General features: G+C 51.6%; 41 protein-coding genes, 2 long non-coding RNA genes, 12 other non-coding genes and 1 pseudogene across 111 annotated transcripts; 19 read left to right on the forward strand and 37 right to left on the reverse strand.

The window, feature by feature from the left end:
• Positions 1 to 764: 764 nt before the first annotated feature.
• LOC142603671 (SNF-related serine/threonine-protein kinase-like) lies at positions 765 to 4793 on the forward strand. Its single transcript, XM_075765480.1, has 5 exons — positions 765 to 1420; positions 2888 to 3029; positions 3203 to 3415; positions 3528 to 3665; positions 3811 to 4793. The coding sequence occupies exons 1-5, from the start codon at positions 832 to 834 to the stop codon at positions 4664 to 4666; spliced, it is 1938 nt and encodes a 645-aa protein (XP_075621595.1). The 5' UTR covers positions 765 to 831; the 3' UTR covers positions 4667 to 4793.
• Positions 4794 to 6252: 1459 nt separating this feature from the next.
• Positions 6253 to 6325, reverse strand: TRNAK-UUU (transfer RNA lysine (anticodon UUU)). Its single transcript has one exon. It is a non-coding gene; the product is annotated as a tRNA-Lys (tRNA).
• A 1653-nt stretch (positions 6326 to 7978) lies between these two features.
• On the forward strand, positions 7979 to 12197 carry SETD6 (SET domain containing 6, protein lysine methyltransferase). Of its 3 annotated transcripts, none has more exons than XM_075765679.1 (9): positions 7979 to 8044; positions 8241 to 8339; positions 8420 to 8564; positions 8976 to 9117; positions 9218 to 9412; positions 9574 to 9697; positions 9912 to 10140; positions 10339 to 10481; positions 10951 to 12197. In XM_075765679.1, exons 1-9 carry the CDS (start codon positions 8018 to 8020, stop codon positions 11260 to 11262), a joined length of 1416 nt encoding a protein of 471 aa, XP_075621794.1. In that variant the 5' UTR covers positions 7979 to 8017; the 3' UTR covers positions 11263 to 12197. The 3 variants fall into 3 exon arrangements, with proteins under 3 accessions (XP_075621794.1, XP_075621795.1, XP_075621796.1); XM_075765680.1 differs by having other exon boundaries at positions 9960 to 10140; XM_075765681.1 differs by lacking the exons at positions 8241 to 8339; positions 8420 to 8564 and having other exon boundaries at positions 7990 to 8044; positions 8981 to 9117.
• Positions 12198 to 13986: 1789 nt separating this feature from the next.
• Positions 13987 to 73232, reverse strand: CNOT1 (CCR4-NOT transcription complex subunit 1). Of its 10 annotated transcripts, none has more exons than XM_075765786.1 (49): positions 73051 to 73232; positions 66452 to 66727; positions 62193 to 62300; positions 61397 to 61495; positions 60786 to 60854; positions 60632 to 60686; positions 59991 to 60194; positions 58922 to 59090; positions 56760 to 56886; positions 56360 to 56470; positions 54971 to 55141; positions 54270 to 54397; positions 53076 to 53316; positions 51414 to 51533; positions 50198 to 50320; positions 49815 to 49966; positions 44827 to 44977; positions 43243 to 43444; positions 42675 to 42818; positions 41417 to 41541; positions 40276 to 40562; positions 38849 to 38927; positions 37366 to 37596; positions 35896 to 36036; positions 34839 to 35018; positions 33649 to 33765; positions 33171 to 33281; positions 32501 to 32578; positions 32003 to 32180; positions 31395 to 31525; positions 30595 to 30891; positions 28196 to 28336; positions 27987 to 28091; positions 27259 to 27378; positions 26528 to 26719; positions 24640 to 24782; positions 23952 to 24060; positions 23690 to 23859; positions 22440 to 22671; positions 20211 to 20459; positions 19881 to 20044; positions 19486 to 19603; positions 18919 to 19020; positions 18483 to 18656; positions 17236 to 17385; positions 16013 to 16193; positions 15479 to 15611; positions 15241 to 15375; positions 13987 to 15094 (listed from the first exon to the last, which is right to left on the reverse strand). In XM_075765786.1, the coding sequence occupies exons 2-49, from the start codon at positions 66551 to 66553 to the stop codon at positions 15016 to 15018; spliced, it is 7128 nt and encodes a 2375-aa protein (XP_075621901.1). In that variant the 5' UTR covers positions 66554 to 66727; positions 73051 to 73232; the 3' UTR covers positions 13987 to 15015. The 10 variants fall into 10 exon arrangements, with proteins under 10 accessions (XP_075621901.1, XP_075621896.1, XP_075621903.1 ...); XM_075765781.1 differs by having other exon boundaries at positions 22419 to 22671; positions 26528 to 26722; positions 73051 to 73193; XM_075765788.1 differs by having other exon boundaries at positions 26528 to 26722; positions 42690 to 42818; positions 73051 to 73191.
• Positions 34188 to 34326, reverse strand: LOC142603778 (small nucleolar RNA SNORA46). Its single transcript, XR_012837675.1, has one exon. It is a non-coding gene; the product is annotated as a small nucleolar RNA SNORA46 (small nucleolar RNA).
• LOC142603779 (small nucleolar RNA SNORA50) lies at positions 44367 to 44502 on the reverse strand. The gene has a single exon (XR_012837676.1). It is a non-coding gene; the product is annotated as a small nucleolar RNA SNORA50 (small nucleolar RNA).
• Positions 73233 to 74308: 1076 nt separating the features above from the next.
• On the reverse strand, positions 74309 to 81397 carry SLC38A7 (solute carrier family 38 member 7). Of its 2 annotated transcripts, none has more exons than XM_075765311.1 (11): positions 81294 to 81397; positions 79685 to 80126; positions 79281 to 79479; positions 79044 to 79188; positions 78526 to 78624; positions 77924 to 77981; positions 77469 to 77583; positions 77095 to 77242; positions 76810 to 77009; positions 76504 to 76558; positions 74309 to 76410 (listed from the first exon to the last, which is right to left on the reverse strand). In XM_075765311.1, exons 2-11 carry the CDS (start codon positions 79949 to 79951, stop codon positions 76308 to 76310), a joined length of 1389 nt encoding a protein of 462 aa, XP_075621426.1. In that variant the 5' UTR covers positions 79952 to 80126; positions 81294 to 81397; the 3' UTR covers positions 74309 to 76307. The 2 variants fall into 2 exon arrangements, with proteins under 2 accessions (XP_075621426.1, XP_075621427.1); XM_075765312.1 differs by lacking the exon at positions 81294 to 81397 and adding an exon at positions 80292 to 80751.
• A 147-nt stretch (positions 81398 to 81544) lies between these two features.
• GOT2 (glutamic-oxaloacetic transaminase 2) lies at positions 81545 to 93979 on the reverse strand. Its single transcript, XM_075765808.1, has 10 exons — positions 93821 to 93979; positions 89035 to 89191; positions 87572 to 87700; positions 87154 to 87213; positions 86873 to 87034; positions 86554 to 86658; positions 85505 to 85655; positions 85113 to 85278; positions 83987 to 84137; positions 81545 to 83491 (listed from the first exon to the last, which is right to left on the reverse strand). Exons 1-10 carry the CDS (start codon positions 93958 to 93960, stop codon positions 83369 to 83371), a joined length of 1344 nt encoding a protein of 447 aa, XP_075621923.1. The 5' UTR covers positions 93961 to 93979; the 3' UTR covers positions 81545 to 83368.
• Positions 93662 to 97147, forward strand: LOC142603738 (uncharacterized). The gene is made up of 3 exons (XR_012837626.1): positions 93662 to 93777; positions 96335 to 96566; positions 96814 to 97147. It is a non-coding gene; the product is annotated as an uncharacterized LOC142603738 (long non-coding RNA).
• Positions 95831 to 101349, reverse strand: CALB2 (calbindin 2). Its single transcript, XM_075765809.1, has 11 exons — positions 101218 to 101349; positions 98725 to 98801; positions 98425 to 98514; positions 98254 to 98334; positions 97368 to 97424; positions 97198 to 97275; positions 97028 to 97083; positions 96782 to 96821; positions 96635 to 96688; positions 96314 to 96385; positions 95831 to 96047 (listed from the first exon to the last, which is right to left on the reverse strand). Exons 1-11 carry the CDS (start codon positions 101306 to 101308, stop codon positions 95931 to 95933), a joined length of 813 nt encoding a protein of 270 aa, XP_075621924.1. The 5' UTR covers positions 101309 to 101349; the 3' UTR covers positions 95831 to 95930.
• A 3030-nt stretch (positions 101350 to 104379) lies between these two features.
• LOC104632377 (purine nucleoside phosphorylase) lies at positions 104380 to 117430 on the reverse strand. Its single transcript, XM_010298222.2, has 6 exons — positions 117408 to 117430; positions 113947 to 114116; positions 113546 to 113649; positions 112029 to 112204; positions 108444 to 108634; positions 104380 to 107519 (listed from the first exon to the last, which is right to left on the reverse strand). The coding sequence occupies exons 1-6, from the start codon at positions 117428 to 117430 to the stop codon at positions 107302 to 107304; spliced, it is 882 nt and encodes a 293-aa protein (XP_010296524.2). The 3' UTR covers positions 104380 to 107301.
• A 7412-nt stretch (positions 117431 to 124842) lies between these two features.
• Positions 124843 to 134398, forward strand: CMTR2 (cap methyltransferase 2). 4 transcript variants are annotated; one of them, XM_075765338.1, is made up of 2 exons: positions 124843 to 125264; positions 127669 to 134398. In XM_075765338.1, exon 2 carries the CDS (start codon positions 127688 to 127690, stop codon positions 129980 to 129982), a length of 2295 nt encoding a protein of 764 aa, XP_075621453.1. In that variant the 5' UTR covers positions 124843 to 125264; positions 127669 to 127687; the 3' UTR covers positions 129983 to 134398. The 4 variants fall into 4 exon arrangements, with proteins under 4 accessions (XP_075621453.1, XP_075621455.1, XP_075621452.1 ...); XM_075765340.1 differs by lacking the exon at positions 124843 to 125264 and adding an exon at positions 125444 to 125530; XM_075765337.1 differs by lacking the exon at positions 124843 to 125264 and adding an exon at positions 125607 to 125758.
• An 8480-nt stretch (positions 134399 to 142878) lies between these two features.
• Positions 142879 to 304529, forward strand: HYDIN (HYDIN axonemal central pair apparatus protein). The gene is made up of 90 exons (XM_075765790.1): positions 142879 to 143482; positions 144195 to 144280; positions 144475 to 144633; positions 147000 to 147105; positions 147868 to 147990; positions 153132 to 153387; positions 166501 to 166632; positions 167774 to 167899; positions 169474 to 169593; positions 172931 to 173065; positions 179316 to 179515; positions 186014 to 186138; positions 197624 to 197825; positions 200477 to 200657; positions 208443 to 208542; positions 212578 to 212696; positions 214064 to 214287; positions 217837 to 217904; positions 219728 to 219963; positions 220749 to 220849; positions 222105 to 222240; positions 222664 to 222834; positions 226069 to 226221; positions 234393 to 234631; positions 236959 to 237214; positions 239184 to 239327; positions 241025 to 241168; positions 242000 to 242313; positions 254034 to 254226; positions 256050 to 256166; positions 256849 to 257058; positions 258486 to 258623; positions 260203 to 260380; positions 260897 to 261027; positions 261753 to 261886; positions 262322 to 262458; positions 263266 to 263393; positions 263510 to 263701; positions 264098 to 264247; positions 265918 to 266157; positions 266428 to 266596; positions 267102 to 267290; positions 268119 to 268289; positions 268883 to 269056; positions 269932 to 270140; positions 270545 to 270697; positions 271000 to 271183; positions 271649 to 271790; positions 272694 to 272859; positions 273589 to 274203; positions 274697 to 274909; positions 275335 to 275534; positions 275715 to 275897; positions 276114 to 276233; positions 277520 to 277679; positions 277791 to 277963; positions 278484 to 278682; positions 279586 to 279685; positions 280201 to 280300; positions 280790 to 280958; positions 281210 to 281439; positions 281711 to 281825; positions 282411 to 282615; positions 282964 to 283199; positions 283812 to 283963; positions 284913 to 285105; positions 285946 to 286054; positions 286653 to 286913; positions 287469 to 287611; positions 287925 to 288143; positions 289186 to 289346; positions 289881 to 289993; positions 291380 to 291626; positions 292106 to 292318; positions 293002 to 293140; positions 293405 to 293570; positions 293919 to 294066; positions 295319 to 295526; positions 295779 to 296000; positions 296434 to 296603; positions 296699 to 296897; positions 297063 to 297221; positions 297729 to 298009; positions 298353 to 298572; positions 299389 to 299601; positions 301554 to 301717; positions 302030 to 302180; positions 302570 to 302800; positions 303351 to 303575; positions 304010 to 304529. Exons 7-90 carry the CDS (start codon positions 166513 to 166515, stop codon positions 304472 to 304474), a joined length of 15309 nt encoding a protein of 5102 aa, XP_075621905.1. The 5' UTR covers positions 142879 to 143482; positions 144195 to 144280; positions 144475 to 144633; positions 147000 to 147105; positions 147868 to 147990; positions 153132 to 153387; positions 166501 to 166512; the 3' UTR covers positions 304475 to 304529.
• Positions 304530 to 304644: 115 nt separating this feature from the next.
• Positions 304645 to 386114, forward strand: VAC14 (VAC14 component of PIKFYVE complex). Of its 2 annotated transcripts, XR_012837625.1 has the most exons (20): positions 304645 to 304790; positions 307917 to 308067; positions 310304 to 310471; positions 311160 to 311222; positions 312242 to 312349; positions 312870 to 312979; positions 313883 to 313989; positions 314921 to 315055; positions 315313 to 315465; positions 317381 to 317441; positions 323911 to 324055; positions 324351 to 324416; positions 333753 to 333903; positions 343958 to 344090; positions 360919 to 361093; positions 361833 to 361951; positions 362777 to 362856; positions 364380 to 364530; positions 366201 to 366875; positions 386103 to 386114. XR_012837625.1 is itself a non-coding variant. In XM_075765796.1 (19 exons), exons 1-19 carry the CDS (start codon positions 304687 to 304689, stop codon positions 366361 to 366363), a joined length of 2343 nt encoding a protein of 780 aa, XP_075621911.1. In that variant the 5' UTR covers positions 304645 to 304686; the 3' UTR covers positions 366364 to 367110. The 2 variants fall into 2 exon arrangements, 1 of the variants encoding a protein (XP_075621911.1); XM_075765796.1 differs by lacking the exon at positions 386103 to 386114 and having other exon boundaries at positions 366201 to 367110.
• Positions 307131 to 307201, reverse strand: TRNAG-GCC (transfer RNA glycine (anticodon GCC)). Its single transcript has one exon. It is a non-coding gene; the product is annotated as a tRNA-Gly (tRNA).
• TRNAG-GCC (transfer RNA glycine (anticodon GCC)) lies at positions 316453 to 316523 on the forward strand. Its single transcript has one exon. It is a non-coding gene; the product is annotated as a tRNA-Gly (tRNA).
• MTSS2 (MTSS I-BAR domain containing 2) lies at positions 369039 to 381319 on the forward strand. Of its 9 annotated transcripts, none has more exons than XM_075765798.1 (15): positions 369041 to 369276; positions 373001 to 373062; positions 373169 to 373242; positions 375175 to 375259; positions 375426 to 375517; positions 375604 to 375678; positions 375969 to 375977; positions 376394 to 376551; positions 376653 to 376760; positions 376848 to 376945; positions 377461 to 377671; positions 378548 to 378622; positions 378954 to 379130; positions 379214 to 379379; positions 380351 to 381317. In XM_075765798.1, exons 1-15 carry the CDS (start codon positions 369208 to 369210, stop codon positions 381121 to 381123), a joined length of 2232 nt encoding a protein of 743 aa, XP_075621913.1. In that variant the 5' UTR covers positions 369041 to 369207; the 3' UTR covers positions 381124 to 381317. The 9 variants fall into 9 exon arrangements, with proteins under 9 accessions (XP_075621917.1, XP_075621920.1, XP_075621919.1 ...); XM_075765799.1 differs by having other exon boundaries at positions 377464 to 377671; XM_075765803.1 differs by having other exon boundaries at positions 377545 to 377671.
• On the forward strand, positions 383236 to 385852 carry LOC142603655 (C-signal-like). Its single transcript, XM_075765439.1, has 6 exons — positions 383236 to 383373; positions 383805 to 383856; positions 384091 to 384278; positions 384365 to 384523; positions 384652 to 384762; positions 385703 to 385852. The coding sequence occupies exons 1-6, from the start codon at positions 383236 to 383238 to the stop codon at positions 385814 to 385816; spliced, it is 762 nt and encodes a 253-aa protein (XP_075621554.1). The 3' UTR covers positions 385817 to 385852.
• A 1155-nt stretch (positions 386115 to 387269) lies between the features above and the next one.
• IL34 (interleukin 34) lies at positions 387270 to 393793 on the reverse strand. The gene is made up of 6 exons (XM_075765810.1): positions 393293 to 393793; positions 393082 to 393185; positions 392705 to 392782; positions 392435 to 392608; positions 387810 to 387948; positions 387270 to 387719 (listed from the first exon to the last, which is right to left on the reverse strand). Exons 1-6 carry the CDS (start codon positions 393318 to 393320, stop codon positions 387700 to 387702), a joined length of 543 nt encoding a protein of 180 aa, XP_075621925.1. The 5' UTR covers positions 393321 to 393793; the 3' UTR covers positions 387270 to 387699.
• On the reverse strand, positions 388024 to 388094 carry TRNAG-GCC (transfer RNA glycine (anticodon GCC)). The gene has a single exon. It is a non-coding gene; the product is annotated as a tRNA-Gly (tRNA).
• Positions 388899 to 388969, reverse strand: TRNAG-GCC (transfer RNA glycine (anticodon GCC)). Its single transcript has one exon. It is a non-coding gene; the product is annotated as a tRNA-Gly (tRNA).
• On the reverse strand, positions 389598 to 389668 carry TRNAG-GCC (transfer RNA glycine (anticodon GCC)). Its single transcript has one exon. It is a non-coding gene; the product is annotated as a tRNA-Gly (tRNA).
• Positions 390294 to 390364, reverse strand: TRNAG-GCC (transfer RNA glycine (anticodon GCC)). Its single transcript has one exon. It is a non-coding gene; the product is annotated as a tRNA-Gly (tRNA).
• Positions 391366 to 391436, reverse strand: TRNAG-GCC (transfer RNA glycine (anticodon GCC)). Its single transcript has one exon. It is a non-coding gene; the product is annotated as a tRNA-Gly (tRNA).
• On the reverse strand, positions 392003 to 392073 carry TRNAG-GCC (transfer RNA glycine (anticodon GCC)). The gene has a single exon. It is a non-coding gene; the product is annotated as a tRNA-Gly (tRNA).
• Positions 393794 to 396905: 3112 nt separating the features above from the next.
• SF3B3 (splicing factor 3b subunit 3) lies at positions 396906 to 426167 on the reverse strand. The gene is made up of 26 exons (XM_075765791.1): positions 426028 to 426167; positions 425158 to 425270; positions 424399 to 424725; positions 423054 to 423226; positions 422541 to 422682; positions 421371 to 421483; positions 420446 to 420583; positions 419316 to 419419; positions 417953 to 418118; positions 417367 to 417462; positions 416771 to 416843; positions 411238 to 411389; positions 410941 to 411096; positions 410370 to 410525; positions 409551 to 409694; positions 408502 to 408624; positions 406938 to 407092; positions 405639 to 405813; positions 404848 to 405053; positions 403822 to 403978; positions 402256 to 402381; positions 400948 to 401160; positions 399921 to 400019; positions 399324 to 399467; positions 398782 to 398886; positions 396906 to 397797 (listed from the first exon to the last, which is right to left on the reverse strand). The coding sequence occupies exons 2-26, from the start codon at positions 425225 to 425227 to the stop codon at positions 397657 to 397659; spliced, it is 3654 nt and encodes a 1217-aa protein (XP_075621906.1). The 5' UTR covers positions 425228 to 425270; positions 426028 to 426167; the 3' UTR covers positions 396906 to 397656.
• On the reverse strand, positions 423983 to 424064 carry LOC142603777 (small nucleolar RNA SNORD111). The gene has a single exon (XR_012837674.1). It is a non-coding gene; the product is annotated as a small nucleolar RNA SNORD111 (small nucleolar RNA).
• Positions 426168 to 426382: 215 nt separating the features above from the next.
• On the forward strand, positions 426383 to 441969 carry COG4 (component of oligomeric golgi complex 4). The gene is made up of 19 exons (XM_075765795.1): positions 426383 to 426566; positions 427158 to 427240; positions 427960 to 428074; positions 428811 to 428985; positions 429597 to 429790; positions 430087 to 430192; positions 431476 to 431633; positions 432151 to 432209; positions 433585 to 433718; positions 434247 to 434365; positions 434760 to 434926; positions 435598 to 435763; positions 437283 to 437345; positions 437834 to 437950; positions 439583 to 439675; positions 439957 to 440040; positions 440346 to 440447; positions 440837 to 440965; positions 441224 to 441969. Exons 1-19 carry the CDS (start codon positions 426420 to 426422, stop codon positions 441356 to 441358), a joined length of 2346 nt encoding a protein of 781 aa, XP_075621910.1. The 5' UTR covers positions 426383 to 426419; the 3' UTR covers positions 441359 to 441969.
• A 304-nt stretch (positions 441970 to 442273) lies between these two features.
• FCSK (fucose kinase) lies at positions 442274 to 450016 on the reverse strand. 3 transcript variants are annotated; one of them, XM_075765792.1, is made up of 23 exons: positions 449895 to 450016; positions 449633 to 449790; positions 449461 to 449511; positions 449222 to 449347; positions 448965 to 449037; positions 448580 to 448677; positions 448392 to 448472; positions 448189 to 448308; positions 447853 to 447994; positions 447477 to 447604; positions 447283 to 447384; positions 446645 to 446815; positions 446504 to 446571; positions 445972 to 446342; positions 445514 to 445724; positions 445258 to 445424; positions 444946 to 445173; positions 444685 to 444828; positions 444406 to 444525; positions 444144 to 444331; positions 443847 to 443946; positions 443075 to 443298; positions 442274 to 442884 (listed from the first exon to the last, which is right to left on the reverse strand). In XM_075765792.1, the coding sequence occupies exons 1-23, from the start codon at positions 449962 to 449964 to the stop codon at positions 442768 to 442770; spliced, it is 3258 nt and encodes a 1085-aa protein (XP_075621907.1). In that variant the 5' UTR covers positions 449965 to 450016; the 3' UTR covers positions 442274 to 442767. The 3 variants fall into 3 exon arrangements, with proteins under 3 accessions (XP_075621907.1, XP_075621908.1, XP_075621909.1); XM_075765793.1 differs by lacking the exon at positions 449633 to 449790 and having other exon boundaries at positions 449895 to 449999; XM_075765794.1 differs by lacking the exons at positions 449461 to 449511; positions 449633 to 449790; positions 449895 to 450016 and having other exon boundaries at positions 449155 to 449285.
• Positions 450017 to 451087: 1071 nt separating this feature from the next.
• Positions 451088 to 464697, forward strand: ST3GAL2 (ST3 beta-galactoside alpha-2,3-sialyltransferase 2). 6 transcript variants are annotated; one of them, XM_075765184.1, is made up of 8 exons: positions 451088 to 451214; positions 459334 to 459611; positions 459703 to 460143; positions 460267 to 460460; positions 460848 to 461027; positions 461220 to 461265; positions 461404 to 461523; positions 461862 to 464697. In XM_075765184.1, the coding sequence occupies exons 3-8, from the start codon at positions 459811 to 459813 to the stop codon at positions 462033 to 462035; spliced, it is 1047 nt and encodes a 348-aa protein (XP_075621299.1). In that variant the 5' UTR covers positions 451088 to 451214; positions 459334 to 459611; positions 459703 to 459810; the 3' UTR covers positions 462036 to 464697. The 6 variants fall into 6 exon arrangements, with proteins under 6 accessions (XP_075621299.1, XP_075621297.1, XP_075621300.1 ...); XM_075765182.1 differs by having other exon boundaries at positions 459718 to 460143; XM_075765185.1 differs by lacking the exon at positions 451088 to 451214 and adding an exon at positions 452881 to 453497 and having other exon boundaries at positions 459718 to 460143.
• A 602-nt stretch (positions 464698 to 465299) lies between these two features.
• Positions 465300 to 493003, reverse strand: PDPR (pyruvate dehydrogenase phosphatase regulatory subunit). 6 transcript variants are annotated; one of them, XR_012837563.1, is made up of 19 exons: positions 492920 to 492980; positions 491731 to 492030; positions 489398 to 489531; positions 488339 to 488420; positions 488084 to 488247; positions 486948 to 487069; positions 485969 to 486086; positions 484461 to 484610; positions 481522 to 481714; positions 479837 to 479961; positions 478027 to 478182; positions 477791 to 477924; positions 477248 to 477396; positions 475829 to 475941; positions 475367 to 475461; positions 474618 to 474707; positions 474153 to 474335; positions 472453 to 473252; positions 465300 to 466735 (listed from the first exon to the last, which is right to left on the reverse strand). XR_012837563.1 is itself a non-coding variant. In XM_075765494.1 (18 exons), the coding sequence occupies exons 2-18, from the start codon at positions 491955 to 491957 to the stop codon at positions 472848 to 472850; spliced, it is 2640 nt and encodes an 879-aa protein (XP_075621609.1). In that variant the 5' UTR covers positions 491958 to 492030; positions 492920 to 493003; the 3' UTR covers positions 472026 to 472847. The 6 variants fall into 6 exon arrangements, 5 of the variants coding, with proteins under 5 accessions (XP_075621609.1, XP_075621610.1, XP_075621613.1 ...); XM_075765494.1 differs by lacking the exon at positions 465300 to 466735 and having other exon boundaries at positions 472026 to 473252; positions 492920 to 493003; XM_075765495.1 differs by lacking the exon at positions 465300 to 466735 and having other exon boundaries at positions 472026 to 473252; positions 491731 to 492027; positions 492920 to 492987.
• Positions 493004 to 498086: 5083 nt separating this feature from the next.
• On the reverse strand, positions 498087 to 577868 carry GLG1 (golgi glycoprotein 1). The gene is made up of 26 exons (XM_075765493.1): positions 577503 to 577868; positions 538288 to 538320; positions 535474 to 535560; positions 532636 to 532851; positions 526186 to 526389; positions 525482 to 525553; positions 523036 to 523219; positions 520958 to 521172; positions 514798 to 514919; positions 514071 to 514172; positions 512048 to 512201; positions 510263 to 510400; positions 509338 to 509424; positions 508370 to 508432; positions 507698 to 507811; positions 507182 to 507270; positions 506197 to 506314; positions 505107 to 505199; positions 504402 to 504539; positions 503266 to 503389; positions 502768 to 502910; positions 502429 to 502530; positions 501630 to 501737; positions 500873 to 500993; positions 498859 to 498965; positions 498087 to 498377 (listed from the first exon to the last, which is right to left on the reverse strand). Exons 1-26 carry the CDS (start codon positions 577830 to 577832, stop codon positions 498210 to 498212), a joined length of 3432 nt encoding a protein of 1143 aa, XP_075621608.1. The 5' UTR covers positions 577833 to 577868; the 3' UTR covers positions 498087 to 498209.
• A 5795-nt stretch (positions 577869 to 583663) lies between these two features.
• RFWD3 (ring finger and WD repeat domain 3) lies at positions 583664 to 606992 on the reverse strand. Of its 3 annotated transcripts, XM_075765485.1 has the most exons (15): positions 606950 to 606992; positions 606409 to 606529; positions 606211 to 606286; positions 604462 to 604846; positions 602870 to 603105; positions 600930 to 601018; positions 600630 to 600827; positions 598521 to 598612; positions 596228 to 596342; positions 590931 to 591159; positions 589595 to 589745; positions 587192 to 587368; positions 586361 to 586575; positions 585880 to 586097; positions 584022 to 585256 (listed from the first exon to the last, which is right to left on the reverse strand). In XM_075765485.1, exons 4-15 carry the CDS (start codon positions 604842 to 604844, stop codon positions 585113 to 585115), a joined length of 2247 nt encoding a protein of 748 aa, XP_075621600.1. In that variant the 5' UTR covers positions 604845 to 604846; positions 606211 to 606286; positions 606409 to 606529; positions 606950 to 606992; the 3' UTR covers positions 584022 to 585112. The 3 variants fall into 3 exon arrangements, with proteins under 3 accessions (XP_075621597.1, XP_075621600.1, XP_075621598.1); XM_075765482.1 differs by lacking the exons at positions 606211 to 606286; positions 606409 to 606529 and having other exon boundaries at positions 583664 to 585256; positions 606950 to 606991; XM_075765483.1 differs by lacking the exons at positions 606211 to 606286; positions 606950 to 606992 and having other exon boundaries at positions 606409 to 606500.
• A 442-nt stretch (positions 606993 to 607434) lies between these two features.
• MLKL (mixed lineage kinase domain like pseudokinase) lies at positions 607435 to 613441 on the reverse strand. Of its 2 annotated transcripts, none has more exons than XM_010299465.2 (11): positions 613330 to 613441; positions 611989 to 612558; positions 611683 to 611796; positions 611408 to 611582; positions 611210 to 611307; positions 610941 to 611076; positions 610350 to 610434; positions 609783 to 609931; positions 609534 to 609583; positions 608910 to 609050; positions 607435 to 607784 (listed from the first exon to the last, which is right to left on the reverse strand). In XM_010299465.2, the coding sequence occupies exons 2-11, from the start codon at positions 612443 to 612445 to the stop codon at positions 607732 to 607734; spliced, it is 1458 nt and encodes a 485-aa protein (XP_010297767.2). In that variant the 5' UTR covers positions 612446 to 612558; positions 613330 to 613441; the 3' UTR covers positions 607435 to 607731. The 2 variants fall into 2 exon arrangements, with proteins under 2 accessions (XP_010297767.2, XP_075621601.1); XM_075765486.1 differs by lacking the exon at positions 613330 to 613441 and adding an exon at positions 613065 to 613274.
• Positions 613442 to 614180: 739 nt separating this feature from the next.
• On the reverse strand, positions 614181 to 626610 carry FA2H (fatty acid 2-hydroxylase). The gene is made up of 7 exons (XM_075765336.1): positions 626284 to 626610; positions 620237 to 620332; positions 618376 to 618518; positions 618160 to 618266; positions 616624 to 616796; positions 615881 to 616133; positions 614181 to 615088 (listed from the first exon to the last, which is right to left on the reverse strand). Exons 1-7 carry the CDS (start codon positions 626542 to 626544, stop codon positions 615009 to 615011), a joined length of 1113 nt encoding a protein of 370 aa, XP_075621451.1. The 5' UTR covers positions 626545 to 626610; the 3' UTR covers positions 614181 to 615008.
• Positions 626611 to 632276: 5666 nt separating this feature from the next.
• On the reverse strand, positions 632277 to 682861 carry WDR59 (WD repeat domain 59). 2 transcript variants are annotated; one of them, XM_075766029.1, is made up of 26 exons: positions 682692 to 682861; positions 678720 to 678769; positions 676733 to 676868; positions 671679 to 671764; positions 670682 to 670762; positions 668968 to 669005; positions 666892 to 666980; positions 666320 to 666436; positions 665269 to 665346; positions 664224 to 664380; positions 662437 to 662516; positions 660133 to 660265; positions 656999 to 657123; positions 655954 to 656118; positions 655044 to 655139; positions 653463 to 653619; positions 652109 to 652178; positions 651675 to 651828; positions 641726 to 641859; positions 640373 to 640454; positions 638389 to 638501; positions 637163 to 637310; positions 636985 to 637057; positions 635327 to 635453; positions 634925 to 635067; positions 632277 to 634013 (listed from the first exon to the last, which is right to left on the reverse strand). In XM_075766029.1, exons 1-26 carry the CDS (start codon positions 682743 to 682745, stop codon positions 633778 to 633780), a joined length of 2922 nt encoding a protein of 973 aa, XP_075622144.1. In that variant the 5' UTR covers positions 682746 to 682861; the 3' UTR covers positions 632277 to 633777. The 2 variants fall into 2 exon arrangements, with proteins under 2 accessions (XP_075622144.1, XP_075622145.1); XM_075766030.1 differs by lacking the exon at positions 682692 to 682861 and adding an exon at positions 680875 to 681003.
• A 660-nt stretch (positions 682862 to 683521) lies between these two features.
• On the forward strand, positions 683522 to 702087 carry ZNRF1 (zinc and ring finger 1). The gene is made up of 5 exons (XM_075766034.1): positions 683522 to 684172; positions 700781 to 700876; positions 701454 to 701559; positions 701643 to 701733; positions 701866 to 702087. Exons 1-4 carry the CDS (start codon positions 683728 to 683730, stop codon positions 701698 to 701700), a joined length of 705 nt encoding a protein of 234 aa, XP_075622149.1. The 5' UTR covers positions 683522 to 683727; the 3' UTR covers positions 701701 to 701733; positions 701866 to 702087.
• A 1400-nt stretch (positions 702088 to 703487) lies between these two features.
• LOC142603768 (putative D-lactate dehydrogenase, mitochondrial) lies at positions 703488 to 707437 on the reverse strand. Of its 3 annotated transcripts, none has more exons than XM_075766033.1 (11): positions 707351 to 707437; positions 706838 to 706950; positions 706309 to 706450; positions 706067 to 706208; positions 705403 to 705562; positions 705137 to 705336; positions 704930 to 705058; positions 704268 to 704395; positions 704092 to 704182; positions 703885 to 703996; positions 703488 to 703804 (listed from the first exon to the last, which is right to left on the reverse strand). In XM_075766033.1, exons 2-11 carry the CDS (start codon positions 706843 to 706845, stop codon positions 703639 to 703641), a joined length of 1278 nt encoding a protein of 425 aa, XP_075622148.1. In that variant the 5' UTR covers positions 706846 to 706950; positions 707351 to 707437; the 3' UTR covers positions 703488 to 703638. The 3 variants fall into 3 exon arrangements, with proteins under 3 accessions (XP_075622148.1, XP_075622147.1, XP_075622146.1); XM_075766032.1 differs by lacking the exon at positions 707351 to 707437 and adding an exon at positions 707083 to 707213; XM_075766031.1 differs by lacking the exon at positions 707351 to 707437 and adding an exon at positions 707083 to 707213 and having other exon boundaries at positions 705137 to 705562.
• A 383-nt stretch (positions 707438 to 707820) lies between these two features.
• LOC142603699 (chymotrypsinogen 2-like) lies at positions 707821 to 710388 on the reverse strand. Its single transcript, XM_075765630.1, has 7 exons — positions 710285 to 710388; positions 710062 to 710165; positions 709843 to 709922; positions 709649 to 709727; positions 708742 to 708922; positions 708111 to 708244; positions 707821 to 708012 (listed from the first exon to the last, which is right to left on the reverse strand). The coding sequence occupies exons 1-7, from the start codon at positions 710352 to 710354 to the stop codon at positions 707851 to 707853; spliced, it is 810 nt and encodes a 269-aa protein (XP_075621745.1). The 5' UTR covers positions 710355 to 710388; the 3' UTR covers positions 707821 to 707850.
• Positions 710389 to 711275: 887 nt separating this feature from the next.
• LOC142603629 (chymotrypsinogen 2-like) lies at positions 711276 to 713800 on the forward strand. The gene is made up of 7 exons (XM_075765191.1): positions 711276 to 711379; positions 711499 to 711602; positions 711742 to 711821; positions 711936 to 712014; positions 712741 to 712921; positions 713377 to 713510; positions 713609 to 713800. The coding sequence occupies exons 1-7, from the start codon at positions 711310 to 711312 to the stop codon at positions 713768 to 713770; spliced, it is 810 nt and encodes a 269-aa protein (XP_075621306.1). The 5' UTR covers positions 711276 to 711309; the 3' UTR covers positions 713771 to 713800.
• Positions 713801 to 714408: 608 nt separating this feature from the next.
• On the forward strand, positions 714409 to 718132 carry LOC142603626 (putative D-lactate dehydrogenase, mitochondrial). Its single transcript, XM_075765172.1, is given in 12 exon segments — positions 714409 to 714539; positions 714674 to 714786; positions 715174 to 715294; positions 715296 to 715316; positions 715417 to 715558; positions 716066 to 716225; positions 716292 to 716491; positions 716570 to 716698; positions 717235 to 717362; positions 717442 to 717532; positions 717628 to 717739; positions 717820 to 718132. Coding segments are annotated over 12 exon segments (1446 nt in total). The 5' UTR covers positions 714409 to 714476; the 3' UTR covers positions 717986 to 718132.
• A 94-nt stretch (positions 718133 to 718226) lies between these two features.
• On the reverse strand, positions 718227 to 725330 carry BCAR1 (BCAR1 scaffold protein, Cas family member). Of its 2 annotated transcripts, XM_075765151.1 has the most exons (7): positions 725165 to 725330; positions 723414 to 724103; positions 721985 to 722146; positions 721665 to 721769; positions 720113 to 721255; positions 719827 to 719916; positions 718227 to 719458 (listed from the first exon to the last, which is right to left on the reverse strand). In XM_075765151.1, exons 1-7 carry the CDS (start codon positions 725174 to 725176, stop codon positions 718943 to 718945), a joined length of 2718 nt encoding a protein of 905 aa, XP_075621266.1. In that variant the 5' UTR covers positions 725177 to 725330; the 3' UTR covers positions 718227 to 718942. The 2 variants fall into 2 exon arrangements, with proteins under 2 accessions (XP_075621266.1, XP_075621265.1); XM_075765150.1 differs by lacking the exon at positions 725165 to 725330 and having other exon boundaries at positions 723414 to 724311.
• Positions 725331 to 733281: 7951 nt separating this feature from the next.
• On the reverse strand, positions 733282 to 798631 carry CFDP1 (craniofacial development protein 1). Its single transcript, XM_075765197.1, has 7 exons — positions 798479 to 798631; positions 798292 to 798397; positions 797432 to 797660; positions 795529 to 795647; positions 779256 to 779360; positions 739488 to 739646; positions 733282 to 734056 (listed from the first exon to the last, which is right to left on the reverse strand). The coding sequence occupies exons 1-7, from the start codon at positions 798531 to 798533 to the stop codon at positions 733966 to 733968; spliced, it is 864 nt and encodes a 287-aa protein (XP_075621312.1). The 5' UTR covers positions 798534 to 798631; the 3' UTR covers positions 733282 to 733965.
• Positions 798632 to 798945: 314 nt separating this feature from the next.
• Positions 798946 to 803266, forward strand: TMEM170A (transmembrane protein 170A). 2 transcript variants are annotated; one of them, XM_075765198.1, is made up of 3 exons: positions 798946 to 799116; positions 799228 to 799398; positions 800032 to 803266. In XM_075765198.1, exons 1-3 carry the CDS (start codon positions 798999 to 799001, stop codon positions 800160 to 800162), a joined length of 420 nt encoding a protein of 139 aa, XP_075621313.1. In that variant the 5' UTR covers positions 798946 to 798998; the 3' UTR covers positions 800163 to 803266. The 2 variants fall into 2 exon arrangements, with proteins under 2 accessions (XP_075621313.1, XP_075621314.1); XM_075765199.1 differs by having other exon boundaries at positions 798964 to 799116; positions 799228 to 799403.
• A 591-nt stretch (positions 803267 to 803857) lies between these two features.
• Positions 803858 to 812526, reverse strand: SLC12A3 (solute carrier family 12 member 3). Of its 2 annotated transcripts, XM_075765148.1 has the most exons (26): positions 812170 to 812525; positions 811807 to 811941; positions 811530 to 811605; positions 811284 to 811379; positions 810967 to 811106; positions 810675 to 810785; positions 810374 to 810485; positions 809989 to 810119; positions 809648 to 809732; positions 809117 to 809271; positions 808699 to 808806; positions 808298 to 808421; positions 808098 to 808199; positions 807848 to 808003; positions 807671 to 807770; positions 807150 to 807261; positions 806445 to 806585; positions 806180 to 806286; positions 805951 to 806033; positions 805701 to 805772; positions 805410 to 805511; positions 805112 to 805223; positions 804733 to 804819; positions 804508 to 804643; positions 804337 to 804404; positions 803858 to 804029 (listed from the first exon to the last, which is right to left on the reverse strand). In XM_075765148.1, exons 1-26 carry the CDS (start codon positions 812467 to 812469, stop codon positions 803888 to 803890), a joined length of 3093 nt encoding a protein of 1030 aa, XP_075621263.1. In that variant the 5' UTR covers positions 812470 to 812525; the 3' UTR covers positions 803858 to 803887. The 2 variants fall into 2 exon arrangements, with proteins under 2 accessions (XP_075621263.1, XP_075621264.1); XM_075765149.1 differs by lacking the exon at positions 805701 to 805772 and having other exon boundaries at positions 812170 to 812526.
• Positions 812527 to 817867: 5341 nt separating this feature from the next.
• Positions 817868 to 898677, reverse strand: NUP93 (nucleoporin 93). 5 transcript variants are annotated; one of them, XM_075765152.1, is made up of 22 exons: positions 898600 to 898677; positions 892898 to 893111; positions 892228 to 892345; positions 849424 to 849486; positions 847040 to 847168; positions 840224 to 840298; positions 838015 to 838104; positions 836514 to 836653; positions 834322 to 834454; positions 833172 to 833329; positions 831404 to 831569; positions 830453 to 830546; positions 829164 to 829355; positions 828817 to 828943; positions 828631 to 828703; positions 828252 to 828296; positions 826560 to 826676; positions 825867 to 825985; positions 823991 to 824108; positions 823522 to 823605; positions 822603 to 822731; positions 817868 to 818102 (listed from the first exon to the last, which is right to left on the reverse strand). In XM_075765152.1, exons 2-22 carry the CDS (start codon positions 893074 to 893076, stop codon positions 817992 to 817994), a joined length of 2460 nt encoding a protein of 819 aa, XP_075621267.1. In that variant the 5' UTR covers positions 893077 to 893111; positions 898600 to 898677; the 3' UTR covers positions 817868 to 817991. The 5 variants fall into 5 exon arrangements, with proteins under 5 accessions (XP_075621267.1, XP_075621269.1, XP_075621270.1 ...); XM_075765154.1 differs by lacking the exon at positions 898600 to 898677 and adding an exon at positions 896982 to 898509; XM_075765155.1 differs by lacking the exon at positions 898600 to 898677 and adding an exon at positions 894734 to 895182.
• A 5792-nt stretch (positions 898678 to 904469) lies between these two features.
• Positions 904470 to 905523, reverse strand: LOC142603632 (metallothionein-2). The gene is made up of 3 exons (XM_075765201.1): positions 905404 to 905523; positions 905268 to 905333; positions 904470 to 904703 (listed from the first exon to the last, which is right to left on the reverse strand). Exons 1-3 carry the CDS (start codon positions 905432 to 905434, stop codon positions 904609 to 904611), a joined length of 192 nt encoding a protein of 63 aa, XP_075621316.1. The 5' UTR covers positions 905435 to 905523; the 3' UTR covers positions 904470 to 904608.
• A 4555-nt stretch (positions 905524 to 910078) lies between these two features.
• LOC142603631 (RNA-binding Raly-like protein) lies at positions 910079 to 916947 on the forward strand. Its single transcript, XM_075765195.1, has 7 exons — positions 910079 to 910144; positions 912119 to 912197; positions 914166 to 914216; positions 914556 to 914704; positions 914971 to 915084; positions 915348 to 915511; positions 915917 to 916947. Exons 1-7 carry the CDS (start codon positions 910108 to 910110, stop codon positions 915953 to 915955), a joined length of 633 nt encoding a protein of 210 aa, XP_075621310.1. The 5' UTR covers positions 910079 to 910107; the 3' UTR covers positions 915956 to 916947.
• Positions 916948 to 917338: 391 nt separating this feature from the next.
• On the reverse strand, positions 917339 to 918954 carry EXOSC6 (exosome component 6). Its single transcript, XM_075765190.1, has one exon. The coding sequence runs from the start codon at positions 918930 to 918932 to the stop codon at positions 918060 to 918062; it is 873 nt and encodes a 290-aa protein (XP_075621305.1). The 5' UTR covers positions 918933 to 918954; the 3' UTR covers positions 917339 to 918059.
• Positions 918955 to 919028: 74 nt separating this feature from the next.
• AARS1 (alanyl-tRNA synthetase 1) lies at positions 919029 to 934042 on the reverse strand. Its single transcript, XM_075765158.1, has 21 exons — positions 933994 to 934042; positions 932812 to 933021; positions 931953 to 932141; positions 931180 to 931325; positions 930310 to 930501; positions 929731 to 929875; positions 928467 to 928612; positions 927804 to 927912; positions 927556 to 927706; positions 927047 to 927171; positions 926597 to 926741; positions 925765 to 925943; positions 925130 to 925243; positions 924198 to 924404; positions 923377 to 923561; positions 922837 to 922945; positions 921993 to 922106; positions 921600 to 921719; positions 921049 to 921135; positions 919617 to 919730; positions 919029 to 919319 (listed from the first exon to the last, which is right to left on the reverse strand). The coding sequence occupies exons 2-21, from the start codon at positions 932953 to 932955 to the stop codon at positions 919134 to 919136; spliced, it is 2907 nt and encodes a 968-aa protein (XP_075621273.1). The 5' UTR covers positions 932956 to 933021; positions 933994 to 934042; the 3' UTR covers positions 919029 to 919133.
• Positions 934043 to 937302: 3260 nt separating this feature from the next.
• Positions 937303 to 940733, forward strand: LOC142603633 (C-signal-like; annotated as a pseudogene).
• Positions 940734 to 940847: 114 nt separating this feature from the next.
• On the reverse strand, positions 940848 to 943279 carry LOC142603630 (C-signal-like). Its single transcript, XM_075765193.1, has 6 exons — positions 942826 to 943279; positions 942438 to 942489; positions 942009 to 942196; positions 941563 to 941721; positions 941319 to 941438; positions 940848 to 941050 (listed from the first exon to the last, which is right to left on the reverse strand). The coding sequence occupies exons 1-6, from the start codon at positions 942970 to 942972 to the stop codon at positions 940937 to 940939; spliced, it is 780 nt and encodes a 259-aa protein (XP_075621308.1). The 5' UTR covers positions 942973 to 943279; the 3' UTR covers positions 940848 to 940936.
• Positions 943280 to 943556: 277 nt separating this feature from the next.
• Positions 943557 to 944197, forward strand: LOC142603636 (uncharacterized). The gene is made up of 2 exons (XR_012837532.1): positions 943557 to 943689; positions 943731 to 944197. It is a non-coding gene; the product is annotated as an uncharacterized LOC142603636 (long non-coding RNA).
• A 1006-nt stretch (positions 944198 to 945203) lies between these two features.
• ACD (ACD shelterin complex subunit and telomerase recruitment factor) lies at positions 945204 to 954545 on the forward strand. Of its 2 annotated transcripts, XR_012837529.1 has the most exons (15): positions 945204 to 945343; positions 945930 to 946059; positions 948722 to 948846; positions 949393 to 949483; positions 950010 to 950089; positions 950268 to 950312; positions 950607 to 950641; positions 950971 to 951134; positions 951330 to 951417; positions 951555 to 951641; positions 952282 to 952380; positions 952628 to 952881; positions 953021 to 953307; positions 953678 to 953754; positions 953915 to 953986. XR_012837529.1 is itself a non-coding variant. In XM_075765171.1 (14 exons), exons 1-14 carry the CDS (start codon positions 945234 to 945236, stop codon positions 953976 to 953978), a joined length of 1875 nt encoding a protein of 624 aa, XP_075621286.1. In that variant the 5' UTR covers positions 945204 to 945233; the 3' UTR covers positions 953979 to 954545. The 2 variants fall into 2 exon arrangements, 1 of the variants encoding a protein (XP_075621286.1); XM_075765171.1 differs by having other exon boundaries at positions 952628 to 953307; positions 953915 to 954545.
• On the reverse strand, positions 954433 to 978832 carry CARMIL2 (capping protein regulator and myosin 1 linker 2). The gene is made up of 41 exons (XM_075765139.1): positions 978720 to 978832; positions 978388 to 978503; positions 976972 to 977063; positions 976788 to 976838; positions 976455 to 976514; positions 975019 to 975140; positions 974661 to 974758; positions 973992 to 974062; positions 973302 to 973375; positions 972425 to 972500; positions 972260 to 972348; positions 971830 to 971924; positions 971596 to 971682; positions 971245 to 971354; positions 970796 to 970873; positions 970446 to 970522; positions 970251 to 970355; positions 969926 to 969995; positions 969650 to 969731; positions 968042 to 968138; positions 967702 to 967759; positions 967017 to 967189; positions 966533 to 966601; positions 965814 to 965907; positions 965634 to 965729; positions 965062 to 965190; positions 963986 to 964099; positions 963669 to 963844; positions 962918 to 963005; positions 962364 to 962480; positions 961777 to 961843; positions 960367 to 960644; positions 958470 to 958573; positions 957598 to 958003; positions 957186 to 957305; positions 956807 to 956843; positions 956597 to 956665; positions 956073 to 956384; positions 955779 to 955886; positions 955441 to 955551; positions 954433 to 955334 (listed from the first exon to the last, which is right to left on the reverse strand). Exons 2-41 carry the CDS (start codon positions 978425 to 978427, stop codon positions 955159 to 955161), a joined length of 4476 nt encoding a protein of 1491 aa, XP_075621254.1. The 5' UTR covers positions 978428 to 978503; positions 978720 to 978832; the 3' UTR covers positions 954433 to 955158.
• Positions 978833 to 984394: 5562 nt separating this feature from the next.
• Positions 984395 to 1021376, reverse strand: CTCF (CCCTC-binding factor). Of its 7 annotated transcripts, none has more exons than XM_075765163.1 (13): positions 1021160 to 1021376; positions 1012729 to 1012841; positions 1008941 to 1009035; positions 998400 to 999192; positions 997568 to 997738; positions 996626 to 996759; positions 995017 to 995137; positions 994026 to 994175; positions 992547 to 992707; positions 991966 to 992148; positions 991420 to 991555; positions 988172 to 988339; positions 984395 to 985985 (listed from the first exon to the last, which is right to left on the reverse strand). In XM_075765163.1, exons 3-13 carry the CDS (start codon positions 1008992 to 1008994, stop codon positions 985804 to 985806), a joined length of 2253 nt encoding a protein of 750 aa, XP_075621278.1. In that variant the 5' UTR covers positions 1008995 to 1009035; positions 1012729 to 1012841; positions 1021160 to 1021376; the 3' UTR covers positions 984395 to 985803. The 7 variants fall into 7 exon arrangements, with proteins under 7 accessions (XP_075621278.1, XP_075621276.1, XP_075621281.1 ...); XM_075765161.1 differs by having other exon boundaries at positions 1008941 to 1009068; XM_075765166.1 differs by lacking the exon at positions 1008941 to 1009035.
• Positions 1021377 to 1026580: the final 5204 nt, after the last annotated feature.

Below are 1026580 nucleotides of genomic sequence, written 5' to 3' on the forward strand. Positions count from 1 at the left end.
CGGGCAGCCGCAGCCCCGGCGGCCCCAGCTCCGCCGCCCCGCGGGGGGAGTGGGGGAGCGGGTGAGTGGGGGAGCGGGGCTCCGCGGGGACGTGTCCCGAGGGGGGGGGGGCCTGGGGTGCTGCCGGGGAGCGGGGCTTTGGGGGTTTCCGGAGGGGGGGGGGCTGGGGAGTGGAGGTGGGGGTGTTGGGGTACCCGGGGTGCTGGGGACCTGGAGGTGCGGTATTGGGGTGCCCAAGGTGGTGGGCACCTGGAGGTGGGGGTGTTGGGGTGCCCGAGATGCTGGGGAGTGGAGGTGAGGGGATTGGGGTACTTGGGGTGCTGGGGACCTGGAGGTGGGGTACTAGGGTGCCCAAGACGCTGGGGAGTGGAGGTGAGGGTATTGGGGTGCCCGGGGTGCCGGGGACGTGGAGGTGGGCTATGGGGGTGTACAGGGTGATGAGGGACTGGAGGTGGGGTATTGGGGTGCCCAGGGTGCTGCGGTGCCGCACACCTGGAGGTGGGGGGTATCAGGATGCCCTGGGGTGCTGGGCAGTGGAGCTGAGGATATTGGGGTGCTCAGGGTGCTGGGGACCTGGACGTGGGGGTATTGGGGTACCCTAGGGTGCTGAGGAGTGGAGGTGGGGGGTATTGAGACGTCCACGGTGCTGCAGACTGGGAGGTGGGGTGCCAGGGGTGCTCAGGGTGCTGGGGACTCTGATGTCCTGGGGATCCTGGTGTCCGTGGTGCTGGGGGAGCTGGTATTTGGGGGTGCCCCATCCCTCGCCCCGCATTGCTGAGCAGCTCGCCCTCCAACAGCGCCCGATGCCCGTCCCTGCCCGACGCTGCCACCATGGCCGGGACGCAGGGCTGCAGCGAGGGGAAGATCGCGGGGCTGTACGACCTGGAGCGCACGCTGGGCAAGGGCCACTTTGCGGTGGTGAAGCTGGCGCGGCACGTCTTCACCGGGCAGCGGGTGGCCGTCAAGGTGATCGACAAGAGCAAGCTGGCTGGGGAGGCGGCGGGGCAGCTCCTGCAAGAGGTGCGCTGCATGAAGCTGGTCCAGCACCCCAACGTGGTGCGCCTTTACGAGGTCATCGACACTCATGCCAAGCTCTACCTCATCCTGGAGCTGGGTGACGGCGGGGACATGTTCGACCACATCATGCGGCACGAGGGCGGGCTGGCCGAGGCGCGGGCCAAGCACTACTTCGCCCAGATCGTCCACGCCATCTCCTACTGCCACAAGCTGCACGTGGTCCACCGTGACCTCAAGCCCGAGAACGTGGTCTTCTTCCAGGAGCAGGGGGTGGTCAAGCTCACTGACTTCGGCTTCAGCAACCGCTTCCAACCCGGCAAGATGCTCACCACCAGCTGCGGCTCGCTGGCCTACTCGGCGCCCGAGATCCTGCTCGGGGATGAGTACGATGCCCCGGCTGTCGGTAAGGGCGGTGGGGCGCAGCCACGGCTGCCGTTCGCCCTGGGGACGTTCCTCCCGCGTGTCCCTGGTCCGCAGCGTGGTCCTGGTGGCCAGGTGCCACCTCGCCTTTGGCCCCTTACGCTGGGAGCACCCATGCCCCGGTGGCACTGCTGTCCCCGCAGGGAGCAATCCCGTCCCTTGGGGGCTCGGCTGCCCAGCCCTGCCCCGGCACAGGGCGGTTCTCCCTGCGGAGACCATCCCTGCACCCGCCGAAATCCTGGTTCGTGCCACGGAGGGAAAAAAGCCCGAGCAGGCTGCGAGCCTGGCGTGGCATCCTCCGGGGCTCGGGAGGAGCAGCGTGAGGGCGCAGCCGGCTCTAGTGGTTATTTGGAGGGGTGATGCCGGAAGGAAACCTGCTCGGGATGCTGCCATTTGGGCGGAGGAGCTCTGAAAGTTTCCTTTGCTCCAACCCCACCCTGAAAACCACTTCCTCTCTGTGACTCCCAGCGCCGTTCCTCCCCTAGCCAGGGTTCGGGGGGGGCAGGGAGACCATCCCGGGGCGCGGGGAGCCGGGCTGGGGGCACCGAGAGGCTCTGCTGGGACAGAGGGGACGTGGGAGGGAAGCGGGACCCCAGCCAGCTCCGCTGGAATTTGGGGCAGGAGGATTTAGCAAAACAAAACACGAGCCCTTAAAGGAAAAAGCCCAGCGTCGGCTCGGGGAAAGGCGTCTCTGGAGTTGAAAACGGGGATGGCTTGTGGAGGTGGTAGAGAAATAAGCTGGTGGCTCTGCAAAGGGAAACGAAGGGAGAAAAGTGGCGCAGATGAGAAATTCTCGAAGGCAGGCACTTGACTTAAGAAGCTGAATGTATTAAGGGAGAGCCCCGGGGTGTGCTCAGCATCCTCAAAAAGCACGTTTGCCAAGAGTTTATGTACTCGTCAGGAGGAGCAGGAGAAGATGCTGCTGGCTCCGTCCCTGTCCCCAGGGCAGGGCAGCGATCCTGCTCCGGCTGGCGCCTGCGCGGCCGTCGGCAGCTGGAGAGCCCAGATCGGTGCAGAGCCCTGTCCCATCGCCGTGGTGTTCCCTCCGGCACAGCCCAGTGCCGGGATGGAGATGGCGGGGTCTGTTTGGGAACTGGGAAGCTCAGCAACGACATGAAACGGCGCCGCGGGTGGGTGACCAGTGGCGGGGGGGGGGTGGCACGGAGCTCGGAGCTGGGAGAAGGGATGAGACCTCAACTGCTTCGGTGAAGCCCCTTGAGACGTGCTTGGATGTGGGGATGGGGAAGGTCCTTCCCTGCCTTGGTGGAGTCCCCTGTCTGTGAGGCAGGACCTGGGAGCTGGTACCTCCAAGGAGCATCCCAGTAAGCACTGGTCTCTGCTGGTCTCAGCACCGGGGGCTGGTGGGGGTAGTCCCCGCCGGGGTCCCTGGGGTCGGGATGCTCTCCTGGGCCGTGGTGGGCACAACCTGAACTGCTGCTGCTTCTTGCAGACATCTGGAGCCTGGGGGTCATCCTCTACATGCTGGTGTGCGGCCACCCCCCCTTCCAGGAGGCCAACGACAGCGAGACCCTCACCATGATCATGGACTGCCGCTACACCGTCCCCCCGCACGTCTCGGCACAGTGCGCTGAGTAAGCACCTCTGCCCCCCCCGCCCCACCGGACCCTGGCTCGCTGCCCCCGGGGGGGGTGCCCCATCCCCAGGGGATGCCTGGGAGCTGGGGGGGGGAAAGGAGGGGGAAAGCTGCTGAGTTTGGGGTTCGCGTGCTGCTGCAGGATTGCAGCGTCACCCCTTTCCCCGTCAGTCTCATCTCCAGGATGCTGCAGCGGGACCCGAAGCAGCGAGCCTCCCTGGAGCAGATCGAGGGTCACGCGTGGCTGCAGGGGGTGGACCCGTCCCCCGCCAGCCGGTCCCTGCTGCCCCTCACCTCCCACAAGCGCGTGTCCGAGGAGGAGCACGAAATCATCCTGCAGGCCATGATGTGTGGGAACATCGCGGATCGGGACACCATCCAGGAGTGAGTGACGGGGCGGGATGCCGAGGCAGGAGCCCCTGCGAAGGGCTCTGGGGGGTCCCTCCATCCCTCGCGCGCTGACGTGGGTCCCTCGGTGCCCTCGGGTCCCGCGCAGGGCGCTGGAGGCCGACCGCTACAACCACATCACGGCCACGTATTTCCTGCTGGCGGAGAGGATGCTGCGGGAGAAGCAGGAGAAGCAGGGCCACCGCCTCAGCCTCGTCTACAACCTGGCCAAGGAGGTGCAGAGCAGGTGAGCCCCCCTGCTGCCCCCCATACCCCCCCCACCACCCCAGGTCCCCAGCACAGGGTTCCAGCCGGTTCCGCATCCTCTTCCTCGCCGCAGTCCTCGCGATGCCCGGCTGGGTACCGACACCTCCATCCCTCCCCTTTCTCAGGACCAACTTATCGGACACGTTTGGCCCCGGGGACAGTGCCAGCGGCCTCCTCCCCTTCACGGAGGTGCCAGGCGGCCTCACCAAGGGCCCCCGGCTGCCCCCCCTGCCCACCGGAGGGGACATTGGCGGCCGGCAGCCCCCCAGGACTCTGCTGAAAGTCCCCGCCGTTGACACCGCCATCACCAAAAGCACCCCGGCCCTGCAGCAGATCTGCGAGGAGGAAGAGGAGGAGGAGGATGACGAGGAGGGAAGGCCCAGTGCCATGGAGAGGAAGAGCAGCTCACTGAACCAGGAGCAGATGCGAGCCTTCCTGCGTGCCCGCCGCCCGGCCGGCCGCGGGGAGGTGTGGGGGCCAGGGGCTGAGCTGGGGGGCCGGGGCGGGCGCCCAGGGGCAGCCTGGGCTGGGAAGGGCATGAGTGGGGGCCGGGGTCCCCCGGCGATGCGGGGGAACGGAGCCAAGCCCGCCAGGAGGGAGGAGGACGTGGAGCTCGGGGGCTCCTCGGCAGAGCCCCCCAGGGAGAAGGGAGCCACCCCGTCACCACCGAGCGGCTCTGCTGGGGTCCCCAAGGCGCAGGGGGCAGAGCCGACCCCCGCCGCCCTCCCGGCCCCCGTGGACAAGTCTGGGGCACCCACCAGCCCGGCCTGGCGGTCAGTGGAGAGCTCGGGGCCGGGGGGGACCGAGGGGGGCGCAGAGAGCGTGATCAAGCTGGACCCGGGCAAGAGCAAGGGCGGCAGCCTGCGGGACAGGCTCTTGCAGTTCCCGCTCTGCGAGAAAGCCCTGGCCTTCAAAATCCGGCCAGGCTCCAAGGAGAGCCTCCTCTCCCTGGGGCAGTTCAACTGCTGCCACGTCATTTAATCCCCGGGGCGGGGGTCCAGGAGGGTGCCCACTACCCCCCACCTTTGGTCCTGCCTGTGGCCGTGGGGCTGGCGGGGGGCACGGTGCCCTTGCTTTGTCACCCGTGGTGGCCGCCCCGCTAGCACCCACCCCGACAGACCCCCCCTCCCCAGGAGGGGACTGCCCGGGGAGGGGGGGTGTGAGGCAGGCTGGGGTCTGTCTGGCGTATCCCCAAACCCCCGGGGCAGCTCCACGGCGCCACGGGGGCTGGATAGACCGCGAGACATTTTTTTTAACTACTAGAAATAATTTTTTTAAATAGTCTATTTTAATGTAATTAAATAGAGATTGCTATATCCCCACCCCACCCTGAACCCCTCCGGGGGACGGTAGCTCCCCCCTGCCCCCCCGAGCGTGGTGCATGGCCCCGGGGCCGGGCTGTCCTGCCTGGGGCAATCGCTTGTCTGCCTGCAGCCCCCCCGCCGTCCCCCCCCACGCCGCCGGGGCCAGGCGCAGCCCTGCACGCAGCCGCGCGTGACCCAAGGCCGTCACCCCCCCACACCACCCCCCCCTCCTTTCAGGCCTCCCCCGCAAATAAGCTTCCTATTTATTATCTCTTTGTTTTCTTGCTGGCAAGAAATGAATGACGACTGAGGCGTGGGGCCGGAGCTCGGCCCGAGCTGTGCAGCGCACGCACGGAAAGGATCGGAGCCGCTGGGAAGCAAAGTTCATCGGGCTCAATAAAATAAGCTCGTGGGTCGATGCGGTTGCTACATCCTGTTGCAAAAAAAAAAAACAACCCCAAACCAAACCCCCCAAAAAACCCACCCGTTGTCCTCCGGCCCCGCCAGGGCTGAGTCCCTCTGCGTCGAGGTGGGCGGCTGCGCAACGCGGGCGCCGCGTTTCCCTGCCAGGGTTGTTTTGGCACTGCCAGGCTGGCGTGCGCAGCCACCGCCACGTCCCTGTCCCTGTGGAGGTGGGGGGGGTGGCCGCTGGGGCAGCCCCTTCTTGGGGAGTGAGGTTTGGGCACGGCCGCAGCTTGATGGGGTGGTTGTTCCTCAGCCCAAAGCTGGGTTTTGGCTGCATGTGGATGGGGCCCAACAGGGAGGTCCTGGGGGGCACAGAGGGAGTGAGGGATGGCCGGAGGTGTGAGGGGGCCCTGGGGCACGGCAGACGGTACCGCATGCCTCCAGCGAGGCTCGAGGTTCAACCGCACTCAGCCCCAGGGGTCCCCCCAGCCAGCCCCCAACCCTGGGCTGGGGCCGCAGAGCACCCCTGAGCCCCCGATTCCCACCCAAGTCTCTTCTCCAGCCCTGACTTCCTTCCCTCCCGCTCTGCTGCGTCTCTCCCTCTTCCATCCGTCCTGTTCCTCCCTGCGTAACCCCAAATAACGCCCCTGCCTGTCCCCATCACTGATCCCTCTCTGGGTGGCTGGACGACGGGAGCGGTGCTGTGTGGCTGTCAGAGGGGACGGAGTGGGGCCTGGCAAGACCCTCGGGGAGGTGAGGGTGGGGGGGGAAAAGAAGCACGGGAGGGGGCACCTGCGGCCCCCCTGGCAGCAGGACGAGGTGCTGCTCCTGCCCCGGGCTCCTAAAGGATAAAGCCTTCGCCTGAACAGGGGCTTGAACCCTGGACCCTCAGATTAAAAGTCTGATGCTCTCCCAGCTGAGCTATCCAGGCTCCTGCCCGGGGGCTCGGGGGACGCTCCACACGGCCGGTGGGGACCCCACGGCACCGGAGGGACAATGTGGGGACTCGCCTCGGCTCCCCCCACCCCTGCCCGCACCTGCTGGGCTCCGCACCCAGGTACTGGCCCCGGCCTGGCCTCCCACCGCGGGGCAGGGGGGCTGGTGGGGATGTGTGTGTCACAGAATCCCAGACTGGTTTGGGCTGGAAGGGACCTCCCAGCCCATCCAGTGCCACCCCTGCCATGGGCAGGGACACCCTCCACTAGCCCAGCTTGCCCAAAGCCCCATCCAACCTGGCCTTGACCACTGCCAGGGAGCCAGGGGCAGCCACAACCTCTCTGGGCAACCTGTGCCAGTGCCTCACCACTCTAACAGTAAAGAATTTCTTTCTAACATCTAATCTAAATCGACCCTCCTTCAGCTTAAACCCATTCCCCCTTGTCCTGTCACTACACTCCCTGATAAACAGTCCCTCACCAGCTTTCCTGTAGCCCCTTCAGGTACTGGTAAGCTGCAATTACATCTCCCCGGAGCTGCCTTTTCTCCAGGCTGAACAACCCCAACTCTCTCAGCCTGTCCTCATAGCAGAGGTGCTCCAGCCCTCTGATCATCTCTGTGGCCTCCTCTGGACTCTCTCCAACAGCTCCATGTCTCTCCTGTACTGGGGCCCCCAGAGCTGGAGGCAGTACTGCAGGTGGGGTCTCACCAGAGCGGAGTAGAGGGGCAGGATCACCTCCCTCGACCTGCTGGTCACGTATCTTTAGATGCAGCCCAGGACACGGTTGGCTTTCTGGGCTGCAAGCGCACGCTGCCGGCTCATGTTGAGCTTTTTGTCAATCAATACCCCCAAGTCCTTCTCCTCAGGGCTGTGTGTGTCCCCGTGTCCGTGTGTCCCCGTGTCCGTGTGTCCCCGTCCCCCCGTCCCGGAGCAGAGGAGCGGCAGCTCGGGGTTCCCCCCCCCCCGCCCCGGCACCGCTCGGCGCTGTGGCCGCAGGGCCCCCGGCTCGGATCCGGGTCGCGGCGACGCTTTTGCCGAGAGCCCGGCGCTGGGAACGGACCGGCCGGGCCGGAGAGGCGAGGGAGGCGGCTGCGCTGCCGGTTTGCAAAGCCGCCGTGCCCCGGGAGGGGGCCCCGGGCTCGGGGGGGGCTCCTGGCCGCCCCCCTGCCTGTGCGCTGCCCGTTCCTCCCGCTCTGCGGGCAGGGACCCCGGAAGAGCCTCGCGCGCGCTAATTGGCTTCATTAAGAGCAACGGGTGAGGGCACCCGCCCCTTCCGATGGCACCGGGGACAGGGCTCATTACCGGGGGGGCGGGGGACAGATCGCAGCTCGGCACCCGCGGCCGTGGGGGGGTGTTGGGTGTCACCCCGCCGCAGCCCCCCGAGGTGCACCAGCACCTGGGCGCCGGGCAGAGCCCCCGGAGGCCCCTCCGCAAGGACATTTGGTGGCCCTGGACCCCCCCAGAGCGGCACACGGAGCCCTCCCCTCCCCCGGGCCCCGCAGAGAGGCGGCTGCAGGCCGAGACCTCCCGGCGCCGCTTCCGCCGCGGCCTCCCCCCCCCCCCGGCCTTTCTTGACCCTCCGCGGCCGCCGTCAGCCCGGCCGGCGGGGAGAGGGGCGGAGCTCTGCGCCTACCCGGAAGGGCCCGGCCGGCACCACGTGGTGGAGGCCCACGTGTCCGCAGCGCCATGGCGTCGGCGCCCAAGCGGCCCAAGGTACCGGGCGGACACGGGGCCTCCCGCACCCGCGTGTGCCGGGGCCAGGTGCCCCAGCGGGGGGGGGGGGGGGGGGGGGAAGAGCTGGCCCCGGCCCTCGGGGTTGGGAGGGGGAAGGTGAAGCGGCTCCCGGGGTGCCTGGGGGTGCGGGGGGGGGGGGGGTCCCCCCTGCTTCACGCCGTGTTTTCACCCGCAGGCGGCCGCCGGGAGCAGCGCCCGGGGGAAGGGCAGCGCCGATCCTCTCTCCGGCTTCCTGGCGTGGTGCGGGCGGGCCGGGGTGGAGCTCAGCCCCAAGGTGAGGCGGCGTGGGCCGGGCCGGGCCTCGCCTCCCCGAGCCCCGGGCCCTGACACCGCACCGGTCACCTCTCGCCCAAGGTCCGCCTGAGCAGGGAGGGCGCGGTGGCCGGGTACGGCATGGTGGCCGCCGAGGAGCTGGAGGCGGGAGAGGTCCTCTTCACCGTCCCTCGCACGGCGCTGCTCTCCCAGCACACCAGCTCCATCCGGGCACTCCTGCAGGAAGGTGAGGGGCCGGCCGGAGGGCGACCTGCGCTGCCCCCGTTTTTTCTTTTTAAAGGGATAAACCGGGTCTGGGATGAAACTTAGGGAACGTTCCCGCTTTGCAGAGGATGGCGACCCGGCAGCTAGGGCCGTGCCGGGGTGGGGGAGGCTCGGAGAGAAAAGCCCTGGGTGCCATGTCGGAGCGACAGCCCCCGGTGCAGGGTCCCTGCCTCGCCTCGGGGCAGGAGCAGCTCAGCCGCAGCTCCAGGGCAGCAGCTGCTGGTTGTGCTTCAGCTCCGGCCAGAGCTAAGACAAACCCGAGTAAAAGCAGGACAGCCCAGGCTGCAGCCAGGTGCTGAGGGAGGGTAGTGGGATCAGGCTTTTGGAAGGGAAAAAAGCCCTAAAAGCTCAGATCAGCTTCCATTTTCCCCAGCCCAGGAGTCCCTGCAGAGCCAGTCCGGCTGGGTGCCGCTCCTGCTGGCCCTGCTGCACGAGTACACAGCCAGCAACTCCCGCTGGCGGCCTTACTTCTCCCTCTGGCAGGACTTCCGCAGCCTGGATCACCCCATGTTCTGGTAAGGTGAAACAAAGCCTCCTCCTTTAGAGGAAGAAAGAGGTTCTAGACCCTTCTCCCTGAGGCAGGCTGAGATAAACCTGCTGGTTTTGTTGCAACAGGCCTGAAGAAGAGCGAACAAGGCTCCTGCAGGGCACAGGCATCCCAGAAGCTGTGGACAAGGACCTGGCTAACATCCACCTGGAGTACAGCTCCATCGTCCTGCCTTTCATGGAGTCCCACGCCGATGTCTTTGACCCCAAGCTGCACACGCTGGAGTTGTACAAGCAGCTGGTGGCATTTGTCATGGCCTACAGGTGAGGAGCAAGGGCTACTCAAGGAGTAGGATCACAGGTAGGAAAAATCATAGGCCGTGTTACTGAAAAGGTTGCAGTTGCACAAGAACCTACGGATAAGGTGATGCTTGCTCTGTGCTGCAAGGTGTAAAACTGGCTTGGCTTCATCTCCCATCTCTTAGCTTTCAGGAACCTTTGGAGGAGGAAGATGAAGATGAGAAGGGGCCCAATCCTCCAATGATGGTGCCTGTAGCAGATATTTTGAATCACGTGGCCAACCACAACGCCAACCTGGAATACTCCCCCGTGAGTGCAGTGCCAGGTGTCACCGAGGGCTGGTTCTTCACCGCAGGGCCTGTGGGAGCAGTGGCACAGCAAGGCTGGTGCTCCAAACCCAGTCTGGCCCAGATCTCCTTAAAACAAAGCTATTTTACTCAACATAGTCCCTTGCTGCGTGCCCGGGTTTAGCTAGGAAGAGCTTAGGGTCATCCGAGCTTCTCTGAAACACTTCTTTTCCGAGTGGTGGGATCACCGCAGCTCTGAGAGCCTCTTCTCTCCCTGCTCGCAGCAATGTTTACGAATGGTTACAACACAGCCCGTCAGCAAAGGCCAAGAGATCTTCAACACCTACGGGCAGATGGCCAACTGGCAGCTCCTACACATGTATGGCTTCGCGGAGCCATACCCTGGCAACACCAACGACACAGCCGACATCCAGATGGTGACAGTACGCGAGGCGGCGCTGCGGCGTGAGTAGCCGCTTTGGGGAAAAATGGGGATCACTTAAATAGCGATGTAGTGAAACGGGGATCGGGGCAACATGACAACTAAGCCTGTTCTGCCCCATTTCAGGGGCTGGTTGTGGTTTTCTGCTCCCTTCTCCATTCACCACTCCCCCTGCAACTGCAACCCGAGTTGGGTTTGCCACTCGGCTGGTTTCAAAACAGGTGCCAGAAGCGAAGCGGAGCAGCAGCTGGTCTCAGAGCAGTGGGACTTCTTGTGCCAGCTGGAGATGGTGGGGGAGGAAGGTGCCTTTGTGCTCGGCTGGGATGAGGTACTGACAGAGGAAGAGCTGTCCGTGACCCTGAAGGTAAGCACTGCCAAGCGGTGGAAGAGCAATACAAGGAAGAGCGCAGACTAAGCGTGCAAAGTGGTTCAAAGAAGAGGCGGGGGGGAAGCCTGTAAAGGTGTTTTGGTACTAACACTCCTGCAGGAGAAGTGGTGGGGATGTGGTCGCCTATCTCCCCAGCTTCCTCCTCAACTAACCACCCACATGCACTTACGAACCCATCTCAAGTGGCTCCAGGGCCATTGCTGTGCTGGAGCTCTGCACCTCTGTAGGCAGCAGCTCAGATGTCCTTCAAGGCTGTTCCCAACACCCAGGTTCGCTGTTTGAATGCTCTGACCCACACATTACCTGTGATGAGGGACCTAAGCCAGTTTTATGCGCAGCTGAGGAATAATTCCCCTGCTCCACATGGCTCTCAGACCACACTTCTCTAGGAGGAACCTGATGTTCTCACACTGCCAGTGACATCTCGTTGCCTGGGTCATTGCAGGTGCTGTGCATGTCAGAAGAAGAATTCAAGGAGTATAAGGAGCAAGATGGCTGGGAAGATGACAGCGAGGAAGAGGAAAACTCCACCCTTTCTAATGAGGCTCTCTCCAGACTTAAAAGCCCTTGCAAGAAGCTCCTTTATGACAGCGTGCTGCTGACCCTCGAGTCCTACAGGTCAGACTTGAAAGCGGAGCAGGACTTGTTAAATGACAAGGAGGCTTACGAGAAGCTGAGTCAAAGGGAGCAGCAAGCTTTGCATGTGCGCTATGGACAGAAAAGGATCTTGCATCAGCTGCTAGAGCTGGTACACTAGAAACCTCGCTGGCCCTGGGACTGTAGGGAAGGTCAGCCTTTGGCCACCTCTTCTACAGCAGCAAAATTAAATATAGGCTCACTTGTCCCTCAAACAGCTTCTTAGCTACCTCTACATAAACAAAAGTACTTGCCACAGCACAGAAGTGGTTTTGGGTGGCCTTATCTTCCAGCGAGAGCTCTGGAGCACAACTACCACCTTCCAGACAACTTAAGAAAATCCAGCTGTCCTAATGGCTGCTGGAGGAAGAGAGACACACACTGTAAGGTCAGCAAGTGGGTTCCCTCATGTAGCATCAGGCTAAAGCTAAGGCAAGAACTGCTCCTTGTCCAGATGAAGGGGGTCAAAATCCAGCTGGTAGCTCTTACAGAGGTTCAGAGTAAACATCTGGCAGGTGGAAATGCTGACAACACTAAACTCTTCACCTACACTTTGTTAATATACAAACCTATCCATACAGTTTTCATGTAGGCTCAGTAGAGCAAGGTATTTCCTTTCACCTGTATGAAAGGCATTTTGTACGGGCTTGAGACTACTCTCTAAGGAGCAGTGTCACAGTTCTGCAGCTGCTGTAGGTTAAACATTCGATACACTCCCTCTGGTCAATACAGTTCTTCCCTGAACTCAGGCATTGCTCTGCATCATGTTTAGCTATATTAATATTTTTCCCTCGGCAGCCTTTGCATGACAAAACACTGGAGGTTCGCAGGCTAAGGCATATTTAATAAAGACTATGTTTCTTATCCGGCCAATGCTATCTACTTCAACAGGGTGCAAAGGCCCATCTAAAAGGGGGGGCGGGAAATGTTTGCTGCTGCTGCAGTCAAATATTGCAAACAAACCAACCCCAGGCTGTCATCACATATATAATAAAGATGAGGTGCAGCCCTCCCTGGACTGCTGGGGGCCAGGGTGGGCTAGCAGTACCTAGAATAGCTTGGGGGTTTTTTTAATTCACCTTTTACAGTGGTGTAACAGTAGCTGTCATCTTGGCTCTTCTCTTCCTACACCAGACTAGATTTCAGACTAGGCACACAGTGGATCAAAAGGTTAGTCTTCATTTCTTAAACACGAGGTTTGCTATAGCCAGGGCCTTTGCTGGCAAGGACACTGGCAATCCTTGGGGAGCTCACACCAGTACCATTTGCCCTGAGACCTGCAGGATCCTTACCCGCTAAGAAGGTACAATGCGCAGTGGCCTCTATCCTATCAGCTGTGTTACTGGGGTCTTGGCCAAGTCCTGTCCACCTTCCACCCTCTCCACACCTGCCTAACGGTTCTTAAAGCCTAAAGGGAACCAGCTATGTACAGCAGCGTTAGTACAGAACCAGAGAGACCTTTGAGCTTTGAGTCACTGGGACAAGTCAATAAGCTCTGCATACGGATCGCTAGAAAAAAAATCCCACGGCATCTGGACTAAAGAAAACCTGGTTGCTGATAACTCTCCATATCCTAACCCAATACAGGAGGAAGAGTAAACTGGAGTTGCAACACAAAAAAAATTTCCAACTTCAAAAGGCTCAATTTCAGCACAACTACTGAGCACCTCTCCTATGAGGACACAGAGTTGGGGTTCAGCCTGGAGAAGAGAAGGCTGCGGGGAGACCTTAGAGCCCCTTCCAGTCCCTGCAGGGGCTCCAGGAAAGCTGGAGAGGGGCTGGTGACAAGGGCAGGGAGTGACAGGACAAGGGGAATGGCCTGAAGCTGAAGGGAGATTTGAATTAGGTATTAGGAAGAAATCCTTCCCTGTGAGGGTGCTGAGGCCCTGGCACAGGTTGCCCAGAGAAGCTGTGGCTGCCCCTGGCTCCCTGGCAGCGTTCAAGGCCAGGTTGGATGGGGCTTTGGGCAAGCTGGGCTAGTGGAGGGTGTCCCTGCCCATGGCAGGGGGTGGGACTGGGTGGGCTGGGAGGTCCCTGCCCACCCAAACCCATCTGTGATCCTATGATCTGCCAAAAATGTCAGGGAATTGTAAGAACTGGCAAGAGGCTACTCCTTTACACGCAGGCAACCAAAAAAACCCACTGCCTAGAAACAGGTCACAGAGAATTCCCTTTGAGCTGCAGTCCACTGGCAGTTGGCCCGGTGGTCCCTTGGAGCTAGTTTTTGCTCTGTGCAGCAAAAGCACAGGCAGGTACACAAATCCCTTAAACCTCAGCAGGAAGTGTGACCTCTCCACCCACACAATAGCAGCCAACTAGCTTTAACCAACTTGTAATGTTACCCAAAAAGAAAGCGGTGAAGTTCCTTTTCTTGGTATCTGCTAGGTTGCAAGGCACAGGCTAAAGGAGTTTGCAGTATTAGTAACACTGAAGCCACCTGTCCTTGTTACATCTAACTAGCAACCTTGCTCAGACCCTTGCTGAAGGGAATATCATAGCAGGGTGCAAGTCATTAGAAATGAAGCTGATCTGCTGTCTGTGCTCCACATCCCTCCACTGCAAGCAGTCTGGCTTCTAGTACAACTGTCAGAGACAAACTCTGCTCCTGAACTTGCCACTAAGATATTTCTATCTCCACAAAATTCTGTCCTTTTGCACTTCAAGTCCCTATAGTCAGAACAATTCTCCCCTCTGACCTCCTGCTAGAAAAACCCAGTTGCTTTTGCTAGGCAGTGCTCAAAACACACTGGGAAATTGCAGTTTTTGGATGGGCGGAACAGACTTTGAAAGACATCAACTGGCCAGGCAGGATGGGACTGGAGAGAATAAGCACAGTGGCACGTGCTGCATGTCATGACTTTAATGTGTAACTACAGTATGCATACATACAAGAAGTGGGAGAACTAAAGCCCAAGAACTAGAAAGGCTACAAAATACAACACGTGGACCAATACTTTACAAAACATTCAAAATCATTACAAAATGGGCTGTATTGGTCCTTTGGGATTTTTTGTCTTTTTTTTTTCTTTTGGTTTTTTTTTTTTTACAAACTTATATTATGTGGTCACAGGGTGGTGGGATGGGAAAAGGTCTAGATTTACCCCCTCCCCCTTTCAAAAAATTTACAAGTGTCAAAAAAACAAAAAAAGAAAGAAAAAGCTATAGGCCTGGTCTCTGGTTTCTTTACTAAAAACAGCTGACCCTCCCAAAGGGCCTGAGGTGTGTCTTTTCCAACAGAAAGGAGGCATCCTCTGCCTGCCACTCCACTTGCTGTCTGTAAGCATTTGATGAGGGTGGGGGAAAAGCAAGACTGAACCTTAACCCCTCCTTCACCCCTCCCCTACTCCATAATATTCCCATATTCCAAACACATCCACCTTTTTTTTTTTAAAAAACAAACTTAGTGATTTCAAGGTCCCCCATCCACATAAAGAAAAATAAGTTACATAATAATATAACTGGCTTTTCAATATTCTTTGGGAGTCTGGGAATGTCAGGACAAGGAGGTCTGCCCCAGACAAGTGCTTGGCATCAGCAGCTGCCCCTTTATTACAAGCTGGACAGGCACCAGTTACCCACCTGTCTTTTACACAATTTTGCACAAACCCAAAAGTCCGGACAAACGTTTCTGGTTCCTTGTATTTACACTAGTTCAAAATGATATTCACAGCATCTTCTGATATTTTGGCCAAAAGTCAAAAGATTTTGTTTCAAACTTTGGAACGTGCCCAACATAAGACTTTCACCCAGGGTCTGTTGCGTCTACCCGATCGAAGGGGCTGGGAAGGTCAGGAGGAGCCTTACAGAGTCTTCTGTCAGTCGATGGGACGGGGACCTCCAGGCTGGCACGCTTACAACACAAGATGCAGCTTGTCTAACTGGCACCAGTCCCTTCCATGACTTGCTGGGCCTGCTTCTGCCCCATGCAGCACTGTGCAACTGACTGGAACAACCTGAACACAGAAGCAAAGCAGCATTAGGTGTGTTTACAGCAGCAAACGGTGCTTCCACTATGAAACACCAAAAAGTCAAGGTGCATCTTCAGATATATCATTTGAGTGAATTATTTTTTTTTTTCCTATGGGTAAGTTATACTCACTTCTCAATTTCTGGAGCGCAGTGAACAAACTCATGGTTCCAGAACTTAAACGCTGGATTTTTGATCAGCTCAATGAAAGTAATAAGGAGACCCCAGGGATGAGGCCTATTTACAATCAGTCGTTCCAAGAGAACCCTGAAATCCCAAAGTAAAAGCTGTTAGAGCTCAAAGATCCGAAACACACACGGAAGGAAAGTGAAGAGCTGAAGGGTGGCAGGTTAAACTCCTTCCCTCTCACCTGGTGATCTGCTCCTGGATAGCCTCAGTGTTGGCCTCTGCAAACAGGTACAGCATGGTGCAACTGAAGTAGTGGGTGTGACTGTTGGGGTATCGCAGCTGGTTGGCAATTGCGTTCAAGAAAAGGTACCGGCCTGCAGAAGAGGAACAGTGAGTACCTACTGTTTCCCTTACACACACAAAAAAATGGAATAAAGAAGCGGCTAGTGTTGCTTAAGATTAAAGTTTGTCAGCCTCCCTTATGAGGGTATAAGAAACAAAACCAACAACTGAAGATATGCAAAAGCCTTACCAACCCAAGCTGATGGGGTAGTAAGAATTCAATTCTTCATTAAACTTATTTCTCATTGAAATACCCTGAACATTTGGGTTTAGTATTGCCCCTGTATTCAGAGTTTAATATTCTGACCTAGCATTACTTAACGGTGAATTCATTAGCAGCTACATGAAATGATCTTCTGTATTTCTGATAGCTCAAACGGACAATCTGCTGTTAAATTTGACATCGCATGAACTAGAAGTGTTTCCAGCTCACCTTCGGTGTCCAGATCTACTGCCAAATTCTGGAAGATGTCCATGTGAGCCGAGTGGGTAATGGTGCTCATAGAGGGTGTGCTGCCTTTGTTGTGAATGTGCGCAATAGCTTGAGTACCTACGTAGAGCACCAGTGCATTAATCAGCTGGATGTTGTAGCGGTTGCCAGGTTCATTTGATACCTAATAGCAAAGATATGAGAAGCATTAACATTCTATATTCCTCCGGCGATTGAAGGTACAGCATGTACAACAACAGCATCCAAGTATCTTCTTGATTATACAGAAGACAACACAACTCAGACATCCACAAATTCAATTTGGCATTTACCCTTTTCCAATACAGCAGTTAGATATATTCAAAAGCGTCAGCAAAGTGTTGACAGACCCAACAGGCAATTTTTGTACTCCCTACCTAAAAAAAAAAATCAGGTAAAGGCAATCTGAATTCACCAGCAGTGCTAGAGGCTGGCTGAAATGCACACCACTTCTGGGAATGCTTCAGTCTGAGCAATTTTCTCAAAAAGTTCAACTTCAGTCCTGAAGTCTCTTGCAGTCCAAGCCAGGTGATGTATGAAATGTTGTTGGCTAACAATTCTGAACCTGGCTTTAGCTAATTTGCCGCCTTTTACCCCTAAGCAGATCCACAGATTTCTATAACAATGAATATCCACCTGGAGTCAAAATGTAATCACATTCTAAAGAAACACAATCAAGTTCAACAGAAGCTGCTGAGTCGCAGACAATGCCTGGGTAAACGGCACTGGAGTCATGTGATGGAAGCCACAAGACTTCTTCACCAAATGAGGACAAAAATAGCAAGCTTGATGCAATCAGCTCTGACTACATTCTTCACTAAAGATTTGCAAGGCTGTGCACTGGAGACATGCAAGCAGAAGAAGTTTTAGATAACCGACTTACACGAGCGTTTGGCAGCTCATGTAGATAAAAACCAACTGCTTTTAAATTAGATCATTTTAGGGTTGTTAAAGTCAACATTCCTCTTCCCTTAAATCCCACCTGGCTGCAACTACTTAACACACAGACTTAAACATCTTGCCAGGGAGTGGTAGAGGAAATATTCAGAGAACTGTGCATTTTCAGAGGCTTTTCTACCACCTGGAACACATGCTTGCTACACACCAACAGAATTCCTGCAAGAAAGGAGGGAGATAATTTGTCCCACACTGTTTAAATTCTGCATCCTCAGAAAACAGCCACTCACTTGTAGGTTGCTGCGCAAGTCGGACAAAAACGTGACCGGAGAACGGGTTTTGAGATAGGAATCCAAGTCCTTCTTGAACTGAGGTGGCATTACTCCAGTGAAATTCGTGAGTATTCGTGGAGCAATATTAATCTCACTTAACATGTCCACCTATTGAGAGAAACCCCAGTCAGCTAAACCATAAGCAATCCCTACAGGAACAAATTGCAAAAGCAGATCTGTAAGCGTTATTACATCAACTACTGCTGTCAATCGCTTTCTCCTACCAGCAATGCAAAGAAAACACTAGATTTTTGCAGATTTCAGAAGAAACTTGGTCTCATGTGCAAACTTATTAGATGACTACTGTCTCAAAGAATTGAGAGTAGAGGATAAAAGAATTCAAGGCCATAGGGGAATTCAGTCACCGCCTTTGAAGTCTCCCTATCTACATTCAAGACAGTTTGGTAGTTTAAAAAAGCACAAATATCCACACGAGTCAAGAACAGTCTTCTTCAGTCTCAAGAAGTGCTAACTGAATGAGTATTGCAGCTTCACTCCCATTGCCCTGCATAGCTTTGGCAATAAAGAACAACAGGACAATGTTTTAGCAGTGTGAGAAAGTTTACTCCTAATCGTTCCACAATTAGGAGACTGGTGCATGCCCAGAGATTTAATTAGGTAGCATGAACACTTCTCAAAGTCTCTCGCCATTATGCAAGAGGCTTGCTTCAGAATAGCGGTTTATCTGATTAAAATAGGATGGCATCCTTGTTTCTCATCAAAAAGTACTTACAATTACCTTAAGCTCGGACACCAGCACTTCAACAATTACTTAACTGAACTCCAGTCGCCACATCCTGTGGAGCACAAGCTATACAATTCAGCACAAGCTGAACAAAACTGAGATGAGAACTTTTAAACAGCAAAGCCACAAAGACTGCTTAAGCAGTCTGCTTTTCAGCAACAAACGAGACAGTAAAATGGTAAAGATGCCCTTGGTTTAACACCGTGAGCCTGTCAGATCTAGGGACGCCTTCAAGTCAAAGAAAAGCCCTCTGGTTTTCCATGCAAAACCTTTAAAAAAAGGCTGTTCTCCTAGCTGCTGTCACTTAAGTTTCAAATTACCTGTTAATTTCTGAATGATTGCATTAATTCAAGTAGCAATTAAACTGTTACCAGAATTCCACAGTCTCTGCCAAAAACCAAGATAAAGTATTTGGAGCATTAAAGCTTCCCATTATCAAACTCATGAAAGTAAGCCCCACCTTTAGATTGGGGGTGAAAGGGTCTGGAAGCCTCATGTTCCGTGGGAAGGCACTCAGGATCAGGTTCCTTAGCTGAATACAGTTAGGTGGGATCACATCACAGAATCCGTAGTGGTAGTCACAGAGAAATTCTGGGAAATCATGCAACAAGACCAGCAACACGCGCAGAGTGCCCTGTGAAAGAAAATAGAATATAAAAGAGGTAACTGTTGAAACTGCCTGAGAGCTTGCAGAGCTGTCTTATGTCATGTGGTTAACATTAACAGGAAGAAATTAATCTGGGAAGGTAGCCTGTTTCTGTCCCACACCAGATTTGCATTTAACTCTAAGAAATACATTATAAAAGAAGAGTAAATCCTATTTTGCTACCAGAATAGCTCTACTTTGAGACAACTTTGGTTGGAAGTAGCATCTATTAGCTTTTTTTTTTTTTTACCTTGTAAAGAATTTGCATAGGTTTGGTGAGTTCCACATTTCTAAGGAAAGGAGCCAAGTACTTGAAAAGATCGATCAGTAACTGGGCATACATAGGCCAACCCTGTCAAGAAAAAAAGAAAAACAGGCAGTGGAAAACATGCCACGAAGAGCAGTTATCTTAAGTTCAAAACTATAACTAGGTTGGTCTTCACATAAACCTGGATCAAAGTTTTATCCAACTGCTAGATCTAGCAGCACAACTCATTTCAAGGGCCTTAGCTACACATCATACACCTTGGGCATTTCTAGAACACTCAACATGCCACAGTGAGCCGACAATATTTGGTCTAGACTACAGCTCTCCTGGACTTTGACAAAGGCATGTTTATTAAATTCAATTCACCCTATATTCCATATTTTATCGACACAGACTCTCCTCCATGCAGTTAGGTTACTGTGAATATGGAAGACAACAAAAACAGAACAGCCATGCTACTAGTGCACTTCGAGAGGTGTGAAACAGCACCACACCAGATAAGCATCCGTGTGAGCTTTTTAATTCAGAAGAGATAAACTGCAGCCACACCTTCTGCTGTGGTGTATGTGCCAGCATTCTTGCAATAAATATCCGATGGGAGATCAGTTCCAGCCAGGCATAAACAAAACCTGGAGCTTTTGTAGGCCTCAGGATGTGAAATGTGTTACTGAAAGAAAAGTTAGAGCAGGTTAGAAGTGCACAGCAATAAGATTGCTTTTCATAACATTGAGGGAAAACATACACAGCCCTAAAAGCAAGGCATTTTAGCATCTTGGGTTTTACCAGTCATCTTCCTTAAGACAAGCAAGTGGACAGTCTACAGGAGAACCAGGTATTCCAAATGTGACTAAGCCACCACAAAGGAATGGTCAGATAGCCTTTAGATGAAAAATCTGGATCCTAGCAGGAAAGGATGAGCATTGCGGCCCATCTCAAATACATACCAGAAAGCTGTGAGTGTCTGGAAGTTGATGGTCTCCAGCACATGCTCAGGAGCATTTAATTCCAACAGCAACATGATGAAAATGCGATGGTAAGGAAGTTGCTGAAACTCACTCTGCCGAACATCATGGTCTTGCAGAAGAACTCCCACCACAATACCGAGAACCTAAAGAGGTCAAGACATTTCAGTGGTGACAGCAAGAATTACTTCGCAAGTCAGACTATAGGTAACACTTTAACCATCAGTAAAAACCAAAAATGCTAGTTATTGGAAGTGTTATGTAACATACACCAAATGCAACATGCAACAAGTACACAAAAAGGTCCCCAACCTTATTCAGGAGGTTGATCTTTGTAACTGTATTGGTTGCCTCCCCCGAGTGCTTCACTAGCAGTGCAATAAGTCGCACAAAGGCATCCAGATTGTGGTAGCACTTGGCTCGAATCATAGTGGGGTTGGCAGCAGGATTATGCTGTTGCTCAGCCTGAGCACGATAGCTGATTTCAACACACATTTCGGTGCAAAGACGGAAAAAGCGAGTGATCAGATCATCTGTTTTCAGGATTCCTTGCTGATGCATCTGTCCAGGAAAGGGGGGGGAAAAAAAAAATCACCCTCAGAACCGTAACCACAGAAAGTTTATCTTACAACTTATTTCAAAGCACACACACTTTACAAAGCACCCATCTTGCCTGGCACAATTTATTTTTACCACGCTCTCAAGAGAGATGGGTAGCAAGCTATCTCTGCTGCTCTTCCCCAAAGTGAGTATTGTCAAGGCAACATGAGGGTGGCAACACAATTTTAGCAGATTTATTCCCAAATAGAGTCTTTTTGATCCCAACTCTTTTCAACCATCAGCACAGCTGAGGAGCCTGTTTCAGTATCGGTTCTGCCACCAGCACTTGACCTTGCACAAAGGACAGCAAGAGGCGGCAGCAGCAGTTCAGTCTGTCGGGCCTTTCGGAGCCCACCCAGCGCCGGGAAGGGCAGACTTCACCTCCTAGCTCTGGAACCATCACTACTTTGCAGCAACATTCTGTAGTGCAAACTGCATTTGTAGAGTGAACTTTCCTTACAGGAGAGAAATACTGGGTTTTGAGTAAGGCACCTTACTTCTAAACTCCTCCTGCATAGACATAAAGCTATATAAACAGCATAATCACTACCTCTTGGAGAACTCCTAGTATTTCTGGAGAAGTTTTCTTTGTTTTAAAAAAGGAATTAATGTATCTGCCCTCAAAATTCTATGCTCCTTGTCCTAAAGACTAGTGGAAAGGAAGCAACGCTTAATTTAAACAGCCAAAATTATGGTCATTTAAGTTCAGCAATAAAACCTTGTTTAATGCAGTTATTACAAAATACTCCTTCAGAACCCATAGCTAAAGCCTGTAAAGAAAAAATATATATAAACACTGCACTTCGATATATTTCAATTGCTCTTTCAAATCTGATCAAATACATACAAAAGGTAAGCAAACAAGCGTGATAAGAGTGAAGCAGGACAAAAGTGCATTGAGTATTATGAGTATAAAATACTGAAGTGTGCTTTAGAAGCAGACTTTAAGGTATAAAAAGAGTGAGGTCACGTGAAGAGGTAAGAATTTTTTCTTAAAAGCAGGTTTAACACAAGACCCATTAAAAACATTCAAAAAAAGATGCTATGCAGTAGAAATCAGACCAACAGAAAGCTGGCTATAAGCCAGTACACAAGGACTCTAAAATCACATGAAAAAAAATCACTGCATCAGTCAAGATCTCTATGCATACTTTGTAGCTTGAACTTCTTTTCCTTAGTAGCTGTAAAATCTGCAGCGTTTCTGTTGTATTAACACAGAAATGTAAAGAGAACGCAATGCAAATAGACTATGTCAGGGGCTTCCTTGCAGCTGCAGTCAAGGAGCTGCCAGGAACAGTTCTAGGAAGATGACTGCAGGTACATAGGGAGTTTGTTACGACACACTGGGTTACTGACGGCATCTCCCTTCTGTCACACCTGAAGGCAGATGTGCACTGTTCATCACACCTGTTAAGGTGCCCTGGAGTGAAACATTGAAGGCTGATTCAATTTAGGCAGTACTTTAGCTTCAAGTTTTCCCCTCGCTCTAATGATTTCCATTAGAAAAAGGATTCCCTTGTTCACACAGTCTGGAACAATTCACCTGCATCTCTATCTATTAGCAATTTCCTTCTGGAGGCTGTCAGAGCTTTTGCTGTTACCTGTAAGGAGCAATGTTAGTTAAGCTTCATTACACAGAGCATTTCAGAACTACTCCCAACAGTTACTCAGCTGAAGTTCTTTTCCCACCAGACTTATCCCCAAACTCATGGTCTGAAATGACAGCTCGTTGCTACATATCTGAAGATGATGATTTGGTGAAGGGTAGGGGTTTCTATAGAACTTTACCATCAAAAGCAGGCAAAATTTTCATAGTCAACTGCCATATGCCTGAAAGTTTCAAAAGGATGCCTAACATGGGTTACAACACTGCTTTAAAATGGAGGGCATCACACCCTACTTATGTTGAATAAAAAGCACCTTTCTTTCCAAAAGCTCTACCTGTCCAACAAACGCAGAGAACGCTTTGGTACTGTCGCGGCCCGCTGCAGCTGAATGGTAGAGGTTCACCCACTCCCTCAGCAGGTATTCTGCCTTCTCCCTCAGACCTGGTGGATCATCATACTCAGAGGCTTGGGAAATTCCTGAATGCATCATGAAATTGGGACCTCCGTGAGCACGGTCAATCATTGCTTCATAGTTTGATCGGACCACTTCCATCAGCTGGGGCAATCTAATGCAACAGAGCAAGAGCTGGGTTAGAATTTCTCCTCCCCTGGAAGGTACCTGAACTGGGAGCTCAGTCAAATATAGTTGAAAGAAAGCAAATTATTTCTTAGACTAAGTCTTCCTATCTTCCAGTCCTCACTGGAATAGCAAAAGTCATGAAAGCAGATACACTTACGATGAAAGAAGGAACACTGAAGTGAGAAAAGCTTTGAAGTTCCACTCCAATTCATACAGCAGCGTGCTGCAACAAAGCACCACAAGCACTACAAATAACTTAACTTTTTGCAGACTTCAGAAGCCCTAAACAGCTCTGAGATGGCAAGATGCCAGTGCTAAACAGCTTGAGCTGGGGCACTAAATCTGCCTGCAGTGAAAGTCATACAGCAGAGACCATCTTCCCACACTAACTGCAGAGGAAAAGACCTTTGTTTTGGGACTGCCACCATCACCAGCTGGTTGCTCTCACAGCAATCCAGAGTTCTCCAAGCTCCAATCCATGTCTTTCTCAAACCCAGCAGCAATTACTTCCACCTCAGTAACAGAAGACCTGCAAGTCCCACAGGTATTTCCAGATGCTGTGGCAATACTCACTGCCCAATTACCTGCTGGTGGATACACAAGATTGGTGGCTGATTGCTTCATAGATTCTAAACAGAAAATTGTCTAAATAGAAAGGATTGCCTAATTTAGTGAATTGCTTGTGATTAACAAATAACCACATTAATGCTTACATAGTTTAAATTTAAACAGGTCAGAATACTGCCTAAATTTGAGATAAAGCAGGAATTCAAGCAAATTGCTCAGTACCACAGTATTTTGAGGCAAAGATTTTCCTGCTCAAGCATTCAGTTTGACATCATGCTGCAGCTTCCTCTATTTTGACATAAAATCACATTAGAGCAACAGTTTAACATAGGACTGCAGCGTAGAGAAAGCATAAAGCTGTACAACTGAATGATAGGAGACATTGCCTATATATGAGCACAAGACAAGTCATATATCACAGAGTATTTCCATCTCACCCTTCTGGGGCGTTTCCTCTGGAATGAGCATTAATCCTCATGAGCGTCTCAATCGTGTGAAACAGATCCGCCTCTGTTACATGGGCGACACTTCTCTCATCCACCAACAGGATCTTTACCAACTGCATGGCAAATGCCACAGCCATGTAGTTCAAGCCGTTCTCCATTGACTGTCAACATGAAAAAGGCAACGAAAGGTTCAACCACCTATCTTACAGTGGACTGACCATAACTCTTCCCCAGAAGAGCAGGTTCCCCTTACCTGAGCCAAGTGAAGGTCATACTGCTGCATGTTAACAAGGTGATTACGGATTAGCAGCTCCACGGCTTCCACATTGTACTTGTACTCATCTCTGCATTCAATCAGGCACCTGAAGAATTGGACTTTTTTTTTTAATAAGCATACTTAAACAACAGTTTAAGTGAAGCAACTCAAATCTAATACTTCAGGAACTGTGCCATTCGCTGTGATTCATTACTCAGCTCCAAAAGACGCCTAGAGCAGTCTCTAAGGTAATGTTTGAGTTCAGAACAGTCAGCCTCAAGCATTTTTTGCCCTGCACAATTGCTCACAACAGCCCGTCAGTTTATTCAGCATCAGAGGCTTCTCTTCTGAGGACAAAGCGGCACACCTGCCTAGCTGAAGCACTAGTGCTTCTGCCGCAGGCATATGCCATGTCACATAGTTTGTGACAGCATATAGAGACATTCTCCATATAATGAGAAAAAAAAACCAGAGCATCTCTAATGCTTAATTCCATTAGAGATTCCTATCCTGTTCTAGGATGAAGCAGCATTATTAGAAGATCTAGTTAATTTTGACCAAAAAAGCTAGTTATTTGTTGTCTGTCCGAATTGTAGCAATGCAAAGGCAAGTGATTCAGAATAACACAGTAACTCCCAAAAGATGACGACAACTACATCAGTGTTCCTATTGTCTCACAACTGACCTAGTAATTTGTTTATTACACCACGGAGATCCATATGCACGGCCATCCTGCAGAGCCTTCAGCACAAGCAGATGACACTCACGGTAGCGAAGCAGGAGGTCAGCATCTGCCCCACTGGTGGCATCCAGTAAGCCCTCTACAGCCTAGAATAGATGCAACCTGTTAGCAGAGGAAAAAACAAGTCCTCTTCCAAATCTTCTGCAAATTAGATCAGCAAGAGTTATCACCAGAAGACTCAGACATGCAAAAAAAAATAATCAATTAAGTCATCATGCTGACCCCTTGATAAGGCTAGGTGAGATTTTACCAGGTACTGTGGCATCTACACATTCACTGTACACAGCTGTCCTACCACAAACAAGTCGACAGTCTCTCTGCCCAACTGCCCTTATTATGCACCTAGTACAAAAAACCACATTAGTTTGTGCTGCAGCTCCTCTAAGTCAATGCCTTCTCAGGGGCAATTCTGCATCCGGCTCATGAAAAAACTACGTGAAAGAAGATTTACAGAACCTGCCAGGGGTCAGCTATCAAGTTCTCCAGGCAAAAAGCCACAGCGCTCAGATGCATCTGTGCTAGTCTATAGCAAGTGGGAGAAGAGTCTTTTAGAGAGGCTGCACAATTTACCTGGCTGAGTCCTAGTCAGGACTAGAGCCTTTAATAGGAATGAGCACTATCAATCAGGAACAAAGAACCTCTTCCTCCAGCTTCCAGTTGCTTTTGTTTTGCTGCTGTTCTTGGATCCTCACGCAGACAGCTCAGTATCCTTCTGCCTATACTCAAACGGATTTTTCTCCACCTCTGCCACAGAGGCACCAATGCCAGCTCAGCTCACTGCAACGCTCCCCACCTGGTATAGTCTACTAGTTCTGGCTGGGATGGAGTTAATTTTCTTCATGGCAGCCCATACAGTGCTAGTGCTTTGCATTTGTGCTGAAATGGTGTTGACCGCACACCGGTGATCACACACCGCCAGCTGCTGAACAGTGCTTGCACAGTATCAAGGCTTTTTCTTCCTCGCTCTGCCTCCTCCACCAGTGGGTAGGCTGGGGATGGGCAAGAGGTTGAGAACAACACAGCCAGGACAGCTGATTCAAACTGAATAAAGGGATATTGCATACCATATGACATCATGCTCAGAAATAAAAGCTCAGGAAAAGGAGTATGAAGGGGGGCATAGTTATGATGTTTGCCTTCCCAAGCAAATGTTACATGCACTGAAGCCCAGCTTTCCGAGGAGCAGCTAGACATCTGCCTGCTGATGTGAAGCAGTGATTTTTATTTTTCTTTTGTTTGTGCACACAGCTTTTCCTTTCCTTACTAAACCGTCATCATCTGAATGAACAAGTCATCGTGCCTTCCCTCTATTTTCTTCCTGTCCTGCAGGACAGCAGCATGAGCAACCATTGGGTAGATGTGTGGCTGTTGGCCAGGATCAACCCACCACGCATACTCATTTTTCAGTCACTGCAAAATACAGTCCCCAAGTGTGCCACTACAAATGCAGCACTATGCTCCATATTATCCACCTACAAGGGCAGTTGAAACATCTTCTGAGCCTCCAAAATCATCCTGAAATCAAAGAATTCCGGAGTGCAACGGCTCTCTACTTGCCACATCTGAACAAAGCTCCCCAAGTACAGGATCCTGTACCTGCTTCTTTCCACAGCAGTCTGGCCACTGCGCGTAGAAAACACCAAGCGAACACCACGGCCCTCTTCCAATTCTGCTTACCGAAGTTTCAAAGACAGCAGTTGTTCAGTATTGTTCACCAAGCAAGTTCCACAGGATGCACAAAGATACACGGTGACCAGCAAGACAATCCACAGCCAGATGAGTAATAAACTCAGAGCTGTTTACTTACAGGAGAAGAGTTGTTAACACTCACCTTCTGCAGTAGCCCAAGTGCAGCAATAGCATCACGGGAGTTACGAGCCACTACCACAGCCTCCAAGAGGCTGCGCAATGCTTGAGCCTGAGGATTCATGGCCAGGGTGTGTGGAATAGACTGCAGGTGCTGCTCCAGTTCTGTCATACATTTGTCATAGATCTGTGCTACATCGTCTGTAGCCCAAGCTTGCTGCTTAAGAGAAAGTGGGAATGAGTGATTTTTGCTAGGATTGTATTTGTGAAACTCAAATACTGATTTGCTCTTCTGCTTCGGAAATTAGAGCATACAGAATTTAGACCTCTACGGTATTGTTGTTAGTTATGCTGGCATAATATGAGCAAATTAAGCTGTGGAAATAACTAAAATTCTAGCAGACCAAGTATGCATACAAAAACTGTTTATGATCTCAAAACCCATGCTCATCATCCATGATCTTCTCACAAAAGTAACCTGGAGATTTGAATAAAATGTTTCCCTGCTACTAAAACTACATGTAGTAATCCTAACTTGTAGACTGTGTCCCAATTTGGGTTACAAACCCCTAAGACTGGATTTAAGTTTTATAGTGCCACTAATTTGACTCTAAAACTAATGCATCTTTCAACCACTATTCCAAGTGATACAAGTGCACGATTCTTTACTAAAAAAGCTAGCAAAGGACACAAGTTCTGCAACATTCGCCAAAAGTGTGACAGTACTCTCAAGCCGATTAGTTTGGAAATCTCTACCTTCATAGGCTGAGCCAAGAATCCTGTAGGCTGAGTTAAGTCATTGGTAGGCAAGAAGCCAGGGACATTGCGTGCAAACTCTTCATAAACAGCCAGCTGTTTTGGGTCCACACCTCCAACCTTTGCAATGAAAAGAACAGGCATTAACCTCATTGTTTAGCACTGTGGCAGTAAGAAATGAGGGCAGTTTGTGTAACAGGTAGCTGCTCAGTCACATTCTTAAACAGAATGGCCTAGACATCAAGAAGTAGGATTCTGCTGCTGTGCACTGAGGTCGTGTCTCTTCTATCACACCTCGTGACAGGACGATTTTGCTATACAACTGCAACTCACATTCCCAGAAACAGGAATAACTGAATATTGGCTTCACACATGTCTCATGCACAAGAGAAATGCTCTGCTCAGAGCACATGGCATGTCCTTTAAGGGAACAAAATATAAAGGAGACAAGACAACAAAACAGACTAGTCACCCTTCAGTGAAAGAACAGCACAGAACAAGAGACAGGACTTCTAATATCCTCAGGGAATTGAGGAAAATGATATGAACACTCATTTTGGAACAACATATTCATGTGTTTCCATGACTAATCAAGCTAATGGCAGTCGCACTGTTAGACAAGACTAACAGTATCCAGGATTGCTCAGCTGAAGCTGTGCCATCTACTTTTCATTATCAGGAGGGGGAGAAACTCAGCGTCAGAACATAGCTCAGTTAAATATCCTCACCTTTAACCTGATCTGCTCTGGCATCCGCTCAGCCTGGTAAGTTAACACAACAGGATCACAGTACCGACGACCTTCTTGTCTAGCATGTTTTCTGAGCTCAAATTCCTAGGGGAAAAAAACCCCAAACACCACATTGAATTTTAGACACCGAGTCTGGACGTATACGAGCACATATAATACTTTTCAAAAGACAGCAGTCGCCCACTTACAGTTGCGAGCCTCTTGTCCATCTCGGGGCCCGCCTTCTCCACAGCCGTCTTCTGGATAAAGCAGCATGCTAGCTCACAGTTATCCTGTGCTAACTGGGCAGCTGCCTGCTCCATCATGTCCCTCTGTTGTGGGGAGGCTGCCTATTGAAAACCACAATAATCAGCCAAGGCTGTAAATTTTCCCCCGTATATTACTAGCCTTAAAATCCGCACCACCGCCTATACAGAACACTAGCAATAAAAAAGGAGTGTCTTAGGAATGCACTCTCTTTGCATGGAATACACAATAAATTTAATTTTGCATAGCTTTGAATAAAACATGTAGGCAAGATGACACTAAAGAGTTTCACCAAGGAACAAAACCAGCAGGAGGTTCTCCATCTTCTCCACCAACTTATCTCCAGGGCATAGAAATAAAGCCCTGCTTTAGATGTATGTGCATACAACAGACGCTAATGTAGGAAAAGCAAGCCTCACACCACAGCCTAAAAGTTTTTCCACTTCCTAGGATGTAATATATACATATGTAATATATAAAGGTGCATCGCTAAGTGCAAAACAGTAGTCCTAAGCCTTTTTCAGTGGGTTCCCTTCTTTCCTTCTTGGGAATCTGCTTTAAGAGAACCCTGAACAGGTGGACTTATTTTCCAGGGTGCAAAGCAGCAACTCCCACTGGAAATGGAATAGACATGTAAATGCAAACAGTCCGATCTACTTGGATATCCTTGTCCGTTAAGATCTACCCCTATTTCATTAATTCCTCAAAACTACACACTGCTGCTTTCGAATAAAAGCTTCTTGCTTAACCCACTTCATACAATAAGCCAGATGTGAATTTTATGTCCAGTACAGCCCTTTCTTCTGCAACATAATATTTTGTATAGTTATCCCTTAAGAAAACCTCCTTGATTACAACTGGCCCAGTATCAATTTCACACATCTTCAGGGATAAAAAAAGCCTTAACATATTGCTACATTTTCATACTGTTTGTGACATTTTTTACAAACACCACAATACACTAGTACTAAGTCTTCCACAAAACTTGAATTACTTCTGCCCATACACGTTCTTCCATGGCACATCACGCCTGGTAAATACGCTCAGCTGTAACACTGGTCTGTGTTCACCCTGCCTCCCCAACTTGGGTATCACATCTCTACCTTCTCATAGCACCCAAAAAAAATAACCAGCACTTCTCCACTTGCCTCCCTGTCTGAACTGTAGTCACATCTGATGAAACACAGCAAGACTGCACACCAGAGGACAAAAGTGCTTTCTCTTACAGCTACTAGCTTGACAGCCAGGCTCTGTTAAGCACAGCTGCTAACAGCGGTCACTGGCTCAGCTCACACATTAACAAAGCAATACTAAAACTGCCTGCTCCCATCCTTGTGTTTACGATGGATGAGTAAGATTAATTTGTATGCTTTTCCTCATCTCAGCAATGAAGTTACTTGAAGGGTCAACAGTGTTCGAGTCCTAGGAGTTACATCATGGACTATCCATCCCATACCTGCAGATGCAATTCTTACTAACCTTTGTACCCTTCAGACCATTAAACCCTGCCCTCTTGAGCCAGTTACCAAGCAAGGGAGCAACCTCATTCCAAAAGGGCCTTTGCACTGTCACTCCTCAACAGATGGGAAGTAGTGACATGCCCTGAAGCAAGAAGCAGGCAGTCCTTTAACTTTTAATCCCTGAAAGGATAGCAATGTCTTGATCTTTCCAAGATTCTTATGCTCTTGTATCTGCTGCTGGCACTGACGGCAAGCACAGCAAGCTTTCTGGGGAGCAACTGCTGTTCTGGCTGGCAGTTCACAAACTGCATTCCATTTAGCCAAGAAGGGGAAGCTAGCGCTGCAGCTCAAAATTTGTCCATTCATCAAGAGACCTGAAAACATCCCCTAGGAAACCCAATGAATTAAGAAGCTGTGAAGAACAGTCTTAAGTAAGCACAAGTAAATAAAATCTGCCTGAAACATACATGCTTGCTGAGACAATCCAAGACATCACCAGAAAGTCCCAGAATCAGTTCAGTCCTCCCCACTCTACCATTTTTACCTCAAAACCCACAGAAAGATAAGCACTTCAAGGCTTCTGTGATGTGATCACACTGGAGAGAACATTGGGGCAAAAGAAAAAGGCAGTCAGGAAGTTTGCGTACAACGTGTAAGACCCATCTTACAGGCTTAAGACTGTTTGACATGAGCTGTTATTTCAGCACATTTTTTTCACTGTAATTCCACAAGAATCATGAGACTTGCCATTAAATTCACCTCCACGCTAGTTAAGCCACATAATTAACCAACAAATCTGCAGTTCAGAGAACTGATTTGCTAATGCTGGAGGTCTACAGACCTATATGCTGGAAATAAGCTTCAGATGATGCAACTCTTACCCTCAGTGCAGTAGCAAAACTATTTTTCAAGTTGGTAGCTATGCTCATCAGCAAAGGTTCCCTGCAGGTAATCATGGCCATCCCAGCAGTCAGGTTCCGCATCATATGGTGTGCAGCCACACGCATTCGTGACTCCTCTGAATCCAGCGCAAAGTCCTTCCTGACTATCTGCTCACAAGTAGTCATGGCAATCTTAATGGACCGATCGACCACCGGATGAACAAGCTCTTGCACCGCTCGCTCTATCGCCTGCCGCACACACTGCTTCAACTGCGGGTGGGCTTGAAAGAGCGGAATCTGGAGGAGGATTAGGAAAGTTAAGTGAGAATGAAGTAAACTAGAATCACATCTACCCTAGACATCTGTGTTCCACATGCAGCTACCACAGTATCTGTTCGATAATTCTGAAACCGAGACATCTGACCATTTTTCTTCCAAAGCTGCAGCTGAGCACAACACAAAGAATAACAGCTAAGTCATTCTTAAGGAGCACAGAAGTTCCTTTTAAGCTTAAGTCCTGACAGCAACTATCCCAACTGACACTTATTGTCCAAAATAAACTGGATACTAATGTAAATGTCACAGCAAAAGATCACTTAATTTTGTTAGCTAAAGTAACTACTAACCACCCTTAAAGTTCTGCATCTGGTGATTTGTTAGCATTCACCCTCCCCAGTACTTTTGGGAAAGTGACTCTCTGATAACTTCAACTGATAAAATGCTGCTTCCGCCAGCTGAGATCTGTGGCAATGTTTGTGGCAAGAATTCTTTTAGCAAACCAAATCAGCTCTAAAACTTACCGTTGGATTTAAGGTAATATGTGGAGCCAACCCTCCTAAAGAATAGACGTTGATGTCGTGATAACTGTACTGGGGCTGCGGAGGAACCGTGGCTGTACAAGTGGTGCTGGTAGCTGGAGTCGTAGAAGCAGCTACAGAACACAAGAATGTTTGTATTGAACCATTACTGAAAAGCAAGTGCTTATAGTGGAACTATGTAATTCTCATTTAAACCAGCAAATGACCAAGAAATAAAAGTTTGATCATGAAGCCTCCTAAACTTATCAAGCAATTTTTATTCTCCATTTTCCCAGTGATCTCGTTTCCCAAACTGGCTTCAGCACATTTTAACAGACCTGTTTGTTACGATACAGTTTAGCCCCTGATGTCTTGTTAACAGATCATCCTGCTTCACCCCTAAGGAGCAGCTATTCTACATATACACAGCATATGTAGAATTAGTCCTCAGGATGGCTTCCATTCCCTTCCCATCTCCAAACTCTGCGCTCCCAAGCATTCAGCAGTGTTACAGTAGGGTGTGTACCTTCACATTCTTCTTTGCAACAGCATAGCCTGTCTTACTAACACTTGTCTAGTGCGGTTGTGGGTTCTATTTGTAATGTACTTACTAGTTGTTGTGATGGGTGGTAGCTCTTCTGGCTGCTTCACATCCTTCTTTGGAGCAGACAGCTGCTCATCCAGATTTTTCAGACGATCTTTATCTTTCAGGAGACTTCCAGGTTTCAGCTCGTTGATGTCTAGTGCAAGATTCTTGCAGAGCACCTCAATCTCAAACTTCAGATTCAACTGCACAACAATTCCACTTTAGGTTATGTCACAAGGAAAATACCCGAAACGTTTAGTGGGTCACTTGACTCCCAAGCTTCCCATTCTAACCCCGTGCCTTTGAGAGATTTTAATAGTGACTGAGGATTACAGAGCTATCTGGCATGCTGACCTCACAGAAGAAAAGTTTCATCCAAGTTCTACCAAATTAAGCAACACCCAATTCTCCCCACGCTAAAGTAGTGAGAAGTGAAATCTGGTCCTTCACAACATCCTTCTTGACTGGTATGTCAAGAAAACCTCACATTCAGTAGGTATAGAAAAGAAAAACAGAAGTTTACTTTTAGATCATGTTCTTGATGTAGCTCAGCTAAAACATTCATAATGGCCATCGTCCATGGGTTTGGAGGCCTGAAGACCTGCAAGAGAAAGGACAGCAGTATTACACAAACTTCTTGAATCATTTGGATAACTTCTGACCAGAAATCTTTGAAACATGAACAGCTATTGTGCACACAGGCATGGAAAAGTTTGTACAGCTGCGATTAGGGTTGAATTCAGTATTCTGTTTGACTGGAACTACACTAGGAAGCTAGTTAAACATTACACTGGAAACACAATGACTTGGTCCTTCTGACAGATCAGTTCAATGTCAAGCAGAACTGACAAGAAAGAGCTGATCGAGGTCAAAGGGGGGCAGGGGGGATTACAAAAATAAAAATCAAAGAATAAATAGATCTTAGAACCTCTTCAATGGCACCCTTCCATTTCTCCATAGAGTTCTGTTCAAGGATACCACAGTACAGTTCAGCTAACACCACCTAGACTGCAAAAATGCACGGGCCATGTACTTTCCCTCAAAACAGAACTCCTTCACTTTAAGCCCTTACATGTCTTTTCTTTCTCTCCATGAAATTCAACCAGTTTTCACTTTGCGAAAAAAGCTAATTACTTTCTGCAAGACTTATTCTGCCACTTGAGCAATAACTCTGTCAGCGCAAAGTCACTTACCACACTCCTGACACTGGATTCTAAGACTTTGGCAACAAATGGCACTACATAAAGCAATTCCTGCTGTCCCTTAACGTATGCTTCCAGTAGTAGCGATTTCACATCCAAATCCTGAAAAATACCATCAACAATTGAAAAGGGGAAAGGGTGGAGAAAACAGCAAGCACACTGCAAAAGTTCCACTTACATGCTATTTCCTTACAGGACATATTGGTAAGGTTGAGTCAAGACAGTTCTTGAATTTTACAGACTGCTAAGCATAGGATTAATTCATTTATTTTGGCAAGAACTTAACTACTAACTTTTCTGATACTAAAAATATTTAGAAGTCTTAAATGATCAACTCTGGAATCATACTTTGTACTTAGCACACAAAAAAAGCACCACCAGTAAGGTGATAAAATTTCCCAAAGAGTCTGTGCTACTGCACAACAGCTATCACTTCATGCCAAACAAATCTATAAAGACAGATGCTCACCGTGTGCAAGATGGGCTTATTTTTAGCCAGTGTAATCATTCCCAGCCAGTGACCAAGGTTCTTTAACAAGGAACGGTCCGAGAAGTTGGCTGCAGCTTTATCTGACGTCAGCAGCACCTAATGAAAAAAACAAGCAACTCTAGCAACTACTGGAAGATAATCAGACTCAAAACCAAATCCAACAGCTGATCTGACTTAAGACAAAGTTTTAGAACATTAAGTTCTGAGCTGCAGTCACATTACAGAGATACTCAAGAGCAGCCTTCACTTCAAGGCATCACCCCATAAATCTGCCCTGTAACAATTTCAAAATTCCCTTCTTTCAAGAGGATCAAAAAAAGAGGATTACGCTTCTCCAGACCTTACCATTTACTCTGTCCGGACTGTAATGACTACTCACTTAGTAAACATAACTTGTGAAGGCAATGCTTTCTCTTAATGCTTCACCACAGACCTGAAGGCTACAGTTTGCACTTCTTGGGAAACCATTTAATTCTCATTTCAAGGCTTGAATCACGTCACAAGTATTCTGCTGTTAGTTCTGTTCCTTTGCTTCAGAGGAGCATCAGCTGATCAGAGCAAGGTCAGCTGTGCTCTAAAGAGCCAGGAGATTCTTTTGCACTACAGCGTAACCCATGGTGGTCAGGAAGTTCCACCAACAGGTTTAAAAATAGTGCTTGAGAAACTTGTTTCACTTGCTCATCTCTTCTAGGCTACTGCTTCTCCCTCCTACTCCCCTTGATGTTATCTCAGCCCCCTAGTAAATGTTGGTTGTTATGCCCCCCACTTTCTAAACCCTCCCCTTCCCCTTTATTCTTCTTTGACAGCAGAGAGTGTGATTTTTCTTATCTTTACACTTTCCCCGCACAAAAGAACTAGACCATAAGCAATTTTCCCCATGGTTATAATTTGCAAGCCTCACACAAATTTAGAGTCCACCTACATAAAAGAATTCAAATGCAGATTTGCCCTCTCATTCAATTAGAATGATATGTTTGATACATTCCTGACTGAAAACAGAAGAATCCTAGTATTCACAGAGGTAACCTGCTAGTTCAATTGTAAGCTAGCAAGTAGATTTCTCAATGATATTTAATATTTGAAGATCAGTAACAAAGCAAACAGCTTGAGAATAGCACACTTCTAAATCTTTAAATCTACCTAAGTATTAGAAAACTTGCACTACTCACCTTGATATTTCTGTAGGTTTCATTTAGAACCATTTTATTAAACTCTGGATTCTTAAGCGTGTCAAGGAAGTTTGAATATAAGCTGTGAAAATTAGGCTCAATACTGACTCTCTTCATTACAAGATACTGTGATACCCAAGGCATGAACTCTTCTTTCACTGTTTCCTTCAATTCTTCAACCTGTCTCCATACCAAAGAAAAAACATGCCACAGAAAACATGAGAAATGACCAAAAATTTCTGAGGTCAACTCTGACCAACGCAGTCATGGTCAGTCAATTGCCTTTAACACTAAGGTTTGTGTGGTTTTTTTGTTTGTTTGTTTTTGGTTTTTTTGAAAAGCTTTGAAATCATTGTCTCATTATCCAAAACTCTGGTCAATCACTAAGGACTGAATCATAACACCAGCAAGACATAATGGTTTACCTCTCCCCTGCTTCTTAGCTTTTTACCAAATAACTGCAAAATAAATGTCAGCATCTTACATTAAAGCTGCCTCTCCACAAGACAGATAGCACAGGTGGCAGCAGTACTGCAGATTTCTACTAGGTCAGAAAAGATTCCCTGAGTTTCAGCTTGAAATACAAGAGTGCATCAGCTTAACCTTGCAATATTTAATGTTATGATGTGAATGTTTGTTCAAACTTGTATTAATGTTTTTCAGAAAGCTGCAATAGTATTTTTCACTTCTTTCTAATGACAAAAACATCAGAAAGGACTATTCAACAGTTATTCTGGGTATCTACTAGAAGTCCTTTCCTGAAAACAAAGCATTACTGTCATGTAATACTTTAGTACAAAGGATCTGGCCATACAGAAACAAGGAAACTCCTAGGGGAAAGAAGGATTAAGAACAGCTTTTACCCATCTCTCCTTTCCCTAAAAAATTCTCTATCCAAAGAGGGTCAAGCACAAAGTGGTGGAAACTACTATTTCTTTACAGTGTGCTCCCTCCTAATTTTTTTTGAATTTTTGCAGAAATATCACCACCCACCACTTTGGAATGGATTTCCAGAAATATATAAAAAATATTTTTACTAGTTTTCTTCCATACTTGCCTTCTGTGTCATATTTGACTGAGACAGATTATTGAAGATGAAAGCAATTTTTTCCTGGACATTCTCTGGAGGTTCCACAATTCTCTCAGTTTGATCTGTGGCTACTAACAGCGTATCAATGTTGGTAGTATTAATGGAAGGCTGGAGGGAGAACAAGAAGTTAAGAACAAACAATATCTAGAGGAGACATCAAAAGAAATTTTTGCTCTGTTCTGTCAAGCAAAAAAAGAATAGAGCTCTATCAGGTGACATCTATTGTCTCAGATTCATTTTCAGCAGCACTTTACCAGAGCCAAGTGATTTTTTCTACTCTACAAACAATGATCAATAGTCAGCAGAAGAATACTGCTGTACAAAAAACCTCTAGCATTTAGGTTCATATATAATAGGTGCCATTGCAATGGCTCTCTTTAGGCTAACAGCCTGCACACACCACTAGCCTGGAGAAAATCACAGTTCAATAGTGAGCAGTACTTTGTACAGTAGTGAGTCTCCAGGAGCACTTCAGTGCTGAACTGGGATGGAGAAATCCCAGAGGGTCATTTCTGAGAAAGCACCCCAACTAAGTCAACAGAATGTGACCCATGTCCCTGCAACTACAGGCCTAAACCCAAGGGCTTTAGCAGCTAAGGGGAAAGAATATCCATCAGGACTTGAGTTTAAAATTGGACAATATAAGCACCTCAAAATAACGACTTTCTACATGAAATAATCAGGTGTGAAAGACATTAATAGTTACACTATGAACTGTCCCCCACAATTTGTTCACACCGCTTTCACACCTTTGGCTTTAGCCTCCTTCCTCTTCAAAGAAGCACCTCAAACTATACAAAGACAGTACCAGGAAGCAAGACAGCCTTGACTTTACAGTGCATCAGTTATCCTACAGTAACAGCTCTACGCATCCTCAGCATACACGTGGGAACGCACGTGCCCCAACAGTGTACATGTGGGAACGCGCATGCCCCAACACCTTCTGTGGAATAGTCAATACTATCAACCTGCCAACCCCGTAACAACTCTGACTAGCAGTTCAGCGATACGTTTAAGTGACTAAAGATCTGAAAAACATAATGCAGTTAAAACTGCTAGGTCAAATGTGATTCAGTGTGCAGTAAGTGTTCAAGTCCCAAGCAGAAGAGCAGCTGCCAACTATTTCAAGAGTCCTACTGCAAGTCATTAACAGAAACAATGCTTCTGCAACTATCTTGATAATTTAAGTATCAATAGAAACACACTTCTACTTGACACCATTGTAATTCTACAGTTCCATGATCAAAAATGCCTTATCTACAAAAAGTTAATCATATTTGAAAATATCATATACTGTAGACCTAAAATATGGACCACAGTTTGAAAACTCATAGAATAGAAATTAAATCTGATTTTGCCTCCGTTTGCCTCAATCCAGACCAGCAACTTGATTCCTTTGCTTCTCCAGTAAGAACACTGGGGCCACAGAACGCTTACCGGTACGTCTTTCTTGAAGCTGACTCCAGTCGGTCGGGTGATTGTAATGGTTTTTGCAACAGTCGTGGTCGTTGAGGTGGTTACGATAGTGCTGACTTGGCCAGCAAGAGGAGCTTTTGCTGGAACTTGGGCCTGGGCCTGAGCCTGGGCAAGTGCAATACTTCCAGGGGTGGTGATTGAACCCTGCATCTTCACAGGAGGATCTCTGGATTGCTGTCCATATTCTATGTACTAAAACAGGGTAAACAAGCACATACAAAGCTTCACACACCGCAACAGAAACATGGGCTGAGTTTTAGCATGAGCAGTATAAAGGTTTGCCAACAATCTTTAAAATACTTGACACTAACACCATTAAGGGAATCCGCAGACTACAACTGAATACCCTTATAAAGCACATCTGGTCACTATTGACTTTCTTACTGGAGAGGAGCCTCAAGCTCTACCTCTGCCCTCAACAGGTTGATGCCAAGTGTCAAGGGACATCTTTAAAATTTTACAGAGCACTACTCAGAATCCCCCACCCCTGCAGGCCTGGGATAGGACAGCAAAAGAGGGGCCTAAGAGAAATATGAGAGTATCAAGAAGCTTGCTACAAAGCAAGTAAGAAGTCTTCATCAAGGACTCCTACAGCTACATAGAAACACTCCAGCCCAAAGTTCACAACAAATAAGCAAAAAATACAGTTCTGAAGCATCCAACTAGTTTTTACATTCTCTAAAGTAGCTCCACAGTAGAAAATAAGTTTATTCCCCACCGTAATACATTTACCCAGAATTTTTACCATCAGACAACACACTGTCATTTAAGGGATATAATCTGAAACCTGCTAGCGAAACAGACTGCTATTGGACTTTGCAGCTTTGGATAGACAGCCTCTCTATCTTCATGCTAGAGGGGAACATTTTCCCTTATTTAGATGATGCTCTCAAGCTCTGCCACTAGGATTAGCTGTCTGTATTTCTACCAACGAAAGCACCTTCAAGGCAGACACCATACGATCAACAGTGCTTTCAGTCCTTGGACTACAGGGTATTTCCTCTTCTCTGATCAAACCTTCAAGAATGACATTTTTCTCACCTTTATCTGGATTACTTTAGCAGGTCTGAGTATAAACCAAACCAAATGCCCTCTATGTTAGAGGAAAACTCCAAATCCTTAAAGGACTGGAATATAAATCCACTGAAGCACTTTAAAACCTCTGTGCGTGGCAATGCGCACTGGTTAATCGTGCGGTTATGCTCAGGTAGCTATTTCAACACAAGCAACCCAAACAGATTTATGGAAACAGAAAAGGTATCAGATAACCACCTTCACCTGCCTACCCCATCCCACAGCTAAATCTTTAAGAAAAAGGCATTGATTCTGTGGACATACACTGTCTAAAACTGGTGAGAGGTGAGTTTTTCCAAAGGAAAACAGTAATTTGCTCAAAAGAATTTAAAGTCTTAGAAAGCCAGTGTGCTAATACGAACACACTCACCTCCTGTAAATGATGCGGGAACTGTATAAAGTGACTAATAGAAGCCAAGTGCTGACAATACTGGGGATAGTCCTTCAATCTGTCAGACAAAATACACATTAGTCAGAAGCAAAACAGTCTTACAAAGATCAAAACCAGTATTACAGAAATACAAATAGAACACTGCTATGTCATTCCCACACTGCATCACAGAATTACTTCTGGACTCCCTACAGCAGTTGTGCTATAAACAGTTTTTTCTACAAAGTACTTTTTGTTGTAATACCCATTTGAAATTAATTCATTTCACAGCAAAACACGAGGTTTATTTATAGCAACTTGTCTTATCCTACATCTCTGTACTTCTGACTCAGCGCACAATTGCATTTATATTCAGTCTCTCCAATAAGACTATTGGATAAGTACTCTTTTAGTCTGGCTCAGTGTATTTTAAACAGATCAGACTGCCCCTAAACACCCAAGACAGAAGCTTCATCTATGCACACTTGTCATTATAGTTCTACTCAGGAATGCTAGACACTGTTACTACTAATTGAGAGTAAAACCTTTAGGTCCCACTTAAAATTGTTCTTAAGAGGAGGAGTAAGAAGGTGGCTAAGTCTCAAGTACGTCAGCCTTGAGTGTCTTTATTCATTCTGTTCAGCTAACTCCGTAACACAATATCCAACTACAAATGCTGCAAGCAACAACTTTTACTACATCTGCCCTGCAGTATTTCATCTGAACTATAAAAGGAGAGTAAAGACAGAAGATAACAGGCTCCTTGCTTATGAGTCTGTGTTTCAAGTCCACACATTTCTAGTCATTAAATAATTCCAGGAAGCATTCTAATACTGGTCAAGTATCTTCTTCCAAAATGGAGATTTTTCCCATGAGTGTACAATCCTGCTACTATTGCAGACTGCCTGGAGAGCTTCCTCTCTCTGCAATCCATTAAAAGCTTTGAGAAAGCTTTTTTTTTTTTTTAAGATATTTTTGCCATACTTGAGATTCCTGTGTAAAACCAAAGTCCTAGAGCTTAGTTCCTAGCCAGTCTTTCAGTAGTGAATAGTGCAAATAGCACTCCACGAGAATGCAACCTGTGACGAGTAATTACATTCAGCCCATTTCTAACAAGCCAACAACTTCATTTAACTCAACACTTCACCAAATTATTTTTATAAACAAAGTCTGCTAAGTCATTTCAGCATCTCAGTTTGTCCCACATTTATACAGGCACCACACTGAACATTTTGATTTAAGTCACCCTTTAACTAGCACCTTAGCACATTTTGTTTCTGCTCAGCGTATCTCCACTATAATCCTGAATTTGAGATGTGTAAATTTCTAACACATATAAGCAATCTTGTACTGCATAATCAGAGCAGGTTCAAGGTTAACAAGACATTACGTGTACTGTTGTAAGTATTACCAAAAACCACACTCACCTATTTTTAAATCTATCTAGTGCAGCAATACCAAAATAGTACATTTTGGATGCAAAAGGCTTTCGTAAGGCTTCAAGAACATAGCGCAGGGCCAGGCCCAGTGCCATGTAAGTAACCAGTCCTTTCTCTATTATCCCACCAAAGAGGCAGGCTGTTATGTGCAGCTCTTTATCTGGGTACTGGGGAAAGAAACGGTATTCCTCAAACAAGTTCCTCAGCATACAGTTAAACACTTCTCGTTCCCGCTTAATGTTGGAGTCCTTAAACCTCTGCAGCATTTCCAAGACCTGAAAAGAAATTGGAAATTGTTACCAATGGATTTACTTTATTTCAGCCCTTCCACATCTTCAGGGTTCAAGAGCACCTGCACCTACTGAGGTAAGTTGCACTAGCACAAGCTAGACTGCAAAACCCCCTCATTTTAGACAGTAGACACTATGTCACTACCACAGGCTTCCTCTTCAGACTTTAGTTTTCTCCCCTTTCTTTTAAGTAACTGTCTTCACAGAAACACTTTTTGGTGACCGCCTACTCCATTGCTTCAAAAGTAGAAAAATGAAAATTAATGTTCAGGGTCCTCCATAATTTATAACCTCACAAATGTATTAAAGTAAATTTGAAGTACTTCAAAGAGCAAGTACATCGGACTGATAATTACTCTCATAGAGACTAAGCAAAATAATTATGGAAGCATAGAAGGCAGAACTTAGGACACCTTTATATATTTAGAAGTTGCAGTCATTTTTTAGGTATCTTGGATACATTTGTTTTTAAAGTAAGTGTGATTTATACAGACTGCGTCCACTTTAACACTTATTTTGAATATACAAGCCCCCATTCCACATAAAACTCTTCCCACTTAGCATCATTTTAGTGTTAATTAGACATCTAAGTCTTCAGTCCACAGAGGAAGTCAAAGCCAAATGTAAGGATCAGCTACAAGTTTACTCCATATATTTCTAAAGCAGCACACTTTCAATTTACTTTATTAACTGCAACCAAACAAAAAAAGCAGTGCTGCAAGCATCTACCACTAGCCCTTTATCGTTTTCCACTAAACTAATGCACAAAGGAATAATTACTCTCAACATTATAGCAAGTCTCTGAACAGGTGATGCAACTGCTACAGAAGAGAACTCACCTCATCCACAGACATGGTCGGATGCGGTGGATGGTTGTAAATGCGCTGGAAGTAGCTGTTTGCCTCATCATCTATTTCTTTGCTAAAGTGCTGGTTAGCCTCGGGCCACACCTGAGATAAGTCAGCTGTTAAAAAAGGGAACAGGTATCATGCTCAGGACAACTTCAGGCAGTCAGGATTTCACCTAGTTCTTTTCAACTCCTCCACCAATGGACACAGAACCTGCTAGTTCTCCTGAAAAGCAGGATATTTAACCCCTCTAGCAGATAGGAATTGTTATTTAAAAATCTGGTTTCAATATGTTATATTTACACAAAAGAACTGAATCCTACAGTAGAATTAACCTCATACTGTTGTACTCCTAGAACGCACTGCATCCCAAGCTAACCTCAACTGACACCTAAACCAAATGAACGCAAACCAGACTAAAGCATGCTACACAACACTAACATGCAGACAAACTTTCATACAAACTTTCAGGCCAGCCCAGTAAGCTTCAAGTAAGTTTATACCAAATGCTCAAGCCCCAAAATATAAACCAACAATCACTACAGCCACCTCTGGTGTACACGTGTAGAGATTGGTTAACTGCTTTTCTGGACAAGCTATCAAAGGAGACCGAGATATATAATTCCAGCAATGTGAAGGTTTAGCACATGGCTATGCTTCCTAAAGGCAACATTTGATTGCTTAAGCATTTCATTGTGAGCACACTTCAGAGGTGTAAATGACTAAAGGATAATGGTTCGGTGTTAGGAACCAAATAATTCCTTCCAAAAACCACCTTCCCACCAATTTATGTTAGTCTTGTTTCTTTCCAACATTGCAGTTTAATTCACTGCTTCATCTTTCAAGTTCTCTGCTGCAACAGGACAATACCCAGATAGCTTTCTTTAACCTTGCCACAAACAAAACCAAAACCACCCTCTTACCAAATGTATACAATTATCTAAAGAGCACACCAACACTTTTGTTCAAAAACACAGCACAACAAAAAAAAAAGGACACAAACACACTGTTCATGCAAATCCATAATGTTCTATTTTTATGCTAAGAGCTTTTTTTTAAGCCCTCCCCAGGCTACTTGGCAAGCTTTTAGTATAGAAATTTAGAAGCATCTTTTTCCAACTAATTGCATAATACAAGAGCCACGTTTCTAACATTTACCACCTACAGATCCAAGCCTCCCCTGAAGGAAATGCAGATCAACTGCAGACCACAGTCACACTTCACAGCCACAGACAACACTACCACTTACAAGGTTTCATCTTACTCTGCTGGAATGTAGGCTGGTTCAGTCCAGATGTGCTCAGCTTCCTTTGCACGAATGGATCATTGTTCACAGCAGGAAGGCCCAGGGCTCCGGTTCCTATGCCAGTCAGGCTACCCGTAGTAAGACCACCTACTGAAAAGCAAACCTGTAGTAAGACCACCTACTGAAAAACAAACAACTGGTCATCTCAGTTGCACCCTTCAGAGTGTGCACTTATCACTCCCAGCACTCACCACTTCCAAGAAGTCAGAGCTGTATAGCCTCATAACTATCCAATATTGAACCGTTTTATTCCTCACCTCTGTCCCAACCTAAAATAATGCTGCTAAAAATCTGTCAAAACATTCACCCTCTCAACTCTCAAACTTTTTACCTACTGCAGCTGCGACAGACATTCTGAAGTGCTGTTTCAGCAGTGACCTAGAGGTGAGGACTGTATAATTCCCTCCCACATGACACACAGCTGTTTGCCCAGTATTTCCAACTGGGGCAATGACAGTGCCTTAGCTCTGCTGTGTCAAAAATACAAACCGCTCCACCCAGACAGCAGTACCTGGAAGCTGTGAAGAGAGTCCTCCGATGCCACTGAAACCTGTTGTCTGGTTTTGGGTGGAAAGAGGGGGAAATGCTTTTGCTGGTGACTGAGGAGTACTGAATGCAGAGCCCAAGTTTGGAGGGAAGCCTTGCATGCTCTGGGTATGAGGAGCAGCTGAGCCACCTAAACTAAGAGATGCCATTCCTGCAAGCGAGTCAATCTGAATGAAGAAAGGAAGATTATACACAGACAGCCATAAACAACAACAACAAAAAAATCATCAAGCTGACTTTTGGCAGCTTTTTTATAAAGGCAGCTACATATAAAAATAGTCTCAAGTAGAGCTTTTCTGCATGGCTACTTTAAATTCTGAAGTCATCCAGATTACCCCAAAAGATCAGTTTATCTATAAAACAATTTCACTTTTTCTTCTCTAATCCCATAAAACCCTATTCTGTCGGAGGTTTTACAGAAAGGCCGATTGTTCCATAGTCTCCAGTTAAGTGTAACACAACAGTAAATGCTTATAAGGAGCAGCGCGTAGATTTTTACGCTAGAGCAGTTCATGCTCTGCAGTTTGCGACCTCAGACTTCATCCCAAGACTTACAACAGCTACTTCATATCAAACCTACAGAGTATTTTTGACTGTCTGAAAGATCCCATTATGCCCACGTTTCACAGCTAAATACCTGAATGCAGTCTTCAACAAAAATCATTAAGACCTGGGTGATGAGTAGGAGACAAGGCACAATACCAGCTGACAAAGCAATAAATTCAGAGCTCCTGACTAGGAACAGCAAAAAACTATATTATCTACCCAAAAGACAGCACAGCTACAGAGTAACATCTGCTGCTTTATTTACTCACATCACTTATGTGCAGCAGGTTGCTGAGATACTTGGTACATTTGCTGAGCAACTCCAATAAAGTAACAATTTACCAGGAAACTGCTCTCTGTATTTAGTTTACATAATCTACTGATGCTTCAGACATTCTTAAATGCTGAATTGCCACTATTCCATGTGAAAAAAGTTGTTACCATTTTAAAATCTGCCATTGAATGTAACTGCTAGAAGCAAAACCTGTCTGTAATGTGTTGCTCCCAGAGGAGGAAGGGATGATGAGTGGCAGGGAGTAACTTAAATGTACCTTGTTTTTAAAAGAGCAGTTCAGTTGAGAGCTGAAGAGCCCCAGTTATAACAAGTCCTTACGCTCTAGCACTGTTGCTTGGCCCGTGAAGCTACAAACAAGACACATCAGGTTCAAAGGCAGTGCTTAGTTCTCAAAAGTCTTAGTAAATTTTAGCACTTTAAAACCCTCAGTTATTTTAAATAAACCAAATCTCTATCCCTCCTCAGTGCTCCCATTCTGCTATACCTCAATTACTTCTTACAGATACTTGTGAAGTCAAAGACAGTTCTGAACTACAACCCTCAGGCATTATTCTGCAGTTACAAGCAAGTTATCTGGACATGCAAACATAAAAACTAAGGGAGCCACATGATTTTTTACTTAGTCCTGCTGAAAGAGTTCATGTAGTGCAGCAAAACTAATGCTAATCAACAGCACCTTCTAAAAAATGCAGCATTTTATTTATCTACCTGTACAGGGGAGATGGCATCCAAGCTGCTAGCGCTGGGTGGGCGTCCTTTTGGCATGACTCCAGGTGGTGGCTGCCTAGCCTTGTTCATGACATTACTGCAGTTCGCTACCATGGTGAGGATCGTCTCTGACAGCTCCTGAGAAACACTCCTAGGACAGAGAAGTACAACAGTGAGCCATGTAACATTGATGACACTAAGGCCCCTAGCTTATTTGGTTTGCCTACAGAAATCAGGGCCACATTTCACAAACAGAAGCTGCAAAACAAAGCCAGCAGAAGTTACATTTTGTTATTTGCAAAACTTGCATTAGAGCCTGTCCCAAGAGAAATGGCTATATACAAACAGAAAATTTTAAACTGTAGTTCTAAAATTTCATCTCCAATAGTATATTCCTTCATTTTCAAGAACTCAAATACTGCCTTACAGTTATCCCAGCAAGTAATGACTTACAGAAAGTTGGGATATGCACCTATATGGCTCCAACAGCCCTTGCAAGAACAGACTTACCTACAACAGTCTTTGCCTGCTGTTGTCTGCATGATGGGCTATATAGAGCTCAGCCTCATGAATTAAAACACATAATAACTGATGGGATGATCTCTTGTTCAAATCAGCTCCTCCAGGCTCATTCCTGTCCCCACACTTCACCATTCATGATTATTCCCCTTATGAATCTCGTTAAACACAAGGTCTCTCCAAAAGAGAAGATACAACATGAGTAGAGCTTGGGCTACACTCACTGACAAGAGATGAGATATAAATACCACCACCTGATTCACTAAAATTCATCTGTCTATAAATAGAAAAACATGCTTCATGCACTAACATTTAACCAAAACAGAGACAGGAAACCTCTAACTATAAGGAAATTATAATCAAAAGCCAACAGAAAACTCAAACTTAGACCTGCAGTCATTGCACAACCAAGAGCAGTCAGTACCTCTTTCCAAAGTATTCCACATCTGACTGCCAGGTTCCCAAACCAGAAGTAAAACCAGCTCCGCTACTGACAGGTCTAACCACAAACATACAACACAACACTAACATTTTCCTTTCGGAAAATACAGCTAATTATTTACAGCTTTCCTGAACTTCTGTTCTACCTTTTTGATGACGACAGCTAAAATAGCAGATTCCGTCCTGGACTGGTACAACTATTCCAACACAGCTTTGTTAACCTTGTCTGGAGGTTCCTCACTGTAACTCCATTTTCACAAGCTTTTACTTCACCGTTGTTGGGACAAGGGGAAAAAGAAAGAGGATCCATCCTGACGATTAAGGCAGGAAAACAAAGTGCAGACCAGCCTTCAGCTTTGGTGAGTATCCCATTACAGGCTACACAGAGTTAAGGGCTTCCAGTTGTTCTCCAAAGCCAACAATCCACTATGTAGTGTGGGAAAAAGCTCGTCCCAGACAGACAGGGGAATCTGGGCAGATGCCACGGGTGAGCAGGTTTCTATACAGGGCAACAAACATTTTATCAGCTGTTTCACAAGCTGACTCCTTTAAATGCTTTAACATCCTCTCGCCACGGCCTAGCATCAAAGACTTTAAAAGCAAGGGGCTTGGGGAGCATGTCTCAAAAAGCAATCAGACACCTACCTTCAAAAAACCAAACCCAAAGGGATTTCTGTTTAGAGAAAACACACCCAAACCTGAAGACAGAGCTCTGAGCGTGGCACATAGTAGGCTCAGTATGTACAACATATATTTGCCTACACCCCAATGCCACAGCCTCTGAAATTCAACATTGAAACGTACACATGACCAATGAACAGGCAGCAGTTTTTTTCTGATGCAGGAGCCATTCCCAGATCATACAGCACTGCAACTAACCAGGGAATGGGACCAGGGCCTGAACAGTTGAGTTCACATGCAGTTACCAGACTCAATTTTTTGAGCTCCCCCTTTTTTTTTTGTAGCAGTTAAACCTGCAGTCTTTATCCTTAAATACCAAGGCACACTTTAGTAAAACACATTCCAATCTGCTGTAGGTAGATAATATGGCAGCCCATGGTGAAGACTAGGACAGGCTTACAATCCTAAAGTTTGATACTTAGGGTGACCAGTTATGGTTACACACAAGCACTAACATTATGTCCTGCCATCTAAGCAGACTGAAGGTTAACTATCACGTCAAAAGACACACTGCTGTATCAAAATGCAAACTTCACAATATTTTTAGATAGTACAAACCCATAGGTTTTCACAAAAAACCCTGCATTTGAGGCAAATGGTATGAAGAAGTAGGTGGGCATGATTTGATATGCAGATCTTAAAGAAAGTGTTCGCATTTTCAAGTTCTACGTAAAAATAGATTCAGGCATCTAACCTAATCAGAGCCATTCCTGGCAGGGAATCATAGAATCATAGCATAGTTTGGGTTGGAAGGGACCTCAAAGATCATCTAGTTCCAACCCCCTGCCATGGGCAGGGACACCCTCCACTAGCCCAGGTTGCCCAAAGCCTCATCCAACCTGGTCTTAAACACTTCCAGGGATGGGGCCTCCACAACCTCTCTGGGCAACCTGTGCCAGTGCCTCACCACTCTAACAGTAAAGACTTTCTTTCTAACATCTAATCTAAATCGACCCTCCTTCAGCTTAAACCCATTACCCCCTGTCTTGTCAGAACTAGGGGACAACTGCAGGAAGGAGAACTTTGAAATCCAAGTAAGGAGGAGAGCCAGGTACCACAGCCAGCCAGCTCTGGAGGAACAAAACCGTCAGCTTATGGGAAGCTCCAGCTTGCCGAAATAAGAAGTTCATACCTCTTGCATATATTTTTTTTATTATTATTTTTTTAACCCATTTTTACAGAGCAAGGAAATGCCTTTTCATTCCCCCAGGCACAAATAGCCAGAAACCTCTTCCCTTCTTGAGAAGGAAGGACCATTCCCCACACTGACACGCTTGGACTGTGCTGGACACAACTGCATGGAAGATGCACCTCTGCCTCTCTTGACTCACTGTACCTTCTTGAGGGGAAGACTTCTCCTAAGCACTTTGCTACCAAATCACATCCTTGGTCAGCCCACGGTGCCTGCAACCACCCTGACTTCATTTTAAAAACACTCAGTAATAAAAGGAACATTTATTTCTTTTTGAAGCCTCACTGCTACACAATGCCACAACTGCAGTGCTCACCAGTGATAAACAAGTTGCACCAAAAATAGTCTCAGAAGATGCAGGGTCCTGGTGGCTAAGTAAAGCGTCTCCCTGGACACAAAATGGGGCACGAAATAACTGCAGCCTAATTAAAGAGCAGGCTCTTAAATCAACAGATTTAGATGGCAGACTTCGGCTGGTGAAGTGGAACTACCCTCCCAGACATATTTAATATTTACTGTGATTTTAATCTTCTAGTCTTTACAATGCCTGCTTCTATCGGTGATTGAAACCTAAGCTAATCAAAGCAATTGCTTCATGAAAGAAATCCAAGCATTTTCTTTTTAAAGCTCAAAGAGAATAACTAATGGAAAATGACTGCAAGTAGGTCACATTCTTGCATAAAAGGGAATACAAGTAGCTATAAAAAGAAACCAAAGGCTGAGAGAATTGTGCCAGTAGAGAACTAGTGGCTTTTGGAATTAATTGAATAAACACAACTTGGTAACACATTAAGATTCAGAACACAGTGACATTAGATGCAAGTCAAGTCTACAGTTAACTATTAAACCCCTAAAATCTGGACACAGTAGCATGCAAAATAATGAATGTACGTTAATTTGTGAACTATAGTCTCTGGAGATGCACTTTGAGTTGAAAAATAACGTCCATCTTTTCAGTTCAAGAGGTGTGCTAGACCACTGTATTTCAGACTCGGTATTTCAACAGCATTTTGAAGTTTAATTGCACAGGTCCTAGTAGAAACCAGGAGAATCCTTTCTCCCAAAAAAAGTCTTACAGGTACCTCGAAGGTACCCATACAGGAACCCTTCCAGTTCAAATACCCATCGTGACAATTCTGTCTTGATACTCATTTCCTAGTGTCTACATGACAGCCAGGAATCATCCTAGAAACCTTTAAAGATGTTTCTTACATCTGTCAAGACAACACTGGCTAAGCCAAGGGACACAATATAAGCCTTAGATCAGATAATGTCAAAATTTAACACCAAAATCAGCACCATCTCCAGCTTTCAGTGTCTCTGGCTCATACGTCACACTATGCTATGCCTAGTTATCTTTGAAGTATTGCTGCAGTTAAATACCATCATGATCTGATATATCAAGCAGCAACAGCACAAATTTTACAAGTCATTTTTACTAAGCATTAACACAACATTCAAAAATGGATTTGTCTAATTCCAGTTTCCATTAGTTTTTCTGTAGTTTACCCCTCCCTCTGGCAGATAAACACAGCTCTCTGGGATCCACCTTTTTTCTTCTGGACTTCAGCTAAACAAACCGATACGCAAAAGATCTCAGATATTTTCCATCCTTTGACTACTTTGAGTCTGTCAGTACTTCAAACAAAGACAACAAATTACACGTCTAGTTTCAGTCTCAATGACGTTACAGTCACCACTTACCACTTTTCTCCTACACATAAGGATTGCATTAGCCCTTTCTGCCAGGCAATAGCCACACACAGTAGCATACGCTTAACGCAACTGCAAAATCCTTTATACAGTCACCGTTTCCCATTCTGTAGTTATGGCCTGTACTCCTTTTTGTCCGAATTACAGCCCTGTATCCGGTCATTAACCACCCAGGATCTGACTAACCAGCCATCCCCCAGTTACCAAGATCACCTCATCTGTTTCATTATAAAGACAAAAACACTCTTTCAAGCTCTTGTGACTTAGCCTAACAACAGAAATTTCAGTGCAAAATTAAACTTACTACTGAATCTATCCCTGCAAGCTTATATACTTTCATTAACCCCATTCTCCACGTGAAATTCCAAACCAGCTGTGACCACATGCCAGCAAACAAGTTGCAAACAGATTACACATTCAGTGTAAGCAATATAATCCTTACCCAGCACAAGCTTGCAGACATGCCAACATAGTCGCCAAGGTTTCTGGAGGAAGTTGAGCACTTTTGGGTTGATCTTTTTCTGGAGCAAGGCCACCCAGGATAGATGGACATCTTCTCTTTAAGAAAGTCATACAGGCCTGGATAAAGGGCTCCTGAGGAAAAAAACGTTATCTTAACCTCCCAAACTGCATCCAAGCCACTATTTCAAACTTGGCAATTGCACAGTGGAAAGAATTGCACTAAGCTATTATAGTTCAGTGAAAATGTTGAACTATCAGACCATGGACACTTTCCACAACTTTAAAGCTAGTTATAAAATTGTTAAAGTGACTTAAGTTAGTCACTGATAGAGTGCAGAAATAAAAAGAAAAATCCTGCTTTACCCCATGCTCCCGAATTTTATCTGTGAGCCATTTGTCAAGTTTGAGGTATTCCCGTCGAGAGGCAAGTGCAGCAAGGTCAATAACAAAGGCAAATGGAGTACCATTTAGCAGCATTGACAAGGCCTAAAGAAAAAAAATCAGAAGACTACTAGTGAAGACACAAGGATACCCTTTCTCCTTTCTTTTCTTTCTAATCCCCACACACTTTTTAGTAAAGTCTTGCTATCACATGCTGCTTATGCTTTCTTTGTCAACAAAAAGATTGGTACTATCAGCTTCACTTACTTATAGCTCGCTCGTGAGACAAATAAGCAACAGCTCTCCTTTGAAAGCACAACCCTACCTTCTTTGAAGTGACCTTGTGATTACAGTTTTAAGTTCCTCTATATGAAAATCCACCAGCAAGTGGCCAAGAGCTACCAACTTGATATTACAACAAAATTAATCCGAAGAGTCTAGCATCTGCCTGCAAACAGATCTCAAGTGCTTCAGAGCCACTTTGAATACATCTGCTCAAACTGTTCGTCTTTGAACATGGGGACTGCTACAACAAAACTGACCTGAAGCAACAGTTGATGCTCTTGCACTTTGAAATGACCAATTATTATGCATCTAACTCTAGGAAACGATAAAGGCCTCAAAAGTCAGTTGCAACTTTCAGTCTCTTTTGTGAACACGTAAACATCTGAAAAGTACTTGTATTCTTAAGAAATCCTCACTCCATTAAGCTTAGCAGTGCCACACTTACACAAATATCTGAAGGGTATTTTCTACATTCGCATTTCAATGGTATTCAAGGTTAAAACATTTGAAGCTCTTCCTGCATTTACAGTACGTTCACGTACCAAGCAGTTTTATGATACCGCTTCCCAAGTTACTTGTCAGCTAAGCCACAATAACCAACTCTACTGCAAACACCAAGTAAAAGTGTCTTGGGTTCACAACTGGACAAGCTAGAAAGCATCTGTAGTCAGATACCACAACTCAGCTGAAGAGCACTGAAAGTCACATGAACATAGGCTGGGTTTGGTTCTTGTTTTGATTTTTTTTTTTTTAAGATGAGGTACAGCAGCAACAACTGAATTCAGACATGCTTAAACAAAGTAATCCTTACCAAATTAGTCACATCTAAGTTAAGCTAAGCCTTTGTTAAAAGATGAGCGAGTCTGCGTAAGACACCAGACAGAAAATAATGGCAGTGTTTTGCAAAACTCACCTTCAAGTCTTGTGCCACATCAAGAATACGTGACAATTTTGCCTGGTCATACTGCTCCCCTCTCATGTACCATTCTGCCATTGCATGCATGATAAGCTGACGAATCGAAGGAGACTGACCCTAAGGAGAATTAAATTAGGATTGTACTTCATGCCTCTAGGAAAGCCATCAACTATGTGAACATTAAGTAGCATATTTTACCTTTAAAGCTTAACAGGCAAACATATTTTCTCTAGCTTCAGAACTTAGTTTCCGAGTTGAGCTCTTACCACGCAATAATAAACTATCCAGAAGCCACAACTAAAGGACGCAGAGTGACTACAAATGGTAAATATGTACATCCCCATCTCTTTCCTACCACTGTACAGGTCTAATTCCTCTCAATTGTAGAGAAATTGCTTATGGAACACACACATCATTTACAAGATGTTATGCCGGACGTGCTCTCCTGAAGTAAGAATTCCAAGGTCACACCTTAACATGGAAAACACAGTATCTAGCTATTTGTCCACACAGGGGCAATCTTAAACTGCAGGACAATGAACATTTTGATAGCAGCAATGGTTTTCCTTAAAAGGTTCGCTCATCTGGGGAAGCGAAACACCCTCATGTTGTGGAATGGCACCATATCACATGGCAGCCATCATTTTGCACTTTATTCAGAAGCCTACGCTGCAGAAAAATTGCATGTTCTGCCATTTCAAGACCTTACGCAAAAAGCACATTGCTTCTATCTCACCTGCCCCAATGTTCAATTTAAAGACTTATCAGGAAAAATAGGAAATGTTCATAGAGCTCCAGCTAGCAAATAGCCTTAATTTTGCAGTCAATATGGACTAAGACTTCCAAGGTCAAACTTCTTATCATTGGCTCTACTTGAACAGGGCAAGACATTTCCTAATGCAGATTCCCTCCCACCCAGGACTTCCTCTGCCTTAAGTTTGTTCTTATGACTCCTACTTCCTTAACTACCAGTGGACACAATGATGAAGGCTATACCAAAAGGCAAATCCATAAAAGCCTACTTGTTTGACCATTAAAAGCATGGTATTTGCATACAGAGTTACCCTATCTCTAATGGAAGCTCTCCTTGAAGGTCAGCAGCCAGTCCTAAGTTTCCAGAAAGCACCCTAGATTCTTAAAATTTAGGGTATAAGAAGTTTCCTTATATGTAAAATAGCCTGTATCTTTTAGCAAGTACAGTGGAGGTTATTTTGGTTTAAACCTCCCCACCTCTTACTGCTTCAAGTTTCTACACTTTAAATTTGTGAAGTTAAGAGTTGGGGGGGGTTGCTGTTGTGGGATTTTTGGTGGTTTTTTTTTTTTAAATCAAACATTGGTTAACTTTGGTTAAAACTGGAAGGTTAAAAAAAAGTCAAGCATAACTTTGATCTCTACTTTCCCAGGAATATTTTCTCAGTGAATATTATTTCTTTGTTCTGAATGTATTTCCCCAAAGAAAATCAAATCACAACAGTTTGCTTCAAAACAGGGAGGAGACAACTCACATCACTTTGCATAAACTACTGATAAATTATCTCTTGGGTTTAGAATTACCCAGCTCAAACTAAAAGAAGCATTGCTGTTCTAACTGTTCAACCCATTTAACAAGCTTTCAGTTACATGAACAAACTACAGGCACACTCCAGTGAAAATACTTACCTGTCCGTGCCACGCATAGTGCAAAATGATGGCAGAGTTGGGATGGTTGCCAAGGAAAATTGGCATGAGCGTGGAGATGAGTTCATGGCGCAAGGTATGCCAGGAAGTGTTGATCTGCAGTAAGGCCAATACCAACATATCTGGGCAGTGCTTGATAGGAAAACTGAAGAGCTGCTTAACCTGCTCGTACTGTCCCACTTCTGCCAATCGTAACAGAGATTCAATCAAATCCAGGCTCTTCCTAACAAAAGAAAAAAAAGAAAACAAACAGACAAGCCCCCACAAAAGTTACAAAGTAGTTAGCTTACAAGATCCTGGTATTCAAGCATTTTGTAGCAACAGCTGTAAGACAACATAAAGTAATATCCACTGCAAACAACCTGATATTGCAGCTCTTATCACATACAATTAGGCCTACAAGAGCACTCTTAATCATAAAAACCCTCCCTTTTTTTGGCAAACACAGCTTAAGAGCTTCTGATTCTGTTAGGGGAGAGGGAAAACTCAAAGCTGATGTTGAAAAAATTCAGGTTGAGGTGGGTCACTTGGATAGTTTTGCTTGAAACATTACTTCCAGGAATGGAACACCACCTCTGAGTCTCCACCTGTCAAACTTAGTGAAGATATTTTACTTGCTTTGTCTGCTTTACAGTCAAGTAACAATTGCTGCCTTCTCCCACTTCACTCATTCCTCATCCTCCAATTCCCTCTTTTTGGGTAATACAATGGAAATAGAAGCAACTATCTTCACTGATATCAGCTGTATCGAAAGAAAGGGTGCAAAGGTCACCCAGAAAGTCACACTAGTCAGCTTTATGCACTAACTCAGCAATAGCTATATAAATTTACTATTTAAATGCGAGGTCTTCTTTCATACAAATAGAGCAAGTTTCTCTAATGTCATCCTGGGAAAGACAGATTTAAGTTCACAACTCCTCTACCCCCTTTCTCTCAGCTCACAGTATCTGCCGAAATACATTAGCAGAAGTTCTCCGGACAACCAGAAAACTCCAATAAAAGCACGAAAGGAAGTACTGATAATATGGGAACTCTCACCAAACATGGAACAAATATTAATGGCTGATCTACTGGGATGCACACACAGCTACAAATAAATCTGGTTGCATGAAGACAGACCAGACAAGTAATCTTATTCTAACTCTAGGTATAAAAAGCAGTTGACAGCAGGTTTACCATGTAGCAATTTCTCGATTGTCATCCTCTGGTGGTGCTTTCAGGATGTCTGTGGCAACAGTATGACAAGGGTAGTCAGCAAAACAGAAGATGTCGGGGTTTATGAGGGAATGTTGAATGAAGGAGAGCTGGAATAAAAGCCATCAAAAAATAGTTTAGATATTTAGAGTTTCAAAGTTCCTTCTACTTTATCAACTCAGACGTTTCTGAGAACAATACAAATCAACAAAGCAGTAGAAATGAGCCAAGACCTCCTACCAATGTGGTTTAGGTAAGACTGCACTTCATTTCTCCCAGGATTTCTGGAAGTGCCACACACAGATGTGCTGAGGGCACCTCTTTGCACAAAGCTGCATTCTGCAGACAAAGCTCTAGCCTTTTTGTGTAACCAGGTAAAAACTCCAGAGCACAGCCACGCAGTAACAGTTCTACACTCAGCCGCATTACACATCAGAACTCCGCTAAAACCAAAGGTGGTGTCACATGCATAGAGCAAGCAACCATCTCCTTCCCAACAATCCAGACACTGTTCAACTAACGGACTGTACTTCAGTAACATATCTGAGGCCTGTGCCTCACAGACCAAGTTCTCAAGTGTAGCTTGTCTAAAAATTCACTTTACTGATCCACATTTGCCATTCAAGAAATTCAGGAACTTCCCAAGTGTTGTACAGATACAAGAGAAATGTTGGTAAACCTACCTGGCCCTCTGCATGCTTCCAAGGTCTGTATATGGCATTAACTGGGAAAACTTCCATGCCCAGCCCTCTCTGGATGCCAAACACTACAATATGCAGGCCCTTGCTGTCACGAATCTGAAATCCTGGATGGTCCAACTCATAGGTTACTACTTTGAAGTCCAGGCTAGGATTCTGCAACCACAAAAACAAGAGAGTAGTCACCCATGAACATTACAACCTTCAGGACTGACTTGTAAGAACCCTTCTTCATCAGTATTTTATCCAGCTTAATATCAACTCGACTTTTAGTTGAAAGCAAGATTTTTGTTTTAAAAAGAATAGGATTTAGACAGTTGTGAGAACTTGATGCAAGTGAATATTTGAAACTAGCCTGTGAGATTGCACTTCCTCAGCACTACAGGCAGTAGCTGTTTATCCTTCCAAACATTTCATTAACGAGTCTTAAAAAAAATCCACAAAACACCACAACATAGCTTTTTTTCTTAGCATACTAACTCATTCCTTTTCTAGACCTCCACATGCCCTGTAACAAGAGGCAGAAGGGTCTGACATACTGGCAAGCAGAACTTGCTTTTCCTTTTGAAGAATGTACAGTGCAAGTATTTACAAAGCACCTATTACATTTTCAGCAATAGCGTGAAGCCATAAGGATGCTTGGAGGATGCTCCGTAAGGAGCTTAGAGGGAACTATGACCATTGTGGAACACAGACCACCCCTTGGAGACACAGGTGAGAACCAAAGACAAAGCTAGTTCTATGTTCCAAAGTTTAAAATAAAACCATATGAAACAGTGACTCCTGCATAGATTACAGGGTACATACGGGGAAAAAAAATCAAATCACCCAATATAATGTAGGCAAAGTAAATGGTACTCGTGTTTCACTGTTAATTACAAAAAATTGCTGCTTATAAAGTGGTTGAAGAACTTTCCTATTTCTGAAGTGTCATCATTCAGAAGAAGCATTCAGAGTTTGGAATAAGTAGCCACAAAAATATTTTTTTTTCATTTTTAACATTAACACCCACAGCAAGAAGCTTTTCAAAACAAGATCCCTGACACACATACTCTTTTCCACTGTCAGAAATAACTTCTTCAAACACAAAACCCCTCAGTGAACACATGCTGGAGTACATGGCAGCAGCGTGGAATAAATCTCAAGGTGCACCCAAATTAAGCATGTGAGCAGCTTTTATTTCCCACAATTCCTCAAAATATTCTTGTTCAAGAAGAAAAAAAATACAATCATTGAAGTACAGCAGTGCAATTACATTAATGAGATTTAAAGTCATTCAAGCCGCTAGGAGCTTAAAAAGCTTTATATTCACACTGAGACATGCCCTTCTTTCAGATATTCCGCATAAAAGACCAGGATACCCACAAAACTTACCAGCTCTTTAAGAACATCAATTAAGACCTCCACATTCCAGGTATGGGCTTGTGCTCCATCACTTTTATCTTTTCCATCACTCCAAATCCCACTGCCAGGAGCCGAAATAGACTGCAAGTTAAATACACTCAATCAAATACTAGTTAAAGATAAAGCAGTCTCAAAAGCCACTAGCTACAGAAGTCCCAGCACTATGAAGGTAAAAGTTCAGACCAGTAAGGACACCAGTTGCGTACTTCTGAGAATCTTTCATGCAAGAACGTACTACGGACATTTATGGCAGAACAGTAGAAGTGCTGAATAATAAAAGCAATTTTAAAGTTACTAGAGGCTAGCCCTTTAACTCCTCGTTTTATGCCGATTAAAATATATCTAACCACCACCCCAGTAGGGCACTCACTTGTAATGGAATACCATCCGTCAACCCCGAATGAGTTCGGGCCATCATCCCCAAAACTCTGGCAACCTGGGCAGCCGTGACTTCCCGAACACCAAACTGCATGATTATGTTGCGACATTCTTCGACACTAAGATGCAACAAAACAGACACCTTAGTACTAAAGCGGATTTCACTGTGGCACAACAGAAGACAGACCAAAACAAGACCCATGAGTACAACTGGAACAGCACAGACTGTTGGGAAAAACTTATTGCTAACTGTAAAATACAACCATTTACTCAAGTTGTTAAGTCAAATGATCCACCGTAACAAAATTCTAGCACAAGAAGAGAAATTCAGTAGAAAGTCCATGCAATTATTTCTATGAAACATACAGTGCCATGTATTCAATTCAAAGCTAGGTCTCCTTAAGTGACAGTGAGAGATGTTTTACAGGCTATGCTCTGTCAAAAGTAAGAGCACAGGGTAGGTTTAGCACTGTTTTCTGTTGAAAACTTCCATGTGTTGACCTGTGATACAGAGCTTCAAAGAGTGAAGTTTTCTGCTAGCTAGAAGTGAAACAAAGGATCTGAGAATGCACATTTCAGAACAATGACATGCACTGCTCAAACGGGAAGCTGTGAAGGTGTGCCTTTTCGCCTGATGCAAGCCATGGCGTCCCTGATCAGAGGTCATGAGCAAAACCTTCATGGAGCCAGAAGAGCAAACAATGAGCAGATGCTTAAGTTCAAATTTGAGAACTGGAGGCCTTTTTTGCAATTTTTGTTTCACTCTGAACACTCCATGGTTAGACCAACAAGATTTATACAGCATCACTATAGATCAAGAAAGTGTTTTATTAACAGGCACATGTTAAAGGAAATAATTTTCAATATCTTCCAACACACTTATACTGTGTTCCTTCACTTCAGTGTATAAACAGAAACTTCTGTTAGTAAGTTTGAGATTTGATCATGTCCCCAAAGTAGTCTTTCTTTTAAAATACAGAATCATTTACTTCTCTTAGCTTAAGCATAAAGTGAATGTTCCTTTAAAAATAAATGTTAGGTTCATACTGAGGGCTAAGACCAAGGCCTCCTTCAAAACCAGCCACACACTTGCAGGCTCCTGTTATCACTACCAGTATTAGAGCACTATCCTAAATCCTTAAAAACCACATTCAAAAATTGAGCTGGATTTGTGCAGACAGGTATACAGCAGTATACCTAGCCGTAGATATAAACCTTTAATATATTCCAATTAACTCTTCAATAGACAGCTTATGACTAAAGTCTACCCTCTCCTTCCACTTTTCTGGTAAGTATTCCAATTCTCACATGTATATGAACAAATAGCCCATGCAATGCAGTACTTGTGCTGGGTCTTTAGTCCTGCTCACACCACACAGCTCTCTGGATGACAGCTCGTTTCACACAGCCCCAGCAAGTTAACAGAGATGCCCATCTACAATTTCAGGCTAGAGCCAAAGTGCAAGAATACAGAACGTTACTGAAGATGTGGGTAATGCACATCTACAAATAAAAACTCACCCTGGGTTTGTGTGTAAGACAGCTTTATTTTTACCAAAATAAGCCAAAGCAGGCAAAGACTGATGCAGCTGTCTAGATACTCTGCTTTATTGCCAGCAATTCACTACCATAATTAGGTTCTACAGCTACAAATAATCTCAATCTTACTGTGTACCACACTGATCAAAACTCAGTCTAAACAAGAAAGTTGCTGCTGGTCAACTCTCTTGAAGTGAAACTATTACCTGTAAGCTATTTCATGTGGGCAGTGAGCTAACAAAAGTGTCACAAGAGAGCAAAGTTCTTCCAAAGATCTAGTAGAATTTAGTTGGAATTTATGCCTACCTACCCACTTTGGTTTTACTTTTTAAAAAAAAAAGGGTGATGGTCCAATTCTTATAAAACCTTCACAAGGAATTTGAATACCTTTACCTAGCTCTCCTCACCGTGACAAAATTCTACACCATCTCAACAGACATGCTATACACATTAGAAGAAAGCAAAATATAAAACAGGAATTAAAACAAATGACCCCATAATACTTAATGAGATTCTAGTTATTTCAGTACTTTAACTGTTCCTTTACCTTTTGCCTAAAGAAACAAGAAAACCACTGCCACCCAAGATGCTTGAAAATAACATTTTCCTACAAACCTTGTACAGAAGCCATAGCCAACTTCTTGCATGAAATCTGCCAGAGAACTCTCCATCATGGTTTTGGCTATCCCTCCAGAATCAGGCAGGATCCTGTCCATTAGAATGTCCCGTTTTTCAGGGTATAGAAGTGGTGCAAGCACCACAGGGCAACGCTCCTGGGGAAAATCTGAAGGCAAGAGTAACAAAAAAGTGTCAAAAAACCCCAGAACACCAGTTGCATGCAAGTGACTATTCAGAATAACTTGACTGCTGTGCTAGAGTTTCCCTGCTGCTGCAGAAATCAAGAGGGCACACTCATGCAGCATCCCTCCATCCCACCTCCCGGTTCTCCAGCACTTGAATAGTCCTAGAAAAGAAGAATGTAGAACAGACTAGGTTCATACAGGTTCACCACAGCTGTGCTGGTGGTTAAGTTTAGAACTAGATTGTCACTAACAGCAGTCATCCAAAAAAAGCACAGAGCAGGAAACAATACAGCAGCAGAGCAAAAGCCTCTCCTCCAAATCAGGAAGTATTAGGATACAAAGGAGCTGCTATTGAGTCTAAGAAGTCTAGCAAATCTAAGCCAGGCACTTGGACATGGAAAGAGAATACTCCCTTCTGTCTTCCAGGGAAGTAAAGTTTAAGAGAGACACAGTAATGAGAGGATCAGATGTTAACCTTCATTAAAGCAAGTATGAACTAAGAAGTTACACTTAAGCACGTAGAACAAACATTTTGCTCCTGTACAAAAGGTGCCTCCCTCTAGGTTTGTGCAGAACCAAGGAGTAAGTTGAGTTAAATTCAGTTAGCTTCGAGTCCAAGCCCTCCTTATTCTGATGGGTTTACAGCAAAACGCTGCTGTTTCAGAAAGGAAGAGACTATCATATCAATAATGTCACCTGTCATCACACAAGGATCATGGTAGCTTCCAGGATATGAACTAGAGTTTAATTCAACAGAAGTTTATGAAAGTTTTACTGAGTTTTGCCCCACCATTTCAGCAACAGTCTGCTCTGACAGTAAGTTACAAAACCCCATTTTTCAAGTTTGCACTTAGTCAAGGCTTCCTGAACACCACACTTACCTCTACGTAATGTTTTGAGGAAAGCGTCAATCTGTTCCTGTCCTACCCCAAAGGCTCCCTTCTGCCCAAAAAGGAGATGGGAGAGGAGAAGGTGCAGGACCTCTATTGCAATATCTTGGAAGCCACCTTCTTGATTTCCACTGACGTCCGCGTCAATGTAAGAGCGCAAAAGATCCGGGAGTTTCTGTTTGATAAACTGGGCAGCTTTTGAAAACAAGAGAGGCTAGAGTCAAAACCTGAAATTTCTTTTTAATATGAAGACTCTTTCTAACTAGGTACCATCCTCTTAATCTGAGTTTGTTTACCACTAGCCACAACAGCTCAGATTTAAATCAAAGTCTCATAAACCACACCTCAGAACTCAAATATTAACGGACAACTAAAAGGTAAGATATCACAGTACCTCAATCTGATTCATTATCTAGCAAGTCATTCATGGAAGGGACCTTCAACTTCATACAAGACAAGATGACCGTGCTATCTATTGCCCCTCTCAAAATGGCATTAGACTTCAATGGCACCACTAATTGCGAGGTCTCGCATTACTAGGGTCACGCAGGCACACATCTATCCATCTAGACAGGCTGCTGCTTAAAAAGAACAGTTATCCCTGCTCAGCACTTTTTGGAAGCTTCACTTACCAAAACCTCGTAGATCTGAGCTGAAAGAGTTCAGTAAAGCGAGACCAAAAATCACCTACGAACAAGAACAAACATCATAGTAAGGGAACATTTTCCCTTCTAACAAGCTTAGTCAAAACACATTAAAATATTTTTGAAATAAATGTTCACCTACCTCTTGAACTTTACTTAATTTGATGACTTTACTCAATTGGGCAAATAAATGGGGTGAAGGCTTTAGACTCTGAAACAGGTAAGAAGAGTAAAACGGAAGCTGTTATGGGATTAGTCTCATTCATAACGTGACAGGCTATCCAGAGTCCATTTGCAGGTCTGGAATATTAGTAACTATTCTGCTGTAGGTTAACACAAAGCTTATGTGGCTAAACAAATATCTTTGGAACTATTTTTGGATACATCTAAACTAAACGTTTCTTCTGCACATCCCACTTTTTCCACTATTAAACCCCCATCACAGCTTTCATATTGAAAGAAACACGAACACCGATGACTTATTTTGGTTCTCGCTGCCACAAACAAGCCATAAAGTACTAATGTTAGATTAAGCTTTAAAATTAGTTTGCAGTCATTCCAAGTGATCAAATAACTCGTTCAGTTTAACAACCCCCCCAACTTCTACGCAAGCTCAATTTTTCAAGTCTTTAGTACAATCACTCAGCCATAAAAAAACCCAGGAAAACCACAAGGGAAAACCAGGTGGTTTCTTTCCTGCCAACCAATTCACTGCAGTTTGCCATGGGGATCCCCTTCAAGAAGCATACAAACCTTCTGATAGTGCAACGGATTGTCAATGGCGTAGGACAGCGTCGAGATAAAGTTTGGTTTTGTAATCAGCGACGCACACTCCTGGATCAGAAATTGAGTCTGAAAAGAACAAGGTAACTTGAACACACATGATTTTGTAGCAGGACAATAAAACAAAACTTTTACTGTTCACTTTGTTCAGTAAAACTGAACAAAGATAAGGTGCTTAAGTCTTGTAAATGCCTAAATTCTCATTAACGTTAACTGGTTTCTTTTCAGTCAAGTTTTCTTCAGGTGTAGTTTGGGGTTGGTTTTTTTTAAGACTGAGAAAGTGACTATTCTCCATCATGCATACAATGTTTCATTTTCTATAAGCATCCTCACACATTGCAAAAGACAATCTCAGAATATTTGATTCCTGTTTGTGAGCTAAAAAGTCTGTGGCAAAGGAGGCCTTGCTTAAGGATGAAAACACAGCCAGCATCAGAAGTGCCAGTCAGTGGAGGTGGACAAAGTTTTAAAAGACAAAGAAAGGCTTTCAAAATAGAGCCCTGCATGTGGCAGGAAGAGCAATTTGTACTGAAGCTATTTGTTTTTCCAGATCAAGGGACTGTAAGACTGAGGTATCAACAATTTGTTGTCTTCTGACTTGAGGACTGGCAAAAGGTGCTTGCAATTGAAAGGCCATACACCAGAAAAGAAGTTTTTGCTTGAAGCTTCTACCTCTAACCTGCTTTTGTGCTTAAAATGGATCAAATCCTATTGCAGATTTGTAACAACCAAAACTAATAAGCAGATGCCTCAGTGCAAACCTTACCTGATGGAAATCTTTGCCACTGCTTTTACCATCGCCACTGAAATCCACGTGCGAGAATAGACAGCGTAGTAAATGCCTGTCTGCCTCGGGACCGTGCCTATTCACAATCTGGAAAAAAAGTCAAAAACGCCAACTTGGTAGCAAACAGTCATTACAGAGCAAGAGCTGGGTTTAGTACTGTTGATACAGCAGTACTTCTAGTGGTTAAGTCATCTACGGTTTTATCAAAACTGCTAACAATGTTCCTTTTTAATCAGTAACCTAGAAAACAAGTCATTAACCCTATTTGTAAATGAAAAGTATAAACTAAGAGATAAAGAAAGAATCTAGACAAGTCATTGACACAAAGCCACATATTTCATGGGTAGTATTATTAAAAAACTAAATAACAAAGGGTTTTCAAGTCACCTAGAGGATGGTTTCAAGCTTCTTTGCCACCAAAGCAGTCCAGAATCCACAGTGTCATGGCCTCGCTTCTCCCCACAGCTACAGTGCCTAAGTCTGCAAAAGGACGGCCTTGGGACAGCATGCCTATCTGTGCCATGTAGCAGGAATTTATCCCAGAGACAAGCCACCAAACAGCATCTCCACTGATCCTGCTGGCAGCTTCTACACTGTCTCCTGACAGTGACTAACTTGGCCACCATTACTCCACAGTCTAAGACATAAAGGGAATAGCATACAGGAAGCATTTCCTGCCATCTAAAGAAAGAGTTCAGCTCAAACTTGCTCATTAGCAAGCTTTAAAATCAAATACTACATGCTGAACACCTGCAGCTGAGACCTTTTACCAAGTCTTTCCCCCATCATTACAGCTCATTCAACTGTACTCTATAACCCAGTCATAAATAGGTGCTCTGCATTTGTTAATTTGCAACACCTATCACTCATTCTGAAACCTTGAAAACACTATTAGATTTTTGTTAGTATCCCCCACCATTTGCCTGAAGTTCAACTCCTGGCTATACACCAGCTCATCAGCTTGTTGTTTGAAGTACCTTCAGGTTGTTTCAGTGTTTAGTCATTTCTTCAAACCTCATCTAACTGGACAGCATTACTTATTTTTAATAAAATTCATACTGGCAGAAATTTGAAGTCACTTAATCACCAGTAGCTTGCTTCTTTTGCCAAAATAGTAGCAACTAACATCAAATCCAACCTTCATTTATGGGCAAAATTATTGCCGTTGTTTCCCCCTTTCTAGCTGCAGGACAGACACAACACATGCCAGTACAAGCCCACAGCTCTGCCTGTGCTCTGACTGCCTCCACCAAGCCCACCGCTTCACCCCATCCTAAATACTCTTGTTTGCCAGTTGATTCTTTGTGCATAAAAGCAAACAGCATTGCTTCGGCCTGTGCCCACTCCGGCTCTGCTGTTTCTGACTCTTCTCATCTCAATTTTTCTACTATTATCTGACGCTAAGCTTCCCTTTCCCTCACAGCCTGCTTATTCCAGTGGCTGTCAAGTTTTGTTCTGCTGGAAAGAAACATCCGAGTCAGATATAGCTCTGCTTCTTGACCACAGACTAGAATACACGTGCTCAAGAGATGTCAGTCCCGAGTAAATTGCCCACTTCAGTTATGTTGACAGCACTGTCTTCGAAGGCAGCCATCCTCCATGATTAGGTAGCAAGATGCTCAGATGGGTGCAAAAACCAGCAAAACTGAATTGACAGCAAGTTCTACTAGTTAGCTCAGGCATCAGAAAACAGTCAATTCATTTAGGCAATCCCAATTAAATACACAGATTTAGATGTGGTAACAAGACTGGCATGAACCTGGATCAAACTCCTTGGGAGCCACCTGGTGCCATGACTGAGATGAATTCAAAACAGATGGATACAGAAGAAAACTGTACATACTAAAGTCATCAACACAACCTCTCTGCATCAGAATTAGATTGCTTCCCTACATAAAAGTAACTTCACAAGGCTAATCATTGGAAAATTTAACACATGGAGCAGAGGAGAACTGAAGGCTACAAGTTCAGTGCAGCATCTTTCAACTCTAACCACATCCACATAAAAGCTTTTCCAGGAAACAGGGAATGAGAATTGCTAGGTTTCCTGTAAAAAGAGCTGAAAGAAACCTTTGTACTGGCAGCCTTCACATTTACAAGACAGCATACCCAATCATAAAATAATCCGTAAAGACCAACTTGTCTATCTTTTACCATGAGGGTGACTGAGCCCTGGCACAGGCTGCCCAGAGAGGTTGTGGAGTCTCCATCAATGGAGCTGGACATTCCCAGACAACCAGCTGTGGGTGACCCTGTTTGAGCAGGAGGTTGGACCAGATGACCTCTAGACATCCCTTCCAACCTCAACCTGTTTGTGATTGAGGATAAAGTTTGACCCACCCATATTTTGATTTTTCAGAGACAAGTTGGGTTTTGGTTAGGCAAACACAGGGTTAGATCAAAAATAACTCTGCTTTTCTAGATCCAAGAAGTTTTGCTTTCCTAGATGAATCTGTCCGCAAAGCTCTTCCCTCCTCTCCAACCAGGCTCTCTTTACCACTAATTCAGGAAACGGAGACCACAAATACTCATTTTGGAGGAAGTAATTCTTTAGAATTTGTCTGACAAATGCATAAAAGGTTTTTTTAACATACATTCTATTTTTCAAATCAGGCTTAAAACATCACCTACGTTAAATGACTACTGAAAGCATGTTTAAGCAGAAATTAGTTCCTCAAGCTTTGCCACAGTGATGCTTGTGATGTATTTAAATGCAAGTGGCATTTTGGTCAGTTGTGACAAGAACAGCTCCAAGCACGGTTTTCCACATGCTCTGTGTGTATACAAGCTTTGTAAAATTGAGTGAATTATGTCAAAAATTTACATCACGTAGTGTACTGTGAGACAAAGAGCATGCACATATAATCTCTTCAACGAAGGAAAAATTGTACTGGCAACCACAGAAGTAAAGTAATACCAGGAAGTTAAAAAAAAAGACAAGGGATCATGGAGATTTTAGGAATTTAGTCTTGAAATCTGAGCTCTATCTTATAACCAAACAGCCATTTCCACAGAGCAGTTTCCAGTCTCTCAACACAGTGAGTCTGAGCGGCCTGCTGTGAAGGATAAGGAACAATCTGTCCCCGTTTTAAAGATCTATATTCCAAATGAATGGCAGATCAACCATATCTTCTCCCAAATCAAAGAAACATTTATTATCCTTTACATAAGCATTCGTGATAGATCTGCAAGTCATACCTCAGTCACATCTTGCTGTAAAAATCGTCTGTTGAAAGCAATAGTGATCTTAAGGACAGCATGATCTCAGATGAGCCCCCTCCAAGTACTCAACTTGCAAAAACATGGAAACTTTACAAAAGTTACAAGAGATGTATTCTTCATGGCTTAAAGATCCTTTTAAGCAGTGAATTCCCTTTCAACTCAAGATAAGTAACGAATGCACTTCTTTAGAAGTCAGCTGTTACCAGAAACACTCCGCTTAAGACCTCTGACCTCCTAATCTGATTCAAATCACTGCAGGACCACACTAGGGTAAGAAAAAAAAAAACATTAAACTGGCCCAGCTGTCTGCTGGGAACTGAACTAAACCAGTTTCTAAAACTGGCTCAGTAACATTCACTTCCTCCTAAGTACTCCTCTGTGGATAATGCTTTTCAGTCCATCCTGCTAGTCAGAGCTATTTTTAAAAAGGTCAGTTAAACCAGAATTCTTGCCCAGATCACAGATATTTGCGTTTCAATCTACAGTTATTCTGCCTGCCTTTTGAAAACCCAGGGCCAAGAAAGTCAGCTTGGTTTCACCACCAAGCTGCACCTCATCGCATGAGATGAGGAACAAAAAACTTCATCTGAGGTAAGCGAAAGCATTCAGATGTAAGTAACCATGTACTCACACTTTCAGTGCAACAGCTCTGTCGAGTAAATGCATATGTTCTCCCTCTCCTAATCAGTGTTCTACAGAACCTCCAAAAGTTGAAAGATTTAACCTGAAGGAGTTAGGAAAGCTTTGCACACCACACTCCAAGAGCAGCAGTTAATCCTAATATTCAACTACAGAGTTACTACTGGTCTCAGCTCTGAGCTGACATATTCCATGACCTGACAGATGAAACTAACAGGAATATCAGAGACATGAGCCGCAATTCAAAACCCCGCAGAAAACGGTACACAGTACTGCACACGAGAGCACTGCAGAGTGCAATTCAGACAGGAAGAGAAACTCCATTTGACATCCCCATTTTTTCTTTCCGAAGTTTCTTTTGTAGCATCATTACTTACATGCTGTATTTCCTGCTGGCTGGCTCGGTAGTTTTTCTTGGTTAAATTGTCCACCAGGTAGCTGATTTGAGACAAGGCCAGCGAGAGCGAGTCAAGATTCATTGCTGGTTGGGGCGGAAGCAGGCGGCCGAGCCCGGCGCAAAATCACCATTATTCCCCTTTAGTCACCTCAGAGACAGGTTAATTTTTTTCCCCCAATTAGCCTGTATCTGGTTCTGTGTTGCTTTTTTCAGCTCTTCTTTCTCAGTTGTCTTCCTCTGTTCTGAAACATGGCACCTGAAAGACAATATTGCATTAGATTTAAGTTCCGTAGCAACTTCACAGCTACAATCTAGGCACTGCTCTTATCTTGTCATGGAGCCAGTCAATTTACAATAAGCTTTTTAGGTTGAGGGTATTTTTAATTTAAAAAAAATCTTTAAGCTGTTTATATACTGTTAAAAGCAGTTAGTGGTTTCTCTGTATTTTCTACTTCCACCAGGACACTACAGCATAGCAAGTTAAATCCTGCAAGAATTCAGCACTATGCCTCGGAGCTTTTTCTTTTATATTTTTGCTTACAAGCTAGTTCAGCAAACAAAAAAAATAAAGTTCAACAAAGAAATTGATAGTACAGACATGTTTGATACCTTAACTTACATAAACCATTTGACATAACTATGTCCACAAGGAAAAAGAAGTACTATTAAGTTTTCACAACACAAGCTTAGTTGTTTTCACACTACCCAACTACATTTATTCATTTCTGTATTTTGCCAGCCTGAAAGAGCTAGCAAACAGCTCTGTCAGAAGAATGACTACCCTTTCAGCACTGTGAGAAAAAAGAAAACGAGATGCATAATGAATTAGATACCACACAGCAACAATCAGAGGTCAGAATCATTCAAAGCATCGATCACAAGTTTACACAAAAAAATGTGCTTTTTAACCATCTCCATGATATTTTGCCTCGCTACCATCATAGTAGTATTGCACTCAACCATGCACACCAAAACAAGCAATTGTGAATGAGCAACACACACAAAGAACTGCAATAAACTAACCCTAACATTTGGCTTATACCGAAACAAAACAGCTTTCCAGTGAGCTACAACAGCAGAGCTTGCCAGCTTAATAAATTTCTATGACAACACAAAACTTGGCACTTGACATCTCGTCTGTTAAATTACAGATTGCCAATGTGATAAAATTGCATCCCAAAGCAAGTCCTGCATAACCAACAGTCTGAGGAGTCTCAAAGGAAGCCGTAAGCTGCTCCGAGAAACAGCACTGTAATTTATCAGAGGAGGAATCAAGCTGGAGAGTCACTGTTTTGAAGCTCTACTTGATCAAAACACAAAGGTCACTAGGCTTCGTGCCAAGAGTCTGAAGATGCCTTTTTCAGAATAAAAACTATTGCTTTACTGTCTTGGCTATACAGCCAAAACCACCAGTACACAATTTCTGCCTCATCATTGAGATGGATCACACAGGTGATGAGTTAACTTGGCATGCATAGCCCTTAGGGCAAATCAGTTTGAAAAGCAACCCCTGCAGCGGCATGGCTGGACATGCTGGCCATCCTTCTGTAGGAATTAAACAAGAACTGAAAAGGCCGTGCTGGGTAGAACCAGAAAAATCTTTCCCCCTCTGCCTTTATACAAAGGTTTTCACTCGCTGACACTCAGAACTACAGCTTACTTAACATCTGCCTACACTTCAAAACTTCTCCCACCATACAGGAGACTCCTCACAGGTCAACCTCAGTGGTAGAGGCAGCAGGACAGGCAAGTTTACATGCAGTATCTGGTGAAAAGTTCTCTCCTCTTCATCCTCCACAGACACCAAAACCATCAGGAGCGGCAAATTCTACCACAGGGGATGAAGGTCATTCTGCTCTTTGTGAAAAGTTTATTACATTAAATAAAAACGTGGGTAAACTATTTGTAAGGGAAGTCAAAACGCTGACTGACTTCCAGACTTTCATTATGCCATAGAAAACCCTGCGTACTCCAAGAAACTATGTAAGATCTTACACAGAAAACCTTACATCTCATGAAAAAGAAACATTCAAGCAATAACGTTGAAAACATTCTTCAATGACAAGGCAGCTGTGCTACGAAAGAATTTCAGAGCATGTTGAAAACTGCAGCAAGAAGAATTACAGAAGATTTCCAATTTTTCTTTTTTTTTTTCCCCCCCTTACATCTGACAAGCTATAATTCATTACATTTATTTACAGGTTTAAAAGGCCACTGACTGTGAAACAGCTTTGTAGCAAGGGGGATAGGCACAAAAGTTACCACCAAGATTTCTCAGTACCTGGCTTTTTTTTTAAAAAAACCCCTCTATTCCTCTTTTGAAATAATCCAGAAAGTGTCACTGGGCATGGCAAGTAGACGCTTTCCAAGACAAGGTGTAACATATGGGACCAATATCAATCTTCTGAAAAACGTTTATTAAAAATCAAGCAGACAGACTACTTACACCCACAAAAGGCACCACAGGCAGCTAACAAGGGGAATTCAGTCCCTGTCAGAGCCCCAGATTTCAGCAACCAGCCTGAAGAACTCAAGAACGGGACACAAACCAAAACTCCAACTCTCATTTTTAAGGCAATAACAGAAGTTTCAGAGTATGCCTTTCACACCCCTAGGAAGAAAAATCACATTTCTCTGGGTATTGTTCCTCAGACCAATATAAAAAGCCCAACAATCACACCTACTCCACCCAAAAATCAAGCTTTTTGGTACTGGAACTCTTGAGTTGGGCTCAGCGGTAGGTCTGACCCTCTCTGCTGCCACACAATACGCTGCCCAGCACTGACACCCACCATCCCACCGCCCTATTAGCATCACTGATTTCTTCCAAGAAAAGCAGGGACTACCACCTCGACGTACTTTAATTGCACGGAAGCACAAGCAGCTTTGCCACTTTCTAACCATAAAATCTGGTAGTGCCACTGGAGGACCCAAGCTGGAGGCAAAATGGGATTTCCCCTTTCAAGGAAGCAGAACAAGAGCCTGAGCAGACACCGCAACTCAAGGACAGAACACAATAGCTGAAAGAACCAGCTTCCTATTTATGTTCTAAATATATGGTTTGCACAGTATGTATCCTGATACACAGAAAAAACCTGACAGATCTCTCAAGCATCAGGCCAACAGCATTTTAGAGTTTCAAACAGTGCAAGCTAACTTACAGTAGTATATAAAAATCAGAGTAATTAAGGGAGCCCTGCCCGGGAAGCAGAAGTGCACAGGTACCTCTCTGGTCATTCAATACAAGGGTAAAATTCAATTTCTACAGCACTGATTGAGAAAGCTATGAATGCTATGCAAAGCAAACTTTATTTTTAGATCTATATATTCTTAGTGGGAATGAATCTCCCTACACTGGCCTCAACAATTCAAGAAACTTTCAGTCCACGGAGCAAACCTGTCATCTTTACAGGTTCAGAAAATTCATGCCTCAGCCAGAAAGTTTACCAAAAAAATCTTAAATTTGCTGACAAAATTAGCTACTTTCAATTACAGTTTCTACAATACAGTAATGGATTAAGCTATCAACACAGGACCCTGGAGCTCTTGAAAGATTATCATTTTATATTGTGCAACTTGGCTGATTTTTAAGAGGTAGAAAATATTTACTGAAATCTGCAGTATTACACAGCCTCAACACTTTCTAAGGAAATCAACAGGCCATCAGCAAAACATTTGGCATCTATTTCAGTAGATTCTGCTCAACAGCAGAGTTCCATTGGGTTATTAAAACAGAAATACGATACAATTTTAGGCAAGAATCCAAAAAATCACAAAATAGAGAGGGCTAATATGTAACCAGTGGTCAGGTTTGACAAAAACACTCTCTACTAACCTGAAGCAGATCAGTAGGAGTAACTAAGCCTTGCTGCTGAAGCTGACAAACCTGAAGCCTTCCACAAATTTGGAAACAGCCTTCCAAAGAAAGTAATTTCAGAATTACTTTAAGCTGAACTCGGGATTATTTTTTCAGTATTTTGCAAAGGTAAGTAAGTACTCCCACTGGGTTTCAAGAGCTGTAAAGATTTTAGGGCACATGTACTGCATGTGGAGGATAAAACAGCTCAAGTGACACAAACAGCAACACGTTCGCTGATTAGCTTCTAAACTTCTGTCAAAAAACATCACACAGAACACGCCAAAAGCACCACTGCCAAACCTGTTCTTCAGAACATGGTCTCTTACCCACTTCTCAAACCCATGCTAAAACAGAACAACTGGAAGAGCAGCACACCTCTCGGAAGCCCCATGCGAGAAGCGCTCCAAGGAAGGAACATGGTTTTGAATCACACCATAGTTAAGCTAGATTTCAGGATGTCTATCACTTTGAAATCCAGAGAAAAAAACCTAAGTCACATGAATAGTAAAATAAGCTACCGATTAATTCGACCAGTTCAGATGTAGGTGTTTACATGTAGAAAAGGCACCTGAACATTCCACGTACTGGAAAACTGCACACAATTCCAGTCAACTGGAAGCCACGATGCTGATTAGACACAGTAACTTTAGCTTACAGAGAACAGCTGAACTAAGCACATACGTTTGATCCCATACATTAAGTCCAGTTAAGTTTCAGGTTTGGAACCTACCTTGAATATATCAGGCATTCATCAAGCGTGACATGGCTGCTTCAGGCATTTTTACACCTCAACTAGGATTGTTTGTGAAAAAATCCAAGAAACTCTCACTTCTTACTTCCCCTTCAGTCAAACACTGCAGGATAAAGTTTCCATTGGAGGGAAGTTAAGGAAATTTAGGGACTTGTTCTTAAAGGCTTTGCGCTCTTTTCCCTTCCAAAAAGTGTTTTAGAACAGTGAAATGCTATTTCAAAAGGCAAAGGAGAAGTGCAGTGTTCATATAGTAGGGATAGTTATAGAACAAAAGAGAAATCTGGCTAAACCAATCATGTCCTCAGCCATGACTCTCAGTGATAAGAATTCCCAACACGATCTAGCAATGACCCATCACAGGGTCACAAAACTTCACTGTTTGCTTTTCCTAAGTTACATTTGCAGAGTTTCTCTTCCACTTACTCAACTGAACACCAACAGGAGCCATTTCAGCATCAATTAAAATGAATTAGATGTCTAGGAGCACTACTCTAGAAGGATAAACAGGATTAGGTATTTCTCTAAAGAGGAGAGACAGATACAGATATGAGTTTGGAAATACTGGGCCAAGAGGATCAACAGTTAACAGCAAACTTAAAAGCATAAGGGCAGAAAAAACAGGACAATAACAAGCCTGGGAAGGACAAACAAGTCTATTAACAACTAAGTTAGTTTCCTGTACATAAGACAGTCACCTCGCCCAGACTCCTGCCTATAATTTCAGTCAATGCCAATGTAGTTACCCTAGAAACAGGAAGTGTTTAAGCTGCACGCACTAAGAATGACTTGTGCAGTGTCATACCTGTTTTGTTACCTGCTTAAAAAAAAGTTCCACTGAGAATGGATGCTTTCCAACAAGGGATTCAACAACAGTCTAAGCTCATGATGATTCGACAGACTAAGTGTTGTATTTTTTTTAGTATTATCTCACTTCTGTTGTACATACAGTCGAGATTGTTTTTTATTCAATTTTTATTAAATTGAAATTAAACTATGACTGCTAACTAGCCATATTGTATAAAGAGAACACGGTACTACTCCAAGTTGGAGAACTATTGCAGAGGAACTATTTCTGACAATACAGCATCTGTCAAACAGCCAACTGTTGCTATTTCCAGCATCAAAATAATCAAGTCCATTTCACTGGGCAGCATGTTTTTAACTGGAGGACAGCACTGAGAAGCTTTTCTTCTGTGCAGTCTGCAGGAAGGTTATGTCACTAGCTTATTTACCAAAGCTCACTGCTTACAGGTTACTTGTTTTTTTTAGGTAAGTCACAACAGTGCCGATCTTCTAAAGATGCCACCGAGCTCAGGGGTAGGCCCAGCACCAGGCTGCATTCCGAGTCCCTCAGAGCTCCTCCACCTGTCACCACCAACGCTAAAAAAGCGGACGGGGAAGAGAAAACAGCTAAAAAACCACCTCAAAACCCGAAGACTTCCGTGCCACCTCCAAACGATCACCGTGCAGCCCGCCGGAGCCATCCTCCCTGCCCCAAGAGCCGCAGGCAGCAGCCCACGGGGACCCGCAAGCACCCGCGCCTCCCACCCCGAGCCACGACCGGCCCGGGCCGAGGAAAAGCCCTTCAAAGTTTGCTCCGCTGCTCCTCCTGTCGATCGGACGCCGGCTGAAGAAATGGGTGACGGGCGAATAGGCGAAGGCCGGGGCGGGGAGCGGCGCAGGCCGGGCCGGGCCGCGGGGGCCCCGCAGGCTGCCCCACACGCACCCCGGAAACGGCGGGCTGGGCGGGCTCCCTCTACCGGCCCCGCCACCCCTCCCCACCTCACCTCACGGCGCCCGTCCCCGCCGCGGCCTACACTGCCGCCCGCCACCCCCGTGGCCAGACCAGCGCCGCGACCCCCCGCCGCCCCGGAGGCTCCGGTACTCCCACCCCACACACAGAGCAGCCCACCCGCGGGGCGGCCCGGGGCTGCGCTGTGCGCGGCGGGCGGTGCGAAGCGAAGCTCACCTCAGGAGGCGTAGGAGGGCCGGAGCGGGGCGCCGGGCTGGGCCGCTCGCGCTTTTATCCTCTCGCCTCCGCCGTTTCGCTACAAAATGGCGGACGGGGTCGCGCGCTCACGTCGCGGCCTTTCCCCTCCCCCGTCCCCTCGCGGCACGCCAGCGGGGGGGGGGGGGGGGGGCGGGGGGGGCAGCGGGGACGCGGGTGGGCGGGGTGCCCGGCGAACCTCCCGCCCACCTGGCGTGGCGCTCCCCCAATCAGAGAGCAGGACCGCGTGTGATCTGCCCAATCAGCGCGGCGCGACCTCAGGGGGACGTTCTGCCGTCCTCCCCCCGCCCTTCCCCGGCCCTCCGCGCGGAGCCAGCGCCGCGCGCCCATTGGCCGAGAGCGGCCGAAATCCTTCCTACTTTTTTGGCCAATCGGCGCTGGCAGGCCTCTCGTCCCACGCATGCGCATCAGCGGCCAACCCGGCTGACGAGACCGACCAATCAGCGCGGGGCGGGGCGGGAAGGGGAAGTGGCGGGGAGCGCCAAAGGGCGCGCGGACTCATTGGCGCGGGGGGGGGGGAGAAATACACACGCACACGGGGACGCCCCTCCTCGAGTGGTACGGTCCGCCCCGCCCCACTCTCCCCCCTCCCCTCCGGACAGTGGTACGGCCCCAGGCACCGCGCTCCTCCCCCCCCCCCCCCCCGCACAGCGCGGTGGTACGGGCCGGGCCCGAGCAGCAGCGCCTCCCCCCGCGCTGCCGTGGTACTGCCCGGAGCGCTGCGGCCACACAACATGGCGGCGGGGCCGGGCCCCTCACACCGCATCCCCCGAACCCCCCCCCCCAAATTCACACACTCCCAGCTCCTCGCCGGCCTCGGTCCCGGAGAGGAAACTCTTGGACCCCCCCTCACCTCCCCTCAGGGTCGGGGCCACCACCCCGCACCCCAAAACCCCAGAGCGGCGCCTTCCCGCCCCACCTCAGCCACCCCTCAGCCGCCTTCCAGCCCTGGGGTGACCCCGGGGTGCCAACACAGCATCGGGACCCCCAGGACTTCCCCTACGAAGGTACCCCGGGGTCCGACGGCCTGAGGGAGGCGATGGGGCCTCACCTCTGGCAGGGGACCCCCCCCGCCATGGGGTCAGCACCGAAAGCCGCCCCCAGCCCCACATCGTCCCCGCCAAAGCTCGGAGAGCCGGGCTGGTGGTTTTGGGACACGGCTTCACCCCGGCCCCGAGCACCCCCAGCCCCCCAGAAACCACCTCATACTGTCCAGGCGCACGCACCACAACGTCACTTTTATTGAGTCGAGGTCCCTCCGCTTTCTGCACGTAGAAAATACATTTAAAAAGGCCGGTGTTTGTAAACAGTCAGGGGAGCGGTAAGGCAAACAGAGAAAGGGCCGCAGCACCTCCGTACCCCCCTGCTCTCACCCCCAGCGGGTGACAGCCGGAGCTGTGGGACACCACAGCTGCTCCGCTTCAGCCATGGGACCTCCTGGTGCCAGGCACACCTTCGGGAAAGCCAGAGCCACAAAAGCCACCAGGTACCAAACCCATCTCCATCTTGGGGAACAGGCACATCTCGGCGTTGGCATCTGCTAAGCCTCGAGCGTCCCGGTCCCTGCTGGGCTCCATGGGAGGTGGGTCTGGTCTCCCCCCGTCCAGGAGGTGCTGGGGTGGGCACACTCCTCTTTATGCCAAGGGGTCCCCCCGAATGCCAGCGCCAGCTTTCAGGCAGGAGCCAGGCGAAGGGGCTCGGAGGCAGCCAGTGCCAAATGGGGGGTTTGCTGGAGCCTGGCTTTGTCAAAAGTTGAGGGCACGGAGGTTGGAGGTACCTTGGGGGAGGCAGGAGGGACACATGGGTCCCTCCAACATGCTTGAGGCTTCCTCCTCCATCTGGGTCTCCCTGCCTTGTCTGGAGGAGCAGCGGGGAGGTCCCCGTTTACACGCAGCAAGCGTTGGTAGGGAAAGATTAAACGTTTCCATGTGGGGAAGTGCCCACGTGGTGTCCTCCCACCCACCACCGCTGGTCGCAGAGGGAGAGAGCCACGGAAGCGCACCACGGTTCACCTTCCCACCATGACAACCCGGGCTGCTTCCAGAAGACACAGGAGGAGCAAAGCCAGGTTTTGCACAAAGCTGGGCTGGATCCTCATCACAGATGCAGCAATAGATGCACACAAATTCCTCCCTCCCCTAGGGTTTTAGAAGCCAAACAAGGAATAAGGGAACTCAAAGACTGAACGAGAGCAGTTTGCTGTTGAGGTTTGACTCCCCCAACAAAATCTGAAGCTGGGGGAACTGCTCAACCCAGCAAAAGCAGAAATGAAACTATCATCCAGACAGAGAACGGAGGGACAGCCCAGAGCAACACCAGCCACAGAGAGTGTAAACGATGAAGGGAACAATATAAAACAGATTAATACTGACTGCTTTATCCCAAAAACATCCCTTAAAACCTACACTGGGCCTGGTCCCATTCCCTGGACACCTCCTGGAAGAACAGGATTGGAAATCTGGAGAAGAGCCTTGCTCTAGCATAGTGTCTCCAGGTCGATGCAGCCACAGCACCTTCTCTAGTGAGTGAGCAACCCCCAGCAGGGGAAACATTGCACCGGCGTGTCCCTACCCTGGGGTCATCCTGATCCTCCAAAAAAAAATTCATGCTGAAAGTGACAGTCCCACTTCATAACAGAAAGTGCAGCTCAGACAGAGGGAGGTGTAGGAGTAAAGGCAGGAGACCGGCAAGAGGAGCTATGGGAAAACAGAGTTCAAACCAAACACCGACACAGAATAGGACTACGGGGATGTTGCCCTGTCCAATAAAACATGATTACTAGTTCCCTTTATGCAAAACACACTGTCTCCCTCCAATGTTGCAAGACAAAGGGGTTTAAGCTGTGGAGAGGAGCTCCACCAGCACAGGGGGACACGGGTGAGAGCAGCATGCCTTTGCAAACCCCAACTGCGACCCCTTAGTGATGTCTAAGGTAGTGATGTCTACCCCGGAGGGGCAGAAAGGGCTTGACCTGGACTACAGGTCCCCTTGTAGTGATGCTCTGGCTTCACCAGGGAGTCAGGGCTGAGAGGACAAGCCTGACTGCCTGGTGCGTTAAGACAAGATACGAATCACCGCAGGGCTCTTTCAGCCAAGATTACAACGCTCCTCTTGGATCTTCCCAACACGCCAACGTGTTTTCTCCTCCACTTCCCTTTGGTCCTAAGGGGAAAATGTGCATCCCCACAGCAGCAGCACGGTCCAGCCTGGAGGAGGAGTCAGGCTGTGAGATCCACAAAGATGGCGTTGGCAGTGGTCTGTCCAAAGATGAAGGCTCCGAGGGTGACCATGAACACCCCGTAGCTGACCTGGGCCCACCAGCTGTGGATACAGGAGGACGGAGCAGGTTTAGAGGGGACCTGCATGCCAACATCTGCAGGGGAAGCGGGGAGAGGGGAAGCACGTTTCCGTTACCTGATGGCCCTGGTTTCTTGAATCTCGGAGAGCTTGGCTTGAATCAGGCAGAGCCCTGAAAGGGAGAGGAGGCAAATTAAACCCAGACAAGGACTGAGCAGACACCCCACAAGCCATGGAGCTGCACTTCCCATTACGGAACGGAGACTTCTGTCAACACAGTCGTCCTGCTGCCCGACCTCATGCCACACTTTCTTCCTTCTCCAAAGACCTCCTGGTTCCTGTGTCTCCATCCTGCTCCCTCACTCTTCGAGACACAAGGCTGAGAGACCTCTGCCGGCCCCCAAGTATCCCGGGATGCCCTACCTGGGAAGACGAAGATGAAGCAGGCGGCCAAGCCCCCGATGACAGAGATGACTTTGCCGATGTCGGGGATGAAGAGAGCCAGGAGGAGGGTCAGGAGGAACCAGCTGACGGTCTGAAGCAGGCGCCTCCTCCGCTCCCGAACCACGTCCTCCTCCACTGTCACCCCAGTGTAGCGGAGCCAGAGACCCTCCAAAACAGCCCTGTGGGGCGAAGACCCAGGGCAGGGGTGTTTCCCCATGCTGCCCCTCCTGCCCACACCAGCCCCTGCCTCCTCCCACTGCTCACCGGCCACAGAAGTGCAGGATGGGGTAGGACGTCAGCACACAGAGGATGATGAAGGCCCGGGCGAGGGCAACGGGGATGTCATTGGAGGGGTAGGACAGCAAGACATCCTGTTCCACACCAGCCCCAAAAGTCAGGAAACCGCAGACGCCTGCTGGGAAGGGAGCAGTCAGCAGGGGACGGGGACAAGCCTCCTGCAAGTGTGTTTGAGGGACCAGACTTGGATGGATACGGCGCAGGCCACGTCGCAGCAGGGGTCAGATGGACTCCCCTCCCTTCCCGCTCTGTTCCTCAGCTGGCCAGAGGGTCCCTGCCCTCCAGAAGCTCACAGCCCCTCCAAGGACCGCGCCACACTCACACGGCATCCCCTCGCTCACCAGTGCCGGTGTAGACGAAGAGAGCGATCACCATGGCCGCCGTCACCACCGCCCCCCAGGTCTTCACCTCCGGCTGCTTCATGCTGTTAAAGACGGGCACGCTGCTCACGTGGCACTGCCGGGGACACGGAGAGAGAGCGGGGACACGCGATGGGCTGAGCCGGAGTCACAGGGAGCCATGCGGGATCTCACGCGTGATATCCCCGGGTTTGTCGTGATACCGTGATCCCCCAGGTTTAACACTGGAGAAGAAAAGGGGGGGGACAGGCTGCCCTGGACTTCCCAGCTGGGATAAAATTGATCAGTCTCCATCCAGGGGTTGTGAGATGTTAAATTGGCTTCAGCTCCCTTGCAAAGGTGAGCACACGGGGAGGGTTTTGACTGAACACCCAGGGTCCACCCCCTGCCCAGGCAGCTGCAGGGTGAGAAGGGGAGCGCCGGGCTCGTGGCCTTACCTGGAACCCAAAGCAGATGGTGGGCATGGCATTGAAGACAGCTGTCCAGGTGGAGGGGCTGGTGGGAGAGAAACACCCACCGGTCAGACCAAGTATCGGTAAAAAAAATAAGGATCTACTTGGGCAGTGCCGAAAACTGGTCTAAATTTTGCTCTGCCCTAAAATTTCCACTTCCCCGCACTGGGTCCAGAAAGGTCCCCACACCACGAGGAGGGGAGAGGCCACAAGGGCTGTGCTGGCCAAAGAAAACACCAAAATCATCCTAAAATTGACACAGCTGTTGTTGCTCTTGCTGGGTGAGCACAAGCACTGCACGGGGAACTCTGGGCCCGGCTGTATCGGAGCCTAAAAGTCAACCGGTGCTCCTCAAGACCTGCGATGGAGCTGTGGGGACCTCCAAGAAGTCTTTTTCCTCTCCTTCACCACCAATTACGCAGAGATGCAGCCACTCGGGAGCTTGTGGCAGTTACACGCAGTGTCCCCAGGCCCAGGGATGGGACTCGTGAAGGATTTGTCCCCAGCCTTTGCAGCCCTCGCTCCCGCAGCCCTGCCTGGCTCTGTGATGTGACAGCCACCGTCAGCATCCAGTCTCTGGCACTCACCTGGTGGGGATCTCCACAGGCGTGAGCTCCTTGTCAGGCCAGATGTACTTTATGATAATGACTGCCGTGACGTACCAGGTGCCAATCACGCTTAGGGAGCTGCAAGAGGGGACAGGAGACGGTCAGCATGCTGCCTCCCCGCTCTGCGGAGGGTCTCCCCCCAGCCTCATCTTCCTCGCTGCACAGCCTGCACTGGCTCTCCTTTCTGCTGGATGGCCAACTCCAAAGACCGGGCACGGCACAGTTGAAAGCAGCTCTTCCTGCTTCCTCCGGCAAGCAGAAGGGAAGGACACAAGCCCCAGAGTACGACACTGTGGCCGCACGGTGCTCAGCAGCTCCTCTGCTTCCCGGATGGGGAATACGAGGCACGGGAAGGCGGAGAAGGAGATGGCCGATTGCTCAGGGGTGAGCGGGCAGATACAGCGCTACAACCACAGCGTTTCCACTCCTCGTCCCCTGGGACTATGCTTACTTGTGGTCCACCCAGCTCCCAGCCCCGGAGGGCTCTCCTCACCCACCTGGCATATTTTTGGAAGCCGATCTCCTTGGGGATGGAGAGGGGCAGGATGAGGAGGAAGGCAGTGATGCTGATGGTGAACTTGCGATCTGTGTACCAGTGGCTGCTCCCAGCTTCCTCAGGCTCCGTCACCAGAGCAGCAATGACTGTAGGGACAACCGGGGCGGTCAGGTCATCCCTTTCCAGCTGAAGGGACAGCAACTGGTTATTTTTTCTGTCCCCTGCGGGACACACTTACTCTTGTCCTCCTGGTCTCCGATGATAATGAGGAACGCGATGCAGGTGCCGAAGGTGTAGACGGCGATGGCCACCTCGCACAGCACGCCAGGCACCTTCCCGCAGACGGCCCACACAACCTCCTGGTAGGTCCGCTCGTTGCTGGCCTGCGAGCAGTACGCCAGGATGACCAAGCCTCCGATGATGAAGATCAGCATGCACTGGGGTGGGGAAGAGACGGGGAGGGGACACTGAGGCAACAGTGTGATGAGGTCCCCAAAGCCACCCTGGGCAGCCGCTTACGAACACACGGAGGCTTCCTCCCATGAGCCAGGTCCTCCCCGAGCCCCTTCTGGAGCTCCACATGTCCCCACCATGTCCCCTCCCGGAGTGGGACAAGGGACCATCCCTTCCCCACCCTCTCACCATCTGCAGCGCAATGCCCGAGGCCACGCCACCAGCCATGCTGAAGGCAGCGGGGAAGTTGAGCAGCCCAGCCCCGAGGGCAGCGTTGACCACGATGAAGACGGCTCCCAAAGCCGACGTGGCTCCCAGACCGTTTCCTTGGCTCTCGCCGCTCTTCGGCACCGTCTCCACGCTGGGGCTCTGCAGGAGCCTGGCCCGTTCCCCGGCGTCGGCGCTCCACTCCCAATCCTTGTAGTCGCTGTTGATGCTCCCGGTGCCCTGAGCCATCGTCCCTCCTGGGGTGGCACACGCCACCAGCCACGTCCCACTAACGTTCCCGCACCGGGCTCAGCCGGCTGCCTCGAGGAGGGTCCCCTGGCAGCGCTGGCTCCATCAGGCAGGGAGGGCAGTGAACGGGCAGGCCGGGACCGCAGCAGCGCGGGGGTCAGGCACGTGAACGCTCCTAGAAGGGGATGGAGAAGGACATGGTAAGTATTAATTAAGGTACATTAACAAGGGACAACCTGGGCGTTAGACAGAGGCAGAGGAAACGAGTTCCCTGGGTCTCAACTCGAGGGTCACAGCACACAGGTGACCTCACGCCAGCTGAGAAGTCAGGAGAACTCACCTCTCGTCCCCTGAATGCAGGGTGAGGACACCGCTGCTGTCGGACAGGGGCCTGAGCCCCAGCCGTGGGGCTGGGGAGCTGCAGCCTAATGGCAGGGCTCGCCTTTCTGTGGGCACGAGACTCAGCATCACGGCTCGCTTCCTGATCTCCAACCCCGATTCCTGCAAGCTCTGCAAGAGCCGCTGTGCACACGCTCCCGGGGAAAGGTCAAGGCTGGGCTCAACGGCAACAACCCGTGCACGCAGCAGGAACACCGTGTCCCCAGGAAAAGCAGGACCGGCCCCTTGCAGCGCACCCCCGGGGTGACCACCGGCACGAGATGTCTCAGAAGCTTTTGGAGCTGAAGACCTGGTGTTTCCAGCACGGCAGCCCTTGGGGCTTGGACAGCCCAGATCCCATCCCGATGCCTCTGAGCTGAAGGAGATCAACCCTCCCAATCTGGCAGGGCTTCGCAGGGACCTACACAGCCGACAGACATCTCTTTTCAAGGGAAATATCTTTTTTTTTTTTTTTTTTTTCCTAGGTGACATCTCCAGAGACTCTTCCTGACCAACCCTTTGCTTCTAGGCTATTTAAACCGTGCTTGTGCCATGAATCCTCTCGGAAGGTTTCTGGGAAAGAGGGAAATCCCCACAGGTCTGCGGAGGGGAAGGACAAGGGCAGCGCTCGACCCCGGGGTCCCACGTCCCCAGGCCGGCGGCCGAAGCCCCCGCCCGGCAGAGGATGCTGCAGGGTGCCCGGCTGTCCTTTCCGCCCAGCCAAAGCCACCGTGCCGGTGACAACCAAAGACCCGGAGAACAAACGCTTCTCCGAGGGTGACTCGACAGACCCACGGACCCGCGTGGGCCCCGGCGGCGCCCCACGCCCGCCCCGCTCCAGGAGAAGCAAGGCCCGGAGCTGCTGACGGTGCCCACCCCCCCCCCTCCGCCGCGTTTGCAGGGGGTACCTTGGGGACGGGGCTCCCCGCCCCCCCGGGTACCCCCGTGCCCCGGCCCCACTCACCGGGCGGCGGGAGCCCGCTCCGCTCCGGCCCCGGCTGGGCTCGGCGGCGGCGCAGCACCGGCACCGCCCTGCCCGCTGCACGCCGGGGGTTGTAGTCCGCCCCCGGCCCGCCCCGCCAGCCCCTATCTCGGCCGGGAAATGACGCCCATCCCCGGGGACCGGCGGTTTCCCCATGGGTCAGGCTATCGCTGCCCGCTCTGGAGCTGAACCCGGCGAGAGCCGCAGGCAAGGACAGGCAGAGAAGGCAGGGCTGTGCTCCAGCTCTACTTTTATTGTAACAGAACGGGCAGCAGAAAGGCCTAACGCAAGGTAAAAGGACTCTCTGCAACAAGGAGAGGCAGCTCCGGAGCCCACAGGGACCACAGCAGGAGAACCCGCAGCACCACGGGGCAGCACCCACGGCGGCGGCGCAGAAAAGCGGTTTATTGCACAAACTGGAGCAAGCAGCGGTTGCGGGCATCGGGCCATGTAAACAATCGCCACCGTTAAAAAGCGCAAACCGTCTGCCCTCCTCAGCCTGCACACGCAGCTCCTCTGCCGGCAAGCGTGGTGACAACGTGTTGGACAGGCCCGTCGCAGCTCTGGGCAGGAATGAGAAATGAGGACTGCTCTGCTAAATGTCCTGGTACGGCTGCAAAGGGGAAAGGCGCCAGCGGACAGAGAAAGCTCATGCAGACTCAGAGGAAACCCCTCCAGGTCTGCACAGGGAGAGGTTTACTTGCTGCAAGAAGAAACTCGTGTTTCAGTGGCCGGTCACGGGGCAGACGGCCTTTGGGAACTCACGCTGTCCCCAGCAACACCTACGTTCGACCCCGGGGGCTTCAATTTCAGCTCCCTGACACTGAGTCCCACGCAGGGCAGCCCCAGCCCACACCCCCAGTGCTCCTGGGGCACCCGGGTGGGAACTGCCCTCTCTCTCTGAGAGATTCTCGGGAGATTGGGGTTTTGCTGGCCAGATAAGAACCCCTGAGCTGGCACATCCCCGACAGGGAATATTTGGTGCACGGAAGGGACAGGATGCAGCTGTGCGATGACAGGAGGAAGTCCCCAGCTCCACACAGCCATGGGCCAGTTTATTTGGATTAAAAATCAGCGCCAGGTGAGTCACAGGCCCTTAGGGACACCCACTTTAAAAGGACAGAATGGTTTTTGAGGCATCAGCTCTCTGAATTCCCTCAGGATCTTTCCCTTCTGGTTTTTTGGCATTGCCAGAAATTTGGCTGAACAGAGCAGATGAGAGGGACACCCTGCACCCCCACGTGAGGGCGGACACAGCGTGGCCCACCTCTCAGCTCAAGGACACGCACACAGACTCTGCTTTGCAGGGAGGGCTGCTGGGGTTAGAACAGGGACGGGGAGAGGCAGAGACCAGAGAGCGGTTTTCAGAGGAGGTTCTTATTGGGGAGGGCGAGAAATTGTTTCACCTTGGGGCACAGGAGTGAAGTCAGGAGAACCAGGCAGGTTTTGAGGAGGGACACGGGTCTGCCCCGCACACCAATGCCACTGTGAATCACACCGGAAAGATTCCCAGATGGGAAGAGCAAAGCCAACGATGGAGCAGATTTTAGTAGTGAGAAGTCCTCAGAGGGCAGCGGTGGCACTGCCCAGCCCCGGGCTGGGAGCAGGAAGGAGGACGGAGCCCACTGGCAGCAGGGACCAGCTGAGGAGGCGGCAGGGACGCACCAGGGCAGCCCTCCTGCTCAGCCCACCCAGCTCCCAGCAGCCTCACAAAGCCGCCTCCTGGAGAAAGGAGCCTGGGGAAGCCTTTGGTGCCTGCGCCGCAGGATGGCAGCGCTAAGCATTTGCTTCCTCTGGTGCAGATGGGTGCTGGGGCTGACGGAGAAAGGATGGACACCAGGGGAGAAGGGCTGTGACGAGCAGGAGCCAACAACAACGTCCCTGCTCCACAACGCAGGGTGGTTTTTGACTAGGCTTCTACAACAACTCATCTACAAGATACATTCAGCAGCGGCGTCAAGTGCTGTGGTTGGAAATATTCTGCTTGTTTCCTTTCCCTCCCCATCTTTGACCGGTGGGGAAGGGAAGGCCACCGGCTCCAGGGCACACCTCTGTCTTTACTTTGTGACTTGATGGATGGCATGAGCCAGGTAACCTACATTGCCCGACGTAACTCCCGCCACAGAGATTCGTCCGTCCTTTGTCATATAGATGGAGAACTCCTTGGTCAGCCGCTCCACCTGGGGTGAAAGAGCAGAGTTCAAAGCATAGGCCAACCTCTCTTAGCAGAGTGCAAATTTACCCAGCTTGCCGGAACGGAAAACCAACTGGGAGGCAGTGGACATGGTATCCCACTACCTGCAGGGCCAGCAGCACACCCTGTAAACCGGAAGAGATGCTGCTCGGCTCTCAGACAACACACAAACGTGGCAGATGCTCAGCCAGGAGAGTCACCTCACTTGAGCTGACCTTTAAGGTCACCTCAGAGCAGCATCGAGTGACTGCTTCCTTTGAGAGATAAGCAGGCTATGTCCGCTTTCAACCTCCATAGGCACAGCGAGGAGCGCAGCAAGACCTGGGTCCCCACTGTGCTCCAGTGCTGCAGGCTTGAAAGATGTTCCTCCTGGAGGAAGGACTGCCCACAGGTGCCAAAAAACTGCTCGTTTTGGCACCTGCAGTCAACATCTCACTGCCAAGGACCGCAAACACCTTGAGACCACAGGAAGAATGTTTACCTGCTCAGGCTTCAGCCCCGTGAAGCAGAACATGCCGATCTGGTCAGTGATGTGCTGCCAGTTGTGGGAAGATCCCTCTTTCTTGAGGTTGGACACCAGCTGAGTCCGCATGCTGATGATCCGGTCGGCCATACTCTTTACCTCCACGAGCCTGAGAAGCCAACCCAGGAACCGCTCAGAGCGGGGCTGGGATGCACCAACGCTGCTCCCCCCCTGCCAACTACCAGGAATCAACCCTCTCCAAAAACACGGGGGATGCAGATGAGCCTCATACCCCAAAAACATAGGGGATGCAGACAAGCAAAGACCAGAGAGCCTGAACCTGTAGCTCCAGCTGGGGAGCTGCCTTCTTTCTCTTGGTACCTGAAGGTGACTGCTCTCTATTTATTCCATAGCTGTCGGACAGTACTACCAACGTATCAGCATCTCTCACTTCTGAAAGCCACAGCTGAGTAAGAGGCCTCACGGCAGCACTGCCCAAACCCAGATAAAATAATATCTACAGATAACCCAAGAGCACGTGTGTACCTCCCAGCGCATGCAGACATCCCTGCTCCAAGGGAGCACGGCTAGGAGACGTCTCTGCTGGGCCCTGGATCTGGCACAAGCGTCAGCTTGCCAAAGGAACACGGCTCCCAGCGAAGCCACAGCACACTGCCAGCCTTTGTTCCGCCAGGCCAGCTGCCGGCACGGACCTGACACTGAGGGGCTGGGAGAGCAGCACAGGCTGACGCCAGAAGTGGGCTTAGGGCATGAGCGTTACATTCCCAGGTCTCATTCCCAAGGGGCTTATGCTTCCACTTCCCCCACGTGAGACATACTACGTGGCTACAACGCCTCAGTCTGCCTTGTGTAGTCCTTGAATAGGCAGCTCCCGCAGCCCTCAATCCTGGGGGAGCTTTAACTTCTCCTTTACAGTGTTTTCTGCCTTGGCAACACAAGGGAAACCTGTTTGCGTCAGGCTGGGCCAGTACCGGAGATTTCTCCAGAGGAAAGGGGTGGCACGTGGTTCTGACTGTACCCCTGACGCTAGGAGCTGCCCATGACAGCAGCAGGCAGTAAGCACAGCACTGCCCCAGAGATACCTCACACCTTGCTGTCGTGAGCACTGGGGGTTCCCTCTTACCACTCCTTCCGAAGGTCAGGGGTGTTGAGGATCATAGAGGCAATGCGGGCTCCGTTCAGGGGTGGGTTGGAGTACATGGGGCGGATGAGGATCTTCAGCTGCGATTCAACCCTCTTGGCTTCTTCTGCGTCACTGCAGATGACCGTGAAGGCACCCGCACGCTCTCCTGAAAGAGGGGCAGTCAGGTCCCAGCCTCTGCCCGTGGATACCCAGGGGCGTTATCCAAATGCCAGACAGCTTTCGCGGAGCCCTGTTCTCTAGGAGGGTCTCTACCAGCTCCCAGCGGGTCATCTCCTGCTGATCAGTACCGCAGGATGAACGCAAAGACGCTGGCTGCTAAACCCCGGAGGCAGCCTGGATGAAACCGTCTCCACGCCACCTGCTCTACTCACCGTACAGCCCCATGTTCTTGGCGTAGGACTGCGACAGGACGACGTTGATGCCCTGCTCGATGAAATACCGCACAGCCCAGGCATCCCGGTTGATGTCCCCACTGGCAAAGCCCTGGTAGGCCATGTCAAAGTACACAAGGAGGTTTCGTTTCTGCCAGTGAAGAGGGGAAAGAGCGTCAACAGGAGCTGAACACCCCTCCAGCAAACAGGGCAGCAGGCTGAAAGAGCTGTGCAGGCAGTGGCCTGCTCGACCGCAACTGTTTCTCCAGAAGTAGAGTCGTTCCCCTGTTTGCCACAGCTCCAAAACCAGTTACCCCACCACATGTCGAAAACGAGGGTAAAGACCCTCCCAGTGTGTTTATGGGATGTGCAGGCTGGCCCAGGAGGCGGAAGTGGATTCAGCAGTAATAAATCATTCCATTTCAGTGTCTCCTGTGTTACCAGTTTCCAGGAAAATCACCTGGGAACCCTCTGGGCAGGTGCCAGCCCTTCCAGTGCCTCCAGGCAGATAACCCAGCCACACTGCCCCTCGGTCAGGAGACCTGCAGCCATCCGTGGGCCACAGAGGTCACCCTGATATCTACCAATTCTCAGGCCAGGCATTCCCGAGCCAAATTTCACCGGCTTGGGGGAACAGCAGGGAGGAGGAGGATGAAGGAAGAACCTGCCCCTATCTGTTTCCAGCTGAAGCTTGTGAGGAGACACCAGGCATGTGAGAGATCTTCCAGCATTTTTAATACATCAGCACTGGGAGCCCCCCCTCCAGCTAAGCTATCACAGCTCACTTTTTCAACCCTGCTGCTCTCCTTTCAGGTTTCCCCACCCCAGCTTCCCAGGAAGGAGCCAGCAGAAAGTCCAATAGGTAGCTAGAACCTTTATGGATGCACTTGTCTGGTTCCCATCTTCCGGAGAGGAACATGACACTCATCCTGGCTTCAGGGAAAGGAGTAACCTTTAGCGCAGCAAAGGCCAGATGCCACCCAGGAAAGCCCAGAGATGTGGTTTTTCCCAGGAACAGCACAGTATCCCCAGGACACTTTACTGCTCACCTTCACCATAGCTGCCATCTCCTTCCATTGCTCCTGCCGGGGATCCACCCCAGTGGGGTTGTGAGCACAAGCATGCAAGAGGATGATGCTCTTCTCTGGAATTTTCTAAGATAGATGTTACAGAGAATAAATTATTAATGACATCTGAGCACTCTCCTCAGCTGCCAAGATGGGACTCTTGCCCCAGAGAGCTTAGACGAGCTCAGCAAGGCTTCTGGCCTTGATTTGGTGCCTTCAGGCATGATATTTAGGCTAAAGCAAGATGGTCGCCCATCTCCTCACATCACCTCCCTGCTTCCAGGCAGGAAAGGCAACTCACGGAAATGTCATCCATGGCTCCAGAGAAGTCAAGGCTGCACGTCTTGGGGTCGTAGTAGCTGTAAGCCTGAAGTTGCAGGCCAGCATCACGGAAAATGGGGGTGTGATTGCCCCAGGATGGTTTGGGTAGATACACATCACGGCTAGACTTGAAGAACCGTTGCTGGTCAAGAGAAAGAGAGAGCATTCAAACAATTTGAACAGATTCAAGCAGTTAGAAAACCCCAAAGATTCAGCTCATCAAAAGATGTCCTTTCCTTCCTCCACCAGCCATGGACTCACCAAAAAGTTGGCTCCGATTCGTAGAGATCCAGTCCCAGAAATACCCTGCATAGTGACGTACTGCAAGGCAAGAAACAACTACTTGAGTCTGAGCAGCCACGGTGTGATACAGGGAGCAGCCCTGTCACTACATCATCAGTGTTAGCAGAAGCACACCCAAACAGGGACATGGGGCTGGAGGGGACCGCAAGTCCAGATGCAGGGCAGGGAGTTGGGACCCCCGGCAAGGTCAAATCCCCTCCTCAGGAAGGGCTGCTTCACCCTAGCCTTCAGAGGAAGTAGTTATCCTTGGGTCTGCCAGCTTGCAACTCAGAGGCACGAGTACCCCCGCCTGTCCTTCCACTTCTGCTGGGCACCTACATATGCCCCGTGCGTCAGATAATGCTGCCCACCCCCTGCTTCCCAACCCACTCCTTACCCGGCCGCTCTTGAAAGCCTCACTGTTTTCACCCAGAGCCAGTTCCGCGGATGCCCGGGTGAAATCCGCCAGCCCCCCAATGGGCAAGTACTCCTTGTCCATCTTCTTGGATGCTATCATGGCCTCCGCCTGGGAAGGAGGACACACATTCAGCAAGGAAGGCATCACCATGGAGAGGATGGCGGACAGCTCAAGCTTGCTTCTCTTCGCATTCACTCGCTCAAGACGGGCAAAGGTTGGTTTACAGGAGTTTCCCTTCAAAGATCAGAGCTCAAAGCTGGGGCAGCAGCAAACATTTCAGGTGACACTCTTGTTTTTACCACGGGGCAAGGTGCCCAGCAGCCACCAGAGCCCTCAGTGGGTGCCAGCGTTGGTATAGCAGAGCCAGGAAACCCCATGCCAGAGGAAAGCACCACTTCCAGCCTGTTACAAGTCAACACTGCTGCACAAGGACGCACGTCTCTACATAGGGAGACGTCCCAAAACCAGGTAGGGTAGCAAGCCCTTTGCAGGGCCTCAGCACGCTGGGAATGTTATTGAACTAGATGGAGCAGGTTAAAAAAAAAATAAATATCCAGAAACCTCAGCCCATTTTGAAAGCTAGCCCACCCAACCCTTAAACATGGCACTCTGCAGTTTTGCTAATCTCTATTTATTTCAATCAGACCCAGCGTCAGAAACCCGTTCAAGTCCCAACCTAACACAGGATCAGAGAGTGGAAGCAAGAACAGCAGACAAGGAGCCACGCTCAGGAAAAATACAGCGACAGAGAGATCTGGAGCACTCTGGAAACTCTATCTGTGCTCCCAGAGTGGCAGGATAGACCCTGGCAGTGTTCACATACCACCAGGAAACTATTACTGCGACACCACCTTGGCTTCCCAGTTGTGACCCAGCTCCAACACATGCTGACCCAGGCATGGCTTTAAACCCCACGCTGATGAGAGACACGGACATCGCATCCTCCCTACGCCAAGGAGACCAGCCAGTCAATATGCTTATCAGCTGCCAGCTTTTTTAACAGCCTATTTCTACGCTTACAGCCCTGAAAGACTCTGTAATCCCCTCAAGGGCAGCATCCGCGTCCACCTCCCTGGGCTGGAGTTTTAGACTGGCTTATGGAGAAACTGGTAACAATGGCTCAGCAGAATTTCTGAGACTAATCCATTAAGGGGACAACGTCAGCTCTTTCCTCCCATGTGGGCTGGCCCAGGGAGCATCAGCCTATTCAAAAAACACCTTGAAGTTCAGAGGACAGCTGGGTTACAGGGTTCCTGGAAGTCAGCAACTAATTAGATTTACCCGGATGAGAATAGGACACCTATTTCCCGTTTCATCTCCTAAAACCAGCCCCATTGTGTCTCAAAAGCATTTGTACTCCTAAGGAAGACATCCGGGAACACTGTCCTGCTCTGTCAGAGACAAAGCTCATTCTAAGGACCAGCAGCCAGCCCCAGGCTCACCTTGCGAACACAATTCAGGACGTACGGCTTCCCGTTGTCATCCCGGTATGCCCCCACACCCAGGTTCATCTTCTTGGAGTTGGTGTCGCGCTTGAAAGCTTCTGTCACCCCCAGGATGGGGTCGGGGGGACCCATCTCCACATGGGACCACCATGAGCTGAAGGGAAAAAAAGAAGCAGCTAAGAATTAGGCTTGAGAACTGGGCAGGGACACGCATCAACATGGCTAGAGAAAAGCTCAGAGGAAACGTTGTCTGTAAACCACTGGAAAAGGTACAAGCAGCGGCAAGAGAATTATCCGGAGGCGGGGGGAAAACCCAACTCCGTTATACTCCATGATCTGGCACCGCATTTTACATTGCAGAATGGGCAAGGAGCCTCAGTTCACTGTGGCTGAAGATAACTGACTCCCTCCTAGTCATTAATGCGTAGGAATGGCCCTGCTTTCCTTATGCGCCAGAAAGGCCCCAGGAAACAAGCCCAAAACTCTCATGCTCTGGCCACGCACCGTCTCCACAGCCTACAGGATAGTCCCCTCCAGGGAACCTTGGCCAGATCCAGGCAATTGCACAACTACAGAGCCTCTTCCAAACTCCTGGAAGGACTCCTGTGCATGAAAACTAATCTGCTTTTCCCACATTGGCTGACCTAATGCAGGTATTTCCCTTCCCTGCCCTATAAACTCTGCCTCACTGAAGAGGGATGTCGTAGCCAAATGCTTTTTTCCTAGAAATCGCACAGGACACTTTCTTCCCAGGGTAACAAGTGACAAGCTCTGATGCAAAGGCCCCTTCCCTTGCTGTCAAGCACGAAACCTCCCTGCGTCAGGAGGAGCTTTGTGCCCCACTCCCCAGCAGCTGCTCCACAAACCACCCGCCTCTGCCCTGTTGGCAGGACGTCCTGAAGACGGAGAGGCTCTCTTAATGTCAAGGGCAGACCAGACCATGCTATAAAAAGAAACCCGTTATTCTCTCTTTGGCCACAGCCTCTGCGCCGTCCCATGTCCAGGCTTTGCAGGTTTGTAGACAGTGCAAGACGAGCAGCGTGGTAGTTTTTAACCTCCCTTGCAGAGGGCTACGGCTGTAACAGCCCCCTCCTGAAGACAGAATTACTACAGAAGATGACTCCACACAGCTCTGAGCATCACAGCACCACACTGGCACTTACCCAGACCCCTGAGCTCGTCTCCTCTGGGGCAGGATTCAGTCTTGATTGCTAAAGGAGAAGCTCCCACAGCTAATGTTGCCACATTTCAGCTTTACAAAGCTTTGCAGCCCCGGGGAAGGCTGTCTCACTTGCAGATAACACAGGAATACTGTCCTGGGGCTGGATCCTGCCCCAAGCAATGTAGGCAGCCTGGAGCCACCCCCAGGCCAGCCAGACCTCCTGCTGTGTGCTTGATGCGTCCACACTGAAAGGCAGCAGGGCCAGGCGGGTTAAGGAAGCTCTAACGTGATCAGCAGAAGTCACAAAATCATCCTCTCCCTCCACTCTGTCCCTGTTTTGGGTCCGTTTAGACTCAGTTTAGTCACTACACAAACATACTTTGCACTAATGTGTGTTTTGGAGCCCCAGACATCATTTGCCCTTTTCAGACTTAACTGCTCTTCCCATCAGTACAGTATTTCCAAATAAAAAGCCTCCATTTCTCCTCTTGACAGGCTGCGTGGAAAAAAACAGCAGCAAACACGTACGAGGCTCGGGTAGTTTAAAAATGGAAAATGTGCTTAGCATTTTCTAGACCACTAACAAGTCTTAATTACCTCTCCGGTGAAGTACAGGATCAACTTAGGAGAAGGATGAGTCAGTCGTGCCAGCAACACACACCCTGCAGAGAGGGAGCAGCCTGGGGAGCCAACCTGAGCAGGACACACAAAAACCTGCCGCAGGTTCAGGCAGCACGCAGCGCTGCTTTAAGGAAAAATCTCCCATCGCCTTCCTGGCAATGAGGGGCAGGGGGGAACAGAAAAGCACCGGAGTGTGTCCCTCCGCAGTTTACCTGGTCTAGGATTATTTTGGTATCGGGGCTGCAGGAGCCCGGCTACCTATTTTGAAGAGCTGCGGCCTCTGAGACGGTGACAGCACCTTCTTTCTGCTGGGCTTTTCACCAAGTGCCTTAGAGCGTTTGGGGTATTTAGGTCTCGATCCTTCCAACACTTAAGCAGGTCACCGGGCTCTAATATACTACTGCTGCAATTAATGCTGAGCCTGCAGGCATTTACCAAAGCTGCAGCACTCCAGAGAGTTAAGTACTTTTGTTCTGAGCCGGTCTTTCTATCGGCTTAAGGCAGCGAAGGGTAGGTTTAGGACTGATTTTCCCATTCTCGGCCTGAAGGTTTTGGGGTGAAGGCCAAAGAAAGACTCCTCTGCTGTCTCCAGGGAGGTGAGCTTGCAGGGAGACAGGAGAAAGAAGTCCAGGCTGAGTTGTCCAAACACATCAGGACACCCAAGAGATCAGAGAGGCAAAGCTTTCTAGACAGGGGTTTGGGACAAGAGATCTACCAGGGATCTGAGGCCACAAGTCTTAACACACCGCGACCCCTGCTACTGTAACACTGTAATCTCTGCACAGCGTTATATTTTGAGTAATTAAAAGAGCATTGGTCTTGAATAAAGGTCAAAGTTATAAACTGCACACCTTCTCTGCCAAGCTGGAGGCATTTCGGTGCGGAAAACTACGTGAAGGCAAGTTTAAGCTGGGGTTGAACCTGAGGGACACCCGGTGTAAGCCAAAGAAAGCACGTTCTCCAGCTATGGGACTTGAACGTAGGCAGCCTGAGTCAGAGTTTAAGTGCTGAGCAGACATGGTATTTGAGCAGTCTCTGTACTCTCCAGCCAGGCTGGTCCTCCGAGCCGGTTTAATGCACAGCTGCAAGCGCAGTGTGATAGATGGGACAGAGAGGGGGTAGGAAAATGCACCAGAAAATGCGTAAAGCAGTTTAAAATGCAAAATGTAAGTGGAATTCCTTTAAAAATGTAAGTGAAATTCATGGCTCGAGCTGCAGAGACCTAGGATCACGCCCATGGACCCAAGCCAAGCCCAGAAAGCAAGTTTTCCTGTAGGTAGGCAAGCGTTCACAAGTCCAGTGAAGGCTTCCATTGTGAAGAGGCCAGTCCACGTTCCCTGAGGTACGGCCACGTCAGATACTGGATTTCAAAACCTCTGCAGAGCCCCTACAGCAGTTCTGCTAGCCGGAGCAGAATGGATGGGCCAAAGGCGACGCTGACTGGATACCACAGCTAAAGCAAATATTTACACAAGACCAATGCCAACAGGCTGCTCTGGCTACTATGGTCCTTTCAGGCTTAAAAATTCATTGCCCCAGCCAGCTGCAGTAAGCTTCCCACCAGGGAAAGCATTTAAAATAGCTGTCTCGTGATACATCAGAGCAGACTGAGTTATCACCTTAATTAGCGTTTGTGTGTCGAGGGAGGCATTTTAACCATTTCACCATTTCGTATCTCTTCACCTCTGTCTCCTGATTTCAGAAAGGCCATTCCCAGCACAGAGCAATTTTAACAGTGTCGAGCACCACGTGAAGTTGCTGAAGATAAGGAAACAAAAACTGCTAATCACTGCTTGGCATCCTCTGTGGCAGAGAAGGAGCCACTGGAGACGGCGCACAAAGGCTCTTTACTCACAAAAGAGATAGTCCCTTTTAGGTGACCTAGATTCAATTTGGTAATTTAGAGTTTGTTGTATAACAAGCTTGAGAAAAGCAAAGGTATTGCCAGCGCGTTTGTGTACCTTTTACAGGCCTGCTACAGTCCAAGGGCAGAAAACACAAGTTCTAGATAGGAGCTCCTCTGCACCTCTGAGAGGAGCCACCTCACAAAGCAGCGAGAGGCCGTGCCGGACAGAACAGGGTTAATCAATATCTAATAGTCGTCTTTATCTGCTGGAATGGGGAAATAAAAAATCCCCATTGCACTCCTGCACTGCCAGGGGCTGGGAGCTGTTCCTTAAACTTCCCGAGGCAGCGCGGGGGCAGGAGTCACAGCGCGCTGGAGAACAGCAAGGCCTTGCCCGGATCCCTCTGCGTGCCTCCTGGCCACCCGGGCAGGGGGGTGTTCCCAGCCAGCGCCCAGCTGCACCCTGTATCCTTCTGTCCATCCTCTGCTGACGGAGAGAGGCAGCTGCCAGCGCAGAACTGGTCCTCACTGGTCCTCACTGGTCCTCCCTTGCTCCCATCCTGCTCACACCAGTTTTGCACGGCTCTAGCGCAGGCAGCGCCACCCCAGCCCCACCGCATGACGCGTGGGGTCCCCACAGAGCCACGACACGGTGCACGATTCCCAGGCCCGTTTCACGGTGCAGGGGACCCCCTGGGCCTCACTACAAGGTGCGTGACGGGGAGCAGCACCCCGGCCCCGGTGCGCAGGGTCCCGTCCCGCCCCCCCCCCCCGGTGCAGGGTCCAACTGGGTACCCTGAGGCGGTGCACGTGCCCACGCGCCCTCCACGGCGGTTTCTCAAGGGCAGGCTGGGGGCGCTGGACCCGGCCGTAGCCAATCAGAGAGCGAAGACGAGCCGCGCGCCCCCCGACTCACCGCGTTCCCCAGCCAATCCGCGCGCCGTTCCCCCGGCAACCCCCTTCCCAACCCGGACGTCACCTACAGGCTCCGCGGAGGGACACGCTTCCTCCCCGCGAAGGGCCCGCTCCCCCCCCCGCCACACGCCCCTCCTCGCCTCACAGGGGCGCCCGGCACCGGGCTCTGCGGCGGGAGAGCCGGCACCGGAGAGCGGTGAGGGCGACCCCAGGGGCTGAGCCGTCCCTCTGGCCCTCACCTGGCGCGGGCTGCTGCGGCGGCGAAGCGTGGGGCGGCGAGGAACGGGCGGGTGTGCAGGAGAGCCATGGCGACGGCGAGCGGGTTGGCGAGCGGACACCTCACACCGCGACCGCCGGCCTCGCGCCCCACCCCTCGCATGCACCGCCCCGCGCCGGATCTGGCCGACAAAACGCCCTCTGGCGGCCGGGAGGTCTCGCTGCAGCCGCGCCGGCCGCTCCGTCCTGCGGTGTACTGGGCTGTACGGGGCTGTACTGGGCGGTACTGGGCGGTACTGGGCTGTACTGGGCTGTACGGGGCTGTACTGGGCGGTACTGGGCTGTACTGGGCTGTACTGGGCTGTACTGGGTGGTACTGGGCTGTACTGGGCGGTACGGGGCGGTACTGGGCAGTACTGGGCGGTACGGGGCTGTACTGGGCGGTACAGGGCTGTACTGGGTGGTACTGGGCTGTACTGGGTTCTACAGGGCGGTACAGGGTTGTAGTGGGCTGTACTGGGCTCTACAGGGCGGTACAGGGTTGTAGTGGGCTGTACTGGGCTCTACAGGGCGGTACAGGGTTGTAGCGGGCTGTACTGTGCAATACTGGGCTGTACTGGGTTCTACAGGGCTATACTGGGCGGTACTGGGCTATACTGGGTTCTACAGGGCTGTACAGGGTTGTAGTGGGTGGTGTTGGGCCATACTGGGCTGTACTGGGCTATACAGAGCTGGAATGCACCGTGCTGGGCTGTACGGGGCCGTACTGGGCTGTACTTGGCCATATGGAGCTGCACAGGGCTGTGCAGGACTGTATTGGGCCATACTGGGCTGTATGGGGCTGTACTTCACCGTATAGGACTGCACTGCACCATACTGGCTGTACTGGGCTGTGCAGGACTGTCCTGGGCCCTATGGAGCCATACTGGGCTGCTGTACGGGGCTGTATTCAGCCATACTGGGCTGTACAGGGCAGTCCTGGGCCCTATGGAGCCATTCTGGGCTGTATAGGACTACACTGCACCATACTGGGCTGTACTGAGCCATACTGGGCCGTATGGAGCCATACTGGGCTGTACAGGGCCGTATTCAGCCATACTGGGCCGTATGGAGCTGTACTGGGCCGTATGGAGCTGTACTGGGCTGTATGGGGCTGTATAGGACCACACTGCATCAGACTGGGCTATACAAGGATGAACGGGGCCATACAGGACTTTATTGCACCATACTGGACTGTATAGGGTTGTACTGGGCCATACTGGGCTATACAAGGATGAACTGGGCCATACTGGGCAGTACAGGGACTGCTCCCCCTCCAAGCGTCGCACTCGCCCCCACCACCACTGATGCCGCCGACACCCATGGGTGAAGCCAGCACCCAGCACCCACCCCAGTGCCATTTGGGGGGACTGGGGTGTCCCTACCACTGCTGGGAGAGATGGCACTGGGACTCCCCCAGCATCACCACCATCAACTGGTTTCCTAAACTGGGGGGGGACAGACACAACACCACCACCACCCCCCAACCCTTGGGATGTCCCTGAGCCTTTGGCAGGGTCTGGGAGAGGTAACTGGGAGTTACTGGGAAGTGAGCTGTCACCAAACTGGGGACATCAGTGTCCCCCACCCTGCCTGCTCCTCCATCTCTCTCCCCAGTGGCACTTTGGGGGGGGGCAGGGGGGGTGTCCCCCCTTCTCCCTGCCACCCCCGGATGGGGAGGGGGGAAAAATGGGACTCGGGTCTAGCAGTACTTGAATTTATTTGTAAACTCTTCTTTGGTAAACGAGAAAAACTCAAGAAAAGACCAAACCAACCAAAAAAAAACCAAACAAAAACCCCACACACCGCCCCCCCCCAAATAAAATAAATAACTAAACCAACCGGGCGGATGGGGTCAAAAAAAAATTAGAGTTTTCCCCCCAAAGTGGGATTTTAACGAACAGCAAACCCAAGAGGTGCTGGGGGGGGGGGGGGGGAGCGGGGAAGGGGGGGGCGCTCAGCGCCCCCCCCTTCCCCGCTCCCCCCCCCCCCCCCAGCACTGCGTTCTTGACTGCTCCCCCCATTGTGCTTCTTTTTTTGGGGGGAGGAAGATGAGGAGCGTGAAGGTGCAGGGGCGGAGAGGGGGGTGACGTCCTACATGGGGGGCTCGTTGCAGAGCACGATCTCCAGTTCCTTGCGGTAGAGTTTGCCCCCGTCGGAGAGGTTCATGATGCTCTTTCTGTAGTTGGTGAGCTGCTGGATGTTCATCTCCTGCAAAGGAACGAAGTGTGGGGGGGGGGCACTCTATTTTTTCCCTGGGGAGCACCCCCAGATTGGAAAATACCCCCCCCCCCCCCCAAACTCCGCTGCGACCTCCTATGGGTTGGCATCTGGACCAACATCTGGTCCCTGGAGCAGGGATGCGGGAGGGTGGGAGATGTTGCTGGAGACGGAGCGTGGCACGAAGGGGGGGGGGGTTTGTCTGAGAGGGTGGGGGGCACCCTGGCTCCCTCCCCCATTTATTCTTCCCCACTTACTTTCTTATTCTTCTCGTACAGGTCTTTCAAAAGCGCGTCCAGCTCGTTCTCGTCAATGAAGCCGCTGCCGTCCTGGATAACGAGGGAGGGACGTCAGCAGGGGGAAGGACACGAGCCTCACCCCCCCACACCCGAGGCACAAGTGGGGGCCCCCCCCAGCCCCTTACCCAGCACAGCCAGGGGTAAACCCAGCCCTCGCACCCCAAATCAGTGCGGGGAATCGACTCGACTGAAAACACACGGGTTTGGGTTGGTGAGTTTTGCTTCTTTTTTTCTTTTCCTTTTTTTCTGAGTTATATTTACTTGGGGCGGTTTCCCTACCTTGTCGTAGAAGGCAAAGATGGCATTGAATTCCTCCGAGGACAGCTTCATCCCCTGGGCAGCGGCAAGGGACACCGGGCCGTGAGAGAGGGGATGGAGAGGCGGGCAGGGAGTAGGAATGGGTTTATTTATTGCTTTTTATTTTACCTGAAACTTCAGAAGGAAGTTTTCTTGCACAGGCAAAAGACTGAAAAAGAAGAAGAGCAGGGATGAGCGGGAAGCAGCCAGGAAAAGATGGGGTTTTAATCCAAAATGACTTTTTTCTCAGAAACGTGAGTGAATTAAAGAGGAAAACTGTTTTCCTCGGAAGCTGGAGCAGACTCTTCGTAGACGCGAATGTTTCGGGGTGTCCCTCCCTCCCCACCGCTTCCTCCTCGCTGCCCGTGACCTTACCGGGACATCTCCGAGAGGCCCAGCTTCCCGTCGCCGTTCATGTCGAACATCCGCAGCTATCGGGAAGAGAAGCAGCACCCGGTCACCCATCACCTCCATCCTTCCCTCCCTCCCACCCGCCGTGGGACTGCCCTGTCCCGGGAGAGCCGTGGTCCGGGGGTCCCACTTACGATGGTCTGCGTGTACTCCTGCAGCTTGGCCTCGTCGTAGGGCCGGTTCGCCTTCTTCAGCAGGTCCGACAAGAAGCCCTGGAAGGGGAAGGCTTTGCTGGCTGTCCCCGTCCCCAGGGACGTCCCGCCGGCAGGGACCCGGCTCAGCCCACCCCGTGCCCGCAGCCCACCTTCAGCTCGTTGGCTTCGATGTAGCCGCTGCGGTCCGTGTCGTACCTGCGCCAAGCCTGCGAAGCAATCGCCGTGAACCTTAGCGTGGGCTCGCGGCCCACGTTTTCCCCCCCACGGACGTGCGTGTACCCCCACACCGCAACATCCCCCGCCACCCTACCAGAGCCATCTCACGGCTCCGCTCGCAGCTCATGGTGGCCTCACCGGTGCCACGCGCTCTCCCTCGGGGCTGGATGCTTTTGTTCAGCCCCATGCCAAGAGTTCAAGCGCTATTATCCTCACGCCGGCGTGCGAGGCCGGGCTTTAATATTTGATTGCAGCCCCCAATTAAACAATAGCGCCCGGTTACCCCCCCGTCATGCCATGGGGCGCTCCTCTTTCAGCCATCGCCTCCACCTTGGCTTCATTCTCCAAGCACAAGCTCCCCCCGCCGGGATTCTGCCCGTCTCCCTCCACCCCCAGGCGCATTTTGGTCCCCATCAGCAATTTCTCTCCTGCCCTGCGGATGGGTTCACCCGATACAAGGACACGGCGAGGTTTTGGGGTGGCCCAGAGGGGGAATTTCCAGAAACGGCTCTAAATCCTGCAGTTCACCTCGCCTGGAGACCGGGACGAGGTGCCCGGCTGCCCTGAGAGGTGCCTAAGGAGTGCTGAGGACCGGGAAAACTCATCACGCTCCCTCTCCCCCCCCGCCCAAAACCAGCACCATCCACGCCGGGATGCCTCCCTCCACCTCCCGGTGCTGAGTCAAACCCAACAGCTCGGAGGAGACCGGGGTGGGCGGTGGTTTGGGCAATGCCAGCTCCCGGTTGTTTCTCCACGGTGGAGCCGGGCACCGGGGTACAAATCCCGTGGGGACCCCCCGGCACAGCAGGCCCCGCTCACCTCCATGAACTCCGAGCTGGAGCCCACGTGCTGGCGGAAACACAGCAGGAAATTCTCCTCCGTGGGCAGGATCTGGGCCAGCTGCGGGGAACACGAGCGTCAGGGGGGAACACGAGCGTCACGGGTGGGGAACACGAGCGCCAGGAGATCCGCAGCGCCAGCACCGCTCACCTCCGCCATCTCGATTTTGCCGTCCGCGTTTTTGTCATACTTGTGCATGAACTCCTTCATCTTGTCACCCAAGTTGTCGTTCTTGGAGTCCTGCCGGCAAGGAGAGGGGACGGGAGGGTTTAACCCCCCCACCCCGTGCCGGTGTCCTCTCCCCCTCCTCTTCCCACACCGCTGGGAGCCGGCAAAACCCGAGCTGTCCCCATCCCGCTGGGTGCCGTTCCCAAACAGGGCTGCCGTGAGCCTGAACCCTCGGGCAGGAGGGAGAGGAAAGGGGGGAGCGCAGCCAGGAGAGGCCCTTACCACACCCGCCCCCTTCCTCGCGCTTTCCAGCTCCTGGAAGAAGTTTTCCAGCTCTTTGCCTTCAATGTAGCCATTTCCTGGAGAAGGAAAAAAAAATTAAAAAATGCAATAAGACACACACCCCCCCCCTGCCCCGGGGTGTCGGCGGGTGGGAGGGAAGGGAGGGATGCTCCCGGGGGATGCAGCGCTTGTCCCCCTGCACACGGGGACACGGCTCTGGGGCGACTGCGGTGCCAAAGAAACACCAGCCGATGGCAAGTGTTACACAAACGCGGTGATGCTCGAATTTGCAGAGAGCCAGCCCCCCCCGCCGTGTTGTAGCCCAGCTGTGGGGGGGACGGGGGGGACACACACACATAGCCCCAGGTTTATTCCCTGCACCCGCCTGTAGGGCGCAGGGGGCTCTGTCCCCATCCCCATCACAGGGGACTCTGTCCCCATCCCAGCGTTTGCTGCGTTTTCTGCATCGGATGCCGTAACCGGGTGGTTTAATTAAACTTCTCCGTCCTGCCCGAGCATCCCCGGGTACCCGCAGCTCAGGGACAGCTCAGCCAGGACCCACAGCTCTGGCCCTTGGCGGCTTCGAGGGGCTGCCTTCGGCATCATCACCCTCAGCTCCCCGGCGGCATCTTCTCCCCGCTGCAACGCGGGGAAATAACCCATCCACATCCCGGCTGGAAGCGCCTGGGGAAGTCCCAGGACACCTTCCTCTTTGATGCCGCATCCCGACACATGAGCAGCATCCCTCTCGGGAGGGGACGAGGGGCTCGGGCGGTGTCGGGTGCCCGCGTGAGCCACCGAGGGGCTTTGCTTTCCACCGCCCTTCCCAGGGCTTTGCCTTTGCGGGTGCAGGAGAGCCCCAAGCTCCTTTGAATTCAGTTGGGGGGGAAAAAAAAAAAATTCAGCAAGAGTTTTGAGCTGGGAAAAAGAATAATGCCAAGAAAAGCCACGGCTGGTAGCCTGGTCCCCCCCAAGCAGCAGCTCGGACAGGTCTGATCCACGTCCGCAGAGCGGCGGGGTGCAGAGCAACACGAAAAAATCCCCTCCGGAGAGCCACGGCCGGTCCATGCGGCTGCACCTCGGAGCCTCCCTGCACCACGGAGCCACAGGACAGCTATGGGTGGCAAAGTGAGGACACCAAAGACACCCGAGGGGACATCTCTGGGGCGTGAGGAGCCTTAAGGGGAAGCGGGTGAAAGCCCCATCACAGGCAGAGGGAACGAGACAGCCCTGTCCGCAGGGGGATGAACCCCAGGTCCCTCCATCACCCTGTGCCCATCGGCCGAGGGAAGCAGCGGGGGCCGTTGGAGCTCCCCATGACGTGGCCGAGCATCGTCCTCATCAAGGCCACCATCTCCCCCGAGTCCCCCCTCTCCTGGCACCCGCCGTGCCGCAGCCCCACAGCCCTGCCCTGCCCGGGGGGCCGCGGGCCAAGCTGGATGCGTGCCCGCCTCTGGGTTTTGGAGATGACGGAGCACATCCAAGGGCGCAGCGGGACGTGCTGCAGGAACACCCACAGCGGGAGCTGCCCACTCCCACTGGGGTGCCACCGTCTCCCCCCTCCCCGGCTGCTCCCGGTGCCAGCTCCGGCGGTGCCAGGGCCAGCCGTGCCTGCGTCCCCGGGGCTGCGGGAGGGGCCCCGACGGTGCGGCCGGGAGAGCACCCAGCGCAGGCTGAGCTCCGGCTCCAGCAGCGCAGCCGGGGACGCTGCGTGACGCAGTTCCCGAGAGGGTTTTGGTCCCCAAACCTCGGCCCTGGGACGGGAGAGCCGGGGAAGGGCAGGAGCTTCCCCTGGGCTGCGCTCCCCAGCGGGCTGAGCCTCCTTCCCCGCCCCACGGCGCTGAAAAACCCGATTTTCCCACCAAAACGATGCTGCTTTTTGTATTCCCCCCCCCTCCTTTTTGGGGCTGGCAGCGATGGGGACCAGGGGTGACCTGCCCGGCCGTGGCTCCGTGGGGAGGAGGTGACATCCCCGTTGGGGACGCGGCCGGTGTCACAGCATCCCCGGGGAGAGGTTTTGGGGGGCTGGGGAGCAGGCGGGGAGGGACGGGGCAGGACAGGGGTGGGTGACATTGGCCATTCCTCCCCCCCCCCCCGGCCAGCACCCAGAGGTGACGCCAGCCCCGAGCGAACCCCGGCACCGGGGACCCAGCACCGGGGACGGGCAGAGGAGACCCGGGGCACCCCCGGGCTCAGCCTCCCACGGGCTGGGGGCTCCTGGCGGGGGCCGGTGCTGGGGGTCCCCGTCCTTTCCCGACGGGGAGGTCCTGGGGGGGGGGGCGATCGTCTCCCCGATCCCGGAGCTCGACGGGGCTGCGCGCCGGGGGCTCTCCATCGTCCCGGGGGCTCTCCGGGCTCTACCTCCTCCTCCTCCGTGGAATCTCGTCCGTGCCTCCCACCCCGCGCCCCGGGGATGCTCAGCCCGGTGCCCTCCCCGCCGGTTTTTGGAGGGGTTGGTGGGTGACGGCGGGTCCCCCGCGCCCCGGGACTGACCGTCCGCGTCGAAGTGTCGCCAGACGTCGAGGAACTGGGAGGCGGTGAGCTCGGCCAGGTGGAGGTGCGGGGCCTGCTGCGGGCCGGCCATCTCCCGCTCCCGCCGCCGCCGCTGCCGCCGCCCGCCCGCCCGCCGCCGCCTTTTATACCCACCGGCGACAACGCTGCCCGCCGCCGCCAGGGGGCGCCGCTGCCCCGGGACACCGGCACGGGGGGGGGACACCGGGGGGGGAGAACACCGGGGGTGCGGGACACCCGGACACCGGCACGGGGGGGGACACCGGGGGGACACACACCGGGGGGGGACACACCGGGGGAGCGGGACACCCGGACACCGGCACCGCGGGGGACACACACACACCGGGGGAGCGGGACACCCGGACACCGGCACACCGGCACCGTGGGGGCAGCCCGTGCCACTTGTCACCTACCCCTGCCCTGTGTCTGCCTATGCCCTGCCTGACGTCACCTACCCCTGCCTGTCCCATGTCACCCACTCCTGCCCCGTGCCACCTTCCTCTGCCTTATGTCACCCGCCCTGCCTGACATGACCTGCCCCTGCCCCGTGCCACCTGCCCCTGTCCTCTGTCACCTGCCCCATCACCTGTCCCCAATGTCACCCACCCCTGCCCCATCACCTCTCCCTGCCCTACGTCACCCACCCCTATCCTGACACCTAGCCCTGCCTTGTCACCCAGCCCTGCCACCTCCTCCTGCCCGTCACTCCATCCCTTCCCCGAGTCCCTGCATCCCTTCCCGTGCCACCCAGCCCTGCCCATGTCACCCAGCCCTCACCCACGTCACCCAGCCCTACCCCTGTCACCGCATCCCTGCCCCGTGTCACCACATCTGTGCACCTCATCGCTGCCTCCCCCCCCGCCTCACTGGGCTCCTGACGGCAGCGTCACGGCTCGTGTTTTTGCTGGTCCCGGTGGAAGGAGCGGGGCAGAGGCTGCCCCGGTGCCACCGAGGGACCATGCGATGGCTGCAGCGGGGTCGTCACCTGGGGCTGGGGCGAGGACACAAAGCCCGGGCACCGTGCCCGTCTTTTGGAGGAAAACCCCAGGAACCCTCGGATCATGACTTCGCCATCCCTGCTGGAAGGGGTCTCCTTGGAGGGACGGGAGCGATGCACCCCCCCAGACAGTGATGCTTTTCACCCCAGCTCCCCTTGCTGCCCGCTGGCTTGTCGGGGGATTTTCTTTTCCCAAGTTTTCTCAAAGGGCAGGGAAATTTCCAGGCCCAAACAAACAGCCACATGTGGGGTTTGTCACCGGCGCCAGAGCAGCCTGCCCAGGGGAAGCGTTGCCATGGCTACGAGGGGGGAAATATATTTCAGATTCAGCGAGAAGGCTCGGCCGATAGAAGTGCTTAATTAAAGATGAGAAGGAGGCAGGAAAGTTCAGACGTGCGCAGAGCAGAGACGTAATCGGCAGCAGGCAGCTGCAGGGAGTTAGCAGGGGCACTGCCCATCCTGCCAGGTGCTGGTGCCTCTTGGTTTTGTCTCTCGGCTGGGAGAAAAGGGGGTGCGAGGTGCTTACCCCAAATCACAGAGCCCACAGCCCTTTTGGGAGCGGGCTTAGGGACTTGGAGGTGACCCCAAGCCCGGCGTTAATGCCGGGGCAGCTGGGGCAGGATGCCAGGGTGCGGGCACGGGAAGGGAGATGCTGCACCAGCATCCCACGGGGAGAGCCGGGCTGGACACGGAGCAGTGGGATGGCCGCCTTCTCCCTGCTGCACAACGCAGCCTGCACCCACGGGGAGACACCAAAGGGCATCCCAGGTACGCAGTTCATAGTTCCTGGGGTACAGCACAGACACGAGTCCAAAAAAGCTTCTTTTTCCCCATTATTAGAGCACAGTTTTCCCCAGCAGAGCTCATTGCTTTTCCATCCCCCTCCCTCCAGAGCAAAGTTTTCCTGGGGGCTGAGAGCAGACACCTGCAGGGCTGGGCTCAGGGATGCATCCCCCCGCCCCGGGATGAGGCATGGCAGGAGAGGACATCCCCTGGGCAGGAGAACAGGCTGGATGGGCCTTTCCAGCCTTCACCCACATTCTGACTCTGAAACCAACTCCTCCTCTGAAAGTACCCTGAGATTTTGGGAGTAAGAGACCATCACGTTGGTTTAATTCAGCAAACTGCGATCAAGCAACTGATCTCATTCCCTCTCACTCCGCACGTTCAGCCTTGCAGAAAGGGTTTAATTCTTTCCAGCATATGAAATCCTTGCAGTGAAGACCTAAAGCCTTTGGGAAAAAACAGCAGAATCCCCTTAATTCAACTGCAGGTTTTCAGTAGAGACAAACATCCAAGGGAATTTTGATAACATGAAGGCAAAGCATATGTTCAGCTGCTGAGCTGAGACAGAGAGCACAGTTTTTAAAAGCTTTTTTGGTTAACTTTTATGTACAAAAGAGTGCAAACAGCACATCTCATGTAAAAGGAGTCAGGGAAACCAAGCCTTGCAAAGGAAAGGGGATGATTTTTTTGGAGAGGTTGCAGGGTTGTTTTTCAAATAACAGCAGAGATCTCTACTTAAAAACTCACAATATGGTCCAGCCAAGGGTCATATCAGAGATTTCTCCTCTTGACATCACTGAAAAAGCCAGGATCAGCTATACAATGGGGGGTTCTCTTTTTCTACATGTTACATTATTTTTTTTAGCTTGTTTTTTTAGCTTGTCATGCATCTTCCAGCTTGTCCTTATAGCCATAACATCTACTTCTGAAATTTAATCTAAGCAGCATAGAGTACAGGAACAAAAGGAAGCCAAGGGTGTGTTGCCATCTACTTGTTTCAGCCCTGGACAGTGCCAGAAAGCACTAAGACCGTGAAATAAAACATGCCATGTTCCACAAGCTCCTGCTGAGCAGCATGGAGGGAACCACAACCTGCTTCTGGCGCGGGTGACTTGCTGCACTGGTACCACCACAGCCCAGCGTAGCTTTCGGGTGCTCTAAAGTTAACAGAGGTCCTTTGGGTCTCAGTATATTTTCATGGGAGCGTTCCTTTCCTGTGCAAAGTGCTGCTGAAATGTTGGTCCTGGTTATCCCAAGCTTTGAGCACCGGTGCTCTGGCCCCCCCAGCCCCGGGGCTGGATGCAGGGGGTACAGTAGCTCCTTCCTTTCTAACCAGCAGTGCTGGCACAGCAAACACACTGTTTTCAGGATCACAGACAGTTTTATTTCCTCCCAGTTTCTTCTCTCACTTGCATCATTGTGTTTCAGCCTTTCAAAAACCATCAGCAGCAAAACCCAAACAAAACTGGATTAAAAGTATCTCCAAAACCAGATGAATCCACCCATAATTGTATTCTCCCTCTCTCCCAAAGCACAAGCACCATCCTTTCCAACATGCCCAAGGCAATTTTCCCCCCCTCTCATCATTTACAGGGACAAAACCTGGGATGCTCAAGCAGAGTTTGAGCCACCCAAGTCAACCTTGGACAGCAGAAAGAAGAACCCCCAAGTGGTGTTAGAGGACTCAAATGCCATTTCTTTAAAAAGACGTAATTTGCCAAAAGATTTAGCTGCATGGTGATTTTCAGACTGAATTTCAAGTTGTATTTAAGTTGTGTTCAGATACAAGTTTCACATCAGTACAGGTATCACACTGCACCTGGGGTGAGAGGACCAGAGCCAGCCTACCAAAAGCAGGTGCCACTGCCAAGTTCCTCCTCCTCATCATCATCATCTCAAGCCTGGCTCAAGAAGTACCAGCACAGCAGCAGGTTTTTGGGATGCTTCCCTTCACCTTGCAGTCCAGCCTGACTCTGATTAATTAACAGAGTCTGCCGAAATCCCAGCCTTAGCTACCCCAGCTGCTCTCTAGCTACAGCGAGCTGCACAGCTGCCTTCCACTCACTTGAGAGACTTTGTATTTACCAAGTATTAATTAGATGAATGTGAAGCACCATTTTCTAGGCAGGGGAAATGATCTGCTCCCTCTCTGCCCTGTAACAAGCTCATACTGGGACAAGTCTGAAAAGGGAGCAGGTAGAAGTGGCTCCTTGTTCTGCACATCTGCTGCTTTTTTTATTTCCCTGCTCTTGCTGCCACTGTTGATGAGCACTTCACTCCTGCTAGACCAAAAAGGCAACAGCCTTGTGGAAGGAGAAGCTGGAGTCTCTTTCCCTTTGCATTTTACCACCAGAGCTCGTTCCTGAGATCATCATGACAGTCAGACCCACCAAAAGGAAAGAGCTGCTGTCTCAGGGGGCTCCTCCAAGTGCCAGGAGCTGCTGAATGAGCAACTCATTCAAGCAGAGCACAGGCAACAAATCCTCCCCCTCCAGAAGTCCTCAAGACCAGGCTGGGCAGATGTTTGTCAGGGCTGACCACAGGAGAAGAGAAGGGGATGGGGTGTTCACCCCAAGATCTTTCCTACACCTGCAGTGCTACCTTTTCATGGAGGACACAGCACAACTCTGTTCCTCCCAGCAGCAGCATCTGCACCATTAATGCAGCAGTGACACCAGGAATTGCAGCATGAAGGGCTTCAAGTAAATACCCATCCAGAAATAAAAAAAAATCACCAGGCCAATGTCCTTTTGCACCTGGAGCTGAAGAAATGTCACAGAAGGCTGAAGGCTGCATCAGGGCAAACACCAACAGTAAACAATTCATCAGCTAAATTTAGGAAGGTAGACTGGGAGCTCTCCATGACCAGTTGGGTGTCTTCAGTTCAGACCAGCGTCAACTGCAAACATTAACTAGGACAGTTATGGGCTTTACAGAGAACTCCAAGATAAATGAAGGGGAAAAGGTTACCTAATAATTACAGTCACTGTTTCACATCCAGCTGCATCCACAGCTCAGCTTGACCTTTGGGGAACAATGAATAATGCATCATTCTGGTGAGCAGTCACCCTGCCTTGACAGGCCATCGGCACGCTGGTAAAAGGGAGTGTGGTGGCCTCCTCTTTGTCCTTTACTGCTGGGCTCAGTTTCTTCATGTAAGTAGACCAGGAAAGCCAGATAAATATCATACCTGTTCCAAAATAATTTCCACTAATTTCACATCAATAAACTCCACAAACCATTGGTGCTCCAACATCTGCAGCAGGGACTGCAGCAGAGCAGAGCTGGGGTGAGATGCTGGGTCAGACCGATTTCTCTGTCTTGGGACACCAAAGTGACACCAGTGTCCAGTGCGAGGGGTTCAAGCTGCTGATCTCCAAGACACCCAGAAACAGAATGAACAAAGAGCTGGACCTGGATCCTGTTTCCAGCTTGGCCACTTTCACACCGTGCACGGACATGCCTTGTACCTGAGCTTCACTTTCACCCCGTAAAACAGGGCAATAGCGATTCAAGGCTGGAAACAGCGCAGAGAGGTGGTGGTGGTGGGGTGTTGGCGACATGCTGCATTGTAGCAAACAACTACTGAGCTCTGCGGCTGGTCATGAAGACCCAAGAAGCGAGCAAAGAGAAGGCTTTCTGGTGAGACTTTCAGGGGTAGTAAGGGAACACAACCCCGTGCGTGGGGACACAGTGGTTTTTCAAAGCTGGAAAGTCAGCTGCAATCTGCCTGCTCTGCAGCATTGCTCGTTCCAGACAGATCTCATCCTTAACCTAACCTGCTTTACATACCTCTGTGGTTTGGATGAGTCTTTTTGTGGACTTTCACCAGCTTCAGATCAGGTCCTTCCAAACCATCCCAGCAAGCACCAAGCCCTGTGACCAGCTCTCGACCTGGGGGCTCACTGCAATGAGGGAGCAGAGACACAGGGCGGGTGCTGCAGCACCGCAGGCAAGAAACACCAAACGCTCCGCAGCGGAACGAGGGGGAGCTGGAACTCACGGTACCGAGGGGCTCCTTGCTGACATACAGGTTTGGGAACACGCCTGAGGTCAGACCCTGTTCAAGTGCCAGAAAGGTGTTTTGGTCACTGGCTGCTAACAGGATCATTCTGGCAACATTGAAAGCAAACCTCTGCACCTGACCAACTAGAGCACAGGGACAAAGATCAAAAGGTCTATTCAAAAATCAGGACAGCAGAAGGGGACAGTCTCACCAACAGCTCTCCCCCAGCATTTGCTAGCACTCACAGGTTACAATATGAATGATAAAGAGCTGGAGGTCACAGAGAGCTTGTGCTTTCCCCCAGCTTGCCAAGGAGATGCGTGACCAACTTCTGCAGGGCTTCAGCCCGGACCACCGAGATGCGCAGCACTTCCTCATGGTTGGCTTTCTCTTGACTGTTGTAGCTCATCACCGCTTTGTTGGTGATGAGGGAGATCCCAAGGACGCGGAGGCCACAATGCCTGGCTACAATTACTTCTGGGACAGTGCTCATGCCTACAGTGGGAGAAGAAAGGACTGGGATGAGTCAGGATTTACACCAAAACAAGATCTCTCCAAGGCTGCAAACCATGATCCTCCCTTCAGCCCTTGCCTCGTTCCCCCACAGCTCTGAGCTACGTAATAGTTAAAGGCTGCAATACTTGTAAGGCTGGAATAGTTGTAGCACTACAGTTACAACCCTGCTCAGCACAATAAACCACCCACATTCGATTCCTGCATGCTATGTCTCTCTCCAAGACATGTCAGACTGCAGCCTTGCTAAGAGAAGTACTGATGTGCTGTGTCATTTGGCTCTTCTCTTCCTCGGCTAAAAAAGCTATTGCAAAGAAAAATAGCTTTTTGGGGGAGCTGAGCTCCTTTCTTCACACACAGTGAATCTGCAGATATTAATGAACAGACTTCCAGGAGCTGCTTCAGTGACATAGGAGTCAAGTTGGAGGAATTATACGGATCATGATGCTTAGCTTCCTTGTATGCAGTTGGGAAAGTATCCGTAATTTCCGCCCCATAACAACCAAGACTCTTACGGAGGGCTGCTTTGTAGGGAAGAGGCACAGTGAAAAATCCTTACAGCACCAGAATGTTTAAAAAAAATCATAGAAAAGGACTTTGTTTCTGATCGGGCCCCACTCAGTCAGGCTGAAGTTGAGCCATCTGAGCATGGGAGATCTGTGTTTAGGAAATAAACACAACATTGTGCCAGGATCCCTGTCCTGGACAGCCATAAGCACGCAGAAACTCTGCAGATCCCTCCTAGGAGCTGCGCTAAGCCGCTGCAGAACTAAGCAGAAATACGCAGAGCTCATTTCTCTATGCCCAGGAGACTTTGAGAGTCAAAGACTAAAGAAAGTCAGCCTTGAGCAGAATTAACTGTTTAATCCATGTGCCCAACCAACCCTACCAGCCCAGGCAGCTTACCTACAGCATCCGCTCCCAGCGCCTGCAGCGCACGGCATTCAGCAACAGTTTCATAGCAGGGACCGGCCACCAGACAGTACACTCCTTCTCGGATGAAGCTCAGAAAGCCCAGCTCCTGCGCGCTCTCCATCGCCAGGCTGATCAGGTCTTGTTCATAAGCATCTGACATGGAGGGAAACCTCACCCCAAACCTGCAAGACAGCAAAGGGCAGAGCCATGGGCATATTGCTACTGCTGCTTTCCCTCCATCAGTTCAGTGATGCTCACCCTTTGGAGAAAGGGCAAATGTTGAGGGCAGACCTGCCACAGATGCAATCTCTCTCATCCCAGCCTCATCATCAGATACTTCTGCCATCATGACTTCCTACTAGATCTAATCACCTGAGACCCTCAGCACATAGAGGTCATGGCTGTTGGAAGGTCTGGCATCACGTTCCTACCACACAAACCCTTTGGGAATGGTCTTTCCAAGGACCCCTGTCTCCAGAGAGCACTGACAGTCAATTCCCTCTTCCCAATAAATGCCCATGGTGACTTTTAAACATTGTCCGTCCAAAGCTGCCACCCTTTGCTTCTCCTGCACAACAGCTTGCAGACAGGCTCCCTGCAGCACTGAGACCCAAAGGTCATCCCAGTGCAGAGGTCTGAGCAGGATGGAGCATCAGTCACTACATTTAAGGCTGTGATGAGCCTGTACCACAACAGCAAGGGCTGTCCTGTCACCGCATTAACACCCACACGCTTCAAACTGAAACAGAGTTGGATGCACTGGACAAATCACATGAGATTTGAGTCTTCTCCCTTTACTATCTAGTTTGAAGGGCCTCAAGGAATGACTTTCTTCATAAGGCAGATGAACAGAGCCTGCTAGTCAGAAAATACATCCCAGGAAAGAGCATCCATTTCTGCATTTTGCTCCTAGCACAGCAAGATCACACCAAGCACAAGCTTGGAGACTCTTCTAGGACAGAAGTGCAATTCAGTCGTCCATCTGAGATGTCCCAGTAAGTTCTGCCTGCCCCTCAGCTGCCTGCCCAGAGCATGCACGCATCCTGTAGGTCTTACACTGCACCTGCCAGCCCCAGAGAATGGGTGTTGGATATGCAGCAGAGTGTCAGCTGGTATTAGATGTCTACCTTTAGGCAATGCCACCCCATTCCAGGCATCATCCTCTGCAGGGAAATGGGGAGAGTAGCACATGTGGGAGATCCAGGGCCATAGTTTAGGTAGTCTGTGCTTCGAGGCTGGCTCTCTCACTTGCTTTTGATCTTAAGAGCTCAGTCCTGTTCCTGAGCAAATGCTACCACCGATTCAAGGAGAGCAGAAGTAGATGGCCAAGAATGGTGTGCTGCTGCTAAGGAAGTCTGGAAAATAAACTCCCAGCCATGCTCACCAACTCAGTACAGTAGGAGGGGACCAGGTCCCTGTTAAAGCTCCTGCTTCTCATGTTCTTCTAGCTGAATGTTTAGGGCAGTAGGTGGCTTATTTTATGTTTTTATAAACACTGTTATATAAATAAAACCAAACTTTTCCATCTGGTCTAAGGTAATAAGTACTCATTACCACGAAAGTGGCTTCTCTTTCCTGAAGGATGGCCAGCAAGGCACAAGCCAATCTCCAGTTTATTAAATTCAGTCCTCAAATTTTTGCAGTATATTCCCTTTCCACATCACTTCATTGCCTCTAGTTTTACTCTGTTGTGCTTAGATAAATCCTTCCTGGTGGCTGAGCTGGATTTCAGGAGGAGTTTGTTCAGCTAAAGCTCCACAGTGCTTTGAAAGCTGATTCACAAAGACCTTTTGTCCGTTTTGCTGCCTTGGTCAGCAGGACAAAAGTCACCTCCCAGAGCATCGCAGTCTTCACCAGGAAGCTGCTTTTGGGAGGCGATGAGACAGCTATGCTGCTTTTGAATGTTGTCCAGATGCAGTTATTGTTTGATTGGCATTTCTCCTCCTGTTCCAGAGCAATTATGCAAGTGCAGAGAGCTTTAAGCACTCCTCCATGTGGCTTCTGTGCCTTTGATCATTCTTTCCGTCAACCCACACTAATACCTATGAAGATGTAAAGATGTTCTGCTTCAGATGGGTACTGTCCTCTTGCCATTTGAATCGCAGAACAGCATGTATTTCTCCTGAGGTAGTTGCTAGCACCTTTCAGATTTCTTCAGAAGCAGGAGCCAGGTCTGGCATTATATCAGGAAGGAACTAAGTTTAACTGGAAGCCAGGCAGGCCACCTTATTGTCAGCCAGAACTTTCTTTTTTGAGAGGTCCCAGGACAGACCAGGTGCCTGCCCTGTAAACATCCTTTTTTCAAGATGGAGGTACCAACTCAACAATGAATGTAACCATCTTGTTATCTAAATTCACTCTTTGCTCATACACTGCCACCTCCTTCACCACCTCTGTTGCTTGTCCTCTGGGTTCACACACTCAGCTTCTCTCCTGCCAGCTTGGTTGGGCAATAATTCTTGCTATGTCATCTCCGTATCACAACCCAACCTCTTTCCTGCCATAATACTCTTGACAGCCCTGGATCTTTACTGCTTCCATGTTGACTTTCCTGACATCTGAGGTGCTCTGCTTTGCTCAGCCTGAATCTCCAGTGGATGTGTCCTCACATTTCTAGCCCCATTTTGAGAGCCAAGGGCCAGTGTTTACAAAAGGAAGCCCTATCTGGCATGTCCCCTCTCAATGCTATGACTGTGCTGGTTGCCTGCCACTCTAACAGTCTGATGGCACCTTGGAAGGGTTTTGGGCTCATGGATTAATTCAGGTTGGAAGGGACCTCAAGAGGTCATCTAGTCCAACCTCCTGCTCAGAGCAACTCTCTATCTGGTGGCAGCTGCAGTGCAGGGGTGAAGATGTGTTACAAACCCCTCTGCGCACTGTCCACAAGTTAAGGATCCTGCTACACAGCTAGTATAGGAAACCTGATTTCCCAGCTCAACCAGGAGCAGGTCACTTGTAGATCTAGAGGTGTCCCAAGAGGCTGCCAGGACAACCACCTCTCAGACTGATGCCTTCAGTGAATACATGATGTTAACAAAGGCACCCCGGTTTAATGACCTGGATACAAGGCTGGTTATCAGGAGACTTAGATGTTTTGTCTTTGCTCTATCAACTTACTGCCTTGGCCTCTGTCATAGCCGTTCCATCACACCAGGAACAGCTGTGGGTAAACACAGGCTGGAGACACTGCAGGTCACCAGATTGCTCAATTAAGAGGAACGAGCAGAGAGAGGGACTGACAAGAAGAGACAGCAGCTGGTCCCTTTAGCAGACGGTATGGCTGGCCATGTCAGGAGAAGGATCAGAAGCCTACTTTTGTAAAACAAAACCTTCTGGAGGTTTGCATATAGACTCCTTCTAGGCTCATAAGAGTAAGCAACAACCAAGGAAAGGTGCTTGGGGAAGGCAGGGCAGGTGGCACAGCATGCACAGCTACCGCTTTGACTTTTCCCTCATGGCTACCTGGAGCCAAACTACCCCTCCATAAATATTTGCCAGTAGGCACAACTGGCAGTCGTAGCCTGTGGCTGGGAGAATAAAGGTTTAATTTGTAACACGGGGCTGATGCCTTCTTACCTCTCATCGTTTGGTCCACGCAGCGGATTCTGCCCTCCTAAGCCAAACATGCTGATGTGATCTCTTATGAACATGATGTCCCCGGCTTGGAAGTGGGGATTCAGTCCCCCAGCAGCATTTGTGACAATCAAGTTGTCCACCTCCAGGAGAAAGAAGACCCTGATGGGAAAGGTGATCTGCAGGAACCCAAGGCATACGTGCAATGAGTATCACAATTTGTAGACAGCTACTACTACGCTTGTAGCATGGCAATTTGTGGACAGCTTACATGATGCAAATGAGGCTACAAGGAGACAAACTAAGTTTTTCTCCATTTTTAAATTTTCCTCTAATTTAAATTGAAAGAATTTTAATGGTTTTTAAACACATTAAAAAATAATCTTGAAATTAATACCATTAAAATTCAAGCCCCTATTTCCTACAGCTGTGCTAAGGTCAAATAAATGCAGTACAGAAAGAACAGGCAGATAATTTTTCCTCGCTGCCAAGGTCTTGCAGAGATCAAACCACTGTGCTGACTGAAGTAACTATGTATGCACATGGACTTGGAATGTAATTGATAAAGCAGCTTTTTACAGCAGTGATGCATTTCACAGAAGCAGAGAGATTATTTTATTCATTTCATTTTATTCATGTTAATTCACTTCAGTGTCCTGCTCATCCAGAGTTAAGGAACACTTTGGAACTCACAAAAAGAGTTTTGATTTTGAGGAGGAATCAGGCTGATATGACACCTCTAAAATGCTACAGAAGCTGTGAGCAGAAAGGTTCCTAACTGTGCACATCACTGCTTTAAGAAATGAGTTAATTTTAATAGACAAGCATGTTTTGATAAACCTAGCTTTATATCAAGTGCATTTTAAATAAATAGTTTTGTTCTATGAAAGAATTGAGTGGTGCTAAGTATTACAGTTTATATCCAAATGCAAACTGACCTCAGCCACAAGTAAAAATCTCAAAGCTATCCAGATAAAAAGAACACACAAAACTATCAGCCAGTAAATAAATATTATTGTTTTCTAACAGAAATGTGCATACATGCATGTGAAGTAATATAAACACAAATATTCACATACTTCTATACATTAACTGGGAGAGCATGCCAAATTACATCAGCCAGGGATTTTTTTTCTAGGAGGAAAAAAGCTGTAAACTATACAAATGCAAAGGAAGATTAAAATAGATTATTCTTATCACTCAAACTTTCCTGATTGCTGATTTAAATTATGATTAAAACACAGTTAAACTATGTAAATCAATTTGCCCTCTATGATACACTACATGGATGCACAGCACCAGCTTCCCCCAGCAGAAGCTGGCCATCTCCTGGTTTGAACTCCCAATTTTATTTTTTTGGAAGGAGAAATCTAAAATCCAAGCAAGATTCCTTGCAAGAGCAACGTAAGTTCATTGCAAGAGCTAACCTCTTGCAGTTAGACAGCTAAGCGAGCAGTCACTTTTGCATCTTTTACAATGCATCTCCCCCTACGTGAGTGATTTTCTTAATGAGAACTCACCGTGCTGACGGAGTATCCTTCGTAATGGTGGAAACGTCCCTGCATACACACGCAGGGGTGTCCGTTCAGCTCCCCAAACACCAACCGGCCAACGTGCCCTGCAACTGGAAATTCATAGAGCATCGGTTTAGTTACAGATCTCAAGGTCTTTAACTTTAGAAGGATTTATCAGCTGATTATGCATTACAGGGTGGGGGGGCAAACACTGCAAAACAAGGAGCTGAAAGTTAAATATCACAGCACAGAAATATGGTTTTGGTTTTTTAACTGAACACACATTTCACCACCAAGGGACTTGTTTGCAGAGCAGTGCCAAGTGGTGCACACTGATTTTAATTATCCCTCTAAGGGCGTTGCAGGTTGCCGATAGATGCGTTGGTGACACCCCGGGTTGCGCTAACCTGTGCTCCGTGGGAAATGAGGGATGTCCTCATACAGAAAGACTGTCTTGTTAACCAACGCATCTGCCAGACCTCCCAGTCCAGATCCACAGATGATGGCGGTCTTTGGGCGCTGGACGGTACGGGCACATAACCAATCTGCTGTTTCCTTATACACCTCGTAGCTATTTCTGCAAAAGAGGTCAGCGAGGCTATTAACCCATCCAAAGAACAAGCTTCAAAGGATAAACACCCTGAAAAGGTGCAAACAAAGAAATTTCATTACGACAAAAATAATAGGAGCTTCACTGCTATTATTGAAGATGCTTCACTCTTAATCTCATATATTTTACCCTGGTCAGAGGCAAATCATTTGAATCCTCTTTGCCGATTTCATTCTACAGCAGAGAATGGGGTAAAGATACCTAGATCACAGAAATGTCACAAGGCGTAACCACTCCTGCTTCTGATGGGCTCTGGTCTCTCCTGAGCTACTACAGGAATGCAAAAGCACAGTTAGACTCAGAAATTGCAGCTTGTGTGTGCGCACAGGGATGTCCAACCTAGGATGGGGAAATACAAGAGGATGGAAGTCCATGGGCACCTGTACCGCACGGTTGGGAAGCTGTGCTGACGGAGAAGACACTGTCCTCTGCAATAGGTAGACTGCTGGGACACAGGCAAGCATCATCTATAGAAATGGAGAACACAGTCTTCCCAAGTGTTGAGTACCATCAGCTCCCAGTGCTTCTGCTGGGGCTGCTAACGCATGTCAGACATCCACCTTCTTGATACCTTGTGGTTTCAGTAGATGAGGCTAAACACGGAGATTCTTTTGTTCTCCTTTCCCACAGGGCAGGCAGTGGGTCACACCCCCAGTGTAGTCCTAGGCAAGAAGCCCAATGACACCAGTCTGTCAAAAAAGAAACCCAGGAGTTCAGGCTCCTGAGCTTATGCTGTCTGATTTAAGAGGTGGGCTGCTCAAATAGCTTGGCAAAAAATATGTCTTATCCAGCACTGAGGCACATCGCTGGAAGGTGAGCTAGAAGTTGGCATTAGTCTGCCTGTTGTGTATCTGTCTCCTGGGAGGAGAGAGGACTTCCATCTTTAGGCCTGTCAGTCCAGTCTTCATCAGATGTATTAATCAGTTTTGAAACACAATCAATAGTAGGATAATCCCATAATCCTGTTTCCAATAGGACAACGCAGATATCTTCTGAAAGTCAATATCAAGGTTGATTAGAAACTCTCTTCAAAAGCAAGGGTACTGCTAGCATTTCTTGGTGGCAACTCAATCATTACCATTGATGAGTAGAATTAATGACTATATTGTAGGGGGCAGGGTCACAGAATGAACACACACAGGTAGGGGCAGCAGGTTCTCTATATGAAAAGCTGATCTGCTTATAAGAGGTGAGAGAATTAGACACTGCGAGATTGAAGACCATGTAAAATTGACCGGAGATACTGATAAGCAGTCACTGCCTGCCTCATGAACGTTTCTTTTGGGTTTTTTTTAATCAAGTCTCATTTGCAGAGGTGCAAACCTTAGTCACATTGTGATTCTGCTGTCTGCAGCCTTAGAGGACATTCAGAAAAGTTTTCAGAGCGGTGCTCTACACCCCAGGAGGTCTCAGACCATTGATGACGAGTATTTAACTACCATTGCACAACTGGTTCCTCTAACTGGAGTATCAGATACTCAAATAAGGATCTCAAGCCTGCGTTTTTTCCTTCTTTATACTGAAAAGGTAAGTAGCTCACCTTCTGTGAGCTTTTTTCATCTCCTAGCTGTCCAGCTCCTGCATAATCCCTGTCCAATGTCTGATACAAACTTATGTTCCTTGATACAAATTATGACATCAAAAATACCTATGTCAAACCTGCAATCCAATGAGAAGAAATAACTTCCATACTCATGAATTAGTCATTTAGCTGAAATACTTTTCAAAGTAAAAATCTGGAAATGAGGAAGAATTTATTTACCATAGCATATTGTTGAATTTTCCAAGTGCACCATGAGCTCCTGAAATAAGCAAAAGCTACAAAAGTGACATTAATGAAGCCCACACTCAACTGACTCTATTATCCCTTCCTCCCAAAGAAAAGCTTTAAAAGTGCTTTACATACATTAATGGATGATTCCTCTCCCCAATTTCTCTGTTGAATAACTGTAATCCTTGTTTAGAAATTAGAAGGAACCAAGATAATTTAAATGCAATACCCAAGCTTTTGATGTACCTGTGGCAGGCATGAGAAAAGAATGAGGTCACCAGGATCTGCTCTTCCACTTGACCACTAATCCCCTTTTTTTTTTAAAAAAGGTGTATACACACTTGCAAAATAAATTTAAAGTGTATATTGTTCGCATATTCCCAGAAAATTTAGAAGTGTGGGATGAATCCAATTCTACATCTGATGAAGACATTAGGATTGACTGAGCTGTGCTGAGTTTGAGGGATATTTTTTTCCCTACTAAACAGAAGACCTCATCAAATATTTATTATCCAAGGAAGTAGAACTCCAGTGCTGCGTAACTCTCCTTGCCCAAAAGGAGCTTCAGCAGGGGCCTTGCAGAGCCCTCTCCATCCCAAAGGCTTTGGACACACCAGAGCTGTCCCCAGTGCTCAGAGCACAGCGATGCCAGAATTAATCGGCAGTGCCCTGCTTGCAATATTTAGTTTTCAGAAATCTTCTGGATGCACAGCATCAAAGGGGACTAGCAGGCACGAATAATTTCTGAATACAAAGGAGATACCTGCTCAGCTGGGGGTGGAGGGGGAGTTTGACCTACGGGTCACCAAATGCAACGTTTAGCCTGGAACTGCACGAGCCCGAGGTCTGTGCAAGCTTTTTGACAGCCTGAATTAATACATGTAGCACAAAGCCCCCTATAGCTACTCCGTCTCCAACAATGCACACCTAATAATAGTGCTCGGTAGCATCGCTTTGGATTAAATCACAGGATCAGCTGAAAACACAATCCCCTTTATTGTGATTGCTGTCATCCACTGGAGAAACGCATCTGCTGCAAAACACAGGACTGTCACCGATGACAGATCTTTTATGGCATGAAAAGAAACCACCCTCATTGTGCTTCTAAGTTGCTTGAAAGCAAATCCACATAAAAAAAGCAGACGTATTCCAACAAACAGATAAAGCATTACGTTTCAGAGGGGCATTACTGCCGCGCGTTATTTGCGGTGAATGCCTCTCCACACCGCAACAGCATTTGCCTCTTCTGGCCCATAACCTCTCCCAAGGTCACCTGCTCATGCCATATTTCATAATACCAGCACCTGACACAGGCAGATGGCCAGAGTCCTCTTCAATAATAAGGTGTTTACTTCTGAGCAGCCCTTGCCTGACATTTATTGAACGCCCGGTAGGAAGAAGAAAACCAAGGCGAGGATAAGCCACACAATTTCACTAGCCCCTTCCAGCTTGGATGCCTGCGCATCCCCTATTTCACAGCACCTTACCTGTCTTCCTCAGCATAGGCCATCCTCCTCCTCTCTGCTTAACCAAAAGGGGATGGTTGCTGGCAACAGCACTGCAGGGTTTTATTTGACCAAAGAGCAGAGGCCCATTGAACCTGCAGAAGCTGCTGCCGTCTCTGGCGGTGAGGAAGGTGTATCCCAGCTTCTCTCTGCTGTCCCCTGAGCATCCCTAATCCCCAAGTAGGAGTGGCACGTTCAGGACATCTGCTTTTCTGCTCTCACCCCCCCACAACACACATGCTCTAGAGCTCGGCAGAAAGCTTACATGCACGCGCTTTATAATGCGGATTGAGCCTAGAAAGTTCACATGCACACACACGACTTTTCAGCGGCGTCCCAGAGAGGAGCAGCTGACAACAGAACTGCGTAGATTTGCACACTCTTACATCAACTGGGAAGCAGCTAGCAGCTGGAGTCACCTGCTCCTTTGCAATTCAAACCCCTGGGACCATGGCACGGGCTCACCAGGAGAGCACAAACTCTGCAAGATGATCTGTGCCACCTACTACCGCAACAACCAACAAGACTTTTCTGTATCTCACATCGTTCTCTTCCCATTCTTTCCTGGCAACATCTCATTAGCTCCCCCCAGGTTTCGTGGGGCTTTTTTTTTTTTTGGCTCACATTTAATTGCTTCACCTATCTCAAAGGGAAATACTGCCTTGAGATACACTGAACCTCTCTTCAGTTGATTACATTATGGAATACACAGAAAAAATATCAAGGTCATCATCTGCCCCTCTCATTTCAGCTTTGTTTTATACAAAAATAAAGCTTAAAACAACCTCATCATATGGGTCCACCCATGCAACAGTGTCCAATCCCGCTAACCCCATTTTACAGAGCCATAGATGCTTCCAAGACAATCAAATGCCAAAAAGATTTCTGCAAAATTGGTAATGAGTAGAGACTTTACATGCCCCAGGTGGAAGGTTACAGCTACAACAGGCACTCATATGGGAATAGAATTTATAAATATCCCAAGAAGGGAGAAAACCTTAAGCAGAGCTTGTCAATTCCTAGACAAATCAGCCAGACAAAAAATAACTTAGAAAATGAAGATGTACACCAGTTTCTGGTCTCACATTACTTATGAATAATAATAAATATTATTAAGAATGTTTACTTGTTGGTCTTGAAGACCAACACACATCAAACATCCCCTCGGTTGCCCCAGGAAACCACCTCACAGAACTTCAAAGTCAAACAAGGTAACAAATGCAGCCAGAAAAACCTGAGCATTTTTAAAGAGACACTTCATGTCAGAAAGCAGAAACCCACACAGTGTCCCCCTCAATTCCAGCACAGGCAGTGAGTCCATAACAACCAGCAGGATTTAGGCATCACATGTAGCAGCAAGTTCTGTTGACAACAGGTATTTGTTGAGACAATTGGTACTGAAGAAACAGAAAATGGGTCTCAAAAAAACCCAAAGTGCCCTTTCCCCTCAAGTTCTTGACCTTCTCCCTTTCTTTATGTTCACATTTCCACTACTTATTTACTTTCTCTTTGCAAACTTCCAATTCTTCTTCTAGAGATAAGCAGGTAGGAGTGCCACCACTTCAGGAACGGGTGGGACAGTGCTGCCTGCCCTCAGCCTGCTGGGGGTAATGGGAAAAAAAAAATCAACATTAAGGGTCTAATACTACTCTCATCTCCTTCTACACCCTCTTTCTCATTCTGTTTTTACTATGTTCCCCCTCCTTTTTCAGATATACCTCCTTTTTGTCATTCTCATCTTCCAGAGCCTTAGCCATCTCTACCTCTTTGGTATATATTCTCCTTTTTCACCAGCATTGTTTTTCTATACAAAACAGCAGGCTGATCGCCAAGATGGTTTTAACTTGCCCTCTGGAAACCCACGCTCGCCTTGCCAGCACTCAGGACTTCTTTGAAAGCCATTATTTGCTCCCATTAAATTAAATGATAGAGCAATATTAGTCCCTTAATGTTGATTTTCCCATACAGTTCTTTGGTATCAGCAGAGTTCTGTTGCCCCCCAGTTATGTTCCCTTGTTTAGCCTTAATCTGATTATGTTCATTAATCTGATTCTTTTTTGCAAAGCAGACAGATATCAGACAGCCGGGGAGCTCTTCCTAATTTGTTCTCATCTAAGACAATCTCCTCTCTAGTTCGGATTTACATGGAAAACAGGATTATCAAAAAAGGACCATTTTATCTGTCTTTCTGCAGTGACTGTTACTTAACAGCAACAAAAATTACTTGAGTTTTAACCTGTAATGGTGCATTGGCTGGACAAGTACTACATAAAGGTTTGCCTTACTAGAGCAAATTAATTTGAGCATTGAGGGCATTCCAGTGGAGAGGAAGAAAAAAAAACTAATTAAGCTTCAGCTCCTATGCAAGTACTCCAAAGCAGATCTATCTAAAAAATGTTATTGAATAGACTGCATAATCCTTAAGAAAGAATACTGACAGTCTTGTATCCTGAAAGAATCTCAGTTGTCTCTTACTCTTTCTGTACGTACATGTCTGCAGCAAATTGTATCTATAATCCAGATCTCATTGACTCAGTGTCATTCAAGCCCTGTTTCTGTAGCTAGAGCTTCAACTGCTTCAGGATGCCGATACAATCACCTGAAATAATTTTCTAACAATGCTTTACATTCCTACAGCAATTTCTATCTAGAGAAGTGTTGTGAAGTATTTTGCAAGCATTTAATCAAAACATTTAATTAATGCTTTAGGGTAAAGTCTCCCACTTCCCTGCGTGCTCACATTATCACAGCATCAAATTATCTTGCAGACTTCTCACATGTACTGCACATCACCCTTTGGGGAGAGGGACCCGAACTGCAGAAAGATTGGGGGGGTGTCTGCAGAGTGGAGGCAACTGGAGTCAGCCTAGTTCAGAAGAAAGCATCCCCCCAAAGACCTACAGGCATTACCATGCCCTCATCTCTGCCCCCAGAAATCTGCCCCCTCCCCCGCCAAATTCCCTCATACTTAGAAAAGCCAGGATTCTGCCTCGGTATTTTGGAGGAAAGTGAAGTGGATAAACCCTGGAAAGATTTTGCTTTTCTGTTGATTCCCTAAAGTGCAGGTTCCAGGTTTAATTAAAAATTATTAAGAAGAAACCCTAACAACAAACCAGCATTTTTGCAGCAATTTGGAAACTCATCATTTATTTGTACACTGGCTATTCTAGAGACCCACAGGAGTGTTACTGGCCACAAGAAAGTCAAATTATATACCAGAAAGGTTATTCCCTTACAGATCATTTTAATAGAAATCTCTAGAAAGATCTGTTTGGAGCAGCATATGTGCTTCTTGTTGCACATCTTCAGGTAAGAGACCTCCAACCATGGGGAAGGCAGAGAAGGGATGACCAGGGAACAGAAAACCAGACACTCAAAAAGCTTGTCACGGTTAGCTGAGCAAAATGAAAACTGAACAATGCTCTGACAACAGCCTGAAAATGTTGCCATGGAGGCAGGAGAGATACAGAAACTTAAGACAGGCAACAGGGAGCTGGGGAGATGCGTGTTTGGTTAGGCTAGACATCAGAAAAAAGCTTCTAGCTACCTAAAATGTGCAGTCCTGAACAGTTCTCCTGTAAGGGATGAGCAGTACGTCAGGCTCGGGGTGAATGGATGGGCTGCGTGCTGCGAGAGTGCTTTGAGCCAGGCAGAAAAAAAAATCAGAGGGCTCGGGGGAAGATGTAGAAGGCTGCAATAGCACTTTAGGGAGGGTAAGTGGAAAAGAAGTCATGGATCCTGGTGGACTAGAAGCTATGAGAGGTCAGACACCCCTCTGGCCTACAATAAATACAGACAACTTGAAAAAAGAACTAAAGGAAGAAGGATGAAATGCTTTTAGTGCTGTCACAGAAGAAAGCAATTCTCAAATAGTTAAATGGTCCACACAGCTACACATAGCACTAATGATTCTTGAAAATAGATATATTCCTCTATTCAAGACAGGTAAATACAGATCATATCCTGGGATCACAGCTAACCACTGGCCTGGAGCTCCACGCATGCTCCTCTGCAGGACAAATAAGGACACATCTCCATCCCGAGACCACACAGGACTAAAGTTAATTCTGTTCTGTGATCCGGTTTTCCCTCGATTTATCATACTTTCACACAGTGGAGCTCCAGCCCAGACCTGTCACTGGTCTCCAGGACCACATTCCTGTTTCCCCAAAACTTCTCTTTGTAAAACACTGCTTTCTGGAGGTCAGTAAGTGAACACACTACCGCTTGTAGCCATGGTCCACCAGAATATATCTATGCTGACCCAACAGGATCAATGCTTCCTCACTATCTCATTTGCAGTGCAACAACACAAGATTGAATAGTCTAGAGGTTTTTCCTTTTAGTTTCCATTTCAGTGATTTTTGTGTAAAGAAGCAAAGGTTAGACAACTGTAGATCATTTTACTAATTGTCTACATTAGACATTGTTTACTGAATTCTCACAACTCACTTTATAGCAGACTGTGAGTGCAATTCCTCCACAAAGGAAATCTAAAGCCAAACCTGCCTGACTTCAGACTGCAAACCAGAAGCAGAAAAAAAGCCCTCACAGACTCATCCCCAAGGTCATGCCAAGCCAGTGCAACCACCCTTCCCAGCCTCACACACCACATATCCATTCCTTGATATAGCTGAGAGCCATGAGACCTGTTAAATTTAGAGACAGGCCCAGGAAAACACAGCTGAGCCCTTCAGAGGCCCCACAGTCACCTTTCAGTTTTAAGACAAAAGTATTCTTCTAGAATTTCCTACAGGAAGCTTTAAAAACACACTGGTGAGTATTCTTCCAGAATTTCCCACAGATAGCTTTAAAAAACACACCAATGAGTATTCTTCTAGAATTTCCCACAGGAAGATTTAAAAAACACCCCAGTGAGTATTCTTCTAGAATTTCCTACAAGGAGGTTAAAAAAACATACCAGAGTAGTCAGACCTATAGGTAAGTAGGCAACAAGATCCTCTAGAGATCTCAAGAGGCCTGAAGCTAGGTGGGATTTGTGCAACTGATAGGCTCTTGCAGATCCATGGAGGGAAATGAATAATTAAAAGTGTCCCTGCAGATCTTTTCTTGACCTTTGGTCTTTACTCTGCACTTCTACAAAAAAATTACAAAAGATGAAAATGGCTGTTACCCACCTCTCTAAGAGACCAATGTTATCTCCCTAACTCACAAACATCTTGCAACCTGCACAACGATAGCTAAAAATATGGTGAGCATTGATCCAAAACTACACTTTTTTTGGAGGCTGGTCTTTATAAGCAGGGTGAGAAGTACTGAGATCTATAGGATCCATGGAGTTTCTTCTTCCAGGGCTCAGCACACTCTCCCCAAGTGCTTGCCTGTATATCAAATATCATCAAAAGAGCCCCCAAACCCTCTAGCAACACTCAACTCCATCACCCAGTGTGTTTATACTACACATGCATTTTGCTATTGTAACTACAAAAAAGTTAGAGGCATAAACTAGACTATTGTGTTCTTAACTAAATGTCTAACTTTCAATGTTTAACTGCACCATGTTCCTTTAAAGACAGATACTTCAGTACTGCTACAACTGTGCACACATCTTACAATCTGATAGGAAAAAAGAGAGAAGATCAGTTATCTATTAGGAGATTAGTTCCACAAAAGTGGGGCTAATCCTAAAAGGAAGTGCTGTGTTCCCATTTTCAGTTCCTCACATGGACAGAAAAGAGATTATTTAGCATAGAAGTATCTACTTGAATTTCTGCTTTAAGCTGGAAATATTTAGGAGAACGCAGGAGGAAACTGAAGCTCACAAGCTGAATTAAAGGTTTAACTTCAGAAAAAGCATCACGTTTTTCTTAAGCATACTATTCATTTGTATTGCTTTTAGCTAGGAATCTTGCAATGTTACATACTCAGCAATGAATTGTTCTCCCTTGTATTTTGGGAGAGCCTTATCTTCAGTAGTCCAGCAGACTGTGACACCAAGATGCTACAAGCTGTAGTAAAAGCCTAGCAGGGAACAACTGAAAGAGTAAGAGTCTTACTTCCTCCCTTATGTACTGAATTGTAGTCGTCCTCTTGCTGATATTGTCCAAACACTTAAAAACCCCAAAAGCACCTGAAAAGGTGATTTAAGCATTTAAGAGGAGATTAAGAAGAACCACCTCTTAAACGCAATGATTTAAACAAGAACTCAGTCAGTGCAAGTCTTGGGCTGGTGTCTGAGCACACAGGAATGATAAAAGAAGGTAACTGAAACAGCACAGCATTGCTGGAGATATCAGAGAAACAGCCAGAACTAGAAGAAAGCTCTTTTCAGGTTTACTACTACAAATACAAGAAGAAAACATTTCAGACTATAACATGTTGCTGATATTCCCATCAACTTTAAATTCTCCTCCAGCAAAAATGAGACAAGATTTTAGCAGTAACATCACAATCAAAGAGAACAAAATCACCAGAGACCACAACCCCAATACCTGTTCACCTGCTTCAACTAATTTACCCCACTTTTCCCCCCACCTTTAAGTAGCCAAAGATGTTGATTGATTGGAAAGTGATTTTCAAACAGGCCAATCAAAGGGTGAAGAGGCATTGCAGACATGTATATAAATCCTCCATCCACACATAAAGTCTTTCTCATCAGGTAAAACTTCTTTCTGATGAAGCAGCTAATGAGTATCTTTATGTTATACTGTTTATCTGAGGTAAATATGGCAATCTTAGATGTAAAAATACTTTTTTTTTTTTTTGAGGGATTTAAGGACGGAATTCTGTATTTATATTTGTAGGTAGTATAGGGCTTTCTCTGTTCTTAATGTTCTTTCTTCTTTGTAGTCCTATTCCTTTAATTTAAAAAACAAGTAAGAGGGGAGAAGGAAGGTTGTCTCTTTATAGATTTATGTCTTTAGTTCCAACTTTAATGTGTAAGCTCTCTAATGTAGACAGAGCAGGAGAAAAGATAATTTACTTATACATCATTATTACATTTTTAAGATGGATATGCTAAGCTTTTTTTACCAATTATCTAGCTTCTAGCAAAACTTTCCCTAGTTATATTAGTTCTAGAATCCCTTGTACTCATAATACTGAATTTATGTGCTAAAACTAATTCTGGCTTAGGGCTGGATAGCACTTCACCAAGGAGAAATATGTGAGAGTGCAAAAGCTAATGACAGCAAACTTGGTATTAAAGTGAAAGGATTTCTGCTAACTCATGCTACATTGCTGGTGGTTTGCTCCCAAACAGGCTGGCAAGTGCCTTGTTCCTTAACCTGCACATAGCAAAATCCCAGCAATATTTAAAACCTCAAGAGCAGCTTGGACTCTCTGTCTGCTGTAGTAATTAATTTGGTTTTTACTTTTTTGCTTCTACTTGCAGGTTAGATGTTGTTTTGCTGTCTAGAAAGTGTATGTGTGTTTCCAGGGATGCTGCAAATGTGTGCTCTGTTCTGCTTGTTATTGTTCAGTTAATATTTCAAGGTTCTTGCCTCCTGCTAACCCAGGCTGGGTGTAACTGGTCTCCTGGGGATTTAGAAAGGGCAGCAAAGCAGGTTACTGTGTGCAAGAGTTGTCTTAAGTATCTGTTTGTGGGTTACAGGGGCCAAAGTGAGATCTTGAGGAGTGTTGCTGCTGTCTCCGGAGATGGAGGCTGGCCTCAGTGTGTGCTGAGATGTGGCATCTGCGGGGCTGGGAGATAAACCTGGCTCTGGCTCTGCTCCTCGGTCAGCTACATCTGGCTCTGTGGGGCAGGTGTCCCAAGTCTTTTAAGCAGAGAGATGCAGGGCGCTGAGCCCCAGCCCTTCCTCTCTGAAAGGTTGCTAGCAGATCGGAACACTTCCTTCCTGGTTTTTCTCTGAACAACCTGTAAGTATTACCGTGTGGTAAATGCTAGTTGAATAACTTCTGTAAATGTTTCTTACTTCTTTTGGGCTGCACTATTGCTGGGAGGTGGCTCCTCTGCTCCCTCCCTTGCAGCAGCAAGCCAGCTTTTAAATGAGCTGGCTTTTCTGGTGAAAAACAGTCGGATTTTGGGCTCCTGTGAACGGAACAGCCTCGAACGGGTGACCTGCCTCCTGCCCGAGCAGCCTTCGCTTGGGCTTGCGGGGCGTCCTTGCTCCTCAGCCTCTCCAGTAAGCACAGTCATAGGTAGCACTCCAGGCCTCCCCCCACTTAAACCTGCTCCCGTTCCGGATTTAATTAAATAAACAAGTAGAAACCCCCCTTGCCCGGGGGGAGGTGCTTGCGGCGCCCCGCTGAGCAGAGCGCAGGGCGGTGGCGAGCGGCCGGGGCGAGGCTGCGGGGCAGGGCCGCGGAGCGAGGGGGCTGGGCCTGCCTCCCTTGCCGCCGCAGCCCGCCGGGTAAGAGCGGGGCTTCCACTAGGCCGCGCGGCAACCGCGGCCTCGCGTAGCGAGCGGGCGGCGCGGGGAGACGCCTCGACCGGGCGCGGCTCTACGAGGGGCCGGGGCGGAGGGAGGCGGCCGGGCCGCGCTGTGTGTTTTGCATGGGGCGGGTTGTACCGCGGCGGACGGGAAGGGGAGACTGGGTTTCCCCGGGACGCCGCGGCCCTGTGAGCCCCCAGCGTGTGCCGGGGCTGGCTGCTGGGTAGGGCCGGTGCTAGAGGGAGCGGGTGTGCGGGGCCCGGGTCTTCCTCCGGCACCGGGATGTGTGGGGAGGAGTCCGGAGCCTTTAAGCAGATTTGGTTGGAGTCCAGGCCAATAGAGGCTGGAAATAGTTATAAAGAAGAAAGACCAGATGAATGCCTGCCTGTTTCCTTGACGTGCTTGGGAGGATGGCTTGTGCAGGGGGTTGCTGGTGTGAGCTGTAATTAAAAGGCCATGCTCAGAGTTGGTGTTTAAAAATGAAGTACAACTAGTTTGGGACAGTGCTGTCCTGTGTTTCCCTTCTCCTTGGCACCTGTAGTGAGAAGCAACTAGATTATAGCCAAAATATATCTGCAGGAACAAAGTGAAACTAAATATGCTTATTGAAAGGCAGTCGAATGGGGGAAAACAGGGATGAAACTTCACCCATGTGTGTTTTTAATGAACCACGGGCTTCTCCTCAGTGAGCTGATGGTGAGGAGATGGCCCTGGGGCTGTGGCCTGAGATGCTGCGTGGCTTCAGGGGGAAGCATATTGTGTTTAGGTTAGCCCTTCTTTGTCCTGTTTGCTTCCAAAGTTTTTCAACCCTTTCAGTGTTAATCTGATGGTTTTTTTCCCCACTAAACTGTTTTGTAACACTTAAGATCATCGCATTTTGCATCTGAGGGAATGGGATGGTTCGGGGGATGATTAAAATGATATGCTTGGGGATTTCCTGTCTCTTGTGGTAATTTTGATTAAATTATTTTGCTTAAATGAGCATCTTACTTTTGAATAGATTACTGGCTGGCCGACTTCTGGTTAGCAAGCCTAACTTCTGCCTCGTGTGCTTTGTGCTGTGCGCTGGAGCAGATGGCAGCAGACTTGTTAGCGTTGTGCGGTGTATGCTCGTGTTAGTCTGCCTTTATCCGCTCAGAGCACAATGCTTTGCACTGTTTTCTTCTTTAACATCAAGCATGAGTTAGCATTGACCACAGATGCAAGAAAGTCTCTTCTCACTTTGGATTTATCACTTTTTTTTTTCAGTAGGGAAACTAGGCATAAGTATTTGCAGTGGCCTGGCAGAGAGCTGTAACACGGAGCACAGAAAAGGGGTTTTGCTTGATGCAGGGACTCTCCCAGCATTGTGGTGGGGTTGCTGGAAGAGGTGTGAGGGTTAGCTGTTGTAAGGCAGGAGAGAATAGGAACAACAACTGTGTTCCCTCAAAGCTGCCTTTGCTTGTGCCTCCCTGCTCTGTACTTTCAGGGAAATGAATAAATACTGCTGTAATCAGATGAAAAGATTTCTGAGTCACTTGGTTAATTTGTATAGCTTGTGGTATCGTCTCTTTTGTGACTGAGAGATACTTAATTTAAGTGTTTAGATCTATATAGTGAGCAGAGTATTCAGAGGTCAGCGAAGAGCTGAAGCAGTGGCCAACTCTTCTTCACTTGCTATGTAAATAGAGTGAAGGGTGATTGAACCTGTGAACCTCCTGATTTCCAAGTAGCATTATTCAGGATAGCCCTCCATTATTTTCCTCATTTTTGCATGATTCTGTGAAGCATTTCTCTCATTCTGGAATACAAAGGTTAAGGGGGAGAAACTTTTATTAAAAAAAGCTTTGCCTATTTATATATAGGTATGATGGAAGTGACGTTGTTTCTTCCTCCCTGCTGTCCTCCAGGTTGTGAATCAATCCAAGAATGAACAAATGTAAGAAGCCTTACGTTGACCAGACTACAAACCTTGAAAAGTTCAGTCCTGAAATTATTTCTGAAATTGAGAAGCTTTTTGCAAAGAAGTTTACTTACACTAAGCCAGTAAATAATGAATGGCAGCTACCAGATCCCAGCGATGCTTTTATGTGCGATCACAAGGAATTCAACTCGCTCCTGGCTCTGAAGGACTCGATGAATGAAGTGAAGAATCAGCTGAGTGATAAGAACCTGAATGAATGGCATCAGCACACCTCGTTTACCAATAAAGCTGGGAAAATAATTCCTCATGTGAAGAAATCTCTGAATGCTGAGCTCTGTACCCAGGCGTGGTGCAAGTTTCACGAGATCCTATGCAGTTTTCCTCTTCTCCCTGAAGAAGCTCTTCAGGATGGAGAGCTGAATTCTGTCCACCTCTGTGAAGCACCCGGAGCTTTTATAGCCAGTCTCAATCACTACTTGAAATCCCACCATGTCCCTTGCGACTGGAATTGGGTAGCTAATACTCTAAACCCGTATCACGAAGCAAATGACACCCTTATGATGATCATGGATGACCGTCTTATAGCAAATACGTTGCCGTGGTGGTACTTTGGTCCGGATAACACCGGTGATGTGATGACATTGAAACATCTAACAGGACTTCAGAACTTTGTAAGTAATATGAGCACCATTCACCTGGTAACTGCTGATGGCAGCTTTGATTGCCAGGGGAATCCAGGTGAACAGGAGGCTCTTGTCTCACCCCTTCATTACTGTGAAACAGTCACTGCTTTAATGATCCTGGGCGCTGGAGGATCCTTTGTTTTGAAGATGTTCACACTGTTTGAACACTGTTCTACCAACCTGCTCTTTCTGCTAAACTGCTCTTTTGAGGAGGTCCATGTCTTTAAGCCAGCCACTAGCAAAGCTGGAAACTCGGAAGCCTATGTGATTTGTCTTCGTTATATGGGCAGGGAAAGCATTCATCTGCTGCTTTCGAAGATGATACAGAACTTTGGAACAGAAATGGTCAAAAAAGCACTTTTCCCCCAGCATACGCTACCAGAATCTTTTCTTAAAATACATGAAGAATGTTGCATCTTCTTCCACAAGTGCCAGGTAGAGACTATCTCTGAGAACATCCACCTCTTTGAGCACATGGAAGAAGCAGAGCAGATGAAACTGAACAAGTTAAGAGACTGCGCAGTAGAGTTCTACATGCAAAGACTTCATATGAAACCCATTGCCAGAAATAACTGGCTTGTCAAGAAATCTCAGACTGGTTGCAGCATGAATGCGAAGTGGTTTGGGCAAAGAAACAAATATTTTAGTACATATAATGAAAGGAAGATGCTGGAAACCCTTACGTGGAATGATAAAGTGGCAAAGGGCTATTTTAATCACTGGGCTGAAGAACATAGCTTAAATAATGTTGGTAAAATGTGCATCTTGGAAGGATCGGCTTCTAATGTCGAGTGTAGCTTGTGGTACATTTTGGAAGGAAAAAGACTACCAGTGGTAAAATGTTCTCCGTTTTGTGATGGTCAAGTCTTGGAAAATCTTAACGAAGCTATGAATGAATTGGTGAGGGGGAGGCTGAAAAGCAGGCACGTGCTGCAGACTTGTCACTCGTGTGAAGTTCTTCCTGGGGAACTGATTCTGGCAGAAGTGTCTGATCTTTCCAGGTGCCATCAGGAAGTCCTCAATGAAAGGTGCAGTGCCCAATTCAAGTGCCTCGTGGTGGACTTTCCATCCCTCTGTGATACTGAAAGCCAGCCCAATATGGAAATAAAGCTCCTGAACTCGGCCACACTGCTGACTTTCAGCTTCTCTTTGCTTTATGATGGAGAACCAAAGTACCAGCAGCAGCTTTTGGAGTGCGTTCTGCATTTGCTGAATGAGCTTACAGTGGGAGATGCATTGATTTTGCCTATTCTCTCTTGTTTTACACGCTTCACAGCCGGCCTGGTCTTTATACTGCACTGCTGTTTCAGATGCATCACGTTCTCTTGTCCTACCTCCCACGAGCCTCTAAGGACTAGTGCCGCTTTGCTGTGTGTTGGTTACCGAGGCCTCCCAAATCCAATTGTTGAATATCTGCAGCATCTGAATAACCTAATGAGCTCTTTACTAGACACGGACTCTCCCCAGCAGGTTTTGCAGTTTGTGCCTATGGAGGTTCTCCTCCAAGGCAAGCTGTTGGAGTTTTTATGGGATTTAAACACAGCCATTGCAAAGAGACAACTACATTTGATTGTGCAAGCTAAGCAGCAGCAAATGACTAGCAATGTTTCACTTTAATTCTAGAATTGAGCAAGTTGCTGCTGCTAGACCTTGTTCCACAGGCAGGTAGAAGGTGTTAAAAACATTGTGAATGTGAAGGTAACGTTGCTGTAAAACCTCGGTGTGACATTAAGTGTCACAGAGGATGTTTTGAGCTATCGATCACACTTGTACCATATTGGCCTGTCCTACAGAAACCTGAGGCTTAATCTCAGGCATGGGGGACTTGGGAGGGATGATGATGGAAGTGGAGAAATTGTTTCTCCTCTCACAGCTCTCCCTGAGCAAATTTGTGTCACCTGGGTCAGAACTTGCAGCCTTCACGATGAGAGGCGGTGTGGTGCTTTATAACTGCTGCATCAGGCCAGACGATGGGGGACCCAGTTGTGTGACGTTAGCTCTCTTCTGCAGAGTTTCGACCCAGCCCTGTCCTTTTCCAGGGTTTGTAGAAGCAGAAACGTGAGGCTAGAATGCCCAGCAGCCTGCAAGCCTGATGTAAGACTTGGGGATAAGTGTCTTGGGAGCAGACAGCTGCCCTGCAAAGGCTGGGTTAAAAATGATCGCCTGTCAGTGGTGGCAGAGGTGTCCAGGCAAAGATGCTCTTTGGTTTTAATTTTGTTTATGCGAAGAGGAGCAGGCTGTATGGTTCTTGACAGGCTGTTTTATGGCTTTGTCTCCCCATCAATGATTGAGCTGTTAAAATGTTATTTTTATGTGGTTTATGGATCCTCCTTAAAATAATTTGAGACTCCTGAGTATGAAGACTTGCATCTGTCTATGGCAGCAGCTATTAATGAGGAGCCATACATGTTTTTTCAGGCTAAAAATGTGATATACAGCTTTGTGTATCAAGGAATGCTTTGGGTACGACTGCAGGAGCATTCAACTGAAGAAATATGTGATAGCTTTGGGAAAGTATGATTAAGATTTTAGTTGGTTCCCCTTAAGGATAGAAATGATGAAATTGGTAACTGACTGTTCCTTTAAGGGAGTCAAATTTTATTTTCCATATTGCTCCTTTGAGACCTAAATTTTGAGGCCTAACTTGTGTCTATTAACATTTAGTTTTAAGTTTGTAGTTTACGTGGGGAAAAAAAACCCACTTGCTTAGAGGGAGAAATGATGTTTAAAGGAAAAATGGCTTTGCTGTTGATATATGCAAGATCTCGTAGAAAAAAAAAGTCAAAAGAATGGAGTTAGTAAGAAGGAAAATAGAGTCTCCTGATGAATTACCAGTCACCTTCTGGAAGCACTTCTAATTATATAATGTGGGAGCTTGAAGGATAATTGATTACTGGTGAGGATTAAAAGCACTGCTGAAAAACTGTTGTCTGGAGGTGCTGCACATTTAATAGGCTTTCTTGCCATGTTGATCGGAGCAGAGTTGAATGTGTTTAACAGTTCATTTTTTTTATTTAAGAATTTGATATATGAATGATTTGATGGCTCAGGTCTGACTAATTCATAACATTTTCTGAAAATCTTGCTTTTTAGTTGCATGTAAATAGCAGCTGCCTAACAAAAGCTTCTGGGATTGGTCATTGTCAGTTTTAATTTATTGAAATGAACTTGGTCTTTTTGCTGTGAGCTGAGTCATGGTTCCTCTCTCAGACCAGGAAGGGAACAGAGGCTCCAGACTGGAGTAATAGCTTCTCCTGTAAATGGTTTTTGAACCTGTAAACTCAAGAGTGCAAGCAGGGCCACGGATGAATTTCAGTGAGGAATAAAAAAGAAATAGTGAAAAGCAGAATAAAAAAAGGAGGAAGAAATATTGTAGAAGAATGGATGATGAGACAGTATCAAAGATCACCTGTAAAAGTTGTCTTTATTCAAAACAAAAAGCAGGATAAAGGGGTTGTCCACCAAAGATGCCTCTATGGCTCTGCCACTGTTTCCGAGGTGATTAATGAAGATGTCTTGTAAATTAGGGGTAAATGAGATTTCAAGTGTGTGGGTGTGCTTACACTGTGATATTCTGCTGTGGAGGCATGAGTAGCTAGAAGCATCTCATCTAGTAGACACTTAAATAACTTGGTTTTTTCTTACTAACATTACTTTAATATTGTGAAATTATTATTTTATAGGTAAAGTAAAATCTTGAGGTGACCGACAGGCTGTGAGAGAAAGCACGTTTATTTTTTCAAGCTTTCCTTGGTCTGTTCTGTCCCTCTGACAAACTATGCAGACTTACTTGAGATTCCTCGTATCCCACTGTTCCCCATATCATCAGTCTCCATTTTTTAATTTATTTTTAGGAAAAAAAATATTTAGATGGTCACAAAGCTTTGGGGGAGTTAGGACTGCGTACATCAAGATACACTGGACTCAGCTAGTGGGGAAAAAAAATCCATCTGTGTGGAATTACCCCCAAAAAAATGTGTGCAAGCCATGTCTCTAAACCAAAGGAAATACAGTGTCCTGTGGATCCCGATGCCCAATTTTCTCTGGTAATTTTTTGTTGGCAGACATGGGGAGATGACGAGAAATGCTTTGATGACAGCTGCTGCTTTGGTTGAAAAGAAAGGATGTGTTTTGGAGAGTCTTTTTTTATTATTGTTGTTTTAATGGCAGGAGTTTCAAAGTTAGGGATGACACTTGTCCTTTTAATTGTGAGAATCCTGCCTTGTCCTAGCTGTCTTTAGACCAAAGATTTCTTTGAGAGAAGTGACACTTAATTTCTGTTGTGACTTTTGGAATATGTAAGAATGCATGAGAAGAAGGGATTAACCTTTGTGGAGAGGGTCTGATGACTCCTGCCTTCACTGAGGCTGTCAGGTTTTGGCCAATTTGATTTGATTTTGGGTGACACCTGATGCAGTGTCTCAGTATCCTGGCTGATTTAAAGTTGGGGGTTTTTACCTGTTTGAAGATGAACTGGGTATTGGTTTTCATAATTAGGAGGTTTACACAGAGGAAAATAGAGGGGGTGGAGAGAATAAGTTGATTATGATGTGATCAAGATTGATGCCAACTTGGGGTGAATTTAGATTTGCAGCTCTGCTGTTGCAGGTTTCCAGTGAAGAGCTGATACCCAGGCCCAATGATTGGCTACAACCTATGTTATTTTTCTGAAACTCTTTGCATCTTTTGTTTTAAGCCAGCATCACTTTTTGACATCAGTTGCATGAGGGTTGAATGAATTAGGTACTCCACTAAGTGAAAAATGCTGATTTTTTTTTTTAGGTTGAGTTCCATTAAAGTTAAGAGTCTTGCTACTTATTTTTACTTATTTTGTATTGTATTTATTATATTCATTTGGATGTGCACAGATTGTATGTGTTCTTGCCACTGGCTTTCCAATTTAATTTCTGCAAAGCATAATGAGATTTATAGTATGAAATCCAGTAGTCTATTAAAATGGTACTAATTGGTGTCTATTCATCTTATTTTAAGCTGGATCTATCAAATTACTAGTTGTAAAAGTAGAATATGTAGCAGAATTGTATTCTATTAGAAAAACAACTTGGGACTTAACGGGAAGAGATTAATGCTGCCTATGAAGAAAGTAGGAGAAAAGAAAAACACACTTTGATTTCTGGCCCGTGAGCTGGGCGCTTTAGGATGTGGAATAGCAGAATAATTGAATCCTTAATTTGCTGGAAGTAAGGGTTGATCACTAAGCTGAAGCCTCAGAGCCTTATAGCTTCCTGCTACCATTGCTAAAAAGTGTCTTTTGACATCACTTTAATTTCTGGTTAATTTTCAGCATGTTTTTAGTAGTGAAGTGGGGGAGATCCTGTGTAACTTACTGTTTTGGGGGGTATAAAATGGGTTTGTTTTTCAGTATTTGTCCCTGTGTCCCACTTTCCAACCTCAGCCTCTAAATTTCAGCTTGTAGCCTTTGAATATCAGTCCCTTATTTTTTTAGCACTTTAGTGAGTGAAGACTGTGATAAAAATTTCCTTGCCAAAGTCTCTAATGGTTTTTCCATCTCCTTGGTGCAACTATTTTTGTGAATGCCATGCCGATATCCTTAGTTCCAGTTCTTTGGGCACTTCTGTCACTTGACAGAAGGATCAAATGGAGCTGTTTATGCCAGAAATGCTCTTGACCCATGGCTGTTCATGCAGCTGATGGGATTTGCTAGTCTTTCCTTGCTAAAAATTCTTAAAAAAAAAAGGCTTTGAGGTGTAATCACCTGAACATACAGTTGACCAGTTGCGTGCTGCCTTTCTTGTATGCACAGGTACGTTCGTGTTTGCACGTGTGGAAACCCTCAGGATTGTACAGCCATGAAACTTTTGCTTTGTAACTAATGCATGTGTGCTTTTGTTCGGAAGGATGTATGTATTTTTCTAAGTAGATGAAGGGATGTGTGTGGCTCTTTCGTATTTTTACTTGGTCTGGAAATGAGTGTTAAAAGGCCTTTTTTCTTTTTGAAAGGAAAATAAATGTTATTTGGAGAAAATAAAGTATTTTATGTTAGGTTTTAAATGTTTCTATTTGTGTTTCTTTACCAAACATGGAACAAAACAGTGAAGCACAGCAAGGAGAAGTCTGGAGAGGTTTAATGTTTCATTTTTTTGAGCCATGGTTCCCTCACCTTGCCTTTTGGATCTGTCCTCAATGAGTGAAGGATACAGGGGCATTGGAGCAGCCCGTTCAGCGGGGCTGATGTTTGGTGCTCACTTCCTTTTAACTGTCTTTACCTTCGCAGTTCACCGGTTCAAAGAGAGACTTCAGTTGCGGACGTGGTCAAAGCAGTGTGCAGGAGGCCTGCACGCAGGGCCCTTGGCCTTGTCACCGAGCTTTATAATCTCTGTCCCCTTCTGCGGTTGCTGTAACCTGCTTTAACAGCAAGGACTTAGTCTTAAGGATCTTCAGTTTCTCCTGGCTTTGGCAGACACTCTGGTAGGACGAGGCTATAATACACTACTTTCCTCTGCAGAGTCTCTTATTAATCCTTATCCAAATGTTTTCATTCTAAGCGCTTGCCTTCACTGAATGGTATTATTAAGAAAAAGCTGTGTGCCTTATTCCTCAGGGCTGGCTCCGCCGTACTGACAAGGGTTCCAACTGATCGTCTCTGGCTTGCCTCTCCGATTTGTCTTGAGACTGCTTGCTAACTAATTTTGATTGCAATTATTAATGCTAATAGGTTTTTTCATTGCCTTTCTGCTTTGGAAGTGAAGGAGAACTCCAGATTAGGGAGCTGGGGAAGACCCTTCTGTGTCCTAAAGGTACGAGATGACACCAGAAATGTGTATTGTTCCAATACCTTTATTTCCTTACAGCTAGTAGGTATTTGCTGGGGAAGTCTTTAAACTAAAGTTTAAAGATGTGCTGAAATGCAGGACAGCGTTGTCTCACTCTATTTCAGTGAAGCTCTAGATGGTAAGCATTGGCTGTTAATGGCAAAATGTACTTCAGGGGACGTGAGGACTTTGGAAGTGAATGGTCTTTGGAATGGGGGCTGGGTTGGAAGAGCCTGTTAGATGGATTGTCAGGTTGATTTTGGTGGAAATACTGTTTGACTTTTGGTTTTACTGAATTGCAGAGAAATGTAAATGCTCAACTTAGAACTGTTTTGAGTCTGAATACAAGAAATACTTGCATTCCCAATATAACAGTAAAAAAACCAGTGCCTAAAACCAGATGAAATGGCAGATTAGAAAGTAAAGGGGAAATGTCGATGTCTTCATTTTGCTATTACAGCCCTTAAACTGTATATGTGACTTCAGTCCTTAAAGTCAATTTATACACTATGTTGATTATACATCTTATTTGAATTTTGACAGATCTTCATGTGCTAGCATGCTTGCCAGTTTTTGAGTTTAAATAGTTGATGCTTGAAAGCTAAGCAAACCCAATGAACACAGAAAATCGGTGCTTTCCCTGGCTGAACAAATATTTAGCAAATTCATTTACTGCGTTGTGTCAAGTCCTCGGTGTCCCCCAGCGAGACTGGGGAGATGCAATTTTACCTGTAACACAACTCATATTCGAAGTAGTGCACCACAGTTAGTGGCCCTTTTTATTAGAACAACATTTTTCCTCTATAGGAAGCTTGAACACATCTATTAAAGTGCATCTTCATGGTGCTTTACTAAATGAGGATGACTGCTGCGAGTTAAAGAATTGATTTATCTAAAACGGGGGATAGGGGGGAGAAGTGGCTGTCACTTGTTGGTAAATTGATTTGTCTAAATTGGGGGATAGCAGGGAGAAATGAATCAATATTCAAACCTTATTTGCTGCTGAAGCCAGAGATCATTATCTGTATAGCTGAGAGATGAATGGATGAATGCTGCCTGATATAAATGAAAGCTCATGTGGAGGTACCCTGAGGTCCTAACCTGTCAGGCACCTGTGCCTCAAAACAATGACCCTGTAGCCAGTCAGTAATGAAACCTCAATTAGACTAAGGAATGAAGGGACTGTGGTGGTGAAGTGCCTTAATTTAAGTCTCTAGAGAGTTAAAGTGATTAAGTACTTGCTTTATAATCAGTTGACTGCCCCGGGTTGGTGACAGAGCACAACTCTGCTGTTGAGTTGAAATGTAATGAAATCTGTCTTGAGGTCACAATTAAACTCAGCTTCAAGGTGGCTGCTGAATAGCTACGTGTTCCTTCACATAATTCTGCTCTGACGGGTGTGTGTTGGGCGGAAGAACACGGGTCTGGGGCAGGACTGCTGCTGGGGACATCTAAATCCTGGGAGCATCTGAGCTGCTGTGTTCCCTGACCTTCATTACTGCAGCAATGCTGATAAAGGTACCCAGCTATGTAGCTTGAGTAAACCACACCGCACGCTGCGTAGGCAGCATAGAGACCTCTGCATGAACGGATCAGCAGCACAGGATGTGTTTGGGATTAGTCTGCCTAGGACTGGGATGGCTGTGGGATTCCTGGCTGGTAGGAACGGTGATGTTCAGCAGCGGAGGCTTGCTGTCGCACCTGAAAAACACGTAGCAGCCGTGCATCTCTTAAAATTGGTATTGTTAGCACAGGCTGAAAGGGACCTGGATCCTGCTGGTGTATTGGGAGTGAGAGGAGAGCTAGGTCAAAAACTTGCCCCCCCTGTTCTGCGGGAGTGCTGGAGGGGCTAGTCCTCAACTTGAGTGAGCTCGCACTTTGTGTGGAACTCCCAGAGTAGGCTGGGTGTTTAATAACTGTCAGTACTAGTACTGTGGCCTTAACTATAAATCACAAAGTAATTGATTTCAGGGTGCTAATGAAATTTAGATTTATAGAGAAGTACAGTTATGCCTAAGATACATGGTTAATAGCACTGGCACGGAATAAAACCTAAACTGGCTTTGTTTCCATTATGAAACAGGGTAGTATAAGCCCATAAATTTATATTCATATAAGTGGTTTCGCTCTTTAATTATGTGACTAGTTTTGTGAAAGTTCTGTACTTAAATACGTTTTTCAGACTTGGAAACGTGTTCAAAGCTCTGGATATTGTCCAGCTTTCAGGTCCCACACCTTCCATATGGATTGAGCATCACTGCTCTGAGAAAATGGATACCAGATCCTAACTGTACTTGATCAAACCTCTGGGAGGGAGTTTGAGAAGGAAGAGGATTAGGCTTAAGTATGAAATTCAATCTGGTTAGTTTCTTGGTGGGTTACAGAAGGGACGGAACATCCACTGCCCCTTAGGCTGGGTGCTGGGACAGTGGGATTTGCTAAAACGAAGCTGGCACAGAAGTTACATGCCTGTTTGGAGTCTGATTCTGATAAAAATTGTGTTTAGCACGTGTAAAGACCTCAAAACAGGTTTGGGTCTAATCATGTGTAGTAGCTGAGAACATACGTAGGTTTCGGTAGCTGACTTTACTCATCATGTCACTCTTCGCAGTTTTGAAGTGACCTGAACTGCTTCCTGAAGGAAACGGTGACAGCAGCAGTCTCAGGAGCATGAGTGGAAGTAATGAAGCAGTAATTAGCAATTAATAAAATGTAGTGAAACTTGTAATTTTAATAACCACTGTACTGGCCTAGAGGTCTGCTGGAGTGAAGTAGTCCCTTGGAAATCTACAAGTCTGGAGCTTCATTATCATAATTTCCTTTAGACACCATCTGCTCTTCGAGCCAACTTGTATATTTATTTTTTCCCCCTGAAGGTAGATGAGGCTTTAAGCATTCCGCTTCACAGCGGAGCTTAAATTGAAGCCAGGATTAAGATAAGGGGGCTGAGATGGCCTTTGTGGTTGATGTATCATGCAGAGACTGGAAGGACAAGGTTCTGTTAACATAGCCAGCAGGGTCTCAGAGGTGTTCAGGTAAAGGGGGAACTGGGAAAAACATGGACAGAACCTCCTCTGTAGTTTGCAGAGGGTTTAGTCTTGTTTCCAGAGGGAGTACAACTTGAGACTGTGCTGCCTGTGTACTCTTTTCTTCCCCTTCCACCTCAAGCCCCGTGTGGAAGACAAGTTCTTACAGATCCCGGGATACTCAAAAGCAAGGATTGCTGACCTGAAGTTACCGCTGGATTACTAACAACAGGCAAACCCTGGAGTCTGAGGCCAACAACTTTCTTCTGAAGAAGAAGAGATGTAGTGATGATGTGCAGTGGCAAAGCTGCTTGCTCCTCGGAGCTGTTGTGTTGCTCTGCTGGTTTATGCCTTGCTGAGCACTGGAAGGTCAGCTCAGGTCAGAAGCCAAACTACATCACTGATCCTTGCTCTCCTAAAAATGAGCCTGAAAAATGGTCAGCTCATGAAAACAAATAGCCAGACAACATCTGCCTTCTCCTCGACCCCCACCGTGTTAATCGTTGATGGCAGGAGCTAAGAGCAAGTCAGAGTCAGGTTAGGCTGAATTATTTTTTGTTTTCAGCTGTAGGAATGCCCTATGGACTTGAACAGACCAAAACACTTTTCAAGCAGCAAAGGTGAGAAAATGGGACATGGGGAATTTTGGAAGACGTAAGTGCAATTTGGGATGTCACTCGCTTCCACTGAAGGGTTGTATTAAGGATTCAATTTTGTCTTGTGTAAATCAGTTTTAATTAATAGAGCAGATGCACCAACAATGCATCTGGAAATGAAATGAAGGAGAAAAGAAAGGAGGCAGCTGGTGCTAGTGGCTGTAAATATTTGCTTTGTGGGAAGTGGAGCTCTGCAGAAACTTCAGAGACTCCATTTCAAATTCAGAAGCCTATTTCTTTTGCCTGTGGAGCTATATGGAGCAGAAGAAATTAGCTAAACCATAATGCTTTGATTCTAGCGCATGTGATGCAAGAAGCATACGGTTTTGGAATAGGGCCAAGACGTGACATCTTGGTTCCTACTGAAATATTAAGGCCTAGCCTCTGTTGGTGCAAGCAACATTAATTTCAGGAGCTGTCTCTATACCAAGAAGCCTTCCCGGGCCTCTGCAGTATGGTCTGGGGTGGTAAGCATGGACAACTCAATATGCTCATTTTTGGCCCGTAAAGCAGGGCAGGGTGCCGTGATGGGCCTTGCTGGCAAACTGCATGGAAGGGTGCGTGGAAGAGGTACATATGTTGAAGAGGTACGTATATCTGAGGAGGTGTGGCAGGTGTGGATTGGGACTCTGATCTTCATGTGAAGCTGAGGGTTTAATTAAAAAAAAAGCAAGGCATGAATTAGGGCTTTGCATGTTTTGGTGGGACCCTGCACAGTTCTGCTGTGTTATTTTTGAGGACTCTGCTTGAACTGCAGAAGAATGGTCTTTCAAATCTTCCTCACTTTTGGCATCGACTTTTCATGAAAGCCCTGCCTATTTGTGTTATGATCAGGAGAGCTTTTTGTTCTTTTTTGTGGTTTTTTTTGGTTAGTGCCTGTAACTGGTAAGAAGAATTTGAAAACAAGCCTAAAAGCACAAAATATGACTGCAATAAATGTAAAAAAAAAAAACCCCAAACAACCCATAACCCAAACAAAAACCCACTTACAAAACAAATTATGACTGGAAAGCAATGATGTCCAACCTCGAAGGAAGATAAGGGTTGATCCAGAGCAGGTATTTTCTGCTTGGTGAAGCAAACAGTGGGGATGGGGAAGTAGGAAAAGTGGTAGTGTGAGTGTTGTTAATCCTCATTGCAACTGAGGATGACAGACTCTTGCTCTGCGGTTTTGTTTGGAATAGTACGTCTGGATGCCTTGCACCCAACTTCGCATGCATGTATGGTCTTGGTTTTTTGTGCCTTGATCCTGAGAATGCTCCACAGCAGAGGGAACACCTCAAAATGGCAGTATAACTCGGAGGTGGGCTGGATCTGGATCAAGGTGAAGCTCCTCTGCCCTTAAAACTTAGGGAAGGAAGTTTGCAGGTGTGAGTAGTGCTGCTGCTGAGGGGATTGGGTTTTCCAGACCTGTGGGGCGGATTATTGCCTTGTCTGTACTGTTTGCATGGTGAAAGCTTGTGTACAGTAATGCTTTGCTATCTGTTGCTTCTATTTCAGAGCTCTCCTGTCAGGTTAGTACCCTATTCTGGTTACTGTTGTCACTGTCCTGCTTTCCTTCATCTTTCATCCTTAATTGACCTTGGTGAGCAGCAGGCATCTGAAGGTGATGATGAACATGTAATGGATGGGAAGAGGCAGCAGGATGACTGGCAGGGAGAGATTTGTCAGGTGGTCAGGCTTGCAGGTGAAGCAGCTGAGGTCTTTCAGATGGTGATCTGTTTGAGGATGGGTCAGACAGGGTCACCAGGACATCAGGAAGTTTAATTTTGTTATAAAGGGATTTTCTGCTCTAAAATTCAGGCAAGTAAGCAGTTATTTCTTGGCATTTTAAAAGCAGCTAGAATCTCCTTTACTGCTTGTGTCACTGCCAGGTGTTGATCTGACAGCTGACAAGCCCAGTGGTCTTCCTTCTGTCTCTCCATCTTCCATGTCACGTGTGCTATCCTTGTGTATTTAGGGGGTGTGCATTTTCGATGCGTCTGCACACATTCCTCTCTATCCCTTGTTTCTTACAGGAAAAATTGAATTTCGAACAGTCGTGCTTTTGGGCCCATGTCCTCAGCAGGTGATGGATCTGCCTGAGACTGTGGTTTGACTGTCTGTTTGGGGAATTATCGCAGAACCAGAGCTTAGGGTTGGGAAGCCAAAATGTTTCAGCAGCAATGAAGAGAGAAGGGTGCAAAGCTTTTAACTACGGGGCTGTACACACTGAGTGTGCATGTACTCAAATGCATGGCTGCGTTGTCCCAAGCTGCAGAAATTATTGTGTAGAGAAGTTCTTGGTTAGTGGAGTAATTCCCTATTGAGGATTTCTGGTAACTAAATGGAAGAGGTGTTATGCTTCTATCTGCCTCTTTTATTCCCTCACTAGTGCCAGGGTTGCTCTGATGGTGTCCTCCTTTCTAGTCTTGGCCTTTTGTCTTGAAGTTGATCTGCTCAGTTTGTGTGCTCCTCAATGGTAAGGTAGTTCATGGCAAAACCCAAATGTCTCCAATTTCATGCTGATAAGAGTTCCTGATTATTCTGGGGCAGGGATTGTCTCTTTTAGGCTATTTCGGTGCTTGTTGCAGTGTCTGTTACCTGGTCAGGACAACCACAGCTCTGGAAATCGATGATACCTTTGGCTTTCCCATCTGTGAGCCCATGTGGGACATCCCATACCATAAACCTGGGATCAGTTTGAACCATGCAGTCCTTGTATGAGGAGTTAGAGGCAGGGCATTAAAAGCAAATGAATCTCACCTGGCTCTGATTTTTCTAACCCAGGAGATCTGTTCCTGGTGTGATCTGGAAGTGAGTTAAGTGTAGGCCACTGATCTGTAGTGAGCTGACTGGAAAGCTTTTGTATAAAAACACACCCCTCCTTGCTGAGAAGAAATGGGAAATCTCTGCTTATTAAGGAATTGTCTGTTAGTACTGTGTTAGTGTGGTATGGACATCTGTTCTGGATGGTCACAGCACAGCTGGTCTTGTGAAAAGTGTGGGATCACCCCTGGATCTGGGCTGCAGCTGCTTTCCAATGGAAAATGGGCGAAGCTGTGTGCTTCTGGCTGAGCTCTGCTCTCCAGGAGAGCTAGAGAAATGGCTATAGCAAGCACCTCTGAAAGGGGTGTGAGCCCGGTGCTGGTCTTGTGGGAGAGCTGTGTCCCCTTGGGTCAGGGGGATGGAGCACAGTCCAGGGGTAAAGCAAGGATTTGGGTGGATGATGGTAGTTTCACATGCTTGGGGCTGCAAAGTGCCTGGGCACGTGGAGCTCTGGAGAAAGGGGGAGATTGGGAACTCCTGGAGTTTGGGACTCAGAGGGGCGATGAAAAATGTGCCTTCGGGATCAGGGGACCGAGTGAGGGGCTATGGCAGGTGGGATGAGGCTGTGTCCGAGGAGGGGATTTGTGTAAACGCACAGCTACCTGGTCTGCAGCCACCAGCTTCCAGTGCCACCATAAATGGTGCAGGGCTTGATCTGTACCTTAACCGACTGTAAAGCATCAGGCAAACCTGTTGTCAGATGCTTAAATGCTGGGGTAACCTTGTTCCATAGGGGAAATGGAATACTTTGGAGGCAATACTGTGACAACAGGAGTGCTGTGAAGCAAGAAGAGGGAGCAATTTGTTGAATTGTGCTGTCAGACATCGCAGACCCTCTCATGTGGCAAAGGGAATTGCTAGAGCACGGGGCAGAGGGCAGGGAAATCTGTGTCCTGGGTGGCTTGTCGGGGAAGATGGATGTTTTGTCAAGGTCTTGACTTGCTGTCTTCCCACTGAGCTTTGGGATGCCAGTCTCCAAGCTGGCTCTATTTAGATGCAACTCTGTTTCAGAGCTGCACTCAAAACCTTGTGGAGAATGTACCCGCGGGGGGGACTGTAATTGCCATGTATTTTGACCATAATGATATGGGGGAAAGAACAGGGGCAGCTGTAAGGGGTAAATGAGATGTTATGTCTGATCTTCTCTTTCCTGGGTGTTAGGTCTGCTGTGGAAGGCAGGAGGAGGGAGTGGGAGCCTGGGTTGGTCTCCTCAGCTGTGCAGGCACTCATTTTTTTTTTTAAAATCTTGGCTTAGTGATGGGATGCTTGTTAGAAAACAGGAATCAAGAAGGGAGACCTGGGCTGAGCTCTTTGCTAGCAGAACTGTGCTGAACTCTGGCCTTGCACCAAAAGGTAATTTCCCTTCCCAGTGCTGGAGCAACTGCTCCCTGCAGAAGGGAAACAATTTGCTCAGTCTTCCTCCCCCAGCCCTTTCCTTTTTTCTTAAGGAAAGAAGGGAAACCCTAATGAAGATGGCATCACTGGTACAAGAGGTGGGTTGTGTGGAGTTATTTTCAAAACTCTTATAAAACCAGAGCAGAAAAAAGGTTAGGGGGACTGAGCTTTTGATTTAGCTTCTGCTGTGGCTCCAACTAGCCCATGAGCAATTGCCCATCCTACCATACATGACTGAGCAGCACAGCCTGCTCTAACACCTGGCAAAGTGAGTGTGTCGCATTGGGAGGGAGTTCATCTTCCCAGTTCACCAGCTGGAAAAGAGATGGTGTCCTGTCCTCACCCTGCCTGTGGAGCTGCGGCAGTCACCTTTGGGAAAGGAGTGGTCTGGATCTATGTCCAGGCAGCAGAATGGGATATTTACTGGGTGACGCAGAGGTAGCTCTAGGGCAAAGCAAAATACTAAGTAATTTTTTTGATGAATGTTAATTTTCATTCTACTTTCACGCTGTCTGAACTGTTTTGTTGAATCCTGACTGTTCTCCCCAACTGTCCATCACCGACTCTCATGTTTTGATGGCTCTTGTCACAAATAGCATGGTGAAAAGATCTTGGTTATTTTCTCTTTCCTTTTTTTCCCCTTTGAGAAGTCTCATTTACTTTTTGCAGCTGTCCTGCCTCTCTTCCCCCTATCATTACTGGGAAGCAATGTGGCAATTAGAGCTGGCCACCCCCGGGAGGAGGTGTGCTCTGCTGGCTTTTAAAGAGTTTGCAGTGCTCTACTTTGTGCTCGTCTCCAAAGCTTTTCTGTTCTCCCTGTGCAATGGATTTTCATGTTATGCCATTCCAAGTTCAGTAATGTCTGGACAGATATAAAAATACCTAGATCATGGATTGGTTTCGTGAAGCCTTGATTCTTTTCATCTCCTTTGGAAGGTATATTGCCCCACATTTTCTCGCTTTCTTCTTGTTTCACAGCCGGCCGCCTTTTCCGGGCTCTGCCTCGTCCCCTGGTCGGACTCTGGAGCTGTTTGTTACTGCAGGCCAAGTGGCTGTTGTGGTCAGAGACAACAGGGGCTGATCTGTAAAGGAAGGAAGGGTTTGTGGTCTAACTCTGATCTTGCTGAAGCTGCTTTCGTTACCTTTTCAGAAAACCAACCTAGGGCTGAATCAGACCTGGAGGCTTGTTAATCCGATGGGCAACCTTAATGCTGTTTCTTTGAGAACTCATAGGAGGTATTGCATTTTGGGTTTTGCATAGGGTGGTACAAAGCAATCCCATGCAGCTGGAAGGCAGAGGCGAGGTTAGTTATTTCAGGGTTTTGAAGGTCTCTACTCCAGTGATAGCTGTCTCGCTGCTGCAGTGGTTGGTTTTATTTTGCTTTGGAAAAACTGAACAAAAATGTTCCTTTTGTTTCCTTTTCCCTGAGGTGGGAGAATTCCTGGAAGTCTCCTGATGGAGTTAAGGAATGTTGTTGTCTTTTCCCTTAAACGAGCTGTGTGCAGCTCCCAGAAAGCCAGTGTTTGGAAGCCTGGGAGCACCGACCTGTCTGAGAGGAGTTCTGACAGCAGGACAGATGCGGCTGCAGGTACTGGAGGGAGATGCTGGATGTCTCGTGGGCTGACCTTTTGTTTTCTGAGAGTGCTGTACTCTGTGTACCAACTGCTAATAAGCTGTTTTCTGTTGGCAGGACTGATGGCCCATCAGCCTGTGTTCTCAGAGATGAGCCCACAGGAGTCCCTTGCTAGGGGCTTCGCCACAGAGATCTTTGTCATATCTTGACAGCGTTTGACATTTCCCAGACAATGCTTAAATCTGCCAATTGATGATATTTAACATTCTTCTCTAAGAGCCTTCCAGCTGTGGTGCCTATAAACTTTAGTTTTCCCTTCAAAGATTTGTTACCAAAAGCTCCTTCATTTTTGTCACTTGCCAAATGTCACCAATGAATCTCTACGCTGGTTGCTTTGGGCTTTTGCGTGTTGCCTTTAATTAGGATGCGTGCTTTTCTGGCCGGGGACTGATGGACAGCGCTCTAGTGGCCAAATCCAGGAGTAAAATAGAGGGTTTACTGTATTACTGCTTGTACTTGAAGGACCAGTCCTTTAGCCTAGGTACCTTTGGATGTGTCTTTTGGGAGGGGGATACCAGGCCTGAAAATCTAGCAGTTTATGCCAGTTTATTAATTGCTCTGTTTCTGTCCTGCTTCTGGCCCCTAATTTGCAGAGACAAATTAAGGCTGCGTAATGCAGAGGTTGAGGGCAGGATTACCTCTTTCTCCAGGACGGGATCTGCTGATTTAACTTGGTGTTTTAAGCAGATGTCACATGCAAGATGGAGCTGAATGAATCCTCCTTCTAGCAAGAGCTGGTGGCCAGGATGGATGAGCAGTTCATTCACAGTCACTTAAACACTGAAGGAAATTAGATTTGTATATTTAAAAGTGCTTTCTTAACCAGTGTATGGCATCTTGGGGTCTCAAGGGTTAAATACCTCTGGCAACTTGGATCAATATATGGGGATTTAAAAGTGCTCTAGATTAAGCAGGCAAATGAGTTAGCTAAATGCAATTGAATTCCCTGGCTGTGAATAATTCAGCCAACCCTGTGCTGAAGACATCTGGGGCTTTTCTGGTGTTCATAGTGGAGGTGTCAGACTTTCTCAAAGATGTGGTTGGTCTCCAAGTTACTGCTTTACTGACCAGAAGGTGGGAGGCACTTTGGAAGTAGCCCCTTTTGATGGAGAGCGGAGACCTCTGCTTTTCTCTCCTGGCCTTCAGACAGTGGCTTTCACAGCGGTCCTGTCCTTCAGCTCAGGTCTGCTTTTTGGCGGTAGCATGCAGCTTTGTTTTCCAAGGCTGAGAGAATAAAGACATTCTCTACTGCAGGTCTGTAGGAGACATACCCCTCTAGCAAGGTACAGGACAACCTTAATATGGAAAGCTGTATTTTTAGACCTCCTGCCCAATTACTTGATGGGAATGCAACATGTAGAGCTCTATCTGGATTGCATCCATGCTGCTGTTATCTTCAGGAGCCCAGTGCTTCCAGCATTGCATCTTCCTCCCCATTCTTCCTCATGTCCTGGGCAGATCTTTGCTTCAGGTTTTGGCCCTGCTGTTTCATGAGCTGTACCCTCCTTGGCTTGGTTATCAAGTGTCAGGACTTCTGGTTTTGCACTATGGACTTGTCACATCCACACATCCGTACTTAGGACTTCTCCACATGTTACAAGTCCCCATTATTTTGCCCTGACTCAGAAAGAAATAAACACCTTCAGTCTTTTAAATTTGGGTGGAAATGAGTGATGGAAAGCAGTTGTGTGCTTTTTATTTTAAGGGGCCAGTGAAAGAATGATCCTTTTGCTCTATTCCCTCAACTAAAATGCTCTGCAGCTGTATGAATAGGCAAGCAGCAGCTCTGGTTTTGCCTTGATTTTTGCAGTGAATGCTTCTTGTATTTAATTTGCTGGGCTGGTATAAACAAGCAAGAAACTTGTGAGTGGTTGAGCTGAGATTTCCAGGCTGCTAATCAGAGGAAAGGCTGTCCCAGCCAAATCGGAGTTGGGCTTCTGATTGTGTTCTGATAGAAAAGATTATTCATCCAGTGGAAAAAAAAAGAGCTGCTGTTTTATTGAGTGTCTCAGCATATATTAGCTGAGCAAATCTTGGCACTCGGTATGTGTTATGGCTTTGCTTTTCTGAGCCTGTGAGAAGGGTTCACTTACAGCTGGCCTGACTCTCGGGAATGTTACCTGCTTTCTGACTTTTTTTTCCCTCATGGGGCCTGGGTGCTTTGGGACCCTTTTCCTTCTTTTCTTTTCATCAGCCCGTGCACCACATGCTCTATCAGGTTGCTTGGGACTCTGTCTTCTCCCATTTTCTGGCTGAAACACTTTGGTTTGTATAAGCAACTGTCTGGATGTCCATCTCTGACTTGCTGTGTTTGTATTCAGCTGATAGACTGGGAAGTGGAACAGATGTCGGCACTTCACAGTTGAACCCCTGCAAGGAGCTCCGGGTGGCTTTGGGAGACCAGAACTCACCATTCCTATAACATAGGTAACTGACTGAGACTGGGACGTGCTCTTTCTGTGTTACTGCTCACCTTGAGTTTTTCCAGGAAAGAGAAGCAGCACAAAGAGATGTAGCACAACATACCAAAAAAAATTAGTCAAACTCTTCCTCCTGAGTTACAAGAGCCAGTTCAGCAAGAATTGCTGACATGCTGACCTTTCTTCTCAGTGGGACAAGTCTGGAAGCCTGAGTCTTCATGATCTTCTTACTGAGAAGGTCCCAGGGCAGACATTAGCACTTTAGAGTACTTATCTACTTGGAGCAGCTATAAGACTGCACCAATTTGTTGCAACTGCCCATATTAAAGTTGAGTGGTACCTGTTCACCTTGTAGTAGCAACAGGGCTGAATTAAGTACCCTTTCAAAAATCATTGTTGCTGTCAGACTTTAGGCTATGGTATATGTGCTCACTGCCTGCATATAGTACTGGCCACAGGGATGACCCTTGTACAACCATCATCTGACTCCAAGGAGCGCAGAGTTGCCAGTCTGGATGGTGGTTAAAGCTTTGCTTAACCCAGTGTGCTGGGTGCCACCAGCTTTTTCAGAGCAAGGTGCAAAGGTTTGCCACGGGAGTACTTTGGATAATCCAGGCCATACCATGTCTCCTGCTGCTAGTTAAAGGTCTAGCAGTTCCTTAAGCTGGTAGTACTTACTATTCTTTTACCAACTGTATGTTGTGCTTAATTTTGAGAGCCTTGGTGGTTCTTTCATCTTAATGATGAAAGAGCTCATCTTCTCTGACAGGTCTGTAACCAGGGGCTTCTCTGCCCCCCGTTCCCTGGCAGAGGAACATGCTGGTGTTTATGGCATGGCCTCGATGACTGGCCGCCTTGGTGCTGTTGGATTGCAAGAGACTGTGAAGAAGAGGTAGGTATCTTACTGCACTTGCAGGACCAAAGATAAAGGCTGCTAAAAAAGTTTGCTTTTATATCTGTGGGATTATCAGTCTGTTGCACATCTTCGGGCACTTGTCTGTGCAAGGCAGATAACCTTAATGCCTTTCTGCTGTATGCTGGCTTTTCTTTTTGGTGTGAAGCAGCTGGCATTTTGGTCTCAGACAATAGTTCAACAGATGGCTGCTTAAAAACAAAACCCATCCTAAACAGTGGAGACTTTCAAGGAGCCAAGGACTTTGAAGGCGTGTGCCGAGGTTAACTTCCAGAGCAAGGGCTGCAGGATCGCAACACACAATCTCTTCAAGGCTGTGCTGTAGTTGGACAAATGTGTGTGTCTGGTAACTTTAAAGGCAGGTAAAGGCTTATGTGACCCAGAGAGGTGGGGAATCTCCATCCTGGGAGATATTTAACGCTGCTGGACGCATCCCTGCACAATCTGATTTAACTTTGAAATTGTCTGTTTTGTGGAGGGGAGGGGTTGGACCAGAGGCATCCAAAAGTCCCTTCCACTTAAATTTTTCCGTGGTTCTGTGCCTGATCCTGCTGATGACCCATGCAGTCTGCTTTGAGGAGCGAAAGGAAGAGAGAAAAAGCATTGTAAAACATGCAGAAATGTAGCAATATTCCTCTCTGCTGCAAACTCTGCCGGGGAGCAGATGTGAGCTGCCTTTTCTCTCCTGAATGAATTTATTTTACTGGAAAGACAACTGCTGTTGCTGTCAGGTTGCCAGATGGACCTGTACATAGACTTGGGGCAAGCAGGAATGTTGAGGGGAGAATTTGGGGAAGGCAGGGAGTCCTTGCTGGCAGCAACCCCTGCTCTGCCAGGGGACCGAGGAGGGCTTTGGGAGGGATGTGCTGGGGAGTTCCTTGTATTGCTTCTCTCTTCAAGAGCAGCTGTTTCAGGCTTACCTGGATTATGACTGTAATGAGAAAGGGTTTCTTGTGGGCATACATCCTCAGGAGAGGTTGTACTTGATATCTGACCTTTGTTTTCATTTCATGCCAGGTGTTTCTAGGCCCTGAAATTTTGCTGTGAGCTCAAATGAACAGTTAAGGAGGACAAGCATAGGATTAGTTCCCAGGGAGACAGGATGTGTGCAAGACTTGTGTGCTCTCGTAGCTTTTGTGGGAGACAAACAAGCTTTGTGGGCTGAGAATAGCAGGGCTGATGATGGGCATTTCTAGTGGGTTATGTGCCTTCGGAGCTCTCTGCAAATGTCAGCCAGTTTGCTGCCCTGCAAATGCTGCTTGCTGGGAAGGAGAAATCCTGCTCTCCCAAATGGATGCTCCTCCCTGACTGCTTTTCAGCTCACTTTGCTAGCGAGACTAAAAAAAAGGGCAGCCCTTATGTGCAAGGGACTGTGGATTGCACACAGATACAGCCCAGCAAGCTTGAAAGCACGGAGGGGCTGGTCTGACATCCCCAGGGTCCCCTCTTGAGTGCAGGGCAGGGGAGGACCAGTGCGTCCAACGAGGCAGAAAAGCTTTCGGAGCCGTGGAGAGGAGCGGAGTTAAGCCCAGGGACTGAAGCTGCTGTTATAAACTCAAATGTCCTGTCTGAAGGGAGGTTTGCTATCAGATCTGCTGCCTGTGCCTGGAGAGGGAGGGCTTGCAAATCAGCGGAGGAGGGAGCTGTGCTCAGTTAGCAGCTGGAGCTTTCCAGAGTCAGCCTGCAAACCTGTCACTGCTTTTGCTCATGGAGAAGTGTTATTCACAAGCTGGCTTCCTGACCAGTCTCACTGCAGGGCTAATTGCCCAGATCTGCTCCACAAGGAGATTCACCAGCTCCCCTTGCAGCCCAGCGATTCCTTGTGAAGGTTTGATGTAGCTAGCTTGGTTAATCCCAGATGTATCTTTAATGAGGTATCACTTGTAAAAAGAGTTCTTGGTGCTGGTGAGACCAGCTAGGAAAAAAACAACCTAGTTTCCAAGCAGGTTTGGAAACCTCTGTTGTAGGAAGATTAAACCGAAGCCATCTTGCTGCACTCGGCCCAGCAAGTTGTGGTGATCCTGACTGGGAGAAATCAGCATCCACATCCTAATTAAAAAGGTGAGAGCAGCAGTGGGGGAGGATTAAGAGAAGGATTCTGCCTTGAGGCTGTGCTAAAGAGAAACTGTGGATACTTGTTTCTCAGTCAGAAGTTCAGCTGATGGATGCTTCTAGAAGGTCATGGTGCCTGGGCATAATTTTACTTGCCCTGTTTTGTTTTTCTTTAGTGATGGAGGATGCTGAAGGCACCAGCTGGATGCTCAGTTCCCTTCCATTTCCTTTGAAGTTTTTAGGTGGGTGACCAAGCAGGAGGCAGGCAGCTGTACCTGACTGCAGATGTTGCTGGGTGTCTAACCCCACAGCCAGCGGGGGGTATCACACCTTGTGTCTTCTATGGGACGAGATCCTGCTTGGAGGTAATTGTCAGAGAACAGCTGATTGATGCATGATGAATTTATACCTTAATTTTCCCATGCAGTATCATCTGCATCGCAGTTCTATCTACAAAGCTGTGATGTCTATTTTCCCCCCTGCCTTTTAGGACTGCTTCAGGCGCATAACTTAAAGAAATGTTGATCTAGCCAGCATGCTGTGAGGATATGGATAAGGTTTGTCAGTAATGCTTTTTGTTCCCATCAAGTTAGTCTGGTAAAAGATACCATTTTCTACTAAGAAAGCTTATTCTATATCTTGCTAAAAACACTGGGCTGCCCAGACATTAGAGGCTAATTACAGGGAGAGGCTAGGTGAGCCTCTCTGTAGTATTGACAGCACTGTGGTGAACGTGAGTAGTTTGCTACCCCTTGTGACTTTGCCTTTACCCAAATGAGTATTGCTGGACTGGTCTCAGAGGTAGGAAAGTTGAGTGCCTGTGAGATCAAACACCTTGCCTGGTCCCTGGCAGAGCTGTAATTAGAGGAGTGCAAATTTGTGACCTTCATGTCATTGTTGGTCCATCTTATGTGCTGCCTCTGGCATGGGAGGGATTTTTTTTTCTGTCTGTAGGAAAGAGGAAAAGATATTAGGTTGATTGAGGAAATGGGGAATGTTTCCTCTGTGGCCTGGTTTTTCCTTTTGGAAGGGAAAGTTGCAGGGCTGTCTCTGGAGCCCGGGGCAATGCTCTGGGGACAGGAATGAAGCAAACACCTTGGAAGGATGGTGGATAGATGTACTTCCTCTTGTGCTCTTAGTTGTAGGACGTCACCTGGGTCTGTTGAGGCTTCCTAGAATGCTTGAATACCTGAACTGTGAGATAGGAGTGTAAGATGCCTGCAGGTCCTGCTGGGGATCCTGGCTCGTGTACTGGGACTTTGCTCCTGGGTTTGCTGGTACCTGGAGACAGAGGCGTGCTGGAAAGGCTTCAGACGTCGTGGCTGTCTCAGCCTGCGCAACACTTCTTGGTTTGCAGGGACAGGAGGGTTCCTAGCCATGCATGGTCCTTGTGTTGTCTTTTCCTGATTGCAGATGAATTTCTTCCTGACAAAAGAAACTCTTATTTACCAATATTTCATGTGCTCCTGCTGTTTATTGCCCACCTGAAATCCTGCTGGCCTTGTTGTCCTTCCAAGAGCAGCCAGTTGTGTTCCTGCCGCAGTGGGGAGAGGGATGGAGTCAGGATGGGGTCAGTGGATGGCAGCTGACAGCTTCTTTTTATGTTTCCATCTGTTCCCTCTCTTCCCTTTTAATGAGATCAGGTGCCTGAGTGCACTGGGAAGACTTTTCAATGTGAGAGGAAGTCACAAATGTGGTACTCGGGTCCTTGCTTTCATCTTTGGCAGAGAGAAGCTGCTCAGATCCAACCTGCACCCTCTTGAGCTGCTCCTGTAACAGACCTGGTAATGGGAACCAAACCTCTGCAGCAAGGCTGACAGCTCTGGATCAGGATCTGTCCTGCAGCTCTGAGCCTTGCAACTCAGAGATGCTCGTGCTGATGGTCAGAGATGCAAACCTGGCTGGTCCTGGACCCACAGGGGTGCTTATCTTTTAATTTTTTGTACTCATTTTTGTTTTTTTTAATGTGTCTTGTCTTGTAAAATCCCAACTGTTTTAAATGATATCAGTGACTTAACAGGTTCATTCTTTCAGCCTTTGGTGCTCCCTGCACAGACCTATCATTTTTTCAGATCAACTGCTCTTTAATTTCATGAGTGGCTCCACTCTTGCTTTGTGTTTTGAGGGGGCTTTCCTCCTCTGTTTTTGAAGCCACGTGTTTATTACAAAGCTGGTCTTTCATGGGCAAGAGGGTTTCTCAAGGATAATCTGCAAGAGATGTTTGGGACTGGTTTTGTTGCTGGCTCTGATTTGTGGTAGTTCTTGGGATGTGTGAAAGGTGGGAAGAGGTGCAAAGGAAGAACCTGAGGAGCTCATTTAACGATTCAGCTTGGACAATCTCTATGTGGAAAATGAAAATCTGCTTCTCTGCTCCCACTACCAAAATGTGATGTGCTGGGAGTCAGCGTGGAGCCCTGGCTCATGTAAGAGCTGTAGAGTCTGGCAGTACCAATGCAGCAGAGAGCAGAGGCTCTTTTTAGGGATGCATTAGGTCCCAGGACAGCCTCTCCGTGGCTGTTCTTTAACAAAACTCCCAGTCTTTTTGGCAAAGGATCTTTGGATTTAAATGCAGTCGAATATTTGACTAGGGCAAAAGGCAATCCAGCAGTCCCTTCATAAGCAAACCAGCAATTGCTTTGGGATTTTGCTTGAGTTCAAACTTAGCAGTTGTGGCTCTTGTATGGTTGAATTGGCAGCTGCCCAGAGCAGATAAAGCCCCATTCAGCTTTGGTTTTTTTTTCCTTGGCGCCTGCTTCAGTTTGTGACTCCCTTGCACAGCAGAGCTGGTGCCTGCAGACTGCCCCAGGGAGCTGCACCAGCTGCCCTGGTGGGGGCAAGGAGACCAGCTCGTCCCTTCAGTGCTTCACAAGCGATAAATAAATCAAACTACTTATTTTACAGCACTGCTTCTGAACACACTATGGTGCTTTGTAGCTGCTGTGATTGTGCCAGGTGCTCCTTATGGGCTCAAGTTGACACACGTGTCATGGGCTGGGTTTTTCCCTTCCCTGTGTCCCACTTACAACTGTTGTGTTTTCTAATCTTCTCTCCTTTGTTTCAAATCACAGAACCAGATGTTGGTGTTTGGAAGTGCCCTGCAGGAGATACGCACAGTCCCAGCAGCTCTAGTACAACCGACTTGCTGTGAAGCCAGGAGCCAAGGAGACCAGTCCTACTGCAGATGGAGCTGCCAGGAGCTGCAAATGCTGAGCAAGCTGTTTATGGACCAGGTTAAGCACATGAGGATGGGTTTTTCTTGATCTGGAGAAGTTGAGGGGAAAGACTGCTTGTGTCCTTGGAGCTGATCTTGCCATGGATGCTCAGGTATTGCCAGGGTTTTAAATAGCAGTGCTTCTATGTGTTTAGACTCTGAAGGAGGTCCTGTTCCTTGGGTGGAGGGGAGGAGGACCTGGTACTCCCCAGCCTGTGGTGCCCTGTGGCACTGGGTGGGATGGAGAATGCCCTGGAAGGACCCTGCCAGCTGGGAAGAAGAGCTGGGTGTGAGAGGAGACGCTGACCCCTGCTCTGCCTCTGTGACTGTGAAGGACCACTAAGCCTTGGTCCTACAGCGTGGTGGTACTGTAGCATGTTTCTGTCCTCAATATCATGGCGGCTTAGATGGTTTTTAGCTGCCAGAGGAAACATTGAGGCCAAGACTAAGGATTAAGGTCGTGTCAGCCCCAGGAACAGCTATCAAACCATCCTGTAACTGCGTAGGTGATCAGTGCCCTTGAAGGTTGTCCGCTTTCTTGTTTAGGCTGCGATGGTGTGGCAGTACCCTGCCGAGTCGGGCCTGAACCTCCACCCAAAATCTACCCTTCTTCCTGTGGCATAGTCTCGTGGCAATCACCAGGAGATAACCTCCATGTCAGAGATTCCCCTCAAACTGTGATTAACTTCTTGTGGCTTGTAAATTTTCTTCTGCATTTACACAAAGACAGCTGGCTGAATTAAATGCTCTCATAGTATTAAGGAAAAAGAAAACCTAGGAGCATTGCATGTGTCGGGGTCAAGGGCTTTGTTTTGTTTTAAAAAGCAGTAGGGGCGGGAATCAACTTAGTCTTTTTGGATTTCATGCACAGCTAATGTCAGGGTGTCCAAAATGTAGGCATTTGAAATATTGTCTTGATTTAGAAAAGGAGTAGAGAAAGCAGTTCAGGGTTTGGAAGTGAGATGTAAAATAAGAAAAAAAAAAAGGAAACAAAACAGATTCCCAACATTGGAATAAAAAGGCAGAAAGCAAACCCAGGGCTGTGCTACCAAAAAAAAATAATCAATGTTCTCTGCAATGTGGGATTGCATGGTGTAGAGGAAGGCAGGGGAAACATGGCTAAATGGAGCCAACTTTATTTTCCTTCTTTCTCAGAAGAAAACAAGTATGAATGCTGCTTGGATTAAAGAAGATTATGGGCTGCACGTTTGGGACTTCATGAAGTTGCAGTTGGGTAGGTGATCTCACTGCAGTTATTTGGTAGGAAATGTTTCAATAGCATCTAAAATGGTTTGAGTCAGTCCTTTCTTTAACTGGGTGCTGGAGTTCTTCCTTCCTGGCTTATGGTGGGGGTGGTGGATGCTCCCATCTGATTGTGTATGCTGCCTGTGCCAGCACTTCCCTCCTCTTCCCGGATCCTCATCGCGGCCCTTGTCTTTGCCTTTGCTGTGGCTCTGCATCCTCTGCAAGACACCAAACGTGTCCAGTTATTCTGTGAGTTTGATCTGGTGAGCGCAGCAATGATGATGGCAAAGATGTGTTTCTGACGTGCCTGGTTCAAACCCCCCTGGGGCTCTGGCTCGGTGTCCAGAAGCTAGATGGTGCCTGTGCCGTCAGGTCTCATCTCGGGGCTTGCAGCAGGGCTTCTGGGGACACGGGCTGACCGTACTCAGTGTCCTTCTAGCACTGCAGCGCAGGAGAGGTTAATAATGCAAGATGCCTGCCTGTTGCCCTTGGCTGTACGCTCCTGTGTTTCTGCAGAAGAGCTGTGTAAACAGCATTTCCCAGGGGATGGGGGGGGAAGGATTTTCAGCCCTGTAGAGCAGCTCCCTGCATGGACTAAGTTATCTGTGCCTCTGACAAGAGCAGGGCCAGCAGCCTGGCTTGGTCAGACCTTGCTAGGATGGAGAAGGGTGGCTTGTCTGAAGTGCTGAGGTGGCTGGCTGGCGTCTGTACTGGGTTGTGTGCATGCATGATCCCCTCGCAGCTTCCTCGGGTCTAGCTGCAGTCTGTGCTGCTTGAGATGTGTCCTCCTTTGAGTCAGAAACGCAGGCAGCCATCCGAGCGGGAATCAGGAATGATGGCTCCAGGCTGAACTTAATAGTGACAGCTGGATATTGTGAAGGAAAACAGAGGTGAGCTCATGGGGCAGAGAGGGTGATGGCAAGGGAGGAGAGGGGCTCGTTGGTCCCTGTGGGAGCAGAGATGGGTATGGACAGCCCCGGGAACAGAGAGGGGGCAGTCCTGAACATCTGTGGTGCTGTGAATTTCAGCTTCTGGGCTCTCTCTTCTTGAAAGTGTGGGTCTCCCCGAGGGAGATGGCTGATGCTTCATTTTTGGCTAGCTTACAAGCTGCCTTTGAGCTAACTGGTAAGCTCTGTCCTGAGGAAGGAGCCTGGAAGAGACTTGCTCTTCCCTCCACTTCCCTGCATATCTGGGCAGCAAGCTCAGAGAGGGGATGGCCTGTCTTATGACTCTTCCATCTCCAGGCATGGCGAAGTCCCAGGACTGGGTCAGGAAGTGGTGGCTGCCGTCTTCTACATCCTGCAAGGCGACCTGAACGATGTGTGTAGGCTTCCAAAATATGTATGCCCATATTGATTTGAATTCCAGGTCTGTTGCTGGTCAAAAATGGCAGCTTGGCAGGGTTGCCTGCTGTCTGTAGCCATCAAGAGCCATGCTTATGGTGAAGGAGCTACAGGACAAGCTGGCTGTGGCCCCCCCTGCTCAGCTGCCAGCAGTCTGGCTGGTAGCATAGACCTGCAGTGACATCTCCCCACTGTGCTCTCTGGGAATGCAGTGTATTCCTATCCTCAAAGTCCCTGTTGACTAGAAAAAGTAATCATCTGCGGCGTTCACCAGCTCTGCCATCAGAAATTAGACTGCTTTGGCAGAATGCATGTGTCTTGCAAAACATCAGAACCCCCCCAAGGGCTTTGTGTGCAAAAGCGGAGAATCAGATAAAGCTGCTTTTTGCAGAGAGCACCAGTCCCCTTCTGCTTGATGGCCAGGGTCTCCGCAGCTCCCCTCTCATGGGGCTGCGTCAGCTATCCCCTGCTGCCTGCCAGGATTTTGGCTGGGTGTTTAAGGCCCCGGCAAAGGGAGTTTCCCTCCCTCAGGCTGGGAGCAGGTTTTTGCAAGGGTTACCTGGGCTCTCCCTCTAGCGACAGGCTCTGCAGGGAGGCTGAAGAGCCTGTTTGAGCCAGGAATGGGGCTGGGACCCTCTGGGTGCTGTGATTCTCTAGCCTGGGTGGCTGAAATCAGCTCCCGCAGACTGTTGTGGTGTGCTCTTACCAAGTGGTGACCTCCTAAATGCTGTAATTTGGAATTTCTACAGTGATAAACCGTGTTGCTGTGCATGCTGGTGTAGTTGCCGTCCAGTTGATGGGCTTGGATAAGCCCAGGGTCTGGCAACAGCAGATGGAGATTTGCCTGGAGTTATGTATGGGAAGTGGGGAGAGGAGCCACGGAGAAAAAGGGTTTGGAGTCAAGGTGCTTAAAAAAAATATATATAAAAAAATTTGGCTATGTTTCTCCCTGTCCAGCATGTTTGAGCTCCCCTGTCCCAGGCTTCTCTTGTACTGTGAGCTCTGATTTACTTTGGGTTGAACTCGTCTAGGAAAAAAACCCGACTGCCTAAACTTGGGCAACATCTGTAAGATCTTGATGGGTCTTCATCTATAGGAGAAAATCCATTGAAATAGCCCGGCTATGGTATCCATATCACAATGTCCACCTGGTAAAATGGGGCTGAAGAAGCTGACCTTTGCCTGCTGATCTGAGGCTAATGGAAGGAAAGCAGTGGCCAGGAAGAACATCTTCCCCTGCTCACCTGACCCCGGAGCCCTGCCTTTCCCTCTGTTGGCTAATGACTGGCTCGTCTCAGTCGGGAACATAAAGGAAAAATTAATCTGCCCATAGCATGTAACTCCAAGGTTGAAGTATGGTGGGAGGAGGAGGAGCCCAAGTTGTGCTGAAGGCACCGGCGGGTGATGTGTCGCATACCAGGGTGACTTTTTAATGCATCCATTTGTATTTTGTTGCTCAGTCCTTGGAAGAGACTGTATGGTGAGTATCGGGTGTTCTGTGATGTGCCTTGCCCAAAGGCTTGCTGATACCCAGGAACACGATGCGTGCGCTCCCGGGTGAAGTGCACCAAGGGCTGTGCGCCTTCTCAGGTCTTCAGGCGGGAGCCTTTTTGTTTGAGAGGCAGTGCAGGAAGATGAATAGATGACATGTTCTTTTAGGTAATTATCTCACACTTTGCAGTGCCATGGCATTTTCCCAAGGCTTGGAGTTTGAGGTGTCCTGGACTGATTCTTAATGAAACACTGGTGATGCTCGCTATGAAGCAAGATTTAATCTCCAGATATCAGATTTGGAAGTGCTCTTATTTGCCATCTTATGCAATTTAAATTTTCCACTCTGGCAACAGCCAGTTCTGTTTTCCTAGTTGCGGAAGCATCTCAGGCCTTGAAAATGAAAGTGAAGGATTTGAGGAGAACTCAGCAAGCACTGACCTGTGTCAGAGCCTGCGCAAGAGCACAGGGCAGAGGCACTTGGGTGACTTGCTGGTTTGTATGTTGGTGCCAGCCTGTGCTCCGAGCCCTGCTGTGGACAGGCTGGGAGGCGTGGGATGCCAGTAAAGCAGGTGAGCTGGTTCAGCTGGGGTCCAAGTTATCACAAAGTGAGCAGGAGAGAAGAGCAGAAAGTCCCTTTTGAGGGCAGTGCTGACACCTCTGTGGGCTGTGACTTAATTTTTAGGATATAATGACATACTGGGTGTTTCCAGGTGGTTTGTGGCTCTTTGATCTACTCCTGCATGCTAGCTTAGACCTGGGAGAAACACTTTGAGTTCTGCCGTGTGTTTCTCTGTTTCAGGATAACACATGGGGATGTGGCTGTGCTGAAGCTGGGAGGCTGTTAGAAGCGATTTCACTGCATGCTTGCTGTGGTCATTGTGTGCTTTCCCTGAGCTGCTGCTACTGCTTTGAGACAAGGCACCGCTAGCCAGGCGTCTCCCGTGTCCCATGTCCCTGGTTTCTGTGGTCCTGGGGCAGGAGTAGGTGGGTAGGAGCTCCCTGCTGAAGCTGTGCGGGCTTTTGAAGCAGTTTGGCAGGTCTGGGCTCTCCTGATGCTTTCTGGGTCTCCCCTCCACTGAGCCGGCAGACCCTGTGCTGGAGCAGGGGGACCCCAGGCAGCCACCGCTCCTCTGTGGGGACTGGCTGGGCGCTGAGCATCCCTGTCCCCTCTGCCTCCGTGTCCGTCATCGTGTTCCGAAGTGCCGCCGCCAGCGTCTGTGTTCCGCTGTTGCCATGGCGGTGTTAGGGCTGGCCAGAGGCCCCGTTGCTTCAGGAAGGAAGGCAACAGCCTGGCTGGAGGCGAGGATCCGGTGTGTGAGTGTGTCCCCACGTCCCCCTGGGAGTAGGAAAGGTGGGGGATACTGGTGACCACCCCGTGCTGGGGTGATGGTGGCTGCGTCCCCTCCCCAGCTGAAATACGGAGGGTGGCTTTCAGTGCCCAGACTGCTCGGCCCCGGGAGGGAGGGCTCAGGAGCGGGGCTGAGCAGACACCCGGGAGCTCGGGGTGACACCCCCTGCCCCACACAGTGTGCCCGATGAGGAGGAGAGAGGCGGGGGGGGTGTGTATGGCAGGGCAACCCCAACATCTGGCAGGAGGCTGTGCTCACCCTCCTGTGGGATCTGTTTCCCTGCAAGGAAGCTGCTTTTTTGGGGGGAGGCAGCCTGTGGAGCAAAGTGGGGGCTCTCGCCCTGGGGGAGAGGCACCGGGAGGCTGCAGCACTTTGTGTCGGGTACTGGGAGCTGGAGTCCTTTCTTCCACCCCTGGAGCTGGAAGTAGGAGCAAACTTCCCGAAGTTCGTTCGTTCTTTCCTCCCACGGGATGCAGATGTGACCGCATCCAGGCTGTGGGTTAAATGCGGAGGGGATGGAGGCTGCCTGCTGCACCGCTGCTGGTCTTGCTCTCCTCGTCTTTTGGATGGTTTGGTCTTAAATCTTTGTGTTGCAATGTGTAAATGAGGGCTTAGATTATTCTTGCTCTGTCTGTAAGATGCTGTGAAGGTTTATGATGGAAAAATGCAACAGATGGCCTAGCTAGAAGTGACTGCAAAGCTAACTCATCCCAACTATCCTTTCCTTGCATTTTAAATCAACAGGTGATTTTCTGAGAAGCGATTCCTGTATACATCTAGGGAAAATGCAAGGGCTAGACTGCTTCAGGGGGGTGCAGATGGCTCGTAACGTGTTGTCCAGCCTTGCCCCTTGACTGAAGGATGGGAAATAACTTGAAGTCAGTCAGCTCTGTAACGCCTCGGGGTTACAGCCAGTGCTGCAGTATTACAGTAGTAATCCAGTAGATACAGAATATTTACTATTCTGGCAGCCAGCAATGTGTGTGTGCTGGATAATTGGGTATGAGACTGGAGCCTGCCAAGGTGAGGTGGGGGGGGTGGTTATTCCTGCCTCCGCTTTTAGTTGTTTGCCTGTCTCCAGTTTGGCATCTTTAAATTCGATTGATGTTTATGTTCTTCCAGAGATTGAAACTCCTTTGTGAGAACTGGGCATGAATACATGTAACTATTTTGCTGAGAAGGTTTTGAAGATTGAGATTAAAACAGTTTGGCTGGGATTTGGGGTTCACAGGAGCGTTTCAGACAGCTTGGCTGATGCCGGACCTCTCAGGGTCCCGGCTGGTGACGGCAGCGGTTGGGATGTGAACATCACGCAGCCTGTGCTGTGCACCGCGGATTGATGCTGCAGAAGCCGAGAGATGGCTCAGAAAGGGAGAGAGGATGGTTTTTAGGGATGCTGGCAGTGCCCCACGTTCCAGCTGGGGAATGCAGAGGTGTTTGTTTCACCTTGGCTGTCCTTTGTTGAAGTCTAAGCATTTGCTCTGGAAATCACACGTGGAAACAATCTGATAGCCTATATCTTCCTAGAATTTCCATGAACTTGGGATCAGATCTTGACAGTAGCTACTGAAGAATGGCGCTGCTTTGCTAACCTGCTCCTCTGGATTCACCATGGCAGAGCCAGCTCTGACCGTGTGTGTGGCCGCTCGCCCCTGACCTGGGGATCCATTAATAGTTCCTTGTTTTCTGTTCTTCTGCCCCAAAGTTGCTGGCTGCATAGAAGCTCTGATGCATTTCAAACCAAAATGAAACATGGTCCGGATGCCGGAAAAAGAGTAAATAAAAAAGGGAGAGTTGATGCAAGTTGCAAAGCCAGGCTAGCAGAGATCAGATGCTGGGAGAGGCAGCTGGGAAAGGGAAAATACGACTAAATACTTAAGGCAGGAGCCGCAGTTGTAAATTATAGCGTGTGGAGCTCCAGCAGACCCTTGGAAGGGAGCTTGGTCCACCTCACTGTCAGCTGAGAATTGAAGTTTATTAAAAGAAATAACAGAAAGGTATAACACTAGGCTCCTATTAATTATCTCAGCTATGATAGAGCTTTTGTAATAAATTGCAGGATGACAGTACCGAAGTGATATAGTACAGAGGGACTGGAATATAAAGGTGACAGGTGAGGCTTCCTGGGGAGCAAGACTTGATTTAGAAAGCACTGAGCCACTTAGCAGTGGGCTGGCAGGGCAAGAGAGTAGTCCTGGAAATTCTTCTTCTCCTTTCCTGGCTTCCTTGAGATGCTGTTTATATGGTAATTATAGCTAAGCAGGTGATTTCTAAGCAAGAAATGTGATCTTGCTACTTAAACCTGAACAGGGCAAGATGATTTAGCTGAACAAAATTGTTCAATAGCATCCTGATTCTCACGTTTAGCAGATCTCCTCTCTCGCTCTTCCAGCCAAGTGTAATAGAAAGGCAAATTAACCAGTTACTCCAGAGAGAGATGGTGGAAGGGAGAGGAGGATTTATTGTGTATACTGAAGCAAAATTCAGCCACTCGTGTGTGCTCCTACAAGAAAAGCTGGGTATAGTGTATTGTAGTGCAGAGTGTGCTGGTATATCCCCAGCCTTTAAGTTTGGAGGGTGATCAGTTGGTATCAGACCAGCTCCGAGGTTGGTGCTGCTGCTTCGGCACAGGTGACATGTGGGGTCCCTTGAAATAAGAGCACTGCCATGTGGCATAGTGACAGCACAGGACCTGTGTGGATGTGAAGCTGTGCCTTTACACGAAACTCCTTTTTCCTTAATGCCCATTAAGAAATTTGCTGTTTATTCTTAATTTCCTGTCTCTTTCAGCACAGCATCATCAGAGAGCCGTTCAGTTTTGGTTTAGAGGGAAGCTGTTGGACATGGGCACAAAGGGATTTGGATGCTTTAGGGCCATATCGAAGTACTCACATCAACTTTTTCCTCAGTACAGCTTTTGCTGAGCTCACAGGCGCTGAAGGGCCTCTCTGTGCTGTTGAGCCTTCTGAATTTTCCAGGTCCTGGCACCACTGAGCTTGCATGAAGCCCTGTCTTGTGCCTACTGATACTTTGGCCGTACAGCCTCAGCCTGTATCACGAGCCGGGTAGTGTTCAGAGATTAATGTTGCTGCCCTAAAGAGGTGAAGGTGCTTCTCTTTACCCCTAATGTAGCTCATAACCAAAAATACTCACCTGGGAGCAGAGCGATCCTGTGCAGACCCTTTTTTTCTGCCTAGCCTGAAGCAAGGAATCTGTAGTAGCTGTGAGCCCACATCATGAAATAAATCTTTTCCTTCAGTTTTGAAGATCCTGGTCACCGATACTATTTCCCCCCGCCCCTGGAGAGGAAATATGCATTGCATATTTAGTCATTAGCTAAAAGACTTTGTAATCCAAGAGCAGAGCCCCCCAGCTGAGACTTCTCCGTAGCTCTCAAGCATCCAGGCTTTTTCTCACTTGATTTCTCTGTGCAGCAGTGCTAGGAGATGTGGAAGTGACCTTGTCTGGGCTGACAAGCAGGCCTAAGGAATGGCTTTGACCCCCTCTGTCAGTCTGGGAGAGCTCTGGGAGAGCTGGAAAAAATAGATGGTGAGTTCAATAGCAGGAACGTGGCCAAGCGTGGGAGCGGGGTGGTTGGGGCTGAGAGCACATCGAGGTACCAGCATTAGGTTTGGCATCGGGGTGCTGAGGTGCTGACAAGCTTTGGATGGGTTTCGTGTCGCTCTTACAATGCAGTGCTGTGAAAATACTTTGTGGCCTGCAGTTTCCCTTGCTGACCACCTGAGGCTTCTCCGGCAAGTCCTTGGAGCATGAAACCTGGCTCCGGGTGTGCTGTTTGCCTGCAGCAGGCACGAGTCACTTCTCTCCTGGGCAGGTGAGGCTCTAACACTGCTTGTAGGGTGCTGGAGCTGTTGGGAAGGAGCACGAGGTGGCGGCCCGGTGAGTGCCTCTCAGACCAAACATGAGACTTGATGGGTCTCACCTTGGCGTCTGTCTCCAAGTTGTGCCTGCTGAGATGGGGAGTGTCACCCACCATCCAGTTTCCTTTCCTTATAGCACTAGTTGGTGCTATGAGTGCACAAGGGTGTCGCATCTGAGGTTTCTTTGCCTGAGCTTTCCCGTTTCCACTCAGATTTGTGGCTGGACACCATGTGAGAGGTGTTTGGGAGCGCGTTTCCACAGGCTAGCTGGCTGGAGAGCCACTTAATTTTCAGAGCTCAGATCCTCCCTGACTGGATTCTAAACCCCCAAATAACAAATGTTGGCTTTTAAACAGAGGGTTTCCTGTTCCCTGCCAAGCAGATGTGATGATTTGCTTTGCCTGTGGCCGAGTGTCTCATGAGAAGCTTTTGTTTGTAGCATATGCTGCGCTGAAATTGCGTGAAGCTCCCTGGCAGCTGAGATGCTCTTGTAAGTTGGGTGTCCTTGGCTGGTGTGTGTGTATATGTGCACAGTTAATTGGAACAAGCTCATCAGATGGGTATTCACCAGGTGCAAGAACAGAGGACAGCCCCAAAGGTATTGTCGGAGCTGTGGCAACACGGTGATTTACCTGCTCTCTTTCGCATTGATGTGATCGGGGTCCTCCCTGGGCGAGCAAAATAGAAATTCAATTCTTGCTTTGTAAGTCAGCGTGGAAACTTTTTTCTTTACCCCTTAAACAAAGAAATTATTAGCTTGTCTGCAGTGTCTAAATTAATTTATCTGAAGCTCATGGAACATTAACAAATGCTGCTCTAAGGCGTACTTTCTAATACTGCCACAATCATTCACTGCAGAGTGAGATGTTTAAGAAATAGATGGGCTACAGTGATTTGCAAGGCTGTAACTTTATTGAGGCATTTTAGTGGCATTGTAAACCACTGGACTAGAGACCAAGTCGACCAATTACAGTGGAAAATTCAAGGCAGAAAGCATAGTCTCCCCTCTAGCCTAGAGCCAAAGAAATCCCAAAGCCACAAATAATTGAACGTGCATCTGTTCTTTTGGTGTGGAACTGGTTAAGGTGGTAACCCCCTGCTCTTTACTGGGTTAGCGGACCTTTCCCATCATGCTACTTACAGGATGAGAAACTGCTGTTTTGAGAAGCTTCTCTGCACAGCACCCTGAGCCTGTGCAGCATCTCCCTGTGTTGGAGCAGGAGGAGCTCAGCAGCAGAGAAACAACCAGACTTTAGCTATTGTCAGGCTCTGAGCTGTCTCCTTCCTTGAGACCCTGGTAAAATCCTCCTGCTCTGCCTGGCAAGGCTCTAATGGTTGAGGAGAGGTGGTGCTGGGCAGCCCAGTTTCCAAGTCCTGGCAGTTGCCTTCCAGGTTCCCCTGGGCTCTTGGAAGCCACCAACCTGGTGACCATTATTGCTGCTGGTGGAAGCACAGTCACACCAACGGTTCCCTGGCCGACTCCTGTCCCTCCAGGCTGTGCCCAGCCACCAAACAGCTCGTGGTGATTCAGGAAGCAAGACTGGACACTACCCAGAGTGAATCCTCCTGGAGAAGCATGAATTACCTGTCCTAAGGTAGTGTCTGGCCACCGGGCAGGAAGGGAGGCAGTTTTGTTGGCAGGAGGGCCAACAGCAGGGATGCAGCAGCTGTGTGATGCTCAGCAGGATTTAACTGGTCTAAGAGCAAGTCCGGGGAGGCGGAAGGGTTTTTAATGGATTCTAAAATTGCTGTGCAGCTTGCAGTGATGGTAGAGATTTCTGGCTTCGCTGTGGATACTGGAGTAGAGGGAGTCTTGGGGAGGAGGCTGAAGCTTGGATGTCCTTGGTGATCTTCAACTTGGCACCCACTTCTGATACATCTGGGTTTCCTGAGACATTTCTATACCAGCCATGGGCATATTTTTTTTTCAATTCTTTTCTGGGTGGTCCTAGCTGTTGTGTCCTGGCAGAGTCAGTTCCCCTGCCCAGGCTCGGGGTGTTTGTGCTCTGAACCCAAAGCTGAGGTGCCAGAGAGGTCCGTGCCCTGAACCTGGAGCAGAGGGGGAAATGCAATCCATCCTTATGTTTCTGGGATGGGTAGAGGGCTGTTTGAGGGAGGGAAGATAGGGTTCTCCCCCCACCAGACAGGGGTGATGGGCTGGAGATGTGCTGAACAGGATTAATTTCAAGTGAAGCAAAATTACAGGTCGAAAATTGGAACAAATAATCCAGTTGTTCTCAAGACCCAATAATAAAACATTGAAATTCAGATTAATGTTGTATCATCATCATTAGATTTCTCTTGAAAAGCAGTTATTTCCAGCTTTAAATCCTAGCTCTTGCTGCAGCACGTTCTCGTGTGTATAGGACAGTGCTGTGCTCTCTTGTTTCTTGCAAAAGGAACCGGCAGCCTTGTTGTTTCCTAACGCTGTAAAAGGCCCAGCACCACAAACATGTACAACGCTGTAGCTGTTTGAGTGAAGGGATGAAGTTACTGCCTGGCAGGATGAGGGTCAAACTTGAGAGGGAGGGAGTGGTCATCTTTGTATAGATGATATCTTGCTGTATATAGCAAGTCCACACAAAAAAAAATGATGTGGAATGGATGGAAGCAGGAAGGAGTATGATCTGTGATTTTATTCAATGTTAGGATCCAAAAAATTTTAGAGTAGAGCTGAGTTTGAGAGCACTGGTCTTTCACATCCCAGAAAATAAGTGTGCAAATCTATATGTTCCTTGGTCTAGTTAGCCAGGAGGGGAGCGTAAAATTATTTCTAGTCCAAAGTAGTGCTTAATAAATGCTGTGCATGTTTATCTTTGATTTTTTTTGTGGGTGCTTGAGACCTGCTTTCTGGGGTGGCTGTGTCTTCTTGCCCTTTCTTGCACGCCCGCTTTGTGTGACGCGGACAGAGGTGCTTGGCAGGCTGGTGACTGGAAGAACAACGCACCTGGACCGGTTAACCCGTGCTCCTTATAGGGTAGGGGTGCTGGAGAAGAGCTGCTGTTAGGATAAAGTCTGAAGTGTCCCTGCTTTCACATCTGTTGCGTTTATATTTGAGCTAATTGCTCATATTCCTTTAATCGTTTCATGCTTTTATTTCTGCTGTTACAGCCTCTAATGCCTGTAGGGAGCCTTGAGTCTGGGTGTTAACAAATGAAAATTAGGGCCCTCATTCTCCATGGAGAAATGCTCTTGGGCACTTGGTAATTTCATGCCTGGAAGGAGTCATATTTGCTGGGTAATTTTTGTAACTTAAAACAACCAAATTAGCCTTGAGAAACTATAGTTCTTAATCAGAGTATTGAACTCTATGCTCCATTAGTTAGAAAAATCACAAGGCTCCTTGCACAAAGGATGGACATTTGGTTGGCAACGTAGGAAAGGGGTCTGATTTTTTTGTTAATGTTTGAGGGAGCAGCGATCCCTGGGTTTAAGGTTGTTCATAATACTCTGAGCACTTAATAGGGTCAGGCACAAAGTCACATCAGGTCAGCTGCTCTTGTGAAATGGAGCAGCTAAGTGACATTTACCTTCCTTCTGTTCCCACCAAAAAAAACTTTTAAAGAGTAATAAAGCTTGGATACTAAGAGAGATTTGGTTAATAATTCCAGTAAATGGAGTTCCAAAAGTAATGGAAGAGGGGGAAGGTGAGAAATGCCAGCAGGCCCTGGGGGGGTGTGTGGCTCGTGGGGCTGCACCCACAGCAAAAGGCTGTTTTGGCTCAGGAATATCTGTTCTGGGGTTTTACGTCTATGGATCTTAACTCTGCCACCTAAATGAGGTCTAATCGTGAGAAAGGGAGGAGAAAGCCTTGTGTTCTGTTTAGGGAGGATGCCTGGAGGCACAGCTGTATCCTTTGGGTCTGCTGTGAACGGGATTCTGGAGTTTCAAAGTCCCATTGTTGCTCCTTCCAGGTGAGCTGAGACATGGCCACCGGCAAGATCCATCGGTCCATGGGGTCCTCCAAAATGGCTGATGGATTCCAGAGCAAAGTGGTAACCCCTCATAACCCGAAGCTAGTCCGAGAGGCGGAGGAGTGTGTAACTGTAAGTACCTGCTGTGGCCGGGTAGGAGCTGTGGTAAGGCTGGAAACTCGCCCTCCTCTGCCTGCCCATCCTGTTGTCTAGCAGCACTGTGAAGGTAGATGCCACCTCCCTGTCTCTTTGCTGCCATGCTTCTGTTGGAGGTGGCTGTCATGCTGCAGTGGGAGATGGACTGCATGCTGGAAGTCCAGAGTCTTGCCTGGATGCGCCACTGGAGCCAAGTTAAACGAAGTTACTGGGCGTTGCACTGGGATAGCTGAAGCATGAGGGTGCTTCTTCCCATCCTCTTTGTGTGGGCAGCAATATCTTCTGTCACGTAGGCATACTTGTCAGTGCTGCTCTGGCCATACCTGCCCTCCAGGCAGCTGGGCGTGTGGTGAGCTGCTCAAACTCTGCGTGAAGACTTGAGACACACGGGTGGTCCCAGATAGAACAGGTTCCAAACCAGTTATACCTCGTGTCCTGTGTGGAGCACGGATCCAGCCCTGCAGACAGTCATGGAGTCAGGGCAATTCCTCCTTCCCATCCACAAATGTCCTTTTTGCTGACTGGAGCTCGTTTGACTGGAGATGACCTCATGCTGAGGCTCTGTCAAGGAGATGTCTCTGTATACTTCTGTGGAGGGTGCTGTGAGGCCAGAACAGAGAGAAAACAAGTGCTAATTAAAGAGATAACTAAACTTGGACCCATTCCTCTCCACCTCAGTCTTGGCACAACGCTGCTTCTCTGCTTTCCTCCGATTCATCCAGCAGTGACATCTCCACATGCGTGTTGGTTGCGAGCGTTGTGCGAGGATGGAGTTAGGGGATTTCTGATAACTCCTCCCCACTCTCTTCAAAGGTCACTGGTTCAATCCAGCAAAACTAAAGAGGAAACAAATGCCTGAAGAGCAAAAATCCTCAAATGTGTCACATCAAATCGTGAAGGAGAAGCTAATGGGACAGAGCCACTTGGTTTAGAGCATGTGTATTCCGCTCTGTATCATTAATTTACTGATGTTAAATAATTCAGCGGATAACTTTCAGGACTTCTAGGACTATCCTAGTGGCTGTGATCACAAATTATTTATCTGTGGTGCTCGAACAAGAAAAGCCTTTCTGAACAAAGGCGTTTCTGTAGCTCTTGCTGGTGTTTTGCCTTTCAGGTGACTCCCTCTGCCTTCCTGAAGGAGATGTCTCTTACCACTGAGCAGAGGCTGGCCAACACTCGGGAGATGAGGCGGCCCCGGATTATCCAGCTTCTAGACATGAGTGAAAGCTCCTGTCACAAGGTAGACCTTTTCCTGCCCTTTTCCTTGCCGTTTGATGTGACATTTGAAGAGGGTGCGTGCTTGTGACAGGCTCGCCTCCAGCTTATCTAAATACCTCGGCAACTAGGTCCTGTTGTCCTTTCAGACTGGTGGTGGAGTTTTTTCTGCTGGGGGGGAAAAAGTAAAACATTTTTCCCTGGTGAGATGCTGAAGTCCTGGTCAGTGCTAAGCCAATAACCTCTGCTGAAGTTGGGTTTTCTTGGGTTTAGCTGCCGTTGCTAAAGCACGATGCCGGGAGAAGGCTGGGGCAGGACGCAAGGGCACGAGCTTGCCATTTGCCATCCTCCCTCTGAAACAGCCAGCTCCTCTCTCGCTTTGTAGTCAGTGTCAGACACTCGGGGTCACGAGACCCTCAACGGTAGCAGCATTGACCTTTGGAGGCTGTGGGCCCTATGGTGATTACTCCAGATGTAACAAAACCCATTAGCAATAATGCTTTGGGTTGGAACAAGATGTGTGACCCTTAAAAAAAAAAAAGGGTGTTAGGTTTGGAGGCTGCAGGATCCTGCCAGATGTACAGGGGATTTGCCGTGGGCAGAGTGGGGTGGATGTGCTTTATCTGGATCAATGTTTACTTAGATGTATGTTTAAAGCTGCTGCTTTTACAGGACTGCTCAGTATGACACAGTCCAAATGGGCAGATTACTGAGGTAGGCTGTTAAGCGGAAAATTGCTAGCAAGAGACCTGTAACAAATTGGTTAAGGATTGCCCTAGACAGCGCGGGAGGTTGGGAACGTGTTGGACGAGTGAACAAATAACTGGCAGTGTGCTGCAGCTACCAGCTTCAGCGTGACTGAGACTTCTGTGGAGAAGCAGGAGACGTGCCGGTGTCTTTCGAGTGGGAACGGTGCGGCTGGAAGAGGGGAGACAAAGCAGGGAGGAATTTCTCAAAGTAATCCCTCTGTTCTGAAAGCATTTGCTATTTAGGTATATTTTCAGATGTGCTTCTGCAGTGGTATTAAATAAAATGGTAATAATAGAATACAATAAAGAATCCATTTAAAGCTCATGGAAAAAAGAAATAAAAAGGCTAGTCTTACTCAAGATGCTGAGTAATGCTGAGAAAAAAGCGGAACCTTATCACGATCCAGCATTCACCTCACTTGTCTCTTTCCTAACTACTGTGTTACCTTCTTTTTGGCCTTACCTCCCGTGGTACTGTTCTCTCCTCACTGGTTTCTAGGCTCTATATCAAAAAAAGGTATTTGGGGATGTGTGGGACTCGGTCTCTCTGTCTCAGAGTAAAGATCATCCCAAAATTGTCTCCCGTGGAGTCTCATGTAAATTGTTGGGTTTCGTTTGCTCCGTGAATGCTCGTGGCTCTTTCAGCCCATGCTCTGGAGCTGTGTGACCATGCTAGCGCAGGGCTCTGCTCGAGGTATGTGCCGCCTTGCATTTTGGAAAAGGGAACCTGGAGAAACACCTAAAAGAGCTTCTTAGCTTGAGCCTGCTCAACATGGCCAATGTAGGATTCTCGCTTGTGAATTTTTCTCCCAGCAGCTGAACCTCTCTCTGCTCTGTCTTGCGTCCACAGTTCTCAGCAGTTGACCTGGAACAGAGCTTGTTTCAGCCTTTCCCATCAGAGGTGATATTTCAGAGCTATGTCCCCTGCGAGGTCTACGAAGTGCCGCTGGTTCTGAGGAACAACGACAAGGTGAGTGCTGGGACGCGGAGGTTTAACGCTGTGTTGGAAGAGAACAGTGTAATTCGTGTGGTGTACAGCATAGCAAGCTGTCTGCTGCAGCGCAACGTGTCCAGAATAAAATGTCTCACCACCTTTATTTTGCGAGATGGTGGAAACGTTCCCATGCTGGGGAATTCTCCCCCTCGTTTTGGGGGTATCTAACCCAAAGGAGCTTTTCTAGTCAGCATCCTCCCCCTTGAAAGCCCTGGATTGATGGGAAAGCTGAGGGCTGTACAGCTCTTACCTGCTCTCATGCTTTACCTCGAGGATGGACCACGTCCTGGTGGCTCCTCAGTTACTCTGGGTTTCTGGCAGGGCGTCTCTGCCTCTCGCAGCCTGCTCAGCCGGCTCCGTGCAGCTTGCTGTCAAAGCACAGGGCTGAGTCTTCTCTGCTTTATGCTGGAATAAGTTATAATTAGTGGCATTAGCACTCCAGGAAAGGTGTTTTGAAACAGCAGTGGAAAGAGACTGATTTAGCAGAAGCAGTGGGAGGCCTTTAGGTGCCACTTAAGGCTCCTGCTAAACTTAATTTGGTTCTGCTTGGGTTTTTCTAAGACAACGTGGCTCTCTGCTTTCCCTTCGGAGAACCACAGCACATCCAGAGTAATGTGCTCTTGAAGGTCTCCACCTTTACTTGGGAAAAAAAAAAGTGATCACTTTGAGATTTCCCAAGAAAGCTGAGAAGGGAAAAGTTGAAAAATGTCAGCAATTTTGTTCTGCTGTAAAGAGGAAAATTGAGACCTTTTGGATTTCAGCAGGGGAAACATTTGCTCGAATGAGGCATGTGCCAAGAGCAAGCTGGTGGGAAAAGACAGGAGGGAGGAAAGGAGCTGAGTTAGAAAGTGTTCTGGGAGAGAACATTGTACGCACAAGGGTTTCTCTTGACATGTAACAGTAAGCGTATGGGAAGCAGAGAAAGGTCAGAAAAAGAAAGGTGTAATTAAAGATACTGTTCTGTAATGACGAATGATGTACATGTGAGAGGAGGGCAGGGTGGGAAGGTGTGGAAGAGCACATGAGTGGGTGATTTAACCCCCTCCCCAAATCTACCTGTTGGGGGAAACAAAGAAGTGGAGAAAAAAGGCTGTAGGGGCATTTTTGCAGGTGGATGAACAGCAAGAGAAGTCAAAGTATATTCTGAGATAACAGGTTTTGACAGGGACATGGTTGAAAATAGAAGACCCTTTGGCAAGGGAGGATGCAGGTGTGGTCCCTCGGTTATTCCTGGAGGGTACCGCGCCATTCCTAGTCTGGAGTTTAGCTTGGGAATATTGGAAAGATGCAGCGTGGATGCCCACGCCCAAGGGATACCATTTGTGTGGTCCACACTGTTTCTGGGCACTCTTTGCTGCAGGCATCCTCTTTCCTGATTAAAATGTGCCTCAGTTTCTTTTTTTCCTATGACTCTGCTTCATTCCCACCAAGTCTTTTGGCTTCAGCTGCTCCATTATCCATGTGGTACTTCAAAATGTTTCTCTTTGCCAAGTACCAGCCAACAGGCAAACAGTTAATTTGCTCTATTCATGCTTCCTCAAGTGGAAAAGCACATCTGCATCAACATTTCTGCCATTCCCAGTAAAAAATAATAAACTTGTACAGCTGCACCTTGGGATTTGTATGCCCTGTAGAGGGGCGGCAATGTGTGAACTGTTGATTTTTTCCGAAATGAATTAATTTTGAAGCTGAAGACCGCAACCATTGGACAGCACTCCTATAAAAGTAAGATCAGCTCTAAGGAAAATCCTTGACATATTTAAGTACACAAAGATAGAGATGGTAATCCTAAGAGACGTTGTTATATTCTAATTTTGTTGGCTTTTGGTAATGTCCTGGAGAAAAGCAAAGTTGTGCTCTGTTTCAGAGTTTTCTCACCAGTTTCCCAGACTCTGCACGGTAGCCTGAGGTTGTCTGCTCCATAAAAATCCGGGTAACAGCAAACTAGATTCTAAATAGAAGCTCTGTAATCATTCCAATACAGAAATGCTTTGGTACATACTTACTGCTCTTACCTGTGTGATGTAAAATTGCTTTTTCTGTCTTCAGGCTGCTCCTCACCACCCTCAAAGATGTTCTGGGTGGCTTTTGTTGAAGGTCTTAGCCACTTGTGCTCATCTCCCAAGGGACTTGGTGACCAAAATGTTTGTCTGCAGTGTGAAATTGGCTCCTGGAACTCGCTGCCCCAGGGTATTTCTGGTAGCAAAGGGTGTTCAGAGAGTTCAGGACTGCCTTGGCCATGAGTTATCAGGCTTGGGTGGGTGGTGAATGAATCTCCATTTTTCCTGAGCCTCCTGTGTGTTCGTTGTTTACCAGTGAAGCTGCTTCTCAAAATCACCTGTTTTAGACTTTGAGATTTGGAGCTCAGGAGTTGATGTGTGTGTGTTAGAAAATGCCTGTTTGCTGTCTCTCTGCTTGTGGTATCCCAGAGGGCAGAAACTTGCAGCGAGGTGCCTGCAGGGACTCCTGGGTGTGGGGAGGAATTCCCAGAAATCTGCCTTGCCTGCACCGGCAGCTGCCTGGCTACAATCAGCAGGCAGCAAGAGCCTCTGGAGAGCTGAGATTGGCTTTTAATAATGAAACCACACTGTGAGTCAGTGCTGGTCACGTATCTCAAGGCAGAAAATGCCTTTGAAGCCCATAATTGATAGGCACAGCCTGGGGGGTCGTCTGGCTTTTCGTCATTTCGGTAAGTTGACTGCTCTCATCTTCTGCATCAGCCTTTCCTTGTAGACCATCGTGCTTCTCCCTTCTTTACAGCCCCCTTTGAATTCCCTTAGCCGTCTCCTTGTTTCTGGGGTTGTCTCTTCGTCTTCCTGTGTTCCTCCTTTAGCACTTCAGGTTTGCTTTTATTCCCAGTAAGGTCTCCTCCTCTTGCTGGTCTGCCCACAGGACTCTGTAGTGCTGCAGCTTGACTGCCCCACTCAAACCCAGTGTATTAGAAGTGGATTTCTTCCTTCCCCCAGTATAACACATCCTGTTCCCCCCCTGGAGACATGACTGCATGGATGTGTGCAGGCAGAAGCAAGCAGGTTCTTTGGGCTTGTTGAAGATGGGGATGACTTGATTCAGGTATTATATCTGCATTCTGCTGGTGTCTTACTTGCTCGGTGGTTCCTTCATGGCAGGGTGTTGTCCTACTGCCTCCAGCCTAGAGCTATTCAAGTTCATCCTTGTGTTTTACATGCGTGTACCTTCAGAGCTCGAAGTGCTTTGGAAAGGTGGTTGAGGAGGGATGTCACCAGGGCATGGTCAAGTCTCTTCTGCTTGTGTTTCCACAAGTGGCAATATCAGTTTCATGTCTTTCCTGCAGGTTCCTCGGCTGGTGAAGGTCACCTTGGAGAACTCACCTTATTTCAAGTTGATCAGCCTCAATGCTGTGTGCCGTAAGGTAGCACCTGGCATGCTTTCAACTTACCGCATCCTTTTCACCCCCAATGAGAACAAGGTGAGATCGGAGATCCCAAGAGGTTGGTGCCTTAAGTGAAAGGTGAACAAACAGGGCGTCTGGTGTGGGGTTTGAGGAACTGTCCTGCCTTCAGTAGAGTTGTACTGGATTTAGAACTGGGGGAAACTCTTTCCCCATGGTGAAGACTGTGCTCTCACAGGTTGGAAGCTCTTACGTGTTTCAGACTGTTTTTATCCTTCAGCATTGGGACATTTAATGCATGTTGGCTTCAGGGATGAGAGAGTCTCTGGTGGGCTGACCTCTCAAGGTGTTGGTTTCTAGTGTCTGTCCATTGCTGCATACTTATGTGTTTGCTCCACTAATTATAAATAAAAAATCTGTTTAAAAGCAACCTGTTATTTGGAGGACCTTTGAAACCTGGAGTCATCTTCACGTATATCATGTTGGACGCAGTAGTGAGACAGCTGAAGGTTATGTCTTAAAGTCATCACCTTTTTGCAGGTTGGTTGTAGCCGCTGCTGCGGTCAGGCAGTCTGCAGCTTCTCGCATCGTGGCATTGCATGGTGCTGCCAGCTGCTGCAGCAGGGACTGACGGGCTGCACTTTCCCTCCCTGCGCTTTCGTGAGCGTTCACGAGGGAGGATGCATGTGGAACAGCAGGAAAATGGCAGGGATGGGTGTTGATAAGATGTTTAGCCATCTTTCTACTCAATGGTAGGGGTTTAATTATTATGGAAAATACTAGAGGAACAAATAGATCCAGAGAGCTTTTCTCTTTCCCATCTGGCAGCCACTTCCCTCCCTCACTCTGGACCGGAGCAAAGATGATGCTTTTTCATACCCTCTGTTTTCGAGCCTTGCAGCTGTGCTGTCCCTGCGGATACACGCCTGCCTGCCATCCAGCTGCGAGCCTGGGGAGAGGGAGCTGGCCTGGCACAGACACGCTGAGCTCTTAAACAGCCTTAACTCAGCAGGAGGTTGGTGCTGTAGGTGATATTTGAGACATCTGCCTGAAAAGAGCATGTATAGACAAGGTGAGGGGATAGCTCTGAGCCAGCTGATGTTTCTGCACCAGGCTAGAGGTGCAGGATCTCTTTGGGCATAGCTGTTTTCTCATCTTCCATTTGCTGCTTAGCAATTGTTCAGTGCTTTGTCCACAGCATGGATATAGAAAACTAAAGAGGAAATGCCCCGTAGTTGCTAGCTCCCCATGCTTGTGAGGTAATCCGTTCCTTTGTAGGGACTGAGGAATTATTTAACTTCATTAATATTTAGGGTAAAAATGATGTTGGCCTAGGGCAGTTCTCCAAACTACCCAAGTGACACGAGAGCTTAATCTCACTGAGGTAGGCTTTGCAAAGTATACTGGTGCCTTTAAAATGTGATTTATTAGTATTCATTAGTGTTCAGGTTTGGGGTGGAAGGGGTAAATCGGTGCCCATGAAGGGCAAAGTGCTGCTCTTCAAGTTTAGAGAGGCAGCAGAGCAACACACGACCATCACCACAAATAGAAGAAGGGTGAGATAACCCCGCGAGCACCAATGTCTGATACTTTGTCCTTTGTCTTGCCCTCAAACCGATGAGTGTGTGGCGTAGGGAGCTCCACCAGCGAGAGGTCCTCTACACAGCTTCAGCGACGTCCAGGCGGTTTCTGCCGACCCGGGTTTCGTGCCCCTTGCAGGGGTTGCGCAGGGTGTCGGGAGAGGGGTACGTGCCGCTCTTTGAGGACCACGCGGGCATTTGTACAGCAGAATCAGAATTTTGGGGAATGTTTTGTCCACGTTGATGGAGCGTGAGTCAGCGAAGTACCAGAGCGCTGTAGCTCAGCTAGGAATGCATCAATAGCGTGGTCAGGAGGTGCATGGCACCTTGCAAACCCCTTAGCAAAGAGCTGGGCTCTGGGAAATGGTTCTGTAAAGCCACCTACTACCTTTGCACAACCCTGCTCCGTGATCCGCAGGGATTGTGGATAACCAAGCGGATTGGGATGCGGGTGCGAACCCCTCCGTCAGGCTTGGTGGAATAACCAGGGCTCTTGGGGTGGAGTTGGTTTATGTAATTCTCTTGTTTTGAATTTGTTCTTCCCTGGAGTAAGTCTGGCTTGAGCGAAGTAATTCCTGATTCATGGGAGGAAAATTGCACCTCAGCCCTAAATAAAAGGACCGTATGAGTTGTCGGTGGCTGAAATGCCATGTGCCATGTAGTCCTTTCTTGAAAAATGAGCAATTTCTTATTGTGTCTCAGGCATTTGGGAATGGGCCACATGATTGGACTGTCAGAAAGTAAATAAATAGCTGCTCTGTGTCTTTGTTTATTGGCACTTGCGTTATAAATATGAAATGCTAATTTTTCTGCTGGGCAACATTTCCAATTAGTTGGGAATTGCTGCTTCTGATTTAAACATTTCTGGTTTACGGCTCCGGTTGTACAGCGTGGGTGTTCTCGTGCCACCCCGCGTTCCCGCGTGTCCTTTGCATTATGGTCTGACAGTCTCTGCCTAATTGGAAACCATTGTGGAAGTGACTGGCAAACAAACAGCAGACAGGAACATGTCCATTTGTGTGTCCTTCAGGCTTATTAATAGTTTACCTTCAAGGAAGAAGGAAGCGAGAAGCCTATAAGAACATGGCACAGCTTATTCTGTTTTGTCCTCTTGCTCTTTTCACTGTAGCGATACAATATTTTCAGGCAATACAAGTTCAGTCTGTAAGGTTTGCAAAATTCATTACTGATGCTCAGTGGAGACTGAATTAATGCTCATTGATTAATATGAAATATGACAGGATGATGAGTTATTGCATTACTGAAATTAACTCCTTTAAAATTCAGCCCAGCCCTGTTAGATGTTTTGCAGCATGCAGAAGCTGTTCCAAGTGTACTTTTCAGATGACTCTTGGGAGGAGAGGAAAGGGGCAGAAGCTCAAGGCAAACGGCCCTGTGTAAAATGAACCGGAATGAAGTATTTAGGATCGGTTATGCAGCAAAACTGAGGTCTGAGTTTGCCGTAGCGGGCAGTTAAGGTTGGTATTGCTGTGACAGTAATTAATGTTAGCCTGAGTTTGCAAAGAGCCTGAACTGACGCCTCTGAGACAAGAAGTTGCTTTCATTTCAGTGGATGTGAATTCAAATGCCAGTGGTGACACGTGGAAGGCCGGAGCTTGTAACTTATTGCTTATCAAAGGGGAGGAAGAGAAGAGGAACTGTTGTACAATCATCTGTGTTTTTCTTGAAATTGGGAGGAGTTGTATGAAGGATGAAGTTGTATTTTCATGAAAATCTGTAGCCTGAAGCTGCATCTAAACGCAGTCTTAAAGCACAGAAGTGATGCAACCCCTGTCTCGCCCAGGCATGGTTATTTAGAAACCTGGTTTGAAACAGTCTGAGGATTTGCAGTTGCAAAGTAAAACAAGGCTCTAAACTGGTTTCAACCGTACCTGTAGATTGTAAGCTTTGCTGAGCCCAGCTTTGTGTGGGAAGCGATGTCCCAGGGCCTCCCTGGGAGGAGGGCTCGGCGCACAACGTGCTTGCGTGTGAATGGCAAGAGGCAGCTTTCTCAAGGTCGTGGTTGTCTCTGAGGCCAGATCCTTGTTGTGTTGGCCTTGCCTTCATGTACCTGGAGAAGTCTTAGAGCCCCTTCCAGTCCCTGCAGGGGCTCCAGGAAAGCTGGAGAGGGGCTGGTGCCAAGGGCAGGGAGTGACAGGCCAAGGGGAATGGCCTGAAGCTGCAGGAGGGGAGATGGAGATGGGATGGGAGGCAGAAATCCTTCCCTGTGAGGGTGCTGAGGCCCTGGCACAGGGTGCCCAGAGAAGCTGTGGCTGCCCCTGGCTCCCTGGCAGTGTTCAAGGCCAGGTTGGATGGGGCTTTGGGCAACCTGGGCTAGTGGAGGGTGTCCCTGCCCGCGGCAGGGGTGGGACTGGGTGGGCTGTGAAGTCCCTGCCCACCCAAACCTGTCTGTGATCCGGTGACGTCCCTGTCCCCGTGCGTTGCTGCGCAGGCAGTCCCCGTGCCCCTCACCAGCCATGGAGCTGGGAAGGCTGCCTGTGCCTGCTTTGGGGGGAGATTTATTCCTTGGGCTCCTCCTCACATTGCTGTTGATCCACTTGCTCCTTAGCAATGACAATGACTTGAAAATGATTTCCTTTCATTTCCCTCAAATACCTGCGATTGTTGAAGTTTCTTTTTTCTTTATCTCCCTGCTGATCTGAACTCCTTGCATCCTCCTCTGTCTACCTGGCATCTGGAAGGGAGAGATAAGTAAATATGGCATGCCAAGATTTGATAAGGCACGCAGCTTTCAATTGGATTTACAATGCCTTTGTTACAGTAGTGTGGCCAAAATGATAATAATTAAAAAAAAAAAATCAGCGTTCTTCATTTGCTAATGCAATTTGTGAAGATCTAAACAGTTCAGGACGTGAAGTACGCAGATAATAGGTGCTTTAAATTCACGTGGGCTGCCCATAGCTTTTATTTTAGAGGGCTTAAGCTGCGAGATTGAGTACAAAACTGCTAATTCAGAAGGACTTGCTGAAGAAGAAACGCTCTCCTGAAATGTGATATTCAATTCTGCAGCTAGTTTGCCACAGTTCCCTTCCTGGTATTTTACCTTCCAAATCTCAGAAGCAAAAGCCCTTCCGCAGTTTCCAGTGTGAATATTTGAGATGTCTAGAGAAAAAAAAAATAATCCTTTATTCTTTTTACATCTTGGATGTGACAGCATCTGCAACCTTAAACCCTGGCTGAGCAAGCAGTTGGTAGGCACTGGGTGTTAGCTGTTGTGTCAAAGCAATAGCTACATGTCTGCGCCTCGTCTGGCTGCCTTACGTCCCTTCCAGAAGTCCCTTCTAGGCTTGGAGAGGACAGGGATGGGAGCAGGAAATCCCAAGCCCAGAGGAATCTGAATCAGTTCCGGTTAAGGGAGTTTGCTGCTGCGTGCAATTCCTAAATCAAATATTTTATAATTGTTGAAGCAGCAAGCAGACAATCTCAAATGAGTTAAAAGCATTGGGGGGGGAGCTCAGGACAGCAAGTGAGTGATAAGAGGTAGAGCTTTTATCAACTTGTCAATAAGAGCTGCTGGAGGTAATGGCTCCTAGCCCTACTGCGACAGCTTTAGCACCGATTTCAGCGGGGGCAAGGGGATGCTCAGCGCAGTGGTGCCACACCGTACATCTGGAGATCGAGCTGCTCAACCCCACAGTAAAATGATTTCGGTGGCTTAATTCGCCTCCCTACTGCTAAATGCCAGACAGCTTGGGGGGGACAACAGGATGACAAGTGTCTGGCTCTTTTCTGAGCAAGCCAAGGGTTGGGAGTAGCACAGTTTGCTCTCGTAGGGATGTCTGCGTGTCTCCGGCTTGCGGTTCCGCATAGCACCTGCCTCAGGAAAGCACGCAAACAAGGCACCAAGGCACTTATTCTAGAGACCTTACAAGAGAGACGTGCCAGAATATGCAGCAGAGAGAAAGCAAAGCTATCGCCTGCATCCCCTGAGGCTAGGATGAGATGTAAAGGGAAATTTGAGATTAGACGCAGGAAGAACTCTCTTTAAGTCTAGGGTAGAGCTGGAACAGGCTGCTGAGGGCAGGGGTGGAATTGTTAGTGCTTTAAGTACTTGTCAAACATGTCTCCGGAATAGTTTGGGTATAGAGCGGAGCCAGTCCTGGGGTGGGGAGGTGGATCAGCCAGCTTTGTACGGGTGTGTGTCCCCAGCCTTGTCCCTGTGATGCTATGGAAAGGGCTGGGAAGCACACATGTACCCTATGCTCACCTGACATTAAACCAATTATCGTATCCACCTCATTAAGTATTTCACCAGAGACTGACTGTCGATCGTGCACGTGGCAAAGTCCTTTTGAAAACGTAGCTGAGCGTCCCCTGCCAAGCTTCAACGAGGTTGCTGCGTTGCTGGGATTGGAGCTAGTGCCGTGGCACAACCGGGTTCTTACTTGTGCCTTTATTAGTCTGCAGCGGTGATCGAAGCAGGTTCTTGTTACTGCTGTAATTCCTTACATGAAATTATTCTATTTTGGTGCCTCAGCATGAAAGTATCAGATAATTTTTGTCTGGTTCTGCCAGCTTGCTGCAAAAGCAGCTGAATCAGTGAGGTTGTTTCTTCTCTGCAAGTGAACAGCCCTGTCTGAGTCATGCTACTGGAATGAAAGGTCATTAAGGTAAAAAGGACCATTACATTACTGAACGCTACTGCTAGTCGTAGAAAACAGCAGTTTTTCTTCTGCCATGGGGATAGTACTAAATGTCCTGTGCTGAGATTGTTTCTTTCCCTTCAGGATTACTTCCACCAGCTCACCTGCATCACAGAAAGGGAAAAGTTTATTGTGCCAATCCGAGCTATCGGTGCCCGAGCTATCCTGGACTTCCCTGACCAGGTCAACTTCTCCGTCTGTCCAGTCAAATACAGCACCCAGAAGACTCTGCTGGTTCGCAACATCGGTAATCGGGAGGCCCGCTACTGCATCAGCACTCAAAGGTACAGGAGCTCCTCTTTTATTTGTGCAAAACACCAAGGAGTGATAATATAGTTGGTAAACAGTAACAAAAAGGAACCAGAGCATCTGAGCTTCAAGCTGAGGCTTCAAAACCACTCCAGCCCCAAACCAGAGTGCTAATGAGGGCACAGGCAAAAGATGCAGCAAGTCTCTGGTGCATGGGTTGGGGGCATTTTTTTTCTCGAGTTTTATCTCTCCCAGATTACCTGGAGAGTGCTAGAATAGGTTAGTAGCTAGCTTGCAACCTCCTGAAATGGTTACACACCGCTGTCAGCCAAATACACCCGTTCTCTGGGGGGATGGAGGCACAAGCACGTGGTATTTCGGTGGTACCCTCATCAAATGCCTGATGTGAATTGTGTTGTGGAGAGCCTGTGCTGCTCCTTTTGCTCTCAGAAGACAGCCACCGGTTTTCCTGTTTGCTGAATTGGAGAGGGTAATGCTTTTTTGACACCGCATCTGCAAGGAAACCAGTTCGATTGGCTGGTAATTAGTGGAGAGTTGTTTGGTCCCGGAGGGCTTGGTGTAGGAGCTGAGGTCAAGAATGCAGCAAAGACCTGCTCTCTGGCTTGGTGCACCTGAGTTGCTTCAATTTTTTCCCCAAGAAAACAGGGCTCAAAAGAAGAATTTTTACTTTTCTCCTGTGAGGGTCCGAGAGAAGTTTCCACCAAAGCCTGGCAAAGATATTTAAGCAGGCTTATAGGATGCTATTTAAGCAGGCTGCTGCTTTTCACTGTGGAAAATATGTAGGCAGGAACTTGTAAATCACTGTAGATATTTCCTCTGAGATTTCCAGATCTAGTTGTCACCACCAAAATAAATACCCAGTAAATGTCTAGCATCTTTTTGCAATACGCTTCCCAACTATTGAGTGATACAGCCTATGCTGAATCTTGCTTGATAGGGATTTTAAGAGTTTTCGAACTTCAGCAATCAAATATTTCAGTCCTGATTTGCACGAACGAAATGGGAAGCATTGCAAAAGTTTTATTTCAAACTACACAAAAAAGCATAATTCTGAATAACCGGATTGCATGTGTGCAGAGATCAAAAGCTGATATGATTTCCCTTTTGTCAGCTGAGGGCATCTGTCGTATCTTCCATTTCATTATGAACTTCTGAAAGCCGGTTTGAAATTTCAAACCGATGATTTAAATCTTCGAATATGAGCAGCATTTTATTATAATTGTCACCTCCACTTTCATTCAGATTTCTTTTTAAATACTCTGAAGTTTCTGTGTTTCTGCTCTTTTTTTTGCTTTAAGTGTTCAGCAAAAGGTCATTACGAATTCTTCACTAGGAACTTTCTTAAAGGTTGAGTTCCTCTAATGCCTGCCTGTCTACCATCTGCCTGTACACGTATGCACAAATGTGTAGGGAATACAAGAAATTTGGGGGAATATGTGAAATGGAATTGGGCTGATTTAAGAGATAAAATCCTAGGCTAACTTTGGAAGGGACCTCTGGAGATCACCTGAGCACCACAAGTAAGACCAACCTTCATCTTTCCTTCTCAAGACTGTACAAACCCATTTACCTTGGTGTCTCCCTGCATGTCCTGTGCTCCAGCCCCAAGGGTCCTCTTCTGTAGAAATGCTTTCTATCCCATCAGTGCCCAGCCTGTACTAGGGGTTATTCCATCCCGAATACAGGACTTTGCATTTCCCGTCCCTGAATGATGTGAAGTTCACATCAGCCTATTTCTCCAGCCCGTTGTGGTCCTGCTGAATAGCCCCCCCAGCCTCTGGTGTGTCAACTACTCCCCCTGGTTTGATATCCTCCACCAAATTTTGAGTGTTCCCTCCTGTTGACCAGGTCAGGATGTCCCCTTGCAGGACAAGACCAGAACTACCACGTTGTCCCTATGTGATGAGGCCGTGGTGTGCCAGGAGTGGTTATTCCAGCCAGTGCTGGGGACCATATCACGTGACACATCATCATTGCATTGCACTGACTCTCTTCTTGCTCTGAGTGCCTCTGAACTTTCACGTGAATGACTGAGTCCCTTGATAGCACCGATCAACGGTTGGTTCCTTGCTGCTTGTGCTATGAGAAGTTGCTCAGTTACCTACTGCTGAGGTCCCACGTGAGCCCTCTGGTTCTAGCAAGCCCAGCAGAAAAGATTTGGCCTCCTGGCTGATATGGCAAGTTGACTTGAGAATCTAACCCATACACCATTCCACAGGCCTGGTAGATCATTAGCAGGCAATTGTCTTTGTACAAATATATTTACAGAGGCTTTCACAAGAAGCCATTCCCCTACTAATGTTAGGGGATTAATTTCCCAGTTATTGAGGTTGTAAAAAAAAGCTGCATCATTATTAACAGAGGTAGTAAAGCTTTAATTTAATGTCACTAATTCTTTTGAATGACTTCTATAATAACTTGATGATTAATTATTATCACGGAACACTTAAATCTGTGCTTTGGAAATGAATGACTTATGTTCCCTGTCCTGGAGCGCTTAAAGTGTAAATACGAGATGCAGTAATGGAGAGTTATGGCATAGGTGCTAGGGGGAAGGAGTGCTGCCTTACAGGCTTAAATTCAGGTCTGGTTTAGTCTGTTCTTGTTTAGTGGAGAATTTAAGCAGCCGAAGTTGAATGTGTGCTTAACTTTTGCTGAGTAAGGACGTGGTGTTGTGTTAAAGCCAGTGTTAACATCACATGGTAGCGTTGGTGTGTGGTGATATGTACAGGCACACATGCGTAGGGGAGGAGGAGGATGATTAGTGGAGTAGAAGGGAATGAGAGATTTGTGTAAGTGCATAGACCCATCAGCTGACCTCTCTATCCATTAATCTCTATATAATTTAAACTTTTGGGTTAGTTGATGCGACTTCTGTTTCTGACCTGGGCGAATTCAGGCTCGTGCCCATTTGCAAGCCAGCTGCCGATGCCACCGTTTCCTAGTCCACTGTCCTGCTCAGACGGCTTTTCTCTGCCTCCCCTCTGGATTCCCTTCTCTGGCACCAAGCATAACTGTTCCACGCTCACCTCAGCGCCTTTTTCAGCCTGTCTCCAATCCCGACCTTTCCTCGCAGTACCAAGAGCTCAGCTCTTACATCTGGTCATGTCATGATGACATTCCTTCCCTGTTACTCGTTTGTCTAAGGTCTCACATGTTGTTTGTTGTGTTTTTCACTCCAAGGAGAAGCTCTTAAGTGAATCCATGGGGCCAATTCAGCATTCTTCTGTTCCTCGTTCAGAGCTCTCCCCTGCCACGGTAGCTCCCAGAAAACATGTTCACATTTTGACCACTTTTTCATAAAAAACCAAAAACCCACCAAAGCACTCCCCATTTTTCAGCCTGGCTTTGTGCCTGTCCTCCCTCTGCATGTCTGTACCCAGATCTTAACTGCATTGCTTGGTAATAAAAAATAATAGTATAAATATAGAAAGTCTCTTCCTGTCGTTCTCATCGTTAGGGCAGGATAATGAGTTTCTTCTCCATGACATTCACGGAGATAAATGTCATTCCAGTAGGTTTGAGTTGAAAATGGTGTCTGGGAGCAGATCTCCGTGCAGGGCTGCTTTTTCCTGACATGACAGACATTGTGCTGTGCTGTGGGGCTGGAGAGGATCGGTCTGAGATCAGATCTGTTTAGGAATGTCCCCACCCAGTTCTGAAAGCTCAGGAAATTATCCTGCAAGGCAGAGTGCTCGGACATCCCCTGCATCCTTCCCTATAGTACCCATATACTACATGGAGGTGTGAGACTAGGGAGTTACTACAGGATGTACAAAGACCATCCAAGGAGATGAAAGTAGAGCCTAGGCGCAGCGGAAGAAGGAAAGGTTGAGTCTTGGATGCTTTGACCTAGCAGACTGACTTCACTGGAATAGTTATACCGCTTAACTTTGGCTGTTATACCATTGCTAAAAAGTGATATACGCTAAGATTAAATGATCTTTGGCTTTTTTTGCCTCCAGTAGGTCTTTAGTGGACAGATGAGGCAATTCAGTCACGGGTAATTTTATTGTCTTCCTTGGGGTTGGAGGTAGTTTTAATGAAATCGATTCTCCCAAACTTAAATGATTTTATAACACAAATTAAGGCACCAGTAGACCAAAGAGAGCCTGGCCGTAGAGGATAAACATACCATGGAACTTGTAGTATGTTGCAGCCTCCTTGTACGCTGCATTTACCAAATGTATGGCTGCAGGAGAAGAGGAGGCATGGTGGTTTGAGAGTTGCCAGCTTTGTTCACTTGTGTTTCTAAACTGTCATGAGTATTTGGCCCTTGGTATCCTCATGAGACATAACTTTTGCTCAGCTCTGTCAAGATGCCTGGTGAAAGCAAGAAAGATGTAAATTCCAAAACACATAATTATGAAATTGCTTACAAATCTAGTGTTGCTCTCTTTCTGAAGGACAATAATAGGCAAGATCTCAGCAGGCGCTGGTGGGAAGGTCTCTCCTAGATTGGCATGGCTAGATGAGGTTGTACAAGCTGGGGATTGCAAGGTACCGTTGGGAGATCTGGACCTGTGAAAGTTTAGATGTCGTACAACAAAGCAAGCATACAAATGGACGTAGTTAAAAAGCATGTCAGAAGAAAAGCTATTAAAAAACCCCTCCAAACCTTATCGTTCCTGTCTTTCAGGAGCAGCAGTGATTCATTAAAAGAGTAGATCTAACAGGACACGAATTATCTTAAAGAACAGCTTGCAATTAATGGGTAACAGGCCAAAGTTTAGCCTGCCAGCTTCATCTCTTGGCCGTGGTTTCCATTTGGCTATTGCAGTGTGTCAGGGATGTCTCCTTAGCATCTCTTCTTATCTGTAGGCTGCAGGGAACAGCTTAGTGATGTCGACTGAAATGCAGAGGAGTTAAGTTTAACCATGGAGCTTGCATCTTTGGAGAACCAGGTCTATGTGAGGGCTAACGAGCTCCTGCTACAGCAGTAGCAGAGTTGTCTTGTGGCTACAGCCCACAGTGGGATGTAGGAGATGAAATATCTGATCTGTGCTCCATTTCTCAGTCCTGAGAACCAAGTCCTAAACTTGGTTGGATCATCTTCTGATAATTTGAAAATATGAAGATACCTTCTTTCTCAGACATCCCCTGAAGTCATCTTCTCTCAAAACTCTCAGGTCCAGCATGTAAACGTTGCGGGCCCAGTGCTTCTCCATGAGTGAGTAGCAATGTTCTCACTAGTTGTAATGGGAAGAGGTCAGGCCTCTAATTGCAGCAATATCTCCTTAATGAGCAGAAACTCCAGCAATTTCATCAGCTGTCGCTACCTACATGAACACAGTTCAGCTTGCACATGGCTCCAGTTGTTCTCATTATTTTTGTGTGGTGCATTGTCTAATCATGGTGAAACTCTCCAGAGCTTGTTTTTAAGGTGAAAAATTGACCATCAGCAAAGCACTAAACCAAATAACTTTTGTTTTGTAAGCACAGGCTGTGCGGGAGCCATGAAGCCCAGCTGCTGTTGTGCAGAAGCACGTTTCATCTGACTTACCCCGCAGTGTTAAAGCGCTGAATTTTGTGCCTATCAGCCAAGAGCTGTTTACCTGGTGACAAATCATAATTGCTTGTATTAAATCCAAAGTACACTAACACATTTTCATAATTATTTCCGACACATTGCACAGAATTTGTCTGGTGGGCTGAGCAAACAGGTATGGAGCTTGGATTGTAATCCAAGAGTCCCAGATTGCGTTGCTTGTTAATACATAGAAAACCTCCTGTTAAACTCGCCTTGATATGCTCCTGGTAACGATTCTTCATTTAGCCAGGGATTTAATCGTTCCGGTTGTAAATGGTGTACTCCTTTTGTGTCTTGTTTCCATGTCATTGTATTGCTCTAATCTGCTGCTGCACTCATTTGGATTTTTGTGATTGTTCCTTTTCTTAGAGCAGCTTTCATTGAAATGCTGGTAAAACGTGCCCTTTCTTAGGCTAAACCAGGATGTTTTCAAGGTAAAAAAAAAAAAAAAAATTCTGCAAATTAAACCATTATTATTCTCTGGTCTTCAAGAGAGACTTCTATTCTCCCTGATTTCTAGGCTGTAATCTCACTGGGACAGGTATTGCCTTGACATTTGCATCTCTTGAGGTGAGGTTTATAGGTAAAGCAGGAAAAGACAGATTCCTGAGGAAATCAGTGTCAAGTTGTGCCTGCAAATAGCTCTTACCATCTCTCTGCTCTTCAAAAACCCTTCACTGATCGTATGGCAAGCAGTTGGACTCCTGAACCTCACTGCAGAGCACTGGCTGCAGAATATGGGGGAGATGAGGTTGGTATAAAATGGTATAAAAATACCGTTGGATCTTCTGAGGGCTGGATCTCTTCAGAAATGAGTCGGCAGCTCTGTTTCTGATGCTGTAGGTTCTGTTTTTCTTCTCCTGCCTGTGGTTTGTTTGCTCCTTGCTTGCACCAGTGAGGTGAAGTGAACCAGACTGCAGGAGAGATCTAGTCCCCAAACCTGCCACGATAGTCCTGATGTGCGTGTGTGTCTCTGTTGCAGCCCCTTCTCCGTCCATCCCTCCGTGGGGACGCTTGGGATCGGTGACACCATGCAAGTAACAGTGGAGTTCCACCCGCTGAAGACTGGGGATCATTCCAGATCCCTGATAGTTCACTATGACACAGGTAAGTGCCGGGCACTGCGTGGTGCACACTCTCTACGTCCTTCCAAACGGAGTCCTTTCTAAGCCGAATAATGTTAAACTTGCTTTGCCAACTACTTCTAAAAGCTTTTCTTTCAAAACCTCTGCATGTTTCAGTGCTTAGGAGGGCAAAGGCTGAGTCTGCCCTTGTTCTGTATGTCCTGGGTGACCCTGTTGTCATCACGGTGTTTGTCACCCCGCACCCCCCGTGACAGTCACCTGCTGTTGTTCCCCGTCATCCCAGCCACCTGAATTCCCTCTCTGGGTGTACCTCCCCTGTCCCAGCTTTACCTCAAAGAAAAGTAAAAAATAGTTGGTGTTTAGGGGGTTGTTAAAGTGGATCCCCTCAAACAGGAATGAGACTTTTTTTTTTGGAATCTGTTTTCCTGGGATTTGCTGAGCGGAGGAAGGATGGAGCTTGATTCTCCATTACAGCATGCATACTCATGTGTGAAGCTTTATTCCTAGCCAGTGCTATATTTGAAGTATAACACGGGGATGTCTGTTGGACTCTCTCCAGCACCCGCTGTCCCCTACACACCTCTGTTCCACGTGCTGCTTCCCCGTCGTCTTGCCACAGCCCCTTTTTCTGCGTTGCCCTCTACGTCCCACACTTGACAACATCAGGACTAAAGCAGCCGGGACTTGAGGGCTCTTGGCATTTGGCAGGAAGAGACAGGTATAAAATTTATACTAGGTTACGAGAAGCCAAGATCAGGCCACAGATGGTTGGACTTGATCTTAGAGGTCTTTTCCAACCTTAAAGATTCTGTGATTCTATGAAATACTGTCAGCTTTATAAGTCATTTTAAGAATAAATGGGGAAAAACTCAAGGAATGTTAAAATGCTTCTGCGGGCCTTGGTTCAGCAGAGGTATCTTGTGATGCTGAACGAGACGCTTTCTCAGTTGCGTGAGTGTGTTTGTGTGTTTTCTCTGGCCTGGAAGAGGTTTGTTTTGTCCCTGCTCCTGAACTTTGCTCCTGGGAAGCACGGTGCCCTAACCTGGGTGATGCTGTGATGCTTTAGCCCAGCAATGAGTGTTTTAGTTGTCTTGAGTTTATAGAGGTTATAAAAATGCTCCTATATCTTCTCAGTGCTCTTTGTAGCCTTATGAGTTATCACAGCTTTGCTTAATATTTTTCGCTTAATGACAGATTCAGAGAAGGGTTTTTGCTCACTCAGAGAACCTCGTGGCTTTGGATAACACTTTCCTGAAAGAAGGACTGAAACTTCAGATGGAGGAGCACAAAAAGCGCTTCATTTGTATGTGTGTAGAGAATCTATGGGATAAAATTCAGAGGGCTAGATCTTTCTCTGGGCTAAATCAGTAGTAACACTAGAGTCTGTAGGGTTTATACTTTGTGACTGAGAAGACTGAGTGAATAATCAGAGCCTGGATCTTGATGGCTTGCTTGGAAATCCTGAATCTTCTTCTTACTGAAACACTTGGATCCTCCAGGGTTAATATTTGCATGGATAGGCCATGGATGCTGGCTCGGAGATGGGCAACCTCCCAGGAACACGTGCGGCTACCTGGGAGATGAACCCAGGATTTCATTCCTGCCTGTCACTACAACGCCACGGTTATTTTTAAATAAACCACGGCTTGAGAAAGGAGAGCAAGGGAATAATTAAGGGATTATCTCTCTAGCTTTGAAGCATACAAATAAGTAAAAGGCTGCTGAGATTAATTGCTAAAGTGAAACCGAAACATTTAATCAATCAGTCTTAAAAGCTGCTTATTGCAGGTGTAGTGCAGAGCACCAGACAATATCACCCAACCTCGCCTGGCAAACCCTGGCTAATTTGTCCTGCTCTAAGCCAGACTCCCTGTGCCTCGCATACCAAAAGCAGCCGGGTTGTTCTTCCAGAGCCACCAACAGCCTGGTTGTTATGAAACAGAAGCGCTAAGAGCAAAATAGCAGTTTAGGGTGTTGGGAGGCATTTTTCTTGCTTTACTGTGTGTCTGGGTTGACTTGCTCAGAAGTAGTTCTTGATGAACCACACCGTTGTGAGTTAGGTGCGATCAGGTGTGTGTTGTATCGCTTTAATGTTTGCTGTCAAATCTGTCCCCAGTGTTGCTGAAGCAAACTTAGAGCTCTTTGATGTGAATAAGTTGCAATTTTCCCTTTGCCTATCATTTGGTGGCTTTAAATTGTGCACCCTTCAGACCGTCCTGGTTAGGAGTTCAGGTACTGTCCCCTGGCTAGACTGTATGTGGTGGTGGTCCTGTTGCTGCAAACTGTACAGGTGAGTGTGAGTAAGATGTCTTTGCTGCTAAGAGCATAACAATTTACAATGAAAGCTTGACCTTTGGCACTTTACATATCCAAACTCTTCCATTTCCCCTGTGTGTGTGTCTGAAAAATCCCAGCCCATCCTGAAACGAAGGTGACTTGGGATGTTCTGGGCTACTCCTCATCCCTAATCATCACCTTGACACAGATGACTGTATCGGAAGGAGTTTCTGAAGCCTGTGTGCCAAGTGCACGTACAGGTTTGGAAAGGGTTCTGCACAAGCCTGGTGTGGGAGGATGAGCTTTGCTCAGGGACACGTGGCTAAGGAGATGTGTCACGGGTCCCCAGAGCTGGGCGGAGGTGCAAAACAAACTCACCAGTCCCACAGAAACAATAACATCCACGGCAGATGCTCCGTGCCAGTAAAGGAGATGCTGGAGAGATGCTGGGAATTGTGGAAGGGGAATCACTTCTCTGCTCAGAGCTCCCTAAATCCTGACTCACGTTAGACTCCAGTCCCAGAAGTACCCAGTACGGGATGATGGGTGGTCTTCAAGGTCTGGGACCTGATTCTGTGCTTGTATGCGGGGGCTTGCCGTGCCCGCTGGACCTTAGGCAAGGTGCTACAACGTGCTTCTAGCCCAGGAGATTGGTTCTGTGGTGCTGAAATTCCTCTGTATGTCTGGGGTTTTTTTTTCTCCCATCGGTCGCCATGTCCCTTGGGATCTCTTTGTCAGCACAGGAAACTTCAGTAATTAGCAAAGCCCCGCTGAGCTTGCGTGTGGCTGACAGACACTATATATTGAGATGCTTTTATTGCTGTCAGTAATAAGAGTAATTATGCAGATCGTTTTCTTTCAGTGGCTCTGTGAGACTAATGCAAAAGCCTGGGGGCAGGATCTTGTTCTGTTTGAGGGGTGAGATCTGTCAGTACTCATATGGGAATTTTAGGAGACGGCGTATCCAAGAAGAGCCAGCCCTCCAGCAGGAACGTCTGCTCCGTTACTGTCGTGTCTCCCCTTGGTGCAGAGCCCCAGAAAGCAGCTTCCCCAGAAGAGAGATAACGTGTGGCTCAGGAGTAGTTCTCAGTGGTTTTAGTCCCGCTGGAAGCCTTCAGCCTTGTGCTAAAAGCCTGCTGAGGAACCATCTGGGTATTTGACACGTTAATTCCTTGTTTTCCCTTGAATTCCTCCACAGCTTACGGGAGGGCTTGACAGTTCCTGAGTAGGAGCTCTCCTAAAGTGAATCTCAACTTGTTTGCTGAGCTGCAGAGCATCCTTTGTGGCTCTGCACACCTAGGGCAAGGAAGGGAGAGCTCAGCCTCAGCTCCTTGATTAATGACTTCAAGGGCAGGTAGAAGATGCAGGCAATGTCTGCCTCCAGCTCCGTAGTTGTCAATCAGACTGAGTTTTCCCTGCACTGGGTTAGTTAGGAAGGAGATGAAGTAACGTCTCCCCTCCTGAGCCCTGGGGAGCAAAACTTGCTCTCTGCTAAATTCAGGTTATTCGTGTACAGGAGAAGAGAGAGCAGCTAAATACGTTTCTCCAGTGCACCACACTTGGAGCACCGGAGAGCTGGCACAGTGTGCGGTTTGGGCTGAGCGGTATCTGCCTGTGTGAACTGTCTCTGTGGCTGCTAGCCGTCTCGGTGTCCGGAGCAAGCGGGATTTGCAGATCCTTGCCCTTCCCCATCTCTGAGCCAGCGTGAATGCTTGTAGGATAGACGTGATTTCCTTGGGGCCATGTAAGATGCAAAGATAGTACAAAAGTTCCTGGTTAGACCTCAAAGAACTGAATGGGAATTGCTCTCGGGGGGGGGGTACCAGAGGTGGTTTTAGGTCTTCTACCCTGCATCGGATGCCCTGACCCACAGCCCTGGGATGCCTCTGCCCTTCTCGGTCTGCAGCGGAAGCCTCTGGAGCCGAGAGTGATAACCGCCAGCTTGAGGAAAACACCATCGTTTAATCTCAAATGGGGAAAATGAGGCATGAGATCACTGGAAAAAATTAAGGCATATTTAAAAACAACTAATTAAGGAGCTGACGTGGAGCTAGCTCTTTAGTCACCCGTGGAATGACGGCGAGTTTGATGTGATGTATTAGAGCCATGTGGGTTTGGTAGCGGCAAGACTGGGGGTGTGTGACTGGCAGCAGGGAAGCAAAGCCTGTGCGTCTTGGATCGGCGTGGGGCTGCCCGCTGGGGATGTAAACGTGTTTGGGATGCTGAATCCCTTTCGGCAGGTAAAATTGATGCTGGGTTTAGCTGGATCGGCTTGCTGCAGTAAATGAGGCCACCCGTGCAAGGGCTCGGCGGTGTGTTAGTGGTCACCGTACATGTGCAGGAAACTCGTTAAATCCCAGCCCTGGTTGTTTATTGCTGTTTGAGGCTGAACAAGTAACTGTGGCGTGGATGTGCCGGCCCCTCTGAACATCTCAGCTACCCATGGGGATAAAGCATCTGAGAAAAGCACTGCCTTGCTGCAACGTTTGTGGGTTTGGGTAGACTTTGGAGACCTTTGCATAGCTCTGTTCTTTCTTTGTGAACCCCCTTTCTGCCAAGGCTCGGGTCATCTGTCTTGCAAGGCTGGCATTGCAATCAATGGCTTCCAGGAACTTGTTTGAAAATGAAATGAAAATCCTATTGATTTAGTCTCTAGATCAAGCCTTTTCCTTTCTCTTTTTCTTCTTCTTTGTAAATCCACTGACAGATGTGGATAGGCAGCAGGGTTTAACTGAGGTTTAGCCCTTGTTGTGTTCCGTTTTACATTCCTGAGATCACTCAAACAAGCTGCCGAGCGCTCTCAATTTGTTCTTCAGCCAGAACGGAGGAGGCTCAATACTTGCCTGAGCAAACTCACTGATATTTGTCTGTGTCGTCCCCATGTTGTGCAGGATACCAGGGTGGCAATACCAAAACCATTTTCTGGTTTTAATCTTAGTCCTGTGCAGGTGTTTAGAGGGGCTCTGGTGTTGTCGTGAGTAGCGTTGAGTTACCGTTGAGCTAAATTCATGGCAATGGACCCCGAGCTTCTGATGGCTGCGGCTGTGTGCCATTGCTATGCACCTCTAGTTCTTCATCTTCATGCAATTCTCCGTTCCTTCACCACCAGACAGATTTATAGTAGCTTCTTGCAAGGGCTAAGAGTTGGGGAAATCTTTTGCTTCCTAAGCAGCAGCCTCTTTTGATTGCAAAGCTTTGCTGTAGTGCCCTGACATGGTTTTTGTCTTAGTTTGTGTTTAGTGCTGGCAGATGTTTAAAACTTTATGAAGTCACAGAATAAAATAAGATCTCATTTCCTGTGTTATTGTAAGGTATAAGCCAGACTGATGCTGTAGCTATTACAAAAGGCTTCTCTAGCTTTTCCTTGGACTATCAGGCATTTAAAAACTTTGCAAAGGGATTTTTCTTGTCGCGGGTGGTGAGTGCAGGTTGTGCTTTTCCTCCTTCGCTCATGAGAATTCCCGGCAACGTGGCTGGTTTCTGACTAACCTTTATGTTCTTGTATCTCTGCTTCGTAGTGAGTGGAGGGAGGCATATATTGTAGGCAAAAAAAAAGGAGTAAATAGGAGTTCATGCAATTATATGTTGACTTCGCAGTGCTGCTACCGCTTAGATGCAACAGACCGAGGATTGGTAACTAATACTTTATCCCACTGATTGGTTGTAGGCTTTTAGAGTCCCAATCGATTAGACTGATGGGCGAGTCTAATTGGTCTCCAAAGTGTTCATTTATGTCAAAATGGCTATTAGGTAACAACTGTTTCCTGTCTTTCTTTCCCTTTTCTAGAACTGTTTCTAATAATGATTATTTTTTATATTGTTTTAGATAAGGTTGTTTTGCTTCTTGCAAACAGTGTATGGCCTTTGCCCCGTCTCCAAGGCCATGTGTTCCAAGACAGATGGTCTGTCCCTTTGAGGGTAGATGAAGGGGAATTCAGTTTGTGCATCATTTGCTTGAGTTTGGGTTTGGTTTTTTTTGCACAGCTTTATAGCTCCACAACTACGTAACACCCTTCCTGACAAAATCCCTGCTAAAGCAAGCCATGGAGCTGACTGCCTGAGCACAGGCTGGGATGTTTGTGCTAGGAGGGTTGTTTGAAAGTTAAAAATCTCCTTTTGGGTGTTTCGGTCATCCCCAGGTACACACAGAAACAGCTTTCGTGTGACTCGCGTATCCCATTTTTAGCACACAAGATTTCTGGAAGAACGTAGTCTTCATCTCTTATTGCAGGTCATCCTTGACTGCAGCTCGTCTACCCTATCATCAGTAGAAATCACTAATATGTTCTTAAGTGTCGTTAACTCCGGATGCATTTCAGGGCAGGACTGACCGTTCATTAGCCTCCTTTCCTTGTGGATCAATCGGCATCTGCTGAGAAGCAGAAGAGCAGCTTGAAGGATGATTGATTTATTAAGTGGTATATCAGGCATGTCTTTGCCAGGCAATCAGAATGAAAGCTCCTGTGCTGTTTTCCCCGTGGGCCAAAAGCAATGTTTCAGCCAGTCAGGTACCCCAGCGCGTTGTTACTGTAGTAGCGATAATGATTAAAAATAGCCCGTGGCAACCTGGATATGCGGCAGTGCTGTCTTTCATCATCCGATGGTTTCCTTGTCCTTCTCAACATGTTCCGCCGAACAAAGCCTCCGTGCTGGCTCCCAGGTACTCTGTGCTGGAGCATTCATCCTGTAACAAGACGCAAACAGATCTTCCTAAGCATGGTGCAGAGGAGGCAACGGGGAATAATTTGGGTGCTCCATTACGGAAGGATGCACAACCAGGAACCTATTTGAGAATGAGATGACTCAACGTGGAAGAGAGCTGACTGAAGACCCTGCAGCCTGTCCCGTAGACCGCTGCTGGCTGGTCATTGCTTTCCATCCCCGTCTGTTCTCTTAGGGTTCCTTGCAATGCTTTTGGGGTGGACACCCTCTAAGCGATGAGCTGCGTGGGCTGCTTTGAGGCCTGGGCCACGCTGGGGACTTGTGGCTGTTAACAGCAATAATTGTGGCACCAGTCATGACTAGGATGCTCTGAGCTTTGTTGTAGCCTGGGAATGATTCTTGAGAAACAGCCGTGTTAGCAGCAGTTATAAAGTGAAGTTTATAAAGAAGCTGTTCTTAGGGCTGGAGTAAATAACGTGCTGATTTAAGTGTCTGAAGGTAGCTTGTGGGTGTCACCTTGGAGAAATGCGTAAAAAAAATGACTGTTGCCGCTCTGCATTTTGCTCTAGCGCTGGAAGTAGAAGCGGGGGGGGCTGACAGATGGCCTTTCTCGTCCGGCAGAGACCCGGTGCACCTCGTAGGTGATGCCATTAGCTTCCCAGGCAGCCGAAGGGCTCGGAGCGATGCTCTTGACTCTGATCGAGCGGTAGCTCTGCGGGAGGTGCGGCAAAAAGCATGTGCTGGGGGGGGCTGGATCCAGCCGGAGGTGACTTCTCTGCATTTCCAGGGATCGTGTCGCCTGGTGAAGTGGTAACAGCAGAGCTTTGTGTGCTGTTTGAAAAACAAGAATGTGCCGGCAGTTGGGTATGACAGTAGCAGGAGCAAAAGAATTACTTCTCGCGGATCGATACGGAAGTGCAATAACAGCCTTTTGAGTGAAGAGCTCTGCTTTCATTGCTTGTATTTTCAGTATTTTCAGCAGCAGGACTTCTCTCTGTTCGACCACGTTCATGGAAGAGATGGGAGCAAGGCACAGTTTTCTGACAAACTGGGTAAATGAAATTAAATCTGCTTTTCCTGCTACCCGAATGTTCCAGATTTGGCTGTCATGCACTCCTAAAAAGATTGAAAATCCAAATTCAGCAAAGCAGGAGTGAGAGGTTAAAGGAAGAATATGTCTCAGTGAAGACAAAATGCAGCAGGGTGCTGGTTTTTTCTGTTCAGTCTAATCAATCTGGCTACCAGCTTCCTAATATGTAGAACAGTAATCAATGAAGGAAAGAACCAGCCGTTGAATACTAGGAAAGCATTCTTCATAAACCTGCAAATTTGTTTTGAAATCTTATTCAAGGGTTTGCTCATCCATTCATTGGGCTGTGCTTTCAGGCTAAAGAAAATTTGTCTTTCCATTTAAGAACACTTTGTACTGCTCTGAAAACTACTCCCTCGTGCACCAGGGTGATCATGTAGTATTAGAAGAATTCGGGAAGATATTTCAGCTCTTCTGTAAATTCCCTCTTTTCATTTTTTTTTTCCTGCACGACAGGCCCCACAGAGGATGATCCGATGCTAGATTTTTCTTCGCGATAGTGATAAAATTACCATGATGTGCTAAGGTGTGTCCGTAGTCATGCAGACGGATGCTGCACTAAAGCACAGCGGTGTTTCTGCATCGTTCAGGAGTGCACAACCCAAAGCATCTGCTCTACTGCTGTATAAAAAGGTCTAGCTTTTAATTTCACGTTCAGGCATTGCTTCGGGTTGCAGAGAGCGTGTTGTGTCCTGCCATCAGTAGGAAATGTAGCGAAAGCGGGGAGGAATGAGGGGATTGACAGCCTGTAATAAGATTGCGTTGTGTAAATAATGATAGGGCAAGTATGTTCAAATTCAGTAAATGTGCTTTCGTGGCAACGAAGCATCCCAAACTACACACCATGGACATTACCCTGTCAAGCAAAATACCTAGTGCTACATCACTGTTACAATACAGAGAGATTTTTTTTTAAACTTAGATATTAAACAACCAAGGGTCTTAAATGAAATGTCGCATCTAATTTAGCACCCAAGACGGGAAGAATGCAGCTGCCCTTGGCCAACCCTGACAGCTCCGCTCTCCGTGTCAGTTCATCTGCCTGGCAGATGGATCTGCCGCTTCCTCCCGACTCGCTGGCATCTGTGCACGCTCCGCTGGACCGCGGGTTTGGACATTCAACCCGATGCCAAATACCTTCTCCTTGTGGTAGGAGGAGCTCCAGCAAAGCCTCCAGCCTTCAAAAGAGTCCTCGGTGCTCGCAGGCAGGAGTGTGAGGGTTTAAGGAGTCCATCCAGCACGTATCCATCTCTCTCCAGGAGAGCAGCACTAGAGGACGCTTAGCTAAAGCGTGTAGAAACAGGCAGTGCGCATGCTTTCTCTCCCCTGTGGGCTCCGGAGTTAGCGTTTTTCTGTGCTGCAGGCTTTATTCTCATCTTTGTTTAATAGCTTCTGATGGTTTTAGCTTCCAAGAACTTGTCCAGTTGCTCTCTGGATTTATAGCTGCCAGCCTCTACAGCCTCCTATGGCAGTGTCTTCCAAAGGAAGGAATATTCCCTGGAAAAGTACTATACTTTTGTGTAATTTCTGACTAAATGTTATTTCAGGCCCTCGGGTTCCCATTTTATGACAAAATTTTTCCTTATTCGCATTTCCCAGGCCACTGTTTCCTTTCACAAACCTCTCCCGTCTCTCTCCCTTACGATTTCTAAGTTGAAGAATCCTATTTGGGCTCCATATAGAAGCTGCTCCGTACTTTTAATCATTCTTTCTGTCCTTTATTTATTTTCAAATGCCTCAGCTTGTTTTTTGAGATCAGAACCGTACCTAATATTTCAAGACCCACATGGCCCTGGGTTTAGACAGTGAGGTGATAGTTTTCATGGTGTTTATTTTGTAGTAGTTTGTCATCTTGATTCTTGTAGGGCGTTGGGTTGTGTTTCCATGAACCTGAGTTGTACGTGCTCGAAGCGCTGTGCACGTCTCCTGGTTTTGGGTCCTGGTTCCTCTGCTCGCCAACATATGCCGAGGATTCAGTGGAGGGGAAAGGCAATGCTTATAAAGCATAGTTGCCTACGTAACTCTTCTGACCTTTGGTTATTTTTGTATGCTAAGTTGTCCATCGTAGAAAGCAGATTGTCCAGTCATTGGAAATATTGCTGCTTTTCTCACAATGTAACTCATCTCTGGCTGCAAATCCCTACCACGCTCTGGTTAAAAGCAGAGAAATTGAGGGTTATACAGGCATGAAGGCTGGGAATTCTCCATGTCTGGAGATGAATGAATGACTGTAGAGCTCTTCTATTTTAAGGGTGAATGTTGCTTCATTCCCTAGCCCACCCCACCCCAAAGAGGGGATTCTCTCCTCCCAGAACGAACGTGATCCTGACGTGTTGTCTGGCATTGGATTTAAGGAGTCCATCCAGCACGTATCCATCTCTCTCCCTGTGGTGTTGCATGGTAGCAAGTTGACTAGACTTTAAGCACCACGCTATAGAAATGCCATTTCTAGGGAGTCCGAGTGGCTGTGACCTTCCCCAATGCATGTCTGATGTTCACTGTTTGCATCTCACCTGGGAAACGCTCACCTGCAACAGGAAGAGTGGGCTTGGTACTGAAGTCTGATCTCAGATGACTCCTGGGAGTTACTTGGTTGGGAAGAATGAAGGTTTGAAAGCTCTGGAAATGAAGGAGCCTTTGGTGGGAGTCTGTTCTGGAGGGTGGGGTGCTGGCAGGTACTCCAGCAAGACTCCAGTCGTTAATCAGTTCATGTGCACAGCCAGGGGCTCTCTCCTCCTCAGCTCGGTCTGAGGTGGAAAGCGAAGATGTCCTGGCTCTGGCTGTTGAATAGCTTGGGAATACTCAGTGTGGACTTGCACACTCAGGCACAGGCAGCAGGCTCCAGGCTGAAGAAATGGGCTTGCAGGACCACAGTGGGCAGGTTGGTGTGGGCCATGCCCCACCAGTCTTGTTTTGATGTATCTTCATGAACCCACAGCAAGTGAGGGCACTGCTACTACAACACAGTGAGGTTCTCGTCTGCGTCCCGTCCTGCCATGGGCTGTTGCTTCGCTTCTTCCTCTGAACCTCCCTTTTCTGCCTGCATGCCCCCAGGCATCTTTGGGGGATCAGCCAAGGGATCAGGAGACACACACACTGGTGGTGTTGCCTGCAAGAGACCCTGGGCAAGCTGTGACTGAGGTGGGACTTCTCAGTCACCTGCATGACTTTGCAGAATTCCCCATGACCTGGGTGGGATGGCAACCCAAAGGCCACCTGTGCACATCTGAAAAATCTCACTGTAAAGACTGTCACCTTGGGGATAAATCTCTACAAACTCACCCGGAAACAAGGTGCTTAAGGTGGTGTCCAGGACCTCCTCGTGCTGTACGCATGCAGCTATCAGGGTGTGATAAATGTGGAATTATTAATACAACCAAAATCTGTAACGCTTTGTTCTGGTACCTGTGGTTTCCTCTGTTCCTTGTACTTCCATCAGCAAGTGAGACGAGCAAAGACTACCTTTGCTTTCTTCCAGGTGAAGATATTCACACAGGCCTCTATGGAGCAGCTGTAGATGTCAACATCAGGCTAGACAAGAACTCCGTGACAGTTGAGAAGACTTACCTCACGTTCTCAAACCACAGATCCGTGGTCATCCACAATCGGAGTGAAATCATAGCCCACTTCCAGTGGAAGGCTTTTGTTACTCAGGAAGAGGAGGATCAGTGGAAGCTGAGGTTTGTTGGAAAGATTCCTTTCGGTAAGGTACACTGCCCAAGGGTAAAGCTGACGTATGGCCTCGAGGGGTATTGGTGCTTCTGGATGGTTTAGGACAAGTAAACCATCTATGGCATCAGGGTATGTGTCCCTGGGCTTCAGGGTCATGGAGCTCAACACTTCCCATCCCAGTTCCATCCAGACTCCAACTGAGGATGACGTTTTGGGGAGCAAAGGTTGATTGCAATGATTGGATTTCCTCAGAGAGCGAACTTACGTTTGTGGGAACCACAAACAGCTGAGGTCCAGAGATCCCTGGGCTACAGAGGGTCCGTGAAGCTGAGGAAAGTGTCGGCACTCGTTACCTGGGACTGCATTGAGTAGTAGCACTTAACATAGCTGCAGGTGGCATAACTACGGTGATACTCACTGTGGTTTCTTCCACTCTGGCTTTGATAAGGTGGCAGGCTCCTTTTCCAGTAATGTGCAGGGTGAAGTGCTTCACTGGTCCAGGAGGCTGAGGCCATCTCCTGCTGCCGGATGTTGAATTGCTTTGTGCTGTCCTGGTTTCCAGCCCGAGGTGTTTCTGGAGGGTTCTGCAGGGAAGGAAGGTAGGGCAGTGCGGGACCTGGAAGTGCATTTGGGCTTCAGCAACCCGTGTCTTCGTGGTGGTGAGAGATGGGCAGGACCTTCAAAGGGTGTCTTTGGTGAAGCTTTGAAATCTCCATTTCAGGCAGCAGAGAAACGCAGCCTGGGGGCAGGGGGAGATTAGAAATTGCACTTAAAAGCTTGGGTGACTTACAGAATCCTTGAATGACTTTTCAGACTCGGTGGATGTAGATATATAGGAGTTAGTCTGAACCCACAGCTGATCAGGAAACTGCCTTAAACTGGAGCACTTTTTAAGGGCTTCTGAGCAAATAAAGTTCAACATAATTAGGTCAGAAATGCCTTGAAGGCCCAAACTAGTTTTCCACTGTTCTCTATTTTTAATTACACAGTGTGTGACTTCTGTGCAAGCTCAGTGTGTTAGAAGAAAATCTCATGACCTTCTCTTGGTACTTCCCTGGACCATTCCTTTACCATCTCTGCCCACCTGCCTGTCTCAGACTGGACCCTAGGTGATCCTCTTTCCCCTCAGAAGCAACCAGGTTTCACCACAGTAGACTTCAACCTGATTCTTTTTTTTTTTTCCAATTACATTTGGTCTCATGGCAGCTTGTGTCCTAGACACTGACCAGGACTTTTTGTTCATCCTTACTTGTGATCTTAGGGATGGTCATAGCTCAAAGGCCACAGGTCTGCTGTCAGAGAAGCTTTCGAGGTCTTGGAGCAGAGAGGACATTTTCATGGGAGAAGGCAGTGCAGGACCCTGCGCTGGGATGTGACCCAAAAAGACCTGGATGGTTAGAAGCTCTATCCAGGGGTTTGCTGTCTTTCTCCTGCAGGACTTTCTGGGATGTTAACAGTGGGATTATTGTCCGTTGGTGGAGGTTGAATTGAGGGTTGCTCATCTCAGGCGCTGGAAGCCCCCCTAACATGCAGCATTGTAGGTCAGCCGTGGAGAAACGTTTCCTATTGCGCTCTGCGGGGAGCTAGCCAAAGCAAGTATTTTGGGCGCTGGTGACAGCACTTGCCCGAGGCTCTGTCTGTGTGCAGCTAGTAACGTCCACGACTGTATTTCCTTCCTAATTGTGTTTGAATTTAGCTGGCGGATGATCGTGATGTAGTTTATACTACATCGCCTCGATTCGTTGCATATGGAGCCTTCCGTTCTTCCCCCCAGAGTTGTCACCCGCTGGTTCTTCCTGGCCGGGGGACTGGAGCATGAAGGGGGGACAGCCACGTGCCAGCTCGGAAGCAACTGCTCTGTAGCAGCGCTCCCTTCTCATCTCCTGGTTGTGATCTTTAAACACTAGAATGATTTCTGCAACAGCTACCAAGTAAGGGAGAGATTAACTGTGTCAAAGCTCTGCAGGGAAGGCCAAAAAGGAAAAAGATGAGGTGGTTCAAGGCTAGACTTAAGGGTTTGGATTCAGAGGTGCTGGTCCTGACTTCTTTACTGGGTGATGCTGGGCAAAGTCTCTTCCTCTCCCAGAGCCTCTATTTTTATGCATATAAACCTATTCGTTTCCCAGACGGGAGGTGATGCCTGAATTCCTCAGTGTGCTGGGGTGGAAGGCAGCGTAGGGAACAGGGGGCAGAAGCTCTTTGCTTAAACCCGCAGGTCCCAAAGGGAAGAAGAGAGCGATGCAGGTAACCTGCACCCGAAACCCGGCAGCCGCTTCCCTTCCCGGTGAAGCGCTGCGGTGGGCGCTCCTTGCTCTTTATCTGCCTCCCACGAGCAGCCTCATGGTAGGAAAAGCCAGTTGAGGTTGCTGGTGGATTCTCCGTCAGTTGTGGCAGTGGCTCTGAGCCAGGTCACTCTCTTGAAGGCTGCTGGCTTTCAAAAAAAAAAACCCTCCTCTTAGCTTAAAAGCATGGAATAACACTACCTGCCATGCCAGCAAACAAGGGATAATCTGGGACCGCCTGGCTCGGGGTCAGCCCCCTGCCGAGCTGCTGCTGTTCCTCCCCGAGCACGCTGCTGCCCCTGCACTTGCACGACAGTCTCTGCAAATATGTTGCTCATTAAATTATCTGCTTGGGTTGTCTCTCCCCGTGGCTGCAGGCTGTGTCGCAGGCTCCAGAGGCAGCAGGAGGACAAGACAGATTTTCTCAAGGAGTGCACGGTGGACCCCACTATCCGAGAACGCCTTTCCCTTCTCTCCCGCTCCTTCCAGAACCAGGTGGCAAGGGTGCAAGGAGACTCCATGCTGTTCTCCGATGAGATCTTCAGCGTTGAGCCAGTGGTAAGTGATAGCTGAGAACCTCCCTTCCTCTTCCTCCCTGAATGAGGTCACTTGGCAGATCCCTGCATCAGCTGGCTCGATGCGCTGAGAGAAAACATCAGGTTTCTAGTGAGGCTGGGAGAGCTCGTCACAAAAAGCGTTTCTGAAGTGTGAGCTCCCACCAGGCAGTGAGAGCCTGCCTGAAGCCGAGCTCTGCTCCGAGGGCTATAAATTACAGGCAGTTAAGTGTCCTTAAAGCGTTCAGAAGTGTCGATTATTATATGTAAAGGCACACCTTACACATAACCGTATGGGGATTAACAAAGGATATCAGCACTGTTGGTTGACGTGTTGACCTGAAGAATGAAATGGTCCTCTCTGGAAAGGAGGCCAAATTCAGCCCAAGTTTAATCACAGAAATACCAATCCTTGTGTGACTTGGACTTATACCACATCTGAGTCTCCATTCTAGTGTCATCCATGAGCCTGGATGCAAGACTGGCAGGTTTAAACGGGCTTTTTGAGTTCTGTTGCGCATAGGTACAGAATTTTTTTTTGGCTTTTCTGTTTAGGCAAGCCAAACCCCATGTCCTTTAATCAACCAGAGCCCTGATTCTGAGTATTTGCACGGTCTGAGATGAAGAATGGCTGCTGTCTGAGCAGGGCACAATCCCTTCTCATCTTTAGAGTATACCCTGGAATAAGTCCAATCTTTTTTATTCTTATTAAAATAGATGAACCTAATTTTTTTTCGAGGAAAGAGGTCTTGTTTTCTTGGTTACTCCCACGGCCTGTGTAAGGCTGAGAGCCACCAATGTCAGCATGACCGCCGTTTCGCACCACCGCAGCCGAGAGCAGTGTGATGTGACCAAGAGATCGTGTCAGAGCAGTAGGAGTGTTGTAGAGAGCGGGAGCCGATCAGCTGAGTGTTCAGAACATCCTGCGGTGCATCAGAGCTGGTTTTGGAGCATTCCCCAGGACTCCTGCTCCGTGGCAGTTGGACTGGGTCACCACAACAAGCTTAACCTGCTCCTGAGGGACATTAAGGTGGGGTCCAGGAGTCTGGCTGTCCACAGAACCGAGTCCTGGTACTCCATGTAGTGATGTACAGACGTGAAGTGTAGCCTGGCCTCAAGTCCTGAGTGGAAACCTCTCCGAAATGGCTGTGTTAATGTTACATAGTTTACTACAGGACTGACTACAAGTGGGCTGCTACACGAGTCTCTCCTGTCTCGGCCAGCATCATCAACCTTCTGTTTTCCATTAATTCCATTATTTATGGAACAATCAATTTCACATCCAGAGTTTTGCTCATGTCTGTCTTCTCCCCTTGACATATCTTTACATCAAATGATAGTAAATATTTTCTCCTCTATCAAATGTAGAATCTAACAATCCACCGACTTCCATAACCTTCTCTCTGGTGACGACCCCATAACCTTTACCTTGGACAGATGCTGCTCTTGCCATGTTTATCTGCTGGAAAGGTTCCCCCAAAGCTGAGACAGACCTTCTGGCCGAAGGTGGGAAGAGAGCAGCCACCTATCACCCGTGATGTCTGGGAGCACCCTATAGAAATAAGCAAACCCTTGTAACAGGCGGCTAGAAGCAATAGTTGGTTCCAGAGGTTAGGGAGCCGATGGCGGGATGGCAGTCTGGGAAATGCTTTGTGGGCAGGGTGGCTTTGCAGGGTTTGAGCAGAAGCTTTGCTGCATAAGCGGACCTTTAGCTGCTGGTTTTTTTCAGGTGATGCTATCTGTAGAAGCTGCAGCAGGTCACTCAGTCTTTACAGGGTTAACTCTCTGATGAAAATAATAACAAAAAAAAAGAGGAGGCAGTGATTTTTGGAGTTACCATGTGACCATGAACATTTTGAGCAGCCGTCCAAGCCTGTGGGAAACAAGCTGTTATGCAACTCTGACTTTCTGAGCGCATCTCAAATTTGGTTCAATTTATTTTTGCAAGTACACATGATATGTCAGCAGAAGCAGCTGTGATAGAAGCCCAGGTGGCTACCAAAGGACAAAGTCCTTGCTTTTTGCTGCATCCTCCCCACCACAGCTTAGCTGTAAGTCACATTGCAGACACGTGGGAGCTGACTCCTTGGAAATGGAAACCAGAGGAAAGGGAGGACAAGGATTTATTGTCATTGCACTGACCTTGACAAGTGTGTCATTGCCTGGTGGTGACTCCTCAGTGCTGTGTGTTAACTCTGAGCCGATGGAGGTGGTCTTCAAGACGTCCGGGTTATGAAACTGCTACTGCTGTTGATCCTGAGGTTGGGCCAGGAGGTAACGGCATCGTTTGTTCCTGCAAATCTCCCCCTCAGCTGGGGAACCAAGCTGGTCTCCATCCAAGTGAGAGGTGACTGCAGAGCGCTTCGGTTTTTGGCAGAAGGCACCATCTCCAGTGGGAGCTACGGTCCATCCCACAGCTCGCTGTGGGTTCAGTTATTTATGGAAAGAGGCAGATGTTAGCTTTGGCACTGCCTTTCTCCTGAGTGCCCTGAACTCGCAGGGTGCACTTTGGGCGTCATTTTGGTACTTCTGTTGCCAGCTCCTTGGTTTTCTGCCTGCTCTGAGCAGTGATTTCCTTTCTCTGGATCACCTTCCCCCTCTGCAAAACAAAGTAGGGGATTTGGCAGTTGACGGTGCCCAACTCTTCAAGACCAGCTTTTGCTTACTCAGGCTGGTGGACATCTAGCAGACTGTCATTGTTTAGGGGCTGAGGGAGGGGAAAATAGGGTCTGCAAATATTTATGGTTAGGCTCTTGCATAGGGATCACTTCTGTAGCTGTGAGTCGTGGTGTGCTATCCCCTCCTCTGTCATGTTGGTATTTATGCTGTAGCAAAGCCAGAGTACAACAGCTGGAATTTTTGCTCTATATCATCGTACATCCACCGTCTGTATCTTATACCACCTGCCGCTTGCTGCCTGAGACTGACATTAAGCCAGAAGCGTTGCAATATCGTGTTCACAGCACCCTATATGTTTTATTTCTGTCCTGGTTAGCATCCATGGTAGTTTTCCGTGCTCTGACTCGACTGCCATCCTATAGAGAACACGCTAGCCCAGGCAGACCGCTGGCTCCTGAGATGTCCCGAGGCTCTTACGCATGTAGCAGCAGTGGCCTGCAAGGGTGGGCAATGAAGCATATCCTTTTACCCAGCAGTTCTTTTTTTTCCCCTGTGGCATAGCAGGAACGCGAGGAACCTCTTCAACAGCCTATTTTAATTTCTCAGGAGAAATAACTCACAATATTTTTCTAGTTTTATAGTCTACCATGCAGCAGTAATGAAGGGAGAAATGACAAAAGTGTCCCACAGTAGTTATGTCTCGGAAGAGTGTGTTTTAGCCATGGAATAGTAGAATAAAGTGTAACTGATTATTTCTTCTTGCTCTCCACCTTTTGGAGTCAATCGCTCTGGCTTACAGCTTCACTGACAATACAGGGAAGCTGGCTGTGGACGTAAAGTTTCCACCTTGGATCCCGCAGAACGGCGATTTCGTGTCGGGAGCTCAAGAGATCGAGTCTGTTAACTGCTGGTGCAGGATTTCTTGGGAGCGAGGATGAGTGCCGGGCTCCGGTAATAATGCTGCATTAGGATTGTTCCGGAGAGCTGTGCTGACGCATATAAAAGATGGGCTTTATTACTTGTTTCCTCTGGTGCCTTAGAGGAGTCTCATCTGACTGTGCCTTGGGATCCAGCAGCTCCTCAGATCTGTGGAGACCTTGGTGCATCACTGAATGGCTTCCAGGAGCGTGGCAAGGCGTCATCATCCCCGGCAAGAGGGGGGTCTGTGTGCTGCACCCTCGTCTGTTTAGGCTGTAGAAGAAGAAAAGAGATCTGCCCGAAGCTCTAGGCTCGCTCCTGCCCCGGTTAATTGTATAGCATACAGAGATCCCTGCAACGCGGCACCAATTGCTGCGGTGTCGGTGGCATTGAGGAAACGATCCCACCGGGAACTCAGCCGCTCTGAGTTATGCCTGCAGGGACTCATTTCCACTCCCTTGCTGTTTGGAGATGTTCTCCCAGGTTCTTGCTGAAGCTCTATTGTTTTGGTGCAGTGGAAGATCACTGTTTTGATGGTCAGTTTGGGCTATCTTGGGCCAGGGTCAAACTCCAGAGGCAGATAAACGCTATGCCAGTGCTGACCCAGCTCCAGTTCCCCTTCTGACAGCAGCCGTGATGCAGGAATGGGATGAGGCCAGGACAACGAGGGGTTTGTGTCATGAGCAATGTCTCATACCCCACATGGAGACCAGCAGGCAGCCAGAGCAGATTGCAAACCCCTGGTATTGCTCTCCTGCCTTCCATGCCCATTTGTAAGCAGAGGGTGGACGGAGCCTCGGACAGCGAGTCCCAGCTGGGGTAACAGTAATGTTGTGTGCAGCTTTCTAGCCAGCCCTCTGATGGGACCTTGCCTTCATTTCCCAGCTGGTTTCCAAATATTTCCTGCAAAGATGAAGGCAGGCGTGGTTTTCTCTCCAGGAGCTGATGTGAGGTGACCTGAGGAGTGTCCTCATCCCCTGCCTCTGACACAAAGCTCCAGTATCCTGGGTTGGGGGAGAACCTGGGCTGTTCAGCTTCTGCGTTCCAGAGGGACGTAGGCTTTGTAGCCCCAGGCTACCTGTAGATGATCCAAATTAGATATCTCAAGTTTAGCAGCGTGAATACTCCCTCATCTCTCCTGAACACTTGGGCATTCAGGCCTTGAAGATTCAGCCCTTATTCCTTCTGTATATTGGGACCTGCTTGGAGAAACTGAGGCTAACGGTGCTGCCCTGCCACCGAGGAGGAGCTCCTGGAAGGTTTTCCCTGCTCTGTCAAGTCTGTCCCTGTCCCTGCCTCCATGATCTATTGCTGTTACCGCCCTCCAAAACAGCGGGGTAAGATCACGGTGCCGGTTCTGTTTGTCGCAGATGTGCTGCCCTTGGAGTTCGTCAAATCCCAAAGTCAGCTGAACTCGCTCAGCTAGAAAAGCGCGCTGTTGTTAGCAGATACATATTCATCAGGCCAATGTTCTTTTAAATTTTCTTCCTTTCCTGCTTAGCTTCGCTTTTGCTTATGAATTGTATTGCGCTTGCTTCTGTTAACGGGAGATGCATTGCCTCTGTCACCCTCTGAGTAATAACCAAACTGCCCCGGAGTGTCCGCGGGGCCAATTATCTGATGGCGGCACATAAAATAGACCCGTGAGTCCCGTCAGCCTGCCACCCCGCAGCAAGACAGGCCTTTCTTCCACAGTGGACCTGAAAGGCTGGTGCTGCTGTGTTGTGCTTAAAGAAGTTTGTTTTCTGGCCTCGGTGGAAGCAGAGATGCTCTGAGTTTCCCAGGAATGATTTGGCTGTGAGAACTCATTCTTGTTCGTATGAACTCTGTTTTAGAGCAGCCAGCGTTGCATTTTTGACGTTGTATAAAAATCTCACTCTGCTTTTTCAGATAGATCCCAACTGCTTGCACGAAATAACACAGTCCCAGCGATCGGGGGCTCGGTTTATGGTAGGCATCGTCTGTCTGACAGCCAGCACAAACTAAGCCGCGTGCCCCCCGCTGCGCGCGACCCTCGTAAGCCCGATGGCAGAACTACGGTCAAATCCTGGCATCGGTTTTCACCCTCGGCCTCGCTGGTCCCCTCCTGTCTCACTCAAAGACCTTCTCCCTTGTTAGCCGTCTGTCCCACGAGGCTCTGCAGAACAAACGGAGATTTTCCCTCTGAATGATCCGGGTGGTCGCTCTGAAATTGGGCTCATTTCACTCCCACTTGTCTCTGAACTTCCCTCAACTTTACTGCGCCGCTGTGTTTTGGGTTTGGAGGCTCAGGATGTGCTAGCCATCCCTGCTTTATACCCCTCTATAAGATGCAAACCCCGAGCAGGAACCGAATGATGGCAGAGGACTGCAGAGGACTGCAGGCGTCGCCCCGGGGATGGTCTGCCCAGGGTGAGGCTGCTGAATTCAGGCTGTTAAACACACAGCCGGCAGCTGGGTGATGAGTGCTGCTGAGTTATTAGACTCTAATTAGCCAAGCCAGGGAAATCCAGCATCCAAGTGGTTTGTTTTGATTTTTTTTTTCTCAGTGGCTGGGTTTAGGCAAGCTCCGGGGGTCATAGCGGAGCTTATGTTGTTTGGAGCATGCCAAATGGTTTTATTCCTGCAAATCCAAGATACCTCTGTGGATGCTCAGTCCGTGCAGCATCCCTGTGGGACCCAAAGGCTCCGATATCCAGCGCCCTGACTGCGGGTTGCAGACCGATGTCCCCAGTTCGCTTCCTCAAGCAAGCGTGTCGTCACATAATAAGGCTTCGTCTTCATCCAGTGGCTTGCTGGATAGAAACACGAAGTACGTTTGATCTGGCAAATGTGTTTGCTCTAGGTTTTGAGATGAATCCAAGTGACTTTATGCTTTCAGGCTTCCCTTTTCTTATTATTGTGGCGGCTTTTGGTGTTCGAAACTGTTTTCTCTGCCTGTTCTTCCCTCTGTTCTGTTGACTCCGAGCAGACTGTGCGTTAGGGAATTACGTGCAGCTACAGCCCAATAACTCACCGTGTCAGAGCTCTTTAATTTTTGTGGGGACTGTCCTTTGAGCTATAAGCGCTAAGTTGATGGGAAGTATTATACTTACTTAATATTTATGCTGCTGGAGTGCCAGAGGCTCCAGTCAGTTCAAGGCTCTTCTGGACAAAGTACTGAGGATACCCAGCAGCAGGCAGAAGAAAAGCCTCACTTGGTTGATAGAAAAATAACTCTGTTCTTTTTATCTCTTTCTATAAGCGAAATTTTTCATTTCTTAAAGTATTACTACAGCTGTCAAATGTGCATATATTTATGTCAACAAATGCACGGAGAGACATTTGTAATGGCGGGGGTTGGGGGGGAGGTAAGTGGTGCTTTTTTGTTTAAACTGGTTGCAAGAAGTGAGTGAGAGCCTTTACAAGCCAGGGGCGCCTCCGAAAATGAGCCACGGGGCTCCCTGGGACTCAGTGCCAGGACTCTCTGGGAGAGAAGCGGAGAGGGAAGACCCCACGGAAGCAGTGGTAGTACGGCCCAGACTTAAATCCCTGAGCATGACAAGGAAAAGAGCTATTTTACTTAATTTTATTTTTTTGGGGGGTTGAAAGAGGTGTGGAGCTGTAAGCAAATTCCATCTCTTCTTGTTTGAGCCTGCGTTCGGGGAAACAGGGGTGTATGTACTTTGCAGAGCTCAACAGGACACGTCCGATGCTCCAGTTAATTCTCAGGTCTCCTGTAACCTACGTGCTGGCTCGCGGGGCAGAAGCAGCCATCAACAAGTTCTCTGCTCCCTGGGCAGGAGGGCTTGTCCTGCTGGGTGCTGAGTGCCCCGACTCACCAGGGTACATTATATACTTAAATATGTGTACAGGTGAAGGGTATAAGAGGCAGCACCTTTGTAACTAAGAATGGAAAAATCCATCTGTGTGGTTTTTTTTTCTAAATCTCTTCTGATCGGAGCAGAAGTGTTCACGTAGCCATAGTGATACAGGGATACACGGGGAGGTTCGCAGGAGTTGCCTTCTCCTTCACCCTCTGCTCGATTTGCCAGAGCATGAACCAGTTTGGTTGTTTGGTTATAGCCCCAGTTTAACAAAATGCCTCTACCAGGTGCCAGTAAAGGTTAGGGACTTTGGCAGCTGCTTCCAAACTCTCTTATAAATTTGGTTGGTAAGTGTTACTTGCTCCTTGCCCTTCACTGATGCTCTAAATATAGGCTGCGGGGCTGTGGTTGAAAACAAGAAATGTAACGTTTGAAGATAAATGGTTTGCTGTCTGCTTCTGTTTTAGGAGGGAGACGTTTGGCCAAATTCTTCGGTTGAAATTAATGTGATCTTTAAACCTCGAGAAGCCAGAGTCTATCAACAAACTGTCTACTGCGACATCTCAGGTACGGCTCCTTCCTCCCGCTTCTGTTACACACAAATCGCCTTCCAGCCGGTTCTGGTGTAGGAAGGGTTGATGGTGGTGGAGCCCTGCTGAGCACAGGGTGTCTGCAGAAGGACCACCTCCGGCCAGCACACGCTCCTCTCCGAGTGGGAATTGTCACCCTGCGGCTGGGTCGGTGGTGCGTACGGGTGGCATTGCGCAGGGCTGGCTCTGCTCGGCAGCGTGAACGCCCTCCCTGGAAATCAGAGCCCGAGCAGCCTGCTGGACACGCTCTCTGCTCCTCCTGTCTCACAGAAGCGCTGTCAAGTCTTCTTCTGGGAGCAGTTCTTGTGACCCACCCGAGTCAGCCCGTCCTTGCCCTGACAGAGGTGATCCCTTTGCTGTGCCAGCACGGGGCAGGGAGAGCTCGCACCAAGCTGCGTGGTGCGGGTTACCTCGTCCTTCCTCTGCAGGGTGCTGCTTAAGGCGTTTTTAAAAGCGGGAGGTTGATGTATCCCTGGGGATACATCCAGGGAGCAGTATCCCCATCTCAGAGGAAGCAGAGGTGCGAGGGCCGTGGTCCTCCAGCGGCCGGGCTCCTGTTCTGGAGGGCGGTGAAATCACTAACCCAGCTGCTTTGATGCTTTCCATACTGCCCCGAGCTGACGGATACAAATGTCATGAAACAGCTTTTTATTTATACAGTAGTTGCGCAGGGTTTACTTGGCAAATGCCACCTCCAGTAATTACACAGGGCTTGTGTTAACAAACTCTCTTCCTGCCCGCCAGCTGCGGTTGTTAGAGCTGTGGAGGGGAAGGATTGATTTTTAAAAAGTTATTTCCAAGGGATTTCTCGCTCAGTGCTGTGCTCCTGGCTCTGGGATTCTTGCTCTGGTTGATGGGGGTGTCCATCAGTTTGCTGCGGGGATCTCCAGGGGTTGTGCCAGGAGAGCTTTTTGGTTGCAGAGAAATAGGAAAACTACTCGCATGCTAGCCTTGAGCTGGTCCCGGAGTTACGGGAAACAAATGATCCATGTTGAGAAAGAGGAGCCTGCTCTTGAAAGACCGTGATGGGCCCTCGGGAGAACTTAGTTCTTCCACTGGCTCCTTGGAAGAGAGGACCTCAAGGAGGTAATTTGAATTATGCGCCTACTCCCCATCCCTTCCAGAACAGAGCTGATCCACTGTATTGTCGGGATGGAAACTGTCTCTGGAAAAAGAGATTAAAGAAGAAAACAACGATCTTTAACTGGGGACTCAATTAATTTTATTTCTTGGTTCCTCTAAGGAGTGCGACCGCTTTCCTCGTGCATTTACATGCCAGTCACAAATCCCTTTGGAGCGGGGCGTGCAGATGGCGTTCCTGCTCCTTGCTGGGAACATTTGGAAGCTTCGCCCCGGTGCAGCACTGTGAATCGTGCAGCTGGATCTCGTGCCCAACTGGGAAGGGGCTTTGCTGCCCTCCACTTTTTTTTTTGCAGGTGCCTCCATAAATTGCTTAGCAGCTGCTTTTGGATCAGGCGATTTACAGAACTAGTCGGCACTGGGCAAGTCACAAAGCTGGCAGATGAGAAGTGGTTTGAAATTTGCTCTTGGCAAATATTTAAGCTCAAAATGAACTTTCTTAGTTATTCACGCAAATAAAGCTGTAGCCCTCGAGTGCTGGAAGGAAGCACATGGTGGGGGGGGCTCAGACACCTAAAATTCATTTTTAGGTTTGTCTGCACACAGAATCATCTTGGGTTACGCCTTGCAAAACCCCTTTCTAAGCCACTTTTGCAGGGAGAAGCAAAATCCCAAATGACAGTCACCCCCTTACCTTCTGACAGAACTGTTCTCCATCATGTAGAACTGTTCATCGATGTGGTCAGATGAGAATCGCGTCCAAAGCCAGTCACAAAACACGGGGACGTTCTGTGAACAGGAAACTGAGAGTCAGAAAGCAGCGGAAGTTAAAGATTTTGGCAAAAAAGTCCTGTGCTATTAGGCCACCTACGCCCTTCTTTATGTGAAAGCGAGGCAGCAACGCCAAATCGTACGCCCTGCGATGAATTATTCCTGCTGAGAACCAAATTCCTGCTCCACGGTACCAGGTGTGGGTTTGGGATTAGGGATAAGGAGGCTGTAGCCCCTCCGTGCCCTTGGTCCGTGTGCTCTGGGATGTGTTATGGTGGGAGCATCATGGGGCCACAGCCCAGCTGTACCCGGGCCCTGGGCAAGGGCTTGGATGCTCCTGAAAGCCCCAGCTCCTAGGAGAGCAAAACATCATCTCTTTTACTTCTCTCGACTCTCCTGAATGCTGCCTGTAGCTTAGTCTGCTCTTCATCCTTTGGGAAAAGCATCCGAGGTTCACCTGGAAGGAGGAAGAGCAAAACTTCTGGGATTTTCTAAATTTCCAGGATCAATGTAGGGGAGAAGAAAGGATGGCTTCCATGGACCTTTAGGAGAGGCTGAGGACCTACTGCAGAAGAACTGCCACTGATGATTTTTTTTGATCACAGTGGCCATGGGACATGTGTCTCAGCATAATCATGGACAAAAGCTTGTCACTTGGAAATCTTTGCCATTTCCCAAGAGCTTTGATGGTTTAGACCTAGAGTTTTTAATGAAAATTGAGCCACACATGATGCAAGATGGAGAAATCTTTGGACAGTGAGCACCCAATACTGCATTTTTTTATATCTGCGAAATACAAATAAACAGCCCTCTATTTAACACCTGAGCTGTGAAACAGCTCTCATCTCTGCTGTCGGCTGGGCTTTGGCTGTATCCACTTAAAAAATATTGAATTCAACCAAAGTTCCCTAGCTCTTCCTTTCTGGCTTTGGACGTTATCAAACATCCTCATCCCATGGCCGCAAGTCTGAAAAAGTCAGTAATCGTTGAAAAAGCTGTTCCAGGAGAGGGTTTTTTCCCAAGTTGTGATCTAATCACCTTGTTGCAGTACTTGGGCTGCTCTTTCCAATAAAGAATCGCTTTGGACGTGCTCGAATAGCTATACAGAAGACTTTGTTTTAAAAAAAACCAACCTTCAATCCCTGATATTTAATAAATGGTGAGCATTGCACAAAAGGAGCTTGAAGGAAGGAGGAATATTTTTGCACAAAAGTTATATATGAAGGTTATATACAACTTTTGGGGCTCTCTGCTTGTGCTACCTGCTTTCTCTGTGGAGTAGAATGGGATGGTGTGAAGACCTGAGCCAAAATTTGAGCCAGGATTCAGGCACTTTGGGCTGCTCCAGTGGTTCAGAACAGCCTTCAGACTGAAAGATCTCATGTTGTGTCATCTTATGAAAGAAAATCAGCATCTTAGAGTTGAGTTATAAGCCATAAATAGACTTGCTAACGTGAACATCCCTTGCTGCAAAGGTGACTGAGGTTTATCTGATCTCAGTGGTGAGGAGGGTGGGTTTCTGTAGTTGCTCAGCATCCTTCAGGTAAGGCGTCTTTACAAAGCTGAGCTCTTGGTACCGTGGTGGGAATAGGTGGGTTATAGCTTCTCCTCTCTGGAGATCCCAAAGCCCTATGTTGTTTAGGTGCTGCCGCAGGAGATGAGCCCGGGAGCACCCAGGTGTGGAGCTGCGCGTTGGGCGCAGGCGATGCCGAGATGTTCTGTGCGTGGATGTGCAGATCGCCGTTAGCAGGGAGCTTCGCCTTGCCTGGGCTCGTGCTTCTCGGCTTCTGTGCTGTCATCTCCGATGGCATCAGTACGGACAGCGGATCTTTATCTTAGGTTCTGTTTCCTGAGCTTTGTGCCTTTCCCTGAGTGGATTTCAAAGCTCATCTAAGCACGCGGGAAGCAACTCAGAGATCACGGTTTAAGCTCGACCTCGCTTTTTCAGGCTGCAAACGGATGGATAAATTAGAAACCAGCCCAAGGGGTTAGGTAGGAATTAAACCAGCCCAAAGGCGTATCTCCCGAGGGAAGAGAAGGGTCCTGTATCTTCTCCTGGAGCATCTAGAGCTGGTCCCTCCTAGCCCAGAGTCAGAGCCTAGACCCTGGAAAATCCAGCATAAGAGGGAATTATTGTACTGAAACAGAAATCTCTCCGCAGGCCGTGAGACCAGGCTGCCCCTGCGCATCAAAGGGGAAGGCATAGGGCCCCGGCTCCGCTTCAGCTTTGACCAGCTGGATATGGGGAAGGTTTTTGTTGGATCAGCGCACAGCTATGAGGTGAGCTGTAGGGGTTTGCAGGGGTCCGGCTGGATCCCAGTGGCTCCTTGTGGGATTATCTGGCAACTTGGGCGGTTGTGAGCAGGGCATGTTTGATGTAATGGTCAAACTGGGAGGTTTCACAGAATCTGGATGCTTTCGTGGGGTCTGAGAGGTGGATATGTTGCTCGTGAAGCCTTAATCCCTGCTTTTTGGCAATCTCCTTTTGAGAGCAGTTGGGAGGTTTCAGGGAAAAAAAAAAAAAAAACAAACAAAAAAAAAAACCCCAACCCTTTGACACATGAAAGCACCACTGGGTCAAAAAGAGAAGTATTTAGAGGCTTTTGTTTCAGCCCTAGATGCGATGCACCTTTGTACTCTGGCTGTTAAAAAGCAGCTGGAACAAATTTCCCATGTTTGAACTGGAAACAGGTTCTAGTTAAGCGCATCCGACCGATTGTGGGGAGTCGGAGGAAAGCCGCCCAGCCTCCTGGCTCAGAGCTGTCCCTGGCCAAGAAATTGGGAGCGCTTCCCCTTGCCCACCAGCCTCTCGCCACGCTTCAGGCTTGGTGCGACTCTGGCTCTATAAAGAGCAAAGCGTTTCCTGAAATGAAGCAAAGGAACTTTCTATGCGTTTGCCTCCCCTTCAGTGGTGTCAGGTCTTCTGCAAAAAAAAAAAAAAAAAAAATTAAAAAAAAAATAATAGAGCGAGTGAGAGGTAGAAAATGAGGCAATACATCATGCCAGACACTTTCAAAAGCTTGACTGTGGCAGGGAAGGACACATTAAGGTGTTTCCTTACCAAAATATTGCGCGCTCTATGCATTTTTAATGCTGATACTGTATTGATTCTCTATCAATTTATTATTCTCATTGCTTGAGAAAATGTGAATAAGTAGGCGATGCCGTTAATGCTGTCCTAAGCAGCTAGACTGGAGGTAAACCTCAGCTCAGTGTGCGATCCCTAAGTGCACTGTGTAACTAAGGCGTAAAACATGAGGAGAGAGTCGTTTTCAGGTTACCGCTGTGGAGTTTGAACACGTGAATGTTTTCAAGAGCAGCTGCAAAATCAAAAAAATAAGGGACATTTCTATGCTTCCTCAGTTTTTCTGGCCAGTTTTGCAAGGACAAGTCGAAGGGGACCGCTTTGTGTCAGCGGAATAAACCCAGAGTTGACTCCATGTCTATGAATTTATCGCTGCTTTATATAAAAAAAACCCAAAGGCAGCACTCGTCCTGTTTGTATTTTCTTTGACTTCTGCCAAGCAGCAACACATAGCATCTTCTGCCTTTTACAGATGTTAATTGTTTAATTGGAAAACACATTAGCCTTCTGTAAGAAAGGAAGTTTCCTTATGTATTTCCATTTTGCTTTCGTGCCACTGCAGGCGATCCTGTTTAACAAAGGAGCCATCGATGCTCTCTTCAACTTGGTCCCTCCAGCTACAGCTCTGGGCTCCTGCTTCACCTTTCTCCCTCAGGAGGGCAGGATTTTGCCAGACGAGCTCCAAGTCATCCGGATCTCCTTCAGTTCCACCATCCTGGGGCAGTTCACGGAAGAGTTCAGGTTCAGTGTGGATGGATCCCCTGAGCCTGTGACCTTGACTATCAGGTGAGGAGGTTTATAGGAGCTTGGTGGGCACCCAAGTAGTTATCTCTGGGTAGTCGTCTCCTACCTACCTCACTTTATGGTGAAGCAGAGGGAACAAGGAGTTGTTGAAGGTCTTGGTGTGGGGATGCCCCCAATACCCAGTTTGACTCTGAAAGTCTTGGGTTCCTCTGGGAAGCACCTTTGCCTTCACAGCGGAGCCAGGGTGGCTCTGTGACTTTCCAGGACACTCTTTGCGCAGAATTTGGCAGCAGCAGGTTCTTTTTGTGACCCTTTGACATCTCTGTGCGAGGACCCTGGGGCTTTAAATGACTACCCGTGCTGGAAAAAGTTTGACTGGAGGTTGTGCAGGAAAGGTGTGGAGATGCCCGCTGCCCGGTCCAGGTACCCAGGAGCTGGAGTGACTCCTTCCTGCAGGTAGCTCCTTCCCCCTTGGGCCGTGGCAGACAGTGTGATGGGATCGGCTTTGGGCAGTAGATGGTCAGGGATGTCCCACCTGAACACACAGCAAGGCCAAAAGGGCTTTGGAGATGGTTGAGAAATGGGCCAGCCTGGGCGATTGTGCAGCCAGTAGTAGTGTTTTTTTAAAATCCCCTGTTAATAATCCATACAAAATGGGTAGCAGCAGCTTCAACATCATCTCTCACGCTAATGTGTTGGGACAAGCTGTCCTCCCGGCTCTTGTGCAGCGAGCGCTACGGTACCTCCTGTCTGCAGCCAGAAAAGCGCTGATGCGGGAGACGGGCAGCTCTGCGGCAAGTACTGTCACAAGAACTCGGGCATCGTCCCATGGGCCCGTGCCGGTGCCAAAGATAATCCTCACGGAGCAAAGGGGAGAGGGGGGGTGGTAAAAAAGGTGATGATAGGAGAGGCAAAGCCCATTTCTCAGGACCGCAGCAGCGTATAAACGTGTCCCGGTGGGTCTTAACCCATGGGCTGGTGGGATATCGTGGTGTAGGCAGAGAGCTCTGGGGCTGGCTGCGTCTCTTCGGTGGCCGGCATCCTGCGCCGCCACTGTTGGGAGGCACTGGATCAAAGTAGTGAAGAAATGAAAGGAATCTGCAGTTGATTTTACCGGTAAGATAAGGGAAATGGATAAAAAAGAACAAGAAGGTTATTACTGCAAGAGAGAGTGGTGAGTAGGTCTGACCTCGGCAGAGAAACAATTATGTTGGCTTTGTGTTTGGAGGGAAAGTGCTGCTTTTTTTGGAAATCAAGAGGGAACATTTCACAATCAAATAATTTCTTCCCCTCTGTCCCTCCCCCATATTGGTCACGGGATGTTATTGCATAAGCAGGTTTCTCCTTGAGCAAGGGCAGGTTTCGCTTGTAAGGATGCGCTTATCGCAGGTGGAATAGGGGGTTGCTCGGGCAGTGCCCGCTGCCCCGCAGCTCCTGAGGCAGGACAGAGCTGTCAGCGGGGGGGCGGCTGTTTTTCGGCTCCTCCGTGACCCACTGCAGCGGTGCTGGTCCCCGCTGATGCCCTGGCCCCCAGCGCCCGGCACGTCCTCCCCTTTTCCGTGGCCGCTCCGCTCCATCCTTCCAGCACGGCCCTGAGCTGGGTGCAGACCTTACGTCTGGGTGAAAGAGGATCGCTGGTCCTTTTTCATTTGTTTCTTCCCCCTCCTTGTGCTCCTCTCTGCCTGGATGGTGGCTCGGGTGGAGCCCATCTGCTGGAACCCACCAGCTCCCGTACCACTGTCCCACCGCAGCCCGCTCCTCCCTGAGATGACCTCTGCCTCCTTGGTTTCTGTCTTGCCTTTTTCAAGGATCCGTATCCAGCCCTTATCTCTCCTTCTCCAGCCCCACAACCCAAGCTGTTTATTTTCATACTCCTTTAAGATGTCCACCTCTTCGGGAGGTTTCAAGCACTGGGTTTAGTCCTCCGTGGAGAAAAACTCCCGGTTCTTCTGAATGGATGCGAGCTGGCTGGTGGGATGCTGGGCTACAAAGGAAGGAACGGGGATGAGTGTTGGAGCGGTTCTTCTCCCACCTTGTTATCCATCCTGCTCTGCAAGGGCCATGATCTCCCTTCACAAGTGCGTTAATGCTACCGTAAGACGCGGTTGTTGCCAAAAACACTGCTTTTCCCCCCCATTTCTTGCAAGCCGTACTGTTATCGGCTGTGGTGCACAGAGCTCTGGGTTGGCTCCTTGCCTGAACCTTCTGGGCAATCGTTGAGGTTTAACGTGAGCCCGGATACGCTGCGCTCAGCAGAAACGGCGGTCACTTCCCCGCTTGCCTGGCAAGGCTCATCCTTGGCGCTTTCCCTGTGCGATCCCTGCTCGTGGTTGGTTTGGAGGTCGTTTTTCCATCGTCTCCTGGGAAGCGCTGTGACGAAAAGCAGGTCTGTTCCCTTTGCTCCGTCCAAGGTAAGCTGTGAGGGCTTGGGAGGTTAGGTCTGATCCTCTGAGGTCCTCGGAGAGGGAACTTCAGCAGCAGCAGGGATTTGCTACCTGACTTATTCTCAGGAACTGATTAAGCTCCAAGAATTGAGAATTAGCATTAGATTGAAACTCCTGACAGTCTTTTTTTTTTTTTTCTGAGTGCTTTCTAACTACGCAGTCAGAAGATGCCCATATCATAGGTGATTATTCTTTACTTGGAAACCACCCTTACAAGCTCCTGAATGCTTGTTTCTTTGGTGTTTAGAAAGGGGTGCCGGAAGCAGGACACCACGGAGCAACACGGGTCCCTCCTGTGGGATGCTGGGCTCCGTCCACATGTAGAACGTGAATAAAACTAGAAGGCACTGTTCACTGTGGTCCCCGATTTAACGAAGAGGCAGAGCTGCCGTTGATTGGCATCAACCACAAAATAAATTAATGAACGTTGTGCAGCTCCAAGCGCCGATTTCAGTGGATGTTGGTGAATTTGGAGCCTTGATTTCTAAGGATGGGCGAGGAGGTGTGGTGGGTTCAGGACACCCGTGTTCGGTGGTTTAAGACGTGTTGCTCTTGGATGTGTCAGCTGGTGACAAGCTGATACTTTCCTCTGAAACTGAGCTGTCCGCTGTGTAGAGCTGTTGGTGCTCTCGTTGCGGTCACCGGGTGTCTGGGCGCTCCCCTGGGTTCCTGCCTCAAAATCCTGCGTGCCTAATGATTGTGTGGATCCAGAGCTTCCGAGGAAAAGATGTTCATGTGCTCAACGGCAGCACCACTTCCAGCTGAGATACTAAAGCTGGGAGCCTGCGGCTGGGAAAGCTAGTTGCAATGAGTCCGCTTTTGTGCGGATATCTGTCGTCGCGTTACAGATGGGGAAACTGAGGCACGGAGCCAACTTGTTCAGGGTCCTTCATCAGGCCAGCAGCAACCTGGGGGTGACCCTCGGGCCCCCGCCTGACGCGGTGCCCTAAGCCGCATCAGCAGCTGTCGGCACGGGGCTTTGGCTGCCTCCTGCCCACGTGGATGCTGAGCACAAGGGCGACGGGTCGATTTGAAACCCACCGTGGTTCTGAGACCGGCTTTTATCCACCCGAGCCGTAAGGAAAGCTGAAAGCTTTGCGGTTCTCTTTACCCAAGCCAATGTCTCCTCTGCCTTTTGTCCTCACAGGGGCTGCGTCATCGGACCGACTTTCCATTTCAACGTACCTTCCCTCCGCTTCGGTGACGTCTCCTTTGGTGAGTGTGCCCTGGTCTTGGACCACAGGTCAAAGAGGTCTGCGCCTTACCGAAACGGAGAGCGCTTCACCGTGAGAGTCATCCGTCACTCGTGTTCCTCCACAGCACCCTTGGGGGTGTTACCACCAGGGCTGCATACCCTCGGCGGCAGAGTGGCCGCCACTGTCCTTGTCCCCAGGGGATGGGAGATGGAGGAGGGAGCTGAAGCCACGTCCTAGCCCGTAGCTGCTCTGGGTAAATGTCGCAGGGACAGGACACCGTTTAGTCGCCTGACATTTAGTGTGAGATGTTAATTAGTGCTGTGAGGGCACGTCGTTATCATCTCCCGGGTAATATGCCCAAGGAATAGCTCTGCATCAGGCAGTGATGTTCCCCCCCACCCCAGGACATCCCCAGGGACGTGTGATCCTGCTCCGCTGACAGAGCTGGTGGCTGAGCATCCAGAGCGTCTCCATTGAAATGCAGATTCTGGTTCTCTATCTCCGTCTCACAAAAGGCTTTTTGCTGAGATGATCTAAAGTTTAAATGTGAAATCAATTGTGGATTGATTGAAGGGCCATTATCATTCTGCGCCCAGGATGCCTCTGTGTTTTCATGCTGTTCGTGGACTTTTTAAGAAAACTCATTACCTTTCCTGAGCCGCTTCCTCCCCTCCCTACATCACCACTCTGCCACTCCTTTGTTCCCTTTTGAATAAATAAACCAAGAAACGCACCAGGCAGAAATACAGTTATGCAATAGGAGATTCATCCTACTTAATCTGATTTCATTAATAAGGCCTTGCCAGCTGAAGGCAGCTATTGTATTTTTATTTTTTGTGCTTCTTTTAGCTATGCTGGTAACTGTCGTTGGTGTCTGACAACTTTGGTCTCATTTGGGATTGTGAAGTCTGCGTTTGTCCTTCTTGCGCACCTCCTGCCTCCCTGCTGGGGAAATTGCTGGAGGTGGGCGCGGATGAACGATCTGCTGGGGGCTGCAGTTGGTTTTCCTCCCTATCCGTATCGAAATAACGCTTGGTAAGCAGGCCAGGGGAGATGTCTCCTCCTTGGAGAGCTGGCCAGCTGAGCCGGATGTCCACTCCCGAGCAGGTTGGGGGCTGATGTCCTATCTCTGCAGAACATCCCCACTGGTGCATCGTGGAAAGCCGGTATCAAAGCTGAAGTAAACCTTTGCGGGCGGTGATGAAAGCCAGTTGGTGTGCGATGTCCCGCTTGTTAGCTAAGGTGGGACGCGGCTCCTGCTGATTTCTAAGCAAGCATCAGGCTTGTCTCCGGTGGAGCGGGCTAGAAGTTCTCACGTGCCCCGAAACAGGAGATGCCGCAAGGATCCTGCCTAGAGAAACCGCGTTAGAGTGCTTTGCGTCGTGCTGTAGTTCCCGATTTCGTCCATCCTTTCTTTTACGGTAGCTTCACCTTGATGCCAATACGCTGCTTTTATGTATTGAAAACCGCGGGAGTGTTCACGGAGTTAACGGGGAATTTTACGGATTGAATTTTCAGAGCAAACAGTCTGTGTCTGCATGCGCACTCGTACGTGAGAAATAATTGGGGCTGGTTTTGGGGCAGCTGAGAGTGCTCCTCGCAGTTAGAGAGGCGCTGCTGGTGTTCAGCATCGCAGAGCGGGCATTGCCAAGGACGCGATCTCTGTGATCAGCGTAAAATGGAACTTAAGTGAGGATTAATTCCTTGCTTAGCTTCTCAATTAGCTGTAATTCAGATTGAAAAGAGCTTAAACTCCAAGCACGGCTTTATCGTGGTGGGGACGTTTACCCCAGGAATCACTGGATAATGGATACGTAAATCCCTCTCTGTCATTTTTCCTAGGCTTTCCTCGCACCTTGTCGTGTCGCCTCACTAACACCTCCTTGGTGCCCATGACTTTCAACCTCCGCATTCCTGGGGACGGCTCGGGAGAGCCCAGCGTTACCAGCTTTGTTCAGCTGTCCGACAACGCTCACCCATCCCGGAGAAAGGGAGCTCAAGGTCCCGTCAAGCCGACCGAATTTACCATAGTGCCCTGCAGAGGGACCATCCGTTCCCAGGGATTCCTGGATATCCAGGTGTGGGATGAATCCGACCGTGCGTGCTTCGGCTGAAGCTTTGCTGACGTATGAGGAGGGCTTTAGTGCTGCTGGCGTAACGCGAGTAAGATGTACGCGCCGGTGTTAGGCTTTTGTTGGCCGAGTTAGTCTGGGATGTTTCTGGAGGAACACTGTTTTGTTTCCAAAATCGCAAGCTGAAGGTCACGTACCCTGTGGTCAAGCACAGAAGCCGTTCATGTGTTTTTGAGAGGTGCTTAAAGCGATTTCTTTGATTTAAAGTGGGCAGAGGAAGGATGAGGACAGAAGGTGGCTGTTAGAGAGGGATGTCATTGTATAAAGCAGTTTGCTTTTCTTCCCGGTCTTATTTCTCCTCTCCTGTTGAGCAGAAGGAGCTGTATTCACTGCAGCTCTGGCAGCCGTGAGCTGCCCGGCATCTTCTGGGCCACGTTTTGCCCTCAGCTTCCTGCTGTGAAGTTGAACTCACCCTGTTCAACTCAACAGGTCTCTTCTGGATTTATGCTATTGTGGTCGAGATTAAAAACTGGTCCCTTAATTTTAATACAGTGGTGAGCAGAGTATTTGTCTAATTGTGCTTTAATTTAGCTTACGTATGCCCTGATAACCGCACGGTGTATTTAACAAAGCAGACATCAGAAGACTTCTATTACTCCCACAGACTGTGCTCTGCACGTGGACCAGCAGAAGAATTAGGGCAAAATCCTCCTTTTCCTTATCGCGGAACGAGAACCGGAGGACACCGCCCACGGAGTGATGGAGTATTTGACGCTCTTCTCTTTCGCCAGGTCACCCTGTGTTCCAACACCGTGAAGAAATACGAGCTGGCGCTGGTGGTGGATGTGGATGGTGTTGGCGAGGAGGTGCTGGCCCTGCTCCTCACGGCCAGGTATCGGTGCTTTCCTTCCAGCTCATCGGCTCTCCTCGTGCATCCGCCGCCAGCACGCTGCCTTGCACGCGGCTTGCCAGCTCCGAACGAGAAGCGTTGCTTGATGAGCTAGTTCTGCCCAGCTAGATATGAGAACAGCAGTGCTTTGAAAGCAGCCCGTGTTGAGAAGCATCTGTGCTCAACGGACGGGCACGGCCCTGAGCCTTTTTCTAAAGGGAACAGTAATTATGTTAATTATTAACCTATTTTTTTGGTGCATGAGGCGTAACAAATTTCCAAAGGGCCGCGTCTCCTCCTTCCCACAAATGGGGGAACTTGTGCTGGGTTGCGACCAAAATGTGACGCTCATTAGGGACGCGGCGAGCAGCCTGCTGAAAGCTGGACGGTGCTTTCGTCAACAGATGCAGACACCTGCAAACGGGAAAGGGGCTTACGGTGGGGCTGGTGAGGGGAAAATAAAGGCTAGGTCTTCTGAAGGGAAAAATAGCCCTTGATGTGGAAGGTGAGCTCAGGTTTCTCTGCTTCCCTCTGGATTTTTTTTTTTTTTTTGAGCGTGAATGTTCTCAGATTTAAGCCAAAAGTTCTTCTTGCTGCAGCCAGGTTCGATCCTGTTGTGCTGCAGTGGGTGTCAGTTTAATTACAAGTAGGATGCAGTTCACTGGTGCTGTTCCGCCGTCCGGTCAGTGCCTGTGCTGCGATTTTGTAAAATAGGTGCAAATGGGAACAGGCAGCATACGGACACGGCGGGGGTGAAGGACCAAGACGTGGGACCTGGGAGAGGGTGATCACCAGGTGCTGCCTCGGACCCTCCATCGCTGGGGCAAACGGTTGAGGTTCTTCAGGCACCTTTTTCAGAGAGGAAGGAGTTGTTTTTACCGAGATACTGGGGTCTCGTGTTCCCTGAGCCTTGGGAAGGCTCCCCCAGAGCTCACGCCTTGCTGGGACCATTGGGAGGGTCCTTGCAAACCTCGTGTCGAGCAGACAGCTCTGGGCCAGGGCACGGCTCTGCCTGGCCGCTTGGCCGCACCGGCAAGCCTCTGCGATGCTGAGGCTCAGAGTTTGCCCCTCCTTTACAAGAAGCTGTTGAATAAAAGTGAACAAAAAGAAATTAAAGGCGATTTATTGCTGTAGGGGTATTAAATGTCTATTTGACAGTGACGAATGTGTTCTGCTCCATTTCACGCTAGTCGAGGAGTAAACAAATTCTACATTCCCTCAGTATTTCTAAATCCCTTTTGGTCATCTCTTTGCCTAGATGCGTGGTTCCGCTGCTGCAAGTCCTCAACCCCGTCATGACGTTTGGACGGTGCTTTCTAAAATACCCCTATCAGCAGATGCTGACCCTTGTGAACGACAGCGATCTTCCAGGCTGCTACGAGGTTCTTCCTCAGGTTTGGCATCGCATCTGCCTCCTGCCCTCAAATGTCATCGAGGGGTTTGTTAGGGGAGAAAAGGGGGTTTTGGATAAGACCTTGCTGGATTATGTTCAGATAGGTTCCTATTCTCACCTGAAGGTTTGGGAAGCAGTTTATATTCTAGACTTTGGGTTGCTTTGATGCAGGAGAACTTAGAGGACGATGAAAAGCTGCTGCAAGGAGGTTGCCGGCACAGGAGTGGGTGTTTGTGGATGCAGCAGCTTTCGGACCCCCTCAGGATGTTAAGCCCATACTGGTCTTACATCTGGTTTTGTGCCTCTCTGCTTTCTCCTAGGGATTTTTAAAAATGTGGGTGAATTGTCGTTGTGGTCGACGTCAAGGAGTTTAAAGTTTCCTCAGAGGTCACTCTGAAGTTGGGTCTGATCCTGTCCCTTACAGGAACGGGAGGAGGAGGAGGAGGATGCTGTGTGGTACTCCAGCCCCATGCCACATGGGATCATCCAGCCTCGCAGCTCGGTCGAGGTCCCGTTTACGCTGGAAGCCCAGGTGGTGGGAGAGCACGACACTGTTGCTCACGTCACGACGTTTGGGAGCAGAGGATCCCCGCTGGTGAGTCCTCGGCCACGGTTCCTGATGCCAGGGATCCTTCCTGGGATTGTAATATACAGCCGGTGTGGGCAGGGAAAGAGGGGATTCATGGCATGAGCTGACATCTAGAGAAGAGGAAGGATGGTATCTTCTTGGGCAGGTGATAAGCTAAGTCTGGCACGTAATTATGGATACGTGAGACGGGATAGTGAGCCCAGTCTGAAACCCAGCACAATCCCTGGCTCTCGTACTCTGCCGCACGATTAAACGAGCCGCAACTGCTGCTTCAGTAGGGCTTGTGCTCAGGAGCGCGCAGGGACATCCCTGAATCCCCGTAAAGCGAGTGCCCTGTGAGTAACCACGCTGAGAGTCCGACCCGTCACGTCTGAGAAATACCCATCGTACCTCTGCGAAAAGCCACGCAGCTTGCATCTGGAGCAACAAGACTTTATTTCCACACACACACACCCCCTGAGCTTGGAAATGGATGAGGCAAAGCATTCCTGAAGATGTTATTCCTAAAGCCTCCTGAAAGATGTTGTTCGCATACAGAACAGCAGCAACAATAAGAAAACGTAGACAAGAGAACATCGTATGTAGTGTCCTGGCTTCATCTAGCTAAAATCTAGAACAAATTTAGTTAATTAAACTTTAATTTAAAATGATATTAACTTTTGAAGCAGCTGGTTTAAAATGTCTTGTCATCTCTCTGAGCATGAAATAGGATGTCAGAGGATTGCCGGGAACCTTAAGCTTTCTGTAACGGGAAGGAAGGCTGACATTTGGAAAGTACTCTCAGGGATTTAAACTTTCATTAAAACGGATGGAAATGATGCTGCTAAATCCCCTGGATGCCACCGAACATCTCAACCCCGGCCTTCGTGGGTGTGCATGTACACCAGTCAACAGGAAGGCCAGGCTTTGCAGGGAAGGCTGAAGTTTGACAAAACAGTTTGCTCGTCCGTAGAAGGCATGTTTCCCTTAAAAATGAGGATTTCTCCCCTCTAGAACAACCCAGTTGTTTAACCGTTAACTTATTTCACTACAGATTTCTTGCAAAGCTTTTACCCTCAGGCTAACAATTTACAGCTTCAAAGTTTACCTTAATCTTTTGCATTTGGAGGTGAATATGTTTTTTTTTTTTGCCCAAAGGGCGAGCGTTTCAGCCGGAGAACCCAAGCTGTCCCTAAAGAACCGACTAGCGCGGGATCGAGTGACTGTGTGTGCCCGTTAAGTCAATCTTTAATGCGCAGCGTTTCCGCTCGGTTGCCGCTAGCACCCAGCGAGCGCTGGTGGGAACTTGGCCGGGTGTATTGACCGCACAGACGTGAGTTTTTTCTCGCTGTCAGGTATAGATCCTTCGCGTTTTCTATAGGTCTGCCTTATAGTTTGAGCGCAGTTTCGGTAGTTCCCTAGGAGCTGACTCAGCCAAAGCTTTCTGGGCTAGCGGAACAGCTGGCCGTCGTCTTGTCCGTCCCTGTGCTGGTGGCAAATCCTGCCCGTGTGGATCGTGTGATGTAAATCTGACCTCGGGGGAATCACTGCAGTGCGTTCGATGAAACAAGATACAAGCTTGCTCTTAAGTTACGCTGTCTGGTGTTGATGCCGAGTCTGTACGCTGTTGGAGGTGAGGTGAGGTACAGATCTTCCATCCAGGTTGCGTAGAGCCCCCTGCCCGGTATGTTGTTTGCAGGTGACTGCGTGCCAGCTTCACCGTGGCGTGTGTGATCTCCTGCGTGAAGGAGCTGGTAGAACCCAGCCCTGGGGTTACTGGGGGCCGCTCAAACCACGGCTGCGTGCCAGGGACAGATGCTGCTTTCTGAAGTGATCCGACGTGATGTCGGATCCCCATGACAAAGCCGGCAGCGCTGCTGGAGGGGTGTATGTGCAGCAATATTACCGATGGCAAAGTTCCCATCTCCTTTTACGACCTTTCCCCGTGTATCACCTTGCCCGTAACGCTGTTGAACGGGATTTTTCTTCTCCATTTTAAGACGAAGGGATGTTTTTATAAGCCCTCTCCTTGGTGAGGATGCGTCGTGTTTGTACATGCTCTCTCATTGATGCCAGCTAGCATCCTCCCGACGTCGTTCTGCTCGTCTCCAAAGGGTTCTACCCTGCCTTTGCTGCTTCTGCCCCGCTGTCACCTGGAAGCAAAGCCAGCTGGCGAGGCACAGCTCTTCCCTCCAGCTCCTTCTTCCCGGGAGCTTTGGGCAAGCATCACCCGGACTGCAGCTCTCCATGCCTCCCTTCTCCCGGCGGGATGAAACGTCCATCATCATGCATGGCTTCAGCTCCTTATTTTTGAGGTACCAGCCTTGGTACGCGATTTTTTATTTTTTTTTGGCTCGTTCTTGCACAGTGTCCTGTCAAGAGATGAGCTTTTATGGATGCTGCTCCTTCTGGCTGAGTTGGACAAGTGATTCTGACAGCTGTCAATGCCTTTTCCTCCAGTCGGACATCATTAAAGGTTTTACATCACGGAGGCTGGCTTCTTTTGTGGTTAAATCATACTCCGTGCCCTCCAGTGAATCGTACAGCATCTTGTCAGTGTTGGGAGTTTTCTGCACTGGGATTCTGTTTAAGAGTTGGGGTGTTTGGAACCGGTGAAATCCAACCAGACTGGATAAATTCTCGTTGTTTTTAACGCTGTGAGAAGGTGATTTAGCAGAGAGATACGCGTTCCTCCTCCAACAGTCTGTGGCAGTTCTGCAAGAAGAAAACTTTTGGGTCTCAGACTGTCAAAAGAAAATGCCGCTTGAATGATACAATTTAATTATTATTCTCTGTTATTTATGTAATATCAGGAGTACACATAGGCACAACTCAGAGGCAGGTAACGTACGTGGTCTCTACTCTGAAGAGCAGCTTTGCTGCTGGCTTGTGCTGGTTTTCCCAGGTATAGCTTTGGGAATGTTAAAGAAGTTACTGTCCAGAAGTCAGGGAGGGCAGTTTGGGGCAAGATTGAGCAGTAAAAAGAGTGGGAGCAGGCACAGGGTGTGGAGGAAGGAGAGCGAATTGGGGAGGGGGTGGGAAACCGGGTTTCTTTATCCTCTGGTGACGGGAGCTCGTGGCTTTCAGGTGGGATCGCTCCAGATCCCGCGCTTGCTCCAGGCTTTCTGCATCGGTCTTATAGCACTGAAAACTCCAACTAGCCAAACTGTCCCCTAGTCTAGGAGTACCCTTAGAGCTGTCTAAGCTTTTTAAACTTTCCCTGATGGTTTTTTAATCTTTCCTACCTGCTTCCTGGAGCAGGAAATCCATTTAGTGAGCGTCGGAGAAGGACCGGTTGTCTACGTGCATCCGAGTAAGATAAATTTCGGCAGTATCCAAGTTCTAGAAGATGCTTCCCGAGCTCTCTACCTCTCCAATCAAACTGTCATCCCTGCGTTCTTCTGGGCAGATATGGTAAGTACCCGTGGGGCTATTTTCCAACAAAAACGACTGGTCCATAGCAGCCTGTGACTTGATTTTTATATACAACATTTCCACATCGCTATCTGAGAGAGAAAGCAAGACATTCCATCATAATGCAGCGAGAGGAGCCTGGCTCTGGGGGACCCCTTAGTAAAACAGAGGATTTCCATAGATGTTTGAGCAGAAATGAGCCTGGATCATTTTTACGTGTTCTCTCTCTATTTTGCGGAAGGTATTTTCACTCTGAGTCGTGTTTTTTGGAGCTCTGAGATGACGAGAACCCTGTGGCCCTTTGCTCCTGAAAAGACACGGCTTTCCTGACCGTCTCCCTGTTACGTCTGTGTTTGCTTTGTGTCAGGCTCCTGTTAACGACCGAGACTAAGGTGTGAGGTCTGTCCTCAAACTGCTGGTGATAAGGCGAGGTTCACACCTACCGGGGGGGCCAAACCGGCTGGGTTCATTGCACAAAAATCCAGTCGTAAGGGTCGTGTACCTACGGAGTCTGTGGACTCCAGACCATCTCTGGAGACCAGCTGCAGAAAAAAAAAAAAGCTGTTTAATTCCTGGAGACCGCACAGTGCAACAAGCTGCCTAGCAGGAGAAGAGCTTGGCTGTTTTCCTGCCCGGGGGGAGCAGGGACGATGGAGCCGGGAAGGGCTCGTGGAGCTGCTGGAGGGGGGATTGGGGCAGGAAGACGGCGTTTGGAGAAGGTTTCTGCTTGTCTCTGCTAGGTGGGTTGAACTCCTGCGGTTGGTTAACTCAGGCTGAGTTTCCCTCTTGCTGCTTTTCCGGCTGTTTCACTCCAGTTTCTGTGCCCAGGAGGATAAACGTAACCTCCACGTGGGGAATTCCCAGGGCAACTTGCTTTGACTCCACAATGAAAATCTGCTTTCTGTCTCTGCAGAGAGCAAGCCACCTGGGATGGGTGGTACTGGTGTATAAACGATGGGGTTTGCAGGCTTGTACCCCAGACTGACCTGCAGAGCTGTTTAGGTACCGCTGTCCTGGTGCGATGCCCCCCCGGGCGGCTTGCAGGGGTGTAGCTGCCTCTCCGTTGCCTCGGTGCCTTAATTTATGGGATTGGGCAATAAATCCTGTCCTGCTGCACTGCAATCTCCGCAAACATCGTGGCTAATCAATAATAGAACAATGACACGAAATGATTCAGGGATGGCTTCTTCTCCTGCAGCGAAGATGGACTCTGCTGCTCCCTAGTCCCCCCCGTTGCCGACTTTGCGGGGTTGAGTTACCCCCCGGTGAGCGTCTCTGCTCCTCAGGAGAGCTGCTGGTATCATGGAGACATCCAAGGAGAGGCGGGTCCTGGGAACCTGCTCCATCACCCGTTTCAACAAGGGTTCTTCAGGCTCCTCCACGCCGCGATGCCGAGCCTGTCTGATGGGTGCAGCGCTGCGGCGGGCGAGACGCGCTCGAGCCTCCTCCCTTGCCCTCGGCAGCTGCCGACTTTGGTGCTGTCGCGCTGCCCCGAGGTGACGTTTTGCCCTTTGCTGCTGCCTTTAGGCTGCCTGGCAGTTTAGTGATGGGAAGGAGAGGAGACCGAATAGTTTTGGAACTAAAATTTGAGATGCGGTCAGGGTGAACTGCACATGGACGTCCGAGAGCAGAACTGGCTCCGGCTGTCCCATAGCCTGGCTCATGGGTCACTTGGGCATCCTTCGTGCTCCTAAACCCACGTCTCGTGTTCTCAAAGATGGCAGAGCTTTGGTTTCCTGCTTGGAGACTGCCGCAGGACAGCGAGCTGTGATTTCCCCGTCTCCCGTTTGATAGCTAATCTCCAAACGGTGGCTGTTTGCAGTTAGGCTTATAGGTCACGGTCCCCACTCGAAAGAAAGAGCTATCGATTGAAATTTTCACAGCGGCGTTGGATCAGTGATGTTACGGCATGCTGACTGGCAGCTCAACAGACTTGAGATTAAATTAAGGGGCAGCAGCGGAGCAAGTAAAAGGCCGGTGTCTGTTTGGAACCGAAAAGGAAAATGCTGTAACGCAGATGGCCGTGCTGCCATCGCGGTGGTGGTGTTAACCATCGCGAGTTCTTAACCATCGCAAATTGCTGTTCCTGTCAAGGCAAGCTTTCTTCTTGCTTTCTGGGAGAAAAGAGCATTGTTTGAGCAAGCAGAGATGTGGGTTTTGTGGATAACTTCACTTTGGGACAGTGATTTAAGGAATTACCTGGACTGCCCCTCGTGCCCCTCTTCTCTCCTCTCCCTTGGATCAGTTGAGGGGAGCAGCATCGCTGCCACCAGAAGGAAATAAATAAAAATCTTCCAAAGCTGTGCACTGAGATGGGGCTTTTCGGGTTTGAAGAGGAGCATAGGGACTTCATACCCCAGTCCTCTTCTGGTTTGTCCCTGCCTGCCAGGGCACCTGCAGGTCTGTGACCCTCGGGACCAGTGCATCGCCCCACGCTCCTCCACTGAATCCTGTCTCTGATGTACTTCTCCTTGTCAGGTTGCTTTCCGAGCTGCCGGGCAGCCCTGTTAGAGCATCCTCTGGATCCAGCGAGGGCAGGGTTTGCTTTTTTCGTGGGTAGAAGGCACTGGAGGGAATAGGTCAACGTGAAGGAGCTGCTGGGGGCTGATGCGACCTGCTGGAAAAGGTGGCTGTTTCCTCTCCTTGCTGCTGCTCTCATCATCTTCTCCTGTTTCCCCAAGCGTCTGATTTTTGCCATATTGACAAGCGCAAAAGAGTTGTATTGATTAATGGAAGTGTTTTCTCTCCCTGCAGAAAGGCAGAGAGGAAAAAGCATCTTTGATCGTTTCCTACTTGCTCTTTGTCACTCTCTCTTCCCGGGGATCTTTTATTCGGCTATTAAGAGTGACATCTCTCAGCATCGCGGACAGCAGCTGCGTATCACGCCTGCGTGATCAGGAAAGAAGAGTACAGGCCCGGAGTGTAATTTTTGTTAATCAGTGGCAGCTTTCTTCTGCCTGCATAACCACCACGCTGGGTCTGCTCCGTGCTGCCGCAGGGAGCCAAACGGTGGTTTCCTGGTGCCTTGTAATGAGAGAGGAGAGAGAAAACCTTTATTGGGGCTTCCTCTTCTAGTGATGGTGCTCTGTTCCCTAATTTGGGGTTCCTGTCTCCTTTTGACCTGATCCTTATCCCAAATCCAGAGCCCTGTGCTGCTGATGGAGCTCGCTGCCGCTGGGTTTCCAGCAGCGGTCGTACGGCCAGATGTGCTGTTGCTGTCAGGAGAGTGCCTGGGGAGCTGATCCCCTTCCACCTTCCCAGGGATGAGCCGCCATGCGATGCAACTGGAGCTGACATTGCAGAAGAGACTCAAATTTTGTTTATTTAAAAAAAAAAGCAGCTGTAATGGTCTCACCAGGATTCACAGGAGAAAAGTCAACTGATTTCCAGGCAGCGTATAAAGGCTCTTGGTCAAACTCGGTGTAAGCAAGGAGAGAACACACAGTTCCCGTTCCCACGCTTTCTTCTCTCCTCATTAGCGCAGGTTTTGTTTCATTTACTAATTTCATTGCTTTAGACAACATTCCCTTTATTAAAGAAACGGCCATATGGAGAGACAGCGAAACATGGAGATAAACTTAAAAACAGTGCTGATAAAGGGATGCCACTTTAGCGATTCTGTTTCTTGTCCTGGCTGCTGGGTGGTGGTGGTGTTATCAGAGGGAATCGTGCAGGCTGCGGGGAGGGAAGGCTTTGAAGAGCGTGGTGGCATTGTTTGTAGCTCTCTCCAAATGCTCTCGCTGAAGTCGGAGCAGACTTGAGTTAGCAGGAGGGTGATTTTTAAAACTACTGCAAATTACTTTTTTTTTTTACCCCCCCCCCCCCCAAGTATCTGAGTAATTAGTCAGCCTGTCAGGGTTTGCTTGTAGCGAGGCAGGGTTTGCTTGTAGCGTGCCCTTCAAACGCTATCTGCGATGCTGTTTAGAAAGGAGCGTTAAATTCCCTTTCCAGGGTATGAGCAGCACTGGCCCTGAATTATGTGGTCTCATCCAAGGTGAGCAGAGCTTTTGAAGGTAAGATGCATAGGCTTAACTTTTTCCAGAGCTGTCCCACCAGAGCCTCGTGGTGCTCTGAAAGCTCACCTTTAGACTTAATCCATCGGTTTGGTTTTTAAAGGCTGTGTTTTGCTAATACAGCAGTACGGATTTGCTGGTTCTTCCATCCGGTTTGGTCTTTCCCAGAGCTGGAGTGTGCCTGGAGACTCACGGCATCGGGGCGTCCAGCCTTGTGCTGGCGGCTGGTTGTATGAAAAACCCGAGGAAGGTGGACGGCTGTGTCCGTCCCGGTGTTGCACAGGCTGAGGTTCAGGCCCTTAAAAAGGGGAGCAGAGGTTTGGAGGAGACCTTGGAAAAGGTGCTTGAAACCCAGCCACAGACAAGAGGGTTTTTTTTTTTTATCACCTCAGGTATCTTGTATGAGTTTATGCCCTTTCAAAATTGCTGCATTTCAGTAGTCGACGAAATTGTTACCCTGCTCGTCTAGGGAAACCAAGCTGGTCATATTGTGCTGCACCCGTTGGCCAACTGAATTAAAGAAGGGTGGAAGTCTTCAAGGCAATTATGTTCCTGCCGAAAGAGTGACTCAGCAGAGGGCTTTTCCCGAAGGAGGAGCAGGAGGAGCCTGGTTGTTCAGGGTTGTGCTCGGCAGCAGCTGGCGGAGCCGTGCCCATGTCCTGGCTGGCCAGGGCTGATGCCCGGAGCGGTGGCACTGGTGTCCCCAGTCCAGCGGGGAGGGCGGATGGGATGCGGAGGGGTGCGCTGTGGACAGGGGACACAGATGGAGATGAGCTTCGGTAGCTCGCTCAGCAGTCTGCTGTTAGCTGAACCGAGCGTGCAAATTCGGCTCCGTTGTCAGTGGCAGCGAGTGCCACGCTTTAATTTTAATTTTTGGAGGCTCTGCCTTTTGATTTCATAAAACATGCCCTCGATGGTGCTCTGGGGCAGAGGCGAAGCCGGCGTGGTCCCCGTGGGGAGATGCTGGTGCTGAGGTGCCAGGAGGCAGCTGGTTGTTGGTGTCCCATCTAGCCAGCCTCGCGCTCTGATCTCCACCTCCCGGGGCTCTGGGTGTTTTTGGGCTCTTTGCTGCCACTGGCAGCTCGTGCAGATCCCAGAGTAGCTTTGAAATGAAGGACGCAGGGTCCCCCACCTCGGGACTGCTAACACACCCGGGGCAAAGCTCTGCGCACAACCGATGTCGGCTGGGGGGGTCGTTTCCCCTTCGTGCACGACCTCCGCGAGGAGCGCTGGGCTGAGGAGGTGTGGGTGCTCCCTCGCTGGAGCTGTGCCGTGGTAAAGTGCAGCTGCATTTGTCACAGAGTTCTGCTGCTTCTTTCACTCATGCAAAGCCAGAATGAGCGGATCACTTTAATTAACTAGCTTTAAGTAGCTTTGGGAGAACCAAACGTCATGGCTCCTCAGTCATCCCTTAGGGCAGGCATCCATCCATCCGTCTCGGATGCACACTGATGTCCATTGTAACCAAATTTTGGCAGCTCTTATTCAGAGTGGAAGCCTGTCTTGGGAGAAGCTAATGACCTCAGCTTTGAACTTCTTGACTGACGGTGATTGATCCCAACTCTTGCTTACCGCTCGGGGACTCTGATGTCCAATAGTGCAAGCTCCTACAGGGACAAAAATAGCCACCGTCTTTGTGTGTCCAGTGTATGCAGCTATTGCATCACTTTTCGGGGACAAGCAAGGAGCAGGGATGTTATCAGAAGTTAGCTCTTGATCTCTGAAGCAATGGAGTTTTTTAGCACAGCTCCAAGATGTTTCTTGTCTCCAGGACGCAGCCTTGGATGGGTGTAGGCAGGAGCTGACCTGAAAACCTGAGTGAATCTGGCCCGGCAGAGCCTTTCGGCCCTGGCAGGTCTCCCGTTCGGTGATGCACGGTGCTGCCCCTTGGACCCGCACCAAACGCAAACCGAAGGAATGAGGCCACGACGCACATCGTGCTCCTCCGGAGTGGGCTGTTGGCCCGGCAGGACACGGTGGGTCTGCGCTGGGTCACCCTGGGAAATTCAAAGTCTGGCTCCATCGAGACAGCCTATCATTATTCCTCAGTAATAGTTTCTTGGGTACGATTTACTGCGCGCCTTATTGCTGGGCTTTGATAAATGAGCTTTGTCAGATAGCAGACTTGCAGATTCACCTCTGGAGCAGAGCTATCAGGGCTCCTTTTCAAGCGAGCTACCCTGCGTCAGCATGAATCAGAGGAAAAGTCATACATTAATGTCAACGAAAACCTAACACCCACCGGCTTGGCACGGACGTGTTGGCTGGGCAGCCCGTGGCTGACGGCAGCGCAGCGGATGCCTCGGAGGCTGGTGATCAGCTGCGCGCGGGATGCGGGGACGGCAGGAGGAGGTTGGTGGGATCCGATGTGGTGGGTGAGGTCAGAATTCTCTTGCCTACCTGCCTGGGGTGGCGTGCGTCGCTGGCCTTTGGGATGAACGTGAATCTGGTGCTGATTTTTTTTTTTTTTGATGGATTTTCAATGGTTTTAGTTTCTCTGGGTAAGCAGGTGGAGCTCTGCTGACAGTTTTTGCTTGGTTTGCCATCTTCCAGTCTAGCTAGCCACCCTGAGGTTCAGCCGGGTTTTCAAGCACTGCTGCTCCTCCACAGCCAGGGAGTGTCAAGGGTGCAGAAAAGAAAATTATAATTAGCCAGACCTCAAAAGGAATATAAAAATATTCCCTAACAGAGTCCCAGACCGGAAGAGCAGAGAGTAGGTTGCAGGTGATAATGAACGTGGAAGGTGTAGGAGTGAAAAAAGCCTCGCCTGCTCCCCGTGGAGAAGCGGAGCCCCAGTGTTCAGCCCATGCTGACTACCTTCCTCCGTCCCATCCTCAGCTTGCTTCTTTTAAGACTCTTGCAGCTCTAGAGAGCAAATTAAATGGAGCGGAGTTTATTAATTTTGCCAGTGCCTGGAATAATTTCGATGCCTTTGGCATTCTCTGTCCTGGGGTGCGGACCTGACCCGCAGGGCGCACTCAGCCTGAGGAGCTACCGTAGCCGCAGCACCTATGCACGCTGCTGGGACCCGGAACGCTCGGCGAGTTATTGCTTCCCTGGCCGCCCGCTGGTCTTCTGCTCATCGTTAGCAGAGGGGGGGTTATTTAAAATACTTCCCGTGACTTTGAAGCGCTGCTTGGTTTTCTGATGCTCTTCTCCCTTGGGCTGGCTGGTGTCCTGTTAGAGCTCAGTGCTGCCGGCTTGACAGATGGAAACTCGACCACATCGTTGTTTTCTGTTAAAAAAGGAAAAAAAACCCAAAACCTCTTCTCTTACAATACTGCAGAATTTTGGGCAAGTAGTCCTAAACACAGCACTGAACTGTGGGGTGCGGGTACCACCGAGGCCGTGATAGACGCTTGGAAGCCGCGTGTCTACATCCCAGTGCGTTTTGTGCTGGCCAGGGAGCATCGCGTGCGTTTCTGTCTGCTGCGGGCTTGCTCCCTGTCAGTGTGCTTTTAGGTGGGCTTGGGGGTCCAGCGCCCTTATTGCCCCATCCGTAGAGGGAGATCCCTGGAAAAAAAGAGGGTGAGAGCGCTCGGGAAGCCTGGGCCATGCCCAGAGGGGCACATCTGGTAGTTTTCTTTCTGCTTATTTCTTTACTGCCCTGCTGTAAACATTTCTAGCTGAATTTTTCCAAAGCAGAGGGCACTGGGGCACCGCTGCTGATCGGTGGGAACGGAGCACTGCGGCCCTTGAGGGCTTCTCGGGAAGCACTGCCTAACTCTTGGGAAAGAAGACTTTGGGGTCGGGGTTTTGATCAACCGGTTTTGCAGAGTTATCCTTCGGGCTCTTGGCAGTATTCCCCAGCTGTGTGGCTACCGTGGTGGGATTCGAGGAGTCCCAGCTGCCTCTGGCCTTGAGCCTTTAGCCAAACCTAAGAGAGACTGGAGGGGAGGAACCTTCTCCCGAGCATCCCTCGGGTTGGGCAAAACTGGGTAATGAAGTGTGTAAAATTAAAATTATTAAAGGAGGGTAAAATATAGGTTGTATAAGCTCCTGCGTAGTTGCTATTTCCAGACACCGTAGCTCAGATTTAGGGAAACTAAGCCTTTATGGGTTTTACCCTCATATGTTTAGCCCTGTCTTTTCCTGCACCCCACCAGAGACCAGGGTCTGTGGTTTCCACCCTCAGTTCGTGTTTGGCTTGTCTTACAGGCTGGCGAACGCTCGCGCTGGAGGATTGAACCCAGTAAAGGAGTGATCCCCCCTGAGACCGAGGTGTCCGTGACTGTCATAGCAAACTTGGATGACACTGAAAAATTCACGGACGAGGTGAATCTGTTCATAGAGAACAGCCGTACCTACATCATCCCTGTCCGGGCTTTCGGCATCGGCACCACGATCGTCACCGACAGACCCTTTGCTCCGGAGCTCAACTTGGGGCCCCACTTCAGGTAGGGCTTCTGTCGGCTCCCGCTTCTGCCGCGGACCCGGCGTGGAGGAGTTCTGCTGAAGTCTTTCGGGGTGGTGGTTCTCCTTCAGTGCTCCAGGACCTGGCTCCGCTTCACTGAAGCCCCACGAATTCCTTTAGAAATGTTTTATGGACATTTGGAAGTCGTTAGATACCCTCAAAAGCCACCAAAATGGGACACCAGTTGCCAAGTTGTCACTGAATTACCCTTAGTTATAATACATTTATTTCCTCAGTTTATCAAATAATGATCTGGAGGAAAACAGCAAGTCCCAGAAGCCTCCGGCTGGAAAACGCTGCGTTACAAGTATTAACATATTTCCCTTTGCAATAACATTGCTTGTTTTTCCGCTCGCCACGGAGTGCCACCTCGCAACAGTGGAAAACCTTGGCGGTAGCTTGTTAGCGACTCCTCGACTAAATTAACGGTGCTGTTTTATTTCCCCTCTGCCCGGGAGCCCTGGAGGAGCAGCAGAATTTGTCTTGGCCCTGTATCATCCTTAGATTCGCTCGTCTTTCCTGTCTCCCATGCCAGGCTGTTCTTTATTAGATGTAGATGCTCTTTCCTCGTCCCTCCTGCCTGCTTTTCTTGCTGTCTCCTCCGTCGACACCACAGCAGCAGCCCCAGGGCACGGACAAGTGAGGGGTGGCTGCAGGACCAGCTCAGAAAGGGAGAGGAGGAGGAGGAGAAGCCTGCTGAGGTTGGGTGGGATAAATTTGAGAGGGTTAATTGCAAGAGCTTAGCTCGGAGAAGGGGATTTGTTTGATCCTGACGTGTGTGTCTGAAACCAGGCAGGTTCTTATCAACAGGGGAGGAAAATAAAGCTTTTCAAAGTGTGGGAGAGCTCCTGGGGCAAGAGGAATCATCTTCTCGAGGTGCCTGTTCCTTTCCCTGGCTGTCAAGAGGCTCCATGGTGCTCCAATGCCTAAACTTGTGGTTAAGAAAGAAGCAAATTAAACCTACCTTAAACATTTAGGATAGATTTGAGGGGTTAAAATATGCACCCACAAGCCATCCACGTCAGCAGGGACATTTGTCTGGCGTGTCCTGCACTCCGTGCGGCCACGAATTGGCTACACAACACAGAGGCCAGTGCTGTCGTGGGTCACGTCATCGTCCTGTGCCCCCCTTCGCCTCTCCACCCGCGGGCTCCGTTGGGAGCCGTTGGCTGCAGAGCTGCCGCCGAGCGAGCGGAGGTGGGACCCAGGTAACGTCGCGGATGAGCTGGGCTTTGCCAGAGCTGCGAATTCTTCTCCAAGCTTTCATCTGTTGCCGTGCACGACGTAAACCGTTTCGTACTAAGCTTGTACACGTCGTTTTTTAACGGCCTGTTCCAAAGACTAGTTTGTTCTATGCTGTCGCTTCTGTGCGTGTATTTAGCTGCGTGCAGCAGACGCGTGCTTTGTGAGCACGTACTCTGTGCCTCTCAAAAAGACAGTAACTGTTCCAGGAACAATTCGTTTCCTGGTTGTGCTCAGATTTATGGAGGGTGAAATAATTACTCCAGACTAGCCCGCAGTTGGTGTTTCTTTACGTGAAGGAATCCATTTCCACTGAATATTCATTTGGTTTTATATCTGGCTCCAGTTATTCGTCTCTTGTTGTGGCTCCGTTCCCTCAGCAGCTAGATCTGGTCTCGCTGCTGTGTTTGTGGCGGGGAAACGCGTGTTGATCCCGTGTTCTCACGGTGCGTCACCTTCCTCAAGCACAACCCCAGCTGCACCGTTCGGGCAAAGGATGACGCGTTGGGGGCGATGAGTTGGATGCTCCCGGAGGGAGGGGGATAACGTGGGTGCCAGGGTAGGGACCCCGCCAGCGAGGCGAGCGGTGCCCAGCTCACCAGATGAGCCCGTATAGCCTGCAGCTCCCAAACAGCATCTCCTGAGGAAGCCAGCTGAGGCTGCAGCTCCCAAGGGGAAGGTGAAGTGGCAGCGAACCTGTTTCTCCATCCGCCTGCAGCCAGGCCAGCTTAGCATCCGATGCAGCAAGACCTGCCGGAAGCATCTCGGAAAAACACTCCGAGTATTAAGCACCAAAAGCTGGCGACGCTCTGTCGCAGCGACTGAGATGATGATGTTCTTCTCGGAGCTTTTTCCTTGCTGTACGCAAGCAGACCAGCTGCTGGATGGTGATAAACTTAGGGGCAACCCAGCTCTGGCTCTTGCTGTAGCTCTGAGCTAGGACAGCCCCTTCGGAGGTGGCTTTCTTGCTGCGCGCGCAGTCGGATAAGGCCGTTGGGGCGCTGAAGCTGGGTGACTGCTGGGAAACGGCAGGTCCCATGCCATTTTCTATCTCTGCTTCTCTTCTAGCCTGGATCCCTGTTGTTACCGCTTCAAGATAACGAACAAAGGACGACGCACCCACCTGCTCTATTGGACGACGGAAGGTTTCGCCCCGTTTCGCCAGCGTGATCGTCTCCCTGCCATCGGTAACACCAAGGGCAAAGATTCCTCCCAGAGCCCCAAACCTGCCTGTCCCGTGTTTAAGCTTCAACCGCTGAGGATGGAGCTGACGCCGGGCAAGACTATGGAGATGATGCTGGAAGGCTCCTCCAGCACTCCCCAGGTGAGGTCCTCCACGAGTCCTGAGCCTTCCCCATCCCTTCCCCACCTCCACTGGGACTTCTGCAGCCCCTTGACATTTCCCTGAGAAGATGAGCAAGTGCTTTCAAGAAAATATTTTTAACACCACAGGTTGCCATGGCAGCACCAGTTGCTTTCCTTGCTGGCCACCATCAGTTGCTAAGGGGTTTTTTTTGTGTTTCTATAGCTACCATAAACCCAACTTGCCGATACCAAAAAATGGGCTGAAGGAAGCGTTTCTACTTCAGGGGCAAGCGGCAGGTTACAGGGTGTTGCTTGCTGAAGCGGAAAGGAAGGGCAGAGAAAATAAGTTACGCTTAGGCTAGGAGCACAGGCAGAAAGTAAATTAAAAAAAATGCAAGGTGATATATCTGGGGGAAGCAACGAGTAAAACAAAATACCTGTGAAGGGAGGGAGTGTGTGGGAGCAGCGTTACTGTTCCTCTGTGGACAGACACGGGCAGAGGGCTTGTCTAGCACCGAGTCCTGGAGGAGAAAAACGAACACAGGGCGTCAGCTGTAATGATCGGAGTGATGATGTTCTCCACGTGGGAAACTGTTCCCAGGGATCATTATAATTGACAGCTTGATTTTTGTCAATATTTCCATAACAGCTCGCCCCAGTCTCTCAGCTAGTCCCGGTGTCCCAAGGGCAGCCGGGTCTGGCAGCACCCTTGGATGGCGGCTCAGAGGGGGGAATTCAGCAGGATCACGGGGTCGTCTTCTCCCCAGCCCCTTCTTTCCAGGGGAAACTGCCCAGAAGCTGCCAGCTAACGCTGGTGTGTGTTCCCCAGCTCCAGGACCACTGGGCACAGATGTTTAAGCAAACATGGGATAAATCTGCATTAAGCTCCTGCTAATACTAGCTTTTTGAAAGGTGTTTTAAAGGCTTTCCTCAGTGGTAGCTTGAAGAAGACATGTTAACCCACTCGGTTGATTGTGGTGGGACTGTCCCTGTGCAGTTCTGAGCCCAAAGGTTTTGCCGAAGAGGAGAAAAAGATACCAGAAAGGAAAGAAAATACTTGCCTGGAAAACTTGAAAGGGCATCTGGGAGCTCAGCTGTGGCTACCTGGCTCCTGGAGTCAAAGCCAAGACCCTGGGGGAGCAGGTTGTCCACCTTCCTCGGGACTTGAGAACTGAATGCTCTTCAGGTTGGCCAGCAGCCTGACTCCCTGCGTCGCACGTGCCGCACGGATGATTTTGGAGGCTGGAGGCTCCAAGGCGGAGTTGGGTTGTGGAGTTGTAGCAGGGGGAAGAGTGAGAAATGAAGGGAGGAGTTCAGGGAAGCGAAACCAGGAGGAAGCCTGGAATGTAAGAGCATCCAGCTTAAGCAGAGGGGTTTCATGTGGCACGCAAGACCTCTCTTTCCTGGGGAGATTTCTTTAAAAACCAGCTCTAGGAGAGCACAGTACATCCTCAGAACGAGTGATCCCCTCTTTACCTGAAGGCAGGCTGGCTATTTGGGATTTTCCCCTGTATCCTTTCCACTAAGCTTCCGAAGGAGGGTTTGCTGGCATTGGCCCTTCTATCACCCGTTTGCCTTAATGCGGTCACATAGGTTTTTTAATCGGTTCCTACGGCTTTTCACAAGCGTTACGCTTTGCAACGGGACACATCAAAACGATAGCCGTTTGTGGCAGGGATTATTGCAATTGCGGACAGCACGTGACGCGCGGGTGCTTTCTGTGGATGTTGGGGTGTAGCGTTACGGACGTTTGAGTGCAGAACAAGTAGGATGCACCATAAAAAGACAAGGGGGCTATTGAGGAGACCGGTGACTGTAATTTATGGCAGTAATATCTACCAACGGTTGATGGCAGAGATCTCATGGCCTGGTTTTCATCCAGGCTATCAAAATCCTTCATGTCCGCTGTCAGGTAGCCAGCAAATTCATTGCGTCTCCTGGACGCCCCGCTAGCACCCGGCGGGGTGACGCGTGACTCTCGCACGCAGGTAGTGAAGGAGCGGCTGCTGTGCCACGCCATCGTGGGGAGCAAGGCAGGGAAGGCACAGATAATGCGAGTGGACGTCACGTGCGAGTTCGTTGCTCCTGTCCTGCAAATGTCCTCCAGAGAAATCACTTTCCGGGTGGAGAAGGTAAGTCTCTGGGTTGTATCCTGGCACTTAATAGCGTGGCTGATGACTGAAAGCCCATGGTGGGGCGCGATTGTCTTCAAAGGAGGAAGTTAAATATCTTCTCCAAATCCTTGAGGCTTTGGCTATTGATTTGAGTGGGACAAAGCTATTGTTATTAACACCGAGATCGTTATTTTGCTCTTCTGGGGTCGGGGACAGTCTCACCAGCTCTGTTCTGCCTTTTGGGAGGTGGAGCCAGGATTGAGCTGCTGAGCCAAGGGCACAGGGTGAGATGCGTGGGACCCACGGGAGCAGCGTGGGCTTTGCGCGGCAAAGAGAGAGCAGATCGGTGCAGCTGAGCGATGCTGAACCCCCCTCCTCACCCCCCGTGAGGCGCTTTGTAAAGTAACTGAGGAGGGTTTTAGAGATGGGATGGTTTAATTTCACCGAAGTAGAATGGAAATTACAGCTGCTTTGCCGAGGGGGATCACGGCCACTTCTAGAGAGATGCCAGTTTCTGTACTCGGTATAAAGTCAGGGTCTTGAGGGTCCTCCAAGGCGTGGTGAAGTCTGAACACTGATCCTGTAGGGAACCTGAGAAAAACTGAGATTACCGTCAACTCCTCAGGCTAATGAGGGAAACCCCGTTGTCTCTTGCTTCTCTTTGCCTTCTCTGCTGTTCGTATGGATGCTCTTTGCATTTCCCCAAGCCTCATCTTCTTCAAAGGGCCTGCAGACATCCTTCAGCTGCAGTGATGATAACACCAACGCAAAGCAGGTGCCCTTTAGTCTCTGGACCCTGACTCCTGCATCACTTTTCCCTCTCCTGTGAGGTGTCTGAACAAAAGAGAAGGTATTTCATTATTTAGTTTCTGTGTTCTCAGGTCTCTCCTCTGGTTCCCAGGCTTCCAGAGAAGCACAAAATGCTACGAGCAGGTGGTTCGGATTTAATTAGGAGCTTTTCGGTTCTCCCTGACGTCTGCCTGTGGTCTACGTGATGCCACGCGCTCCCATTTATCGAGTGCTACGACGCTGCAGCTGCTTGACATCAATACATCCCGAACTAGTTTCCCCAACACTGTCTAGTTTATATAAACCATGCAGGAAGCCCAGAGCGATGCAGGAAGAAATAGCTTAGCTTGGAGGCTGCAGACACCTTGTTGCGGTAGCAGGGACAGCAGGAGACATGTTGCAACCCAACGGCCGAGGTTTCTAGCTGGCTTTATGTGCACGTAAATGTTCAAAGCTAACCTTAAGCTACTGCAGGCTCTCCGCTATGGGCTAAATCCTGCTTGGTTTTTCTCCTCGTTGCTTTTTATGAGGTTACTAGAGGCAATAAGGTTGTAAGAAATTATTGTATGAGAGTGAAAAACGTCTTGTGCCGCTCTGCCCGAGAGGGGATACGAAACTGGAGACAAACGAGCTGGGTTCGCTTTCTGGTTTTGACCTTGTTCAAGCAGCTGCCTCCTCTCGAGGTCCTGTTCCCTTGTCTGCACTTGAGCCTGTTTCCCTCTGCCCCCGGGGGATGTTGTAGTTTCCAGACATAAAAAGCATCTGATACACTTTGAGAAAAACCTTCTAAAAGGGTGCAAACTAATAAAAATAGTGAATAGAGATGTATGCGCTTTTGAGGTTGAAAAAATTGAAATGCATCAGAAAGAGAAGGAGGTCCATGGCCACTTCAGGTTAGTGTTTTCCCTTGTCTTCTGTTTCTGTAGCAACCCAGTGATGTCCTAACTCTTCAGTACAAGCCTCTCTCTTTAAAAAACATCTCCTCCCTGCCGCTCAGCATTGTCCTGGCCTTAGAGCAACCCTTCCTAATCTGCGATGCAGACCGGCAGCCCCTGCCTGCAGACGTTCAGGTAAGCAGCCGTGGACCTTCCCGCTGGTGGGGTTTGAAGAGGGAGGAGTGTGGTGGTGTGTTTCTGTTGGAAGGCCTTCCAGGGGAGATGTTTATTCTTTAGAGTCAGCAGTAGATTGGCCTGAACTAAATCAGATTTGAAAGGAGGTGCTGAAGGAAACAATGTTGTCTGAATTGGGGGAATACATCCTGGCTCCCAGACATGAAGAGAAGGCAGCAGGTCTGGGCAAGCCGCGTAGTGAAGGTGTCTCTTGGAACCCATCCCAGCTCTCCAGCAGCCATCCTCAGATAACCTCAAAAGCCGCTTGCTCTCTTTGAGGGTAGCTCTGCCGTCAGGAAGGCTGAGGAGCCTTCCACCTGGCCCGTTGTTAGTGGAAGGGGTTGGACGTGGACTCTGCTAAAGACACGTTCTCGTAGGCACGGCCACAGCTTCTGTGCCGTGCCGGTGGTTAGCTCTTGCAAGGGTGAGGATGCGACGCCGTTGCGCTGGTGTTGAGTGTGAGGATGAAGGAGTCCCTCTAGAGTCGGGGCAGAAGGCTCTGGCTTGCCAGAGCGCTGATTTGGTTAGGTACTTCACATGCGGCTTTTGTGGGTCCAGGATTGAGTAGACCGGTGTTTATTTTGCTCTTGCATCGATGCTGAGCACAGAGGTGTGAGCCTGAGGGACTCCCAGAGTGTTGTGGTGCTCGCCGTCAGGCGCACGCTCTAAAGAAAGCGAAAGATGAACCGAGAAGCCCATGTTGGGGTCACACTTTGACCACTTACATGTTTTATGCCATCAGACCTTGGGACTTGCTCACGCTGGTGGTTAATACTCTTTATCTCCTTGCAGCCCATGAAGCTGGAGACGGGGGAGGAACTTCATCTCTCCATCAGATTTAACCCTGCTTATGAAGAGGATTTAAATATCTGGGTAGCAGAGAAGGCTCTGAAGATACAGTTTCTTGAGCACCCTCATGAGGAGCAGGTCACCGTTCGGGGAGAAGTCTACTTCCCGAATCTCCATATCCAGACCACGGCCTTGGACTTTGGCTGCATCTTGAATGACACCGAAGATGTGCGTTACGTCGAGATGACCAACTGTAGCCCGCTGCTTGTCCAGTACCACTGGTTGTTCCTGACGGACGGCCACGCGAGCCAGATGAGGTATGTGCACCTCTGCCCTCTCCTTGAAGTTCTTCCTCCTAATGTCCCGTTCGTCCTTTGCTAGGACCTGACAAATTGCTTTCAACTCTCCCTTGTGGAAATAACACCTACCAGCTGTGGTCAGGGAAGGTGCTCAGGGAATAGGTGATCTCCACCAGTTTGATGCTGGGATTTCCCTGGCTTGAGACAAACACCACCTCAGTGAAGTGAGTTTTCATCTGTTAGCTGGTTTGTGAATGCGACGTGCAGTTTATTTAGTGTTTTGCGGTAAAATGGTGGGTTCTGCGGTGGCTTCAGGTGCAGCTGTAGATGTTGGTGGGAGGATTTGTCTGAGCATCCCCGGGGAGCAGGGCTATCCAGTGCTGGCCTGTGGTTTCCAAACCCAAGAGCAATCTTGCAGTCATGCCGGAGCACATCTGTAACCACGTTTTGAGCAGTTCCTCCCGCTGTGGCCTCTCTGCGTAGTTCAAAAGTCTAGTCTGGGCAGTTTTAATTACAGTAGCAAATGGTTTTTCCGTAATGCCCTAGGAAACCGAGCAAAGTTAACCATTGCGCATTGAAGTGCTGCTATTACGAATCATAGAAATCATCAATAAACAGTTTTGTTTAGGGAATTGGGGTCTGGCTCAGAGGAGACGAGCTGTTGGGAACTAAAAATTAGCTGGTGCTATGAAGAGGGCTTGGAGAAGACGACCTGGGTGCTGGGGTAGCCCGTTCATGGCTCGGTCTTACCGACAAGTCTTTAGTGTGGGCCTTCTTGATGCACGGGTACCTTCAAGAACAGACCCTAAAATGCAGAGGAAAATCTGCAAAAACAGGTGATGGGAGGTGGGCAGGGAAAGGGGAGCAGGGCTGGGAGCTCTGCTTGGAGGCCCCTGTCATCTCCTGGTAAATTAGGTTAGGGTTTAATTAGGAGCTAAAGGGGCAAATCTAATTCTGATGATAGAACAATGCATATATTTTATAATAAGAGAAACAAGCACATTACAGCGAAGCCTGTGTGGAATTAATTTCCTCTGGGGCCACTTCTTGGCTGGTTGCCTGTTTATCTTTGCTTTTATTTTTTTTTTTTTTTAGAACCAATTTAGGGTTTGGAAATGTGAATGCTGAATCAGTTTTCAGCTTTTAATTACTCCATCTCCACCTAAATTGGCTTTGCTGGACCCGAGCCCACAGGTGCTCGTCCTTCCAGTGGATGCTGAGTCACCCAACTCTGCTGCCTGGGTAGAAGTTGAGGGTCCTGAGCATCTGGCAGGATCCTGTGCTCCAAAGGGTTTGGCGTAGCCCCTTTGCTGGCTCGTTAGCGCTGTGGATGTTACGACAGCTCCCTTTTCTGCTCTGCATGTTAATTAAGAAGTCATGTACTCTCTCCGGGTCCCTCAGCAGACACCATGTGATCCTCCGTGGCAGAGCTGGAAATGAAGACGGTCTCCAAGCTATTAACACCTCAAATTGCTCATTAAGAGCCCAGCAGAAGGGCAGCATGTCAGATGATATTTCTGGTCCACATTAAGCACTGTTGGTATTCTAAATTATCAGATCAAACTAAATCAGTCTGACATCGAGGGAATCAAACATCAGGTCTCACGAAGGTGAGATCGATAGGATTTAGCCATCCATACATCTAGCCTTGCTGGAGCCCATCATCAGAGACTCCCGGCATCAATCACACACACGTATTTATTTTGGCTACAAGAGAAAAATGTTATTTCTTTGCCTGGACAAGACTCTGTGTACTTAGATCTTTTTTTTTTCTTCTAATTGCTCAACCCATTTTTGCCTCCTTACTCTTTAGTCGCTGCTGCTGCTACTTTGAGCAGAGCAATCATCTAAGCACCACAGCCCAACCATTGCTGTGTGGTTGGACATTGCCCAACTCAAGCCAACCCGTGCCCCTTTTCTGACACTGCTGAGCCATAAATCTCTCGTGGTTACTCCTCTTCTAGAGCCGTGTGGTTAGAGATGGAGTGGGAATAGTCTCTCCTCACCCCTTGGACCTTTGGTAGCTCAAAGCTCAGTGAAGCCTTCGCACCGAGATGTTTTCTGTGGCGTTGGAATGGATCTGCAGAGTCATCCGGCAGGAGATAGTAAACATGAAGCCAAATTCAAACATTTTGTCATGTTTCTTACCTTAAAGGTTTCTTCTGCAAGATTGGTTTGCCTTCCTTGAAGGGCAGTATCTAGCTCCTCAGCTTTGTTTGGGATTCCTGTCAAAAGGAGGATGCTAAAGCCAAAGGATAGACAAGGATTTTCTTAGATGCCTGTGACAAAGGCTGCTTATCCCCAAACTTAGCTGTTCTCTAGAGTCTTCATCCTTTATCGAGGATCCATGCCTCGTCACTGACTGTCAGGGACAGAGCTAACGCACCCCGAGCGCTCCGCGTGCCAGGATGGATCAGTGGGGAGCTCTGCACCTCCGTGGCACGTGTCACCCCCCTCCCCCTGCGTTGATCCGACGGCTCTGGAGAGTGGGAGCTTCTTGGCTACAAATCCAGCGTAATGAATTGCCGGTAGATTCTTTGGGGAAAGGGTTTGTTGAGCTAAACGTGTAGAAAATGACTCTTTCCTTTCCATCCAGGATTTTCTCAGCCAATTTGTTCTGAACAAACTAGGAGCCTTTCTCTTCCCGAGTGGGTCTTCCTATAGCATGAATCATTTCTTGTGCCTCTGCCCTCTCTCCTTCCGCGTCCCCTGGCAGACGGCACTGCAGGGACCCTGCGAGCCGGATCCCAGCCTTGTTACTGACAAAAAAGAAAACCTACTCTGTGTGATATTTGATGGGTTGGTTGTTGGGTTTTTTTGCTTTGTTGTTCTTATAACAAGGAAGAAATGGAAAATGCAGACGGTGAAAAACAACGCAAGGCAAAAATCTGACGGCAGTGCTCTATCAGCCACCGGAGGGGAGAGGTAGCAACAGCAGCAGCGAGAATATACATCAGAAATGCATCCATCCATCGTGCTGTGATGCTGGGGAGCCTCAGATGAGTGACAGCAGTGCCGACCCCCTTCTCACCGTCCCCCCCAGCGCTTGGGACAGTATGTTTTGGGCTTCGGTAGCCCAAAAGTAGCTCAAATCCCATGGGTGACTTGGAGAAGGAGGGCTGAGCCGTGATGGCAGCGTGCTGCTGAACACGTCCTTCAGCTGCTGTGGTGTGGGAGAAGCGGAGAAGCGGTTTGCTCGCTGTCACGGAGAAGTGGCCTCTTATTTCTCGGAGACGGAGTCTCTGAGAGCAAGGGCTGGATGCCAGGCAGGCGTCACGTCTGGGGTGGCAGTCCGGCCATCGTGAACGGCGTACGGAGAGGGTCTGTCCTCGTGGACAGAGACACCAGGGAGCTGAAGCAAGGGAGACTTGGGGAACTTTGTGACTTGTTCCGCCCCAGAAAGGATGACACGTAAATACAGCGAGTGCCCAGGAGGGGTGTGGAACCAGGAGCGGGTGAGCATGCGTGGTTACCAAGTCTATACTAGAGACATAAACCTGGAGATTGTGTGTGGGTCTGTGATGCTTTATCAGGATGAAGGTCGGGGGGCGATGATTTCCCACGTGCACCATGCCTGTAAGGTTCTCTGTCTTCAGCGTGGTGCCCCTCACCGCGCACCCTCCACCTCTGTGCCTTCCTGCTCTTTTCCCAGCTCCTTTGCTGGGATGCTGCAGGTTTGAGGCAGCTTCTGCTGCCCCAGGGCTTCTGGCCGCGCCGTCGCACGCCCGGGGGGCTTTTACCTGGGCCGTTGCGATGGAGGTTGGAGCCCAGGATGGCTGCGTGGGAGTTGCTTTAGCTTGGGTTTTCTGAGGCTCAGCCTCCTCCTTTGCACAAGGGCGAGAGACCCTGAGAGCCGTCCTTGGCCTCGGTGGATCTGGGGACCATCCCCAGGGCGTTGGAGGAGTGGATTGAGGGCAGGGGGAGGCGCAGGAGAAAGCATCACTTGGGTGCAAAGCACCGGACGTCCCACCCGAGGTGCTGTCAGCCAGCTGACTATCTCCCTGGCCTTGTCCTGTGCCATCAGGACAGAGCGTGGGAGGTGTCCTCATGTCATCCGTGCCCCGAGCAGGCTGCGGTTGGATGGGGGTTGCCTTCTGGTGTTACAGCCGGTCAGCAGACGCTGGCTGGAAGGTGACTTCTTGCTCTGCCGGCAACGTGCAGCTAGTGAACCTGAGGAGCAGCCGACTTCTCTCTTTGCTGTCCGAACATCTCCGTTACCTGAGGTGTGTTTGCGCTGCAAACAGCATCCTTCTCCCTATAAATGCCGTTACGCTGTGCTGCCTGGCCGGCTCGTGCTTTAATTCCCTCTGGGCTGCCGCTCAGCGCCCGTCCCTGCAGAGCTTTACTGCTTATGAGACAAAATGGTAGTGGTGGTTGGTTTGGGTTTTGGTTTTTGGGTTTTTTTTAATTTATTTTTGGTTTGTGGGAGCCTGGCTGAGGCAGAGCGAGAGCATCGATTTGGGAACCGCTGCTGTCACTTCCATCCCGTGTCTCTGGCAGAGCACTGAGCAGGGAAGCGGTCGGATGAAACCTGGGTGGCACGGTCGGCTATTTACTCCTTTTATTTGCTGACCTGCTGTCGCTGTGTGTGGCAGTGATGAGTAAGGTGACATAATTTTCCAGACCTTGTTTCTCTTTCCCGGCTTCCTGCAAGCTGTGCATCCGACAGCTTTCCTTCAGGGAAAACCCATCTGAACCCACTGGCATCGCTCTGCCCAGGAGTGTCGTTTCTGTTACCACTGAGCTCTGTCCTGGTGCATCTCTGTCTTCACAGGGTAGCTGAGAAATCTTTAAACTCTTCGGAGAAAGAGCTGAAGCCAAATTTGAATGCAGGTGCCAAATCTTCACGTGTTTTCGGTTGTAAATCTGCAGTGGGGATTTTTGTGCTGATTCCTTCTAGTCCAAGGTGTTTCTTGGTGCGGAGGTGATGGGGAGCCCAGCGCTCCTGCTGGTCCCACCTTCAGCCCTGAGCTGGCTGCTGCCGAGACAGATTTGCAGCAAAAACCCTTCCAGAGAATGAGGATTTTGTCCTGTGTGAGGCTGGACTCTCACAAGATGGTGAAACTGGTGCTCCTCCTTCTGTGCAGCCACTCTTTCCCCTCGAGAGAGGACAGTACCAGTCAGGGAGATCGTTTCCCAAGACATCATCACGTATTTCTTTTTCAGGAAGGGTGGGATCTGCCCAGCACGTGCCAGTGCTCTGTTTTCCTCTTGTATCACCGAGGAAGGCAGGAGATTGTCCCAGCGAGGAGCAGGAGCAATGCTTGTTGTCCATCTCAAAGCCAGGTGGCCAAAGCCAGCGTTTTGGTCCCCCGCAATGGTTTCTTTGACCACAGCCACCAGCTCCATGTGCTGTAGGTGAGGAGTTGCTCCGTGCTGTGCTAGCCTCATCTCTCATCCAGCTGGCCCATTTCTCTATCCTTGAAAACATCCACAGTGTGAAGACCTGCCGTTACTTCTGTCCTTGTAGCCGCACAGGAGCGTTGATGGCTGTGCTGCTCGGTGGGTTGTCTTTGCCAACTCAGAGAACAAGTAGCAATTGGGTTAACAGAGTATGGAGCCCGTGTCCAAACAGCCCAGGGGACGACGCTGGGATGTCACCGTCCCTGGAGGTATTTAGAAGATGCGTAGATGTGGTGCTTAGGGATGTGGTTTAGTGGTTGGACTTGGCAGCGTGAGGTTAACGGTTGGGCTTGATGATTTTAAAGGTCTTTTCCAACCTAAATGATTCTCTGATTCTATGTATCACCGTAAATCTACATCTCCTGCCTCGGAGAGGGAGGGAGCTGGGGCAAAGGGAGGAGAAACCTTTAGCACTCTACAGCCCAGCAGCTTGGAGAGGACTTCGGCTCACAGGGAGACTTAATGGGGCTCTGCAGAGCGGGGCAGCCCAGTGACATTCGTGGGGTGGGGTGGTGCAAGGAGGATTGATTGATTCCCCGCCTGCTTCACATAGCAGAGGGAGGAGGCAGGAGTCCCCGGGGGGGTCAGACACCCCAAGGCTCCTTCTGGGCCAGCCGGCATGCCGTGCGTTTTCAAGAGCGCCTAACTCAATTAACGCTGCCTTTTCAGCCGCTCTGCCCTCGGGAGAGCCATCTTTCCTCCGCAGGAAGCCTTTCCAACTGTGAGCTTGCTTTGCTTGCTTCCTCTTCGGTGGTAACCAAAGGTCCCTCCTCCCCTCCCTTGCCTCTGTCACACCCCGCTCTTGTCCCCGGTGTCACCTGAACTGGGCCAGTCCTGTCTGGTGATCCCTCACCCTGTCCAGTTTCCAGGAGTTGCTCTGCCTTGCTCTCGGTAGAGCAAGGGGTGATTATGTTGCACCATGGAAGTGACCTTCAATAATAGCTCAGCAGCGATGTCAACCGGCCCTTTGCACCGGCCGTAGAAATCGGGGTAGAAGCCACGCACAGCTTTAAATCTGTGATTTCTGCTGGCATGACGAGCCCTGCTCCTTCTGCTCAGGGGATGGATGGCGATGCCGGCATACTCGGCGAGGTGGAGCTTCAGCGTCTGATTTATTTTTGGGATGTGACCCGATGAAGTATATTAAACTGGACCTTTTCTTGGTTTGGGTTTTATTCTGCCTTGGTTATCGTTGCTGCTTCACCTCCTCCTGCCTTTCCCTGCGGTGACCCACTGCAGAGCCCCGTAGGGAGGATGCGCTGGGCTGTGGCACTGCTGCCTGCCCAGGACATGCTGGGCAGCCTTCATCAGCATGGGCTGGTGGAGACACCTTCTGGGGTTCAGCAGAAGCGGTCGAGACCAGCAGGGACATTTCCTTCTAGGTGAGGACTTCAGGACGTGCTCTGTCATTTCATCTCCCTCCTTTTCCTCGCCCTGCTCTTGGCACCGCGGAGGGGCAGTGATGCTAGCTGGCGGGCAGAGAGGCCGGCAGCCGTGCCGTGAGCTTGTCCTCATGGTTTGGTTTTCCTACAAGCCGCTGTGCTCGGGGCAGAGCCCAGGTACGTGCTGGTCCTCACCCCCCAGGATGCCTCAGCTCGGGCTTGAGGTGCTTTTTGGGTTCTTGCAGGGTGAAGCTGGGCTGCCGAGCCCACCCAGCGTGGTCCCTACCATCCCCGGCTGCGTCCCGTTCATCCCTTTCAGAAACCTGGTGAGATCCAGCTTCGCTCTCCTGCAGCCTTTACCCTAAGGAGAGGACAGAGCAAGAACATCTCTCTTCCCATGGCTGGGAGCCACCAGGACCAGCCCTCTGCTCTCAGCTGGTTATGTTCAACCAGTTCTCTGGCTGCCCCCTGCTTCCTCATGGTTTTAACCCTTCCAGCCATACTCATTGTGGTTTGCCAAGCTCTCAGGCTCACCCCCACGAGCACATCTTAAAACAGTGAATGTCCAGATCCCTGCCACAAAGACGGTGGAGAACATCTCTCCTCCTTCGCTCTCAGTTACAGGAGTCAGTACAGTTGTCTGTTTGCAGAGTCAATTTTCTGAAGTTGCTGGTAAGATTGTAATTGGTGCTGATTACTTGAAACAGCATCTCCAAATTACAGCTGTCGGGGCTTGTTTAATTTTGAAAGACTACAAATGGTATTTATCGTTAGAGCTACTGATTTGTTCAGAGGAACCTTTGGCCAGAGTCTGATTGAGAAGTGGTTTTCTGCCTGATAGAGAATCAGGAGCTTTGTACTGCCTCACCTGATGCTTATAAATCACCTGGCTGATGTGCACGAGGACTGAATGGGTAACATCTTGCTGTCTGTAAAATCAGTGCAAGTCAGAGTAACTCTGGTAAAGTCAGCGCAGACTTTTTCCAGGGCTGTAACTTGTCAAGAGAGGCAAGTCCTGCTGCATAAGGATGATCTCCACAAAGACCTCTTGGTTGGACCAAGGTGGTGGCTGAGGAGCTTTAGCACCCGCGCCCTGCGGAACCGGACCAGCCGCGTCCCGTGGCAATACTCCATGAGAGGCACGAGCCGCCTCAGAAGGAGCTTGAGGGGCCTCGGATCTTCCTGGCTCTCCATCAAAAGCGATGGTACGGTTGAGGTCCGTGGGCTTCAGCAGGAGCCGAATGCTCTCGGTGCACCCCAGACTCAAATCCTGTGGCTCCTGCTAAAAGGTGCTGGCGAGCTTTGGTTGCCGGCCCAGGAACGTGCGATAACTCACTTCTTTTCAGTGGTAACGTCCCTTCCTACACGATTTCTGCTTTCGAACAAGAAATCAAAATTCTCCCTCATCTCTCAAAACTGACTTTTTTTGGACTGAAATAAGTGGCTGCATATTAACTTGGAGTTAATTAATACTCAGTCCCAGTGGGACATCCCCGGGACCGCTCGCTGCATTCAGATGAACGCTGAATCCAGCTTAATCATTTCCAGCACGTGCAAAGCATCGGAGGTGTCAGATCTCGTGATATTCCTCCTCTCCGCCGCCTGGTCTGAATTGCAATGGCTGGGTCAGTAAACACGCAAACCGTAGATGAGCGGAGGAATTTCTCCTAGCGAAGAAATAGGCTTTGAGGCCATTTGGATGAACTGCAGTTTAATCATCACTATTGATGAGGGCAAACCATGGCCACTGGCTTCCTCAGCTGCTGGCCAGGTGGCCCAGCTCAAGCCCAGTGTTCCCACATGGCGCACTGGGAAGGTTTTCCGTTCACTCCTGTATTATATTATTTTGTTTTCAGTTGCAAGCGCCCTTGAGCTGTCTGGGGCTTGTTCCAAAGTGCCTTTTTTTTTTTTTTTAATATGCATCTGCGGCCTGAAGGAGAAATAAAAGTGCATCGTAGGGATCCGTAAGGTGGTGTAGATGCCTCTTGGGTGTGCTGCCATGGATGCCCTACCCTGTGGTAACGTAAGAGGGAGGTTTGTTTTCGCCCGGTGCCGTGGCTGTGCCGATCGGGTGCGCGTGCCCCGTGGTGCTGGTCGGGGCTGCGGGGAGCTCAGCACTCCCGTTGCGGGGCTGCGGGTTCGGGGTGACGGTCCTGATGCTGCTGGTTCTCGCCCAGGCTGAGCCGGGAGGGTCACGTCATCCTGTGCGAATCTTGGCATGTGGTTTGCAGAAGCGGTGTGATTTCTAGCTCCTCTATTTTGGGAGGTGGGTGTGGGAAGCGGTGTGAAACTGTCCCTGGCAGGCTCAGAAACCAGGAGACGGGCTGAGATTTTTTTTTCTCATGTCTCGGAGGTTGGGGACGGTGGGTGACACAAGGTTATCCTGGCCCTAGCAGGAAGGACTCCTCTCTCGCTGCCCTTGCTCCCCTTAAATCCCCACTGTTCGTTCCTGGATGCGTTTTGTCTCACCTGAGGGGTGACCAGGTTGGGTGAGCTGGACCCGAGGGGGTTAACACCTTCCAGCCCCTCCAGCTCCAGGCTGACCTGCTGATGTCGGGACGTTCCTTGTCTCCGCTCCGTGGTGCTGGTGGAGACACTTCTACAGCCCTTTGGCCCCTCTGGTTTGGGATGGGTCCTCTCTGCAGGTGGAAGAACTCCTTTCCGCTCTTTGCCTTCCTCCCTCCATTCACAGCCTTGGCCTGAAGGTGCTGGAGGATGCCCAGAAAGTCCCGATTCCACCAGAGAAAAAGCTGCCTGAAGCCTGGGCTGATGCTGACCACCTTGTTACCTTCCCCTCCCCTCTCCTTTTCTGAGACACCTCCCTTTCCTTCAGCGTCAGGAAGATTTCTTGTCCCAGGGATCAGCTTTCCATTGACACCTCGGGTTCCTCGCTCCCTCCCTTCTCATGTTATGCTTCTTGTTCTTCATTTTGACTTTCCCCCCACCGGAAAAAGTCCCTTGCTGCACTCCGTGCTCCTCCGCAGCAGGACTCGCTAATCACATCATCTCCCAGCACCGGGTCCCAGAGGGCTTCTACTTTAGAGTGAAAAATATTATTGTTGCCTAGGCACTGCGGTCCTGTGAAGTTGCCTCAAACCATTCTATAAAACTAAAGGTAATTTAATAAATGATTATGGATTTTTCCATCTCGGGGTTTTACCTCTCCTCAGGGGTTGTTATTAACCTGCAGTATTTATCTCCGAGAGCTGCGGTTTCATTTCCTCGCTAGGATGGATTGCAGCCAGAGGTTTTGGGACGGCCGCCGCCACGATGGCGGGACTCATCCTGACACAGGCGCCCCAAGTTAGCGGCTGCTGGGGGTGTCGAGCAGTTTGGTCACCCATCAGCGCACCCCGCCACGTATTAAGGTGCCTCAGCTGAGAGGAGCGAAGGTTGCGCGGATGGGGTTGGAGATGGGCGACGCTCTGCAGGGGCAGCAAACGCCTTCGTCCCCTCCAGTCCTGGTTCGTTCTTCCGCGTCGGACAGTGCCGGGGTCTTGCTCGGGGTCCCAGGAGGGAGAGCTGCGGAGGAGCTCGCCTGGGCCAAGCCTTGCTCTTGCATGGGGCTGTAGGGAGGAGAAGTCAGGTGGGACCCCTTGGGTGCTGCGAAGAGCAGCAATGAGAGCCAGCTGTAGATAATAAGCTACAAAGCTAAAGCTAAATACTAACAACTGAATTCCCAGCTGGGAATGAAGCATCTGGGTTGCTGTAAAAAAAAAAAATCTGCCTTGTTCAACTGTGGGGAAGGCTTGCGGATAGGCACGGTGACAGCAGGCACGGCTCGAGGGCGTCCCTCCACGTGGCGTTAGGAACATGAGCGGAGGCGATGCTGTGAGCCCCTGCTGTGATTTAGAACAGGGAATCCGAGTCACCTGGGAAGGTCAGAAAAGGTTAAACCACAGACTTTTTCCTGATGGATGTTGGTCAAACTATAAACTGAGCTCTGTCCATAAAACGAGCTGCTGAACTGCTCTGCTGAATCATTTGCCAAATTGGTCCTGAGCTCGTGTTTGGGAACTGCCGGGGAGGTAACGGCGCTGTCAGTTATAACCCTGTCTCAGCAGAGCTGCCGCCCTTTTAGCACAAGGTTAGAGCCGTTGGTTTGCAACCGGGGAATCCCTGCGGCGCAACGGGGGGCCGAATCTTGTCATCGACGCTTGCCGTATAGTGATTAAAGATGACCAAAGCTTCCTGCCCCAAAGCGCTAATTGCTGCCGCTCGGGCGCTCGTCAGCGGTCGATGGGCTGTTTAATTGTGAGTCTTCACCTGGAATTCTTCGAGGTTTCTTTCCATCTCGCCTTGCGTGCGCGAGGGCGTCCCATGACGGGCCCCGTGGGTGCCCCTGCGTGGTGCTGGGCTCTGCGTGGTGCTGGGCTCTGCCCGCTCGGGGCGCGGGAGGCTGCGGGCTCCGTCCCTGCCCCATCACACTTAGAGAAAGCCACCGGCATCACCGCTTGCTTGTACTGACCCGCAGCCGTGGGTTATTGCCGGGGGGAATATTCGGGATAAATACCGAGCAGAGCTGCAAAATCTCTCGCTTTGACCCTCCGGGGGGGGGGGGGAAGGCACGGTCTGTGGCGGTGGGCGCTTTCGGGAGGGCCCTGGTGGGTCTGTACGAGCTCGTCGCTGTCGAGATCTGCCCCTTTGCGCCTCGGTCTCACCTTTTTGCCCAGTTTGCGTCTCTCTCCCTCTCCTGCTGTGCCCCTTACCTCCTCACGAGCCGTTCATCTCTGTCCTCTTCCATTTCTCCTTGCGACCGGCCACCAGCATCGTCCCTGGGCAGCCCCACGCGTCGACCTGCTCCATCCTGGGCTTGGAGCTGCTGGGTCAGACCCGTCACTGAGCTCACACCACCACTGGGCACCCAGGGGCCGCATCCTGCCCGGGAGCTGCTCGTGCTGGCTTCCCTCCTTCCCGCTGCAGGTTCACGATCAAAGTTATATTATTTTCCAGGTTCAGCCCTCCAGCACCTAAATTTTTCATCAAACCTCAACCACCGAAGGAGGAGGGAGCCTGGTCGGAGCGCTCAGCATCTGCAGAGAGCTGCTCCAGGGACGGGAGTGCGGAGGAGCCAGCCGAAGCCCTGGAAGCAGAGGGGGATCCTCTCCAAGAGCCAGCAGATGCAGATGACGCCCTGGAAGCAAAGGTAGATTTTCTTTTACGCCTACAACCTGCGTTGCCTCCTCTAGCTTTCCTCTGAAAAGCCGCACTCGTGCCAACCTCCCCCTTTGCCGCCCCGTGCCCTGAGAGCGGGCTTGGCAGCAGGGCTGGTGGCTGGACACGGGGCTCCTGGGGGGCAGAAATAGGATGGCTTTGCTTGGAGGACCCCACTCCGGTTCTCCTCACCTACGCTGGGTTTGGGATTCTTTTGGGTTTGGGTTTTTTTTCCACCATCAAATGAGTCTTTTATCTGTATCACGATGTGAATGCTTCTAGTTTCCATCCTCTATCAGGCTGTGCTGAGTACCAATCTCCGCGTACCCCCTTTCTCAACCCTTTTCACGCTTCTGCCTTCCCCCAAGACCCAGTGTCGCAGTGACGGCCGCAGAGCTGCCTTTTTTACAAAATAAGGCTTTGCGGACAAAAAGTCGCCTTTAATCTGTTGCCCTTCCCGGTGCTCCTCGCTGCTTTGGAGCTTGACCTCGGTGCAGGTGGGATCTGGCACCTTCTTCGGCATCGTGTGGGACAGAAGCTGCTCCTGGGGCAATAAAAAAACGATGTGGAGCACGAGAGGTTCAGGAAGCGCCAACGTTGGCGTTAAGTTCAAGGAGAAGGGTTGCAGGTGCTCACATCCAAATATCGGCAGCTTTAAGGTTATAGCTCTACAGCTTTTTTCTGAATCAGGAGAAACGATGCCCTGTAGATGTAAAGAATAGTATGGCTGAATATTTTTGCATAGAAACGTGAAATCATCTTTATTTCCTGCTTTGTTGCCGTGCACGCACAAATAAACTAGGGAAATTCAAGCGGACGTGGCTAACAGGATCCAAAATTGCTTCAAAGGATACATCTGGATTGCAGTTTCATCTTCTGCTCGTATCACTGTATCAAGGCAATATCCGTATAACCTCTCTGCGAGACCGCAGGCCTCGGAAAGGTGCGGTCAGCATCTTTGGGAATATGCTCTCGGCAAAGCTTTGCTAGGTTTGGAAACGTAGAGATGACAAAGAGAAGACTCTGCCCTCCCCAGTGCTTTATCTCCTGGGGGGACATAGCCTCTGGTTAAACGTAAAGATGTCCCATAAATATTTTTGCAGATTCTGCTGAGGTCAAGGCCACAGCACAAAGCACTTCTTCACATGAGTAGTGGCTGTTGTTAAACTTCAAGAGCAATCACAAAACCCTCATTTATATCTAGGGGTCAGATGCCCAGGGACGAGGTTCCTTTTGAAAGGTGGCACCTCTGAGGTTAAACACCAGCTCTTAGCTGCTGGAAGACAGAAAAATACCTTGGCTGCCGCCTTCACGAAGGTGCCTTTTGAGAAGAACACCCTGGCAGAGATCCTCAGCTCTCCAGCACTGACGAATGCCTAAGCACCATCTAGAAGGGGATGGTTGTGCCAAGCACTTCCTAAGTTCTTATCTTCCTGTTCTTAATACGTTTTGCTTGCAGCTGTGTTCCTTTTTTTGTCACAGAGACCCTGACCTGTCCAGGCATCAGGTTTCTAGCATGTTCCTTGGGCAGGAGTGAGCAAAAGGTGGGCAAGATGCCCTTGAGGTCTCTGCCAGGACTGAGAGCTGGGTGATGCACCCAGCTTCCTCATAGGAAATACAGATGGAGCCCATGTCTCACCCATGGGTGGGCTTGGACCCACGCTCAACTGATGGCATGGTCATACCCATACTTGATTTATGCCCAGGTCCCATCTCAGCTGCTTCCTGGCTCGATGAGGTGGTGGAGCCCACAGCAGGGTGGTCTCACCCAGCCCCACCAGCTGCTTACTGCAGCCCATGGTGCTTGTTTTCCAGCCACTACCACCCGCTGCTGCGGAGCTGGAAGGTGCTGCAAAGACTCAGAGCTCCGTGAGGATCAAGGAGTTGATGCAGTTCGTGGAGGCAGAGCCCCTCGCCTTGGGAGTGGAGGAGGTAAGCGGGAATCTCTCTGGCTTCCACATTTCCAGTGTGGCCAGCAGTTATGTAGCCCCCCAGTCCCACTGGTGGCCCTCGGTGCTGCTCACAGTGGCCTCGTGTCCCTCCAAGCACAGCGCTGCTGAAGCGACTGGTCGTTAGGGAGGCCATGCAGGACACGTAGGGTTGACCAAGGACGTTACATGTGCGGCAGCTAAGGAGGGCGTTATTCATCTTGTTGCTCATCAAGTGGTGGGTAGGAAATTTCTACAGTAGCTTTTGCGGTAGCAGCTTGAGAGTGAGCAGCGTGCGAATCGGAGAGGGAGTGAAAAGCACTGGGAGTCAGAAGAGCTGGGCTGGAGTCCTCCCCCCAGCTCCAAGGGCTCTCACCTCCAAGCCTTGTGTTTCTCTAGAGGCAGTAAAAGGGGGTTTTAAAGGCAAGTTCTGCAGCAGAGAGAATTTCTTGCTGCCAGGAGACCTCCCATATTACCTTAATGTAGTGTATTAATTAATGCATTAATTACTAAGTATGGGAGAAGATTTTTCCCATGGTCCCTCCGCCGGTAAGCGCAATGGATGCAGGATGAGATTAGGATGATTTTGCCCCTCTGGCCATGTCTGTCCTTTGCTCCAAGCCACGGCTGCTCTCCTGTATCGATTTCCACGCTCGACATCTCCATCTCTCCTCCCTTACCTCCAGGTTTTCGACATCCTGCCGCTATATGGTGCGCTGCAGCCGGGCGAGAGCCAACGGGTGACCTTCACCTTCTTTGGCCACACAAACATCGTCGCCCACGTCATGGCGCTGTGCAGGGTGGAGGGAGGCCCCACCTATGAGATAGCGCTGAGCGGGGAGGCTTCGCTCATCAACTACCTCCTGGACATCACAGAGATCGACTGTGGGCTGCAGGTACCGCACGCTTCTCTTGGCAAAGGTCCTTGAAACCATCACGGGCAGGTTGCTGCCCACCTAGGCCTAGGGTCTTCTACCGTTCCCAGCTTTTCTTGTTGGCCATATGGCTTGGAGGTACAACCTTTGAGTCATCTGTCCTGCATCCAAGCTGGTTTTTAATGGTCATCTCCTTCCCCCTCCCCAAAGTTGGGAATTCCTCCTCTTCAAGGTTACGAACGCTGGCTCCTGGGGCAGGCAGGATCCCAGCGGTGGTCTCCAGAGAGACGTGCCCCAAGACATCCATCTGCTGATCTGCTCCTAAAGCCTGAGGTCCGAGGAGATGCTCTCTTTTAATGTTCTTGATTAACCAACAAAATAAACCAGGGATAAAGTTAACTTGGGCTTCCACTCACCGTAGCTGGAGGGAATGTCCCAGAATAATCCCAGCTTTACTTATTCTCAGTTAAAACCCGCACAGATGTTTCCAGCTGTTGGCCCTGTATGTGTTACACTGTCTGTCTCCCTTTTTTGCTGCCACTGCAAAAGCTCTGCAAACACCTTTTCTTCTGCAATGCCTCGATGCCTCTTTCAGATAGCGACAGCGGAACCCAGGTATCGCAGCACGTATGTGGCTGCCCTTTAAAGATAAACGATGGGCTACAAACGAGTAGAGGGATAACGACTGAGAACGTGGCCACTGGGGGCTGGCCCCGCTGAGTGGGGCGATTGCCCTGATCTGTCCTTAATTTCTGAGGAGTCTTTGCAGAAGAGGCTCTGGTCGGTGCAGGGACTCTCCCTCCGAGGACTGCTGCCCCAAGGAGGAACAGTCTGAGAACCGGGGGAGGTCCAAGGCAGCGGAGCTCGCTGGAGATGGATCAGGGGCTGAAGAGGGTCTTTGCAAAGCAGGTTCTTGGTGCTGGTTAAGGGCCGCTTGCCAAACCACTGAGCATCCCCTGCCCCCCTGCGAGGGGGCTGGTTACGGGATAAGCTTCCCAGTGGGAGGAATGCTCCTTCTTTGTGTTTCGGCTAGCTGTCAGATGACGCCTTAAAGTGCGGAGGACTTGTGTCGTAGAATGGTTTGGGTTGGAAAGGCACCTTTAGAGGTTATCTAGTTCACCCCTCTGCAGTGAGCAGCGACATCTTCAACTAGATCAGGGTTGCTCAGAGCCCCGTCCAGCCTGACTGAACGTTTCCAGGGATGGGGCATCCCCTGGTTTGTTCATTACTGATCTTTACGTGGTGGTTATTGCACCTCTGCGTGCTGCCATAAATATTGATGTGGGTTCCCCAGCTTAGCCTGGGGGAGAGTCAAGCGCCCGTACCTCCTCTTCCCCTGCTTCTCTCCTGCGTTGTGTTCGTCAGCTCTCATCCCAATGAAAGCCAAAGGAGATTCCCAACAGCAAGACCTGTGCCTTCAACTTCCCGCACCTCTGTCCTCTCTCCAGCTGTTTAACGAAGTCACGGAATCGGAGGTCACCCTGCAGAACAGCGGGAAGGTGGGATTCACCTACGTGGTGCTAAGCCCCAGCGCGGCCACTGCGGACAGCCCTCTGCCCGGCGTGCCCCTGGTCGTGCCCAGCACGGTGAGTAGCACAAGTGATTAACCTCCTGCCCAGGAGAGGGTTGTAGGGAGGAAAAAAAAAAAAAAAAAAAACCAGAAAATACAGAACCAGCCAGGAGAGAGAGGGCAGAGGGCTGTAAGCAGTTGATGCTGGGGGGCAGAGCAGGTCAGGCAAGCGCAGTCCTGATAAACTCCCGTAACGGCCTTTGCTGGCGGGTGGCTGTGCCATCGTACCGCAGCCACCGGCAGGAGGTGTGAGCTCTTGGGAGCCCAGCCGCTGAGCGCTCTGGCTGTGCCAGCACTGGAGCCGGCCGGTGCGAGCTCTCCTGAGGGTCACCTCACCCGGGTTGTGTGGTCGGACCGGACAGAAGTTCCTCCTTGTCCCTGCCTGCCCCCCTGCCAGCACTCAGCAGGACTCAAATACTCTCTTGCTTGGGCATGAAGCTCCTTTCCCAGAATTTGTAGCAGCCCTGTACTGGTCCCTCGCTCCTCCGGCTTTGCTGCTCTGCAGCAGCTCTGCGGGGCAGGGAGGAGTGGGGCTGGAACAGCGCGGAGTTCACAGCGTCCCACCATCCCAGCTTCTCGGTTCTGCACGCACGCCTCTGAGCTGAAGCAGCGTTCCCCTCTCTGTCCCTTTTGGCAATGGGAAGAGGAAGCCGGATGGCTTTCACGTTTCAAGGGATGACACGCTGATGCCCTCTTCCTGCGAGCTCCCGAAGACACAGCTCTGCTTGGACCCCTGCGGTTGTTGCTGGAAGAGCATCGTCGGCCCTGGCAGCTTGGCAGGACTCGCTTTCGCTGCCGGCTGCGTTGTGTGCTGGAGTAAGGGCTCAGGGGGCCGAGTGGCAGGATCCGTCCCGCTCGGCAGCTTCTCCCTGCAGTGTGGAGGGGAGCAGGGAGCTGAGGGTCCAGCCCAGCATCAGAGGGTGAGCTGAGAAGAGCTGCGGTTGTGTCCTGTCGCCCCGAGCATTATTTGCTCTCGACTTGGTTGGCGTGAGCCCAGCCCCGGGCTCAGATAGCCCTTCTGCAGAAGCCCAGCGAGGAGGTGACCTTCATGGTAACACCTTCTTCCCTGGATCTTGCCCTAATCTCTGCTCCTGCTTTTCCAGAGATGTAGATGCAGGTCACCGTGAGTCTGGATCAGCTCCTGCACCCTCGGTGTAACCGCGCGGGCAGGAGTTGTTGGTTGGGATCATTAATAAAGGGTCAGGCTCTTCGACACCAGCCTGGGAACTGCTGGTGTGCTGTGAGAGGAGCTGCTGGCCCCGCTGAGAGCATGGGCACTTCGCTCCTCTTCCACAGCAGCTGGGAAAACAGCTTTTATTTATTCAGTCTGGCTCTTGCTAGCAGAGAGTGAGCACTGTTAGCAGAAGAGCTGTGCTTGTGACGTGGGAACGCAGCCTTACGAGCCTTCCAAAGGACAAACCGCATCCCGGTGTAGGAGAAACGAGCTTTTCTTTCCAAGAAAGCTAGAAGGCGATGTCATCCGATACTCTCTTAACTTTAAGAACCTGCCTTCTCTTCTCAGCATACGTATCATCTGAGGCATCCCCCCGCCAAACCCTCTTTGGTCGCATTCCCTCCCTCTTCTCCCACTGCAGGGTTACGTTGGACCAGGCAAGGAGCAAGTGCTGAAAGTGTATTACCTGCCGGGAGTGCCTGGAGTCTTCTGCAGGACTTTCCAGATCCAAGTGGGTCACCTGGAACCAGAAGAGATCTCCCTGAAAGGCGAGGGGAGTTTTCCCAGGATTTACTTGGACCTTCCTAGGAAAATCAAAGGTGAGCACTGCCTGGGAAGGTCCCCTGGGGTTTTTTTTTCTCCTCCCCCCGTGTCACGTCCGTAGGGCAGCTCACACCCATCTCCACCAAGCCTGGGGGTTTCAGGGCTGTCAGACCAATACTCAGCCCTCTGGTTGCTTCCTAGAAGCTCTTGGAAGCCCATGTTGGCTTTGCCCCAGGATCCATCCTGCAGAGCTTGCCAGTGTTACCTGTTGGTGGCCTGGAAAGACGATGGCCGGACAGAAACACTCGGGAAAGCTGTAATGCAGGCCGGCGGGGATTTTGGCAGGGTTGCATCTACATCACATTGCACGGGGTGAGATGCTCCTCTGTGGGGAGGAAGATGGGTGGGAGCGAACGCCAGGATTCGTAGAAGAAAAACAGCATCCACTTTCCATATGTTGCTCGAGGAATATGTTTCTAGGAGAGGCCAACGCTGGGGGAGTGGGACTTCCCAACTTAAACGGGAATGGTGCTGCGCCGACGCTTCTATTTGTGGATGTTTTCTTCCTTCAGGAAATGAAAAATATGAGAAGATCCTCAAAGAGGCGAAAGAAAAGATAGAAAAAGACAGCCAGAGAGACGAAGCAGTTGTTGTGGGGGAGGCTGCGGCCACGGAGCTACCCATGGACGACTCGGGCACCGTGGTGAGAAGGGCTGCTCCCCTGTTGGGCATGTGTCACCCTCTCCCTGTGTCACTTGGGCCCCTTGCACCCCGCAGCCGGCTTCCCGGTGTCTTGTTGGCACTTGGGACTTCCCTGCCCGTACCTGGCCATGGTCATGCATCAACATCAAGCCCACAGGGGGCTGCCCACCTCTGGTAGTTGTCCTTCCCATGGATGCACGGTCTTCCTGACCACCCCGAGGAGAGATCCTGAAGACCATGCTCAAGTGACTGACATTACGGTACTTTGTGATGGAGATGCAGGTCATCACTGGGGTGTTTGTTGCTCACAGCCCAAGTCCTGCCAGGTTTACAGAGCTTAATAGCAGCAGCCTGACTGTGCCCTGGCACCACGCTGTCAGTGTTCATCTCCAAGAGGCACCAGCTTTGTTGTGGTTCCCTTTTGGAGAGAGCTTTTGTCCAAGCTGCTTTGGCGGTGGCTGGGGGCAGGCGAATACTTGGAGCACTGGAGGGTTCCTGGCTTGGCTGGCTGTTTGTCTGGCCAGATCAGCTTTTGTAACAGTGACTGTGCTGGCAAAGATGCTGGAGTTCGTTTCCCTTCGGATAAGGTCCTGGCAGACACTGAGCAGCAGGACAGGGGGACTCCATCACCCTCTTGCCAAGAGCAGGGTGGGATTATCTTTCCAAGACAAGCCTGTCCCTTGGGAAGGACCTTTGCTAACCGGCCACTGTCCTTGCTTTCCTCAGTTCGACACTCGGCTGCAGATGCAGATGGAGCAGATGCTGATGGAGCAGCACGCCCTGGAGCAGCAGGAAGCTCTCGCCTCCAGTTCTCTGGAGGACGCTGCCTTTGACCAGCGTGCTCGTCGGAGGCTTCTCAAGTTAGTAGGGACTCCTGTACCCCGAGGGTAACACGCAGCAGTGCACCCCGGCTCCTGAGAGCTCCTTGGGTCTGCGGAGCTGGGAATAGCTGGGCACTTCGGAAGCGGTTTGACCCTGATGGCTTTGACACGCTCCCCAGGAGCAAGCCAGTGGACTTTTCTACAATGGCTTTTTGTAGCAGAGGAGTTGTGACCAGTATCCATTTTAAACTAATTTTATTTTAAGATCCCATTAGTAGCTGATAAAACCTAGGACCTACGCTCCCCGTGACTTACCGAAGTCTTACTACCGGATGGTCAGGCCTTGGGTTTCATGGGCTTGAGTTGAGTTTTTACAGCAGCGAATACAGAAATACCCACTTTATTTGCATCTTCCATCTGCTGGGATACGTAGCCGGGCTGTGGTTCAAGGGCTCTCCTTGCTCCTCCTTCCAGAGCTGAGCTGCCCGAGTATGTCCTGGACTTTGGCTACGTCATTCTCGGTAACATCCACACGCACATCGTGAAGGTCACCAACACCGGGCATTTCCCTGTGTCCTTCCACGCCGATGGACGGGTCCTGTGTGACACAGGTAACCAGTGCTGGAGGGACTTCACGTGGGCTTGAAGGAGCTTGGCTTAAGCCACTGGACATGGGGAGGGTTTTTGAGTGCTTGTTTGTATAGCTTTTTTTCTCCTTAGTCCCTCCCCTGCTTGGTGCTTTAAAGCCTGAATTCTCCTGGCCAGCAGTGTCCTAATGCTTCACTGCAGGGGCTGGATGGGCTGATCGCCTTGGTCACCTCTCGGCATCTTCTGCTCTTGGCTAACAGGAGCATCATCTGAGTTTTTGTGCACTCTGTGGGCTTGTGCTGCAAACGGATGGGACCCTTTGTGGTTTGGAAATGCTTCGTGTAGAGTTCATAATGTCATAGCCTTTCTCTTCAGCCTTTATTGAGAAAACAGCCCGTGAGGTTCCCTGGTGTATCAAAATAGGCTTTTGAAGCAGGCCTTGAGTAGCATCAGATGGTGACTTGCTGTGTCTGAAGGGTGGTCAGGTGTCTCCTCTAAGTTGTTTTCCAGGCAGCACCACAGCTTAGGGGAATCTTAACTGGAAATTCTCCTTCGGAGAGGTCTGCACATCCTTCCCTGGGATGCCTGATGAAGGGGGTACTGGTGCTCCTCGGCTGATGTTTCCTTTCTGCCGTGGGGTCTTGAATTCTGGCTGTGAAAATTCTTTCTCCTTGAGCCGTGATGAGGGACAAAGAACGGCAGGCTTCTCTGGAGATGCAAAAGGGTCCTTCACAGCGCGTCCAGCCAGGACACCCGTATGGCCTTAAAGTTCTTGTGACACATTTCATGTCGCTTGTATCTCTCAGCTGCTTTGTTTTCATCTGTTCAAGGTTTCAGCGTGGAGCTGGACCGCGTGAAGCACCTGCCCTACTGTGAGACAGAGACGTTCGAAGTGCGCTTTGACCCACAGAGCGCCAACCTGCCATTGGGAGAGGTGGACGTGCTCCTGCCCATCAAGGTACCACGTGTTTCCTCACCTCCCTGTGCCTGCACCGCCTTTCGGGGCAGACAGCAGGTTGGGGACAGCAGCAGATGTCACCTGGGCTCTCAGCTGGATGCTTTGTCCTTCACTAGGTGGTGGAAGGCCCCACGTTTCACGTCCGTCTCCGTGCTGATGTGGCTGTGCCGTCCCTCTGCGTCTCCAGGGACAGACTGGAGTTCTGTGCTCTCCAGTGTGGGCAGTGTCAGGAAGAAACCATCCAGCTCCACAATCAGCTCCAGGTCCCCTGTAAATGGTTCATCACCTTCAATGAGCCCGTTAAGAAGGTAAAACACAGACAACGTGTAACACGTAGTGTCTTGGTTGGGTTTTCTTTGCCTCTCTTGCCTTTTCTGCACCTGTGGCTGCCTCAGCATTTTGGTTACGGCTCGTGGGAGGAAGATTTTGAGGGTGCAGAGCAAGGCTGGTTCACCTGGACCTGTTCACTAGCTGATGCCTCACCTCTCTACCACCTTGACCCATTCCTCCTCCTCCCAGGACAGTGCCTCCCCATCTGCCTGCCCTGCCTCCATGTTTTCCCCTCCAGTTCTAGGCCGTGATGGGCACGTCTGGTTTGGATGTGGGTGCTCTCAGCACCGTGATGGTGTATTGGAGCACTGCAGGAACCGAGAGTCTGTCCTCGCAGACCAAGGAGACCTCACACGGTTGGTTTCTGTGCTCAGGTGGACAAACGTTTGCCAGCAAGCGTGCATCGGAAGCTGCTGCAGGAGTTGAAGACCAAGCCCTGTGTCTTCGAGGCGCTGCCCTCGGCAGGATCCCTGACTCCAGGACAGCGATGCAACGTGCGAGTCAGGTTTTCACCCACGGAAGAGGTGAGATCGGCGGGTGTCACCCCCAGGAGCACGGGCAGGGCGGCGTGGTAATGAGATCCCAGCACAGGGAGCAGGAGATGAGGTCAACCTCCATGTGGAGCTTTCTGCAAGCCCCGTACCCACCGTGCCTCAGTTTCCCCTGCAGCACCCTCTTCTGAGAGGCGCTTTGACATCCCCGAGGGGACCTTGCCCAGATAGCATCAGGGCGCTGCGGCGTGACTCCCTCTCGGTGCACAGGGGGGAAAAATCTGCCGTTCCCCCTTGCAGGGACATGTCTGCAGGTTGCGACACCCTCGTGCAGAGCAGCCGGTGCGCTCGCAGGGGATAACCCTGGAAGGGCTGATCTCGGCTAACCCTGCTGCTGGTCCCAGCAAACGAAACGGCCGCCAGACGCCTTCCCGGGCATGGCAGGACAGTCACCCGTAGCGGTGTGCTGCCTGCGGTCCCTGCGGCTCTGGCCCAGCCGCCTGGCACGTTCCCGGGCAGTTTGGAGTCAGGTTAAATGGTGGGGCGTTCCCAAAGGCAGTTTGAGTGTGGCCAGCATGACTTGGAAACCGGCAGCGTGTGACAGCGTGGACACGAGTGCTTCCATGCCTGGGAACAGTCCCAGGGATGTTTTAATTGCTGGTAGAGATGTAACCATCTTGGCTCAGACACTGAGCAGAGGTGACGACCCTTATTTCTAGCCAGCGAGAGCCGATGTTTGCCTGATGCAGCAGAGCCAGGACTGTGTCTGGGCAGCATAGAATCATAGAACCTTTAAAGTTGGAAAAGACCACTAAGATCATCATGTCCAACCATTGACCCAACACCACCATGTCTACTAAACCATGTCCCAAAGTGCCACGTCTACACGTTTTTTGAACACCTCCAGGGATGGTGACTCCACCACCTCTCTAGGCAGCCTGTTCCAATGCCTCACCACTCTTTTGGTGAAGAAATTCTTCCTAATATCCAATCTAAACCTCCCCTGACACAACTTGAGACCATTTCCTCTCGTTCTTTCGCTAGCTATTCAGGAGAAGAGACCAACCCCCACCTGGCTACAGCCTCCTTTGAGGTAGTTGCAGAGAGCCATCAGGTCTCCCCTCAGCCTCCTCTTCTCCAGGCTAACCAACCCCAGTTCCCTCAGCCGCTCCTCATCAGACTTGTGCTCCAGAGCCTTTCCCAGCTTCGTTGTCCTTCTCTGGACACACTCCAGTACCTCAATGTCCTTCTTGGAGTGAGGGACACAATCACATCCCTGCTCCTGCTGGCCACACTATTTGTGTTACAAGCCAAGATGCTGTTGGCCACTTTGGCCACCTGAGCACGCTGCTGGCTCATGTTCAGCCGGCTGAACATAACCCTGAAGGAGGAGGTGCAGCAGCCCCCAAGCCCACCCATGAGGACCTTTGAGCATTGTGCTCCCTCATGACTAGCTGAAAACAGCTGACAGTCCATTTTGGATCCGTCTGATCCCCAAACATCCAGTTATGCTTCACGCCAGGATTCATCCCGGTTACTCCGAGCCAGCGTGCAGGTGCTGCAGCCCCTGCTATCAGTTGATGCCTGTTTGCCAGTCACCTTAGAGGTACTGGTAACACCCCTGACCTCGGGGCAAGGGTTGAATTTGAGGTCCTGTCACCTGGGACTTCATGGAGGAGTTTTCTGCGCTTCTCTCTTTTCAGAAGTCCTACAGAAGCGAGCTGAAGATTAACATTTGCCAGAGCAACCGGCACCTCCAGCTGCAGGTCTCGGGGCACGGGCTGGAGCCACAGCTGGAATTCAGCCCCCCAGTGCTCGAGCTGGGACCGTTGGTGCCGTACAGTCCTGGGGCGGAGGGGACGGTGGTGGTGAAGAACCCGTGCGAGTTCCCCGTCGAGTTTTACTCGCTGGAGTTTGACCAGCAGTACCTTGCTGAGGAGCAGGTGAGAGGGAAGGTCTGGTCCCCACGTGCATGCTCCTGTAGCTTCACGGTGCTCCGGCGTTCCCAGGCTTGTGCCGGAGAGATGGGAATAGTCCCCAGGACAAAGCCTGGTGGCATTTCAGAGTTAACCAACTCTGCTGGCAGGCTGGGAGAGGCTTGGATGGTCCGTGGTGTTGGGAGGAGGGACTGAAGGAGAAGATAGGTTGGTTGGTTGTGTGATGGAGGTGAAGAAACACATCCTGTATATGGTTTCTCTTCCCCATGCGCACAGATCCTGCGGATGCTGAAGGACTACGATGGCCACAACATCTTACTGCTGCCGCCACGCGCCCCGGGTGAGAAGCTTCCCCCGGAGCTGCTGGAGTACTATCAGGACCAGAAAAGGCTGCAGGATGAGCAGACAAAGTCCAAGCCTGGGGAAGCAGGAGGCCAGGATAACGGTGAGGGTTTGGGCTGTCCTGAGTGGGGACACAGCAGGGAGTCCTGCCCACCTACCCTGAGCTCTCTGTGACCTCCTTCTCCTTGGAAAGCCCATGCTTTTAGCAGCCACCCATTCCTCAGCTTGGTGGAGGAATTCCAGGGTGAACACATGTCCTCTACCAGCCCTGAGTGCAGGCAAAGCGAGCTCCTACCAGGGGAAATCATCAGGGTATCCCCTTGTGTCCCTCAACCACAAAGAGTAGGACTGGATGGGTTCTTCAGCCAGTAGAACCAGGTCTAATATCTCTAGCTATTTTATATTTGCTCCTTCCCAGCAACAAAAGCACAAGCTCAAGATTCCCCTGAGGGCAGAGACAGCCTGGACAGGCTTCTCACTGCCTTGGGAGTTTCCCTCCTTAGGAAATTTTCCATCTTCTGCGCGTGGCCGGGCAAAGCGGCAAATGGCAAAGAGCAGGTTGTTTGGCCGTGTTCACCCTCTTCTTCCCTCCCCGTGTCCCTCCTCAGCAAACTTGGAAGATGCGCAGTCTCTGTCAGATCAAGGAGGAAAGCACTCTGCTGCCATCATTCGCACCGTCTCGTCCCGTAGCTCGGTCATTCCCTCCTTCGTTTTTGATGAAAGCCAGTCCAACAAGGTGGACTCTAAATCTGAATGGGGAGAAGAGGAGGAAGGTGTTGAGGAAAGATGCAGCACAGGTAATAACCCTAAGCTCTTCACCTCTTTTATCTCCATGGTGGCAAAAGGGCCTCAGTAGAGGACTTCAGCATCACCTCCATCGCTTCCCTGGTGCCATCTTTGCTCCTGAATCCGCTCTTGCCGGTGAAGGCTGTGCGGGATCCCGAGAAGAGTCTGGGACAGGGATGAGGGAGAGGCCAGGGAGGTTTCCTCCAGCTTTGCCTAACGAGCACCTTTTGCTCCCCGGAGCTGCCGGGATCGGGATGAGGCTGTTCCCTTTCCAGGGCAGCGCGTTCTCTGTCCTACCTGATGCTGCAAGACAAGATGGGGCAGAGCTGGGAGCTCTTTGCAAATGCTGGTTTGGTGAATTCAGAGCCCAGCCAGATCTCCTGGTGTAATATTCCTAAGGCATATTCCCTGGCAAAGGAACCCGGAGGAGAGGAGCTGTTTTGCATAATGGCTCAGCCCCCAAATGGAGCTTCTGCCTTGGGACTGTAAAACGCCCGGTCCTGCGTGTCCCCCCCTTGCTCAGTAGAACCCAGGACCCATCTCCTCTGAGGACCATGTTGGCCATTCGTGGGAGGAGGCTTGGCCCAGTCCTTTTAGGTACTGCCAGGTGCTCCTTCTTTCCTCTTTCTGCCACCCGTTTACTGTTCTCTGACCAGGCACCTTTCCCAGCATCCTGGGCAGACCCTGATCTGCACGAGGAAGGGCACAGGGAGACCCTGGCTGTCACCTTGGTTTCGGCAGAGGCTCCTCTTCCAGGATCTGAAGGGATGGGGAGGATGATCAGGGTCACAGGTGTGGACTTTTATACCTGACTGACTTGTACACACGGTTCTGCCCAGCAGAGCATCGGCAGAGCACCGCCAGCAGCAAGGAGGCCGCGGGAGAACTGGACGACAGCCCTGTCTGTAGGGCCATCGCCCGCCACCTCGGCATCGATACCTCCGCAGAAGGGCGTGCAGCCCAAAACCGCAGAGGGATCGTCATCATCGTCCACGGGGCACCCCTGACAGGTACGTGAGCCACAGTCCTTGGCTGTGAGGATGGGGAAAGTGGGGGAGAAACGTCTTGGTGGACCATGGCACTTGGTTGACCAGTTGAAGTGAAACAAGGCAGGGCACAGCTCTGCTGGCATGTGGAACGGTCCCAGGTCTTTGCCTAGCTGGTGCAAGTGGTGCGGCTCATCCCGTGTCCGTAGGCTAGGCTTTCATTCCCCCAAACAGCGTGGCTGTATCCCCATTGCCTCGTGGCGCAGCCCCTAGCCCATACTTCACCCCAAACCTTGTCCAGGCGTTGCCTGAGACAGCGCTGAGCACCACAGGCGAGCAAATGGTTTGAGTGGTAGGACAGGGCTCGAGACAATGTCCTGGCCGAGGGTTGGGGTCACCACAAGGGACAAAGCCCTCAGCTGAACATGAGCTGGAGATGACCCACCTGGCTCGAGAGAACAGCGCTTCTAACCAAGCTGCTTCCCTCATGGTTTCCCCAAAAGGGGCACTCGCTTCCCAACTGTCCTTGAGACTTTGAAATCCTGTCTGGGGGCTTTCCAGAGCCCTGAAACCTCTTCACATGCAAGTATCACCAAGCAATCTTCTTCTCTCTCAAGGAAAAACATCGGCAGCAGTTGCCCTGTCCAAATATTACGGCGCTGCCTGCTTGTCCATCGACGCCGTGGTGACAGAAGCCATCTCGGACAGGAGCAGCTCGGCAGGGCTCCATGCCTGGGAGCTGTGCGTGAGGGCTGCCATCGAGCAGAGCCACAAGGAGACAGAGGAGGCCGGTAAGGAGAAACACCGAACCCAGAGCAGCGCTTCAGAAACCCACCGTGACCATCCGCTTCTTGCTCCAGAGAAGAAGTTTGACAGCCCTTGGGTCTCTTGGGGAACACGGGTGCGGCGTGTAGAAATGCAAAACTATTTCATAAAGCATCTCTGGTTATTAAAAAAAAAAGTCTCTATTTTAAGGGCTTAGACAGGGACACTTTTACTGCCCCCGGGCTTCTTGGCACATGTTCCTTTTCCTAGGAGCAGTGAAGGGTTTTTTAATATTTCCTCAAAGCTGAATCCAGCTTGCTCCTCAGGGCCATCAGGCAGAGCCGCTGCCCACTCTAACAAGGAAAAAGCCTTCTGAAGTGGCTCATTAAGCACTAGACGGCTTGACTTTTGAGTGTAGCTTCACAAACATGAGAAGAAGGGAAGAATAACCTCCCAGGGGAGTTTCAGATGAGACACCCGCTGCAGATGAGCTCTTTTCTCCAGAAACTGTCCTAGACGCGCTGTCAGGTCACACAGCTCGTGCGTGGTGTGCTGTTCTCCACGTGAGAACACGTGAGATGGGAGACTTTTAGGGAACTTCATTGGGCAGTTGGTGCCCCGAGCTCCGCAGGGTTGAGCCCAGACCTTGGATCTGTCGGGGGAAGTTTTGCGTCGCTCCGAACCTGGTTGGGAGCTGGAGGGAAGAGGGGCCTGGGTCCCGGTAGAGTTGTCCCGTGCAGAGGATTTAGCTCCAGCAGAGATGGGTGACAGCAACCAGGGCATGGCTGCGTGTTACGGCCTCCATTGAGAATGCAGGATGGGTGCAAGGTATGGAAACGGTGGTCCTGGAGGTCAAATCCTTGGCTTGATCCATAGGGAAAGCTGTCTGTCCCCTCTGCAGGTCAGAACGCAGACGTGTCCCTCAGCCTGCAGTTCGGCGCCGAGGCCAAGCACAGCCCGGACACAAGCCAGTCCAGCTCTGGGGACAAAGTCAGCCTGCAGTCCGTCAGTTCCCGAGGCCGGGCGAGCACCGCAGCGAGCAAGAGGAAGGCGGATGGCCGCGCATCCCAATCCCAGAAACAGCTTCTAACGGATCTGATGGGCTCCCAGGTAAAGCACGACCTGTGCTGGTTAATGCCCGGGACCGTTCTGTTGCCTTTGAGAAGTGACGGGGCCGCTTATGGCAGAGGCTCCGTGTCATCCAGAGCCTGGTGCGGCGGGTCCGTAGTGCGGAGAGCGAGGTGGGAAGGAAACCCTGCGCTCCAGCAGAAAAACCCTCCTGGGTCTGAACAGTTTGTTGGCAAAGTGCAAGTCCTGGCCAACGTGGCTGCGAGATGCCGTGCCGGGGGCTTGCAAGCTTGAGGGTCCGCTGGCCAAGGGACGTACCCTCCGCGGTTGTCCCCTGGAGCTGCTGTTCTCCCGCTAGTGAGAAATTCCAGCTCCAAGCCCAGCAGTCGGAATTGTTCGGGTATTTCCAAAGTGGTTTATTTTTCTTGCGGTGTCCGACGTTGCAGGGCTCGTCCAGTTGTCGTCCCATCTCTCCCCTTCCCTGCGTCCCTGCGCGGCGATGGCTGAGCATCGATAGCAGCACAGCGGGAGAGATGGCCTTCATGAGCTGCGTGCTGCCCGAGGACTTGCTGGTGGCCATCCTCTCCGAAAGGCTGCAGGTACGCGGTGGCGGCGGCGAACCATACGTTCCCGCTACGGAGAGATGGGCAGCGAGGTACAATTCGGAGGGGAGGAGATCCAGATCTGCTGTCGGAGGGGTCCTGGGCCGCACGTGGGGATCCTTGGGTGAAGCTGCAGGCGCCGTAATTTGGCAGAGCACAGGGAAGGGCCGGAGCTCGGCTGAGTTGGGGCGTTTGGAGCAGCACGGGCTGGCGTCCTCGGGCGTTCGGGTGTACCGACGAGCTGGCAGCCCCAGGCGCGCGGCGGCTGACTTCCTCTTCCGCTTTGACTTTGTTCGCAGTTGAGTGACTGCTACCAGGGAGTGGTGTTTGATGGCCTGGAGACCCTCTTTGCACGCAACACGGCGTCTGCTCTCCTCTGCCTGCTCAAAGCTGTCAGAAATCGGCCTTATATCTATTTCGTGAACCTGTTCCAGGATTACGCTGCTTTGAAAGCCAGGGAGACAGCCGCAAAAGAGCAGGAAGGTGAGACCCTTCCTCTCCGTACCTCTCAAACCTTACCCGTCTGTATCGGGGTTACCAGCAGAGCTTATAAGAAATATTTTTATTAATTCTTCCACCTTCTGCCTCAGTATAGCCAGCGCTCAGCTCACGGTTGCTTAAAATACAGTAGAGCCGAGGCTGTAAGACTTAGCTTAGTCTTTAATATTAAAGCTTGGGCCCAAGTGCAAGCTGCTGCGGCTCAGTAACTAACCACCAACCAGTGGTCCACGACGCTGGTGCACGTGAACCAGGCTAGGCACGGGAACTCGCTGAACGCCCAGAGTTCGGAGGATTACCTGAATTTTGGAGCAGGGATGTGGGCTCCCCAGTATCTCCTGGTGGGGTGGTAGGCTGGGTCGGGGCAGAGTTGTGAGTCCTCGCAGCTCACCCGGACCAGCAAGCTCTGCCCGCAGCCACTAATGGTGTCTCCTCTGGTCTGCGCTGAAGGACGGGAGCGGGAAGAAGCTGCCAAGAGGGAGAAAGCACGTCTCTGGGAGATGGATGAGGAAGAGTATGACGCCCTCACTGAGGAGCAGAAAACTCAGTTTAATAACAACATACGACAAGTCCAGCGAGAGAGGAAGAAGAGGTCTGTAAGCCTTCCGTGGGTCGCTCCCCAGGACAGTGTCCCTGAAGGGTTTCCCTGCTCCAGAGACCTTGGTTGAGCTCCGAGGCCAACAGTGTCTGTCAGACCGGTCCTTGCAGTGCTGATCTCCTGGGGTGACACCAGCCATGAAAGCTGGTGTCTCCTGGGCTCACCCTCAGCTGCAGCAGCAGGTGAGCTGGGAGAAGCTCTGATCCAGCAAAGCAGCCCTGTTCACGGGGATGCATAGGATGAGTGTGAAACTGGGAAGGAAACCCGCTTAAAGCGAGCGTGTGTTTGTGCCCGGGCTGAAGTTTTGTTTCCCTGGGAGGAGATCGCTAGGGCTGCTTCAAATGGTGATTTCCAGGATGGACAGCACAAGTTTCTCCTGGTCACTGCTGGGTTCCAGCAGGAAACGTGGTTGTTCAGAGCCTGTTTTGCAGGAGGGGAGTTACTGCAGCCTTTGCTTTCTGATTTACATGATGGTTCTTGGTAAGGAGCAGGCTGTGCCCAGGGAGAAGGAGGGCCGGATAAGCCAAGTGCGTATCGGTGCAGGGATAAGTAGGTGTTAGTGATTTGTGAGCTGGTTTACACTGGGAAATCGAGAGGGCTTCAGGCATCGGCGATGGTGGATCAGTCTCGGGCGGCGTGCTGGAGGTGTCCAGGTGCACCTTACCGGAGAAGTTGCACAATTGAGACCTTCTGACAGCAAGGCTTAGATTTGGCTGGCCTTGGAGGTCCCCTCCCACCTTTCCTCACTTTGGGTGTTCTCAACCTCCCCAGGTTGAGAGAAGTCCATGGAGATGATGTAACGGTTCGATGAATGAAGTGCAGGACCAGGTGGGATTGCAGTGAGCCCAGGTTTCTGGTGGTGACTCTCGGGGATGTTTTCTGTTTGCTTTGCTGAAGGGAGATGGAGCAGCTGGCTCGAGAGCTTGAGGAAAAGCACCGGCGGGAGCTCGAACGCTTGAAGGAGGAAGAAGAGCTGAAGAAGAAATCTAAACGGGGGAAGAGAGAGCTTGGAAAAGACAAAGATAATGCTTTGGGGAAGAAAAGCCAGCCCGGCGTCAGGCAGGTGGGTGGTTGTGTTTATAGAGATGAGTAAAGCCCTGGGGACCTTCCCGCTGAGCTGTACCATTCCCGGGTGCTGCGTGTGGCTGCTGGCTTCTCAGGGACCAGAACCTGGCCGTGAGTAATGCGTGGGGCTGCGCTGGGAAACAACAGCGGGAGGCTGATCATGATGCTGCTTCACGGGGTGTTTTCCCGTGGGTTTGTGGGGAGAGCTGCTCTGCTGTAGGATCATGGCTTCACATACCTCCATACCTTCCCTGCGAAGCCCTAGATAGTTCCAGTCCAGCATTTCTCCCCGCTCCGCATGTGACTCACACCTCCGAGCTGTGACCTGTCTAGGATGCGGTGTCTCTTCCTGCATGTCTGGCAGGAGATACCACCAGGCGTTAGGTGTTGATTAGCAACCAGACTTCCCAAAGAGTCAGCCAGCCACAGGGACGCTCGGTACACCAGCAATGAGCCCAGAGGATTGCACAGGAGTACGGAGGTTCCCTGTTTGGGTTGGGAAGCTGTTCTGTTTCTCAGCTGGTTGGTAGGACTCCTCATCAGTCTGACACTGGAGAGTTTAGTTTCAGTTGAGCTAAACTGGGTACCAGCTGCGTTCCGAATTGGGATTTGTAGAGCACCTAGCACAGGTCTGGGGGTGCTATTGTAAAGGTCATCACTGTCCTACAGCGCTTGAGTCAGTGCTTTGAAATGCTCACTGCTTTTTTTTCCTACTCCTCCTGCCCAGAACACGAACACATCCACCAGCAACACCAATGCATCCACCAGCAACCGGTCAGATGTCACCGAGGGCATAGAGAAGAAGGGAGCTGTAAAGGAGCACCCAGACCCTGTTGCAGGTGACAAGGAAGATAAGAAAAAGCGGAGCAAGGTTCCCCTGACGGATGCTGGACCAGCAGTGGTTGTTGCGACAACACAACTCTCAGACCCAGAACAGGGGGAAACCAAACCCGAGGTGCTGAGTGACAGCGAGAAGAACTTGGCCCGGAGGTTTAAGATCTACGAGGCATCACAGAAGGATGTTGCACATATTTTGTCATCCTGGGACAGGGTTCAGGGTATCCTGCTGTCCCCTCTGAACCAAGAGGAGGTGCAGCACCCAGCAGAAGACAAGCACCAGCATTTATCCGGCCGCAGGAGCCGGAAGGACAGAGAGAGGGAGCGGCTGGAAAAACTGAAGGCTCTTGAGGACTCCAGGTTAGCTCAGCTGGAAGAGGAAGGTGCGGAAGGATCAGCCAGAGGCCAGGATGCTGGGGTGCCCCGCTTGGACATACAAGTGCTGAGCTCAGAAGATGTGACTAGGGAGATCCTGGAGAGCGGCAAGCTGCCAGCGGCAGAGCAGGTAAAGCCTTGCGAGGCTCCGATGCTGAGCCTGTCGCGGTCCGGGCCCTGGTGCGTTGTGTCCCACCAGGTGACAACGGCGCAGAGCCTTGTCCGGGCCACCGATGGTGTTCCACAATGGCTCCACAGCAGCCACGTGGCTGGGGAGATTCTCAGCATCCCTCGGATGAGTGGAAAGAGGGAGTGCTCTCTGTTCAGGCATCCTGTCTGTTCAGAGAGTTTCCCGGTCTGGAAATCATTAAAAATGGTCCCAGGGTAGGGCAGCTCGTGGTCGTCATTTCCTTCAGTAGAGTCACTCAGAGGAGAGGTTTCTGTCTAGGTCCCACCTGTGGGTCCTGGCACTGCTCTGGAGCCTGCCCACCCCACTGGGTGTACAAAAAGCACTGTATTCCGTATAAATAAATAAAACATTGCCAAAATCTCAGTGCCCATAAGGAAGGAGTGTGAGGATGAAGGTGACGGGAGGATAAACAGGTTTTTCTCTTATGCTTTAGATCCTGGATCACCTGGGCCTGGGTCCCTCAGGGCCTCCCATTCCCCCCACCGCTTTTTACTCTGTGATCCGCTACCCGGAGAAGCGGACGGTCCCTGTGGCAGGAGAAGCCCTCAAGCACTTCATCTTTGTTGTGCCAGAAAGTGCCCCTGCGGAAGAAGAGAAGAAGGACGCGGAAAGTCCTATGGATGCCCTCGCCGTGCCCGCAGTGAAGGTGCTGGGGCAGGGGACCAGGCTGGGTGGGGCATGGTGGGATGGAAAAGGATCACTGTGGAAGGGCAGTGAAGACGTGTTGGGGCACTGTGTCTGCAGATATCCCTGTTGTCTGTCCAAAGGAGACAGCTCTGCTGGAGACATAGGGTGGTTCTGTTAAGACAAGAGGAGAAAAAACAAAAAAACCCCACCTCAAGCCCTCAGCTTCCCTTGAGGAGAAGGTGCTGGGCAAGGAGAGGTGTTGTAGGCAAAACAAAGTCCAGTGAGGAAGACCAAGTCCCTGGGCACATGGGAAACCAGTAGATGCTGGTTGCTGATTTATTCTCTCCTGGTTGTTAACAAACCTGTAGCATTTTCTCCAGGGTGGGGACGTCTCGGGGCAGGGCTCACCTCTCTCTCCCCTTTCTCTCTCCCCTTGGTGGGAAGACGTTGGAGGAGCAGGTCACCCCCACCAGGGCCCGGTCAAGGAAGGAGAAAGCTGCAGGCAGCCGGGAGGCTGCGAGGGAGAAGCGGAGCTCTGCCTGGGGCAGGAGGTCCCAGGGGCCAGGCACAGGAACGCCCGCACGTACCCCCGAGGTGGACCAAAGTGGTGTGGACATGGTCCCACCCCTGAGGAGATCCGTCAGGTGAGCTGTGAGGGAGGAGGTGATCCCTCTGCTTCACGGCTGTCTTGCCAAACGAGGTCCATCATCCCCAGCTCCGCAGGGACCCTCCGCCGGTGCCTCCACGGGACGGCGAGTCCACCACCCTCCTCCTTGTCTCTTTTCCTCGTTAGCAATGTCTGAAGCCTCTTCTTTAATTGCCAGGCTGAGCAGCTGCCGGTGGATAGTGCCTGCCCACGGCGAGGTGGAACTGAAGGTCCACTTCAGCTCTGCGGTGCTGGGCCAGTTTGATCAGACGCTGCATTTTGAGGTGCTGGGGACAAACCGTCTGTACCAGCTGCACTGCAGGGGCACCTGCCTGTATCCCACCATCAGCCAGGACCCGCGGTAAGGCTGAGCCTGGGACCCTCCCGCCCTGCCTTCCCCTAAACTCAGAGCCAGGGCTGTCCTGTCCCTGTGACCTTCTGGCCAAGAATCTCTTCCTCGCTTGGAGCTGGGAACCAGTACTGGTACCTCAGCCACCAGTAAGGGTTATTGCTTTCTGACCAGGCTTTCTACTTAAAGCATCTCACAGCTCCTCATTGCCCGTTTTTCTCTCCCCAGGCTGGTGTTTCCTCACCGGAGGAAGAGCAAGGCGGATGATGACATCATCTTCAAGCAGTATGTCATGGACACTGGTGTATTTCACTTCGGACCGCTGCTGTGTGGGAAGTCAAGAGACTGGTACGTGCTCCCTGCCCCGAGCGAGCAGCCTGATGTGCTGCCTGCTTGGAGTGAGATGATGGAATGGGATGGGATGGGATCTCCAGGGCCTTGTGCTTTCATGGACACGCTCGGAGACGTGCTGTCCCAGCGGCACAATTCAGGCAGAGACCTGGGAGATATGCAGGGCTGAACGGCCGCGGACGCGTGAACTTGGGCAGATAACAGGAATGTGAGTCTTGGAGGAGCTGGGCAGAGATGGAGATGATCTTCCTACCCAGCGGGTGCCTTGGTGGCTGGAGCCACGTGCTGCTTCCAGCCTGAAGGTGACTTGGAGCAACTTGTGTCCCACCTCCACATCTCAGCTTGAGAAATGAACTTTATGGTGCTTTTTTTAAAGTGCTTTGGTCTCTTGGGTAGACTGAGCAATTATTCTGCTGGTGGTTTTGTACAGCGTTCGTTAATCTGTAATATCAGTAAGGGTTTGATTTGACCTGCCAGTGTGTGTGGGGTGGGGGGAACCTGCAGAGGTATAAAAACGGGAATTACATTGTCCTGATCCTCACTGCTGGATAAGGTCTGCCGAAAAAAGTTGTCATTGTAGCTGCTGGCATATTTCTATTTTAATATTGCTTTTTTTGCTTGTTTTTAATATTAGAAATGAAGTTCTTCATGGGAGCTCTGGAGAGCTAGTGGTATTTTGACAACCCAAAGAAATTAAATCAAAACAGTTTAAAAACCAAAAGAGGACCTGTAGCCAGGCTGATGAATGGTCTCAGGTTTCTGTTTGCTTTTTTAACCCTAGAACTCCAAATTCTGTTCCGCACCTGAAAGAAGGGACACTTGTTAAATTTAGCACTCCTCTTGGGAATTAATCCTTTCTGTTTCCTTCCCTGAGACTTTGAGCTAGCTCATGAAATACAAGGCAGTCTCACAACTTTTTTCAAAGAGATAAGCTAAACTATTTTTAAAAACCCCTTTTACGAAAGTATTTCTTTATAACCTGCAGGGGAGGAAACCCAACAAAGAAGGGGGAGGAACCCACGTGCCTGACGTACTTTTATTTTTCCAGGTGCCCTTGAATTTATATTATGTGAAACGCTCTCTAAGCGGCCCGCGCATCGTCACGCCTCTGGGATGGAGGCACAGGGGCTGACATCAAAGTAACGCAAGGATGAAACACGTAGCATGCAACGTGATCTTCTTCCTTAGCCTCCCGCTGCCGGGACATGGTGTTTTCCTCGATGGGTGATGAGGTGACGGTCCCGGGGTCTCCTCCGCAACCTTTTCCCCTTTTGTGGACCTAGGTACAAGGCGCTGCACTATTCCAGCAACTGCGAGAAGATAACCATCCTCAACGTCACCCCCTTGGAAGCAGAGGTGCATTTCTTCTTTGAGCGCGATCTCAAAGCAAACACGTTCCTTTTGGACCCTCCGAGCATGAGGCTGAAACCGAAGGAGAAGCAGGTAAGAGAGGAGCGGGGTGTGAGAGATGAGGCACCGGTACGAGCGCCCAGGAGCCGTTCCTCCTGCTCACCCAATGTTCTCCTGTATTTCTTTTTGCTGGGACGTGACTAGGAGCTGACCATCTGGGCGTACCCCACTTCAGCCGGCCTCGTGGAAGACAACCTCGTCTGCTGCGTTCGGGAGAACCCGGAGCCGGTGGTTTTCCGCCTGTGCTGCCAGGGGGTGCAGGTGGAGCTGGGGGTCAGCCCCAAGCAGGTGCATTTCGACAAGGTGCTGCTGCACAGGTCCGTCATCCTGCCGGGGACCAGAGCTGTCAGCGAGCTCCCCTTCCGCTTCTCCTGCCGCTCGCGTGGGAGGCTGGGCTAGCACCGCTCTTTCTCCCAGCGGTTCCCGGTCTCTTGTTCACCGTTCCTCGCTGGAATCGATGTCCTATAACATCCATGAGTGCCGTAGCCCCCCAGCAATGCCATGCGATGGGCATCTCCATCTTTAAGGTCCCTTCCAACCCAAACCGTTCTATGATTTCGATCTTGCCTGCTGGGCTGGAGAGCAGTCCAGCTGCTCCTCCTTATCGCCCTTCCGTTGGATACACTTGCAGCCCCCAGCTCTCCCCCAGAACCTCTCAGGCTTCTGACACAGAGAAAACACTGAATGTGCAGTTTCATACACGTGGATAGGGCTGCTCCAAAAAACATTGAATGTGCAGTTTCATACACATGGATAGGGCTGCTCCAAGTCGCATTCGATCCCAAAGTTAGCGTGACCGCCGAGCAGCCGGTGCTGAGTGTCTTCCTCTCTCTGCAGAAGGCACAGCAAGACCGTGGTCCTGCGGAACAGCACCCCGCTGCCCGTGGCCTGGCGGCTCACCGGGCTGGAAAACCTCGGCGAGGACTTCTCCGTGTCGCAAGGCGAGGGCACCGTTGGTCCCCGTGCGGAGTTTGGCCTGCATCTGTATTTCAAGGCCACGAAGGCTGTCAGCGTTAAGAAGATGATCCGGCTGGAGGTGAGGGGGCAGAGGAGGGCAGGGTGATCAGCCCTCAGGGATGGAGAATGCTTGAAGGGGACCCTGCAGAGAGGGCAAAAGGATGAGCCATCATGAGATTCCTTCCTGCCAGGGAGCCATGCAGCAAGGGACTCTCACCGAAGAGTTTTGGAAACCAAGTGACTGCTAGGGTGCTGTTGTGGCTGAGCTTCGTCGGGCGAGTGTATTGTGGAGTCAGGAAGAGATGTGCCTGACGCACAAGGGTGCTACGACCCCAACTCGTGCTGCCTCAGACGGGGTTCCCCAGAACACACGGTGCATCCCTGAGCACCCGCGTCACCCCAGATAACCAGCCGCTGCCTCTGCGGGGCTTACGCCCGGTTAGGAGGCTGCGTCCTGAGCCCAGGGGTGGGTGCCAGCCCACCTCACTGCTGGGCGTGGTTGGCTGCTGATGCTTGGTTGTCCAGAGTGCTCCCCGCACCCATCCTGGAGTCCGTCCGGGGCTCTTCACGTAGAGCGACAAACTCTCACCCTGGGATTTTGTTCTCCGTGGTTTAGGGGCTGTGTTTGGGCGAGGATGCTGGGTGATTTAGGAGAGAGGGTTGGTTGTCAGTGCCACCTGCTCTGGGACACCTCACACCTCTTGTGGTTGTTTTTACGTCGCTGTGCCTCCCCAGGTGCTTTAGCAGCAGCGTTGCCTGCTGTAGGAGTGCAGGTTTGGGCTGATAGGACTTCTTACTGCGGCAGAATCCCGCTGGGTCAGCCCAGGAGATGAACGGGTTAGGAAGGCTTGGGAGTCTGCAAATACTTGTCCAGCGGGGGAAGCCGTGGTGGAAGCAGCTGGCAGAGACAAGGACTCGTATGTTGTTCACCAAAAGAATTCGGGAGAATGTTGTAAGCAGTGTTTGTTTCTCACCGTTTCAGGTTTCAGATGCAGAAAACATCCTGGGGATTGTTCAGATTGAAAATATCCAAATCTTTGCGGAGGCCTACGATGTTGCTCTGAGCATCAACATTCCTAAAGGTCGGTGGGTGCCGCCAGCACCGAGTGGTCCGGGTGCATTGCCTTGCCTTGGCAGATGGGCAACCAAAGCACGTGGGGTGGAACTGGGATGGGATGGCACGGATAATTAAAGCACGTATCCTGCAAGCTGCGTGGAGTGAAGCGCTGTCAGGGCACAGACAGCCTCGAGTCTCTCCCCTCCGAACTTTGAAGTGTGTAACCTCATGGGCAGACTGGTTTGGGGGCTTTGAAACAACAGGGATGTGAAGGAGCAGCTGGCAACTCCTCGAGGCTCAGCACGGTACGCAGGGCTGTTGGATCCGTGCTTGGAAGCAAGGAGGTGGAAGCTGAGCTCCTTAGCTGCTAAACCCTGCCGATATTCTCCAAGTAAGGGAGAGCAAAGTAGCTCGAGAGAACTTCTGGGAAGGGTTTTGTGCCGCCTGAGAACTCCAAGTCTGTATCTTGCCACTCGGTGTAGTCTGCAGCAGCTCACAAATATTCCCCATTTCTTACCTCGCTCTGCGGGTTTTCGGCAGGTACAGAAGGCAACGTGGATTTTGGAATCCTTAAAGTCCTGGATGACGCGAAGCAAGTGCTGACTCTGAAGAACAAAGGGAAGTACGAGATTGCGTACAGGTGGGTCCGGCTGCCTGCTCTGTGAATGCCCGGTGCCACCATCTGCCCGTGGCTAGAACCTCTTCCCACGCTGGCTACCTCGCACTGCGGGTGAATACAACAGCTGGACTCTTCAATCTCAAATATTTTCATAGAGAATCCAGCCACACACCAGCAGTTCTTCACAGCTCAGCAGGAACCAGGAGAGGCCCTGATATTTAAGCCACTCGCTGCTGAGATTCATTCCCTTCCTTTGAGGGTTAGCCTGTTTCTCTTTAGGAGGCTCTGTAAAGGAGGGAGCGAAAAAATTTGGCGTCAAGGTTAGCTTGTAACGCTCTGTGCCAGGATCTGGGATTCCCCAAGCAGAGCTGGACGCTGTCCCTTTTTTTTTTTTTTTTTTTTCTTTATGGTCCTATGCAATGGTTTTTTTATGGTCCTATGGTCCTGGCTGTGCTGGTGGCACCAGTACGTTTAACTGCAGAGCTCTTCGTTCCTTCCCTTTCACCCCAGTTTCAAGCTGGAAACCGCCGATACCAACGTACCCGACTTGGCGTCCCACTTCACTGTCCAGCCGCAGAAGGGCGTGCTGAGCGTCTCCGAGCGCCCTGTGCAGGTCCAGCTGCTCTTCCACCCCACGATGGAAATTAATATTGAGGACAAACCCATCCTGCTCTGCCAGGTGAGCTGCCTGGGCCAGGCGGTGTTAGCACACCGTGTCTTGGGAGCGTACGCAGGACACGTGTCTTCTGGAAGGAAGGCTTTAGCTCGTATGTATAAAATAGAGTCCTTCAGAAACGATTTGTGATGCTTCCTAAGCAGAGCCGAACGTCCGGCTCGGGAGGAGGCGTTTAAACAGGGAGGGTGAGCTGATGGGGACTTGGGGTGGGATCTGGGGGCGGAGATGGAGGCTGTACTTACCCGCGGTTGCAGGTGATTGACCCCAGCATCTCTGGAGGCGAGACCATCGCCATCATCCCGGTGAGGGTGTCGGCGAAAGCTGTGTTCAGCAAGTACAGCATTTACCCTGCCTCGCTCATCAGCTTCGGTGCCATGATGCACGGCACCAGGAAAACCTGCACCTTCAAGCTGGAGAACAAGGGCATCCTCGACTTTAAATTCGTCATCTACAGAGCGGACCAGGATGTCTTGCGAAGGAAAAGGTGAGAGACCACCTGCAGCACCCTTCCTGCCTGAGGAGGCACCGCAGCGTGGCTGCTGTGCGACGCGCAGCCAGGACACCGGGGTTCTTGTCCATCTGCGTCACGGGCTTGGGAACGGAGAGCAGAAAAATGCCTCGGTATCCCCGCGTGTAGGACGAAGCTGGTGATGTGGCTGATCTACCCACAAGCTACAGCGATAGGTGGTGCAGGCAGCCTTCGGGGGCGGGTGGACGTTCTTCCATGATGGGTGTTTTCTGCCTTCTCCTCTCAGTGTACACCAGACGAAATCTGCCCAGTCCCAAGAGGGTGAAAACTTAAGGAAAACGACTCCCTCGGTCAAGCAAAGCAAGCCCTCGCTGCAAAAGGACACAAACCCCTTCCTGCAGGTGGGTGGCCTCTGCTCCCCAACATGTGCCACTGCAGCTGGAGCCTGGGCTGGGGTCTCCTCGCCACGGGATGGGGCACGGTCTGTGTGTGCCAGCGGCAGCTGGAGGTTCCGTCATCTCCCAGCCACGAGCGGAGGCAGGAGCTGCTCAGTCCCGCTGGAGGTCCCGTGCTCTGGCTCAGAGCTGGAGTTGTGGGGTCAAGAGAGAGGGGAGCAGGTCCCGTGTTTGGGAGCTGCTAGCCAAAGTAGGTCTATGAATACCCCAGATGCAGAACGTCCCTGTTTGAACTCCCGGTCTGTTGACGTGAGATGACCTTGCTTGCTGCTTCTGAGGTGGAAGGATCTCAGCTGCCACCTTCACCCTTTACACCCAAACTCCTTTCTCTGTGCCACTCGGGACAAGCCTACGCCTCCTCCCAGCTTGCTCGTGCCATCCTGGGGTGCCTCCGGGCCGTGGAGTTGTCCCTTGCTGCCCCGGGACTGGGGGTTTGGGCTCGGCTGGAGGCCAGGGAGTGGCATACTCCTTGCTGGGCATGCTGAAGGTAAAGCTGTTAGACATCAGCCTCTCCTGGGACTCTTTCAGCAGGCTCGCGTCACTCTGGGCATGTTCACGGTGTACCCTGGCTTTGGCTCCATCCCTCCTGGGGGCCAGCAGATGATCGTGGTGGATTGCTGTGCAGAGCCGCTGGGGACTTGCAAGGAGTGCCTGTCCATCGATATCAGCGACAGAGACCCCAGGGACAACCCCCTCGGCATCCCCTATACCCTGTTTGCCGAGTCCTGCCTCCCAGGTACGCCCCATCCACAGGTTCCGTGGCCATCAGCACCCATACTTACTCCTGGGGTAGAGAAGACACCCTGACCCTAAAGTCCCACCCTAAAATCCTCAGAGGTCTTTTCAAGTCCACCAGTGAGGAGAGGCTGGGAGGGACGCAGGGAAGGAGAAAAGGAAAGCGATGCCCTTTAAGACTGAGGGTGACTGAGCTCCGTCCTCACAGCCAACTCCTCCACCCAAGGTTGGGTTTTGCAGTGACCTGGGCAGAAGGGGCTTATTGAGCCTTCTGAGAGGCCAACGGGGTCCAGAGGAATTCAGCGGGAAGGCTTCTCCATCCTCAGCCCTCCCTCTGGTCTGCTCGCAGCATTTGTGGTCGACGACATAGAGTCCATCTTTGAGGAGCATCGTATCTGCAGCAACATCAACCTCTGGCAGATCCTACAGACAGTGGAAGACAAGGGCGTGTTCATCACAGATGAGAATAAATTTATCTTCACCAATGTTCTGGTTGGGCACCGGGCCACGGCTCGCTTCAAGATCCGCAATGTGGATAAAGTCCCCTGTGATGTGGTCCTCTCCATCAAACCCATCCCCAGTAAGGTAAGAACAAGAGGTCTTGGTGACTGTTGCTCTTCAAAGGCTGTGTGGTCGCCTCCAGGTTCATTGCTGCTCCTTGCCCAGGCTAGTCCAGCTCAGTGCAGGTGAAACTACAGGGGAGAGCAGCAATGCCCGGGTGACAGTTGGGTTGAATTCAGCCTGTCTCAAGCAAGGTTTTGGGTCACCCCTCTGGGTCTTTGGTGGGAGACTTGAACCCTTCTGAATATCTCTTGGGAGCACACTCAGCAGGGGCTCTTCTTCTGGACTGATGCGCCAGGGCTCAAAGCAGACCGTTTCCTCAGGCTCCCTGGTCTTTCCCTTCTCTTGAAAGGCCAATTCTAGATTATTTGCAAGGTTTTCCATGCACCCCCCATCTCCCATGTATGCTGGGGTGGTTGCTCAGAACAAGCTTTTGCGCTCCTGGGCTTTATGGCAGCTCCCTGTGCAAGGTCAGCACCGCTTTGGGGTCACCCCCTGAGGTGGAAGGAGCCTGTCCAGGGAAGCAGGAAGGAAGACAGGCTCTCTGGGACTGTTTCCCTTCATGTCTGTATGAAATAAGACTACACCACGTTGAAGGATGTTTCCTCCTAACACCGCTCTGTGGGTTCCTCCAAGCCTAACAGCTACGTTAGCGACATTTTCGAGGTGGATCCCGTTCGGATGTGCGTGCCCAGCCGTTCCCACGCCTTTGCTACGGTGACCTTCACTCCGCAAACGATGCAGAACTACGAGTGCACTTTTGAGGCTTCCCTTGATGGCCAGGCAAGGTAACTCACCCTGGGAAATCTTGGGGGTGACCCTTCTGCTGGCTGCCTCTCCTCTGTGGGAGCACATAGACCTAACTCCGTTAACCCTAGCTCTTTTAGTAGCCTTAGGCTGGGCTTAGCATTAGGTAATATAGGAAGCAGTAACTACTAGAGAGAGCGGAGAAGTCAGAGTCGTAGTTTCCCCTGTACGAGTAACTCTGCGGGCGGTGTAGCCAACTGGAAGTTATTTAATGGCAGAAACGGGGATGTGCTCAGCTGGGGCTTTCCAAGGACAAAGGATTAGGTGAAGCGGTGTCTGTGCCAGCAAGTCAGCATGCGTTATTTCCTCCTTGTTTATGTTAAAATGCGATGATCCGTCGTGATTACCTGGGGGCACGTTAAGACATTTTATGTTAAGGAGCGATTGGACACCCTATAAAAAAGGAGCCCAGTTCTTCTGTCCTGGGACCTGTGTTTGTACCGGGGCTCTGACCTGCTCTTCCCCAACCCTTTGGTCGCTGAACTGGGACACGATAAGTCAGCTTTGTGCCCTAATGAGCAATTCCTGGTTTAGTGTCCTTGGCGATTATCTTTGCTGACGGTATTATTTACTTACCTCTCCCTTCTTGCTTTTATACTATTTTCACGCTGTGCTTTTTGCGTACGCCTCACATCACCGCAGCCGGTGAATTTGCCACGTCTCATCTGTTGCCTCATTGTTTACCTGCCATGCTGCACGATTCGATTAAGCGAGATGATATTTTTTTTTTAAACTGTTATTCTGGAAGTCTCCGGCTTCTTCAGAGCTGATTCCTCTTGTGAATGGCCCTGATGGGACCGGGAGGAGAGCAGGGAGCCGCGTCATGGGGTGCAGGAGGAAAAAGCAGCGGGTGACACTCGCCTCGTTGCTTACCGAGAGGGAAATGGGTTAGTACCGACCATAATGATTTCTCCTCTGCCTCTCCTGCAGCCCTGCAGCGGTTAAAGCGCAAAGCCTGACCTTCGATATCAGTGGAGACGGGAATCTGCCTCGGGTGACGGTCCTGCGCCCAGTCCTTCACAATAGGAGAGGGAACCCTCTGCTCCTCTTCAAGAAGCTGTTGCTGGGCGATTCAGAAAAACTCCCTCTGGTCCTTCGTAACGATGGGACCGTAGCTGCGCAGGTGAGGAGCTGCTCGGGGAACGCTCTGCTCTGGGAACAAGCGCTTGTGCCACGGAGGGAAGGTCCCGGCAAAGGGGGTAGAGATGCACACTGCAACGGAGCACCGAGTGAAACCCTTTCCTTGTGCTCAGAGCCGCTCCCTCGCAGGAGGATAACCCCCTCCGACTTTCTGGAAGATGCTTTGGCTCGTTTCTCCGCCCGATCCCTCTAGGGCAGTTCCGTCAGCCCTTCAGCTTTGGCTCCGTCTCCTTTGCAACCAGTGCTGCTAGTCTGGACCCACCCTCGGGTGTTTAGGCTGGTTACTCTCTTTCCACTCTCTGCCTTGGTGAACTGCATGGGAACAGCTCTCCGAAATTCTTTTTAAGCAAATGACTGCCTTGTGCTTTCCAGGAAGGGTGTTCCTCCTGGAAATGTGATTTTCTGACCACTCTATCCTTTCCAGTTACAGCCCAAGAAAGCTGGTGTGGTATTTCCCCCGCCACCCCCCCCCCCCCCCGTCTCTCTTCTCCTGTTTTGCTTCTCCCGTGGGAATGTGTGACGTCCTAGTTACGTTAGATTGTATTTGATCACATTTTACTACATTTTAATTAAAAACTCAGTTGTAATTTAATTACATCCCACCCATTACTTTTAGTAGTTTCAGTCCTGTTTGGCTATAACGTCACGATATCCCAATGCCTCCGAACATTTTTATTTCCTGTCTGATTTTACTTAAACTTGGTTCTGAGCTGCGTCTGAAGGGGGGGAAGCGTGCTGGGTTCCCTGTGCTGGACGGTGTCGATCTGCGGTGCCATCCCGTACCCACACCAGCGTGGTCATGCTCTGTGTTCCCTTCTCTCAGTTCATGATAGACCTGTTGGATGAAGGGGGAGTTTTCTTCTTGAAAGCCAGGCCCACCACACGCTGCATCTACCAAGCTGTGAGCACGAAGGAGGACTCTCCTGGAGAAGGTAAATTCATTAACCGTGAAGCGCGGTCATCCACATGGAGAAAATGTGTGTCCTGCTCTTGGCTTGGCCAAACAGTAGGCAGATGTGCGGTACAGTTTCTTCCCCGGAGCCCTCTGTACCCCTTGTTTTGCACGTAGAGTCTTTGCAGGGTTTCGTCCCAGCACCTTGTAGGAAGCTGTTCTGTTCTTCTGGACGCGGTGGGTTGAATTGTGGGGCACTCTCACCACTTGAACGGACCATCTGAGGTCTTTGCTGCACCTGGGGAGTTACCAGCCTGAAGGGAGACAGCCCTTGAGCCCACAGCCAGCCAACAAAAGCCAAAACCGCTCCTTAACTCAGCTTTACGTATGGCAGGAGCTGGCTGGGTGCGGTTTGAGCGAGAGTTGAGCGTTGACCTGAGGTTAAGATACTTAAGCAGTGATACACTTGGTGGTGTCATAGTCTTGTGGACATAGGAAGAGGGTCTGGAACCATTGGTGGGAGAACCTGTGCTTAGAGGCAGCTGGGTTTCAACCTCTTGTTCCGCTTAGACCCCGTGGGAGGATTTCCTCTGTCCAGCTAGCTGTGTCACTTGTCTCTGACTTCCATTGCTGTGCAGAGAGGAAGCCCCACACCGCTTCCCTGGTCCTGCATCACGGGGAAGTAGCAGAGTTTGACGTGATTTTCAAACCCAACCTGGCCCAACGTGCGGAAGGGAAGATCCACCTGTCAGTGGTGGACAACCCCTATGAAGAGACCAACGTTCAGCTGGTGGGTGAAGGCTACGAGGATGACTTCACACTAGATAACATCCACGGACTAGTGGCGGACGGCAAGGAGGAGGACACTGAGGGTGATCTGGAGGAAGACGTAATTGAGGGTAAGAGAGGAGAGGCTGCCAAGGTGGAGCAAGGATCAGGAACATACGCGTTTCTGCTCAGCCCGTGCCAGTGCAGGTGTGGTCCAGACTCAGCAGACCGATCCCGTTGCCTGTCGTAGCCTGCAGAGCAGCCACGCTTGAGAGCGCAAGGGAAGATCCTCTGCCAAGGGAGAAGCTTGCAGGCTAGCGAGGAGGGGTCAGAGATACCAGCGTTCAGCTGGGTGTCTCAGAGGGGTTCTGCCAGCCCACGGTATGCTACGGGGATGCAGACCACGGACGATGATTTGTGTCCTCGATATAATCAGGCTTGTGCTGTCGCCCACCAGACCTGGTGGTCCGTGAGCATGCCCTGCGCATCATGTCCCTCCGCACGCGCAGCCACGCGTTCAGGGACGTGTTGGGGTGTATCTCTGAAAGTGGTCGGATGGGGAACTGCATCTCCCAGAGGGAGGAAGGCTTGGAGCGAGGAAAGGAGTTGGACATGCGTGTGTCTGTCTGCGGGGGGGCGGACGGAGCTCACCGTGCGCTGACATCCCTTGCTCTCATTCTTAACAGCTGCCAGAGTGGATCACATCCAGTTCGGGGACTGTCACATCGGGACCCCCTACCCCGTGACCTTCACGATCACCAACCGCAGCAGGGTGGAGGCGATGCGGTTTGAGTGGCTGGCAGGCACCCCCTTTCGCTTCTCTCCCGAGGTGAGCTTGGGCGGCTCTGCCTTTCCCCTGCCCGGCGGGCTCCTGGAGCTCACGCGTACCGGCCAGAGCCCGTTTCAGCGCCACGCGGGAGATGCGATCCTTGGCTTTGCTGGGGCAGGGCTGTCAGCCCTGCAGAAAAGGCTCCATGTTATGGGCAGTGGTGTTTTTTTGTACTTCTCTCCATCAAACCTGGGATAAACACGCAATAAGATGCAGATTCCAGGCACGGCTGCTCACTGCATCAATCCCTTTGCCATCCGTCCTGCCCTTGCCGGTGATTCCAGTTTGGTCTTGGCTCTCTGGTTCTCCCTAGGTGGGACACCTCCATGCTGGCTGTGCTAAGGACATCACGGTGACCTTGAAATCGGATGTCGTGGCCGCCTTCAAAATGCACCCTGTGAAGTGTAAGGTGGCGAGGATCGCCTTCCAGCTCCCGCCGGAGCAGGTTACCGACTGGGACGACCGCCTGCACACCGTCAAGTGGGTGGATGCCACGAGGGACCCGGCAGCCACGTGGCCTGTCAAGAAGAAGGTAAGAAGCGCAAGAGCAAAAGCTAACCCAGCTTCCACAAAAAAGAACTGCCGATGGCAGCAGACCACCATCTCTGCTGGCAAAGCGGCTCCTCCTTCCTCCTGACGTTTAATCCGTCCATGAGGTTAACCAGCAGCGCGTTTCAGGGGAGAGGTGGATGCTGACGCGTTGCAGCCTGCTTTGAACAGGAGGTCCTGTCTCACCATAACATATTTTATGGCGTTAAAATCTTTTCATCTCGTTCAGTGCCTTTTCACCAACAAGGAGTGAAATCCAGTGCACTCTCTCTTGTTTGGAAGCGGGGAGCAATACTAGTGCTCTTCCGTGTGTGCTGGCTGGCCCACCAGCGTGTTGTGGGTGAGCTCTGAGCTCTGTCTGCACCGATACCAGAGATTTCGGTTGCGGTCTCTCTGTCCTGGGGCATATCTCATTACAGAGCAGCCCAGGCACCGTATGGCAGTCACGCAGGAGTCCGGAGAAGTACCATCTCCAGAAACTCTTGCTTTTATTATCATTATTGCTAAACACGCTTCTCTTGGGTGATGGTTCTTCTCTTATTTCTGAACCACTGTAAGACCTGTAAGCCAAAATTTGTCCCCATCGGAGCGTCAGCACTCAGAGACTTCCCTAGTGAGTTCCCATCCCAAAATGCCTGTCCCCAGCCCCCACCAGCGTGGCTGTTGCCTTTACACAAGACATCTGGAAAGGAAAAGGTTCATTCATGGGGGTTCTCCATCCACAGAGCTCCATCCGGGGAACTAACTCCTAGTTTAGAGGTCTGCTGGATTTATTAGAGGGCCAGGAAAAAGGTCAGACACAGGGATTGATACCCGGTCCTTGTCCCCATGGGTCTATTCACAGTCATGGTGGCCATTGCTTTGATCAGTAGGTAGAAACAAATACTATAGCGCAAGGGTCAAATTTTGTCATCTTTCCAGGGAAATAAGCGGGGATGGTCCTTCCTAGCCCCTCTACGTGGCTGATTTTGCTCAGTCTGGCTTTCTGGGCTCTGCTCAGTGATTCTCCTCTCTCCTGCTTGGAGGTGATTGAGACAGACCCAGAACCAGCTCACACTGTCCTGGAGAACAGCAGCCGTGAGGTAGAGCTTCTCCTCAGTGCCGTCGTTGACTATGCCGAGTTCGAGCTGGATACGGACGTGATTCAGTTCAAGGAGACCTTGCTCTTCCAGACGAGGACGTTCACGTGAGTCCCTTCTCCCGCTTTACGTTCGGTCCCACCTGCTGTTCATCCCTTTAAACAAATCGTTTATCGTTTCATCCTTTCCAAGTGCTGGGGCCCATATATCCGCACGCGAAGCCAAGCGGGAGATGGTGGCTGCCGTCCTGCCGAGACGTGCCGGGAGAGGTTCAATTCTGCTGTGCCTTTGTGCTGAGAACGGCCACGGGTTTGCTTTCCTTGCGTGTCGCCTGTCCTCGTCTGCTCGAGGACGAGTTTGCAATCAAAATAACGTCAAACCGAGACGCAAGACCAGAACGAGCCCCTTGGATTAAGTCTCCTGGGTACCACGTCTGCCCTTTCCTCTTTAACTTCCAAACTTTGAAATATTTTGTCCTGGGGCAGCGATCTAGACATGGCAGAGTTGTCTGGGGAAGAAGATGCTACTCGACATAAAGAAAGGGCTGCCAGGAGCCCCACCGCACAGCGCTACTTCTCTACTCACGTAGTATTTATCGGGCTTTTTCCTTTTTTTTTTTTTCCCTCCTCCTCGCTTTTCAGTTTCCAGCTGTCCAACAGAGGGAACGTGGCCCTGGAATACACCTGGATGGCGGCAGCAGAGGCTGAAGGGGCAGTGGGCCATGCTGGGGAGCTGCTCCCACCCAGCCTGGATGGTAAGGGACTGGCTCTGTGCGGCAGCTGGGGGTGCCGGGGGCGTTTCGGTTGGTAGCTGAGGGCTTGGGGAGAAAACCGTGCTGTTTCACCCCGAAACATGAATTGCTTTTTCATCCCTGTCCAATCATCCACTTTTATCAGCATCTTCCCAGCCGCAGGCTTCCTCCCGGCCCCCTCCCTGCCTTTCAGACCCTCCTGCGCTTGCTGTGACGCTCGTGCTCTGCGCGGGAGCCGAGCCTGGCTCCGGGGAGAGCCACGGGGTGGGCCGGGCCATCGGGGCACCTCTTTGGGAAGTCCGAGACTGGGAAAACTGATGGCGTAACGCCGAGTTAGCTGACCCGCGGTCACTGTCTGCGTGCAATTCCCCGGTCCAGGGCCAGTGCAAAGTCACTGTCTAAAATTAACCCTCCTCGCTTGGGCACGGGAGCGTTTGCCGCAGGCGGGGACCCTGCTCGCCGCAGCCGTCGGAGCTCAACGGCGGGGCAGTGACTCATTAACCCACAGTAATGAGGTCGTGTCTGAGCGCACGGTCTCCTCGAGAGCAGCGGGGTTCTGCGGGGAAACAGGGCTGCGTGTCCGGGGTCTCATCAGAAGCAGGAGAGCTGCCAAGTCCTGCGTTTCCCAGCGCGGGCAGCTGGTCGGGTCAAGGTGGGAGAGCCCAGCCCCATCCTGGATGCTCAGGCTCGTGCTGAAGCGGGTCTGCTGGGCTGTGCCGAGCTGTCTGGTCATCGGTTACGAAAGCCTGACAAAGAGGAAGGAAGGAAAGGGTGTGAAGGACAGAGCAGCGCTGTTCCCCAAAGCCTTCTCTCTGGCGGTGCTGGGACACGACACGGCGCTCAGAAATTTTCCCAGATACTGTAACACAGACATCTCTGCTCTTAGTTCCTGGATATGGTTTGGGGATGAATGCTGGCCAGAAACCGTTCTGCAGGAGAAGTTTGCCTCAAGCTTACCCAGCTGTGGAGATGGGAGAGAGTTTAACAGCATGGAGTGAAGCAGCTGGCTTAGGCCCGGGCCTATTTGATTTCCTAACGTAGCCCTAGCCCTCCTGTCCGTCATCCGAGTATCTTTACAGCGTGATGGTCAGTGGTGTGTTTTGCTTCAAGCAGTGCTCTGGGTCTCTGTGTCTGCTGCCCCCCACCCTGTTCTCACGTTCACGCTGTCCCCAGGACTTTCTGGGATCACGATTTAGCAGTAGCACAGAAACGAAAAGACTGACCGCTCTCGCTGTTCTTCACCGGGAGTCCTCCTGCTGAAAGCACTTGGCCAGAGATGCTCCAAGTGGATCCCAGCTCCCTTCTGCCCACCTGCACCAGGAGGCAGAGTTGCTGGGAGAATTTTCTCCTTGAAAGATGTCCTCCTATATAACCTCTTCCTTACCGCAGGGGATTTCTCCTCCTCCACTTCTGGTGCCTCTGTGAAGCTCCAGTCTAGCTGTTGTTCGAGCCAGCTGGGACATGCTCTGGAGCAGGTCTCTTCCTCGCTGAGCTCGTCTCTGAACACCGACAGTGCCAGCCCGCCGTTCTTTGTTGAGCCCCGCAGCGGCACCATCCTTGCTGGCCAGGAGCAACTCTTCCAGATGAAGTTCTCCCCAGTGTACGTGGGGGACTTTGAGAGCCGTATGCTCTGCAGGTAGGAAACGGCCAGGCTTGCTCGCTTTTCAGCTCACGCTACTGATGGGTAGTCATGGTTAAACTTTTGGGGGGGTGGGAGTGTGGATGTGGGGACAGCCAGCCCAAGAGAGGCAGCAGAAACAACCAACATACAGGAGAAAAGCAAGATGATCATCCAGCCTTGGTAGAAGCGGGTATGGAGACACTGGGAAAAGATATTGTATGAAATATTAAGTTCCTGGAGGGTTGCAAAATCTGGAACGAGAGATCCAGCGCTTGCACGGGGAGAGGATGCACCACTCTGTGCCGTATGAGGAGACAGGATGGGGCTTTGGGCAACCTGGGCTAGTGGAGGGTGTCCCTGCCCATGGTGGAGGGTTGGAACTAGATGGGCTTTGAGGTCCCTTCCAGCCCAAACCAGTCTGTGATTCCATGACAGGCAAGCAGCTGGCTGTCTGGAAACATTAGTCTGGTTATTACCAGTCCCTTTCTTCCTAGGATTCCTAACCTGAAACCAAATCAGAAGGGCCCAGAGGTGGTTGTGAAGGGGAGAAGCCTGATGCCAAACTGCCACTTTGAACTGGAAGACTCTGACTACATCACCACAAAAAGGCACGACCCGGAGTTGCAGGGATCGAAGGGAGCAACGCTCGATCTCAACACGAGAGTGATTGAGTTTGCGGCAATCGGAGTGCGCAGCAGGAACAGCAGGTAGGTGTGGGCATGGCTTCTCCTGTTGATGGTCGTCTAGTCACCCCCCTTCACCAGAGACTCTTCCAAGCCCAAGGCATATCTGTACCTCGTCTGTGATCTGCTGACACTTGGCTACCAAGCCTGCTTTGGGGCTGGAGCAAGCTGGTCAGCAACTGGCCAAGTTTTTTGTTCTCTTTGTCCCTTTTTTCAATAAGGTATGGGCCAGTCTGGGAGGACCACGTGTCCCCAGCCTGTGCCTTGTGGCCAATACAACCTTTGGCCCTTTGAAGAGCATCCTTGCGACATTCTTGCTCCTTTGAGATACCAGGCAGCAAAGGCTGCAACCACAACAGAGTACCATCTTCCGAAGGAGTCTTACTGGACTTGATTTTTTTTTTTTTACCATTTCCACTTGATCTTACCATGTTATCATGCAAGAATTTGGCTATATCCTTCCTAATTTCTTTGTCGATAGCCGTTATTCTACAGCCACCTGAGAAGTAAAAGAAAGCTGGTGAAATGATTCTAGGTGAAACACGTAGAAAGCAGGTGAAACATTTGTGCTCCCAGTGTTGTTCCCCTATACCAAATAACTCCTTCCAGATGGTGTCCAGGACCGGCAGTGCCTGACGTCTGCGACAGGACAGCATCGTTAATGACCCAACGCCGCCTTAGTAGTCCTTTCTGTTTTCTGTGCCCAGGACCTTCACGGTTATGAACCCAACCGGTTCTGCGTATTCCTTCCAGTGGACTTGCCGAGACCCCGAAGCCCCACCAGAACAGCGGGCTTTCTCCTGCCTCACGGAGAGAGGTCAGATCCAGCCAGGGAAGAAAGCAGAGGTAGGTGCAGAAAATGAAGCAGGTGGGTCCGGTCCGCACGTACGTCGGTTTGACATGGGCTGTGTCTGCGCTTACTGGGCATCCCATCTCGCTGTGAGCTTTAGCCAGGACCCCCGTTCTCACACCGTACCTACATCTGCCATGGTTTTGGGGTGTAAGTGGCACGCGAGCGTCCTGGGGTGTCTCAGTGGAACAGCCTGCATCCCCCTGCCCTCACCCTGCCAAGGGCACCACCATTCCTTCGCTTGCCTCTTTCTCCTCCAGATCAAGTTTGAATTCATCCCCCAGCACCTGGACATCACAGAATCGTTCTGGGTGTTTACCATCCCCGAGCAGAGCGTTTCAGTCCTGTTCCTGTTGGTGGGCAACACCACCGACCCACTAGTGACCCTGGACAGATCCCACCTGAACTTCCACTTGCTGTTAATCGGTGAGCACCGTGGTCATACCTTACTCGGACGTGTACATCTCTAGTCCCGTTATTCCAGCCAGCTCCCACGAGGAAGCTGGAAACGGGCTCTTGTGAGCAGAGCATCCAGCTCCTGGCACCCGAGCGTACGAGGGAGAGGAAGGGGAAGGGAGGAAGGCTTGTGTCAGGGACGTGGCGTGTTGCTGGGGCTGTCTGCAAGAAGGGATTTGGGGGTCAGGAGTACGTTTCCGTGTTGGCATCCTGAGCTGCAGGCAACGCTCCTTGCTGCGGACTGCCTGCTGGGCTCAGCGGTGGTCTGGTGGCCAGAGGAACAAAAGGTTTTCAGCGGCTGCTTTGTCCTCTCCCCAGGGCACGAGGTGCACCAGACTATCTATATGATCAACAGCGAGAAGGAAGCCTTCAGCTTTGCTTTCAGAGAAAGCTCGCTCTTCTCAGAGGGATGTAACGGCTCCGTGAAAATAGAGCCCCTGGAAGGCACCATCGCTCCTCTTTCAAGGTAACGGGGCTCCCTGGCCGGATTCCCTCTCCTGTCCCCCAAACGTTCCACTGTCGTGGTGCTTTTGAGGCTTTCTGCCCTCCGCGGTCACTCTCAGCAATAGCATTACCTCTGCCTTGTTCCGTTCCTTCCCACGGGGGACACCACGAAACTGCAGGTCTCTCCATAAAGTGGCTGTGGCGGGGTTACCTCCAGTCTTCTAGACCCCTTTCCTGGAGAAATTCAGGCTTTGGGTCTTCTAGTTTTGATGACAAAAGCATTTTGGGGGGTTTTAAAACCCTGTGATCCCCTGAGCCAGCAGCCTTCAGTATGCAAGGTCTCCTCTCTTCCCCGGGTTCCTTCGCTGACAGAGCCCACCACGCGTGGTCACAGCGAAGCACGCGAGCAGCGCTGCAGGCACCGGTCGAGCCCGTCACAGAGGACGGCGACAGGCTCACACAACTAGCTGTGTTTTGCAGGATTACTTGTTAGAAAACAAATGGTTTGGGTGTTTTGGTTTTTTTTCTCGTAAACTGTAGCCGTGACTTGCGATCAGACGTGATCGTGAGTTCAAGCAGTGCAGCGGGTCGCTAGCTCATCTGCTGATCCACCATGGGTGTCTGCCTGGGTGTAAGGAGAATGTCCCAGCTCTGGGCAGCTTTGCTGTGGCTTAAAAGATGCTGAATTTTGGCTCGTCGACGGGTGCGAGATGAGAGAGCGCCCTGCACCAGCTGTTGGGGCTCACCTGAGAAATGGTAGCTCCATAAATCTCTGCAGTTTGATTGTCTTTGATCACGTACCCAGGAATTACATCGAAATTACCATAGAAATCACGTAGAGGCAGTTTGGTGGCACCCACGTTGTACTGCTGTCACGGGAGCTGGATGATTCCACTTTGCAAAGACGATGTCCCCCCTCTCGTATAGCCTGGGGAGATGCGGGATCTCTGGGAGCGCCCCGCTCTGCGTTTGGGACACCACTGTCACCCCACTGCTGCCCTGTAGCGCGCGGGCAGGGCAGTAAGGTCGGCGTTAGCTCGGGGTTTGCTGCCGCCTTCTTGTGTCCTCTGCCATTTCGTTGCACGGGGTCATCGTACCCTAAACAGCTCTCATCAGGGCTTGCTCCGTGGTGGAAGGCGCTGGAAGGGCAGAGGGTTGTTCCTGGTTTCTCCCGGGCTTGGGGTCTCTCCAGAGCTGCTCTCCGGTAGAGCAGGCAATGTGGGGCCAAGAAAGCTGAGAGAGTGAACAGAGCAAAAAGGTGTTTCTCTCCCCAGGCTTCCCATTACAGTCTCCTTCACCCCAACGCTAGAAGGAGAGGCGGTCTTCAACCTCAAGTGCAATGTCAAGAGGAAGACCCAGCCCCTCTCCTTGAATATCAAGGCCACCAGCTATAGCATGAACGTGTCTGTCGGGTGCGAGGACGGTGACGGCCGTGTCACTGAGCTCAGCGCGCAGGAGATCAACGTCATTGATTTCAAGGAGGTGAGCAGCTCCCTGAGCCATTTGCCCCACGAAAGCCCTGCAGGATTGGGCCTTAACCAGGAGCTTTGCAGGTATATTTGAACAAGAGGGCACGTTTTTCTTCATCTATGGGTCTCTAGAGGGAGGGAGATTGATCGTTCACGCAGGTCGTTAGCTGAAAGATGCAGGAGCACGTTAGGAAGGAGACCTGCTGGCCCAGCTGACACTTTGCTTGTGCTCCAAGCCCTGATCCTCGCCGCCTTCTCCCCGCAGGTACAGCTGAACGAGAACATCAAGCGCATCTTCAGCATCCGCAATAACGGCAAGGTCAGCTTCACCTTCTCGTGGGAGCTGAGTGGCGCCGCAGCCCGTAAGCAGGTCCTTGCTGTCGCCCCTCGGGTGGGCACCGTGCAGGCGGAGGGCAAAGCGGAGATCCAGCTGGCTTTCTGCCCACAGAAGATGTGCTCTTTAAAGGACGTGGAGCTGACGCTGCAGGTGAGGCACCAGCATTTGGTACGGGACCTTCGCCTTCCCTTCAGCTTTGGAATGGAATATTTTCACAAGTGATTATCCAGGACCGCTCTGGGAAGCGCTTTTGGGGCAGGACGTATCCCCCAGGCCCTCTCTGCCCCGAATCTGGAGGGGCCCCAGACGTGCTCGGGGATGGAGCTGATTCTCCTAGTCAGGTCCCACAGCTCAGCAAGATCTTGCCAGCGCGTGGCTGCACAAAGCAGGGCCGTGACTCTCCAAAAACCCTTCCCCTCTCGGCCCAAGCCGTCCACCTTCTGTTTCCACTCTGGGGTCCTTTGGCTTTTCCGTATTGTCACTGCAGCCGGCTGTCCCCCATCCTCTTCCTCGGCCATCTCTGGTGCTTGCGGTTGTAGTTCCCATCTCTTCAGCTGGCTCATGCTGTCTTTCCCCTCGCCAGATCAGCAAGGGTCCCACGTTTACCTGCGTGTTTCTTGCCACCGTGGTAGTGCCCGCTGTCCGCTTCTCCACCACCAGACTCAACTTTGGAACCTGCTTCATCTACTGCGCTGGGATGCCACCCGCCCAGCAGACCCTCCTCATCACGAACAAGGCAGACAAGGATGTGAGGTAGGGAGAGGAGAGGGGAAGAAGCCCTAAGCAGCCCTGATGATGTCATCCGAGCACACACGGCCTTGTGACACCTCTGCTCCTCTTTCCACCAGTTTGAACTGCTTGTTCACCAGCACCGCGCACCTGAAGGTGGACTTCTCAGGGCGCGTCCTACGCCCGGGAGAGGCAGTGGAGGTGCCCATCGCTTTTTATCCCAGAGAGGTTGCGTCTTACCATGAGCTCATCCCTTTTGAAATCAACGGTCTTTGCCAGCAGACTGTTGAGGTCCAAGGAAGGGGCACGGAAATGAAGGTGGGATGAAATCCAGATCCTGAAACTCCAGCCAGCATGGCTTTCTGTCTCATTTTCCTCATCTCTCTTCCCCAGCCTACCGTGTTTTGGTTTTCTGTCACAAGTGTGACAGAAAACCTTTTCTCCTTCTTTCTTTTCGCTTTATATGAATCCCTCCTGCCTCAGGTTGACGTTGTGGAACCACAAGGAAAGGTGGTGAAGCTGGGAGCCCTCTCCATCGGACAGACGGTGAAGAAGACTGTCACCATAGCAAACAGGAGCGCTGCCCCTCTCGCTTTTAAGCTCAGTCTCGTGTCCACCACGCCAGAGCTGCAGGAAGCTGGGGTAAGGCCCCTTCCTTCACTGGAGAACGCTTTGGTGTGCCTACCAGAACGCCTGCGGGTAGCTCTGAGCTGCTCTGGGTGGGAGCTAGTACCCAATTAGTACAGCTAATTACAATTATATGCTGTCCTGCTCTACCTTCTGATACTTGCACTGTGAATGCCTCGCCTGAGCTGGGTGAGCTTAATAGCCAGAAGTGAGAAGAAGGGACAGTTCCTCTCACCTCTTTTAGGCGTTAGGATGTGGTCATGTATATTAGATATGGAAAGGTAGTCTTGAAAGACCAAGAGTTTACAGCTCTCTTGGAGCTCATGTGACATTACTTTGGAAGACGTAGTCCAGCTCACCGTGGTGGACGCGTCATGGGAAAATACCTTTGGTACCTAGGGATACGTACCAGGGAATGGGTGGGATTGGGACAGTGTTGATGGGGACAGAATGGAATTGGAAGACTCCATGGAGGATCCACAGCTCAGTTGCCTAATGAAGTACTCTCATTTCTTTGGGTAGGTTCTCTACTTGAACCCCACCGATGAGCTAAGCCTGAAGCCCAAAGGAGGCACCTGTAAAGTGGAGGTGACCTTCTCCCCAAAGTGCCGCATCCAGCCGTTCACCGAGGAAGTGATGATGGAGTGCAACGGCCTGGTGCGCTCCCTCTTCATGGTGCGGGGCTCCTGCCAGGGCATCTGTGTGAGCTTGGACCAGGAACACCTCAGCTTTGGAGCGGTGATGCAGCAGAGCTACACATCCCAGCGCATCATCATGCAGAACACGGGCGACATGGGAGTCAAGTAATGCAAAACTCCGTTGTCCCTGAGGGCTGAGAGCTTGGACGAGGGTTGGATGGAGTTGTAGCTTGCCCAGATAGTTCCCTTCTGCTTTTCCATCCCAGTGGAGAGTCGTGCAGCCAAGGCTGTGCAGTCAGGCCCTGGCAGTTAGGGAGGAATACAAGCCAAAAGCTTGTTTACAGACAGGTGCAGCCGAGTCCCACCTAACCTGAAGCCTTATTGCCAGGTGTCTCAGCACCGTGCCTGAGATCCTGTGGAAAAGCCCACAAGAGGCTTAGGACCGGCACGCTGTGTTTGCAGCCTCCCAGTTGCTAATCCTTTCTGTCCTTGTGCTTTCCTTGCCAAGGTTTAAGTGGGACATCGAGAGCTTCAAGCCAGATTTCTCCATCAGCCCCCTGAAGGGTTACATCTCCCCAGGAATGGACGTCCCCTTCGTGGTGACCTTCCACCCCTCTAAGCTGAGCCACGCTATCCAGTACGAGGGCCTGCAGTGCTTCATCCAGGGCAGTCAGCCGCTCCGGCTGACGCTGGCAGGGTGCTGCATGGAGACCCCTGTGATCAAAGAGGTAACCGGAGCAGAATCAGGATGGATCCCCCACCTTACCCCACCATTTGCACCACCTCTCTCCCAGGGCAGGGGCTGGAGGACATTTGCTCGCTCCTGCCTGGGTATCCCAGAGAGCTGAGAAAACGGCTGGGCAGGAGGAGTCCCCAAATTTCTGAGCCCTGTAATTGCTTTCCCTCCCTTGTTAAAGGCGCTGCTCCTCCAGCGAGCACCTCGGGGCGGTCCTGGCTCTGCGTTGCAGCGCCCTTGCCACGGGGATGCCCTGCAGGGCTCTTCTGAGACCTTCCCCCATAGCCGGGGGGTGCTGTGCCCACGATATTGCACCCACAGCCAGAGTTTTCCTCCCGGTCAGGGCAGGGGAGGGCATTCAGCACTAGGAACGGGCAAAGAACCTGCATCCACCTCCTGGGGTGCAGGGATGCAGCGGGGAGGGCTCCTGGCTCTCGGGGACATTGCAGGAGGGTGCAGCTGGGGGCTCTTGGCTCTTGCTCCCAAAACAGAGCCTAGAGCTGCTCTTCAGGCTGCCTCTGTGCGGCTGCAGGTCTTGTCCTCCCACAGGAGAGTTTCCTTCCAGGACTCCCCATTTTGTTTCTCCCCTCCTTGAGGGGGCAGCCAGCGTGGGAAAGACTTGTTCCTCTCCCTTCTTCTAAGAACAACTTGATTTACTCCAAAAGCTATGACCCCAAATGGAAATTTTGCATATGGCAAGGAAAAGCTGCTCCCCGTTGCTCCAGGTCCTCGAGCTAGTCAGGAGTCTGAGCAGAGCGTAAAGGGTTCCTCGGTACGACCAAGCAGCCTCTGCGTCCCTCTCTCGCAGACGCTGACTTTCACGTGCGACGTGCGCGAGAAGCACAGCCAGACCATCCTCCTCTCCAACCCGAGCAGCGAGGCCTGGACCGTGCAACCTGTCATTGAGGGGGAACACTGGAAGGGACCTGAATTTTTCCATCTAGAGGCCAATCAACAAAAGAAGCCCTACAAGATCACTTACAATCCCCTAACCATGAGCTCGCAGGACAAGAAGCACCAGGTACGTGGGCTGTGCCAGCACGCTGACCCTCATAGCTCACCCAGCTTTGGGCAGGAGGTCGGACGAGACGACCTTCAGAGGTCCCGTCCAAACTGAAATTGTCCCGTCATCTACGTTAGATGCCGAGTTTCTTGGTGGCTGGAGGCCCAGGCGTAGGGAAGGTTCAGCTGGGAAGTCTGGACTGACCACTAAAGCTATTAGAGCGGCTAACCTAACAAGCCAGGTTTTCTGAAGGTCCAGGAAATATGAAGCTCTGTGCAGCCATGGGGGGGCTCAGAGCCCCCCGTGCTCAGCCCTGTGGGCCCCACAGGCTCCCCAAGCCCTGGGCACGACGGCTTCTGCCAGCACGGCCCTGCTGGGGTCCCTTTGCAGCCTGCAGGGAACCAGAGGGGCCAAGCTGCCCTGCCATTTCTCAGGGCCCCCCCTCGCCAGCAGCGGCCGGGTGGGAAACGACAAGAGATGGCCGGCAGCATCTCCTTCGGTCAGGCAGGAGCTTTGGGAAGAGCCCTTCGTGCAGGTCTCCAGCTGGGCAGATGTGGCATGGCTGGCCCCTCTCTTTTCATGGGCGCTGTTTCTGAGTGTGGTGGGTTGACCCTGGCTGGACACCAGGTGCCCCCCAAAGCCGCTCTGTCCACCCCGTCCTCGGCCAGGCAGGGGAGAGGAAGTATAACGAGAGGCTGGTGGGTCGAGATAAGGACGGGGAGAGATTGTTCACCAGTTACCATCACAGGCAAAACAGTCTCGACTTGGGAAAATTAATTTATTACCAATCAAAATCAGAGTAAGATAATGAGAAATAAAGCCTAAATCTTAAAACACCTCTCCCCACCCCTCCCTTCTTCCCAGACTCAACTTCACTCCCGAATTCTCTCCCTCCTGCCCCCAGCAGCACAGGGGGACGGGGAATGGGGGTTGTGGTCAGTTCCTCACATGGTGTCTCTGCTGCTCCTTCCTCCTCAGGGGGAGGACTCCTCACACTCCTCCCCTGCTGCAGCGTGCAGTCCCTCCCATGGGGGCACAGCTCCTGCCAGGATCCTGCTCCAGCGTGGGCTTCCCACGGAGTCACAGCGTCCTTTGGGCATCCACCTGCTCTGGCGTGGGGTCTTCCATGGGCTGCAGGTGGCTATCTGCTCCACCATGGACCTCCATGGGCTGCAGGGGGATATCTGCTCCATCATGGACCTCCATGGGCTGCAGGGGGACAGCCTGCCTCACCATGGTCTTCTCCATGGGCTGCAGGGGGATCTCTGCTCCGGCGCCTGGAGCACCTCCTGCCCCTCCCTCTGCACTGACCTTGGTGTCTGCAGAGTTGTTCCTCTCACGTATTCACACTCCTCTCTGGCTGCAATTGCAGTGTAGCCCCCCCCACTACCAAAACCTTGCCACGCAAACCCAAAACCCTGAGACGCCCCAGGGACAAGCTCTTAAATCAAGGGGTTCAATTCAGAACAGCTCTGGGGGGCTGGAGGTGGGTGTCACTGCATGAAGAGTCCCGCGGTTCTCAGCTGCAGAGGAGATGCCCCGGGGCAGGTGGCTGGGACCCTTTGGCACCCGAAATCAGAACTGGCTGTGAGCTTTTCATGGCCCACCCTGGCTGGTGGGACCCTGCCAAGCCAGCTTACAGGCTCACAGGGCTGCAGCTGGCATCCCCAAGTCAGTGAGGCAAGGAAAGGGGGGTCAGGGTGGGCAGAGCCGCTCTGCTGCGGCGCCAGCGTTTCCTTGCTTTGCCCAGACTCGCTGCCTCTGTGTCCTGTGCCGGCCCGAGTAGGTGCGACGTTGCCGTCTCCACCTGCGCAGGACACGGGGCTGCGGTCGCAGCTCTGCCCGCTGGACTTGCCCGAAGCTGCTCAGGTGACAGCCTGAGACATGGGACTGTCTGGGTGTGCTTGAAAGCCAGCAACCGGTCTGGACAGGGAGCAGGAAAGCTCACTTACCCTGTTTCTTGTCCCTAGGGCTCCATCTTCTTCCCACTGCCGGATGGGACAGGCTTGTACTACCTCCTGCAAGGGACTGCTGAGGCCCCAAAGTGTTCAGGGACCATTTTCCGGCAGGTACCATGTAGGACTTCCTACACTGAGCTCCTCCCCGTCTCCAACTGGCTGAACAGACCACAGAGGTGAGTCTGGCCCAGGAAGTCTCGTCTCATCAGCAATCCCTGCGGCAGCACAAGGAAGGGCTTCCCTCTGCCTGGAAGCTCCTTCCTGCCAGCTTTCCACTCTCCTCGGGTCGTTTCGGGCCAGAGGTGTCAGGGATCATGCCACCCACGTTCTGCCTATGCAGACCCATCCCGGAGGGTTTTCCTCCGAGGTGGGTGAGCGCTGGCTTTCCTCTGCCTCGAGGATGCGAGGGGCCGCGTTGTACCCCAGCACAATGGGTATCCTATGGGAGTCCTTGCCCTTGACCTTCACTGCATCCTCCTCACCCACAGGTTCCTCGTGGTAGTGGACATACTCAAACCAGAAAACCTGGAAAGCAGTTCTGTGGTGCAGGGGCTGGAATACATCGATGTGCCAGGCTCTGCCAAGAAGAACTACAAGCTCACGTTCCTCTCCTACAAGGAAGGAGTCTTTAACATAATGGTAAGCGTGGACTGGGGGGCCCTTCAAGGAGCTCTTTGCTCACCAAGAAGCTACACGTGCGTTCTCGTACCTCCACGTGCCCGCTGGTGGGACTGTGGGTGTCCTGGGTGGGTGCTGAACAGCCCGCACCGCTCCAGACACCCCATTCATGGGTCAGTCTCTCTGCAAGGGTCCCACTGGGGACTGGTGGGTCAGGACGTTGGTGAGCTGGAAGCGATGGGCAATCAGGAGAGAACAAAGTGGAAATAATACACGTGCTTCCCCCGCTCTTCCTTGGTGGCTCCTTACGGCCATTCTTGGAGCTTGGGGGGCTCTTTGGGCTGGCTTAGCACAACTGGTGTGTTTTTATGAGCAGAATGACCACGCTTCCCTTTTTTTCTCCGCTTCAGGTGACATTCCTCAACGAGGTGACTGAGGAGTACTTGTTCTACATGGTGACTTTCAAAGCCACCGCATCGGGACCCATCAGCGCTGTTGAAGTAACCGCCGCTGTTCGGCAGAGAGCGTCTGCCGCCGTCAAGGTGGACAACCCTCTGCCCATCCCGGTGACTTTTGCCATAGATTGCAAAGCGCCCGATGTCAGCGTTCCCTCGCATTTCACCCTTCCTGCGCAGTCGGAGGTAGGCGCAAAGCTCATCCGATACGTTCTCCTGTCCCTGCAGCCTTTCTGGGAGTGGGTGCTCTTTGAAGGGTGATGCCCTACATCATCTGGAGCTTCTTTCCAAGGGTGACAGCTCCCACCTGCTAATAATCTGAAGGGGGAAGCAGTGTGTGAGAATATCCCTAGTGGGAATCGCCCTGCGGTGGTGGAATCTGCTGTGCTAGCCCTTGCGATATGTTCCCCTCAGGCAGGTCCTTGTCCCACACGCTGCTTATCTCGTGTGGGTATTTTCAGTTTAGAGTGGCTATGCCTCGCCCCACTGGCAGGGTGGTTGCAGCCCGGGATATTTTAGGGAGGGAGGCTTCTGGGATAGTGCTGGAGGGCTCTCAGCTGCTGGGGACGGTCCCCCAAGTGAACTGTCCCCACACGCAGCACGGCTCTGACCTGGAGAGGAGGAGCTGAAGCGAGGGAGGGTGCTGGGCTGCCTTGCAGCACTGCCTGAGCACACCAGGGACCGATTTTCCCCGTCTCTGCCTGACCCAGTGGTTTTTTCCCTTCATTTTTCCCAGGCTGACCTTGTCTTTGAGTACCAGCCCCTGAAAATGGGTGAGAGCACCGGGCGCCTGGTGCTCCAGAGCAGTGACTTAGGCTCTTTCTACTACAACCTGCATCTGAAAGCCACCGTGAGCAAGCCGGAGAAGCCCCTCTACTTCTGCACCACGCTGGGCTCTAGTCAGACCATCACCACCAAAATCATGAATTACGCCCGGCAGAAGACAGACTACCTGCTCCAGGTGACTCCAGCCTGCCCATCTGGCCAGCATCAGCCCTCTCCAGCGAGGGATCCTTCTAGCTTGGCCTGGCATAGCCGGGGTGACCGTGTGAGCCTTGGGGGGGGGGGGGGGGTCTTCCTGCTAACGCTGGATCTGTCTCTAGCTGGACCTTCTCTGCTGCCCCTGTGGGAGCTGCTCTTGCAGGTCCCATGGTGCCTGGGCTTCCATGTTACTGCCAGAGCTGGGGTTTAAGCTCCCCTGGGGTTCCCACGGCCATTCATCATGGGTGCTCGCCGGGGTATGGTGTGGGGGGGCAGGTGCAGTGACAGGCAAGGGAAAGGGACCCTAGCCAGCGTGATGGCAGGGGACCGTTGGTTTCTTCCCAAGATGCTGGCTCTGCTTGTGTGACACATCGCCCTCCCCCCCCCCCATTTTCTCTTCTCTCCCCTGTACAGACCAACTGCGCCGACTTCCAGACAGAGAAAACCATCAGCGTGCCCCCCGCCAGCCCGGGCGGCTCGGAGCTGAGCGTGGAGGTGACCTACGAGCCCTGCCAGCTGGGCGAAGCCAGGGCCACGCTGCAGCTCTCCTCCGCGCTCGGCGGGGAGTACAGCATCCCGCTCTTCGGCCTGGCCCTCCCGCCCAAGCCCCAGGGCCCCTTCCCCATCAAGGCTGGCGCTACCACCTCCATCCCCTTCAAAAACATCTTCCTCCAGCCCACGGCCTTCCATTACGTGGTGGAGCACCCGGCGTTCGCCATCAGGGCCCCCGAGAGCTTACGCTCCAAGAAAACCGCCTTCATCTCGGTCTCCTTCGAGGGCGGCCCGGCCCCCGTCACCACCAGGATGGTGGTCTCCTGCCCCCGGGCTGCGGGTGTCTCCTGGGTGTACTACCTCCGGGGTCTCCCCGCTCATAAGTGACCCTGGGCGAAGCCCGTTGAGCGTTGGTTAATTAACTGTAATTAAAGGTGCGTGTGTCTGAAAACCTCCCCTTGCAATAAGGCTGGCCTCCGCGCCGCTAGGGGGCGCTGCGGAGCGTGGCGGCAGGGTCACGTGGGCAGGCCGGCCCGCCGGTGTCACGTGACCGCCGGTGGCGGCGGCCGGGGGGGGGGGGAGCGGGGAGCGGCGGGGCCATGAACGCGGAGCGGGACCTGGCGCCGCTGGCGCCCAGCGTGGTGCGGGCGCTGAACGACAAGCTGTACGAGAAGAGGAAGGTGGCGGCCCTGGAGATCGAGAAGTGAGCGGCGGGAAGGGGGTTTGGGGGTTGCGGGGGAACCGGGAGGGGAACGGAGGGAGGCTCGGCCCGGCGTCCCGGGGCTGCCTGCACCGGGAGCCGCTTCTGGATGCTGGGGGGGGGGGGGGGGGGGGGGGGGGGGTCCGGGGCGGAGAGTCACCCCGCGGGGACCTGGGCGGTCCAGGGGAAGGGGGCACCCCCGGGGGCACCCGCAGCGCCCCGGGGAGGGGATCGCTCCGGGGGTCCCGGTGGCCCCGTCGGGGGGCAGTGCCCGGGCGGGGGGGGGGGCTCCCCCGGAGCGGCCCCGTGTCTCCCACCCCCGTACCGCCCGGAGCCCACCACCTCCTGCGCACCCCCCCCCGGTTCAGGGCCGTGCCCGAGAGCCCGGGCCGGCGGGGGGGGGGGGGGTGTCCCCGGTGCCCTCGCAGACCCCCGGGCAGAGCTGACCCCCGGGCAGCGCGACTGCAGAAACTCCTCAGAAACGCGGCGCTCGTCCTTCTGCGACGCCCAGCTCCGCGCCCAGCCCTGCCCGCGGCGGGGGGACACGAGGGTCCCGCACGGGGGGTCCCGCTGGGCAGCGGGCAGGAGCCGTGGCGGGGGCGGCAGCCGTGCCCGTCATCCGGGGCCCGACGCGTGTCAGGCCGGGTTCGTCGCCTCGTGCTGCCGTCCCACCGCTGCCCCAAGGCCTCACCCAAGCTTGACCCACACCGTGGAGGTGACGACCCCCGCCATGGAGGTGACGACCCCCGCCATGGAGGTGACGACCCCCGCCGCGGAGCGTCACCTTCGTTGTCCTGCGTCGCTGCTGCGCGGGCAGAGCTCAGGCCTTCTTGCAGAGCGTCCCAGGCGAAGGACCGCGGGCATGGCCGTGCCTCCTCTAGCGTTGCCCGCACGCGTTCCCCGCGCCTCTTCCCGCTCTCCCTGCTTTGGTCTGGGTGCTCCCTGCTGCTCCCGTCCACGGGTTTGCCTCCGCGGGCGCTGCCCGAGAGCTCGGCTCACGGAGGAGGTCTGACGCGTCCCCTCAGGGGACAGCCCGGCGCGGGGCTGGGAGCGATGGTCCCGGCCGGAGGGTGGGTTTCGGGTGGGTGATGCGGGAGCCCGTGAGGGGAGCAGCCGGTGACGTGGGGACGGAGCTGCTCCTCTCGGGCTTCGGCGGGGGACGCGGGAGGGATGCGGGGTGGGAACCGGGCGCTTCAAACGCGGAGGGCGTGCCTGGGCAGCAGAGAAGAACAGTTCTTGGGGTGGGTCAAGTGTTTGCTTGGGTACAGAGCCAACGCAGCCAGCCCCTTCTTCCCTTCAATGTCTTTATCTTTTGCTCATTTTTTCTCTTCTTGGCGGGACCAGTATTTTGGGTGGGTTGCCGTGGACGGGCTGCGCAGCTCTGGCCACGGGGATGCTTCGGTAACGGCCCCTTCCCCGCTCCGCGGGATGATGCTCCTTATCCAAGCAGCTCTGCCCCGGGATTACGGTTTCGTGCTTGGCTTATACCAACCAAAGTCTGATCTGGGGATCAGCCAGTTCCGCTGGTGGAGCTGGAACCCCGATTTGGGACGGGTACAAGGAGGAGGAAGGCAAGAGCCGACCCTTTCTGCAGAGACCGGGGTTTAGATCAGCTTAAACCCGCGACGGAACGGCACCAGCGGCCCCTCTCCCGTGTCTCGCTGTCTCTCGGGTACCTCCTCATCCTCTGGCCGGTGTCGTGGGAGCAGCTCCCGCTGCCCGCGGACCCTCTGACGCCGCACGTTGCTTTTTTTGCTGCCTTTTGCCTCGTTACTTAAATCTTGAGCCCTTTAAACTTTTGAAGAAAATCTGTAAAGTTATCCCCGTTCGAGCAAAGCTCCATTTGTTAAATCTAGGTGGTAAAAAGATCGTCCCGGCGGTACGCGCTGCTCGAGCTTAGCGCGTTCCTGCTGCCGGGGTGGGACTGGAGATGGAGCCGTTTGGGGTCAGGCGGTTCCTGTCGCAGAACGCCGCTTCGGAGCGGGGAGAGCGAGCGGAGGACTGCGTGATGTCCCCGGGGACAAAGGGGACGGCTGCTTTGTTCAGAGCAGGTTGGGAACGGAGCTGGTGTTCATCGGTTTTGGGGGGAAAAAGTTAATAAATGTTTTCTTTAGTGATTTTCCTGGATTATGAAGTGGGTGACTGGCTGGTGGCACCCATCTAGGAGAGGGTAGCGTGAGATTCAGTATAGCGTTGAAAAAAGAAGCCTATGGAGTTAGGTGGTGGAAGCTTTTGCACCCTCAGCGAAGGTTAAGGTCAGGAGCCTTGTTTGGGCTGAGCTGTGAGGTGCGGGGGTCCGCATGAGGGGCAGAAGTCAAAGAGAAAAAAATAGGAAAACAGCGCTGCATTGGCCGGGAATCGAACCCGGGCCTCCCGCGTGGCAGGCGAGAATTCTACCACTGAACCACCAATGCTCCAGCTGCCTGCACAGCTGCCTGCACAGCTGCCTGCACAGCTGCCTGGCGGCTCCTCTGGACAAAGCCAGGGCTGAAGGGCCGGTCAGGCGGCCGGGGAGCGTGAAACAATTGTGTAGGCTGGAGCGGGGTTATAGGTCTGTCTTCGTTTAAGTGCGGCTGATGCGTTAAATGCCTCTGGGTAACGAGCTCCCGGTTTCTGGGGAGGAGCAGGTATGGCGTGCGGAAGCCTTGTTAGCTTTTTCATTAAGATTTGCGCTGTGTAGTAGTATATTTTAAAAACGAAGCGGAATACTAGCCGAAGCAACGCACCGGTGGCTGCAAGGGTCTAAAATCTTGGCGCTGGGCGCGCGTCTGGTGGGAAACGATTCCCCACGGAGCCAGCAGCGCTCCTGGTGCGTGCCGAGGGCTTCTCTGCTGCCGTCTTGTGCCGTGTCGGGGGTAAACTGGGCGTTTGTGAACGGTGTGGGAGGCTGCAGGCTGGGAGCAGCAGGAGGGCAGCGAGCCGCTGTTGGATGTGAGCAGGGAGGAAGGGAGAGCTTTGGCTTCGCTTTTGGGTTCCTTCAGCGTTCCTCGTTTCGGTACCACTTTCTTTTGGCCTTCGTTGTGGCTGAAAATCCCCGTTTCTGACAGCCGTGGGGAGCCGAGCCCTCTGAGCGTTTGTACCGAGCAGGACTTCAACCCCCCGCCGGGTACTTTCCTCTTCTCTCCCCAGGCTGGTGCGAGAGTTTGTGGCCCAGAACAACACGTCTCAAATCAAACACGTGATCCAGATCCTGTCGCAGGAGTTCGCGCTCTCCCAGCACCCGCACAGCCGCAAAGGGGGACTCATTGGCCTGGCCGCTTGCTCCATCGCCCTGGGCAAGGTAGGTGCGGGTGGATTTATTTTTTGGCTCGCGGGTGGGGTTTTTTTTGGCTCGTGCAGGTTGTGGTGGGAGAATCGATGGCTCCTCCTGGGTCAGCTCGATGGGGAGACTCGGGCTGGCCGCCCCGCGGCTCCCCGGCTCCCTCCCTGCGTTGCAGCGTACGCCTGAGTCTGTTCGCTGAGCGTTTTCCCGACGTACTCAGCCACGTCCTTTGGGCAGGGAAGTGCTTTGTGGCCTGGGTCGCATCTTGGAGCTCCCCAGGCGTGGTTTAAGCGCATCTGTCCATCCTCTGCGTCCAGCAGAGCTGGACTAGACTCACCAGATCGAGTTCTAATTAGCGTCAGGCTGAGCTAGCAGCTTTCTGTTGGGCTGGCAGAAGTTTTGCTCGCTGAACACATGGATTGCTCGGTCTCATTTTGGAGGTGTTATATCGATGCCCCTTGTATGGATGATTTCCCTCCCGGTTGAGGTCCTTCTCTGTAACTTTCCTCTTGTTAACAAGAACGCACTCGCTAAGTTGCCTTCAGGGCTATGCCGGAGCGTCCGGCTCCTCGCAGAGGGGAGCACGGACTCTGCAGGCTCACGGCTCTGTCAGGTTTTTGAGTCAAACCACGCGGCTGGCTTTTGAAAGCTCCTGCCAGGGGAGGGTGCATGGTAAGGTGTACGTCAAAGAAAGCAGAGGGCTCCGGAAGAGTAGGCTGTGCTTATTGGAAGAGGTAGATTTTAATTCATTTATTTCCCTTCTAACGATCAGTCTGAGCAGATGCTTTGAAGCCTGAGAGCTTTTACGCTAACTACCTTTACGCTGCCAGCCAGGGGCTCCTCAGCAGCACTCCTGTCCTCGTCCTCTTGTTAAAACACAGAACCTCTTTGCAAAACCCTCGTCCCCGGGATGAGCAATGCTCTGCTCTGCCCTCAGCCCGGGCACAAACCCGCCTTCTCCTCCTGCACAGCGTGGGCGCGGGCACCCGGTGCTGGTGGAGGAGTCGCGTTTGGTGGCCTTGAGGGGCACTGATAAAACTCAGAGTTCAACTCTTTAATCTGCTGGTCTGCTCGTTGTTGATTTTCTCGCTGTGTCCTTTTCTAGACGCTCAGGACACATTTCCCCAAAGTAGGGCTTTTTAACTTTGAAACAAGCCGACCTCCCGCCTCCACCTCTGGGTTTGTCTGAAATTCCTGCTGTGCCGGTGAATCCTTAAGCAAAAGTCGTTTGGGCTGGGGGGCAGCCGTGTTAATGACTGTATTTGCTTGTGGGCAGCATCAGGGTCGGTGTAGCGTGGCTCTCCCACAGTCCAAAAGGACAAACTTTGGCGCGTAAAATGAATCTTCCCCGGGAATCAGAGCCCTGCAGTCACTTCATCCAACAAATGTGTCCAGCTTAACTCCTCCAGCGGTGGCGGCTCCTCGACCATAAGCAGCTGCACAGGCTGAAGCTGTTCCTTTTCCGGTAGCTGGGACCGCGGTTGAGTTGGTGTTTCTGGAGACAACAGGGCAGGAAGGTGCTTTGGGGACCGCTGCTTGTCTGTATTTTATGAAACCTGTATCGCCAGCCCCCCCGCGCCGCCCAGCTCCTGACGTTACAAAGAACAGCCCGACAAACCAAGGGCTGCTTTCCTTAACCGAAGGCGCAGGTAGGCTCGGTCTGTCGCTGTCTGGGATGTTCTCCCTGGTCCTGGAAACCTCGGTGGGTTTACGCAGAGACCAGCTGGTGGAGCGGCATAAATCCTGGCCGACGGCTGACTGCTGCGAGGGCTGGGGACCGCTGCCTTCCCGGGGAATCTGCCTTGTCCCCTGCCTGCGGGGCAGAGGGATTCAGGGATGGGTTTCTCTGTGGGCCAGTCTCACGTGGAGATGAACGGCGTGCAGCGGGAGGCAGCCGCTCTTGCTGTGAAAGGCGCTCGAGCGCTTGAATAACTGCCCAAACTCCTTGCGCGTCTCTGGGAATCGAAACCAGCCGAGTGCAGCTGCCGTAGTCGCTTCAGTTGCTGGCGCAGACTCCCTGGAAACAATTTCTTAGCTTGTTCAGATGATTCTCGCTGTTCCTGAATGATAAAATCCAATGATTTCAGTAATAAAATTCAAAATTCGTTGATAAATCCTCTCCAGCATACGTGTACGAAGCCATCACGGGCCTGAACGTTTACATCGTGCCCGCGTGCTCTGTTCCGGGCAGCGCCATCTCTCCCCTGTCCCTGCGGCACCCTCCCCGTCTAACCACTGTCCCCCTGCCCGCCAGGACTCGGGGCTCTACCTGAAGGAGCTGATCGAGCCAGTGCTGACGTGTTTCAATGACGCCGACAGTCGGCTGCGGTACTACGCTTGCGAGGCCCTCTATAACATCGTCAAGGTGGCCAGGGGCTCCGTCCTCCCGCACTTCAACGTGCTCTTCGATGGCCTCAGCAAGGTAAGAAGGTTCCTCTCAACCCCCCTGTGTTTGGGGTTTTTTTCCTAGGCTGGAGAACTAAGACTTGTTCTCTAGTCCTCGTTTTCTCTGGGTCAAACCAACCAAGTTGTCCAAAGTCCTTTTTTCCAAATAAACTGATTTCCTCTGAACCAGGCAGGTCTGAAGGACCAAATGAGCATTTTCTGCAGCAGCACAGTGGCCCGCGACGGATGCTGGAGTTTGCTGTAAGATACCTCGTTCTCTGTCCTCACCTCCAGGATGTATTTTCCCGCTCCTTGTTGAGCGGTATTAGGAAATGAGGCCGACAGAACGGCTGCAGGAGACGTGGCTCTGCAGTACCACGGCTTTGTGGGGTCTGTAGGGTCTAAACCATGGCTACGCACGCCTGTCTTTGCAGCTTGTCACGGGAAATTTGTATTTCTCTGCCACTCGAGAGCATGGCTGCTGGCCCGGGAAAACCTGTGTAGCTGGGGGAGGTGATGGGTGCTCGATATCCACCTTGGGAGGTGTCTCAGGAGAATTTGTTGGAGCCTGATGAGGAGTTGGAGATACAGGGACTTCTCCGTGTGGGTCCCTGTAATGCCAAAGGAGAGCAACAGTCCCGTGAGCCGGCTGGGAGCTCCGCTGCGGAGTGGGGAGCAGACCTGGGACCCGCTGCTACAACAGCTCTTGTTTCTGTTGTTCACAGCTGGCTGCTGATCCTGACCCGAACGTCAAAAGCGGCTCTGAGCTCCTCGATCGGCTTCTCAAGGTATTTTCTTCCCCCAGCCGGTTAAGAATCCTCTGTGCAGGCTGCAGGCACGTCCTGGCTGGGGACGTGTCGGTCCCTGAGGTTGCAGCTGCTAAAACCGTCCCAGCTCGGTCCTGCGGCTACTGCAAAACACTTCTTTCTCTCCCCGACCGTAGAGTCTTAGATGGAGGGTCTGCGGTGATCCCAGGCAGCCGGGTTGAGGGGCTGGCGGGTTATCGCGGTGCCACGCGTGCGTTCAGCTCTTGAGCGCCGGGTGTCTGGGCGAGCAAGGTGTTAGTCCGAGTAGGTTTGCAGCCCCGTCCCAAGCAGCAGAAGGGCCGTTCCTCTGCTTTTCCTCCCTTGCCTTAAGTGAGCAGCGATGTGAGAGAAGCTGCTCTGCCGCCGCTTTGGAGCGGGAGGAGCTCCGTTCCTGTTCTGCCTGCCGATGGGCTTTTTACTCTTCAAACCTCCCAGCTCCTTCTCTGCTCCTCAGAGGCGAGTGGCTCCCTGCAGGTCCTGCCCTCGCTCCTCCTCGTTAGCAGTTAACGCAGTCCCCGCGTTACCTGCTGCAAACCTTCCAGCTGCGAGATCTGCTGCACCGCGCTGGTACGAGAGACTGAACCGTGCAGCAAAATCCACCAAGCGTGTAGGAAGAGCTTTAAAGAAAAGCCGGGGGACTCTCCCACCCCTGACACGTGTGGTTACATCAAAGGTGCTTGCTCATGTGTGCAACACACCGCTGAGGCGTGAATTGGAGAAGCTCCTTGTTTGTCTTCCTCCTGTCCAGCCGGGCTGGCACGCAGCAGGCAGGAGCCTCCGTCTCTGCGTCCCGCTCAGCGTTAGTCCCTGCCCGAGGGGAATTATTAGTTCCTCGCCTGGATAAACCTCGTGATTCCTTCTCCCGAGGTCTCCTGACCCGCAGACCCGTGCGTCAACTGCTTGTCATCTTTTTCCTGTCACGTGCCTTAAAAAAAGAGGGCGGTTGCGTGGGCGTGGGGTGGTGGCCATCCCTCCTGACACCCTCTGCTTGGGCTCTGCAGGACATCGTGACGGAGAGCAACCAGTTTGACTTGGTAGGCTTCATCCCGCTGCTGCGCGAGAGGATTTACTCCAACAACCAGTATGCGCGCCAGTTCATCATATCCTGGGTAGGAACTCCAAAATGCCGTGACCCGTCAGCATCCCGTGCCCGGGCAAAGTGCAGATGTCTGTGGCGATGTGCGAACTCAGGCACCTGAATTTACTTGGGCGGGTTTTTTTAAGCCAGCACAGTTTTTCACCTGGTTCTTTAAAATGCCAGGTCCCTGTCACCTCGCTGTTGCGGTTGTGGGGACATCAGATTGCACTTCGGCCAGCCTGGTTCGGGACTTTGCACGCTGAGTTAGAAAATGCGGTCTGAGCATCGCTTGTGTGAATAGATACGCTGTGGTCTAGGGGTTACGGTCTCCTGAGGGACCGTGCCAGGGTGCCCTCCATCATGGAGGGACGTTGCTCTGGCTTCTTTCTGAGATGGACAACTCCACGCTGTCCTCTTGTCCTTCTCCCCGTCCCACACAGACGCCCGCGCTCAGCTCTGAATTCCTTTGTAGCGCACCGTATTTGTGCTGGTGATGTTAGTTACCTTCTCCGAAACTCATCTCTCCTCTTTCTTATCCTCCCCTGAGCTAGATCCTGGTCTTAGAGTCTGTGCCTGACATCAACCTCTTGGATTACCTGCCAGAAATCCTGGACGGGCTCTTCCAAATCCTGGGAGACAACAGCAAGGAGATACGGAAAATGTGAGTGTGGAGGCTGGCCGGGTGCGAGGGCTGTGTCTTGCTCATCGTCTTCATTTATTTGCACCTCTTCTGGATAACTGCAGCAAAACCCCGCGTGCGTGGTGGGAGACACAACATCCGTCTGGCTTGGTCGGTGAATCAAAGTGTCCTTGGCAAGGGCCTCCCTTCCCTTGCTGTGGCTGTGGGGGGGGGACACACACCGTGGCCTGTTTGTGCTGGGGGACAAAGTGTTCTGGCTCGGTTCAGCCCTCGTGCCTCGCGTCGGAGCTGTACAGGCTCACGTGTGGTTCTGGGATGGGGTACGAGCATCTCTCAGCAAGGCGGAGCACCAACCCAGCGATTCCTGGGCACGGGAGAGAAGGGAGCGTTGCGAGCTTGCTCTTCAGATCCGTTGCTGGTGTCAAAACTGAGGGACATCTGGAAACTCAGGAGTGGCTGGGTGTTCTCTGGGAGGTCAGGGGATCTCGGCGTCTCACACCGGGAGACAGTAACTGTTCTATAGGGCGCACGTAAATGGTGAGACTGGCCTGGGTCTATCCCGCTGCCAAGCCCTCCCAAATCCTCTTTGTTTCCTGGTATCTACATGTTGGGAAACAAGCGCTGAAAGCTCTGGGATCATCTGCCCCCTGCCTCGCTCCTCCCCTGCTACCCATCCCAGGCACACGTCGAACTCAACCAAGCCTTAGGGGAGTTGTGGGGAGCTCCGGGCAGTCATTGCCTCCATCCTCGGGGCTCTGTGCAGTCTGCCTTGGGGCAGGGCGAGCTTCTCAGCCTCCTCCTTCCTGGCCCTACACCTTGCCATGCCACCAGCATCCTTCCTGTGGAGACGCGTAGGAGGTTGGTCTCCATAACGTCTCTGGCCGAGGTGTTGGAGCGCTGACCAGCTGCTCTGCCTCTCTGCAGGTGCGAGGTGGCTCTCGGCGAGTTCCTCAAGGAGATCAAGAAGAACCCCTCCAGCGTCAAGTTTGCAGAAATGGCCAATATCCTGGTGATCCACTGCCAGGCGGCGGGTGAGTGTGCAGGATCGAGCCGTAGCATCCACCTCCAGGTCCAGGTCTGCAGTGCCAGCCAGGAGTTTTCCAGTGGGCTCTTCACCAGCTTGCCCACTTGCCCTTTCTTTGCCATCACGCATGCAAACCCTGCTGAAAAGGGGGGGGACACGTAGCACTCCCACGGTTGACGCTACTGCTTTTGCACTGCTGACCCCTCAGACCCCATTTGAGTCGGGCATCTTCTCGAAGCAAAGGTGCCTGAAATTAAAATTCCTGCCTATAGGAGGGCGCTTGTGGACGTCCAGCACATCTAGAAGGATCTCCTTAACCTTTGGTGGCGCTGGGTGCGTAGGCAGGATGGTTTAACGCCATGTGCCAGGCACTTGGTGTTACCGCTGGACACCTGGTGGCAGCGGGTTATGGTGCTCCTTGAGCTTAAACTGCTCTTTAAACGTTCGGTTTCTTGTGAGACAGAAAAATAGAAATAGATCAAGACTGCTTTGATTAAACTGATGCCCAATGAATTTACGCTGTTTAAGCCTAAAATCTGGCCTTGGATCAGCTGACGGTGCCAGCGGTGCTCCCGGAGGTTAATAAACCCCCAGCTCTAGGAGTGATGCTTGACCCAGACACACAACTGCCACGGGTGTGACAGAGGAAATATCCTTGAAGCTTGACAGAAGACTTGTAAATGAGGAAAACCGGATTATGGATTGAACTGGGTTAACTCTGAAACCTAATGATTGTGTTTAATCTCAACCTTGCTGCAGATTCAGGTCTTATCTATCTCCTCCAGGGCTAAACTGTCCCAGACTAGGGTCTGCCTGGACTAGTGACTCTGGATGGCGCAGAGGCAGCTCTCTGCTTGCGGGTGGTCCTTGCCCTGTGGGGTTTGCTCGGCCGCCAGCACCGTCCTTTCCCTCACCTCTGCTTGTCCCCTGTCTTCCAGATGACCTGATCCAGCTGACAGCCATGTGCTGGATGAGGGAGTTCATCCAGCTGGCTGGCCGGGTGATGCTGCCTTACTCCTCAGGGATCCTGACTGCCGTCCTGCCGTGTCTCTCCTACGACGATCGCAAGAAGAGTATCCTTGTAACTCCGAGCCGCTCCCGTTCCTGCTACAGCAACCCACAGGGAACCACCTGTTTCCTGCCCCTGGGACGCAGGAGGGGGCCGGGAGAAGTCCTCCCACCAAGTCCTAAAACCCGCGCTGGCGCTTTGGACGTGAGGGGGGTTGCAGTAGCTGGGCTGGGGCAGCCTTGGTGGGGCTGCGGTGGCTTCTCCGTGGCTGGCCAGATCTGGCGCCTAGGACTGCGTGTTCCTTACACTGCCTCCGCTCAGACATCAAGGAGGTGGCGAACGTGTGCAACCAGAGCCTGATGAAGCTGGTCATCCCAGAGGACGATGAAATGGATGAGGCCAAGCAGTCGATGACCCTGCCGGCAGAGCCCACCTCAGAGGAGTCCATCTCCAAGCCAGAAGCAGCGTCCAGCGGTGAGTCCCTGTTGGTCCGAGCCAATAAGAGGTGTGAGGAAGGTCAAGGGAAGGTCCTCAAGAGAAGTTCTTGAGTTGGTTTGGTGTCGTGGGGCAGCTCTGGGACCTCTGTGCTTTCTTTGAGCCTTGGAGTCCTGTTTTAGAGATGATCCTCTGCTGAGACAGACGGGTTTGGTGCTCTCCATGTAGCAGGGTCACTGATCCGGCCTGGAGCAAGCATCCCCATCCCCTCACTGCGCTTCGCTTCAGCTTAGTCATTAAATTGACCTGAAAAAGATCATTTCGAGTTAAACATTTAGTGTTTGCTGCATAACGTGGGAAGAGAATAGCTCACCTGTCCTGCTGTGGTTTGGGAGGAGCTCAGAGAGCTGGGTTAGTCCTGGGAGAGCATCAGCACGTGCGTGGAAGGATGTCTGCGTTGGGCAAGGGTGGAGAACAGAGAGGAGAATTTTGGGTCCTTTCTAAATTCATGGTGCTCTTGAGACTGTCATGCCGGGTATAGTCCCGTTCTAAAATTTCCAGAACAGAAAAGGCAAAAGGTTGCAAGCGTGATGGGAGGCCTGGAAGAGTCTGGAAGTGGGAAGAAATTACATGGAGAGGGTCCTGGTGGACCAATGTCTGAAACCAGCAGCAGCTTTACCCTTCCAGCATCCCTTTGCTGTTGTTCTGGGGCGACTAAATGCTACTTCTGGCACATCTTTGTTGTCCGGGCACATGAAGTATGCGTAACGTTTAAATCACGTGGGTTAATCCGTTTTATTCTTCTGGGGCTGCGCGTTCAGCCCGGTGCTTTTCTGCAACGTGTCCGCGAGCGGCTTTTGGGAAATCCTGCCGTGAGAGGGAGCAAGAAGGTGAGAATTAACGGGACGAAGGGTTTTCCTGTGCAACAGCAGCCAGGTGGAGGGGAGGAGAGGAGGCAGGGAGCTGCCTGGGGCGGTGTGCGGGACAGGCAGGAGCAGGCAGGGCATGCAGGCAGCGTGCAGGGCAGCATTGGTGGTTCAGTGGTAGAATTCTCGCCTGCCACGCGGGAGGCCCGGGTTCGATTCCCGGCCAATGCAGCAGCTTTTTTGGAAGGGATGGAGAGGAAAAACGCAATGCCGTAGCACAGCAATGAAGAGTTTTCTTTTTGTATTCCCTATTTATCCCGAGAATACCTCCTTTTATTAAAATCTGTTACAGAAGAGCTTTTAATCTCTTTAATCTCTCCCCCTTTTGGGGTCAGACTGCACCTTGAATTAGGCAGGATCCGATAAACCTGTGGTGCTTTTGCATCGCAAACCCTCAGCTCTGCTCCCTGGTCGTGCCGATGTGGCGGTGCCGCTGCGTGCGCGAGTAGAGGCTGTCGGCACGAGGGGCCACAAAGACTCAAGTTTATCCTGTCGTGCTTTGTCACCGTGCTTGTAAGACCCAGTTTTAGCACAGGGCAGAGGGTGGAAAGCTGTTTGGGTCGCTTGGCTTCCCCCTGGGGTCACGCTGCAGGAGATCTGGCCAGGTGGTGATGTCCCGGGTTGGATTCAGCCTTTCCTGCGCTTGTGCGGTATCTCTGGTATTGAAATCTGGACGATTGAAGCCTGAGCTCCTTCTTTGAGAGTGGTTGAAGCCTTCAGAAGGATGGGTCTGGGTCTCCGTTACGGAGGAGCGGCCCCGGTTAGGGGCAGAGGTCTGAAGCTGTGCGGCCTGGGTTGTGCCGGGTAGGTGCAGTCCTGTACTGCCTTCGTCCAGGACCTCTGGCCATGGGGAAGAGCTTGACGAGGGCTGTGAAAAGCTCACTGTAGGCAGAAGGGATCCTCAGGGAGCCTCAACCGGTGGCTGGTGATGTCTTTGCAGAAGGTCCTGCAGCTCTCCAGCCTCCAGGTCCTGCTCTCCGCTTTCCCTGGCCTCCCACTAACCGCAGCTCCTTCTTGTCTGCCCCCAGGCTCTCTGGATGCGTCCGGTGACTCCAACTTCAGCAACAGCAGCGTCTTCACGATAACCAGGTAGGGTCTGTTGGTTGCTCCAAGGGGGCTTGAGAAGACGGGAAGGCTTCTCAGGGTACAGACAACGACTGACAGATGCTGACAAAGCTGAGGGAAGGATGCTCTGGGCTGGAAAGCAGCTGGGGTCTTCTGGGTCACGGTGCGGGGGGTGACTGGGGATGCTGTAGTAGTTGACTGCTTCTCTCATGGGTTTGCACCGAAATGCCTTGACTTTATAGTAAACTGAGGTGTCTGGACCCCCAGGAGACCTTGCAAAGCCCCCCAGGGAGGTCTGATGAGGCAGCGAGTGTCTGCGCTCGGAGTTGTGCACCCCGCCTGTCTACGAGACCCATGGGTTGGGGGCGAAGGCAGGGAGGAGGTTGGCGTGGTTATGGCTCTTCTAGCTCGGCCAAAATAGGAGGCGTTTGGTTCCCTCCTGCCCTCGCAGAGGAACGGTGGTAGAGGAACAGCGGTGGCAAGGTGCTACGTGAGCCGTCTGGGGCTGGCAGAAGAGTTTGGAGAGTGCTGGCCCTGCTGCAGTCCTGGCAGCCCACCACGGCACGGTGCTGTGGGGCTGTGCCATCCGGCTCCAGCTGCCGGAGCGGCGAGAGGTCTCTGCTGCCAGCGCGTCCCCTGCCAGCCCTGCGTGGCATTAGTCAGCCCCGCGCCTGCAGGGAGCAGCTCCGTGCCCAGCACCATCTCCCAATCTCTCACTTAAATCATCTCTCCTGCAAACACATTTCTTCCCATCCAGCTGTCGGTGAACCCGGGGACGAGTCTTTTCCTTTCCTCCTGCTGCCTGCAGTCCCTTTTCCCAGAGGTCGTGATTTCCAACGCTTTTGTTGTGCTGATGCGTACGTTTATTTGTCGCTGCGCTCCCCAAAGTAGGATGCGTTACTCTAGGTGCATCTTCCCAGCCAGGCTGGCGCGTGATGCATCCCAGAGCAGAGCAAGCGTCAGCTTTTCAGGTTGACGGTCTGGCCCCCTCCGTTCCTTTTTTGCGATCCTGCAAAGCCCAGAAACTCCCTCATCTTAATAATGCCCTTAATTTTTTCCTCTCTTGCAAGTACCGATCTTTTCATTTGCACCTACATGTCGGTGTATGACTGTTAAATGGTTTTCCCCAGCTTTCCTGTGATGGCTGCATCCTGGCCCTGCTCAGCCCTTAAAGTTTAGCGGGAGCAAGAAGCGGGTGTGTGTAGGGCTGAAATTGGGAAGGGGAAGGAAAAGGAGAGGTGCTGAGTCCAGGTGGAGGAGTGAGAACCACCGCGTCTCTGTGCTGAAGAGCTTGCACCGGGGGGAGAGAAGAGGGAGTTGAAGACAGAAGCAGGGAGAGCTGGAGTCACTCGGTCACAGCGTCACCGCGACCCGGGGGGAGAACGGCTGCCCGAGCTGAAGCAGTCTGCCAGATCCCCAAGCGCCGGGCAAAACCATCCGGGACAGCAGGCGAGACCCTTCGCATCTCTGAGACCTGGCTTTACAGAGGGAATTGTTCTCGAGCCCTCCTAAGCCCTTTCAAACAGGAGAGGCCAGGCTTTATGCTGGACTTTACCTGCCCCGAAGCCCGTTTCCCCATCCTGCGTGACCTCTCTGCTGGCCCAGCGCTGGGACCTGGAAGATTTTCGCCGTGGCACCCTTTGTGGGGTGCTGGCACGGGGCTGGGGGGCTGTACGTGGCCGGCAGGAGCCCCACACGTCTGCCTGGTGCTCAGGCTGTCTGGCTCGGCTGGAGGAAGGCGAGAGCTGGCACCCGGACCCGGTCGCAGCCGTAATTCACGCTGGGGAGCGGGCAGCTGCCTGCGTGTTGAATGCCCACTGGGTGTCAAGACAGGACTGCAGGAAACGGTTGCATTGCTTTGAAAAGCTGGAAGGCCCGCAAACGGAGGAAGTTGCAGCTGCCTCTTAAGATGAAGTCACTCTTTGCTTGTGTTTTTGTTCACTTCCCCTCCTTGCTTCCCCCGGTCTCCCCCGGCGAGCAAGTGATGGAGCGTGGCCCTGCGCCAGGCGTCCAGCTCTCACGCCCCCTTCTCCTGCCCTCCCCGCGCGGACGTCTGCGGAGGGATAGTGCTGCGGCGGCGGTGAAAGGAGGAGGACCTCGGTCAGCAGGGGTGGAGGAGCTCACGGCCCAGCATCCGCAGGGGGATGTTTTCCGTGAAGATGCCATCCAGGAAGATGACGAGGGCTAAATGCTCGATAGATGGATGCTGGGCACGTTCCTGTGGCCACAAACCTACGTGCACACACCCCTCCTGCTCCTAAAACGTGCTGTTGGTGATCCAAAAGTACCTCCGGGGTAATTGCCAGCTTCCCGGTGGCATTCGCTAGGAAACGGGGACCGGGACAGAAACTGGCTCCCGGCAGAGCCTGGCTGCACAGGGCTGGAGGGGCTTGGGGGCTCCCCGTGCAGGTGAGGGTCCCTGCTTCCAGCTTCTGCACAAACCCGTCACTGGAAGCGGACCAGAGGCGCTGGAGCCTTCCCGTGGCCCAGCTGACCCTGCAGATGCTGCGGTCGCTGGTGTGAGCCCAGCTGAGGCAGGGGAGGTGGAAGCGTGGCTGCTGGAGCAGAGCCCAGGCTTCCTTCCATCAGTCCGAGCCGCTGCAGGAGAAGATGCAGGCATCTGTCCTGCGCCGTTGGACCAAAACAGCTGGAAAGTGCCTTTTAGGCTCTTGTAACTGCCTCGGTGTTTCGATACGAGACCTGGACGGTTTGGGACAACTTCCTAACCGCGCTGCCTGGGTTGAATGTGTGGGAGTCGGACAAGGGATGGGACCACGATCCCTCACCCAGCTAGAGAAGGGACACGGGGGCTCCATGCGGTCCTTCCTGATGGAAGGAAGGCTTCTTGTTTCGGCTGGTCTTCAGCAATACGTGGACACGTAGAGCTGCTTGTGGCTCTGCAGAAAGGGCGAAACTGCTGCCACGTGGCTAAACTGCCCGAGGCTGCATTTAAATCGGACCTTTAAACGTGGTAGTTAGGTCTTAGTACAAAGCTAAAATTGCTGCTGCTTGTTCCGTGGCGGAAGTCGCCGTAGCCCCGTGCCCAAAGCCCGACGCGCCTTGGGGGTGCATCTGGGGAGCTCAGCGAGGTGCTGAACACTTGGGGGGTGGTTAGGGTGGTGCTGGGTGCCCTGCAGCACCCGGGGGGGTGGTTGGGCGAAGGCAATGCAATGGCTTGCTTTGAGCTCGTGCACCAAGCCTGCCTTGGAGTCCCGTTCCCCAGCAACTTGTCTGGTGGAATCTGCCTCGCTGCGGCTTTCGGGTCCAGGGTGTCCTCTTGGGGAGGCTCCCACCGCCCTCGTCATGGTGATCTGCAGCTCCTTGGGCTGGACGCCTCTGCCTAGACCTTAGCCTCGTCGCTTCGCTGGGAGATCAGCTCGCGCTGGTGCCGCGGGCACTTCCAGGACTCGGAAACCGCAGTAAGCAGAAGGAAGCCAAGAGCATCGAAATGAGAGCGATGGAGGACGAGGAAGCGACAGCTTGTGGGACCGATAGCAGAGAAGAGCTATTTACCTCCTGGCCGCTGGCTCGAGCCCGTTGAGCAGCACAGCTGCCAGCCCGTATGGGAGCTGCCCTTGTGACTTGGACCACAATGAAAGAACTGGGATATTTCCACCCTTGGCAAGGCTGCTTTGCTGGGTCCGCTTAAAGGCTAGAGCCTGGCCTGGACCTTAACCTTGTCTGAAAAATGGGGTCAGGAAAGCAGCTGGGCCGGGCAAGAGGCCAGGAGGGAGATGACAGCTCAGGCATTGGCAGAGAAAAGGCGACTGCTGAGGAGAGAGGTGGCAGAAGCCCTTGAAGAAAGGGGAGCAATGAGAAAATGAGTCGATAAGGGACACGGGGTGAAAAACATCGCCGTGGGTTGGACGCGGTGGGAAAGTGAGCTCCGTTCCCGTGCTGGAGGATGCTTTCTGAGATGGGGGGACGTGCTGGGGGGGATGGGTCTCCTGCCCCACCGCTCGGCTTGAGCGCAGGGTACCGCTAGCCAGAGGTGGGAGCCTGATACAGCCCCCATCGTTGCTCAACTTGCCCTCAAAACATGTTCTCGCAGTCACAGGCGAACCACGGAGGCGGCGCCAGGGCCGCCACGTTCATCCTCCGGAGGAGAATCTGGGGTAGTGGGTTAGATGGAAGCGATTGCATCTGACATCTGCCCTGCTGCAGATGCCGGCGCTGGGAGCCAACGTGGCGAGCCCAGAGGATCGCATTAACGCAATGCCATTATCGCTGCTCCCGCTCCGCGCTGCCTGGGGATTAAGGAGAGCCGGGGTGAGCTGCGAGCTCGTTTTGGAGCTGCAGCCATGGCAGCTCTCGCCCTGCTCGGCTGCTGCCCTCCCCCTCCCCCGGAAAGGCAATCCGGTGCCGCTCCATCTCAGAGGCGGAGGAGCGTGGTCGGTGGGAGGTTTTTTTAGCCCAGTTTCACGTGTTCAACGGACCTCTCGCCTTTCAGGATGATGGCCTGATTTCACGCTGAGTAAACGAGCTGCTTCTCCGCTGGCATCCCCCCTAAAAGGTTTATCCCGGCAGACCTGGGGTGAGCCTGGCACGGCCAGCCGCCTCCTGGGGCCAGCGCGGGTGGATTTTGGCACAAGCCACCCGGGCTCCGCTCCCGTGCGGGTGCCGCATCACTGAGGAAGGGGTTTTCATGACCAACTTGACGATGTCATGGCCGTTTCCGAACCGTCCAGCTTCACGCACTGCTCCTCTACGCCGTCCTTCCAGCTGCTCCCCTCCGAAAATGCATGATACCCCGAGGTTTTTCCCCTCATCCTGTGCAGGCGATGGTGTATAGATGTAAGCAGGTCGAGGATTCGTGCTCCTCTTCGGGTGGGTGACAGGCTGCGCAGCCACAGCGGGAGCTGGTTTTGCTGGAAAACGGGATACGGAGCTGTTTCAGGCTGGCTTATGTCGCCTGGGATGCTGCTCCCTTGGACATCCCCTCTCCCAAACTCCCCGTGCTCTGGGTCCCTCCTTCCCCTTGGTTCTGCACGTCTGAGTGTTTGGCCCTCGGCGGTTGTTTGCAACATCAAAGCGCGACTTAGTCCAACCCGAAATGCAATTTGCAGACCCTGGCGTCTGTTACGTGAGGCAGATGGAGCAGTCGGATATCTGCAGGGCTGCGAGGGGCCGCAGCCTCCTCGTCTCGCCCTTGCAACGTGTGTCCTGGGGAAGATCAAATCCTATTAAGCCGCAGCTCTACTTGCAAATTATACCGTGAGAAACCTGCCCCTTAGGATTTCTTATCAAACGAGATGCAGAGCAGCTCTGCGTGCGCTAGAAAAATCGGCGAGAGTCTGGTCCAGCCTTGAATAATTCAGTATCCTGGGTAGGACAGGAGCGACTTAGCTCTTCAATGCAGCTGTGTCTTGGAGGTCTGCTCCAACCATCTCTGGTCCAACCATCTCTCCTTAACCTTGTCCTCCTGCAACAGGTACTTCCCACATCCTTGGTGTTGAGGAGGTGGGAAACCATCAGGTAGACTTCAGGATCACAAACAGCACCAAAAAAATGCCGTAGCGTGACCTCTTCTGTGTTGGGGTTTCCTGTTCCAGTGCTGGTCCCAACTGTTTGGGGAAAAACTGGGGAGTTTTTCACCATAGTAAGAGCTGAGGTTCTGCAGGTTGTCAGTGTTATAAAAGAGGCAACGTCCTGGTGAGCTAAGGGAGTTGTTTGCTTTCATCCCTGGTTGATGACCAAGAGTTATCCTCATCTTTTGGGAGGCAAGGTGGTGTTCTCAAGGCAGCTTTGTAGCAGAGAGCTGCATCCCAAAAGCGTTGCCAGCCGGGGGCCCATCTGCAGTCCTCAGCGCGAGTCCGCTGGGAATAGCAGAAACTGGGCGTCCTCGCCTGGTTGGGTGACAAACTGGTGGAGTTGGAGGACACGTGGGTTGATGTTCCCTGGAGACGTTTGCACTCGTAAAACTTGAATTGGAGTCTGAATGCATTTTATGGATCTCTAGTTTTCGAACCCCAAGCCTGGTGACTGCAATACGGACCAGCTTCTCAACTCAGCCGTGGTACCAGATTCATCTAGCGTGGTGTCTTGTCACGCGTAGGTACCAGCTGTTTTGGAGAAGTGGCCTTGAAGCCTGGAAGATTTTTGTTGGTTTCCAAAGCAAGTTTTTGATGTGCTGCTGTATGTCTCGTTGTGCTTCCCCGCCTCGTAACGCCAGTCAGAAGCTACCTATGCCACGTGGGCGAGCCTGGCCGTGCCCAGCCATCACCAAGCCTGGACCTTGCTTCCTGGCTGTCATAACTCTCGAAGACTCGAGCATGGTTCTTGGGTTTGCCATCAGCAGACCTGGATGCACAGAATAAGCGATGTGGGTGGCCAGGCTGCGTGGGGCAGGAGCAGGCCACGGGGACAGTTGAGGTTTCGTAGGGTTTGAGCTGAGCTGTTGGATGCAGCCTCTGGTGTGTTGTAGACCTCCACACTGCGGGAGGAGCGAGTTGGACATTACAGCACTGAACCAGCCTCTCTCCTTTCCGTGCAGCTCCGAGAGGATCCAAGTGACCCTGAACCTGGATGGGATAGTTCAGGTGCTGGACTGCCACCTTCATGACACGTCCATTGGCATGATGACCAGAATCGCAGTCCTGAAATGGCTCTACCACTTGTACATCAAGACTCCTCGTAAGGTAGGTCAAGAACACGGCACGTGAGCCTCCTGCTTCCTCCGTGGGACGGAGCTTGTCCGCTCCCGGCCTTTGAACTGGCTGTAATTCTCTTGGTAGCATTACAGCCAAGTGTCCACCTGCCTTTTCTGAGAAGGCTTTGGCTGCTGGATATCCAGTAGCTTAAGGAAGAAGAGCTCTCCAGCTCAGATGGAAAATGCTGGTGAAGCTTTCGGCAGCCTCCCCCTGGGCGAGGGGGCCCTGTGGCACGGGGTCACCAGGCCTGTCAGACTGATGCCATCCATCTTTCTGGTTCTAGATGTTCCGGCACACCGACAGCCTCTTCCCCATCTTGCTGCGGACCCTCTCGGACGAGTCGGATGAGGTAAGTGCTGCAGAAGTCCTTCTGAAAGCTTACTGTCTCCACATCTAGCTGGGCTTTGGATTTTTTGGGTTGAACTGTGAGGTTTGCCCAGTGTTGGCACTGGGGAGCTTAACTCGTTGCCTGACTGAAGAAGACCTAATGCAGGGAGCTGCCCGGCTGAAAGCCCTGCCGTCTCGGTTCGGCTGGTGCGTTTGGGACCCCCTGTCTGTATAAACCTTCTTCTCCACCTCCCAGAGCTGATCCTTCGAAGTCAGCTCCTCAAAATCCTTTTTGCCTGCCTGGGAAGGCAGCTGGGGCTTCAGGTCCCAGAGCCGCTGTCTTTCCCATGGGATTGGGTCGTGGTCAGATCCTTGGGGAGTGGGAATTTGGGCGCCTTGCGAGGGGGATCGTGTCTGCAAAATCCGAGTCGCACGGTGGTTGGGCAGCACCCGCTGCTAGCAGGGCAGCGTCAGCATCGCCCGGTGGGGCTGCGGCTGATGTCTGGTACCGTCAGGTTGGCTGGGAACAGCTCGGCTTGGAAGTGAGCAAGGAAAATCAGGCAGCCATGAGTGAGCCAGCCCTGCCTTTGCTCTCCTGCCTGCACCTTCGTAGGATCACAGACGGGTTTGGGTGGGCAGGGACCTCACAGCCCACCCAGTCCCACCCCTGCCATGGGCAGGGACACCCTCCACTAGCCCAGGTTGCCCAAAGCCCCATCCAACCTGGCCTTGAACACTGCCAGGGAGCCAGGGGCAGCCACAGCTTCTCTGGGCACCCTGTGCCAGGGCCTCAGCACCCTCCCAGGGAAGGATTTCTGCCTCACATCCCATCTCCATCTCCCCTCCTGCAGCTTCAGGCCATTCCCCTTGGCCTGTCACTCCCTGCCGGTGCCAACAGCCCCTCTCCAGCTTTTTCATCTCCCAGGCTGCTCCCTTCCCGAGGTGCTGCCCATGTTCCCATTCCCTTGTCTGTCTTCCTCACCCCGCTTCTCTGGTTCAAGTCATCTCAATTTCGGTGTCTTTGTCGCCTTCTCCCCGTCTCCGTTGCAGCCCGGAGCGTTTCTAGCGCTTGGGTGGGAGGCTGGCAGCTCCGCACGCAGCTGGCCCGGGCGCTGGTGGCACTTCTGCCGTCAGCTGGACACCTCCTGCCCGGAGCTGTCAATGATCCTGGCTGGTTCCTCTGCCCAAATCTTCCTCGTGGAATAAAAATCACGCGCTATCCGCTTTGCCTTATGTGCTCAGGGCATCAAACCCCGACCCCAAAATAAATCCCGTGTGCCGGGCGGTCGTTAGGAGAGGAGGGAAGGGAATAAGCAAGCGAGGGAATGACTTGCAAAGGCTGCCTGGCCATTTTCCATACCCTGCTGCTTACGATGCAAACCTTTCCAAAAGAGTCCCCGAGCACACATCTGCCTTTGCAATGCTCTAGAAAGCCTGCGTCTTGCAGATAGTCTCTCCAGCTTGGCAGGAGATCGCAGTGAGTCATGTTGCAATTACACTGCTTATTAATATTTGAAAAAAAGCAGTGAAGAAAGGACCCCGGTGATGCATTTCCTCCATGTGACATAACTGGGAATGGCTCAAAAGTAATTTTAAGCTGATTTATTTAATCCTGTCTTCTATTTATTTAAATGTTTTTTGGGGGGGGGGGTGTTAAGGAAATCCATAGATGAGTCAATCCATTAAACACCACTGCTCAGCTGGCTCCCAACCAGATTTGCTGCTCTCTGCAGAGGAAATAGAAATGACCGAAATAGTAGGGGGTTTTTGAGCTGGGCATCTTTGGGAAGGATGAGGACAGCTTGAGCTCGCTAACCTGCAGTGCCGGTGCCGGTGCCGCTTGGAACAGGGGATGCTCTCTTAGCCGTTGCTCCCTGCTCGGTACGGTATTTGCACGCACGTTCGCGTCGTCCTGCAGTAGATGGGGATCCCCAGAAGCTCTTGGCTAACGGGCTGGGGATCGCTGGGCTGGTGCGGGGTCCCGTGGGAGCTTCCCCGGCAGCTCTCTGATGAGGACGCGTCTCTCTCCCCTCTCCAGGGAGGGCTCCACGCCTTGTGTGGTGCAGCACAGGGGGTACACGTGGTTTTTTGGGTGGGTTTGTTTTGTTTGTTTTTTTTTTTTTTTTTTGCTGCTGCTTTCCTGGTGCACCCTGAAGCTCTCCTGGAGCTCTCACTAAGCTTGTCACCAGAGGAGAATTATGGCTTTGGAGTGTCGGCGCTACTCAGGCCTTTGCATCAAACTTGAAAGACCATGCTCAGGCGCCTTATTCGTAAGGTCTGGTCTCGCTGAGCTGCTCAGAGCGGTCTCTCTGTGCACTTGCCGTAAATAATCAAGCCCAAAGCAAGGAGAGACTCGCCCTGGATGGAGCCGGATCCGTGCCCTTTCAGTTGTCACACCTGGTTTTATCGTTCGAGTAGCACGAGGTGTTGCACCACCTCCACGGAGTAGCACAAGGTGTTGCACCACCTCCACCGTGCTGAACAGGGGCCAGTAGCTCATCGTGCATCTGCGGCGCCCTGAGTCATCTCTGCCTTCTCGCCCGTTCCCCTTCCTGCCCAGCTCTCCTGCGCCAGTAAAGAAACGGTCAAGGGACCTAGTTAAGATTCACAAAGGCAGCGCAGAGAAGTTGGAGCGGAGCTGAAGCAAGCAATTCCCTTTGATATGTAGACAAGTCGGGATACAGGATTCCTGGCTGTCAGATGTTGTACTGCTGCACTGCGTCACCTCGTGCCGTGCCGGTTCCCGTGCTCCCCCGGCAGGGAGATGCTCCATCCTGCATTTGAGACCTGGTTTTGAAAGCAATCTTTAAAAGCCCTGGTTCAAATGTGATGGGCTTAAAAACTTCCCCACAGCTCCCAGACTAAGAGGATCCTGCTGGGAGCGGGGTTTTCTGCACAAGCCACTCCTTTCACCGGCGCGAGTCTCGCCGCCCTGACACCTGGTTGCAGCATTGCTGTTAGAAAAGGCGAAAAGTCAAAACCGGAATGCTCTTTGGGAGTAGCGGGTTGGACCCTTCCACCCGCAGGTTAAAAGCACCGCTGCTGGTAGGCGCTGCTGAAAAGAAGAGCTGTTCTTTGGGTCATCTCCCTCTGCAAGCTCCTGGTGCAAAGGCAGCTTCGGTTCCCAGGGTCGTTCCCGGTTTGGACCCAGGTGCTGAGTTCAGGCGAACACAGCAGCTGGTGGGGGCAGCTCTGAGAAAACCCCGAAGCAGCGACGCTGCTGGTTTTCTTCCTTTGCTTTGTTTTCCTTTCTCCAGCTCCAAAATGGAGGTGTTTCTTTACGGCTGAACATGTTCCTGTTTGCTTATCTGCTCCTCTCGATCTCGCTGGGGGTTGGAAGTTGTGCCGGGACTTTTGTCTGACTCATGCAGGAATGACGCGTGAGGTGGAGCTGGTGTCTGACGTGAACCGGGAGAGACTCCGGCTTCCTCTCAGCTCTGCTAACGGGAAAACCTGCCCGCGTTTATGCGGTGACCGGGCAAGGCTTTGAATACAGCGAGAAGATCCCAAGGATCTCTTAGCTTGCTGTTTGCAGCTCTGGCTCCCAGAGCATCCTTCGGAGGTCTTCTCCTGGCGCTGTGCGAGGGTTGGTACCCTTCCCTAGGGGGGGTTCGCTGTGGAGGTAGCGATGGACTTGAACGTCCGCGTGACCTTCAAGCCAACTTCTCCATGACAAGCTGAAACATTTTGCCCCTTCCTTGGGTTTCCAGCATTAAACCAGGAGAGGAGGAACCCCAGCTCTGGTGCTAGACTGGTATTCGTGTCTCTCCTTTCCTGGTAACTCCTCCACCCGTCCCGCGTGTCCCGCTGCAGCACCGCAGGGTTTCGAAGCCCTGCTCTCTGGGCCGTGCTAAATCCTGGCAAACTTCTGCCGTCGCTCCCGATTCCCAGTGCAATGGAGCTGAACAAAAGCTTGTGCCAAAGCGAAGAGCTGTCTCAGCGCGCTTTGGTTTGGAGCTTTGCTCTCTTGGTTTTAGAGCCGTTGCGTTCCAGCTCCCAGCCTTTAATTTGCCACGGCCGAAATATTGTGACCCCGTGCAAAGCGGAGGGTGTGAAGACCGCGAAGGGGAGAACTCTAACGTACGTGTGCCTGGCTTTTATTTTAATTTTTTTTGGTGCTAAAGCTTCTCTGGAGAGAGAGACTCAAAGCTGCGAGGTACCGAAACGGGGAGGCTGCTCATTTTCAGGAGAGAAGTTACACCGAGGGCGAGCTTAGGGCTGAAATGATGGGATAGAGAGAGAGGTATATAATTTCAGTTGGGTGGTGGAAAATGCGGTCAGCCCAGCTTGCCGTACGTGGAAGCAGCCCCTAAGCAGAAGTCTTAAAGCAGGGTGGGGTGATGAGTTCTCCAAGGACTCGAGGCATTGCGAGGGCGCTGGGTTGAAAGATAATCTGCGTGCTGCGTCGCGCAGGAATGGGAAGTTTCCTGGGGGGGGGGGGCGCGATCCGCAGGGAGCTGGCTGGCTCAGCACCAGTTCCAGACCATAATTGCGTGGTTTGCGTATACATACGGAGTTTATACGTGTACCGAGAACTAACGGTAAACTGGCAGTCTGGGCTCGAGGTGGTGTTTGTAGCGTTCCTGGGTGAAATCACGGAGCAGATCAAAACCACAGAAAACCTGTCCGTTGTGGAGGACGGGCAGTGCGTGTCCCGGGGAGCTGGCTCGGGATGAAGGTGTAGGATGCGGGATTTGGTGAGCTTGGCTGTGAGTGCCCGGCTCACTGGAGAGCATCCCTGGCTGGGAGACAGGGTAGCAAATAAAAGCAAACCCTGGTGCCTGTCATAAGCTCTGGGACTCTGGGTACTGAATTTGTAGGGGGTTGGAGGAATTCAGCCCCCCGCAGGGATGCTCCGGGGCCCCTCCGGCTTCCTCCAGCCCCATCCCGCTGGCTGGGACCTATCCTGCCTCCTTTTCCTAAGAAATACCTCCTTGGCATCCTGCCCCGCGACTGGCATCAGGTGGTGCGTCAAGCTCCCCGTACGCTAATTAACCACGTTTAAAGAGGTGCTCTGAGCCCTGACGGTGCTCGTGCTCCTGCCGCTCGGGCAGCAGCGACAAATGGGGGATTTGCAAAAGCGGGAGGGGAGGGACAGGGAGTTTTCGGGGTTTGGGTGGATGTGGCCGTATTAGCAAGTGACCCGTATTTGGTGATGCTGTGTGTTAGCACGACCTGGTGGGATTTGTGCTGGGGAGCAGAGGGGAAGCCCCCAGCCCCGCTGCCTTCCCTCTGCTCCGCATCCTCTCCCAGCCGCAGGCTGAAATCCGGCGGCTGTAAAGGGGGGGAAAAAAAAAAAAAAGGTCTTAGCAAGATCAGAGGATAAAAGTTGCTGTGCCGGGGACCTGAAAAAAGGTCCACTTAAATTAGTGTGGGAAGATAAATGGTGGTTTTTCTTTTCTTTTTCTGCCTTTAAAGGCAGCGGAGGCGGGGGGTACGCAAGTTTGCTTTTCACACCGTGTGTGTCTGGGGCTCGGCCAGCCTCGCTGCCGGCCGCTCTTGGCTCCGGGACTGCGTGCCCGTGCTTGCCTCCCCTCCCCTGGCTACAGCTAAAAGGTTTGGAGGGAGGAAAAAAAAAAAACCTGAGAACAAAATAAATGAAGCCCTCTGGGGAAGCCTCGGCGCAGGCTGCGGCAGCAAATGGCCGCGGTGGAGCAGGAGGAAGCACCCAGCAGCATCCTCAGCTTTCCTGGTCCCCGCCGGGTCGCTCCACCCTACGCCTCACCAGTCCCGGTGATGCCGTGGGGTTTTCCACAGCTTCCCTCCTCTTGGTCCCCTTTGAAGAAGTGCGTTGCAGTCCTCAACCTTCCTGTTGTCCATCTTGGTGGCATCTCGCTTCAGCTGGGTTCCCATCATCTCCCTGATGAGAATAACCTTGTTCCTGCTGTCGTGAGCCCTGTTCTCTGCTCCGGGACATCCAGGGCTGCCTGTGAGCACCTCCATCTTTTCACTTTTTTTTTTTTTTTTTTTAAACTTTTCCATAAATACCAGCAAGAGCAGCATCTTCAGGAGCTCAGTCCCTATCCTTGCCATCGTGTGCGCCCCAGGAGCTGCTGCTGCAGCCCGCCCTGGGGTCCTGCTAGTCAGCACGTGCTGCAGGGTGCTAAGTCTCGCTCCCCAGGGCTCTGCAGCAGATTTGGGGTCACCTCCCCTTCTTCTTCTGCAACGAGCCAGCCAAGCCCAGCGTTTTGGCCAGGAGCATCAAGGCGATGCTTTGCACGCGGGAGGCGCATCCCATCCGGCACGCGTCGTTCGAGGGCTGTTTTCTCCCCTGTTTTTCCCCAGCTTTTCCCCTGTTTTTCCCCTGCGCCGCCGCTGGCAGAGCTGGTCTCAGCTCCGTTCAACCAGAACAAGCGGCAAATTAACCTGACCTAGATCTGGAGAAGCCAGAGAGACCGATGGTTTCGTGTGCCCTCGAAATCCGTGCTCTGGAGGCAATACAGGGAGAAATCTTGCCTGTTCCCGGGGAGGAGAAATAGCTGCTTATTTATAACAGCTTATTTATAACTGTCTGATAACCCGCTCCTCGTCCCCCGGCCGTGCACGGAGCTCGCCCCACTCCATGGTGCTCTTCGTCCCCGTGCTGGGACCAGCTCGCCACGTCGGCCAGCTCTCCCCGTCCGTCGCGATGCCGCTTCCCTTGCTCCTTCCAGTTCCCGCTAACCGGCCCCACGCTCACCCGGAGCGGGGGCACGCCGCCCTACATCTCCTCTCCGCTGGGAAACCTTCACGGAAATCCCTTCCAGGCCGGGAAAACGTCCTCGGAGGCTGCTCCTCCGGGCTGGCCGTGGGGATCGTGCCCTCGCCCGGCAGCTGGGAACGGCTCCGGCCCTCGTGCTCCAGCGCTGTCGGGTCCGACGGCCGCTCGGCTCCTGACGGATGGGACCGGCTCGCTCCTGGTGCAGCCAGCCCGTTGCCATGGCAACGGCAGGATATTGCTTTCTTACAGCCTCCTCGCTTGCACAAAGCCAGCCGCCGGCTCCAGCTTTGCTTAGCGCGGGGATGTGCAGCGCATACCAAGCGCTCCTGGCTTTCCTCCGTCCCCGGGCCGGGAACCCGCTCTGGAGCGTGCGGGAGAGAAGCAGCAGGAGCTGGAGCTCCCTGCCTTTTTCCCATGGCTGGAAAACCCCGGGTCTTCTTCGTGGCCGCCTGCTCCTCCTCTTCCTCCAGGTGCTCATGCACCCATCCCTCCTGCTTCTTATTTCCTCCGTGGTTTTCAATTGCAAAATCCAGCCCACGCTGCTTTTTCCACCTCCTGCCTGTGACCCGCACATGGCTCTGGGAGGTTGGATCAAGGATCCGACCTCGCAGGATAAAACACGGCTCTAAATGCTTTGGGAAGCAGCAGGGATGACTTCTTCCCAGGCCAGGGTCTTGGTCCTGTTTCCCCAATGCTGTGGGAGCAGCTGGTGAAGTCTACGCTGGGCGATAGCCCGAGCGTCCGGCTGGCTGGGTGGGCTCCAGGGGGGATCGTGGCAGCGGAAGGGCGGCAGTCGCGGACGGCTGGTTCGTGCTGTACACCAGCCGCGTGTTGATATGGCCTTGGCGTGGTAGGATGCGTCGTCCTGGTTGCGTTGGCAAAATGAGTAGGATGAACAGGAGTCCCAGCCCCGGTAGCCAAACCCTGAGTCTCTTTGCCAGTTTTAGCCAAAGACAATGAGACTCGGAAACCTCCGTGGGGGTTATTTCCCCAGCTGCGAGAGCCTGAGACCCGAATTAGTGCCTTCCCCCACTCGAAGGCTGCAAGTTCAGCTGAGCCGCGTGATTAGCCACCAGAGAATCTACACGGGGCTTCAGGACGCTGAGGGGCATCCTCTGCTTGAAACAAAACACCGTCAGCGTTGCTTTACCTAAGCCGCCGACGCTAGAAAAGCCCCGCGAAGCTGCGGGCGGGGGGGGAAGGAACGAGATCTTTCCCCTGCTGAGGACCACCGTAGTCATCGCTTCCCTGGAGGAGGATGAAGGCTGGTGATGGCGGCAGTGTCCCACAACGGCAACGCGGTCCCGTCCTTGGCAGCGTCACGGGGGTGCCGTGTTCTCTGGGGACAGCGGCATCGTAGCTCCTCGTTGCGCGAGTTGTTTTTGTTGTTTTTATGGTTTTTCATCCCCGGGGGGAGCCGTGGGCTGGGAATTAATCATGTTTATAGGCACAGGGTCTTCCCAAGCGTGCTGGAGCCTCGTGGTGCCCGTGGCAGGCTGCTCCTCCACGGCCAACTCCGCGCCGAAGCCTGGACACCCCGCTGCCTGCTCAAAGGCTGCCGGGGGCTTAAAAATCAGCCCTGATTACACACAAAAAAAAAAAAAAAAACCCACCAGCTTAAGATATCTGCACCAGAGAAACCCAGGGGCTCCTCTTTCTGATTTTCAGTGGCTGTATTTTCAAGTTCTGCATGATCAAAAAGAAAAAAAATACGTAATTGGCTTTTTTTTCAGAGGTAAGGGGTGGGGTTTTTGGTAGCTTAGAAGCTAAAACTCCTATATAACTGCAGCTCCTCAAAAAGATGCCTTGTGAGAACACGTGGAAAGCCCGCGATGGTAGGCAAGGGGTGGTCGGGGATGTGCAACGCCGGGTGCTGATGGGTTAGACGTGGCGATGGGCCCTTTTTGGCAGCTTTTCTGCTCCGCACAGCCCCGCTACGCTCAGAGCATCAGGGACAGCTGATGAAACATCTAGACCCAAGGACATCTGAATGAAGGGGGACCCAAAATAGCCTGAGACATGAGAAGGGTTGAGGACAAAAAAAAAAAAAAAAAAAAAAAAAGTCCAACCCACCCTGTAATAACTTCTCCAGAAATTCTATATATAGACTAATTCGGCGACTTGTGGAAGGAAGGAGCTATGAAACCCGAATGGCAGCTCTGCCTCCACGTCCTGAGCCGGCTCTCGGGTGCTGCCCTGAACGGGGCGAGCGGGGGGGCGAGGGGGGCAGGCAGGCAGAGTGATGTTGGCCCCCGAGAGCGTCCCTGGGCTCTTCCTGGGGTTGTCCCGAATCTGCGGTTTTGAGGGGAGCGGGGAAGCAAAACCCAGGTGTCCCCGAGGTGAGAGGAGGGAGAAGCAAGCCCTGCTCCTGATCGCATAAATTAGATTTAATTTCATGTGCTCCCTTGGGACTTGCGGAGCAGAACCTGGGGTTTTTTCTCCCCTTTTCTCTTTCCAACCCCATCCCCTCTGCAATCATTCGAAATTTCCACTTTGAACTTCACAGGTAGCCCTCTTTTCCCTACGCCTTTCTCGATGCGTCGGGATTCAGCGGTTGCTTCCCATCTCACCCTCTCCGGCCGCGGTTTCGGAAAGGAAAGCTCATCCCGCCGGCTGCCTGCACCCCTGCGCCCGCTCACCCCGTCCCTCTCCCCGCAGGTTATCCTGAAGGACCTGGAAGTGCTGGCCGAGATCGCTTCTTCCCCGGCGGGACAGACGGAAGGTCACGGTCCCTCCGACGGTTCCGATGTGCGACCTGGCCCGGTGGAGCTTCACGTCCCGGCCAGGGCCGGCCAGCTGAGCAACGCCGGTGAGTGCCGCAGCCCCGTGCCTCCCCCGCTCCCTGGTCTCGCCTGGTGCTCGGCGGCACGGGTCAGGTTTGCTCGGGCAGGAGGAGAAGCCTCTCTCGCAGTAATAAATCGATATATCTATCCCTGCTCGGCATTGCTCGGGGATGGAGTCTGCCCCGGCGCAGACCAGGGGACGGTCTTTATTTTTATTGCTTTCCTCTAGCTCATGTTTTGGGGCTTTAGGACTCGTAGCAGCAGGAAGATGCAGAGGCTGGTGTGGAGGGATGTCATTATTGTCCCGGTTTTTACAGCGCCTTGGGTACCAGCCTCTTCTCTCCTTGTGAGGGCCCTCAGAGCCCTAAAATCGGTTCAGGATGGGATGGTGGCTACAAGCCCAGGTGTCCAAAATGTAGGTGGATCTGCAGAGGGTTCGGTCTGTGCCTCTGATGTTGCCTGCTTGAGGCTGCCCACGCTGACTAGGAACTGCTACATCGCTCCGAGCATCCAGCAAAACCTCAGGAGAGAGATGAAGAGAGATGATCCTATTTTCTGGAGACTTGGGGGATAAAAAAAAAAAAAAAAAAAAAAAAGCCTTTTATTAATTATCCTGGCACACCGGGAAGTTTTTTCCACCTTCCCTTGTCTGTGGCTCATCCTTTGCAGTTGCTTGGCTGCCCCTTCTCCTCCGCTGCTGCTATTTAAGGGCCTCCTCGTTGTACTCCCCAGGCCAGGTTGTCCCGGCCAAAAGCACGTTTCACGGCAGCTTTGGATTGCAACCCGAGCGCGGAGCCAAGCCTGCCTCTCCCCGCGCAGGATGCGGCCACGGGGCCTTGCAAAATCGCTGTCGGAGAGGGAGGCCGTGCTTTCCGCTCCCCGGGCTTTGTTTTCTCTGAAGATCTCGGCTCGCTCGCCCCTCCCTGGGCTTGGAAAGGTCCACACCAGCAACCAGCTCAGGTTTTGGGTTGGGTTTTGGGGTTTGTTTTTTTTTTTTTTTTTTTTTTTTGCAGATCTACCTGTTTAACACCCACAGCCATCGCCAGGCTCTGCAGCGGAAGGGGAGGGTGGGGGCTGCAATGCCGGCGACCTCCCCAAGCCCTCTGCAAGTCTCGTCCATCCTCTCAGTGTTGGAACTGAGACCGCCTGGGTGGAGCAGCTCCTGCGGCGCTGGCCGAGCAGCGGAGGAGCTGCAGCTCGGCTCACGCTGATGGTTGTCTGAGGTTTCCTTCCTTGTGGATGATCTAAAAATAGCAGGCTGGATGGCGTGGATCCTAACAGCTGCCGTGGCCCCCGTTCGCTATCTGGAAGAGCAACTTGGCTTCGTTTATTCGAGCGTTAACGTTGGGAAAGAGTCTGGCTCTCCCCGCGTCGAGCAGATCTGCTGGAGCTCCCGTTGCCCCCGGCGTGGGGCAGCTTGCCCCCCGCGCACATCCTGACGGGCTCTGGCTTCCCTCACCTACTCTCTTCTTCCTTGTAATGCCCCAGATAAATTGGGGGTTTTTGGAAATTTATTTGGGGCTGAGCTTTGCGGGGGTGGGGGGTGGCTTTCACCCAAAGGCAGATAGACGGTTTTGGGGAGGGGAAAAGGAGCCGGTTCGTTGGCCTCGGATGTTCCGCGGGGAGGAAGGTGGCCCCGGTCCCGTCTGGCTCTGACCACCCAGGGCTGAGAGTGCATCGGCTGCTGGGCTCCGGCTCCTGGGGGAGCGAGAGGGCACGGCCGGCCAGGACCCTCCTGGATTATGCCTGGAGAAGCGGAGGTTCTAGGAAAAGACTCTTTTTGTCGGAGAGGGTGTTTGAGGGGGAGCCGTTTTTGGAGCGGGAGGGTGGCTAGTGGCAATCCCTGCGCCGGTGCGTGGTGCCGGGGTAAGCGATGCAGCGAGTGAACCCAAATTCTGCCCCGCAGGCTGATGTGTTTGTGAGTACAGCCCTTCCCGGGCAAAAACCGTGAGATGCTGGCACTGGAGAGAGGGCGTACCCCTTTCTGGGGTCACTGGTTTTGTACTGGGATGTATGGGAGCGTTCCCCAAGCGCCCCTCCCCGGTTAGCACGCCTTGGCTCGGGCAGCGCTTTCTCGACGGTAGGATGCTATTGCAGCAATGGAGGGGAGGCTGCCAGGTCCCAGCGCTCCCCCCCGGGGTTAGATCGCTCCGTTCCCTTCGTCACGCTCTAGACCGGGATGCCATCGCCGTTCCCTTCGTCACGCTCTAGACCGGGATGCCATCGGAGCTGGCAGTGGGAGGAGAGGTGCAGAGTCAGCTCAGCTCTGCTCCTCTCCTGCCTCTCCTAGGGTGCAGCTGGTGGCGTGGGCACCCCGGGAACCCTGGAGCTGGCAGCAGGTTTCCACGCTGCCCTCTCCGTCCCGGCGCTCCGGGCTTCGCCACCCACGTGGCGAGGGCAGGAGGGGAGCTGGAAGGGGCCGGTGCCCCCGTGGTCTTTCCCCCCGCTTCCTCTGGCTCCCTTTCTTCCCTCGGGATGTGTTTATGCAGTTGTTTCCCTGCCATTGAGTTCGGTTTCCTTCAGATGCTGGTTGATTAGTCAGGAAAGCCGTGTCCCACTTCCGCAGCCCGTTCCCAGCTCCAGTTTTTATTTAGCCGCTTTGTTCTCCGGTTACGTAAGGTCAGCTGCCCTCGACGCCTTCCCCAAACACAATGGGCCGGGGCCAGCCCAGCTCGGCGCTGCCTGGGACACACGACGACGTCTCTCCTCCCGACCTGCTCCCGCTGCCCCGGGAGAGGCTGCCTGGGTGCTGGCCTCCGCGAGTTTGTCCTTGGTTGTCTTCTGCTCGCTTTTTCAGGGACAAGGTCTGCGGGGCTACGAGCTCCCCAGCTCCTTGGGGTGACGGTGCCAAGCACCCATCGGGTTTGTCCGATGGGAATCCAGCTGCCTGCTTTACTTTGAGGGTGTTTTTCCAACCGCGTAGAGGTTGGAACAAGTAGCAGGTGACCCAAGAGTGGTTGTCACCAAGGCCAGCAGGTCGAGGGAGGTGATTCTCCCCCTGCACCTAGCTCTGAGATCCTCAGCACAGGAAAGATGTGGACCTGTTGGAGCGAGTCCAGAGGAGGCCACAAAGATAATCAGGATGGAACACTTGAGGACAGGCTGAGAGAGTTGGGGTTGTTCAGCCTGGAGAAGAGAAGGCTGCGGGGAGACCTTAGAGCCCCTTCCAGTCCCTGTTAAAGGGGCTCCAGGAAAGCTGGAGAGGGGCTGGTGCCAAGGGCAGGGAGTGACAGGCCAAGGGGAATGGCCTGAAGCTGCAGGAGGGGAGATGGAGATGGGATGTGAGGCAGAAATCCTTCCCTGGGAGGGTGCTGAGGCCCTGGCACAGGTTGCCCAGAGAAGCTGTGGATGCCCCTGGCTCCCTGGCAGTGTTCAAGGCCAGGTTGGATGGGGCTTTGGGCACCCTGGGCTAGTGGAGGGTGTCCCTGCCCGTGGCAGGGGTGGCACCAGGCTGGGATAGCATAGGTGCAAGCTCTCCAGCCCTGCTCTGCAGGGGAGGACAAAGCCCCCTCCAAAAGGACGCCGATACCATCTGCCGCTTTGTACAGGGTACCTCTTACACACATCTCTTCCTTCCTTTCTCCGCAGCGGTTACGACCCTTTGTTTCACAGGAGGCACTTTCCTCTCCAGCTCGGTCGGGTCTCTCCTGCCCGGCTTCCTGCCGGAGGTGCGGGGACGGTGGCGTACCCTCGGAGCACCTCGCGCTAGAGGATGTTTACCGGGAGGTTGACTCTATCCGTGGGTGTGCTAACGTGCCGGTGGTCGTTGCTTCCAACCGGCAGTCTGTGGATACCCGGAGTTGGTGGATTACTCCGGAGGAGGCTGCTAGAAGTCCTTGAGCAACATCATCTGTGGAGTTCAGACTTGCTGTATCCCCCACTGGAGAACCTGCAGCGCTCCAGAGCCCGGCCCGGACTCGAGATGTGCTGTGATAGGGGGTTTCCTATCGGCATTCGGGGTTTTTTTTTTGAGGGATTTTGTTCTCCGTGAGCCAAACCACTCCCTTTGCCTGTCACTTCCTTTGGGTAATCATAGATCTGCGGAGTTGGCAGCGTAGGACGAGGTCCCACCTCCAAATGGTCTGGAAAACGTTAGGGTGGCCTCGGAAAACACCGGGCGAGAGCCTGCAGGGTGCAGGGGGCGATGAAAGGCAGGAGAGAAAAGCAGGGCTGTTGTCAGATGGCTCAGATTTGCTAAACTGGCAAGGATAAAAGGGAAAGCCTTCCGTACTCATCCTCTCCACAGCTGATGTTGCGTAACGGACCGCTCGCTCTCGAAGGAGCCGGTTTCCAACAGCTTTCCCGGGATCAGGAGTGGGACAGCAGCAGGGAGCAGAGGAGCAGAGCAAGCAGGAGAGGAGAGACCTGCTGCTCCCGAGGGCTGCGAGCTCAGCGCTCTGGTTCCTGATGGATGGTGGCTCTTGCCATCTCCTGCCTTGCTGGCATGGAGCTGTGCAAGGGGGTTGCCTTTCAAAAACTCTCTTCTCCCTCTTGGAGGAGTGGCGAATTAGAAAAAAAAAATAAAAATGGTGATTTGGATTTTTTTTTTCCTGGATGCTGTGCAGCGGCAGTGCTGGGATGCCGTGGAGAACCCCAGGAGAGACCGTCCAGACCGTAGCCATAGCTCACCTGGCGTGTCTTCAGGTTTAGATCCCTCCTGAGGCGGTTACAGCACGTGGCTGGCCGGAAGGGTGAGGGATTCCCAAATAAAAGCCGGGATAACTGGTCCGTAGGGGCTGACACAGCAGCCGGTGGTGTAGATAAGATCACTCCTACACCCCCGTGTAGTTACTTTGCTGGGCTGCCTCAGGTTCCCCAAGATGTTGCAAGGAGTATTGGTGCAGAAACGGCCTGGCAAAGCCGTCGCCGCTCATTCCTGCTCGTAGGTTATCTTCCGTATCCTTCACCTTCCCTCGCAGTAGCCTCAGCCCGCTCTAAACTCCCCACCAAGCTTAACTGCTCCCGGTTTTGCAGCTCTGCTGGGTATTTTCTTCTCCCGTACGGCCGTCTGAGCTCTACCCCTGCTGCATTTTGGCTTATTGATTTACCTGAAGGAAAACGAGCTGGTAGCGCGCTCCCGTCCTTCCTAGGAAACCCCTCGGCACTAGCGTTGCCCGCTGCCTTCCTCCAAGGCAGGCACGAGCACAGGAGCGGGGGGACCCCGAGGATCGGTGTCGCAAAAACCTCATTTGGCATCAAAATACGTACCCCGGTCCGTCTGGGGACACCCCCCCCCCCGTTTTCTGGCGAGATGCTGAAGGCTCGGGAATTGCAAACCCACGGCTCTTTAGCCAGGTGGGATGGGGAGAAGCTGCCCTGCAGAAGCAGGCTGAGCACAGCCCGTGGCCGCGCGATCCGTAATTTCGGTGGGTTTATTTCCTCAGCAGCATCCTGCGCTCTGGAGAGGGGAGAGCGGAGGTTTCACAGAGCCCAGCTGAGCTGCCGACATGTTCGCATCTGTTTCCAGCTACGCCCTGTGCTGGGTTTTTTTTTGGGAGTGGGGAGGATTTGCCTTTTGCTTTTTTTTTTTTTTTTTTTTTTAAACGGCTCTATTTTTATCCCATTCCGCAAAGCTTCGTCGCAAAAGCTAAAATTCAAAACATCCTGGGGAAGGCTGCCGGGGGTTGGAGGAGAGGGGAGGGGGGAAAGACGTCGCGCAGATTCCCACGTCGCCTCCCCGGGGTTTCGCCGAGCACCATCTGGCAGCGCCGACTCCCACGCCGACGGCGTTCGAGTCGAGCCCCGCGCGGGTTTAAGGCTCACGGACCGGTTCCAGCTGCCGCCGGGTTTATCCCGGCTGCTCCCGGAGGAACCGAGGGGTAGATCCTTCTCCAGGCTGAGCTGGAAATGTGATGCCCTGGTGGGAAGGATGCTCGGCCCCGCCAACTCTTAGCTCGCCCTCCCAATATCCGAGCTGAAATTGCTTCAATTAAGGATTGTGGTAAATCATTTTAGCTAAACCGCCGCAAATACCCTTGTGGATACTCTTTAAACAGCTTACCCAGCTTTAGCTCGCTTCGGAAAGGAATCAATTCTGGTCCAATCTTATTTAAATTTGGTTTAAATGGAGTTAAGCAAGTCTGCACCGGTTTTAATTAAGACCGGTTTGAAACCAATTATGGTAAATTAGCGGAAGTTGTGTTTTCTGCCAGGGTGAAGTTCGACGCTTTGCGGCCAAGGTAGGAAAATCCCAAGTTTGTGTCGGAGTCTGCCAGCCCCCCCCGTCCCCGGAGCAATTTGGGGACACTTTGGCCACTGTAGGTCTCGAAACGGCTCAGCCCGTCAAGCAGCCAGACGGCCCGACTGTTCCAGTCTGCTATACAATATATATTTATAAGGGCCTTAATATAGATCCCTAATTGCCTGTCTCGCTTGATTTATAGCGTGGCCGTGCGAGCGATGGGAACGGCACGAACCGGTGAGCGCTTGGGGACGTACCGGGGGGTTTTGGCTGGTGTTCGCTGCGCTCTGCTTGAGCTAGCACCCATGGGTGGTGGTGGCGGGGGGGAACGATGGGTGCTGGCTTAGGGGATCCGAGAATCCCGCTCCTGTCCCCAGGCTGCGAAGCTTGTCTCGGGAAAGGATTTGCCAGCCCAGCGTCCTGGGATGCAGGATGCTGTAGTCGTTGAGAAGGGTCCAGGCTGGCTGGATGGTGCTGGACTGATTTCGGCCACGGAGCTGCAATTTCCACAAGCCTTTCGTAGCCTGTTTCTACCGCCTCTTCTTTCACTGCTCCGATCTTCCCGTGGGCCCAAACTTCCCGTTTGTTCCTATTACAGCTGATATCCGGGCTGAGTTTCGTCATTGCTCTGAGCAATTCTTCCAGCTCCCTCCTCCGTGCCAGATTTAAAGGGGGGGAAAAAAAAGAAAGAAAAAAGAAAAAAAAAAAGAGGCAGCAGAGCCGTGACGTGCCACCAGCCCCGCTCTGGGTGCGTTAACAGCTGATCTGGCAGGTTACGGATCTGCAAAGTCTCGCTTCAGGGGAAGGGGGAGAGGTGCGAGCTTCAATTAATTAAGCCACAGTTTTCATAACACTTCTGTCTGCTTGTCTCTCGTGCTTCGTAGAAACTCTTGTCAAGCTGCTCCTACGGTTCCGTCGAGCTGGGGATGCCGCCGTGCTGAGCCGTAACCCGCGGGGCGGCGAGCTGAGCTCCGGGCTACGCCGGGAAGGGTTACGCGATGGCAGACGAGGTGCCAGCCGCTTCCTAGCCATCCCGTAAACACAGAGCGAACGGGAAGCGCGGAGGATTGGGAGGTTTTGCAAGACAAGCGTTTTGCCTGCTTGGGAGAAGTATTGTCCTTTTAAACTCCAGCTGAGATTTGGTTGAGCTTTTTGCAGCCGGCGAGAATCCTACAGGCTGGTTTCTCACCCCCGGCGTTATCCCTGGAGAACACCGGCAAGGCTGCTCCGGCACGGCGTGCCGCGGTGCAAACCTTCCTTAGGGACGCGCGGGCGTAGCTGCGGGGCGCCGGGCGGGCAAGGGCTGGAGGAACGATCCCTTTTGGGTTGGGGCTCCGTGCTCCCGGCGGCAAAGGATGACGAAGCAGCTCCCTGGGGCGTGCAGACCGTCACGTCGCGTTTTCCTCTCCTTATAAAAAAAAATATAGGGCTAAGACTGGTTTTGCCGTCTCGGTGTCCCGGTCCCTCCTTGCTCCCGGCTTCCTCCGGGCTGGGCAGGAGAGTCAGAGGTTCGGGAGCGAGTCGATGGAAGAAGTCGGCAGGGCTGGAGGCTGATCGTCCCACGGATTGCAGCTGGGATCTGATCTCCGAGGCGATTCTGGCTTTTGGATTCCCAGCTGACCCAGCGGGTCCTTCCGAGTCTCCAGTCCGGGATGCGGGAGATGCTGCTCCACCTCGGGAGGGCAGATCCGAGCCCTGCACCGGCATTCCCAGCCACGCGGCTCCTGGGCTTGTCCTGCGCGCGTCGCTGCTGGCACCCCGGCGAACGGGAGCGCTGGACCTTTCGGGGAGGAGGAGAGTTGCTGCCTCCTCCTGTTTTTCCCTCGGGATGTGTTTAAGGACGTGTAGTGGTTTTGGCTGTCGCTGGAAGGTACGACGGTGGCTTTGCCGTGCGGAAGGAGCGATGGCAGAGCCACTGTGGGTGAGGGCTCCTGCCGAGAGACACCAGCCCCGCAGCCGTGAGGGCCAGGGACATGATTTGGGGGTCTTGAGAAGGGAGAAACTCCAAGGGCAGACCTTCCCCTGGACAAGTTACGTTGGGACATTGCTGGCTGCGGGGGAGAAGGTGTGATGTCCTGCCTGCTCCCAGCTCTCGGGTTCCAGCGCCGCTCTGGCTTGAATGATAAAATGGACAAAAAAAAATACCACTTTTTTGCAGCTTTGCAATACGGTTTCCATCTGCTCTTCGCCTCCCCTCCCCGCCCTCCGCACCGGAAAGAGAAACCAGCGCTCGCTTTTGAGGCTGTGCCCGTGGTACGGGCTGGGAGACGCGAGGCTGAGCCGCGGGACGGGAAGGCAGAGCTTTGTGCGGACCGTGCCTCTTCTGTGCTGAGCAGCTGTGGTGACACACGTGGGGCACGGCTGTATTTTCACGCCGGGTGCTCCCTGCCTTCGAACAAACACACCTTTGTTTTGGAGCGCATCGGTTCAGCTAGATCCATTTTTATTTTTTTTTTTGGTATTTTTTATTTGCCCAGATCATCTTCCCCGCAGCTGAGGGGAAACACGACGCTGCGGTGAACATTTGTGCTCTGGGAGATGCCTGCTTCAAAGCCTGGTTTGGGGTTTCACTTGCACCAAGGCGGGGCAGAACGCATGGCTCCAGCGGGAAGGAGACACCAGCTTCTGGTCCAGATGACCTCGTATTTCATTTCTCCCCCCCCGCTTTTTTTTTTTTCTTGGCTGTGTATGTTCTCTTGGATGCTAAAATCCAAGCCCGGGGAAGCTGCCCTGGCTGAGCCCGCACCTACATCTCTGCCTGTCACCGGGTGAAAAACACCCCAGTGCCTTCTCCATCAGTTTTCCCGGACTGTGGCGGCTTGATTGCTTTTTTAATTGGCTGCTCCGTGCTTTGCTGAGTCCTGGGAGAAGCAGACAACATACATAAATCAAATTCTTCAGGTTTCCTTCGACGATCTTCAAAGCGCCTAAGGAGCGAAGGCGAAGGAGCCCTGCATCCTGGAAGTGCATCGCGCCTGGGGTGACCCTCCTTGCTTGGAGAGTCCGGCCGCTCTCGTTACCCATAATTTTCTGCCTTTGAGACTTATAAACGTGATCTGTGATAGCTCCTACCTCGAAACGAAGCCGCGGCTTCTGCCCAGAAGCAGCGAGCGGGTTTGTGCCCCGACCCTGCGGGCACTCCGGGATCAGGGATGCTCCAGGCTGGAGGGACCACTGCTCCTTCCTGCCAGTCTCCCATCTCCAACCTTTTGTTATAAAGGGGTTTTGCAAAGAGAGATCAAAGAAAAAAACCAAACCCAACATTTTTTGGTACAATCTCTAAGCCTGGAGCTCTGCCCTGGTTTCACCGGTACTTTATGCTGGTGAAGTATGTGACGCTGTGCGCCAAGCAGCTCCTGCTTGGGGGAAATCGTGTCCCCCAGCGTAAACTGGTGGCCGTGCCGTGACCCAGGACTGAATGTGTGTGTCTGCCGCTACGCGCGCCCTGGGCTCGGGGCGTCTGTGGCACGAGGGGCTGGGTTAAAGGCTCTTCAGCTCACCGGTAATTTAGGTTTTTGGGATGAGCGTACATGCTGTATCCGAGGAGACGGGGTTGCCTGTTGATCTAGAGCCTCGGGCACCCTTCTGCTATCAGCTGCTGAAGCCGGACGGCTCTGGGAGGATCTCCCAAAGAGCCCGTTTTGTCCCCGCGTGGCTGGTTCCACCACAAACCACTTTTCCCTGGGGCGGAGAGAGCTGCGGCAGGGCTGGCTGTGCTTGGACTGAGCCGACGGGTTTACACGGGGCTTGGAAATCATCTTGGCGTGCCCCAACCCTCCTCTGCCGAGTGCTGTGACCGTACTTTGGGTTATTTTGGGGGTCTGCTCTCCGACTGAGACTGCTTTGGCAGGACAGCCCCGGCTGCTCTAATCTGCTCTCCCCTTGCCCTGCCTCCCCAGGTACGAAAGGCTTGGAGTGCTCGCCCTCCACTCCCACCATGAACTCCTACTTCTACAAGTTCATGATCAACCTTCTCAAGCGCTTCAGCAGCGAACGGAAACTCCTGGAGAACAGAGGAGCCTTCATCATCAGGTCAGAGCACCGAAGCCCCTCAGCACCCCCCCGGGCAGGGTGGGACGGGGACGATGGGGGTTGAGCAGCCCAAAGACCGAGCTCCCTTGGAGCCGAAACCATTTCCACAAGCCTCCCTTGCTCACCGGCAGATGGTTTCAGAGCAGACAGGACTTGCTTTTCACGTGTCGAGGCACCGTATTTCTCACTCCCATCCCCAGAGGCGAAATAGCTCCCTATTAAATAACGTTGTCGGAGCTCGTTTCGTTAAGAAACAACTAGACCAGCCGGAGCGTGAAGACAGGCTCGGGTTTAGGGTGCCGAGTCGAGCGAATCCCCCCACCCTGCTCAGCGAGATGCTCGCCCGGCGAAAGCCCCGTCCCCCACAGCCGCCTGTTTCGACGCTCGGAGTTGGTGGGTTTTGCTTGGGCTTTGTAAGGAGCAGAGGAGGAGGAGGAGCAGGCTGGAAAGCCGAGCGTCGTGGCAGCTGGCAGGGCGTCATCCTTACTGCAATGAAATCTGGGGCAAGGGACGCTAATTCCTCAGCTCGCTGGGAATTAATGAACTTAACGGGCGAGACGAGGTGGAGAAATCGGTGAGGAGGTTGGTGGGAGGAGAGGGAAGGAGCTGGGGTTTTCCTCCCTTGCTTTCAGGGAGGTGGCATCAAAATGAAGGCGGGGAGAGCATGAAACCCCAGCCGTGCTCCTGTGGGAGAAGAGAGCCGCCTCTCCGAAGGATGTGCGACGGACTCGTGGGGGTCCCATCGCTGTGATGGGAAAATAAAGTGTGCAGAGCTCTCAAAATCTGCTCAGCCGAGCCAGGTGTGGAGTTGCACCCGCTCAGGCAGCGGTTTGTGCCCAAGTCTTCGGGCAGCCCGAGAGCGCACCCAAAAGTTGCCGCTGGATTCGTCCCGTGAGCGATGAACGTCGAGGCGAAGCGTGGCAGGTTGCAAAAATGAGATGGAACGTGGGCAGGGCAGGGTTGTGGCCGCTGTTTGGGCTGTAGTGCGAGGATTTCAGAGGTTCCTCCTCACTTGTGTTGAATTTTAATGTAATACGTTACATTTTCCAAAAAAAAAAAAAAAAAAATCTAGCTGAGCGTATGTTTTCTTGCTTTTGATGGGAGTCTGGAAATGTTAGGTTTAGTCATACGGGGATCTAAGAATAAGAAAGATAAAATATCCCACTCGTGGTGTCCCGTCTCTTCTCCCCGGTCTGCACAGCCTTGGCAGGGGAAGCATCCCCCTAGCCCTCGTTAAGGGAGCAGGGCAATTAGAGCGATGGAGAGCCTGGGCAGGGTCACATTTAAAAGCTCTCCTGTATCGCAGCCACCTCAATTTGTTTCCCCTCTGGCTCTGGCAGGATGAGCCTTGGCTGGCGGGGCCGGCGGCGCGGTGGGACCGGCTTACGGCAGCTCAGCAAGCCGGGGCTTTTTACAGTGACTCATGCCCCAAAAAATCTGGTAAAGCCAAAAAAAAAAAAAAAAAAAGACAAAATATTATGACTCCATCCTTTGTCAAGTCACGTTGCGGCTCACACGGGGTAGATGCGGGTCTGGAGCCAAAGCGGCGGTTCTGGGAGGGGTGAGCCGTGCCCTCGGGTGCTAGTGGTTAACTCTGGAACTTACTGATGGCAGTCGTTGAAGCCCTGGTGGTAACTACGTCTTTGTTGCCTCCTGTAAAAAAGCAAGGCGAGAACAGAGTGGGAAAACTTTGAGAGGACTCTTTGGAAAAGATCGATCTCTTGCCGGAGAGACCCAGTGAACGTGGGAGCCTCGTGGTGCTATTTTTAGCCGCTTTTCAAATTGAAGCCGTATGCGCGTTCCCACGTTCCATCCCTCCCCTGTCCGCAAGCCAGCTCAGCTGTTTCGCACGGCGGGGCGAGAAGCCAGCCTCGCCGGTTTGACTCGGGAGATGCTGGTGAGGTTTCATCCTGGGCTGGAGAGCACGAAGGGATTGCTTGAGAGACCGGGACGGCGTGTGTTAAAGCGCGGTCCTCCCCTGCCTTTGCTCCCCTCGTACCCATCGTCTTCCCTTCCCCTCCTGCCCTTTCCGCTGCCGGCCGACCCGGGAACGGTGAGGCGGGGAAGGAAAATAGGCCTGTTAAGTTTAGGCAATGATTTCCAGCGGAAGGATGAGCGCTCAGGGGAAAGGGAATTGGGGCACAGGGGGTTTATTAAAGCACAGCGCAGCAGTTTTTCCCTGTCACGTTGCCAGTGGGTAAGTTCGAAGGTCTGCGAGGTCAGGCGGAGGGTCTACGGTTAGAGGCGGTTTATTTTCTAACCCCACTCAGGCTTGTTCGTGCCCGGTTGCTGACTCTGACAGGACTTTAGTCTCTCTCCTGATCCGTCCTCGGAGTCCCCGAGACAGAGGTTACGGTACGTCTTCTGCCTGAGGACGGGAGTGCGGTTTGAGCAGCGGTGTCTGCAGGACCGGTGGCACCGTCCTCTTGCTCCGTAGGGACCGGTGGTCCCCGAGACGTGCAGAGCTGCTCCAGTGCCCGCCCCACCGTGGGAGAAGCACCCGCCGCCCTCCCGGGCAGAGCTCACCCTCCGAACCTGGCTCGGGCAGGGATGGGGGCTGCCATCAGTGACCCCATCCCGAGCTGGCTATCTCGAGATGCTTTGCCAGAGGGTGGAATTAAATGAAAACACAAACTGCCTTTAGAATAGCAGGCAAACGGCTCCAAAAGCTTCTGTCGTTCCTAAGGAAGAACCCAGATCGTTTCTTCTCCCTTGCCTGGGACCACCGGGTCCGTCTGCCAGCGCTGCTGGTGCATCCGAGCGCTGCCCTCGGAGGTGCCCTTCTTGCTCTGCCGCCTTCCCCGGTGGGGTCCAGCACGGCATCGGTGGTGTGACGCCTCATCCGTGCCACCACCCAGGGGCACCTCGGGGAGGGAGAGCCTACGGCGGAGCTCAGGCGCCGGGCTGAGCCCCGGCGGGAGAAGCAGGGAGGGGCAGCGTGCAGGAAAGGGCTCTCCAAGGCTGCTTCCGTGCCTCGCGAACGCTGGGACAGGGATGCTCTTGGCGAAGGGATGCGCCGAGGGGGCTCCAGTGGAACAAATCACTCGGAGTCCTCCAGAGCAAACCGGGATGGTCTCCTGCCCATCGCCGTCTCCTGGGGGGAAAAGCCGTCTCACGCTTTCCACCCCTTGAGGAACCGGAGAGGTGACAAACCTGCTCCCGTGGTCTCTTCCAAGAATTTTTTTTTTATTTTTTTTCTTTGGCTTGGCATCAGTTTTCTGCATCACAGCAGACGGGGGTTCCTTTGGGGGTCGGTCTCTCTCTCACTGGTGACTGTTTTTAGGCTGGAAGCCAGTAAAGTTTTTCTGCCTTCGAAACTCAGAGTGCAGAGCGCTGCCTTCTCCTCTCGAGCCAGGCGTGTTTGCACCCAACGGGCTGTCGGAGGCAGGAGCCCTCGCTCAGTGTTACCTCTCACCTTGATGAGCAGACCCGAGACCTTCTCGCTAATTAGGAGCTATCTGCCCTAGCTGGCCCGTGCCCGTCCTGGACTCAACGGAGCCCTTAAGCAAGAAGCAAATACATTCAGCTGCTGGCCTCCCGACGATGGCTTGGAGCAGCAGAAAAATGCGGAGGAGCTTCCAAAGCATCACATGGCTCCTTGGAGCGGCACGGCCGTCCTCCGGGCAGGAACCCTGCGGAGGGAAAGCTGCTCGGCCGATCAGGAGGCAGGCAGCGGAGCGGTACCGAGGGGTTTTTTTAAAGCTCACACCGAGATTTAAGGGGTTGGATTTAAGGCTTGCTCATTGGTACCAGCGTTGTGGGGTGGGGGGGGGGGATTAAACGAGAGGCTAAGCCCTGCGTCACAGACGTCGGCGTTGCTGCTCGGAGCGCAGGCTGAGGACGGGGCTGGCTGCCCGAGCAGCTTGCCCTTGGAAGGAGCCGTCTTCTCCCCTCTCGTCCCTCCCCAGGGCCGATTGTGCAGCCCCTGCGCTGTCCCCAGGGTCCGTCTGAGCTCTGGGAGCAGATTTAGCTCGCTAAGCCGAGCCTAGCACCAAAGCGGCTAGCTTTTTGCTGCGCTCGGAGATGGAGCAGCTCAGGCAGTGGTGGCTGATGTACCTTGCCAGGACAACAAATGAACCCTCCGGGCTACGGGATGTGCTCGAGTGGCTGGAGACATCCCAGCGCGTGTTGTGAGTGGATGCTTTGAAGGGAAAGGCTTAACTTTTAAGCCCGGAGAGGCCGTTTTCTCGCAGAGCAGCGGCACCCTGGGGCACGAGAGGACGCCTGAGTCAGCAGTTTTTGCTCCCCGGGCAGGGACCCGTGTGCAGGGGTTGTCTCAGCTTGTTCTGCAGAGCCATTAAAAAAAGCTCCCTGCCACCCAGCGCCTTCTCACGGGGCATTTCCTGAGGTTAAACCGCTTGGAAGAAGCCCTGGGGTGAATTTCCAGCCACCTCCCGTGTGATCCCATTCGACTGAGGATGGTCCTTGGCTTTTTTCGGGGGGGGGGGGGATGCTCAAACCCCGTGGGGGGCAGCCAGGAGGGTGGGCTGGTTCTCCATCCGCTCTGGAAGATGTAGGCTGGAGCAGATGAGGTTATTCGGCCAATTTATGGCATTAGCTGGGGAGCTGGAAAATCTCAAGTCTCGTGATGGGGCTGCGGATTTATGGTTCCTGCAGACGGGAAAAGTTCACCTGGCTGGAAATCCTGCTTTTTCCTTGAGGTCTCAAAAGTCCTGCCAGGATGACGCCGGCGGAGAGCCGGATAGCGAAGAGGGCAGAGGCCGGGAGCAAACACCGGCACGGCACGTTGGGTGCACAAAGGGCTTTACGGTGCTGCCCTTGGGGGGGGCTGGGGGGGGCCGGTCCCCTCTTTTTTTGGGCAGGAAAGGACTTTTCTGCCTCTGAGCGAGTCTGGGGCTGACCGTGCGGCACCCTTTTCTCCCCAAAAAGTAGGGAAAAAGGAGCAAGGTGGGTTTGAACCTGCTAACTGGGATGGGGAGTCGGGGGGCGGGGGAGATGGAGCAGAGGGGCTGGCGTGTCCCACGAAGCGCAGACATCCGCAGCGAGCAGCGTGGTAAATCGCTTTTTGCTCCGCCTGCCTCGCGTTCCCAGGGCCGTGCTGTCCGCCCGGCGGGGTGGGAAGGGAAGGGCAGCCCACCAGTACCCCAGTGGGGAGGGAAGGGCAGCCCACCAGTACCCCAGTGGGGAGGGAAGGGCAGCCCACCAGTACCTCAGTGGGGAGGGAAGGGCAGCCCACCAGTACCCCAGTGGGGAGGGAAGGGCAGCCCACCAGTACCCCAGTGGGGAGGGAAGGGCAGCCCAACAGTACCCCAGTGGGGAGGGAAGGGCAGCCCACCAGTACCCCAGTGGGGAGGGGGGTTAGCTGCAGGCTCGGATAGCGAGGGGTACGCTGGGGATCCTGTACGGAGCTGGCCGGTTGTCGGCTTTGGTGGTGAGGGGATGCTGAAGCCCAGGATGCCACCGTCCTGCGGTGATTTGCTGTATCCTGGCCCCCCCCACCCCATCCTTACATCGGCCTTTCCTCCTGCCTCGCTGTCCCACCTCCCAGCCCGTCACCCTCGCCGGGGGAGGCTCAAGAGCCGGGACTGACCAAAATCCTCCTCTTCTCCCAGGCCCGGATGCTCTTGAGCTCCCCCGGCCACGTGGGTTGCTTGGCCGAACATCTCGATACCTCCCGAAGCTCCCGAGGTTGGGATGCGGGATCCTCTCCTGCTCTTTCCTTCGGATGTGCTGATGTCACCGTGCCCCTTCCAGCTCCCGGTGCCAAACCTGTACCCCAAAAATCCCTCTGCCCCACCAGCAAGTGAATCAGGGCTTGGGGGGACGGACACACACACACGTGTGTCATCTCTTCCTCTCTCCCACCCTCCGGGCTGCTGCATTGCAGAACAAAACCCGGGTTTGTTTTCACGGGAACCGTTCGGCTTGTACTCAGCAAAGTGCCAAAAAAAAAAAAAAAAGAGAAGGGAAAAAAAAAAAATGCAGCCCCTTTGATAAACTGTGATATGAACTCGGGTAAAATCCAAACAGCTGTGAGTGCTACAAGGGAAGCTTCTGTGTCGGGAGGCAGCGAGTCTGCGAAAATACACTGCTCTGCCTGCCAGGATGCTCGCTGGCCGCCTGCCCTTCTGCTTTAATGAACTGTGCGCTCTCCATCCCCCTCCTCCTGCCTTGCAGAAAGGAGGAACCGGAGAAAGCTTTTTATTTTTTTTATTTTTTTTCCCACCCTTATGCAAAGCAGAAATCGGGGCTCCCTCCTGCCCAAGCCCCCAGCCGGGTGCGGGGTGATGGAGCATCCCCGGCTCCGCACCGAGGTCTGCGGGCTTCTCCTCGCTCCGCTCGTTCCTCTGCGCCTCCCTTTAACCCTTGCCCGCTCCCCAAAATCTCCGTTCCCCAGCTCTGCCTCCACCCAGCCATGGGAAACCCCATCCAGAATGATGTTTTAGTGGCGTGGGGACATCCAGGCTCTGCTGTTACACATCTCCCGCTGCCCCAGCCGGGCACGGGCTCCCCTTGGGCTTCGATGTGAATTTGGGGTGGGAGCTGCACCTCCCAAACCCCCCCCCCCCCCCCCCGCAGCTCTTGAATTACCTATTTTACATCACGCAATGGGCTCCACGAGCCCAAGGGAGCACGTACCTAATGAGGTTTTAATTCACCAAGGCTACGGGGCGTGATGCTCAGCTCTCCAACGCTCTCCGCGGCCCCGTGAAGTGGGAGCTGGGGGGGGGGGAACCCCATTTCCCCCAGGCTGGATGTTGGATCTAGGGTTGCCGCGCACCGGGAGCCATCAGCGGCGTGATCTTTGCGATGGAGGAGCCTGCTTGGGATAGCAGGAGCGGGACCAGCCCCTGGACCCCCCCCCAGGGAAGGACAAGGAGGGGGGAGATGCCGTCCTGAGCCATGGGGGAGCTGGAGGAGCCGGCGGGGGACACCGGTCTCTGGGGACGAGCTCGCTGTCCTACCCGCCCGAAGCTGCTCCGGGACCGACTGTACTTGGAGCTGCCTGGGAGGATTTGATGGATTTTCCTGTAGAAAAATGGGAACCACATGTGAACGGCAGCGCCGGAGTGGGCTGGGACTAATTTGGGTCAGCAAGAGGGTGGAGGGGAGGAAGGGGAAGTGTGTGTAGGAGAGGAAAATCCTCCCAAAATGGCCAAGTTCCTTCAAAGGGCAGGTCCTGGGGGGGGCACACACACGCACATTTGCTCCCTCGAAGTGCTTTCCCTGGGATCCCAGCAGGAACGCTCCGGAAAAGCCGGCTGGGAAAGGGGGGGAGCCGGGAAAAGGTGGGCTGGGAGGCAGGGAGCGGAGCCCGCAGCTCCCCTGCTCGCTAACCATCGCGTTCCCCGGAGCACGGCGTCAGCACGAGCAGCTTCCACGGTGTCTCCCAAATTTTCCTTGCCTGGCCGATGGGGTGAGGACCCTCTTTGTGGGAAGGCGACGGTGGGTCGGTGCAGGCAAGGGGGGTGGTTTTGGCCGTTTTCGTTAAATTAACCCATCCGATCCCCTCGATCAGGGACGCGGGGGTGCTGGTGGTGTTTCCTTCTCTCGCTCTGCAAACCTGACATCTCGGTTTATTCATCTCTGCGGAGGGAAAAGCCAGGATGGAGTCTGGGAGAGGCTGAATAACGGCATCTTTCCCCTCGTCTCTCTTACAGGGGATCTTGCCCAGGATTATCCCCAAAGCGCAGGGCACGCTTGCTTAAAAACCTCAAGGCAGGGCTGAGTGTTTTGCCTCCTGCTGCTCTCATCAAGGGATTTTTATTTTTTTTATTATTATTATTATTATTTTTCTCCCCGTTCCTGACTGCTTTCGAGCATCTCGCAGCCCATCGCTCTCCGCCGGCGACGGGCACGCAGCCCTCCCACCTCACGCGCCGCCCGCAAGCGCCAGGAAGGCAAGGATGCTCCGGCACATCCCACAGTCACGCTTTGCCGCAGGTTTCCGTCAAAGGTGGATGCTCGAGGCTGGATGCTGCCCCGGGAAGAGCTCCTGGGATGGGACATCTTCAACATCCTGCTGAAAGCGTGGAGCCGTGCAAAAGCCACCCTGGTTGGAGCTTCTTCCCTTTGATGCCGCATCACGTCGGTGCTCGGCTGCGCCCGGAGCGGGTCCCCTGTGCCATTGGGTGCTCGTAGGGTGCTGGCCAGCGCGGGGAGCATCCAGCCAGCCGCTCTCCTCTTGCACATCTACGGGGCTTGGAGGGTGATGGGGAGCGAGGCTCCTCAGCCTGCATCCCACCCCGCCTCGGGATCCCTCCAGGGATCCCGGCTCCGACGGCAGGGCGGGCGTTGGGCTCCGGCCGGTGATGCTGAGAGGCGGCAGGCGCGGAGGCGAGCCTGGGGGTAAAGCCCAGATAACATCTGGGCAGCTGAACCATAAACGGGGATATTTTTTTTTTAGGCGATGCTCTTGAGTCCGGAGCACGGCTGGGCTCGCCGAGTTTCTCGCAGGCATCTCCTTTCCTGAGCTTTAGGGCGTGCTCGAGTGGCCCCGCTCCTCCTGCTCCTCCTGTCCCCGCTCCCCAAAGCCACACAAGGGTTAGCGCTGCCTCGGGCGCATTGCACACAGATTTGAGCCGGTCGAGCAAAATACGGTCAGTTTGCTCAAGCGTAAGCGTAGGATAAGTCAGCGGCGGGTCCCAGTCGAGATGTTGGCAGAAGAGACGAGGCAGCTTCACCTCCCACCCTGGGGCGTGCTCGTCCCCGAGCCGGGCAGACGGGTCCCCGTCACCCGTGGGACGCTGCCACCCCCTTCCAGTCCCTTTTTTCTTTCCTTCTGGAAAGCTTCACCCCCAAACACGCGGTGTATTCCTGCCGTACTCCGCTCCCCAGCCAGTCCTTCCGATTTCAGAGGTCTGGGGATGCCCAGCAGGACCATCTCCCCCCAAATTTACCTTCCCTACGGGGACAAATATGACTTGTCCCTGCAGGGGAGCTGCGAAGGCTCATCCACCTCTAGAACAGCAGCCTGCTCCTCGGCCGCGCTGCTAGGAGCAAAAACGCTTTTATTTCTTCATCTTAAAGGAAAGCGATGGGGAGGGAAGGGGAAGGGACCGCGGCTTCTGTCTCTCTGCAAGCTGTGCGTGCCTGGAACCCGCTCAGCCTCTCCCGGCTCCTGTTGTCACAGCTTTGCGCCCGCTCCTTTAACCTATTTTATTTGCAGCAAAGAGAAATTATGGGGCGGGGGGGGGGAGAAATAAGGCGCTTGTCAGGTTTCTTGAAAATTAGGCCACAGCTGTCAGCCTGAAAGGGAAGCGTACGTCTCAAAGGAAGGAGCTCCCGCCGCTTTACGCGTCTCCCCCTCTCCGTCACCCTTCCTCCCCTTCAAAGCGGAGGATGCTTGGCTGAAAACCTCGCTGCCCGCTGTGGTTTCCCCTCTGGGGTCAGGCTCTGGAGGGCTCGGTTGACCGTGAGTCGTTCCTCTCGCCTGGGGAGGTGGGCTGGAGCCGGGGTTTCTGCTCTTGCAGGCAGGTGGTGGCGGAGCCAGAGTTTCGGTCCTGCTAGGCACGTGCTGCTGCCTGTACCTCCTGCCTGCGGCTTGAAGCCCCAAGAGCCCAGGGCGAGACTTGTATTTGCCGTCCATTTTGCCGTCGATTCATCGACAGGTTTAAAAGTCAGAGAAGAGGTGCCTCGGGTTTATTCTTTGCTTTCCTGGAAGGTTCGGAGGGGAAGAGCTGCCTGTTTTCCAGGTGAGCCTCCCGTAGATGCTCAGATGTTCCTACAGCATCTTGTAAGCTTTGCAGGTCCTCGATGACGGCGTGCTTGCAGGCAGGATAGCTTTATCCCTGGGTCACCGTAAGGTTTCCTGGAGGAAACTCCTGGGACACGCTGACTTGGGCAGCTGGAGACTGGTGCTGGATGTGTGTCTAGTGGGCTTCAGCGTGGAGGAGCGGTCACGTTCATCTGCGTTACACATAGAGTTGGGTGATGCCTTGGGCTGAGTGGGCCATTAAGCTTCCAAATTTAGTTATCTTTTAGCTTCTGGAGGATGTTAGTGGTTGATCATCTTCTGTGCTGAAGATGATCAGAAGAAACTTCTTCTGAAGAAACTCTTCCTTCTCCTTGCTACAGTCCTGCTTCCCCACCCCGGTCGGTATGGAGCTGTGGGTAATTCACCGATCGTGTAAGTGCCCAGAGGTGTTGGATATCTGCTTTATAAACTGAAGGTGACCTCTTTGAAGGATGCTGTTTTCCAGGCAGCCAAGGGAACAAGGCTGGGTTCATCACGAGTCACGGTGGCCGTGCCCAGGAGGTGACTCGCAGCTGTGGTAGGCAGGTGGGCGGTGGGGAAGCCATCCTTCCAACCAGGACAGGGACCTCCCGGCGGTCTGGTGTCCGAGGGGAACATCACGAGGAGCAGAAGCCGAGGGCTGAGGCTCTGCAGGACCAAGATACTGTTTCACCTGCTGAAGGGAAGAAGGTTTGACCATGACTCTGCCCGTGTCTGTGGCAGTTCTCGAACCACCAGCGCGTCATCTGCGCCCAGTGTGGCATCACCAAGCCATCCCTGGGGCAGCAAGTGGCTCTGAGCATTGAGGGTGGCTGGATTTCGGCTGCTTTCCCCGGGAAATGGGGATTGTGCGGTTGCCCCATGGCGTTCGTCACCTTTCCCCGTCCTGTGAGTACCTCACGCCCGGCAGTACAACTATGCAAGAGGTTTGCTTTCGCTGAGCTCACCAGACTTGTATAGACACCCCTGGGTTTCAGCTTGGCGGTCCTAAATTTTCCATCCAGCGAGAAGACCCCCTGGGAAGTCCCCACGCGCGGGTGGCCCACCATGTCCCCTGGCTGCCGTCTCCCGAAGCCCGGCGGCGTTGGGTCCGGAGAGCTGCTGGCTTTCCCCTGGCCTGACGTTGCTTGATGTCCCACCTACGGAAAGGGGCTCTGGTCGTGCTCCTCTCAGGGACCCCCCTCGGTTGCTCTGGGACCACAGGAGGTCCCTGGGGAGCACGTTGTGGAGGAGATCGCCCCGACCCAGCGCCGAGCTGGCACCACGGCTCCTTCAGCAGTTGTCACGCTGACGGCTTCTGCCGAGCAGCCGCTCCGTGGGAGGGTTGTCGTGTTTGCAGTGAAACACTCTGCACCTTTCCCTTTTCAAGTGAAGGCATCGCAGGGCTTGTCTCCAGCTTCCCAGGATCCACACGTCTCCTCCCGGGATCCACACGTCTCCTCCCAGGATCCGCACATCTCCTCCCAGGATCCGCACGTCTCCTCCCGGGATCCGCACGTCTCTACGGCTTTCAGCGAATTTCCCAGGGGAACTTGATAACCATCACGAGAAACCGGGGCTGGCGAGGTTGAAAAGAAAGTTCAGGCTTTGTTGCACATCAAACTAGGACCCCCCGAACCGCCCCCCCTCCCGCTGACGGGCTCCCTTTGATCCGACGCTCTTGTTCCAGCCTGACCTGAACGTCAGGACATCGGGGAGAGTCCGAAAGCTGCGTGAAGCAGGAGATGCGAGTCCTGCTTTTGCTCACGTTGTCTTCCTGGCTCGAGCAGGCTCTTTGCTCGCCCGGGGCGAGCCGTGACGGCTCCCGGCTCCGAGCCCTTCCCAAGGACTTCTCCTTGGCTGGGCTGCACTTGGTGGCTTCCCGCGCCCGGCAGGTTGTGATGCTCCGCCGTGTATCTGGCTCCATCCCGGTGCCTGCAAGCCCATCCCCGGCAGACAGAACCCACTGGGTCCTCTCCGTCTCTTGACGAGGACCCGAGCTCGTTAGGGAAACGTGCCAGCAGAGGCTTGCTTTGAGATGGGAAGGGGTGGCTGGGAGAGAGGAGACGGAGCAGGCGGAGGGTCCCTCTCCTCCCCAGACCTGTCTCCTGCAGAAGGAGCCCCGCTGCTCCTAAACTTCCCAAACCCTTCGCAATCCCTTGCATTAAACGCTAGGAATTTTGAAAGCGGGAGCTGCCGGGGTTGCCATGGTTTCCCTTGCCCGGAGAAGCGGCTCTGGAGGCCGGATTCGGCAAAGCGGGGGCAGAAAAATGGAGGGCTGGGATTTTCTTCGCCGCCGCGGTGGGGAAGGACGAGGGAACGGCACCCTCCTGCCTTCCCTGCTCCTCCCTCTCTCTTCCATCCTAATTTTATCTGTGCTTCTTCTGCACATTCCTAACGGATCCCAGCTGCCGGCTTGGGCCGCGGATGCAGCGTTTCCCGGCAGGAGGATTTCAGGGGGATGGGGACGGGCATCGGCATGGCGGGGGCTGCAGCTCCCCGGGGCAGGCGGGTCGAGCCGGGGCATCTCACGGGGAGCCCGGGGTGGGGAGGAAGGGCGACAGAAAGCCTTGGGGAGGGGACGGGAGCAGAGGAAGAGGAGGGTGGGGAGGAAGCACGGAGGGGCTCTGCCCTCCTCGCGGCCGCGGGAGAGGCGGTGGTCCGGCCAAAAAGCAGAGCAGAGCCCCTGGGAGCATCGCTTCCCCCCCCCGCCACGGCCGGCTCCTTCCCCAGCTCCGGCTCTGTCCCAGTTGCTGGAAGTGGAACGAGACACGATCCTCTCCCTGCTGGGGCCCCGTGTCTGCCCAGAGCTAATAAAGCAAATCACTCGTGCTTAATGAAGAAGCACCTGCTTAATTGAACGCAGCGGGACGGTGCTCGGCACGGCCGGGCGATGGGAGGGGGCCAGCAGTGTTCCCCCCAGGGCTCCCTGCGGGTCCCAGCGGAGGGGCCGGTGTCTTCATCTGCAGCAGGGCTGGATTTCATCTTTTTTTTCTTTTAATTTTACGGAAAACCAGGCTTTCACCCCCTCGGAGCAAGCATCGGGCTGCCCTGACCCTCTGACGCCCCGTTCCCGCGCGCCGGCTCGGGGCAGTGGACGGTGCTGAAGCAGTTAAAGGGACGAGCGGGCGGGATGGGAGCTCCGGCAGCTCCCCGAAACCGCGATGTTTAGATTAGCCGGGTTTCCAGGCATCGTGCTGTCAAAGCAAGAGGGCCGGGAGGGACGCCGGGGCTTGTCCTTAATTGGAGATGTGGCTCCGAAGCCGCCCCATCGCTCTGACGTCCCTTGGGCTCCGGCCCGCGGCTTTCGGCTTGTCCCCGTAGGCGGCCACCCCATCCCGCCCCAGCGATCGTTAGCGGGATGGGGGCTCGTTGTGATTGGCATCGCTGCGGGATCGGGGCCGGGGGGCCGGGGAGGGGGGGATGCTCTGGTGCTTAATGGGATGTGGCTGGGGCGCAGCTCGGGGGTGCTGGGGGGGGGTGGACACCCCAGGGCGGCATGGCGATGCGAAGCTGGTGGCGGTGACCTTGGCATCGGCTCGCCAAGGGGTTCTGTGGGGGAAGGGGCAGGGTCCTGTCCCCAGGGCGGGGGCTGGCGGTGTCCCCATGGGTCCCTTGGGAGCCCCGCTGCGGCCCGGCCCCATCCGAGGCAGCGGGCAGGGGGTGTCGTCGTTGTCCCCCCCCCACGCTGCAGGCGGGCGCTGCCTCCCATCTGCCTGCGGCCACGTTCCTTGGCTCCGTCGGAAAGGCTTGAATAACCCTTTTAATTTAAGGAGTTAAATTTTAATGGCCTAAATACCACACTTCATTATCGCCGCCGCGTGCCTGCGCCGACGGCTGCCTGACGTCTCGGCGATGCGATGCGGCGATGCGATGTGGCTGCTGCCTCCCCGGGGGGCCGGGGAGGGGGGGGAACCGCTGCTTCCCCTCCTCTCCCACACCGGGAGGTCCTTGGGGACTCGCCGGGTGCCCGTGGGCAAGTGTCACCCACGGGGATGCAGGGAGAGCCCCGGGGAGAGGCACCCCGCCGGGATGATGCTTCGGGGAGGGGGTTAGCCGGCTCCTTCCGTCGTCACGTCAAAGCGCGGGCGGGTGGGTGGATGGGTGAGCTGCCCCTTAGTAACTGGGGCTTTAAAAGCCTTGGGGCTGGGCTGTATAGATGCGTGTTTTTATGGGGTCTGTATGTCTGGGGCGTTTGTATCTGGGGTACGGCTCCCGCTCGCTGTCCCCTCTGCCCCCGGCCCCCTCCGCCATCTCGGCTGCTGCCCGGGTGGTTTGGAGCCACCTGTCCCGCGGGCGGCCCCGTGCCCTGCCTCCTCCCGGCCAGCCCTGCGTTCCCCTCGTGCCATCGCAGCCTCCCGGGGGATGGGCTCCGGGGGACCCTCCCGGCCCACCCGCAGCCGCCCGGCGCTGGCGGTTGGGCTCAGCTGCTGGTTGCCGTCACCGAGGCCGGCAGCTGCGTGACCGGCCAGTTGTCCCCTCCTTCGGGGACCGCTTTTGGGATGTGCTGACCAAGGGGCTTCTCAAGGAGGTGGGGGCGGGGGGGGGGGAGCAGTTTGGGGTCTCAGGGGAGGCCGCTGAGCACTGGCAAACTCGCTCTGCTGGTGGTTCCCGCACGGCTGCTCCGTTAACACCCCGACGGTTTCCGGTTTCCCGGTGCCACCGAAAGGACGGGGGAACAAACCCAACCCCTTCCCCACTAATCAGAACCAGGCCTGAAATTAGAAAGCGGCTCGCGTTCAGCCCCCCGCTCGCTGGGAACGCGGCGTTAGCCAGCCAAATGTCAGAGCTCCTATTTCTGGCAAGCGAGAGCCCTCCTTTTCCACCGAGCAGCGTCGGAGGGGGGGATCCGACCTGTGTCCTTGCCGTGGGCGGACGAGGGCAGCTCCGAGAATCGCCCTCAACATTCGCCAGCACCAGTTTTGAGCTTGTTTGAGCTCTTTTTGTAGCCTTTCTGCCTGGAAGGTGTAAAAGACCCGCTCCTCGCCAGCGCCGGCTGTCCCAGCACGCTGGGCGCTTTGCAATGGGGGCGGGTAAAAACTATCCCGGTGTTTCTCTCTGGAGGACCCATCCCCTCTTTGGGCACGGTAAATCATCCCGTTTCGCAGCCCGAACGCCCGGCGCCCGCTCCGGCACGGCTGCTGGAGGAAGCTCGGCAAAGGCTACGGCATCCGGTTATCCCCTCTTACTGGGAAAGGGCAGGATGGAGCCAGCTCGTCCCTGGGCTGGGCTCAGACCTGCCCGGGCTGGGCTTGCTTTGCCGCAGCCGGCGATGACCGGATCCCGCCTGCAATGCTGAGCTATTGATTTGTTTTTGGCTCCGTCAGGCTGGACTAAAAGCCTCTGCCTTCCCCTTCCCTCCCTCGACGCTTCGCTTTCCCATCGCTCTCCCTCCTCCAGCCAGCCCGCGTCCAAGCGGCGAGAAATCGAGGAAGCGTTTTCATCCCCATGAATGCAGCTGGTTACGTAAGAATAATTGGGATAAAGGAGCTTATTTATCACGGCCCGTTCCATTTTAACGGGGTCCGGGGCGATCGCCGGGTTGGGTTATGTAAAAGCCCGCACAGAGCATCTCATTGTCCGGTCGGCGGCCACGCGGGATGCGGGAGCTGCCGATGGAGAGGAGACGGGGCTGGGCGAGGAGGGGACGGGTTGCTTGGCAGAATTGGGAGGAAGATGAGGGGTTTCTTCCTCCACGTGTTGGGAGGGAAAATCCATTTCTTCATTCCTTGTCCACCGCCAGGCTTTAGGGTACGGTCTTTGGTGTCTTCCTGTAGCCATCTAGTCTTCCAGCGGTCCTTCCCCACGGGGACAGGAGCTGGAAACTCGTCTCCTTCCTCTTCCTCACCCCAGGAGGTGAAAACCTGACCCGGGGTAGGGGATGGGGTGGGGGTTCAGGTGTGCTTCCCACCTCCCAGCCAAACCGAGACCCGCTGAGCAGCTAGCGAATGCCCCCCACCCAGCCACCGAAGCGGGTGCTCCTTGCTTTGCCTCCTAAACCCTTCTGAGATGCCTCCAGGGGGGGAATTTGGTTGCCAGCTGAGATTATCTGGTGGGGAACAGGGGTTGGTAGGAGGTGGGGGGAAGCGGAGGTGCTCTGCGGGATGCCAGCATCTCCCCCGGTGCTGAGGTTCCGTGTCAGCCCGTGGGGGAGATGTGGGGACCCGAGGAGCATCCCAGTTTCAGGAGAAGCTGGGGAGCTGGGTGGGCTTCCCCAGGTCTCCCTGATGCGTGCATCGGAGAGCTGAGCCAGGCGGCGTTTCAGGTGTCCTCAGACAAACCGCCCAAGAAGGCAGGAGCCTGGAGAAAAACAGGAAATCCTCAAATCCAAACAAACACGGAAGAAAAAAAAAAGGGAGAAAAAAAAATAAAAATCTGGGTTTTGGTTTCTGGTCTAAAATGTTGAAAACCTTGAGAATTTCCCAAGGTTTGTTAAGCAGAACATTCCTGCTGTGACCTGCCGGGCCCGGCCAGGCAGATCGGTGTGGGCTGCGGCGCCAGCTACGCCGTGTTTTGGGGAGAGCGCTGCCGGCGGGGTGTCCGATGGAGCAGGGGCATCTTCCAGCTTCACCGGCTGGAGCTCCGGAGCCCCTTGGCACCGGATTTCCTGGGAGCCGGAGCGTGGAGGAGTTCAAAGAGCAACGGGGGACAGGGTACTGGGAGAAAGGGGGGTTGTAGAGGGGAAAGGCAGCTTCTGGGTCCAGGGGTCCCGGCTTGCGCAGCGCCGCCCTGGTTCCCTGGTGTCAGAGGGATACTGGTCTGACTGGGCCATCACGGGCCATCTGTAACCGCGCTGCTGTGGTGGTCAGGGTGGAAAGCGATGCCGAAACCTCCGGAGGGAGGTCGCTGGGCGGCTCGAGGTGGCAGCAAGCTGCGGGTGGGTGCCGGCGAGGTCCCGGAGCAGCACGGCCGGGGATGTGTCTCAGCCCAGCCATTTATTTTATTTTGGCCTTGCCCCGGTGTGAATAGCTGCAGCCTCCGAACGCAGAGCCTGGTATTGCCACCTCTGGTGCCACCACGCTCGCCCGTATCCGTCATCCCCGGTCCTCTCTGCAGGAAGGGGTGGGTGACGCGCGGGCTCGGGTCGGGGGTCTTGGCTGCGCTCATTAACCATCCGCCCCTCCACCGGTTTTTCTCCTCTGTCATACGCAGGCAGCTTTGTCTACTTCTAAACGCAGAAAACATCTTCCACTCCATGGCAGACATACTGCTTCGGGAAGAGGACCTCAAGTTCGCCTCTACCATGGTCCACACCCTGAACACCATCCTGCTGACCTCCTCCGAGCTCTTCCAGCTGAGGAACCAGCTGAAGGACCTGAAGACCCCGGTATGGGCAGCAGGAGCAGGCTCAGCTGCTGCAGAGGGGCCGTAACGGGGGCGGTGGGACCCCCAGCCACCTGGGGACGTGTCTTGCTGCTCCATCCCCGCCTGGCAGGTCCCAGGGCTGGAGCTGGGGCATCTGGGGTGGCCCCGTCCTTCCTCCTCTCTTCGGGAGTTGAGGGGGGCTTGGAGGACGTGCCCAACTCTTGCTTTTCTCTCCCCGGATGGGAACGGGCTCCCCGAGCGCTCGAGCAGCTGCCACCTCCCTCCCTCCGCCCCGACGCGGGGCAGGGGACAGGTGACGGCGGGAGCAGAGCCCCCCCCGGTCCCGCAGCTGTCCCTGCCGGGAACGCGCCCGCGGGCTTTGCCGAGCAGCTGCCGCCGGCACCGGTGACATCCAAGCGAGGCAGGGAGAGGGAGGAAGACTTCTCCTCCTCGTGCTGAAGGCCAGCGATGTGGTGGTGTCCCCTTGGCCGGGCCAGCCGCCATCCCCCAGCCCCTCATCTTGTGGTGGGTGCAGCAGCCCCGAGGGCCGCCCCGTCACGCTGCCACCCCAAAACCCGCCCGGTCTCCGTCTCCCGAGGCTGGTGGGTTCACGCCAGCGCCACGTGGACTTGGTGGCTCCAGAAAGGTCCCTTTGCGTCTGGGTGGCACTGCGAAGCTGAGGGGTCGGTGTTGGGGACCCAGGGCTCTCCGTGCCACGTCCTTGCTCCCGCTGGTGACCCGACGGCTCCCTCTTTCCCCAGGAGAGCCGTAACCTCTTCTGCTGCCTGTACCGCTCCTGGTGTCACAACCCCGTGACAACCGTGTCCCTCTGCTTCCTTACCCAGAACTACAAGCACGCCTATGACCTCATCCAGAAATTGTATCCTTTGGGGGGGTTTTCTGCGAGGCCGGTGCTCAGGCTGGCCCGTGGTCCCTCTGTGGCCACCAAGGTCACCGTGTGGGCCAGCCCAGCTCCTGCCTGCAGCCCGTCATTACCGGGGGCAGCGTCCCCGCCATGAGAGGGCAGGGCGTGCTGTGCTGGGCGCACGCCAGCTCCCTTCCTTTTCTCGTCCTTATTTTTTTACGGTGTAAAAAGAGGAAAGCGTGCACTGGCTGAGCGCTGACCTTCCGCTGCCCGGGAGGGGAGGCTCCTCAGCATCCTCTTCCTCCCAGGAAGACGAAGGCTTTGGCCTCCTGGCCCGGTGAGGAGCGGGCAGCGCCCAGCGTGGTGCGGTTCCCGGTGAGCTGACCGTCTGTCTGCAGCAGAGTGATTATTTTTCACGCGCCGGCAAACGCCGAGCCTCCCTGAGTGGCTTTCCGTGTGAAGACGCTTAATAACGGGCTCAGGTTCCCTTCCCCGGCGTTTCTCCTGGAGCGCTCGGCATCGCCTCTGTGCCGTCCCTGGGTAAAAGCGAGCGTCCCGCCTTGCGCCATCTTCCTGCCCGCTCTCTGCCTAGGCAAGCTGCCGGTTTTTTTGGGCAGCCTGCCTTTTCCCCCATCCCTGCCTATTCCTCCCGTTTCCTTCCATCGTCCCTCGGCCGCCCCGCGGACCTTTCAGCCCTGCCCGCTCGCTTCCCGTGGGAGCTGTGGATGCCCAGAGGGTTTGGCAGAACCACGCTCCACGCTGGGCATCACCCGGACAAGCCATCTGCCGCTGCCGGGCCGCCCTTTTTCCCGAGGTAACGTCCTTAACGACCGCATCCAGCGGGGATCTGGAGGTCACCGTGGATTTCCTCACCGAGGTGGACAAGCTGGTGCAGCTCATCGAGTGCCCCATATTCACATGTAAGGAGGAAACCCCGCGTGGGGAAGGGGCGTCCCCCCCCGTCCCCCCTCCCCGCTCCTCCCATCGCAACCAGCAGCCGCCGCACGAATAAATAGAGCAGAAGTTATGAGACTTCTTGCCGGGAGGTTTGCCCAGCGCCGTGGAGCTGCCCGCTGGGGACGGGCTCGCTGGCAGCACTGGTTGGGGGGTGGCGGGGGGGGGGACAGCTTGCCCCCCCAGATATAGGTTAAGGGAGCGAGCGGTGCTGGCACCGAACAAAGGGATGGGGGAAGGATGCGGGGCGGGGGGGGGCTGGACCGTGCTGAGCATCTCCAGGTGGGGCACGGGTAGGGTGTCGGATGAAGGGAGCCATGCGTGCCACCCTTGGATGCACGAGGTGGCATCGTGGGTGCTGCTGGGGCCCTTACAAGAAAAAAGGTGGGGGTTTTTTCTGGAAATTAAGCCCTAAAAAATCAGAGCTGCTTCTCTCTCCAGATCTGCCCCCCCCCCAGCCCCAGCAGTGTGTCTCCCCGCACTGGGTAACGCAGCCATGGTCTGGCCGGGGGCTGGGGGGGGGAAGTGTGGTGGGGTGACCCGTGGCTGCCGGGGGGGTTCTCGCACCAGCGATGGTGTTCGGCTGCTCCTGGGCTCCTTCTGGAGGTAGAGCTGGGCACTGGGGGCGTTGGGAAGCGTCCCGGAAAGGGCTTTGGGAGGGGACTATACAGTTCCAGGGCTGGAGAATATTTGGGGGAAGAGATGTGGGGTGGCCCTCAGTCACACTCCCTCCTGTGGTGCCCTGTGCCTCATCCCAAGGATGACTTGCCCACCTTCATCTCCAAGTCGCGGGGTAGGGGACAGACGTGCCCCCCCATAGAGCAGCATCCCTGGCGTGACCCCCTTCGCCGGGAGACACCAGAGGTGCTAGCAGCAAGCAGGAGGTGAGATGCTGGGGCAGGGACCTCTCGCCCCATCCCCAGGGCTGCCCCGGGGTGGGACCTGGGTTGTCTATAGGGCTCCAGAAGGTCCTTCCAGCCCTGAGCACCACGGGGGACGGAGCAGGAAGGTGGTTTCCCCTCTGCAGAGCAGCCCCGTGGCCCAGCACACGTAACCATCAGGATCCCTTCTGCTCCAGAGAGTCCCCGGGAGGGTGTCACCCAGCCCTCCTGACGTGGGATGCCCCGGGGGGGATGTTTCTGCTAATTCTGGCAGAAGCTGAGGAGCAATCTCATGTGTCCTCAGGCAGAGAGCATGGACAGGCTCAGGGATGAGCAGCAGCAGGGATGGGAGCCTGGGGAGCCTCTGTCCCCTTCCCCAGCTGGCAGCTGGGGGCTGTGGCGAGAAGAGGGGCCTCTCACCTGTGTGGAACACAAAGATGGATGAGTTAATGGAAGGGGAGAGGCTGCTGGTGCCATGCGGGTGCCCCTCAGGTCGGCTGGCAGAGGCTTACAGCCACCAGGACCATCAGATGGGTCGGGAGGAACCTGCTCTTGGGGCTGGAGGCGCATTCTACCCTCCTCCCCATCCTCTTCCTCTCCTCTTCCAGATCTCCGCCTGCAGCTGCTGGACGTGAAGAACAACCCCTACCTGATCAAGGCTCTCTATGGCCTGCTGATGCTGCTGCCCCAGAGCAGCGCCTTCCAGCTCCTCTCCCACCGCCTGCAGTGCGTGCCCAACCCCGAGCTCATGCAGACCGCGTAAGTGCCGTGGGGACGGACCCCCGGCATCGGCATCGCCGTGGGGCTGGACCAGCCGCGTCTGCGTCCCCCCGCCGCGGCCGAGCATCCCCGGCTCAGCCCCACGCTCTTCTTTCGCCACCCCCCCCCGCCCCCCGGCTCCTTTGCGGCCGCGGCTGCTCCTTGCCCCGTGGCCGGGAGCGTTGGCTCGGGGGGTTTTTTTGTGTCTATATTTGGTAACCCTGGGAGGGCTGTGCCTCATCCACAGGCATTTGGCATCCGGGATGGAAAATTTCACTTGTGGGGTCGCTATGGAAACGAGCGGAGCCGGGAAGGAGGTTTACGGAGAGAGAGACTCTGGCAATCGGGGGGTGCTCCCAAAGCCTCCCCCCCCTCCACCACTGCCCCACCCCAGCCCGGCCAGCCTTCACGGCACCCAAAAGGGCTCCGGCACCCAAAAGGGCTCCGGCACCCGAAAGGGCTCCGGCACCCGTGCGCGCCTGGGGCTGGCTGCTCCATCCCCATCCCTGCCCTTGGGGGAACCACGAGCGGCGACGTGCGAGGGCGGCATCTCCCTGGGGACCAGCCGAAATCCTCCTGCTCCCCGCCCGGGAGTGCTGCCCACCCGGCTCGTTAGACACCGGCGGTGGGATTTACTCTCCGGCTAATGAGCAGGGGTCAGGAGAGGCGGGGGGGGGGGGGGGCTGATGATAAAGCTGGGTCTGCCTTTGCAAAGCCCTGGGAACAAAAAGAAGAGCTCCTAAGATGGGCAGGTTTCGGAATTAACCCCCCACCGCCGCCGCTCCTTGGCTTTTAACTGCTCCCCTGGGCTGGCTTTTATCCCTCGTGGCCTCCGGCGCTGAGCTTGTGCCACAACCCAGCACTGATTTTAATTGGGGGGGGGGGGCTGCATGTGCTTCTCCCCCTCTTTCCGCCCCCCCCCTCCCCACCCCCAGCAGCGGGTTGGGGTTTTGGGTTTGTTTGGGTTTTTTTCGAGCAACCGGAGCTGTCAGACGGCCTGAGCATCTGATTAATTCTGACCTACATTCCTTCAAACACCGAAGCCGGCTTTCATAACAGGCCAAGCCCCAGCTGCCCCCTCCCCGGGGGGGGATGCCGGTGACTCCCCCGTGTCCCCCCAAAGGGCTTGACACACACCCCCCCCCCTTCCTTGTATGGAGACAGCTCTGGGGGATGAGCACCCCGTGGCTGGAGTCCCGGGGAGCCCAAAAATGGGGCTGAAGCCCCATTTTTGGGCTCCCCGGGACTCCAGCCACGGGGTGCTCATCCCCTGGGGTTGTCCCTGCTGTCACCACCCCTCCTCTGTGCCGTAGCACCTGGATATTTTTTGCTTGCTGGTAAAAACCAGGCAGGGAAACTGAGGCACCGGCATCCTTTCGGGCCAGTCTCGCTGCTTTTGGCCGGAATGGGTCGGGACAGGGGGTAGCATCCGTGTCGGAGGGGTTAAACCTCCCCTGAGGTGCTGAGGCAAATGTCCCTTGTCCCCTCTCTGATGTCCCAGGAGTTTTTTGGGCTCCGTTTCATGCTTTTGGGGGAAGGAAACGGATCTTTGGGGGTGTTTAATGGGGCGCTACGATGTGCTGGGCTCGGCTTCTTCAGGATGAGCCCTCGGTGGTACGAGCACCTCCTGCCCCCGTTCCTCGCCCTCACTCTCTGCTCCCTCCCCGCAGGGACAGCACCAAATCGAGTGCCGGCTACAAGAGGACGGCAGCTTCCAACATCGACTACACGGAGCTGCTACAGCACTTCGAGAAGGTCCAAAACAAGCACCTGGAAGCGCGACACCAACGAGCCGGGCGAGCAGAGCAGCTGGACCGGCGGGTGGTCCTCTGAGCATCCCCCCCCCGGCACCCGCGGGTGCGCGCGATTGCTGGGGCAGGGACCAGGGGGACGTGGACCAGGGGAAGGGGACACCGGTTGCTGGCCGCCGGAAGATGCGGTGGGTTTAACGGCAGAGGGAGAGATGGGCGAACGCTCGGTACGGGGCTGGTTTTCCTCCCCGCTCTGTGCGCGTGCGGATAGTGGGGGACCCCCAGGCTGCGCCCGGCTTCTCCCATGGGCGATGCGGGGATGTGGGGAAGGGTTGCAGGAGGAGAGGGCCGGGGGAAGGCACCTTGTCTTCTCTTGCAATAGGGCGAGGAAACTCCCCTTTGCTTTGCTAATGCCTTCCCCGTGACTGTCAGCTGAGCGCCCAGCCTCCTGCCAGCGAAACCGGAGGGGAAGGGAAGACGGGAGCAACCCCTGGCCTCCCGCCCTGGAAAACAAGCGCGCGGGGCTGCCGGCCGCCTCTCGCCACCCCGGCTTCCACCCTCCGCTCCAAGGCCATGCCGGAGGCTGCCGGCAGCGTCTCGCCCGGGGACTCGTGCTCACGTGCGTGGCACTCGGCCCCCTCCCCGCGTCCACGCGCCCTCCCCGAGCCCCCAGTTCTCGGCGTGGACGGCGGCGCAGCCTTAAATCCCAGCCGGCACCGGAGGCACGGGGGGGCGGCGGAGACCCCCATCGCACCCAGCCCCGGACTCGATTCTTTGTTCCTACGTTAAGCTCCCCACGATAAAATAAACGAGCGATGCAGAGCAGCCCGTTCCTGGTAGCTGGGCTCCCCATCCTCGTGGATCCGGCCCCGAGGGGAGCCAAAAACCCGGCAAGGGCAGGGGCTGGCATGGAGCATCTTGCTCGACCCCGAGCCCCGTGCTGGCCCAACCCTGCCACGCTGGCTCGCCGGCGAGCAGGGCTTCTCCGCCTGCTCCTCTTCCCAGCAGGGAAAAAAAAAAACCACCGCCGAAATTCTTCCAGGCCGTGATCACGAAACCGCGGCACGGTGACAGGCATTTTCCTGGCCCCAGGCAGCCACCGGCGCTGCCTTCGCCCCGTCCCGCGGCGCCGAGGGACCCTCACCGCCGGCGTATGCCGGGCTGCTGCGGTTCGGGGGGTCGCGGTTGCATCCCCAGCGTGTTTCAGGCCCTCACCTGATCCTGGGGAGAGGGAGGGGTTGGAGGAATTTGTGGAGTTTTTATGGCTCCTGGCCTGTTTACAGCGGAACCAGGCTCTGGCAGCGGGTTCCCCGAACAGCCCCGCACCGGTGCTGCTTTGGCCGGGATAAAGACATTCCTGTCATTCCCGGGAAAGGGTTTTCCAAACCCGGTCACGGTGGGTTAATTTTAACAGCCAACCCTTTAGGATGGGCGTGCGGTGGCTTCCCCAGCCCGCTGACGGCTCGGGGTGCCGGGGGTGTGTGGGGGGGTGTCCTTGGTGCCTGTCCCCAGCTGTTGCCAGGACATCGCCGGCATGGGCCGGGGCTGCTGCCCGTCCCAGGGCTCTGCCCGTCGCTCCTGCCGGGCTCGCTGCCGTTGAGCGGCCTCTTTCCACGCCGAGGGACGGGGTTTATGGGGAGAAATTCCAGCCGGCTGCCGGAGCGCCGAGCCGTAATCGTTTCCTTATGGGTGGCTCTTGACCAGCGCCGGCCAGAGCAGCACGGTGCCGCCAGGGCAGAGCCAGCGGGGGATCCGGGCAGCTTTTCTGGCAGGAGGGGGAACAGGCGGCTCAGGCTGAGCCCCTTGCCCTGATCGAGCATCGTGTCACTGCTCGGTGCAGCTCGGTGCGTCGGGGCTCAGCCCGGCCCCCCGGATCCCGGGAGGCTGGGGATGGGGCCTGGGGATGGCTATGGGGAAGGGTTGGTCCGCTGGCAGGCCGTGCCTTTCCCACGGCTCTCCAGTAATCAAGCGCCAGGAGATGTCTCGGAGCTGCCGTATAATCACCCCGCAGGGCGTTAAACCTGCACCAAGGTGGTTGCCCGCAGCGCACCTGGACGTGCCGCCTTCCCCGGGAAAGGGGGGCAGTGGGGGTCAAACAGCCCTTGGAGAGAAGCCGAAGAGAGCCCTGGCCTGCGGGCAGTGTTCCCGGGGGAATTCCTGGGGGCTGCCCCTCAGCATCCCATAGCGGTCCTGCTGCTGACCCCAGGGCCAGCATCCCTGAGCGCACAACGGGGCCGGAGCATCCTTTGGGGTCCCTCCTCTGCCCTGCGAGCCCCCCCCCAGCAGTGTGGCTGCCTCCCCCCCCCCAGCATCCCCTACCACCCCCCGGGGCTCCCGCAGCTGCTCCCCGACACCCAGCAGCTCCCGGAGCATCCCCGAGCAACCACCGGGCCCGGGCCCGGCCCCGGCATCCCAGCGCATCCTCCGGGTGCCCGTTGCTCCCCCCGCCTCCCGGAGCACCCCCCCCCCCCCAAACCCCGCTCCGCCTCCCCCCCCCCCCCGGCCCCTCCGCGGGCGGCGCATGTGCCGCGCCAGATCCCGCCCCGCTCCGCCCCCGCCGCCGCCCCGGGCCGCCGCTCTCCGCGCCCCGCTCCGTTCCCCGTTCCCCGTTCCGCACCCCGTTCCGCGCCGCCGTCAGGGGGGGGCGGCCCAGGCTTTGGGGGGGGGGTGGGGGGGTGGGGGGGGCGGCGGGTCCGCTCCAGCCCCCGGGGAGAGAGGGGGGGGGAAGGGGGAAAGGGGGCGGGGGGGGGGCGGCGATGCACCGCGCCGCGCCCCGCCCGGCCCCCCCGCCGCTCCGCCGCCCCGCCGCCGCCACCGCCACCGCCACCGCCCGGGCGCCGCCCGCCCCCCCGCCGCCGCTGAGCCCGGCCCGCCGCCGCGGCCTCCCCCGGCGGAGCCGCCCGGCCCGGGCTGCCGCAGCGCCGCGATGGAGACGGCGGAGAAGGAGTGCGGAGCCCTCGGCGGCCTCTTTCAAGCCATCATCAACGACATGAAGGTACGGCCACCACCGCCGCCGCCCCCCCCACCCTCCGCTGTCGTGACAGCGATCTGTCGTGTGTCCCCCTCCCCCCTCCTCCCCCCCCCCCCCCGCATCCCCCTCCCCGGCATTCGGGTACGGGCAGCCCCCGCTCCGCCGCTGCCGGCATCGGGCCCCGCGGTGGGTGCCGGGGTGGGTGCCGGGTGGGTGCCGGGTGGGTGCCGGGTGGGTGCCGGGGCTCCCGCCGTCCTGCCCCCGAGCCGGGTATGGCGGCCCTGTGTCGGGTACCGGAGCCCCACATCAGCCCCACGTCGGGTGTCGGGACCCCACATCGGGCATCGGAGACCGGCACTGGGTGCCGGAGCCCCACATCAACCCCGTGCTGGGCACTGGGGGCCCGTGTTGGGTATTAGACCCCATGCTGGGTGTCACAGCCCCACATCAGCCCCGCACCCGTCACCGGGTGTCAGAGCCCCATTCGGGTACCGGAGCCCCACATCAGGCCCGTACCCATCACCGGGTGTCGGAGCCCCATTCGGGTACCGGAGCCCCACATCAGGCCCGTACCCGTCACCGGGTACCGGAGCCCCATTCGGGTACCGGAGCCCCACATCAGCCCCATATCCGTGACCAGGTGTCAGAGCCCCATATCGGGTACCGGAGCCCCACATCAGCCCCGTACCCGTCACCGGGTGTCAGAGCCCCATTCGGGTACCACAGACCAGACATGGCAGCCCCACGTCAGGTACCACTGGTCCTGTATCGGGTATTGCCGCCCGTTTCGGGCATCGCGTTGCCCCCGCCAGCCTCCGCTCCCCAGCTTGGATTTCTGCCGGACCCGCTTGGGTTTGCACCAATTGAACAAAAAGGTCCCCCGGCTCCTCGATCCCATTTCCCAACCCGGGGAGGGGACATCGCCTCCACCCTCCCTGGGAGCAGGATGGGGGCTGTATTTTTAAAAAAAAAAAAAAAAAAAAATATCCTTTTTTTGTTTGTTTAGTTTCATTTCAAATTATAAAAAATAAAAAATGCTGGGGGGCATTTTTGCCTGGGGGCTGAGCGGGGAGGAGGGGACCGGCTGGGTTTCTTCATCCCGGGGGGCTGAAATTCCCGCTGCCGGCCCCGGCGCTGGGTTTTAGCCCCAGTCATTTTCGGGAGGCAAAAGCTCTCTTCCTCCTCCTCCTCTTCCTCTCTTCTTACTGCAGCCCAGTCCAGACAATGCTGTCATTGCCAAAGCAGGGGAGGGGGGGGATCAAAAAAAGAAAAAAAAAAAAAAAAAAAAAATAAAAGCCTCGCAGAGAGGGAGATTTTAACCCCTTCGAGGGGCCGTGGTGGCTCCGCGGGGCCGGACTCTGGCTCGGGGCTGGGAGAAAAGTCCTCGAGGGAAAAAAATCCCGTCTCTTTGCAGGCACCAGCCCCAGGGCAGTGGGGTCCAGGGCTGGCGGGGAGCGGTACTAGGGTGACCAGCCCCCCCCCACATGCCTTCACCCCAGCCACCCCCTCCTGGCAGCCCCGCTGAGCCCCACGTCCCCAGGGTGGAGGCGGGGGGCAGCCCCTGCCTCAGTTTCCCCGTTCCCCCCTGCTGAGGCTGTGGAGCGGATGAACCAGCCCGGAGCCATCACCTCCCCGGCTGGTGCCAGCACGGCCACGCAGCGACGTGCCCAGCCCCGTCGGGCCGTGGTCGGGCCGGGAGCCCCTCACCGTGGCGTTGCGCGCTGGTGTGCCCGAGGAAACAGGGCTGGATTCGTTTTTCCTGCCCTTTGTAGGTGGGAAAGATGAGAAAAAAATAATGAAAAAGAAGAAAAAAGCCTCACCACGCTTGGCTCGTACCCTGCACAGCCCCTGCCCAGCGCCGGTGGCCCCTAAGGGTGCATCGTCCCCGTCCCCCTCTCCCGGCCACGTGGGTGTCCTGGCGTGGGCGCGGGGGGACGGACGGGGAAAAACAATCCCCTGCCCAGCGAGCTGACGGTGTTCGATGGCAGCGATGTGCTTCGGGTGCCACAGCCGGGACCCCCGCGCTGGGCACGGGGGCAAAGGGACCTTGTTGCGGTGGCGGGCGGCTTTTTCAGCACCCCTCGTCCTGCGCTGGGGAGGACTCGGGCAGCCAAGCCCGGTGACAGTCCCCGAGCCGGCTGCGTTCCTGTTGCCTCTCTTCCAGCGTCCCGGGGCGACCTTGGCATGTCCTTGTCCCCGTTGTCCTCATCCCCATCCTCCTCCCGCCCGGCATCGCAGAGGAGGGCTGGGGGGCATCGTGACTCGCCCCCTGGTTTGGGGGGATCCTCTGGGGGCGGCTGGGGGACGGTGGCCCTACCCTCCGGCAACGGCAGTCCCCGGGGACTCGGGGCCCTGAGCCAGGGCGCTGCCACAAGTGGCACGTGAAGTGGCACCCTCGAACCCCGTCTTCGTTGACTCGTGAGGAAATCGGGGCCTTCGTGATCCCCAAAAACCAACGCTGGGCTGGTCCTGTGCCCCCTCGGTGCTAACCCTGTCCCCAGAGGTGCCACCAAGCGGGGCTCACGGGGATGCGTGGTGACCCACATCCTGCAAAGCCGGCTTCCGCGCCCACGTCCCAGCTCGGTGGCCACCCCAGGGGTGTTTGCAAGCCCCCAGCACTGCCAACGGATGGTGGCACCGGGATGGCACCGGGATGGCGTCACTGGGGTGACAGCACTGGGACCGACCTCACCGGGATGGTGGCACCAGGACTGGCCTTGCTGGGATGGCTTTGCTGGGATGGTGGCACTGGGACCAGCCTCACCAGGATGGCGGCACCGGGCCGGGCCAGGCTGGCACTGGGATAGTCTCACCGAGACGGCACCAGGATTAACCTCGCCAGGACAACATGGACTGGCCTCACTGGGATGGTGGCACTGGGATGGCCTGGCCGTATGGTGGCACCAGCATTAGCCTTGCTGGGATGGCACCAGGACTGGCTGGGATGGCACTGGAACTGGCATTACTGGGACTGGCCTCGCTGGGATGGCACCAGGACGGACTTACTGGGACTGGCATCTCCAAGACACCGCTGGACTGGTCTTGCCGGGACTGGCCTCACTGGGACGGCGCTGAGATGGCCTCGTTGGGATGGTGGCACCAGGGCAGCGCAGGGATGGCCTCACCACAAGGGCCCTGGGACTGGTCTTGCTGGGATGGCCTCGCCGGGATGGCATCAGGATGGCCTGACCAGGATGGCACTGGGGTGACCTCCTCAACACCTGTGACCTGTCCCCGTCCCCACACAAATGTCTGGGGGGACCCCAGACCTCCTCTCCTGCCTCCTCGGGGGACCCCGCTGCGGGACTGGAGCCTCCAAGATGGTGGTTTTGGCCATCGCTGCCTTGGCGGAGGCCACGGGCGCTGGAGGGCTCTTCTCTGCTGCGGGCCAGGGTCTCAAAGCTTGCTGGTGCACCAGCTCCTTTCCTCCCCTCAAACTTCAAACCCATAAGCTGCCTTCACCCCTTGGAGGAAGAGGAAGAGATCACCCAAAATCCCGAGGTCTCCGTGGTCCACGAGCTTGCGTGGCCAGACTGGAAAGGGAAAAACCCAGGAGGGAAAAGGGGTTGTGCTCAGCCTTTATTAGCCATCAGAGAAACCACAGCTAGCCAGGCACGGCCACCGAGCCACCCCGTCTCTCCGTAACGGCGAAGGGGGGGATTTGCCCTGCCCGGGGAGGGGGTGCAGGGTTGGGGAGGGGGTGCGGGGGGGCGAGGGGCTCCGGCTCTCACCGTCCCCTTCCTTGCAGAGCTCCTACCCCATCTGGGAGGACTTCAACTCGAAGGCCACCAAGCTGCACTCCCAGCTCAGGTGAGTGGCCAGGGGGGACACCCGAGGGACCCCCCCCCGTCCCCGCGGGCACATCCCGGGGTGCCCAGCACCCGCTGAGCTCCCCGCCTCGCTCTCTCCGCCCCAGGACCACGGTGCTGGCCGCAGTCGCCTTCCTGGATGCCTTCCAGAAAGTGGCCGACATGGCCACCAACACCCGAGGTAGGGTCCTCCCCACCCAGGGGTGGGCGTCCCCAGGCGTGGCCGGGCAGGGGGACGAGTGGGGAGTGTCCCCTGTGGGGTGTCCCCTGCCCACGTGGCTGGGGTGAGCATCCAGCAGAAGCTCCACCATCCATGGAGACGTGTCCAACCTGTCCTCACCCCGAGGTGGAGCATCCCCTGGCAGGCAGGGTTGGAAAGATGGGGTGCGGCTGGGGTGGGCACCCATGGGGGTGCTGCTCCTCACCACCCACGGGTGCTCAGCCAGTATCTTCTGGTGGGGCTGGTTTGCTTGCGGGGAGATTTGGGGTGGTGCAGCCCCACGCTGTGGTCCCCTGCACCCATCTCTGCCCAGCTGTGGGGCTGAGCCACCCCCCCAGCGGCCCTCGGCCCCTGCACCCATCTGGGAGGTGCCCAGGGTGGGGTGGGGGGGGTGTCTCCCTGCTCTGGGGGGCTCCGGGGAAGGAAGGAGAAGATGCAGGAGCAGGAGCCCACTGCTTCAGGGACGAACCCCAACCTGCCGCAGAAGAGCTGAGGCTGCAGGTGGACCCCCCACCCCCCACCCCCCCAATGCTGCTATGGGTTTGGGGGGGCCGGACCCCCAGACCCTCTCCGGGTGCCCGCTGGCGGCGAGGAGCTGCTTCCCACCGCTCGGCTTCTGCCAAGCAGATGGTTCTGGGCTGGGCTGCAGACCGACGGCATCCAGGCCATCTGGAGCCGCACGGGGAGGAGGAGGAGGAGGAGGAGGAGGAGGAGGAGGAGGAGGAGGAGGAGGAGGAGGAGGCAGCAGCTTGAGCCAGGATCAGCTTTGCCTCCAAACCCACTGGCCCACTGCACCCGGGGAGGAGGGGGCAGATTAGGGCTCCCCCAGCTCCCCTCCCGCCCGGGGAACCGAAAGCGAGGGGGGGGACAGCAGGGGCGGGGGGGACGCTGGGGACACCTGAGACGGCATCGTGGACAGCCCTGGGGCCGGGGGGGGGGGGGGGGGAGGCAGAGCGACAGCGTGGGGAAACTGAGGCAGGGCACTGGGTGGGGGCCGGCGGGCGGCCTCGCACGCGGTGCGTGAGCGCACGGGGGAATCGGATTAGGAGCAGCAGGAGCCGGGATAAGAGCATTAGGAGCCGGATTAGGAGAATACCCCGGTGCAGGAGGAGAAGGGCCTCGGCCCGCGGGCTCCCCCGTTTCTATGGTGCTGGGGGGGGGGGGGTGTCCCCAAAATTCCTGCAAAGGGCGGGAGGTGTCTCTGGAGGCTTTTTGGGGGAGATAAAGGCAGAATATCACTCCCTAGCCTGCACCCAAGGATTTGGGATTGCTGCTTTTCCTGGGATTTGCCAGCAGCACTGCCACCGTGTGGCCATCCTTAGGCTTCAGAGTTAACAGCAGTTTCACCAAGAAGGGTGAAAGCTCCTGCTTTCCGTAGCTGGGAAATATCCCCCCGGGGAGCTCCGACTCCCTTGCCGTAAGCTCCGGATCGTGCCTGGAGGGGAGGGACGCGGCAGGGTGCCTGGCACTGAGCCGGGGAGGGAGCCCGGTCCCGGAGCCGTTTGCTCCCGGCTGGCCGGTTGCTCAGTCCGTGCCTGGCCGGCTGCACGGTACCTCGCCCGCTCCCTTCCCCGGTTCCACCCCCCCCCCCCAGCGCCGGATTTGAGACAAATCGGGAAAAACTGGGAGCAGGTTTTCATTTTGAAGCCATGGGAAGAGATATTTAGTGCTTTATTTATTCGTTAGCGGATGCTGATTTATTTATTTAGTGGATTTGTCGGGGGAAAAAGGAGACATCCCCGACCCAAAGCATCCCCAGAGCCCAGGGCATCCCAGCGCTGGTCGTCCCCGCTGCGAGCCCGCCTGGTCCCAGTCTGCAAACTGGTCTGGGACTGGTGTGGGGGTGTCCCCTGCCCCTTGTCAGTGGCATTTTGCCTCCCCCCCCCATCCCAGGTGCCACGAGGGACATCGGCTCCGCGCTGACCCGCATGTGCATGCGGCACCGCAGCATCGAGGCCAAGCTCCGGCAGTTCACCAAGTAAGCGTGCTCGGGGCATCGGTGACACGAGTTGGCCGGGCTCAGCCCTCCCTCGCCGAAGAAGGAGATGCTGGATATCGGCTGGGCCTGGGATGGGGGGGCACGGTTCCCCCCGCCCCAGCTCCAGCCCTCTCCCACGTTCTCTGCCTGTCTCTCCCTGCTCCAGCGCCCTCATGGAGAGCCTGATAAACCCTTTGCAGGACAGGATTGAGGACTGGAAGAAAACTGCCAACCAGCTGGACAAGGACCACGCGAAAGGTATGGCTGGGATCGGGAGGGTCCGTGCCGGGAGGCTGCGCCGGTTGGCGGGGGGATCCCCTCTGACAGCGGTTCTGTGCCCCCAGAGTACAAGCGAGCCCGCCATGAGATCAAGAAAAAGTCCTCCGACACCCTCAAGCTCCAGAAAAAGGCTCGCAAAGGTGACGGGGTGGGGGGAGTCTCCAGGGGTGTGTGGGGGGGGTACCCCCGCCAGCCCCTCCGTGGCACCCCTGGCCGGGGCGGGCATCCTGGATGGGGCACCCCGGCTGCCTCCCAGGGATGGTGGGCACCGGGGGGGGTCCCCACTGCCCCCCTGCAGAACGGGGAGGTGCCGGCACTGCCCGGGGGGGGGTGGCGGGGAGGCGGGGGCGTGCGCCCCGGCCCTCGGCCTCTTTTCACACGTTTTCTCTGTCTCCTTCTCTCTTCCCTCCCCTCCACATCCTTCCTGTAGAGCTGCTTGGTAAGTGAACCGCTGGCCCCCCCCGGCCCCCTCTCTGCTTCCTCATCTGCTCCCCCCACCCCGTCTCCCCGGGGCTGGGGCCGCCTCTGTCCGTCCGTCTGTCCATCCCTGTGCCCCCCCACCCTGCTTTTAGCTTAGCTTAGCTTGCACCCCCACCCCACCCCGGGGTGATGCCAGCCCCCCCCCTCCCGGTGGCACCCCAGTGGGTCCCCTGGTCCCAGGCGCCAGGGATGGGGACGGGGTGGCAGAGGAGCCCCCCCCCCCTCCCCGAGCTCGGGGCTGCCGCGGGGTGAGGGTGCTCCCGGCCCCTCCTGGGATAGCAGCACGGGGGGACACACACACACCCCCCCCCCCGTGAGAATGGGGTGATGGGGGGTGTCGGGAGAGCCCGGCGCTGATGGTACCCCATCTCGCAGGGAAGGGCGACCTGCAGCCCCAGCTGGACAACGCGCTGCAGGACGTCAACGACATGTACCTGCTGCTGGAGGAGACGGAGAAGCAGGCGGTCCGCAAAGCCCTCATCGAGGAGCGGGGTCGCTTCTGCACCTTCATCACCTTCCTGCAGCCCGTGGTGGTGAGCGCGGGGTGGGGGGCCGGGCGGGAGGGGGGGTTGGCACTGCCCGATGGGTGCTGATGTCCCCCCCCACACACACACCCCCCCTTGTCTGGCCGCAGAACGGGGAGCTCACCATGCTGGGAGAGATCACCCACTTGCAGGGCATCATCGAGGACCTGGTGGTTCTCACCGCCGAGCCCCACAAGCTGCCCCCCGCCAGCGAGCAGGTCAGTGGGGGGGAACTGGGGGGGGGTGGGGGGCAGGAGAGGGGGGGGAGCTTCTTCGGAGGGGCTAAAACCCCATCCTTCCTGCAGGTGATCAAGGACCTGAAGGGCTCTGACTACAGCTGGTCCTACCAGACCCCCCCGTCCTCGCCCAGCAGCTCCAGCTCCCGCAAGTCCAGCATGTGCAGGTACGGTGGGGTGGGCTCCCGCTGCTGGGCAATCCAGCCCTCTCCGTTAACCCCGGGGGGGGCTAATGGTGCTTACGGCCCTTGGGGGTGCTCGTGAGGTGCATGCTCACCTCCACGTGTCCATACGGCCAGCTGGTCCCCCAGTAACGCGGAGGAACTGGTCTTGGGGCGCTGGGATGGGGCTGGTGGATCTATGGGGCAGGAGGGGTGCCCAGCACGTGCCTTGTCCTCTGGGTTTTGGGGACGATGTGAGCTGTGCAGGGGGGCCTGGGGGGGCAAATGTGTCACCTTTGCCGTGTGCCCCAGCGTGTCCCCTCCCGCTGGGGGGACCCCAGAAGGCAAAGGGACGCCCTGGGAGGACCGCGTGCCTCAGTTTGCCCAGGTTGGGGCGTGGGGTGGGGTGCTGGACTTGCAGCCTGGGGACCTCACCGCCTCCGAACCTCCGTCTTAAACTCTCTTTTCCTTCCTTTGTCCTCCCCGCCGGCGTGTCCCCGTCCCCCCCGTCCCCCCCCCAGCAGCGTTAGCAGTGCCAAGGGTGGCATGGCGTGGCCCGGCGGGGCTCAGACCTGCTCACCCAGTTCCACCTATCGCTACCGCAGCCTGGCGCAGCCCCCCGCCGCCGCCACCCGCCTCTCCAGCGTCTCTTCCCACGACTCCGGCTTCATCTCCCAGGACGCCGCTTACTCCAAACCGCCTTCTCCCATGCCCTCGGACATCACCAGCCAGGTACGGGGCGGGGGGTGTCAGCGCCGTTCCCCCACCACCCCCCCATGCCTCAGTTGCCCCTTCTGTAGAATGGGTTGGTGCTGCTGGGTGCAACACAAGGGTCCGGTGCGGAGGTGATGGGATCCCCCCCCCCCCAGGTGTGTTTCCAGCTGTGCTGGCATCACGGGAGATAAATATTGGGAATATTGGGGGATGCCTGCCCTGTACCACGGGCCGCACTGCAGAGGAACCCCATCTGTGACCCCCCCCCCCCCACCCCAGGGCTGGGGCACAGGTATTTCCCCCCCGCCAGGGGGAGCAGGGTATTTCCCAGTCCCCCCATAATACCCAGTTTGTGCCAGCCCCCTGCCAGGCAGCGTGGAGCAAAGCTTCCCCTTCGCCCTGCATCCTCCCCAGCGCTGAGGATGCTCCGGGGCCCCCACCCAGCACCCCCCGTGGGGAGCTCCCAACCCCTCGTGCTGGCTGTGCCGCCGGGCTGCCTGGCACTGCCGGCACCAGGCTGGCACGCTCACGCTCACCCGGCATCTCCAGCCCCGGCGCTGCTCACGGTGGCGAGAGTCCCGGGGGATCCCAGCGCCGTGGCTGTGGGCACCATCCTGCTCCCCAAAACGTCTGTTGGCTCCACGGGGCTTGGGATGAGCCGGGGGGGTGGGGAGGGTTGGGGCTGAGCATCCCAGCTTCACCCAGCCGGCGCTGCGACCCCCCCGCGCTGCCGGGTCGGATCCTGCTCGCCTTCCCGCATCTGCTGCCGGGGGCCGGGGGTGCGGATCAGCCGGGGATGCTGCGGATGCTGCTGTACCCTGGGGTGACGGCTCCGCTTGCTAACCGCCTCTTCTCTCCCCCTCCCGCTCCCGGCACGGCCTCCCGGCACGGCAGAAGTCCTCCAGCTCGGCGTCCTCGGAGGCTTCCGAAACCTGCCAGTCGGTTAGCGAGTGCAGCTCCCCCACCTCGGTTAGTTCTTGCTCCTCCGCCGGGGCACGGGCGGAAAGGTGAAGCCTTCATCAGCAACGCCCGTCCTCTTCCTCCCCTCCCCGGCGCTGTCCCCCATCGCACCGGGGTCACATTTCACACGTGGGTCCCCCCATACCTGGTGGGGTTCGGCCCTGGCAGCCCCCAGCGCTGTCCCTCAGCGGGGGTGCCCAGGGGTGCGTGTCCCCCCCTCGCGGGGCAGAGCATCCCGGGCAGCACCCGCAGCTCGGGGGACCTCAGCACCCGCCCCCCTCCCACTTTCGGCTCGCGGCCCCGCTGTCCCCGGCGTCACCCCGTGCCTTGCCCGTTGCAGGACTGGTCCAAGGCCAGCCCCTACGACCAGCCCGTGGTCCCCACCCTGCAGCGGCGCAAGGACCGCGTGGAGCATCTGCGGGAAGCCGAGATGGGCTCGCCCGCCGTCGGGTACCCGGGCATCGGTGGCGAGGATGCTCCTAGGCCCCGGATGTCACCGGCTACGATTGCCGCCAAGGTACCGGCTCCGGCGGTGGTGGGCTTTTGAGGGGCTCCCAGGAGAGGAGCCGGGGTGCTGACGGTGTCACCTTGCCCCCGCAGCACGGGGAGGAGGTGTCCCCCGCCGCCAGTGACCTGGCCATGGTCTTGACCCGGGGGCTGAGCCTGGAGCACCAGAAGAGCAGCCGGGACTCGCTGCAGTACTCCAGCGGCTACAGCACGCAGACCACCACCCCCTCCTGCTCCGAGGACACCATCCCTTCCCAAGGTACCCACCCCGCGGTGGCGAGGGGCACCTGGGGCCACCCGAAATGGCACCCGGAGCGGGGAAGGGGATGGCAGAGGCTTTGGTGGTCCTGGGGCACATCCGTGTGTCATAGCATCGGGCTGTGGTCGCATCGCGGAGGGGCTGGTGGGGCGAAGATTTAATGTGCGTTGGGGGTTGCATCGTGCCGTGCAGCAACTACGGGGCTGCTTAGTCAGTTGGGTGTCAGTTGGGTGTCAGTTGGGTGTCAGTTGGGTCTGGATGGCTACGGTTGCGCTGAGCAGTGCAATAGCAGGTAGCATCACGCGGGGTGTGGTTGGTGACGGCTTGCGGCGATGCGTTGGTATACAGTGGTTGGGTACAGGCGGAGACGGTGGCAGATGGCGTGTGATGGCAGCGGAGGTGGTGGCTGGAGATTGAGTAACCACGGGGACAGTCGTGTTTTGCTGTGATTGTGTTGGCTGAGCCGGTTGTGAGCACATGATGGTGGTGCTTGGCTGTGATCAGATTGTGACGGTGGTGGTTGGGGTGGTTGTGATGGTGATGGTTGGGTTTGACTATGACCATGTGGGGATGATGGTTGAGGCCAGTTGTGATGGTCATGGCTGGGGCTGGTTGTGATCACGTTGTGATGGTGACAGCTGGGTTTGGTTGTGATCTCAAATGTGATGTTTGGGGTGACTGTGGTTGCCTTCCGATGGTGATGCTTGGGTTTTGCTTGTGGTTGCCTGGCGATGGGTGTTTTTGCTTGTGGTTGCCTTCTGATGGTGATGGTTGGGCTTGCTGGCGAGCATGTTGTGCCAGCAGCAGTTGGGGCCAGCTGGAACTGCTTGAGTTTGGTTGTGGTCGTGCTGCAACGGCGTTGGTTGGGGCTGGCTGCGATTGCATTGTGAAGGCGGTGGTTGGGCTTGGCAGTGCCGGCTGCGCCGCCCACCGCCCGCCCGGCCGCGCTGACCGCGCTCCCCCCTCCCCAGGCTCCGACTACGACTGCTACTCGGTGAACGGCGACGTGGAGTGCGATCCCCAGAGCGACTTCGACAAATCCTCCACCATCCCGCGCAACAGCAACATCGCCCAGAACTACCGGCGGATGATCCAGACCAAGCGTCCCGCCTCCACCGCCGGGCTGCCCACCGGCACCAACCTACCGGCCGGCACCACCCCGGGGGTGGCCACCATCCGCCGCACGCCCTCCACCAAGCCCTCGGTCCGCCGTACCCTCTCCAACGCCGGCCCCATCCCCATCCGACCCCCCATCGTCCCCGTGAAGACCCCTACGGTGCCCGACTCCCCCGGCTACACCGGCCCCACGCGGGTGGGCAGCGAAGAGTGCGTCTTCTACGCCGACGACGCCTCGCCGAACCCCCTGGATTTTGCCAAAGCTTCGCCCAAGCGGCTGAGCCTTCCCAACACCGCCTGGGGCGGCAGCGCCATGGAGATCTCCGTCTACCCCGGGGCTGGCCAGCACCTCTCCACCGAGGAAGAGGAGGACCAACAGTTGGCCGCCAACCGGCACAGCTTGGTGGAGAAGATCGGCGAGCTGGTGGCCGGTGCCCACGCCCTGGGGGAAGGGCAGTTCCCCTTCCCCACCGCCCTCGTGGGGTCCGGCCCCGGCGAGGAGACCCCCGTGCCCCCCCCGGCAGCCTCCATGGACCCCCCGGCCGAAGACATGCTGGTGGCCATCCGGCGCGGGGTGCGCCTGCGCAGGACCGTCACCAACGATAGGTCGGCCCCGCGGATATCGTGATGACGCCCGGGCCGGCGGGGACGCACCCACCACGGCTGACGGACCCCCGGGGGCACCCGCTGCGCCTCCCCGGGAGCCCCCCCCCACCCGCCAGCACCCCCGCCCTCCCGCGCTGCCCCCCGCTTTCTGCTCCTCTGTCCCCCCCCGCCCTCCCCTCCGGCCCCTCGGTACCTCTTCCCTCGCCTTGTCCTCTCTCCGGCTCTTTTTCGCCTCTTCTTGTCCTTTTCTCCTTTTCTCTTTTTTCTTTTCCTTTTCTTTTCTTTTCTTTTCTTTTCTTTTCTTTTCTTTTCTTTTCTTTTCTTTTCTTTTCTTTTCTTTTCTTTTCTTTTCCTTTTCCTCCTTTTCTCTCATTCTCCTCTTTTTCTTCTCTTTTTCTTCTTTTTCTTCTCTTTTTCCTTTCCTCTTTTCATCCCTTTTCATCCCTTTTTCATCCCTCTTTGACCCCCTTTTCACCCCTTTTTCATCCCTTTTTATCCCTTTTTCTTCTTTTTCTTCTTCCTTTCCTCTTTTTCATCTCTTTTTTTGTCTCTTTTTTTGTCTCTTTTTCATCCCATCTTTTTCCTCTTCTTTTCATCCTCCTTTCCTCCTTTCCCACCTCCTTTCTCTTTTTCACCTGTCCTTTTTTCTCTCTTTCCTTCCTTTCCCTCTTTTCCTTTCTTTCTCTTTTCTTTCCTTTCCCTTTTTTCCCTCTTCTCTCTGTTTTCTCGTTCCTCTCCCCCACCCCCGGGCGCAGGCGGGTGTCCCCAGCCCTGGCAGGAGGGGACGGGGACGGGGACGGGGACGGTGCCGGGGGGGGCCACAGCAGGAGCAGCACCAGGAGGGAGGGGGGGCCCTGTCCCCGTCCCCCCAGCCGCCAGCTCGGGGGCAGCAGTGGGGCTCAGCCCCAGTTCAGGGCTCAGAAGCAGCGGGGAGGGGTTGGGGGGTGCGGGGGGGGGGGTGGCAGGGGGCCAGGCACTACAGCCCCCTCCAACTTGGGGGGGGGGCACCGGGACGCAGCGGCTGAGGATGCTGAACCTCCTCTTTGCCCCCCCGCCCCCCAGGGATCATTAGGGACCCCCCTCAGCCCCCCCCAAACCCCCTCCTTCTCCCTCAGCACCCACAGACCCTGCTGGGGGGGGGGGGTCTGAGGGATGGGGGATCACCCAGAGCCCCCCCAGAGCGAAGCAGCTGATTTCTGCTGGCGGCTGGAGGAAAGCACAACCCCCCCGCCCCCCCGCTGTACATAGCCCCCCCCGCCCCCCGCTGTCTGTCGCATCGCAGCCCCCCCTTTCCCTGCCCTTAGGAATAACGATTTAGTCCCCCCCACCCCTTCTCCTGCCCAGAACCGCTGATGCCAAGTGACAAATGTTTGGGGTTGGGGGGGGGGGGGGGGGGGGGGGGCTCTTATTTTGTACAGAAAACAAAAGTTCCTTGGAAAAGAAAAAAAAAAAAAAAAGTTCCGACCTGTCTTTCGACTGAAGTAACTTTTCTGGTGCTGTTGTTAACTTGGTCCTTTTTCTTTTCTTTCTTTTTTTTTTTTTTTTTAATTTATTTCCCCTCTGTGCTCCCGCCTCTGCCGCCGCTTCCCCCCCCCCCCCCATCCCTCCGCCAGGTTTCTTTCTCTTTCTGTCATTCCTTCTTTTCTTTTAATTTTTTTTTTTTTTTTTGGTGGTAATTCCCCTCTTTCCCTCCCACCCCCCCCTTATTTCCATAGTCACTGCTACAAGTAACGAATGCACTGTGAAGATCCCAGTATTAATAAAGGTTGTACTGTAATTAATAGCCTCGCCTGCGCTCCTGTGGATGTGCTGGTACCCTGGGGTCACCCCAATCATGGGCGACGGGTGGGAAGAGCCCGTCACCCCTCTGGGGTGCCCGTGGTTGGGGCAGGCGGGTGATTTTTGGGGTGCGGCTGGGTGACACATCCCCATGGTCGAGGTGATGGGTCACCCCCCCCCCCACTGCCACCACCCCGGGATGCAGAAGAGCATCTCCCTGCCTCGTCCCCTCCAGGAGCGGGTGGGGTGCAGGCAGTGCCCCCCCCCAACCGCCTCCACCCATCCCGGCAGCACCCGCGCCGCAGCCTCCCCACTTGCCAAACCTCGCCGGGGTGGCACAACCGGCTGCGTGGGGATGGACGCGCTCGGCGTGGGCAGCGTCCTGCTGACGGGCTGCGACGGGGGGCTCGGCCTGGGGCTGCTGAAGGGTTTGCTGGAGCAGCCCAGCCCCCCCCGGCACCTCTTTGCCGCTTGCCTGGACCCCCAGGGGAAGGTAGGGAGGAGGGTGCTGGCAGGAGGGGACGGGAAACGTAGAGCCTGGGGGTGCTGCCGTCCCCGTCTGGCTTTTGGGGGGCTGGGGGGGGGTGAGCGTCAGCATCCCGCACTGCGAATGAACGGCACGGAAAAGCGGTACGGTTGTGTGGTGGTACACAGTGAATTGTTTTGCTCCTCTTGGCATGGATAAGGGGGGGGTGGTGGTGTCGGGGGGCCAGCAGCCCCCATGCTGGGGGCATCGCTGCTGGGGACCGTGAAGCCACGGCGGGCTCAGCCGAGTGCGCAGAAGCAGCGACTCGCCCCAAATCTCTCCCGCCAGGGCTTGTCCGAACCTGTCGGCCGTGGCATGCGGGGCGCCCGGTTCTCACCCTGCCGTGGTGCACGGCCACCCCGAGCCCCCCGACCTGACACCCCCCCTTCTCTGTGTAGGCTGTCAACGAGGTGGCTTTGGGCTCCCCCAACGTCGTGGTCCTGCCTCTAGGTAGGTGCTGGGGTGGGAAGGGGACAAACCCTCTCAGGATTTAATGGCACCCGTGGGTGGCTCCGGGAAATGTCACCCAAGGAGGTGGGGTCACTCGGTTTGGCTCAGCCCAACCAGGTCACTGCTGGGACCAGGAGGATGCTCGGTGGCCAGGAGCTGCCTCCCACCACGTCCTACAGCATCCTGCCCGGCATGGCCACCAGCCCGTCCCCAAGCCCTCCTGTCCCCTTGCAGACGTGACGGACCCCAACAGCATCAAGGCGGCGGTCGGGAAGGTGCGGGAGGAGGTGGGAAGCGCCGGCCTCAACCTCCTGATCAACAACGCTGGCACCACGCGCCGCAGCACGCTGGCCACCGAGACGGCAGAGAACATGACCCTCGTCTACACCACCAACACCATCGGGCCCCTGCAGACAAGCCAGGTGAGGCCACAGGCACCCCCTCTCCCCCCAAATACTGGGAGCGGGGAGGAAGAGGATGGTGATGCGCCAGCACCCGTCCCCCGCAGGCGTTCCTGCCCCTGCTGAAGGAGGCGGCCGAGGCCGAAGGGCGGCACGGGCTGAGCTGCAGCAGAGCCGCCATCGTCAACATCTCCAGCATCCTGGGCTCCATCGAGGCGGCGGAGGCTTGGGACGAGAGGCAGGACGTCTGCTACCGCTGCAGCAAGGTACCACTGCTGGGAGAATGGGGAGGAATTTGGGGGGCACCTCGCGTGGGATCCCCCCCCCACCGCTGGCCGTGGCACTGCCAGCCCATGATGGTGGGGTGGTGGTGGGGGGGGGTTTGTACCCCCAGGCTGCGCTGAACATGCTCACCAAGTGCCTGGCCCTGGAGTACGGGCCCAGCGGCATCCTCTGCGTCTCGGTGGACCCCGGCTGTGTGACACCTCCCTTGGGACAGGGAACGGTGAGTGACAGGAGATGCACGGCCAGCCCGGTTTGGCAAAGTCCCACTGGCATCCCTCCCCGTGGACTTCCCTCCCCACAGCCATCCCTCCCCACGGCCATCCCTCCCCGTGGACATCCCTCCCCGTGGACATCCCTCCCCACGGCCATCCCTCCCCACGGCCATCCCTCCCCGTGGACATCCCTCCCCGTGGACATCCCTCCCCACGGCCATCCCTCCCCACAGCCATCCCTCCCCGTGGACATCCCTCCCCGTGGACATCCCTCCCCGTGGACATCCCTCCCCACGGCCATCCCTCCCCGTGGACATCCCCTTCCCACGGGGACCCCTCCCCATGGGCACCCCCCCCCCACCCCCCGTGCAGCCCTTCGGTCCCAGGGGAGCTGCACCACGGCAGCAAAAGCCCAAGTCCAGCCTCTCCTCCCCCCAAACCAGCCAGTTGCCTCCGGTTTTGGGTTTGTGGTTTTTTTTTTTTAATTTAATTTCCCATCCCAATGGTGTGTCAGCAGAGGGCACCCCGGCCCCGCGCTGGGCGGCAGCTTGAGTGCTGCACCCAGGGTGCTGCCCCCCCCACCCCCCCAGCACCCCGGGGCCGCAGTCACCCCAAATTCACCTGCTCCTCTGACCGTGCCAAGGGCAAGGTTGGAGCTGAGCAGCAGCCAGGGCTTACCCCCACACTGCCTTGTGGCGAGAACAGATGAGTCACATTTTTATTAGGAACCACAAAATTAACCTCTATCCTTATAGCACCCAAATTAGGGCTAATTAATTTACGCAATGCTGCAGCCCGTGGCTGCTAGAGCATCTCCCGCCTCTCCCAACCTGCCCCGGCCAGAGCTGGCATCCCACCCCACCCACGACCGGGGCTCGGGGTGCCAAGGAGGGGGATTTTTATCTCTTTTTTTTTTTTCTCCCCCCCCCCCGCCCTGGGGTCCGGCAGGGCCCGGTGACGATGGAGGAGAGCGTGCAGGGCGTCCTGCGGCTGCTGGCCCGGCTCTCGGCCACCAGCAACGGCACCTTCTGGGACTGGCGAGGGCAGAGCCTGCCCTGGTGAGAGCGGCGCCTGACCACAGCGGCCGCCGAGCTCAGTAAAGTTAATTAATTGCAATTTCCAGGCTCATTCTGGTTCTGCGGGGTGAGGGTAGGGACCGCTCTGTTTGGGGGGGTGGTGAGAGCTGGGGGTCACCGCTCCCCCCCCCCCCTCCCAGGGACGCTGAGTTGGGCCGGGGCAGCAGAGGGAAGGCTGCTCTAAGCATCCCGATGTTGGTGGCCACTGGGGACTAGTGGCGTCCCAGACAGCCCCAAAACGGCGGCCGTGGCGCATCCTTCCAGGAGCCCAGCTCTCGCCCAGCTGAGCCCAGCTCCCCCCAAACCGGTCGGCTTTTCCTCGCCTGCCCCGAGGATGCTGATGGGCTTTTTTACTGCTGGTTCAAGGCCAGCAAAGGCTCGTCCGTTTCCAGCAGCAGGAGCATCTCCCAAGCCTTAGCGTGTCCCTCGGGATGTCTTCTCCGCCCTCGTCACCTTGCCCTGGGCTGACCCTCCCTGCGTGCATCCCGTCCCGTCTCACGATATATCACAAGATATTGCAAACAGGCTCCAATTCCCCATCGTGAGTGTGTTCACGTGGCCTCTCGCTCGCTCGGAGTTGACATTTTTGAAGCCGTCCCTCGAAAGAGGGACTGGAAAAAAAAAAAAAAATAATAATAATGTCGCAACATCTCAAGTGGGCACTCGGGCTTTGGCAAGCGCCAGCCCCAGTCGGTTGCCGCAGGATGTGCCGGGAAGCCCGGCTGGGGTCATTTCGCCGGAGCAGCTTCAGTTTTCCCACGGTGGAGGAGCACGGAGGGGGGGAGACGATTCCCATGCTCGACACGAGGGAGCGGGAGGTGGGAGCTCAGCCCCGGGGGGCTCGCTCAGCACCCAGGTGGGGCCCTGGACCACCCGTGGGCTGTTAAAGCCAGAGGGATGGGCGGGGGGGGGGGGTCCCCTCTAATTAAAGCCCTTTATCAAGCGATGGATCGTAGCTGGTGGACTTTATAGAAGCTCTGCGTGGGCTTTATATAAACAGGAACCATGGCTAGGCATGAAGGGGGGGAGGAGGAGGAGGAAGACGACGACGAGGACGACGACGACGACGACAACTGCATCTGCTCATGCTGCAGTGCCCCCAGCATCACCTGCGCGCTCTCATAGCCTCGTAAGCCTGAGCAGCCCGCAGCCAGGAATACGCCAATTAAGGGCTATAATAGCTGATTAAGGTAATTAACTAAGCTGGGAAGGGGGGAGGCAGGCAGCCAGCCCCCAGGCCCTCCGGCACGCCGCCCGTACGGCACCGCCAAGCACAACAAACAAATCCAGATGTTTTCTTGCTGGGGGAAGCAGCTGGGGTTGACGGAGGCGGCTCGACAGGCAATGGCCCCGGGGTCCCTGTATCAGGGTGAATATCTCCCCAAAAAAGCCAAAGGAGGGGCCTGACACCCCAAAAGAGGAGGCAGTGGAGGCAGCTGGGGGTTCTCTCTGCTGGTCCTTTTATTTCGGGTAAGGCTGGAGGCTCCCGGGACCCGGTCGGAAGCTGAGCGGCAACGCTGAGCGCTAGAGAATTACCTGGTGTTTAATGAAAGCGGAGGAAAAAAATACAAACGGAGAGGAACCGGGCGACACCCTCGCCCCCGCTGTGGGCAGGGCAGGGCAGCGTGTGTCCCCCCCGCAGCCGGCAGCTGGCATTTTGGATGGGGCCGTCCCCGTGGCCGTGCACAGTCCCACGGTCCTGGAGGGGGTGGCGTTTGGTCCTGGAGGGGGTGACGTTTGTCCCCTCTTTGCACCTTCCTTGGACCCCCCCCCGGCCAAGGGGCTCTGCTGGGGCGGGGGGCAGAGCAAAGGCAGCATCCCAGGCTCCAGGGCAAGGAGAAGGCGTCGAGCGAGGGGTCTTCTGCGGCGTTAGGTGGACTCCCACCGACCTGGGCAGAGGGGACAGGTGTCACCGCGTGGGACAGGACCCCCCCACACGCACGTGGCACCTCGGTCCCCCCAGGTCCATCCCCACTCACAGGGCACCCCGTAGAGCATCCGCATGACCTTGAGGCAGTTGTCCAGCAGCGCCTTGGGGCGCACGGCCTTCCTCCGGCTCTCCGCGCCCGCGCTGTGGACCAGCTTCACCAGGTCGGCCACCACCGCCTCCACGTCCGTCTGCAGGGACAGGTCACCAGAGCGTCACTGGGATGGGCCCCCCCAGGGACCCCGGGGTGCAAAATCGACAGCTGCTGCATTGGCCGGGAATCGAACCCGGGCCTCCCGCGTGGCAGGCGAGAATTCTACCACTGAACCACCAATGCCAGATGTGGGGCACCCCCCGGCACTGCACCAACACCCCAAAACTTGGGTGGCCCCAGCAGGGACAGGCACAGCTGGTTGTGACTGTCCCCCAGAGAGGGGACCCCACAGCCACCTCTCATCACGGGGACCCAGCCAGGGCAGCACCTCTCCCTGCTGCCTCCAGCCAGGGGGGTTGTCAGTAGCCTTCAGAGTTAACATCAGAACAAGACGACCTCACAGGGGCTGCAGAACCTGCCCCATGGCACAGGACAACCCAGCCACACTGTGGGTTCACCCCGGGGTCCCACCTGTGACAGGCCACCCCCACCAAGCACCCAAATGCAGCTGCCTCAGGGCTGCAGCGGCACCCCCCAGCCCCCAGCAGCCCCCATAGCCCTGGGCCAGGGACCCTCACGGTCACCACGCCAAGGACCCTCATTGCTCCTGACCCATGGACACTGACTCTCACTGAAAGCCAGGGTGACTTACTGCCACCGAGCCAGGGACCCTGACTGCCACCAAGCTGGGGACCCTGACCGCCACGTAACCCGTGTCCTCCACCACCCCTGAGCTAGGGACACTCACAGCCACCGACCTCGCGCCCCTCACTGCCACCAAGCCCCCCTGCCACAGACCCTCAGGAGTCACCAAGGGCGCTGGCTCTGCCTGCAAGCAATGCCAGCCCTGTGGGGCTGGGCACCCGCTAAGGGGCTACTATGGCAGACAGCGGTGCCAGGGGGGCCCAAGGAGCAACTCTGGCCCCCTGCCAAGGGCACCCCCCCGGCAGCCCCCCAGGGACCCCGGGGTGCAAAATCTACGGCTGCTGCATTGGCCGGGAATCGAACCCGGGCCTCCCGCGTGGCAGGCGAGAATTCTACCACTGAACCACCAATGTCAGATGTGGGGTACCCCCCCAGCACTGCACCAACACCCCAAAAACAACGGCGTGGGACCAGCACTGCCGGCTGTGAGTCTCCCCAAAGAAGGGATTCCCCCAGTCACCTCTCATCACGGGGACCCAGCCAGGGCAGCGCCTCTCCTTGCTGCCTCCAGCCAGGGGGGTTGTCAGTAGCCTTCAGAGTTAACACTCTGATGAGACAACCGAGCAAAGCTCACAACCTCTTTGGAGGGGCTGCAGAACCTGCCCCATGGCACAGGACAACCCAGCCACACTGTGGGTTCACCCCGGGGTCCCACCTGTGACAGGCCACCCCTGCCCAGCACCCAAGTACAGCTGCCTCAGGGCTGCAGCGGCACCCCCCAGCCCCCAGCAGCCCCCATAGCCCTGGGCCAGGGACCCTCACGGCCACCCAGCCATGGCTCATCACTCCCCTGAGCCAGGGCCACCCACCACCACCAGCCCAGGGCCCCTCCCTGCCACAGCCCCACGGGAGACAAGAAGGGCCCCCGTTAGCACCGTGCACCCAGACGGGGCCAAGGGTACCAGGAAAACCTCTGGGCACCCCCCTGGCAGCCCCCAGGGTGACACCCCAGGGACCCCGGGGTGCAAAACCTACGGCTGCTGCATTGGCCGGGAATCGAACCCGGGCCTCCCGCGTGGCAGGCGAGAATTCTACCACTGAACCACCAATGCCAGATGTGGGGCACCCCCCGGCACTGCACCAACACCCCAAAAACAACGGCGTGGGACCAGCACTGCCGGCTGTGAGTCTCCCCAAAGAAGGGATTCCCCCAGTCACCTCTCATCACGGGGACCCAGCCAGGGCAGCGCCTCTCCCTGCTGCCTCAGCCAGGGGGGTTGTCAGTAGCCTTCAGAGTTAACACTCTGATGAGACAACCGAGCAAAGCTCACCACCTCTTTGGAGGGGCTGCAGAACCTGCCCCATGGCACAGGACAACCCAGCCACACTGTGGGTTCACCCTGGGGTCCCACCTGTGACAGGCCACCCCCGCCCAGCACCCAAATGCAGCTGCCTCAGGGCTGCAGCGGCACCCCCCAGCCCCCAGCAGCCCCCATAGCCCTGGGCCAGGGACCCTCACGGCCACCCAGCCATGGCTCATCACTCCCCTGAGCCAGGGCCACCCACCACCACCAGCCCAGGGCCCCTCCCTGCCACAGCCCCACGGGAGACAAGAAGGGCCCCGTTAGCACCGTGCACCCAGACGGGGCCAAGGGTACCAGGAAAACCTCTGGGCACCCCCCCGGCAGCCCCCAGGGTGACACCCCAGGGACCCCGGGGTGCAAAACCTACGGCTGCTGCATTGGCCGGGAATCGAACCCGGGCCTCCCGCGTGGCAGGCGAGAATTCTACCACTGAACCACCAATGCCAGATGTGGGGCACCCCCCGGCACTGCACCAACACCCCAAAAACAAGGGGGCAGGAGCAGCAGGGATAGCATGGCCAGCTGTGACTGTCCCCCAGAGAGGGGACCCCACAGCCACCTCTCATCATGGGGACCCAGCCAGGGCAGCACCTCTCCCTGCTACCTCCAGCCACAGGGGTTGTCAGTAGCCTTCAGAGTTAACATCAGAACAAGACGACCTCACAGGGGCTGCAGAACCTGCCCCATGGCACAGGACAACCCAGCCACACTGTGGGTTCACCCCGGGGTCCCACCTGTGACAGGCCACCCCCACCCAGCACCCAAATGCAGCTGCCTCCAGGGTGCAGCAGCACCCCCCAGCAGCCTGTGGCCGCATGGAGCCCGAGTCAGGCGGAGGGGCTGAGGCCCGGCCGGGGGCTGCAGAGGTGAAGGGCAGGACATCAGGGCTGCGTTGGCCAGGAACCAAACCCGGGCTCTCATGGGGAGGGACGTGAAAATCATCACGCAGAGCCAGCCGTGCCAGATGTGGGGCTGCCCACAGCTGCCCCACAGCTCCATCGCCTGGGCACCCTTGAAAGGGGCCAGCACCCCTCACGGCTCCTGAGCCAGTGTCCCTCACTGCCACAGAGCAAGAGGCCACCAAGCCATGGCTCCTCACCTCCATCAAGACGTGGACACCCACTGCCACCCATCTAGCACCTCTCGCAGCCACCGGGCCGGGGCCCCTCCCAGCCCAACAGCCACTGTCCCTCCCTGCACCCAGCAGAGATGCTCCCTGTCACCAAACCGGCTCCTCCCGCTGCCCTCCAAAATGCCACCAAGCCAGGGACACTCGCTGCCTCGCTGGTGCTGCCACCCTCGGAGCCTGAGCATCCCCACAGGGCCCGGGCCAAGGGGGGACAGTGCCCAAGGGAGCATCTCTGCCCCCCCCATGGGCACGGCACCCCCCCGGCAGCCCCCAAGGTGACACCCCAGGGACCCCGGGGTGCAAAATCTACGGCTGCTGCATTGGCCGGGAATCGAACCCGGGCCTCCCGCGTGGCAGGCGAGAATTCTACCACTGAACCACCAATGCCAGATGTGGGGCACCCCCCGGCACTGCACCAACACCCCAAAAACAAGGGGGCAGGAGCAGCAGGGATAGCATGGCCAGCTGTGACTGTCCCCCAGAGAGGGGACCCCACAGCCACCTCTCATCACGGGGACCCAGCCAGGGCAGCGCCTCTCCCTGCTGCCTCAGCCAGGGGGGTTGTCAGTAGCCTTCAGAGTTAACATCAGAACAAGACGACCTCACAGGGGCTGCAGAACCTGCCCCACGGCACAGGACAACCCAGCCACACTGTGGGTTCACCCCGGGGTCCCACCTGTGACAGGCCACCCCCACCCAGCACCCAAATGCAGCTGCCTCCAGGGTGCCGCAGCTCCACCAAGGCTGCAGAGGCTTGGGAGGAGAGGGCAACACCGCTGCTACCGCTGCAGCAAGCTACTGCCAGCAGGAAAAATGGGGTGAATTCGGGGGTCACCGTCTCCAGGATCCCCTGGGGCACTGCCACCCCGTGATGGGCCCATCACTTACCCCCCCACACCCCCCCCCAGCCCTCCCAGCCCCCCAAGGGGGTTGCAGGCAAGAAAAAGCACCGCTGCATTGGCCGGGAATCGAACCCGGGCCTCCCGCGTGGCAGGCGAGAATTCTACCACTGAACCACCAATGCCAGATGTGGGGCACCCCCCGGCCCTGCCCCACGGGGGACCAACCCCTGTCCCCAGCAGCCGGCCCACGCCAGCCCTCCCACCGACCCTCACGCAGGAGGGGCTGGGCATGGCCTTGCTGCACGCCCCTGGGTGTTCGTGCCCGTGGGTGCATATCCTCGCAGCGCCTGAGCGTGCCACGTGGGTGCGCGTATCGCTTGTGCGTCCCCACGCGTCAGCATGCGCCACGCCTGTCCGCGCGCGCAGGCGCCGCGTGCTCGCACGCTGCGTGTGCACGCGGCACCCCTGCGAGGGGAGCGTAAGGTTGCGTGCGGGTGTGCGGCCGGGTTGGGGTGCCAGGGGGGGCCCCCGGGGTCTCCCCACCTGCCGGTACTTGCTGTACTCCTTGCCCAGGGCGTCGAAGAGCTGGCACAGCTCCTGGGTGTACTTCCAGGATGGGTGCTTCTCCGGCAGCACCTCGCGGATCCGCAGCACCGCCTGGGAGCTGACGTGGAACCAGAGGTATCGCAGCGCTGCCTCCGACACCGTCCCGTTGCGCTGTGGGCGAGAGGGTGCCCCAAGTGAAACCCACGCAGCCCCCCGTGGGTCCCCGGAGTGTCCCCACCACGGGACTGTCCCCTGCCACCATCTCACCAGGCGGGTGATGTTGGACGGCCTCAGCACCTCTTCGTACTGGACCTGGACTGTGTAGTCGATGGGGAAGTAGTGTTTCTGGAAAAGCGGAGAAGAGCGCAGGGGCTGGCAGCAAAGCGACGGGGACATCCCTGCCAGCCTTGGCGTGACACCAGCGAACCGGTGGAAAAGCCCTTTGGCGTGGTCAGTCACCGAAGACGGACCAGCAGCAGCTCTGGCCACCGTTCGGCACAACTTTCCTCCAGTAAAAAAATCATCCCCCCAGCTCCCGCCAGCTCCCAGCCCTTGGCTGCACCCCCCACCCCCGTCCCTTCCCCCCCCAGAGCAAACCTGCAATGCCACGTGTCTCCCCCCTGCTCCCCAAAACTGGGGGTTACCATGTACTGCAGGCGCATCTCGTACTGCAGCTTGTCCTGGAGCAGGCGGGTGAGTTCGCATTCGCCCGGCGCAGCAGCCTCCAGCCCCAGCACAGCCAGGACACCTGGGCAGCCAAAAGCGAGCGGTGTCGGCCCCTGCCTGGGGATACCCACTGGGGTGACCCCCGGGGCTGTCCCCCCCACCACCACCCCGTCCCCAAGCTGTACTCACACAGGACGGCCGCGTAGCCCTGCTGCATGTTGACGGTGGCCTTCGGCGGAGCCCCGGGCTGCGCCTACATGGCCGGGGCTCGCCAGGAGCCTCCTGGGCAGCAGAGCGCACGGTGGGGGGACGAGGGACGGGCGCAGGCCCTGGGCGCTGGGCTGCTCTCCGGTAGCCCCAGGCGGTTGCCCCCTGCCATGGATGGGGGGTCAGTCCCCCTCCCTGGCCGTCCCCACTGGTTCCTCTTCTCCGGCTGGCTGCAGGGAGGCAGCAGGTCCCGGGGCCATCACAGGGTGCCGGCAAGGATGCGCTCCGGGGGGGGTGCGGGACCCCCCTGCACTGCAAGGGGGGATCTGGGGGGAGAGAGCCCTGGCTGCAGCCCCAGGGCAGGCGGGGGCCCGGGCTGCAGCCCCCAGGGAGGGCACCCACTCCGCGCCCCGGGGGCTGCGGGGCAGGGACGGCCCCACGTGAGTCCTCGGGTGGCCGGAGGGCTGTGGGTGGCTGTGGAGCCGTGGGTGCCTGTGCCCACTCGGGGCAGGGCTGCCAGGGCTTCCCCCGGCACCGCCCCCGGGGGATTTCCAGAAAGGGGGGGGGGGGCAGTCCAGCACCGTTATCCCAGCAATGAGTTTGTCCGGCCTCAGCAGGACCTCAGCCAAGTCCCCACGCAGGGTCCCCACGCAGAGGGGGACGCGTGGTGCCCCCACGCCCACGCGAAGGGGGCTGTGCCATGTCCCCACGCTGTCACCCCACGGGAAGGGGACCACAGCGCGTCCCCGCGCCGCGTCCCCCGCAGCATGTCCCCACGCGAAGGGAGGCGCGGTGTGTCCCCGCACGGTGTGGCACACGCAGAAGGGGCCCTTCCCGCGTTCCCACACCGCGTCCCCGTGCAAAGGGGACCACGCTGCGTCCCCACGCCGTGTTCCAGGGGAAGGCAGGTGTCCCTACACCGCGTCCCCATGCCGTGTCCCCCACCCCACGGCCCCACGCTAACGCGGCCCAGGCCGTGTCCCCACGCGAAGGGACCCGCGCCCCGTGTCCCCGCGCCGCGTCCCCACGCGGGGCCGTGCGTGACCGGCCGCAGCCCCCCCCCGCAGCGCGGACGCGCCCCCACACGTCCCCACGCGCGAGGCTCCCGCGGACCCACCTGGCGCGGCGGTGCGGGGCCGCCGGACGCGTCTTCCCCGCGGGCGGCAGCGGCAGCGGCGGGGCCGTGCCCGCGCTTCCCGGGAGGGCGGGCGGGGGGCGGCGGCGCGGGGAGCGGGCGGGGCGGCTGCCGGGGGCCGGGCGGGGAGCGGGGACCGAGCGACCGCCCCGCACCGCCCGGCTCGGGACCCGTCCGTCCCTGCCCCGCCGCGGGTGGCTCGGCTGCCACGGCCGGGTGTCCCCGGGGTGCTCGGCTGCCACGGCCGGGTGTCCCCGGGGTGCTCGGCTAGCCCGGGCCGGGTGTCCCCGGGGTGCTCGGCTGCCACGGCCGGGTGTCCCCGGGGTGCTCGGCTAGCCTAGCCAGGTGTCCCCGGGGTGCTCGGCTAGCCCGGGCCGGGTGTCCCCGGGGTGCTCGGCTAGCCTAGCCAGGTGTCCCCGGGGTGCTCGGCTAACCCTCCTGGGCTCCTCCCTGCTCCTCGGGGTGCTCGGCTGCCCCAGCTGGGGGTCCCTGGGGTGCTTAGCTAACCACGCTGCATGCCCCCCAGCTCCTCAGGGTGCTGGGCCAGCCCCGCAGCATGCCCCCAGGGTGTTCGCCCAACCCAGCCAGGTGCCCACATGCTCCCTGGGGTGCCCAGCTAACCACGCCGCACCCCCGAGCACCCCAGGGTGCTCTGCTCCACCAGCACCGGCACCCCCAGGGTGCTGGGCTCCCCTGGCCAGGTGTCCCAGGGTGTTCGCCGAGCACCCACAGGGCAATGAAACTGGGTGTCAGCCCGGCGCTTCCCGGCACGCAGCGGTGCGAGGGCCATGCTACAGGCAGGGGAGGCTGCCCGGACTGATCCCGCAGGGACTGGAGTTCCCTGCCTGTCTCCAGGCCAGCAGGACTCCCGCTCCCTCTGGCCCAAGCCCACGTCGTCTTCTCAGGATGCTTTGGGGCTGAGCCCCTGCCAGGAGCAGGGGACAAGGGGGAACGGGATACTGTCCTCCCCCCCACCGCCCCAAAAAGCTCCTTGGGAGAGCTGGCTGCCTCTGCGCTCGGGGCTGCCGGGCGTCCAAGGGGTCAACGAGAGAAACCAGCTATCAAAGAGCAGGTCAGCGCTCCCAGGGAAACGCGTGGGAAGGAATGCACTGCTGCCTGCGAGGAGAGCGCGCTGGGATTCCCCTGGCACCGAGTCAGGGCCGCGGCCGCCCTCCTGCCAAGCTTCCCCCGGCCCAGCCAGCTCCTGGGCACTGCCCTCGCCTCTGGGGAAGATGCTCAGCTCGGAGCAGGGAAAGGAGCCGGTCCAGCTCCTCACCTACACAGCCGCAGGGATTTTGCCTGCATCTACTGCAGGCATTTGAGGAAGCCATTTAATAGCATTCCCTGCCCACGTAGTCATCAGCTTGGCAGGCGAGATGGGGCGAGGGAGAGAAGGGAAAAGCGCAGAGCTGCGCAGCAGCACGGTGCCGGAGGCAGTTTGCCCTCCTTGGCTGCACCGGCCTGGAAATCACCGCTGGTGCGAGCCCAAGGCAAACAGTCCCGGGAGCTCGGCTCCCACCCATGTCAGCGGAGGCCCGGGGGCAGGGGAGAGCCCGTGCTGGGAGAAACCCCCCCTCTCCCCAAGGGTGAGGGGTGCTGCAGCCCCCCAGGGCAAAGCATGCAGCGGGTGGGTACCCCACATCCACAGACTGTGCCCCCCAAAGTTCAGGTGATGTATTTAGCGCTTCCTGACGCAGCCAGATCCCGGTAAGGTGTGGGAAGGGAGCACAAAGCCCTCGGCACCCAGGCAGACGGGCGGGGTAAGCAGGGGTGGCTGGGTGCCACAGAGGAGCCAAAGGGTGCAGCCCTGGGCTATGCCCCTGCCACAGGCTGACACGGGAGAGCAGAGACACGGGTGCAAAGGACGGGGTGGGAGGGCGCGCGTTCACCCTCACCCTGTGTGCCGCACACGTTGGAGGGGGAAAGGGCAGGCTGGGCGATGCACCCGCCCTGGCTGGGAAGGCGGGATGCGACACAGTGAGGGAAGGCGTGGGCTCCGCAGAGACAGACCTGCTCACCGGAGTAAGCCAGGGACCAACAAAGGAGAGACAAGAGGCAAGACCGGGAAGTACCTGCTGCGTGGGCGAGCTCTGGCTGCGAGCCTCCACAGCCAGCTAGCAGGCAGTAACACCTTCCTCCAGCCCTCCTCCCAGAGCTGCAGCTGCTTTGCAGGGCAACAGAGCCACAGCCATGCCCTGGAAGGGCTGGGGAAACAGCAGCCGGGGGAAAAGACCCATCCCGCCCACCCTTTCTCCACACAGCCCCACTTTGTGGGTGTCCCAGCACTGCGACATGCTGCCAGGCTTGGAAGCCAACACCTGCAGGGCTGCAGCACGGCTCCGGCATCGGTGCGGGGTGCGGGGTTGAGGGTGTCCGTGTTTCTGTACTCCTCCTCCACCCGCCAGGTCAGCAGCAGCTGCTGCGAAGGAAAGGAGCCCCAGAATCAGGCTAGTTACAAAAAAAAAAAACAAACCGGGCTTTTATTCTTCATGTGCTGCTCACAGTCACAGCTTGGAGACACTGCTCTTGCCAAAGTTATTATGAAACAAATCAAGTCCCAGACTCAGGCCTCGCTCCTCCCCACCCCCAAGAGAGTCAACATTGTACAAAACTCTTATTTACAGGGAAAACAGTCAGAAACGGTGAGTCCAAAAACCCCTCACAATTCAGAAGAAAACGTTCAAGGCAAGCATGAGCTACGCTCTCCACACAGCCAGGCTTCCCACCGGCTGCTCCCAGGGCTGGCGGAAGCCCAGAGCTCATCACCTAAAGGAGCATGGCAATCCTGAGTCATGCCGCAGTTGTTTCCTTTACCAAAAAGCTGGGAAATTGCAAAACCCACTTGATCCTACAAAGGCTCGGCTGGATCTGCCCTACAGGGCAGCACAAGACACCCTCAGGCTCCCCCCCTTCCTAAAGGGGGCCGAGGGTCCGCCTGCACCCTTCCTCGGGCACTTCCCAAGAGGGAAGTCAGACAGAACATCAGGAGCCTTCACATAAGCAGCGGGATGTGCTGGGAGACCTAATACCTGGTATTGCATTTACTGGAGTCACGTTACTTTGAAACACAAACCGAGGAACAAACCAATATTTAAAAAGGGGGAGAAAAAAAAAAAAAAACCACACAAAACCACACATTCCTCCTCCCAGCTGTGCTCGGAAGCGTGTCCATAGGAGCCCAGCGAGAAGCTCTGCTCCTGCCAGCTGCCACTCAGAAAGCGTAGCGCGTGCGGATGTCTTCCAGCTTCTTGGACACCTCGGGTGGGGTCCGGTCCAGCTCTTCGGCCACATTCTTCTGTTTGTTAGGCTCCATGGAGTTGAACTGCTCACACAGGTCCCCATCGATCACATTCTGGAGGGGCAAGGAGGAGAGCACTGAATCGACACAACACAGAGGCACTGAACCCTGCCTAAATGGGGAAAAATGGCAACGGTTTGTTCCCAGGAGCTTCTTAATCCTGTCCTGGAAACAAGACCATGCTCGGTGACCTCATCTGCTGAATAGCAGCAGTTAGCATCAAATTAATTACTGGCCGGCTTGATTAACGAAGGAGAAACCCCAAAAGCCTGGGTGCAGCTGAAGAATCGCACAAGGGAAGGGAAGACGGATCCGACTCTGGTCCAAGCACTGTGCTGGGGAGGCTGGGGGAGCCGGCAGAGGATGACTGAAGGGCATTTCAGTCAGATGCGAGACATCTTTGAGACCGCGTGCGCTGCAAATCAGCCTCAAGCTCATCACGAGCAAGAACAACCTCTGCGCTTGGACAGCTTCAGCTGCTGGGACATTTTCCGGTACTACGTACGTTACTCTGCTCCAGTACTCTGGACCTTTCTGGTCACAGCATTTAGCAGTCAACGGCTTCAGAGTTCCTCAAAAGCAGAAACAGGCAGGAACAGCCATTTCTGATGAGATTTCCCTTTCCAATGGTGGCGGGAAAAAATACACCCCCCCCCCCCCCCCCCCGGCAACACTCAGTTTGACCCAGTCACGCAAACAGCTATGCAACGCTGCTGCTTCTCCCCATGGAAGAAGGAGACGCTGGGGCAAGCAGAGAAGCGCAGCAGCAGCACCTCTGGGTCTCAGGACCAACCCTCAGAAGGCTCATTACAAGGGTTAAGAAACCAAACCAGACACGGTATTAAGTGCTGCTCTCCTTACAGAGTGCTACTCAAGCGCTACCTTCGGTTCCTGCCACAGTCACTACACCAGCTAAGGTGTGCATTGCCCACTGAACAGCAACCGTGACTCGCTTCTGCTGGGCCTCAAAGAAGTTCCGTGTCCCAGCGCAGGTCTCTGCACCCCTGTGAGCAGCCGAACCGAAATACTCAGCCCTACCTTCACCGGGAAGTAGTAGGAGCGGAAACTGAGATGGTCTCGTCCACAGAGAGGAGGGTGCTCAGACCGTAAGTGCATTTCCACATGCTGGAAGAAGTCGTGATCCTGGGGAGATTGAGAATCGGTAAGAGAACAGTTTGCTACGCGTCAGTGCCACTGGCGAGGCAAGATGACACCTGTCAGCCAGGCGCTCGCTCCTGCGCTGGCTGAAACGCGGCCATCGCCAGGTTCTGCTAGCCCAGCACATGGCAGCCAAGGTCTGGGGACAGTTACCCCCTCACCGCTGCACCCTGGGAGCACCCGCAGATTTAGAACAAAAGCTCTTGAGTTTTCACAGAACCAATGCAGAAGGAGTTAGCGAGTTCCTTCTCTCCCCCTTGGCACTGGAGCCTGTCCCACAGCCTTTCCTGCAGCCCAGGTTTTCACGTGCTGCAGAGCCCCAGAGTTATCCTCAAGGGATGCAGCACATCAACAGACTGGCTGGGGATGAGCGCACAGAAAAGCTGCAATCCACAGCAGAACGATGGGGGGGGGTTGCTTACCTCGTGGGAGGTAAAAGGGACCAAGATCCCTATCCCCCCCGATAAGGTGGTATAGACAAGAGATTCAGAGCCTCCTGGGATCAGCGTGGTCTTCTGTAAGGAAAGCACTGTCTCTCCCACGTGGTAATTCATAATCACTTCAGCCTGAAAGTCAGCCACAGAAGCATGGGTTTTTTCTTTAGCTTATATAAAAGCATCAAAAGGCTTGTGAGAGGAAAGAAGAATAAATTCGGCCACCTGCTAGTTCTGAAAGGCCTTTCTAAAGAGGAAGTGCCTTCCACCTGTGACCAGATGGCAAAACTCAGCATGCTGCTGAATTACCCCTCTTGAGCTGGACAAACGGATGCAAGTAATGAGGGAAAGCAGGAAAAGAAAATGAGCATGCTGCTTCAATCAAACATCGCTGAATAGGTATCGGCCGTGATTTCAGAAACTAAATTTGGCTCCCAGTGACAGTGAAAACCGATCACCCACAGCACGGTAGATGTGGAGGAGCAGAACTGCCAATACATCTGCTGGACAACACTGCAGAGGACTTCACAGAAAAGCAGCACGCTCTCCTCCCACAATAACCACGTCCCTCCCGTGAAGCATTACCTTCTGTGATGCTCCATTAAGAAGCCCCCTGTCCCAGAGAGCTTTGTTGCCTGTGGGATCCTCATCTACTTCATCATTGGTGTTGGGAGGCAATCTCACCTGCGTTGAAAGAGGAAGAAAGGGTCAACAAGCTGCGAGGAGCAGCACGTTATCTCTGGAGAATCCTTGGGGTCTCTGAAAGGCCGCTTTTGTGGACTCTACAAGAATCACTTTACAGTTAGAGCAAAATCATCCATTTGCCCCTCCAACAAGGCCCTTCAGTGACAACAGTGGTGTCAAGACTGATGGCCCATCACTCAAAAACACAGGCAGGACCTCATGGCTGGCCTGGCATTTGTAGATCACCCTGGGAGGTACGGTCAAAATGGTTTGAAGGTGTTTCCCACTAAAGAAAGTGTTTGATGGATGTGGGGCAGAAAAAAAAAAAAAAAAGAGGATTGATTTGTGCGCATCGGCCAAATCCTGCAGGCACAGCGTCTGACACTTGCTGACCTCTGCACTCCAAAGCACCCGAGCACGCTTCAGAAGGAGATCAAAGCTCTGGCAGAAAGACCATCTATTCTCTCCTCCTCCCCTGCTGAAATCCAGCCAAGTGGGGAAGTGTCAGCACTGACAAAGCCAACTTTCAAGAGGAAGTGACAGAGAAAGCTAAATGCCAGCGACGAGGTTTAACCAGGGAAAGTAACAGCGATAACCCCAATGCGAGTTCTTGTGGGCCCTTTCACAGTCACAAGCTTTGTTTCAAGGCTTATTCACAGCAAGTTTTGGGGCAATTTCAACACAAGTTATTGAATGCTTCAGAAATATGTTTTTTGGCCTGCTCATGCTTTAACTTGTTTGCTTTGACGAACTGATAAACTGCAGCCGTTCGCTATGAAGACAGCTAGTCACACCGTAAAAACAAGTGAATGGTACAGGGCGTTGCCTCCAGCAAAGCACAGATTCTCATTCTTTTAAGACAAATCATGGATGTTTTAAGGAAAAATATGTCGTGTCCAAAAAGCCCCAACTTCTGAGGCACACTCACCACGCAGATGTTGCCAAACTTGTCTGCTCCGGCCACGGTGTCATAATCCAGGAGAGTTGCTGTAGTGACCCACCGGGGATAAGTGTCATCAGCAAAGATGATGAGCTGGTTTTCATTCCTTTTGTAACGCACCCAGATGAAACTCTCCTGAACGTCCGAAACAATCACTCTGTGCCCAATGGTTTGGATCCCGCAGATGTAGTTGGCAATGTGCTTTTGAGAGAGAAAGGATAAAACTCTGAGTGCTTCAAAGAGGGAAAGCAGAACCCATTAACTCTACCTTACTCCAACTGAAACACTACTTCCCCCTGTGAACTGTGGCTCACTCCCCATTTCCCATCATTCCCTCCAAAACTACCTCTTCATTTCTGGCATGCTACAGCCCCAATCTAAATACACTGTCAATACAGGGCTTTGCAACCTAACACCCATCACACATCGTTCTCAGCCTGCTGAATATGAGTAACGTCCAGAGAACAAGCACTGCTGGTGAGCCTACGGACTGAGACAGCAGGGATTGCTTCAGTGTCCCTTCGCTACTGTGGACATGAAAGACCCAAGAATGAAAGCTTCAATTTTTCATGTGAGTCATATTTTAGGGGGGGGAAGAAACCAAAACAAAAAGCACCCAACACACACACACACACACACAATGTTCTCCTACGAGTTCCCAGTCTGCCTGTGACCTTGCTGGAGTTCCTTTGTGCAGTAATGAGCAACTGGCAGAGTTTCTGCAGTTTGCATGAAAGAGGGAGGAGCAGGCAATTAAGAATTAGAAAACCATGCTTTGCAATTTCTTTTCCTAAAGTACCAGAGATGCTAAGCAAGAAGGATCATCTACTTCAAGGAGAAAATCCCCTTTTCAAGATTCTGGGAATCTTTGAAGAGGTGCTGTCCCCAGCCTGCTGCTCACTTAACCTTAAGCAACATTTCCAGCAGTTGTTTTGTATCTGGGTAAGACCTCTAACATTTGCAGCAGATGGCCAAAGGCACAGTCTGTGCAGGAGTTTCACAAGCCTGTACATGTTCATTAACAGCCTGCGTTGAGCTGGTACAAAAAGGAACCTGCAAAATCTGAATGGCGATGGGAAAGAGACGTGCTGCCCCTCTGCACCCCAAGCACGCAACAGCCCAGCCCGAGCTGCTCTGAACGCGCACTCCCAGCACACACCAACAAGGCACAGACACAGCTCTGAAGTCCAAGCGCACAGACACACTTGGGCTGGAGTAGCAGCTCAACTCCTTGTTTAACTCCTGCTGCAAAACATCACTCGCTCCAAGTGAACAGCAAGAACAAGCAGCCAGTACCTTATTCTCACACTTCCGAAGCAGTTTCTTCTTGCCCAGGTCATATACACGCAAGAGCTTTCCAACGCCAATTAAGACTCTACCTTGGAATGGAGCAATGGCTGCAGGAACCTCTTCCACAGGGGTCTGGAGAGGGAAAAGGAAGCCTGTGAGACCCCCATTAACAGAGCTAACTTTACACCAGGCTTCAGAACAGATTCAGCTAATGGTTCAGTTGAAGCTTGTAGGCCTGTGCCAAGGCTTTCAATATAAAAGGCTAATCACAATCTTTTTCTACAGGAGGGGGAAAAGGTCGGTCCTCTGTAGGCCTTTCGACAGCAGCACACACCACACGCGGTGCTAACAGAGCTCTGGGTACTGCACAGATGACACACTGCTGGCAGGGCACCTCATCAGAAGCGTAGGACTGCTAAGAACCCCACACTGGGCAGGCAGCAAAAAAGAACCAGGATCTTGTTGCCTCGGTTCTTAGTTTTGATTTATACCCAACAGAAAGACCTTATACTTTGCCTAAATCCATCCAGATTGTCTGTTTTTAAAACAAAGGCGTGAATCTAATTCAGTCACCTGCCACAGACGCTCTGAAGCTGCCACTGAAGAAAGCGTTAAATCTGAACAATTACAGTGTGCCCACAATTGCAGGAACTCAAACAGGGCTGAAAAATCTCCCACCACTAATCAATCCAAAAGGATCAGCCACAGCAGAGAATGGGAACACGCAGAAAGCTTTCAGTTAGTGTTCCTGGCTTGGCTGCACTGGCTAAGAGAAGTTACTTCACATCACCAGCTCTGTCAACTTCCACGTGGGTGTTCAGTGGCACCAGAAAGTGGCCCTGGTCCAGGACAGAACCCACTCACTGCATCAGGACCGTAGGAAGTGAATAAAGCCACAACATTCCTTTCCACGTGCTCATCTGCTCAAATCTCAGCCATGCTGGAAGCACGTGGGAAGGAGAACAGAATTTTGTTTTACCAGAGTTCTGCTGAAACCCTCGCTAAAGCCCCAGAGACCCGTCAAGCAAGTTGGTCACTAGGCGACTAATCATTTCTACTCGCAATCAAAACGGCATCAGAGGAAAGACGAGAGCTCACACCAGCTTCATGTGGACAGCCAAGGACTGAGAGCCTTAGCACCAGGGCTCAAGTGACCCAAGCATGAATTCACTTTGTAAACAAGTGCTCAGAGCAGCCCTCTGAGCTCATATTCCAAAAAGGAAACAGAGCTGTTTCTGTCCCCTCCCTAACGAGGCCATAAAAACCCCTGCTCCTTTTGATTTACCAGTTAGATGGTTAAGACCATAGCTGAGGCAATGGACTGGGACACAGATCTCTCAGGAAATCCGTGTTCAGTTCTTGGCTCTGCAAAAGACATCCCAAATGACTTTGGAGGAGGCAGCTTATATCCTCTGAGGCTGCTTCCAGCGTGTAACATCAGCATGATGATCTTGTTCAGGAATCACTGAACACTGCAGTATCACTACTGCATTCAGGGTGAAGTAACAGCTATTCCGACACTCTGCCTGTGAAGGACTGAGTCACCCAAACAGACCTTTTCATCCCTCTCACCTTGTGCAGAAACTCCAGCTTCTCACCACTATTCACCAGTTTGTATGTGTAGACAAATCCCCCAGCAACCGAGCGTGGGTTCAGAATCAGGTCCTTGGCGACTCCCACGAGCACATACCACTCGTCACCAGTGTTGGAGAACCGGCACACAGCCACGCTGGGGATGACAAGACACGCCAGGAGATCAGCGTGATCATGACACAAACGAACACACAGCACAACTTTTGCACCTAGCCAGGCAGAGATTTGGGAGCCCAACCTTCCAGCTTTGACATTTCATTTTCAGAGGTCATTTTTCCTCCCTGCAGAAATGAAAACCACGAGTTTCTCCATCCTTCCACACTCCCCATAAACGAAAACAAAACGTGCTCTAGCTGTCACATATTCCCCCGAAAGCATTACTTTTGTGCTTTCACAGGTTGGACACTGCCTAGCAAGGCGCAAAGCTCCACTGGAAGCTGTTTTTCAAAGGCTCTTCCAATTTGGACATTGTACATCTAGCTTTCCTCATCTTCCAGTGTTATTTCCTGCCCTAGCTCAAGCAGGTTGGCAATCCTGGACAAAACAGGACAGAGTCAGCCTTTTGGACTAGCATGACCTAACTCCGCTTCACCTGCTGAAGCACACGCTATTCTTCATGGTTATTGTGTTGGTCTTCCCCTCAGGTCTCTGTAACACTTCCTTTCCATTTATGCTCGGTTTATCTGGATGAGAAGGGGAAGTGAGAGAGAGCAGCACATTCTCATTCCTGGCTCTCTTATCTGTCATTTACATCCTTGTGTTGTTCTTTAAACACTGGGGTCCATCAAACACATGTGGAGCATCAGCTCTTAGTGGCACATGCAGACAGATCAGGGTGGGAAGGGAAGGAAAGGCAAGACAAAAAGATTGAAGGATGTGGCAATCACTTCTGGCATTTCAAGCCAGTCTCTTGATAACATGCTGCATCTGGATTTCAACTCCGTAACAGCTGAGCAAAAGAAGGAAAGTAACACAAGACTCATCACAAGCAGAGATTCTTCTTACCTGAAGGCAGCTTCGTTCTGCTCTAGCTGGACCAGATCTAACGTATTTCCCTGGATGGGGTTCATCACCCTGATAACAGAGGCCCACTGTCCATTCCCTGCCTTGGGAGCACCGAAGATGGACTCGGGAAGATTCTCATTCAGAAAGGCTGCAGCCATCTCTGCAGCCAACTCCCTCTCATCTTCACCCGCAGCCTCCACCATTTCCTATGGCACGTTAAAGGACAGGAGAAGAGAACAGCTCAGTGGATTTCCTTTCCAGACATGATGTTCTGCATAGAATACAGCCCCCGCACCTTCCCTTAAGTCCAGGTATTCCACGTACCACCTGTGAAGTCATAAAAGCCACCAAACCCTAAAGCTTCCACTCGTCCCGAGCTGATTGCCAAGGGAGTATCTGCAGCTCAGAGCACAACAGTGTCAGCTCTGCCCTGCCCAAGGGGCAGTTGTCTGGGGAGCTATTTCTCCAAATCAGCAATTCTGAGAAGAAAATAACCCACTGAAATCCAAACATCCTCAGTCACAGAAAACCCAGAGAATGGTCTTACACAAGCAGGATTTTCCTCCAATATGTGGTTCTCAAATCCTGCCATAACAACAGACAAAGAAAGGAGCACTGGGAGGAGTGTGTTCTGCTGAAATGTGTGTTTCGAGGCAGATTCACTCCTTTCAGCCCGTTTTCACACAGGGCACAAGAATTTGCAGGCAACAGCAGCTGGGAACTAGTGAGGCGGGAGCTGCAGAAGTCACCTCTAGGGAACGGATGCATGAACCTGTCCCCACACCAAATACCTCGGCCATTTGCTGCTTCCTCTGTGCCTTGGTGGCCTCAGTGTAAGCATTGTGGTCTGTCTCAATGATGATCAGGTTGTTGCTCTCTGGGTGAATGACAAATTTTCGGGGGGTGTACTGCAACGGGAAGGCAACTTGGTTGAAGACTGCCCCCAGTTTCTCCAGTGCCAAAATCCTGGGGGACAGAGACGTGATGTGTGTTAAACAAGGTCCAAAAGCAACTGTCCAAGAGAACACCACTGGAGTTGAGCTTTACGTCTGTGAAACTGGATAGTGCTGGAGACAAGCAGCACCTTTCTGGGGCCAGACAGCAGAGGAGGGCAAAACTAACATCCTAAACGGAGCCTACACTGGGGGACAGGTGTGCTCTGCAGCACGGGGTCCTTGATTTGCGGGCTGTCACGGTCCCAGGGCGTGCCGAGTGCCTGTGCCTTTTGGACAGGGTTCTGCGGTGCTCAAGCAAGTTTATCCCGAGGGGAACAAAGAGCACACAGAAGAGGGAAAGTACACTTTTAGGGAACACATCATCTGAATCTAAACGTGACAGAGACTTTGACACGTAATTAAATGCTCCTCAGAGGCACTTTAGTTAAAAGAGTATGAAAAATGCAATGCCAAGTCTTTCTTCCTGTGACTTGCCAGCTGAAATGCCAGTTCTTCTGGCATTTGGTGACTAAAAACCACAAGTCTCTCCAGAAAGAATGACTCCTTTAAAAGCAATGAATGCTGTAATATTTCAATGAGGACAGATATGAAAAAAGCGCCTGTTCAAGTGCATAAAGCAGAGGTCCCGTTTTGTGTTCCCCTATTATTTTCATCTATCTTTTTAATATCTAAGCTGAACTTTAAAAAGGCAAATACATCCATCATGCTTCTGATTTCTTACATCATGTGGCTTATTTTTGCAAGTAGCCAATTCAGATCACAAACTATGAGATCCCAATACACAACAGGTTCGTGTTCATTAAAAGCTTCCTTCCACTCTAAGGATCAGAAAATTTAAGGATAACTTAAATGAACGTTTGTTATTTAATAAAGCTGGAAAATACACATAAGAGAAGTGCACCCTCTTTCTTTCTGACAGAGCAGGACTATCCTTGTATTCCATTCATTTTCTGAAATCCATCCAAGTGTTCCTATCAAATCACTATCCATAATCAAATACCCTCAAAAACCTCTTAATTCTTAAGGAAAGTCACTGCAGCTCTTTCCTTCTGAATGTCTAACGAGACTTCACCACCCCTTCCCTCGGCCCAGCATCCTGGCCCAGGAGTACTCGCGTCTGACATCAGTTCTTACCTCAGTGTGTTTGTGGAGATGGCTACGATGCCCTCTGGGCACTGCTCAGATGCAAAACCAGATGCAAACTCCAGCGTCTCATAAGACAGAGGAGTCAGGTGGAAGCGTGACTGATAGGAATAACTGAGCCAGGAACGACTTGACATGGCCAGCACCTAGGAAAGACAGACAACAGATTTATTTATTAGGTCTGGGGATGGAGGCAAGCTCACTTCTTGCAATATGAATGGATGTACAGGGCTGGACTCTTACCCACCAGAACAACTGAATTCTCTACCCAGCTCAGAGCATACCTTCAGAGATACTGCTTGCTTTCAAGAGACAGTTTTATCTGGAAGCTGCGTATGGCACGAAGAGGAACTTTAAAGCACAATCAAGACAATGAATACTGAAACTGAGGTGCAATAAGAACTGTCATCTATAAGATCAACAAATACCTTTTTCCTTTTTAAACAATAATGGGAGGTCTTTTAAAATAAATATTTACTGCTTTGTCACACTCAAACGCTGTAGCACTCTAAGTGAAATGTACTTAAAACAATCAGTTTCAATCAAGTTAAGGGAACCAAAGGAAGCAGATGGACTTCTAAACTCTTGAGCTTTATACATTTGGTTATATCAATTTCAGTGCAACCTTATTTTCTGCCTGAGCAGCAAAAGTTGGAATTACATTGAGACACTCACAGGCTACTCCAAGCCCACCACTGACTGGCCAGAAGCAGTATGTTTTTTCTCCCCATATTGTGAGACAAGGAACCAAGACTGGTCTCAGAGTAGAAAAGCACCTAGCTATTCTACAGGCATTCTCTGCTAGAGGTGCAAAGCACCTCATCTCCAGCTTGGCAGCAGCAAGCTGAAAAGATTCACCCAGCATACCATAATGTTAGAGCTCAGATTGCCAGATCCAGCCCCCTACGCTGACCGGCAATATTTCTCAACTCTGAAGGTGTCATCCAAAAATGAGTCAAGCAGGGGGTGGCTGATCTCCCCAGTGCCACATCAGAGGGGCTGGAAATGGCACTTCTGATGAAACGCATTCTTCCTTCTATGCCAAATCCTGCAAATATTTTCCTTGAACCATGCATGGCAGCTGTCCAGCCCCTGCTGAGCCATTCCCAACAGGCACAGGAGACAACCATCCACTGCATCAAGCAGTCAAGGGGCAATAAGGTTTCTGCACGGGGCTCTTCCCATCCCTGTGCACTCAGGCAAGCAAGATGAGATTTTTTCAGTGTCTCTAAGCCCAAGAATCTGCTCGGAGTTTTCCAGACACAATACAAACACAGCCTATGGGTCAGATGAGTCCTAATTCAAAGAAGGCAGGGCAGCAGTACACATTACTTCCTAAGAAGTAAGGGGAATACCAACAAGAACAAGGCTGTTTGTGAAAGAGCAAGCTGTGAGAGAGGCAGCTCCATACTGAAGTCATTCTACTTCCCACCCTTACCCAGAGGGTCCTGCTGTGCTGCACGGATGCTTCCCCACCCTGCCCACCAATAAGGAAAACAGGGATGCTGTCTCTGGGGACTGGATCTGCAGTCCTCTCAGAGCTCGCCTCACTTACCGCCTCTTGGCCTTGCATTCGGACTCGGAACAGTTTCACAGGCCGTGAGCCAAGGTATCTGGTCCTGGTATCGGACAGATCACCCGTAACAGGATCCAGGACAGTTCGCAGCAGCACACCGTTCTTGACATTAGCAAACCAAAAAGTTACATCAACATTACAGATAAGAAATAACTAGCTACAGCCATTATTCAAAACAGAGCGGCAATTTCTGAAGAATTGGGTGTTTGTTTTCCTAGCTTCTAATACAACTCCCTTCTACAGCCATGCTGTATCTAAATTGGCTCTTAATATTAAAATCCATAGCTCCTGCGGGGCAGAAAGGAATTACTGTGAAACAAACCAACCAACCTCCCCCAAAATAAATAAAAAAGCCAAAAAAACAGAGCGAGAAGTTTGGTACATCACATAAGCCATGAAAAACCTGAGGGCTGATCCCAGATCCTAATCCCTCCTGCTACAAAGCATTTACCCAAAACCTCATGCTGCTTAAAAAGAACTTGCATTCTGACATCAAACTCAAGGCATGTGAAAGAACCTAGACTGCTCAGATTATTTTTACCACATGTTGAATTGTCAAAACAACATTTTTTGGTCAAAGATCAGAGAGTCAGTACTGGATGCAACAAAAAGCTGTGCAACAGCAGAGTTATTAGAGCAGAGCCTGTGATTGTGGGCAGTTACTTCTTTGACACTTTGCCCTACAGGGATTTTCTAAAGAACTGCCCAACAACATTTCACCCAGAATTTTTTTTTTTTTTGAATGTGCCTGCTTTCTGGAAGGGGAAAAGCACAATTTGTCCTACATGAAGTTTGGGACAACATGCTGTCTTTTGACTAGCCTCAAGTCTAGGAATGTATAGGAAAACCTGCACCTCTACTAAGTCACATGGTGAATTCCCCAGTCACAGTTGTTAAGCGTGTTGTAACAAGAAGAGGGAAGAGTCAGGCTCTGTGTTGTTGCGCTGCACAAGGTTAATTTAGCAACGTATCTTTCAAGTGAAGGCGCACCAAGACATGCCTGTCAGAACCAGGCAGGCACCTCTCACCTGCAGTCCGATGTTCAGGTACAGAAAGCCAATGGAGCCTCTCTCCCCCAGCTCGTCCTGCTTCTCTGTGCCACCCATCTCCACGATGCACAGCGACTCGGGCTGCGCAGGAAGCGCCTGCATACTCAATGGCTGTAAGCAATCCTGCGGGAGACAAAAAAAAGAGGTGACCACACCAGTCAGCAAGGCTTGGCATGGCAAGAGGGGATTCAAGCTCCATCTAAGGACCTTAGAGATGTCCTTTTAAATCTCCATAAAGAAGTATTCAGCACAGAAAAGAAGAAAAAAGTCACAACAGACGCTGGCTCTGGGGATTTTGGCAAGCAGGAGTGGTAGCAGCCCTGGGGTTTGGAAAAGACAAACCGGACCCTTCCAAACTGTTCTAGCACAGTTTGCGGTTATTTAGCATGGAGAGACCTGAGCAAAGTTTATGTTACTTCAGTCATCCTTTGAACACTCAGCTGCTGCAGGTAGATGAATAACAATGCTGTTTTGCTGCTGACCTGCTTGCAGAATGAATCTGCTTTTGCTACAGGTAGCAAAAAGGAGACAGGAAAAAAAAGAAAAAGAAATGCTTTCACAGCTCATCAGCTGAACCTCGAGGCACGGGTGAGACTGGACCAAACAAGGAACCTGTCACAGGTTAGGATCAAGGGCCATGCTTCCTCCCAGGTAGCAGAGAGAAGCCATGCAAGCTCTTCCATCCTGGTCATCCACATGAATGTGGAAAGACAGCTTGGACGGAAACAGCCCACCTCTGGAGTACCCTTCTGCACATTTCAAGCCAATGGAAGAGGCAGAAACAGCACGGCTACTCACCGAAGGGTCAAGGGAAATAATTCTGACAGTGTTGTCCACCAGCCCAACAGCAAGGAACCGGGAGCGCTGCTCCCCAGGGGGAACATTGGCCAAGCTCATGCAAACGACATCGGCTGACATCTCCTTTCTCTCCGTGTACTCATTTAGCTGTCCTGACTGAGACAGAAAAATGCAAGAGACTTGTTAAGTAGCCAGTGGGGCAAACCTGCAAACTGTCTCTCTGCACCTTCTCCTCACTTTTTTATTTCTTTAAAGACGGTGCTTTAGATTTTTTTGTATTTTTTAAAGCATTTCTTTACAGCCTTAATTCAGTTAAAACTGGAAGAACCAGAATAGCAATAGGATAAGTACACAATTCCCAGCCTCCGTTATGAACTTTAGAGACATTAAATAGCCATTAAATCATCTCAGACAGACACAGCTCAGATATGCGAGGCTTTGATCTATCCGTTCTAGAAAGATGCTTCACTACAGAATCCTTTTCTGCAGGTCTGATCAAGGATCAATTCCTGTCATGCCCCCATACTCTGCCTTGCTCTTCCAAACTCATTCATAACATTAACACACGTACCGGGTCCATCTCAAAGTAAACCAGTTCTCCTCCAGTCAGTGCTATCACTACTTGTCTCTGGTTCACAGCACATTTTACAATTGTTTTCTTCCCTGGTGTCTTCCATTCATTTACTCTCTTATCTGCTCGGATGTGCCGGATCCCATCTGGATAAACCTGAAGGGAAAAGAACGTCACATCAATTCTGTATTTACCATCCCTTCGCAACTCCCATCCCACTGGTGATTCTGATACAGAAAAAGCCAAAGGAGAGAGTGGCAGACATAAGCAGACATGTCAGAAGCAGCTTTCCATTACCTGTACCAAAGCATCATCACCCAGAAGAGAGCAGGACAAGGTGGGTGTAGTACCCAGGAATCCAGAGTCAGTCACTTCTTCTACAGTCTCTCCAATAGACAGCACCAGTGTGGCATTTACGAAGGACACAATGATATAGGCATCAAATTCATCTGGTCAAGGGAGACAGGGAAAAATCGGTGCTGGTTAAATAAATGCAAGGCTTCCCAACAAAGTTAGCAGTCTGACAGCTGTCTAGCGGTTACTCTTCAGCAGAATTCCTGTGATAATTACATCTGCTGGCAGTATTGTGCAAGTTCGTTCTAGGACACACTGTCCAAAAGCCAGCCACTCCTAGACTCCAAACAATGGAAGATTGAGCCAGGGATCGAATGATGATCCAGATACAGAGTCAATTCACGATAGTCTGGACTCTGGCAAACAAGACTCCTGCCTACTTTTTTCAAAGACAGCACAAGGTCTAGGAGCCTTTAAGACACTTGCCCCACCTCACATGAGGAGCTGAATCCAGATTTAACTCCCCATGAAATCAAACAAAATGCTTTGCTCCAATAAACTGAACACACGGAACCCATCTGCAGAAACCACAGATGCTGCAAACTGGAGGTCGCAGGACCACATGTCTATCTCATATCCACATAACAAAAGGCTGCAGAGAACGATTAGGGTGCGCTGCAGCAGAGGAACTCGGGGTTAGCCTGCTCTACCCTCAGCCAGAAGCCTAGCTAGCTCACATTGACATAGCCACCCGTAGAGTCTCCTGAGATGAGAAACAACTACGTTTTTAAGATAGAGCAAACACTGACCTTTACTTCTACTCGAATAAGTGAAACTATTGCAACTATTATCTCCAGTACTGGCTTCTCCAAAGGGGGAAGTAGAAGAGGTATGCTCATCAAAATAGTCTTTAGAACTCATTTGGAAATAGGGAAACTTTGTGGAAAACAAGGATAGTAGGACTGGGTAAAGGCAATGCCCCGGTTTACCACTGTTTTCATTCTGCAGAAAGTGATAGGCATTAAAGAGAGGGAGAGCAGAGTCTCATTAAAACAGAGTAACAGCAGCAACAGAAACAATGAAGTCTGTTGGGAAATGGAGCCAGGCGCCTCAGCAGAGAAATAAGATTGCCTCAGAGAAGTAACTCAATTTCTGCTGCTCATGTCATGCAAGTGCTATTTCTTAAAAAGGAGAAATTCCCCATTTTAACCCAACTCAACCCAAAGCTCAGGCTTATGCACCACAGCACAAGACAATTATCAGAGGTGAGGGTGTAAGAGAGCTGTCACCGTTTTGGCCTTGAGCAGAGTTTCTCCATAATTTGCAAATGTGAGAGATACGGAGAAGTGGCTAATGACTCTCCAAGTAGAGAAAGAAAACAGAGAACTCTCACTAGGATGAATACAGGATGCCAGCAAATACCATGCAACAGCTTAAAGAAACTAAACCAGGTTAACCGAAACAAACGCTTCAGGAACTGATCCTTATCCACCCCGTTTACAGGAAGGCATTGCCAAACCTGCTGCGTCACGTTTATAACAGAAAGTTCTTACATACAGCTGAAAATATGCAAGTGAAAAAATCCCATCATTTTTCTCTCCAACATCTGGTATACAGACCACAGCTCTGATCAAACTGAAGATCTTTGTATAATTAAAGCAATTCCAACAGTGGTCTGTGGCATAAACTCCACCATTAAGTGGTCACAGCCTATAACCTCCAACATGCTCCTGAACCCCACAAACAGGAGCGGGTCCATGTGTGGAAATGAGAAAACAACTGAACCTGCACACAGAAACCGATTAGTAACGCCAACTATTTAAACACTTGGCTTAACAGGAGAATTTCTCTAACGTTAACAGCAGATGGTTAAGAGTTCAGTAAGATGTACACCACTATACACCGGTTATTTTCTACACTAAATAGCAGCTTCTCCTACAAACTCGCACGATTTTTTCAACATCAAAAGTCTACAAAAATTCCTCAATCACTTTCAACAGAGCTCCCAGCGGTTCGCAGGCTAAACATTTAATTCATAAATATCCTGTAGACAGGATGTTCTAAAAATTCTATTTTGGAGACCATCGTCGCTTTCCAAACTTCTTGAGAGCTGCTGCTTTCCTCCCTGGGGGCTGTCATTCTCATGATAAACCACCATGTCCCAGCTGGAGGCTTAACCATGTGATTTGGAGCAGGACAAAGAACTCCCATTTGAAAGCAAAACAGATTCCCTTAGTCCTACTCTAAATGAAAACTCATTCCTACCTCTTAATACTTTTTACCTCTTTCTTTTCACTGGCTTACAGTTATATTAGAGCATGCCTTTAAGTCTGTGTCAATAGTAGCGACAAGTGCATTTTTGCTTGAAGTCCAGTAGTGTTGCTTAATGCCTCTCTGCTGGAACTTTTGAAATAAAGGGTTTGAATTACCAGAATGAAGTCAGTGAATAAGACTCATTCACCTAGAGTCAAACAATACAATTTTGGTTTAGAAAATATAGCAGCCTAGCTGAAATTAAGAGGACTAAATCCCTGAGGCACGCTGAGAAGTATTCTCAGAAAAAGAAGAGGTCTATAGATTTTAATATGAAAAGATATCTACTCAGCTCTGCACAATCCCAAGCATAACATCAGGCTGCCCAGAGTTTTGAACAGACATTATTTTGTATGCAGACGCAAGACTTTAGAGATACTTATTACTGTTCTAATTACTCCAGTTAGCTCCTTTCAGCGAGTAATAGAGACATTTTAATGACTCTGAAGAACCACAGCTGGACTCACTCTCCTGTGCTTTCATTACAAGTTTTCTGCAGCTTCATGCACACATCACTACCAGTTATGAAAACACTACATTTCAGCCCATGAACTCTATACTACTGTCCTTTTTGTTATTTGTCACAGATTCAGTTTGAGTTAGTCCATGAGAATTCCATTCCTATACGTCAGTCCACGTCTGAGACTTTTTTTTCCACACTCTGCAGCATCTGAATTTGCACCGATACAAATGCAGCCACCACTAGCTCAGAGGCGTTCAGTGAACAAACTGATGAGTAGCGACAAAATTCAGAATTATTCTCACTTAAACGGTACTGATGGGATGACAGGACATTTCCCTGGGCTTCTGTTTACTACTGCATGGAGACTCCACAGCTGTGACTCACTGCACATTGCTCTTCATGCAAGAGTGCCGGGTAGGGAATGCAGACTCATTTCTATCTCCACAGCAAAGCACAGAGCCATCTAGCTCCCCAGACCTCGATATTTAACTGCAAGAGAGGGTTTGGTCCAAATCCCATCCACTCCTGTCTGATGGGCAGACACGTCCCATAACCACAGGGCATTCCCATGCCAGCAATACCTACAAGTGCTTCAAGCACACTCCATTTTCTCTTGGAGGTCTGTACAAAGCAGCTGGGAGCCGATCCTCAGCCTAGAAGGGAGCTGAAAACACCCCTGAAACGCACACCTCTGATTTCAGCAAGAACTGACCGTTCTGCAGACGCACAGTCGATTATTTTGTTCCCCAAAGACTGTAGGATGGGAGTTGCCTTCTACTCCTCAGCTACTGAACTACAAAGGCAACAATCTCCAACTACACAACAGCTTCTGGAATTCATTTACTGAAAAGCTTAGCACAAAAGTAGCCCCATGATTTTGGGATTCTCTGCGGTTAACCTGTGGGACAGTACAGTAGCCCCTAGCAGTAGGTACACACCTGTGGTGATCAGCACCTCCACCACCAGTCACCTGTGGAAGAAAAAAAGAGGCTTGGTATTGGTAGTGTGTATCACCACGTACCAGCCAAGGTTAGTATTTGCTTTGAAAGCCGCAAACCTGTACATGTCTTACAGAGGCCTTGCAGCACACGCACACTGGGGCATCAAGGCAGAGCCAGGCGGCCCGACACTGCAAACTGAACACTCAAAAAAACCCAGCACTTGGGCAGTTTCAAGATTAGATACATGTTTGAAAAGGTTCTGCAGTCTTCCTGACTAAAACCCACTAAAACCATTTCTGAATTCAAAGAGTGGTAACTTGGGGATCAGTTTCATACAAGGTTTAACTGTATTCAAAAAGTAACACGGTTCACAATAGCTACAGATTCCAGCCTTTCTGAAATAGAGATCTTCACGCTGGAACCTGGAGAATTTGGAAGGAGGAAAAAAAGAGGCAGTGAGACTGGTCTGTTTCATGTAGGTTAGGTCCTCCATCTCCTGAAAAGTCAAAGTCACCCTCTGGAACCCCAAGAAAAAAGGTTTTAAAACTGTAAGGTGATGTCAGAAGCTTCCACCTCTCAGAGGGAGTAAGTGTTACTGACTCCTTTTCCAGAATGCAGGGGCAAAGGTTCATCTCTAACAAACTGGAATGCCTCTTTAAAGAAAAGCACATATTTTTGATATGAACTGTAGAAATAGTTTCCTTCTGACCCTTTCATTTCTGGGGAACAGGAAGGCACTTCTTTCTCAAAGCTCCTTCCGTGCTGCTTAGGCAGTACATGAGTCTCAGAACACAGGCACAGGAATTGATGGCAGGTCTCAGATGGCAAGGCAAATCCCACAGCAAGGTTTGAAATTCCCACAGGGTTACTGGCTCCCTGGAAGACACACTACTCTGCTTAAAAACAAGATACCACGTCACCACAGCAGGCTAAGGTCTCTACTGCAACTATCTGGCATTTCTATGTCCAGTGCATAAACCCACAGTAAGTCTTTGCGAGATTTATACAAAGCGCTGCCTCAGAAATAATCACTGACACTGTCCATACCCAGAACAGATTCATTTCAGGATTTTTACATGTTTCTGAGGAACCCTGTCTGATGTCATCCTGAAGAAAAAGGCAGGACATTTCCTCTTTACTTTAGCAAGGCAAACCCACTATTTCGCATCAGGGGAAAAAAAACCAACAAACCCAAGCCCACAATCCAGTATATTCTGCCAACTTCAAATCTTGACCTTCCTGGAATCAGCAGCATCCTATATACTGCTGGGTTTTTGAATAGGAGTGCGTCCTAGCCCAAACAGACTGTTTTCTTTGCAGATATGCATAGAGGGAAGTAATAAAATATAGACACTGTTGCTGACTTATCTGCTTTGTTCAGTAATTTGTACCCCACTCTCTCACAAAGAGCTGATTACTGTAGTTGTCAACACGCATATAAAGAATAGTGAGTATGCTCCAACAAAAGGCATAATCGTTGCCTGCTGATGTTGGAGCAAGAACTTACAGGAAGCGGGTAAGGATGAGAAGTTCAGCAGCTTCAGGCTGCAAACGTACAGCTGATGCAGCATACTGGGTGATGGATGCAGCTGCAGGCAGGTGCTGCTTTGACAAAGGGAAACGTGACAATTCTAGGGGACCAAAGGGTGGCTAAGTACGAACAGGTGGCTGCCAATTCAATACCTAACTTTTGGGGACAGCACACAACCATCATGCAGCACCTCTCCTATCTCCTTGGACAGAAAAAGAAAAAAACCAACAAACAAAATACATCAAAACATATTATCACTTCCCTGTGCTTTAGGAAAATACTGCATACCTTCAACATGTCTCCTCACAGTCCATACAGCATTGGGGTTACCAGGCAGCTCTGAGACGGCCATTTCAGATACCTAAGAGTAAACAGGAAGAAGGTTCTTTTGCAAACAGATGTTTAGACTTAGTACAGCAAGTCACCAAACCATCAGCAGTTTTTAATGCTTTCCCGTAACTCGGCAGGAAAGCTAGTAATTCCCAATCTTGATGCTCTCTAGCCCGATGTGCTACAGAGTAGACTGCCTTCAGCAATGATATGGCAACAGCAGAGCTCTGGATGATTAGCTTTAAAACAAGGTCACCAGCCCCCAGAAAAGAGAACAGCAGCAGCTGGCAGAGACACGGGCAATGTTCCAACTCAACACACTCAAGTATTAGAAGAGACAAAATGCAGGTGGTTGGAGTCAACTAACAAAAAGTGTTTGAGACAGTAAGAGTAAACGGCACAACCCTTCTATTTCCAAGAAGTAAGCCTGAGAAAGTCGCTCTCCTGACTACGGCAAGAGGAGAATCCCTTCATTTCAGCACACCTTAGTTCAAGGATTGTCTCCCACTGTCCCTGCCTCTCAAGCTGTTTTTCTACAGCGCTGGAAGTCTTACCTCAAGTCCATGTCTCAGAACCCTCAGAGACGACCGGGGCCCCCGACCACAAGCCACATACAACTGGGGAGTGTCTTCATTGGCCAAATCCGCTATCTGCATGGAGAAACAGCATCAAACAATACCCACAGGAACAGAAAATAAAACTAAGCTATATATGCCATGCTACTGCTTTAAGAATGTTTTTTTTCCAAACACTGAAAACAGTGAAGAGTCATGAAATAATGTCAAGTTTTAACCAAACTCTCTGCAGAGCAGAGAGCTGGTCTGATGGTCAACAGAGGAGCAGCACAGGTCTGCTGGCTGACACCCTGCGTCCAGATACATATTTATCACCACAGGAATCGAAGGCTGCCAGGCTGGGTACCAGTCTTAGGCAGCTGAGAATTTAGCAGACTTGCTTTTCTATCAGCATTTAGTAGAGAGCAGTATTTCTGGAAACCTTTGGATAATGTAGCTTTGGTGACTCTGCTTACACACAAATGCTCCGCAGAAAGGCAAAGAAAAAATGACACACCTATGATCAATTTCTCTGTAAATGAGAAAGACTTATGTGGTGAATGGGAGCTTGCTGATGGCCACATACCTGACAACACAGAATAGGAGACAAACTGTCCAACTCATCCACCAGCACCAGGTTCTTGAGAGGTCGTGGCTGAAAAAAGAACGTATCTCCTTCCTCAAGAGGCATGGCAGAAGAAAACTCTGGCTCCTCATCATCGTCACCCAGGTGAGCTATCTGGTACAGGTAACTTGAGAGAGAAAGCAAGAGCAACAGCACGTTCAGTGGAAAGCTCATGTAGCCTTCTCCAAGTAAGGTGTAGCCAGATATTCAGGCAGCAGGGAGGAGAGAAGTCCTTCCCTACATTATAGACCTATTAAAATTTAGCCTTAAGGATTGTCTTCCTGCTGACAAAATGTTTAAAGGGAATCAGAGGCTTGCAAAACCAAACCAAACCACCGCAAAAAAAAGAGCCCAAACCCACAACCTCCCCCCTCCAAACCTTCTCATTCGTAGCTGTCACTGGCAAGGTATCTCAGAGTTTCAGTGTTTTCTCTGTTTACCCTTGAGCCTTTCGGATATTCTTGTGTTAGAGCCAAAGCATCAGCTGACAGCCGAGGCCAAGAGCAAGGGCAATGGCTAAGACCGCAACTGCACACTTTCTATTTTATTGGAATACTCAGATCTCACTATTTTTTAACCGCATTCCCTATTCATTTTATGAGCCTAAATACCACAACAGTCAAGTTAAACTTCAGAGGAAAATAGATAAGACCAGAAAGATTAGACTGATTAACTTCCTGGTTTTAATAAAGCTCAAATGAATATGGCTTCCTCAGAAGCTTGGATTATACAATCCAGATTCACTCTAGTAATCTGGCTGGAGCTCCCTCAGGTGGCTGACTGCAGATGTAGTCAGAAAAAAAGTATTAATCTCCATCCTTGTGAATCCCGCGCTTAGACGCTGCTAAACCATCTTCAAAGGTGTGCAAAGTCGTCTTGAAGCCTTCAGAATATTCTAGAACCCCAAACATGAATTGAGAAAGCCCTCAAGTATATATCTATTAAAGAAAGGACCACAGTTACTGATAACAAACCCTATCTACTTCTGAATGGGCCGTAACACACAATGAAAACCAATCAAACTAATTAAAAGGTAATTCATCTGGACACATGATGGACTCTATAGGAAGTGCAAGCACTCAACTCTTCCAAAACCTACTGCAACAGCATGCAATCTTTTGTTCTCTGCACTATAATATCTAATCTGGGTTCAAACAACAAGAACATTACCTTATTCACTCAGAGTCTAAACCAATTGTTCTGCTCAAGCCACGTGAACAAACAGAGGCGTTGTCTTTATGTTAAGTTCAAGGGTCAGTTTGCAGTCCTGAACAGAAACAGTCTGTTTCAGGGCAAAAACGCTGACATAAAACTGTTTACTCACTGGTTTCCAAATTCAGATGCCACAAAGAGAAACCCCGTCTTCAGCACACACATGGCGGCAGCGACAGGAACAGTGTCAAAGTACTTCAGTCGAATCTCTGTTACCTGAAAGCAGAGGAAGACGTGACTATACTAGCAAAGGACTAGAGCTCTACATGTGTGATTTAATAATAAAAAAAAAAAAAAAAAGAAAGAAAAGCTGCCAAGAACGGAAGCAAGAGAACAGGCCAGGCATAACCACATCAGTAGTGTGGGGCAGCAGGTTATAAATCACAAAATCCAGCAGGCTATTTCAAACACACAAGTCAGACTGCCTGTTTTATTCTAAGACTTTCCGGCTTTGGTAACACTGAGTCAGTTTGGAAAAAGCCAGCTGCAAAAATAGCAAGCTGTCTAAAAAGAAAGAAGAAATTTGCTTCACTGAACACCAGCCACTCCCCAACATGTGAAAAATTAACTGTTCTGAGCAAATTTCAACATTTGATATAGTCATAACCTTGGTGAAACATCCAAGAACAATCTTAAGCCACTTAAAGATGCTACACAATCATCCTTTGTACCAAGTTTGACATGTTTAGATGAAGGAGGACCTAACATCCAACATTTATTCAAAAAATGCAACTGATTCACTGCAGCAGAGATATTTTCATTGCAAAATACTAGGACAAGCAGCAGCAAGCCAGTTCAAACTTGTTATTTCAACTCACAGACCAGCTGTACCAAGCTAGCCACCTCATTTTGCAAAAAACATTGATTGTAGCGTGTAAATATTCAATTAAGAGATGAAACAAGAGAGCACCTACTGTGATCAAGAGAAACTAAGTTCCCCAGAATTAGTTTCTGGAAAACCCTCTAGCAGGTTCACGGACCACACTTCATATCTTTTGAAGAAAGGACTGCCTGCAGAATACCTAAAATATGCCCAAGTCGACTCTGCAGCGTAAGTCTCACAGGTTTTCGCAAACCTCGTGCTGCATCTCTATGAGTAAACACCAGTTACAACTGTGGGTATAACTGTATTACAAATCATGCAGAAGACAGCCCATCACACAGCTAAACCTAGAGAATCAGGCAAAATAACTGAGAACTCTTCTCAACAACTGCTTTTGTTGTTCTTCACGTGACACTTACCATGTCTTCATCAGTCTCCAGAGTAATTTTGAAGATGTCTCCCTGCTCTGTCTGGGCCAGGAAGAAGAACATGGACTTGGTCTTGTGTGTAGCAGAGCAGACAAAAATCATACCTCTCTCTGGGTCATCCAAATCATTCTGTCAAGAAAGCAAGCAGAAGTCATTGGTGGGAAAGAATTACTCAGCAAGTGCAGATGTGATTTCACTGCCTGAGGTATTTCCATTTCATACGTGCCTTAAGAGCTGCTAGTACGTGAGGAAGCTTTCACCACAAAGCACATCCCCTCCATTACACCCATCGTTACCCTCAGCACATCTCTGCCCCAGACGGAATTACATTTCTAAGACATCGTGCCTAAGCATCCCCCCTCCTATCTTTTTGCCCTCCTCCCTGGAAAACTCTCTCACCTATGAAAGCCAGACCCAGAGGAAAGGGCTGCAATCCACATACGGCTGGTTTTGAGCACCTGAACCTTGGCAGGTGTTCAAAGCACTGTCAAATCACACAACAATTTGCAGCAGCAAAGGAAGAGGAAGCAACCTTAGATGTAACAGAGCGGCTGTCGAATTCACTTGCATACAGGATGTCAACCACGACTCACCATCTCGAGCAATCCTATCTTACACTGACAGCTCTGTCACCGTGGTGCCCGATCAGAGTTTTTGGAGGATCTCCAGCATAAATCTCAGAGAAGAGACATGAACCAAACTCATCACTTCAGGCTACACCCACCCCTGTCTTCCCTCACAATACTACATGCAGCCAGGAAGGTGGATGATAAGGCAACAGACTTTTAACTGATTTTTTTCCTTATTGTAAAACCTTTAACCTCAAAAGGCAAATACCAAGCATTTGTTTAGCACGGACAAAGATAATCTTAAAAAAAAAAAAAAAAAAAAAGGGTAGAAATCCCAAAATTCTCACCCGTCTCCTGGGAATTGGGCATCTGATATCAGGCTGGTCACCAAAGTTTTTGTAAGTAATATAGTTTTCAGAACAGATCAGCACCCCGCTAGGCCCATCAGAACCACCAGGAACTGAAACACAAAAAAGAAAATTATGAGAAAAGCCCTTAGCACAGATCTGACTGGCTGCCTGCAGAACATTTATTTTGGTTTTCTTTAAAGCAACACAGTTTCCAGCGCTATCAGCCTACACAAAAGAAAGAGCACAGCTGCCTGTGTCAGCATGAGAAAAGGGCAGATGGAACTAGGGGACCGGGAAGGAGAAAAAGGAAGGATGCAGCTTCAGACAAATTGCTTGTATTTTATCCTTCCTGGCTTATTCTTGTCTAGAAAGCCATGACATGCCCAAAATACCACACTAGCAACCCGTCAGTTAAACAGAACCCTTGGGTTACTGGCATGTTTGCTTGCTGTCAAAAAAATCTACCAGATGGTTTTCTGACATACCTTTCATTTTCAGAGTATGGGGGTTTTTTTAAATGCTTCTATTGAGATTCCAACATAACAAAAGATATCATCAAAAAAGCAGCTGCGGTCAGATCCACCCAATATTTGGTGTCTGACAGCTGCCTACGGAAGATGCAACAAGCAGCACACAAGGATGCTGTCCTAGCTTAACTTCCTTTGTGCTCGGAAAGGAATCTGCAGCAGTTCAGCTGTTTCCCAGGTCAAAGGTGTTGGGTTGGCTTTGCATCCAATTCTGGTAAGTGGGTTTTTAAGTCCATGGATTCATCTACTGCCTTTTGAATGCAGATTAGCTGCTGGAATCCCGTGCAAGAGAGTACAACAGCACCTATGCATTACCTAAAAATACAGGCTTTTGCATCTGCTACCAGCTAATTTCAGTTAGTATCTCCTAGCTTTGGAACCCAGAGAATATCCAGAACACATCTAAAAGGAGAGATATGAGGAGCACTTTCAAACCGCAGCTGCGTCTATGAATTCTTGCACATTTCCATGTGTGAACCACCACTCATTGATTGACTCCAAGGTCAGTTAATTTACACTAATGGCTCAGACTACCATTAAAACAACTCCTAAGATGTAAAGCTTATTGATTCTGTTTCCCTGGGGAATGGGAACTAAGTAGATCCATGGGAAAATGACTTAGCGGCCAGGTGGACAGTACCTGTTATAAGGAAGTTGCCGTGCTCTTCCAAGGGCTCGCTGTATTTCCTGACAACATGGTTCAAACCCAAGTCCAGTTCATAAAATGTCAAGGTCTGTTGTGTGTTGGCTGCTGCTTCTCCTGTTGGATCATTGTCCGCTTCCTAAAACACAACACACGAAGGTGACTTTCAAGAAAGGTATTAAAGGAGCAAAGCTGACGCATGGAGAAACAGTACTGAATAACTTTAGAAGGAAATCTGAAAGAATACTTGCTGGAAGATGCACAAAAAAAGGGTTCAGAGGAAGAAAATATGCATGTTTGCAGTTGAAAAGCAGTATTTTAGGAGGAATCACCACAACAGAAGAGACCTGCCTATTCTGACTGAAGACAAAAAGCAAGTAAGCTCGCAACACACGACAATGTCTCCAACAGCAAAAGCAGCCAACATTCCTCAGCTCCACAGACAAATTAAGAACAGAAGAGGAACGACAAAGGTCAAAAGACAGCAAAGGAAGATCAAGTTCTTCTCACCTCATAATCCATTTCCAGACAAGCAAACATTGGGTTTTCAAATCCCACATCAACTCCCACCACGTGGTAGACCAAGGTATTGGCCTTGTGGGCTTCCAGCGGGGAGGAGATGGTGAGACGAGCAGCAGCATCTCTGTTCAAGATATACACCAGCTTCTGTTTTTCAATAGCACCTGCAAGGAAAGGACAACAGCACGTGAAGCACATCGCCCAACGATCAAATCTGATCATACCTGCAGTCCAATATCGATATATAACTCAGCAAGAGAATGTCAGCGTTATTTCAGCTGAAGTTCACCCTTGGTATGTATCCCTGTGCCACCAATTAACGTTGCATGTCTCATTTTAAATGTTTCAGGCTACAAGCACGAATGAGAACTCCAGCTCTTTAAAGCTAAAGACTGAACCTTTGAGCTACACTCATCTAGCCCAATATTCAATCTACAATGGCTACAGGCAGATCTACTCAGTCATTCCACCAGATGAGAGATGACAGACCGCAGAGAAGGAAAAACAAACTGAAAGAAGCAGCCAGATGTTCCACCATTTAAAGCCATTTGGAAAGATGACCTTTCCTCAGAAATATTTTAACTGAAAAAATGTATTCTCGCCTGGTACACAGCACCCACAACATAACAAACACCCGCCACTCTTAAGTATCAACGTGAATGGCACAACTGTGACTGTGCTGCCTTCTCATCCATGAAAACAAGACTTGTTAGAAACAAAACAATATTATTTATTGTTATTCCCGCTATCAAGAGGCACTGTTAAACTACCTATCACTGCAAGTCCCCGCTCTCAGCATGCAGGAAAGCAGCATCACACAAAGCTGGCTCTGGAAAGCTGAGAAAGTTTACGTATCAAGTCACTAAGGCACCTCACTGTAAATGTTATAAAAACATCACCCAAGACTTGTTCTACCTGTGCAGCCTGATCAGAAATGCATCTAGGTGTCTCCACAACAGATCTCAGAGAAGAGACATGAATTCATAACATCATTTCAGGCTCTGGGAGCTGACCCATTACGCTGCACGCTGATGCCTGCAATCCCAACTTCTCTCCCAGACATCTCACTTCAGGGCTGTCTGCGCACCGCTAACCAAGCTGGCCTCTTTCCAAATCTGTTTTGGCCCAGCGTTAGAATTAATTTGTGTAATTCTATCAGCATCAAGGAACGATTCTGAATGCCTGCATTCTCCTTGACACATCTCATAGCCTGACAAACTGCCTGAGAAGAAACACTTCCAATTATACCTGGCAGAAACTCACTCCAAAACAAAAATCCGCAAGACAGGAGAAAGAAAAAAAATTAAGGAGAAAATAAGCCAACAGACTGACTTACTGATCATGACGGCACGGCCCTTTGGGTCTACCGCCAAGTACTGGCCTGGAACAATTCTGCGACATCCACTCTTGCCAAAGGTTTCCTGATGAATCTTCTCAAACACGTTCTTTGAGGGCTGGTACTCCAGAATAACAATGCGTCCCGAATCGCTGCCCACGACGATATAGTCTTTGGTCCCACCTGTCAGCCTAAAGGCCATGAGGGACCGAATGACTCCGAACACTTCCACCGTCAGCAGGGTGTGAACCTTCCCTGTGTTGGGATCAGGCCGGAGCAACTCCAGGATCTTGCCCCGGGAAACAACAATTTCTTGTTGTTTGGTTCCTTAAAGAACCCAAAACATGAAGAAGAGTTAGTGACAACAGAGCAGAACGTGCAATTTCAAGAAGCACTATAAGAAAGAAGATAAAACTTCATCACTACTAACTGCCGATCGTAATTACTATGGAAGAATTCAAAGCAAATTATTCACCACATGAGGTGCCACTATTGTTTGAGCATCTTTGAACAGACCAGGAAAGCAGATAAAATACTGAATTAAATCTATAGATAATCAAGCCAAACATTTCTTAATCTTTCCACAAGTTACAACAGCTCAAGTAATACACTCAAGAGCAAACGATAACATATCAGCAAAAAAACCCGCTACACTGAAGCGGACTAGCTTCAGCAACCCAAGCAAGCAAAAAACTAACAACTTTTTCCCTCTACTACCCAAAAGAGCTCAAGCCAAGATGCACAAAGGGAGGAGATTACCTGAGAAATTGCCGTGGATAGCATAGCTAATGCCGGTGGCACGCTGCAACGTCAGGTTGTAGAGAAACATGTTGGCAACGGGTTTGCTTCACCTTATCGCGGCTCCAGCAAGTCTGCAACAAGCAGAACAAAACCACATACTTTGTAGAAACAAAGCCTTCCATAAGGCACAGAGAGAGAATCGCTGCCCTCGTTTGCCTGTACGTATCGCTTCACGTTAGAAGACTGACCGCCGCGCAGCTAAAGCTATTTGTTATTTAGCAACACAGCGAGGCAAAAGGCTCCCCCCAAAATAACCAGGCTGCCGACCATCAGCTGAGCTCCTTGCTGCCGCATGACTGATCAGGACACCCAGCTAATTACTTTTACAGTTTTAATCGTTCAGAAACCAAACAGAGTTAGGGAATCCCTCTAGAGGTGCCCTTCGCCGTTACACCTCGCTGGTCTCGCCGCTTCATTTAACACAAGCCAAGCTACCCACAACTGCTCACAGCCAGCGCCTGGCTCGATTCCTTCCCCCGGGGCTAAGGCGGGAGGGAACCCCAGCTGCACACAGGCCGCCGCAGGCCACAGCCCAGGGGAACGGGCCCTCAGCCACCCCGAGCCTTGCCGGAGTCCTCGCAGGGCCCGTAGCCCAGCACCAGCCCGAGCTCCCAAAGCCCTGCGGGGAGCAGGTCCGCAGGCTCCGGGAACCGGCCACAGATCGACGCCCGGCCCGGCCGCCCCTCACAGGCCAGGCCCCGAGGGGCCCGCGGCCGCTTCCCCCCCCCCCCCCCCCCCCCCTCCCCCGCCAAAATGGCGGGCCGTACCGCGCCTCCCCAGCCGAGGGACCGCCACCGGGCGGGCGCGGCGCGGCGGGGCCGCCCTTACCGTGCGGATGGAGGCGGATGGCGGCGGATGCTGCTCCTGCCTTAGGCGGGCTCGGCGCCGGCCCGCTCCGCCATGAGTCCCGCGCCTGCGCTCTGCCCTCCCACGCCTCCTCGCAGGGGCTTTCTCCGAGGCCCGGCGCGCGCGAGCCGCTCGTGGAGAGAGCGGGCTGCCCACAGCAGCGCCTGAATAATCACAGAGCGATAGCAGCCGCTCCCGGTACCAAAAGCCTCTAGAAAAAAAACCCCACAGTCGCTTTTCAGCATAGAGCACCGGGAAAGCCTGAGCCTCCCGCGCTGCCAGGTGGAACTGAGCGGCCGCAAACGTTGAGGCACGGATGCGGGCAGTCCCGCCGGGCCTCACGGCAGTGGAAACCGTGTCAGCTGCATCCCAAGATGGCGGCGGCCACGGCGCCGGGCCCGAGGGCGTCGGGCGGGGAGGGCGGTGTCTGCCCCACCTCCGCCCTCTCCATGGAGCGGATTCAGTCGTTCACCGACCTGGCGGACCTGGAGACCGCCTACAGCCGGCTGTGTGAGGAGGAGGTGTGTGGGGGAGCTGGACGAGCCCGTGTAGGCGGCGGGGATCATCGGTGGGGCGGCCGCGGGGACCCCCGGCGGCGATCAGCTACGGCGGGCTGGGCTGGGGGGGGGGGGGGGGTGTCGGTCCGGGGGGTGCGGAGCGCAGGCGGTCACCCCTGCGGTGACAATGACAGCGGGTGCCTCGCTGTCACGGCTCCCGTAGCGTCCGCATCCTTTACAGAGAAATTAAATGTGGGCTGGGGCGTCCCTCAGAGCCGGGGGGGCGGGGGGGCACACACACGGTGTCGCCTCCGCAGCACTAGTGTCCTTGAGTCGGGAGCGGCCTGCGGATTCAGGGCCTTCGTGCACTGAAAACCCGCCCAGGGGAGGGGTTTGTGGGTTATCTGACTTAAAAGTTGTGTGATGAGGTCTGATGCTTTCAAATGGCAGGAATATAAAAATATACAGGACTAAAACGAGACCTTAGGAAGGATTTATTTGTTACGTGAGCACTTGGAAGCACTAACGCCTTGCTAGTGGCGTGTCCTTGACGTGGATGTAGGGTCTGGAGGAGAGCTGAGGTCACACAAGACTTTCTTCATCCTTTTCTTTCAGAAAGTCGTGCAGGAAGAGCTGGATGCCCTCCTGGAACAGCAAAGCACTATAGAGAACAAGATGGTTGCACTTCATCGCATGGGGTTAGTGATCCCCACCCTCTCCCCTTCTTTCTGCTTCTGTTGCACTGTTCAGTACCTCCCTGCTTACTGCGTCACGTCAAAATTCATTTCAGTGTTGTGAGGGAAGCGCATTCTCAGGAAATGTCAGACTTTAAATCAGTTTGTGGTAGGGAAGGAGTAGTTGGATCCTCGTGCCGGTTCTTCCCAGCAGCCCTAACAGAGGGAACTCTGCACCCTCACAGTGACCAGCCCATTCTGGCGTGGGCTGAGCAGTTCTTTGAAGGTCTCACCCCAGAGATTGTCAGGTTTCAGCATCAACGCTTGGATCAGACATCTTGTGTCAGGTTGTTTGCAGGAGTGGACAAATATTACTGCCTCTTCGTGGTGAGCTTGTGTGCAGGCAGTCTGGAAAGTCATCCTAAGTGGCGTGACGTCTAGTAGAAGCTCGGGGCACAAGTTTACAGACTTCATCTTCCACTTCAGAAGTGGAGAGTATCATAAAGCCTCAGTGGCTCGTTCATACCCTGTCTGGTAACGAGACAGTCACTAGTCTGACTGTGCAACCTCTTCCAAAGCAATCTGTTTGATTTTTGGTGCTTTGCTCCTGCAGGATGGCCATGAAATGAGAGATACCGTTGCTGACAGCAGCAATTGGATTTCACAGAAGAACCATCCTGCTGATGCAGACCATCCGACTACTTGATATTTGCATCTCATGTTCAATTTGCTTGTGTTTCCAGCCCCAACTTGCAGCTCATCGAGGGAGATGCCCAGCAGTTGGCGGGGATGATCACCTTCACCTGTAACCTGGCCGAGAACGTCAGCAGTAAAGTCCGACAGCTTGACCTTGCCAAGGTAACTGGACCGAGGGGGTGTTGGGGACTTGTCACCGCCAAGCCATATCCTGTCTGCGTACGTGCTCACAGCGCGACAGAGAAATGTGCTCTTTGCTTCAGTGGGCAGGTGGCTTGGACACTGCTTCGTTCTTTGTTTTAGCATTTTCTAGTGTTGTTAGGTAATGGTATCTTGCCGGATTCCTGGGTATTGCAGGGTACAAGAGTAAATAACCTATATAGTTTTTCATATAACGTCTGGTTCTCCAGCATCCCCTTCTGTCCATGCAAGTCCTGGTAGAATATGGTGAATAAGCTGAGGTTAGTCTTCCTGAGCACGCTTTTGTCAGTGCTGAGGATAGCTGAGATGGTCGTCGTCACCTAAGACTGCGCAGGAATCTGGGCTGTTGTAGTCTTTGTACGGAGGCAGACGAAGAGGTGTCGAGTCCCAGCGCTAGCGCAACTGCTGAAATCAAAATAGATAATGTGTGGTTGTGTCTCTGGTCTCTGCCCGTTCGTTGAAGTGGAGTATGGCCTCTGAGTTCAATCTGAGCTTTGGCAGGTAAATGCTGTTCATCTTTCAGAGTCATTGGTCTTAAGACTTTTGAAGTAGTTTGGGGTTTCTGCTTATGTAGTGTGGAAGTATCACTTCGGTCTCTTTCTTCCTTCTTTTTTCCCCCCACGCTCTCTTCTCCTCATAATTCTCCTTCCTTGGTCCAGCCTGCAGCAGGAAGCCTTACTGGTCGCCTTTCTTACAGAATCGACTCTATCAGGCCATTCAGAGAGCTGACGACATCCTTGACCTGAAGTTCTGCATGGATGGAGTTCAAACAGCCCTGCGAAATGAAGATTACGAACAAGCAGCAGCTCATATCCATCGCTATCTGTCTCTGGACAAATCAGTGATTGAGCTCAGTCGTCAGGGCAAGGAAGGTAAGTACTGTTCGTGAGGAAAAGCTGGGAAGTCACCTTTCCGGGAAGATAACTAGAGGCTGCATGATTTCTCGCGACAGATAGCCTCAGCCCGATAGACAAAGCAGAAGATCCAACGTGAGCCAAGTATCTTAGTATGTTATAGAGTAACATAGAGGTGAACGTTTTTGAAGCATTATTAGGTTTGAATTATCATTAATTGAAAGGAGAGTTCCTGGCACATGGCTTTAATAGCATTTCAGGTGCTGACTAGGTGAAGGACAAAACGTGCAGGACAAAAGAAGTGAGGGAGAAGGCTCTGACAGGGAGAACTGTTGCAGCGTTATGGTGTGCTGCCAAGCAGAGCAACTGGAAATGAAGGTGTAAATTGCCTGATCCCTAAAAGAAATGTCCCAGTTGATATGTTTACATCCTCCCTGTAAGACCACAACATTAGCTGTGTGTACATCGCACACGAACCTATCTTTCTTTGCCTGCAGGGGAATTCCAGTGCGTCTTCTGCCTTCTCACCCTAGGGCTGCACGGTGTCAGTCTCTCTGCTGGGGAAAAAAAGTAGCCCTTGATACGGTACTAACGTTGTGCTGTCACTTTTCTCTTTCTTTTCTGTCCAGGGGGCATAATTGATGCCAACCTGAAGCTCCTGCAGGAAGCAGAGCAGCGCCTGAAGGCCATCGTCACAGAGAAATTCGACACGGCTATGAAGCAGGGAGACCTGCCCCAGGTGGAGCGGTTCTTCAAGATCTTTCCTCTGCTAGGCTTACATGAAGAGGGGCTGAGCAAGTTCTCGGAGTACCTCTGCAAGCAGGTAACGGGTTCTGTGAAACATACTGTGACCTGTCTGGTCTCCTAGGGGAAAGCAAACTTGATTAAAGCTCATACAAGAGAGCCTGGAAAGAGAAGAACAAGTTTCTGCCTCTCCTTGATCCTTGAGTTTTCCACAAGAGAGGAGAGGATCCCTGTTCAAAGGAGGAACAATACCAATAGCTCTTGCAATGGGAAGGCCAGCAAAAGCTCTATACGGCAGAGGACAGAGGTCTTCATCCCTGTGGGATGAAGATTATCTTTGAGTGTTACCAGCTGACTGGTCCTGTTGTCATGCAGGTGGCCAACAAAGCAGAAGAGAACCTGCAGCTGGTGATGGGGACAGACATGAGTGACCGTCGAGCTGCTGTCATCTTTGCGGACACCCTGACGCTCCTCTTCGAAGGTAATCTTCCTTTCCCCTTTGCTGATGGATTGAAAATAGTCCGTGATGAGACTGTCCATCAATTTAAATGCTTTTAATCGTAGCTCCTGGGGATCACAAGATTCCTCCTTCCCCTTTGAGCTATGGGAGCATCATGCTAGAGGGACAGGAACACAACTAACAGACTTTTTCCCATCCAGGAGAGGGCATTACAATAAACAATCTTTCATACGTACAGTTTGCACAGGCACAAAGTAGATTTGCAAAGAATTTGTTGGCTTCCTCCAGGAATCAGACTTTTCCCGTTTTCTGCATCCTCAAAACAAATGGGTGTTCCCTGAAGGTTTCTTCAGACGAGGAGCAATCCGGACAAACAAATTGGATCCCTTAAGACTGAGCAGCTGTTGATGTCACCAGGCCTAGCTCTTCAAGGAGGACCACGGGAGCTTGAAAGCGGGGAGGGATGGGAAAGAAGGGAGTATGAATGCTCCGTGCGAATGTCGCCAAAGCCAGTAACTGAGATCCCGTGGTGATTAACTGCCTTCTCTGTTAGGTCTGCTGTAATTCCAGGCTGCACCACTGCCAAGTCACTCTCCCAGCCTGGCACCCTTGCTGCTATTAAAGGTCCTTAGAGCCACCGAGGCTTTCTCGACAGTAGCATCAAAAGAGGGGGAGCATTGCTAACTCTTGGAGAAGAGAGTTTGTGAAAAGAAAGCAATCTTGGGGAGATACATCCTTGGAGATGAGCTTTTTCTCCAAGGAGGTCCTGCCTTCACTAATGCTTGTTCTCTTGGGCATCTGCCTGATGGATAAGAGCAGAGCTTTCCCCAGGCTGATTTTCCTAGCGCTGCTCTTCTGTAACCTGGTAGGTGCTGAAAGCTGAGGCTGGATTTGGATGGCAGTAACGTCCCCTGACGGGTTTAGCTCATGCAGCTTTCTCCCGTGGAAGCTTCATACCTTGTATCTTGCTGGGTAGAGGGGTAGCTGACACACATCGCGTGGCAGGAGCTCTCTTTAGGAAGGGAGATGGCTTCTACTCCAGGAGATTTGCACTGCAGCCTTGCAATAATCAGCAGAGGATGGAAGGTGTCATATGCAGAGAGAAAATGCTGTGGAACAAGGGGTGGTAATGACAGACCTTCAGTGAGGCACTAGAGAGCGGCTGGATGGTCTAAACTGTTTCTCTGGGGACTGAATGTGCCTTGTTAGGTCCTCTCTGTGGACCTGTGCAGCTCTGCTCTGGGTCCAGACTGGATAGGAACTCCTGCTCGAGTCTGTCTCTTGTGCTTCCCCTCTCCCCGCAGGGATTGCTCGCATTGTGGAGACCCACCAACCCATTGTGGAGACCTACTATGGGCCAGGGAGGCTCTACACCCTCATCAAGCACCTGCAAGTGGAGTGTGACCGGCAGGTGGAGAAAGTGGTGGACAAGTTCATCAAAGAGAGGGACTATCACAGGCAGGTAAGAGGGGCGTGATGCTGCCTGACGCATCAGCTGCCGCCTCCATCCACCTCTGCGGGGCTCTGACTGCCATAGACTGCAGGGTATTGACCTCGTGTATTGAGAGAAACCTTGCTTTACTCCGTATTTACACTGATGGCTGAAGGGGTCCGGCCTATAGCTGTCCCTTCTGTTGCAGGGAAGGATTTATTGGGAGCATGGTAAATGGACCCTGGGCACAGGATGTTTTGCTCTGTGGCTCTGTTTTCAGTCCACCTTCCCTGCTGGCTTGTTCCTGCTTCCATCTGTTAGATGCAGGGCTGCAGTTCCCATCCCACCACCCTTCCTGGCAGGCTGAGCTCTGCCTTGGAGGAAGAGGTGAACTGCTGTGGTTCCCTTCTCTGGCAGTGCTTCCTGCAAAGTATTCCTATCACCCCCCTGGAGTAAGCCCTTCCTTAGGCTGCAGCACAAGAAGCGGCTGTTAACTCCAAGTTATCAGCAAAGACTTTGATGACTCTCCCTTTTTTTGTGATTGCAGTTCCAGCAAGTTCAGAATAGCATGATGAGAAGTTCTTCTGCAGAGAAGATTGAACCGAGGTACAAACAAAACCTCTTTTTGCTCTCTAACCTTCCACTCTTGAGCTGTTATTAACACTACTTAGCATTTAGATAACTCTCCTGGTCTTCCAGAGGCTTTGTGACTACTAAAGCATAAAATCCAATTGTTAGGTGCCCTTCACTGCCCTTTTATGAAGGCAGCTTCTGTGATGGTGCTTTATTTTGCTTACTCGTTACTTTTAAGCCTTGGCCCTAAACATTGCCGGAGGGCTGGCGGTATGACTGCACACAAAGGACTGAGACTTTAATTGCCTGTGACCTTTTGATGGTCAGAGTATGGTCCTCAGAGCCCACGAAATGGAGCAGCTCCCTGGGCAGATCATTTGTGACAGAATCAGGAATAAATCTTTGGGTTCTGTTAATCTGTACTGCTGCTGCAACGACTCTGGAACATCGGTTTCTTGCTAATGAACCAAACTGCTTTCAATCTCCCTCCTTTTTATCTTAAGTATTTGCGTAGCCCTGAAGTAAGGTCATTTGAAAGTGCACCCAGCCCTTCTGGCATTGCATGACTTCTAAACGTGCCTTGAAAGAAAACTTAATGTTCCTTAAGCAAGATCTGTCTATGAGCCTGCACGACTAATTATTTCAGCAGAAATATAAAGATCCCCTTACTATTTGCTCTGAGTAACTGCACGCGCATCCCAGGTTTTCTGAGCTTTTGCTTTTTCATCCATAAAATAAAGATAATGGTTCCTTGTCCCACGTGTGCGTTGTGAGGCTTTGAGCAGGATTTGTAATGTTCTTTTGTGCACGCTGATGAAAAAGCTGCTGATGTGACGGTCTTTTTTATCACACTCATCTCTAATCTGAACACTGTGTTCTGCATTGTCACATGCTTTTTTGGTCTCACGGTTCCTGAGCTGTTGAGCTTAAACAGATTCTTCGTCATTTTCAGAGAAACACATGAATCTGCGCACAAAATCACATACACGGAGATGGCAGGGGCCAGGCATTTCTGACGCTGGCCACGTAGGCTTCACAGAATCATACAAAACGAAGGACTGCCAAAGGTCTCTAGTCCAACTTTCCACTCAAAACGGGGCGAATTCTGAAGTTATAACCAGTTGCTTAGAGTCTTGCGGTCCTTACTGCTGTGATTTTAATGTGGTTGTTCTCCATGAGGAAAAAAAGAAGCTTCTCTGAAATGATTTTTTTCAGGATGTTTTGATTGTATGTGCATTCTTTGCACATACCAGTTATTCTCCTGAGCTTTGCTACTCAGCGGCACAGATGGAAAGGGGCAGCATTGATCTCGTAGTAAGAGAACAGAGGACACACTACTTAAATGAGTTCAATTAGTGCCTCTCCTTTTGTAGTCTTGCTACCTTGATTCTTGCTATGTCTCTTCCAGGGAACTTGACCCTATTTTAACAGAAGTCACCCTGATGAACGCCCGCAGTGAGCTCTACTTGAGGTTCATCAAGAGACGAATAATAGCCGATTTTGAGGTGGGAGACTCGATGGCCTCAGAGGAGGTAAAGCAAGGTAACACCTTGAATACCAATACTTGTAGGCGCTCTGCTCCTTGCAGCCAGGAGTGGAGATATATCTGAGCTAGTGGCAGAGCAGAGTGACACGGGATCTGCAAAAGCGCTTTGGGAGCACTCTGTGGAAGAGGATTGTGTGGCCTGGCCTCCCCAAATCTGTTTTCAGCACTGGTTGTTCCCTCTAACAGGGAAAACAACCTTAGGAATGACTGCAGAGCATAATAAACAAGGTCCCCAAAGAGAGGGAGGGCCCTTTGGTCACTGCAGGTACAGATCCTAAAGGTGGAGTCCACAGGGAGAACAGGATCAGGGTTTTGGCACTCCACGGAGCTCTGGAAATCAGTTCTGTCACCTGCAAAAGTCAGCTTAGCAATGTCAGCTCCACAGTTGAGGCCTGTGATTTATTCTGGGTTGGGCTTTGCAGGCATGTGTCTGTTGGGAGCTTGTGAGACAGGCAGGAAGGAGATTAGGTGGAATGCTTTCTGGCACTTGGTCCCTGCTGATGGTTCTCTTTTGGTTTTTGTAGAGCATCAGAAATACCTGGACAAGCTCCTCAACAACTGTCTGCTGAGCCGCACCATGCAAGAGCTCATTGGCTACTACATCACCATGGAGGAATACTTCATGAGGGAGACTGTCAACAAGGTAGGGCTCAGACTGCTGCTTCCCTGCGCTCTCTGCCAGCAGCTGAGACCTCTGCGTGTGCTGCAGAGTCCTCTGCTGAGCATCCCGAGGGAGGGAGATGAGCACATGGCAGGTCTGCAACTGTGGGGAAGGTCTTTTGTTTCCCTTGGCCTTGAAAAGCAAGTGGTTGTTTCTGAACGTTGACTCCAAACATACCCCTAAGTATCTTCCAGAGCCAGATCTTCCAGGTCTGTGGGCTGCTGAAAACTGGGGTGAGCGGCACCAGCCCACATGTGGTACCGTTCAGCTCGGCGTAAAGTGGGCAGGCTAGCAGTTTGCTCTCACGGCACAGCTCTGCTCTGAGAGGGCACCTTGCCTCACTGAGCTCAGGGCACCGAGACACCTTTCTTTGCAGGCTGTCGCCATGGACAGCTACGAGAAGGGCCAGCTCACCTCCAGCATGGTGGATGACGTGTTTTATATAGTGAAGAAGTGCATTGGGCGTGCTCTGTCCAGCTCCAGCATAGATTGTCTCTGTGCCATGATCAACCACTCCACCACCGAGCTGGAGTCTGACTTCAGGTAACGAAAATACACCAGGTTCATTGTAATTTGCCTCCACCTCACGTTCTGCAAACAGCGTTTGCTGTCGCACGGTCTTCCTTGTGTTCTTTGCCTTTGAACCTCTGGTTTGTTGTCTCCATGGAAGATGCTCATAGGAAGCAGCATCAGGTGTGATGTGGGAAGCTGGAGCTGGGCACACTTTTCTCACAGTAGTGGTGGTCACCTGTAGGACAAACAGAAAAAGGAACCTCGTGGCCCAAAATCCCCATGAGACCGAGTCACCGCGTAGCATTGGAGTGCTACCCTGCTTGATGGTACATGGTCACCTCTAGTTGTTCTCTGGGTTGCCTGTGAGATTGCATAGTAACTTGAACTTGGGGTGAGCCTGCAGAAATTGTCCTGCTCCTGTTTTTCATCCCAGCCTGGGAATGGGTAACTGTGACAGAAGACAGCAGGCAGGATTTTTGGGAAAGCTCAGAAACTGGGTGATTGTGTTTTTCTTTCAGCTTTGTGCCCTTTAGATGCTGTCAGGAGATATCTTCCAGCCGTCCTCTGTCCCTTTGATGTTCCACTTACCTTGTTCAGGTCACAGCTCAGCCAGAGCGCTGCTGTCCCCTCTCACAGAGCACAACTCCGCTGTGGCTTGCAGTATTTTCTCTAAGCCCTGGTGTGTTCTGCTTCCTCCATAGGGAGGTTCTGTACAACAAGCTGAAGCAGGGCTTTCCAGCCACGACCTTCCAGGACTTCCAGAGAGGGGTGACCAGTGCCGTGAACATCATGCACAGCAGCCTGCAGCAGGGCAAGTTCGATACCAAGGGCATTGAAAGCACCGACGAAGCGAAGCAGTCCTTTCTGGTGGGTTTGGTGGCTGTTCTGGTGTAGAACGAGTTGGGGTGAGCGGAAAGACAATGGGGAGCTCTTGGGAACAGGATTGGTGCGACTATCACATGTTCAGAGAACCTGAAAACCTGTTCAGGCGTGGTGGGTGGCCTGACTTTGGATGTCTGGTAGAGGCTTCTACCTCACCTCGTGTTTGTAGGGCTTCCACACCAGCCCTGTGCAAGTATGGTTCTGTGACTGCCTCTTAGGCTGCTGCGATGTTGATTCCCTCCAGGCTGGGGAAGAGTCTGTGCTCTTTTGACGTGTCCATCAATCCTGTTCTTCACAGGCTGTGCACAAAGGTGGTGGGAGAGCATCTCATCCGCACCTTCCTCTAAATGAAAAGGTTTCCTGGCCCACGCTCAGGGCTCCGTCATTCTTGCTTATTGGATCAGAGTTACCCTTAGAGCAGGGTTGACCTGCAAGATCCTCCTGTTGCCTTCTCCTAACAGCAGCTCTGCAACTCTCCGCGCGCTTGAGCAGGCCGGAACACGGCAGTGAGCGTTAGAGACCCCTTGGCGAGCATTTGAAGGGCTGTTGCTCCTGTCTTATGCAGTATAACACATCCTTCCCTGCGGTGGGATGCTGTATAGACCTTGCATTGTGGAAAAGACCTCACTGGGAGAGCGGCTCTGGATCTGGTCTCTCCTCTCGGCCAGCCCTGCTGTTTGAGCAGACCTGTGGGCAGAGACTCAGCGCAGTGGCGAGGGGCTGGCTCGCCCTGACTCGTCTCCCTCTCTGTAAGTTGCTGTGAACACCCGGTGCTGTAGAGGCTCCTTGGGACTTTCACTGTACGCGGGGAGAAGGCAGCAAAGGGAGCAGGAGGGACCGAACTCTTCCATTTCATTAAATTCTTGGTTACAGGTTTCTGCATTTCTTGAAGCAAAGTGCTTAAAATGTCAGCTCTCCCGCTGGAATTCCTCATTCACCTGTCAGCTTGCCTCATTTCCTTGTCTGCACAAACCCCAGCCTCATACTGACATTTTAGTTCAGCTCCAGCAGGTAGAGAACAGTCTGTTCGGTGAAGAACAGATACTCCTCTGGCAGGAGGGGTGCTGATTCCTCCTGCCTAGATACCAGTGCCTTCCTGCCTGCCCCGCTTCTCCGGACACAGCATAAAAACCATCACCTCCAGCTGCTCCTGGTCTGTTGTTCTTCATGACAGTGTCACAGAAAGTTGGGGGGTACGTCCTGTCTTCCACCAGTCACCCACAAGCGGGGCTTCGCTGCAGCACTGTGGGCAGAACGCTGAGGAAAAGAAGTGAACTAACTCAGGCTTTGTAGTGGCTGCAGGTTCAGCACACGTGCTCCGTTACTGTAGTTCAGCTTCGCGCAGCTCCGTGAATCTGTCATGCTTTCATCACGTTCTGTCCCCTTAAAGACTTGCATTTCAGCCTGTACTGTGAGCAGGGCGTGGAGTAAATGTAAGGACTTGGGGCTGAGGTGCTGGGAAATTCCAGTGAATTCTACTTGGGTTTGCTTTGTTTTTTTCCAGGTGACCTTAAACAATGTAGAAGTCTGCAGCGAAAACATCATGACCCTAAAGAAGACCTTGGAGGTGCGGTCTGGATTCTTTACAGGTTTTTTCCTTAATCAAATTTGTAACATCCTCCCTTGGGGGGGAATTAAGTAAACCATCTGGACTTTGCTGTGCCCAGATTCCTGAGGTCTTTGCCCTCCAGCCTTAGGAAAGCAATTTTGAGCTAGCAGAGCAATCTCCGGCTGATACACCAGTAGCGGAAACTTGGTCTAGCTGGAAATACCAATTCCTCCAGCTTAACCAACCCGGCACAGGCTGGGAGCCACTGGAATAACATGTGCATCGTTGAGAGGTTGTGTTTCTCTGGTGCTGGGCTAGGTAGCTGCTTTCCTTGCTGTCCTCTCCCCGGCTGGAGCCAGCAGCCTCTGCCTTCACCGGGCAAAGAGTTTGGCGCCTGTCCTAGCCTGCAAGCGTGCTGTGGGGCAGCCAGAGCTCAGCAACACGAAGGGATAGAAACTGCCCGGGTTATTAATTTGCAACTTGCTCGTGAATTTTCTTCCCTGCAGAGTGACTGCAGCAAACTGCTTAGCCAAGGCTTCGGGGGTGAGCAAGCGCAGGCCAAGATTGACAGCTGCCTCTCTGACATGGCTGCCGTCTCCAACAAATTTCGTGACCTGCTGCAGGTGAGTGTCTTGTTGAGTTACCGCTGGTCTCCAACACTGGCTGGCCGGTGTCTTCAGAGAGAGCTCAGGAATCATTTCAGCCCAAGGCCTGGACCACGTCTGACTCCAGGAGTGCTGGGTAGGACTGCAGGAGGGAATAAATCGGTCAGCTTTGAAGCGTGGAAACAGACCCAGCCTGTTTGCACAGCCACACCAGCTGGCAGCTGCGTAAAAGGCACTGGAAGCAGCTGCAGAGCCAGAAGGAACGTTGTTCCAGTTGTCCTCGCTCAGCAGAGTCGTCGTTGGTTCAGCATTTTCAGGAGAAGAAATATTAATAGCATTTCCATCTCCTCCGTTCTCCCTCGTGGCACAGCACATCATCATGTTGTCCAGAGCCTCGCTAGGTAACGCTGAAAATGGGCTGTTGGTAAAGAGCTGCTCTTCTGAGGCGTCTCCTCCTTTCCCAAATGGAATTACTGCCCGGCATGGGGCAGAAGCCTCTCTGGCTAAATCCACCATCTCGTGTGGCACGCTGGGGCCTGTTGCCCTAAAATTTCCCAGTGGTCTCTGGCAGAGAGAGGACCAGGAAGACCTAATACCACCTATGGAAAGAAACCAAGCAAAAGAGAGTATTTTGAACCAGGTTTGCCATCAGCTTTGTACTTCACAGAGGGGCCAGACTATTTTTTTGAGGTTCGCTGCAGCCAGATGCCTTCAGACCGGTATTGCCAGCAAACCCTCTTGAGGCTTGTGGTCAGTATTGACACCAAGGAGCTCATCAGCAAAGGAGTAAAACTCTCCGGTCTAGTGCTAGTGCAGTGTTAAAACTGGCGGCAAAGCAATCAGGCTGAGCAGCAAGCCCCTGCGCTGCCTGAGTCACACGCGCCTTGAATTTGCCTTGGAAAAGGACAATTGCCAGCAGGGCCTGCTCAGAAATGCCAATTTTAGTTAAAAACTTCCATCAAATGCCAGGCAGCATCGGTACCTGAATAGTTTCGTGCTGGGTGAGCTTTCCTGACATCTTGCTGAGCCAAATGGGGGTGGCTGGCAGGAGAGGGCTTTCAGAGAGCTCTCTAGCATTGAAGCGGACACAACAGCCTTTGCTGACAACCTGCTGCTCGGGGGAGATGGCGGGTGCTGGGGTTATGATTAATTCAGAGAACTAACCGTTGTTACAGCTTTTCTCCTCCTTTTAGCTTCTCCTACTGAGCTAAGCTGCGCTGGAGGTGGGAGGCGTGGGTCGAGTCCAGTCATGGTGTCCTCCTGGCTGGCGCTGAGTGGAAAAGCTGGTGTTTGTGTCCTTTCCTACCCTGGCGGGATGTGAACCGAACGCCTCTCTCCTGCCAGGAAACCTCTGCAGCTGTGCGGGCAGGGCTGGGGAAGCACGAGCCCTTCAGACCGGGCTCCAAGTCAGCACGATGGCAGCTTCTGGGCCAATGTCCTTCCTCCTCTTGTTGTCATGGTGTCCTTGGAGCCCTCCAGCACCAGAAGAGTGTGGGATCTGGGATTTCTGGGTTTAGTTTCTGTCTGTGGGTCAGTTTCCCCAGCTCGCAGTGAGGATGGGAGGCAGCATCAAGACAGCCTGGCTGTAAAGCTTGCGTGCCGTGGGACGTTAGCTGTGCTTCATCACTCTCTTCTTCCCGTTCCCCTCAGGAAGGTCTCAACGAGCTGAACAGCACTGCCATCAAACCCCAGGTGAAGCCCTGGATCAACCTCTTCCTCTCTGTCTCCCACAACATCGAGGAGGTAAGGCTCAGTGTTCTCCACTTCCAGCCGTACTTCTGCACTCTCCGTGCTCTGCTCAGCAGCACAGTCAGAGCAACCACTGACTCATTTCCCGTGGTTCTCCACTGTTTCCTCGGCACAGAGGAATAAAATACCCACAACTTGCTCTGCATCCCAGCCTGGAAAGGGGCATTTGGCTAGAGAGGAGCTCGAGAAAACAGAAGGGGTGGAGGGACCTCCCTTCCTGTCCTCTGGGCTGTTTGCAGGTCACATAAACAACCCTTTCTGTATTTCACTGTCAGGAGGAGTTCAGTGACTATGAAGCTAACGATCCCTGGGTCCAGCAGTTCATCGTTAATCTGGAACAGCAGATGACAGAGTTCAAGGTGAGAGGGAGGGATGTGGCAGCCTGCCAGGCTTTGGCCAGATCTCCCAATTCTTCCTCTGCAATTTGGTGGGGGGACAGCGGACAGAGATGTCCTCCGGTGCCTTGCAGAGGTTTTAGAGACCCAGTCACCCCCTTCCCCTGCACTTCTCCAAGCCTGCTTGCAAACCCCACGTACCTGGATCGCTTCTGTGGCTCCTGAGCCTGCAAGCAATGGGTCTTTATTTGCGAGCTCTCACAGGTTTGTGTTTTGTGGACCTCTGCTCAGTTGTTCCTGACAAGAATGACACAGGTTTCTGCTTCCAGGCTGGACTGTCCCCAGTGATTTACGATACCCTCACTGGTCTTATGACCAGTCTCATAGCCATTGAACTGGAGAAAGTGCTGCTCAAGTCCACCTTCAGCAGGGTAAGCAAAACGCTGTCCTCTACCCTGCAGCCTGCCTTGACCGCAAACCCTCCACCAGGAGACCCTCAGTACAGGGATGGGGCCGGGCAGAGGCAAACGTTACCCGCAAAGCAGCTCTGCTGTCGCTGCTGGCCAGCTCGGGGAGACCTTGCCTTGGCACACTCACGGGGAAAGTGTATTTTGTGATGGGGCCGAGAAGAGCTTGCATCAAGGGGGCTGGCTTTTAAGGTGGGCCTAAACATAAGCCAGTTTAACCTGCAGTACATGGTCTAAGCGGAACACTCCTGCTCAGAGACCCCCTCCCACCACCCTGTAACTTTTGTTAATTGTGTTTGGCACAACCCCTGGGCCTGCCTGGGGAGTTAACGGAGCTCCCTCGCTCCCCACAGCTTGGCGGTCTGCAGTTTGACAAGGAGCTGAGGTCTCTCATAGCCTATCTCACCACAGTCACCACCTGGACTATCCGCGATAAGTTTGCCCGTCTTTCCCAGATGGCCACCATCCTCAATCTGGAGAGGGTGAGCTGCGCTTTGTCTGCTTTTATTGGGGGGGGGGGTGCAGGAGCCCCAGCGGGACGCCACATGGATTTACTGGGCTCATCCAGACATTGTCACACCTACGGGGTATGGAGAAGCTGGAAACGTTGCCCCATGCCTGATGGGTGTTTGGCTGCAGGGGGTTAGTGGCAGAAAATACCGTGTGCGTAGCTGGAGTTTGAACTCGCTGCGAGGGCAGTTGGTGCTGTGTTGTTTCCTGCAGCTCTCCTCTTCCTCCAGGTGACGGAGATCCTGGATTACTGGGGCCCGAACTCTGGCCCGCTCACCTGGCGCCTTACTCCTGCCGAAGTCCGGCAGGTGCTAGCTCTCCGAATCGACTTCCGCAGCGAGGATATCAAGCGGCTGCGCCTGTAGTGGGTCGGTGCTTGGGTCACCATCGCGCTGGAGGTACCGGCAGGGAGGCTGCAGCCCTGGAGCCAGCTGGCTGTTATGCGGTGTGGGGATGGGGTGACGTCTGCCCTTCTGCTCGTGTTCCTCGGAGCAAAGGGCTTTCCTGGGCCTGGCAAGAAGAGCTGCCATCCTTTTGTGGGAGCAGAAACAAGGCGGCAGAGGAATCTCTCACGTTGAGAGCAGCGTGACGCTATTTCTGAAAACAGGTGCTGGTCTGAGGACCAAGCCTGTGCGAGCTCCCGACTCCGTTCTGCTGCCCCGCGGGAGGCACCGGAGGCCACAGGGGACACGTTGTGGTTAAAATGCAGGCCAGCGCTTGGCCCCTGCTGCTGGCCACAGCTGTGCGCTTTCTGTGCCACCAGCCTAAGGGACAGCTACTGCAGCCCTACCTGTCCTGAGCCCTGGCGCTTTCCTGGTGGTGGTGGGGACCGTTCTCTTGAAGGGGAAAAGGAACGATTTCCTTGTGGGGAGGGTGCTTGGGAAATCCCTAGAAAGGCGCCGCAGGAAGCGGGGCTGTGTCCCTGCTGGCTCGCTGTACTCTGTAAATAAACCTCACCTGGCTGAGCAGTGATCTCGGGTGGGGTGTGCGTGTGTCTGTGGGCCCGCAGGGAGCTGGAGAGATGCAGGACAAGAGCTGCGCGCCGTTTCTCCTCATCGAGACCAAGAGATCTGGCACATCGCGAGTACAAACACCCCTGAGATACAGCACTTGGTGCCAGCCCGCTGCCTGGCTGCCTCCTGTCAGGTGTCCCCTGTCACCCAGGGCTACGGAGGGCAATGAGCAGCCCCTGCACGCGGGTTCGGCCGTGCCCATCTCTGGAAGGGCAGGGAGAGAGAGAGAGAGAGGAGCCCTGCTAGGGACAGACGGGCATAAACACATGCTGGGAACAAGCTCTTTTTATTCAAAGAGACTGCAGGGACTAGGAACTCACTGCAGAAATAGCCTCTCAGCACAGGAGAGGGACTCAATTCCACATCCAGGTGCACCTTTGGTGCATGCCAAACGGGCAGCTGGAAGAGCAGGAAGGTTCCTGCTAGAGGCAGCAGCCCAAATGCTATTCTTTTCTGTTTGGAGAACCATGAAAATCAGAGTGAAACCCCAAAATCAGCCCGGAGGGCCAAGCAGACCGTCCTTGCAGCAAGGCTGTCCTCTGGGGACAGTTTTGCCTGCCCAGCTCATCACAGCGTCTCCCGCCTCTGCGGCTTTTGGGGCAAGTAGCAGCACAATAAGGCCACATCAAGACCTAAGGCACCTACTGGAGGTGACTGAAGGAGCTGCCGCTGGAGCAGTGGGGATTTCTCCGCTTTGGAAGGCTGCTGGCTGCTCCCCTGCCCTCGGTGTCTGCCAGGAACAGGGTCAGGGCTGAAAGCCTTCACACAGCCACGTCCTCTCCAGGGTGCGCAGTGTCCTTTGCATCGCATCCCAGAACCTCCACAGAGAAACCGCCCGTATCCACTTCGATGCTGTGGATGCTGAAGTTGCCCAGTCCCTAGAAAACACACCAAAAAAAAAAAAAAAAGTTATGGGTTGGGGCAGGAGCCACCAAGGGACCTGCTCTCACTCCCAGGGAAGGCAATCTCATCCCACTCATGGTGAGATGCTCCTCCTGCTCGTGCTATATAAAACAAGCTTCTGGGAGCCGCCTGCAACAGCGAACCGCCTGAGAGCTCACATCTCACCTCGGTTTTTGCTAGAATTTGGTGCAAAGCCTCTTTTTGCCGAGGGGCTTTGGTTAAGACGTAAAGGAAGCCACCGCCGCCAGCCCCAGCCAAGCACTGCCCGTGGACATAGGGCCGCAGAGCATCCATCATGCGCCCGACGGCCAGCGGCTCGCACCCGGGGGCCATGCATTTCTTCTGCTGCCAGTAGTGGTCCAGACACTTGCCGATGAGCGACAGGTTACCTGCAGGGGAGAGGATATCACAAACTGTTTGCCCAAGGGGCAAAAACCTGGTCCTGCCTCTCCTGCTCAGTCCAAGCTCAATCCTGCCTTCTCATCTCTCCAATTCCTCCCAGCTCTGCCTGCCGAGCAAGCAAACCCAGCCCTGTCACGGTGCCGTTTTATTTTTAATCCTCCACAGGGGGAGAATTTGCTTGCTTTAATGCTCTGGCTTCCCCTCCACAGCATCCCATCAGCCAAAGACCAAATGAATCCCCCGCACAGGCTAGGCATGGCCCCCAGCCCCGTCACGAACGGCTCGCAGAGAATCAGCCAGGCTCAGCATGTCTAATCCCCCCCCCCCGCCCCCTTCCTCAAAGTCTTCGTTCAAGCCTGAATTTTGGGGCATTGCCTGTAACGTGAGGGTGGGCCTGGGGGAGGATTTGAGGCTTCTACAGCTGCAAGAGCCTGCAACCCCCCCCCCCAGCCTTTGCCCCCCCAGGACTGCACAGACTCTCCCGGGGGAAGAGTTGTTAAAAGGGCTGGCCTGGCCCAGGAAAGGGGGCTCACACCTTGCCTCAAGGCCTGGGCACACTCCTCGGCGGTGCTCACCAGCGCGTCGGCGTTTTGCACGGCGGAGGGCAGCCTGGCATACCAGTTCCTCACCACGTCCTGCAAGAGGCCAGAACGTCCCCGTCACCATCCTCCCGGCTCCAGCAGCACCTGGGGAGGTAGCGCTGCACCCACAGCCTTCGGTGCCAGGTCCCATCGGGGCAGCAAAGCTCTGCACCAGTGAGGGGACAGGCACCAAAGGCCGCGGGGGGAGCAGAGGCCAGAGCCTGCAGCACCCTGGGGCACCCAGGCATTACCTGGAGCAGGTTGCGGGCCAGGCGAGTCTTCCCCGTGTACACCAGCAGCAAGTGATCGTTGAGGGTCCGGATAAAACCGTCGGGCACTGGGATCTTCTCCACCTCCACCCTGAGCGGCAGCTGGGCCTTCGACCTCCCGATTTTGATGCCGGGCACGAGCCCACCCACCTGGTCCTGCCAACCACCGCCTGCAGGGCAGAGGGTCCTCAGACACTGCCGGGCCCCCCCACCTCGTGAGCCGGCTGATCCCCCCGGCCACTACCTGTCGTGAGCCTCTGCTCCAGGTGCAGCACGGCGTGGATGAGGGACTCGGTGCCGGCAGCCTTCCCGGCCGCCCGGTACAGCGATGCCATCACCGCTCCTGCCAGGATGCTGCTGGTGCCTGCAGGGAGCACAGGCGGGGTCAGAGCAATGAGGCACTGCGCGTGTCCGTGAAAGCTGGGGGAGCAGCGAGGGGGACACCCTATCCTGGTGCTCGCGGCAGGAGGGACTCGCCAGCACCAGGGAGGGACTCCCCAGCCCTTTTTCCCCACAGACTTACCGAGGCCAGACCCGTGGGGCAGCTTGGACCAGGTGTGCACCTCAAACCCGCCCCCGAAGCTCTCCATCAGCTGGGCCCGCAGGGGTTTCTGCGAAGGGAACTGCACAACCTGGCTGCAGATGAAGGCAGCTTTGAGCAAGGCTCCTGAAAACAAAAAAAGAGAAAACAAAGCTGATGTCTGCTGTGCTGCCTGCTCCCTCGCCCCATTGTCCCCAAAAAGGGCCACCCTGGCACCATGGGGTGCGGTTGGCGACACCTCACCTGGCGCGTGCGGCTGGCAGTAATCCTGCAAGTGCTCCAGCTCCCGACACACCAGCTCCACCACTGCCTCGCCCTGTGGCGTCCCGCCGAGGCTGACGAGGCGCAGCTCCGGCTCGCTGATGCGCCGCACCCGGGCACCGATGGGCCGGCACCCATCCACCAGCACCGCCACATCCACCACAGCCCCCCCGTGCTCGTACGTGATGGGGGGGGTGTCGCTCCAGCCACCTGCCGAGGCTCACCATCAGCCCCCCGCAGCACCCCAACTCCTCTTCCCCCAGCACTTCAGGGGCGAGACACGGATGCACGCACCGGAGAGGTCCAGACGGGCCGGACACGCCACCTGCACCCAGTGCCCCAAGGGCGGCAGCTCCGCCTGCCCCACGGTGACAAACTGGCACGAGGACATCACCGCCTGCCGCACAAGGATCTGCTCGGCCCCCTCGTAATGCCGAGCCGCTCTCACCAGCAGAGCCGGCCTGGAAAGAGAGGGATGCTGAGCCCACCGCTGCGGTTCCTCGACTGCACCGCGGACGGCGAAGCTGCCGCTCACCAGCCCCAGTCTCACCTGCTCATCCACTTCTGCCGCTCGACAGCCAGCTCCTGGACACCGCCGGCGATGTCCCCGCTCTCCAGGCGCCCAAAAGCCGAGGCCCACTCCCTGTTGGCGGCGGGGCCGCTCCGCAAGCCCCCTTCCCCTCGCGCCAGGCAGCCCAGGACCTCGGCGATGCAGGCGAGCGCCCGTGCCGCGATGCCAGCGTCGCTGGCCGTGGAGGCAACTAGAAAATAAAAGGAGGCTGCAAAGCCACAGCCGGGTTGCGGGTCACCCCAAACCAGCCCATTTCTGCAATAAACTGGCTCCAGGGGAGAGGGCTTGCACGGTTTGCGGCCACCCTGGCTTGTCGGATGCCCTGGCGGTACACCCCCATGGGTTCTTGCAATGGGGCGTCACTGGAGGGGATGGGGAGCACTGAACAGCCCCGATACCCAGAGATGTAAGTCACAGCTCGTGTGAGTCCAGCTCACCCTCATCCAGCGTGCCCAGCACAGCCTCGTGGTAGCCCTCGTGGACAGCGCTGCGGGCAAGCGGCAGGAGGCTGACGTCCTGGCGCCCCAGCAGCACCCGCCGCACCTTGCGCTGGCCCTGCAGGAAGAAGAGGGCCTGGCGGGCGCCCAGCTCGGCCGCCTTGTCCAGGCAGGGCAGCAGCTCCTGCCAGGACATGCGCCAGGCCGTCCGCCAACGCGCCAGCCGCTCGCCGGCCACTGCCGCCGGGGCCAGCAGCCACAGTACGTCCTCCAGCCCCAGCGCCTCGCAGGCGTGCAGCACCGGGAAGAGCCGGGCGCTGAGTAGGCAGCGGCTCTTCTGCGGCATCTCGGCGTCCCAAAGGTCCCCCTCCCTGATGGGGGGAGAGGCTGTTAGCACCGCCCTGGGGCTCAGGGACGCCTTCCAGGAGCAGAGCTGGAACACAGGGTGGGTTGAGGTGGCTGTGACACTCCCCACTACAGCCATCCCCAGGGGAGCCAGGTCTCCTATCCCATCCTGGCACGCGGCACCTACCGTACGCCCGTCCGATGAAAAAACTCAGCCCATGGCACGTTCAGGTAGGTGGCCTCTTTGGCAGGGCTCTGCAGAGGGACAGAGGGGCCGGTTACACTCCGGATTTACGGGAAGCCTCGCCCCAACTCGTCACCCCCGTACCTGCCAGTCATCGAGGCGGCCAGTGAGAGTGAACACGCAGCAGGGCAGGTCACGCAGCTGGACGTGGTGACCCTGCAGGACAACGTCACGCAGGGGACAGCCCTGCAGGGCCGGCGAGGAGCCTGCGGCGAGGCCCGAGAGGAGGCAGCCGGGACCGATCTCCAGGGGACCCTGCGGAGGAGGCAGTGGGACCCTGAGTGGGGTGGCTGGCCCCAGAGCAGCCCCCAAACCAGAGCAGACCCTGACCTCAGAAGGGGACAACCACTTGGGAGACAAGCTGGGGCCAGCAACAGCCAGGCACCAGAGGGACACACTTTGCTTTGTCACAGGGCTGCAGGGACACGGACTGCAGAAATTCAGGCCGGGTGACAGCCTCAGGGCTCACAGCCATGACAGAGCCCCAAGGAGAGGGTCTGCCCTGGTCCCCAGGGAGGGACAGCCCAGCGGTGACAGCCTCCTCCTCTTTCTGGGGTGGGGTGACAGCCACCAGGGTCCCCAGCACCAGCTGAAAGGCAGCCAGGAAGAGGGACACCCCAAACCTCACAGCCGTGGGTCCTGCATCCCAGCCAGGGCCATCCCACCCCACCGCCCGTTCAGTGCACTGAGGACTCGGGATCACCCCCACCCCAGCCACGTACCTGGAGGTGACAGTGCTGGATAACACTGCCGGCCGCCAGCCGCACGGCTCCTTCCAGCAGGCAGTTGGTGACCGAAGAGCCGTCCTCCAGGAGCCAGGGCTGCTGCCGGGGGCACAGGGGCACGTGGGACCGGGGTCCAGCCACGCAGCCCCCAAAAAACGCGCGTGGACAAGGCTGGGGACGGAAGGACGTACATCCACGTGGGAATGGGCTGTTTTGCAGAAGCGGAGGTGGCTGGCAGAGCTGGGCAGGAGTGTCAGGCTGCGGATGTGGTCGCTCGCAGAGGTGGTCATGTAGTCGTAGGACGCATCGGGGATGCAGGCTGTGGAGGTTAAGGAGGGCTGTCATCACACTGACAGCAAACATGGGTGTGCCTGACACCCATGTGAGCCAAGGGCAGCCAGGCTGAACATCCCCCAGTCGAAGGAGGGGGGAGAGGAGACCTGGAGACCCGCAGTAACAGGGAGAAACAGGTGGGTGCCAGGCCCCGACCACCCCATTTCTCCCCACACAAGGGAAGGGGACTCAGGGATGCGTCACGTCGCATGTGCCTGCCCCAGCATCGCTCACCCATGCTAAGCGGGAAGGCACGGAGAGCTGTCCACAGCACGGAGCGGGCGCTCTTCACGCTGGTGTCACCGCCACCCTTCACAAACTCGTCCTCTGTCATCCCCCTTGCCATGCACAGCACGATATCGAAGAAGAGGGAGAGCTGGGGAGAGAAGGGACCTGTTGAACGCAGCCGGGCCGGCCGGTGCAGCCACCCTGACCCCCATCCCGTTGCTGGGTGCTCCCCTCCTGCCACCTCTCCCACCCAAACCTGGCAGCGTGGGGGCAAACAGGCCCTATGGAGATGCCTGGCACCCATGGGCCGAGGGGTCCCGTCCCCCGTGGAGGGGCTGTCACCTGGATGGGTGGTGCCCCTGAGTCCAGCCCCATGTAGGTGCAAGCGTCCAGAGGAGGGATGACGTGGGTGGCCAGAAGCTGCTCAGCGGCATCCGAGGAGAAGAAAACCACCCCGCAGACCTGCCAGGGCACAGCGGGGCTGAAGCCACGGCGACACGAGGGACGGGGCAGGAAGGGCCACCGATGCCCGAGTTGTGCCGTACCAGCGGGACGGTGCCATCGGGCCCGGCGCACTGCTGGATCTGGGCCTCTGTGCCTTTGTAGATGATGTCGCGCACCAGCCCCTGGGAGCGAGACCAGCAGGGCTGGGACCTTGGCACCCAAGGGACCGAAGGGGTAGGGACCCCTGTGCCCCCAAGGGATGCCGCTTGAAGGGGGAACTGCTCCTGACCTGCTCATCGGTGAGGTAGACACCATGGTTCCTGGCATACGCCTGGCTCCCAGGCACCGCAATCACTCTGACGCCCTGGAAGCCGTCCCAGTCAATGCCTGGGAAGAGGGACAGAAACCAGTGCCTGCTGGGGCAGTGAACATACCCACACTGGGCACAGCTGCCTGAAAACTGGGCCCACGGCAGAGGCGATGACAGCAGCGTCCAGCCTCAGCCACCTTGCTGTGGCCGCAACGGATGCTCCCAACCGCACAAGGGTCAGCTAGACCTGAGCATCCACTCCCTCACAGGGGCACGGCACAGGCTGAACCAACTGTGCCACTGCAAGCTCCGACCCCTGTCCTGAGCCGAAGTGGCTGCTGGAGGCAAAGCTGGCAGCACCCACCTGGTGCCGAGGGCACAGTGAGAAGCATGTCGGTGCTGCAGACCCACACGCCAGGCGGGGAGCCCACACAGAGCTGCTGAGAGAAGGGCCACGTGCCCAGGGATGGCATGGAAGGACACCCAGCACCCTTCCCACCCTGCTAGGAGCCTGCTGAAGGCACCCTGAAGGCTTCAGGGGGAGCCGAACCCACCCCCGCACCGGGGTGCCCGGCATCGCACGGCAGGAGCCCAGGGCCCCATCCCACAGGCCACACGGACCCGCTGCGTCATGGTCCCCAGCAGGCTGTCCAGGTTGCAGACCAGGGCTTCGGCCGTGGCGCCGGGCTCCTCCACGGGCAGGCAGGTGAAGGCCCGGCCGCAGTCATCGAAGGAGAAGTCGCGGCCCTGGCGGGACAGGGAACGCGGTGGGGTCACAGCGAGGGAGAGGGTGCGAGGTGGCTCCGGCTCCCAGCCGTGTGACGGAGGGGTCCCAAGCTGGGCTGCGGGTCAGCTCTCACCATGTGCAGAATGAGGATCCGGGCTTCCCTCAGGACGTCGGAGGTCACCACCTGGATGGCAGAGCAGGGGCCGCTCAGGGGGGGACACGACACCCTCCCACCCTCCCTCCCAGCCTCCCCGGGCCCACCAGCGGCTGCCACCCCGCTGCCCCCCCGGGGTAAGGCCCCTCACCGTGCAGCCCGCCCGGGCGCTGAGGTGTTCGGCCGCCACCAGCAAGGCGTTGAGGGTGGCCCCGCCGCTGCCCAGGCGGGCCCAGGGGTCCTCCACGGCCAGGAGCAGCGGGGGGGGCCGCGGGCCCAGGCCGCCCCTCAGCCGGCGGGCCTCCAGCTCTGCCAAGCAAGAGGCCGGCGGCGCTGAGGGCTGGCACCCCCCGCCCCGCCGCGGGGAGAGGGAGAGGGAGAGGGAGAGGGCGAGCGCCAGCCCCGCCGCTTGCCTCGCTGGAAGGCGGAGACGCAGCCGCCGCGCTGGCAGGTGAGGAGGAGGACGCTCCACTCCGCCGCCATCGCCGCGCCCGACCGTCCAGGCGACGCTCCGTCCGTCCCCCTGCGGGGCGGCCGCGGTGCCTGCTGGGAGATGTAGTCCAGCTCCCGCCAGCGGCCCCGCACCCGCTGCGGGAGGCTCGCCGGTGAGGGACTACAACTCCCAGCGTGCACTGCGCGGCAGAGCAGGCCCGGGCCGCTTAAAGGCACAGTGTACTCGTGCCCGGGAGCTGTGTGTCCCCGTCCCCCCTCCCCCCAGGGGATTTGCAAAGCGAAATGACCATTTTGGCGTTTTTCTGCCCAAAATGGGTCCCGGCGGCGGCGCGCACCCCTAAGTGCTCTGGGTCATCCCTGTCACGAGCCCGCCCGGACTCAGCCCGGCTCCTCGCAGGGCTCTCTGCAGCGGGGTGGGGGTGCGGGCAGGGCTGGGGGTGCTGGGGTGGGTACCGGGGTGGACACACGGGGGGTGGCGATGTGCCCGTGTGAGTGTTAGGGTGGGTACCGGGGATGCCGAGGCACCGGGGTGGGCACGGGGGGTGGGGACCGCCGATGTGCCGGGGTGGGTCCCGGGGGGTGGCGGGGTCCCGGGGTGGGTACCGGGGGGTGCCGATGTCCCGGGGTGGGTACCGGGGGGTGGCGGGGTACCGGGGTGGGTACTGGGGGGTGCCGATGTCCCGGGGTGGGTACCGGGGGGTGGCGGGGTACCGGGGTGGGTCCCGGGGGGTGCCGATGTCCCGGGGTGGGTACCGGGGGGTGGCGGGGTACCGGGGTGGGTACTGGGGGGTGCCGATGTCCCGGGGTGGGTACCGGGGGGTGGCGGGGTCCCGGGGTGGGTACCGGGGGGTGCCGATGTGCCGGGGTGGGTCCCGGGGTGGGTACCGGGGGGTGGCGGGGTACCGGGGTGGGTACCGGGGGGTGCCGATGTCCCGGGGTGGGTCCCGGGGTGGGTACCGGGGGTGCCGATGTCCCGGGGTGGGTACCGGGGGGTGCCGATGTGCCGGGGTGGGTCCCGGGGTGGGTACCGGGGGTGCCGATGTGCCGGGTGTGCGCGGCGCGGCCCCGCTCGCCTCCTACAAGTCCCACAAGCCCCGCCGGGCGGCGGGCGGCCGAAGACTACATCTCCCAGGCTGCCGGGACAGGGCCCCCGCCCCGCCCCGCCCGGCACGGCACGGCACGGCACGGCACGGCACGGCACGGCGCGGAGGGCGCGGCGCGGGGGGCGGCGGCGGGGCCCGGTCGTGCCCGGCAGCGGGGCCATGCCGGAGCCGAGCCAGGTACCGCGGCGGGGAGCGGGCCCGGGGGCGGGGGGGGGGATGTCGGGGGGGCGATATCGCGGGCTGCGGCCGGGGGAGGCTGGCCGGGAGCTGCGCCGGTGCTGGGTGCTGGTCCCGGTGCTGGGTGCTGGTCCCGGTGCTGGGTGCTGGCCTCGGGGAGCAGGCACCCGGGGGGGCACTGGATTTATCCCCGGGGTGCTGGCGCCGGGAGGATGCGCTGGCCCCGGGTGCTGGTTCTGGGGTGCTGGCCCCGGGGTGCTGGCCCCGGTCCTGGGGTGCTGGTCCCCGGGAGGACGCGCTGGCCCCGAGAGGATGCGCTGGGCCTGGGTGCTGGCCCCGGTCCTGGGGTGCTGGTCCCAGGGGTACGCGCTGGCCCCGGGTGCTGGCCCCCGGGAGGACACACCAGCCAGAGCCCTGGGGTGCAGCCCCGGGGTGCTGCCCGGGGAGGATGCGCTGGCCCCTGGCAGGGGGGCCGGGGGTGCTCCCCGCGGCCCGGGGGGAGCCGTGTGCCCCGGGGGGGTGCCGTGCCGCAGGGCCCAGATCCTGGGGCGATGCTGGGGGCAGAGCTGGGGTGGCCGCAGAGGGGACCGGGGTGGCCGCGGGTTTCCAGGGGTGTGGGTGCCAGCGGGAACCCCCAGTCCCCACCGGTGCCGGTGTGCGTGTGAGGTCCCTCGGCAGCGGTGTGACACATGGCCGCGTGACACGCGGCGTCCCCTGCCTGGGTAGCGGCAGGCAGGATTTCACGAACGCAGCGCGAGCATCCTTGGGGACGGCGTAGGAAACCGTGTCACCGAGCAGGGAAACGTCCCTCGCCTGCGTCTGTGGACGGGCGTTGGCGTGGGAGCCGAGCGGCGGCCGACCCGCTGGGGTGCGCGCCTGTTGTTGCGGGGTGTTCCCGTGGCCGAGGCACGGCTGCCGGAGCGGGGTCGGTGCCGGAGCGGCGTTGGTGCCGGAGCGGCGTTGGTGCCGGAGCCTGGCCTTTAGGGCCTGGCGATGCAAAGGGTCCCCGCACGCGCTGGGGGCTCGGGTGCTGCTGGCCCGAGGTTTTGCTCGGGCTCCAGCTGCAGAGCCGGAGCACTTATTGCAACGCTTCCGAATATTTTCCTGCAACAAGGGCTCCCCATCCCAGCAGGAGGATTTTTGGGGGGAGGACAGCGAGCGAGCTCAGACTGGAGGAAGGGCCGCGTCCCCTCCTGCTGCCGAACGAGCAAAAAACATGGCTGGGTGACACCAAGCCCAGAAAACTCGCTGTGCTTCCCTCTGGAAAGAGGTGGGGGCTCCGAGCTGGTGGTTTTGCTCCTCCGTTATCTGGGGGTGCCCCATGGGGCCGGGGGCTCCCCCCCCGTACCCAGCGCCGCCCCAAACAGCAGCACCCACCACGTCCCAGCCGGGGCGGTGAGCAGGGATGGGAAGTTGCTCGGTGCTTTGGGCTCCGTTTTCCTTTTTCCTCCCCTTTTATCAGAGCCAGATGTCGCGTCTGCAGCGATGAAGCTTGGGGCAGGGAAGGGGGGGGCTGCCTTGGCTGCCGTTCCCCCCGCCGCCCCCCCAGCCATGCGCGTGCCCGTCTGTCTGTCTGTCTGTCTGTCCCCATCTGGCAGCGAGCAGCGGCCCCGCTGCCGGTTGTGTGCGGCAGCTGCCTGTCGAAAGCGTTTCCCCTCTCCTCCGAGGAGCTCATGGCGGTTCTCGGGAACGGCGAGACGCGCTCCGTTCGCCCGCCCACGCCTCGCCGGCGCCGGAGGCAGGGAGAGCAGGCAGGGAGAGCAGGCAGGGAGAGCAGGCAGGGAGAGCAGGCAGGGAGACCCCCGGCAGCCGCACACCGAGGGAACCGACTCGGGCTTGAATTTTCATGCCCAAACAAGCTCCAAACTCCCGCTTTTCGGCAAAAGGCTCCGATGGCACCGAGGGCGCGATGGTTTCCCCGCCGGCTCTTGGCACGCTGGATGCCGCCTTGGCCCACGCCGAGGTTGCATTTAATTCTTGCAAGAGTGCAAACTGCTAATTGCTCTCCAGCAGCTCGGCTGGCTTCGGTGCTTCTCAACGAGCTGTGATTTATTGGAGCCCGTTAGTTCCCCGGGGGCTTGGGATGCGGCGGGAGAGGCTGGGACCCTCCTCTCCCTGCCCTGCCGGGCTCCGCGTCGGGCTCCGGGGGGAATCTCTCTGGGCTCCGCGTCACTCTTTGCCGTTGGCATCTCCCGAAAGCTTTTTCGGAGACTGCAAGAGATTTGGGTCCGGGCTCCGCGGCAAAGTTCCCCGAGATACCCCCAAAGCGCACATGGATGAATGGTGAATATATATAAACAATTTTTATATATATATATATATTTGCATGCGTTGTATATGGGTCTTTATTTTTTTCTTCCTGGATGAACAGTTCAGCGATGGGGCCCTAAAGCATCCCCTGCGCCAGCCGCTCTCAGGAAACCAGAGCAAGCTGCAGTCGCTTCGCTCCGGGTGCCACCGTGTCCCCAGCAAGGGACTTTTGATCTGCAGCGGTAATTGGGCTAATTAGGAAAATGCAAATCCTCCCCCTTCTCCCTGAGTGTCCGAGCAGAGCCCCAGCTGGCGGAGAGGAGAAGTCGGGTTCCCTCACCGGTGGAGCTGCTCTAATTCTACGTTTAATGGGAGTCCCTGGCAGTAACTGGGCTGTGCTGGGATGGATGGCCTTCGGCCGGAGGAGCCTTTCATAACTTCCCTGTGATGAAATCTTAGGTACAATTTTCCTAACGAGTTCAGCGGCCTCTCGGCACCGCCTGCGAGCAGAGCAAACTCCGGGCGGTTTTACGGGGCCGCCCCGCAGCGTGCACCGAGTTTGCAGTTCTCTGCTCAGGCTGTGTCCTGGGGGAGAGAAGGGGGGCAGGGGGCTTTGGGTGGCAGCACCCATCAGCCAGCTCTTGAAAGCCTTTGGGTTGCCTCTGCCTCCCATCCCTGGAGCTGCCGAGCCCCGGGGGAGGGGGACAGCAAAGCGCAGCGGGGGGGGCCCTGCGTTCCTGCTCGCCTTCCCTGGGCAAAAGGCCACGGCCGACGGCAGCGGCGGCGCCTCCCCGGCACGGCGTCTGCCCGTCCTGCGCTCCTGCGCATATTTTTCTGGTGAGGCATCGAGGACGAACATAACGGGTGCGGGCTGGTAAAACGAGCCGCGGTGGTGGAGGGGGAGCAGTTCCCTCCCGGTGGCGGCGGCGGCCGGCGGGGAGGCTCAGGGTGCTGCCGGCGGCTCGCTGGGTGCCGGTGGTGGAGGGTGAGTGGGGGCTCTGCCTTTGCCAGGGAGCATGCCTGCACCCACCGTGGATGCGTCCTTGCAGGTGGCTGAGGATTTGGGGGGGAGACCGATCGGGGGTGTTTGCGGTGCTGTGGCAGGCACGGAGGGGGGCACGGACCGGGCAGATCCCACTGACCTCAGCCCGCAGCCGTGGGAGGACGAGGTGGAAGCGTGGCCGGCAGGGCCCGGTGGCTTTGCACGGGGAGCTGGGGGGAGGACAGGGGAGAGGAGGAGGCAGCGGGGAGCGGGGAGCCCCCGGGCTCCCTATCCTCTGCTCTGCCGGGGGCTGGCTGGCACCCCCACCTGCTAGCCGGCCCCAAGCCCGGCCACTCGGTGGGACCCAGCTCGGTGTGGCCCAACCCAGCGGTACCTGTCCCAGTGGCTTGGTGGTACCCGACCCCATGGTACCTCACATGGTGGTACCCGACCCGGTGGTACGTGACGTGGCTGAGCGGTACCTGACCCAGCGACTCGGTGGTACCTGACCCGGTGGTACCTGAGCCGGTGGTACCCGACCCGGTGGCTCGGTGGTACCAGTGGTACCTGACCCGGTGGTACCCGACCCGGTGGTACCTGAGCCGGTGGCACCGATCTGGTGGCTTGACGGTGCCCGGCTCGGCGGTGCCCAGCAGCTGGGGCCGTTGGTGCAAACTGAGGGCTCTGGGGTGGGTGCCTGGGGGTGCGGGGCAGCACGGCAGGGTCTGCCCCCCGGCTCTGGTCGGCTCTGCAGGCGTTCGGGGCTGGGGGGGGGTGCAGAGCGTCCCCGCTGTACCAGGCTGAGCGGCGAGTCCCCCTGCCCTCCCCGCCTGTCCTGCCTCGGGGAGGAGGCTGCTGCGTAACGGGGAACGGGCGTAACGAGGCCACGCAGCGAGCGTGGCCTTGGGCTTACACAGGGGCTGGGGGGGGTCCCCTTTCCCCACAGCAGCCTGGGGACAGTCGGGGGGATGCGGGGGCTGGGGGGGGGGGGTGGGGGGGGAAGCGGCGCTGGCAGATGGCCAAGCAGCGTCCCTGCTCGGGGACGGGGGCATCAGCCGCGTGGGCTGGCGCACGTGGCTCGCCTGTCCCGATGAGTCCGTGCATGGGAGCTGCGGGGGCGGTCGGCTGCTTCTGCCAGTGTGGTTTGGTTGGTTGTTGGGGGTTTTTTTGGGGGGTGGAGTGGCTAGGACAGCCAGATGGGCTCCACAGGCAAAGCCCCCCACACCCGGCATCGCCCCGTCGGGCAGCGAAGGGTGTTGGGGATGGAGCGGGTGCCCCCGGGGTCCTCACCCTGCTGCGGTCAAGCCGAGGTGCTGCTGGACCGGTTGTTGCAGACCCCGTCCACCGGCAAGGGTGGGAGCATCCCTTTCGGAGCTTTCCCGCTGCTGGGACCTCCCCTGCACCCCCAAATCCCATAGGAAACGGCCGTGGCGCTGGCTGGCTCCGTCCCAGTCCCACGCCGGGGATTTGGCCTCCCACGGTCTTCCCTGACCCCGTCCCAGGGCTGAGCCCGAAATAACCCCTCCGGATGCGGGGCACGAGGAAACGCTGGAACTGCTGCCAGCCAGGGGTGCGAGGAGGGTTTAAAGCATGGGAAACCCAATTAACTGGGCTCCATTAGCTGATTGAGCTGGCTGATAAGAGTATGATTAATTAAAAGGATGGAGAATAAGTTCCCAGGTCCTCGCTGCCGTGATGGCTTACCCCACGACATTGGCTTCTCCTGTTAATGCCCGGTGCCCGGCTACCGTCAATCCTTGGCGGCATTGCTCGGCGGCGGGGAGAAATGCCCTTACACCGACGCCGGCTTCGCTCCCTGCTCCCTTTCCCATCCCGCACCCGGGGCTGGGGGGGGGGAAAAATACGATCCCTCCGGATGAGCGGCGCGGGAAAGGACCGTTTTAATTAACCGTGCTTTTCTCGCCGGGTCTCGGGTTGGCTTCGGAAGCCAAGCGATGCAGAAGGACGGGAGCACCGTCCCCTCCCGCGCCGCCCCCGGCAGCTTCCTGCTGGCCGTATCCCTGCGGAGCACCCAGCTAACGCGAGCTGACGGCCCTGGCGGAGGCTAAAGCAGCTCCGGGGCGGGGGGGGGGTTGGTGCAACCTCGGGCAGCCGCTCGGACCGTGGAAAAAAGCAAATTTGAGCGGTTTTCTGAATTTCTGTAGTGATCCCGCTGGGTGAAACCAGGCCTGAAACAAGGACAGCTCACCACTCGGTGTTTCTTTCTGCCTGGGGCTGGAGGAGGTGGAGAAGAATTAACTCGCCTCCACTCCCTTTTCTGGCCAAAAAAACCCCCAACCCTAAAAAAATCTCTTTTTTCCCACCCATGACAGCAGGACTCTGCCTGTCCCCAGGGGGGTGGCACCCCATCTCCTGGCGACGGCTCCTTCCTGCACCCACCCTGTCGTTTTCCCAGCAAGGAAATCGGTGCCAAGGACCTCAGGGTATCTTAGAAATGAGCAAACAAAACCAACATAGACCCAAAAAAAGGCAGGTGGGGATGTGCTCGATGGCCTTACGGTGACGGAGAAGGCATCCTCCAGGCTGCAGGGCCGCCGGTCGCATCGCTCCAGCCTTCATCCTGAAATTAAAGATTCTACATCCTGAAATGAAAGATTATATGATTGGAGGGGGGGGGATGGATCAAATAATAAAAAAAAAAATCACCCAACTGTAAAAGCAGTGGAGCGATTTGCCGGGACCTTTTAATAACCTCGCTTCGTTATCTCTTGCAATCAAAGAGCAACTCATGTTTGATGAGCACGTGGCCTTCAGGAGGCGATTAAGGAGACTGAGGGATGAATTTGGGAGCGGGAGGCTATTTAATGGTATCGCTGAGTTGCCGGGCTCACTCACCACAGAAGAAATCCCCTGTTATTTTAAGGAAAAAAAAAAAAAAAAAATCAAAACCTGGTGCAAAGAGCCCCCGCAAACCCCCCGGCCGGCGGGGTTTTGTTTGGCGGAGGCAGGGAGGGACTGGTTAACGCCGGGTTCTTGCAGATGCTGGGGTCTACGAGGACCACTGCGGCTGGAAATAGCCGCCAGCCCCTGCTAGGAAAGCGATGACTCAAATAACCCACTGGTATTTAAGGATGCTTTAATGCGTGTGAGCTGGGCTGGAGGATGGGTTGAGTTTTTTTCGCACCCCCCCCCCTCAGCCTGCGGTCGGGGGCAGCTCTGGGAGGCCCCGGGATGGGGCCGTACAGAAACGTGCTCCAGATGCCGACGGGCCGGGATGCAGCAAGGCAGGACTCGGGCTGGGCAGCCGGAAAGGGATTTTTTTTTTTTTTTTTCGCCCCCCCCCTTTCACCGGGAACTAAAATACGGTGGGCACGTGATAGCCGATTTCCTTCAGCCTTTAACAAGCCCCGTGGGACGGGGAGCAGCAGGAGCAGGCGAAGGGCGATCAGCCCGTCCCGCTCGGCGTCCCCACCCCATCACAGCTAAAAAGAGCCCAAAAAATCACCTTTTACCTCTAAACCCTTCCAGCGCTGGGCATCGGGGGGGGGTGGGGGGGGCGTGTAGCTTCTGACTGGCTTTATCCCACCCCCCCAGATGCAAACCCTCCGTCTAACAACCACCCCCCGCTTTTTCCCACTGGCAGCAACCCAAGAAACTCGTTGCGGTCGCTCGCCAGCCATCCACGTGCTGTGTAAGTGTGTTACCCCCCACCCACACCCCCACACCCCCACACCCCCCCCCCGAGCCAGGAAAAAGACTTGGCCAACGGTCGCGGCTGGGGTGCGCACCCCTTTTCGGGCTCTTTCCTTTACAGGCTGTCGCCGCTCGGACAAATGTTTGACAGTGGGTTAATGATTTGGGCAGGAGCCATCGGTGCCCGGCAGAGTGATGGGCTGGGGGGGTTGGTCCATGCTCAGGTCTCCCCCCATTCCGGCAAGGAGGGGTTGTGGTTTTTTTGGGGGGGGGGGCTCAGCAGCCTCCATCCTCGGTGAGAAAGCCGCTGTCTTCTGCAGGATGTTTTGTAGGAAAGAGGCATCCCGGTGCCTGCCAGCTCCTAATTAGCGCTGCCGGCCTAATTGGGGCCAGGGCTGAGCTGCGGAGGCGATGCTGGCCTTGGGCGGGGGGGGGGGGGCCCTGCCATCCCCCTCCCCAAAAAGCCCCGGGGGGGGGTGACATCTCCACCCCCCCTGGCTGATGGATTCCGCCCCAGCCCAGCAGCTGTGTCAAAAGGGGATTTTCAGCCTCTTTTTAGCTTTTCTAGCTGGGGGGAAGGGGGTGTCTGGCTTTGCCCCCCCACCCCGGCTCGGGGGGCTCGGCCGCTCCTCCTGTCCCTCCCGGGGCGCAGGCGCCGCCACCTCTGCCCCGGCTATTTTTACCCGCCGGGATCACGAGCGAAACGGGTGACCTTCCCCAAGGGACGCTGCCACGCGGGGCAGGGGGACGCACAGCTGCCGGCATCGGTCCCCGGGGAGCCCGTGGGGCCGCCCAACGGCCTTGTCCCGGGTGCCTCAGTGGGGGCGGCCGGTGCGGAGGGGTTTGGAGGGGCCGCTTGTGGCGCGGTGGAGGAGCAGGATGGAGCCTACGGAAAGGAGCCGCTTGTTCGGCTCCGGAGGCGAGTTCGCGGCTGAGCCTTTGTCTGGCAGAGAGCTAGGGAGGGCACGGCCTGGGGGCTGCCCTGAGCCCCCCCCCACCCCCGGCGAGGAGCTGGCGTGGACGCGGCGATGCCACCATCGCGGCTGTCTCCGCACCCCTTCGGGGGCGGCTCGTCTGCTGCCGGGGACGGGCTGGGTGACGTTTTCCAAAGCTCAACGGGGAACCAACTCCTCAGCCCCCCTCCCAGCACCCTCCCTCCGCTCCGTGCAGCCCCCCCAGCTCCGCCGTGTGCGTTGCCATCCCTTACCCACCGTCCCCTCCTTCCCGCTCCAGGCCGGTATCGCCACGGCCGCGTCCCCGAGCCAGCGGCTGCGTGCAGCGTGCCAGCGGATCAGCTAAAGCCGGGGGACGATGAGAACCATCACGGCCGAGAGCCAGCCGGGGCCGGGACCTGGAGGAGCCGTCGAGGCGCGGTGCCACAGCTGAGGCCGGTGTGCCGAGCCGTGCCGGAGCCCTGCGGCCGGTGGCAGATGCTCTCTGCCCGGCACGTGGAGCCGCCGGGGGCCCTCGCCGCGGCCGGACCACGCGGATGGAAAGCTGCAGCCCGGCAGGTAGGAGCCCGGCACGGTGGCTTGGGGCGGGGGGACGACTCTGCAATCCCTCACCCCCCCCCCCCCAGCACGCTGCCGCTGGGATTTAAAGCTCTCGGTCCCGCAGGGAGCCTCGCTGGCCGGCTGACGCCATCCCGCGCCCTATGCCCGAGCCCTATGCCGGAGCGGGCGCCCTCCCCGGCTCAGCCGCCCGCCGACCATGAAGTGCTCGTTGCGCTTCTGCTTCCTCTCGACCGCCTTCCTGCTCGTCTTCGTCATGTCCCTCCTCTTCACCTACTCCCACCACAGCATCGCCTACCTGGACCCCGGCGGGCTGGGCAGCATCCACCGGGTGAAGCTGGTGCCCGGCTACGCCGGCATGCAGCGGCTCAGCAAGGGGGGGCCGTACCCCCGGGGCTGCGCCTGCCGCCGCTGCCCGGCCGAGGAAGCCAGGGCTGCCGACTGGTTTGACGGGCGCTACGACGGCGCCGTCTCCCCGGTGTGGACCAAGGAGAACATGGACCTGCCGCCCGACGTCCAGAGGTGGTGGATGGTGAGAGAGGGGACGGGTCCCCCCGCAGCGTGCTCCGGCACGGGGGGGGGTGCAGCTTTCTCCTTCACCGGAGAGGAGGGGGTCGCTGGCTGATGCCCCCCCACCCTTCTGCTCCCCCCGCAGATGCTGCAGCCCCAGTTCAAGTCCCACAACACCCACGAGGTCCTGAGCAAGCTCTTCCAGATTGTGCCGGGCGAGGATCCCTACCGCTCCCGCGATCCGCGCCGCTGCCGCCGCTGCGCCGTGGTCGGCAACTCGGGCAACCTGCGCGGCTCTGGCTACGGGCCGGAGATTGATGGGCACGACTTCATCATGCGGTGAGGGCAGGGGATCGCTGCCGGGGGCACCGCCTGCCCGCTCAGCCCCACGGGCAGCGCAGAGACACGGGGCAGCGCCGGCGGGTGCCGGTGGGTGCCGGTGGGCTGCTGTGCACCGCAGCGGGGACGTCTCTCAGGGGCTGCAGTGGGTCAGGAGATGCCGGGGTGGGGGGGGTTGTCCCTGTGCCGCACACCACAGCCTGGATCCTGTTGCTCGGTCAAGGAGCCCGTCGTGTCCCACTGGGTGCTAGGATGGGTGGGAGCGGGTCCTGCCCCGCCGTCACCCTGGGCTGGCCCGGGGGGGGGGGATCCTCAGCTGGGAAACCGCTCCTCAGCAGCGCTGGGCAGCTGGGAGGGGGGTGCCACCTTCCCCGCTCTCCCCCCCAGGATGAACCAGGCCCCCACAGTGGGTTTCGAGGGCGACGTGGGCGGTCGGACCACGCACCACTTCATGTACCCCGAGAGTGCCAAGAACCTGCCCGCCAACGTCAGCTTCGTGCTGGTGCCCTTCAAAACCCTGGACCTGCTCTGGATCGCCAGTGCCCTCTCCACCGGCCAGATCAGGTTGTAAGTACCCGGCGAGCGCCGGCGGCACCGGGCTGCCTGCCTGCCTGCCGCGGGGACGGTTTCCCCGGAGCGGTGGGGATCCGTCGGTTCCTCCATCCCGGAGCATCCCCCGGCGCCAGGGGGCTGGGGCTGGGCTTGGGGGGGGGGGCAGGACCCCCGGCAGCTCACCTGCCTCCCCAACTTTTTCCCCAGCACGTACGCGCCCGTGAAGCCTTTTCTGCGAGTGGACAAAGAAAAGGTAAGGGGGCTCGTCCCAACCGCTGCGATGAGCACCCACCTCCTCTCGGGGGCCACACACAGGTCTTGGCGTTCCTTCCCGGGGTGCCGAGGGGAGCGCGGCCAGGGCTCCGGCGCTAACCCCAGCCCCTCCTCCCAGGTGCAGATCTACAACCCTGCCTTCTTCAAGTACATCCACGACCGCTGGACGGAGCACCACGGGCGCTACCCCTCCACCGGCATGCTGGTGCTCTTCTTCGCCCTCCACGTCTGCGACGAGGTGGGTGACGCGTCCTCGGGGTCCTCCTCCAGATTTCGGGGTTCCCGGCTGGGCGGCGGGGTGCTGGTTGGGGTGCTGAGCCTTGCAGCGCTGAGGAGGGAGGTGGCTGCCTTGGCTCCAACCGCAGCACTTTCATTTGCTCCTCTTGCCCAACGCCACGGCCGTGGGCACCCTCGACCGGCGGGGAGGCCGTGCAGGGGGACGGACGCCTTCGACGCGGTGCCAAATCCCTCCCGGCAGCGCGGCGGGTGCTCGGCCGAGGGGGTCACCGGCCCGGTGTGTGTGTGTGTGGGGGGGGTCAGGGCTGGCTCACCCCCCCCCCCCCCCCCCCACCGCAGGTGAACGTCTTCGGGTTCGGCGCCGACAGCCGGGGCAACTGGCACCACTACTGGGAGAACAACCGCTACGCCGGGGAGTTCAGGAAAACGGGGGTGCACGATGCCGACTTCGAGGCGCACATCATCGACATGCTGGCCAAAACCAGCAAGATCGAGGTTTACCGGGGGAACTGAGGGCTGCGCCTCCTCCCGCTCCCCTGCGCCGGCCGGGTCCCGGCTGCCCGCGGGGACAGCGAGGGTCTCCCCGGCAGCCTCGGGCGACGAGCGCCGCGTGGGCAGCGTGGCCCCGCGCCACCGACGGAGCCGTCCCCGGCGATATTTGGTGCCTCCAGCAGCCAATCAGGTTCAGAGCTAAAGGAAACTTTTTGCTTTTCTTTTTTAATTATTATTATTATTAAGAAACCCAGCTAAGAAAGGATTTGTAAACACAATCAGCGACTGACGGGGCGGCGGGGGCGTCCGCCTCCCATCTCTTTACTATCAAACCAAATGCTGCTCTTTTTAAATCAAGACATAACCCCCCCCCCCGAAGCCGGGTGACTTTGGGGAGCGCCCGAGCATCGCGTCCAGGCCAGGAGAGACGTGGCGGCCGAGAGCTCGGCTCCCCCCTCCCCGGTGCCACAGCCTTGCCAGTGGAACCAGCTGCTTCTTTCTTCCTTTGTTTTGGTTTTTTTTGGGTTTTTTTTGGTTTTTTTACCCACCTGGGGCAGCCGCCATCGTTCCTTCCCCGGTGAAGGCTCCCGGCACACAGGCAGATCCCGGCACGGCTGCAAACGCACGGACCCATCGCGGTGAAGCCGACCGTCGCCGATGCTCCGCTGCCGGCGCAGCTGGGCTGGGGGATGGAGAGGAACTCCGGCTTCGGAGCCGGGCATCCCCGCTGCTCTACCTGAGGACTGAGGAAGGGTAGGACGGATTTCAGGAGCAACCAGGCAAAAGGCAGCTAAGAAACCCGCAGGAGCGACAGCCCGGTCCCTCCGGCCAGGCTCCCTCCCGGGATGCTCGAGGGATGCGGGATGTGGCAGCCGGTCCGGCCCCGCCGGAGGGAAGGAGATGCGATTTCCCTTCACTTTTGGGCTGGGAAAAACCAGATTAGAGATAGCTTTAGTGGGTGAAGGACCCGTGCTTTGGCTTTTGTGTTGCTATAAACAGCTCCGGAGAGAAGCTGAAATCCCAAAGTCTTTGCTCTGTGAGGGTGAGGTTTGGTTTTCACCCGTCTGGTACAGCCGGTGCCCTGGGAGGTACCCGGGGCTTTTCGGGCTGGACAGGCTGCCCCGGGGCAGGGAGATGCAGAAGGAAACAGCATCCCCAGGGGTGTAATTAAACCCACTTTCTTTAGGTCAATCAGGCGGGTGGGGTGGTTTTGGGTTTGTTGTTGGTGGTTTTTTTTTTTTTATTTTGAGGAGATGCTGGAAAGCTCAAGAAAAAGGCAATCATGGAAAAGGAACCCTGGAGAGGGACCCTCCGCCTGCGCAGCCGGTGGGTGCCCGGCACGACGGCAAAGCCCTGGCTGCAAGAGTTATTTGAGGAACAATCACCACAGGGGTTTTTTGGACTTGGAGTTTGGGGGTTTTTTACCCTTTTATATCTGGCTTTTCTGTAGCAGCCTCTCAGCTGTTTCTCTACTTTGGTTTGGTTGTTTTTCAGGGTTTTCTTCTTTTTTTTTTTTTTTTTTTTTTGAGGTTTCTCTACAATCATGAAACGTGAGGGTTTGGGTCGCCTGGAGCAGGCACTGAGCGTCCCCTGGGCTGGGGACGTCCGTCTTTTTTTGTCTGCAGGGCTTTAAAACTGGGGTTTGTGGCAGGTTTTGGTAGAAGCGGTGCCGCTCTGGTGAGAACAGCCCTGCGACCGCCACGGCCAGCCCCGAACCCCGCTCCTCTCCCTGGGATGTGGAGGCAGGTTATAGCCAGCCCCGGTCTCCCACCTACCTGGGTTGGTTTTCTTTTTTTTTTTTTTTAGGGGAAGAAAATTAAAAAGTAAAAAAACCAAACACAAAAACCACGAGCAACAACGAGTGCCTTGACCATCTCCTGTCGGCCACACCGGGCTGTGCCCGCTCCCGCGCCGGTGGTAGGGGCTTGGCCGATTTATCTGGCAGTCGTACCCGGTTCCCTCCTTGCGCCGGGCTGGATCTTAGCTGGGAAGTGCTGCTGGGGGAGACAGGGACGCATCCGGGCCATCGAGTCGGTGGCTGGAGAGGCCGAATCCAGCGTGACGAGGCCAGACCAGCTCCTGTCCCAGCTGAGCAGCACCAGGCCAGACAATCACAGGGCGAGCGGTGACGCCGGGTCCCAACCCTGGGTACCAAACCTGCCGGTAGCACAGTGCCGGCGTCCGGCAAAGGGCGCGCTCGCGGCTCCTTCCTGCCCTGACAGTATTTTTTTGGGCTAACTTCCTTCCCCTAGCCTTTTTTTTTTTTTTTTAATTATTATTATTTTTTAGTTTATTTTAATCTGTCCCGCTAGGACTCGCGACCACTTTTGTTTCTCTGGCAGAGCGGCCGCCGGCCACGTGCACGAGGAGCACGCTGCGCGCCCGGCGGGGAGGGGGCCGCGGCGCCGACAAGCACCACTGTACTGTACATAGAGGAGGTGTAGGCAGAGGTTACGGGCAGGGGGGCAGGCAGGGAGGAGGTGCCCAGGCTTGGCAGAGATACTCTTCATCACGCGGTGCCTGATCGAGCACCCATCGCCGCCCAGAGCTCTGAGCTAGGGCTAGGAGCCGGCGGGTGGCTTCGCCCGTAGCCTCTGTGTACGTGGGTACTTCTGCACACAACTGTCTTAAACCAACTTTTTTTTTTTTTTTTTTAAAAGTCAATAAAAACCATGCATCGGAACCGCTCCGTGTTTTCCTTCCCGCAGTCCTGCCCGCTACGCCTTCGCCTGCACCCAAGCGCAGGCATCGGTGGGGTCAGGGGAGGAGGGAGCGGGAGGAGGGAGCGGGAGGGTGTGCGGGGCCGGGGAGGACCCCCTCCTCTCCGTTTGGGCTGGACATCAGCCGCCGGCTGGGATTAACGCCCGTCCACGGGAGCAGGAGCCAAGCGGGAGCCGCAGGAGCCAAGCCCAGCCCCGCGCTGCCCCAGGCACCCAACACAACGCCTGTGGTTAGGTGATGGTGCTGCTCACCCAGACCCTGCACCCGTGCCCAATACGGCCCCTCCTGACCCTCCCCAGAGCCTAAAAAAGAGGCTCCGGTCCCACATGGGCACAGGGAAAGACAAAATCTTGAAGGACGTAATTCTGAAAACCGGTGCAGGCAGTGCAGGCAGGGGAAAGGACCCGGCAGGACTGGGGCTGGCTCCAGCTCCCAGCTCCCACCACCAACAGCCGGACCCTGCAACAGGCACGGTGTCCCTGAGGGATCCCACCCAGATGACCGGGGGGGTTTGGATCCTGGAAGACACCCAAGGCTCTTGCGTAACAAATCGCAAAATTCGGGAATAGTTAAAACGCCTCTTTATTAATATACAAACCTAGCAACTTTTAAGCCAACCAAAATATTAAATGAAACAAAGCATGATATAAATACAGCATACGTTACAACGTGGCCTCAGTGGAGAGCAGCAAACTCACCCAGACTTGTGCGTTTGGGGACAACTGTCCCCATCCTCCAGCACAGATGGGGTCGAGCAATCAGAGCAGCTTTGTCTCCCCTAAACCTCTCCGAACCCAAAACCGGCAGAGGCAAGACCACCGCCCCTCTCGAAGGCAGACCACCCGGCACGAGGTTTGACAGTTTAACATCTCGACAAACCCAGAGCTCAAAGGGATTGGGGGGGGGGGGGGGAAGCATCATCCCCTCGCTGCTAGGGACGATCTGTTGGCACCCGCCTGCCGAGACCCCGCGAGGGGAGAGGGAGATGGCTGTAGTGGACGGGGAACCGCGCTACTGAAGTTGCTCCTTGCTCTGTCCCACCTCAGCTACATCCATTGCACAACATTCACAAGCGTAAGGCACTAGAAAAATGTTTTCACAGGTTCAAACTTTAGTTGTTGTTAAAATTTCGGCTGTAGCACACTTCAGAAGTCCTCCCAGCCCTTTAAAATCTGGTCTCGGGAGATTGATTAAAAAACACGAAGCGGCTTTGGATAAGTAAATTGGTGCACCCGATAACCAGAAGCAACGGTTTGGGTCGCTTCTCTGGCAGAAGGGACACGTCCTGCCGCGAGGCTCACCATGAGATGCAGGAAAACCCGTCAAGGATTTCAGGGACATTCGTCTGCCTCTGGTTAGACTGGAAGAAGGGTGTAAGTGAAACCTGTTACACTATGGGAAAAGGAGGGAAAATTATATGTAGTGTGGAAGAAGTCTTGGCAGTGCTGCAGTGAAAGGTGCCAGCGCGGGATTTTAATCCGTACGCACAAAATGGATCACGCTCCCATTTGGGACGGCTGGCCACTCCCAAGTACCTGCTCTGCTCGTAGCAGGTGTCAAGCACCCACGAGGGAAGATCGGCTGTTACGTGCACTGACAAATCAATAAATATTAACGTGAACACCTTTTTCCGGTGCCTCTTTCATTATAATTTACCCCTCCTCTTCACGGAGACACCTTATTCCGAAGAGGCGGTATTTCCGAACAAAGGAAATCCGCCCAGCGTGTCATACCTGCAAAGCAGCGCTTTGTTTTGTGCTGCAACTCAGCAGCCAGCCTGACATGGGGAACCCAGCAGAGCTTTGAGACAAATGGGAGATGAGAAGTCTCAGAGCCATCTCAACAAACGTTACGGGCAGCAGCAGATCCCCTCCGCTCCCGCCTCTCCTGACTCCTGCTTGCAAATGTCAGCTGGTACAGCAGGGAAGCGCTCAAGCAGAGAATTTTGTTTCCTTTAATGCAACGGGACAGAGTACTCTACACCAGCCCAGGCTTCTTTCCTTAAAGAAAGAAGAAGAGCCATTATAGCATGTGCAATATTGTGAATAAATCCATTTCGGGGCGGGGGGAGGGGAACAAAAAAGAATAAAAAGGGAAGGTGTCAGCACAGACAGGCACAGGGCTCCCAGCTTTTTTACTTTAGTTCAATACTAAATTCCAGCCTCAGCCCAGCAGCATATTGCAACAGCAGCTTCCACCGTCCCCGGTGCCTTGCTCAAAAATATCTGCCGACCTTTGTGGCTGCTCTGTCCGCTCAGCACGCAGCTTTCCAGGAAGAAAATCAAACGGCAGGCACAACCGGTGCCCAAACACCTCACCTAAAGCTTTAAGGCATTTACAAATATTTAAAGTTTGGGGGTTTTTCCCCCCCTCTCAAATGCAAAGACTACTCTTGCCGAGGGCTATAAGCACACTACGATCGCGATGCTTACGGGAAGTTTAAAGTGCAAAGAAAATTTTCAAATGCTTTTTAGAGACAGCTTGAAGTCATCTGATAGCATTAACCCCCAAGTCCTGTTCCCTGAATGCTTTTTTTAAAAAAAAAAAAAAAATCCAAACAATCAGTTAAAGAAAAGCATCCTAAAATGGGCAGAAATCAACTCGACCAAGTATTATAATAAAATCATTTAGGAAGACAAATCTGAAGGTTGTGAACGTTTTGCTGGACACTATCAGCAGCCAAGTGTTCTGTTTTAAACAAGAACGACTTCTGTCCTTGCAAGCAACTTCCCCCCACCCCTCCCAAACATGGAAACGACCTTGTTTTTATAGATTTCTTCCCAAAACGTAACCGTTTTGGTTAAAGCGTGCTGGAAGAACAAGGTTAGCGATGTCAGTGCCATACCTTTACAGTTAGACACCACTTGCAAGAACGTGCCAGAGAGACACAAGTGTTTCGAGCAATCTGGTGCGCACACTGCCCACCTCTTCCACGTGGTTTCCTTCATCGGGACAAGAAATGATAGAGGGAAACGTACGTTGGAAAACAAGCGCCAGCACTGCTCTCCCTTCCTCGCTAACGCTGTCCCGATTCTGTCCGGAGCCATTGCTGTCACTCAGGCTGCAGAGGACGATGCTGCTGAGCTGGGAATCCGGGCCCCAGGAATGGTATTAAGCGGCTGATTAATGGGCAAAGGATCCAACCACTATCACGCCTCTCCTTCCGCCTCAGCTCAGCCTCTCCGCCATCCCCTTGCCTGTTTTTATTTCGCCGTGCCTCGCTCTCCGATGAGCCAAAGGAACTAATGTGCTCAGCTGCCTGGGGAAGGAGATTGGGAAGCGTTAAGGACAGCGGGGAAAACCCCGGCACAGGGAGAGGAAGGGTTAAATGATGGAACATACAGTGGCCACAAACGCGCCTGAGGCTTGGGGTGCTGGCATCTGCACCAACTAAAAGTTGAAGAGCTTAAATCAATGCAGAGACACAGATCCAGAGCCGACCTGGCCCAGACGATGGAACTCGGTGGAACCAAGAGAAGAACATCGCGCGTGAGAGGTCCTGCAGCAGCATCGGCTGGAGGTGCCGCAGGAAAAGCGGCAAGATCCGTGGCAGCTTGAATGTAACAGCAGAAAGGAGGAACCCAGGCTTACGCCAAGACTTGGCGATGCAGTGCCAGTTTCACACGGCCTCCCATCCCTTGCCACAAAATAAGGAGAAACTGTCCAGCAAGGCACATCAAATCTGGACACTGGAGTCCGCACAAGAACCACCTAAGTCTGGCAAAGACAGATGTGAAAATCGCTGAAACAGGAAACATCATTCCTCAATAGACTGCTTTAATTTTATCCTCAGATCGTTAAATATGAACAATAAAGTCCCTCTTCTCTAATACCATTTTTACTCAAGCCTTTCAGTACTCGCTCAAGGACTTGGGAAAGGATGCAACGAGGGTAAGACAACAGGAATACCTCTGGAGAAATCATCTCATGGAAGAGGCTTCCCCACACTACGGAGGGCACTTGGGAAAGCAAGCCCTTCCCAACATATAGGAATGCTGTACATTCAGATGGATTCACTGCTGTCGCCCAGCAAACCCACTCAGATGTTGAATTCTGGCGTGAGAAAAACCAAACCCACACGTGCCAAGTGTGGCCACGCCTTCCTTAATACTTGTCACTGATGGGTAACAAGCTTATTCTAAAATGGATTATATTTTTGGCTAAAAAGAGGAAGTATTTTCTCATACTAAACTCCAGTTAGCTTCCCTTCAAGTGTTTTTTCTTGCCCGCATGAACAAAACCTACAGGACTGTCCCCGTTCTGGACAGGACGACTCAGAGAACTGAGAACAGCCCTGCAACGCTACGCACGAGGTGCGCAGGGCAGACCTGCTGCAGCACAGAACGAGGCCGTTACCCCTTTCGCTGCAGAGGAGGGAGATGCTATTTTAGTATTTCCCATCCAAGGTTCATAGTCTTACTGTGCAGCGTGAGAACAAACCGCCTTTCTTAGCAGAAAGCATTTTAAGGCAGTTTGAAGGATGAGAACCATGATGTATAACTTTATAGTCCACACTATTTACCGCCTTAAGACTGCGTCATAGCAGCTTTCAAGATCCGATTTCTAATTTTCTAATTTGAAGTTGTACTAAAGGTGGTAAACTCTTGAACTGATTTTGTTGTTCTTTTTTTAGGCACTCTACTTCTAGTCATCAGATAAAGGGATTAGAGTCTTACATCACCGTTTAATACCTCTGGAAGATAACTTGACACTAGAAGGACCCTCCTCACTCTCAGTATCTACCGCTAATTTAAAACATGCTTTCCCATTATCCCCTTGATGGGTATTCAAGTCGGTAAAAGCAAACTATTCTTTAACATTATAAGGTTAAAAATAACTGGCAGAAATTAAATCGACTAAGCTTGAACAGCAGCCGAAGACTACAGGTTCGGATACAAAACAGGAACCAGAACTCATAGCAGGGAAAGCCAGAGTAGGCGTTAATGAGCTGCAAGACTGATAATTATCAAACCATCTATCTCTAAGTCTCAATCAGCAAACATAACATTACAGAAAGTGTTGCTGTATCTATTGGCATGATGGAAAATTATTTTCACTCTCTATTTCTGGCATTGAAAAGCCAATAGATCTAGACGTAAAATAAACCTGAGCAGACATAATGACAAATGTAGCTCACAAAACACAATTTTATTGTTCAGAACTGCTGTGGGAAGAGACACCCGTATCAAAAGTTCTCTGAGGAACTAACAGGCACCTTTAAATTAGGGAAAAGAAAAAATAATCATAAGGAGGAATAATCTGGCTGCAACTTCGATGCTGCTTCAGGAACGAGTGGCTGGTAGAGGACAGCATGCTGCTAACTTTCCAGTTTGGTCTTAACTAGTTCCAATTCTGCAGAGAACAAACTGGTTCGATCTAAAAATCTCTAAAAATCTCTCTTCAGGAGTTGCATTAAGCACTTTAGCTCTCCTCGGCTGAATACTTTGCTTTCTCCTGAAGAAGTATCAAGCCTCACCAGCAACAACAAACGGTTGATAAACTCTGATCAGAAAGGCTGCTCTAAGACACATCCTAAGCATCAAGTATAAAACTCTTTCTTTGGCTGAATGCCTGTTTCCCTGAATAAGGGAGGCACAGCATCGTCCCGTAAACCCAACAGAGGGACAACAGGATGGACAAGTATCTTGGAGTGACCTGGCGCGCAATTCCCAGGTGACAGGCTGGTGGAGCAGAGGTCCTCCCTGGTACATGCATCCAGCACGGGAACAGGGGCACTGGCAGCGTCCCTCTATGCAGGAAAGACATGCAGGAACAATTGTATTTTCAATTGCTATTAGATGCCTCATGAACCTTTCATTTAAGCAAATACTCCTGACACACCAGGTAAAATTTTAAGTCAGAGAGCAATTATAGGGGAATTTGGAATAAATTACAGTTTCCACCTTCAACAGTGATGCAGGCTAATCTCAACTGCAAGATCTCCAAAAGCTGTCCTACTACGGTCACTACGTTTCAGAGACCGGGGAATTTTTACATATCAATTTGAAAGTAAGTTTGAAATCCCTGAAGAGATCATGCACTACAAAGGAATTCACCGTTCGAAGGAGAGCACGCTCAAAGAAGTGACATCTACGTTCAACCTACTGCACCACATGCTCAAATCCGTAATTCTCTTACACCCCTTCCTGACTCTCCTTGGTATCGCAGCTTCCACATCACCCTGGACGGGGAAGCTTGCCCTGACAACCTGTTTTAAGGGGTAAAAGTTTTGGACTTTCACCTTTGCTGCCTTAGGGCCATCCAATGGCTTTTGCATGCTGAGAACATCTGCATCATGAACTGACAGACCACAGACACAACTGAAGGCATGACCTGACTAAAGCAGCAGAAATCAAACTTAAAACAAGAACCAGACAAGGTTTTGAGCTCATACTACTGACACTCGTCATTTAACTGGAAAAGAAAGTGCCCAAAAAGGGTCCTAGATCATAGAGAAAGTGTTTATCATGGCTGACAGGGCAGGCAGACATCACTGCAAGGTTGTGTTTGAACTCCAGAGAGAAAGATGCGGGAGCAGAAAGACCATGATGAGTACGCAGTTGACAAAGGCAGGAAAAGGTTTAACAGACCTTTTTCAAGTAAATAAAGAGAATCTCTGCTTTTGATTGCGCTCACAATGGGAAGAAGAAAAAGAGGAAGATGTAAACACGTGCAATATAATTCAACATCCTCCCCTTCTTTACCATTTACCATCAGTGTTCGAATCAGCATATTTTGATGCTTGAAGAAGGGGTGAACCCCAGCTGCACCGTCTCAAGCATCTGTATGAGGAACACGACGGCCAAGAGCTTCGCTGAAGGAAGGCAATGTGTAATCCCACTTCCACACTCCCTCTACTCAATCCCTTCAGCTGAGGTACTACCAAGACAGAGAAGTAAGAAGTGCAACAGATTTGAGGAGAAAAACAGAAGACAACTTCTCAAGTCTGGCAGGAGCTGCTGAGCTGCTCAAGAAAACCCAGTGTTTCTTGCAATACTACCAGCACCACAGGTAAGACAAATGCTGGGTCCTTTCCTCTAATTTCAGAATAACCACGGGCAGCGGAAAACACAAAATGTTTTCCTCTCCTGCTGCTCAAGCTCCCCATACCAACACCAGTTTTACACAAAACTTGCGTGCACTGCACGAACCTCGCCAGATGAACTGGACTGACTCATATAAACAAAGGAAAGCGAAAGAAAATCTCCGAAGAGACTGTACACTGTGCGGCCAAAACAGAAGCAGCATTCCAACACTGCTATTAACATTAAACACTAACATCTGCTCTTGTTAGAAATCAGTATTTTTGCTAATAAAAAACCCCAAACAAATCCCATTCCTTTATAGGAGTGAAACACACGCGTTGATCTTCAATTATATTTATAGAAGGCCATCTAGTTTCAGTGACCCCCACGCAAAAAATCCAGTCACGGTAACAACAACAAACTTACCAGCTCTACTGTCATCTCAATGATCTGATGATTAAATCTACTTGACTCCCCGATAGGGAAAAAAAAAATAATTGGTGGACAAACAGGGGCAGTGACAGGCCGGACTATACCAAACCCTGTCTCTTGGCTGCTGCTCACACGCTATTTCTCGTGCCAGTGAGGTAGCTGATCGTTCTATTGCTGTGTGCATCGACGCACCGACCCCTCTACGACGCGATATACAGGGTGAAGTCACAGCGTTCATCTGAACTACAGGCAGCAAATACCTGCTGTCCCACGCCTTACGCTGGAGAGAGGAAGGGTGTAGTCCTCAGGGGTTCACTGAACCCTTCCCATCACCATAAGGTTAGGGTCTCTGGTGGGGTTCACTCCTGTACAGGCTTCCCACGGACTTCTGGATGCATGCTCAGCACTGTGCTTCATCCACTGGGGCACAGGGCCTGGCAAGCAAAGGGTTGAGGGAGGGAGACAGACAGGATGGGGAAAGCTTGAAAATTAAAGTTTTAAAATATACAAAATGTAACACACTGGAAAAAGTTTAAAAGTTGCAAGACAAGAAAGGAAAAGGAAAAAAAAAATACATGGGGTGAGGAGAGAGGACTGGAAGATGATGGCAGAAGATTCCAGCTTGGGAAAAAGAGCGGGTCAGGTCTAGTTAGCGCTACTCCCTCTGGTAGCCGCTCAGTTCCACCTCATCCTTGCGGCGACGGTGCGCAAAGAGGGAGCTGAAGGGGTAGAGCTTGGCTTTGGCCTGGAAGCGCTGCCCAGCAATGTCGATCTCGTACTCGCCCTGGTTGATGAAGTCAGTTGTCACCACCAGCTCTTCTCCCGTCTGCTCGTCAAAGTGCTGCACGAAGCCGAGGCAGACGTGGCGCTCCAGAGTGTAACTGTAGGCGCTGCTGGTGGTCTTGCCCACGTAGCGGCCGTTGCGGAAAATGGGTTCCCCCCACCAGGGCCAGAGGTCCGTATCTGTGTCATGGTCCTCAAGAATGAACATGGTAAAGCGCTTGTACACACCGTTCTGCTTCTGTTCCAACAGTGCTTCCTGGCCAACAAACTGCATTCCCTGTGGAGAAAAGGAAGAACTGGCTGATGAAAGGAACACGAACTGCAGCAGCTGCCGAGTTTCAGCAGAGAAGCTTACTGACGTAAGGTGAATTTGCGCTTGGAACTCATGCCCTACACCAAGACAGGCTGCTTCTACAGGCAAGAAACCCAGCTCAGACAGAAGCTTTCCTGTCATGTTTGTTATTGCAGATGCTAAAAGATATTTGTGAAGCCTTTAAAAAACTCATTCTGATTTCCACCGTGCTGAAAACATGTCACTATTCCAGCTTTTGCCATTTTTCCAGAAGTCTACCATGTTCTGTAAACCAGAAGGCAACTGGTTTACATATGAAATTTCTGTCCCTAATTACTACATCCCCTTCTCTGAATTATTTGACACAAGCATTTGTTTTGGCTCATGCAAAGAAGGCAACAAGGAAGTGATAGAGGTGGCACCTGCCACCACCACAAGCAGGACACAACCCTACACTGCTCTACGTTGTAATAAAAATAGAGAACTCCCCTGTTTTAGTGAGAACACCTGTTCTTGGCGCCTATCCTCAATATTTAATTTCATTAAATGCCACTTGGTGCACACAGGCGGGCTTTTGCTTCATCAGATTGGGAAAACAGCTGGGAGAAACGTGAACTCGTAGACAGCACCCTCGCTACAATGAGCATCGCACACGTGAGCAACACAGGACACCGCACGGATCAATGGGAATGCTGCCCAGGAAGGAGGAAGACAGAATATTTTTGGTATTTCTAGCACTTTTTTTTAAAGTACAAGAATATAGGTTATAGTTGTGCAGTGCACACAGCTCTGTCAAAAAAAAAAAGACACATCTATCCACCCGGATGACCGTCTTTTCAGTTCAGTACTGCTCTCCCACCCACCCCAGTGCAGGAGGTGGTCTACCTTTTCCAGCTTGACCTGGAACTCGCGTCCACACTCCATAGGAGTGGTAAAAGCATCCAGATCCTGGCCCCAGAACGCAAAGAACTTCTCAATGCGCAGGCTGCGGAGCGCGTAATAACCGGCGTTCCGAATCCCGTACTTCTGTCCCATGTTCATCACCTCATTGTACACGTGAAGGGCGTACTGCAAAAGAAGGGTGAAACACAGAGCTGCAGACTAACACCAGGAGAGAGAAACAGCATCTGACACACCACCACGGACGTTACAAGTGCTCTGCCTCCGGAGCACAAGAGGTCTGCCCGACTGGAATGCTATACAAAGCAGGGAAATTCCCCCTGGAGCCTGCAGGCAGCTTTCCCATGGTACAGACCAGACATCTCATTACCTTGAGTCAACTCGGAAAGTGTTTCTGATTATGCATGCAGGCAACTGTTTTAATGAGCTAAGGCTACAGTGTACTCTTACCTCTATGGGGATATAAAGCATGAATCCAGGTTCTCCTGTGTGAGTGATACTCATCACACGGATGCCGTTAGCATAGCCCACGCTCATCTCCTGCAGAATCAGAGGGGGTGAAATCATCCAAACTGGAACACAGCACAGAGATCCAGGAGCAGCGCAATGCGTAACGCAAACCACACCAGCCAGCCCTCTCTCCCCTTCCTCACCGCAGTTCGCCACCAGCACATACTTGCAAAGAATTTAAACTTAAAAATTCAAATAGTGATACCGCATTATCCAGACTCCTTAATCACTTCATGACAGTTGGCAATAAGCCTTGGAACTAGATCAGGACACAGGCTTGTACTCTAGATACAAGACCGAAGTTGAGCAGCAGCTATCTGCTCAGGCTTGTAACGGGACAGGAGATGATAACTCCCGAGTCACCGATCCCAGCTGCCCCTCTGACTGACAGCTTCATAATTGAGTATATGAAATATGCCAAGATATCAAATGGCACCAAGCCTGCAGTGCGTGGAATATCAAAACAAATGCATATTCACCTAGATATTTAGGAAGCAGAGCCCAAAGAGGAGTAGTTAAAGTGAGGCTGGCGAGTTCATTACCAACCTAAGCTCAGTAACTGCAGTAAACCCGTAGGTACCTCTAAATTCCCCCCTAACTACCCAAAATGTAATTCCTCCCCTCCCTTCCCCACATGCTTTGAAAAATCTAGCAGGGTGAGGAAGGAGGAAGGAAGCACAGTCACTCACCTTGCAAAAGAGCGAGGGAAAGTGTTCTGGAGTTATCGGGGCATATGACAACTCTGACAGGACATCCACAGCACGGGGACCGATCAGATTGAGAGCTAAAGAGGGGAAGGTAACAGTTTTGGGATGAGACTGGACAAGTCTGGCCCGGTGTCTAACTTGCATATACACATGCCCCAATTTCTAAACTCTTAGTGTTTATTGAACTACTAGGTATGTTTACATTTACGAATGGAGGAAAGAGTGATTAAACTCTCTCTCCAGACAGTCCACAGGAAAGGAAAGCTGCCTCCCAGCTCATGGCTTGCTAGAAGGAAGTATCTGAATCACTGTTTTCATCCAACTGTTTGGAAAGGACACCCAGTCTCCACTCTAGACACCTTAAACAATTAACTGGCACGCGGCACAAGACACCATTTGTGATTTCAGGCTGTGTAAGGAGGTCTGCTTTCAGTGGTTTCTTACCCGTGTACTTCCAGGTCACGTCTTCCATGGTCAGGTTGCTGTCATCAGGCAAGCGGTTCTTCAGCCAGGCCCAGCAATGGACTTGTTGGTCAGTCGGGGAAATCATGAAAAAGCTGGAAAATTGAAACCAAAAAACAATGAACAGACAGCCACGAGATGATTCAGTTCAGTCTTTGTCCACAAACTAATGGAGCCATTCAGCAGCTCCCAAGCTAACAGGAGACCAAAACAAGCTGGTTTGCGAAAACCACAGCTAAAGTCTCTGGCTTGATGCCATCACATTCCTCATGCCAAAAAACCCCATCAGCAGTGCTCTGGTGACAAGAAATGACTAGAAGTGGAACACAGTTCTACTGAAAGTTCACAGGGTATCTCAAAAGTCACGATCATTTTGCAGAAGGTATTCACAGCTCTTCACCACCAGTGATTTCGTCTACTCCGACAGTCAGAAGAGCGCTTGGTTCACCCAGCAATTTCTTGCTTCAGCAAAAGTCTTCTCACGCACAATGGTGGTTATTATTAACAGTTTCTAAAAACAGAACTCCACTTGATATGTGAAAATGAGCTACTTGTGTAAGTCTCTCTCACACAACTGCGAGTCAAAGTACATTATTGAGAGAGATAACATCTGCAGAAGTGACTAGGCAAGGAGGAAAGCTACTGGTTTCACACAGCGAAGGACAATACTTTTAAGCAATACATGAATGCAGATAGAAGAGGGAGAGAAAGAAAAGCTGTTTCTAATTGAAAGAGCAGCAAAGAAGAATGTTTTCACACCAACACAATGAAAGAACACATAGAAAACAGTCTAGAGAAATAAACCCAACACTCAGCTGGGACGTGCCCCTGAAAAAGTTTTGAAAAACGAGAAGGTTTTTTTATTAAATGCCAAAGAGAGCCCAAACTGTTGAGTCTGAGGATGAGATCCTGTGATCATGTCAGTTTGCACCAGAGAGCACAGAAAATAATCATGAGAGACTGCAGAGCTGAGAATTACAGTAACCATACTGCAAGGCAAGTTGAAATAATCAAAAAATAGTATTTTGAGCATGGAATTCCAACGAGATTGGCTAGGAGCCAATGAGGAACCGTTCGGCTTGCACTTTAAATGATTACCTACATTAATGACATAATGACCCTAATGACTGCTGAAAACAATCTTTCAACTGAGAAGTTAAACACCTGAAGGCCTAACATTTTGTAGAAATCTATGTTCATCCGTAGCCCCAGAAAAAGGCGTATTTGCCCCAATATTCATAAATTCAGGAGCTCCCTCTCATTCGGGTTGCTGAATTAGGAATGTAAGTGGAGAATTGCGACTTTTTTCTTTACAGTGGCAAAAAAAGGTTTATGATCTTCATTAAGAGGTTCTTCTAACACCCAAAGGGAGACGGATAAAGATGCTGTCTGCATACCTACCTGCGTTTGCTCAATCGTGCGATGCTGCAGTCATTCTCATAACCTCCTTTCTCGTTAAGCATGCCTGTATGCACAACATGCCCAACCGGCACATCCAGGTCATTCGAGAAGAGATACTGCAGACTCTCCAGGGCCTGGTCTCCCGTCGACTACGTGAATTGAAAGGGAGAGAAAGTCAGACAAGCCGTCTGAGCAACACAAATCCACTGGGGCAGTTTAAGATCGCATCAACGTCCTGGCCTAATTTTTTTCAATTTGTAATGATAGTGACACCGATGTCTCGAGTGTAATAGGATACAATGGTGACGCAGTGCCAGAGGTCAAATTCTATTTATAGACTAAGCTGGTATTTCTGTAAACCGGGCCCTCGACAGACAAAAAGCTATCTGTGCTAAATATTGTGGTGCAACCTGAATTTGGTCATACAGCTTGACTTCCTCCAGCTATCCTCGATAGGAGACACAGACTTTTGTAAAAGCAGTCAACAGTAAACTAAAGGCCACCTTTACCAGGCTGCTGCTTTGTCACTTCCTAGGTACTTACGCTGATTTCAAACTTTGTAAAAGACGACATGTCAATGACACAAACTGCTTCCTTACAGCACTTGACTTCGGAACCCACAATATCAAACCAGTCTGGTTTGTAAAAGGTTTTGCTCTGATCCAAATCCAGCAGATCTAACGTAAAGGAGAATCAAAGGGACAATTCATAAACTGGATGAACTAAGATCTTGCACAGATCAGGAGGGATGTGCTAGGCAGAGGAAAATATGATCTCACCTTTCCCAGGTGGGACAAAATACTTGACTCTCTCAAATCCGTGCTTCTCCATCCACCGAGCTCCCTGTGCATCCAGACGGTCGTACAGTGGTGAAGTACGCAGCTGCCTGCCTGTCTGGAAGTCCCAGCGGGGAACCTTCAGATCACACATGAGGGCTGCAACGGTCACAAAGATCCATTAGCAGGCAAAGCGATTATCTAAAAATTTCTCCCAGATTATCAATAAACATACTTACTAATATCTGAACCATTAATGAAATTCCCTCAAAACAGTTCTGACCTTCCTTTGCAGTTTTTGGAAACTGGCAAATCTGTTTCGATCCATTTATAGCCGTTCAAAATCACAGTAGCAGTATCTGCGCAGAACACTTATATTTATAGATACTTGTGGTCTCATGACAATACTGTCAAGATAACAAAAACTCTATTTCTCATGAAGTCATGCTGACTAGCATTAATTATGCCTGATTCTTCCCTGGCAGCGCACTGTATCAGACACTTATCATCTTGACAATACTAATGCTGGGGTAGGCAGCCCACAGCTACAAGGATCATCTAATTTACTGTCTTAAATATTGGCAGTTAAGCCTTTTCTAATTATAGAAGCTTTTCTGGAGGGCTCCTATTCCTTTTCAGCCGATACAGAATATTCTTATTTAGAAAACAAATTACCCTAATAAACGTTTAGCATCCTCCTTGGTTACCAGTGGGGAGTAATAACTCATGGATGCTTGAATACTTCTTTATAAATGTTGAGCTTCTACATAAGTTATAAGCTGCTTAAAACTGAAGACGAGTCAAATATTTCTTACTGAATGCTTCTATTGGTTTTGCCTCATAGCTAACGATTTAATTACTTTATTGGCTTTATCGGGTATTGGTACTCCTGAAAAAGTGGATGGAGGGAAGAATAGATTAGAATGGGAACATAACACCACAGAAATTGAATATAGTCCTTATCTTGTAAAAAGCAGAGTGATTCTGTAGCTATCAGAATCAAGATTTGTATTGGAAAGCGACTGTGGAACAATGCCAAGAGTATGAAGTGATTTTTCTGGGAGGAAGGTCAAAGCATAAGGTTTTCATTTCCTGGATATAGCAGGGCTAAGAGGTTTACCCAACTTCTCTGCTTTCACCCAAACACGTGTTTTTAGTTTAGGTTTGGTATTCAAATAATCGTTCCTGTTTTGCAGCTTGTGGAGCACTTCGTACTTCTATTTGAAACTTGAAAAGAAGTTGTCCGCATTATGTCAGGACAGATAATCAAACAGTAGGAGGAAACTAAGTATGGATTTAGACAGGAACAATGACATCTCAAATCTATTTAGCAAAGTATTTATCGCAAGCTTTGACAGGAGAAAGCAGAATACATCTAGGAAGACTTCCTGAATGACATAAGGTAACTGGATCACATACTCCTAAGTTGGAGGCGATGGTATTTCCACGCTGTACTGATGTGCAAAGAATAACAATGTTTGAGACAGCGTAACACTCCCAGTTAAGACCTTGGTATTGTTTAATTAGGCTGGAGTCCTAGAAAGATACACACAAATTTCCCCATACCAGAGGCAAAGCAGAGAAACAGGAGCAAGCACGGTACCAACAGCATTTCTTTAAGAAAAGTTAAGAACCCCGCTAATACAAAAAAACCCCCATCCTTTCCTTTGTCCTGGGAAGAGGCTGTATTGCCACAAAGGAGGCCAGGAAGAAGGAAAATGGTTCTCAGAGCAATGACAGAAGAGAGACAGGGCAGCAAAGAGGAAAATCTTGGACATCTTGACCCGGCACCGAATGCAGAGACCTCACTTACGCATTACTTCCATCACACGGTGACGGAGAAAAGTGCGACTGCTCTGAAGGGTACCAAAACGTTTCAAATCCAGAGGCCAGACATTTTCTGATGGGTACCCATTTACCATCCACTCTGCCAGGTATCTGTTGGAAGAAGTAAAGAAAGACTGAGATATAAGGCAATGCCTTAAGGGAAAAAAGTCTAGCTTTGAAGTCAGAAGCAAGGCAATTTGGACATGAGAATACCTTGCAGTAGGGAGGGAGAAGACAACTAACTTGGTATTCTAAATACTAGCAGAATCGGGAAGGTTTCCCTTCATAAAACCCATCCACCAGATTTCCAAATGATTAATTTCCCATTAGGATGAAACATGGGCAGCAGGAAGTTAAGGACACGTGGTAAACGAAGCCAGAGCCTGGGACAGGTAGCCTGGCTGACGCTGTGTCAAGTCCTCGGGCTACGTTACCAAAGGAGGTGCCGAGTACGTTTGGGTTGGAGTTAGGAGGCTGACTGCTTTGTCGTTGTTCTGTACCTGGTGTAGGCTCAGCCACAAACCATCAGTGACAGCGTTCATTTCAGCACGAGGTGCCAGCCAAGTTATGTTTAGCTACACTTCTAGCAGTGAAGGAGGAAGGCATGCTCCAGAGCTAAAGGACAAAGGCAGCTCAGACCAAAGCAGAGCGGAAGGATCTGTTCACAGTCAGTAAACAGAAAAACAAAGGGGTTTGAGACTGATCATTAGAAGTTACATTAGCAAGCTAAGCTGCTTATCTTGAGGCCGTAGCAACAAACGGACAAATAGTGCTTTTACCTTCAGAAAGTATTTTGATTCGTAAGAGAACCTCACTGCAAAGATTCTCTATATTTTATACGACCAAAAAAAAAAATTAAAAAATCATGAGTTGCTTCCCTGGTGAGTTAAATTATTAGACAATGGACAGAAACCAGTGGAGACAAATGCAGATACTAACACCTGCCATGAAAAATGAGCAGCTTGTTAAGACGGCCGTATGGCAGAAGGGATGCAGGGTTGCCAAAACCAAATGGCAATCAGAGGGAGTGATGATCATTCTGCAAGTAACTTTGCTGCTGGGATCACACTTATATGCCTGTCAAAGTATTTCTGTAACACAGGAAATGGATTTTACTGGGAAATGATTCCATCCTTGGCTCACTGGCAGAGGATGGTCTTCAACAGTACTGGCAGCAGTGGCATCACGTATGTGGTGCTTCCTCTGCATCAGATTCCCTCTGCTTTCAGAGAAATTAACTGCTGTGTCAACCCGAATGATCTAAGGACTTCAATCAAAGAATAAATTAAAGGGGATCGTGCACTGCAGAAGATGAGGGAATATATGCTTTGCTAAGCTTTTATCTCTTCCTGGTAGACAACAACATCAAACCAGTTAGCTCTAAGGAAGTGTACTCGATCCCCAGCAGGCTGCTGATCACCCTGATGCGATGCCTGAGGAGGGGTGTGCAGGATAGGAGGAGAATCCAGCACAGATTTGGAATACACACAGGATAACACAATCAGAACATGGCAACTGCTCCTCCTCTCGTGTTGGAAAGGAAAGAGGAGTCTTTGTCAGAGAGGAGGTAACAAATACTGACCAGAACATTCTATACAGAAGGATCATCTGAGCAGTCTCTTTTCTTGGTTAAAACCTTACTCACAGACGTAACAGTGATAAACCACTTACTTGCCTGCTCCCCCACCATATGAGACACCCGCTGAGTTCATGCCAGCCAGAACGAAGTAGCCCCGCACGGTGGGTGACTCTCCCATGATGCACCGCATGTCTGGCGTGAAGGACTCTGGGCAATTCACTAACTGCATAATCTGCAGAGTCTCCAAATCCGGCATCCTGCGCAGAAGGGCACTCAGAAGTGGCTCTAGGACCCAAGATAAACAAACAAACAAAAAAAAAAAGACAAAAAAGTCACAGCCTTCAGTCTCGACGCATTTCAGCTACGTCACCTTCAAACTGGACAGTACGACAGAGGCATGCTGTTATCTGAACAGATGGAACCTGCTTCCATGTTTCAACAGTTGCGGGATAAACCATTTACCTGCTGGAATCAAACTACTCAAAATGGATCCCACAGTATACCATAAAAGCAGCTGTACCGATCCAGAGCATGTTCAGTTTCGTTAGGGAAAACAATTAAGAACAGACATCAAATAGGTACCTAGTGAGGAATAAGAACAGGTACCATAAATCTTTATGACGCTTGTCCCACGCACTCTACCAGCCTCCACTTACCAGCACCTCAGAGGATTTCCTAAAAACCTGATATGTTTTCCCTACTGAGTAACTCCAAAATCGAATTCTCTTCTTAGTACTTGATCAGTCTTCCCCAAACTCATGAAAACATCCTACAGACACTGACAAGGAATTCCATGTGTTTAGTATTTGTTGTGTGAGGAACCACCTCCTTTTGTTTTGAAATTCATACTCAGTTAACCTTTTTTCATGCCTCCCAGTTGGCCTAATAGAAGAGACGGCAAACAGGAGATCCCCATCTATCCTGTCCATCTCATTCAAGATTTCACAGACCTTCATTTATTTCCCTTCTGTCATCTCTTTTTCCCAGCCCACTCAGTCATTCCTCGCTTGGAAACTGTTCCAAGCTTTGATCAGCCTCTTGCTCTTCCACCAGGCCTTCTCCAGTCATATGATACCCTCTGGAGACAACACCCTCCAGAACAACTAGTATCTCACAAACCAAGGATTTAGTATTGCATAAAGATTGTGCTTTCTGCTCCTTTCCTAATAATTCCTAACTTGTCTTTTGCTTCGACTGCCGCTGAGCCGATGTCTTCACAGAACTGATACAACCCCAAGGTCAGTTCGAAGCCCATTATTTTATACGGTGAAAAGAAGACCATCCCTGCACACCTCCATGCACTTGCGTCACTTCACATTTATCCTCATTGAATTTCCTTGCCACTTCATTGCCCAGTCACGCTGAAAAGCTCCTTCGGCAATTCTTCACAGTCTGACATTTGAGAGCGTTAATAAAGGGATAAGCTATCTACTTTGGTTTTCTTGTCCAGAAGTTACCTCTGCATAGTATTCCAGATGAAAGCCCTCAAGATTCAGCACTAACAACACTCCTCAGCTTTACACACAAGCAGTAAAATAATCAGATTTCACATTACCTAAGAAGTTACAAACAGAAACAGTCTGACCTGCTCTTTCTCTTCCCCCTCTCATGCATTAGAATTCCAGAGGGAGAGCCTGTAGTTACAGACTTTTTTTTTCTGATTGCTAAAAAGAAGGATCAGTGTTAGATTTGTTCTCATATCCAGCCCAACGTTTAAGCAACTGTACAAGGCTATTTTAAAATCAAAAGGTGTTCCAACAAAAGAGATCAAAGCAGTAATGCAAGAGCTTAAACCGCAGGAACTGCAGCCCTAGAAAAGGATCAAATATTGGCTGAATAAGCTCTGACTCTGCTCAACCGTGCGGTATGTTTGAACTGATAAAAAAGGGTAACACTGGAACATCGCATGCAGTTGCTTCTGAAACTTGTGGGCAATTTGTGGGTGCCAGCAAGCAGTGCCTTTTCATTTCAGCAGTACCTAGAAAGCCAAAGAGGAAGAGGGTGCAGAGCTCGAGTAGCTCAGTAGTAAAGCTAATACCTTCAAGCAAGTCTGCAGGCATCTAGAGATCTAAATGCCTTTAGTGTATGCCAGCACAAAAAAGAGCTCCACCCCCTGGAGTTTCAACTTTTACGGTATCAATATGGTATCTTCCAGAAACTAAAGTAAAACTAATCAATTTAACCTGGGGAGTAGCTGGAAGAACACACTACCACTGCAGAAAGAAATCAGTGAAAGCCCATCTGTGCCTAGAGCCACACGCATTCACAATGGACGCACAGAGCTCTGACACATGAGAAAACTGGATTCCTGAAAGAAAAAATGTAAATTTGAAGATAAGAGGGCACACACAAACTTCCCAGGCATAAAAGAGGAAAGAAAAAGAAAAAACAGGGGGACTCATAGACTGTGCTATGTTCTTTCCTACAGAAAGAGCCCTCCGTGGAAAAGTACATAGAGAATATAAAAGAAGAATCAAATAAAATGGGAAGAGAAAGACAGAACATTTGGAACATAATAAACCACCACTGTTGATGGTGGGATGAAGTCTGGGAAGCAACAATACCAAGTTCTGTCCACAAAGCAACCGCCACCAAGGAAAGCGTACCCGGCAGTCACTGCTGGAGAGAGCTGCAGAAACCAAACACCACGGCTACGTGGCAGGACAACAGTGTCGACCTACAGCATCACAAGAGGAGCAGCACGTGGCACTGATGGTCAAAAATCAAACGAAACAGAAGAAGAGTGCTGGAAAGTTTATGTAGTACCTCGCTGCGTTTGAGGAAATTAACACAGGCTGAGGGTTAGCGAGTGTTTTTAAACACTACACAGGTATCAATGTAGTCCTTGGTAAAGGGGTTTTACACAAATAAAGAGATGAATGAATTTAAGAGAACGTTCATCTTTCCCACACTGTTCAGGTAAAGGCAGACACAGGGTAGCCGGCCAGCAACAGCCCACGTTGTTGCTAACTCTGCCTTCTGCTGAAGCCACGTGTTTCATTGCTGTGGGAATCTTTCCTCCCTAACATACCAAAATGATCCCAGTCTTCTTGAAGGTTCTGAATCTCCAGCTGGTTCCGTCCCTCCGTGAAAAGAGGTTTGGGGTTTTTCTCAAAGCCTCCCGAAAGGATGCCACCTTGCCAGTTGCGTATGTAGATCCTGCCGTCTGGGTCTACAATAGCTGCAGAGGAAAGAAAAGAGGCGGGAAGGGAAGTGAGAGAAGGGATAACTACCTCAGGCTATCATTCCACAAACACCAGTGATGAGGTCTGGTGACGGGCTGGGCCAAGCTCGTGGCCCCCCGCCACGAGAAGGGACAGTCTCAGTCCCAAAACCCCACACTTTCGCACCATTTCTGGTTCTCAAGTCACCCCTCGGTGAGCCAGTTTAGATTACTAAACCCGCGTGAACTCCCACCGCAACCACGCGTGTTAATTTTCAGGCAGCACAGTACACTGAATTGAACCCAAAGAGCACCCAAGCCAGCAGGACAGCGTCACCAGGAGCGGGAAGACACAAGAGGAAGTCAGACCAGCAATTATATCGGCTCAGCTTCACCAGAACCGCACCCAAAACCAGACCTTCCATCAAGAGATGCCCTGCCCTCCTCCTCTTTCTCCTCCTCTATTAAGAACAGTTAATTTAACTGGGGATGTGTCACGGATCCAGTTTGCTGCAGGCCACCAGCATAAAGAAGGTGGGCAGCACTGGGGTGAGGACAAGCAGTCAGGTCTGGATTGCTTTTTCCAGTGGTAGTGTCAACTTGAAACATTTATGATGTTCCACCTGACATGTTCCATAGCAGTTTTTTCCACGTACAGAAAAGCTGTGAAAATATACACATATATGTATGTATGTATGTATTTTTTTTAACTACCAGTCAAGTAAAAGTGAAGCACTCAGGGCCTCTGGTCAGAGCGCTGGATTCCCTGAAGACTATATACATTACTCACTAGAAGCAGAAACTCTTGCTAACAACTGAGAGTAAATAAGCAAAGTTTTCTACTTCCCAACCACAGTTTTCAAACACAAGGGCTTTTCTTTAAGAGATCCAAAAGCCAGAAGATGGAGGAGGAGCAATTACCTCAAGTGTTTGGTTGCCCCTACAGCTCATAGACATGTAAATGCCATTGTAAAGCCTTAGCTTCAGATGGAGGAAAGGAATAGATGGGCCATTTGGGGACAGCAGCCTGCAAGGAAAACATAGTGCCAAGGCTAGCACCCTCTCCAGCCCAGAAAAGCAACAATCCAAGTCTCAGACACACCTACTAGTCGAGCTAGAGTCAAGGTCATTCTCCTGCTAAGATGACCAACTCTGAAAATCAATTTCTGCAGCGAAAGCTTTCCCAACAGTAAGGAAAGAGATTCTACCACTGAAAGAGGATATTCAGAGTAATTCATCTAGAATATACCTCACAATCCCAAATGAGTGGAGAACTGATAGCCCTTAGTTGGCCTTTATGTCATAAACTCTGCATCGCCTTAGAAAGGCAGATATAATTCACCAAGAAAAGTGAGGCAGAGCTGAAGAATCCTTACTTGGTAAGTTGCTTGCCAGAGGTTCCTTCAAAGGATGTGTCAGGAGGTAGAAGTGTTCACAGGCATGGAGTGGGATATTGACTGGTTCCTCCCCAGAGTGGCCCAACTCATAGGCCCACTGAAATTAAAACGTGCATGTTAGAATGCAAAAGAAGAAAAATAACTCCAATTAAAAAAAGACAGGACAAAAGCATAGGTCTTCTCTGCAGGTTTGCTTTCATAAAAGGCCAAATAAGATTTGGTTTAGTCCCCTAAATCTTAAACCAACACACATTTTTTTCTCTTTGCTTAGAATCTGAACTGTTTAGGACAAAGACTTTTTCTGTTCCTCACATAGGATCTAGAAAAGCGAGGCCCTGATTCAAGACTAAGAAGTATCAACTCACAATACAAAAGCAAACTAAGATCGGTACACCGAAGTCAACACCAGGCTCAGCCTCTAGAAGCAGACTAGTCAGGGTTTAGGTGCCTGCACCACTAAGACCCCACGCTAACAAGACAGCCAGCTGCAAGCTGAGAAACTGCAATTGTCAGATGTCTTTTCAGACTGGAAAAGACATGACACTAAGAAAAACAACAGAGAAAGGAACTTTCATTTCAGTGTGTGTATGACAGAGGGAGAGAAGGGTAGAGAGAGACTTTACTGTCTCACTAAGAGCCAAAGCAAAATTCTTCCTGGCAGAAGGATGCACCCCCCAGGGCAGAGACCATGGGCAGAGCTGTACCAACAAGCTGCAGGGTGCTCCTCAGCAGGTTAACACCCAGTCTTTGGTGCCAAGCAAATGGCAAGCACTGCTTTCCTTCTTCACACCCCTGCTGCTCTACACAGCTGAATAACATCACTTTGATCTACTCCAGTAAACCAAGCCAAAGCACAAACCATTAAAAAACCTAGGAAAATAAAAAAAAAACCAAACCCTGAGGAAAATGCACGCATTCTTAACGAAAAGGAAAAAAAGAAAAATTTCAATAATTCAACCTGGCCAGCACAGTTGACGAAGTACTGGCATTGAATCTGTCCTCTGTCAGTCTCGACTCCAGCCACGCGACCCTTCTGGACTGAGACATGACTAACACTCGTTCGTTCGTGAATCTGGACACCTGGAGAGGACACAAGAAAGTCAGCATACCACAAACCTTCTTTCTAATGTGTTGGGCCGCTAACATTCAACCCTTAAACTCAACCTAAATGGTTATTTTCTCTTTAAGACAAAATTTCTATTCCTGACCCAGTAATTCTTAAGTGAAACCCTGTTATTTGTAAAATGTCATGCATACAATTTGAACTTAATTAAAAGGCTGAGACTGTGAAGAGTTACAGTACTTTTTTCCCATGTGACAATCTGGGTGATAAATACACCCTAGTATCAATGACATGAAAAAAACCCCAAGAGTCGCAGCTATGGATTTCTTTCCATTACAATTCCTTTACACAACAAAGTCTGTTGTTGCAGATGGCAAGACTGGTTCTTTTATGGGAAATCAGTCATTCTGTGAAAAAAAATCAATTAACAGTATGCAAAAAAAGCTGGACTGAAAGAAACAGAGAGGTCTCTTCCTAAGTAGCTTCCTCCAATCTGATGGACTTTCATCCTTAAAGAGCTTCATCTCTGTTACCATATTTAACCCTTCTCCCACTTTTAGACCACTCCAAATTTGCCAAAGTGTTGGGCAAAAAGCATTTATTGCTACGCTTCCAAACCCATTTCCAAAGCATATGCGCCCAACGAAATATTCCACAAGGACTCAGTCACACTTTTTCATTTGTAGGTAAAACTCTTTTGATGTGTAATTTTGAGTCAGGTCCTATGAAGGATTGTTTTTACAATAAAAGAGTGTGTGCTTATTCAGAGAAATATATAACCAGTAATGACAACAAACTGGTGCTTCACCTGTCATAGCAGATCTGTAAAGATTCAGTATGTTAAAAGAAAATTCAGCCTGTTTTTTGAGAAGAAGTAGAGTTTAAAGAATCTGAACCTTATAGAAATACCTGAGTTTTGGTCTTCAGTGCTCAGTTAGAACACCAAGAGAGATGCAGAACATAATTTTCTTTTAAGGAAAGAAGATAACTATCACACAGGAGAGCACTCTATAGATAAAAAAACCTCATACCGTTCCGTGAGGCAGCGGTTGCCAGAGCCAGACTCACATTGGCAGATGACACGAGTGCATCTTCTGGCACATACATGGCCCCCACAAGGTCATGGATGTTGATCAGTGGGTGGAGCTGTGCCACTTGCTTTGGGGTGATAATTTCACAAGGTATCCCCATTACACTGCCACAGAATGCAAGAAAAATGCCGGCATTAGTCTTGCAGGAGAGCTGGTGCAAACTTAAAATCAGTACTCGTTCCTGCTTATACGTACTTCAGCGATGAAGCAATGCGTTTCAGAGAGATTAGTCGATCCTGAGTCTGAGCCAGTGAAACAGAGCCTGTCTTCACGTACCCTATGACAATGACCAAAGTCAAGTCAGATTTGGACAGGATCTTGAATTCCTTTTAAACTCAGACCCATTCCTTTAACATAATTGCAGATCCGTTGCTTCCACTACTCAGGAGCCTGGAAATCCCTGGAAATCACTTTAAAGACTTATCAGCTAGTAATTAAAAATTGCATTAGTCAACTTTTCAAAAAAGCAATTTAATTTTGACTTGTGTTCTAACTCTTTCTGCTACATTTACTCATGTTTATAAAAAAAAAAAATTAAACAACACATGGTACCTATTAAAAGAGAGAGAGAGGTTACTGGCTAAAAAAGTGATCTAATAAGTCTCAGAAGAATAAAACCTCAACAACTAATCGCAGACATTTTGTGACTCCACCACCTGCAACAGATTTAATAGTAATCTTAATTACAGGCACAGTTATTAATCTCCGTTGAGTCTGACATATATCACAAGTCCTTGTCAGCAGAACTCCTTCCGTGACTAAGTTCCTCCCACCAGGTACATGCCCGAGCATTTTGGAGGGAGGAGAATTTCAACACAATGTTTTCTTGTTCTTTCTAGGGCAAACCCAGAGTAAGATGGTTTCTAAAGCTTTGCCTAAGCTTTCGTGCTTCTGTAAACCACCTTCTCTTTTTGAGAAGTGAACCAGTGCAGAATATGGGCCATTCGCTCCAGTCGCTGCACTATACTTCTCAGTGTCCTTGTGAAAAATTCACCTATGTTTGCCCAAGTTACACACAACATGAATATCATCACGGTTTGCAGGTAGTCTGGCTTCGGTTTGCCCATCTGATACCCTTCTTCCTCTTGTTCTGATTGCACTAGCAACATCCCTCAGCATCTGATTCAGTCCAAGTGTACCGGTTTTGAACAGGCACCACTAACTCTTAAGCCACTGTAAAATTACATTCATAGTTCAGTGTCAATACTTGGATTCAGTTTCCCAAAAATTACTCAACAATTACACATTCAGTACCTGTTTTTACTCCTGTCTCTTGTTCCAGCTGCTGGTAGAGTTTGTTTGAATAGTCTGCCATCTTCAGCTCTATGGATGTGTGCCTGGCTGTGCTCACGATGCCAGCACAGAAGCGAGTGGTACCAGCTGCCAATCTGCAGGAGAAGTTGCAAGGAAGGTCTCATCCAGCTGAGAGGCGAGCACCCCCCAAACGTATCAGACCAAAAGCTGTAAGTTGGATGATGCAGGTCAATGCAACCTCTAGAATGCTTTTCCTTTAGCTCACTTTTGGGAACACATTGTATTCCAAAACCGTTTCTCTTTAACTAGTCCTAAACACTGAAATTTTTCAAGGAAAGCACTTTTTAAAAAAAAGAAAAAAATTAGCCTATGCTGAAGTCGACCTGCCTACCTGATTCTCTTTCTCCAAAGCAGGATTTCTCTCAAAATTAACTTCAATTTGAGCATTGTTCTTACTGTAAACTGCAAAGATTCAGGTCCCTTTTACTGTGCAGCAGCTGCCACAAAGAGGTACACGTATTTCTTGTCCCTTCTTAAACTGCCCTTAAACCGCTGTCTGTCTAGCTATTTGGTGAAAGGCTGCTGTAGAGATAGAAACCTGTTAAAAACTCCCTGCAGCACAGACAGGTATAGACAAGACAATTAGATTTAAGCATCTCCCTTGCAACCTGCTTCCACAATACTTCCAAGTCATCTTTCCTGCTGCTAAAGCAATCCCGCGTTTTTCCACTCGCCTTTAACACGGCTGCTTTTGGCCTGGTGTGTCCTTATTCTCTCAGAAATTCAACCTAGGAATCAGCTGAGTAAGGTATTCTTTTTGCTACGTCCCTACTCAATCACAACTCAAACAGCTGAAGCACGGTCTCACCGTGCTGTGCTTCACAAAAGACATTTCTGCTAACGCAATGTTCTTCTTTCTCCTTGAGCACACACACGGACCAAGCTTGTACAGCATCTAACTCAATGGAGATTCGTAAGGGGATATTTGTCCCCCATCCTGGGCTAGAAACGATTATGTTTCCTGACAAATGAAGCCTAGCAGCTAATTTCACTTGGAAGGACACCACTCACAATTTCCTCTCTTTGCAACTATAAAGAACTTGATAGTACCTGCTTCCCAGCCACGCAAAGTCAAGGAGTCACAGCTAATTATTTAAGGCAGCATCAGGTAGGAAGCTCTAACCTAGACAGTAAATATTCTCAGTTCGGCACCTATTTAGTGTTAGAAAAGCTGCTGCAATAAACACCTCTTCAAACCCCCAAAGTCTTAGCACTGAAAAACCACGAATCCACCTCTGAAACAGAAATCTAAACAACATGTAAAGGCTGTACAGTTAACTTTCAACAGGATCTATGTACTCTACCACAGACTGCACGTCCAACTCACCGAGGAGCGCACAAAGACTCATATTCGACCAAACCGTCATGGCCTTAGCCTTTATACAGATAGGCGCCAAATCCTGCAACAAACTAGATAATCCGAGCCTTTAATCAGCTTACAGGTGATGTTTAGTGATGTCCGCTTATAACCTGCCCATCTCCTGCAAGCTCTTTTGAACATTGCTAGTGGTGTGTTACTTTATATACGCACCACATCCTACTTCTAGAGACGGTCAATAAGGGCCGGATGATTTACACAGATTTTTCGTTCTCTTAGAACAGTCCATCTTTGCCGGCTGTGCTGTGTTTTACAGAATTACATCAGAGCAGACGGATATCTTCCAAAGGAATTGTGAGCCACGGAAAACCCACACCAGGACAGAGTTCTCCTGATGGGAACTGCAGCCCGTGGAGGACACACACTGGAGCCCAGTACTGACCAGACCCCCCATGGTTCACCCCCTGCGCTTGCGCTTCTCAGGGTGGAGTGGGGGCTGCAGGAGCACGGCAAAGGCAAGGCGGTGTTTTAACGCTTGGGTTTTGTTTCTGACTACCTGAATCTATTTTAACTGGCGTGAAACAAAGTAATTCTTTAATTATTTTACATTAATTTTCCCCAAGGCAAGCCTGTTTTGCCCACAGCAGTAATTGGTAAGCAATCTTCGTATCTTTATCTCAACCTGCAAGGTTTCTCAGCCTGCTTTCTACCTGTCTTGCTGAGGAGGGAAAGCGAGTGGCCGTGGGGGAGTTTGGCCCCTAACCAAGGTTAACCCACCACAACCACACAAGGGATACCCTTCACCTTGCAATCTGCCCTGTGCTGTGAGGAAGCAGCGTCATTACTAATGCCCAGAGTACGTTTATTCCACAGGTCTGAGTCCAGGCGAAGAGGCAGAAATAACATATATGCACGGGAGTCCTGTTTCTTTGGTTTTGTTACCAGGAACCCTTACCTGCCCTGCTCAAGTAAGACTATATCCTTCCAACCCATCTTGGAAAGGTGATATGCCACGGAGGTGCCCATGATTCCACCACCACAGATGACAACCTGTGCCTGTGCTGGCAAGGAAACCGGGTGAGGTTCTGCTGTACTTGAGGTACTTCGCCAGGAGCAGGTCATTCTTCTCCATTTCGGGTTAGCCGCCCGCCACCGGACATCTGACAGTAATCGGAGAAGCATCCTGGCAGCTATTTGTCAATTTTCTTAAACCACCACCTAGACGTGTTCAGACGTTAACTCAGTACCACTCCTTCTAGGAAGGAAAAAGACGAGAATCACGTTACTACTTATCTTACTATACACAAGGTTGGCAGTGACAAACATCATGTGGTGCGTCACGTACAAACGATGAGTAAACAAACAGGAGAGCAGTTATTCAGCCCTGAACCGATAGCCTTGTATTAAGATTTACACTTAGATCGTGCAATGGGTACAGAGCATTACAGCTTCATTTCTCGACGGCAGCGTAACTCGACAATGAGCAAAGAACCAGACGGAAGCTGGAAAAGAATGGCGAGAACGTTCTCACACCAGCGACAGGTAGGTCACAGAACTCCAGCAGGCACAGCACGTGCTCTGAAATCTTTTGGAAAGGCTGAGGTCAATACAGGGTGCGAATAAGCTTATTAACGTTGTCAGGCCTTTACCTGAGGAAGGAAAGAGTCTGTCATCAGAGCAACTAGAACGAGGAACTCGAGGCGCGCTCTCCAATAGCATTAGTTTTACCACAAGACGTTACCCGGGCCCTCCGACTGCGGTTCGAGCAGCTCGGCCCAGTGACCAAAGCTGGAATTTCAGACTCTGCCTGCGCCAGGCGGGTTCCTGCTGCACCCAGGAGGGTTCTCTCAGCCGCAGCCTGCCACACGCCACAGAACCGTGTCCAAAAGGCGCCAACGGCGCCTGACGGGCCGCCACGCTCCCCGCTCCCGACCTGACAGGAAGGGGGCCACAGCAGCACGGAGCCGCGCTGGCAGCCCCGGAGGCCGGGGAACCGCCGCCTCGGCCCGCTTGCCTCCCTCTAGAGCTCCCGACCCCGAGGAGCGGGTCAGGCGGCTGGCGGGCGGCCCCCTGCGGGCTGAGCCCCGGCGGCTACCGGAGAAACGGGCCGGGGCCGCGGGGACGGCGGGGCCGCGCCGGCTCACCTGGGGCAGGGGGAGGCCTGACTGACCTTCCGCGCTTTACGGCCGCCAGCCGCGGCGCGACAGCCGCCCCTGCGCGCTGCGTCACCGCCTACCGCCGGCCAATCGCCAAGGCGGTGGGTTTGGGGGGCGTGGCCAAGCGATGCCCCGCCCCTCGCCCCGCCCCCGGCGCGATCAGCCCTAAGAAATAAACCACAAGCAATAAAAACCTGCAGACTCTTTTTATTAAATTCTCCCATTTCATCTGTACAGAAAAAAATGCACATTATTATGTTCAGAATCTCAGTAACATCTCAAAATTACACAGCATGGACATGTAAAAAAAAAAAAAACCCCAACAAAAAAACCCAAACCGGCCAGGATTTATACACAGAAAGGTAAAACAATTTACAAAAAAAAAAGGTCTTGTTAATGTCACATTTAAAAATAATAACAAAAAGAAGAGACTAAAAGTTCAAACAGCTTCTGCTGTACAATGGGAACCCGCTGGGTCTGTTCTGCACACTGTGGGGGGAGGCCTGCGGCGCCATCCCGGGGGGGCTGGGCTTCCCCGCCCTCCCCCCAAAACCCGGCTCTGGTTTCTCTGGTACGCGCTGTCCGCCCCGACACAAACACCAGTCACAGCTTCTGACCACCTTCCATTCCGCAGGAGTGTCTACGGGCAAAAGTCACACCTTCCCTTTTTTCCCCTAGGCGAGAGCTACGCAGAGATTTCTGCTGGGGGGGGCGGGGGCAGCGGGGTGGGATTTCGGGGTACAGCCATCCACCCAGGAAGGGATCTTCTGCTTTCCGTCAGCTACGGAACGAAATTTGGGTGCTGTGGAAGGAGAAAACTGCAATCTGCCTTTGGGCTGTAAGCGGCAATGTGTTATTACTCCTCCCTGTCGCACACGGGAACCCGATGGAGCGGGTACGACGCAGAATTCCACCAGAATTCCGCAGAATTCAGCGGAACCAGCTGAATTCTCGCCTGTTTGCCTGCAATTTGGGGTCCCGCGAACCTCGATTCAGGCTTGGCCGCCAAGCAGGGAGACTGCACAAAAGATCAGTACCTGGGAGCTGCCCTGAAGATCTGGAACCCCGTAAATTAAGAACGTACTTTCATACAAACTGCCCCTACGGCTGTTTGTGTCCACAGAGCTCTATTTTAAATAGGGACAGAAGTGCTAGATGAAATGTTCCGGTTTCATACCACACTCATGCACTCACACACACCTCAAAAACTACCTTTTTTTTTTTAAAAAAAAACCAAAACTGATAAAGTAAAAAAAAAAAAAAAAAGTACTACAATCTCCTTGCAACTAAATAATAAAGTTGTGTTTTAACAGAAGTCACCATCCAACTTGAACAGAATTCCTCTACATTACCGGATTCAGGTGATCCCTCCGGCTTACCACATTTCTTCCCTCCGTGCCCACCCGCAGTTAGTTTCCGTACCTCCTAGAGACATTCACTCCTCTCCATTTTTCATACAATGCGCTTACTGTGGATTCTTTCGGAACAAGATTCACTATATTCACATGGATTTAAGTGTCTGATTCTGGGTAAAATGCTTAAAATTTTGTTATGGAATTATTTGATCATCATGAGGGCTTTCCCGGCCCTTTTCAGTGACACAGACATACGGGTACTCGCTGGACAGTACTCAAAGTGCCAGGAATTTTGTTCCTACTCACGAGTTACTCCAGCAGCCTGCACGACAGAGGCGAGGCAGGAGAATCCCAAGCTGAAATTCAGCAAAAAGGACTTGATTAAGCCCACTAGGTAAACAATAAATAAGCTTATTAAGGTCAGTAAGAATGAATGAATGCTAACGGGCTAGCAGGAGTGAAGTAACAAGGTGCACATCACGCACGGTCCCCCCTCAGCTATGTCATCTAAACACGTGCCTTCGTTTAGGAAACGGCTCATTAACCCTTGCAGCAGCAGGAGGGAAACGGAGAGCTGCACGCCTTGCACGTCCCAGGCATCCACCCCTTCCATAAATCCCCAGGAGCATCAGCATCTCCGGGTCTAGAATAAAGCTCTCCAAAAGGAGGGGAATAAAAAAAAACCCCACCCCCTGAATTGCGTTCTTCTCCACCAAGAGGCAAGGGTCATGAAGAAGGGGTACCCCAGGTTTTGCCACACCAATACTCTTCTCTCAACTGATCATAGCCATTTGTAGTGCAAGCGATTAGATCGGAGAAGTTAAAAAGGCTTCCTCAAGTTCAAGGCAACAGCAGTGTTTCTTACAACCATTTGTTTCTTTCCCTGCAATGGCAAATGGTTACCTCCAGGCAAGGGGTTGTGTTGGCAACAGCACAAGCAGGTTATTTTTGGAAGAGTACTTGTGTGGGCTTCTGTGCTTTTGAGACCTCTAGATATTTAAGTATATGTGAAAAGGAGGAGGAGGTTTCAAGACTACTGACAAAAAAAGCAAATTTGGGCATCAGCAGTGGCAGAAGGCCCCATTTTAAAACGTGAAGAGATAACGATGCTCAATGACAAAATGGTCCGGACCCTTTAAAGGTGCGTCTGTGGCATCGTAAGGGAATTTATTTAGTATCCTACCTTTGCTTCAGAGGGCCCCTGGACACACACCTGTAACACCATCCCAGAGCACTCGCAATGACACCCAATTCCCAGGTGAGCCTGCTGACACAGCCACAAACACCACCGGCTACAGACTGACACCACCAGAGACCGCAGACTCCTAACACGGCGCTCCAGGCACCCTTACCGCAGCCTGCTCCAAATTAAAAAGCAAAAAAACCACCAACCCAAAACCCAAACCCAGATAAAGCCTTATCTCTGAAAGTAAAGAACATCACCTTCAGAGCTCAACAGGGTTTACATTCAGAACTATGGCTACAAACCTACAATTTTCACTGCAATGTCTTTTGGAATTTAGTGGAAGATGCTATTTCTAGACAATAAACCATCTAATTAGGCTTTTCAAGCTAATCAGGTTACAAAACGCCTTTTTAAAAAGTCACAACAGTTTAAAAAAAGCCCTCCGATAGCAATTTAATTATGCCTGATAGACATTTCGAGAAGCAAGACTCGTGCCAAACAAGCGAGGCTGCACAAAGATCCCAATTCCCTCGCCGGCAGCTCCGCGCACACACCCATCTCTACAGCAGTAATTTCTGTCCTCAGCCAAGTGAAACAATCTACGCTTACAACTGCCAAACTAACATTTGCGGTGTAACACACCTGTGCTACCTCAAGAGACACCATCAACTGTTCCCTCTTCTGCTCCACATCGACAGACGGCCAGTTAAGCTCCACTGGCATCAGGGAAGAGGGGCGAGAGAAAGAATTCAGGCTCAATTTCTGTACTACAATCTTACCATGCACTAATTCTCCACTGACCCTTGCTCAGACGTTCTCTACTGCTTGCCTTGTGTTCATAATACTTCGATATAAAACCAGAAGAGATTGTGAAAGACTCACTAGCATAGTAAGCCTAAAACCGTATCGCTAATAGCTTGCTGTCCATCCTCAGAGTGGGACGAAGGTGCCTTTGCAAAAAGCTTCGGTTGCAGCAAAAGCTCACAGTATTTTGTATACGCCATTCTATACACGCAGCATCATCAGAATCAGCTGGTCCACACTCCAAAGTGCTTCAAAACCACCTCCACTGTTCTTCTAGAGAAGAATGCGGAGAACCGCAAGTGTCAGGTCTTACCTAGCAGTGCACTAAGTGGGAAACTAAAGTTCTGGTTCAAGCATCAGCCTAAGTTGGACAGTTTCAGGCACATGATTTTTACTGCAGCACACGCAGGTGAGCACATCTAAAAAGCAAATAAAGTACATCCTACTGTACACATGGACTCTTGTGCAGCCACTTCTGCATTTCACCAACACACTCAACCTATCTCCTCGTGTTTCAGCCAAAGCACGTGGCTTATGACCTCCGTGCCTCCCTGGACTTGAGGGGCAAAGATGATGGAAAGAAGAGGCCACAACTACTGGTGCAGCTTTTCTAAAACACCTTCTTCAGGCTCTCGGGTATGAGTACCAGGTTCTGGAAGCATAACTACATATAACCTAAGGGCGCACATCGATGGTAACAATACGAAAGCTCCTTCCCTTAAAGATCCAGATGTTCCATCGTCCTTCCATCCACCCCTGCTTGGCCCTTCCAGACCAGCACCCGTGTCCTACGTCCCAGAAAACACCAGCTGGTATCCGTATCAATTGTAGTTGTGGAAATGAAAAAAAAAACCCCCCACTCTTCAGTGCTACCATTTAAACCATTAAGACCCAGGCAGGCCAGTTACAAACCACTGCACTAGCCCACAAGTAACCCTTTACAGATAGAGCATGTTGAGCGTTCAGTCGCTTTCTGCATCTCTGACAAAGCACCGTATTTGCCAGCGCGTCGATACCGTCTGTAGATAATGAATTCGGAAGGGTAAAAGCTTAGCAGCAGCGAGGTAAAATAAAAGGAGTGTTAGAATTTTACTGCATCGTCACTAATAAAAACCAGACCGAGTAACTGATCAGGGCACTCGATGCCCGCTGACAGCAGCACTGTACACTGACAGGCTCTACACGCCTTGCGTCTACACCGTGTCTTTCATCTACTGAAATACAAGTTGTACAGCTCACATGAGTATTTGATCCTGGTCAGTATTTTATTCTATCTTGCGAGTGGCAGAGGAAGAAAGGGAGGACATCTTTTCAGCCAAAAAAATCCACAGTAACAAAAGCAGGATATTCACTAGAAGATGACACCAGTGCCTGGTGTCCTTAGGTTGTCCAAGACTATGCTCTGAAGATGCTTTACATAAGATGAGCAAGATGTCCAAAACAAGGCCAACTGTGGTATAAGATGCAATTTACCCTTTAATTTCCTGCCTTGATTTCACCCAGCCACAGAGGATGACTAGATTTCAGTATGAACCATTACCTAAATCATATAGTCGGTATGCAGATATATGTCTTTCTTTAAAAATTTACTTAAAAACTGCTTGAGCTGCAGGTCGTATCAGTCTGATTTGGAGTGAAGGCAGTTCCAACAGTACAATAGAGACTTGTCTACAGGCAGGTAAACGAGAGTCTGCTAACAAAGGGGTAACGAAAGCTGCTGGCTGGGCTGCCAATGTTGCACACAAACTTTCATAGGATGAAGATGCTGTGGATGAGATCCAGGATGGGAAAACTGAGCCAACACCTGCTGCTGTTCTAATTTTTTTTTTTTTTTTTATTCTCCTCTCACAAGAGGGCGTGGGTAGACTATACAGAGGAGGGCTGTACAAAACTGGGCACTAGGCAGGCATTTCTTCAGCAGGCAATCCAGGCTCTACCTGTCCTTGAGCTCTCTTGTCACCCGCTTGGTGATGCGTCCACACATCAGGCCGATGAGGAAGAGTACACAGATGCCGACCGTGATCACAGACAGTATGTAATTCTTGGACGGAGAGGTCATAACTTGCATGGCAAGGTCAGAAAAGCCTTCCGCTGGGGCAACCTAGAGGTGATAAGGGAATAAATGAGCCAAGCTGCGCTTTCCACGCGACCCTCAGCCTCGGCATTTATCAGGTTTAGTCTCTCGTACTGCTGTCATAGTCAGGCTTGGCCCGAACCACAAACAAGCAAGCCTGCAGTGAATCATCTGAAGGAAGAACTTCTCAGGCAACAGCGTTATAACAGCAGCTCTGCTGACCCTGCTTCATTGCCCCAGACCTTCTCTAGAGGTGCAAGCCCTGCGTGCACAAAAGACTATTTAATTCTGCACCGTTGAGGATGCATCCCAGACACTCGGAGAATAAGACATACAAGTTCAAAATAGAGAGACTCGATCTCAGGTTTTCTGGACCAAACTCAAAACGGTAAACGAGAGTTTCACTGCAGTTGAAGTTTTTCATAAATAGCTTGCAACAGGAAGATCCAATGCAAAAAAAAAAAAAAAAAAAAAGGAAGCAGTTTACTGAAACCCTTTACATATTCACCTTTGCAGCATAGCTCCACATTTCAATCCGATCATTAAGGCGTTTCTTGCATTCGGGCTGCAACCTCACACGCTTATCTTCCAGAGCTTCCATTAAGCACGACATTTCTGTAATGTGCAGAAGATGGTGTTACAAAATAGAAACAGCAGCTTTAACAACATGCTACGGAAAGGCTGCTGGAAAGGGACACTTCAGTTCTACTAAAGGCGGACGGTTGCAGAGCTTTCTAAACAGACTAGCCAGCCTGACAGACTGCATGTGAAGCCCTGTTGTACCCTTGAAGCTAGCTATTTCTCTAGGATTCATGATTAATCTTGCATTTTGAGGCACAAGGAATTCTGACTTCTAACAAGAAATTACAGCATGTATCCAAGGTGTAATTCATGTGATTTTATAAAGTCTTACAAGCTTGCACCTTCAGTGAGCTGTACTCTAAATTCCGTGACACCACCCTTTAGAGAGAGCGGAGATCAAATTCAGCTCAGGAAAAAACACAGTGTATCTCCTTAGGCTTGTTAGGAGTTTCTTTGGATCAACAAAATGTTTTTGAGATGTGTAACTTCCTGAGTTTTCACACAGTCCTGTGCAAAGGAAATGGGATCACAGTGTTCTGGGTGCCTACAGTGCGCCTCAGCTAATTCATAAGCTCTTTTATATGCTCATATGAGACACTGACATAAAATTTTGTATTTTATACTTATACCGCCTTACTTGAACAATCCCTAACTGGATGCTTTCTGCTTTGCAACCAAGAGTTATTTTGTTCATAGCAAACAGGCTGCAAACTTTAAACTAACTCCAGACTTTCTAAACACAATCGTCAGTTCAAACGCTCACAGGCAGATCCCTCTCTGAGCTACAGACTCTGCATACCCTCAGTGCAAACGTGTCAGAGCACACATCAAAAGAATTATGACAAAACAGGAATAAATCAAGGATATCCAGAATTTCAGAAAGGCATTCAGTAACCAGCATGAAAGGTAACTACCAGGAAAATACTTGGCTGCTATTTTTAACGCCAGATAAACTCAGAAAGATGGGAAAGTTCAGAACTTTCCCCCCTCCCACTAGCTTTCCTTAAGCAGCCATACGTACTATCCAGCTAGCTAACGTGACCGCAGCAGCAAAGTGCAAGAGCTTGACCTCAAACAGGAAAAGAATGTGTTAGGAAACACTTAAATAAATGATGTTTCAAGTGGTCTGAACCTGATGAAATTGGTCTTAGGGGACCTGGAACAGCTGATGGAAGTCTCAAAGCCTTTAGCAGCTATTTGGACTTAGAAAATGTAGTATCATCTACCCTCTGTAATATTGGAAAAGAAACCCCGGGTATATTTAAACAGAGAAGAAAAAAGAGGATCAAAGGACTTCAGTTTAATTTTGTCTGTCAAAAATACTGAAACAAAGAAGCCAACCATGGACAAAGACCAACCAAGAAAAAGGACCAAGGGGATTAGCTAAGAATGAACCTTGTGAAACCAAACTGATTTGCTTCTGTAAAAGCAGCAGCTTACTTCCCAGGAAGCTTTTGATGCAGTCTGATATAACACCATCATAAGTCAGCTCAGGAGCTGTATCCTGTGTGAAGCCGATACAGAGTGGGAGATAAACCTCACTGAAATGTCAGTCCATATATTTCAGTCCATGTGTATTAAGAGCCTGTTTTCAACAGCATTTAGCCGAGGAGGGATTTTACAGAAGGGTTATGGATCTGGCATCACACACTCTTGTCAGTAATCATATGAATGACGGACTAGGAAATATACTCATTAAATTTGCAGATAAGGCTGCAAGGATATTATATCAGGATTGAAGAACTGGTCCCACCTTGGACACAAGGAAGGGCTTCTTGACAGCCATCTTCTAGTGGTACCTACCACCTCTGCAGCTATTCCCCTTCGTTACCCACAAAGGGCTGGTGGAAAGATCTGGTACTTAAGACAAGCTGGGTTCTCTTACTAGCATTAAGGCCCTCAGGACTGAGAGGTTATACGAGTAAAGCACGAGCACTTACGGCGTCCTCTTCCTGGTGGAATGGCAGCACAGTGGTGTTTGATGTCCAGGGCACAGGCTGTGTGGAGCACTGGATCAACAAATATATCTGCTTTGCTTTCTTTCAGCATGTTGAGCACTTCCTGAGGAGGGGGGGGAATTACAAGTACATCTCAAAACAAGGAGAGAGAACAAACCTCATGCTGTTCAATGTTTCTGAAAGGGGCATCATCTTTTAAATCCAGGATCATGAGAAAAAACACCACTGTCCCTGGATGAGGCTATGAATGCTGGTTTAGGCTGGATTAAATGTCCTGGTTTAAGGGTTATCATAGTTACAGTCATTAAAATACCCATATTAATCTAAAATACAAAGTCAATATGCCAGGGTTACTTCAGTTAGAACTGAAATAAGGTGCTGGAGCCCCAAGGCAACTCATACAGCCCTTGATCATAGCCGGTGCCTCGGCCATAGCCAGCACTCAGGAAGCCTGCAACGGAGACAGTAACAGAAAACAGATTAGTAACGAGAAACTTTGGCAACCATAATCAAGAAAGGATTGAAGCCTGGAATCGCAAAGGAGGCAGTCAGCACAATTTTCACTGGCAAATTGAAATTGAATTGAATCGCTGCAGGCCAGAACTGAGACGTGTAAGGAAATTTGCAGAGCTCTGGCTTCATACTAGCTAGAGCATGGCCTGGGCTGTGATCTGGAAAAACGACCGGTTTCTGCAGGGACAGGATGCCTTTTAGAGCACATTCAATTTATTTCCTTTACCTTCTTGCACATTTCAGTTTTTATTTTCAGCAGATTCACTTTCAGACATTCTTCCACCTGCCCAGTCTGCTCCTGAGCTGCTGCTTCTTCCGCACACAAGCTGGAAATCTATTTTGAAAAAGGTATTTTAACATAAGTAGCTCACAACAATTATTCTGGCTTTTAGCACATTTATATCTCAGTACATTAGTTCATCACAGGGTGCAGCCAGAGAACACAAGATGAGATACTTTACCCCGCACCCCAGAATCCCCAGAGCCAAACGCAGCCTGGCTCATGCAATATGCATACCCTTTGAGACCCAACAGCAAGAAGTCAATATTGCCGTACTGAGAGGAAAGCAGGGAGGAAAACAACATTGAAGTGATATTAAGATATGAAATAAGCAATATTTGAGACATGGCTGATTCGGCTATCAAAAAAGTGAAAGCTCAAAATCTGAATGTATTCCAGATAAGGGTGACAAGACAGAGAACTAGCAAAGGTTTGGGTTTTTTGTTTTGGTTTGGTTTTTAATTTTTTTTTTTTTTTAACAAGAGGAAAGTATTTTTCCATAGTCACACATACTGATGAGATCCCAGATGAAAAAAATTAACTTTATATTAGCACTGCACAGGAAACTGCAATTCTTGCACACTAGACAGAAATTACAAGGAGAGAACCTGACTAGCTAGAAGCAGTTCAAAGAAGGATTTTGTTCATTTTAATTATCAGGATAGTTCACATTTTAAGAAACAAAATCTGTTTTGCGAAGGGAGTTTTCATCGTGAAAAAGTAGCTGCTGAGCTACTTCTCCTACCTCTTCAGAGCAGTGCATCTGAAGTTGGGGATCCAGCCGATAATCAAGAGCCGATTCCTGGATTATCACTCGAATTTGGTCCTCGCAGTCTGGAGAGAGACGCTATTAAGCGGAGAAAGTCATTAACCCACTCAATGACCTTTATTTTCATAAATCAATCACCTTGCATTTTAACCTGTGTATTCTGTAACACTTGTACAGGAGCGTAAAAACTCATTTATGTACAGCCTGTTACGTACATCGAACACGCCGCAAGCCCAAGTTTGATTTGTTATTTAACGTCCATCGCTCAGCACAACCCTGCACAGTGTCTTGTTCGCACGCACCAGCTCTACCCACCTGGTCTGCGTATTTCAGCTTCAGGCATGAGATGACTTGTCCTTCCAACTCTGTATCATCCTTGGCCCTATTCAGGATATTTTGGCAGAATTTCGGTATGTCTGCTTTGCATGCCTTCCTGAGCACTGGATTTAACCGGTAATCTAACCGGGAAAGATGACAGAATTTCATTAGAGTACATATCTCTTCCGATTACAGAACATAACACTCCAAAATAGATTTGATAAAAATTTCCTGGATGATGTACCACCAATGAATTTAATTTTGGGGAAAACCAGTATTTTTTCAAAACAGAATTTTAACTTGTGAGTTAAGAGCTTCAGGAATAAAGCAGATCCAATAATGCATGCTGACCCTCAAGAACTTGACCGAATAAAGTCAACGTGTGCACAGACAATCAAGGAAGGAGAATAAAACAAAGCGAATATACTTCCAGCCATGCAGATCACTCAGCAGCTCAGGCAGGCAAGTTAAGGGTTTTTTTCCAGAAGAGGATACCTGTGTTCTGTGTAATCTGGCGCTTGGTAATCATTTGCTTGCATTTAGGATCCATCACTTCACTGTTCTTGTTTTGTTTCAAACACTGCAACATGTTTTTTGAGTCTGCCTCTGGACAAAACCGCTACCAAAAAAAAAAACCCAACCCCAAAAAAACAAGTTTCATCACTGAGCACTTGGAAAAAAACCCCCAAACAACTACACTCACAGAAGAGAATAACCACCTGCCCAACCCAGAGGTATACAGACACATCTCCTATTAAAAAGAACAGTGCTATTCCCTAAATTGACTATGGGCATGAATATCTCTGCTTATGGACTGAGCACTAAGCCGTAAAGTCTCGACTGGCTTCTAGGCACCAGTTTCTGTCAGCAGCAGCAAAGCAATTTGCTTTTATTTTCTATTCTTAAGTTACAGCACACTTTGCAAGAAATACCCACCAAATTAGATCTCATACCCAACTACTTCCACTCCCCTTTATTTTAGAAACTAAAAAGAGAATCTTTTAAGTCTATATGCATACCGCATAAATGCTGGCTGGATAAAGCGACGGGCAAAGGCTTCATTAGTAACACCCAGGACAAAGTAAGACCATACGGAATGAGAAGCAGAGAAGAGCTCACTGATACTAATTTGCCCATTCCCGCTCTGAATTAGATAGTCAACAGTGAACCAGCTTACCCAAAATTCAGACCTATTTCTTTTGTTAGAAACTAATCCTGTGGGTGTAAAATAAGGCTGTTGCATCTTCTAATCCTCACCATTTTGTTGAGATTACAGGGTGGGGTGGGGGTTTTTTATTATTATTTTTGGGTTTTTTAAAGCATGAGTCTGTACTGGAGAGCAATACGTTCTCAAGATGTTCTGCTTCAGCCACAATACGGAGTCAAGGTACTGCATACACACCACACATATTAGTGTTTCAGGGCTTGCAATTCTGGCTACTGTGCAAAAGCGTTTATTAACGTTCACTGCTGCTTTCCACATGGTACTACTTTAAGCCAGCATTTCTAATTTTTAAGTTTTGTATAATTCTGAAACACAGCAGTCTTGTAACAAGCCTTTATGGGAAGCTCAAACCAACAGAGCCTCTTATATCCCTACCTCACCTCTTAAATGAGCACATTTCCATTACCTTGATCATCTGCTTGCAGACTCTCATGAGCGTGTAGTCCAGCTCTGGATCCATCATCTCTGTCTCCTGCAGTTTAAACACCTTCTGGTGGCACCGGGTACTCAACTGCTTCTTAACTTCTTTCAGGCATTCAATGATCTACAACACAGTATTACAACCATGACAGACAAATTGTTGAGATGATTCTGTCATTTGCTGCTCAAAACATACACCTATGTGTTCCCCTAATGGCTATCTTCACCTGATTTGTGCACTAAAGTTTCCAATGCCTAGATTTTATCAAAAGTCATTAGTGATACTTATTTCCAGGACTTGCTTTAAGCTCATGTTTTCTCACAAAGATTTAATGAAATGAAGAGGGTCGCCTAGACTTACTCCAAAACACCAAACCTCATCTTGCAGACATTATGCCTAAGAAAACTTTAGCAACATTTGCAGTAAACAGCTGCTAATAGCTTAAACCTAGCATTAACTGAAGAATGAAGTGCTCACAGCATTGCATTCACTTGGTATTAATGCTCGTGAAGCAGTGGGGAAAAAAAAAAAAACCCCCAAAAAAAAAACCATTCCAAAATACTCCCAAAAGATTTCAGTGATATCAAAATGAAAATCTAAAGCTGCACTCAAAAGGGCAAAATTGTTCTTCAAGAGTCTTCTGAAATGAAAGTACAAATGAAATTGTAAATTATTAATAAAATCCATTACCTGGGCATTGCCATAGGGCACGTTTTGGCAGTAATTCTTGATGTCGCTTTTACAAGCCTCATACAGTTCTGGTTCAAGCCTTATATCCTCGGTCTGCAGGATAAATTACAATATCAACTTTTAAGTAGGACTCTAAAGACTACTTTACTTTGTTAGTCTACTAACTAGAGCCCTCGACTCACAAAAAGCAAACAACTCTCACAACAGGCAGGTCGGTTTCTTTCAATTTAGGGGTCTCGGGCACGAGAAGTAGTTGTTAGTGGGAAATCAACTTTGCAAATCCACGCTGTGGATCAGCTGGCAGTTTATGCTGAAGAAAGGGTTTACACTGAATTTTAGAGCTGGCAAGGTGCTTCCACTACTCCTTCTAAAAGGGCATCAACACCAATGTCCAAGACAACTAAAATCTTTTCATGTGAAAGCCAAAGGATATATTAATAGCCACTCAACGATTGGTGATCTGGAGGATGTGAATGAAGTGTCCTGGTTTTAGTGATGCCCAGCATTTGAATTCTTCCATACAAAGGCAGGAGTGGTGCCTTTTCTGATACGGGCCTACTTCAGGTGAAGCTTTAACACTCAAGCAGTATTACTGGACAAAGACTTTAAGAGTTCATTGCTGCGAACACTGCAGCAGGAATCTGAGAGGCAGCCTGGCCTACCAGAACAAATACTACTCCTATTTATCCACTGAGCAACTTGGAGCAGCTGGAGTTGAGTTGCTTCATCTGTGCTTGTTTCCTCAGTCTGTAAAATGAAGCTTTTATTCTCTCCTAGAGGACTTTAAGGACATCAGCATGTGTAGCACGTTGCTATCTAACACTAAACATAATCACTCTAGCTGAAATTCCAGTGACCATTTAGCTTGCCTTAGCCTTCTTGAGACTATATTTAAGGCATTAAAATAGACAATCATTACTTTCACCGTGAAGGGCAAATGAGTCTCGTGTTGCAAGAGAGTGGAAAAAATAAGTTAGATCTATCTTACAAGCGAGCTTCCTTTTTCTTCCACGGTGGACAAACCAGGAAGCTTTAATTGAAGGACCTCGCTAGAAGAGCGGGCAGAATAAAGAGCTTCATGCATGTTTACCATCTCTAGCTCCTCAACACGCAGCTGTTTGCGGCACTTCAGAGAGACCCTGTGCTCCTTAGCATCCTGCAAAGTATCATTGCGCACAGTTGTGCTCAGACAGATCACCACATCCACCCTGCAGAAAAGAAAACAGCTTTTTACTCATACCCTTCACTTAGACCAGCCAAGATTGAAGTCGGATCACTGCATCTGAGAATCCAAACACAACATAAAGTCCTCGTGCATCTGTGCTTACTTCTAGTCTGGGAACAGCTCTACGTAGAGTAACTGGATCACAATTAAAGCCTAAATCTGATGATATCTATTTGGAGTCTAGATCAGCAGACAGGAAGATACTCAAAATCCCACCATAGCCCGGCCCAGCAATACCTCTGCTCTGAAGTCATGCGAGCACTTTAGAAAAGCTTTACTGAATCTCAGAAACAGATGAAGGTGGAATACCTACATGGCACTGCAAGCAACCTTTTGGCACTACAGGAAGGGCTTTTATATCATAAAATGCAAATAGTCTGGCTATCCACGAACAGGATTGACATTGTGTGTAATTTAGCCTTACATCATTGCAGTAGGCCGTTAAAAAAACCCCTGCTACTGAAATGAATAAACCAGCTGTAACAAGTGGGGTATTTTCCCTTCCCAGATCAGCAACTGGAACAACAGTAGCCTGCATCTTGGAAGACAATAAATCTACCAAGGATATAAAACATCCTGGGACATGCAGTCCACTAATTTTAATCACCACCTATTTTCAGAGCAAGAAAAATAAAGAGGACAGGTTTGTATGCAAGAGGAAAGCAGAAGTAATTTTCAAGAGGCAAGCAATGCCTCTACCTTAGGCATCTGCAGAACGCAGTCACTAAGGGAACACACACAAAAGAATCAGCCTTTAAAGGAAGTCCAGCGTTTGCTGTCCTATTGTGAAATATCATAAAAATATGTAAAGTTACAGGATCGGATTGCTGTTTGGTCAGGTGCTACGTACTTTTTTTTGATGTTGGGGCAAAGTTTCAGCACATCCTCCTTGCAAGCCATTTTAAACTTGTATGAGAACCTAAAATCCTTCATTTGAACCTGTAAGAGAGAAATGAGGAAAAACACAAAACAACTTTGGTCGCCTGAAGGGAAAGGGAAAAAAAAAAAAAAAGAAAAAAGAGAAGTACTGCCCAAAACAATACTTGTCGAATCATACAATCAGCAAATGCTTTTGTCCACAACTATATTAATGGGGAAGCAGTGGGGGGTGCTGCACTGCTGAAGAAGCTGGGACCCTTATCTACCATACACCAGGAAGGAAGGAGGGCCAGAAAAGAAATCATCTCCAGAAACAACTATTTGTGACCAGGCATGCAAGTACAATTGCCCAAATTCACAAGAACACTTTAAATACAGTGGGAAACCAATCTCAAAGAAGGAGGGGTTTTATAATTAGCTAATTCCTGTCAACACTCTCAATGAACAGAACAGGCTTCCATCGACAGTGGAAAAAAGTGGTGCTTACCAGCTGGAAATGAGTAACTCCGATTGCACATTTCTCATTCATTTCCTTCTGGTGTTTGTTCTGTATTAGACACTCCATCAGGTCCCCAGAATCAATCTGGTTATCTGCAACCTCCTGAAGAAGAGATAAAAGGCTTAAAAATTAACTACTCTTACAAGACAGGATTTTTATGCTGCTGTAGCACTCTGTGACCAGGAAATAATGGAACTTACAGTGCCACACTCTGTGAGAGCTTACACTCACCATTAACTGACCACCCAAAGAGTTGCATCACACAAATATTTACAGATACAGTTCTGAAAAGAGTCATCTCAGGCATGTGTACACTTCAGACTCAGGAGAACATGCTGCAGAGACTTAGTGCCTACATTAAGTACTAAAGCTAGCTGCTGCCTTCATTGCTATTTAACTACTCAATCCTAGAGCAATGTAAGAAGTTATTTCAGCAATGCTGAGCAGCTGCACAGAGTGGAGCGGCTAGACACACTGCTTGTGGGCAAGGGGGAAGGAAAAAAGTTGAGTTTTTAAGCCACTGTAAAGAGCAATTTTGCCAATTACAGGGCAATTTTCATCTTCAAATCCCTAGCTTTTGTGCCTGGGCTCTGACAACAGCAGAAGTACTAGATGGAACTAAGAATTCTTGTTTCAGAGTGGTTATTACAGAGTACTCACATGGCAGAACGTCTGGATAATGGGCTCACACGCCCTCATCAGCAAAGCTTCAATTTGAATGTCCTGCAAAAAGCATGCGATATTTCATTTTCATAGTGAACGGACAAGAAAAAAAGGCTCTGAAAAATAACTGTGATAAGTTTAAACTCAACCCAATTCACAGGGTTTTGAAAGATGCAATCCAGATAGCTTTGCCCTTCAAGTTCTGGAAATCCTAGGGTTTGCTCTTGCCAGCAATGCGACAAATGCAAGACAAGCCTTCCAGCTAAAGGGAAGAGTATGGTCTCCACACAAACTCCTTGCTTGGATATTTCAGCCAAACTTTTGCAAACTGGATGCTACAGCACTAGAAATCACCTTACACCTAGACAGGAGTTAAAAGATTAATGACAGTTCTGAGCAAACCATTTTGTAACCACTGGAAGGAAGCCTTCCCTAGGGCATAATGTAAATTTTAAGAGATACAGGAACAGTTTGGGGCAAGACAGTCAAATATACAGCTTCGTAAAATAAGTAAAGCTGCTGGCCTCACTGAAAACTTCAAATGATGCACCTGGCAGTTATTCCTTGCAAAATTTTTGGGACAGAGGGAGAGAAGTTGCAATATGGTACTCAAAACTACTTGCAAGTAAGACCAAAAAATGAAGTCCCATGACATATCTTGACTTGTACTAAAGGTAACTGGGTTATCTGTGCAACAAATCTTAGCTTCAGCACCACAACCAATTTTAAGCAGGAGAAACGTCATCACCAGCCTGAAATCCTGAACTGTTGTTCATTTTTCTTCGTCAAGGACTCTCTCCACCAAAAACTTCCATTGTACAGGGTAAAAAGGATGGTCTCTGCCTGATACCAGAGGTGCATTTCTGCAGCTACTCTAACCTCGCTTTGTTTCATCACTATCAACGTGACAGGCTTAGTTAGACACGCTCAACTATTCCCTTTATCCCAGGCTGAAAACCACTCACCTCAGACTCCAGCTCAGTGAGGTTTCCCACTATGTCTCTGCAATCAGACACCAAGTCATCAAGATGGTCCTGAAGGCATTCCAGCTCCTACAAAGTCAGGCATTTTAGTGTGTGATCCAAGAACCCAATTCAGAAATTTGGGCTTGAAATATTGTAACACATGTGAAACTGCCCTCCTCCTTGTAAAGTCCTAAGTCTCGCTCAATCCCGCTCCTCTACTGGCATATCCCAGAAGATATATACGTAGTAGTGATTGAGAATGTTGGTCTAGGACGTAACTGCTTGTTCTCAAAAGCTGCACGATGTGCTTTCACCTCTAGAATATCACATTTAGTTTGCCCTTCGCACAACCTTAAGGAGAGGCTGATTACCCAAACTACAGCCTACAATGGGCACTTCAAAAAGACAATGGTGTATGCTCTACTGCATGGGCTGTTGAATGGCTCCTCCCCTACAGCTCTGCTAGAGCACAGCAATTTAACATGAAAGTATTTGTTGAAACTTTGTTAAGTAACAGCAGATGTTAGTTCAGTGCTGTATAAACACAGGAAGCGTGTCAGTATTTGCCAAATGGAAATAGGAAAAAGTTTATGTGGGAAATGTCAAGCTTGTAATAGAATATTACAAACAACAGTCAGGGTGGGGTGAGGTTGCTTCATTAAAGTCCTTCTTGTTAACTATCCCTTTCCCTCTTCTCATTCCACTACACATCTGAACCTACTAAAGCCATGCAGCAGGCGTAAAGCTTCTTCGTATCACCTCCGTCTCTCAGTCTAGTGCAGATTATGTTTCAAACCGCACCCATTTTTAATACATTCTCAGCTATAAAGAGACAGCTAACAAAAAAATGCCTCTTCATCCCCCTTCTGCCCTTCCTACCCCTCCAGCTTCGCAAACAAAGTAGCAGCATTACTGTGCACAGTACCTGCCCTGTCTCCGTTTTTTCACTGCACCACTTCCCTAAGTCAATCATGCACTTGTCCTGGAGGGCTGGGTCCAGCTTCACATCCATGGCACGCTGGTGGAGGATTCTCTGGACCTCTGCTCTGCACTCTCGCGATAGCTGCAAAGAGAAGAAAGAGCACTTAGCGTATGGGGTCTCTAAATCCATACAATGCAAATAAGATGTTGTCAGGTAAGGTACTGAGAGTGACCACGAATGCCATTGGCAATCCTGGAACGTGCAGGACAAGTCCTGCAATCCAGGCTCCAGAAGAGTTTGGAGCTCTGTCATCTAGCTTGGATGGAAGCTCCTTTCATTTCACTAACATAAATTTTATATTCATAAACCTTCACTTTGCTTTTGAAAGGAGATGTCAAAGCAGGTCCCTAGATTATCTGCTGCACCAGCAGCTTCATTCAAAGCTACAGACTGCGTATGGAGAAGAAAGTCAAAATAGCTCATGCCCTCAATGCCAAAAGGGAAGCCCAGAATGAGGCAATACAGGCCAGCTGGAATTTCTTCTCAGCAATCCCCACTGCAGCACATCAGAGCCAACATTTGCAAGACTGAGGAAGAACAAATTGTAGAAAATCAAGGGATATTGGTATGGTGCTTGTCAGACCCAAAATGCACCGGTCAAAGCTTAAAACTTCATACATTTAAAACTCCGAACTGCTGGAAGTTACCTAGCATTTTGTGGACAGCACTGGGAAAAAGTACAGATCTAACGTCTGATGAGTTTGCTTTCCAATGCTGCATTTCAAAGTGACAGCTGCTCCCTTAGCCTACTTTCCACAAAAAATAAAATAAAATAAAAAAAAATACATTTAAAAGCCTTTTCTCTCTCTGATAGATTATTTGCAGGGTGGCTATTGATTTCTTTGGTCAGCAGTAATATAAAATGGAATTAAAAAGTCTCAACTCAGCAGACTAAGAAACTGCATTTAAAAAATTATTCCTAAAAGAGAGATGCTTTCAATCAATACTTGACCTCTGCCACAAAAGACCTTTTAAATCAAAAGCTGTAGAAATGAATTTTTAAGCCAGGCCATTGTGTCAACCCACCAACTCCTAGGGACTGCATACACTACAGTACCAAAAGAAATGGAACCGAGTACCCAGCCACCTTCAAGAGAGTGCCTTGATAAAGGCACGAGAGGGCAGCAAACTTGAGAAGAGTAGCTCTGAACCAAACAAATGTGATTATGGTGGATCTCCAGATTGCAGGGCAGCAAGTCAGATCCCTACTGTCTTCTTTAAAGACAGCATAAGCACATTTACCAATATGCCTCAAAGAATACTTTATATGAATAAAAGAATTTAATGGGAGTATAGTCTGAAGTTGTACTCAAATCAAAACTTAATTAGAAACAGCCTAGGAAAGCTGGGCTTGGAACTCCTGTCTGAATAAACCCAATTTTGCAGCTATGCTAGCTATCTACAAGGAATCACATTCCTCTCTGGAAAGATGAGGGGGAGCATTTGCACTATGTCTAAGCAGATATCGTTGTCAGCACGCAGTTCCCCCTGCGGGCAGCTGTCACATCCTGATGTGGCTATTTTGCCTTACCAGAACACCACCACAGACCGTCCAGGTGCACTGGAGGAGTTAGGCATCTGAAGTAGTGCAAATACCACCTTCGGTAAACGCTTTTAAGTAGCTTTTGCAAGTTCTTGCAGTTTTAGCATGGCGTGTCCAACTTCCAAACGTACATGCGACCCTTCTATCACAGAGCAAAGAGCACTGAGTTGCACTTTAGCACTTACCCTCCTTCCTTGCTCCTCTGTGCGGTACGCATGCCTGTACAAGCAGGAGAAAACAGCCCCTGGAGGCATCAGCTCACTAGTCTCGTTCCAGCCATGGGTATGGCAGAGACGGGAGGCATCTCCCTGACACTTGCGGTAAAGGACCGTATCCAATCTACAAACAGAAAAGTTATCACTAACACTTTATGCAAATCTTCAACATTTTTCATATTCTGAAATGCTTCTGAGGCAGGAAAATCTACTTTTTATACACCATCACATCATTTAGCAGCGGTGTCTAACCAACCGAACCAACAGGTGGCAAAACGCCCATCACTTAGTTTGGCATCAACTCCTTTATCTTGCAAAAATACACCAAGAGCTTTAATTACAGATTAAATCTTCAACACTTCTTGAAGCGCCTCCCATTCTCAGCTAAATGCTGACACATGAGAAAAGAAATCATCTCATCAAGCAGCAGAAGGGCAGGTACATACCATGTTTTGCTTGTACAATATCCTACGTGTACTTTGTACTGCTGTCATTTTGAAATGCCAGTTTCATAAAAATCTGAGTTCAATTAATTATTGTCTGCTCTGGATTTGAGCTAACTGAAGACTCAGCATCCCCTGCTTTTGCATACAAGAAAACTGCAAGTGCAGATCTCTTAGGATGACGTCTAATCACATTAAAGCTAAGTGAGATACTGCCAACTTGCCAAAATGGAAACTTCAGATTTCTACCACACTTTAGGAGGCAAACATCAAGTGCTATCAGTGGGCACAATTATATAGATAACAATAAAAGTAGTAGGAGAACCATTTCTACTCCGTGCATCTGTGCTAACAGTTTTTATAAGCTGGTTCTAGGAAACAGCGGTTAAACAAGAAAGATGAGCTAATGTTGCCCAGCCTGCAATGTGAATTAGAATTATATTTACTCCCAGCAAAATGCAAATACTCAATCTTCCTTCTTGCAATCACTGAAGCTCGGCTCAAGCAATGAATTATCTGCTGGAAACACGGTATAGGCAGGAGAACCAGCAATGAAGGGAAATAGGAAGAGGAGGGGGAAAAATTAAGTATTTTTGTCTATTTATGGAGACAGTTATTGAGATGGCTAAATAAACAGCTACGAAGCCCCAAACTCTCTGGTCCACGAAGTCCCATGTATTTTAAAAGCATAAGGTTTGCAGAGCATTTTAGCTCTTAACTCCTGGCAATGCTGCCCATAGATACAGCTCTGAGTCAGATTTTCTTACTGTTTATTTGTTATTTGCATACCCTTTGCAGTAACCGAAGCCCACAACTTCTTGCCTTACACTCCTCGTGGTCACTGAGGATAATTAGTCCATTTCTTGCAGCAACCTCATTTGATGTACTCTACTTCCTCACCTCTCAATCTTCTTCAGAAAAGCCAAACACTTATTGTTTCCTCACTGGTCATGTTTACCAAACTTACACTGTCCTCATCTTAACCCACACAGACACAAGGGGCTCTGTATATATTTAAAAGAAAGCACTGCCATCTTTGGATGAGAAAATTGGAAAAACAGTGCTATAAAGGGAATTATATCTGCTCTACAGGCTGTAATCACACCTAGAAATTTGAAAAAGGCAGAAATGGAAGCAGGGAGCCTCTCACACAGCAGTTCTCTATTACACTCAGTAGCCTGTTTTTTTAACTCCCATATTGTAGCACTGGGAGCAGATAAAACTGGCTGCCACCTGCACAGAAAGCAACCTTCCACTTCAGTATGGCCAGAGAGACTTCTTTTAATTAAAGACGCATTGAATTTCAGAGCTCATTCTTGAGATGTATTTTAGAGCTGCATCATTTCTAAGCAAGTACCTGATTTAAGTGGGCATCACACTTTTTCTAAGCAGCTTTAGCTTCTGCTGTTCTAGACAGGCCTTAATGCCCTACACACCTAGCATGCTTAAAAGTACTCTTTTGAACAAACATAAGCTATACTGTTTTACACGGGACCGCTAACGCATACAGACAGGGAATACAAGGATGAATCTTGTTTTACAGCACTCACTTCCAATCACGAGAGATAAAATACTGGAGCTCCAGGAGCCTATGCTCGCAGTCCTCTACCATCTTCTCAGTATACAAGTGCTCCATCAGGCACGACAGAATCCTGCAAGCAGAAGAAAAGAAGTTAGGCAACTGACTGTTACGACCATGCTGAGCCTCCCTGTAACAGTTGGTGTTACCAAACGAGTCTTTTAGATAAGACGTTCAAACACAGGGAAGATCTTGCTCTTCAAAAAGATTACATCTAAAACAACTGTACCACATTTGTGCCCTCTTAAATTCTATTGGTTTAGTTATCTCAGCAAGTCTGATATGAGACAAAATCATAAGGATATTTTATATAGAATTTGGCTCAGGAGACAATATATACCAGACCTGAAGAAAAAGGAGACATTTGTCTCCGCAGTACAGGTTTGCTTAACTTCTGTGATATTGCTAAAGACTTACATAGTAAGAGAAATTAGTGCATCAAGTGTTACAACTATAATCTAAGTGCTCAAGATAGCTAGATCCTTCACTAGTGCTAAACCAGTCCTGTTATAAAAATACTAGCCTGCTTCTACAGCAGGAACGAAGACAGAGCTTGGTTCACGCATCCAACCCTGTGTCAATTGCTAGCTTGGAGTCCATCACTTCTGGGCAGGTTTTAGTATCTATACTGGTCAGTCACACAACCTTCACGGATGTCCAACAGAAAGAAAAATCAGTTGTAACTGAGGGGCACCTACATTGGGTCTCCAGACCGAATGTGCTTGCAGGCAGTCTGTATAACTGATTCACAGGCCTCATTCAATGCTCGGTCGATGCGGTAATCTGCACCCGGGTCAGTCTCTTGAATCAGTGTTTGAAGCTGGAAGAAAGAAATTGTGGATGGGAAAAATTAAAATGATCAAAACGAGAGCACTTGCAACCTCTCAGCACGGGAATTCTACAGCAGTAACAGCACTACAGGTATGACCTCCGCTCTGCAGTTGCTTATTTCAAGTGCTTGTGCTGCCAACCTCAATCACCAGACATGGGAGTCCAGTGCTGCTGAACCCTAATTACCCTTAGGAAGCAGCCCAGGGACGTTGGAGGAGACTGGTCACACACTGAAGGTCAACTGTATTCCCAGACCACTTATATACCGATTTACAAAATGTGAATATTGTATTTTTTGATCTGTCCTCATCCCAGAAGGCTGGTGATACCAAACATGCAAATTTGTCACACTTCCACAAAGACTATCTACTGTTCTGAACTGGAACCCAAATGAATGTTTAAAGACCAGTTGCCTAACTATAAACAAAGCTTAAAGCATTTTTGAATTGCCTGGAGAGGACAAAGAAGTTTCACTGAAGTACAGGATAAAGTGTCCTGTGTCCTGCTGGCCCATGAAATATCATTTCCTCAGGTATGCCTGCTTGAGCTTTTGGAAGCCAGAGTAACCACAATTTGGTCTATATTAAATAATTTTAAATATATAAAGATAAAACTATGTAATTATAAAAATAGATTATAATTATATTTTATATATAGTATTATAATTATAAAATTATTATAAAATTAGATACAATATCATATATATATACACACACACACACACCCCCCTATAACAAAAGCAGGGTACAAGTTTTTAGAAGAGAAGCCATGGTAGAAGTGAAAGGTGAAAACAAAAACTTTCCAAAGATTTATAGACCAGGTGTGCTAACTTGAAGCCGTGATATCCCTGCACTCCTTTTGTGGCTTCTACATACTTTCAACTGTCATAGGTAAATACACTATGAACAGTTTCATCAAGGTCTTTCTTCTGGTGAAATAGTTATTCTGACTAAAGCTTCAGAAAAAATAACTGTCTCATTAAGCAGGAAAAAAAATTTAACATCTACAGCACCAAACTTCAAAATCAAATTCAGACAGGTCATCTTCACACAGCACATCTGAACAGGAATTTGGGAGGCATCTGCTGGGTCAGGGGAAGGTAGTTTGGGTAAATTTCATTTAATCTCTAGTTTTGGGGACAATGGCATATTTCTGGGCCATCACTCAGCCCAAGATCCCTGCGTCCCACTTCATTTCCCACCAAGCTGTGAATTCCCAAAGACTGACACAGGGCAGACTGGTATCATCTTTCAACAGGCACACTTTTAGCTGACAAATTTGGAGGGGAAAAAAAATAAAATAGAGACCTTGCTTAGAAGACAACTGCACACCGACATCAAATGGCCTATGCTGTTAACATCTTGAAACTTATTTAACTGTTTTTGTTACTAGCCCCCAGCCCCACTAAATGACAAGCAGAGTTAAAATTTTATCCTTTGTCTTTCAAAGTCCGCACTTCATCACCATTCAGGAAACTTTTAGGGGCAAAGCCCTAGCACGACAAAACACAGAGAAGAAAAAAAAGCATCCGAGAATTGGAGAAAATACAAGCTAACAGTATGTATCCAATAGAAATTTGTAAGCCCAGACTGCCTGGGAGGAACACAGGATTTCCTGCAACTTGCTCTTGGCCAAAGTTAATTATGCCCAGCCTCAGCTTCGAAGGGATGCAGGCAGCTTGAAAGAGTGCTGCCTAGCAGGCACAAGCTGTTGATTCAAAAATTCTTGGGATATTTTCACCAAAAAAAAAAAAAAAAAAAAAAAAAAAGAAACGTTTTATAAAACTGACAGCAGTCAGAGACCAATACAGGCTGCAGTCCGTAACAGGGAGCTGCACCTTAATCAGAAGTGAGAAGTGGCAAGACCTTTACAAACTTGGTTAAGAGTCAATGCAAGAAGAATAACAGTCATTCTGCCGGCATGCACGGGCAATAGTCTGCACAGAAAGTGCTGGGTTCACTTCATGTCAGATGTTTACATATAAAAAGGAATCAAGTACAATTACTGGAATTACTCCCTCAAGGACAAATGGGTGAATAAAACCTCAAACCTGACACTTTCTTAGGCACACAGATTAAATAAACTGGCCAGAGCATTATACAGGCAGGATTCTTCCTCAGGTCTCAGTTTTGGTCGTATTTGCGTTGCTACCAAGTAGAAGAGGCCAAAGCGCACTGGGTACGACAGCTCGGAAGCACTGGATCACATCCTAGGCTCTCTGCCCTGTTTTGGGCACTACTGCAGGATTCTCAGTCCTGATCCTCAACCACGTGGAAGATGTGCAGCAGTGAGCCAGCTGCCCTGACTGCAGGGGCGAGGGAATAATTTGGCACTGGTAATAAAAGTGAAGGTTTTATAGGATATTCCTCCCTCTCACAACAAACGCTTGCAGCTGAAAAGCAGCTGGATAACCTTTATAATCCTCTGATCTTTTATCCTGATGTGGAACTAAATTAACAATTAACTATTGATTAGTTGTATTAAAAACTGAAAGCAGAAATATCTGCCCTTTAAGCAAGGATGATAGTTTTACCTGCTCAAGGGACTGAACAGAAAAAACAAAGATAAGACCAGAGCAACATAAAAGACACATATTTGAAAAACAGTTTCCCAGAAGCTCTAGTACAAAGTATTGCCTCCACTGAGCAACACCACAGGAGCTAGACGCTGCCAGTACAGCTGTAGATCTTTTAAGGGCTGATGCTCACAATTAAGGGGCACATATATCTGCTGCCTGATGACTACAGCATCACAGACCCAGCCTCCTTCCGCGCAGGAGCTCCATCTTTGAAGAACAACATTACAATGATATTTGCAGAAGACCGTTTAGTGACTGGAACACATCCAAGCTGTATATGCTCCCCCAACGCAAACAGTGGCTTGTTTTACACGGGAAGACATGCTCCTGAAGTAGTATCCCATTCCAATTATATTTTTTCTTAATAAAATGCACGCCCCTATAAAAGGACATCAATAGTATAAATAACAGGAGCCCTACCCTTTGCTTCAGAACAAGCAGAGCGCTCTCCAAGATGGCAAGGTCAAACTGTGAACAGCCTGTAAGAGGGCACATCGCTAGAGCGTACCTGTGATATGCTGGGGTGGGGAAAGTACTTATGCCTACAGTTAGGCAAGATAAGGTTGTCCAAACACCCAGGAATTTTTAAATACAAAGAATCAAGTCCTATTCCTCCCGCAGGAAAGGGTACAAGCAGGTGCTTCTGCCGGAAAATAAAATCATGGAGGTTCCTCGGTTACGTTTTGTTGTTTTGGGATTCTTTGTGCTGCTTTTGGCAGATGGGCAAACATCTTCCTTTCATAAGGCAAGCAGAATCAGAGCAAACCTTGACAGACAGGACAGGAAGTTAAACCAGATCCAAATTAGATGTTTCCCATTCCAATTTCCTCAAGCAAACTGTCTAGGCAAGTGCGCCTGAAGAACTTCAGGACTAGTCCTACTGCTTTGAGCTATCCAAGAAAATTAAAATGCTGTATTAGCATTACCTACTGATGCTACTAAAAGCACAGGGACAAAAGTTTTTGACTCCATGCAGAAAAGACAATGTTTGGAGATGGGCCCAAAGCTCTACAGCCAGCTCTGCTTGGACAACCCCAAAGCAATGGTGGTGTTTTCCTGTTTCCACAGGTGATAAGGTAGAGATGCCACAGACCAGTAATTTCACCATCAACAGTCAGATCAAAGTTCAATCTGAGAGCATCAACACCATGTTCCTGAAATAAGAATTGCCCAAGAACATCAGAAAGCAAGGACCAACGTCAGTCAGTTTTGGTCTGGCTGGACTTGGGCTGAAGCCCTGTGGACCAAGCAGTAGCCAGGAGGCAAGCAAGCAGGAGATGGCTGAAGCAGTCATCCTATCTGCAGATGAGGAGCCACTGGAGGTACAAAGTGACAGGACATCTCACAGACATGACACTGTGGACAAAAAAACCCCACAACAAACAAAACCACAACCCCAAAGCAAAACAGTCCATGCTCTTTGATGCAGCCTGCTTACTAGCTTTTGGAGACCCCAACACAGGTCAGTCTTTCCCCCATGAATGAATTTACTGAAGCAGCACTTCTGAGACCATTCACATGTCTCAAAGATCAAACTATAATGATATATGGCAATGGAGAAGCTAAGAAACCAGCTTCAGAAAAGCATCAGTGGCTCAGCAGAAGCATATGTCAAAGGTGCTCTCTAGGTATCCAAAAGGAAATGAAGAAGCTCCAGCTACTATGAAGGGATGGACCTCTAACTTGTCTTCTTCACGGTCTGTCATATGGACCAATCTCATATGACAGGCGAGTTTGGGTCTCTTGCACAAGCCACACAGTATCTGGAAGGGTTTCAGACGATATTCTCTTCCTTACAATTTACCTACCATAGAAGGTAAAAGGAAGCTCATTCTAACACAATAAATCAAAATGGAACAAAACCAGTGACAGCTGAGACAACTATTACCATTCACATACAAAACTATCAACAATAAGGGATTTAGTACCTCAGAAGTCGTAGGCAGCTACATAATAGCACCACACCAGAACTCAGGAACACAGAGCATTGGATTGCACACATCCTTTTCTTGCAACCGTCTATTTCCTCTTGCCCATAAAAACACGGACAAACTAATCATAATTTATAAAGTCAACACTTAATTTGCTCCTGCTGTCTTTTGCACAGAGAACAGAACACAGGTCATTCTGCTTGCAGAGGAGACAGGGACAAGTTCTGTTGTTGTATCAACTTACTGTACAAAAATAAAGTAGAAGCTTAAGAATAAGAGAAGTGAAAAAAACCCCTACGGTATTCTACAGACCTTCTTTTTTCTGAAAAGTCTGAAATCTTGTATCACTTTTGGGGGTTCCCTGCCTTCAATGTCCACTTGATGATCTGCAAGTTATTCCCAAGATGAAGTGATCTTCTAACAACTTGCAAATAATCAAGTTCTGAGGCAGCAAGTTCAATTTCATATTTAAACAGAAACAAGTATTCAGTTTTTCCACAGTAATGTTGCAAACCAGAAGTCATGCACTACAGCTCACTGCAGAAATGACTCAAACTGTACAGCTGCTGCACCAATACACCTGGTAGTTATGCAAAAATAAGCTTCATCACAACAGCATCCTATCCCTTACAAAAATTTAACAGGTACTAATTTATCTTTGATAACATACACAAACTGGCAACATTTTGAGCTCAGGCTTTAAGCTACATTTACACTGGACTACAGTGGTTCTGTGTATTGCAGGAGGTAAAGAGCACACATCTCCCCAAATTCTTATATCAGCACTAACACTCCCTAGCCATTTTTAGCATTGATGGCACTTTTCTAGGCTCATGGGTCATTAAAAGCAGGCATTAAGTAAAAAAAAAAAAAAGTAATATTACATTAAAAAGCACTAATGAGTTTGAACAAATATTAAACAATTGCTTTCAATTTAAAGACACTACAAACAGGATGCATCCAGGCCAAAATGGAATTTAAAAAAGGCAAAAGAATCATCCCATTTTAAAGAGGTATTTTGGAGAAGAACAAGATTTCCTTCAGTGGCTGCAACTACAACGATGTGCATGTTTAGGTCTACGTTGTACCTACCCGGGCCCTGAAGTTCCATTTCCATCCTTTAAGCTGAATGAAATCGCAAAAATAAAAGTGAGTGGAAAGGTGCTTTGAGAAGATTTAGTGCATTTCCAAGGACAGGGCATAGGGGGGAAAAAGGAAGGAGAGGGAACATTTTAACACCTATAAAAAGAGTACGTTTCCCTACACCTTGCACCCAGGAGAAAATTCCATGACTTGAGAGCTGCTGGAGAAGAACTACTGAAGATCCAGTACAAAATCCAGAGCAAAATGACTCAAAATGTGTTTTTCTTCAAAAAAGTGTGCTGCTAGATACCAAGTTACACTTCATACCATGACAATTACACAACTGCCTCCAGAAGAATCTCCATCACCAGGGAAAACGTTAACAGACAAATCAACTGAGCAACCTAGAAGCGAAGTGATAGAAAAGCCTCTTACCGCCTGCTGACAGTTCAGCCCGACGTTTCCCTTCTCGCCCCGTACTACTTTCATCAGGCAGTGGAGGGTGCGACCTTTCCGATGCAGGCCTGAGCAGTGGTGTTCGATCTCCCCTCGGCAGCTCAGGATGATTTCCGGGCTCAGCGAGAAGTCTTCCATTAGCATGCGCCGGTAATCCAACATTTCACCCTGGCACTCACTGCTTACTTGTCGACCTGAGCCAAGAGAAGACAACATGATGTAGTGTTAATGCTTGGCAGAGCCCTTCTTGACCTATGCTACCGTCACGTTGGAAGAACAGGGATGATGTCTGCACTCTGGACAAAACTGGACTGCAACAAGTGTGCTAGAGCAGATGTGCTGGGGATTAAATCAGTTGTTATGATTGCTCCCAGCATTTAATTGAACACGTAAAATAGCCAGTCTATGGACTCAACACATGGATTTGAAAAAAGGGATTCCCGAAAGATTGGGAGAATCTTATTTTGGATTTTACATTACAGGAGGTGCTTTTGAAGAACAGCTGGAAATGCTCCATGGATCTGCAGTTCTGTGGTACAGGTCAGCTCTTCCCTGTACGCTCAAAGGTTCGTTTCTCCACTGTAGAAACACAAGTCACCTCTGGTAATTTACCAGCTTGATACGTAACTGGGGAGGAATTTGTGCAGACAGCAGGTTAAACATTTTCTGAGAAAAAGGTTTTCTAGAGCAACAGCACATACTTGCTCAGGAAGCCAAACCACAGAATAGAATGTGTTACCGAGAGTATATATACATATACACATATATACAAGGAGTGTTTAACAACCACTGCAGTTGCACAAAAATCTAACTTTAAACAATGTTTAGATCTGCTATAAGCTTTCCTACAGTCCCCACTCAGACAGTTTGTTGTTTTTATTAATCCAAAGGAACACGTCTTTTTTGCGATGCCCTCCCGCTAGCCCCCATCACAACCTATTCACATGCGTACAGTGTCCCGTGCAACAGAGGTCTTATACCCCAACAGGGGCTGCCGACCACTAGAATATAAACACGTGGAATAATTAACATCTGTCCTGGGCTAGGCATCGTGCATGAGCCACATGCTGCAGAACCTGTTCCATCGTGAAAGTTAATAACTGAACAGCAGTTTTCTGCGTGTAATTCAGGAAAGCACCTGCCCTACTGCAGGAGGAAGGAAAAAACCAAACCCACAACTTTTCCACAAACAGCACACATCGTTTCCACATGAATCAGAAGCAACGAGTTACTCCAACTCACAAACGCACAGATTGTTTATGGTGTTAGGGCAGCCTTTTCCTCCCTTGCCAGGGGCACTGCAGCACGCAGCCCTACCGCTGAATCAGAAGCCACCTACCTGCACGCCAAGGGGAGAAACAGTGCTCCAGTGCAGCTCTAGAGGCTATAACGTGTTGTTTTACGTGTTACGGCAATTTCACAGAGAACCTTTAGTGTGGTCCTGCCGTATAGGGCCCTCTAATGCCTTTGGGACAGCTGGTGGTGTTAGGACATCTCCAGCTCACGCTAACTTAAATGAACAAAACGAATATTCTCACACTTACCTACCTTCTGTATAGGAAAAACTAGAGCTAGAGAACTTAAGGTATTTTCCCAAGCTACTGAACTGCCAGGGAAGAACATTACTTACAAGAGGCAGAGGACTGAGTATCCCTGGCTTTCCCTGAGTGATGATAAACAGGTTGTCTATTCTGTGTTTTAACCCAGTAGCATATTTAATGCTTACCACATAAAGGAGGAAGAAAGCTGCTTGAATTCACAGTGAATAGAAGGATTTGCAATTACACACCATCAATCCAAGCGGGATTTACTGTTTTGCATTTTAAACTTCTTGCCTACATAACAGGAGTCAGTGTCAGAGGTTTTACTCAGCTATTCTGATCTTCAAAACAACAGCGATGAAAGCATTATGATGAGGAAACTTGCCTCTGAACCAAAGTTTGGAAAAGAGAACTCAGAGAAGGAGACTGTAAATACACGTTGAACCTGAAGGTCCAAGAGAAACTTAAAATCAAGGTCCCAGCAAGTCACGCATCTCTTGATTGAACTCCACTTACCTCTGTGCACAGCAGACTCTAAGCACATCAACAAATAGGAAAGCCTGGCTTCCCGAGAGCGAGGAAGGTTCTCCACATTACAGCGGTACTTCTTCAGATCACTTTTACAGGACTTTGCGAGCGAGTAACTGACTTTGTAGTCTTGGGCGATCAGCTTCTGGCGGGTTGTCAGCGCATCACGACACTGCAGGAGACACATTGGGACGGCTGAATGAACTGCCGCTGGTGGCAGAGAGCTAGACCAGCTGCTGCTAAGTTTTCAAGTTGTGTTTCAAAAGGCGACTGATGCTTTAAAATTCAGGCATTTAAGCTGGACTGCAGTTAAATTTCATTTGCCTCATAGAAACCACCCGGTTAACAATACACACCGAGGTCAATGGATCAAGGGTTTTAAAGGCAGCAGCTCTCTGCAGAGCACTTCTTAAAACTGCACATTCATCCAGCTTTTTGTGAAGAGCTATGGCTGAGAGTGTGACTCATTCTCGGTAACTTGGATCAGTTGCTGACATTTATCCCAGCTGTGGTACATACTCACCCCAGGCCCTCAAGAAACAACTTTTTTCAGTCACATTTACAAAATAGCATGTTCTTTGGATTTGTTCTGCAACGTGCTGAACAGATGACAGCAGATAAAGCAGTCTAACCATGGGAATTTCTAGCCGTTTTCCATAACTGATGAGGCTCACGAGGATGCACCGAAGCCAAACCTGAACCCACCAGCTGCAACAACAACCCACTAAATTTCATCCAAAAAAGGGTCTGTAAAAACACTGCTGCGCTTCCTATCTTTTGGTTTAAATTATATGAAAATTAAATCCAAGGGCAGCAGATAATTCAGAATAGCTCAGGCAAATTTGTCCATTCTTGGACTATTTGAAAGGAAGGAAAACCGCATGTGTGGGGTGGGGAGAACAGGGAGTAATGTCAGCACAAGGAACAGAGAAGCCCTAGAGCCCTCTCCCCTTCCTTACGTCAGGGGTTTGACTTTTCTCCCCCTCCTTCCCACACCTATTCCAGGACCTGGAGAATCCTGCTCCAAGATATTCCCACCCCCTCCTTCATGGTACCGTCTCTGTGCCGTGACTGGGACCTCAGGACCGGATGGACTTAAAGCTCCGGACACAGGGAGATACAGGCTCGCAGATACCTCATCCCTCAATGCAGGGGAAGGTCGGGTACGGCCAGGGAGCTCAGCCTGGTGAGCAGTTTTGGATTACACAAAGCAAGCCACCTCGCTCGGCAGCTGTAGTTGGCTACATGTGTATGTAACAGCCAATGTTGTCGGCAAAGAGAGACTTTTTACTGGGTAACAGCTTCTGCAAAACAAATGACTTTGCAGACGGTCCAATCTTGGCAGTCACAAGAGAAGTAGATTTTGTGTCCCTCCTGCTCCGCAAACTGCACCCTCAGATCACTCACCCCTCTTGCCCTACCAAGTTGTCTGCTACAGCTTTGTCTAACCTCTCAGCATCTTACATTCTGATCTTTGACAGCTGACCATGGAGAAGACCCCTCAAAACCCACCACCGTCCCTGTACAATCAAAACCAGGTTAAGCAAAAACAGCAGTCCATTTCTGTAACGCGCTTGTACAAAACGAAGCTTTGTTTCAAGCCCTCAGGGATCACACTCTCAGTTTTGAATTTGTTAATTGGAACTAAGCTTGCAGATAGCCAATGCATTTAAAGAAAAGGAAATGAGTCTGATCCCTCCACACCCTCCTTCAGCAGAGCTTCTCTGAGGTGGGTTTCACAGATACCCATCTTTGTATCCTTTCTAGACCGATGATATAATTCCGTATAATGCCAAACACTATGATGCTGCTTCCGAAATCACTGCTGCCTTCCCAAAACACCTACACTAATACAAACTCTTTTCGGGACTGGTTTTCTGGAACAACTTTTTTTATTCTTGTTAAAAACCACATCTTCAGGAAAAAAAGGTTAAGGAACAGATCAGTAACTGAAATATGCATCTTTCCCACAGAATTTGCTGCTTCATAGTCACTCATAGCCTTGAAAACAAAACCAAACCACGTACAGCTTCCTGTGCTGAGGCATCTGGGCATTTTGTTTCTAATCTGTACATTAAGACAGCATTTACCCAAGGCTTACCCCAGCATGGTGCAACTTCTACTTTAAACACTCAATCACAGCGCTACTACTTGAGCTCCAAGTCTGCCTTCCCAAATTACCCACCCAAAAGCTTTGATTTATTTAAATCCTTAACTTTAAAGGCTGTAATTTGAGCACAATTAATTCAAGCCATCAGCATGTAGCTGGAAACACAAACATATCAAAGTAAAAGCATCTGTTAAAGCAGTCGGTTATCCGACCACGTAGATGATGGATTTTCCTCAACACTGGAAAAGAATAATGTAGCCTGGACTGATGAATTATCTGATGATTTCTGCATTAAGGATTTGTCTCACTAAGACAGATACCTACCTTTTCACTCATTGATTCTTCAAACTTGTGATTAAAGAGGCACTTGTAGACTCGGCCTTCCCCAGCCTGAGTCTGTGAAACAGAACAGAAACATTTGCTATTAAAGATAAGACCTGTAATGCTTAATAAGCAGGCTAAACTACACCTAAAGAGATTTATTTTTTAAACTAGTAATATATTAAAGTTAATATTTCAAGTGACAATGATAGCTTCTATACTATAAAAATCTTTCAAATTTTATTGCATTAAAAAATAATCTGGTCACGTTCATCACATTTTTAGTGAGAAGCCGCTCAGCTGATACAAGCTAATCCAGACTGAACAATGCAGCTTTCCAGCTCATCGCTCCAGGGATGCGGAGAGTCAGACCAGGCTAACCTTGTGCAACAGCCACCGCTGCAGGAGGAAGCGGTCACTCACCTTTGCTGCCTCCTCCCCATTTCACACCAGCTCTGATGCCCGTTAAACCATTTATGCCAATTCAGTTCATTAACCCACTGGAAATAATGCTTGTTTGTTGGGTGAATGAATTGACTACCAGATATATTGCAAAATGACAGCTACAAGGTGTCTGTTTTCAGTATTACATGATCTTGCTCCACTCTGCCGTTCCATTCCTTCTTCCAATGTGGTTTTATGGTGTTTGGGGTGTTGGGTTTTTTAACGGATTACTGTAGAATAGAAGACAAAAGAAAACTACTCACATTTTCACAAAATCGTTCTCTATCATCTCGGCACGCAAAATAGAGATGCCGGTCCAAGTGGAAGTCATCCGAAGAGAGTTCAGCTACACGAAGAATTGCTTTCTTACACTGATCAGAAACCTGAATCCGAGGATCAGTCTCCTCCGCCTCTTTTACCAGGCCTTTCTCCAGGCATGCCACCACCTCTCCTTGTGAGTGGGCATCCTACATGAGGAGAGCAAGACAACACCTGTATCCAACCACTTACATAATCAAGGGGTCCATGATTCTAGGTAAGCACCCCGTAAATTAAGCAACAAACAAGTTATCCATATGTAGACTTCCAGAAGTTCATCTTTAACTGCACTCACAGTCACAGGAGGCAACAGTTAATAGCTGTACTATCCACACGCTTTACACATCACCATCTTGCCGATGACCACCATGAAATCCCCCCTCCAATGCTCTGGGTTTGTTTTAATGTGACTTAATGAGATTATCACTACTTAGTCACACTGCTCAAAGCAGTTTACCAAAATGGCCAAATTATCTTTAATCTGACATAGCTCTCTTTGCACCATGGCAACAGCAAGAAACTGCATCACATTAAGAAAGATACTTGGAGGAGAGAAAAATCATAGTTCCTCCATGCTGAGACAAGCCTTTGGTTTGGGTGGCAAAAGGCCACAAAGGAGCTGTGACCAACATAGGCTTCTCAATGCTAATTCCTCCATTAAGGGAATTGAAAACAAATTCAAAGCATTCAAGAGCAGATGAAGTCTCAGACAAAGCAGCTCTGGCCCAATACTGTACATCATGTCCACCGTCCTGCAAGCCTGAAGACAACTTCAGACTGTGACCAGTGACTGCCAGTAAATGTAGAGAGCCTGGGCTTTGTATGAGAGCCTGGAATAGGCAGGGCAAAGCTCCATTTAGTTTCCTACATGCTTTTTACGTGTTTAGAAAGGCAACTGTTCACCCTATACCTCTGTAGAAGGTCTGATTCCTCTAAAAACAAGAGCTCTTCTGATATACATCACTCAAGGCTTCTGCAAGTTCCTCCTGTGAGGATCACCTTAAGTTACACTGCTTTGCTGTGAGAGGATATCGCTACTAAATTTACATCAGACTGTCTGGAGTATACAACAAGGCACAAAGATTTGCACCCATCTGAATCACTCAACCTGGTGTTTGCAGTAACCATTTAGGAGCTACCCCTTCAGCTCGCTCTGTCAAGTAGATTCATCCATTGCTGTTGCAGCAGCATGAGAACAGTCTCCATAAAACATAACCATGACAATGCAAAGCCACGCATCTCTTCCAAATCTTTTTGTTCCAACATGTCTCCGCAGGCAGGCAGCCTTTCATTCCTGTTTTAACTCTGCTACGCTTGGAGCACTAGCAGAATTGGACGACTAAAGTCGTAAACACAACCCAGAAGTCTCAGCAGTTTAAAAGGGCTAAAAGTATTTTTTCCCTTAAAGAAAAGGCAAAACAAACCCAAAACCACACACTCCAAAACCCCATATTTTGGTTTGCTCTTGTCTTTGAATGCGAACTGGTCAACTCCACGTGCTGGCCAGACATCAGCATCTTTGAAGAAATATAATTATACATCAACAGCCCCTTTAGGACAGGACCCAAAAGGGATCTGAGGAATACTACTTAGTAGTACGCTCGCCACATTACTTAAAATTGTCATTTATCCGTAACCACGCCAAACACAAACATTGTTCTGCAAATCCTTGTGGTTGGTCACAGGCAGCAACTACAACCGAGGAGCTGGCAAGCACAGATGACTGAAAGCAACCATTTAAAGCAGGTTTTTTTGCTCTAGCCTAGGTGAGTTTGCAGCTGGGAGGCAAGGCAGGCCAACATTATCCTCAATCACCTGCAGCCTCCCCTCACAAGCCAGCAAGGAGGGCACAAGACCTGATTTTACTAGCAGGAAAAGCTTAAGTTTCCTGGTTTCTGGCAGCATGGGTCTAGATTCCTGGTCAGAGCTCTACTATATATGAAAGTAAACTTCTTTTTAATAGTCTAGTGGAAGTGGATTTCCACATTCTGGATGCTTACTGTTTACCACTGCATTTCAGGCACACAACATGAAATGACTAATTTATTGCAAATAGAATTTTTACATTTGGGTAGATCATTTTGCAGTGCTGTCTACTCTGCTGCCCTGTATTCGAGCAATTTTAAACACATCAGACTTAACAGAAATAGAAACACACACAAGACAACACAGCCGCATCCTGAAAGATGCAGTCCTACTCTTTTCTCCTACCTCCAAGCATTCACATGCCTTCTTATGGTGCCATTAGCGTTCATGCTTACATGCCTAGCCCGAGCAAACATAACTAAGCACAGAATACAAGCTCCTGGCAAAGGAAAAGACCACCAGCTTACTGTATCTGTTCCATAGATCAAAACGGCATCTAAAAACCCAGATCAGGATGTATGCTTGTCGCCACACTGAAGCACAGTATAACTGATCTTGGTTTTGTAAGGCTTTAATTAACACCTACTGTATTTAAGATTGTACAATCTCTTATTGCAGACTGGAGGGGAAAACAAACACGTATGGCTGCAGGGCCTGCTCAGCTTCAGATGCACCAAAGCCGAGGGTCGGCATGCCACCCTGTTGTTGGAAAGCCTCTACCTTAGAGGTGGAGACCCTTAACTTCACAAGTTAGGACACCCCAAAATTGCTGCAGGGGCTGACAGAGTCTAGGCCTCGTTTCTCCAGCGCAACGCGCTGAAATTCAAGAGATTAAATCTAAAACACACATGCGTTTCTCAGAATTGTTGCTTCACCATCACTATCAATCTTAAATGGAGAATTTTAACTGAAAGTTGCAGAGATCTGTTAAACATTCTAGATAATTATCTAGTTTGGAGTGCCTTGAAACTCTGTGTAGTCTTACAAAAGGCTACATTTAGATCCATAAAGGATACAAGCAGCTTTCCAGTACTGTCCTATGGCACTCTGAGCCACACAGAAGTGGAACTAAGTTCTAAACGTACCCAAGCGAACCCCCTTCCGCACAATGCTTTGGGAGATTTTCATTCCTATGACCAAAATTCAAGCTCCAGGCACGTGGCTTCAGACCAAGACAAAGTTTCAAAAACCCTCTTCTTACTATTCATTCTCCATCAGAGATTCCCCACCCCCAGTACAGCTTAGGCTTTGTAGTTCTTGTTCATTTTTTGTCATTTTCAGAAGCACCCCCAGAAAAGACTTTATTCTATCCAAAACCTGACATGCATCAAGTTCATGACTGTTCTAGCTGCAGTCTTGCAGAAAGCAGCCAGAAAAGTGACCAGAAGAAGAGTCAGGAGTAGACAGAAGCAGCAGGCGGGAAGGTAAAAACATAACCTGTCTTACCAGCACAGCACCTTGCACTGAACGGCTAGAGCCAGAGCAGTCAGGCTGCGGAAAACCACCCAGCAGATCTATCGGGAGTTCCAGTTCGGCACTCTGCCTGGCTAACCCGGACACCGGGGTGACGGGGATCACTCTTAGATTAGCTAATTCCCAGCACTTCAGCTGGTAGTACACTGCTGTAATACTACACTGAGTAAACAAGGACTGAGCTGAATGTAATGAACTCTTCCCATTTAGACTTGTTTCCCCTCTGTGTCCAGTACTTCCATCAAACTAGGGAAAGTGTAAGTGAGAGCAACTGTACTTGAAGCACTTCGGGGTGAAAAAAGGCAAGAATGGTCTCATACTGCATCTTTTTAGGAATCTGAAAAATACTATTATCTAGTAAAGTACAACAACAGATGTGCAACTGACACTTATGTAGCCTTCATTATGGCAAAGAATCAACTCCAGTTGGGACATAATGGCTAAATCCAACTATACACAACCCACTAGCTTGATACAATCCCGGACATTACCAGGATGGGGAAAGCAGCTCATTCTGATAGGCAGCCCAAGAAGAAAAGCTCCATTGCAATTACCAATTTCCATTTCAAATTAGATCCCTATTGCATGAAGACAAAGCAAGCTTTAAATACCAGGAGACTAAATTCACTATAAAGTGCAACAGCCAACTAGAAAGGTGACTGAAACTACTATTAAATATTTCTCCATTAACTGGAAGGAAAAAAACCCCACCACCACATCAATCCACCCCACAACACAGGTATATTACTAAACTTAATGCTTTCAAATGACACAGCTACAGCCTTTCCGCTATATACAGCAAAACAAAGTCTACAGTCAGATTAAGACTTCCACACTGAACTTTACTGCTCTTACAGAGCAGAAAACCAACAAGAAACATGGAAAAGAAAGCACAGAAAACGCCACATCAGAAGCAACAAACCCAGCAGGAACAGAATTCAATTAGAAAGTAGAAAGAAAGCTAAAACCCAAAAAAGGAAGTATAGAAAACAGTTAGCTAGCAGAAGGGCTTCAAAAAACAATGTAATTCCACAATGCTACTGAAGTGTCTTTTGCAGTTAAAAAAGCCAGTTTATCCCAGTTTGTTTGATGAAGCCATCACACTGCAATCTACAAGCCGTCTGATGTGGATGGAGTTAGTGGTCTAACAGTGCTTATTTCCATTAAAAAAAAAAAAAGAAAAAAGCTGAATCTCTTCCCTCATCTTCCTCCTCAGGTGTCCAGGTCCTATTTATTAAATTCACAGTTACATTCAGTCACACAAAAGGGTAATGGCTGTCTCTCTACAGGCAACTCTCAGAAGCTACAGCGTGGAAATAAAACCGGGACCAGCAGCTGATGGGAGTAAATTAGATGAGATTTCTCCAAAGCAGAAAAGGGATAGAACAGAACACACCAACAAAAGAAATGCTTGCATAGCCATTTATAGCTGTTTCCATAGCAGTACAAAATACTTCGGTTGCTCTAAGTGCCAAGGATGACAGCGTAACAAAAGAAATCCTATGACAGGCTGCGACGCTTTCACAAACCAAGGCAAAATATTCTGGGTTGGGTACCAAGAGAGTGAGGAATATGCATAAAGCCCACTAACCCCCACAAAAAGGCTGGGTGGTGAGTCGTTCAGCCATCCCACAGAAACTTGGATGTCCCAAAGTTTGCATTCGTGTTCCTCTCCCTTCACCCCCCCTAGCTTCTGTGACTGACACAGAATTATGCACACAAGCCTGTCAAGCATTGGTTTCACTTCTGCTACAGGAGATTTGGCTTAGACTCATGAAATCCACGCTACTGTACCCTTCACTGCTACCATAAGTATTTTAATTTATTTTAATTTGATCAGGTCACAGGTAAGATGTAGATCTGACACCCAGGACTCCCGTTATTACATTTCAGATTCTATACTGACTGTTAAAGGCCATTTCTCACTTCATGAGGTGCTTCAGCCCAGGACTAGAAGAAAGCCTCTACTTCATGAAGAAAGCAAGTCACTTGGCTGTTACCAGTCTGAACCTGCGGTGCCTGCAAGTTCCTCCCACTTCTATGGTTGCTTTTGTTCTTGAAAGCAAGTCCTTATTTTTCTGCTTTCTGTTGTTCAGCTAGTTCTTCTGGAATACACTAGCACTTCAATTTAACACCCTATGGATGTGAAGCTGCTTACAGAAGCAAACATCTCAAACAACTTTTTTTTCTTAACCAAAAAAGTGTATATATTTTTTAAAAATCTTTTTACCTCCTCATTAATAGCTGATTTAAGAGGCTAATTCTTAAAAATGCAAGAGCTGTAATTTAAACACCACTGTAAAAAGATGATAGGACAATTTTAACTTTATCCCTAAACATAAAAACTTACAGTGAACAAAGCCACTCATTCCTGCAGCGCTACATAACTGCTGCCTGCATTAGCTATGCCAAAGTAGCCAGGAAAAGATAGTGCCTTGAGAACAGCCCCACATCGAGTCACCACAAACCTCCTTGCATCGATCTCTGCCTAAGTCTCATATGGCAAAAAAAGCACCAATTTATTTAGGAAAACCAGTACAACATACTAAAATATGACACTATGTGCCCTTCAACCGTTTTTGAGTGGGCAGGGGAAAGGGGAAGTGAACAGACAAAAGCTCTTGATCCAGTCTATCAACCTGAAAAAGCAGAAAGGGTTATAGCACCGGCCGTATCACCTCAATAACGTCCCTGCATCACACCCGAGCAGACGGTGACATAAGCCTGCTCAAATCCAGTGTTTGGATTCATCCTATTGAGTCAAGCCTGAGGGAGCGTGATCAAAAAGAACTACCTATCAGATCACCTGTAGTGCAGTAAGGAAAGACAAAGGAAAGTAGTCTCTGAATAACAGTCCCTCATAGAGGAACCAATGCATATTTATTAAAAAGGAACTATACAGAATCAGGACATCACCCTTTTCAGACAGATAAGATAGGCCCTGTATTTTCTCAGTTGCAAGCAAGACTATAACACTATTGCAGAGCCCCCACATAAGGCTCCTTAAGTGAATGACTTTTACAAGCCTATTGACAATCTACGTCTTCTCTGGGTACCTTTTCTCCAGGTCGAATGCTGCCACATTTCAGGAGATTGATGTCAGCCTTGCAGTCATCCATGAAGCCACAGATCAACCGATAATCACTGAAGATAATGGCTGTCATTTTAGTGATGTACTGGTGGCACTGGTATTCAGTGATATTGCCTCTGTGATCCACCAAACACGACACCAAGAAGCCTTTACCAACTGGTTCATCTGCACACTCCTTGATCTGTTAAAAAAAAAAAGAATAAAAATACAGTGGTTGCAACTACTGAACTTAACCTTTTTTAAAAAAAAAAATCCTCAAAGAAACTTGCATCTGTAGCTTCAAAATCTGCTGGCAAAAGAAACCCTCTAGGCTTCAGTTTGACTTTCAGTAAGTCGGACTACTTGAAAATATTTCAGAAACGAGAAACACCTCACGTGTGCCAGTATCTGAAGAAAGCAAACGCAGCGACCTTGAGGATTATAAACCCTCTTGCTCAATAATCATCTTTCACAATAATCACACTGAACCCCTGCAATCAAGTGGATTTGTAGGAAAAATGCTAGTTTGATAAACCTTTATTTAGAAAGCTGAGCATATTACAACATCACTAAATCATACTTGGACTCCTATTAGGCACCTGACCTCGTACAACATAACATTTTGGCTAGAAGTGAGACTGATTCAAAAGTCAACACAATATTTATTGAACAGTTTATGACTTGCTTGAAGCTGAAAATTACTATAAAGGAAAATCCTCATCAAATTCATTTTTATCAAGCTCTTACAGGAACTGATTGTTGGTACTAAACCATTTTAGCCAGTGGACTAAAAAAAAAAAAAAGATTAAAATCACAGCTAACAAAAGCTGAAAGTTGTGCAGGGACTGGAAAAGCAGTGTACACGAACAGACAGGTCCCCAATATAAATCACAGTCTGTACTGCTCGGGGAAGCAGACAGTAAGGCCAAAAAACGTCACCTTTGGAAGTAAAAGGTGCAGGCAGTTTTGACAGCGTCTTTCCAAAGGAAGTGGAAAACATGGTCGCTTATCAGTTAAGGATGCTCCCTGAGGAATACTGCGATAGAAGCAGTGCGATGCCTTGCGCTCCAAGGAGTACTGAGATTACACCGACTCTTTTTAACCCTGGGAAGCCCATGCTGAAATACTTGCCCCGCTCTGGTGTTCCCTGTTCAGGAGTACACCGAAAACCGCAGCCATAACGGCACAGAAAGAACACTAGACAGCCAGACACTAAAGTTCAGTAGTGACAGTTTTTCAAGCAATAGATACATGGGTTGACTTGATTACATCAAAGATTTGTTCCTGCACAAACACTGAAGGGCTCATCAATCTAAAGGGAGATCCACGGCAATCAATAATCCAGGCGGGTTCGGATACACCAAGCAAGGGCAGCACTAAGGGAACGGGCAGGGAACCATTTTCTCAGTTCTCAAACACCAAGTTGGAATCTTTATACTGGAAATTTAAAGAAAAAAAAAACCAGAGAGCCATCTCTAGAAAGATATATTGTAATTCAAACAAGAATTAACTCAGGGCATCCTGTGACAGACTCATACAGGTCAGACTAGATGAATAAAACAGATCTCTCTCTGCCTCAGCTTATGAGGCCATTACTTTCTATATAACAAATAAAACATGCAACATTTTAAACACCATTATTCCAAGGCAGATGTAGGCTGGTAGAACATTTTCCATTGAATCTACATAGCTATTAGGAAAAAACAGTTACTAAGGTCAACATAATTGTTTTAGATAAGGCATAAAATACATTTTGAAGTGAAAACACATATGTTTCATTGCAGGGTGAAAGGGAGAGGGTTGAGCAAGCTTTCTCCGAGAAAGCTGCATCTTCAGCTTGGCCCTACTTCAGCCAAGTACCACGAGCCAAACCAGCACACAACGGCAATATGCTGTTTTTGGAAAAGCCTGGTTTGAAAACAGCCCCAGAGCTCCACGGCCTGAGCCAGTGAACTGCGTAAAAAGACCAAGCAATCACGTTATTGCCTGGCCACTTCTGAAGCAACCACCGTTATCTGGTAGCCAACTATAATTCTAGATTGAAATTATTGCCAGAACACATAAAAATCACAACAGTTGAGGAAAAAAAAAAAAGAAATTTAAATATTTATTTAGCTGATAAAATTAAAATTTCCAGAATGTTCCCAGTTGGGATAGTTACTAATTCCCAAATGACTTTTACTAGAAATTATTCTTCTGGTTGTATTTTGTTCTTAATACAAAGCAATACTTAAAATCAGAGCTCAGTCACCAGCAAGAACACACCTACCCGTTAGTGAGAATTAAAGAAAAACATTATTAGGCTAATACAGTATGTTAGCAGTATAGTCCTACTACATACGCTAGTTTTAAAGAGTGTTTTAGAAATACTTTTAAAAATTAGTGGAACAGTTTATGCACCTGCTTCAGTATTAAGTATCAGAAGATCAAACACACATGATTATTGGTATTTATACAACTTTTTTTTCGTTTAAATAAAACACACTAAATTCGGTGGAACTCCTGCTACACCAACACTGCTACAATTGTCCAACACTTGATCAAGAGGGGACAAGTCCAATCCACAACAGATTTCTGACAAAAGGTCACATAAGAGCTGATGGGTTCTTAGTTTATAATTTCTTTCCCCCTCCTCTTTGCCTGGCATCGCTAAGGTAACTGGCTTTTTCTGCAAGGAGATTGAATTAATTACACCTAGTAATTCGGCACATGAGGCTAGAGCTTCCCCAAACACAAAACATTATTCGCACACCCATTCACTAACACAAAGAAATTGAAAAAACCTTAGTGCCGCAGTAACAGCTGTGCCTTTCTTCTGGCTTACCTCTGCGATAGTGGACTTGCAGACTTCTCTGGCCACGGATTCAAACTTCGGATCTGTAGTCAGGTTCAGCTTGTAGTTCCACAAGAGCTACAGAGAAAGCATTTGTAGAAAGGGGGTTTAAGAGCTTCCCATGGAGAATGACAAGTATTTTGCCTCAGAAAAAAATGAAACATCCTTTATTTCCAATCCGTATCATCATCTAAGTGCAACAATTAATGCAAAGTCTCCTTGACAACAACTTTGTCCCTTCGTTTCTGCAATAATTTCCTCATCTTGAACAAATTGAGACTATTGAAAATCTCTCCATAAGGTCATGAGCCAACTCATTAAAAGGAAATACATCTAATGAAGACAAATTCATAACTGAAAGGATAAAACAATGAAAGCTGTAACTTGCTACCTGCTGCATATTAACAACATCTTTAGCCCACCACACCTTTCTGTGCCATGTCTGCCTAATGCAAATGACCTAATAAAACTGATGTCATCCTCCATACGAGCAGATCTCATGCTGAAAACCTAATAAAAGCCTAACAAAAAAGGAAAGAGGACAGTGCAGCTGGTCCCTTGTTCACTTCCTTCCGTGAGGGGCTGTGACCAAACAAGTTTTTGGATGCAGACATTTTTCAAACCTATAGGCAGTTCTCTCTCTTGCTAAGCTCAACGATATGTTAGAGGTTAGACTGCAAAACACCTCGGTAAGGACAACTGTTCTTCTAGGAGCCACAGATTAGCTCACGTAGGAGCCTAGATGCATTTGGTCATTGTGCAAGAATAAATCTTGGGCAAGTGATGCTCTGCAGTTATATACACATCCCAGATGTCCTCCTGAAACACCATAAAGTAAAAATACAGGGTACGATAGCAAAACCTCAGCAAATTCATAGCTGAGATGTTGCCTGAGAAAAGCATCTATCAGCTCATTTGGTTTTCTCTAGGAACTTAAGTTGCATTTAAACATTTTTTCATAAAGATTAAACAGTTTTAAAAATTCATTTCAAATACTCTGCCTTTGTGACAAAATCATATTAATATAAAAAAAGATAAACAGTTTGGTCAAACTATTTTGACGTTTCAATTGTACGCAAAACACAAAAACATGCCCATACACAAGGAAACTAGTTTTACATCAGCTCCAAGAGGGTGGAAGCACGCGCAGAGAACTAAAAATGGAATCCGCATGGCTGGCTGCACTGTCTTCCACACCTCATATCATGGAGCTGTGAAAAGTTTAAAAAAAAAAAAGAGATCATGGGATCCTAGGGTATTTCATAGGGAGTGAGAAGTTGTAAATATACAGGTTTAATAGATAAAAGTGAATAAACAAGGAATCTGTCCTCGTGAAGAATGCTGTAGATCTCTCCCAGCAGGATCATAAGGAATGAGGTCCAGCACCCTAAGAATCCACCTCTGCATTTGTAATCTCGAACTTTGGAGAGTCTCGAAACGAGATGCTCTTCAAAGGAACCTTCCCACAGACAGAAGGATGGTTAAACGTGCAGCTTAAAAATCCAGATTTTAGCGCTAGGCAATATTTTCCCCAAAAGATGATCAGCAGTTGTACTACTAGAGACTGCAGAAAGAGGCAAAGAAAATATTTGGATACGAGACACCTCTCTGTGGTCTGGCTTTTGATCACTCCCCTATAATTTCTGCCTGGGAAAACGAGACTTTGCCCACACTTCCTATTTGTGAATAGCTTTCTATAATCCACAGCAGCCTGACATCTGCCTTGTGGCACAGATGCTGACATTTAATCCAGCAAAAGGTCCAAACTTTGACTTCTATAATTCTCAATTTATTCTGCACTCAGGTAATTTCTATTGGTGCATTTAAGTGTCAGGTAGGTATGTTTTAATTACTGAAGTTTTCCCTTTAAAAAAAAAAAGAAACAGAAACATGATGTGCCCTTCATCCGATCCAACCCTGCACCACAGAGAATTACAGCTGCCGTGAATTCAGGCAGCACAGTGCTAAAGGTTAATTTATAAACACAGTTGGAAATTATTGGTTGTACAGCATGGTCAGGTTTCATTTCTGGAATATATCTTCCAATAATAAACCAAAATACAGCTTCTTGAGCATGTGAAACTAAGACCATCTTTGAGGTATGCGTGTGTCTGTGTCTAGGGCTAACCACAAAATTAAGGATCTCGATGTGGTGTGTTCTAACAGAACGCCAAAGAGAACAGCCAAAGGAAACCTAGCTCTGCTTTGTTTCTTTTTTGGTAGAGTCTCGGGATTTGAAGAGTCAGTTTGACAGCCTGAAAACTGGCTAACAGTTTGCTCGCTGTTAAACACAGTGCTGAGAGGAAATCTGTTCTAAAACCAGCCAAGTGGTTCAAACTGCCTCTAAACATCACACCCCCACAGCATTTTCCAAGCAAGTCTAAGAATTTAGCAGCTGTGAAAGTAATACAGAAGGCTTCAACAGCTGAAATTAAGAGTTTAAATTCAGTACTGCTCACATCTTTCCCAAAAGGAGCACATCATAGCTCTCCCAGTAACTCACGGGAACCACCCCCCAGACATAAAATAGGAAAGACGTCTGCTAGCCTCCTCTGACGCAAATGTACATTTTATAAAGCTCTTGGATACATTCCAGTCTGAAGTCTCCAGTAAGACCACAGCGGCTATACTGGGTTAAAGAAGTCATCTTGCATTCTTCTTCCACAGACCAGCACAGAAACCAAAACATGTCCTGATTAATGCCTTCTGCAAACTACCAAATGATGCAAAATACCTACATCCCTTATCAGCTGTAAGGTGCAAATACTGTAGCTAGAGTCTGAATAAAATAACAGTAATACTTACATGATTGCAGTCTGAAGAGATTTCATTATCTGGCTGAAAGGAGAGAAAAAAAATGGAGTGTCAGTTCACTACTGAGGTGATGCATTTAACATACAGAAAAGTATAAACTTATAGAAACTAACATACTGTCAACTCATTTTTATTGTAGGAGACAATTTGACATAAGCAATAGGAAATTTTAAAAGCTGCATAATAAGAGCGATATCTGAGTACGAAAAAGATAGAAAGAACAGGCACTTCAGACACAATGCTGTCTTAACTCTCCAGAACATAAATGGCAGAAGAGCAGCAGCATTTATGTAGACACTGCAAAAACATAATGAGCGCACTTGTGTTTGGCCCAATTGCCCGAACTAAGGCAGCAATAGAACATCTGTGGAAAAACAAAGATGTGGTAGCAGAGTTTTAAAAAAAAAAAAAAAAAGTTTCATGCATACAAGTGAAGGAGAAAGGTAGCACATGCTTCCCTCCCCCAGATCGAAACAATCATATTCTCCATTTGAGAAGCAACATCTTTTCTTTTGGCTATACACAGACGGGCCAGTCCAAAGCAGCCCTGAGATTTACGCCTTCAACCACGAGAAACTGGTAACATCCAGCGTTCACATATCATTTCAAAATATTTGGTATATTCTTTATTTTATAGTAATGAAGGTACTCATGTCCTCATGACCAGTCCTAAGGCACAGCCTCCACCAGACCAGTTAGCAGGTTCGAGAGAAACACCCACGCTCCACAGGGAGCCGCTTTGGAAAGACTCCGGCTGCAAACCACCCTGTCCTCCTTCCAGCCTGAGCAGCTCTCACAATGGAGAACCCCTTGAAAAACATTCATCATACAAATCCGTATCTTATCTCCACAGCAAAACAGTGCAAATGCAGGACAAAAATCACCTGCCCATCATATCCACAGAAAAAAAAATCAACTCTGACTCACAAAAATCACTGCTTCCACCGATACTGAAGATGCCAGACATGCTTTAAGAGCCACAGATACTCAAAACCACTCAAAGCTTAAACACATCACTGACACTAACACTTCAGACCTCAGATATTTCACATAAGAGAACTAGCATTTCATGGGTTTTGGAAGCAAGCAGCCTACATCCCAAAGAGTTTTTCAGTGCAAGCATTTGTCGCTGCACAACATGTTATGCCAACACCTGCACCATTGCTGCTTTAGTTTATGGGAAAAAAGAGCATGGGAAATGTTTCCAAGTCCTTAATTACAGCCATTATTAACTAAAGTACTTTTATTTTGTATAGCAGGAAGTGGCAGAAATTACCTCTCCACTTAGAACATATAAAACAAAAGGGTACTTGAAGGATCACAGTAATTAATTGCCATTTGGTCAGACTAACACCATCTAAAACTGTATCTCCCAAAATAATGATAAATTTGAAAACTGGGATATTGACTGTTTTTTAGAAGGCTAGCAGATGCCTGCTCATTATCCTCAGACTGCACAACTGATTCTCACAACTGAAAACTAAGATGACATCCAAATTATACTATTTTAAAGCATCCTCCAAGACCAGTACTATTATGGTTTTCCCTTAATTTTCTGCACCCATCCTAATCATTCAGCAACAGACGGAGGCTTTAGACTAAGCTAATTTCAAAAAGCAGAGTCAGAATGCCCTCCACTGAAGTTGCTGTCTCAGTCTTTCAGTCAAGGATAGTTTCTTTATAAAAGAAGGCTAGCGCTGTCATTCTCCTTTAGAGGACAGGACTTATCTAACAGAATCTGCAAACAGAAGAATCTGTAAGGGCCAGAAAGCACTCTCCCAAAACCCTTCTTGGTCATTTCAATTAGTTTTGCATCCTCCAAGCCAGTAACCGTTACTTCAAATCCACCAAAGATAAAAGCCTGGGTTGTCTTCTGGAAAAATGAGCCCTAGAAAGATAACAGATTGGTTCTCACCAACTTGGGAAGCTTAAACAAGCTTTTCTTGAAATATGCAACATTAAAATACTGCACACTGAAATACCAGTCTTCCCTGGACTCTGCAGCAAACCTCGGCTCTGAGAAATCAAGCCTTATTATTCTTGTGATAAGAGTAATGGAAGTTAAACCTTCAGTACTGCTTACATTCACAGTTCAGTACTTCAATATGCGAAAGCAGAAGATCTAGCCAATAACCCTTTAAATGTGGCACACGATGACCACCTGCTAGCTAAAAGCTGTGCCTCCTCTTCCCTCTTACCGCTACAAGTGTAGGACAGGCGGGTTCAGTGGCAATGTTGACCTGCTTCTCCCAATTTAACTGAAGCAAAAGGAGAAAAATAATCCTTTTTGTCTTGTGTCTGATCAACTGAAGGGCTGAGTTTGAGGAAGAAAAATCTCCCCACCCAGTTAAATAAAAGCAACCCACACCCATTCTGCCTTTCTAAGGAGACAGTCTGTGGCCCTCTATCTGCTACATCCACCCAGGAAACCTTCCAAGTAAGAGCGGTTTCAGAACAATACGTTTGTGTAGTAGGAGTCATGAAGAAAAAGGTACATTTCAAATTACCACTAAGATAAGTTGAAGAGCAAGAAAAGCTGCACTGCATCATTCCTACACTTGAGGAACACATGCTCGAGCCCCCGGGGGCAGAGGGAAGGAGAGCAGCCCAGACCCCACCGCCAGCTAGCTGAGGCATTTTAGAGAGGAAGCTGATGGCAAGGAGGACGTTCCACTGATTAGCGGGGGAGAAGGACTCGTCTCACATCTCCTAATTGAAGGATTAAAAACAGACTTTACAGAAAGTACATGTGCCTCTGGGCTCACAGGAGCTTTTGCTGTTTAGCAGCTTTGATGGCAATATATTGCCTCCCTTTGCAGTTCTCTAAAAAGCTCTCCAAACTCCTCCTTTGCACACTAACACTCACATTCCGGGGTATGAACACCACTTCCTACCTCCCAGGAAAAGCAGAGTTTAGACCAAGTACCAGCTGTAAGAAAACCTGAACAGAAAAAGCATTTCCTTCCATTCAACCACATAGAAGAGGCATAAGTCCTACCGCATTAGCGGTGTGAACTCTAAAGAGAAATTCAAAGGTTTGTAGGAAGTCAAATCAGCACCAGACTATGAGGTTGTCAACACCATTGTGTTTAAAAGCGCCTTTTCTCATCCACCAGATCTCAATTCAGTGAAACAAGCCGCAATAGCCAGCCATCCCTTTCTAAATCTCTGCTTCAGCAGCAGTTTTAAACTAGGTCAAAACTATACAGCAAATGAGCAACCCACCACCACTACCCAGGCTCAGGGAGGCACAAGGCATTGGGTGTTTTAGCTTCAGAAACGGACCATCGTTATACTGATCCCCAGTAATACTTAGTCATAGCTATATCTTGGACAAGTATCATGCATTACCATCTAGTGAAGAGCACACTGCCTGGGGAGCAATTACTGTCACCCCCAGAGCTCAAGAGGCAGGGGCCTTTTCAGCTGTGTATACAAAACAGACTTGATTTGATCTTACTTCATCACCCCCTAAAAAAAAAAAATTAATTCACACCACTAGATTTTGAAAAGCAAGGTAAGAATCCTAATCAACTACTGTGGAAGAAACTCAAGGTCTTGGGAGAACTCTCTGCAGGGATTATTTTAATCATCGGCAGCTGCCTGACCTTCCTTTCCTTTGCTCCCTTGCAAATGTCATGCAAATAGAAGAGTGAAGTCAACCTCACAAGTGCCTTTATTCCTAGAATTTAATCCCTTCTTAGAGCAGGAACAGGGCATGACAGCAGACGTTTCCGCTATTCTTTTAAGACAGGAGTAACAGTGCACTTGTTGAAAAGTAAGGAACAGGCGTATCTCAAATACCAACTACAGATAATCTTCAAGCATTGAAGACAAGACTTTGGACTCGCTCAAGCAAAAACCACCAAGAACGAGCATAGAGTAAACTGGCAAAATAAAAAGGTAATTTGCTTGTGGATAGGAGGAACCCAGTAGATGTGTTCTCCCTAAATTCAGGAACAGATTGCAAAAAGATGGAACAGGTCAATTAGGAAAGGATGTTAATTAAAGCAGCTACCTTCTCCTGAAAGAGAAGGTAGGCAGAAGTCCAGCCAGGCTGTGGGTGTTCCCCAGTTTTTGCACCGTCACACATACAATACACTGCAGGGCATGGTGCACATGGATACGCAGTACAGGCAGCTCATGGTTCCTAGCCACAGCGTTGCAATTTTCCACTCTGACCTAAACACATTTATTGCTAATACCTGTAGAGATATGGTAGAGGAGGCCTGCTGGCCCAGAAGCTTCTAACAAGGAGGCTATCAGGCTGCTAAAGGGAAAATTACTTCTTAGCTGTGTCCTTCCCACAGGTAACAGCAATCTCCTTCATGCCAAACACACCCAGCTGGGACAGGAAGCTCACAATAAGGCAACTGAATCCACAGGCATCAAGCTAGCTAGACTTAGGACACCAGAAAAACAGCACAGGCTAGGAGCAAAGCAGGGATCAAGGAGAGATCCGGGGGAGCCACCCTCCTGCAATCCTGATCCATTCCCTAGGCAGCCACTAGAAACGATTCTGCAGAAGAATTTGTGGAAACAAGAGCACATACAGTAGTCTAGGCAAGAATCAACACAGCTTTTGTAAAAGAAAAACCGCACATCGCACAACCACCCATGCTTCAAACCTACTGAAACATCCTGGAATTCTGTGCCAACAAGCATATGGCTACAGTAAACCGTTTTCACACATCCTGCACTCCTGAAAGAGTCATGTGTGATAAAAAAAAGTTAAAAGCAGTGATAATTTAAGTTCAAAACAGATGAGAAGACTTTGTAATTTAATTACACGTTTAGTGAGCAATGAAAGTTAAACTTGTTAAGCTGAGCTTGAAATACACTCTAATGCCAGTGAACTGTTAGCACTAAAAACAAACCGAGCGTTGTCATGTCAGCAAAAACCCTCTACACTTATCATTCATGCTCTGAAAAAAGCCAGTTTGAAGCATGGTACCACACATATATCACACACCAAAGTTATCAAGCTCCTAGCTTCCATATATCTTGCTTATTTCACATAAATAATTTTTCCCCACTTAGAGCACCAAAGTCTGCAACACTGCATATCATCTGACAGAATAATTATTTCCACATTGGTTAGGCACTCCTAGTTTATGCAAACTTAACAATACAAGTTGTCCACAAACACCTAACAACCCCCTCCAAAACATATACAAAACTTTGCCTGTGGAAGTCAAATTATCAGGACCAGCAGCAATTTCTTTAGCCATCCCACACACGCAAAGCACAAGTAGTAAATCACCCCAAACACCAAATTCTACAATTGTGGTTTTCACTGTTTTAACCTAATTCTAGATTCCAGAAACTTCTCCATCTATGCTAAATTTTATATCCTCCACAGGCATGACGCCATTAAGACAAGTATGCTCATTCAGAAAAGATATCTCAAAGCAAGATCAAAAAACCTCAGCACAACATGTTGCGTCTCCCACTGGCCTAGGGGCCAAGGAAAAAGGAGCCAAGGACAAAGCTGGCTTTGCCCACTCACACTTTGAGGATCCAATGTTCAGTATCTGCTTCAAACACCAAGAAAGTTTAGCAAGTCTTACCCTTTCCTATGTAGCTTTCAATAGAGTTTTAGTAATTGTCATGTTTTGCTCGTTTCACATTTGCTGGACATGAAACAAAGTCTTTAGCAGGCTGCATGCCTTTCCTCCACAGCAGAGATCCCTGCCTGTGCAAATACCATAGGCAGTAAAACAGAAAACATTCATGTTTTATTTCTGATGCATCAAAAGTGAACACAGATCACGGTGCAATTAAAGGAAACACCCTGATTCCATTCACTCAAACCAAACACCTTCGTTGGTTATTTCTTACCAGCAGAGCACTTTCTCCCAGCTGGCTGTCCCTGTGCCAAGCTGCAAGGCAGGTACATGAAGGCTGCACAGCTGCTCCGTGCTGGAAGCGCCAGCTCTGCACGAAACAGCCCGCTTGCACGAGCTATTCTTGTCCCTGCTGCTTCTGTCCCCCTGCATGGGGGGACTCTCAAGTCCTCTTAGCAGGGACTTTTCTCATTTCAACACTGATCCACACAGCAGAGCACGTTCTAACACTTGACACAATCAAAGCAAATTTGCCCCAGATGTTTCTGTTTGTTCTTCCCTTAGTCCCCTCTTCCTCCTCCTGGACACTTTCCAGCTGGTCTCGATGCGTTGTGGAGCAAGACAGACCCTGAAATTCTGTGTTTGCCACAGAACTTTGGCAGCACTGCTACCAGATATAGTGTTTCCCATAACACTCCTCCACAACAGAGCTCTGCTACTAAGCATAGCACCGACACCGAGCTGCAGATCCAGCCAGGGAGGTTTCAGGATTTGCTCCTGGAAAGCTTGCTCTCAACACTGGCAACAAATTTAGAGACCAAAAGGCATGCAAGGATGCTGGTAGTGTCACAAGAGGGGAGGAAAGCAGGAGAGCTGTTAAAGAGCTGGGTGAAACCACAGCAGACTACTTAACTGACCTGATATCCCACCGATCAAGTGGCAGGGAGTCTGCCGTCTTCCTCGGCCCTTGCCGCTGACTTCAGCTCATGGCAGAGTCCAAAACTCAGCAAATCAACAGAAAAGCTCTTTGCCACGTTAGAGTTTTCTGCCAGGCTAGTACAAACAGGCTTATGGAGGCGTTCCACCAGTACCAGTCAGATTACTGGGAAAGCACAGTGGCATCTCTACCTGCAGCATCAGCCAGCCCATACTTCTATTTAAGCTACAGTGAGACAACCTACCTCTGAAACTACCTTCCTGGACGACACTCTGCCTTACCCCAACAGAAACATCCCAGCATAACTGAAGAGCAATCAACAGCACAGGTTTTGGCAGTACTGCACAGTATCTGCTAGGGGATGCAGAGGAAAAATGAGTGAAGAAAGGAACACAGGCTCCAACAAATAACTCTGTGCAACAGCTAATGAAAAAGCTTTTATTAAATATGTTCATCATCTCTTAGTAAGTCAACTTTCATCACTTATTCTCAATACAGAGACTTCACATTTTCTGACTGTATGTACCCTAGTGCCCCAGGTTGAGCTTAACTTGACAGAAAGCTTCCAAAAAGCCACAGAGTTCACAAGACAGATTCAGTTTTACACTAAATAAAAAGTTCTTGTACACGGTGTGGTAAAGGCCCTGTCTCCCAAGAGGAGCATGTTGTTCTAAACATCCTCCGCTCCTGGGAGAATAACGTTTTGGATGCGCATGGCCTGGAACCAGAGAAATCCTTTCTAAATTAGCTTTGTACAGAAGCTAAGGAAAAAGTTCATACCAAAAGCTCTGCGTCCCAAGACACACGCAGCGCTCAAGCGCAGGTGTCAGAGCAAACACTGCTTACTCATCTCCCCACTCCCACAACTTAATGAAGTGTTATGCTGCAAAGCAAAGCAATCAAGCTCCGACATTCCCCGCTTGCAGGCAGCTTCATTACAATACCATTGCTCATGTGCTGGATAGTATCTCTAATCATTGCCAGGCTCCCCCACCAAGGGCTCTTGCTTCATTCAGCATAAACAGAGAACAATGCTCTAAACACCCAGCCAGCCAATATTCATATCTGTCTTTGTTATTCAACATGTGGGCTCATGACTCCAATTTTCCACACTGAAAGCCATACAGTGCTCCCAAAAATCCTTCCCCAGAGCATTTTCCCCCGCTCTTTCATCAAGACACGTGTCCCGTCAATCAGGGTGCCGAGCCTCGCCAAGGCGCAATAAGCATCTCGTGCCCATCGTTCAGGGGCACGAGCAGCCCTGCGTTAATCCTGGTGATTTACATTCCCACATTCCACCTCTGAACCAAAGAGGAGCATCCCAACAGCTGGGAAGCACACTCAATTATTTTTAACTCCTGCCAGCTATTCTCCTTACAGGCAATAAAAATCAAATACCTCAAAGAAGTCGCTCCAGCCTTAACCACAAACCGCAAGAACAATTATTTTATTTTGAAGTCTTCCTTCCTTCAGGACAGTGGTGAAAGCCCTACTCCTCCCTCCCCACTTGCACCAATTGTTTTTTTTTAAGAACAGGGACAAAAATGTATCTTGAGTTACCTCCAGCACAGCCATCAGTATTTCAGATCAGAGCAACGGAGCCACAGTTACATTTAACACCAGCACTTCCAAAAAGTGCTGGACATTGCATATGGATAAATAGACCTGCAAGTTCTTGCACAACACCCAGCACTAGTCCCTTGCTGTTATGAGAAAAGGACTGGTTTAGCTTTCCACATGACTTACACCCTCTTGAATTCCGCTGCCATACTCAGCGTCTCTTCGTTACAGCTGACCACCTCGTGATGCCAAAGGCAGAGGGGGCAGCTCTGTAGCACTGTTACTCTGCAAGAGATACCCTGAAAACACAAAATCTCCTGGACCCTGGCTGTCAGTCCAGCTGCCTTCCTGAGAGATTAAGTGCGATGGGGAAGTCTCCCTCAAAGGCAGGGGCAGCCTTAGCACAGGCAGTGTTCAGCCACTTCTAACAGCTGGATTTGGAATAAAACACAGGAATTTTTGTCAGAAGATCCACAGGGCCCCAACACATCTCTTGCTTCTTCCCCACGCTAAGAGGCAGGTGAAGAACGAGAGCCCCGAGCCAGGCAACTCCCTGCTGTTAAAATAAACTATTTCGGTTCTTCTCACACTTCAGCATTAACCACAATCACTGACTTCATCATCCCCTGTACGTGTCAATTTTATCACAGTACTATTCAAAACACGACAAAACCCCTACAACAAACACCCGACGACCATGCCCAGCCACCACCCTCTCCTCAGCTGTGCCTGTCCTCTCCTTCATTACAACACTCACAAGTTCACTGAAAAAGCTGTAGGTATCGCATCGGGAAAACCCAATGGCGACCTGAGGCGCCCCGATGCTGGGGTATCAGCAATTAAAACACTGTTAGGACACGTTCCAACCTAAGTTTGTTATGTCAAACATAACACAGGAGCTGAGAAGAGCCGTGCTGCGCACAAGCTCTTGACTTGACACCACTTACAAGGGCTAGAAGTCTGGATTTTAAAATACTTTAAGAGATCAGCCTAGGTCAGAAAAAAAGCTGGACTTGCTACATTATTCATTCTCCAATTCTCCCAAAGAAACTTCTCTGTTGAAAACTTTCTGGTTATTCAAAATAGCACATCTCGTTACACTAGAGAGGCAAAAGTCACAGAGAGAGGCTGTTATAAATTCACTTAAGGAACAGCACTGCCTTTGTACACAGCGGGAATACGTGCAAACAAGCACAAAGTGGTAACACATATTAAGGTCTACAGCACAGCCCACAACGGCAGCTTGCAAGCACCATCGCTCTGCGACAGAGAATTAGGACGCCGCCTCGGCAGGCCAGAGGACTTCTCCAGCCCTGTACGAGTTTCCCCCATGAGATCTTTTTTGCTGGATTCTCACCATCACCCACTGAACTCGGCAGGAAAGGTCCAGAGGCTATTTTTAGGGAGTCCTAGAAGCAGCACGGTGCCCTGCTTCCATTTCAAGTCCCTCCTATACAGGAAGAGCTGCCCATGAGATGCACATCCAAAATATCCCCTGCTCCCTACGCTATCCTGTGCTTCAGAAGCCAGCATGGAGCTGTGCTTCCCAAATGTCCTGGTTTCAACTGGGATAGAGTTAATTTTCTTTCTAGTAGTGGGTATAGTGCTGTGTTTTGGATTCAGGGTGAGAATAATTTTGATAACACACTGATGGTTTGGTGTTGCTGGGTGATATTTACACCAAGTCAAGGACTTTTTGAGGAGGCTGGGGGCACAGAAGAAGCTGGGAGGGGACAGAGCCAGGACAGCTGACCCAAAGGAATACTTCCATACCATATGACATCATGCTCCATATATAACTGGGAGGAAGCTGGGTGGGGGTTTAGATCGTGGCTCAGGAACTAGCTGGGCATCGGTGGTCCACGGGTGGTGAATAACTGTCCTGTGCATCACTAGGATAATATTCTTTTATCATTAGTATTATTTTCTTCCTTTTCTGTCATATTAAACTGTCTTTATCTCAACCCACTAGTTTTACTTTTTTTTTTCCTCCCCACATCCCACAGAGGGGGGGACGTGAGCGAACGGCTGTGTGGTTGTTTTAGCTGCCTGCTGGGTTAAACCACGACACCAAATAATAGCTAACAACAATCTACCACCAATTTTATGTCCTTTATAAAAAAAACAATTAGAAGGCATTCAACAGTAAGTTTCAAAACTTTAAGGTAGCCAGGTAGGGCATCCATCCTGTTACACTCAATTAAACAGCTCTAGTTATCCATTTTGTCGTTCTCCTCAGAAACATGAATTATGGTTAAATGTCATCTGAGTCAACCAAAAAATACCGGATAAGTCAAGCAAAGCCTTAGTCACAAAGAAGTACTCACCACCAGCCGGACTGACCAAGAAATCAAAGACATTCAAGAGAGCACAAGCAGCCAGAAGTCAAGTCCTCTCTCCTCGCACACTGGAGGACAGAAACAACCACCAAGCAACAAGACTGGGCAAGACGCATAAAATTCAAAATTCACAAAGATGCCGGTGAAATCACATCCTGCTGTGTGACAGGGGACCCGTGCTGGCTGCTTCTGCTTTTGAAGCCATCAATACACAGCTCAGGAACCTGCTAGTACACTGCTAGGGCAAACCGTTCCTTTCCTTTCCTCCTCTGGGAGCTCATCACCAACTTCTGACAAACGAGCCTTTTCCGCACGTGCGGAAAAAATGGGTTCTCAATTACAACTGCCTTCACTTCAATACCTTGAAGCTGAGAAACTGCACAGGAACTGAGAAAAAAAAGAATCATTTCTTCTAATCATTAGAAAGAAAAAAAATAATGACCAGGAAAGCTAGACTGATGTGTTAACAACTTTTCCCTGTAAAACAACTGTTGTGATCCAGTATTTGAGTACTTCAGTTCTACTTTAACAATACTCATCTTCTGCCTTTTAATTAAGTTTCCATTTCTATCCAAAAGCAGCTTGATGCATGGAAAAGTAATTCAGTAGATAATGTCTTGCCATTTTTAAACATTATTAAAAAAAAGATAGAAATATTAAGATGCAAGCATTTAAATAATTACAGATCATATCAATTTAGTCAGGAAACATACCAAGCTTTGCAATAAAAGCTAAAATTAGCTGCAAAATAATATCACCAGACTAGAAAGCTCTAGAAAAATTACTAGAGTGTTCAAGCAAGACTGAAATTATTAAAATCTAAGTTTCTTGCTTATTTAAATCAATCTGCCTGGGAGCCACACAAATTGTTGTGGTAAATTGATTTCCCTAGCGTCTGGTTCTCCTTTCGTAAGAGCCACGACAAGAAAAAAGGAAAAGACCAGAAAGACAAGATGAAATAAGCTGATTCACAACATCGTTAGGCATTCTGCATTCAGACAGATTATACATCACAACATTAAACCGAGTTATAAATGCCCTGGCAAGTAAAGGCAGCCAGGCAGTGACTCACGCCAGAGCTGCTAGGTGCAGCACTCAGTCCCGGACCTCAGCAGCAGCATCAAAATCAGAACTGCCATTTTTCTTTTTGGAGACTCATGCAACGTAGCATGGCTAAAGCACTTTACTATCTCATCTCTGCTATACTGCAGCAACACACACCTAGATTTTACACGCGCAAGCGTTATGAAAGGGATTTTCAGCAGACCTACAGTGCCAATGCCTTTACTGATGTGAAAAATATAGCAGTGCCTCGTTCCTGCTTGGCCTAAAGGTAGAGCATGGCCATTCAAAAGAAGGCGTGACATACTGGATTAAATAAATGCTTAGAACATTGACCTAAAGAATTGTGGTGGTATAAATGGCAGCTTGTTCTTAAGCTTAATAGAGAAGAAAAAAAAAACCAAACAAAACCACAACTCAAAACCCTAAAGCAGTATAACACAGCAGTTTCCAAGACTTACCCTTTGCTACAAGCTAACCGTGCAGTCTTCAGTGAGAAAAGCCATTTGAGCTTTTCTTCAGGACCAAGTTTTTGTGCAGGCCGAATGAAAGTGATTGTTGTCTGTTCGTTACTCACAGGGGAGCTGCATTTCACATGAAAAGAGTTATCCAGAAACATTTACTATACACATCTGCACCAATAAGGAAATGAGTCATCAACCCACTGGCAGGCCTGATTCATAGCACACGGCAGGCTCGGGCTATTTAGGAATCTGCGTACAGAATACAGGGGAAAAGGCAGATTCAAGCCACAAGTCATTTGAAGAGACTAGATATAAAACACAAACTAATTTAAATGCAATTTTTTTCCTCCTTTGCTAGGGCATAATTTCTTCAAAAGCCCAGGACCAGCGTGGTATTGTACAAGCCGCAGAACTTTTCACCTGGATGAATCATAATGTTTTCTTTATATAACTGGAAGAAAAGCAAACTCTAATGTTTATTTTAACCCTGGATTAAATTGCTTGGATTTTGCTCAACAGAAAAATCAACACGAATAAGTCTTTACAGTCACTGCTAAGGCAAGGTTTCCATGGGATTAGTAACAAACTACCACATAAAAAACTGTGCTTGCCTTCAGAACATGCAAACAAAAGCCCTGTTACAGGACCAAACCAAGTACCTTTCTTCAGCTCACCACACTGATTAAAAACTAAAACAAAGAAAACTGTACATACATCATCTTATTTAAGCACTGCATTTCCTCACAACATTAGATACGGGTTTAAATTAACCTTGTTCCCGGGAGAAGCCTGGGGCACTGAGCTGCAGCACACATCTCCAGAGGTACTGGTCTTCTCTGCCACAGAAGCTTGGCTTTTAATGCATGTCATGGTTTTGAGAGGTCCTTTCCAAAAAGCACTAGGGTTTTTCAGCTTGAACTGCTCAGCTCAATAGCTATATAGAGCCGTTAAGCCAAGCATTTTGCTTGAAAATTCTGACCGTAATGGTGATTCGGAGGATTTAAAATGATACCATGGTAAGCAGCCAGATCAGTAACAGTTTCCCTTAAGCCAAACGAAGAAATTGTAGCTGAGTAGTTTTGCACAGATGAGCAACTTTGGGGAAAAAAGAAAAAAAAAAAAAAAAAGACAGCATGTTTGATGGTGGATTTTAAAAGCGAGCTTGAAGAGCTTTCTGGAAAGCAACATTAAGTAGAAAGATGCCTTACTTGTATGCAGGAGAGCCAGACACCTGCCCGCAAATCCTTCCAATTACTGTTTCCATAACTCCTACTTAAAAAGCTATGAATAAAGACAAGCTGCAATTAAAAAGACTGAGCACACCTACAGCTTCTCTGCTAATAACGACAGAGAGAAAATAACGGAGGAGGGAGAGAAAGGGGAGAAAAGCAGTAAGCTAGTCCCTGCCACACTACGCTGCTGCAGACAGCTCTATACCAACACACAACACACCGCTCAGCGCAGCACCACCACCTGTATCTCCTGTCAAAATACGGGAATTTAATCAACAATTCAACTGCTCCGCAAACGACTGGTTATTCTTCCTCCTGATTATTTCTGACAAACAACAAAATCAATTATAAGGCTTAGGAATACAGACCTAAAAGCCAGCACCAGCCAGGGCAGGCTGGAAGGGCTGCAGGCAAGCACGGGCAGCAACTGCACTTTCTTCTTGCCGTAACTTGAATTTTCAATTATATCTTAAAGAGAACTTCAGAGTTTAAGTATTTAGTAGGCAACAATTGCCACTTGATAGAAAATACTTTATTCTACTCTCTGCTTAATGGTGGCGGTCTGTGTATAGTTATACTAACCTATTTGAAGCTAGACCCTAAAGCAAGGGGTTACTACTGTCTGAAACCCAGTTATGGCTGAAGAAATAAAGTTATAAATCTCCAGTCTCTGCAGGCACAGAAGTGCACAACAGACAATACCTCGTTTTCAGGATTACTTCCAGTACATGCTGAAGGCAAAGCCCAGACAGTAATCTCTGCAGAACCTGGTAACACAGGGAGATCGTTTTGTCCTGACCCCTAAGCCGAATAAATGCTTTCCCCAGCAGTAACACCTGAGAATAGGATTTTAAGAGTCTGTTCTGTTCTTATCCAAGCAGCATGGGAACACGATGTGGTTTGCATGTCCACAATAAGGCAGTGGCATATTTTTTGAGACATGCAGGGGAAAAGCTGATGGCAGTACCCTCAGGTAAGCAGTTTTCCAGACAGTTTGAGCGTTTAAATCCCTTGCATGCAGATTTCTATCTTAACGATAAGAAAAAAAATGTTGTGGTAGTGCAACTTTTGCAACACCAAGGTGAGATCTGAATGCTTTAAGCACAGGTCAACATTGCAACCAAATCCACCTATTTTGGTCTCCTGCGATGTCTTTGACTAGCCTTGAGTTCTGGCTCAGGGTGAGAATTAACTCTGCTGGGTGAAAAAACTTGTCAATCTCCATACAAAAGGAAAAGAAAACTTAAAAATTTACCCAACTAGGTAACCAAATAATTTATCTGTACATTTTAGGATTACCATACAATACAGAGTAGAGAAGAGGCTGGAGGTATGATTGTTACGGGACGATGTTTGAGGAAAGATAAAACCCAAATACCAAAGGGTTAGATGCATCAAACAGATCTCCAGAAACAAGTCAGGTATTTCCAAGTAACACTGAGAGGTAGGAGCATCCCTGGTAGGTGTGTATGAAGAAAGAATACCTGGCACAGTAGCAACTGATACTACCTCTTATGAGAGCCATACTATTTGATTTTTTTAAGTGAAGATTAAATCTTAGCAAAATATATACTGAAAGTGAGCATTCAAAACTCCAGTGGTATCATTTGAGTAAAGGCCCTAATGTGACCCGGCAAGAGTTTGAGGCATCTAAAAACCAAGAGCAGATGGAGAAGGAACTCGGGAGCAAAATCTTCTCCAGCGACTATTCAGCATTCAACTGCAATCCTTAGGGGTCTTCCAACCTCCCCAATAAATGGAAAGTTATTGTACAGTTTTCTATAGACTACATTTGAACTTGGCGCAATAAGGAAGAGACATGATTTAAACAGTGAGAGCAAGATCGGAGTCATAGAATAGTTTGGGTTGTTATATTATACATATATAGCTCATGGTGAGTGCTAGGCTTGGCACCAAAATGAGTGGTTCACTGCTCTTTGCCCAATCTAGAGGGTATTACCTCCATCCTCACTACCCTCGAAAACAAGAAGCAAGGACAGAAAAGCCTTAGAGCAAATTAAGAACTGCCATGTTCAGACAATTTTCAGTTAACCACAGCCCAGGCATTCCAAAAGTAACATTTTCAGGCTTCTGCAAAATTGAATTTAGTAAATTCAGGTTTATATTTCTAACTATAACATAGCATCTACCAGATTACCTTAAAACAACCAGATTAAGAAGCATATTTTATAATGGATAATCCAGCAAATTACCAAACTAGCCTTAATGCTGAGGTCAAGGAGAGAAAATACCGTGGAATAACTTTAGTTTTCAGCTATTTCTGCACAAGAAACTTCTCCTGGTTTAGCTCATCCTTTTTCCAAGACAAAGCCTAAAACAATTAACTCCAAAATAAAACACTCATGAAGTATTACACATAACTAAGGTGGTGTAACTGGACTGCAAAGAATCTCCATGAGCCTATTGTCTTCACACCTCTCAGGCTGCTGAAGCACTGACGTTTTCACTGTCACCTGCATTTACCACAGAGCAACAGAAGGTTCACAAGCATGAATGGCCTCAAGTTGCACCAGGGGAAGTTTAGGTTGGATATTAGGAAAAATTTCTTCACCAAAAGGGTTGTCAAGCACTTAACAGGCTGCCCAGGGCAGTGGAGGAGTCACCATCCCTGGGGGTACTTCGAAGGTATGTAGCTGTGGTGCTTAGCGATGTGGTTTGGCAGTGCTAGGCTAACTTGGTTGGACTTGGTAAACTTAAGGTCTTTTCCAACCTAAACGATTCTACGATGCACAGAGGGGTGATTCAATTAAACGTCCATCTAACCCTTCTCAGTGATAAAAAGCTTTGCATTGCATCCGTATGGCAAAGCAAAAGTTTTTTGGTGATTTTCAGGTGTACTTAAGCAAAGAATATCAGAACTCAGGAAGAAGATGAATAGTTGGTGAATTATAACATGCATTAGTTGACCATATGAGGGGGGGAATAATCCAAAAAGCCCCAAACTACACCCCCTTCTTGCTTCTTCTCAAGAACTTCTATGAGAAGTTTTCTGCTGGTTTCCTGCTTCCCACTGAGCTGACACCACTCACAACAGCTTCCAGAGTCCATGCCGCTGGGGGGGAAGAATGACAGGGTAAGTGCAAGATTAACTTAGGTCAACCTGACCTATCCTAGACCTGCTCCCTCAAAACCAATCCCCAGGCCAAGCTCAACCTGAAAGCAGGCCAGAAGCTAGCAAAAAAATCTCTATATTCTCCCTCTAAGACCAGTGAGATTATCGATCCAAGCGCTAAAGTCCTAGTAGCAGCTCTTACCATAAGAGACCAAAGAAGGGCACAAACTTGCAAGGAAGTTACACTTACAGGCTGACAGAATAGCTTGGCTGACTCTCAAAAAGTTAATTTTTTATAAACAAAAAAAATTCCCACTGTGTCAGAGTGGCTGCCAATTCTTCAGGCAAATTGGATGAGAAATGAGAGTGAATTATAGATTAATATCAGGAAATCTCAGGACTTATTCTGAAGTTTTCACCACACTGCACACACCTTCCTGTGCTAGATGCACCACTGTGTTTCTGTAAATAATAATAAAAAAAGCATAGGCAAAAAAGCTAATTTGTTCCTTATCAGCTATATTTATGATTACATTTTAGAGCCCAAGACTCGCAAACCTAGCATTTTGCAGGCAACCACCAAGTTGTTAGAGACGTGTGACACCCACAAGGGAGCCCCTACACCAAACCCAACTCAAACCACTGCAAGAAAGGCTCGTTTGCTCTGACTCAGCTCCCAGGCTTGTTACCACAAGCACTAGCACTGCAGTTTCCCACAGATTCACACATTTGCAAGTAATTTAAGACATATAAGGCTTCTGCCCATTTGAACTTGCAAAGCTGCTTCTCAGAGTAGAAGTGATGCTACCCCATTTCAGCAATGACGGTCCTACATCCTCAAGTAACCAATTGTTACTGCCCAAGACAACAATAGCCTTCAGAAAACTAAATTGTTTCACTTGTTCTTGCAATGCAAAACTGGGAAGAAAACATATTATTAAAGCATATATTCTTCTCTCGTGCTTCCCAGTGAACTGTCCTTGACTGATCCCAGCCTCCCCATTCCTAAAGAGCCAAAGGACGATAACCTGCTGAACACAGCATCCGCAGCAGTAGGCGGATGAGAGCTCCGCAGCTACATAAATAAAAATTGCTTCTGCAAACGAAGACTAATTGTGGCTTGCTTTTAGGGAAGGGGGAGGTGGGTGCAACACGATTTGTCCGGTCTAAGGGGACAAACACTAACTCTGCTATTTTCAGCTCAGCACGTTATCACAAGCACTCAATCTAACTTCAGAACCAGAGAAAGAGATTCTCCATGGAAGTACCGCACATCTGGAAGAGCCAATTTCCCTACATATCACTTTAGAACCAGAACAATTGCACAGACTTGGCACTAAGTTTGCTGACTTTTTGCCGTAAGACACCCTCTAAAACACCCAGGTAGTCTCCCCACACGTTTCTGGAAGATCGCCTCCTTCGACAACTCTGCTGTGCAGCAGGAAACCTTGTCAGAACAAGCGAGATCTTACTAATGCAGGTGGGGCTCACCGCTAGAAGCCAGTTCTTACTGCCCTTCGAGATAAGCAAATCAGAATTAATCCATCAATTCTTCGAACTGAAGGTTTGATCCTTCTTCCTCAGCTTCTATTTAAAGTTTCGGTGGAAGCAGGATTAGCAGAGCGAGGCTTTACACCGTAAAGCCAGGAAAGGTGTGCGGCATTCAGGCTTTACACAGCAGCACCGTAATGTAAAATGCCGATAGGCAGGTTGCTAAAATGCTTTAATTCTTGTCAGGTCGATTTACAGTATCTTGGGGGGGGGGGGGGGGAATTAAATACAGTCTATGCAAGAACACCCCTGAATTTAAAAGTCATTCATGCTGTTTTTTCAGAAGTCTTTCCTTTTAATTAGGCTCATTAACAGCCTCCATGCTAATTATTTTTACAAAACTAATTTTGTTACTACATTGCCTCAACCTAGTTAGCACAAAATTTCAGGCGGATTCACTTCCAGCCCCCTTTGCTGGTGCAGTTTAAGACTGACCACACACGCTCCCACCGTCTTCGCTGGAGCCAGCTCACAAGAGACCGGGTGACAACGTGCTTTGGAAAGGCAAGCAGAGAGCTGACTCCATTTGGTTATTAACTCTTTAAAGCAATTTACACAACTAAAAGTCATTTTTCCTCTACTTTAAAATAGACTTTAAAATTTTGTTGACAGTTCAATGTTTCAACATAAGTCTGTTACAAAGATTTAGTTGCGTTTTGGAGAAGAAAAGGGCTTTTGAGCACTTATTTGCTTCATTTTTTCCATTTCAAGTTTGCTCAGTTTGCACAAAAGACCCTTCTCTTAATTGCCAGCACTAGAAAGAAGCTGCAATCCAAAAATCAAGTGGGGTCTTATTGTACCTTATAGAGCTTGTGCCAAAATGTGTTACTAAATCAGCTGTTACAATGATTGGTAATAGGGAATGTGGGCACAAAAATACTGAAGAGGAAAGATGTGATGTTTTGTGACATCAAAATAAGCAGATGCCTCAAGGACAAAGACAACCTCACTTTTTGACCAGACCTTTCCTAAATTAATCATCTCTACCTATTAGATCAAAGCTGCTTTCTAAATACAAATTGTACAGCAGCATTTAATAAAAACCTAAATTTTAAGTGATGACAAGCATTAATAAATATGCTAATTTCTTCATTTAATTGCCATTTGTAACACTAGTACGAAACAATAAGTTACTTCACGAAACAACTGCAATTCCTCCAGGGAAATATTTGAAGTAGCTCATCTCATCCAGTTTTACAACAGCCGGTTTTGGTGAACCGGGCTGCAAATGCACTCAAATAATCCCCTATGAGGGGCAACAAGCATCAACATCATAAAATTAAAAACTGGTCTCTCTAAAGTGAGACAAAGGAGCCCTTTGATAACAGGCTGCAGTAGCTCTCTTCCTCCAGAGGGAACCACTCTGCAGGCAGCAGCACACACAAGGTAGACAGTGCTGGAGCTTTAACAGATGCCAGGGATTTCCCAGCCTAACACATATTAGCACTTCATATATGCAATCCTCATCTCCAGCACCAAGCAGTTAATTTGCATGTTAATTAGAAACAGGTCACCAGAAAAATAGCACCAGACAACCTTTCTATATTGACTAGAAAGGACAACGAAGCATTTCCATAATATATCCCTCTAAAGCACATTTCCATCTGTGAGCCACCCAAAAGTTCACTGTAAATCAAGGCGCTCCTTTTATTGACCGAGAGCATCCATTTCAATACATGCGTATCTCAGATTGCCAAAACTGGTTTCAGATCAGACATCTTCTAAGACTTGCAAAACAAATCAGCAAGTCTGAGCAATGCTAGAGAAAATAATGGCAAATTAGTCTAACCAGAAAGCCTCCTTTTACCACAGTACAAAATTAAACAGAATTAAGTCTGAAAGAAAAGCGTGGGTAAACCATGCTGGAGAGAAAGCGTAGCAACTGGTTAAATTTGTGCAGCTCTCACGTCTGCATGTTCGTCCTGCTCCACTCGTTGGTCACATTCACTGGCACTGGCAGGATTAAGAAGAGAGGAGGCAGCAAGGAAAGAAGGCGTTACGGACATTTTTAACTACCTGGAAATGCAGTCTGGAGCATCCTTTCTCTTTGAACCTTCTTTTATACACTAATACTTACAGTATTATGCTTAAATCAAATGCCCCTCCAGCTTAGTTTTAGAGGTCTTATGTTGCCAAGTCTAATAAAACGGAATTATTGCTGCTGTTTCTTATACAAGACTCATGGGCACCTCAACTTTTGAGAATTCATTTCTTTTTCTCCAGAACCTCCAAGATTGATCACTTCAAGTTATTAGACAATAACCACACAGTTTGAAAACAGAGAGCAATACTATTGCAAGGCTGTACCTCAGTTTAACACTACACTGTATTTTCAATTTTCTGGTGTTATTGCAAAGTCATAGGCAATGGACTTGATTTAAGACTTCCAGATGTTGAGCTTCATGTACATCTTTCATGCTTTAACAGGCACTCTTAAGTGAGAGAGACTTGTTTAAGAAGTCTTGCCCAGCTCCTTGACCATTTTGCCTGTGGGACTTGCTAGATCTTGCCTGCCCCTCTGGAGACCAGAGTTTAAACTAGGCTTAAGCGTCCGCCCTGCTCCACTCTTTACACATCCCTTATCAATCTCCAGCTCTTTGTTCACACTGGCGCCCTGAACGCCATCGCAAAGGCAACTGTGTCAGGAGCTGCACCGCTCAAGTTAATGGTTGATCAAAGGTTTGGGTCTACCCTGCAACCTCCAGCTCAATCAGGAATTCAGTTCACAGATCAGTCCTGCAAGCAACTCAACTGGCCTAACCCAGCACACAGCAACAAGCTGTGGCACAGCAGGCTCCTCATAAACCAACAGCAGCAAAGAAAGCATTTCATGTAAACACATTCTAGTTGAAGGAGCTAAAGCTCCAAAGATGTGGTCCAGGATATCCTTGCAGAAGAATGTAAAGCTGCTGTGAGATCAAGAAAAGGATTTTGTATCAGCCTATCTGGCTGCAAGGTTCTCTGATTTTTAAGCAGCAACAGCTTTTGAACTACTTGCCGACAGCCTGCAAAGGAGTCTGTGTACAGCAACGCATCCAGGCATCCGATTTTAACACAGAATTAAGCAGATCTCTGAACACAACCATCAATATACCAAGCTGTGGACCACCAGCTGTGTTGCCTCTTTAATAACGCTTACATCAATGAATACAACTGCCAGTAGCTGACCCATTAACAAAAGCTGCGTTCTTTTCAAGTACCTAAGAGGTTGAAGAAAACTGAAAATTCAATTATGTTATTAGCCAGGGAACTACAGAAAATTAAGCAGTAAAGGATGAAACCCCATACTATTACTGTATTAACTCATCACTTTTGCTCCTATGGAGTCTGAATGGCTATGGCCTTTGCTACATATTTCCTAGGATGACATCAACCAGCCACATGCTTTACCAGCACAGCTGTGCCGTTGGAAATCCAAGCGGATACCAAATTACACAGGGAGAAAAATCCTTCGGCCAATACGCGGGACCAGCACTAGGAATTCACTGCAGTGAAACTCCAGAACGTAGTTGCCTATTCTCAAAAGATTTGCCAGTATATTTGAAGTCTTTGATATGATCCATAGCTGTACATCAGTTTTTCCTTTAGCACAGCCAGGAGAACCTAGGTGAAAAGGGTATTAACAAAAAAAAAAATCATCAGTAAGCCCAGCAGTTTTAGAAACCCGGTCCACATTTGATTCCCACCTTCTTGCCAGAGACTAACTACAAAATTGCAGGAAAGAATCACTGTGATTGCAATCATTTACTGAAGCTGTTCGGTAAAGGCTCCGTAAAGGCCGTGAGCCAGATCGGCTATGCCTCATATGAGCACGGAAAGCAGTGAAGAGTGATAATTGTCAAATAATTGCTTTTTAGACTTCTACATATAAAAAAAAAAAGCTGTCTTCCACTGACCCTGCTGTTAAGGTTAGATCTTGTCCTTTTATATCCACCACTGGAAGAAAAGTTTCACTCCAGTTGATTATCTCTTGCCCACCCATGTCTTTTTATATCACTGCCTGAGGTCATTTTTAGTATGGGAATGTGAGCCATCCTCTGAAGCCACTCCTCAAAGCACTCAGCACTGACTTGCTAGTTAATTTTATCTCTAGTCATGTTTGAACAATCTCTTGATAACATAACAGGGGTTTTTTCCTTTTTTAAACAAGAGCTGTATCAACAATGAAACAAAGCAGACAAGAGTTAGGTACAAAACCAACAACATTACATGGAAGATAAGAGAACACGGAAAGCGAGCTCTACAATTATGCTAAAGCGTAAAATTCCAACTTTCCCACTTATTTCTGAGGGAATACGGAGAACAAATTTTGTTGGCTAGTTTTTGATCTTGTGATCTTTCTCAAGACTTCAAGGAAACAGTATACTAACACAATATTACACAACTGCTGCTTTCAGATAGCACGGGATGGAGGATCTCAAATTTATGAAGAGGGTGTGTTCAGTTTTCTGTGGATTCTGCCTCAGAGTCCCATGATTTCCATGTTATCTCTTAATGCTGTTTCCTAACTGCCTGCTCCAGGGACTTCTCTCTTACAAAGTTCAAGATCCAGTCGGGCTCCGGTTTCTCTGGCTGCGAGTGACAACAGACCCTCTCCAGGCTTCTACCAAGTTAACAAGTTTTTGAGGTCTAATAAAAAAAGCTTTTAAGCAGACTGCTCATACCTCAGGAACTGGCTCCTCGGACTGCCTGCCAGTTTCAATTCTGAAAAGCTCCTGGACCAAGGGTCTGTTCAGTCAACCAACCACTAAATCATTTCAGTGGGAGTCAGTGAAGGTTTATAATCTTCAGCAAGACCTACAAGTTGGGGTTTGCGGGTGTTTTTAAGTTACACCACATGACGTTCATGCATACAGAGAATGCTCTACTTGGGATTCCCTTTACAAGATCACGAGGCTCCTAACTTTCTTTTTACAAGGCACATGCTTCTTCTCATGCCCCCTTTGCCACCAAAGTACAGGAAGAGGGCAAGCCTTCAAGTGGTACAGTATTAATGCATCCGACAGGCTGCCTAAAGCCGTCGCGCACACAGTCATTCCCTCACTACGCAAGTCGAAGCAGGCCGCACATACACTTTTCCATCGATACAGTCAGTGCTGCTACCAACAGAGACCAGGAGCCGCAATGGGTTGAATATACACAAGAATAAAAGCCATCTGTCTGACAGACTTGGCATTTCTCGCTGAATATTGCAAAGAATTCCTGAAACAAACTCTGAGACGGTGTTGCAGGCTGTTTGCTGAAGGGTTACCTTTCCTAATCTCAGTTATGCATTCATTATCCATTTACACACACAGAGACATGTATTAACTAGGAACACGCAATACAGTTCTGCTAATTAGCTCAATGAGAAAAGACTAAACATATTCCAACTTCGTTAATATGAACCAATTTAAACACAGTACTTTATCCCTTAAGGGTAAAGCTGCCTGCCTGATATTTTTATTTGATGTTGAGTCCACCGAAATTCACACACAATAACATGGAGAAAACATAAGAGGTGGTCCTTACATAGGTCACTTTAAGAACATACAAACGCCAGCAAATATTTATGAGAACTCTTTCCTCTTTTAGAAAACCACATACATCTGCCTTGTCTGGTCTACACCAGAATGTGAAACAAGTTCCAACCCTAAAGCAAAACACATTAAAGCAACCCAACTAATCATCTCACACATTTCAATACACTTATAGCAAAAACTACTCCAAAAACTCATGTTCTCTCCTACTATCTGCTCTCTCAAGCCATTTATTCATCTGCACTCCCCATTAAAAAGTCACAATACATACTTTTGGAAGTGCTTAAGTCTTCAGCTTTTATTTACAGATGGCCTCCAAATTTATAAAGCCCTGGTGAACCAGTAGTCTACAAACCAAGTGCCTCCAGTTGTTTTGATTATATGCAGAAGATTTAAAATAGATATATATCAGAATTTTAAAAAAACAATCTGCAAGTAGCTTGAGGTCTCCTGTGTATTGATCAAGAACTTTAACAGAGTAATTAGCCAGGGTTCATTAAAGCATGCTTCCCATTAGCCTCCCTAGATATCTAATCTGAATTCATTTACACAGCTATGTGCCACAGGTGCAAGTTTTAACTCCCTTAAGCCCAGTTTCCCATAATACAGACATCTTTTCCCATCAAGGCTTCACCAAGTCTTTGCCCTATGTCTATTAGATGGAACTGAAAGATTTTTCTCCTCCTGATTTCAGACTCGAGATCCTCCAAAGGGTCTTGACTTGCAACTTCAGCCACCAGGGTTTTACCTGGATGAGCTGACACTGTCCAAGACTCTCCAAGGATGAGTGTTATCCAGAGCAGGGACCACTGAAACACACAACGCCACTCCTAAGCGCTGCCATTCACAGCCAAACACACTAAAACCAGCTCTCATTTTCCCTGTACAAGAACTGTTTTGTCCAACCACCCTGGCCACAGCAGGAGCAGCAGCCTTTAGCAGTAAAGCAGACAACTGTTAGAAACTTATTACTCCTGGATTTAATTTGCTTCTGTAAGTCAAATCGGTGCTCACTTCATCAGTTGCCTAGACCTCCAACTATTACCCATCACCATGATTTATGTTAATAAAGTGCAGCGCATAATCATAAGATCACGCCTCAGTTTTACCTCCCTATGCACGGATGCTCACGCTAACATGCTCTTTTAGAGCATCTTTATCCCATCAGCACCGAGACTCTTAACAGAACGCTGAGCACCTGAAGCAGCCTTATCTACCCGGCCAGCCATCATGTTTCAGCCTCTCCCGAAAACACTTTTTCCAGGAGTATCACAAAGCACGACAGAATACAGCGAGACATGGCTTTTTCAGAGAACGCTCTCCCTTGAAGTATTCTGCTGAGGTTTTAATGCATTGCAAAGACAGCATAAAAAGTGGGACAAGAGCTAGGTATCAGGGGTCAGCTGAGGCCTGCAAACCTCCAGGGAACGCTGACCTTACAAACAAGGCATTTGGAAGAGCGCAAAAAACCTTCAGGAAGGGTTCATTAGAACCTTTTAATCATCTTCCCCAACAGACAACAAAAAATGCTCAGTTCAGAAAGGAAAAGCCTAAAATGTACATATAATTAGTCCATACTATTACTGTCATTACTGAACACCACGGCCTGCTGCGTTAGAGAGGACAAACTAAATTTTCTATCACTTGAAACACAGGCTATCCACTTCTCCCCCAAACCAGCCAAATGCATCCCTGAGACGATCCCTTCTTCAAAAACAAGCATGAAACCAGAGAAAAGCTCTGTAACCAAACAACTCAAACGAGGCAAATCAACTGCAGTAAGATCTTAGGGTGCAAGAGCTGCATCTAGTACTTGAAAGCTGTACTGAACATGGCCCATTTTATCTAGAGAAATCACTCCCAGGACAAGAACTGACCACATCGTCTTTTTTTTTTTTTTTAAATAAAATAAAACCAACAGATTACTTGCAATTTCTTAAACATTTCAGAGAAAAATTCAGCTTGGGTTCACTAGGATACTTTGTAAAAATTCAAACACCTTATAAAAAAAAATTAGACCCTGATCACACAGGTTACAAGCAGTCAACTACAACACAACCACTTAAGAGATACGCATCATTTTAGTTCTGCACTCAATTCAGTAGCTTAATTTTATGTTTGGATCCCACACACCCTACCCAAGCAACCAAGCAAGCCTGAGGGGCTGGAAGTGCAGTCTCCCTGCTCCCTTCATCCTAAACTGTTTCATACTATGTTATTCAAACACAACTGTGACCTCTCCACCAGCATCTCTCCAGTGAGCAAGGGTTATTTTGTTAACTTTTATCTGTTGTTTTTCTCCATGAGCACTTTCTTCTCAACAGCGAGCAGCAAGTTTCATTGATAAAACTACCCAACTGTGTCCACAGTCTTACAGCCAAGGGTAGGATATCACTGCAATATCCCCGAAGTCATGAGCAGGATTCATCACGCACATATTCATCACGCACCTCAGGCTCTTACACTCTGAAGCAGATCCACAGCTGGCTGCTGATTACACGTGACTTCATAAACACGTGCGAGAAACTTAGCAAGACACATCATCTAGAGAATTTGAGGACGAGTTGCCTGTGCCCCTTTTCCCTCCTCCACAGCTGCTGCTGGGGTCTCTGTCGCATTAAAAGGAGGAGTTCCAGTTTTCCTGAAGGATAAATGCCTAGGGCAATCAAATCCCAAATATTTACCAGGCACGTGAATATCAAATCTAAGAACAAATAAGCTCTTCAATGCAGTAATATCCTACTCCAGATCACACTTCTCTTGGACAAGAGCCTCAGGCATTTTGGTACAGAAGCAGCAAACTGCTGTTCTTGTAGTCCTATAAATCCTTTTGGACTAAAACAAGTTGCAGATTTGCTCCAGAAGAAGGATGAAGCAACACTTCAAACCCACACAATGTTTTTAAGACTCCGAGATGCTACAGGCAAAAGAAAGTCTTCCTTATTTTTCACAACACGCTTTCCATGGATTAGAGCTAGCAATAGACAGTAAGAAAGGATGTGAAATACCAGTAACTCAGATCTACGCCCAGTGCACTGTTATCTTTTGATATAGCAAGTCTTGCCAGTAAATGTTAAATGTGTTCATGTATTTTTTATAAGGAAGAACATAGTTATGTCTCATTCAGGTGAGAGACTAATTTAAAAATATGCAATTTGCTCACCATTAAGAGATGCTGCTCATTCCAAAGATTATACGTGCAAAGCTGAACTGTTATGGAACACGTAATGCTGAAAAGCAAAAAAAACCCCCCTCACCTCCGTTGACGGCACTGAGACAGACTCGCTGCTTTGCCCACGCTTTCAGCCTGTATACTATTCTACTGTTGCCAAGTACTGTAGCTGAGGAAACCAAAGCAGAGTTATTTTAACCAGCAGCTCCCAAATTCACACAGGATCATAACACAGCTTCTCAGCCAGGTTCAGTCCAAGATGTCATCAACCTCAGATACCTGTCAGATTTAAATGATACCTGTCGGATTTACAGTGACTTTTTCAGCTTGGACAGCGAGACCCGGAAAAGAACAAGCGTGAGCAACCCAGTAAGACAAAAAAACAGACAAGGCTGCAAATTAAGAGCATATCCATGGGGGTAACTCCACAGGAATGGCAACTGATGTGGAAGAAGTTCTCCCCCTGGCACGAGGGCTGTAGCTCAGAACAAGATGCGAGATGTGCTTTACCTAAGGTGGCTGCTAACAACTACCACTACTCGGAACACCAGGACAGCAAGGATTTCTATCCTTTCCAAGTCACTGTTATTCTGGAAGATTTACCTGATCATGTACCTCTTCCAGGGAAAAGCAGCATCTTTCTACTGTTACCGCATCCAACCAAAAACATCGGAACTTAAGATAAACACTTCCACGGTCAAAATCCTAGCAATATGCCATGCAATCCAAGAAAAGATTCTAACAGAAACCTCTTATTTGCTTCTCTATGCAATCAATCATTCTAGCTACTGTATTCACTGTCATCAGGCCAATTCTGTGATTTTTATCTGTATCGTGGAATATTACAGTCTACTTCTAGGAAAATAAGTACTTTCCACACAAGAGTGAGCTAGAATAATAGTTCCTGTACCTTGCCCTGAAAATACTTAATTAAGCTGATTTGGCTAGCATAGCTTCGGTTTGATGTTTGAATAATAAAGGATATGAAAAATTCCATGTTAAAAAAAAAAAAAAAAAAAAGAAGAGTGTCCACCCAGACTATTAAGGATGGCTACATGCCCAGATGCTCAACACAAGCCTACTGCTCTAGTATCCCATGACAAGAAAGAGTCCCAGCTGCACATCGGTTTCTAGAAGCAGAGAGGAAAATAACCCTGATGTTGTCATCTTTCCCTTCGTTTCCAGGTAGATTCATGACTAGGAAAGTGGCTGCGCTGTTCAATTCTCCCTCTTCTCCAATCTCTTCCTATAAAGATGATCATCTAGTGACAACCCATGCGGCTCACCTGTCCTTATGGTTTCACGTTCACCAGTGTACACAGAAGGAAGCTCACTGCTGAAGTCCTGGACTCAGGTCTGAACACGTAGTAAAACATACCCAAAATGGTGCTACCAAGGGATAGGACTCAAACTGATGAACAACTTATAGAGGGCAAAACAAAACAATGAGCTCTGTAAATATGGGAGCAAACAGCGCTGTACTCACACTGCCCAAATTTTACTCACGTGCAATGTTTCAACAGCTCTGAGGCATTATTTTAGATACCTTTCAAAGATAACCTCTTGATTCATTTTATTTTATGGCTTTTAATGCGTCAAAAAGCATGCAACATACAAACAAATAACTTAAAGAAAACCATGCCAAACCTCCAAAGGGCTGTTCAGAAGTACTTTCAGCAATATAGTTCCCAAGGTAGTGAATTGTAGAATCAGCTGGCCTCCACGAGTTTATTTTAAATGGTTCCTGAGAACAAAAGTTCAGTTTGGGAAGACTCTTCTGGTCCAATTTAAGATCAGAACAATCAAGGTATATGAAATAATAATCTGTCTTAAAACTTGAGACAAAGTTTCAGAGATATACAGAGGTTCTCCAACATTTTAATGCCTAACAGGCTATAAGTTACTCTGCTACCTTGCTCTTAACATCTTCCTTTTTCACTATTCTGCTTGAATGGCTCAATGTTAGGTTCACAGAGGGGCTTTTTTTTATTTAAGCCAAAACTTTGATCTCCTAAAAAGGATCCCAATTCCAAATTAGCCATCTCACTAGGTAATGCAGAAGTGATTAAAGTCAGAGATCAAACGCCATCTCCCAATAGACAAAAGATCACTTTAAGATGGCAACAATATGCTGCCACATTATTTAAAGTTATTTATGATGCACAACTCTAAGCCATAGGAAGATTTTTGCCTATTTCCATTTACCTTAAGCCACTTCAGACAACACACGGAATAATACAGCTGTGGTGGGCCAACCATTGGCACATAAACCGACTCGTGCACTGATTCTCACCTTTTTCAATTACACAACAGAGAAATCCAAGTTCGATACTCCTCCCAGTTGCATGTCAACATCACACAGCCTACCTGAGCTCTCCAGTGTTCTTAGAAGGCTTTGAGAAAATGCCTTTTGCAAGTATTCTAAGATACTGTGAACCCTAGTGAGTAAATTAGGCATTAGAAGACAACATTTATTAAATAATCTTTGAGGGCATCACAAAGTCATGATGAATTTCACTGGAATGTCTCAAGGGAGGAAAGTATTTGGGGAAATTACTTCGGGAAGAGGTGACATACAAAGAGAAGAATTTAAATTCCATCAGCACTCTCACTAGCAGAACAAGTTTAGACTACGGTTTTACACAACAGGACACTGGAAGAGTTCTCAAATATCTGGAGGAGGGGAGGGAAACAAAAAACCCTGTAGTTTGTGGCTTGCTGTATGCTTTTCCCCTTTGTGTAGGCCTTACTTGTGAGCTGCGGAGAGAAAGGAAGCCAATGTAGTGTTAGAGCACGTGTTTGACGTAGACAAACCACGCTGCCAAGTACCTGGGCTACAGCAAACTCTGTGTTACTCCAGGAAAGTCTGCCCTACGCGCTGCTGCTACGTCTGCGGTGAGAGACAAGACTATTACCAGTGACGGTTCACCATACGTTCGGTGCCTGCTAAAGCACAGGTCATGAAGCAAAAATATGAAACACAGCAAGGTTTTGTTTGTGTTCTGCAAGAAAAGTGCAAAGTCACATCCCTCCTACAACTACTATTTTGCACATATACTTCTAATTAAGGCTATTAATGGTAACATTAGAATGAGCATACACCTTAGAGCTGTGAATCAGTTGAGGGAAAAGGATGTTCCCTAGTACCACACCTTCCCAGGCAACACTTATCTGTTATCATTGGCATTCCCAGAAACAGGACAAGCATTCGCCACAGGAGTCCCATTCTAGTGCTCAGTTTACTAAAAATGCAAGGAAGACTTACACCATAAACTAGCATCTTGGCTTTTTCAGTTTTGGCTTTAAAAAATAACATTGCTTCATACAATGAATCAGAAGCAAAATAAGTGAAGGTGGCTGCTGCTCACTGCCTGGAAGCCTTCAGTTAAAAAAGTAAGCGATGTTACTACATTCATAAGATCTTGACTAGCTGCAGCTAGCGACTCAGCTCTCTGTTTTCCAGCAGCAACTCATGTTAAGTATTTTCTAACCTGTACTTCCCTCCGGTAACCATTGACCTGTTATCCCTCTGAATCCTTGCCTGAGAAGCAGTCACAAAGTTCACCTCACTGTTTTAAGCAGAAAAAAATGGATCATTAAGGTTGCCATAAGAAATCTCCCATTCAAACCACACCAAGCGGCATACTGAGTTTCTCCAGTTCCACACTGGCTAAAAAGATTTTCCTGTATGTTGTTCTACACTACTCAATAAGAATGCAGCTCCAGTTGCCAACTATAACACACGACTCAAAGACTTTTCCACATTTCTTTAATGACACTAGTTGCAACGTATGTACGTTACTGAAAAGCAGACTGAACCTTCGGTCCGAAGCCTGGCAGCAAGAAAGATTGCATCAGCACGCTCATTGCTTACACAGAGTCAACTCTACGGACTTCAGTAAGATAAGGGAGATGTCATCATGAATTTGAATAGCTGTGTTACAGTGAGAGGCTCAGCACCTCACCCCTCACCTGTCTCAAATATTGAAATACAGTGCTTGTAGCATCAGTTCAAAAGTAACAATCAAATAAAAACCAGCAGGGTCAACACATTGGCATATGTGAATAGCAATATAAAATGCTTGACAAAACTCACCATCAACAGTTCTCTGCACCTGCATTTACTCAGGACCTTCTATCAATGGAGATCAGATTTTGACTAGCCTGTCTGAATTCTACACTAAGAGGATCACATTAATATTGATTTGTTTAAATCACCATGAACATAGCTAAAGAACTGCAGTCTCATGAACAATTCATGTTGTAAATTATGGCACCTGCGGTGTTGCAGTGATTTTAATTGAAAGTGGTTAGTTTTTCTGATTCTTCAACATATCTAGACAGGCCGCAAAGACAGTGATGTAAGCAAAAAATTCAATTTGATAATAAAAGAGCTTACTGTAAGTTTCTTCCTGATCTTATTTCAACTCAGCTGAGAACAGTGTAACAAAAGTTGACTCAGCTCAAATCAAGCGTGGACTGTTACAGAAAGTCTACAAGCCAAGCAGGTTTGAAGGGGTTTTTGGGTTGGGTTTTTTTTTTAATTCTATCAAAACTTTTTGTGGGGCAATTACTTCAACACTTAGAAGAATGCACGCTCTGCTGAGTTTCTTTTGCAGTTCACTTGGTGGAAAGTATTTTACCCTGTACTAACAGGACAGTCTAGAATAGAAAGTCTCAATTAGCAAACTACTGAGCATGATGAAGGCTGCTGAGCCTCCTATTAAGACTGAAGAGATCTAGACAGCAAACTTGCCACCAGATTAAGCTAGGCATTATTTTTTAAACAAAAGACAGCACATTTGCCTGAATGAGTTTGCATAGCAGGGCTGGAACAGCTATTTGTTATTAACCTACCCTGTTACATATAAGTACTTAATTATATCAACTTAACCAGCTGCATTCTCTAGAAGAGACTCAAAACTCCTGAGAATCAAATAAGGAAACTACAAGAAGTTTTTACAGAAGAGCACACAGTTCTACCACTAACTGCAAAAGAGTAAATACTTCAGGCACATAGAGAAACCATGACTACTTATCAAATTAAATAATACTTTTTTGTCACCTCAGCAGTTCTTAAACATTCTTTCAGGCAAAAATGCAAATAATAACAAATGCAGCAAATAAACATTCCTGCCCTGCATGATTAATGTTCATTTGTCCCTATGCTGTTACCTGGCAAAAAAAGACATTAGATGTGTAACACACATTACAGCACTGACAATAATAAAGACATCAGATGTACAGTTTGAATTAAGGCAAAATTTCAGACATCACAACCAAGTAATGCACTCTAATGCAAACACATGAAATCTAAGCTCACAAAGCTGTAAGAGCTACAAGATACCTTATCCAAAGGAAAAAACAACAAAACAAACCCAAAACTCAGGCACTACAGCCCAAAAAGACAGCGTGGAGAAGACAGACACCTCTCTAAATACTGAAGGAAATTCCTCAGCTCGGAGCTGCAGACATTCAGACACCAGCGTGCCAGGACACAGCTTTTCTGAACACCACCTCTGCTCAGGAGTAGAACAGTACGGGTTTTCATCTCCTGTCTCGATGAAGAGAGGTTGCAATTATGCTACAAGCTGGTACCTGGGGAAGGGAGGACCTCTGCTCCTTACCTAGCACACTGTTATGCATGCCGAGAAACTGAACATCCAGAAAATGAAAGTTATCTCACGATGACAAAAAACGATCAGCTAACAGAACAGAATTTTTTTAGTGCCATAGCAACCAACTTCACAGGCCTTTAAACTAAATCAGTCAGAAGATCAAAAAACCCCACTATTTTGAGGCAAGATTTCAAATTAAAAGGCAATTACCGAGACCTTTTATTCATCCAGTTCTTTGGGGTTTATTACTAGGAAGAATAACTGCAAAGCTTTTTCAAAAGTAAGCATACATTTTCCAAAGACTAAAACAAGCACAGTCCACTGAGAAAGTGGTGCTCGCATGCAGGAAAGCTGCACTATAAAGAATATCTAGACATTATCACTATACTAAAAAATAAAGACAGCACATAATTTGCCTACGATAAGCTTTCCTCAAATCCTTCCGTCCCAACTGTGGCAACCCAAAGCAGCACCAGAGCTAAGAGATCTCCTTTCCTCCAGGATGAGAGAGGAGGGGATGCAAGCGGGGAAAACACGACCCAGCTGTACCTGCCTGCTGTCACAACTGACCAAGTCTTTGCTTTTCAATATATTCAGCTATCTGGCCCAGTAAATCACCTCCCCATAACTGGACCTCTGCACAACACAGCTTTCTCAGTTCATCCCGAGCCAAGCCCAGGCTGCACAGCCTGCACCAAACTTTGCTTCTCCCCTTGTATTCCCATTCCTTTCCTCCTCGGTATTCAGAGCTGCAGCAGGCCAGCAGCGCCAGCTCGCTAGAGAAAGCAGACTTGTAAGATAATCCCTTTTATTAAGCCAAACATCCCAAGCCAAACTGATGCATAACCAGCTACCACAAGTATCAGCATGCCAAGAACAGCACAAAACTAAAAAAACACACCACATACACCCTCAAAAAACCACAAAAATAACTCTCTCGGATCAGCAGAGGTGCAGTTAAGATTGCTAAGGATATGGAGAACTAAGAACCTGTGCTTAATGCTCTGTTCACAAGACAGTAAGTCCAGGACCTAGCAGGAGAGAGACCATCTTACCCTCTAGCTTTAGTAAGATGAAAAGGGTGCTTTTAAACATTGCTACATCTTGAGACGAAGCCAAAGGCAGATGCCAAAGTAACCAACCCAAACACATATCAAGACTTTTAAAATGTATTTAGAATTTTACTTTAAGACTTAACTACAAAAGCCATGAGGAAATTGGGCTTACGCTATCTGAACACAAGGGAAAACAAGAACTTCACAACAAAAACATTGCTAATCTTACTTAAGAAGCCAAGCCTCAGGAAGAAAGCTTCAGAGAGTGTTCCAGCCTCGTCTCCATCATTTTCTTTTGTTGTTGCCAATATGTTGGGTTTTTTTCCAAAACTTAATCATCTCAATCCCCTCCTCCTAGGTCCAACAATTCCCTTTCATTGACTTTGATAGATCCAGCTTTCATTTTATGAATTTTAGAAGCAGGAGGGACCAGTCTTAAGCATTCAAATTAATCTGCATCTGCCACAAACCACTGTAAATTCTTCGTTAAATTCAGCTCGAGACAGAATGGTATCTGGAAATTTGTAATACATATCTACAGCCTTCAACTCATACAGAGTCTAGCATCCAGATACAACCCAATAACTAACTCAACCTCTCTAAAATTGTAACACATTTTTACTTTAAGTTAGCTCAACTTTAATTACAGGTAAGAATTCTCTTTTATTTTTTCCCCCCTTAAGGATGTAAGAGTTCTTAAACTCCGGTGCCCTGTACTGGTGGCTTTGAATCATCACCAGGGTCAATATCCCTTAGAAAAAAGGGAAGGTGTAAGCAAAGCCCTTGGCAAAGCTTAAGGTACATTTTCCAGGTTTCTGATCATTGCATTTAAAAAAAAAAATATCCCTTTGTGTGTTGATATCTGAACCAGATGATAATGCTGTAGGCACTGTAAAAGCATCACCAGAATACTAACTCCCTACTCCTTTGCAATAGCAGTGATCAGAGAACCAGAACAGCCTCCATCTCACAACTACGTACTTACCACCCTGAGAAAAAAAAAAAGCAGTTCCCATTCAGAACAGTTCACCTGAAAGCCAGGCAGAATGCACGGAGGTTTTGTGGGACAAAAAACAAACTATAAGCACTGAAGGAGATGGCCAACTCAGTAAACTGTGTCTTCACTATTTGCATTTCCTAAAAAGTAGCTCACCCCCATGGTATGTTTAATCTGCAGCCCTCAATTACTCACAGCCCTGGACAGGTAAACAGTCATTTGCTGCCACAGCCCAGACGTCTCAAAAAAGGTACTTTAAATGCCAGCCTCCACTTGTGCATGGGAAAGCTGCAAGAGACAGGAATAACACGAGTACGTGCTCAAATATGAGATAATGTCGCGTGTTGAGTCAAAACAAAACCTTCGTCCTGCAACTCAATAAATTACAGAGATAAAAGGGGAAAAATAAAATAAATCGAGCTCCTGTGACAGATTACACTTACCCACCTCAGTGCAACCAAAAAGCTTCAGGAAAGCCTTCACATTTCCAGTCCCTTTACCAAGAAAGCAGAAAAACTAGAGAACAAGCACAGGGACAGAGCACACATCATCTTTCCTACAACTACAGTATTACCAAAAGAGATTAAGACTCCAAGCATGCGTTACCACCCAGGTTCTCTTTTCCGTCTATAATTTTAAAACGCAGGCAATTTCACTGGCAGTATTTTATCAGACCACTTACAGAGCTCAGGTACATACAGAGGAATAAAACATTTATATGGAAGAAACGTGCCAGTTGCCAACCTGTCAAATGTTACACACTTCCTAATCTGTAAATCACATCAAAATGAATTTTCTGGCCTTTCACACTGATTACGCATCTGAAACAACAGCAAAAGTACTATTCTTAAGATACACAGCTTTAAGATGAACTTGTTTTGTTCTTAACCTGATCCTCAACATTGAGAGCACCTTATTTTTCCCCAGAGAGCAGAGCATTCAGGCTCAATTATACTGCCCCTGCCATACAGGTGCTACCAAAGAAATGGAACCATTCAGGATGAAGAAAGTAGCGGGAGGCCAAAACTTTGATCTCTAATCCCAATTTAACTGTGACTGTTTGATCTTAGAAAAATTGTTTAGCCTATAATCCATTAGCATTATATAGAGGGATATAATGCTTTAAATATTACATAATCTTTACAAGCACAATGCAAGTAAAGCTCAAGAATTATGACATCAAGTTAATTCACAGATTAATCAGACCTAAGGTATGTTTTAACATTAAAATTATGCTCACAAATAAGCCAGAAGAGAGCTACATTGGTTAAGATATTTTCATATCTGCCCATGTTTCCTACCTCAAATTCAACAATTTAGTCATGCTTTAAATGCAAAACATCATTAATCATGCAAATTTTTTTACCTAGCAAATATATTAATATTTCATGGGTTTATTTATACTATAACTACCATGAAAATTAGTTTAACAAGCAGCCCATAAAAAAGAGCTTAAGACTATGTCGAGTGAAATGCAAGCTCTTTAGTGCCTCTAGAAACAGGCTAGCAACCAGGATTATTTCAGAAAAAAACCACTGTAAAACACATTTTTGATAAACAGAAGTATACACCACACCGTTCTACTCTTTTTTGTATCTTGGTATAAAGTTATTTGGATAACAATTAAAATATCGATGACAAAATTTAAGTGACCCAAAACAGTAACACATGCAGTGCACAAATAATTTTAACTAGAAGGACATTAATTCACCTGGAAAACGTGCTAACTATGTTTTTGATTCTACTTTCTGATTATAGTCAAAGACATTTAAGCTGACTGGCTCTGACCACTGCCGCCTCCAATTAAGGAGCATCCTTCCCATTCTTCCACTATGAAAGTGGAAAAGCATGACTGTCCCTTGATTTCCATCTTTCAAACAGCTGAACAACCTGAAATGCAGAAGAGTTCTGCACCTGCGGAAGCAGGCTCTGCACTATGCCAATTAAGCATTTCATTGACTTGGTGGAAAATCAGTGGTAACCTATTTGATCTCAGTCTGGGGGTCTGATTTTTTTTAAAAAGAATTAAAAAAATAAGCAGTCCTTAAATATCTGTGTTGATAATACTTTAAAATGACAGTCTAAAAGTAACCTCTCAAACTAAAACTTTAAAATTTATGGGTTTGGGTTGGTTTGGTCTTTTATTTACTCTTTTCTTTTGTTTCAAACTATTTTTTACTGACTACCTGTGTTAAACAGCTTCTCTCAACATTCACCCTGTAAGATAGGCTCCCGTACCAGTCAACCACAGACTCAGCACTCCTGTTTCTTTAGACTCAGGACTACCCAGCAAAAGCAAGGCAGGACTTACTTTAAAAGACATCCACGCTAACAAATCAGCAGATGCTGAAATAACATGCTCGCATTCACACTGACTACCAAAACAAGCACATCTTGTCTTTTCTCTATACTTTATGGACTCAAAAGGAAGGTTTCAAGGAGTTGTTTCTCCTGGTTATTCAAATTTTAAAAAGTGTCCTAGCTTTTCTGTATCACACTAAGAAGAAAAATCAATGGATAGTTTCAATCAGTTTCAAACTGAAAGTTTCTCCGCTTTACATGAACATTTCTTACAAGAAAAGTAAGATCATCTTAAAGACCTGTGGAACAAAGGCTGCTTCTGCAGCCTAACTGCATCTAAAAATTTTACCTGCTACTTGTAGTGAAGCAGTGTCCAAATACCGTCCTCACTGACGCCACCACACACACACAAGCAACTCCCTCAAATCTTCCATTCACTATAGCCTGACTTTTTTTAAATGGGTTTGTATGACTTCAGACTACTTCCCCACCCATTTTAAAATGTAATTGTCACTTTTCTGGTACTGTCCAAACAAGCTGCCAGATGCTCTAAGGTCAAAATTAAAACTTGTATCAACAACAGTAACAGCTAATATGTCCCTTATTTCCTCTGCTGTCACCTCCAATGCAAAGGAAATGTCTGAGACAACATCTGACCCCGTTGTTCCCAACCACCCGATGTGCCACCCCAACGTTTACATTACTCATGACTTTTACTCAGAGTCTAAATATCAAGAGTTAAACAGTGGGGACACTTTAAAGTCAGTTATTTGAATTCATTTCTCAAAGCAGCATCTGGGAAGTTGTTTTTACACCAGGATACAGCCCATCACATCTGCATTACGGCAGACAAACTGTTGAGTCTAAGACCAGCTGACAGACCTCTTTACAGGCTGACAGACAAATAAGGACGAGGCTGCAGACGGGCACCTTCAGAGTGAAAATTCAATCCAAAACGCCCCGAGATGTCCTATCGATGCCTGGGATGTCACCCCAGGAAAAGATTCACCTTCGGCACGAGATATCAGACAGCATCACAGCTAGACAAGACCAACAGCCAGCAAGCTACTGACAAGAAGGCTGGCTTTGAAAAGGGAAAAGGAAAACCACAAGCAAGACATAACATTCAAGAGTGGAGTTTTCATGAGATATGCAGAAACGTCAGAGCTTGTACTTGCTGAAAAGAAAGTGTGATGTGAGGCATCCCTTCACCTTTCGCTTCTCCCTGCAGACCCCTAGCCATGCATTCACACACACCCCCACCGTGAGCCCACCTAACTCAGTAAGTCTACAAAACTCCAGCAGAAAGCTCATAAACTAGATGAGAAAAACGTCCACCTCGCTAAAATGGCAGAAAACCAATAAGTACTGGAACTAAGAAAAGAGAAGGGAGGGGCCCCAGAACTGGAAAGAAAGGAACAACAAGAGCTTGCCTTTTTGGCAGGCTGGTAGCTTGGGAGCCACCTCCCGCAAGTGCAACTTCTGAGATTCTCTTAGAGAGGGTGCCTCAATAACGGGGGCCCAAAAACTCCCAGACAGGTGGAACAAACAGTAAGGGAGAAGTTATTCAGAAAGCAAGTTATCAGAACATTTTATAACTGTGAGAGCTGTTGCATCAGGACTCATTTAAAAAGCCTGCCGTGAGCGTCTTACTAAATTACCTGCCCAAAATTAAAACATGAAGTTAGATAAAAATCTAAATTATTTTTGGATTTTAAGCCAGGAAGTAATCACTGACAGTTATTAGTTCAAGACTCCCCTTGATTAGAGTAGCCATTAAGTCACTGCCATCTGCTGTCTCTGCAATAACGGATGAGAAACAAGCACAGGTTTTTCCTGACCGCATTTCCACTTGATAAAACGCCATTAAAACTGACTTAACCTGACAATCCTGGACTTCACTGCAGAGAAGCCGAGAATTAAACAGACCTCAACACCAAACCAGCTCACCAAAGACACTTCCCCCAAAGGCTCCTTCAAACTGAGCAAAAACCACCAAGAAATGAATGAAAAGAAGGAGCTAGAAAAGACTCTGAGGTGGTAACTCAGGTTTTTTTCTTGAGCTAGACTTAAACGACTCACGACAGACGCTTGCGAACAACACAGATTGCCCAGCCAACCTCCCCGCGTAAACTAAGCCGGGTCTAAAGGCTGCATATCTAGTTTCATGCACGCACTGGAAAACAACCGCCTCTGCAGCAGAGCTCTATGTGAGGCTGGGAATCTGAACCTGGGGAAAAAAAAAAAAAAATAATAATCTTCTCAGGTCGCTGCTGCAAGCGGCCAGGCACCTCTCCTCAGCACTGCGCGGGCAGCTCCCCCCAGACCCCTGGAAGCGAATAACGCCGTAAGGCACCACAGCCAAAACAAAGCCATCCCACCGAGACCTCTTCCTCCCAGGGCGGCAGCGCAGAGCCCAGAGGTGCCAATAAAAAGGGGTGCCGGCAGGAAAGGGGCTCCGCTCCCGGGACCCCCTGCCCTCACCGTCACCCCCGGAGCCGGCCCGTCCCCCTCACTCGAAGCTCCACAGCGGCGGGGGCGCAGCGCGGGAAGCGCGGCCGGTACCGGCCTGCACGCAAACCCCGCTTTTTAAACCAAATAAAATAAAAAAATCATGAGGTAAATAAAGAAGGGCGGCCCGGGCCGGGGTCGCTCCCCTGAGGAGCGGCGGCGGGGCCGAGGAGCGCGGGCGGCGCGGAGCCCCGCTCTTTGTTCGCCGCCGCGGATAGGCCCGGCCCGGCGCAGAGCCCGGCCCTCACCTCACGGACGTCCTGCAGGCACTCGAGCACGGCGAGGTTGTTGGCCCAGCTGTGCTTGGAGCAGAGCCGCACCACGTCCTCCCGGCACACCGCCTCCTCCGACAGCTTCCACCCGCTGCCCGAACCGCCGCCGCCGCCGCGGGGACCCCGCGGGCCCGCCGCGCCCGGCCCCCCCACCTGCGCCGCTATCACCAGGCTGCCGCCAGCGGCGGGGCCCACGGCAGGAGGGCCGCCCGCCGCCGCCGCCGCCGGCGGCCGCGCCGCCAGCACCAGGAGCAGGAGGAGCGCCGGGCCCGGGCAGCGGCTCCGGACACGTCCGCACGGCGCCATCTTGGATCCGCCACCTCCGGCGCAGCCGACCCGCCCACCCCAGCGATACGCACGCCGTATGCAAATCAGCGCGCCTGCTGACGTCACCGCGCCGCGCCCCCTCGGGCCACGCCCCCTCGGGCGAAGAGGCGTGGTTTACCTTAACCCCGCCCCTCATCTCCCGTGGCTCCGCCCCGCCCGTCGTTCCCTCAGGAGGTTGAGGCGCCATCATGGCCCCCGGCGTTGGCGTTGTCATGGTCCCCAGGCCCCATCACGGCCCCTATCCGCCATCACGGGCCCACGGTGGCCCCCACAGCCCGTCAGCCGTGCGGGACAGCACTGCCAAACTGCTGAGCCGGTGCTGGGGGCGCAAGGAGTGGCGGCCCCAGCATGCTCAGCACCTCTGGGAAGGCAGTCCTGCCCCGCAGGGGCACAGCAGGTATCCGTTTTTTGCCCAAAATCTCTCAGTTCCCACTCATAAAATGGAGCTTGTAGTGCCGCCCTCCTCAGAGGGGTAAAGGGAGAGTTGCTAAAAGCCTGAGAAGCTCTTGGCTGCCCTGGTGATGAAGGGCAGAGTACGAAGGGCTGTGAGGAACCAGTGCTCAGAGCAGGGCTGGGGCCACATGTGGAACAAGGAAGAAAAAATACTGAATAGGTGCTCAAAAAAACCCAAAAACTTGAAAAAAATTGGGGAGAAAACCCCACCAAAATACTGAATAATGACTTCCAGCCAGGGCAGAAAAATTACATTTTAGGGGTACAAAAATGCTGGGTTTAGGGTGTTGTGGGCTGGCTGCAGCTCCTGCCCTTTCAGCGCAGGGCCTCTGCTTCGGGGCTGGGATTTGGCACATCACCCTCCATCGTGGCTCCAGGCTTTCTTCACGGGGACGGAGAGAAGCGGGTACTCCTGCACAAGCGATCTTGTCCCCGAAGCAGGATCTACAACAGCTGATCCCGTCATGGATGGGATCTACAAGTTCCTCCCAGGACAATAAGCTGGATTCTGAATTTGCTGCTGGATCAGCTCAAACCCATGTTTGCAACCGCACAGCCTCCATCAGAGCAGCGTTTTGGTAATGGCATGGTCTCCTCCACCCCGGCAGCCAGAGCTCTGAATTTCAGAATAAAAAAATACCTATCTAGGTGTTGGTTTACCTATCCAGGTGTTGGGTTGGCATCAATGATGGGACACAGGTCCACCACCAGCTCAGCAAACACAGCTTTTCGGGTGCCCTCAGTGTCTCCCCAGCAGCAGGATCTCACCAGGCCAGCTCACAGCACCCACCTTTCTTTTGGGGATGGCACCAGCCGTCCTACCCCCACCAGGAGCTACCAGAGCCCCGTGAGCAAGCTGGAGCCCACCACAGCCACCAACCTGCAGCTGCCTCGTCCAGGTAGAGAGGAGGGCAAGGAGATGAAGGGGAGGGTCAGCTAGAAAAGTGCCTGCTCCTCTTGCGCTTGAGTGTCATGCTGGGACACGGTGCTTGGGAAAGTGGTTTTGTGCTGGCACCCAGGGGCCGCACAGCTGGGAACACTTAAACACAAAAGCTAGCAAAATCCAGCCTGTGCTTGGCAGCCCATTTGGCTTAATGGAAGTTATTTGAAGAGCTAAGCCAGCATGAGAGCTGGCTCTGCTCCTCCATCCGTTGCAGGACAAGGACAGAGGGGAGCAGTGGAGCTGGGCTACACCTCCCTTTTCCTTCCCACACCCTTGGGACCTCTCCAGAGACTCACTTTTTGATGAGCAGCAGCCCACGTCCTTCTGCCGAGCATGTCGTGCTCACGGGAAACCTCCTCCTAACCGTGGATTTAACATCCTGCATAACCTGCCGTTAAATAAGCATTTAATAACAAAGAGCCCCACGCTCACTGTGCCCACGCAGCAAGCTAAACAAGGACGAGGTATTTCTGTGTGCGTGGGACAGCTCTGCCCGTGCAGTCACCCCAGCAGCTCATTGCAACTGCAGCCCCTCTCCCTCGGCACAGGCTCGGTGGAAATTCCCTTATTGCCATATTTTAAGCATTTTGCCAGCAAGGCACTCAGATGCTGGGTGCTGCATGAAGTACTTGCAGTCCTCTGCTTTTGTCTCACTGCTTCAAGCAATAAACCATATTTCTATAGCCCCCAGCTTTGCAGAGCGAGGCGGGGTGAGCTGAGCTGCTGGGACGCCTCAGCTCCTTCCCAGCAGCGTCCTCACCCTCCAGCCCACCTCCTCAGGGAGAAGAAAAGCTTTTCCTTGGTCTCCACAGAAGAGCTGCTCCAATTTTTAATTGGATACAGACCGCTCACTCCCATGTGGCCACGGGCACCGCTCCGAATCCCAGCTCGGTCTTCACACAGCACACTGAGGCCCTCTCCCTTGCACACAGGCTGGCTCAGCTGCCCCAAAATCTAGCACTGCCTTTCCCAACTGATGATCATCTCCACCAAGACATGCTGTTGCAGATAACCTAGTCAGGTGCTTCGTTACCGCTACCACCAAGTTCTTTTTCTTGATGGCCAAGGCAGCAACACTAGCCTGGTATTTCATCTTTTATTCGCACAACACGCACAGGTTCAGCCCCGCTTTGTTCCAGCTTTTCTCGTAGGTCAAAGTCCTGCAGCACTGTTACTCATCCACATTAGGAAATAACCAGAGGGCCACGGTCATATTTAGCTTCTGAGGAAGCTGTCGACAAACAGGAGACAATATCGCAGCTGCAACCTCGTGAGCATCGAGCGCAAGGGGAGCTTTGTGCCTCTTACACACGACTCTTCATCCAGCCGGACGTGACATTTGTGTTTTTCACGGGAGCGATGCTGGTGACGCAGCTTTGTTTCTTGAAGCACCAGAAGCCCCAGGTTGTTGCTCCAGAGCCCGTTGCTCTCCACCGTATTTACGCGGCTCAGTGTTGCGGTTAGCACCTGCCTTTACCAAAAAAAAAGGGCAGTTTTCCAACCTTTCCTCCAACCCACCACAATTCTTTCCCAATACCCCACTCCTGCCTTCGCTAGAACTCAGTGCTGCTCCCAGCTTGATGCTGTTGGAAGCACGAGGGGGGTACCCCCCCACTTCCACCACCTCTGCCGCTAGTGGAAACACCAAATTGGGCTTGATGCGAGACTAAACCCCCTGGACCCTCAAATTAACCACGCTTCACAGAGTGAGATAATCACCGAAATTAGGTTGAGGCATTTTTTCCTCTTGACCAGCGCAGGCTGGACGCTGCCTGTTACCTGCTAAGTTTGTCCCAAGGATTAGATAAGCACTTCAGAGCGTAACTCTCCAAACTCTTTTTTTTTTTTTTTTTTTTTTTTGCCTTTGCTAGAGGCACTATTTTGGAAGAGACGGAATGGGAGCAACATTGGTGCTCTCAAGATGCTGCTGCAGCTCCAAGATTTTATCAATTAACTCCCCTGTACTGGAGCATCAGTTTCCTACGGGCACCGGCCCTGCAGCACCCACTGTCTTCTCAGTAATATCTCTAAATATCTTTATCTCAAAAGCAAACAAACAATGATAAATACTGTTATCTTAAGTCAGGGAGGCCATTTCCACCAACATGCCTGATTTGGCAGGCTGACTGTGCTCGCAGGGGACGACAGCAGCTCGGCAGAGGGACAGTCACCCCCTCTGCTCGATTTTGTAGGTGCCTCTGCAAGGATTAGGGATGCAGAGGGACTCAAACAGTGCCTGAGCACTCAGCTAATTCACACTTTTCCCAGGAAAAGCCTTTACCAAAGATTTGCTGAAAGTCGAAAGTGCCATTGCAGCAGGGGAGACCGTGTGCCCCTCTCCCTGCCTCCGTCGGCAGGGATATCTGCCCTCACACATTTATTAGTTCTGGAACTCGATGCAAATCAAACCCAACAGAAAACTTGTTTTTGCTTGCTCGTTCCTTTGTTTCCATCATCTCCTCTTCCTCCTCCCTAAACTCCTTTTCCTCATATTCTCTCTCCTTTGCAAACCAGCAGAAAGCCAGGTCTGTTAAGGGATTTTTAAGGTAGAAAATCTGCTAATCTACATTAGCAGAAAACCTTGCCACATCTTCTTGCAAACTGAAAAGGAGAACTAAACAAAATCCCACTGGGATGCTCTGGCTACCTTGGTGTAACAAGGTTCAGATTAAGCTGCTTGTTTCACTTGCTGCATTGCCTGGTTTTAATCTAATTTGGTTCGGGACACACAAAATAGCCGCTTTTCCGCCCTTCAGGATGTGGCAGGCACAGCCAGAGCCAAGCAAAGCTCTGGCAGGTCCTGCCTTGCGTACCAAGCTGCGCTCACTTCTTCGCTCACGCTTTTTCAGCTCTACCTTTTGTTATCTGCAACATTTTGGATTACATTTCTTCAAGTCTCACCCCTGAACCTCTACAAACCAACGGCTAAAACACAAGAGTGGATGCTACGGCAGCTAAGTCCGCACGGCGCAGAGAGCAGGCGTGGGCAGGGAGCTGGCTGCCTCTTGATCCTCCCCTGCCCAGGCTTTTGCTCACTCTGCAGATCACTGCAGGCTCAGAGGGACAGGTGGAAGACAGCCCTTCTCTGGGAAAGCACGGTTCCCTCTGACACCGGCTTCCCCGACACGGCACCTCGGCAGGGGCCGCACAGGCTGGATGGTGTTCAATCGGTCCCTGGGTTTCCTGCCAAGCTGCCACCACAGCCAGCTCTGGCCAACGCCGTCCCTCAGGCTTGGTTTTGCAAAAATTAAAATGAGGGAAGGTGCTCCCCCACAACAGCCTGGAGAAAAATATTAAAAAAAAAAAAAATGCCTGTGCACAACTAAGAGCAAGGCCCCATCTGCAGGAACTGTGGCGCTGCCCAGCTGTGCCTATCGCCTCACATCAGATTTACTACAGGAATTGCCGAGGGGCCGCCCTGCTCCACAATAACAAAATCTTCCCAGAGACAGAGGCAGAAATAGCCACGTAGCAGCTTATTGCCTAAAACACCAGTGAAACAGCTCAGCCTCTAATGACAGCTGCCCTGCATCATGCAGAGACACCGATTTCTTTTTTCTGCCTTCCATCCCAGAATCTGCCCCTTTGACTCCAGACAGAGATGAGCAAGTATTTCATTAACTTTTCACCTTTTATCAGTCCTTGATGCTGATGGCTTTCTGCATGCAATTTAGGTGCTCTTTCCTGGAGCCTGCTGCAAACCTGGGACTAGGACAACGTTACAAGGTTTGTCACATCTCAAACCTTTGAAAATTTTCTTAAAATCTGGATTTGAAAACAGAGAACATGGAAGTGTCAACTTCCATTATTTAATAGTGCTTCTCTTATTCTTACTCTTATTCCTGTAGGGCAGTATAAAGTAGAAAACAAGTGATACCTAGAAAAATCAAAAGCTGAGAGTGCTTTTAATTCCTTTTCCTGTATATGTTTAAAATTTTCCAAATTTCTTGTTGGAAGAAGGGGTTGGAGTTGACCGAGCATAAATGCTGCCTCAGAGTGGCTGAGAACAAGCAGCTCATCGCACTAAGCTGGTGGAGAGCAGCTGCTCCTTCTGGTTTTAGCTGGCATTACCAAGACCTCCTCACAACCTCATTCTTTCTACTAACCCTTTGTTCCTGATCATTGTTAAAACACCGGAGTTTATTTCCGGTTAAAATGATGTCTCAGGTGCACGGCCCGATTTTGCTCAACCCTTTCCTTTCCCCTCACCCAGCTGGAGCAGCGTGGTTCAGTGAGGACTCTTCACTCACCAAAAGTCTCCCTTTTTTTCAGTCCGAAGCTCAGCGTGACCTGGAAATACTACAAAGCAATGAGAAAACTCACCTGCGTACGGGGATGCGTGTTTATGTTCACAAGATACGCGGTGTATACTGCCAAGAGATATTTTTAAAATACAACAGCAGCAGTTCTATTTGGTAACTATAAATGCTTTATTTTTACAGTATATAAAAATATAGGAACAAAATACTATACAGAAAAATATAAAGTTAAGCAGAGATCTTCTCAATCTCATTTTTAAGAGGGAAGACAAACAGGATCATACTGTGCAAGCCCCAGACTTCAGAAAATAAAATTGTTCCAGCGGTTTAAGCAGTGACACGCTCAATCCAAACAGGAGGGACGCTGCTTACCATGGCCAGAGCTGTGCGTAGGGATACATTTCCAGCACAGGGAACTCGTCTTGCAGCTTCCAACATCCTTGCGAGTTTGTTTATCTCCAGGTCAGATCACGAAAGAGGACTTAAGTTTCATTTTATATTGAACGAAAACATTCTCACACCCCTCAGCATATTGATGGCCCACTGTACCTGGCCAGCACATCCCCGCGATCCCACCCGAAGGGCTCAGATTTACGTCAGCCAGCGAGTCTGCGGCGCGCTTGCCTGCAAATACAACTGGAAGCGGGCTGTGACTAGCCGCTGAGCTGGCAACTATGATTTAAAGAAAGGCAAAAGGTCAGTGAAAGCAAGCTGGTAAAACCCCTGAGTTTCCACTAGTTCCTTAAAGGGAAGAAAAAAAATTAAAACCAAACAAAAAAAAGCAGCCAGCATTCTTTTCCAAGGTACTGGCTGTCTTTAAGGAATGACACTGTGGACTTCAGCAGCCAACAGTACAGGAACCACCTTTTCCTCTTTACCTGTACTTCCCTAGTTTTCACTTTCCACAACCAAACTGTCCAAGTTTGCTTGCGGGTAAAGCAGGGAAGAGAAAAGGGGAAAGAAATGGGGGCAGAGAATTAAGGAATTACAGTGCAAATTATATGCTCAAGGAAAAAAATGCCACAAAAGCGAAAGGTTCTCTGTAGATTTTCCAAGCTTGTTCTCTCCATGGCCACAAAACAGGGTCTGTCCTCATCAGGGAATAACTGCCAACTGACCCTAGACCTTCAAAAGAATACAGGAGTACGTTCTCCCAAGCAGCGAACTTGCTTTTACACTGAGTATCGGCAATGCTAGCGAGATGCCAACGCAAGAAAGTGCAGTGGGAGTCTCAGGTCTGCAAGTTTGTCTTATTTTGTTGATTCACAGAAGAGATTTGCAAGGTCCTGTGCGTATTCACGCTGGAAAAAAGTATAGCGACACATGATGGAGACAGTCTGAGAATTGTTGCTGTGCTGAAGCAGCTTGCGGAGTTTCACTTGAAGAAAATTGACCAAAGAAGAAGTAAGACCTAAAAAGGAAGAAGGGAATTGCTCCAGGCACCAGCGTGTCCCAGTTCCCATCTACTGCGAGAAAGGTGCTGTAGCAGTTCCTGTCTCCTGTGAGCAGCACGTGCAGGACAGCAGTCCAGGACCGAGCGATTGTGTAGGGATAACGAGCAGCATATTTGGAAAGCCTCTCTGCGGCAGACACGGGGACCACTCTCACTGCCACTTGTAGATCTTCACCATCTTCTCCGTCAGCGTGGCCAGGAAGTGGGTTTGGTTCACTTCCAAGGGGCAGATATCCAGCACCGGCAGGTCAGCTTGCAGCTTCTGCAGCAAGGAGCCACTTCCAGCATCCCATAGCTGTGGGACAGACAAGGTCAGAGATCACAGGATTCTCCCCTCCCATCCAAACAGAGCTCGCTCTCTAGAGAAAAGACTTTCCTTGAGTTACTTCCAGGAGACTTTGTCTACTTGCTCACCCTGCTTGGGTGGTCACTAACAGACTCCCAGCATGATGTCACCCTGACTGCCCTCTCCTCCGACCCACGAGCTCTCACGCAGCCTGTTGTCCATCCAAGCTGCTTTTTCCTGTAAAGGGCAACCCTTCTCCCTGCCCTCCCCGTCATTCCTAAAGAGCCTGCGCCCACCCTCACAGCACACAGCACATTAGCTATCCCACCCAGTCCCCATTACACCAGTCAGTGCCCAGTTGCGCCAGCGCGCCCGTTCCTCTGGTGGACAACGGGGGCTTGCTGCCTGCATTCCTCCTGACAGGCATGGACCACAGGCCTTGGCTTATATCGGTGTCCCACGCTATCACAAAGTTACACCTGCTATAAGCAAGTGCAATGGTCCAACCTGCGCAGGGTAATGCGTGTGACAAGCCAATTCCCACCAAAACACACTGATGCTGTGACCGATAAGGTTTCTCTCTTAAGAATTGCAATAAAACCCTCCACCACACTGAAAGGAACGACAGATACCAGGGCAGAATTAGATGCTTCATCACCAGCACACACGAAGACGCTGCCATCCTCCTCCGGGCTCTGAAAAATGGCATTCTTGGTCAGCAACTTGCAGGTGGGCCCAGCGCTGAAAGTCTGAACCGGGTGAGAAGAACACACCACATCTTCAGAGGTCTCTGTCAGTGGGCTGGAGGTCAGTTCCATCATCACACAACGCACGCATGGGTTACTTTTACCTGCGCAGCAGGAACAGAGAGGTAACCTTTGGAAAATTTAGTTGCGGGCAAGTTTTAACTGTAGGAATACAAGCAACACCACCCTGCCGCTGCGTGCCTTTGCCCTCACCCAATTCTTATTTCTATGCAGACGCTCATTGCTCTGGCCAAGGCAGATAACACATTTCTGCTCTGCCCTCAGCACCAAAGCTGCCGTTGACCCCAACGACCAGCAGGACAGAGCAGGAATGAGAAGCGCGTCACAGATGCACGCCTTTACGTACTAGGCCTGTATGTCGCAAGGCAGTGCCGTGTGCTGATCTCTGTTTGAATATCGATGCATCCTCCAGGTTCCAGCGGCAGGTGATGAGGCCGGTAGGAGTTGCCGGCTTTCTGTTCCCAAAAGCAGGCTCCTTCCAAGGTCCCAGCCAATATTCCACCGTAAGGCAGTGATGCCGAGGCCATCCGGGGCAGATAGGACAGCGATACCATGGGGCACCTGAAAGCGTCATTGGCAAGAGTCAGCGCTGCCTGCTGCAGCCACACGGGCGTTCTGCCTCACTGCTTCAGAGCTAGTGTCTCTCTCCAACCACATAGCAAAGAAAGGACCTAAGCAGGCTACAGAATGGTCCTTCAAGCAAGGAACCTCAATGGGTTTGTCAAGGATAAATGAAATTCAAGTGAATTACTCAGCCTGACGTTTTAAAGCAGCATCAGCACGCATCAGATGCGTGAGAATCAGCATTTGATTCCCTGAGTAGAAGAGATGGCAGTACCAGTGTCTCACGCCTCTTTGTAATTTGTCCTTTCCAAGTTAAATACTAAACCCAGCTCCAAAAGTCAGTTCTCCTGCTCAGGCTGTGCCGGTGGGTCCGTTTTTGACCACTCTGTGCCTTACAAAGATGCAGGGGCCAAGCACTCGTACCAAATTATACATATGCCATGCAACCTTATGAGAGACTTCTCACATCTGTGCCAAATTTGAATTTTTGAACAACAGATTCACTTAAAACAATTTAAACTATTACAATTGCTGTATGATCTATGGAAGAAGCTACATTTAGCCTAATGTATATTAGTGAGGTTGAGAGGAATGAAAAATCCTTAGACCATACCTGGATTTCTGAGGGACTAGTTCCTGGACGTGAGAGTTCGTGTCTCTCAAATCGTATATCATGATAGAGCCGTTGACCAATCCAGCATAGATGTAGTTTGTATCATCGAGACACCAGCAGCAGCTCCAGACAGGACGGCCAGTATTGTACGTCTGCACCACACTATTCGTTGCCAAACTGCAGAAGAAACGCAGAGTGTTGGCCCATTGCACAAGCTTCTACTGATGAGAAAATCGCGTAATTAAAGTAAACAAATGTAGCTTTTTGAAGTCTTTAGACAGAAGCATCTCCCTCTAGACTGAATTCCGAGTTAATTCCTCCTTTACTCCAGACACAAATCTGGAAAATCTAGACAGAATAATCATTTGGATATTGTCAAGTGATTTATAATTCTTCCAGACCAATGCTTCCCGTTTCCAGATTGATCTTTGGAGACTGGGAAAGGAAATCTCAGAGCAGGATCTCAGCTGCCTTACCGGAAAGGGAAAGCTAAGTTACTTTTCTGGAAACAATTAAGAGAAGAGACTTTAGTGTAATCCCGTAATATCGTCTATTCCTGCAATCACAGGGCTCATCTCTTCAGATTACATCTCTCATTAATTATTTCCCTCTTTTCACATGAGAGGAACAATGCTTATGCCTCAAAAGAATCCAATTTAAGCAAGAGTGAGACGAGTGGGGTAAAGACAGTTAAAACACACATTTATAGTGTCAATTCTTTAGAAACTCGAATTTGTGGAAAGAAGAGGGGAATACACAGAGGGGCGCAACCCAGAATAGCAGATGAAGTTGGTGTCAGCTTAGAATGTTTTTGCAAAGGGCAGCGTTGTCGACATAGGCTCGGCACATTGAGACTGGCGTGAGAGAGAAGACAGCACGTATCAAAGTAACTCCGGATATCCTTTGCAACACGTGGGTTTCTCCCCAGGGAAGGTGATTACACTCAGAACTCCAGAGAAGCAACTAATTGCTCCCAGGTCAAGTATAAGGGGAAAAAAAAACAACACAAAGACAAACCTGGCTGAGGAAAACTAAGAGGGAGTTTGATATCAGAAGAGTGACTGGTTAAAAACAACAGGAAAAAACCCCACCCAAAGTCATGGTGCTATTTTAAACACTTGCAAACCAGAATGGAAGACTTCAGGACATCTCGGCTAATTCCTTTTGGTAGGATGACTATGAAATCAGGAACTAGAGAAAAAGAGATGACAAAAGGGGGACTTTTCTTTTAGAGTGAGACTGAAAGAAGTATGAAGATGCTGCTGAAGTAAGCACTTAACTCCAAGAGATTCTGGGATCAAGCATAAAGGCAAGAGGATCACAAGTTCCGATGCAGCCAGCCAGGCAGTTACAGGAATCAAGTGTCTGAGCAGATACGACCAGAAGCTGCTCTCCAGATAAAACCATGAAAAGAGTATCAGCCTCATTGGTTAGAAGCCTGACACACTGACTTTAGCAGAAAGTTTTGTTTACTTTTAAGTAGTCTAATAAACATTTCAACATGGTAACAGGAAAGCAACATTCTTTACATTTTTATTGCAGGATTAAGTTCTCTTCATTGCTTCACTTGTGGGAAAGAACTGGGACTAATCAGTCCTATAACAGCCACAGATCCTGCCGAACCCTATACTGACAGGCAGATGTGCATACAGATGTTACTATAACTCAGTAAGAATCAATCAGCCAACAAAGTTTTGAAGCAGCTCAAGATTGAAGAGCAGCACAGAATAGCAAGAAAATACACTCATGGGCTGTAAATTCTAGCAGGACCGGACACATTTTTGTCTCAGCCTCTGCCTAATTAGTCTCCAACCTACTGCTTTAAGTCTCTGCTAGCTCTGGAGAACCTGTGTTCCTCTATCACGTGCTCAACCACGCATTTGTCTAAGCATTTCATATCCCAGATGAATTCTGTGCTCTGCAAGAAGTTTAAAGTCATAGAAGCCTTTAGTGCAGGGAAGAAGGTGCCCAACCTAAACACCCCTTGTTTCTGTTTCAGGCCATACAAGTTCCAATGCTCCACATTCCCCTGCAGTAACAGAAACCCAAGCGACAGTAAATTTCACATCTATACATCATGCTGCATTTTTTCCTCAATATAACTTGGCCAATCCATGTCGAATTACTTATTTTCCAATGAATTCTCCACAGGAAAATCAGAGACACGTAGCTCCATAGCATCTCCACGTAAAAGATCTGAAAGCAAGAACAAGTCTTTCTCTCTGTTAGTTCCCACATTTGGGAAGAATATGCAGTCTTGATCTCATCTCAGCAGCATCTTTTGGAAAGCAGAATAGCAAGTGCTGCAAGACATTTAGAGGGAGACTGAACAAAATCCAATCCAGTCTCTTGCACACAGCAAAACTCCGCTGGGACAGGTTGCTCCCCCCCAGCAGGACTCACCTGGTAAGTTTGAGAGTGTTGTCCAGCGCAGCAGAGAGCAGCAAACCATCTGCTCGACTGCTGAAAGCCAGTCCTCGAATCTGTTTACTATGGATGGGGATGTACTGACTGCTCTTCAGGTTGGCCACGCTCATCATCTTAACACCACAACCTGTCACAGAAGGATAAAGCAGGTTATCGAGCAGCAGCACACACGTAGAGCTTGCAATTCTGTGCCAGAACTGCAGCACCTGGACTGAAGCCTGTGGTGGGATGAACGCGTACAAGTTATTTGCTGTTCTTTAGTTCAAATGGCAACAGGGTTAAATCCTGAAGGATCCCAGCCAGCAAGAGCAAACTCAGTGTTACAACTCTTGTTACAAGAGCCTGCTCCTCTTTAGCCAGTTTCTTGAAAGACATTCTCAGTCTAGATAAAAACACACACGGTAGAATTACATGGCTATTTAAGAGAACAAGCATCACTGCAAAGAATGGTTACAGGTGAACTTAACCTGTGTGCTACGAGAGTCGCCACAAAGCCTCCATTCAGAGATTCATTCTCTGGCTCCAAAAGCCAGAAAAATAAGATCAGCTGAATGCAGAAAACAATTTTGTTGCATTTAGATATGGCATATTAACTTCCAAACCATTAACCTATTAAAGTAAGTTTCATCATTCAGAAAGCATTGAAGTACTTTGCAAATAAACTCTCTCAGACTCCTAACGCTACATCTGGTTCATTGAAAAAGCAAGCTGGCGCTGGTCCAGACGTTGGGTCACTTGCCCCTGGCTATAGCAGCCAGAAACAACGCTGCCCGTGCCTTCTTGGCTTCCTGTTTCCTCACTGGGAAACAGTGCTCCTGTCACTCATAGTAAAAAGTTTTGGGGGTTGTTTTTTTAAAAGCACGTATATTGACAAGTCAGCCACATGTGGGTCAATCCACCTACAATTTGAGGAGCAACGTTTCTCACTCAAGCACTGGAAGCCTCTCTGCAGGCCCCTGTGTGCTGGCCCCTTGTTCTGTCAGAAGACCCACTACCTTTTTGCAAAGGCTCACCCTCATTGCGGAGAACCGGATACACCTTTTACCTTCTTGTGGATGTGGCACTTCAGCAGAAGAGCCAGAGACCCCCTGCTAGGATTCTGCCGTGGAAGTGACGGGGTAAAGAAGCTACCTCGCTAGGCTGAAGTTACCAACGCAGGGGCCAGATGAACTACAGGGAGTCTTGCGAGCGTTCCCAGCTTACAAGGCACATGCAAAGGTCAAGCAGAGAAGGAAGGGCAGGGAGCAAGTAGAAAAAAAAAACACATTTAACTTTCGCCTGTGAACCCCCAAATCTTGACTTGCTTAATTACCAGGAATAAAAGTAGACTGTGGAGAAGGCTGCGACACCACGAGACAACTCAGCGAGTCACAGTATGCCATTACTCTGCAGTTCCCGGTCTGAGACACCACAAAAACCTTTTCCAAGTGGTACTTGCGCTGGCTTTGGCTGGAGGGGAGGCTGCCTGGGAGGCAGGTGCGGGAGCTGCCAGGTTGCTGAGAAGCGCTCACATTGTGCTGGGCCACCAGAGCCTTCAGCTCCTGCAAAGAAAAAGACCCAAAGAGCTTTAATGTGCCTCTGGCAACGTAACCTTCTGCGCCGTCTGTTCCAGATGCTCCAACCGTACTTGCTCTCAGATAAAGAGGGAGAATATGGTCCAATTTCCACGCTCTTTCTGAAATGCTGGATTTCCAAGTCCACTGACTACGACAGTGAGCAACAAAAGCATTTAAACGCTACGTGAGTTCTAGCAGAACATACTCAAAGTCTGTTATTGTATGTATTGGACCCTGTGAAAGAGAGGACTCTTGGGCAACACATAAAAGCCAATAACAATTATTACCAGATCAATGCTGTTTAGAAGAGAATGAACTGCCAAGTATTACATGCAGCTAAACCACAAGAGAAAGTCAATTAGAACCATTTTCCAGAATTTCCAGAATACCTCAGAAGAAAAAAAATAAAAGCCCAAGTTTCAACATAAAGGGCGTTGCAGGAAACAAGTCAGTCTATTTAATGAAGATGACCCTATTCTTGTAAACCCTGGGCAGCAAATTCCAGGAACGACACAACTCTCAAGAGCTCCAGCCCTGTTTTCCGCTACCTCCTCCCCTGCTCTTTCTCCACCTCAACTGATGGACGCTCAAGGATGCTCAGCAGAGACGTGGCCAGTGACAGCTTCCATCAGCAGCAAGGTACTCCTAGAATTCCTCTTTCCACAGAGATCACCGGGGTGAGGCGGGTACTGGCATGTGCCAAAAATGTCCCCAAAAAAGCATGTTGACCAGCTTGTTGTAATCCAAGGGCAAAACCAGACAGTACGGAACCCCAGGGATATTAGAGGGAGTGTATATATTAAGAAAATTGCTACTTGCTTTCTGTTGTCTGAGCAACATAGATTAAAAAATACATACTATTTGAAACATAAACAATTAATGGCCACAAGAGCAACAGTATGAATATATTAGTAGATTTCAAGCTAGCTTCAATATTGAACCAGCCACTACCACTTCACTCATGTCTAAGCAAAGGCAGGTTCTCCAAGAGACAAGATCAAAGACCAAGCTCTACATTAATAGTTATCAAAAGACTCATAACTTTTAGGAAACTGCTCAAGAGTAGAGCAATTCTGATATTTTACAGAGGTCTGATCTGTTTTGCATCAAGCTCATTGCAAATTCCTCAAGGGAACAGAAATCGAAGCTGATGACTCAAGGAGATCCCATTAGGGCAAAGACAAAACAACCTGGGGAGGAAGAAGAGGTGCGGGGGTTGCCAGGATGCTTATGATGGAAGCTTCAGGCTTAGAATAAGCAGTTAGTGAAGACACAGATAATTTAGAAGAAAGCAACTTTTAATCCAAAATTTAATAAACTCCTTACTTCCTAAAAGGCAGGAGGATACCACCACCACTGAGGATCAGAGGAGATTAAACTTATTTGTTGCTCTGGAGAGTTTACAAAACTCTCCTTGTCACCCGCACTCAACATTCAACTTCTACACAAGTTATTAAAAAGGAAACCAGGCAATTAAAACCACAAGGACTATTAGTATGTTTACATTTAAACACAACGGACAAACCCAGAAACAGGAAGTCTTATTGGAGACACATCACCAAGACAATTAAAAATGTTGCACTGCAGAAAAAATTCCACTAATTGTGCTCAAAAGAACACTCTTCTGGTAGCATAAACCTATACTTTCCTTTTGGATGTTTGCAGAGTTTTCCTGATGCCTGGTGCTGACCAAGGACCTCGAGGGCACACTCATCCCTCTGCACGCGCTATGACTGCCTCCTAGATTTCAGCTTGCCATCGTAGTGATGAACGAACACGGTCACACAGGTTGGGGAAGGAAAAGGATATACAGCAGAAGGCTTCCCAAGGAGTACGCACGAGAAGTAGAATTAGGAGAGCACAATGAATAGGAAAGGAAAGCAACCAGTTATGACAAATCCAGGGCGGTTTGCTTTTGAGTATTAGGTTACAGTCTTAATAGCTGATATGAAGCTTCAAAGACAAAGGCCATTATCAGAGGACTGTCACCCTCTGGCTGTGCTCCCACAGACCTCTTATGGAAGCCATGCCTGCCGTCCTGCCCTACGCAGCCTTGTGTTTAATAAGGAGAAACACATGGCTGTGCAACCTTCTAGCTGCAGTGCTGCACTACAAGCATTCCGCCTTCCTTTGGTTCAGGTTCAAATTCAAAGGGACGCAAAGCATTTTTAATCGGCTTCACTATAAGGAATAGCTGAATGAAATAATCAGCTTTTACTTAATTCTAGATCTTGCCCAGACATCAACTGGAGGTGAACACAAATATGTAAGATTTTTATGCAATAAAGCCATTAGCCTGAAGTTTTTAATAAAAGTCTTAGGTTCACAAATTTGTATTGACATTTGGATGCTCTGAAAATCCTATTTAATAAAAGCTTTTCCAATACATTGGGCAATATAAACTGACCTTGCAAGGCTCACAGTTACACTTGCTTTCTTCTCCACAGCAGCATGCGATCTCCTGTCATTTCCCTGCCACTCCTCCCTTTACTGCTCCATCTGCCAACAGAGCTACTGTTTCCCACTTGGCAAACATGAATCTCCTACCCCAGTCGATCAGCGGCATTAATGCCAGAAGCCAGAGATGGTTTCCTTATCGTTAGATAACTTTCATTGAAAATGTTGGCAGATTCAGGAGTACTGCAGTAGTTCACATCCAATTCCCAAGTTCTTTGTTCTCACAAAGCAAAAGCTTTAGGCAAAAGTAAGGTTTCAGTAGCCCTGCTTCCAAAATGCAAGTCTGAACTTGCCGTGCAGCGTGCAGCATATAGCTCAGCACAGCACACACCACAGGTTTACATATAGAAACAGCACAGTCAAGAGCTTTTTTCCAGAGTTTTAGCTACCTACCCTCACTTCCCTCAAGTTCCTTTCCTCATATATTTTCATATAGCTAAAGACTTAAAGGACATCCTTTTTCTAGCCTCAATCATCTTAAATACTTCAAAGTACAATGAACAAGATTGTTAATGGATGAGAGCAGGGAAAAATGCATACAAACCCACAAAAAGGTCCTAACTAGTGCCACGGCTGCTGCTGAGGCACAGCTCTCAAGCACACTAGCAACAAAAAAGGTTCACACCATGACTTTTGGGGGGGGAAACCGATGGCACGTGCTTTCCGTAAGACTTCAGACACCAAAGTTTCTATGCAACCAATGAACATCATAACTATTCCAACAAAGTTCTATCCAACTGCGTTTTGCCATACCGAATGTCCCCAAGCGTACAGACATTTCACGCTTTTCTTTTGCAATCCCACAGCACTTTGTTTCCTATATTGACTTACAGCTTTGTATGCTATTAAACACGTTTTCTTGCGCCATCAGTAACATTGCTTGCTGAAAGGACCAGGGCAACAAATTCGAGATGCAACAAGGCAAATTCAGATTAGATGTAAGGGGAAAAAAAAAAATTCTCAATGAGGATGATCAAACAACAGGATGTCCAGGGAGGATTGTGTGATTTTTTTTTGATTGCAAACACTCAAAACCTGGCATCACAGTACCCTGAGCAACCCAGCCCAGCACAGAATTACCCAGCTCGGGTCCCTTCCGACTACCTGAGTAGTTGTTTTACTAGATGACCTCTCTTAAGATAAGGAACTTGTTAGGCAGATGATCAAAATATCAAACAACTTCGAGACTTATTCCAGACTTCCTGCTGATTTTCTGCTCCCCAGCAAGTTGTTTTACTTTCTGGTTTACTCCTAATATAAACAAGCACCTTAAAATTGCTTCCAGCATTCACATTAACCACTACAGGACAGTGATGAATGCAGTATAAATACTGAAACAAAGCTTAAAGAACACAGGGTACTTAATCTTTATAACATGCGACTTCAATTCAGTTAGACTGGACACTCTATCATTTAACAACCAAAAGAATTGCAGGAAGACATTATGGACCTGCAGTTTTATCTTACATTTTTCTTAAGGCAAGGTTTAAAGTGGACCAATTTTCTTATTAGGTCTGATGAGCATACAGCTTCATGCAGGAATTAAGGCAAGCAATTTATAAAGCCTTATCTTACATCACACAGGAAGACTTCAGCAAAGAGGATGTTGCCTAATGTAGAGACATGAATAGCCAAGGCTATAAAAAAAAAGCCAGAAGTAGAGAAAAGCATAAAATTAAGCAAGTTAATATCTAATCTCTCACTGTCAGTATCTACTTCATACAACAAAAAAAACCCCTAGCAAACCAGCTGTGAAACAGGCCACTGGAAAACCCAGCACTAGTGGAACATGCCTGGTAATTCAGTCGGAAGCACCAAAGTCCACAAGTTATAGGAATCCCGCAAAAGTAGCTGTGATGGGTTACAGACCGTCACAGTATTGCATGAGCCAGAAAGGAAGCAGTCGTTTAGCAGTCAGTCATTTATTTTGAGTAATTTGTATTCTAAGGGGACAGGGAGCCTCTTAGCAGCCGTTCAGCCCATGCATACAGCCTACCCTAACCACAGGCCAGGTCTCAGGGTGCCAGAAGGTGCTTAAGTAGAATGTTGACTGACCTTCACAAAAAAAAAATATTAGGGTTTTTTTGTTGTTTTCTTTTGTTTTTGCAAATCGCCATACCTCTTCACAAAGTACTTCTCAAAGGCTCTTGACTAACTAGTGATCACAAGGCCCATTACAGGTTTGCTACAGAGATTTTCCAAGCTTATCTTTCTCTTAGCTGCATCAAAATAAGGACAATAAGTTTGGTGCTGCATTACCAGGCCTTTCCAGGCACCACAAAATCTGAGTAGGAACCTACAACACCAGTGGCCAAAAAACTGTACTGCTAAACTGCACTTACACCTTTGATTAAGTCTTAGAAGCACAAGAGGGAGAAAAAATAAAAGCAAAAAAAAAAAAGGTCAGTGTTATGTAGTATACATGAACATGCCAGCCTGGGATGTTTAGGATACTCCTGACGATTCGCCAGCTGAGTTTAGTAAATCTCGCTCCTTATTAAAACTGGAAGCCTGTCTTCTCTCCTCTAAGGGAACACGCAAAAGAGAGGTTGCAGAGAAAAGGGAATCCTCTGTGTATTAGTAGTGTGAGACTCACCTGAACTTGCTTGCGGAGTTTGCTGCATTCATCTGTCAAAACCTGCAACTGGAGACGGCTCTGTGCAGATTCCAGCTCTGCCTGTCTCCGCAACATCTGCTCCTTTTCTAAAGAGCTGGAGGAACGACAGAAAAGCAATCCTTAGCACTAGGTACTACCTAGGAGGCTTCTCTGGGCTGTCAACTCCTATCCCCGGGCTTCATCCCAGCACAGCTCCTATTCAGGTAAATTCAAAAGTAACAGAAAATCTGGTACCACATTCATCCAGAACATTCACCTCGAGATGTTCTCGGTTATGCAAGTGTACTGAATGACTCACTCAAGTATTGTGCCATAGAAACAACAGCCTTTCTCCTCACCCTCTCCAAATGTGCTAATTTAGAGAAGAGAGTGAAAAAGAAATCAGGGGGTTTTTTTTCCCCCTACAGAAACAGTTTAGCAAATTCTACACCATCAATGTACCAAAATACCACGTCAGTAATACAGCAAGTCATAACACAGAAAGATCTTCAAGCTTGTTTCTACTACCAGTGACTAATTTTGTATTTCAGGAAAATACAGCTGTATCAGAAATAGGCAGATATAGATAAATTCCCTGTGAACACCCATATAGAAGTCATACTTACTACCTCACCTTGAGCCTAAAGCGCATACACACAGTTTAGCAGCAGCAGTTTTGACAACATACTTCAATTTCTCTTTCATATATGCTTTATGCATGAAGGAATACTTAAAGAAGGGAAAGAAACACCAGTATTCCTTAAAATTATCTGCACATTTGGTCTATAATGTTGACCACTACATTCTGCAGTCCAAAATCTGCAATATTCCAGTTATTTCAGTAGTTCAGGTGCAGGGAGATCTAGCTTGCCCAAGTACCTTCTAAATGTACAGACCTAGCCTCACACATTTACCAAGCACAGGATTCTGTCATTTCCCTATAGCGTTTTCATGCAATTTTTTTTTTTGCTGCAGAAAAACCAGGTGAAACACTGTATTTAACCATTGCAAACACATTCTTTAGACAAGTACCCAGAGCCTGAAGGCTGGTTTTTTTGAATGTGAAGAACAAAATCTTATACCTAATTCAAGGTTATGCACAAACAATATCGATGCGTGCATCAGTGTTCAGGTTTGTCCTCCGCTCGTGGCTATGTGCCATGAAGCACCCACTGCCAGCACCTTCACCGGTGCAGCCGGTTGCTGTCTGCCTCCCAACAGAAACAGGAAGCAGAGGAGGTGCAGGGCAAGCGGGGAAGGGCTGCAGGGAGATCCTGACACACAAGCAGCAGTTAGATAACTACTTCTCCATGAGATAAGGTTTAAACACCCAAATGCCTTCTGTGCTTTTGAAAAAAAAAAATAAAAAATCTTATTTATAATTTGTTTTCCAGTGTCAATGCAGTAAAAGAAGTGTGACCCTTCTAAAAGGTACAGTTCAAACACCATCAGGCAGTGGCAATCTGGACAGAAGAGATATTTTCCCTTCGTGACAGTTACTCCTCAATCATTTCTGGTTAATAATTACCAGGGTAGTGAGGTTTCTGTTGAAAGACCGCACTGAAAGAACAGCAGTATAGTTAGAGTCATGTGAAGAAGACCCCAATTAAATTCTATTCACTACAAGACTCAGGAGAACCCGGACATCTGCAGCCTTTTAATTTCAGAACAGTATCTGTGACAGCATCTTACTGAAAAGAAATTAGCCCCCATTTTCATACCTGCTTTTCCTTTTTCCAATAAAAAGTCCACATTTAAATTGGAGGGCGAAGTGGAGTCATAGTAATGCTTACTGACCTTTTGTAAGTAAAGCTACATGAAGAGTTTGACAGAGCAAGATGGAAAGTGATTCATATGAGAGATTACTCTGTTTAATGCATGCAGAAAAGATGGCAGAAAAGGTCAGCTATTCACTCTCCTTGCATTTCTAACTATGCCTTGCTTTTCTCATCTAATGATGAATTAGCAATATACTGCCTTTTGGCAACAACTCTGCATGTTCTCCCATGATGACATTTCAGGATACAACACAAGATGGCTTTTGCTATTTCAGTGCCGCGAAGAGTGAACCAAAGAATTCTGTTCCAAAAGAAAAAATTCTCCTTCCAGGTAAGACACGTGCAACACAGTGAGGCCTTGGCTTAAGACAGCCGTAGTCATGATAACCCCCCCCAAAGAAATGCACAAATTGCTTTAAACAATACAGGAAATTAAAGCATGAAGTCCAAGCCAGACTGCAGCTTTCAATGGCCCGCAATCAGTGAGATCATATCTTTACGTGGAGGCTCCGTACCTTTTCATGCGTTCCTGTTCACTGGTATCCAGTGCTTTCAAAGTACGAGCATACAGGATCACAATGTCAGAACGTTTCGCTTTCTTATTGCACTGAAATAAAAGACAATAATAAAGTTCAGTTCATCTACAAGAATTTAACGATCCAAACTACGCATCCCTACAAGTTGCTAGGCATTATTTTGAATCATCCTTATAGCTTTGAAGGGAGGGGTTGTCTACTTGAAAACAAATCCACAAAACTCACAAACACAGCATGTTTCCTCCCTCCTGCAGACACCAGAGCTCTAATCGGGGCTACAGCAACACTTTAGGTCATGTATCCTTTTGCATCTTTAATAATACACCAGCCCAATCTCTTATTTTGAGAACATCAAGACTTGTTGGCTGCTTCACCAACAGACAAGGACTGGGGAAACCCTGAGTAACTCCCAACTCCAGTATTTATGTAGTATATTCCTTTAATCAAATCTTATAGGTCCAAATCCATAAAAGCTTTCCAGTGTCAGTATGAAACACTGACATCCCACTGGTTTCAGTGATACATGGGGAGCCACATATTTCAATAATTTTGTGCATCTGGCTGTGACCATTTAGTACCTTAGAGTCACCTTAAAAAGAAGGGATAATACCTCCCTCTGAGTTGGGACATGGAAGAAATTATGGCATCTGCAATCGTATGGCTTTGCAAATATACTTTGTTGATCAGAAAAGAGGTAGTGAATACTCAGATCAAGTAGCTCCACTGAACATTAAATTACTATGTGCGCTTAAAATGCAGGCTTCTCTATTATTTAGTAGCACGAAAATATCATGGGCAACAGTTTCATATCAGACGACCCCCCTCTCTTCGTCAAGAACTGCCTTGCAGAGCAGTAAATGGCTAAGACTGCTTTCCTGGCAGCCAGCAGCTGTCACTGGCGGGATCAGGAATGCTGCAATTTCACAGTAACTTGCACTCAAGCCACTTAGTATACAGAGCACCACGCACAGCAACTCTGTGCTATTCAATCAGAGAATGCCCGGTCGCAAACGACAGCGACTGAAAATGAAGGGAAGATGACTGAGCTGCAAGGCTCTCTCCAGAGCACGAAGTTCTCCCAGGAAATTTTCAGTAATTACACCACTGAAAGAAAAAGAGGGAGCAAGCACCCCTTAAAAGTCGTTAGAGTTCAAGAAGAAAGCAGTCACAAAATTCCAAAGAGCAAAGATGTCAGGAAGGTCTCTGAGAATTCTGTCTGGGCCTGAAGCGGGTGAAGAAAAGCTTACACAGAATTGACAGGGAGAAGAAAAATAAGGTTTGGGCCTTTGCTATGGCAACAGTGATTCTTTAGGTTTAATCACAGCGCACGCCAACAGGAGGTTTCTTGTTGAGAGGAGAGAATCCTGCACAAAGTCAAGCAAGACTATGGAAGCTCTCAAAATGACAAAGCCAAAGAAATCCTGGGCTTCCAGCCACCAATTCGACAAGCAGCAGAACTGAATCCTATTTACAAGGTACTCATTGACCTATTTTTTTGTCAACATTCCTTTCTGGAGAAAAGGAATAAGGAATGGAAGCACATCACAGAAGTGTAGACCTAATCAAAAGAGATCAGTGTTACCCATCGAAATAAAGCCAAAAAGAACACCTTAAAAAACAGACCCACCACTTGCAAATGGACATTAAAGGATGTGACTTGTTTCTCAGTTCCCTCTTTGCAAGCTACCTAAACAACCTGATCTGCTGCAGTTCAAAGCACAAGATCAGACTGAAAACAGTTCTCAATTGCTTCTAGGAATCTGTCTGCCATTCCCACACTCCAGGACCACAGTGCAGTGTTCTGAAACCAGTTACAGGTTTCACACTTGAACTCTCAAACCTCTGAGTCTGCTACTCACAAACGCTCTATTTCAGGGAGAAAATCTAAGTCAGAATCCTTTCTTTAAAGCAGCAGTAGTTGTTCCTGGCCTAGTTACATCAAAATAATGGTGATTTTTGTTATTTCTGACAGCAGGCAAAGGTGGATTCTTCGTGCAGCAAGCAGTTGTAACAGTTCCGGTGACCATGCCTGCAGCAGAAGTTACCCGATAGCGAGTCCTTTGCAGCGCACATAAATGTCCATTTTACCTGGGGGCACTTCCCTGCCTGTCCCTTGAGCCACCTTTCAATGCAGGTGTAACCAAAGAGGTGTCCACATCGCAACGCTGAGAGACGGTGGTCCCCAGCATTGGTCCACTGCTCAAAGCAGATTGCACAGGTATCCCCTTCCTCCTCATCCAGTGGTGCAACAGGAACTGATGGCTCCAGTTTCTTCAGTGGAGTTCTCTAGGATTAAAAAAAAATTTAAAAACCCACCCAATTTTTTTTTAGACAAATGCAGCATTTACCATATTTAATCTGTCTCCAAAAGCATTTAGGTCACATTACCTGTTTTTGCTTCACTTCAGCCTCTTCATCTTCATGACTTCCATGTTCTGCAGAAGCTTGAGACGGCTCTGCTTGGATCTGACTGGAAACTAAAGAAAGCATTGCCTAAATGAATGGATACGTAACAGAGGGAAAAGGAATTGTCCTTGCCTTGATTTGAAATCATCGGGGCATAAGGTAAGCAGCGCAACAAGGGCGCAGGTTACACACAAAGCTTCAGATCAACGTCTTGGATACTGAAGGCCAGGCAGTCTCTGTGTAAGCCCTTCTATTCATCAATAGTAGTGCTAAAGAACTTTTATGTTTCCTTTTATAAAAAGCAGCAGAATTTCAGTAAAAAAGGAGAGGTCTTTTAAAGACGGCAATTGTTATCAGGATTTTCTGACCTGCTGGAAACAAAGATAGCTGCGTACAGGTCTATAGTTAGGCTGATGTAAGGACACCCTGCATCATTACGTCCAGAGAAAGAGACACCCCAATATTCAGAAGTTATTTTGCCAAGGGATCTAAGCATGCATATTTCATGCGCCAAGAAAGCATTTACCGTATGCTATCGGTCCATTCACCCTGACTTAAGCAGTTTTCCAGCTGGTAGTTATCCGAACTATCAATTCTGCTAGGCCATATGTTTTTGTGGTGGGCCTCTGTTAGCCCTTCTGTTGAAGCATGGGCACACAGAAACGCTACATTTGGATTACCACCACTAGCATACTAAAAAAAGGAGCAGAAATCACTGCTTCCTCCCCATCTCCTGACAAAACAAGAGTTGTTAGTCACATCTAGTATTTGAGGCAGATAATCTCAATCCAGTAGAGAGGTATCACCTAACCCTGGCGAATGTCAATAAAGTTTTCAGCCTCTCTGGTTCTGGGCTGATAGGAACCAGTGCCTTAGATAAGCAAAAGAGACAAGGGAATTCCAGAAAACCCTACAGAGAGCATATGTTCACACAATATTAAACAGCACTTAACAGCTTGAGCTCCTGTCACGTGTAAGACTAGCTCAGAGCAAGCAGAATGAATGTGTTCAAAAGACACCTCATAGATGTACCCTCAAAAAAAAAAGGTGTCAAGGTGGGCTGGCCAATCAAAACCAAAACTAAGGGCAGAGAGTGAAGCATGAGAACATCCCTTAGAGACAGAAGTAAAAAAAAAAAAACAAAAAACAAACAAACCCAAAAACCTTGTTCTCATATTCTCTGGGTATCAATAACCTTGACTAGCAAGTTAACTAACTGTCACTCTTACATAAACTACATATGTTCATTACAATGTCACCAAAGTGCATGGCAGCCTGCGAACATGAGTCTGGATAAAGGACTGGGAGACAGAAAAAGCCAAGGAAAGAAAGAGACCTACAAAAAGCCCACTGTCCTAAGTATCTCTACCTCCTCAGCTAAATGTCACAAGAAGTTACAGGGATGAAAAGGAAACTCTAAACTGAAACAGACTGAAACCACAAATCATTAAAAAATACTGAATCAGATCCTTCTCTGAAAACCGAAAGCGCTGATCTCCAGAGATGTGACTTGATGTTTTCAATAATAGTCCTTGATAATGTAAGTGTGCTAAGTACTAATTTGTAAGTTTGAAGTTATTCTGAACATTTCCAAGACATTTATAAGCATTTATACAAATGTATTTATATACATAAATGTATTATTATTTATATAAATACATTTATATACACTTCCAAAATTTATAAGCAGCAGCCTGCAAATAGCAGAAAACCCGTATTTAACATTACAGTAGCAATCACCCATTGCTGCTACTGCTCTTGCCAGAAAGCCTTGTGGTAGCAACCTGCTCCCGTCAGCTGCAGCCGTAATGATCTCTTAGCACCGTCTGTTGTGAAGCTCAAAAGGATTTCCCCACTGAGTTTTGAAACTGCACGATGAGTTTCTGAAATCAATCTCTACACGGCTCAAATATAGCACAAACCTCCTGAGCTAGCTGCTGGAGGTGTCTCCTGGGCTGATGGTAACAGCGGTGCTGCAGCCTCCACTGCTTCTTCCTCCTCAGCAGAAGTGCTGCTGTCAGAGTCGCTCAATTCTATCGTTTCATGTGAGCTGTGTTCCTGGTTGCCCCTCGCGATATGTGAAGGGTCCGGGCGCGGAACTGGTCCTGTAGCTGGCTCTTGGGTCCTGCTGAGTTGAAAGTAACTGTCCAATGCTGCCCTGAGTCCAGAAAAGCAAGAAATAAAAGCCAGTTATTTCAGGTAAGCTAAAGGCTCAGCATGTTTCTCCCCACTTATTTACGGTAAAATTCCTAGGCTCTGACTGCAATAGGAACGTATCAAAGTTATCAGGACAGACCTTCTCTGGTAGTGGGGCAATCCCATACAATTGCCCACTTTATGAAAATCAGCGGTATCATACAGCAACCATTCATTTTGCTCAACTCAAAGAAAATCACCTTCTTGTTTCAACAATGATATTGTCTTCTTTTGGGGTGGGGTGATCGAGAGAAGAAAAGCAAAGAAAACATAAGTATCATTCACTAATAGCCTAAGGAACTCTTAACCTGTACTTACAATCCTAACTCAGACCTGGTTCCCAAAGCCACGGGTAATATTAGACGCACAAAGTCTGTATCAGTCTCAGTCCATTGACTACTTTGTGCCTGGTCTTTCTACGTTCCCTCTTTTCTACTGGAACTTCATCCCTGGATAGAACCATCCTCCTCTGTCTCCCCATTAGTTCAGCTATCATCTCAATTATCCTTCGGATTCAAAAGAGAAGTTTGTCGGGTTGCCTTCTAGCCCTGAAAACTCCAGTGACCTTCACACGCAATCCAAGGGCAAACAGTACAGTTACATTTAATCACCTGGGAGGAGAGAAGTTCTTGGTCTCACTGAATTTAAAGGCAGTGCTCCGGTTAATTATAATTTCACTCTTGGCATTTGCAAAAGCTACAAAGATGAGACCAAAACCAAACAAACCAGAAACGAGGATTTCTTTCTGGTTGGAGAGCATCACCCTTTAAACCCATCACAAATGCTATTAAACGTAGAACTTTTACTTTCTTTGCCTGGAGGGAACAAAAAAAAAACCCTACAGAAAAATATTAGTTTGCATGTTTGAATGTTTCCGCAGCAATTGTCACCAGAAAACCTGATCAGGCAATTGCCAAATCAAAGGTGAAATGCAAAACAGAGCACATGCTCCACTGAGCTAAATGCTGGCTGGAACTGCTGAGAGTCAGCACTGCTGCAGGAAGCACCGACAGGAATCTGGCAGAGCAGTGGGAACGGTGCGAGAAGAAGCTCTGCAAGCATAGAGGGGCTCAGAAGTCACCACCACCACTGCCAACATAAGAAATGGGGGGATTCACTTTACAAGAGCAAAGATCTTGCCAGAAGAGATCAGAGCGCGCTGTGCCATTATTGAGCTTAAAAGGCCTGTGAGCCACCCAGAATTTGGCCACAACCGCACACCTGAGCTGGGCTCTACAAGCCAGGAAGCAAGGCGGTTTTAAACTGATGCCAGACTTGGTAAGAGCGCCGTTCAGACCCAATCTCATTTCTGCTTTACCTGGCACTGATTGTCCTCTGGGAACCGCCAATTCTCTGTTGCCTGCGAGCTCTCCTCGCTCGCGGATGCTGCGCGACCTGCGGCACTGGCAACTGCCAATACCCATCAAACGGCCCTTGTAGCCTTTGCAGTCTGTTGAGAGCTGAGGCAGGACTCAGCTGCTGGTCAGGCTCGGCAGCTGCTTCCCGTGTTGCACCAGCATTTGGTATGACAACAGCGTCATCGGCAGGAGGAACTGTAACCCTGCCTCCTCCTTCGCCGAGTACCGGATTGCCGGAGGACAGTGCTGCGTGATCAGAGGGCTCTGTGGGAAGCGTCCCGAGGTTCTCTACAGAGTAACCAGCCACTGGTTGGAGATCAACTTCCATCTCTTCTTGAGCCATTTCTGCAAAGAGTTGAAGAAAACTAGTATTTATTTGCAAGTCTGCACCCTACTTCTAGCCTGACAATAGCAAGAATCAGGTGCAGCAGTCAGTGACTACAAAAGCCTTTAGTATTCAAACTTGAGAAAAAAAATTGTCCTTTTGCAGCAGAGCTAAACCGTCTCAAGGCGATACACGTACGCGAGCTGGCATAGCAGGCAGCACCCTCCCAGAGCCCTTGACTCAAAATCTTTGGCTCAACAGCAGCTAACAACAAACGCGCATCGCAAAATCAACTTAAGTAAGCCTTTGGATGAATACGGAAAGTTAAGGATTTCTTGCTGGCATCATTTACTTGCCAGTAAATTCACGTGGATCTCGGAGAACAGAGTTTGGAAGTATTCTAGAGACTCTCCATGGTGAGCAGCACTGCACAAACACCCACAAATACATCCAGAAACAAGTTCCACAATGCAGTTCTTTGTCTGTCACATTGCTCTCTCTGGAGGTGGGTTTATTTTCAAGTTTCTTCAACTAAAATTCCATTATGGGAAGAGATCACTGTGACCCTTACCCACAGCTCACTTAAGAGGCCTTTCAGGTACTTTATATTCACCCACACCACACAAATCCAGAAAGGTTATCACAGGAGAACCCACTACGAAGATATTATGGGCAGTGAGTTACCTACAGCACCAGCATTTGTGGATCCACACTCAGCCTGAGACTAGATAAACGTGAAATTTGCAGTAAAACCTCACATATATTACGTAAGGATGATTGCCCTACAAACGTCTTTAGGATAAAGACTTCAAGTTACCTCCTAAATAGAAGTACTACCTTAGGTTTGGAAGAAAACAAAAAAATAATTAGGCAATTATAAACCTGAAAAGCCTTAGGAACTGTAGACCTTTAATATTACTTAAAAGCCCAAAGTACACACCAAAAATGTACTAGGCTAGGTGCTGTGCAAACAGAGCAAAGGCTGCTTTTAGTACAAAGAATAACTGGAAAATGTATATGAGAATTACTAGAGGGGGATGTACTAATGCTCAATTTTTACAGACCTTTTAAGAAATTCTAACTTACAAATAATTTTATAGTTCTTAACCTAATTACCAATTCAGCCTAAGTTAGGGCAAAAATAGATGTTAAATGCCACCTCCCACTAGAACAGTCACACAGTCAAGATATGATATCAACGATCAAATACTGTTCTCTAACACTAAACTCACGCTCATGATAAAATCGCCACCTATAAGCATAACAGACCCTTTATTTTCCCCACAAATTAACTGTGAGACTTAAAAATACAGTCACCGTTGTGGGTTAACTAAACCTACATGTTTTTTAATTACAAAAGAGACGTTAATAATGGCATTTTCACCATTAAATCTTGGGAGTCTTCCTGAAAGGGGCAAAAGCCAGTGCTTCCTTGAGACAGCAGGAGTCACTGGAGGAGCCTGCAGATGGAAGGTCTCTATAAACAAGCTTCTTGGGCCCAGATGAGAGCAATCAGAGTGCTGTCACAGGGCAGCGTTTGAGAAGCAGCAGACTGTTTCACAGAAGCCTCTGCAGCACCAACCAGAAGGCTGAAGCACAAGCTTCCCCTTGCGGAGGGCTTCCTCACAGCACAGCACAGCACTCGGCGCTGCTCAGCCAAAGCCAGGCCCCGCTCTACATCTCCAGGAGTTATTATGCCGCACCTGCTTTAACATAAAGTTAACAAAAAAAAACCCCATCAAAACACCCAAACGCGACCCAAAATGAAGAGCACGCTCCACAAGCATGGGTTTATTTCTGGCTTTTTAAAGGAATCGCTTAATTTAACTAAGAGCCAGTCACATAAACGGCGCAGAAGGGAAAGGGGGGGAGAGCTCTCCTCTGGCAGCCGCAGGCACCCCAAGCACTCGGGCCGCCACCCCTGACCTCCCCTCAGGCCGGGGCCCACCATCACACAGGCTTCCCGCCGCCGGGCCCCTGAGAGGCCAGGCCCCGGCAGGACCCCGCGGCCCTCCCCGGTGGCCGGCCGCGGAGACCCAGCTGCTCCCGGGGTGCTCGGGGGACACTGGGCCGGGCCGGGCGAAGGGACCCGGGGAGAACCATCGCCGCCGACCCCCGCTCACCTGCCAGCGGGCCCAACCGCCCCACTCGAGCTCCGCGCCGCCCCACCCCCTCCGCCCTACTGGCTGGTCGCGACCTCTGCGCCCGCTTCTATTGGGCGAGCCGGGGCCAGGCTCGCCTTCTCATTGGTCAGCCGCTCTGTCCGTCTGTCTAACGGAACGGAGGGTGAAGGGGTGAGGGGAGGCAGAGCCTGTTCTGATTGGTCAGAGCGCCGCAAGGAGGGCCCGGATGATTGGGCGGCCAGACCCCGGCCTGCCTCAGGGGGCTGGGCAAGCGTCGGGGAGCGCCTTTCCATTGGGGAAGTCGCCGCCGGGGCGAAAAGAGCGGGAAGCCGGGCGGATTCAAATAGGGGGCTCGGTGGGCGGGGCGTTGCCATGGCGGCGGGGTCCGCTGTGCCCTGAGGGAGCCCCGGGGGAGCCCCGGCCCCAGCGCCCCGCGGGCAGCGGCCGGGCTGAGGAGCAGCTGGCCGCCTCGCGTCCTCCCGGCCACAGGGGATCCCGCCGGCCTCCCCTTGAGTCCCCTGGGGGTGGCCTTGCGGGGACAGAGGCTGTGGCAGGGTGCCCTCACCCGCCAGCCGCCTCTGAGGCGAACCCAGGACCCCTGGAGAGGCAAAGGTCTCCACATACAGAAACAAATAAATGTGTATTGAAGGATCAGTCTCTGCCAGGCGGAGAAGAGGGGCGAGCACCGCGCTTTGGCCTGAAGGAGGAAGGCCCGCTGCTTTCCTTTGGCTTGCTTTCCAAGGTGCCTGGCAGCTTTGGTCACCGGACCCTGCTTTCCGCAGTTAGCTTCCTTGGTTTCTGCTTTTCTCCAGGTCAGCCAGCAAGTCCACAATCTCTGCAAAACACAAGGATAGCGTTAATCAAAACCAGAATATTTGTTGTAGGCTTTTTTTCCCCCTCGCTGATGAGATTGCTCTCCCTCACTGATAACAACCAGCATATGGAGTCACTCTCTCCTCAGGCCAGCACGACTCGGCAGCCATTAGCAGGGGAGAGCCCCGAGCAGGCACAGGTGAGTAGAGCCCAAAGAGAAGCAGCCACATATACGGAGAGATGCCTGGAAACAGCCACAGGAAGATGTCCTTCCTGCTCAGAACCACGCAGGCACGGCTGGGTGTTGGATTAGAGTAATAAAGACACGCTGTATCCTCAGTGCTGCTTTGGCCGCGTCTCTGATGATTTTTTTGATGTTTTTACTTTGGCCAGGGCAATTCCCTGCGGCAGGGTCTGCTGGGAGAGCTGCTGTTGGGAGACGGAGGCACAGAGACGGTGGCGTACAGTGGGAGCTGGGTGGTTTCTTCTGCACAGTCTCCACATCTCTTGTATGGAAACAGGCCCCATAGGATGGGGCAGGTGAGACTGAAGGAAGCTTTCTCCCCTTGAAGAGATGACCTCTGTTCCTTCAAGCACACCAGAAATGTTCCTCTATCTTTTCCTGCTGTTTCTGTTAAATCTTCCAATGGAGACCAATTATTTATCTGATCAAACCCAGACCAGCTTCAAAGACAGTGAAATCTTCCCCACCGCGGAGCAATTCCTAAGATTGCAATTTATTGCTGGAAGCCCAAGGCAGGTTATGTTCCTGCACCGTGTGGTGGCTGCTCCTCCAGCTTACAGGATCTGTAGGACCTGAGTGGGCCTTAACCCTCGCACCCCTGCTCCCAGTTCGGCTCTTGTCTGAGGGAAAAAGCTTACTCGTGTGTGATGCCAAACAAACAGCCTGGTGATTATTGTCAAGGCATGGATAAATGTTAACCGCATGAACCGTCACACTACAGGAGAAAGAGAGGTCTAGTATTAGGGGACTCGTTAGCATAAGAAGGTAAGTCAAGTAGTGATCCCAAAACACAAAGCCAGACAAATTCATATGGAAAAATCAAAGGCAAAGAGACTGCTGAAGCAGCTGATTGAGGAATACAAAGCGCCTGTGGAGGAAGGAGCAGATGTCCAGGACACTTACCCTCAGCAGAAGGGCGTAGGGAAGGGTCAAAGGCCCGGCACTGGTCAATGACTTTCCGCAGGTCTGCAGGACAATCTTCCCCAACGGGGTCCTGGTAATGGTGGTTGCAGATTTTCTCCACGATCTCCTGGGGAGTACAGCCTAGACAACACGTGTGCAAACAGGAGTGTTAGGACAGAGCTCTGCAGCCACAGGAGGGTGCTGGGGAGGAAACCCAGCGCAAAAGCACACCAAGAGCTTTCCCGCAGCCTGTGGCATGGAGAAACCAGCAGAGAAGCCACCTAAACTGTGTCTGCAATGAACCTCCCCCCCGTATTTGGCATCACAGTTGGGCTCCAGTGAAGCAAGGAGATGTGTTCATGCTTCAATGCACAGGAACATCAAATAGAGACAAAAATTATTTGCATGTTTGTGGTTTAAGCATGTTGTTGAAATGCTTTGCTGTATTGGAGTCCCAGGGGAAGCTATGAAGCTGTCATGCACAGCCAGGCACGCCAGGCACTGCCACTGGGACTCGCACACCGCGGAATGCTCCGGGAAGGAGCAGGGAGCATCCAAAGCCAGCCAGCAGCCGCACCAGCCCGCGTGTGACTTTTACACAAGGATCAGATACTTCTGTCTCACCTTCAAATGGGATTTTGGAGGTTGCGATCTCCCACAGCACGATCCCGAAGCTGGAAGGAGACAAGCAAGAGTCTCAGCATTCATCCCACCACCTCATCCTCCCTTCTAACGAGGGGACCGTCAGGCTATGCCAACCGCAAACGGCTGCTTATGTGTCCGATTAAACCTGGCCTTCTTCCATAGCTCAACAGCTACTCTGCCAGACATCTGCCTGCTTGTGGGCATTTCTCCCAGGAGGGACAAACACACCTGTATATTTCACAAGGCCTCTTGTAGGGGTAGTTGATGTCTTTTAGGTTCTCAGGGGCAATGTACGCCAACATGGAGACTCGTTTCCAGTTCTTCTTGGCTTTCCTCTTGATGGATGACTCTGTTTCACACAGCTCGAATCCTGACAGCTGATTGAGAGAATGAGAGAGGGAGAAGTGGTAGAAAAGCAGTTTGAAGAAACCTGTGGCATGGCTGGGGACTGCCCCGACCTGGAGAAAACAGAACAAGGTGCCCTGGGCAGCAAAAGATGGCATGCGTGCTGCCCGGCACGTGGCTCTTTCTGCAAGTGAAACCATAGGTGGAGGCAAGTGAACTGCCATACCTTCAGCTCATCCCAAGGTGGATGGCTAAGAAACACTCGCTTTGCTGATGATAAAACAGAGATAATGATGAACTGAGATGCTAGCTGTCCAAGGTGACAGGGGAGATGACTCTAGCCCAGGTGTTATTCTGGACCATCATAATTACCTTTGGTGTTTGGGGGGGGGGAAGACATCCACAAAATCATGCAAAACTCCCGAAAGCTTCTCCAAGCATGGTCCTTACCTTCACACAGTAATCCCCGGCCACCAGGAACTTGCTACTGCAGATGCAGCCATGGAGACGGGACTTCTTCTCTGTCTGGTGCAACCTGCAGACAGACAGAACCAAGGGCTGGGTGATGGACTCATCCTTACCTTGAGTCTCCCTCTCTCCAGGTAGGGGATGGACCAACATGCACCTAGAGAAGCCAGCAGCTCTCTGCCTGTTTTGGTGGACCAACCCTGCCAAGCCAACCTTTCTAGCAGGTGCTAAAAGAGCTACTGTGGGGGAAATAACGTTGTGGATGAGTTGGGCCTGTAAGAACTGGCTGTGCTATAGCGTGATCCTGAAGCTGCCCTATGGGTGCGGGGAAGGGGGTGTCTCCCATGCCTTTGCAGGCTTCAAGCTAGATGTAGGGGCCAGTGACCAGGGGAGATGGGTGCTACTGCATCCAAACCCACCGCCTACCTCTTCACCAGCCTCCCATCCCAGTGTCCCAAGGTAGTGGAAACAGTGTCTGACAGTATACCGCTGCTTACTGAGAGATACCAGGAAGTTAAGCACAGCTTGTGGACCATCAAGTGGCCTTACTCAGTGCTTTAGGCAGGAGCTCACCTGTAAAGGCCTCTGGCAGCTCCCAGGGCCATCCGAATGCGGACCTCCCAGGAAAGATGCCGTTGCTTGGTCAGCACATCCCGCAACGTCCCATGCTTACAGTATTCCATGACGATGGAGAAGCAGGGGCTTCCATCTGCAAGGCAAAACCTTGAGTATCCCGCCTTGTGCCACCTCTTGGGAGGGGACCACGACAAACTGTCTGCCACCAGCTAGTGTCAGGGACAGGCAGAGGAGGGAAGGGGTGACAATAACGTGACACCCCCTACCTTTCTCCTCAATGCAGATCCCATACATGCGCAGGATGTTTGGAGACTCAAACTTCTTCAGGGTCTGAATCTCCTTCTCAAAGATGTCTCTCACCTTCCTGTAGAAAGGGACAGCATGGTGAGGTCCACAGAGCAAGGCATGACATGGCACTGTCCCCTCCTGGCTGCCCCATGTTGCTCCTGCGCAGGACAACTCACACTGGGTCGGTGGTCAGCGGCCTCTTGAAGGTTTTGATGGCTACGGGGTACTTGAGGTACTCGCCCTTGTAGAGGTCATAGCTCTCAGTGTCCTGCATGTGTCTGTGGAAGGTGAGCTGGTCCCGCTCGATCTCGGTGATGTCTTCTCTTTTATCAACGTTGACCTTCTTCAAGCCTGCTCCCACCATGTGCCGGGAGGGAATGAGGGACACGTTAGGTAGGGCTCGAGGTGAAAGGATACACACTAGTTGCCTAGAAGTGCGATGCCGACTTACATTCCATCACGCGCACGATTTTGTTCAGCTCGCTTTGCATCCAGTCTACCTTGTTCTCCATACATTGCCTGTCGATACAGATCTCCCCAGCCATGTCTTCGGGCTCCTCGGTGCCTGGGGAGAGAAACGTGCAGAGGTGTGGCTGCTGGATGAACGTGCAGGACTGATGTGGTTAGCTTTTCTCATGGCTTAAATATCTCTTCGGCTTTCCTTGGCCATGACCACCAAGCCAAAGCTGGGCAGCAGCCGGTGAGAGGTACCGACCACCGGTCTCAGGGAAAGAGAGTTTGCTAAATGCACACTTACTTGCAATCACTTGGTCCAAGAAAGCCCTATCGTCCCTCAGATCCTCGGCGTCCTGCCTACGACAGGTCTTTTCGTGGAAAGCCTCCAGGAAAGCCTGCTTTTGCTCTGCCTGCAGCAGGAGCGAGAGCCCCTGGGCAATGTCCTCCAGGCTCTCGTTCACCCAGATGAACTCCTCGCTGGTGCTGTGGGCTCTCAGGAACTTCTGGATCCAGCTGGTCTGGCTGTATTTCATCACCAGTTTCTGAGCTTCCCCCAGCGCCTGGAGCAGCTTGTTCAACAGTTCCGCTACGTGGTGGGAGATGTGCTTTGGCGACTGAGCCTCGAGGATTCTCACGGGCTCCAGCAGGATCTGGATGCGCTTCACGAGGCGCTGGCACTGGTGCTTACAGCACTTCACCTGCTCAAATTGGGTGTGGATGGCCTGGGCCACGGAGAAGATCTTCTCCACGATGTCCATGCTTGTCGCAAAGGGCTTGGCCCCTGGGGATGTGGGCTGGTGGTGTCTGGTGAAGGTGAGCCTTGGACAGCAACTGGAAATCAACTGGCTGTGGCTCTTCCACGTCTTCCACCCTAAGGAACAGCCTTAACATGGCATACCACCCTCCATGTCTCCTATAGCCCCTTATATCTTCTCCGGCTGCTTTGCTTTCTCTCTGCTTCCCCCAGTGCTGCAGCAGCTCATGCAGACCAGAGAGGGCACTCGCAGGGACACCGGTAGCAGCAGTATTGGCACATGTTGCTCCGCATTAGCAAGAAATGTTTTGGCTTAATTTATGTAAATTAATTAGTGCTAGCCATACACACAGACGGGCAGGGTCAGCGATGATCCAAGGAGCACCCCGCAGGCAGCGCTCCCCGGCACCAGCCCCGCACCAAGCAGGGGTGCTGCCCGCAGAGCCTACCTCTTTGACCACAAAGATCCATTTTCACTTCTAGATAACGTCTGTCTCTGTTCTCACCCATCTAATAAAAGCTTTCATGCCTCCGCAGCCCCAGCGTCCCCAACTTCTCCATATTTTCTCCCTGTAGCCCTGGATTGCCCGCTTAAGATTTTACGTCAAAACCTTTCTATGTACCTGGCATCCCCGCAGGGACGGTCGCTGCTTCCCCAGCCCACGTCCAGGCAGCAGGGACAGGAAACTGCCCCTTTCCTGGGGAAATTAGCAGCAGCCTCCCACACCATTGACAGCCAGCACTGAGAGAGGGCTGCTGGGCTCTACGAGACGGAGACGGAAACGCACCCAGAAACAAGCTGCAGCCACTCACCCTCTTCAGGCTCTCTCCAGCACACCCCCAAGGAAGAAGCTCATCTGCTTGCTAAGAGAAATCAGCTGGGCTTACCTGGCTCCGCTCCCCTCGCCTCCACCTCGGCTGCCTCTGCAGACTGGAGGGGCACGGCAAGGCGAAGCGTTTATAGTGTGCAGCGGAAGGGGCATTGTGCAACCCACTGTGGCTTCCCACACGACCACAGGTTCCCCCCCCCCATTCCCGGAAAGCTGCTGGGGGTGGTGGAGGAAGGGGCCAGGTGGGCTGTAGCCCCCCTGTGCTGGGTTTTGCTAACTGGAGGAAGGAATTATCTGCGGGAAGAGCTTTACGAAGAAGGGGATGGAGGAGGCTGTGCCCCCCTCATATTGACACTTGCTGCAATTTCAGGTATCCCCCTGCCTTCTGCTGTGCCACCAGCTGTGGCAAGGTTGGTCCAGGGCACTGTAACACTCTCGGCATCAGCTCTGCACCCTCCAGAGCACACCGACACTCATCCTGCACCAGGGATGCTGGTCCTTTGGGACCTTCCACTCCCCTCCCCATCCCTGCAGCCCCAGGACCCCCCAGCATCAAAGGAAGTTCTGGAAACAGTGTTTGACCTCTGCTGGGAGTACAGGAAATTTTGCATCTGTCTTCGTCAGAGGGCCGGGCTGATTTTTGGGAAGCACCAGATGGCACATGATGCTGTTGCCCAATTTTGGAGAAGTGAGCATCTTCCGCTTACTGAAAAAGGTCATGCAGGTTTGCCGTGGTTCTTCCCTGCAAAGACCATCTCCCACCATGGTTGACGGCACGGCTTTCGTCAGCGTAGGGAAGCTGAGCAAGGTGAGCACAAGGTACCGCGGCACCGAGGGCCATCGGCACCTGGGAAGAGATGCACCAAGGGTGGGACAACATGGGAGCAGTCCCGAGGAATATGTTTGACAGACCCTTTTTAAAAGGCTTTATTTTTCAAAATATACAGTTTATTTACAATTGTAGTGTCTACAGTTTTACATATAACTTTATTCCAAACTTTTAAATATCTGCAGTAAACATTAGAAAAAAAAATAAAATCACAGGATCAGCCAAAAAAAAAAAAAAAAGGGCATCTCAGAGCAATTCTGTTCATCGGAGTTTGAGTTTTAAGTAGCCAATGTCTACAAAACCCACAAACTTGATAGATCTGGTAGAGAGATATGGCTGCACTGGTTAGAAAAAGGCAAAATGCAGATCTGCGGGATCCCCACCCCAAGGGCCAGGGGCTAAGAACACCCTGTGCTGAGATCAGGCCGGGAGAAGGACCTGGAATACAGAAGCCCCTCAGCACGAGTTAGATGATGGTGTTAACTGCAGCATGTTGGATGCCCCAGGGAGGGGGCACCCCAGGAGGGCCAGGGGCTCGGGGGGGCTCCGGCAAGGTGCCAGGGTGGAGGAGGGAGGGCAGTATCGGGCACTTCATCTCTCAGGCAGCAGAACTGCCTGCGCATCCGTGACCTGGAGTGGGAAGGTGGTGAGGAAGGGGCAGGAGCCCCCCAGGGAGCCCCACAACCTCCTCCTCCTCCCCTTTCCCTGCATCCTCGCCCCCCAGCCCCCTTGGTAGTGCCACAGCTGGAGCACAGCACAGCACCGGGATGCTCCGGTGTCAGGCCACCGCCGTGGCACAGCCTCCAGGAAGGGGGCAGGGACACGCTGGCCTCGCCGAGGGCTGGGGAGGGATGCCAGCCCCAGCCCGGGAGGGACGGAGCTAGAAGCCGGGTGCTGTGCCGGGGGCGTCAGTCCTCTTTCTTGAAGGTCTCCTCGGGGATGAGAGTCTGGAAGGGGTAATCCCAAAAGCGGGTGCTGATGCCGAAGCCTGCAGGCAGAGGAGAGAGCGCTCAGCCTGTGGCACCACCATCACCGGGATGCCACCAGGGACAGGGTGCAGCTCGCTCGATGTTAACAGAGCCTGTGCCACCGTCGCCAAGACTGGCAGGGCACGAGGAGCACGTGGACAGGATGGGACATCACCCGGCTGGGTACAAAGGTGGTGACAACTGACAGCCATGCCGGGGCCAGGCAGTCCCTCCGGAGAGGCTGGTGAGGGAGGAGCGCCCGCGTTTCAGGGAGGGAGGAAGGCAAGGCGAGAGCAGGAGGAGGTGGCTGGGCCATGCCACCAGCCCCACGGATGATAGCTTATCTGGACGGGGCGTGTTCTCCTAGGAAACCGGGCAAAGGGCACATTGAGCAAGCGCCGGGCTGGGGAAGGTGTGGGGCAGACCCGGGGAAGCCCAGGGCCTCACCCTGCGCCCGCCAACGCCTCCCGGCAGGAGGAGATGCTGCCCCAGGCAGGGATGGACACCCACATCCCAGCACTGCAGTGGCTCTGCCTCCGCCCCGGGCATCCCCGGCCAGCATTAGTGCCCGCCGGCGAGCCGGACTGCTGCCTTTGCCCCCGCGCCACACCAGCTCCCCATCCTCAGCCTGGGGGCTGAGAAACACGCCCCCGGCACCTCATACATCACTTCCTCAGCGACACGGCTCTTGGGTTTCCCCCACCCCAAATCCCGAGTGCCAAATATTTCAGAGCATCGGCTGCACACGTGCAGGCAGGCTGGGCTTCGACAGCCCTTGTCCCTGCCAGCATGTGCGGGAATGGCAGCGCTACCTGATTTTTGGTGTTCAAAGTGGTGCTTGACGTGATAAGCCTTCAGCCCGTACAGGTAGGTGCCTTTTTTCGGTGAGCCGTAGTGGAGGTAATAATGCATCATGTCGTAGATGACGTAGCCGCAGAGTCCCCCGACAAACACCGAGAGCCCCAGCACCTCGGGCAGCAGGAGCCGCAGGATGCCGTAGAAGAAGCCGATCACCAGCGAGGCCGGCACGGGAGGGAAGACCAGGCGGGAGCTGTCAAAGGGAGACTGGAAGCGGAGAAGGACGGTGGGACAGGCAGCTCCCAGCTCACCCCTTGTCTCCCAGCCCCCAGAACATCCCTACCAAGCACTGGGGACACCCATTTGGGAAAAGCCAACACTGAAGCAGCCCCCAGAAACCCTCCCCAAAAGATGTACCCGGCGGCGAGAGCAACCTCTCGCCCACACCGAGGTGGCCGGGCAGCCGGTGGCTTTGGGTGGCAGATCCCTGAGCTCCACGGGGAACGTTTCCTCCAGCAAAGCTAGAGGGAGCCCATGGCTTTTTTTTGGTCTCCCCCTTCACCCAACCGGAGCTCTCAGGTTTAACTCCAGCTCCTCCGAGCCCGTCTTGCAGCCCTCGCAGGTATTAGGTAAGGGCCCCGCTTGGGGCCAAGATGCCACAAGTCACGTTGAACACGCACAAACAGGCTCCGCCTGAGCAAAGGCCACCGTTCCCACGGCCCGGCGGGCGCCGGCGGGGGCGTAAGCTGCAACTCACCTTGTGATGCTGCCCGTGCAGCAAGAAATGCAGGGTGATGAGATAGTAGTTACTAGCGGGTGGCTTCATGTGGAAGACAAAACGATGGATGAGGTACTCTAGCAGGGACCACAGGAACATCCCCAGGAGGAAGATGAAGGGGAAGTAGTATTTGTGGACGGGGATGGAGTACTCTACACAACGAGACGTGCAGTGGTCAGCAGGGCAGGCGATGTGCGGGTGCTTTCATCCGTCGCCGTGCTCCCATCGGCATCTGGGTGAAGCTCGGCTCTCCCTCCCTCTCACCTCTCATCCGCCTCCTGCCCCGAGCTTCCCCAAGGAGCTACCATCCCAAGCACCGCTCCAAACCACGTTTTCCTTTGATTCCCATTAATTTACGCTCTTTACGGAAAGAGTCGGCTTCTCGCTGCCGCAAGGAGCCGGCGAGGGGGGTCCCCTGCATCCCAGATGCCAATGGGGGGCTTGGACGTGCACTCCAGGGACAGCCCTGTCCTCACAAAGCTGTGTCGCCCACCAGAACAAGGCAGGAGGGACCAGGAGGGACCTTAATCTGCGTAGGCAGCACTCATGACAATTAAGCAGTGTTGCTGGCGTTGTTTGGGGTTTTTTTTTTATTTTTTGGGGGGGAAAAAGAATAGGTTTGTTGGGCACTTTCCCCCGCAAAGCATTTTTCAGCCACCTCCTCCTTTCAGGGCTGGCTGCCAGCCCTGCATCCTCACTAGCAGAACTCTGATCCCCCCCAAACCTACTCATTTTTTTGGGGGGAAAAAAAAACCAAACCCAAACCAAAAACAACCCCTTGGCAGCAAGGTGCCGAATGCTGCAAGGAGTGGTGGGGGGTGCCACTCCACCCTGCAGCCGGGCACAGCTGGCACCGGGTGGCACCTTGCAAAAAAAATAGGGAGCCCAGCAAAAAAATAAAAAATTAAAAAAAAAAAAAAAAAAAAGGCACAACAAAGATGACAGCCTGCCCCGGCCACACTTGTTATTCCCGGGGGAACAGACAGTGGGAGATTCAAGGGCAGGTGCTTCGGGCAAACAAGCCCCGCACTGTGCGACGCCGGCAGCACTGAGAGCCGGGTTTGTTCGCCCGCCACGCCGGCATTCAGCCGCGGCCCGGGGTGGGCGTCAGCGGAGGGTGGCACGCACCGCAGCGCCGGCGGGGCTCGGTTTTGGGGATGGAGGGAAGGGAGGCAAGAGGGAGCGGGCTGCAGCCCGGGCTGGCGGGCTCCGCGCCTCCATCGATCCCCCCCAGAGGGCCCGAATCCGTGGGTGAGAGGCGGGGATGGAGGTGGGCGAGCTCAGGCTTTGAAGCAGCGCAGGTGGCTTCGTGCAGGGGACATGCCGGTGGCCGCGGGGACAGGGCTCACCTGCTGCTCTCGCATGCGGCTTGTGGTGAGCGTGCACGGAAGGAGGGATGCGGGAGGGATGTGGGAGGGATGCGGAGGTCTCTCCCCCCTCGCCCATGGCTGACCTGCCCCTGGGCCCGGAGAGGGGGCAGCGAGCCGAGCCCAAAGGCTTTGCCGCTGCTCATACCTGAGGTGAAGGAGGAGAAGAGCCTGGTGTTGCCCTGGGCGAGGGAGGTGTAGCTGACCCAGCTGAGATAGAGCACCACGGGAGCCCACACGATGAACACCACGTACCTACGGGGTAGAGGGAGATGTCAGGGGGAACATCCCGCGGGGCGGCGAGCCATCCCCCCTCCCCGTGGAGGTGCCGGCCGGGACACGGCGCAGACCCCCGGGGGCTCACCACGCCGTCTTGGAGAGGGACTCGAGGAAATCCGAGTGGAAAAGGCGGATGGGCCGATCCACGGGCTGGTGCACCCACTCGTCGTACTTCTCCCCCAAGTAGCCCACCTGCCACAGCAAGGGCTTCTGCCAGTCCACCAGGTCCTGAGGGAGCAGACAGCGGTTGTACCCCGTGGGACCCACACACCACCCCGGTACCGGGCACAAAGCTGTGGGATTTCGGGCTGCAAACCCCTTCCTGTGACCCGCAGGCAGCTGCTTCTTGCTCCAAACAGCCCTGAGCTCCCTGCAGGCACCGGTGCGGGGCAGACAAGCAGAGCCAGGCACGCATCAGTCCCATCTCCCCACGAACGCGGGGCTGAGCTCGGCCCCGTGCTGCCGGGTACCTGCTGGCAGTTCAAGGTGAAGGTGGCTGTTCCCAGCCCTGGCTCTGCATCAGGCCCTGATAACCGAGGCTCTTTCCCCAACCCCGGGAGCTGCCAAGATTAGATAGCAAGCGGCGATACTCCTCGCTCGCTAGCCGTGCCAGCAAGCCGCTGGTAGGACATGGAGCCCGTCCCCGTGGCATTGCCCCGACTGAGGACTTTTCTCCTTGCGGAGAGGACGCTCAGGGCGGTCACAGTCGTTCGAGCGCTCCGGCAGTGAGGAGCGAAGCAGAAAGGGATGGGGAGCAGGGATACAGGACGGGAACGCAAATGCCAGCGCGCGGCTGCGTGAGCAAGAGGGGACCCGTGCGGGCGTGCATGCCCGCACGCAACAAAACCAGAGACACCCAACCGGCACCACCACCTCTGGTGCCGCTCAGCATCCCCGGACACACCTTCCGCTGGCCTGCCCAGATCAGGTGGCTTCTCGGTGCCACCCCTGCCCGGGGACAGAAGTCACACTCGCCCAGCCGAGCCCTGGGCCTGGCAGCTCTCCGTCAGCCATTCCGCACGGCAACCCAGCCCCCGGGGCTGTCCCGGTGGTCCTCCCGGCGGGAGGAGGATGGCTCAGGGCGAGGAGCTGAGGCGGCCGCGGGCGTTTCTGGGCTCTGCTGCAGGCAGGGATGGACGCGATCGCCCAGGAGGGGAAACAACGCCAGCCCGCAGCGGGTGTGCGGGATGGGGATGGAGACACCCTCCGTCAGGGAGGTAGGGGAAAACTTAAGAGCAAAAAAGGTCACTTTGGGACGGCAGATTTGCTTTTAGAGGCGGTCAGCAGGGAAATATTAAGATGGGGGGGTGAAAGGTGTTCTCCTGCTCAAACAAAAATGCCTTTTGCAAGATAAAAGCACGCTCACCGACGAGCCAGGGCCGTGCAAGGCACGGCAGCCAGATGGTGCCAAGGAAGGCAGGGACATCCAAAGGCACCTTGAGGACAAATCCCTGTCCCCGTGGCACGGTCAAAGAGGAGCTGGCAGGGCAGGGAGCACCCTGCGCACGTGGAGATCACCCTGCCCGGGCCGGGAGATCCCTTAGTGCTCATTGTCGGTGCTCAGTCAAGAGGTAAAAAAGAAAAAAATAAATAAAGCAAGCAAGAAAAAACAAAACAAAACAAAAAAAAAACCCCCAAACAAGCAAGGTGTGGCTTGGCAGCACATCCCACTCGAAGGGCACGGCCGCTGTCAGAGAAAGCCACCTCCACCCATGCCGCCGCGGCAGGAGCCTCCCAGCGTGGCCACGCCTGGGCAATAAAGCACGAGCGATGCCGTCTGCTCCAGGAGAAAGGGCAGGAGCAGCCGGATCAGCTCAGCTCCTTCCCGGCATCCCTCGCATCCCGGGGGTCAGCAGAAAGCCAGCGCTCACGTGGGGAAGAGGAGACCTGGTTTTCCCCGGGGTCGCTCCGGCAAACAGCGTGCCAGAGAAACCCTCGGCTCTTACCTTCTCCACGTCCACTGTTTTACAGCGGGGATCCATCCGCGTTGGGGTCTGGGCTGCGGCATCCACCTCCTTCTCATCCACCGGCTCGGGCTGGCTCTGAAAAGAGAAGGAGAACGCCGCAGTGAAGCGCCGGTGGCAGATGCGGTTGGGGATGGTGATGGCCGTGCCACCCAGGGGCACAGGCAGAGCGAGTTTGCGCCTACCTGCTAAATAAATAAGGGGAAAAAAAAAAATCTGACGAATTTAAGCCAGTCAGTTCCTGCAGAGCAGGTTCCCGAGGGATGCGGCTGCATGAACTATGCACTGAGCATCACGCGCTCCGGCTTTTTTGGAAACCACCCCCCCAAGCCCAGTTTTCAGGCCACCTCACCGTGCTGCCCGTAAGGCACCGGGTGCCAGCGCTTGGGTGTCGTAAAGCGGAGGTTCCCAGGCGTTTGGGCAGCGTTTCCCTTTGCGAACGGGCAGTGCCGTAGCGCAGCTCACCTTCCCGCAGGCCAGCGGCCAGGCAAGCAGCGGCCTGAGCCAACCCCGCTGCCAAGCAAAGCGAGGGGCATTGCCAGGTTAGTGCTCAGAGCGCCGGGACCAGGCTCCCTCCTCCCCGCCCTGGCATTTTGGTCCCCGAGGAAGCTGAGCTGTCGGCATCGAGGAGCGCGGCACGGCCAGTGCCGCCACCCTGGCTCCGGGCGCAGCAGAAAAAGCGCAGCAGGAGGGAGCTCGCCCCGGGGAAAAAGGCAAAGCACCCTTTGCAGCGTGGCGCTGGGACTGGCGCCTTTGCCACAGGCCATGGATGTGGGGTGGGGGTTTGGTGCTGGCTGGAGAGGGCAACGCCGAGACCCAGCGGACGCGCTGGTGCGGCAGCAGGATGAAGCCCAGGCTGCGGTCCCGCTGCCAGGGCTGGCTGAGAAACAGGAGAAACCTGCCTTGTCTGATGCTTGGAAGCAAACACATCGCCGCTTGCCAGCGCTGGCCTCCTGCCCGCGGCCCTGCCAGCTCCGGCACCGGCCCTGCCGCCGGCGAGGGGCTTGGCGAGGTCACAGCGTGCCCGTGTGAGCTCCGAGCTGGCCGTGCCCCACGGCAGCAGCGCCGGCAGCCCACCGGCTCCCCAGGCGGGACGTGCCAAACATGCCTTTTCTGCCGCTTTGTCACCTTGAGTTACCCATTAACCCAGCAGCAGGGCACGGCGCGGCACAGCAGCCCCGGCACAGCAATGCCCGCCGGCGTTTCCAGCCGTACCACTTGCGGCGAGGAAGGGTTTTTCCCCCAGCAGCCGCAGCGCAAGCAGGGCTCCTCGGCAGAAGCTCTCCGCGCTGCTCCGAGGGATGCGATACCCTTGAGGGATACGAGGGCATCACATCCCCGCCGGGAACAACTCCCTGCCAGCAGCCGCAGGAGGAGCTGGGATGCAGGAGGACCGGCGTCACTTTGCCAGGGCAGACAGGACTTTACTCCGTGCCGCAGTCATGACGCCGAGGCAAGGCCCCGGGCGCTGTTTGCCAACACCAGGCACTCCTTGCCGACCGGGCTCCCACTCCCTTTCCTGGGCTAGCAGGATTTCCAGCCTCATCCCACTGGAACAGGAGCTGTGCTACCCAGCCCCGAGGCAGCCCCTCGCCCCGGGGCAGCCGGCACGGCAGGGAATATTTCCAGCCAGGCCGAACTTAAGCAGGGATCAGTTTTACTGCTGATGCTGCAGACCACCGCTCCTCCCTCTGCGAGGGTCCCCACCGACACCTTCAGCTTTGTACGGTCCATCCTTCGGCCAGGTGTCTCGAGACCCCGGGGGAGGTGGGCTGCCTTGAAATCCAGCTGGGGATGGTCAGGTTACAGTTTTGCCTCCATCCCACGGGTGCTTTGGAAGAACATTTGGCTTTAAGAGAGAGAGACAGCTTCTCCATCCCCCGAGGAAGGAACCCAGCCACTCCATCCCCCTCTCCACCTCAACGCTTGCCCCATGGCCTCGCCGGCAGCAGGAAGGATGCTTAAGAAAGCCGTGGTGACACAACACCCCGGCACCTCTCCTCCCCTTTCCGAAATGTCCACACGCCTCCAGCTGTGCTGCCCATGGACACCCAGGCGTCACGCCGCGGCCGGAGGCTTCCTTGTCCTCCCAGGTTGGGGAGGCGGATGGGGGGCTCGGACCCCACCTCACCGGTAGGGCCCAGGCTGGGCAGGATGGGTGCCACCAGGGAGATGCCATCGCTCCGCGTGCCAAGGCGGCTCCTGCCCAGCCTTGCCTGAGTCACCTCCTCCTCCTCAGCCAGGGAGCAGGAGGAAGGCTCTCCTCTTTTTCACCCCAGGACTGGCACCCAGAAGGACGGGCAGCCGTGGCGCAACCAGGGTGCAAGCCATGCCTGCATGCCCCGGCTCGCTCCCTGGCGTGACGGCACGCTCCTGCCTGCCCTGAGCGAGCAGCCATCCTGCGGGGACTGAGCCCCGCTGGCACCCAGCCCAGTGCTGGAGCTTCCAACCATCCTCCTCCTCCTCCTCTTCCAAATAAAAGACGGGTTCGAAGGAGGCAGGAGGGTTCTTTGCAAGCGCCGGGCTCTGCCTGTCGCCCGTGGGTGATGCTGATGCATCCGAGCTGTCCCCAGGCAAACAGGTCCTGCCAGGAAAGATGCGCAAGACACCTGATGTAACAAAGGGAAAGTTAACGCCTACGAAGTGCTGCTTTCCCGCGCCACCGCCCCGGTGAGCGGCAGCACCGGCGAGGTGCCGGCTCTCCTGCCGGGAGGCAACGGGGCCGGGCACACAGGGCATGGCACGACACGGCGACGGGGTGACCCGGCATCCGCCTCTGAGCATCCCGCTGCCCTGCGCGGGTCAGGCAGGACCGTGGGGACCTCGGCGCCGGTCCTGTGCCAGCCACGCTGTCCTGGTGCTGCCCCGCATCAGGGCTCGGGGTGCTAAAAGAAAAAACAAAATCCAGCTGCAATAGGAGCAGGCAGAGACAGGAGGGACGGTCCGGCACGGGGTCCAACGTGCTGGGACGCGGGGTCCGACATGCTGGGACGCGGGCAGGAGGAAGAGCTGGAAAGCTCCCCCCGGCCCAAGCGGGGCCATGCTGCCTGCGGACAGCCGCTCCGCCAGCGGCCCGGACCCAGCTTTTCCACCCATGCGCTTTCGCCCAGTGAGTCAAACCCCGCAGAAGCCCTGCCGTACCTCTGCATCGCCCCGGTGCCTCCGGCACCTTCACCGAGCTCCTAAACAGCTCGATTTGCTGATGCCCACATGGGACGAGCTGCTTTGGCAAGGCAGGCTCAGGCACGTAGCACGAGGACGCCCCACAAAGCGTGGGGAGCCCAAGCCAGGTCCCCACCCGCGATGGCACGCTTCCAGCATCACCATCCCACCAGCATCGCCGTCCCCGGGCAGTGGCTGGCAGAGCCCCACGAGGCTGCGTCCCAGCCATTAAACACTGGGTGCAGCAAGGCTATTAAAAGGAGGTTGAAGGTAACTTCTCCTGATGATAATAATAAAAAAAAAGCCACTTCTTGTTACAACATCTCTGAATAATGCGCGAGCGCCTATGTCCAAGCGAGCTCGGGCTGGGATGGAGACCCAGGGCAAACCTGACACACGGTGATGCGGGCAAGAGGAAGGGGAGGACACCAGCCCCGAGAGGGACAGGGGATTTACCATGACTCATGGCCATGTCACGCACCCCAAAGAGGCTGTGATGAAAGTCTTTCATTGCTTAAATCAGCGGGGTAATTAGATGATCCAGTCTCCCTCTAGCAAGGCTGTTAAAATCCACTCTCTAGTTTGGGTAATTATTGCTTCTCGCTTTGATCTCCCCTATACATTCTGTTTGCATAGATAAAAAATCTGGAGGTTAATTTGCCCTTTGCCAAATGGGGTGGGTGACACAGAAGAGGTCTGCGGGTGAAGGATGGAGCCGAGCTCCAGAGAGCCACAGGAAGGGGTACAGAGAGGTGTGCTGGCAGGATGAGGGCTGGCTCTCATCTTCCTCTTCACCCTTCCATTTTTTTCCCCCCTTCCCAAAAACCCCCAAAGTCCCCTGGGCGTTGAGCAGGGGGGGATGCTGGATGCCCGCGGGACCACAGGCTCCCGCATCCCTCGGCACGGGGACGGTGCAGCCCTGGGACCTCCGACGGGTGAGAAGAGGCACCGGCAGAGCCGTGGGAGTCCGGAGCCAGACCGGGGCCACCCAACACCTCCTTCAAATTGCTGCTTGGGGTATGCCTGCCCAAAAGCAGCCAAAGCAAGAACCCAAGCGCCACTGAGAGCATCGACTCCCCCCATCTCCCTCCAAAGGGGATTTTTGGGGGGCGGCAAGCCCGTCAGAGCAGCTCACGCACCAGGTGCGGGCCAGATGGAGCACGGCCGGCCTTCGCCATGCAGCAGGCAGCTTCTTTTCCCTCCCCCTCGTGTTTCAACCCAGGACGGTTTATCTAGTGCCAGGTAGCGTCTGATCTCCCTGCGCCCCGGCGTTATCACGCCGTGTATTTGCATTGGGACGGTGGCAATTCCCCTCGGCGCGGGCTGAGGCGCGAGAACTCGTTTGTCCGGTACCTTCCTTCACCCCAACCCGTTGGGCTCGTCACGCCTGCGAGGAGGTGGCAGCGATGAGTGTCCCAACGGGAGGAGGTGCCATCACCGGGATCCGGAGAAAGAGCAGGCGTCGCACTGAGGCTGAACAAAGCCCCATCTGTGCCGCTGCTGCCGATTCGGGGCCGAGGCTACGAACAGCGAGCGCAAACAACCAGCTCGGAGGGACCGACCGGTCACCGACCCTGCTGGGAAATCCCGAGGGGAAAGCGGCCGCTGGGTTCGCAAAGGGGACTGAGCCGGGGCTGCTGTTCCGACATCCTGCACCGGCGAGGGCCAGTCACCAGGACGGCAGCGCCCGGTGCCACGCTGCCGCCTGGAAGTTCACCCGGCAGTGATGGCAGCACTTCCCCGGGGCGTTCTCCCTTCCGCCCGGGCAGCGGGTGAGCGTGGGCTGGTGCAGCGGGGACGGTGCTGAGTCACGGCCACCCTTGCCCTGCACCTGGACAGTTAGGAGGGTGGCTGGGCTCATTGTCGGCAAGCCCCGGCGCCCAGCACCCCGGTCCCCGGCCGAGCGCTGGCAGTGCCAGGGAAGGGTGCCCTGCCCCATCGCCCATCCCATGCCACATGGCCCCGCTAAAACCAACAACGAGCTGCACGTCCCCATCTCCCGCACCCCTCCAAAGACCCCAACACCTCTACGCCGCGCTGGCACACTGGGGTCACCCACCATCCTTGCTTCCCAGCGTGGCCAGGGTGGGATGTGACCGTGGGGTGGGACACTGCGCACCTGGGACACGGTCTGTCTCAGGGCCTGGGGAGCCTGGACCCCCTGCGCCTCAGGATCCGCCACACCTCAGGCCCCACAGACCCCAGCCCCACAGACCCTGACCGCCCCACAGACCCCGGGTGCCCCGTGGACCTGAGCCCTTTGCAGCCCGTAGACCTCAGGCACCCCCCGCGCAGGACCCCAGGAGCCGCAAACACCCCCTGCCCCATACACCCCTCATGCCCCCTACGCCCCAGCCCCTCCGCAGCCTGCACCCCGAGCAGCTCAGACCCAACACACCACGTCCCACGCCGCTCAGGCTTGGGTGCCCTACACACCCTGTACGCTACGGGCACCCCAAATACTCCATGCCTCGTACGCCCCAGACCCTGTACGGGCTCTGCACGCCCTGTACGGCTCAGACCCTGCACAGCCCGGACCCGGGGTGCCCTATAGACCCTGTACAGCTCAGACCTTGTGCATTTTGGACCTGGATGCCCTATAGACCTTATACAGCTCAGATGCCATGCACCTCAGACTTGGGGTGCTCTATAGACCCCGCAGTGCTCAGATCCCACACAGCCCGGACCTGGGGCACCCTACAGTCTCCTCCGCACATCCCAGACCTGGGATACGCTATAGACTCTGTACGTTCCGGACCCGGGCCACCCGGACCTGGGGCACCCTACAGACTCCTCCGCACATCCCGGACCCGGGGCACCCCCACAGTCCCCCCCTCACCACCCAGATCCGGAGCGGCCGGCGGTACCTGCTCCTCTCCGGGTTCCATCTCTCCCACGTAGTACTGCTCCAGCCAGCGGCGGGCGTTGGCGGAGTGCCGGTGCGGCGGCCCGTCCAACGCGGCGCTCACGTCGGTACCGGCCCGCCGGCGCAGCAGCTGCTCCCCGCCCGGGTGCAGCCGCACGAAGCCGCTCAGGTCGTAGAGGCGGCGGTGGCAGCGGACCAGGCAGGCGCCCTGCGCGCAGCGCGCCCTCACCTCAGCGGCGCTGAAGGAGCGCGGCGCCGCCATGGCCCCCCCGCTCGCTGCCCGTCCCGCTGCCGGGGCCGCGCGCTCTGCCGACACCTGCTCATCTGCATACATGCATATGCAGCCCGGCCACGCCCTTAACGCCACGCCCCTCCCTCGTCGCTCATTGGACCGCGTCGAACAGGTGGGCGGGGTGGGAATGGGGCACCCATGGGTGGGGGATGAGGGGCACCCACGGGAGGGTGGGAATGGGGCACCCACGGGTGGGGGATGAGGGGTACCCACGGGAGGGTGGGAATGGGGCACCCACGGGTGGGGGGGATGAGGGGCACCCATGGGTGGGGGATGAGGGGCACCCACGGGTGGGGGGGATGAGGGGCACCCACAGGGGGGTAGGAATGGGGCACCCATGGGTGGGGGGGATGAGGGGCACCCACGGGAGGGTGGGAATGGGGCACCCACGGGTGGGGGATGAGGGGCACCCACGGGTGGGGGGGATGAGGGGCACCCATGGGTGGGGGATGAGGGGCACCCACGGGTGGGGGGGATGAGGGGCACCCACAGGGGGGTAGGAATGGGGCACCCATGGGTGGGGGGGATGAGGGGCACCCACGGGAGGGTGGGAATGGGGCACCCATGGGAGTGGGATGAGGGGCACCCACGGGAGGGTGGGAATGGGGCACCCATGGGTGGGGGGATGAGGGGCACCCACAGGGGGGTGGGAATGGGGCACCCATGGGTGGGGGATGAGGGGTACCCACGGGTGGGGGGGATGAGGGGCACCCATGGGTGGGGGATGAGGGGCACCCACGGGAGGGTGGGAATGGGGCACCCATGGGTGGGGGGATGAGGGGCACCCACAGGGGGGTGGGAATGGGGCACCCATGGGTGGGGGGATGAGGGGTACCCACGGGTGGGGGGGATGAGGGGTACCCACGGGAGGGTGGGAATGGGGCACCCATGGGTGGGGGGGATGAGGGGCACCCACGGGAGGGTGGGAATGGGGCACCCATGGGTGGGGGATGAGGGGTACCCACGGGAGGGTGGGAATGGGGCACCCATGGGTGGGGGGGATGAGGGGTACCCACGGGAGGGTGGGAATGGGGCACCCATGGGTGGGGGATGAGGGGCACCCACAGGGGAGGGGGGAATGAGGGGCACCCACGGGGGTGGGAATGGGGCACCCACGGGGGGGGTACCCCGGGATGGGGGGTACGGGGCATCCCCGGGAGGGGGTGGGTACCCCAGGGAGGGAACGGGGCCCACGAGCACGTCGGGGGGGGGAATGGGGGGTCTGGAGTATGGGCAGCCCTGGGGCAGGGAAGGGGGGGTGGGGGCGGCCCGGGGAGGGGACTGGGGAGGTATGGGAGCACCCACGGGGATAACTGGGGGTACAGGGCACCCCCAGGGGGTATTGGGGTTACAGTTACGGGGGGGTGGGGCACCCCAGGGGGTATCACCCTTCCCGGGTGCCGCCCCCCCTCAAGCTCCGCGGTGGCCAAGGCGGAAGGAACCCCAGTCCCCGCTCAGAACCCCCCCAGGAGAATGGGGGTCCCTCCTGGGGTCCCTCCCGGGGCCGCCCCACCCTGACGTTACTTGCCGTGAGGCGCTACGTGTTCCTCCCCCCGCCCCCCCCCGGCTGTTTGCAGATTTATTTCAATATTTAATTAAATTTCACACATGCAATTAGCCGGGGCAGGCAGCACTGCAGCCGGGGGGGGCCGGGGCCAAGCAGCCCCAAACCCCCCCCCCAGAGAATCCCAGACAAATAAATCACAAAGACTGACAAAAAAAGGAGCTTTTCTCCCCATTTTTCTGGAGCAGCCGCTGGGATCGTGCGGGGGGTGTTGTGGGTGGACACCCTCGAGCACAAGGGACGGCCACGTGCTGGTAAATTTTGGCGTCGCCGGCCGCGCCGGGCTGCAGCCCGTGATTAAGGTAAGGTTTGTTGGCTCAGGAATGGGGGGACCCCCCCGGCCCTGCCCCCCGGCTTCACGGCGCTGCGGGGCACCAGCGGGGACACGGTGCATTAACGAGGCCTTTAATCAAGACGGATGCCAAACCCGCCGTGGCGGCCGGCGTTGGCTCCAGCTCCCGGCATCGCCCTGCCACCAGCTCCGGGGGGAAAAGTCCCATTTTTATGGGAGCAGCAGGGTTTGGGGGGCTGGGGGGGGCACGTCCCTGGGGGCCACCGTGGTGCATCAGCAGACGGGTGCAGAGGGGCCCTGTGGAGACGTTTTTGGGGTGGTGGTCAAAAACATCCTTTGGGGGGTTGGGCGGGAGGGTGAAGGAGCCCTGAGAGGCTGCCGGGAGCCCCCCCCAGACCCCCCCCGCTCTCCTGGGGGGGCTTTCCCGACGCCCTCCACGACGGGGGGCAGCCCCGGTCCCGGTGGGTGAGCCGAGCGCCAGCAGCCCTCCGGTGCAGCAGGGTGGCTCCTGGGCGGGGATCAAGGTTTTTTGGGTGAGCGTGGGGGTGGAGGTGGATCCAGGTGAGCCGGGGTGCTCAGCCAGAGGCCGCTGCACCCACACCCCAAACAGGGTGGGCACCCCAGACTCCGAGCGTGCCCGGGGCGGGTGCAATGGCCACCACCCATGGTGGGGTGCTGGGGGAGGCAGAGGGGACCCCCGGCAGTGACCCCACCACCGGCTGTGCCTCCTCCCTGCCGGCCCGGCCGGTCCTGCCAGCGGCGTGGGTCCGGTACGTCCCTCACGGCCCAGCCCTGCCAGGGGGTCCCATGGCCGCGGTGGTGCTGGGAGCACCAGCTCCCCGCGCTTCCCGGTCTGTCCCAGCCTCTCCCCGCAGCCACAGGGGCCGGTGAAACTGGGGAAAGGTATTTCCTTCCCTTCCCACGCCCCGACCTGGCGCTTACGGGCAAGGAGGGCGAGGGAGGGCAGGCCAGACGCCACCGCGATGGGCCAGCAGCAAGGGGGATGCACCGCACACGCGGGGTGTCCACGTGCTGCAACGGGCCACGCTGGGGGCTCGCTCGGGGCGGGGATGGGTCCAGCCTTTGCCAGCCCCCGGTTCCCCGGCACAGCTCAGGGTGCCAAGCTGCTGGGTCTCTGCTACCTCCCTGTCCCCAGCACACAGGGGCTGCTGTCCCCAGCTCTGTTGCAGCAGGCCTCGGGGACAGTGGCGAGCCGGTCACGAGCTAACACCCCGTCTGCCCTCGTTACGGGGTGCTGATGGCTCCTGGGCTCCGCGGTGAGGTCCTGTCCCCCACACGAGGGACAGGGGTGGCCGCATGGTGGGCGAGGCGACACACAGCTCTGCGGTGAGGGTGGGGGAGCAGGGATGCACCGAGCACGGGTGGCACTGGGAGAGGGACGGTGCTGGGACCGAGCTGCGTGGCTGACAACACCACAACGGCACCAAATCGGCTGCGGAGGGCTTTGCCGATGGCCACCGGTCCCTGTCACTGTTGCCGTCCCTGTGCCGGCTCACGGGGCGAGCAGCATCAGGGATGGGAGCCGGCTGATGACCAGCCTGGCCGAAACGAGAGCAGCCAAATGGTTTTGGCTCATCAGTTCCTGAACTGGTTTACCCACCAGACAGACGGACAGACGCTGGGGCTGGCGCGAGGGAGACGGCAGGAATGCGCCTCTGGGCTTTGGGCAGGATCAGGCCCCGTAGCGCTGGCACAGGCTGACGCTGGGTTAATGGGGCTGCGGCCGCAGAGGAGGAGGGGGCCGATACAGACGCCGCGAGGAGCAGCATCCACGGGGAAAGGTTTTCCCTGGCACCTTCTCCGATACCATCATTCCTCGTGTCTCTGCCAAACTTAGATCATCGGAGATTAACCTTTCTTCTCCGTGTACAGGGCAGGCACCCCACGCTCCTCATGCCCCCGCTAGCCCTGCGGAGCACAAGAAGGGTTTAAAAAGCTGATGGTGGCCCCGAGAGCGTGGTGTGGGCTGTCGTGGGAGCTTTCTCTTCCAGCCACCCTTGGGAAAGCCAGCACGGAGGCACTGGTAACAGCCCTGGGGATGCGCTCAGCGGGCAGACGAAGCCGGTTTTGCCAAAGCAAAACCCGTGCTCGGCATCCTCCGCAGCAGCAGCAGGCAGCGACGCGCAGGGAAGGATGCAAGAGCAGCTCTGCAGAGCGCTGCTGGTTGGGGATGCACAGGCAGGGCTCTCCGGTGGGCCGGGATGGAGCTTCCCTACCTGGAAGCTCCCGGTGGCTCCTGAAGCCCTGGCAAACCTGTGGCAGCGGCGATGCCCCGAGGGAAGCGGTTTCACACCCTGCCCACGCGGCGTGTGAAGAGCAAACTCCTGCCTCGGCCGAGCAGCCGGTTTAATTCGATGTCCCCTAGTTCCTGCACCGGCAGAAACCACAGAGGGGCCCATCCCTCCCTGGCACACGGGGTCGAGCGTGGTCTACGGCGTTGTCCTTCGGCTGGGTGCTATTCCAGACCGGCTCCCCTATCCCAACTGCACACACACGTCTACAACTCCCTTTTGGGGATGGGGAGAGCCACAACCACACCAGATAGTCATGCAAGGGGATTTCTCATTTTATCCTCTTTAATTAATCCCCACCAATCGATCTGCCTGGTTTGACCATGGCATTGTGCCCAGAGCTGGTTCGGTGCCCGCTGGCACGCTCTGTGCCGAGACCCGCTTCCCGAGCGGCGTCTGCCTCCTCTCCCGGTGCTGCTCCCCTCTCTAAAGCCTGGAATCAAGAGTGAGATCTGGCCAAATTCGGGAACTTTTGGCACTTTACCGAGTTATCCCAAGGAGCAGATGGGGCAGAGGACAAGCAGTTAGGGGGCAGAGCAGACGGAGGGGCTGGCGTGGGTCACCAGCGCAGCAGCACGCCCCGTTTGTGACCCTTTATTGCAGACATGGGCCGTTGAGCACAGTGAAGGCAATGCATTTCTCTTCTCGCCGGGAAATAAGCCATTCCTGTTTCCTCGCAACAGTCACTTCTGCATTGAGTAAGACCGCTCCTAAAGCGACACAGACGCTGCAGGGTGTGAGACAAATGCCCGCAGCGTCCAGGAAGAAATTCCACCTACCTCTGCAGGGTTGCACAAACAGCCACGGCGAGTGCTTTTTCCGCCTTCCTCTGAAGCACCAGCCGCCCTCCACCTCAGAGGTATTCAGATATTTTGGAGATAGGCCGCAATGAACTGTAATCACACACATAAATACCACGATCTGTCGGTCCGTCACCTTTAAATAACAAGTCTCCTTTCCCTTCCAACCTACACACGCACTCAAACATGGAAATGAAAATACTTCCGAGCTGAATGGCTGTCACGTAGGAAGGCAGAGGGCGGGAGCCCTCTCCCCGCGGCTCCCGGCAGAGAGCACCCTCGCCCGAGGGCCAGCGCGGCACTGGAGCACCCGCCGTGGCGCCGGGCAGGACTCGAGCGCGCTCGCCTGCGTGCTGGGGGTGCAGACGCTGCCCAGGGCCTCCCCGAAACGCAGGACGTGGGGTTTGGTTCGCCGGCAGCTCAGACACCACCTGGCTTCATTTTCACAAGAGCCGCATTGCAACCCGCGGGCAGTTCCCAGGCCGGCGTGCCATCGCAGCGCCACGCGCCGTCACATCGTCCCAGCACGAACGCAGCCACTGCGGGAGTCGGGGTTGGGGGGCCCAGCAAGCAGCCAGCGAACCCCCCAGCTGCTGCCATCGGGTGCAGGTAGACCAGGACCCCCGCTTTGGGGTGCGAGGAGGGGGCCGTAGGGTGCAACGCCGATCGCTGCGGTGGGAGGGAGAGCTGGCAAGGGGCTCCCCACAAAGGGAGAACTAGCACAGTGACACCAGTTCTATCAGAACAGCACTTAAAAAAATAATTTTAATGTTTTAAAGATTCCACAGCAGGATCCCACAGCCCGAGTCAGCACGAAGGTTGGGCGCGGGCACGGCACGTGGCCCTGCTCAGCAGGCAAGCACGGGAGGAAAGGATCAGTGCCGGGGCGGGGGATAACTCCAGCGGGCTCACCCATGACCACACGTTTGCCCAAAACCGAAGCCCAGGCTGAAGCCCGCTCGGGAGAGGCACGGGGTGCGTACACAACCACGCCGGCACCGGTACAGGAGCGCCCAGCAAGCACAACCTCAAACAGACGGATCAATCTGGTACATTCTCCAATTGAAGCTCCACAGGGAGAAAAGGCACAAACCTTTTGCCTCCATGAATCCCATCACCATTCCAAAACCCCTTTCCCCTAGAAATTGCTGCCTCCCTGGCTCAGGAACTTTGTCACTCAAGCACAGCGGCAGCAGATCTCAAATTATTTGGTGATTCCTCCCCTGTAGAGCCTGGAGAAAACAGCCAAAAGGAGTCACACGGAGCAAGCGTCCTCCTTGTGTTGTCTCAGTAAGGAAGCAAAGGCTTTCAGAAACACCCTCGGATGCCACCATCCATGGAAACACCACATGGATCCCAAACTCAAAAGGCAGATACCCTTCCCAGTCACCAGGATGTGTCACTGACAGGGCAGGGACAGACAAGTTAAAGTGCATTATTATATCATCATTACTATATCATATTATTATATCAGAGCAGAAGATGGAGACACCTTAAGAATAATGGTACTAAAACTGCTGGAAGAAAGCAACTAATCCACGTGACCCTGGGCGCAAGGCTGGGCTTTTCCTACCCGCCGCAGATACCGACCAGTAAGTAGGGAACTATTTAGGAAGTAATCCTGAAAAAAATTTAGTTTCATTCTTTTGCTTTACGGGGTAATCTAAATGGTGTAAACAGCCGTTCAAAATAAGGAGCCTGTTGCTTCCAAAAGTAACTTGGAGCACAGTCCCACAGACTATTTGCTCTTCGGGCGCAGTTTGCCCTTAGAGCTCGCTGTTGTTTGCAAATTATTTCTGCTTTTACTGTGCAAAGACAACTATTTTGCTCACTTTGAGCCCCTGTCAGGAGGCACCTGGAAAGACACTACGTAGCTGCAGTGAGTTTTGGCTCTGCCAGGCAAGCGCTTTCCAAAGGAGCTTTTTACCACCGCCTCATCCCAACGGAGACTAGCCCAAAATTCACACACCCTTCTGCAGGACAGAGCAATTTTTCTGGTCTGGCATCCATCGCCAGCAATGGACACAGGGAGTTTGGTCAAATCGGTCTGAAAGCAACCTGGGAAGCGTGGGGATACTGGAAGCGCTTGTAAACGTCACTGCAGCGCGCCGCCAGGACATCCTGCTTCAGTTCCCTGTGGCATCTCCTCCAGGCATTGTGGAGCAGAGCTGATTGAACATGGCTTGAGAATTAAATATTAAATCCAGTTCACGGGCACCCTGCCATCAGCACCGCTCAGAAGGTGCTCTCGAGCAGGCAGTGGCATCCACAGCCCGTGGGACACACCTCCTGGGTGCGAAACCACTCCATCATATGGCTGGTATGGCCTCCGTGTCCGCACGTCAGGCAGAAATTAGAGGAGCCTCGCACTGCCACGTGACAGATCGCGCACTGGAAGGTGAAGCCCTTGCAGATGGCACACTGGGTGCCGCGCACCTCGCTGCGGCAGTGACTGCAGTACACGCCGAACTCTGGCGGGGAGAAAGAAATGGAGAGCAAGACAATTAGTGCTGCTGGCCGAAGCCCCCATACAGCTCCCTGTTCGACAGATGAGCCCCCCAAACCCACAGCCCGAGAGATCTGCTTCCAATCTTCGTCAGGCTGGGAGAACCGGATTGTGTAAGAGGTCTCCGTTTGGTCTCTGTACGGGAGCAAAGACATGGGCAATCGGTGTGCTGGGGCACAGACCGGCCGGACAAATCCTCTGATGGCTAAACGGCTGTCAGCTGGGAACGCGTGTCAGATTTCTAGCTTGGGACACGCTGACACTCACTGCCGAGACGAAGGCTTCCCGCTGGTCTCATCTGCCTCACATCACTATGAAGTGTAACTAGGAGCAAACGAGAACGGCCTTTGTTTCTCACAAAGCACATTCAATGCGTGTGCGGTATCAGCGTCGTGACTACTAGTCACTAAGGGGCAACGGCAGTGGTCGAAGTCACCGATTTCCACTCCAGGAGCAGTCCCAGGTGCAAGGTGAGACTGTAACAGAGCTAAGCAAGCAACCGCTGCTTCTCTGGCATCTCTCACCCCCTTCTCTCCTCCCAGGTTAAGTGCATCCTTTCCCAGAGGCCTCCGAAGAAGACAAAAGCTGTCCTTAAGTGGCAGTTCTGGGCAGCTACGCTGCTGAAAATATCTGGGGAGAAGCATTCTATTTGCCTATTCCTTGGCTAGCTCACCCATACTTAGAGATCTTGCAATTTTATGCGTGCCTCATCTCCACCCAGAGCTGTGAAGAAGCTAAACCTGTTTGCTGGCAGAGCCAAGCTCTGGGCAGCCTGACAGACACTCTTCATCCCCCCTGCTGACTGCGTGCTCCCAAGCCCCCGAGGCAGATCCGTGACTCTGCTGGCAGCTGGAGCAAACCAAAGCAGGCACTCACCGATTCCTTTGTGGGGATCAGGAGGACAAGAGACAAACTTCAGCACCTCAGCCCGCTTCTCTCGCAGGCCCCACCGATAAAGGATTTCTCCATAGCACTTCTTAAAGTCATCAAATTGCTGAGTGTTGGCAGGATCCAGGAGCCTAAAGGAACAAACAGCATTGTCATCCACCTGACTGACTCCCAGAGCCTCTGGTTGCAATCCTCTTCCAGTGATGGCCCTGCAACCAGCTCAACATCGCTAGAAGAGCAGCGGATTACTTCCCACGTGTTGCTGAAACACTAACAGGTCTGGCCTTCCCTTGTTCTGCGCTCAAGGGTGTGATGAATTGGGTGGGCCACCCTCCAGGGTCCCCACCACGGCCACATCCCTGAATGCCCCCGAGCAACGCTATACTCTACCTTTTGTTTTTCTCATGCTGGTCTTTCTCACGCTCCCGATGATCGGGATACATTAGGTTTCCGTAGCGGAAGTCATCCGGAGAAGACTCGCACCAGGGAGTCGAGGCCTGCTCTGTCTCTTTGTTTGCTGCAAGTGTCAAAAAGTTGTGAGCATAGCTCAGAAAGCACAGCGCTCACGAGCACAACCTCCTCAAAACCAGGGTGGGGAAGGAGGCATGGAAGACCACACGTTCGCACAGCCTGGTTTTCTCTCCAAGACACAGTTGCATCACCTCCTGCATTCCTACAAACACCGCCCTGCCTCAGAAAACCAAGTGCCAATCTCTCCTTGCCAGTGCTCCTACTGCACTTCTGGTGACAGGATGGGAATGGGTATCATCAGGCAGAGAAATCCAGTGTGGAGGGATCCCTTTTGCCTTCCACTTTCGAGAAAAAGCATCCAGGGAATCAGTCCCGTGGAGTTTGCTTGGGAATGTTACCCATGGTGGACCCGAGTTCCTCTTTCCTAGACAGGGAGGACTCTCCTCACCAGGGCTGCTGTTACGTAAAGGGGCCTCTGTATGTAAGGTATTGCCCGGGGGCAGGGAGAAGGCTGCTGATAACTGCTACAAGACAGTATCAGCTCCGTTAACCCCCATTCTCCACTCTTCCCCACGTCACAGATGCCTTGATATCGCACTGAAAAGTTACAGCTTTGGTGTTAACAGGGCTGATGCTGCCCCGGGCTATGGTCATCACTAGGAAAGTGCCAACAGCTCCAACTCTGACACTAGAGCCCTGTGTCTCTGACACCTTCGCAGCTCAGCAGAAAACATCCTTACACCCACAGGTATTTGTGCCACCGAGAACCCAGCCTTCCCAACTACTGCTGCTGTTTTTTTCCAGCAACAGGAGAAAGCACAGCATTGTTTTTTTCCCCTGAAACCTGTGGAATTAGCTGGCTGATGACATTGCAAGGCTGCTCTTGATAATTGTTCAACGATTGTGATGACTGGCAGAGGTGCCTGAAACCAAACATCACCCCTGTCCTCAAAAAGGACAAGGAGGAGGACGCAGGGAGCTGCAGGCCCGTCAGCCTCACCTCCATCCCCGGGAAGCTGATAGAGAGCTAATCCTGGGAACCATGTCCAGGCACATGGAGGACAAGGAAATTATCAGGAGCAGCTGGCATGGACAACAGCCTCAAACTGTGCAAAGCGCCAGGGTTGTGGAAAGCTTACAGCACCAGGCAGCATTGAGGCAGTCACCCCCAGTGCTTGCTATAGCCAGGCCAGGAGCAAAATGGTACAAACTGGTTTCTCTCTCTACTTGTCTCCAACTGGGAAAGGCAGCAGTGGGAGCTCTGGGTTAACCTGCGATCCAGGGGCCAGCTCGGTGTGTCTAGGGTGTGCCTAACAGTTTCTCCAAAGCCCAGACAGCATGCTGCAGAAGTCAGAAGGGGCAGGACTGCAGGAACATCGACACGGTTACTGCAAGCCCTGCTTGCTTCCAGCCGTGGAGTCACATCGCATTGGCCAAACCCCAGAAAGCTGCTCTGGCAGAGCACATCTGCAGTCACAGCCAGTACTAACTCCCTTCTTTTCCCCACCACAGGAGCCACCTCAAACCTAGGTGAGAAGGGAGGCACAGTCCTCTATTTACTACCCGGGTCTCGGTACCTATGCTCCAGCCTCCGGTGCCAAGTCCGGGATCTGACATGCTGGAACAGGAGCCAGAGGAAGTAAAGCTGGGCTGTCGAGGGGGAAAGGAGAGGAAATCATGTCATCTATGTGACAGATGTTCAAAGATAGCCAAGACAAACAGGATAAGAAAACAAGAAAGAAACAGCGATCGTACATATCGGCTGTGGGAGGCCAGGTTCGAGGCACGCTGAGGGAAGGGACCATAGGAGTTCAGGCACCCCTGTAGCCTGGATTGGGCTTCAAACACGCTGCACAGCATGGCCAGGGTCTGCACATCGTGGAGCTGCGAGTAATGAGCCAGCCTGGGAAATAAAAAGGATAGACAGTATGAGATCGGGCAGAATTCAGTGGCAAAAACATCGAGACTCCAGGGCAACTAATTTCAAGGCTGTTGCGTACATCGATTCGGGTCACGTTACTGCCTGCAGGAGGCACGTGCGCTCTGCAGGACTGGGTTGTGTTTTCCATCATGCCTTTGAGGAGCAAAGTCCTCCTCCTGAAAACTCATGACCTAACAGGTGGGAGAAAGATGGGAGCTCTGGGAATCCAGCAGCGCTCGTGGCCTGATTATCCCAAGTTCACGCAGCTTCAGCAACAACGCCCACAGAACTGACTTTTACTGGATGTAAAGCTAGAGCCATTAGACTCACGCCCAGCCACAGCATCTTTTTGTCAAAAACACGCAAGCATCCCGCATCTAGATCACGAGGCAAAACCCCACCACAGGTTTTCTGGATGAAGTTTCTGGATTGCTCTGAAGACTCAGAGCAATGAAGAGCCTCCTGTCCTCCCCTGCCCACTGCTGCCATGCAGCAGGAAAGAGCTAGGTCAGGCAACAGTATGCAAAGTACACCACGCAAATCCTGTGCCTCCAAATAGGGTATATTGACAGATAATATCAATTACTAATTATGTCCCCTCCTGAACGGATTGACTGGCAGGAAGAAGACATTTGCACTACCAATGGGCTTTGAGACTAGTGGAACGATTTCCCAGCGATGCTACATGGCAACAGCGAATTTGAAGGTGAACAAATCATCTGCAGCAACACGCTCATTTAGGAGGTGGGGAGCAGAAAACCAAAATCCTCAAGTCAGGCATTGTGGGCATGCTGGAAAGCAGAGCTCCTACTGCACCTGGCCTATTGCTCAATGGCAGCCAAAGATGACCTGGGTGCCGGATAGGAGGCCAAACGCTGTCTCCTGCATGTCTACCACACTTGCAGCTTCCCTTCTTGATGCATCTCAGGCTCGAGAGAGGGAAAAATACAAGCTGTGGCACTACTCTAAGTCTGAGATGATGCCTTACAACGTCCATAGTTATGGAGGGTTCTGCTTCAGCAACAATTCCCCAACCCCTCCCTGGCATTCAGACACCTACAAGGACTCCAGTAATTGACGTCCAAATGGATGTTGTGCCCAAGGTATCTCCAAATCTGGGTCAGACTTCGGTCCAAGACAGAGATCAGTGGCTACCATGGCCAGTGACCAAACCTGGCAGACAGGAAGGAAAAGCATCAAAGCTACAATTAGAAATAACCACACTCCCAGGGCATAGGTGTGTACAAATTCACTCACAGACAGATAATAATGGAGCTTGCCTTTTTTTTTTTTTTCCCCCCCTGGCAGCAGGGAGCAGTTTCAGCCTCCATGTCACAAATAATATATAGAGTAAGGCAAAACCGAATTTTTCTCTGTCCCACCTGCTTTGAGTTTGGGTTAAACTTTGAAGAATAGTCTAACAGACCTGTCAGAGTAGCTTAACAGACCTAGTAGTATATTCACAAACTTCAAAAGAGTTTAAATTTGATACAGTTCTTGGGTTCGGAGATGCCTGGTGGCAGAAGGTTTATTGGTGAATCATTATTTGCATGAAAAGTATCTTTTGATTAGCTGTGAGTGTTACTGAACACCTCTGTCCTCCTAGCACAGCCCTGACACGAGTACAGTTTGCCATTTCTACTCCAAGAGTTTAACTATTTCACATGAAATTTCTCCTTCATTTATCATCCTCTACTCTGAAAACGGTTCCATCTTTTCAGTTTCTATACCACTGATCTAGGGCAGTTTTTTCTGCTGTGCCTTTTAAAATGGGGCAATGAATTACAAATATTCCAGGGAAAAGCAATGCTCCAAGTTTGGCATGAAAAAAGAGCAGGAAAGGAAAAGAAGCATGGTGCTGGAAAGACAGCAGGAATCAGAGAGCTGACAACATGGAAACGTAAAGAAAAAACAAGTGGTTTGCGTACAAAGAACAGCCAGGAACAGTAGTCCCACAGCTGCTCACTGTGAAACCAGAGAGAAAGAAACAGGAGAGAAACTGAAACAAGGACAGGGGTGAGTACAAGAGAGCACAGAAAGGAAATGGGAAAGATGCCACTTCCTACACTGTACTAGAGCCCATCTTACACGTAACCTGCAACTCAAGCCTCCGTGTCTGCTAGGAGCAAGGCAAGCTGCAAGACAGGCTGGAGTTCGACGGAACAGGGAAAAACAAACCAGAAACAGAGGTATCTCAGAGAAATCTTGCTGAAATTATTCCACCCAAGCTCTGGTCCAACGTGGGCAAACCAGACAGCAAGATGAAGCACAGACAAAGGGGAACTAGACCTACCTTCTCTCTCCTGGTCTCCCAGAACCCACCAAGAAGCAAGACAACAGCTTGTGTTTGCTTCTGCTTAGATCAGGTGAGCCTCTGTATGTTCTCTGCCCAGGTCTAGGAAGAGCCAAATGCCCAGGAGAGGTGCACAGGCTCCTCTGGCAGCACCAGCCCACTCCTGAATACTGTCAAATCTTCTGCTTGTTGCGATGGATAATCACACAGAAAAGGATGGGCCACAATAGCCGTTCTTCTTCTTTATTAACTAAAGGTAAGTGGCCAGCCCTGTTCTGGGGCTGGGTCCCTGGGCTCAGACTCTCTTGGGGAGAAGCTAGCTGCAGTTAGCACCCAGTGCCAACGCAGATGAATGCTGAACAACGGGATTATGTTGTACATAAGTACAACAAAATCACCGATCAAAATGCTGACAGCAGCTAGGCAACTGTGTGCACAGTTACTCCCTTTGCTGACTCAAAAAGTAGGCTGCATTCCTCGCTTTGCCTGCAGGAATTCCCTGAAAAATGTGCTTCACTCAGTTTGGCAAAGGGCATAAAACAATCTGCTTGCAGCCCTGGGAAGGAATCTCTCAATGCCGAGAGTCAATGAAGTAGAGACCGCCTCCATGGCTGTTCCTCAAGCCTCACCAACCAGAGACTGTCAGAAGTGTCTGCCGAACCCAGGTGGCTGTTGGGGTATTGAGGTGACAGCACAAGCCATTTGAGGGGAGCAGAGCATACTGAGGAAGAGGTTCGATTCAACGTCATACCTGTACGAGATCCCTCCGTCCCACAGCCAAGGCTGAGGCAGCATTCTTCTGGCAAGTCTCCTGGATATTATTCACATTCAGTCTAAAAAAGAAAGGAGATAGCTCAGCTCTGGGTGGCACATTACCTACAAAGGTGGGAAGGGATGGGGGGAAGGTGGTACTGGCAGCAAAACGTCCTGATCAATATGAGCCTGCTAGCATGGCCAGGATCCCATCCCTTCCTTCTCCATTGTTCAGGGATCACTGACATCCTTCTCCTGCTATTCACCTTCACTAACACACTGCACAACAAGTCCAGCTCCAAACTAGCTGGGCTTGATCCTAAGAAGCACCATTTCCAAGGAGATATCAGACCAAACTTGTGCCAGGACATCACAAGATTCATTCTTGTCCCTAGAAGCTGGTGCCACCAGTTACACAGTCCTGTTCCCATTCAGCCTGTTGGTCTGCTCTGACTGACCTGGAGGGATCTGCTTAAGATCTTACAGCAAATAGAAAAGGGTCAGGCTGTTTACACCTGAGATATCCAGAGAAGAAAGGTCAGAAAGGTCCAACAGGTCTTTTTAAAAAATATTCTTTTTAATAATACAGAAAAGAGAGAAGATTTTTTTTTTTCCCCTCTCTCCCCTCCTTTAAGAAGGGAAGCCTGCTTCTTCCCTGAATGCCCATAGACTGGAAATTCCGTGAAGGACCAGACAGTATTACCAAAGCTAAGGAAGAAAAAAATTCAGGAACAGAGATTTTGTAACTATCTGAATTACACAGTTTCAAAACAAAGCCCCTTGTTTGTTTGTTTGTTTTTTTAAACTAACAAACAAAACAACATAGAACTTCTCCATCCTTTCCATTAAAGCAGAAGAACCTGCTGAACAGACACTGGCATGTACAATAAAGTCTCCAAGTGAATGGGGCATTCCAAATACTTCTGAAATTAAAAAGCCTTATGAGCTATTAACAGTTTCATACTATGAAAATGTGCATTTATTGGGATTTTTGAGCCGTGCGTCTAAGTGTGGAGTTTAACATGAGATTTGAAAAAGAGTTTGTACTGATAATTTCTCTTTTTAGCTAATGCAAACCTGAACCTATAAGATTTGCAGTGATGATGCTGGAGCACCAGTTCAAACTCTGTACACAATACAACATCACAAATTTCTTCCATCACGCTTTTCAGATTTATAAGGAGACAAGTCCCCTCTCACAGGCAGAGGGATACCATCACAAAGGAGCAAGGCAAGAACAGAGGAAGAAGGTACAGACAAAAAGATCAGTGCTGACTGACATCAGGATTAAAGCACAGCAATGCCAAAGACAGCTGCTTTCATTTGGGAAAGGATGCCAGGCCGTACTCACATGTAGAGCTCTCCCAGCAGCTTGTGGACAGGCAGCAAGCAGGAAATATCTTGGATAATAACTTTCCCGGCAGCTTTGATGGGTCTGTTGTTGGCATCTGTCCCCTCTCGTTTGCTTTTCCACCTCCTTGATTTCTGCAGAAGAAACGGCAACGTGTTACTGGGGAGGAGGACAGCAGGCTTCTCGGGCCAGGGAACAAAGCACTAGGGTCAGGAATATTGCAAGCAGCACCCAAACCTGCCTTTCACAAGGCTCTATGTTACCCTGGAAAACATCCATGACATGCCCAGGAGAACAAGCATCTCCATCTGTAGGAAGTGAAAAGCAGGTCAAGGCAGCGAGCTCAAGGTCAAACTCACTCAAAAAGTATTTTGTGAGTTCCCCTGTGAAAGCCAATAAGAGAATAAATCAGCATCGGGATGCCAATCGAACCTGGGCAGGTTTGGCAGGAGGACAGTTCAATTATCATTCTCACGAGAAGTCTGGTCTGGGAACCCTCTGCACACAGACCACCGCTGACTTCAGCCAACATCAGCACAGAGACGTGTGGGAGGCAGCTTCTGCTTGCCCTTAGCTTCGGGGCAAGCTGACAGCTCCAGACTCTCTCTTTTCTTTCGGTGTTTGAGTACGCCCCTGTTTAGCACCAGGACAGGGCTCCCACCTCCTGCTTTATCAACAGCTTCAAACAAACAACAGGCTGACGATAAAGCAGGGCCCAAGTTTTCCTAGCAAGGATCCTTAGCTACCATGCTCACAGCTACTTACGGCTGGCTCAGGACATAAGGTAGGGGGGAGAAGAAAGGAGAGGGAATCAACATGAGGGAACGAAACCAAGAAGCCAAGATTCCCAAATACTCCCTGTAATAGGCACGGGGGGCCGTCTTAACGCCAAGCTGCGTAAAGCTACCTTGGCTGTATGAAACACGAAAGAGTATTTGGCTGGTATCATGGCCTCTTCCAGCTCCTCGCTCTAGGATGACGAGGGACACCAGGACGTTCAGCAGCACGACAGGCAGAAGGCACTGGAGCTCTACGGAGGGAAGCACTGGCTGCTAGCAGGGCTGCTAAGTGCAGGGAAGGATGCTTTGCAATGCTGCTCCCCTGTGGCGTGTTCCCTCACTGACACACCGAGTCGATGGTCCTACACCGAAGCGTCTCCTGGTCATACTGTGAGTTACGGAGGGTCTCCTGAGGCACTTGTGGAGGGGCGTCCCACACCCCTACCTGAAGCGCCATAGCCCCTTTGAAGGGGCCAGCAAAGCCGCCCTGTGCCAATGGCTCCGCAGGGCTGGCAGAGCTCGCACAGGCAACACATCGGTGCTCCTAAAGAGCAGTCTGGGCTACCAGAGTTGGACCTGCAAGCAGGGTCACCACTACTCTGGATGTCAGGTCAGCTGACTGTCAAACTGCCTTTGACCGTGATCACGCAGTCCTATGAGAACACGGGCAGGCTTATCACAGACAAAAATGCCCTTAAAAAACCCCTAACAACCTTAAGAAATTAATTCCTCCTCCACTGCCTGCCTGGCCCAAGCTTAGGCCAATGTGCTGAGGAGGTCTTGCCGTGCTGAGCACACTGCTAGCACGGGCTACAAGAAGCAAAAAGGACGTGCTCCTGAAGTCGCTCTGGACACTGGGTGACCGAGGCTCAGAGGCTCAAGCACAGGCTCGGCAGTAAGTGAAGAAGGCGTTTCAGACTTCAAGGAGGCAAAGGCGGATTTTTCCAGGGGTGACAGACTGTCACCAGCTCCCCGATCTTCCACCGCTTCCCAGAGTAAAGACAAGTGGAACGTGCATGCTGCCCGGTATTCAGAGGTGCCAAACAGGGCTGTCAGCATTCAGTGCTACAAAAAAGCTGGCTGCCCAGGGCCTAATTCAATTCTGTTCTCTGCCACGTCCCCTCAAGTCCTAATTCATCCAAGCACAATTTGCCTGCACCGTTTATCTGCTGCATCCTTCTGAAGCTGAGAAACACTGTGCAGCGGAAGATGGCGAGAACACGGTCAGTGGGAGACCAAACCCCCTTCAGTCCATCAGTTCCTAATCAAGGTGCTGTCTGGATCAGCTCTGGCTCTCTTACCGTTGGGCAGACTATACCTCTTTCAACACCACCTAAAACCGCAGCTACCCTTCCCGTGCTGAAGCATGCGGGCTGTATTACAACAAGGTTCCCAAACAACAGTGGCACCTGTACCTCATTCCTTGTCAGGGCAGCCAAACGCTGTCTCCTACATACAGTGAGGAGCTGCTGATGCTGCCAAAAAACAATACTTGAACAAAGCTTGGGAGGCCAAGCGCAATGACATGTCATCAGGGCAAGAGTGCAGGTAACTGTCCTGGAAGGGTTACCAGGCTTCTCATAATATTGTCCCATCAAAAGCTGTTATTTCTGCTGTGTCTGAGCAAGCATTTGAACCCAAGCTTGCACACGCATTCTGCAGGTCCATCACCAAGGGCTTCTAGAGCTTGGCAGGTAATTTGGAGAGCAACTCGCCACCTCTCAATCACCTGTAAGCCAGCTGCCCCCAGGACTCGCAGCCGATGGAGAGTTCCCTCTGACCGAGGCAGGGTCACTGCCCCGTCATCAGGAACAGATTCAACCTGCTCCTGCCCTCTGCAAGAGCGGACTGAAGAAGCCTCCCAACAGGCATTTCAAAGACCAGAAACATGGACAACACATATCACTTTCCACAGGTAATTCAGTCACTTTTTTTTTTTTTTTTTGAGAATGACAACAAATGAGGATGAGAATGGAAAAAAGATCCCATGAATGGTTTCCACTCTTGCTGTTAGCATATCACCAGACAAATGAAGACACTAAATGTATCAGAACCCCCTGAAAACTTGGACTCACAACAACGTTGTCCTTTTTCTTCTGCTTAGCACTGCCTATTTACTGGCAAAAAGGGAAGCCCTAATTCTTTACTGGTGCAGCTCCTGGAGTAGAGTCAGTTGATGGCCATATGTCCTGCCAGTACTACACTTCCATGACCATTACTCCCTGCCCCTCGAGCTGCTACAGAAGAAAATCATGAAGCCGCATGCAGAATCACCATTAAAAATACCTGGGGTTTTGGGTTGTTTTTTTTTTTTTTTGACAATTCAGGTTTGCCTCAGCTACAGCGACAAAGCGTTAGAAAAAACTATGATCAGAAGTATGGGAACCATCATGGATGAGGTAAAGCTCATCACATTGACAGCAGCAGCTCTACTGCAAATAATTGCTGGCATTAATTATGGGAGCAGCTCTCCACCAGGCAGTATTTAAGCACTTTTAACAGGGATTACCAGAGGCAAGGAGAGCTCTAGCTTGCATCTGTCTGGCCAAGGTCCACCACAAGGTTCCTCTCTCCCTTCTGCTTCACCTCTTCTCCCAGGAGAAGCTCCCACTACGGTGTTATCAAAAGGTGCCACCAAGGCTCACAGGCATTAGGGTAGGACAGAAAACACATCTCTTCCTAGGGGATGGAGCACAGGTCACGAGGGGCAGCAGTGAATGTAACGGTTGGAGCTGAAGCAGAAATCAACATGCGTGCACCAAGCTGACTACTGACAGCTGAAGGTGAAAGACACAGAGCTTCTGCACTGCCCCCCAACATTTCTAGCTCTTTCTGCAGTCTAGAATCCATGCCAAGGAGAACTGCATCTACCCGGCTGCCCCTGAGAGCTTAAGGAGAGGAAGAAAAGAAAGAAAATAGCTATAGCAAATTAAGGCTCATCAGTTCCTCAGAGCACCAGAAGGAAAGAAACCAGAGCATTTATGACAATCATGGGGTTGGAGGTGACAGCGGGGAAGAGCACTGAATAATGACTAAAAAAGCAAGTCTGCACCTGCACCACCATACCCAAGGCTATAATTTGCTGCAATCTGAGGTGAAAACGATGGCAGTAAATGGGTTACATGTAGAAACAGATAGCCCAAGAATAAGCCACCAACTGCTTCGTAGCAACCACCATCATCACTGCATACTCAGCAGAAGTAGTAACAAAATGCTGCATGCCTGCTCGGAAAGGATGCTGAACAGTTGGGCGTGTGTCTTTGGATCCTGCTGAGGCAGGCACTGCTGTAAGTAGCATCGTGAAACGTAAAGTGCCTGTTTCGCATAAGCATATGCAAAATTTCAGGCTTCGTGGTATAAACTGGTGTTAGTAGGGCAAAGGGAAGGGCTGTGGACAGAAGAGAACAGACTTGATGCCAAAGATTAAGCTGCAATAAGACATTTACAAAATAAAGAGTTAAACCTGCTCCAAGTCAGGTTCAAGCTGCTTCTAATGTTAATTTTTTTTTTTTTTAAATAAAATTTAAAGATTGTTGCCTCCCTGCAGAAAGCAATGCTCCTTTATTCTGAACAACTGCCTACAGATTAACTCCTCTGTGCAGGTCATGCAGCACTGCCTGAATTTTCTCTTCAAAATAATCAACATTTACTATTTCCAACATCTCCCACGCTACCAGGCAACTTCCACAAAGGGGCTAACAAATCTGAGGCACTTTTGAATCAAGTGTCCCACAGCAGGAATATTTTCTTTATAGCTTCCATCAATTAATAGCTGGCACCTGCCCTGAAGCACAGGCATTTCCGAAGTGGACACTAGTCATTACCTAGAGAGAAGGAGGAATTATTCCTTCTTCTAGACTTGCTAAACTCTTGTTTCTCTGAGCACCTCAAGCAATGCTGAGCTCTTCTTTCAGAAGGCAGGCACCTGGTCTGCACAAATAATCCACACCTCTCTTGTTGCATGTCTGCGTCTTCGCCTTGGGCGCTACTGCCCACATCAGAGTGTGTGATTAGCCTCTTCCAAAGGTTATCCACAAATACAATCACTCCTTCAAGACTTGGACTAATCCACATATCATTTTTAAGTATACATTACACAAAATCATAACTTTATCACATCACTGCTTGCTCTTCTTTCCAAGCCAGTTGTAAGGAATTAAACTGCGGTCCTTTGTGTGCCACAATTTACCACACCACGAGCTGGCGAGTTCCTTGCTTGGTTTTATTTCTTTCAGTCTGTTCCCGATTCAAGACAGAACTTCATTTCTTGCCTCCACTGCTCCCATTTCTTTATTAGCTCTTTGCAAAAAGCCTTGATGGAATCAAGTAAATTACTTCTGGTTTCTTTCACCTATTATTTGCCATGTAGTCTTAGAGCTGTTGTAATTAGGAAGGCTTGATCCTCTTATACCAAGTTAAATTAGGTGTTACAGAAATCTGTTTTATTCCCTGCTGTCTTATGAGGAGACAGTATGAAGGACAGCAGCTGTGAAAAAATTAGTTGTTCTCACAGACATTAAGAAAAATGGACCTAAAGAGATCATCTTTGAATTGAAATGGAGTTTTCTAAGCTTTGCCTGTGCTCAGCAGATGAGTGATGAGATAGTAATTGCCCAAATTTACAGCACAGCTCGAGCACCGCTGATATCATCAAGATGTTCACATGAAGGATGTTCAAGCTTGAGGGACATGTGGACCTGACTAATGGAAAATGACTGTCAAAGCAGCCTCGGAAGGGCAGGTGCCAGGAGGAGGGAGTACCTGCCATGGTGGCTGGAAGCACAACCACTCAAACTCAATGTGATTCCAAAGGCTGGGAGAAGATCACAGATTAAGGAGAAATTCTATTTATTGCTCCAGGAAATAAGACTTTACAGTACATTGCACTGAGAATAGGCAGCTTATTTTAATGAGATGACAGATCACTGTAAGCCACAAAACCAGTTTGTTTCTTCCACAGCTCTTAAGCAATCCTCCCTCTCCAGCGAGGCTCCGTCTTTTCCAGAACCAAGGCGCTCTAATGTCAGTCTCATCAGTTGCTTGATGATGCATAATAATCATTCAGCTCCTCTGCAGTGCACTCTCTAACTTCCTAGAGTCTGATCCTTTCTTAATGCTTCAAAACTGCCCTTTGGCATCCTTTCCCGACTGCTAGCCCAGGTACAATAGGTCCTACAATGGGTTGTAGGTCAGTATTTGCACCCTTCAAACTAGTGTTTGCTCCTGTCCACTTACACATGCATTCAGCCTTACTGAAGCCCTAGGCCCTGTGTGGAGTGCAAGTCCCCCACCTCTGTGCAGGTTACTCAAAGGCAGGCAGGTGGCATTTTATTCTTGGGCCCTTGGGCAGAAGACAGGGTTATATCAAGGACAGTATTAGCACAGCGCACAGTACCGGGAAGTCGTTAATTGCTTGTATGGACCAACGTCGCCGGGCAGAGCGAGGAGACATCTGTATGTGAAAACGTTATACCCAGGAAAAGGGAAGAAAGACACCAAGAAAATTAAAAAGACAAAGGTAAATAAACCGAAATGAAAAGTGCCCTGAACCAGCAGAGTAAAAGATACCGTTCCCAATGGTTCTGTTACACAATGAACAGTTGCAAACCAAGACCCCCCCCCCCCCACTTCATCCACACGCAATTGTACTACACAACACACCTACAGCCCCGGCAGAGCGAGGGCTGCTGTGTCTGTGCCCCACGCCAGCCTCTGTGGAAGACTTCAGCAACCACAAATCAGAATGAAGTCTTCCACACGGAGTTGTATTACTGCAAGAAGCACTGAACTGCAGTGATGTGACCTTGTTCATACCATGAATCGACAACAGAGCAGAGGACACCACCTTGCTGCCCCATGTGCCAGGCTCCTACTCTAACCAGTTTACTCCTCTTGGCTGAAGAGGAAGGCAGCTAAGTGCAAACTGCATCATTTTTAACACGGCTGTCCAGCGTCTTGGCACAGAAATCTGCAGGAAGCTAAGTAAACACTCCTGCTTACTCAGACATCCCTTTAACATCCAGCATCCTCCAGGACTTCGTTCACTGGAACCTGCTGTAACTGTTCACTTTCATTTTAAACAATAAAAGCCACACGTCAGGATAGTGGAAGGGATGTAGAGACCCTGCTACTTGGCAGGGCCATGTGGAAATTCCCATTATGGGTTGAGGAACTCATTCAGGTTGAGTGAGCAATCAAATTCACTGATTGACTATGCAGGATAGCTCCAAAGTAGGCTTTCATTATGAACTTGCAGACATGTCATTAAGTACTCAATGCAGTATTATAGCAACAATAAATGCAATCTCTCAAAGCACATTACTGTGCACTCACTCAAGAAAAAAAAAATTCTGTTACAGTACTGTAAGAATCAACACAATAAAAAGGGGAAGAACGGGGTTGTTTGTGTCATGTGCAGTGTACTTTACATTTATTTCCAGCTGATGACAGGCAGGCAGGACCATCAGCCTTCAGCCTCTACCTTCCCTTGCACCTCCCCGCTGGGAGAGCCCTGCAGATGGGGAGCTGAGGGGCAAGGCTGGCTGCAGGGCCTCACACAAGGAGCGAGGAGGAGGAGACTGCAGCCTTGTGCTGCACGTTCCTCCACCAGGTCTCACAAGAGAAAGAGAAAGGATTAGTAGAAGGAAATTCAGTATAGTGGAGAAGCAACAAAACTAAGCTCAGTGTCCCTACAAAGTGCTGCTCTCCTGTAGGCAGCCACTGCTGCCAGCCTCTACTCCCATGTGCAGTGAGTTTGAGAGGTCTCCAACCAGGCGGGCACCAAGCAAAGTCCTGCGAAGCAGCAGATCCAAAGCCCTGCCAAAATCCCCGATGGGAAGGGTGAGGACACCACAGTCGCCACCCCTGTGTATGGCTGTCCTGCAGGCAAGGCTGAGCTGTTCCCAGGTCCCCACCGGCACGACCCTCTAACCGGGGGCAGAAAAACACAGCCATGGCACCTTCTTCAAGGGACATCCAGGTTTGAAGCACTGATGGCATTGCCACAGAACAGATACTGCTTCTCCTTTCTGCTGACTACTATTCTTTAGTGGGTTTTTTTGAGGAGTGAAAAAGAGCGAGGAAGAAAGGAGGAGTGTGCATGTGTGAATAAGAAGTGAGAAAGATATATATATGTGTGTGTGTATATATATACACACACACACTTAAATGAGCACAGAAAGGCTCAGTGTCAGATTTAGTTTCATTTTGGTTTACTAAGGAGATCTCTGCTGGGTTCAGCAGCTCCCTTGCCTTTATGGGAACATGACATATTTCCTGTCTAGCAACAGACAAATTCCATTTGTTTGCTAATGGTAGCGATGCCAGTCGCTGCTACATGGGATTTAAATACCTGGTGATATCTGACAAATTCAGTTGTGGAGCTAAAATTATAGAACATGAGAGTTTAACACACAAAATTTTAATTTTTATCTAATGCAAATATAAACCCCAAGCTTCAGAGCAAGGAGCTAACAAGACTCAGAGTCTGGGTTTTTTAAAAATCCTTGCAATGAAATGACATAAAAATAGGTAGCATTGATCCAACAAAGGCCATGACATCAACTCCTGAAAAATCAGAAAACCTTTGCTGATGGGAAATACAGGGTTTTTTTAAAAACTATTTCATCTGCAAGAACATTTGAGCTAGCTCCCTGCCAGGGCCCTTACATTTCTTCCAACCCAGCACGTGAGGAGATAGCTTGGCAGGGGGAAGGGGAACACAGGAATTTTCTCTGGCTTTCAGCAGACATGGCTACACACGTGCTTTGTCCTCTCGACTTTTCCTCCCCCTGACAAAAATCTTGTCGCCATCAATACAAGGGCTGGGGAGGCAGGTCACATGAAATTGCACCAAGCTGCTTCCACATGTTATTTTTAGCCTTGTCTGTCATCTTAGAGAGCTGCGTGTCAGAGACAAGCACGCTGCAGAGGACAGAGGTAGCTCTTTAAATAAACTCTCCTGCAAAGACTAGAACAGCTTGTAATTCTTGTACCAGGCAGCACCATTTTCTCTTCATATCAAAAAGAAGTTTGAGTGTGGGGGAAAAAAAAAAAAAACAACAAACCAAACAGAATGGGGACTCCAAGACTCTTTTCTGGGGTCTGTATGGAAGCAAAGCTCGCAATGGGGAGAGAGGCTCGCCCCACAGCTGGTAGGAGTAACTTGCATCACATAAGTGGGGGACAGTCCCAGAGGGGTCAGCTGTCACGTCCAGGGCTGCTGGAAAATGAAGACCTCTTTCAGTGCCCAGGAAGGATGAGAGCTCAAGGCTCGGACAGTGGGCAAACTATTTGAATGCCCTGAATTCTCAAGGCTCTCGGTAGAAGCTTACCATATTTTTGCAAGCCACTTCACCCCCTGCTGAAGCACAGAGAGTTTGCTTTGGAGCAAGCTGCACAGTTGATTATTCCCACAGCATCTGCTCCGGACACATCAGGCCCTCAGCTGCTTCAGAACTACCTTACGGCCACATTACAATTACCAACAGGTCTTCCTCACCCACTGTGTCCCGGAAGAAAACGACTCCACTCTCCCCTAAAGCCTTGCTTATAAACAGCAATGACAGCAAGACCTACACCTAAACCAGAAGTACGTGGAGAATCACGTAAGAATGATTTTTGTTTAAAAAGAAGCGGAGAAGATCTTTGGAGAATCATGTAGGAATTATTTTTGTTTAAAAATAAATCCAAAGGGGCACATATCCCTGAAAGAGATACCTGTAATAGAAATAACCCAAATATAACCCACAATGCTGGAGAGGTTGTCAGTAAGCTGCACAGAGCCACAACCCTTTGCAGTTCTATACATCAGGGAGTGCAGAGAAAAGCAGAGCTGCCTACGTGTACTTATCTGGAGACTACAGCTTCTTAAGTGTGAGATTTTAACCCTATGTAATGCAAAGGGAGACAGTGTAATGCACTGAAGGAAGGTGTGATGGTCTGTGTAGAGAGATATCAAAATAAGCAGGTCAAATGCTAGACAGGATCAGTAAAGAAGTTACTAATAGGAGATAAATCCATTTGACATTTTTACAGAGCTGCCTGTAAAAAGATGCCTTCTTTGAGAGGAATATGAAGTTTCTGTTGCTAGCAATGATCACAGCTATACGAAAGGAATACAGATCACAAAGGCTAAAGTGTTAGGAAAGGCTTTGTGGTCTGGTACTTACCCTCTCTTTGTAGTAGAAGGAGCTAATGGAGACCTGCTCCTTCTCGCTGCGCGTCGGACTCCCACTGTACAAACGCAGATTGCCTGGAGTCTCTGTGCGGATCTTCATTGGAGTAATGAGGCCGCTATGGTACGCTGATAAAGCTGACAGGGACCTAGAAACAAGAGAATACACTTTTAGGGAGCTTACACCCATCAAATTGCCCTGGAGGCTCACAGCGACATCTCCGCTAACCCAAGCTGCTAGCAAAGTTTCAGTTGTGTTGAAGGAAGGGGTCTCTGCTGAAGGCCAGTGATATAAGGGACCAGCAGCTTTGTGTTGAGGGCACAGCTAACACTAGAGGTCAGTACTTTCAGGGCCAGTAGCTCCAGTGTAGGATCTGATATTCACCCATTACAGCGGCACACCTCAAAAGCGAGGCAGGGGGTCCTCACCTGGGCGTGGGCTCCGTTGGGGACACCGCACGGTGCATGGTCATGGGTCTCGTGAAATACACCAGGTACCCTGAAGAGACAGGACACGGCATAAAGATCACAACAACGAGGAGCAGATTACCCAGGGGTGGTTTACACAGGAAAACCTGGTTATTTAAGGTATCAGTCAAGGGCCTGGGTGCCTATCCACTACCGTGAGCGCTTTTAAGCTACAAGTAGACAACCACATTTCCTCAACCCAAATCCACTCCCTGCAAACCCATTCAAAAGCATGTTGTGTTGAGATGGTTGTCTTAAAAGCACCATCTCAAGTGGCTTACAGATATCAGAGCAAAGTCAATAAAAGAAAATAAGCAAATACACACTCATGTTTTAACTCTTCACCAGAGCTTGTCAAGCACTGATACTCCAGAGGCAAGCAAGGTGATGTTGGGCTACACAGAGAAGCCATTGCAGCTTGTACAACTCTCCTCTTCAAAAGGATAACCCCAGCCATCTGAAGCCAACTCCAAAGCACTCTCTCACAAGCCTTACCCCATTTGTTACAGCATCTCAAGTGTCTTCAGCCACCCACTCTTGCAAGAGTTTCAGTACTTAGCAGGTTTCACTGAGCCTATTCCATGCAATACTACCGTTTCACTTTTTCTAGGAATTCGGTGAGGCCTGTATGAAAAGCAGCTTTCAAAATGTGCTCAAATTGGGATGCAGTCAGGTCCGGAGGAGGCACGCCTGCATCTGAAACAGCTCAGTGAAACTTAACAGCTCTTCCTCAGACCTTAACCTGTTCTTTAAGGATGATCTTTGCACTGTACACTCTCCTGGAAACCTGGATGTGATTGTACCCCATGTCCCATCTAGGAGAAGTTTCCCAGTGACCTTGAAAATCTATTTTGGACAGCAGCAAGGGTGCAGAATGAGAAATGAGTGATTAGTAACAAGAATACAGCTTCAGCAAGGGATAAGTTCAACCCCAAATCACAGGAATTTCGTGAAGACTGAGCATCAGAGCATGTCCAGCAGTTTGATGCTGGTAGGAGAGAACTAGGCAAGAAAAACAGCTATTCCCAGTCTTCTGTGACAGAGAGGTCTGACAATGCCTCTGGCATGTCACAAGCCAAAGGCCACTTCTTCAACTAGTCCTGGATTTCCAATGCCTAAAACCCCGCATGCAACACCAACTGCAAACAGTTGCTAACTAGTCTCATTATCTATAAATTTATCACAACATTGCTACTTTAATACCATTTCTTACTCATTGCACAGCAGTGACCAAAGCCTTGGCAAGCGTTCCCCAAGACACTTAAGAGGACCGTTCCCTGGGTAGCTGTTGTAACGTATCAGCGATGGGGCTGACCTGCACCACAGAACCTGGCTCCAGAGGTCCGCGGAAATGGGATGTTAGAGTCCTGGTAGGAACCATAGGCATTGGAGACCCGGGCAAACGTGGGCAAGGGGGGTGTTACGGAGTTTGACAAAGCGTAGGGATTGCTGGACGTGCTGTCCTCTTGGTTCTGAAACAGAAGTTACCCAAGGTCACACTCCTGCTGCCACAGGAAGGAAACCCAGCTGGAGCACTGGACATCGCAGCACCGAGTAGCCTCACAGAAGGTGCTTGTCCTTTGAGCCAGAGCAGATCAAGCACAGAGCACGGTTACTGCTCTGGCTGCAAAAGGCACTTGCAAGCACATTTACCTTTGAGGAAAGGGCTTCTCTGGCTGCTTGTCCAGAGAGTTCTCTCCCACCACAGCTGTGTTGAAATGCAGAACTTGACTTGGGGTGAAACAGTGGGAAACTATATAGAAAATCTGACCTTCGGACTCTGGATATGACTCTCAAGACTGGGAGCTGAGCTAAACCTGATACTTCAATGATGCAAGTGAGACAAAGACTCCTTAAATAGGAATGCCACAGAACTAGAGGGGGTCAAATGCAGGTGAGGAAGGCAGGTGGTGTGAAATACTGGGGGACCTCAGGCCTATCCATAGGAATTTTGGCACTCTCTATTTGGATAGAGAGTACTACAGCTTGGGTCTAAAGGAATTCTTTAAAGGCAGCAGCGCCTGACTTGAGTCATCACATTTCCATACAATGGAGAAAGTTCCCACTCTTAAACATTACTGCTGAAACCAAACAGAATTAAGCCTTTCCATGTAAAAAAAAAATTTAAAAAAAATCCCTTCGTTTGCGATAAACAAACAAAACCCCTTGGAAAAGAAACCTGAGGACACTCTCCAATCTTTTCCTGAATGCTAAAAACACCCACTCTGGTACACTTCACCCACACACAGACCTAAATACCTGACACTGGGATGCCGAGTAGGTATCACAGATCTCTCAGCTAAGGGCAGAGTGTGACTTGAATTCATCTGCAGTATCATCCCTACAAAACCTCAGCACAAGACTTCAGAAAAAAACAGACTTTCACAGCTTTTTTTTTTTTTTTTAAGGGAGGAAAACAAAGACCCTAGAATAGGACTAGCAGGATCTTTGACTAGAACTGAGGAGGTAAAGACATCTGCCACTGCCTTTCAGAGAAGAACGAATCCATCAGCTCCCTGAGGCCTCTTATCTTCTCTCACAGATGATAACCATGCCCTGGCACTCAGTGAGACATACTCTGAGCTGGGAAGCTACCACGCACCACCAAGATGCTCAGACAGACCCCCAGTCACTCCTGCTAACCTGAATATCAGTGAGCATGCAGAGTTCCCCAACGCAGCAAACCTTCAGGGTCTGATTTTCGGAAACAAAACACATCTAATCATCTGCTCAGTTTTCTTCAACATTAACCAGAACTGTTTACACAAATGTAACTGCCAGCCCCAGGGGTCTATTTACACGTCTAATGAGGACGGACTCTCACTGCAGAGTCAGAAGTATGGGATGTGGGAGAAGACAACAAACTAGGGCAGAAAGCCCACGCAGTTCTCCATACCACAACAGACTCCAGCCAGGAGACCAACTGACGCAGGCAGGGCTCCAGGCAGCTCTGGTTCCGCTTCACTTTCTGCAGAGAAGTATCTTTCAATATCTGGAATACATACAAGAAGCAGCTTGAATCATGGTTACATCCACCCCTTCCCCACATCCTTTTTTGTCTGCAGAACAACTAAAATGCCAGAATCCAGAGAGGCCAAAGACATCCCATAATATCCAGCGGAGCTGCACTGACCCGCTCGTGTGCTGCCTGCTTTGAGGAACGGCTGTGAGCTTTGATCAGAGCACTGAGGGTTCACCTAGATTCAGCACGCTGAGCCAGGATTTGGGCTCCCATACTACTGTAGCCTATATGTTCCATAACAGTTTGTGGCCAATTGAGTAATTTTTTTTTTCAGGAAGGAACCCAAATTGATCCGTCTGCTTGCTGCTGGGGAAGGGATTTCATCAGCAAAAGGAATTCCTACACCAGATGATCAAAAGACCTAGTCTGGGATTATGAGGGGACTTTTTACGCAGGCCCCGCTTTTTAAAACAGTTTGTGGATGAGAGCGGGAAGAAGCATCCCAGCTCAAAAAATATTATCCTGCTGCAGCTGGATGCTTAGCTGGTCATTTTGTCTGTTACAGGGTTGGGGGAAACTGCACGAGGAGAAGGATGTTAGGGATCCTCAGGCAATACACATCACACAGAAATACAGTAGCAGCGAAGAACACACGTTTAAAAAGCACCAGTGGAGAAAGGCAAATACTGGGCTACAAGGCCAACAAAAACCTCACCCTAGGAGCTCTGCAATGTATCAGACACTAATTTGCAGTATGCCTCCAGCAAGGTCAGATGTTTTATTCTGTCAGTAACCTAGACATCAAGTGTCCGGCATTTTTTTATATATATATACACACACACACCTTCAGCAGCTTTGCCTTCATGGAGGCAGTGATCGAGGTCGGGTTGATGAACTGGAAGGACGGTGCAGCATTATTGGGATACTGGACAGGGAACATCACCAGCATCCTGACTCGGTGGCTGCCGCAGTGCACTGACACCGTACAGCTACGACTCACTGCATCCATCTGTGTGAGGAAAAGCAATTGCTCTGTAGTTAGATCTCCAAGGACCTTTAAACTTATAGCGGCTTAAATTCATGCTGAGGGGCTGATTCCTCTGCACACCCATAAGACGAAGTCATGCTGTTCTCAAGGGCAGCGAACACAGTGACAGCAAAAAACCCCAGGCAGATGGAGACGGACTCAGCTCGCACCAGCAGACTGCCAGTCCGACACCCCAGCGTCTGGAGCCCGCAGCGATCCCAGGTAGCATCAGGAATCAGGCTCTACCCCCAACAGCCACTGCACCCCAGCCCACTTCACCTGGCTGTGGAGAGCTCCAGGCCCAGCACAGCAGTAACAGTCACCACCTAAGATCATACACCACTGTCTCAGAAAACTACATCAGGATGATGCCACGAACTGTGAAACCATGGGGTGGGGAAAGGAGACAGGCAACTGCCTCAAGCCTCCCATTCCAGTCCAGTGCTGTGCCTCCAGCAAGCTTCCACACGCAGAGGAGGGTTTGGTGTGCAAGGCAGATGCCAAAACCGAGGAAGAGAGTGCAGGATAGGGAGGGCTCAGCAGATCAGGTTCAGAAACAGTTGAAATGAGATCAGCTGCGTGTAGTGGAACAAGTCACTTCCCACTCTGCAGTCTAAGCAGAGGAAAACACTGCCCGGCCTTCTCGGGACCAGGGCCAGTGTAGTTACTGTGCTGAAATACTTCCCTTGGTCCCAGTGTCTGGGATTATCCTCTTTCCTACTACCTCTGGCCAAAAGGATCTCTACGGCTCAAAATAAACCTTGTTTACAGACAGCAGTCACTGCAGCAAAAAAGGTTCCCCTCAAAAAGCTCCGATCAGTCAGCCTCCCTCCTAACAAGCCAGAAAAAGGAAACTCTCTACCTCCACATTGACATTTCGGATCTGCACGTTGATCAGTGAAAACTCCTGCTGCAGTGTCTGAGGCAGCCCCAGCTGGTCTGTTTTCTTTCCCACTAGAGGATCATTCAGGAAATCTTCTTTTAAGGCTGACAGGAAAGATGGAGAACAGGTTGAGATGAGCTATAATAGACAGACTTTCACCACGCGATGCCAGGAGGCAGCCAAGACAGTGGGCTTTCCTCCGCTCTTCCGGCACACGGAGGATGAGTTTTACCTGGCAAAGAGCTGCGAGCTGGAGGGTCTCAGCTGTTGTTCAGAGGCAGGCTTCTGAGCCCTGCTCTTCAAAAAAACCAAACCTGTCTGCACACAGGCTTCCCAAAAGGTTACAGAAGCTGCCTGTACTCTGTACAACTGTAAATGATCTGTCTCTACTCACTTAAGAGCCCTTCTCCTCCCTGTAGAGTACTGCCAGAGTCACAAACCTGAGGCCACAAGCCTCTCGGTTCAATGGGAAAGAACTGCTGGCAGTCTCCAGGAGGAGCTCTGGTCTTTGGGACTCACACCCCACCACTCTTGGCTTTCAGGGAATGCTTCCAGGGAGAGAGAAGAGGGTATTTCTGGCCCTATGAGAGGCTTAATTCATTTGTAGCAGCATTTAATGTTGCAAAGCACTCTAGTGCTTTAATGGTCTTTAAAGAATCATCTAAATGCTGGGTCTAGCTGTCCAGTTCCACTGCCATTGGACAGTTTTCAGGAGGACAATAACCCCTGAAGGCCAGAATAAACAGCCAGGCAAGTGCTGCAGGGCACAAGGAATTACGGTTAAGATAGCAAACTTGACTGAGTTCCAGAAGGCTCTGCCTGTGGTTGAGCCTGGTTTTTGCCTCAACTCTTGCTGTGTATCCCCATTAGGGCAGGGGCAGCTGCTTCTGAAGGGGGCTTTGCTGTGGCACCACTTCCTAAGACCAAATGCATTTTATGATGATGGCTTCAAGGACACAAGGGAAGTCCCGATTATTCAGCTGTCACTCTCATGCTCGCACTATCATATTCCACAGACTATTCCTAGCAAAAGAAATAAGTGACAAGAAATGCAAAAAGCTGTCCGTTTACAGGCATTTGCCTAAAAGATAGTGACTTTGCTGCTGGGACAAATTTATCTGGTTTTACTGCTGCCCAGTGGGTTGCTGAATTTGGATAGGTAGGATACTCAGCTGCTCATTCCTGTTTGCGATTTTATTATAGTGCTTAGATATACTTCACAAAAGGGAGCTGAAAAGGGGATTAAAAGAAGATCAGTGGCTCTCAGGGAAGATAATTATTTCTAGCTCAAGATACCACATAGCTTACTGAAAAGCCATCTCTGAGGTTCCCAATACAGGCAGTACCCTCCTTTTGTCTTCTCCTCTCGTTCCCTTCCAATTAGTTTCTAATCCCCAAATGCCCACATATTTGTCTAGATTCCTAAAAGATCCTTTATAGACAGCAGCCAGTGAGGAGAGCTGTACACTGAAGACACAGCTGGTGGGCCTTCCGATTTATCTGCAGAGCACTGTTCTCTTCAAAGATCCCCCAAAGTGCTTTACTAATATAACGGAGACTTCGTCTGCAGTTGAAATGCAGCCACCTCCAGGGTGAAACATCAACCATCCACAATAGTTTTTAAGGCTAAAAGGAACTGAAATTCCTACCTAGGGACTTGCTTGTGCATTGATCCTGCAGTCACAGTATTTGCAGCAAAATCTGCCCTGCTACAGAAAAGCCATTTTTGTTCCCTTTGGCCACAAGGGAAACCTTAACAGTCTGAACCAAAGGCAGACCCACACAGAAACCACACAGGATGTATGAACGGGACCTCATCAGGGACAGTGAAAGAGTTAACTCTCTCCAGTGGAAAAACAGAGGTCAGGCAGCCAGAACGAGAACACTTAATACTCCCAGCTGGAGCAAGAAAGGCTGTGCTTCCCCACAGTGAGGGGGCTTTTTCTATCATATTATAAAACCCTCATGCAGACAGAGGTGCTGCCGACTTTTAGAAACTTGTTCTGCTGTCCCATAGGACAGGTGGCAGAGAGGAACTTCACTGGGATCTGCTGGGCAGAAAACTTCGAGTTAGGAAGTGATGTCTTCCCTAAGGGATCTCACAGTTGGCTCCTTTATTCAAAGGACAGATATTCGACCACTTCCTCCCATTCTCCCCAGTTTGCTGGCAAGTCAAAGGGAGAATCAAACCACTTTCCTGCAAGCCCCTCACATGGGGATCCATTGTAGCACCCTGCTACAACGCAGAGAGGAACTGTGAATTTAAACTCAAGCTGACACAAAGGCATGGGAGCACCCAATTCTTCTTCCTCAGTACTAGAGATAGAAATCTCTTTAGATAGCTTTTTCACACACACATCATCACCACAGGTCTCAGCTGCTGCAACCTCTTTATTCTGGTACTTACACTCTTCAAACACTCACACCCTGAATGCTTAACCTGGCCAGAGCCTTAACCACACGAACCCTCCTTCGCATTCCTTCCTTGTATGCCTTCTCTTCTGCAAAGCCAACTCAATGCTTTCTGTTAAAGCCTCTGACCCATTCCCATCCACCCATCTGGTACTCATAAGTTGGAGCCTTCAGCTGCCTCTCATTGGTACACGAACAAAAAATCATGAGCTCTCTCCATACTTCTGGATGGAGAAGACACCAGCAAACATCTCCATGTTAAATCAGTTCACACAGTGACCCCAGCAGAAGTGTTTAGGTCCAAGGTGTGATGTAAGCAGCTTGCACATGAGTGCCTTACCCATACGCTCCCCTCTTCAGCTTAAACTAGTCTACCTTGTTACGAGCCAGAACTTAACTTTCAGATTGCCTTATTTTTAGCAGCAAGCCACAACTAGCACCTAAAGAGAATGCAATCAAATGTTTTAGTGACAAGGAAGAGCTGCTTTTTACAGCTAGAATCATTGTGTTAGAGGAGAAAAAACTTGGGAGGATCATCCTAAGAAACCTCTAGTGTTTTTCCTCCTCCCAGATGGAGGATCCATTAACCTTTGAAACAGCACGAGTTTGTGCTTTGTTTGTTATTTTATGCCAAGATGCATCTTCTTCCCAACATAAAGACAGCTGGTGTTCGAAGCTCCACGACCCATCACTTGTCTCACCTTCCTCATCCCCATGTCCAGAGTTATGCTGGGGCTCTGAGTCCTGGGGGTGAAGGGTCTTGTCCGGCTCTGGCAGATGAGAAATCCCATCGATGAGATCCTCGACTCCATCCAGGATATCGTTAGCGCACAGCTGAAAAGAACAAACACAACCCCACGCTGCACAACAGAAACCAAGCTGTGGAAAGAGCCACCACTAAAAACAACTCGTTTCTCCCGGGAGCTGGATTTGCAAGGTAGGTCTGTCCACGCAACAGTCACGACTAAGACCTCAGCATTGTTTCTGTGACACAGACAGGTGATCTTCCACTTTCCAGCATCATCAGCTCTGTCACCTCAGGCAGCCTGGCCACTTACAAAGCCACTTAATTGACTTGGCTAGTCTAAGTAACAGAGGTTTTAGTTCAATCAAAACTAAAGCTGATATGACTTTAATTCCTTCAATTAATTTGTCAAAGCTGGTTTCATTTTTTAGATCAGATACAATCGTTGCACGCTTTCTGCTTTTGATATTTACACTTCAGTAGGATCCAGAGAACCAGGTACGTACTAGGGGCCCTAGTGTTCTAAATCCTGTATCTAAAAGAGACCATGAAAACTTGTATTTTAAGTTCAGCACAAGAAAAGAGGGAAGGTGAAGGGAAGAAACACAGGGAGGAGAAAGGATAAGGGTGCAATGTAGCCAATTACAGCATTGGTCACCAGTAACATGCCATCATGTGTATAATTTGATCCAAAGACAATGACAAAAGAGTGGGAGCCAGCAGAGGAAAAGTAAAGGCTCTGACATAGATGAGCAATTGGTTTAAAGACAGGAAAGTAGTAAAACATTCACAAATATATCAGGTAGGAGTAAAGGGTCATTTTTCACAGAGAAGGTTTGTTACAGACCTGCAGGAGTCCTGCAGGATCTGTGCTGGGAACACATGCTTCTCAACATATTCATTAAAAACCTGGAACAGGAGGTGAATAGCGACATGACCAGGTTTGCTGATGCCACTGAGTTATTCAGGGTAGTAACAAGAGTGGCTGACTGCAAACAATCACCGAAGGACGTTACAGGAGTAACCGTATTAAAACGAAAGATGCACTTCAGTTCAGATAAATATAAAGCAATGCATACAGGGGAAAATTGGCAAGTTCAAGCTGACTGAGGGAACAAGATGTAGATGTAAGCTGATGTTTTCATGGAATTATGCCCAACAATTTAAAAAATGAGTACTGGGAGTTCTTTGGAAAGATCAAAGTTCAGATCCCCATCCCAAAAAGTATATAGAAGAACTGAAAAAGGGTCATGAAAGGCAAAAGGACAATCAAAGTTCTCGTACAAGGGATAAGGTAAATCAAGACCGTTTGACTTGAAAAAGGAGGCAGCTGAAGAGGGATATGATGGAGGTCTACAGAATCATGAGTAGCACAGACAAGATGGCTCCTCATTTCATCTTCAATGTAATGAGACTAGCAGTTTGCAAAATCAACAAATGAAAGGAGCTGTTTTTCCACACAACATGCAGAAAAGCCATGAAACTCCTTGTTCATAAGATGTTTAAGATGACAAAAAATTTCCCCAGGTCCAAGAAAAGACAGAACAAGTCTACAGAAGTGAAACTCATCAAGCTCTGTCAAATACAAAGATGCCAGACTCAATGGGCCTCTAAGCTGCAAACCGCAGCAGGCTGGGAGCACATTTGAGAGAAACATCACTCCTTACTTGCCTTGTTCTTATCCTCTTCCAAGACATCCACAGCTGAAGATGAGACAGGGCAATACGGGCCATCGTGGCCATATGAACCTCCGGCCTGACCCAGCACGGCTGGTCTAGTAATTGCATCAGCAATTTGTGACTGCTGCCAGACAGCAGAACAACAGGATTCACGCTGCCTGCACCAGGCTAGAGGCAATGGAAACAAGGGGAGGAAGCGGAGGGCAGGATCCCTACATTTACCCGCTACCTAAAATGCCAAGAAAGGGTCATACAAGTCTCGCAGCATGGAGGTGGCATCTTCAGAGGCAATGCAGGCAGTAACTGATCTCCACCTTCCCCAAACGACTTCTATGCTTACTGCTATACAACAAAGCAGCCTTGGCCTTCCACAGAAGTGTTTGAGACGCAGACACAGAGACATCACAGGTCTCCTTGGGGATGTTTCTGGGCTGGAGCCGAAGAGGAAAGTGAAGCGGCAGCTGGCTGCTGCATCTGCAGCTCTAGGATATCAGAGGAGTGACTGGGAGCATGAGGAAAGGGAGGTGAATCCAGCCTGTAAGAAAACTGCCGACAGTTCAAGAGAAAAAATGTTTACGTACCCTCTGCAGCTGAGAGTCAATCCGCCACATCCGCAGAGTCTGATCACGGGACCACGTAACCAGCTGGTAGTCTTTGGAACCTAAAAAGGATAGAAACAACTTCTAGACCCTGCTGAAAACAGAAACTCTCTCAGCCCTGTGTTTAGTGTAAACAGATTCAAGCAAGCCAGGAGGGAGACCCAATGGATAAGGCACTAAAACCAAAAGGCAGAGTGAGTCCTTTTCTGCTTTGAATTCACCTAGGAGCCTTTATGCCTGCCTACACCATGGTTACCACACCTCTGCATCGGGTATAATTTACAAGCAAAAGGCACAAAGTAAGTATAATGAATGTGATTCGAGTTTTCCAACTAGGAACTCACAAGCTCTAATACAACTTATTTAAGCAGAAGAATAATATAGTTCAAAAATGGATTTATTTTTACAGTAACTGTAAAATCAAAATATCTTTTAGTTCATCATATCGGTTTCTAGATGCAGATGATTTAAAATATTTCTAAGCAAAGAAAAGCTGGTTCTGCCCTCCCCTTTTTTCCTTCTGATACTTGGACGATGCCAAGACAAGTTCAGGTTGTAATGAAATACAGCTAGCCACATGCTATCTGTCAACAGATAAAGGTACACAGACTTATTTATGCCCATGTTTAGGGCCTGTGACACAGTTTAAGTTTCCCTTGTCAAACAGCTGCTGCCTTTAGGAATTTGCTGCTGCACAGCTGCTTCCTAGACCCTCTGCTGAGGCACGGGGGCTGTCTAAATACAGCACAAATCTCCTTCCACCGAGTCTGCTGTGCTATCTTGGTTGTCTCGGCATTGAAGCAGACTTGGAATGCTTGTATGATTGATATATGTTGCTTGAGATGAGCATGACTTCCAGCCTCGAACAATATATTAACTCAGCTAAGACAACACAACTTGTCTTGTGGTTCAAGACTGCTTGAATGTTCATACACATGCTGTCTTAGATTGTGCCTCCAGATCTTAAGATGGTTCTGTATCACTTTCCTCTTTTTGAAAGAGGAGAAGCAAGGTATAGAGAGAAAGGTGACTTAACTGAATTGCCCCGGCAGCTGGTGTCAGAGGGCTGGACCAGAACTTTTACACAGCACTGCAAAGCAGTACCACAAGTGACACCAAAGCCAGACGTGCTCGTTCTGTCGATGGCAGCTGAAGTGCTGGAAACAAAGCTCCGCTCTGTGTGGTTATCCAACCTCTAACAAGGAATCTCCTATATTTAGCTGCTGGAAAATTTAGTCAAGACTGAACTCTGACAGCAGCCTCTCTATCCCACGCTCTTCCTCCCCTGCCTTTGCCAGCACACAGATAAGGTGGGTTTGCTGGGTTTGTGATATGCTGGAGGTCGCTGATCCAGGCAGCGATGCAAGGGGTTAACTGGTTAGCCTGCAGCTCTGAGCAGGGGGAGGGTGCCTGCACTCCTGCACCCATCTAATAGTTCGCACGATTTATTCTGAAAGATCCATTTAAAAATAGACTCACAGGAGAGCGGAAGCAATTAGAGTCACCGCTGACCCACTCAGTATTTGGTAGATTTGCTTTGTTAGCATGGAAACAACAGGGCAATGCTTCTGTGGGCACTGCCATAAAACAAGTACAAAACAGCTGTAGCTTGAGGCGGGGCAGGGAGGAAAGTGGATAGGAGCTACTCCAAGGAAAGGCAAGAGTCAAATGTCGCTAGCACAAGCATCGCAGCCATGAGCCAGGCCTCTGCACCCCGACAGCCAACGGCCGCAGCGCAGGGGAGAGAGCACACCCAGCCCTGAACTCACCTTCTTTCTGCTTCCTCCACTGAAACTCCAGCACCACATCATCATGTCCCACAAAAGTGTGGACGGGCGTGTTCAAGTCAAAGACATTCCAGAGGAGGAGACTGTTCTCCCGACGGAGTTGGGGGACCATCACTGTCACCAGCCCATTGCTGAAAGGCTTGAGAGAGAAACACCCTTCCAGTTAGCCTTGGGGAGTTATGTTCCCATGCTGCTGTTATCATACTCTAATGTTTCCCTTTTCCCACCACAAAAATGCGTGGGTTTTAAAGGAGCTCAGCACAAAACAGAACCAGGCCTAAAACTGGGAGGGTCCCAATGCAATTGCCATGCAAAAACACTGTCTTACAAGGGATAAGATGCAGTACATCAAGATATTCAATGCAGCTCACTTATGATTAATCATTTCTTTCCACTGCTTCCTCACTTTTCAGCTGTAAGGCTGGAGGGATTTCACCATTGACTTTTCACATGGGATCCTTACTGCAATTTGCCTGGAACTGCAAAAACTGTGACCTGGGGGACTGAGCCCCAGCAGCTGCTCAGGGTCATGACACTCAGAGGAACACGGGAACCCAGACCCACACCCTCCACTGTGGGGATGGAGACAGGGATCAAAAATTCAAGGCACAGCACTGGCTCCAGGCCACATCCAGATGTCTGGGGAAGAGAACGGATATGACTGATGTTAGCTTCACATGGCCGGGTGCTTGCTCTATAAAAGGCAACAGTTCTAGGATTTGATATGCTCTAAGAGCCCACTGTGGCAAACTTGGAAACCTTGGGAGCAGAGGAAGCACTCAGAGAGGGCAGCAGACCGCTGCATTGCTCTGTGCAACAGTTACCAATACTGGAGCTGAGTGGAAAAACAGGACAGCGAGAGCAGCAGCCACTTTCTGAGCCCCTGCTCCCACCACCTACACCTGGGGTTTCACCCCCCCAGGAGGACGACACCAAAGAAGCCCTTCACCAGTTCTTCTTTATTTAATGTCCTTTTGTGCATTTGCTCTCACAGCACCAGTGGGGCTGGTGGGAGTTTCTCACTCACCGTATATCTTGCCTTCCAGACGGGAACCTGGCAGGGAAGGATATTGAGGTATTTCCGAGGCTGACGGTAATCCCAGAACTTCAAAAGAAACAAACAAAAACCACACCAAACAAAAAGACAAGCAAAGGCAGGAGTTAGCTAGCTATACTTTCAGGCTGCAGTTTTCCACGTGGCTTGCAGATATAACAGAGCTAAAAACATGCCAGGGTGCCCACAGCATCATTAGTAATCCCAGTCATTAACAACAGAGATGGCCCCAAAGGATAAATATCAAGCTATCGGCATCTGGCAGGATCCCTTAGACAACGAGTGACTTGGGGTCATATTCACAGTGATCATAGCTTGAGTAATTAGAGCAGGGAGACAGGCAGCCTGCTTGGACTTTCAGAGCTACAAGGTACCCTGCAGGCTCCCAGCCAATGTGCCAGTCCAGACTGGAGGCAGGCCCACCCTGCTGTTACTGCTAATTTTGTAATGAAGAATCTAACCTTTTGCTTTGCTAGAATACACATCAACTGCATTTGCCTCAGAGCTTAGCTAAATGTGAATGAACTCCATTTGGCTGGCACACAAAGCACACTATTTCGCCTCAAGTAAAGGGCCCTGCACAGCAACACTTCCAGGCTGTCTCTTATTGATAACCCAATTCAACATGAGTTTGGGAACCCCATGGGCTGGAGTATGTCTCCCCCCACGTTGCTGTAATTAGCTTGAGGCTGGCAACACTGCATTTTGGGGAGAAGGCTCTTCTGGCATCTGTGGCCAGCTCCCTTCTGGCAAGCAATAGGCAGAGGCGGTTGTTTTCTGCTTCCGTATTGCCCAAACCACCACAGATACGTGGCAAACATATGGGCACCCATCCTGCAACGACTTCTCTGCCTGTTCTGTAAGCGCACCCCTGGCTCAACACACACAGGCTGCCAGAAACAAAAAAATAAGGATCCAAATCTTGCCAATGGCAAGCACTCCACAAGACTTCGGCAGTAGTAGAAGGGGATCTGCTCCACCATCCTGACGTCTCCCAAGCAGGAGTCCCAGAAGCAAGACTTACCCTCACAGAGTTGTCCTGGCTGGAAGTGGCCAGCGTATACTCGTTGTCAGGATGCCAATCCAGACCGTGGATTTTAGAGAGATGAGCTGCCAAGTACTCTACTGCAGTGCTGGGTTTCTGCAAGGAGAGACATGTTCCTTCTCAGCACCCGACTCCTAAAATTTGGTCTAGTTCTTTGTCATAAAAAGAGATGCTTTAACAAGGGCAAGAGGTTGAACACCCTCCTGCTGGGGAAAGGGAAATAGCTCAGCAAAAGTAGTTGAAGGAAAGGTCCTGTGAACTGTGGCAAATTCCAGTCACCAAGTGTAGCCCTAAACCATGCTTTACACTCAGTAAAACAGTTAGGTACTCTTGAGATTAAAATGTTAACGGGCACAATTTCTGGGGAAGGAGGCTATCTACATGCTCTCTTCAGGCTCGTGAGCTCCCAATTCTCTCTAGTTTAAATCGATCCACAAGAGAGATCTGGGATAAAGTAGGACATTTTTCTCAGTATTTAACTGTGACCAGAGGGATGTCTGTATTGGGTAGGTGGGAATACGCACAGGCTGTTCAAGGGACCCTCAACTCACCCTTTTGTCCCATATTCGGACATCCCCATCGTGGCTTGTTGCTAAACAGTTGGCATTTTTCTTGTTCCATTTGACCTGGGAAGCTCCAGCTGTAGCACAAACAGAGCAGGTCAAACCAAGCAGTTAAAAAGTAAATGGCACAGTAAATCCTTGACCTGGGCTTTGAGCTGCTGCTCTTAGCACAGGAACAGCAGTTCAGAGGAAAGATATCTCAGAAGCCAGCATGAAGGATGGCATGAAAAATCACTAACTCCTGATTCCTCAGCTTAGCGTTTGTGTCCTGAAGACCTCAAAGCAAGAGCGTTCCAGTTGTGTGCTTAGAGATCTTCATCACAATTCCTAGCCAAGGGTTGCACCTGATTAAAATACTCAGGTCCACAGCTCAGATGGAGCAACTTCCTCCAGACAAGATCTGCAGGTTCATCACGCCCCTCCCAAATCCCTTCTGTTTTCATTCAAACTAATTCCAGGTGCTCAAGGATTGAGTCACTTGTCTCCCCAGCACCCTCTATACTATCTGATGCTATACAGGGAAACGGTGTTATTGATATATTATTAAAACAGAGGTGCAGGAGAAGGCTGCAGTGCAGGTGGACTCACTGGCTGGATCAGAAGAACCAACTGTCAAAATATACCACAGAAGTTAAAGACATCGATGGCATCGTAAAGAAACTGGATGACGATCCAGATATGATTATGTATCACCAGAGACTCAGCCAAGGGCCTAAAATCAAAAGTTGGTTGGTAGTTTCTAATAAGAAGCAAAATACAGCTTCAGTTGATGTGGATTGTTCAGATATTGTAAGAGAAACGTATGCTCTGTTCATCCTTATTCTGCCAGTATTTTCAAAACATTTTAAGCTATCAGAAAGGTGAGGTCCATGAGAAAGCTCAATGGATCTCAGCCTGCTGCGATGCCCCACCTTCACTACCCACCTCCTGCTGTATGGTGAGCAGATTCATCCTGACAACCTGGCAAAAAGCTAGTCCAGGGGCAAAAAAGCTGCGAACAGGCTGCCTGTTGATTGATTTGACCCACTCACTGAAGGGTACACAAACATCTGGACCAGCACTAAACAGAATGAGGCAAGGGAGGAAGGAAGCTTTCTGGGGAGCGAACTGCTAGGCTGGCTCAGGTGACCCATGAAACCTCCGCCTAGGCACCAGAACCAAAAGCTGCTTCTCTCTGATTCAGTAAGGTGTTTGCATTGCTGTGACAGAGAGGTTTGCTGGCTGGGAGGGAAGGGGGAGCCACTGCAGATGTGCAGCCTAAGGAGATCTAAGCAGCAGAGCATAAGAGATATGTGTTGCAAGGATTGCTGTAATACTGGGGACAGTAACTCAGGAAAAGGATGTTTTGCTCGTCATCTGTACTTTGCCCAGTTCCAACATGCAGCCGGTGAGGACTGACACGCGGCACCTGCCAGCAGGTGGTATTACAGGAGGCTGGACAGTCACACTGCCAACAGCCACGACCAGTGCCTTTCCAGAGCAAATGCAGCCCAAAGAGAGCACCTTCGTGTCACCGCTGCAGCCGCCTGCGTGTTGAGGGTGCCCCAGGGAAGCAGACACAGCCAGTTAACGGGCCCAGCCCCTCAGTAAGGAAGGGGGCAGGCTAGCAGTCAGCACTCAACACCACTGCCTTGGGTACGATTTAATTTCTCAGCTGATTCCATCAAACGTAAAAGGACACAGAGAAACTGCAAGCAAGCAACAGAGGACAAGCAGTGCAGCAGGGTGGTTAAGCAGGGAAGAAGATACTCATGTCTAGAGGAGATAAATGCCACGTGACGACTGTCCACCACTTTTACGACAGCCAGTCCAAGCACAACCTCTGCCCTCCATGCCTGGGAACCTCCAAGGGCTCCAAATCCCTTCTGAATTCTGCTCCTCTAAAAGGAGTTGTGAACTGGAGCCTCTCAGGCTGCTACTACATGGGACAATCACACGTGGTGGCACTTCTGTACACTGCCACGTTCAGCCACGGAGCATGAAGGGAGGGAAGAACAACAGCAGCGGCGTACAACACTAAATGTAGGTATTATAGCCTATATCACACACAGATGCCATACTTACCAACCGCAGAGAGTGAGACCGTAGGCTTCCTGGTGTCTCTGAAACACAACATGGCTAATGTGAGCACTCACAGCATAGCCCAGCAGGTCCAGCCTCCCCAGTGAGCTCCTTGCTATTCCAGGACTAATTTTATTGCTGATTCTTGGGAGCTAATGTGCCTTCTGCTTACCAAAATACACCATGTTAAATGGAACAAAGAAAGAGGTGACCAGCTGGAGGACAACAGCCATTGTGGCTTGCCACCACATACAGCAGCAAGTGTAGGATATAGGATGGAGTTGGAGGGGACTAGGGGGAGGAGAAACACGTGCAAAGTCTGGCATGTTGCAACTGGGCAGGCAAGGAAACACTGGGCTCACAAAGTCTTGCTGCAGGAAGCAACAAAACAACCTTTCCCAGGAGGATTAAAAGAAAGAGCTGTGGAAAAACTCAACAAAAGTCACTGATGTGTTTGTCAAGCCTTTGCAGACCCTGATTCAAGGCAGATGGAGCAGCAACTTCGGAGCAAAGACTTCATGTCTTGCATATAACAACAAAATCAGTAGGAAATAATCTCAGCTGTGTGCAGACTCTACAGACCAAATTCTGCTGTGGTAGAAGCCAGTGCAGCACCATGACAATTCCTAGCAGCCCGGACACGGATCAAAGCAATAATTCACTCTTTGACCTTGTTCCTCAGGAATTCACCTGCCCTTTCATGAAAAATGCCAGTGAAAATAAGGAATATTGTCTTCAGTTTTTTGTGTTTGCTGAAAAGCAGAACATTTTCTGGAATTTTCTCCAAGAATTTTCACTTAAACAAAAAGTTATTTTGTAAGAAAAATTAGGCAGAGAATTTCTAGCTACCCTTACCGCAGGGCTACCTCCTTAGGGCGTCAGCAGAGACAGCCGCTTCAGCAGGATGTTCATTTGCTGGAGGCCAGCAGCCCCGGGTCCTCGCTGCCCCGGCAAGCTCAGAGACCTCACCAGCACAAGTGGGATGCAGAAGCTAGGTGAAGACTGCCTAAGCAAGCATTTCTGGTCAAGTGATACACGCAGACACAAAATGATGGAAGGGCACAATAGAGTTAAAGCAGGGCTTCTGATAACAACCTTCAGAGAACTCTATTTTTTGCTTGGCACTAAGATAGTATCACAGAAAAACACAACCAGCAGTTATTGTCTCTCCATGTCTTTTAATTACACATTAATAATATATTGCCATTCTCAAGCACCATTTAACCAAGGATCTAAGCGCTGCACAGGAGCTAAACAAGCCTCAGGGTAGCCTGGTGCAGTGGGGTTATATAATTATCCTCCTATTATAACTGAGGAAAGGAGGCAGAGAGGAACAAAGTGACTTGCCAGGGGTCATAAAGAGTTGCTGTACAGCCAGCAAGAGAACCCAGCAGTCCCAAGTGCCGGTTCCATGCTTCTCAGGTGTAAAACGTGGGGTTTTAATACTGGTGGGTTTGGAAGGATCTGCTACCCTGAAATTACTCATGATAGAAAGCACCAGGAAGCAAGGGAAGGCATGAACAGGAAAAAGTTCCTGAATATCACTGCCAGTCTTCTCACACTGAGGGAGAGTCAGCAACAATCACTGAATTTAGTGGAAAAGAGCTGCACGATCGTGAAATGGGGCTCCATCAGTGCGTGCTTTGCCCTGCAAGCTGCTAATTATGGAAAGGAATCCAATGATTTCCCTGCAGTGCAGAAACATACGGATTCTTACTTGATGTCCCAGATGTAGATGTACGTGTCAACAGAACTGGTGACCAGCAGGTCTGGCTCAAACACCGCCCAGTCCAAGTCACTGCAAATGCAAAATCATAGTAAGTCAGCAAAGAAAAGCATGCACAGTTTGCATCAACTTCTCACAAGCCCCCAGTACATTTCTCCAACAAATTCACGGCTGCTCCATGACATACACTGAAACTTTTTAAGTAAAAAGCAGTATCTTCATCATTTCTCTAAGTAAATCCCAAGAAACAATGAAATGCTTCTAAGTAAATTCCAGTGAAGCATCCTCCTAGCCCTGAACTTTTCAGCTATTGTGTGCGTGCTTTTTCTTCCACAGGAAGAGGGACACTGCCTCAGCAAGTTCCCAGTCACCACGCGTTCTTGGCATCAACCCCTTATTCTGGGATGCCTTCCTGTTGGGCTCACCAGGTGCACCTGGGACACAAAGAGCCTCCAGTCAGCCATTTCAAGGGCTGCGATTACTTTCCACAATCAGAAGCTGGAGTAAAAACAGTCCTTCACCTGCATTTCCAGCCCTGCACTACAATACACCCCTAGAACGAGAGGTAGAAATCTTCCCTTGCACCACCATAACACACTGTGAACTTGATCTTTGGGATTACCTGCTTTAATTAAAGTGCTATCACACAGAAACACGGCTGGGATTCAATTTAGCAAACATGCTGCTGTCTGTTTCCCAGATGATGGTTGCTGTTCATTACAAGGACAGCAGCCTAAGGCAATGACACTCGAGCCATCAAAGGCTGGGTTGATATACTGGGGGGAGCCATGAGAGGGTGAGCAGCTTCACATCTGACGTCACCTCCAAATGGGAAGGCAGGACAGAGGGGCAGACAGTACAGGCCAGAAAAGTGAGTAAAATCAGGCTCAGAGTAGAGCCTGAGTGGGGCAGGACTGAAACATTCGCCTTCTGTGAAGCAACCCATCATTTTCCACCCAGAAGCCCGCCAGCATCCCTTGCTCCTCACCTGATCACACGCGTGTGCCCTTGCAGCGATGTGCAAACTTCACCATTACCTTCCTTCCACTTATACAGGTCAACTCGTTGATTGCTCTGAAATTAGATGGAAGAAAGGAGACAGTGTCAGGTGAATAAGGTAGGACAGAAATCCATATGTCAGGACTAGGTTCCCTTCTCTTTGAACAACCTCAGTTACCAATGAGTCACACTGCGGTTAGTGAAGTCCTTGCCCAAAGCAGGAGAGCAAAGACAAACCTACAGGCTGCAAGGATTCTCAAAAGCTTACACTTTAATTACAGGTCATGGTTTAACCCCAGCTGACAACTAAGGCCCACACAGCCATTCACTCCTCCCTGGCGGGATGGGGGAGAGAATCAGAAGGGTTAAAAGTGAGAGAACTTGTGGGTTGAGATAAAGACAGTTTAATAGGTAAAGCAAAAACTGCGCATGTAAGCAAAGCAAAACAAGGAATCCGTTCTTCAGCAGGCAGGTGTTCAGCCACCTCCAGGAAAGCAGGGCTCCATCACATGTAACGGTGACTTGGGAAGACAAACACCATCAGTCGGAACGTTCCCTCCTTCCTTCTTCCCCCAGCCCCTTATATGCTGAGCATGACATCATATGGTATGGAATGGACATGGACAGTGGGATCGAGTGCACCCTCAGCAGGTTTGCCGACAACACCAAGCTGTGTGGTGTGGTTGACGTGCTGGAGGGAAGGGATGCCATCCAGAGGGACCTTGACAGGCTGGAGAGGTGGACCCGTGCAAGCTGCATGAAGTTCAACAAGGCCAAGTGCAAGGTCCTGCACATGGGACGGCGCAATCCCAAGCACGACTCCAGGCTGGGCGAGGAATGGATTGAAAGCAGCCCTGAGGAGAAGGACTTGGGGGTATTGATTGATGAGAAGCTCAACATGAGCTGGCAGTGTGCGCTTGCAGCCCAGAAAGCCAACCGTGTCCTGGGCTGCATCAAAAGAAGTGTGACCAGCAGGTCGAGGGAAGTGATCCTGCCCCTCTACTCCGCTCTGGTGAGACCCCACCTGCAGTACTGGGTCCAGCTCTGGGGGCCCCAGTACAGGAGAGACATGGAGCTGTTGGAGAGAGTCCAGAGGAGGCCACGAAGCTGATCAAAGGGATGGAGCACCTCTCCTATGAGGACAGGCTGAGAGAGTTGGGGTTGTTCAGCCTGGAGAAAAGGCGGCTCTGGGGAGATCTAATTGCAGCTTACCAGTACCTGAAGGGACCTACAGGAAAGATGGTGAGGGACTGGTTATCAGGGAGTGTAGTGACAGGACAAGGGGGAATGGGTTTAAGCTGAAGGAGGTCGATTTAGATTAGATGTTAGAAAGAAATTCTTTACTGTTAGAGTGGTGAGGCACTGGCACAGGTTGCCCAGAGAGGTTGTGGATGCCCCATCCCTGGAAGTGTTTAAGACCAGGTTGGATGAGGCTTTGGGCAACATGATCTAGTGGAGGGTGTCCCTGCCCGTGGCAGGAGGTTGGAACTAGATGATCTTTAAGGTCCCTTCCAACCCAAACCATTCTATGATTCTATGAATATCCCTCTGGTCATTGGGGTCAGCTGTCCAGGTTGTGTCTCCTCCCAATTCCTTGTGCATCTCCAGCCCACTCGCTGGTGGGGTGAGGAGCAGAACAGCCCTTGGCTCTATGCAAGCACTGCTCAGCAATAACCCAAACATCTCTGTATTATCAACACTGTTTTCAGCACAAATCCAAAACATAGCCTCATACTAGCTACTGTGAAGAAAATTAACTCTATCCCAGCCAAACCCAGCACATTACATTCACTTAAAAATAAAGATAAACAAGAATGGGAGAAAAATAAAATAGAAAAAAATATCACATTGCAAAATGTTTCCATGAAATGATGTTCTCAGAGCTTTTATTTCCTAACAACACGCTGTAACTGCAGGCAACAGGCAGCCAAATTCTCCCTGCAGGAATACCCTGCCAGTCTGTTCAGATTCACAACTGGAGTTTTCAGTGAGGAGGATGATGGATCACCACCGGTCCTTCTCAACTCTCCCTCAATTCCCTTCTGGAATAATCAGGGCCATTGCCAAACACAAACAATACAGTCTAATGGCTTCAAGGTCACCTCCTCAAGGGTACTTCCATCCTTGTCAGCCCAGGAGAAGAAAAAACCAAAAGCCTTAAGTGCTTATCATTAACTGTAAACCACAGGAGCAAACCAGATGAATCAATGACAACATTATTTAGGGCTTCCAGGAATAAATCCTCCCCCAAATGCAGCCACACACAAAGTTACTTGAAACTAGTTACTGTGCTTTAAGTTCATGTTCTGCCTCAATCAAGGTTCTTTTCAGCCCAGGCCAACTCCTCTAATCTTTCTGTGGCAGGAATTGCCTTTTGGGGTGCATACATAGCTCCAAGCAGCGTGGGGTTTGGGCCAATATTGGAAATTCATGGTGATTTTGCAAAAGCAGAAATAACATGACTTCAAAATTTGATCTTCATTAGCCCCTTGCTTTCAAACTTACAGGTACATGAGGGAAAAGATAATAGAGAAAAGACTGATTTTACATTTTTAGTGACAGGTTTTGTGGTGGCATTTTTGGGTGGGGTTTTGTAAGCCCAAAGCTGCTTGATATGAATTTGAACTTGCAGATGAATACACTCCAGCCTTCCCTGAAATTGAAGGTTTCTTCCCAACTCAGCAATAATACATGGCATTTCTCTAATAGCTCACAGCAGGGCTGCACAAGAGCTCCGGGCAAGGAAAACTCCTTGCATGTTTCTCATTGACAGAAGGATTTAAGGGGGTAGAATGAAATTACCCAACGGGATTTGTCCACGACTCCAGAACTGATGCTACAAGATAAGGATCTCCAGAAGTTTCTCAGACTCTTACTGGGGCATCTCACACGGAAAGTGTTGCCTGTAGCACCAGGTGTGGGAGAATGACAGCTCATCCCAGCACGATTTTCTAAAAAAATGTGCTTCTTGTGATAAGTATCAGTATATGCTTCCAACAATTTCATCACCCTCTTGTTCAAGCATTTGTGACCACACAAAAGAAGTAACGAGGATCTAGGATAGAAAACAATGGCATTTCTGAAACAACAGCTTGGGAGTCCTCAGAAATGTGCTTGTGCCAGAGGGTAGACACACTGCCAAGCAGAGCAAGAGGACATGTTTCAGCTCTTCTGGAAAGAAGCTAAAAAAATAAGAAGCCCTTCTCCAAACACAAGGACAGACTTCCCTTCTGCCCGCACCACTTCCAATTAACGGCACCGCAAAGCAGGTGAAGCTGCTGGCACACAGGATGGCAGCCTTTTACACTCCCTTTCCATCCACAGGGCTGTCTACACTGCTTGTGTGGTATACCTGAACATATGACGACCTCAGCAGCAGACTCATGGGGGACTGACAGCCAGCTTGAGTCCAGAAGTAGGAAATCACATCTTCACAGTGCTGAATCCAAGCTGATTTAGCCTTCCCAATGCAGCTTTGCCCCTTAGGTATGGCCCTCACACATATCCACGCTGCCTCCAGGCCTGATCTGGGACACACGCTGTGAATCTGCTTTCCACTTCTGAACAAGACAGGCTAAATTCTAGGACAAGGATGTACTGCATCAGCACCAAATACCAGCTGTGAGACGGCTGGAAAGGAGGTGTTTCTGACCCAAACTGGAAAAGCTGTCCAATCTCATCTTGGGAATTCCTCACCTGATGTGTGTCAGCAATTACATCTAAAACACCAGAGCATCTTAGCATCTTCATTTATAAACGGGAGCCGTAAGGTTTGATGCCAGCTACACCCAGTTTCAGTCTGGGACAAGATGGGTTCCTCTCTCTACTCAGGGCAGCAAGAGACAGGAGTGCTCAGATGGGCAAGATGGGCACAGCCCCCCTTTGCAGCAAGGTCCTGCTCAGATCAGCATTAACCCATCCCTGGACATTGCCTTCAGAGTGTGTTTGAAAAGAAGCTTTCCTGCTCTACTCACGGCCTGAACAGCACATTTCCTTACTTGGTTTTGATTTTCACAAACTGTACCCAGAAATAGTGCTGAAGGACACCGTTTTTCAAGTTTTGCTAACTCCATTCAGAAGCAGATAGCTGCTGAAGATATCGGTCATTTACCAGAGCTGGGTGGAGATGGGCCGGGGAATGCCAGAGAACAACCAACCAAAGGCTCCTAGCTGACAACACTGCTTCACATTTAAGACTGCCTTTAAGATCAATCGTAGCCTGTCCAGGAAGCAAAAGCAACAAAAATCCCAGGAAACCACCTTCAGCTAAGTGTTTTCTCAAAAAACCAGATGAAACCTCGCTCACCACAGCTATTCCAGGACTCTCAGGCTATAAGGCAGATGCAACACGGCAGCAAAGGCACCCCGCCACGAGAACCGTCTGCGCCCGGTTGCTGCAGCACTGTGGCTGATGGCTAAAACTGCTGCTACGAGAAGCTCAGGGCTCTAGATGAACAAGCTACAAGCGTGATAGACCGAGTAAAGATCGGAGCTACAAACTACCCTCAAATCTTAGATAGCCACTACGGCTTCTTCAGACCAGGCTATTTACTACTTCACACACTGAACAAGAACTCCTCCCTGCCCACTGCAAACCTAGATTGTTACAGTGGTGAGCCAGTATTGACTTGTGCTATTTACAGACCGCCTGGTGCACCACATCCCACCAGGAAGGCAGGGAGGGGAAAACAAACCAGCACAGAATAAGAAATTCAGTAAGCATGCAAATCTCATAACAGAATGAAAGTTAGAAAGAGAGCGCATCCCCCCCCCTTCCTTCCAGAAAAGGAGCGTTTGGGTGCCCGATTTATTTGGCAAGGTGTTTTATAAAAGACAAGCAAGCAAAACTAGATTCAACACTGACCGAACAATCAAGCCAAATACCTCCCTGGCAGTAGATCAGTTAGGCCTTGATCTTGCAACGTGACTTGCAGGGACGTGCCTGTGCCAGCTCCACACAGCCTTCCAAGCCTGCAGAAGTCCACCCATGAAAGAAAGACCGGGGAAGATGATGAGCTAGAACTTTTAAATGACTGAACTTACCGAAGCTGCGAAGTAGTACGCATAGCTGTCGTGTGGGTTCCACTGCACTGCCCCGATGTCCCACTTGCTCTGTCGGGAGATCTTTCGATGACCCTCATTTGGTGCATCTAGGTTGACTATGTAGAGGAAACGGCGGCTGCAAGACACACAGAGAGGCTGGATCGCACAGGACTGATCTCAAAACCCCAAGCTCACGTGGAGCTCACAGCCTTGTGCCTAGAGGACCAAACAAGAGCAGGATTTGACAAGACAAATGAAAATACTACTCCTGAGAACGCTACGTTTGACCACATACTTCAAAAAGGGCTATGTTTAAAAAAAAAATATGAAAAGACCCACTGAAATTAGACAGGATTTGCAAACGCACCGTGTAGCTCACACCACAGTAAACCCCAGATAACTAGGATACAAAAAGCACCAGGAAATGCAAACACATCCAAATACGCTTTGCTGACCTCATGCAGCAGAGCTGAGGTGGTGCAGGACAAGGGAGTGCAACGCAACAGCTTCACAGGAGTCAAAATCAGCCTGGAGAGGTTGCTCTGAGCAAGAGTTAAATGAGCCTTGACAAACATAAGATGATTCTACGTGGCTCTGCGTTTCCACACCACGCTGTTTGGGGGGCTTGGTTCTGCAGACAGTACAATTACACCAGCACAGAGCTAGCTCAGCTGCAGCAGCTTATTAACATGGGTGGACACAGCACTGCACTGACCTGGTTATATTACTTACCTGAGCTAACCCTATATGCTGCAGAGAGATATTTGCATGACGCTGAACCTGAGCTCAGACATCCTGCTGGATGCGGCCAGCTCCTCACAAAGCCAGGCAAGGTATCATTCCCTCCACAGTGTGATTCATCTTACAAGCAAGATAAACCGCCCAGAAATAATTGCGAGCCAGCTGAACTCTAATGGAAGACCAGCACCAAAACATATTGAACCATATATAATTAACCACACCAGCGTATGTCAGCTGTGTAGCAAGCGTACAGCTGCTCTGAGCACCGCGAATTTCCCCAAGAGAAGGAACACAACATCTTTGCTGCCTTTCCAGACCAAAGTCCTCAGGGCTCCTTACTCTGAAGAGTGAAAATCCTGAGCCCTCAGCTTTGAAATAACGGACGCAAATCCCAAAGGGCTGCTGAGCATGCAGGAGAAGCCTGAAAAGCAGAAGGCCATGGACCCGATGTTGAATTGCAGGCAGGCCACGGCCAGCTCACCCAAAGAAGCAAACTGTGAAACTAGGCAGGTCTAAGGAGGAAGAGGCATCAAGTTAGACTCAAACCAGCTGCTGAGCTGGTTGTTCCTGTGCAGGGCTGCTGGACCAAGGGTTTACGTGGAAGCCAGCAGGTCTCCCGAGTTGTATCAAAGGACCCGCTTCCTCTAAGACTGACCAAAGGTCAGCGATGCTGAATTTGAAGTGAACATCCTAATTGGTGTGGCAATTGTGTCACTGACAGCGGGACAGGAATAGCTGTTAGTGCTGAAAGGCGGCAGCTGGGCAGGCAACCGCTGAGCTGTTTGAAGACTTGCCCTGGAGGTGGCTACATAATGCCAACCCCTCCTGGAGCTCTGGCCCCTACTACTCTTGTTGAGTATCATCCCACACTGAACCAGCAGAGGAGCAGGTCAGAGAGCTGAGATCCTCTGCCCAAATACACCACAGCAATATTTGGGGCAAATTTTGTCTTAAGGAAATGATTTAATCTGTATTTCAAGCAGAATCCAAACAGTATTTCAGGATGCTCCCACAAGTGGATGTGAGAAAGCATGCATCAGTAAAGCCAGTATTTTATTCTGCTGCTGTTGCTGTATCCCATTGAAAATGTGACCTGGAATCCTTTTCATCAAGCCTTGAACAGAATTCAAAGCTGCACCTTTCTGAAACAATACATCAGCCCTTCAATCGAGGTCAGCCTGAAGGTTGCTGGTTTGGCTCGTGGAAATGACTGTCACACGTTTCTAATGGGGACTGTCACACTCACCCCGAGAGTACTGCGCGCTGTCCCAGGCAATCCACTGACATCGCAGTCGCCTGTTAAAAGGAAACAGAGAACAAAACTAAATTATACCTGTCAGGCCAGCTTCTCAGTCAAACACACAGCTTTGGGGAGGAGCTCAGGAAAACCTGCCAGCTCATCTTCAGGGAATAAGCTGCTATGGTAAGAGTCAAGGCTGATATCTGTCAGGGATGGCAGAAGTAATGTCCCCTTAAAGAACCACAGATGGGTGATGGGGCATAGCGACTGATTTTGGGGCGCTGAATAGCACACAGAAAACATCTTTGTTAGGGTAAACTGAAGACAAGACCTGGCAGACACCATTACAAGCACTGAGACCTTGCTCCCTTCTCCCTGCTATGGCAATCACAGCTGCAGCTTTTCAATCAGCAATCTCTAATAATCCGTATTAATCAGCCTCTGCTCCTGCTCAGGAGCTTTCTCAGTCTCTTTCTCTCTTCCATTGCAGGGCCAGACTTAATTATATATGTACTGGGAGATAGAAGTGCAACCATTTGTGTATGACTGGTTTCCAAAAATGAGAGATGGTGAAGAAGCATCAGAATTTACTTTGGCATGGCTTGTAAAGAAGGCTAAGAGGTAACTTAAACGCCATAAGAAGAAAAAAATAAAATAAAATAGGCTGTTTGAACATTGTCTTCCCCTCTTTTCATTCAGAATGGAATTGGCCAATCACCTCATTTAATCACCAAGCAAATAAAGGCAAATTTTACTTGGAAAGCTGAACAGTTCGGCCCATAAACATAGATATGACTTGAATGCAGTTTTTAACGTTCACAGTACAAAATCAGAATACGACCCATATTCTTCAAACTAACTGCTGTCATCTTCGAAGCAACCTCTCTGAAGGCTCAGGATGTCTCTGCCACTGTTCAGGATTCTGCTAAGTACTCTCAGCATGGATATAACAAGACTTCAGGATGTCCCACAGCTACTACTTGTAAGCATCACTAAAACCAGACAGACAGTGTGGCAATCCCACTCCAGTTCAATCAGATTTGACAAGAGAATAACCATCACAAAAACCTAGGTTTTTTTCAACCAGGGCCCCATCCCCTGCTTGCAAGTACCCCAGTTAAGGGAAAAACAGCATCATGGGCTCATTCTTTGCTAGAGACCAACAGTCCACATGGGAAAGAGCTACAGGAGTCTGCAGTAAACCAAGCGAGTTTCCCTGCTTTTGCTGCTCCAGGAACAACGACTTGTTTTCATGGCTTTTTCCTAGTCTTCTGGCAAGGCTTTTCTAGTCCTAAAAATAATGCTGTAAATAAGAAGCCAGTTTTAAAATCTTTAAGTGATAAAGAAGTAATTCCAACTTCCTAGATTTCATAGCACCCTCCAAAAAACAAAGTGGGTTACTAAAAAGCAAGCAGGAGAAGGAAGTTTTCCCAGATGATGTTCATTTCACTTGTGAGGAATTAAAATGAGGATCACTAAAGCAATTACGGGAACCAGAACTTTCTCATGTGATGAAGAGCTCATCAGCTGACATACCTCATACAGCTGGGGCCATCTTGCCTCAAGACAGGAGAAAAACCCCATCAATTTCACATGATTATTTCATACATGAGTTTATTTTTTCTGGTGTTGGCACCAGGATCTCATAAATCCTTACAAATTGTTTTTACTAATGAACATCGGTAAACTGTTTTTCCAGACACTGAACATCATAAAATGTAATGAGTAATTAGAATGAAGTAAAAAGCTTCACATGTCAGGCTGCTAGTCTGGTGGGTCACAAAGTCATTTTATGGCAATAAACAGTTCCCTACAATACTACAGTCTTATCCAGGCAACAGGAAAAAACCAAAAAGCTGTCATCTAATATGCTTGGTATATCGATATGTCAGTCTTCACAGCACAACCTTCCCGAAGGGGGGAGCTGAAACTGAACAAACCACCCTAAAAGCAGCTTTTATCCTAAACCAACAATCAGGATAGCTAGAATTGCTGTTTATGGGTTACAATTATGTGAATAAGCACGGTAGGAGTAATGCACATTTGAAAACCTGCCCACAGCCCAGGCAGCATCTTCTCAAACTTCAAACGTCTACATTGGCATTTCACTTGATTTCTGCTAGGCAAGCCAAGAAAAACACCTTTTCGTGTCTGAACTTACATTAGTTTTGACTCTAGCTTCATTCTCTCCACCTGAAAGGCAACAGACCAACTCAATTTGCCAAGGCTATACTAGTTTTCAAGAGCTGCAAACTCTTAGCAAGAAAGACCAGTTCCCTGCGTAGCTAACTTCCCATCTACACGCTGAGTTGCTACAAATGGTACTATTTCCCCATCGGACATGGTGAGTTTTACTCACCTTTTGACAGCACAGCCAGCCTGTGGGTCACATCTAAATCAGAAGAGTACAGAGCCTGCCACCTCTGTCAGCTTGTACAGAAAGATGATGCTTGTAGGCAACACTGGCACCAAACTACTCAGAGATTTTCTGAGGCGTTACAGGTTGGGTGCTGTAGTTTTCACACAACCACTCTGGCACGGTGAACAAAGACAACTGCAGCGCCTGCAGACACGTACAGTCTATAAATGTAACAGCTACCCACTCTTTTGACTTGTTTCCATTTAAATTGGTTTTGGGGTAGGGGTTTTGGGGTAGCATGGCCTACAGGCAAACCTCAAGCCTGGTACAGGACAGCTAAAAGGTGTTTCAGTTTCTCAAGCTCACGTTCGCCATCTGCAAAAAACATTCATGGAGATTCCTAAAAAAAAAAACACCCTCAAGCACAAGTATATAAATGAGTTTAGCTTAAAGCAGTAGTCTAGCACCCCCGGTCACTGAAGCTCTCTAGTTTCATACGACAGAGCAGGCAGGTCAGAACAGCTCTAGAAAGATCACACCAGAGTAAACAGAAACGACCAAAATACCAGTGGTTAACCTCTCTATTAAGGTATAGCCTGCACAACAGCGAGATTGAAACCAACTGCTGCAGAAGAGGATGGAAACACCTGTTCTCTCCCCTCTCTGCTCCCACACACCAGTCATTATGAATAAGCAATCAAATCATGAGGCCACATATCTCCTGAGCCAGATGCAATCTGAATCTGTGATCTAGGAAGACATACCTTCGTATCTCATTACTGGTTTCCTGAGAGCAAATCCTCACTAGCAGACAAGGCTGCTTTAACGTTTCTTCCAGGAGGAAAACACAACCGATATAAAGCTTCTGAAGTGCGAAAGCGTTGTGAGCTTACAGAGGGTAGGCTGGATGTAGCACGCAGGATTCAACACCCCTATTTGCAATGCTGAACGCAGAGCTGCCATTGCTCCAGTAGGAGAGGACAAACTAGAAGTTGAAAGACTTTCCAGAGCTATTTTTTTTTTTATTTTTCTGGGTTTCCTGCTGAAGTAGTTCATAGTTCACCCACCATATCCAGCTTCGCTAAGCAACTGCCAACGTCTTAAAAAACCAAACCAAAACACAACACATTTCCTAGAATAGCTTCTAAGAGAGCAGGTAAGCAAACTCTGAGGGGAGTTCTACTGTAACCAGCAACTTCAGAAACAAAACCTGACCTTTTTCCTATTTATAAAAAAATCTAACCCGCTTTTCCTGTTAATTGAGCATTACTCAACAACTTACATTGCAGCCGAGAAAGCAGCTATAATGGTCTCAGAGGAAAAATGAGGAAAGATGTGTGTGAAATGGGACTATCTTCTATTAGGCCTGCCAACATAGTTTTAAAATTTTTTCCAAGATCCAATTAAGATTAGAAATACAGTGCCTCGTGAATTAAGGCATTATCTCCGCGCAAACGGCTCCGACACCGGCTCAGCCCCTTCCACAGCCGGCGAAAGGCCCCGCGGGGCCGCCGAGCCCGCCCAGGCCGGGACCCCCCGCCGCTCCTCACGGGAAGGGCCTGGCCCGTGCGGAGCTGCCCCCAGAGGGCCGGTCAGAGCGGCATTCCCCCCCCCCCAACCTGGGCGTCGCGGAACTCCACCACCACATTCTCGCTGCTCCAGCGCGCCGCCATCTTGGGCCGCCCCAGCAACCCCGGACGCCGGCGGCGCGGGGGAGGAGCCGGCGGCAGCGCGCCTGCGCACAGCGGGGCACCGCGCGGGGGCGGCTGGGAAATGTAGTCCGCGCCTATACACCACCATCACACCCCCCCCCCCCGGTGAACCGGGGGCAGAACGTCCCGAGGGACTCCGCGGGGCCTCAAGGCCCGGGCGGCGCAGCGGGACCCGCCTGGGCCCGTTCTCCCCGGAGGGGCTCGTTACGGCGGCCTCCGAGCAGCAACGGCCCCGCTGCAGGCCCTTGCGGACCGGGGTGTCTGTGTGCTGGCGGAGGGGGGGGGGGTCGAGGCCTGTGCTCCGCGGGGCACCGCCCGCCCGGGGAGCGGCGTCTCAGTGACCCGCAGGCCGTGGCGGGGAACGCAGGCCCCGGCTGCGGCGGCCGGCAGCAGCGCAGGGGTTAAGGGCGGCGGGCCGGGGGGGCCGGGGGCGGGAGCATGCGTGCTGCCGGCCTCTATTGTCTCCGGCGCGGCGCCGAGCACCCAGGCGGCTGGCGGCGGCCGGCAGCGAGGCCGTGCCCAGCGCAGCGGAGCGGGGCGCGCCGCCCCCGCCGCCCCCCGCCGCCCCATGGGCCGCAGCTGATCGTCGCCCGGCTGCCGGCCGCGCCCCGGGCAGGAGTGAGGCGGGCGGAGCGACCCGGCCGGCATCCACCCCTCCCCCGCCGTCCCGTTCCCCCCCCCCCCCCCCGCCCTCCGCGGCCCCGGAGCCCTCGGCGGTCCCCGCCGGGGGTGACGGCGGCTGCGGCGGCGGCGGACTCGAGGCGCCCTCGCCTCTGCGGGCCCGGCGGGGGGAGGATGCCTGGGGCGGGGATGGGTTTTCGCCCGTAGCTCCCCGCGCCCCCCCCGCTTCCTTCCGCCCCCTCTCGCCTCCCAGCGGGGGCGGCGCGGCCCCGTTCCCCGCGGGGGGCTGTCGCTCGGCTCCCTCCGGCCCGGCGGTGCCTATATGGGGGGCAAGCAGAGCACGGCGGCCCGTTCTCGGGGCCCCTTCCCGGGGGTGTCGACGGATGACAGCGCCGTGCCGCCGCCGGGAGGAGGGGGGGGGCCGCCCCCCTTCGGCCATTACCGGGCGGGCGGTGGCGGCGGCGCCATGGGGCTGCGCAGCCGCTCCGTCAGCTCGGTGGCCGGTATGGGCATGGACCCCGCGGCGGCCGGCGCCGTCCCCTTCGGGCTGTACGCGGCGGCGGCACGGGCGGCGGGAGAGGCCGAGCGGGCCCCGGGCGGCGGCGGCGGCGGTCCGGGCTCCGACTCCACGTACGCCCATGGCAACGGTTACCAGGAGACGGGAGGCGGTCACCATAGAGACGGGATGCTGTACCTGGGCGCCAGGGCCTCGCTGGCCGACGCGTTGCCCCTCCACATCGCACCGCGGTGGTTCAGCTCGCACAGCGGTGAGTGCCGGCTCCCCGGAGCCTTCCCCCGGTTCCCCCTCCCTCGGTGGGTACCCGGGACCAGGGGGGTGGGGGTGGGTACCGTTCACCTGGCAAGGGGTGGCCGGGAAGGGGGGGTGCCGCCCCCCACTTGGGCGGCTGGTCGAGCCCCGTTGTGCCAGGCCTGAAGGAAGGACCCCCATCCCATCCCCTCTCCGACGCAGACGGGTGGGCGGTGGGTGAGCGAGCACCGAGGCCGGCGTCAAGGTCAAGGGAGGAAGGGGCTGTGGAGGGAGCAGGCTTTCTAGCAGGGAGATGTTTTGGCTCTGGGATGCGAAGCAGTGGATGTGGCACACCTCCCCCTCGACTCAGGGGAAAGTGGTCTGAGGGTGCTGTAGCTCGAGCCCTTGGTTTTGAAGACCAGGCTGAGCTCCTCGTGTCTCTTCTCAAGGTGTTTGGGGTATGCCGGTCAGGTATAGCAGTTCTCATGCTGTAGAAACCGGGAAAGGGGCAAGCGGAAGCCTTTGAAAGCAAGGTGAGGGAATTTTTTTTCCTTTGTTTGGTCTGATAAAGGGCCAGGGAGAGGCCGAAGCGGGTTTTCTCATTCAAGCCAGCTGGCACCGTTGCGGTGCCGGGGAGGAAGCGGAGGAGGAACTGCCTGCCTCTTTAACAGGGCTGGGGAGCCGGCTGGGCTCTCTTGCAGAAAACATGTCAGGCTAAGGGAAGGGGTAAGGTTGCCCCCATCTTCACCCTCCTGGCTGGACCCTTCCGTGTGTCCTGGTGTCTGGAGAGGAGCTCTGGCTGCGAGCAGGGCTGTGTCACTGACCTAGTTTTGGCTGGGTACAGGGAGCGAGGTGGGAGGTCCTCCCTTCCCCTCCTGGCTAGAGGGGAAGTCATTTCAGGGATGTCTCCCTGAGTTTCCTGGAATAGTCTGGGATTTCTCTCCCACTCGGCCCCCTCGCAAATGCTGTAAGTGTTCTCCTTGCATGACGTGGTCTGGGAATTTCATAATACGCTTTGGGACAATGCCTCATTTTCAGGAAGGCTTGAAACTGAACCAGCGGATGAGAACAAAGTGCAAAACGAGGCTCGTGGGGCCCATTTTCCTACTTCCATCTCAGGATTTTTCCCCTTTGCCCAGTCTTTGGGGGCTGCTCTTCTCAGCACGATCAAAGCTGTGTCTTGCATTGCATCCTCAGTGGCAGAACGCCCCGGGCCCAGTTCCTATTGATCCGAATAAGCTGGACGCTCGCAGTCCTCCCCGGCAGATGGAGAGGGCTGGCTGGCGTGTGGCGCCGGAGTTGAGACCGAGCGCTTCTCAAACTTTCTTGCTCTGTGACCTTGCACAGACTGTGCCGCTGCTCTGGTTTTTAAACACAGAAAAAAAAAAACCAAAAAACCAAAACCCTAAGGCACAGCATCCTTCCAGGTATTCCGCATCTGTGCGAATGAGTGCCACGGGGCCTTCTGCTGAGGCTGATGCTGGAGCAAGGAGGGTTTTGTTACAGAAACACCACGCAGCTAATCTGTGCGTAGAGGTGGTCGGTCAGAGAGTATCAATTACATTAAATGATAGTTCTTAAACTGCAATGCTGAGAGCACAAACCCCTTGATAAAAAATATACCAGCTGCAAAATGGAGTAAGCTTTTTCCGGCCACTTGCAAGAGTTAGCGCGACGCTGCTAAGTTAAACTTGGTGCCCTTGGAAGATTGCAGCGCGAGCTGTGGGAAGTGCTGCAAGAACTGGGTTTCTCTGGTGCCTCTTTTGTGGCCCTCCGAGAGCATTTGAGCTGTGCCGAAGCGTGCGCAGGCAGCGGCGAGAGCCGTTCAGTCCGTGCCGAAGCCTCTCCTGGCGGTGGTTCTTCCTTGTTGCTAATTAATAGCAATGGGAGCGGAGGATGCTTAAAAACCATTCTGAAAACTTGTCAGAGCTCGTTAAATTTTTGCGTTCTTCCTCTTAGCCTAAGAGGTTAATGGAGGATTTGGACGCCAAGGGGAAGGGGAAGTAAGCCACCTCAAGATTGCTAAGATTCCTGCTAATCTCCCGTTGCAGCTGGTTAACCTAGAGCAGGGCGGTCAGAAGCTACTCGCTTCTTCCCCCCCTGCCTCCCCATCGACCCGCTCCTCTCGTGGCGCTGAGCCACTCCATTAGCCACTGGAAAGTGCTGAAGCAGCACCACTCCGGTAAATGGAGAGGTTTGACATTGCTGCGCGTGACTGTCCCTGCTCCTTTTGAAGGATGACTCGAGGGTGGGGATGAGGGGATGCACCGAACCCGCTCAGCAGGACGCGTGCCTGGGGGCCTTGGGGATCTGCCCGACTCGCTGTACTCGGAGCCCCCCCAAACTCTGTGGCTAACAGGTCTGGAGAGTGGATCCTTGCCCTGCCTGCCCCTTTCCTCCTGCCTCTGCACAGGCTGGAAACCGGGATGGTGCCGATCTCGGCACGTGGGGAAGGCTGTGTCCGTGGGCTTTGCTCTCCCAGGAGTACTTGGGTTTGGGGGAAGAGCTGAGAGCCTCAGAGTGCAACCCGGGCTCTGCCGGGACCTCAGCGGGACAGCGAGGAGCCCTGGCTTAACGCCGGTGATAAGGCGCTGTCGTTGCAGCAGCATGTCTGTGATAACGGGAGCACACAGATAGGCTTGGCGCCTCGCCGTTCTCTTTATCTGCGATGCTGATTTTGTGCGCCTCTCTGGTTGCTTCATGCCTCATCTGACCCCGTCAGCAGGGACCCCGAGGAGTGAGCTGGGGCGGGCTGAGCTCTTTTCCCTGGCTGGTGTCACTCCTTCCCCTTTCTGCAGTCAAAGGTTTGCAGAAGAGCCAGGCGTGCCCGGGGAGGGAGAGAGGAGGGTTGTGCAGAGCGAGGTTGCCAAGTGGTCCCCAGGGCCAGCACGTGCTGCAGCATCGCCGTAGGGTGCTGCGCGTCATGATGGTCAGCGAGAAGAGCCCGCTGCCAGATCCCTCCGGGCTCTGCCATGGGGCGCAGGGACGGCAGGAGCAGTTACGTACTGATGGCCTCTAGCCCTTCCGGGGCCAGGGGAGGAGAGCTGCTGCTCTCACGAATAGCAAAGCCTAAAAATGGGATGGGCGAGGGCTGACCTTTGTGGTGGAGCTTGTCCCTCCCTCCAAGGGGACAGCGTCTCCCTGGGGATTTTCCCAGGCATGTCCACCATTGACACGAGCGACGTAACGGCTCCAGCGCCACCTGAAACTGCTCTGGGATTTCCCTGTCTGCCCGGAGTTTCTGAGATCCGCTTCCTGGCCTGCGCGAGTGGAAAGTGACACATCATCTTTTGCAACTTTGGAGTTTGCTTGTCGCACTTGACCCTGTCCCTGTAGCTTCGCGACCATCAGGTCTTCTCGGCAAAGCCCAGGCTAGTGGGAAGAAGGGAGAAAAAGGAGACGTGGTTTAATGTCGCAAGTCTCCAGCTTTGTGTGGTTCTCTTAGTATCACTTGTGTTATTCATCTTCATCAGAGGATCTTGGGGAGTTTGCAGAGGCTGTAAGTAGCTTAAAGTTTATCTAGAAATCCCCCTGATCATCCAAAGCCCTTGAGTGTTTGAAGCTCCAATAAATCCATATCTCCCTGTCTGCCAGCTAGCCCAAGGAAATGCCTAGCTCATCCTTCTGTGCGGAGCCATCGGGAATGTCGCGGGCTTTCCGTGCACCGACAAAGCAAGCTGTTTGTCCTGGATGCTGGCAGCAGCGAGGTTGGGAGGTCTCCTTTGCCAAGCAGGCTGCTTCATTCTCAGCAGCACTTCGCCTGGATCAGGAGGGCCCAGCCTGGAGGAGATTATCAGGCATGGTGCTGGGCTGGGTCCTTCTCCAGGCAGGGTTAGAGAGCGAAACAAGCTGGAAGTGCTGTTTGATCCGTCTCTGGAGTAAGGGAGGTGAAACAGGGATTGCTTGTTGGAGGATGAGCTGGAGGCGTGTGTTGGGCAGCCCCGGTCTCTGCCCTGCTGGGAAAAGGCATGTCTGTGGTGGATCCTTGCTGTGCTACGACAGCTTCGAGTCCTGAGCCCTTCCTCGCCAGTGCTTGGTGATCCTCACTCCTGAGCTTGTCCTGCCATTGCAATCTCCAGACCAATACCTGAAGGCTTAATTCTAGCTGGCTAGTCAGCGAGCTGCTGGAGGGACTCCACTTTCAGCCCTGACTTTCCTGCCACCAACTTTTCAACATGCGGACGTCATACGTGCTTCTCTCCCCTCCTCTACAGGGGCTAGGCCAGGGCAAGGGCACCCCAAGGTCTGCAGGAACTTGACGTTGTGAATCTGGTTTTGCCTGTGGAAATTTCCAAAGGAGACTGTCTTCAAACCACCTTTTTCGTGGGTTTGATGCTGGTGACTGCCTGGCAGCCGGGTTGGGCACCTGCAGCATTGCCAGGCCTGCGGATCGTTTGGGAAATGGTGCAGGAACGGTCCTGATGACTCCCCAGGCTGGTGATATTCAGCTGGTGGACTCTCTGGGTCTGGAGAGGTTGCTCTTCTGTTTCTGTCTTCTCCGAGCCAGCCCCAGGACAGCGTATGCCCGGGGCCGGGGGAAGAGCCAGCATCTACCTTGGAAGAACAAAGTACTGAATTACCAGAAGATGGGAGAGTCGAAGGCAGCTTCGATGCGTACCAGACCCGCAGCCTGGAGATGAAGTTTAAGTTGGCATCGTGCATGAGAAGCCGGCGGCAGCGGCAGTTATCCTCAGTCTCCGAAGCGAGAGCTAGCGCAGGCTTTCGCTGCGCTGCCTTGCCACGCCGGTGCCCTTTGAAATCTCTCGGCCGCGTTGCCCAGGATTGAGGCGCTAATTGCTGTGCGTGCTAATTGGCTTGTCTGGGCTTGCTCCTCTCTAAACCTGTGCATAAATCAGCGCAGGGGAGCTGGGCGACCTCTCCCCCCTCCGCACACGTACGCTCCGGAGATGCTGAGCGTGATGCTCTCGTGCTCCCTGGGCTGACCCACTTCCCAGCCAGGATTGTCTTCCCGACCCGTGATGTAAGTTTATCCCATGCTGGTTTGTTTTGCTGAGATATTTGTTCCGGTGACTGGAATAACCGTAAAGGCTTCTCTTATTTATTAATGTGCTATTAGGGCTCCTCTCTCCCCTCTCTCTCTTGTTTGCTGGCCGGAGGATCGATCAGATGCAGACATCTTTGGTGGAGGAGCGGTACCAGGGCTGGCGCCCAGCCAAGGGAGTCGCGGAGAGTCATGGGAAAATGCTGCTAAATGCTGAAAATTAATTTCAAGAGAAATGCAGGGCGGGAGAAAAACCCACTATGGGGGGGGAGAAGCTTTTTTTTTTTCCCTCCGATGTAATCTTCTGTGTGACAAATCAGGCAGCAAAGAGGTCTTTGAATGAATTCCCTCTGCAGGGACTGGTGCTGTGGCACCCCGGCCAGCCGGTGGGCAACCATGAAACGTGTCTCGTTGCCTCTTCTGCTGGTACGCCGAAACCCCAGATGTGTCAAATACTTGGGTTTGAGTAAATATGACCTGGCTTTCTCCTGGTTCCCTTGGAAATTGAAATTGTAAGGCCGCGTGAGTGATTTACGCAAGTGGCCGAATTGAATGTGCCCGCTGAAAACTGCGTGCGAGAGGTTTGAGCGATGCTGTAAAGCAGCGGGCCCTGATGCAGAGCGTTTTACCCACCGGCTCTGGCGTGGCTGTGCATTGGGGTACGACAAGCCTCTCTCTGTAGAGTCAGACCCATTGGTTTTGTTTTTTTTTATTTCAGATAGCACAATGGTTGAAGTTGGGCCTTAGAGGTCTCGCCCGTACCTTTTCCACCGGGCAGGTTTCAAATATGGGCAAACCTGTTGGGGGCTTGGGTCTCCTGCCGGGGTCACTCCCGCTGTCCCTTGCGGGCGCTGCTTGGCCGAACGCTTTTGCTCGGCGCTTTCTGGTGGGAGGCCGTCGGGAGGTGCAGCTGCAGGAAGCCCTGCTGGCCTGGGGCCCCTTCTCGTGCCGCTGCATAGCGTTTCCGTGGGCAGAGCCCGGCTGCTGGCGGGTTTCCTGCCCTGCTGGGCTGCAGGCAGGGGAGGGGAGCGCCTGCGGTGGGGGCTGCTTTTCTCTTGGTGTGGTTGAGCTTTCCAGCCCGCTGCGGATCCTACACGGCCCCGGGTTTGAGGAGGGTGGCAGGGAGAGCTGGGGAGCCGGCAGGCAAGTCCTTGCGGCTGATCTCTGTGCTGTCAGCGTGGGGCTCGCTCCATCGGCGCTTCCCGCCGTAGTCCCTGTGCCTGTGCGCTGTCGGGTTTGTGCCGCGTGCGGCCGGCTGAGCTTGAGCAGGTGCATCGCTCAGCGTTGAAGTCATCCTTCGCCAGGCCCCGATGGCGGGTCCGTAGGCAACTGGAGCTGTTCCGTACAAGGTGCATTTTGCCAGCGGGGATGGTACATTATGTTGGAGAGGCTGTAGTCTACTCTGAGGTGGAGCTGACTCTTCTCTGCCCTCCGTCCCTGTGGAGCCGAGCCGTGCTGGCCAGTGTTGGCAGCAGGTCGGCCCCCGGGACAGCTGCGACGTCGTGCCGCTCGGGAGGGCGCGGGCCGAATTAGCTCGGGAAATTCCTGGCTCTCTGCACTCATGCAGCTGTGGGCCTCCCATCAGCGGTGCAGAAACGAGACCGTGCACCTTGTGCAATGGTCTTGCGGTGCTTTGTAGAGGAGCAGAGAAATGCAATGGAAATATTTACCCTTTTGCTGGTTTTAGAAACGCTAGCAAAAATTTCTCAGGGCTGTATATTCCCTGCAAGCACTCTCAGCTCATTGAGGCTGTGTTGGGTTATGGCCATAGTTCCTGAAAGATTGTCACTTACCAGGCACAGAAATGGGGCTGGGACAGGCCCTGCCGAGGGTGGCACTGATGAAGAATTGAAGTGAGAGCTGCTCAGTGCTGTTTCCTGGCCCTAGCAGGCAGGACGGCGTGACAACAGCGGGTATTTTTAGAGGCCAGCTGCCTGCAACGCAAGAGGAAGAAAGCAGCAGTCGGGCAGGAAAACTGAGCGATGCTCCCCCTGTCCCTCATCCTTGCCCAGCAGTTTGTTTCCTCCCTGGCCGGGGCTGCTGGCGTTGAGGAGTTTCCACGTCCTCCGTGCCTCTTCGCCTGTTGCCGCCTTGAAAGGCGGCTGGTTTCGTTCTCCCCTCGGCTTTCGCCGTGGCTGCGTGTTTCTCTGATCACGGCTCCGTAGCCCGAGGGTGGTGCTGGGGGCTCCTCTCTTTGCATCCCAGACGATTGCATTACAGCTTGGTGTGGTGGGCGTTTGGGGGATCGGGGGGGGTTTTTTTTTTTTTTTTTGGAGAAATCTTTGTCACCAGTGAGGGAAAACCCGCAGTTTCTCCTGCAGCGGGGGTAATTGCAGTAATTCATTTGGGAGCTCTCCCTACAAGGCGATGGAGCTGCGTTTTGTCAGAAGTGCTGCAAGGGAATTAGATCCACCTTTCAATCCATCCATCCATCCATCCATCCGAGGCCTGTACCTCTGTAGCCAGGGAGAACAGAGCGGGGGGTTCAGCTCTAGCTGGATGGCTTAAATTACGGTCTGCAGGGAGGTCAAGTCAGTACGGGTTGAGGTCGGTTTTGGGGCCAGGCTTCTGTTAAGCTGGCGCTGAGCGGGATGGGTGAGCACCTTGCCTGAGCTGCCTCGGCATGTCGGGTTGTCCTCACCCAGATCTGGCTGCTTTGAAGCTATTGTCCATCACTTATTTATTGCAACGTTGATTTCATAGCCCTTAAAGTCTGCTGTTGACCTGGATCTTACCCTTCGAGGGTGGTTGTAGGTGCCTTTGATTTCTTTTTGCTCCCCATAGACAGGTATGAAGCAGCCAGTCCTGGGGGGTGTCCTGGGTGAGTGTTTCATGGGGAGACTCTGCTTCCCAAGAGCCCTGCCCAGCTCTCGAGTGCACTGTGCTCCGCTTGGTGCTGCCTTGGGGGTTTTCATTTCTCCTGGGGAAGAGAGAACTTGAAATCCCACAGGTAGGATTTTTGTCATCTGCAGCCCCGCTATCCCCGTCCTGCTCCCAGTGGCCACTGGCCGCAAGACGGCTTGGCCATTGCCGTGTTCGAGGGTGGCACGTGTTGAAGCGAAGGGGAGGCAGGAGCAGAGAAGGTGGGACAGCTGGACAGGGTTGTTCCTGCCTGTGGCACGGTGTGCAGCCCCTTCTGCCTCCGCTAGCGGGATCCAGCGTGGGCAGACCCTGCTGCTCACCGAGGGGTTCGTTTCTCTGAGACATCGGGCTTTGTGTTTTGGAGGTTTGGCTCCCAGAGCTGCAGAAAGCCAGCTCTGTCTGCCAGCCACCTCCGTACTACGAAGGCAGCCGGGAGACGCACAGGGCAGGGCTGTTTGAGAGCGAGTCGTGTGGTGTGGCCCCGTACCTGGCACGGGGGTATGTCCCAAACCCCCAGCCTCTGGCCTGAGAAGGAGAGCTCATGCTGCCTGGCCGGGCAGCTCTGTGCTGTCGAGCATCCCTCTTTTCCCACACCACGGATGGCAGAGGTGTGTGATCATCCTGCAGGTCTGCTCCCCACTTTTCCCCATCCTGCTCTCCTGGTAGCCTGGGGCATTCACCGGGCATCCTTCAGCAGTCGCAGACCCTCCTGGGGAGCAGGCGGATGCTCTCTGCCGTGCGTTTCTGCCTACCACGCGAGGAACTGGGGGCGGGTGAGGTTAGGGCTTGCTCTGCAGCGTGCTCCTCCCTAGGAGTTTTTTCCAACGGTGTCTTTCTTCCTGCAGAAACAGCCAGCGTTAACTGGCCGTAAGCATTTCACAGCCATGCGCTGCCTGTGGGTGTAGCTCCACGTGCCTTTTGTGCTCTGTTAGCTGCCTGCTACATAAAACTTGTCCTTTCTCTACCCTGAAAAGCAGTGTTCCGTCCTTCCCACGCACCCCGGGGGCTGGAGGGCTCATATCCCCAGTGACTTCTGCCACCTGCACGGGGTGGCCCGTGACCGAAGTGCCGTGGGAGGTTCGTGAGGCGCTGCCGTGGGATGCACAGGGAGGAGGTATCCTGGGAGCTGGATGGGACGCTTCCTGGCAGGAGGGGGTGCGTGGGTGAGATCGGTGCTGGGCTCTGCCAGCATTGCAAAGCCGAGGCATGTCATCGTGTGTCTCCGGAGTGTCCCTTCATCCTGCCAGTGAGATCAGCTGACGTGTGACGGAGCCTCAGCAGCGTCAAGGCAGGAGTTTTCTGCTTTGGAAAACCCGAGGGGTCAGGAGGGAGGTACCCAGGGAGCTGCTACTTCACCCCACGGGGTTGGAGCTGGTTGTGTTTGGGAGTGGCTCAGGTCAAGCTTTTGTGCTTAAACCTTCCCGAAAGCGGGAGTTCCTCTGGCAGCTCGGCAGCGGCTGGAGCCCGGCAGCGGGGACTCCGTGGGTGCCTCCCTGACAGATGGGTTAGTCAGAAGTGACTCACCCCGCCAGTCCCTGCGTGACGTTGCCTTGCTGCTCCTTCCCAGCCCCTGCCAAGCCGGAGCATCCAACTGTCTCCGTTTCTCCTCGTTTCCGAGTTGCTGCATCCCAATGTGCTGCCGGAGGATCCCCCGTGCTCCTTCATTTTGGTACCCAGGACCCCCCCGTTGCCCTGTTGGCTCGGTGTGTCTCGCAGATGACTGCTGCCTGCAACAGGGCTTGCGGTTGGGCTTCATCCTTTGCACGAGAAATATTCAGGAGGAAAAAAGCAGGCACTCAGGAAAACACTTTGGAAATTTCCAGGTGTGCCTGCAGGATCCCTCTTCTCTCTGGGGCATTGAATTTGAAACCCCAAGCATCTCCTGAGAGGTAGAGAGGCAGCGCCAGGGCATCCCTGCAGCCCTTCTGTGCAATGAGATGGCCCCAGGCCGGTTTTGTGGCTAGCGGGAGCCTCGAATGAGCTTGCAACTCTGTAAATTCAAGCCCTGCAGCCCAACGGCAGGAGTCTAAGGTGTTAAAGCCTTCGCTGGGCTGTCGCCCAGGACCCCTCTGCTTAACTTTGCCGTTCTCCGGGATGCTAAAATTAGCTTTGGGCTACACGCTCTTCCTTATGAAGCCTGTTCCCAGCAGCTGGGGGAGTGTTGCTGCAGTAAACTAGGACTAGCCGGGAGGCAGGGTGACCCTGGGAGGCTGCCTTTCTCATCCAGGTCTGGGGGAACTGATCCGGCAGCGTAGCCTGGGCTATAGGAGGGAGATGCTCTCTACCTATAGCATAGGTACTTCTGTTTAAAAATTGCAATTGCAGCCATGAAAAGGGCAATATCCAAACAGCGACAGGCAGTGGGGGGGATGCTTGGGGTGCAGAGGCTGTTTGCACATCTTCCCTGAGGATGTGTGTGCAAGGAGGGTGGCTCTGGATGTCCTGAGACCGTATAGCCCAGGCCTTTTCACCCTCCTGCTTCTTGGTGTCTGTGGGTCGTGTTGGAGGTGTCTTGTAGGGCTTTGGTGTGTCCATCTGCTGAGGCTTGATGGCTTTGGGTGCTCTGGAGCAAATGTCCCTGTGGGGCTGCCTCTCGCGTCTCTGGCCCTTTCCCAACTCCCCGGCTTTCCTCAGACCCGGTATTGCAATCTGTTCTGCTTCTTCCCGTCCTCCCCCACCGCCCCCATAAGAAACCAGCTGGCTAAAAAAAAAAATATATCTGCCTCCTGGCTTGCAGCAAGCCGGCCCGGAGCTGCTGTGACACGGTGCCACCCAGCCTCTCCTCCGTCCCCCTGGCCATAGTGACCTCCCCATGTCACATCTGGAGCACCGATGCCTTTTTCTTGCTGCTGCATCTCCTCTTCACGGCTTGAGCTGGGTGGGAGCGGACAGAGGCGTCTCCAACACCTGATGCTTGGAGTGATAGGGCAGCGCTGGCCTTGGCCACCTTCGTGGTCAATGGCACATCCCTGCCACCCTTGGCTGGTGCGTTGTCAACCAGACAGCAAACACCTGCAGCGTGGGGACTTCGCCAGGAGCCACTGCGAACCAGGGGCAGCTTTTTTCAGATGTTGCAAAACCTGGCCTTGCACAGAAGTGGCTGCTTCTTGGGGTGCTGCTTCACATCGCAAACATTTATTTTCTCCCAGCTCAGCCAGCCAAACTGACTCAATCAGCAAGGACGCGGTGGGGTGGGACAGGGATGGACCAGCACCGTCCCTCTGCCGAGGCAGCAGCCTGCACCGTTGGGTTTCTCTCCAGGCACTGCCATCCAGGGATGTCCCATCCCGGCTGCGTCCCTGCTGCCTGGCTGATCATCTGGGGCTAGCTCGCTGGCGTCCCCCAGCCCTGCCTCCCTTCCGCTCCACGGAAGGTGGGATGTCTTGTTTCCACCCTGGAAACCCAGCTTTCCCCACCTCCCTGCAGCCTTGAATGGGGAGGAAGGACGCTCATACGACCCTTTTTCGGAGCCGGCAAATGAGGCCACTCAAGTGCTTTTATTCCTTCCTGCCTACGTGTCCCTGCTCGTGTCAACCCTTGTGCTGCACAATAGCCGAGCACCGTCGCGGCGTCCACCCGGTGCCTTGTGTCCTGCCAGGGCAGCGGGCAGCGAGGCTGTGTCGGTCTCCCGCATCTGCCCGTGCGGCCGATGCTGTTTCCTCCTGCAAGGGGAAATGAGTTTGGGTCCGATCTGCTGGTTGCTGTGACCTCCAGGCACTCAAAGCAAGCGCTTCGCTGGCAGAGGGAACGTGGTCCTTGGTGGGACAGGTCCTTGGTGCAGCCGCAAGGTGCCTCCTGGCCCTGGTGTGAGGCAGCATTGCAAACTGTATTGCTCAGAGGCCGGTGGAATGTCACTTCTACGGTGGGTGACGCTCTCAGGAGACCTGTGGAGGTCTGCAGCTGCCGTGTCCCTGCAGTGCCCAAGTGCTGGACGTGTGCTCTGTGCACCCCACGTGCTGTCCAGTGACCTCTCAAACAACAAAGCTGCTTTAAGCCAATAGGGAATTTATTTTCCAGGCGATGTCAGGTCTGAATATCTTGGCTCTGCAGGTTTCCTTTGCTCAGCTGGTGAGGAGGACAACTCCTCCATGATCTCTTCCCTCCTGGGGCTGCGCTGGAGCCCACAAGGGGTAAGGGAAGAGGAAGATTTGAAGTCCCTTCTCCTCACCCAACCCCGTGTGCTTCTGCTTCAGACTGACCGATTGGGCCCATAGACGTGGTCTTTCAGTCTTTCCCTCCTCTCTGATCACTAGCGTTGTGGTTTTTTAAAGATGATCCACCCATTCCAGCTTCCCCCGGTGCCTGGCGATGTTGGAGAAGCCATGGGAGGAGGTGGGGTGCTCAGGGTTTGCTCAGCAAAGAGGAGGCAGCAGGACTCTGCTTTGGACCAAATATTCCCTGCATTTATCTTGCACTTGGCCGCATCCTCACCTGGTGTAAGCTGCAGCTTATTTCAGCCATCTCCTAGTGACAGAGCCAGGGTGTCCTACCGCTGGGGCGATGCCGCGTCTGCCAGTGGTCCGTCTGGAGGCACACCGAGCCTGCGGAGGGTTTGGCGAGTAAATGGCGGCGTGGCACACGCCTTTCCCCGCGGTCAGGGATGGGGTTGCAGCTCGCGTGGACACCATCTCACCCGTCCCCGCGGGGAGCAGCCACTGCCACTCGCAGGATGTGGTGTGGTTGACCCCGCTGTAGTGCTCGGTGGCTTCCCCAAGTCACGCAGGCTGCCGCAGGCATCATGTGATGGGAATTTCCTATCTCAGCTTCAGAAGCAGCTGTGTTTTGAGATGTTTACAGACGGGTTTTGGAAAGGTGTCTTGACCCTCCCACCACCACCCCGGCCCCGGCAGGCTGTGTGGCAGTGCTTTTGGCACCGTGAGGGTTAACCACGGGGCTTTTTCAGCTTCCATAGGACCTGGAGGAGGTTTTCAGAGGTTCCCAGCTCTGCTTCTCCCAGCTCTCTAAAATTAACCATGTAACCTTCCTAAAAATACTCGGAGGGCAGTAGCCCCTGGAGAGCACCAGCGCTGCTTGCTCCTGATTTCTAGACCAAGCCATCGGAGAGATGAGATCACCTGGCAATGTGTGTCTCAGCCCTGGAAAGCCCTTGGCTTTCTCAAAGTCTCCTGCAGGATATGAGAGTCCAGGTCTGGATCCCAACCTGCTTTTCCAGGCCAGCCTGCTTCCCCCAGCACCCTCCTCTTCCTCGCTTGCTCCTGGCAAGAGCTGGTGCCTGCCTGCACATCTCTGGTTGCAGAGATGGGGCCAGCTTCAGGTTTAACACGCCGCCGCGGGCAGGAGCATCACCAGCTGCCCTAGGCGCCTTGGGAGGGAGGAACGGTCCACAGCCTTTCCCTGGAGCATCCCCCAAGCCTCCCGGTGGGCGTGGGAGGCCTGGGCGAGAAGGAATAGCTGGGCCCTTCCTCTCTCTTTTTCTTTTTTTTTTTTTTTTTTTTTTTTTTTTTTTTTTTTTTTTTTTAGGCATGTGGGAGGAGGGCGGAAAGGGCTGGAGGAGGAGGGAGGGAGCTGAATTTTCCATGAGCAGCTGTCAAAATGTAATCTCTTGAATCGCTCGGGCTGGCAGCTTAGGCAGGATAAATTAACGGGGATTTCGGGGGAATGTGGAAAATACCATGGCCTGGAGGGGGCCGGCTGCGTGGGGAGCAGCCCTTTCATCTGCGGGACCGGCTCCAGGCCCCAACGCCTGCCTGAACCACGGAGGGATGCTCCGAGGTGCTGGGCTCAGCACCTGCCGCTGCCGGCTGTCCCCTGGCCTCAGTGGTTTTCCCATCCACCACTTTCCCCCCAAAAGTCACCCAAAGAAGGGGTGAGGGAGCCCGACCCCCTTCTCTGCCTCCCCTTTCCTGCTGGCGGGGGGCTCCCCGCGGCTCCCGGCGCCTGCCGTGGAGGGGGATGCCAGCAGTTGCTCTTGCAATGCCAAGTATTTGTGCTGACAGCTGGGGTGCAGGGCGGCCCCCTCGCCCTGGGGACCTTTCCGTGCTGGCTCCGTGCTCCCTCCAGCTCAGACCCAGGAATTTATGCAATTGCATTTTCATGATTTTCTTTTTTTTTTTTTTTTTTTTCCCTCCCTCCATCTTGTGAAACACAGAACCAGGAAAGTGTGTGTGCTTCTGCGCTTGGCTCAGCCCCCAGACCCGCATTTCAGCCAGCGTCTGTGGCTGGAACACGCCACGCACGTGCTGGGGTTTGAGCCCGGGCCCCTCCATCTGCGCGATGTCCCCGCGTCCTTGTCACGGTGCCATGGTGGGGCTGGGGGTCCCCGTCCTCCAGCCACCTGCCCAGGGAGCACTGAGGAGCGTGACGGGTGTCCGTGACGGCTATTTATAACCGTGCTGAAGCAACCCCAGCTAGCAAAGAAGCCTGGAGATAGGGCAACAGCCGCTCACCGAAGCCTGCAGGGCTCCTGCTGCTTTGCCGGCAGCCGGCAATCGTGCCCCGGCAGTCGCGGGTCAGACGGTCTCATCCGGGGCCCTCTCCCTTTGCCCCGGTTGTACGTCTTGTAAGATCCCTTCGGGTGCTGCTGGAGCCGGCAGATCTGGGGCAGCTGTTTAAAATAACACATATTGGCACAGAAAAAGGGAGGACCAGAGAAAACGAGGTCTTCCCGTGTGGTGCACGAGGGACGGTACCTAACCTCTGCCAGTACCTCGTCCTGACACCGAGTTCGCAGCCGAAACGCCTTTTCCAAAGGGAGCCCTTCGCAGCCGCCCCGTGCCAGGGGCTCGCTGCTGGAAATTGGTCCCCAGAGCTTCCCACGGTGCCCATGGCGCTGGCAGACCGGCCGTGTTCAAGCAGGATCGGTTCAGCCGGGGACAGGGGCAGGCGAGCTGCCAGGGGAGCCGGGGGACGGGGAAGGTGTCTCACAAGGGGAGGCTAGTTGGGTCTTGCCGAAGGCAGGCTGGGAGGCTATCTGAGCCCGCTCTATAAATACACCAGGCGGGTAAACACTTGGGAGGGGAGAGGGAAAAAAAAAAAAAAGCTATTTCAGCTAATGGGCACTGCTGCCATGAGGTATAAATCGGTCAGGAGTAAAATTAGGCTGGAGAGGAGAAGGCAGATCAGCGTTGCTGCCCGCGAGGCTCCAGCTGCCGGCATTGCCCTTTTGGCTGGGGCTTGGTGCAAAACGGGGCCGGACTCGCAGCGGAGGGCTGGGGCAGGGATGTGTCCCTGCGGTGGCATGCTGCGGGCCAGCCTGGCACCCCGCTGGAGGGGTCCTGGGCTCGAGGGCTCCTTGGTTTAGCAGGTCTCTTTAGAGCCAGTTCCCCACAATCCACGATGCTTGTCCTTGCTGTGCCCTCCTGGGAAATAACCACCCTCTGGAGGGGCAGGAGTCGGCATCCCCATCCTGGGCTTTCATCCGGGGAGCAGGGAAGTAATCTGTGCTTATCACCGCTGCTAATGAGAGGGTGCTCGGGTGTTGAGCAGTTATCCTGGCTGTTTGCACGGCAAAGGTCTGAGTTGCCTCCCATTGAAGCCACCCGCACCTTCTCCCTTCCAAGAAGCAAAAAAAAAAAATAAAAAAAAATGCCCTCACCACATCCACGTGGTGGCAAACCAGAATCTGATTCATCCTTAGATAATTTGTGTACGTTGCTTTTCTCTTCTTTCCTGAGCAGCCTTTGCATATATATGAAGAAAGCTCTTAAGCGGCACTGCAGTCAAACCTGATCTGCTTTTAGAAGACAGGTCCTTAAATTACCCTCTCCCTCTCTGCGGGCAGGGAATTGCTAGATATTCTGGTGCAAACCCATGGTGGCAGTGGTGGCACACGCGTGTTCGGCTGTATCTGCTTGAACTGACTTTGAGCTGGCTGCGGTGGGAAGGCAGGGAGCCCCGGGCTGGTGACCTGCGGGGCTGGTTGAGGTTTTGCTCCTTGGGAGTTTGGGGCTTAGAAACCTGGATTTGGGGCAGCCTCGCTCGGTGGCACTGGGGACGATGCCGTGGAGGTCTGCATGACTCGAGCAGGTGGTGGCACCGGTGTGATACCCTGGCACCAGCCGGGCTCCATCCTCATGCCCGAGCAAGGATGCAGAGCAGATCCGAACATCACGGCCAGCTTCACCCAAGAGCCCAGGTCAGCGGGCAGGTCTGGGTGATGAGGCAGGGCCAAGGTCAAGCTGGGACGTCAGCCTGCGGGGTCCCTGTGCTCCTGAGGCTGCTGGCTGGCGTCGGAGGGGCGAGCACCCACCTCCCTCCTGCAAAAAGCTGGAGAAAACAGCAATTTGGGCTCGTGGCTCCAGCCTGCCCATCCTCTGCTGCAGCCCTACAGAAAAACCTTTCTTGCAGCTTTTCTGGCTCAGCCCTGCGGGGCTGAGCTACGGCAGCAGGGACGGCACTGTCCTGGAACGGGGACGTGCCCCTCCACTTGCTAGCCACGGGGTGCTGCATGCCCCGGGCTGCTCCTCGCCCTTTAAGGCTGGGCAGCAGCTGATGGCCACGTGTGCGCTGCCTTGGCACGCTCTCCGTGCCCTCTGTGCGGCAGGCACTGGGACGACCGGCGCGCCGGCTCGGGCGGCTGTCCCCTGTCCGGTGGCTGTGCCCCGTGCCGGCGCTGCTGGCGGCCGGCGCAGGATGAGCGGGCGCTCGGCGGGCGCTGCGTGGGGTGCGTGCCACCATGCAGGCAGCAGGTGAGGGACTGCCCGCTGCCGTGCCCGGTCGTGGCCTCGGGGACTCCCTGGGATGCGGGATGGGCTCTTCTTGTCCTCTCCTCGCTAAGGGCTTGTCTCTCCGCTCTCCCTCCAGGTTTCAAGTGCCCCATTTGCTCCAAATCCGTGGCTTCTGACGAGATGGAAATGCACTTTATCATGTGTCTGAGCAAACCTCGCCTCTCCTACAACGGTAAGGGTCTGCGGCCAGGCTGTGCAGGGGACGCCGCGTCCCGCCGGCTTGGGATGGCTCCGGGCAGGCTGGAGAGACGCTTGCCGCAGGCTGCGTGGGCACACGGCTCGGCTGGGCTTGCCAAGAGGGCTGTGCTCCAGCGGACCGGTGCAGCTCACGGTCCCTGCTCCGCTCCCCTGGCACGGCTCAGCTCGGCCCCGCTGCTTTTGCCGTTGCTCGCCACGGTGTGCCGTGCCGGAGGGAGCCGTCCTGGTCAGGCATCCTGCCCGGCTAGGGCAGGGAACGTGGTCCCCCTGGGCTGCCCCTCTGAAGGGTCGTTGCCTTCCTCCCCTCCTCGCTGGCAGTGAGGCTGAGCACTGGTCTGCAAGGTCCTGCATCTCCCATCCTCCATGGGAGCGTGATGCTCACCCCTCCTCGATGGAGCCAGGGGTAAGGGGGGTGTTTGCTGCTTCCTCCTGAGCCTCCTGCCAGCATTTGCCGGCACTGCTGCCCCATCCCACGGAGGTGGCCCGTGGGTTCCCCGCCATCCCCAGCAAGGGGACCCGTGCCTCACCGCTGCCTTCTCCTCCCCTCCCAGACGACGTGCTGACCAAGGACGCCGGCGAGTGCGTGATCTGCCTGGAGGAGCTGCTGCAGGGGGACACGATAGCCAGGCTGCCCTGCCTCTGCATTTATCACAAAAGGTACCGCTGCCGGCTGGGCGTGTGGCAGGGGGACAGGCGGGGACGTCCCGAGGCACGGTGCTGACACGCTCTCCTCTCTGCAGCTGTATAGACTCATGGTTTGAAGTGAACAGATCTTGCCCGGAGCATCCTTCTGATTGACCCGCCGGGCGCGCTTGCTGACTTCTCTCTAAGGTGAGCCTGCGGCGGGCTCTTCAGATACAATTTACCCGCGTTGGGTTTGAATCCTGGGCCAGGAGGGTGGGATGGGGTGGGGTGGGGTGGCCGTGGCTCCTGCTCCTCACCTGGGATCGTCTCTCTTCGCAGGGCACCTTGCTATACCTGCTGTACCTCCTCTCCCCGTCCCCCTGCCCCGCCTGGAGTTTTGGGCTGACTTTAAATTCCTCGAGAAGACAAAAATAAAACCCAGAAACTTGAATCCACGTGGGACAACGGCAAATTTTTTTTATTTTATTTTATTATTTTTATTTGTTTTGTTGCTTTGGGGTTTTTTGTTGTTTTTCTGTTGGTTTGGTGTTTGTTTTTTTTTTTTAATTTAAAAGATTTAAAAAAAAAAAAAAAGAAACATCCAGGAGAAGACAGTGTGAGAAAAGCGGAGCGACCTGCTCTCCCCTCCACAGCTGCTGGTCACCAGGAGAGCTCTGCCTGCCAGGGAGGCCCCGGGGACGCCCTCGGCCAAAACCCTGCCATGATGTTTGGCTTTTCTCCCCGAAACGAAGGAGAAAGCTGCTGGGGGACAGCCGGCCAAACGGAGCACACGGCATTTCTCACCGGCAACCCCCCCACCTCCCACCCGGACTCGCCCGGGGGCTCTGCTCGGTTTTTTTGCACTGACTAAACGGGAATTTTCTCCTCTCTCCCGTCTCCCTTTTGGAGATCTCCACCCCAGCCCCAACAGCGTGAGACGGGGACTCTGCCCCACGCCGGGAGCCGGGGCCACTGCTCCCCCCTGCCGAGCCGCAGGGGTCCGTCTTTCAAGTGTTTACAACAAGAAAAGAAAAAAAAAAGGAAAAGAAAAAAAAAAAAAGGAAAAAAAAGAAGAAAAAAAAAAGATAAAATCGACAAAAAGAAAAAAAAACCACAACTGAAGCTTCGTGTTGACTGGCGTGTTCTTTGATTTGAGCTTCCCTGCCCCGGTGATGTTTACAGACTGGTCACTCTTTAACTCAGCTATAACCACTCAGAGACTGGAGAGCCGCAGCATCCCCGCCGCCCCCTCGCACCGCCCCCTCGCCGGGCTCCTCTTGCCAAAACAGCCCCCCCACCCCCTTTTGTTCCATCGCCTTTGAGTCGAACCCTTTGGAGGAGGGTGCAAAGGGGGGGGGGGAAGGCCCCTCCGGACCTCTCGGCCATGGGGGTGGCTTTGCCGGAGGTGCCAAGATGGAGTCGTTGCGCGGCAGTGACCCCCTCCCAACCCATCCCCGTCCCCTCCCGGCGCGGCGGGCGCGTTTTCGTTGGTGAGACCTCCCCTGCCGGTGGCCGTGCCCCTGCGGGAAACCTTTCTGTATTTATATATTAAAAAAAAAAGGGGGGGGAAAAAAAACCAACCTAAGAGTTCAGAGCTTGGGGGGAGCTTCCTTCATTAGTCAAGGTGTTTTGATATGGTATTAAAACAATGTTCAATAAAATATTCACTGTTATTTTATTTCACTGGCTTTCTTGGTGAAGCAGGCGATGCCTGCGGGGTGCCGATGCCCCTTCCCTGTGTCCGCTTTGGTGTGGGAATGGCCACGGCGGCACTTGGCCCGGCCCGGAGGGCTCCCAGCCCCGCACCACCGGCACCGCAGCTCTGGGCAAGCGACTACAGTGGGTGCCCCTCGTCCCCCTGCCTGGGGGTGCCTGTGTGTGCACTGCCTGGGACAGGGACCCCCTGCAGAGGGGCTGGGGTGTCCTGTCCCCCCCAAAAAGACACCATGGCACAGGGAGGGTGGGGGTGCAAAGGGGTTTATTGTGAGGTTGGGGGTCCCTGACCCACAGGGCTGGGCTTGGGGGAACAGGGCGGGTGGCAGGGCAGCGTGGCCATCCCTGCCCTGACCCCGGGGGGCTGCCACCCCCCTGCCAGCTGGGGGCCGGTGCCCCTCAGAGCACCTTGCCGGGGTTCATGAGGTTGTGGGGGTCCAGCGCGGCCTTGATGCGGCGCAGGGTGTCCATCCCCTCCTGGCCCAGCTCCTCCAGCAGCAGCGCCCGCTTGCCCAGCCCCACGCCGTGCTCCCCGGTGCAGGTACCCCCCGCCGCCAGTGCCCGCCTGTGGGACGGGGGGGTCAGGGGCCAGCATGGGGCTGTCCCCCATCAGTCCCTGTCCCCCTGGGGCATCCCCGTCCCCACCTGCCCAGGCGCTGGGTGAAGGCGTGGACGCGCCGGGACTCGGCCGGGTCCTGGCGGTCGAAGATGAGGAGGCAGTGGAAGTTGCCGTCACCCACGTGTCCCACCATGGGGCCTGCGGGGCCGAGGGTCAGGCGGGGCGTGGCGGGGAGGACGGCGGCCCCCCCCAACCGCCCCCCCAACCGCCCCAGGGCCCACGGCCCCGCTGACCGGTGAGGCCGGAGTCCTGCAGGTCCCGCTTGGTCTCCACCACCACGTCGGGCAGGCGGGAGATGGGCACGCAGACGTCCGTGGAGTAGCCCTGGGCCGGGCAGGGCAGGGACGTGGTACCCGCAGCTTCACGGGGCGCTGCCGCCATCGTCCCCGTGCCCGTGCCCGTCCCTCACCTGGCAGCCGGGCCGCAGGGCCAGGGCAGCGTACCAGGCGCTGTGGCGCATGGCCCAGAGCCGCCCGCGCTCCTCCGGCTCCTCCGCCCAGGCCAGGCCGGAGCCGCCGTTCAGCCGCACGATCTCCTCTGCCGGCAGCCAGGAGCCCTGGGACGGGGCCGCGACAGGACCCCCAGCAGCCCCCCGGCCCTCCACCCGGGACACTCAGTCCTGGGCACCCATCCCACACCCCAGGACAGGCCGGTCCCCCCATCCCTCGCCCCGGGCCCCCCAGCAGACGCCTCCCCACCCCTCACCGCTGCTTTCCCCGGCCGGGGCACCCAGCCCTGCTCCCCCCCGTCCCGGGGCACCCGTCCCTCACCCCAAGTCCCCTCTAGTCCCTCTGCTCTCGTGTCCCCGGGCACCCCCCCGGTCCCCGGGGCACCCACCCCCCCACCCACCGGCCCCGGCCCCGGCCCCGGCCCGCCCTGGTGGCCCTGTCCGTGGTGCTGGGCCCCCCGCCCTGCCCCAGAGCCACATCCAGCACAGCCCGGCACTCCCCGGGCACTCCCGCCCGCTGGCCCGGGCACCTGGCCCCCCTCCCTGCGGGGCACCGTGGCTCCCCGGCCCCGGGCACCCCGGCCCTGTCCTCGTCCCCAGCCCCGTGCCGGGGCCGTCCCTACCCGCCTGCTGCCGCTGCTCGGCCAGGCCGTGCCGGGAGCCGTGGAGCTCCAGGAGGAGCGTGGCCGCCTCGGGCAGCTCCAGCCCGCTGAAGCGGCTGCAGGCACCCGCCATCACCTCGTCCAGGAACTCTGCGCAGGAGGAGGCGGTGCTGAGCCCTGTCGCCGGCACCCAGAGCCCCGGCCCCACCGCCGCCCGCCGGCACCCACCGATGCGGGCCACGGGCACGGCAGCCTGCAGCACCTGGACGGTGCAGGCCACGGCCGCCCGCACGCCGGGGAAGGTGGCCGTGGTGACGGCGGCGGCCTCGGGCAGGGGGTGCAGGCGCAGCGTGGCCTGTGTCAGGAAGCCCAGGGTGCCCTCGGAGCCCACGAAGAGCGAGGTCAGGTCGTAGCCGGCCGCCCGCTTCCTGCACGGGAGTGGTGAGCGGGCACCCACGGGGCCCCCGCCCGGCCTGGACCCCCCCGGCACCCACCTGGCCTGGCGCCCGGGGCCGGCGGTGTGGAGCAGCCGCCCGTCCGGCAGCACCACGCGCAGGTTGAGCACGTTGGGCCGCATGGTGCCGTAGCGCACCGCGTTGGTGCCCGAGGCGCCTGTGGCCGCCATGCCGCACAGCGAGGCGTCTGCCCCGGGGTCTGTGGGCGGGCGACGGGGATGGGGACGGCGGCTGCCGTGGGGACAGGGCCACAGGACATCCCCACGCCACGGCCAGCTGGCACCCCAGGACCCCGATCCCGCGGCAGCCCCAGTGCACCCCATGGGGGCCCCGGCACCCCTGCGACCGTGGCACCCCACGGGGGTCCCTGGTACGGCCCTGGGACCACAGCTCACCCGAGGGCACCCCCAGCACCTCTGGGACAACAGCCCCCCAGGGGCACCTCAGCACCCCTTGCACCCCAGCCCCATGGGGGGCACACCCAGCAGCCCTGCGACCGTGACACCCCCGGCCCCCAGGGGACCCCAAGCACTATGGGACCACCGCACCCTCAGCCCCATGAGCGCCCCTCCTGCACCCTGGCCACCGTGGCACCCTCGGCCCCATGGGCACACCCAGCACCCCCAGCCCCACAGGTGGCCCCGCCACCCCCAGTTCTGCCACCCCGTGTGCCACCCAGATGCCTCCCCGGCACCCACGGTACCGACGGGGAACCAGAGCCCGGTGCCGCGCAGGTGGCTGTTGAGGGCCTTGCGGGTGACGCCGGGCTCCACTGCCACCGAGAAGTCCTCGAGGCTCAGCTCCGTGATGGCGTCCATGCGGCTCAGGTCAAAGCAGACGCCGCCCTGGCACAGGGACGCGAGCGTGGCTGCGCACGGCCAGGCGCCGGGAGCCCCGGGCAGGGGCTGGCCAGGGGGTGCCAGGGGTGCCGGGGGCGCCAAGTACCTGCACGGCGTTGACGCCGCCCTCGAGGCCGGTGCCGGTGCCGAAGGGCACCATGGGCACGCGGCGGCGGTAGCAGAGCGCCGCCAGCTCCTGCACCTGCCCCACCGCCTGGGGCCACACCACGGCGTCCGGGGGGGCGCAGCTGGGGGACAGGGCGGCACCGCTGCCTCACGGACCTCGCCCTCCCCGAGACCCTTCCCCTCCCCAGCCTCTTCCCCTCCCCATGGCCTTTCCCCTCCCCAGGACCCTTTCCCTACTCAGACCCTCCCTGCCTCTGGGGACCTTCCCCACGCCAGGACCCTTCCCCTCCCGGAGACCCCTCACCTCCCCAGGACCCTGCCCCTCCCCGGGACTCTCCCGGTCCCCAGCGCCCTTCCCCTCCCCATGGCCCTTCCCCTCCCCAGACCCTTCCTCTCCCCAGGACCCTTCCCCACCCCAGGACCCTCGCCCTCCCCGTGGCCCTTCCCCGCCCCAGGACCCTTCCCCGCCCCGGGACCCTTCCCCCGGGGTCCCAGTCCCGAGCACCCACGCGTGCATGGACTCGTCGTGCCCGTGCTGCTCGCGCACCGCCACGGCCGTGGAGACGTTGGGGTCCCCCACCACGGCCCTCAGCGCCTCCACGAAGTCGGGGGGCAGCGGGCGCTGCGAGGGGGGCGAGGGCCCCGTCAGGCCGCGGGCCGGGGCGCCGCCACCCCCCCCCCACCCGCGGCCGCGGTCACGGCGCCACACCGGGACCCCCCGGCCCTCAGGGCCCCCCCCTCAGCCCGGCCCCACCTTGGAGCAGCAGCTCCGCCGCCCCAGGGCCGCCCCCAGCCCCAGCACCCGCCGCAGGGCCATGGGGGCACGGCCAGCGCCCGGCCAGCACCGCCACCGGCACCAGCACCGGCCCGCTGCCCGCCCTCCCCCCGGGGGCCCTTCCGTCCCCTCCCGCCGCCGCCGCCGCCGCCGCCGCCGCCTTAAGGTGGCTCCGGCTGGGCCACGCGTCCCCTCCCGGCCGGGGGTCCCTCTGCCCGCAGGCCCTGCCGGGGCTCCCGCAGCTCACCCGGTGCCGCCGGACCTGCCCTCGTCCCCACGCCCGGCCACACGGCCCCGTGCCCGCACCGGGGGGGTCCCCGCTCCCGCCGTACGGCCGCCCCGCTGTCCCTGCGCCCGGCCGCGTGCCCCCGCCTCGCTCGGCTGCGCCCACATGTCCCCAGGCCTCCTGCCCCCTCGCCCGGGGGTCCCTAAGGCCACACGGTCCTTCCCGCGCCCGCTCGCTGGCCCTGGGCCCACCCGCGTCTCCCCACGCACCTGGCCGGCTGGCCCGACCCCACGGGAGGCCGCGCGTCCCCGTGCCCCCCAGCACCATGTCCCCGTGCCCGGCCACCCGTCCCCACCCACCCACCGGGTGTCCCTGGGCCTGGACCCGTGTCCCCGCGCCCACCGCGTGCCCCTGTCCCCAGGCACGCGTCCCCCCGCTGCCCCGCGCCCCCCTCCCGCCCGTCCCGGTGCCACAGCGAGGAGGCAGCGCGGTGGGGACGGTGGCAGCGTTTATTGCCGGCCTCAGTTGGCCGCCAGGATGGAGTCGATCCAGCTGCGGAGCTTGGTGACGCGGGCGTAGACGCCGGGCACGCTGGGGTCGCACGTGCTGCTGCCCCAGGAGACGATGCCCACCAGGGTCCAGGCGCCGTCCTTCTGGCACACCAGCGGGCCCCCGGAGTCGCCCTGCGGGCAGCGGGTCAGGGCGGGGGCTGCGGGGGGCCGGGGGGGCCGCCGGGGGGCGGAGGGGGGCGCTGGGGGGAGGGGGGCCCGGGGGCACCTACCATGCAGGAAGAGGCACCGTCGGCGCCGGCGCACACCATCACGTCGGCGATGCGGTACCCCCAGTACTCCTTGCACTGCGCGTTGGTGAGCAGGGGCAGGGCCGCCTGCTGCAGCACCGCCGGCGTGTCCGAGGCTGCGGGCGAGCGGGGCGGCGTCAGCGCCCACACGGCCCCGCGTGTCCAGGGCACGGCCACGGGGAGGAGGAGGAGGACGATGGGGATGGGGACGGGGTGGGATGGAAATGAGCATGCGGATGAGGACAGGGATGGGGATGGGGACAGGGACAGGGATGGGGATGGGGATGGGGATGGGGAAGGGGACAGGGATGGGGATGGGGATGGGGATGGGGAAGGGGACGGGGACAGGGATGGGGATGGGGATGGGGACGGGGACAGGTATGGGGATGGGGAAGGGGACGGGGACGGGGATGGGGATGGGGACAGGGATGGGGATGGGGATTGGGATGGGGATGGGGATGGGGACGGGGACAGGGATGGGGATGGGGATGGGGACAGGGATGGGGATGGGGACGGGGACAGGGATGGGGATGGGGATGGGGACAGGGATGGGGATGGGGATGGGGATGGGGACGGGGATGGGGACCGGGACGGGGACAGGAAGGTGTGGTACCGTTGGGGTCAGTGAGCCCCCAGCCAGTGGTGACACAGGTCAAGCCCCCCGGGAAGTCATCAGTTTCCTGGGGCAGGCAGACGGGGGACACGCGGGCTGACAGACGCGCGGGGCTGGCCAGTTTCAGCAGGGTGATGTCATCGCGGATGGTCAGCATGTTGAACTTGGGGTTCTTGAAGACCTGGAGCAGGCGGCACCGCTCCCAGCACCCGCACCTGCGGCCAGGGTGCCAGGCACTGGGGGCTCCAGAGGCGCTGACGGGGACCCCGGGGACGGACGGGGACCCCGGGGAATGGCCCTGTGGGCCCCGGGCTGACGGGGTCCCTGGGGTGCAGACCCCAGCCCCTGGGGCAATGGGGACGCCCCGGGGAGCAGGGACACCAACGGAGACCTGCGGGGCCCTGGGGCAGAGCAGACCCCAAATCCCGGGCTGAGGTGCCCCCAGGGAGCAGGTCACGACCCTGGGCACCGCTGGGTGCCAGGGACCGGGGGCCAGACCCCGCTGTTCAGGACGATGGGGCCACCCATGCGCCCATGTCCCACCCGGGGTTGTGCTGGCCGGGCACCTGGGGGCTGCCCAAGGCCCCGCACTGGGGAGCAGGGACACCCCAGGTCACATCACCCACAGGGACTGATGGGGACCCTGGGTTCCTGGCACACACACCCCCCGCCCCCCCCAATCCCTTCGGGGTGCTGGGGATGAGGGGGAGCAGAGACACCCCAGGGGACCCAAGCCCAGGAATGGGGCGCACCATGGACACCCCAGGGACTCTGACCCTCAGGACAAGGGGAACCGGGGGCCTCCTGGGGACCCGACCCCTCCCAGGACAAGGGGAACCCGGACCCGCAGGGCTCCCCGTGGCGGCCATGGGACCCCGCGGGCACACGGCCCCCGCGCCAGCGTTACCTTCTCGATGGACAGCTTCTGCTGATCAGAGGAGGGCGAGTCCTGGTCGTACGCACCCACCACCACGGTGTCGGTGGTCCTGGGCGCAGGCAGGCGCTGAGCACCGGGCACACGAATGGGGGGGGGGGGTGCACCCTGGGGACCGTGTGCCCGTGCCCAGCCCCGGGCCAGCCGGCGGCAGAGTCGGTGCCTACCTGACGCCGCAGTGGGCAGCGGTGACCACCCAGTTCTCGCTGATCAGTGACCCGCCGCAGAAGTGGAAGCCGTTGTAGCGCTGGCGGGGAGAGCTGCCGTCAGCACCTGGCACCACCGGCACCACCGCCAAGGCGCTCTGTGCCCGGCCCCCGCCACGGCACCCTCCCGGCACCCACCCCGACACCCACCCGGCACCCGGCCCCGCCGCGGGCACTCACCTGGAGGGAGACCTGCCATGGCCAGGACCCCGGCACCGCCGGCTCCCCGTTGACGATGCGGGTGTAGCCGTGGATGACGGGTGCGATGGCGGGCACGCCGCAGCCTGCGGGGAACAGGCAGCCGTTGGACGGGGGCTCCGGCCGCCCCACCCCCGTGCCCCCCCACCGCTGCCGCTCCCCCGAGCCCCGAGCCCGCCCCGCCGAGCCCCGCGGCCCCACGCACTCTCTGCGGCGAGGGTGACGCGGGCAGAGCCCGCCAGCGCCAGGCAGCTCAGCAGCCACAGCAGAGCCATTGCCACTCGTGAGGACAGACCCTGTCTGGGGCTCAGCGCCTCTTATACCCACCTCTGGCCTTGCCGCCGCGGCATCGGGAGATAGCGTGGCATCGTGCCAGCCCTGGCACCGCGGCCGTCGCCCAGCCCCTGAGTGCCACAAGGTAACTGCCCCCGGGAATGATTAGGGACTGCGTGCCCCAGCCTGGGGACCAGCAGGGAAGAGCTCTGCACACCAAATCCCGGGTGCTGGAGGGCACTGGGTTGCCCAGGCACCAGCCGTGGGGCCTCATGGCAGCCATGGCTGCAGAAGGAAGTGCATCGCTGACAGGTCGCAGGACGGTCCTGTCTCCCCCCCCCGCCCTGCTCAGCGCTGGGGAGGAGGGAGGCCACCCCTGGGGTGCTGGGTCCGGTGCTGGGCTCCCCAGCACAAGAGAGACAGGGACAGACTGGAGAGAGTCCAGGGAGACATGGAAGGGACAGGAGCACCTCTGAGGGTGCAGTGGGGCAGAGCCAGGCTCTTTGCACTGATGCCCAGAGCCAGGGACAATGGGACAACCTGACAGGTGGGAGGGTTCCGCTGAGCATCAGGAGACACATTTTCACAGCGGGGTGACCAAGCACTGGCAGAGGTTGCCCAGGGCAGCCGTGGGGGAGCTGCTCAGAAGCCACCTGGACATGGTCCCTGGGGTGGCCCTGCTGGAATTGCATCAGGTGAGCTCCAAGGTCCTTCCAGCCTCAGCCACCCCATGACTGGTGACAGCTCACTCCGTGCACCGTTCCAAGGAGCATGCTGAAGCCAGCACTTAGATCCCACCAGTGCTGTCCCAAGGCTACCAGCTCCAGGTGCCATGTTCCCAGGCCTTGGAGCTCACCTGATGCAATCTCCCTCTATCTCCCGATGCCGCGGCGGCAAGGCCAGAGGTGGGTATAAGAGGCGCTGAGCCCCAGACAGGGTCTGTCCTCACGAGTGGCAATGGCTCTGCTGTGGCTGCTGAGCTGCCTGGCGCTGGCGGGCTCTGCCCGCGTCACCCTCGCCGCAGAGAGTGCGTGGGGCCGCGGGGCTCGGCGGGGCGGGCTCGGGGCTCGGGGGAGCGGCAGCGGTGGGGGGGCACGGGGGGGGGGCGGCCGGAGCCCCCGTCCAACGGCTGCCTGTTCCCCGCAGGCTGCGGCGTGCCCGCCATCGCACCCGTCATCCACGGCTACACCCGCATCGTCAACGGGGAGCCGGCGGTGCCGGGGTCCTGGCCATGGCAGGTCTCCCTCCAGGTGAGTGCCCGCGGCGGGGCCGGGTGCCGGGTGGGTGTCGGGGTGGGTGCCGGGAGGGTGCCGTGGCGGGGGCCGGGCACAGAGCGCCTTGGCGGTGGTGCCGGTGGTGCCAGGTGCTGACGGCAGCTCTCCCCGCCAGCGCTACAACGGCTTCCACTTCTGCGGCGGGTCACTGATCAGCGAGAACTGGGTGGTCACCGCTGCCCACTGCGGCGTCAGGTAGGCACCGACTCTGCCGCCGGCTGGCCCGGGGCTGGGCACGGGCACACGGTCCCCAGGGTGCACCCCCCCCCCCATTCGTGTGCCCGGTGCTCAGCGCCTGCCTGCGCCCAGGACCACCGACACCGTGGTGGTGGGTGCGTACGACCAGGACTCGCCCTCCTCTGATCAGCAGAAGCTGTCCATCGAGAAGGTAACGCTGGCGCGGGGGCCGTGTGCCCGCGGGGTCCCATGGCCGCCACGGGGAGCCCTGCGGGTCCGGGTTCCCCTTGTCCTGGGAGGGGTCGGGTCCCCAGGAGGCCCCCGGTTCCCCTTGTCCTGAGGGTCAGAGTCCCTGGGGTGTCCATGGTGCGCCCCATTCCTGGGCTTGGGTCCCCTGGGGTGTCTCTGCTCCCCCTCATCCCCAGCACCCCGAAGGGATTGGGGGGGGCGGGGGGTGTGTGTGCCAGGAACCCAGGGTCCCCATCAGTCCCTGTGGGTGATGTGACCTGGGGTGTCCCTGCTCCCCAGTGCGGGGCCTTGGGCAGCCCCCAGGTGCCCGGCCAGCACAACCCCGGGTGGGACATGGGCGCATGGGTGGCCCCATCGTCCTGAACAGCGGGGTCTGGCCCCCGGTCCCTGGCACCCAGCGGTGCCCAGGGTCGTGACCTGCTCCCTGGGGGCACCTCAGCCCGGGATTTGGGGTCTGCTCTGCCCCAGGGCCCCGCAGGTCTCCGTTGGTGTCCCTGCTCCCCGGGGCGTCCCCATTGCCCCAGGGGCTGGGGTCTGCACCCCAGGGACCCCGTCAGCCCGGGGCCCACAGGGCCATTCCCCGGGGTCCCCGTCCGTCCCCGGGGTCCCCGTCAGCGCCTCTGGAGCCCCCAGTGCCTGGCACCCTGGCCGCAGGTGCGGGTGCTGGGAGCGGTGCCGCCTGCTCCAGGTCTTCAAGAACCCCAAGTTCAACATGCTGACCATCCGCGATGACATCACCCTGCTGAAACTGGCCAGCCCCGCGCGTCTGTCAGCCCGCGTGTCCCCCGTCTGCCTGCCCCAGGAAACTGATGACTTCCCGGGGGGCTTGACCTGTGTCACCACTGGCTGGGGGCTCACTGACCCCAACGGTACCACACCTTCCTGTCCCCGTCCCGGTCCCCATCCCCGTCCCCATCCCCATCCCCATCCCCATCCCTGTCCCCATCCCCATCCCCATCCCTGTCCCCGTCCCCATCCCCATCCCTGTCCCCATCCCAATCCCCATCCCCATCCCTGTCCCCATCCCCATCCCCGTCCCCGTCCCCTTCCCCATCCCCATACCTGTCCCCGTCCCCATCCCCATCCCCATCCCTGTCCCCGTCCCCTTCCCCATCCCCATCCCCATCCCCATCCCTGTCCCCTTCCCCATCCCCATCCCCATCCCCATCCCCGTCCCTGTCCCCATCCCCATCCCTGTCCTCATCCGCATGCTCATTTCCATCCCACCCCGTCCCCATCCCCATCGTCCTCCTCCTCCTCCCCGTGGCCGTGCCCTGGACACGCGGGGCCGTGTGGGCGCTGACGCCGCCCCGCTCGCCCGCAGCCTCGGACACGCCGGCGGTGCTGCAGCAGGCGGCCCTGCCCCTGCTCACCAACGCGCAGTGCAAGGAGTACTGGGGGTACCGCATCGCCGACGTGATGGTGTGCGCCGGCGCCGACGGTGCCTCTTCCTGCATGGTAGGTGCCCCCGGGCCCCCCTCCCCCCAGCGCCCCCCTCCGCCCCCCGGCGGCCCCCCCGGCCCCCCGCAGCCCCCGCCCTGACCCGCTGCCCGCAGGGCGACTCCGGGGGCCCGCTGGTGTGCCAGAAGGACGGCGCCTGGACCCTGGTGGGCATCGTCTCCTGGGGCAGCAGCACGTGCGACCCCAGCGTGCCCGGCGTCTACGCCCGCGTCACCAAGCTCCGCAGCTGGATCGACTCCATCCTGGCGGCCAACTGAGGCCGGCAATAAACGCTGCCACCGTCCCCACCGCGCTGCCTCCTCGCTGTGGCACCGGGACGGGCGGGAGGGGGGCGCGGGGCAGCGGGGGGACGCGTGCCTGGGGACAGGGGCACGCGGTGGGCGCGGGGACACGGGTCCAGGCCCAGGGACACCCGGTGGGTGGGTGGGGACGGGTGGCCGGGCACGGGGACATGGTGCTGGGGGGCACGGGGACGCGCGGCCTCCCGTGGGGTCGGGCCAGCCGGCCAGGTGCGTGGGGAGACGCGGGTGGGCCCAGGGCCAGCGAGCGGGCGCGGGAAGGACCGTGTGGCCTTAGGGACCCCCGGGCGAGGGGGCAGGAGGCCTGGGGACATGTGGGCGCAGCCGAGCGAGGCGGGGGCACGCGGCCGGGCGCAGGGACAGCGGGGCGGCCGTACGGCGGGAGCGGGGACCCCCCCGGTGCGGGCACGGGGCCGTGTGGCCGGGCGTGGGGACGAGGGCAGGTCCGGCGGCACCGGGTGAGCTGCGGGAGCCCCGGCAGGGCCTGCGGGCAGAGGGACCCCCGGCCGGGAGGGGACGCGTGGCCCAGCCGGAGCCACCTTAAGGCGGCGGCGGCCGGCGGCGGCGGCGGCGGGAGGGGACGGAAGGGCCCCCGGGGGGAGGGCGGGCAGCGGGCCGGTGCTGGTGCCGGTGGCGGTGCTGGCCGGGCGCTGGCCGTGCCCCCATGGCCCTGCGGCGGGTGCTGGGGCTGGGGGCGGCCCTGGGGCGGCGGAGCTGCTGCTCCAAGGTGGGGCCGGGCTGAGGGGGGGGCCCTGAGGGCCGGGGGGGTCCCGGTGTGGCGCCGTGACCGCGGCCGCGGGGGGGGGGGGGGGTGGCGGCGCCCCGGCCCGCGGCCTGACGGGGCCCTCGCCCCCCTCGCAGCGCCCGCTGCCCCCCGACTTCGTGGAGGCGCTGAGGGCCGTGGTGGGGGACCCCAACGTCTCCACGGCCGTGGCGGTGCGCGAGCAGCACGGGCACGACGAGTCCATGCACGCGTGGGTGCTCGGGACTGGGACCCCGGGGGAAGGGTCCCGGGGCGGGGAAGGGTCCTGGGGCGGGGAAGGGCCACGGGGAGGGCGAGGGTCCTGGGGTGGGGAAGGGTCCTGGGGAGAGGAAGGATCTGGGGAGGGGAAGGGCCATGGGGAGGGGAAGGGCGCTGGGGACCGGGAGAGTCCCGGGGAGGGGCAGGGTCCTGGGGAGGTGAGGGGTCTCCGGGAGGGGAAGGGTCCTGGCGTGGGGAAGGTCCCCAGAGGCAGGGAGGGTCTGAGTAGGGAAAGGGTCCTGGGGAGGGGAAAGGCCATGGGGAGGGGAAGAGGCTGGGGAGGGGAAGGGTCTCGGGGAGGGCGAGGTCCGTGAGGCAGCGGTGCCGCCCTGTCCCCCAGCTGCGCCCCCCCGGACGCCGTGGTGTGGCCCCAGGCGGTGGGGCAGGTGCAGGAGCTGGCGGCGCTCTGCTACCGCCGCCGCGTGCCCATGGTGCCCTTCGGCACCGGCACCGGCCTCGAGGGGCGGCGTCAACGCCGTGCAGGTACTTGGCGCCCCCGGCACCCCTGGCACCCCCTGGCCAGCCCCTGCCCGGGGCTCCCGGCGCCTGGCCGTGCGCAGCCACGCTCGCGTCCCTGTGCCAGGGCGGCGTCTGCTTTGACCTGAGCCGCATGGACGCCATCACGGAGCTGAGCCTCGAGGACTTCTCGGTGGCAGTGGAGCCGGGCGTCACCCGCAAGGCCCTCAACAGCCACCTGCGCGGCACCGGGCTCTGGTTCCCCGTCGGTACCGGTGGGTGCCGGGGAGGCATCTGGGTGGCACACGGGGTGGGCAGAACTGGGGGTGGCGGGGGCCACCTGTGGGGCTGGGGGTGCTGGGTGTGCCCATGGGGCCGAGGGTGCCACGGTGGCCAGGGTGCAGGAGGGGCGCTCATGGGGCTGAGGGTGCGGTGGTCCCATAGTGCTTGGGGTCCCCTGGGGGCCGGGGGTGTCACGGTCGCAGGGCTGCTGGGTGTGCCCCCCATGGGGCTGGGGTGCAAGGGGTGCTGAGGTGCCCCTGGGGGGCTGTTGTCCCAGAGGTGCTGGGGGTGCCCTCGGGTGAGCTGTGGTCCCAGGGCCGTACCAGGGACCCCCGTGGGGTGCCACGGTCGCAGGGGTGCCGGGGCCCCCATGGGGTGCACTGGGGCTGCCGCGGGATCGGGGTCCTGGGGTGCCAGCTGGCCGTGGCGTGGGGATGTCCTGTGGCCCTGTCCCCACGGCAGCCGCCGTCCCCATCCCCGTCGCCCGCCCACAGACCCCGGGGCAGACGCCTCGCTGTGCGGCATGGCGGCCACAGGCGCCTCGGGCACCAACGCGGTGCGCTACAGCACCATGCGGCCCAACGTGCTCAACCTGCGCGTGGTGCTGCCGGACGGGCGGCTGCTCCACACCGCCGGCCCCGGGCGCCAGGCCAGGTGGGTGCCGGGGGGGTCCAGGCCGGGCGGGGGCCCCGTGGGTGCCCGCTCACCACTCCCGTGCAGGAAGCGGGCGGCCGGCTACGACCTGACCTCGCTCTTCGTGGGCTCCGAGGGCACCCTGGGCTTCCTGACACAGGCCACGCTGCGCCTGCACCCCCTGCCCGAGGCCGCCGCCGTCACCACGGCCACCTTCCCCGGCGTGCGGGCGGCCGTGGCCTGCACCGTCCAGGTGCTGCAGGCTGCCGTGCCCGTGGCCCGCATCGGTGGGTGCCGGCGGGCGGCGGTGGGGCCGGGGCTCTGGGTGCCGGCGACAGGGCTCAGCACCGCCTCCTCCTGCGCAGAGTTCCTGGACGAGGTGATGGCGGGTGCCTGCAGCCGCTTCAGCGGGCTGGAGCTGCCCGAGGCGGCCACGCTCCTCCTGGAGCTCCACGGCTCCCGGCACGGCCTGGCCGAGCAGCGGCAGCAGGCGGGTAGGGACGGCCCCGGCACGGGGCTGGGGACGAGGACAGGGCCGGGGTGCCCGGGGCCGGGGAGCCACGGTGCCCCGCAGGGAGGGGGGCCAGGTGCCCGGGCCAGCGGGCGGGAGTGCCCGGGGAGTGCCGGGCTGTGCTGGATGTGGCTCTGGGGCAGGGCGGGGGGCCCAGCACCACGGACAGGGCCACCAGGGCGGGCCGGGGCCGGGGCCGGGGCCGGTGGGTGGGGGGGTGGGTGCCCCGGGGACCGGGGGGGTGCCCGGGGACACGAGAGCAGAGGGACTAGAGGGGACTTGGGGTGAGGGACGGGTGCCCCGGGACGGGGGGGGGAGCAGGGCTGGGTGCCCCGGCCGGGGAAAGCAGCGGTGAGGGGTGGGGAGGCGTCTGCTGGGGGGCCCGGGGCGAGGGATGGGGGGACCGGCCTGTCCTGGGGTGTGGGATGGGTGCCCAGGACTGAGTGTCCCGGGTGGAGGGCCGGGGGGCTGCTGGGGGTCCTGTCGCGGCCCCGTCCCAGGGCTCCTGGCTGCCGGCAGAGGAGATCGTGCGGCTGAACGGCGGCTCCGGCCTGGCCTGGGCAGAGGAGCCGGAGGAGCGCGGGCGGCTCTGGGCCATGCGCCACAGCGCCTGGTACGCTGCCCTGGCCCTGCGGCCCGGCTGCCAGGTGAGGGACGGGCACGGGGACGATGGCGGCAGCGCCCCGTGAAGCTGCGGGTACCACGTCCCTGCCCTGCCCGGCCCAGGGCTACTCCACGGACGTCTGCGTGCCCATCTCCCGCCTGCCCGACGTGGTGGTGGAGACCAAGCGGGACCTGCAGGACTCCGGCCTCACCGGTCAGTGGGGCCGTGGGCCCTGGGGCGGTTGGGGGGGCGGTTGGGGGGGGCCGCCGTCCTCCCCGCCACGCCCCGCCTGACCCTCGGCCCCGCAGGCCCCATGGTGGGACACGTGGGCGACGGCAACTTCCACTGCCTCCTCATCTTCGACCGCCAGGACCCGGCCGAGTCCCGGCGCGTCCACGCCTTCACCCAGCGCCTGGGCAGGTGGGGATGGGGATGCCCCAGGGGGACAGGGACTGATGGGGGACAGCCCCGTGCCGGCCCCTGACCCCCCCGTCCCACAGGCGGGCACTGGCAGCGGGGGGTACCTGCACCGGGGAGCACGGCGTGGGGCTGGGCAAGCGGGCGCTGCTGCTGGAGGAGCTGGGCCAGGAGGGGATGGACACCCTGCGCCGCATCAAGGCCGCGCTGGACCCCCACAACCTCATGAACCCCGGCAAGGTGCTCTGAGGGGCACCGGCCCCCAGCTGGCAGGGGGGTGGCAGCCCCCCGGGGTCAGGGCAGGGATGGCCACGCTGCCCTGCCACCCGCCCTGTTCCCCCAAGCCCAGCCCTGTGGGTCAGGGACCCCCAACCTCACAATAAACCCCTTTGCACCCCCACCCTCCCTGTGCCATGGTGTCTTTTGGGGGGGGGGGGGGCAGGACACCCCAGCCTCTCCCCACAGTAGGCAGATGCAGATACTCAGGAACTGGGGTGATTTCTAGGCAAACCTTTATGCTGCTGGGGAGCAGGGGGGCTGAGTTTTGGGGGACTGCAACGCCGTAGCTCTCAGAACCAGCAGAAGCTTCCCCTGTGTTCAAAAGGCACCAATTTCAGTTTGTGTTTCCGTTACAGCTGGTACGGTAGCAAACCCCAAGACATGAGAACGCACAGGTCAGACTCCTCCTGCCCCCAATCATCCCCTGCTCCCCTGGGACCCTTATCCACAGCCCCTGGGGAGGCAGCACCCCCCCATCTGCCCCGCTGTCCCATTGCAAGGGGGGGCTATTAAAAGCCCCTGGCTGTGGGAGACTGCTCCGGAGCCCCCCCAGAGCGGAACAGCCACAGCATTGCCCCAGTGCCCGGTGCCCCCGTCTCCAGTCACTGCGGCCGCGGCCCCGTGGCCTCCAGGCCGGGAACGGCTGCCGGTTTTGTACGGAGAGAGGACAGCAGGGAGGGAGCGGGCGCGAATCCACCTCCCAGTTTTGCTTCTGAAACCAACTCTGGCCAGAGGGAGGAAGAAGAGGAAGGGGGATGATGGCCGCAGCCCCTCACCCCTCTACCAGTGGAGCCCCAGGCCCCCGGTGCGTGTGGGAGTCTCTATGTACATGTCCGCTTACACCAGGCGGAGAGGGCTCTCGTGGAGGGAGATGTGTGTCTGGGGACGGGCAGGGGGCTGTGGGGAGGGGACAATAGCCTAGGGCCATCACATAGCCGCCAGCTGGCCCAGCACCATCCTGAACTGCTGCGTGCTGTTGGCAAGGTCCTTGACACGCTCCACCATGTCCTTAGAGGCAGCGGGAGAAGGGTAGTGGAGGGCGGCCGCCTTGGTGGTCACCACGATCTCCTTGAGCATCTCACAGAGAAGGTTGCTGTAGTGCATCACCTTGTGCTGGACATCCTGGGCCTTGGCCTGGCGGGACAGCGTGTCCCCAATGAAGACGAGCTTGTGGGCGCTGAGGATGACGAATTTGCTGTGGGCCACGAAGATCTTGGGGGGTTGGTTGGTGCTGACGGCAGTGAAGAAGGCGTCGACGGCGTTGGTGAGCGTGGTGAGGTTGGCCTCGCACTGCTCCAGGTAGAAGAGGAGGAGTTGGCGGTCGGCGGGACACAGGGCCCCGCTGCCCCGCGCCGGGCCGTAGTGCTGGGGGGGACTCCAGTTGGACAGGTCATTGTCGATGGGGCGCGTCACCTCCTGCTCCAGCCGCTCGAACTGCTTCAGCTGCGGGAGGGACGGGCGTGAGGCAGGATGGTCACCAAGACAGCGCCCGCTCCCCTCCTTGGAGCCACCGGCCCCGCGTGACGGCTGTGCCCCAGGAAAAACAGCAAGGGACGGTGCCAGCCCCGGGACAGTGCCAGCCCCAGGACAGCCGTACCGGGCTCCTCTCCAGGAGCAAGGTGCCAATGCCCCTTCTCCGCTGGCACAACACTGGCATCAGAGGCGAGCCAGAAGCCACTGTAGGGACAGCCACATAAAGAGGGGGCCGTGGTCCAGACCGGCAGCGGGGGTACAAGGGGAGCAAGCGCCAAAGCCCCCAGCCCGCCCCGAGAGTTTTGCCCAGCAGCACCCACCCGCCCCAGCTCTGTTACCTGCTGGTGCTCCAGCTGGTCCTTGCCCTGCCGGATGATGTTGCCTTTCTCCAGCAGCTCCTTCTGGGTCTTCTCAAACTCCTCCTTGCCCTGCAGGGAGGGAAGGGGTGTGACGTGGGGGGTCAGCAACACCAGCCTTGCCTGTCCTGGGACACCCCTGGTCCCCACAGCCCTCGATGAGGGTGGCAGAAGCACCGCTGCGGTGGGAGCTGCCCGATCCCCCAGTGCCAGGGAGCCGCCGGCACAAAACCCACCCGCGGGGAGCAGCCCCCCCACCCGCACCCACCTGGAGATGGACGTAGTCGTAGTCCTCCATCCAGCCGCTCTCGCTGTTCTCGTAGGGCCCGTCGGGCGACTCCTGAGCCAGCAGCTTGGGTGGGGAGGGCAGGGGCCGCGACTGGATGCTGCTGGCCTTGTCGGAGGGGTGAGGGGGCCCGTGGCCACCGCTCTCCCCCGCCGGCTTTGTCCGTTTGAAGAGGAGGGAGGCGTTGCCGTGCAGGAAGGAGGCCAACTGCTTGGTATCATCGGGCACGCCGCGCGAGTGCATGACAAAGTGCTCCAAGTCATCTGTGCCCGGTTTGCCGCCGGCCAGGGCGCTCGGGGCCCAGTGGCAAGCATCCAGCGCTTGGCTGTGCCGCGCCAGGGCCTGGTAGACCTCCTCCATCTTCTGCAGCTGCTTGCTGAGCTTGGCGTAGAGGGAACGGTCGGAGGCCTGGGCGGCGTTGCCCACCGCCCCCCGGGCAAACTCCAGCAGGTCCCGGAGGGCCGTCCGGACGCCCTCGGCTGCCCCGCGGATGCTGGCGGCATTGGCCTCCATGTGCTCGGGACTGCGCCAGTTGGCGCCGATGAAGGACATGAGGTAGGAGACGGCGCCGCCAACGCCGTGCTGGAGCTTGGCCAGCGTCTCCATGGCGGCGTCCAAGTCCAGGGAGAACTCCTTGCCGGCTCCCTTAGCCGGCTCCTTCACGGGCACCGTGTCCAGCGAGGATGTGGAGATGTTGCTGCGGGTGCTGCCCGTGCTGGAGGCCGAGAGGCGCTTGGCGTCTGCGCCCTTGGTCTCACGGTCCACTTGCGGCGGGACATCGTAGATGTACTCGCCCTCCGTGTCCAGGGAGCCCTTGCCTGGGGCGTGCAGGTCCCGGGGCACGTCGTACACCTCCTGGGAGGGGAAGGCCGACCCCCCCAGCTTCTTGAGGCTGGGGGGCACGTCGTAGATCTCGTGGGAGAGCGGCAGCTCGGGGGCACCTTTCCCGGCCGCCGGCGGCACGTCGTAGACATCCTCTGGCAAGTAGGGCTCCTGCTGGGCCGGGACGAGGCGGGAGGGGTCGAAGGCTTTCTGCTTGGCAAAGGCGGGCGGCACATCGTAGGTCTCCTCCCGCGCTGGGCCGTCCAGCACGTCCTTGCTCACCGAGGGAGGGATGTCGTACACCTGCAAAGGCGGCGGCGAGCACCGTCAGCACTGCTGGGAGAGCCGGTCCAGGTCACGCGTGGATGTGCAGGTGGGCTGCGTTGTGCCACGGTGCACGTTAAGTCCCAGCTCTGGGCACACGAGACGGTGCTGAGTGCGCACCAGGACACACACCCCATGAGTGCCCCAGCCTCCCGCATCCCCTTTGGGGAGGGGATCACACAATCCTAAAGCAGCCCAGGTTGGAAGGGACTTCAAAAGATCATTTGGTCCAGCCTCATCCCCTAGATGAGACCACCTAGCACTCCGTCCCCTCACATCCTGAAAGCCTCCATGCCAGAAACGCCACCCTGTCCCCAGGGAGGTTGTTCCCACTGTAAAACGCGTCTGTCTTACGCAGAGGAGCTGGGAGCTTCCCAGCAGCACTTACGGTTTGGTGCAGGTTCTTCTCCACGCTGGGGGGCACGTCGTAGATCTCATGCCCCGGGTCCTGCCCGTTGGGACCCTTCACTGCCATGGGGGGGGTGTCATAGACCTGGAGGTGGGGGACACAGGACGGCGTGTCAGGGATAGCGTGGGTACCCACCTCCTCCCAGGGACTGGCTGGGAAGGGTGAAGGCACCAGAAGAAGCCCCAAGGCCCATAATGTGCCTGGCTTTGGGTGCAATTTTCCCAGATTTGGATCCCAGGCTGTCCCAGAGCATCTCCCATGCCAAGGGATGGAGCCGGCGACCCCCTGAGCAGCCTCACCTCCTGGCTGAACTGGCTCGGGACCCCCCCTCGGACAGGCGGCACGTCGTAGATCTCCTGGGAGCCCGCGGAGAGGAGGTGGCGAGGGAAATCGTACTCATCCTGCTCGCCCTTGGGGGAGTCGTAGACATACACTTGCCCCACGCGGGTGGGCACCAGCACCTGGCAAGAGGGAAAGGGACGTGTTGGGCACCATCGGGCATCCCTAGCCTGCCCCCCACCCCAGCCCCCCCCAAAACCCATCGATGAGGCTGGAGAGAGGATGGATGCCAGATTCCGTATCAGACTGTCCGGCACCGGGCAAACCAGTGCCCACGGGAGGGCGCTCCCCGGCCAGGCGTGCACGCTCCTCACGGTGACGCCGGGGATGGGGATGATATCACCAGTTATTTATAGCGGCGAGCCTCGGCGAGAGACAAAGCCCAGCCGGCACGGCCACGGCGTGCAGAAGGGAACGGCCGAATCGGGCACCGAGCCGCGGGCAGGGATCTGCCAATGCCCTGCGGGGCATTGGCAGATCCCTGCCCGCGGCTCGGTGCCCACCTTGCCGTACCGTGGGGACACGGCAAATACCCAAACCCAGAGGGTTGTGGCATCCTGCCGGTGCCAGGGGACAAGAACGGCTGAGCAACCAGCCAGTCCTCCCTTTTAGGATGCTCCCCCGTGCCCTGGCTGTGATTTGGCAGCCACCCCCTCCACCACGCCTCACCGGCTGCTTCCCAGGGGCGTGAATCAGGGTAGCCTTCCCGGAAAAGGTGATGCTGAAAGCGCCTGGCTCCTCTTCCCCAGGATGACGTGCCAGGGAAGGGGCAGAGCCAGAAGGAGCCCGGTGTCCGAGATGTAACCGTTAGGCTGCCCCGGACAGGGTCACCATACCGGGATTCCCGTGTTGGGGACAGATTGGTGGCTCACCCTTGCCTCACCGGCAAACCCAACCGGCGAAAGTTGGCAAGCTCCCTGGCACGGCTGGGACACGCTGGCAGCGGCTGCCTGCCCCTGCCTGCGCTCCCAGGGGGAAGGAAACATTTCAGCACCGTGCTGGGTACCACAGCAGGGTCTGGCCTTGGCATCCCCAAGCAGCTCTTGGGTTACCAGCACCCCGTGCCCACCCCAGGCACAGCTGCCGTGTCCTCGGTGACACCGGCAGAGCCCATGCGAGAGACTAAGAGCATCCGAGTGCCAAACACCGTACCAGCCCCGAGCTGGGCAGCCCACACCAAACAGGGCACCTCCGTCACCGCAGGGACCCCCTCAGCAGCAGCGGGGAGGATGCCCACGCACCCCCCCCGCAACGGGCGCAGGGACTTCCCGCTCCAAGAGACGGCGGCGGGCAAATAAGCCAAAGCCCCACAGCCCTGGCACCCGCTCGCCACCGTGGATCGCAAAGCGCCCCGGAACTGCGCCGCCACCCCCCAGCCTCCCGTCCTACCTTTCCCTGGGGCTTGTGTCCTTCCCAGCTCCTCATGTCCAGCGACGGGGGCACCTGGTAAATGTCTTGAGCCTGACCGGCCGAGGGAGGAACCTGGTAGACGTCCTGGGGGGGGCTGGCAGAGCCCCCGGGGTACGCCTCGGCCGCTTGGCCCAGGGATGGGGGCACCTGATAGATCTCCTGGCCGGAGCTGGGGAAGGCGTGGGGAGGCGTCTGCTTCGGGTAGACGGGTGGCTGCTTGGCTGGGGCGGGCGGAAACTGTCCGGTGGGCGCCGAGCCCGGGTAGAGACCCTGCTGTCCCTTGCTGGGGACCGGCATCAGGTAGACGTTGTCCCCTTGGGGGGCATAAGCAGGGTGCATGGGTGTGTACTGCGAGGCGGGTGACAGCGGGGCGTAGCCCCCTTGGTGGTGGTAAGGCAAAGCCGGCTGCGGCACCGCCGGCTGCGACGGAACCTGCCCCTGCGCCGGGCTGGAAGCTTGTTGCTGCTGCTGCTTCTTGTCGTACATCCCCACCAGGATCTTGAGGCGGTTCCCGGGGACGATGCCCTGACGGCCGTGGAGCGAGCAGAGCCACCAGCCGTCCAGCCCCTGCGTGTTGCGCTCCAGCACCGTCATGATGTCGCCCTTGCGGAAGGAGAGCTCGTCCGGGGACTCGGCCACGTTGTCGTACAGCGCCTTGGCCAACACGTTCTGCAAGAGAGCCCCGCGCCGGGGCGGTGAGCCGGGCCCCGCCGGCCGATGGGGAGTCATCCCGGCGGGCCACGGTACCCAACGCCGGGACGGAGCCCCGCGGGCCGGGGGGGGCTTTGCTGAGCGGGTCCCACCGGCTGGATCTCCCCGCTGCAGCCGCCTTTTCCGTCCCCGCTGGAGTTCAACCCATCCTTCCCGGAGGTGGTGCTAGGAAGGGGCCGGGCCCTTCCGCCTCCCCGGTTTCGGGGGGGACCTCCTCTGCCTCCCCCCCCCCTTCCCGCCGCCGCCGGGGAGGAAGTGCCAGGGCAGTGAGTCAGCCGGAGCCCTAACCGTAGCCATCCCCACGCCAGCCGCCGCCGGGCCCAGGCCCCTTCCGGCCCACGGTGCCGGCCGTCCCCACGACGGACTCGGGCCGCGCCGCCTCGCCCGTGCCACGGCAACGCAGGCACCTGCCGGAGCTCTCCGGCCTCCGCCGGGACTTTACCGGTGCCGCGGCGGCAGGACAGGCCGCAGCCCGCCCCGAGCTCCCGCCGCCGCCGCCGCCGCCCGGGATGGCGGGCCCGGGCCCCGCCGGCTCTCCGGCCTTCCCCGCTGGGGCCGGGCAGGGAGGCTCGGGCTGCCCGCTGCTGCCCGCACCCGCCCCGCCTGGCAGGGAGGCCGCAGCCCGGGGAGGCCCGTGGCCGCGGTGAGGTGTCCCTGGGGCGGGGGGGGGGCCCGGAGCCCCGCCACCCGCCGGGCAGGAGGGCCGCGGGACGAGGCCTCGCCGCCCACGGTACGGCGGGGCCGGGCCAAGGTCACGCAAGGGGGCTCGGCCGCCCCGGGGGGGGGGGGTGGCCCTGCCCGGGCTCGGGGGTGGGGTGGGGGGGCGGGCTGCAGCCTTCCTGCTCCTGCTCCATCCCGGAGCTAAAGGCCGCCCCCCTCCCGGGTGAGCCGTTACCCCGGGGCCCCGCGTCCTGCCTGCGGCGGGGGGGGAGGAGGAGGAGGAGGAGGGGGGCCCCCCACGCGTGTCCCACGTCCCCACGCTCCCGCGCCCCGTCCCCGATCGGTGCCCGGCCGCTCACCAGGTAGTTCATCTTCCCGCGGGGGCTGCTCCGGCCCTAGCGCCGGTCGGCCGGGGGCCGGGGCCGGGCCGGGGGCGGCGGGGCGGGCGGGCGGCGCGGTGGCGGCGGCGGCGCCGTAGGGATCATTATAGCGCGGTGCCCGCCCGGGCCCCCCGGCCCCGCCCGCCCCGCCCGCCCCGCCCGCCCCGCCCGCCCCGCCCAGCCATCGGCAGCGCCCGCCCCCATTGGCTGCGCCCGCCCGGCGGGGGCGGGGCTGGGGCGGGGCGGGGCCGGGGTGGGCGGGGCCAGCGGGGGCGTAACGGGGTGCGGAGGGTGACGGGGGTGTGAGGGGTAACGGGGGTGTGAGGGGTGACGGGGTGTGAGGGGTGACGGGGGTGTGAGGGGTAACGGGGGTGTGAGGGGTGACGGGGGTGTGAGGGGTAACGGGGGTGCGAGGGGTGACGGGGGTGCGAGGGGTAACGGGGGTGTGAGGGGTAACGGGGGTGCCAGGGGTGACGGGGGTGCGAGGGGTGACGGGGGTGTGAGGGGTGACGGGGGTGTGAGGGGTAACGGGGGTGTGAGGGGTAACGGGGTGCGGAGGGTGACGGGGGTGTGAGGGGTAACGGGGGTGTGAGGGGTGACGGGGGTGCCAGGGGTGACGGGGGTGTGAGGGGTGACGGGGGTGTGAGGGGTGACGGGGGTGCCAGGGGTGACGGGGGTGTGAGGGGTGACGGGGGTGTGAGGGGTAACGGGGGTGTGAGGGGTAACGGGGTGCGGAGGGTGACGGGGGTGTGAGGGGTAACGGGGGTGTGAGGGGTGACGGGGGTGCCAGGGGTGACGGGGGTGTGAGGGGTGACGGGGGTGTGAGGGGTAACGGGGGTGCGAGGGGTGACGGGGGTGCGAGGGGTAACGGGGGTGTGAGGGGTGACGGGGGTGCCAGGGGTGACGGGGGTGTGAGGGGTAACGGGGGTGCGAGGGGTAACGGGGGTGTGAGGGGTGACGGGGGTGCCAGGGGTGACGGGGGTGTGAGGGGGTGACGGGGGTGTGAGGGGTAACGGGGGTGTGAGGGGTGACGGGGGTGCCAGGGGTGACGGGGGTGTGAAGGGTGACGGGGGTGTGAGGGGTAACAGTGTGCGAGGGGTAACGGGGGTGTGAGGGGTAACGGGGTGCGGAGGGTGACCGGGGTGTGAGGGGTGACGGGGTGCGAGGGGTAACGGGGTGTGAGGGGTGACGGGGGTGTGAGGGGTAACGGGGGTGCGAAGGGTAACGGGGGTGTGAGGGGTAACGGGGGTGTGAAGGGTAAAGGGGTGTGAAGGGTGACGGGGGTGCGAGGGGTAACAGGGGTGCGCAGGGTGTGCAACGGGGTGCAAAGGGTAACGGGGGTGCGAAGGGTAACAGGGGTGCGAAGGGTGTGCAATGGGGGTGCAAAGGGTAGTGGGGTTGCAATGGGCCTGTAACGGGGGTGCAATGGGTACCAAGGGTGCAACAGGTGTGCAAAGGGTCTGCAAAGGGTAACAGGGGTGCAACAGGTCTGTAACGGGGTGCAAAGGGTAGCTGGTGTGCAATGGGTGTTTAATGGGTGTGCAAGGGATAACGGGGGTGCAAAGGGTAACAGGTGTGTAAATGTTAACAGGGGCGCAACGGGTCTGTAATGGGGGTGCAAAGGGTAAAGGGCGTGCAATGGATGTGCAACAGGTAACAGGCATGCAACGGGGGTGTGCAAAGGGTGTGCAACAGGCACGGTGGGGGAGTACCAGGATGTATTTAGCATCCAGCAGAGATATTGGGGGGGTGCACGAAGTGTGTCAGTGGCCATCTGACGGGCACGGAACGGGCACGGGGGTGTAATGGGGGTGTAATGGGCAGGGGGTGCAACAGGAGTGATACGGGGGTGTAACGGGCAGGGGGTGTGATGGGGGTACAGGGGTGTAATGGGGCATTGCAGGGCGTAGCAGGCAGGGGCGTGCGTTACAGGTGTGTAACGGGCTTTGGGCACATACATGGGTGTGTAGCAGGAGGAGGTGTGTGTGAAAAGTGTGCAACTGGTGTGTATGCGACAGGCGTGCAGCGGGCGTGTAACTGGGGTGCTCTAGGCAGGTAATGGGTGTGTAACGGGCAGGGAGGTGTAAGGGGCAGGTCGTGGGCGGGGGCGGGTGCAACGGCTGAGTAAGCGTGTGATGGGTGTGTAAGGCAGGGGGTGATGTGTGCAATGGGGGGATGTACGTGTGTGTGCACAGGCAGTGCACACTGGGGGCTGTGCACGCAGCAGGGGCAGCACGGTGGGGGGGGGGGGGTCACCCCAGTCCCGCCTGAGGGTGGCATCGGCAATGACCCCCCCGGTGTAAACCCTTCTCCCTTCTGCTTTCCTTTCCCTCCGCCACACGTCCCGCCCCAGCCCAGGTGCCGCTCTGCGGCGTTGGCACGTCCTGGCACGCCACGGCACAGCGCGGCACAGCGCGGCGCATGGCGGCAGCCGGCACGCTGCCCGCCTGGCCTGTTCCAGCAGCCCAGCCGCGTGGCCCGCGGGCACCCCGACGGCCGGCGAGCCCGGGCTTGACGCTGCTGCACGCTGAGCCGCAGTCCCTGCCCGCAGCTCCGGCGCTGCCGGCATCCGCGTGGAGCTGGGAGCGGGCTGGGAGGGCGGCTGCAGGGCTGGGAGCTCGTGGGAGGCACGTGTGCGAGCTGCACAGGTGTGTGAGCTGCACAGGTGTGTGAGCTGCACAGGTGTGCGAGCTGCAGGACATGCGAGCTGCGTGGGCGTGCAGGAGCTGCAAGACGTGGTAAGCCGTGTGGGCCTGCATGATCTACCAGACGTGCAAGCTGCGTGGGTGCGCGTGAGCTGCAGGATGCGCGTGAGCTGCGTTGGAAGCACACGGCCTGCGGGACACGCACAAGCTGCACAGACCTGTGCAAGCTGCACAGACGCACACGCTGCTCGCTGTGCGAGCGTAGCCCAGTGCAGCGGCGTGCAAGAGCCAGGTGCGCACAGGCAGCGGGGGACCGCACGCGAGTGTGCCCAGAGCGGAGGGAGGGGACGCGGGGGTGCCCAGCAAGCGTGCGAGGCTCGCGCACGCGCAGAGAGCCAAGGCAGGCACGCGAGGGGTGCCTGGCAGGCGCGCGGGCGCACACGCGAGCGTGAGAGCCACGGGGCCGGCGAGCGAGCGGGGCTTGCCGAGGCAGGCCGGGAATGCACCTCTGCCTGTGCACGCGCCTCCCGGCCCGTGTTCCCCCGCCACGGCGTTTCCTCTCGGCCGCGCTTGCCCTCGGGGGTTACCTTCGGCGTGCGGCGGCGGAGTTGAGGCCGGATCGCAAACGCGTGCCCTTCTCCAAAAAATGGGGCTCGTTCCGCTCCCCGAGACCCAACGCCACCACCCCCCCGGCACCAGCAACCCCCCCCATCACTGGCAGAAGGGGAAACTGAGGCACGGCCGATGGTAGGAGACATCCGGCGGCAGGGGCTGTGGTCGCACCCGCAAACCGCAGCCACCGCGGCAGCGCAGCCGGAGGACTGTGGTTTCCTCTTGACGGTGGCAGCGGTGACAGCGCAGGGGCTGAGCCCCACGGACGTCCCCAGGAGGGGCTCCAAGCCCCCCCCGGCCCCTCTCCCGCCACCGCGGCCGATCCCACGAGGCCACGGCGTGTTTGCTTCGCCGAGCGCCCACGGGGCCGGCAGCGAGGGTCTCTCCTGGGATGCCCGGGGTGAACCTGCCATCGCACGGTTTCGGGTGGGCGTCGAGGGCCCGCGAGCTCCCTGCTTTGGTACTTAAAAGCAGCAGGGATTTTATTTTTCCCTCTCCCCGTGGCGATGCTGAGATCAAAGCGTTCCCTGTTGATACTCGATCCCGGCCATTTTCCGTGCATCGGAGCCAAAATCACCGCGCGCATCTGCTGAGCTCCCTGAGCTGGCAACGGCTCCCGCACACCCCCCCGCTTCCGCAGCCGAGCGCCCGGGGGGGGTGACAGGCACCGACAGGTCTCCCTTTGGCTTCTCCCACCTCTAAGAAAATGAAACGCCAAAAAGAAGATCAAAAGCGGAGCGTTCTTGGGGCCCTGCGGCACTGGGGATGCTCAGAGCCGGGTCGGCACAGCCGGAGCATCCCCGTGCCGCTGGCGGTGGGGTCTGGTGAGGGCCCCACCGGTCCCGCGCCGTGGTTCTTCACCGGCTCCGGCAGACACAGGGCTGGGTGTTTTGGGAGGATGCTGTTTGGGATGCAGGTTGCTCCAGCAACGGTTGCTATGGAAAAGACTTTGGCGGTGAAATTTCCAGCCCTATTCCTGTGTCCATCATTGTCTTCAGGAGAGTCCCCCCCGTGTCCGGTGAGCCAGGCACGGCTGGCTCCACACCGGGCAGGCTGCCGCCGCGGCTGCGGAGGGCTGTCTGTGCCGAGCCCGGCTTTTCCTGGCTTTTCCCGCTGGGTCCTGGCACGGGAAGGTGTTGGAGGACCCCAAACGGGGGGTTCAGGGGAGCATGGCAGGCACGCACAGGGCTGGGCACGCGGGCTGTGCCGTGCCATGCCATGGTAATTGGCTAATTGCCAATTAACGCCCTGTTGGCCCAGCCGTGCCTCAACCATGGGATGTGTTTTGGTGAACCCGTGCCGGGGCACAGCTCCAGCACAGCAGGACGTGCTGGGAAGGGGGGGGCGGCACTGGGGTACTTGCAGGGCTGGAGCCATCCCCAGCGGGGACCAGCAGCTCCGGATGGGGCTGCCTGCTCCTGCCTGCATCACCTGCCTGCAGCCCCAGCAGGTCTCCGCTTCAGAAAGCCGTCTTCTGCCTCCTGGAGCGGCAATAGGATTACACGGGACTGAGTCTCCTAGCAATGGACGGAGAAATAAATCCTATAAGGCAGGACGGGATTTATTAGATTTCAATATTCTGGAAATAATGAGGACATTTCTCTTGGCTTGTAACATCACGGGACCCAACAGGATCACAACAAGGATTTATCCCCATGCCTTTCCGTGGCGCTGGGTCGGTTTTCAGCTGCAGAGAGGAGATGGTGGGGGAGATGGCTCGCCTTTCCAGAGAGCGAGATGGTGGGACATCCCCTTCGCCTCCAGAAATGCCGAGGCGGAGCGCGGGCCTCGAGCTGCCCCAACAGTAGCGGCTCTGTTCATCTCCGCATTCATCCCCCGGTGAGGGCTGGCGCTGATCCTTGCCCCCAGTGGGAAGGGCTGGCTGCACCACTGCCGCCGGCTGAACCTCAAACGCCGGCACCGGCACCCACCACCGGCGTGAAGATGCCCTGGGGTGGGGACCCTCACTTGGATGGGGTGGGAGAGCCCTGAGCCGCCCCGTTACCCCCCGTTAGTCCTGAACCCAGCCACCCCACCGTACTGCCGGGCAGGACGCTGCGAGGAAAAGGGGTGGGAGAGGTTGAAACCAGCAGTTTGGAGAAGAGGACGTGGTCCCCCCAACATCACCTCTTGGGCATCAGCCCTTCCCGGTCCCCACGGGGACTGCTGCCCCGGCTGCAGGGAGATGCCAGCCCCGCGCTCTGCTCGCTCCCTCCCTCGCCCGCCAGCTGCAGCACGGCACAACCGCCACGCTCACGGCTTTGCCCCATGGCAGCTTGGCCGGCTCCGAATCCCATTGTGGTCCTCGGGACGGCCCGGCGGGGGCCCACGGGATGCGCCCCCAGGGCAGCCAGCTCTCCACCTCCTCCCACGCCGAGAGCGGGACCTTTATTCCCACATCCCTATCGCCAAAGCAGCTTTAAATGCACGACGTTACCTCCCCGTCCGCGATTCCCGCGGCCCCGTAACGGCCTCCCCAAACCCCGCCGAGCAGCTCAATAAAGGCGAGCCCGCGGGCACGGGTTGGACGCAGCCGGTTTTACCGCGGCTGCCGTGGCAGAAGCCCTGACCGTCCGGGCACGCGGACACAATTGCTGCCTTGTTCGGGGCCCAGCTGCACAAGGGGCCCCTTCAGGCAGCCGGGGAAGGGGGAGCTCCTTGGGGTGAGGTGATGCTCGGGCCATGAGGGACTCCTTGGAGGGCCAAAAATTATCCCGAGCAAATGCCCTGGGTAGGTCCCAACCCACGGAGGAGGAGGACACGTGAGCTTCCCGGAGAAGACGGCTAAAGGTGGGAATGTCTGGAAAGAGGGACCCGCATCTCCGGGGAGCTTTGCTCCTTCCAGAAAGCTCAGGGCCGGCGGGGACGCCGAGGGCTGGCGGGTACCGGGGCCACCCCCCTTCGTGGGAAGGCGGCTGGGCGATGGAAATAGCAAGCGGATTGGCTTTGGGATTTTTTTTTTTTTTTTTTTTTTTCCTTCCTAAGCAGCCAAGCTGTGTTTTCTGGAGACCTGTAAATCACTCCTCGTCTTCAGGAAAGAGAGGCGAGGAATACATGATCCAACCAGGCAAAAACGCGGGACGCTTGGGAGCGCACGCGGAGGAAGCCAGGAACTGGCCCCGGGCTGGGGGCTGCCTCCCGGCCGTCCTGCCGAGCCCGTCCCAGCTTGCCGGGCCGGGAGCTGGCACCGCAGCCCGGCATCCTCCAGCCGAGCCGAGCCAAGCCGAGCCAAGCCGGGCACGCCACGCTGCCGCAAGCTGGGAAAGCCAGCGGAGAAGGGAGCCGAGGCTCTCGGCCACCGCCATTAAACCGCACTTTTCCAGCAGGTCAGGTTGCTTCCAAGATTTTAAAATTTTCCATGTTTGCTCAGCTGAAGGGAAGGAAAAAAAAAAACAAACCCCAGAGAAGAGAGGCCGCAGCACTGTTGGAGAGCAGCGCTGGGCTGGCTGGCAGGATCCCTTACACTGGGGTCACCGATTTTCCCAATTTACCAGCGTGCCGGCGGAGGCTGCGTTGGCCAGACCCCACTAACACACCATTGGCGTGCACGTAAATCCAAAGCCATCCCTCCCAGCCGTCCGCAGCCCGACTGCAGCTCTTTCTGGACGCGGCCTGGAGCTCTTTAAGGTTTTGAAGAGCAGGGCTGGGTTTGGTGCCTCTGGCCTTGGGGATCTCCAAAGGTTCCCGTTCCATCTCCGTTCGGCTCTTGCTTATCACATAACGCACAGAATTATCTTTCATTTCTAGACCCCCAAGACGCTGTCGAGCTGCTGGAGCGGAACGAGCCCCAAAGTGCAGCCGTGCCGGAGGCCGGACAGCAGGCAGCACCCAGCGGGAGCCGGGATGCCCGTGCCATGGTGAGGATTTTGCTCGGCAGCTACCAGGGAGCCAGATGCCGTGGGGTTCCAGTCTGCGCGGGGCTGATGACCCTTCCCCACCTCCGTCCAGCGTGCGAGGACCCAGGAGTGCAGTCATGGGGTGATACAGGGCAGAGAAGATCCCCAATATCCTCCCCTCCTCCTCAGCCCCACCAAAGGACAGTCACCCTCCTTGTTTTGTTTCTGCCCAGTTTCGGGCTCGTTTAAGCAGGTCCCTCACGGCCGATTTTGTACAGAACAGGGCGCCAAAGGCTGCAGCTCCCGCCCCCCGGCACGTGGGGTTTTGTTCTCCTCTATCCCGCAACGCGGCCGCAGAGCAAGGGCTGACTCAGCAGCTGACACGTGAGTCCAGAGCTGAGACCACGCTCAGAGCCGCGGGCAAGGGGCCAGCAGCAGCATCGTTCGCCCCGTTAGCAGGAAGGACGGGGCTTGGGCCTGCTTCATGCACGGGCCGACCCCATGGAACAGGCTCGGAGCATCCCGTGGGGAAAGGCCGGCGAGCACCTCTGCTCCGAGGACGTGCACGGGCCAAACATCGGGAGCTGCTGACCTCAGCCAGCCAGAGCAGAAGGGAGGACGGCCGAGGTGACGGCGCGTTGCTGGCCTCCAGCTCTGGCCGCTCGCTCCACGCCCAGGCGCCTCGGTCTGCCCTCCCAAGGCAGCTTCACTCGCCCAGTGTCCCTGCGTGGCCAGGCCTGGGGTGGGTTTCCTCACTCCTGCAGCACCGCTACACGACCACACTGTCCCCGTCACCCCCCAATTCTGGATTTAACCCCAACGGCAGCCCCAGTACTGCAGAGGGAAAGGGATCCAAGCGCTCGCCCTGACCCTCGGGCTGCTCTCCAGACACCTCGGAGCAGGGATTTTCACCATCGCAGTCACACTTGTTACTGCATGTGACCCTTAATTTCTTTGCCCTCTGCTTCCCGCACAAACCACGCTGCCAGCATGCAAGAGTGTCGGGATGGAATACTTTATTCACGTGAATGCTCGGATCCTGGCCCGTCCTGCCTGCTGCAGCTGCTCCCATCTTCTCGACAGTGTGAACAAGGAAGGATTTCTTCATCGCCTTGCTTAAAAACCCCTCAGCATCATCAGACCCCACAAACAAGTACAGACAGTTCAGCTTTGTCCGGGCAGGAGCACAGTGCATAGGGGCGGGCAGCGCTGCGGGGCTGGCAGAGCAAGGAGAAGGGCTCCAGCCCCGAATCGCACAGCTTGTGCACGCGCAGCAGCCACAAAACCTTCCCGCAGCTCCTCTCCCAGCCAAGTAACACCAGGCGAGCCTTAACCCAGGCTCCAGCACCCTCCAGGCCTCGGGGGTTCCTCCTGCTGCCAGAAGCACCCGGGGTTGGCAAAGGATGGGTGCCACCATCTCTTTTACTTGGAAAGCTGACTGCCAGAATCACGTCGGTCTCTTCCGTCACATGCTGGGTCATTTAACCCTCAAAGTGTCCCCTGCCCACTGACAAACACCCTCCCCGAACTATCACAGTAAAAGGAAAAACCTGTACGTTGAGACATACAGGCTGAGTCTTGGGTAGAGAATGGTTTCTGTGCCCGGTGGTCCGGCGGTGGCTGACAGCCCCCAGCCAGCGCTCAGGCACAGAAGGGAGCAGGATCCCCCGCGGCCACCCCCGGCGCATCAGGGCTTCATCCTGCTCAGTCTGATGTCGCGTTCGATTTCGAACTGCCTGTGATCCACGCGCTCCAGGAATGCTTTCCTCTCGATGTACCTGCGGGGAGACAGAGGCGGAGGCCGTAAGCAGTGCCCGTAGCAGCCAGCGCTGCCCCCAGCCCGCGGCAAAGCCGACCCGAAGGGACAAGCAGGGAGGGAAGGTGTCACCTGCCTCCCTCCCTCCCTCCCTCCCTCTCCATGAGCTGATCACCACACTGAGCATCTCCCACAGACACCAAAACTGCTCCGTGGCCTTCTGGGTGTCTCCCAGGGCTGGGGTGAAGGGTCCCCGTAGGCTGGAGCCACGGGCTGGCTGCTTCAGGCTCCAGCTCCTCTCTTAGGGCTGAGAAATGACCTTCACAAACAACTTGAGCGGGCTCAGGGCAGGAGAGGCAGCTCTGAGGCTGCCCAGGCGACCCTGCCCCCAGCAAATCATCCCTCAAACCCTACTGCAGCAGCACAGAGCGATGGCAAGGTGATAACGGGCACAGGGAGCATTAGGGATGCAAACAGCTTCACTCGGCGAGCCTGCAGCAGCTCAGGGATTCAGGCCGGGGGTTTCCCAGCCACAGACCCGCTCCTAACCGCTGCTGAATATGTACTTCTCCCTCTCAGCCAGGCACCTGAGCGCTGCAAGGAAGGCGGCAAGCACGTGTGTTCCTGGAAAAGCACCTTGCCGCTCATTAATGGCACGCAGCTGAATTTTCATGGACTTTGCCGCAAACCCTTGCCACAGAGAGCCCGGGGCTGTGCTACTAATTAACCTACAGAGGGAGCGAAATTGCAATTCAAAACAGGAGCTGTAATTGAATCATCACAATTGTTTTGCATTTGTTCCAGGGTGGCAAACACTCGGCTGTCATGACAAGGTCATTACGCTCGGCCCCAGCGCGAGATGCACGAGCTGCTGCCTTCGTCAGTCGCCGCTTTTCCTGCACCGCAGCTGGTGCTGGCTAACCAGCAAAGCCCAGTGCTTGAAAGCGAGACTGAAGGCTGCAGGAAAGATGAGCATCGCAGGCTCTGCGGGTTTTCCAGGCTCCGGGGTGGCTGCACCGTGCACAAAGGTGCCTCAAATCCAAGTGCATGGGAAGGCTGAAGCCCCCTCCCAGCACCAACAGTGGTCCTTTCTAGGACAGAGGGGCTGCGCTCACAGTGACAAGGTCTCTGCTGTCTGCTACAACTATCGAACCGGCGCCAAATGTGCTCCCAGCACCAGGGTGCCTTTGTCCTTGCTGCGAGGGACGGCCCTGGCACTCCTGCCCACCCAGTCACTGGAAATGAATTAATGCAAATTCATTTCAGGGGGTGATCACACCCCACCCCCCCCACCCCCGGTTTTATCCCCGAGCGGCTGAACGGCCCCGCACGTCCCTGCCACCACCCTGTTCCCACCGCAGCCCGAGCCCGTCTCGCGCTGACACAACTGGGTCAGCTCATCTCCGCCGGCTGTGAGGGGCAGGGGCCCGGCGTGGCGTAACGCAGCCGATGCGCTGGCTGCGAGGTGGTATTTTTCCGGCCCCCTGCCCCTCGCCGTCAGAGGAGGGCCGTGCACCGAGGCCCCCTCCCCACGCCGGCTCAGGAAAGGCGGGCAGGGGAGTGTCGCTTCCCTTCATCCCCGCAAGCAGGGAGGTGACCCGCTCCCGGGGCTGGGCTCCGAGAGGCCACAGGAAGGAAGTTGGGGGGGTCACGTTGTATATTAGTGTGTCATATTGCCTGGGCGTGTGGTTTTCCTCCCCCTCCACTACTAAACAACCACAACCACAGGCGGGAAGGCAAGGGACAGGGGTTACTGCTGTTAACCGGGGAACACTCCAACCGCTTGGGCAACAGCATCCCAAGCAGTTGAATTTGAAGCTCCTTCTGTGACTCGCTTCTCCCAAGCCCAGCAAGGGCTCAGTGCATTCCTCCCCCTCCTCCGTGGCTGCTATGCCTCTCTGGTGGGCAGGGACGCTCCTGGGGGGATCGATACGGATCATGAACCAGGAATGCGGTCTCACGGCCGCAGCCAGCAGCTCTGCACGGAGGAGGAACCGTGACGTTACCCCGTGGCATTGTCCTTGGCCGGCCACAGAAAAGCGCCGCAGGGGCCGGAGCAGAGCCCGAAGGCACTACCTGTGTGCGCAGACTGGGCTTTATGGGGCAGGCAGCCTGGGAACAAGCCCAGGCGGGTTGTACCGCACGCACGCAGAGGCTGGGGGTGCTGACGGACACGAGCAGGGAAGCAGCAGGTCTGCAGGGTCGGTGCAAGCCCACCTGCCCCGCCGTGCCCTGAACCCCGTGCCTGAGCCACGGCTCCGTCTCCAGCTCCCAGGCTGGCTCCGGCAGCGAGGTGCTGCCAAATGGCGGTGCAAAGTGCACGAGCAAGGCGCAAACACCCGTCCTGTGCTTGTCTAAATAACCTTTGCTACCTGAATCAATACCTTCCTGTAAATTATCAGCCTGGGTGGAAACAGGGCAGCCATGATCCATGGCAGAGGAAGGTAAATTTGTCGGAAGAAGAGGCGGTCTCTGCTAACAAGGGCAGCTGCAAACTGCTCTGGGGAGCGTTTCACTGGTGCTGCCTGTCCCCTGCCAGTCACCAGCAGTCACCCAGTGCACCCCGAGCAGGGCCGCTCCCCCACTGGGCCTGCCCTACAAAGGTGACCCAATTAAGAGGCCGCTACACATTTCCATTTATAAAACACATCAAGAGAGATCGACTGCAAAGGGCATAGCTGCCTCCGCTCCTTACTTCAGCCCTTCCTGTTAAATCCAGGGCAGGCCCTCAGGATCTGACACGACCAGGCTGCACAAGCCCGGATCCTGCTGCTGGGGAAATGCAAATCACCGTCTGGGGCTGGTGATACGAGGGGCGGAAAATCAGAGACAAGGGTGGACAGAGCCACGGGGCCGCATGTGTCCCCTCCGCCTCGGGAATCCCGGGGCAAGGCTGGAGCTGGCTGATAACCGGCATCAGCAGCGGAAAGATGCCGCGGCCCCGTTGCTCAGCTGGCCACCAGCGTGCTGGCCGAGCACACGTTGCTGCTGGAGAAGGGCCGGGGAGGTCTGCCACGGCATGAGGAGCGCCGGGCTGTGAACAGTTACTTCTGCAAGGTTACTGCAAAAAAAAAAAAAAGAGAAATAAAGCCTGCCTTCCCTTCTGAGCCAAGAGAAATGCATCCTGCCTTCCTCGAGACACGCACGCGCCATCTCTGTCGTACCCGGCGTGCCTGGCATTGGGCAGAGGCTTCCGGGAGCGAGTTGTAGCTTTCCTCATCAGGCAGATGTTTACAATTACAAATCAGGCCACGCAGGAACCAGAGGTTTCTATCGTACGTTGGCACCAGGGATAAAGGCAGCGCCCCACTTCCTCCTGCCTGGGTTGAAGGGTTAACAACCGCTAATTATGAGTTTTATAGAGATGCGTAAATGATTGCCCACTGAAGGGTGAGCCCTACGTTATTAAAGGAGAAGAGGCGGCCGCGGGAGGGACAACAGGCTCCTGCAAAACAACCTGAAGCCGGCAGCAGCTGTGCCTGCGCGATCTCCCCCCACGCAGGCTGGGAGCACAGCCCTTCACAGCACGGCTGCAAGCAGAAATGCTGCGCGCCCAGCGGCGCTCCTCCCTTCTCCCTTCCTTTACCTTGAAGGTGGATGCATTTCACAGTCAGCAGATACTCGGTTGATCCCCTCACGTTACATGCCTGACTAGCACAAACAGATTCGTAAGGAGTGTCTAAAGTTATCACGGCATCACGTTTCTCATTTGTTTAATGACAAAAACCGCTTGCCAATAGCCCAGCTGATTTTCCAGCCTGGTATGTGGCAGGCAGCAAAAGGCAAAGCTGTCCAAGCTTACAGATGCTCTTAAAATTGCTGCTCTGCTTTGCTGATCTTTTCAATGTGCTGATCCCTTAGTCAGCCTTCAAGGACCATTACGTTAGTGTCTCCAGAAAGATCTGCCAGGCGTGAAGAGCGAGCTGTCCTGCTTGTGTGGGGTGGGAAAGGAAAAAGCTCTGGCCAAGAAAGGTCGACGTGATGGGTTTGAACAAGCAAGAGATGCCACAAAACGCTCAGGCAGGACACCCTGGCCTCTTTGGGGTGCGTGCAGTCCAGCTGAGAGCGAGGGACCCTGATTCAGGCTGCTTCCACTGGCTGCGGAAAGAAACAGCGCGTCCCTGCAACCGGCAGGAGATGGTTTGGCTTTTAACGGTGGTGCTTAAAGTCATTACCACGCTCGGCAGCCACTCAGGCCATCTGCGTAGGGCAAATTCTCACTCCACATCTCATTGGGAGAAACCAGCCAGGTGCCACAGACAGAAACAGGACCCTTCCCTGGAGGTGGGTTCTCCCCAAGCAGCCTGCAGCACCTGAGCATCTCTCCACGGGAGAAGCTCACCCTCCTCCTCCATCCCAGCAGAGCCTGGTACACGGCCTGGCTCTGCCTCCAGACTCCCGGCACGGGCTGTTTCAGCGGAGAGCCTTGGGCACAGGGCTCTGACTGTGCCACAGACAGCATCGGTGATGATGCGGTGTGCTCTGCCACACCTGTACGTGACATAAATCGCTCAAACCTCGGATTTTGGGAATCTCGGAGGAACACCTGCCCCCCTCCAGCACTCCTACTCAATTGCGCTACAGGTTCAAGCGTCCAGAAGCAGATCGGGGCCGATCGGATGGAGAAGGGGTGTTGTGGAAGGGTGCAAGATCTAACTGAAAAAACCCCAGCAGTTATAAAATATCTATTTGAAATACAAAATGCAGTCTGTTGGAATGCAGAAGCTCTGAGTTTTTCCTGCAGAGTAAAAGAACAGCTTACAATAAAAATACATTTTATGAGCTGTCCACTAAGCCGGTTACGTTTTCCCAGAGCTTAGCAAAGCACTTGTAGTGGAAACGCCGCTTCTGATCTTATTATCCTTCCCTGCAGTGCATGTTATTAACTTTCTGTTTTATTTACAGCATTGCCATTTACTTTTATGATACTTCCATTAACTTCATTGGAGTGAACATTGCTTGACGCACACAATCAACGCCCAGTGCTGCCGTAATCTTTAACACACCTTGCCAGCTGTTCCAGGTTTGCATACATCTTTACACGGGAGGAGGGGAGGACAGACGCAGCTGGAACATGTCATTTGAAGAACGGAACAAAAAACATACCTCCCAATTTGAGACTTTTTTTTTTTTTTTAAAGAAAGGAAACAGGGCAAAGGCAATTGTGTTTCCGCGTGGGAGTGCTGCACTAGACCGGTTCACACTGCATCTGTGCCACTAGCAGGAGAGAAGATAAAGCACAGCCAGACTCGACTCTAGCTGGACTTGACCCTGCTTGCAGACTTACCTGTCTCCCTGTGATACCTAGAGCAGCTACTGGCTTATATATCCCTAGGATAAATCCTCAGAAATCCCATGGGTTTGCCGAACTCTCTGTAGCAAGCAATGGGGTTCCTACATGTATAGGAAGTGGTGGGAAATGCTGGACTACTACTAGGTGAAGTCCCACTTACCCGTCTTTCCCTCGGTTATGGATTGCCAGCTCCTCCACAATCCCCTCCTCCTCCTTGAAGTTCTCCCAGTCCAGTTTAGATTTCTCCAGTGTGCTCATCTTCTGCTTTTTGGAGCCAATCTTCCCCAGGAGGCTGCTCATACCGCTTGGCCTCTTCACCCTGATGGAGATAAGGGAGCAAATGTTACTTAAATGCGGGGAGACAGCGTCAGTTAGCAATTAAAAACAGAGCTGAGAAACGTCATGCGTGAGAGTGGTGGCCTTGATGGTGGCAAGCCATTGCCACTAAACAGATGGCCACCAACTTCAGGCAGCCTGCAAGGTCACGCTTCCTGCAGATCCTGCTCCGCTGTTCCCCTGGAAGCAGCAGAGTTCGTTACACACATATCTCAAGTGCTTGCTTTTTGTGAAAGGGCTTTTTCATTTATCTTCTTAAGAGAACAGAAAGCTTTCAGGCCAAGAGAGATCATTAAATCATCTAGTTTGACCCCTTGTATATACCAGGCCAAGCCATTCCACTGATCACCTCTGTGCTAAGCCCAGTTCTTTGTCTTCAGTTTAAAGTGGTGTTTTCTGGAAGAGATCCAGCCTCAGTGCGTCACCAGCGCTGACAACACATCTAGGAATTAACCATTTCGTTGGTATCAACATGCCTGTTCTCAACTAGATTTTGTCTAGCTTTAGGTTCTGGTGGCTGCTGCTTATTCTAAACCTAAGAGTACTTCGGTGCCCAGGCAGGTCTCATTAGTAAAGTACTCATACGTTACACCATAACGAACTTACATCTGAATTTTTTTTTTTTTTTTGACAAACAGATGGAGCTCTTTATTCCTCTGATTGTAATGCATTTCATCCCGGCCGGTACGTCATTTCTAAGGTTTTGTCCCCCTGCTTACGTTTCACTGCTCTTTGAAGACGGGGGGCACCAAAACCGAGTGTAACCCCCACCCTTCTCGTGACTGCAAATCTGTTTCTGTCCAAGGATTGCCTAAATCCCGTTAGTTACACCATCACGCAACACGTGGAGTCCTACACCATCTCCAAGGTCCCCGTTTAGCAGGAAGACCACCTTCGTCTTTCATCTCCTTGTTCTTAGAGGACCGACATCCCACCTGCTTGGCAGGGCCCCCAAATCTCCCCTTTATGCTGGGAAATGCACACACAGGGACTCAGGTCACAGGTCGGACAATTCTCAGGGCTAGGAACCCGTAAAACAAACTCGTATTAACCCCTTCTTAAACCCCCCCAGGAGAGGGGGGGCAAACAGCATCCCATTGAACTCTGTGTTTACACACATTCCAGAGATAACTCCAGGTCTGCAGGGCCCTTGCCTCTGCAAGAAGCCGGAGAGGAAATGATTCTCGTTCCTGAGAGATGGAGGAATTTTTTTTTGGGGGGGGGGGGGGGGGGGGGGCCAAGGAAGGCAGCCAGGTGAGCGTGGCAGACCGCTCTCCCTCAGTTCTCTCCAAGCATGTCCTGCCCAGGGGTAGTTGTTCTTGGGAAGGCATCCAAAGCTGTCCTTATTGGATCATTAGCGTGGTTTATGCTTCCATAATTTGCAAGCCTCTAAAGGAAAATAATGCCACAGTTTATATGGAATTAAATCAAAGAAAAAGATGTCTTTGTAAGCCTCAGCCGGAAGATTCTCAATGCGAGAATGGCTTGCCATGGTCACTTGGGGTTGCAGCTTCCTGACATAGACATATTTTGGCTACAAACCCTGCATTAAGGGCATCTTGTCGGGCTCCATAGCCACAGGACAAAGCTGCCAGCCCCTCCTCATACTGCCCAGCTGGAGGAGCAGAAATATCCCAGGACCTGGCCCTCTCATCTCTTTCAGTCCCTGCCTGCTGCTGGAGAACGTGCCAACAGCCCGAACTTTTCATTCTGCGGGGACACAGAGCAAGCTGGATGCTCTTTTATTCACCTCTATCCCTGAACATCAAGATGTCAACAGCCCTCACAGCATGATCATGCAATAAAACCTTGATCCTCGCTCAGCCTCTCCTGTATTTTTCAAGACACGACGGCTCTGAGTATCTGCAGGTAGCAGGAAAGTGGTGCAAGGGGGCAAAACGTGTAAAGGTGTTCTCAGCACAAGGTAAAAATGAAGAGATTCAGTTCCCACAGCTGGCTATCCAGGACTACACGTGAGCCTTGCACAACCACCAAACCCAGTATCAGATGCGCGTTCAAGTGGCGAGGGAGTGGGAGGAGAGGAGATGCGACAAGTAAGAAGGCAAAACCAAACCAAATCTTGGACAAGCATCCCCTGTGGCAGAGCCTGCCGAGCAGCCGCCTAGACGGCAGAGCCTGGTGCTCGTGCACGGCAGTTCCTTCTGCTGGGAGGGAGACCTCAGATTTTAGCAAGGGACTTAAAGTAAAGATGCTCTGAGACAGGTCTAGAGAAGTGCTACGGCTGATCCAGTTGGCAACGTTCCTCTCCCCTCTGTCTGGCAGGCAGAAGGTGTTTAAATTAACACAAGGTATTCAATAACGCATTTCTCTGAATACACTTAACTTTCCAGACTCACTTGCGCTTACAATTCTACCTTTGAAACAGGGGAAGCAGGGATGCAGAAACGGAGGGTGTTGTCCCTTGTCCCTATGTGTCTCCTAAATGGTTTTTGAGGCAAAGAACCCAGATGGCATAAGAGCCATCTCACCTGTCCGAGGGCGCTCACAGCTCACCTGCATCCGGGAGCCTACAGCTGTACTACAGACACGCCTGCCTCTGCAAAAGACACAGCACGCACCTGGAAAACCCACTTGAAGCCATTTCAGGATGTCTCCTGGGTGTCAGAGCTACGCCGGCCCCACAGAGTGACAAGCAGGCTCAGAGGCAGGCTCGCACACGTCAAGACTGCTGTCTTATCGGCTGAACCTCGAGCTGCCGGCAGGGAAAAGCTGAGTTGGGACAGGGGCCAATCGGCCAGGCTGGGCCACAGCACGCGTCCCTGCACGAAACGCGGGCTGGGACACGCTGACAGGCAACTGCCATCCCCAAACCACGGTGGAAGATATCCATGAGCAAAGGGAACCAAAGGCAAGAGATGGTTCGTGGGCAGAGGGGGAAGCGGAGGCGGTGCTGGCTTCACAGCGGGGAGCAGGGGCTGCAGGCTAGATGGAGGTTGCTCATCACACATCTTTTCTCCCATGGGAATTCCTGGCATAAATTAACAACCTCTACATGCACACATCCATCTGTAACGGTGCTCAAGGCCTCTGTATCTCCTCTTGGCCATGGATCTCAGGAATATCCCTTAAAAGATAGAACTCACCCCATGTTTGAAGGTACAGAGTCTAGGTTATGAGCATGGACCTCCACGAATGGCTTCTAGATAGCCACAAGAACACGTGCAAGCCAACGGTTCCTTCAAGGCAAGGGAACGTAACGAAACAGGGCAGGCTATGTTGCACCCTCGTGTTGATGACTACTCCAAAATTACTGCTAATATCTGGTGCCAGCCCCGTGCTGGAGCCTGGCCCTGGGCTGGATGATCTGGCTCTGCTGCTGCCTGGACAATTCGGTGCTGCTTTGCAGCAGGACCAAGGCTGGGCCAGGCAACGAGATGGAGCGAGGCACGGGCTGAAGGACATGTTCGAGTCTGCTGCCGAGTCTTCGCTCGGCGCTGAGCCTTTCATCACCCTGAATAAATCCAACAGCAAACCTGGGGGTGGGAATTCCTATGCTTGTGCCAAAATGAAGTAAATGAGAGACATTAAAGTCCAATTAAAAACTTGCTTGGCCTTAAATGCCTCATCTGTTTAAAAAGCAAGTAAAGGGGCCTGATTAATTGCATTCAGTGCCAACAAGAGGAATTATTACCCTTTTTGTACTCATTAAAGGTATCTGCTGTGGCATCTTTAATCACCAAGGCATTTAAAAGAGAGAAAGTAATTTGCTAAGACATAATGGATCCCGGGGATGAGAATCAGGACAGTCGCCTATTCAGGACATAAAGACACGCTCTTACTTTCCCTGATTAAAAAGCATGGCTCAAATCAGCCCCTGAACCAGCAAATAAGCGTGCTGGTGAGCTCTGCCTTGGCAGGGGATTCCCCTGCACCCATCTAATGTCTTCGGGATGAGGACCGTGCCTGTGCATCACCCAGCATGATCGCACACAGGGACAAACAGCAAGCCGAGGGCTCCCTTGCTGTCCCACCGCAGGCGAACGTGCTCTGTATTCCTGTCCCTAACAACGAGGCTTCCTCCCGTCTCGGCGCGAGCCCACAGCCCGACCCGGACCTTAGCAAACTGCTGCTACACCGATGATAAAGTGCCACTGTCACACGTAATCCCCTCTGTCTTGTAACATAAAGGTTGGCAGCGTCCGGGAAATGCGTGCCCGCCTCCAAAGAGGCGGACTTCATCGCAAGCTTTATAAAATAATCTTCAAGCGATGGGAAAACAGGGCTACAAAGGTCTCATAGTACGTCCTGCCAGCCAAAGCCAGAAGAGTTCCTCTGCCACCCACCCACCCACCCAGAGATGGGTGCTCTGAGGGCTTCCTGACACCAACCCCGCGCGCACCGGAGGTTTCGGTACTTCATCAGCCTTTCACTTACTTAAGTTTTCCCCAGTGACTAAATTTCCTTGCTCAGCTTATGACTTGTTATCTTCTTCCTAGTAGCTACTAAGAACAGATCATTCCCTCACTTTTCACAGCAGCCTTTTATGTCTTTGAAAGCTTTTCATATCCCCCTCCCTGCTCAGCCTGCTCTTGCCTAGACTAAACAATCCCGGGTCCTTTCAAGCTTTTCTCATTCCTCATGGTTTCCAGCCCTCTGACCACTCTCACTGCTCTCTCCGGATGCTCTGCTATTGGCCCACATCTTCCTCAAAACACAGCACCCAAAACGGGAAAGAAAGGGCTTCACCCACGGCTTTACCGGCACTGGGAGCAGGAGGAATACTTCAGATGCCTTGTGAAGCGTGCAGCTCCTTACACGGCCTCCTATGACGTGCGCCTTTTTTCACAACCGTGTGACACCGTTGACTCATGTCGAGCCTGTGATTCACTGAAATTTCTGTCTGCTCCACTGCTGCCAAGCCAGTTATTTCCTTCCTTGATTGGGGCCAATGATGACCACTACCCAAGGGCAGAGCTTTGCACGGGTCCTTCTGCGCCGCTCCTCCTGTTTGCCCTCACGCTTCCCTCGACACAGCAGATCTCAGATGTCTTCGCGAATCAGCCTCTCCCTATTCACAACACCCGTGCCGCAGCTGTTGAAGAGTAACACTGGGGAAAGCACCTCCCGTCTTTGTGAAACACCTACGGGACACAATTTAGCAGCTGAACCAGCACCAGTCGGCCAAACAAGATCAAGCTGATGGCCAGGAGCAGGCAGGGACCAGCATGTCAGACTGCCGGAGCTGCTGTTCATGTAGTCCGACTCGAAGGAACGATGGGTGCTCAAAGGACACCTACTCACGTGTTGATCAAGGAGCAAGCAGCGTCCCCAGCTCCAGCTCCACCCTTGGGGATCACAAACCCTCTGCTGCTCTGTTTCTGCTGGCTCCCCAGGAGCGTGCAGACTGCAAACCCTGCGCTGTTTCTCCATCCTCCTTCTTGTGGATAATAACTACCTCTGTAGCAGGAAGGCCCTACTTCTGTCTTCTATCAATAAAGAAAGGCTCAATTTGTAAGAAGCAAATGCTGAACTCAAATTAGGACATTACTGATGCTTAGCTAACACCCCAACGCTGCCCCACCCCTCTTCTTCTTATGTCACATCCTGGGAAAATAGCGTGAGCAAATGCATTTAAGAGGACAGTCACTGATGAATACAAATCACAAGTGAGATGCTCGTTTTCCCCCTGTTAATGAAACCCAACCCCTGAGTCCCTGTTAAACGGAGTGGCTAACAACCTGTTTCATCAATGAGGATCTTGTGACAAAGTGGCCGCTGCAAGACTCGGACCAAGTAGCACATTTTTGTAGACGATGCTGATTCTACCAAGGCGTCCTGCAGACCCTGCAGCTACGTGGTGGAAGAGACGAGAAAACAGAGCAGGACATCTTCTCTGGCCTCATAGCAGGCTTTTGCACCTCCCAGAGCAGAGACAATTTGGTGCTGGGCACTCTATCACCTTCCAGCGTTCATCCAAAACATCTGGTGACTTGCTTTTTTCAGAAATAAATCTGGACTCACAGAGATGACATGACTTCATCAGCAGAAAAATCTTCGGAGGCCAGGAAAGAACCCGTATCTCCTGCCCCAGCCTTTGTACACAGATTATCAAGGAAATCACCTTTACCCTTTACCATTAAAAAAGGCAGGTTACACCTACAACCTAAAAAATCCACTCTGAAGGAAGGTTCAGAACCAACGTGGATAGTTTTTGTTGTGCGTTAGATGATGAGACCATTGCAACGGGCCAGGGCGCTTACGCTGTCTGGCACAAGAGGACAAGCAGGAGGCATCTGCTCGCAGGTCTTTCAGCATGGCTGAACGGCTTTGCAAATCTTCAAGCAGAAGAACCCAACTCAAACACAAGCTGTAACGCGAACCGCTTCCCTGCTGGCTGCCCGCAACGCAGAGCAGCACGTCAGATCCCACTTTCAGAACAGGATGCCGGCGAGTAAATGTCACCGCGTGCAGAAAGTTGGCACCTCAGGCAGCCCCGAAAGCACCGTGTTCATCACCAAGCCCCAGCTCTCCTGCAGCCCCTCTCCTGCCCAGCTCCCTTCCCCTAGGATATTTACTTGCAGTGCAGCGATGGCACCTCTGTTGCTGTCACCCCAAGCGCTTTGATGGCAGGGATGTAGGTGAGAAACTGCCGCTCAGGAAAGACAAGAGCACAAGATTTTGTAAACAGTAATATCTATTCCTGCCACGAACCGCTGTAAAGCTGAATAGTTTCCTTAACAGCAGGAAATGGTTCTCATATAAACTAACCACAGCTGGGCAAACGATGCAGCCAGTAAATACTTTCATTTTAATAAAGTGGAAGATTCCTGCCCAATGCACCACGGATCACCCGCCCCGCTGTCCTCCCTTCAAACAAAAATGTGCATGGGTGCGTGAGAGACATCGCACGAGGAGGATGCACGCAGAGACCTGGCTGGTGGCCCCTGTGCCAGCTCCGCTGCTCACTCCCAGCCTCTCCAGACCATCCTCCTCGACAGGGGAGCGAAGACGCTGATGGGGAGGAAGAGGGGCACACGGCAGGAAGGGAAGCGCGGTGCCATCTGCTCCTCAAGGTCAGGGTGGTCCAGCTGGATGGAGCAGGCGGCAGCAGAACAACGGTGCCTGGTATCGCCAGCTTGCAGGAACCTTCCCCAGAATGATAAAACGGGTCTTCCCCTTCAGAGCTTAAAACCGACCAGCTCTTCCCATCCCTCACCCTGCGTAACTGGCCAAGAACAGAAAAATCTCCCAGGCCAAACCCAACTGCATTGGTTTTTTTTTCCTCCACTTGGCATCATTTCCCGAACGGGCACTCAGATGGATGTGGAGAGCAGCCCAGCTCGTTCTCAGCCTTGCCTGTCACAACAGGTATTTAAAGAAAGCAAACAAGAAAGCTTCCCTGACACCAAACAAACAAACATTTAAATCCCAAGTGGAAGGGGGAAAAAAAAAAAAAAAAAGAAGCAAGAAACAAGGAGGAAATGAAGATAAAAGGTGGGGTGGATGCTGCTGGAGGGCTGGCAGGGTGGTGATGATCCTGTTTGGATGGCGGCACCCAGGACCGAGCAAAGGCAGGGCAGGCTGGCAGGGAGAGGACGGCCCGATTCCCCTGCTTGGCCAGGGCAGCGCCATCCGAGGAGCTCGTTGCCAGCTCAGACAGTGGTGCCTGTCTGTATGCTCCGCTTGCTCAGCTGGTAGGAGATACTCAGCATTTACACCCTAAAGCACACATAAACTGAGCCAAAGAACCTGCCTGAAACACTCTAGGAGTAGCAACGATTTTTTGAGGCAGGGTTATAAACCCCTATCATCGCAGTGAGGGAGCATAAAGCTTCTGGCACTCTTCGGAGTGACACGCACCAAACCACTGCGGAAAAGCAGCCACGACGGAGGCAAACCCCATTTGGCGGTGCCACGGGGCACGACGGAGCAGGCAGCTACATCCAAAGGTAGCCAGAGACGCAAGTACACTGGCAAAATGCAATTACCCTGCCTGCCATCCTGCCAACAGACCGAGGCAAACTTCTATCTGCTGCACGGAGGGCGTCGCTGTCAGGAGCAGTCAGCAGCTCCCGGTGAAAATACTCCGAGTACAATTACCCCTGCAGAAGGTGCTGGTCTGACTGCAGCGGGGCCAGCCTGAAGTACTTGCAAACAACAAGAAAATGTGGGTTTTAAGTCGAGCTGACAGCATGAGTTAACTCTTCTGGGGCTTTTGTTTGGGCTTGCCAACCCAAGTTAACCCCAAGCTGCTTTGCCATCACTGCTGTTGCAATGCAAGCTAGCAAAAGGTGAAGAGCTAAGCTGAGCCCCAGGTCCTCTCTGGTTTCTGATGTCACCCCATACCCCCTGAGACCTCAGAACAGGCTCACGGTGAAGACCCCTACCCGAACGCTGATGCACACAGCTTCTCTCCGCTCGTAGGAAGTCTTTGACACCGACTCTGCTGAGCTGAGGAGGCAATCCAGGATCACGGCACAAAGCACAACTACTGTTAAAACAAGCAACGTGTCAGTCACACGTGGAAGAGAAGGTGTAACCTCTCAAGAAGCGACAGTGATAGCTCTCCTGCCCACACACTCGCTTGCCTTCCTACAGGCAGTGTCTACGCGGAAAAGAGTTTAAGATGGAGATAAAAGCCACCGCCAGGCAAGGACAGACGGACTGCTACACCCCGGCAGCTCAGCAATCAAAGCCTGGCTGAGATGACGCGGTTTCCGTCAGGGCAGACGCGACAGACCAAATGCACGCGTGATGCTGCCTCGGTGAGGATTGCTGCAGGCAGAGCTTGCCGCAGGCACAGTTGATGCTGGATGCGTTTGTGTCTAAACACAGCTAGCGGGGAACAGAAGTTTGTCGCAGGGGAATACTCCCACCTCCCAGCAGCAGTGAGCGGCGGCCCACCAAAGGGCAATGCTCTGGTATTCCAGCTACTGTTTTATTGCTGGATTTGTTATTAATCCAGTGCAGCGAGTTTCTGTGGGACTTTACAAGTTGCGCAATGCCGCTTTGCTCTGGCAGAACGCACCTCACCTTCAGGAGGGGAACAAGTGTCACGGTACCAGCTTACGAACAGCAAAACCGACGTGGCAGGCGGTGAAGGAGCTCGCAGACGTTCATGCCGCCAGAGGTCCCGGCTAGTGAGTTCTTTTCTGGTGCGTTCTCAGAGATACACAAATACCTCGTGCTCATCTCCATGTCATGAATTGTGCTGGATAGGCCTTTCCAAAGCGCAGGGCTGGAACAACAGATCTAAGGGCTGCCTTGCTCCAAACAGGACAGCGCAGTCCGCTCCCCAAACTGGGAAACAACCCAGGTGTAAATACACGGTAACAGTGCACACACAAATATAGTTATTCAAGGAACAAAACCAGAGTTAGGTCTCCATACACACCAAGACGCAAATTTTCTGAGCCGGGAAGGAGAGGGGATGCTTTAGCTCAGGAACAGCAGAGAGCAGCAGCAGTAACACACGGGCGCAGCTTGGCCAGAGTTGGCCTTTCCTCAAGCAGGTCCCATCCCATAGCATCCACCAGGTCTGCACCCACCTCTCTGGAGGACCTGGTTGAGAAGCACGGGCTGGAGTCTTATTTTACAGGCTTTGGAGGACATGTTCATCAAATAACACATCAGTTCTCGGGGAGCTGGCTGGCTCAGGAGGAGCTTCTGACCTGCAGGTCCCCTTATCAGCAGGAAGGGCTCGTTAGGGAACGGACCAGGGTTTCCTGCGCAGGACCGAACCCTTTGTGAAGGGACTGCTGCCATGGAGAACCTGCTTCCTAATGGCCAGAGGAAACAAAATATTTCCCTTGGGCCTCTGAGACAGAGTTGCTATGGGGTGGCTGTCAACAAAATAAAGTTGTGCTTGTGGAGCTGGGTAGCGCACGCCACGCACGGGCTGTTACTGCAGAATAAAGGTGCTCCCGGCAGCATCACTGCCTGCCCCGAGCGCCGGGGACGATTCAGAGCGGCATAAGGCCCCTCTGTACCAGTATAACTGCAGCTGCCCTCCGGGCTGTACTGGCAGAACTATTTTAGCAAAAACAAAATCTCGCACCCTCCTAATCAGTGTGACATTGTGTGGAGACCACGGCTCGCTCTGGCTCCTCTCCAGCCTGGAGCACAGACGGAGGCTGTTTCAGTACCAGACTCTCCTAATGCATTTGCAGCGGGCCAGCCAATTACACTACAATACCTACGTATGGAGCTCAACAGGAGCTTAACTGAAAGAGCTGTAGCATTCAAATGACTTTTGATACTATGAAGACGTTAACGATTCCAACCCAGCGCTAACCGGCCCTGTCTGATGCTCGGCTGATGGGTAAGGACCTGTAACTCGGGGCTTGGTCTGCAGCCAAAGCTACGCCCCTGTTAGCTCAGCTCAGCCCTGCAGCTGCGGCCAAACGCTGACAGAGTTGCCCCTTCCCAGCTGGAAACTGCTGCAACTCCTCACATGAGCTCTCCTCCACCCAGGACATCCAGGCAATACAAACCAGACCTGCTCCTGCCACCGAAGGACCACGTTACATGCACCAGAACTCCCAAATCTGTTCCCACGTGGACTAATCTGAACCCGCAAAGCACCGCTTGCATTTATTCTTTATACTGAAAAATATCATGCAGGCTCTTCATGTGTATTTTACATTGCTCTTCAGTGCCGTAAACATTTTGGGATAATAAATGTGCCAGTTTCAGATGGAGTTTGCTACACCAGCACAGAACCGGCACACCTACCCCACTCCAAGGCGGTTAACTATATTTAATTTGGTATCTTAGTGCTGCCACTGGCAAGTGGCAATAAATGCCTTTATAAAGCTGTCCGCACTGTGTATGTGTGGGAAGGTACTTCTACTATTGTCATTTCTGATCCAATACACAGAAATCAGCAAAAATGCCTACATAAACAAGTTATTCCTACGTGGCTGTGAGGTATCTCACACCCTAACAGCAGGGAAGAGCGAAAAATAAAAGTGAGAAGGCATGATGCTTTTGGTACCCACGTCTAACAGAAGATACTGCAAGTTGGTCGCTGTGGCATACAGCATGCTTGCTGGGCTACAGCTTGGGTCATACCCTGGAGTATTCAAGAGTAACACCCTGTGTTCCGCCCATATTTAGCCATGGAAATAAGTGTGACTTGACTTTCAAACACTTGCAGTTCTCACTGACTTCACTGGGTTCAGTTGAGACGTTTCAAATAAAACAATAACGACCACAACTCTGGGCTGGGACCAAGCACAGACCATTTTTATCTTAAAAGGCATTTGTTTGAGAACATTCAGAGCTGCTAGAACCAACGGCGCTAAAATTATTTCACTGTGCAAGCCTAAAAACGTTGACAGCTTTGTCTGCAAAACGACACGGATTAATTGGTGGCCAATCCTTAAAAAAAAAATAGTTAGGAAAAAAATTGCTGGCAAACAAGAGGAGAAATTCTTCCTCTCTTCAGAGGCTCACCCCTTCCTCCTTTGTCTAACAGCGGATCTTTTGTTCAGGATTTCAGTTGCAAGCAGCCCCGAGGTACGTGGAGAATGTCTTGGTTACGAGGAGCCCTCCAGACTGGTGCGCGGACTCGGTTTTAATCGGCAGAGAAACCGCTCCAAATCACGCCTAAGAAGCACTGCTAATGGAATTGTTCCAGCGCTAAAGGGATTTCAAAGTGAATGAGCGCGGAGGGCAGAGCAGCTGGTGCGACTCCCAGGTCGCTCCTTACAGCGCGGTGTGCCACGCAAGGAGGATCTAACACCCCGACCATCCTAGCCTTGAGAAAACAACCCCCAGCGTCCCCCGTCGTCCCCCCCCCCAGCAATACAGAGTCCCTGGCTCTGTCCCTGCGATTCACGGGCAGCCCCAGCCTTTAGTCCCGATTAGCTTCCCTCTGCATCAGATCAATGCCAGGCTCGGATCAAAATGAGGTGAGAAAGGCAGAAGTAGGGAGGGGTCCCCCCACCGCCTCCCTCAGCAATTAATCTGACAGCTTTAAGAACAGTTCTGATTAAAACAAATACACCACCTTCCCACTGGCAAATGTTTGCAAAGCTCAGCAGCCTAGGACAGGGGAAAGTTCCAAGGAAATTAAGTCAGGGTGAAGGAGTGTCAGGGCTCCCTAACACAAATGCATGGCTACAACGAGCAACAAACTAGAGCTCAGTGGAGCAGTTGCTCTGCAATGTCATACAAATGAATAAATAGCGTGAATATAATGTATTATCTTCCAGTGGAAAGCCTGGCCTGGCAGCATGTGGGACTATGGGGGACAATAAACATTTGGGCACTGCTACAAGCAGCCATAAAACAAAAATGAGGGTTTGATCACATTTAATTGCTTTTGGGAAGGGTAACATCACCGGGGTATCCATCACAATTACCTTCCCTTCTGAGAAACTGTTCCATCTCAGATTAAGAGCTGGGATCAAAGATGGTATTTCAGGGGGAATACCCTAAAAAGCTTTAAAGATGCGTGCCATAGAAAACCTGGAGTCCAACCCCGGAGAAAGGAGGCAGTAAGAAGTTAACTGATGAAAGGACGCGCTCTTCTTCTCAGCTACACCTACCTAAGGCTGGTGGCTGCAGAAGAGGCTCCGTAACAAACCAGAGGACAGTGCAGAGAGCCCAAAATGTATGCAAGAGGAGAAACTAAGATTAGCCCGTGGTTTTTTTCCAGGGTTTGACTGAAGTGTTTTGAATGCCTGAGGCTGGCAAGGCTACCTCCGAGTGCCTTCCAGCTTTGGCAGCAGCCACTCAGAAGAGCTGCCCTTCCTCTTCCCAGGGACCCACCTCACTGGAAATAGATTTCAAGTCCCCAGAGGAAGAAGATGGAAACAGCTGACTTCTCCCAGCCACAAGCTCAGTTGTCACCTTCCAGCCAGAGGCAGGCAGAGGAGTAAGAGCAAGGCTTCCCTTCCGCCCACGCAAAGAGGGAGGCTCCCAAACAGATTTTGCAGCTAATATCCACCTACCGAAAGCTGCTCGGAAGCCACAGCTCTCACTGTATGCGGAGATCGCAACCCGGCAGGGCTCCCACTACCTCCAGCAGCCCCGTGCAGACGGAGGGTGGCAGGGCCGGGGTTTTCATGACACATCATCTCTGGAATTCACTGGTGAGCATCCCACAGCCTCTGCTTGGTACGATGCCAGAGCCGTTTCTCAAATCCTGCGTGACCTACCAGCTGCTGAGGGTAAACCAGCAAGGCATACATCATCCAGAGAGGAGACAAGATCAGCAGGCTACTGATAAATGAACAGACAAATGCTTCACAAAAGTCATTCCCATACTCTTGGGTTGGAGGGAGCAGGTTCAGGTCCCCGGCGCTCCCAGACAGCCCGCATGACCCTTGGCAGGTCATTTAGTCCCTTTGTAGCAAGACTTTTGTCTCAGGAGGCAGAGAGCTATGCAGCAGTGCTGAGCAAGGCAGGCAGGCTGCCAGCCGAGGATTCAAACTCCTTCAGGGAACTGTAACAGTTACGCGGTAAATGCATTAACCATGGGAACGGCTTCCCAAAGGATGTGGTGGATCCCAAATTGTAAGTCTTTCCATTGCAAGTGGATGCCTCTTTCAAAAACGCAGGCTGTAGTTGAACCGCAAGCGCTCGCAGGGAGCTCTCAGGGAAACGCCACGACCCCAGCGAAGGCAGAAGCTCAGACTGGGCACCCGAGCAGCCGCTTCTGACTTTCCAGCCACAAACCTATGAAATCCCTGCCCTTCACACCTTGCCACGGCAATTTAAGACTTTTCTTGGCTATACCCCATTTTCATGTCTCTGCGCAGCCCAATTTTCAGCTGTTTCTGTGATTTGCCCCAGGCCAGCTAAATCCCCTTTAACTCGACCCATTAAGCAATCCTCTGAACCTTGTCACCCCTCTAGCTGGTTTTGTTTGGTTGGTTTTTGTTTTTTTATTTACACATCAGATCTCCTGGTGAAAGTTTCTTTGTCTCTTTGCTTCAGATTCTGTTTCCTTGGCACCAGTTTCTTGGTGAAACTCCCAGATGACTAGCGAAAACCCTCACAGCACGCAGAACCCAACGACCCACGCTGCTAGAGACAGGTCCCTCCATCATCCTGCCTTCTCTTGGTTCCTGAAGGGCACTCCTTGGCAAGAAAGAGATGAGATTGAGTCCTCGCCCATAGCAAAACCCCTGTTTTCCTTTGACTTCATCCGTGACAACTGCATCGAGGGTCAAGGCTATCACGTAGAGCTGCCTCGGGTCACCCCGACACACGTACCACAGAGTGCTGAGTGATGCTAAGCACCAAGTGACTCGTGTATTCAGAGTCCCTTCCCGTCACACCAGATGCATCAAGCTGCTCCAAAACCTTTGGTGGTTGCCGGTGGTTTGCTTTGGAAAATCTACTTGCAAACAATTCTCATGCATTTCAGAGGTTACCGTTAGCAAAGGGGGGTGGGGGAGAAAAATACATTTGAAGGGAGGAGAGAAGGAGGGATAACAGGGGAGAAACAGGAATAACACTTCACTTTACTCAAGTCCACCTAAACCAGCCCGTGCTTGTCAGCACCAGCCAGGTGCTGTGCATCCTCCCTGGCTGCAAACCACGCTACAGGGCTCTCCAGCGCCAGGCCTGGGCTCTGCAAATAGCAAGGAGGTCACGCTGAACATCCCAGGGGACGAGCGTGAAACAGGAAACTTTCTGCAGGAAAAAAAAATAAATTCGCTTATCTGCCTCAATCACAGCAATGTTTGGATAAAGTGTTCTTGTCCATATCTGGACTGTAATCCAGCATTTCAGCAGGCCTGCTCTCAGACCTTTAGCAGTGTTCAGCTGATCCACACATGCACCTTGGTGGAAAGGTTTATTGTATTGTATACAAAATTGTTCCTCCTTTTCTTATCTCTTGGGTTTTGAATTGCTAGTTCTCTTCAGGATCTATAATCAGACATTTGAGGAGTCAATTTATACTCAATAAAAAGTCACAGCCCCCTCCAGGATGTCTCAGCTACAACCCTTCTTCTGAGACTCTTTTCCTTCCATTCCCAACCTAAACCGTCTCTGTGCACGGAAAAGCCCGAGCAGGGTAAAGCCTTGCCAAGGGAAGAAACTCTCCCATTATTCTCATCCAAGAAAGTGGCACAAAGGAAAAAAAGACCAGAAGGGATGGCTCGCATCCCTGGGTCACGGCAGAGAGCTGGAAAAGGCTCATCCCCAGGAGGACAGAGTGCCAGCATTTCTTTTTTTAACTTAGTCAGCAGCTGCAGAATTTAAGTTTTATTAAAAGCCTATTTTGCCCTTGCTGCTGCAAAGGAAACCACCTCCCTCCTTTCCCCTCCCAAATAAAAAGGCCAAAGTCTCCAGACAGACATCCTGTAACGTCACCTTAGAAAGAGGTGGCAGCTTGACTCATCTCAGCGGGACGCGCAGCACAGAGCAGCTTTGCTTTCACTTCAGGTTACAACAGGAATACACTGCTCACATGGCTGATCCCTTGCTTTGAGGTTTTATTATGAGCAATACAACAAACCTTCAATATTGTCTGATTACAAGCGTCTGGAGCAAGAAAGGAAGAGATCGGCAGGGAAAACAGGCAGGCTGGATTTTGAGGCTCTAGGCACCAGTCATTAATTACCCACGCTGTCCCACTTACTTTGTTTGCAGCGTTGCCATATGCAGCGCGACAGGTCAGAAAGACCCCATTTAAACAACCTTCCTACAATGTACTTTAGTATAACACAAACGAGAGGCCGTGTTATTTGTTCAGGTCAGAGTAACGAGCTGGAGACCACCAAACTAGATACCATGTACTAAACACTGGTCTCCAATGGCTATTCTAAGCCTACCTCAATTTATAGATTAATCTGCTGGATCAGTAATTTAGTCCATTTGATGGTTAGCATTTAGAAGTGCATGTTTCTGGGAAGGCTGAAAACCTGCTTGTGATTTACAAAATTACTCTGAGGTCTCGAGTGGCTCGGGCATTTGTCAGAGGCAGGTGTTCAGCATTAGCCACATTCTCCCTTCTCTCCCCTCATTCAGGTTTAATATCAGCAACAAAATACCAACTGCTCCTGAAGCATTTACTCTAAAGCAGCAGAGGAAGCATGAGTCTTGTCCCCCTTCCCATTCCTCGCCTGCTGCGTCAATCGCTATGTGATATTACGGCTTTAGGATGATGTATATCAACCAGCTGGGGTGGGGGAAGAACAGGACTGGAAAGCATCCAAATAATCTGCGTCCTCCTCATGCCTGGGGAGGGTGTCCCGAGCTTCCCGGGACAAGGAGCATTCCTCTCCTGCATCCCTGCTTGTGGAGGACAGTGCCAGGGGTTGGCCCAGCCAACAAGACAAGAGCAGGATTTGAAGAAGGAAAGAGCAAGCCTGCCTCTGTTCGCAGCTAGCCCCTCCTTTCGCCCAGCCCTTTCTGACTCGGACCCCAAGCTGCTGTCCTCTTTCAGGCCCGGGTTGGGATTCCCCTCTGGAGGCTGTCAGGAAAGCTCTTTAAAATGGCAGTGGGAATCCTCGCTAAGCAATGGGACTAACCATCCTTCCTCAAACACCGAGCACATCGGCTCCAAAACCCTCCCGGAGACTGCAGCATCTCTGCAAAGCAGGCAGCGAGCGTTGCTTCAGCCGGCTCTCAGCGCGGCCCGTTGCATAACACAAAAGGAAGCTTGAATCCCTCAGGGCTCAGATTTTTTTTCCAAACTGGGTAAACACACGCAAAAAATACATTACTTGCATGCACAGCAACTGGGACAAAGGATCTGTGGCCAGGTAGGTGTCTAACCGGTGGTCCAGGCATGCGGTAACACGTGTGCAATCCTAGAAATCTTGAGCTGAGAGACTTATCTCTAGACTGACTCTGTGCTGCTTCCAAGTCTCGCTTTGAGATTAAAAAGCAGCCTTTGTTGTTTGGAACATTACCATTTCAGAAAAAAACCACCCCATCTCTGTTCGGCCCCCCCACCCCGAAGGTTTGGTTTGTATCCCAAAACATTGGCGCCTTAACACCAGCAGGTCAAAGCCCTCCAGTCATTAGGCAGATTATATTTAAGAGCTCTATGCGCAGCTGATCAGAGACTTATTCCTTAAAGGATTGAAATGGCAAGACAGTGCACCTCAGCAAGCAATCTCATTTAACAGTCAATTAGCAGAGATGTGCTCCTCTGAGCTAAAAATCACTGCAGACAAAAAAAAAAAAAAAAAAAAAAGAGCACCACCATGAGCTTTCCTCCACTTCTGCTATTAAATCAAGCCAGCCATTCCACTCTTTCAGCCCATCCTGAACTGGCAAGACTGGGATGCATCGAAAAGCCAGCTGGCAGTTTTATCCCAACTAGGTCAGTAATATTCTTGATAATAAGCAATTATTTTTAGACTAGAGGGGGACAGGATGGACCCAGAAGCCAAAAGAAACCCCCCAACTTTTTCAATACAAAGCCTTGTCTCTGAGCACGTAATTAAACCAGGGTGAATTACAACCCTCCAACAGCGACTCCCCTTGCGGATCCGAATCCCTAAACCCGCGTGCACCGCCATCCATCTGGGAAAAGGAAACAGCTAACTAAAGGCAGATTTGCATAGCGTTTATGTATTAGCACCAGCCAAATTACAGACGAGGGCAGGCCACCTACATCCAGCCACATGTTGGGAACGAGCAACGCTGCGAACCAGAACACGCACCCAAATTTCGTAGGCACAGGGACATCAGGGTAACCAAGAGCACATGGGAGCTTCTCTCTAGAGCTGCCAACCCCAGTGTTCAAAAGCCATGAGTCAGCCTCCGCGCCCCCTCCAGTCGAGGTTAGCTTCAAAGCTAGACATTGCAGAAAAATAAGAAAATCGGAAACAGTATTAATTTGCCTCCTAGTTTCTAAGCCTTAGGTTAAGCCAGCCAGAGGGGCTGTCCTTTCCTTCCAGCCATTAGAGGCAGAAACTTTCTTTCCTTGCTCGAAAGCCAAGGTTCTTACCTGATTGCTTTCCCCCAGGACTTGAGCATCAGGAGGAAAATTTGCCAAATGTTTTAAGACTTGGCAGTTCATACAAAGCTAGCATCCCATCCCCCCCCCCAATCAATCAATCAATCATCACACTGGGTGACTTGGGATTTGTAACAAGAGGTTTGTGCTAGCTGGTTAGGAGTAGAGGAGAGCCTTCGTCCACAATCTAGCCCAAAAGAGTCTGATGGAAAGGTTTATGCCACCAAATTGGTGCTCTGAGTCCCTTTTCTAAGGCTTTCGGAAGGAAGACCAAAGGCTTAAATCATCCATGGGCTCTGAATGACCACGTTGCGACCATGTGAATGATCCTCTGAAATTCCCTATGCTGGAGAAGGTGCAGTGCCACGTCATGCTGCGGAAAACCAGGGTTACTAGTGCAATCCTCCAAGAAGCAGCAACAGCAGGGGATGAAAGCTGTCAACACCGGCACAGCAGTATGACAGAGCAGAAACCCCAGAGATTTCAGAAAAATGCTCCTCCGAAGCAACACAAACAACTCATGGACACAGCAGAGAGGCAATACGAAAGGGTCTGCATGTCAAATTAGGTTCCTCCTAGCTTGTGGGTTACTGCAAACATCTCTGCAGGCTGAAAACTACCCTGGGGACTCTGATTTGCTCTCCTGCCTTGAAGAGTGGGGAGAACCCAAAAACGTGACATTGTACAAGGAGTAACTGAAGCTTCCTTTTTCCGCTTATCATTGCCACGCTGACTCCGCACAGAGGAAACAAAAGCAAAGCAAGACCGCTCCAACACCCTTTTTCAGCAGCAGAGCTAAACAAGGCCAATTCTGCATGGCAAAAGGCTGCAGAGTGAAGCTGCCACTAGAGACCATCATTTTTCACAATACACCCTCTCCTGAATGCAGCAACAAGAAGAATAAATTCTGACCAAAGAAAAAGTGACGGCTCTTGCCATTTAGATATATGCCTAAAGTCACAGCTTAGAAGCAGGGTTCTTACATTCTGAACAAAAAATCCCTTCCGTTTTCTTCTCCCTCATAGCAAAATCCTACAGAAACACCTCCCAAGTGGGGCGATGCTTACCCGAGCACACCCTGCCATGCTCAGCTCCGTGGAGAACAGAGCAGATGGAAAACTCTGCATCAGTACAATCCCAAGTAACCACTTCAGAAGGTAAGTGTTTATTTTACCTGGTTCCTCTGCTTTATGAGTTTGAGGCAGAATTTCCCTGCTGGCTTCCTGACCTTGCACATTTGAGATGAAGGCACGAAGCGCCAAGTGCTTCTTTCAAACTCAGGAGGAGCAAAGGACTGCTGGGGCACGAACACACGAGCAGAGGGACCAAAGTTACAAGCGATGCTGGTTTATACCAGGCAAGGTGACCTGGAGATGTTAGCTCTCAGGGTTAAACCATCGCAAGGAACGATGCTGCACGTCAGAAGAGGGCAGACACAACCCCTCAGCCCTCCACGGGTGTGAACGAGGCACACCCTGGGTCCTGGGGGAGGGAACAGCGGTATGGGGAGATGAAGTCAAGTCTCACAGCAAACTCGGAGGCAGAGCTAAGGAGAGCTGATGTGTACTGGCTCTTAGCTACGCCCGGCTACCAGGATCACCTCCTCTTCACCTTGCACTTCTTGCCTTCAGGCCCTGAGCCTGTTACAACTGGATAAGCTAAAAAAGCAAAGGAATCAAGGCACAGCAACGAAAATCCCTGATCTGGATTAGGCATGCAGCTGAGTTACCAGCACTTACACAGCGGCTTTCTCAGCCAAGCTACATGTACAGGTAGTGTACAATCCAAAGGAAAAATCAGACAAACAGCAAAGGGTATTTAGCTGCAGGGTTGCCCCATGCCCTTCATCCATCATGAGGTGGCTGCACCCAGAGCCACATGGAAAACCCAAGCTAGCTCGGAGCATGCCAGCAGCGGGATGCACAGCTTCACCCAGTGTCCCCAAAGCAGGGCCGTGCATCTGGTGACACAGCGGATGCTGGATCTGCTGTGCCCAGCTCCCCACACGCCCCCAAGTCTACTGATCACGAAGTCCAGCCAAGCTACTAACAAAGAAGGCAGCCCAAGACATTGCTTAAGTCTGTTATGCCGTACACAACCAGCTCACCAGCAAATTCCCGTGAAGCAACTCCATCACTTGTTTCAACCTGCCGGCGTGAAGATGAACGGCTGGCAGGAGGATGTTAAATACTGTTTCGGGCTGCTCGAGAAGGTTGCGTGGGAACTGTTCACACCCTTCTCCTGAGCGCACGCTGGTGCGAATGCAGCCTGTACGCTACTCATTTCTAACATCACGCAGCTACAGCAAGGGGAGCATCTCTGTTCCTGCCACATGTGTCTGCCTTGAAGGGGACATGAAAGCTGCTGGGTTTGTTTTACACTGGGATTCATGCATTCTTCCCACATTTTAAAACATAAACAGCTGGAAGCCCTTCTCCAAGCTACTCTGCTTCTTTTTTTTCTTTAGGACAATGTTAATCTGGTCCTCCCCGATTAGTTTTCTGGAGAACTCAGGGATGGTTATTTTTTTGAAGGGCTGGAGCATCACACAGCTAATGAAGACATCCTTTCCCCAAAAAGGGTTTGATAGTGGAGACAGCCAAAGCAAGTGACAACAGGAATCTTTCAAAGCATTACAGGCACAGAGAAGAGATCATCCTCCCCTGTGTTGTTCACGTTTAAAGCATACAAAGCCCCATATATTTAATTCCCACGTACATCACTCGGTCTCCTGCATTGCAAGCAAGGCTACGTCATGAGAACTCCAGCACGGCACATCCTTACCCATCAATTTTGGGAACTAGGGTAGGGCTGTGGTAAGCAGCAGACCAAGAGGGAGATGCTTTTATTCCCTGTAGGATCTCCATATGCTCCCCTACCCCCACCCCACTTGGAGGAAGCAGCGGGGGAAAAAACCACTTCGGTCTTTGGTCTTTTCCATATCTGCAAATACAAGTTTCCTATTAAAAGATAAAGAAAAAAAAAAAAACCTTTCATCCTCTACATCCCAACCTAATCTTTAAATACCTAGTGAAATATAAGTAATGGAGAGATGTTTTTAGCAGCTGCGAGCTCAGTCATCCCTTTCATGTACGTAGACAGAGGCTGACTAGGACTAAGGGTTGCTTAACTTAAAACTGACAAAGTTTGATCGCTGTGCCTGGCAATGAATATTAAAAGCAGTGACAAGATTGACATTATCTAGCTGCACCATAGCTTCTTCCCCCCCCCCCCGCCCCCTATTTAAATGCTCCATTCCTCAGTTCTTACTGCAAGGATCCAAGTCAGGAAAATACAGCTCAGGCTGACATCTTCCAGAAACGCCTGCTAAAGCCCACCTTTTGGGGAGCCAAACTTAAGACACTTGAAAGGGCTCAGCTTACAAAGCAACAGAATTTCCCGAGAACAGACATGAATAAAAACACTCCTTGTGTGTCATGCACACGTTCGAGGCTTCAAAGAGGCACCACTTGCTTTCTCTAGATGTCGGGCGATGGTGCTAAACCATCATCTTCACCTTTCACAGCCAGTTCTGTCCTCCGAGAAGCGACTATGTAGTGGCAGTAAGAAACTGGAGCTCTCCCACATGCTCCAGGGACTGCATTAACTACAGTTTCTGCTCCGAATGATGACAGATGTTTCCCTGAATGCATAGAATTCATTCCCCCCCCCCCCAAAGAAATGCCTTAAAAGCTGTTAAGTGGCTCTAACTGAATGAGCGGTGGTTAAACAAGGGCATGAGATGGAATGAGCAAGTTGCCAAAATGCTTTCTCTCTTTAAATAGGAGAAAGCACAATTGCCTGCACAGACTTGCTCCAATGCCCAAATTGCTCTCACCACGAAACATATACATTATTTCTAGCTCCAGGTCTTTCAATCACTGCTTACAGTTGCTTCTCGGCGGGCTGGGTTAAAGATCACCTCCCTCAACGTCCTCGTGCAGAGAACAACAGGCTAAGGTCAAGTCATATCATACAGGATTTCTTCTAAGCCGAAAGTTGTACTTCGGCTCTCACGTTAATCAGAGCCACCGCGTGATCCGACAATAACTCGTGTTGTGTTTTGTCGTGGAGGTGGGAGCTGTTTCCAAGTAACAGGGCTAAAACCTTGGGCTGCCCAAGGTCACAGAGGATATCTCCACACTCAGGCATTTCTGCAGCTGCTGCCTCGAACTCTGCAGAGGGCGTGCAGAGCCTCTCGGGGGATCCCCTCGTACGTTAAACCTGGGACAGCTGGTTTCTCTGCAGCTGTAGAACAAACCTAAGCAGAACTCTCACGCGGGCTGACAGCCCCACCTATTCTGCAGCAGCACCACTTGCCTCTCCACAGCAGAGATGTTCTTCGCCTCTCCGCTGCTCTCACCCAGGAGAGATGCGCGAGCATCGCTGACAGGCTGGTCCCACGTGCCACCAAACCTCAGCGCTGTTCTGGACTTATGTCTTCAGGCTGCTGATTTAATCACTACAACTCCAGAGAGGCAGGGACCCACCTCTTGCTACCTTTCCCCCCCATCCTTTGAAGAGACGAGACATTTGTTATTGGTCAACCAAGAACAGTGTTTTCATCGCCAGATGTTCTTGAGCATCCCATCATCATATTTTACGTTCTTAAATCTTTAAGTAACAAGATGTTTGCTGAAAGTTGATGGTCAAGCACTTGCACAGCAAAATCTAGCTAGGCCTGGCCACTTTGCAAGTAGGATATTGTTTTATTGTACATGAAACAAGGTAAGAAACCCCAGCACCGGGCATAAACAAGCTGACTGTACATAATGGACATTGTTAGGTGTCTGAATAGGTCACTGACTCAAAGGAAAGTTCAGCTCCACAATGCAGGTCTTGAGCTGTGAATACCAAGCAGAAAGCATCCCTGTGCACTCATGCCCCATGCATTCAGCGCAGCTGGATCTTTTTGTATTTCTCACTGTCCATTTCCTCCTGAATTTCCCTAGTTTCCTTCCATTCGTATTACAAGCCTTTGTTCTTTCTCTGCCCCCTTCCTCCTACTATTTTGAAGCGTACAGATGGAGTCTAAGGGTGGGGAAGCAAGCAGAGTCACAGCATGTTAGAAAAACAACTTTCTACTCATAGTAAAAATAGGAAAAAACAGCTCTAGCGTTGTATGGAAGTAGTGACCCCTGTTGCAAGAGGTAGGATCCTGCCAAACTGCAACTACAACCGCAAAGAATTTTGTATAGTAAGGAGTTAAAAATAGGTCTCTCTCTGGAATTCATTTCATGGTAGTATTTGCTAGTTGTTCAAACCTGGTACGTGGGGCTTTCTACCAGGACTCCCATCATCCGCCATGGTGGAATATTCTTCTTCCCATCAACAGGGTAGGTCCTGCCCCGACAGAGCTCAGCACTCCCGCTCGCACCAGCGTGGACATGTGTCATATCGTGCAAGTTTTCTACAGTTTGTCTTTCCAAATATTCAAAGACAACCTGCGTGCACTGCAATTAGCGTCAGGACTTCTGCAGCACTTGAGACTACCAGAGCTATCAGCTCTTTCAGTGATAATAATCGCCCGTCAAAAACACAGATCAGACTGGAGAAAAAAATAAGGGTTAAAAGGAAAAAATATTAATCAGTACCTGGAGCCATAGCCAAGGCAATCAAGAGACTGAATTCAGCTGCTTTGGTAAGTACCTTTTCATGCAACACGTGCCTCCTCCAGTGCAGGAGTCCTAGAGTGATTCCACAACAGTTTTGCGCCTGTGGCTTTAAATTTGCTAATAAACAGCCTATGCACTCATGCACACGATGGATGTGGGGGAGGGAGAAAAGAGAAAGATTTCAGATTACAACAAGAACAGCATTTGTCACTTGCTTTAGATGGTGTGAGAGGCAGTTTCCAGGCTCTTGGACTCAGGAAGAATATTTTCTGTTCCATTCCTGATGTGCTTGGCTGCCTTCTGCCAAAACCTGTTTTAAATCCATTAATGAAACTAGGCCGAGTCTGCATAACTTCTTAATTCCCCGGTGGAAAAAGGGCACTTGAGTATATTTCCGGGAATGACAGACACCCACAGTTCCCACCATTGTCATGCGAAGCACTGCTCTCTGGCCAGCTCCCTCCTCAAAACCCACTTTCTCCCTGGAACATCACCCCGACTTGTCACCGATTGCTTTATGAAGAACACAGGAACTTGATGAGATTCACTTTTTTCTTTATAACAGCACCTCACTACACTGGCTAGTCCTGCACTGCTGCCGTGTTTGCATCCAGTTTCACACACATTAGCAAGATCACGCTCACGTACAGGGAGTCTTGACGCCCATCTGCTCCGAGGTCACGAACGGATCTGCTCCAGGTAGTAAGGATGGTGGGAATGATAAGGAAGGGGTTTTATTCCTGTATTGCCCTGTGCCTGCTCTAAAGGGATCCACCCAGCACCACTTCCATTCCCCCTTTCCTCAAGGGAAGAAGCACAGAAGAGCAGCAACGCATCCCTCCAGCTCCACGCAGCGTGGAAGAGCTGGAGAGACGCTCCTAGCAGGAACTAGGTTTTGCTTCCAGGAGCTGAAAGCTGCTGGGTGGCTTTTTGTAGATCCGAGTGCAACCTGGAAAAGTCCCACAGGGGAGAGAAAGACCTGATCCACAGGATCACAGGTGGGCCTGAACCTGTAGAGACATACCCACCCGCTGATGTTCGGATTATAAGCAAGGCCCATTCACTTCCATCCAGCAGCTCCCAGGACTTCAGTTTGCGTGAGGTGAAATCCTTTAAGGACAGGGACCACTGTTGGTAGCGACACAAGCTGTGCCTAGGACAGAGCCTTTCTCCAGAGATCTGGAGAAGAGATGTCAAAATGCTTCTTACTGAAAAATCAGTATTATTCCAGCATATGAAAAGAAAACTTTCTTTCCCAGAGTGTTAAGGCACTAGAAGACTACATTCCTTTAAAAAAAAAAACAAAAAACAACTAAGTTAAAGGACACAGCAACAGCTAATAAAATGGGCACCAGTTCTGTTACAGCAGCAGTATTTTTTGGTAGAAGTATTTTAAGGCTAACCTCCTGTTCCATGAACAGCGGCAGCCTAAATGGGAAGGATCACTGAGTCAGCTTTTGCTTTGGGCTTCACAATGTGCTCTGTGTTTTCCAGCAGGCTATAATCTACCAGGGAAAGCTGAAGTGGGGGAAAGGGGGTGAACATAAGCACTTTGAAGAAACGTGGAAAGAAATATATGAATTCAAGCCTCTGTTTCATTAAAAAGCTGAAGAAAACGATATCACAATTTGTAGGTCTGAGCGAGCGATGACTGCAAAGACCTCGGGCACTAGCAGTTGCACGTATGTGACTGCAGCGATGCTCTGTTGAGACACGAGGTATTTTGAGACACGTCTACACAACAAATGATGTTACCCTAATATATGCACGAGGTAGAGTAGCATTCAGAACAGGAGATACTGCAAGTCACCTGCTGTCCAAAGGTCGTGTCTAATCCCGGACCTTGTCTCTAGCACTGCCCAAGAGCACGCACGTAGGGAAAGATGAAAGTTCAAGTGTAAAATGATCCTTCCTCGGTGTAACTTCCCTGCCTCAGGAAATCAAGCTCATTTAGGAAAGATGAGGATCTTTAAGACCGAAGTTGCTTCACAATTTAAATCCCAACTACCTCTTCCCTGACACCAGCTCCAGCACTCAGCTGTTGCAGAGCTGTTTTAGCATGCGACGCTGGCAGTCAGGCTAGTTTCAGCTCAGTGCACCGAAATAGCTCAGCAAAAAGATTCAACAAGCAGGGATGTGAGAGGAATAGTAGGAACGCAACAGCCAGTGGCCAGATCTTCCGGTTGACGCTGCAGTGGAGCCTCAGCCTGAAAGAAGTGTCATGCACAGGACCACTCTGCTAACAGTATCTTTTGCAAGTAGCCAGGAAAAGCCTTTATGTTTCAATAAAGGACTTGGCAGAGGAAAATCACTTCCTCTCATTTACTTTCTCCACATTGAGTGAAACTTCAGTTGAATTAAGAGACCGAGTTGTTGTCCCCTCTCTCCCAGCCTCTCAGTGTGGTTTGCTTTTGTACATGAAGATAGTTATCCAAAAGTTTTATAAACTTGCTTTTTGTTTACCAACTAAACGTGCTAAGGTGCTCAAACTCTTTAGGGCACTGTATGCAACGAGCGTGCACACTAACTCGGGACAACGTGCTCCCACGCCGCTACCTGATGCGTCAGCTGATGAATCCTCTCCGGCACAGCTTTACCTTGCCCAGATGTGTCCCAGCTGTGCCGCGATGTTCTTTGCTACCCTTGTCAACACCTACCCCTATATTTTGAACATTTCTCCCAGGAAGAGTTATACCCTACATTGGGACGGCCAGCAAAATTTAAATAACCACAGACTACTAGTTACGTTGTAGACTACACTTACTACAACCATAAAAGCCAGCACTGAGATGCAGAAAACATCCTACAGTCTGTTCCTCATCTTCACAGCAACAGGGGAGGAAGGGGAGCTGCAGTGCCCAGACAAAGCACCAGACCTCTGCTTGCTGCTACGCAGCCGGCCCGCGTGCCTCGACAGGCAAATCCCGTTCGGAGAGAGCTTATTAGACCAGGCACAGCAAGGCACAAAGCCAGCTCGGATTTGGAAGCAGAGCAGCTCAGCCTGCACAAAGCTATGCTCTAGCTAGTAAGCCCTCCAAGAACTGGCAGGTACGCTCTGCGTGGAGTTGCAGTTTATTCACAAGCCGCGTGATGGGTGCCTGGCTGGGGAAGAGGCAACTACTGCACACGCAAGAAACCCAGCGGGTTCTGCCTGCGTATTAACTCTGCACGTGGCTCAAAGTCCTAAAAGGATCAGAGAGATGAGAACAACACTGAAAGTTACTTTAAAAAGTCTCTCAGCCCTTTTCGTGACTTCTGGATGACTGTTCAACTTGATTAGCTGATGAAGAACCACAGAGCAGAACCACTCGGTACTCTCTGAACTGAGGCTCTAGAGATGATGACGACCTACCATATCCAACTCGCCATGCCTCGAGCATTTCCAAGGAACAGGGTCTTCACCTCTTCCTCCACAGCAATCAATCCATAGGCGCCTGGGTTCCTGGGCAGCTGCTTTCTTTTCAGTTACATCACAAATCAAAGTAAATAAAAAAAACCTCTGTCAGGGGCCTCTTCCCAAGACTCTGTCTGAACCTTTCCTTTCCCATTTTCAGCCCCACAAGTCTGCAGCCTGCGGACCCAAGAGGACCTCGTCCATTATTTCTGCATCTGAAGCATGTTATCACTTTGCAAAGCCTTTTCTTTTATTTTGCACACCAAATTCCCCACGGCATTCCGCACAATCTTTGAGCTAATGCTTCAAGGCTCCCAGACTGTCACAGCCACAGCCCTGCTATATTGGTATCAATATTTAAAACCAAAATGCCCTCTTCCTCCAACACAATCTGCGTTTCCAGGTTTATCGCAAACAGTAAAAAATGCATGCACGTACTCTTGTCTTGAGGTGCACATACAAAACCAGATTCACTCATGCATCGGCCAGACAGCTGACATCCATCCTGACATTTATCTCCATGTATGAGGAGGAAAGATGAATCACTCACCACTCTACAGCTCTGGAGTTTGCCCTTGGTCAAACTGGTAAATGTCATAAATCAACTACTGTGCATCCTCAAAATACAGGGACAGGCAGAGCAGAGAGCTGGAGAGCAAGAGGGGCAGCAGCAGACTCCTCTGAATTAAACAGGCATAAACACAACCATGTCCTAGTGACATCTAAATAAAACCCACACGAGCAGAGCTCAAGCAATTTGCTGTTTTCTCAGAAGTTGTATTTGTATACTGTTTCAAACAATTTGTTCAACAATTAGCTGCCGCAGTTAATTAACCTCAGAGAAAGGAGAGGATTCTTCATTTATTGAGATGTTCAACTCAAGATTAGCTCAAATCCTTTACCAGAAAGGCCAAACGCAGGCCACTGGTTTGGCACAGGGGTGGCCGGGGAGAAGCGTGCCATGCAGGACTTTAGGCCAGATGAACTCATGAGCGTTTCTGGCCTTCAGCTCCAGCAGTCAGGCAGAGGCTGTAGCTGAAAGCAGTTGACGAAGGAGCTATTTTGCAGTCCTGCCACGTTAGGCACGTCCAATTCAGAGAAGGGTTTTGTGTTTGTTGGTTTTTTTTTTTTTTATTAAAAACCTCTTTCCCCATACAACCAGACTTTTCACTTAAAAGCAGCAGCGTTTAACCCAGCAGACACAAAGGCTACATGGAAAGCAAACGCTACAAGAAAGGCAATCCAGAAGCTTGGGATCAGCCTCAGATCTGGGAAACCTCATCCGCCAGACTTCCCGAGTAACCTCGGGCAAGCCAGCCCGCTGCTGCCTTCGCTTCTCCCTTTAAGAGGGACAGGACAAAGACATTAACTACACTGCATCCATGAGGACCAGGCAAAGAGCATCTCCAGGAGGGTACCACAAACAGGAAAGGTGGTCCCAAACTTTTTTGCCTGTTCTAGTAACAGTATTGGTACCTTCAGCATACACCAAACCCACTATTATGGCTCAAATTCTCTAGAGAATGATGCTAGAGCCTAGAGTCTCTCCTGCAAAGCACAGCTCCTGGCAAAGAAAGGGCACTGAGGGTTTGCATTTTTTCCACTGCTATTCCAACAACAAAAAAATAATTAAAAAATAGCAGCAGCAAGAGGCCAGGGTGGGCTCGTAAAGGCGCCTTGTTTCTGTACCTACTGCCGAAAGCTGCTTCAGGCTGAAAAGTCTGTGATGGTTTTGTCCAGATGGCACTCAAAGCCCTCCTTTTATTTCAGGAACAAATCTGACTCCAAATAATCTTCTAGTGTGACTTGGGACCCTGCATTTTTACTGCCTGAAAAGTATACGAGCTGATTAAGGTCCCCATCCCAACATAAGCAGGGTTTAGGGTTCACCCCACTGAATCCCCAGCTACCAAGCTCTCAGGGCTTCCAACAGGACGAGGGGCTCAGATCCTCTTCAAGGAGCCATCTGTCCTACAGAGCGGGTAGTGGCAATAAATCTGGGTATTGCGAAGGTTTTTTTTTCCTCCCGTGTCCTATACAGAGCTGTAAACCATGAAGCCAATCCACCACCACCAAATGCATGGGCACCCTCAAAGCTTTCGCCATCCCCCGAGAATGGGATTGCTGGAAAGCGGATCTGGCTTGCCTTGCCAGGTCTCTAGCTCAGGGTTGTGCCCCATAGTAAAGTTACACCCAGCACAGAGCAGGGTTACGTTAACTGGCAATCAACGCTACAATGCAATGCAGGAGACGTGAAAGGGGGAGGAAAAGCACAGCAAATGGGAGAAGAGACAACTGCAGGGTTTCCTTTGGGAATCCTAGACAGAGCGTTACTTGGGAGTTTCCAGGACCGTCCCAGGCTCCCTCGGTTTGTAAGTTCGATACAGAAAATGAAGACTTTACAACTGCAATGGCTGATAGCCAGCCACTCCCCTTCCCAGCCTGTCATACATCAAGCAAAGCAGAAGCTCTGGCACAAAGATGAGAACATGTAGGGAATGTGCCAATTTCTGCCTGGGTTTTAAGCCCCAGGACGCCGCACTTAAGGTTTTCCACAACCTATGGCAGAGCCCGCATGGATTTATATTCTCAGTTCTGTCAATATGATCTCATTGCCTCCTAAAGGAAGAGCGTGGCCAGAAATCCCATGGCTAAAGACAACACTCATTTATTTATTTACAGGTGGCTATGGTGCCAATGCTGTCCATCCCAAGCTCCCCTAGACCTGACACCAAGTCCCATACTCGTTAAAAACAACTTCAGCAGCTAAGGACAACACGGCACAAATACCTACCAACCCGGCACAACACGAGCACGGCAGGTCGTGGAGCAGGAAGGTGTCAAAGCTGACGGAAGGATCCCCGTGCCATGCAGAGACAGGAAAGCCCTCCTTCTAACAGCAGTGCTACCTACTTCCCATCCACCTTGCCGAGTGCTAAAGGAAGGAGGCAGAAGGCAATTTTTTTTCCAGGAGACATTTGTTTGTAGCAAAGGAAGTTGAAGACAGTCAGCTCTGTAGTGTCCCTCAACAGCCCTGACGAACAACCTCTTACTAATATTCACCAACACGCTTTTACTCCCAAAATACTCACTTTGGAGAAAAGTCAGTAGGAAGAACCCTATCCATTTGTCCGAGTGCAGATATTCTACCCCATAAAAGATTCAAACCCTGACCTGCAATCACAGCACTGCCCAGGGGAAAGCCGCTTGACTGTCCCGTAGGACTAGTAAAGCTGACCATATACTACTCCTTCAAAGGTTTCTTAAGAGTCCTCGTTAAATGCAATGGCCATGAAACCATAAAGCAAGGAAGGAGACAGCTATCTTGTGCAGTCTTCCGAGTCAGCCCAAAGCACACAATGTGTTTTGTACTGATCTGTTTGCAGAGGCCATGTAATTCTCTAGAACTGGTTTTGTTTCCAAAACAAATGCTACACACACTTCTTTGACTTGGGAACCGTAGAAAAAAAAAAGAAATTCCCCCCACACACACACACAAACAGTGCTGGCGAGGCTCGCAAGTACACGCGTGTGAGCGGGAAAGGAAATGGAGAGCCCTTCCAGCTTTCCAAAGGGTTATTGCAAACAGCAGGGAGGGAGAAGGGATTTTACACATTAGGAAAAATACCGTGATGGTGCTTGTCCTTAAAGCGAACGCTGCACAACAAGAGGCCCTGGGCTGCATTGTCTGTTTAGCACTTCTCTAATGCAAAACTGGTGTTATACGGCAAGATGGACACCCTGGTAGCAGGGTGCACATCGCAGGAACCCTTCCTGGCTGCGGCACAGGTCAGTGTGCCGGGAGCTGTACAAACCACCGCTGAACCACCTTCACATTTTTCTGGCCCAAGCGACTATGCTGTGCATCATCCAAAGCCTACGGCAAAGCCAAGGACGTCCCTGCACACCAGTCTCCAGAGAGTTAGAGATAGCATATATACCAGCTGCTTCCTCAGCCATCCTGCAACGGGAAATCTGCAGGTCACAGATGAAGAGGCAGGCATGCTGCATACCAGCCATCACGTAAGGAAACGGCACGACCACGCTGGAAAATGACTTTTTCAGTGCTCTCCCAAGAAAGTTTAATAATCTCATCTTTCACGCGCTTACGCCTCTGCTGGTTTTTTGCTGAGCTTCCCTGCGTGAGCCGTACTGGCAGGGACGCAGCTCCAGACGAGTCAGGAAGGTTAGCCTGCCTCTAGCAGCGGGGAAGGGGGGTAGGGGGAGACGAAGCCTTCGGCTGAATTCCCACCGGCTTTGCATTATGAAAGCCATGAGCTGCAATCAGCCAGCCTTTGCGAGTTCGTTTTAACCCCCTCCTTGCTGCCAAACAAGCATCTCAACCAACCTCCTACCAACATACATATACCGGTGACGCATAGTATACGCATACTCAACCACAGGGCAAAACAGGCAAGCACTTAAAGAACGGCAACGCGCTTTCTTTCGGTATTTTCCAAAAGGTGCGAGTTTCCTCTGTGCTTGCACTCGTGGGTGCTGCAACACAGCCTGCTGCTCTCAAGCCTGCAGCTTAAAGGGGGAAAAAAAAAAAAAACCAACCCAAACCAGTGCTACAATCCAACCCTGCACATGCCCAGGACTTGTTACTTCAAGAAATGCCATCATTGTTCTCGAGCGATGAACAGGCGTCTGTATTGTCCACTGGCTGCCTGGAGGCTTATAGCAACAGCGCTGAAGTACGAGTTCTCCAAAGGGTACCAAAGCTAGCGTACAAGGTTGGATCAAGCTCGCATCTGCGATTATTTGCTGATAATCAATAGTAGATGCTATGAGAAGAGAGGGTAAAAAAAAGCAAAAAAAAAAAGCATCTTCCTCTGGGATTCCCAGAAAAAAGAACAGTCTCCAACAGAAACTTCAAATCAAACAGTTCCCTCCCTGTCTCAGCGAGTACAAGAGCTTCTCGTGCACCCGGAGGGACGTCTGTGTGGCTGCTGCCAACGCGACACCAGTTATCTGCCTCCGCAGAGGGTCCCTCGATACAGCAATTGCCCCAAGGACCACAACGGCAAGGGCGTCGGGACAAAGCCGACTGGGCTGTAACCCAACACACCAGGAAGGCTTTGAACCTCCTCGGATAGGGAAATAAAGTACTCCACGGCTTGGCAGACTGGATTAGAGCACCCTGGAGAGCTTGAGACATTCTGAAGCTGGTTTAAGGTGTCCTTTCAGCTCTGCCCATGCACCAGTTCACTCAAAGCTCACGGTTTCGGACAGGAATAAGTAAGGGGAGTGAAAGAATTGGGGGGGGGGCTCTGCCACCTCCATGCCTGGACAGCAATAGCCGAAGCAAACCTCAGCTGTGCTAACCATCCTCAGGGCCAGAAAGCGGCAGAGGAAATCCCCATAGCTGGGGCAGACACTCAGCCTCTCTTGGGCTTTTTCTGGAAACAAACAAAAAAACAGTTGCGGAGACTGCTGCCATCCAAAGAGTCTGGCGCTCTGGAAAGAGACCACGTGCCCTTCGAGAGCTCAGAGTCACACCAGCATCTCCTTTAAGACAGGAAGGGAGAAAGCCAGCATTATAGTGGGTAACTTTAACCCTAATTGCTTGACTTCACATCTTGGTATGGAGCCAGCCAGCCCAGGCATGCCCATTTTCTAAGCCTAGTCCTGCACGAGGCTGACAACCTAGCGTGCAGATCAAAGTTTTGGCTAACAAATGTGCTGGAAAATATTGGTGTGCTGATTTTCCATGAATGAGGCCACCAGTACGCGATTTTCCATGAATGAAGCCACTAGTATGTGAAAAGCCTGGGGCAACAGGACTGCCTGAAAGCAAGGGAGCATTGCCCTGCCCCGACTGCCGCTCCAGCCTTACTTAGCTGGTTCATATTTTATGAAGAATGATTCAGTTGAACTTGTTCCTTGATGTGAGAAAAAGGGAGGAACATGAGTGTGGGAAAGCAAGAGGATGTAACACAAGCATGTGGTATGGGGGAGACACTCAAGGGACATGATACAGCTCAGTTAATATGCAAGGAAACACTACAAAAGCAAAATAAGACAGGAGTGAAACAAATCTTCTTGGTAGACACACCTCCAAGCCATGGCACAGCTGGGAACAGGAGCTCTTCGCATCCACCTCCAATATCCCAGGTTTTAACCATAAAGCAAGGCTGCCCCTCTCGCTCCAACCAGACCAAGTCTAACATGGGAAGATACAGGGGTTTCCCTCTGCAACCTTGCAAAGAGTCTGGAATAAAAAATACAGCTGGCTTCGTTCCCCATTAGCAGTTAATTTCCTCAATCATTTTCACAGAGGGAGAAAGAGAAATGCTCATGATCTAAGAGATGAAAGCAAATGAAAATAAGCCTCATAAAACCTGTACTGCCCTAAGGGAAAACTGCCCCGCAGCTTTCATTGGGGAATTATCAAAGGCCCCAGACTGGTGGGGGGTTGTTTGTATTTTATAAGACAGATGCTTTAGAGAGTATAAGTCCTCAAATAGCTGAAATTCCATTCTGCTGAACCTCCAACGAGACCAGAAAAAAAGAAACAGCTGATCCCAGTTAGTCCGGCCCAGGGATCCAGCTTAGCCACATCAAGTCAGAGGACTGAAGTAAGGCACAGAGCTGTACAGGCACTGCTAAACTTCTTTCCAATAAGATGCCATTGCCCCAAGCAAAAGCAACCATACGCGTGCCAGCATGGCCGCAGGAAAGCGGAGAATGGAGCTAAAAAATCTCATTCATTTCTATTGCAAAATAGAGGCTGGGGTAGAAGGCACTGACTCATTTAGCCTGAGAACAAGAAAGGATTGCTCCTGAGAGACTAATTTCAAAGAAGTATGTTTAGCACACGTTTTGCTTTGAGTCTGGGAGAGTGGCTACAAAACTTCCCACACTCGGAGCTCTGTTTATCGGGAAAAGGCTTAACATAAGCTCAAGAGCAACAACTATTTAGAGAAGGGGCAAGGACCCAAAATGGCAGAGCTCTCCCACCCAGAGTTAAGCCTCAGAGGTGACTGCAGCCCTGGATAAGCCTGCCTCCAGGTAGCAGACAGAATCCGATAGTGGTGTGGCCACGGCTCACATGTGCACAGCCTGACTTACTTTGCTTCTCAGCCGGGCTGCAAAGCCCACGCCGGTGCCCGTGCTGCTGCCGAACCCACGCCAGGCGGAGATCGGCACCCTCACTGCTGCGGGTTCCGTGAGGGGCCTGATCTCGAGTGATGCTGGAAGCCTCAGTCCACGCTGACTTCAGGAGGGGAGGCAGATGTTCAGAGGATAAGGTTGTTTGGCACGCTTTACAAAGCGTGTGGCAATCAGCATCTTATTTACTACGGTTGATGGAAACCCTTCTCTTCAATACTGAGCCAGCCGTCATTTTTCCTAATGACAAACCTCCCCTTCCCTCCACATACAAACACCTTTCCACACCGATCCCCATGGGGCAATTCATTTCAGTCCACCCAGCAACTAAAACCAAGATACTCCAAAAAAAGTCACCCAGCGTCGTTACCACATTGAATCAAGGAGTGGATATGCGTAAACCCGTAGACAGACACTAACAATGAATAATTAAAACAAAAATAAAACCAACAAAGGATCTAAGACCTGAAGAGAAATTACTCACTTAGAACAGCTACCACCACATTTAATCTTGCACAACCAAAGCGTATGAATAGGAAATAAGTAAAACTAGCTCTAGGGCACACGAATATTGCCCCTGGCTGGTTCATCTTGTTGTGCACAAAAAAATATGTCATGTTCTACTCACACCCAGACAATTGGCTGTGGTGCATGGGGCTGGATCTTTCCATCTGGGAGAACAGCACTCTCTGGAGCACACTAAGGGAAGCGCAGGAGAAAGCTGAGAAGCCTTGAAATCCCCAGCAAGAACAGAGCTATTCAATTGCTTAAGTGGCTACTGAGAAACCCCCACCTCCAGCTCCCCTAAAGGTCTTCATTACTCACTTTATTTGCATCCTTGTCCAGCCCATACAAGCAAAACCTGCAAGAGTTTTAGCTAAACAGCCGCTTGCAGTTGATGCTGAGCTGAAACTGGACTGTAAGTTCCTGCTTTCTGAAGAAAAAAGGCCCGTGGGATTGCTGTGAAATGAAATTGCTCTCCGGAGGCATGCGAGTGCTGCAGCGCTTGCTCTAGATCATCTGAGGTTTAGAGAAGCTGAGAGCCTGTCTCACCAGTGTCCACTTCAGATCTCAGGTAACCAGTTTTGGTCATGATAGCAAAGGGATCCAATTAGCTCCAGCCAACTCATGCAGAAAGAGCATCTCTTGCAAGGAAAAGCTTTGGATACAAAGCAGCTCCTAGGAGTAACCAGGCTTGAGGGAAAGGTTAGCTTAGAAAATTACATTAACAGGTCAGGATGCTGCAAACAGGCTCCAGGTCCTCCTACCATCCATATCCTCCCACAAAGACTGCCACCGATCCTCCTGCACACTGAAGGGGGGAGAGAAGCCATGGACAGGCATCTTCCTGCTGAAGTCCCTCCACTCCAACATCAGCATGCAACAGAGTAAATGACTTCTAAAAGCAAACACCTGAAGCTTTTCACACCATGCAATGCTCAGTCCAATGTGAACTGCTCTACTGTAGACTAGGGGAGAAAAGCATCCACGAGGAACAGGCTAGAGTTCACTTTGCCTTCTTTGTTCAGGGCAAACCTGCGTCTCTGGATCAGAGCTTTCTTCCACTGCCTCTTCCTGCTGGGTCTTGCACCGAGGTCCAAACCCTTGCGGACCAAAACTCAGCCCGGGGGTCGGCAAGCACCACACCTCCTGAACTGCGTGGGAGCGGTGCCGGCTTGCTTCAAAGGCAAATTTTACTCTGTGTTTATACCAGCCTACAAGGCATGAAAAGGCCTAGGAGGTCACACATCCACCACTGTAATTTCAGGCAGGATCAAACAGAAAAGCAACAGCTGGGCTGAGCGAGCAAGTCCACGTTTTAATTACAAATGGGTTTGGTAATAAGCAAAGGCAAGAACAAAGCCAGTGAAAAACCTCCCTTTTTCTTCCTGGCTTCTGTTCAGACCATGTAGAAACAGCTGCCTAGAGGAGAATCTCAAGTAAGATCCACCAACTACATTTTTTTCATTTTCAGGACTGCTACAGCAGCAATGCTCCCTATGCAAGAACCGAGAGAAAAATCGCAGCCGCTCATGCCAAAGGCCCCAGGTCCACGCGCGTATTTCCCAGCCCACTGCTCAACTCCCCCCGTTGCGTCTCAAGTCACACGTGCACAGTCATTCTGCAGTAAGCTGCGCGGAGGATTTCAGTTGCTTTAACATGCCCTGAATATGAAATGGTGTTGCAAAATAGGATTACTAGCGCAGAGGATGATGGGCCCAGCTCGCGGGTCCCGCTTGGCCCAGGGAGGGGACAGAAAGCAGCTCTCAGAGCTCCAGGGATCCCCACAGATCTGACTGACCCCTCCTTCAGGTCATGCATTTACAGCCAGGAGCAACTCTTGCTGCCCCTAAAAGGCCCAGGAGCGGTGGTAAGGATGGGAAATGGGCCCTAAAACACACGGAGAGGTGAGAAGTCTTAGTGGGGTGGGTGGAGGGTTTTTTTCTGAATGCTGGGAGCCTTCCACCCATTTTTTGTGACAGCAGATTTGAAGGGATCAGTGGATCCCCTCATCACACCCGGTATTCTCAGCATCAGCGAGAGCCTAACACAACCCAAAGTGTGAGAGAAACACAGCTGGAACAGAGTGTCGACCCCAAACCCCTCCAACAAACTGAGACCCGCTGCTGACAGAGCACTGCTTAGCTGGGTGTCACGGGGGGACACGATGGGAATAACGGGAAGGCTGGGAAACCATCACATCCCTGGGAACCAAGGGCTTCTGACCTTTCTAGCAAAGCCGACCGAGAGAACTGGGTGGGTTGTTTTGTACTGCTGGCTTTAATTACAACCAAGCACTTAAGTTATTCTCCTCCAACCACCCCCGTGTCCCTCACAAGCACAAATCTAGCTTTTTATAGCACATCCGGTATGGATGTTAAACACATTCAGGAAATGCACTTTCAGCCCCAAACATCCCTTCCCCTGGACCAGTTAGGCTGCAAGGGTTTGCAACATGGAGATGTGGAACCGGATGTTTGGTTTTGTGACCGCTGCTTTCCTGGATTACTTCTGTCTGTTTAGAGAAGGGAAATTAAATAAATGCAGGGTAGGCTGGCTGCATCCAGAAATAATGCAAGCTGCTTGCAAGGTGAAGAAAGAAAAGCCAGATGGAGAGGCCACTCTTAGCTGCTCGAATCCCCTGCACACAGGGCAAGGCTTTTTTTTTTTCTTTTTAAATAGCTGACAAAGCTCCTGGGAGCTGACAATGGCTCATGGCACAGTGGGTGTCCACAGGCATGTCTAGGATCCTGAATCACGTTTTTCTGTGCTTTCTAGCGATCCTGACCCAGACTGAGGCTCTCCTGTCATGCACAAGGGAGAAACGCACTCTCTCTCCCAAAACTTGTATTTTAAGTAGCCAAAGGGCACCACCAAAGAACCATCAAGCTATGCGGGCTCCATCGGTCCCCAGGCACTGCTCTGGCTTGTCACCGAGGCTTGTGGCTCTTTGCTCCGGAGGAGCAGGGCTTGGACAATAGCTTGGCTCCAAGTCTAAAACCTGACCTTTATAATTTTCTTAACATAAGGGACTCACCTCTGGCTTTAAGGAACACTGCAAGCCTGTTAGTGATTTTCTCACCTCAAAATACCCTGGCTGACTTCCCAGCCAGAAGCACCCTCCTAAACCCAAAGGCAAGCATGTTTGCTGGCAGTCTCAGGGATCCATCTCAGGTGCTATCCCAAGGTAGAAAACTCCCTGGAGCACCCACAGACCAGAGGGCACACGCTGGCCAGGCTGCCCCAGACAGTCTCCTGCTAAACCCTCAAGAGTGCCGGGCTGTTCCATACATTGATCCAAACATCGTTGCCGTAGTATCGTGGCACAAAACCAGGATATTCTGCAGCAGGTTGTGAAAGGGGAGGCACATGGGGCCCTGCTGCATCAGGGTTTGCTGCTCTGAAGGAAGGCAAGACATACAAGCCCAGGATATTTTTCCCCTCCCTTCCCCACAGCCAGGCCACCTCATACTCTGAGCAGGCAGCTGTCAGTAGGACATCACACATCAGCAAGCTGAACAATGACCTAATTAAGCTGCTTCCAAAATAATCACACTGGAGGAAAGTTAAAGGAGTCCTTGGACTTATTATTTCCTATATTGATTTTTATTCCATTTTTTCCACATTTGATGTGGATTCTTCACTTCAGATATCTGCAGTGTTAACTCAAACTGGGCTCTTGCTATTTCTCCTGAGCGACCAGAGCCCCAGCACAAGCAGCCATGCACATTGGTAATGACTAGGCTGCGCAGGCCCGCTGGCCAGCCACCTCTTCCCCTGGGCCAGTAAGATACAGGAGGAAACACTGGATCTCGGCAGAACAGGAAGGTGAGCAGCCCACGGGGCTTTCCCAGTAGGCTACCAAACCTGCCTGCACTCGGAGCAGCGGGGCATTTGCTAGGGGAACTGGAAGGCAGGTTTGAAGACGCGGGACCACCAGCAGCGTGCACGGCAAGGAGCTGCCCCCCCCGAACCGCCTCTGTGGCCACCCAGATTGAACAAAGAATGCCAGTCCAACTCAAGGCAAGTTTTTCCAGCACAAAACCCCGCATACAACACTTAGGTTACAATTAACGACCTCTGCAGGGACGAACCCTTGTGCAGCGTGAACAACAGCAACAAGACTATGCTCATCTATGCGTTCATTCATCTCAGGGAACAGCAGCTGTCAAGAGTCACACACACGTGTACTATGCTTTCACTACCCTGATCTAACTACAAGCTATGCAACACTTAACTGGAAAAATGAGTGACAATCCAGCTGCAGCAACTGAACAACAGCGTATCTCGGGGAAAGGCAGCCTTAACTCACACTGGAGAATTGCTCTTCAGCAGATGGGAAGGACAATGTATTTATTTGATGGGTGTTGTTTCTATGTCACCAAATCATACGCAGCTTATGTCTTTCAAATATAAATGCAAATGACTGACTTAAATAAAAATCATTGTTGGAACACAAAAGCACATCCTCTATTCCCGAGAAGCGGGCGATGTCCCAAGCTCATCGAGAACCACGCAGAGCGGCCCGTCAGAAGCAAAGGGGACCTGACCTCTTTGTATCTTTGACAAGCATTACCATAATCTCAGAATTAGGTGCTAGAGCTTGAACAGAAAGTGACAAATCCACATGGAAATTATATTAGAGAACATCAAAGAGGTAAAAGCAGCTCTCATTCAAATGCTCCCCCAAAGTTTATAAGAAGCCACAGCCCAGCCTGTCAGGGTTTTTTATGGTCCCAATTTCAAAGGAAGTGCGGGCAAATCTCAGGCATGTTCCTTGGCTACCTGCAGTTTCATCAGCCTGCTCAAGACATTCAAAACAATATTTCCTTACTAGGATGAATGATTTATGAGGACTGAGAAATTTGAGCCTGAACCTACAAAGTGAGTCACTGGGACTCATGGGTTGCTACCCCCGCTTCCCTCCCCGCCAAATCATCATACCTTCAGGCCTAATCTTGCTCCCACTGAAATCCTGCAGAAAACAAATACCCATTAGCTTGAATACCACAGAGACTATATTATCGGTTCGAGTGCCATCTTTCTTGTTAAGGGGCAGAGAAACTAGATACTCACCCAGAGACTGTCGGGAGGGAAGCTGGAGCTGCTGACTGCCATTTCTCTTGCTGCTTCAGGAAAGATTTAGCTTCTTTTGAGGTCGAGTCCACTTCTTTAGTCACTCTGTTGGATGGAGGGAAAAAAAAAAAAAAAGAGACAAACCAGAAGGTAAGGAAGAGCTGTACTCACAACAGCAAAAACAAAGACGCAGCAAGGAAAGAGAGAACAGGTACAGGTGTCCCCACACCACCTGCAGAGATCACCTCCATCAGCTGCAAGCTGAAGAACTTGCACCTTGTTAAGATTTCATTCCAGTGATAAACCCTCTATATTCATGGCAGAAAAAAGGAAAAGAGTAGCTAATTAGAGCTGGGGGAGGAGGGGATTTTTTTTTTCTTCAAACAGGAATGCTTATTCATTCAAACAGGCCTGTCTCACTAGCAGCTACTAAATGTTCCGCTCAGGTCACCGGGGGCAATTCCAGGCTCTTAATCGGGCTCTTGATTTCCTCATTTGTTGGTCAGTGAGGCAACTCTTCTGCCACAGCTGTTCTGCCACCCACGTCTCACAGCCCACGGGCTTGGCAACATCTGCAACCTAAACCGGAGCACGGAAACTGGCTCCGGGGATGGGGAAAGGGAGAGAAAGCTCTGACAAGGCAGAATGCAGAAATTTGCTCTCATTTTCTAGTTAATTTTTGTTTGAAACCCTGAGGGTGCAAAATATTGAACTTCAAAAAATTATAAATCAATACGGCATCTACAGCAGGGAATGAATTACAAACATGAGAAAGAATCTCTAGAAAACCACTCAATAATTAATTGTTAGAAAACCCCAGCTACTTTAGCCCCTCATTTACAGTGACCTGCCTCCAGCAACACGCTTTTCATGCTCTCAGTAGCTCTTAATGAGGTTGCCCCGGTTTGCCAAGCTAACAATTTTGCTCCCTTGGAGCGCAAGCCTGTGAGCCTCTCCAGGGCCCCGCAGGTCTGCAGGGACAGAAGCAGCCTGACCCACGGCTCGGCCAGCCCAGACAGCACGGTCCTCCATGCCACCCTCCCACAGCCTGGGCCTCAAGAGCATGTGCCGACAAGAAGCTGAAAGCCTCATCGGTCAGAAGATCTGCCCAAGTCAGGCTAATCACTGTTTGCCTCCTACCCACCAACCCAACCCTTCAACTTCCACATAGAAACTGGCTGATGGACACAGAGAAACCAGAGGACCTGCACACCCAGTTGGGCTACTGCTGGGCTAGCGGCAAGGAAAACGCTGTGGAGTTATTTGTTAAGCCTGGAGGCATCAATGCCCTGAAATCCTACTTGTGCACAATTAGTGCACCCATGTCCCCATCCTGACAGTGAATCAGCACCTGAAGAAGCTGTTAGGGAAGGGAAACTGTTGTTCTTCCTTCTCTGCAGACTGCAAATACAGTGGAAAAGGCACGTTCAGAAAGAAGAATAAGTTCTTGTGCTGTACACCTCCTGCTCAGCCTTGTTCTGCCAGTGCAGGAGGAGATTAACCCCGTTTCCCCCCAGCATTGTCACATGCTTTTCAAACCGGCAGCAGTCATGCGGATAGAGACAAATCCCACGTTATGAATATTTAGAAGTGTTTGCTGATCAGATTGGAAAGGGGTGGGGTGGGAAAAGGGAGAAAGCAGCTCAGGAAGGAACAAAAGCCTTGCTACAACATCGTCACAATGTAGGACATCCCAAACACACCATCCAGTCACAGCCCTCGGCAACAGCGATCACGTCATGCAGCAGTCATATGCCAAAGGTCACTCTACATCCATGAATTTCCTTTGACAGAATAAACTCAGTGTCTTCATGCAGCAATGAGCCAGAACTCCCCACAGAGCCCCCTCCCAACCACGAGCACCAGGTTCACATTAATACAATCACACAGCCTATTTCTTTTTAAAGGCAGCACCCAAAGAGCCGGCTCCATCCCCTGCCTAGCTCGGGAGCAGCACTCTGCAGCGCTGGCTTCTGGCACGGTCCCTCTCCCCCCATCACCCCCCTGCACTCTCGTGCCATCAGGGTCCACCCCTGGCATGCAGGAAATGCATAAGCCATCATGAGAAACATCAGGCAGACCTCAAGCACGCAGGAATTTCAGAGGCGTAGTGTGGTAACCACACACAAAAAAACCCCAAACAAAACCACCACCTCTCTGTGCTGGCCTCGACACAGCCCCAGGACCTGCTCCTGGGTTAGATCCCAACTGTTAAACCCTGCACATTTCTGGGACTTGAAAAGGAGGCAGGGGTTGGGAAAGGAAGCAGAGGTCACATAAAGCACACCTTGCCTTAACTCTGCTTGCTGTGCTAAGAGATGACAGCCCAGCTCAGCTCCCACAAACCTACAGGAATTCGGCAAGTAAATAACTTACAGAATCTGGACACGCACGATGGGGAGCGTCTTGAAAGCCTGTGGCAGAGTTAGGATCTCAACACAGGGCCCCTTGGTCTTAACCTCATGAGTACCTTCAGCCTTCTCCAACCCAGAGACCAAACTGACCAAGGTCTGTCCTACCAGTTGAGGTAAAGGAAGGCACGAAGCTACGATGCACATGAAAAATGGCTCCAGGGGTTTGCCAACCTGCAGTCTGACAGAGCACGCTGTTGGTTGGACCAGTACTACAACTCACAGCTCTCGGAGCAGGAAGATGTTCAACCCCAGACAGGCTGAGAAAGGAGAAACCTCTACCTGCCGCAGCCACTCAACACGATGCACAGGGAGGGTCTGACACGGCCCTTCAACGACCGGCACTTCAGCAGCAAAGAAATCGCTTTGCTGTCCAGGGACACAATACAGCTTGCTACCAAGGAATTACTCACGCTTTGATATTTGCATCCTCCACCACCTCAGGGTGCCAGCAGCAATGGCTGGGCACAGAACATAACACTTTATTCCAATTTTTTTGCTTCCTTTGGCCTGCCAGCAGCTGCTCTAGCATATATTGCATATATTTTTGAAGTCATCTGCTGTAGAAACTCAGCTGCAAAGCTGCAGGCAACCTGTTCCACCAGGACTGCCCAGCTGGGAACAGAGGAATGTGTCAGAAACGTAATTAAAAGTGACCTTTCAAGGCGATTCCATCACAAGACCCACTGATTGCCTCAAAGTGAAACAAAAGCAGCTCTGAGGCGGGCTGCTGCTGGGCTGATGCCAGCAGCGACTCCTGCACCACTCCAACAGGAATGACAAAAGAAAGAATATTAAAGGGCTTTACAAGGTATTAATTCAGGTTATGCACATTTCAACCTTTCCCAGATCCCAGGCCAGGGAGGAAAAAAAAAAATATCCTCTGGTCCGCATTATTACGGGAGACAATAACTCTCCATGTAGAAACCAAAACACTTCTTGCTCTTCATGGGGAGAAATGGGAGCCATTAATCCAGCTGGAAGAAATCACAGTCATTACTAAGGAAAATTACAAGACCTTTCACTTTTAAATACTTGATAAATAACTATTTGCCTGACTATTTACTGAGATGCTATTCACACATTGTAATCCAGGAATAAACATGAAAATAAGTATATTGTCAGCAATAAAACAAGTAGCTAGTGTCTCGCCCACTCGCAGACCCTGTAATTCACACACAAAGCCACTCGCTCTCATCACTTTCCTGTAAAGATTTCATTATACTGCTATGCTATTAAATTGCATAACAAGACTTCCAAAACACAGAACAGTTATTAATTTTTTTGACCGTGCTGGAGCCTGGTAGCACAGACGATGTTACTGTACAAGGTGCTGTGCAACTGTAAATTAGAAAGGTCTTCCATATTATAAAGTTATTTTAAGGAAAATATGCTAGAAACTAGATCCCCAAGTGCCTTGAATACTTCCAGGTGTCTTCCTTAGGACCCTTCATCTCTGAACCAAGCTCAAAGGGGTACCCAAGCATTTACACCTCCCTATACCCACCCAGCCTGCTGTTTTGATGCCCAGCTGCGGGTACGTTACTTCCACTTTCCACTGAAGAACTCGTCACCCTTCCCTTCACCATTTACCACCTGAGAGCCCCCAGTTATGTATGCTGAGCACCAAACCACGTGAAGACAACCGACATGCTGTCACGGGCTGTTCCCAAAGTTGTTCCACAGAGCACGCACTTACAGCGCTGAACTGCAGCACCCTAATTTAAGAGTGTCTGATCTGCTCCCAGCAGCCCCTCAGCCACATAAGCAGCTAAAAGGAGGGAGGAATACAGGCCAAGATGAACGGCACATTCACACAGCTCCAGCTAACCTGCAAAAGGGGCTTAAACCCAAATTTTCATGCTTCAGCTCAGTGGCTAAGTCTAATACACCAGCTTTTCTCCCACATTCTGGTCTTTACACCAGGTGCAGAGTGATCGGGTGGGAAGAGGAGGGTCCCAATCCATCACATCATCCCGCTCCTGCTGCCGTGGCACAGCACAACACCCCAGGCTTCACCCCAGCACAGGGGGCAGGTGCCTCTAACACAGCTGAATACAGTCCTCTCTGCAAGAAACAGAACTAGCAGAAGGGATGCCAGGGGTGCGGTGTGTCAGGAAAGCGCCCAGCTCAGCAGGAAGGTGCCCCGCAAGCCCTTACAGAAGCGCATCAGCAGAGTCACATCCTTGCAAGGAGGGGAAGAGGAGGCAGGGTCTCAGAGGCAGGATAGGGGAAGCTGGGAAAGACAAACAGCCACATCAAGAAGGCTTGCAGGCTTCTGTCCATAATCCGCTGTGTAATAGCGACGTTAGGCACCCCAAGTGCCAAAATCCCTCTTACTTTTCCCCTCTGGGGTGCCTCAACACAACTGCATTCTCCTAATCAAAATGCCTGGTGCATATCAGGCTGAGAAAGCACACGTTGGTGTTTGGGTACAAGGGGACTCAGAGCTGAGAAGACAGTTAAGATCCCTAATCGCAGCAGCACAAAGGCACCATCTCCCCGACCTCTGTGCTGAGAAAGGGAGAGCAGGAGTGGAAGCTCTGGAAAATGCCACTTTACCACTCATACTCAGGACACTCAGTCCTCACTTGGGAAACCTGCCCCAGTTTAGACCTGACACAATTATAAAACTTTCCACATAATCTTAATGTTGTTAGCTCTGGGGAATCACAGACCAAGGTGTGGGGGAAAACGAGGCTAATTATGCTTTCCCAATATTCCCCATCTGTGTCTAGCCTCATTAAGTAGTCCTCCAGCTTTCTGGAATGATCGCTTGAGGAGCAAGCAATACTCATCTACAGGGGTTTGTAAAAAAAAAAAAAAAATAATCCCTTCTGAGCCAAGAGGAGTATTTTGTCTGCATAACTTTTGGTGGACTCTTGTGCTTGAGCTGCCACGTTCCGGGTGCGTTCCACAGACAGATGCACTGTATGAGAGGCAGGTGCTCCAGTGCGCAAGATCCTGAAGCCGCAGGAGAGCACGTGTTCAGCACCTTCCAGGAGAGGATTAAGTCCTCACACAACCGAACCTCCAGGCCACATTTGCCTGCACACTGGGTATGTCTTTGTTTTACGCTGGATTACCTGGTGTAAAGCAAACGGCTAGAGTTAACAGGTCCCCATCACTTTTCTAATTTCAACGTAAAGCATTAGTTTTCTCCCTTTCAGAAAAAAAGCCAACATTCTCTAAAACTTGCTCTTCAAACCAGGTGGGAGAAGCTGCTCCCTGGGAAACTGAGCCTATTCCCTGAAGCAACACAGACAAGACCAGGCTGGAGCGCCTGATAATTTTGTGGGCTGTCTATCTGCACAGAAGCTGCTGGCTGGTTTTTGAAAAGAAACAAATCTGATCAGAGCTCTCCTGGAGTCAGGCGAGGGCCAAGCTGCCTGCCTGGTGCTGCTCCTCGCAGCAGGCGTGTGCTGTTCTCCAAGCAGTCAGCCCAGGCTGCATCTCAAACCAATTCATCTGAAAACACGCAGAGATGAATGGTATTTTAACGTCAATAACGCATAAAAAGTGCTTTTTGACATCCACGTCCTAACCTCGTAAGCCTTGAAGGAAATGACCAATTTTCCATCGTTTCCTATATGACAAAGGCTCTGTGACAGATGTAAAGAAAATGTATGGACAGTGCTGCCATCTGAGATGCTGACCAAGCTCTCAGACCCCTTTTGGGCTTCTGCTTGATACTTCCGCAAGAGGCTCTCTAAATCCAAAGGGAAGTAACACTCCAGTTACCGAGCTCCCACTGGGGCTTACATGGGTAGAGCACATCAAACACAGCTTTCTGGAGTGGCTGACCCACACTCAGGGCACAAGGCTTCACCTCCCTGTGGACTGGAGCTTTATCCACCCCAGTTTTAAGTATCTCCAAGCATCGGGTCTCTGCTTGCTCCTTTGGATAACTATTCCCTTGGCCAGCCCAAAATCCCAACATGCAGCTTGCATTTCAGTCTTTGAGCCATCCCATTGTTTTCATTTGTACCTCCCAAAAGGATTAACTTCCAATTATGGAACACACCTCTGAGTTGAGCAACCCAGGTTAACAGAGGCAGCTGCCGTACGTGTGAGCGTGACAGTCCTCTGACCCCGTTAACCATGACTTGCAAGCACACCGAAAGCAAGAGAGGTCCCTGCAACCCCACAACTCCTGCAAAGCAGCGCAACGTTCACGTTATAGATCTTTTCTCTCACCGAGGGAACGAGTATCATAAGTCTCAAGAGCTCAAGGGTTCAAAATTCACTTACAGCTATGAACACCGGACACAAAGGTTACACAGATCACAACAGGAGCCAACACACGCGATAAAGCAAAAGCATCCCCATGGGGAAAAGGGCAGACTAAGCTTGACTCGGTTTGTAATGCGTTAATGAGATACTAAGGCAGAGAACAGCTTTGCCTTCCCTTCAGGCTAACACAGAAACCCTCCTGCTTCAGAATCTCTTAGTTACAAAAAAAAAAAAAAAAAAAAAATTTCCATCTCACAAGCTGCACTTTCCGGCAGGGGAAACCCCAGGCCCAAGGGCTGCAGTGCAGGCTCTGCCAGCATCTCACCAGACATCAAAAGCCCCTGTCTGAGCCCGGAGCTGTCAGGAATGAGGCAGCAGCTTGGAAGCAAGGGAAACATGGCAAGCAGCAAAATGCTGGGACTGGATCCGAGGCCCCTGTGATGAAGGCATGAACAGAGGAACAAGAGATCCCCTTACGAATAGCAGAAGAGCCCCGGTGAGACCTGAGTGGGTCACTAAGCACCTTCTGTTTCCAGACAAGTCAGGAAATCATCTGAGAATGAGGTACAGAAACAACATCTCCTCCCTTACCTACTGGGGAAGGGTGGGATTTTTTCTTAAGCATTTCCACACAACACAGGCCAAAAACACTTGGAAGAACCTGAAATTGGGAGAACGCAGTTGGTCATCCAGTTCCCAAAGCTGATGCAGTGCCCAGATACTGCAGCTTTGAAAGCCCTAGAAATGCCCAAGTTAATCCGGAGGTCAAGCCATCGTTTGGGAGATGCTTTGAGACCCCTCCCACCCTTGGAGATCCCAGCTGAGCCTTCTTTTTTCATCACACTGATTACCAGCAAAGACACACAAATGAAACCAGCACACATCAGCTATTTCCTTAAAAGCATCAAGCCATATTAGATGACTTTCAGGTGCACATCTGCTCAGTCACTTTGGGATTTTCAAAAGCATGGTAAGATAAAGGAAGAAGACAGGAGTCAGTGTGTTGGTGAACACCAGATAACACACTGGACAAAGCTGGTACTACTGCATAATGCTTTGCGAGTCCCAGCCCCTCTGTGCTTCAGTTTCCCCGTCTAAGCAGAAGCCTCATCTGCACATTTACTAATGAAAATCCTGAATAGAGGCTGTTCCTTAGGCCATTCCCCTCCTCAAAGCACATTAAGCAGACCATAACATGATTTACTTCAGAAGCAAGTGCTCTGGCTTCGAGTTCTGGCTAGGTTTGTCACACTGTTTATGAAGTTTTCATTTCTGCAGCTGTCTTTGAGAAAGGGAAATGACTAGTGAGTGAACCAGCACACAACATAGCTCCTGCTCACACTTAATGACCTCATCTCTGGGCCATCGTCGTGCCAATCGGCATTGTACAACACGAGGATTCCCCAAGGGAATTCTGAAGCATCAGGGAATGGATGCACACAGAGGAAAGGTTGTCAAAACGTACCCCCGAGACCCCTTCATTTTTAAGCATCTTTTGAAAGGTAACATATTTTCACTTATTGGCTTCCAAAAAAACCAATAGCTGTTTTTTAAATTGGAAAAAGCCAATATAAACTGTGGATAAGAGAGGCATGCTCTGACCTCTAATGATAACAACAGTGTAAGGACAGGAAGAGGCTGCTGCCTACACTCCATTACACCAAGATCAGCATTTTAGTGCTTGTTTGTAGAAAAGCAGTCACTTTTTAGACTGCCACCTCTAAACAGCGGTCATGTAGATATTCTGTGTAATTCTGGGTGGTTTGATTTGTCTTATGGTCCCAAGGCATCGTTCCCAGGTTCCTACTGCTCAGATTAAAATTCTGGAAAAATCTTAAAAGCCAAGATTTTTGCACTATGTAAAACTGTTTCTTCATTGAGGAAGCGGTATGTCACTGGTAAGAGCCTAGAACAGATTTCTCTAGAACTCCTCAGCCAAGGAGGGCTGAGGATGAAACCCTATGAACATCTAGCATCACTGTTCATCAACACAAAACAGAAGTCCTCAGAGAGGCTGGGCTTTGGAGCAGCTTTTCAAGGGGTTACTGAAATTAATTTGACTTACTTTTCCTAACACTTCCTTGCTACTTCAAAGCCATTGCAAAAAAGCACACCAAAATACGGTGAGTGGTATCTTTCTCCACCCCTATTTGTTCAGTTCATTGTCTTCCGTATCTGATCTGACAAGACCCATCTACCTCATCTGGTGGAAGCTGTGTATCACGTGCTATCCACCCGGAAAAGAGGCAAGGCTTTCCAAATATAAGGCCTCAGGTCACAAATTCTGGTAGCGCTCACCTGCTTAAGCAACACAGCAAAGGCTTTTGCAAAAAAAAAAAAAAAGCACATATGGAACGTATCACACATATCAGCCTTGATCTGACATGCACCATGCTACCTACAACATCAGTAAGAGCATTTTGCATTGTGCAAAACCCCATAAGCACAAAACAAATGACCGAGATTCACACCCAGCAAGAAGCGTGAGCATGCTGCCAACCCCTTGCTATTATTCATCCGCTGAGTCTGCTGAAAAGCACTGCAAGGTAAGGAGAGAGTTAATGGTATTACATGTTCTCTCAGTGCTAATTAGCCTAACACATCTGACTGAATCATGCTGAGACCACAGAGCAAGAACGCAGATGGACAATTACACGTTTTTAAAATTGGTCTCTGTGCCAGCTCTAAATCTTGAGACTTGTGGGAGTAAATTCCCTGCTCTTTTTTCCCCTTCCCCTTGAAATACATTAACTCTATCAGCCTCAGCATTCTCCCCACTCCTGCTCAATGCTTCCCAGGAAGTAGCAGAAGCAGTAGCTATTGCTCAGACAGGTACCTTAACTGCCTACAAAGCAAAGCAATAAAATAGGAGGTAGTCTCCCAAACTCCTTGGCTTACACTCCCTTTGTGACTTTGTCACATTTGGTCAGTCTCAGTTGTAATCTAAGGACCAGAGAGGACATCACAGCCACTGAGAAGGAAATCAGAGGCTGAACAAGGACTTTGGAAAGCTTCAGCTGTCCTCAGATGTCTGATCTGCTTCTCCCACAGCCATTTCCACCTGCTCTCTCCTGAAAAGGGTCGGGATCAAGGGCCTGAAGTTCTGGAAGAGGACAGCAGATCTGGGGTTAGAAACTGAGCAGCCTAGGACATCAGTGCCATTCCTCTATTCAACAAGCACACAGATGAGCGGAGATTAAAAAAAAGAAAACCAGTATTTCAGTAATGAGAGACAGCATCAAGAAATCCCCAAGAAGCAGCACTGTACAACTGCAGAGAACCGAATTATAACCTCAGCTCTGCTGCGCACAGGTCAGCACTTCTCCTTGCTGTGAGGGAAGAAATCAGTCATTAACCAGCTCTGCACAGCTCTCCTCAGCACGTCACCAAGGGGAAGAGTCCAGCAGCCCACCTACCGCCACAGACTGGGCTCAGACCTCACCACCCCACTCAACCAGGCCTAACTTAAAGGATATGTTAGCCTCGAGGACAAGAAACTTTGGACATGGCCTGTAGCCCCGCCCACACAATTCCCATCTTCAACAGCATTCTTGTACAAAGGAGATCCACGCTGTTGGCCGAGAAAGGGCTTTTATTAGCGCAGGCAAGCCTCCTGACAAGAACCTGCCCTCAGCCACCTCACTTCACCTTTGCTTCTCCTGCTCACAAGGTCATGAATTTCACCACCAAAACCCAGTGATCCAACTTAAAGGTCCAGCTTAAGGTCCTTAAGTTCCAACTTAAGGACAATCTCCTCTGAATAATCTTTTTTTTTCTTGAATACTTAAGGTAGGCTGAAAACCTGTGAAGCAGCAACACAGAATGACCAATGAAGTTTTTTTTCCAGGAACATCCTAGATGATAACCATTTACAAACAGTAACAGATGAAAATCAGGTTCTTTTTCACCCCACACTTCAACTGTGGCAGATGAAATATCAACCTCAGCCAGTATAAACCCCAGTAATTACTACAATGATTTAAGTTTATAACTGGTTATTAATCAGATACTTTATGTACCTCTTTAAAGCTTTGTATTTTGCTTTCACGATGCAACAGCCGCACCGTGAACCATCATCTTTCCCTAACCTAGAATACAAGCTGCCTCTCAACTCTGCTCAGCACACGTAGCCAGCACAATTTGTTTCCCCGCAGCACGGTGGACACACAAATAAAAGCAGTGATATTGCTGCAGAGCAGAGGCTATTCCAAGTCACAGATCTGGTCTCCTACGACAGTCAACAGCAGGGAGCTCTTATCCAGAGATGGAGTTCACATCTCACGTATAACAGCCCAGACAAATTTTTCTGACATGAGTTTCCCCAGTTCCTTCTACAGAACTGTATGAACTTTCAAATCACATACTCAGCATGATGCTGCTTATTGCCCAGTACGTTTGGCACCTGGCGCTTCCTCGGTTTATCTGCTACATGGAACGCACGAGTGAAGGCTGGACCCCTGGGTACCCTGAGCCGTGAGATCCAGGAGCTCCGGTGAATCAGTGGATGTCATCAGCCCTGGCATGCCTCAGTTTTCATAGTCCCAAATGGGGAATAACAACACTTCTTTAAAAAGTGCTTTGAGATACACAGACAGAAAGTTCTGTAGGAAAGCTAAGGATTTTCCCTCTTTACATCTGTAAAGCCTTCAAGGACTTCAAACACATCAGAGAGCTTTCTGCTCCTTTGTATATACCTCTGGACTGAATGCCTTATTAAAAGCGATCCTAAAAAGCAAACAATATCCATGGAATTGGGTCATCATCTGTCCCTTGGAGCAAGAAAAAAAGACTACTGTAAGCCAGGTGATTTTTACAGCTATGAATTTAAGCCAAGAGCTCTTCCAGAGAGAGCACTGTGCAGGGCTTGCTGCCCCAAACATGGGCATTCCAGCACCGAATTTCAAAGCAACAGTAAGCTTTAATCAGGCAAACACTGAAGAATACTTTTAGAAGCAGCCTGAATTAATCAGGAAACAGGCACTTAAGAAGCAGATAAAGATTACTGAGCTCAACCTGAAAAGATGAGCTTCAGTCAAACTCAGCAAAATCACAGCCATCTGCTCAGCCTTCAAATATGAAAGTAACCAAAGAATTCACCAGACAAACAATAAACTGTTATGCAAGGTCGACTGTAAACCCCCAGCCCCCTGCCTGTAAATGTTTCAGGTTCAGGACCCTGTGGTCTGGCAATTTCTGACACAGCAGTACGAATGATGCCTTCAGCGCTCATCAGCTGCTCGGCAGGAGGAAGACACACAGCGTGCAAGAAGGTACCGGCTGGATCTTTGCACTCGCTTATCCCAGCACCTAGACAGCAGAAGGGAGCTCACGCTGCAGACATGGAGAGGAGATTTTGAAACCTCTTCCCAAAACATTTCTACACAGATCCAGGCCCAGCGTGCTGCCAGCAGCCATGCAGCTAGCATGACCATTCCGGCCTCAGATGCGGCGAGAAGCCAGGAATTACTCACATCACAGGAACACCTGCCAGACACGTGAGAGTGCTGAAACAAACAGGTCCAGAGTGTGCAAGCATGGTAAAGAAGCTCAAGAAAAAAAAGCTCAAGGGTTAATGCAAAATCTAATCTGCAAGTCCTCCAGAAGTCAGGAGCAACTGCCTCTGAGAAGTTAGCTATTTGCCACCTACCAGCGATGCGGACGGGGCAGGAGGGGAGCGCAGCGCAGGGTCTGAGGCCATTGCCCAGCTTGCTGGGAGTCTTTCTGGATCCCATACTGACACTCCTGGAGAAGACAGCCTTGTGGGAAAGCAAAGGGAGCTGTAAGAGGAACGTCTTGCCAGGTTTCAGGAAAAGAGCAGGGCTCTCCCCATTGACAGATGGGGAGTGGAGCCCTACTACGGCCTTGCTCTGGCTTGGCTGCTTTGTTCACGCACACGGGGAAGCAGGCGAGGGTCACTGAAGCAGCACAAGCCACAGTTCTGCCAGCACGGCACAACACTATCGGTTCAGCACGGCAACTCTGCAGCACCAGAAAAGCAGTCCCATCAGAAGAATAACCTGAGTGAGAAAAGCTTTGGATTTAAACCACACTAACAAAGCGCATATGCACATAAATAAGAAGGTTTTAGTTTTGAGTCCTTCACTTGGACTTGCTGCAGTCCTGGATGGACACAAAGTCGACTTTCACGGAAAAGCACAGAAGAACGATTTTGATACGCTGGGCACAGCAGCGTTTTAAAGAAAGCCAAGGGCCAAAGTAGCTTGGATTGCCAAAGAGAAAACAAGCCTGATCATACAGCAATTATATTTTGCACCAGATAAAGCCTGGCACCAGGGATGCAATTCCCTATTAATGCAACCACACGTCCTGCATCCCGAGGCAAGTTCATAAACCAGAGGCTTCAAAGGGGCTTCAATCTACTCCGCCAGCAAGAAATGACTCGCGCTTCCATTTAGATGCTGAACTGCCTTTGCAAATTGCTCCCACTGCCCACAGTTACAGCCACTTGGGTGACAGTCACCTGCTGCTCCTCATCTATTTAGCACCAGGGAGGAATGAAAAGCAGACAGAACAGCCACAACTGGAAAACACAGAAATCAGTTAAAGATTGTTTCTGGTTCCAGAATTCGACAGCTTTGGTTTTACACGGTAATACTAATTCACGTATTTTATAAAATTAAAAGCCACTAAATGTAAATCTTTATTTGGTAACTGGTAATTTGTAATACTCTGAACCTAAAGTTCAGCGTTAGCAACCGATACAAGCACAGACTAATCAAAATGGACATTAAGTCCAACAACAAAATATAGGAGAGCTGACAGCTTAAAGAGGAAGGTCTTTCACTATTCTAGTATAGCCCTGTAGCTGGAGGTTTCTTTCAAGAGACTTCTGCTACTCCAACCATGCAAGAGAGATTATACCGTCTTCTTACAGGGGAAAACAAATTGTTCTGCAACATGAGATCAGGGGTAAATTATCTTCTCTTAAGAGCTTCAGTGAGCAGACTGTCGAAATTTGTGCCCTGAACCTATCGGTACTTAAATACTGATCTAAATTCTTCTCAAGCTTTCAAAAGAGCAACACTCAAAAGTAGCCTCAAACCATTTAGAAAGGAAAATAGCAGACACAGCCCTCTCGTTTCAGTTCTTTCAGTCCAGAAATGCACACACACAACTACAGCATGTTGGCCTTTGTAGCCAACAATTTGCCAGCTGCTTCCCCAGGCAAGGAAGTCAGCATTTGGTATTCAGAGCGTTTGCAGACATTAGGGTCCTGCAAAGACAACCTCCCGCTATTCTACAGAAAAAGCAGCCCTCTGGCCCTCACAGGAAAGTACCAGTAGCTGTAAGCAGCCATAACTTCTCATATCCTACCCACAGCTAACAGCGTAACACATTTAGAGATGTAAGATGTAGCAAACACCACAAAAGCTTCAGCTTTGAATATCACAAAAGTCCAGGGGACAAAAAGCATTGAAGGATTTTTCTGTTATCAGAGAGCTGAAGAAAGTAGCGTGTTGTAACTCTGGCACCAGCAGAAAACAGTCCTCCAGACCTCGCTGCGAACTTTCTGCTGCTGGCTCTGTAACCTGTTGATACAACGGCTGCTGTAAACAAACAAAAAAATCCATTAGCCTTGGTGGTTTGCAGGATTACAATCTCATTGTCGCCCCGGCTGCAGCTTCTTCCCATTTGATCAAAAAGTAGTAGAAATTTGTAAGAATCCCAAAGGAAACAGTACTGAGCAGTACAAAGGACACCAGAAAAGCAACCAGTGCAGAATAATACGCCTTTATCTAACTGGGAAGCTTTACTTACTGTAGCTATTAAAAAAAACTACAGATAAGATACTGATGCCAAAAGCACAACCTCAGCATCTTAGGAGCCCTAAACAAGTTCTGTTCACATAAGACAAGCCACTTTGAGGGACAGAGAAAGTTTCCCCGACCCTTCCAACTAACATAACCAATAAAAGCAGGAGCAGCGCTGGTAAAGCTAACCTGTAACCACCACGCAAAATCTAGAATGCCAGAATCAGACCCACACCTGAGTAACTCTACGCTTAAATTATAATTATCTCGGGCTTCTTTTCATAGAGACAGGTAAACAAAAAGCTTTGAGGCAGACATACTTTAGAGAGTCCTACTTCACAAAAAAATTGCACCCAAAAAAATTCCTTTCCACAAGTGGAAGACCCGTGTTCTGAAGTAAGCCTACAAGGCAAGCTTCTTTGTAAATCAACCCCCTCCTTTAAACGATACGCTTCTCTGCTCCTGTTTGGACACGACACCTACAGACGGACATGTCCAGACTCCAAATAAGATTGCACGCTGATTTCATGCAACCCCAAAGCACCAGGAACGCGGTTCTGCCGTACGCCATCTGACGATACGTCAGAACCCAACAAGTTTTTGTACAACAGCCCTGCGATCCTATAGCTTCATCCATTCTCACCTGGCAGGACATCGCGTTTGAATCAGAAGAACGAACAACAGGAAAATTGGGGACAAATAAGCTGGCTGCTGAGGAGGGGAGTGTGCATGGGAAGATGAAATTTCTGTCTGTAATTCTGCTACAGATTTTTATCTCTCCACAGGGAAGACTTAGCCCTTCCTTCGTAGAAAGGCTATGATGGATACACTCTCTCAGAAAAGCTGCAGTGTACAGTTCTTTGCCATTTCTCCAGTGAACGAAGGGTGTTCCTACAGCCCGGATTGTGCAGGGAACTAGGAAAGTCACTACTATGACTCATGGCTCTCCTCAGATTTTTCAAACAGCTCAGGCAGCAGTGCTGACTTGAAAAGCAAGAACAGCAGAAGCCCCAACTCTCGGCTTCCTCCTCCGGATTTAGGCAGCGTGGGTGTTATTGCTGGGAACTGCTGCCCTCTGCTGTCAACAAAATAGAGGCGAAATTCTCATCTGACAAACCCAGGTTTACAGCTACAAGTTTAAAAAAAAAACCAAAAACATACACCATGGTAATAACCACAAGGTCACAGTGCATTCAGATTTCAAGTGTGTTCACCCAAGCCCCCCAGTTCTGGTCTGACGCATTTATAAAATGCCGCCTCCTTTTTGCGGCACATCCTGAGAGGCATCTTGCAGCCAAACTCAGCCTAAAGGATGATTTTACCTAGCCCATTGCCTTTGTTGCAGCTGTTTCAGAGGTAAAAGCACTCACCTATTAGTCCGTAAGACACCTCTTACTGTCTGCAGATCTTTGTAGTGGATTGTGCACATCACCAGGGAAAGTGCCAGCAAATATCTTGCCCCCAGCACACGGCTTGGATTAGACTGAGGGAATAAAATGCATTACCATACGCGGTTCTCTCGTCTCAACCTCCACAGCGGCAGTGTCACCCGGAAGCTTTGCCAACCATTTTAAACACTGTGCTGACGGGGAAGCCTAAGTGAAGTTATTACAGGCATACTTTGAAGTTGAGCAAAGACTGAAGTCTGAATATAAGGATTCTCTGCAGCCCTCAGACAGGAAAATCTTGGCCTCATTTTCCTTGAGGTCTGCATATGCCAGCGATTAAAAAAAAAAAGCGTAAAGGAAAAAGGAAAAGACACACCGTGCTTCACAGCACACCTCCAGCCTGCCAGCAGGAGAACAGCACCCAGTTTGCTCTGAGCCTGCAGTAGACACATCACATCTGCCAGCTTACCTGACTTCCTCACCAGCAAAATCAAACACTTTGGTGATTGTCACTTTTCCTGAATCTTTTGGCTTCTCAGACTCTTTTGATTTCTCCTGAAGTTTTTTCCCACTCTTCTCTTCTTCAGCCTGTGTAACACACAAAGGAGAAATCAAAACAATGCATTTGCGGAGCAGGGCCCAAATGCTCCAAGGGGCCGAGGACCCAACACAGACCTCAGGCAGCACTGCAATGTAGGCTGGCTGGTCAAAGCAAGTCACCCACAGACAAGAAAAAGGAAAAAAAAATTCCCCTGCCACCAGAAGGAAATTCCCCACTTTGGTTCCAGGCTCTCATTGGAGATCAAGAATGAAAACAGACGCAAAACGAGAAGTGAAATTGTAATTAAATGTAGGAATGAGCAGGAATATGCTGCTGTGGTTCAGGAAGCAAGCAAAAGCCTGAAAACTCAGTTCTCCCAAACTAAGCACCGCCAGGCAGTAAAGCTGCCTGGGTGGATTACACAGAAATATGTTTATTTTTACTCAAGAACATAGAAGAACACAACCCATCAGCAGAAAAAGCAAGGCCGATCTTCATAGAGAACCCTGAAGATATTAAGCTACTTGTCAATAACGTCTCTTTAATTCGAGAGGGAAACATCTTTATTAAGCTATTTGCCAACAACGCCTCTTAATTTACTCAGTCACAACTACAGCTTTTAACAGCATACATAAACAAACTCAGACCCTATAAATAATCAAAACAAAATCCAACATTCTTCCTCTAAATCCACCTCAGACCGCAGAGATCTTCGAGCGGACAACTCAAGTCCAAATTAAGAAGTTCACAAAGAGAACAGAGGAACTGCACCTCTCCATAAATTACCCTAGGTACGGAGGAACTTTCAAAACCACTCACGTTGTAGCAATCTGCCCAGAAAAGTAGAATTGCTCAGAAGAGAACTTTTCCTCTCTCCTTCTCTCTATTTCTACCCCCGTAACCATTTCAGCTGTCCAGCCACTAACGACCGAGGTGGAGAAAAGCAGGTTTCAGATGGAAGGACTCCTCTTCTAAAAGTTGCAAAGATGACACAACTAGACTTGTTCTGCAACCTTCCAGCGGTTGTGGAAAGAAGCTTCACACACTGTACTCGCCAGGCATCACTGATTCAAGAGTCCAGACTTTTGTTACAAAATACTTTTTTGGCTGACCACTAAAAAAAAAAAAAGACAATTCTAGGAACAGAGGATCAGTTTTGGTAGCTTCTACTCTCCTACCACCTTCAATGTGAAAGGCTTTGCAAGGCAAATGCGCGCATTTGGTTTTATTAGGTATCAAATTCTTTTAAATAGCTGATTACACACAGAATTCTCTCTACAGAAAACCTCTGCAGGCAGAGAGCAAGAGCATGTTAATGGGGTTTATAAAGGAAACCAGAGAAAGCTAGATTTGTTCTTGTTACAAACATCCATCCCAATATGCAGCATCTTCCAGAGGATGAAGGGCAAGGCACAGAGATATCAGCACAGGTCTCTTCCGCTTCCCCACTCACACACACAGGGTCTCCCTTTTTTTGAGCATCAGGAAAAGCACAAGCACAGCTCAGACCAAAGCTCATTGCGCTGCTCCTATGTGACAAGGAGAATCCAGGAGCGGGAAGAGAAGCCAACAGGGCTCCGTGGGATGCTCCGAGATGCTAATAAGCAGCTCCAAAAGCAGCACCGCCAGACCACAGACCTCCCCAGTTGGAAGGAAACCACCAATTTACAGTTCGCCCCATGTTTGGGCTTACAGAACAGATAGGGCAGGGGTAAACCCGGCCTTTTCCCAGCTCTGACTGATATCTGGTACCAGCTAGAACTGACGCTGTGCGCTCTAAAGCTTCAGGCCCTTCCCACGCTCCCTGGGTGAAGGGCCAGGCCCCCATTACCTTCCTAGCTTGCGTCACTTGCGTGGCAGCCACCGCTTTGGGTTTCTGTCCCACGTCACTAAGGAAACTGGCCCAGAGAGCATCCTCTTTCTTTTTCTCTTCTTCTTCTCTGTTTCTTTCCACCTGCTCTACGTTATCCACTTCCTCCTCCTCCTCCTCTTCATTCTGCTGAGCCTTTTCTTCCTCTTTCTCATCTGCCTCTAGCAGGAGGCCTCCTTTCTTCCTCTTCCTGGAAACAGAAACCAAATATATATACGTATATACCGAGGTGCTGCAACACCATTCCAAATCTGAACCGTAAGCATGGGTGAAGCGACACGGCATTTCACATTCTCGCTAAGACATTCTACTGGGGAGGTTTCCCTAATTTTGGGGGTGAAGCTACTTAATTAAAAAGAGAGGATGCTGTTCAGAAAGCACGGCGAGGCTGAGGCAGGCAGGCCCCCGGAGCGGGCTGGCACGCGTGTGCGGCGATCTCTAAGTACAGAACGGACTCTGGGATAGCACAGGAACCGCGAGGGAAGAACTCGGGCAAGATAGGAACCGATTTTAAATAAACTGTGTATGTGCGGCACCGAAAAGCGGTTTGTACTTAAAAAAAGGCTTATTAAAGGGGGAAGCACCGGCTCCGGGGGCGGGTTTCAGGGTTTCCAGGCACGGTCTCTTTCAAGCCTGAGGAGCTCAGCCCTCACACTACACCCGATGGAGGAAAAGCATTTCTCGGCCTCTCAGCCCTGCGCCCGGCGGAACGAGCACCGGCGGAAGCGGCTGCCAGCCGGGCCGGGCAGAGCTAAAGGCGGATTCCTCACCCGGGATACCGGTCCGTGCGGAACCGGGGGCGGCTCTGCCCGCGGCCGTACCTGCTGACGGGGCGGCGGGGGCTCCTCCTGCCGCGGGGCGGCCGCGGGCTGTCCGCCGCCTCCTCCCGCACCAGCTCGCTCACGTCGTCCTCGCTGTACTCCGCACCTGCAAGCACAGCCGATCAGCACCGGGGCCGCTACCGGCTGCCGCCGCCACCCCGGCTCAGCTCCCCCCCCCCCCCCTCACCTGAGGGCACGTAGTCCTCGTCCTCGGCCGAAGAGTACTCCTCCGAGCCCGACATGGTGCCGGCCCGGCCCCGCCGCCCCTGCCGCCTCACTCCCGCCGCCTCCGCCTCCTCCTCGCGCGCACCCGCCGCCGCCCAGAGCGTCTCCGCCGGTGCCGGGGCGCCTCCTAGCGGATTAGGCGGTGGCTGCGCCTCCGAGGCGGCGCCGAGCACGGGGGAAAGCAACGACGAGAGAACAGCCAGCGGGCTAGAGCGCCCCTCGGGCCCCTGCCAATGGCCCCGCCCCTGCGCCGACAAGGGGCTTCCGTTGCGAGGGGGCTCCCAGCATTCTTTGCGGCCGACAGCCGTTCCCATGGCAGCGCGGGGGTGGGGACGGGGCCCGGCTGCCCGGACGGTCCCTGACGGGCGACGGTTGGTGGGGAGGCTTGCCCGTCATCCTTCGACGCTTCCCATTGGCTGGAACGAGCGGAAGGGGGGCGGGCGGAAGAGGAGCCGGCGGATGGCGGCGGGGCCGGTGAGGGGATGGAGGGCGGCGAGCCGGGCGGCGGGGGCCTCCTGCAGCAGATCCTCAGCCTCCGCCTGGTGCCCCGCGTGGGCAACGGCACCACCACCTACTCCAGCCCGCTCTCCACCTTCCCAGGTACCCTCCCTGCTGCGGGGCCTGCTCGGAGCGGGGTCCTCCCGCTGCCTCCGCGGGCCTCGCTGGAGGCCAGCGGGCCCCGAGCCAGCCTCACGGCCCTTCTCTCCACAGAGATGTGGTATGGCGTCTTCCTCTGGGCACTGGTGTCCTCTCTCTCCTTCCACGTCCCGGCCGCTTTGCTAGCGCTCTTCACGCTCAGGCATCACAAGTACGGCAGGTTCATGTCTGTGAGCCTCCTGCTGATGGGCATCGTGGGACCCATTACCGCCGGCATCCTAACAAGTACGGTAGATGCTCGAAAATATCGACCGGGGTGGCTCTGTAGCGATCAGAGGTTGCCTTTGGGAGCGTGTCAAACCGTGGCATTCCCCGGGGTAGAGAGGAGATTAATGTTTTGGTTATATTCCCCTCTCACCTCATGTCTGAAAGAGTTAGCCCACCCCACCCATCGAGCCCTTTGTCGGGGATACCAAACATGCCCGTCAGGTGCAGAGCCCGGTGGGCGTTCAGGTTTCTCAGCGCTCGGAGAAACACCCTTACAGGTTTGGCGTCTCTGCCTAGAACCGGGTGACGTTTGCAGCTTGCGGGCTGTGGCGTAGAGGATCTTGTGACGAGAGTATGTCCAAAACCGCCCCAACCTCTGCTCCGCCTGGAGGCCTGAGGGGAGTTTCCCCACTGATTTACCCATTGCCACCGGCACGCGTTGGTCACTGGCTGAGGTTTGTCACAGTAAACCCAGCCGGCATTTCTGCCAGCTGGTGCGCAGGGGTTCAGGGCCCTCTCCTGCAGAGCCCCCTGTTCTCTGCCCGAGTCTTGGATCCTCTGAGACTTCCCCCTTCGCCCCTATGGTATAACAGCGTATATCTCACTGTGGCTGTCTCGCATTCATGCTTTGGCTTTTTCCCCTCTTCGCAGGTGCTGCCATTGCTGGAGTTTACAGAGCTGCGGGGAAAAAAATGATTCCCTTTGAAGCCCTCATTTTAGGAGTGGGTCAGACATTCTGCGTGGTGGTGGTTTCGTTTCTACGCATTTTAGCCACTCTCTAGCTCTTCCCCAGGCGCTGGAGATCACGGATCAATGGAAGAGCGAAGGATCTGCTGCCTGCGCCGTCTCAAGCAAATCACAAGGATGAGAAACCCAAGGCTTGCCTCGGCGTGTGCTTTCTCCACTGGTTAAAAGCTATGTGAAGGCCTGCTCCTGCCTCCAGGGTGGCTTGAAATTAAGCTAAAAATTGTGAATTTTGTTACTTTTTGGTAACATTAAGTGCCAAGTGAAACTTTATTTCCCTGGAGGATAAGAAAAGTGCTTCCGGAGGAGGAGGCCCACCTACCTTTTACCAGTGATGAATTGTAGCAACAGGATGCAACAAAAACGTGACACCGGCTGTTCTGGGGTAGAAACAGTACGACAGAGTGATGTGATGTCTTCAGAGCTCACTTAACGCTTTGGCCTCTTGCTGCTTTGTTTGCAGTGAACCTGAAGCTCTTTTAATGTGAATTTTTTTTAAATGACAGACTTAATTTGTTTTCTTCCTGGCCCCAACTTTCTAATACCAAGTCTTGGTCATGGTGAATTTGGGAGCAGCAAAAGGAAAAATCTTTTTAGTTGGATAAAAGTGCAAATTTGTGGCCAAGAGCTGTGACTATGAATGCTGCGGCAGGGGAAATGACCGGTGTAAAAAAGATCGCTATTTTTTATGAATTTTATTATGGTGAAGCTCCTCAGGCACTGTGTACCTTCTGCCCGAGAGGCAAAGCCCCGCTAGAAATCCCAGGGCGCGTGTGTGAGCGCGCACTGCTGCTTCTCGGGCTCTGAAGGAGACTTGTATTTTTAAACTTCTCCATTCTCCTTTTACTTGCTGAACATGTTTACATTGGTGTGGCGGAACTGGGTGTCTTCGCTGATATGTAAACATCGCCGACCGGCTTATATAAAATCCAGCGCGCTGTTGCTTCGGTGACTCCGCTGGTGAGAACTGCACGGCTCTGCTGGCTTGTCGTGACTTGGGGCTTCCTGGGTACGGAGACGGGGAGTGCGAGGCGTTTTCGGTGTCCAGCCCGCAGCGTGGCGGGTGGGATGCCCGCAAGGGTCCCCAGAAGAGCCCGGGCAACGCCTGGGTCCGTCAGGGACGAGCTTGTGTGAACATAGCCCCAAACCGACCTTTACCGGCAGGCGGTAAGGTCTCTCATGAATTGGTTTAGTTTGTTTGAAGTGACTTTTAACTCTCATATCCACTGTTTTGTCGGAGGCATGCCACACGGCTGGGGTTCTGGGGTAGCTGGCTGGCTGCTTTCTGGGGGATTGTTTTTCTGGGGTCCTTGGGGCACCTGAGGTTAAATCCCAAGGCTGTGCCCGGGCAGCGTAGCCAGCCCTGTGGCTTTGCTGTGCTCCTTGTTTATCGCCAGCTGACAGGCGTGTGGGCTGCCGAGGGAAGGCGCCGTCGGTCTCCAGCCTCCCAGGACACCCATCCTGTCTGTGTTTTTGCTGAACTCCTCTGGTTTCCAAACCAGCTCGCCTTTTTTTACCTGCAGCATTTCATAAGGCCAATTATCTTCTATGAACCCCGTCTCCTCTGTGCTAAAACAACCCTCAACAGGGCCCTGTGTTTATCATGAAAAAGAATTTCTCTCTGTGTACTAAGTTCTCCGGAGCAGCCTGTTGACAGCTGATGGAGAGAGGTGTTTTTCAGGAGCTACTTACTGAGATCACTCTAAATTTTAGCCCATGTTAATTCAGGGAATAAAGCTGGGCGTTTTAGGAAAGACTTTAATGTGAATCCTTCTCCTTAGATGGATGAGGTCCAAGCGGTGTAACATATACTAAACCCTGGATCTTTGGAGCGCCCCGTGTGCTGTGCTGCTTGTAGAGAGCCGGTCTTCCTACCGCTGCATCCCCCGGGGGAAGGTTCGGCCTTTCCTGCCCTTGTTGCTTCTGCAGGAATACCCATCTCTCTAGATGTCTTTCCCCCTTCCCACTTCTTATTTCAAATGACTGCATCCGCAGTGCGTGTCCGGTCTGCCTGGTTTCATTCACGTGAATTACCCTGCATTTTCCTGGATGGATTAAACGTCCCTCAAGGGACTTAGACTGGGCAGGTCTGGCTTTGCCTTTCAGGTGACGCTAGAGACCAGCGTCCTGAGCACCCGCCGCGCTCCCCTTTCCCCCCGCCCCGGTGCCTGGCATCCCTCAGTAGCAAGGACTAACCAGTCATCAGTGTGCCGTGGCACGAGGACGCTTCCTATGCAGTAAAGCGGCCGAGGCATGCATGTTAAAAGCTCAGAAAAAAAGGAAAAGAACCCAAAACCTTGCTTGATAAAATTACTCGGTGCTGCGTAAACCGAGAACTTCCTGTTTTCTACCCAAGTCTGTTCTGAGTGGGGGGGGGGGATCTGCTTTACTTGAAGAGTTGGCAGTTTGGCCACTGTTTGGAAGTTGAGTGGTTGGAGCCGGTGGCACCTCTCTGAGCCCAGGCACCCTGAAATTTTCAGGGAATTCTTGCATAAAAGGAGAACAGTCAGCTGCTGGCTTGTCTTGGCAGGTATTAGTGCTGGGGGAAGGCTCTTCGCCTCAGAGCATCCTCGGCTCCCTTGGCTGCCTTCCCGACCTCCCTCTCCAGTAAACCCAGGCCCAAATAGGAAGGGGGACTAGTTTTGAGCTGATGCACCAGATCCTGGTAGTTTTCTCCCCTTTCATCACGTTGGTTCGGTCTTCCCTTTGTGTTCCTTATCCAGAAGCGAGCGGAGGAATTCCTTCCGTTTCCAGCGGGTGTTGGTAGACTTCGCTCACTCAAACTTGCCAAAAACTGCAAAGACCTTGCAAAAATGTCAATGCCGATGTGTCCCGGGCCGGGCAGTGCTGTGAATCCCTGGCCAGGGAACCCAGCCAGGAGCGTCGGGCAAGGAAACACCTCGCAGAGAAGTCTCCTGCCCCGGAGAAACATCACTGCTCGAGCCGAGACTCGTGGCCCTGCTTTCTGTGTGCGAACCTCCTCTGTGCTGGTCTGATTTAGGTACCGCCCGACTTCCCATCTTGCTAACGACCGCAGCTGTCGTGAACAAATGTTTGTATGATAGAAAACTCGGTAAATTTTATTTTTCTACTGACACTTCTAATCCTAGTGGTGATTATCAGTAAATTCTGTAAAGATCGAGGTGAACGGAGTTGTGCGTTTCTCTTGCAGGGTGACAAGGGGGCCTGGGTTGTGCGTTTGGAAACGAGCCTTGCTCCTGCCTCGCACGGGGCCGGTTTCTCCTCCCCGGGGCCATCTGCACCGGGAAACGTCCTGGTCCTGGTGGTTAATTTTGTCTCCATCAGGAGCTGGATGCGTGCCTGCAGCCTGAGGTGACACCTCGCTGCTGGGGATGAGCTCGGCCTGGTTGGAGGCCAGGAGTCCCTGTCCCTGTGCCGGGGGTCCCCGTAGCTCCCGGGCTCGTTGCTGACCCCCTGCCGTCACCCTGGGGCTCGGGCTTTCCTGGGGGAGCAGGCGTGCGGGTCCCACTGTCCCCTTGCTGCTCTCGGGATGAGACCCTCACCCGCACGGCTCCGGTTAAACCCAGGGCTGGAGCATCACCTGCGCTACGGAGCCTGCGTTATTTTATATCGATATACAACCTACAAAGTTTGAGATCAGGAAAACAAGCAAAAACGTGGCGGGCGTTTCCCGAGGGCTGGTGACCACACACCTTCGCTACACCCCCCCCAGACCCCCGGGCGAGTCCGCTCTGAGATCGAAACCGACCTGAAAAATTCACACCCCGAGTTGGCAGGGATTTTATTGGCAGTAAAAGGTCAGCACGTTCTCCTGGTTTCCGCGGGTGAGGATGACGGGGGGTCTCAGGTCCTGCGAGAGGGTCTCGAGCCAGGCCATGTAGAGGGAGCTGGGGCAGCGCCCCTTCCTGCCGATGGGCAGCGTGCTGCGGCGGCAGCGGGGGGGCCGGGTGAGCCGCAGCCCCCTCCACCGCCCCGCCGAGCCCCTCTCTCAGTCCGGTGCTAATTTACAGGTTATTTCTCTAAAAAGGGGCAACGCCACATCCTCCCCCAACCCCGCAGTGGGACCTGGGCCGGACCCCTCAGTGCCCTCCAAGGGCTTTTCCCCGCGGTGCTGCGCCGTCCCGTCGGGGTGTCCGCCCAGGATCTCCCCGTGCGGGGAGGGGGGTGAGCATCCGGAGGGACCGTTTCCGTGGGGCAAGAAACGGGCGCGAGGGCGTTGCTGGCACCTACATGGCTACGAGCGCCGCGTCCCGCGAGTAATCCAGCAAAATCTCGTTCAGCCTCACTTGTCGGAGCGACTGCGGAGCAAAGAGGGTTGAAAAACACACAATAATTGTTTCCAAAAAGACTAAATTTTGTCTCAAAAGCAGGAGACCCTTTGCGGGAGCCCCCCGGTGTTACCTTGGCTCTGTTTTTATCGACTTCCTCGTCAGAAATCTTCCAGGGACAGCCCCGCCTCATCTCGTTCACCGTGGCCTCGTCTTTGAAGCCGTCGTTCAGCCTGAAGGGAGCGATCAGGTCGTCGAACCTCTTGGCACTGCAAGGCAAGCAGACGGTGCCGGGGAAGGGGGTCCGGGTGGGTTTGGGGGTGCTGGGAGGGAGGGAGGAGGGGAGGGGGACGGTTACTGCTCCGGCCGGGGTTTCTGGTTGATGTCGGGGAGGATGTGGACCTCGTGGAAGCCGAGGCGGAACTTGCTCAGCAGAGAGACAATCCTGCCGGAGGGAAAAGCACGCGGTTTCCAAAAATGAGCGGGGCACGGCGGCTCCAGCAGGGACCCGTCCCGGCAGAAAGCCCTGCCGTGGCCTCGGCTGGCGCTCGGGTTCTCCCCGCCCCGCAATCACATGGATTTTTCAAGAGGAGCAAGGCGCAGCAGCCAGGTCGAAGCCCACAGACCCCGTTATGGCAAAGCCCGGGGGGCTCGGCTCCTGCCCACCCCACGGGGACAGCGGCGGTGGCCGTGTGGCTAAGAGGGGCTGCGGGGTGCGAGCGGCTGCCACCACTTACGCCTTCCTCTCCTCGTCCATCCTGTTGATCTGCCCGCCGACGAACACCCGGATTTTGCACTTTCCCCACCGCTTCTTGCGCCCCAGGAGGTAGGGGATGAGCAGCGTGAGACCTGCCCCCGAAACACCCCATGGGACACGTGGCGGCGGCGACTCGCGGGCTCGCCAGCGCTTTCTTGACGCCAGGGATGCCCGGGTACCATTCGGCGAGGACCGAGGCCTCCCGAGCACCGCGGTGGAGGCGCGTTAGCCGGACAGACAGACGCCAAAGAGCCGCAGCAGCCAGAGGTGAAGGTTACCTCCGTCGTCGAAGAGCCAGTAAATGTCGATGGTCTTCTTGCCCTGCTCGCTCTGGAAGATGGTGCTCGCCTGCTGCTCGCTGGCCAAGGTGGCGGGGTCCGCTGCCGGGGCAAGAGGATCCCGGTGTCGGTGAGGGGCAGCGCTGGCCACGGGAAAGGTGCCGCTTCCTCCTGGCCCCAGCCCTGCTCCCTGTCACCGCTCGAAACCCACACCCCTGCCTGCAAACCTGGCTCCCCAAAAATAATCCTTGGAGCCTGGGGTGCTCCGGGCAGCTCCGAGCCAGGACCCACCTGTGCCCAGGGCCGCTCTACCACCGGTGCCGTTCTCCTCGGGGTGCTCCGCTGCCTCGAACGTGGGGTTAACTGGGGAGGGAGGAGAAGAGCAGGGGCAGCACCCCGCTGTCCCCATCCCCTGCAGTCCCAGCCCAGGAGCGGTGTCCCACCAGGACTGTGATCTTTGCCTGGGGACATGGTGCCGGCCTGGCATGTCCTACAGCTCTGGCACATCTCGGAGCATCCCCGGCTGCCTCAAACCGCTTACCGTGAGCCTGCATCACTCGGGAAACGTTCAGCCCTTCCTTCATTCTCATTAAGCACACGCCGTACTTGAAATCAAAGGCATCGCTGGAAGGAGGGAGGAGAAGGCAGTTAACGGTGGTCAGCTCGTGTCCAGACACTGCGCACACAGCCACAGCGTCCCCGCACCCAACCGCGGGGCCACCGCCGGGTGCCGGCGTCCCCGGGGAGCGGAGGAGCCGGCGTGGCCGTACTGCAGGATGCCCACGTAGTCCTCCAGGCTCTGCGGGGACGCTGTCCGCCAGTTCCTCTTGTAGCCCAGTGCCAGGATGTTGGGTCTCATCTTCCCGAGGCCGGCAGCCTACAGATAGATGTCCCCATGAGACCCCTCTGCAGAGACAGACGGACGCGAGGAGCGATGCAAAGGGGGTGCCCAGGGGTCGGGAGGACGGTCAGAGCCCCCTGAGCAGGGGTGGAAGAGGAGGGACCACGACAGTCAATGGCTGAGGGTGGTTCTACCTGGATGAGCATTTGGACGCCGCTTCTCAGATCCTCTGCCACCACATCTGTGTAGAAAGCCTTGATCTTCCTCTTCATAAGCCACTTGGTGTGGCCGTCCGCCGTCAGCCGGGACTCCGGCATCTTCTGCTTCCGCGGTCCCTGGGGGGAGCAGGGGAAGGGGCACGGTCACCACATCAGTGCCCAGGCGCAGGCAGCCCCTTCCAGCTGCTGGTCTTACCACCGAGGAGCTCCAGCTCCCAGCAAGACCCAGCTGTAACCACCGCACGCGTGGGAGGTTGCACACTGAGAAAACCAGCAAATTCTGGGAGCCAACAGCCAACCCCCACGATGCCAGCAATCCCCCAGCTACAGATGAGCTGGTTGCTTCTCACGTCCCCAGTTGCTCTGGAGGTTTCGGGTCTGCAGGACCACCCTTGTCCTCCGAGCAACCACCTCATTCTACCGCATCTTTGCTTTGGCAATTAATTAGCAAGGGAAAGCCGTTAGCACACAGGGGCACTTCGTCAATATTGCCTAACGAGCCAGAGAGGCTTCCAGCCAAAACTCGTCCTTCCGTTTCATCATCCGGCGGCACGTAAACGTGCACGTTTCAGTCCCCACCCCGTGAGCCCACCAGGGCACGTCTGGATTTCCCAGCCCACCGCCCACAGGCGGCCGCAGCCCCCAGGACAAGGAACCAACCGGCTTTTGCAGGTGACTCACGATCAGGACGTTGCCGCAGAGCATCAGGCTGAGGTTCTTGGTGAACGTCCCCACAAAGTCCACCAGGGCCGGGCGGAAATTGGGAGGGCCGGTCAGCACCAGGCACTGCGGTCTGCAGGCAGGGAGAGAAAAGGGGGCACGGGCTGGTACTTCGGAGGCACCGAGCTTATCCAGAAGGAGCCGCGTCCCTTCTCCTGTGCCCGACCAGCGGCAGCTGCAGGGAGCAGCTTTACGATGGGATGATACCATGTGGCTGAGCGTACAGCCTCGCTCTTTGGTCTTCTTAGAGGAGACCGATGTGTCTGTGTCTGCCTGGTACGGAGAAGGCAAGGTTTGCCCTGCTTTCCACCTCTGCCCACACGGCAAAGATGTGGGATTTTTTGAGTCAGCCACGTTTTGCCGCAAGGATGGTGGTGAGGATGTGGCCGTGGGCATGAAGCCATCCCATGTCTGCCAGCGGTGGTGGCCGGCTCTGCATCCCCACTCCCTCCGTGCCCGGCACTGCGCCGAGCCGCCCTTGCCTGTAGTTTTTGATGTGCTCGTCCACTTCGCTCAGCCCCACTGAGTAGTTGAGGGCCATGTTGTACGAGCTGGCTTGCATGGAGGAGCCCCAGTTGACATCTACGTGGGGAAGATGGATTAGCAACGGGGCCAGACGCCTCCCGGGGCATCGCCGATGCCGAGTCACCACCACGCACCCGGCTTTTTGTAGAGGACGTATCCCAGGAGGAAGATGACGATGCCAAAGGCGATGAGGGCCGCCCACCAGGTCAGCAGGAACATGATCACCACCGAGACGGCGGCCCCGAAGAGCGCAGCCCACTTGCTGTAATACCGAAAGGAGGGTCGCCAGCCTGCACGCAAACACACACAGCGGCCGCTGCCGGGATGGGGAGCCGGACGGGAAGCCGCCCACCGCACGGCGCGGCACGGCATGGTGCAGCCCACCTGGGGAGTTGGTGATGGAGGCGTGGAAGCAGCTGAAGTTGATGAGGGCATAGGAGCAGAGGAAGAAGTTGGAGATGATGGGGGCGATGGCGTTGAGCTCGGCTGCAAGGAAGAGGAGGAGAGCGAGCCATCGGCGGCGGGGACCGAGCCGCCCGGCTGGTGACAGGCGTCGGGAGGGTGCCAGGGCGGCAAGCACCTACCGATGAGAATGAAGCCGACGGCGATGACGTAGGTGAGCATGTAGCCGCGGATGGGCTCGCTGTTCCTCCCGTAGCCCTTCCCGAAGAAGCCTATGAGAGGGTAGAGCTGGTCCCTGCAGAGACACTGCGGGGAGAGACGCGTTGGGGACGGCGGGCAGCGCTGGGACGTGGGACGGCAGCGCCAGGGATGGGGGACGGCAGCGCCATGGAAGCTTTTGCACCCGTAAGAGCAAGAGCCGAACTGGCCTCGCGCCTTCGCTGACAGCGGCATCCTCCTCGCCCCGGGGCTGCTCACGGCCACAACGCCCCGCGGCACTGAGCACGTGCCCAGGAGCATCGTCTGCTCCTGCTGCCAGGCTCGGGGACGGGAGCTGGAGGACACGGACGTGCCACCCCCTTACCTGGAAGACTTTGGGGGCTGAGACGAGGCAGGCCAGTGCCGAGGAGAGGGTAGCACCAAAGATCCCTGCCGTGATGAGGGGGCCGAATCCAGACACCATGCTCATGCTCTGCCCCAAAACCAGGCGGTCAGGACCCCTGGCACCCCCAGTGCATCAGCCTTTGCCCCGACCCTAAGGGATTTCCAGCCCCAGGGCCCCATCCTGCTGCCCTCAGCACTCCCCCCCATTTTCCATCAACATAATCCAGGTGGCAAAGCCCAGCCGTGTCCAAAAGCCCGCGGAAAACACGCTCCCTGGCGCGTCCCCGTTATGCTGGGGGGCTGCCGGGCACGGGGCTGCGCCTGGAACCCACCCACCCCTTGCAGCAGGAACCCGGCCAGGAGCCGGGGCCGGGGCAGGCGATGGCGCTGAGCAGCACCTGGTAGTAATTGCTGAGCCCGTATCGGCAGCTCTGCCGCTGGGCGCAGGCGGTGAAGTTCCAGCCGAAGCTGCAGGCCAGTCCCTCGCAGCCCGGCGAGCCCACCGCCACGCTGTCGTTCAGGCTGCCCGAGGCATCCCGGACCACGCAGGAGCCTGGGGGGGACACACATAGCGCCCGCTCACCTCCCGCACCGTGCCATCCCGGCAGGGCTGGAGCGGGGCCGGCATCCCTCCGTGGCTTCACGCGACCCAACCTCACGTCCCCGTTGCCTGTGACATCCTCCCAGGTCCCTGCCACGGGGCTGCCCCACCGCACGACGGCCATGAGCAATGCCGCGAGCCGCGCTGCCCACCCAGGAGGACTTTGCCCCCCGCGGGGGGCGGGGATGAGAGCTGGCACCTGCGGCACTCACTCCGGGGTATCGGCACCAGCATCTGCGGCTCGATCCCGGTTCCCACCCTGCTTCCTCCTAGGCTGCCTTTTTTGTGGGGGGGTCCCACCCAGCCCACCCAAGCATGTTTTGCTTACCGATGGTAGCAGAAAGCACCAGGTAGGACATGGTGGTCCAGAAGATGGCCATCAAGGTGCCCTTGGGGATGGCCACGGCAGGATCCTGTCCAAGGGAGTCGCAGAAAGATGTAAGACAGCTTTCCAGGAGCACGGCTAAAATGGCATTTTAATGGCAGCTGCTATACAGAGGAATTATAAATCATCGCAAAGCCACAGAGAGTCTTCTGGCTGAGCCTTCCCCAAAGTTTCCAGAAGAAATCAAATAAGGTGTAAAAGTTGGACCAAAACCAAAGCCCTGGGGAAAAATGGGGCTTGAGCCCTGAGAAACGCCGGCTCAGGCAGCAACGCCCAAAACCCACCTTCAGGTCACCCGAAATGTTGGCCCCAGCCAGGATGCCGGTTGCTGACGGGAAGAAAATGGAAAACAAGCCGAAGAAGGAACCCTCGGGTCCGCGCCAGCTGGGCACGAAGTTCTGGGCAAAGATGTCGGCTGGGGAGGAAGCAGAGGAGAAGCATTTGGGGCCTCACAGCCGCCTTTCTCCTGGCTGAAGCATCTCCGTGCCGGGCGGAGGCACGCCGCTGACGGCAGGTAACCCAGGCGAGGAAGACACCACGCAGGTAAGGACATCTCTCAGCGAGGAGCACCTTCCCACCGCAAACTTCTCCCCCAACAGCAGCAAAGAGCCGGGCTCCAGTGATGCGCTTGGACCTGCTGAGCGTAACCCCAACCCGTGGCAGACCCACCTCGGTAGCTGAAGAAGCCCTTCGCTTGCTTCTCGGCGGTGGCCGGGATCACCGTCCCCACCAGGTAATTTATGAAGGAAACCAAGATGACCAGGAAAAACAGTATCTGCGCCTGCCAGACCAGAAAGAGCCAGCTGAGGGGTCGGGGTTTGGGCACCGAGAGGGCAAAGAATGCGATAGGAGAAACCCTCGCCTGGTTTTGGGGAGCTACGGGCATCCTCCACTCCTCGGGTCCCGGTGGGCAGCGGGGACGGCTCTGACCAGCCCGAGGGGCTAAGGCGAGTGGAAGAAGCAGCGTTACCTTGGCCTCCCACTCCATGCCGGCCAGGGAGATGCCCAGCAGCACCGTCACGGTGACGACCCCAATGATGCGGATGTCGTTGGTGGGGTCCACGATGAGGGAGTTGTGCTCCTGGGGAGGGGGAACCGTCCACACCGGGGAAATAACCCTCTCCCCTACCCAAACACCGGGATTGCCACCGGTTTTAGCGGCCGGAGGTTGATTATCGGTGGTCCGACGTTACCACGATTATTGATAATTGACGGAGGAGGTGGGGATGGGACCCAGAGGACGCGCAGGGCTGATTTCTTACCTGCAGCAGGTCCCGGACAGTTTCGGCGAAGCCCACGGTGTGCATGGCCACAGCCACCGCGTTCGCGAAGGCAAAGATGAGTCCGATGGAGCCGCCCAGCTCGGGCCCCAGGCTCCGCGAGATGAGGAAGTAGGTGCCCCCTGAGGCGGCAGGAGCACCCCGTGGCATCAGCTGCCTCCCCCACGTGTTTTTGCGGCCCCCCCTGGACCCCACACCAGGAATTCACATCCACAGGGCAGCCCCAGGGTGCAGGAGACACCCCCCCCCCCCCACGCCGGGGTGGCCAGAGGCGGTGCTGGAGGGAGGGAACACCCTACCTGACTTGACTTTGCCGTTGGTGGATATGGCGGAGATGGACAAGCCGGTGATGGTGGTCACCGTCACGGACATGAGGATGATGAGCCACGTCAGGGCTGCGGGGAGAGGGCACCGCTTCGCTCCTGCATCCCCCCCCGCATCACCCCACGCTCGATGCTGCCAGCGTTCCCACCCCCTCCCCGGGTGTTTCGGGCCTCAGCGGACCCGGTGCCGTCGCCCTGCCCGCCACGTGCCGTGGCACCCACCGATTCCCGCCTGGGCGGTGATCCAGGGCAAGCGCAGGTAGAGGATGACTCCCCAGATGTTCAGCATGCAGCGAATCTGGGGGGACAGAGAGGGGGACTGGCCGTCAGCGTGCAGGCACCCGGGGATGGCCGGGGCTGCGCCGGCTCCTCCGAGCTAAAACCAACCGGGTATTCAGAGCACAGACGCGTGTGAAAAATACGTATTTATTGGGAAATAACACGATCGCGGGGGGTGGGAGGGCAGGAGGATGGTCCCCGTGGGACGACTCGCACTCACCATCACGCCCTTCACCCACCCGAAGCGGACGGGCTCTGGTGTGGGGGCTCTGCCCGGCTCCCCTGCCGCCTCCTCCGGCAGGCCATTGCTCCGCTGCGGGTCGGACACCGCTGCGCAGAGGCGGCCCGGGTCGGGCTGCGGGGACAAGGGGGAGGCAGGTGAGGACGGGCAGGGCTGAAGGCAGCCAGCCGTCCCCGGAGTGTGAGCTCTGGCTGAGCGCACAGCTGGAAACAGCTGGATTATCCCTCCGGCTTCTCCCTGGGATCATTCCCAGGATGCACGCATCGGCACGGCATCGAGGCACGGGAGACGCCACGGACGCAGCACAGGGGATGCCGGCGATGCCGCCGAACCCCACCTTACCTTGAGGATGGAGTGCAGGTCCGCCAGCGAGGGCCTCCCCTTCCCGGCATCGCCCACCCCCTTGCTGTTGGCGTAGTGCTCGTACGCAGGCACGACGTCCACCGTGTTGTAGCCGAAGGTCCTGGTGCAGAGGGTGCTGCCGGAGAGGTGGGTGGGCTGGGCGCTGTCGCAGCCGGTCCCCTCGGTGGGCGCGTAGGGACCCCGGCCGCCCTCCTCCGCGCCCAGGAGGGTGCTGATGGTGAAGCGGCCGCTGCAGCGGGACAGGGTGGCAGGCAGCTCCGGGACGGGCAGCTCGGCCATCACCCCTGCCCAGGTCCCCGCTGGCGGCACCTGCCGGGCGAGGGATGGGGCGGAGAGGGGCTCGCCGGCTTTATACCCGGCAAAACCGGCGCGAGGCAACCGGCACCCACCCACCACCGTTGCTAATGGGGGGGGGGGGAAAGAATTGGCTCGAACCACCCCGAGCTGGTCAGGGGGAAAAAAATAGCTGGAAGGGATATCAAAACCGCTGTAATTGGTATCGCTGACTCCAGCGTTCGATGTGGGTGGCGATAAGGGATTTGAGATTAAGCCCCAAGGACAGATCAGCAGAGAAACGCGGAGCTGAGTTTGCCTCTGGCCCCGACTCGGGAACATTCAGTTCCCACTGGGATTTATTGTGGAAAATGGCAACAGACTCCCACACGCGTTCACCCTTCCCTGGGATACTGCCCCAGACCTGGCAGATCCCGTAAATCATCTCGGTTGGCCTCCGAGTCGCTGCCTGCAGCGCTGACCTGCGCCGGATGCAGGGAGGGAAACGGCCCCTTTTTCTCATGGTGAAACCAGGGGAAAGGGGGGAGCGCGACAGCGAGGGACGGGAGGGACACCCCTACCCGGGATCTGACGCCGAGGGGCTGGAGAGGCCGGGGGACACGGAGCGGTGACAGCTCTCTGGTGCCGGGCAGCAGCGATGCCTGCGGTCCCACAGCCCCCTTGCCCTCCCCAGGGGAACCACTGAGCGCCCGGGGTTCCAAACATCCCCCCATCCCATCCCCGGGTTCAGAAACCGCTTAAACCCTTCCCCACATCACACAGAACGGGAGCGGAGGCCACACAGCCACCGGCGGGCGAGGACAGGGGGAGGGACGGGCGTCTTTATACCTCTGCAGCCCGGCGTCACATGCGCCTTCAGAGCGGTTACCGATAAGATCGGCAAAGACAGCAATAAAGTTTGAGGGCAGCCCAGTTGAATTTCAGCCCCGGGTGGCTTTGCAAGTTAATGGAAAATCGGGGCTGCCTGCCCTGCTGCCTCCGGCTGTCTTTTGCGTTCACGCACCCATTGTAACCCGCTTTTTGAGGACTCGCTTCAACCCCCTCGTATTGTTTGTGCACGAGCGGACGCCGTCCGCAATTGCATAAGCCCCACGCGGGCCGGCGCGCCCCCGGGAAGCTGAGGACAGGCAGCCCTGCCTGCAGCGCTCGCCTGCCCGCACGGCTCAGCCCCGGTAACGCCCGGGCGTCACGGTGCCGCTGCCGTTCCCCGCGCCCGGCCGCGCCAACACGGAGACGGGGACCGGGAACAAGCCTCAGTCCAGCTCCCCCACCCAACACCACGCACCAGCAGACTTGTGCCCAGCAGAAATGGCTTTATTTTAGAACCTCATTAATTCCATCGAAAATGCTGATTTGCCCAAAGCTGCACAAATCACGGGGTCTCTCTCAAACACAGCGCGGTCAAAGACGGTCCGGGGGGAGAGCCAGGAGGACTCCAGATGCCGGGCGAAGAGCGAAGCGAGTGGTATGATGCAACCCTGGTGTAGTGAAATAGCCGGATAGTAGGATGCGCTTGTCGTCGGCCTGATTCACAACACCAGCTGCAGCACCAATACCGGGGCCCGTCCGGCGCTGGGAGCTGCGAGCAGGGGAGGAGAGCTCCGCGGCACGTCCCTCGGCCCCTCCGCTCACGCAGCGACGAGGTGCCACGTAGCTTCTGCGGGGCTGCCCCTCACTTCCAGCCGAGCCCCCCATCCGCTACGGCTATTAAACGCCTCAAACGAACCCGAATCGAGTTCGGCAGAGACCGGTGCGATGCTTTACGTATGGCTTCTTAGCAAGGCTGCCAAAGCACTCTATTTCAACTCTAAGGAAGTTTTAATTGTCCCGTTTCAATCCCCGTGGAAGAGGGAACCTACCGCACTGCACGACGCGGGCCACGTGAACGACGCGGGGGCTCAGCGCTGCAAACCCACCGTACCGAGCGGGACTCCGTTCCTCGGCGCTGCAGGGAAGGAAACCTGGGAAGAGAAAAGCAGATGGTTATTCAGGCCACAGGGATCATTTCCCATTCTCCTCCAGACAGTATTTCCGTCCCTTCCAACTTCATACCCAGACAAGAAACAAGGACACAAATGCTGGTATGGGGACAAGAGCAGCGGCGGTATTTGAGCCCTGTCGCACCCCAGGGACACAGAACTGGAATTAACAATATTCCCTTCTTTTCTCCAGGCTGGAAGGGAAACAGTTTGCTGCTGTGACAGGCTGGGGTTTATTTAGGTTGGGTTTTCTGCTTCAAATTCTCACAAGCTGGTTGTCTCCCAAGAGCTCGGTTCAGTTTTTACCAGTAGCCCATGATTAACCTCTGGGCAGAGCTTTAACTTGCTTTTTCCACTACTGGACATAGGGCAGGAGTTTACAGTGAGTATTTCCAGATTCCCCCCATAAATCCAGACCACATCCGCTCAGACCTCGTCTGAAGGACGTGCGGAACACAAAGCATTCAGAACTGCTACGCCGATACCGCGGCGCTCGTGGGTGTTTCGTTACCAACGAGCCACGCAAGCCGTGGAAAACGGACCCGGATGCGCCGCGTGTTGCACCCGTACGGGGCCACCCTTAGGTGGGATCTCATCTACCTGGAGGATCTTTATTGCTGAGGATTAGTCCCAGAGTAGGAAAAAGCAGATGGAATTATCCCACGTTTTATCTACAGCCTTCATCTGTACTTTTTTGCCTTGTACAAAGGGGCAGAGCTCCACTGACTTAGAGGAGATTTGTCAGTCTATACTAAGAATAAATTCAACCTGGATGAAGATCCACAGCTCTGCTGCAAACCGTGCCCGGCAAACCGTAAACTCGCTCAGATGTTGCTGCACTTTGTCACGATTTTCAGTTTGACCTGTGCGAGGCTGTCCAAGCAAAGCTCTTTGTGCAGGAGGAAAAGGGAGGTGGCCCTCGCTATGCCCTTGGGCAGCACCGCGCTGTAGAAGCGAGGGTTACTCCCTGTTGTAAAGGGAACGCTTAGCGACGCGACCTTTGAGCAGGCTGCTCCAAACACGACGTATGGATTCAGTGACATCCCAAAAAGCCCTTTCTAGCAGATGAAATAGTTGGAAAACCAAGGCTAAGGGTGCACACTAGCAAAGTCGGAGTGCAATGGTATAATGGGTTAACGAGCTTCAGGTACGAAGGGTTAACGAGCTTCACTCCAGCAGCAGCAGGTCTGCCTGTCAGAAACCCCAGGGAGCAGAACCTGGTTGCTCACTCCAGCAGAATAACCGTGGAGCGGAGAGAAAACAGCCGTAACTGGAAAAAACGAGGGGATGCCTCATCCAGCAAAGCACCAGCACGTGCATCAGCGTCTACCTCAATGCAGCAAAGCCCTTACAGTCGTGCAGAGGAAAGCCAGGTTTGCCAAAGCCAGGCCTAGGTGTGGAGCTGGAAGCCGTCGCTCTCGGGAACGCAGGAAAACGGATGAGCTGGAATGTTCACAACCTGCACAGGAGCAAGAAGAGATCACAGGGCAATCAACAGGAAATATTTTAATTCCAACTATCCGTGGCACCTTCTGTTGTTATACCCACAACCTCTCGCATCTTGTCTGAAACAGGGCTGGGCCTTACCTTTCCAGGGACAGTCCCAGGGCTGTGACTCCCTGGGGTTTACGTCCTCTGTCCGTGCATCGTGGCAGGACCATCTTGGCTTTTCAAAGTATAAAATAATTCAGTTTCTGCTCTGAGACCAGAGGCTGGAGTCACAACCACTGAGCACAAAGGGAGCAAACCGCACAGAGCCGTCAATTTTCTCTTTTACTAACACCCGTGAAGGCTGAGAAGCACTTGGAAGCATCTGCTATGGCCATCCTCAAAGGGCAGACAGCAAAAAGGGCAACTTGTTTTGAAAAAGTCCCTAGGTTCAACGTTTTGAGATCAGAAACACGCCAGTGAGGCGGCACAATAGCTCAGCCGGGCAAACGACAGCAGAACAAGGTCCTGCAAACGGCAGCGGTAAGAGCCGAGCCCCAAAGGGCCTCCGTCCCAAACAGCTGTCCGGCAGACGCCGTCCCTCTCTCGCTCGGGTCAGCGATTGCCCGAGGACAGGCACAGACCCACCAGCCTCTCCGTACGTGAGGTGGTCTGATGCCAGGAGTAACTCGGGGACAGGAGCTGGGTTTATCCCGCAGGATGGGGCAATCCCGGCCCAAGCGGGGCTGTCTGCGAGTGGCAGGGAAGATGCCTTGCTCTGCCTCCTACTTTTTGGTAACCTGCTCTCTAGGGGATTGGATGAATTTTCCACTGAGACACACCAAGAAGCATTCCCATAGGAATACACCAGAAATGGTAATAACTAATTAAAAACAAAAGCTTTCCACACTCACCTGTTGGCATTTTGTTAAGGAATTCAGTTCTGCTCCCCCCCCCCCAAATAACTCTTTAGTAACTCACCAAATCCCCTTTACCTGCAGGGTGTTGTCCAGGTTTTTCAGCCTTCAGCTGAATTAATCTCAAACACACCATGGGGCCGCTCTGCCGCACACAACCCCGGCTGTGGCGGCCGGGAGTCCCAGCAGCCAGTTTGCTAACGCTGAGACACGGTTTTGGGTGGCTTGGCAAGCCCTCCCTTCGCTTGTACCCACCAACGTTCCTCCTGTCTCGTTTCAAAGATCGGCAGCTGTATTAAAGAGAAAAGCTTGTACTATACCACGCTCCCTGGGCTTTCACACCGATTTAATTGTAGCTCAAAACATTTAAAGCTAACCATTTTTTAATGCCCCTCGGGTTTCCCACTAAACCAACAGCAGCATCCACCCACGCCCAACGCATCCACACTTGGACTTCTCTGGTCAGCTTCCTTCCTTCTCCTGGTGAACTCGATATGGGATCATTCTCAACGCAACGGGCTAAAATCCCACCTGTCCATCCCGAAAAAAAAAAGTCTCTTACACCAAAATATACCTGTTTCCGATCCCCAGCTGCTCCTGCAAAAGCTTCAGCGCAGCTCCAGGATTCGCGGAGCTGCGTACATCCGAGACACCGACCCGAGAGTTTAAACTTCGTTAAGCGCAAAGGAGCCTCTGCAGCAACGCAGAGCTCGTTTGCGCCGCAGAGACACATACGCCGCACAAGACAACGGGATGGACCGACAGCAGCGCGTCACGTGTGTGGTGTATCGTAAACAGATTTTCAACATTTAGCATGCATTCAAAAGAACCAAAAAACCCCCTAAATTCTGCGTTAAATCAAAGTTTTCTTCTCCACTTCCTCTTCCGCTATAAAATTGCTCGTTCACCTCCCTCCTGCAGAACTATGACTTCTTTCTCTGGGCGGCCCATGAACTAATTAAGAATGATTTTTTTCTAAATATAAAACCAATTTAAAAACAAAATGAAGAAAAACATAAAAACACAAAAACCAGTGAAAATGAAAATGTCAAAAACAAATAGAAATCAAAGAAATTTATTTCCATCAACAAAAATACAGGAATACAAAACGATACTGGTCCCACCCTCTGAACGTACGAAAGACAGGCACGGGTTGCTGCGACCCTAAGCGAAAGCTTCTCCGCTAATTCATAAGGACCTCCATTTGCACCAGTCTTGCGTTCGTGTCTCCCGATGTTCTGTACGGGATCATTCCGGCAAACGTTATCAGCGCGCGGGCTTGAGATCGAAGTTGCTAAAAAACAGGAAAAAAAAATAATAAAGTATGGTTACTTAGTATCACAAAACGCACAACGAAAGCGGAGTTAGACATGAGTTAAACGCTTGCCTTTTCAAACAAGCAAATGTAATCTTTATTTCTCAGAGCGGCTCTCTGGATAATGTATCTCCGCGTTTGGAAGGAAATCCAATTATTTTCCTTTCCAACCAGTAAAAGCATATCGAGTTACCCTTTTGCTTAAAAACCAATAATCCCATTTATTTAAAATTGACCAAGAAAAAACATTTTCAACGCGGGGCGTTGCTGTACTGCAGCAATTTGTAATTTCTACGTGAAGTGGGCTTTCCCAGGGCAACAAGATTCTTTCCCACTTTGCAAAATATAAAGCTGACCCTGCTGAAATGCAGCATTAACATTCTCAAAGCAGAAGCACTAGAAACAAACTGGTGGTGCCACACGCGCCTGGAGGTCTCCGACATCACCTGCAACGCACCGACGTCCTTAAAGGCTCTTCATTCCCTACCACAGTGAAAGCAGATGTCTCAAGGACATCTGGAGACCTTTGCCTAAATTAATCAAACCCCTTCTGGCATACAGAAGGTGGATCTGTAACAGTTGAAGGAATTCAGGAATAATTTGTTTCATTTGTTAAAACAGTTGGTAAATTAAAAGGAAAAGTATTCCAGTAACCGGTGGGGTCAGGAGAAGACAGAAAGCCCGAACCGTCATGGAAAACTGCGCAGACTGATTGTTTTGATTGCTCACAGTGTTTTCTTCTTAAATATTAAGCATCTCTACATTACTGTACGACAGGATGCCGCTGTTCAAATCTCCCTTTAATCTATTGGCTGCAGGGAGAGCTGAAGCAGCTTTGGCTGCTGTGGGCAGGCGGACGGTAAATCTGAGAGCAGGAACTCACAAAGTGAGGACTGACGGAAGCCCGTGGCTCGGAACACTTGTAAACACCATCCCCAACGCCCGTCAGGGCGATCTTAAACCAGTCAGTTATTTCACTGCAACAGAGGAGCTTTGGAAGCTGAGTTTTCTGTAGCGCTGAGATCACAGCCATTTAATTTTCTGTTTCCATTATCCCGTCTAAAGGAAAGCCGTGGGCAAAATACAGAGCAGAATTCCCATCTCGCCCTGTTTTCCCATCCAGCCAAGGATGGATGAATACCTGGAACTGTAAATGGCACGGCCGGCGCCGCAGCAGGAGCGCCGCAGCCGAGGAATGCCACAATCTCTGGAGTAAGCAGCAAAACAGAGCCTGACCCAATTGCTAAGAGCTCACAGGACAGTTTCCCTCGCTGTAACGAGGTGGTAACCTCGTTAACAGCGATGGATTGGCTACTTAACAAGGTGGCCTGAAGATTACTTGTTTGGTTCCAGTCATGGTCAACACTTCTACTCTGCTTCCAAATCTGTTACACGCAGGTCGTGTCATTATGGCTGATCTGCTGCGTTTCAGTGGAGGTCAAGACAGGTGGTAGATGAAAAAGGCACATTGAGGTGTTCGACTCCTTAGAATTAAAATATTAAGAGGCAAAAAACCTCTCACTGTGACTGAAAAAAAATTAAAATAAATTACTTCGGAGCAGTGCAAGTTACTGCTGCCTTTACCTTTTTGGCAGCAATGATATTAGAGCTGGTTTATTTTTAAAAATCACAACATGATCGGTTGCAATACTTCAGGAAGAATGACCAGAGGTTTGCAGAGGTTAAAAGCGGCCTGGAGGTCTAGGTGTTCTATTGGCTGTAATTACTTAATGAATGTTAGAGTCACTTGCGATTTAAAGTAAGACCAGAAATAAATAAATACAAAGAATTCCATTCCTTCTGTGACCTAATTTTGCCGCCGAGATAATGCCCTTGGGCTGCTCCAGAGAGTTCGTCACCCTGGATCGGGGCAGGGAACATAGGACACTGCTGTCGTGCCCTCACGGCATCTGGGTCAGGGCTGTCACTGCAGCCATGGTTTCTGGCACCGCAGTTCGGGCTCGCTGCAATCTCTGCCTAAAATCTGACAAAATGGATCAGGCCAAGTGGGACAGGACTTTACTCCCTCATTCCCAAAACTAATTAATGTATATGCAATAAAAAAACCCCCACATGGTAATTTCATTCTGAAATAAACAAAATGCATAAAACGCCAGCTCCAACTCCAAACCTGATCATTTTTAAACAAAGTCCATTTCATCGTCACAGCGGGACAGGAGAGGTTCTGGCAGAGAGCATTTCTGGGTTCCGGAGGGGTCCAGAGATATTCCTCCTCTCCATCCTGCCCTTGCTGCCGGGTCCATGCCTGCCCAAGCCCCCCTAACTCCCCAACCACGACGGCAGGATCCCGCTCAGGGCAGTCAGCGGGTGCCAGCGCTTGGCACCAAGGGCAAAGTCAAGAGCCATGGTGTTCCCGCTCCGGGGGACTCTGAAATGTGGAATGAACAGCTACTATCTCGTGTTTTCAAATTCTTCTGATGAACAGAGGGATTGGAATCTGTCTGCTGCAACGAGTCTAGAGAAAACCCAAGGATTTCTAAGATCTAGTCAAGGAAAGGTCATTTCTCGCTTGCACTGTCTACTGGGCAATGAGCTGAGATTGTTAAAGGTTCTGGAAGAGCCTGATTTCCCCTAAAATTTGCTTCCCTGTGAAAAAAGGAAAAACTGCCTTTCTCCCAGAGAAATTCAAAAGAAAAATTCTTGCCAAGCACAGCCTGCAGAAGGTGGCACATATCTGCCACCTCTGTTCAGGTGAACAGGGAGATTTTGCTGAAGAAACACCTCTCTCCTCACATTCGAAATGTCCTCATTTCTTCCCACCGCTAAAATCCCCTGAGTTGCTTCCCAGACAGGAAAACTGGAGCGATCTAAATTCCCTGCTCCCACAGTCTTGGAGGAAATTCTTCAGGGTAAGACAAAAGGGGAACACAGGCTAAAGCTATCCTTACTGTACCTTCCACGTGTCCATGCCTGGTAGTTTTCTGCATGTGCAAATCTTTAGGCAGCCGGGAGCTACAGGGATGTAGATTTTTTTCTCTCTAGTTAATGCTACATTAGGAGATTTATGCTCCCTGCTGACATTACAGTCACGCAGCTCTTATCACCTCCCTGACTGCAGGGAGACAGCAGGCACTTCTCCCCTCTGATCTTTAAGCACAGCTTTTATTGCACACAGCAGCCAGAGATCCACGACTCTGAAACCCCGTGTCTCCAACACCACTGGTACCCTGCTGCCATGAGATCCCACCGCAAGGCCAGAAGCTTGCTTAACAAAATTTGAAGCCTGAAAAAAGAAAACTTTCAAGGGTTTTTAGCAAGGTACATCATCAGCTGATCTCCACAACTGTAACAGCAGAGCATGTTTAGGAAGCATGCTCACACTGATATGATACGACGTCATGGTGGTTTCCTTCTACACAAACTCCTGCCAGCAAAGCTGCTGATCCCATCGTCAATCAGCGCAACAATCTTTGGTAGGCCACGGTCAGAGTATTCACGCCGAGACAGCACCTGACAGCATTACACCCCTATGGAGATGGTAAATGCATAAGGCACAAGACTGAAATCACAAATCCAAAATAAACATCTCACTTGGAAAGCAAGGAGCTAAGGCTGTTTGCTCAGTGCCAACCACGTGAGCACACAGAGCAGGTAACAGATTGCATTAGCCTGGGACTTCTTCACACGTGCAGAAATTAAGGTGGGAGAAGCCTGAGCAGCATGTGTCCTTCTCCAACATTGCCAATCTAGAGCACAAGCGCAGTTGCGAGGCAGGATCCCGTAGCTCACGCACAGACTGTACCCCAAAGACAAAAGACTTGAGCCTTTCATTTTCTGATGTAATTTAAAACGCTACTAAGACTTTTACCAATTTACAGATGAATTGTCAGTCATTTAAACCAGGCAGCCAGACCAAGCACCACCACAGCTGGAAGCTGCCCGCTCTGCTGCGGAGGCAGCAGAGTAACACTGGCAAACTGCTCCAGCCGTTGCCCATGTGAACGTACTCAAGCATCTGGAGGTATCGCCCAAGAACACTTTGAAAACGTCAGTCCGTGTCGCTCCGGACGCAAGCCAAGGAGAGGAGTCAAGGAAGGCATTTCTGTCAGAAATTGGTTTTGCACGGACAGGGCACTAACTCAAATGAAAAGAGTGGAAATCAGACTCTTGAAAAACTACAGCTCAGTTGTCGAGGCGGCAACACTAACCATCCTAGAGATGCTGCACTGTCCACATCTGTTAACTAGTTAAGATTCCACCAGGAAGTAAACTGAACACTTGTTTTCTCTTGGTATGAGGTGGATATATAGTGTAATATTTCTTAATTAGCTCATTGCCATGTAGAGCAATATCCTTTCTTTACACAAAGCTGAAGTTACGTGAGACCAGGCTGAGGACTAAGTAACTCAGCAAGCCAGTTAGTCAAAAGCAAAGACCATTCAGTCACTTAAAGCTCATTCCCTGAAATCAGGGGAAAAAGGAAATAGGAAAATTTGTCAGTGAGGATTATCATCTTACCGAATCTCTGTCTTCCATTACCCGCTGGGGTCTGGCAGGAGTGGCTGGGCTTGTGCCTTTCATCCTCTTATACTGGGTGAATAAAATATTCATGGTTGCAAGCAGGACCTCAGATAAATTGTGCCTGATCTACACAAAGAAGGGAAAAAAACCCCAAAAACATATTGCAATGAAGAGCAGGCTGACAGAATCATTACCCTTGCTATATGACATCAGATAACCAAGCAATGATAACTACGGTTGCTATTTACTCATATAACAGTCAAACATTTAATGGTTACCCTTGCTGTGACCACACCACCTGGCAAAACGTTAGCCGGAGTTTTGAGACAGACATGTGCAATGGCTGCACCTTTGTGTTTGATAGCAACAGCGCAGATAAAACCCACAGTGCCTGAACACAAAAAACTCCAAAGCACCCAAATATACACAAACACTGCCCAAAGAGAAAAGTGTCACCCTCCTGTTAAAACAGCTCAAGAGCAACAGCAGCCTTCCATTATGCTGCTTCTCCTAATACCCAAATACACGAGTTCCTCTAATTTGGAGGGAAGGAAACACAAGACCCTACAAATGCTCGGTGACCATTGAGAACACGGAAGAACTAAGTCAGCAGCACAGTTGAAAGTTTTCAATATTCCAAATTCTTGATTCAAAACTCCATAAAAGTTCAGAGAGATTCATATCTGCAGAGGCCTTCTGCAAAATGGAGACAGGATTGCTGGACAGGGAATTCTAGTGCTCCAAAGAGCAGCACTGAGGAAAAAAACCTGCAAGCCACGAGTCTACTTGTACAAATGCAAAATAATTCCATCCTATTTCCCCGTTAAAGAATAAGAATGATAAGATGACAAGGTTTTAAGATCCTTTTAACAAAACAAAAGGCTTTTGGAAGCTAAACCCAAGAGACATTACTTACTTCATCACTGAAATTCCGGAAGGCAGCAACTCTCTCCTCTACGCAATCTTGGCTAAGAGGTACAAGCTTTAGGCGTTCGATAATCTTAAAAAAAAAAAAAAAAAGCAGGAATCAGGGTGGATAATCAACATTTTATGTACCATACACTAATCAAGTATATTTTTGAAGTGTTAATGAAATGCTCCTGATTCCATTCAAGAAAAATCATTTCACTGTTATTTATTGATTTATCTCCTCACTTTGTTGAGTAGCAGGAATATTTTGTTCAATGTCTACAGAACAGTTCCAGAAAGATCTTCCCGATTATCAAGCAACAGGGAAGAAACACATTTTTAAAATTCCTATAGCATTGCAGTACCTTCTAACTCATTAAATATAATTTTTTATTTTAAGTGATGTTATTTGAGACAGTCTGGGCTTTCAAGGGCATTAGGAAGGCTGCACTTCAAACAGAACTCTTAGAACTTACATCAAAGGCCCTGTCAATGTGACCGGCGTGATATTCATCAAAAAACGTGATTAAGTCTAGCAGAAGGTAGAACGTGGAGTCAACAGATTTCTTTGCACTTATTCCCTGAGCTTTGTACCTGAAAGAAATTGTTTTACAATTTTATTGTGCAAAATGGCAACCATTTATAAATGCGGTCTTGCAGTTCTTGGAGGCAGAGACATCAAGCACAAGGACAGAAGGCGTCTAACAAAGGACAGCTTTAATTTTCCTTAACCGGGAGGCAGAATTTTCACAGGTTGTGGCTTTTTAAAAATACATATATTCAGTTCTAGTTTTCCATCAAATCCAGTATTTGTTTCCTTTTAAATGTTTACGCTTCCCACATTCCTGGGGAAAATAGTGACAGGAACCAGAGACCTCCAAGGCAAGTGCTGTACAAGCGCGTGTAACACGTTGTTTTACAGCAGACAATTCTCCAGCGCAACTGCCGGCTTCAGGCAAGAAGTTAAGACTTAAAAACGGATTAGCCACTTCCGCATGCTCTCTAGCTACACTTGCTAGGAGATGAGGGAAGGTAATAGTAAGAGTAACTGTGCCGCTGCAGAGGACGAAGCCAGATAGCCTCTCGGCCTTTTCTGCTGGGTGTCTCCCCATTTAATTGGCAAGAAGATGAGCTAATCAGAACCCTTCTGGCTTTGCAATCATGAAGGTTCGCAGCTGTAAAGCAGCATTATTCAACCGTAATATTTAGCGCTCTTGTACAGATCAAAGCAAGGAGCAAAACAAAACCCATCACAGCCTTTGCTGAAGCTTAAGCCCAAAGCCATAGGTTTAACTCTCTGCTACCAAATGAGTCTCTCATTGAGTCAATATGGCACCAATTTTCATTTGGTCTGCAGCCTGACTAAACGAAGGAAAGGCTGACTGAAGGACGGACTGGCAAATGTCACTCCTCAAAAGAAAGGCAAAGGCCTCTGACTGAAATCAATAAATTTCTGTATTTGTCTTCCCAATTTCAAAGTGCCAGCAAGTGTGCTTGATTTATTTTTATTCTCTCCCCACTAGAAGGGTTGAGGAAAAGCAGTAAGACATTCCTCACAGGTGCCCACGTTTTGCTCTAGCAAAATATCAGAAGACAAGATGCACCAAAAGACGGCAATTTTAAAAATCCCAAAGCTCTTTTGCAATTACAACCTTGCAGAAGCAGGTTATTCCTAACTTCTAGCTGCTGATGAAATCTTGAGCACTGATGCCTCTCAAACACAGATCCCAATTAGCGCACCGACACTGCAGGTAACGTTCCTTCTGGTGACTTCCATTTCTTTCTCTTTTCTGAACACCACATGGCCCTTCCCTAAAGTAAGAGGCTGTGGAAATGAGGTCCGCTGGTTACATTAGCCGTACTAGCTTACGTGGTCCCTTTTTAGCTTTCATTAAAGCAGCAGTGAAATAAAGTTTTCAGGCAGCTACTGAACTCGCCGCTCTGCAGTTGCAACCCAGAATTACTGGTCTCAGAATTGTTTCAAACAAGTGAATTGTGCACAGTCACTCTGCAACTTTTATGATAATTCGCTTTAAAAATCAACTTAAACATAAAATTCATTATATTTATTGCTGCTTAATAGACGCTGTCTCCAGACTCTGGCAATCCTGCAATTCCCTTTTCCCAATTCACCTACAGATAAAGCTTCTTGCCAAATTTACCTGACCTGCCCCTGAAGGTTATGTTTCTGATTTCAGTACCGCAAGACATCACGAGTAGGACAGGGGAAACTCTGACCTCGTCTTCTTGACTACGTTGCTGTGAATGCGACAGTCCAGCCAGCAGAACCAACGTCAGGAACTACCACCACTGAACAGACCGTCCCAGGTCAGGTCCAGGTGAATCTCTTACCTCTCAGCAATGGAATGGGCCATGTTCTTCAACCGCTCTTTGTTCGACTGGGGAGTGCCGATCTGGGGAACGACGGGACTGAGGAGCTTGTTCATCAGTTCTAAAACTTTGTCAGGGTTCTGTTGGTATTGAAGTTACACACAAATAAAAGGAGCACGATGGGAGTCAGCGTTTTAATCTCAGGGAAAAAGCAGGAATGTCTCATGCAGTGGTGCCCAGTGCAAGCTCAGAGATGCCTCTCTCCCATGAAGAGTCAAAATCATATTAGCTATGAGCAACATAAGGCTGCTGGCTCATGTGAAAAAAGTATTTTCCCCTAATTTTCCTCTAAAACTGTGGCTATGTTTGTACTCACTTTTATTTCAAATATATTTCAAAAGGAAACAAGCATACTCACTATAAAGCCCAATTATTTTAGACATCAATTCAACATCTATGGAAATGGAAGAGCACACTCCAGGTAAATAACTTCACCAGCCAGAATAAAATTGTGCATGGGGCAATCTCTTCGAAAGACCACATTGATCAAGAACCAGGATGTCTTAAATCATCAGCAGAAATAACCTGCTTGAATAAGGGCAATTCAATCTCCGGGATGAAATTTAACCTGCTAATCACAGGAAGAAAGTTTGGGGGGAAAAAAAAAAAAGTCAACCAGGTACATATTTACAGCAGCACATAGAAGGTATCTACCTTTGCAAGGTCATAGAGTTTTGCCGCTTCTTCAAACAATCCTTTATTTTCTGCTGCAGAAGCCACTTTGTTAATAATGGGTTTTGTGTCACTTGTAAACTTGTCTATCACTCCAGGCTAAAGAGGTGAGACAAAAAATGAAGGGAGAGAAGAGAAATCAGAACGCTTAAAAACTCCTAAATATTCTGTCAAGGCAATGAATATTTTACATGTTGAATGAAGACTAAAATAGCCAGTACATTTCCATGGGAACACGCAACAGGGACAGGTTAACACCAGAAAGAGCTCTTGTGAGAGAGGCTTTCTCCCAAACAGTCAGCACTGAGACGTGCGGTTTCTAGTTCAAAGTGACCCAGGTAACAGGTCAAATTCTAAATTATTTTCATTTGTTGGTGGCACATTACAGAGGAGAAAACACAAAAGACTTCAGCACATAACGTGCCAGGGTCTCCAGGGATGCTGTTTGTGAACGCTGGCATGGCAGGTTGCAAGTGAAATCTTACACTGACAAAAGAAAGTGCCACAAGAATTTTGAAAGAAACAATAACACAAGTAGAATAAAAGAGAGGAAAGAGTCAAGGATATCTGGAAAGGATTTTACGGTAGTTGAGGATGTAGAAGTAAGACTACAGAGTCTCGAAGATTTTTAAAACTAAGATTGCTGGTTTCATACCAAAGAAACAGAATAATACAGTTACATTTAAAGGGAATTGAGTAAAGGCAAGAAAACAGGATTCACCTGTAATGGTATAATCTAAAAACTATCTTACAAAGAACCATAGAATGAGGAAATATTTGTACAGATTACCGAGGAACCTTGCTCTCATGTGTGCAATCTCACTGCTTGTAAACCAACAGAACAAAAACATCAAAAGAAAATCCTGCCAGAAATAATTTTTTTTTTTTGACAGTAGCAATGATTGCAGCACAAGATCTAATCTTTAAATTAAGATTTAAACAGTTCTGGAGTCTGCTTTACACAGAAAGCTTTCAAAGCTACAGCAGTGAATAGAAAACCTTCATTGATTATCTAAAATTTTAATTATTTTCATGCACTCTCCTCTTTTCAGGTGAAACTTGAAGGTTTCCTTTATCTTCTGACCACGTAAGCTTATATTTCACTTCTAGATTACTACTTTTACAGCAGAAATACTACTTTTACATCACAACTAAACCCGGCTGATCTTTGATCCAATACTTACCCTCATCTACACGGAGAGAGCAGATCAGTTGTGGCTATACCCGTGGTCTGTTAGCCCTTGCTCCCTTAATTACAATAATTTTTAATGGGCTGCAATCCATTTCTCCTCTGAGGTGAACGAGGGTAATGTCACATAGATAGTTTTCACGCACATATACCTTGGGTAACAGCACAATCTCACACCCACTTGCAAGCAAGCCATTTTTACTAATTGCTTCTTACTGATGTGCACCAAATTCCATTTCCTACCGTAAAGATGAAATTCTGACCTCACTGAAGTTACCTGGTGCCATTTGTTTCTTTAGTGCCCTTCTGTTAGGGCAGGTCATAGGTTATTCTGTAAAAGGATCTCATTCTTGGAGAATGTATTTAAACACAGTAATAATTTGGCTAGTGAAAAATAAAGAAAAGCAAGACAGCCTCATGACGACTTTAGAAATTGCACAGTTTGTGCTTTTTATGTAAAATATAAACATAAATTGTCAACTCACCTTCCTACTACCATCGTTTTCCAGCTTTCCAAGAATCATATCAAACTATATCCACAAAGACGTAAAGTAAGAAAAAAGGAAACAAAAAAATAGAGAGATGAATTGCACATACTTCGCAACATATTTACTAAGTACAAAGATGCAGTCACAGATAAATGAAAAACAAGGATCCATGTCAAAATTCTTTGTATATAAATAACAGGCAAAAACATGTGATTAAGGATCTTAAACATAGGGTCAGTGCAAGATCTTGCGTCACCTAGGTCTGCCTCGGGTAGAAAGACTAAACAACCATTTAAGACTGTCCTGCCTAATAAAGATTTCAATGAAGAAATTAACTTTGGTTTAAGCAAGGAAGGCAAACCATGGCCAAACCTACCTCTCTGCTTTCAATTACTAGTTCACCAACGCAACGCAAGAACATATTCTCTCCTTGGCTGTCCTTCTCATTCCTACAAAAGAAAGGGAAAGAGGAAGCTACTCTTGTTTCTGAGGACTTCCCGGGTAAGAATAATTAAGTAGTAATAACTAGAAGAAAAATCTAGAGACATATATTAGCTCCTACCTGAGAAAGTAAAAATACTGCAGAGCTTCCCTTGGATCTGTCGATTCAAACTTACGGGTGTAAAGCATTAAAAGCCGCACAAAATTTAGACGCCTGACGCCAGGAGGGTCACCAGCTTCATGGCTTACTGCAACACCAGAAACAACACTATCAGAGAATCAAATGCCAGGAAACATTGCTCTGATGTTCATCTCAAATTAGTCAGAGCCATGATCCAACTAAAACAATTAACTTGGTTCTGATAAACGCTGCTTGTTTCAACAATTAGATAAGCCTGCAGCATCCACAAGGTACTCTGAGGGCTCAGAAAATATTTATTTCTTGTAAAGGAAACGTGCAGGACTTACACAGCTGTGCACTCTGCCCAGAAGATTTCAGGAGCAATTTTAACTCAAACAGGACCAACGCAACATGAACAGCGTGACAACGCAAGCGCTCTGTCCGGAAGAGAAAAGCGATTGCAGCTTCAAACTGTGCTGTCAAGAACAATACTTGGAAGTAGAGGAAAGGCTGCTGGTTCACTGCAAAATGGGATTCACCTGAAAAAAACCCCCACAAAACAAATCATCATCACACACAGAGTGTAAATGAAAATGATTTTGCAATCAGAGATCACTGACAGTGGACGCTTCCTGTCACAGTGCATTACTATTGTTTTAATCACTGCCACCAGAAATAAACACACTAGACAAAACAGAATACCTAATCACACATCAGTGGCTTATCTATAGCTGCTTCTTTGCAAATATAGCACAAAAGACCACAGCATAAAGACATATTCAGGAAGTGAAACAGACTAAACAGTTGCTCAAAAAAAGTTCCTTGGTTCTCTTCAACAACGAACCATCAACTCTGATAGACTGCAATAGATTCTTTAAAGACCACAACTTTTTGTCTTCATTTATACTTATGCCAAGTGGTACAAATAATATTTAAACCCTGGATTTTCCTACTCAGTGACACCACTGGCAGTGTATTGTACTTCTTTTCCACCCATTTTTATCTGGGTTTGAGCGATGCTACAAACCAGATGGCTGTGGAAATGAAATTCTGTGGTTTGGACTGTCCAAGTGACCTAAGTTTGATTGATTGAGAGACGATTATGGGAAAAGGCATTCACTTGGGCAGTGGATGTTCCTAAAACTTTCTGAAGTGGAAGGAACCGTGATTTGGGTCCCCAGAAAATTACTTGAAACAGTAATTTAAGGGAAACAATGAACAATGGATGCGCACAGAGAAAAGCCTTGGAAATACACGCCTGCATTAGGTAACGATTGCTTTTCTGAACTGTATTCCCAAAGCTGGAAGTTTTGCTAAAAGACCTTAGCATATTCATGGAGAGAGAAAGCAATCCATAATTTAGTATGGGTAAAGTACAAACAGCAGTAGCATTGTTCACAGATGAATATTCACTCTCTGGATCACTGGGAACACACAGGACTTGCTCATCACGTCTTACTAAAGTCTGCCATTGCTCCAGGGAAGCAAGCTGTCCAGGAACACCCTGAAGATGCCTGTCGCTCACAGAGAGCTGTAGGGTTTTATCTGGAGTCTGGAGTTTGTGTAATACCAATGGGAAAGAGCCCTAAGCAGAAAAGCAGAGCCCCAAGTTACACATTTCTCTGTGGTTTCTTACCATAGTCTTCTAGTAGCTGCTTCTGGAACTGTGATAATGTTAGTCGGTCTTGTGGAGAACTTGCACCATCATCATCAAAACATACTTGGTTCAGCTAAAAAAACACATCCAAAAAGAGAAGCATGGATATTTCAACTTCACCTTGCACAAGGGAAGCACTCAGAAGATATCTGTTCCATCTGAAGCCCCTCCTAAGATTTGTCCAACTGACTAGAAAACTACTTCTAGTCACATCATCTGGTCTATCCATTGCTGGGAAGCAACAATCTCTAACGTAGCAACAGCAGAAATCCACACAGATATAACCCGGGGTCCTTTTGTACCCGTGCCATCAAACTCCGATGATGGGACTCCGAATATCACTAAGCAGCAGTATTTTTTTACCCAGGCTTAACAAAGACATCATTCTACTCCCTCTTTCTGATAAAGGGGAGAAATGGGTACTGAGCAGCATCTATCATGCCCCACCAAGACTGTAAGGACTCCGGACTATAGAGACATTTACAGCATCATATTCTGCCAACTGACACCAACATTTCAGCCATAATCCATCCAGAAAGGAAAATTCCAAGGATCCTTGCTGTAGTGAGCTGACAAAGACCAGTGTCAAATGAAGAACAAGACACTTGCAAAGAAGTGTCCCCAAATTAACACCTGATAGTACAGAGGGTAGCAGAGCAGCCCCAGAGCTTGGGTTCCCAGCCCTTCACTATCTGCAATGTCAAGTCACACGGATACAAAACACCAGACCTAGAAGCAGGGAGGTTTGCAGAGCATTTGCAATACCACTGCAGAGGTTTGCAATACCATTTGGACCTGTTCTTAAAAAAAAACCAAACAAACACAAAAAACCAAACAAAAAAAACCCCCAAACCACCCCCCCCCCCCCCCCCCCCCCCCCCCCCCAAAAAAAAACCCCAAACTCCCCCACAACCCCACCACCACACTTACTTTTAGCCAAAGATAATCTTCTGTTCTGTCAGCAACTTCACTCTGGTTATCTGTAATGTCACAACGGCCAATAATACAATAAACAGCCCTTTTGTACGGGTCAGTATTATTTCTCAGAGCTCGTCTGTAATGAAGACGCAGTTTATTTTCTGTAGCAGGAGATAGTCTAAGGAAAAGAAAAAAAAAAGATTAAAGGAAGAGTCATGAAACCCATCCTTTCCTGCATGAGGAAGCCTGGATACAAAGCAATGTAAATAGGTGCATATTCACAACAAAGGCATAATGTCAGCAAGCACTGGCTGGTATTTCTTGCACTTTCTATTTACATCTGTAGGTAACAACTTTGCACGCGTGAATTTAAACGTATAATTAAAGTTACAGAGGAAAAAAATCAGATGACAGTCTCTTTAGGGGTGCATTAATATTGTGGTAGATGAGCTATTTTTGTTTGACTCAGCTATTTCATCATTTCAGAAACAGAGAGCTCACAAAGTCTTTGGAACTCTTTGGGTTAGTAACTAACAAGTGAGCAGGTCATTGTAACATGAAGTCTTTTAGGAGAGACATTTTCATCTCTCCTAATGTTCTTTGTCATTCTATTTCTTGTACCCTCTTGTAAAGAATTTTACAGAATTGAATTAATAAAGTGTTCTCCTAGACTAAGACATTGTTTGTCAAATCCATAGGCAGAGTACTTTTTCAGAGCTGTAACAAAACCAAAATAAAGCAATTATACTGTATCTCATTAAAGTGTTCATAATGAGAACAATGACAGTACCTTCACTAAGGTTTCTGCAACAATCTTTTTACAATGAGCACTCCTAGGTATTCTGTACAAACCAGTTTAATTTATAGCAGAATAACATGGCTTACACTACTCTGTAAATGGCACTGATAACTTTTTTTTTTCCTCTCAGTTTGTTGTTAGTTTTGTTTTTTTGAGGGCTTCCCACATATGAATGCAATCATCATAGGCTGAGGTGGGATATGACAAGTTCACGTCCTGGCACTTACCTGGGCCCTCCGGTTCCCCCAATTTCAGCCAGTACCTTAGCACAGTGCCATTCCCCTGGAGGGAGCACAGCTATAATGCAATAGCTGACCGTGTGCTTGTCTGAGATTCATTGCACGTGGGAAGATAAACAAGATAACCTAAAACACCACAGCAGAGCACACCTTAGGATGCACAAACTCAACTGCTTGCAACCACATAATCGGTAGTTTGGCCAGTGGCCTCTCAAGTGATGGACAGCAAAAACTGCAAGAGGAGAATAAGCACCAGGAAGGTGTGACAGTGAATGCCTCTAAAGGCCTCCAAAAACACTACTTGCTTTTATTTGGTGGCGTTCTTATGAAAACAGGTGTAGTAAAAAGCGTTCCCCAAAGGAAATTTGACTAAGATAAGCAACGGGGGAAATGAAAAGACACAGGATTTGTGACAGCAGTCTAAATCTGATCTATTGTATGCAGTATCCTACTGTTACACAGGGCAGATCCTATGGTAAAAAAAGCAAAGCTACACCACTACTATTTTTGAAATGGAAATTTTCATGTATTTTCAAACAACTTTTTCCTCTATGGAGATTTCTAGACTTCAAAGCCACAAATTAAAATATGCAAACTTCTTTAGGTAGGTAATAAGAACACCAGGCAGCTATCGCCACTAGAAGAAACCTGAGCTGCTTATATTTCTATCAACCCCCTGATTATTTCACTGCTCCACTGCAATTCCTGCCCCTCACAAAGATCTTTTCTAGTTCCCAATTACCTCTTATCTTTACTGTGCATGTACTCCTGGAACCAGGTTTTAAACTCTCCCAGCTGGTGCTGCGCCCGTTTCACCACGTGCATGGCTGCAGTCAAATCTCCACAACGCATGCAGTAATAAATCAGTGCCCAGACAGGATGGCCTTCCACTTCACCATCCTGAAAATGAAGAAATAATTGATTTTTTTTTTTAAAGCAGAATATTTGAATTAATTTTATCATTTCCCTCATTATTTATGCTCTTATATCCATACACTGATGTTGGTAAAAAATTCTGTTTGTGTTACAGAAGCCAGAGACCATGAGGTTAAGTCCTGTGGAAGCTGTGCACGTCCTAGCAGCAAAGGATGGGAGTCTCCTCTGCTTGCCCAGGTTTCAGTTCTGGCAATCCCAGAACTACCGTACAGAAATCCTCCCCCACCCAGAAGTGGATTTGGATTAGACCACTGAGGTATTAAAAATATTTGTACTGACACAGAAAGATACCAAAACTAATCATGGATCTCAGTGGGTGAGAAAAGGACAGCTAGACTCAGCTATGTGGTCTCCAATGTTACAATTTATTATTATTATTTCATTTAGCTTCTAACTTTAATTTTTCAACCCAGCCTGCCTGTTTATCCGGTAATTTTGTAAGTGCACAGCTATGCACTTTGTACTATGTGCAGGTGAGCAGGATTTTATTCAGATTCCTAAATAAAAGGCTCAGGCTACAATTCAGATTAATTCATTACATATTTAGTCATCAACAACTGGTGTCACCATCTTACAAGTGTAAAAACAGAGAAAAAGCAACACATGGAGATTGAGTTACTGCTTTTTTGACAACATCATAATGTATTTTAATACTTGATTATTGATCTCTAAAAAGACCACTAGAAGAGACCATAATTTCTAAAATTTAGAACTCAAACTATGGAGCACTACCAAGCTTCGGAACTAGCTCTGAACTCAAAGTGATTTTGTTTACTATCTTCCATTTTCCTAATGAAAAATTCTAGAAAAGGAATAAGAGCCTGCTGCCCTAAAAGCAGTTTAAACATAGGAAAAAAAAACACCCCAAAACCATTGGAGGCTGCACTAGTTTTCTGGCTGTGCTGGAGCAAACAGATTTGTGCTATTATTTGAGTTGCTGAAAGCGACGGACATACCTGGAGACCAGGGACAGGCGCGGGAAGTTTGATGTTCAAGAAGCTGCGGACTAGTTGGTAGGTCCCTGGGACTCCACCCAGCTGAGCCTGGTGCAAATTTCCAAAGACTGTCACAAAGGTGTAGTTTTTGTAACTGAAAAAAAACACAAGCAAAATAAACATGAACAGACTGAAATATACGTGCTACAAAAACATCCACTGCCTCTCAGATCCAACAGAATTAGCAATTTAAAGCAAATTATCCTGATGTTCAAACATAACCATTATAACAAAATGAGGTAAAAACTTCCAATGATTTAGGAAGATCTTTGTATTCAGTAGTCTTATTTGGAGTCTCCAAGTTCAGGTCTCTTGTGAGGTTCCTTCTCATTAGGTTCTCTTAGTACTAAGTTAAACTTAATTACATAATTGGCAAAAAGCCTTTCCATCCTAATGCTTTAACTCTCAATCCTATCATGAAAGAACAGTTCAAACACCACAGATATGTTTGTCTCTCCTTCCTGCCCTATGGACAAATACAAACTTTCTGGACTTACCAGAAGGAAATCACAGAGAAAAAGGGAATTTAGAAGAAAAAAACCTAACTGGTAAAGGCAGCTTTGAGAAGACCTTCTAAAATAACCCATCAAGGCAGGTCAATTTAACTAATATTCATGTTTAGAAGCAGGAGTCTCGAAAGTCTGTACGCTGAAGGAATACCTATATAAGTGGCAGCAATAAATCACACAAAATTCTTTTTTTCTCTGCAGCACACGATAGATTCGTGCTACCACCAGACTATAAAACTGAAATGCTATGCTAAACGTAGGCAAGTATCAGTGTATCTTGATAACTTAACATTATGGCTGAGTTAGGCATGTGCTTCTCAGGGGTTAAGATGACAGTTGTTCCAAAGCAACTAAGGCAAGAACAGCTGTGAGCAGCGTTCCATCTCCTCCTCGTACGTGAGAGGGGCTGCCGAGGCATGGAAACACCTCAGTGTTAGCCAATTCCTGCTAGGAAAGGGAAGCTATAAAACAAGGCACAGTTTGTTCGGTTTAAAAATAAAAATAATCAAGCCTGAAGGGTTGGGGGGGGGGAACTATATGGAACTAATTCCTAATTTCAGCTAGCAGTTAACGGCACCGTGAAAATTAAGCAAGTTGTATGTTTGGCAAGTCAGGTGAAGAGTGAGTGGCTCGTGGCACACTGCTGAACTGAAAACAGAAGATCCTTCCGATGCGTCAGTTCATCCCTGCACCGGCAGGCACGCCGCCAGCACCCTGGGGCCACCACGAGTGCTGACGAGGTGTGGCAACCAACTGTCGGGGGGCCAGAAGAGGCTGTGCCATGAGGAGAAAACACCTCTTCCCAGTGTGCCGCATCAAAGCACGGCGCTTTCCGTGCTCAGATGGCAGATCAGTATCCGTAACAAACGCCCACGCACTACACCGCGGCTATTGTTTGCTTTCCACTGCTGAAGTAGCCTGCTGGCATTACATCGGCGGCTACTAGATAAGAGACACCGCAACATCCACACGTGGGGTGAATAGGTAATACGGCCATGCGGGGATTCGGCTTTGGGCTCGTTTTCTACAACCGTTCTATCTGCTCCATAGCCTGCATGTATTTTCTTGGCTGAGGAGCTGAGGCCCCCGTGATACGTGGTGATACAGACAGGAGGCTGCTTTGCAGAATCTGAAAATCATTACTGGTTGTCTCAGCATCAGCCTCTGCAAATTTTACAAAAAACTTTCGGTGTAGAAATGGCATGATCAGAGCCTGACTCATTGCACCAGATTTGTCCCCACTTCCTCCCAGCTCTAGCGCCTCACAGAGATCAGCAGTCAAAGGGAGTAAAGGGGAATTTTTTTGCAGACAGGAAATAACCTCTTCCCACAAGTGAAAAATCTTCACTTATCACTATGACAGATACAGAATATTTAAGGGTAACACAGAAGAAAGAATAAAAGGTCTTTGTGTCTTCTGAACAACCATGGATTCAAGGCCTTTTTAACTAGAACAGTTTTTAACTAAAACAATTTTATACTCCAGTGGCTGCTCTAAGCCCTGCAGAACAGAAAAGACAGGCAACAGATACTTCTGTGAGCAGCAAGAGGTTGCTGACTTAATACCTTTGTGTTACAAAGTCATTCTGGCTTATTATTAGGGAACTCAATATTAAACTGCGCTGCCCAGAGCATTCACCTTACCTTTGTTCTAGGTAGTGCAGAGCCTGCCTCACGAACTCCATACGCACCTCCATGTTGGTCCGGACTTTCAAGGCATCGCTAGCAGGAACCAGGGTAACATCAGTCATTTGTTTCACCATGGCCCACATCTCAGAGATGTTCTACAAACAAGCCATTCCATGCAACGGTGATTAGTACAGAGGTGAACAAACAACACTGTTTTGAGCTACGTGTTGCTTTGAGGCTTAAGAAAAGCATAAAAACACAAGCATGATGTCGGTTTAGATTTAGAATGGAGATACTGGATGCCGTCAGGAAGGTAAGCCACTGCTGTTGTGCAGAATTAAAATTTTCCAGGCTTCTCGGCATAATTCTTGCATAAAATGGCTATGAATATTGTACCTGCAATTGTCACCCAGGATTGACAATAATTTCCAAAACTCAGCTGGGTACTTGGTGCTCAGCCTCCTTCCCCACTTCCAGCTTGTACATCCCATTCAATAAATACCACAACATCATCAGCTTTCCATATACGAAATTGCTCTGGCTGCCATTGGAAAGCTGTGCAGTCAGCTGCGATGAGAAATGCCTAAAGGACACTGATCACTCAGACAAAGACTCAGGTCTGAAAAAAAATGCTGAAAGCCATCCAGGTCTGCTCATCCATAAGGACAAGATCATATCGGTATCTCCAGGACGAGAATATCCCTGCTGAAACAGCAAGATACTGAGAAATAACAGCACTGGGGGCTCCAGCAAGGGCAGGAGTTTGATCTTGGTGCTTCAAAGCAGCAAGAACATTCAAACTCTGTGTCGTCCCTAGCGAAACGCAGAGTTGTTCAAAGCAAAGATGCACACCTGTAATTCAGACCTGACTGAAGCATTTGCCCCTCAGCTTCTGAACTCGCCATTTGCAAGGTTTTTTTCATGACTTGACCCTCCTGCAGTATTCTCCTCCAAGCATTTCTCAGAGGTGGCCAGGTTTGTACATTTGGTTTTTTGGGGTAGATCAAGGCAACACAATTAAAGGAGTGGGGGGAGGGAAAAAAAAGCAAAGCAGGCAGATCATTGGTTTAAAGTCAATCCTAGGGGCTTTATGCTTTGCTATGGGAGACTGCTTCAGCTCTAGCAGGGTCTGACTGAAGACCCTTCACCTAACAGCTAAATACATTCAAAGGATATTAGGAGATCACATTTTGAAAATCAGACACAACAGAACCCATTCAAAATGAAAAGCAATTTTTTTTCCCCCCCAACAGTTCATCACTCATGATGGAACACTGTAGTGAAACCAGGTTGTTTTCCTCACTGTGTTAAGAAATTTTCACCGTGACCAAGTTCATCACAGGTGGGCCCTGCTGTACCAGAGAAGATTCCAGTATTGACCGTGTGTTTTCTGCAGAGCCACGCATTTATATTTTTTTTTGCCAGTATCAGTATTTTTCCACCAATGTCAGCAGGCTCTTAATCACAGCCAAAACCAGATTAAATACATTTCCTTATGTTAACTCACTGGCAGTACCTTATCATCCAGTTCTGCAACAGCAGCACAAAGGTCCACCAGGTTAGGCTGCAGATGTCCATTCACTATCTTCTCATTATAAATATAAATCTGAAATATATTGAAAGTAAGCAAGTTTAACAATACTTACGACTCCCCTTCCCCCTCCCCAGCCATAGCAGCAAAATCTGAACCAGGTTTCAAGAACAGAGCATCCCCAGCAAGTCCCTTCTGTTTCCCTCCCACATTAGCTGCTTCTAATCCAACGTGAGCGGAACGGGCATCAGCACCAACCCCGCTTCCACACCACACCAAAGCCCCAGGCCTGCCTGAAGGCAGGCAGTGAACGCCCTGTTAGACTAACTGCAGCTAATTATTGGGAGGACGAAGATTCAGAAGTGACCTGACAACTGGATGGCTGTGATATTCCCCTGCACGGCAGCCTCCTACCTGCTGGCATAAAAGAAACAGGATTTTGCTGGTTTGTGGCAGCATTCGGGGAAATGAGAACAGAAACCTGGCCATTCAAAACCTGCCCTTAAACATATATACACACACCCCCATTGTGATTTAAGTCTTGGTCTTGATTTAGCTGCTTCTACTATTGTTCATTCTAGTCTCAACCCAAAGACCTTCTAGCTACGTCTGATAAATAATCATTCTTGATGCTAGAAGGGCAGTGCCATTGTACTTTAAGTCCCTTTTGCATGCGCTACTACTTCAACATTCCCAGTGTGCAAACAAGACACAGAGCTCAGGATCGCAACCAGAATCTACCATCAGTGAAATCACGTACGTGGACTTCACCGTGTTTCTGTGAAACAGTCTGAACTATCCACGAAGAACAATTAATCATTTCTGTGTAATTAAAACGCATTTCATGGCTGATGATAAAGTGAAACAGCATGGACTGTCTGATCTCCAGGACTCTTAACTTTACCCAGTAAAATCTACAGGGGCCCCATATCCAGTACTAAACCCCAGGTATTTTTGCAGTCAAGCAGGGTGACGTTAAGGCCAGTTTCTCCAGAGGGCTTGCCAGGAGCACACGGCGACTGCACCAAAGGTTTTGGTAGCAGAAGCCTGGCCACGAATGCCACATTTCCACGGCACATTGCTAGCAGCTTGCACGCAGCCCTTAAACCTGGGGAGAGCCCACCCATGGGGAAGTATTAGTTCCAGCTACCCCTGGAACTTGTACTGCTGGAGAGGCTGGGCTTCCCATACCCACAAAACATCAGGGAATAACACTGATAGCCTCAAAGCAGGGACAGAATTATGCTATAAAGACAACCCTTAATGCAGGTATATTACAGTAGATATGAAACAAATTAATGTGCTATTAACAACCACTAAATCAAACGTACACTTTATCAGCACAACCACGCACCTTATTTTGCAATTCATTTCTTCGCAGTTATCAAAACCGAATGCAGACATAGAAAAACAGATGTACAAGCCACTATCTGGCGCAGCAAAGACTGAGCCAACGCACACAATAACAGTAATTGTGTGCAAATTAGGCAACGCTTTGTCTACGTAGTTTCGCATATTCCATTTTGAAAAATCAAGTCCTTCTCTTTCATTTTGTTTCCAACACTGCTGGTAAACAGATCATCTCAAATAACAAAAGTAGCAAATTGGTTATACAAAGGTTTATCAGTTTTCTCTGAAAATTTTCAGAGGAAGTCTAATGCTACCAGACATAGTAACTCATAGCTGATGCACTAAAGCTTCTCATAAGCGATGCCATTAAAATGAGATATAATTTGACAAACATCAAGATTAAGACTTCAGCACGGTTTTTCCTACAGCACACATCAGAAAAGCGATCTTCCCCACATAAGAATACAGGGAATATAAAGTCTTCATTTGCATACAATTATGCATCGACATGAATTCTGAAAACTTTTTTTTTTTTTTTTTTTGAAAGGTTAAAAGAGCTTCAGTTTACTATAGGAGCATAAATGATTTCTACAGTCGTATATGGTGTTCGGGATCTGCTTTTGACAAAAAAAAAGTCCCTGTAGCAGACAGGTGAGTACGCTTCCAAAACAAGTCAGGCTAAATTTCTGTATTTTCCAATTGCATTTTAACTCCAGACAGATATTTTCATGTTTTACCTACTGTGTCTTCTCCCATACTACGCTCACAGATCTTTATTTTCCCCACCTCCCTCTCTCTCTCTGTAGCAAACAGTGTTTAACTATGTTTTTCCATTTCCACTCACCTGACGAGCATACGCCATCTCCACGCTGTCCAGAGAGCTGCGACCTGGAGGACTCAACTCACCAACGTAGCTAGGCTGTTTAAGGAGAAGCGTAAAAGAAGGTAAAAGATTACTGCAATGCATTTTCCCAACGTATCTACTCCTAAAGAACAGCAAAACCCTGTTCTTGACAGAACCGAGAACAGGGTTTGGAACTCTCTACAGAGTAAAATGCACAGTCTCACTGCAATACCCCATTATCTTCCCAATATAGCTTAAACTTTCTAAAGTGACAGAAATCCTCCTTACTCAGTGCACAAACCAACCATTAGCTCTCTAGAATTAGGACGTCAGTGTCTCTCGATAGCATCTTATAATTTTTATTCTTTCCTTTTGTTTCTTGAAAGGTTGTTTATTGTCACATTAGTGGCTTGCTGCAAAGCATCTAGGCTGAAGCTCCATCGCAGCAAGGACACAGAATTCGATGGACCAGCTCAAATGCATCCAGCCTAGCGAACCTGACGCTCCAGTTTTGTCCCAGTACCATGACACAGACACAAAATGAGACTGTAGCATTCAATTATGTGCTGAAAAGTGCCCCACTGCTGGTCAGCTGCAGGAAGGAGGAGGATGATGGCAATATCCTGACCTGAAAATATCATTTTTGTACCCATAGAGGATTGAGGTATTTTCAGAGTAGAGCAGGGAGAGACAGTTGATGGAGTCATGGTGTGGAAAATTTGTACTCTTTTGTAAAACTCAAAATATAACATGCCATAATAGTCTAATGCTGCATAAAGCTATTCTTGTAAGTGTTTACTCCAAATCACAGGTTTGTTTTCAGTAGAGCCATCACTGGGCATGGATGTTCACCACTCTGGGGGAAAAGAATACTGCCAGTGAAATACGCAATACTCTCCGATGTTCCCTGCTTCCTAAAAATGTAAGTCTTCATTTCAGCATCAGCACTGCAAGCCCTGGGTTTGAAAAATAAAGTGCAATCATTTTAAAGACAGATCCCTTTGAGGTAAGCAGTCCTTTAATATCAGCTGCTTCATAAGCAGTGTTACAGCCATGATGGTCTGAAGATAAAAGCAAGACAAGCTCTATGAAGCATAATATTTATTATGAAGCCAACTGACAGAGTTGGGGCAAGCAAAGAGGAAGAGAAAAGCAAGCATGTTTTCAGGTCTGAAACTGAAGCAAGAGCCTTTGAATTTCAGACTTTGAACCCAAAAGCTCATTTGACTCTCCCAGGTGTAGTTGGTCTGATGTCACCTCTCGGCACAAACCTTGCCCAGCTGACTTCGGGACAGTTATGAGGCTCTAAGATGGTTTTTTACTTCCACCAGGAGAGAGGATGCAAAGTGCAGAAGCTAAATACTGAAAGCGGCTGAGCAAACACTGAGAAGGGCCATCACTGTGCCTTGGTTTGTTACCAGATAATTTGTCCATCAATATTCCTCTAAACTGGAATCAGTAACTTTTTCTGAGAAAGAGTAGGTACATCTGCAGAGTTTTAAAATTAAACTTTTTACCATCCAAGTTGGTTACAGCTAGCTGCACATCCTCATTAGCTGTTATACTGCACCTTAGCAATACTGTCAAATAGCTTTACTTTTTCTTACATCAGTTCCCCAGAATGTCAGTACTTTATTGTGTAGATAGGATCACCTCTCAGTATCGCTTAAGGACATGTTCTAGTCTTTCCTGGAAGAGTTCTGGTAAATGTGACCACTCGCTGCCTGTACAAACATAAAGCCCAAATGCAATGGAAAAATCCTTGTTTTCACTTTCTGTTTAATCAGCTTTAGAGTTGAGCTTTGCTGACACCTGTCCGGTGGCAGCACAGCAGGACCAACGTTCCTGCTTTGACCTGGCTTGTGTGGATTTCTGGAAAAGATCCAAGAAAGGGACAGCTTTCCTCCAGACGGTGTCATAACATCTTTTTTTGTTTCAAATGAGGATGAAATGCTGACATGGTCTTCAAAAGAACCTTACTTTTTTGGGAACTGTAGCCCAACTTTGAAATTAAATAACACAAACAGATGAACTTCCAGACACATTACTGATCAATCTCTCAGTCATTCCCAAACACTTACTGTTTTAATTTGTTATCAGTTTAGCTCGGGGTATCTACTATTGTGTAGGACCTCCCTTACACTTGTGAGTGTATGTTCTTGTGAAGACAATGCCTAGCCACTGTCCTAGTCCAGGAGTTCTGATCAGGAAAGTTTTCACAATTTAAAATTTAAAGGCAAATAAAGTGATACAGTTGCAATGACCAAGCAGCTGTTCTGAATTAGCTAGGAATTTATATATGAAGACAAGGGCATTGAAGTCTATTGAGAAATTATAAGAACTTTGTGATATTTGTGATTACTGTTTTCTGCATAGCATACTACAGTTGATTACAGAATAAAACACACTCAGCTGTGTTTGTCCCTGATATAATGAAATAGAAATGAAGGTATCAAAGACGAGCCTGGTCAGTCCTTTAAAATTGCTGCAATTAGTTTATCACTGCATTAATTTCTGGGTAATAGTGCTATTGAAATTATGTCCAACCTGATTGTAAAATCAGGCAGATGCATTTAGACTTTGGGCAGTACAAAAATGCCTGACAAAAAAAATCAAAAAAAGAAATCCCACTTTTTCTTTTTGCAACTGAACTTACACTAAAAATATTCTTCACAGTCACTCTTAATGGATATTGATATTCAGAAGCATTTGCATTTTTCTTTCAGTGCCAAATCATCTGACACAAATTCCTTTAAACCCACCTAAAACCCAACAAATTCTTTGTTCTAAAGAACAAAGAAGCTGTTAAAGCAGGTTTCCTGGGAAACAGACGTGATGGCAGAAATAGCGCTTTGCAGCCTTCCCCTATGCTGTGCCAGATAAATTGCAGAGTTATTTAAAGTAACGCTAAATTATGGACGTTGTCATTAATTACTGATGAGGTTTCATCTTCTAAAGCAAGTGAAGAAGGGTACAACTGTGACTTAGTGTCACTTTTCAACCAGTGCCCAAACACCAGAAACATAAGGACTGGGGCTTTGTTTTGCGAATCCGTTTCCTTTTTCTCCTGCTGCTTTGCAGCACCAAAGAGCATCCACGTGGCTGCTGCTCCAGAGCGCGGTGCATGACTGATGGGTTAAAACCTGCAGGTAAGGATCTGAATTCAGAAGTGCACGCCTGAAACTAAGAACTAACTGCTCTGGGGTTTGGGTTTTCCTTTCCTTTCTCCAATTTTAATTTTACCCGAACCATTATGCTTTGAGCATCACTTATTAACAATCTGCCACAGCTGAGAACTGCCACATTGAAATTAAATTCTTTACATGCCCACTACCAACTTGGCACTTCAGCAAAGAAAAAATACAGGAACTCCAGAATTTGCCTTGCTTTTCTTTCCTACGCCAAGAGCCACGGAAGCAAGCTTATTTCCTATTTTTTTCCATCTCATACTTGCATTCTCACTTCATCTTTGAATTATTAAACTTAAAACCCACCAGCTCACCAAACTACCTCATGGCTGTGCTAAAAGGAAATTTCAAAAGGAAAACTAAAGCAGTGAGTCAGCATGGGGAAGGTAATTTCCACTCTTCACCCTGAACTGCAGAAACAGAAAGCTGCACAGGCAATCCTGTAGCTGGTAACTCGCGTTTGAAGCGGCATCCCCTGCAAGTGAAGTGGGGGATTTGGGGAAGGGGGAGGATTTCCTTTGGTGACAAGTCAGAACTTCAAGTTTTCAAGCAAGGAAAAGATTATGAAAGACACGTTGAAAACAGCAGTTAGGCGCACATGGGAAGAATCGTGTTTCAGGTCAGGTTCTTAGGGTTAACTGAGTGGCAAAAGGAAAAAGAGAAAAGCAGGTAACGCACAAAGGACTGCAGAAGTGCAAGGGCACACACACATATCTAATATCAGACTAGAGATGCTTAAATGGCTTGTGCTGTTTATCAACCAACATCTGCTTCTCCCTGCCCTGAATTTAGGTCTTTCCAAAATATTCTTCATAACTGTAATATTTATTCTGAATTTTATCCACTCGTGAAAGCTGCAGCTATACTGCACTGCCGTCGCATTTTTATCTTTTAAATTAATTTAGCCTAACGATGCTGCTTTTCAAAGGAGTCCTCCTTCATTTGTACTCAGCCGAGCATTCAGCCTCACTTGCGCACCAAACCGCGTGCGTATAATGATGCATTATTCATCACCCTCATATGCACATTCCTCAGCAGAAGTCTGGGCAGACATTTTGTCAGCACTCCAAATGGCTTGGCCAGTAGATGCGGTGAATAACTAGGCAGGAGACTGAGCTGGAGAAACACCATCAAAATACACTGCGGTGCAGCGGAAAGCATCTTGCAGTCCTTGGGATTTAAGGGATGTGAAGGCAGAACAGAAACCGAGAGTGAGAGTGTCTCTCTGTCGCTGCGGGAGCGGGTTGCTTGACAGCAGGAGTGCAAGAGCTTGGGGTGGAAAAAAGAAAAACCTGGAAAAGGACAAAAGAAATGCCTTGGCACCTAGTGGAACAAGACTCAGAACAAACACCTTGAGAGCATAGGTGTTTGATAGCTTGGAAAACAAAACTCAGGTTTTCTTTCCTTTTCCCCCCAAGAAGCACCTTTTTATTGGCTCTGGTTTTCCCTCACAGGAAGGAGGCCAGGCTGGAGGACAAGGGGGAACAGAAAACCCTCATGGCAAGTCCTGCGCTAGCTTCTTTGAATCATGAGCTTTGCCTGTTAATTGGTCTTATTTCCATGAATAATGTGTTGGTATTTCACTCTGCCCAAATTAGCTTGCCCAAAGCTTGAGAATTGGCTCGCAGGCAGACTGGCCCCCTGCTGCGTTTGGATCTGTGCCTTTTCAGTTGATTCTCCATCTCCAGAGGATATCAATTAAACCTCTACTATATTCTACAGGCTGTGTCTGTTTGTGTCACACACACAAAAAACTTATTTGACTGGAACAAGGCTTTAGAAGAACAACCTGCTGTGGGGAGGTTAGATAACAGGCTTTTAACACAGTAGATGCACTTCAAACCTCTCAGACCTTTGACTTCTTGAGGCTAAGACTAGAATATATCAAGGATTTTAAACGCTCTTGAAATGACATACTGATACTACGAGTGCTTTGAAACCGAGAGTGGAGTATTACAGAGTGATAGTGTACATTGAGTCTTTAAACTCATTCATGAAAAACATTAGAGGGGTTTTTTTTTCCGCCCCCCTCTCCCTCCTGCCAATTTGATGCTTGGCATCTCGAGTGCCATGGAGTGGGGGTAGTGTCCATTTGGCATTGGCACATCAGAAAAGGGGTTTTAACCTACTCCATGAAGGTATTAAATTGCTTCTCCTAGCAGCTAATATCCACACTTTGAAAGGAAAGCCCCACACCAGTAACTCACACACAAATCAAAGATGTTAGAAGCTATCAGAATAGCTGCCAAGTCTTCAGACTCACATCCTAAAATAATGGGATAGCTGTTCCTAGTTTTAAATGAATTCAGCCTGCATTATTTAGCATTTCTAATATTGGAAAGCTGGACAACCTTCTGAGAAGTCACAAAAAAGTATCGGTAAAATGCTTTCTGGGGAAGACAGCTCTATAAAAAGATGTATGCTAACTGGGATTAACCTATATTTAAAAGAACAGTAATCAGAAAGGGACATTTCATTAACAACATTAATTATTTCCAAATCCCTATACAGGTCATACCCCATTAACACCAAGGGCTTTTTTTTTTTTTTTATTTTAATGTACTTGACAGCTCTAGAAGTCATTCCAATGAACAAGAATTTTTTTTTTTTTTTTAAAAAGGGGGGGACGGACAGACATGGCTATAAAAAACTGGGCCTGTTTTCTGGCCTGAAAGCACAGTAACTTGCATTCCCCCATGCCCTATCGCCTGCCCTCTCAAGGTTACAGCTTTCATGGAGCATGGTGCAGGGGCTGTGATGTGACTTTGCACTTCAGGGATCTCAGCTGATGTCTGATGCCTCTAGCTTAAGAGGGCTAGAGCTGAGTTCCCACAACTCCGCACCTAACTGCGCTTAACTCATGTAACCAGAGCATTTTCTTTAAGAGAATACACCATAAAGTTTTAAGCTGTAACAGAAGATAAGGATGTTTTAAGCTGCTACTCAATACCTTCCCCTGTTAAACACGGGCTCAGTCTTGGATTTGGTCACTACTGGATTAACCTTGAATTATTGATCACTAGAGGTCTTAGCAGCACAAAATTTTAATCTGCAATGCATGAGACAGCAAGAAGGAAAGCATACTCCTCTTTTTTTCCTGTTGAATATTCATTTGGTTTTGCCAAGAAACCTGAAAGACTTCATCAGCCTCCAAAGGAAAGCCATAAATCCTGGCTAGTACACAGTGATAAGGGAAAGAGACACTCCAAGACCTACATGTGAGCAGAGCTGCACCTGAGAAACTGTCTGGTCTCAGCGTTGCAAAGGTTTCCTGAAGGTGAAGCTCACCCCAATGTGTTTTCTGGCCCCGGGGTATGCTGACCTAATATGTGTTAGTGTGATTAAGTTTCCAGCTTGCAGGTATGTCACTTAGAACACAGCTTCAGCAACGGGAGCTCCATTGCCTGTACCCAGCAGTCAATAAAAACAAGCATAAAGGTTTGATATTTTGCTAGACAATGCGTTTTGCTAGTCACAGCCGTTCTGGAATTAAATAGAGATTTGGTATTTCTCATTTTCACACAGTTGTAGCTACAGAATAATCCACAGGTGGTTTCAGCAGTGCTGGAGTGCCAGCTGCATACATGCCATGCATGACTGTGCACTGTGTTTAGAAAGACAGAGTTACCTCATTTTCCTGGGTGAAATCGAGAGCATCTTCCCCTGATGCAAGCAGAGTATGAAGAATCCTTTGTTTCACCTGTTCCCATTCAACCAGCATCGATTCTCGGTGATACTCCTCAGCCATAGCAAAAGTCTGTTGGTGAAGAAGAACGGGAACTAAGGAACATATAGAAACACCAAACAGCCTAGCTCTGTTATGAATAGCTCAAAAATGGAACAGAAAATAGCAACTAAATAAATCAACCAGGTCAGCCCTCAAGAGCTAATGATGTGCTGCCTATTATTTTAACAGGCTTCCTGTTCAGGTACGAGGGGATTTAGAAAGTAGGTGTGTGTGGAATTAAGGCAACTCACATACCCCCAGCTGGTAAACCAGGGAATCTATGTCTCTTCCACAGTACCGCAATACACATGCAACTTAGCAGGCTGGAAATGGAGAGGCTTCTTTCTTGAATTTAGCAGCACGCACACAATATCCAGGTCATCACTGATCCGTGCGGTTTGTTGAGACTAACTTCTCCAATGGCAACTAGATTTTCACCTCCCCGGAAGCTGTGAAGGTTTGACTTACTGCATTCTTAACAGAGGTGTGTATTTATTGCCTGTATTTAATTTTCAGGTCTTTACCAGTATGATGTTCTTTTAAGTGGGAAATCGGATTAAAAAAATTATTAAGGAAAATTAACCCGTGCCAAAGAATCAGACAGTCTCTCTCATCAGGAACGTAACTCAGGAAAGCACGCAGGAAAATCATATCCCAAGAAGAAACATCCTTCTACCTTTAAAATGGCTGATGTGCTACATTGTCTTCAGATTCAACTGGGGAACTCATGGAAGGAAACAGCTTTTCCCTCGACATTCCTTATTTTGCCAATAGCATTAGGATAGAGAAGATGCTTCACTACCTTTGCTGTTATTGCTGGGGTGATGCTAACTAGCAGCCTTGAGAATACCAGGACAGGAAATAAGAATATTTCCACTAATTCTAAACAGAGAATAAGCTATACTGGATCTTCCACTTCTTTCCCTTTCCCAACCTTCTCTGTGTTTCACACAGCTCTGTGCTGCAGTGCACATAACCAAATGTCTTGGTTGGCCGAGTAAGTTTTTCATCTCACTACAGCCCACTGTGAGGATATTGTCAATTAAGGGGCAAAACGTTCCCCAGTACAAATGAATTGATAAGAGGCAGTGACATTTGGCAAATATTTAATTATGGTGCATGCACGCAACTAGAGCATAAGATTTGTGTTTCTTTGTTTTATTATATAAATTCATTTTATACTTTCACGGTAGAATATAGGTCTTATCCTTACCTTCTCTATAATCATTTCAACAGAGTTTTTAAATATGCTTCAATAACTACAGTATTATATGTAATTAAAATAATTTAATAATGCTTAAGTACTATTTCTTATCATTTGGAAGAAGCACAGGCTCAGTCCTAAACCTGATGCCCCACGTGTACGTGGTGGGAGAAAAATCGCAACATAAGCGCTAGGAAGCATGCAATGACATTTCCAAGCAGCAGTTTTGAGACAAACAACAGGAAGCATTTTTCCACACTGCATAATTCAATTGTGGAAATTGCCGTCCCAGAACGTGACAGATACCAAAAGCATAAATACATTCAGAAACAGGATCAGATGAATTTCACATAAGAAAACAACTTCCAGTTCAGAATAATCCTTAGAACAACTACTTGCTTGGAGGCGAAGAGACAGGAGATGAACGGGGAAGGCTAACTATCTCTGCCTTTTTTTCCTTACAGACTAAGTAACGGTCCCTTTCAAGGACCGAAAACTGGACTCGGCTAGCCCTGAGCCTAAGTGACAACTCCTGCTTTCTTATTATAGCATTCTCCTTTGCACTGCTTCAAAAACTTTTTTGTTTTTCCTACACAAGAGATTTGCTTTGGACACCGTGATGCAGTACAGTGTTCTGGCTCTTCTAGAGACACAAGAATTAAACCTCACAGCACTTCTGCTGGAGAAACAGCTACAATAAATTCACTGAGTGTCATCACTGTACAGGAAATCAGCGCACACGGCGTTTCTCAAAGGAAATAAACCCTCTACCCTAGCATTACCATCTCCAGAAAAGGCAGCATCCATGCGGAGAGGGTCAGAGTGAGTGTGCTGTGCCTTACAAACAAGGGCTGCTCTGTTCAAACAGGTTTAACACTGTGAGCCTCCTGACCCTGCAAAATATTGCAGTTGAAATACAACTGACAAGCATTTCTTTTGGAAATTCTAAGTCAGTCTTTCCTAAAGTCTAATTTTTCTCTTAAATTCCACTAGTTTATTAAATATCTAATTTATTAATTCCTTAGGGACACCATCTTTTTTTTTTTTAAAGAAAAAAAAAAGGTGCTTGCTTCCAACTTACCCTCTTCCTAGACTCCTCAATGGCTGACAGCAATGCATTATCTTTTTCATTCTTCAGGAATCCCTGCAGAAAAGGAGAAACAGAGCTTCAGTCAAAAAATCAGCCTTGCACTAACATCAGATACATAGTGTAGTACTCGGCTCTTTCAAGTCTGAGAAGTGCTCACAGCTCTCTCCCCAATCCACTCCCGCAAAGTTTAAAGGTCACTTTACTTCACCGGAGATACAGTAAGATGCCCATACAGAGCAATGTGAAAATGAAAATGCATTAATCCCCTGTTTTAATATGCATTAAATCCTAGTGAAATATCCTGCTTCTATTCTTTTATCTCTGCGTCCCAGCAACTGCTTCCTCTTGCTCTCCATTTGAGGGAACGAGGATGAAAGCTGGTAGGAGCGATAAGCCAAGATAAGATTGTTGGACTTGAGTATGTTAAAAAAAAAAAATAAAAAAAGGTTTTGACTTGGCAGCTTCAGGCAGGAGTGGAGCTCTCGGAGGCCCGATAGGAACTGTGAAAAACAGCCTTAAAAATAGTCAGTTGAGGAAGGATGGAAATAACTAAACAGTTGGAAAGCATACAGGAAAAGTTAACCGCACAGCCTCTCTCCATGCATACAGCTGGAGTGGGTAAAATACATAAGAAATGTATTTTTAATTTTCAGTAATATCAGTAAATCTCAGAGAAGTCAGGTGAACGCGAACAGACTGGTATGAGCGGTTAGCTCCTTATCCCAAAGGTTATTTTTGCGACCCACACTAGGAAACATATGATATTTTGAATTTTAAACAAATAGCCGTTACGTAAACTGCAGTAACACATACAGACAGCAAACAGGAAACATTTATTACACCCTAACTTTAATATCTTTATTTTGCATTTTCACTGTTATATCACCAATTAAACAAATTTGTACTCCCAGACTTCAACTTAATCATTATTCAAAGCATAAAAAAAGGAAAAGAAGCCTTTGTCTCCCTCCGAAGTAATCAACTACATTATCAACTCCACCAAGTGCTAATATCTTAAGAGTCTGCACGCTCACTCCACAGCTGTAAAATTAAGAGCTGCTAACAAATCCAGGCAGTGGGAATTCAACATTACCGTGCTTTATGCTTTTACAACAAGGATACGCAATTACAGCAGTGCCTAACCAAACTTGACAGGGATGAGGCGGCTTTTGTGCCCTCCATTCCCCACATTTTCCTGCCCCAACAATCTGACAATATTGGTACTGATCTGTACAACCTAGGTAGAGCTCAGGATCTTCAGAGGAGCACGGATCCTGTGGCAAGACAGAAACTTGTATCACGAGGATTTGGACCTTTGGAAAAAAAATATACCACCATCCGCAGAGATGGACGTGCGATACCCTCCCCCCAGAAACAGCCCTTGAATTACGTACGGAAGAGAGCGGCCACTTCTACACAGCCTATTCTTTATTTCATCGTCCGCCACGTCTCGCTTTATTTTTAGACAATGCCCACAGAGAAAGCACAGTTACAATCTGAAGAAGGGAAGCTAAATGCAGATCCTTGCACATGTCTGGGGACCAGCTATTACAGCAGTTGTCACCAAGGCAAAGGCTGCCGCAGTCACCTAACCGGGCCAAGACCCGATCTCAGCTCCACGCAGGAGAGGAAGGGAGGGATGGAAACATGGCTTTGTAAGGTTTGTCCATGTGTGCACAGGTGGAAGGACTGTGGGAGAGCAACAAATTTGGGGGTTTTTTTAATTATTATTTTCCCACCTCCTACCTAAATTAGAGAAAAATTATCTGGAATTATAACAAGCAGTGCTTCTAGAGCACTGCTTGTTATAAGCACACACCAACCTATGAGCAGAAGACACAGCCGCATTCCTGATGGTAGGGATCTGATGCTGCAGAGAACATTGTGTTTGCCGTATCCTAACAATGCTGCTAATTTTACAGGCAAAAAAGCCCACTGTCTCTAAGATGCAGACCTACAGATACTCAGCTGTGACGGAAGGTGTGAGCACACTGAGCCAGGCACTGCAGCTTGCGGAGGTCCCGGGTGCCCTGGCTCCCTGCTCGGTCTGTGAGTGCTGGCCTCCTGAAAGCCCCCTGAGATACAAGTCCTACCTTACTGCCCTTGGTCCTCCCTTCTCTGCTTGGAGGGATGTGCGTCCTGAGCTGAGCAGGTACCAGCCTAGAAAAGGTACACAGCGATGATGGTAATCAGCAGAGTAATTGAAGATGTGCTTGAACTTCCCTTAAAGTCAGTAAATCCAGGCTGAGTATCTCTCTTAATGAACCCTCCCCGTTCCCAGAGAGTTCGCTAGGTCTGTTTAAGGGATTACATTATGCCAAATGCCAACTAGGGGATGATAATTGTCTTTTTCAAATCTCAAAAACTACTCCTTTAGCAAATGAAAACCCTCACACATTCCAAATAATATCTGTAATGCCTCACTGAGGAGAGGTACATTTTAAAAAGGTTGCCCTATACCTCGTGCTAAACATTATGACTGTAGCATGACAATTGCAGCTTCAGTTAATTACAGGCTAATTGTTAAACCTCAGAGGAGGGAGTTTCAGTAGCTGATGCTGGGGCTCCTGCTACTGCTCGTGAGACTGCTTCTGCTTAGTTAAGCCAAACAAGAGCTCCTAGGGTTGTCACTCTAGGCTTCGGTGTCCAAAATCTCACACATTAAGAAAGTGAGGAGTGTCCACTGCTGGAACCGTGTTTATTCCCTGGGTTTATTGCATTGCCACCTAGTGGTGTACCACGCTTGGTCACTGGACATTTAGATCACACGGATGTATACAAATGCACGCAAATGTCCATCTGCTATAAGGAAAAGCAGAGCTCTCTGGAACAAGGGTGGGCAGAAAGACTGAAGAGATGTGCTTCACGCTAGAGAATTTTCATCCTCAAAAATCTCAGGCCACATAACAGCTTTAAGGGTTTGCTGTCTATAGGATCTGGGTCTTGAACAGTGCTGGTTGTGCTCACCGAGTTGCACCTGCCCTAAAAGCTTTCTGCAATCCCAAAGGCAAGGTTTGACTTTGCTATGAACACTTGCAGACACTAACAAGGATACGGAGGTGTTCAGGACACACAGGGGACCAAGGGAGTACATGACCCACATCGCAGGAGCTGCCCTCTCAGGGGAGATGCTACTGATTGTACAACGAACAATGAGACATTGCTTCATATTGGGTATCCAAAGAGAGAAGCAGGAGGAGAACGGAGATATTGTTAGGAGACAAAGGGCTATTTCACAGCAGCAGATGGCAAAGATAGGAATAGCTAACACAAGCACCGCTAAAATCTCAGAGGTGAAATCCTCACCTTGCAGCCCTCCGTGCACAAGCTCTGCCATCGCAGGGATCCCAACATCGCCTGGATTTTGCTTGAAAATGAAAATTTATCTTATTTCCCTGAGGCAGGTTTATGCCAAAAGCTCACAGAGCCCTAATGTCACACCATGCTGTCCTGCTTTAGTGAGTGGCATTTAATTTTCCTCTCTGTTACTGTGGGACTCCCACACAGTCTTTCTGCACCTAGTTTGGAAGGGAAGCAGCACATCCCCATCACAGGTTCTCTGCAACACTGGCTGCTGAATGTTTCCTACACGATTTGTACAATATCTGGCAAGATGGTGTTTGCAAAACAGGGACACAAGCATAGAAATACACCCACTCTCCCACCTTCGCATTCCCATTTTCCACCTAGTCCCGCTTATTCTTGCACATCCGCTGGCTCTCAGCATCTTTCCAGTTCCTTTTGGATCTCTTCCACTTGGATTCCAGTCTGATCTTCTCACATTCTCCCCTCTCCGCTGAAATCCAGCCCTGCTCTGCCTTGCTTGAGCCTGGTTTGTAGAAGCGGCCCCACCAGTGGAGGGACAGGGCCCGGAGGGCTGTGCCATGTCCCTGTTCTGACCGTGCTTCTTGCTCCACTGTCACTTCTCATCTCGGGCAACCGCTGCCTGGCACAGACTGATGTGACAGGAACCGGCACCTGCCTTGCTCCAGCCTGAATTCCAGCAAGAAAGTATTCCAGTAACTAATTCATTATCAGTACAAAAGGGCATGCATGCACTGATGGTCTCTTTTTGACAGGAGATTGAAAGTCTCTTCCATTTACCACAGTAAATGAGGTTAGTAAACTCTCTCCTGGCTGATAGAAGTCTCTTAATTACTTCCATCAGCCAGGCCATACTTTTAATACTTGATCTTAGCATTCAAGCTGTCAAGAGAAGGCAAATGTTGCCAAATAGTATACTGAGGCCTTGGATGTTGACAGCAATGCTTACTTTTTTTCACTGGCAGGGGAAGAAAGGAGAAAATGAAATGAACAATCTGGGGCCATTTCAAGTCAATTGCTCTTTAATCAAAATATTTCCAAGTCTGGATTTCCAGTAGATCCAGTGTATCCTGCAAAGGACTAGCAGGGATGATGATTATGCAGTTAAAAAAAAAAAAAAAATCACTCTTTGGCAATGGTTTGGGAACAGTAGCTCCAGATGAAACACCTGATTTTATTATCTCTAGTAGAAATTTAAGAAAAGATTTGCTAAATACAATCTTGCTGCAAACGTGCACACGCCTGAGCACACTCCCAGGGTGGTGCACCCTGGCACAGCCCTCCTGGCCGTGTTCTCTCTGGAAACGGAAAATGAAGCAAAACTACCTGGAACCCACTGCCACAATAACAGACCACACTATGTATTATTGCTTTTTTAATCCAAACTGTTGTTTATGCTGACACAAGCATCAATGCTTGCTGGCTGGCTTTAACCAGATAGGGCCATGGCCACACTGTTGCTTAACTAATGTATTCCTGAGGACGGGGACACGCCAGCATAGCACGGGCAATGTTTTTCTCTATTCCGACTCTTCTTGCATGCATCACACCAGCGTCTCTTGGAAGGTTCTGTAGGTCTCCTAAGATTCGTTTTGCAGAAAACCACCTTTTGCTAAAAAACCGAGCAGATAAGCAGCTTCGCTACGTGCCTCGGCCTGTGGAATGCAGGGCAAGTGTCCTTCAAAGCAGGAAGGCAGCTGCCCAAAGATCAGCTACCGAATGCAATGAGCTAAGAGCATTTTTGAAATTGGCTTTCTCCTCAGAGAATTTCAGATTGCAAAATTGCTACAGGGCCAAAGCAAACTGAGAGCCCAAGCACAGAGATCCTCAGAGAGGAAGAGAGCCCAAGGAAGGGTGATTTACCAGTCAGCATCACTGCAGGAGAGACAAGGAACAACTCATTGCAAACACAAAGGTCCCCTGAGAAGGAAGGTCTGAGGAGGCTCATCCCACAGCTGCACACAGTCTTCAGTTGAAGGATTTAGCAATGCAAAATGTTCCTAGCCTAAGACAGCTGAGCTTGTCAAACTACAATAGGCATTTCTCAAGTTCCTTACCACCATGTTTAGAACAGAAAATCCTTCAACGTTTTTCTAAAAGAATAATTCACTGTTGACTAAACAGGAGATAAAGGTGGGAAAAAACTGAAGGCTTTACAGTTTGCTAAGACCCAAGAGTTGGTTGTTGCATCAGAGACTTTGAAAGGAACAGCCACGTTGAAGCTTAAAGAGGGAAAAAACACACAGACTATTAGCTATAACACAAAACTGCGCTAATACAGCCCAACACTGGGCTTGGGGAAGATCTGCTGCACCACTACCTGCCTTCAGAGGGGTCTCAAACCACGTCCCCCATGCACCACGACTGTGCTCCAGGCTTGCAGCCCGTACTCACGTTCAATTCATTTGAAAGCCAAGGTAGGAGAGCTCTTCCCTACTCTACAAGCAGATAGCATTTCAGTGGCAGCAAGTCATTAAAATATACAAACCCCGGCCTAATCTCTGCTCCATTGCATGACTAGCAAACAATTTTAAAGATTATTTCTCTTTTTTTTTAAAGCAGCTTTCTGCTCCAGCAAAATCAAATTTTGCAGAGCTGTAATACTATCGTTTTTCACAATGGAGGAGCAGCAACACGGACCTCACTCCGGTGGCAGCAAGAGTCAATGCACACCGCGCTACAGCCTGTACGGGTTGGCAACGCGCACAGCTCCCACGTCGCAGCACGCATTGCGGAACGAAGAAGGGGCACCACCATTTACCAGCAAGGGCTTCTTTGACCGCTTGCATGCTAGGTGGAACACGCAGCAGCAACCTCTGCTGGAGACGAGTTTTGGGGCAGGAGCAGGGCTTCCCTGTCCCACCATCAGCATGTCATTGACATAACGCTCAGTTTCGAACGCAGCCTTTAAAAATCTGTGCTGCACAGCGAGCCTTAGGCAAATATTTGCCCAGTGCCACAAGTTAGTGCCGGCAATGCAAAAATCCAATACTTTTTTTTAGTATTATTCTCCTGTTTTAGACTGTTTGATCTCTGAAACTCATGCAGTTTTCACAGTAATCTTCAGGCTGTATCCAGGAACACTGGATTTTGCTGTGTTAGATAAATATCATTATTCCTTCCAGCCATGACAGCAAAAAAACTGCCGAAAGAAGCGCTCCTCAGGAAATCATAGATCAGCTCCTAACAGAAGCAGGGACAGACAGTGTGTGCTCTTTGACTTTTGCTGGGACCACTTGGATCCAGCAAGTGCAGGTTGGAAATGCGCTCCTTAGATGGGCGTACAGGCTTTGAGGGAAGAAATACAAATACCTCTTAGCTCCTGCTTCAGCCACGAGACCATCCATTAAGTGCGGAAGGGCTAATATCAAACCATCAGTTAATATCAAACCATGCCCCAGCACCGAGAGGCACCATCGCATCCCGCATCCCACACCCAACCGCAGTCCTCCCAAACGCATCCGCAGCACGTGGCCACCAAGGAGAGCGCAAGGTGTTTGCAGCAAATATAGCAACATTTACCATGAAATATACAGGCAGCACAGCTTTATCATGCTGGAAATATCTGGAAAAATACCACTGCTCAGATTTCCTACTGGAATATTGTGCCAGGCGCTTACACAGCAGCCCCAAAATTGAACTCTCACTGCTACGTGGCACTGTTTGTTCTGCATATAAACAGAGATCATTGTGACTCTGCTGAATTTTAGTTTCTTCTAATTCAACATAGGATGCTCAGCGAGTTCAGGCTTTCATGCACTACAAGATCTCAGTATTCCACTTAAAATTGTACTTATGAGTGGCTTAACTCTTAACATAAGATGGAAATGCACTGCAACGTTCCTAGCTGTTTTAAGAGTTTACAAAATATGTTAGAGAAATTTGCAAGATTTAACAAGCCCAAGCTAATGATTAAATTGAGTGAAGTAGGACACACTGTTCTAAAAACCACCAAAATATATCAACCATCATAATATATGTAATTTATATATTACTTATACAGCATAGCTAATTATTAAAATATTAGTAATTATCCATACTGTTGTTGCATCTTTCTCCTTCAGAATGAAACCAAAATAACTTGAGTTACACAGATTAGTCTCATTCTCGGTCTCTAAAAATCTTTGCCATGTCATGTTGGACTACACAACGCATGGGAATGCTGTTAGAAGTGGGTTTAGTAGGCTTTTTTTTCAAAGTCACATACACTTTCATAGCATAAAACCAAGATAATACCTTTTTTAATCTAAAATCTTACAGCAAAGTTGCTCAGAATGAGGCTGTCTTCCACGTATAATTACCAACCTCCACTGCACAGATCGTTTTGACAGCAATTGTTAATGCAACACAGAAATGCTGTAAGCAACAGTGCTACCTTCTCTAGTGATCTTTTCTTCCTTTCCAGGCATTTACTCATTTTCTGGCTCCCTACAAAGCAACTGTACAGCAAGAATCCCAGGTCCTACCAAGCTACAAAGCACCAAGGAAATCTGCAATAACAAATTATAAAGTCTGGAATAACCCCAACCTGCTTAGAGGTCATGAAGAGAACAGAAGAAAGAAAAATAGTGAAAAACAATATATTCTGAACTAGAGAAAGAAGGTGGATAGACTCTTGCCTGCCAATTACGGCAGTAGGAAACATTACTTGAGAGCCACCAAAGGAGCTTGCTCAGGTGGCTAACATGGGTACATCACACCTGAAAGCATCTCGGACAGTGTTTGTTTGCCTTGATAAAGAACCCAAAATGTCACAAAGGCAATTAAATGAAACGTCACCTCACTTGGAATACAACTTCTTGGGTGAGGGAAGGTGTCTGCGCAGATCAGGCCAGCAGGACCAGCAGCAGGACCCGCGGGCAGACCATCTCCTTTGGCACCAGCATTTCGGCATCCGCACAGAACGAACGAACCACCCAATCTGAAATCTGAGCTCGTTTGTCAAGTTTCCACATCCATGGCTATCTGTTTTTCTCCAGATTTTTAAATGCAGAGGTGTGGGGCTTTGCTCAGCACTACGACAAGTGGCTACAGACTCTCCCCTGCGCTCTAAGCGTCCTTGTATTAGCATCCCAATTAAAAAAAATACATCCCTACAAACAAACGCATCAAGAGATTCACAGTCAAAGCAAAACTCAGGGCTTTAGCTCTTTTCTGGAGTTTATTTTCAATAATTTAACTTATGAGGTAATTCCCATGGGCTTGAGATCCACAATGAAACCTTATATTACAAATATTTATAGCATGCAAACAAAAATAATTTCTGATCATCCACTGGAATAAGCTATTATAGCCGCCTCTTTGGTATCACACTTTTTATGACAATACTGAGAAAAACTACAGATTTAAATGATTTAAAATTCTTCATTTTATAGTCATACCAAGCTTGTAATGTAATACCTCCTGCTGAAAACATCCTTGCATCAGGCAGGACGCCCTCAAATCAAGCCATTGAAACTAATTTCACTGATGACGCCATTTTCTTATTCCTTTTGCTGCCATTTTAGCATCGTGGTTACTCCGCATTTTCTCGAGAAGTAGCTGCGCGTTCTTACCCCTCTAAGAGGAACCCATGCTCAAATAAAGCAGTGACAAATAAAACCTGTACGTTGAATTTCTGCCCATGTCATGTCCTTGCATGGCAGGGAGGAATCACGCACTTGCCATTACAGAACCACACCTCAATTTACTGTACCGAGAGCTGACGAGGAATCTCCCGAGATGGTGTAAGCTGAGAAACCAGCCACTGGAAATCTGTCGGCACCACACGAAAAACTGATAAAGCCGAGGAAAGAGGAGTGTCCAGCCCTGTTACAGGAGGATAGGCTTCTCTCTGACTACCACAAAAAACACTAGCTAATAAGGGAGTAGTTTGAAAAGAGAAAGGCATAAAAGAGGCATACTGACAAGCTTGCCGTGCCTGTCACTGGACTAATTGTACATTAGCGTCAACGTATAGGCAGATACAATAACCCACTTAACCTGGCGGCAGAAAATTCATTTCTCAGGCTCACATCCTAAAGCCGAACTGTCCCTATCCATTGATAAAGTATTTCCCTGCCTGAAACGGCATGTTTCTGATGGAACAGCAGCAAGAAGGACAAATTATTAAACAAATCTGCTAGTCATTAACACCCAGTCCCCTCTAACCCACTTCTGCAAATCTTAGCGCAACCCTTTGGTCTCTCCTGCTCCTGTAAGTGCTTTATCCTTCTGCCTGGCTGGAGCATGTCACCTTGCTTTTTGTGAGAAACAGGGATGTTCTCAGGCTTTTTTGGTAAGCAACAATATTATTGGTATTTCTACATCTTTTCCTTCATAATTTCAGATGCATAAAACAGTTAAATGCCGGAAACTGTATGTTAAAAAAAAAGTATTAAAAATTGGTTGTCTTTACCTCCTCTGGATGCAAGTAGCAAGTCTGGCAGCGCTGAGCCTGACACTCTCCCTGTTCTTGGGCTGACTCAAGCTGAAGTATTTCGGCTGCCGTGCCCCCATCCCACAGCAGAAGCCCGTGTACCACCTTCCTGAACGTTCCTCAGGAGCACTAGTTATCTTTCTGCTTCAGTTAAAAAAAAAAAAAAAGCCAAGCAAAAAACCAAAATCTTCCAGCCTCCATCTGTATTTCAGACACAAAGTGATGCATGCAGCAAACGCTCGCTGCCTCGAAGGGACAACGCCTGGTTCAGAGACATCAAAATCCTGTCAGCACTGTAAATGCGATAACCAAGTTAAACCGGGATGCAAATCCCAAACCCCAGCATAGGTGGCTTTCCTTAGTGCCGCACCTCCACAATGGTGTTTCCTCGTAACGTTTCTATTGCAATTTGAAGTCTCCCAGAAAAAAAAACCACGTAGAGAAAACCTTTCCAAAGTTAAACCTACTTTATTTTGCTGATATTGGCTGGCTAACGCTACAAAGAGTCAAGATTACATGCATTTTACTGGGAAGAATGTAAGGTGCTTTCTTTTTTTAAAAACACACTGGAATTTCAAGAAAATGAGCAAATTTAAAGTTCAGCCCTCTTAAATAACATGAGATGATTTGGCAAAATCATCCACCTGACTTCGAAAAAACAAGCCCAAACCAGCTATAGCCCATTCTTCCCAAATATTTGTAAATACATCATAGCTACTTTGTTCACCAACATGGCAGCATCCCTTGGAATAAATATAAATATTTTACTGTCAGTGAAAGCAAGCAATTTGGAGGAGTTCATATGTGTCATGATATCTTTAAATTCTCAATTTAAAGATCCTGTGGTCTTTAGAAATAGTGTTTCCTTCCTACATTACTGATACATTTCACAAAGTTAATTATTTAAATTAATTATGAATTATTAATTACAGATCATTAAATTAAAAACCAGAAGTCTAGAATATGCCTGTTACAATTATACAATTTATATTTAAAAGTGTTAGACATTGGAAAGCTTAGAAAGAAAAGCATGTATTAAAATTCTCTGCTGCAACAAATGCTATAACACACACTTTATCCTTTCTCAGTTTATTTCTCCTACTGTGTAATAAACCTAAGGATTAAACTTTCCCGACTTGGGGCACAAGACCAGTGTGCTGAGGATACACCGGAGACAAAAGGTTTCCATTTTTCTCCTCCGGCTGTACTCCACCCTTACTAAGGAACTCTCTAGCAGTGCATGCCTTTATTCGCGTGTTGCATTAACAAGGCACGCAAGCTTTCGGACTTTAATGTAAATGAAATGCCAACTCCAGATGCTGCCAACAGATATCACGGAAAACCCAGCTAGAAGAGACCTACAGCTATTTAATAATTACAGCGGCTCAGTCATTTTTTTCCATACGTTAATTTATGAAGCTTAGTTGAACTCTGTCTCCCACCCACTTCAGACAAAGGAAAATAATTTGCCACACTGTACCAACCGCAAGGATAATTGCGCCATCTCCCATCCGGGGTCAGTGGAGATGGCTTCCTCCATCTTTTTACACATGCAAACCACACATTTCATTGTCTTTTACTTGACTGAGCCGCTTTTGTGGCAAGATTCCCCCCCCTCCCCTCAGCACAGGTAATCTTGTTTAAAAGAGGCAACTTTTTGGCCATGCTGTGCCACCGTTCCCGCGTCTCCCCTTCTGAGCAGTTCAGACATTTCTCGGTTGACAATAGGAAGAGTGCAGAAGATGGCATATAGGCACCTTAATATTCGGGGAGGGAGCCCCGAAGGAGGCAAGTCATTCTCTGCTGCAAGAGCCCAGGCGCCGTCCCGGCACAGCACATTTCATTAACCTGCTTTTCTCCACAGAGAGAAATAGAATTGAAAGGCAAGGAGGAGAAGGAAGAAAAAAAAAAAAAAGCAATACCCTATACTTTTGTCCCCAGACCAAAGGCAGGCAGAGCTTCCAGTTTGCATGCAGTCCCTAGATCGAAGAGTATTAAATCAGCTGCCACCCACCCAGCTAGTCACGGCCACCACATTTTATATAAATGTTAATTCCCTGACTGCTTCCCTTTACTATGATTTTACTGGCTTAACCCCTTTCATAACGTATCCTATTCACTTGAAAGAGAGGTGGGGTCTAGGCTGCAAACTCCAGTTGACTAAGCAAATATACTTCACCTCCTCCTTTAAGAAACTAACCCCCCTCCCCCCCAAAAAAAGCGCAAATCTCCCAGTGTCTTCATTTACTTGGGGAAAGTAGAAATATCTTCTATCTTATTTTCATCCCACATTTGAAATCCTTGCTTCAAAATAAAATTAAAGAAAGTTTAGCATGTCTTCTAAATAAATCATAAGTAGGAACAGAGGAAACAGAGTAGACCTTTGCACCACAATGAAAACTAAGAGGAAAATCATATAATCAAGTAGCATCTTTTTTTTTTTTTTTTTGTTTAAAATACTTCCGTAGACATTTCACAGCCTAGGGAAGAGAAAACCGGAATAAAGGCATTCAGAAAGTTAGGCTACAGTATTTCTGCTAAAATAAAAAGCGAAGTCAGCAATGTCAAGAGGGTCTTTAAAAAGGCAACACGACCGAAACCCAAAGCAGACCCTGGACGGCCCCACCCAACAGCTGCTCTAGCAAAGAATATTAGAAGGTAAAGGCACAGACCTTAAGGTTTCTTTTCTGTGAGCAAAGGAGGATTTCTCCAAAACTACCCACCTGTTCTCTTTAATTACTCACCTACAAATTCAAACAACCTGCAGCAACAGCACAAAGAAAAACCACCATAGAAGACCCCTGAAGGAAAACTCTCTCTTATCAAAGCAAGCTTTTTTACCTTCATTTTATATATTTTTAAATATATACATTCCTACCTGTAGATCTCAGTACTGAGGAGTTACAAACCTGTTAATGCTGGCTGTAACTGCCACACTTCAGTTGCCTGGTATTTAGGCTTACACAGCTGTATCTTTCTGTATTAACGCTTAAGTTTTCTTATCCTTAAAAAAAATAATAATATATAAATCAAACCTGCAAGTCCTGAAATGGCTGAGACAGTCAAGAGTCCAGCAAGACAATAAGAAAGCAGCTGCTTTCCACGGCTGAACACCACTGCCTGTAAAGCATCTATATATATTTTTTTTTTCCAGTGGTGCTTTATTCAAATTCTAGGGAAAGCATCAGTCTGAAACCAGTAACTGATGGGAGTAACAGTTTATAGGTTACAGAAGGATATTTTATTGTTAACGGACTGTACCATGTAAGAATTAGGAGGGGGTGAGGCAGGCAAGAGCAGAGAGATGCTACTATTTTTTTTTCCCCGAGCCACTGCAATTACTCTGATGTGAATTTTTGATGACTTCCGACATATTGCATGGTTAATAATCGTTTCAGCTGTCATGTTTGGTTAATGTGGAAAATGCATTTGCTGCATTGTGATGCAGCACTCCAGCCACAGATTGTAACACCAGTTGTGAAGCTATTCCCTTAACTGAGCTGCATGAATTTGCACATACCATGAGGCTGAAATAAATGGTAGTTTGATTTTGATACAGCAACAGAAAGCTTCTGCCATTTTAGACCTGCAGAGCTGTTGAGACAACTTGTACAGGCAGATACTTTTACTGCATATTAATTGGTGTCAATGTTCTTTAAAGGAGAGCTTTGATTCTCTATTGTTTTGCTGGGTTTGGTTATTTAGCAGTTAAAAGACTTAGATGCTATTTACCTTAAACATGGTTCTCTTTTGTAGCTTTGAACAGGTTATTTAATTGTAAGCATATATACCTCAATGAAACTGCCAGCGCTACAGAAATGCAGCCCTGTTATTAATACAGGCTTAGCTTAACTACTTCTTCATCCATGTGATACCTACGAGCATGTTTTTATATATAATGTTGTCTTACAAATGATTGCACAGGAGGGGTGAAAATAGGCTGCTTACAAATAAAGAGGATTTTATTTACAAAGTACCACTTCTTCACCTACACTCTAAACAAACAAAAAGTAGAAGGTTACGTAAAATACTAATATGTGCCTTTCATTGTCACCAATAAAAAAAAACCAACAATGCTGCAAGCAATCGTGCAATTACGAGAGGGGATGTAAAACAGCAGAGATGAAACCATGCTAAGAGCCAGTCACCCGATGATTAAAGTCAGGCCAGTATATTCCAGCAGTCAGGTGATGGTGCCATCATTACAGTGCAGAAAGCCAGAGAAAAATCGAGAAACAGACCACCCCCATCTTAAAGAAAAAAAAAAATTAGAAGCACCAAAGAAATAAGAAATGCATTTGCTAATCTGCAAGACATACAACCGCGAGGAAGTGCTTCACGCAATGTAACACCATCAGGCAGTTACTTCCACAGGTCCCAAGTGCACATTTAACCCACGGTGCCAATGCAGCTCCTGCCCGTCTGCAAACTGCTGGTGACGCTCCCAAATTCAAAGTTGTTTCTTTTTAAATCCCACAACAACAGCCCTGCTACAATAGTACATTTCATAATTTAATAATTCTGCTTACCAAATGCATGTCTTGTATTTGCAAACATACATACAAACTTGGAATGTCTACATTTAATTTAATGAAGCACAGAAAGCTATCAGGAGAGCGTTTTACTGCGTATTAACATTGACGTAGCTGCAGAATCACCACTAATACCACCAATTCATTATTTCCACTTCTGTTTTAATTAAAACAGCACTGCAGGGGTATCAGTTGGACACGAGGTACCAGTAGAAATGGCGCATCATATTTGATGTAGAGAAAATACTGAGTCTGAATTAACATTGTACTCTGGTTTGGGAGCAATTCCCATTAACAGCGTTCCATCTGCAGAAGGTGCTCTGCGACTCGGGCTTACCTACCCCAAAGGCATCACTGGGCACCTTGCACAACTCAGAGCTTCACAAGTGGCAGAGTGGTCTCTTAAATGCAGTGTATTTTGGCTTTGAAACTTGCAAACTTGATCCTAAGGGTGATTTTCCTCAAACCACTGCAAGGAGCAAACCCTCCCTGCTTGCGACTGAATGAACGCTACTGAATACCCAAATCCTTGTACCAGGAGTCTCACGAGCGGAGAACGCTAGTTCAAACCCACTGATGTTCTTAGAGGAAGACCGCAGTCAGTTGCATTGCAGGGAAAAACCATTGATCACGACCAGCTACATCCAGGAATACAAGCAAAGTCCCTTTCAGGAGAGGAAGGGTATATACTTGTAGGAATAATTTAACTGTAGCGTTCCTCCTGCATTTCTGAGCATCCATGCCTGGCGGTGTCCCTGCAGCCGTCCTCGCCTCAGTAACTTGCCACTCACCTCACACACACCGCTCCATTTTTGGATGGATTCTCCCCCTACTTCCTTCTAGTTGTGTAACCCACTAGTGGTGCAGAGCCAGCGGCACAGGGGATACATAGAGCTTTTGCTTTCTAGCCAAACCTTAAAACACATAAAGGGCATCACCCGAAGAGACAGTCCGCTCTTTGGGACAGGCTGCAGCCCTCGTCAGGGATTTCAGGAGCATAACGATCCATCTGGAGCTGCTAGCCACAACTTTAAACATGCTGCTTTTATCAACAGACATTCTCTGTTATTTTCTGGCCATGTAATGTACTGCAGAAGCTACTCCCAACCGCAGAACTACGCATTACAGATCAGCACAGTTTATATATATATTTCTGTTTTACGTCTTGCATTTCCAGCTCACGATGTTGCAGGGAAAGATTTCCCAGCATGGCTCAGCACAGCACTGGCTCCCCTTACCTATGGATTTCTCAAAGCAGCAGCCTTGAGGGATACGAATATAAGGTACTCACCCCAAATGGCTGTTAGTGTAAACAACTCTGAGTGGTAACCCAGCTAAGATGTCGGAACTGCTATCTGTTTCACTGGCAATCAATTTAGTGGAGTGTTCAGTCAGCTCATGCATCAATCACTTCTGCGCTCAAATGTGACTGTGGGAGGAGAAGGGAGAAAACTACTGCTCAGGGCTGCTGGGCCACAGTTAAGGAAAACGGTAAAGATTTCCCTTCCAAGTAGAAAGGATCACATCCCTAAGAGAATGATGATGCAGAAGCCATTGGAATATGAATACCCTTCTCTGTGTCAGGATCGCTCCCTCTCTCCATCTCCAGGTGTCCACAATGACCTCCTTCCCTGAGGAATGATCTCTGGAGTGAAGGAGATTCCTTCACCATACCTACAAAAATCAAAGATGCTATAAGCCCTACCTTAAAGTGAAGAAAAACCCATAAAATACTAGTCTGCAATCACTGTTATCTCTTCTCCCTTTCTTCCAGTCTTGCGCTGGGCAGGGGTCAGGGGAAGAATATGAACAGCATCCCTGGATCTGCTCCTGTGTATTAGCTCCTTTTCAAAGCCCTACAGCTGCACCGCCTGCTATCACCGGCAAGCATTAGCCAGCAGAAATAAGAGACATCGCTGGCAGCGAGTTAAAACACCGATAGGTAACTCCTTCCCAAAAATCTCTTCTCCTCCTTAATCCAGTGCTGTAGCAGCAGCAAATACTGCACTGTCATACCGGGTCTGGAGAGCGCCTTGAAGCATTAGCTCCCTTCCTCCCTGCAAGGCTGGCAGGGTGATTATCCAGCATTAATGACATGCTATGTCTCTTCAGAAGGAGGGCGGTCATACCCAGCATGCTGCCTCTGTTTTCAGCTCCGCACACTCATCCTCTCCCTTCAGAGGGATGCAGAAAGAGGAGCCGGAGGGTTCAGGAGTCTGATTCAAGCATGTTGTGGTGAAGAGGACAGGAAGAAAGTTCACGCTAATGCTTTCACATCAAGACAGTTATATTCACACACAGTGTGGAGCAGAAAGTCAGATGGGCTGAGTGTATTATTATGCTACTGGCCTAACTGCAAGGGAATTTGGGCTTTGTGGCAAAGGGCTAACTTTCACAGACTACGAGAACGTGAGTTATCCAGAGTCAAATCAAAAACTAGAACTGGGAAGTGACCAGCTCTAGTAACATCTAGTACCACCATCGCAGAAAGCCGTCCTCTTGTAAGGAAAAGCCACCAATCCACTCAGAGTCACTGGCTCATTACAGAGCTCAAAGGAGACTAGAGTTTCAACACAGCTTTCTGGGGCTAAATTTGCACCAAACAAGAGGCAGGATGTAAATGCACAGAGAGGGAAACACACCTAAGAGCAGTGATTGAGGAGCACTGCTCCTTGTGACCAGGCAGATGCAGGGGTGGAAGAGAAACATAAATCCTGCAGAATTTGAAAAGCGAGGGTCCCAAGCAGGGGAGAGGCAGGGGGAAGCCCGGCCAAGCAGAGAGGATTAGCACCAACACTGGCAGTGCCCCAATTAACGGTATCATTTGTCAGGATGAATGGGGAACTTGCACTCAATTCGGCAATTTGACAGAGTGTCACTGAACTACCTCACGTCCATATTTATCCAAGAGGCAAGAGCAGGAACCAGTTTTAATTAGAGCCTTTTTAACAAAGAACCAAGGGTATTACCCATGCTCTCATCATCAAGCGATAATTGAGATGTAATCGTTTAAACAAAGCGCAACAAGTGTCCATTTACCCAAAGCCATTGTTAAATATCTACTAGGAGATTATTTTCAAAATTATAATGTGCCATGAATATGCAAACCACTTTCCATCTTTAGCATTAAAAAGAATAATCACCTTTAAAAAAAAACAACACAAAAACCCACAACTGGAAGCCAAACAGCTATTTTGCAGCAGAATTTGAGGAGTGTTTTAAACATGTCAATGCTAATTTAAAGGCGGGGGGGGGAGAAGTGATGGCTCTGCTTTTGGGCCATTAAACTCTGCCTGGAAAGCCCTCTTTTGTACAGCATTAGTTTGTGGTGTAAGTCTGTAATTATGCAGAGAACGTGTTAATTTTTAATTCAGAATGCTAACTCCTTTTTTATATACAAGCCCTGAATGTCAATCCCTCTCGCAGATGACTGCAAGCACCGAAACGACCAAATTCAACTCTCGGTGGTAAAAGCATGCTCTCCCTGGGAGGTTAGGCACTGCGCGTTGGAAAGCGACTCAACTCCGTAGTAAAATAGCTCTTTTATAAAACTGTCGCCTCAGCGTCGTGGCAGGCAAAATCCTCTCAACCCCACAGCCTATTAAACTAGAACCGTATGGTCATTGATATTCACACCTTCATTTCAGCGTTCTTCTGTCTAGCTACTGAATTTCTTAACACAATTTCACCAGCAGCTGAATTCCCACGTCCCTCACATTCCCAAACAGAGGGAAGCGCGGGATGAGGAAGTTAACCTAATGCTGCCTAGAGGCCCACACCAAGTTAATGACTGTCAAACGCTAAGCCCATCTTTCATCTCTGCTGACTCCTCCTGATGCCTGCAATCCACAGAGGGACCTGACTTAAGAGCACGCTTTGACACAGTCCGGCAATGAATTATTAACTCTGGCGGAAGCCGCAAAGCATCAGCTAGTAGCAATCACGATCCTTCTACGATGATTAACCAGAATGCAATTATCAATGCTCCTGCTTCTCACAAAATGTCTCTGAATTCTCCACCACACAAAGCCCAAAAGGCACCACGCAGGCACGTGCACTCACGCACATGAAGCAGAAACAATTCTGTGCTTTTACCTTTGTTTCTTCACGGTTATATTACCAATTGTGAACAGTCTGAGAAAAGCAAGTTCTGCCTTCCCCCCTGCATTACAGCAATTATACATGGACTTGCATCGCTGGAAAAGTGACATATGCAGAATCAAGCCCATATTCTTAATTTCCACAGCAGTTCAATCCATGCAGCCACAGAAACCTGCCAGCAGTTTCAGAACCATCCTGCATGTACACGTAAGAAGCTGTGCCTCTCAGCCTGCTCCCCAACAGCGGGCAGATCAAGATGGATGCATTCAGCTCTTACTACGACAAGTGCTGCCCAAAAGGGTGTCCCCGGCCTCCCTCCGAAAGGCAAGCAAGACGAGGGCCCTCCAGCAGCATCCCAACATAGAGGAAGAACAACTTGCTCAGCTCTCTGCCAAAGGAATCCAGACAGCTCCCAATATTAAAGCAAAGGGTGCCAAGAGGCAACACACACTAGCGATAGACCCAAGAAGACCTGCTGAATCCTAAGATGCATGGAGATGTTTGCTTGAGATGGGGTACCATGCAGTTCCACAATTAGCAGCAAAGAGGCTGGGTGAAGACAGCATTTTAGGTTTTCCTTAGCAAAGCAGCTAAATTTGTGCTTTTCCCTTAATTCCAGCTGCCAGCTCTGAAGAAAGTGGCACTAGAACTACTGGCCTGCACGGGAAATGAACACACACGAGCACGGTGGTTAAAAATCGACCACAGCGGTGCATGCCTGCTTTGTCAAACCATCTTTGTGTTTTTCATAGTGAAAGTACAACTGAAATCGGTATTGGCATCTTGGCGGGCTTAATTAGAAGTCAGGTCTACTCTATTCAGGTCTTTATACCATCCTCATTACATTAATATCCCAGTGCCTTCCAGTCCTGCGTTACGTGACATGACTAACATCTGTCACATACCGTTTGTTTTCTTCTCCCTTTCCTGGGGGAGTCGAAATGCAGCGTTCAAGGGGATCACAAACAGGCAACAAGTGGGAAGGGAGATTCCTCCAGCCCTGGCTCAGCCTCCTCACACAGGGCATGTGCTGGCCATGCCTGCTCAGTTAATGGATTAATATCATCATCATCACCATAACAATTAAGAAGCCGTACATATTAAAAAGATAGGTTAGCACCAAGTCACCTCCCAGTAACATTCCTATACAGGATTGACAGAATTCAAAGACAAACAAGAAACTGTCCTTTGCGGACCAAATAGGAGGGTTTTATCACTTCATTTCTCTGCCTGATTCTCCTTGCCTTGTCATCTTACATTAGACAGTACTGAGGATACAACTTCCAGTGGAGGAAATAAGCATCTCTCTTGACTAAAAAGGACTACGAAGGCATGAAGCGCTTATCTTGCCCTTAAACCCCTCCCCAAACACACATCTTAAAGCTACAGAGGTTTCACCTAGAATATCAAAACTAGAAGACTGAAGTCAGTGATTTTATTTCTTTTGTGCTCACATGCCTTTCACTTTTCCCAATGATCCTCCATCTGTACATCTCTATCCTTTTTTATGTTGAAAAGTACTTACATCACTTTGCTTCTGAGTTACCATCCAGTCATTTTTTGAAAAGACAGTGCTAAGTATCGCCATAGCTAGAGAACGGGAAGAGACAGAAAAAGAACGGGGAGGGATCAAATCTCAGAGCTCAATCAAGATGATGAAGGATCAACAACGCTACATGTCTTAAGGTCAGCTAGCTGTGATTAGGCAGATCTACTTCTAGTAGAAGCAAATGTCTGGAGAAAGGTCAAACTCAAGAACATAAACTTGGTAGACATTTGGAAACAACGGGCTGCAGGGGAGGAAACCCTCACCACCACCTTCTCCCCATTTGTCCATCCAAACCCCCCAAAACTGAAGGTAACAGAAGCCCACCGAAACCCAAGTTACAAACTGTCAGATTAGAAGAGAAGCAAGGATTCATTCAAGGCGAGTGAGGGGAATACACACGGCTTTCATTTGATGCAATGTGCATGGCCATACAAAACAGGGATTAGTCTTTCACAAAAAAAGAACAACCTTTTCGAGCGTATAGATAAAGAGACTCTCAGGAAGGGGCAGAGCCTGACTCAGAAAACTATCAAAAGGACAAAGTGACTTTCAAATAGAGGTCACTAGTTCAAACATGAACTAGATCAGTAGCGGCCAAGACTAAAGCATCTAAGACTGATTAGTGGTTTAAACAAAAACGCATTATTGATCTACTTTCAGCTCCTGCTACGCAAGTGCCCACATTGCAAGTTCACTGCAGAAAGTAACACAGAACTCACTTTCTGTCCTGGCCCCGCAGGAACAGCCAGGGCTTCGGTGGGTACCCAGAGGGACGAACTGTTACCACGGTCGCTGCAGAAGCGTGAAGGCTGCACTGCTCCATTTGCTCAAAATGAGTAAGTTTTTTCTTTCAGTTGTGACTCCCTACCTTAGTGTGCTCACCTGTTTGTTGCTGGATACATATAATCCGCCACTGCACTTAAAGATACCCACTTAGCATCTATAAACAAATGTAAAGAGCACATTACAGGTTTCAAGGGCATTATTTGGTCAGTGAATTCTCCTGTAAAATTATTTTGCCTATTCATTAACGTCATATAACTTACATGCTCATGAAAAATAGACCCATCAAGTATCATCTATCCTCCTCCCCAAGCCCGATCAGAAGAGGCTCCAATTATCACTAGAGATCTTACAGCACTGCAGGCTCAGGCATGTACATTATGAGATGCCTCACTGCAGAAGGTCCTTCCAGAAGCACGGAAGTACGCCCAAAGAGGGAAGATAGGATTCCAAAACATACATTTCACTAATGAGAAGTAGTAAACACACAATGTTTAGCACTCAGGAGGTACATCCAGTAATGCAGCTGCTTTAACTTTGGTCATCAAGCAAAACTTCAGTGTCTCCCATGCATCTTCACAGGGAATTGTAGCTCTACTACTGCACCATGCTGCATAATAGAGACACACTCGGTGAAACAATTTCCTTCTCACTGTTATTGGGCCCGATAATAAGGCTGCCGATGTATTTACTTGGAGTTTGGGTCAAACCACTCCCTGTATACTATTCATTAAGCAAACACTTTCTTGTGGACCAGCTCTTTCAGTAGCATGGTGATGATAAAACACATCAACACGTTTTTATATAAAAATATTAGTTGCTAATCAATTATGATGTAACATATTATCACGTGCTATTACTGAACTTGCAAGTAACGTTAATTCCTGTGTCTATTTATTAGAAGTAAGGACATGCTGGAGGCAAAGATAAAGAAAACTTGATTTCCTTTTTAAAGAAAACTTTACTCATATGTGCTCCAAACAAGATCTTCCAGCTGCTGAAGTTTAATACTACCCAAAATACATTTTCCCTAGGGTCCTCCATTATCAGCAAGGGCCGTTCTTGCAAGTTCACATGTTCTTTCAACAGATTCTCTTTGCTATCTAATTTGAGAGCCTTAGGTGTTAAGCGTTCGAGGAATGCAATCAAATCCTGCCCCTTCCAGGCCTACTGGGACACCTATTAATTCACCCTCCTGTAGAGAGGGAGTTTATCATCTCTTGCAATTGCTAGTATCTAAAAAAGTAGAACAGGGCAACTTAAATTGGCATTGCAATTATTTAAAGTCTATAAATAGTTGTTGCCACAGTGTAAATTAAATCTCTATACGATAACATCCTTTCTTTTCTACCTTTTAATGCTAAACTCTGATTAAGTCAGGTAAGCAGGGCCCAGGCCATACAAGAGTTCAAGGAAAGCGAGTGCAAGTGCTTAGAAATTGTGTTGTACTCCCCACAAAGGTAAGCTGAAAATCCAAACTAGCTTGTTAGATTCTCTCTTTCTCACTTAATACGAAGGAGAAGAGATTCATTTCCAAATTGCTTCATCATCTGGCACCCAAACTCAAAAATATTTAAAAGTCACCATAAACTTCCACAGACCAACCACAGTAATTGAATGGATATGAACTGCATAGAAAAAAAAAAATCTGAGAGTTTTTCCTCCAACATCTTTGTATGTTTTGGAAGGACAGCTGAACAACGAAGACTGCTGCCTTTGCGCAGGCCGATCAGATTTGGCAGACTACTGAAACAGAGGAATGGAGGTCAGACGGGTGGGGAAAGAAACACTAAGCCCAAAATATTCCACGGCAGAAAAAAAAGTCAATTTTAACACAGATACCAGCACAAGCTTCATTTGGGTAATTGTACCACTCACACTGGTGTTTGCTTCAGAGATGGCACAGCTGCTACTACTTCCCAGTGAGAAAAAAAGCATCTTTTTTTTTTTTTTTGCAAAAGTATCATACTAATTTCTTTTAAAAAGTAGACTCTAACAGGCAATAACCCTACCTTACAAAATCTTATTATTTAATGGAAAGCTGAAATGACAGGAAAGGGACTGCAGCAAGTCTTGGCTACAAGTCTGAGGGAGAAAGATTAAATAACTCAGGACCATAGCCAGAGGGCAAACTCTTGGCTCCTCACCTTTTGTCAAGTGCTTCCCCTCACATCTGGTAGAGCAGAAAGCCATTTCAGTCTTCCTTAATTTCCAGCACTTGTTTCTAGCTGTAATGAAGTATTTGAGCTTTGTGTAATTATTATTCTTCATGGCAGGTTGTAACAGACAGCAATACTACCCAATAGAACCAGATAGCTGAAACAATGTAATTTTCCACCAAAAGTGTGTCCATGTCATCACCCAAAACCACAGACATGCACAAATCAAAGCAAGCTTAATCCTTTTTCGTTTTGTGAAAGTTTGTGTTTCTATAAAAAGGGAGACGGAAGAGGATGGAGAAGTGGCAGACAGAAAACTTTAGAGGTAGCTCAAGGAGCACTGCGTACCTGTTCCAGAGAGCACTGGAAAAGAAGAGCTTGGGGAAACGATTCACAGCAGTTTCCACCCTGTCTACCTTACCAATTCAAAAAAGCCACCACCACAATCAGGACAGCTGCATTGCACAAATATTGTTCCCATACAAGAGCAATAGCGTCAGGCCTTCCATACTTACCTCTTCAAAACCTGCTGCAGTCTTTCCTACAAGCTAGAAAGCTGTCCAGTTAGTAGCCAGCTAGGACCAAGTGGAACATGTACCATCAAACATTACAGGGGAGCACCCCGGGAAGTCAGCACAGATTATTGATGGTGCTGCAGGGAAGAGAGAGCAAGCCTTATCACCTATCTGAGAAGGATCACACCACAACAACAGGCATGTTTTTATGGGCAGTGCTACTAACATGCAACACACACAAAACTTTCCTCTAGAAAAAACGACGACTAGTTTTAAACTAATAAATCAAAGAGTCAGTAACATTACTCTGCATCCCCGAATGTCTACCAGCAGCTCAGCAAGCACAGGGCATCTCAAAGATAAAAGGTGGAAAATTTCAAGAAGCATAAACCTCAAAACATCGGGATTCCTGCCTGCCTCCGTCTTCTTTTCAGCACCTCCTGCTTCAGTAAAGGTTAACAAATACAAAAAACCAAAGAAACTCAAGACTTGCCTATTTATCTTTTTTTTTTTTAAATCCAAACCACATTAGTACTTTTGGATAGCCGAATTATATTATAAAATGCAGGATTTCAACATTCTGGCACCAAGCCAACATTTTAATGGACATTCAAACACTAACTAAGGAAATGGTTGTGCATTAAGCCTACCAATAAGTCAACAATCAATACTTCAGTATTACAGTAAAAATACAATGCACCCTTTATAACTGCCTCTGGTCTCATCCTTCTTTGTCAAGCTCAGCTCTAAATAAAAAAAAAAAAAAAAAAAGAGTCTTGAAGCAAGAAATGAAGTAAATATTTCACAGCCACCAAACGTTCTTCTTAAAGTCTAGACCTACTTGGTCTTCTAGACTGCTCAGATTTTTTTCAGCTGGGTACTGAGAGGGCAGAAAAGTCAGGAATAAAAAAAGGACAAAAGTTCAGACACAAAATTAATCAAGCAGGTCAATAGGTAAAAGCAGCAAAGTAAAGAAGCCTCAAACAGCTAAGCCCCAAGCAACTGCAGATTAGGAGCCTGTTCCAACTTTATCTCCAAAAAGCATCTCAGTCAAAAGAAAACAAAAAAGAATTGCACCAAAGCATACTAACATTTGGGTTTTAATCCAATTCATAGATTTTAATTGCCAGCACAGCATGAGTCCTGTACGTCCCCTCTCAAGGTATTCTATCAAGGTTTGATCAAATGAAGCCAAAGGCAAGCTCTGCAGAGTACGAGACTTGGACCCCCTCTGGAAAGAGTGAGCATCAGGCAGTTCTGCTCTGCAACAGAACAAATGCTTTAAGTTTAGTTAACTCTGGCTTCCCATTCTGAGCCGTGGCCATAATGCTGAGCCACAGCTACAGCTCTGAACGGCGGGAAAAACCCCACAGTTTATGGATGCTTGGAGCAACTGGATATGGACGCAGAAAGGTTCAGGGTAAGCCTGTTTTTTCAGGAAGAAATGGTGGCAGCCATTGATCCAATCCTGTGAAACCTGAACATAGAAAGAGGAGGACAAAAACAATCAAATCATTTTTATCTCCACAGCCTAGTAAGCTCAGTACTGAAATGGAACTTCATCATGGAACAGTTAAGCCAGCATAATAGCTTGGGTAAACAAGCCAACCAAATTCTCCATTTTCTTCTCAGAGTCAGCAAACACACAGAGGGAAACAGAGAATGATTGTTTCAGAAATCCCTCCACAGATCCCTTACGCTTATTTGCTAGAACTATCTTGCATCCCTGGGGTTTTAGTTATAAACAAGCACACAGCCAGGCTGGGAATTTGGAAAGAGTTTTTGCTCCCGTTTTGAAGTCGGGGCATCTGCACCTGGAGGTTGAGCTCTGCAAAAAGGACCGAATGCTGCAAGCCGAGCAGCCAAGGAATGGGAATATGCAAGTCCTGATAGAACACGCAGTAGTTCACGGGTACGTGATCCAAGCTCAGCAGCTGGGTATGTGTCCAGCAATAGGCTAGGCCAGACCTCCGATCATTAGATTTTGCTACTTCATCTCGCTTTCTCTACAACCAGGCACATCCTAAATAATCCACCTCAAGTGAGAGTTGCCACACTACAAAATACTCCTGCATAAAATGATTATATTGGGTAGCAGGCAGTAGCTGTATTGACTCAAGTTTTAGCCTATAAGTCTAATCAAGCGCTAGCTTAAAGGGATGCACGGCCGCAGTTCCAGCTCAGGGCAGCAACTAATTGCGGTCTTTAGCATAATTCCAGCTCAGAGAAGCTGAAGATCTCCAGCCCAGACTGGTGACAGCCACTGCAGGTGTCTTTATGATAAGAGCGTGGTTTCAGCAGAGCTGCTAGCGCATGGGTGTTTGCAGCACAGCCTCAGGTTCTCCTTTCAGCCGGGGAAAAGAGCTCTGCTGACAGTCAGGGTACCACAGGGCAGCCAAGGGCTGTGCTGCTCAGCACTGCCAAACCGGAAAACTACTGACAGAGAAACAACCTTTTTTTTTTTTTTTTTTTATACAAGGTCTAGTATCTGAGGGAGGGAAGGTGGAGGCCTGTTAAACGCTGTTGAATACTGATCAGGATTGTGAACAACAAAGAGGTCTGAGGAAAGAATAAAAAAGGGAAAACATCTGTAGAAGCTTCCACTACAGAATCTCACAATCTTGTGAGCGCCAGTGGTAAATGCAACTTTTATTTCTCAAATGAAGAAATTGATGCATTGGAAGGCATTTCTTGAACTCAAAGTCAAGCATGAAAATCATGACAAAAATTGGATCAAAATCCAGCTTTCCCGATTTCCTGCACTGAAAAACAGCTGCCACAGAAGGCTGTTTTCTAAGTAAATATACCCATCGTGGGGTGCCAGTCAGGCAAGGATCCAAAAATTCAAGGGTCAGGCGCTATTCAATATTTGAATCAGTGCAATAAAACACTACATAAATATTTAAACTGGCACTCCTGCTCCAAAATACTCTTGGAACGTATTTCAGCCGCTTGCTTTCAAAGTTTATAACAGACATTCCCTTCTTCCTTCTGTCCAGTGGAACCTCTGAAAAAACCTGATTCCCTGCTTATCCACAGCACACCTGACAGCAGTTCGCTAGTTTATTTGGAATGTTCTGCTTTCAGTCAGCAAGTACAAATGGCTAAATCTAAAGTGCTGAAATCCTATATCCTGGGCTCTTTATGAGGCCTTGTTCTAAATTCCTCCCAACAGGACAAAAACCCCCCACCAAACAAAGCTCCAGAACACTCTCCATTTTTACATCTCATTTACAACCTCTGGCTTCAAAAGCAAAATGCTTGGGCTCCGTTTTAGCTGTTCTCACAATGTGTGCTATAAAATAATATAAGACATATTTTGTCATTAGACGCTTCCAAACTAAGGAGGACACATAATATTCGCTTAGATCTGAATATAAATCTCAAGAAGTCAAAGCACAGTGAGAAATGCATTTTGATATTCCATGTTCAGTTCAATCTCTTAATTATTTTAGTTTGACATAGGAAAAAAACCAACTTAGAACCAGTCATTAATATAAGTTATGATTATGAGATTTTTAGGCCAACATTTTCTTCATATTAGTCATTACCTGTGCTGCCCGGTCCTTAATTTTAAACCATGCACCATTCAATGAGAGAAAAGTTGCTGTAAATGGAGGCAGAAGCCATGCAGATGTGCACTGCCAATACCTCACCTGGCTGCACACTTGAACAATTCAATCCATTGAATTGCAGCTCTGCTGGATATTCCAGTCCTGAGATCTCCACAGTTACACTCAATACTGATTGGCAGAACCTGCTCCTATTTCAGCCTTCATCTCCCTGTGCTTCTATATCCTAGGCCTGTCGGTGTGATTGTGCTCCAAAACAGCTGAAGTTTCTCTTGAAAATAAAGTTAAAAACTCTGTTAAAAGGTATTTCAATAACACTTACATACTAAGAATCACTATGTGTTCTTGTAATAAACACATCTAACTCCTGACCACAGAAACTTGACATGGCATCTGCAGAGTTTTGCTTCTACTGGTAGCAATACCTTGTTCAGCAGATGCTCCTAGTAGCACCTATGCAAGTCCTTCAAGAGATTAATAGTAAAAACAAACAAGCAAAACCCCAAACCAAACACAAAAAACAAGGGTCAAGACAGCTCTTCCTTAACAGCTTTAGTTTTGCTGGCCTATCAGAAGTAACAAGCAACTGAATCTTTAATGCAAAAGGAAGCTCTGATGATCCCATAGATAAGATTACTGCACCAGAATGTACCATAGTGTATGAAAAGGCACTGCTTTCATACAAACACTTTGAAGGGTACCGCTGCACTCAAATCATTTACACTCATGATGGCCTTGGAAAAGAAGAGTCCAAAAGAATCAGCTGTGAGAATGTCAGTCTGAGTAAACAAGATTTAGTAGACAAGATTTAGTGAAGCTGTCCCCATCAACGAAAGCTAAACTTATTAATACACTGCACTGCTTTCACAAACAGTACTAGAAAGGCCAGTACTTCAGCCTTTCAAATCTGGCTCTGTTCAGTGCCAGCCGCCTCACTCCAAGCAGTATTACTGCTGACCACCTGGAGGCCTCTCCATCAGAGGAAGAGGTTGCCACTCCTGGTGCTGATATGGTGTCACTTCCGATTTGTTCTGGAAGCTCTAAGTTCATTTTTTTGAGATAATTAGTCGATACTACACAGCAAGGCCAAAGATCTCGTGCTATAACTGTACCAAAGGGTTTCAAGATAGAAAAAAATTGGAGTAAAACAGGTAAGCTGAGGAGTTATGTTTAAACTCTGAGGTCCTACCTACCCTGCCCAAGAACAAAAGCCTCCATCAATTCACACATTTAACAGAACTCCTCAGCTTCTCAAGGAAGTACATTAACTACACATTCAGCTTACAAAAATAAATTGCAACACTTGCTGAAAAATAAATTGTGAAAGAAACAAAAAGCCCTTTTCTTTAGTCACACGTGACAGCGATTCAATTTCACTGTCTACTGCATGCATTTTATATAAGGCAGATAGGTACAGGATACTGGTCATGAGTTTTCAATTTATCACTCTGGAACTTCAGTTAGAAAAAGGATGAAATCAAGCAAGCCATTGCCTTTGACACGAGCAAGAGCCTCACTAATGCGAAGGCACAGCCTGCCTGGCTATCTATGCTCTTCAGTGGCATGTACAACCAGATTATAACTCTTCCACCAGACACAGTGCAAAATTGAGCCTTTGCCTCTTTAGCTTGCTTAAAGTCAATTATTCAGCATATAAAATAGTGCCAGTAAAAACTGTTTCCATTATAAGTGGTGGCCATCCTTCTCCTGCTTCAGCATCTGACTAATTTCAAAGTTTCCATGGTAAGGTTCACATAAAGTATCAGAGAAAAATTCTGTTTCAAGAAACCAGTTAAACACTTCCTCCTACAAACTGAGATACCTGTGGCCATGGACCAGGCAAACAACATCTTCTGCACAGTATATTCATGTAAAGGGTACGGGCTTTAGAGAAACAGGGAAAAGCTTACACCATCTTCCTTGGTGTGAGATGGCCATAACCATCCAGTGTGCTTGCAACACGACAAATGCTGGATTTGAATATCCTAGTACCAAGGTGAGTTCTTTCCTGTAGACGACACCAACCAAGGGTGCTAAAGGCAAAAGGATCCACCTCGGAGGAATGCATAAAATCAATGGATTTAGATATTCCTCTGAGGTGGCAAGATGAACGTTCTCTAGATCCACAGGGGCACTTCCCACATGCAACATGTTCTGCTGAGCCGTCTCTGCAACGACATGAGTCTTTGGATTGTGCTTCCCACCTTCTTCTCAGAATATGTGGTTCCAAGCAACATTTGTTGCCAAGATGTATTGCTAATACTAATTTCCAGCCAATATATTATGTATTTCATCTCAGAGAGAAAATGTTACAGGCACTTCTTAAGTGGCAACGAATGCAGAAGAGTTTGAGGAAGAAATCTTGCGAGACAAACAGAGCAAACCTATAACTAAGAGCAGATAGATCTACTGAGACAAACAACTAAATCCTGCCCTTTAAGACAGACTGCAGATTCAGTCCCCCGACACTCATTTTACTACTGGAAGGAGATCTCTTCTGCTATTCTGCTGCAAGAGGACATTATTTCTCCACAAAGCTTAGCTTTGAGTATTTATTACAGGGATAACTTCTGACTGAAAAGAAAGACTTGCTTCTTTCTTCCTGGTGAAGCTTTGCAAAAGGCACGCCATTTCTGGCACTCCTGGGGATGGATGGACTCACACATAATGTTTCTTCCCCAAACTCAGCACCCCTAAACATCAGCAAGAACCATTCAGCCTTCAAAACAAACCCCAGGTTCTTTTCAGACAGAGGACTGCCCCGCTTACTACCTACCATAAACAGAGGGGCAGGAGAAGGGCTAGAGGTTTCTAGCTGCCTTCTGACAGCTTTCAAGTGACACAACATAGTGTGCCTTACATGCTGGAGAGATTCCTCTGAAAGAAAATGCAGAAGGCTCAGACCAAGTGAGGAAAAAGCAAGCAAACACAGTAACCCAGAGGAAAGAAGGAAAGGAGTTAACAATTCTGCTACGGCGACTAACAGGAATATAACCAAGTGACAAGTTACAGATCAACTCTCAACCAAAGTTTCACACGAGTAGTTGATGTTAATCCCTTTCCAGCTCAGCTTCCCCTGTTCCAGCAACAAGCCAGAGGATGTGTCCACCTTGAGCGCCTGTTTCCATAATTCACTAAATCATAAGCTTATTAAAAACACAAACCATGGAGAAGATGCAAAGTTTTTCCTCAGAAGAGAAAAAAAAATAAAGAGGACATTAGAAAAGGTAGAGAATAAGGCATCTAAGGGTACAAAGCCACAGACAAACAACAAAACATTTAGCACAGCACATCAACTAATTATGTACAGCACTATCATGCACTTCGTCCTACCAGCAAATATGAAGCCAAAACATCAACCTCGAGTCAAATAGCAAAACAAAAATAAGAAAAGTGATATTGATTCACTGTATCTGTTGAGTAATCAAGCTTCTTACCATTAGAAATGAGCTGCAAATTTTCTGGATAAGCCATCTTTAACCTTTGAAAAATTAAATCATAGCTTGATTTGACAGGGACTAAGAAGAGAAATATAGCAGGGTTAGCTCTATGAAAAACCCCCCAACAAACAGTACAGTGTCCAAATGTGTAATTCCACAGCATTTGCATCCAGCTTCCGCCATTTAGCTTTCATTAAGACCTCAAGGTAGGCATGGTCTCTTCTAGTCAAGACAATGGTGGGTCTTTTGACTACTGAATTAGTGCTTATTTCAGATTCATTACAGCCTTTTGGTTTTTGTATCTACTTAACCGAGAGAGTAAAAGGATTTAAACATGTCATTTTCTGTTACAAGCCTTGGGGCAGGAGAGGAAAGAAATAATGAATGTTTCAGAGTTACTATATGGTAACCATAGCAGGCAAAATCAATTACTGCTGAGGGGATCTGGAGATAACATGCAGGTTCCCACTCATCTATTTGAAATGTGGGGGCTTTTTTCTCCTCTCCATTTCCTCCCCCACTTCTCTTCAGAAATGCCTTTTCTCATACATTAGAATCCTACTGGCTTGCAAACACATTTAGAGAAAAGGATTTGTCATGATACTGTACGGTATCCCCACCTGTGCACTCCCACTTATCTGAGATTAAAATCAAATCCTTCACAGATTGCTACTTCTGCCTTTCACACCCAGTTTGGCTACACTGAATTTTATTATCAGAGAAACCAAACAATGATGGGGCTTTATCAAGAACACTGCATAAGCTGGACAGCCATCCTCAAAAGGCAAACTGCAGGACAGATTTGGGGAATCAGCAAAAGCATGTGACAGGAGATGGGAACCCTTTCGGGATGGTAACATTAAAAAAACCGAACCAAGTAAGAGCTGGTACTTTAAAAGTCCGAAATAAGTGATCCAGAAAGGGCAGATCCAGAAATCCGGTTCATAGAGGTCTGAACAACAAGGAAAGGATATCTGTTTAAATGATGCCAAGCTCAAAACCAATAAAAGGCAATAAATTTTAACACAATCTGTAATTGAATTGTGGAACTTACTACCACAGGAAGATGGTAAAGCCAAAAACATAATGGGATTAAAACTGACTCAGTATGTATATGGATATTGACAATATCTAGAGTTGTGTTTAAAATTGCGGAAAGACTTGTTATCCCTCATGCTCCAGGATTTTTAACCAATCTCTAACCACTAGAGAACAGGGCGAAGCCTAATGAAGCAAGTAGATAACCCCATGAACATCTTTGCCAGTGTTTCTCCTCCGAATTATCCGGTGCCAGTCATAAGCACATAAAGGCAATTGCATAGATGTGTCCCAAATCCGATCTAATAAATCAACTCTGACAAATTTAGTTTCAGATAATCCCACATCTTTGACTCAAGTCTAGGATAGCCAACTGAACCAAAAAGGTTTAATAAAGCTGCTGAAATTGAAATTAAGCACCGACATGTTTACCGCAGTCTTTCCTCATTCACCAGCTTTTGAACAGCACTCACCTAACACTGGCGAGCCTTCCCTTTGCTCCCGCAAAAATACTAGGAGTTAGAAAACCTCTCTCCCCTTCCCCACCTCCACCCCACAATAAACACTGAAGATACCACACAATCCAGAAATTGATGCTTGAAAAGGACAGTCCCACTTGCATTGCAGTGACAAAAGCTGGCAACATGCTATTTTATTCTCTAAAGTTATTTTAAAACTAAGCCTCTCCAACCTTCTCAAGCCATTTTTTCCAAAAAACAATTAAGCATGCTGTTCCAATTAAGTTAAAGAATAATCTGTTAGCTGTGGCTCAAAATGCTGCATAAGCAGATCCTTTCTGGTGGAAGCACCATGCATCTTGCATGCTTGCAGAGACACAAATAATAGAATGGCATAGAAAATTTCCAGCTCATCTCCCTAAGCTTCTTCCGGTCATTTTCACGTGCATGGAAAACTAACATGAGACATTGCACAATAACTGCTTTTTGTTTAAACAGGAGTTTAATGGTTGAGCTCAAATTAAGTCAATAACCCTCTTGCACCCAAAATATTGTCAAAGTACAGACCTGAGTCAAGAGTGGGCAGGAGGTAATAAATGAATCCAAAGTAGGAAAACAAAGGGAATAAATACAACTGGAGTAAGGGGAAAAAAAGAGAGTGGAAGATGAGAAATAAAGGACAGGAGAGAAAACAGAAAGGAGGCAGCGAGAACAGAAGTTGTGCCAAAAATCTAAATGAGTGAAGCGAACGCACGTGTCCTTAGTTCCACCTCAAAAAGCTGCAACTTTCTTTCAGGAGCATATCTTGGCAGGAATAAGAATTCATTTTGACTTCAAAAAGGAAAGTTAAAAAACATCCATACACACAACCCAAACATTTCTTCTGCAAGCTGCCAAATTTTCAGGCTGCCGTTTTGCATGGGCAAGCTTAAGTACATCCACAGTTTGATGCCCAGGCATTGATGAACAATTTACACACTTATTAGTGACTATGTTAAACCAAAGCTTGATAATGCCTAGGATTGAGATTTTGGATGTAGAGTCAAAGTGACTAATTACCTCAGCAGAGAGGAGGGCATGCACTACAATATACCTGTGGCCTTTCCCAGACTGCTAAATTATGCAAATGGCTTAGTAATAAACCCTGGTGGAATTCATCAGTGGAGTAACACTTTCAAGAGGCCTGAGTAAATTAGGGGGGCTTGAAAGGAGAGGAGGGAGTCAAGAGCTGCAGCAGCCACTCGTTTTTCTAATAGATTTGACAAACAGCCTCGCTGGAAAGAAAGCGTCCAGAGTTTTATGCTGTTTGTGACCACAGGAGTTCAGAGAGACACGCTGGCCTGCTCACGTTATAAACTTCCCTTGTGAAAGAGCGATTCGTTTGGTACAGCTCACAGCGCCACAATGGATTAGTTGAGAAAGATGCTCAAAACAATGCTTACGTAATAAAGACATTACCAATAAACCCTGTAAAAACAATAGTTCAGGAGAAAGGTAACAAACCCACCTCTCTATACAGGTGAGCTCCAAGCCACTCTGTCCCATTTCAGAAGTTTGCTGAAGATCAGAATTCTTGGGTTTTTTCCCCCCTATTGCAGTTGGGAAATCGTCTTTATTTCTCCTTTTCAGAAGAACTGAAAAGCCATACTGACTTAAAATACGTAAATGTTTAGTTTTCAGTCCCAAACCTATAGCTTAAATCCATTAACTCACCGGAACACTGGGATGGAAAGCTTCTGCCACCCGCAAAAAGTCCCTGCAACAAGACCTCTGTGTGTCTTCCCAAAGCCCAGCATCTCCATTTCCAATTTCCACAGAGGCACTAGAAGGACATACCATAGTCCACTCAGGAAATAACTGGATTACTTCAAAACTAAATACATTAAAATGAAAAGAAAACAACACTCCAAGTTGTGGTCTTACACTGTTACTATCCAAAATGCTGTTAATATTTTAGGAACCTAATTTACGTTCTTGTTAATTTTTCACATTTACCCCTTTAATGCAAGAAAGATGAACTGGGTTCACTTTTGTATATAACCAGTTCCACTTAAGTTCCAGCACAGCCCTGCAGATCTTTTATTTCAGAGCTATAACCAAGGTACTGGAAATCTCCAAATTCTCTCCCATAAAGTCTACACTTTCTTTGTAATGGTTTCAAAATTGATGGAAATATCAATATTTTACAAAACAAAATGGAGTGGTGCTTTGCAAAAGCTACATTTAAGCCTCAAATAAATAAATAAAACCAACTCCTTAGCCCAAGTAATTGCTCTATCACATCATACGTGGAGGTGACAAATTGCCAGGCTGCAGGAATTTGCATCTCAGCATTGTTTCTTCTCACCAATCTGTATAACCACAGAGATGAAACCGTTCTACTAAATTTTTCCAGCACCATGAAAACGCTAATTCCGATAGTTCATTTGCACACGCTGAGCACATACCATCTAGGTCAGTAGTCGATGCAGGCACTAAATTAATGGGACGGCATGACATTAAGAGGTACCGCGTTGCCAGAAGTGCCGTCCTCCTGGTAAGATGCAACACAGACCCCGAAAGTCATTAACGATCCCACAGTAATTCTTGCAATAGTAACATTGCTCCAAGCAGGGTCTTGGTGAAATTCTGACTCAGATACTCACATCCCACCAGCCGAGGTTCGCTCTAGAGTTTCAGCTACACATGGTGTTTTAAAGGGTCCTGCAATGCTACCAAGAGAAGCACAGATGTCTGCACCTCTGCACAGGAGAGGCTGCATTTCGGATATGTGATCTCCAAACTGCCTTTTATAGCATATTTGCCCCTTCACAGGGGTACGAGTTAACATTCAATTAGGAATTGGAACAATTTTCATCGAAGGGCAGAGCTACGCAGTGTAAGGAGGACAAAAGGGGGGGGGGGGGAATGAAAGTCAAGTGTTATGACTCAAAAATCTGGTCTCTGTTTCAAGTTGTTTATGATAGTTACCTTCAAAGATGTTTATTAAGAGTCTACAGCCGTACCTATTTGAGATGCAAAGAGCATATCTGGATTAAGCAGACAGGAAATATAAAATGTGCCAGGACGTAGCAGAATTTAAATAGATCAATAAACACAGCTACTAGAACAAGAGTTCTCAATTTTTCCATCTCATGACCTTGTATTAGCATAAAGTTTTGCAATGTCCCTTTCATACCCTCTCTTGTTTACCCGTGATGAAAGAGAAAGGCAGATCATGTCTCTCCTCTCCCTGTTCCTAGCCCTTTAGGGTTAGGAATCCATGATCAGAACCACGATGAACTGGAAGATCGCCACATAATTACTCCAGTTAGCATGCAACCAAGCAAACAAAAGAAATTTGAAATAATTTGGTATCACAGCATTTATTGAGTGACTGTAACCTGGCCAACTAACGGAACACCATAGAGTATTCTACATTAAATGTGCCATGGTTTGGGGTTTTAGGGTGTGTGTTTTTAAGGTCAATAAGGCCAAGGTAATTGAAAACTGCACTACTACATCATGTTATTACATCAGTAATGAAAACTAGAGAAAACTGCTGCTTAGGGGTAAAGTAAGCACGTGTGGGGGGAAAAAGTGACAAGCAAAAAAAATAACACCCAAGAACTCCAAATACATTCCCAATGTTTTGGGCTTGCTTTTTTTTTTTTTTTTACTCCTGCTCTTTTTTTATGCAGTGTTACTCACTCACCTACCTAATGCCAAAAGGAGCTTTTTTTGGGTCAGCTTATTTATTTATTTTTTTTGCTTAAAAACCCAACACACACCAAAAAGCCCACACTGGCTATAAAATAGAGAAGCCTGTACTCTGAAAGCCCCGTCACATCCCAGCCTATGCACACCTTGGCTTTTCCCAGGGCATTCGTTGATCGGCACAGGCCTCGAGAGGCTCGGGGCCAACATGTTCGTTCAGAGGGGCCCTGGGAGACGGCTCAGCCTCAGGAAGGTGGCAGACAGGCCACCGAACCCCTGGCCGTGTGCTGCGGAAGCCCTTGCAAGCTTCATCACTCAGCAGAGCACCGCAGACAGGCTGCAGTTTTCCTTCAGAGGTTTACGTAAAATTGTTACACGTTACCTAAAAGAAGGGAGACAAGCAAACACAGCAGAGATGAGTAGGTTTCTGTAATTTATATTTCTAAGGTCCACAGCCCTTAACTCCATTTGCTGCACATCAAAACACTCGTTCATTCCACATCGCCGCTTTTTCAATTGTGTTAAAACTGCCTCTGGCCACATTTAATTACCAGTATATTTATATTCTTGATTTACATGCCTAAATATATACATTAAGGGTCAAATCCTGAATGAAATCAATGAGACAACCTAGGCAAAGAAGATAGAAGGATTTGATACTAACACACACTAGTAATGGGAGGGAAAAAATGACTTCTGAGAACCTTTGTGGAGATATTTTTGGACAATAAGATTCTACAGCTTTTAAAGAATCTACAGCTATGACTGCAAATAATATTTTTCATTCAGACTACAGCAAAGCAAAGAAACCAACGGGTAACAACTGCCCCCCTCAAAAAGAAACCCAAACCCCAACCAAACAAGGTAGAAGGTTGTCCTCTTGCATTCTGTGTCCTGGCTCTGCAATGGTTAAAAGGTCCTCACAGCTGTGCTGGCATCATCGATTAGGGTGAACAAGGAAGCGACAGAAAAATAAAGCCACCTTAATTTCAAGCTCCATTAGAACTGAAGGACTTGGGGGGGGGGGGCACGCAGGGGGGAGAAATCAATGTTTGGCAAATGGGAAAGGACAAAATCTGCAAAAGGAAAAATGCATTTTCAGGCTAAGCTAATGCAAACAATGGATGGTGAACAGCACTTGAGGTTGTCCCTTTAAGGTTGTGTCAGCATTTCCATTTATAAACTCTGATTTTAGTTACACTCTAGTAGATTACCACAAGCTTTGGTATTATTCTACCAGATAGCACAAAGTATATCACAAATGGTAATATAAAATAGCAGTAAGGGCTCACTGGTTGAATAATGCACCCTTTCGGTACCTGATGTCAGAGTAAGAGTTTTTAAATTACGAGTCATACACATACGTACAAACAAACAGAACATACAGTGCTGGGGCGAGCATCCTGGGACCCAGGTTCTACCAACACTAAAACATAAGTCAAAGCTGCCTTTGATACGAAGGCTGTTTACGGTACTCTGAAAAACTTGAAAATATCCCAGATACTTAATTTCAGTCTGCCTCAGTAGCCAGTTGGACAGATTTCAGTCTAACCTTCTGCCCTCATTTAGATAAAAGCTCTTATTTCTGTGTCTGGACTTCCAGAGAGCTACTCAGTCAATACTCTGAACATCCACACCCAGAAATCAAAACCAAGCCCTGGTATGCAACCTTTAATTTCAGCTCTGCCTAGATCAGAAGACCAAGGTGAAACTGTTGTACAAATGAGACAATTCAACAAAATTTTCCTTCAGTGTAACGGAGCCAGGACTTCACCTCAAACTTTCCAAGCAGATAAGCAATGTTTGCAAGGAGAGCTCGTGTCCGTTTCTAGCATTCATTTCACAGATCTGCACCAAGTCTTAAAAGTGAGAGCAACATCATTTCTTAAAGTTACCACCGTGACTTTAGACTTAGACATTGCAAAACAAGCATACAGAGGGACTAAATCTAGTATCGAGCCATCGTGACGTGTTCAAAACAAAGCACACAAAAAACCATAACGTATACTGTAATCAGTCAGGCTGTCTTAGTAGGTATAAATCAGGCCTTGATCCTGCACCTAACCCCTACAAGGTACCCCAAAGAAGTTTACTAGAGCATCACCGAACCTCTCCGACATCCACACATAAACCAAACAGCACACGTGCAAGAGCCAGGTCCCAGCTTCAGTGTTACGATAGCGCAGCCTTCCCATAACAAAACTTGTAGTAATTCCTCCTCTGGCTGCCATTACTGCGACCTGAGAGAGAGGGCTGCCCTTACTAGAAGATGACATCACAGTTTGAATCTTTGGAAGAGTCAAGAAATACCTTTTCTGAACAGAATGTCAATATTATGTTTATACACATATACCCCATCCTTACCTGGCATTTTCAAAAGCCAGAAAGCACAAACAAAAAACCCAACATGCATTTATGTGCTCAATATGGCATTAAGAACATCAAGAATCACTCAACTACCGCATTCAATTTTAGAAACATTTTGCCAAAATAAGGCTTTCTGACAATAGAGAAAATCTTGATCTTTGTAAACTCTTGACATAGGAATTGTTATGAACTGGATTTGCTGCGAGACATGTTTGTTGTGTCGCATGCAATTTAAGAACACAATCTTTGAAATGAGAGAGGAAAAAATACAAATTCATATAATTTAACAGCAAGCCTAGAATCTTTTTCATAATCTTCCCGGCCTACTGCTCTAGTGGGAGACATTTCCTGGACTTGCAACCCTTTTACGTGCAAGCAGTCTACATTTTACAACTGATAAATAATTCAGATAATTAATTGAGCTGCAATTTGGTGCACTTCTTTTTAGTCAGCACTATGGAGTACCATTTAAAAGAGGTTCTGTACAGAAAGACCCTCTTGCTTGTTAACCCAAGCTAAGGCTTCTATTAAGGTGAATTCCTAGATTCTCTTGACGCTCTGAACATCTCACATCAGCGTCCTGGGACTTCATGCCCTAGGATGCTCCCCTGGTTTTTCTTGCTGCGTTTTACTCTCTAGATAAGAAACAGGGTATTTCCTGGAATTCTCCTTCTGCAGTGCTGACTGCCATGATTTGAGAGATTAGATTCCAGCATATCTCTCTATGCTGCCCACATACAGCCCGCTAGAATAGACCACTACGTAAGAAGAAACAGAGACAGTAAATACTTTAGTTAAGAAAGCTGAAGAAGCTCAAGCAAACTGTCAGAGAAATCGCTGGATGCAAAGGAGCATCTACCTGCTCAAACTGAAACCTGAGGAACACCACACATACGAGAATAATTAAAGCATTAAAGAATCTACAAACTACAAGTAAGTTTCAAACAGGATTTAAGGCCGCATAAATTTGCTGCAAACTACACAGGCTTGTGAGTATGCGTGTTAAGCATCAGGAAAAGATGGAACTGAGAAAGGACAGCTGAGCCTACAATACTGACGATAAACTGTGAACCAAGTTCATTACGTATTTGGGAAGGAGTTTTTCTTGGTAAAAAAAAAGAGTAATGGTAATGCTAGCAAAGTGCAGGCTGCAGGGTTGATGCAGAACAGCACAGCCCTTCCCCATCCACAGAATTAAAGCCTACCAGTATGTCTGTGTAAGTACTGAGTAACAGCAGAGGAATAGTAAAGTCTTGTAACACAATAAACCAGATCCCTTCCTTACATCACTCTGCACACTGCCCTCCAGGATACAGTGAGAGCAACTTACAGAGGGAGAATTCTACACACAGTAAAGGGATGGCTCCATCTGGCCCAAAATAAACACAACAAGCCTGAAGAAGCCTTATGAAGCTAATTAGCTAGGAAGAACAAAACCAAATCCCAATTATCAGAAGATATAAGAAAAAGTAACATACAAAGAAGCTTTTGTAGCACATCTTTATCTAAAGCATCCAATAATTTTAAGACCTACTCGGTTAACAGAGTTAATTAGAGGACAGTGTATAACACAAAGGTCCTCTTACATAACTAAGAACAAAAACATAAGAAAAACTACTCTGAAAGGACAAAATTTGGTTGTTGACTGCATAACAGAACCTACAGCAGAGTGCAGACTTGTCCATATTCTAAGCAAGCTACTTTCAGGTAACAGACCACTGTTGACATTGGCCAGACAGCTTGAGATTTGACTGCAAATATCCTCAGATGAGAGCAGAGGATGATATTCTGCAAAACAACATAAAAACCCTTGCACCTGTTAAATGTTTGTCCCTGTTTGTTTTGCAGTTAAAACTGACACTTTACTCATGTGCCTGCAAGATGACCTAAAATGGAGCACCTTGCCATGCTTCCCACTGTAAATTGGGTTTAGCTAATTTACTATGAATGTTTTCTGCACATGGCCTGCAAAAAAAAAAAATTTAAGATTCAAAGCACACATGTATTAGGCCTCAGACATGAGTAGTTAGATTTAAATTAAAGTGATCACTGATTAAATCACCAGTGTTAATCATGACTCAAAACAGCAAACAGGGAACTTTGATTTAAATGATTGATTTTAATCCTGTTTTTCATTTGCACTTTTTAGCTGTTTTCCTAAAGGAAGGTCTGAATCTCATTGGCTGATTTGGCCATTTAAACACATTGATTTGCAATTAACCACTGTTCTTATGCTAAATTTGAAGCTTTTCCTGAACAGGAGGATACAATTGTATCTATATTCACAATATACATTTATTTAAAAAGCACAGTATTTATTCAGAATCTTAAACATTTTTATTAAGCTTGAAAACAATGAATGAGAAATTTCTTATTTACTAGATGACACACTCTTACACACATGCTTTGTGTCAAGCTCCACTACAATGAACTAGGATCCTGTAAGAAACAGGCCATGTAAAATATGTTCAGTCAATTAAAATGCCTTATATAAAGAAAAAAGTATCTGGCTTGTATTTCAGAATGTTTGCATTTCAAATTGTCTCTATGAGACCAAAGAAATCATTAACTTTAGTAGCAAAGAGACAGACTGAAAATGATGGCTAGATACAGAGGCATTTCAGCACCTGAACATGCAAACAGACCACTATTTAGAAAACTGTTGAGAATGCCTACACAAGGCAAGTACCCAGTTCCCACAGAAATCACCTGGAGTTAAAATCAACGGGTCTCAGACACCAAATGTATTTAAGCACACCTGAAAATCTCTTGATTTCAGGTGGTAAGATACTAAACAAAATCTCCTCCCACATCCTTCAAGCTTTCCCAATTAAGAAATCTCCTAAGTCACTTATTTTTTGTTTAAAAATATGCTTATTTAAATAATTTTAATAGTTTATAGCTAGCTTAGTCCATAATGTCAACTACCATGAATTCAAACTTAGACATTTCCTTTTTTAAAGAAATAAATGCATTCTAATGAAAAACATTAAAATATTGACATGGGTCAAAAAAAATATATTGGTGATAAGAAAATATACTGAGAAGATCACCAGAATATATCAGAATCACCATATCACATAAGGCCTTGAGATCTGGTATAATTAAGAAAGAAGAAAACCTTCATGTTTTGCTTATGTAACCAGTAAAATAAAGTAAAATGCAAGTATTATCCAGTCCTATCTGTTTTTTCATATGCCACAAATCTCAGATCCAAAGAGTCAAGAGCTCCACTGCTTCTGGGCTTGAGAATTGACATTAAGATTGCTCTTAAGGAAAACCACCAGAAATTAAAGAAGAATTAACAGCAGTAGTAAACCAAAAAAAAAAAAAAAAAAAAAGAGAAAGGGAAAAAAAAAGGAAGAGTTCCTGAAAAAAATCTAGACAGAATGGGGTCAAGGAAGACATGTACCAAGTTTAACATCACCAATACAACATCAGAAATTGGAACAAAGGAATCAAATGAGAAAAGACAGAAAGTTCACAGTGCCAGTGGTTGAGAGCTCTCACTCTATGATCACGCGATAGATAAAGTCTCCAGAGTGCGCTAATTTTTAGTGAAAAAGAGAGGAAAACCATCTGGGGAGGGCGAGAGAAGATAGCCAAATATGCTAGGAATTGCCAGAAGGTGAAGAGGTGCAGACGCACAAGAAATCCCATCTTTGAGAAACACATTGGATGCTCTGAGTAGTCAGTTCTCACACGCTAACTACTACTCCAAGAGGGCTGAAGGTAGCCCCAACACAGAGAGGTACTGCTCACACTGTGAGGAAACTCCACCTCACCACAGGCCCCAGGGCACACACATGGCCTGCTGGAAAGGCTACGGGCCTTAGAGAAGTAAATTAGATTAAGTAAATCCGCTTGAAGACAGGAGACCACAGGGCTCCTAAGCCTGGAATGAGACTAGACTAAGGGCCCATCCACCCAGAACGGACAGCACCAAATGCTTAAATAGAACATACCATTAGATAAAGTAGGCTATCTTCACGCACCTTCCTTCCTTCGCTTTCTCTTCCAAAGTAAAGTAGTTTAGGGCGAAAGAGAGCTTACAACTCTTTTGACCCTTTTAACTTAGTCATCTGCCAGTACAGAAAGAGAATATAAGCTTCAAAATGATTAACCAGTAATTCAGACTTATCTTCAATGCAACCCACAACATCAATTCGATAATGAGCTCTTAACTGAATAATGAAGACCGCAGATTTCTTCATCATGAAGATACTCTACAAGGGCAGACAACGATCATAAAGCAAAAATAAATAGATGGGTCACATTCATTTCTAAAACACCTGGGGAGATTACCTACAGAAAAATGTACAGATTAAGTCACACTGATGAAGTATATGAAACATTGCAAAGTCAGTCTACCACCAAGACAAGGTTATGACATCCGAGATACAGCAAGAGAAAAAGCTATACTCGCCTCTTTTGCATGTTGCCAACACCTCAAAATTGCTAAGTGGTCCACACACATTCTTCCAATCAGACATAAAAAAGGTCTCAAAACTATGAGGGAGAGGTATCCCTGTGCAATTTAGGCTTGCAGAGCCAACAAAGGCAGATCCATAAAGGCCCTAAGTATGTACCTAGTTCCTCTTGACTTCAGCAAGAGTTTGGAACTTAAGTACTTCTGCAGATCTGGTACTTAATGCTGCTTCTGATGGCTAACTCAAACATCTTTCATCATTGAAAGCAGCATCTCTCCTCTGTACTTCCTCTAGGCAGTGAATTAAACACAGAGCAAGACTATTTCCACAATAGGCTCAGAAGAGCTTTGAGCCATAGCACAGGAACAGCAGTTACAAGGGCAGCGTGATTCATGTGTCAGAAATGCCCCTACCTGGATGTCAGTGTCCTTCACAGGTTCGAGAGGCTCAAATGTAGTGGCTGCACTTAAACTCTCTAGTCGCTGAGAAATGTGAGATATATCAAGCCCTCTAGACCCGAGAAGAACAGACCTATAAGGAAGAAATTGTACAGGTATGAAATTAGTACTGAACAGACAGAACTCTAAACCCAAATTCATTGCCAATATTTAGGTCAGCAGCTAGCCACAAACAGACAGTGCTCCCAGCTCTGTTATGAAAACTGCACAAAACCCCAAACTTTGAACAGCTCTGCTTGTGTATCTAACCACCTCAGCCCTGCTGAACTCTTTCTGCTGTTCCACTGCAGTACTGCACAGCTGCCAAGTCCTTCCAGATAGAAAAATTCTATAGCATGTTGCTAAATGTCTTCAGCAGCAGCCAGAATAAGGTACTGCACTTTTTGGCTGTAGTGCCTGAAAGCAGGAACGGTAGCTCCTGAAGTAAATCCTTCAATTACTCTATTTTTTTTGTAATTAGGAGAAAAGGGGGGGGGCGGGGGGGGGGGGGGGCAACCAGCTTGGCAGTCATTCTGTTTCTCCCCGGCACGTCCTCCCAGCAAGACTCCCCACACGTTAGAAACCAAACCTGTAAACAGCTTCTACCCTCTGCGTAGAGCTTCCAATGCCGGTGCTCCATACTTACGCCTTAACATCTGCAGTCTCCTGGGAAGTACGGGTCAGCGTGCGGGAACGCAGGCGCTCCCCAGCCTGCTGGATCTCCTGCAGGTTCCGTTCTACGTGAGGGAGCTCAGAGATACCTTCTGTCTCGGCTGCAAGCTGCTCTGCCTGCTGGAGCAGCTCTCCAAAGCCTTCAGTATCCATCTCTGTTATGGGTTTCACTCAAGATGCACAGACACCTTTGGAGAAAGGGAGAAAATTCTTGCTCAGCTACAAACAGTTTCTATACCTACAGGGGCACAGACAGACCAGCAAGAGCCGGTCTTCTAGAACAGGATACTTTTCTGCCCATCCTCCCCAAGCACTAAACACCAAGCAAGTATTTAAGTGGTTGGAGAGCTTTGTCTTGCAGGACTACGTTCTTAAGGCAGATCTATGGACCTGTCAGAAGTGGGATGCAGATGCCATATGACAGTTCATATATTGCCTGGACGCAAAGGAGAGTGAAAGCAGAGAAGTCTCTGTGAAGAATACGGTGTTAATTTAGTTATAAACTACTTGTATACGCAGACATATAAGTAGTTTGGAGAGTGGGACTCGATCCTTATGGGTCCCTTCCAACTCAAGATATTCTATGATTCTATATTTTTATACGTTATAAATGGAGACACATATATATGCATGCATAGGTATATATGTATATGAGGGCTGAAAATACACATAGTTTATAAACATGAGGTTAAATTAACAGCAAAGCAGACAAGTATATACACGTACATAGACAGCCACGACTCGCCATCTATTAAAATGTGTTAATGCATATATCATTAACCCCCAAAGTCAAAAGAAATAAGTACATGTTGTTTTGATGTAGAAGACGTGTGTCTAACTTTGACGCACGCATAATGTTTTACCAGTGTTTGTGAGAATTGCTTGCTAACAAGACCAAATGAGAGACTAGGTAAAGAAACTACACAGCAACAGGCAAGGGCTGTAACCGATGAGGTCATTAGGGCATCATGCAGTTCCAAATTCAGAATGTAGCCTGTTATCTTTACAGAAAGGACAAAAACATACGTGCTTGGGATCAATGTGGAAAAAAACATGTAGCTGCAATGGTGCTACATTGGTGAAATACAAAACCCAAACCCTCAACTTCATGCACCAAATCCATGATTTGCAGCTAAATCAGCTACATCATGTAAGCACCTGGCACCTCTGCAAAGCCACAGGAGAAGATCATAGAAATCTGGTCTTGCTGAATGGTGCTACAGACGTAGGAATCTCCGGTACAATCTCTCTTGCGCGGCACTTGTGCCCTAACCCAAAGTGCCTGGGATCAAATAAGACAATCCGGGTCTCAAGCATAAACCAAAAATAGCCTGCAATTCAAGTATTTCTTCATACCCCTCAACCATACCAAAGCAATTTAATAGTACAAGTTTCATATTCCTCATGTTCTCAGTCTCACCACCATTCCCAAGTACAACTACCAGTGGCAATAGCACAGCTTTTGTCTGTCTGGGTGAGTGATTTAAAAGCACTGCATGATGATTCATTCAGACATGTGTAATTAGAAGGAGAAACTGATCCCTACTGCCTGGGTGCCAGGACAAACCCTAAGAGCCAGCATTGGAGAATTTCACAAGCACTCCCCAACCACTTCTAGAAAGCTGGGAGCTACTGGGGGAGGCAGCGATCATATTTGCACTGACTTGTTAATCAGGTGAGATAGCAGAGACTGGATTTGTTTGAACAGATTAGCATGTCACCGAGACAGAGGCGAACGGAGAGGGGTGGTGGTGGAAATAAGCAGTTTCATGCCCTGCAATGCAGTACAGAACGCCTTTCTAGCATTTACTTGCGATAACTCAGGTGCACCCCTGCCAGAAGCAGCCTCGGTTGGCAGACACCGACCAGAACAGCCACACTCCCGTACAGTTAAGAATGCAGCGATCAGATCCTCCGGGAACAGCAACTGCAAGAACAGCACAGACTTCAGCTTGATTTGATCTGATCCAGTCCACTTCCTCTGTTCATTACCAATGAGATAAAAAGCTGAGAGCGTAAGAAGGCACTAACTTGTCAGAGAGCACTGAAACCAAAAGCATGCAGAATCAGCGCACTGCAAAACTGCTCCCAAACCTGCACTTTTTAGCCATAGACTCCACATCAATACCATATAAGGTCTGTCCTATAAAGCTGCTGATGTAGGATAATGGCAACAACTCTCTGAGGCTGAATCGAATTCCGCAAATCTAGAATAAACTAGTTATTTTGGAGCAAGTTAAGCTACCCGTAATTATAACCAAGCACTAGAAACGACAGTTCAAAACTTATCTAGAGAGCCAACACTAAACAGCTTTTTCTAAGCGACAGAATTCAAATATTTAGACTGAGTAACAGCACGAACAACTTTGTCTCCACCCTGACAGAATTTACTGCATTCAGGAGACTGCAGTCTGACTCTTAATGCTGCTGTGCAAGATGGAAACCGCTACCACAGTAACGAGCAGAGCGAAGGCAGATTTTCATGTCTGGCTGGGGAAGGAGCAACAACTGACACCTAAAGGAAAGAAAATACATCAGAAGTTAAACTAACTTCTGAGAAACCAGATCGACCTCGGGCTAAAAGCCAGGACTGAAAAGGCTCTTCTGTAAAACAACTTTGATGACTTATCAATAGAAGCTGCTGCATTAGGCTGCCATGCCATTAAACCCCAGTTTAATGTTTCCCCAACATTTAAAACCACAAATAAATGCTATATATTGTACAAGTTGACTGGATTTAAGCCAAAAAGAAACTAGAAGAGATGATGACAGGTTTCTTAAGTCTATTCAGACTGATTATAAATGATGATTTATTACCTAAAACCCCCTAAAAACTCCTCAAGAGCACTACGATGCTATCTAATGAAGAACGCTGTAGCTATTATACTTCAAATATGGCCACAACGAACATTTAACTGTACTAGCTTCAGAAAGACACAAAGCTCAGGTACTCCAGTGCGTGCGCAAGCGTCTGTTGTACTGCATGTACCGACAGGCTCTAGAAGTCTCTTCCTGCCTTATCGTCTGTGTTCTACAAGTGGAAGTGATCAAGTACAATCCAAATATCTGCTGCCCATTTTCAACAGATCACCCTTTAGTACGTAAAGCACAATAATAATCGTTTAGTCAAACGTAGCAAAGGGAAAACTTCCATATCCTAGATGCACTAAAAACATATGAAATCAGGATAGGCCAGTTTAAAAAACAAATACCTAAAAGCTCTCAGCTATATTTCTTCATCCTCTATCTGGTACAACAGCCCATTCCCCCAGCAACAAAAGGCTGACGCAGGAAAATCCTGAACGGGCCACACAGCAATCTCCCAAACTTATTGTTTCTTCTGTCACCCAACAGTTACTCCTCCTCTGCCTCCCATAAGGTTTCCAGTCCTGTATGTTTTGTTCTTAATCTCATCTGTAGGCAGACATGCAAATGTCCAATCTTTTTATGGCTGCTATTAAGCGCTTGGTCTCAAAGAGCTCTTACAATGCATATGTTGAATAAAAATGGGGTTGGTTTCTTTCAAAGTTTTAAAGGCAGTAATATTCAGTTACTGGCTCTCGCACTCTGAGAAAGGACAAACGAGGCCACACGACTCTTCTCCGTCCTGTTCATTATTTAACCTGGAACTGAACAGCAGGCATTTTGAATGATTTCTTCCAGTATATACTATCACACCTTTGTCAACATTGCCTTTTATCTGCCATCTGACTTTGAAGCTCCTCGTAGAGGTCTCAGGTCCCCACTGTCCTGAATAACTGACTCAGCTGGCAGTTTTGCCATCTCATCACTCTCCCTCTTTCCCAAACACTTAGTACTTATTTTAAGCACCTGACTCTCATTCGACTCAGCAGGGCACTAACTTCCACAGGGTGGCAAACTGACCTCATTAAATAGAGTATTTAGTTTGGTATTTGAAATTCCTTATGTGAAAACCCTGATCCTCCCACCACACTGAGCTTCCTGTGATATTATCACCACAGAAACATTATGGATTTAGATCACAGAATCACATACATTGTCCAAGCAATTTTTAAGCTTTTCCTATTTGTAAGCACCTAGAAGCTTTCCCAAGGAGCAGGAAACCCCTTTAGAGACACAACACAAGCAAACAGCAGTAAAGTGCACAGGAACAGGCTTTTCTTCGTCACGCTCACCTCAGTTCTCCACGATCCCTAGGAAAACATGACCAAATTGAAGGAAGAAGTAGCCCCTGTTTGCACTTAGACTTTAATTCAACCTCTTCTACCTGCTGTTAACATGACCTGTTTTGGATAATGTTGGGACACAAACAGCACCCAGCACTCCACAGTAGTTGCTAATTAAATACTGATACCCAGTGCATCCACGGCTCAAGTTTTAACACAGAGGCAGTTCAACACCGTGCCACAGAAGTTTGGCTGTTGCCTGCAGCTGGGACCAAACAGCGAGAGTAAGTTACTCTGTACACTTTGTATACTTTATGATGACTCTGGGAAAATCAAAACCGTAACACAGGGTGAATCTTGCCTAGAAGGGACTAGCAAATAGCATTATCTCAGTTCAGAAATGCAGTTCTGCATCCGAGATGCTCTGTAAGAAATCCTTAGTGTCATTTTCCCCTGCTCTGCACAAGAAGTCAGCATCTGTTGGTAGGGAGGACTTGCAAGCCAGGGTAGGGGGAAAGGGCTAATCACCATTGTCATTCAAGTATAGCCTGAAGGGTCCGTGTTCAGTATTTAAAAATAGCTATCGTCCTGCATCAAACTTACTGACCTGAAAAACACGAGTCCTGAGCATCACGTAGGGTTTACCTTCTCCATTCAAAAGTGTCCTATATCCTGCCATGCCTATGTGAAAGCAATGCTTGGCAACTACAAGGTCACATGAGCTTACCAAAACCTGCTGTGAAACAGAAGTTGAGCCAGGGACAGTGCAGAGAACACTGTGACTTCCATGAGCTCCCACGACCAGACGCCAGGCAGCAGGCGCTCTTCCCCCGTCCAGAATCAACCAGTAACCCCGCCATAGCAAGGAACACACCCCACGAACAGAACTTGAAACCCGAGAGGCCAAAGCACACGCAAACACAGACCCACTCTCCTGACACCTCCCCATTCAAACAAGGAGCTTCTGCTTCCTGAAGCACCAACACGGCACCTTGGCTAAACGCTAAGCTCTCCTACAGCTGGGCTTTGCACTACCGACCAGCACAAACCACCTCGGATGAAGAGGATGCTCCTCACACACACAGGGCCGGCCCCGCTGCTTTGAAGCAAACTATTTTTCGGGCGGAGATATACAGAAACCCCCGGGCAGCCCGAGAAAAGGCCCACGGCGAGGCCTGCGAGTGCTCCTCACCAGCCTCCCGCCGCAGCAGCCTGCAGTGCGGCTGAGGCGCTCCCCAGGGAGCCCCAGGAGCCGTGCCGCGGCCCCGGGGCTGGTCACGCCCTGCCTCAGGCAGCCGCTTCCCTGAGGGGGTTCTCCTCAGGGGAGGCCTCGCCGGAGCCCCTCACCGCAGGGCCCGTCCGGCCGCCGAGGAGAGGGAGCCCGGGGCGGCGGGAAGCAGCTGCCGAGGGCCCAGGACGCGGCGGGGGGCGACGTTAGAAGCCGCCACCGCCCACCGGGGGAAGGAGCGGAGGGGGGGGAAGGAGCGGAGGGGGGGGAAGCCATGACACGCCCGCGAGGCGCCCTCACCTGCCCGCCGCTCCGGCCGCGCGCCTGCCGTCCCCGCGCCTCGCGCCCTTCTTCCGCGCTCCTATTGGCCGAGCCGCCGCGCTTCCCCGCGCCGCGCGCTCCCATTGGCCCATCCGACGCACGTCCCCGTGCGCCTGCTCCCGCCTTCTGGCGACAACAACTTTATTGAGGCGCTCGAAGGCGAACACGGACAGAGTGCTGGGGGGGGGGGCGGCTGCCTCCGGAGGCCGCGGGTTCGAGGCTGCCCCCCGCCGCTCCGCCCGTGTGCTCGGCGCTGTACGTTCTCCATCCGTCTCAGTGACGCGGTCTCCTGAAGGGCTACAGCGGTACGGTGCGTTTGGTCCCCTCGTGGGCATAATGGCAGGGGAGCGAGACACTGGCGCAAACCTTACGGGAGGATGACCCGGAATTTGGAGGGCAAGATCCGGGAACCGGGAATTTTGTGGACCCCAATAGGGCACTTTGAACAGTCTGCTTGTGGAAGAGCTGATGGATGGACCTCATTACTACTCTGAAACGTCACCGATCAAACCCTCAGTAGTCCATCCCTCATAACTGCAATTATGTCCTTTGTCTTCCTTAAGACTTATTTCGATGGGGTTCCCGCTTGCCCAGCTCTCGCCGTACCCCACGCCCTTCCTCCCCACTGAAGGGTTACTCCTGCTGAGGAAATCCCCAGCACCACGGTCCGCCTGCAGTGATCCCCTCGGATCCCATTTTGTGGAACCCAGGGAAGGATAACCGATGCAGCGCCAAGATTTCCTTACAGCCCTTCAAAGCCGAATGGATTTCCCCACTAATACAGCCTCTACATGCAAAAAAATTCTGGATTTGGCAGCAGTTCCCCTGCCTAAGGCAGCTCCAAGCTCAGGGGCAGCGCTGGCACGGGCAGTCGCTCCCCGCCGATTGCTAGGTGCAGGGAGGGGGGGGTCAGGGTGCATCCCTATCCGTCGATTCCCGGCCCTGCCCGCCGGCTCGCGAAGCAGCTGCTCGGAAATCTGCCCTCACCGGGATGCGCTCAGGCGAATTACATCCCAGCCTACCCCGCCACCGAAATCCAGATTTTTCCCAAGGGTGTCTCCTTGCATGGAGGATGACAAGCATCAAAACGGGGCTTTCCTGGAAGGCTCCTTGGGGGTTCTTTTCTTTGCCTCACTAAATACAAGTTTTTTTCAAGCCTTCATAAATCATTTCCTGGCCACTTCATTTTTACCCCTGTCTCAATCATCACTATGGGCGTATAAAAAACACCCAGAGTGGCTTTAAAACGTAGTCGGCCGGGGAGCCGCCTGCCTTGATGCGGAGGTCTGCCTGTGCCCCAGCCACCCAGAGCGGGACCATCTTGGACACGTGGCAGACATTCGGGGTTGCATCAGAGTGCGGGGTGGCCCGTAAGCACTTCTATAAATTACAGCCCCGCGGGGGCTGCCCCAATTCCACCGGCAAAAGGGACTCACAGCCTTCCCCAGGAAAAGAAAAAAAAAAAAGAAAAAAAGGGAAATCTTGAATTTTCACTCTCGGAGGTGGTTAGGTTGCTCTTCCTGTGCTGTGACGCTTGTCAGTTGTTCAGTGGCTGGCTAGTATCACCAAAAATCCATTTTTTTTTTTCCAATGCTGGGTGCCTGCCTGCCTCCCTGGAGTCCGTGGTCTTTGTAAGTCTGTAGTTTGAACTCTTTCTGATGTGTTTAGCACTGTATGTCCAGACCTGGCACGTACAAAGCATCTTTTCCCTGTGCCACGTGCTGCTCCGTGTCCTGGGGTCTGCTGCGTTTGGGCTTGGCCCCGGGGTGCCCAGTTACACCCTCCCAAAAAGCATTTTTGGGGAGCTTCAGCCCAAAAATTAGCCGGGGGGGGACGGGGAACGCTTGTGGCACTGGGGCGTTTGGGGCGGCCACTTTGAGGGGTGAACTGGTCCCCGGCAGGATGCCCCGGTGTTGTCCCCAAAGTGGGATCGTTTCCCCGGCGTGCAGCACGCCAGCAGACACACAGAGCAGAGGTAGCGTCTTTCTTCCATGTCTGCGCAGAGGTGGGCGCTGGGTGGTAATTCCACACAGCTACACGCAGAATCTACCACCTGTTTACCTTGTTCCAGGATTGGAAAAACCCGCCGAAAGTTACGCTAATTGGTTATTAATTACCGCATCATCTCCTATTGGTCAAGCATCTTTAAATTAGCAGGCATGCTCCTGGAGGGTTTGGGGGTGTGATTTGCACAGTCCTTTAATTGGGTAGGTGGTGGCACCCCCCCCATCCCCCTTCCCCATCCCCTGGTTACTGGCCATTCGTGGTGACTTCAGGCCTGTCGGGCCTTCGCCCAGCTCTCAGCGCCTTCTGGGGCAGGATGGTTCCTCTTGATCAGTTTTTCAGCTCTCCTTCAAGGAAACTCTTTAGCAAAGCATGCTTTCGATCAGTCCTACGGCTCTTCTTCAGAGAGACAGTCGTCAGCAGAGCAAGGAGTGCATGGAACCTGAAATTCAACAGTCTCTAAGCACTGACCCAAACACATTTCTGTCCCTGTAAAGTGGAAAATTCTACTTTATGGATATCACTGGTGGGATGGGTGTCCTGGTGGGATGAGTGTCCTGGTGGGGTGGATGCTCTGATGGGGTGGATGTCTTGGTGGGATGAGTGTCCTGGCGGGATGGGTGCCCTGGCAGGGTGGCCGTGCCACCCCAGCTCTCCCTGACCCTGTCCAGGCTCCCGGGGGAGCTTTCCAGTGGGGTGGGGGGGAGAGCTCTGAGCAACCCGTGGACAAGTGCTGGTGTCCCGCAGGGCAGATGACACGCAGGGACAGCAGGGCTGGGCGGCCGTGGGTGCTGCGGGGCGGCGCTGGGCGCTGGGCAGGTGGCAGCAAACCCTTACGGGAGCGCCGGGCTGCACCGAGCGGGCTGCAGTGGGCACGGCGGGCACCGGGCGCTTGTCTCCTCTGCACGACGTGCACGGGGTGCCCATCGCTGCTGCACTGGGTGTCCGTCCCCTCTGCGCTGGGTGCATGTCCCCTCTACACAGGGTGCTTGTCCCTTCTGCACGGGGTGCCCATCCCTTCTGCATGGGGTGCCCGTCCCCTCTGCACAAGGTGCTTGTCTCCTCTGCACGGGGTGCCCTGTCCCCTCTGCACAGGGTATATTCCCCCTCGGCACCGTCTGCGTGTCCGCTCTGCGCTGGGTGCACGGGGTGCCCACCCCTGAGGACGGGGTGTATTTCCCCTCTGCACAGGGTGCTCGTCCCCGCTGCACACGGTGCACGTCCCCGCTGCACTGGGTGCATTTACTCTCTGCACAGGGTGCGCGTCCTGTCTGCGCACGGCGCTCGTCCTCTCAGCACAGGGTGCACGTCCCATCTGCGCAGGGCGCCTGTCCCCTCTGCACACAGCGCGTGGCTCCGCCGCACAGGGCGCACAGGGTACACGTCCCATCTGCGCAGCGCACGCTTCCCCTCTGCAGCCTTCAGTCTGGAGGCTGGACGCTGATTTTGGGCGAGAGAATGCCATCCCCCCCCTGCACAGGACCTATCTATGCCAGCACCACCCAGACCACGGAGACACAGAGGGGGCTCACGGGGCTCACGCGGAGCCAGAAGCGGTGCTGGGCGCAGCCTCCTGGTGCGCTGCACCCCGCTGCAGGGCTGCTCGGCTGGGTGCATGCCCAGGACACCTCTGCCCTGGCTTCCTCGGGTGCCCAGGGGAGACACACGGTCCCCTCAAACCACCTCTGCAAGCTGAGCTGTGCTTTTCTTCGAGGGACTGGATAAAGCACACGGGCCTCTCCTTGCATCGAGCCTTTATTCCCATCACCCTCCCGCTGTACACAGCCCTGGGCAGGCTGAGCGCAGCTCTCGCTTCGTGAAAAGTAGCGTTTTACCCTAGAACATACTCCCACAGGGACCAGAAAGCCCCCAGCCACCTCCCAGAGAGCACCTATGGGCAGAGCTGGGTGCTGGGCAGATCCCAGGCCAGTGCCTCCCATGGGTGCCTGCACCCATCCTGCAGCTATCGTGGCTTTCCCCACCCCAAATCACAACCGGGGACGCCGGGGGTCCACAGTTTTCAGGCAGCCGTGCAGGCAGGCAGAACCATGAGCAGGCAGGGGAAGGCCGGCAGCGGCAGGGTGCGGAGGTGCCCACGTACCACCCTGGCACACCGCCGGGAACAGGGAACGGTTGATGCCCGGGGCACTTCCTGAGAGGGAAAACCCCTCCCTGCACCCCAGCTTTGTTTCTGGTGCAGGATGCGGGCACCCAGCCCCGGCGATGGGCTCAGACCACAGACCCTCAGCTGCGCCGGCCAGGGTCGCAGCCCTGCCGCAGCACGGGGACCGCGGCAGCCCCCCGGCAGTCTCCTTTTCCAGCAAAGTCTCTTCCCCTGGGATTTACTGGTTTTTAAATGCATTTAGGGCAAGGCAGGTCCTTAAGCCCTGTCTCCAGGGCTAAGCCTCTGTTACAACAGGCGGAGCCGGGAGGCTGCTTAGGCAAAAGACACCCACTAATGCAATAAGACAACACATTTAAAAGGCAAATGGGTCCTGAGCCGGGTGTTGCTGCTCTCACCAGGGAGGCTGGGTGCTGAGCAAGCTGAGCACCCATTGCACAGCCACGTGCTGAAGCCGGGCAAACCTTTGGGGAAGGGACAAGCAGGTCCCCTGGGTGCTCGGAGCATCCCGGGAAGGGCCCGGGCACCAGGGACTGGCCCTGACACGCTGCCTCCTTACTGACACCCCTCCTTGTGCCACCCAGCCTGGCAAAAAGGACCACGTGGGTATTTGGGTGCCCCCATTTTGGGGCTGACCCAGTGTGTTACTTTTTAAATTCATCCTGTCGCCGGCATCCTGGCCGCCAAGGGCTGGAGGGGACATCCCTGCCCAGCTGAGCTGCCTCCCCCCACCCAGAGAGGAAAGGGGGGGGGCAGTGGGGTGCCAGCCCTGGGAACCTGCCTCCACAGCCTGGCACACCCAGGGGACGTGCAGGGGCAGGTAGGGGCACCCACCCCAGCCGGCAGCAGAGCATCCTGTGTATAAAAAGTGACTCTCTCACTTGGCACAGACTTTCGGAAGTCAAAAAGCCCACGCACCTTCCCATCACCTCGCCCTTCCTCCTGCTCCCGGCACCCACCCATGCAGGGCCGGCTCACAGCCACGGCTGGCTGTCCCTCCTGGGCCTGGGGGTCAGCGCAGCTCCAAGCAAAGTGCTCCCCAAAAAATGGGCTGGGACAAAAGTGCTCGGAGGTCACACCTGGGGCAGGAGGAGCCAGGCACCATACCTGGAGGTATCTGGCATGGGGGGCTGTGGGGACAGTGGCCCTTTAGGGACAGAGCTGCTCTGCAAGCAGTTGGGGGTTACAGAGCATGAGCTCTTGGTGGGGGGGGGTCAGGGGGGTTTCCCTGCAGAGGACACAGCCACGTCCCCAGGGGGGTTCAGCCAGGTGTCTGGTGGCAGCAGCTCAGGGCAGGCAAGCTGCCAGCCCATGCCATCCACCACGCTTCCTCCTGCAAGCTCCCTCCCCCAGAGGAAGCCCTGGGGGGGGGGGGGGAAGGGGGCGGTGAGGGCCCCAGGGTGGTGCAGACACCTGCAGAAACCAGAGAAAGGCAGGAAGGAGCTAGAGCCCCCCCCATCACCCCTGGGTACATCAGCCCTGTCCTCACCGGGGGACCAGCACTTTAGAGATGCCCAGAGCCACCCCCCACGCAGCATGAGGTCCATCCCCTGCCCCGAGAAGCTGCTCTTCTCCCCCAGGGAGGTGCAGAGCCCCCTCAGGAACCACCACAGAGGTGTTTGCAAGGAGCCCCCCCCCCCCAATCCCGAGGCAACAATTCCCCCCCCAGGAGTCACAAACAGCGCCGAGGCTCAGCCTCCAGCCCGACAGCAGCACTCACACCTCCAGCCAAACTCCTTTATTTCCATCCAGTTTCACCGCTGGCAGAGAAGATACAAACCATGAAAAAATAAGCTTTTTTGTGCTCCCCCCCCCCCAAATCCCCAAAGCGTTCCAGCTATTTACAGGCGGAGGCGAGCGGCTCAGTGGCAGCAGCTGCACTTGCTGCTGCCCGGCTCCTTGCACACGCAGCCCTTGGCGCAGTTGCTGCAGCTTGCGGGGCAGCAGGAGCAGCAGCCTGAAGGGGGGGGACACACGAGAGTTAGGGGGTGGGTGGGAAAGGATGGGGGGTCCCATGGGGCAGGGGGACCTTGTGGAGAGTGAGAAACTCCCCCCCCCCCCCAAGGGCAGGGCTGTGATCCCAGTGGGGCAATGCTTGGGGGTCTCTGTGGGGGGGATCCTACAGGGCAGGGGCAGCCCCCAAAGAGGAGCGGGGGGGGGGGGTCTCCAGGGGAAGAGGGAGGGATCCCCATGAGGGTCCTCCAGGGCAGCAATGCTTGGGGGTCTCTATGGGGGGGGTCCTACAGGGCAGGGGCAGCCCCCAAAGAGGAGTGGGGGGGGGTCTCCAGGGGAAGAGGGAGGGATCCCCATGAGGGTCCTCCAGGGCAGGGGCACCCACATGGGAGAGCGGTGGGGTCGCCACAGCGGGTCCTACAGGGCAAGTGGGGGTTCCCTATGGGGCAAGGGTCAGGAGGTGCCCATGGGGGTCCGAGAGGGGAGGGAGGGGGTCCCCCAGGGAAAGGCTGGGCCCCCCCCCGGGGACAGGACCCCCCTACCCCGGGCTGAGCCCCCCCCCACTCACTCTTGCGGCAGCTCCGGCAGCGGCAGTTCTTGCACTTGCAGGACCCGGCGCAGGAGCAGGAGTCACCTGGGGCGGGAGAGCGGCCGTTAGCCGGGACCGACGGGACGGGACGGGACCCGACCGGCCGGGCACTTACCGGCAGCACACGTGCAGTCCTGGGGGTCCATGGCTTGGCTCGGCTTGGCTCGGCTTGGGTCGGCTGGGCTGGGCTCGGCTCGCAGCAGTGCGGAGCAGCGCCGGCCACCCGGTATTTATGGGCTGGAGGCGCGGGGCGGTGCTCGGCGCTGCGCACGGCGGGGCCGTGGGGCCGTGCTCAGCGTGGGGCCGTGCTCAGCGTGGGGCCGTGCACAGCGGGGGGCGGTGCCGTGGGGCCGTGCTGCCCGTGGGGCCGTGCTCACCGCGGGTCATGGCCCTGCCGCTCCCCCCAGGCTCCCAGCCAGGGCACCCACCCGCACCCCTTTCTGCCCCCCCCCCACCCCACCACCCCCTCGGCAGGGAGCTGCATCCTGGGGGACACACGATGCTGGAAGATGCCAAGGGGGGGTGACAGCGCTGGCACCAACTCCCTGGCCGTGGTTCCCGGCCCTTCCCGGCCCCGTTTGTCGAGAGCTGGGGTGTAGCCGTGCCCCCCGCCCTTGGGGACGCCGTGGGATGCACGTGGCCGTCCCCAGGATGGGACAGTCTCAGCATCCTGCCGGAAAGCAGGGTGGCCCCTGGGCAGCCCCCGTGGGGCTGGGGTGTTCGGCTGGCCCCCCAGGAGGGGCGAGCACGGGGGTGCAGCACCGGGATGCAGCGCGGGAGCATGGCACAGCCGGCCGGGGGCTGCTGGGAGCCATGGCTTCCTGGCACCCGTGGTGCCCGAGGGTTTTCCCGCTTGTTTCACGATGTTTACGTGCCGACTGGCCTCCACCGCCCCGCTTGTGTCCACGGCCAGCTCAGCACCCGGCACGGAAAACAGCGGCTGGGCCAGGGACAGGCCGTCCCCGCGCCTGTGCCCGGTGCTCATGGTGGTGGTGGAGTTTTTGCTGGAAACGGGGCAAGTCTGGGCGTGGAGCTGGCGCTGTGGATGGGCTCGGTCCTCGTGGTGGCCAGGCCAGCGGGCCCTGGGACGAGGAGCAGGTCTGTGGCCCTGAGAGGTGGTGCCAAGGAACGGCTCGTGCTTGTTTGCGAAAATACCAAGTTGTTTTTTGGTTTGTTTTTTTTTTTTTTCCTGGCAGCGTTTTTCAGGCAGCAGCGCTGTGTGTAAATACGAGGCTGAGCCAGCAGGCATTGCGCTCGGCACTGGCTGAGCGGGAAGGAGGAGAGGTGAAATCACGGTGCACGTGTGGTCTTACTGCACATAAACGCAGATTGTGAAATCGCTTCCCAGACATCCCCAGCGTAGTGCCGCGGGCCGGTGCTGCCCCCCTTGGCTCCCCCCTCCATCGGGGCTCTGTTGCACCCCTGTTTGAAGAAAGGAGAGCCCCCCGCCACCCAAAATGGGGCTGTACCGAAAGCAGGGGGTAAGCGTGCAGGGACAAGGCTGCGGGGAACACACGAGAACTCTCAGATTTCTCGGAATCCCGCACTTCACCCATGGAGGGGCTGTGCCGGATCCCAGGGCACGTGGCCCTGGGCCCCCGTCACTGTGAGCGGGAAGGGCAGCACAGCATCCCACAGGATCGTGCATGGAGCCCGGACGGGAAAAAAGCCTGGAAAATGCCCTGTTTCCCAATTGAGGCATTTCCACTGATTAATCACCCCGCAGCAGGACAGGGAAGGATGAGTCGTGTCTTCCCCCCCCCCCCCCGCCCCGGAGCTGTGGGCTTGCCGAAACGCCGGGGTGCAGGGCACATGCCAGACATCAGCGGAGACCTCAGGGGCTTTCCCGCGTTGCTGCTGGTGCTCCGATTTCCCAGGGCTGGCAGGGAACAGTTAATCCCGAGTCTGTGCCTGTGTAAGAGGAGTGCCAGGTCCGACTGATTTTATAGCAGCTGTAAAGCGAGCAGAGGAACCGCAGCTGCCCAGCACAGGTCTCGGGGCTTGGAGCTGAGCAGCAGACACCCCTGTGTACCCCCCACTTCCTGCGCAGGTGGGGGGCAGCATCCAATAGCTGCTCTCCATCACGGTGCCGTGGGGCACGGGGACGGGCAACGGGGGCAGAGCCATGGGGCAGGACCGACGCAAACCCACCCGGGACAGCGACGCTGGAAGGACGCTGTCAGCCCCGCTGGTTAAACCACATATTTGAGGATAGATCCCATTAATAACCTCTCCTTCACGCTTGTTGTGGGCTCACCAACAATGTTTTTGCATGGTTGGCGCTTAAATCTCTCCGGGTAAATCTCTATTGAGGTGCCAGCCCCAAAACGCATGCCTGGCCTCAAACCTCCCTCAGCGGCCCTCGCACAGCCCCACTCACACTGGGGCTGCGGGCTCGCCTAGCCCACTGTGGTGGGTTGACCCTGGCTGAGGGCCAGGTGCCCCCCAGAGTCGCTCTATCACTCCCCTCCTTCTCTAGACAGGGGAGAAAAAGTGTAACGAAAAGCTTGTGGGTCGAGATAAGGACAGGGACAGATCACTCACTAGTTAGCGTCACGAGCAAACCAGACCGAACTGAGAGAGGGAATTCATCTAATTTATTACTAGGCAAAACAGAGTAGAGGAATAAGAAATAAACCCAATTCTTAAAACACCTCCCCCCACCCCTCCCATCTTCCCGGGCTCAACTTCACTCCCAGCTTCAACCTCCGCCCCCCCAGCGGCACAGGGGGACGGGGAGTGGGGGTTACGGTCAGTTCATCACGCGGTGTTTCTGCCGCTTCTTCATCCTCAGGGGGAGGACTCCTCTCATCGTTCCCCTGCTCCAGCATGGAGTCCCTCTCACGGGAGACAGTCCTTCACGACCTTCTCCAACGTGAGTCCTTCCCATGGGCTACAGTCCTTCATGAACTGCTCCAGCGTGGGTCCCCCACGGGGTCACAAGTCCTGTCAGCAAACCTGCTCTGGCGTGGGCTCCTCTCTCCACGGATCCACAGGTCCTGCCAGGAGCTTGCTCCAGCGCGGGCTTCCCACGGGGCCACAGCCTCCTTCAGGTGTCTCCACCTGCTCCGGCGTGGGGTCCTCCACGGGCTGCAGGTGGAATCTCTACACCCCCTCATCCTCCCTCCACGGGCTGCAGGGGAACAGCCTGCTTCACCATGGTCTTCACCACAGGCTGCAGGGGATCTCTGCTCCGGCGCCTGGAGCACCTCCTGCCCCTCCTTCTGCACTGACCTTGGTGTCTGCAGAGTTTCTCACATCATCTCCCTCCTCTCTCCGGCTGCAAAAGCTCTGACTGTTTTTCTCTTTCTTAAATATGTTATCCCAGAGGCACTGATGGGCTTGGCCTTGGCCAGCGGCAGGTCTGTCTTGGAGCCGGCTGGCATTGGCTCTGTCAGACACAGGGGAAGCTTCTAGCAGCTTCTCACAGAAGCCACCCCTGTAGCCCCCCCCGCTACCAAAACCTTGCCACGCAAACCCAACACACCGACCAAGGCCTCAACACAGCGCCTCACATCACTCTTGCCCAAAATCACCTTCCACCGTCCAAACTGGAAACATCCAGCCCCTGCTCCCAGGCCAAAGGTGCCAGCCCCAAAATGGCTGCCTGCCCTCAAACCTCCCACAGCGGCCCTCGCACAGACCCACTCACACTGGGGCTGTGGGCTCGCCTAGCCGAGCAAAGCCTCAACATAGCACCCCACACCTCTCTCAACCAATATCAGCGTCAATTTTCAAAACTGGAAACATCCAGCCCCTGCTCCCAGGCCATAGGTGCCAGCCCCAAAACGCGTGCCTGCCCTCAAACCTCCCACAGCGGCCCTCGCACAGACCCACTCACATTGGGGCTGCGGGAGGGAAGCCATGAGCTGCAGGGCCGCCGGCAAGGCCAGGCTCACTGCTCTGGGGTCAGCCGGGCAAACCCGGCGTGCAACTCGGCAGTCGGCCAGGGTCCAACAGGTTGGGGGGGCTGGAGGGGGGATGAGGGTGGGGATGGGATTGGGATGACGGGATGGGGATGGGATGGGGATGATGGGATGGGGTGGGGATGGTCCAGCACAGCTGCCACGTCCGTGCAGCGGCAACCTCAGGGAAGGAAGTGAGAGTCCCAGGCCCAGTGCTGCCAGCAGCGGTGTGTGCAGGCTGGGACATAAGGCGCAGTTCGGACCCTGTTGGTGGCCAGGTGAGCCCGCGGCCCTGGTGACAGCCAGCCTGATGCCAACAGCCCCCCCCCGGTGCAGCAGCCCCCCGGTGCCAGCAGCCCCCCGGTGCCAGCAGCCCCCCCCCCCCCCCGTGCAGCAGTCCCCCGGTGCCAGCAGCCCCCCCCCCCCGTGCAGCAGCCCCCCCCGGTGCAGCAGCCCCCCCCCCCGGTGCAGCCCCCCCCCGGTGCAGCAGCCACGCAGCAGTAAAACATCGCTGCGCCCGGGGAGGGGCGCGGGCGGGGCGGGGCAGGGCAGGGCGTGGTCCCCCGTGTCCCCCCCCCCAGCCGTGCCGCGGTGGTGCGGTCCCGTTATCCCCCCCCTCCCCGCCCGTCGGTGGTAGCGCCCGGTGGCGGCGCTCTCGGGCCGGGGCTGCGGGGTTGTGGGGGCTGCGGGGGCTGCCGGGGCTGCCGGGGGCTGCCGGGGGCTGCGGGGGGCTGCGGGGGGTTCTGGGGGGCTGCGGGGGCTGCCGGGGGCTGCGGGGGGCTGCCGGGGGCTGCCGGGGGCTGCGGGGGCTGCCGGGGGTTGTGGGGGGCTGCGGGGGCTGCGGGGGCTGCCGGGGGCTGCCGGGTTGCGGGGCTGCGGGGTTGCGGGGCCGGGGCCGCCGGGGCCGCGGGGGGATGACGCTCTTCGGCAGCGGGGACGCGGGCTGGAGATGTGAGTACCGACCCGGAGCCGGCTCTCCGTATTCCCCCCCGGGTGCCCCCGCCCCGGGATCGGCCCTCTTCCCGCACCCACGCACACGGAGCCCCCGGGAGATGCTCCGGCACCGGGATGCCTGCCCGGCACCGGCAGCCCTCCCCGGGACGGGGGTGTCCCCCCCCCTGCAACCGGCCTTCTGCTGCACGGCCGTGTGTGTGTCCCCCCCCGTGGCCTACCACCCCGCGCAGGGCTGGGATGCCTCCCCCCGCCTTGGAGCAGTCCCTCCCCCCGGACAGGCACGTCCTCCCGGTACCGAGCTGCCCCCCACCCCGGTACCAGTCCCTCCCCGGGGCTGGGATGTCCCCCCGGTACTGGGATGCCTGGGCCTCCCCATTCCATTACCCCCCCAGGACAGGGATGTCCCCCCGGTCCCGGATGCGCCCCCCGTTCCCCTCCAGCCAGGGCTATCTTCGCAGTACTGGCATTTCCCCACAGGACAGGGGTGCTGTCCCGGTACTGGGGTGCCCCACTGCCGTTACAGGGAAGGGACCCAAGACGTGGGGCCGATGGAGCCCCGCTGGCCCGGGTCCCCTGCCCCGACAGGACAGTCCCCTGGGTGCGGGCGGGCTGTGACAGGGTGCTCGGCCATGGCTGGGGTCCCCGGCTGGGGTGCTGAGGTCTCCGTCCCGCTGGCAGAGGGGAGCGGGTGGCTCTGCCGGGCGGGTGCGATGGGATGTCAACGATGGGCTCCTGAGCGCTGAGCTCGGCCGTCCCCAGGGATGCTGGCTGCACCCACAGAAAATGGGTGCCAGCGTTACCCAGCATGTGCAGGGCGAGTAGAGCACCTTCCCCGGCTCGTCCTGGGATCGGAGCCGGCCCGCAGACTTCGTCACCCAAGGCGACAGCCTGGAAAGCAAAGTGCCGGTTTCCTTCCGCTCGGATCTTGCTCAGAAGCCGTCCCCTCCGCAGGGATGGAGGGACCTTGCTCCAGCACATGTGGGGCTGGAGGGGACCCGTGGCCAGTGTCACGCTCCTGGGGAGGGCTAGACCTCTCCGATGAGCTGGTGTGTTCCCAGAGGACTCGGGAAGCTTCAGCTTGGGGTTCCCTGGTGCGGTGGCATCCACGATGTCACCCGTGGGACAGCTGGTGACGCTCACCATGATCTCAACATCTCACCCACCGGCTCCTACCCCAGGGGCCAGAGAAGTTCTGGAGCCCCTCCCAAATTACAAAATTAAATATACGGAGTAAAGCTTTGCATCGGTGGCTCTCAAACGTGTACTGAGAAAATAGATTCAAGGTGGCTTTTATATGGACGTTGGCTGTCAAATCCTAAAGAAGGGGTGAAGAGCATCGCCGGGAAGGTGTGACACGGCATCGCCAGCAGCGCGGCTGGAGACGTTTCCACCTTGCATCTCGCCATCGCGCGTGTCTCAGCAGCCTTCGGGAGTGAGAAGCAGCTGGGTGTGGGGCTTCCCCCATCCCCGGCATCCACCCGTGGCGGGCGGCACTCGCCAGCATCCCACAAGTCCGGGGGTCCCCCCAAAAAAATGGCCAAACCACCTGGCGGGAGTGATAGTGAAGGTGGATTCACCACGGCAGTGGGAAATATCTCGGGGGGTTAATTACCTTCGTCGTCAGAGGCGCTTTCTGCCACCCTAATTGGAGCCTGCCCGGCCTCGGCTGGGTGCGGGCTCCTGGGGATGGGGCACCCACGGGAAGGGGCTGCTGCAGGGACAGCCGGAGCCACTCTGTGTCCTGGCACGACCCTGGGCTGCTCCTGTCCTTCCCCAAAAACTCACATCTAGAGAGAACTGCCGGCCGCGGGCTCGTCCTGCGAATGCTCTGCAGCGGGACATCTCCAGCCGGGAGAGGAGCATGGCCGGACATTCCCGGGAAGCCGGTGCTGGAGACGCATCCCTGTGGGGTAGGGTGTTGGCATCCCCTTTTCTTCCCAGCACTCATTCCCCTCCTCTCTCTCCCCTCAGATTTGGACATGGCCAGGGAACCCAAGCCGAGCCGGGCCAGGCTGGGCCAGAAGCGGCAGCACGGCAGCAGCCTGTACCAGTGAGTGCCGGCGTGTGGGGCGGGGGCTGCGCTGGCGGGGGGGGGACCCCGCTTGGGCTGGGGACTGTCCCACGCCTGGCTCCTCTTCCTCCCGCTGCTCTCCATCCCTCGCGCCTCCGACTATTCCAGCTGCCAGCCCGCGCTGGTGGGCGTGGGTCCGTGGGAACGGCTGGAATCCTCGCTGGGTCCCACCCGGTGCGCGTCGCCGGTGGGGTGTGGAGCGTCCCCTTCCCCATCCGAAGGTGCCGGGAGGAGAGCAGAGCCCCGCGGTCTCGGGGCCTCTTACAGATGTCAGTGCTGGTTGCGGTTCTGGCCTTTAAACGCCGTTCCTCGGGGGCGGACACCCCTGCAGAGGCACATGGGGATGGTGATGGTCCTGACGATGGTGACGGTGGCACCGCTGGCAGCAGGAGAGCAGGTCCCCCATCCCTGCGCGCTTTCGGCTCCCCGACTCGGCGGGCATGCGAGGAGGGGACCAGCGCCGGGCTCAGTCTGTCTCTTTAGAGCTTTTTGCGAATGCCCTGATTGAACTAATTGCTCTGCCCGTTGCCATGGCGCCAGAGGGATGCAGCAGCGCTGGCAGGGCAGGGACCGCCGGCCCCCTCGGGCCGCTGGAGCGTGGCAGCCGCTGCTTTTGCTCTTCCTGGGGGATGCTCCGAGCAAAGAGCTGAGCCAGGAAACCCCTTGCTGTGTCCCTAGCTGGGTGCCAGACCCCAAGACCAGGTCTCCTGCGGAGCCACCACAGGCGCTCCCATGGCGGGAGGTGACATCCCCATCTCTCGTGGCAGTGGCTCCAGGCAGCAGCAGCCGTCAGAGCTGGCACCTTCCCTGCGCCCCGTGCGTGCGTTGGGACTCCTCTCCGGCTGCCCGTTCCCCTTTGCCCCAAGGCAGGTTGTGACCTTCCTCCCGGGGGCACAGGCGGGGATGCGAAGGACTCGCCATCCCCGTCACAGCGATGGAAACTTGGAAGGCAGCGAGGCTGGGCTGAAGGCTCCCCAAATAGCCCCAGGTGCGATGAAGAGGCGCAGGCGGGTCCTGGCACCCCAAGGCTGCCAGCTCGCCCTTACCGGGAGGGCTGGGGCTTGCAGGCTGCGCCCCGTGCGGATTATTCTTGAATAAGGCAGGGTGGCAGCAGGGCTGGGGGTGCCTTTGCCCCATGACGGGCTCCAAGCTGCCTTCTGGGCTGGGCAAGCCTGGCTTAGGCTTGGTAGCCCCAGGCAGTGCAGCCCAGGTTGCCCGTTAGCCCCCCGCAGCAACCTTCAGCTCTCCCCGAGCTCCAGCATCGGTCCCGGCGACAGGCTCATCCGCAGGGAAATCTGGAGCCCTGGGGGACCTTGTCCTGGCCCCCCCCGTTCCCGGCAGTGGGCTGGGGAAGGCTCCCCACTCCCAGCGATGCTCCAAGCACGGCTTTGTCTCCCCTCGGGATAGGCTTAATCCTACGCTCCCTGACTCTGCAAGAGCTGAAGCAGCAAAATGAGCTTCAGCATCTTTCCTCCTCCTCCTCCTCCTCTTCCACCCAGCTCCTGGTCCACGGCACATGATTTATTACCATCACGTCGGCTGCCCGCACTGGAGGCGATCCGTTTACAGATCGCATCTTAATTTGGAGCCGAGCGAGCCGGCAGCGTGCGCGTGGAGCCAGGGACCGTGAAATTTAACATCAGGGCGCTCTAAATGCAGAGTCCTGGGAGCAGAACCTGCCGATGCCGCCCCGGGGCTCCCTCCACCCCCCCGCCAACACCCTTGCTTGGCTCTGGGGCAAACCCCTGCCAGGGCACAGCCATCTCCCTGGGCATGCTGCAGCCCAGGCGGCTTGCGTGGTACCCCCCCAGCATGCCCCCCGCTCCCCGGGGATGGCCTGGAGCCTGGGTGGGTGCCCCCACGCTGCTGTGCCCTGAGGTGGCCGCTCCACGGTGTCCACGGTCCCACCGAGCGGGTGACTTGTTCTCCTCTCTCCCGCTCCTGCAGCAGTAACTGCGAGCTGGACTACGATCTCTACAGGGACGACTTCCCGTACCGGTGAGCGTGGCATCCCAGGAGTGGGATGCGCTGAGCACGCGTGGGTTTGGCGCGCGAGCGTGCCTCTGCCGAAGGCGGAAAGCAGGGGGGGATGGAGGGTGTCCCCGGGCGTCCCTCCCCTCGCCTCCGGGAGAGGCTGGGCGTTGTTGCTCCCTTCGAGGAGCGCGTATGCCAGGGCTTCCCCGGGCTGGGGGCAAGGGCAGCGTGTGGGCTGGGCGATGCCCAGGTTGGGGGTCCTTCATCGCAGAGGGACCCCGAGAGATGCTCTCTTGGCTGGCAGGGGCTGCTGCTGCCCCTCCGAGGTTGCGCTCACGCCGCCGTGCTCTTGTGCCCTTGCAGGATGTACGAGTACCAGAAGATCCCCCCCCTCATTAACCGCATCCCGGTCAAGACCAGACGAACTCACGTGGGAGCAGGAGGGAAAAGCAGCCTCAGCCCCCAGCCCGGGGCGAGGAGCAGCACCAGCTCCACGCCAGGACGGACAAAGCGTAAGTGCGACGGGGCTGGGAGGAAGAGGAGGCTCGGCCCTTGCGTCTCGGTGCGTTAGAGCAGTGCCAGTGCCTGAAGGTCCTGCTATGACTTCCCAGCTCCGGCAGACAGAGCCTGGATGGCGCTGGGCTGGTGGCCGTCCCCTGGACCCATCCCCATTCCCCAAGGATGCTCCGGAGGGGACGATGCTCCGGAGGGGACGATGCCCAGGACAGCGTGTTCCCCCCAGTTCTGGGTGGGATCCTGACGGCTCCTCTCCCCACAGTGCGAGCCGAAGAACTGCACTCCATCAAGGGGGAGCTGAGCCAGATCAAGGTGCAGGTGGACAATCTGCTGGAGAGCCTGGACCGCATGGACCAGCGGAGAGAGCGGCTCGCGGGTGAGGGGACAGACCTGGCCACGACACGGGCAGCGCCGACACCCACGTGTCCTACGGGCGCAGGCGAGCCTGGACCCCGAGCCGGGTGTAAGGGGTGTCCCCCTGCAAGCCCAGGAGGGAGCGGGACATCCAGAGCCGGCTGGGCAAATTCCCCACGTCCCCTCCTTTCCCTGGGCTCGTCCCTTTGGCACGAGGGCACCCAGCGAGGACAGGGCTGATGTTTGCACAGGTACCCCAAATTTCTGCTGTCTCTGTCCTTGCAGGGTCCAAGGAAAGCGAGAAGAAGAGGGTAGAGATGGGGGCAGAGTCGCCGTCCCCGGCGGGAGAGGGGTCATGGGAGCCCCGGGGGAAGGAGGGGACGGGAGCCGATGGGCACAGCGACCTACGCAACATCGACAGCGCCGAGAGCACAGACACCGAAGAGACGGTAAGAGGAGGGCCAGATCCTGCGTCGGGCTCTCTGCTTTCCTAAAATTCATCCCCGCTTGCTGCCCGCGTGGGTGGGGGATGCCCGGAGCAGAGGAGATGCTCCATTAGGGTCCCCCGCGGTGTCCTGGCTTCGTGCCGCAGCTACAACCACCTGCACCTCGGGACAGCCCCGAGCACCCTGCGGCAACCCCCCGGGCGTGCATTACTCCAGCAGCACAGGCTCCAAAAAAAAATCCCCAACCCTCAGATCAGAAATACCTTTTATCAAAGCTGCTGCTCCCCCACCCACATCCTCTGGCCGGGTGCAGGACTCCGGGGGTCCCTGTGCCGGGCAGGGTGCTGGGTTTGATCCTGCTGCCCGGGCGCAGCAGAGGACGGTCACCCTGCGCGTTTCTCCTTGCAGGTGAAAAACCACATGTCGGACCCCGAGGGGAGCCAGTAGACGGACGGGGATGCCGTGGCCTCCCCGCGTGGCCAGCCCTTCCCATCTTGTGTTCGTATTTCTTTTGAGGCTTCCAGCTAGTGCCGCGCGTGCCGCGAGGTGCCGGCTTTCGGCACGGGTGTCCCCTGCTGCCGGCAGCCCTGCGTCCCGCCCGTGTGAGACGCCGGCCAGCCGTGACGAGAGAAGTCTTTGTGTTCGAGTGCGCTTGTTTTCTTTTTCCTCTTGTTTTCAGACCTGGGGATAAGCAGCCGTGGCCGGGGGAGGGATGGGAGGAGCTAAAAAAAGAAAGGACCGTATCCCAAAGGAGCATCCCAAATCCCGACTGCCTTGTGTGCCAGCATCCCCCCACCCATAGGGTGCTGTGGGGTGCAGAGAAAGCACCCCGGGGCTCCCAGCCCCTACGGCACAGGTCGCATCCCAACTCCCCCCTTGCCCTGCAAGCCCACCCGCTGGCTCCACGCTTCAGACCACCCCCCCCACCCCCCCCCCCCGAAACTGGTTCAGCAGGCGTGGGCACAGCCCGGGAAGGCTTTCGGAGGGGCTCGGCATGCCACTGCGATCCCACGGGAAGGAGGGACCACCCTGAGACAGCTCCGAGGGGCTTTCAGGGGATTTTGGGATGGAGGGGTGGTGCTGAGCCCACCTCCGCCATCCGCAGGGCCGGCAGCGGGGCAGCACAAACCCAGTTGCTCCCAGTCGCTCCTGCTCCCAAATGGGTTTTTCCTTACTGGTTTACCGCGGGTTGTTCTCGGCCATGGATCGCGTTTGTGGTCAGCAGGACTCCCATGAGCAGCTTTGCCAGGGATCCTGCATCCGAGGAAGTCGCCGTCACCCCCTACCCCGTGTTCCCCAGCGGTGCATCTCGGTTCGGTGTCCCTCATTTCTAGGTCGTCCTTCTCTTGCTGGTAGGAACTTGTTCTGTATTTCTAATTTGCTCTGGTAAGAGTGTATTGTATTGGAAAGAAAAATAATTTGTATTTCTTTTCTCTGGTTATTTGACTCCAATGCAATTTTTAACCGTTTTAAGTGAATTTTTTAAACCCATTTTGATGCTCCCGGCATAACCCCGGGCTCTGGGGGCTTTCTGGGCCAGTTCCTCAGGAGGATGCTGGCTGCCTTACCCGCAACTCAATCCAGAGTTTCCCAATGGAAACATTAATCACCGCCTTTACCCAGAATATTCCCTACCAGCCCGGTGCGGTGCAGTTGGGCAGACGGGACCGGCTCCGCTCCATCCCCGGGAATAACCAGACCCCAAGGCAGCGCCCGGGTCCCTCCGCATCCCTCAGGGAAGGACAGCAGGAGCAGAGGGCAGCGCTGCAGGCGTCACGACGAGTACATCCTTTCACCTCTGCCCACAGGAGAGCCACGCAGGCAGAAGACTCACCAGAAAAACCTGATTTATTATAAAACACCCCCCAACAGAACCCATCTCTGCCACCCTGAAGCGTTGCCTGCGCAGGAGGTCCAAGGGGTGCGCGCTCTGTGCCAGGACGTGGTTCCTGCCCGGTACTGCCTGGCCCCTGCCTGCGTGGATGGTCGTGGCGGGCAGTTTGGGGTGAGGGTCTCAGCCCTGGTACGAGGGTCGCTCTGGGTGGGGTGGGGGGGTCCCACGGTGCAGGCAGCTGCTAGAAGGGAGGTCTCAGGCAGGGTCTGGCAGCACGGGGCTGGTGCAGGCAGGCGCTGGCAGCTGAGGCAGCACGGAAAGCTGTTCTTGGGGAGTTGTGGCAGCGTGCGAGGCTGCTTGGGTCCTGCGGGGTCACTCGGGAGGGGCCTCCTGCGACACAGGGGCTCCTCAGGCAGGCTGTGGGGTGCTTGGGCGGCGCGGGGGCTCTCCAGCGGTGTCGGGGACGCAGAGTCCTGTGTCCTTGGGCAGGTTTCTTAGGCCTCTGGCCGTGTGGGCAGCTCCGGGGGGCGGGGGGGGGGGAGGGCGCCGGCAGTGCGAGGGCTGGCTCAGGTTGGCTCCGGGGGGGTCTCTGGCAGCTCCAGGGCTCAAAGGATGAAGTACGGCTCAGGCCGGCTCCGGGGGTCTCCGGCAGCACCGAGGGTAGCTCTAGGAGATGACCGCATCCCCAGATAGGGGTCACCCGGTCATCGTCGGCGCTCAGGCAGTGGCGACGGCAGTGGTGGCGGTGGCGGCGGCGGCGGCAGCGGCATCGCGGCGGCGTGCGGCCCGCAGCAGGCTCTGCCGCAGCACGGGGTAGAGACGGTGGCAGCCGTCGAGGCCGAGCCGCAACGCTTGCGCCCAGGCATCGGGAGAGCTGCCTTGCCCGCCGCCCAGCACCGCCGACACCTGGTTAAGGGCGGGCAGAAGAGCCACGGTGAGCCGGGCGACGGCACGACGTTCCTCGGGCTCCCCGGGTTGCAGCATCCAAGCGGCAGCGGGACCGGGAGACCGGCACAAGGCGCAACCCACGGCCAGATCGTACATCTCCACCCCGGCGTCGGCCAGGGCCAGGGCAGCGGCGCTGATGGCGGCTGCCAGCGCGGAACCGCCGTCCTGCAGCAGCAGGGCGCTGACGGCCAGGCGAGCCCGCGGGTACCGGGCCAACCGCACAGCCGGTTCCAGCGCCTCCCGTAAAGCGGCCGCCGCTTCCCTCTCCGCCTCCCGTTCCGACGCAGAACCCGGCCGCCACCTCGCCCCGCGCCCGGCGAAGGGAGCCCGGCGGAACTCGCAGAGCAGCCGCCCCGTTCCTGCCGGAGCCGCCGCCCCGGGCTCGGCCGCTTCCCGCGGGCCCCAGGCGGCGCAGAGCACCTTGGTGCCGCCGCCGAGCTCCACGTAGGCCGAACCCTCCGCCTGGCTCAGCAGCCCGGCCCGGGCGAAGAGCGGCCGCAGATCGCAGGGATCCCGCGGGGCCGCATCCTTCTCCTCCTCCCCCGCCCCGTCCTCCTCTACCGGCACCTCCCCGGCCGCTGCCCACAGCTCCGGCGGCTGCGACTCCTCCGGGCCGCGCACACGGCGGGGATCCAGCGGCATGCTCGGCGGAAAAAACAGGCGGGCGGGCGGGCAGGGGCGGGCAGGAGGAGGAGCCCGGCCCGGCCCGGCCCCGTAAGCAGAGGCGAGGCGGCAGCGCGCAGGACAGGCAGGCTTTATTCATGGGAAAGGCGGGTGGAGGGGCTCAGCAGCAGGCAGGGGACAGGCAGGAGGGGAGAGGGGTGTCAGTGACACCCCCCCTCGTCAGTTCTTCAGCTCCCCCAGCCGGAGCCGCGCAAAGTCCGTGGCCAGTTGCAGGGCCTGCTGCAGGCAGCCCACGTTCTTGCCCGTCGCCTGCGCAGAGACGTCCTTCCCTCCGCCTTTGCCGTCCATCAAGCCAGACACCTCCTGCACCCACTGGCTGGCCTTCAGGCCCTTATTTGCGGTCTCCTGAGTAGGAAAAGAATAAAAAAAACCACAAGGCAGCTCGACCTGAACCCAGCCAGCAGCGAGGGAAGAGGGTCCACGAGCGTGGTACAACAGGACATGCTCCCGGAGAAGAGCTAGGCCGGAGCAGACTGCCTGCCGCCATGCCTACAACCGCATTACGTCCCGGCTCTTCCCCCTTCCCAGAGAACGCCGCCTCTTCCCCCCCCCCCCGCAGCCCAATGATAACCTGAAACACGAGGGTCTCGCCAACCCCCGTCAGCGTTGGCCACGTGGTGTTAGACAGAGCTTGGGTGTTACCTGGGGCACTTGACACAGGCAGGTGATTCTGCCAGCTTCGTTATCTACAGCAAAGAGCATGGTGGCAGTCTGGGGGGAATAGGTCTTGAACAGCTTCAAAGATTCGTTCAGGGCCTGCAGGAGGACAAAGTCGTTGCAGCACACCTTCCCTGCGCTTGCAGCCAGCCCTGCTCCAGCCCCCACGGCACCCACGGGGACCTGGGCTTGGATTAAAGCAGCCAGCAGCACCCCGCAGCGCTCCTCCTCCCAACCACGAACAATCCCCAGCCCCAGCTCCGTCCCCTCACAGCTGCAAAGTGGCAGGAGTGAGGAGTTGCTTTTATTCCCCCACCTCCAGCTGTGATGCTGGAACCGGCAGAATTAGCCCCAAAGCAAGTACTGTACTGCCTGGAGGGGAAAACACTCTGCCCTTCGAGGCGAGCTCCCAGCAGCAGGGAGCAGCTGTTCTGCAGCAAGCGAAGACTCAACCGCAGCGTGAAGAACCTGCTAGGGTTATTAGACACAGCAGGCAGGCTGGAGAAACCAGGGAGACTGCCACGCATCCTGTTATTCCCAAGGAAACCGTCATCCTTTGCTCGCATAGACGCGGCACAGAGCTCCGGGAGCAGGTTCCAGCTGGATAGGGAATACGCAGCTCCACGGGATGCACCCTTCTGTGAGATGTACCCACTGCAAGCATCCCACGGGCAGCGTGGGGATGGCCTTGGAGAGAGAGCAGGTTTCTGCGAGCAGGATCAGCTCCGAGGCTCCCAGAGCAGAAATTTAAATGGGGTATTTAAAAGCAGAGCGGTCCAACCTCAGAGCACGACCGGCCCCCGCTGGCTGGCACGCGCTGAGCTCAGCAGCAGGGCACAGAGCACACAAGGGAGCTTTTACTCAGCAGAAATCGCTCGGAAAGAAACTTAACTTGTGCGTGGCGGAGGGAGGGAGCAGTTTCAGCCCCAGCTGGAGAACTTGAGCCCTGCCCAGGAGCTGGGGAGCAGCTCTCTGGCCCAGCCCTGGCCACACATGCAGCCCAGGACACCGTTCCCAGAGCTGATCTGCAATGGCCGCAACCATGACGACTTCCACGGCTTGGCAGAGCTGCTGCTCAGTCCCTTAAGCCTGCATTCTAGTGTCGTGACTGCCGCTGGATGAGTCTTACCTGGGACACAACGTGATTTCTGTTGGGGTCCCTATCCACCACCAGGTCTGGAAGCTCAGCGAACGGTCCAGGCCCCCACCCGCCCCCACACCCCCATGTGTGAGTCCAGGAGGTGGGACACGGAGTATCCCAGCGGTCCTCTCCCTCTTCACTAGCCACTGCTTGGGGCTGGCAGGTGGCAAGAGACAGCTCTGTAACACAGCACCGCCTCCCCCAGTGAACAGAGACCTCCCGGCCGCTCCTCAGGCACAAGGAAGGTCGTTGAGGAGAGACCAGACCTTCCCATACCTTTGCTGAGGCTCCATTTTCCATTTCCATGATGACCAACGGCTGGTTAGGGTGACTCTCAATGACTTGCTTGGTCTTCTCCAGCACCTGAGGACAACAGCAGTCAGATGCCAGAGCACACGCATGGTGTACGGACACCAGAACCACCTGGGCAGAGCTTCCCTGCAGGTACAGAGCCCCCCAGGGTGCCCCAGCACACCCCATGCTGCACAGCCGGGAACAAAACATGTTGGCAGGCGGGTGCGTGGCCTGCAAGGCAGCGGCAGTGCTGTGCGGGATTCCTCCTCCAGGAAAATCCAAGAGGATCCAGGAGGAAGCTGCCTGCACCCAGGGGCACCGTTAGGGCAGGAGAACCCCAAATTCCAGGACACGTTGCCAGCGCTTGTCCCCAGGGAACAGGCGTGGGAGGGAGCAGGAGAGGCCAAAAGGCTGAACAGCATGAGGGTCATCCCCACAGCTCAGCTCCCTTCCACATGGGGTGCAAGTGGAGCTCCCAAGGGAGCCCCCTGCAGCCCCCCCCCCGCACTGTCCTTTATCCCCCCAGGGCTCACTCGTTTCTGGATGTCAGCTTTGCTTGCTCGGTCCAGGTCATCCATAATTTTCTTCAGTGCTTTAACAGCCTCTCTCAGTTCATCTTTCTGCCACTGTGGGATAACAGCAGTGGCCAGTGTCTGCAAAACAGGAGTGGGAAGAGAGGGTCAGAGGTACCGGTGGCCACAGCAGGAGATGTTGCACCACACTCATGAACCTCAAGTGCCCAGTAAGGTCCCCTCCTCTCCCAGTGCCTGACAGCCTCAGGCAGGAGGTGCTGGCTGCAGCTCCCGCAGGACACAGGGCTGTTCGGAGGAGCAGGAACCTGAACTCGGGCCTCATTAATACCACCCGGTGCTGGCAATCAAGGTCCCGCTCATTTTGGGAAGGCAGAGCACTGCTACTATCCTCACCTCACTGAGATCCGTGATCTCCTTCTGAACATCCTTGTTGGGAGCTGTCTGGACCTTCACCTTGGCCTCCAGGGCTGACAGCAGTTTCCTGAGGCTGTCGACCTTCCTGAGGGCCTAGCAGAACACAACCCGAGTTAAGTCAGGCAGAGAGATTTAGCAGGCTGGGCTCCTGGCCACCCCCACGGGCAGGGGTGAGGAATGCTGCACCCCAGGATGGAGTTCAGTAACTCCTTGGGAAGCAGCAGGGCCAAAGCAGGCAGCACTTGACCAGAACCAGGCTGCGATGCTGGCAGACAGGCCCCAGGACTCTTCTTTGCCAGAAGGAATGCAGAGATCCTCCAAAAAAAGAAAACCATCTCCTCACCAAGTCCCTTCTCCCACTCTAGGAAGCACCAGCGCAGGACCAAAGTCACCTTCCTCCTGCAGCAGAGGACTGGATTCTCAGACCGCACAATTCTGCTGCCGAGAGCTCTAGATCAGCAGCCCATTCTGCAGAGCAACCCCAGGTAAACCCGCAGCCACCTCGGGCACCCGCCCTAGGCCCTTCTAACACAACAACTACAGCCAAGACTTCCCTCCCTTCCCTCCTGGCTCTCTCCTCTGGCTGTAGCACAGCCAGGGGCCTCCAGCACAGCCTTCGCTGACAGCAGCGTCCTTCTCTGCGCCGCGTTGGTGGAGTCCAAGCCGCAAGTCCCTCAGGCACTCGCACCAACTCTCCCTGGTGCTGAGGGATACTGGGCAAACGTAAACGAAAAGGACCTTGGCACAGGGTTAGTATCTGTGCGTGTGCCAATGGTTTCCCACAGGGCATGGATTTTAGAGGATCTCTCCGGCCTCTCCTTACCTTCCGAGCTTCGGCCCCGGTGACTGCAACTATCCTTCGGATGCCTTTAGCAATTGCTTCTTCTGAAACAATCACAAAGGGGCCAGCGTGGCTGGAGTTCTGCAAGTGCCTTTGGAAAGAACCCAGAAACAGACCCACAACAAGAGAGAGTTAGAAGTTCACCTCTCATCTCAGCAGGAATCAGCATGGAAACAGGAAAATCATCCTGCCAGAAAGATGCAGCAAGCGTTGGGGACAGGCAGAAAACCCAACCTAGCTGCTAAAAGCAAATGAGCGAGGAAAGGGTGGCAAGGGCTATGCTCCTAGACCATCAGAGACTACGCGTGGGCAGGGACAGCGTACAGGCAATTGCCCTGCCTGCAAAGGCCGATTTGAAACACGGCTTGACTCAGGACTGGGAATGCAAAGGCCCATCACCACCTCCAGCTCTGCCCTGGCTGTGCCCAGCATACACCCACAGCATTCACAACAGAGCTCGGGCTCCGCAGGGACTCCTTTTCAGCCACCCTGCCACCTTCCCTGGCCTCTCCAGGTACTCACGTTCCTCCGCAGAACTCGATAGAAGTGATGGAGCCCGCGGGGCTGGAGGGGTCAGCCAGCAGCTCCTCCACTGGGATGCCAATCGAGACCACACGGACAGGATCGGGGTAGGTCTCGTCAAAAACCGCCCGCAGTCCTTGGATAGCTTTGGCTGCTGCGAGAGGGCAGTCCTTGGCATACACAGTCTGGAGAGGACAGGAAAGGGACGCAGGTAAGAGTCGGTCCTGTCAGATGCAACTGAGGGCCCGCATTCCCAGGCAATCCTGACTTCCTCCGAAAGATCCCAAAAGGGAAGTTATGTGCCTCACCTGAGCTGGGGTTTGTTGAGCTGCAGGTATCCCGAAGTCACTGACATATGCCTCATCTTCAAAACCCCCGATACTACTGCCTGCTCAGCCCCCCCGTGCTCCTGAACGTCCATTTCTAACCAGAGACTCCTGAGCAAGAGCACAGGGTCCTCCAGGATCTGTTCGACACAGGGCTGGCACCAGACAGAGCAACTCAGGGGTCTGGGTGGATGCTGTAAATCCAGCCAGGCCTGTCAAACTACTCCGCCAAACTTCCTGGCTCTTGTAGCTCATGTGACACTAGAGCAGGCAGGGAATGACTCCGACCCTAGAGAGGGCTCGGTACCAATGAACGGAGCAATCTACATGGAGTTTTCCCACTCAAAATCCTCTGCGATGCCAATCTGCGCACAATTCTGCATCAGCGGCTCAGAAGACTCCTGCTGGGCCAAACTCCCAGCATCCCAGATCACCCAAAAGCTCGACTCAAGGTATTTTTAACCCGAGTACATCCAATCCGGCAGCCATACCCACCTTTGCCTCCTCGATCATCTCGTTGGCGATCCCTTCAACTTTCTTGATTTCCTGGGTAGACAAGGCTCCCTTGGCCGTGAAGTCAAACCGCAGCCTGTCCGGTGCGACCAGCGACCCTCTCTGGTCGGCCTCCCCCAACACTGAGCGCAGGGCAAAGTTGAGGATGTGGGTGGCCGTGTGGTTGCTCATGACTGGCCTCCGCCTAGTCTGATGGAGGAAGCCAGTGTTAGACGAGGTCCCACACCGCAGAGCCAAGATCACCTCTAGCAGAAGTGGAGGTTAACGTGAGGCTTCATCAGAAACCTAAACTAGCTCAGGAGACCAGAAACAAACTTATCGCACTTGCTGTCTTGGAGCCTTGGCTCAGCGAGCAGGACATTCCCCACCAAATTTGTGCATGGCTTTTCCCTGGCAGTCCCCTTGTTGGGCCTGTCTGGAAAAAGGCCAAGGACAGACCAGGTCATGGACACTCAAGAGGGAAAAGCACCGCAAGATGGGAGCCTGCCCTCTTGCTCCAAAGCTGCTGCCTCTCTAGGGAAGGGAAATGCATTTCCCAGACTGGGCTCCCACCCAGCAGGCAGAGCCCAGGGGAGCAATGTCTGGAGCAGGGCAGACAGCCCAGGCTCTCCGCTGTCATCCACAACCCAGGGGAGCACCACACCTGCTCCACCTCCCAGCCGTGACCCAAAACACATTTTCGCTGCTGGTCAGCAAAAGCCAGTGAGCGCGGCTGAGCCAGCAGGGCGTTATCTGCCTCATGGTAGGAGAAAGCCAGACGCCAGGGAGGAAAGGCCTTGAGTCAGCCAGGCTGGAAGGGTCACATTGCTTGCCCGCATCGTGTGCCACAGGGAGAGCAGGCACCGATGGAAAGAAAGGAGACAAAATCCACGGAATAGAGATGAGGCCATCTGTTACACCATGTCTTAACTCACCTCATCGATACACAGGTGGACCTGGTCTCCTACTTTCAAGCTTCCATACAGAGTTCCTATGTGAAGCACGTAGCCTCCTCGGACCTGGACGTTCTTCACAGTGAATTCTGTTTTCTGTGCAAAGAGGGAAATGCACCTAGTGAGCAGGGCGAGAAGCCGAGGGGAGACAGACAGTCCAGCCAGAGGTCTGAGCTGCAACTGGAGAGGTCTCAGCTGAGAGCCAGACTGGGGTGTGCGATAGGAGAAATCCCCAGGCAGAGCACAAAGGGGTGCAAAGCAAAGTGAACGAAGGTGGGGCATGGTTATGGGGCACAGCAGAGCTGAAGGAGCTCCCCACCTCAGCTCAAAAGCACTGTCCTTCCACACGGCAATCCCAGCACCACCGCCACAGGCACCCACGTTCTGGTGACAGCCTAACGCTGCAGCACCAAGTTCAGTTCCCCAAGAAGCAAAAGAAACAAACTCCAGCACGCCTGTGCCATTAGCTGCACCCCTGGAAAGGAAACCTGTGCAATGCCTGACACCTGCCATAGACAGGAGATTGCTGGAGCTTGCTCGGCCCCTTCCTCTCTGCACACACCTACTCAGGCCCCAGGTCAGACTGAGTCCAGTGAAAGGCTCTCGGGCCCACTCACATCCTCCCTGCCGTCGTCGTCCTTGACCATGTAGCCCTCGTCATAGATCTGCCCACCCTGCTCGGCGTAGAAGCAGGTCCGGTCCAGCACTATCCCACACTCCTGGCCAGTGGATACCTCCTCCACAAACTTCTTCTCCCTGCGGATGGCTTTCACTGTGGCCACGAGGCTCCCAAAATCTGTCACCAGGACAACAGGCAGTATCAGTAAAACAGGAAAACCTTGCAGACACCACATGGGAGCAGAACTTCACAGCAAAACCTCCCAGGAGCTCACAGCAGCTACCACATTTGCAGGGGGTAAGGAGAAAGAACTAGGGCAACAGTTAGTTGGATAAGAGGGAATGTCAATTCAGTGCAGGGACTGTCACTCCCTTCCACACCTATGCAGTGAAAATCAGCCACGTGTGCTGCCACGAGCCTGGGGCCTCCTGAATCTCCACCAAATCAAAGAATTAGCAGCAAGAGCCAGAGGAAGTGAGCCAAGAACAGACCAAGCAGAAACTGCAGCCTCCTGCGGCACTGGCAAAAGGGCAGCTGGGAAACACAAACACAGGAGTGTGGAGACACAAAGCTACAGGGAACAGGAATCCCCTTAAATCTCTCTGATCAGGTTAGCAACAATGGTCTTGAACAGTAGGGCAGCCCTTGAACAGTCTGCCCTCCTCTTTCCCTGCTCCGTTCGTTACAACTAGTCATCTAGACTATTCATCTGCATACATTTCCGCTCCCGCTTCCACGACCCAGGGAAGGTGAACCAGAGAGGATCTTATTGAGGTACACCCAGGAAAGGTTTGGCAGCAGAGGATGATTCTGAGAAGTTTTTTTCATACCATAGGTACCACTCGGATCTGAAGCATAGCTGTATTTTGGCGAGTCGTCGGTCACCTCCAGCCCTCGGGCCCTTAGCTCTTCAATGGCATAGATGTCCAGCATGAGGAGGTCCTCCCCTCCGGCACCCTTCCCTTGGGATTTGAGCTGCCAATGACAAACACCAAAGCTTGAGAAAACCCACCTCAGCACTGGCCCGTGCACGCCAGCCTAGTAGCACACCTCACTCGCTTCCCTGAGAGCTCCTGGGTTCAGAGCTTTGCTCTGGGAAGCCATGTGCCAGCAGCTGGAGTGTTCCCGTCTTTTCTGACTTCACAGCAGGCAGATAAAGCAGGCCTGAGCCTAGCAAGGGCACAGCAAGTACCCAGCCAGCTGGTCAATGCCACTGTGCTGCTGCCGGGAATCCTCCCTGCTCACTCTCAGACCAGTTTCTCCCTGGAGCTTTTACCTACCTGTGCATTTTTTCGCTCTTCTTCAAAGCCCTCCATATCTACAACAAGGCCCTTCTCCTCTGCAATCAGCCCAGTGAGATCCGCAGGAAAACCGTAGGTGTCATACAGCAGCCACGCAGTATCACCTTCAGAGACAAAGCAGAGCAGTCACCACTCCTGCCCTGTGGGATACGGCTCCTTTCCCTGCGCTCCGACTGGCTCTGTCCCACCCAACTGGCTCGACACTACGGCAGGACGGGGAACAGGTCTGCCGAACACGGGCCTCAAAAAGGCTCCTCGCTGATGGCACAGAGATCACACCACCATGTTGTGTCTGGGCAGCTTAGAAGTCTGAGTGAACGCAGGCCAGAGGAGAGAGGCATGGCCCAGCTCTGAGTGACAGGCTTTTCACTCCAGCTCTGCCCCCTCACACCTTGCGCCATCGCTCAGTTCCCAGCCCAGCTGAGCCCTAACTCGGTCCCAGATGACAAATGCCTTTTGGTGCATCCCAACGGAGGTCACAGCCTTACCAGGGATGGTTTTACTGTCTCCCAGGCTCTGGATCTTCCTGTCCAGGATGCGACGTCCTCTGCTGAGTGTTTTCAGGAACTGATCCTCCTCTTCATTGATAATGTCCTTCACCATATCTGGGTCCTTCTTCAGCTCAGGAAAGGCATCTCCCTGCAGACCCAAGAGGATTAGTCCTTCAGCATGGAGATCTGCACACATCAGCGGAAGAAGTCTTCAGCAGATACAGTGGAGGGAGGGAAGAACTTACCAGTGACTGCACCACCACATCAACCAGAGTAGCAAAGAAACCCTTGGGGGCATTGAGCTTCTCATGGGAGTAGCGCACAGCCCGTCGGAGAATCCGCCTCAGCACATACCTAGGGAATAACAGAGGCCCTCATGCAAACGTTACACCTGAGCTGTTCTCAGGGAATCCACCAGCACCCACTCCCAGAAGAACACAGGGAGTGTCCTCTCCTCACATTTTCTCTCAGGTAGCTACTCCCAGCAGCAGCAAGCCAGAAGTGAGGTGCCAGGCCCCAGCTCCATGAGCCAGACTCACTGGGTGCTTAAGTCTCAGCCCTGTGAGTCCAGCGTCACCCACAGCACAGTCCCCTGGCCCAAACTTCACTGGTTTTTTTTGGCAGCAGCACTGCACCAACCAGGGTTGTGTGCCTGTCTGCCCACAGTGATCCTTTCTGGGAGCTGACACAGCAGGACCGGTACTCAAAAGAAACCTCAGACCTGTGTGTCTTGGCCTTTTGGGTAGACCTGACTTCAAGTGTCAAATATACTGAGCAAACACTCCGCTATCCACTGCTTTAACGACAAATTCAAAGACATCCCAGAAGACACGTGAGATACCAGTCCTCTCGGTGAAGCTGTGCTGAACAGAACAGGAACGGTAGCATTGCGGCAGCTCCCTTCTTACCCTCTGCCAGTGTTGTCAGGCCTGCCCCCATCAGAAAGGGCCAGCGTGATAGTCCGTGCGTGGTCAGCCAGCACGCGGTAGGCCATGTCTATACCATCAGCATCCTCAGCACCAACCTGACCCGTGTACGGCCTGGCACCCGTGCCCTGTGCAGAGAGGAGAAGGCGGTGGGCAAGGGGGACGATTACGGACAGCAGAGACCAGCAACACGGCAGAACAACGGGGAAGCCCCTCAGAAGCGGCACACTCCTCCTGGAAAGTGGTGACTTGGTGAAGCCAGGGAAGACAGAGAGCTGCGAGGCTCTGCATGGTGCCACAGCCTGCATTTCCACAGCCAAAGGATCTCCAAGATCAGAGGGAAGAAAAGCCAATTTGTCCCAACATTAAGATCCCAGGACAGAAGAAAGAGGCAGAGGGACAGAGTGCAGGGAAATCGTCTGTTTTGCACACTGGCTCAAGGACTCGAGTCTGGCATAACCTGCCCCGCCAAGGAACTTCCCAAATTCTGTTTGGTTCCAGCCTCCCTCTTTTAGACACATTGGCTGTGTCTAGCCATGGCTTTAATATCAAAGAAAGGCAGCCCTCTAATTCCAACTCTGGAGCTCTGCACCTCAACTCCCCAAGAGGCCTGAGCCTGGACTCTTCTCCCTATGTTTCTTCCAGCGTGATCTGCAGCCAGGAAGCTCCATTGCTTCCACAGAGCAAAAAAATGCTTGAACTTGCACACAGAGCTCCCAGCACGGGTAAGATGGCCCCGACCCAGGAAGATGCAGCAACAGCACACTAGTTCTGCAAGTGACTGTCACGGTTTACGGCAAAGGCCTCCTCTCTCGGGGGATTTTCTACAGATCAGCACGTTCCAGGTGGGAGACAGAAGGACAAACTCCGATTCTGGGTCAGCAGCAGCACCACCTGCTCTCTACCACATGGCAAAAAGATGGTGCTTGGCCATACAGGACAGCAGAGCATCTCCCACTTGGAGAGGACCAAGAAGTGCACAAGCAGGACAAGTTCACAGGAAACACCTGGGAAAGCTGCACCACTCGTTGTCCCGTGTTTTCCCCTGGAAGCATGCCCCAAGGCAGCAATTCCTGTGCCAGCCTGTGCTCCTACCCTCAGCAAAGTACAGGTCCATGGGGCTCGCAGCAGCTGGGAAAGCAGAGACCTGCGGCCATAACCGCCCTGTCCGACCAGCCCCACACATCTCCCCAGGGATTCAGGGAAAGGATGCAGCTGGGTCAGTGCCAGACTCCCCAGTTCGTACCTTTTGGATGGCTTCAAAGTAAGGAAGGAAAAGGTCAGTGTCATAGTTGGACATCTTGTTCTGCAGCACGGAGACCAGCCTCTCCAGGCCCATGCCAGTATCAATACTTTTCTTAGGAAGAGGTTTCAGTGTCCCATCAGCTTCCCTGCCGAGCCACAAAAAGAAAGATGAGCTGTTACAGATGGACGATCTGCAAGAGAAACCTCATCTCTCTCCTCATCTCCATGAGATTTATGACACAGGCCCATAGACAAGACACACAAAGGACAACTTTGATGAAATATAGTTAACAAGACCCTCAATGACAGCTTAGACCTAGAGCAGCATGGCATTTAATTCCTATTGAACTCCTGGCAGATGAACTGAGAAAGTATTTCCAGTCTGTCCCCACAGCCAGTGTGACCGACCTCTTCGGTACAGGGGACAGAGCATCACAAAGCTCCTGGACAAGAGGGGATGGCAAGCGAGCCGGGGCAGTTAAAAGAGCACGCAGTCTGAGCAACCCCCCCACAGTGAGCTGGAGCAGCCTGGGGAGGGAAGCTCATACCCACTTTAAGTGATCTTAAAGGTCTCGCTCACCTGTTGAACTGTATGAACACCAGGTTCCAGATCTCCAGGACGTTTGGGTCATCCTGATTGACCAGGTGGGAAGCATCTCTGTCCCCGATCCGGTCATAGTGGATCTCGCTGCAAGGGCCACAGGGACCCGTATCTCCCATTTCCCAGAAGTTATCCTTCATATTGCCAGGCAGAATCCTGCCCTCAGCCAGCCTGTAACAAGAAACTCTTACTGAGCAACAGAGACCAACAGCAAGGCGAGAATTCCCAAAACTAAGGGTTATACCAGAGAAACCTGAGCTTGCTAATTCCCTGGATGAGGAGATGAATTGTCAGTCTTGAGTCTAACTCTCAGGATCCCTGCTGAGGAGGATCAAGTGAACACTGGCGCCTGGCACTTGTCCTAGGTGGAGGCAGAGGCCTACACAACACCTCAGCGAAGCCACCAGCAAGATGACAGGTAGATCTCCAACTTTAATACAGGCGAGGCAGGTTTGGCCCTGCAGCATCTTGGGGTCAAGGGCACGTTTCGGAGGGGACGACAGCCACAAGACCAAAGCCATCAGCTCATTGCTACACCAAGCTTTGGTCCACCCACAGCTCGAGTGCTGAGTGCGGTTCTCGCTGACCATTGATCTGACGCAGCGGGGCACTTCTGATGTTCTTACGCTTACAACAGAGATTTTGAAACAAAAGCTCCGTCTCTAATACCAGTGCTTCCCTCTGACTTTGCAGCTCCACCACCCTGCAAACATTATTTGTGACCCTTTAATTTTGTTAAAACCTCCTGTTATGGGTGCTGTGCCACGTAATGCATGCCAACTTTCTCTGAATAAAGGTAAATGACTATTGCTCATCAAAACACGCACCTTCCTCAGTTAAAGGCCTTACCCCAAATTCAACCATATCTGCTTGCACTCCAGGTCCGGTTCCAGTCCTGCGGCCTCATTTCCACCAAAGTAAGTGACGTAGAGTCTTTCAGCAGGGATGCCAAACTCCTTGGTGAGAAGGTCCAGTGCCAGTTTACAAGCAAGCTCCTGCACGAGGAAAGATGAGGTCAGCAAGCAAATGCAAAGAGAATTTCTCTTCAACATGCAGAGTACCGGCTACTGTAGGTATCAGCAGCTAAAAAGCCAAAAACTTTCAGACTTTTGACATAAGAAAGAGCCAAATTCATACATGCAGTGGGCAAGAAACATCTCATATTGCTTTCCTGCCAAGTTAACTCCTAGCATGTTCACTGCCCCCAAAAAGCCTTTTAATTCTGCTGCTGTTCCATACTCTTAACATCCTCTTTGAACGCTACGCTATCAAGAAGCTTGGGAAAGGACATCATTATTTTATAACTCCTGTTTGAAGGTCCATTGTAGTCACAGAGCCGGTGCAACTCCCCACAGCTCCAGGGCAGCCACTAAAACCTCTGCCTGAAGACTCCAAACTGGCAGAATTAATATAATCAGCTTTGTAAACCTTAAGTAATTAATCTCAAAACATTCTACAGGGTGGGGGCAGCTTCCAAGTTCATTTATTTCTAAGGAGCCACAGCATCTTAGGAACTGCTCTGTGCCAAAATGTTCTCCTTCCTCTTGACAAACACCCTGCTGAGTTCATAGAGACGGGTAACTTTGTGCAAGAGATTCAGGGCTGCACTTAGCCTATTTTACCTTGAAATAATCCCCAAAGGACCAAGACCCCAACATCTCGAAGAAAGTGTGGTGGTAGACATCTTTCCCGACGTCATCCAGGTCATTGTGCTTGCCCCCTGCTCGGATGCACTTCTGAGTGTTGGTGGCTCTGTTCAATTTTGCGAGCGGGTGCGAGGGGTCAATAGTATTGAGGAAGATGGGTTTGAACTGAGACGAAAGAGAAAAGGGTGATCAAGAAAAGCACTAAGAGCCTGTTGTCAAACATTGCAAGCAACAGCAAGGCAGTAAGCATCGTCTATGTCATGGTAACACTAGCCTGGATGTAACTGAGGCAGCTTTCACAAACAACAAGCCTGCTGTCTCCGATGTGTGAGGAGGCTGCAGTGTTGCCTGTAACTTAGCACTGTCACACACACACACACGTGTTCCTGGAGCCCCAACCCCAGGACTTCCAAAGGGACTGAAAGCAGCCAGATTCCCAGCTGACCAGGAAAAAAAACAAGTCAGTGAAAACCGTGTGCTGATCTCCAGCAGAGCACTTTCAGCAGCCCAGCCCCAACCAGTCTTTAAAGACGCTGTTAGTCCTTTGTGCCAGGACTAGCTGTGGTCCAAAGGATCAAGGAAGGGAGACTAGCAGTGCTCCCATCACTGCACAGTCAGCCCAGCGGACACAGGGACCTCTCCCAGGATTCTTGCCAAATTTGCGAGAGCGCAGAGGACTCCAGCAGACGCGTCAACCACCTCTTTGTGACCAGAAGGAAGATGGAGAAAACAACAATAATTTTTCAAGCAAACAGCTCTGCAAAACACCTTCAACAGGTTTCAACTGCTACAGGCTGTGTTCACAAGGACCACAGTACCAGAGCGGGAATCCTACCTGATTCATACCAGCATTGGCAAAGAGCAGCGTGGGGTCATCCAGGGGGATTGTAGAAGACGAGTGCACATATGTATGCTTGTTTTCCTTGAAGAAGTCAATAAACCGTTGCCGGATCTGGCTAGCTGTTAGCGTAGCTTCCATCTTGAAGCTGCAAGTCACAGCTGTCCAAAGGAAGCAGAAGGGAAAGCGGCAAGGCCTTGGCGCAGTCTGAGGAGGTGACAACAAACGAGGCTCTTACAGGGAGTCAGCTCAAGCAATAACACCAGGATCATCGCCTCCATCTCCTGAAAGGGTCTCCCCACATTGATAACTACTGTCACCTCAGTTTAACCATCAGTTTGCCCCAAGTGGTGCTGGCCCAAGTCCAAACTTCCTCTCCCTCAACCTCCCTGATTTCGAGTCACTTGTTCTTCAAAACCACACGGTTATTAAATACCAAGTTCATCTGGATACTGAACTTAATAAGAGGTTGTGTCTGCCTTGCCAGGGACACAGGGAAGGATTGCTAACGCCTAAAACAGTTCTGGGTGATTAAATCATAGGACCGTGGAATGGCTGAATATGGCAATGACATCTGAATATCACCTCATCCACCCGCCCTGCTCAAAGCGGGGACAACCCCAGGGATGCCTGGAAACCCTCCCCGAGAGGAGTCGCATCGCCGCACGCACAGCAGTGGCAGGTTTGGAGGTGAGCACCTCCGCTACGTCCTAACGGGTTGGTAAAGCCGTCCTCTGCCCACGGCGCGCAATGCGGTTCTCTAGAGGGCCAAGCTCCGGTGCAGAGGGGCGGTAATTCCTCACAGCACTGAGGCCGGCGAGTGCCGGAGAAGGGAAGGGAGGACTCGCAGCTCCCGGGCAGAGCAGGGGCCTCTGCCGCGACACCACCCGGCCTCAAGTGCCCGAGGAGAGGCGAGGGCACAGCGGGGGCCCGGTAGCCCTGCGGAGAAGCAGCCTAGAGCCGGCGGACAGGCCGCGGCCCCGGCTGAGGCGAGGAGCACCAGCGGCACGGTCACCCTCCCTCCCCTCACCGCTGCCCGCCCCGGCCGCCTGCCCTGCCAGGCCATTTCCCCTCGGCCCGGGGCAGCCCAGCCGGGCCAGCGGAGGCGGCCGGCCCGCGGAGGCAACCCCCGAAGGCCGGTGGCCCCCCGGCCCCCAGCGGACGCCCCTCAGGCCCTACCTCCCCGGCCGCCGCCTCCCCTCGCTCCGCACCACCGGCCCCGCCGCAGCGCCCGCTCCGCCCCGCTCCTCCCCGGCACAACGCCGTGCGCCAGCTTCCGATTGGCTGCCGGGGCCATCGCTCCGGGTCAGCCCCGCCCCCTTCTCTCACCAAGCCTGTGGGGAGGGCAGCCCGCCGGCTGATGCAATGAAGGGACAGGGTGACCACGTGATGAGGCCGGGCTGAAGCCGGGCGGGGAGCCGCCATTTTAGGAGTGCCAGTCCTGCTGCGGGGCAGGGATGGGGTGACCGAGGGGGGGGACCATGAGAGCCCCTCCTCACTGCCCCTCCTCACTGCGGGCACCGCGACCTTGCAGTACCATGAGGCCTTGGCCCACCTGGCGCAGCCCTGCTCCCTGCAGGTGGGCCTGAGGCCACGGCTGCTGGTGTGGAGAGAGCAAGGGGGTGCCAAAGGCCCGGGCCAAGCAGGGGACGTGGGGGAGAGGGAGCTGGCAGGGTATGGTGGGCGAGGTGGAGCGGTGGCCAAAGTCCCATTGGTTTCCCTGCTGGGGGACGTAATGGCTGCAGGGCCTTTGCGTGGGTCTGAGGAGCAAGGTCATGGCTGAGAGACGCAGGGGTGTGTTTGTTCCATGGTGAACGTGCTCCGGTTGTGCAGTCGGGGAGTTAGCGGGGTGGGAGCAGGCGGCCCAACACCAAGAGGCACGGCACGTATGCAGGGGAGGTGCCACGTTGACAAAAAATTCGCTGTGAGGCCAGTCAGGCATTGAAGGGGGGGCCCAGGGAGACCGTGGGGTCCCTGGGGGTTTTTGAGGGCTGGTTCAAGCCCTGGGCAGCCTCATGTCCCCACTTGCTGCCGGATCTGGCCCTGGCTGGGTGCTCCAGCAGTGGGGGCAGGAATGCTCTGGGGGGGGGGTGTCTCATAACCCCCCCCATCCCCGCAGTTATGGCTGTGCCTGACCCAGCCGGGTTGGATGAGGGGTGGCCTTGCTCCTGGCCATGCTGATGGCTGGTCGTCCCCCTCTCCATGCTGGGATCACCCAGGATGGGGCACAGCACTTGAGCCCAGCGGCACCCTTCTCCTGCACGCCGTGGGGAAACCACTCTGCCTCGTCCGCTGGGAACAGCCCTGCACGCTTTCCCCAGCAAAAGCAAAGCCAGCCTGGCCCGGCTCCAGCTGGGGTGGGAGACCTGTCCATGCTGCTGGTGACTTCTAACCTCCTCCGTTGCTGCATCACTTTGTTTCCAGGCCCTGGCAGAATTAGCTGCCTGGCACCCCAGCATCAAACTGGTCCAGCTAGGTATGGAGCAATCTCCCTCCTTGCACCCAACATTGCTTCTAGCCCTCCGCTCGCTTCGGGGACGGGACCGGGGGCAGCTTTGTTGGTCAGCCTGCCTGAACGCTGATGGCCAGGCAGCTCCAGCCCTGCCAGGCGGGGAGGGATGAGCACACATCTGGGCAGGCTTCCCCCTCCAAGCAGAGCTGAAAGCAGTCAAACCAGCTTCGGAAGCCAGCAGAGGTGGGTCGGAACACCTCGGCTGAGTGAGTTTCATGGGAAAGGCATGACCTCTGTTCCCAAAGATGCTAAATACGGTGCCTGAGTTTTGGGCTGGGACACGCAGGTTCGCAAAGTGAAGCAAGGCATGGCACGGCAAGCAAACGTACGGGGTGGTTCCTAAGTGGGAAGGTTGGGTTGGGGTCCGCTTGGAGGTGGCCATGCTTGGCACTTCCTTTGCTGCTGGTAGAAAAGGGGGAAAAGAAATAGGCTAAAAGGATGAATATGGGAAATGTGGCTTTGTGGCTGTATCCCAGGTTGATGCTTAGACTCAGAGGCATGCTCCGGTTCGGGGTGTCCGCAGCCACAGCAGCGCTGGGGAGCAGCAGGAGAAGGTGACGAACGGATCTGGATGGCACAGGGACTTGGGGGAGGCGGACTTTGTCTTGAGGAGGCGGACAGCAATGTCTGAGAGAGCAGGGACTGCTCACAGCCACCTTTTTTTTAAGATGGGTTGGTAAAAAACCCCATCCGAACCCCAAAGAAGCATTTTAGGGAAGCGTTTGCACCAGAATTGCTGTCGCTGCAATAAGTGAGGTAGGAAGCGGTCAGAGCTTCTAAATACTTCTGCGTATTTCCTTAGGGCCAATAATAAGAAAACTGAATCAAGGCGATGCAAAGACCGTATCAGTCTCAACCTGCCTATTTCAAGTAAATTTTAGCTTTTTTTAGCAAAGAAAGCATTCCTGAAGTCAGGCTTTTCTAAAAAGAGGCAGCATATCTCTCTTTTATTATCACATAGATTATTAAATTAGAACGTGTTCTTTGTAATAAAAAATAGCATCTTGAAAATTACCTGCGAGCCCCAACCGGCAGTATGTGACGGGAAGAGCACCGTTTATTTTGCTCACCGCAGCATGGCCAATAAACAATAAATAAACAACCTTCACTAAAACACATACATCCCAAAAACCAGACTAGCAATAAAGTCACAAAATAAACTAAAAAGCTTTAAAAAAATGACAACAAAGTATTTTTAAAAAAAGAGAAGCTGCTCCAGGTTGGTTTGTTCCATCTTAAGGCAAGTTTGGCTTCAAACCAGTAAGAATAATGCACTTTTCAGAAAGGAAAGTTAGAAATCAACTCCAAAACGCTTAAGACCCGTCGCTTCCTCTCATCCTTATCCTCTTATTTCTTCCAAGGAGACAAGAGTTTGTTCCTTCAGCGAATTTGGCTAGCCTAGCACTAGAAATGTGCTGGTCCCACCCACCTGGGCCCCTGGAGCAATGGCTCAGCTAATCCAACCAGAGCAATTAATCATTCAGCCAAGTGGCTGAAAGATCCCTCACACGTGGTGGAGCGATGGAGCCTTGAACTCCGTTCGATCGTTACGCAAAGAGAAGTCACGGAAAAGCGCCCTGCGATACGTCCCGCAGCTGGCCGTGCGCGTCCTCTTGAATCCCAAGGCTCCGTCCCCTCACGCGTATCAGCCCCGCAGCAGATTGTCCCATTAAATTCCCCCCAAAATATTTTCATGACGCCTCTACGAAGGTCTGTGCCGTGCAGGTACAAGTCCTGACCCACTCAAACGCTTCCTTACCGCCATAAAGCCACCGGACTAGTTAAACAAGCCGAGAAAAAGGATTTTTCTGCTGCGCATCGGTGTACGAAATACTCTAAGAAGGGAATCTTCAGCCTTGCAAACCTTTGCTAAGTCGATCTTGTCTAAGCATGAGAACAGAAACACAGCTCAGGGGCCAAAGTGTTGCAAAAGAGAAATCCAGCTCTGCGATCCGCCCCCCCGCACCCAGCGGGCTCATCGGATTCGCACCTGCAAAAAAATACGTGCGGAAATGGCACACTCCCGCATGCCCATCGACATGAATATTTATGGTTCTTAAGGGCTCGGGGGTGTACTTGGGCTATTAAAAGGCAATATATATAAAGTTTAATGTTGGCCTAACCGGCTCGTTTCAGATCCTGAAGGTGTTTAGATGACCCTTTTTAAATAAACACCAGCCACTTCAGTGGGGCGAGCACCCGCTAGGGGATGCATGTCCTAACGAGCAAACCCAAAAGCTGATCATAAACTTCAAAAAAATACCCCTGCTATTGCTTTAGCCAATTAAAAAAAAAAAAATCCTGCAATTAAAGCATAGCAGATTTTCAAAGAGATACCAATATTTACGTGAAGTAAAAGGCACTGGAAATGCTCACCCCTGTTAGCAGAATTTCAGGAGGGTCATTTGTTTTTGAGAGGGGTTCTCAAAAACCCAGAGCATCTGTAAAGATGAGGAAGATTCAGACTTGGAGCCTGCAAACCAATACAGCAGGTTATATCCCAAATCTTTTATTACTTGTACTCACCTCAACTCCTTTATCAGTTCCAAATCCTCATCGGTAACAATGTGAAGCAAAAAAAAAAAAAAAATCTAAAGAAAAAGAAAACAGGAAGGATTTTTGCATACAAACAGCGGCAAAGCTATGGGAAGTTGAGCTGTGGAAGATCAATTTAAGCATAAATTGTTAAAAAAGGCAAAAGTAGCTCTAAATGATCGGTCAGAATGGGTATCGACCAGAAGAGATCTTCACGCAATTCAGCAATGAAATGAGTGTGTCCCCCCTGTGTTAACAGCCCCCCCTAACAGCCCCCATAGCTGCGGTGCGATGTCGAAGGACTCCAAGAGGGTAGCGAGGTGGTTTCCCCAGAGATGGTGGCTCCTTAAAACGTGCCCATCCAACTGCGTTGGCTCCTGGTAGAGATAAAACTGGGAGCCCCCGTGTGCAAGAACCGAGCGTCTCTTGTGCAGTCCTAAATTCCTTGATTACAGGAAGCAAATGCAGCCAAGCTTTTCTGAGCCGTACCCTCCCCAGGACCGACAAGGAGCTGAACCAGGGTTTAATTCAGCTAAGGCTGTGAAACCAAGAGGTGAGGACAAACCGGTGCTCGTTTCGATGTGCTTAACACCCTCACCTGCTAAACCTGGTCCTTTCTGGGTAATGCTGGTTTAAAGAAAACCACAGCACGCTTTCCAGCAGACGCTGCGTGACCCTCCGGAGCTCTCCTCCGCTTTTGCTTTTTGCCCCAGCAGACGCGGTGAACTTGCCCAGCATCCGAGGGGCCGTGCGGGCTGTGGGGTCTCATCTGAAGGACCAAGGCTTGAACCTGCTCATCAACAACGCGGGCGTGAGCTCGCACGCCACGCTGCGCTCCCTGGATTTGCAGGAGATGCTCTGTGCGTTTGCCACCAACGTGGTCGGGCCACTCCAGGTTGCCAAGGTACGTGTGGACCTTTTGGGTTTCTCCTGCCCTCAGCTGGGTGGGTTCTCGCTGTCTCAAACGAGACAGCCTGATGGGGTCAAGACCAGGACCAGGACTCTCCTCTGCCCAGCCGGAGGAGCAGCGAGGCCGAGAGGCAGCCCAGCCCCAGCATCTCCCACGCTTCGCTCCTCCCCAGCTGGAGGTTCTGCCCACCCCGGGGAAGGGAAAGGCTGGATGGAGCCTGGCCCGTCCTTGGGGCGTCCTCCCCATCTCCTGCCCTTCTGCCAGAGGTGTCTGTCCAGCTGCTCGCCTGTGACAAAGACCTCCAGGGCGGTCCTCAAGCTCGGGCTTTGTCATGTATTAACAGAGCGCCGGTGTCTTTGCGCCAGAAATTCCTGCCGCTGCTGGAGAAGGTGGCGAAGGGCTTGGGGAAGGAGGGGCTGAGCTGCAGCAGGGCCGCTGTCATCAACGTCTCCACCTAACTGGGCTCTGTCGGGCTGTGCCTCGGGGTGTCGGAGGGCCCCATGTACCCGTACCGTGCCAGCAAGGTGAGGCACCGGGCGAGGTGCTGGGGATGCTCCGCTGTGTGCGGTGCCCGTGGAGGGGAACCCATGGGGGCACCCGCCTGCCCCAGGCCACCCACCCCCTGCCTGCTTCTCCCGAGACCGAGACCAGCAGCACCAGGGACTGAGCCTTTCAGGTGGGTTGTGCCAATGCTTTACCGTGGGGCAAAGTCCCATTTCCCACCTCCACGGCCGTTTTCTGGCTGGAAAACGTCCCCCCCTCCTGCCCACCCATGCCCCGGGTCACGCTGGCATGGCGGTGCCTCTTCCAGGCTGCCCAGAACATGGTGACGTGGAGCATGGCCGCAGAGCTCCGAGCCGAGGGCGTTTTGTGCGCGGCCATCCAGCCTGGCTGGGTGAAGACCAACGTGGGGACGGAGAAGGCACCGGGCCGGGCAGGGGAGGGGCAGCAGGACCGGGGCCCCCCCGCTGCTCCGTGTGCCGCTGTGCCCCCACCTCTCGGGGAGGGCAGCGGGTGTCGTGTGATGCTGTGGGCTGCCAGGACCATCCCTGGGGCAGAGCGGGCAGGGAGCGGGCAGGGAGCAGGCAGCCAGCTGCAACGTGCCAGGCGTACGGGATAGCCAGCCCTGCGCCCCCCACCCAGAATGGAGAGCAGGGGGGTGGCAATGAGGAAAAACGCCCCCGCGAGCCCCCTGGGTGCTGCTCCCCAGGCCGCGCACCCTCCGGTCTGCCCGTGCCCGGTTGCTTTCTGTGCTGGTTGTGGCCGACGGCAGCAACGCTGGGCCTCAGCCTCTTCTGCAGGCGCCCCTGAGGGTGGAGCGCAGCGTGCGGGGCATCCCGGCCATGCTGCCGGCCCCTTGCAGAGCACCTCCGGCGCCTTCCTCGGCTGGGAAGGGAGCGGCCTGCCCTGCTGACGGACAGACGGACGGACGGACCGACGGCACCTCCTGCTCCCGCTCACCGGCTCGCCCCTCTGCACGGTCACCCCGCTCACCCGCGGCCTGCTCCGGGCTGCCGAGGAGAGGGGAAGGGCACAGGAAGCAGCTTCTCTCCCCCTTCCCATCCCGCAGGCGGCCCTGCAGCCCCCCGGTGCCCCCCACCTCCGTAAACGCCGGGAGCTGATGTCTCCCTGCTCCATCTCTGAACCCCTGGCCTCCACCCCCCAGCCGAGCCTCTCGCCCACTCCCCTTGTGCTCCCCGAGCGCTGTGTGTCCGTCTGTCCCGCCTGCGGCCAAGCATCCCCTGAGGGAGGGGAGGGGAGGGGGCAGCCGGTGCCTGTGGCCCCCAGCCCCTCGGACACCCCAGGCTGGGCGCAGCCCCGGGGGGGTCCCGCAGCCGGGCGGGGGGAAAGCCACATCGTGGGCACTGGGGACGCTTTGCCAGCCCTGCGGATGCCGGAGCTCGCTCTCCTCCCAGGAGGGGGGCTCTGCCCCGGCTCCGGTGCCTCCTGGAGGGGACGTCTCCAGGCAGTGGTCACAGTGCCACGGGCCCCACGGGCCGTCACTCGTGGGGACCCCAGCGACAGCCAGGGGCACTGCTGCAGCCCGGGACAAGGAGCGGGGCCGCAGAGCGGAGCTGGTGGCTCTCGGCAGGGGTTTATTGAGGACACGGGGCAGGAGGGAGCGGCGTCATGGGGCCCCGCTGCCAGCAGGCCGGGCCGGCGCCTCACCAGGGCACGACCTTCCCTTCCCAGTCCAGGAAGGTGCCGGTGTCCTTCTCGGAGAGGGAGGAGAGCACTTTCAGCATCCCTCGCACGCTGGCGTCCACCGTCACGGGGGGCTGCGGGGCAGAGGGGGAGAGGTGGCCAGTGCCCATGGCCTGGCCAAGGGCCACCCCGGAGCCCAGGCCGGGGGAAGGAGCTGCTTGAGGGCGAGGGGAAAGCCAGCTGCCCCGGGCAGAGGGGCTGGGCAGGGAGCTGAGGGGATGGGGGCACCGGGCACCCGGGGCGGGGATGGGGCAGGCAGGGAGGTCGTGGGCTGGGGGTCAGGGCAGCAGCTCCCGCCCGTGGCAAATCCGCGCGGGGCCTCCGCCGTGGCGAAACTCCTACCGTGTGTCCGGCTGAGCCCCCCATGTCGGTTTGCACCCAGCCGGGGTGCAGAGCAACGCAGAGGACGCCGTGCTCCCGGTACCCCAGGGACTGGCACTTGGTCAGCATGTTCAGAGCAGCCTGCGGGGAGACCGGGCAGGGATGGCGGCGGGAGGGGAAGGGCGGCTGCGAGGGGACATGTGCGGACACGGCGGTGGGGACAGGGCAGGGGAATCAAATCTGTCCTGGCACGGTACGGCTGTACCTTGCTGCAGCGGTACGAGACAACTTGCATCAGATCCCAACCAGAGGGAGAAGCGATGGAGCCCCCAGAGCTGGACATGTTGACGATGGCCGCCTTGCTGCAGCTCAGTGCTGAGCCCGGGCTCCCCTGGGCAGCCTTCTTCAGCAGGGGCAGGAACGCCTGCGAGCGGAGGAGGGGAGAGGAGAGGAGATAGGGGTGTGCATGGAGGTAGCACAGCAGAGAGGACCAGCTCCTTACACAACGGGCAACGTTGGGCACCAACACCATGAACATCCTCCCTCCTCTTACCGTGCCACAGCCCACCAGGCTCCAGCCCCTGAGCTCCAGCCCGCAGTTCCATGAACGTCTCGTCAATCCAGAGCCCGTCGGGCACCGGAGCGGAGGCAGGACCCTCTCCCACCAGCCCTTTGCACCCTGGGACAGCCCATCTTGGGTGAGGGTCTCACCTGGCCCAGCAGCAGGGGTGCAACTGTGTTGGTGGTGTAAACCTGGGTCATGTCCTCCAGCGTCTCGGTATCAAGCGAGTTCAACTTGGCAATTCCAGCGTTGTTGATGAGGAGGTTCAGCCCCGAGCCCCCCAGCTGCTCCCCGACTCTGGCTGCAGCCGCCTTGATGCTGGCGGGGTCGGTGACTTCTGCAGAGCCGGCACAGGAGAGGTCAGCGTCCCCGTGGTGCCTCACACCCCACACGGTGCCAGGGGACGGGAGCCCTCCGTGTCCCCCCAGGGATGTGCCCTCGGGGCTGGCACCTGGTGTCCCCACAGGCACCGTCCCGCTGGCATGGCTCCCTCCTGGCACGGGGCTCCCAGGGCGTGCTCAGCGCCCAGGAACGCGCAGGGGAACCGGGGCGAGGGACCCCCAGCTCAGGGCACCTACCGAGTGGGACGATGACCAGGTTGGGGTGCTTGGAGGCCAAATTCTGTAACTCCTGCAAGAGAGGGGACCGCGTGGGCACGGAGAGGCAGGAGGGGCTGCGCAGAGGCTCAGGCTCCGGCTCCCTCCCTGCACCGCCTCCTCATGCCCAGCACCCTGCTCCCGTGGGACCGTGCTCCGTGCCTCCCGCACGCACCACGTGCCACTGTCCCCTCCGCACATCCCGTGCACAGCTGGTCCCACAGCTGTCCCAACACGGCTGCCCTGTGCTGCAGGTGCCTGGCTGCAGCTCCAGCACCTTTGCAAACCCCCTCCCCGCTCCAACCCGCTGCCCTGGCACCGAGCGCTCCCGTCCCCCAGCACACCCCACCGCGTCCCAGCCCAGCCTCACCTGCGCTCGCTGTCCCTTGGGGTCCCGACAAGCCGCAAACACCCACTCAGGTGGGTTCGGCATCCCCAGGAAATGCTGGACGAGCCCCAGGCCGATTCCCCGGTTGGCCCCAGTCACCAGAACGGAGTGGACACGAAGCTCTGCCATGCCTCTCCGTCCACCGCCGCACTGTTCTCACCCTGACTCTGCAAGTACCTTTCTCTGTTCGGTTATCTCGCATTTTCCCGCGAGGGCTTGCATCAGCCCGTGGCTCTAGGAAATCCTCTGCCTGCGTCCCAGTCTCTTGGCTGTGGTCCATACCCACCATCCACCTTTCCCGGCAGCAGCGGAATGACGCAGAGGGAGCCAAGTATCCTGTCCAGGCAGGGAATGCCCTAGGTTGGATCTCTGGAGAGCCGTTCTTTGTACCTTCCCTGCTCCACCAAACCTGAACCGCTCGGTTTTCTGGGCCGGTGCTAGCCAAGTTCCTGCACTGAGATGCCCCCTCCCACCGCCACCCTCCCTCGTGGGACACCGGGCTCTGTCCCTCCCCTCGCCTGAGGTCAGGCAGGCAGGGGTGGACTCGCTGACCCTGTGCAGAGCTATTTGTTGGCCTTAAATTGTGCAAAGTCAGGGGCAGGGATGGAGCAGCCGGGACAGGCGAGTGTCCCTTGGCCACTACAACAGGCTGGAAAACCTAGAAACCCTCTGGAGCTACCCAGAGCAACCCCTTCCTGAGGGTCTGCTCTAACAACAGCTATAGTATTTAAGTTGTAAGTGCGATAGAAGGATAGAATTCAGGTTTTCCCCTGTCGGGTATAACCGTGGCGTGGTCAGGAATCGGAGCTGTGCCCAAGTGCACGCACAGCACACGATGGACATCCAGTCCCAGGGTGGTCCAGGTCCTCCCCGGCTCATTCCCGCAGCGTCGAGGCACCGACCGATGGACTGAATTCCCAGCTGCCTTCCAAAGAAAACCTTCGACTGGTGGATACAGGAGCTTTGGGACAGACCTGAAGATCCCCCAGGAGCTCCTGCTGTGCCTGGAGTCTCCGCGTGCTGATGAACACCCTGCGGGGAGGATCCGGGCGTCCCGCGGCCTCCCCAGCTGGTTCCTGCTGTGGCGTTGACCTGCGCGCAGACAGTTTGTAGTAGCGGAAGATATAGTTAAGAGAGTTAGGAGGTGTTTTGTAGGGAGTTTGAGATAATTAGTAACAACAGATCAGGCAGGTGACCGTGTAGGACTGGGTGTAAGTTTGGGGGAGTCTCACCTGCTACAAGGACCTTTGCAACCGCGCAGTAACCAACCGCCCCATCGAAGTGATTTGATCCTCCGTGCCCGTGCTAGCTTATGCAGAGATCCAAATAAATGAAATTTGTCATAAAAAACAAACGTTGCTGTCTACTCTTCTGCGTAGCACTAATCCGCCTTGTCGTGGCATTTCACCGCACTTGCTCAAGCCTGATGCACTGATGCAGCCGCAGCCTCCGCCCTGGCGATGAAAAGCTGCCGACCAGACCGAGCCACCGCTTACGTGACCTGATTTCAGCCCTGACCAGCACGTGCCTGAGCGTTTCCCAGTTTCCTTGCCGGATTTGAGCAGGTAAGCAGCTTTAACACCTCAAGAGGAGGAAAAATGTGCGCAAGCCTGTTGTGGAAGGATGCTTCTTCCCGTGTGCGACCACCTGGGGAGAACCTGGGGCTGCTTAGAGCTACTGGGGCCAGACCCAATGCGAGAACAAGGTAGCGCTTCAGGGATGGTTTGTCATCACGCGTGAGTCACTGAAGGGGAAGCGGTAAGAGAAAGTCGGCCAAACAACAGGGAAAAGCGCGTGTGTGCCCGGGAAAAGCCTGGAGGAGGGCGGGGAGCCTGGTGCGGATGGGGAGGAGATTGGGGCTGGGGTTGGGGATGTGGATGGGAACGGAGTTGGGGCTGGGATGAGGTTGGGGCTGGGAATGTGGATGGGGGTGAGGTTGGGGCTGGGGATGCAGATGGGAACGGAGTTGGGGCAGGGGTTGGGAACACGGATAGGGGTGAGGTTGGGGCTGGGGAGGAGATTGGGGCTGGGCTTGGGGATGCAGATGGGAATGGAGTTGGGGCTGGGGTTGGGATGAGGTTGGGGCTGGGGTTGGGAACACGGATAGGGGTGAGGTTGGGGCTGGGGAGGAGATTGGGGCTGGGCTTGGGGATGCAGATGGGAATGGAGTTAGGGATGGGGATGACATTAGGGCTGGGAATGCAGATAGGGACGAGGTTGGGGCTGGGGTTGGGGCTGGGGATGCGGACACGGACGAGGTTGGGGCTGGCGCTGGGGCCGCGGATGGGGCCGGGCGGGTGCCCCCAGTCGCTCCGCCCCGGATCCCCGGCAGCCGGGTCCCGTTTCCTCTTCCTGGGTCACGGCCCCGTCTCGCCTCGCTGCGCGGGGCCATGGCGGCGGCTGCGGCCGCTTGTCCCGGCGGGGCCGGTGCGGGGGAGCAGCGGGGGCGGCGGGAGCAGCCGGGGGGCGCGGCGGGAGTGCGGCAGGCGCTAGGACCCAGGTGAGGCGGGGGGGGGGTGTGTGAGGGGTGGCAGCCCAAAAATCCTGCCTGTCCCCCCCAACAATCCTGCCTGTCCCCTCCAACAATCCTGCCTGTCCCCCCCAAAATCCTGCCTGTCCCCCCCAAAATCCTGCCTGTCCCCAGAGCCCCCATCCAGCAAAGCGAGACCCCTTCCCCCCGCCTTTTGCAGCCGAGTGACGGTTAATTCCTGGGCACAGGGAAATAATTATTGGGGGATAATAAACAATATGGGAAGAGGGGAATAAGAACAGAAACCTGCCCTGACCTAGGCGGGAGGCTTTGCAGAAAGGCTGCCCCGGCTCGTACGCAGCTCCGGAGCCCGGTGCTGGCCCCGCTCCGCAGCACGAGTGGGATGCTGCAGCACCCCCGGACCTCCGGCACCGCGTCCCCCTCGGCACGGCGCCCGTCGGATGGGCGTCCCTGCGGGGAAACGGGTGGATTTGGGCTGGATTTGAGGCAGCCTTTGGGATCGGGGTCGTGGTTGGGGTGGAAAAGCGTTCCCGGGATGGCGGAGCTTTGTTACGTCTCACTCTCCTGATCGGGTGCCTCGTCTCTTGTCCCGCAGGTTTGTGTACGAGAATAAAAACACGTCTTCTCCGAAAATCTACGTCTTGCAGCCTTGGATTGTGAACCTCTTGGTGAATTACGAGCAGCTGGATGACAATGAGAATCTGCTGGCCGGGCAGGTCCTGCGGGTAGGTACCGAGGGGACTGTCCTACAGTGCACCGACAGCCTTTGAAACCCAAATTCCGGGAAGTTCTCAGCAATTCCCAACTCGGTGGCTGGGGGTGGGCGACCCTTCCTCCTCACAGTCCCTGATTAGTGGGGTTTTGAGGTGGAGGAGCTTTTCTTTGCCCAGTTCTGGTGGCGTTTGCTGACTTTTGCACCTCTGGTGTACATGCCCTGCTCTCGCCCAAGAGCTCGTGTTCTCCAAGGCCATCTCTCTCTCGCCTCACGCTCACAAGCTGCCCAGCCTTCCTCCTCCTCCTCGCATCCCATCCTTCCTTGTACCACTCGACTGATGGGTGGTCCTGACAGCGGGTAGCACGAGGCAGAAGCAGGACCTGCTGAGGTGGCTGGTGGTGAGCCTTGGTGGGACCACGAGCTTGTCCTCCCAGGGATATTGGCTCTTCTGGGTGAGCCTTGGTGGGACCACGAGCTTGTCCTCCCAGGGATATTGGCTCTTCTGGGTGAGCCTTGGTGGGACCACGAGCTTGTCCTCCCAGGGATATTGGCTCTTCTGGGTGAGCCTTGGTGGGACCACGAGCTTGTCCTCCCAGGGATATTGGCTCTTCTGGGTGAGCCTTGGTGGGACCACGAGCTTGTCCTCCCAGGGATATTGGCTCTTCTGGGTGAGCCTTGGTGGGACCACGAGCTTGTCCTCCCAGGGATATTGGCTCTTCTGGGAGACCCTCTTGCATGGTGATTGAGGGAGCTCTGAGGCACAAAACCTGCTCCTGTGTAGTTCCTGGAGAGCTTTTTGTGCAGAGCTGACCATGTCTTTGACATTGGGTCTACCCTACATGGCAGGAGAGAGCTTTGGTCAGGGAACTCTTGCACGTTTGAGGCTTGGTGGGCAGCGGAAAGGAAGCAGGAGGAAAAAACCGAGCGGAGTCAGTGGTGCTGAGCATTAGCTGTGGACTCGGAGGGGTTGGATGAAGGTGCTGTGAGACAACCAGGCACACAAGCAGATGGTTTCTGCCTTGCGATGGGTTGTGGTCATGACCGGGATGCTGGAGAGACCCAGCTGCAATGCTCCGGTGTGCAGTTCTCTCGCAGCCTTTGGGTGCTTGTAGCAGCGTCCCACCACGGATGACATTATTGTTAGCAACCTCCTAAGGCCTTTTGTGGACAAGATGTTTGAGGCAAGGCAGGTGTCTCCTTACTACCAGGAAAAGGAAGGAGAAAGGTGGATGTTGTGATTTAAATGGAAGGAGAGATGAGACAGGGAGAAAAAAAAAATGACAGCGAGAGAGAAGAGACCCTGTGGTCCTGTTCCCCATCCTGTCTGAAGACATGGAGGGGGTGCAATAACTGGTTCTCTACTTCTTGGCCCAATCCCCACTCCCAAGCAGGAATCTCTTGCGCCTGGGCGGATGAGGACCCAGCAGTGAACGAGGGGATCCCCCCTAGGGCTGGAGACATCAATGGGGAGAGTTCCCTCACTGTGACCACTTTCCAACCTACACCCACCCAAGTCCTCCACCATGAATGAAGGTTGGGAGCGTCTTGAGCAGCAGAGCCTTTCTCCTCCTGGCTCTGGGCTCTGGCCATGCCTACCTTCTTTTCTATGACTTCCAAACCTACCCTCTTTTTTTATCTTGTTTCCTACCCCGTTCTGTGCACAGCCCTGCTTGGTACCGGTGCTCTCTCGCAGCGTGCCTCCACTGGGAATGGAGAGCTGTCCATAGCGAGAGAGCACGTGGTGGGACTGGCCGCCCGCACGTTGGGCTTCTCCCACCAGGGCGAGGGGCCACGGCCGGGAGGAACTGCTGGGTGCCTGGGCGGTGATCCGACGGGAGCAGGATCCTGGTGGTGTGGGCTTCCTTGAACCCAGCAGCAAGCTTTGTTGGGTTGTACAGGGGAGTTCTGCAGTAGGTTTGGTGGGATCTGGGTGTCAGAAGGGCCCAGCTGATGACAACTGGTCTTTTTAGCATGGTGGGCACCTACTAAAGGACACGGGTGGCTTTTGTGCGCGGTGGGACGTGTGATTTCACATCCCCTCTTTGTGCATCGTGTCTTAACGTGACCCGTCGGGTGAACGACGTACATGACATATGTGACCATGCCATAGGTGTGTACCAGGAGAAGCCCGGGGCTGTAGGGATTAGGACAGGCCAGGACTGATCCACAGCTCCCAGCCCACGGAGCAGGCAGGTACGAGACTTGGAGGAGCAGTTTATTGCTTCCCTCAGGGGTTGTTTTGACCCAGCGCCGACGTGGCTTAGTACAGGCTCGGAGTTGCTTCACCAGGAGCTTCGTTCGGAGGAAGGGAAGGGCTGTAACGATCCTGCTGCTCTCTGTCTCCTGCTGCTTTGCAGAGGAGCACGTCTCCCACGCCTGCTTGGTTGTGGCTCCTCTCCCACCCTGCCTTCGGTTGCTGTCTTGCACAACATGGCGTGTCCCTTCTTCTGTCTTGGTGTGGAGCCTCCGTGGTCCAGCCGGGAGGCACCGGCACGTAGCGGACCCCTTGGCCGTGGGGTCAGTGTTACCACCTGGCTTGACGGTGAATGGTGACCTTCTCTCGTAGGAGTCCAGTCTCTCAGCCAGGCATGGCGTCCCGTCCTTGTTCATGGGGAAGTCTGTAACGGAGATTTCTTGTTTCCCCCCCCCCCCCGTCCCCAATCTTTTGGTAGGTTTTGAGTGACTCAACTGCTCCAGACCAACCTGGGGTCCTCCAAGATGCCGTCCTACAGGTCTCAGATGGGTCCTACTACATCCGCGTGGTCATTACAGCCGAAGCTCTGCAGGCGGAGGAAAAGTGGGTTCCACTGTGACTGGGCTGTGGCTGGGACAGCGGTTCTCCACAGCTGCTAGTGGGGCTCCTGCCCGGTCTCGTTTCAGGTTGTGTTAAGCAAAAGCGATCACAGGGTGGGAAGTCTGCATGAAAGAGCTGTTAGGAGAAGAAAGTCGGAGCACCGGTGCTTGGTGCTCCCGTTTCGGCTGGCTAGGATGGGCAGGGGGTCGATGGCGATGCCATGTAGACGTGATTAGGGAGGACTAAAGAGCCCGTGGTCTTTGTGAAAGGAGCCAGAGCATTAATCATGGTGGCCTGGGGTGCTCCTTCAGTGCTTTCCTCGGTTTCCCCATTTGGGCACCCCTAGACTGGCGGGGTGCAGGTAGCAGAGCCAAGGATAAGCAGCAGGAATAGGTTGCGGCAACCAGTAGCCCGTGGTCGTCGATGCTCAAGTGCCAGCGTGCCCCGATGGGGTTGGCGTAGCCGCTTGGGTAGCCCCACTACGCGTCTGGGTGGTCCAACTCCGTTTTTTATCTCTCCAAGACATTCCTGTTCTGCTTTTTTTTCTAGCACCCACATGCAGCTCAGGCTTTCCAGCCTTATTTGCAGAATTATTGTCTTGCAGAAGTACACGGTGTGTTTCCGGGAGGAAGCCAGGCTGGTGAGTGCCCTGATGGGTGGAAGCAACTCCTTCCTTGACCTTGCCTTGCTCCCTGCATGCTTCACCTGCTTTGAGCTGCTCCCAGGAGCTGGAGGCAGATGAGGGGTGGCCTTTCCTCTCTCTCTTTCCACGAGCAGCTCCTGAGAGGGTCTGTGGCAGTGACAAAGGCTTGGTCTGGGCGCTGGGGCGGGGGATGACATCATCCCTCCATGGAGATGTTGTACATCTCCCCCAGGGCCAGCCGGCCGTTACCTCCTGCTGTCGTGCAGCCGCAGGAGACCTCCGTGGACCACCCATGGCAGAGCAGCCAGAGGGGTTCAGGAGTGTCCCCGTGGCCTCGGGCTGCCCCAGCCTGGCCTGGGGCTCTTGTAGAGCCATAGGCTGATGTAGGAGGGTTCAACCCCCTCTTTGGAGGGGGCCCTCACTTTGGTTGGGGGGTTGGTGGCAGAGCTGGGGCGGGCGCTGGCTGGCCCCGGGGGAGGTGGGACTGCTCGTCTCTGCCTCACGGGCTCCTGTCACCCCGCAGGAGGACTGCGAGTTCTACCTGACGGCCCAGCAGTTCATCGTGCTGCCCATGGAGAGGCAGAGGTTGGAGTCATCTGACGGGTACGTCCCACGGAGCGGTTCCTCATCTTCCCAGAGTGGCGCTGGCCCTGGCAGTCCTGGGGTGACCCGGTTGTGGTGGGGACCTTCAGTGTTTGAAAGAGGAGCTCTCTCCATCACAAGCTTTGAAGGAAGATGGGGACTCGGAGGGAACTGGTAACCGGCTTCTCTCTTGCTGCAGGAACCAGGAGCCCTCTGTGCTGCAGAAGATAAAGGAGCTCTGGCTGTAAGTATGGGGCTGGCCATTGCTGGAGAACGTATCCAGACACCGTGACGGGACCACGCAGGCTCTGAGCGGGGTTAGAGCAGCCTGGCAAGGGCAGGTCCTGGCTAACCTGTGGGACTGCCTGCCCCAGGACGTGGCAGAGCTGAGTAGACGATGAGATCCTGGTGACACAGAGGACTCTCCAACCCAGCCTCTTCCTCTGAGCTGGCAGAGCTGGGGGAAGAATTTGCTTCTTCCAGCCGTGGGTGAAGCCCTGCACAGCTCATTCATTTCTCTTCTCCTTGGTCATTGCAGGAGGAGTGTCGCACTGAAGAACGCTCCCAGCTCAGGTAAAGGGTTGTGGGGGGCACACGATGCTCTGGCTGCTTGGTGGGGCTGCTCCTGAGCTTGGTCTGTGCTGGGTAGGGCTAGCATAAACATGACCAGATCTCCCAAGGCAGGACAAGATGGTGCTGACAGCTAAAGCAGGGTGGTCCCATGCTGGTGCTCCAGGACCTGTGTGGAGAAAGGAAAGATAGTCCCTAGAAGCAAAGGAAATGCAGAATTTTGCGTGTTTCCACAGGTTTCAGTGCACGTGACAGTCAGCATGCAGCATCTGCAGGTGGAGCTTGCCTGAATTAAGGTGTCTTCTCCACTAACGCTCGTGTTCTCGCTCCAGAGCCGTCCATCTCTCAGCTGATCGATGCCATAGGACAGAACCAGCTGGAGGTTTTGAAGGAGAATGCAGAGGAATGCTTGGATTTACGGATGCCCAAGGAGAGCCCAGCGACGGTGAAGGACGAGGTTCCCGTCACCCAGTGGGAAGCCGAGCGCAAGAAGGAGGTCAGTCCGGGTGCTGCGACCACCTGAGACAGGGCTGGGACACCTCGTGGTGGGGATCCTGCTCTGGAGGGGTTGGAAGGCGAAGGGCGGTGGGTGGAGGTTGGCTGGGGAGAGAGATGGTGTTCAGCCACGGGTGGGCTCCTGCAGCTCGAGTGGGACTGCCCAGCAAAAACCACATAACGTGTCTCATTTCAGCGGGGTGAGGACGTCTTCACGGTCCCAGCCAACACCCTGGTGATCCCTCCTGAGGAGGGGCCAGTTGCTTGCGATGCTTCCAGGGCAGGTCAGTGCAGTGGCTTCACCTGCAGCTCAGTGCCCAAGCACACGAGATCAGGGTCTCCCGGGGGTGGGGAGGAGACTTCCTTTGCTCCGGCCGCACACCGTGCTGGGACGGGACCAACAGTGCTCCTTTCGTTGCAGACACAAGCGAAGCAACTCCTGGGAAGAGCGGCGATGGCAGCATGGTCATCCCCACGGGCGACGCCAGCATTGTATCCCAAGCCAGCCGTGAGTAGTGGGACCTCCAGATCCCGTCCGGCCTCTTAGTAGTTTCCTCTGCGGTTGGCTCAGACTTCTCCTCCTTGGATTGAGCAGAGGAGGTGCCGGCATGGCCAGGTTTTTGGGAGAGCAGCCTCGAGCAGGCAGGGAACAATCCCATTCCTGCAGCCTCCTGAGCTGAGCGGCTTTGGTTCGTTGCGCTGGGAGCACAGCAAATGATTTTTGTCCCTTTGATGCCATCACGGAGCCCGAGTCACCTGCCCCAGTGTTGGCTCTCGGCTGGCTGTGGTTCGGCTTGTGTCACCTCACCGGGCTTGGTGTCACCAGGCTGTGCTGCAGAAGTACCTGCAGGAGCTCCGTGGATGAAGCTGTCCCGGACAGCGCAGGGCATTGGAGAAGGTTTTCTTCCCACCTGCCTGCTCTCTGGGCAGCGTCTGCCTCTTCGCTGCCTGCTGTGGGGGCTGGCGGAGGTCGTGGGAGGGGTCTGGCTGGGGTACACCCCAGTTTTGGTTGGAAGGGGCTCTCAGAGCTCCCCTCGAGTGCCGTCTCTGTCCGAGACCCCACACGCAGTGCTCTGGAGCCGCCGCAGGGCCGGGAGCGGGCAGCCGCTTTCTCTGCCAAAATCAACCCCCCGACTCGATCGTTGCAGCCGCCGAGTCGACAGCCTTGTCGGAGAGCTCGGAGGGATCCCTGGACAACCCCTGGAACAGGCTCCCCCCGATATCTTTGACCCTGAACTCTTCAGATGGTGAGTCCCCGTACCCCTGGGTGTCCATCCAGCCTCCCTCGCGGGCAGGAGACGACCCCTCTCCTCTCCCCGGGCGACCACGTAGCTGCATGCCGGCTTGCTTTCCCCTGGCCAAAAACCAGCGCCGTGGTTGTCCCAGTGCTCCGTGCCTGCGTCGTCCCAGCCTCAACGCTCTCCTGCCCGACCCGACGTGCTAGGGCAGGTCCCACCACCAGCCCGAGGTGACCACGCGTTTTTCCCTCACCAGAGAAGATCGTTCAACACGACCTTTCACCAAAGATCCAGCAAGACGTGACGGCTGACAGCAACACCCCCGACTTGCTCGAACCCTGCAGCCAGGACTCCGCCGAGGACTTGCGGCACGGAGAGCCGGTGCAGACCTCCTCTCCCTCCCTGCTCCGCTCCTACGGCAACACCAGCCCGCCGGAGACCCACGCCGCTCGGGCAACCTCAGCTGCGGAGGCGGCCTGCGATGCCCCCTGCCCTGCTCGAAGCCCGCAGGTACCGGGGGGCTCTCGGACCACCCTGCCGTCTCTTTCTCCGACTTTTCCCATCTTGCCCAGCAGCCGCTCGCAATCCCTGCCCGAAGGGATGCCTCACAGGGAGCAGGCGGACTCCAGTGGCACAGCTTTCCCTCCAGACCCCTTCAGGTGTGGTCCGGCTCGCGCCAGGGCCCAGGGAGGAGGAGAAGCCGCGGGTGCCAAGAGGAAGCTGCCGGCAGGAGATGGCCAGCAGCATCCCCAGGGTGCCCCGTGGGGCAGGAGGCCGGAGCTCGTCAGCACACGGGGCGCGAAGAAGAGCAGAAAGGAGACAGGGCTGCAGCATGGAAAGGAGCTCGAGGAGGAGGAGGAGGAGGAAGAGGAAGAGCAAGCATCCTCAGCGAGCAGCCCCAGCTCCAGGCCGGAGCAGCGCAGCGCTCTGCAGCCGGTAAAGATGAAGCAGCTGGTGGGGTCCCCTGGGGCGGGGAGGTGGCCCTGGGGAGGTTCATCTGTGTGTCCCCACCACTGGGGTCCGTCCCCAAGGCCTGTCCTCTCCTGGCTGGTGGGGACGGGGAGTTGAAGGCCGGTGTCGATACAGATGGTGGCCCCAGCCCTCCCGAAAGACAACCTGGGGCACGGGGTGAGGGTGGCTGGGTGGGGACCAACGCTAGCCGGAGCATCTTCCAGCTCTCCGGGTAAAACAGGAGTGGAAGAACAGGAGATCGAGGGAGAGACCCCGGGGTTGCCGTAGGTGTGTGTGGGGGTCTCGGGCTGCGCTCGGGGGCAGACCGGCCTCACCTTCCCCTTTGCTTCTGCAGTACGTGATGAAGAAGCCAGCCCAGTACCGATACGAGGCGCCGAGCCCCGAGCTCCGCGAGCGGTTAAGATCTGTCAGGTCAGCGCAGCCACGGCCTCGTCCGTACGGCCGCCCCTTCTTCCCCCCCACGGCCGGCCCCGCAGCACACGGGTCCCCCAAACTCTGCCCTCACCCCTCGCCGCCGCGCGGCCCCAGCCGGGTCCCTTCTCACCCGGGCTCCTCCGCTCTGCCTTGGCAGGATCTCGAAGGCGATGCTGAAGTGGGCGTGCTGGATCCTCACGGACAGGGAGGGGGACTCCTGAGCCCAGACTGTCCTTCGTTTCTTCACCGGCTCAGCTGAAATGATTTAGGGCTGCCTGGGAAGAGCATCTGGGGAGGGACTGGGGGGGGGACGACGAGACACACCAGGACCCCGTCCCCAAGGGGACCACTGAGTGGGTCAGCCTGGCTGCAGAGACCCTGGCTCCAGAGATGCTGGGGACATGACCTGCGTGAGGCCAGCACCCTCAGCGCTGAGAGGGACTAAAAAAAAAAACAAAAAACCAAAACTAATACTCTGTTCAGGGACACCCAGGCGTGAGCTGGCATCCCTCTCCCACCTCTCCTTTCCAAACCCCCTGGCCCAGCGAGTGGGGACAAGAGGTGACCCAGTGCCACCGTAGTAGGGGCGGCAGCGATGGCAGAAGCCCCCCACAACCTGATCCCCGCTCCGAAGGCGGCGTAGGAGTTTGGATGTTTTATTGATTGGTTTAGGTAGGGTCCTGCACTGTTCGTTACAAAAAATATCCCGCAGGGTTATGCTATAGAAATTAAAAATAAAAATTGTATATTTTTTAAATACACAGCTCTCGTATTAAAAAAAAAGGGGGGGGGGAAATAATCAAGTATCTTGCTGCTTTGTCGTAAACATCTGTGTAAGGAACGCGTTTGGTCCGGAGTGGAGGTCAACACAGGAGAAAGCCGCTTGGGTGTTGGGGTGACACCGGTGCCATCGGGATTGCTGCGGGGACGGTGCTGCTGCAGAGCTGCGTGCTGAAATGCCACGGGTCATGGGCCCGCCGATGGAAACCTGCGTCTTGGGGGGCGGGGGGGGGGGCTGGAGAGAGCAGTACCCCACAGCGTGAGGAGCTGGAGCGGTGGAAGGGCCCTGGTAACGCTTGCTAACGAGGTCTGGCTGCCGGCACCGTCGCTGCCTGCTCTGCCTGCCCAGCTCCTGCCTAAAAATTACCGGCTCACCCCACTGCAGCCCGCGCCGGCAGAGGCCGTCCGGGGAAGGCGAGGCCGTTGGGCGCATCCCGAGGGCTCCGGCACGGTCCCTGGGCATCCCTGCCCTCCCGGGCGATGCCGTCGTGGGCCGGTGCCCGGCCAGGAGCAGACCTGCAACCCCATCTCGGCTCTCCACGCCCCAGCTGGCAATCACCCCGGCACCGTGCGCTTGCTTGCAGGGTTTTATTGGGAACAGTGCAGCGGCATGCAGGGGCTTCACTGTCCCAGGGCTGGCTCCCCCCGCCCCGCCACGGGGCGTCTTTGGTCTACGGCTGCTGAGTCTTGTGCATTCGCAACAGTTTGTGCCGGGGCTCGTGGCCGCTCGCCTTCGGTGCTCGCTCCAGCCCGCGGCTCCTCCAGCCTGGCACGGGGCCGGTCCTGCGGTGTGGCACCTAGAGAGGTCATGGGTGCCGGCATGAGTGTGGGGGGGGGACACCCCCTCCGTACCCCAACACCCGCTTTGGCGGGGGTGCAATGGAGGGGAGCGTCGCCTCTCACCTGCGGCATCTGAGGACAGGCCACGCTCGCCCTCCGGCTCCGGGAGGGAGTCGTGCTTGGCTCTTCGTTTGAACACCGGTGACCGCCGCAGCCGCAGGGGGACGGTGCCCGCTGGGGGAAACACGACCCAGCGCCGCGTTACGGTGGGGCGCAGCTGCCTGGCTCCTGCCCGCGAGCCTGGGCAGCCCGGCCACTGCCGGAGCCGATCCCAACACCAAACGCCCTCCGGGCTCTTCCCAGCGTGGCAATGCCATAGTCTATCACCCCGGCACCATGGCCTGCTGCCTCTGGCCTGGGGTGAAAGGGGATTTTGGGGTCCCACTCCAGCCCCCGCTTACCTCCCAGCTCCGCCGGGCACTCGGGCTCCCTGAGCTGCTCCTCGTGCACGGACACAGCTCGGCGGCCGGTCCCTCCCGGTGCCACCAGCCGCGGCATCAGCCGGTTGTCTGGAAAAGCAGCGGGGAGGTGCCATCACAGGGGGAGCCTGCAGCACCCCAACCTCCTGGCAGCCCCCCCATATCAGCACCCAGTGCTGGGTGCTTGGGTCCCTGCTGCCCTCCCTTCCCAAGGGGCCCCGGGAAGGTGCTAGCAGCGGGATGGGGGAACCCCGTGGGCAGCTCGCACGTCCCTACCTTCGGCATCGGGCGGTGCGGGCAGGGGGGACAGGGGGCTGCCAGCACCCACCTCCCCACCGTGGCTGACCCTCCGCGGCAGCACCGCCGGCGCGCTCCTCCCCGGCCGCGGCAGGCTGCTGCTCCAGCCCTCGTGGGCCCCGGGCTCCGGCAGCCTGCTGGGCTCAGCCGGCACGAAGGAACGCCGGGGCTGGTCGGAGCTGGTGCCCTGCGGCTCGGCCGGCAGCTGCCTCCCCAGGGCTTTCCAGGCTGGCCGAGGCTCAGCCGGCCCGGCGCTGGGCTCCATGGCGGCCGGGCTGCGGAAGGGTGCATCTGTGGGGAAGGCAGGACAGAGCCGTGGGTGCCCAGCAGCGACGGCACCGGGGGATGGCTCTGGGTGCCGGGAATCAGCCTGCAGCCACCTCGGGCACCGGGTTTCCATCCGCCAGGTGTGGGCGTCCATGGGAGCAGGACACCCTGCTGAGAGTGGGACCCCATCCCCCCCCGTCACTGCTTGACCCCCCCGGCACCCACCAGTGACCCACCTGTGGACACGGAGTGCGTGCGGGCCTTCAGGGACGGGGGGGAGTCCGCAGAGCTGTCCACAATGTCCCCTGCAAGCACAAGCCCCCGGCCAGCGTCAGTGAGCTGGGCTCCAGCAGTGCCACCAGCATCCAAGCCAGGGACCTGCCCGTGCCCACCCCGTGGGTGCCCAGCCGGGTGGGGGTCAGGGTGGGGAGAGCACAGCCCCTCACCGTCTGAGCCGGCTTTCTTGATCTCGCTGTCTTTGCTCTGCAAGGGAGGAGAAAGCTGGTGAGGGGGGGGGGTCAGGGTGGCAGCACCCTCAGGGATGGTGGGTGGTGGAGGGCAGGGTGCTGCTGGGCTCTGGGGGGGTGCAGGGGACACGTGCATGCCAGGGGAGGAGGGACGGACGGACAGACGCCGTGCGGCACGTAGGAGCCCACATATGGATCCCCTCGCAGAGGGTTAGGTGACAGGACAAAGGCCACTGGCAGTGGCGGCACAGAGCTGGGTGCTGCCGGGCCCAGTCGGGGAACCCCCAAGCCCATGGACCACCACCCCCACCCACCCTTTGGGTACAGGATCCGTCCCGAAAGCAGAGCCGCTCCCCACCTGCTGCTTCTTGCCCTCGACGGCCGGGCCCTTGGTGACGCCGATGCGGTGGAGCATCACCTGCATGCGCTGCTCGAAGGAGCTGGGCAGCTCCCCCTCGCTCTTCTCCAGGGGCCTCTTCTGCGGGACAGACACAGCCCTGCCAGGGGCACAGCACCCTGCGCAGCACCCACAGCACCCACCCACCCACCTGCGGGGCACCCAGGTCCCCAAGCCCAGCCGTGCCCCCAGGAGATGGAGGTACAGCCACAACCCAGCGGGGATGTCTCCAGCCATCGCTCCGGTGTCCCCACATCCCCCTGCGGTGCCCAGCTGAGCCCGCCGCCAGCACCCTTGGGTGGGAGCAGCACCCACCGGGTGAGCCGAACAGCAGGGTCAGCGGCGGTGGCTCAGTGACGGTGACAGCGCTTACCTTGTCATGCCTGACCCCCAGCGCATCCTCATCCTCCCCGGACAGCAATATGAGTGACTGGGACTTGCCCTCCCGCGAGTACTTGGGCCTGATCCTGCGCGCGGAGTCGGGGGTCTGGCAGTGCTCAGGCTCTGCCCGGGACTCGGCAGCGAGCCCCCCGTCTTCGGATTTACTCAGCGGCTTGCTCGTCTCGCCCGCCTTACTGGGGGCTCGTAAAATGTCACTGAGCATCGAGCGCCTGCTCCTGGGGGCGGCGGGGCCACCCTCGGGCTCCTTCTCACACCTCGAGCCCCGGCTGGATTTGGGTTTCTTGAAGGCAAAAAAATTCCCAATTTTCTTCTTGAGGGTGCGGGAGCTGGAGGGGGCCAGAGGGGCTGATCCCGGGCAGGTCTCCGGAGCCGTGGGGCTGGGGAGAGATGAAGGTGAGCTCTGGGCTGCCCAGGGGCGAGGATCATGTTTTCCCCCCCTGCCCACCCCAAAGGGATGGATCCAGACCCCGGACACCCCACCTGAGACAACGCTGTCATGGCAAGGGCGGCCGTTCCCAGCGTGGGACCCCATGGGTGCTGCCCCCTCGCCTCCCCGCTATGGGACAGACCCCACAGCCCCTCCCTAGGCTCGTGGGAGTGGGGCGCTGGCCGCATCCTGCACCCCACGGTTGCATCCCAGCCCTCTCCCACCGGCAGATGTATGAGCTGGGTCCTGCGTCAGGAGGGCTGGTTTCCCCAGTATCCCCCTGGCACTGGGACCAGCAGCGTCTGGCAGGGCAGGTGAAGGCAGGGGGGACTCTGCCAAACCTCTGGGGCTGGGGACGCGCTGGGGAGGGGGGTGGTGAGGGGGCGCTGGGGCCACAGGCACCCCCCTGGGCTTACGGCAGCTCCTCTGTGATGAGCCTCTTGGCAAAGAAGTCCTCCAGCCCCTCGTCCACGCGGGTGATGCTCCTGTCCTCGCTGTTCTCACAGGCCACGGGCTGCACCTGCGAGCAAGCCCGGCCATCAGCCCGGCACGGGGCAGAGACACCCCCACGCACAAACCGGGGCCACCCGTGCTCGTGCACCTACAAGCGGGTGCCTGTACAGGGTGGGTGCCGGCACCCTCCGTCTTGCTGCGCAACCAGCACGAAAAGCCAAACCCCGGTGTTATCGGCTGCATCCCAGCTCTGTCCCGCTGCATCCCCGGGGCCTCAGGAGCTCCAGCGCACCCCGGGCTCCTGCCAGCCCCTCGCCCTGCCTGTGCAGGCAGGGCAGCTCAGCTGCCAGCCCCCCTCCACCTCGCTGGGTGCCACGCGTGGGGTGCTGGTGGCTGCCCAGGAGGGTGGCTGGGGTATGGCATCCGCGGGCTCCCTCTCAGTGCTACACACAGGCCAAGTGCCTCTGCCCCTCCGTGGTGACACCCGGTGACAGATCCTGCCAGAGCCCTCCCAGAGCCGAGCCAGGTCTCCAGCCCTGCTGTCCCACGGGAGAAGCTTTTGACAGGGATGCTTCTCCCATCTGAGCCCCAAGGAAGGGACACCCACGCTCCTGGCGGGTGACGAGTGGGTGCCCTGCATGGACCCGCATCCTCCAGGCCCTCAAGTCCAACCTGGGAGCGGCCACCACAGCCTGGATGAAGGCCACCCACTCCATCCCCATGGCAAAGCAGCCCATGCCACGGCCAAGCCTTCCTCCGCGGCACCTTCCTCGCCCCGGCACGTGGCACCATTGGTGACTTCCTATCGACGAGGAGGAGGCTCTTCCCCATCAGCGGCATTTCAATCCATAACGACTTTTCATTACGGCTGGGTTGATGCCGCTCAGAAGCCGTTCCAGCCATCTGAGATCTGCTCTCCCTATCACATCGCATCCGTCAAACCCCATCCTCGCTCAAGTCTTGGCCAACCCTGGGTGCCAAGCTTGCCCATCCCTCTGTGGAGGGACGTGCCCAGGTGATGGCCCCCGGGCCCTGCCCGGCCCCCGCCAGCCTCCGGCATCCACCCTGCCTGCGGGAAACGGCCCCTGCCTGTCCTCTGGCCCCGCGGCAGCGCCGGTCCCACCGCGGTCCAAGGGCGAGCATCACCGCAGCCGTGCAAGCCAGGGCTTTCTGGTGGGTGCAAGGATCCAGCTGCATCACGGTGGCGCGGGGATGAGGCGATGCCGGCAGGATCCGGCCCTGGGGATGGTGACGGAGCCGGACTCTTCGCCGACTGCGCCCAAAAGTTACTTTGGCTTTGGGAGGGGGGCTGCAAAGGCAGGATCCCCAGACGCTCGCCCTTTTGGGGGTGGTGGTAGGGGGAAGCAAAACCCACCCTGCCGTGGCCGGCAGAGCCCCGCCGGCATCACCGGGAGCTGTGGCAGCTGCCGGCGCTTCGGGGCCCGTGGGTTTTGGGTGGGGGGGAGCAAACCGGGTGCAGGAGGAGGGAGGCAGCCGGAGCCATTGCCGAACGCGCCAGCCCTCTGCGCCCAAACTCTGCGGGCTTTTTCATTCCCCCCCCGCCAGCTCCCACCGCTCGGCATCTCCCAGCGGGCAGCAGGAAAGGGGATGGATGATTTGCCTGGCCCCCCCAGCCCCCCTGCCCATCCTTTCGGGCTGCCCCCCCTCCGAGGAGGAGGCTCCAGCAGCGGCTGAAATACAGGATAATAAACCAGCCGTGGCTCCGCGCATCTCATTTTCCTGCCTTGCAACAAATACCGACTGCAATAATTCACCCCATTGAAAAAAAAAAAAAAAAGGAAAAGAAAAACCCCAAATCCATCCCCCTACCTTGCCAACGTCCCCCCCCGCCCCGCTTACATTCGGTTTGCTGGGCGGTTGCTTGTGCCGGCGGTTGGGCCGGGGCCTGGCTTTGGTGCAATGCTCCAGCTTCTCGCCGGCGGTCGGCAGGTCCATAAGGGATCCGGCGGTGGTGGCGGTGGCAGGCTGCGTGGAGGGGAGCGAGCCGCTCGCAGGCTCAGCATCCTTTGTGGAGGCAGGGCGTGCCGGCGGCGCGGCGGGGCTGAGTGACGGCGGCGCCCGGTGAGCTCGGAGCCCGCTGGCGTCCCTACCCGCCGCCGGCTCCAGCTCCGAGACACCTACAAGGGGGCAAGAGGGCCCCGGTTAGCGCTCGGCCTCGTCAGGCCTCCTCCTCCCCATCATCATCATCATCACCACCACTGCTACTGCTGCTGCTGCCGCCGCCGTCACCTTCGCCCACGCGCGGAGGGTCAGCGGGGTGCTGGCCGCACCGTGGCACGCCACGGGGAGGGGAGCGTGGCCGTGCCCGCCGAGAGCTTGCGCGGCAGCCCCCTGGGGCAGCGGCTTTGCGGCGTAGCTGGGGATGGATCCTGCCGCGGTCCCTGGAGGTTTGCGTGCGTGGGATGCTGCGGGGGCAGGCGGGGGGGATGCTCCGGGAGGGACCGAGCTGACCCCCGCAGCAAGCCCCGAGACCTGCGGCGACAAGCTCTGCCAGCGCTGGCCTGGCAAGCGGCACCCACAAACGCACCCCCTTTTGCTCTGCGGGCACGTCCTCACCCCCTCCCCCCGGCCCCGTTACCTGTTGGATGGGGGGGGAGTCAGGCTGCTGCTGGACTCGGGGACATCGGGGTCCCCTGGGGACACCCGGATGCCAGGCACTGGGGTCCGGTGCAAGCACTGCTCCGCCAAAGCCAAACACACCTCACAGCCAAAGCCCCAAAAAGCAGAAGCCACCCAGCAGAGCTGCTCGCTGCCCTCAGCCCCCCAGCTCCTGCCCTCCCCAGGCACGCAGGGCTCCATGGGGCAGCTCGGCACCGGGAGCACCCACGGGCAAAGTTGTGTCCCCCACGCTGGGGGGGGGGGGGGATTGGTGCTGCCCGTGCCTGGGGTGATCCCTGGGATGGTGGGGGGGAGATGCCGTGGTGTCCAGAGGCACGGACAAACCTCCCACCCCTGCCCGGCTGCGTGGGGAGGGAGCTCAGGGCATTCACCCCGCTACCCGTGGGCGCTGAACCAGCCAGCCCCCCAAAACCAGCACAAGAGCAAGTTCAAGGTGAGCTTTGCCCGGACGACCCACCCCACAGCACCAGGAGAGGTTCTCCGAAGCGCCCGAATCCCCGCCAGGCTCTGCCCGCAGCATCGTCGCTGAGCTCTCTGCCCAGCGGCCCCCCCTGGATCGCTGCCGCGAGCCCCCCACCCCTGCCGCGCCCCGGGGAAGGCGGCAAAGGGAAAGCCGCGCGGTGACCTTACTTCTCACGGTTGGCGTGGGCCGAATGCTCCTGAAATGTTTGTTTTTCCTCCGCAGGGCCATCTTGTACTGCAGGGAGAGGGGGACGGTGGTGGCTTCGGCGTTGACGAGCTGGCCGTGGCGAGCAGCATCCCACGGGGGCCGGAGCCAGCCAGGCTTTGCCCAGCGATGGGTACAATCCCTCCATCACCCCCGGCCCCCCAGGGCTGCACCCCCTCATCTTGGTCTGGCACCGAAACCGCCCACGATGCTGGATCGGATGCTTTCCCAGCCAGGATCCTGCGCGGTGCTGGATCCCAGGTCCCAAAGCAACGGCCGGCCAGAGGGGCTGCGTGTGGCCGGGACCAGCTCGGACCGCCGCAAAGACACGCTCCTGGTGCGGGCAGGGCAGGCGGTGCAGGCAGCATGGCTGGGCAAGGCTGACGCTCTCGTTGCCCAGCACTAATTGCCTTAGCGCTGCCCTGGGGGGGTTGCCTGGGGTGCGTACACCCAGAGAGGCTGCGGCATTAAGCCCGGCATCATCCGGTAAGGCGGATAAAAGGCAGTTATAGCGCGGGCGTCGTGCGGTGACAGCGGGGTCGGACCCTACCTCTTCTGCAGTGAGGTCCGGAGGATTCTTGCCCCTCGCCAGCGCGGCGGCATCGTCCTCAGCCAGCTCCAGCAGCAGTGCCGGGAGGTCGAGTCCCTGCTTGGGGAGGCTCTCTGCCTAAAACCATTAGGAAGCGCTTAAATTATCCCGGGGGCTGAAGCACACCCGGCTGCCCTACGTGCTCCGTGCTGCTCCGCTCCTACCCGCGGCTGGGATTTACGAGCGGATTTAGGCCTGATTAGCTGGCTGCCGGCCCCGGCACAGCTGCCCCGTGCCTGCCCCGGAGCACGAGCGGCCGGTGTCCGGCTTCACCCCGGCACCCCCCACCGCACAGCAGCTCCTGGACTCCGCTCAGGACGTTAATGCTGCTGTGACCGCACCAGGAGAGGATTACCTGGGAGGAAAACCAGCCTGGGTGGGAATTGTCCTGCTTCCCAGATGGCAAATCCATGGTCACCGTGTTGGCTGGTGCCCGGGCAGTGCTGGGGTACCCAGCCCCACACCCCAGCCCCACGTGCCCATCCCGCAAGGGGCTGGCATCCCCCGGCACTCACCAGCTTGCACTGGGCGACGGTCAGGTCTCCCAGCACGGCGTCCACGATGCAGTCGGCCACGGCGGCGGTGACGGACAGCTTGATTTCACTGGGAGCGGAGAGAGGGGTGTCAGGGCCAGGCCCCACAGGGACAGCCTTGCTGGGGAGATGGACGCTCGGCCGTGGAACCCGGAGGGGCACCCAGGACATGCCCCGGGCTCGGGGGCGATGGGTGCGTGCTGCCAGAGCAGGAACGGGAGCAGGCGCTGGCGGGGATGGAGGATGCCAAGCGCATCCCGCGCCATCAATGCTCGGGGTTCCCCTCTGCCAGCCGTGGGGATGTGCCTGCAGGAACGTCACCCCATGGGACCTCCCAGCTGCCTCCTGGTCCAAGCATCCCTGACAGGCTGCGGACTGTGAGGAGGTGCTTAAACCTCGACTTCCACTGAGTTTGTATTCATGCTCAGAGTTGACTTCATGATGTGAAATATCACTGAATATGACCAGGAGTATTGTGGTGTGTGTCTGAAGGGCTGTAACTCGTGCGAGCGCTTCCAATTCCCATTGCTTATTCTATAAAGGTGATAAGTTAAAGGCCATAAGTTCAAACCGGTTTGGATGTGTCCAAACCAGATCCGAGTGGGAAGCAAAGCCACAGCTGGGAAAACACAGCAGCAGGAGCCCTCGCCTCCCCCAGCACCACCACTGCCTGGGGAGGGGAGCAGTTGGTCAGGACCCCCCACATCCCCATCTGGCCCCGTGGGTCACCCACTTCAGCTTGCTGAAGACATCGGTGACCATCTGGTCCAGGACGGCGCTGAGGTTGAGGTGCTCCTGGAGGTAGATCCGCTCCGACATGGCGTTGACCAGCTGGTCCCTGACCCCGCTCTTCTGCACCACGGCCGGGCAGAGGCTGTGCGCCGTGTCCAGCGCTGCCTGCATGATCGCCTGAAGTTTGGGGAGAAAAGGGGAGTTTTCAGCATCTTTTCTATCAGGATTCACGTGGTTTCCAGGAGACACCATGTTCCTCGTCCTCAGGCAAAGGCCAGCGAGCATCCTCTGCTGCTGCAGCTCCCCGTGGGCGCCCACCTGGATTTCCCGGCCACAGGTCTGCGAGGCTTCCTCCGTCAGACACTCCAGCTTGTGCTGCAGCTTGCCGTTCTGGTACGGGGTGTTCCCTGCTTCGTACAAGAGGGGCAGGATCTGTGATGGGAAGAGAGACGCTGTGGATCATCCCATGGCACCTCATCCTTGCTTTCCGTCCTTCCACACACAACCTGCATCCGTGGCTGCCTCGCGGAAGAGGTTGGGAAGGCCCGGCAACCTTCTGGCTTTACTGGGCCAGGGTTGGGCATCCTGGACCCTTGCAGTCCCTGTGTCCCCCCCCAGCTGGACCCCCAACCACTCCCCACCACCCACTGACCCTCCTTCTCCCCTCGCACCAGCCAGGCTGCTGCCCACACCAGGGGAAATCCTTTCCCATCCCTTCCACCATCAGCACCATCCTCTTAAATCCTGTCTCTGCCAGATGAAGTACCCAGGGGGGTGCCAAGAGAGTTGGGAAAAAAGGAAAAGGAGGTGGTTTGAAGAGAAATAGAGGAAGAGGAGGAAAAGGTGTGATAGGGAGAGAGAAGCGGGATCAAACCAGAGCTGACAGTGCCAGGAGCTGCCCAGCCAACGTGGTGGCCTTCGTCACGGGCTGATGGAGCATCCTCATCGCTGGGCTGCGTCCAGTCGGGGTGGGATGAGGGTGCCCCGAGGAGGGACGCCCCGGGGGTGGGGGGAGTGTTCCTCACCAGCGCGGGTGTCCGTGGGTCGCAGGGGTGTGCCCAAAGCTGGAGCACCCACCTCCCCCAAGGAGGGGTGCACGAGCACAGGGTGCCCTTGCTGAAGAGGGGGTGGCGCTTGCAGCCCCCGGTTCCCAGGGGTGTGCATATGCATGGCGGGGGATGACGAACATTTTGGGACTTGTTCTAGAAGGGGATTCAGAAATTCGCAGCTGTTCTTTAACATTTTGCAAGAGCTGGGTGACGTGCAGCTGCTGCATTGACGATTCTGGTGTTCCCCGACTGCCGGTTAATTATGTCATTAACTAATCAATAACCCGCTTCGATCCTGAACTGAAGCCGGGTGAGCTGAGGGGTATCCCCGCCCGGCAGACTCACGCTGATGGAGAGGTTGGCGTTCCTGATGGCCTCCTCTGCGCAGAGGATGTCCGCCTCCACCTCCCTGCCCGGGCAGGCGCTGAGGATGTCGACGTGCTTCTGCACGCTCAGGCAGATCTCATTCACCATCTGGAGCGCAGAGAGGCTTGCATCACGCACTGACGCCGGAGCAGCACTGCCAGTTCCCCCTCCTCACTGTGACTTTCCCAGAGAAGGATGTGCTGGCGCTGCCCGACAGGGGTAAGCGGGGGCACAGGCAGGTTACGGCCCCCGGAGCATCCCTGCCTAATTGCTGGGGATGCCACACGGCGGGGATTTGCTGCACAGGGAGCCGGGAACACGCCAGGGACGTAGGAGCGAGATATCCCCGGCGTTGCATATGCACGAAAAGCATGGATGCAGCCAGGAGGGTTCCTGGGAGATCTCCTGTCTGCCTCGCGCTCCGGACTGCTCTGCCCTCCACTCAGGAAAGGCAAAAAGGGGTTTGCGCTGCTTGCGAGAACTCACACAAGCTCGCCAGGGTTGTTTGGGGCAGGGGAGGGTAGCCCCACGCGGCAATTTGGCCGGCAAACCTGTTCGGAAGAGGTGGTGAGGATGCCCTGCTGCAGCCGGAAGGTCTGCGCGGGCAGCGTGCGCCGCAGCTGGTTCCTCGTCAGGCAGGACTGGAGCTGCGGCAGGCAGGGGACCATGAGCAGCCGGTGTCGGTGGCACCCGGCCCCGTGCACCCCCAGCCCACGTTCCCCCCCCAAAACCTTGTGCACCGCCTCCTCCGTTTTCTCAGGGTTGCTGCGGTACGCCTGCGCCACGTCACTCATCGGCAAGGGCATCGACTTGAGGGTGTAATTCCTGCGAGGCAGCGCCGGGGTGAGCGGGTGCTGCTGGACCCCTCTGCCTCACGGGGCTCCCCCCACCCAGATCTAACGTCGGTCCAGAGCCCACCCGACAGCAGCCGGGACATCGCCCCAAGGTCCAGCCCTGGCGATGGGGATGGCCAAACTTCGGCCAGCAGCAAACCCCAATGGGGTGGCAGCGACCACCCACCCAGGCTTCTCCACCCACCCTTCTTTCTTCAGACCTCCAGAGAACCTGCACAGCCAAACACCAGACCTGATGGCACACTCAGCAGGTAGACAACTTCTCCCTCCCCATGAAAGATGGATAGAAGAGCATCACATCTCCACCAACAGCAGGCGCCCCTCCCCGTGCTTGCCGGAGCTGCCTTGGGTGACGTGGTGGGAGGCAGAGCCCAGGGGAGACCCTGAGGTCGGCAACAGAGGTACCGCCACTGAACGGGTGGCAAGTGGCTTTGCTGGCTGCAAGGCTCGAGCCATAGACCAACTCCCTCGGGACCTGCACAGTGCACTTGCTGCTTCGAGGGGATGAGAGGCCCTGGGCACGGTGACATCCTGGTGCTAGAGGCTCTTTTGCGTGGCAGTAGCAAACCAGGAGGACCAAGCTGCTCCCTCCTTACCTCTCCAAAGCTTGAGCCACCTCTAGGAGCCCGTGGGCGGTTGTGTTGTTCCTGTCCCAAACCACGGTCCTGCAAAGAGGGGGACACAAGTGAGCCCTGCCTGCACCCCAAGGTGGGTGCCCACCCACTGGGCACTGCATGAGCCCAAGGCTGACCCCAGGCAGCAGAAAGCCCTGGAAATGGGGTTAAAAATCTGAACCTCGCGATTCAGAACCTAAACTGGGACTTTGCAAGGAGCTGTAAAGTACGTGGGTGCCTGGAGGGAGCGAAGGGCAGGGGGACACATCCGCACTGCCAGATGACTGCCATGAGAGCAAGATAGGGTCACAGCATCCAACCGTGCTCCGGGAATAGTCCAGGACCGCACCCATAGCCATGATAAGTCTCTTCTGATGGCATCAGCATCACCACCAGGACCACCATATCGGGGCCACCTGGCACAAGGTGGGAAGGGCACCCACAGGGCAACGTGCACTGCTGCTACCTGAGCTTTGTGTTGATCTGCAGGGCTTTGGCTAGCATCTTGGCCCCCGTGTCCCCCATGGCGTTGCCGCTGATGTCCAGAGCGATGAGACTGGTGTTACTGCCCAGGGCGCTCAGCAGGACGTTGGTTCCCAGCTTGAGGCGCGATTCAGCCACCGACAAGGACTGGAGAGGCTGGAAAGGGGACAAGAGGGGGAGAGGTGGCCAGGACACATGTCAGGATCCGTGTCAGCACTGCAGACACAGCCTCCATTCCTGGCTGGCAGCCGCTGGGCTGGTGGTTGCCCAATGTTGGCTTCGGGGAGCCCAAGTCATGCTGAAACCCCCAAAAAAGGAGTGTAGCTGGAGCTTAGGCAAAACCCTGGATTTGGCTCAGATGCCTGGCAGGCAATGAGGAGGAGAGAGGGTTTTTTTTGGAAAGCTGGGCTGCAGCCAGGTTACACCAAGCATCTCCCCCGTGCCTTTATAGCCAGACACAGGCTCCCGCTTTCCCAGATGAACGGCAACAGCTCTCGCTTCTCTGAGCATCTGCTTCAGATGGAGGAAAATGAGAGCAGAAGGATTTGAATGGCAGTGGGAGGGTGGTTTGCTCCCAGCTGGGAAGGATCCAGACAGCACCCCAGCATGGAGGGCGACCAGGGGGACGGGTGGGATGGTTGGGGAGGCTGAGGGCAAGCCGGACTCACGCAGTCATCTTCCTGGGTGAGCTGGACGATGCGGTGCAGGACATCCAGCAGCCCCTCCCTGCGGGAGAGGTGAGGGGGGGGTCATACATGCATCCCCCTGGGCAGAGCCCCAAACTCCCTCCTGCTCTTGCCCAAGGCTGCGCCCTGTCCCTGCAGTGCCTGCGGTCACTGCACCAGGAGCGGGTGATGGTCCCCGCACAGCCTCAGGCTCCCCGTTGGGTTGGAGCAGGCAGGACGGGCAGGAGATCCCTGGCATTCCCAGCCAGCCCATGGAGAGAGGCCAGCTGGGTGCACAGTGCCAGGACGGCTCCTGGCCCAGGCGCTGTGACTTTGCACTTACTTGGATTTGATGTTGAAGTTTTTCCCCAGAGAGACATGCCTAATGGACTTGCTTCTGCCGATGGAGAGCACCAGCGTCACCATGTCAGGGTCAAAGCCTGTGAGAAATGGGAGACACCACCGTGATGCTCCAAGCGGTCCGGACCACAGAGGTGGCATCAAGGTGGCAGGGTGATCCCCCAAGGGAGACCTGTGGAGTCACCAAGCTGCCACCATGGGATGGTGGAGAGATGCCCAGGGAAACTCCTGAGCTTCCTCCTCTTCTTCGTGACTCCCCCAAGGAGACGGAAGACCTGTGCAGGGCTGGGATCCCTGGGAAGTGACCGGGGTCCCCGGGCACTCCTGTTATTTGGGGTGCCAAGGCACAGGGAGCGCTTATGGAGCTAGTGATGACACTCACTTTCTGCCATGCCGCAGGGATGTGCCCTCCATGCCACCCTGGACAGCATGGGAGGACATCTCATAGCTTACAGGCAGCTGCCTGCACTCCCCCCCCAGCTGCAGCGTCCCCAGGGAAATCTGGCAGCAAAGGTGACGTCCTTCCCGCGGGGCAGGGATGCGGGCAGAGATCTGCTCACCCAGCCGCTCTGCCAGCCAAGGGCAAGAGGCACCAAGACCCTCCCACACAGAGCTGCTCTACTGGGAAAGCCAAAAATAGAAGCACATTTTGGCAAAGGTTGTCTGGAGATTTTGGGTAAGGGCACGAGCTTTTGGAGCACTGGTGGCCGGAACAGGTTTTTGAATGACTTCAAACCATGTCAGCTTCCCCAGAGCCATCTGGCTGTCGAGGAGCTGCGTGGTCTGCTGTGAGATCTGAGCAAGGCTGCTTTAAGGTTCGGAGCCTTTTAGGTGTTAAGAGCTGGCAGAAGCGACGTTTGCGGTAATTTGGGTTGTTTGCCCATGGCTTCAGAGGCCACGGCAGGACAAGGTTAGCAGCAGAGGTTGTGAACTCCTGCAGAGAGGTGGAAGAGTTTCAGGCCAAGGAAACCTTTGCAATGCTTCAGACCCCGAGATAGCAACGTGAAACCACCTTGGGTTCAACGAACTGAAGAGGCTTATGCCAGGAAAGATGTGAAACGAGAATTTTTGGCAGGTTCTGAGGCAGGAGGGGACAAAGAAGTCGCGCCACATCCTGTGCTGGAGACGCTCTCTGAAGAGGGGAGAGGCAAGGGCCACCACGGGATGCAATGGCGATGGAAGAGGAGCTTGCTGGGCAGGACATCAGGCAGAGGGAGAAGAGCACACGTGAGGACTGCCTGCCTCGGGGAAGGTGGAGGGGTGGTTGGTTTTGGGTGTAAAAAGCCATAAAAGCCTGATGAGGTGGTAATTTCTCAGGCAGGAATCCACTGCTGGCCATTGGGTGCCCTCATCCTTGTAAGATGCAGCCCGTAATGCTGCAGCTGCTGCGGAAGGACTTCTGCAGGTGACAAGCGCAGTTTAACGCTGCTTTAGCCAGCACAGTCAAGAGGCAGGCAAGCGCAGCAGACCCTGCCCGTCTCCCTGGGGACTCCTACACGCTCATGAGGTGCTGGGGATGAGCAAACAGCCCGTGGTGGCTGGGCCCGCAGATGGAGAAGATCTTGTCCCGGGTGGGGAAAAAGCAACCTACCGTTGTCAGACAAGTCCAGGTCGCTGATGGAGCTGGCGTCGGGGATGAGATCCTGGATGACCTGGGCCCCCGCTGATCTCAGCTTGGAAGAAACAGCAAGACATCAGTACAAGGGGCGGCGCTGAGCCCTGCAAACGAGAGCCTGCCGTCGGGAAGGTCACCCAGCCCCATGCAGGACAGGGCATGGACCTTCCTGCACAGGAGGCGAGCCCTCTCGACTGCCACAGTGGGACCCCCTGGCTGGACCGATGGCACCCATGGGTGCTGGCCCCTCACCTCGCAGTTACTAAGGTCCAGGCGCAGGTCGCTGACGTGACTGTTGTCTGCCAGCCCTTGCAGCAATGCCCTGGAAGACACCAAAGCCACCCGTCAGCACGAGCAACGTGGGCACCAGCACCCACCATGGGGCACCCCCCAATGGTCCAGGTAGTAGGAGCAGGGCACTGGAGAAGACATCCTTCCCTGGATGGGAGGATCCCTCCTCACAACCCCATCCAGCCACCTTGACATGTAAAACCCTGAGTGAGGTCCCCACCGGACCACGCTCCCCCCAAATCCATCCCCGTTGCCACACTCACAGCCCCACCGGCCCCCACCTCACCTCACAGCATCTGCGGGCAGCTTGGTACCCGCCAGGGAGACATGCCTGAGGGCACAGGCCTGGCTGAAAAACTCCTTGATGTCAGGGGAGATGGTTTTCACCCTCCTGAAAAGGACGGGCACAACATGGCATCATCTACTGCCCACCCACCCACCTGGGTACCCTGCTCCCCTCCCCACCATCCCAGGGGCTTACTTGTGGGAGTACACGTTTTTGGAGAGATCCAGATGGACCAGGCTGGTGTGGCATCCGTGGACCAGGGCTCCAAAGAGCTGCCGGGGTGGGGATGCGAGCCGTGTTGAGGACCACCCAGCCGATGCTGCGGCCCCTCACACAGCCCGGGGAGGGACGGGTGATGGTATGGGACGAGCTGCGGGGGTGCTAAGGGGGTCTGCCCCATGGTGGGGCTCACTTCTTCCTCCTGCTCAACCCTGAGTCATGCCAGCCAGGATGGGGTGGCAGCACCCCCCAGCAGCACAGCATGGTTTTGGGAGGGGGACCGAGGGCAGGGGCTCACTGCCGGGGCCCCCCGAGTGGGTACTCACAGCATCCAAAGGGCAGTCCGTGCCGGCCAGGCTGAGGTAGGAGAGCGAGTGGCACTGGCGGAGGAGACTCTGCAGGTTCTGCTGGTGGAGAGAGCTCAGAAGCTTTGCCCAGGACCCTGTACTCCCACCCCGCACCCCAGAAGTCCCCGCTCCAGCCTGTCTCCTCCCTAAGCACAGGGATGAAGCCAGCACAGAAGGACCCAACCCTGTGCTGCTTGTTCCTGGGATGTCTCCATGCTCCAGGTGGCATGTCCCACCCTCCCTCCAGGAGACGCACAAGGATGTCCCCAGTGCATCCCCCAGCTGCTCCTGGGTAGGCAGGGAGGGGTCCCAGCCGTGACTTCCCCATCCCTGGGGTGCTGCAAGATGGGGTGCAGACCCCTGGGGACCAAAGCCATTGAGCCCGTGCAGGAGACAGAGCCTGGGTGGTGTCTCCCCATCACACTCACGCTGATGTCGTCCCCAGCCAGGGTGCCGGGGTTTCCGGAGAGGTCCAAGTGCCGGAGGAAGGATCCGGTGGCTTTGTTATCTGCGAGGGCTTTGCATAAGGTGCTCATCCCTGCTCAAGGAGAGGGGAGAGAGTGATGCCTGCAGGTTCCCCACGCCGGGGAGAGCCATGGAGCAGAGGAAAGGGTACTTCCCTCAGCTGGGGCTGCAGGACATCGCATCCTTGAAGATGCCCTTTCCAGGGTGTCCCTGCAGCCCCTCCAGCCACCCCTTTGGTGCCAGCTCATCCCCAAGCACTGCCGTGCCCAACGTCCCCACGGCACCCAGGCAGGGAGCAGGATGCGGGGCTGTACCTTTGGCCGTGAGCATCGTCCTGGCCAAGCTGAGGCTCTGCAGACCCTTGGGACTCTTCTCCACGTGCCGGCTGAAGGCAACGATCCCTGACGAAAGAACAGAGAGCCCTGAGCGGCCGTGCCAGCGCAGGCGGGTGTCCGTCCCACCCCAAGCTACAGCAGCTGCTGGTGGGATCCAGAGTTGAACATCAGTTTTCATGGCTGAAAATTCATCCCGGCCTAGAAGTTGGGTACCTCTGTCTTCCAGCTGGTTGCCAGCAAGGTTGATGGCGTTCAGGACAGAGTCGGGATGGTTGCTGAGCGCCTGGGCCATCCTCTGTGCAAAGTCTCTGTGGGGAGAAGAGCCACCCATCTGAGCAAGGTACGGCCACCTCCAGGAGACACGGCCACCAATCCTGTAGTCGTATGGGGATGTGCCACCAGCACCTGCCCACGTGGAGAGCCAGCTCCATCCGAAAGCAGAGCCTCTGCAAGGGTGGGCGATGCCCACTGGCCTCCAGGCCACTAACAGGGAGCTTCATGCTGTGGAGGGGACGGGGCACCAACACCCCTCTGGCACGTGGGCACATGGACCTCCTGGGCCGTGCACGTGAAGGGAGCATACCACCAGGCTGCCGAGACCCTGCTCATCACCATGCCAGGACCCTGCAACGCCTTTGCTTACGCTTTCAACCCGCTGTTTTCCAGCACCAGCTCCTCCAGCATCACCGATTTGCTGAGCATGTAGAGCAGCTGCTCCGAAATCTCCTGGTTCTGGCAGGGGAGAAGAAAGCCTTTCTGGAAACCCGGCCATCTCCGGCGCACCCGGCACCGCAGCGCCGGCACTCACCAGCCTGAAGTCCTTGCAGGAGAGCTTGGTGAACCACAGGTTGAAGGACAAGGCGGCGATGCTCAGCGCCACGTCCCTGCAGGGTGACGAGGATGGGGGGGGGGTCAGGGGCCAGGCTGAGCCAAGGCTGGTCCCAAACGGGTGCCCCAAGACACCCAACCCCGGCTTGCCCCAACGCAGTCCACGGAGCAGGACTGGGGTCCACGAGTTTAAAGCAACTCACAAACATAGCTCAGCTTCCCCAGATTATTCCCTCAGGGAAAATAAAATTAATCAAAACATTTGCACACTTCTGTCAAAACCTCTAGGTTTTTTTTCCTTTTTAATTCTGAGCTCTCATGTAAAGAACAACATCGGTTTTGCTCGACTGGAAACAAGTTTCAGCTGAAGCCTCGCTCCATCTTTCTCGGGATGAAGACGTGGGCTGAGCCCCATAGGGATGAATCCAGGCACAACCAGAGCTCACGGCCCCGCTATGAGGTTATAGCCCCGTAACAGTTATTTCTTATGTATATTTGTATACGTGAGGGGAAAAAAGTGTCAGCTGCTTTGCATAGGGAAACACCTGACAGCCACGAGCTGCCTGAAGCCACCGTGACGTTCAGTTTTCACCTCCATAAGCAGCTCTCAGGCTTATTTAAGTGTTAAAAATGAACAAGGGGGGCTGCCCAGCCTCTGGGGACCGTCGCCCCACGGGACGGGGCTCATCGTGTTTGGTGCGGGGGAGCGTCAGCCAGCAGATGTGGCGTCCTCGGAGCGTGTAAAGCGATAAAAAGCTTCTAACGTAAGCGGAGGAGCACGTTGGGCCATGCCTGCCGTGGACAGGGAGGATGAGGATGAGTGGTGGCATGGCACAGGGCACCGCACACGGACTCACCGGCTCTCCAGGTGGCTGAAGTCCAGCAGGTTGAACTCCCGGCAGTCCTGGCTGTGGTAGATATTGTCCACATCCTGTCCGGATGGATAGACACATGGGTCAGGCTGAGGACCTGGTCCTGGGGAGGGCTTGGGTGTCTGGTGCTGCTGGAGGGAGCTGAGCCCTCAGGGTCCCTCCCCTGGGGAGTCCCTTGCCTAAACCCCAAGCTTAAACCCTCCCCGGTGCTGCGTCTGGCAGGGCACGTGCCCCAAATTGGTGGGATGGCTTGGTGGGTCTTGGACCCCTTCTGCAGAGGCTGGCCAGAAGAAGGTAACGCACCCCAAGGCTGGTGGGAACAAGGATGTGGGGAGAGGTGGGCTGGAGTCGGTGTCCCAGAGAAAGAGGGGGACAGCTGGTCCTGCTCTGCCTGGGTCTCAGTGGGGTTCTCCTCTACTGGGGACACTCAGCAAGGTCCCAGACTTCCCGGCACTCTCCTTATATGACAGTCCAGGAAACAACCAGGTCCAAGGCATCTCATCCCTACCTGCACTTCAATTCTACCCCACCAAGGAGCAGGTGGCACTCGAGCCAAGCAAAACTGCAGTTCCCAGCTCTGGGATGTCCCTGGGATGCTCCCAGCCCCAGCAGCCCTGTGAGCTGCCAAGTGGCGTGCCGTCAATTGTCTCTTCTCCACGGGACGGAGCAGCTTACCCACTGGATCTCCTCGCGGAAGGCAAAGCCATTGTAATCACATAAAGCAGCGTAGGTCTCCGAAAACCCCCCTGCAAAGAGAAGGCAGTCTTGGTGGCAGACCTGCCCATGGGAACATGGAGAAGACCTTTGGGGAGGGCAGGATGCAGCAGAGGGATGGAGGGGGCTCAAAAGGCATGGCGAGGGCTCTCCCCTCCTCAAAGGGGTTGGAGTGTCCTCTGTGGTCTACTGCCAGACCAAAAGCGATCACACAAGTCAGGGGGCTGTGGCTTGCTTTGCTCGATCCATGTAGACAGCAGGCAAGGTGCATTGCGTGATGACAATGGAGGTATCCTACTCCAAACCAGGCTAGAGGAAGAGTCCCTGGCTCTGCAGCCATGCCGTGTGAGCTGGGTGGAAGCATCCACAGCTGCGTGCCCTCACAAGAGGACACTGAGCATCCAGAGCTGTCCTGCTCCTTTCTGGAGAACTACGTCCCCTCAGACCTTCTCCTGCCCCATGGGATGGGGAAAGCTGGTGGAGAGCAGACCCCTGCTAGCAGGGCTCCTCCCAACCTAAGCCACCGCGGGTGCTCTCCCAGCAGAACTAGTGTTGATGGATGGTTGGCTGTGGAGGTCCCCAGGGTGCTCCAACCCTCCTGGCCCATCCTGGAGAGGTGCGTGGGCTTACCGCAGGGCCCGGGACTGCTCTGCAGCATTTCCTCCAGCGAGTCCGTGATCTGCCGGATCCTCTCGTACAGGTTGGGGGGGGAGTTTTTGAGCAGCGTCCTGGGGAAGGACCAGAGGGGTGCGTGGCGGTGGGCTGGGAGAAGAGCATCTCCACCGCTTTACGCTTAGCTACAATCCCTGCGCGTGAGGGTGGCCAGAAACGCGATGCGATCGGGGAGCAGGCTCTGGCCTCCATCAGTTTGGGGTTTTTTCCTGTTAAAAGGCACTAATTGTGAACCCATCCCATATTTGGAGCTTTTCTGAGCAAAGAGGTTGCTCTGGTACCTACACAACTACCCCGAGGAGCAGAAGACCCTTACCCAGGGGATGAGTCTGGAAAGACCTTCTTAAGTGACATGGTGACATGGATGACAACTTGCTCCAAATCATCAAAGGACATGAACTGGAAGGCGTAAGACGCTGCATCCGTTTCTATGACAACCTGCGGGGTCCAAAGGATGGAAGACGCCTGAGCGAGCTGGCAGCACGCAGCGTCCCCAAGCTCCCAGACGCGACGGTGACAGCCATCAGCTCCACGCTGCAAACACCCAGCCGCTGCTTATAAACCCAGCCAGAGGCGCTGCGAGCGCAGGGAAGGCTGCGAGCACCAGGGATTTAGGATAAAATACATTAAAGAGATCGTGAGATGCCAGAATAAGGCATAAACCTTCCCAAAACTCGAGCTAAGCTAACGCAAAAGCAGCCCAAAGCGGTGGGGTTGACAGTAGCCTTGAGTCTGCAGCAGCCGCAGCTGGAGGACGGAGGTTTCCTCCCTGAATTTATCTAATCGGGTTTTGAGGCTTTTTTAGCTTTCGGTTCCTACCAGGAAAAAAAAAAAATCCCATAGCAACACGCTCCCTGATTTAATTACACGCTGATTGAGGCGTGGGAGCGAGATGACAATTATCTGCTGGCACCGTGCGAGGACGGCGCCTCCGCCGGCGTCCGGGGCTGCAGAACCTGGCCCTGCCTGTACTCTGCCTGCACTCTGCCTGCAGATTAATAACCCCTGGGTTTTCCATATCCCACTCAGACCTCTCGTCCCCCTCCACCCCAGGGTTTCAACCCCCGGCACCCCTCACTTTCTGCCCAGCTCCTCTTTATTCCTCTCTCAGAGCTCAGCCACGCAGCCGGCCGAGCAGCAGAAGCCACGTTTAGAGGCTGGGGCCATCGTCGCTGATGATGCTTTAACGTGCAAAAGACAGACAAGGGGTTAACGAGGACCGCGGCCCTGTTGCGGCCGACACATCCGAGCCAGGACATCCCGTTCCTCTCCTCCACGGTTCCCACCCGCTGCATCTGCCCTACGCGCATGCCTCTCTCTAAGAGGATTAACAGGGTTTTAAACACCCTCCTGCTAAATTTGGCTTCTCCTGGGTAAGCCAGCAGCTGTTTGTCACCTTGTCCCCGCTGAGCAGGAGGTGCCACGGCCAGGTGCTCTCTGCGGCTGCCGGAGGAGAAGAGGCGCAGGCACCCACGCTCACCCCCAGCACCCATGGGTGCCTCCCCGCACCTCCAGCCCTGAGGGAGATACCCCGGGTGAGGCCGTAAGAGGATTTATTGGAGGTGGCAGAGGGGTAAATACCCTGCAGGGCGCTCTCAGATCATCGCTGGTGACCCTCAACGTGCAATGGGGGACCAGAGCTCGCCCAGACCCTGCAGCGGGCTCCGGGTCAGGGTTTGCCACAGGGGGAGGTGGGCACAAGGTGGGGTGGGTGCCCGGGCCGGGTTTGCCGCGGGTGTCGGTGCCACTCACCAAGCAGGGCTCTCGCACCGTCATCTCCCTCACCTCCAGGAAGCTGAAGCTGCTGTGAACCTGCGGGTGAGAGGAGCAGGATCAGCCCCAGTGCTGACGGAAAAGGGGGACCCAAGGGTGTGCCCCGGCTCCCACCCTTCCCCATGCCCCGGGGGGTGCCTGGCCATGCCCCCCAGCCTTTAGCAGACCCCTGACCCCCCCCCCCCCCCACACACACCCCATCCTCCTCCTCCTCCTCCTGGGGGCTTCTCCGGACCTGGTGGCCCCAGCAGCGGAGCGATGACCCCCAGGAGCCACGGGGCTCTGCCGCGGCACAGCGTCCCCAGCACTTACCCTCACCGGCAGCATCACCGGCAGCACGTAGGCTCTCCAGGGCGCCAGCACCTAGGCAGGGGGACGTTGGCGTGACGGGGGGACTGGGGTGACACACAAAGCCACCCCCGTCCCCCCGCTGCGGCCACAAACAGCTGCTCGGGGAAACCGGGACAGCAGGACCCAGGCTGGATTCTGCACGTACCAAGATGTAGTCGTCGTACTTGGATTTCACCTGCAGCTGCACGCTCATCACCAGGAGGACCTTCTTCGTCCCCAGGAAGGCGGTGATGCCCTCTGAAAAGACCGATGCCCGCGTGAAGCGAGGTGGCTGAAGCCACCCCCGGTCCTCTCCCATGTGTCCTGCTACCCTTGGGGACACCGTCCTCGCCCGAATCGACTCCTCTCCATCCGCACCTGATGGTCTGACCCTGGTTGCTCTCTCAGGGCTTCTTCGCCAGCTTTAGGTCTCGTTTGCTGCTCGGGTGATAAATCCGCCTCCCCATCGGTTCCCGCAGCCCGGGCTGCAGCCTCGACCAAGCGCGAGGTTTTGGGGCCACTGGTTCACCCTCTGCAAACCCTCTGCTCAGCTTTTGGGGTGTTTTTCCAGGGCGTGCTTTGGGTTTTATTAGGACAGCTGTCATTTTATTCCTACACAAAATATTTTGCCTCTCGAGGCCAGGTTTACACTGTACAAGCTTCGGAATAGCCTTGCTCGCTGGGAGCTGGCATCGAGCAACAGCTGGGTCCCGGTTTCTCTTCCTTCCTTCCCAGATTTACCACTGGGGAGCAACTCAGTACCCAAGTCCTGTCTCCCCGTGGTGCAGCCAGGGATGCATTCTGCTTCTGCGGTTTTTTTGGGAACTCTCTCAGCCACGATGCGCACGGGCGGTCGCACGCACCAACCTCCCCGCATCTGCAAACCAATCGCTCCCGCAGCTGCTGCGGACCAGCATGAGCATCGCTCCCGCCTCGGGCACCGTCTCCCCCGATTCACACCTCTCGCTCGGAGAAGGGGGACGAGAGCTACAACCGTCCATCGCCGCACAAAGCAAACGAGGTTTTTCACAAAGATAGTGAGAACCCTGTGAGTCCAGTGGCTTGAGCCGCCCGTCCCCGGGGACCCCGGGGCTGTGGGAACGCGGGGACCCCGCTCCTTCCCGCCCCGCTGCAAGCCTCGGTGGAACCTCCACGGCTTTCTGCTTTTTCAATCCAATAAGGATGTACTTCGTGCATCCCCTGCGGTGCCGGGGAGCCGGGGCAGGGCTGCAGACCGTGCCTCCCTGGGGAGCTGCTGGGGACCCCCAAGGTGGTGGGAGCAAGCAGCACCAGGCTGCACCCACAAACGGGGCAGCAGGAGCCACGGGGAACCGCATCCTCAAGGAGCCGGGCTGTTACCTGGGGATGCTTTTGGCCCCGGCAGCATCCTCAAGCACATGAGTTTTGAGGGCAAGAGCAGCCCTCGTGCCCCAGACCCTGCTCGGACCCCCCTGAACCGCAGCTGCCGCCGAGGAGGAACCCAAAAACAGCTTTGCTGGCAAACCAGGGCCGAGCAGGCCCCGTACCGGCGCTTTCCATGTGGCATCGGTGCCCCGGCAGCGCGGCGGCAGGCAACGCTTACCTTGCAGCTCAGCGGAGATCCCTCCAGGGGACGCAGCCATGGTTTGGACCACGGGGTGACCCGCCCGGGGATGCGGGCGTCAGGGCAGCATCCCTGGGCACCGCGGGAAAGGCACCCTGCCGGGAGGAAGCGCTGGGGTTACCAACCGGCAGCACCGCCGCCTCGGCGCCTCCTCCCCCTCCCGACGCTCGGTGCCTCTTCCTGCCCCGTCAGGCAAGATTTGCTTCTCTCGCTCAGGCGGTAAAATGAAAGCGACGGCACCCACGGCCCACCAGCCCCGCCGGGAGGAGAGGACATCCCTGCCCAGCCCTTCTCCTCCCACGTGGCTTCACCTAGGTGAGCAGGACACCCCACCGGTGCCTCCCAGGCAGGAGAAGCAGCATCTCCCCATAGCTCCAGCCGTCAAGGGTTGAGGGTCCACGACCTCTTCCTGCCCTGCAGCCCCCCCCCCAGGGCGGTTCATGGGGACGTGTTTCTGCCTGAAGATGGCCGGTGAGTGCGAAAAGATCAGCTCCACCCTTCCTGGCATGGGGAGGTCAGCCCAAGCCCCTCACCTCACACCAGACATCTGCAAGGGGAGTTCATGGGGATGGGCACCAGAGGATGCTTCTCCAGAGGATGGGTGCTGGTGCCCACTGCAGGGTGCTGCAGACAGGGCTTCTCCAGAGCAGTAAGGACCCAGGTGTCATGCTGAAATGACAAAACTGCTGCCCCAAAGCAGCGACGAGAGGCAGAGGCTAGGTGGCCTCCTTGGAGCAGCAGAGCGAGCACATCAACCTCTCTGCTCCCCAGGGAAGGCTTTGGACCAGGCACAAAGCCAGAAGCGCTCCAGGACGGAGCAGAAAGCTGTCCTGTGGCCCGGGCAGTGCTGCAGGACTTCACTGGACCCAGTATTTCCCAGTGTTGGCTCAGCAGACCCTACCAGAGGCTCAGGAGAAGGTGCTGAGGGAGCCAGCAGAGCTGCTCTCAGCCAGCAGCCTGGGTCCCCATGACCAGCAGCAGCTGGGATGGGGGTGGCAGCTGCCTTGAACCCCTAAATTGCCCTTTTTTGACAAACCACCAAGCTCCAGGCTGCCTGAGCTGCAATCGAGGGTCCCAAGAGGAGTTTCTTCCAGAGGTGGAATAACTCAGGAGAAGGTGATCCCTGGAAGGGTTGGGTGATGTTGCTCTCCTACCGCACGCACCTGGGGCCGCAGCGCTTCTGAAACCACCTTCAGCATGAAAGTGAAGGCAGGAAGCCATCTCCCTGCAGGGACGGCGTCTCCATAGAGCCCAACCACAACACATAGCAGCTCTTCTCAAGGAGGTGGCTGGGGAGAACATGGCTCAGGGCAGGGACCAGCCTCTGCCAAGGCACCTCCTCGAGCCTCCTGGCTACGTCAGCAGGCAGATGAGCACCAGGAAGAGGAAGGACACAGGGTGTTCACCACCCAACAGAGACAGCGCTTACCGACGACAGTCCTGGCGGGATCTATGGCTTTTCCAGGATGACAGGAGATCAGGCTACTGGTATGTGAACTTCTCCGAAAGGGCACCAGGACCTAGCTTTGTCATGCAAGGATATTCAGCACATGGAGAGAGCAGCTGTCCCATTGCACCCATCAGAAAATGGCTTCTATTGAAGCTTAGAAGCACAAAGGAGCTCCAGGGAAGCTGCATCCCAAGCTCATTCCCCAAAATACTGGGTCCTACACGTTGGAACATGCTGAGCATCAGCACAGCAGAACATCTCCCCCAGGAGCAGGGCAGAGGAAAACATCCATACACACAAGTGTTCCCTGCCTGTTGTGCAAGCCCAGGTGTGTCAGGATGTCCAGAGCAACCCATCTCCTGTCTTTCCCCCTGAAGGACATGGGCTGGGCATTTTCAGCTCTATCTTGGAGCACCAGGACCTTCCCAGAAAGAGGTGCTGGTGCTCCTCTCCATCCCCAGATCACCCCTGGGGAGTCGAAGCACTTACCATGCTCTGCAGGTGACAGTAGGAGCTCTTCACCCCTGGCTGCAGAACACCACTTCATCCTTTCCTCCACGCACAGCTCCCCTCCCAGCCCAGATGTTCCAGTGTTACACTGACGTGCACGTCTCCCAGTGACCGCATCCTGTGTGCCCTCACAGCAACACCTTCTCCCACGGCTCTCAACCACTAGAGGCTCCTTGAGCTGTGTTGGCTGGTGGTCACCTCGGGGTCCAACCCTCTGCCCTAGCCCGGGCCAGCTGGGCTGCTCAGGGCCATGCCCAGCTGAGATGAGAACATCAAGCATGGAGAGCCCTGGGCACCAATGTTTGACCACGCTTACGGTGAGACAGGTTTTCCTTAATTTGAGCTGGAGTTTCCTCTGCTCCAGTTTGTCGCCTCTTGTCTCACTGTGACACCTCCTAAAAGGGTTTGGCTCAACCTTCTCTGCACTCTTCCATCAGCTATTTGCAGACAGCAGTAAGGTCTCCTCTTGCTTGCTCTCCTCCAGGCTGGTCACACCAGTCTCCCATGGCCTCTCCTCGTCCATCTTGAGCTCCAGTGGCAACCATCCTGGGCTTGCACCAGCCTCTCGCTGGTTTCTTACGCTGGGGAGCCAAAAATGGGACCAGTTGGCCCTAGAAGTGATCCTTGAGGGGAACATGAACAACCAGCACCAGCTGGACATTGTTCTGCTGACCACACTGGACAGGGTGGCCCAGCTAACTTTCCACCCAACCCAGTAATCCTCTTCTTCAGCCCCCATGTCTTCAATTCAGCTATGAAGAGGCTACAGGAGACAATGTCAAAAGCTAAAGTCCAGATGAAGATTCACTGCTCTCCCCTCGTCTGCACAGTCAGCCACTTCTCCTCGGAGAATGTAATGGGGTAGTTCCCCAGATCTTCCTTCTTACCCTTCTTGAAGACAGCTGGGGCATTTGCCCTTTTCCAGGTGCCATGACTCTCCCCCGATCACCAGGACTTTTCAAAGATGATAGCGTGTGACAACACTGGCTGGTTTCTTCAGCACCATCAGATGTTTCCCTCAGACTGCCATTAAGCATGGGCCCTGGGGGGTCTGAAGACAGACCTCATCAGCCACGTTCAAGGGAAGAGCAACACTGAATACCTTGGTCTTTTCCATGTCCTTTGCCACTAAGTCCTCTGCTCCATTAAGCAGCAGTCCTGCATTTTTCCAAAGCCTTCCTACTGCTGCTGAAGCCCCTCTTAATACAGCAGCTGTTCTTTTTGTCCTTCACGTGCTTCTCCAAGTCCAACTCCAGCTGAGATTCGGCTCTCCCAGCTCCATCCCTGCACACTCAAGCAACGTCTGCTCCTTCTACTTTCCATGTGCTTCCTTCTTCCCTTCCTGCTTCTCCACATTGGCTGCCTACCACGCTTGCCTGGCTTCCTGCTGAAGACCTCCTTGGATTTTGCATTGCTCTGGCACATGTTTCAGTCTGCTTTTAGAAGCACGCTCAGACCAGCAAACTCATCGCAGCTCTTGCCCTGCTCCCACCAACACAGTTTAGGATAGCGGAGGACAGTTTAGTCCACAAGCCTGGTCATGTCAGCACCAGTTTGGATCCTGTCCATCTTCCATGAGCCGGGTGGGAAGCACTAACTGCTCTGCAAGGGTGTCCCTGTGTCCTCCACTTCTTCGAGGCTCTGCCAACAGCTGTCTCCCTGCCTGAGTGTTCCTGAGCTGTCCCCTGATCTACATTGGTCATCATCTCACCTGGAGAATCGTCTGCTACGACGATGTGAAGACAAGAGAGTAGAAGAGGTCATTAGTTTTTCCTCCAACGAGGCAGAAGCACGCACGCCATGGTTCGCACCAATGACACCTCAGTCTGACACCCGTGGCTAAAGAAGGGTTAGTCCCTCTAACCTGTGGGAGCTCTCAAGCTCTGGAAGCCAAACAAGCCTTTGGCAGGCTGCAGCAGTCGCACAGAGCTGGTCTCAGCCCCTCTCCACTGTGCCCTCCGGACATGGTCCTGAGCACCAGAGACACCAGCCAGGCCAAGCAACTGCCTGAGGCAGCGATGCTCCTTGGATCTGTCCCAACCATGGCTTTTCACTCATGGTCCAGGACACAGCTTTCCCAGCCCCAATAACAGCACCGGGGTTGAGCAGAGATGTTCTGTCCACATTCTGGCTCGAGACGCTGCCCTGGATGCGTGTCCCCGGGAGCGGGCTGGGACGTTGCCCTGCATCTCTCCAGAGCGGCTCCACCAAGGGGAAGCCAGCCGCCTGCAAGAGGCGCAGCAGCAGAGCGAGCTGCCCAAGGCAGGAGCCCCAGCTCAAATCAAATGAAAACCAGGCAGCATAACAGGACTATTGGCTGAGCAAGCATGAAGAAACCAGATCAACTGAGCAGACCGTGAAGTAACACACCAGGCTGAGGAACAAAGGAGGATGGCCACAGGGTGACTGCTCCCATCCCCTTGCTTGGGTCTCTGGAGAAAATTCAACAAGCAGCTCACGATACACGACCAGGTCCACTCTGCATGCAAGAACGCTACACATATCTATTGCATTAGCTAACCAATGCTGCTTAGGAAAAAAAAAAAAAGCACAACAGAAGCCACCAGCAATCCCCTTTGGAAACCCACCTCACCTCCCCAGGCCTGCTGCCTAGCAGGACAGGAGTTGCCAAGGAACAAACCACACCACCAGCAGATCAAAGACTACTCAGGAGCAACCATACCTGTAGTCTTTGGTCAAACACACCTCTTGCTCCCTTTCAGGCCACCATCAAGCTGTTCGCACACAGCCACTTCCTCCAGCTCCTCCGAGCTCCACGAGAAGTGACACCACACGCCTTGGGGTCCCTCAGACCTAGGTACAGAAACCGCTGCCCGTGGAGGTCTTGCGGCAGACCGAGGGAGGCCTCTGCTAGAGCGTGCTCCTTGGGGCACCATCATGGGTCACCAATTAAAACAAAGCCACCACAACACCTCCCACCCCCTGCCTGTCAGTTAAACCACCAGGTTTAAGCGATGGTGGCGGTAGTCCTAACAGATCCGGAGGACACCTTCCATTTTCCAGCCTCCCTAGCTGCTCCAGGCTTAGGCAAAACCGTGTCTCCTTCAGAGCACGGCCTCTGCCTGAGCCATTTTTGGGCTTGCGAGTACACCAGCTCTGTCCAACTGAGAAAGGACTTGAGGGTTTACCCACCTCTGCAGCCGGACCCGGCTCCTTCTCGCAGAAGCAGCTCTTACATTCACCTCTCCCACCTGCTGAAACAAGCCTCCATCTTGCTCGGGGTTCCAGGCATCAGCCTCCAGACGGCTTTTCTTGGCAAGTTTAAGAAGGACCATCTCTCAGGACCAGAAATAACTAGTCACCAAACATCTAGCCAAAATTAAGTCTAGAAACTCTTGTGCTTTTTAAGATTTCAATATTTATCCCGCCATTTGCGGCAACTCTGAAGTCAGCTCTGCGAGAAGTACTACTACTAGTACAGCTACCTCCTCACTCTCCATTGGCTCTCTAAGCTGCTTTCACAGGTAACTAGGAGAAGACACACCATGGAAACTCCACCCAAGTATCAGTCCCACCTCCCAGAATGAAATGCAAGTGATAAACCTGCTGTCTAAACCATGAGCTACAATCATTTCAACTTGCAGCCAAAACTGCACAGAAGCAAAACAACTACTCCTGCGTTACTTCTTGCTCAAGCTGCAAACAGTGACATTTGCGAGCGGCACGTTTTACATCACCTCTCCGCTGCGCGCTCCTCCACGCAGCCCAGCTGAGCCGCAGCTCGGAACCGCCCCCCGTACACAACGGAGCTGCTGTACGGACATGGGGACCGAGCTCCACGCTGTAACCACCCTTGCTCACGTGCGCACTCACCGGCTGCCGGCACGGTGCGGCACACCGTGATTTCACATCCCAGACAACGTCCCTTGCGTTCAGCACAGGGTAGAGAGAACAGCGAGAGAAGAGCCAGTCTCCGCTACAGGCGCGCAGCGTCCTTCTAGGAGGAGATCGCCGCCAGGTCACACCGTTAACGTACACAAAGAAAGCAGCCAGTGAGCACACATGTTAATCCATTATTATTTATTAGCTGTACAGCAGTATATTCTCCTTCCCAGCTTTCAAACCCCATTACATATTTTATAACAGTATTTTTTTTTCCCATGTTGGCTTCCTAAAATAATGAAAAATATCACACAGTACAGCTAAGTACAAAAATGCATCAACCTAGAGTCTGATAGCTAAACTGATAGCTCTCTTAAAAGCGATACATAGAAGAAAAATTTGTTTGAAATCAGCAAGACTGAGGCTCTATAAAAAGCTTACATATTTTAACATGTGACAGTTCATATACAGGCATCATTTGTATTTCACATTATTCTTTTTTTGTCTTTATCAGAGATCCAAAATTGTATAATTACTGACCTATTAAAATTTCCTGGCCCAGGTTTTGAGGGCTGCAGTGACCCACTTATAAATCACCACTTCTGCCTTAACATAGGATTCATAAACACAAAATACAACTACAAGATAGAGCAAAGAAAATGTAGTCGTGAAATTATAACTCAAAAAGAAGGTTAATTATACAGGTTTGAAATGCCGGTTTTGTGTGCTTCAAAACCAGATTTCATGTGTGGGTTTTCTCTTGTTCTGCAAGCAATACTCTGGGTACGTCTCTTCCTCTACGTGATTGGTTATCAACAGCTTTTCCAACATTTACACTCTATCAAATTCTCTTGTCACTTAGTTTGAAAGGAATTAAAATACTGGGGTTTATTTAAACTGCCTTTTTGCATACCTCTTAATTAATGGAAAAAGATTAAAATGTAAAAAAAAGTTATTTACAAGCTTGACCATTACAGAAATGCTTTGCAGAAAGCAAAGCATATGAAGGACAGAAACCAGTTGGAGCATGCCAAAACTACCGTGTGCAGCCGACTTGGAGAACCGGAGCTAGTCAGTGGGAAAAAGCAAAACAAAAATAACCAACAACAAAAAAAAAAATTTAAAAGTCTAGAACCCTCCCAAGTCTGCATTTACAGTTAAAAACACTACTGAGAGAAGGAGGCTCAAGGACTCTGGGAACTGGAAGGGCAAGTCCGGAGTGGTTTACCACATACTCTAGTCAAGGCTTCCATTTTTGTATATTAAAACTTGGTGCATGTAAACGTGGCCCTCGGACCAGCTTTACGATGCAGTTCAGAGCAAAACTAAATCAAGCATCTCACAGGAAACCCTCAAGGACTCCAAAATATTTCCTAATGTTCCATGATCCTGTAATGCTAACATAAAACAGCAAGTTCTAGTTAAATCACATTCTAACATCATTTTGAAGTTTTATTTCCCAGTATGTTTGGTAAAATGGTCTAAAATGATGCATTTCCCAAAGCCAAGAAAAAAAGGTAAAAGGAAAAATAGATTTGAGCCGCTTAAACACAGCCCAGGCCAGTTCAGTCAGCCAGCGTGGTCTTCCTCCATCACCGGTCCATCATGCTGAGAATCATCTCAGGAGTGAGGTCTCCATTGGGAGCTTCCACTACAGCAGGCTGAGCTTCCTCCTCTTCCTCTACTGTTTCCGCATCAGGTTCTTTCTTTACTTCAACTATAATATTTTCAATTTCACCAGTGTTCTGGTCTTCAACCTGAATGATTGCTGCAGCTAGAAGGGCAGAAAACAAAGGGAGGGGGGGAGAAACAACAGATTTTTTTACTGGTTCCAGAGTTGGCCTGCACACCTCACCAGATAACTTTTGAGCAGATACTCAAGACTCTTCCACGGAAAGGGAAGGTGTGGCCACAATGAAGACACATTCCCACATCAGTGGGGAGCGATTCAATCTGCCAAGCATCAAGCATCTACTTCCTTGCCCCTGTACGAAGATGTGCTACCACTACAACTGGTTCCAGTATGCATTTTGATATTAAGACATTATTCAAACAAAGGTTTTTGTAGAGTAAGCAAACAAGACCGTGGGTGTAAAGCAAAGCTTCCAATTCAGGGGAATTCAGTGACGCTACTGACAAATCCAACGTAAGATGTTTCCACAGGCTGTGGGTCTAGGAAGGACACAGGCTACACTTGGAGCACTGAGCAGACAGACAAGCCACTGGGGAAGCCACTACCCCTTGAAGGAACAAATTCACACTTCCTGCTTTGTTCCTACCTTACCAATGTCTATTCTTACAGAGAACACTATAGAGTTGAAACTACATCTGCATTCACGCTGTGCTCAGAGCTCCAGGTCTGAACCATGTTCATTTGTGGTACTACTTACAAAAGTTTACCTAGGTAAGAACACCGCAGTGACTGTACCAACAGTTGCTTTACCAGGAACCGTACTAGAGACACCTTAAGCGGTGCAAAAAGTAGCGAGCAGTTTGCACACAGAATCCCAGGCTGGTTTGGGTGGGAAGGGACCTCACAGCCCACCCAGTTCCACCCCCTGCCATGGGCAGGGACACCCTCCACTAGCCCAGGGTGCCCAAAGCCCCATCCAACCTGGCCTTGAACACTGCCAGGGAGCCAGGGGCAGCCACAGCTTCCCTGGGCACCCTCTGCCAGGGCCTCAGCACCCTCACAGGGAAGGATTTCTGCCTCCCATCCCATCCCCATCTCCCCTCCTGCAGCTTCAGGCCATTCCCCTTGGCCTGTCACTCCACTCCCTGACGAACAGCCCCTCTCCAGCTTTCCTGGAGCCCCTTTAGGTATTGGAAGGCCACAATTAGGTCTCCCTGCAGCCTTCTCTTCTCCAGGCTGAACAACCCCAACTCTCTCAGCCTGAGGTCTCCACAGCAGAGGTGCTCCAGCCCTCGCAGCATCTCCGTGGCCTCCTCTGGGCTCGCTCCACCAGCTCCATGTCCTTCTTGTCCTGGGGACCCCAGAGCTGGACGCAGCACTGCAGGGGGGTCTCACCAGAACAGAGGGGCAGAATCCCCTCCCTCAACCTGCTGCTCACGCTGCTGGACACACAGCCCAGGACACGGTTGGCTTTCTGGGCTGCCAGCGCACATTGCTGGCTCACGTTCAGCTCCTTGTCCCTCAAGACCCCCAAGTCCTTCTCCTCAGGGCTCTCTCCATCCATTCTCTGCCCAGCCTGGAGTTGTGCTTGGGACTGCCCTCACCCATGTGCAGGACCTTGCACCTGGCCTTGTTGAACTCCATGAGGTTCACACAGGTCCATCTGGACAGCATCCCTTCCCTCCAGCACATCAACCACACCACACAGCTTGGTGTCGTCGGCAAACTTGCTGAGGGTGCACTCGATCCCACTGTGTGTTGCTGACAAAGATGTTCAACAGTGCCGGTCCCAGTACAGATCTCTGAGGGACACCACTCATCACTGGCCTCCTCCCAAGATGCTGACTGTTGACTGCAACTCTGAGTGCGACCATCCAGCCAATTCCTTATCCGCCGAGTGGTCCATCCACGTCTCTCCAATTTAGAGACAAGGATATCGTCAAATGTTTTGCACGAGTCCAGGTTGATGACGTCAGTCACTCTTCCTTTACCCACCAACATTGTAACCCCATCGTAGAAGGCCACCAAATTTGACAGGCACCATTTGCCCTTAGTGAAGCCAACAATGAATTGAAATAATACTAACGAAAAAATAACTTCCTCTCCTTTTAGTGTGGTCTGAAGTGGCTATGTCCCCTCATGACCAGGAAACCCTCCTAACAAATTTCACGCAAAAGGTGAGTTCTTAGACAAGTAGAGACAAGTACAGTTATCTACTTTCTAAATAAGCTCACCTGAGGGGAGCAGATCTCCTACAAGAATTGCCGAATCCAAGGAAAAAACAGCTCAAGCAAGCAGTGTAACATAAGCTTCAAATAGTGACTTACGCTGGGATTGTTTTGGTTGGGTGGCAGCTTTGCCTGGCGGTCTTCCTCTTCGTTTCTTACTGGGAGGTGGTGCAGGAGCCTCTTGCTCGACTTCTGGTTCAGCCTCAATTTCTACTGCTGTCTCCTCCTCATCTTCATTATCATTCAAATCTGGTTCAGCATTTTCCTCTGTAAGAAACATCGTATCAAGTAAGTCTTCAGTTTAAACAAGAATGAAACACACCCATCTACAGAGAACCACCATCAAATCCTCATCCAAAAAGGAGTCAACTCTTATGAGAGAGAAGGCAAACAAGGCCTTTGTCAAGAAACTGGTGGCACAGACTGTTAGTCTGTTACCCTCACATTAGAAAGAACAAGTTGTCCTTCAGAAAGCAAAAGGAAACATAGTTATGTCAGGGTATGCCATAAAAGCTCCTCCGCACATCCACAAAGGAGCTCAGAGACACAGTGGCAGGAGGGGAACCAAGTAAAACACTGCTGGGCTACTCCTGGGCCCATCAGAGGGGCCATCAGCCCATCAAAGTCCCACCTGCACAACCCAGAGGAGCACAGCGTGCACAATGGAAGGTGGGAACCCAAATCAGCAACTTCTGATGAACAAACACCTTGTCCAGGCCACTCCCAGGAGAGCCGTCAGTCCCAGCAGCTCTCCAGATCTTCTCTCAGACTAAAGGAGGAATTGCTGGCTGGGGGTGGGATGCAACAGATAAGGAGAAAGGCAGTTTTGGATCACACAGGACTACTTATGGGGTGCTTATGGGAGGGGCCGAGGTGATTTGGAGAGGATTAAGTGTGGGAAAATAGAGGCGTAGTCGCATATAAGTAGTGGTAGAAGCCACTACAATATCTCTATCAAATACTAGAACTCGAGAGGATCCAAGAGGAAGTGTCCTAGCCCTCAAGAAATAGCAATGCCATACTGCAGTCTTTCTGTGTTAAGCAGACAGGAAACCAGGGTAGCAACTCCCAGACACTGGGACTCACACCCAAGACCTCAAAATCTCAAGTTGAATGCAGCAGAACCACACAAAACCATTCTTACGTGTTAGAAACACAGCCCTGCAGACTCGTCATCTTGCTTTTCAGGGCCATCAACATACAATTTACCAACCAGTGACCAAGAGGATCTTCCCCAAGACCTCTCTTCAGAGGCAGGACAGGTCTAATTAAGGTATATTTCTCAAGGCCCTGTCTACTCAAAGCATTTATCATGGCATCTCCCATTCACACCAACTCTTTGCACCTCATTGCACTTTGGAGCTGATTCCTCACGGCAAGCTGTGGGTTTTTTGCAACTTCTATGTTGTTAACTGAGCTTACTGCTCTACACTTTGTTCTTCAGATCACTCCTTAGTTACTAGGTTAGCAGTATCGTGTTCGGAATGCCCCAGGCAAAACCAAAGCAGACAGAAAGCAGCAAAACAAACTGTCCCTTACCTACACCAAAGCATGTATATGCTGCATTATTCTACGCAGTCACTCAAGGAATATTCCCCAAGCCAAAGTTCTTCATTTTTTTTATTTCTCGGGTCACACCTTTTTAGAGCTTCTTTACATTTACCCCCTCAACGTCTGTCAACTAAGTCTAATTTGGGGCAGACGGGAGACAAAACTATCATTTGCTATTTGATACTTTCCCCATTAGCACAAGATGGGTCTGTTTCGTCACAGCTTTGCTCACCATTTTTAGATATTTAGCAGTTGTCAAAACTCACGAAACTGCAGATCTAGAGATAAGAACACTGAATAATGCAGTTTTCCAAGCATGCGGCTAGGACCTCTTTCTTACTGCTACTCAACTACATCAGTCAATTCTTCACATCTATCAAACAGCTCCTGAGGATGACAACCCAGACTGAGGCTGAAGGGATTCTCTCGGTCACGGGGCATGAGCCACAATCACACAATGCTCATCAGTTCATCTAATAAAATAAGCGTGACCCTTTACCAGCTTCTCCAAAAACTGTTTTGAAGCCCAGACCATATCAACTAAATAAAATTAGGGTTTTTACAATAGGCCAAACTCACTGGAAGCCTACAAATCAGATGCTAAAAACCAGATACTACAGAATCCCAGATTTTGAATTACCTTCCATGAAGGCAGTTATTTAACTTTTTGCCTCCAAGATCTTTTCATGTTTTAAATTACCAACTAATTACCACGCTTTATTGAACTGACTGCAACACACTTTTTCAAGTATCTATAAACATGAATTTAAGCACTCATTTCTACAGTTTTTGCAGTCAAGGTTTGCACAAGCAAGCTGATCATACTCATTTCCTATAAAACCTGTTTGCCACGTAAGAATTTCAGATACACATTCTCTAGCCAGAAAGATCCCTGTTCTTGCAACCTCTGCTCCTTAATTAATTACATAAAGCACTTCAGATAAGAGACTAATCAGCAACATTTTTTTGCCAAATCATCTTTGAACTGGTTGTTCTTGAGCTTCCACCTGAATTTTCCTGCTGAAGATATAACTAAGTTTTTCCTTCACAAGTAGGATGGAGGACTAGGACTGAGTTTTTCCTTCACCACAGTGAAGGTGGATCATTACCTGCTGCAACAGTTTCTGCCTTCTCCCTGTTCTGGAGAAGCTTACAGATAGCAGCCACCCTATTACTCTATTATGAAATGCACCTAACTCATCTGGCATGTCAACCAGGAAGTCAGAGCGCCTCAAAAGCCATCTTCTGAATACCAGCATAGATGCAAACGCACCTGTGAAACGGAGACACCACCAGCTCCTTGACCCTTTAATTGTCTCAGCAGGACCTTCACAACAGCCTGTAGATTGCCAGCACTAATATCCATCATTGTCTGGGATGCTGCCAGCATTGGGGAGTTGTTCAGACATGCCACATGCTACCCAGGGGAGCAGGAGCCTGTGCCATGAAGCAGGAGCACATGCCATTTCATAGCACCACTGAAACACACGGTTTCTTTGGGGACACTGAAAACATGCCCAGAGAACTTCATAGGCACAGCCTAGGCAAGGGCATCATACAGTGCTTTTTCCAACTACTTTGCCTTGGAAGAGGCCCAGAACAGCAGAATCCATACTATCCCTCACAAGCAGTCACCTCTGTCTGCACTTAGCCATGTACTATCAGTTTTTGCTTGCCAGCTAGATAAAAACCTTTCAAGTGCCAGAACAAACCTGCAGAACAGGGAAAGCAACAGCAAAACACACACAGTGAATCACAGGCCTGTAGTTCTCAGAATGTACTGAGGTCTGTCTTACCACTATCAGAAGAATCTTCTTTCTTAGACCGCATCTTTCTCTTTCGGCCACGCTTGCCCTTCTTCGTCTCTCCTCCATTCTCTCCTTCCCCACCATCTAGGCCAGAGCAGTTATCAGCATGTCTGGCCATTGTGCTCTACTCAGTGGAAGAGAAAAACCACAACAAAAAATGCAACATGCATTGAATGCAAGATCAGATTTTCTGGCTCCTTTTTTTCCAATCACATTTCTGGTAACTTATGTATATTTTTTTTCCCAAGGAAGACTATTTAGGGGAAATGGGTAAATTTCATTAATTTTTATTCATAAAGCTGCATTTTCGCATTGCTCATGGTGTCAACACTAACACGTGCTAGTACTAATTCCAAATTATACCAGCTCTTCCCCGCTCTCTTCCTCTCAGAAAGAGGCGCTCTATTTAAAAGATCTGTATCACGCCTTGTACCTCACCCACCTTTCCTTTTGGTTAAACAGGTTCCCCTCCCCTGGGCTAAAAGCCTCATTCCACCCCAAAACGCCACTATTCAAACCAGTGTATTCCCTTACCCTGCGAGTGAATGTTTTGCCACATTTGGAACAGACAAAGGCAGCAGGAACAAAGTTGGGATCGTGGTATCGTTTGAAGTGCATATCGAGGAGCTGTTTCTGACGGAAGTTTTTATCACAATGGCTACAGGCATAAGGCTTTTCTCCAGTATGGGTCCGTTTATGCATGACCATGTGCCGCTCCTGACACGACAAGGAAGACAACTTGAGAACTCAGACATATGGATACAGAAGAGCGAGTTTTCAGCTAAAAGGAGGCCAAAACTTTATTCTTAATATCCTGCAGGAATGTGAGAGCATCTTGACTGATGGCATATTGAGTCCTAGCAACTTCCATCCTATACAGACTCCTACCCCTGTGTCAACAGATACATCAAGGTTGTGACTTACAAGGTGTTTCTCTAGAGGGGAGCACTACACCAAGAAGCAAAGGCCACTGAACTTTCCTTCACACCCTTCAAAAAGATTTAGGGAGCTAATTTGATCTTGACACAGCCGGTCAAACTCAACAGCTAAGATTTCCACCGCAGCTTCAGCTCCTGTTCTAACACTCCTAAGGGGTGCCAGTCCCACCAGCTTACCTGTCTGCATGCATAATCGCACTGGTCACACTTGAAGCGCTTCTCATTCTTGTGAGACTTTTGATGCTGTATGAGGGCATACCGCTCATGAAACACAGCGTCGCAGTAGCGACACTTCTTGCCCTGTTCGATGTAGGAATGCTGCTTTCGCAAATGGACACCTAGGAACAAAAGAATGGGAGGATTTAATCACCACGGCTTTCCAAGCACAAAGGACTAGCCTACAGTCCCCTTTGGGATCTTCCCTCTACGTACTCTTGAGCTCAAGCCAAAAAAAGTGAAATAGTTAATTTAGGATTCAACTAAAAACTTAAGACACTCATAATTAAAAGCAACCAGAACAATTTCTAGACAGAAAGGTCTTGCAGAAAAACTCCATCAAGTTTTTCCAGGGAATTCTAGAGTTGGTTATTAGTCCCAGTCTGTGCCGATACAGTACACTTGCATTTGGTAACGTATAACTGTCAACCTAAAGCATCCTGTGAAGTGTTATGTTTAAGACTAGTCCGAATTGCCTGGATACAACCACAAGCCAGGTAATAAACTGGGGGAAACAGGATTTTCTGCAGGATTAAAAGTCAGAGTCAGAGGATTAGAAGGCAACAGGGATACCAGCAAATAATCCCTGACAGAGGTTTTAGCCACTTCTTTAAAAATCCTCCAACTAAGAGCATATCACAGCTGCACGAGGTAGCTTAGGGGAGACTAAAGCATTATTAGAAGAGAAATTCTTCAGAGCTAACATCAATTTGGCTCTGTTGTAAATCAGCTCGTTTGCTCTCAACATCAACTGACTGCCATCCTCTCAAACTGCCTCTCACTGTAGCGTTTTACACTCGCCTTGATTGGAAGGGAGCCTGCCTTCCCAATACTTGGGTGATATTCTGTTTATAGACAGAAAGTTCTGCCAAATCATGGCTTCTTCCTTCTCCTCAGCTGCTCTGGGCACGATATTTTTCACCTTCTTGTAGACCATAAAAGAGAGCTTGAAACTTAATCTCTCCTACCCTGTCTGTGGCACACAGCTCCACATCTTGGAAAATTAAACTACTTGGTCTAATTCAAACCTTTTAGCTTTAGCAATGAGAATATCTCTGCATGAAATTTAATGGTCTCCAATGTGCAGGAGGTCAAGCCAAGTGATCTTTGGGTTTTTCAGACCCCAATCCATACGCAGTCGTAATATCAGTCCAAGTTCAATAAATGCCTTGCACCCATGGGCCTGAAAACAGTAACTTGTCTTGTATGCTTGGAAAACATGCTACACTTTCAAATAATGAAAAGAAACCCAAAATTCTTATCATCTGCAGCAGCTGTAGTAAGCTAAAAGCATGTATTACCAGCCACACACCTAAGCCTGTGCTTCATTTTGTGCGGTTAACAGAAGTATTAGGTTAAGAAAAAAAAAAGACAGCAGTTGGGTTATGTGAACTCTAATTCTGGGAAGTGTTTTGTAGAATCTTCATGCGAAATACATACCCAAGTCACTCTTTCTCGCTATAACAGTATCACAGTGAGGACAGTGAAATTTGGCCACGTTCTCTGTGTGCTTCTGCAAAATGTGCATCTTCATGGTACCACTCTGAGTGAAGCGAGCATGGCAGATGTAACATTCGTATGGCTTCTCTCCTTCAGAAGGAAAAAAATAGCACAAGTACTTTTATTAAAAGGAAATCTCACCAAGAAGCCCCAAACAAAACAACCTCCCAGAAACTTTCAACAGACAGCTAGTTAACAGCAGTAGTAACTCTAAGCAGAGCTCAATAACGTCTCTTTCTCTAGAAATTTTAGCTCCAGTATGTGTCTTTCTACAAAGAGACTCAAGTTCAATCTTTAAGCAAATGATTTAAATTATTATCCTTACTCTGAGAAATGCACGGAAGGCCCGACCTACACGCAGGCTGCCAGAAGACAGCAGGCGGCATCAGATTTTACTGGAGGTGAGGGTTCTGAATGCTCACATATATGCGCAAGGGCATTTTTTCCCCCCTCCTCTTCAATTTTAGCAATATGATTAATTTGGCACTCCAGTAACATTCTGTGCCAAAACCATCCCTATTTCTATTGAATAAAAAATTTAGAATCTTTATGAACATGCATGAGATGCTTTTGCAGCTACACTCAAGCAAACCATAAATGGCTATAATCTTCTTCTGTTATTGGTGTTCCACCTCCAGTTGAAGCTTCTTCCGTTCCTACTAGAAGCGCCTGTTTTTTATCACCTCACAGTCAAACTGGCAGTCAGAATCCTCCAAGCTTATTTCTCAGTGCAGCAATTACTATCAGGTTATGAATTTACTAGCGCTTACAAACCACGGTGCATTCTCTTTGGCTACAGACTTTATAATGGTTTTGTATTAAACTACAAAATATTAATTTCTTTTGCTGTTTAAGTGTTAGCACACACGCTACACAGCCTCAGCACTCTGCCACTAAAACACACCACACTAAAAGCCCATGGTGTCAATACCGGAGTGGGTCCTCATGTGCCTCTTCAGTTTGTAGGTATCCCTGCTGGCATAACTGCACAAGCTGCACTGGAACGGACGCTCTCCAGTGTGAGAACGAATGTGGCGTTTCAATTTGCTAACCTGGAAGTCAAGAGGAAGACTGGAGTTAGCATAGACGAGCAGGTCAGATCGCCAAAAGTACAAGAAATCAGTTTAAGGCAGTCTATTCTTATTTTTGTCTTGCCACTAAACCCAACAACTCTGTCTTATTGCCACTCTCACGCTGCACACAGTCACTTGCTCCTGCCCACTCTGCTTCACCTCCCAACCTCATTCCCAGTCCTGCCTGATGCTTGTTCCCACGTTCCGTGCAGCCGGATTTAGAGCCTTGTGCTCAACTTATTGTTATTGACCACGTCAGCGTCTGAAAGTATTTGAAAGCATCCTGGAGAGACACAAGAAAGCGCTCTGGGAAACCATGCGCCCAAGGGTTGGTGTCTCCCATACAGTGTATTTTTCTCCACAGGGTGCCTTCTTGGGTCCTCTCCAGTTAGAGAGGCATAAAATAAACCAATTTCTTATTACGAACAACTAAAATCTAGCCCTGCAATCAACAGGGTGACTTAATTCCTTTCTTCTCCTGTTTTTATCTCAAAGGCATGTACCTAGCTTAAAGGTCAGCATGAACACAAACGTTAAGGCATTTTCTGCTCAAACATGACCACGCTGCATAATCACCAACCTCTGTCTACAAAACGCAGCACAAGCTCACATAAGGACCAATTTGGTTATTCTTTCCTAATTCATACTATGAAAACCACCGCAACACAACTTATTCACCACTCAAATCACAGGACCTGGAATTACAGCACTGCAGCCGGAGTGTGGGGAGGGAAAGAAAAAGCCCGAAACCCCTACTCATCCTCTCCCACTGCACACATCGAATTTTTTTTTAACATTATGTTGCTCATATTTCCCATCAGAGTATAAAAGCTGTCCTGTAGCATAAGTAACAATACTGCATAGAGCATTTGAGGAAGCTTAATTTACTTGAGCAAATTAGACAATCACCCAATATTAGCAAAGCTCCTTTTCACCAATATTGAGGTAATATCCATCTAAATAAACATCAACGCTGCTGCCCTCCATTTCATTCCTGTGCTTTAAGTACATGGGTCAAGGCTCAGGAATTTTGCCTACGGTTACCTTAATGGCACAGACAGATAATGAGCAGAATGCACATTTCTGAAGTGGGAGGGCAACTCTCGTCTGAAAGTACATCCTACTGCACAGGAGACAGTTGCCTCCTCCAACACAGAGCACGCTACAATCCCTGCAATCATCCTAAAGGCCAAATAATTTAAGAAACAACAACTATATCTCCAAAGAGGGAATGGGTATCACCTAGGATTTCTGTGCATAAATGCTCTCAAACCATTTTCTCAATAACTGAGGAAACCCCACCATTTGCTTCCCCAAACAGACCTGATTTATAACTTTTTTTTTTTCTCCTCAGAGTCTTTTAAACAAATGGCTAAGAGGAAATGCCTAAGCACAGAGTTTATAACAGATGGTGAACAAGCTTTGAAGCATACAAGGAAGTGTTTAGCACTGTAACAATTAACATACCTCCACACTAGCATAATCACACATGGAACATTTGAATGGTTTCTCATGGGTATGTTTGTAGCGGCGATGCCGAACCAACTCTCCACTGGTCACAAAGGCCATGTCACAGTCTGGGCACTTGTGAGGGCGAGTACCTGATTGTTTGCAGCAAAACAGGAAGACCATGACATTCAGATTTAATAACAACAGAAAATATGGGACAGTTGTGTTGGTTTTAGTGAATTAGCAACATTGCTTTCATGTTCTGAAAGAGTAGAGCAGGAAATAATACACAAGAGGCACAACTTTTGGATAAATAACTAATGGATTGACGATCTTGGCGAATTAAAACCCTTCCAATGAGGAAACAGGCTCTCTTGTTTTTGTATCACTTGGTTACTTACAGATTTTGAAGCACCCAGTTATATCTAACATCAGTACACAGAGAAAAAGAGGGATACAAATTAAACTTTTTTTTTTTCCCAGCAGAAAGGTCACAAGCAGTTTAAGTTTAATCACAGTTCAACTACCTGTAGTTTTATACCAGAAACTTTAGTAAGGAGCAACAGAAATGTGCTACTAGCCATCAGTTTTATTGGTCCAGTTTATAATCTGTTGCTTGGGGTTAGGTTTTTTTTATTTTCAATACCGTTATGTTCAGCTCCAGCCTCATTCTCATCTCTTCTACAAGCAGCAGCGGCAACACAAAACTTAGAACACAAGTACTAATGAAACATTTCTGTAACTTCAGGTAATTTCAGATCAAGCCCAGGATCAGTTTTATACCTGTGTACAGGACAAGCTCTGCACCTGAGGTGGCCAGGCAGAAAATAAAAATGGTTTCTTCCTTTTTAGCTCATTCCATAAGAGGAATTAGATTCAAGATAGATCCATCCTGGTTGTGTATCTGTTCTAACGACAGAGCAGATTCTACAGAACCAACATACACAAAACCAAGAGTACCTGTGTGAGTGTTGAGGTGGTTCCTCAGCAACGTGACTGTCCGGAAAGCCCTGCCACAAAGATGGCACTTATGTGGTCTTTCATCAGTGTGGCTTTTCATGTGGCGGTCCAAGTTGGAACGACGCGGACAAGTGTAACTGCACAGTTCGCACTGGAATGTCTTCTTTACACCTAGCCATGAAGGAAATCATCTTTACTCGACAGAACTGCGGCCTACTGCATAACATACAAGATCAGCAGGGACAAGGAAAGATTCTTGGAGGTGTAGCTACTACAAGGAACCATTATGTACCATTAAATCCAACTGCATATCCTAAGGAACAGATGCTGCCTATGGCTGGCTTGGCTTCAGACTGCATTAGTATGCCAGCACTCAGTGTTCCCTCTCTGCTCTAAAAAGTGGAGTTTTAAGAAAACTTACAGTTTTAAGAAAAGTCAAACGCACCCACTGCCGTATTATTGTACACCGTCCACCTTACCCAGCAACTGGTTAGGAAAAAACCCACAGAACTAATTACACTGCTGGTTCCTGATGTAAACCACGTGTACACAAACTTACTTATGTATTACAGCAAAGAGAAAAATCTTTTCAATTGCAGTTGTATGCGAATACTAACGCATCGCGCTCGAGGAAAGTGAGCTTCTTTACAGAAGAAGATGGGAGGTTTGCCCAAGAAACAACAGACCTGAGCACTCTTGTAGAAAGAGTGAGTGCCACTGGGCACATGTCAGCTTTACTCCCACTTGCATCTACTCAGTCACTTCAATCATACTGCAAGGTGCCACCATAACAAAGACATTTTCAAAATCCACTCGCAGACTGGGAGCTTACCTTTCTTTTTAATTTTTGTTGGTTTAGGTGGCTTCATATTGCCCACCACCTTTTCTGCATTGACCTCAGACAACAAACCCTCCTGCTGCTCCTCTTCAAAGTCATACACAGAGACATCCACATCTTTGCCCTCCTCGGTGTAGCGAAGCTTACTCTTTTTGTTTTTCTTTGTTTTTTTGGCTGGCGGCTGATAGTCTGGATCTTTTTGCCAATTAGGATCTTCCTGCGGCTGAAGTTCGCCTTGTTCCAGTGTCTCCACCTCACCATTTGCACCCACTTTCACTACCTGGAAGCCTTCCGGTAAAGGGAGGGTGTGACAGATCATGGGCTCTCCCTCTTGCAGGCCTCCTTTGGAAACCTCATTTTCATAAGCTCCCTGAAGTTCTTCCACAGACGTGGTGGCAACAGGTACAGTCACTGGTACAGGTACTTGGACCAGCTGAAGCTCACCAAGGTTTATAGGCTGCTCTTCCATATTAACAACCTGAAGCGTTATGATCTGCGTGTCGTCCACTGTAGCCTCCGCTTCTTGAGGCACTGCACCTTCCATCACTTCGGTCTTCATTTGAAGAAGAGTTGGATCCAGCTGTTCCATCATCACCATTTGCACACCACTGTTGACATCCTGCACTACTTCACCTCCGTCTGCCTGGTTTGGTGGTATATGACAAGCATCGTCCTCCTGCCCACCTTCACGGCGCCTTTGATAGGTTTTTCTCTCTTTTCCTTTAATAAAAGTTTCCGATTCCTCCACGATAGCTTCGACCGCCTCACCTTCCATTTCACCTTCCTGCTGTAAAAACAAAGAGAATGAAATGCTGCACACCATCCAGTGTATTTTAACAACTGCACAAACCCCCCAGAGGGACAAGCGGCCTAACTGAAGACAACCGGCTCAACACCAGCAACATATTGCTACCACGTTCACAAAAGAGGATTTGAGAACTGGAGGTCTCTCCCAGCGTATCACCACCATAAACCAGCACCATTGTACAACACTGCCTGAAGTGAGACAGCTGTACTGGTTTCTTGGAAAGGAAGGAAAGCAAGGAGAAGAGATTAAGTGATATGCGTGTTCCCGTTTCTCAAAGACCACAAATCCCACAGACAAGATGTACAGCAGTGTTATTCCTTATTGAGCTTGTTCCCATAGCTTAGCAATATCAGAGGCAGTCTTTGGCTATAAATTTTCAAGGTACGGTTAAAAGTAAAAAGCCAGCCTTAAAGAAAGTATTACACTTGAGAACTGCAGAACTTTTCCAGGAAGAAAATGCACTAAGAAACAAGTGAGGCTTAAGTTCACGTTAAACAACTACTGTTTCCCGTATATTTACACTTCTCTGAAGAACAAAAATAAAAAGGATATAACAGAGTTAGCCAAATATAGTTCTTGTAGGCTAGGGGAAAATTTTACTTCCATTTAAATGATGTGGACTCAGAGCTGGTAGACTCCTCGTGAGACCTGTGTTAAATCTACCCACAGAGTCATCAACAATACTGAAGCTCAGCGTTTAGGTGGGCCTTAAGTGTAACTCTGACAACAGTTGCATACAAGCATAGTATTGAGTTGTTCTTCCTCCTCAGATCATCCAGCATTCTTCTCTGCACTCAGGGTAAAATATGACATTCCTGTATTCTGATCCTGCAGGAAGGTTGTTTCAAGAGTAACAATAGCTAAAAGAAATTATAAATTTCAAGCTCTTTTTGCCCAAATGAAAATAATAAAAATCTTAGTAAAGGAGTATTTTGTAAGTCTACTTCTGTTTCAAGTAGTTTACTTTGGAAAAAATGAAAGCACTATACCCCACACTTAAGTGTTAAGTGTTCCAAGGTCAATTTTACTGCTGAAACAAGGAACAAAACTGCCAGTTTCCTTAGGAAGCTTGTGATAAAGTTCAGATTCCCATTCTAGATTTGATGAGAGACTTCCACATTTTCCTGTCAGATTGACTGGCCTCTCAGACTAGCTAGCAGAACCTACTGAACCTGTCTTGACCCAACACTTAAACTTCCCATCACGCTACTTGCAAGTGCCTGCACTTGCCTCACACACTCATTCCTGACATACACAGCCGTGTATACGTAAGCATGAAACAGCTGTAGTTCTTAAAGCTAATGAAGACTGACAAGACACATACAAGTCCTTGCTTTTACTCTACTGCCTTCTCTAGCATCCTCCACTTCTGCTGTGAGAACAATATAGCTCATGTTGTTCTTCAGAGCAGGGACATCTACTCATGTGCTGCCTTGATATTCATTATGTCATGGGCTGCAGCGGTCTCCAGGTGGCACCAGATACCCAGAAATACCGACATATGGCTTCATGTGCACTCCCTGCAGGGATCCGGCCTCTCCTTCCCTTCACCGCCCCTCAGCTTTTCAAGCCAGAGCAAATCCATATGGACAAACAGCTGAAGTACACGATGAGATGATGTAAGTACTTAACACTAGGCAGCAGGCGATCAGAACAGAGGGCTGGTCTTTGGCCTACAGCGACTGTGAAATAAGCTGAGCAGGGAAAGGAAGGACAGAGCTAAACAAAATGCAAGAATGTGGTAAATGGCTGGGGGGTAATAACAAAAGATTTAAGATGGAAAAAAAAAAATGGCAAAAGCCCATCTGCAGAGCTAATGCATTTCCATTTTGGTGCCTTGCAGACAAACAGAGCAGAGGTCAGTGACTGACACAAAGACATGCAGTTCAGGTGGGGCTCTTGCAAGGACCTTCACATTAATCGCCAATATCGAAGTTGGCAACAAGACCGCTAAGTCACCTGAAAGCGTGCCAATGGGCCAGGATTTGCCAGTGTCCTCTAGGATCCTGCAGAAGCAGGACCTCCAGTAGGAAGGCATCACCTTGGACTTACACACCAGAAAATCCCACGTCCACCAAGAACAGGTCACACACACACTCAGATGATCACTGTGGCATTTGAGTCACGTTGCCAGAAAGGTTTGCTGGCCTAGGAACCCAGGCTTACACTGAGACCAAATAAATGCCTGTAGGCAAGACTCTGCTCAAAGGATGCTCACAAAAAGGCCTTGATGTGTGTGAGGAAATAAGCAGAAGGACTCTTACAACCATTCAGTAAAGAAACAGACTGCCCTACTTCTTATTTTAGAGATGCTTATCTCTTACACCCTACGGTGTAACATCCTTCTGCGAAAGCCAGACCCCAAAGCGGCAGACCCGGCGAAGCACGGCTGTCCTCCAGTGGCAAGCGACACACACTGCAGCGACGCAGCCGGATGGGTCTCCTGCCACCTCCTCGTTCCCTGCCTGCTAGTTCCTTCTGACTCGGACCTCCTGTACTTCAAAATTCAGCACACGGGTGAGCATTTATTCCTGCCTATTCCATGCTATGCCCTACAATCAGATGACTTTACAGAGAGGAACTGAAAATGACTGTTTTTAAACCAGGCTCTTGCCTGCAGGAGAACTGTTACAGTATTTTAAAGAAAACTGCAAACCTCTCCAGGTTATATTAACAACGTACCATAAAACCACAGAAATATACAGGAGTCTTGATTGATGTCTTGGTCAGCTCAAAAATCTAAGATTTCTTCCTAAGAAAGCGTGGATTTTCAAATTAAAATACTTATACAATTGGGGGAAACAAGGTGGCCTCTAAACTTAAATACAGGAAAGGGGGCCAGGTAAAATGTACAGGCTCTCTCTTATTAAAGATCTCTGAGTCTCCATCTCTTCGCTGTGGTGAGCTTTGCGCTGCCTGTCCACTTCTCAATCATTCCGTCTTAAAGTATTTGCCAGCTTTCTTCCTTTCTCTTTTTTAAGCTTAATCTTCCTTCTTCACAAAGGAGGTTTTAGAGGAAAGTTTGATATTTGTTGGAGTGAGCAGAAGATACCATCAACTCACTGGATGTGATCCTGCAGCTTGCTGAGGATTTTCCATTTCCACTAATTTTAACACAAGCAGATCTTCCTCAACTTTTAACTGATTTACACTCCTAAAAATTACTCAGCCAAGTTCTGAGAAAAAAGTTTCCAATATTTCAGAGAATGCATGTCATTTGCTACAACTAAGACCATTACAGCAGAACACTAGGAATAAAAACTACTGAATGTATTTTTGTCTTGCCATTCTCCCAACCTTTTACTTCTGCCTTTCACCTTCAGCTCTCTTCCTACAAGTTACTGTACCTCACACCAATATTTCAGTTCCACAATGACTGAATTTGAAAAGGAAAACAAGCAGCAGGTTAGCAGAAGGTGATTTAGTAAATCAAGGCTGAAAAAAACCCCCAACCCTGAGAACTTTCAGAAGGAGGGGAGTGACCAAGGAAGGACCAAAGAACATCTGAAATCACAATTCCCATGTAATAGCTCACACTAGTCTTTACACACATGCTTGCTCAACGGACTCTGCCAACTCAAAAGACAGACACTGCATCACTAAAGAGCTCAATGCACTGTCACAATCCAATCAGCCAGGTAAAAAGTTATGACATCCAAACAGACCTAAGCTTTCTCAAATAAGTGATGGGCAGCTCATCTAAAAAAACAAAAGAAAGCAGAAATAAGATGGGGTGTGCGTGTGATACAACCGATACCTTATTCCAATGAAAGGAATCAAAAGGTTGCTTGAAAGTAATTTAATGTCAACTGCCCTACTAACCGCAGCACAGGAGAAAGTCTCAGCCCAACTACAACACAACGCTTCGCTATTCTGGGTCCCTTCCAAAAGCCTCACACTTAACCAGCAAAGCATTCAGCTTGGAGGTATAAACTCTTAACATTCAGGAACAGGATTACAGAAAATTTCCAGTACAGCAAGGCCGATAAACTCACCACATCAACACAAAAAGACCGAGACACACAGTATTCGATTAATGCAGTCCTACAACAGCGTTAATCATAATTGTAAAAGTATTAAAGACAATTTGGTGTAGATGTCAATGCAGACAGTACAAACCCAGAGACAGATGTTTATATATTAGGACTGCTAGTGCCATTGCATGTTTTTCTAGCTGGGTTATTTATAATAAAGCCACTGTCACAAAAAGGCATTTGCCTGCCTCTCAGCCAATGTTAAAAAAAACAAACCCTGAACTGCATTGAGTTTCATGGGCCAAATAAAGCAAAATATTTATTCTTTTTGCCAAACAAGGCAGAGTCTCATTAAAAACTGTTGGACATTCAAAACAATTGAAAAATAGATTTAGTGCTGTAATATACAGTTCACTTGAGGAAAAAACTCAAAAAGAAAATCAATAGAAACAATGAAGCCAAATGCTAGCTGTCAATAAATTGCTGGCATTCATAAAATAATGAAAATAGCAGCAGCTACATTAGCACAAGCAAAAAACAGACCCACCACCCTGCAACACATTCAGACTTTGAACTCTAGTGAATCCACATACGCAACCCACTCCAAAATCGTCACTGCTCTGATGCTTATGAATTAGCCACTTACTAAAACTGATATGGGAAATAAAGCATTATGTTAAACCTTGGGAGACTTATGGTTCTCCTGCACGCCCGGTAAACTGCTGAAACAAAGAATAAGCAAAAACTTCACCCAAGAGTCTGCACTTCTGCAGTATTTCTTCTACCTAAAGCAAGAGAAATATTTTGAAAAAAAAACATCTGATAGGGTTTATGACAAACACTTTTCTCTTCTGCTCACAGTCAAGATGTGCATCTACGGAAGTATTTAAGGATGTTAACAGATGCAAAGTAATTGCAGGAGTGCTTGGCCATTCTCCTTCCCCATCATGAAATATCCCTATCTTCCTTCTGAAAAGCCTCCCACTAAGCACAGTCACAGATAACGGAGTTAACCAGGCAGCCTTTCCATTTCCTTCAGCGGAGCTCCCCTGAGACGAGATGAACATGGCAGGAATGGAATGTAACTTTTGATTTCAAAAGCAAATAGACTTATATAAAAAACAACGCATTAAGCATTTCCTTTCCTAGCACTGCTCTTATTCCCTGCGATGGCTTCCAATCTCCTGGGCATATCAGTTGTACCCCTAGAGAGGCAACAAATCCAAAATATGGACTAGGTGTATGTGCAACCTCTTCTCAAAGCTCCCCTCTCTCGGTTTAAAGGCACGCCAATTCTTGTTCTCCACACAGTGTGGCACTAGAATCAAAAAATCCTGACACAATTGGGAAAGTGGTAGGAAGATACTCCCAAGAGCTCTGCGTAGGGCCACGTGCCCCCAAGGAAGTTTGCTAGCTTGGTCTCAGCACTTCACAAACACAGCTATAATGCTTTCGATCTCAAGGTGGTTCTAGGAGGAGTTCAGCCATGGTCCCACACTCAAGAGGCTAGCTGTGCATAAAGCCAATGAGCCACCGGTTATCCAGAACTCAGATTATACACACAGAGACTGAAATTGCATAGTAGGCTCTTGTCCATTTCTGTTGGTAATTGCCTATAGAAATATAAAAGATTAACACAGGTGGAGTTACTTAAATATCCAGTTAGAAGAGTTGTACAAGAGCTCAAGAATCTTGTGTTGAATTCTTTAGGAACAGGTGAAAGAGGGAACCAATTTTATCCTCTTTTCTCCTTTAACGATAAGCCTAGGAACGTGAAACTACTTGACAAAGCTTACAAAACTTCAAGGAACAGGTAGCATCCCCTGAACAACCCGGGACAGGATATTTTCATGGTGCTATCACATGCAAAATATGAAAGATTTACTACTAACAGCAGAAACTAGAAAGCTAGGGTAAGTCTCTTTAATGAAGTAATTTTACCATGCTGGAAACTTAAAGCTTTCGTTTGCCTACTGCATTAAATTTCATATCCACTGGTTACAACTGCTACACCCATCTCCAGCTGTTTTCTCATTTCCTCCTTGCAACTTAACAGTTTCACTGAAAAAAATCAAATGTACTACTTCACAAACATCTATTACAGCTTTAAATTAAAAAAAGCAGTCTCATTAATTCACTATTAAGAAATTACTTTGAGAAATATTCTAGTATCTTGGAGAGAGTAAGAAAACCCAGAAACCTAGAACAGAAGAGTGAGAACTTCATCACGGGTTAATAAATGCTTGTGCTTTTTTATGTATGAAAAGGGGCCTGTCAATGTGAGGAGGCCCCAAGAAATATGTAAAAAAAGCTACACGAATGACAGCTGCAATTGCCAACATACAGTTGTAGAAGGATGGCTTCCCAGCAAAGGGATTGGATGCAGCAGACAGCTTTGATAGTCCTGCTGGCAGTTAACTAACCAGGGTGTCTGTGCTGGAAGGCTGGCCTTGCTGGAGAGGGCAGGGAGAACAGTACGTTCTTCCAGGGAGTGACTCAAAGCTTTGAAGTGGACCCCTACACTAAATTACCATCTAGAGGAACCCACCTTTCTCCCCATTAACTAGATAGGAGACCAGATTCTTAACTTGCATAATGGTTTCATAATCCCTGTAAGACAGGAAAACACAGCGCTGCTGCCAAAAAGAGCTCCTCTCACCTTTTCCCTTCCTTTGCATGGGCAGAATAATTCACCATAGAGAACTAATTCCAGCTGAAAACTAATGCAGGGAAGAATCAGTTAATTGTGTTAGACCATGTCCAGTTCCTGATTTGATTCCCCACACAAATGGGAAAGGAGCAGGTTCACCTTAGGCAGCAGCACCAGCTTGAAACCCCACAGCACCAAGAGCAGGTCATCCAAGGTACATGGCTACGCTGAGTCCCCCCACTTCGTGCCACCTACCAAGCTCCAGTGCAATTGCTTTCTCTCAAGCATCCTGCAACCCTCTGGGTCACAGGCAGTTGGGGGCACCTTCCTGTTTAAAGTCAGTAACACTGAACTGTGATCAAACCCACATGCTACTATTTTATTCGATTAGTAGTTAATTGTGAACCAAAGTTACCTTTTACTTCCACTTATGTGAAGGCAGCACGCTTTGGGCTAGAAGTTACCGAAAGTAATCTTACCTTTTACCCTTATGAACTCCCACGAGCACAGCCAAGACATCTCCCTGGCTACAGGACATTCATTACTCGCAGCTGGCTTGGTGTAGAATTAAATCAAAATGCATCCCGTGACATTTCTACAGCTACCTCCGGCCTTTCGGGATTTTTTTTCCTCCCTCTCCTTCAGTAATCTACACAAATATAATCTTCCTAGTTGCTGCTCCTGCCCAGGGACCTTAGCAGAGCTCTTTCAAACATTCATCACGTCTCATGAAATAATCCCAAGCGATGAGAACCTTCAGTCAGCACTGACCCTTATTTTTCAGTCGATGAGTAGCACACACCTGTGGTTTTCTGCAATTGCTCAGGATAAAGTTAACCTGTTGTTTTGGATCAAGAATTCAGGGGAAGACATGTGCAAGACATGAAAACAGAGTGTATATATATCCAGGGTCCTCCAGTGAGACAGAAGGAAACTCAACTCCCCATCTTTCCTCAGCTTTTTGCAGAACAAGCTCCCTCTTAATCCTTACACCTGACAGTGGCAAAAGGCCCCAGAAAGCACTGCCCTTCCCGAACTAATGCTGCTAATTCTGCCGTAGTAAGCTGTAGCCTACAATGGAGAGGAAAGCATAATACAGTAGCTGCTTCAAGTGTGCATCGTGAAGAAAAATAAATCCCTGCAGTTACTGGTAACAAACCTCACACACTCAAGTTACTTGGGCTGTAACGAACTTTTAACTTGGTAAGCCTAAATTAAAGTTCTATTGAGAAGGCAGTAAGGGACAATTTCAGTAAATATTCTTGTTCTTGAACCTTGTTCTATTCTTCCTTAATCTCTCCTATTTAACATTCTTCTAAATTTTCATTTTCAATTTCCCCTATTTCTTCCAATAACTGCTAGTGCATTCTCACTAGATGACACTAGTTCTTTAGAATTCTCTAGTGAAAGCAGGGAAATGTGGATTAAACATTTCCATATCAACTATTTGTTTAGGAATGTTTCCCTTTTTAAATATATTAAGAAAGGTATTTTATTTTGCTCACCTGACAGTTCATTTCAGCAGGGCAAACATGTCCTTTTGTCAGGTGTAAAATAAAGATTTACACATTAAAAGTAGCAGGCACAGGGGAATTCATTTTCAGCTGATGCTGGATCCCTTCCTTTTACAGTTCTTTGTAACATAGAAGTGACAAAAGACCACTGGAATACTTGAAGGTAATACATTGAGAACAGAAAAGTATTTCAGGTTAAAACAGCCTGTAAAACCCACTGCCACAAAAAAAGTAAAGTCTAATATTGTAGGTAGATACTGGAAAAGGTTAATAGTTTTATCAACAAGTATTTGTGGTCATTTTTCTCCTCACACATTAATTTAGGCTTTCGTTTAGGCTATTAGCAAACTGCTAACCGGGGGGGGAAGTGTTTCCTCAAAATCAGCCAGACCAGAGCAGGATTCTTTGGCTATCTGATGCAGTGTTGCAGGATATCAAAACGGCACCAGACACTACCACACCTGAAGAGACCAGTGCAACAAGTTTCATGGCATTCTGCAGACTTCATAATAAGCTACAGGTATTTGGATTTTGTTTTCCTCTAAGGCTTCAGTCAGGTGAAGAAGTATCCAAGAACACACTTTTTGGGAGCAGCTATTCCTTTTATCTTTGCACGAGCGCGTGTTAGGTAGCGATACTCTGCCTGGACAAGGGAATTCAGGCTTCAAATCAGAGGAGCAGGAAGCGCTTGTCCTTGGGATGGTTACATGGGTCCTACCCCATGAACAACAGCTGCCCATGCGGTAACTATTAGTCACCTCACAAATTACACCCTGATGCATAGAAGGAAAACAAAACTCAGTGCTAGTTAACTTAATGTCAGGCTGTCAAAGGTAGAGGTGTAGTTTAGTGTTGTTGCAGCAGGGACAGGAAATTCCAGGAGAGTTTTGGAAACACCTATGGCAAAAAGGTGGCAGACAAGACAAACTCCTGGAGCCTAAATTAAGTCATCCTTGATTTTGAATCACAGAAAAGTTCAAATGAATTAATAAGTGCTGGAAAAGATGTAAACAGAATCAAGCCCAGGTGACCCCTAGACAGTGGGCCTCATGCTGAAGTTTTATGTAGTTTAATCCATTTTACACACACATCTAATTCATTTGGACTCATGTTCCAAATAGTCTCATAGACCAAGCCCTAAAAGTGCCATTACAATCAACCTTCAAAGAAGATGAAGAAAAAAAAAAAAAAAAGGAGAAAATCCCACACAGGCACTCAACCTTGAAGGAAAACAAACTTTTCACCAGGAGCAAGGTCTCATTTTCCAACACACTAACTCTGCCGGAGAAAAGAAGCCATCCTTGCCCATTTGTTCCCACCCACACCACCCCAACCATTCCTTGTGTCAGCACAAGCATTTCTAAGACTGCAGCTAACTGGTCAGGAAACTAATCCAGGCCAGAACTCACCCAGCCAAAAAGATACTTATTTCCATCCAGCCCAGGTCTCTGGTGTGCCCAAACACTCAGGCCAGCCAAAAGAGAAGCACGGCAAGAGGGTTTCTTCCAGCACAGTGTAAGCTTTAAGTGTTCAGGAAACTACTGCCTCGGCATGGAACGCATACCACACTTTAAAACCCCTTAATTTACATTTATGTTCTTGACGCTTCTGCACTTCTGCCTGGACTGATTTGTTCTCTTCATGCTGGCTATTCTTCATGCAGCTCTTGATGTCAGAACACACTCTGGAACAGAACAGATGAGTCGTACTAGTGAAACTACATAAAAGAAAAAGGGAAGAGAAGGGGAAAAAAAAAAAAAGCACTGTTTGAATGTTTAATGCTTGTTTAACAGAAAATATGTAATTCTACACTTCTAAGAGTAGCATTGATAACCGCTTGAGGACCCCTTCACTTACAAAAAACCCCAACCTTAAACAAAACCAAAAAAGGATTTTAAATCGGCTTTAATAGTTTCCACCAGGAAGAATTAACTCATTTTACAAACTCCTCTCTACCTCTTCTCAAACTCTTCAGCACTTACAGTTCTTACAACTCTGTATGCCTTGTGTCAAATTAAGAGTGTAATATGACATTTTAGAGCTCGTTCTGCCTACTGCACGTGGCCTTTTCCTCCTGTGCTGTGGAATTCCAAATCACAACACCAAAGTGGTTTTTAATTGTGAAAGGAGCGTAAATTAGAGCAAGTATAACCCATTACACACTGTTGATGCAGCAAGTAACACTATCAATAAAGTAACAAAATCAGCTCTAGCACAATTCTAACCTTACTACCCTGAGGAAGAACAGCCTCAGGTCATTGAAGAGCTGCGAAGCTAGCTTCGTTACCCTTATCAATTAAGAGCTTAAAATATTCACAGTGACAGAACTAAACTATTGACAAGACAGGACATTATTTCTCATCTGTAATCCTTTTCAGACCTCAGTGCGCATAGATGCTAAAAGCCCTGGGAACAGTAAGCAACTCCACAGGAGTAATTCTCAAGCGAGGCACATACTCTCGCTGCACTCGGCAATGCGGGCCAAGCAGTGTTGAATTTCACACCAGTTCTACGCCCTTTGAATTTAAGTACTTTCCCTCCCCGGTTCTTCTGTCATTTATTTAGGACAGGGCACTCAAGTCTGGGTTCTGGCTGCATTTTTTCCTTGGCAAATCTACTTTTAATTGTTTATCAGCTTTAAAGAGCACTACTGATAAGAAGTTTTTTGGGGCTGTGGATGCTCAGTGATAGCGAGCTTTTTAAAAAAGCATTTGGAATTGATTTCTTTTTATTTTAACACTTACTCTGTAAAAGTCAGGCATGCTATATACGATCACTGACCAGAAAAGGGGATGCTCAGAGGTTACACGGGTGTGCTCCACTGCTAAGGGCACATTAAGACTGCTGACGCAAGCTGCATCCTTGCCAGGTTCTGTGCTGGAGAGAGCTTGCGCACAGTGGTAGGCATATAAAATAGTTACTCTTAGTAGCTGAGCTTTTATTCCTGACTTGTAATGCTGGAGAAGACTGCTATTTCCCCATACTTAAACTTGTAAACTAACACAGAAAAAGCCTTAAGAGTGAAGGACTTCTCCATGCAGAAGACACTCGATGCAAAGTGGTGGAACTGTACGATCTCAGAACTTTTATTGCTGGACAAACGCACCAGAACTCTCCAATGGAGCATGTTTAATTGATTGGAAGCATCCTTTTCTCTACTGCTATTCTTTTATCCTAGCTTTGGTTTTCCTGAAGTTTGTAATTAAGAAATAGTGTTCTTCCACTTTTCAAAACCTAATCTTCTGCTTGGCAAGTGACTTCACAGTGGAGAGATCTGTTTTGAATAAAGACTGTACCCAGCCTCTTAGGAGGGGAAAAGAGAAACAAAACAGTAATAGTTGTAGTTCTTTCCCACACTACAAACAACACAAATTCAGACCAGTTCACAGGGCTATCTGCAGATTACAGCTGACAGTGGGTTAACGTAAAGCACAACCATCACCCTTCTCTTTTCACGAGGTACAGGCTCTCCATAAGGTAACGGGTTACTGGAGTTTGGAAGCATGCAGCTCAGGCACCGCTCAAGGAACATCAGCCTACCAATGTACAACCCAAGGAAGAAAGTTTCCCAGCGCTGCAAACATACACACTTCAAAAACACAAGGCGGTCTTATTCTGATCCACTCCCTGGTAACGTCCCAGGGGGAAGAAAAGCCACTCCTACTCTCCTTTACTAGAAAGATAGCCTACTTCTGTTACAGTAAGCAGCGTACTTTCTGGCATAAAATACCTTGCACAAATTTACATTCCAATCAGATCTTTGGCATATGAGCAAGGTTTGATAAGCTTGAAGGAAACCAGGGATAAGCTGGAAATTTAAGTGCTCCACATGTCCATTTTTGAGCTTAGTGCACTGACATAACTGCAAAGAGCCCATCTGAGGGCTGCCAAAACGATGAGGAGGCTGGAACACAAGATGTACAAGAGCAGACTGAGTTAGCTGTGCGAAGGCTAAGGGAAGACCTTGCTGCTACCTTCAACCACCTAACAAGAGAGTAAAGAAGATGAAACCATGCTCTCGGAGGTACACAGCGAAAGGACAAGATGCAACAGGCAAGCTGCAACAATGAGTGGTCAAATATTGCAGCAAGTTGCTCAGAGATGTTGTGGAAACTCTAGTCTTTCAGCTACGGAAGATATTTGCTAAATACAACCCTAACCAACCTCATCTAAATTCAAAGCCGGCCCTGCATTGAGCTAGGGGTGGTCCCCTGGTCCCTTCCAACCCAAATTATTTTATTCTCCGGCACTACATAAAATGAAGGATACACTTAAACTTCAAACACAAAGCAATGACTTCTTAGTCATCTATACAGCTAGAACTACAATGCTCTTCGGACAGAGAGATTTACTGGTCTCAGCACTCACTTCCACACAAGTTCTAGAGGACCTGGAACACTTTCTCAAACAACAACCAGTTCTTTAGCTACTGTGCAGAAGTACAGTCATTCTTGGCAATCTACTAGTGACCTGCACTTTCAGAGCAGTGAATATACAAAGCCTCCTAGTATTGAACTTAACAGAACAACATTAGAAGAGTACAGGCTTGGTGCATCGTTGTTTAGGAGACCCAAAACCACGTGTGACATGAAGTCAAAGAAGGGCTGTAAAAAGACAGGGCTCCTAGATGAACTTCAGACAGAAAAGGTGGAAGCAGTACTGACAGAGGACCTCAATTTTTTAAATTTTCTAATTGGCAGGAGAAAACCCAGGACCACAATAAGTAAATCTAAACTAATAAAAAATTTTATTTGAAGAAACAAGGACTACTGTGTGCTCTTTTAATCAGAATGTTAACAAGAGGTTGTATCTTGAGTGCCAGAAGGTGGCTGAAAAGGATCCCTGGCTGCTTGAAGAGGCAGCTCTGGGACAAGAACAAATGGTAAAACACCACACCGACCAACAACTGCACTGGATAAAGCACTCCTACAGGGAGAGCCAGACTGGTAACAGAGCAGGACAAACGTTCAACACTATCTCCCTTCTCCAAATCTGGTGAAGCTGGAGAAAACGTCCCTAAGGACTCATTTGCACAAGCCACTCGAAGCAGATGTCTCCAAAAACATTACAGATGTCACGTCAGGCAAGTCAGACATCTGAATATTTGATAGTCTGCTCCATCATACTGTCATGGAAGCTGCCAAATTCTTCTTCACGTAGGTTAAAATGCTGGTAGAACAGGGAGAGGATGCAGCTGCTTCAACAGGGCAAAACTGTTGCCACAAGCACCACAGGAGCCAAGTATAAACTAGTCTGGCCTCATATAATGCTCTAATAGTTCTGGGTAGGTAGGAGGCAATAGTAGTTGCTCCTGAGCAGGAAGGAGAGGAGTGCATTAATATGGGAGGTAGGCAAGGATCAAGTAATCAATGAGTACCTTTTGAGTATTCAGTATTGCCACAGGAAGCGATAAATCTCTCTTCAAAGATCAGAAGTGGCAGTAAGTTATATACTCAGCAGGAATGCTGGATAATACTAACTTCTTCCATCCTCCAAAAAGAAAAGAAAAGAAAAAAAGGTTTTAATAATCTGATAAGCTTTGACTGAAACTACTAGCCTTCAAAAATTTGATTTTTTTCCAACCTGTAATCTGAAAACTCCTGAGGTGCCTCTAAAGGGTTCTCTGGCAGTACATAGCGGGAAAGCAAAACTAAAGTTTATATTGCACCTCCACTGCAAACAGTTTAGCACATAGGGGAAAGCCACTGTTTTAAAGTGTGGTATTGTTACGCTCACGTCAAGTACGTAGAACCCAAAACAGGGGGGCGGGACAGGACATTTTTAATTCAGTAGCATTTCCAGTTTACTCTTTAAATCTCTGGGTGCTAGAGGTGGTTTCAAGGAAACAGCTTTGCAGATCGAATACAGGGAGACCATGAAACCACACAAGAAGGTGAAGTAATTGCCCAAATATCACTACTGGCTCCACTGCCGTGAAAAGCTCTTCCAGAAGCCAGTCCAGAGCCATGAGGTCTCATTCATTATTAAACAACGAGAGAATTCAATTCCCCTGACAGTGATTTTAAACATACAGCAAAGTTTCCTGCTCTATTTCAAAAGAGTGAAAAAAATGTTTACAAATATTGTGGTCTCAACTACTTTTTCAGAAAGCCTCTAGTTACCCCAAAATATTTTGAGGCATGGTTCCACAAACACTTAAACTCAGAGGTGGGTTTTCCACATCCACTTACATGTAGTTGCCCCCCACTTTTTTTTTTTTTTTTTTTTGAGGTGGGGAATGGATGGACACACACAGAGGAAGTAAATTCAGCTGATCAACTCATTGCCTGGCAACACAATTTCCAGCACACCAGTGGAAGGAGAAGGGGTCACAACAGTCCCGATGCAAGCCAACTTAATTTTTCCACGGAAGCCATAACTTTTACTTCCCTAAATGCTTTGGTGTTATTCCTAGTATAGCAAGAGCTGTAAATTCACTTGTGTATCTTTTATCAATGGGTGGGGGATAATTTCTTTCTGCAACACTAACATTAAAAAAAAAAAAAGGAGTTCTGCAAGGACAAATCAGTGTCCATTTAGTCCAGCAGTCTGTCTCCAAAAGCTCAAGCAGGAAATGCTGTGTAGGGAGAGCAATCCGTCATGTCTGTGGTTTACCAGCCTCATCCCAGCACCCAGCCATGAGATTACAGATCTGAGCCTTTGGAGACACTGATCCCTTTTTGAACCTATGGTGTCTCCACAGTCTCTTACCAAAATAGATTTTTCCATCAATCGGGCGTATTTTCCCCATTTCTTCCTCCTACAAGGTACAGGCTCACCACAAAACTCACTGCATCTACCTAAAAAGTTGGCCCTGCATATGTGCTAGGAACCAGACCACAGAACAGCAATCAGACTGTACACAGACTGAATTTCTGCAAAGAACACAAGTGGCAGCGGCAGAGCTACCCTATTTGCCTTCTTACAAACAGCCAGGAGAACCCAGAATTGCCAAACTCAAGCATCGGATGCTTCCCTTGAAATTACCGCCCAGAGGAGCATGTGAATCAGATGCAAGTCAGCTCTGCAGCTGAGACAGTTCTTCAGCTTCCATTTTACCCTTCTCACCTTTTTAACATACATAATACACAAAAAGTAGTCTTAGCTTTCGGCAATCTTCACTTCTAGATGATTAGTCCACTGTCATGCTACTCACTGTAATATTCTGGAGAGCTCAGAAAGCATCAGACACTTTGATCTTGACTCCACACATGATGCATTATCATAGCTCAAAATTATTAAGTGTTGTTTACTCCTTCCACAGCTTTACTCTACCTAGCTTCATTCCTGATTAATTCAGTATTTTACCCGGCATCCACTTTAAAACGAGGATCACTGCATATAAAATAATTCCAGACAATACATATAAATGAAATATATAAAATATGATGCAATAAATAATTTTATGTAACACAAAATAAATACTTTTACAAAGCTGTATTTTCTGAAGTGGATTCATTAAAAATCACCTTGCTTCACCCTCACTGAGCATCTCAATGCTATGAACTGGGAAGGACAAACTATTTAAGGGATACAGACTGGGAACTGGCTGGACAAAGTCCTTGGGCTACCTGAGCTACTTGGTAGGCTGCAAGCTGACCACCAGCATGCCTGGGCAGCAAAGAAGTAACATTTCTCCTACCAACAGCCCACTAATGCTACAGCCACACTTTTTTTTTATTTTTTTAACAGTCACAAGCTTGGACTAAATACACAGGACACTATTTTGACACACCTCCAATACGTCAATACCTGCTTACTTTTGCATGTTCAGAAGATTTTACTGGCTTGATCGTGTTCTAGATTTCTACGGAAAAGTCCTAAAACTGTTCAGAAGAGAAGCTGCTCCCCCTCTTCTTTCTTTAGCAGGACCATCTCTGAGTCTGACCTCTTACAAATTACAGTTTTTTAGATGTATATAAAATAAAAGAAGTTCAGTACCTTGCAGTTGGCTGAAGGAATTTTCAGAATTTTTTCCACAATCTTGATTCAAAGATGTTAAGAAATGAAGAAATACACGACTGCTCTTCATATCATAATCCAACGGTTAATCACCTTCACTGGGAAAAAGTCTTTTAATTTGAACTTATCTGGCTACAAATTCTTGTTGTGTTTGTCAGCAAGATTTTAAAAAAAGCTCACTAATATCTCCCTGGCAAGGTAATACTGGATATTTGAGGACTCTAATCAAGTCACCTCTCAGTTTTGCTGAGAAGCTGCACAGTACCCTCTTAACACTTCACTGCAAGGCATTACTACTTAGCTCTCCATCAAACTGGAGATTAATCCCCCTCACAAACAGCAATTTTTTTTGTTTAAGCGCTGATGCCAGAACTGCACATAGTATTTTCGTAATGACTTCAACCCACCCCACACAGGCAAGAAGGTATCTCTACTCATTCCATTAATGCATTTGAGAATTACATTAGCTTCTTTGTCACAGCATCACCTTGGAAACTCATGTTTAAGCTGTTTATCCACTACGACTCCAAAATGAAGTTCAGCCACTGCTTTCTAGGATACCGTGCGCCTTGATTTAAATTCAGCCGGATTGCCTCGTTCCCAGGTGTACGGCTTTACATACGGCAGCCTTAGCACACACATCTGAAGGGATCTGCTTCACCTGACGACCGCGATGGCTGCCTTCATGCTATCTGCCTTTCCACAACCCACAATTTAATCTCGCAAAAGTTTTAAATCAACAGACATTTTGCACCAACAAAATCAGTGATGACAACAAATGGTAACGAGCAATTACCAGTTTTTGCTGAACGTCCATGGAACTATTCAGTCTTGTACAGCCCCCAGACTATTTCTGAACTATCCTGAACTGATATTCAGTAATTCAGGACTATTTTTTTTACACTCTGTAAGGTCCTCAACATCAAGAGAGATAAATTTGTTATTTGACTTTGTTAAACGTAACAAGCTCTTTTTTCTTTAAAGCCTTATTTACTAGGATTAATTACACACATTTCTCTCCTTGTTAACTAAATTCTGTACTAAGCATAAACAGCAGAGCTGGTAACTAACGTAAACTAGGTATGTATTAACATCATGGAACGCTGGTCAAATACCCAAGGTAGTTCAGGTGTCTCTGCACAGCACTACATTACTGGCTGCCACATTCACCCACTCCATCTCCTTTTAATACTGATACAGCAGCACTTCTCCAATCTCCTGGAATTTCTCTAGTGTTCCAAAGTGCATCAATATACAATATTCCAATGCTACAGCTAGGGATATTCCAGAGTTCAAAGTGAAAAATAAATACACTAGACAAGGCAAATATCTCTCTCACCCTCCAGTGCACTTTGGCAGGGAGGTTTCTGGGTGCTTTTTGTTTGATGTTTTGCCTTGAGTTTTGATTTGTTTTTTAAAAACACCCACAACGTAACAGAGGGATTTCAGAAGCTTTCAGAAAAGCCACCTAATTCTAAATACCTGAAAGAGGGAGTAAGGATTACATGTCAATTAAGGCAAGTAATATTATTTATATAATTGGACCAAGCTACTTTCTCCTCTACTTTACAGATAGCTACTTTACCTGCTGATGTTTGAGAGACATACAAGCTTCTAATCATGATGCATATTAATACACAGGTGTATTTCACACTCCAAACAATCTGTGATTTGGCTTCTGCTTTGTTACAAGTTGACAAGTTCAATGATGTCAACAGAAATTTTTAGATTCTGAGGAAAAAAAGGAGAGGGGTAAAATAAGATTTTCATTATAAGCTGAACTCAGTTCACAGTCTCTTTACTCAGCCTGTACATTCGAGCGAAGCTTTTCGGTGAAACCCATGAAGCTTTAGAAACATCATGAGTTTGTTTCCATGGCAGAGAAATAAGACTATGCTGATAGCTGACAACACAATGTGTATTTGGGCATAGTACCTGAACTACAAGCTGTAAAGAAAACACCCTGTAGCACAGCTTGCTGCACTACTACCAGGAGCGTAGCCCTCCCCTGTGTTATGTGGTCAGCTGATCCTAAGCGATCGCTGCACTACTACTGCTTTTAAATGCTTTTAAACATACCTGGCCTCACCTCTTGGTATCAGCTCCACAAAGCACCCTGAAATCCTCAGGTAGGTGACAGTAAAAAGCAGGAGGGCTGGAACTGAAGGGTCTCTAAAAACAAACCTTTACGTAAAATGCAACTGGAAACATCTATGACTCACAACTTTGTCTACAGGGAGAGTTAAAGAATGATTCTTCAGAAATCCCTTATATCACAGATCTCCCCCCAAGTAACACACGTTCGCTGCGCCGTGCTCAGAGCTGTCTTTGTACTACTTCTGTATTCTTACCTGTTAAGAACCACACTGGAAAGACATTAAGACCTGATAAGTTTCCAAGGTTTTATAATACTAAATGAGGGAAACCTCAGTTTAGCTTTAATTTATATCCAACACCAAAACTGAGTTGTTCAGCGTACAGTTACCTGCATGTTAATACAACCTGAAAAATAAAATTTCCTACCCACCTCATGTTTATTCTACTCTTCTTATCAAGGTTATTTTTGTTAATCAGAAAATGCTGAGATCCCTCAGCTGAGCAGCTACTATTTAGTTTTCATATTAAATATGTCTAGAATAAGCAGATCTCATTTAATTCCTAAAGAATGATGGATTACTGGAGAGAAGTGGGAGGAACAGCTGTACAGAGTGTTTTAAATGAAATTCAAATATCCTTCAGTACAAAAAAACCCAACATCTTGAGTTACAGTCAGTATAGGACAAAGATTCTTTCTAAGTTTCAGAAAAAAAAAAATCTGAAAAAAATAAAGGCATGTTCCGAGCCACTTTTAGGAGCAGTAAATATAACCTTTGAACAAGAAAAGGAAGTTTCCTGGATCTGCGTCTGTCTAAGACCGCGTAGCATTGCAGAGCTTGATACTGTATTGAAATGTCAAGGTTTACTACAACAAAGACTGAATTGGGCATCTGAACTGGAGCCAAATGGATGAACAGAGGTTTAAAGTTAAGCAAACAAAATCAGTCCGGTTCAGTAAGCTAACACAAACAAAACAACCCCAGAGTCAAAGCTTTGGATTCTGGAAGTTGAAGACTAGCTGCTCAGTCAGCGTGCGCCTTCACGTGTGCAGGTAGCAGTCATGGCTGTTCTTTATTACACATATTTGTAGAGCATGTACAAGCACAGGAAGAAGCAGCATTTGTCATCCTAATGCTCAACTACTCCCTCAAGCTTTCTCTCCCTGGTAAAGAAGGGGCAAGAGAAACAAGAGTTGCCAGGATGGGTGAATCAGGGAGGTTTTATATAAATAAAAGCGATATATACGATACATCTGAAATAGCTAATGTACAAAAAAGCATTCGGACAGAGCAGGAAGCGCTGTCCGGAGGTCAGAGCTCAACACCGCTTGCTGTTACAAGCCATGAAGAATCTGCCAAAGCACAAAGGATAAGGGCAAGGCTGATCAGCCTAATAACGCTCAACACCCAACTTCTAAAAATCCTCGCTGGAAAAGCAGGAGTTCTTGGACACGAAGCACTAAGGGGAAGAAAAGAAATTAAGTTCCAAAGTAGGCTCTATACCAAAATTCCTAAGTTAGTAATCACATCTAATTAGATTTTTCAGGTAAATGCTGAATAAACACAAGAGTAACACAGGTCAGCTTCCGGCATTTTCAAGACAACAGCAATGGTACCGCATCAGGCGGGTATCAACCTGCAGCCGCAGGAGCTGGTAACGACACACACAAATTAGCTAGGGTTCGTATTCAAGATACAGTCTGCTGAAACGAAAAGCAGTTCTGGAAATAGCTCTTTCCCTCAGTAACGCTGCAGGAACAAGTTGCCAGCAAACTTCACGCTGCAGTGACAGCTCCCCAAGCTCTGTCCGAATTGGACGAGACTCGCCGTATTATTTCAGTTGTAGGGCCACTTGAAGCTATAGGAACTCAAGTTTCACACCTTTTGCTCAGATGTTATTCCTGAAAAATATCCCACAACGTTTCAAGAGCATTAACGAAGCCATTCCGTGCATCCTAATAACCTTCCTCATGTATACTGTAAGTACAGAGGACATTAAAATTGAGCTAGCTCTATACATCCAGAAGAAAAGCAAAATGGAGGTAAAAAAAAAAAAATCTATCGAGCTAAAAAAAATAAATATGGAAGCATGGCTTTTGCCCTTATGCTCAAATTGCTCCTTCCTTCAGTCCTAACGATGTCTGCCATACTAAAGTAAGATGTTAGGTACGGCTTAAGTAAGAACAGCTTGAATGCAACACAGAGCTATTTCTTATACCCAGACTCCTTCAAATTCAACAGGCTCCACGCAAGCAGAATAAACTGAAGAACTTGAGAAAATATTTACACACTCCTGCACTGAAACAAAAAACATATACTGGAAGTGGTAAACAGTATTTCTGATGCTTCCAATGACACCTCTGGAGTTTGCTACCAGAATTCGGTAACCGGCAGGAGGTGAGGAACAGCAATGCGTTTATTTAAGGGGGGAAAGACTGGGTAAAAAAAAAAAAAAAAAAAAAAAGGAAGTCACAAACAGGAAAGCGAGCTCATTCTCACCAGCAGGCAAGTCCTGAGGATTACACCGAACAGAAAAGGATGCATACATGACAAACCCCTCTATCGAAGTCATTTCACAAAGCTAAGGCAAGGCCAAATCCGATATTGTAAAAACACATTTACTAAAAAAATTTAAAGTTGATGTAGAGAACAAAACGCAAACTGTTTGGACACAGACCATGTGCGATTTCCTCTTCTGCATCACAAAAAGGATCGGGGTTTGTGCTTCGCACACGCACACACCAACCCCCCCGAACAAACCCATGCAAGAGAGGGAATAACCCCCCGTTTGGTGCTAGGCTTTCGGGCTCCATCCCTAAGCAAGAGCCGGGGCTGCGGGAGGCCCACAGCCCGGGCCGAGTGGAAGCAAGCGACACAACTCGGGGTCGGTGCAACCCGGGAAGGGGGGGGGGGGGGGCACCGGCTCTCGGCGATCGGGAAGGAGAACGGGGGCGGGGGGGGTGTTGGCGACCGGGCAGCGCGGCGAGAGCGGGCGCCCCCCAGCCGTGCCCGCGTCCCGGTGCTGCATGGCGCTGCTCAGCCTGCCTTGCAGAGGGAGCTCGAGTCCCGCTCTGCGCCTCGCAGCGCCTCTCACTCCGCAGCACACGCCAGCGCAGCGAGGCGGCGGCCGGCAGGAGCGGGACACGCAGCCACCGTCGTCGCCACCGCCCTGCGGTCAGGAAACGGCCGGACACCGAGGGAAACCACGGGAAACGGGTGGAGGGCGACGGGCCGTGCCCCGCACAGGTTCGGGAGAAGACGAAGGGGAGGGTGAGGGAGTGGGGGGGTGAGGGGGAAGCGGCGGCGGCGGCGGGTGGGGAGCGGCGGGCCCGGCCCGGCTCGGCGGGGCGGGGAAGGCGGGGGAGGGGAGGAGGAAGGGACGGGAGGGGAAGGCGGGGGGGGGGGGGGGGAGTTGGCGGCTCGCGTGGCGGGGAGGGGGCGGTAATCAGCCCCGGTGGCGCGGCGGAGGAGACAAAGGAAAGAAAATGGAGTCGGGGCCGGCGGCGCGGCGGCGGCCCGGCCGGGCGGGGACGGCGGGAAGGGAGGCCCGGGCGGGCCCGCTGCCCAGCGCCGCGCTGTGGGGAATGGCGGCGGTGGCAGGCAGGCGCCGGCCGCGCTGGGGACGATAGAGGGAGACAAAGCCCCCTGCTTCCCCGGCGGCGGCCGCTGCGGGGCCCCAGCCGAACCGGAGCCCCATCGTGACACCTAGAGGCCGGAGAAAGCGACTGCAAACCCCCCGCCACCGCTTACCTGCGCCCAGCACCCCGCCGAGCTCGCTCCGGCCAGCCGGGCCCCGCCGCCGCCCCACGCCGCCCACGGGCCCCGCGGAGCCGCCGCGCCCCGCACGCCCCGCCGCGGCCGCCGCTAGCGCCCAGCACCAGCTCGCGGTTTAATCGCTCCACAGTCGCTTCGGACACAAAATGGCGGCGGGCGGGCGGAGTGCGCCTGCGCCAGCGCGGCTGCCGCTGCCTCGGCCGCCGGCCGGAGCGGGGAGGGGGGGGGGGGAGGAGGAGGGAGGGAGGGAGGAGGGAGGGCGGGCCGGCGCGCGGGGAAGCGGCCGCGCGGGGCAGGCTGGGAGCGGCGGGCGGGGTGGGAGGGGCCGGGGAGCGAATCGCGCGCCAACTTCAAACGCGGGGCCGCGGCGTCAGGCGGCGTGCGTCGGTGCGTGCGTGCGTCGGTGCGTCACGCGCTGGTGAGGGCGGGGCGCCTGTGGGAGGCTGCGCCGCGCCCGCTCCGGCCCCGCCCCTCCCGCGCCCCTGAGGGGGGGCTCGCCCGGTCCCGCCGTTCGGTGTCCCGGCGGGGCAGGTAGCACGGCAGCGGCAGCACCACAGCGTGGGGAAACATCCGCGCTGGGCCGGCGGCTGTGTTAGGAGCCCCGTGGGGCCGCTGCCGCTCCGCCTTCCTCAGCGCCTGGTGAAACCGCGCGGGCTCTGAGGGCCTGTGGGCCTGTCAGTGGCACCCGCGGAGCCCCCAAGCACCCGCGGAGCCCCCAAACACCTCTGCCTCTGCGCGCCCCTCCTAAGCTAAAGCTTCCCCCCCCCTTCGCCTGAGCGAAGCTTTGAGGCCCAGCAGGGCGGGAGGCTGCGCCTCAGCTGCGGGGGAAGGAGCTGGTGAGGAGGGGAAGGCCACGGCGAAGGTCTGCGCTGAAATTTGTGCCTTTCTCCCCGGTGAGGAGCGCTTAGTCGGCTGAAAGACCGAAGCTTTTCTTAAACTGGAAGCAGAATCAGCAATACTGCGGTGAATTAGTGACTAGGAAAGCTGTAGGGCAATTTTATAAATGCCATCAAGCTACTGGAATTAAACAGTATTTTGCCTGGTGGTTTTAAAGGACCTTGGGCTTGCCAAGCTCGTAATCGAGCGGTCTGTACCACTTGAGTTAGCTTCAGCGCTGCAGGAATGGTGAATGTGGTGCCAGGTATTTAGTAGGAGCTTCTAGGGAAGTTAACGAGGTCGGGTCCTGCCCGGCGGGAGTTTGGGACCACAACTTCCCCCTCCGCCCCTGAAAGGTGGAAACAGCCACGGCATCCAGAGCGAGGGTTACGTGCTGGCGTGTCTTTCATTTTCTGCAGTTTCACGTGTCGCTGAATCTTCAGGGTTTAACGTACTTTCTCATCTGCAGCAGCATTGTTGCAGACCCGTAGCTGATTGACCAGCAAGCTGAGAGGAGGGGAGATTTCTATGAGCTCATGCTGCATCTTCTTTTCACAAAAACATGTGAAATGAAGTTTAAAATGGGTTAAAATACTAATAGTCCAAAACCAAGATGCATTGGAAGGAAGCTGCTTTTTTTTGCTGCTTTTACTCACCTGTTAATCCCTGGAGGATACGATTAGACTCGATGATCTTAAAGGTCTTTTCCAACCTAAATGATTCTATGATAATAAAGCTGGGAATTCAGAGAGGAGACTAAACGTAAAGAAACCTCAACACAAACCTGTGCCACTAAAGAGTTATAAGGCTGTTACAGTTGAAACAGATACTAAAAATCTTGCCCCAAATTTTTGTTCCTCTTGAGATGTCACTGCAGGGGAGAGCAAAAGCTGTTCAACAGCCTTACCCCAACCTGCTTTGCAAGTGACAAAACCATCAGACAAATGCGGCGTGTGTTAACACGTGTGAATTCTGCCCTTAAATCCTAGTCTGAATAATGCTTATGCTTCATCAAGCTGCGTCGTGGCGGGGAGAAGGGTCTGCCAGGCTACTGCGCTGTGGGGAGGGAGAAGATCAGCTCCCAACCCTGCTTTACAGGCTAAGCTCTCCTCGTCCTTGCAAAGCAGCAGAGCCAGCGGTGCGGCGCCGTGGGCAGCGTTGTGAGCACCGATACTCCTTTCGGGGCTGTTGACAACCAAGACCGAGTTCTCTTCTGAGGATTATGGCGCCAGGCTGAGTCCGTTAACTCGTTACAGCGAGGGAACTGTAGCTTACCAAGCTGCCAGAGGGGACGAGCCGTGTTGAGTCACGAGGACGTAGCTCTGTTTCTTCAGCCTCAGCTGAAGGAGAAAAAAAATCAGTTACAAAGTGATGGCAAAAAGTGACGATTAATTACAAGGTGGCAGGGTGTAGCCCACAGCCGTGACCTCTGGGGTCTTCGTTGCCTGAGAAATCTGAATCAGCGAAACCAAATATCCTGAGTTGGAAGGAACCCATGAGGATCTTCGAGTCCAACACCTGTTGGACTATCAAACGCTTTTCTAAAATCCCCAAAAAACTGCACATCCCCTGCCTGCCTTTCGTCCACTAGACATGCAACCTTGTTGTCAAAGGAAATGAAGTCAGTAAGGCACGAAAGATCTGCGAAGAACATTTCTGGGGAAACGAGATTCTGCAGTGTGAATTTTTTAAAAGTCATTTACATTTATTCCAAGCTGTCAAACCATCAATTCTCATGCTGTAATTCTGGGGAGGGTGGCATATCTTCCGTGTATAGCCATGAATCCTGCTTGAAGCTCAAAATGGAGAGGAGCGCTGGCTATATGTAAAATTCCTTCTTATGCTCCTTTAAATACTCACCCAGGGCTGGGAGTAAATGAGTGCTAATGATCCCTCTGCCTTTTGTTTGTAGCCCTGCTATGACAAATGGTTGCTTGTCTGCTGCTTAGGAAACAGAAGTTGTTCTGGCAAACGCCTATTCCCGGGTTTCTCCTCCTAGACCATCCACCAGTGTGCACCGGGAGTCTGACCTATTGATCTTGGCTTTCTTACTTGGAGGGACTTTTGAGCTGATTTGCGGAGGATTCAAGCCCCCAGCTTCAGTCCTAATTGCGGGTGCTCCTGAAAATCAGCCTCCAAGCCTGTCCAAATTAGACACCCAGAGGCAGATGCTCCTTCTAGAAAAGTTGCCTTTCCCAGAGACGCCTTGCCTGTCAGCAGAATGACAAGAACTGAAGCCGAGGAGCTCCTGACCGCCTCGGGTTAGCTCACCCCGCTCCTCCCCGACTCTTCCTAGCTCTGTGCTCCCATCACCCTCCCGCTGTACCTCAGGAGTCACCGCCTCTCTCCTCATTCAGCTCTAAGACAGTAGTCGAGTTTGAGAGCCAGCATTAAATTTAATTTTGGTGACTGCCTGAAGCGCATTTTGGTCTCCATATGAAACGAGGCCCCAGCTGTCACCCTAGGAGCGGTCCTTGGAGAACAAACCCGTACCTATGTGCCCGACAGCCCCGTGAGGAATGCAACAGTGATCATGAGGAGGTGGTTGTTTTGCTGTGGTTCGGTGCAAACTACTTAGCTGTTCGAATCATTTTGAAGTGCCCTAGTGAATGTCTTGGAAACATGATTTCATACAAGCCTGGGATAAGGCGAGAGGTCCAACTCTGAGGCTGCTCAAACCAGAGATTCCCAAACTACAACCCCCTAAAACTGACTTGGCATCAAGATTTAAGTTATTTCTTACATGAGGGCTGATCGGAGCTTGTGGCTCTCCAAAGTGGCAGCGTCTGCTTGGGGTCGTTCTGGCTGGTGGGTGCTCTCGGTGTCACAACCTGGGTGGCAGCACCAGCCCCGATGCCGTCCGAGAAGAGGGCAAAAAATAATCAGCCAAAAATAATTATACATTACCCTGAGATCAACAGGTAAAAACCCATACTGCAAAGTGCTCCAGAATCCATATGCACTCCTTTAATTAAAAGGAAAACAGCAGCAAATGGGGAAAAGGAACATCTTTCCAAAGCCGGAGCACGTGGGTGATGCAACCGTGACACAGACACCCTCCCACGGGCTGCAGCTCCTACAAGAAAAGCAAGTAGCTGCAACAGTCATCGGTGCTGCTGAGCACAAGCACGTCTGTACGAGAGGGAGATGTTTTAAGCGCTGACACAGATTTGGCTGACAAACGTGGTGCTGGCAGGCTGTCTCCTTTGAAATAGCAAACACGCTGCTGCAAAATGCGCTCTGTGGTGCTGTGCCTGTCCCCGTGTCCTGTGAGAGTGGCTCCCAGGGACTTCACCCCACGAAGTGGTGCGGTTCCTGCGCAAGGGCTGGAGGAGACGTTAAGTCCTGGAGGGAAAAGTTGAGGCCTCTGCCTAATTTCAAACATCTGGCTCTTGTGATGGTTGTCCTACTCCTCCCCAGCCCTAAACAAGAACCCAACCAAGCAGGATACAAACTGCAGTGGATGTTTGCAGTGAGTGCTGTCCAAAAAAAACCAAGACTTTTTTTTTGAAGTTTATTCCAGATAAAATGTCAGTCCTGCAATTCCAGGTGACCTGGTGGTGTCCATGGGGCAGAGGGCTTTGGCGATGCTGGCATTGCCATTCAGAGCAAGGGGCTTGGCAATAGATTCCTGAATTAATCTGTTTGGGGTTCTTTCCCCAGATGTTCTTAAAACCACATAAATAACAAGTTTATTCCTTGCAGTTCCAGGAGCAGAGTCATTTTGTCCTGACCTGCCCTGACAGAAGGCTGCTTTCTTGCTCCGATCTCTCTACAGCCAAGGTGGAGCTTATCTGGGAAGATAGCATTGTGCTGCAGGGAGGACACCAACCTCGGTGAGTGAACTGAATTTGTGGCTCTGGCCATGGTAGCACAGAGCTGGTCTTATTTGCAGGAGTTATTCAGGGGAAAAAGAAACCAAAACATAAGATGGCTGGGCCGCTTTCCACCTTTCGGGTGCTCTTGTCCACAGTTGTAGGTGCCCGTTGGGACCCAGATCTCTCGGTGCCTACAGCTGTGGTGTGATGCAGTGCTTTGGGAGGAACACCGCGCTTCCCTTCTGGGGCTTGTCCAGCCCCCGAAGCAGGCAGAGGAAGGCAAAGCGAGCAGTGATGCAGCAAAGTATCCCCTGGTTACCCCGATCCCTTCCTGCAATCCCGTCTGCAGATATAACCGCATCCAAAAGTGGGTTCGCTAAGGTGATGTCCCATCTGGGACACCCCATGCGCCACGACGTGCCATGCAGCGTTAGCACGGAGCTGCAGGCTGGCCGTGCCCTGCCTGTCCAGCCACACATGGCATTCTGCCTGAATCAGCCCAAAAAGCTCTGCTCCAGTGAGAAAACAGGACATGGAGGCTGTAACCTGCTGGGATTTGCTTAGAAACCCCGGGGAAGCACCGACGGGCGGATCCTGCCCAGCCTGGGGGCCGTAAATCCCCAGCTCCGCCGGCGCTGGCAGTGCCTCTGGAATTGCCGCTGCACCGGCGCCGGTGCCGTGGGGTTCCCTGCCTCTGCTGCCT

The sequence above is a fragment of the Balearica regulorum genome, chromosome 13, assembly GCF_011004875.1.
Source record: "Balearica regulorum gibbericeps isolate bBalReg1 chromosome 13, bBalReg1.pri, whole genome shotgun sequence".
NCBI lineage: Eukaryota > Metazoa > Chordata > Aves > Gruiformes > Gruidae > Balearica > Balearica regulorum.

Coding starts and splice junctions, on each gene's coding strand:
- LOC142603671 (XM_075765480.1), top strand. CDS start 832: ATGGCCGGGACGCAGGGCTGCAGCGAGGGGAAGATCGCGGGGCTGTAC. Junction 3,030..3,202: donor GTCTCGGCACAGTGCGCTGA/GTAAGCACCTCT, acceptor TTTCCCCGTCAG/TCTCATCTCCAGGATGCTGC. Junction 3,666..3,810: donor GCCAAGGAGGTGCAGAGCAG/GTGAGCCCCCCT, acceptor CCCCTTTCTCAG/GACCAACTTATCGGACACGT.
- SETD6 (XM_075765679.1), top strand. CDS start 8,018: ATGGCGTCGGCGCCCAAGCGGCCCAAG. Junction 8,565..8,975: donor CCGGGCACTCCTGCAGGAAG/GTGAGGGGCCGG, acceptor CATTTTCCCCAG/CCCAGGAGTCCCTGCAGAGC. Junction 9,413..9,573: donor GCATTTGTCATGGCCTACAG/GTGAGGAGCAAG, acceptor CCCATCTCTTAG/CTTTCAGGAACCTTTGGAGG.
- CNOT1 (XM_075765779.1), bottom strand. CDS start 66,553: ATGAATCTTGACTCGCTCTCGCTGGCCTTGTCTCAAATCAGCTACCTG. Junction 42,822..43,242: donor ACTCTCTTCACAGCTTCCAG/GTACTGCTGTCT, acceptor TTTGCTTTTCAG/TAGGTGGTCTTACTACGGGT. Junction 17,386..18,482: donor CTTTCACCCCCAATCTAAAG/GTGGGGCTTACT, acceptor TTCTCTCAATAG/GTGGACATGTTAAGTGAGAT.
- SLC38A7 (XM_075765311.1), bottom strand. CDS start 79,951: ATGGCTCAGGGCACCGGGAGCATCAACAGCGACTACAAGGATTGGGAG. Junction 77,010..77,094: donor ATCCTGCACTTCTGTGGCCG/GTGAGCAGTGGG, acceptor TTCGCCCCACAG/GGCTGTTTTGGAGGGTCTCT. Junction 76,559..76,809: donor CTTCATCTTCGTCTTCCCAG/GTAGGGCATCCC, acceptor TCTCCCTTTCAG/GGCTCTGCCTGATTCAAGCC.
- GOT2 (XM_075765808.1), bottom strand. CDS start 93,960: ATGCGAGGGGTGGGGCGCGAGGCCGGCGGTCGCGGTGTGAGGTGTCCG. Junction 87,701..89,034: donor TCCTGAATTGTGTTCGCAAG/GTGAGCCTGGGG, acceptor CCTCCTTCCCAG/GCGGAGGCCATGATAGCATC. Junction 85,656..86,553: donor AGATGGCAGCTATGGTGAAG/GTGAGCAGTAAA, acceptor CTTCACTGGCAG/AAACGAAACCTCCTTGTGTA.
- CALB2 (XM_075765809.1), bottom strand. CDS start 101,308: ATGGCCGGCCCGCAGCAGGCCCCGCACCTCCACCTGGCCGAGCTCACC. Junction 97,425..98,253: donor CCAGCTCGGAGTTCATGGAG/GTGAGCGGGGCC, acceptor ATTGCTTCGCAG/GCTTGGCGCAGGTACGACAC. Junction 97,084..97,197: donor AGGAGTACACGCAGACCATC/GTAAGTGGGACC, acceptor TCTTCCCGATAG/CTGCGGATGTTCGACATGAA.
- LOC104632377 (XM_010298222.2), bottom strand. CDS start 117,430: ATGGCCTATGCTGAGGAAGACAG. Junction 113,650..113,946: donor TCATTTCCCACGGAGCACAG/GTTAGCGCAACC, acceptor ATGAATTTCCAG/TTGCAGGGCACGTTGGCCGG. Junction 108,635..112,028: donor CGTGGACCAAACGATGAGAG/GTAAGAAGGCAT, acceptor GCTGTCTTGCAG/GTTTGGGGTGAGGTTTCCCT.
- CMTR2 (XM_075765338.1), top strand. CDS start 127,688: ATGAACAAATGTAAGAAGCCTTACGTTGACCAGACTACAAACCTTGAA.
- HYDIN (XM_075765790.1), top strand. CDS start 166,513: ATGGCCACCGGCAAGATCCATCGGTCCATGGGGTCCTCCAAAATGGCT. Junction 263,702..264,097: donor TCAATGAGCCCGTTAAGAAG/GTAAAACACAGA, acceptor TTCTGTGCTCAG/GTGGACAAACGTTTGCCAGC. Junction 266,158..266,427: donor AGTACCTTGCTGAGGAGCAG/GTGAGAGGGAAG, acceptor CCATGCGCACAG/ATCCTGCGGATGCTGAAGGA.
- VAC14 (XM_075765796.1), top strand. CDS start 304,687: ATGAACGCGGAGCGGGACCTGGCGCCGCTGGCGCCCAGCGTGGTGCGG. Junction 308,068..310,303: donor GCTCCATCGCCCTGGGCAAG/GTAGGTGCGGGT, acceptor CCTGCCCGCCAG/GACTCGGGGCTCTACCTGAA. Junction 315,466..317,380: donor GCCAGAAGCAGCGTCCAGCG/GTGAGTCCCTGT, acceptor GTCTGCCCCCAG/GCTCTCTGGATGCGTCCGGT.
- MTSS2 (XM_075765798.1), top strand. CDS start 369,208: ATGGAGACGGCGGAGAAGGAGTGCGGAGCCCTCGGCGGCCTCTTTCAA. Junction 375,518..375,603: donor GGACAAGGACCACGCGAAAG/GTATGGCTGGGA, acceptor CTGTGCCCCCAG/AGTACAAGCGAGCCCGCCAT. Junction 378,623..378,953: donor AGTGCAGCTCCCCCACCTCG/GTTAGTTCTTGC, acceptor TGCCCGTTGCAG/GACTGGTCCAAGGCCAGCCC.
- LOC142603655 (XM_075765439.1), top strand. CDS start 383,236: ATGGACGCGCTCGGCGTGGGCAGCGTCCTGCTGACGGGCTGCGACGGG. Junction 383,374..383,804: donor GCCTGGACCCCCAGGGGAAG/GTAGGGAGGAGG, acceptor TTCTCTGTGTAG/GCTGTCAACGAGGTGGCTTT. Junction 383,857..384,090: donor CGTCGTGGTCCTGCCTCTAG/GTAGGTGCTGGG, acceptor GTCCCCTTGCAG/ACGTGACGGACCCCAACAGC.
- IL34 (XM_075765810.1), bottom strand. CDS start 393,320: ATGCAGCAGGGCTACGCGGCCGTCCTGT. Junction 393,186..393,292: donor GGGCTACGCGGCCGTCCTGT/GTGAGTACAGCT, acceptor TTGGCTGCCCAG/GTGTCCTGGCTGTGCTGGGG. Junction 392,783..393,081: donor AGATGCGCCTGCAGTACATG/GTAACCCCCAGT, acceptor CCGCTTTTCCAG/AAACACTACTTCCCCATCGA.
- SF3B3 (XM_075765791.1), bottom strand. CDS start 425,227: ATGTTTCTCTACAACCTGACGTTGCAGCGTGCCACCGGCATTAGCTAT. Junction 420,584..421,370: donor GCCCAATTCCCAGGAGACGG/GTGAGAATTTTG, acceptor CTTTCTTGACAG/AATGATTTGGATGACCCAGA. Junction 417,463..417,952: donor CTCCTATTCTGTGTTGTCAG/GTATGTGGCCAT, acceptor TTCTCCATGCAG/ATAGCGGATTTGGCCAATGA.
- COG4 (XM_075765795.1), top strand. CDS start 426,420: ATGGCGGCGGCCACGGCGCCGGGCCCGAGGGCGTCGGGCGGGGAGGGC. Junction 429,791..430,086: donor CGGAGTACCTCTGCAAGCAG/GTAACGGGTTCT, acceptor GTTGTCATGCAG/GTGGCCAACAAAGCAGAAGA. Junction 440,041..440,345: donor AGCAGATGACAGAGTTCAAG/GTGAGAGGGAGG, acceptor TTCTGCTTCCAG/GCTGGACTGTCCCCAGTGAT.
- FCSK (XM_075765792.1), bottom strand. CDS start 449,964: ATGGCGGCGGAGTGGAGCGTCCTCCTCCTCACCTGCCAGCGCGGCGGC. Junction 449,512..449,632: donor GCGCCCGGGCGGGCTGCACG/GTGAGGGGCCTT, acceptor TCTGCCATCCAG/GTGGTGACCTCCGACGTCCT. Junction 449,348..449,460: donor GGATCCTCATTCTGCACATG/GTGAGAGCTGAC, acceptor CTGTCCCGCCAG/GGCCGCGACTTCTCCTTCGA.
- ST3GAL2 (XM_075765184.1), top strand. CDS start 459,811: ATGAAGTGCTCGTTGCGCTTCTGCTTCCTCTCGACCGCCTTCCTGCTC. Junction 460,461..460,847: donor GGGCACGACTTCATCATGCG/GTGAGGGCAGGG, acceptor TCTCCCCCCCAG/GATGAACCAGGCCCCCACAG. Junction 461,266..461,403: donor TGCGAGTGGACAAAGAAAAG/GTAAGGGGGCTC, acceptor CCCTCCTCCCAG/GTGCAGATCTACAACCCTGC.
- PDPR (XM_075765494.1), bottom strand. CDS start 491,957: ATGCTTCTCCGATTACTGTCAGATGTCCGGTGGCGGGCGGCTAACCCG. Junction 484,611..485,968: donor TCTGGCAAGCAACTTACCAA/GTAAGGATTCTT, acceptor TTTCCTCTGCAG/CTATTGTAGACCCAGACGGC. Junction 474,336..474,617: donor TGCTTTATATCCCCATAGAG/GTAAGAGTACAC, acceptor CTTCTTTTGCAG/TACGCCCTTCACGTGTACAA.
- GLG1 (XM_075765493.1), bottom strand. CDS start 577,832: ATGGCGCCGTGCGGACGTGTCCGGAGCCGCTGCCCGGGCCCGGCGCTC. Junction 514,920..520,957: donor GGCTGAACTGTCAGCAGGCG/GTAAGAGGCTTT, acceptor TCTTTCTTCCAG/CTTCAAACACTGATTCAAGA. Junction 500,994..501,629: donor AAACTGAAATGTGCAAGAAG/GTAAAGGAAATA, acceptor CCCCCTCCTCAG/GAAGTGCTCAACATGCTGAA.
- RFWD3 (XM_075765482.1), bottom strand. CDS start 604,844: ATGGCTCAAGAAGAGATGGAAGTTGATCTCCAACCAGTGGCTGGTTAC. Junction 596,343..598,520: donor GAACAGGAACGCATGAAAAG/GTACGGAGCCTC, acceptor TCGTTCCTCCAG/CTCTTTAGAAAAGGAGCAGA. Junction 589,746..590,930: donor ACAGTCTACTTTTATTCCTG/GTAATTAAGCAA, acceptor CTTCTGTGACAG/GTTGTGGTGTTAAGATGATG.
- MLKL (XM_075765486.1), bottom strand. Junction 610,435..610,940: donor GCTGCCAGAGGCCTTTACAG/GTGAGCTCCTGC, acceptor GTCTGTCTGCAG/GTTGCACCAGACAGAGAAGA. Junction 609,932..610,349: donor CCGGGGATTACTGTGTGAAG/GTAAGGACCATG, acceptor TCTCTCAATCAG/CTGTCAGGATTCGAGCTGTG.
- FA2H (XM_075765336.1), bottom strand. CDS start 626,544: ATGGCGGCGCCGCGCTCCTTCAGCGCCGCTGAGGTGAGGGCGCGCTGC. Junction 618,267..618,375: donor TCCCTCTCCAAGACGGCGTG/GTGAGCCCCCGG, acceptor TCTACCCCGTAG/GTACGTGGTGTTCATCGTGT. Junction 616,797..618,159: donor CTTCTCCTCCTTCACCTCAG/GTATGAGCAGCG, acceptor CTCGTTGTGTAG/AGTACTCCATCCCCGTCCAC.
- WDR59 (XM_075766029.1), bottom strand. CDS start 682,745: ATGGCGGCGCGCTGGAGCAGCGAGAATGTGGTGGTGGAGTTCCGCGAC. Junction 670,763..671,678: donor GGGCACACGCGTGTGATCAG/GTGAGGAGCAAG, acceptor TTGCATTTGCAG/TGACTTGGACTGGGCGGTGT. Junction 660,266..662,436: donor TTGACTCTCAGCTGCAGAGG/GTACGTAAACAT, acceptor TGTTCTTTTCAG/CTGTGCGCTAACGATATCCT.
- ZNRF1 (XM_075766034.1), top strand. CDS start 683,728: ATGGGGGGCAAGCAGAGCACGGCGGCCCGTTCTCGGGGCCCCTTCCCG. Junction 700,877..701,453: donor ACCTCGCCTCTCCTACAACG/GTAAGGGTCTGC, acceptor CTCCCCTCCCAG/ACGACGTGCTGACCAAGGAC. Junction 701,560..701,642: donor CTCTGCATTTATCACAAAAG/GTACCGCTGCCG, acceptor TCCTCTCTGCAG/CTGTATAGACTCATGGTTTG.
- LOC142603768 (XM_075766031.1), bottom strand. CDS start 707,145: ATGGCCCTGCGGCGGGTGCTGGGGCTGGGGGCGGCCCTGGGGCGGCGG. Junction 706,951..707,082: donor GGCGGAGCTGCTGCTCCAAG/GTGGGGCCGGGC, acceptor CCCCCCTCGCAG/CGCCCGCTGCCCCCCGACTT. Junction 705,563..706,066: donor CGGGCTCTGGTTCCCCGTCG/GTACCGTGGGTG, acceptor GCCCGCCCACAG/ACCCCGGGGCAGACGCCTCG.
- LOC142603699 (XM_075765630.1), bottom strand. CDS start 710,354: ATGGCTCTGCTGTGGCTGCTGAGCTGCCTGGCGCTGGCGGGCTCTGCC. Junction 709,923..710,061: donor CATGGCAGGTCTCCCTCCAG/GTGAGTGCCCGC, acceptor TCTCCCCGCCAG/CGCTACAACGGCTTCCACTT. Junction 709,728..709,842: donor GCTGCCCACTGCGGCGTCAG/GTAGGCACCGAC, acceptor GCCTGCGCCCAG/GACCACCGACACCGTGGTGG.
- LOC142603629 (XM_075765191.1), top strand. CDS start 711,310: ATGGCTCTGCTGTGGCTGCTGAGCTGCCTGGCGCTGGCGGGCTCTGCC. Junction 711,603..711,741: donor CATGGCAGGTCTCCCTCCAG/GTGAGTGCCCGC, acceptor TCTCCCCGCCAG/CGCTACAACGGCTTCCACTT. Junction 711,822..711,935: donor GCTGCCCACTGCGGCGTCAG/GTAGGCACCGAC, acceptor GCCTGCGCCCAG/GACCACCGACACCGTGGTGG.
- BCAR1 (XM_075765150.1), bottom strand. CDS start 724,163: ATGACTCCCCATCGGCCGGCGGGGCCCGGCTCACCGCCCCGGCGCGGG. Junction 721,256..721,664: donor AGAAGAACCTGCACCAAACC/GTAAGTGCTGCT, acceptor CCGCCTTTGCAG/GTGTACGACATCCCTCCCTC. Junction 719,459..719,826: donor ACCAGCTGGAGCACCAGCAG/GTAACAGAGCTG, acceptor TCCCTCCCGCAG/CTGAAGCAGTTCGAGCGGCT.
- CFDP1 (XM_075765197.1), bottom strand. CDS start 798,533: ATGTCGGGCTCGGAGGAGTACTCTTCGGCCGAGGACGAGGACTACGTG. Junction 797,661..798,291: donor CCCCGCCGCCCCGTCAGCAG/GTACGGCCGCGG, acceptor TTCTGTTTCCAG/GAAGAGGAAGAAAGGAGGCC. Junction 795,648..797,431: donor AAGTGACGCAAGCTAGGAAG/GTAATGGGGGCC, acceptor TGTGTTACACAG/GCTGAAGAAGAGAAGAGTGG.
- TMEM170A (XM_075765198.1), top strand. CDS start 798,999: ATGGAGGGCGGCGAGCCGGGCGGCGGGGGCCTCCTGCAGCAGATCCTC. Junction 799,117..799,227: donor CCCGCTCTCCACCTTCCCAG/GTACCCTCCCTG, acceptor TTCTCTCCACAG/AGATGTGGTATGGCGTCTTC. Junction 799,399..800,031: donor TACCGCCGGCATCCTAACAA/GTACGGTAGATG, acceptor CCCTCTTCGCAG/GTGCTGCCATTGCTGGAGTT.
- SLC12A3 (XM_075765148.1), bottom strand. CDS start 812,469: ATGGCCGAGCTGCCCGTCCCGGAGCTGCCTGCCACCCTGTCCCGCTGC. Junction 811,942..812,169: donor ACCTGCACTCCATCCTCAAG/GTAAGGTGGGGT, acceptor TTGTCCCCGCAG/CCCGACCCGGGCCGCCTCTG. Junction 811,107..811,283: donor CAACGGCAAAGTCAAGTCAG/GTAGGGTGTTCC, acceptor CTGCCGCCTCAG/GGGGCACCTACTTCCTCATC.
- NUP93 (XM_075765152.1), bottom strand. CDS start 893,076: ATGGATACTGAAGGCTTTGGAGAGCTGCTCCAGCAGGCAGAGCAGCTT. Junction 847,169..849,423: donor TTGAGGAGTCTAGGAAGAGG/GTAAGTTGGAAG, acceptor CTTCACCAACAG/ACTTTTGCTATGGCTGAGGA. Junction 829,356..830,452: donor GCAGCTACTAGAAGACTATG/GTAAGAAACCAC, acceptor GGTTTTTTTCAG/GTGAATCCCATTTTGCAGTG.
- LOC142603632 (XM_075765201.1), bottom strand. CDS start 905,434: ATGGACCCCCAGGACTGCACGTGTGCTGCCG. Junction 905,334..905,403: donor GGACTGCACGTGTGCTGCCG/GTAAGTGCCCGG, acceptor CTCCCGCCCCAG/GTGACTCCTGCTCCTGCGCC. Junction 904,704..905,267: donor CTGCCGGAGCTGCCGCAAGA/GTGAGTGGGGGG, acceptor CCCCCCCTTCAG/GCTGCTGCTCCTGCTGCCCC.
- LOC142603631 (XM_075765195.1), top strand. CDS start 910,108: ATGACGCTCTTCGGCAGCGGGGACGCGGGCTGGAGAT. Junction 914,217..914,555: donor AGGGACGACTTCCCGTACCG/GTGAGCGTGGCA, acceptor GTGCCCTTGCAG/GATGTACGAGTACCAGAAGA. Junction 914,705..914,970: donor CACGCCAGGACGGACAAAGC/GTAAGTGCGACG, acceptor CTCTCCCCACAG/TGCGAGCCGAAGAACTGCAC.
- EXOSC6 (XM_075765190.1), bottom strand. CDS start 918,932: ATGCCGCTGGATCCCCGCCGTGTGCGCGGCCCGGAGGAGTCGCAGCCG.
- AARS1 (XM_075765158.1), bottom strand. CDS start 932,955: ATGGAAGCTACGCTAACAGCTAGCCAGATCCGGCAACGGTTTATTGAC. Junction 930,502..931,179: donor CAGATATGGTTGAATTTGGG/GTAAGGCCTTTA, acceptor TTCTTGTTACAG/GCTGGCTGAGGGCAGGATTC. Junction 927,913..928,466: donor CCTGACAACACTGGCAGAGG/GTAAGAAGGGAG, acceptor GTTATTCCCTAG/GTATGTGCTGAGGCGGATTC.
- LOC142603630 (XM_075765193.1), bottom strand. CDS start 942,972: ATGGCAGAGCTTCGTGTCCACTCCGTTCTGGTGACTGGGGCCAACCGG. Junction 942,197..942,437: donor CCTGGTCATCGTCCCACTCG/GTAGGTGCCCTG, acceptor CCGGCTCTGCAG/AAGTCACCGACCCCGCCAGC. Junction 941,051..941,318: donor GGGGCTCAGCCGGACACACG/GTAGGAGTTTCG, acceptor TCTGCCCCGCAG/CCCCCCGTGACGGTGGACGC.
- ACD (XM_075765171.1), top strand. CDS start 945,234: ATGGCGGCGGCTGCGGCCGCTTGTCCCGGCGGGGCCGGTGCGGGGGAG. Junction 949,484..950,009: donor TCCGGGAGGAAGCCAGGCTG/GTGAGTGCCCTG, acceptor GTCACCCCGCAG/GAGGACTGCGAGTTCTACCT. Junction 953,755..953,914: donor GAGCGGTTAAGATCTGTCAG/GTCAGCGCAGCC, acceptor CTGCCTTGGCAG/GATCTCGAAGGCGATGCTGA.
- CARMIL2 (XM_075765139.1), bottom strand. CDS start 978,427: ATGGCTGCGTCCCCTGGAGGGATCTCCGCTGAGCTGCAAG. Junction 977,064..978,387: donor GATCTCCGCTGAGCTGCAAG/GTAAGCGTTGCC, acceptor CGGTCTTTTCAG/AGGGCATCACCGCCTTCCTG. Junction 970,523..970,795: donor CGGACTGCCCTTTGGATGCT/GTGAGTACCCAC, acceptor CCACCCCGGCAG/CTCTTTGGAGCCCTGGTCCA.
- CTCF (XM_075765163.1), bottom strand. CDS start 1,008,994: ATGAAGAGAACAAATCAGTCCAGGCAGAAGTGCAGAAGCGTCAAGAAC. Junction 999,193..1,008,940: donor GAAGCGTCAAGAACATAAAT/GTAAATTAAGGG, acceptor TTGTTTTTACAG/CAGGAAGGTGAAATGGAAGG. Junction 985,986..988,171: donor CCAACCAAAACAATCCCAGC/GTAAGTCACTAT, acceptor CTGCCCTTCTAG/CTGCAGCAATCATTCAGGTT.